Source organism: Ochlerotatus camptorhynchus, unplaced genomic scaffold (genome assembly GCF_037179485.1).
Source record: "Ochlerotatus camptorhynchus isolate MF236.1 unplaced genomic scaffold, CSIRO-AGI_Acam_v1.1 ptg000124l, whole genome shotgun sequence".
Taxonomy (NCBI): Eukaryota; Metazoa; Arthropoda; class Insecta; order Diptera; family Culicidae; genus Ochlerotatus; species Ochlerotatus camptorhynchus.
In genome coordinates this window covers 81185-1234617 of record NW_027040614.1, presented here as the reverse complement: position 1 = coordinate 1234617, position 1153433 = coordinate 81185, and the positions used below count along the sequence as shown (strand labels likewise).

The following is a 1153433-nucleotide window of genomic DNA, read 5'->3' as shown; positions in this document are numbered from 1 at the left end:
AAAAGAAGGTATTATTTACTACCGGCGCAACAAACCGGGACACGTGAAGCATGATTGTTCCTTATGTCGTTTTCGTTTTTGCGGTGTAGCTACACCGGTGCAACACTTTTGCACCGAAACCGTTCGTTTTTGGTTTTGGTGCTACACAGGTGCAACACTTTTTCCGCACCACTCACGATGGTGTAGCACTCGAAAAATTCGCGGTGTAGCTATATGTTTATCGCAGAACACCAATACATCCAAAATACATGGTTGTCAAAACTCTCGTTTTCGTCGTGACGCAGCGATTACAGCTGATTACAGTTTTCTATTTTGCAAAAAAAAGAAGTTGGAATGGAAGAACTATTTCAATTGTGTGAATCCTCTACATCGGATTCAGAGGATGAATATTTTATGATGTTTAATATTCTTAACAACAGAAGAAAAACATTCCATCGAATGAAAGAATTTCAGGTGGACGTAGAATAAAGAATAATCAGAATGATGGGTTAAAGGAAAATATACTTATGGTTTGCTGAACTTGACGGTTTTATCCGTCTCCGACAAACGTGCAAACCGTAGCGCCAACCAAATTGAAAAAAAGTAAGTTCTGTGTTGGTGGCAACTGAAAGATGAACGGCGACAAGATCAGCATCGCCGAGCTGTGCAAAATCTCGATCACTGCTAACAGTGAGGTCACCGTCGGATGCCCGGTCCCCTATCTGACCTTAGTCCGCTCCCAGCTACCGGACAGTGTTTGTGTTGCTAAAGGTGCCTTCACCGGTTAGACTTCGGCGGCTCTGCTTAAGGATCTGATCATGGAGTGTAAGTCGGATGAACTGATCACCGACAAAGATCGCTTGCATTGTTAAGACGCTGCAGGACCTGAAGTCGGTCAAACCGAAACCGTTTGCTTCCACCAGACCACGATGTGTGGTGCAATTCACCTACTGCTATTTCTCGACAGTACTCCAGCAAATTGAGTTTTTTTTTATAGATAACTACTTATTATTAACTTTAATCTAATGCTCTGCTGACGCCTGAGATATCATTAACGAGATGAATCTTTTTGATCCACCTTGCTCCCCTTCATTGGCCAGAAAATCCACCCACACTCGCTTTTCCTGTCTGGGTTCTCTTGGACCATTTTTATTGAATTCCCACATAAAAAATAGCCATAACCACTACCAATCGACCACCAGTAAAAAACAATACTTTCTACTGTAACTGATAAAATTGAATGAGGAAATCGCAAAAAAATCATTGTTAAGATACTTAACAAACCCTCTTGTTTACTGTAAAATCTTCAATCGAAACTATAATTCCACCCGAAACGAAAATAATATCTATCAAGCGGCAGAAAGTTAACAGTGACAGATGATTCTGATATCACACACACCAATAAAGCTACACCGCAAGCGTTCGTTAATTCGGTGCAAAGTGTAGCACCACACCGGTGTAGTGCAATGCAAAAACGAAAACCAAAGAGCCTGAATTTATAAAGAGACGACGTGTCAAAATTGGAACAATCGATTATCTGTCAAAGTCATAGGAAAAGTCATTCCAATCGAGCAGAAGACCTGTCAAATGGACAAGATGTCGTCTCTTTATAAATTCAGGCTCTTTAACGAAAACGACATTAGTAACCCGGGAAACCAAGGAAACGAACAAACAACCGAGTGGTGGAAGAAAATTGAAGCCCCCACCGAAAGGCAGGAGTGCGAAAGTTGTTAAGCTGTCACCGTTCGCATTCATGGCTAGTTGCGATCGAAAATCGTCAAAGGCTTAGATCATCGATTCGGAAGCAACGTCTCACATTCCGGAGTGATTTGAGATTTGGGCGTAATTGCATTTGTAAACAAACACGTCAATCACCGATTTCTCGCGAATAAAAGCTCAATCTCGAAAAGTAATAACACCATGAGATAGAGGAATGATTCCTCTATCATTTGGTATAGTTTGTTTGTGAGATTGAACTTTTATTCAAGAGAAATAAGTAATTGACGTGTTTGTTTACAAAAGCAATTACGCCCAAATATCAAATCACTCCGGAAGTGTTATCAAGTACGGAGGAAGAGTTGCAGCTGTTGGATTGTTCTACTTGAAAATCGCCAAGCAACAAGGAATGCTCGCCTCACAACATCTCAAGGATTATGTGCACGTCTGGCATCGAAGGCTTGGATATAGGGACCCTGAGGCGATCCAGCATGTGGTACGCCAAGAAGGCCGGAAAACAATCAACGAATGTACTCGATCTAATCCATGCAGACATAGGTGGCCCGATGAAAACGACGTCGCCAGAAGGTTCAAGGTACTTCCTCACGAAGATCGACGATTTCAGTCGGTTCACCGTGGTCTATTTCCTCAAGAAGAAGTCCGAGGCAGTGGACAAGATCGAGGAGTATGTCAACATGGTATGTAATCGTTTTGGAAGGAAGCTCGTTGTCATTCGCTCGGATAAAGGTGACGAATATAAGGCGCAAGCTACCCAAAACAACAGAATGGAGTTGCGGAACGCAAGAACCGGACGATGGTTGAAATGGCACGATGTTTGTTAAATGACGCGAAGATGGGATATCGCTTTTGGGGTTGAAGTAGTCTACACGGCGGATCATTTGCAGAAACTTTTGCTATCACGATCACTGGATCACACCCCCTTGGAATTCTGGTTCGGTAAGAAACGCAGGTTCAGATGTGCTGCGTTCGTGCACGTGCCAGGAGTGAAACGACCCAAACTGGAACCGAAAGCAATCAAGCTCACGACGGTTGGTTATTCGGACCACCACAAGGCTTTTCGATTCATCAACCAAGCTATCAACGAAATCGTGATCAGCAGGGACGCTCGATACATGGAGGATGAAGAAGCGGTTGTTTAATATTGTCAACCGTCTCTGGCAGTCGTGGAGTACGAGTCGGTAATACCACAAGATACCACCGAAGCAGAAGATGATGATTTCGAAAGCACGTTTGAGGAGGGGGACGAAATCTGCGAAAGAGAAGAAGATTCCAATGCAGAAGCAACACCTTGAAGGTCAAGCCGCAGCACGAAGGGAACGTTACCACAGTTACCACGAAGGATGATTCCCGAGCCGAAAACCTACCACGAAGCAGTGAAGAGCCCAGAAGCGGAATTGTGGATAGCTACAATGGACGACGAAATCCGGTCACTTAATGAAAATCAAACTTGGACACTATCAAGATGAGTGTACCCCATTAGGCATAAATAAGTTAGGCATACGGACGTTAGGCATAAAGTCATTAGGCATAATGGACGTTAGGCAAAATGGACGTTAGGCATAATGGACTGTTGACGATAGACGTCTTGCCGCACTAGAAGGACTTTCTTCGCTAGTAGATCACTAGCACCGCGACGAATTCTGCCCAAACCGAATCACTGGTCTTTAAAGAGTCTAGCACGACCACAAAGGTCAGGGTAGTCTTCGACGCATCATGTAAGACTTCATCAGGCCACTCCTTAAACGATACCCTGCTTGTTGGACCGGTAGACCTCTACACGATCTACATGAGGTTCCGAACGCGACTCATCGCATTTGTAGCAGATGTCGAAAAGATGTACAGGCAAGTGTTGCATCATCCCGACGACCTTCCATTCCTACGTATACGGTATCGCAGACTTCCATCCGACCCCATCGCTACATTCGAATTACAAACCGTCACATACGGTACGGCTAGCGCTCCGAACCTGGCAACGAAAACACTCCAGCAGATTGCCAAGGATCATGGAGAATTGTATCCTGCTGCAGTTGATTCTGTTGTAGAAGATTTTTACGTCGACGATTTGTTATCTGGGGCTCCGGACGTAGCATCTGCCATAACCCTCCGTCGACAAGTAAGTGCCATGCTCGGTTCCGCTGGGTTCACATTAAAGAAATGGGCATCAAACTCCCGTGAAGTACTACAGGACGTTCCGCCAGAAGATTTGGCCATTCATTCTCTCCATGATCTCCAAGATGAACAGACAATCTCCACGCTTGGCATATTATGGGATCCGAAGGCAGACAATCTCCGTTTCAAAGTGGAAATACCCCTTCCTGCTGCTACCCTCACTAAACGCAAAGTGTTGTCATACATCGCCCAGATATTCGACCCACTAGGATTGTTGGGTCCAGTAATAACAAAGGCGGAGCTATTCATGCAGCGTCTATGGTCGTTAAAACGAGACGGAGTTTCTTGTGAGTGGGACTCCCCGCTGCCAGAAAAGCAACAACATGAATGGAAGCAGTTTCAAACCACACTCCATATTCTCGGTGAAGTCCGTGTTCCTCGTCTAGTGCTTTCTTCCGGAGGTGGTACTGTTCAGCTGCATTTCTTTGCCGATGCATCCACTGTCGCGTATGGTGCATGCTGTTACGTACGTTCGGAATCTGCGAATGGAATTCACGTACATTTGTTAACGTCAAAGTCAAAGGTAGCACCACTGTCTACACACCACTCCATCGCCAGGCTAGAGTTGTGCGCCGCACATTTAGCCACTCAATTATACAAGAAGATCGACGCGTCGTTGAAGATCAAACCACCGCCAATTTCTGGTCGGATTCCAGTACCGTTCTACAGTGGCTACGTGCCTCTCCAAATCGATGGAAGACATTCGTTGCTAACCGAGTGTCTAAGATCCAGACCACTACGAACATACAACACTGGAGGCACATCGCCGGTTCCGAGAATCCCGCAGATGACATTTCGCGTGGCTTAATTCCGTCGGATATCCTGAATTCATCTCGTTGGTGGAATGGTCCGTCTTGGCTCGAGCTCACTTCTGATCACTGGCCAAAGACCATCATCGATCAAGAATGTTCCTCCACGGCATCTGAAGAAGGGCGCAAGGTTCCGATCGTGGCAATGGCCACTGCACAAACCAACTTCTGCGAGGATTTGTTTTCACGTTACTCTCGTTACAGAAAACTACAACGAGTAGTAGCATTCTGCGGTCGCTATCTGCAGCGATTGCAGGATCGCGCACAGCTGCGTCGTTCCGGGTCGGATTCTCTTACGTTGAACATGAGCGTCCGAGATAAATCATCGTTCGTTCTACCACTGAACACTGCCGAGCTACAATACGCCGAACAACTACTCTGCCGCTTAGCACAGCGCGATAGTTTCGCTGAGGAGCTGTCAGATCTCTCAAACGGCGACCGTGTCGCCAAGTCATCAGCACTGAAATGGTTAACACCGTTCGTAGATGAAGCTGGTACCCTCCGCGTTGGTGGTCGTCTACGTAATGCCGCGCTGTCCAACGTGATCAAATATCCGCTAGCTGCTCTGCTGGCTAGCAGTTACCGCGTAAGACTACTGCACGCAGGTCCACAACTCCTGTTAGCCACTCTTCGCCAGAAGTTCTGGATCCTCGGCGGTAGAAATCTTGTCAAGTCCGTTTACCACCAATGCCACACTTGTTTCCGATCCAAGCCCACTCTAGTCCAGCAGAGCACAGCCGATCTGCCGGTATCGCGACTTTCGCCGACGCGTCCGTTTTCCGTGTGCGGTGTCGATTATTGTGGACCATTCTACGTAAAGTCTGCAATTCGAAAGCGTGGCCCCACCAAAGTGTACGTGGCAATTTTCGTCTGCTTCTCAACCAGGGCTGTCCATATTGAGCTGGTTAGCGACTTAACAACCACTGCTTTTCTAGCTGCACTCCGTCGCCTAGTCGCCCGTCGAGGAAAGGTCGTCGAACTCCATTCCGGCAATGCAACTACCTTCAAAGGTGCTTCGCATGCCCTTAACAGGATCTACCGCATGCTGAAGGTCGAAACTTCCGATCGTGAACAAATTTTCGACTGGTGTTCATCCAACGAAATCTCGTCTCTCTCACCACACTTCGGAGGTCTCTGGGAGGCCGCAGTCAAATCGGCGAAGACACACCTTCTGAAGGCGATCGGTAATGTCAATATAGCTTATGAAGATCTTCTGACCTTATTGGCGCAAGTCAAGATGTGTCTTAACTCTCGACCCCTCACTCCAATTCCGGAGGACCCCACCGACCTTGATGTCTTGACTCCAGGACACTTCGTAGTTGGAAGTAATCTTCAAGCGGTTCCTGATTTGAATTGGAAGGAAACATCGGATAATCGCTTGAATCACTGGGAATTGACCCAGAAGCGTGTGCAGCAAATCTGGTCCCGTTGGTGTCCGGAATACTTACAACAGTTACAAAATACACGTTGAAGGAAACAGTACCTACGTCGTCTGTTTCTCTGGTCGGTCGATGACAAATTTTTCTTGTGATCAGTGATTCGGTTTGGGCAGAATTCGTCTCGGTGCTAGTGATCTACTAGCGAAGAAAGTCCTTCTAGTGCGGCAAGACGTCTATCGTCAACATGGACGTTAGGTATAATGGACGTTAGGCATAAAATACCTTGCTGCTGTGCAACTCTAGAAACCTATTTGGAGCATAGTAAACAATGCTTAAATTAGGCTAAGCGTTGAATAAAAAATGATACAAGTTAAACAAACATAATTTATTTAATAAACACAGTTTGAAATCCATTATTTATCACATCAAAAGTGACGTAGCTACATATTTACTTAGATCCAAGATTAGTAGCGATAGCGGTTAAGTAATCTGGCAGTGAAAACTCAGCATAGTTTTGAACTATATCTTGAAATCAATCGCATCTAGAAATTAAAAAATCACACATTTGTTGAAATATATTCTTACACACATATTGCAATTGTCAAAGAAGAAAAGGTTTTCCTCAAAGAACAGCTCATGAAATAATGAATGGTAAATTCTGTGATTTTTCATTCAATAACAAAAAAACAGCTAAGGTTGAATAAAATATGATGCCAAAGAACAGCTCATGAAATGAAGAATGGTGAATTCTGTGGTTTTTCATTCAATAATAAAAAAAACATACCTGCTGCTTCCAGGATATTCTGCCATACTTTTCGATACAACGATTCTGTTTTTGTTGTCATCATAATAAAAACTAGTGGCACCGTCTACTGATGTGAGGGAGCGATACTTCCATGAACAGTGACGAATTGCCGAAACAAACAAGGAACTGTGGCAAACGTACCATCTGTAACCCAATACTTTGCCTGTATAAGACGTCGCAAGTTTTCATGAGTTCCAAAAATTAAGGTCTCTTTCATTATTGTCACCGAAGTCAGCAATCAATAGACGGTCCCCATTATCATCCTTCTGGAATTTATCGGGTAGATTATGCCTAACGTCCTTTATGCCCAACGTTCATTATGCCTATCGTACATTAAGCCTAACGTCCGTATGCCTAACGTCCGTATGCCTAACGACCGTATGACTAACGTCGTGTACCCTATCAAGATTGCCCACGGATCGCAAGGTAGTAGGCTGCAAGCTGATTTTTAAACGGAAACTGGATGAGGTTGGTAACGTCGTGCGCTGCAAAGCTCGTCTCGTAGCGCAAGGTTTCTCGCAAAAGTATGGGACGGACTTCGATGAGGTGTTCGCGCCAGTGGTTCGTCAAGTCACGTTCAGGACACTGGTGACAGTCGCAAGCCAGCGTGGTATGCTGGTGAAACCTGCCGATGTAAAGACTGCCGATTTACACGGAGAACTGGAAGAAGCCGTTTACATGAGGCAACCGCCTGAGTACGAAGCAGCGGATGCTGATGCCCTATGCACGCTCCGGAAAGGTCTGTACGGACTCAAGCAAGCCGGATGCATTTGGAACAAGAAGATCGATGGAGTACTGAAGCAGGTGGGTTTCCTGCCTGCTGGGAAGGCAACGCGTTATTTATGTGGACGACATTGTAATCGCGTGACACAACAAGCAAGAGTATGAAGCCATTATGAAGGACCGCAACAACCATTTTACGGTCATATCCCTGGGAGACATCAAGAATTTCCTCGGCATCCAAGTCCAGCGTGATTGTAAGTCGTTCAAAGCTAATCAGAAGTCTTCAGTTGCTGTCGGTGCAATTTGGAATGGATCAAGCGAAGCCATCAAAGTTGATGATGGTTGGTGTCATTCTTCGCCTATCCGAGATCTGTTTACATTTCCTTCCAAGTAAACAATTGCGAAAAACCATCAGCGTAAAAGTATTCGTTGAAAGCAACCGTAGCACCCTGTAAAAGAACCATTCTTTAAAGACAATTTATTGCTCTGTCCATTGCGCCACTCGGATTTGGGCCCGCCGAATTACTTCTACCTGACGCTGCCCGAAAATATCGCGACCAGGTAGGAAAACTCCAGCCCTTTCACATTTCCACACAAATCCCCGGCATGGTCGCGTACAAATTTTTATTGAGATTAAAAATGATGCTCGGTTTACTTCTTCCACTAGCAGGCCTCTTCTTTACCTGAGCTGTGTATCCTTTATGCAAATATCCTTTTTTTTACGGCAGATAGCAGCCGTCGTCGTCGTCGTCACCAGGTAATGGACCTTTATCAAAAAGGAACCGTTGCTGTCTTCTTCGGTCCTATGTAAATTAAGTCCAAACTGACCATTGCGTGCGTAGAAGGCAAAAGATCGTCCAGCGTCCCAGCAGCGCCACCGCCACGCCGTCCATTTGGCTACCTGAAGCGAAAAAATGGACCGCGGGAAAACTGACCAGCGAGTGAAGACCATGGGAAAAGAGTTTCCAGTCCTTGCTTCGCTAACTCCTCGTCTGAACGATAAATCAACCTCGGTAATGAGAAGATGATTTCCAAGGCGTCGGTCGACTGCAACTACCTGACCAGTCAGTGGCCATCGGGACGTCATCGTTTTGGATAATGCTGAGACGCAATTCAGTCCGGAATGGGAATCTGAGGTCTACGGTTTGTACATAAGTGTGAGTTGGGAAGTACATAAGTGGTTCAAGACGCGCGCACCTTTCTTCGTACATATGTAAAGCGACACATTATTGAACTAGATTTTATTCGTTTGGTCCGATTTTGGGTCGAGGAAAAGTGACCGTTGGAAGAGCGGTCAGTTCGGATGGCAGTTACTGGTCAAAATTAATCCAGAACTGGACTACTTTGTGACGGTTGTCATCTACCTGAGAGAGGAGTTAATTTGCAAAATAGGCCCTCGATCGAACCAGACGGGGAAACGAGCGGAGTTGTTCGACCGTTACGAAGATGTTCATACTAGTATATATAGATCGGTTTAGATTTCCAAGTAAACGGTCAAACTGGCCGTTGGTCATCCCTTTAAAACCAGAACTAGTCCACAACTGTCAAACGGTTCATTTTTGGCGCGACAAAACTTCCCCATCCAAGTCGCCGTCGTTTCACACCTCGAATGAAACATAAACATTTCAATTAATTAATTGGGCTCGAGCTAAACGCAAACTAGGCAGACGACGGCCGACAAGGCAACGAAAACAGAAAACAGAGAAAAAAAGTGAAAACAATTAAAATCAGCGCGCTGCGCTTCGCTCCCCACGTGCTAAACACATTCGCTTTGGCAACAAATAGCTTGGGGTCCTCCCACCACACCAGCAGCAACCACAGCGCCTACTTGCTTATACTTGCACTGTGTACTGTGATGATTCCGAGTAGCTCTGTGCATGCAATCGCAACAAATGCATGCCTACTAGATTCTGTTTGTTGCTACTTTTTATTTGATTTTTTTTGTTTTTGCTGTTGTGCCTTTCATAATTTTATTAACACTTTTCATTTCGTCGCCGGCGGGTTGGAAAATGGTTTGCACTTCGTATAACGGAACGGAACGGAACAGGTCGGATCGTGGTAGATGGTAGGAAGAATGGGGAAAATGCCACCCACGCGTGCCAGCTCAGTCGCTCTCAAACGGCGTGTAAATTGCAGTGTTATGCTTGTCTAGTGCGAATGTTTCCGCTCCTGCGCTGGCTGGTCGGGGGGCTCTTCCGTATTGTTCTAGTAGGTTCGTTTATGCTGCGGCTTATCTGTTCGCATGCAACTAGCTTAAAGCCTTTTCTCGGTAGCATCATAAATTATTTGTTTTTTATAAAGAGAGAGAGGGAGAAGGATTAGTAATTTCCATTAAATTCCACTACCTTATTTGGTTATCCTTGACAGATACGTGTATTTCGTCTACAATGTGCAGACTTCTTCAGTGTCTTGTTCTAATACTCTTGTACTAATAGTCGAGTATTAGTACAAAACACTGAAGAAGTCTGCACATTGTTGACGAAATACGTATGTAAACAAGAATCCACCACTACAACAGTCGGAGAGAAGATCATGTAAAATTAATTGCACACGGGAAAAAAAGAGTTCCCATATTCGTGAACCACAGCCGTGAACCATAGTTCACGGTGTATATTTGAGAAAATTTTGTTCTGGATAGTTGGCCGTGATTTTTAGTTCATGGTCCGTTCCGATTTCGGGAACGGATTTTTTTCCGAGCATATGCACTTTTGTGATAGGTCAAGAACCGAGAAGGCACAGATTTAGGTTTCATTTTTAATTATTAGAATACTTTAGATATCAAAGGGCCAGCTCAATGAGCAGACGGTCACCGGACCAGTTTTAATTTTGTAATAGATGTAGTTAGTTGTAATAAATGTGCGGTGTTTAGTGTAGAGATTTTAAAGAAAGTGTTTAAATGTATAAACTACACACTTAGAAATACCTAATTTTACACGTGGCGGAATCCATCTTTGACATAAAGGATGAGACGTAAACAAACATGTCATGTAAAATTAAGTGCTCCGACACTGAAAAGTTCGGTACTCGACGAAAAGTACGTTTGATTCAGCTGAATTGCGCGTCTTTTATGACTAAATTTTATGTCAAAATTGACGCTCGTATATGTCAGTCTCAGGGCATCTAAATTTACATGAATTTTTCTAAGTGTGTATTAAATTGTTATTGTTATTGCTCAGTTCACACCCTGGCTGACTGCTGCCTACCGATCTGCACTTAAGCCAGGCGGAAAAGAGTCGTGGCTCATGCTAGACCGTATAGCATAACGACTTTCCTTTCACTAGCAGGCTTGTTGGTCCCACTAGCGTCCGATTAGATTAGAATTAGAAATGTATAGACTATTAAATGTAACAAAATAAAATATAATTGTGTTATGTGCTGAATTGGATCCCATTACTCACCGCGTTGGAAGAAACCCAAAGAAATAAGGGCATTCAGAATCATAAGGAAGAAACTTAGAAGCCCAATCTAATCTTACGGAAACTTGGCTCGATGACCGCATTTTTTCATCTCAATTATTTGGCAGTCTATCACGGTATTTCGAAACGACCGCAACCACCAGAATAGTACCAAATCGCGTGGAGGAGGCGTCTTGATTGCGGTATCCAAACGCCTAAGCTCCTGCATCGATCCTGCTCCAGTTTGCACTTCTCTAGAGCAGCTGTGGGTCAAAATAACGACGCCTCGTAGATCAATAAGTATTGGCGCTATGTATCTACCTCCAGACCGGAAATCTGATTCGAGCAGCATTGCAAACCACATCAGTTCGATTGGTACCGTGTTCTCTCGACTAGAACAAAACGACCTAGCTCTGATATTTGGTGACTACAATCAGTCTGGGCTCTCATGGAACGTTGCAAACGATCTTCCTAGCATTGATGTTCTTCGCTCGAACATGCCCGCATCATGCTGTGCTCTCCTTGATGGTTTCAACCTGCATGGCTTAACGCAAATCAACTCGATACTGAATAGCAACTCTCAGCTGCTTGATCTCGTTCTGGCGAACGAAGCTGCAGGACTGGAATGTTCTAAATCCCCAGAGCCTTTGATTGGCATCGACACCAATCATCCTGCGTTGGAAGTTTCCATCAACCTATCTGTTCCTGTTCGCTACGATAACCCCCCTGTTGATGTACATGAGCTCGACTTTCGTAGAGCAGATTTCGTCGCGCTGAGTCACTCGCTTGCCCAGGCAGATTGGCTGTTCCTTGATACGTGTTCATCTATTGATGAAGCACATATAACCGCATTCTTTACAAGAGCTACACAAGACGTGTGCAGGCTAATTTACGGCTTAACCCAAAGCAGTTCTGGTCATTCGTGAATAACGAAACGAGGAGGGGCTACCAGTTGAAATTCACCTAGGTGATAGAATCGCCAGCAATTCCCTTGAGAAATGCAATCTTCTGGCAGAACATTTCAAAAGCATTTTCAATTACAGACACTACGGCTTCGTTGTCCCAAGTTGCTGAAGCGGTGAGGGACACTCCCAGTGATGCTTTCAATTTTTCGATTACCTTGGTTACAGTAGACCTCGTCGAATCCACCATCAAGAAGCTGAAATTTTCTAATGCTGCTGGCCCTGACGGGATCCCCTCAAGCATCCTGAAGCGATGCTGTTCAGAGCTTACAACACCGCTTTCGAAGCTGTTCAATATTTCATTACAGCAGGGGGAGTTCCCTACGCGTTGGAAATCATCATTCATGTTCCCGATCTACAAGAAAGGAGACAAGAGAAACGTCGAAAATTACCGAGGGATCACATCAGTTTTCGAAATCATCATCAACGACGCATTATTCTCTAGCTGCAGAAATTACATTTCTCCTGACCAACACGGTTTTTATCCCAAGAGATCAGTTTCAACAAATCTAGCTCCGTTCATTTCTTTATGTCTTCGGAGTATGGAAGCTGGAGCGCAGGTGGACGTTGTATACACAGATCTCAAGGCTGCATTCGACCGGGTTGACCACTCCATACTGCTAGCTAAACTTGAAAAACTCGGTGTATCCTCGGGTTTAACTCGTTGGTTCAAGTCCTATCTGACCAATCGGGAACTTTGTGTTAGAATCGGATCAGAGCAATCGGACTATTTTACAAACAGCTCCGGTGTTCCTCAAGGTAGCAACTTGGGACCATTGCTGTTCTCGAATTTTGTGAATGAGACCGAACTGATCCTCCCAACTGGTTGCCGATCGTTCTACGCGGATGATGTGAAGATCTATGTGATTGTTCGTAGCTTCGCCGATTGCTTATGTCTTCAGCACCTAATCGATACTTTCGATGAGTACAAAAATGTAATATTATCTCATTTCATCGCAAGCTGAAACCAGTGGCATTCAACTATACGATAAATCACCAACTTCTGCAACGTGTGGACAATGTTCGTGACCTAGGAATCACGCTGGGCTGCGCCTTAACATTCAAGCTTCATTACTCGGGCATCGTTGCGAAAGCTAATAGGCAACTCGGGTTCATTTTCAAGATCGCTGACGAGTTTCGCGATCCTGCCTGTCTAAAAGCTCTATACTGCTCTCTAGTGCGATCGATCTTGGAATTCAGCTCGGTAGTATGGTGTCCGTATCAAGCGGTTTGGATAGCGAGGATTGAATCTGTTCAAAGGAAATTTGTTCGGTATGCCTTTCGTCACCTTCCTTGGAATGACCCTGTGAAGCTTCCGCCGTACGAAGATCGTTGTCAACTCCTGGGTCTTGAAACACTAGAACATAGGCGGACGATTAGTCAGGCCGTGTTCGCAGCGAAAGTACTTATTGGTGATATCGACTCTCCAGGGATCTTGGCTGAATTAGAAATCTACGCACCCGAACGCGTTCTTCGGTCGAGGAGTTTCCTGCATCTTGGACCTCGTGCTGCGAACTACAGCTTGCATGACCCAATACGGTTCATGTCTGGGCGTTTCAACGAGTTTTACGAGTTTTTCGACTTTAACTGTGCAGCGGAAACCTTTCGTCACCGTATTCAACGCAGACTTCTGAGAAGGTGAGTAGCTGTCCATTTAATGTACTCGTGAAGGATTGTGCTACCTGTTTATTTTTTGTTTCCGGTTCAACTGCATGACGAGGACTTCTACCTGATTCACGGACAACTCTATGCCATAGGAGGATAACTTTTTTTTTATGCTATAGACTTGATTAATGTTCGTTGTAATTGTATTGTATTATTGTGATTCATGTATTTCGAAAAGATATGGGGTTTTACGCCTTTTCTAGGCTTTTCCCCATCAGGCTTTATTTAGACACGTTAAGTCCGATGAAGAAAAACAAAATAAATAAATAAATAATTTCAACCAAGAAACCAATCCTGAAACACTTCAATCATCCAGACGGTGACAGTACAACACGTTCCACGCATTCGGTTGTGGAATTTGATGTTGAACGCACGGTTGTGATTGAATTTTTGTACTGCTCCTCAACTTTCTACCCCCTCCAAAAATTCCAAATTTCTGAAATGAAAAAAAACTACCTCTTCGAACACATGATGGCATGATGATCAACTCTGTATGCCAGTTTCACCTTGATGATCACCTATGGATATTGGTAATGGAGGAGAACGTTTGATCCGGCCTTGAAATTGAGCTAAATACTCCATTCTCCAACGTTTCCAAAATAGTTGCAGTTTCTGATGATTTAGCTGCCAGTAATGTAACCTGTTCATGGGAATATCTGTGAAGTCCAGATCTGGTAATTGTTGCAACGGTGCACCGGTAAGGAAATGTCCGGGAGTCAATGGTTCTAAATCATTCGGATCATCTGACATGGGTGTTAGAGGTCTCGAGTTCAGGCTTGATTCGACCTGCACTAGTAACGTGCTAAGATCCTCGAATGACACAACGGTTTCGCCTAAAACCTTCAGCAAATGAATCTTTGCAGATCTGATGGCCACTTCCCAGGGGCCACCGAAATGTGGTGCACTGGGTGGATTGCAGTGCCAGGTTATCCCTTCCAAGTTACATTCCTTCACTATTTCGTCCTTATGATCCTTGCACTTGAGAAGTTCGATTACGGGCTCCTACGAAGTTGGTCCCGCTATCGGAATAGACATCAGTACAACGTTCTCTTCTGGCAATAAACCTTCGAAATGCCAGCACCGTAAGCAATCGTGTACTACTTCACGTGGTACGTTGCGGCCTCCCAATGGCCAGTAGCGTTGCCGGCCGGTTACTAAGAGAAGCTGTGTTCCTGCGCGTAGAAGTTTATGTTGGTAATGATGGAAAAGTAAACGGATGCCTTGCTGGAAGTACAACAGGGTGTTTGGTGTCTTCAGCTTCTACGGAATGTCCTAGCCGTCCCCTTACTCAGATCAAGTTGTTTCTTGCTACCGGTTCATTCTTGGTCAGTGAAATCCATTCTTGCTTGAACTCCTCGCGTTGTACGCACCGAATGACAGCATGCTCCGCCCTGCTAATCTCTTCCGTTGTTAGAAAACCTTTGAACACTACTTGGACTACTTCCCTATGGTTTTTGCAAAATTTCTATAAATCTTAACCAATAAGCCGTATGTCTAACTAACTTGGTGAAGCTCGAAAACTTTCTGACAAAGGATTTTCCAAATTATTCAGACTTTGGTTGAGCGCAGTGTGCTGAGAATCTGCGAATTTCTTCCTCAATTTCCTCTGTGACCCTTTCCATAGGTTGATTTGGCCAACTACCTTACTCTTCCTTAAGCCAAGAAGGTCCTTCCCATCATACTTTATTGTTACTAATCTCCTCTGGTAAAAATCCTCGTGAGATCAGATTTTCAACTCCTTGAACGTGATTCCACATGCAGTTTTCCGTTGCGTTTTGAATTTTAGCCACCCGATTGGCCACAAAAGTAGTCCATGTCGAGGGAATTGCCTTCTACCCAGAAGAACGCTTCAACTTCAATATTTAATGCAATCAGAACCTTCTCCTTCAAATGTGCCGTTAATAGGGTTCCACATAGCTCCAACCTTGGTATGGATTGTGATTTTAGTGGGGCGACCTTGGATTTTGATGAAAATAACGCAACGCAGAAATTCCCTGAAACGTCAATGCTTCTAACATATGCACACACTCCATATCCCATCTTGGAAGCATCGGAGAAGAAGAGCACCTGAACGGATGTTGCCTTCGGTAGTACGACACAACGCTTGATTGGTATATCTTTCAATAGCGGGATTTGTCTGTGAACCTTCAACCATTCTTCACATTCCTTGGGCGCTAGATGTTGATCCCATTCTAGCTTCCTTCCTTCTTCATCCCTCAAGCACCATAGACGCTGCATGAATATTTTCGCCGTTACTAACTGCACCTATCAATCCAAGATGATCGAAGAGAGTTGCGATCATGGATAATAATTTCCGTTTCGACAATTGCTCATTCTCACTGATCTCTGGCGTTTTGAACTGGAATCTGAAGACGTCGCTTGTTGGCAGCCACAAGAGTCCCAAAGTTTTCACAGCTGGATCTGGATCGAGTTGAATTCCCTCTTTCGATAGCGCTAAATTGTCTTCCGGTATGCCTTCCAGTACAACAGCTGAGTTAGAGGCCCATTTCCTCAAACGGAATCCTCCGCTCTCCATCATCTGATCGAATGACCTCTGACCTCTCCTTAGCACATTTACCATTGTCATCGGAATAATCTTCGTGTGATTCTAAGTCGACTAAAGAATCGTTGACTTGTTCCCACAACTAACTTATCTAACCTAACTGACACCTGAATAGCTGTAGTTTTCTCATTCATGGACTCAGCGAACTTATAGATTTGCTTGAACATCTCCAGGAATGAGTTGAGACGGGTTTCTAACGGCCTGAGGGATTGCTCCTTCTTTGTTACAGTCGTCCTCGGCATCGTGCAGCAGAATTTGTTCCATGAAAAACGAAAACTGTTGTAGTGGTGGAATCGTGTTTACACTTTAATCATCCAGACGATGACAGTACAACACGTTCCACAGTCCTATGCCGCATTCGGTTGTGGAATTTGATGTTGAACGCACGATAGTGATTGAATTTTTGTTTTGCTCCTCAACAACGTGTCAAGGATAAGCAAATAAGGTAGTGGAATTAAATAGAAATTACGAATCCTTATCTTTCTCTTTATACAGGTATTCCTCTAAGACGCCTATATTCATCTGGATATTTGTTTTTAACTTTTCGGAAAAGTTCGGATCAGAAAAAGTCTTATCGCAGGTCTGTGCTGGTGGTTAACAAGGGGTAATCAACTCTGCACACTGTGCCGAAACACAGCATGACACACTCTTCGGCACGATACGTCACACTTTGACAAGTAGGACACACACAATATAATATAAAACGGCATCACTGTTGAGTGTAGACGGTTTGCAAATCGTTGCTAAGGTTGACCACTCGGTTGAATACTTTGTTTATTCAAAAGTGAAGCTAGTGAGAGAATTTGTTGTCATACATAAAACTGGTAAAACAACGATTCAATCAAGAATTTAAGAACGACAGGCCGGTTTCGCGGATCACTCGAAAAAAATCTGTAAGTATTCTCTGAACCGTGGATCGCTTTAAATCTAGTAAAACTCAATCCGATTCACAGCAAAAATCCCTGTGGCTCGTGATTTCATCCAGAACAGCTTCTAACCGGGCTTGACTTCAATCGAATTCATCCATACCATGGCCGGTCGAGAGGGTCTTGTCGATACGGCAGTCAAAACAGCTACAGCGGGTTGCCTCCAGCGAGCGACGGTTGGTCAAAAGCTACCTATGGGGTACAAACTGGTTGGATCCCGTAATCATGAAAATCAAAAACAAACCTGGAGACATTGAACGTTAGTTTATGCACGTTCGCAGTTGGGGCGCAAATAAGAAGTTTGTTATCGTAACATCAAGGAGTTGAGTAGGAAATTGTTTGTATATCCGACAAATTTTGACTACGCTGGGGTTGGGTAATGCATTTTGCTTAATATTTTGTCTCTCGAAGTGTACAACGAAGCATCAATCTCTGTCATCATCCTTCTCTTGAACTAGCTCGGTCAACTGTAAGGCCTTGCTCATTGCTGAAAATTTGATTTGAGGCCTAATTAAAAACTGGCTTGAGGGTGTTGCTACTAGGGTGGGATTAAATTCTCGCCCATGAAAGTTCTGGGTTACTTTAGTCGGGAAGAATTTGACAAATATAGAAATACCAGCAGGAAAGTGGACATGTGCAATTCGATACAGACGTGTCCTAGTCGATGGAAGTGAATAGCCTCTTTTTATAAGTTTATCGTAACCTCCGTGACATGCGAATCTAATTTGCAGAGAATCCTTCACCATTGCTTCCGACCACTGCTTTAAGGTGATACTCTAAGGAAGCCTTAGCGTGAAACTTTAAAGGCACAAATGTCAGCTTCCACAAAACATACAAATTTGAAATTGGTACTCCTTGTTTGCTGTGCTACTACAAACAGAGAGAAGCAATTTCAAATTTGTATGTTTTGTAGAAGCTGACATTTGTGTCTTTGAAGTTTCACGCTAAGGCTTCCTTAGAGTTTCACCTTAAAGGCTGACTAAAAGTAAATCGGTACGCCCCTCGCACGCCGCTAGCACGCCTCTAGTGTTGGGAATCGAAAATCTTTGACAGTGGTTTGTTAACACTTCTATAGAGAACAACTGGTGCAAGTTTGATCAAAGTAGTCGATCGCTTTCAGAAATAACGTCAAATGGAACTCGAAAGAAAAAATATTTTGCACAAACACCTGGAAAATTCGGAGTGGTCTGGTTCCAAGCTGGCTAAAGCGCTGAAGATGCCGAAAACAACAGTTTGTCGAGTGCTCAAAACTTACAAGGAAACCCTGAGTGTGGAAAGAAATCAGCGGACCTCCGAAAAAACTGGAACCAGGGATCGTCAGCTGCGTAACAAGGTGTTGAGGTGCGTTAAAGTCAACCCCGGTATTTCGATCTGAGATGTGGCCAGAAGGTACAACGCCAACTTTCGAACGGTGCGGAACATCCTTACCAAAGAAGGATACAAGTCGTACAAAGTCAGTAAACATCCAAACCGGCACATGGAGCAGAATTCTGTGGCCAATAAGCGTGCAAGGCTCTTGTACGACCGTAATTTGACAAAAAACAAGGGCTGCACTTTGATCGATGAGGAAACATACGTCAAACTCGATTTTAAGCAGCTTCCCGGTCAAAAGTTTTACATCACGACTGGACGTGGGGATGTGCCGGAAAGATTCAAGTTCGTGTTTGCCGACAAGTTCGCGAAGAAGGCCACGATTTGGTAAGCTATTTGCAGTTGTGGCCTAAAAACGGAACCATTCGTCATATCCTCGATGATATTCCAAGTTTACATCGAAGAATTCCTGAAAAAGCGAGTATTGCCGTTCATCCGCAAGCTTAGGGGTAAAGTCATCTTTTGGCCCGATTTGGCCACCTGCCACTACTCCAAGGTGGTTCTGGAGTGGTATGCTGCTAACAAGATCGATTTTGTCCCCAAGCTAATGCATCCTCCAAATTGCCCGGAATTTCGACCAATAAAACAATACTGGGCAATTTCAAAGCAGTGACCTCGACAAAGCGGTGGAGCAGTCAAGGATATCCAGCAAATGCGGGCAAAATGTAAGAAATGCGCGGATTCCGTGTCCGTTTCTACTGTGGCGTTGATGGGCTTCATCAAGAGGATGGCTTGAGATTTCGTTCGAACTGGAGAAATGTAACCATCTAATGCTGTAACTTTGAAGTACTGTAAAGCAACCGTTAATGGACCTTTTAAACTGATTGAATCACGAATTACAGGTATTTTTGTGCGTACCAATTTACTTTTAGTCAGCCTTTACTTGGTGAACTTTTCCAGATGGTAGTTTCAACTGATCGTCGTTGAAAACTTTGTTACTGCCAAACTCGAACGAGTTTGATTAGCCTTTCTTCCTTTGCGCAACCAGATCACCCTAACGAATTCTCCAGCGTCAAACTAATCTAAAGTTCAAGATGCGATTGCCCGGCACCTTAACTTGAGCTTCATATCTGTTATCTGTCACTGTATGCAAGAATATCTTATAGTAATTACCTTTGTTGTAATACTTCCTTGAACGAACACAAATTTTCTTGCATTGTCATGGTTATATGGGAAGAGGTTCGCGTCTAGTGCTTTCCCCAGGAACCGTTCACGGCCACCAGCGAGGCATCCTTCAGCTTGCTCACAATCTCCGACACTGGCGAGAGACCAGCAGACGGACACTTTTGCAAGCCGTAAACTCGCTGATTCACGGCAACGTCGGCCACCGAATCGCGTCGGACACATTATCAGCACATTCCCCGGCTAATTTGCTAACCGGACCACGGTGTACCGGCCTCCCGGGAGGCAATGAAAACCACAAGCACACTTACACACCGCTGGTTACAAAAAAAACTCGTGCTAAGAAACGGATCCAGTAAACGTCACTCGGTGAACAATTCTGTGATACGGAATTTCCACTGAAAATCAACCGGGAATGCACGAAATTCACCACACCCTACTGCAAAATACGTTCAGAAGCACTTTTGGTACTCTTTCGGTATCAATTTCGGTCGAAAACACTTAATTTTTTTGCAAAAATAGTTGCGAGCGGACCAACATCAACACCGACCGTGCCGAGCTCTTTCACGCACCTTCCGAACATAGAGGTAACTCTAAGACCAGAAGGTCCCGAAGAAACGAGCTCAACTTTTTGGCTCAGCTCTGGTACTATCTTCGGTCCCAAGCTAATCGATTCACCCCTCGAAACATTGGAAAATCCAATAACCCCTCATTTTATCTGTCAAACTTTCATAGTGAATCAAAACAAACATTGTGAATTTGCTTGGGACCAATAGGCTAGTCAAGTAGTGAGCCAATTTTAAATCGTTAGTTTGCACCGTTTGGGTATACTAATAGACTTAGTTAAACCTCTCTCGATTTTCCTCATATTCGACAAGTTTTTCCTGGAAAATCGAGGAACATTTTACTCATTCAGTGAGTAGATCCTACTCAAATTTGAGTTATTTAGAAATAGCATGAGTGGTCCATTCTGTATGCGCGAGTATTGATGGTCCGAAAGTGAGGATAACAATAACAAAGCATCATTTTTGGCTGGAGCGAAAGTGAGGATATCAAACTTCACAATTGAAAATGGGATTACGCAAGTGTGCAACTTCTAAACGTCAGAAAGGTCAATAGCTTTACGAACCGTCATTTAACGCAAATATTGGCATTTGCCTACGGGATTTTTCAGTGGCGTGAAATGCTGTGCTAATAGGTTTTTCCTAAAGAATTGCAGAGTCGTTGTCAACGTGAATGGTTGCACCAATACCAATACAAAGTTATCTAATAAAGTTCGTAGGCTATAATTAAGAACACTTCGCAATATGACGCCCCTAATGTTCGGCCCATAATTGTAAAGTGCAAATATTTAGCATTCAACCTTCTACATAAGTAAATACAGTGAAAATTGTTATTATAAGAGAAGGTTAATGAACATTAGGAAAATTCGGCAACTTAAGAGAAGTTCCGAAAACATCTAGTAAATTTTGGAAACTTTAGGAAAATCCAAAGAAGTTCAAAAAAGTTTGGAGATTTATAGGGAAATTCCGTAAGCATACTTCAGGGAAGAGCAAAGAACATCAAGACAGTTCCATTAACCTCAGGAAAATTGTAGGAACTTTTAAGAAGTTCTGTGGAATTCAGGGAAGTCTGGTTAAATTCTGAAAGTTCAGAGAATGTTTTGGGAACTTCAGGGAAGTGGAAATAAATTCAAAAATCACAAAAGCTTTAAAATCTTTACAGAAGATACGTAAAGTTCGAGGTAGTTCCGAGAAGTTCAAGAAAATTGTGGGAATTACATGGAAGTTCCGAGAATTACATAGAAGATTCATGAATATTAGATAAATCGCGGAAACTTTAGAGAAGTTTCGAGAACATCTAGAAAATTTTGGGAACGTCAGAAAACTCATAAGAAGTTCAAACATGTTTGGGGATTTTAAGGTAAATTTCGTTAGCATACTTCAAGGAAGACTTACTGACATTTCCTATAACCTCAGGGAAATTGTGGGAACTTTTAAGAAGTTCTGTGGAATTCAGGGAAGTCCACGGAATATCAGAAAAAATCCAGAAAACTTCAGGAAAGTTGAAAGAATTTCAGAAATTCACAAAAGTTTAAAAATCTTTACAGAAGTTACGTGAAGTTGAAGGAAGTTTTAAGAATTTCAGAAAAACTACGGGATCATTAATTCCGATCAATGAACATCTGGAATATTTCAGGAAGTCTAGAGAAGTTCCGACAACGTTAAGGGAAATTATCACCTGATTTGATTTGATGTGACGCAGATAGGTTTTGGTTTAAGAAGAATCTGGCCACGTAAAACAACCATGGTTAGGATCTGGTTTCACATCGAGTTTACGTAAAATTTTCACAGAGCAGCGGAGTCGGAGTATCTGGGGTCATAATCTGAGTTATTATTTTAATTTCACCATTGACAGTGATTCTCCGCAGCCTTGGCTTTTGGGTCTAATTGTATTAATGACTCTCTTCCCTGTAATATTTTTAATATAACTATGCCCATACCTCAGAATCTATTAGAGGGAGCTAAATTGAGCTTACATTACAATTATGGACTCTCGTGAAAGGGGACACATGAATTTAACGTGGTCGAGGGCACACATATGAAAATTCAGCGAGTAACCAGCTCTCAATTTGCCATGACCAGCATTGACCATGAATACAGAATATTGATGATAGTGATGATGATGTTGAAATAAAATATTCACCACCTTTCTCACAAGAGAGCCATCATCTTCGTCTTCTGTTGCACCTTGTCTACCATTCTAACCGAACCGTTTTCCTAGCGACCCACTGGTAAAATTTATTACCTCGATTTGCATAATTTTACAATCCTCTTCCTCATGAGGCATGCAGTTCTCGTGTCCCAACCGAACGGATCTCCCGGATCTTGATGCTAGACTCTAAATTACCATCTATCCAGTGCCCATCCGTGCCGGTTTCCAGGTAGTTGTTTCACCTTATTACATGAGAACCCTCATCTGCAAACGTGTCATGAAGATGCGACGACGACGACGACGATGCGGTGTCCTAGATGAGGGTAAACAATGCGTGCTGCATGGCCTTCCTCGCCTCCTACCTCGTCCTCTCCAGCTGATGCTGGACACCACCGTGATAAGGGTACCCATCGACACATCCAAGTGGGCTTTGAATTATACGCACCAAAGCCTACTACTACTGCTACTGAGCGCGGTCCTTCGAATTTTGATGATCGCTCAAAAAAACATTCCGCAGTACGAAATCGAATGGTCCGTTTTCTTCTCGCTGTGCGCTTCTGCTGACAACTTCCGTCTTCCTGCCCTGCGCGCGCACCCTACCTACCTACCCCCATGAGATTTAAAGCCCCGTTCTGCTCGGGTATCATTTTTACGGCCGCGCCGCCACGGTTTTTTATGACTTTATGGTCACAAAGCGCAAACAACCGTCGAAGACCGTCCTTCGGTGTCTGTCTAAATACATCTACCAAGGCAGAGCAGAGACAGAGCAGATGGGCGCGTTTCTCCCTGCGCTGCTGTTGCTATCAGACACTTTTCTCAGTTTTTGTGTAAACATCATCACTTTAGAGCTTGACGGCCCTAGGGCGAAAGATGATCCGTTCGTCGAACTGGACCAGTCCAAATATCAGTATTCAGTTCAGCCCGCCTAGCGTCGTCGCGAGAAAAAGTGCCAATTCAAACAGAGAAGAAGCCTCGGGACCGAACCCGCAGTAGAGTAATCATTGAGTCAATATACCGACACGGAACGGAACCTGAAATCGAAGCTGGCCATGCCCGGAAAAGGTGAGTCTCGAGACCAGTGTGGTCAACTCTCAAAATTTTAACACACCCCCGGTCATCACTTTCGAAACTCTTAACTTTTCGAATGACGGGTTTTGGAAAATGGTCATTAGATTTAGCAGCAACCTATCTACGGCTCGAGCTCCACGAAAAGTTAACAACACTGCCTCGAGACGCGCTATCCTGGCCACGAGGTAGCCGAGAGAAGAGAACGGTTGGGTGGTTGTGACGTATGCACGTGCGATATGGCGATGACGACCCGTTCGTCATCCGGATGGGATGCATCATCCCACGGTAAACAAACATTTTCCGGACGAACGAGCGGGGAACTTCGACTCTTCTGTTTATTTACCTCTGCTTATCACTGGTTCGAAGAAAAGTAAGAAAAACGGGCTGACTAATCCATCAGCCTTCTTCGATCGCTTCGATCGAATCGAAATCTGCGCCTACTGAGGTAAAAGTTCGTTCCTCTGCAGCCCACATGTTTCGAGGAGAAATGGAGATCACGCGCCAAAAGAGGCGACCCTCCTCGCCTTTGATGAAGAAAGAAAAAAAATCGTTATCTGCTACAGTTTCTTCATGGTCCGTTGCATCTCCTCCTGGCCTGGTGGCAGACCAAGGACCTTACTACTAAACCGTGTATCCTTATTTTGCGGAGAAAGCCTCACAAAAGAGGTTACCACCAAGCAACATATGCTGCTCTCTGCCGTTCGGAAGGCGCGTGCTCACCACCGTGAACAAAAAGTGAGGAATGGACGTTTTTTAAATGTTCCACATTTCTTCCAAGTGGCGCGACAGATGAATGCTGTCTCCCGTTGTTGGTTGCTGGCAAAATGTAATTATTGGAATTCCTTCTCCATATCCTTGACAGAGGGAGCGTTGTATGTAGCGTTATTCCCGCCAGCAGAGGTACCCTAACGGTCACTCGACGGCTCCAATTTTCAACAACGAGAGAAAATGGAATATTTTTCAATCCTAATTAGATCAACGGCAACCCCTCCGTATTCCTTTCAGGTTGTTGTTTAATATATGCAAGCAGAGCAGTTTTTTTCTCTACGCGAGACCTGGTTCTTAATCCTATTCAACCTATGTCAAAGGGATCTAGCGGAAACTGACCATTGGTCAAGCGGGAGAGTGCACGGTCGAGGCCTAGGGCAGTTTGATTTCCCGCCTTTTACTTCCTCGCACTGGATTTGATGAGGTCTTGTTTTTTTTCTCTTCTGGCCTCTTATTTACTTTCGCTTGAGGAGAGATGCCCTACTTTAAAGGACTCGCTTCAAGGGGGTATGTACCTATATAGAAGAAATTGTTCACTCATATTTCAGCATCTGAATGATGTCGATATGTGTAGATACGTCTTCAATGGATGATGGTTGAAACAGTTATGACATTTATTGCATATTTAATTAGGCAACAGCAGCCTACTACGATCCTACAGCGAATGGTTTCTCACGTTATAATTATATATCAGCGCTCTAAGCGGGGTGGTCCAAGGGGTGTTCAACTCTGCACATCCCAATCTGCGCCAAGGACTTTATCTGTGCCGAAAGCTAGGTCAAGCGTTGTGCCGAACATGCCGAAGTGTGGCAATCAAGCTATCAGTCTCAGTAACCCATAAGTTTGGCAACCCTGCACTTATGACCTTTGAGATTGTGTGTTTACATTTTCAAGTCAATGACGGAAAAAAGTCGTGAAGCTTAATTCCAATGTAATATATAGATGTATATATTGTTTCTTTATTACCGTGATTTTTAGCCGTAGGCTAGTTCATCACGTTATATAGCAGATGGTCAGGCTAGATCCTGCCTAAAAAAATAGGTTTCAATTTGACATTAACGTGACGTATAACTGGCTCTGATTACCCAACGAATGAGACAGACAACATTTTAAAAACTCAATGTAAAGTGAGGATTACATCGGGCTGTGGTGAGGACTTGGTGCGCGAACAAGGTAGAACCCCGACGGCAGAAAAAATAGAAAGATGCGGAAAACACGGTCAGTACAGCAACCGACGGGGGCTGATTATACAAGTAGGCGTCCTCCAGAAAGGCGATCAGCGTAGCCAACGTCGAGGGGTCGTAGCCAAGCAGATTCCTGACAATCTCCGGGAGTCCGTGTTGTTCGCGTAGCTTCTGGAACTCCAGGCAGACACAGAGCATGTGTTCCAACTAGGCGGGAATGCTGCAAATTGAACAAACCTTGCGGAAAGGTGTCCCACCGAAATTACAGGAAATCCTCGCATGGCCGGTCCGGAGTCCTGAGATGATCCACTGGTCCTTGTACTTTTGGCTGTCTAGCCAAGGGCGTACGGTTTCCTTGATGTTTCTCAAGAAAGTGGTCCGCGACTGGAACCATTCCTGCTGCCAGGCTTTCATAATGTTATTCGCAATCTAATGCCTGACGTCTAGGAGGGCTACGTTCCTGGTGTGTCCGGGGATCAACGTAAAGACGGTTGAAGGTGAGGCGTACCGTGTAATGGCTTGGATGACGAGGATCGGTTGATCTGCTGGAGTAATGGCTGCGTCTAGAATGGCTGCGGCTTCAGCGGAAAAGACGGAACACTCCTCCGTTAGACTTTGACTCATTGCAGTGTTCGGTCCTGCCACTCCGAGTTCAACTCCAGCCCGCGACCGCGATGCGTCCGTAAAGCGATGAACGTGCCCCGGATAAACCGACCCGAGAAGCTCTGCAACAGAAGGTCTCAAAGCTACAGAGTTATCTCCGGCTTGGAATCCACTCTTAATCCGCTTATCTATTTTGACTACGTTTAATCGCCAACTCTTCTCTCCATGGCAGTGGACCCTGGCCACCGGGGGGGAGGTCATGGTTGGCTGACGTGCGGAGGGCTCTGTTCCCCTTGTTGAGGTAAAAGATTCTTTCGTTCCCGGATGTCTTAGCATTGAGGGCAGCGGCTTTCGGAGCAATGGCTGCAGCAGACCGATAGCGGAAAGGGAGGATTCCGATTCCCACACATGCGGCGTCTGCAGGCGTGGAAGGAAGAAGGCCGGATACGATGCGTACGTAGGTATTGTATACCGGAGCGATGATGTGGTTGAGCTTCTCGGTGGCTAAGCAGGTTATTTCGAGGCCGTAGAAAAGTCGACTGTCGATAACAGCCCGAGCGACACGAAGGCGGATCTCACAATTGCTGGAGCGATGCGGGTGGGAGATTGTCCTGACTATGTTGATGCGGCTACGACAGTTTTCTTTCACCATCCTGAAGTGCTGGTTGAAGCTTAGGGTGCGATCCAGTACTGCTCCCAGAACACGCACTGTTTTTTTTTTAGCGGAATCGGATGATCTTGGATGGTGCTCGGTGGTCCTCGAATCAGATGGCCCGAGTGACAGATATGGCACCGCACTCTATTCGACGCGGAGAGCTGGAAACCAACCGAAAGCGCCTGCCTGCTGACGGCGGAGACTGCTGCTTGAGCTATGTTCCTGCCCCGCTTAGTCGTTCAAGCTGATTCAAAGAGGTGGCAGTTGAAGTACGGAGATCCTGACGGCAAGTTGATTGGATACTCAGTTGCGGACTGGGCGGGTGACGACCGATATCGTTTTCATGTTAGCAGGAGCCATTTCGTGGACAAGCCGTCTACATAATTTCGTCACATTGTCTTCGATGGAATCGGAATACGTGGTGTTGATTGAGGCGAGCCAAGAGGCTGTTTGGCTTCTGAATTTGTTCGACGACTTCTTTAAGCGTCTTTTAAGCCAGTGACGCTGTGGGAGGACAACCAGAGCTGCATTAAGTTCATTGTTTCGGAACGGGCAACCAAGCGATCGAGACACATTGAGACTCGGCAGTGTTTCGTCAAGGAGTTGTGCGATGCAAAGGTACTGGAACTGTTGTATTGCTCAACCGAAGAAATGGCTGCGGATATACTTACCAAGGCGCTTGGACAGGTAAAGCTTCGGAAGTTCTCTGCTATGCTGGGATTGACCGGCGGAGATCGTTGAGGAGGAGTATTGGTAGGAACAACGATCGAGATGCTCTTACCATCAGAGCTGTGCTGTCACGAATGAAGCTTTCTACCTACACCGACAGCACCGGCTACCTTGTTTCTACATTCGTTAAAGCACCATTCAAGTTAGATCATTGTTGTTGCTAATCATTAATTAATAAAGTGTTTAATTAACTACAGTAGTTTCTCGGACACTTATTTCCACTGAATATATCACGGCCCAATGTAACTAGCCTTCTCGTTCGCTGCGTCTCTGTTTCAATGAACCGAATAAGTGCGAGCAAGAGGGAAACAGATAAACGGAAAAAGGAATAATTTTCATGTCACCTTTCAAAAGGTCCTATGTAACAAATGTAAACAAATCGAGTTAAGCGATACAAACTATTGCTCTTCTATAATTGTATGTGATGCAAAAACACCCATCCAAATTTACTTTCATTTATTTCAGATAATTATAGTGTTATTACTTCGGTCAATCGGACTGCCTAACATGATTGGTGCTCATTTTCTAAAGGCTGGGCCAACCTAAAGTTAGGTACTCTACTCTGAAATCTGTGAAAGGGAATCTAGTATCATGTAGAACAAAACGTCCAATGTAACACTCATTGATAATGTCATTGAGAAAATGGTCCAATGTAACATGTCCGATGTAAAACTTCACTAGTCAAAACGTCCTATGTGTTTTTTCTGTATTGTAGCATGAAATTCAAAGCCAAATTGTGATTTTACCGAGGGGGACGACTCTATCTACGATGCAGAAAAGATTGTGTTTTGCTGTGGTTAGCTGCGCGCACGCTGAGTAGATAGAAAGAAGATTGATGACAATTCTGACGATTTCCTGCAAAAAGATGATGCGCGATGCAAGTAGATGCGACAAATGAAAGAAGATTTTTCGAAGATTGATTCGCTAGTGTGAGATTTGTTGAGCATCTACACTTGAGATTTACATGTGTCGCCCCCCTCGTATTTTACCAGAGGGGAAAGTCACTCAGCACATTGTGTCGAAATTAGATTCAGCACAGCTTGGGCACATCCATCGGCACACCTTTGGCATACCTTCGACATACCTTCGGCACAATCTCGTAGGCATTGGATTGTTGTAAATAAAATGGGACCACTGCTGTACAACTGTCATTGAAGTTGTTCACAACATTACGTGCTGTTTGACTGTATATTCAGGAACATCCTCTAATTAAATATACCAAAATTTTACACACCGGCCACTTCCCGCGTCATCCTCAATACGATTTCAAACCAAAACATTCAAGGTGTCAGAAATACCGGGTTGCTGGGATGGGTATTTTACAAACAATCGCAGCTTGCTCTACGACCGGCAAAATCGGCACACTTGCGGCCCACTGACAATAAATATGACCCAAAATTGGTGTGCGGAGTGACCTACCCCTTGGATTTTACCGTTTCTACTGAATTGTCAACGTTATTATTCATTGACTACATGAAAAATACAAGGGAATTTGTATCTTACATACCTTATTATCTTTAGAATTCACTCTAAAATTTCCTCTAAATTCCTTAGGAATTTTCATCAAAATTATCGAATAAGTTCTGCAGAGTGATTGTATCCGGAAAATCTAGTAATTGAGAAGATTATTATTTTCCAAAGAGAGGACAAAGTATATTTTTTCCCGGTTCATCATCGAAATTCACGGACTTCTCCCGGTGATTTAGAATTTCCGGCTTTTCCAGATTTCCCGATTCACTGGCCACCCCAGTATACAATAGGTCTTATTCATCTGAATAACATTACTAGAGATAGCAATCTCCTATCTAGTCGAAACACAGATATCGAAACTAACTTAGAGAGTAAGTAACTTTTGCTCATTCGTAACCCTAGTAGCACGCTTGTCATATATCGGTTGTAGAAACTTCTTTACGACTTATTTCAGTCATAAACAAGTTGCTACAACTTTTCTTAACGGAAGTGTGCTACTCGGGAAGGATACATTTCTAAAAGCGTTGGTCACTCAGCGCATGAGTAACCTACGTAAAAGTGACTCACTCTCTGAATAAGATTCGTTTTCAGTGAATGTAGACTGCTTAAACAAACCTTTTGAATCAAATGTTACTAGCGCTGCATAGTGAGTGAATTCTGAACTAAGAGGCCAATCGTGCGTATAGGTATGTCCATCCGAATAACTTCGGTGAATACAGAAACCTGATTTCTGGCCGTGCTTTTAAGTTAAAACATGGAATTTGATGCAAATTGCACACTGAGCTTGACTATCCAATATCAGGCCTGAACATACTCATTAGAGCTGAAGTGTTAGTTATCGAAATTATGAAACTATGAGATATTATAACAATAATTTGTATATGTAAAATCCAAGTATAGAAGGTATAGTTTGTGTCTGTCAATTTCGCTTCCAGAGTGTCACAATTAGCGATTAGCTACACACTTCGAAAAAATCATGTAAATTTAGGTGCTCTGAGAGTGACATATACGAACGTCAATATTGACATAAATCTGAGTCATAAAAGACGCGAAATATAGCTCAATCAAATGTACTATTTGTCGAGCAACGAACTTTTCAGTCTCGGAGCACTTATTATTACATGACATGTTTGTTTACGTCTCATCTTTCATGTCAAAGACGGATTCCGTCACGTGTACAATTAGTTATTTCTAAGTGTGTATAACGAATAGTATTCATTCATGACGATTACTCATTACAGCTAAAATAGCTAACTGTGACCCTCTGAAAGCAAAATTGACTGGTTTTATGTGTCATACACAAACTTTACCATCTCTTCTTGCATTTTACATATAAAAATTATTATTATAATATCTCATAGTTTCTCAGTTTTGCAAAGTAGTATTTTAGATGTAATGAATGTTTCCATACTTCTAAATTTTTTAGCTAATAAATATTGACATTTATAATGTGTGACATGCCACCCAAATCTTATAAAACTGCCGAATCGATCGACATACAGGTCATCAAAATCAATTGATAATTGGCTAAGTTATTAGCATTTAAAGTCTGACCAATTTTCGTTGCATTTCCCTGGATTGCGAACAAAATTGTGAACAGTGCGAACTAAATATAGAATTGGTGTAGAGAACAAAAACCTTTCTTTTTAACTTATTTTCAAAAGGTTCCGTTCAAGTTCCGCCAGAAGCAATGCTCTTCAATTATGGTACCGGAACTTTCAAGTTCTTATAACTTGAGCTTGAGCTTGAGCTTGATTGACCACCCACGCTTGCTACTCTGTTACTGCCAGATCAGCTGTAATTACACAGAGAACCAATAGACGATGCTTGGGACTAGCAATCATCCTCAATGTGTAAAAACTGGTGATCTTAAATTAGGCAATACCAGCGCCGGCCGCGCCCGAACACAGGTCAAGAAAGGAATGGGAAGGAATGTGTTGACACTCGCTTTGATGGAAGCCGAGAACACCTCTGCACTTCCACGAGGAATCACTGGGATGTTGGATAAGAGGGTTGGGTTTGCAGCAGGGTTCGTTTTGGTAAACGATAAGCTGAATTGATGTCTTAACGATCATATAACGCAAAGGAGCTTGGGACTAAACCCACGGTCTTCTGCTCAGTAAGCAAAAACGTTTGGCCCTAGGCAGACGAGCACCTTTTTAATCACCGAGTTGCTGTTATTACCATGTAGTCATATTAACAAATAAAACGATTGACGAATCTTGAATGTGGATGGGCCTGAGATTAGACTCATGATGTTCTGCTCAGTAAGCAAAAACGGTTGCTCTAAGGCCACCGAGCCCCTCGTATCACATAATACCGTTGCTCAAATTTGTGTATCCATTCAAACCCGGAACCAACGACAACAACGAGTTTCGCAAAATACACGATACACAAGCGATTTTACCATAAATCTCTTTGATATGTAAGGACCTGGGACCGCGTTTTTCTGCTCAGTAAGCAGGCCACTGTAACCGACGATCTTTCAAATCCGAAAACTAAAAACTACGAAAAAGTACTCATTAAGTTCCACTTTCACAGGGTCAATGACAGGGTCCTATCCAGGATTACATCTGAAAAATCCAAATCTGGCCAACGCCAACCTAAACCTGTTCTAATCCACCTGAAATGACTAACGAATGGAAGACTTTGACTACCCAGCCATGCATGTTTGTGGTTTCATTCCGTGCCTTATGGCAACTTGATGATTCCATTGCGCTCATCTTTTGGCACCACAAAGGGGAGACTTGGTCCTGTACCCAATGCTTAACTTATCTCCATTCCACTCAGCTACTCGCAATTTCTTGTGATATAGTGGGCGGAATATTACAATTCAATGCAGACGTCTTTCCAAATTTGGCAGATCGACAGGTAATCGGTGAGTTACCACGATAGTTGCTATTCAACAACTCGACAACGTCCCATCGTCAAAGCCTGCTATGAGAATTTCCCATTGCAGACGTCAACGAAATGACGTCATCGAGCTATCGATCAACTCTCTAATACTCTGGTTATCGCCTGGTACCTTATAGCACGATGCTAGGAGGCGAACCGGAAGAATCGATGAGCTACCTCTCCCCTGGAACTTTCAAGTTCTTATAACGACTTAAAAAAGAGGCTGCTTAGAATTCTATAGACCACCTTCAACCAAGCTGCTTAAGCCACACATAGCCTTTCATCACAACTTTTGGTTACTTATGTCATCCCTGGATGAAATACTACGGTATCACACACTAAATTTATTCTTGCATTTACAGCCCAACAAGCTTGAATGCAGAGAATCGATTTTAAAAAATCATCTACTTTTCTCATGTTATGCGAGATATTTATCGATAAACGATCAATTCCCATGCCGTGGACACCCACTAAACCATGCGGCTTAAAACTTCATTCAACTGTCAAGCTGTCGACAAATGTCGACTAATTCATTGTCCCAATCAAACCCGAGCTAAATGTGTCACAAACCGCACAAAAAAGAAAAGAAACGAAAAGTGCCTCCATCCAGATTCCATCAGCCCAAACAATAACGCGCGTACGCCTCTGAATGAAAACATTTGCGCTAATCACATTCATAAAACGCGCAGACGTGATCCTCATTTCGGTAGCCATCTCGCGGGGGAGGGTCAGAGCAGGAGGGCGGCGGGGGGAGGCACAAATTTCTCCTCACAGGCCCTTTGCGCGTGCCTCAAGCCTCAAACTCACCGAGTAAATATTTATGAAAATCTGCGTCTCTTCCCCGAAATGTGTCGCCGACCAGCTTGATTTCAACTCACGTTACTGACTCTGTCCATCTCTCTCTCTCTGTCTATGGGGGAAATGTGTGATAAAAACACTTTTGCATAGCAAGCATGTGCGGCTGGCGGTCGAGGAGTTCCAGATCATGCCAAAGATGTGGTTTCAGCAGGTTACGTAATTTACAACTGCCAAAAAAACAAACAGACCACGTAACGCAGAGCAACAGCATGGCCTTCTACTTCTTCTGATTTGGGAAGAAGGAGAGATTAAGCTGCTCGGCTCCGGATTCGCATACTGTGTGTACTATACGCGATTATTTCGGGGTAATGTTTCTAGTAATGTTTGCACGAGTTTTGTTTTTACGTTTTTGACGTAAGTTCGGAGTAGACGCGAACGCCCAGTGCATGCTAATCAGCGTTAACAGTAGTCAGTTTGCGCTCGTTGGAGGTTATGTTGCAACGACGCATGACGGCCGAAGCAGATTAATAGCCGTCCGGCTCTGTCTGCTGCCCGGTGATGCAACTCCTGACTGCCGCCGCCGCCGCCACCGCCGGACCAAAGTGGAAGCAAAATCGATCACCGTCTGTCACATTCACCGCCGTGTAGACTGTAGAGCATCTTCAAGCCTGCTTCGAGCAGGTGACACATATCGCACTATGTACTCGCGACCGGAGGAAAAAGATGCTCATAACAACAAACGGTCTCGACCGTTGCGCTACTGTTACTGGATGCTTTAAATCGCACACATTCGGATCGTGCCGGGAATCGCTAATGGCCACACCACCGACCGACCATGCAAATATGTTCCAATGCTACTGCTGCTGCTGCGATCTCTCGGATCGCGGTCAGACGGACCGCGTGCTAGCGCGGATTTCGATGAAATAATCTGATTTGGAAGCATCGAATGACGACGACGGCGACGACGCGGTCAAACGCATTGAGACGATTTCGAGAGATGGTCATCGCTGGTGTTTTGCATAATTTGCGACGATTAGTCAGCCCGAGCCCGTTTGTTGATGGGATTTCTGTGCTTGTTTTGAGGACGTGTGAGGTCAACACGGAGAGTGCCCCATGGCTGCCGTACTCAGGTCACGTGCCCGTGTTTAAGGTACATCAACGAGATGTGGAAAATAGGGAAATGGGCAAGGGAGGAAGACGCAGACCAAATTGCGTGCATCCTCCCCGGTAGGATGCTCTCAACTAAATCTACTCACCGTGCCCTAATCTAACCTTTCCCGGGAGGAGGGTGGAGGGTTAAGCACCGTACCAGGCGACGATGATGTTCTAAAGCGAGTTCATTACCACGTGATGAGTTGGCTTCATATTTCGATTTGATGCGGTACTTTACACCCTCGTCGTCGTCAGTTTCAAAAGGAGAAGGAGGAAGGGATGGTAGCAGTAGGCTATGGTTTTCCAGTCAACTGACGTTTTGTTTGCAGTTCGGTTGCGTGAAACCGTATGTGGGGATTAAAAAGTCGAATAGTTATTATTGAGAGTGGAATTCGTACCGTTAAGTGGTGAGGATTGAAAATTCATTATTCTTATAGAATTTGGCATGTCTCCCCGGATATAAATAGCATGGCATAGCATATGCTCCTTACATTTGCAGGGGATAGAAAGGAAAATTAATCCAACATCTACTTAAGAAGATTCTGGGGACCTACCTTCATAAATGTCACGGGAGGGATCATTTGTGTTAGTAGGAAATTGAGGGTTATGTGAAAATAGAAATACAATTAAATAAATTCATAAGGAAAAAGCTCACCAATATAATTTGCCTGTCTTTCCATGTTTTCAAAGCTGTTTTATGCATCATCCGTGCCATTAAAACTGAAAATAACTTTCGAAATGTCACTTTTAACAACGAGCTAAAATTAACTCGAAGTTAAAAATGACATTTCGAAAGTTATTTTCCATGTTTGAAAATCTTTGCGTTATTGATCGACCGATTTTGGAACAAAACTCAGCCCCGGTTGTCAAACTCTTACTTCTTGCCTGTCAGAAATAACCATGCTTGGATAGCAGGGTTCATCGATAACTTTCTACGTGGATTTAAATGGAAAATCATATTTTTTGCGCTTGTGAGTATTTCCCCAACATCCCAATTCAAGTTGAACAATGCACAGCTCGATGAAGGAAGCTATTATCTAGAGAAAGTCGATGAAGAGAATCCATCAATGTTACTCACGTTCTAATGCATTGTTCAGCTTGAATTCATAACTTTCTTACAGAATGGGAGTTCTAGAGCTGTTGATGTAATCTTTAGACGTGTTTTCCTTGAAGTTGTTGTGCTGTAAAAGTCCATTTTTTTAGTGGTTGTAAACATACGGGTAGCCTCAAAATAATTGATTTTCGTAAACTAATTTTTTAATTTTTGAAAATCTAGACAAAGTTGTAACTGAATTTACTTCAATCAACTTTGTGAAAGAAACAGTTTTTCTATAACTTAACGAGTAATTTTTCAGAATTGAATTAGGGTGTACCTGAAAAATGTAGCGCTACATCTTATGTTTCAAATTTATCGGCGAAAACGCCAGGAAGAAACTTTTAGAACTTGTATCATTTTTTCGAAATTCTTGAAGCAGTTTATTCAAAGTTCGTGTAGGTAGTATTTGATTCGAAATTCTTGTAGAATTCCATTTTTAAAATATTGATGAATTGAATTTGAATTATTTACTAGGTTTCACTTAAAATTCTAGTTAAATTTTAGCTTCTAAGCTTCTAAGGTTCTAATACCTGTTCTCAAGGGGTATTCATTAGGGTGATTGAAAATATAATTTTTGCTCCACCAAGCATAGAAATCCTATTAAACGCAAGGGGTAAGTCACTCAGCACAGTGTCCCGAAAGTAGATTTGGCACAGCTTGGGCACATTCATCGGCACACTCTCGTAGGCATTGGATTGTTCAAAATAAAATGGGAGCAGCTAGACAGCTGTCATTGAAGTTGTTCACTCAAAAATATTACTAAACAAAGAATGATTAAAATTTAATCATTTTATGTTAAAGCAATCTTTATATTAATATTGATTTCAAGAATTCGTTCATTCTATATCGCTGATTTTTCCTTTCACATGTTTGAAAAATTTATAAATTATTTAACTCGTTTCATTTAGTGATCCAATTTAATAAGTAGGAGGTCGACATCTTGCTGGAAGTTATTTTAATCGGTAGTTACATAAGTAAATATCGGTTTCTGGCCGCTTAGTATGTGAAAAAAGTTATCTAATTACTTTAGAAAAAAAAATTTATTGGAATACTTCAGATGTCCACCTTTACATCAGTAAACTCGCAGTGCGTTATGCCGTTGATGAATCTGAATCCATTATTCCGGTAGCACCACAGTCTACTTCTTCTGCATATTGAACCTCAAGCTACTGATGAGATCAATACATGGAACAAGTACGGGGGAAATGAGAAGAGACCGTTATGTCCGCTTGTGGGACATTAGTGATGAAAACTATGTGAGACTCAGGTGAGACGAGGTGAGATAAAAATAGAATTCTTTTGACGTCAATTCCACAACACCTATCCCATTTTATACAGGTATATTAATTGACATTCTCAAAATGAGTGTCACAATCGAACGCTGTATCAGGTGGGATTAGCTGTTACCAGCTGAAACATGGACACAGCTGGGTGGCGTAGCCTGGGCAATGTTGCCAGTCCGTCAATAGCAAAGTGAAGAGGTGCGACGCGAACACTGGCGCGGTAACCATAGTACGGTGATAGAGGAAATGATTCACCAAACCCAAGCGTCTGTTCACCATGGAGGTGCGCCTCAAAACGGCGTCTGTTCTCCATGTTAGGAGCGGCTGATCACCGTCCTAGTGCCAGCGTGGGACTCTAAACAGAGCTGTGCACGATGGTCCCCCGACGAGACAGGGGGTTGGGGCAGGCTCAACAATCGGCACAGACCTACGCCACGAAATAAGGACTACGATTGGAAACTCGGAACATGGAACTGCAAATCGCTCGGCTTCCCGGGTTGCGATAGGTTAATCTATGACGAACTTCAACCACGCAACTTCGAAGTCGTAGCACTGCAGGAACTTTGCTGGACGGGACAAAAGGTATGGAAAAGCGGGCATCGAGCGGCTACTTTCTACCAGAGCTGTGGCACCACCAACGAGCTGGGAACCGGCTTTGTAGTGCTGGGTAAGATGCGCCAACGCGTGATTGGTTGGCAGCCGATCAATGCGAGGATGTGCAAGTTGAGGATTAAGGGCCGTTTCTTCAACTATAGCATCATCAACGTGCACTGCCCACACGAAGGGAGACCCGACGACGAGAAAGAAGCGTTCTATGCGCAGCTGGAGCAGGTATACGACGGCTGTTCGCAACGGGACGTCAAAATCGTCATCGGCGACATGAACGCTCAGGTTGGACGGGAGGCAATGCATAGACCGGCAATCGGGCCAAACACCCTGCATGCCGTATCAAATGACAACGGCCAACGATGCGCGGATATCCACAAAGCCACCTGGAGATCACCTGACCAACACACAGAAAACCAAATCGATCACGTTCTAATCGACGGGAAATTCTTCTCCGACATTATCAACGTCCGCACGTTCCACAGTGCGAACATAGATTCGGACCACTACCTAGTTGCAGTATGCATGCGCTCAAAACTCTCGACGGTGCATAACACACGTCGAAGTCGAACGCCGCGACCCAACATTGAGCAACTACGGGACGCCGGAGTTGCCCAGGACTACGCGCAGCAGCTGGAAGTTGCACTACCCACGGAAGAGCAGCTTGGCGCAGCTTCTCTTGAAGATGGCTGGAGGGACATCCGTTCAGCCATAGGTAGTACTGCTGCAGCGGCACTAGGTACTGCAATCCCGGACCGAAGAAATGACTGGTTTGACGGCGAATGCAAACTGTTAGTAGAGGAGAAGAATGGAGCACGGGCGAGAATGCTGCAACACCGCACGAGAATGTGGATCGATACAGACAAGCGCGGAACAGACAAAACTCGGTTTTCCTAAGGAAGAAGCGTCAGAAGGAAGACCGAGATCGCGAGACGATGGAAAATCTGTACCGCGTAAACGACACACGGAAGTTCTACGAGAAGCTAAATAGTTCGCGCAAAGACTACGTGCCGCAAGCCGATATGTGCAAGGACTTGAACGGTAACCTTCTCACGAACGAGTGTGAGGTGATTGAGAGGTGGAAGCAGTACTATGACGAGCACCTCAACGATGAAGCAGCAGAAAACGAAGGTGGCACTGCAACAGACCTTGGAGCACGCGCAGAAGACGACAGGCTACCGGCCCCTGATCTTCAAGAAGTTGAGCAGGAGATCGGTCGGCTGAAGAACAACAAAGCAACTGGTGTAGATCAACTACCAAGTGAGCTATTAAAATACAGTGGTGAAGCATTGGCTAGAGCGCTGCACTGGGTTATTGCCAAGATTTGGAAGCAGGAGATATTACCGGAGGAGTGGATGGAAGGTGTCGTATGCCCAATGCACAAAAAGGGCGACAAGTTGGATTGCTGTAACTACCGCGCGATCACACTGCTGAGCGCCGCCTACAAGGTACTCGCGCAAATTCTATGCCGCCGTCTGTCACCATATGCAAGAGAGTTGGTGGGGCAATACCAGGCGGGATTCATGGGTGCCCGCGCTACCACGGACCAAATTTTCGCGATTCGGCAGGTTCTGCAGAAATGCCGCGAATACAACGTGCCCACACATCATTTGTTCATCGATTTCAAATCCGCATACGACACAATCGATCGAGATCAGCTATGGCAGATTATGCACGAGTACGGATTTCCGGATAAACTGACGCGATTGGTCAAGGCGACGATGGATCGAGTGATGTGCGTTGTTCGAGTATCGGGGACACTCTCGAGTCCCTTTGAATCTCGAAGGGGGTTACGGCAGGGTGATGGACTTTCGTGTCTGCTGTTCAACATCGTGTTAGAAGGTGTGATCAGAAGAGCTGGGATAGACACGAGTGGCACGATATTCAAGAAGTCCATCCAGCTCCTTGGTTTCGCCGATGACATTGACATTATGGCACGGAACTTTAAGATGATGGCGGAAACGTACATCAGACTGAAGGCTGAAGCTAGACGGATTGGACTTGCCATCAACGCATCAAAGACAAAATACATGAAAGGAAGAGGTTCTAGGGAAGACAATGTTAGCCTCCCACCCCGAGTTCAGATTGACGGTGACGAAATCGAGGTGGTTGATGAGTTCGTGTATTTGGGCTCACTGGTGACCGCCGAAAATGATACCAGCAGAGAAATTCAAAGACGCATTATGGCAGGGAATCGTGCCTACTTTGGACTTCGGAGGACGCTCCGGTCGAATAAAATTCGCCGCCGCACGAAGTTGACTGTCTACAAGACGCTGATTAGACCGGTGGTCCTTTACGGCCACGAGACCTGGACTATGCTCGTGGAGGACCAACGCGCCCTTGGTGCTTTCGAACGGAAGGTGTTGCGTACCATCTACGGTGGAGTGCAGATGGATGACGGAAAGTGGAGGAGGCGAATGAACCACGAATTGCACCAGCTGCTGGGAGAACCATCCATCGTCCACATTGCAAAAATTGGGCGACTACGGTGGGCTGGGCACGTCGTAAGAATGCCGCACGACGACCCAGTGAAAATGGTTCTAGAAAGCGACCCAACAGGAACAAGAAGAAGAGGCGCACAGCGGGCAAGGTGGATCGACCAAGTAGAAGGTGACCTGCGGACCCTTCGCAGACTACGAGGCTGGCGAACTGTGGCCATGGATCGAGTAGAGTGGAGACAAGGCCTTAGCCTGATTGGTAAGGTAAGTAACGGTAAAGGATCCGGAACCATCGGCAGGAGGGAGATCGAAAACTGGTTGATTGCATTGTATCTAGACGTTCTAGACAGCTGTAAAGCTAACAGTGCACCACAAAGCTCTGAAAAGCCGTACAGGTAGGAATTGTCTTTTTATGTTGATTCGGTGGACGTTAGACTGATGCAAAATTTGAAATTTTCGCTCCACAGTGCTCAAACAGCTTCAAATCAGGTCCTGATTAGCCTCCCAAAATATAAACTCATTTGGTAAGAAACTGACTTGGCACAAATCATTCGAAGTTTATATGGAAATTACTATGGGAAAACTAAACTTTTTGTTCATTGTCTTCTACCCATTTTCCCTATTGCTTTTTCGAAAATTTCTATAACTATTCTTACGGGAAATTTTCTAAGCTACAACTTTGCCGAATATCGTTTTTCAGCTAAATGTCAAACTAAATAGTTATTAATTGTTTAAGAGATTGATAATCTTATGGCATGATCAAGCAGCTGTTCTGTTAGCAACACTGTATTCTGCAGTGTAACATAGTAGCCATGATATTTGTGCTCTATTCTTCCCACCAGACACACCAATGTTGCCTGCTGAACAATTGAATGAGCATAATCATAAGACATCTGTGACTTGAATCATTAATAACTTTTGTTCCGTGCATTTGATTGAAAAGTGGTTTTCAACAAAGTTGTAGCTGAGAAAATTTGCTACAATCAGTGTTATCATTTTTTAAAACACAGTGATATGGTGAATTGTTAGATAAATATAAACAAAAACATAAGTTTTCCCATAGTAATTCCCATATAAACTTGAAATGGTTTGTGCCAAGTCAGTTTCTTACTAAAGTAGTTCAAATTTTGGGAGGTTAAGCAGGACCCAATTTGGAACCGTTTGAGCACTGTGGAGCGAAAATTTCAAATTGTGCATCAGTCTAGTGGACGTTCTTTAAGGTCATTTCGTTGCAGATGTAATTCTGGTGTATGAAACCTTTTTCAGGACATGCTGGTTCATTCGGGACAGAAGTCGTACATGTGTGAAAACTGTGAAAAATACTTAAGGCAATCGACTTTAGATTCACGTTAGGACCAAGGTTGCAAAGACTCATTCCAGCTAAAACAATGTTTTTCTAAATTATGAAATAATTAGATGCCATGATCAAATTTTGAATTGGTAGGATACAAGAAGAGGTTGCAAAGAATGTGTTTGACATATTAAACCTGTTTATTTCACTTCATGAGAGTCACAATCAGCGATTTTTCACAAACTCACTCACTCACTCACTCACTCACTCAGCGATGAGCAAATCGCTGATTGTGACTCATAGAAAGCAAAATTTACAGGTTTTATGTTTCCAACGCATACTTTGTAACCTCTTCTTGTAAGTTACAAGTAAAACATGCCATCATACCATCTTTTGGGTTTATTATTCCGAAAAACATTATTTTAGCTGAAATGAGTCTTTGCAACCTTGGTTAGGACCCACTCGAAAGAACGTCCCTTGCTTACACAATTTTCAAAAGCCTTTCAACGAGAAGAATAATCCAGCAACCCACATGCGAACTAATTCACTCGTCTGCTTGGTCTATCGAACGTAGTTTCATCATCCAACAGGACTGGCCAAACACGTCCAGATTTACTGTACAGATCAGAAGTTCAACATCTGTACCGACTGTTTCAAAGTATTCATGAATGAGGACGATATGAGAAATCACGTGAAACAGCACAATAATAACAAGCCAGATCTGCCAGAAAACGTTCACCAAATCGAATAACCTGAAAACGCACAAGAAGACTCACCCAGGATTCAATATTTGAGTTCGCGTTCGTTTCCAAACGAGGAAGAAGTCAGCCGTCACTCGTCACCGAAGCCGTTCAACCATAAAGGTAACCCTAGGACCAGAAGGTCCCGAAGAAACGTGCTCAACTTTTTGGCTCAGCTCTGGTACTATCTTCGGACCCAAGCTAATCGATGCACCCCTCGAAACATAGGAACATCCACGAACTCCTCATTTTATCTGTCAAACTTTCATAGCGAATTATAACAAACATAGTGTAGCGTTAATCGATTCACTTGGGACCAATAGGCTGGTCAAGTAGTGAGCCAATTTAAAATCGTTAGTTTCCACCGGTTGGTTTAACTGTTCATACTACGCAAAGTAATTTATTTAACCTGAAGAGTCACGTGCGGACCCACACGGGAGAAAAATTATTTTCAGTAACATTCTCCATTCGTGGCCACTATCTGGAGTTCAATTTGACGGCGTTTCGTGTCCTTGTTTGGTATCTGAATCATAACCATGACTGCTCTGTGGATATTCCGCATCGGTCCACACACTTTGCTATAGGATAGCGATTCCACGGTGGACTTTTAAATCAATATCATTCTTTGAAATGAATCCTGCTCCTGCTGGTTGATCAGGAACATTCACAGGATGCACTTTGCTCGATTTTGTAGAGTAGTTTTTTCACCCTTTCAAATGTTTAAATCGCCTCCAGCAGCTTTTCAAAATTTGCCTTGTCTTTGTCGTTCTTATCACGAATCAACAGCTTCACCAACGGAATGCCCTCCTCACCGTCCTTCTCGATCTTCTTCTTGCAGCCAGTCCAAAACATTCAAGCAGTCAGAAATATCGGGTTGCCAAATATACATAATATTCGTATTTTACAAAAAAAAAATCGCGGCTTGCTCTATGACCGGCACAATCGGCACACCTGCGGCTCACTGAGAAAAACTTTGACCCAAGATTGGTGTGCGGAGTGACCTACCCCTTGATTAAACGTATCTTTTTTTTTACAGGAGGCAACTGTTCTCCGAAATATGTGTCTTTTAATATGGTCATATGAAAATCATTGACACATATCACATAGATAGGCGCTGCTCGATTGGCTCTGGCTTTGACAGTTCGTTTAGCTCAAAACCCGAGGGGCACGCACTAGTCTTTCTACATACTACACATCCTGCTGACCAAATGCTTAAAATCTTGCCATTACTGCATTAAATACTTTAAATACACTCCTAATTCCAATAAATACTTTAATTACTCACACAATTTTATATTTAAACTATTTTCATTATAGTAAAATTATTTGTCATTAAATAAATTATTGTTAATTATTTGTTAATAACTTTCAATACCACTTAAAGTATTTAAATTACTACTATGTAATTTGAATATCACGCACTTATATTTGGAAGGGCGCGCCCTTCGTTAAAATCAGCCAGTCCGCCTCCGATTGTTGTTATTGTTTTGCTTGACAGCAGCTTTTCGGCTTCGCACCTCCATATGTTGCTGTGATGGAGAAAGCAAATGACAGTGGTCTTGCTCACTGAGCAATGTGAGTAGCTCGAGGTGCCTCAAAAGCAATTCAGAAATTGCTCATGATCCGGAGCTGTATGCCCCTTGGTGCACAATAACAAAATAACCATAGAATTCATTGTTTCCACACTAGAATCTATGGTCAATGGGGTGTTCTACAATAGAACAAGGGGGTTTTTATGTATCTTAACCGTACACAAAATCACTATTCCCCGAACAAACTTGAGTCATGTACCATTAGTTTTATTGATTTTCTATTGTTGAAAATTCATACTATATGGGACGTTTTTTAGATTTATTGTAGTAACCATATTTTAAATTTAAATAAGACAACAAGATATACAATAAGATCGATTGTTGGTAATAGATTTGGTTGTGATTGCATTGTATTTTATGGTAATTGTATTGTTAAGAAATTATATGCTACGTGTTATTGTACGAAACACTTGAGCAACCAAGGAGTAAGCCACTCAGCACATTGTGCCGAAATTTGATTCGGCAAATCTTGGGCACATCCATCAGCACACCTTCGGCATACCTTCGGCACAATCTCGTAGGCATTGGATTGTGAGCTCTGCTAGACAACTGTCATTGACGTTGTTCACAACATTACGAGCTGCTTGACTGTATATTCAGGAACATCCTCTAATTGAATATACCAGAGGAACGCAGACCAGCAGTTCACTTATAGATCTAAATACGAAATGTAGGTTCTAGAGTGTGTAACAGATGGGGTACTCCCTGCCCAGCACTAATGAGACCCCCCTCTACACTACCTCAGGGTCGGCATGCGCGCTCGAATATCACGGCCAAGGAAACACTCGAATATCTAACACACACAACACTTGTTTAACTATAGGCACCTTTATTGCTCCCACTTTCGTCCCACTTTCTTATTCGCTATCTCCTACCTCGTTTCTTCTAATTCTTCAGCGCGGGCCCGCTGTTGGTCCTTCCACAGCCACTCCTTCACCTTCCTCAGCTTCCTTCTGGGCACTTTTCACAGGCCAGTCGGTTCCTTTCCTCGACTTGGTTCGCAAACCGGTCGCGTACTTCGGTACTTTCCGCGACGGTTCTTCAATCTCTCTCCTCTCTCTTCACTATACTCGTGGCGTGGCGATGGGCCGTTGGTTAGTATTCCCGGATACCTTCGTATCGGAAGATGCTCCGTGTCTAACCGCGCCGTATGCCGAATGACGGACACTACGGGGTCTGACCACGCCGTGGATGAATTGCCAGCGGTAAACTACGGGGTCCTGTGGACATAATGGGGAATCACGATGGCGGTTATTGGCGATCGAGAAGGTGTTTCTCTAGAAGGGAATTTTACCTGGATGGTTCTGCACCTCACTCTCCTTCTTCACTTTTTTTTCACGTCCTCGCGGATTTTTACTGGTTTTCGAACTTGCTTGAACTAGCTTTACGAAGTATCGCTGTTGAGTATCGCCAATCAAATAATTCTCAACGATGGCGGCTGACCTATCCTCTCTCCTCCTTGCTGAGCCATCGTCCTTCCGCCCTATTTCGCCTCATCATGGCCCCATTATGCCACCTCCTATATGGCATCCAAATCCAGTAAACAGTGCCATCTGGTGGTAGGTAGAGGATCTTCCTGTCGTTTAGTGGTGTGGCTGTGTACTGTCCAGTGGGTGATTTTGTGGGCGATGGGTGGTGTTGGTAGCTTGTATTCAAACCTTTCCTTGGCATATTGTTATACATAAAATACGAAACACTAATCGCGACAATCTCACTAATCTCAGACAGACAGACACACCACTGGTTACAAGTGGGCTCAAGAGAAAGAGGCAATTAATCAGACCCCATTAGTACTCTTAATTCAAATAATGCTGCAACTCACACAAAACAAACTACAGAAGTCTATTCATCATCCTCTATTATAGTCGGTCTCCAACAATGTTCCCCACCGGTTTCCACTCTTTCCGGCCGCTGCACAGTAGTGCCAACAATCAATACGAAACTAACGATTTTAAATTGGCTCACTACTTGACTAGCCTATTAGTCCCAAGCAAACGATTAACTTACCCCATTCTAGTCGAAATTGTACTACTACACTATGTTTGTTTTGATTCGCTATGAAAGTTTGACAGATAAAATGAGGGGTTAGGGTATCAAAACACGTGCTTTTTTAATTACGCTGAAATTGTTGATTAAAGGTACTAGGTGTCTTCTGAGAAGTTTCTCGGGTTACAACACTCCTTCTTATGGTAAAAGAAAATTAAAGTGAGATTCAAAATTTATTTTTTTAATATGATGAGGTACAAAATAATTGTGTGCGGCAAATCTGTAGAAAACATTACTGTGAACAACTTTGCTGAAAACTATAACTTTCTATCTCTTATACTAACTATACTGCTGAGATATAAAGGTTTTTTGTAGAGACATCGTTAAAATCAGTTTTGTATCTGTAACTTTTTCTACAATATTTCTACATGTTTGGCATGTTGTACAAAGATGTTAAAAATATCAAATTACATATATTTTCAGAAGACTGCATATTTCTATCATTAATATTTGAAAAGTTATTTACATTTTTGGTTGAAAATTATCCAACTTCCAATACCAATAACTTCTAAACGGGCAAAAACAAGCAGGCCATTCTTTGAGCAATTGAAAGTACAAAAAAATTTAATAAAATGGTGAAGAAACCAGACCGCCCCCACCAAAATTTTGCACATCCCGCATTATCCTCAATCCGATTTATCCTTGCAAATCAAAACATTCAAGGTGTCAGAAATACCGAGTTGCCGGGATGGATATTTTACAAACAATCGTAGCTTGCTCTAGGACCGGCACACCTGCGGCACACTTGCGGTACACTGACAAAAAAGACGACCCAAGATTGGTGTGCGGAGTGACCTACCCCTTGTGAGCAACAAATCTAACTTTTGGTGTATGTTTTGAATAAGAACTGTGAAACTTTGGTACAACCTACCCTTGATACATTTTTTTTATGTGAGCAACCTCAACGATAGCAATGAAAAAATATAGGTACTTACATGAACAGACAAGCCTGTACGCGTTACATTTGGTAGCGGATCATCACCCCCATCGAATCGATAATTGACTTCTGTTGATACCACAGCACCAACAACAACAACGAGGAACACCTTAAGGCGACCAGATGTTTACAACCATCGACGGAATTCCCCCTTCGTTTTTTTATTGTCTTGCATCTTGCACCAAGGACCAAACCAACGATCCAAGACGCGATGCTAACTGTTTGTGTTTCCTACCTACAGTTTTTTTACGCTCTTGCAAGGAGTCCCCTGAAAGGAGGGTGTTTGTGACGTGCATTCGGTTTTAATTAATGGCTACTCGATCAGTTCGAGAGATAAAAGCCTGCTTCGATGATGCTTTCTTCCTCTTAGAAACTGAGCGCGGAGCAACATATGACTGATTGCCTTCGGTTCCAACCGAGTAGGCATTTGTGAGCGGATGGTCCATTTCCGTACGTACAAACAGGGAGAGGGAGAACGTGGCGCGCGAGGTCCAGGTGAGGCCGAAAAAACGCGATACGTTCGGGGAAAATACGGGACAAAGGATAGTCGTCGGAAGCTTGGCTAATGATGCTTTTTCGGAAGGGTGTTCCGCGCCGCAGCGGCGCTGTTATAAAAGGATGCTGTATAATTTTCTATTCTAGGACGAACAAGGGTCACACCAACATCAATTACCGAAAAGGAGAACCGGTCCGAAAAAGGGTCACAGCCACAGCAGCCTATGGATTCGGTGTCGGTGATGACTGGTGTCCTTTTGTGCTGCCTAGCGACGAAAGGATTGCCGGGATCCCGGGAGATGCTGCAGGTCATCGGATTGCGTTTGGGATCTTCCACTTTTCCACCGGTGTAAAAAAAAAGGTCTAACCCTGCGAAGGTCACGTTTGTCGTCCTGCGGACGACGGATGCGTGAGAAAGTCGAAAGTAAGGACCGACGTTCGCTCGAATCCACAGTTGGTTTTCAGTCTGTTGAATTTCCATCACCCATCTGGAGATTGCCGATTGCTCATTCGAGGAGCAGGTGCAACGAAATCAATGCACGGAATCCAAAACCATTCACATCGCTTCATCACCGCCCGATGAATGGAAGTGAATGGACGGAGAAATTTGCATTCACTTCCTTATCGATCGTTGGGCGTGCAACGCAGCTTCGATTGCTGCAACTCAATCGATCAATGAATGCACCATCCTTCCGTTTAATATTCCACGGTGGTTCATCGAGACAACTGAGCAGCACATGCAAACTCCCGAAAAAGGGTCCGCCGTAATGTCGCCGCGGATAGCCAAAGATGGACCTCGGAAGAAAGTAGCTCTGTCGTCTGGGGCTTCTCGGTGCGGGCAATGGTCGGGTTTTCGATGCAAGCCGGCAGATTTGGACGCGTGTGATATATGTACGGTGAATTAATTGTCACTGGAAATTTCACTTGGTTGCCTAACCGAGCCACTGCACCCATCTGGGAAATGTAAGATTCTATTGCAGATTTGCATGAAAAATATACAGAATTTGTAATGTTTCCCCACATGCACGTTGAACAGATTACAGTTCGTTGGGATAATTTGGAAATAATTTTGAAAACTAAACACTAAACTAACGATTTACATAATTGAAGATGCTTACCGCATGCGTGATAATGTTTGCACCATTAACAATGTCAAATTAAAAAAAATCTCAAAAATTTCGTTTTCGAGTTTTTTTTATTTATTTAGTCTTAAACTATGTTAATCATCGATCGAGTTTCCACTTGCTGCAATTACGGTCTCCACACGCTTCCGGAATGCACGGCAGGTTCTAATACTGTAGTCTGGATCCATTTCTTTCCAGGTACGGGTCAATGTATGTCTGAGGCTTGCTGTACTCGGGTGGCGTTTAGAACAGGCCTTGGCCTTCATGACGCGCCATATTGAGTAATCCAGCGGATTAAGATCGGGGCTGGATGGCGGTCACATATCCTTCGTCCAGAACGGAAGTTGTTCCTGCAACCACTTCTGAGTGCGGTTCGAGGTGTGGCACGGAGCCCCATCTTGTTGAAATACAACATTTGGCTTCGGACCGTACTGTTCATTGATCCACGGAAGAACATACTTGCTTAAAATCCCGATCTAGAGCCCTCATTTTTATGTCAATTAATACTGTATCTCGAATTGACTAATGTCGAGCAATTTTCCTCAATTGGGTTCTTTAGCGTTAATGAAATTACGTATTCGTAATCTGCAGTAGAGATGGGTGATCCGCTCCCAAGCTGTTCGAAAGATCCGATTCACTAAAGTGAGCTGATGACCTGCGGTTCATTCAACCGGAGCTCATCTGTTCACTGATATCACAAGTCTAAACCATGCAATCCATCACTTATAGTGGAACTATTAAAAAAAGGATTGAACCGCCTCCGCGTAAACCAAGATGCGCGCGTAATACAACATGTGCCTACTGATCGATAGCATGAACGGTAAAAGCAAACTTGCAAGAGGCTATATGGGGGAGAGACAAATGTGTTAAACGATGTTAAATTTCTGCTGGTATTATCCAATGTATTTACGTACTTGGCTCTTATTGCTGATATTATTACTCCAGCATATGTGCTCTCACCTCTCCTAACATAATTCTCTGGTGGAACGGAAGATCCACACAAAATCAAATAACCGAAAAGTGAAATGCAGCTCTTTATCTCACATCACAGCTCCGAATCCAAACCATGATTCACTGGGAGCTGGTTTTTTTTTCTTTTTTTTTTTGACGTAGGATTACGTCTTTTGGCAACATATTGGGGGTGCAATTTAAAAAAAAAAATAAAATCAACCACATGACGAAAATAGGTCAGGTTTTGACCACATACAACTCTGTCAATAGCAGATGAATTTTAATTCTAAACAAGCCAAAGAATTGGATATTTATCTACCAATCTACTAAATTCAACTCTTTATTAATTTTCAATAGGTCACTATTGAAAAATACACAAATGTCCAACTGTTGCAATGGTGATCAAAATTATCACCGATTACCTGCAAACAGCGCATTCCCTAACACAGATTTAAAAATCGAATTCGATCCTGTCTCACTGAACGGTGCTCATTCAATCACCGTGTGTGGTGGTGTCCGGTCAACGGTGTCAGCAGCAGCAGCATCAGTAGCAGCAGTAGTAGCAGCAGCAGCAATGCTTTCGGCGTGTCGTTGAACATTGTTCTCCAATGTGCTACGAAAGGTTGCCTGCAAGCAGCGAGCTGCAGAGCCCGCATAAGCAACCATAGCACAGTGGGGAATGGCTGGCCATTAGACAAAATTGAAAAATTTGCATTTCCTTCTCCATTCTATTTTTTCTATCATTCTATACTATTGACCCGTTCAAATCCAAAATATGAACGCAATACAAGAAAATTTGAATTATTTATGCTATTTTATTTGAATTATGTTATTTTTTGAAGTTGGTCACCTTGAACTTTTTTCGCATTTTTTCGAAAAAACGGCATTATTACTCAATCAACTGGAGGTTTAACGGTAGCTTGGATTATGGTGACGTCTGAGAGAAAGTTGTTTTAAAAACAATGCATAACAAATTTTTTTTTTTTTTTTTATAAATGCGTTTATTTTTCCAGGCTCATTTGCCGTAGCTTTGCGGAGCCGATATTCATTGTTTGGATGACAAAATTTCTTAAAACTAACGTTAGTAAAGCGGGGGCCAATTACTCGCGGCTATCTCGAGGTTAGGGGTAACAAATTGTAACAAATGGATGGCAGGGTAGGGATTGAGAACACAAGGTTTGGAGAGCAATGTGCTTTTTATCTCGAACTAAGCGACCAACTGACGAAAAAGACAAACATGGGGGTACACCGATGGGCAGCTAACAACTTGGGGGAACACAAGATGACACTAACTACTAAATCCTCAGATCGATCCGTTTTAAAAACACATAAATTAAATTAAAATATTCGAGATCTCGGCTCGCCAAGATGTCTCTAACGGGCCGCATAGGTTGTTTTCCTCGGGCCCTGAGGGATGCGGATAACTCGGATCTAGCAACACAATGTAGGGTGCATGACCAAAGCACGTGGTCGATATCGTGATAGCCACTACCACAAGCGCACAAATTGCTGCCTGCGAGCCCGATTCGGAAGAAATGCGAGTCTAACGAGTAGTGATTGGACATGAGCCTTGATATGACACGTATAAAGTCACGGCTCATGTCCAATCCTTTGAACCATGGCTTGTTCGACACCTGTGGGAGAATAGAATGTAACCATCTTCCCAGATCACTCTCATTCCATTTTTGTTGCCAGTTGGTGAGGACGTGCTGACGGGTAATTGAGAAAAATTCCGCAAAGGCGATTTGTCGATCAAAAATATCGCCTTCCATAGCGCCCACCTTAGCTAGCGAGTCCGCTTTCTCATTACCCGGAATTGAGCAATGGGATGGGACCCAAGCTAAGGTGATAGTATAGGAGCAGTTAGATAAAGTACTCAATTTTGCTCGGATTTCGGTCAGGAAATACGAGGAGTGCTTCATCGGCCTCATTGATCGAATAGCCTCCAACGAGCTAAGGCTATCAGTAAAAATAAAATAGTGATCAGATGGTAGTGAGGCAATTTGCTCTACTGCGTAAAATATGGCTGCTAGTTCCGCAACGTATACGGAACAGGGTTTTTGCAGTTGATATGAGGCGCTATGAAATTCGTTGAATACTCCAAATCCAGTGGAAGCGTTTATAGTTGACCCATCTGTGAAAAAACTCTTATTGTTACTAACATGGTGGTACTTGTTTGCAAAAATTAAGGGAACAACCATCGATCGATGGTGATCTGGTATTCCACGGATTTCTTGCAACATGGTCAGATCAAAATTTACAGAGGAACTATAAAAGTCTTGGAGGCAAACACGAGAGGAATTGAATGAAGAAGGGCCAATCTCCAGCGTCATGTACTCGTAATAGAGACTCATGAATCTTGTTTGATGATTTCTGTCGAGCAGCTTCTCAAAGTTTTCTATTACCAATGGGTTCATTACTTCACAACGGATAAGAAACCGAAAGGACAGTTCCGCGAAACGATCTGTCAGTGGGAGAACACCCGCGAGTACTTCGAGGCTCATCGTATGCGTCGAGTGCATACAGCCAAGCGCGATTCGGAGGCAACGGTATTGAACCCGTTGCAGCTTCAGGATATGTGTTTTCGCCGCGGATTGAAAGCAGAAGCTTCCGTACTCTAGAACCGACAAGATGGTTGTTCGGTACAACCTGATCAGATCTTCCGGGTGTGCTCCCCACCAAGTTCCAGTGATTGTACGAAGAAAATTGATTCTTTGTTGGCATTTTTGTTTCACATACGCAATATGTTTTCCCCATGTGCTTTTGGAATCGAACCAGACACCTAAATACTTGAAAGATATACTTTGAGTGATTGTTCTACCCTTTAGTTGAAGCTGTAACTGTGCAGGATGATGCTTCCTAGAAAAAACAACCAACTCAGTTTTCTCCGGAGAGAATTCGATACCCAGCTTCATAGCCCAAGTAGACAAATTGTCTAAGGTATCTTGCAATGGTCCTTGCAGGTCCGGTGCACTTGGTCCTATAACGGACACAACGCCGTCATCTGCAAGCTGCCTTAGCGAGCAATTTTCATCAAGACAACCATCAATGTCTTTTACATAAAAATTATAAAGAAGGGGGCTTAAACATGAGCCCTGGGGGAGACCCATGTAACTAATTCGTGAAGTTGTCGAGTTTCCATGAGAAAAGCTCATATATTTCTCAGACAACAAGTTGCTCAAATAGTTGTTCATAATTGGTGAAAGCCCACTATCGTGGAGTTTATCCGAAAGGACATCGATACAAACAGAATCAAAAGCCCCCTTAATGTCCAAGAAAACTGAACCCATTTGCAGTTTTTGCGCATAGGCCAGTTGAATTTCAGTTGAAAGCAACGCAAGACAGTCGCTCGTTCCTTTGCCTCTCCGAAATCCAAATTGCGTATCTGAAAGTAAACCATTCGACTCGACCCATTTGTCTAGACGAAAAAGAATCATTTTCTCCAACAATTTCCGTATACAAGACAGCATCGCGATGGGACGGTACGAGTTATAATCCGACGCGGGTTTACCGGGTTTTCGAATGGCGATAACTCTTACTTGCCTCCAGTCATCCGGAACAATGTTGTGCTCCAGAAATTGATTGAATAAGTTCAACAAGCGTCTCTTCGCGACATCTGGGAGATTTTTAAGCAAGTTGAACTTGATTCTATCCATTCCTGGAGCTGAATTGTTACATGAAAGGAGAGCAAGTGAGAATTCCACCATCGAAAACGGGGAATCTATTTCGTTATTACCCGACGGACGATCACGAACGTTGGTTTGAACCGACACCGAATCCGGGCAAACTTTCCGCGCGAAGCTGAATATCCAACTGTCCGAGTACTCCTTGTCTTCGTTAATCGGTGATGACGCGTTTCGCATTCTCCTGCCGACATTCCAGAGTGTTGTCATGGAAGTCTCTCGCGACAAACCATCGACGAACCGACGCCAGTAACCGCGTTTTTTTGCTTTAATTAAGTCCTTAAAAGTTTTCTCGAGGTCGGTGTACCGCTCGAAATCCCCGACCTTGCCGTGTTTGCGGAACCGTTTAAACGCGGCGGACTTCTCGCTGTTCGCGTCGGTGCAATCCTTATCCCACCACGGGGTGGGAGGTCGCTTGCGGACGGAAATACCCGGAACACGTTTCGTCTGTGCTCGCAGCGCAGAATCGATGATAAGACGCGCGAGAAAGGAGTACTCGTCCAGCGGAGGAAGTACGTCAACCGATTGGCTGGCATCAAGAACCGCGGTCGCGAATTTTCGCCAGTCAATGTTTTTTGTAAGATCGTACGCGATGTCGACCGAACGAGTAGAAGATGAACCATTGGTAATAGAAATTTTGATTGGCAAATGGTCACTACCGTAGGGATCTTGAATTACTTTCCACGAGCAATCCAACGATAGTGAACTCGAACAAAGTGAGAGGTCTAATCTGCTTATTTTTGCTGGAGGTTTGGCTACTCGTGTTGCTTCCCCGGTGTTCAGAATTGTCATTTTGAAGAAGTCGCACATGTCGTATATCAAGGTTGAGCGGTTGTCGTCGTACAGTTCCCCCCAGCCTGTACCGTGAGAGTTAAAATCTCCCAAGATCAACCGTGGCTCCGGCATAGCCGTGCAGATATCCGAGAAACTTTGACGAGAAATCGCAGTTCGCGGTGGAAGATATACTGAGGCAATACTGAGGCATTTACCTCGAATATTAACCTGACATGCAACAACTTCAATGCCTGTCACCGAAGGCAGATCGATTCTGTAGAAGGAATGGAGCTTGTTGATCCCCAGAAGCACCCCTCCATACGAATCTGCGCGGTCAAGGCGAATAATGTTGAAATCGTGGAAAGCAAGACCGTTGTCTGAAGAGAGCCATGTTTCACAAAGGGCAAATGCATCAGAAAGTGAGTTGTTAACTAAAAATTTAAATGTGTCAAGTTTTGGCATAAGACTTCTACAGTTCCACTGAAGAACAGAGATCATATCCCCGACCTCATTCGGAGAATTATCCATCGAAAGATATGATCGATGCAAGGAAGGACCACCTAGAAGCTAGTTGCTTCAAAAGAGTTTTCACCATTGGCAGCACTAAATTAATAATGCTTCTCGTTGAGTCAGAGACATTGAATATACTGAAGAAGCTATCCACAATACCAGAAAACGTGAACATGGGGGCATGTTCTTGCTGATTATTCAGCTGCTTTTCTGGCCGAAAAACTGGGACATCTGGGGTTTTAGATGATCCTGGAAGTGACGGAAAGTTCTTGTCATAATTACAAGGTTGAAAACCCGGTGGAATGGGTTTCGGTGTATTTCCGTTACCTCTTGAATTTTCCAAGGTGGAAGGGTGGTCCGTACGAGTGGCCTTACGAGGCTTTTCGGTGGTGTGTTGTTTTGCTCGTTTTCTCGTATTGCCTTTAAAGACAAACGGACTACCCTCACCGCCCTCTGAGTCAGAGTCTAGATCATCAACTGGCAAAATGGAGAACGTGTTACTGTTTTTTGGTGTGGTCTGAGAAGATGAAGCGGTATTCTTCAAAAGTTCTGCTAGTGTTCTCTTGGAGCGAGCTTGCAGAGACCGCTTAAGTTTTTCTCCCTGCTGTTTATACCTCGGGCAGTTAGTCAGGGTATGCAGGCTCTCCTTGCAGTACACGCATTTTGGTGGAGCACCGCAAGGGCCCTCTTGATGTTGCTCGCCACACTGATCGCAGCGTGGTTTGTTCGAGCAGTAGTCCGATGTATGACCAAGTTGTTTACATTTCGAGCAGTTCATTACCCGAGGTACAAACAGGCGTACAGGCAGCCGAACCTTGCCAATAGCGACGTAGTGAGGTAACGCTGAACCCGAAAACGTCACACGAAACGAGTTTGACAAGGAATAAGTTTTTTTGGAGCCTACTACGGATACTGACTGCATTTGAAGGCAGTCCAATATCTTCACCTTCGGCAGAGCACGGTTTTTAAAGATTCCGAAGGAATCGGGACCCAAGAAATCATCACTAGTCAAACTCGCTTCGGTGACCACTCCTTCAATTTCTACCTCACTACTGGGTATGTAGACTCGGTATTCCAATGAAAAAAGCTCGCACGCAACAATTTGGTTAGCCTGCTTCCGGTCATCAACGGTAACGCGCAGTTTTATTGGTGTTACCTTGAAAATATCGGTAACGGCCGAAAAATGTGTTGTTAGATCCTTAGAGATCCTCGGAATGTTCAAAGGTTTTTGTTTGGGCCGGAAAAAAACAATCCATGGGCCTTTCGAGGCTTCTGGGTAAGCCTTTAGGCGGGGGAGCGCAGAGGTTTTTGGGGGCCATGGTGTGGGGGGTGCAGGTGGGCGAGGAGGAGATGGTGGGGGAGAGGGTTGTGGGCGATACCTTTTCTTGGGATATGCTCCAGTATTTTTGCTGGAGAGCGAGTCAACTGGAACGTCAAGGGTTTCCATTTCCACAACTTCCTCGAGACTTTCGTGTGAGGTGGAATTAAGAGTTTCGTCGTCTGAGATGGAAAGCGACCATCCCCCGCCTTTATCATTTTCATCCATTGTGGTTAAATATCGCCGCAATGGTGTTTTTTGTAAAAAAATTTACAAATAATTGCAGTAATTTCAAATAATATCAAAAATATATATATATATATATATATAGTTTCACTCTACTAACGAGTAATACATGCAAAGAAAAAAAAAAAAAAAAAAAAAAAAAAAAAAAAAAATAATGATTATATACTATTTACAGAGTTTTGGATCACCCTAAGTAATACAAAAATAATAATAAAAAAAAAACAAGAGAAAAAAAAATCAAGCGAAAAAAAAAATTGGATTTTTGGATCACCCTAATTAAACACCAATCTAATATTGGACCAGGGAAACAAGGAAGATGCTATACTGGCGAGAACAATACAAACGACACGATTTATACCTAACGCACTGAGGCGGCAGCAGACTGGAGAGATATAATTGTTTGATCCAACGGCTGCAGAGTCAATAACCTCGATGCTGGTGTGCCTCGGTCGACTCGGTAGGCAATATGACGCTCTTTCGTTGTTGCTATCGATGGGGTGATGTACCGATAGTGGTGATGATTTTGCTGATGATGTTGCGATGATGCTGGGTTAAAGCTGGACCGTAATGAAAGCACTCGGCATATCATTAACGGCTTCCTCACTCGCGCACTAGTCGTCTAAACACTATGCCAATTAACTTTGGCGAGAAAAAACCCTCGCGTGGGGAAAAACTCAAAACTAAATGATAGTGTCGTACAACGAGACCGATGCGACTTGATCGGCTCAGCGTGCGAGACGGAATGCATAACAAATTTGTTTCATTAAATTTTGTACAAAATTATTAAAGTAGGCCTAAATCTTTATTTGATTAAAAAAATAGTGATTTTTCCATATAAATGAAGCTTCAAAGTTATGAAGCCAGGGTTTGCCATGGTTGACACCAGTTGTAAAAGGTAGTTTAAAATGTAAGGTTTCAAATGAGCATAACCTGATCTTGCGCAGACTTGCGCAGGATGCTGATAGTGCGAAATGAAAAAAAAAGTGTTTGTACTCAGGTGGCATTCTACAATTTTAAATTAGAATCACGATCAGCAGATTGGTTGATTGCGCATTTTTAGTGCATAAAAACAGCAAATTTTGCTTTATCTATACCTTATTCATGAACCATTTTCTGTTATTACGGCTCATACACTAATTACGTAATGGTTTATGCAAGCACAGAGAGTTCTAAGATTTTCTTACGTGCCATATTTTTTTTGGGATTTGTTACAAAAAATTTAAGGACGGGGTTTGAAAATCATAGAAAATGTGTAACGCATTTTGTGTACGACCCTTAGGCTAAATTTATCTCCTCCTAAGAAGTTGAACACAGCATCAAAAAATAGAAATTATTCAATTTGGACCAGCACTAATCTGCAAAGGCCCGTTTTCAATCTGCATTATTCTTTGTGTCTTTCAACAAGCAGTGATAAGGCAGAGAGTCTTTTGTAAAAGGAATGATAAAAAGTGCTCGACACTCTTAATCATACCACTTCATCTCTCTCCCAAACGTAGTAGCGCAGCAGTAAAAAGATACCGTAAAACGGGGTGTCTTTGATAATGTGGGTAACTTTGATGGAATAATATTATGATTAAATTTACTCGCTGCACTTTTTCTGAATTGAAAACATTGGTTCCATATTGTACCTTAGGGTATTACCTTTGATATCGTAAGAGTTTTTATAAAGTATGTGTTACATATTTTCCAAACATATTAAAAACAATTTTCTTGCTTTTCGCCTGTTTAAAAAAGCACTCAAACCATCACTTATGAAATGTTTTTTTTTTTTTTCAATAAGGCCATCACAAATTCAATGTTGTCTTCTTATTGCTTATAATTTTTCTGGTTATATACTCATTCAAAGTTTCATACTTCTTGAACTAACTTGTTTGACATTCACGTATGTTTTTCTATATTCATCAAGCATTATCAAAGTAACTCCAAATCAAAATATCGATGTTCGGTCAAAAGACTAAAAAAATAGTGCAAATACAATAATTTTCGCTAAACATGTTACTAACGAATGGACTCAAGGAACCTCAGTACTTGTTTAAAAAAAGTAAAATTTGAAAACCATTCATTGCCGTAAAAATATTTAGAAAATACTTTTAAAAACTATCAATGTTACCCCGTTTTACGGCATCAGTTTATCCATATATTTCACAAATACGTTTATCGGTTTGAAGTTATTATTATTATACGTTATCATCGAAATTAATTATGGAATCCAAATCAGCGATGGATACAGATAATGTAAATACAAGTAAGTTGCATTTGGAGAACAAATTAATTGCGATGAATCCTGAATAACCACTGTCTATACGAGAGCGATCGCCCGTACCGTAACAATAAGTTTTTTTTTAGTATGGTGAATTTCTTTGCGTTTTATGTCGTGAAACAGTGATCTAACATTTCGTTTTAATTCATATATTTTCAATACCGTTATAAAAATCATTTTGTTTTCATTTAATCTAAAGGAAACGGACTAAAAAGAAAACAGATTTCCGAAACGATGAAACATCAAGAATCGCTAGAAAAGATGAAAGCAGCCGCGGAAAAATGCATTCCTTCGAATGCGAAAAAAGAGTTTGAGAATTTTTGGAAAGCATTCAACAGGAAATTTCTACAATCCCAACGGAAGCACGACCACTTTGAGAAGGACCATTCAGATTGGTTAGAGAAATATGCAATACCACCATCTGATGCACCTTGGCGGCTAGGAAAATCTGAAAAAGCTTTTGAAGAATGCAGTGATCGATCGAAGCGGCGCCGTACTGAGGAAATTAGAGCAAAATATTCGTCAAATCAGCAAATAGACCCAGCTAAATTCAAAATTTACTGTATTGATACCGCAAAGCGCTACGTAGAGTTGTACGCGTGGTTTTACATGCCGTCGTCGATGCACAGAATTTTGATTAATGGGCATAGCATTGTTCAGGCGGTGATATTGCCGATTGGAAGAATGACGGAGGAGGCTCAAGAAAAATGTAACAAAGTCATTAAAACACTAGAGAGCATTTCACTCGGAAGGATAAGCGTGAAAACACAAATCGAGATATTACTAATCGCCTTCTTATCACCACCGATCCAATGGTTAACTCTTATTATGAGAAGGAAAAACATAATTTCAAAAGTCTACCAGAGGAAGTTAAATTTCTGATGAAGACAAAAACTGACTTAAGCGAAATGGTACCAGAAGATGATGATGATGATGATGATGACGATGATGATGATGAAGAAGAAGAAGAAGAAGAAGAAGGAGAAGAAGAAGAAGAAGAAGAATATGATGATGCTGATGATGAGGAAGAAGTTTAAGTAGAAGGAAAATACAAATTTGACCAATTGTAATTTTTAGTTTGTTCTGTTTTTTTATAATAACTTTATTGTTAGGGATATTTTAAGCAAATAATAAAGAAATATGTTTTATAAGCATTGTTTAAAAATAAAAATCTTAATTGTATGACTTGTTTCATGACCATCATTCACAGTTACAACGTATAAAAAATTTAACAAAAAAAAAACATACAAAATCGTTTATAACGTAAAAAATACCAGTTATAATGCAAAACTTATGACATATTTGGATTCAGCGCCCCAAAATTACCCAAGAATCATGATTTTTTTTTCATAATTTGGAGAATTTTTTGCTTGGCCAGACTTTGTATGGAGTCGCCCCACTGTGCATAGGAGGAAGAAGCCCCACCGCTAGGAATCAGAATCAGTAGCCCTTCGTGAGTCGCTGCGGGGTCGGTCATCTATGCCAAGCGTGTCACCCTCGCTTCAAACAACATACAGCTCGACAGCCTCATCCGTGTTAAACACCCAGCTCAGCATTACTCAACCATCACGACAAAACGGTCCTTCTCAGGACCACCATAAATTTGTTAAAGAGTATTATTTGAACATTTGTCAAGGTCATCCATCCTACAATCAATTTTCGCATATTTTTCATTTATGGAAAAAGCCAAAAAAATCCGTGCGTTTTGTGCACGGAAATTCGTAATTACGTCATCCTTAAACGAGGCTTTTCCATGATACCGTGATAGCATGCTAGACGGTACCTATCTTTATGCATTTTGATGCAAATTTTAAGCCCCTCCTATTAAGAGAATTATGCCAAAAACAAATATTGCCGAATACTGATGAATGTGAGCGTCTTAGTGATTAGCAATTTCCATTTAATTCCACTACCTTATTTGCTTATCCTTGACAGATACGCGTATTTCGTCTACAATGTGCAGACTTCCTCAGAGTCTTGTAGTAATACTCGACTGAAGAAAAACATCGCATTTACCGAATATATATTAACACAGGTACAGGAAGGTTATCAATGATCCCCATGGTAGCGATCATTTGCCAATCATCATTTCAGTAAAGTGTGGCCCTCACTCTGCAGAACCATCTCGGGTTCCATTTGATCTTACAAGGAACATCGACTGGCAGAAATATGCAACGGCGGTGACAATCGGTGTCGAATCAATAGATGCGCTTCCACCATTGGAAGAATATCGATTCCTAGCCGATTTGATTTACAAAAGCTCACTGGAAGCACAAAAAAGAAAAGTTCCAAGTGCACCCTTTAAGAGGAGACCAGCCACACCTGGTTGGGACGAAGAATGCACAAAATTGTATGTAGAAAAATCTGATGCTTTCAAAGCTTTTCGTAGACACAAAACCTCCACTTACTTCGAGGAATATTCAAAGCTTGAGACAAAGCTGAAACAATTAATCAAAGCAAAAAAACGCGGTTATTGGCGCAATTTCGTCGAGGGACTCTCACGAGAAACCTCAATGAACACCTTGTGGAGAGTGGCTCGCAACATGCGTAACCGCTCATCTTCTAATGAGAGTGAAGAATACTCCAACCGATGGATATTCGATTTCGCTAAAAAGGTCTGTCCGGACTCAGTTCCAGCACAAAATATTCTTCGAGAAGCGTCTCCTAGCGGCGGCTCTCTGGATAGACCATCCTCAATGCTGGATTTCTCTATGGCTCTTCTTTCATCGAACAACTCCTCACCGGGAAGCGATATGATTAAATTCAATCTTCTGAAAAATCTCCCAGATATCGCTAAAAGACGCTTACTAGATTTATTCAATTCCTTGCTAGAAAACAACATTGTACCGCCTGAATGGAGACAGGTCAAAGTAATAGCCATTAAAAAACCTGGCAAATCAGCGTCTGACCATAACTCATACCGTCCGATTGCTATGCTTTCGTGCATTAGGAAATTGTTGGAGAAAATGATCCTTCGGAGACTCGATCACTGGGTCGAATCAAATAACTTGCTATCAAATACACAGTTTGGGTTCCGCAAGAGCAAAGGAACAAACGTTTGTCTAGCGCTGCTTTCCACAGATATTCAACTGGCCTTTGCACGCAAGGAGCAATTGGCTTCAGTATTCTTGGACATTAAGGGGGCTTTTGATTCAGTTTCCATTGAAATTCTGTCAGACAATCTGCACAGATGTGGACTTTCTGGAATTTTAAATAATTTCTTGTACAATTTGTTGTCAGAAAAGCAAATGAACTTTTCTCTTGGAAAACTGACAACTTCCAGAATTAGTTACATGGGCCTGCCCCAAGGCTCATGTCTCGGCCCTCTTCTTTATAACTTTTATGTCAAAGATATCGACAACTGTTTGGCAGAACAATGCACGCTAAGACAACTTGCAGATGACGGTGTGGTTTCCGTGAGAGGTCCACATGCCGTGGACTTGCAAGGACCATTGCAAAATTCCTTAGATAACTTGTCTTCTTGGGCTATGAATCTAGGGATCGAATTCTCGCCGCAGAAAACTGAACTGGTAGTGTTTACTCGAAAGCGGTACCCAGCTCAAATGCATCTTAATCTTTTGGGCAGAAACATTACTCAATCATTGTCTTTCAAGTACCTTGGGGTCTGGTTTGATTCAAAGTGCACTTGGAATACCCATATTACGTATTTGAAGCAAAAATGTCAACAGAGGATCAACTTTCTCCGTTCAATTTGCGGCACATGGTGGGGTGCTCATCCGAGACACCTCATAACGCTTTATAAAACAACTATTCTCTCTGTTCTAGAGTACGGCTCTTTTTGCTTTCTCTCGGCAAGAAAAAGTCACCTAATAAAATTGGAACGAATTCAATATCGTTGTCTGCGTATTGCTCTAGGCTGTATGGACTCAACGCATAACATGAGTCTCGAGGTTCTGGCAGGAATAACACCCCTCCAGAACCGTTTCTGGGAGCTCTCTCTCAGAATACTAATCAAATGCGGAGTGACGAACACACTTATAATTGCTAATTTTGAAGAAATTCTTGGGTTGAACACACAATCTCGATTTATGAGAATCTACCACCACTACATATCATCAGATATGTGTCTTCCTTGTTATACTCCAGACCGTGTTCACTTCACCAATCGCAGTTCCTCAATTGAATATGATCTGACCATGAAACATGCAACTCATGGGATTCCCGATCAACTTCGACCTATTATTATTCCGCGTATTTTTACTGAAAAGTACCAACAAGTCAATTGCATGAAAAGATATTTTACAGACGGGTCCCGTCTCAATGGATCCACTGGCTTCGGTGTCTTCAATGAAAACTCTAGCGCCTTCCGCAAACTTCAGGAACCTTGTTCCGTTTTTGTTGCTGAGCTGGCAGCAATCAACTTCGCATTGGGGATGATTTCCAACATGCCCGCAGACCATTACTTCATCTTCTCGGATAGTCTCAGTTCCATTGAGGCTATTCGGTCGATGAAACCAAGTAGGCACTCATCTTATTTCCTTTCAAAGGTAAGGGAGCAGATGAGTGTACTGGTCGAAAGATCATATATGATTACCTTTGTATGGGTCCCCTCACATTGCTCAATCCCAGGCAATGAGAAGGCGGACTCTCTCGCAAAGGTGGGCGCGCAGGAAGGCGAATTGTATGACAGGCAAATTTCACACGATGAATTTTACCATTTAGTGCGTCAGAGTACCTTTTCGAGTTGGCAAACCGATTGGGACACTGGAAATCTTGGACGGTAGTTACATTCAATTATTCCTAATGTTTCTTCGAGAGCGTGGTTTAAAGGCTTGGGCTTAAGTCGTGACTTCATTCGCGTGATGAGTAGACTTATGTCCAACCACTACTCGCTAGATGCTCATCTCAATAGAATAAACCTCGTGGACAGCAACATCTGTCGGTGTGGAAACGGTTACGATGACATCGATCACGCAGTTTGGCAATGTACGGATAATGACGCCGCCAGAGAGCGACTTTTGAATACCCTCGAGGCCCAAGGAAGACAACCCTATGTTCCTATCAAAGACGTGTTGGCAACCCGTGATCTCTGCTATATGCAGTCCGTTTATGTTTTTCTTCAAATGTCTAGTATAAGAATTTAATTCCTTTTGTCTTTTGCCTCTCTTTGTTAGTTTTTGTTTGTCTTGTCCCCCCGTCTCGATGAGGCTCATCGTCGCCCACTGGTCACCCACCATAGCCGGCAACTCCGGACGAAGCTAGAACAGCACTACCGTTCATACTGGCGACAACGCTCTGATGAGACAACGAAACCCTACCCCAAGCTCCTCCCCTGATCCTATCCTTCGAAAATGTACCCTTCTAACCTCGAGTAAGCCGCGAGTAATCGGCCCAACTCCTACTAGACATAGAATTAAGTGAATTTTGTTACACACAGTGAACAATGAATTATCGGCTCCGTAAAGCTAACGCGATTGAGCCTTCCAAATAAACAAACTAGATAAAAAACACAGGTACATTTTCACTTAGAAACTAGGAAAATTTAAATTTAATTTCCGAACTTACAAAGTAATTGATAATTGAGAAATTGTTTGCGAGTTTATCGATAAAGCCATGTCGCAGCCTTTGGCTACACAATACAAGCGCCGATCACGTAAACGCGCAAAGGAAGAGCGAGCGGACAAACCTCCGAAGAAGACAACATTGCTTTATCTACTGGTTGGGATGCTGGAGAAGGATCTTCAAGACAAGGTACTTTTTTCCTTTGAAATAAAGATGTACATTGTTTGTAACGCATCTGAGGTAAGTGATAATTCACGATTATTTTTAGAAAAAATACGTTTCAAAAGAATAAATTGGTAAACAACATGAGTAAACCTTCAATTATGTATAACGCAATTGATAACTTGGCTCTGTAAAGTTTATTCGATTGAGCCTGTACAAATCAATTAATAAATAAAAAAAATGAGTAAACCTGTTGTTTGCATTGCGATAATGTTGTTTTTTAATTATATTTAATTATAACAATTTAATATTTACTATACTTTTGCTGTGACATCATAACTACCCTTCGTAATCCTACGCCAAATCTACGGTCGTGTTTTGGATACAATCTCTTACTTTTTTCTCTGTTCGGGACTTCACACCACTGCGACCAGTAATTTGATCTATTGTAGTATATCCCATGTCCTTGTGCATGTCGTATTACTCCATCACTATTGAGAAATGATGAAGTATTCGATTTTCTTACAGTTGTCATTCTCGCATTTATCGCAAGGATCCGACTCTAATTGAAAGGTCCCGCTCTTTATACCCCTCGGAGTGTTGAAACAATCTCCAGAGGCGCGCCCCTTTGTCAGCCAAAATTAGATTCCTTAGCAACAAAATTAAGGAATGACAGCGATAGTGACCATGCATCAGAACCCTAGTCTTAACCACTTCAAACTTGTTCCCCAACGAATAGAAGATTAGGAATCACATAGGTTTTCTTGAAATGCAACACACGCACTACAAATTGTAGCTGATTTCGAGTTGCCGATAATAGAATATCAGATCTACATGCAGTTCAAATGGAACGGCTGCCGAAGAAAAACTGGTTGCCGACAATACTCGCTCTCACTAGAGAAGATTGGAGCTTTGTAAAAGCGTTTCAAAACAGTTTTTGACAATTTTTTCGACTGAAATTGTTAGAGCAGCTGGCAGCAAAAGATTGTAAACAAACCAATACTGCATATGTGTGCATTCCTTAGAGAAAAAGGCTATAGAAAGTAGGTCGCTGCTTAGGTTGCCGAGAATACGTAAATTCCCCTAGATGAAGACTAACTAACTCGTTTTTTCCTTGTTTCAAGATCATCCTCGGTAGACAAAGCCGAGTCCTGTCACTATCAAATAGGCATAAAAAGTAACAAGGACCAAGATGTGTTGCTTGGATTACTGAAAAATCCTGTTCTCCTAGTTTGAAGTAGTCAGGACTAGGAATCGGTGGTAGATTTTACATCCCGTAACGTACCACGAAAAGGTGATCACGTTACGGGGCGGGAGCTGTTTAGGATGATAGCTCTCGGATCCGTCCAGCTCTTCGGATCTTTTTTTTTCTCGGTTCATCACGATTCAGCTCCTGATCCGGCTCTGAGCCAATGATCTGGAGCTGAAGCCGATTATAGCAGGGGCGGGATGTGCTATCAAATCGGCCTACTGAACATTCATCAATAGAGATTAGTGACGTTTACGGCACGCACACTAGCGGATCCACCGCCATGTAAAGTTGTTTATTATTTTTTCCTGGCTAATACCCCGTTCACGTTACAGAATATGTCACGTAATAAAGGTTGTCTTGCAATGAGCACTCATACATAGGATTTCCAGTGAAAACTAGATGTATGAGTGCTCATTGCAAGACAGCGTATATCACGTGATATACGCAGTAATGTGAACGGGGTATAACCTAAACATTGTATAAAATTAAATCTGCCAAACTGAGTTTGACAGCTATTTGTTATGTATTTTCACTAACACGCTTTTACATATCGCACCAATCCAACCGGACATGAAAATCTCTATGAGATGGAAGCAAGCTGCCAATTTGTTGGTTTTGTGTTAAACAGTGAAGGCGTTATTTTGCTTTAAATCTTGATTTGACTTTTCAAATAGACCTATGTAACATATCCGCCATTTTGAGAAAATCGTTGAAGTTTGGCAGATTATTATTTTAACTGTTTACAAACAATATATTTTGCAATACTCAGTGAATAATAACGTTGAAAGTTCAATAGAAACGGTAAAATCACAATTTTGCTTTGAATTTCATGCTACAATATAGAAAAATCACATAGGACGTTTTGACTAACTCAAAGGGATCAAGTTGTACATTGGACCATTTTTCTCAATGACGTTTTGTTCGACATGATACTAGATTCCCTTTCACAGAGTTCAGAGTAGAGTACCTAACTTGAGTTTGCCCCCACCTTTAGAAAATGAGCACCAATAATGTTAGGCAGTTCGAATGACCGAAGTAACAATCATGTACCCATCATTTCAAACTGTACATTGGACAATTTTTGACCTATGATTATCTTAAATAAATGAAAGTAAATTTGGATGGGTGTTTTTGCATCACATACAATGATAGAAGAGCAATAGTTTGTATCGCTTAATCCGATTTGTTTACATTTGTTACTTAGGTCAAAAGGTCCTGCAATTTTGAAATCCAAGATGGCGGACCAAAATCCAATTTGGCGGCCCCAGACAGGGAATATGCATCTAAACCTATGCAATATTGGTATCTGCGGAATGGGCTCGCTAAGTGGAAGTGGAAAATTGACATCCGCCGCCATTTTGGAATTCAAGATGGTGGACCAAAATCCAATATGGCGTCCCTGTCCGGGTGGCGGATCTCAATTTTCTACTTCCACTTAGCGAGCCCATTCCACAGATACTCAAATTGCATAGGTTTAGATGCACATTCCCTGTCCGGGGCCGCCAAATTGGATTTTGGTCCACCATCTTTAATTCTAAAATGGCGGCGGATGTCAATTTTCTACTTCCACTTAGCAAGCCTATTCCGCAGATACCCATATTGCATAGGTTTAGATGAATATTCCCTGTCCGGGGCGGCCATATTGCATTTTGGTCCGCCATCTTGAATTCCAAAATGGCGGTGCTTGTCCGATTTTTACTTTGACTGTAATTCCAATCTATTGATTTTCCGTTTGGTTTTTGTGACCGCAAAAGCAGCTAAGGTTAAAATCAGCCTTGATTTTCTGCTGTGTGATTTTGCTACTCTAAAGATCAGCTAAGATAAAATCTGCCGTAATTTTCTGTTTGCGATTTTGCTGATCTCAAGATCAGCAGTGATTTTCGACCGTAACTGATTTTGGATGTTCTTGATTTTTTCCATCACTGGTTTAAACCATGAGTGTCGGCTGCTTTCATAAACTTCGTTTTATTTGAATCGCTTTTTTGTTAAGTCGGTCGTAGATTGTGGTAATGTAAGACTCCCTTCCGGTTCTATGGAAAGACCAATTTGCGCAATATGAGATATAGGCAAATTCGTCCCGAACACGGTCACTGATGAACTATTGGGTATTTCATCTAATTTCTTCAACTGCGATATTTTGAATATGGTTGACGATACTGAATTGGAGATGTATCCTAGAAACTGCAAGGCAGGAGGTGCATTTGGGTCTGCCCAGCTGAAGTAAACTATAAAAAAGCAAATGAGATCCAAAGTTTGCACCCTATAGAAATAATGCCATGTAAAGGCAACTTCAGGGAATGGCGTGGTTCCCGTCAGAAACACAACAACGTGGTTTACATTGTCGGCTTCTGCGAAATTTATCAGAAATTTTGCTTCAGATAGCTGCTGGAAATCGGTTTGCACCTGAAAGTAACGGAGACTAATGATTCCACAGGTAGCGGCAATGAGCAGCTACACAATTTTACCAGTCTTCCAGAAACAATGACTCCCAATGCGTTTCACAGTTCAGTGAATAACCTTTAGCAATGTAACTGCCGATAACTGAACATTATTTAGCTAAACCAAATGAATTAAACCAGACTGCTTATCATTAAGCTCAATGACCTAGCCGAACGCTGCTCTGCGGCGGGTCTCCCCATCAACGTCAACAAGACCAAATCGTTGGATGTCAACACGGGCAACCCTTCCAACTTTACGGTAGCGGAGCAAGCAGTGAATACGGTTGGAAAGTTTCCAATATCCAAATAGCGTCGGACGGCGGGACCAAGAGCGACATAGATTCACGAATCAAGAAGGCTAGGACTGCCTTTGCTAGTTTACGAAACGGATGGAGATCAAACCAGTCAACGCACCAAAATCCGAATTTTCAACTCGAACGTGAAATCTGTGACTGAGAAGCTGCAGGTCTTCATCAACCGATGCCTGCGGTATATAACTCGTGCCTGGTGGCCTCACAACTGGATCTCGAATGCCGAGCTCCATCGTCGATGTCATCAGCAACAGAAATTCGAGAGCGAAAGTGGAGGTGGGTCGACCACACACTTCGACGGGACGGAAACGAAATCTGCAAGCAAGCGGCTGGATTGGAATCCAGCAGGACATCGCAACAGAGGCAGACCCATGGGCTCATGGCGGCGGAGACTCAACAAGGAAATAAAGCAAGTCGATAGGAATTTGCCCAACCGCCCAGGATGGAAGCCTTTCACGTTGACCCTTTGCACCTCCGGTGGTGTACATGACCCTTAAGTAAGTTATGTTATCTATGGAATCTATAGTATCTACAATATTAACGGTGTTCATTTTTAATTTGAACTTTTGTTTTGATTCAGCTTTCCGTTTCACAGTGTGAAATGACGTTTGAGTTGTTTTTAGTGCAGATCAATGAGATTCAAAATAAAAAGTGTTCAGATTAAAAACGGTCAAATTACCGGAGGTCCCAAGGGGTAATCAACTCTGCACACTGTGCCGAAACACAGTATGACACACTGTTCGGCACGTTAATGTACACGTTGATAAGTATGTCACGAAACACATTATATAAAACGGCAACACTGTTCAGGGTTGATTTTTTTTTTTCAATTTACCCGTTGCTGAAATTTGTTTACTCCAAAGAAAAATTTCCGCCCATTTTAAAGTGAGACGTTTGTTATCCTCACTTTCGTACCATTTTAGAATGGACTACACTGTTGAAACAATGATTTATCTAAGAATTTAAAAGAAACTGTTTGAGATGTACCAAATTACCCAAGTAACCAACAAGCGCGCTAATTTGCCTTTTTGCAATATAAGGCATGCTAAGCTTTACATTAGCCGCATATTAGCCTTATATTGCAAAAAGGCGAATTAGCGGGCTTGTTGGTTACTCAACATTTAGGTGTACTTTTGGCAACAGTTGGAGCTAGAGTATGGCCAAATAAATCTCCACATCAAGATTATTATAAAAGAATTTATGCCGGTAGTCCCTGACAAACCCAACGAGGGAACCGAAAGGGAAAATTGCTGACCACTTCATCGAGGCAGCAGCTGAAGGTGGTGATCCCCTCCATGAGCTATATGGGACGTTTAATACTAAGCAGCTCCAGAAGTTCGAGATTCTGGAAGGGGAAATGACGTGCCTGCTCGATTTGGCAGCGATCAGTCGAAAATACCGTTGACCATGGACCGCACTGACAAAAAGGAAGAACTGCTTTGATGAACATCAGGTTCTGCCTGCCAAACGAAAGATGCATGCAATTTCATTTTTGTTTAGCACAGTAAAAATGCCTAGGTCGTTAGTCTTCCATGTCTTGGTTTGTGTCTGTCTAGTCTAGTTAAGTTCAGTCTGAGTTACTACTTGAATTTGTCAGTTCCTTTACGAAACACTCGAAACATTCATATTGAAATGTATGTTCACAACTCGTTTTCCATCTTTAAATGAGCCTTCTGTAAAAGTTTGGAATTGTAAACAAACAATCTCAAACGTCATAGCTGCAGGGTTGCCAAACTCATGGGATACTGAGACTGCCAACTTGATTTCCGCACTTCGGCACGTTCGACACAACGCTCGGCACAGACCAAGAACTCTACACTGATTGAGATGTTCGGAGTTGAATACCCCTTGGGGGGTCCACGATATTAGTTTTTTTTTATATTCTGTGGTCTTCAATATTCAAAAATGCTCCAGAATCCTGTAAATTTGTGTAATGCAATCTTTCGCAAAAAACATAGAGGAGCATATTTCCTTGCTGAATGTTTCGCACCCCTTCCACCCTTACCCGACCAAAACTTGGCGCGCGCTTTCAGCTTCTGGTGAATAAATTAATAAATCAATATCGCACGCTTCTGGGTGCGCGTTTCTACCGCGGCGATGTTGTTTTTTTCCTCCGCTGTGTTTTATCAGCCTTTTCCGTCTTCTTCGATAATTACTTTGTGTGGCCGGCCACAACCAGCCTCCCCCCGCCCCCGCCCCCGTCCAGTCGTCAGACTAACTCGCCATTTGGAATGCTCGAGCAGAAATATTGCCACATTCGCAGCAAGTAGCGAAGAGAGCGGAGAGACGCTTTTTGCTCAAGTTTCGCCTAGGTTTGCGCGAAACTTCACCAAGTAGGCGGTGAGCGGCGGCAAGCAGGAGCTGATTTGTATCTAGAGCGAAGATTTATTTCGTAACACTCCGGTCGTAGTCAATACCGCGCTTTGTGGCTGTGGTGCGCCGACTTTTTGCAGTTCTGTTTTTATGTCTTTAAGATAGAGCGAACCGATATCAAAAGCCATAGACGCTCACCACCAATCACGGTTGATTGATTTCGAAGCGCGCAATGTATCTTCTTCGACGCTCTGAAGGGAGCTACACTCCTCACACACGCGATCCGATCCAATCAAGAAGGCGTTGATCGCGGCCCTGAACAGAGACCATCACATGGGAAAGCTGCTTCGATCGTTGTCAGGGTCTTTGTTCACAGTATTCAAATTTTGCCGCGTCTCTCAGTTCTAGGTTCTGGGACGGGATCGCTCTCCCATCGAAGTGAACGATGACGCACTGATCTTCTCCAGAAAGCACTCATGTGCATAGTCACAGAACCGTGACAGAACCGGTAAGAACTGGAGCTACAGAAAAGAAAGAAACCCACATTAAAAGTCGGATTGGACCTGGAATCATGATGATGCGGTCTCCGTGCAGCCACCGACCGTCCGTTCGTTGGTTGGTTCTTGATGGGCAACCGTCAGCTCAGGAATCCAGAGGGCAGTCAACCACGTCCCCCGTCTACATATACATTCTTCTTCCAGCCAGACCGTCATTTTGTGTCCGTTGAAGTTCCGAGATAAAGACCGAATGCAGTCATCCGGGAAAGAACGAGAAAAGACCATCATCGCTCACTCTGCCCGTGCCCATTTAATTTGTCTCTCTCATGACGACGAAGACGGCGAAGACGACGAAGACGATTCACAACAGTAGTAGGCCATGGGCAGAGGAAAACCATCTCCGGCGATCGGGAAGGAACGCGCACCTTTTCTCTTCTCCTCAAGATCATCGTGTCACGCTCGAGGGAGCATCTCCGCATATGGCCACCATCATATCAGCCGGGGCCGGACGCCTTCGGTTAAAGGTGATGCGACAGACCGTACGATTCGTCCGATCGAGGAGCCTTGAGTACGTCTGTATTTGACGATGATGATGATGATGATGATGATGATCATTCCGGTCAGTTTGCGCGCCGGCAGTTGTAAATTAGGAGCCTTTTTCTGGTGCCTTACTGTCACCGTCTGCCCCCATTAAACTCTCCTCATGTCGGTAAGAGTTTTACGACCCGGCTTATCGAGCAACGTGCGCTCTACTTCCTAACGACTTTTCCTCATTTTCGTCGTTGCTGGTTCCGCACTCGTGAACTTTAGTCTGCGCCTGCTTCGATTCTGACGCTCGGAAATGGGAAATTAATTCGATTTCGGGCAACATGTTTGTCTTTTCCCACCTAGAAGACAAAACGTTTTCTCCCCGGTCGGATTCGAAATCAATACACACGGACAGACGTCAACCGGAGTCAAAAGTCACCACAAGTCCGTCGTCATCATTGCGGCGTGGTGTGGTGGTGCGAGGCCACACCACCACACCCCAGTGGGCATTTGCAAACATCCTTAATGCATATTCAATTTTCTCAAATGTCGATTTCGAATCACCTCTGCGATGCCATGATCGAAGTGTGATGGTAATCTACCTACTTGCATAAATATTGTAGGTATCCGCGAGTGAGTGGTTCGATGAGCAGCAGCGACGATCCGGCAGCGATCGGGGAGTGACTTTTGAGACATTCGAGGGATTGGCATTTTTTTGTAAATTCAAATTGAGTTCAAGGGGCGAGCGACACGATTGCTTGGATCGAGGAGTTCGGAAACGGTGATTGAGGAACACATTTGGAGCGAAGGGCGGGGGCTAAAGCATTGCAAATGGGACTCTAGGTTGTGGGTATTACAGTAGGCTAAGTAATGCTGATTATAGAAGAATCTGAGCCTGTTTGATCGGTTGTGGTTATAGATTTTCAATTGTCAATATTTAGTGTTATACTCAAATGACAATCATTAACCGTTTACTTGTATTTGTTTTCCACTTTGATGATATTGGTGCTATCGAGAATATCATAAACAATGAAAACTTAATGCAGTTACATCATACATATTTTTTTCAAATTTTGATGGGCAGGTAGTATTGCAATCGTGCTGCTTAAAAGGAAACAATTATCAATTTTTCAATGTATAACCCGTATGAATAAAACACGTTTACTCTACTTTCCCCTGCTTGTATTACGGAGCGAGTAAAGTCAACTTATTCATATGACCAAATCGCACAATTAGAGCATCTTAATATGACGTGCCCGTTTTCGTTCTATTGGGATTGTCTTACATTTTTGTTGGGATTGTACGGAATCTTCCTTGAGATTATAATCTATACCTTTGTGAGATTCTCCGATTTTCTGTTATTTTCTAAATTTACTCTTTGATTCTCCAGAAATGCTTTGGGAATTCGCTAGAATTGGGAAGAAAAGTGAAAGCTATCTTCACTAAATGGAAGTCACGCACAGCTACAGTGTGTTGTTTGTTTGTAAACATCAGCATTATCATTTGGTCGAACATATGATATTTTGGCTAGTTGTTTTTCCGGTTTATCCAAGGGGTAAATAACTCTGCACACTGTGCCGAAACACATCACGGCACACCGTTAGGGCAAACTTTGACAAGCATGACACAAAATATTATATGCAACGGCATCATTGTTGTTTGCTATCGTTGTTCCAATAGTTGCTAAGATTTCGCACTTTGCTGACAGTCGTCGACTAGGGGCATCCCACTCTAAACTTCGTACCTAATATCAATAAAATATTTGTAAATCCCGCGTAAGTATTCTTAAGTATTTTTAAGTATTTTCAACCATGGCTATAAATTTCCATCGAAGTAACACTTATTTTTTGATAACCGGTTGCTAAAGCATGTGTTTGTTGTTGTCGGTCGTCTTGTATTTATACAAATAGGAGTGTTAAGTATTTTTATTATGTGTTGTTATTTAATTTATATTTTTCAGCGATTCAGCTTGTAAATATGCTTCAAGAGCTGGTTACAAAGAATGATATTTTCAGTACAAGTTGAACGGTGTTTACCGATCGACTGATCTCAAAATGTGCATTGGCTCACATATAACCTCTCGGTGCACAAAGATCCTGCGATGATGAATATTGGTGTATTCAGATATGAGCGTGTATTAGCTGACCGGAGCAAAAATTTGCGATGGCATGAGAGAGACAACTAGTACTTTTCTCTTTCTCTCCCTCTCGTACCGTGGACCTACCTAGCAGCGAATCATCTGACTACGATTTTTTTTGCAGTATCGAGGAACTGTTGCCGTGAAAACGTGCAGGCCTGAGCAAATGCAGGAAGAAAAGTTTGTCGATCTACTGGGTGTTGAATGGGAATGGCCGTTTTGACTCTCCTTTTGAATAAACTACTATAATGTTTACTTTGAAAAAATAATGCAATTATTATATCACATTGAACACAACGTTTTACTTGTTTTAATTATACGTAGGAAAACAACGAAAACTAAATCCATTCGTTTAAATAATTCTGACTATGTTGCTTATACGCTTATACTGTGTCCAGTGGCCTTTATGGTTTATTAGGGGAAGAAGGGACATAGTGAACAGGTGGGGCATAGTGAGCATTCCACACTTCGGCTCTGGATCTCCAGCTGCATGAAACAAATCAACTGGTAGTAGGTTCAATATCACTATGATATTGATCCTACCACTAACCAATTTGTTCCGAACGGCCGGAAGTTCAAGCTGGAGCACGGGATGCTCACTATGTCCTTCTTACCTCTATCTACTGTAATAAACAGTATCTGCGTTTAGAAGGTGGAAAGCTAAGAGATTTGCATTTCCGCAATACGCCCATATTCTCGTTTAACATACTGTCTGGACGTAAACGAGAATATAGGTGATAGTATGGTCACATCCAATTATGTTCTTATCAGGCATTTTCATGGTCACATAGCCAAGAACCGAGGGGAAAAAAGAACAACACAAAATTCACTATTAGATTGGATATACAAATTATGGAACTCGAACGAGTAACAACAAAGGTTCCAATGCCTATCAGAATTAATTCTTTCTGGTACATGGTGAACAGATTACACCGAAGATGGTTCGGAACACCTAAAGCTGTTCACGCTCTTAATCAAATGGATGTTAATTGTTTAACAAATTAACCAATATCCACACAAAACGCCTGACATTGGATAAACAAGCAAATTAAATTGACATAGCAACCAAGCAAATAAACTAACGCTAGATAATAAACTAACGCTAGGTATTTTTAAGTATTTTTGGGTATCTTAGATATCACTAAGATCTTTGTATGTATATCAGGAAAAATACAAAGTTTAGAGTGGGATGCCCCTGGGTCGTCGATGTTCACTTCAGGATGAAATTGACACATCCATCAGACTAGACGATCGGATTCCGGATTAGAAGACAAACATATACTTTGCTCGGATCTCTCCTGCAGCCAGTACTTCATCCAATTCCCTGCAAGAGTTGTCAAAGTTTGAGGTCACTCTCAGGGTCATCCACTTTAGCAACGAACACTTGCTTGACGTTTCCTGTATAGTTTCCAATATCGGTAATCACGGTTCACATGGGTCAATGCCACAGGGTGGCCAGATACATAGCGTCATACAAATCAGCCACCTTCCTCTCGGATGAGCGATCTCCGGCACCACTAGTCACTCAGCTTGTTCCTAATCAGGATTATTTTAATAAATATTATGATACCCAATTGTACATTCTTATACAATTTATTAGATAGGCTTTCTGTAAAACAAATTAAGTACATTTTGACACTCTGAACACGATCCTTAAGCCCTTAAAACTTTTCCCTTGGCATACAACAGAACCACATTCGGCACCTCAAAATTGTTCACCTGAAGTAAATCGAACTTCTTTTTGGAATATCCCCACTAATCTTCAAGTAGCCGCCCTCCGCTTTCAGCTGATTGAACAGTTCCACCCAGGCATGGAAAATCATTTGCATTCATTTCATACATTCATTTACATTCATTTGCCTCTAACTTTTTTCATCAACAGTATTCCGCAAAATGATGTATGGAGCTTTTGTAGGTATTGTTATTAGCTACAACTTTTGTTCAAATCTGTATCTCTTATGCATCACGAACTAGACCGTGCAGAACTTGTTACTGTTTTTCAGTGAATGTAAAATATATTCACTGAAAAACAGTAGTGGCTTCTGTTCGCTCTGGATTGTCATGCATAAGAGATACGGATTTGACTTGTTAATAAAAGTTGTAGCTAATAACAAAACCTACAAAAACTCTACAAATTATTTCGCGGAATGCTGTTGAAAAAAAAAGTTAGAGGCAAATGAATGTAAATGAATGCACACACTAAGATTTTTTTACAGGAGTCAGTATTTTTTTACTGGGTTTTTGAATTGCTGAAAAAGTCGGTAAAAATTCAAATGACCGTTATCCGTAAGAAATCAATGAAATCGACCAATTTTATTTTCTATCATCAAATGGGGTTAACAGAACTAAGTATGTACAAGTTCAGAACAAATATTCTCATTAATAAATTTTCCACAGATTTTTAAACTTTTACCGAACAGTTCCGCAATTCAAAAACTCGGTAAAACCGTACTGACTCGATTAGTGTGCACGAAATGAATGCAAATGATTTTCCATGCCTGGTTCCACCGCCATTTCGCAGTTGCTATTGTTGTCATCAGTGTTGGCAAAATCAGAAATCAATTGATATTTTCCCGCTCTCATGCACTCGCAATATCACACGTGATATTGGAACAAAATATCATGCTTGATATTGATTTTACAAGCTCCTTTGATATTGCGAGACTATTCACAACGTGAAAAAATCAAGCTGAGAGTTGACTCGATACAAAAATGATTCCGTTGCACATCGTTTTCTTAGAAAGGGAAGGTATAATTTGCTATATCTTTTTAATCTTCACCGATGGCAGACGCGAAGGGACTACTGCAAGCCGTTATGGAAGTTTCGGTTGCATTTTGCGTGTAGAGCAAAAATCAATAAACTCAATCTCACCACAGTTTGGTGAGATTTGCAGTTGGTGAGTTTTGTTAGCTTGATATTCCGAGCTGCGATATCACAGCTTGCAAAATCAACCGCAGTTGTTTGCTTGTTGATTTTTGTCTACGAAAATCCAGTGTGATTTTGGGCGTTGATGGGATTTGATTTTTTGATATTTTCCAAACACTGGTTGTCATACAGCTTCATAATCAACGCCACGGACGAAAAACCACGTCCAGCTTGATGTACTCGTGGTTGATGAGCGTTTCCGGATTTATGAGAATCCACCGGAGTTGGGCTTCGGAACCGGCTTCCGCTACTATCAGTGGCGATGAACTGTCCGAATGACATAAAATTGAGTCCAAATAGAGGCGAAATTCAGCTCAATCAAACGTACTTTCAAGCTTTTCAGTCTCGGAACACTTAATTTTGCATTACATGTTTGTTTACGTCGCATCTGTTAATGGCTAGCCAGATGGGCTAGTTAAAAGGGATTCCCCTAACCTCTGGTCTAGCCACGGAGATCGTCTGAGGTGGGCTACACTCGCCTCTTTTGTTGGCTAGCTCGACCTTGAAACCCTGGAGCTTCAAGGTCGGCTCCTGGCTTGTCGGCACTGATCAAAAGAACAAAACACCTTTTTATCACTTTTACTCTTTTATTACTTACGATTTAGGTGTCTGTAGTGTGTATGTGTGTGTAGTGCTGGCCAGCGATGACGGGATTCTGCAGCGGGTGGGGTTTTTCGGCGGCGGATGAACGGACTGCTCACGGTGGATGCCAGTACTCGACGGTTATCACCGTGTGGCACGACGGATGTTGTACTGGGACTCGATCGGGTGATCGACGGTGGTCTCCCAGTGGTCGTCGGTATATAACCGATGGACGCTTGCTACACGGGTGTTGGCGTATTAACGGACGCCCTCGTGGTTTTAGCCCGTAATTAATGGGTCCTGAGGGGAATATGAGAGGTGGTCTTAGGGCTAGGAATTCCGCTACCGGGTATTAATGTATTAAAGTTTCACCGGTATTTGTTGGCGACTCTTCACTATTTTTTTTTCACAACTTAAAGCAAACTTGGCAGATCGAACTATCTCGCGCAATGGCTGAAGTGAAAGAGAACCTTCTCTTCAGTTTGACCCAGTAGCTTCCCCCTTGACCTAAGCCCATTTCCACCTCCCTCCCACTTTTTCACCACCCCTTTTCCATATCCTTCTCTTGTTTCCAACGCCCACCTTCATCCTTACTCCTTCCCGTTATGTGTTCTGTGTTATGTATTGTTGGTGTGACTGGGTTACAATATTTAATTGGACCGTTGGTTTGGGAGTGGTCTTTCATTTGCCTTACATATTTAATTATATTTACATTCAAAACAAGACAATATTGCATACAAGAAACTGACATACAGATTGAATTCACAATGAACACACATATACCCTATTCCTCGCTCTCGCTATCTCCTGATTTTTCTCGCTCGAAGTGAACCAATAGGGTACAGGAACCAAAACGGTAACACATCCTTTATGTCAAAGATGGATTCCGTCGCGTGTAAGATTAGGTATTTCTAAGTGTGCAGTCATCTACACGTTTCGTGACGGGTGGCGATTGGACTCCCATAATGAAGAGGGCCACGATGGAACAGCGGATAGAGCTAAACGCATAACGAAAGGGAGTTGCTGGGTGGTGGATGAGCTACGACGAAGAGGCGAGAACACCGACAAACCGAAATGACACTTAATTCTGACTTATGCCCGAAAATCGGAAACGGCTGATTTCAATGTGCAGTGATCGGAACTGTCAAATCATAGGATTTTTTGATCTAGATAAAAATAATTTGTCCAGAATAGATCAGACACGAACCAATTCATAACTTTTGCATGCGGGTTCATGGCTTACCCGAGCAAAGTCGGTTAACAAAATGAAAGCAAATCGATATTAAAGATTGCAGTTCCTATCATAATGAATACTCATTTTGATTTCAATTGTCACGACATTAGTCTGATATCATATTGTGCTTTCATTATGCAGTCAAGACATTTTAAATGAAAGCAACTTAACTTGAAGTTCTGCTGTTAACGTCTTGTTTAAGATTTAAGTTAAGCTTATCTGTCGTTGAACTAATGATTATTGTTTAATTGTTTTGTTTAACACATTTTAGGTCATTCGCAACCAACCCGAGGTGACATTTGAGCTCAAGTCTTTCAGCGTGAGAAGCTTGGATGCTAACCATTTACACCAGGCCCGTATTCAGTCAAACATTATGAATGCAAAATCAGTAATCAAATTGATTTCATTGAAAGCAGGATTAGTTTTCCGTTTGCTTCAACAGTGTAAAATTTTGCTCTCATTTTTGATGTGTTAACCGTTAAGTCAACCAAAATGAGATCAAATGGAGTATTCAAAGTAAGTTACATCATAACAGCAAATTCTGATTTCAATTTGATCTCTAACTTTGCTCGGGTAGCTAAATATTTCCAACAAACACGGAGCCAGATGTCAGTAGTGTGCTTTGGTTAGAAATTGTATTGTTTTTGCATGGTCATTCATGTCGGTTTGTCAGTGGCGAGAAGGTCAGTGAGTCTGGAGCTGTGGAACAGAGTGAATCTGGTGAAATTTGGATAGGATTCAGGGACGTGAGGCACGGTGTAGAGTGCACTTTTGGAAGGTAGTGTGTGAAGAGCGGTGATACTGTGTCTATCGGAGACCGAGATTTCAACCTCTGGTACAGCTAACGTCCGTGGTCTCCCAGGATTTGGGATCAGTCCACACTACAGCCGCCGATAGCCACGAGGCCGGTTTCTCTATTGCAGCAGCATAAGTGTTTCACCTCCCGTCCACCATTGGATCAATAAAACCATTAAATTAAAGCCTAAATTAACCCTTGAAGCTTGACATTCTCATAATTCCGAAAACTCTCCCTACCTCGTCAACGCCCAGAGACCCATTAGCGAAAGAGGCCTTTGATGCCCACACCAACAACTGCCGACTGGCTTAGACCAGCAGTCAGGGATGGAGACACGGCCCCTTCAGGAACGGCGCAGAAGCTCCCTGTGTTAAACAGTTGTGAGTTTCAATATTAATAGAATTAACTACACTGACCCACTGACCACTGACCGTATCGTACGTGACTCGTTGATCCAGTCTCAAGAGGAAGCTATACTGATAGCCATTGGAACATTTCGACTATTGCTCGTTTAAACGTATCATTCAAAATGCAGATCTGGAAATGACTATCATGTTATAAGTATAGTTTTCACGGAGGTTTTCACCGAGGTTGTAATCCACTAGGATATTGATCCTGTGAAAATGACGACGGACATTTAAGCTGATCGGAGCTGAATCGGAACTTGTGGCATCAGGAGAGCCGAGTCTCATAGCTTCCGTAGCGTTATGGGCTGCAGAAATGAACAACATTCCCATGGATTTCTCCCCATACAATACCCTTCTACTTGAAGCTCATAAAGGTCGCCAAGTTGGACAAGTTCAAATCGAAAAATCGGTTCAGAACAAAATTTAGAACGGTTATAAAAATTGACTATCATAACATTCAATTCACCTGTTATTTTTCTTACAGACGCTTACTTTGAACATTCCCATGTGGACATTATGGTCCTACAGGTTTAGTTTAAAGAAAATCTAGTATTCCAACCTAAAAAAAACCAATAGAGTTGGAACCATTGAGTTGGAAAGCATGCATTAACTACTCCTCGCAAAAATTAGATAAAATGTACCCCCCCCCCCCCTTCCCATTCGTCATGTTGTTCCAATACCTAATGCATTGCTTGTCACATATTTGTAAATCCCCTTCCCCCCTAAGAAAGTGACGTATTTAATTGATGCTTCATTAGAGGCTTGAACTAGCTTCTAGTGGATAGTTACAATGATTTTACGTCACAGATTATAAAAACAATGGGGCGATATTGGGGGCATGCTCATTAAATGGATTAATGACCTGAAGGATAACCTTACAAAAATGCTCCATTTTCCATTTTTCATTTTAGCGTTTAAAAAACCATATTGTAATTTTCATATTATTGTTATTTATATTTTCGGTGGTTCGGTAAAGTATGATTAGTCTGTTAAAATTTTAGTAGTCCTGAGAATAAACAGTTTCATTGTGTTCAGCTTTTATTTCATAATACATACAGTCAACAACATACATTCTTCCTCAAATATGAAACACTTCCATATGATGAACTCACTAGACTGACTGAAAGTAATTAAATGTTCTTTAATTGTAGGGGACTGTACACATTTAAAACTCTTTGGTTCCACAATCGTCTTCTAGGATCCTGATGTTGGAGAAAACGGATCAACAAGACTTGGTGTACTTCATTTTCACATTTTAGATCACTGAAAAACATACATTTTGTTATATCCTTTCGTAGGCGGATTTGAAATACGTACCCCTTGGAATGAATGCAGACTTCATTTGAAATAAACTCATTTTATACTCTAAAAAATGATCAGATCACGCGACTAAAATTATCGCACTGATGGAGCAAAAAACAACAAACATAGTACTAGCAACCGGCCATAAAACAAAGTTAGTACGATTAAAATTAAAACCTAGAATTAAAATACTTAAAAATACTTAGCGATACTTACGAGATATTTAAAAATATTTAATAAATATTGGAACTAAAGTTTAGAGTGGAATGCCCTTAGGTGTTGCCAAACTCATGGGATACTTGATTGGCATGGTGGCCTTACAGCGACTGTTTTTGCTTACTTAGCAGAAGATAATGGGTTAGAACTCAAGCATCTTTACTCTACTGAGTTGATATCAATAGCTTTGCACATTATAGTTTAATGATCTACAATATTCTACTTCATCGACTTCTACGACCAAAATTGAATCGTCAAATGTACAAACAAAGCTGTCAGAGGGTAGAGCTCACACATGCCTTTTTTCAGTGGGTTTGATTTGGGAATTGATCCTGGACTGTTGGGGGTGTGCTGCTGCCGTTGCCTTATATATGAAGCTGGTGTCGTGACCGTACCGAGGTTTCCAGCCTCGATCACGGCTACACGAATCTCGGCTGCTATGCTTCATGCAGCTGATGCTGTTCCTGCTGCTGCTGCTACTGCTGCTGCACGAATCCGTTCCTTCTGCTCATCCGTATCTTCTTAAATTCGGTACAAGAATCATGAACCTTGCCATAGTCAGATCTCCGGAGAACTTTGAGATTTGGGCGTAATTGCTTTTGTAAACAAACATGTCAATCGCTGATTTCCTGCAAATAAAAGAACAATCTCGTGAACAAACTATACCAAATGATAGAGGAACCATTCATCTACCTGTTTGTGTTGTTAATTTTTTAGATTGAGCTTTAATTCGCGAGAAATCGTCAAATGAAGTGTTTGTTTACAAAACCAATTACGCCCTAATCTCGAAGTTCTCCGGATCTATACTTTATCCTTCGATCCATCTGTGCTACACTACCAGCAGATGGAACAGTAGCAGAAGCAGTAGCAACAGCACGAAAGCAGCAGCATTAGAAGCAGCCGAGAAAGCAGCATCGCAACATCGGAAACCTCGGTCCGGTCACGACAGCTGGTTGATAAGGATGATGTCACAACTCATGTTTTCGATGTTCACCTTACAGAGCAAGCAATTCACATCGCATTGTAATGCAAAACACTTCAAATCCATCTGTTTTGAACAGTAGTGTGATTCAATGTGCAATTGATGGAGAAAGTGTTGAGTATATACAACGCAGTATGCCTTGTTTTTAGAGCATAACTTCATTTCCTTCAGTTCAAATTATACTACTGACAAATAAAGACGTTCCTTTCAATTGTAGTTCGAATAGTATTTCGAGTCCAGTCCGATTGTTCCCACTTCTGCCGATAGGTTATGGGCCCAGACAGTGCAATCGGAACTGGTGAAGATAGAATTTGAATTCGTAACGAGATGGCGGACAAGCTGATGTCGTTTTCAAGGCTCAATGGATCCAACTACGATAACTGGAGTTTCCGGATGAAGCTGTTGCTGACCAAGCAAGGAAATTGGACGACCATAGCGGACGCAAGGCCAGAAGCGGTTACAAGTGCGTGGAAGACCAAGGATGATCAAACGCTGGCATCGATTGGATTGGCCGTGGAGGATAACCAATTAATCCACATAAGGAAGGCCAAATCGGCGACGGAGGCGTGGAAAGCTCTAGAAAAATTCAATGTCAAGAAAACGTTAACGACGAAGGTTTCTGTAATGCGGAAAATTTGTAGTCAACGCCTGGAAAAACATGGAGATATGGAAGCGCACGTATCGAAGTTGTCGGAATTGTTCGAGAAGCTCAACAATTTACAGCCGGAAAAGATCCTTGACGACCAATGGTTGGTCGCGATTTTGTTCAGCAGTCTGCCGGAGGAGTACGAGACGTTGGTAAACGCCCTTGAAGCTCGACCAGAGAATGATTTGATCCTGGATATGGTGAAGGGCAAGCTCATCGATGAATGGCAGAAAACGAAGCAGCGCAACGATGATAGCGATAATCCTGAAGCTGTTCTCTATGCAAGTTCAAAGGCCGAAAAAGACCGGTGCTTCTTCTGCAAAAAGTTAGGTCACCAGAAGGCAAATTGTGAAAAGTTCAGTGTATGGAAGGCGGAGAGAGGAAACGGAGCTGTATCCAAGCACCGAAAGGCAGTATCCAAGCAACAGAAAGCCAACACGTATCGCAGCAAGATGATGATGATAGCTACGCGTTTCTCACTGGATGCAATAGTCAAGCGGAAGACCAATGGATTTTGGATTCCGGTGCAACCTGCCACATTACAAATTACCGGAACTTCTTCGAGGATTTGGATGATGCAGCTACTGAGGACGTTTGGGTCGCCAACGGGACGAAGGTACGTTCGAAAGGCCGAGGTGCTGGGCGAATAAATGTGCTAGATGGATCTGGTCGACTACGTGAAGTTCCAAAAGAAAGCGCTTTGTATGTTCCTGAAATGAAGTCAAGTTTGCTATTCGTGAAGCGGCTGGTGCAGAAAGGGTTCGTCGTCACATTCGACGCAACTGGAGCGAGAATCATGAAAGGTGAAAAGATATGTGCTATGGCAGAGTCCGTTGGTAACTTGTTCATATTTCGTCAATCAACCGAAAACGTATCCATGGTGATGACGAACGATGACTGCGTGCATGCGTGGCACAGACAATTGGGACACAGAGACTGCGAAGCGGTGTTGAAATTGCAGACCTTGGTCAACGGCGTGAGGGTGAAGAGATGCAGCTACAATGATGCATGTGAAGTGTGCATTGAAGGTAAGATGCACAGGACATCGTTTCCGAAGACGTCAGAAAGTGTGTCATCGGCGGTGATGGAATTGGTTCACACTGATATCTGTGGACCAATGAGGACGGCGACTCTGGGCGGAAGACGATATTTCATCACATTCATCGACACGGTCGTTTATTTGCTACGGAAGAAGTCTGAAGCGCTCCAGAAACTGAAGGAATATGTTGAGCTAGTCAAGACGCAGTTTGGAAGGAAGCTCAAAATTCTCCGTTCGGACAGGGGTGGTGAGTTTACTGGCAAGGCATTCAATGCATTCCTGAAGCAAAACGGTATCATCGGCCAGCTCACGGCACCATACACCCCACAGCAAAATGGGGTAGCAGAACGAAAGAATCGTTACCTTGTCGAAATGGCCAGGTGCATGCTCATTGACGGACATCTGGACAAGCGTTTCTGGGGAGAAGCCCAATCTCGGACACATTCAGCGGTTTGGTGTGGATGCGTACTGCCATGTACCAAATGAAAAGCGAGGTAAGCTGGACCGGAAGGCTGTCAAGCTCAGGTTCGTCGGATACAGTGAAGTATCGAAGGCATACCGCCTGGTGGACGAGACGAATGGAAAGGTAACTGTTAGCCGTGATGTTAAATTTCTTACTTCTTGCGGGCCCATGCCAGGTTCGGTGGGAGAAAGTCTTGGATGATCCAGATGAACAACCGGACGAAGCAACTCTCTGTGAAATCGAAGTGCAGTCCGATGCCGTACGTGTGGACGGGATCATGTCCAGTGTAGATGTCGGTCCACCTCGAAGATCAACAAGAGCTAATCTCGGAGCTATTCCAGAGCGGTATGCTTGTACAGCAGAAACTTCGGTTCAGGAGGAGCCAAAATCGTTGAAGCAATCGTTATCCAGTCCAAACAGCGCCAAGTGGTGCACGGCTATGAAGGAAGAGCTAGCATCCATCGTGTCCAGGGCTACACTCAACGTTTTGGGACGGACTACGATGAAGTTTTTGCGCCAGTCGTTCGACACGTTACGTTCCGCACCATGATGTCTGTGGCAGCCAAGAAGAAGATGATCGTCAATCAATTCGACGTAAAAACGGCGTTCCTCAACGGCAACCTTGAGGAGGAGATCTACATGAAGCAGCCTCCCGGGTATGTCGTCAGCGGTATGGAAAACAAGGTATGCCATTTAAAGAAAAGTTTGTACGGGCTCAAGCAAGCGGCTCGTTCTTGGAACCAGCGACTGCATGAGGTGATGGAAGCGGATGGTTTTGAGCGATGTGACGCAGATCCCTGCCTGTACAGAAAGCGAGCTGGTAGCAAGTGGTGCTGTGTTCTCGTGTATGTGGATGATCTCATCGTAGCGAGCGAGGATGAACGCATGATCGACGCATTGAAGCGAACGCTTGCAAGAAATTTCCAGATCAGCTCGGTGATGTCAAGTTTTACCTCGGGATCGAAGTCGATCGAGACCATGCTGGAGATTTTCTTATCAACCAGCGGAAATACATTGAAGACGTCATCTGTTCTGTTGGCCTACAGGATGCGAAAGTGTCAACCGTGCCAATTGATCCTGGGTACATCAAGACGGAAGATAACGATGGCGAGCTCCCGAATAATCAAGAATATCAAAAGGTAGTTGGGCAGCTGTTGTACATCGCAGTCAACAGCAGACCTGACATCGCAACGGCAATCTCAATCTTGAGTCGTAAGGTGAGTTACCCAACCTAACGTGACTGGAACGAGTTGAAGCGAATGGTTCGCTACCTGAAGGGGACGATTGATCTGAAGCTTCGACTGAGTAGCAGTGGTGATTCATCTGGTCTGGTGGGTTACGCTGATGCCGATTGGGCAGAATGTCGCGACGACAGGAAGTCCTATAGTGGATATGTATTGAAATACTGCGGAGGAACCATTGCATGGGCATGCCGAAAGCAATCCTGCGTTTCACTATCTACAGCAGAAGCGGAATTCGTGGCTCTTTCCGAAGCATCCCAAGAAGCGGTTTGGCTGCAGAGACTATTGAAGTACCTAGGGGAGAAAACAGAAGCAATATTATTCGAAGACAACCAAAGCTGTTTGAAGATGCTGGACTCCAAAAAGTTCAGTAACCGTACCAAACACATTTCGACAAAATTTCACTACTCCAAGGACCTGAAGACGAAAGGTGTTATCAAGTATGAGTACTGCCCTACGGAAAAGATGGCCGCGGATCTTTTAACCAAACCTCTACCACGAATACGGTTGGAATTTCTAAGAAAGCAGTGTGGTCTACTGTAGCAGCGTTGAGGAGGAGTGTTGAATATATACAACGCAGTATGCCTTGTTTTTAGAGCATAGCTTCATTTCCTTCAGTTCAAATTATACTACTGACAAATAAAGACGATCCTTTCAATTGTAGGTCGAATAGTATATCGAGTCCAGTACGAGTGTTCCCACTTCTAAAAAGGCGCAGTAGGCTCTGCCCGCAAACGGTCGGTTTTAATTTCGCTGTCACAAATTCCGTATTTTCCGCGTGCTTTTTGGCTTGTACTAAGGCAAAAAGTAATTCGTTTTTATTATTATCATATGTATATAGATTCATTATGATTAATTTATCAGTGTTTTATAATTGTGAATTATTGTGAAAATTCCCGGGCTAGAATTTTGTTTAAATAGTTTGTTGCTGTAGCGTCGTGCTAGTGTGTTCCGGTGCTACGCCTCCACTTCCGGAAGCATTGGCGTTCTGCCCCTGGACAAAAACCGGGAAAGATGAATTTGCAGATTAGACTACGATGCTTCCACGTCGAGGACACAATACATAAGCGGTGAGATCTAACTGATTACAACTAGATATAAAAATATGAAATGCATCCTACTAAATACGTGCCATCTACAAAGCAGGAATTGCTTTGATGATGGAAGCGTACACGCAGTACCAATATACATTTTATATCGGTACTACGTGTATGCGGGGCTTGTTGTAAGTGAAAGTAACCTCGGAATGGACGTGAGTGACCAGACATTCTGAAATGGGTTACTGAATCTCAACAGAGCTATCACCTTTCAACTTCCGGGCTAAAATTGTTTGCAATGAGATCAGTATAATAATGATAGATTATATTGCAAACATTTTTCTTCCATAAAAACACTGCCGGACAGTGGAAGTTGGATTGTATATACATACATACATACATACAGTACGAGTGTTCCCACTTCTGCCGATAGAAAGATTATCAGCATTTCAAAGCTTCAAACACTAGAAATCAACGTGTAGAACACATTGAACCATGGTGAAATACACTTAAAATAAATGTTATTGTGCATACGGAAAATCAAGTGTTTCAACACTTCGGTCACTTTTTGAGTGTAACAACTCTTGCTGAATATGGTGCTTCGGGAACCTATCTGGAGTGGCGCACCTCTTCCACCATGTTGAACGTTCGCTGCTGATCGTGTGCTGATTGTGCTTCTCAAATCTGTCTCAACTCTCGAGCGTTGTAATCTTCAACCCTATTCTCCAAATCATCCATCTGCAATTATGATAGTTATGCTATTCCTGGGTCAGCTTGGTCTGCTCCTGATGCTTTGAAATTTGCTCCTTGGTCTGTCCGGGGATATGCAGTGACGTGCTAAAAAATTAAGCGGGGTAATTTTTCACCTGTCACGTTTGAAAACAATTCAATAAATCATAGCCTATTCTACACACTCATCCAGGCCTCTGCTGTTCGGTAAATTTCGATCTGCAGAACTGCAAGCATAAATTTTCAAAAGGACGTATGTAACATTGGATATGAAATTAGAAACATTGGATAGCAATGTCTATATGAGATTATTAAATCCTAATTAAAAGTTAATGCTATTTTTTAAATCTGTTTGTGCTATTAGTTGGATAAAGGGATTGCGTTTAAGAGAATTGTGAAAAATGTTGAGTTTTGCAAACACGGACAAGACTTTTGATAAAACAAAATCATACACCTTTTAGTACACAATACACCCTGATTGATTCGTCGGTATCACACCTTGATTGTTACATACACCCTGCATGATTCGTCAATTTGACAGAAGGGTTTTCACATACGTCAAATCAGATAAACCGGTTTTTGTTTTGCAGTGAAGATACGTCGGCAGCTCGAAAAACATTAAGGAATTGTCGGATGGTTGGTACATAACTAGCCAGAGTTGTGAAATAATTGATGTGGCGGAGATGAGAGGGTCATCGCATTATCTGCTGTCAGATTTGTGTTTTTCGTATAAGGAAAGCGCTGGTCAGGATGGTATGTGAACTCAATAATAGTGTCAAGGTTAAAGTGCAATTTTATTAGAATACATGTTGCTCCCGGAAATACAAAAACAAACATATCACAGCATTTTTTGCAGGATTCAAACAAAGACTTCATCATAACCTTATGTAATCCTACATGATCAAACCCACAACCAGTATCGGGTTGCCACGAAGCATCATCATCAGAATGGAAATAAGATAATGGGAAGAGCAGAAGAGGAAAATGACTTATCTGGGACTGAGTTTCTTTGTGACATCTCTGGCCGTTTGATTCCTTTCGTTGGTAGTATTTCTGTGCTTGAGTGGAACGTTATACAAAAAAATGATCTGCTAGAACTACTAGAAAAACTGAAGCTGAATATAGTTTGACACCTGCTGGGAATGTAGAAAGAAAGAGTGCTTGAAGATTACTTTTGCTGGAACCAAGCTTTTAAGGAACGTTTGATAGAACTCTTTTTGTCGGATAAACGGAAGTAGTCCGCGAAGGTCTGAGAGTTTTGCAGCAGGCAAAGAGAGAGGCTCGGAATTCAATGGCTTCAAGACAATTGTATCGATATTTGTTGCTGCCTTTAACAATTGAACTGCTTCCAAATTATCTTGCGTCGGTTCATATTTAAATGAAACTTTTCCTGGGGACTCCGTAGTGTATTGAAATACCATGATGTCTTTGAATTTAACTAAATTCTCTTCCTCCGATCGCTTTGGAAAACAGTATCGATCAGCCAAAAGCTTGAAGGCGATGAAAGATTTTTGTTCCAGTTCAATCACGTTGAACGGAACGAACCGTCTTATTGCCGATATAAATACAGCCCAGTCATGTGGTGTCTCTATGTCCACAGTCGTTCTGCGCTTCGCTTTCTCGATAGCTGCATGTACAGTGTCAACCTCCGAGTGACCAGTCTTCATGAACTTATGTTCAATTGTTAACTTTCTTCCAATGGAGGCCTGAAGCTCGATAAAGTAGGTGAACAGTCCAACAACAGTTTTGTTATGGTTCTGGCCAGCGCATCGATCGCTATAATAAATAATGTGTTCTACAGTCGATGGTGTATTTTGTAGATCCAACAGTAAACACGAAGCCACTTCCTGTGAACCTCTACGCGCCTTCGTTTCGTCCCAGAGAAAGCATGATGCAGAGTGTGAGCCAAGGTAAGTATTGAAGACAGTTAAGTTGTAAGTGTACAGCTGCCGTGCATAGAACGCTTGCCCACAAGTCAAATGTGGAGTGGGAAGCTGCTTCTGCAGATCAAAACTTGCGGTCCGAACAGTGGGATCTTCTTTGGCAAGCGCTTTGTCTTTCTTCTTCTCGTCGTACACTATCTTGGCTGACATCTGATGTAGTTCGTGTTGTCGTTTTAATTCGTCCTTCTCAGCATCATCTCTGGCCAGTTTGAGATTATTGGAAAATTTGTCGCATTCATCACACGTATCCAGTTTTGGTTTCCGAAATGCGAGATTCATTGAATTAAAATTAGCCTATATGTATTGTAATGCACCGGGATCCATGCATTTTCCGAAGAACACATGGATTGATACATTTCATACATACGAACCACATTTAGGTCGCTCGACAGGTACAGTCGGTTCGATTTTTCACGGGTGTAGTGGCTCGAATATGCTGGGAACTTTCGGATGTGATGCTCAATAAAATGTCTATGGTCTGGGCTCACCAGCTGATGACAAGTGTTCAAACCTCGACGATCGTCTTCAGCAATACCGGAACCGTGGATTTTTTTTTGCCGCAAGCGTGCGTAATTTACGATCGCTTATATCGAATTTTCCCATAAACATTATTTTGCATACTTTTACCGAGCCATCTACACCCGGTAGCTGATAGAAGCGGGAATACTGTCGGCGAGAATTGACAACCTGTTGAATAAAAAAAAAATATAATAAAATTTAAAGTTATTAAGAATTAAACAAATTATAGTATTACTTGTGGTCGAGCAGTTTTCGTAATTGTGATATGAGACGACAGGAACTGATTCTGACCCGACAGTTTAAGTCTAAGCAAATTTGTCAGCAACTGCTTACGGATAGAATCGTTATACTTCTCATTACATTTCTATCTGCATTCGCAAACTGGCTTAACTTTCCGAATTGGAACTGCTGTTCCATCAGCCCGAATGTAGCTCAAACCTTTTTCCTTCAGCACTTTATTCTGCTTTCGGATATCGATTTTCTTCTGCTGCAGCTCTTGACACTCCAACTCCAATGCCTCAGCACCGGCCATGTTTAGCACCGATTTGGTGTGCTCGATTTGATTGCGCTCTTCAACTGGAAATTCACCTATTAAAATGTATATTACTATTGTAATATTGTAATATTGTAATATTTTTTATAACCGCAAAGAAAATACCATGGAGTGCTTCAGTATATTTCGGTGGCGCTGGATCTAAGACCGCTTCTGAAAGTTTGCGGTTTCGTTTAGAATTTTCAACGAATTCCGCATCAGAGTCATCGTCATCGCTTTCAATATCTTGATATTTTTCAAAATATTCGAACATGGATAGTTCGTTCAACAGAGTTGGATCACCTTCCACCTCATCTGGTTCATCGTCCAGATATTGAAGGACATCAGCGTGAGGGACAACATCCAAATGATGGTGATAGTGATCGGTTTGCTGAGCTGTTGATGACTGCTCCTCGGACTGCTCCTCAGATTCTGTATCATATGATTTACCTGTAAGAATTTTTCTTTGTAAACAAATTTAGTTTGTGAAACAATAGGAACATACCTTGCGACATATTGATTCTCTTGAGTGGCGATGAAATTATTACCGGTTCTGAGGCTTCAAGTTTTTGAACCAAAGGCCCAAGCACCTCATTGAAGTTGTTGGGTGTACTATTCGAGATAGTACGCAAATCCATTGGGATGGCTGGTGATTTCGTTTCCTCTGGTTTTCGAGGAAGTACTAGATTGATTGGTTTTGTAGAATCAGCACTCGTGTGACCAATCGATAAATCCAGTGGACGTTCTTCAGCGAACAAAGTGGTTTCGATTGAAAGGTCCAACGGATTACTCAATTCCATTCGAGGATCATCTCGGGCGTGGATTGGAGTCGACACGTAGCGTTGTGGCAAACAGCGTTCGAAGAAGGAAAATGAAAGTGAAGGAGCTGTCTCATTTCTTGAATCGTTAGATCGCTCTTCTGAAAAAATAAATTATATATAGATATACATCGGTCACACATATTATCTGTTTCATTGAAAAAATGCTCCGGCATCTTTGAAATCGCCACGTATTCGGTTGGGCCCGGAATTTAAAACGTTTTCAAAACTCTAATCATGATTTAACAAGGTAAAGCAATCAGGAACTTTGCGTGAATCTGAATACGACTTTCAAAAGCACTCACCATCAGTTTGTAAAGCGGCTCGGATATCATCAACCGATTGTCGTAAAGCGTTGTCATTATTCTGACGAGGAGAAGCATCATCTTCGAAATATCCCACGCTGGGAATATGTGCAGATGAAAACTGTTCTGACTCATCAAGCTGGGTGGCTACATCTAAAAAAAATTTATAATTTTTATTAAAACATAAGAATATTTAATAAAACATACCTAGCAGTAGCTGAATCCCGTTGAAATCCATTTTGTATCTACTTAGAAATAACTTGAAGCATCTGCTGATTGATAGTGGTTGCTTTGTTTTTTTCACAGACGACGCTTCACTGTGAGCGTATCTGCAGTTTTGGTGTTATCATCAAATTTCAACAGTTAAGTCATGTTGACAATAAAAGGGTGTATCAACCCCATTTTAAAAACAATGAAAAAAGGTCACATAGGGCGTTCATTAAATATATTTTCCATAATGCATTACAATTTCAAAACTTGTTTTTCATCAACTCGTAGGAAAAGCTTGTATTTTATATTCGTTTAGATGCAAAAGATCGATTTGTTTATTTTTGTGACTTACGTCCTTTTGAAAAGTTATGCTTGAACTGTTCGGTAAAAGTATAAATTATCACATGTACAGACATGCTTCAGATCACTGTTCAAAACCCCGGTAAATTTCTACCGACTTCGGTGATCTGAATTAAGGGCCACCCACAATAGTCCGTCACCGTCACCGTCACCGTCAGCGTCAACGCATCCGTCATGTACTAAAAAGGATGACGGACGCATTGACGCAGCGCTTGCGCACAATCATGCGTCACGCATTGCGTTTTGACAGTAGCATAATCTCGTTTTAATCATTTGTTTTGGTAGAAGATTTCATATTTAAAAAATAAGTCCGAACATTCTGAATTTGGGAGGCGATTGGTGAATGGCGAGTTGGATTTGCAAGCACCGGGCAAATTGCCAGGCTCAAATGAAGTGATGCCGTATTTCATTGTTCCCCCTGGATATGGCCCCCGGCTGCATTTCCTTTTAAGAATAACATGCTCCGGCCATATCCAGATGTTGACCTACCTCCAATTCAAGACAACTTATATCAACGGCTGTCCAGAGTCAGGAGGGATGGTGATGGGAACGTCAGTGAACTTGGTGAATGGCGTACATTAGTTGATCCTCTGAGATGTATTAACTCTGCGGCCCTTCAGAGAGGCAACAATGCGACACGATCTGCATACGTTAACCGAAATGTGTTGGCCAAACATGTATTCACACAATATTGTTAAAGAATATAAAAAAAAAATATTGCAATAGTTTAAATTGTCTACAAAGCTATTTCACTAGTTGTATTTTATTGAAAAAAAATCACTGACATTTGTTTGGAAATTGGGGTTGGCCCTTCTTATAAATGCAAATTCCTACTAACAATGTTTTCCATGATGTGTTCAAAGCAACACGGCACAAAATACGCTTCTGATTACGCTGATGTGACAAAACAGCAACATGACGCTGCGTCAATTTTGAAAATTTTCAAAGTTTAGCACAGCGTCAGCGTTTTAGTACTGGCGCACAGTGAGCGCAACGCATCTTTGTGGGTTGCTAAACTGAATAGCGTTGGCTCAAACCAAGCTGTCAGTTGACGCTGACGGTGAAGGTGACGGTGACGGACTATTGTGGGTGGCCCTTTAGTGTGTACAGAGTTAAAAAAGCTCTTAAGGTATCAGAATTCCATAAGATCTTGGTTTTGAAAGTTCCGGATTCTTTTCACTTATTGGCAGTGTTGCAGTTTAGTCATTTCACAAGCATCATTTGAATACGCATATTGCTCACACTTGGAACGTTCAACGCCCTCCAGCGTATGTTCCACGCAACTTTTAGCAATACCGGTAGCAGCCGAACTCGTACCTCCAGCATAGCCTCAGCTGTCGGTACATTATGAGTATGTATGCTCGCCATAGACAGAGAGCCATCAGTCGGTTAATCAACGGCAAATCAGAGTGAAAGTGATTTTGACTGTGTCTTACCGTTGTGAAGTGCATCAGTTGCAATTCGATTTCATGAGCTACCACCACCCTACGAACATCCATAGCTACGTACCAAATTGCATGCTTGGAAGCATCTTCACCAACCCACTCGTTATTGCAAATATGACTACATACTTACAACATAAGCTCGCATGCATATATGATGCACTGCTTCGTGTGGGTGGATCGGTTGGATGCAGCAGCAAAAAATGCACCCCCCAACAACAACAACAACAACAGCGTTGCATTGCATCCACAGAGTCGTGTGTATTCAGAGGAGGTGCACTCTCCTTTTCAGGCTCAAACGGGCGAGAAGAGCTAATTGTTGGAAAAGGCTCGCCTCTAAACACCGAGCGGACGTTGAACCACGTTGGAATGTTTACTGAAAACAAAAAAAAAAAACTTTTTCGACGGCACGCGCAAATGTTTGAACACGCATGCCGATGGCAATGTAAACAAACCCCAAAGGTGCGTTCACTTTTTTATCTTCGACAGGTACCTTACCTTAGGCGAAATGTATTCAAAGATCGATAGTAAATAACAACAGACTCGACTAGAAACAGGAAACGCACGTTCCGCGGAAGATGGTAATTATCGGAAGCAAGATTTACATGAGCTGTGAAAGGATTCGGATCAATAACCTCAAAGTATGCCTCTGACAGTTGTAGTTCAATCGTAGCAATCGAGCGAATGGGTGCCACGCCGTCTGCGATCGAAATTTCCCACAATCGGAGAGAGACCATTTCCCAATGTTTGCCACCGGTAAACATTTATTCTAAGACCTGAACGCTTTTATCACACCTTTATTCATTACGCGTATAAAAAGACGACACACATGAAAGACAAATGTTATCACGCCGTGGTATAAAACCGGTGGTGTCCTCTTGGCGAGAATGGAACGAGGCTAATTAAGCCATAAGTCACCTAGGCGTGAATACGAGGCAGAACCGGTGTCTTATCACAATAACCAGAACAAACTGGGCTCCCACCTACCAGCGTGGGATCGGCTGTGACTGTTTTTTTTTTATTCCGCTGGGCGACAACTCTTCTGCAAAACCATCCGCCTGTAGGACTTGAGTCAATTGTATGGCGCGAAGTGCCACCACCACCGCCGCCGGAGAGTGATAGTTCTGGTTTGTGACTGAGAACTCCGGGAAAGTTCCCGTGAGAAAAATGCTGATAAGACGGCGTTGATACATCCCAAGAAACATATGTTTGAAGTTTGAATGTGATGACTCATCGATTCAAAAACTTTTCGCTGTTTTTAGACGCAACACGAACATGTTCAAATGTCTAGTACCTAAAAATTTGAAATTTGTCGATCATTGTTCAACCGTGTTTATTTATTGATTTATACTTCGTCCCAAATTTATAAAAAAAACTCCGCTGACTGATTGCTAAATTAACCTAGGTGTTAACCTTAGTTGCCAATTCTAATTTTAATCACATTTACTTCGTGCCGTGAACAAATCTAAGAGGAAGAGGAGATAAATGGCTTCTTTTTATCGGTGACGTGTTCTTCTTCTCTCGCGGAAGCGACCGTGCAAAAACAATTTCACTATGGGCGACGCAGTCGACTGTCAAAATACAAGAAAATAGATCCCCTGTTGTAAAAATTCTCGCGCTTCTATACGTTCACCCGACCAATATTTTGTGAAGCGACCGACATAGACTGACCAAAAGCATTTTCCCAGCCAGGTATTACATTTAGAATGAAATGTACTACTTGACTGGGACCTGCATTCCAAATATCAAAGGGTTCTGCCAGCCCCTTATCCAGAAAAATACGCCTTTTATTAAAGATTGCTGCACAAAGAGCATAGCAGGTGTTCAGAGTCTTATCAATTTTATCAACAGAGAGTTGGCATTCCCACTCTCCCCGTCCAAATCGCTTCAATCGGGTGCCCTATTGGACCCTTCTTCCCTTTTGTTTATGTATATGTTATATATAATGAATCATCACTTATGCGAGTCGATTGTTATGATTATTGTCAATAATACTTACATTTCGATGAAGATGATACTACCTATTTTACCTTTTATGTGATATTTATCATCACAGAAGCCAACTTTGAATCGTAGACTAGGTTCATTAACAATACACTCGTTCCGAGAAGGGGCTCTATATTACCACTTATCCTGTATAGTCATCTTCTTCTTCTTCTTCTTCAGGTTCGCTCACCACTCGGAATGAACGCTTAGTAATTAGTAATATCAAATCTAGACCAACAATTGAAATAGGCGGAACAACCAAACGTAAACAATGGCTTTAAACGCAAATTTCTCGTGATTCAGAATACACACACGCAAATTAACAAAGCCATTCGATAAAGGAAGTGTCCTCTTTCAGATGCTGGTGTTAGATTGCGTGGATGTATTTAGATTTTCAAGAAATTTGCGTTTAAAGCCTTTGTTTACGTTTGGTTGTTCCGCCTATTTCAATTGTTGGTCTAGAAATAGTGGTACATGTAAACGAATAAGTTTCATCTGAATACCCATCTTTGAATTTATTTTGGGATTTTGGGATTACTTGGGTGCTAACATAAAATGTTGTGCAAGTTCCACAAGTTCAACAACGCCCAACTATGGGCAGCTCAATGCTATTGAATCAGCGGACACCAATCAGCGGATTATCTGCTAGGAAACACCAAACAATGTATAGATATAAAGCTCAAAAATACCGTTTTAACACAACCCAATCTTTGGTTTCATAACTTCAACCGTGAATATCCGGCGAAGTTCTGCCATGGATTCCGCACAGCGCACAAAAGTCAACGCGGTATGCTTTCGGGATGAGCAAGGTCATCAAGGCGATGACCGTTGTCAAGAAAACCTGTAAACTGGACTTCTTCCGGATGGTGCTGGAGTCGCTACTGGAAGACTTCGAGGTCGGAGAACCTCCACTCAAGACGATCGAACTGTTCAAGGATCTTGTTGACTAGTGTAACTTAAGAATTTGCTCAGCCGTGTTTTTACCCTACATTTGCTACTCTTAAATAAACGTGCATCATTCAGTCCTATCAAACGAACCAAAACAAACGCGTGTTTTTTCTTTTCGCTCTGCAAATTCCCATAGGTTATGGGCCCCAGCAAGCGGAAAAATTTATTGCGCAGTTACGTTTTTGTTATAAGTTTTTCGCGAGTTTCGAATTCGAGTTTTGTCCGCGAGTTCCAAGTTTTGGAATGTCGACAGGCGGAGGAGACGGCGGTAGCAACGGTGGAGGCAGATCCGGGAGCCAGGTAGAAGGAAGAACAGGTGCAGTAGGACGCAGTATTTCGCTGCCAGCAGTGGACAGGTTGCGTGGCCGAGAAAACTACTCGACGTGGGCGTTTGCCACCAAGATGCTGATGATCCGGGAAGGCACATGGGACGCAGTTACACGGCAAGAGCAGGATCCGGAGGACGCAGTTTCATTGCGAGGATTGGCGACGATATGCCTCAGCATAGAACCAATTAATTACAGCCTGGTGCAGAGTGCCAAAACGGCGAAGCAAGCATGGAAGAACCTGCAGGATGCTTTTCGGGATGACGGAATGACGCGACGAATAGGATTGCTGCGGAAGTTGACAGGTATTCGATTGACGGAGTGCTCGTCGGTGGAGGAATATGTGAATGAGCTCATGACGACCAGCCACAAGTTGCCGGAAGTTGGTTTTGCGGTCGATGATACTTGGCTGGCGTGTCTGCTGTTGATGGGCTTGCCAGAGTCATACGAGCCGATGATTATGGGCTTGGAAGCATCGGGAACGCGTATTACAGCGGATGCAGTGAAAGCGAAAATCCTCCAGGACGTGAAAATCGGCGGCATTTCGGCGGGAGGCAGCAAGGAAGAGGCTTTCTACAGCAAGAAAAAGGTGGCTGGTAGCAAGAAGAAGACTGACAAATCGAAAATCCAGTGCTACAGGTGCAAGCAATTTAGTCACTTTGCTTCGGAGTGTCAGCAGAAAGGACCGAATGAACCGAAGGACAAGAAGGAGAAATCCGGTAAAAGGAACGCAGCGATGACCACCTTTGAGAACCCGAGGAAAAGTGAATCGGACTGGTTCTTCGATTCAGGAGCTACATCGCACATGTGCAGTAGTAAGGCGTTTTTGCTGAACGTGCAGGAAACGTCACAGCGCGTGAGTGTAGCCAACGACGCTGAACTGTCCGTAGTTGCTACCGGGAGTGTGGAGCTAGAGGCAGACATTGGAGAAAAGTCCTGCGACTTGACGATGTCCGATGTATTGTGCGTTCCGGATATAGCGATCAACCTTCTTTCGGTCAGCAGGATGTGCAGTAAGGGCTACAGCGTTCAGTTCACGAAGGAAACGTGCGAGGTGCGGTCCAATAGTGGCGAGTTGGTTGCCGTTGGTCAGGAGACAAGTGGTCTGTACAAGCTGTGTTTGACCAACAAGCAAATGTCGTGCGCTGCGAAGTCGAAGGATGACATCATACTGTGGCATCGGAGAATGGGGCATCTAAACGAGCAGAGTTTGATGAAGCTCCGAACGTTGGCCGATGGGATTGATTTCGGTAACGCCAAGATTCCTGCTTGTGTCACCTGCTTGGAAGGGAAACACTTTCGACAGCCGTTCAACAACGAGGGCACTCGTGCAACCGAGGGGCTGGAGCTGGTCCACTCGGACCTGTGCGGTCCGATGGAGGAGGAATCGATCGGCGGAAGTAAATATTTCCTGTCGTTCATCGACGATGCGAGTCGCAAGTTGGTCGTGTATTTTCTCCAGTCGAAAACAGAGGTACTCGAATGCTTCAACGAGTACAAAGCATTGATGAAGAATCAGACCGGAAAAAGGATCAAAGGACTTCGAACCGATAATGGCACCGAATATGTGAACACCGGCATGAAACGGTTCCTGCGCAGCTGCGGTATTCGTCACGAAATTATAGTACCGTATAATCCGGAGCAGAATGGGCTAGCGGAGCGCATGAACAGGACCGTTGTGGAGAAAGCTCGTTGTTTGTTGCTGGATGCAGACCTGGATAAGAGCTTCTGGGCGGAAGCTAAGGCGATGGCGACTTTCCTGGTTAACCGATCACCGACTAAAGGTGTTCCGGTGACGCCGGAGGAGCGTTTCACTGGAAAGCGACCAGACTTGTCGGAACTGAGGGTTTTTGGTGCAAACATGATGTGCTACATTCCCAAGCAACGCAGGCGTAAGTGGGATGCCAAGTCCGAACCGGGAATCTTTGTTGGCTTTGCATATCAGTCGAGGGGTGTCCATACAAAGGTCACCATCTGGCCGTAGTAGTTTTATCAGTGGTCGTTTACCATGTTTGATTCCGTAACACTTCACCACTTCGTTGATCAGCCAACCGACTTTCAGTTCCATGATTCGTTCCTCATCGATGAATTCACCTTCGATGATCACTCGGACCATGTTCGAAGGTAGTATTTGCTTTCCTACCATCGACAGCGCCCCAGCTTTTACAGGTGTTCTCTGGCCGGCACTGCTCTTCGCCAGACGCCAGAGACATAATAGTTCCCTCCATTTGTCCGATCATTGGACTGTCTGACCCCACCTCCACCAGGAAAGTATGCTTCCGGTTGAAACTCCCACTAGAACGCTGACGACGCATCTTTGACTGAGTCGATGGCTTTCGGGGAAAACTCCTCCCGGAAGCGTTCATCAAAATCTGGAGAGCATCTGGATCAGTTTCCTCTGATGATGCACGCTCGCTTCGTCTACTTACCACCGTCACCTGTGGTTAATCCGAGTCCTCATCATACTCCAATCCAGGAGAAGTTATTGTCCTGTCGGAAATTGGAAGTGCCTCCCCCGGAGAATGTTCTCGCTCGAAGCTTCGATTCGGTGGCCGAGGCCGTTGCTTATTAGGTTCAGTGTAGTCATTTCCGAAAGAATTTGGGAGCAACGAACCTTTTTTTTTTTTAATTCTTTATTTAAGAGATTTTTAGCCTTAGGCTAGTTCATCTCTAAAGCAACGAACCTGTCAAATTAACCGGGTTGCCAAACATACCATTATACAAAAAAAACTACAAGGGACAGCCCTATTGGGTGGTATGCAATGGTGACGTAGGACTACGTGATCTTATATATTTAATCTTATTTGTTAACTGCAGCAGGAGCTTGTGTTTTGTGTAGGAATAGGAATTTGAGCAGGGTTCTCTCTGTTTATACTCTTTGGTATGACGCGCTTGACATAGATGGTCCACAGTGACTCATGAAGAGCTACTGATTCCGATCAATAGCGGTGCAACTTCTTCCTCCTTCTACGGATGCTCATGTAAGTTGCAGCTCGCTGCTTGCAGGCAGCCTTTCTTTGTGTACTGGAGAACAATATTAAACGCCCCGCGCCGAAAGCACTGCTGATTCCGACGACCAGACACCATTACACACGGTGATTGGACTGAATCCGATTAGCGGTTGAGGGCAGCCTTGATAGCAAGCTGCTTGCAGGGGAGCCTTTCGTTGTTTACTGGAGAACACCACCACTCACCACGCGGTGAGACCGGATGGAATTCAACTTTGAAATCTGTGTTAGGGAAATCGCTTTTCGCAGGCAATCGGTGATAATTTTAATTATCATAGCAATAGTTGCACATTCTTAAATTTTCAAGTCTTAAATTAAACAGATGCGTTCAAAATCTTTCATAATTTTGTGTCATGTTCCTTTTTCGGTTTTCACAAAGTGTATCCCCATATAGAATTCACAGACGTAGTCCTACGTCAAAAATTCAGTCTGATGACATTCTCTTGGGCTCCTGGTTGACGGTTGCTTTTCAAGCCACAGGTACAGATAGCCTGCCAAACCAGATATTTCTTAGGTTACTTCGACAGTTTCATATGCTTGCAAATGTCTGCCACCTTTCCCCTTCCGGTATAAAACGCCTGCCGAAGGAGCTGTTTGAAGTCTGCCTTGACGTAGTTCGGTGCATCGCGTCTTCTTGCTTGGACGCCATTTTGATAACTGAAGAGCAGATGTCAAAATCAAAATAGAGGCATAATTCTGCACGCACACACCTACAAAATAAGGGATTTTCAGGTTTTAAAAATGCTCGATTAAAAGAAATGCATCAAGTCTAACAAATTTTGATCGTAATATCAACCGGTGGAAACTAAATTGGCTCACTACTTGACTAGCCTATTGGTCCCAAGCAAATCGAGTAATGTACCCCATTCTAGGCGAAATTCTAGTACTACACTATGTTTGTTTTGATTCGCTATGAAAGTTTGACAGATAAAATGGGGGGTTCGTGGATTTTCCTATGTTTCGAGGGGTGCATAGATTAGCTTGGGACCGAAGATAGTACCAGAGCTGAGCCAAAAAGCTGAACACGTTTCTTCGGAACCTACTAGTCGTAGAGTTACCTCTATGGTACAGCTGCGTACGCTGGCGGGCTGACCGTGGAGGCAACGAAGATGCTCGAATTGTGGGCATACGCATAACACCGTCGAAGGAATATGGCAAATTTCAAGGTCTTCCTGAAGGGTCCTCCGCTGAAATCCCGTGAGATTAGGGCGTGTTCTGTCCGGAGCCTGGAAAAAAATCCTCTGGTCTCGCAGGTTCGCAAGGTCCGTCGACTTTCCGATGTCGCCTTTGATTTTCCTAACGAAAGGAAGTCTGGCGCTGGACCATTCCGTTGCCCATGCTATCCGCACTGTGTAAGTGATCCATCTCTGCACGTCCTGCAAGGGCACCTTGTGCGAGTACGGAGGATCGGATGAGTCTGACCCAGCTAGCTTGTCCGCCTCGATGTTCCTCGGGATCCCACAATGTCCGGCAATCCGTGTGTAGGAAGTGTTTGGTAGCGCAACCGTTAGGATGCCCTGGAGACAGGGGTGGACCAGAACCTCCCATGAAAGGGCCTGAATAACACTGTGGGAGTCCGACAGGATCAGGATTGGACGATCCGCAAGAACCGTGAATGCATGAAGAATAGCTGCTGCTTCTGCCGAGAACACCGAACATTGTTTTCGCAGACTTCTGCTCATTGGGGAAATGTCACAAGCGCTTCCCACTCCGACTCCAGCTCTCGATCTTGACCCGTCCGTGTAGCGATGTATGTAGTTGGGGTACGATCCGGTCAGCTCTACTACCGTTCTCCTAAGGGCTACGGAATTGTGACTCTGAACTTCTCCTTTATCCGGCTGTCTATTTTTGGTGCGGGAGATTGCCAACTCTTATCTCCATACCAGTGAATCTTGACCACTGGGGCGAGCACTGCGTTGGCGATTGTACGGAGAATTCTGTCCCCCTAGCTTAGGAAGCAGATTCTGTCGTTTCCGGCGGTATTTGCTGAAAATGGCTGCGTAGATACGGTACCGGAAAGGGAGAGTACCGACTTCAACACAGCTGTCATCGACTGGCGTCGATGGCAGAAGACCGGAGATTATGCGCGTGTAACTAGTGTACACCGGAGCGAGTGCTGGCCTTGTCGGTGGCGATGCAGGTCAGCTCGAGTCCGTACATCAGCCGGCTGTTTACGATGTCCCGGGCAACATGGAAACGTACTTTTCTGTTTTTGGAGCAGTGGGGACGGGAGATTGTGCGAACTGCTCATTTTAAAAAGAGTGGCTAAAAAATACCAATGACATAACTAAACGTTTATCTTTAAAAGAATAATGAATCCATCGACAATAGAAAATTTCTGTTTTATACAATGTACAATTCAACAAAAACTCCCATATTTATAATGTCAAAAAACCAGAATTGTGGAAAGTTAAAAAAAAGTCCACAGGGCTGCCAATTGGGAATCTAGCAGTGTTCAAAAACGACCCATTCGGCCAGATGGCGTTTGGCCAAATGGCATTCGGCCAAATGGGCGGACACCGCTTTTTGGTACTACCAACTAATCAACATTTAAATTGACGGTTAAATACGTATTCGATGAACAACTGATCCGTGTTAAGTTTGTTTCTCTGTGCTTTACCCCTATTGAATTTTTATTCGAGGGGTCAAAAGTTACATTCCCCCCCCCCCCCCCTATAACTTTTGGCACCTATGGTCCGACCCAAATATAGAGACCATCAGGGAAGCTCTCCAAACTTACCAACTTACCTCAAAAGTGCCCTAAATCTGTCCCTTAAACTCCCAGAGCATGTCCTTTGGTGTTCGTTAACATCTTTCGAATACACCCAGCAGGCATGGAATGTCATCATTAGCCCCAGTTAGTATGCAAGCAGCAGTTTTCAATCGCTCAACTTGTCAAACGAGTAAAACCATCACCAACTGGACAAGGCTTGCTACGACTCGCAGATTGCAGCAGCAGCAGCAGCTTCGTTTTCAAAGGAGTAGCCAACAACAACAAAACTGAACCGTCATCAAAATACGATAAAAATGCAAGTGAGCCAACATCAAGCATAATGCAAGTGCAGCAACCTGCGCGCATTTTTCCCGATATTTTACCCTACCTCGCAAGAAGTTCCGCAGTCTTTGAAAGGAACCATCGGAAACGTACAGGTGTTTATTGAATTAAACAAACCCATTTTTGGGAGGAAGATCAGAGAGCGACGTTGATCCAGGAGACGAGAGGAAGAACGCATCTCTCTTTGGCTGCGTCGGAAATCTGCCGGGGCTATTAACCAGCACGCGTTCCTGTTTTGATCACAATGTATTTATTATAATGCCCCGTCGGCTGCCGCTGCCACCACCACAGCGATCTATCGTCTTTTTTCTTCGTTAACGATTTTTTTTTTCGTTCAGAACCTGCCTGCTACCTTGTTTGGAAGATGTGAGTAGCGAGAAGCGCAAGCTGCTGTTGCTGCTGCTGCGGCTGATGTCCGAGAGGACTGACCGTTGTTGGCGAGGCAAGCCAAGAGATGTGCATCACCAACAGCAGCAGCAGGTGTTTCTTTCGATTCGATCGTCGTCGTGTGCCAGAACTGTCAGGAATTATGTATGATCTGCTTGTTTGCCAGAGGGGGATCTTTTTCGAGTTTTTTTTTTAGTAAGAAGATGATTCGTTTGGCCGCCGTATTTTGTATCCTTTTTGTCTGGTTTTGGCTCGTGCCAAGTTCTTCGAGGAGGTCAGTTACATTTTGAATGGGTTGAGAATGTATGTAAATAGTCATCGCTTCTAGTAGGCGCATTTTTTTTATGGGAAATCGACCTGCTTCGCAATTACGTAGGCCGTTCATCTCCATCTAGAGGTGTTACACTGTCACAGAACGTGTAAAACGCTGTACTTAACCTCAAATCTTTAGCTCCAATCTGGGCGTATTATTATGCAGTGGTCGTCCGGAACTTCCTCTCTCCTACGTACTTACGTACAAGCAACGGACAATTTCTCCCCATGGATCTCGAACGCTTGATCATCCAAGTCCAAAACCGTTCGATTCATAAAACCCGAGCCCAAAGCACCGGATGTGTACCGCGCCTCCGTGTACCCTCCGTTCGTTCTCCCATAGCTTCAGAAGATGTCAATGGCCACATCATCATCATTGCACTACTCCCGCATCCCACCTCCAGCCGGGGATTTGGACCCCATCCCGTCATGCTCCAAGTCCAAGCCATCAGCGATGGGATGGGTGCTTTCTTATGCTCTTTCTCCCAGCCAGCACCGTCGTGATCAATCCGAAACCCAACGGCCAGCGACGACGTGAGAGAAAGAGGAAGAGAAAAGCCGTGTGTGACTATGGCCATCGTAAAAGTCGTTGCTGCCACTCTGCCACTTCTGATGCCTTCTACCGGGTCCGCCGGTGGGACGTGATCGGATTGGCTAATCGGGTACCGCACTGGATTACCTCCACCATCGCGAACGAGAGACTGTGCTGCGCTGCTGGGTGGTTGGTGGGGACGGAACACTATATTGCACTACGCATGGAAGGAGAGAAAGAATCTCGGGTGGTTAACGACTCCCGCGACTCCCACTGCTGCTGCTGCTGCTGCTCATCACGATCATTCGCTTCTGTCATTTTCCTGTTTCTAACGATCGTGCTTTGCTGCTGCCGCAGGGAGAAGTTCGTCGCTTGGCTCTCTCCCACCAGGAGAAGGAAATCTTCCAAGCAGGTTGGCTGATGACCCTAGATGGAAAAGCGCGGCCTGCCTCGTTGCGACAATAAAACATCAGAACAGAAGAACACAATAACTCTGACGAGACGAAGCAGGCGGGAAGCGAGATGGTCTCTCTTGCATAATCACATTGACGACCAAGTGATGATGATGCGGTCATGGCCTGCGCTTCTCGGTGACCACGACGGGAGAGAAGAAACCGGACGCCGATTTGATGAGACTCATTTGTTTCGTTTAACTTCTTTATTTATGCTCGTACGTGGCTACCGGGCATTTATCCGCGTGGTTTTTCTTTTCGTTTTCGGGGACAATAGTTGTCCGCCACCGCGTCGACGACGACGGTTGTTCCGATAATCTGTCGCGCTTCGCTTGATTGGCCGTTGAGTGCGGTGATCGCGGTGACATACAAAGCGGCTCTGGTCGTCCGGGGAGTATCGCAGAATAGCGGTACATTCGACGGAAGCTATCTCGGCTGGCGGCGTGCAGAACCCTTTTGCGGGATGGAAAACTTTCTTGTTGCTTGGCTTCTTGCAAGCAGGGCAATGCAACTGAATCATTTGAATATGAATTTCTTTGTGCTTACGTGGGTAGATGGTATTTATTAATTCGATAAATTATTTTTGAATGAACATGTGGAATTTAAACTCTCCGGTTGATATCAGTTCTCGCTCAAAGCTTATCCTCAAGTTGCTTGATTCCTTTGATTCAACCGGTGATTCTGGCTTCTCAATCTCCACTGATTCCGGACTTACTTCCACTGCAGTGGGTTCCGATACGGCTGTTATCTCATTCATTTCAATTTCCTGAACATCTCGTTCCGTCACCTTTCACCAAACGATCACTCAGCACTTCTTTCCTGGCTTTAATGCTCTTACTTAGGATCCGTTCCAATATTCCGTTACGCAAAAAATGGCGTGTTTACATACGGATGTAAAAACGCTACTTCTTGCTTTTTTTCATCGTCGCCCACCACCGCACAGTGCACAGTGGTTGAAAAGTCCATTTTGACGCTCTTAATTAATAGCACCATGGAGAGCCGATTTAGAGTAATGACGTCTTCAACAAAGTTGATGAGTATGACATGCTTCATATTTTAAAGGCATGGGTTTTGTGATTAATCCCCCTAAAAGTGAAATGAAAAATTTATTTTTTCACAATGTCGAGATAAATGGTTGACGTTTTCAGCAAAGTTGTAGCAAAAATAATTACAAACAACTTTGCTGAAGACATAAAAGTCCTAAATTTCACTCAAATCGAGATAGAGAGCGTTGTTTGAGGATGGACCCCCAAAAACACGTTTTTCATCAAAACACATATTTTCTTTAATTTTAGGTCCTCATTATGTTCAACAAAGTTGATTGGTATACTAAAATACACATCGTTCTAGAACATACTATACCTGCATCATTTTAATAGGATGAGTTATTGATAAATTTTCTTCTATTTTCCTCATATTTTGGACTTGCGTTTCTTTCTTAGTATTGGTATTGGCGAACGTTATAGTTTATTTCGCAGTGCTGTGATAAATATTCAATTAATTAAGTGTGAAATTGTGCTTGTGCCGTGGTAGAATTGATCCTACGCGTGCCCCGTAGTGATAATTTATTGGATAAGTAGGAGAACGGTTGCTGTTGCCGCTGGTTCTCGTTCATTTTTTGTATTTTCCTTCGCCCGGCAAGCTAATTGGTACCCTTTTAGTAAGCTAGTGCATTGTAAATTTTTGCTTTCGTTCGTTTTTACTTGTGTCTCTGTAGTGTTGCATGTAAAGTTTATGTGTATAGGTGATATATATGGCTGAGTGTGCAATATGTAATTTGGGGATTTTGGTAAGTGATTTGCCGGTTATCTGTGTGGGTAAGTGTGCTCGTGTATTTCATTGCAAGTGCACTACACTCACGCGGACTCAGGCAAAACTTATCACAGATAATGCAAATGTTCTATTCAAGTGTAGTAATTGTCTGTAAGATCAGAGTTGTGACGAGCAGAATGTATCGGTTTCGGATACCAAAATGCTGGGGGAAGCAATGAAGCAATTGTCTTCTGTTGCTGACTCTATCACTGGTATACGAAACAACGTTGCTGCTCAGATAGACAACGCGTTGAGAATTGGCATGGAAAAAATGCAACAAAATATGAACGATTCTTTAAGTTGCTTTGAAAAATTAATTAGTGAGAAATTGAATACGATGACTAGTTCATGTTTTGAAATTAGTACGGAAAAAAATTTAGCTGCAACGAATGGTGCATCTAGGACGGTTCATTCTGAATCGGACCGAAATCCCAGACGCAAAAAACGTAAATTTCAAAATAGTGACAACGATTCGACTGATGATGTTTTTCAAGAAAATGCGAGTTTTGCGGATGTTGTAAAAAGATCTAGTCATGCAAGTAAAAGTAAAAATATTAGTAACAGTAATAGTAACATTAACAGTAACAGTAACATTAACAGTAACAGTAACAAACAGAGTAATCGTAAGACTCGTCCGGTCATTGTGATCAAACCAAAAGAGTCCAAACAAGCTTGCGAAGATACTCGTAAGTTTTTGAAAACTCAGTTGGATCCAAAAACACACAAAATCAGTAATTTTAGGAATGGTAAAGATGGCTCTATTATTGTTGAGTGTGCAACAGGAGCTAATCTTAATGATGTAAAAACTGGTATTGAAAGCAATCTGGGTGAACAATATAGTGCTGTTGTTCCCACTTCGGTGCCAAGATTGAAAATAGTGGGCATGAGCGATCAGTTTTCCTCCGATGTCTTCATTGACTACTTAAAAAGTCAAAATGAAGACATCGCTATAAATGATGTTAAAGTAGTGAACATGTTTGAAAATCCACGCTTCACTTATAACAAGTTTAGTGTTGTAATTGAAGTCGATGTCGATACTTATAAATGTTTGTTATGTGCGAAAAAAGTAAATGTAGGGTTTGATCGGTGCTCGATAGTTCCCGCGATTAATGTGTTGAGATGCTTCAAATGTGGAGAATTTGGGCACAAGAGCATGGATTGCAAAAATTGTGATAGATGCTCTAGGTGCAGCCAACAACACAAAACGTCAGAGTGTACGTCAACTGTATTGAAATGTATTAATTGTTTGAAAACGAATAAAGACCGAAAAATGAACTTGGACGTCAACCATGCCGCATTTAGCTCGGAATGTTTGCTCTATAAAAGACTTTTTGATCAGAAGAAAAGCAGCTTGCGTTTCAATAAATAGCAGCCAAGTTCCAGGAATGTGAATCAATTCGATTTTTTATACTTGAATATTGCGGGGTTGTCAACAAACTACGTAGCATTACGTCAGATTGTTGAGGAAAAACGTCCTCTTTTAGTTTTCTTATCTGAAACTCATATTGTACAAACTGAAGCTTTTGATCAGTATAGTATTCCGGGATATATTGTTGCTGCTTGTTTATCACATTCTAGACACACTGGCGGTGTTGCTATTTATGTCAAAGAATCAGTTCAATTCAACCTTCGTACCAACGAAGTTATTGATGGCAACTGGTTCTTGGGCATTACAGTTGTACGTGGCATGAAGATGGGTAATTATGGTGTTTTGTATCATTCTCCCAGTTCTAGTGACCAGCGTTTTGTTGAAGTTTTAGAGAACTGGTTTGAGACATTCCTTGATTCTAGTAAATTAAATATATTGGCTGGTGATTTTAATATTAATTGGCGTGATAACCATAATTCGAATCATTTGAAGCGTTTAGTTGAGTTTTTTAATTTAAAGCAAACGGTAAATGAGTATACGCGTATTTCCAAGCACAGTAGAACTTTAATTGACCACGTTTATTCCAATTTTGATTCCATTTGTTCAGTTACGGATACTGATTTGAAAATAACCGATCATGAGACTTTAGTGATTAATGTCTTAGACCATGTTAACGATAACGATAATTTTGTAAAATTGAAGTGCTGGAGGAAATATTCGAAGCAAGCTGTTTCAAATCTTGTTGAGAGAAGCCTGGATTTTCCATTCGCGGCCGGTAACTTAGATGAATCTACAGCTGTTCTTAATAACGCTTTGAAAACGTGTACCAATCAACTAGTTCAGCAAAAGTTTGTTTCTTTGAAAAACTCGAACAGCTGGTACAATTTGGATCTTTTGCGTCTTAAACGGAAAAGGGACAAATGGTACAAAAAGTTTTGTAGATCTAATAATGACAATCATTGGACTAGGTACACAATCGCGCGTAATAAGTATTCACAATCGATAAAGAAAACTCGTTGTGAATATGTTCAAAGGAAGATTGATCAGCATCAAAACAACAGCAAAGAGTTATGGAAAATTTTGAAATCTTTATTAAAACCTAGTAATTGCAAACCGCGGTCCATAACTTTTAATGGCACATTAGAACAGTCAGAACAAGTAATTGCAGCTAAGTTTAATGATTATTTCGTAGATAGCGTTTCATTGATTAATCAATCTATTGAATTGGTCGATGAACCTGACGAAATAAAACAGCCAGTTAATAGTAGTTGTAGATTTGAAGTTTTTCACCCAATCACATTAGATGAACTTAGAGTTATTTGTTTTTCATTAGGAAAATCGGCTGGAGTAGATAATGTTAATGCTAGAGTTATTCAAGATTGCTTTCATGTCATTGGCCACATCTTGCTGGACCTTATTAATGAATCATTACAAACTGGACATGTGCCACAAATTTGGAAGGAATCCTTAGTGGTCCCTATTCAAAAAGTTGCTGGAACGATTAAAGCCGAAGAGTTTCGTCCCATCAACATGTTGCACACATTAGAGAAAATTTTAGAACTTGTTGTTAAAGGTCAGCTGTTGGAGTATTTAAATAGTAATAGTTTGTTGATACCAGAACAATCGGGATATCGGGAAGGTCATTCTTGTGAAACCGCGTTGAATTTGGTATTAGCGAAGTGGAAAAATAACTTGGAGTGTAAAGATACGATTGTTGCTGTTTTTTTGGATCTTAAACGCGCTTTTGAAACAATTTCTAGGCCCTTATTGTTAAGATCAATCAAGCGCTTTGGAATTACGAGTACTGCATATAAATGGTTTGAAAGCTATTTGTCTGACAGAACTCAACGGACTGTATTTAATGATTCTGTTTCCAGTCCCGTGGGGAATAACCTTGGAGTGCCCCAGGGAAGTGTATTAGGGCCCCTGTTATTTATCAATCAATCATCTCTCCTCATCTTGACTTTTGCCCTTCCATTTTATTTCTGGCCAATGCAACACAAATATCGAGATTACAGCGCTTGCAGAATAAAATAATGCGTTTGATTTTGAGATGTAATAGATTCACCTCCTCAACTTTGATGTTAGACGCCTTACAATGGTTGTCGGTGAAGCAAAGAATTGTATATTTGACTATGGTGTTCATTTTTAAAGTAGTTAACGGTTTGCTGCCTCGATATTTGTGTGATCGAATTGAAAGAGGAAGTGACTTTCATAGATATAATACTAGAAACGCGGTTGAAATAAGAACACCACATTTCTTGACTTGTGCTTCACAAAATTCATTATATTATAAAGGAATAAATGTTTTCAATTCGATGCCTAGACATATCAAACGTTTAGCAACACTTACAGAATTTAAAAGACACTGCATTTCACACGTTAAAACTGTCTTTTGAACAGTTATCCAGTGATTTTTTTATGAATTGACAAATTATGTATCTTGACGAAGTTATCTCTAACGGATTATTTTATATGGATAGCTGTCATAACGACTTTTTAATAATTATTGTAGCACTGCAAAAACTATTTCTGTTCGCCACGAGGGTGATGATGGATTTTTAATATTTGATTTTATAGTAGATTAATTAAAAAAAAAAAGTAGTCTACAAAGGTTTGAGCCTCGCGCGCGTATTACGGATATAGAGGACTGAATTTAACATTTGATAAAAAAAAATGCAATTTTGAAGCTTATTTGAAAGATACCTTGAGTTAGTATTTAGTAAGTTTTCTGGCAAATGTTAGGGGTTCGTGAGCATTCCTGACATTGCTGAAAATTATGATAGCATCAGATTGCGGGGTTACTAGTGTAATAGGATGCTTTGTTGATTGTTCATTAACTCTTGATTGCTTATAATACTTATGAATATTTTAGGTGGACAAAAAGGCGAACTAAGAGGTGGACGCCTGAGCTTTTCCACATTTATATCGCTGTGAAGCAACTGTAAACTTTAGAGGGAATCTATATCTGTAACTGAAACCAGTTCGATTTTGTTTGCCAACCTGGTTAAAATGTCATATTCAATTATCTTAAAGATAAATCGTCCAGCTCAAACCTTTGTAGGGGTAAGAGGTGGGACCATCATCATCATCTTAGGTGCAGGAAGGTGCAGATGAAATCAAATGAATCTAAAACTACATTAAAAGAGCTTTCAAATGGTGGTTAATTTGTCCGTCCACGACCGTCTGCTGGGGAGTTGTGATCAAAACAAGTATCTATATCTTTAAACTGTTTTATGGTATAACCAGTATAAAAAAGATAATCAACTTCAATATATCCACATATTTTTCTTGATTAAATTCTTTTTGTTCGATTGGTTTTGCATTTTTGTTGTCAATATTTTGTATTGTATTCAATTATCATCATTATTATCATAATCATAACCATTAATATAATCATTATCGTTTCCTTCAGCTTCTTCTGCTAGCAGCTGTTTAGCATCGCTCGACAATGGCTTCTCATGCTTTTTAGGCCATCCACGAATGCTAGTAATCAATGGATCTGATAATACTAGGATCCAGTTCAATAGATCACGATTTGTAAGCGATCTTGATTGCTTGCGGGTATTGAACTCTTGGTACCTGTCAAATAAAAGTTTTATTAATTTATTCGTTGTTATTTTGGTTAAATACATTTACCTCTTCCAATCCTTGTTCCTTTCCTCCTGTGCTTCCTCAGAAAGCTGACCGATTAGAACAAGGAGATGTTCAATCACGGCTGATCCATGTATCAATATTTTATAAATACTAGCTGGCAAGTAACACCAGGTTCGATAGGTTGGTGTTGATTAACAAAGCCAAAGCTTGTAGATCTGTGTATTCGGGTATAGGGTTGCTCAAGGACTTCTTCAAAGAATGAACCAACTTATTTTCATCTGCAGGACTTGCGTGAGAAACGGTTTTCAGGATATCCGTCACCTCTTTCTCACTTGATTCTCTCATCTTCATTTGTGTCGCAAATACTAGCTCATTAAGATGGTAGCTATTCCGATCCTCTGCAGTTTTCTTCCTCTACGTTGTTTCACAACATTCTTCGAAAGGAACAACCTTCCGTTCTGCCACACTTTTTGCATTTTCAGAAGTAGACGGAAGCAAGTTTTCAGGAAGCGTAAACGGCTTACTGAAATATTCGGCGTGACACTTGACAACCATGCAAGAGCATGTTTGGTCCAGAGCTTTTCAAAAAAAGTCGCACATCGTTTTCACGGGTTTTCCGACATGTGCAGCCACGTCCGGCATAATATTAACATTTATGGCATAACACTGGAGTACTTTCTTATAAACGCAGTTGAATTTTGATGATCGGCCTCCACTCGTTTTTGACCAGAGTGATAAGAGATCACGCTTATCAATTTCAACTTAAATTGAATCAAGAAAAAAAAAGATCATTGGCACTTGTTGTGATCTAACGATGAATTGAAAAATTTAAAAGAAATTAAGCCCTTCCAGATAATGTCATTTTACTTCAAAGCCCTGATCTCGTAGCTTCCTCTGCTGTCCGGTTTCTTTGACAGAATTAGTCTCTCTCTCCTTCACTTGGATTCCGCAGTTCTTCTATCTTATATGCTTTCATATACTTTCACAATTCTTGATAAACATTTCAAATGGTCCTATCTGCTTTGATCGATTCTCTTCATCGACTTTCTCTTTTGATAACCACTGCTATGCAAACAGATTTCGCACTAATTATTCAACATAGTTTAATAAAGGAGATTCTTATCTAGCATCCAAAACGTGAAATACAATAGCGAAAGGTTTTGAAGCTGAGTTAATAACGGAAGAGAAAGTCGATGAAGAGAATCGATCAATGCAGATAAGAGCTTTTGAAATGTTTATCTAGAATTGCTTCACGCTTGATGAAAAACAGTGATGAGCACTATGGAAAAACACTTATCGACTCACAAGTTTAGCTGAATTTTCATTCTTGATGCTTCAGTTTTGCCTTCTGGGCAATTTTTGGAAAGAAAATGTGCCGTTTGTTGTTGACATGACTTCTATAAAGCCTATCTACGGGTGTTTGTTTTGATCATAACTCTCCAGCAGACGGTCGTGGACGGACAAATTAACCACCATTTGAAAGCTCTTTTAATGTAGTTTTAGATGCATTTGATTTCATCTGCACCTTTCTGCACCTAAGAAAGAAACGCAAGTCCAAAATATGAGGAAAATAGAAGAAAATTTATCAATAACTCATCCTATTAAAATGATGCAGGTATAGTATGTTCTAGAACGATGTGTATTTTAGTATACCAATCAACTTTGTTGAACATAATGAGGACCTAAAATTAAAGAAAATATGTGTTTTGATGAAAAACGTGTTTTTGGGGGTCCATCCTCAAACAACGCTCTCTATCTCGATTTGAGTGAAATTTAGGACTTTTATGTCTTCAGCAAAGTTGTTTGTAATCATTTTTGCTACAACTTTGCTGAAAACGTCAACCATTTATCTCGACATTGTGAAAAAATAAATTTTTCATTTCACTTTTAGGGGGATTAATCACAAAACCCATGCCTTCAAAATATGAAGCATGTCATACTTATCAACTTTGTTCAAGACGTCCTTACTCTAAATCCGCTCTCCATGGTGGACTTTTCAACCACTGTGCAGTGGGGAAAAATGGACCCAAAATCCCACTTAATTAGACGGCCCTGGGTAGGAGCCTTTTGCAATAGCTTTTTTATGTAAAAAAATGCGGGAAATCGAATGGTGATGGTTTCAGATAGTGCAAACCTCAGGAAGTGGTCCATTTGGCCCGATTTTCCCCATATTTCGATAGAAAAAAAATCACGTTGATAAAGAAATTGGGGCTACCAAATTAAGCTTACATGTGCTATTCTATTGTTAAAGTGTCCATAGAACAAGTTCGTTTCGTTTCAAACCCAAAATAAAAGTCCATTTTGCCCCAATTCCCCACAAGCTATTTGAATAAGCTAAATCACACGCTCATCTTTATTGGTGCTGTTAAAATTGAACCCACTTTCACTTTACTATTGACAAAATGTCTGGTGCATCTATTGATGATGGTTTCAGATTACACAGACATCAGAAAAGGGTCCCTTTTGCCCGAATTCCCCTCACACTTGAATTTCCTTTTATTTCTACGATTATTCTAAATGGCGCTAGTTATGTAACGCTCACTTTCACTTTTCTATTGAAAAAATGTCAGGAGAATCAAACGGTGAGGGTTTCAGATTGTATATACACCAGAAAATGGTCCATTTTGCCCGAAATTCCTCTCACACTTTAGTTATCCCCATCTTACCTCCACCTAAAAAGAGTTTTGCTGTTTTTTGCCCATTTTTGATTTTCAAATTATGTATTATTAAGTAAGATTTAACACGAATTGGTTTATGCAGTTTTCTTAAGAATGAGTTTAATCTACTGATTGCTGATATCATCAGTAAGCAATAACAATCCTTAGGGTGTTCGTCTTACACCCACTTCTCCTATCATAAGAATCACAAGCAGTAAATCCAAAATTTAAGGCAGGATTATGCCATTTTGGACCATGACAAAATTTATTTATTATACCACTCATCGGAAACACACAGGGGACAGGCATGGGTGTTCCGGTTGTTGACTATTGTATTAGCGGCTTTACCATCTACCATTGCAAATATAGCTTGGACTGTTATTCTTAAGGTTACTCCTTCTGTACTGGTCACTGTGATGGGATTGTTGTTTATTTCAGCTACTTCAGCGTAAAATCTATCAAAAATTTCTCGTTTAATATTATCGGTTTCTTTAAGCCATCTCATTGATTTTGCTCGACAAAAAGTATCGGACTGGGGATTCGGATTCACCCACAGCTTTTCCCCATCCTCTGCTACCAGCATCAAGGACATAGAATGTTCGGTCAGCAGAGAATCGTCCTTGCCTTAAATGATTGATTGGTTGTAGTGACTAAAGCCCGTCGCAGAATCAACTCCAGAAGACATGTAAAGAGTGCAACTAACAACATCTCTTGCAGTACCCTCTTTCTGCGCAGTCAACTTATGCCCAACTTCATCTATTTCAATAATACGAGATACATCACAGAAAGCAACCGAACACATGAGGTACCCGTTTTGACAGTTTGGAATCGATGCTTGTGGAATAATTTTGTTACGATGCTTTGCAATATCTTTCCATGGAAGGAGCACCTTAATGCCGAAGACACCTTTTGTGAAGCGTTCGATGCCTTCATATTTTCGCTTGCTTAAACCAAGTCTCGTTTTAAGCATTAGAGATGCTTCCGTGGATGGCTTTTCTATTTTGCGAATGGTATCAATCGATTTTAAACATTCAGTTGCCCACTTATCTCCACATTCTCGAAGGTTAAGCAGTAACTTAGCCGTAGCATAGCATGCGTCACGGCGAGCTGCCTTTTCAGCTGACCTGAGAAGCTTGTCCAAATGCTCTTTTCTAGCCAAAATTCGACTTCTCTCGTCTTTCGTCCGCTCAGAGAGATTTTCGAATAGACGACGTTTAGGTCCACGAGTTTGATTCGATGATCCTGATGGTGCTACGTGCGTAGATCGGTCTGGAGTCATTTCTGTCGTTAGTAGGTTTGGAGAAGCAGACGATGCACGGCTTGGCTATTAACGGTTTATGAATAACAAATTAAAAACATTGAAAGATAATCTGCAATTTTTTGCAGTCTTCTAATAACATATTATTAAAAATTATTTAATATTATAACAAACTAGGAGATCTGACAAAGCCCAATTTTTTATGTATCATTGTTCATTGTTCCTTGGGCAGAGACGAACACAACAAAACAAAACCAGCTAAAATCAGACGCTCCGGTCTTATGGTCCGTACCCCAACTTTAATTTAAATATGAAAAATAGCAAACTCCGTTCGAAATATCATCCACTTTTTATTGAAACCACAAAAGGACTGCATTAATCGTAAAATATGGGTAAAAATATACACAGTTAATTAAAATGTCCACGCATAGGAATTCAAGGAACTCGGTTCGTGTATAATACAACTACTTGAAAAGAACAAAGTGTAATTTTTATTTGGGCATTTACTCACCACGTAAATCGTATCCAGCCAACATGAATGCGTAGCATAGAATTTATCTTTTCCATGCGACTTTGCCCAACGGCGAACAAAGGCGCGGATCTAATTATCCACATCTCGCCGAATCAACTGTTCACTTTCCCCGGAAATTGCAACAATAAGCTGAATGAGACGTGCTTTACTACGTCTTGAGTTTAAGTATATTTTCACAATATTACGGTTCATTAACATTCTGTACGCAAAATGAAATTCTAGAAGGAAAAACATCAAATGAAATTGTTGATAACACACACTTTGTTTTTATTTTGAGTCAAATTTTTTAAGCGCCTGCTTTGCTCCTGTTCCGCGACTAGTAGTACGCCTCAGCACAAAGCTTATAGCGTATAGCGTAGAACACGAACACTCAGTGAAATGGCATCACACAAATACAAACATATTACAGTAGCATACAAAGCAAAACTGTTCAAATATTGCTTATGTTTTCAATTGTGATTAATTTACGTAGAGACTTCCTTTTCATCTGCTTAACGCGTATTTCTGTTCATCATTACATGCCAAGTGAAATTCGAGACCGTAATTTCATTTGAATAGCTTGTTTAACCAGGTCTCAAACAATCGTCACGTCGGTCATAGCTTGTAATGATTGCCTGAACCATGCGTAAAGAGAAAATCGGAACATTGAACGTCGCGTGAAAGTGGATCTTGATGAAGGCCTAAGTACTCTTTCGTAGCTTTTAGTTTTCGGATTTCAAAGATCGTCGGTTGCAGTGGCTTGCTTACTGAGCAGAAAAACGCGGTCCCAGGTCCTATCATATTTAAAATGTATGGTAAGATCGCTTGTTTATCGTGTATTTTGTAAAACTTTTCGTTGTCGTCGGTGCCGGGTTTGAATAGTTATAAAAACTTGAGTAACGCTATAATGTGGTAAATATGAGGGGCTCGGTGGCCTTAAAACAACCGGTTTTGCTTACTGAGCAGAACATCATGAGTCTAATCTCAAGCCCATCCACATTCAAGATTCGTCAATCGTTTCATTTGTTAACATGACTACATGGTAATAATAGCAACTCGATGATTAAAAAGGAGCTCGTCTGTCTAGTGGCAAACGTTTTTACTTACTGAGCAGAAGACCGTGGGTTCAATCCCAAGCTCTTTCACGTCATATGATTGTTAGGCCATCAATGCAGCTTATCGTTTACCAAAATGAACCCTGCTGCAAACCCAACCCTATCACCCAATATCCCAGTGATTCCTCGTGGAAGTGCAGAGGTGTTCTCGGCTTCCATCAAAGCGAGTGTCACGTCAACACATTCCTACCCCTTCCTTTCTTGACCTGTGTTCGGGCGCGGCCGGCGCTGGTATTGCCTAGTTTGAGATCACCAGTTTTTACACATTGAGGATGATTGCTAGTCCCAAGCATCGTCTATTGGTTCTCTGTGTAATTACAGCTGGTCAAGCAATAACAGAGTAGCAACCGTGGGCGGTCAATTATGCTCATGCTTATGCCCATGCTAGTTTACAGGTCGCTGCCATACAAAGTCGTACCGAGGAGCGCTAGGATGGTGATTTTTGCTAATGTAATCGCACTTATTTAAAATAGTTTCAGTGCACCAAAATTGATGAAATTTTGGATTTCGGTTCCATTTTTAATGCAAATTACGAATATATATTTACCTCAATACTCCTAAACAACCCAATTGAAAGTAATCAACTCCGCACCACTCAGGTATTGAGGTGAATACACATTCTTCATCTTTATTAAAAATGGAACCGATTTCCAAAATTTCATCAATTTTGGTACACTGGAACTATTTTAGCAAAAATCACCACCTTAGTGCCCTTCGGTGGGACTTTGTATGGGAGTGAGCTGACAATTTTATTGTTTAGTGTCAAACAGTGATCTCTAAAGGAACTGGTATCACTGCACTATTTCTGAGCCTACGCAGTACAGATGTATCAAAATTTGATTGTTGACACGAACAATAATAATCCATCGGGTTGGGGAAGTCTTCCCCTATTCGATCGTAATGTTGATTTGCCAGGGAGGGTCATGCCTTTCGAGAAATCATCGAGAGAAGCCATTGTTTACAAAAGCTGTTACGCCCTAATTCCAGCTCTATCTAGGATTGCCGGGGGTGGTAAGCGTAACTGCTTTCTCACCCCCAATGGGTCTGAGTTCAATTCTGGGATTTTTCTGAGGCATACAAATCTCTGGTCTTCCTTCGGAAGGGAAGTAAAGCCGCTGGTCCCGGCGCATGTGTGTTTGAATTGGTGCGATATCCTACACAGGTGTGGAAACTGCGTTCCTGCACATTCGATTGCCATCAATGGATGGCAATCGATGTCCGTCAGCAGGCATGGAAAATCATTTGCATTCATTTCTTACATTCATTTACATTCATTTGCCTTTAACTTTTTTCATCAACAGCATTTCGCAAAATGATGTATAGAGCTTTTGTAGGTTTTGTTATTAACTACAAGTTTTGCTCATAACTCAAATCTGTATCTCTTATGCATCACGAATTAGAGCGGGCAGAACTTGTTACTGTTTTTCAGTGAATGTAAAATATATTCACTGAAAAACAATAGTGGCTTCTGTTCGCTCTGCTTCGTCATGCATGAGAGATACGGATTTGACTTGTTAACAAAAGTTGTAGCTAATAACAAAACCTACAAAAGCTCTACACACCATTTTGCGGAATGCTGTTGAAGAAAAAAGTTAGAGGCAAATGAATGTAAATGCCTGTCCATCAGTGATTGGCACTAGATTGCGGAACAGAGACCGACGATAATTTTGCTGGAGCCTCCAACTCACCCTTACTGCCATTCTCCGCAACCGGAGCAACGGAAGATGCTGACATCACGACGACGACCGGGTGGTTCGTTTCCCAAGCACGCTTGTATGGACTGGCGGCGCCACCAACCCAACTGCTGCTACTGAACGGATCGTGCCGAAGTGTCCCTTCCGGTCGTCAGTAGCAGCAGTACCACCGCCATCGTCATCCTTATCGTCAACACCACCATCCAACACCACCAGCAGTATCTCACTATCTTCTGTATCACAATTGTCTCCTGTTGTTGATTGTTGGCCAATCGGATCGCTATCGTCCAGACTGATGCATGTTCCGTCCGGTTCCCTCAGATACAGACTGCTGAGACCGGTGGAAATAATTTTCATCTCTCTGCCGGAGATATCGTCATCTAGACCAATATCATCATCGTGCGACGGATGACAAATATCATCGTCCAGCATCTCGTGAAAACAACACGTACTCCAATTTTTCGCTGATTTTGTGTGGAATGATCAGTTTGGATTGCAGGATTTTCTCAACGTCCATGAATGGGTTCTCGAAGATCATCAACACGTACAGTGGAGCCTCCCTTAGCTCAGTCGGTAAAGGCGCAGCTACAAAGCAAGACCATGCTGGAGGTGGCTGGGTTCAATTCCCGGCCCGGTCTAGGAATTTTTCGGGTTGGAAAATTTCTCGACTTCCCTGGGCATAGAAGTATGATTGGACTTGCCTTGCCACACAATTATACCAATGCAAAAATGGTACAGGCATCGAAAGCTCACAATTAATAACTGTGGAAGTGCATCTAGAACACTAAGTTGAGAGCACGCAATAAGCTAATATGCGATATGCAATAAGCTTGAAATGCGAAGAAGAAGTGTCACACCGAGAACCCACATTTTCAGTTCCTATACAGGCTATACACTTAGAAATAACTACTATTACAAGAGACGTAATTCATATTGGCCGTAAATCATGAAGGTAAACAAACATATTTCGTGTTCTCAAACCGAGACATAAGGAACTTTTTTTTTTTTAGTTCTTTATTAAGGAGATTTTTAGCCTATGGCTAGTTTATCTCCGGAGAAAGGAGAGGGCTCAGAGTGAGTTACCTCTAGATACATGGTATATTAACATTTAGTAAATACCTTTGGTTGCTGGCTCTTCAACTTATATGAAAAAATAACAATATATAAAATAATGAAACAGAGGAACAACAGAAAACAAAATGATTTAAGACAAGCTACAAACGATTAATCCAAACAAAACAGAGCTCAGCTGGCATGGGTCCAATAGGGGAAATCCATCCAGCTGAGATGTCCCGACGGCCAAAAGGAATTCCTGCTATACCAAGTGGTAGATTTTGGCTTCTTTTAAGAAGGTTACTAGTGCTGCCGAGGCCGAAGTATCATTCCCGAGCAGATGGCTGATGCTGGAAGTTAGGCAGAGTGACTCCCGAAGATTTTGGAACTCCGGGCAGTTGCACAGGATGTGTTCGACGGTGTAGGGTACCCCACAGATGATGCAGCTTCTGCGGAACAGCAGGCCACCATAGTTATAGTAGAGTTTAGTGTGCCCGGTTCGAAGCCGCGAAATGACATAAGGAACTCGACAAAGAGAACGTTTGACTGAATTGATTTTCTCGATACTTTCAACTGATTCTTATGTCAATAGGCTCGCTTACATTTGTCGGTCTCAGGGAATCGAAATTTACATGACTTTTTCGTAGTGTGTAGAGTAGCGGTTGCCTGTCAACACTTCCGGACTGCAGTACTCGGTCCTGCCGTAGAAGGTAGAAAAAGTAGCCCTTCCTGTACGAAAGTTCAACGAGTGCATCAAAGCAACCGCATTAGCAATATGTCGAAAGATCCAACAGCCCAGCTTCTCCGACATCACGGGTCTTCGATCGATAACTCGAACAGATCCAAACCAATTCTTTAGTACAAGCAATGTAAATATTTACCTTATTTGACAAAACCCAGGTCATCATGACAGCAGTAGGTCTCTTTTCTTCATTCAAATTGTTTTCAATAATCAAACGTCATGATTACCTGGGTTTTGTCAAATAAGGTAAATATTTACATTGCTTGTACCAAAGAATCGAACATGTTGACAGTGTTCGAATGCTTCACGTGCGTCAACAGAATTTCCTGGTTCTCCTCGGTCTTAACTGCGGCACGTATGTATGAGCTTCGATATCACCAGCAATCTATCTGAGCTCCGGTAGCTCAGCTTCACATACCCGTACACGCCCGATGTGCGGTATAAGAGGTGAGGAGAAAGGAAACTAGTGGACTCTTTCGTTCTCGCGTCTTCTTATGCAGCAACAGACGTGACGTCACGTCTGCTGTTGCATAAGAACACCGTCAGAATGAAAGAGTCCACTAGTTTCCGTTCTCCTCACCTCTTATACCGCACATCGGTACGCGCCCTCACCAGCGTGTCATATTTGCTGTACTCGGCATCACGGAAAAAACGCTGTAGAAAATTACTCATTGGGTATTTTCTCTTGAAAAAGTGGGTAGAAGTAGTTTAGAGTGTATTGTTTACACTGTATTTTTAACGCTGTCAGTTGTTCGAAAGTTGGAAAAAAATGACGTCACCCGAAAAGCAACGTCACGAATTGATTTAGCGCAAGCACCTGGAAAATCCTCAACTCTCTCATCGGGACATCGGAAAACAACTCGGAATCGTGCAGTCAACGGTGAGTCGTGTGATTAAACGTTACTACGAAATTCTGAGCATCGAACGGAAGGAGAAATGCGGTCAAAATCGATGTTCTATTAATGATCAGGATCACAAGCGTGTCGTGAAAGCGTTTAAGCGGAATCCCAATGTTTCGGTCAGGGATGTGGCCAAAAAGTTGAATCTGTCCAAGTCTTTTTCGTTCAGAGAGCCAAGGTCCGGGAGGAACTGCATACGTACAAAGTGCCGAAGGCTCCAAATCGTGACGAACGGCAAAATACGGTGGGAAAGTCACGGGCCCGGAAACTGTACACCCAGATGCTGACGAAGCCTTATTGTCTCACCATGGATGATGAGACTTACGTCAAGGCGGACTTCCGGCAGCTTCCGGGGCTACTGTTCTTCACCACCCAGCACAAGTTTGATGTTCCGGAGGCAGTAAGGAAGCAGAAACTTTCAAAGTTTACTAAGGAATACATGATTTGACAAGCGATCTGCTCATGTGGCAAACGGAGTGCGCCGTTCGTGACTACCGGGACTGTAAACAGAGAGATCTACCTCAAGGAATGTCTACAAAAGCGTCTGCTTCCTCTGTTGAAGCAACACGAGGTTCTTACGAGCTTCTAGCCGGGTCTAAGACCTGTACTCAAAAAAAAACAGACAAAAGTGTTCGCCAAAAATTTATTTTAAGTCGGATTTTCTTGAAACTTTCAGGGAAAGAACTAATACATATGGATTATGTTTCGGCATAATTACTTTATTCAATTTCCTTTCCATCGCTGAAAGCCCGCACCTTTCCCTTAAGACCCCTAATTACATTTTGTGCAATGGTGGAGCCGACCTTTTTGGTCCTTTTCATCCATTCTTTCTTCAACTCCAGTTCGTTCTTAAACACCTTGGACGATTTTCGAACTTTGGCCTTCATTATGGCCCAAAATCTTTCCACCGGACGAATCTCTGGTGAATTTGGAGGGGTTGGCGGTTTTTGGTACAAAAACAACGTTATTGTCTCTGTACCAATCCAACGTCGATCGCGCGTAATGGCATGATGCCAGGTCCGGCCAAAATAATGTCTCGCCTCCGTGGGACCGCAGGAAGAGCAACAGACGCTTCTGGAGGCACTCGGTGCGGTAAATTTTGCTGTTGATGGTACCCATTGCTATTTACGGTTTACTCAGTTAACCGCATTGGCATATGGCCTGCCAGAGCAAGTATTTTTTGGCGAATTTGTCCACTTTCTTCTTCCTTATGTCTTCCGGAACATCAAACCGTGATTTGGCAACGTAGAATTCCAGCCCCGGTATCTGCTTTGCGTCTGCCTTGATGTAGGTTTCGTCATCCATAACCACACACATCGGTTTTGTTAACCACTCTCGATACAGCTTCCTTGCGCGGGATTTGGCAGCCGTGTTTTGTTGATCACGCCGGTTCGGTGCCTTCCGGACCTTGAATACACGAAGCCCAGCTCGTTTCACTTTGCCTTCAGAGCCGCGTCACGAATCGAAAGGTTCGGATCACGCTTGAAATAATCCAACACCTTCCGGGCCTTCACAGGGTCAGCTGTCTTCGATTTTCTTCCATTTCCAGCGCGCCGCTCAGTCGTCTGGGACTCTTTAAACGATTTTAAACCCCGAGACACAGTTGTATGGGTGATTCCCAGTTGTCTTCCGATCCAGCGCATGGTCGCAGTCGGATTTTCCATGACGGCGCGCAAAATTCCCGGCGATTTTCTTTTTGTTTCGATGACATCTCAATAACCACTGAACCGATTGTTATGAAATTTTGCACATGTAAACAATTCACTCCAAACTAGTTATACCCAGATTTTCATCAATTTTTACCCACGGATAAAAATTGTGCATTTTTTTCGAGTAAAAGCCTTAGTTTCGTGTCACTATTCAAATGTTGTCCTGGAGTGGTACGAAGCCAACGGGGTCACTTTCGTACCCACGGACATCAACCCCCCCCCCCTCCCCAACGCACCGGAACTAAGGCCCATCGAAAAATACTGTTACTGTTCTCAATGAGGTCAAATCAGAGGAAGACATGAAGAAAAAGTGGGTTTCCGCAAGTTGAATGAATGATGTGCGCAATTTGATGCGGCACACCCTTTATTCATCGCACTGCGACATATGAGAGACGGAACTAGGCCGATCCGAGTGCTGCGCAGCCTGCCCAATTTAATTGTCCACCGTACTAGTAGTCACGTTGTTGAACGTCAACGTCAGATTCTGGTGCCTATCCGCATCCTTCAGGTTGTTGTGCGATGAATCCGGATCCCAGCTTACCCAGATGCAGTAGACCTTCCTCTCGCAGGGAAGCGTCTGATTCTAAATGGTGTACAGTATTTCGTTCACGTTGCCATCGTCTTGAATCGACGAAGAAGGCCAAGTCCAAAGACCGAATACGCCTTTTTAATAGAAACTATGCGATCGATTCAACCTCTGGTGGTGAATATGAGAACGTCAAAAAGAGTGTTGTGAGCAGAAATTTTTGCCGTGAAACATAGGAAGCGGAACACTTTTTTACTTTTCCTGATAAATTGATTCATCTGAAATGCTCCGAAACTTGATCCATAGTTAAAAAAATTAATTCTGTATAATTTTTGCAAGGATCCTGCTAGTGTTCAGGAATGTTTTTGTTAAGAAAAATGGATAATTACAATAGTGCCTTGGTGGTTATGATCTTCCGGATTTCTTATGTGTGAGTAGTTTAGGTGCAAATCAGTTCAGATGTGTGGAAAATCGTAAAATAAGACAATTATTGATGGAAATTGGCAAGATGTTCAATGAAAAATGCTTTAATTTGCGTTGGGAACAATCCTTCTTCTGATGTAAACAAACAGTTTGGGTGACGTTTCCTCTCGAACTCGCGTGGTGCACTCTACGTTGGTGCTGCATTAAAAAGGCCTATCGTCGGACATAAAACATCGTACCGTTTAGATCCGTCGGTTAGTATTTTTAAGTTTTATCGCAAGCTGGCGCCACATTGCGCATCTGGAAACGAATGACTTTTTGTACGAACGCTTGTATGAAAAAGTTTTTCGTTTCGAGATGCGCAATGTGGCCCCTGATTGCAGACAAGTTTTACCCGTCTAATCTAATCTAATCTAACACCAACACAGCCAGTTCAGAAAAGCATCCTGGAAAATGATATACATACCTGCATCATTTTTCTTGTCTTTAAGGGGCAAGATGATTCAGAAAACATCAGGCCTATTTAAATCGAAGATTTAAACACGATGCTTCAGAATCCAATGAATGGAAGAAACGTGGATATTTCATACCGTACGTTCCGATTTTGGTAATTATATGATTGGTTGGTCGTTGGAAGCATCAAAGGCAGAAAGGTTGAGTGATGCTCCATTTTCTTCTAACGATTGGGGTATGAGCACTAACTCTTGTCCTAGCCTTTTATGACTTATGGCTATAGCGCCATTACTCGCTTTCTCAAAAGAGAAGAGGGAAAGGAAAAGGAGAAGGACAAAGGGAAAAGGATTATGTGAAATCTATGAACATAAACAATATTTTTTTTTATTTTAAACATACAATATAGAAAGACAGAACCCGACTAAGGACTAAAATGTGATCCTTTGATTACTAGAAAATTCTGATTCCCTAGTTTGAAGTTGTCACGACTAGGGTTCGGTGGTAGATCTTCTACCAGTAACGCACCACAAAAAGGTGATCTCCCAATGTTACTGGTTTGAAAAGATAAAAATTAACAAAATGGAACGAACTCACCAACCTCACCTGAATGATTGCAGACATGATTAATTAGAAGTAGCTTAATTGTGGTTATATTCCTATATTACTTAAAGATGCGCATGGATTTACGATGAGTGAAGGGGGAGGCATTAGACTGATGCTAAATTGTGGCTTGATTAGCCTCCCAAAATTTGAACTCATTTGGTAAGAAACTGACTTGCCACAAACCATTTGAAGTTTATATGCCAATTGCCATGGGAAAACAGTAAGCCTAAATTTACTTCAAATTTACTGGTGCAATTTTTAATTATTTATGGTAAATCCAAATTTTTCTATTGAGCATTTTAGCTTTAATATTGGCGCATCTGCCATTTTTTATGGGGTAGATTTGGAAATTTTATTGATTAAAAAATGGTCAGAAAAACTCCTCCAACTAAAAAAAAAAACACATAGGGGAAATGTCGGCTTCGGCAATACCTTAACCTTTTATCGTCAGCGAGGTAAACAAAGTCCTAGAGCACTCAAATTTGGTCAATATATGCTCTGAAATACAATGTATCCACATACCAAAAATGAGCTCTCAACGACGTTGTTTGTCACCTGAATAGAATAAGCTATTGCCGAAGCCGTCATTTACCCTAATTTCAAAATATTAATGTTCTCTAAAAATATAACATGAGCCAATCAAAAATAGTAAATGGTCGTAGTAAGAACTGCCATTTAATTTCTCGAACGAATAAACATCGAATCAACTAGTTTGACTGTAGCAAATACCAGTCTCCATCCTCCCATGCTCTGTACTGTAGCAAATAGACATAAACAAAACCCAGAAGCTCCCACATGTAGTACCTTCCTTCATACGGTGCGCGGACGTGACGTTGATTACGATCGAAATGAATTCTAAAAGAGTTGTTTATCTGCTAGGTCTCATCTGTCGGTCGTCGGTCGTTCCCTACTAGAAGATGGGTGTCTTAGCTTGCCTTACAGTTAGAGAGCAGAGGAAGACCTCCATTTCGGGCAAGATCAAAAGCCCAACCAATGCAATGTCTGTCTCCAACGACAGTCTGATCGTAAAATGAAAACACTCATCTCCCTTCTATTCCACTCGATTCCACTGCTCGGGCCCGAGTGATCGCTTCTTGGAGTTTTGAGGTTATGTTTTTTGGAAACCGAAGAATAATCCGATTTCGTTTGAGCCAAGCGATACGCTCGACTACTCATGCAGGTACATCACGCATCTTAATCGCAGCAATCATGGTCTTCTCGTTCCCGAGAAGAGTCACTCCTCTGCTGCCGTTGCTCCTTCTTCTCGTTCAATTGTTTCTGCTCTGCGTGTTTTTGAATTTTAAATCGAGGAAACGCGGTGGCGACGACAACGACGACGACGACGGCAGGAGAGAACCGATTCGAATCAATTCTAGATAGAGCTGGAATTAGGGCCTATCAGCTTTTGTAAACAATGACTTCCCTCGGTAATTTCTCGAAAGCCATGGCTCTCACTGGCAAATCGACATCACCATCGAGTAGGGGAAGACTTCCCCTACCCGTTGGATATGTTGGTTTGTGTAGGCGTGCCTTGAATTCCTAGAAATCAACGAGAGAAGTCATTGTTTACAAAGGCTGTTAGGCCCTAATTCCAGCTCTATCTAGAATTAACGATTCTGCTCAGGGCCCGAAAAATCCGACGCGTGATGTATTGGAGAAGACGAGCATCAGCAGAGCAGAGAAACGTTCTCACAGATCTTGGCTGCATGACTTGCTCACTTGAATGACCATCGCTCGTCGTCGTAACGGATTGTGGTCTGCCAAGATGGAGCCAGCGGTTGTTTCCTCCGCCATCAGTGCAGGTTGTTGCGATTTATGCTTGTGTTCGTCCCCATCAGAGAAAAATGTCATCGAACGCGAACGAGGTATGCATAATTCCCTCACGGCCCATCATTGCGAAGAAAAGATGATCACTCAGCCGCGTCGTCCACCGCAGCTGATGGTCCAATGCGATCCGTGGGATCCGATCTGGTGTGGTTTCGCGATGGGTGCGGACGCTCGATGATTTACATCGCTTGCAGAAGATATGCAGGAAATGCATCGAAATCGCTACGGTGCAATGACCTACTGTTGCTGCGCAAGAACTGCACGCAATCGATCACCCATCATCGAAGCAACCCACCCACCCAGCCTACTACTACTGAGCTCGCACGAGGAGTTTTCACTTTCCATTTTTCATCTCTACACCAAGCAACCATGAAGCAGTTCAAAGCCCTTGGAGCCGAGCTCGGAGGAGCTTCCTTGCCATTTCAAGAGGAGGTAAGTATGTATTTTTCTAGCATTGCTGAGTGCATGCAGTCATGGTATCGATTGAGGAAAACTGCATGGGCCACGTCTGAGTTGTGCGGTTCTCTCATCCGTGGCCATCAAACACGCGTCATAATCACAAACATTGCCGCCGCCGAGGAGCGTCTCGTGGAGCCTTCGCCGGACCAGCTGCATTAGATGCACCAACTACCAACTTAAAAGTACGGTGCAGTTTGAAAGTGAACTGTGCTGCATACCGCGCGCTGCCACCCTCTCCAGGGCGAGTTGCACTGATTAGCCCGATTACAACATCTGTGTTTTAACGTCATTCCCTTTCGACGAGGCAAACGACGATGATTAAATCAACTGGCGTCCGCCTGCGCCATCTTGGGTTTAGTTTCTAGTTGAGCTTGCGCTAATCTCCGATGCATCATCGCGAAAAGATAGAGCCAAGCGATCGAAGCGTGCTTCTGATTTTGTGCAAACCAATGAGGGCCAATGGCTTCTTCGATTTCATACGGCGGAATGGATGTGTGCCAGCTGTTGGCATAATGTAACGGTTCTATCGGTTGGTTGTACGATTAAGAAACTAGATTTTGGTGATTTCAAATCTTATAACTTCTTAAGATATTTCCGAATCGAACATTCTTAATAATTTCTGTTGGAAAACCTGGGGAAACTTCTAGACTAAAGTCTTCAACAGTTTATCCTTTGTGTGTTGATTTAATCTTAAGCTATTCAGAGCTTACGCTAGAACTACTAACCACGTGATTTTCGTGTAGAAATGCTCAATCTAACGATTGTGCGAAAAAAGGTCGATTGACAAACGGTCAAAACATACAAAAGGCTCGAATGATGAGAAGGAGGACAAAAAGTCGAATTATTCAAATAGGGACGATTCAAAGAGGAACATAGTCAAAAGATCGACAAAACGTCGAATGACAAAAGGTCGAATGGACAAAAGATCGAATGATGAGAAGGGGGACAAAAGGTCGAATGGAAAAAAATGCCGAATGATTCAGAGGGCGTTACATTTGATTATGAAGCTCACTTGACCAGATGGCACATGGTAGAAAGAATTCGTTGAATATTAACTGACTAATCATCAAAGTCAGTGATGAAACGAAGGACAAATATTGATAAAATGCAATCCTAGCTTCCAGCAAAGAAGAATGCTAAGAAGTTAGGGCAAACAATGAAAACTGAATGTCACACTAGCGTCACTTGGCGAGTGAATTCTAAGCTAAAGTCTGTTCCTTAAGAAAGCTGCTGTACATTTGGACAAATTTGCCGAGGACGGGAATCATCCCTATAAGCGGAATCTTTTGATAACGTTAAATACTGTGTATTTAAGATGACCCATTTTCGTTTTAGCGCCATCTACTGAATCAATTCTGTCATACACTATCCCTAGTTTTGAAGACCTTGTATTCTTGAATATCGTTGCAGAAGGAAGTAACATTCTACATGGCTGTGTTGATTAGGTTATCTTTATTGGCGAGACTTTCAGCCAGAGGCTGGTTCATCTCTTGACGAATTTTGGGGAATCCAGAAGGGGTCCCTGTTGTGTATGTCAAATTATTTACGCTCAATAAAAATACTTTGTAGTTGTGGTTGTCTTCTCTATTTCCGAGATCCCAAAATACGCTACAATTTGATGTCAGAAGTGGAATTTAGAGGCAAAAGTTTTCCGGTCGAAAGTAAGACGCGTACGTTTCGGTCTCGCGAAAAGCAAAATGGCTACCGAAGAGCTAATGGTATCTCTGACACGGATATTAGTCGATGCCCTGAAATCCTCCATTGAAAATTTGGGACAAGCGAATCCCGCGAGAGAAGCGACAGCGCCATCCGTTAAGACACCCTCGTTTTCCGTCTCCGAATTTCGGTCTTCGGAAAGCACATCTGTATGTGGATTATTTAAACCGCTTTGAATGGGCTCTGCAATTGAGCAATATTCCGGCAGCTCAATACGCACACTCGAGTGCATATGAGTACGGAGTTGAACAACGCCATCAAGCTCATGGTGAGTCCCCGTGATCCGGCAGAGATCCCGTACGAGGAGCTCCGTACTGCATTAGTGCACCACGTTGACCAGGCAAGGGACAAGTACGTTGATAGCATCAAGTTCCGGGAAATAGTGCAGCAAAAGGGCGAATCAGTTTCCAGTTTTGTTCTCCGGCTCAAACAAGGTGCTGCAAATTGCGAGTATGGAGAATTCCTCGATAGGATGCTGATCGAGCAGCGAGATGTGTGACGAGATTATCGCCAAGAAACCGGCAACGTTCAAATCGGCTTTTGAAGTTGCACACACACTCGAAGCCACCCGTAACACGGCCAAGGAGGTGCGAACGGCAAGATCATCGTTGATTCCAGAGGCGACCAACAAGCTGGGCTACGAGCGACCGAAGACGCGGAGAGTCAATACTAGCAGCTTCTCCTCGTCACGTCAACATCCTCGAGACCAGTGCAAGTTCCGTGATGCGAAGTGTTACAACTGCGAAACGAAGGGCCACATCTCCAAAGTCTGCAAAGCCGGAAGGCAGAAATCCCAGGACCAATCCACCTCCCAAGTGCAATCGGAAGAGCTACCAGCTTCGCAAGTAGACATCGTTCAGTCTCTAAGCAAAATTCATTCCGTCACCACGTCTGGGAAACGAGTCACCATCGACGGACACGGGTTGGAAATGGAAGTGGCCACCGGAGCACCGTGCGGAATAATCAGTGAAGCCAAACTACAGTTTGCACTGCTGCGAACTCGCAAACTTGATTTGTACGTCGTGACACCGATACGCTTTGTGGCAGAAAGTGGATTGCCCAGCTTGCGGCTGAAGTGAATTTGAACGAGCTGTTCACCCCAACTGGTGTGGTGCATTCGATTGTGTCTGCCTCTCCTATGTTGCTGGTGGAACAACGGCAGTATCTATCGCAACTGTTGGCAAATTAGTTAGTGACACTCCTGGTAAGCTAATAGGTCCGCCCGCATCCGTGCACCTGAAGCCGGAAGCAGTTCCAGTTTTCGCCAAAGCTCGCGACGTACCACTGGCATTGAAGAGCCAGTATGCCCAAGAAATCGACAAGAAGCTTGCAGCAGTGGTGTACGAGAGAGTCGACTACTCCGAATGGGCGTCACCCACCCACATCGTTGTGAAGAAGAATGGAAAGCTACACTTCACCGGTAATTACAAGCCAACGGTAAATCCCCGAATGATTATCGTCGAACTCCCGATTCCCAAGATCGAGTCCATCTTCCACGAAATGAAAGGAGCCAGTCTATTCTGTCACCTGGACGTGACGGATGCTTACACCCACCTCCCAATCGAAGCGGAGTTTCGACATGTTATCACGCTTAACACACCAACACACGGGTTGGTTCGTCTGACAAGAGCGGTCTACGGAGCAGCAAACATCCCTGCGATCTGGCAGCGTCGAATGGAAGCAGTGCTTCAAGGTTTGTCCAATGTCATTAATTTTTATGACGACGTTATAGTCTTTGCAGATTGTTTCGAAAACCTGCTGGTAGTCCTCACAGCAGTATTCAACAGAATGAAGCACCACGGTCTACGTCTAAATCGCTCGAAATGTGTCTTCGCCAAACCCGTACTAGAATGCCTGGGTCATAAAATCGATGCAAACGGCTTGAACAAATCTGACCAACACATCGAAGCCATACGTAATGCACCTCGTCCGTCGGATACGGATGAGCTACAGCTGTTTTTGGGAAAAGCCACTTACTAAAACGCTTTCATCAGTGATGCAAAATATCATGACACTCACGTGACACTCGTCTTCGCATCAACCGACTATCGCTGACAGATCGTTTTGTCACGCAGTGAGAGTTAGAGCCATGGCAAACAACAATCACCAGTAAAGGTCGCTGCTCACAAGCAAAACGTTACACTCGCTGCTGATGATGAAAAGCACAACGAAAACAGTGAAGACTTCTGCTGTACGAGATCATGCGAAGAAGCGAAACGACAGAAGAAAATGAAAACAATGCCTACGCATTCCAAGTTCGTCTCGGCAGACGCGAATGTGTGAGTTACAAACAAAGCAGGCAACATGAAACGGAAGCTGTTGGGCTCACTCACCAACACACTCACATAAGCAAGCAAAGCAGCAACTGCTTCAAAACGAGCACAGATGAGTGTCGTGATTGTCGGCAATGACCAGATCGGTGATGGATCACAACAGAAGATGACATTCATCAGTTGCTTTTTACTTCTTTCGTCAACTTGATGGATGGTCATGGAGAGAGCTTCGACGAGCACATTGATAGGAATGTACAAAGCGTTACTACCATCAGCTGTTTGGCGATCGTGATTGTGATAGGTCGCAACTCTGGCTTTCATTCCCAATCTCTCAACACGATCTCGCTGTCTGCGTGACATGTTGCAAGGGGAACCTTTTGTGTGGAAACCTGAGCGGGTCGCAGCTTACGAAGACATCAAATGAGCCCTCGTCTCTCCACAGGTGCTGATGCAGTACGATCCAGAACTTCCCTTTGATTTTGGCCACGGACGCAAGCAAAAACGGCTTGGGAGCTGTTCTCTCACATCGACTGGGAAATGGGTTAGAACGGCCAATAGCATATGCCAGCTGTTCCATGTCTCCCACCGAACAGCGCTACCCACATATTGACAAAAAAAAGGCTCTCCCCATCGTATGGGCTGTCAAAAAGTTCTTCTACCTCGCCGAATCACGCTGGTCATCGATAATAAGCCGTTGAGTCAAATTCAGCACCCGACGAAATCGCTTCCAATTCTGTGTATCAGCAGAATGGCCAATATATCAGTGCACGAAGATTTGCCGCACTCTTCCCTCTCCCGTAAATTTTGACAGTTTTGGGTGGTTTGTTTTGGCTCCCATTCGTTGCCATCTCTTTTACTCACAGACAAAATGATAGGAAGCAAAAAGTGAGGTTAGGGACCGTGCACTGATCTATTATGCTGATTATTTGGCACACTTCAATTTCGATGTTGTGTTCAAATCAACGAAAGAAAACGTCAATGCAGACTACTGCTCTCGACTCACACGAACACCAGCGAGCAGCGAAGTAAACAAACTGTCTTTTCGTGAGGGAAGAAATGCTGGTGAAGACAAGTTCGATCTGTTTACCCGGTTTACCCTTCATCAAATCGCACAACTACCGATTCGCGCAGAGCAAATCGCTCGTGAAATGCGCAAGGATCCTAGTCTTGGTAAGATCGTTCAGCTGTTGGAAGCCGGCACCGATCTGTCACGATCTGGCTACAAAGCACCGGAGGCAAAATACTCGCTTGCTGCAAACTGTTTACTATTTGAGCATCGAGTGGTTGTACCGTCCGTTCTCCGTACGTCAGTATTAGAGGATCTCCACGTAGCACACATTGGTATTGTGAAAATGAAAGGACTCGCTCGTTCGTTTGTTTACTGGCCGGAAATCGATGCGGATATCGAAAGAACAGTGAAATCGTGCACTGAGTGTGCTCGCCAAGCGCACGCTCCACCCAAGTTCAGCGAACATCACTGGCAGTCGACGCGTACAGCAAATGGTTGGAGGTCAAGGTCACCGCCTCTACAACGACATCAGCAACAATTGGGATTATGGACGAGCTGTTTTCCCGCTATGGAGCACCAGTCACTGTTGTATCAGACAACGGTCCGCAATTCACGGCTGCGGAGTTCAAAGTGTTTTTGCAGAAAAGTGTACCATAAGCTATCGGCACCCTACCATCCTGCAACGAACGGCCAAGCCGAACGGTACGTTCAGACGACGAAGGATGCTTAGCTCCACATGCAACCACCGGAGAATCACCGTCCAAATTGTTCCTTGGACGGAACCTCAGAACACGTTTAGATCTTCTCAAGCCTGAAAACGTTCACCTGCGAGTCACGACAAAGCAACAAGTCAATTTTGACCGATCTTTTCGTGAATTCAGCTCGGGACAACAGATCTATTTCCTCTCCGGTAATTCCCGGTGGGTTCCTGGTGTAATTGCAGCTCGACTTGGAGATCTCCACTACGAAATCGACTACGTTGGAAAACGGTTCAAGCGTCACGTCGATCAAATTTGTTCGAGGCTCGGTACGAACGATCACCGAACGGTCGAAGCATCCGAAGCGGACGAGAGTCAAGTCAGCCGAACGTACCACGACGTGTAACTGGGCAGTTCTACGACAACAACGGTGTGACAGTTCCTAGAGTACCATCAACTCCCGTGAACCCTAGAGGGTTTCCTGCTGAACCGGCTTCTCCAGAGTTCCATACGCCATCTGGTAGTCTGGTTCTTCAGAATGCGAATTCCTCTCCATTCTTCGTGCGTCGTTCAACAAGAGAACGCCGCCCTCCCCGCAAGTACTCTCCGTAGACGATTCATTCCGAAATGAGGGAAGAAATGTTGTGTATGTAAAATTATTTACGCTCGATAAAAATACTTTCTGGCATCACTGTAAAACAAAAAGATACTATCGCTTTTTCGTCGGTAATCGTTTTATTCGCTTTAGACGAACCGACTATGATAATCGGACAATATAAGTTTTAAAAAGTATTTGTGGTTGTCTTCTCTATTTCCGAGATCCCAAAACACGCAACAGTCCCCCCTAGTGAGAGAGTTTGAAATAGCGGTGGGGAGCCAGAAGGGACCCCCTAGTTATAGATTTAATGAGGTGGGGTATTCGGAAGGGACCCACTAATTAAGAGGAGTGGACAGTCTAGAAGAGACCTCCCTAGTAACAGAGTATTTGTTTATCAGAGTTGGCTCTCGAGGTGCTGTCGTAGCTAGTAGATGTTCCTGGTTTGGTGCATTTGGTCGGCTAATTGTTATGGTGATGTATTCAGAGTCCGTTATAGGGGTTGGTCCTGGTTCGATGCAGTGGGTCGGTTATGGTTGGTTCTTGTCAGTGAGTTAGGTCAGATGTTCTTATACACGTTGGCGTCCTTGATGAAACATATAACAGCTGCTTCGGTTGAAGGGTCATTGGCCAAAGCGTTTATAATGTTCGTCGGGATCCCATAAAGATCCCTAATTCCCTGGAAACCTGGGCAATTCACTAAGAGGTGCTCTACCGTCATCGTTGTGTTGCAAATATCACAGTGTTTTCGGAACGAAGTCGCACTTCTCATATTGTGGGTCGTCCGAGTATGTCCTGAGCGGAGATCTGCTTCACAATTCCCCCGGATGTCGCAATGCCCGGGTATCCATAGGAAGGAAGTGTTCGACGGAGCTTCCAGTTGGATCCCTTGGATCCAAGGATGTCTGGATGTCTGGGATTCCAAAGCTGTTAGAACACTAGCAGAGTCCGAAAGGATACAGAGTGGTTTGCTGGCGTTGAAAATTTTGGCACTTTCCGCAGAGAACACAGAACACTGGTAAAGGAGTTGGAAGATCTGCTATTCCAAGGCCGACTCCTCCCACGGTCTTAGAGCCATCCGTATATCTGTGGTGGTGATCGGAGTATTTCGTACGAAGCAGTTTCAATGCATTTTTCGCGAGTTGCTACCAACCTGGAATCGTCTAGCAACCAAGAGGTCAACGTGAAGGCTTGGTTCTGCCCATCCTCTGGTTCCGGTCCAATGTAGTCTCGACACTGGGGATACAGACTTCTTCGTTTCCGGCAGTCTTCTCCAAATAGCTTATTGTTCTCGGCAACTTGGTACCGGAAAGGCAGTACACCGAATTCAACACATGCCGAGTCCGCAGGAGTGGACAGTAGGAGCCCCGCTGCAATACGGATGGCTTGATTATAAGTGGGACCTAGCCGCACAATGAAGAGGTCACTAGCCGTACAGACAATCTCAATTCCATAGAAGATTTTACTGTTGACGATGACTTTTGCTACCCTAAGAATAATGTTGTTACTACGATGAGGGCTGGAAAGTGTCCGCAACAAGCTAAGTCTTGTGTGGCAGCTGTTCCGTACATTGTTAAAATGAGGAGCGAAGCTTAACGTTCGGTCCAAGAGCACCCCAAGTATTGTGACCGTCTTCCGGAAAGGTATTGTGGTACCATCACACTAAATGGCTGATTGTGATGATGACGGATCCTCACGGCAGATGTGAGAGACTACGCTGTTGTCGGCTGAGAGCACGAATCCCATTTGCGACACCCATCTTTGTGTGGCCGATATAGCTGCCTGAAGTTTCCTATGTAGGGCTTTGAGGGTACGGCCAATTGCCAAGAGAATTACGTCGTCTGCATAAACGAAAATAGGAGCCTCAAAGATCCCGTTCATTGCGACCAGGAAAATAGTGACCGCAATGACGGAACTCCCCTTCTCGAATTGAGGAGTGGTGGTTCCCGATTAGGACCTGGAAGGTCCGGCCGCAGAGAAAATTTCTAATGAAATGTAGGATGTCGCCAGCCAGCCCCCAATCACCTAACTGCTGGATGACCCGGGGTGTCCAAGCACGGGTGTATGCTTTTGCAGGGACGCGACGTCAACGTGGAGATCGTTTTCCATGGCGTTCTGGAGAACCTCTCCTAGACCAGTGAAGTAGGTTCCGGTCTACATGGTTGGGATCTCGTGATATAAACATCTCTAACATCACAATATGCCACTTCATGGGTATAGTTTTACAATGATCCCTATCTCTGAGAGATCCACCGTTCAAAAAAAAAAATCTGATAATTTAAACAGAAATTACACTAAATTTACTTCGCAAATCATTTGAAAGTGCTTTAAGAAACGGCAATTTGAATTTGTGGTCAAATTGACCCCCAGTATTTCAATAAAAAATTTCCTATAAATATATCTTCTAGCTTTTTGGAGTGAATTTCATCTTATATTATAGAGCTGCAATGGATGCACCTAGTCACGAAAAAATTAGTAAAATCCATCGATAAATAAAAAAAAAACTACAAGGGCAATAATGGTGACGTAGGACTACGTAGTCTTATATAATAAATCTTATTTGTCAACTGCAGCTGGAACTTTGCTTCGTGTAGGAATGGGAATTTGAGCAGTGTTCTCTCTCTTTATACTCTTTAGTATCACCCGTTTGACATAGATGGCCCACAGCAACGCACGAAGAGCTACTGATTCCGAGCAATAGCGGTGCGGCTTCTTCCTCCTTCTATGGATGCTCATGTGGGCTGCAGCTCACTGATTGTAGGCAGCCTTTCGTTGTGTACTGGAGAACACCACCACTCATTGAATAAACACCGTTTGGTGAGACCGGATGGAATTCAACTTTGAAATCTGTGTTAGGGCAATCTGTGTTTTCGCAGGCAATCGGTGATAGTTTTAATTATCATAGTAACAGTTGCGCATTCGTGAAGTTTTCGAAAGCGAAATTTTGAAAAATGATAAAGTATTAAATTTAACAGATGCGTAGCAATATTTCTGATCGATTGATGATAAAATTATTGAAATTGGTCCAGGGGCAGCTGAGTTATTAATGTCAAAATCTTTCATAATTTTGTTTCATGTTCCATTTTTGGTTTTCACAAAGTGTAAGGATGTGTCAAGAGATTCAAATTAAACCGAAATCTTTCGGGTTGGACATTTTCCCGTCTTTCCTGGACATAGACTATCGTATTCATGTATTGGTTTGTATAGAAAGCTCTCAATCAATAACCGTGGAAGTGCATCTAGAACCAAAGATACCTTATTAGCAAGATATCCCACTAATCAAGTCCTCGAACAAGGCAATGGATACACAACCCTTATGTGATCACAGTGCCATCTGGTGAGTGCACATTGAAACTGTTGGAAGTCCTCCACCAACTTCACCACCAGGGCTCAATAACTGACAGGTGTCAGCATGACAACATGTGCCAGCGCGGACGTTGATGATCATGTCATCATCATTATATTGCGATAGCAAGGCTCTCACTTTTTTGTGATTGCTCCGATTTTCATTCTTTTCACTATCACACATCCAAGCTCGCATCGTGATGGGCTTGTAGTATGTTTTGCTTTGGAGTGAAAGAGTTTCCAATATCATCACCGGTAGGAAGCAAATCTCTAATGGTAATTGATTATTTGCGACGCTGTTGCATAATATAATCTTTATAAGCATAGAAGTAGCCATGGAAAAACATTTACTCTCCATGAAGAATTACACACACCAGCCATTGGAAATGCCGTCTTCCTTAGTCAACACAGCACGTATTCTGTTCAAAAATTATGTTAGATAACGATTACTTTCCTATTTTATAACGTAGGAAGTCATGCCTCAAAATAAGTAATTACAATGTATTGTACAAATTGGTATCTTTAAGGAAGGCTATTAGTTTTTTTTCTCTTATTCCTCCTCGTTACGAAGTACTGTTTGCAGACAAGAACGGTCAATGTTGAATTTTGCACGAGCATCATGATATTTTCTGCAGTCCAGCAAAATATGACGACGTTGATGACGGTGCTGCAGCATACGGGTGAGTCTGTTCTTTTGATCAGGCACTCGTGGGTAAGTCTAGTATGTCCGATCCTTATCTCACGGAGCTTAACATCCCGTAATGTATGCCAAAGATGGTCCCACCGTTGTCGTATAGCACGTTTGACTTCCCTTATCGCGTCCATGGCTGGTATTTGGATATTAAGTGGAACGTTGTTTCTAGCTTCACCAGCAAGACGGTCTGCTATAATATTTCCTTGGATGCCTGCATGGCCGGGGATCCAGCAGAATTGGACGTTTTTAGATTGGATTGCCGCCTCGATACTTTGGATCCATGGGTGTGTTTGGATCTACCCGTCTCCAGCGCAGATAAACAGCTGGCAGAGTCCGTTAGAATGGTTATTTGTGTCTTGCGTGAAGTGTTGAGTGCTAGGTTGAGGGCGTAGGCTTCTGCTGAGAAGACGCTGCAGCATCTTGGCAGGGCGTCGGATTTGGTGACGCCTATTCCGAAAAGGCCTGCGCCGACTGTATCGTCGCCTTTGGATCCGTCAGTGTATAGCAGGGTACGTCCTTGAAAAAGTCGCTCGGTTACCTCTTGTACTATAGGACGGAATTTTTCTGGGGGGTTCCCAGCCCTAGTAAACTTTTTGACATCCCAGATGATCGTTGGGTTTGGAACATTCCATTCGCGGTCTGTGTTCCTATGACGTTCTTTGTACGACTGGAAGCTCGGAAGTATCGCTAGTTTTCTCCAGAAGACGAATAGATAGTCGTGCTAACGACTGTAGGACCAGCAAGTCGAACGGTAACACGCCAGCCTCGGACGTGATAGCGAACGTGGGGCTGACCATCCGGTTGTAGGTTGAGGATAGTATTTTAACCATGTATCCTCCTCTGCTGACTATACCCATTCCGTAGAGGAGGCGTGACGTGATGATCGCAGATCCTACCAGGCAGCAGTGAACGACGTGCTCCTCTAGGTAACTTTGCTCCAATCATTGTCAGGATTCGTAGTCGCGTGGCGCAGTTTTTAGCAGTCAGGGTACAGTGAGCTTTGAAGTTGAAGGTCCGATCCAGTGTGACTCCCAAAACTTTAAGCTGCTTTGTTTTTGGAATTGGAATTCGATCGATGGTTGTCTTTCTTACGCTGCCGACGGGCATTAGGGCTACCGTAGAAGATGTTTGATTTGTTCGACGATATACAAAATACATTTTACTACCGCGTTAACAGCAATCTGTAGTTTCCGACCTAAGAGCTGGTTCTTTCGACCTACTACGACCAATAAGATGTCGTCCGCATACAGAAGAGCCTGTACTCCATTTGGCATCACACGAAACATAGGTTGCATTGCCACGAGGAACAAAGTGACAGACAATACAGAACCTTGTGGGACTCCGTTCTGCAGTGGATATAGGCCTGAGTGATGTCCTCCTACAGCTACCTTAAAAGTTCGGCCCGCGAGTGACCGTAAAATTCCGTTCCAAATAAGTCCAAAGACGCGATTAAGCAATGCTCGTCCTTTGCGGGTAGGTAGCTTTCAAGTTCGGCGAAATGCGTGTCAGTACCGTGGCCGGATCGGAAAGCGTGTTGGCGTTTATCAAGCCTTCCTTCCGATTCTAATTCCGTAATTAGTCGTCTGTTAACCATCCTTTCGAAGACTTTGGACATGCAATTTATAAGTGTAATCGGTCGAAAAGCAGCAGGTCCGGTCTCAGTGGAATTCGACTTCGGGATTGGTACGATGACCCCTGTTCGCCAGCTGACCGGGAAGACTCCGCTGTGCCAAATACGATTCAGCAACTCTAGAAGCGCGGTTTTCACTGAGAAAGGTAGTCGTTGGAGCATGGGATACCCAATGGAATCAGGACCCGTAGCTAAGCCCCGTCCTTTGTCGAGAGTCCACAAGAGTTCAGCTAGGGAAAAATCAGCGTTATACCCTTTGTGAACGTCTTTCAACTAGTAGGAAAGATCTTGGCAACGAAATTTTCCCATGATTGCGTTTTGGCTAGTCGGATCGTCGTTCTTGCTACTACTCGTGCTTCCTGGAAAGAGCCCCATGCAGTGTGATGGGCGTCGTAGTCTCCAAGTACTGCAGTCGGTTCCGATAGTTGTTCGAAGAAACTATCAAGTTGGTCATTAATTCGACGAGAATTAGGTGGCAGATAGATCGAGACTACTGTAATCGGTTGCGGTAATTGAATCCCCACAGCGATCGCCTGCAAGGTGGTCTGAATCTGGAGTCTCCCGAATGGGATCCCTTCACGGATCGCAAGGTCTAAGTGCTATCACTGCAGGCTGATGATGCAAAGCTAGTTGCTGGAATTCACAAGCGTTGGCTCGAAGTCCGAGGTGGGGCCAATTTCGACCTCCGAGGTCGACGAAGATGATGATTAAGACGTTGTGTTATCCATTGCTAAACATGGTTTGGGTGGAGGTGGTGGACTTATGTGGATGACTTGTTTTCCAGCGAGGGCAGCGCATATCGTTGAATATCGTTCGCGTGTAAAAAAAGACAGCAGGCTGGAGTCTTCGGAGATTGGACATTATTTGATGGTTCTTGATGGAGATCGAGATCGTTATCCAGAACGAGTCTCAGTACGCGTTTCTTGTCGGTATGAATGGGCAAGGCCGATCTGTTGACGTTTGGTGTTGTTGGTTGTGTGTTGTGTTGTTTTCGTGTGCTGCTTGTTATGTCTCCGCTGGTGAAGCTGAGAAAAGGAGGAGAATTATCGCTGGAGGTTTCAATGGGAGTTTCGAGGAATGCTGTGTCCGCTACTGATACTGGGGTAGTGAAATCTGCTAGACTCTGCTCGACCGGTGTTAAAGAAGTCAGGTTCGACCGAAGAAATGGAGATTTCGCTTCCCGCAAGTGAGACGTTAGATCTTGATCTGTGTAGCTGTTCGGTTTTCCCCGGTCCGTTAAATCTGCTGGTGCTATTACGTCTCGTTCTTTTGATTTTCTACCAGGACTTTAGTCCTGGTATGCGCTGGAGTTCTTTACGACATCGGCAACGGTCAAACGTTCGTTTAAAGATGATTTTAGAGATTTGGCATATTCCGAGCAGGTTTGCATGTAGTGCATGTTACGATTGCAGTGTTTGCAGGTCGCCACTTGACCCCGGTAGGTGACGAGAGTCATCACAACATCGACAGTTATTTACGATGGGATCGGTTTGATGAGTTTCATCCGGAGTATACGGACACCATTTGGAACGCCGGGGAAAAAGTCCTTCCAGACTTCTTCGCGGACCGAACAGATTTGTCCGAATTCTTTAATCCTTTGCACCAGTTGTTGATTACTGATTCTTGGTCAGAGGTCATGGATCCTAACCTCAATAGTACCGTCCTCCATGGATAGTGGAATGGAGCTATAGAGCTTTCCGTCGTGTTCCAGCTGGTGCTTCATGTTGTTGTTTTGGACCATGTTTTGCGCTATTTCTGGTGATTCGGTTCCCACATAGACGCGCCCGTTGGTAATTTGCAGATGTTTGATCTGGGTCAGAGCAAAGTTCAGTTTTTGGACTATGGAGGTAGAGATTTCGGCGTATTTGAGCTTTCTCGGTACAGCTTTAACGCTGATAACGAAGGTTCGGTCGACCGTAGAGGCCATTTCGCGGCGTGTGCTGGTTCCGTTGATGGAATCGATATTGTATATGAAAGGGAAACGGACGGAGTCCGAGAAATTTTTAGATACAACGAATATAGGTATCTGGTGTCTTGGAAACGCGTTCCAGACTGTTGGTAGGAAGGTATTTGTCAACGCCTGCGAATACAAACGCAATCGGAAGCTGCCGAAGTTGAATGATGACGATAAGTGATGACACCGCTTCGTGTTTTGATGTTTGCTCTGTACCGTCCGCTCAGTGGTGTGGTTTCATAAATGCATAGATGTTGGTGTGCGTGTTTACTTCCAACGCTGCAGTTCAATGTTGTCTCGTCACAATCCTTTTGGCGCTGTTATCTGTCTCTATAAATTCCAAAGCGTGAAGGAGGTTTACAAGAACACTAAGTTTTGAGAGCCGGTAAAATCCCCGCAAAAAAGCGTAAAAGGCCTAGAAGAAGATGAAGAAGAACGCTACTCTTGATAGTTGCACCCTGTGCTAAAAAATCTCGACAATTCACGGCGATTTTTAAAATTCCCCTTTGGTCACCCATTTGAGCTAACAGTCATCGTCAAGGCAATCCATGTCAATTGTCAGTGGCAATGCTATTAGTGAAGAACATGTGCACATTTTTTATTAGCTAAATTTGTTACGAAATTAAAGGACTTGAGCAAAACAATTACATGGAGCCGTTATATTGAACAAGCATCTACATCCTGAACTGCTTGGATAACAATAATGTGACACAGAATGCACGAAATTAAAAGTTTTATGGTTGGCAGGTGAATGTTCGTCATTGACGAAAAAATGAATAAGATTTTGACAAAGGTTTTTTTTTTTGAGGATCCAGTTTATCAGTGACTACGTGATGAACAATTTTGTCAATATCGCGCGAAAGTGGCGAAAGTCTGTCAATGACAATGACTAGTATTTAATGATCTTGGATCGATCTTTGGAAGATCGATCTTTTCATCCCGATTTCCGATTTTTCGGATCGATTCTTCGTCCACGAAAAGATCGAAAAAATCGATCTCTTCTTTCGATCTTTTCGATCTGCAAAAAAAATAGTTTTTTTTTAAGTGTTTTAAGTTTACTCTCACCCCAGACTGCGTGGTAAATGTAACGAGCATAACGTCAACATCAGCATCGCTCCCTACAATGACATCACTATTTGCGTTTCCGATATTTACGAATACAGCAACATTTGATGGTATGCACTACCTCTCTCCTGTGCTCATTGCTCCTTACCGTCACGACAACATTATTTATTTGAATATTATAAAAGAAAGAAATTCTTGGGGTACCAACGTAAACAATCGTATTAAAATTAAAACAAAAAGATCGATCTACCAAAGACCGATTCTTTGATACCGATTTAATCAGTAGTTCGATTCTAGAGCCAAAGATAAGATCGATCCGTCAAGATCGATCTTTCTCTGACGATCTCCCAATCCTGAAGTGGTGCAAACAGTGCTGAGATTAAATAATTGCCAATGACAAATCTCAGCACTAGTTGCACCACTTCACGCTTCTCCAGTCACCACGTGCACCTACATTATGTACTCATAGGCTTCTGTACTAACCTCGCTGCACCAATCAGAGTTGAAGTGACCCACTCTCGCTTGATCTTTACGCTCTTAAACGTGCGCATGTGTTCGTTGCATGCAAATCTCCCCCCTAGGGTTCAGCTGCAGGTTGCCGTCTCGAAGAAGACTGAAATGAGAAAGAGAGAGAAAAATAGTGAGAGAAATACATCAAAAGGAGAATCACAGCGAGATCACAGCATCCAATAAGAAGAAGCTGAGAAATTCACCACAGCTTGCTGCGATGATCCGCGTCGAGAGGGAGAAATTGAGAGCAATCTTCACCAAGATGAGTGTGGAGGGAGTGAAAAAGGCGTTCCCTCGTTGCTCTCTCTTTTTTCTTGCAGATCACACGTCTTCTGACAGCTATTTACACCATGCGACGATTCGACGAATGGTTCCAAAAAGGGGGGAATTCGACTGATCGAAAAACCGAAAACGAGGAAAAAGGAAACGATTTTTTTTTCAATCGATTAATGCATTGGTGTCATCCACCAGCCTACTTGTGCGTGGTTAATGTTCAGTCACGAAGTTAGATCGCTCTGGAAATAAATCCATCTTTTATGCTCTCATCATACTTTTCTATCCTAGATTTGAATAATGTTCGAATGGTTGATAACCGATCATAAATTAAATTCAATCGTAGTGTTTGTTTTACGCAAACGGTTGAGATGGGATTGTCCCGCATTGTGGTGGACCAATCAACGCACGTCTTCAGCAGAGTATCGAAAAGCGATTGAATGGGCGAAAGCCCCGGGCCCGAGCGAGCGATCGACCGTTGACGATCATGCGATGATGAGCAGCATGGTGAATGAATAATGAACCCAAAAACGAAAAAAACCAATGAGGAAATGTAGTCAATTCGCTTATATTATTCGCATTATACACATTACATTATAAATGTAAACGTACGTTGGTGGAGGGTGGAGAAATTTTAATATCTCATTGATGATGGCATAACGGTGTCATCGAGTGCGCGTGCGTTCCGACCGAGATGGTGCTCCTCCTGGACTGACTGCGCGATTATCGTATGCGTGACTGAGAGGGAGAACAGGGCGGGTGACATGGGGATATTTATTAATGTTTCGATCCCGGGACTCTCTGTGTGCGGTGACAGATGTCCACGGAGATGCGATTTATGGAGTCAAATTGGTATTCTGAGTAGGCGGTGGAGTTTCGCCGAATAATATGAATCTTGCTGTCGGAAAAAAGAGTCCGCTGTATTTGATTTTGGTCAACAGTTATGACCACGCAGTGATATTTTCAATTCAATATTCAAAAGAAATAAAATAAAAAAAAGTATCTGTGATCTGCTTCTTCTTGGCTATTACACAGCAAAAAAAGTTGTTGAATATTACATCGAAACTGCTGCAACCAGGTCAATCCATCGGTTGTGTAATATCACATTGTACGATGCACATCGATTTTGCGAACAAAATTACATCCATTGATGTAATATTGTATCTGCTTTTTGCTATTACATCATTATTTCATACATCAGCTTGAATTACGTTGATCGATATTACATTTTGTTTTGCTGTGTACGTCCCAAGTTGGCATTCACTAGTGTTGGGAATCGAAAATCTTTGACAGTGGTTTGTTAATACTTCTATAGAAAAACAACTGGTGCAAGTTTGATCAAAGTAGTCGATCGTGTTCAGAAATAACGTCAAATGGAACTCGAAAGAAGAAAAAATATTGTGCACAAACACCTGGAAAATCCGGGGTGGTTCGGTTCCAAGCTGGCTAAAGTGCTGAAGATGCCGAAAACAACAGTTTGTCGGGTGCTCAAAACCTACAAGGAAACCTTGAGTTTGGAAAGGAATCAGCGGACCTACGAAAAAACTGGAACCAGAGATCGTCAGCTGCGCGTTGAGGTGCGTTAAAGGTCTTTCGATCCGAGATGTGGCCAGAAGGAACAACGCAAACTTTCAAACGGTGCGGAGCATCCTTGCCAGGGAAGGATACAAGTCGTATTAAGCCAGTAAACATCCGAACCGGCACTAGAAGCAGAATTCCGTGGCCAAAAGGCGTGCAAGGCTCTTGTACGACCGTGTTTTGACGAAACACAAGGACTGCACTTTGATCGATGACGAAACATACGTCAAACTCGATTTTACATAAACAGCATACCGATCAAAAGTTTTGCATCGTGACTGGATCCCCACGATGTGCCGGGAAGATTCAAGTTCGTGTTTACCGACAATTTAGCGAAGAAAGCCATGATTTGGCAAACGATTTGCAGTTGTGGCCTGAAAACGGAACCATTCGTCACATCCTCGACGATGACATCCCAAGTTTACATCGAAGAATACCTGAAAAAGCGTGTATTCTTTTGGACCGATTTGGCCAGCTGCCACTACTCCAAGGTGGTTCTGGAGCGATGTCAATCATACAAGGTCTGGCCCAACCGGCTTATTGGTATTAGTGAAATGTGAAAATGTCTAGTGGTGGTCGTATTTCATCGCAATGTTTATCTTTTTACACGAAACAGCTGTTTTCTGTGATGACACGTCTGCTATTCGCAGTATGGAATGTTGTGCTGCCGTGACATCGACATTCGCTTGCTCAGCAATGTTTACAACATTTTTGTTTCTAACACCAGCAAGCTGCTTGTTGTTCCAGACCTTGTATAATTGACATCGGAGTGATCGATTTTGTCCCAAAGCTAATGAATCCTCCGAATTTCCCGGAATTTCGACCAGCTCTGGAAACCAAAATGCATAAGGACGTTTTTAGAAGATATTTTTTGATAAAAAATCTTCTGCTGTCATCCAGATTCAAAACTACGCTTTTGGGCCAACGGGCTTGAGTGCAGTTCCATTAACTTCAGGAAAACTGCAGGATTTTTTCAGTGAACTTCATGGCAGTTATGAAAATATCAGGACAGTCACATGGTTTCGGGAAAGTAGCGGGAATCTTCAAGAAGTTCTGATAATTTAAGGATAGTCCGAAGAACTTCAGGGAAGTTTAAAGAACTTCTCAGAAGATCCAAGATATTCACGGAAGTTCAGAGAACTTTAGGGAATTTTAAGGATATTGTGGGCAGCTCCATTAATTCCAGGGCATTTACAGGAACATGACCATCATAATTGCAACAACTTCAAGGAAGTTCCGTGGACTTCAGGATAGATAATATATCTTCAGGACAGGACATTGATGAACTACGGGAACATAAACAAGGGAAGTTCCGATAACTTTTGGAAAATTTCATCCAAAATTCTAAGGCGGTTGCATTAGCTTCAGGAATACTGCAGGATCTTTTGACGTAGGACTACGTCTTTGATTTCTATACGGGGGTGCACTTTGTGAAAACCGAAAATCGAACATGTAACAAAATAATGAAAGATTTTGAACGTTAATAACTCAGCTGCCCCTGGACCAATTTCAATAGTTTTATCACCAATCGATAAGGTATATTTCTACGCATCTGATTAATATTAAACTTTATCATTTTTCAAAACGTCACTTTTGAAAATTGCGCAAATGTGCAACTATTCCTATGATAATTAAAATTACCACCGATTGCCTGAGAAAACCGATTTTCCTAACACAGATTTCAAAGTAGAATTCCATCAGGTCTCATCAATCACCATGTGGTGGTGTTCTCCAGTACACAACGAAAGGCTGCCTGCAAGCAGCGAGCTGCAGCCCACATGAGCATCCATAGAAAGAGCAAGAAGCCACACCGCTATTGATCGGAATCAGTAGCTCTTCGTGAGTTGCTGGGGGCCATCTATGTCAAGCGCGTCATACTTAAGAGTATAAACAGAGAGAACCCTGCTCAAATTCCCATTCCTACACGAAGCAAAGCTCCAGCTGCAGTTAAAATATAAGATTTATTATATAAGACCACGTAGTCCTTCGTCACCATTGCGTACAACCATAGAGGTAACTCTAAGACTAGAAGGTCCCGAAATAACATGCTCACCTTTTTGGCTCAGGTCTGGTACTCTCTTCGGTTCCAAGCTAATCGATTCACCCCTCGAAACATAGGAAAAACCAATAATCCCTCATTTTATCTGTCAAACTTTCATAGCGAATCAAAACAAACAATGCGTAGTACTAGAATTTCGACTAGAATGGGGTACGTTAATCGTTTGCTTAGGACCAATAGGCTAGTCAAGTAGTGAGCCAATTTAAAATCGTTAGTTTCGTATTGATTGTTGGCACAACCCCATAGGGCTGTCCCTTGTAGTTTTTATGAAGTTCTGAGAATTTCAAAGATATCCAGAGAACTTCAGGAAAATCAGAAAAGAGAGAAGTTCCAAGTATCTCAGAGAAGCTAGGCTTTGAGATATTTAGAGATCCTAAGGGTGGGTCCAATAATTTCAGGAATTTAACAGGAACATCAGGAAAGTCCACACTTTCTGGTAAGTTTAAAGATCCGTAAGGGTAAGTTCCGATAAATTCAAGACAGTTCCATGAGTCTCTGTAAAATTTCTTAAGAAGATCCGGGAATTTCAGGAACGTCCAGAAAACCACAGAGAGCTTAAGAAAATAATCACAGTAGTCCAGAGAAGTTCAGAGATGTCTAAAGGTTTTCAGAACAACACCGAAAACTTCAGGAGCTTCAAATAGTATTATCAACCCAGCTGCGGCGGGTTCGATGCCCGGTCAAAGCGACGAAATCTTTCGGGTGGTAAATTTTCTCGATTTCCCTGGGCATAGAGTATCATTGTGCTTCCCACCAGTATCTGTTTTCATCGTAGCGCTTCAACTCAGTGTGGATGAATTGCGTTTGTTTTGAAAATCCTCGCTGTTACGTACGAGCGAAATGAACAAATTGTACATCAACGAATACTCGTTTGCTGATTTTCACCAGTGCTTGATTATCCAAACCCAAAAGCCAAAATCAAAAGCGACCCTCAAAAGCAAGATAATCAATTTCATTTCCAGCAAAATTATTATTTTGAATATTGTCGACCCCAGAGCTTAAAACTTAGAAATTATCATCAATTCAGTATGAGGCAATAACTTGCCATAGATCTGTTGCAAAAACCAACATGACACGTTCTTCCGCGCTAAAGGTATTTGTGTAAAATGAAAATAATTATCCTATATTTGATCCTCAAAATCATCCCCACCAAGATGAAGACGAATATTAATATTGACAACAACAGAGGCGATAATGAACATCCAGCCTCGAACGAACAGAAACAAATGTTGGTTTTGGTACTCAGAGCTTGCCTTGATCAAGAGAATGCTGTTATGTCAAAATTAAAATTCATGCAGGTAGTTGGTCTATCTGATATGGTTGTCTTAATTTTCAGCTAAGTTGAGTGTAGAAGAAATTAATTTTATCAGCACTGCTTGCCACACAACATAAAAATTCTTGCATTGGCTGGCATAGAAAGCTATCAATTAATAACTAGAACACTAAGTTGAGAGCCCGCAAAACGCTCGCTACAGAAGCGTAAACATCCTAAAGGAAGATGAACCAATTCGCCTTATTCTGGGAGTCACGCGAGGAAAACTCCGAGAAAACCAGGACAGATCGGAGAAACCTTAGGGCAGTTCAATAAATTCAATGCAAATGGCTGGAACTTTGATGGAAAACTTCAGCAAAGTTCCAAGAGGTTCATGAGAATTTTGGAAACGTTAGGGTAGTTACATGAACATGCGAGAACATTTTAGCGGAAACTTTTTTGTTTTGACACCTTTTATGGCAAAATAGTGAACTTTTCATGAACATTTACGGCAGATAACTCACCAACACTAGCAGACCGTGAGTTCTTGATCACCGTTACATCTATCCTCTATCCATCTAGCTCGGCGACGACCTCGATGGTCTCAACCTCGGTAATGAAACTCACTCAAACGGGAGCCAAACATTCAGAAGCCTCAAAAGTAGTTACTATTCTTATCTATCATCAAGTGTTATCTGCCCAGGTCTCAAAAAACTAATCAGAGACTGAGTAAACCAAAGTTTAAAAAAAAATCCCATACAATTGAGTAAAAGCGAAGACAGCTTATCAAAAAGACTGACAACTCTTCCATTTTTTCAAACGATCGGTATGAGACAGGCAGAATCGCGTCATCTGCCACTCAAAGGTAAATTAATTGGATAGCAAAGGTTCCATCCTCAGAAGAAAGGTTTGTGTATTTGCTCATTTTTCTATGCGTTGCTTCCACCTTCGCTCGACCGCAGCGTCGTGTCACACAGATTCAGGCAAAGTTGCCAGTCTTCTAGATATGCTGTCTTCGGTAAATGTGAATAACTCACTGAGTTAGTCTCAGCGACCGTGTCTTGAATGCAATAAATTTCCGTCTCGCACGCAAAGTTTTACTGACTTGTACACAATGGTTTCAGCACTTTCAAAGCACCACACATCAGCTTTTCGCTGCACCGCAACACGCATCAGGTTAACGAATCTGCAAAAGCTTATTTTATTAAGCTCACCGCAGCCAGTTGGATAAGCTTAAAAATGGCTGAATGCTTGAAGGAAAGGAAAGGGATGCCAGTTTTGTACACTGAGGCAAAGGAATGCATGAATTCCATAATAACCACTTATGAATTTTCGGCAAGAGGATTTCTTATGGAAATCCGAGGGGGGGCGACACATCTAAAATGGCATGTGGATGGCAGATAAAATGAATCTACTTTTTCGATCAGTGTAGTTTATTCAAATTAGACATCCTACCGTTCGCTGCATCAGGCTGCATCTACTTTTTCGATGCTGTAAAAGATGCAGAAGATAGACGTAGTTTTTGACTTAGATGTCAGAACAAGGAATGAGAAAAATACATTTGAATATGAGTGCACAGAGAAAAATGTTCGGTTTTTTAAACCCTTCCGTAAATTAAACTGTTTTAAGTGATGAGTGTTGCTTTATTACATTTCGTATTATACTGTGTACCGGGTTCTGAGAGGTGATTAGCAGTGATTTATTAAAATTACGGGATAATGTATTGTTTATAGTGACTCAAACAGCGTCAAAACTTTACTAGTGGACGGGCAATTAATTTCTTCAATCATTTTCTACGGACATTTGATCGGACGGGAGCAAAACTGCAATTACTGCTTAAATAGACTGTGCCTATTTCTGAAAACTCAGTTTTATCGACATCCTTTTCCATGAGCACCGCCGAAGAGGAACTGACCACCAAAACAGACATCTATAAAAATTTCCCGGGTGTGGCGCAGAAGAAATTTAAAATTGTTTACGGAGCTCAAAAGTTACATTACCCAGCTCTCATAGGATCAGGCGTTGTCAGGTACGAAAGATATGTTCAATCTAATCCTTTCTATCTTTACATCTGGACCTGGTTTAGATGAAGGAACTACAGAAGATATCCAAAGCAGCTCGGCAAGTTTTTCAAAATTTCATCAAGGAAAGCGAGGTACCCAGGTTTGTTGAGAAACACATATTGAATGAGAATTATTTGGCTAGTACGGCTAATACCAACTTGCTTCGCTCTTCAGATTTAGCACGGAAGACACCCGGAAGATTTACTGCATTCTGGTGATGTCTGGAAGATGAGCTCTAGGAAAAAAATCAAAAAGAGCTATTTCCGACGACATCCGGTTCCCGAGTTTATCTGACATCTACGATTGCGAACAGCTTATATATACCCAGTAGCTTTCGAATGGTCATCATAGGTTTATTATAATACTTTATATCCCACCTGTGAATTTTATGATTTATTAAACGATTATTGAAAACACGGATATTTGTACAAAATAATGTCCCGGTTTATTTCAGCTTCTTTTTTTGTTAATTAATTATAGATAAGCGTACCTTTATAGTAGTTTCCACGCGTTATTGTTGAAGGTCACATCCCGATATCGCTTCGTCAGATATTCCACAGGAACTTCCGTTGAAGGGTAGATAAGGATAACCGCTCTCTGTCACAACAGGGTACTCGTCTCCGCAAACCGAATATCGTAGCACTGGAAGATTCTTGATTAATATAACAGCACTTCAAAGTAATCGATCAAGCATCTTACGATCTGCAAAGCTTTCCGATTGGAAAATCGATCAGTGACACCAGCTTACTCTTCGGACGGACCGCCTCCGATTCGTGACACTCAAATTCCGGCGTTGACGATTTACAATTGTGGCACTAGGGTCACTACTTAACCTCCACCTTGTAGCAAAATGTAAACAAATAACTTTGATTCGCTACCCTGCTTGCTGCTTTTGTTCGTTCAGCGATTGGTTCGATCGCGACAAGATACCAGTCGATAGAAAGATGCGAAAGAGGTGAAAGTATATGTATGAGTGGTTATTGCAACACAGCGTATATCACGTGCTATACGCTGTAATGTGAACGGGGTATTAGGATAAAATCAAAACATTGCTAAATATAACGCATCACTTTCAGGAATACTTCACTTCGCAACCGATTAACCATTCTGACGGCCATATAAGCAACAATCAATACGAAACTAACGATTTTAAATTGGCTCACCACTTTAGTAGCCTATTGGTCCCAAGCAAACGATTAACGTACCCTATTCTAGTTGAAATTCTATTACTACACTATGTTTGTTTTGATTCGTTATGAAAGTTTGACAGATAACATCAGGGGTGTGTGGATTCATGCAGAACATGCAGGGGTGAGTGAAATAGCTTGGGACTGCTTGGGACCGTTGTTCTGGTACTGAGTGAGCCAAAAATAATAATGATTTTCTTCGTGACCCAGTGGTCTTAGAGTTACCTCTATGATATAAGTACCCAAGTAACCATTTAGTCGCAATATAGCTTGTATTTATCTGAGTACTGCAAACTAACTCAAAATGCTTGTCATTTGCGAGCCGAGTCAAACTGTCAAACGGGAGCCAAACGTAGATCATTGCACGCGAAAATGTAACCTCACTTTTTTGACAGTTCAGGGAGCTTGTTTACAAGGTGTTAGAATTTAAAATCGATTTGAATTATCGCCTCTCAGATTGTGATCGTAGTGATTCTGATTCTGTAGTGAAAATTATTAACATGTATCCGAAAGTAATCGGTCAACTCTCCTATGCTAATTCCTTGCCACCAGAAAGCAAAAAGCGGTACGCACAAAAAATCCGTCCCATCGGCTACGTCGATCCGTATGAAGCTAAGTTAAATACGGAAGATTTACCGTCGACAGTGACTGAAGGACACATTGTTGATTATCTGGCAGATCACGTATCCCCGACATCAGGAGAGCGTTTTCGGAAAATCAAAAGCTTCCAAGCCTACCGGAAATTCGAAGATGGTTTCGTTTGTACTGTTCAAGGTGCTATTATCAATGGTTTGCATGTAGTAAGAGGAAAGGTAAAGTGGTGTGATAGGTTGTTGTTCCTGTTAAATTAATACGTATGTTTTTCAACATTTTTTAGGTATCACATTTTATGAATCACACACATTTCTTCGACAATAGCGAAGAAGAAACCAAGAAGCGGAGCGACTTACACGGAAACAATCAAATTCCGATTTATGGAGCTGGGCTCTCACAGGCCGCATAACTGCGTCTGTGATGAAGGAATGCATGCAGTCATCTACAGAAGGGGTACCTTCGAAAATGACCCTTTTGAGGAAAATTTGCTATCCTGGTTCCATGATTTTTAACAGAAGAAGCCAAACGATCTTTAAAGATAAAAATGGAGTTTCACGATTCTGTTGTTTTCCACGAGTGCGGACTTTTTATTTATAAAAATCAACCGTACATAGCTGCCACACCAGACCTAAAACTGGGTTGCAAGTGTCACGGCAGAGTTTGCGTTGAGATTAAGTGTCCATTCCGTCTTAGTGGAAACACTAAGTTCAACCAACAGCTATCCATAAGCTCGCTGATAGGAACATCCAATGCATTCTTACAAGTTCAAGATGGAAATTATGTCATGGTGAAAAAGCATTCTTATTACGCTCAAATTCAAACTCAGATCCAAATAAAGGATTCAAACTATGGTTTACAATTTGTTTGGAGCAAAAGAGATCAGCTTTGCTTGTTTATTGAAAGGGACCCTGCATTTTGGGAGGAAGCACGAGAGAAATTGAAAAAATACTTTGAAAAAATAATTTTAATTGAACTCGTAGCTAATCATTTTTCAAATCAATTCAATCAATGATAAATACACATGATGTTCTTGCTTGATTATTTAAAATTATTAAAATTAAATTTATTGATGGTTCAAATGTGTAGATACTGCTTACTCAATAGTATCTTCTATTTTGCGGGTATCGTGGTCGTCATCCGCGTACCATTTCCTCCTTTTCATTGGCTTCTTCTCTTCGTCAGGATCTGTTTCTCCTTTTCTTTGACTGGGATTACAATTCTCATTTACGTGTCAGCTTCACGATGATCATAGGGATTATATTATAGACTTATTTAAATTGCATAGAATACATGCAACTTTCACAATTAGATCCACAATGTTGAATCCGTTTTGGAAGCGTACAAGACTTTTGACTATCAAAACGTCATGAAGTATCTTGTATTTTTTCCGCAACAACCCTATAATATGTATGCGCAGAGAAGTTATTAGCTTGTCCGCCACCAGTTCTGAAGGAGTGAATTGCTTTTTGTTCCGTAGAAATGTCGGTATGTTCAGAATGACTTTTCGCTCGTTGACCAAATCTGAAATGTTGAAGCCTTTATCGGCCAAAACAACATCATTGGCCTGCAAGCAATCCAAAAACCCACTTTGAACAGTTACTTCTCGATCAGAGCATCGTCCAGCGAAACCAATCGAAACAAAACAGATGGTGCCATCTGGATGAGCCGCTATTAAAAACTTGACTGTCTCACTTTTTTTGTAATTGCTGTAGTGAGACGCAGCTGCCTTCGAGTACCCTGGCGTTTGACATCTAACCTCGAAACAATCAACGATTAAGACCCGCCTTTCACCATATAGTAACTTGAACTCTACGGGTGTATGTCGGAGCAAGTTACTCACAGGCGTTGGTTCAACAGCGCACTGACAACATTGGTAAACAATGTACAATGTACGATGGAAATATTTTGAGATGGTACTGTCGCAAACATTATAGTCATAAGCTAATGAAGCTAGTGGTGTGTTGAGGCGCAGCTTAGTCAGAGTTATAACGAACATCTGATCCGTAGAAAGACTGCAATGCGGAGTGTCCAAAGCAGGCTCAACGAATGCGAATAACTTTTTCAAAACAACTGTTTTTTGAATACCAGTAAAATAATTACATTTTGCATCAGTTGTGAGAAATGTAATCCCTCGTCTGTATGCTGCCACCTGGTTTTGTAGCTCGTAGCAGTGATCTTGGAGACGGAAAATCTCATTATAGTATTTTCGAAATGTTTCGTTCGCACTTTTGAATGAATCTGTAAAAGATAAGCATTATGATTAACTAAATTATAAATTCAGTAACACTTTTCCTACCTCCAACTTGTATGGCACGATCTGAGCAGTTTGGCAGTTCATCGTCATCAAACTCTGGGGAAAATGCTTCGCTATCACAGTTGCTGGACCGGGGTGAAGACGTGGGGGATCCTACAAACTCGCGGTTGTTCAATGTTTCGGATTTTTGTTTCGGTATTCGCTGTTGGTGTAAAAGAGCTGCCACTGGTACGACCATCACTACTATCCTCCTGTGCCTTGATTGAGGGTAAATACGAGGATGAAGACTGGTTTGAGCTACAACAAATACGAATATTTTCGACTCCTTCGATTGTTATACTCGTCGTATTCTCCTGTTCCCTCGCCTGTTCCTCTAAGCTTGAAATCGAACTGGAACTCGAACCGTAAGTGCAACTTGAGTCATCCGGTTGGGATAAATTTTTAGACGGCACCCAATCCACTTCTCTGACATCAGTTGCTTTGGCAGGGTTTCCTAGAATCAAAAAAAATCATAAGTTTTACTTTCAACAAATTACGGCAAGCTTTACCGGAACAAAAATGTCGAGAGCAAACATGTTTGAATTTCCACTGAAAATTCTCCTCCAGCTTCAATGCATAAAACCACAGTTTTCTACGCTTGGCATTCAAAGCGTTTAGGAAACGATTTTTGGATTCTGATGGAAACTTAAAGAAACGACATCCTTTCCGATCTCTTTTAGATTCGCACTTTTTTAAAACACACGTCCTGGTCATTTTCAGATCACAGTCAACTTTTAAGAGCACTCGAATCGAAACTTCCGAAAAACTACTATGTCCATGTAAACAAGCTCCCTGAACTGTCAAAATTTTGTTCGTGACGTCATCTATTCAAAATAGCTCAGAAGACACGTAGGTAGTTACTGTTTGAGCCATAAGTAAAGGTGTTGCCACCTACTGAAAACTAATTAAGAATTATAATTATGAAACTGTCGAAACATCAACCTTAGTAGGCGGATAATATAAATCATCGAGCGTGATGCTCGAAAAAGTGTTTTAATTTGATAATAATAATGCCAAAACTGGGTTGCTGAAACAAGAATAACATCAAACTTTATAAGAGTCATGTGAGCTTTGTGGGCAGGTGCACTCCCATCACCATGTATACGTTATTTCTGGAGCAGAGGAGGAGGAGCAAAGAGTTCATTTGACAGCATGTATATACGCAATTTCGTGAGCTGTTTCAGCAAAACAATTTGAAACTTCGGAAGATTTTCAAGATGTTTTCTAGCTCAATTGAAAAATAAAATCCGCTGAGTTCGCAGTACTCAGGTATCTACTTACTTTGCTTCAGTATGGTTGGTTGGAGAATCCGATGAAGCTTTCATTTCTTGAAACTAATCACCATCTCATACTAATATCAACAATCAATACGAAACTAACGATTTTAAATTGGCTCACTACTTGACTAGCCTATTGGTTCCAAGCAAATCCATTACGTACCCCATTCTAGTCAAAATTCTAGTACTACAATATGTTTGTTTTGATTCGCTATGAAAGTTTGACAGGTGAAATGAGGGGTTCGTAGATTTTCCTATGTTCCGAGGGGTACATCGATTAGCTTGGGACCGAAGATGGTACCAGAGCTGAGCCAAAAAGTTGAGCACGTTTCTTCGGGACCTACTAGTCTTAGAGTTACCTCTACACGCTAACTTTTGCTTACTCACCAGGTGAGTCGATCGTACTCACTTTCGTCCGATGTATCGAGTTGTCAAAAATTGAGTAAACTAGAAATGTCAAACTGAGTAAAAGCCACTCAGTCAGCAAAATCCTGGACTTGGAAAAATGCCAGTCATGTCGGAGGGAAAATGTTACTCAAAACCGGCTGAAATGCCTTCAGGTAAGTACGAATTGCTTAGGGAAACGGTGTTGAACCATAGAGGTAACTCTAAGACCACTGGGTCCCGAAGAAAATCATTATTATTTTTGGCTCACTCAGTACCAGAACAACGGTCCCAAGCAGTCCCAAGCTATTTCACTCACCCCTGCATGTTCTGCATGAATCCACACACCCCTGATGTTATCTGTCAAACTTTCATAGCGAATCAAAACAAACATAGTGCAGTAATAGAATTTCAACTAGAATAGGGTACGTTAATCGTTTGCTTGGGACCAATAGGCTACTAAAGTGGTGAGCCAATTTAAAATCGTTAGTTTCGTATTGATTGTTGGTTGAACCGTGTTTTGCTCCGGTAGAATGAATCCGAAGCAGGCAATTTCCATTTTCTTGAATGAAAATCAAAACAAAAACCCTCCCCGCAACTGAAAATACCGGCGAGTGGATTTGACTCAGTCTACGTGAGAACGTAGTTTACTCAAAAGTGAGTCAACATAAGGCTACTCAATTTTGAGTAGCCATACTTGCCGCTGAGATGAGTACCTTCGACTCAATTTTGAGTTGACCAGAATAAGCGTGTATGCTAATATCTACATTGATTCAATGACTCATTCCGAGTGCTCGGTGGACCAGTGACTTAAGATGCGAGCCTTATGCCAGATGACCATGGCAATACAGTAACAGATGGATCGACCACACCAACCAGCGAGGAAGAGTAAACATCGAAACAGGTACGGAAATAAGTGTGGATTCATCTCCCTAGTGTAGTATCCACTTTTACCGTGCCTATGCGTAAGCGCGGATGTCATACATCGTTCATCTTCGTGCGATGTTTTCAGTAAACACTGCTTACCAGCGATCAGAGAATTAAAAGATTGAGGAGTTCAAGTTGAAACCTCAAACCAACCGGTTTAGTTTATTTATCCGAGTCCTATCGCAAATTCCCTCAGTTATTCAGTTCGCTTCTGGTTGTCCTCTGCTGCTAAAGAAGATATAAAAGTGGCGACGAAGATAAAACTATTTCACATGTGAAAGTTGTAAAGTGTTGTGGAAAAATCACTCGCTCACCGGCGGGCATCACACCGATAGTTGTACACCAGTCTTCAACACCCGGTCAGCCATCGCTTTTGACATGCTCCACTGGTCGAGCTACAGCAGCGCCAACAACAGCATCTGAAGTTTTTGTATGCTTCTGGAAAAAATAAAATACAATCAATATTATAGTGATTTTATCACTGGTGCGCTTTTTTGAGCTCTCCAAGGTGCTTCCGTAGGTCCAGAGTTGCGGTTGCAGGAACGTGTTCTCTATCCTGTGCTACCAAAGTCGACAAAGGTCGAGCAAAAGCTAATTAGTGGAGAGTTTTTCCTCCGTTTTCAAAGTGAAAATATTCTTAGAGAGAGCATTGAGTTCCGTTGTTCTAATTGAATTTTATTATGCTTTACTCTCTTTTGTTCTATTTTCCTTAATTTTATTGAAATTCATATTGTGTATGTGCTGGTGCCATTTTGTTTCGGATAATTTAACCATTTTGTTCCTGATTGTCAAATTTTACATTATATTAATACTGCGGGTTTTTCTTTTATTTGAAATCTTTTGTGGATATCCATATTTTATTTGGAACCTGGATTCCAAGATGAGCTCCAATATGGCGTTTTCCTTGGAACCATACCGGAGAGGCACATCGTTTAGCGATTGGTTCACCCGTCTAAAGTACTTTTTCCGGGTGAATAAAGTAAAGGATGAGGACAAAATGGCGTATTTCATTACCCTCAGTGGCCCTACGATATTTGAAGAAATTAAACTGTTATACCCAGCAGGGAATTTTGAAGAAATTCCTTATTGCTAAACTAAAAAATCGTTTGGATAAAATTGACCCAGATCTGGTACAGAGGTACAAATTCAGTACTAGGGTGCAGCAGCCAGATGAAACTACAGAGGACTTTATTCTGTCCTTGAAGTTGCAGGCAGAATTCTGTGGTTTCGAAAACTTTAAGGAAGTCGCAGTGCTCGATCGCTTGATAAGAGTTAGCTTGCGGGATAAGAATTTGAGACAAAGGTTACTTAGTGAAGAAAAATTAAAATTAACAACAGCTGAAAAAATTATCGCTACTTGGGAGGTTGCAAAGGCAAACGCCGACACCGCTGAGAATCCTAAAAATGATCTTCCAAACATGGTAGCTGCAATCGGGAATCAACCTGGAGGTTCTACTTTGAACAAATTGAACAATGTTTACAGTTTTGGAACAGATATCAGGCGGAAGATTTCAATGATGGTGCGGGAAGCAGCAGAGGTCCGATAAAGAGCCGATTAGGGTTCAGACCGTACGAAAGATCGTGGCAGGTAACCAATGGTGGGCATTAGTATTCGGGAACAATGAAGAACAATCCATACCAAGGAAGAAGGCGAGAACAAGTTTATGGACAACGACAACGACCTGATTATTCGCAAATGATATGCAATTTTTGTGGATTGAAGAGCCATATAAAAAAAATGTTTTAAGTTAAAAAATCAACATCGTGATGCAATAAATTTGGTTGATTCGTACAGGCCTGGCCCTTCTGCAGACAGACATATAAATGAACTCCTCAGCCGGATGCGAACGAAGGAATCCGACGATGAGAACAGTGACACAGGTGATTTGGAATGCAAGTTGGTGTCGTCTATTAATAAAATCAGCAATCCTTGTATGATACAAGTGAACATTGACGGCAAAGGCCTTGAAATGGAGGTGGATTGTGGTTCTTCTGTTTCTATTATTAGTAAAAGGCAATATTTATCTAAATTTGACAAACCTTTAAGAACTTACAGCAAGCAATTAATTGTTGTTAATGGGACTAAGTTGAAAATTGAAGGAGAGGCAACGGTTCTGGTTAAATTTAATGGAAAAGTGGAAATCATGCAACTTGTAGTGCTCGATTGCGAAAATGACTTTTATCCATTACTGGGCCGAACTTGGCTGGATGTATTATATCCAAATTGGAGGCATTTTTTTTACAAATTCATTGTTGGTTAACAACTTACAAGGTGAGCCCAGCCATTTTGCTGTTGATGAATTAAAAAAAGTTTTAAACAATTTTTCGAAAAGGATTTCTCCACACCTATTAAGGATTTTAAGGCAGAGTTAGAGATGAATAATGAAACTCCTATTTTCAAAAAGGCATATATAGGCTTAGAAATAAAGTAGCTGATTATTTAGATAAATTAGAAAATGAAAAGGTTATTACTCCGGTGGACACAAGTGAATGGGCATCGCCAATTATTATAGTGATAAAAAAATAATGATATTCGTTTGGTGATTGACTGTAAGGTTTCAATTTACAAATCTTTAATTCCCAATACTTATCCATTACCTACTGCTCAGGACATTTTTTCTAACTTAGCGGATTGTAAGGTTTTCTCCGCTTTAGATTTAGAGGGAGCTTACACCCAGTTAGAACTTACGGAAAGGTCCAAGAAATTCGTGGTCATTAATACCATGAAAGGGTTGTACACTTATAATAGACTTCCGCTAAAGGGGCTTCTTCAAGTGCTTCTATTTTTCAGCAGGTAATGGACAAGGTTTTGGAGGGTATTGCTAACATATCATGCTACTTGGATGACGTTCTGATTGCCGCGAAAACCCTAGAAGAATGCAAGTATAAGCTTTTATTAGTATTGGAGAGGTTAGCTAATGCTAACATAAAGGTTAATTATGACAAATGCAATTTTTTTTTGTATCAGAGCTGACTTATTTGGGGCATATAATTAGTGAGAAGGGGCTTATGCCTTGCCCGGATAAAATATCAACCATTGAGAGAGCAAATGCTCCGCGGAATGAGTCAGAATTGAAATCTTTCCTAGGGCTATTAAACTATTACCATAAGTTTATACCACACTTGTCTTTCAAATTGTATCATTTGTATAATTTGCTCAAGTAGAATGCCAAATATGTTTGGGATAACAACTGTCAAAAGGCCTTTGCAGAGAGCAAAAATTTGCTGATCAACACTAAACTTTTAGAATTTTATGATCCTAAAAAGCCGATAGTTGTTATTTCGGATGCTTCAAGTTATGGTCTAGGCGGTCTTATAGCGCATGTAGTAAATAATGACGAGAAACCGATAAGTTTTACGTCATTTTCCTTGAATCAAGCTCAAAGGAAGTACCCAATTCTACATTTGGAAGCTTTAGCATTAGTTTGCACAATCAAGAAATTTCATAAATATCTTTATGGGCAACATTTCACTGTGTACACAGATCATAAACCTCTGGTAGGAATATTTGGAAAAGCGGGTAAGAACTCGATTTATGTCACTCACTAGGCTTCAGCGATTCATTCTAGACCTTTCAATTTATGACTTTGATATACTGTATAGACCTTCACATAAACTAGGTAATGCGGATTTCTGTTCGAGATTTCCATTACAGCAGGAAGTCCCTGGAGAGCTTGATATTGAGATTATTAAGAGCATAAATTTTAGTAAAAAGATTCTACTTGACTCAAAAATGATTGCGGAAGGAACTAGAGACGATGAATTTTTACAACAAATCAAATGGTTTTTACACAACGGTTGGCCTGAAAGAGTGGACAAACGCTTTATTGATGTTTTTGCGAATCAGCAAGATTTAGAACTGGTTGACGATTGTCTACTTTATAAGGATAGGGTGATTATATTAAAAATATATCAAAAATACGTTCTGAAAACCTTACACAACAATCATTTTGGAATAGTAAAGATGAAGCGTTTGGCTAGGCGAATGGTTTATTGGTTTGGAATCAATACAGACATAGAAAAATATGTTGCAGGCTGTGATGTTTGCAACAGTATGGCTATTTCCCAAAAATCTAAAGAGACCTCCAAATGGACACCAACCACTAAACCATTTAGCAGAGTTCATATAGATTTTTTTTATTTCGAACATCGGACTTAGGGTTAACTACCCCATTTCCGGCCTATTAAGCACAAACCGTACTTAGTCTTTCTTAATCTAGCGCAGTTTAGCACCAGACGGAATGTTATTATTACTGATGGCTTCCAAATTTATTTACCTTTCCGTACGTACCGTAAGATTTGATAAAGAGAAACCAATCGTTGAGATATTGTCAAAAGTCTAGCACTGCTTCTTGACGGCAAACTCGGCCTACGGATTCTAAACTCGGCCTAACGCATTGAAACGCCATTGAATTCACTTCGGCCTATAGGATGAAGATAAAAATTGATTCGGTCGGAGCACTTCTTTCGTTTTTGGGAATAATTGTTGCAAACCTTCATATCACGCGTTCTCATCGACTTCGTTCGGAAGCTTATTAACTAAAGTATCATACCAAATGCATAATTGACTTGTTGACTCTGAAATTATGGATTTATTTGAGGTTTTCTGCTCGATAGGCCCAAAATGGGCGATTAGGCTGAAGTAGTTCTCTACCCTACCTTTTAATCGTTGATAGCTTCTCCAAATGGATTGAAATCGAATGGATGAAACAAGGAACTAATTGTAATATGGTGTTAAGAAAGCTAGTAGCATTTTTCGCTCGTTTTGGGTTACCAGATGTCTTATTGTCGAACAATGGTCCTCCATTTAACTCTCACAGTTTCATAGGTTTTCTTGAAAGGCAAGGTATCAAGGTGATGAAAAGTCCAGCAACGGACAAGCTGAAAGAATGGTCAGAACGGTTAAAGAAGTGTTGAAGAGATTCTTAATGGAACCGGAGATTGGAGAGTTAGATCCGGAAGACCACATTAACCTGTTTCTATTTAATTTTAGAAACAATAATTTGACTAGTGACGGGTATTTTCCGTCGGAAAGAATATTTTCTTATGCCCCAAGGACTATTTTAGATTTAGTAAACCCAAAAAAACATTACAAAATGCAATTATCAGTACCACCGCCAGAGGATGAAATCATCCAACCTAGGTTGGGCGGGGCATTCCCGAGACATTCTAATGATTCAATAGATAACCTGATGGCTGGTGATGAAATATGGTACAAGAATAATAACCCACATAATCCCGCAAAATGGATTAGAGCAACATTCATTAAAAAGTACTCTCAAAACATATTCCAGATACATGCTGGAAGCGCGGACGTAATGGCGCATCGCAGCCAAATGAAGACTAACAGGGCCAGTTCAAGCGAAGCTTCAGAATGGCAACGGCCCAACATAGTCCCCCTTATTCTGCGAGTCACGTGACTCTCTCTCACCGGTGAGGTGACAATTGTCACCTCGTGTGAGGTGACTCTCCATGCAAATCAAATGGAGAGTCACCTCTCACGAGGTGACTATTGTCACCTCACCGGTGAGAGAGAGTCACGTGACTCGCAGAATAGGGGGGAGTGGTACGGCAAAAGGATACGAACCGCGACCAAGAACCCGACAGTACCACCGCTATTGACGAAGCTGAGACGGCAAAAGACCAAGATGCCGAACGAGACCCAGTTCCGAAGCGAAGAAAGAAAAAGCTGATTAATTCAGATATCGAAGAACCAAGAAGATCAAAGCGAAAAAGAAAAATGAAGATGGATGAAGAATTCTGTTACAAGTTCTGATTAGTTTACATTTTCGAATTCATTATGTTGTAAATTTCTGAATTTCAAATTGAAGTTTAATGTTTTGTTGAATTATGGTGAACATAAAAGTTTGGCGAAGGTCAAGTTCCGAATATTACAATAAGTTCTCCAAAGGGGGAAGAATTGTAGTATCCACTTTTACCGTGCCTTTCTATGAGTATACATTGCAAGTTTACTGATCGTTCAGTAAACCAAACTTTTACCGAACTGATTACCGAATGTTCAGCTGTTTGAAAGTCAGTAAAATGTTTACCGACAACTGTAAAAACAACTTGATGTGTAGATCTATTGTAATAACACCATTTTAAATTTACTTACAATAATATCGATTGTTGTCAATAGATGGTTGTATGGTTATTTTTTTTTCCGAATGCGCATTGAATAAGAAAGCTGGAAACGACAGTTTGTCATAAATTACTTTACGCAATATTCCAATACCACCTTGTTCACTGACAGTTCTAGACAGCTTGATTCTGGGCTTCTTTTGACGTTCATAAAGAGTTCTCTACCACCGTTAGTATTAGTGAGCAGATTCACTAATGCATGCGTTTTACTGGTTGAAAATAAAAAAAAACAAACCGATGTCAAGTCAACATTTTGGCAGCTAAAATAATAAACAAATCGATTTTACACGGCTACATTAGCAAGGTTGTGTTAGTGAGATCTTGTGTCGAGAAATCAATTGGTCGAGTCTGCTTCTCCCTCTCAGTCGAGCCAAAGCGACCGAAATCAACGTTCAAATTCCTTCAGTGCAAACGTCGCATTGAACAACTCAAGACAACCTTCTCACCCGCTCGAGAGCAACCACGCGCCGGTGAGCTCTCTGGCGGTCGCTGAGCGACCGACGCGTGAGAGCCACTCATCGTCGGATTGGTGAGTGGCCGACACGCCACTGGTCTGTCAAAAAGTTCGCTTGAGCCAATCGAATTGTGGCTGCTTTGTTTCTATTGGTAAAAATTTCTGGTCAATCAGAGCCGAGAGAATATCGGCCGCCTGCCTATTGGAGCACCTCCACACGTATCGTGTCGTGCGTAATCGGTAATTGGTGGAAGTAGTGCATTTCCGGTTCAGAAGTCATCTGTTCGCGAGTGATTTAATTGAAGTGATAAGTTCGCGGTCGTGGAAAAATTCTACGCTTCCATCTCGGTTGTGTGATTCACGCGTAGTTTGCTCGATCAGTCAGTGTTCGGGCGGAAGAAAGCAGTGTAAACAGTGAAGTGAGTGCATTTCTGGTATTATTTGCATTGATTAAGTTTGCTGCGGGTGGCAGCTTGATTGGCCAATCGTGTATGGTTTGGGGAGATTTTGTGTTTTTTTTTTGTCGGGAATCACTCATCATTCGAGGGCAGGCAGGTACTCAGGATTGGTGCCATTCCATATCGGAACTCAGTCACTCTCCTGCGGCTGGCCCTGCATTTGCTTCGCTTGCTCAGCGGTGACGGTGGTGGTGGGTGACTGACGATGAGCTTTTACCTCGCAGCACTCGTCGACTTGGCTGCTTCGATTCGACCAAATTTGAAACGAGGGAGCCAATAGCAACGCCGCTGCCACTATGATTGGTGCAAAAATTTGCCGCTGCTTTACTAATGATTGGTGGAGGTCTCGTCGTTCAGTTCACTCTCGGGATGGTCCTTGATTACGATAGGCCGAAAGTGGTGTCCGAGTTAATTCGATTCGTGAGATTGGTGGCTGTCACATACGGGTTATCGCGGTGCAAGATACTCGATGCGGATTTTATTGATAGGGTTTATTGCTTTGCTCAATGATGGATTGGTTGTAAACACACACTCTGCTCTGCTGTATTCCATTCGAAACGGATTTTTCATAGAAAAAAGAATGTATGAGAAACCCGTTTCGAACCAACTGCCGAATGGGTGTGATAATCTTTATCAGGTGACTTTGTTCAAAGTAATATAGCGCATTGCGCACATTATAAGACCACCCGCACCGGTGCGTTGCTCTTTAGGCTGATAGGTTGACTATTTTAGTTACAACTGCTATTTAATTTGTTTTTGACTTTCGCACCGGTCGAACTTCGAGCTGAAGCTGATCGCAGAGCTTCGTGATATATATTTTTTTTTTCTATAATAAAGATTGAAGGTTGATAAACAACTAAGACCCAGGGGCGCAAAAAACTGACCTCCGAAAGATTCGAAACATTCGTAAAGGTTGTCAATTGATTTATTTAAGGGTATTGTGGTAAATGCATATTCGTAATCTGCATTAAAAATGGAACCGAAACACAAAATTTAATCAATTATGGACTGGAACTGTTTTACATAATTCCGATTACATGAGCAAAAATCACCATGCTAGCACCCCTCGATGGGACTTTGTATGAGTGCAAGCTGTCAATTTGTTAGTTTAGTGTCAAACAGTGAAGTTATTATTTTGCTTTAAATCTTGATTTAAAAATCGAGATGAAAGTCTATGGGTTCGAAAAAAAATATCATTGTGCTCAGAAAAAGAAGTTGAAATCCTATGCATTTGTCAAACTTAAAATACCCAATTCGTAGCGAATTTTTTAAACGATCTGTTGTCATGCAACATGAATGAATTTGAATCTGAGACCAAAACACTCGAAAAAGGGTTCAATTCTCAAAATTGATTCACTTGTGTAGGAGTTCAAGGCAATTCAATTAACCTCAGTAAAATTCAGGGAAATTAAAAAAATATACTTAGAAACTTATGGTAAGTCTAAAGAACTTAGGAGAAGCTCAAAGATCTTTCGGCAGTTCTAATTGGGGGTTTCATCTACAGTCAACTCTCCACAACTCGATGTCCACTAACTCGATATCGAGTTATAGAACCATAGTAAAATTGAATTTCATGGCTACTGTGTTAGCAATTTTGTATGGGATTGTTATTATATAACTCGATAATTCTATAACTCGATGGTCCCTTCAATATCGAGTTATAGAGAGCTCACTGTAGTAATTTCGCTACTGTTCGTATTTTTATTTTAAAATTAAATCTAAAAAGCCTTTAACATTCATATGTGGTTTAAAGTGAGTGAGATTGAATGATAAAGTAAGCTAAGTCAATTGGACCTGTTTTTTTTTTCAAATTAGGGAGTTTATCAAAGTCGGTAATAGAGTTCGTGAGCTTCAGAATTTGCAACAAAACAGATCCAATTGACACAGTGACTCCCCTCACTTTAAACCACATTTGGATCATTAAAGCATTTTATATTTGATTTACAAATAAAAATACGAACAGTAGCGAAGTTATCGGGTGAAACCCCTAGTTTCAATATCATCAGGAATGCACCTTAATTTTCTGAACAGTGGTTGGACAACTTTTGAGAACTTTAGAGAAAATCTAAGAAATAGGGAAATGGCTCTAATGTTGGCCTTTGGATCTAAGATTGGGCCCATCGCTAAAAAATCTGCTATTTATCAATTTTATCTAGATGAACGCGTCATTGGGACGGTACTAATGGATATTTTTGGTCGCAATTGAAAATTTAGTCGATTGCTGAATTTATGTATGGGCCCAAATTAGGGGCAATTTCCCCTACATTAATGATTTCTTTTCAATTTTAAGAAACTCACTTGAACCTGTAATTTCAGGGAAAGTTACAAAATTTCTGCAAAATTGGCAGAACTTCAGAGAACTTCAGGTATTCATAGAAGTCCAGAGAACTTCCAAGAAATGCATTCTGAGAACTTCTGGAAAGTTTCATGAACAGGAATGCTGGAACCATTAATCGGGGAACTTAATAGAAGATCATCACAGTTCCATTAATTTCAGAAAAAATAGCAGATCTTTTTAAGAAGTTTCCAGGCTTTCAAAAAGTCTAGGAAAGTTTTAAAAAACATCAGGAAGTTTCTAGAACTATAGGAAAATAGCGGGATTTTAAGTAAGTTCCAAAATCGATTGAGCCTGGTGGAGCAAAATCGATATTCTTAGATCATTCACGTAGCTTCAGAACAAGTCAGTGCTAACATTTTAAAGGGGCGTAATTGCTTTTGTAAACAATGGCTTTAGTCGTTGATTTCTCGCAAATAAAATCACACCCCTCCAAATTAGCAATGCTAGCAGGTAGAGCAAATATTCCTTTTCACGGCTAATGAAAACGACCCAAATTTGAGTTTAGTTTACTGATAATCGCAGAAAGTGCAGGAACTCAGCGATGAGTACATTTGCCTCATGTTTTCCTGTGGAAAACCTCAAAAATCTGCCGGAAAATGAGAAAATTGACGAAAATTTTACTCAGTCTAGGAATAGTAACAAAAGACGGAGTGAATCCAATCATTACTTTTCTCATATTCGGGAATTTGGAAAATATGAGGCAAATTTACTCATCGCTGAGTTCCTGCTTTTAATTTGATTTATGAGTAAGCGGAGGTCTGCAGAATTTGTGACCGGCCATGTATTATGCTATGCTTCTCATATTAGACGTCAGTTTTGTTTGTAAACAAAGTAAGCCAAGTGTATCCTGCGGCTTTCGAATAGCTTGAATATTATGGAAGAACCTGTGCCGGTGCCTGCTTACTACCAGCAATAACTTACAGTTCCAGCCAGCTTTTAGCAACTGTTCTTCCTCCTCAGCAGTCAGTCCCAGTTGTCACCTCAAAAGGATCATCCAGTAGTCGAAAAAGCAGTCCCATTGAAAATGGTAATAACTTACTCCGATCCCCTTCTCGCTAGCACCATGCAAGTTAACTACAGCGTAAAGATTTTCCCGCGGAATGTTCAGCCAGAGCAGCCACCGTAATTTCCCAAGCCGAAGAGAAGGAGGACGTTGAAGTAACCGTTACCAATGTTTCCGGTGAGTGCGATCCTCGTCCGGACTTCAGCCCATCAACGATCAACCGAACGAAATCGAAGTGAAAACCGGTCAGGAAGGCGAAGAACAAATCAAGCTGACAGATTATCTCCATCGACTTTCTCTTTACATTCCTACGGCCATGTTAAGACCAAGTACAGGATCGTCATGAGACGTGATTAAGTTCACAAGATCGCTACCAATCACTCGATATCGTCAGCGCTGCCGCTATGGACTTAGCCAACGAGAAACCGAAGAACACACGTATGTAGTGATGTTATACTTTAAAGGAGACTACCGTCGACGGTTGTAGTAAAATCATGGTGGTGTATCGCAGAAACGGGACCGTATCACGATCATCCGGAAGGCATAGCAGTAGCATCAAAAGAGGAAAGATGGATGTCCACCGTCACTAGAACGGCACAGTGGTAATTCAGAGCTCGTTTCGCAGTTTCATCCAGCGGCAGTTAGCCAAGCCATGGGAACGGGCTTGCTTCGACGAGTATTGTAGTACGTCAGGTCAGGCAGATCGAGTTTTTCCACCATATCAAGCCGGACAAGCATTCGCCCTTGGTAAGTGTAATGCAGCTAGGCAGCAATAGGTTCCGTTCACGTTCACAGTTGGTAAGGGTTGAACGGAGGTTATTAAGCAGAGATGATGCAGGATAATCAAATCAATCAATTTAAGTGTCTCCGAGTTTCGCTGAGTTATTGCGTTCTGTAAACATGTTTTTTTTTCTTGTTGTTTTGATTGACAGCAGCTTTTCACGTTTGCATGAAGGTGCGCCTTCATATGTTGCTGTGATGCGAAAAGTGAGAAAGCAAATGACAGTGATCTTTCTCACTGTGCAATGTGAGTTACTCGAGGTGCATCAAAAGCAGCTCAGAAATTTCTCATGATTAGGAGCTGTCTTGCCCCTAGGATTGTCTCTTGGATTTTTTTTACGAACCGCAACTTTAACGGAAGTCTTTGGCCAGCAGAGGGCATATGCTGGGCCCAGATTCAAACTTCATTAATGTAGCATCAAAATAAGTGATTTCGAAAAAAAATCGATGAGCGCTAGGTTCTTTTCTACGAACTGACCACCTTTACGGGTGTTGCGAATCTTCCACAGGACCGTCCTGTGGCCAACAGGGTGCACATCCTGGTCTCAAATCCAAATTCATTCATGCAGAATCACAACAAGTTGTTTAAAAAAAAAAACGCGAAACTCTAGATTCTTTTTTACGAATTGACCACTTTAACGGATGTGCCGGGTCTTCCGTCACTGTTGAGTGTTGACGTTTTGCAAATCGTTGCCAAGGTTTACTACTCGGTTAAATACTTTGTTTACTCAAAAATTAAGCTAGTGAGAGAATCTGTCCTCCCTTATACATAAAACTAGTGAAACAACAACTCACCGGTTTTGAGGAACGTTCGACAAATTGTGGAAGTATTTCTTCAGATCTAGCTAAATCAGTCTCTTCTGAATCACAGCAAAAATCCCAGTGGTTTGTCCCGATTCGGTTCCGGTTCGATGCAACACTCGCGATCCGCCGCTGGAAAAGGATGACATGGACTCCCCGTTTTCGATGGTAGAATTCTCAATTGCTCTTCTTTCATGCAATAACTCGGCTCCGGGAATTGATCGTATCAAGTTCAACCTGCTCAAGAACCTCCCAGACGTCACAAAGAGGCGATTGTTGAACTTGTTCAATCGATTCCTTGAGCTCAACGTTGTTCCGGATGATTGGAGACAAGTGAGAGTTATCGCCATCCAGAAGCCCGGTAAACCCGCGTCGGATCATAATTCGTACCGTCCCATCGACATCCTTTCGGACAAACTCCATGCGAGTGGCCTTTCTCCGATTATCAACAATTTCCTGTTTAATTTGTTGTCCGAGAAACGAATGAGCTTCTCTCATGGCAACTCGGAAATTGCACGAATCAGCTACATGGGTCTTCCACAAGGCTCATGTTTAAGTCCTCTCCTGTACAATTTCTATATCAAATACATTGATGATTGTCTGGCCGAAAATTGCACGCTAAGGCAGCTTGCAGATGACGGCGTGGTTTCCGTGGTTGGACCAACAGCACCGGACCTGCAAGGACCATTTCAAGATACCTTGGATAATTTGTCTACTTGGGAAATTAATCTGGGTATCGAATTCTCTCCGGAGAAAACAGAGATGATTGTTTTTTTCTTGGAAGCTTTATCCAGCACAGTTTCAGCTTGAACTTATGGGTAGAACAATCACTCACAGCATGTCGTTTAAGTATGTAGGTGTCTGGTTCGATTTCAAGTGCACTTGGGGAAAACACATAGCTTATCTGAGGCAGAGATGCCAACAGCGAATCAATTTCCTTCGTTCCATTACCGGCACTTCATGGGGAGCCCATCCGGAAGATCTGATAAGACTCTACAAGACCACCATTCTCTCGATTTTGGAGTACGGTAGCTTTTGCTTTCAATCGGCGGCGGGGACGCACATATTGAAGCTCCAAAGGATTCAATATAGTTACCACGAGTCTTGAAGTTCTTGCGGGCGTCCTCCCCTTAACAAATCGTTTTGCGGATTTATCGTCCCGGTTCCTCATCCGCTGTGAAGTCATGAATCCGCTGGTGATCGAAAACTTTGAGAAGCTGCTAGAGCGGAATCCTCAGACACGATTCATGAGCTTGTACTACGAGTACATGACTCTGGACATCGGCCCCTCCTCGTTCAACCCCAATCGCGCTGTCTCCCATCATTTCTGTTGTTCTTCCGTGAGATTCGATCTCACAATGAGGCAGGAGATTCCTGATTGTCCTGATTGGTATGGGTCCCTTCTCATTGATCTATCCCAATGAGAATGGCAATGAGAAAGCGGACTCGCTGGCCAAGGTGGGCGCTATGGAAGGCGATATTTATGAGCGACAAATCGCCTACCACGAATTTTTCACGATTTCTCGTCAGCAAGTCCTCGCCAACTGGCAACAAAAGTGGAATGATGGTGATCTGGGAAGATGGCTACATTCTATTGTCCCACAGGTGTCGCTCAAACCCTGGTTCAAAGGGTTGGATAAGAGTCGTGATTTTATTCGTGTAATGTCCAGGCTCATGTCCAATCACTGTTCGTTAAACGCCCACCTCTTCCGTATTACGCTTGTCGACAGCAACTTGTGTACCTGTGGAAACGGTTATCACGACATCGAGCATGTTGTTTGGTCCTGCTCCTTGTATCATGAGGCGAGATCCGTTCTATGTGATTCCCTTAGGGTCCGAGGAAAACAACCCTTTAAGCCAATTAGAGACGTCTTGGCTTGCCGTGATATCGACTTTATGAAGCTTATTTACGACTTTCTTAAAGCTGTTGATGTATGTGTTTAATGTTTTGTGTTTTAGTCATCCTTTACGTTTAAGTTTTAAATTAGTTCAAAATGCTTTCTCTTGGGACCTCCCTTAGCTCAGTCCGTAAAGGCGCAGCTACAAAGCAAGACCATGCTGGAGGGGACTGGGTTCGATTCCCGGTCCGGTCTAGGAATTTTTCGGGTTGGAAAATTTCTCGACTCCCTGGGCATTGAGTATGATTGTACTTGCCATACAATTATACTAATGCAAAAATGGTAGCAGGCATCGAAAGCTCTCAATTAATAACTGTGAAAGTGCATCTAGAACACTAAGTTGAGAGCACGCCATAAGCTAATATGCCATAAGCAATAAGCTTGCAATGCGAAGAAGAAGAAGAAGTCCTCCCTCCAAATGATCAATAAATGTAATCCCTAATCTCGAGTAAGTCGCGAGTAATCGGCCCCCGTTCTACTAACATTAGTTGTAAGAAAATGATATTCACACACAATCATGTAAAAAATATTCGGCTCCGCAAAGCTAACGCATTTGAGCCTTGACAAATAAATGGATTATTAAAAAAAAAGCAATCCCAGTGGCTCGTGTTTTTATCTAAAGCAGCTACTATTTGGGCCTCACTTCAATCGAGTTCATCCACACCATGGCCAGTCAAGAGGGTCTCGTCGATACGGCAGTCAAGACGTCTGGAACAGGTTACCTCTAGTGACGATTCGTTTTCGATTGAAAAATGCCGAACGGTTTCCTTTGATGATATATTCACGGTGTCTTTGGTAGAACAACATTAATAAAAAAAAATCAGTATCGCTAAAACACTCACCAAACGAAAGCTTATGCTCTCCCCTTTCAAATGAGACTAACCTCGAAATGTTCTATCGGGGGGTCTAGAATTTTTTTTTGTATGAATTACGGTTGAAAATTATCAAAAGTCATCCTTTTCAAAGGATGGTTTGAAAAAAATCAGTGGAACTTATGATTTGGATACAATTTGATCGTAGCAGGTCATGACACTAAAAGCCTATCTGTCATATGCATTCTGCGCACGTGGTATTGTGAACCAACTGGTATTTGTTTCTTGTGAAAAAGTGAACTTTTGTTGTTTTGTGTCATCGTTTTGGTATGGCTCTATCTAATTAAAAAATATTCAAACGTTTATCTATATACACATATAATTCTAACAGCAAAACTTAAACATGAAACCGAAAAGTCACGAAGAAAATCGTTTGGTGGTGTGCATACTGTGCTTGAAGAAGCTGCATCTTCAACCACTATCAACAAAGGTGGTTGATATTATCGAACAACACTTTCTTCACGATGTTAGATCGATAGGTTAGAATTATCCTACAAAAATTTGTCGAACATGTTCGTTTACAGTTTATTCGAATAGTAATCAGAATAATTCTGATAATACCACGCTGTACAAGTATAAGTACAATTTAAAACTTGCCACTCGAAGCGCTGATATTTGCGCATGCAAGATATGCATTGCTGCAAGAGTGACAATTTCACCTAAATCCAAGGGGAAACGTGGCAGACCCAGCTCCTCGGGTAATGCGAAAAAAAGTGCCAGTTGAGTTTGTGTCCATATTGCTATTCGGAAATGGCAAAAGGTAAACGACATACATGTACGAAGACTGTAGCGAAGCGCAATTTGCTCGGGATTGTCCAGAACGCTCAAGATGCTGGAGACCCTGTCGTTGCGAAGTATATGAGGGACAAACCCACGGATGGAGATGGTCAGGTAAAGCTCTCTAATCTACACGGACTACCATCCAGCTGGAAATCCACTACTACTGGTATTCAGGTGAAAAGGAAACCACATCTGTCCGCTGACGATTTGTTTTTGATAAAAAAAAGACTTGCGATTTGAGTACCAGACGGACATTACAACTGAGCACCTGTCTAAGGGGCTTAGACATCGAAATCGCCCCCAACGTCTCTTCCAAAATAACAATCCTAAACCAATCACTCCAGCGTTTTTTCGAGGTAGCTGAATTACCATTCTATTTGAACGATAGTGAAGAAATGGTTTTGAAGACAGTGGTCTATTGTAACGACGTGCAAGGATTGGTAGAGCATGTTATATCCAAAAGAGGCGTTGATTTGACAAGCTCGTTCTGTAAAATCGGTGTTGACGGAGGGGGCGGTTCTTTTAAAGTGACTCTGTTTATTATCGAAAGATCTCAAACCACGAACTCCAAGTTGAATGAAACACGAGGCCATTGCAAGGATACTGGTGTAAAAATGCTATTACTGTTAGCAGTTGCTCCTGGAGTCCCCGAAAAATATGCTAATATCGCAAATATATGGAGTACACTCTTGCACCTGAACAATTTCAAGTGCTTTGTTGCCGGGGATTTGAAGATTGTCAACCTCCTTAGTGGAATAATGGGACACAGCTCGACATTTCCTTGTCCTTATTGCACCGCACCGAAGAATAATCTTTGCAATACAGCTGCACAGCCTCGAACTCTCGGACATATTCGTGAGATGTCAGCGGCATGGAAAAGCCAGGGGTCCGCAAATAAACTGGCGAGAAACTTTTTCAATTGTATTGATGAGCCATTGCTGTGCGGATCATCTGACGACCAAATCATAACCCTCTGTCCACCGCCTTCCTTACACATTACGCTTGGAATTATAAATGCAATCTACAAGAAGGTGGAATCCATTGATTCAGACACTGCTATGGATTGGGCAAGTATCAGTAGCTGCCAACGTCACAGCAAATACGGATTCACCGGACGGAATTGCCACAAACTGCTGCAAAATCGACATGTTTTGCAATCTGATGGAACCTTGAAGTTGCTAAGAACTGCAAGTAATCTTATCGTTATTTCAATTATCGTTTTATAATGCTAATTATATTGCAGGTACTCGATCAATTTGATCTTGTCTACAAGGGTTGTTTTCAAGAAAATCTATGTGAAGATTACGTAGAAAATGTTGAGAACTTTTCTAGGACGTGGATTGCAGCCAGCTTACCCAATAGCTCCAAATTCCATATTTTGCGATACCATGTCCCAGAATTTTGTAAAATCACTGGAAGTGGTTTGAGCAAATATGGGGAGCAAGCCAGTGAAACTGTACATTTCGATTTTCAAATTGTTTGGAATCGTGTCAAGGCCCCAGAAACCTCTGAAGTATATGATCGGCAGCTTCTTCGTGCTGTAGTGATGTACAATAGTGGACATTTGTAAACTGTTAATTATTTTTAGTTATATTTTAAACAATCCTTGTTCACAATTGAATTCAATGAATAAAAATTAATATTAACTAAAACATTCCTTTTTTAAGATAACAAATTAAAAAAAAATCTAAATATTTGTCATGGCTACCTAGATAACCGAAGAAATGGCTAATGCGATATCCATAGATTGGATTTAAATTTAGAACGGTTCAGTATTGGAAAAGTTCACCAAAACTCATTATGACTCGGCACGTCCACGTGCTTTACCCAAAGGTCACATACTGGAGGCTTTATTCCGGAATACGCTTCTTATTTTTGAACTATTCAATTCGTACTGCCGTGGGTATCCAATCTCGAACGAAGGATCAGAGCAGAATCTTCTGCGAGAGTTGAGCTACATTAACAATTCTGTTATGCAGAAAGAACAATAAAGGCGGCCAGATTTGAATCCAGGTCTTGCCAGAGTGTATACAATCACAGTAGGCATTGGTTGTCAGGATAAGTTAATTTGTTTACAGCATGGGTTCACCGGAGCAAGCACGTCGCGATTCGATCCAGCACGCTTGAAACGAAAATCCCGGTTTATCCGCTCCTGGCAGTTTTCGATCAAATTTCTGGGTTGACCGGAAGAATATAAAACCAAAAAGAAGACGAAATTCCCCAAAAAGTTCCTTGTCTGGCAAGCAATCTGCAGTTGTGGGCTTCTTTTTTTTTGCTGGGGTGAGAGGTAATCACGCTTACCACAACACCACCGGCGCCGCTGCAGTTGTGGGCTGAAAAGCGAAACTTTCGTTACTTTTGGGACGATGAACCAGCAAATTTACCAGGATGAGTGCTCTTCGGAAGAAACTACTGACTTTTCTGGAACAGCATGAGGCCACTACTCAAATTCCACCAAACAGTGGTTCAGCGAAAATTACGTCACAGTGGTTTCCAAGGAGATGAATCCGGTCAATATTCCGGAACTAAGGCCAATTGAGGAATACTGGTCAATTGTGCAGCACAAGCACTGAAGAAAGAGGGAGAAACTGCAATTGACCTGAAAGATTTCAAGCGGAAATGCCATTTGGCAGCCAAACAAGTGGGAACAGTGCTCATGCAAAAAATAATGGGCCGTGTACGAAGAAAAGTTCGAGCAATGGCCTATGGTAAAAAGAAAGACTGAACCAATGGTCTTATGTATAGCTGTTACATTGAACTACGAAAATAAAACGTATTTTTAAACCCCAACAAGATTGCCATGTCCGGATTTATTTGAATTAAATTCTGAAACAGATTCTCCGATATCTCAAATATTCCACTTAGAATCTTTCCTTAGAATGGGATACCAAAAATTATGTCTGAGATCTAAAGTAAATAGCAATGTCCCAGAGTTTCGGAAATTTATCAAGTCTAAGATCGTACACGGTTTTCATAAATGATTTCAGTGAAAATCCTTAATTGTTCCTAAGCATCAGATACGGAATTTTTTGCTAATTTTTGCAATCTTACAAAGTTTTTATCGTTGTCAGTTGTCCGACATTTTTAATATTTTTGTTAATTTTTGAACCTTGAATTTTTTTCATTATACAGAATTAGAATTAAATTTGTGTACGATAGAGGAGTTTGAAATCTCTATTTTCACACACAGTTACACTTTTCTTAAACTTCTGGACCCATAATTTTGAATAGTTTTTGTAAACCAAAATCTTCAAATAATTGTTACCAATCAAAGTCGTCTCAGAATCTTGATTTCAGCGTTTTAAATGTCTGAATTAAGTAAATCATTTCCTTTGAGCTTTTCTCAGACTACCTTTGGGAATTTCTATGATTATTTCAACATGTCTTCAAAGATTTTTTTTAATTTAATTCATTACACACTTAGAAAAAATCATGTAAATTTAGGTGTGACATATACGAGCGTCAATTTTGACATAAATTTGAGTCATAACAGACGTGAAATACAGCTCAATCAAACGTACTTTTCGTCGAGCAACGAACTTTTCAGTCTCGGAGCACTTAATATTACATGACATGTTTGTTTACGTCTCATCTTTTATGTCAAAGACGGATTCCGTCACGTGTAAAATTAGTTATTTCCAAGTGTGTAGGTTTAATAATTCTATACTGAATTTGATACTATAAGGTGGTCACTTTAATGCATAAATATGGAAGACTTCAAATCTAGGCCTAATCACCTTTCCTATAATATTGCTTCCAGAATCTAATCAAAGATTGCGAGAATATCATCTCAACTCAAGATTTCATAACCTCCGAGCTATATTCATCACACCCTCTTGAATCCAATTCCAGATGACCGACCACGGTTCCGGGAGCCACTCGGGGGAAAAGATGAGCGAAGCCCAACGTTCCATCGAAGAGTTCTGGCCGGAGGTGATGGAGGACATGCAGCGAATAAAGCACGTCGAACCCGGAAATCAGGTGCTCCCGCTGGCCCGGATCAAAAAGATCATGAAGCTGGACGAAGACGTCAAGATGATTTCCGCCGAGGCGCCCCTTCTCTTTGCCAAAGCCGCCGAAATCTTCATCCAGGAGCTGACTCTGCGGGCATGGCTGCACACCGAGGACAACAAACGGCGCACCCTGCAGCGGAGTGACATTGCCATGGCCATTGCCAAGTACGATCAGTTTGATTTTCTGATCGATATCGTCCCGCGGGAGGAGATCAAACCGGTCCGGAGGGATTTCGAGACCAAATCGTCGACGGACGACGTACAGTACTACCTCCAGTTGGCTCAGCAGCACCAGCAAGCCCTGCAAGGCACCAGTGGGACGACGACCAGTGGCGCTGGGCCCAGCACTAGCGGGACCAACATCGTTCAGGTTCAAACATCGCCCGTCATGACTCAGCAGATCATTCAACAACCGCACATGACGCAGCAGACGCAATCGGTACAAGCTCAAACGCCGCAGGTAAGTTAGGAATAGTTTCAGCTAGAAACCCTGCATGATTAACCATTCGGTTCCGTTTCAGATCACCACCATCACCAGCCCGACGACACAGAACATAATCCTCACCAATCCAGTCACGGGGACGGCCACCATGCATACGACGACGGCAGTTCCAACCACAGCCAATGCCATCACACCGACCCAGATGGCATCGACGGCACAACCATTCCAGCTGGTCCAACAAGTCCTGACCCCGAGCGGCGAAGTGACACACATTCCCGTTAGTAACCTCAATATCAATCACTCAATCGATCCCCCTCCCCCTACAAGTTCTCCATTCACCATTGCAGATCCCCCTGACGCAAAACCAGCTCAACTTCATTCGCTCGCAGATGCAGTTGCAGGGTGCGGCTGCAGCGGGTGCCACCTCACATGGCGGGCCTCAACCGATCATCATTCAGGCACCGCAACTGCAGACAGCACCAACCATCATCCAGGCGGCCCCGGCGGGGGTATTCCTGAACGCGGCACAGGTGCAACAACTTCAACAACATCAACAGCAGCAGCAACAACAACAACAACATCATCACCAAGCACAAACTCACATCATTCAGCAATCTCCGACGTTGGTTCAGCAACATCATCATCATCACCATCACCAACCGCAGCAGCAACATCAGCCGCCTCATGAATAGTGAGGCAAAGTGGCGAAAGTAGGTTCTAGGATTAGAGTTAGTTGATGTAGATAGGTAGATTTATTTTGTAAGGAGTTTTATCAGATGCCATAACAGAACAAGGTGTGTACTAAGGAGTACCTATGTTGAGGAATTGTTTTAGTCCTTTGAACCGCTGTGGATATCACTTCCAATCGATTTCCGGCCTCTACACGTCGTCCCCGTTCTGAACATATCCATATTGTTGGGTGTTTGACAGTTTTCCACAAGCCAAACGTCGTCATCTTGGAATTTAGAAAACCGGAAGCGTGCATACTGTTATCACAACAGTCTCTATCCATCGATCCTCTAAAGTTATAAACCATTTTAGACGCTTCACTTATCGACGCATCGAAGTCACATGATTGCAGTCTAGGTTTCAAAATAGAGGCGGCAAAATCTCGAATGAAGAGATCAAAGTCTCGGAGGCTTGAGAAAAAATTCTTCCAGTCTGCAATTCTAATTGTTTTAAATCTCAGATGTCAAAAAATTCTAGTGCCCTAGAGTTTCTTAAATTTATTTGAGTTCATCATCAAAATTATCAAAGTGCAAGAATCTTAGACATGTGATTTATTTTAAATTAGAAAGACGCAACTTATGAACTGCGTCCATCGACAAAAATGCATGTGAATGACGCAACTTGCGTCGTTGTCATCACTGATTTGTCATCGCTAAGGTTCCTGATATTTCCAAAAAATACCTGGCAACTTTGACTGCAACAGATCATCCGGAAAAACATTCACCTGTTAACCGCGCCGACGGATGCAACACGCGTGTCGTGTATCGCACTCATGCGCAATGGAACCAACAGTGGCACCATGCCAACCGGGACGGAACGCCGTGCACCGTTGTTGAATCCGATTCGATTTTTCAGTCTGAAAGCAATCGTCGAATCAAATGGTACCGCTTCGATTTGCTGCGAGCTGCTGTTGTTCTAATTCCAGTAGGTGTACAACGAAGAGAACCGTCCTGGTCCAGTTGTTCCAGGGACACGGAAGATGGTTCAGTTCGACTGGCGGCGGATGTTGTGCCGCAAGAAGAGGAACATTCCTCAGGGCGGTGCTATCCTGGATCAAGTGATTTCCCAGTCGGCCAATGCCTCCAATCAGTGTCTGCTGTACAAGATGGCCAACTACAAGCACGGTGGCGATCTGATCGATGCGTTCCAGGTCGGCGGTCAGAAGGCCGTCGAGCAACTGATCCGGGAGCAGTTCGGGGTGTTCATGTACCATAGTGGCCGCGGGCAGATCATCAATCGGGCCGAGTATCTGCGCTGGAAGTACATGGATAATCACGAGGTTTGTCGGTGTTACGTAAGCTGGGTGGGTATTGATTTTTCCTCGTTTCAAGGTCGTCATTCCGATTGAGGCTTCCCTGTCGCCGCATGACCCACTGGGAAAATGGGTCGATCACAAAGCCTGCTGGCAGATGCAGTACCGTGGATTGCTCGGCGAGAGCCTGCTGCATGTGTTGATCATCTGCGATACGAAAATTCACACCAAGTAAGATCTGTCCGTTTGTCGGGAGAACTTGAAGATCTAAGCTAGAACTCCTTTAGGTTGGCCCGTATCCTGCTGCGCGTGTTTCCGGAGCTGTCGATCGACGTGATGGAAGGCGAGGAGTACCTGGGCGCTAGTGCACTCCACCTGGCGATCGCGTACAGCAACAACGAGTTGGTGGGCGATCTGATCGATGCCGGAGCGGACGTGTCCCAGCGTGCCATCGGACGGTTCTTCCTTCCACGGGATCAGCAGGGGTTGAAACCGGCCAAGAATACCGACTACGAAGGGCTGGCCTACCTGGGCGAGTACCCGCTAGCGTGGGCTGCCTGCTGCGCCAATGAATCGGTCTATAACCTACTGTTGGAATGCGGGGCGGATCCGAATGCTCAGGACAGCTTCGGAAACATGATTCTACACATGGTGGTCGTAGGCGATAAGCTGGATATGTTCGGGTACGCTTTGCGGCATCCAAAGCTGCCTTGCAAAAACGGGATCGTAAATGAATCTGGACTCACTCCGTTGACCTTGGCCTGTCGACTAGGTCGTGACGAAGTGTTCCGTGAGATGTTGGAGCTTTCGGCGAGGGAATTCTGGCGATACAGTAACATCACCTGTTCCGGCTATCCGTTGAATGCCTTGGACACGCTGATGCCGGACGGATCTACCAACTGGAACTCGGCGCTGTTCATCATCCTCAACGGAACCAAGGAGGAGCATCTGAACATGCTGGACGGCGGCATTGTGGAGCGTTTGCTGGACGAGAAGTGGAAAACGTTCGCCAGGAACCAGTTCTTGAAGCGACTACTAATCCTCGCCCTGCATCTGTTCTGTTTGTCCTGCTCGGTGTACCTGCGACCGGTGCGGGTATTCAAGGACGCAAGCAATGACACACCGGGTAAAGCGGATTCATCAGTGACGGCTGCGCCGGATGGTGTCTACGGCGAGGATGAGGGAATCGATTTGACGACCTGGTTCCGGTATGGCTTCGAGATAGCCACCGTTATGGGAGTGCTGAGCTACGTTGTGCTGCAACAGGGCGACGAGATCAAGAACCAGGGACTGGTTTCGTTCATCAAGTCGCTTGTGAGTTTCCACATGAGCAGCAGGTTAGTAAAGTTCATCGATCGATTCTTGCTTGCAGGGTCATACACCAGCGAAGGCGATATTCTTGATTTCCAATCTGATGATCCTGGCGTGCATTCCGTTCCGTATGATGGGCGACGTCGAACACGAAGAGGCGATCCTGCTGTTTGCCGTTCCGGGTAGTTGGTTCCTGCTGATGTTCTTTGCTGGGTCTGTGACTTTGGAACCACTCAAAAGTCAAGTCAATAACTTCCATTTAACGTTCGCAGCGCCATCGGGTTGACGGGTCCGTTCGTAACGATGATCTTCTCCATGATCACCGGTGACATGTTCACCTTCGGTATCATCTACATGATCGTGCTGTTTGGATTCTCGCAGGCTTTCTACTTCCTGTACAAGGGTCATCCAGAGGCGGAAGATTCCCCGTTCGGCAGTTACTTCGGCACCTGGATGGGGCTGTTCCAAACCACCCTCGGTGATTACGATGTAAGTCTTGAAATTTCATAGCTTTAACTGTTTTAGATAACTCGCTCGATCTTGCGCCAGTATGCCGATTTGAACCTGACGACCTATCCGAATCTGGCGAAAACCGTCTTCATCATCTTCATGATCTTCGTGCCGATCCTGTTGCTCAACATGTTGATCGCCATGATGGGTAATACCTATGCGTACGTCATCGAGCAAGCCGAAAAGGAAGGTATGAAGCAGTGGGCTAAGATTGTGGTCAATCTGGAGCGGGCCGTCAAGCAGGAAGACGCTAAAAAGTACCTGGAGGAATACTCAATTGGACTGGGACCGTCCGATGATCCCAGGTACGAAATTCGTGGCGTCATGGTCATCAAGAGCAAGAGCAAGACCCGTGCTAGACAACGGAAGGGAGCGGTAAGTAACTGGAAGAGCGTTTTGCGTGTGACGTTAAACGAGCTGAAGAAACGTGGCATGACGGGTGAGGAACTGCGTAGGATCATGTGGGGAAGATCGTCGATCACTTCGCCGGCCAAGGTCGCCAAAAAGTAAGTTCTTTATATCTCATTGCTTTTGTCAAGATTAATGCCTTAAATATTCCACCACAGGAAAAAGGGTTACGAAGACGAGGACCCGTTCGCGATCACGGCTGCAATCGACGTTATGTCCTTCACGCAGGACATCGTCATGGTGAGTACTGAACCAACTTCGATGGGACCACCAACGATTGATCCAAACAAACCGGCTACCGTCAGACCGCAAACCGTTCCGGAGATTCCTCCTCAACCGCCCCTGATCAAACGGCAATCCGTGGTCAGCGCTCCGCCGGCCTACGACGATTTTCCCCCGATGAAGGACTACAAGGATCCCCTGCGGGAGCTGGTCATCATCTCGGAATCGACCACGGTGGACGATACCTACGTACAGAATTGCAAAACCCTGGCGATTGATGCGTCCACCTTGGACCACGTGCACGAGATTAATTTGGCCAAGCAGAGCCAGCTCCGGCAGGAGGAACATAAGCAACAGGAACAGCAGACCTTGGGTCAGTTGAATCCCTTCCTGGAAGCAAAGGACATTGTCGATCCGGTGAAGGAACGCGAGTTCCTCAAAACACTGGAAGCGCTGGAGGATACCGATAGCGAAGCGGCTGAAAAGCCAGTCCTTGGAAAGATTTCGTTAATACGACGCGCCAAGTCGGCCGTCTCGAGAACCACCTCCAGGAAGAAGAAAACCGACCAGCATCCGCTGTTTATGATCGCTTGGGACGACAAGAATCTGACCCGGACCCAACCGGAGGACTTTGGGGCGCTGAACACGGCCTACGAGTACTGCACCGAAGATCTGCAACACGACGTCGACGAGGAAGCGAAGGAAGACGAAGAAGAGGGCGTGACGGTCGAGGAGGTGCACCGCCGGATGGAACAGTTCCACCAGCGAAGTCGGGCTTCCCTCGAGCGGGACAGCATTTCGACCGAGGGTAGCAAGAAGCCACACAAGAAGCGCCACGGAATGGGACGGAACCGGAACAACAAGGTCTCGCCGGATACGTCGAACGAAAGCGTCTCCGGAAAGAAGGACAAACGGATGCAATCGGCTCCGACGAGCAGCGATCGCAGACCGCGCCATCGGCAGCTGATGGATCAGGAAACGGGCGGCACTTCACCGCCGGATCCGCTGGAACCCTGGAGCACCAAGGATATTTGCAACATTAATAAACTGTTGGACACCGACACCCAAGAGGAGTGAATAGGGGTTTGATTTTGAAGGCACTTGGCCGGTGGTAGTTTTTCGCTAATTTGCACCCGTGTGTGTTGAGTTAAATATATCTTTGCACGACAAAGGGATGTTTAGGGTCGCTAAAATCTACCGAAACCATTGTGAATGACTTCTTCCTTTTCAAGTAAACTTGCGAATGAAAATCGAAAAATATACCATTTGTTCGGGGCTTATATAAAAACAACTTCAAGTCTAATTGTCCCATGTTGAAATTCTACGCATACTGCCTATAATCGCATATCAGTCCCATATGGATTTTCGTCAATTTTGAGATAGCAACGCTTTTCACCTAGGGGCAACCCATCTGTACTCAGAGTTAATATTTTTGCACCGAGTAAATTTGAGAAACTCATAATTACTCAAAAATGATCAAAGTAGTCTTGGATTGGGCACTGTACGACGAATATAACTTCTGCGGCCAGCGACGTTACTCACTTCAGCGACCACGATGTTCAGCGATTGAGTCGGCCCGAGAAACAAAAATCGAAGGAATGCGTATTATTCGCAAGACTTTCGTAAGCATATAATCAGGGACTACGGTAAATTTAAGTCATGAACGCTTGGGGATCGTTGGAAAGCAGTCCAAATGCACCAACTCTGTGTTCGATGCTTGGTAGCACACGGTAAGTGGCCATGCAAATCAACCCGGGTCTGTGATATAGGGGGTTGTTCTAAGGGTCATAATACGATGTTACATCCGGGTTAGCCAGAATCCAATCAGTCTTCGCATACGGGATCCAAAGAACCAGCCATCGTCTCTGTGCATCGTCAAGTGAAAAGTTCCACACTTCTCTCGATTCCGCTCAAAAGGAGAGAAAGGGGGGGGGCACATGAACCAGTCGCTACGAAGACCAGATTGGGCTGGACTGTGTTCGGGAGCATCGGTGATTCTACTAGAATCAATGACGCACCATCGTTTCATATCTGCGAATGCGAGGAACGAGGGTCTACACGAATTGGTAGAAAATTTCTTTGCGGAGGAAAGTCTTGGTATTTCGGTACCACGTAGGCTCCAGGGAGAAGAAGATCGACGAGCAAGAGAGATCCTGGCGAGAACAACAATACGGCGGGAGGACGGTCGCTATGAAACGGGATTACTATGGCGCAGTGATAGTTTCCTCCTAGTTACGCTATGGCGGAAAGGAGATTAGCTTGTCTTCATCGTCGTTTGAAATCGAACCCGGAGTTACAAGCGAATTTGAAGGGGCAAATCGAAGATTACCACAAGAAAGGCTACGCTCACAAGGCGTCGCAGCAGGAGATCGAAGACTGCCAAGATAAACGGGGTATCCTTCGATGGACTGCTATTGAAGGGGCCAGATCTGCTAACTCCACTTCCGAAAGTGCTGTCACGATTTCGACAACGGCAAGTAGCGGCCGTTGGAGACGTGCGTGAGATGTATCATCAGTTCTTCATTCGGTTAGCGAACCGCTTGGCTCAGTGTTTTTTATGGAGTCCTGATCCATCAACAGTTCCGAAAATATTCATTCATACTTTTAGGTCGACATGTTCACCGTACCAGGCTCAATACACAAAGAACCTGAATGCAAAGAACTTCGAGCTTGAGTATCCGGAGGCAGCAGTGGCTATAGTAGAAAATCATTATGTGGATGATTACTTGGATAGCCGGGATACCGAAGAAGAGATGGCGAAACTAGCTGTAGATGTTCGTTTGGTACACGAAAAGGCCGGAACTGGGTGTCAAACTCAGCGAAGATGCTGCAAGGTATCGGGGAGCAAAATAATGTTCATCGTAAGGAACTCAGCAACGACAAGGTGAATCAGGTTGAAAGTGTGCTGGGAATGGCGTGGCTTTCTAATGAGGACGAATTCATCTTCAGCCTGTCTTTTCCGGAGGATCTGCAGCGTCTAGTGTTGGGAGATTCAGTGCCAACGAAGAGGAAGATTTTGCGATTCATCATGAGCTTATACGATCCGCTCGGCCTATTATCTCACGTTCTCATCTATGGAAAAATAGTGATCCAGGATCTTTGGAGAGGTGGAGTTGGATGGGACGACGTAATTCCGGAGAGCGTCGAAGAAAGCTGGAGAAGTTTTGCAAACATTTTCAACGAACTGGATCTAGCACGAATTCCCCGTTGTTAGCTTACTTCCGCGTAATCGACCGCAGACAACCACGTTGCGCACTGGTAGCGTCGAAGACGAAGGTAGCACCTCTGAAACCATTATCAGTTCCGCGCTTAGAACTGCACGCAGCATTGCTGGGTAGTCGATTGATGAAGTCTATTGTCGAGAATCATTCGATAGAAATCCAGAAAAGCTACAGCTGGACTGATTCTGATACAGTACTGTCGTGGATAAGATCAGACGCTAGAAGGTATCGCCAATATGTCGCAGTGAGAGTCGGAGAAATCTTGGAGGATACGAACATTCAAGAATGGCGACAGGTTCCGTCTAGACTCAACGTTGCTGATGACGGCACGAAGTGCGTCCATCCAATCGGTGGTTTGCAGGTCCAGACTTCCTATACAAACCTGAAGACCAGCGGCCGCAGCAGAAGGTAAATTTCATCGAAGTTGCTGAAAAACTGCGGGCAGTTCACGTCCATAGCGAAATAGTTGGCACAAGCTTCATCGATTGCAGTCGATTCTCGAAATGGGAACGTCTGTTACGTACTACGGCGCACGTCTACCATTTTGTGGGAAGATGTCGTGGATTCGAATGGAAAAGTGGGAGTATCGGATGCGAATTTGGACCAGGATGACTTCAGGAAAGTACGCAGATGAGATGACTAACTTGAGGAGAAATCCGGACAGGAGTAGTGATGCTTGGGCAAGCGTTGAGAAAACTAGTCCGATAAGAAAGTTTTCTCCGTTGGGTGGTCATATAGGTGTCTCACCATATGCTACGTTCAACGCGAAGTATCCAGTGATCTTGCCAAAGAATCATCCTATCACCGAGCTACTGATCGATTGGTACCACAGGATGTACGGTCATCGAATCGGAGAGACCGTTGTCAATGAGATCAGGCAGAAGTATCAAGTCTCGAACCTGCGCACAGAAGTTAGGAAAGCTGCAAGGCGATGTCAATGGTGCCGCGTATACAAGGCTCGCATGGCTCCACTCCCGGAGGAACGTGTGACTCCATTTGTCCGCCCGTTTACGATTGATTCAAAAACTTCAGAAGCATCAGGGAGTAATGAATATATATCAGAAAATTTGTTGGATTTAATTTTGGAGGAGACGAACGATTCTTGTAACGAGTTTTGGAGGAGACGGGAGAACAGAAGGAACAGCAGCAGAATTGAAACCAGCCGCAGCCGTGGGAGCTGCACCATTAATTCGTGTAGGCCGTTGTCGAGGCTGGAAACCTCGGTCCAGTCACGACAAGCTTGGGAACAATCTAACTGGACTCGAGTACTGATTAATTCGCACTACAATTCGAAGGAACGCCTTTATTTGTCCAGTTCAGAGAAAAATTAGCATTTAGCGTCAGATTTGAAAATCGAAATTGACAATGCTTTTGGGATTTTCTTGGTCAATGCTTTTGGGATGTTGCTTCTTCTTATTTTTAAAATTTCGAAGCATGCCATGATTTCTGTGAATCAGCGATAAGGATAACTGTAGGAATGCTATGAAAGCTATGATCTACAAGCATGGCATGCTGCGTTGTTTATATATACTCAACATAAATAAGGGTACCGTTCGTTTATTTTTTTTCTGTGCTGTGTACTCAATTCTGAAATCTGTGAAAGGGAAATCACTATTTTTTCACCACCGAAACGCAATAAGCAATATTTTGCCAATTTCATTTTTGCTCAATCGGTCAATAAAAGATGTATCGAGAATTGATTACCAGGATTTCTCGCTAAAATTTCCTGATCCAAAATATTCGTGGTTGATTCCACTATGTCCAAGCAAGAAGTACGGTCGGCTTGTTTCACGCTCCCTTACTTTGGAGGTTTTCTCGCTGTTCGTTGGATAAAATTATCAGTTTTTTCTCACTTAGTGACTCCTGGCATAGTTGCCGGCTAATTAATTGTTCGAAAGTGAGTTTTTTAGAAGAAAGTGTGGTTTAGTGGAAGAAAAGAGAAAGCTTTGCGATTGGCAATTCTCAAACTAATTGACGCTTCATCGTTGCGTGATCATGCATACCTCATCGATCATCCAGCATCGTGTGCCTGGGTGCGCTGAGTACCGAGCTCCGATTAAGTGCACCACAACGAAGATCATCCACGCTGCACGTCACTGCCCTGCCATCTGGGTGAACGCCTACACACATAACTGTATGATGACAACCGTTCTACTTTGATATATAACCTCTGTGACAACTTCAACTTATGTCAATTCTTAATAATGGAGAAGTAACACGTTTGGCTGGTCCATCCTCCAATGGAAGTAAATTAGACCTCACACTTTGCTCTAACTCATTATCGTTGGATTGCACGTGGAATGTGATCCAGGATCCCCACGGTAGTGATCACTTGCCGATCAAAATTTCGATTGCCAGTGGGTTCAACTCGTCAGAATCCGTTAACGTCGCGTATGATCTAACCCGTAACATCGATTGAACTAAGTTTCAATCCGCGATAGGCGATACAGTATCGTCAGTGGAAGAGCTTCCGCCGTTGGAGGAATATAACTTCCTCTCTAATCTCATCGTCGACAGCGCACTTCAAGCTCAAACACGACCGGTGACGCGATCGTCAATTCGTAAGAAAACACCATTGCTCTGGTGGGATCAACAATGCACGGAGATTTACCGTAAAAAGTCCGACGCGTTTAAACTTTTTCGGAAACGCGGAACACGCGAGCATTTCGACGCATACACATCTCTTGAACGCGAACTCAAGAGCCTCATCAAGGCCAAAAAACGGGGTTACTGGCGGCAGTTTGTAGACGGATTGTCGCGCGAAACGTCTATGAATACGCTTTGGAACACGGCGCGAAGGATGCGTAACCGGTCTTCAAACAACGAGAGCGAAGAGTACTCGGATCGGTGGATTATCAAGTTCGCGCGAAAAGTATGTCCTGATTCCGTGCCGGCACAGATGATTCCTCGCGAAACGACGAATTCGGTAAACGAGATCAGCCAGCCTTTTTCAATGCTGGAGCTCTCACTCGCGCTCCTTTCGTGTCGCAATTCGGCTCCGGGGGCTGATAGATTCAAGTTCAACTTGTTGAAGAACCTCCCAGACGTCGCTAAGAGGCGCATGTTGAACTTGTTTTGTCAGTTCCTGGAGCTCAATATTGTTCCAGATGATTGGAGGCGTGTGAGAGTTTTAGCCATTAAAAAGCCTGGGAAACCCGCGTCAGATCATAACTCGTATCGTCCCATCGCGATGTTATCGTGCATTCGAAAATTGTTGGAGAAAATGATCCTTTTTCGCTTGGACAAATGGGTTGAGACGTACTATCTACTCTCAGATACTCAATTTGGTTTCCGTAGGGGTAAGGGACCGAACGACTGTCTCGCGTTGCTTTCCACAGAAATTCAGTTGGCTTTTGCTAAAAAAAAGAGCGAATGGCTTCTGTGTTCTTGGATATTAAGGGGGCTTTTGATTCAGTATCGGTTGAAGTCCTTTCAGACAAACTCCACACTTGTGGCCTTTCCACATTGATAAATAACTTTTTGTACAATTTGCTGTCAGAGAAACATATGAGATTTTCTCATGGAAACTCTACAGCTTCTCGATTCAGTTACATGGGTCTCCCCCAGGGCTCATGTTTAAGCCCCCTTTTATATAATTTCTATGTCAGAGAAATTGATAATTGTCTTGAGACAACTTGCAGATGACGGCGTAGTGTCAATGACAGGGCCCAAAGGGGTCGACCTGCAAGGACTCTTACAGGATACCTTAGACAATTTGTCTACTTGGGCTATCGAGCTAGGTATCGAATACTCGTCGGAGAAAACTGAGTTGGTCGTTTTTTCTAGGAAGCATAGCCTAGCACAACCGAAGCTTCAACTTTTGCGTAAGCCGATCACTCATTCCATGTCTTTCAAATATCTTGGGGTCTGGTTCGATTCCAAATGCACCTGGCGATACCACATTGAGTATCTGAGACGAAAATGCCAACAAAGGATCAATTTTCTTCGAACGTGGTGGTGGTGAGCCCATCCGCAAGATCTTCTAACGTTGTACAGGACAACGATTTTATCGGTTTTAGAGTACGGTAGTTTTTGCTTCCAGTCGGCGGCTAAAACGCACATCATCAAACTGGAACGGATCCAGTATCGCTGTCTTCGTATCGCGTTAGGATGCATACACTCGACGCATACGATGAGTCTCGAAGTGTTAGCGGGCATGTTGCCACTCTCTGATCGGTTTTCGGAAATATCCCGTTGTGAAGTAATGAACCCACTGCTGATCGAAAACTTTGAGAAGCTTCTGGAGCTAAATCCTCAAACATGTTTTATGACTTTGTACTACCTATATTTAACACAGGATGTCAGCCCTTCACAGCATAATCCTCATCGTGTGTGCTTCTTCGACTTCGGCAATTCAGTTAGTTTTGATTTATCTATGACGCGGGAGATTCATGGGATCCCAGAACATCATCGTTCCTTGATTGTTCCGTCAATTTACGCTGCAAAGTTTGGCCAAGTTGATTCCGCAAGATCGTTCTTCACAGATGGATCACTAATAGAGTCGTCCGCTGGTTTTGGTATTTTTAACGAATTTCATAGCGCCTCTCGAATGCTTCAAGCGCCTTGTTCCGTATATGTTGCTGAGCTGGCGGCAATACATTATACGCTAGAAACTATCGCCTCACTTGCACCAGACCATTGTTTTATTTTTACGTATAGTCTCAGTTCTGTCGAGGCTATTCACTCCATGTAAAGTACTCCTCGTATTTGCTCATGAAAATACGAGGTCTTCTAGGTGCTTTATCTTTAAGATCTTCTGTCATCACCTTTGCATGGGTCCCATCTCATTGCTCGATTCCGCGCTATGCAAGGCGATATTTTTTTTCCCGTGTCGTGGACATTTACCACTGCGGCCAGTGTTTTGATCTATTGTGGTGTATCCTCTTTTTACTGTTTGCCGTGTGTTTTGATGATCAACCACTATGTAGAGTGGTCTTCATCATTGATCATCGGCATTATCCCAATATGGAATTGCACTTCGAATGAAGTTTACCTCTTTATTGGGTATACTGGTCCAAATTTCTCCAGGTACGGTGAGTTCTTTATCAAGAAATCTGCATTGTTTATTAAATAGTGCAGCGCAATCACACAATAAATGTTCAGAGCTTTCGCTCTCCAAATTACAAAACCGACATTTATCGTCGCTAAGCTTTCCAATTTATTTTTAATGATATTTACTATTTAGGACAATGTCTTCTTATTAATACAGTGTAGGTGCTTAAATCCTTTTTGGAAAGATTGAGTAACCTTTGCGTACTCAAAACGTTGGGCTTAATGAAGCGTTTAGATTGCCGGGCTGTTGAGGTATTATTCCAATTGGATTGTACCTTGCTTTTTTCACAGTTCTTTAATTCCATTTTCAGATTACAAGGCGATAGACCAATAAACGGTTCGGGACAAATACATTGGTAGGATGAGCAAAGCTTTGCTGATTGATCAGCTTTTTCATTCCCTTCAATGCTGCAATGACCAGGAACTCAATATAGATTTACCTTGTTACGACAGGACAATTTCTGAAGTTGATTATAGCATTCCCACACTAACTTTGAAGTGTAGATCATTGATTTAAGGGCATTCAATGCTGCTTGACTGTCCGAAAAAATGCAGATGTTTGCATTCCTATAATTTCTTTTTAAACATATTTCTACACATTATAGAATCGCAAATATCTATTCCATGTTGGCCATTTACCCATTGCTACAGAACAGTTAATTTCGGGACCTGTTATTCCTGCCTCTACCCTGTTATCCTGTTTTGAGCTATCCGTGTAGAATATAATAGACCCAGGACGAATCAACGGCCCTCCAGTCTCCCAGTCGTTGCGTGTTGTATTAAATACATTAAATAGATGGTTGAATTCATGTGTTTTTGCCATAAAATCTTCATTCTTTAATATTAGTGGACTTAATTGAATCACTTTCAAAATGCTCATATGATTTTTAAGATCTCCTTCAAAGAACTCTTTTGTTGGTCTGAGTCTGAGAGCATTCTTCATTGCATCCAGTTGAATGAAGAATGCTCTCAGCTTCTAAGGCTTTAGATGGAGTACTGCGCATTACTCCAGTTATGGATGTAGTGGTCAACCTCTGCAGTTTTTCAAGTCTTTGTTGAGCTGATTTTTGCACTGTTTTTGGCCACCAAACTAGTGATGCATAGATCTTGGTTTTAATATAGCCGAATAAATCCAATGTAACATTTTAGGTTTGAGTTCCCATTTCTTACCAAACGTCCTTTGACTAATCCAAAGAGCATTGGTTGCTTTTTTATTACTTGTTCTAAATGTACATTCCAATAGAGCTTGCTATCTAAAGTTATTCCTAAGTATTTAACTTCCGATGAATACTTCAATTCTGTTCCTTTCAAAGAAAGTTTTGAAATTAAGACTTTTCGTCTTTTTGTAAAGGGTACATCGTTGTTTAAGAGGGATTTATTTTCAATCCTTCATTTTTGCACCACAGTGTAGTTACATTTAATGCAAACATCCGCAAACCCAATAATTTCAAACCCTAGCGATTCAAGACTAATAAGAAGCTCATCTACTACTAGCGACCATAGAAGAGGAGAGAGAACGCCTCCTTGAGGACAGCCTTTAGCAGCTGTTACCTTTATGGTTGACTCTCCAAGATTTGATGATATTTCACGATCCGATAACATTTCTACTATCCAATATATTACGCTTTCACCCGAGTAGCACACATTCATCACAATAAGTTACAGCAACTCGTTTATGACTGAAATAAGTCGTATATAAGTTTCTACAATTGATTTGTGACAAGCGTGCTACTAGGGCATTAAACAAACGTTTTTTCGTGGCACTTTCCATTGATTTAAAAGATGCATTATCAAATGCTCCTTCGATATCAAGAAAGGCAACCATTTTTTGATTTTTGAGACAAGAGTGTGTAATGCTGTAATTGTTGATGTGCCTGGTTGATAAGCAAATATGGCTTTACTCATTGGTATTTTTGGAAGAATTTCAGATTTGATATGTTCATCTATTATCTTTTCCCTTAACTTAAGGAAAATTGACGAAAAACTGATAGGTCTGAATGATTTGGGAGAAGACTTGCCGTTGGTATGAATACTACTCGAATTTGTCGCCACGTTGTAGGAATATAAGTTAAAACCTGAAGGGTCTTTTCGGGTTTTTAAAAAAACACGCGAGCTCTTCGACGGTCGAAACAGAAGTGCCTTCTTTATTCAATTGTAATTATGAACTAACTATAAAATGCTAACCTAAGCAGCAGCTACTCGTTGACAACAGCTCACAAGTCAATTACCTCGTTGTGGTGCAGCGTCAGCGTCTCGCGGGTGCTCGGTTGTCCAGTGTGTCGATGAATAATAACTTATATCGATGAATATAACTTATATCTAAGCAAAAAGCTTGCTCTAAGTAAACTTACTAAGGCCGGAATCAATACTGTTTTACACTTTTGAATTAAAATTGGATAAATTCCATCCAAACCTGGAGATTTGAATGGTTCAAAACAGTCTATAGCCCATGCAACTTTAGAATTAGTAAAAATTACACTAGCTAGATAAAGATAAAGTGGAAGTAGTAGGCAAAGACCCTGGGAAATGAGATTGCAACATTACTTTCAAGATTTCTTTAGTAGTTAAGGTAAAAGAACCGTCCTCTTTTTTAAGGACTCCTAAGCCGTTTGCATGATCCTTAGAAATGAATTTTTGAAGTCTTGCGGTAACAGAAGTACTTTCAATGTTTTCACACATATGTCTCCAATCTTTACGTTTGGATCTTATAATTTCTTTGTTATAGTCAGTCAAAGCCTCTTTATAGTGAGACAAATTTCCTATTATTTTAGCTCGGTTAAATAGTTTACGAGCCTTTTTCCTTAGCTTTTCTAATCTGTCTTTTAGTAGAGATGTCCTTTATAGAACAACTTGCATAATAAGCTTGTTTAATTTGTGTAACTAAGCATTCAGATGCCTTTTCCAACTTATCGTTGGTGCATATATTATCCATAGAAACATCCCATTGTACGGAGAGATTGGAGTTGTATAGCTCCCAATTTGTTTTCCTAGGATTACGATAGGTTATATTCAAATAGAATTTGTCTATGATCAGATAATGAAATTTCATCTCATATATGCCAGTTTATTACCCGATCTTAGAGAGCAGAGCTACATAACGTTAAATCCAAAACTTCCTCTCTTATTGCATTAGTAAATGTTGGAGAATTACCCCTATTACATATATCGATATTCTGTTGAGTAAAGAATTCAAAAAAAGACTCACCCCTTTTGTTGATTCCAGTAATGCCCCAAATGGTATGATGGGCATTTGCATCACATCCGATGATAAAGGCCTTGTTTTGGCCTTTGCAGTATGAAACGAAGGCTGCAATTTCTGGAGGAGGTACGTCATCAACGTCACCAGGAAAATAAGCCGATGCAACGCAAAGCGTTGTTTTCCCCCCGCGTAGTTGACACCTCTATAGTAACCGCAGCCATGTCTTTGTCGATGAATCCTGTAATTGGTGTCATTTTTATATTATTATTTATAAGAATAGCAGCTCTTGGTAAGAGTTGTGTATCGTCATAAATTAGCTTACACGATTGTGAAGGCATTCCAAAAATCCTGCTTTAGTGTGTCCATGGCTCCTGGAGGAAAGCAACATCCAGTTTGCTTTGAACAAATGTTTTGCTGAATATAGCTGAAGCTCCCTTTGCGTGGTGAAGGTTTTCTTGTATGAATTTTCTGCTTTGTTTCGTCATCAGTTCAATTAGTGTTTCCTTTTGTTGGGCATTTTCTACTCAATTTACATGGAATTGTGATTACCTCTCGATATTTTTGTCCAGTATGTTCCGATGCATTTTGTGTACTTAGGGGGGCTGGTGTTTTTTCATTTCCTTCGTTTGTTTCTGAAGTGGACTTATCTGAGTGACAGCAATCCTACTCAACATCATTAGAAGCTTCGCTAGTCTGTCTGGTCTCCCGGATTTTAATTTTGCTAGCTTCTTTATTGCATTGATCAGTATTGTCATCACCCTTATCCACAATTTCAGAGTCCTCGTGGATCTCAGGAATTTTAGACTGTTCTTTATCTTTATTGCTTTTTGAGTAGCAACCAATTGTTGAGTTGTGAGCTCAGTGTTTGGATAATCTTGTGTGTGTGTGTGTGTGTATTCCCTCTAACCTCCACTGGCCGGCAGTGTTATTATGGAAGAACTCTCTCTACAATGTCGCATTTATGGTCATTGTAGACAGCTTTAATCCGGGAGTTAGAAGGTGATAGCTCTATTGCAGATCCAGCAATCCATTTCAGAATGTCTGGAGAGTCACGCCCATTCCGAGGTTACTTTCACTCACAATAAGCCCCGCATGTATGCATCACCGTTATCAAATGGATATTGGTGATACATACACACTTCCAGGTTCGAAAATATTATTTTGAACACTGGCATGTATTTAGTGTAATTTTGATATTTATTTATTTTTTAAATAAATGGAAAACTCTCACCATATTCTGCTCTTCCGCCGTCGTTATTTGCTTCTTTTGGAATTCCTTGGACTTTTTCTCTAACGCTTCGTATTTCATTCCGTGCTTCACCGGCAATTTCCTTCCGTAGACCGTCCTTGGTTGGTTGGTTCTAATATGATTCCGCCTTTTTTGGTCGGTTTGATGTCCACCATATGTTATTGAATTGCCATGGTGATCTGGGACGAGGCTCACGTCCAAAGTCACTGGCCAACGAGCGCTCCGTTTGCGAAAGGAGAATGAAATAAATGCGAAAGGGATCAGTTTCAAGAAGTGACAGTTTCATCAGATTCCCCAACTAACCATACTCAAGCAAAGTAAGAATATACAAGCTATATTGCGACTATATGGTTACTTGGGTACTCATATGGCCGTCAGAAGTGTTTGGATAATCTTGAGGCAGAATTCCAATGTTTACAGAGCTTAAGCCATCTCTATAGGACGGTTTGTTGTTATCTTTGTTTGTGGACCCGTTTGAACCCGAATTTCCTGTTGAGCTTGATGATTGATACGAAGACCCTACTCTAGCTTTATTCAACCTGTCTTGGGTTGATTTCCTCTCTCATCTTGGCGCGCAATCCTTTTCGGTGGATTGCTGTCGCTACCATTTGACGCATTGGGATCTGCATTTCTACGCCGCTTAGCTGGCTCAACAAACGGCGTTCTAAATGGCTTCTCAGCCAACATACGAGCATCTTCAGGTTTGTGACCTTGAGCTAAGAGATATTTAAACCTCTTCTTTGCAGCTCCATTCAGTCGCTTGATGGGTTTCATTTCTAGCGGGCGTTCCTCTGATCTACTCGCTTAACACCATCCTTCTGTTTATTAAGGACATTTCCAGGCATCGACACTAAAGTCACGTTAATGCCGTCCTCAAAATCATCATCTTCGTCGTAATCGCCTCCAGTTCCTTCACCTCGAGCAGTATCAAGGATGGATGAGGAACATTAAAGCACATCCTTCGCAGCTGATCCTGCACCGCATCCATTTCTCCATCGAACTCCATAGTAATTCAGAATTTTCTTCTGTAAATGTAAGAGAAAGAGGTTTGTTGCTAAGCCCTCTATCAAACAAAACCAATAATTTTGTAATATTATCAATACAATTAATAATATAATCATTTTATTTGTGATAAGAAAAAAAAGTAGAAGGGTCAGTGTCTAGGTGCACGAACGGAAGCTTGACGTAGGACAGCTAGTGGACGGAATAAATGTGAAGAGCATTTAGTTCTTTTAATTGATCAATTATTGATTATCTCAACTCTTTCCGTTTTTGAATTGTAGGCATACCAAATTTGTAGTAATCTTTTTCAAAGAGAAAGTTGATTAAGAGAATCAATCAAAATCACTTGCACCCCTGCTTTCAAGTTTGGTTACAAGATTACAACTCTGGAGAGCATTTTGTGTGGTCGTTGGGGGCTTGTGGTTCTGAATATGGACAAACAAGCACAGATAAAATCTATTCCAACTCTTTACTGATGTAAGCTTGATGGCCCTGAAAAGGGCCGTTTTATTGAAGAGGACATCCATGGCCACTTACGCTTGGCGTGTTTAGCGTAGGTGACAGCATCACGGACCTCATTTTCCAGGAACACCTTCAGCACACCTCGTAGATTAGACCGGAGATACGTTTGACACCACCACGGCGAGCCAGACGACCGATGGCGGTTATCTCGAAGAACTTAGCGATGACGCTTGGCGCCTCCTTTACCAGACCTTTTCCTCGTTTGCCACGACCAGTCAATTGCTGCTTGTTAGGTGTGAAGGAGTGGACTAGCCACGACCTTCCTACTGCTGCTATTGCTGTTCACCACGCCGTCCGAAGCGAAAATGAGCTAATGCCGTACAGCAGCGCTCTTTTATATATTTTCAGGTTTTGCAACCAAGTTGTATAAAAGCTACAAAGACTCCTCCCATTATGAGTAGTTTGCTATCAAGTAGCGTCACTGGATCTTTCCCTTTTACGTACACGGCGAATGAGAACGACCGAAATTTCAGTTTAGTTCACTCAAAATCGTCAAAAGTGCAGGAGCTCCGGGATGAGTAAATTTGTTTCATGGTTTCCTGTGGAAAACCTAAAAATTCTGCCAGAAAATGAGGAAATTGACGAAAATTTTATTCAGTCTCGGAGTAGTACCAATAGACTGAGTGAATCCAATCTTTACTTTTCTCAAATTCGGAAAATTTTCGCTGGAAAATCCTGGGAAAATCTGAGAAAACATGAGGCAAATTTACTCATCGCTGAGTTCCTATACTTTATTTCTTATTTCTGAGATAACTAAACTCAAATTTGGGTCGTTCTCGTTCGTCGTGATATCACCTTGAAAAATATCGGCAGCGGTGGTTAGCGTGATTACCTCTCACCCCAGCAGGCCTGGGTTCAATCTCAGTCGGCGCCACCGGCATGTTCTAAGGCATAACATCTCTGATCACGCCTTCCTTCGGGAAGTAAAGCCGTTGGTCCCCGGTTGAGTTGATGGGTCGATAGGTAGGGTCCAGGTGTGTGAGCTGCCTCCCTGGCGTCGGTAGCATTGGAGCTCAGTACGGAAAACAAATCTCACGACACTTTTCAATAGGTCCTATCTACATTGAATGCAGATGAATTCTATTCCTACTCTTTACTGTAATAAGCTTGGTGGCCCTGAAAAGAGCCGTTTTGTTGCCAAAGTTGGTGATGATTTAACCTCCGAAACCAAACAGAGTGCGTCTCTGTCACTTCAAAACGTAGATGACATCCATGGCCGCTTACGCTTGGCGTGTTTAGTGTAGGAGACAGCATCACGGATCTCATTTTTCAGGAACACCTTCAGCACACCTCGTCAATCAGACACCGCCACGGCGAGCCAGACGACGGATGGTGGTTATCTCGAAGAATTTGCGTTTGGTTCTGAATATGGCGATGAGTGTGCAAAATATTATGCAATTCCATCCTCCATATTCGCACGCGCCCGAGGATCGGAGGCGAATGCCACTTCGACTTGTTTCGTCTACTTACTACTCTCTGACGACTGTGCTGGGGAAGCAGCATATGCATGTAGGTAATTGGTGGATTTGTTAGTTAATTCGACGCTTTTGGACAATGCTGGACGTTTACCAGTTTTTCAATAGTTTCTTGTTGAAAATCAACATTCGGAAGCATTGTTATCGATGCGTAGCCATATTTCTGATCGATTGGTGATAAAATTATTGAAATTGGACCAGGGGCAGCTGAGTTATTAACGTTCAAAATCTTTCTTAATTTGTTACATGTTCCATTTTCGGTTTTCACAAAGTGTACCCCCATATAGAAATCAAAGACGTAGTCCTACGTCATAAGTTTGAAGATGAAATTAGGTTCAAATACGGAAACCCAAACAGAGATAGGGGAATCAGGGAATTAAAACAGAAACGTGGCGAATCCTTTATCGCATACGTAACGGAAGTGGAAAAACTGAACCAATGCCTGCTACGACCGTTTTCGTCTAGGACGTTGTTCGAATTGATTTGGGAAAACATGCGCCCTCATTACCGATCGCGTTTATCAGTCCTTCACATAAAGGGTCTGGAACATCTAATAGAAGTTAATTCTCAAAATTGACGCGAACGATCCTAGTCTGTACAGGTCAGGCCAACCGCCTCGAGGAGAAGTTCATCATCTCGAAGTAGATGATTCAGGCAGAGACTATTCAAAGGAGGAGAATAATCATCCACTAAATGCGCTCCAGGAGACACTATTATACACAAGACAAGCTGCAGATAGGAATCATCCACAGGCTCTTACAAATCGTCCACGACAGCAAAATGGGACGCGAACGGTGACATGCTGGAATTGTCAGAAAACTGGACACATTTGGAGGGCTTGTAATGAACCCAAGCGCGTATTCTGCTATGCGTGCGGAAATATGGGACGTACGACCAGGAATTGCGAGAAGAACCATCAGTACCAAACATCGCAAACTACGTCACATTTGACAAACTAGATGCGAGGTGTTTGCAAGGGGATCCAGTCATCTCGCCAGTGGGAGAGATTCCCAGAATCATCGGAATTGAGAATTGTAAGGATGTGTCCATACTGCAAGTACGGGTTAACCCCAGTGCTTGTCCGCATATAAAAGTCAACATATTAGGAACTGACGTGATTGCTCTTCTAGACTCGGGAGCAGGTATTCGAAATCAAACCCATGGTGACCACTCAAGACCGAGTTGAAGAGCTAGATTTAACATGGACTTCAAATTTAAGTGGAGAGACGGTAGTTAACCATCTACAGGTCGAGAATAGCATCGTCTCTCGAGAACAGGATCCAATAACGTTTTCAATTCACATATTAGGAGCACCAGAAAACTCCGAGGAAATTTTGATTAAATCGCATCCTGAAGAGGAAAAGTCGTTAGACGTTCCGACACTTGATCTCCCAAGAAATCCGGATGAATTGATAGAACACATCGAAACAGAACACGAGCTGTCCTTAACGGAGAAGACAAGATTAAAAGGAACATTAAGGCAGTTTCCATGTACGAGCGAAGGAAAACTAGGAAGGACAACATTACTCGAACACAACATAGAATTGGTCAAAGGAACGAATTTGAAGGATTTGCCAATGTATCGTTATGCACCTAAAATATGGGACAAAATAGAAGCCGAGATAGATAGATGGAAGGAGCTAGATTTAATTGAGGAATGCATAGCTGAATACTCAAACCCACTAGTTCCAGTAAGGAACCTTGATTCACGCCGCATCAAACTCCGTACAAATCAAATGGGAATCACTTCACCGTGACGACAAGTGACAAGTTTTCACCGTGAAGTGACATCCGTAATAAGCCCCATTGTTGCTGTTTCTTTTACTCTCATGGCGAAAACTATAACACAGAACATCATCGTTCCATGATTGTTCCGTCATTATACACTGCAATGTTTCCGCAAGATCGTTCTTCACAGATGGATCACTAATAGAGGCGTCCGATGATTTCGGTATTTATACCGGATTTCATAGCGCCTCTCGAATGCTTCAAGCTCCTTGTTCCGTATATGTTGCTGAGCTGGCGGCAATACATTATACGCTAGAAACTATCGCCTCACTTGCACCAGACCATTATTTTATTTTTACGGATAGTCTCAGTTCTGTCGAGGCTATTCGCTCCATGTAAAGTACTCCTCGTATTTGCTCATGAAAATACGAGGTCTTCTAGGTGCTTTATCTTTAAGATCTTCTGTCATCACCTTTGCATGGGTCCCATCTCATTGCTCGATTCCGGGCAATGAGATGGCGGACTCACTTGCTAAGGTGGGCGCTATGGAAGACGATATTTACGATCGACAAATCGCCTACGACGAATTTTTCTTCATTCACTCGTCAGCTGGCAAAATTAATGGAGTGAAGGGAGTTTGGAACGATGGCTATATTCGATCATCCCTAAGGTGTCGAAGTATCCTTGGTTTAAAGGGTTGGAGGTGGGTCGAAACTTCATTCGAGTGATGTCTCGCCTCATGTCCAATCACTATTCGTTAAACTCGGACTTGTTCCGTGTTGGGCTGGGGGACAGCAATCTCTGTGAATGTGGACAAGGTTACCAAGACGCAGATCACATCATTTGGTCTTGTGCTGAGCATCGTGGAGTCAGATCTGAGCTGTACGATTCCCTTCGGGCTCGAGGTAGACAACCTAATGTTCCAGTTCGGGATGTTTTGGCTGGACGCGATCTAGAGGTTATGAAACTTATATATGAAGAATATTAACCTTAGATTGTAAGTTTGATTAACTTTGTGGTTAGTTTGTATTTTGTGTGTTTGTTTTTTTTTTATATAATTGTAAAATTATACAGCTGATAACAAACATGTTTTAGAAATAGTGAAATCTCCTCGTCCTTCTCCCCATCCATAACATTGTAAATCTCCACTAACCTCAAGACGACCGCGAGTATTCGGTTCAATCTCTGTAACTCTAGAATTAAGATTAGGATTAAGTATGTATAACGAAAATGATAATTTAGCTCTGTAAAGTTTATTCGTTGAGCCTGTACAAACAAATCAATTCATAAAAAAATAAACCGCCATTTTTCGCAAGCATAAATTCACCGTCCATTTGGACAAGGATTTCTTTTCCGTTCTAAACGACCCCAAAAAAAACCGATGGTTGTGCAATTTTTCTTAAGAAATTGATCCTTCTTATCGTTCGACTTTATTTCAGTTCATTCACATTGTTGCTTCCGGTTTTCTTTACCGTTCTTGTTTTCCTCGCCTCCGCGCAATAACCACTAATGTCTGTATTTTCGAAATATTCATACAGCTTGCTGATGCTTTGCTTCTTCTGATTCTTCTTATTGTTTCTTAGCATAGTATCATACCTTGAATTACGTTGTTTTACACAGTGTTGCTTAGCATTCTTACTAGAGTAAACCACTAACCATTTTTTGTTTTCACTAATACGAAGGGAAAGGAGGACGCATTTTTGATGATGAATGAATATTTACACTGAGGAAATGAGTGGTGGAAAAAAAATAATACGAATTCAAGCCTAACTCGGAACGGGAAAGGGACAGACAGGCGGGGTTCTAGCTTCTAGCTTCCCGCAGGGTTCATCACACGAACACACACACACGCACACGCGCTTACTACAAACTTAATTCCTAGTTTCTTAGAGAGTAAGGTTTCGCATTTCACAAATACACATATAGTTCACACACACACACACGTACTAGTACACACTAAATAGTTTTGAAATCGATGATTTTGTTTGTAGGTTGTGCAGTCACACAACCGTCGCGTCGCGCTCTTAAACAGTAAAACTCCCTTATATCATCATTAATAAAGAAACAGCTCAAATTGATTTTTTTTTCTCTCTCTTCTACTTCATTTTATGAAACAAAACGAACCGATAGGCCAAAGGCAGTAAGTAGAAATTAAGAGGGGAAGCATATAGATAACTCAAGCTTTAACGGGGGGGGGGGGGGGGTTTCACCACCAAAAAAAAACTTACAATGACATACATAACAAGAGAAAGCAGGTAACAAATTAAAGAGAATCGAAATCGGGGCCCCGGGTCATCCCGGTTGCCAAAATCACATTTGTCTTTTTGTCTCAGTGTGTGTAGAAGATTGGTTGATTTTTGTTTTGCTTCGATATTCGTTCAGGTGTGACACTGCACATGTCGTAGACGTAAGAGCTTTTAAGAGGGAACGAACTGTCAGTTTTCGAATTTAATGTTTGTTTGTGGTTATGTTTGCGGGTGTTTTTTTTTCGTATTATTTTCAGGTTATGAATAAGTTATGCACGACGAATGTAGTAGGTATATGGGTAGTTTCGTTTTGTTTCCTCGCTTGGGAAAAGGTATCGTTCAAACTAATAGGTTGTTTGTTGCTTCTATGTAGTAGTAGGTTGTAGTAGTATAATAGCTTACACACAAAAAAAGGACTCGGTATAAATACTGCATTAATGTGATATTGTTGTTTACCATTGATTGGTTTGTTTTGTGTTGTGTTGGAAAAAGAAGTGTCTCACTCGATGGGACGACGCCCTTTGCGTTCATTATTTGGTTGGTCTGTTTATCTAATACATATACTGCTGTGGTGGTGCGGTTCTTCGTTTTTTTATTTTTCGTTTTGTTATCCGGGGATAGGCCCTTTTGGTGCGATTGGTTGTCTTATATCGATTTTCGAGGGATGTGTTTGGTTGGACGTCATGCGACGTACGAGAACATGATGATAAGGAGGATTTGAAACTTTGCATTGGTGGAAAACAGGGAGTTGCAAATTCGATTTGCTGATTTTAGTGGCTTTTCACTTTTGCGTGCAATCTTCTTCTTCTTCATTCCTTTATTTAACGTCGGTCTCTGTTCCGCAATCTAGTGTCAATCACCAACGGACATAGATTTTTATGCCTCAGAAAAATCCCACCGACCTCGGCTGGGATTGAACCCAGACCCATTGAGGTGAGAAAGCAGTCCAGCTTACCACTACACCACCGGTGCCGGCAGTGATGTGATCCAGTTGCTGATTGGTTAATTTTTAAGACTTCGAGTGTGTGCAAAACTACCATCGAGTTGTTTGTTTTGATGATGGACGTGTTGCTGGGTTGGCGTTGTATCATTGTTATTTTTGCGCGTAGTAAAGTTCGGGCGCAGCAGTAAGTCGCATCCTGATAATCACTTTTATCGATTCCCGATGATCCCGATAGGACGTATGAAATGGATTCGGATTTGCGTGAAACATGAGGCAGATGTACCGTTCGAATGGCACCACTGTTTAAACGCAAAGAGAGAAAATATACTACACACGCTAACTTGAAAGTGACGTTTTAGAGCCACCATATTTTTTTTTAAAAATGTCAAAGACACCATTTTGAAAAAAAATACAAATTCTAAAATGGCCGAATTTTTGGCAAAAATGTGAATTATTGCCTAAGACGCATAGCAGAGTTTCATGCAAATTGGAGACGGTCGAGTCTTAAATTTCACTAGAGACCTTTACCCAAGTAACACTTTTGGGTTTATGACTCGATAAAACTTGCAATGTTCAGAAATTACTCTGAAAGAGACTCGTCCAAACTTCAAGATCTACTCTGAAGCAGACCAGCCTTGCTCGTCTTTCGACTTGCCATACAAGTTCCGTTGAAGGACCTCTTTGGGTTCTCTTGCGGAGAAGAACAATCCACTGAGTATTCAAGGAAGTTCTCTGAAAATGTTCCTTGGACCTGCCTTTAGCAAGTCCTCAAAACTTTTGAACTTGTACCGTGATGTACCCTAATTTCAAAACTAGGGACTTTGGTGCCCAAAATTATGGCATTCCACGGTACAGGATGTTTCCTGGATTTATCCGAGAAGCGCTCTGGATGTTCTTTGAAAATATTCTGTACTTACCTTGAAAGCTTTCAAGATTTGCGCAGGATTTTCCTCATAGATTTCCCCCGAAGACCTCTGGATTGGCTTTGAAAATTTGCTTGACTTGTTTTGAACGACAGTTCCACGACTAGTCCTGAAAAATCATTTGAAAATCTGTTACAATTTTAGTTTTCTAAATTAACGCTGAAAGACACTTGGGGACTGTTCATAAACTACGTAGACAGTTTTTTCCACAACCCATACAAATTTTAAAAATTGTGTTTGGACAATTGTCTACACAGGGGGAGGGGGGGGGGGTCAAGAATCCTAACAAAACCGTCTACGTAATTAATGAACAACCCCTTGTTTTGAAAGTCCTCTAGTTAACTTGTTCCAGAAGCCTCCTGGACTGCACGGCCAATCAGAACGACTCAGCGACTGAATTCAATTGACTCAGAGCATTTTCTTTCCATAAGAAATTTACTCATATTTGGGAAAACCTGCAGGAACTCATAGCTAATGAGTAGCTGCAGGTTTTCCTAAATATGAGAGAATTTCGTATGGAAATAAAATGCTCTGACTCAATTGAATTCAGTCGCTGAGTCGTTCTGATTGGCCGTGTGAGCAAGTACTCTCGGATTTTCCTAGGAAACCTTCTGAGCTTGGTTTGAAACCCCTCTAGCTCTGAATGCTTTCTGGATTTATTCTGAAAGACTGCTGGACCAATATTACGAGTTCGATCTCCCAGTCCTTCTGGACTTACCTGGGTAGTCCACTAGACTTGCATAGACTGTTCTATTAACTTGACTTGAAATCCCCTGCATATCTCCATCTGCTATTTCGAAGACTTCTGTTCTGGAAAAGAACCTTGCCAGATCTCCGAGCTCACCGAGGAAGTCCCTTGGTGGAGTTACCAGATAATCCTCTATACTTGCCCAAGATTTTTTTGCAACTATCCAATGCTCTAGACTCGGCAAGTTCTCTCTTGACTAAGCATTGAATACGCTTTTGAGGTTTGTCACGAATTCTGTAGTTGGATATGTCCTAAAAGACCCTAGACCTGCCCAGGAAGTCCTCTTGATTTGATCTAGAAGTCGTTTGAACTAAGCAAAGACAACTTCTGGACTTGCTCTGAGAGTTTTATCCGCTTGCCTTGAAAGTCCACTGCACTTGTTCTGCTTTAGATTGTTAACACGACTGGTTTGCACTTGCCCAGGAAGTCCTCTGAGATTGCCTTGAAAGTCATCTGGGTCTGAAAATCGTCAGTATTCAGACATCTGAATTATTCCAACAGTGTTACGTACTTTCCTTAAAAGTTTCTGCATTTCTCAGAGGGCTTCTGGATTTGCTCACAGAGTGAAAATTTAGCGGATTTCAAGACTTCTCCTCTGGATTTATTCTCAAGGAGCCATGACAGTTATCTGAGCTCTCCTGACTCACCCCGAAAGTACTACGGACTTAGCACTGATTGTGATTTTGAAATTTGTCACAAATTCTGGAACTGGATATGTCCCAAAAGAACTGCGAACTTACCAAAGATATCTTCTGGACTTGCTCTGAGGGTCTTCTGGGAAGTCCTGGGCAGGTCCTGATTTGATCTAGAAGTCGTTTGAACTTAGCAAAGACATCTTCTGGGCTTGTTCTGAGAGTCTTCTCCACTTGCCTTGAAAGTCCACTGCACTTGCTCTGCTTTAGATTGTTAACAAGACTGGCTTGGACTTGAAAGTTCTCTAGGTCTGAAAATCGTTAGTATTTCGACATCTGGATTACTCCAACAGTGTAACGTACTTTCCTTAAACGAATCTGTATTTCTTAGACGACTTCTGGATAGCTCAGAAAGCGACAATTCAGCGGATTTCAACCTTCTGTCGTTTGAAGATTTCTGCTCTGAATTTATTCTCAAGTGGCCATGGCAGTTCTCGGAACTCTTGATTAACCCAGAAAGTAATCCGGACTTAGCACTGAATGTAATTTTGAAGTTTGTCATGAATTCTGGAACTGGATGTGTCCTAAAAGACCCTAGGCCTGTTCAGGAAGTCCTCTTGATTTGATCTAGAAGTTGTTTGAACTTGCCAAAGACATCTTCTGGACTTGCCAAGGAAATCTTCTGAGCTTGCCTTGAAAGTCCTGTAGGTCTGAACATCATCAGTATTTAGACATCTGGATTATTCCAACAATCATCCGTAATTTTCTTAAAAATTTCTTCATGTCTCAGAGGGCTTCTGGATTTGCTCACAGAGTGACAATTTAGCGAATTTCAACCTTCTGTTCTTTTGAAGACTTCTGCTCTGGATTTATTCTCAAGGAGCCATGACAGTTATCTGAGCTTACGTAGGATGTGCTCTTGACTCACCCAGAAAGTAGTCCGGACTTAGCACTGAATGTGATTTTGAAGTTTGTTACGAATTCTGGAACTGGATGTGTCCTAAAATACCCTAGACCTGCCCAGGAAGTCCTCTCGATTTGATCTAGAAGTCGTTTGAACTTGCCAAAGACATCTTCTGGACTTGCTCTGAGAGTCTTCCGTGCTTGCCTTGAAGTCCACTGAATTTGCTCTGCTTTAGGTTGTTAACTAGACTGGTTTGAAAACTTGCCCAGGAAGTCCTCTAAGCTTGCCTTGAAAGTCTTCTAGGTCTCAAAATCATCAGTATTTAGATTCCAACAGTCGTACGTCCTTTCCTTAAAGGTATCTGTATTTCTTAGAGGACTGCTGGATTAGCTCACAGGAGTTACAATTCAGCGGATTTCAACCTTCTGTCCCTTTGAAGGCTTCTGTTCGGGATTCTCAAGAAGCCATGGCAGTTCTTTGAGCTTACGAAGGAAGTCCTAAGATGTTTCTCACGAATTCTGGAACTGGAGTGTCCTAAAACACCCAGGAAGTCATCTTGATTGTATCTAGAAGTCGTTTGAACTTGCCAAAGGCATCTTCTGGACTTGCTCTGAGAGTCTTCTCCGCTTCTCTTGAAAGTCCACTGAATTTGCTCTGCTTTAGATTGTTAACTAGACTGGTTTGGGAACTTACCCAAGAAGTCCTCTGAGCTTGTCTCGAAAGTCTTCTAGGTCGCAAAATCATCAGTATTTAGAATCCAACAGTCTTACGTACTTTCCTCAAAGGTATATGTACTTCTCAGAGGACTGCTGGATTAGCTCACAGAGTGACAATTCAACGAATTTCAATCTTCTGTCCCTTTGAAGGCTTCTGCTCTGGATTCTCAAGAAGCCATGGCAGTTCTTTGAGCTTACGAAGGAAGTCAAACATTTTTCTGAATCATCCAGGATGTGGTTTTGACTCACCCAGAAAGTACTAGAGACTTAGCATTGAATGTGCTTTTGAAGTTTGTCACGAATTCTGGAACTGGAGTGTCCTAAAAGACCCAGGAAGTCCTCTTGATTTGATCTATAAGTCGTTTGAACTTAGCCAAAGGCATCTTCTGGACTTGCTCTGAGAGTCTTCTCCGCTTGCCTTGAAAGACCACTGAACTTGCTCTGCTTGAGGTTGTCAACTAGATTGGCTTGGAAGTCATCTGAGCTTTCATTGAAAGTCCTCTTGGTCTGAAAATCGTCAGTATTTAGACATCTGGATTATTCTGAGCGGACTTCTGAATTTACTCACATAGTAGCAAGCCGTACGTAGGAAGCCCTAAGAACTTGCCCAAAAAATCATATAGGCTCTTCCAGGATGAGCACTTGACTCACCCAGAAAGTGCTCTAGACTTAGCAGTGAATGGTCTTTCGAACTTTCCTAGTAATTCTGCCATTAGATGCGTCCAAAAACGACCCTTTTGATTTGTTTGTCCAGATGTCACCTAAACTTCCCAAAAACATCTTCTGAACTTGCTTTGAGAGTCTTCTCAGCTTGCCATGAAATTCCACTAGATTCGCTAGACTGCCCTGGAAATCTTCTGAGCTAGCCTTGAAAGTCCTCTAGGTCTAAAAATCTTCAGAACTTACGCTTCTGAAAGACATCTAACAGTCTTACGGATTTGCTATAAAGGTTTTCCTGAGCAATTCTGACTTTTTCTACACACTTCTGGATTTGCTCAGAAAGCTTCTGGGCTTACTCTGACATCTGGATTTTCATCCTCAGAACTTTCCCAGAAACGTCTTCTGGACTTGTCATGGAAGGTTAATGGACCTGCCTACTTAGTTTGACCAAGGGACTATTCAATAGAATTTGTCTTCTGGAACTTTCTCCGAGAGTCTTCTCAGCTGGCCTTGAAATTAAATTAGATTCGCTAGACTGCCCTGGACTCGCCATGTCCTGAAAATCCTCAGAGCATGCCTTGAAAGTCCTCTAGGTTTAAAAATCTAAAAACTCATCTAGGTTAGAGAGGAGCGGATTCAAAACAAACTGCCTTAGCAACCTATGCCTAGGTGACTTCCAGCAACACTGCCAATGCAATCAAGATAGGCCGCTGCTCGATTGGCTCTGGCTTTGACAGTTCGTTTGGCTCCAAACCAACCAGTCCGCTTCTCTCTTATACTAGACCCTCTCAAACCCAGATGAGTTTTTAGATGTTTAGACCTAGAGGACTTTCAAAGCATGCTCTGATGATTTTCAGGGCATGGCGAGACCAGGGCAGTCTAGCGAATCTAATTTAATTTCAAGGCAAGCTGAGCGTTTTTAGGCTGCTGAAAGACATCTGAACTATACTAACAGTCTTACGGAATTGCCCTAAAGGTTTCCCTGAGCAATTCTGAGTTTTTCTACTTTGACAGTCATCTGGATTTTCACAAGAAGCATCATAACTTGTCATGGAAGAAGATGCATGGACCTACCTAGGGTGCATACTTCGTTTGATCAAGGATAATTCAATGGAATTTGTCTCCTGAACTTGCTCCGAGAGTCATCTCAACTTGCCTTGAAAGTCCTCTAGGTCTGAACATCGTCAGGACTTACGCTACTAAAAGACATCTGGACTGTACTAACAGTCTTACGGAATTGCCTGAGCAATTCTGAATTTTTCTATAGACTACTGGCTTTGCTTAAAAAGTTTCTGGATCTACTCTGATAGTCATCTGGATTTGCATTGAAAAAAAGTCTTCTGGACTTGTCAAAGAACGTTGATGGACCTGCCTAGGACACCACTTAGTTTGGCCAAGGGACAATTAAGTGAAATTTGTCTTCAGAACTTGCTCCGAGAGTCATTTCAACTTGCCTTGAAAGTCCTCTAGGTTCACTAGATTGGTCTAGATTTGCCCAGGAGGTCTTCTGATCTTGCCTTGAAAGTCCTCTAGGTCTGAACATCTTCAGTACCCTGACCCTGGATTATTCTAACAGTCTCACGTAATTTCAGATTTCCAGGAGATCAATTTGTCCTAAAAAAAATCCTGGACTTGTCCAGGAAGTCCTCCCGATTTATTTGTCTCGAAGTTGTCGAAATTTGCTCTGAGAGCCCTTGAAAGTATATTAAACTTGCTCTGGTTCAGGAGGGCTCAATGAATAAGATTTTTCGAACACAGAATAGAAGTGATAACCTGAGTGGCGTGGAGTCACTCGAAATGGTCGTCAAGAAAAATCCAACCATAAGGACCAACACCAAGGCTTACGTCCCTTAAACAGATTCGTTCGAAAGATAAAGTATTGGGATCAACACTCACCATGTCATCCTTGAAGTAAATTGTAAAGAATTAAAACAAGTTTATCACAGGCTGACCAAATTTTACGACTAATCACTAATGATGGTCAACGCAGAAAACTATAACTTCAAAATAAACGGGTCTGAGCGAAAGCAGCAAAAGCATATTCGACCGTTTGACTTGATGTTGATCCGTTTCCTACTTGATAACCAGTTGAAAGCTTGTTCCGAACTAGACAAATCGGATCAAGCAATTGTTAACGAATATTGAGAAAGTCACGAACGAGTTCTCATTTTTGCGCTGGATAAGTTGCTCAAATTTGTGAGCGGTGTTGAGAGGATGCCTACTTTTTTACACATGGGACTGATCTGCGATTATAGGTAGTAAACAACGGCTAACAACTTCAAAATTGAAAACGACCGACTCCGCACCACTCAGGTGATAACCATTCATCGTTGCAAGTTAATTGCAGATCAGCTTGATGGAGCAGCTAGACTACAACAAGATTCAACAGAACCAGTCAGTTTATCTACTTTGCATAATTGCCCCTTCAAGAGCCGGCGAAGACATCCATTCAAAGCGAAATGTAGATCAACTTTAATTATAAAATTTATATCGGTTGTGAAGCATGAAAATTACCCAAATTTTACATCGCTACAGAAAATTATATTAATTTCAAGAATACTGTAATTTTACACGTGAAACAACTTCTCTACAAGTTGTACATTAACAAAAAAAAAAGCTACGTTCACCGAATATCTTACCGACACAGACAACAGGTACCTTCAAAATTTTGAAACACTTAGTCCACGAACAAAAACTAGCTCCTCCTTTTTCGTAGAAATCCCTTCTTCCTACTACCCAAAAAAATCAAATCTTCTTACCACACACGTACCGCCATCGCCCAATTAGTCCAAATCCTTACATCCCTTCTCGTCACCCCCGCAAACCCCTTGCTGCGGCACCGCCCCGGCACCGCAAGCCGCCCCCAACATTCTCGCCCCACCACCTTGATGCTGTTGCTGCTGCTGCTGCTGCTGACACTGCACTCCATTGTGGCCACCGCCGATCTTGTTCGACGAGTAGTAATCGTGCGTTCCTCCCACGGTATGTCGCCGCCGGATCGAACGGTTGCCCATCTGCCTTCGCGTGCGTCCACCACCGCCGCCGCCAGCACTGGGCACGGTCGGATTCGCCGCGGCCGTCGGCGTCAGGATGATCTGCGGCCCTTGCTGTGCCGCACAACATCCGCTGCTATCGGTGGCCATCGGTGCCACCGCCGCAGGGACCGTCTGGCTAATGTCGTGGATCTGCCGTCGCCGATTGATGTTCTTGTCCGTCTTCTCGTCCTTGGTCAGCATCAGCCTCGATCGCATGTTCAAACTGTTGTTCACACTCACGCTAATGTTGTTGTTGTTCTGGTTCTGGTGGCCGTGCAGATTGTTGTTGTTGTTGTTGTTGCAGCACTGAATCATCGGAATGGTGGTCGCTCCGGGAGCCGCCGGGGTCACCGCGTGACCACAGCAGCACTCCAGATTCTTGTGGTTTTTGTAGTTCAGCGAAAGCGATCGGTTCAGATTGAACTTCCTCTCCAGATTGTTGGCCTTCCGCTCCAGGTTGGTCAGAATGCGGTTCATCTTCTTCAGCACTTCCGTATCGATGCGGTAGGTGGCGGTCAGCTTCTCCCGCGGATTGCTCGTCGTCGACGTGTCCGTATCGTCCGAGCTGATCGAGATGTTGTTCACCTTGTCCTCGTCGTCATCGTCTTCGACGCTTTCGTTGACCAACGTCACGCAGCTATCGTTCGAGTTGGTCGTCGTCCCACCGCTGTCGATCGATTTCTGCGACTGGGCCGACTTTACCGAGTCGTCCGCGTTGCCACCCGCGCTGCTACTGTTGGTGGTGTTGTTATTGACCAGGTTGCTGTTGCTCGTGCTGTCCGCCGGAGACTTCGGAAAGTTTCCTGTATCGAAAGGATAAGATTCGTACTGAGACCATCCTATGGAAATCGGATCACCCTTACCGTTGCTGTTGTTATGCTGCCGCAGTGGCTTCGAGCGGGGTTGGATGAGCGGCCGTTCCGGGGACTCGTCCGCGTATGGAATGTTTTCACCGAGGGTGAGGGGCCGCGAATGGTGCACCGATCGGCGGGTTGGTGTCGAGTTGGTACCTGCACCATCACCACCCAGGGAGGCACTGTAGCAACTGCTACTGTTGTCGCTTTCCAGCGTCGTGTCCACCACGTCCCGATCGGAGTCGATCGAGGAGTTTCGCAGCGAACGCAGCTTGTTGTCCAGAGTGATCGTGATCGTCTTCAGGGACATCGAACCTGGAAGAAGTGTGGAATAAGATGTGCGTTAATGGGGTTGGTAGGTAGGTTCCAGAATGTGAAGGTTGCCAGGCTGTTAGATAAGCTGCAGAATTGTTCAAGTCACACGAAGACGAAGGTTTTGCGTAAGTCCTGCTGGTATGGTAGTTTAGATGGCATAACGAAAGGAGATGATGACTGCATGATATATTAGGAAGATATGTATGGTGATCGTCTTTGATAATGTAACCAGTAACTGCACATTCCTTCGCTAGCTTATGAAATCAAGCATGAGGTGGACGGAATTCTCTAACTATAATCATTGTAGGAGTTCCCGAGAGCTATCTGAAATTGATGCATTAACCCTCGGGAAGTTGATCCATAAGATCACTCGAATGAAACGTCAATTACTGGAGGGTTATAAGCCCCAGTGATGGGCAGTTGAACCGACCCTTCAATATCGTTATTTTCGGAATCGGGATGCCGTCTAGACACCGAAAATCGGGTTAAGAATTTTAGTTCAAGAACTCGCATGGGGTCACCCCCGATGCATGCGAAAGTACACGCATTTGATTGTTTAGCTCAAGTCCGTCAAGCTTAGTTAGTTTTTTGGGCATAATGGGTCGTCACACAATGGGTTAGACAATGGGAAAAAAAATCGCACACTGACACACACACAAATCGTCCTTAATTCAAACTCAAAGAAACGATCGGTTATCGGAAATGGGAAATTGCAGAAGAGGCTCACGGCGGGAAGGTTTAGGGGGAATTGCGCACAGCCAATAGAACAGGGACAATCACTCCATTAACGCAGCGGGATGTGGTACCTTTAGGGTGGAGGTCGTCGAACGGAGAAGCGTCCTGGTTTCTGGAGGTCAGATCGACGAAGTTTGTGCGAGTGATTGTTCTAATGAATAAGCATATTTCATCAAACTTTCTTCCATCGAACGAAAGAAAGTTGAGAAACGTGACTACTAGGAGGAATACTGAGAATTACGAATCTCACGAGTAATACCATGGGTAAAATCTTCGATATACTGAAATGAGGTCATTATGCAGATACAACGGTTGATCGGTTGAAGATCCCAGCACTACTCACCATTGTCGGCAAAGGCGCTGTCGTTGGAGTCCTCCTCGGACGATCGGTTTAATACTGATGAGTTGTCGTCGTTGCTCTGGCTGGTGGTACTGTGGTGTCGGATCCCAAGATGATGATGATGCTGTTGCAGGTGATGGCGATGATGATAGTAGTTAAACTGCTGTTGCTGCTGCTGCTGCTGCTGCTGTTGCTGCTGAACCAGGTTCTCCTTCTGACTGTCGTCCGATTGTACTCCCGGACTGGCCGCCGGATCCGGTGGATTGGTGGCACCGCCACCGATAGCTCCAGCACCGCCAGCGGCACTGCTCGGGTGCAGATACCGATGATGGTGATGTGAGGACCGGGACGATTGCTCCTTCGATTCCGCTGACTGATTGTTAAAGCAAAAGGGGGATTAATTCGAGGCTTCAATCTTCACAGAGAGGGAGACACTTACCGTTGTACTGTCCAGTGAGAGGGTGTCCGGTGTCGTCGAGGACATGGTGCTCTTGCGCTGTGCCGTTCTTCGAATCTTTCTATTGGCCGCCTGTACGATCTGAGTCACAAAGTGTGAGCTACTCTCCTTGGATGATTCTTTGAAGGCTACTTCCGGAAAAAAAAGATTGTCAGGATCTTAAATAGCAAATGATTCCAAGCAAGGCACTTACGTTCAATTTTAGAAACATTATCCAGCAACAGCGACGCTGACGGTACGTCCAAGCCGGAATCAACGGTGGTCGTTGATTGTTTCTCCGCCACACTCGGCAATAGATCGTCTTCGAAGAAGTAGGTATACTGGAAGAGTTCAAAATTCAATTAAATCAGTTTCAAAAATTGGTTCGATAAACAGCCACTCACATGATTAATGAGCACCTCGACGATCTGGCACTGGTGTTTCATGTCTTTGACGGCGGTTTCCAGCGACTCGTTGGCGGATCGAACCACCGACGGTCCGAACACGATGGCCAGGTTGCGCGGATCCATCAGGTTCACGTTGGCGTGCGTCGAAACGATGTTCAGGTGCCGCATCAGATGGCGCATCGTTTCGTAGTTGTACACCGGGATTCGCATCAGCAGCTGCTTCAGCTCGATCAGTCTTGGCTGGCCGGTCAGTTTGTCGGCATTGATAAAGCTATGGTACATTTCGTTCGGAAGCAGCGGTTCCGGCAGGTTCCGGATGAAGGACTTGAGCAGGGACGACACCACGTTGACGTCGTCCCATTTCGGGTCCCGGAGGGTGACTTCGTCCATGCCTCGGTTGACCTGTTCGGTCAGTTGAGATATGGCAGCCGTGTTGCCCGGTATCCGGTAGATTCCGATCACTCCGAGCCCTTTGGATTCAACTATGTTGGTGCACTTGGCTAGGAGCAGCGGGACGTAGGGGTTCTCGTCCGACGGGGGACACAGCTGTAGAATAACGTTGATGGAGGCTCCGTCCGGTAGGAGCATATCCGCATTTTGGGCACCCGGTGAACCGGGTTGTCCTTGCATTTTTCGGAACTGCCGAGCCACGATACCCTTCCAGGTTTTGGATTTGGGCGACCCGGTTTCCTTATCGCTGCTCTCCTTTCCGCTGTGGGATTGGCCGCTGCTGGCAACAGCGGCCGGGGCCAGCGAGGCAGCCGAACTCTGCTGGGGAGTCTTCCGGCTCTTGGTGACCGGCGACTGACCCGAGGGCGATCGAGACCCTAGGGCATACTTACGGTGGGATTTCGTCGATAGAACCGGCGAAAATTCGTCGTTACTCGTCGATTGCACACTGGTCAGGGCGGCCACCCGTTGCGGTTCGGCCTGTTGACCGCCGAAGTTGTTGATGTAGTCCTGTGAGAGCAAAAACAAAAGAGAACAATCAATCACCAGAACCAACGCACCACTACGCGAATTACGAAACAAACAATCGTTTTGTGCACAGAATCAACCACAATTCGCCCAATTTCGTGCTGTATTCGATTCTGCTCGTGGCCAGCGTCGACGAAATGCCGTGGACTGCCGTAGGCGCCATCCCACTGGTAGTAGTCCTCGATGATCGGTGCCGTGAGAATCAAATCCATCCAAGTTCACTGTGCGCATTGCACTTGCACTACAAATTTTGTATTTACTCGCCTCGCGCAGTCTCAGCCAGGTATTGACGTCGTAGTAGGCGAATAGGAATGTATACGGGAAAATACGGAGGCCTACTTTGTTATCAGCGCAAGCGCCACACACAAACACACGCACTCTGACGGTTAGATGGTCTTGATTTAATTGTTATTTTCGGCACTTGACGCGGCGGTTTGTTATCAGAGATGGCAAGAGCTTGAAGCTCCACTGCTATCGGATGCGATACTTTTCTTTTTTGCAACAAGATAAAGCTGTTTATCTCTCTCCTCGTTTTATGTGTTGTCGTCTACTGGACACTAAGCGTGAAACTTTTCTTGGTATTTTTTTGAGTAGCTTGATAAACATCCCACTACCATCCGTCTGTCACGTCGACCGCATAGGTGTGAATTGGCAGTGATAACAAACCGCGAAACGTGAGTGATGGATCGAATCGAATCTGCTCTCGTCGTACATGGTCGATTTCCCAAAATTGACGGCGCCTACCTTGATCTGAAAACCCATCCCACCCGGAAGCGGAAAGCGCAATACTCACACTACTGTTCAGGTACTGACTACTGCGACAGACGGTCCGCAGCGAATCCATCCACAGGCGCATATCATTGTGGGAGTCGGCCTGAAGCAGCAGTTCCCTCTCGTAGCCTTTGTACACCGAAGAGGATCCCCCGGAGGAAGACGCCGACGCCGACGAGGCCAAACCGCTCGACTGTGTGTGGTGAACCGCCAGATGCTGGTGCGATTGGGCACTGGTCGGACCCGACACCTGCTGTTGTTGCTGTTGCAAGAGATGCTGCGGTTGATGCTGGTGATGGTAGGACACCGTCGTCAGCTTGAATACGTTCTTCCGCTTGGTGTAGTTACCCTCGGCCACGTGAAAGTTGGTGAGATCGATTATCCCGGACGGTTCGGGGCTCTGTGGAGTCAAAGAAAAAACAAAACATAATTGTTAAAACATTGAGATTTTAGAAAAAACCAGCACGATCAATGACGATAATAACCCAAGATCCGGTGGAGTTCCATCGTCGCAGGCGGAATTTCTTGAACCCGTGGGACACCTTGACCCAGTTGAAGAGACGGCCGCTCTGGGCGTGCCGGACCGCTGCATAATCCGGATCGTTGTAGTAGGAGAGCTTGCGCTCCAGACTTTGGTGGGCCATTTTCGCGTTTCGTTTTGGTACACTCGCAATCTTCGCACTTATCAAATTTTTTGGTTCCGTTTCTTGGAGGAGATCTCTGTTGCTGGTCGCAGAGATTACCTCTGGATTCTGTCCACGTAGATGTTCATGGTTGCCACTATCGGTTTCGACTGGACGGTTGCCATTTTCAAATGGGGGTTAGAAAATCTTTGTGTTCGTAAATACAGTTAACCCACCCTAGAATTCGATGGTCCCCCTTCAATATCGTTATGAAAAGCGGTCAGGTTTTGACAACTTATAACTCTGTCACTAGCGGATGGATTTTAATTCTAAACAATCCAATCGATTGGAAATTTTGCTACGAATCTGCTAAAATTAACATTTAATCAATTTTCAATACGTCGCTTTTGAAAATTGCACAACTGTCCAACCGTTGCAATGGTGATCAAAATTATCACCGATTGCCTGCGAAAAACGCTTTCCCTAACACAGATTTCAAAATCGAATTCCATCCGGTCTCGCTGAACGGTGCTTATTCAATCGCCGTGTGTGGTGAGTGGTGGTGTCCGGTCGGTCGTCATCAGCAGCAGCAGTGCTTTCGGTGCGTGGCGTTGTACATTTTTCTCCAGTACAATACGAAAGGCTGCCCGCAAGCAGCGAACTGCAGCCCACATGAGCGTCCATTCACCGAAGAAGGAGGAAGAAGCCGCACCGCTACTGATCGGATTCAGTAGCTCTTCGAGAGTTGCTGTGGTCCATCTATGCCAAGCGCGTCACCCTCGTTTCAAACAACATACAGCTCGCCAGCCTCATCTGTGTTGAACATCACGACAAAACGGTCCATTTCAGGGCCACCATAAATTTGTTTAAGAGCATTTTCTGGACATTTGTCAAGGTCATCAATCGGAAGTCAGTTCCCATAAGTTTAAATCTAATGCACCATGTATTTTTAAGACAATATTGGGGTGCAATTTCTGGTCTGATTTTGATCCAGAGATGATGGATTTTTATTCTTAATACACAAATCGATAGGAAATTTTTCTACGATTCTGTTAAAATTAAGACTTTATCAATTTTGAAAATTGCACGAACAACTGTTGCTATGATAATTAAAATTATCACCAATTGCTTGCGAAAAGCGCTTTCCCTAGCACAGATTTCAAAATCTAATTCCATCCGGTCTCACCGAACCGTGTTTATTCAATCACCGCTTGTGCTGAGTGTTGGTGTCCGGTCGTCACTAGAGGTGAGCACATCAGCTCATCTGAGTGAGCGGATCAGACCCGTCCAGCTCACAAAGGAGAGCCAATTCTTTGGAACAACTCTTCAGCTCACATTGAAATTATTGAAATTTTGACACAAAGTACCAACAGAGCTATAGAAGCTTATAACTACATAAAATCGTAAAATTAGCCTAAAACAAAAAAATCCCTATCTTACAACAGGCTCTTCTTTTCAATTGATTACGCAACAACTGAATAACCACAGCGTAAACCAAAATGCGCGCCAATTGAGCCAACAACATATCAGTAAAAGCAATTCAGTCTATATTGATGTTAATTCTCCAGCAGAAATTCTCTCAATATTCTCGACTTCAGTTCCAGAGAAAAAAAAAGATCCGAAGAGCAAGGCGGGTCCAAGTGCAGGACGGATCCAAAGAGCTGGACGGGTCCGAGAGCTGGTATCCTAAACAGCTCCCACTGAAGCATTCGGGTGGTGAAGTGAAGTGGAGAGCTGCATTTTGCTTTTCGGTTATTTTCTTTTGTGCGGATCTTCCGCTCTCCTAGGGAATGATGGGAGGAGAAGTGAGAGTAAATATGCTAGAGCAATACCATCAGCAATAAGAGCCGGGTAAATCAATCATTCACTTGGAATTTTCCTTTACCATTGATCCTATCAATTAGTAGGCACATGTTGTATTACGTATGCTTCGCTATAAGTGACGGATTGCTACGGATGAGCTACGGTTCCTAAAAAATGAACCGCGGGTCATCAGTTCACTTTAGTGAATCGGGTCTTTAGAACAGCTCAGGAGCGGATCGTCCATCTCTAGTCGTCACCATAAGCAGCACCAGTCCAACGGACTTGGAATAGTTCAGAGAATTACGCACAAGCTCAAGAAATGTGCGTGGAATTTCGTGAAAAATCAACGAGTAACAGTAGAAGTGCAGATAACTTTGTAGAAGCTTTGCGAATTCCGCAGCATTTTGAGGAGATGCGTAAAACTTCATGGAAGTGCAGGGAATTTTGTAGAAGATCTACAAATAGTGCAGCAAACTTCTAAGAACTTCAGGGATCCTCCCTTCAGTTTAGTGAACTTCATAGCAGTTTGTCAGAGATCTTACTTCAAAAAAGCTCAGTGAACTTCTTGAAAGCTTTAGTAACTTCGTTAAACTTCAAGGAACTTCCCAAGATGTTTTTGAATTCGGAAGATGATCTACAAATAGTTCAACGAACTTCTAAAAATTCCAGGGATCCTCGCTTCAGTTAAGTGAACTTCGTAGCGGTTTGTCAGAGATCTTACTTCACAAAAGCTCAATGAACTTCTTGAAAGCTTTGGGAACTTCGTTAAATTTCACGGAACTTCCCAAGATGTTTTTGAATTCGGAAGATGATCTACAAATAGTTCAGCAAACTTCTAAAAATTCCAGGGATCCTCGCTTCAGTTAAGTGAACTTCGTAGCAGTTTGTCAGAGCTCTTACTTCAAAAAAGCTCAGTGAACTTCTTGGAATCTTTGGGAGGTTCGTTAAATTTCAAGGAACCCTCCAAGATGTTCAAGAATTCGGTAGATGATTTACAAATAATTAAGCACACTTGTAAGATCTTTAGGGATCCTCGCTTCAGTTTAATGAACGTCCTGGCTGTTTGTCAGAGATCTTACTTCAAAAACAGCTCAGAGAACTTCTTGAAAGCTTTGGGAACTTCGTTAAATTTCACGGAACTTTCCAAGATGATTTTGAATTCGGAAGATGATCTACAAATAGTTCAGCAAACTTCTAAGAACTTTAGGGATCCTCCCTTCAGTTTAGTGAACTTCATGGCAGTTTGTCAGAGCTCTTACTTCAAAAAAGCTCAATGAACTTCTTGGAATCTTTGGGAGGTTCGTTAAATTTCAAGGAACCCTCCAAGATGTTCAAGAATTCGGTAGATGATTTACAAATAGTTCAGCACACTTGTAAGGACTTTAGGGATCTCGCTTCAGTTTAATGAACTTCCTGGCTGTTTGTCAGAGATCTTACTTCAAAAAAGCTCAGAGAACTTCTTGAAAGCTTTGGTAACTTCGTTAAATTTCAAGGAACTTCCCAAGATTTTCAAGAATTTGGTGGATGATCTACAAATAGTGCAGCAAACTTCTAAGAACTTCAGGGATCCTTCCTTCAGTTTAGTGAACTTCATAGCAGTTTGTCAGAGCTCTTACTTCAAAAAAGCTTAGTGAACTTCTTGAAAGCTTTGGAAACTTCGTTAAACTTCAAGGAACTTCCCAAGATGTTGAAGATTTTGGTAAATGATCTACAAATAGTTCAGCAAATTTATAAGAATTTCAGGAACCTCGCTTCAGTTTAATGAACTTCCTGGCTGTTTGTCAGAGATCTTACTTCACAAAAGCTCAATAAACTTCTTGAAAGCTTTGGGAACTTCGTTAAATTTCACGGAACTTCCCAAGATGTTTTTGAATTCGGAAGATGATCTACAAATAGTTCAGCAAACTTCTAAAAATTCCAGGGATCCTCGCTTCAGTTAAGTGAACTTCGTAGCGGTTTGTCATAGTTCTTACTTCAAAAAAGCTCAATGAACTTCTTGGAATCTTTGGGAGGTTCGTTAAATTTCAAGGAACCCTCCAAGATGTTCAAGAATTCGGTAGATGATTTACAAATAGTTCAGCACACTTGTAAGGACTTTAGGGATCTCGCTTCAGTTTAATGAACTTCCTGGCTGTTTGTCAGAGATCTTACTTCAAAAAAGCTCAGAGAACTTCTTGAAAGCTTTGGTAGCTTCGTTAAATTTCAAGGAACTTCCCAAGATTTTCAAGAATTTGGTGGATGATCTACAAATAGTGCAGCAAATTTCTAAGAACTTCAGAGATCCTCCCTTCAGTTTAGTGAACTTCATAGCAGTTTGTCAGAGCTCTTACTTCAGAAAAGCTCAGTGAACTTCTTGAAAGCTTTGGAAACTTCGTTAAACTTCAAGGAACATCCCAAGATGTTCAAGATTTTGGTAAATGATCTACAAATAGTTAAGCAAATTTATAAGAATTTCAGGAACCTCGCTTCAGTTTCATGAACTTCCTGGCTGTTTGTCAGAGATCTTACTTCACAAAAGCTCAATGAACTTCTTGAAAGCTTTGGGAACTTCGTTAAATTTCACGGAACTTCCCAAAATGTTTTTGAATTCGGAAGATGATCTACAAATAGTTCAGCAAACTTCCAAAAATTCCAGGGATCCTCGCTTTAGTTAAGTGAACTTCGTAGCGGTTTGTCATAGCTCTTACTTCAAAAAAGCTCAATGAACTTCTTGGAATCTTTGGGAGGTTCGTTAAATTTCAAGGAACCCTCCAAGATGTTCAAGAATTCAGTAGATGATTTACAAATAGTTCAGCACACTTGTAAGAACTTTAGGGATCTCGCTTCAGTTTAATGAACTTCATAGCAGTTTGTCAGAGCTCTTACTTCAAAAAAGCTTAGTGAACTTCTTGAAAGCTTTGGAAACTTCGTTAAACTTCAAGGAACTTCCCAAGATGTTCAAGATTTTGGTAAATGATCTACAAATAGTTCAGCAAATTTATAAGAATTTCAGGAATCTCACTTCAGTTTCATGAACTTCCTGGCTGTTTGTCAGAGATCTTACTTCACAAAAGCTCAATGAACTTCTTGAAAGCTTTGGGAACTTCGTTAAATTTCACGGAACTTCCCAAGATGTTTTTGAATTCGGAAGATGATCTACAAATAGTTCAGAAAACTTCTAAAAATTCCAGGGATCCTCGCTTCAGTTTAGTGAACTTCGTAGCGGTTTGTCGTAGCTCTTACTTCAAAAAAGCTCAATGAACTTCTTGGAATCTTTGGGAGGTTCGTTAAATTTCAAGGAACCGTCCAAGATGTTCAAGAATTCGGTAGATGATTTACAAATAGTTCAGCACACTTGTAAGAACTTTAGGGATCTCGCTTCAGTTTAATGAACTTCCTGGCTGTTTTCAGAGATCTTATTTTGAAAAAGCTCAGTGAACTTTTTGAAAGCTTTGGTAACTTCGTTAAATTTCAATGAACTTCCCAAGATTTTCATGAATTTGGTAGATGATCTACAAATAGTTCAGCAAATTTCTAAGAACTTCAGAGATCCTCCCTTCAGTTTAGTGAACTTCATAGCAGTTTGTCAGAGCTCTTACTTCAGAAAAGCTCAGTGAACTTCTTGAAAGCTTTGGAAACTTCGTTAAACTTCAAGGAACATCCCAAGATGTTCAAGATTTTGGTAAATGATCTACAAATAGTTCAGCAAATTTATAAGAATTTCAGGAACCTCGCTTCAGTTTCATGAACTTCCTGGCTGTTTGTCAGAGATCTTACTTCACAAAAGCTTAATGAACTTCTTGAAAGCTTTGGGAACTTCGTTAAATTTCACGGAACTTCCCAAGATGTTTTTGAATTCGGAAGATGATCTACAAATAGTTCAGCAAACTTCTAAAAATTCCAGGGATCCTCCCTTCAGTTTAGTGAACTTCGTAGCGGTTTGTCATAGCTCTTACTTCAAAAAAGCTCAATGAACTTCTTGGAATCTTTGGGAGGTTCGTTAAATTTCAAGGAACCCTCCATGATGTTCAAGAATTCGGTAGATGATTTACAAATAGTTCAGCACACTTGTAAGGACTTTAGGGATCTCGCTTCAGTTTAATGAACTTCCTGGCTGTTTGTCAGAGATCTTACTTCAAAAAAGCTCAGTGAACTTCTTGAAAGCTTTGGGAACTTCGTTAAATTTCAAGGAACTTCCCAAGATTTTCAAGAATTTGGTAGATGATCTATAAACAGTTTAGCAAATTTCTAAGAATTTCAGGGATCTCACTTCAGTTTCATCAACTTCCTGGCTGTCTTGCAATCTTTGGGAACTTCGTTAAATTTCTAGGAACTTTCCAGATGTTCAAGAATACTTGTAGATGAAGTTCAAAGCTGTCCAAAGACCTTCGTAGAATTAAGAGAGATTGTAAAAAATTGGGATTTGCAATAAATGCAGGGAACTTCGTAGAAGTTGAGGAAATTTTATAAAACTTAAGGGAGTTTTGAAGATGTACAGGGAGTGTTGTATAAGTTACAGTAAAGTTCTCTGGATATTTTTTTCAAAACTTCAGGTTGCTCAAGTTCTGAAGATCTCCAACTGTTTAAAATATGAAGTCCGTATCTTCATTTCAATAGCAAACAATCGACACTTGTCTGCTCGAAATTCGAAATGAAGACATGTCGTCAAATCTGGCATCCCTGTACACAAGTAACAATAACAATTTTGACCTCAGATAAGGATATGAATGGTCGATAATTCCGTTATAGTACGGCAGCGTGAAAATTGTATATAGAAAGTAGAAATCAAGCAAAGGACAATTTTGAGGAAGCTACGAATTGGATCGACCATTCCCTTTACCAAACTCACATTTGATGAGGGGCGGTGAGCGGTGTTTCCCCCGCCACCACTGGCAAAAGGAACGATCGCCGATTTTCTCATGTAGCTTCGATGTGCGAAATCGGTTCTATCGCTTGTTACACACTCAAGCAGAGCCCAGCAAAGTCACTTTCACGACGAAGCTGTCAACCATCATTCTGTCATTCTGTCTTCTCTTCGAGCAGATCCCCTTCAACATCGACAGAACCGGTTTTCATGCTGTTTGTTTCGGCTTGACTCGTGTTCATTTCGTCTTTCATTGTCAAATTAATTTAAGTTCGCATCCAAATTCACGCAGTTTTCTTACTTTTGTTGATTGTTCACTCGGTTGCGCTTAAATGAATGCACGTGATGTCAAAATTATCATTGTCGGGCGGTTTGTTCCCCCATCAATATGGGAATTTTTGCAATCGGGGTGTCATCTAAAGATCGATAATCGATATGCGACACCATTATAACCTCCTGTCAAATACCCATTAATACAGGTATTTTTTGAATCGGTATGACGTCTAGAGTATGAAAATTGATATCCGAAGCCATTTTTAAATCCAAGATTTCGGCTTCCGATTTCAGAAATAGTGGGAAATACTGTCAAATACCCATAAATATGGATATTTTTGAAATCGGCATGACGTCTGGAATCGGAAATCGATGACCGACGCCATTTTTAAATCCAAGATGGTGGGTTCAGATTTCAGAAAAAAAATTGGGATATACTGTAAAATACCCATCAATATTGACACTTTTTTTTTCTGAAAACCGATATCCACCATATTGGATTAGAAAATGGCGTCGAATATCAATTTTCGGCATCTATGTGTCGTTTCCGTTCCGAAAATACCCATATCTTAGGGTATTCAACACTTTTATGAAACCCAATTGGTTTCCAAAATGGCGTCGAATATCGATTTTCGGCATCTAGGTGTCGTCTAGGTTCCGAAAATACCCATATCTTCGTTAACGTTCTGAAAATACCCATTTGAGACTTTTCCTGAGCCCGATGGCCGCCATCTTGGATTCGAAAATGGCATCGGACTCGATTTTTAGTTACCTTCACGTCGTCAGCGTTCTGAAAATATCCATTGTAGAGTATTTGAGACTAATGGCCGTCATCTTGGACTTCAGAATGGCCTCATTAATTTAATTTTCGTTTAATATAAAATAACAATTTATTACTACATTTAATCCGGATGCCATCCCTATCGGCAACCGATATTGTCCGGATACCATCCGGATACTATATGTTGAATTGACGTGAAAGTGGAAGAAACGAAGAGAGTAGTTTTCGAGTCATTGATTGCGTCAATTGAAACAAGTCTTTACTTCAAAGGAAATGAACTGATGATCTTGACGAACGAAACAAGCGATAGCCAAGTCATGTTTGACAGGCGGCATGTTCATCGTGACTCGATAACAAGAAACACAGTGACTTACACGAAAATTATATTGCTCGAAATGAAGCGATTCTGCGGAAAGTTCTTTGTTTCGAAAATGCAGAACCCTGCACTCATGTCGCCATCTGAACAATTTTGGTTTTATCATAGTCCTGATTCGGACGCAGTTATTTTCAAAAAACAAATTTATTATTCATGATCAATTCTTTGGACTTTTACATATTATATGTATCTCCAGATCGCTTAAGAGCTCAGCTCATAACATAACGATTAGAGCCATATTTACGGAGATAAATCGATTTAAAGATTCGTAAGACCCACCCGTCGTCATATCATCATATCAAACTTTATGGAAATTATGTACTGAGAAATCCGGGTTTGAAAGTTTCGATCATCTGATAATCCCTCAATTATTCAAGTTGTTCAGATGATCGAAATTTTCATACCTAGAGTTCCCAGCTTGAACGATGTCCTCACTAACGATATATGTACGAGAAGCTCTCCAAATTGTCCTGGAGCTTTGATGAAATGATCGACAATGTCTTCAGTAACGAAACGCGTCCAAGAAGATGCATGTAGCTTACAAGCATCATCGTCCTGAAGTTTAGAACATAAGATCCACTTGACTGAAACAAAGCCCTTAGCATCGAAATAGGTCTAACCATGGTAATGAAGTATATGCACATCATCTACGATCGATTTCCATGGATTTAACATGTTTTATGTTCTTCTTAAGGGCCTCCCTTAGCTCAGTCGGTATAGGTGAGTTCGATTCCTGGTCCAGTCTAGGAATTTTTCGATTCCTAGGTTGATTATTTTGATCATATCATCTGAACTCATAAATGATTTAGAACATTTAGAATATTTTCTGATGGAATTTTGAATGATGAATTTAGATTTGATGGACATGTTTGTACATATTCTATAGGGAAGGACCCAGGACACGGCGAGTTAGCGGTTTAGGGACAAAAGTTCGAAAAACAGAAGGTCGAAAGAACAAAAGGTCGAAAGGAATAAAAGGTGTTCGTCCTTTCGATCTTTTGTCATAGATTCTGATTTAGCTATATTGCCGAGAGATAGTTTGGAATAGACCTGTGCGTCGATCAAAATTTTGTCGGCGGCGGAACCGTGGACCGGTGTGGGTCTTGAAAAAAAAATCCTACTGTTGATATGCAGTACCTTACTCAACAAGCGGCAAAGATGACCCTTTGCCACCAAAAAACACGGAAGGGCGAGAAAATTGCTCCATTGTCCCACGAACATTCACAAAGTTTCTCTATCTTTACTTCTTGAAAATTTTCCCAACTTATATGAAGGTCCTTCCAAGTTAAGGGACTTCGTCCAAGTTAAGAGACGAATCAGCTACGAACTGAAAGTCTCTATAATAAAGCAAAAGAGAGAGAAGAAGAGTTCTTCCAAGTTTCATAGTTATTGTTTGTACACGTTCTCCCAATTCGTCCTAGATCTTAGAACATCTATGTCCTTCTCCAATGTTCAGAAATGACCCTGAATCTTTCCTATAAATTTCGAAACAATCATCCCATAGCTTACAGTCAGTTAGTTATAAAGTCAATCCCTACGGTTTTAAAAAGTTAGCTGAACCTCACTTTAAAAAAAAAAATCAGCTATATGAAGTTTTGCGAACTTTCTCGAAGTGCTACGAATGTAATTTTCTTGACAAAGTTCTTAGAGTTCTCTCAGTTCTTTGAATTTTTTAGAATTTCGTTGATTTTCTTCGATTTTTTTAAAGATCAACAAGATTCCTGAATTGTCCCGGAATTTCCTGATCTTTTTTAAGTTCATTAAACTTAATAATTAATGAAGTTTTGCAAATTAAAAAAAATCCCTTAACTACAACAAGGTTTCCCAAACTTTTATTAGGACCTCAATTCATAGACATCATATACCTTGAAGAAGCATCGTATAGGGTGTCCCAGAAAGTATAAGCACAGTTGATTATTGGAATAAAACAACGTTATGTTAATGAACTCAAATTTGAATTTCATATATATGTTCTCTATAATGTTATCTTTCAATTGGGTGAAAATAATCTGCAGTTCCTGAGCGAACTTTTGATCTGACGCTGCCCATGAGCCTCAGCACAGATTCCTTGGCGGTAGCTTTGACCACTTTTGTCCAGCCTTTTTCAAATTCTTCGATTAAATTCGCTGCCTTAAAGCATTTCCGTAGATATTCCTTGGGAAGGGCCCAAAAAGTTGCGATTGAACGGGCCTCCGGACAATTCGGACCATTAACTTCTTTTGTTTGCTTTGTACCAAGCTACCGTGTCTTTCGAGTAGTGCATTGACACCCAATCGGACCAAAATAGCCATCATGTTGACGGACCATGGCCCCAGGCGACGATTTAAACACTTCCGAACGTAAATTTCAGTGTTTCACGTCTCCTTCGTCACAAATGGCTTTGACAACTTGCCACACTTACAGATCGCTTGACAAACCATGGACTTCTTACAAAATTTAAAGCCTCGAGGGATAAGTAAAGCATAGTGAGGTGACGCGACATTTTCTCAACTCTTCCCTCCTCTTTGCTTGCCGTGTGTGTTTTTAAACAAAGCTCAATTTCAATGAACATGAAACCGTGCCGGTGGTGGCCAGGACGGGCCGCACAACAAGCGCCTCTGTACCGGCCAGGAGATGATCGAGACGGTTCCGCTCAATAGCCGGAACAACAACAACATCAACGTAACAGATGAGCCTCGGCGAAAGCGCGAGGTAGCAACCCGACCAATGATGCCTGCAACGGACGAGCCCCGTTGCTATACGATCCTACCATCTTCGGCATAAGTACCACCCCGTACAACGACCGTCAATCATCAGTCAACCATGGTCCTAAACCAGCCCTTCTGGGAGCCGGCGGAGGAAACGGATTTGCACCGAATTTTTCACCGCCCGAGTATCATCCGTCGGAAAACTGGAAACCAACACCGGCCGGAACACACGTCGGACTGATGAAGGACGCACCGCTGACTCTTAACGGACCAACCAACTTCATTCAACCGGCACAGCAACAGGGCGCAGTGATGATGGTCTACGGACTCGATAACAACACAGCCAACACCGATAAGCTGTTCAATCTGTTCTGCCTGTACGGAAATGTTTTCAAGATAAAGTTCCTGAAGACCAAAAAGCATCCAGCACTTGAGCAACATTCCAATCGGAAATGATGGTAGCATAATTCAAATTGCATTTTCAAGGACTACACCGCCTCCAAAAACAATCGCTTCCTTTCCCGAGCAAGATTCTCCACTTCTTCAATATCCCATCCAGTATGTCCGAGGATCGCCTGCTGACTGCATTCACCACCAAAGACTGCCACCCGTCATAAGTGCGAATGTTCCCGCTGAAATAAGAACGTTCCTCCTCCGGATTGGTTGAGTTCATTATGAAGCTGTGCTTCTCCTCGTCCAAGGCGATGAACGGTGCGTGGAGCATCGAAACATCGAAAACATGGGCATGGGCTGGGCACCGGCACCTGGCAACCCAATGTCGGTGACGGGCGACTGTCTCAAATCCGAACACGATGAACCAATGTAAGATGGAGTCCAGTTCCTTAGAAGGAAAGCAAAAGCAACGACGAGACTTGGTGGAGATTCACGGCTGTGTTTTGAAAAAAAAAAATGACTACATTGTGGCAACATAAATAACAAATTTTGACACCTGCACACTGCGCAGGCGCAGAAAAAGTTAAGTGTTGCCAGTAACTTCAAAGGTCAGACAAATTGTAACCATGGGTGCCAAACAGTGCCAATGACTGTGCCCAGGTGTGCCCCAGCTTATTTTTGACACACTGTGCGGAGTGACCAACCCCTTGGACAGTGTAGCATTGGTCTCCCGAAAGCATCTTGTAGTCAAATTTGACGTATGTTTCATCGTCCATAATAACACACGTCAATTGTCCTCACAGCAGGCTATCATATAGCTTCCGAGCCCTCGGTTTGACGGATGCGGCTTGTTTCTGACTCCGTTTCGGCTTCTTCTACTTCTTGAACGTTTTCAGCCCGTTTCTTGCCTTGGCACGTTGGACATTACTCTTCAATGTTCTCAGTTTATTGGCCAAATCTCGAACAGAGGCACTTTTCTTATTGACGAAAGCTTGGTGTTATTCTGGTCCACTTTTCGTTCCACCGGTTCCGGTTTACGGCCAGATTTTGATGGTAACTTCTTCACCGAACTTCCGGATGGCGGTTCGGACTGCTCCGATACTTACTGATTCCATTTTCGCCATCTTCCTTACTGATAGGATGGGAATAGTGCACCATTTTGATGATTTTGTAGAAAAAAATGCGCTTGTAAAGTAAACAACAACACACATCGATGAACAGCTGATAAACTTTATCGGGTAGAAATGGCGCCGAGCTGAAAGTGTACTTATACTTTCTGGTACACCCTATAGAACTTATGAAAACTTCGTAGACATTCATTGGACTGCGTTGAAGTTCTAGAACACATTCTAAAAGTGCAACAATTCAAAAAATTCAGCTAAGTTTATAAAAGCCCAGCCATCTTTGTAGCAGTTCATTAAACCTCATCGAACTTCGGAGAAATTCAGTTGAACATAAAACATAAAACTGGGGGTGCTTTGTATAAATTCGGGAAAACTTTGAAAATTCTGAAGAACTTCAGGACACTTTGGAGAAATGCAGCTAACTTCAGAAGAATTATGAGAACTACGTAGCATTTAAGCGACTTACGTAGAAATTCCAGGAACTTCGTAAAACTTCATAGAAATGCAGTGATTTTTTGAAAATTCAGGCAAAGTTGTAGAGAATTAAGGGGTGAGGTTGTGCGCTTTAAGGCTCGATTGGTAGCACAAGGTTTTACGCAGAAGTATGGAACTGATTATGACAAGGTTTTCGCTCCAGTGGCCAAGCAAGTGACACTAAGAACCCTCTTTTTTTTTCCTTGATTTGTTTTCCGTCGATCTTGTTTTCCGTGCTGAGCACCAATGCTACCGACGCCAGTGAGGCAGCTCCCACACCTGGACCCTACCTATCGACCCATCAACTCATGAACCGGGGACCAACGGCGTGATCAGAGATGTTATACCTCAGAACATCCCGGCGGCGCCGACTGGGATTGAACCCAGGCCTTCTGGGGTGAGAAATAATCACGCTTACCACTACACCACCGGCACCGCTGTAAGAACCCTCTTGACGGTTGCTGGAATGCGAAATCTGCTCGTGAAGCACACTGATGTGAAGACAGCCTCCCTTTGCGGTGATCTGAACGAGACAATTTTTATGAAGGAGCCTCCCGGATTTGAGACCAACGATGGAAAAATGTGCTATTTGAGGAAAAGTATGTCTCTACGTGCGTCACGAGAATGTGCTTCCATTCTTGGCAGAAAAGTAAGTCATCCCACTGCACTCCTACTGGATAGATGCAAAACGGGCTTTACGCTATCTTAGCAGTACCAGTGATCTGAAGCTCTGCATTTGGAAAAGGAAGAAACGAAGAACTGATTGGTTTCGCAGATGCAGATTGGGCAGGAAATACTAATAGCAATCCTGCGTAGCATTGTCCAGTACCAAGGCCAAGTACATCTCAGTGATTGAGTGCTGCCAGGAACTACTTTGGCTACAGAAACTACTAAAGGACTTTGGTGTGAAGCGACATCTCCCAATTACCCTACAAGAAGTCAATCAAAGTTGCATCAAACAGCTTCAGCAAGATGGTATTCAACGGCGGTCCAAACACGTGGTCACAAAGTACCACTTCATCAGAGATCGGAATAAGAAGAAAGTAACAAAGGTAAACTACACAGCAACCGCTGAGATGATAGCTGATATCCTGACGAAGCCGCTAGGTGCTGCATTTACAGGTGCTGGCGCATTTTCGTAATGGACGTGGACTTCACGTGAAGTAGCAAGCCATGCCAATTAGTTTATAATTAATAAACCATTCTTGAACATTCACTACGACCAAGCAGTTTCCCTGACTCTATCACAACGAACAGCGAATGTTTACGTTTTACACGTTTACATTCATATTCGAGTGCAAGCAACTCGTGTAATGTTCATTATAATCCCTGCATTGTTTCATTTTGACTTTTCTTCCATTCCATCAAAGTCACACGTATCGGAGACAACACCGCGTCGGGGACGATTTGTTTGTGAAATATCGAAATTCCGATCTCCATATTCATCAACAAAGCCTACAAGCACTATATAGCGGCTCGCTAGTTCTATTTACACCAGAAGGGCGCGATTAGAGTGTAAATAAGCGTCAGTATGTCGCACTGCCTACTTGGATTTGGCTAAATGCGCACTCAAAAAGCCGCACGTCCCCTTTCGGTGGACAAGAATGTGCGACGACTCCGCCGCCATCCCTCCGTCCCGAGCAACCCCTCAGTTTGATTAGGAAGAGGGGCAGTAATTTATATTTTCATTTCAACCGGCGTGGAATATTAATTACCTTCCTCCCCGCCATCTTCAATAAAGAGTGTCTGACACCGTAGAACGTGTTTACGATCGCAATCGATTTACTGGATTGCCAGGAATTTCATTTTATATCACCACCGCCACCTAAAGCCGTTCAAACGAATCAAAAATGTAACACCATTTGCGAGCGATTTGCGATATCTATGGCCGGCTGACAAATCAAAACGACAGCTTCCTGATTGCCCTCTGTCCAAGCCAAGAATGCCATCAGCAAGTCGCTGCTGATTTCCAACTGACGGTATAGAAAGTGATTCTCAAAACCAAGCTGATTGGGCAACGCGACCCAGTGCCATAGTTTACCACTCGGCCAACACTGACACCGCCACCGCCGCCGCCGCCGCCGCCTATGACCAATTTCCGAGAGAGTACAAAAAATCAATTTCGATGCACCTGCCTTCTTGGATTATGGCCCCGTGCTTGCTCACCTTCGAAATCGTTTTTCCACTCAATCAATGCCCATATCGTTGGGGTTGGATTTGCTGTGGCATGCATGCGTGTGTAACACGCGAGTAATTATTTTCGATCGAAGTAATTCGCGCAACCGCCCACCGATTGTAGATCGTACAGCCCATCATTGAATATATATGTAGTTATATGGCGCATTATTGAGCTGATATTTGGGTTCGCTGCCTTCGCCCTCGTTGTAATCACTTAAGCTCAGTCAGTCGATCGAATGAATGGAGAAAAAAAACCCGATGGTTCGATTGCGTGATTCCTCTTCTTTTTTTTTCCTTGCTGGACCGAGTTTGAGCAAGCGTATAAAAGTATCTACAGCGAGTTGTTATCTAAGGACGATTCATATAATCGTCATCGCAGACGGCCATCACTCATCGCTGCGAATCATCCCTCGATCAATGCGTGAACGCAGTGCATTTCCTCTTGTTCAAAGTGGGCAGTGCGCGGAGCTGAGCACTGCTCTCATTTGCACAACCTGCTTTGGCTGCATTTTCATCAGTTTTATTTTCAACCCAGCAATCGTCGATACACCAACAACTACATACTACTACCACTGCTACTGACATCAACTTTAATGATAATGATAATCTTTCGATGATGATCATGATGAGTGGAGTGCATATGCTCCATTCGATGGCGAGGGTATAGCGATTATTAAATTGATGATCGGTTTGATTCGATAATAGGAGAAAATCGTAATAAGTTAGTCTGCTACTTCCGAAACATGGCAGATAGCAATCTCGGTAAAAAAAAAAGAGGGTGCAAGTGAGTGCAGGTGCTTGGAGGCAGGGATTTTGATGAAATTCATGGCTAACAAATTGCATTCATCGACGTTGCATTTCGATGGCACAACTTCGGGTTTACATTGCAAATTTCATAGCAAAACATTTCCGCCTACATCGCAATAAGATGTTACGAGTTTGCCTTTTACCAAATATTAAATATTAACAATATGGTTCACTCTTCTAATATTCCCAAGACACGATTTTTCCCAACACTAGCGGCTCTAGCGACACGAAAGGTGACTATTACACTGTAAATTGAGCGCTAGCAGCTGACAGCACAATATCAACAAGGCTATCAAAAACAACTCACAGAGTAAAATTTTACCCAGTATTGTGAAAAATTACCTATTTTTATTCAAACTGGAGGTTATGGCAAAACAGCGTTAAAATCCTACACGCTATTTGAAAACTACTCAAAATTGTGTAGAGTCTACCCAGTCCGGTAAAAACTGACCCTACCAAAAAATGGGTACACATACTTTTGAAGGAAACTGGGTAAAGTTTACTCAGATGTTGACGTTTTCTATCTGGGTAAACTTAACCTATTTTGATAGATATGAAAAGGTGAGTCCCGCTGCGCAAACATAACCTCCTCCTGGCTCCTCTAGGCTCTATCAAGGTGATTAATCGTGAGTTTTTGAAATGGAATTTCAATCCCTAAGTAAGGATATCGTATCGAATGCTTAAGCATATAGATGTGCTTTTGAAAGAGTTTTGTAAATTGGTTCACAACCAACAACAAACATTGGCCAGAATAATAGGGCTTGAGCTTGAGCTTGAGCTTGATTGACCGACCACGGTTGCTACTCTGTTGTTGCCAGATCAGCTGTAATTACACAGAGAAGCAATAGACGATGCTTGGGACTAGCAATCATCCTCAATGTGTAAAAACTGGTGATCTCAAACTAGGCAATACCAGCGCCGGCCGCGCCCGAACACAGGTCAAGAAAGGAATGGGAAGGATTGTGTTGACATGACACTCGCTTTGATGGAAGTCGAGAACACCTCTGCACTTCCACGAGGAATCACTGGGATGTTGGATAAGAGGGTTGGGTTTGCAGCAGGGTTCGTTTGGGTAAACGATAAGCTGAATTGATGTCCTAACGATCATATAACGCGAAGGAGCTTGGGACTAAACCCACGGTCTTCTGCTCAGTAAGCAAAAACGTTTGCCACTAGGCAGACGAGCACCTTTTTAATCACCGAGTTGCTGTTATTACCATGTAGTCATATTAGCAAATAAAACGATTGACGAATCTTGAATGTGGATGGGCCTGAGCTAAGACTCATGATGTTCTGCTCAGTAAGCAAAAACGGTTGCTCTAAGGCCACCGAGCCCCTCATATCACATAATACCGTTGCTCAAATTTTTGTATCCGTTCAAACTCGGAACCAACGACAACAACGAGTATCATGAGATTCCTATGGTAATGAAATTTCATTCCTTATCTGGTTCAGAAGCAGTAAGCAGCCAATCTATTTCGGATAGTTCATCGCGGTCGGTAGAGTTTTCCGATGAATCAGAAAAATCGGAAGATTTTATATATGCAGAATTATCCAAACAAACGATGAACGATGTTCCGGATCGGTATTTATTATCTTATTTATTCATGGTATAAAAGACTGAGAACATCCTGTCTTTTTTCTGGAGCCTTCGAGTAACGATCAATCGGCAAAATTTCATGACAACATTCGTGTTAAAGACAATGTTTATGGCACTGAATTTTTACATAAGACACAAGCTCACCCAAGGTGGTTTGAAAGACTTTATGAGAATGTTGAATGTTTTCACCATAGGCAAAACTTTTCCCGAAAGCTTTACCACTTTTACTAATGCTTTCCCAGCTTCGAAAGGGTTTATTGGGTATGTCGCCTTCTTGTTCAATAATAACAGCACACTAACAACCTATTTTATTTTAAGATACGAAGCTGCTCCACAACCTGAACCTCTGCCCTGTGGAAAACTGTGGATCATTTAGGAAGGACTTAATTGATACTTTTCCCATAAAGCAGCAGATCAGAGAAGTTTCTTTAAAATACTCCAAAGATATAGCTGAATACGAGACAGCGGTTTTTACTGAAGAAATTTACGATATAATTCTGATATGATGAAAAACTTCGCACATACCACTTTTCACTAGTATATCAAAATATAACACACGTTGATATAAATATCAACCATTGATATAATTGTGTTATGCCCTTTTGATCGGGTGTCCTCATTCCAAAGAAGCGTTTCCTGTTGCCCAAGCAGCAATTCTGTCCAATTATTTATCCACGGCAATAGTTTCCAGCTCAATTTGAGGATCCACTGCAGGGGTTTCAAGACCATCTATGGCGATCTGATCAATTGTGATCCCGTAGTGGCGGTACAGTGGTGTCGTAATCTAATAAGAAAGCCACGCTTTAACCGTAGTTTCATTTATTAAGCCAGACAAGTACGACGACTGATGGGTTACGTGCGTTGAAGGCCTGATCATCATCGAGCTGACGGGGAAGAGTGCGTCGGCTCTTTTACACAACGCAAACGGTAGAACAACATTCGAGCAAAAAGAAAACTATCAAATAACTATCATATGACATATGTGATTTCGTTCTAATTCCTCAATTTGGTGAAAATTAAACCATTTCTGATCAGAAATGTTATTACTAGGACATCGTTGCTTGCTATTTTCAGAATTCACACAAGCACAACATCAGCAGCTCTTATTATGAGAAAAACTAAAATACATACATTCGTGACGGCCTTCGGCGACAGTGTCGTATGACAGAGCCTGTCGTATGACATTTTATTTTGGTACTGTAATTTGAAAGCTTGTTTTGCAAGTGTCGAAAGCAAAGGCAGTCGATTATCACAGAAAATGTGTCGACTACGGTGACCGTTTACAAGACTGGTCTCGACACGACTTTTATTCGCCTTCACACGGCACCGTCGAAATTTTTTCTCTTCAAGCAAAGATTGACAGTATATTATGGGAGCTTTCGGTGGAGTGAAGAGATAGTACGAAGGCCGCCATGTTTTACGCACAGTCTGACGTTTGCTTACGGGATATTCCATAGGAGGGAAGAGCTACAGAGTCGCCGTCAACGCCAATTCTACCAAAACGCGGATAAGTGAGCAAGAAAACGATTGACAAGTTGCAGGATGTGTTTTACTTTATGTTTCTTCCCCTTCAGAATCAGATTATACTCTAGATTGACAATTTTATTCTGAAAGGAGACGTACACTGAAGAAAAAAAATCCGTAGAAACTGTACCGAATTCCGTAGATTTTGCCTACGGATCCGTATTTCCGCAAAAATTTGTAAAATCCGTAGACCTACGGAGATTTCCGTAGATCTGGCATCTCTGTAATCAAACCAAAACATTCAAGGGGTCAGAAATACCGGGTTGCCGAGTTGGGTATTTAACAAACAATCGCACCTTACTATACACGCTATTTCAAAACTACCCAAATTTGGGTAGAATCCACCCAGATCGATCAAAACTGAACCTACCCAAAAATGGATAAACTATGTTGGGAGTGACAAGTTGACAAATGAACAAAGTCGATCGGATTCATGTCGATGTTGTCCGTTTATCAACTTGTCACTCACAACACAGTTTACCCATTTTTGGTTAGGTTAAGTTTTGACCGATCTGGATGGATTCTACCTAAATTTGGGTAGTTTTGAAATAGCGTGTATTACTCGCACAATCGGTACACTGAAAAAAAAGATGACCCAAAATTGGTGAGTGGAGTGACCTCCCTAATAAACAAATACCATAAACGAACAATAACCCAAATCGTCTAACTTTTCCACAAATGGTTTGGATGATACCCCACACACGTCGTTAAGCAAAATAACCATAACATATTTATTAGGACTACCCCTTGTGATGGTCATAGGGTTACTAGAAGTTCAAATTAAAAATGAACCTCGTTAATATGCATGAAGTGTCGTTCAGAATAACGGGGGTCAATGGTATTTTAGGATAATTAGACAGCGCAAAAATCTCCCTTTTATACCGACACCATTATTAATTTTAGAAACATGTGATTAGAACCATTTACCCAGAATCTGGGTAGATTCTACTCATTATAATAAACCGGGTTTACCCAGATTTTGACAACTCCTTACTGCACATAAGAATGGTTATCTAGTCTCTGGGTAGATTCAGCGTGTAGAAAAAGTGAATCGTACTCAATTTAGAGTTGTTTTCATGGACCGTGTATCTGTCATGGATACCAACATTAATGAAGTGGAATTGAATGGGAGATTTTTGCTGTTTTATGAAATAAAATAGTTATCCTTTAGGGACACACATCGGTGTAGCTACGGAGGGTGCCAAGGGGGCCCGGCCCCCTCCAGAATTATCTAGGCCACCCCCCCCCCCCCCCCCACTTTTGGTGTTTTTTTTTATTCATCGGAATTTTGTCAAGCTTGTCAATTTCGATGTTACTAATCTTTTTTCAACCCTCCGTTACTCGCGTTGTTGTACTTTGTACAACACACATGAGTTTTCCATTGCCATTTTGTTGCTGAGTTACCAATCGATCTGAAACCAACGAGTATTCCTCAAAAAACTTGTTTTGATCTAAACAAGCTAAACTTTGATTACAGTAAACATCTAAAAAATGCTGATAATAAGGAATATGTAAATGGAAACCGCGTAAACTGTGACCATACTACGTGGGATATGACTTAATTGATTACAACATGGAATATATCGAGATTCTGACCAGATAGAAACTTACTGTCTCCGACAAAGTTGTTCAGGAGATCATAGCCTTGTCGTTGGTGGACAGTAGTTCAGAATTTTCTCACTACGTAGCGCTAGTATACATGTGAAATTCTCGCATGTGATATATCTCGAGATCCTGACCAGATAGAAAGTTACTGTCTTTCACAAAGTTTTTCAGGAGGTCAAAGCCTATTGCTTGGTGCTCAATAGTTCAGAATTTGCTCACTATGCGACGCTAGTATACACGTGAAATTCTCATATAAAATATATCGAGTTTCCAACCAGATAAAAAGGTACTGTCTTCGGCATAGTTTTTCAGGAAGTCAAGATCTTTTTGTTGAATGACAATAATTCAGAATTTTCTCACTATGTGGCGCTAGTATATACGTGGTTTTCTCGCATATTCAATAGCTCGAGATCTTGATGAGCTAGAAAGTTGCTGTCTTCGGCAAAGTTGCTTAGGGGGTCAAGACTTTTTGGCTGGTAGACAGTAGTTAAGAATTTTCTCATCACGTGGCGTTATACATGTACACTTCTCACATATGCTATGTCTCGTGATCCTGACCAGATAGAAAGTTACTGTCTACGACAAAGTTGTTCAGGAGTTCAAGGTCTTTTGGCTGGTGGACAGTAATTCAGAATTGTCTCACTTCATGGTGCTAGTATACATGTGAAATTCTCGCATATAAAATATCTCAAGTTCTTGACCAGATAGAAAATTACTGTCGTCAACAAAGTTGTTCAGGATATCACAAAAATTTTGCTCGTGGAGAGTTGTTCAACATTTTCTCACTACGTAGCGCTAGTGAAATGTGAAATTCTTGCCTGTGATATATCTCGAGATCCTGACCAGATAGAAAGTTACTGTCTGGAACAAAGTTGTTCAGGAGGCTAAAGCCTAGAATTTGTGAGAAAATTCTGAACTACTGTCCACCAGCCAAAAATACTTGACCCCTAAAAAAGTTTGCCGAAGACAGTAACTTTCTATCTGCTCAGGATCCCGAGCTATTGTGTATGCGAAAATTGCACGTGTATACTAGCGGCACGTAGTGATAATTTTATGAACTACTCCACCAACGAAAAAGCCTTGACCTTCTGAACAACTTTGCGGAAGACAGTAACTTTCTATCTGATCAGGATCTCGAGATATTTTATATGAGAATTTCACTTATATACTAGAGCCGCGTATTGAGAAATTTTGAACTATTTTGCACCAAGAAATAGGCTTTGATCTCATGAAAAACTTTGTCGACGACAGTAACTTTCTATCTGGTCATGATCTCGAGATATATCACATGCGATAATTTCATATGTATTCTAGCGCTACGTAGTGAGAAAATTCTGAACTACTTTCCACCAGCGAAAAGGTTATTATCTCTAAAACAACTTTGCCGAAGACAGTACTATTCTAGCTGGTCACGATCTCGAGATTTTTCATGCTGTAACCAATTAAGTCAAATCCCACGTAGCACGGATACCGTTTACGCGGTTTTCATTCACATTTTCTCTATTATCCGCATTTTTTGGGGGTTAACTGTGATAAAAGTTTAACTTGTTTAGTTAAAAACAAGTTTTTTAAGGAATACCCGTTGGATTCATATCGATTGGTAGCTCGGCTGCAAAATGGCAATGGAAAACTCACACTGTTGTACAAAGTACAACGCGCGAGTACTCGTGTTACAAAAGTTGGCGCGAGTAACGGAGGGTTAAAGTCCTTTATGTTGAATATTTTTCTTACGTTCTTGACTAGAAGAAGCAATTTTGATAAATTATATTATATCGATATTTAATCGATGGCATAATAAGACGTCTACATGATCTACAAATTGGTAATGAGCCCAGGGATTTTTCTTTAACTTCAAGGACTTCTAAGAAGTTCAGGGAACATCGTAAAAATTGAGAAAACTTATTAAAAATTTTGGGAGCTTCATAGATCTACAGAAAAAAAATCGTTGAAAAAAAAAATTTGAAAATGTCTGAAAACTGCGTAGAAGTGGAAAATTTATTTGAGTTTGAGAAGCATCGTAGAAGTTAAGGGAACGTTATTTTATTTCAGGGAAGCTCATTATTGATCGGAAACCTCTACATAATTTCAGGGCAATTTTTTGGAGCCTCATGGTCTTGGAATAGTTGTGGAAATGACGTACAAATGCTAGAAATTTCGTTCGTGGAACTTCGCGGAAACTCATCGAGAAACATAGAAGTACAACAAAGTTTGTAGAAGTTTTGCGAATTTCGTAGCATTTTGCGGAGCTGCGTAAAACTTCATATAAGTGTAAGGAATATTTAAAAAAGTTCAGGGAATTTTGTAGAAGATCTGAAGATAGTTCAAAAAACTTTTGGGAGATCTTAATTCGAAAAAGCTCCATGAACTTCTTGGGGGTTTTGAGAACTTCGTTAAATTTCAAGGAACTTTCCAGATGTTTAAGAATATTTCCAGAAGTGCAAAGATGTTCAGAGATCTTCGTAGAATTAAGAGAGATTGACAAAATATGAAATTTGGAATAAATTCAGGGAACTTGTTGAGGAAATTTAGTAAAAGTTAAGGGAGTTTTGTAGACGTTCAGGAAACGATGCATAAGTTACAGGATATTCTTTCAGACATCCTTTCTAGAAAGCAGGGAATATTCAAAAGATCTCCATGTAGACAAAGATATTAGTAAAGCTCTGAATATTTTTCCAAGTTTTCAGGTTGATCAAGTTCTGAGGATCTCCAACTGTTTAAAAATTCAATGTTCAGGAAGTACCGTAATCCGGGGGAAAATTGATCACCGGGGTGAAATTGATCATAATGCGTTGCACTTGTCACGTATAACATGGTCGGTGAAAGATATCAACAGAAATATTTCAATTTTATAGATCTGATGTTAAGTCGCATACAATATCAACATCCAAACAAACGATCATAGGACTGCCACTATTGTTGTCATTCGGTCGCAGCGCATTCAAGTTTCATGTTTTACTAAACTAAAATTTTACAAATTGCGGTACAATGTTTCAAATATCAAGAAATCCAGGGTTTTTCGCAAAATTATCAGTAATTTTGAATGAAATTGCCTACCTTTAGGCGCAACTGTGCATTCAACACTTCTTTTTCGGCGTTTCTGCTCAAAACACTTTTCACACAAGGGTTTTAGCATCTGAATCGGAATCAGGGAACCCACATTTAATAAGAACAATTAATAAAAATGAATTTCTGTCTGTCTGTCTGACCCTTATAGACTCGGAAACTACTGAACCGATTGGCGTGAAAATTTGTATACAGGGGTTTTTGGGGCCGTGGAAGGTTCTTATGATGGTTCGTAAGGGGGGGCTCCCATACAAATGAAACAGAAATTTCTGCATAACTCGAGAACTAATCAAGCAAATGGAACCAAATTAGGCATGTGGGGGCGAGTGTGGGGGTATAAGGAGATAATCATAGGGGGTAGCCCCTTAGATAATAGGGGGGGGGGGGGGCTACGTACAATATAGCATGCTTTTTTTTTAATCGGCGCATAAACTCAAGCTAATATTGAATCCCGAGCAAGACCGGGCACACTCAGCTAGTATTATAATAAATCATGCAGGACAGTGGAGCCCTCATACCTACTGATTTAAATACCATTAGTTTTTCAATTTAGTTTATTGTAGGAATTTATTTATTTACGTTAAATTGTGATCAATTTATCCCCAGATTACGGTATTGAAAAGTTTTCCAGCTAATTGAATCTGATGGAATCTTGAAATATGAATCTAGATATTATGGACATGTTTGTACATGCTCTATGGGGAAGACCCGTGTCTTGGTGATTTAGCTATATATTGGTAAGAATTGGCATACCAGCAGCTGAATTCCGGTCGATTTTTGGTACATTAGTACTTCATATCATGATTGATCAAACAACATTAATTTTAGCTGCCATAAACTGCCATTTTCAGAGAAATTTTAACTGTAAAATTGGTGAAATTTTTTGTTTCGTTTTATAGCATTTCTGTCTTAATAAAAGTTGTGTATTCTGATGATATTGAAAACTTTGTAGAACATGTCGAATCGAGAATTATCAGGACCTGATTTAGAATCGATTGAGCCTGGTGGATCAAAATCGAAATTTTGAAACACCCTAATATAGTACCTATATTAACGTTGGTATTATAAATAATTGCTTCATTTTCGAATAGGGTGAATGTTTCGATCATGGCTGTGGGCTTTCGATCGTAGTTGCCTCTGTTGTGGCAGTCGGGAATACCATATACCATCATAGAGCGCGGTGGATTCATGTTGCTGTGCTTGAAACACTCAATCAACCACATATAGTTTAGATAGGAAACTGACGTCGAACAAAAGCATTTATCCAAATACGGGCGAAGACATCATAAGGTCAATGAAGAAAGTCCAAAGCCCAATACAGAGAAAAAAAAATTAAAACGGTATACTAAACTCATGGAAGAAAAAGGCCGTAAGGGTTCGCTGAGGTAGGCAAATAGTAATTAAAGCTGTATAATAAATTTTCTTATTTTTACGTGAGTGACTACCGACTGAGTTGGACGTGTGTGCTGTTTGCTGCTGCGTTCAGGCTGTTGCTGGTTCGAGGAAAGTGTTCGACGGAAGGCTGGTCCGATAATACGGATTAGGAGGCGGATTGGTGGAGTGATACGAAGATAAGGTGGCGGTTAACATCCGCAGGTGATGCGCTATAATTTGCGTGACGGTTTCAATCGGTGGCGGTGATAGAAGAAAAAAAAAGCGTGATTGAGACTGCTTTTGGCAGGATTGCTGCTGAAAGGGCGAAGGGTCTATGCGGGGAGGCCCAGTGTGCATATGTGTGCGAGGGGAGCGCAAGGGGAGTTGCGTTTAAGAGTGGAAATTGTGGATTCCACGCCGAACGGTAGCGATAATTTCGAGTGCGAGAAGGCAGGAAAGGGGAAGAAAAGAAGAAGCTGATAGTGCGGGGAAAATAAAAAGCCAAAAATATAGCGGCAAACAGTAGTGTGTGAGTGAGCACCCTAAAGCTTGGTTTAGACAGGGCAAGTCAATTGATCAAGTCAGTTGAATTCAACTGACTTGAACGCGAATTGAACGTGTAAACCATGCCATTCAACTGACTTGATCAACTCACTTGAATTGAAAAAAGTTGAACCAGGCTCAACTTTTCAAGCCAATTGAATTCAACTGAGTTGATCATTTGACTTGCCTAATCTAAACCCAGCTTAAAAGAATACAGAGTAAAGCGGTGGTGAAATTCTGTGAGACGAAGAGAGTAGAAAGAGAAGCAAAAAGAAAGCGATGAAAGAGAGCGGCAGCGGTTTTAATGCAGCGACAACCGATAGTAGGAGAGTGAGTGCCACATAGGTGTTTCATCTTCTCGTAGTAGGGGTTAAAAGAGAAAAAGAAGGAGAAGAACAGTGAAGTCCGACCGCAACGCGGTCCGCAAGAAAATAGTTTCCCTAGAAGCCCTTCAATTTAGTGAAGAGGAAGAAAGTGCTGAGTGGTTGCGATGAAGCGCGTTGGTGTCGGCCAAATGTTGTAAAGGATCGTGATCGGATTTACCGGGAAATACCGATTGGAGCTTATGGCCATTAAGGACAGGTAAGTAGTTGGTCCATCAAGGTAAGATAAATTAATAAACATATAAAGTATCCGTTCGATTTTGGCAACACGTTCTCAGTATATTTAAACTGCTTGTGCTCTGCAGTTATATTATTAAATTCTGTTTAATAATTTTCTTAGATTTTCAGTAAAATTGTGGAGCTTTAAACGTCACCTGCAGGCCTGTTCTGCGAGTAGTATGGCTCTCTGTCGCTAGTAGGGTGACGATGGTCGCCTCGTGTGAGGTGACTCTTCATTTGATTGCACGGAGAGTCACCCCACTAGTGCGTGACTTTTGTTGACTCATTGGTGGTGGAGATTCGCACGACTCGCGGAATAGGTCAGATGATAAGATTTGCATTTATTAATGATTTTGAAAAGCTAAGAAGGCAAAATTGTGTTGACAAAATCTAACGGGTAATGCCGATATAAATATATATATATATATATATATATATACACACATTAAATGCAAAGGGGAGGGATGGGACCACCAGGGCACCGGATTGAAGCGATTTGGATGGGGAGAGTGGAATTGCCAACTCCCTGTTATTAACATTTCGTGAATTGACGGCGGGCTCTTCTCCCCACTCATTGGGACGTTCCCTCGTATGATGGCTTGTTCTACATCGGGTTGTAGGATTTTATCATTGGAAGGCGATTCTCCTGATCCCGCGGATTGCGCGTAAGTGTATCTGCTTACGGGTCCGCCCCTCCGTTTTTGGCCCTTCTTACAATGGTAAATTGAATACAACCAGGTATCGTACTTGATCAAGTCATACTTGGAGGATGATCCACTGTCTAATGGCTGTGCCTTGCAGCAATGAGTGGTATCCTTTACATACATTACATACATACCAGCAGCTGAATTCCGGGCATACATTTTAACGAAAAGTGGAAATTTCTACACATATCTAATGTGTACAAATATCTTTCTTTTCGATGAAATTTATTCCCGGAATTTAACTGCAGAATAGTTTGAATGCCTTAGCACATACAAAAATCCGTGCTTTTTGTGTGTATTTTATGATTAAAAAAGCTCGTGTAAATAATTAATTGGTTCCAAATGGGTACAACCAAAACTAACTTCATTTAAAATTAAAAAAAAAAAACAGAAATCCCAATGCTTTTGTAAAAATAAATTCAATTATTATCTAGTCTCAAACAGAGACACAATCATTCAAGTTACGAGTTCATTCCTTGCGATTACAATTAAACATAAATCTTGATTGACTCCGATGCATCGTTAAAAAAAAATTGTTCTGCAAAGTGCTTTAATACTTTCTTTTCTCTTCAAATATCAGAATCATGACAAATTATAACCAGACTTTTCAGTACTTTCGAAATTTTCGAATTATCTAACTCTGCGCATTTTCTTACCCAAGTAGCAATTGGGGTTTTATGAGGGTTCTACAGACTATGATTTAGACTTGTAGCATGCTTTAAAACCGTGATAAAACTTGCAATTTTACTTGGGTAAGTTTGAGATGGTTAATTGTTTGACATCCAGTCGCTATGTGATTTCATTACACAAAGCATCAACAAAGGATCATTGCTTGTTCAAATTCAGTAAGTTTTTAAGGCTCCCCCAATCGAGGTCCCAATCTATGACCATTAAAATAAAAGTAAGTTTCAATGTCATATTATTGGTCACAGAAAAAATGTACCCTAAGCATCTACGCGAGTTTTTATGTAACCCAAGTTTAGCAAAATAAAAATAAATCAACAGGCCCCCCCTAGGCCCCCTACAGATAAATTTTCTAGCTACGCTAATGGGGACATCCTATCTTAAATCATTGAGCAGTTTCAGGCAAAATAACACAAAAACCATTGAAGTTTTGAATCGACTTTCTCCGATTACCGTTTGTCGGCCATTTTGGATTTTGTATAATTTTCAAAATGGCATCTTTGAAATATTTCAAGAAAATGTGTCACGAACACGGCATTTCTGATCGAAATGACGTCTGAAACAGAAAAATAATGTCTTTCAGGGAAAAATACACTTTTTTTTTTATTTATAATAAGTAAAAATAAAAATAAATAAAAAAAACTCACATAGGGGAGATGGCTCAAATGTTGGCCTATGGATCTAAGATTGGGCCCATCGCTAAAAATCTGCTATTTATCAATTTTATCTAGATGAACGCGTCAATGGGACGGTACTAATGGATATTTTTGGACGCTATTGAAAATTTAGTCGATTGCTGAATTTATGTATGAGCCCAAGTTAGGTAAATTTAGGCCGAAATTACATCCATTTCCCCTATCTGTAAAAAAAAAAATGCCCAATATAAAAAAAAAAACTAGAAAAAAATTAAAAATGCAAACTTTTGAAATGTTCAAAACCAATTTTTCAACTTTTTGTAAGTACGTTTATTGAGTATATTTTCACAGAAAATGATTAAAAATACCACAGTTGATACATGAAAAAAAAAGTTTAAACTAAAAGTTCAAAAATTTTACCAAAAGTTCTCGTTCTTCGATTTTTGTCAACTTTTAAGGGTCCATAATGTTTAACGTTTCAATAGTTTGCATTTTCAAGCAACAAGGACATCTCGAGATATTTAGGTTTTTAACATATTTTTGACGTAGGATTACGTCTTTCAGCAACATATTGGGGATGCAATTTCAAAAAATCAAAATCGACCGCGTTACGAAAAGTGGTCAGGTTTTGACCACTCATAACTCTGTCAATAGCGGATGGATTTTAATTCTAAACAAGTCAATCGATTGGAAAATTTTCTACAAATCTGCTAGCGCTGTTGCAGGCAATCGGTGATAATTTTAATCACCGATTGCAACAGTTGAAAATTTGCATAATTTTCAAAAGTGACCTATTGAAATTGATAAAGCGTTAAATCAATTTCAATAGGTCACTTTTGAAAATTACGCAAATGTTCAACTGTTGCAATCGGTGATTAAAATTATCACCGATTGCCTGCAAAAAGCGCTTTCCCTAACACAGATTTCAAAATCGAATTCCATCCAGTCTCACCGAACGGTGCCTATTCAATCACCGTGAGTGGTGGGATCCGATCGGTCGTCATCAGCAGCAGCAGTGCTTTTTGACGTAGAACTACGTCTTTGTGGACTATGCTGGGGTGCAAATCAAAAAAAAAAGTGTGGTGAAATAGTGTTAGGTTTTGAACGCTTGTAACTTTGTCATTTTTTGATGATATTAAAAACCAAATACCCCAATCGATAGGAAATAGCTATACAAACCGCTGAAAAAAATACGTTTCCAATTTTCCATAAAAAAAAACTATTGGAAAATGTACAAATGATAATTTTATCCTTTGTTTTCATGAAATACACGTTTCCTCATACCCAGTCGTCATAATCGAGTACCACTTGGTTGCACACCTGTTGAACCTGAAAAGTTATAAAACAGTGCTGCTGTCGTGTCTCTGCTCGTTTCCGCTTCGGACGGCGTGGCAAGCAGCCAGCAGGAGCAAGAGATGGATTTTCTCCCTCTCTCTCTCTCTCTCTCTCTCTCTGTCGTTCTGCTGAACATTCTCGCGCGCGCTGCAACCGAATGATATCGAGCAGGTGTGGGATGTCGTACCGAATCTCATGTTTTCAGCGGACAACGCAGTTGAGATTGGGTAAATTTTAATTTTAATTTAATAGGTTCTAGTTGCGAAGAAGTTTAAATGGGTCACTCTCGACGGAAATCGACATTTCAAATTTTTACCACTTTCCAGCAAAAATGACGTTCAGAACTGATGTCAAATTAGACAATTGAAAATGTATGTGTTTTCTTTACAGCCTTTTACATGGATGCTAAAGCCACAGACAAACAGAGATAACACTCGCAAATTGTTCATCGAACAAGCATTTAACGGTCAAATTAAAAGTATAGTAGTTGGTAGTACCGCCACCTGTGCCGCGCATAGTCATTTCCCTTGGGTTTGACGTTTACACACTACCGCCATCTGTTCAGCGTACTACCCACCACAGTGTACTCAACAGATGGCGGTAATGTTTTAGCGACGATGTTTTTCAGTGAGACATATTCAATGTGTTATGTCTGTTTGTCTGTGCTAAAGCTACTAATATCATGAACTTTAAAAAATATTGTTCGATGGGCACAAAAAGTGCGAAAAGCCTTTTTTGTCATACTGTCTAAATTTTGTTGAGAAGACTAAAATCAAAGGTCATAAAAATACCCGAAAGAATTCTTTTTTATTTGTTATTTGTAATTTCAAAAATAGAATCTTAATTTTAAGATTTATTCAATAACCGCCCAATTTAAAAAAAAATTGAATAATGAATTGTTCATTTTTGAGTAAAGTTTCTTAACCATGTATTTTGTTATTAATATATTAGTGAATGGAGCAGCAAAATTAATCTCGTAGTTCTACGTCAACAATGTGGTCGTGCTTTGGACACACGCCTTGACTTTTTTGATGTGGGACTACGTCTGTAATTTCCATATGGGGGTACACTTTGTGAAAACCAAAAATGGAACATGTAACGAAATTATGAAAGATTTTGAACGTAAATAACTTAGCTGCCCATGGACCAATTTCAATAATGTTATCACCAATCGATTAGAAATATTTCTATGCATCGATAAAAATGCTTCCGACTGTTGATTTTCCACAAGAAAATATTGAAAAGTGCTAAGTGTCATGCATTGTCTAAAAGCGTCGAAATAACTAACAAATCCACCAATTATGTATATGCATATGCTGTTTCCCCAACACAATCATCAGAGAATCGTTTCTAGCCGAAACATGTCGATGTAGCATTACTGCTTCCCCAACATTGTCATCAGAGAGTCGATAGTAGACGAGCCAAGTCGAAGTGGTATTGTGTGGCATGTGATAGAAGAGCATAACAGAAATAATGCGAAATAGGTTAGTGAAGCCATGTCGTCGTCATAGCAATGAGAACTAGGATCGCACCGCCTTTGGTTCTTGGATTACACTTAAGTTCTGGTTGCTGGTTGCAATTCTGCTGTTCGACATTTTCGAAGTACTACCAAAAAAACATGAAATTACCCTATTTTCTAGGCATGGCTTAAAGTCCAACTATTCGATTAACAATTAATCGTAAAGATTTTTCATCGAATTTTCAATTATTCGAGCGCGTAACCGGAATCCCTTCTTATTTCTACTTGTTTGATTTCGCGCAGTAGAGAAAATAAATAATAGTAGAACTAATTTATCATTAGGCATAGAGAAGAACCATGACGTGAAACAGGATCATAAATTCGATGAAAAAAAAAGTGGTAAGCGTCTTTCTACTAAAGGCTAAGATTTACCAACTTGTTGAGAGAAGGAGTTTAACGAGAAAATTAAAAAGGGGAGGAGATTTAGCTGGGTGGATACTGATATTCTGCGGCCTTCCAACCTGTCTCAGACACCAGTTTAACCCCTGTACAGTAGCAGATGGGTCGAGACTCTTGCAAGTGCCCAATCATTGAACCGAAGAATATGGGATTTTCTTGTCCGATTTGCTGATCCAGCTGCCTATACGTCATCATCATCTTCCAAAGGCTTTAAGCCAGTACTACCATCGGCCCTTTTGAGGGCCACCAAGATTTTCCAAAAGAGTTAAATTTCTGAACATGTCCCAACTAAAATTCATATCAGAAGGTTCCTTTCAGGTCAATCATAGTCATACTAAAGAGTATAAACAGAGAGAATCCCGCTCAAATTCCTACCCAAAACACAAGCTCCTGCTGCAGTTAACAAATAACATTTATTATTTAAGACCACGTAGTCCTACGTCACCATTGCGTACAACCCCATAGGGCTGTCCCTTGTAGTTTTTTCTCCAGTACGCAACGAAAGGCTGCTCGCAAGCAACGAGCTTCAATTCACCGAAGAACGAGGAAGAAGCCGCACCGCTACTGATCGGATTCAGTAGCTCTTCTTATGTTGCTGTGGGCCATCTATGCCAAGCGCGTCACCCTCGTTTCAAACAACATATAGCTCGCCAGTCTCATTCGTGTTGAACACACCAATAGCGCAGCATTACTCAACCATCATGACAAAACGGTTCTTTTCAGGAGCACCATAAATTATTGTACTTTAAGAGGTAATTCTCGTTGAACGTTGCCAAAGCTCTTTGATAATGTACCTAGCAACTAATTTTTTTTGGTCAAATGCGTAACAGTATTGAAGTGGTAAATACAAATTCTCGCAATGACCGAATACCACATGACCTTGTCAATTAACCAGAAACACTTCTAATTAAGGTAATCTTGAATTTATATGATTGGTCGTGAATATCTCGCGATTGGAAAATTTGAGCAAGAGATTCCTCCAATCAATTTTCACTAGAAAAAGTGGTTTCCCTAGCACAGTCGCCGAATATTGATACCGAGCACGTAGTCTTACGTCAAATCTACGGCCATATCTTGGATACAACCTCTTACTTTCATTTTTTTAATTACGTGATCTACAACTTGGTAGAAGATTCCAAATAATATGAGAAATGGCTCTAATGTTGGCCTATGGATCTAGCATTGGGTCATATTATAAGAACAAGTTCACAGAAGACATATGCTGACAAAGTAGCAATTTCTGGGTAATAATATTTATAATCCTCTTAATTTTTCAAAAAAGTTGCCAGATGTAGTTTTTCCTATGTTTTTACAATACAGTCAACTCTCTCTCTCTCTCTTTCTCCAACTCGATATTGAAGGGATAATCGAGTAAGGGAAAATCAATTGTATTCGAACAATGTGGGGTGTATTTAATTCAAATTTTCGTTTTTGGAACCTCGCAACAAACTCGTAGAAAAAGTATACCCACAGCAAAATTGCTCTTTGAGTTGGAAAGTATCATTTTGGATCACATCGAAATCTGAGTCAATATCAAATGGTTTTCAGAATTCTTATTAACCTTAACCTTAAGTTTACGGGTTAGAAAATTTCTCGACTTCCGTGTCCAAGTAACGATTTTGGTTTTATGAGGGTTCTGTAGACCATGATTTAGACTTGTAATATGCTTTAAAACCTCGATAAAACTTGCAATGCTACTTGGGTTGGCATAGAGTATGATTGTACTTGCCACAGAATTATACTAAGGCAAAAATGGTACAGACATCAAAGGCTCTCAATTAATAACTGTGGAAGTACATCTAGAACACTATGCGATATGCAATAAGCTTCAAATGCGAAGAATAAGAAGAATAAGAAGAAGCTCAGCCTACTGGAAACTTATCAACCTACAGCCAATAGCTTTAGCTCAATTCCGACCGTAATTTGATGTTTGTTTAGAATTTAAGTAATTCAAGCTACGGTGGTTGAACAAGGAGATTAAACTTATTCTGTTTTTAATGCAATCAAAATCTATGCCAATTTCGGCGGCTTCCAATTTTCGCTTCCTTCTGCAAAATCGCATTGCCACTTTTCGATTCGGCAAAACAAAATATATGCACATATTTTTCTCCCTGCTTGAACCCCATAAAAATGAACACTAAACGTCGAACCGAGAACATCCTAAATCAGGTGCAAATCCACTTCTAATCAGTATTCCTTCCTTGATATTGCGCGACCACCGCCGATTTCGAATTCATCGCACACCAAAGCATTCCAGCACTACTCCCCCTCGGCTTCATCTACCATCGCTTGAGAACTTTTAGTTTTGTTCAGGAAATACCGAAAAACAAGCTGCTCCATAAATTAGTTGCGGCACTCGGATAAAAGTGAAACCTCCACCCCCGTAGACCCGGGGAGGGTCGGTGGGTCGGTCAGTACGCGATCCGTTTCGTTGATTGCGATCGACGCAACTCACGGCTCACTTGGATTTTCCACGCATCACGTACGGCCCTCCGTCTAAAGCACTCTGCTCTGAACCTTCTAGAGTGCCTCTGCGCATTCACCGGTTCAGTGCGACCTCGCACATGCGCTCTGATGGCCACCACGGAACGGAACGGAACCGAACGGTCTCTTTCGGACCATCATCGATCATCGATCATTGCGCGGGTGAAGAAACAGCTCGGCGTTCACTTGCGCGACCATAAGCACAACGTTTTTCAAGGTTTTTCTTCGGTGCATGGCTCAGGCCAGGCAGGAGGCAAAGAGCACCAATGCGAAACAATAACAACAACAACAACAGCAACCGAAATACACACACACACACACACAGCACCAAAGGCAACCGTCGTAGCTTTTCACTTTCGAAACCATCATAATTTTCGAAATCGATCCGCCGCACACACAAATTATTGCACATTTGATTGATCCGCAAACACACCGGACACGAATCAATCCCATCGATCCGAGCTCCGCTGTTGGACACGTGAATTTCGTACTGGCGCAATTTTCCCACCCCGATCACAGTCGGCCAGCATTTAAATTTGGCACATGACGAAATCTGAGCGTTTTCTTCGACTCCTCGGTTCACCTTTTCTGGACTTTTGTTTTCCTTGTCTGTAGGTTTTTATCCGTCACATAAAAACAACATACACAAAGACACACGTGAGATCTGAGTTTTGCTTTTCTCTTCCCATTTCCCGAAAAGAAAATCGCAAAAATTCTCTTCGACTTTTTTTGTTTTCCTTCAAAACACAAATCACATCGGAAAGGGGTTCGTCGCCTACTTCGTTTCAAAAGTAGCGCTCAAGTCACTGTCGCACACCGCGAGTGTCACATCCTTTTTTTTTTCAAATCGACAATTTTCCTCCGCTCGGAGGACGCACCACGGAAACCACGAACACGGCGACGCATTCGCTCCGACGATCGATCTTACCGCGTGGAACTACAATTTGCCACTGGCGGCACGACGACGCAGGTGAAGCCCCCTCAGGCCAAGCGACGACGGTGGAAAACCAATAGTTCACCACCGTCGTATAACGACGACGACGATGACGACGGCATCGATGCGAAGAATCAAAACAACAACAAAACCTCCGCACTGCGCGAAAAACGTAGCAGGCTTTGGTTGTGAGCGAGGAGAGCTGAAAGTCTCTCGAAAATAGAGGATTACGATCGGCGTAGGCCACGGAACGGACCACGATGGTTACTTTGGTAGCTTTTCCTCGCATGCTGCGCTACTGCTCAATGCACGCGATGAGGATTGTTTGCCTCGGGAAGATCTCTATGGGGAGGATTGCCTTATTGAAGTCGGATAAGGTAAAGACCGACTGCTCTGGGAATGGGGTAATTTTACAGCTAAACCGCATGGAGAAATTCTGAAAGTATTTTTATTGACTTAGATGTAGATAATGTAGAGCAGTGCCAAGCAAAAACAATTTGAATTTTTTAAATCCTACTTCTCCAATTTGTATAAAACTTTGTGTAATTGTTTGTTATGCTATCACATTTTTGCTAAAATTCGACCATTTGGGTAAATGTAAAATTTTCAATATGGCGTCCTAGAAATTTTTCAAAAAAATTTTAGCATGGAAACTCCTCTTCTGATCAATTTGACGTCTGAAACACAATTGTAGAGAAAAAATAACGTGTTTCTTGGAAAAATACACAATTTTTTTTACATTTATTTTTAGCTAATTAAAACCCAAATATTTTACTATTTTTTGGCCCGACTTTTAAAATTATGTTTAAAAAAATCTTATGAAAAATGTAATCTTTTGGAATGGTTAAAACCATTTGAAAACTGACAAAAAATGTAGAACAAAAACATGAGGCCAAATTTATGGTTTTTAATTTTACATGAAATTACAAAAAAAAATTGAACATATTTTTCTCCACAACTTGGTCGATACATATCGTGTCTTTGTCAACTTTGTCGATACAATTTTTAGAAAAATTTCCAGACGCCATTTTGAAAATTTTACAAGATCCAAAATGACCGAATTTTAGGAAAATTGTGCACCATTGCTCATCACAAACATAGTTTCATGCAAATTGGAGCACTGGTCGAGTTTTTCCGATTCGTCATTTGGAGTGGAGCTGACCTATGGGCGGCCAAAGAATGTCGCGAAATGGTCACCTAGAATACCGTTTGAAGTTAAAACGGCAAGTCCAGGAGATTTCTTGAGCAAATCCCATCAACCAAAAATTTGACTGAAAGGGTAAATCTAGAATTCCATACAACTTCCAAGCAGGCTAGCTGAAACTCTTCAAACTCACTGGAGGTTTTAAAACAATCTTGTCCTGCGAGTTTAGCCAGCCCGCTTTTCGAGACTCCGGATGACTTTTTTGTTCGACGCAAGAAGCTCAGAGTTTTCCCAGAGTGAGAGTAAGAGCGTGTGATAGAAAACATGAACATAGAAAACCTCACCCTCATTTTTTCCCCCTCCGTTTACAAGCTCTGAAGCTCGTGGAATGATTTGGCAGTAGGCATTCTACTCCTCAGAAAAATGCTACGCTCGGCTCATTTCAAACTCGCGAGCGAGGTTCCATCAAGCCTGCTTCCAAGAACTTCTACATACTTAAGCTACTTGGGAAAAAAACTCGAACAGCCGATTAGCTCGGCATTTATTTTCCTTGAGATCTCAGCAAAAATTCTGCTTGTTAAATAAAGCTCTTCGAAATTAAACGTCGAGATTTTCGGCAGTGCGAATCTCAGTTACTAAAAAAAAGAAGCGTGAAGGTCCAAAGGGAAATTCAGAGACATTTATAAACCTTCACAGAGTTTAAGGGAACTTCGGAGATCTTAGGATAAATTTATTGATATTCAGAGAAATTTTAAAAAATACGAGGATTTTTAGCACGTTTCAATAATCAAACGAAACTTCCAGAAGTTTAGGCACTTCGAATAAATTCTGGAATTTCCAAGAAACTAATAAACTTTAGCGAAATTTGAAGAACTTCTGATGAATTTAGGATTGTAAAATAATGTAAGAGAATGCCACGGAGGATCAAAGAAATTTGAGAAATCTGCAAAATCAGGCAAGTTAAATGAAGTTTACGGAACTTCAGGCAACTCCAAAGCAATTTAAAGAAACTAAAGGAAATTTGAGGAGGCTTCGGGAATATTCGAACAATTTTTGTGAACTTGGTACTAATTTGGAGAACTTGAGACAAATTTGAAAAACTACAGTTAAATATAAGGAGAGATGTTTTGATGGTACTTCCAGGATCTTCGGAAGAATTACAGAAACTTTGAGGAAGTTCACGGAAGAATTTTAAGAAACTGAGAGGCAGTTTTAGAAAATCTCATCCGGGAGAATTCCAAGAAGCATTTGGGAGACTTCCCACAAGCATCTGAGAGACTTCTCCCAAGTATCTGGGAGACTTTCCAGAAGTATCTGCGAGACTACCCAGAACAATCTGAGAGATTTCCCAGAAGAATCTGGAAGATTTCCCAGAAGAATCTGGGAGAATTCCCAGAGGTATTTGGGAGACTTTCCAGAAGTATCTAGGAGACTTCTCAGAAGTATCTGGGAGACTTCCCAGAAGTATCTGAGAGACTTCCTAGAAGTATCTGGGAGACTTCCCAGAAGTATCTGGGAGACTTCCCAGAAGTATCTGGGAGACTTCCCAGAAGTATCTGGAAGACTTCCCAGAAGCATCTGGGATACTTCCCAGAAATATTTGGGAGACGTCCCAGAAGTATCAGGGAGACCTCCCAGAAGCATCTGGGAGACTTCTCTAAAGTATCTGAGAGACTTCTCAGAAGTATCTGGGAGACTTCACAAAAGCATCTGGGAGACTTCCCAGAAGTATGTGGGAGACTTCCCAGAAGTATTTGGGAGACTTCCCACAAGTATCTGGAAGACTTCCCAGAAGTATCTGGGAGACTTCCCAGAAGTATCTGGGAGACTTCCTATAAGTATCTTGGGAGACTTCTCAGAAGCATCTGGGAGACTTCCTAGAAGTATCTGGGAGATTTCACAGGCAAATCTGGGAGATTTCCCAGAAGAATCTGGGAGATTTCCCAGAAAAATCTGGGAGACTTCCCAGAAGAATCTCGGAGGCTTCCCAGGAGCATTTGGCAGACTTCCCAGAAGTATCTGGGAGAATTCTTAGAAGTATCTTGGGAGACTTCTCAGAAGCATCTGGGAGACTTCTCAGAAGCATCTGGGAGACTTCCCAGAAGTATCTGGGAGACTTCCCAGAAGTATCTGGGAGACTTCCCAGAAGTATCTGGGAGACTTTCCAGAAGTATCTGGGAGACTTTCCAGAAGTATCTGGGAGATTTCCCAGAAGAATCTGGAAGATTTCCTAGAAGTATCTGGGAGATTTCACAGGCAAATCTGGGAGATTTCCCAGAAGAATCTGGGAGATTTCCCAGAAGAATCTGGGAGACTTCCCAGAAGAATCTCGGAGACTTCCCAGGAGCATTTGGGAGACTTCCCAGGAGCATTTGGGAGACTTCCCAGAAGTATCTGGGAGACTTCCTAGAACTATCTGGTAGACTTCCCAGAAGTATCTAGGAGACTTCCCAGAAGTATCTAGGAGACTTCTTAGAAGTATCTTGGGAGACTTCTCAGAAGCATCTGGGAGACTTCCCAGAAGTATCTGGGAGACTTCCCAGAAGTATCTGGGAGACTTCCCAGAAGTATCTTGGGAGACTTCTCAGAAGCATCTGAGAGACTTCCCAGAAGTATCTGGGAGAATTCTCAGAAGTATCTGGGAGACTTCCCAAAAGTATGTGGGAGACTTCCCAGAAGTATCTGGGAGACTTCCCAGAAGTATCTGGGAGACTTCCCAGAAGTATCTGGAAGACTACCCAGAAGTATATGGAAGGCTTCCCAGAACCATCTAGGGGACTCCTTAAAAATCTCTGGGAGACTTCCCAGAAGTATCTGGGAGACTTCCCAGAAGTATCATGGAGACTTCCCAGAAGTATCTGGGAGACTTCCCAGAAGAATCTGAGAGACTTCCCAGAAGTATCTGGGAGACTTCCCAGAAGTATCTGGGAAACTTCTCAGAAGTATCTGGGAGACTTCCCAGAAGTATCTGGGAGAATTCCAAGAAGCATCTGGGATACTTCCCAGAAGCATCTGGGATACTTCCCAGAAGTAGTTAGAAGACTTCCCAGAAATATTTCGGAGACTTCTCAGAAGCATCTGGGAGACTTCCCAGAAGTATCTGGGAGACTTCCCAGAAGTATCTAGGAGACTTCCCAGAAGTATCTGGGAGACTTCCCAGAAGAATGTGGGAGACTTCCCAGAAGTATCTGGGAGACTTCCCAGAAGCATTCTGGGTGGCTTCCCAGAAGGATCTGGGAGACTTCCTAGAAGCATCTGGGAGACTTCCTAGAAACATCTGGGAAGACTTCCCAGAAACATCTGGGAAACTTCCCAAAAGTTTCGTGATAATTCTTCCTGAAGCTAATGGGAAAATTTATGAAAATTCCTTAACGGCTTTAGGTGACTACTCACAATTCTCTGGAGACATCCAAAAAGCTTCGGCTCGGGGGTACTTTCTGATTATTTCAGACTCAGGGAGACTTCCAACATGTCTCGGGGAGACTAACAAATTTCGTAAAACTCTCGGAGAAAATGTCTTAGAAGTTTTAACACAGCCGATGAGAGTAACTTGGGAACTTCGATTTTCCGGGAAAAACTGCATGACTATGCGGAAAATCGACCATAATTTTACACAGTCTATGAGCAAAATAACAGACTGAGTGAAATATCTCTCGATGTTCCTCATATTCAAGAAAAATCGAGGAAATTTTAACTCATCAACTGAGTTTTTTAAATTCGACTCAATTTCGAGTTACCCTCATTGGTCGTGTAGAAAACTGCCCCTAAAGCTCATGGTAAAATTCCTCAGTAGAAGCTTGGTGACTCTTAGATTTCTCAGAAATCTGTAGGCAAACTCTCCAGAGTCTTCGGTAGACATCCCAGAAGTCTTCGGGAAACTTTTTAGAAGTCTTGAAGATACTTTCCAAAAGTCATTGGGTGTCACCAATAGCGACAGTGAGCACTCATTGGTTTTTTGCTTTCGAATTTTCATGTGGTTTGATGTGTGTTTTGGGTAGCTTCTAGTCTCACTACACGTATTCAAAGAAACATGTTCCGGTCATATTTCCGGAACCAGTTGACCGAAGCCATAAATGTACAATAGGAACTATGATACATTTCATTCGGGGCACTGGTTGTGTCCCTATTTGGTAACACCCCAATTAACATTGCAAGTTTTATAGTGGTTTTAAAGCATGCTATAAGTCAGAATCATGGTCTACAGAACCCTCATAAAACCAAAATTGTTACTTGGGACGTCTTACAAAATTATGGTACACAGGTTTAGAAATAGACATGTGTTTGGTCATGGGTCATTAGGCATACCTATAGGCCAAATGCGGTTAGGCTGAAGAAAGGGTCATCACTTCAAAAGTGTCGAAACTTAAAATATCATTCCTATATCAGATTTTTCAAATTCACCTGGAATGTTGGGGAGCAGCAAATCAAGATTAGCAATTTCCCGGAATTTAAAAAAAAATCCGATTGTGCCGAATGGGGCACATATTTAAATGTTAAATGGTCCATTACTAAGATATCAGCATTTTTTCTGGATCTGGAATTTATTTATAACAGTCCACAAACTCTCTAGAAAACACTCCAAAAAAATCATGAAATTCGTCCTTAAATTCTCGTTAGAATTCACTCATTTTCTAAGAATTCACTGAAACTTACTTCCATTCGCTTAAATTTTCCATATAATTGCTTAGAGCTGTCTTCCAAATTTGCTCAGATTTATGTTGGAGTTATCCATTAAATTATTCAAAAAAAATCACTTGGAATTCTTCTTAAAAAATTATCAAGAAATTCTTTTCGAGATGCCCTTGAAATTATCTTCTGAATTTCCTTGAAACACCTCACATAATTTCCTTGGTATTTTTCGTGGATCCTGGAAGCCTCTTTCAAATCACCCTAGAATTTTACACAGAGCTTCAAAATACTCTAAACTCACACAATTGACATGAAGTTCGAGTCAAAACTCTCCTAGAGTTCATCCCAAAACTCCGTAGGTCGTTTTCTTTGAAATACCTTGGTGACTCTAGAATTCATTCTAAAATCGGCTCAAAATTAATCTAAAAAAAAATCTAAAATTCTCTAAATAGTTCTTCAAAGAGACTGTACTCTGAGTCTCTGAGGCTCTTTTTTCAAGTTTATAAATCTTATTGCTTCGAAGAGAGGACGAAGTAAATTTTTTCCAATTTATTATCGAAATCTACGAGTTTTTTTCCGGTGACTTCAAATTCTCGGATTTTCCGGTTTTCCCGATTTCCCGGTTCACTGGTCACCTTGCTTAGTAGACCATTCAAAATCAGCTTGAAGTTCTCCTCAGTGTTTTCTTGAAATTTAATTCAAATCTGCCTTGAAATTTTGCTCGAAATTATCCTTGAACTCTTCTCAGAATTGTCCTAAAATTTTCCTTGGAATTCTAATCAGCCTTCCATCAGTAGTTATCTAAAATTCGCTTGAGATGTTCTTCAGTGTTCTTTTGTAATGCTCCCAGAATTTCCTTGAGATTCTCCTCTCAAAGATCTTCAGAAATTGTGCTCAGAAGTCCTTTAAACTGTTCTAGAACTAGAAGCTTCCTTGGAACTCTTCTCAGAATTCTCCTAAAATTTTCCTTGGAATTCTTATCAGCTTTCCATCAGTAGTTATCTAAAATTTGCTTGAGATTTTTTTCAGAGTTCTTTTGTAATGCTCCCAGAATTTCCTTGAAATTCTCCACTCAAAGTTCTTCAAAAATTGTGCTCAGAATTCCTTTTAAACTCTCTTAGAAACTTCCTTGGAACTATGCTCAGAATTGAATACGAAAGTCCATGAATTAACCCCATAAAACATCACCGAACCGGCAGATCTACCCTAACTTTCCAAATGCCACCCAGCAGTTCATCGCGAGAGTGCGCCCCGCAGTAAGTCGGTACAAATTTGCTCGACGGTCATTTAATTGACGCGTAGGTAATTATCGAAAAATTCGTAGCAGCGTTCCACCAAAAGTTGTGCACGCGAGCGGCGTTCGTCCGAGTAGGCGCCCGTGCTCTCCGTTCCTATACTCTCCTTCTCATCCAAGATCTCCGCCAGTTGGTTACGAACGAACCTACTTGGATTTTACGTTTAAATGCGCACTGGTTACCATTGCGAGTGCGAGATTTATGATCACGAGGTCGTAAATTTTCCCCCGAAAGGCTCCCACTTGGGATGGTAATTTTTTGAGGGTGGCGCAGTCCACAGAAAGTAAGGAGAACTTGCCCTGTTTGTTGTTGTTGAAGCTGTCTCTAATTAAGTTGGTGAATTATGGGTAAAATCATGAATAGTAGGTAGTCCGTCGCCGGATATTGGTTATTATTACTATTACTATTGTTGTGGTGGTTCGCTTGGGGGACCTGCCCAAAGGTATGGTCACGGCTGGCTGTGGTCATGACTTATGGATGATGGATCTTTTACCAGTCAGGCCCGGTAGACGAAAAAAAAAGAGGCGGAATTAAGTGTACTTTCGCTTTCGATTTGGAGTGTGCGCTGGCCACCTCGTGCTAATGCATTGAAACCAAACCGCAGTTAATTTATTGGCGGTTACTTTCTAGAGACTGTTTTCCGGAATTGACGGCGAAATTCCAAAAACCAAAAAGTCACAGCCTTTTTCAGGATTTTTGGTTTTACTATAAGACGTTTTTTTTAGATTTTCTACGTTCTTATGTGCTTTGAAGATAGGGGAAGACGGGGTTAATAAGAAACGAGTAGGGTAAGTTGAAGTGTTAATTCTATTCGAAATTAACATGAAAGATTTTGACGTAGGACTTCGTCTGTGATTTCTATATGGGGGTACACTTTGTGAAAACCAAAAATGGAACATGTAACAAAATTATGAAAGATTTTGAACGTTGAAAACTCAGCTGCCCCTGGACCAATTTCAATAATTTTATCACCAATCGATCAGATATATTTCTACGCATCTGTTAAAATTAAGACTTTATCATTTTTCAAAATGTCACTATTGAAAATTGCACGGATGTGCAACTGTTGCTATGATAATTAAAATTATCACCGATTGTCTGCGAAAAGCGATTTCCCTAACACAGATTTCAAAGTTGAATTCCATCCGGTCTCACCAAACGGTGTTTTTTATTCAATGATTTTTTAAGTGACCCAATAAGGCCTCTGCAGTTGATTAAAAGAACCTCCAAGACATAGCCAACTAGACCAATTTCGTTTCAGCTATATTAGAGTGATTTTTAGCCACAGACTAGTTTAACACTTAACAAGACCAAATGTAATCCAGAGCTGAAGCATAAGCCCTGATAAGGCTTCTGAAGTTGATCTTGAATACTACCCTCGAATGCCTTTGAACTTAAATAACTGGCCAAACCCAATGGACTGTGCACATTACCAACATTGAATCTGATCCACGTCTAAAGTTGAGTCATAAGAGCTCTGGAGTTGATTTATAAACCCTCTACAGACGTCCCGTACGATTGAAGTTAGTATAAGAAAAGGTGTGTGAAGTTCGAAGATCTTTTAAGTAAAATCCGGTGACCAAACTGAGATCCAAAATGACCGAATATTATTAATTTCATGCAAATGTGTGGAACTGCTGAAGTAGGGTCATTTTCAGATTAAGAAATTTGATTTTTCTTAGTAGATTCTTCTTTCAAACACGATTAGTTCTTCCGAATTTCAAAATTTTCATGTGATAATAAGCTTTCTAGCTTTAGATTTTTCAGCGCAGATTTTTTCCTCCTTTGAAACATGAGCGGTTCTGATGAATCCCATCAGCCGTATTTCTGATGAATCCAATCTTCACATAGAAAAATTAAGAGCCACAAATATCAGCTTCAACAATAGCAATATGAAAATGGATCCCAACGTATGCTGCAAGCATGGAATTGCATTTGAAACGCGTGAAGTTGATGCAGTTTCCGAGATTTGTACTCTAGAAATCCGTCATCATGCCGAATGCTTAGTGGCATTCAGCCTGAACGGTATCGAACCATTAGGCCGAAAGCCATTAAGCCGAAAGCCATTAGGCCGAAAGCCATTAGGCCGAAAGCCATTAGGCCGAAAGCCATTAGGCCGAAAGCCATTAGGCCGAAAGCCATTAGATCGAATGGGTATAAGTGAACTGTGAGAGCGTTTGTGTTTCGTATTTCTAGTGAAGTGAGCTGATTTTTTTTTTTTAATAATGCGTTTATTTTTCCAGGCTCATTTGCTGTAACTTTGCGGAGCCAATGAATATTTTAGATAATAAAATTACTTAAAACTAACGTTAGTAAAGCGGGGGCGGATTACTCGCAGCTATCTCGAGGTTAGGGATAACACATTGTAACACATGAATGGGAATTAGTATTTCTTGGAATACATCACTTTGAGAACCTTTTTGAGGTCTTTCCAGCTCAAGTGGGTACACCACCTGTGGTCGATTTCACCGATTTGAACCAAACTTGGCCAAAACGCTTATATTGGCATTCTGAACAAATGCCTTTTTTGAATTTGGTCTTAAAAGTGCCTAGATCCCTCTCGGCTACAACCCTGGATTTTCGAGATTTTTAAAAATGTCATCTTTCAAAAGAGATTACTCTACAACCAAATAAGCTATTCGTGATCTTAGAAAGGCAATTTGAAGGTTTTTTAATGTAGATATTTTGTTTTTGTTTTAGAAACTACAGTAAACAGCCTGATTACTGACAGGTATCCAAATTGTCAAAAAATGGCTTATTTTCACCATGGGCGGGATTTTTTATTTCTTAATTCTAGTCATATCTCAACAACTATTTGTCCAAATCATTTGCCCTTGGAAACACATCAAGTAGAAGAGATTTCCAACGTGTGGTGAAAATTTTAGCCTAAAATATTAAGAAATAAAAATCCCACCCATGGTGAAAATAGGCCATTTTTTGACAATTTGGCCTACCTGCCGGTAATCAGCCTGTTTACTGTAGCTACTATAACAAAAAGAAAATGTGAGTACTTCTTTAAGAATCTTCAAATTTACCTTCATTAAAAAAACCTTCAAATTGACGTTCCAAGATCATGAATAGCTTATTTGGTTGTGGAGTAATATCTTCTGAAAGTTTAAATTTCAAAAAAAAAATCTCGAAAATCCAGGGTTGTAGCCCAGAAAGATAGAGGCACTTTAGAGCAAAATCAAAAAAGGCGATTGTTCAGGGTGTCGATATAAGGGTTTTGGCTAAGTTTGGTTCAAATCGGTGACATCGACCACAACTTTTTTAAATTCTGTACCCACTCAAGCTGGAATGACCCATTTAGAAAAAAAATGCAAGATTCCAGAAGAAGAAAATATGTCGAGCTTTACAAAAATTTCCGAATTCTGGGGTAAAATAAAATAATCAGAACTCTGGAGTAAAATATACCCCAGAATTAAAAAAAAAAACACGAATAGAAAATTTAAAAAAAAAATCACAAACTTTGAAAAAGTTGTAGATCTTGGACTCCAAGATAACTGATTTGGACATTTTTTTAAGATCCTGAACAGATCAGAACATTTCAAAATTCACATTATTATTATTAATTTATTTGATAAGGCTCAACCGAATTAACTTTGCAGAGCCGAGGATTCTTATTCACTATACAGTACATCTTAAAACTATAGTCAAAAATTACAATACAATAAACATTTTATCTTCCGCTATCCAGAACGGGAGCCGCTTCCAGTGGTTTACTTGTATAGCAGATTCGCCAACGAGGGTCAGAGCGCTTCCATTGTAGCAATGGACGCAAAACGTGGTCAGCACTCACACAAAACGGTTGCTTTCCAAAGTCGACGACGCATCGACTGAAACAACTGCTGACGAAGAACAATGAGGAGGACACAATGGTTGCTGCCGAGTAAACAGACGATCGCGTGACACACATTGAAAGTGGTCTGCTTCTGTCGACAGCCGAGTGAACACTGATTTCAAAATTCAGTAACTTCAAAAAAATCATCAAGATCTTGAACTATGAAAGAATATATAAAATTCTAGACCTCGATAAATAGCTTAAATAAATTAAGATTTAAATAGGAACACCAAGTTTTTTAGGGACGCGATCAAATTCCCGGTTGTTTCCCGGCTTAGTGGCCACCCTGATTCAAACAGTCACACATCACTCTATTTTTTTAGATTTAGTGGCCACCCTGATTCAAACAGTCACACATCACTCTATTTTTTTAGATTTCATTCTAAGAAATATAAATAAGGATCCTAAACTTTATACTGATTTGGGTAACCTTCTGAATTCGGAAACATAGATAAATTTTGAGATCATGGACGTAGAAAAAATTTGATACAGAAAAGGACAACGAGTTCACTAATAGGCTCGAAAATTGGACAGAAGGGTGAAGAAACAGGGAAATTTGGTGAGAATTTTTTTCATTTTTTTCAAAAATTTTCATTTTTATTATTGCTCATATAAAAATACAAATCAATACTGTGATTGGGAGGGACCATCAGGGCAACCGATTGAAGCGATTTGGACGGGGAGAGTGAGAATGCCAACTCCCTGTTGATAACATTTCGTGGATAAAGGGCGGGCTCTTCTCCCCACTCGCATTGGGGAATCTTCCTGTTTGGGGGCTCGTCTTTTTGACCAATTGTGCGATCATGTTGCTGAAAGGAGATTCTTTGCAGTCCCGTAGATGCATATAGGCGACTTTGCCTATCGATCCACCCAATCCGTTTTTGGCCCTTCATACAGCGACATGTTGAGGACAATCAGAGGTTATTAAACTTGATCAAGTCAAACAGAGCAGAGAGCCCATCGCTATCGGATTTAGTTTCCGTGCTACAATGGGTGGAAGACCACTATCATGCATGGTCGTAGAAAAAATAATCATGAACTGAGACGTGGAAATACTTCTGAGATCTCGCTTATAGTACAAATCCACACCAAATAGGCGAAAAAATAAACGAATTCTAGATTCTACCTCTCACAATTCCATGAAACTGCTACTTAGTTTGGGCCTGAATTCGGTCATTTTGACTGTCGACTAATTTTTCAAAATAGTGCATTGAACATTTTTTTTCAACAAACCGTAGCATACCATTTGTAAAAACTACAATGGACAGCCCTATGGGGTTGTACGCAATGGTGACATGGGACTACGTGGTCTTATATAATAAATCTTATTTTATGTGTTTTGTGTAGGAATAGGAATAGGAATTTGAGCGGGGTTCTCTCTGTTTATACTCTTTAGTATGACGCGCCCACAGCGACTCACGAAGAGCTACTGATTCAGATCAATAGCGGTGCGGCTTCTTCCTCCTTCTATGGATGCTCATGTGGGCTGCAGCTCGCTGCTTGCAGGCAGCCTTTCGTTGTGCACTGGAGAGCAATGTTCAATGCCACGTGCCGAAAGCACTGCTACTGCTGCTGATGCCGACTACCAGACACCACCACACACGGTGATTGGAGCTGAATCCGATCAGCAGTTGAGGCCAGCCTTGATAGCTACTGCTTGCGGGGAGCCTTTCGTTGTGTACTGGAGTACACCACCACTCACCATGCGGGATCGATTAAACACCGCTTGGTGAGACCGGATGGAATTCAACTTTGAAATCTGTGTTAGGGAAATCGCTTTTCGCAGGCAATGGGTGATAATTTAACTATCATAACAACAATTGCACATCCGTGCAATTTTCAATAGTGACATTTTGAAAAATGATAAAGTCTTGAATTTAACAGATGCGTAGAAATATTGTTCCATTATCCGTTTTCACAAAGCGTACCCCCATATAAAAATCACAGACGTAGTCCTACATCAAAAATTGAGCGAGATCCAAAAACGGCAACATTCCAGGACAAACTTGGATCATTGCCCGTAGCGAACAATTTGGCTTATTGTAGAATCTTCTTTCAGACGCTATTTTAGCAGCATGCTTGTTCTATGATTTTTGTCAGTTTTCGAATGGCCATGATTTTTCAACATTCCAAAAGTTTGCATTTTTCATAACATTGTTTTTAGAAGAAGAAAAAATCAAGCATGGAACATTTTGAGATTTTTGGGTTTTATTTTATTTTTTAATTTTGGTTAAATTAAGTAAAATTTATTAAAAAAAAAAAAATAAAATTTTTCCCAGATAGACATTACTTTTCTCTACAACTTTGTCTCGGACGCCATTTCGATCAAAAATGTCGTTTCCGTTTTAAATTTTTTGAAAAAAATTTCCAGGCCACCATTTCAAAAATTTTACCAGATCCAAAATGGCTGAATTTTATCAAATTTACAAATCATTTCCTATTACGAAAAAAGAAGAAGAAGATGAAGTTAAAAAATCATGTTTGTTCGTTCGTTTTAAACATTTTTTTTTTAACTTATGTTCATTTGAAAGTTTATCAAAAATGCTGAAATGAACACAACGGGCACTTCAAAATTGACCAAAATCATAAAACATCAACCATAAGAAAACAAATAATTGTTTTTCACGCAAAATTTATGTGATTTGTGCTTAGGAAATGATTTTCTAGGCTTTCAGGTTTCTTCAAAAAATCAATTAAAATTATTTGTGGAAAAAAGTTTAAATTTTTTCCTAAGAGATTATGCACTAGGATTTTGGTCAATTTTGTTGTGTCCGTTGGATCAATTTCTGAAAAAAAATAGTTTTTTGTATAAGCTTTTAAATAAATAGCCATAAAAATCTTAAAATCTTAAAAATGTACTATTTTTGTTGTTAAAGTTTCTAACAGTTTTTGTTTAATTTTTTTATTTAATTTAAAGAAAATTTGAGAATTTGTTTTCAGCGTCTACTACTACAACTTTGTCTCTAACGTCATTTGGACTAGATGAACCGTTTATCGTGGTATGATACAAAAAAAAAATACGTCATTTTTTTAAATTGCACAATTAGAAAAATTCATATAAATTTAGGTGCTCTGAGAATGACCTATGCGAGCGTCAATTTTGACATAAATTTGAGTCATAACAGACGTGAAATATAGCTCAATCAAACGTACTTTTCGTCAAGCTACGAACTTTTCAGTCTCGGAGCAGTTAATTTTACATGACAGGTTTGTTTACGTCTCATGTTTAATGTCAAAGACGGATTCCGTCCCGTGTAAAATTAGTTATTTCTAAGTGTGTAAGCGAGTGTCGAAATGGCCGAATTTCAGCCCAACCGAGTTTCATGGCCCCTAGCGAACAATTAGGCGAAGTTCCAATATCTTCTTGATATGATGTCTTCGCTTAAAGGGAAGCTCACCACCAGCGAAAAATTTTAATTTTGATTTTTCTAAATATAACGAAGTATAATTTATAAAATCCAAGAAAATATTTTTTCTCCTGTCAATTTTAGGAAAATTTATCAAATTTACCAAAATGTTTTTTTTTAATTAAGAATTATTAAATATTAAAATATTTTAACAAGTAAATTTTCTTAAGAATCAAAAATAGGGGAAATGGCTCTAATGTTGGCCTATGGATCTAAGATTGGGCCCATCGCTAAAAATCTGCTATTTATCAATTGTATCTAGATGAACGCGTCTTTTGGACGGTACTAATGGATATTTTTGGTTGCTATTAAAAATATAGTCGATTGCTGAATTTATGGGCCCAAATTAGGGACACTTAGGCCGACATTACATACATTTCCCCTTTAAAGGATTTTCAATAAGGGAAATGGATGTAATGTCGGCCTAAATGCCCCTAATTTGGGCCCATACATAAATTCAGCAATCAACTAAATTTTCAAAAGCAACCCAAAATATCCATTAGTACCGCGTTCATCTAGATAAAATTGATAAATAGCAGATTTTTAGCGATGCGATGGGCCCAATCTTAGATCCATATGCCAATATTAGAGCCATTTCCCCTATATTATTTTTTGGGCGGTTAACTTTTTAAACTTTAGAAAGTTGTGCATTTTACAAAAAATCAAACCTATTTTTTCCAACTCATCCTTTTAAATAAAAAAAAGCAGACGTCATCTAATGTAAAATCCAAATAGGATTCCAGTGACGTATACTGTTTTCAATCTGAACCGATGTGTCCAAAAAAGCCTCACATTTTTTTAAAAACCCAAAGTTAATTTCCTTCTGAGCATTCTCTAGAATCCCTGATATTATTCGCAAATTAAATCAAATTAGCAAATCTCTTCCTATTTAATTACCGCCCAAGAAACCACAATTCTTGCAATGCCAACTGCGATCCAAAGTTCCTAAGTTGGCAAACGACGCCACCACCGGTCAGGGGTGTGTCACTACTTCTAAATCACCTACTCAAAGACGCCCGTTTGTCATACACATTTGTTTAAACGTTCTCACTCCAACCGAGCAGGTTTACTACAACAACACATTAGCCGAAACATCCACGCGCGCCAGCTAATTGAGCAATTTTTCATATTAACCTCACTCGGCAAAGAGGCGCACCGGTGCGACCAAGCAGCCACCGGTGGTCGCATCACTCTCCTCAAGGAGTCAAGGTTATGTGTCACCTTAAGAGAATCGTTAAACATAGAAGCATTTAGTCTCTCTGATTGTGAAGGGAGTTTTTACCTTAAGGAAATCGTCCTCCATTCGTCCGTCACTGGTTGCTACAGAAACCGCTACATGGCCTGCTGCGTTCTTGTTGCTGACGATGGAAACATAAATTTGCAACCGAATACTCGCGTTAAGCTACAAAGGTGAAGCAATTCGCAACACGTGTGTTTGTGCGTTAGTGTGTTTCTGTAGTTTAAAAGGTGCTAACCTCAAAGTCGCCCGAATGGCTGAGGTTTGTCGCTTCTTGCTCCGAACCGAACAAGTCACTCCACCTCAACCAGGTAACTGATTCCGATTTTGCACAATCCGCATAGCCGCCGAGCAGAGGCTGTTGGCTGCAAACACAAATATGGAATCGATTTTCGTAAATGGTAGCACCAATTTACTATGGTAATCGATCGATCGACGATGACAAGCCGCGCGCGCGTCAGTCGCCCTTCCCATATTTATTGATTGAGTACAGCAACCACCTTCGTCGTCGTGGTGGATTTGCATACAAGTTTGACGACGTGAGATCGATGGATCATCGTCGACCCCACGGTGACAAATTGCTGCCAACCAGAGTTCCTGTGATCGGTGGATGGAAAGAAGCGAAATTTCACCCACGCCACACCACGGGCCGAAATAGGCGTCCCGTGGTGATTATTTTTCACGCTCGACGAAACGGTCGCAGTTGAGAGTTGCGAATTTCATTTTCATTTCGGACTAAAGAAAGATGGAAAAAGGAAAATCAGCGGAAAATTATCACACAATCACACAATCGCGCTTGCTGAAGTTGTTTTCGGTGGTGATTACGAACGATGCCGATGGAGATTTCGACATGGCTCCGGTTTGGAATCAAAATAAAATCGAAGTGAAAAATAGGATCAGTTAAGAATGAGAATTTTGAAATTTTGTTTTACGACGACCATAAAAACAAGTGCTTTTTGTGTCATCCGGAATCAAGTGTCGCCAGAGTCGAATTCAACGAAATCAACAGGTATACTTTCCCCCCCAGTGTGGCGCCAAAGGGAAAGGACGTTCCGCAAGCTTGAAATTTGGCGAGTGAAACTCCCATGCAATTCAAATGTTTGCTTTTCGCCAAAGATTTTTCCACCAGAATTATTATTCCGACTCCGAAAAAATAAATAAATAAATGAAAAACAATCCCATTCACGCTTTCTAACCATTGCGCACCGCTCACGGATGATGATTTCTGACCAAACCGAAATGTAATTATAAAAAAAGCGACACGTAATCCTCAAAGCCGCGAAAGATATCCAATAAAATATGGAAAAATGGCCATCCAGTGAGTGAGTGATGACCGCACACACATTAACGGACGAGAGATGAACCCTCTTCTTCTTATGCCATCGTCGTCGTCGAAGCCGAACAAATGAAACGCCGCGCAACTCATGTTACAGTTGTTGTGTTCAATTAAACCTACTTAGAGGTGAAGTGAAGTGAATCGAATTCGGCTGCTGCTCTATATTGCCTCAGAGCTCATCGCCACATCCAAGCAGCCATCAGACGACGGCATTGACATGACCTGTTGCCTGCATCAGCTAAGAGAGGTCCGACTGAAGTTCAACACATTTTCGCCCAATCGCAGCAGCCTACCATCGAATCGAAGCGAGTGACGAAACTGCTTTTGGCTGCGAACCTTCGGTTCTAAATGGATTATGGGTGACCTTGCCGAAATTAGAAACAAATGGGCATTGGGTGTATGGCGGCAAAAAATAAAAATAAAGCAAAATGGATCGAATATTCACGAGACGAGCGAAACAATTGCATGGATGCATTTTGGCGATGCGCGCAAAAAGTGGCAGGTTGATTTTTATGTGAGTCAGGCATGCATATTAGCAGACCAGGGTCGTTTCAAGGGAAATAAGGGGGGAGGGCTCACATAGCCTAGTCAGTAAAGGCACGGAATTACTGCTAAAAATCGAAACCTGAGATTTTCAGGAAAAAGTAAACAACACTACTTAGTGAGCAAAATATCATAAATTCAGCATTTTCCTAGAAATGTGTTGCTTAAATCAGTTTATTCCTTAGCAAATGTTTTGTCTTCCAAATAACTCGAAAACAGTAGGCTGTGGAATCTTGACATCTATAGAAGAATGGTTTATTTTGTCCCCAGGATGTCAGAGTAAAATATGTAATGGTAAACTGGCAATGTTTAAGAAATCTTAGCTTAGCCATTTATTGACGAATTTCTAATCAATTGGCGGCATTTGGAATAACAGACTCTAAAGATTTATTCGGTACCAATAGAATTAAAATCGATCCATACATTGCTGAGCAATGATTTTCCAAACATTGCCAATTTGCCGTTACGCATTTTACCGGAGGCATCGTGTTCGGAATGTTATTGTCAATAAATCCTAATTATTGTGAGAAACTTTGCTGAAGACACCAAGTCACGGAAATGCTTCGTTTCCGAGCTATTAATTTAATAGATCATTTAAGTATGAAAAATGTGCCTTGAAATATACCAGATCCTGTATAGAAACGCCAATCTTGACTACCGTAGAAAATTCTCTAAACATGTGGTTCGTTTGTCGCCAAACGGTTTCGTCAAATTTTAAGTAACCTATTTCAGCCACAATCGAGTTGATTCAACATCCAGATTTTGACGTTTATGGAACTATTTTAGCTTAGAACACTATCCAGGAATAGTAATAAACATCATCAGAACTTGTAAAAAAAACACATTCCTAAGGGCTAGAAAGGGGCAACTTCAGTAGGACAAGCTCACAGGACTAAAACAGCACTTCCAGGCAACTCCACAAGACCTATCTAAGGCAGTTCTACGACTCATTTATTTTTCAGACAAATCAAAACGATTCGTCAGAAAATCAACGCGACTTGTTGGATAAATCGACACGATACGAAGATGGAAATCAAGTTCTCTTTTTTGGACACATCAAAAGCATTGGTCGAATATTCTTTGAAAATGTGTCGAACAAATCAAGCGATTTTCCGACGAATTGTTCGAAATTTCCGACAAATTAAGATAATTTGTCAACAAAATGTAGACCGATAAAGAGACTTTTTCTGGTGGATCAAGAGAACTTGCTGAACTAGTCATGATAATTTGTCAAGCAAATCTTGGTAATTTTTCGGGAAAATCTAATGGATTTGTTGGTCAAATATAAAAGGATTTGACGGACAAATCAAGAGGATTTATCGGACAAATTAAAAAAAATTCGGATCAATCTATAAGATTTGTCTGACAAATTCAGAATATTTGTCGGTAAAATCTAAAGGATTTGTCGCTCGAATCTGGAGCATTTTTTTTTGTAGAATCTAGAGGATTTGTCGGCCAGTTCTGGAACATTTGTTGATCAAATCTAGAAGATATGTTGGACAAATTTAGCAGATTTGTTGGACAAATATATAATATTAGAAGATTTTTTTGACAAATCTAAACAAATTAAGAAGATTTGATGGATAAATCTAGAAGATTTGTCGGACAAATCTGGAAAATTTGTCGGACAAATCTAGAAAATTTGTCGAGCAAATCTTGATTTTTGTCGCAAAAATCTAGACGATTTGTCGGACAAATCTAGAGGATTTATCGGTCGAATCTGTAGCATTTTTTTGGGTAAATCTAAAGGATTTGTCGGCCGATTCTGGAGCACTTGTTGGTCAAATCTAGAAGATATGTTCGACAAATTTAGAAGATGTGTCGGACAAATATAGAAGATTTGTTGGACAAATCTAATAGATTTTTTTAACAAATCTAGAACATTTGTTGGTCAAATCTAGAAGATTTGTTGAACAATCTAGAGGATTTATTGGAAAAATCTACATGATATGTCATATCTACAAGATTTGTTGGACAAATTTAGAAGATCTGTTGGACAAATCTAGAAGCTTTGTTCAACAAATCCAGGTGATTTGTAGAAAAAATCCAGAAAATTTGTCGGTCAAATCTAGAAAATAGGTTGAACAAATCTAGAAGATTTGTCGGACAACTCTAGAAGATTTGTGGAATAATCTAGAAAATTTGTCGGACAAATGTAGAATATTTTTCGGGCAAATCAAGAAGATTTGTCGGACAAATTCAGAATATTTGTTGGTCAAATCTAAAGGATTTGTCGGTCGAATCTGGAGCATTTGTGAATCGAATCTGAAGAATGTTGGACAAAACTAGAAAGTTTGTCGGACAAATCTAGAAGAATTTTTGTTGACGATTTGTTGGACAAATCTTGAAGATGCTGAAGATTTGTGAGACAAACCCAGAATGAGTCAGTCAAATCTAGAGTATTTGTCGGGCAAATCTAGAAGAATTGTGGGACAAATCTAGAATATTTGTTGAACAATCTACAGGATTTGTTGGACAAATCTACATGATTTGTCATACATAGAAGATTTGTTGGACAACTTTAGAAGATTTGTTGAACAAATCCATTTGTCGGAAAAATCTAGAAAATTTGTCGGACAAATCTATAAAATATGTCGAACAAATATAGAAGATTTGTCGGACAAATCTAAAATAATTGTTGGACAAATCTAGAAGATTTGTTGAACAATCTACAGGATTTGTTGGACAAATCTACATGATTTGTCATATCTAGAAGATTTGTTGGACAACTTTATAAGATTTGTTGGACAAATCTAGAAGATTTGTTGAAGAAATCTAGAAAATTTGTCGGACAAATTTAGAATATTTGTCGGGCAAATCAAAAATATTTGTCGGTCGAATCTAGAGCATTTGTAGATCGAATTTGAAGAATGTTGGACAAAACTAGAAAGTTTGTCGGACAAATATAGAAGATTTGTTGGACAAATCTAGAAGATGCAGAAGATTTGTGAAACAAACCCAGAATAACAATAAGTCAGTCAAATCTAGAGGAATATTCGGGCAAATCTAGAAGAATTGTTGGACAAATCTAGAAGATTTGTTGAACAATCTAGAAGATTTGTTGGACAAATCTAGAAAATTTGTCGGACAAATGTAGAATATTTTTCGGTCGAATCTAGAGCATTTGTAGATCGAATATGAAGAATGTTGGACAAAACTAGAAAGTTTGTCGGACAAAACTAGAAAGTTTTTCGGACAAATCTAGAAGATATGTCGGTCAAATATAGAAGATTTGTTGGATGAAGATGCAGAAGATTTGTGAGACAAAACCAGAATAACAGAATAAGTCAGTCAAATCTAGAGGATTCATTAAGAAAAGGATTTGTCAGATAATTCTAAGAGATTTATCGGACAAGTCCAGAATACTTATTGGTCAAATCTAGAGGATTTGTCGGTTAAATCTAGAAAAATTGTAGGACAAATCTTGAGAATTTCTCGGACCAATCCAGATATTGGAAAAATCTAAAGGACTTGTCGGAGAAATCTAGAGTAGTCGGTAAAATTTAGAGGAATTGTTTGTCAATTCAAGAAGATTTGTCGGTCGAATCTAGAGCATTTGTCCGACTAGATGATTTTTCAGATTAACCTAGAAGATTTTTCGAACAAATTCAGAATATTTGTTGATCAAATCTAAAGGATTTGTCGAAAAAAACAACAGCATTTGTCGGTTCAGTCTAGAGCATTTGTAGTTAAAATCTAGATAATTCGGTCAAATCTAGAGTATATGTTAAACAAACGTAGAAGATTTGTTGGACAAATCTAAAAGATTTGTTAGACAAATCAAGAAGATTTGTTGGATAAATCTGGAAAAGAAGATTTTTTGAATAAATAAAAAAGATTTTTTGGAAAAATATAAAAAATTTGATGGACAAATCTAGAAGATTTGATGGACAAATCTAGAAGATTTGTTGAACAAATCTAGAAGATTTGGAAAATCTAGAAGATTTGTCGGATAAATCAAGAAGATATGTTGGACAAATCAAGAAGATTTGTTAGACAAATCAAGAAGATTTGTTAGACAAATCAAGAAGATTTGTTGGACAAATCTAGATTTTTTTTTTGACAAATCTAGAAGGTTTGTTGGACAAATCAAGAAGATTTGTTGAACAAATCTAAGATTTGATGGCCAAATCTAGAAGATTTGTCGGACATATCGAGAAAATTTGTTGAATAAATCTAAAAGATTTTTTGGACAAATCTGGCAGATTTGATGGACAAATCTAGAGCAGTTTTTGGGCAAATCTAGAGGATTTGTTATAGATGTCATACAAATCCGTTATAATTGTCAGTCAAATCTAGAGAATTTTCCAGTCTAATTCAGAGGATTTGTCATTGAAATCATGAGCGTTTGTCAGTCAAATTTAGAGAATTTGTCGGACAAATCCAGAGTTTTGGGCAAATCTAGAACATTTGGCGGTAAAATCAAGAAGATTTGTCGGAAAAATCGAGAATATTTGTCGGTCAAATTTAGAGGATTTACCGGGCAAGGGGATTTTTCGGAAAAATCTTGCTAGAGGATAAGCTGAATAAGTCAAGGAGATTTTTTTGACAAACACAGAATATTATCAGAAAAATCTAGAATATGTCAGTGTCATTATCTAGAGCATTTTTTGGATGATTTGTCGGAAAAATCAAGATATGTCGGGAAAATCTAAAGGATTTGACGGACAAACCTAGAGTTGTCGATAAAATCTAGAGGATTTGTTTGTCAAATCTTCAGGATTTTTCAATCGAATTTGTCGTACAAATCTTGAAGATTTTTCGGATAAACCTAAAAGATTTTTCGGATTAATATAGACGATTTGTCGGACAAATTCAAAATATTTGTCGATCAAATCTAAAGGATGTGTTGATCAAATCTACAGCATTTGCCAATCCAATCCGTTTGTAAAATCCATAGGATACATTGGGCAAAAGTAGAGGATTTATCGAGAAAATCTAGAGGATTTCTCGGACCAATCTGGAAAAATTGCCGGTCAAATGTAGAGGGTGTGTCGGTAAAATCTAGAGCATTTTTTGGTTGAATCTAGAGAATTTCCCCAGACAAACCTAGAGCATTTATTGTACAATTTTAGAGAATTTGTCGGAAAAATCCAGAGTGTCGGACAAACCAAAAGAGTGGAGGATTAATAGAGAAAATCTAAACGATTTAACGGATAGGTCTAAGAGATTTGTCGGACAAATACAGAATACTTATCGGTCAAATCTAGAGGATTTATCGGACTAGTCATGATATGACGGAAAGGATTTGTTGGACAAATCTAGAGTTGTCGGTAAAATCTAGGGGATTTGTTGGTCAAATTTAGAGAAAAAATTTTTTTAGAGAAGAAAAAGAAAATATTTCAGATACATCTAGAAGATTTGTCGGACAAACCCAGAATATTTATCGGTCAAATCTAAATGATTTATCCAGTTAATCTAAAGGGTTTGTCGGATATATCAAAAAGATTTTTCGGTCAAATCTAGAGGATTGGTCGGTCGAATCTAGAGAATTTGTCAATGAAATCTATAGCATTTATCAAGAGAATTGTCGATCATATCAAGAGCATTTGTCGGACAAATCTAGAAAAAAATCGAATAAATCTAAAAGATGACAAATACAAAATATTCTTTGATCTTATCTGAAGAGTTTGTCGGTCAAATCTAAGGAATTTGTCGAGCAAATCCAGAATATTTGTCGATCAAATCTAAAGTATTTGTCGAGAGAGTCTAGAGGATTTGTCGGGCAAACCCAGAACAAGTGTCGGTTATATACACAAGATTTGTCGATTGAATCTAGATGATTTTTCGGAAGAATCCAGAATATTTGTTCGAATAAATCTAGATAATTTGTCGGACGAATCAACAAATGTCGGCAAAATGTAAAGGATTTGTCGGACAAATCTAGATAATTGTTGCTCATATCTAGAGGAATTGTCGGTCAAGTTTAGGGCATTTTTAGAACAAATCTAGAGCATTTGTCTAACTAATCTAGGAAATTTTCCAGACAGGCCTAGAAAACTTTTCAAATAAATCTAGAAGATTTGCCGGACAAATCCAGAAAATATGTAGGTCAAATCTAAATAATTTGTAGGAAAAATCTAGAGGATTTGTCGGATAAGTCTAGGAGATTTTTGGGACAATTTCTGAATATTTGACGGTAAAATCTAGAGAAGCTGTCGATCAAATTTAGAGCATTTGTTGGTCAAATCTATAGGATTTGTCGGACAAGTCAAGCCTTGTCGGAAAATTTATAAGAATTTGTCAGACAAATCTACAGTTGTTGGACAAATCTAGAAAAATTTTCGGTCAAATTTAGATGGTTTGATGCTTAAATCTAGAAGATTTGTTGGGAAATCTAGAGGATTTGTCGGTCAAATCTAGTGGATTTGTTGAACAATTCTAGAAGATTTGTCAGACAAATATGGATTGTTTGCCCAACGAATCTCAATTTTTTTTCGTACAAATCTAGAAGATGTATCGGAAAATCTGTAAGTTTTATCGGACAAATATAGAGCTTTTTTCAGATTTGTCGGTCAAATCCAGATTTATCGAATAAATCTTCTAACAAATTCTGAAAAATCTTTTAGAATTTTCAGATAAATCTTCTAGATTTGCCTCTAGATTTATCCGAAAACTCTTTTAGATTCATCCGATATGTCTTCTATACTTATCCGATAATTACTCTGGATTGTACCGGCAAATCCTCCAGATTTGACCACAAATCTAGATTTGACCGACAAATTCAGAAAAATGCTCTTGATTTATCCGATAAATTTTCCAGATTTGTACGATAAATCTTCTAGATTTGTCCGACAAATATTCTAAATTTGACTGTCAAATCCTCTAGATTTGACCAACAAATACTTTAGATTTTACCAAGAAATCCTTTAGCTTTGTCTAACAAAGCTAGAAGTCAAAATAGCTTATGGGACGAATCAATAGGATTTGTCATGCAAATGGAAATGTGTCTCTGGAGGAGTCTAAATAGTGTGTCGGATAAATCAAGAGGAATTTCGACTTGAAGGCTGGTCAGACTCAAATTTACTACGGATCTACGGATCGACCATAAAATTCTACGGATTTTCCTTATATGTGCCGAAGAAATTCTGCGTATTCTAAAACATTGATTCACTCTCCACTTGTCACATAACGCAGTGAATACCAATTTATCTATCTTGGGATCGAACTTCGTGAAAAGTTAACCACACTGGTTGTTGGATGGTTTCTAGATAGATATTATTTTTCGCATAAATCAAGAGAATTAGTCGGACAAATTAACAAGCGCTGTGAGAGTAAAATTAGCGATCTGCTAGCCATCTAGTTTCTATTTTTGTTTTTATTTACATCGTAGATCTAAGAAAGAACGCAAATGTGAGTTCGGATTGTACTCAAATAGAGCTGGAGATGCACGAAGAGTGCAGACGATAACTCCTAATTTTCAGTTTATTTAGATTTCTACACAAAGCTGATGTGTTGCCAATTTCTAAAAACGAAGGAAAAGCAGGTAGTGCTAAAATTGATAGCACGAGGGATTCTCCGGTTGCAAATTAATTCTTCAAATCCATGCATGACGAATTCTCTTCTCAAAAATCTTATTAGGTACGAAAGGGAATTTTGATCTATGAAACAAATTTTTCACGATAATGATTGTGATGAGCCTAAGATCCCTTAAGAATGTATTCTGATCATACTGATCATACACCATCCGGATGAATCAGTTTCCGGTTCCGAGTAATAATTTTTACCTTTTTGTCAGAATATGACCGACCATTCAATCTGGGGTTTAACATTCCAACAAATATTCATAAGAATCAACTGTACTCGAGGTTGCCCCTACTAGACCTGAAACTAACAACGTCTCTGAAACTAGCGCCACCAGCGCTCTCACAGGCAAATTGGCTTCGATTATTAAACTTGATTGATCACGATTTACTCGAATCAATTTCGGGGCCAACGCTGCCGCCGGAGACGGTTCGTCTAGGTTGCTCTTAAATATGGTCCTAATTGCGGTCGTTTGTCTCAAGAAAAAGCTCCAACATTTGACTGGTCCATGGTCAGGGATGTTGTCATCGGCTGCGGCCAATCTTGTGACAGTAGTTTCCCTTCCCTAACCGATAGCCTTGACGATTGGAACCGCTCCACCCCGGATGCTCCGATTACAACAACAACAACAAATCAATCACAGTAAAAAAAAATACACCCACCTGACTGGAAGCCTTCCCGTCGCGCAGCAACGTCAACTTGAGCCGGCTGCCCCGGAGCTCGGCATGAACCGTTCGCCAGCTGCGATCCTGCGAACGCTTGCCATCAATGAGCGTCACCTTGACGTTGAGTTCACCCTCGCGCAGCACCGGCATCGAGGGATCCGCCGGCGAGTCCCGGAAGTGGGCCAACGCTTTCGATTTGGCACTGTGGCTGCAAAATGGGGATAGGAAAAAAAAACGGTGAATTAATGAAAATAAAAACACCGATATTCTCCATGGGGCGGTGTGAATTTTAGTGCGATTTTTGTTTTTGTTTTGGTGGTTACATAAGGTGGACACATCAACACATCGGCGCTTAGCGAGCATATGTATATAGAGAGCGTAGTGAGCGTGTTGGTTGGATGAGCATATGAAATATGAAAATTGATACGGATCAGTACGGCAACAATGGCGACAAAGACGCAACGCAACGCTTGCTGAGAGCGTTTGCCAATCGTCACGGTCGCCATGTATATGCACAGTAGGCTAGGTCTTGGGTAGGTTGGTTGCTGTTGATGATGATGGATGATGAAGATGTGTCGTCATGGTGCGGTTGGTTTTTTGGGCGCGCCCCGTGTCAGTGATTTTTCCGCGAGCATCTAGTAAGTCATATATGGATAGGAATGAAAAATCGGTGCCAGTAACAGACGAACAAAATAGGTACACAACAAACCGAGCAAACACACATCGTTACGAGTGGAAATGGTGAAAAATAAGACGGCGGTCGGTGGGTTGAGACGAGTGAAAGAGAAAGCCGTGTGATTGCATCACTACTGCTCTGGGGTGCGGGTAGCGCTTTTTTTTTGGGTGGTTGATGCTTTAATTTTTTTTTTAATGATGATGATGATGATGATGATGATGACGATGGCGAGCGTGAAGAAGATCATCACTAATGCTGCAGAAGATGGGCGAAATAAACGTCAAATAAACACTTTGGGCAGCGCCTACTGTGAAAAGAGGATTAACGAGAGCGAGAGAGAGGCGGATGAGGAGGTGAAGATGGTGGATGGAAAGAAAGGAAAATGCACTTTTAGCTTTAATTCAGTGGAGTTCAGCACTTTAATGCGGTGCTTTATATGCAATGATAACTTTTTAATTAAACTGAACGCATTTTGCATGAAACAAACGCAAATTTGTACTAAAACACTACTGATTAGTTGCCGAAATTTGTCATTCAAAAAACAAAATAAATCAATCTTAGTAATACTAGCTATCCGGTGAGATTGCGTGGGGAAGTACATTGCGGAAAACCTATAAAACAGCGAAACAATAGAGGAAAAAGTGTGCCGAGAAGAATTACAAAAAGCTTCTCTCTACAGGACGAGAACCTCTGCGAAGATCGAAACTTGCTAGGATTGATGCTGTATTTTTGAGGGTATGTAGGAATAACCTGTCCTGATTTAACGAAAACTGTAAGACCAACCTGACCAGATTTGAAAAAAAAGAAAGCAGGGACTCTTCATACTATGATTATCGGTAAGGAAATTTAGAGAAACAATTTAAATTAGAGCGATACTGATACAGTAAAATATACCTTTTCCATTAAAGAAATATTATCTGTTTTCAAATAACATTCAAAAACATTACTAAAACTTCTGTTAAATGCAGAAGAAGATTTTCAATCTCCCTTTTTCCTGTCGTCACATATTTCCTATACCTTATGCATTGGTAGACAAATCAAGAGAAATTGCTGAACTAATCAAGACAATTTGTCGGACAAATCTAGAGGATTTGTCGGTCAAATCTAGAAGATTTATCGGATGAATCTAAAAGATTTTTCAAACAATCTAGAAGATTTGTCGAACAAATCCCGAACGTTTCTCTGTCAAATCTAGAAGATTTGTTGTTCGAATATAGAGCATTAGTTGGTCAAATCAAGATAATATTTTGATTAAATCGAGAGGATTTATCGGTCAAACCTAGATGATTTTTCGGAACAGTCTTGAAAGTTTGACGGATGCATCCAGAATATTTGTCGGACAAATCTAGAGCAATTGTGGATCATATCTAGATGATTTGTCGGACGAATCAATGACTGCCCGAAAAAATCTTAAGGATCTATCGAACAAATCTTGAGTTGTCGGACAAATATAGAGAATTTATTGACAAATCTAGAGAATTTGTTGATTAAATCTAGAGGATTTGTTGGTCAAATCTAACGGATGTTCGGTCAAATCATGAGCATTTTTCGAACAAATGTAGAGCATTTGTCAGACAAATCTAGAGGATTTATCGGATAAATTTAAAATATTTTTCGAATAAATCTAGAAGATTTCTCGGAAAAACTCAGAATATTTGTCGGTTACATCTAGCGGAGTTGACGGTTAAATCTAGAGGATTATTTGGTCAAATCTAGAGCATTTGTTGGTCAAATCTAGATAATTGACATTGACATTGAGTCATAATAGACGCGAAATTCAGCTCAACCAAACGTACTTTCGAACTTTTCAGTCTCGGAGCACTTAATTTTACATAACATGTTTATTTACGTCTCATCCTTTGTGTCAAAGATGGATTCCATCACGTGTAAGAATAGATATTTTTAAGAGTGTATGTTGGAATATTTGTCAGTTAAATCTTAAGGACTCTAAAGGATTCAATCTAAATAATTTGTCAGACAAATCAAGAGAATTAGTTGATTAAATCTAGAGGATTTGTTGGTCAAATCTAACGGATTTTCCATCAAATCAAGAGCATTTTTCGAACAAATCTAGAGCATTTGTCGGACGAATCTAGATTTGTCGGACATATATAGATTTGTCGGACATATCTAGAGTTGTAGTATAAATCTAGAGAAATGAGTATCTTTGGTCAAATCTAGAGATTTATCGGCAAATCAAAATGATTTGTCGGACAAATCTAGAAGATTTATTGGACATATCCGAGGGGGACGATGCAGAAAAGATTGTGTTTTGCTGTGTCTAGCTGCACGCACGCTGAGTAGATAGAAGGAAGATTTATGTCGATTTTGAAGATTTCCTGCAAAAATATGAAGCGCGATGCAAGTATATGCGAGCAATGAAAGATGATTTTTCGAGGATTGATTCGCTAGTGTGAGATTTTTTGAGCATCTAGAATTGAGATTTTGATGTGTCGCCCCCCTCGGACATATCTACAAAATTAATTGGACAAATCGAGAGTTAAATTTAAATAATCTAGATGATCTGTCGGACAAATCTAGAGCATTTGTTGGTCAAATCTAGAGGATTTGTCGGGAAAATCTAAGGAATTTGTCTGAAAATCTAGAGTTGTCTGATAAATCAAGAATTGTCGGATAAATCTAGAGAATCTTCAGACAAATCTAGAGTTTTCGGATAAATCTAGAGAATTTGTCTGATAAATACAGAGGATTTGATGGTCAAATCTCGAAGATTTGTCAGTAATGAAAAGGATTTGCTGGTCAAATCTAGAGGATTTAAAAAATAAATCTAGAAGATCTATCGGACGAATTTATAAGATTTTTCGGATAAATCTAGAAGACAATTTTTCAGAAAAATCCAAAATATAAGTCACTAAAATCTACAGCATTTGTCAGTACAATCTAGATCATTTAACGATCAAATCTAGATCATTTGTTGGTCAAATGAAGAAGATTTGTTGGACAAATTTTAGAAGCTTTATCGTGTAAATCTAGAGAGCGGTGCCGGTGGTGTAGTGGTAAGCGTGATTGCCTTTCACTCCAAAGGGCCTGGGTTTAATTCGAGATTTTCTGCGCCATAAAATATTTGATCACGGCTTCCTGCGGAAGGAAAGTAAAGCCGTTAGTCCCCGGTCCATGAGTTGATTAGTCGATGGTAGAGTCCAGGTGTGAGAGCTGCCTCCCTGGTGTTGGTAGCATTGGTACTCAGTACGGAAAACAAATCTAGAGGATTTGTCGGGCATATCTAGAGGGCTAATCGGTCAAATCTAAAGGATTTGTCGGATAAGACTAGATGATTTGATCAACAAATCCAGATGTCGGTCAAATCTAGAGAATTTGTCGGATGAACCTAGAGGATTTATTGATTCAATCTAGAAGATTTTTCGGATAAATCTAAAGATTTGTCGAACAGAACATTTGTCGGATAAATCCAGAGTATTTTTCCGAATTTGTCGGTCAAATCAAAATAATTTATCTGTCAAATATGGCGGATTTGTCGGTCCGGTCAAGAGGATTTCTCGGATCAATCTAGAAGATTTGTCGAACAAATCCAGAACAATTATCTGTCCAATCTAAAGGATTTGTCGGTCAAATATAGAGCAATTGTTGGTCAAATCTGTCGGACAAATGCTGAGATTTTGTCGAGTACAATCTAGAGGATTTGTTGGACAAATCTAGAGGATTTGTTGGTCAAATCTAGAGGTTATGTTAGGTTATCTTTGTTAGCGAGACTTTCAGCCAGAGGCTGGTTCATCTCTTTCAAATCTAGAGGATTTGTTGGTCAAATTTAGAGGATTTTTTGGTTAAATCTAGAGCAATTATCGGACAAATCTGAATATTTATCGGATGAATCTAGAAGATTTTTTAGATAAATCTAGAAGATTTATTGCACATCTAAAAGTTTTATCGGCAAATCTAAGAGATTTGCGGACAAATATATAAAATTTATCGGACAAATCCAGAGCATTTATTAAAATGTGCAGATCAAATCTAAATATGTTTTCTATCAAATCGGCAAATCAAGATGTTGGATCAATCTAGAGAATTTGTCGATCAAATCTAGAGGATTTGTTGGTCAAATTTAGAGAATTTTTCGGACAAATAAAGAAGATTTATCGGATGAATCTAGACGGTTCTTCGGATAAATCTATTAATTAGTAAATCCAGAGGATTTCCGGACATATCTAGAATATTTGTCGCTCATATCTTAAGGATTTTTCGATCAAGTCTATCGGATTTATCGTCGAATCTAGAGCATTTGTCAGTACAATCATTTGTTGGTCAAATCTGGATAATTTGTTGGTCAAATGAAGAGGATTTGTGGGGCAAATCTAGAAGCTTTATCGGGTTAATCTAGAGGATTGGTCGGGCATATCTATCAGACAAATCTAAAGGATTTGTCGGACAAGCCTAGAAGATTTGTCGATCAAATATAAAGGCAAATCTAGAGGATTTGTTGATCAATTCTAGACAATTTATCGGTCAGTACAAGAGCAATTTTCGTACAAATCTAGCGGATTTTTCGGATGAATATAAAGATTTGTCGAACAAATCCAGAAAATTTGTAGGTCAAATCTAAAGGAAATGTCAGTCAGCTAAAGAGGATTTGTCGGTCAAATCAAGAGCAGTTGTCAGTCCAATCTATTTTTTAGTATTTCTTGGTCAAATCTTGACAATTTGTTGGTCAAATCTAGAGGATTTGTTGGTAAAATTTTGAGGATTTTTCGGATAAATCTAGAGGATGTGTCACACAAATCCAGACTATTTGACGGTCTAACTTAGAGGATTTGTTAAGACCAACATAGAAAGAGCAGTTATTGGTCAAATCTAGAGGATTTGTCGGATAAATCCAGAACATTTGCCGGTCAAATCTTAAGGATTAGTCGAGCAAATCTAGATAATTTGTTTGTAAAGTCTAGAGGAGTTACCGGATAAATGATAATGATTGTTCAGATAAATCTAGAAGATTTGTAAGACAAATCCAGAATATTTGTCGCTTATATCTTAAGGATTTTTCGATCAATAGATAATTTGTTGGTCAAATTTAGAGGATTTGTTGGATAAATCTAGAAGCTGTGTCAGGTAAATCTAGAGGACTGGTCGGGCATATCTATCAGACAAATCTAAAGGATTTGTCGGACAAGCCTAGAAGATTTGTCGATCAAATATAAAGGCAAATCTAGAGGATTTGTTGATCAAATCTAGACAATCTATCGGTCAGTACAAGAGCAATTTTCTTACAAATCTAGCGGATTTTTCGGATGAATACAAAGATTTGTCGAACAAATCCAGAACATGTGTAGGTCAAATCTAAAGGAATTGTCAGTCAACTAAAGAGGATTTGTCGGTCAAATCAAGAGCAGTTGTCAGTCCAATCTAGAGTATTTCTTGGTCAAATCTTGACAATTTGTTGGTCAAATCTAGAGGATTTGTTGGTAAAATTTTGAGGATTTTTCGGATAAATCTAGAGGATGTGTCACACAAATCCATACTATTTGACGGTCTAACTTAGAGGATTTGTTAAGACCAACATAGATAGAAAATCTAGAGGATTTGTCGAATAAATCCAGAACATTTGCCGATCAAATCTTAAGGATTAGTCGAGCAAATCTAGATAATTTGTTTGTAAAGTCTAGAGGAGTTACCGGATAAATGATAATGATTTCTCAGATAAATCCAGAAGATTTGTAAGACAAATCCAGAATATTTGTCGCTCATATCTTAAGGGTTTTCCGATCAAACCAATCATTTGTTGGTCAAATCTAGATAATTTGCTGGTCAAATGTAGAGGATTTGTTATACAAATCTAGAAGCTTTATCGGGTAAATCTAGAGGATTGGTTGGTTATATCTATCAGACAAATTAAAAAAGCATTTGTCGGACAAGCCTAGAAGACTTGTCGGTCAAATCTAGGGGATTTTTCGGGCAAATCTAGAGGATTTGTTGATCAAATCTGGACGATTTATCGGTCAATACTAGAGAATTTGTTGGTCAAATCTAGAGCAATTTTCGGACAAATCTAGTGAATTTTTCGGATGAATATCTGTCGAATAATCTGAAGGATATGTCATTCAAAAATAGAGAATTTGTCGGTCGAATCTAGAGCATTTGTCAGTCCAATCTAGAGTATTTCTTGGTCAAATCTTGACAATTTGTTGGTCAAATCTAGAGGATTTGTTGGTAAAATTTTAAGGATTACCCGAGCAAATCTTGATAATTTGTTTGTATAGTCTAGAGGAATTACCAGATAAATGATAATGATTTTTCAGATAAATCCAGAAGATTTGTAAGACAAATCCAGAATATTTGTCGCTCATATCTTAAGGATTTTTCGATCAAACCAATCATTTGTTGGTCAAATCTAGATAATTTGTTGGTAAAATGAAGAGGATTTGTTGGACAAATCTAGAAGCTTTGTCGGGTAAATCTAGAGGATTGGTTGGGTATATCTATCAGACAAATCTAAAAGGATTTGTCGGACAAGCCTAGAAGATTTTTCGGTCAAATCTAGGGGATTTTTCGGGCAAATCTAGAGGATTTGTTGATCAAATCTGGACGATTTATCGGTCAATACTAGATAATTTGTTGGTCAAATTTAGAGCAATTTTCGGACAAATTTAGCAGATTTTTAGGATGAATATAAAGATTTGGCAAACAAACACGTTCTGGAATTTAAAGGATTTATCAGTCAAATCCGGGGGCGAACCAGCCTCAGACTGAAAGCCTCCATAATAAAGAAAATTTAACTTAACTTATCAGTCAAATATAGAGGATTTGTCGGTCCAATCTAGAGCATTTCTTGATCAAATCTAGAAAATTTGTTGGTCAAATATAGAGGAATTGTTGGTGAAAACTTGAGGATTTTTTGGATAAATCCACAAATCCAGACTATTTGACGGTCTAATTTAGAGGATTTGTTAAAACCAACATAGATAGAGCAATTATTGGTCAAATCTAGAGGATTTGTCGGATAAATCCAGAGCATTTTCCGGTCAAATCTTAAGGATTAGTCGAGCATATCTAGAGAATTTATTTGTAAAGCCTAGAGGATTTACCGGATCAATGTTAAAGATTTTTCAGATAAATAAAGAAGATTTGTCAGACAAATCCAGAATATTTGTCGCTCAAACCTGAAGAATTTTTCGGTCAAATCTAAAGGATTTGTCGATCAAATATAGATCAATTGTTGGTCAAATCTAGAGGATTTGTCGACCAAATCAAGAAATGTCGGAAAAATCTCTAGGATGTCGAGCAAATCTAGAGAATTTATCGGTTAAATCTAGAGAATTTGTTGGTAAAATGTTGAGGATTTTTCGGTTGAATCTAGAGCATTTGTCGATCAAATCTAGAACATTTTTCCAGAATAAGTAAATTTTTCGGATCAATCTAAATGATTTTTCGGAGATTATTTTGTCGCTAAAATCTATAGAAATTTTTCATCAAATCTAGAGGATTTGTCGGTCAAATCTAGAGCAATTTATGGTCAAATCTAGATAATTTATTGGTAATATTTAGAGGATTTGTTGGACATATCTAGAGGCTTTATCGGATATATCTAGACAGTTTTTCGGACAAATCCAGATTATTCGTCGGCAAAATCTAGAGGATTTTTTGGTCAAATCTACACACTTAGATTATTTTGCCAATATGGACACCACCGAGCTGCTTGGCATTTTATTTTGCTGGATCTCAGCGAAAAACTTACCGAGATTCAGCACAATTTATGTTTGTTAGCTGAGATCTCGGCAATGTTCCCTTTTGTTAACTGAATATCGGCAAGAATTTTACTGAGATCCAGCAAAATAAGGTACCCATCTCGGCAAAAAAATCCAAGGGTGTACATGATTTGTCGGACATGTCAAGAGTTGCTGAAAAAATCTAAAGGATTTATCGGACAAAACTATAGTTGTAGAAGATTGTTCGATAAAATATAGAGGGTTTTTTGGACAAAATTTCGTTACGAAAAATGTAAAACCAACAAATATCTTTCGATCAACAACTTGATTCTTTAAAAAAGAAATCAGGACAATTAGAGACATTTAGAGAGACATCTTAAATTAGAACGATACTGATTCAGTAAAACATATATTTTCCACTCACGTAAAATGATCTATTTTCAAATAATATTGAAATACATTTAAAAACTTAACTTCTTAATGTATGAAACGTGCAATGTAAGGGACCTTCCTTCCTCCTTTCGTCACGTAATTCCGATATGTTACGCTTTGCTTGACACGCATTTCATAAAGCCCTCCCCCCTTCTCCTTCCCTTTTGAGAGCGTGACGTACTCAAAATGGATTGCAACTTATCAGAATTTCTGAAAGAAGCGGAGAGAGATAAAGGGAGGTGAAAATTAAGACAGCCTAGTTCAAATCAAAAACAGAAACCTTGTTTGAATCCACTCACACCATTTTTATGGATATTTGGTTTTAAGTATAACAGCCCGCAGAATCGCAAATTACTCGAGAATTTAGGAATCAGAATGTTTGCGATAGTTTCAGAATTCCTTCCTGAAGGGATTTTCGTTCATTTGCACTAAAATCATTTGTTTTTAAATCCGTCATAGTATTCCTTTTTTTTCTAGGGGTGCGAAAAAAAAACACTTGAGCTAAATTTAACCTATACAGAGAATTCGTAATCCTGGATTTAAAAAATAGTTTAAATTCAAAACATGACAAATGTTGAACCGAATGGGAAAAATAAGACTTCTAAGATATGTTTGACAGCGAAAATGTGTGATTTTCGTCTACTTTTTAAATTTAACTAAGTTGTTTGAAATTTCGAAATTTGACGATTAAGAACTTCTAGAATGTCTATTTTCATTAACTTTTAAAAAAACTGTTTTCATTTAACTTCTTAATCGGAGCATTTGATGGATTTTAAAAAGGGTCATACTTCTTCAAATTTGTTAGCGAATAATCGAAAATTCTATTATAAAAAATAAAATAAAATTATTTAATATAATATATTGGAATATTGGAAAAAAAGGAGGCACGCCATACAGGCATGGAACATCATCTACATTCATTTCGAGCATTCATTTACATTAATTTGCCTCTAACTTTTTTCATCATCAGAATTCCGTATAATGATGCTTTTGCAGATTTTATGATTTACTACAACTTTTGTGAAAAACTTAAATTTGTATCTCTTATGCATGACGAACTAGAGAGGGGAGTACTTGTTACTGTATTTCAGTGAATGTAATTTACATTCACTGAAAAAACAATGGTGGGTTCTATTCGCTCTGGTTCATCATGCATAAGAGATACAGATTTGAATTGTTTACTAAAGTTGTATCTAATTATAAAACTTACAAAAGCTTCATACATTATTTTTTCGGAATTCTGTTTCGAGGTTCGAGGCAAATGAATGTAAATGAATGTAAATGATTGTCCATGCCTGACCCCATACAATTATTAAAAATCCAGAGTATATTGTATTAGAATTCTCCCCCGTGTTAGTCAATTTCGGCTTAAGACAGCCTTCTGGACAAAAGCCAAAAATGGACGCTATTTTAAAATCCACGATCCACGATTAAACGCAATATAGGTTTTCAAACGTCATATCCCAACATAAAATACAGCATCAATCCCATCAGTATCCGACCCCCTTCGAAACGTCAACTAATCAATTCGATTGGGGCTCGAATTGATTGGTTGACGTTTAGAAGGTGGTCAATAAACAACAATAAAACAACAAACAAACAATCAAACAAACAGCGGATAGCAACACTCTCAATTCAAACGCCAACCTTTGCGCGAAGAAGTAGCTCCTCGTGACGATACCGGAAGCCGACGTGGTAGTAATCACGTGCAGATTCCCCATGCTGGTCCCGCTCAACTGGCTGCTCAGCATGGCCGTCGTCAGCGAGGACGATCGCTTCGGCGCTCCTTCCGAGCCAACCCTGATCTGCGGCACCAGTTCCTTGGTGGCGGGTTCCTCTTCATCACTCTCAGCACCGACCAGTTTGGACAGATCCATCACCGAGCCCGTTCCGATTTTGGCAGTCGCCGTTGGCGTCGACGGTTCCGATTGTTGCTGCTGCTGTTGCTGTTCGAGAATCGGTGGCAAATTGACGACCAGGGGTGATTCATCGAACAGCCTTCGCAGCGGCTGAATGTCGCTGGTGAGTCGCGGACGTCGCCAGGGACGATACGCGCTGGTGGTTTTTTGGGGGGGTTCATGCGCAACGAGATAATTGTAAGGAAGCCACGCGAAAGAAATAGACGACAAACGATCATTAGAATTCGGGTTACAATTCGGAGACAATGCATGGTTCTTATGAAATTTTAGAAACCACCGTCTGCAAAATCTCGCCTCAGCGATCTACCTCCAATTAGAGCGTCGCTTCACGATTTACGATCCTACAAATAACCAAATAATCATCATAAGGAAAACGTTCCACCTGCTTACCTCTTCAGTTGCTGCGGTAGCTGCGGTTGCTGGGCAGCAGCGAGCAAAGGTTGCTGAGATTGCGATTGTTGCTGCTGCTGTTGTTGAGAAGCTGGCTGCAATTGCTGCTGATCGCCGATCGCTTCCGGCTCGGTGTCCGGCGTATCGGGCGGCAGGGACATCGGGCTGCTGTCCGAAGGGTCGCTGCTCTCCATCATCTGGAACAGATTGTCGTGGGCCGTCGCCCGGAGGTACGATATCCGACGGGTCTTGCGCTCATCCTCCTCGATGGTGAGCGACGAGGAGTTGGGCTGCTGCTGCTTCTGGCGGAGCACAACCTGGCTGGAGTCTGCTTGAACGAGACGACGGGAGATCATTAGTGGCGGGAAATAGGTTGCGAGATGTTAATATGGTTGTCAGTCGGTGAGTGTAAGTGAGTGAGCAATTAGTGCGCTGTGGTTAGAGGCAGGCGATTTTCTTCCTCGCCTTCTATTGTCTTATCGTGGAAAAACCGCACGAATCGATCGAAGAAGGCGTGGAAGCGGGGAAAAAAAAAGCAATCATATTGTTACGTGTGTGTGTGTGCGTGTGTGATTGGGTCGTTATTACGGTCAGTTACATTTCTTTATTGGGTGAGTTTTAGTGCCGGTTGTGAGGAAATTGAAAAATAAAAATAAAAATCGAGGCGTACCCCCCGGAGAAAGGGGTGGTAAAAGTTCAACATTTTAGAGCTTTTAAAATAAAAAAAACTCTGAGATTACCGCAACCGATACGGAGACAGCCAGCGGAGGGAAAGATCGAGGATTATATAAATTGCATTAGTGTAGGTAGAGGTTTAATTTTTTTGAAAATTAACTGGCCCGGGTGGGACTGGTAGGAACACAAGGAATCCTTTCGTATTTATTTTCAAAGTAGTGAAATTTTAATTTAAACCCGGTTTTTATTTATTATGATAAACTGACACTCGATCTGAATAGTGCCAACCGTTGTCTTTGGGATTCAAATAGATTTACGAAAAAAAAAATAGTTTCGCTGAAACATCCGAAGGAACTTCAGAGATGTTTTGAGGACACTGTAAATGAAATTTTTAAGAAATATTAGCGAAGATCCAAGAGAACTTCCGAAGTGAATTTCCTAGTAAACTTCAGCTAGGTTACTAGGAGGTTACGAGAAGGATGCCCAAATGAGTGGGGGAGAAGAGCGCGCCCTCTTTTCACGAAATGTTAAAGGCAGGGAGTTGGAATTTCCACTCTCCCCATTCATTTCGCTTCAATCGGGATTGCCTACACAGGGGCAGAGTGGTCTAAAAACTTTCGTGTTGTCTTGTCTTAAATTTGTATAACTTATGAAATGTATGGAAACATGGTTGCTTTGACTCACTTTACATAAAAACAATATTTTTCAAAAGTATGGATTCATTGGATTCTACAATGATATTAAGTTCTTGTAAGTTACAAGAAGAGGTTGAAATGTATGTTTTTGACACATCAAATCTGTCAATTTCGTTTTCAGAGTGCCACAATCAGCGATTTGATGACACTGAGTGAATGCTCACGAATCAGTAAATCGCTGATTGTGACTCTCTGAAAGTGAAAGTAACAGATTTGATATCTCAAACACACACTTTTCAACCTCATCTTCTAGCTTGCAAGCATCCCATGATTCACTAATTCCGAAAAATATTTGTTACAGTAAAGCGAGTCAAACCAACCCTTTCTAGAGGTACTCAGAGGAGTATTGGGAGCTTCAGACAAGTTCTGCGATTTTGAGAAAATTTTGTAAACTCAAGAGAAGTTTTACGAACTTCAATGAAATTTTATGACGTTCTTGACACTTCTGGTAAGTTTTGGGAACTCTACAGAAGTTCTATGAACTTCAGAAAAGCTCGTTGAACATATGAAAGGTTGTGGGAACTTCAGAAAAGTTAGGCTATCTTTGTTCTGTGCACTTCATAGTAACTTTAAGAATTCTGTGAACTTTTCCGAAATTCCGTGATTTCCGGTGCATTGGTGAAATTATCGCCATATCCACGAACTTCTCGCCAATGTCAGAAATTCCGCGATCTTTTCGAAAGTTCTGTGAACTTGGTCGAAGCTCTGTGAACTTTTCAGAAGTCTCATGATGTGTTCGAAAGTGACGTGAACTTATTGGGAGTTTCTTGAAGTTGTTGGAAGATCCTTGAACTTGTCGGAAGTTCCGTGAATTCGTCGGAAGTTCCGTGAACTTCCAAGAAGTTGCATGAACATGTCGGAACTTCTGTGAACTTCTCTTAAATTATTTGAACTGATCTTTGACGTTTCTTCAGGTTGATCAAGTATGGGCAATACTTGATGTAAAATTGTTCAAACAATCATATGACTTCCCAAGTAACAATTATGGTTTTATGAGGGTTCTGTAGACCATGATTTAGTCTTGTAGAATGCTTTAAAACCACGATAAAACCAGCATTGTAACTTGGGTTCTTCATTATAGTCCACCACAATTTCTGGATCAACTGGAATTATTCCAAAGACTTTCAGCACATTGATTTCAAGATTTAAATTAAGTCTCGGTGAACATTTCAAAAGGACCCATCTGCTTCGATAGATTATCTTAATCGACTTTCTCTTTTGATAACCAACATACTGTTCACATAGTTTGATAAAGGAGATTCTCATCTAGCATCCAGAACATGACATTCAACAGGGAAAGTTTGTACAGCTGCGTTATTAACGAAAGAGAAAGTCGGTGAAGAGAGGCGATCAAAGCAGATAGGACATTTTGAATTGTTCTTTCCCGACTTCATAATGACCAAGTATTATGCTGAACACCTTTCAACTGTTCCAAAATTCAAATGACGTCCCTTATGTGTTCTCTCAAGACTTCAGGTTAATAAGGAATAATATCTTCAGGACTTCCTGCAGCAGATTGAAGACTAAACCAAGTTCTTTGAAAATGGTAGAGGTGGAGGTTTCTATGTTTCCTAAGAACTTACCGCCAGTTATTTTGGAGTAGCTTGAGAATTTCGTAAGGAACATCCCTGAAGCTCCATCGGAACTTCCCAGAAGTTCCCTTGGAACATTCTAGAAATTTTCTAAATATACAATCAGGCTTGGGAATTGTCAACCTCATGACGATAAACTATGTAACAACGACAACAACAAAAAAGTCAACGCTTATCTGACAAGCACGATGCAACGAAATTCTGCTTGAAAGACTGATCTACTGGGTTGTCTCTCGACGAAACATTTTCTATTCTTGTCTTTCTCTCATTTGGTCACGAAACATCTGTTGCGTGACGTTTTCCAGAATGACTTATAGCGAATTCGTTTATTATCGGGGTTGGAACCAGTTCCAACCCAGTGCGAAACCGAACTATTTGTCAGTGCGAACCTCAACCTGAGCTAGGTTTTAAAAACAAACGAGCAAACTGACGTTTGTCAGAAAACAAGCAGACCCAATCTTGATACCCGATCCAGGTTGGAACTGAATAATAAACGAATTCGCTATTAGTTGTTTCACGTACGTCGGACGACAAGATTGACGGAAACTGTCGACATGGTTATTGACGAAAAAAGTCTGTCATGTCATTCTTCCATTCTGTCGCGACAAAACTGCCGCTGGTCGTTTTCTAATAAATGGATGTCGCTTTGGATGCGAGACATAACAAGATAGAGATAACTGGAATTGTGTTGTTTTGACGTGATTTCACCTCTGACTCGAAGTAGCTTGAATCTTGGCGCTGAACTTCGTGTTTGCAGTGATGGGTATTTTTGGAACGGATACAACTGAAAGCTGCCGAAAATCGATGTTTGGAATCCAAGATGGCGGCATCCGGTTTTAAAAAAAAGTGGGAAATACTACCAAATACCCTTCAATATGTATATTTTTGGAATCGGGATGATCTCTAGAGACTAAATATCGATATGCAGCGCCATCTTGAAATCCAAGATGGCGGCTTCCAATTTCAGAAAAAGTGGGAAATACTGCCAAATACCCATCAATATGTATATTTTTGGAATCGGGATGATCTCTAGAGACCAAATATCGATATCCAGCGCCATCTTGAAATCCAAGATGGCGGCTTCCTATTTCAGAAAAAGTGGGAAATACTGCCAAATACCCATCAATATGTATATTTTTGGAATCGGAATGACCTCTAGAGACCAAAAATCGATATCCAGCGCCATCTTTAAATCCAAGATGGCGGCTTCCAATTTCAGAAAAAGTGGAAAATACTGCCAAATACCCATCAATATGTATATTATTGGAATCGAGATGAGCTCTACAGACCAAAAATCGATATCCAGCGCCATCTTGAAATCCAAGATGACGGCTTCCAATTTCAGAAAAAAAAAGTGGGAAATACTGCCAAATACCCTTCAATATGTATATTTTCGGAATCGTGATGACGTCCTGAGACCGAAAATCGATTTCCAGCGCCATTTTGAAATCAAAGATGTTGGTTGCCGATTTCAGAAAAAGTGCGAAAAACTGTAAAATACTTTACAATATGGATATTTTCGGCTCAAAGACGACGTACAGATGCCGAAATGGCGTCAGCCATCAATTTTCCGTCTAGTGAAGGGTATTTGACAGTCGGGCATCGATTTTGAGCCTCTACATATCGTCCCCATTCAAAATATACCCATATTGTGGGGGTATTTAACATTACTATCCAGTTTATCTGCAACCAGAAGCTGCCATCTTGGAATTCAATATGGCATCGGACAGTAATTGCTAATCCGTAGTTACCACCGCCAATCCCAAAATACCCACATTCATGTGTAGCTGCCATTTTGGATTTCAGGTCACTCATCTTCTATTTCTAGATGTTATTATCTAGACGTCATTCCTTTTGACTGTATTTATGTCTTTTTCTGAAACCGGAAGCCACCATCCTGGATTTCAAAATGGTATCGGACATTGATATTCGGCATCTACATGTCATCTCAAAAATCTATATTATTGGGTATTTGACAGTTTTTCTAAAGTCAATGGCCGCCATCTTGCATTACAAAATGATGTTGGACATAAATTGTAGTTTTGTTCCGAAAATATCCATGATGTAGGGTATTTGGCAGTTTTTCCGAATCTGAGAGCCACCATCTTGGATTTCAAAAATGGTATCGGACATCGATTTTCGGCATCATACACGCGTCATGTACCAAAAATATTCATATCGTAGAATTTGACAGCTTTTTAGAAAACAACGGCCGCCATCTTGGATTCCAAAATGGCGTCAGACATCACTTTTTGGGATGAACACGTCGACCCAGTTCCGAAAATATCCATATTATAGGGTATTTGACAGTTTTTTTTTCTGAAGTCACTTGCCACCATCTTGGATTCAAAACTGGCATCAGACCTCGATTTTCGGGATGTACGCGTAGTACTTGTTCCGAAAATACCCAAATTCGATAGTTTTTCTGAATCTGTTGGATTACAAAATAGTGTCAGACATATATTTTCGTCGAACCCGTTCCGTAGATACCCATACATATTGTAGAGTATATGACAGTTTTTCAGAATCTGAGAGCCACCATGTTGGATTAAGCAATGGCGTCGGACATCGATTTTCGGTCTCAAGACGTCATCCCGATTCCGGAAATACCCATATTGAATATTCTGCGCCTGCTTGCATATCAATGGTACACTGCTTGAGAAGCTTTTCGGAAACTCAACCGGAACTTTGTTTGTCACCTGCTGGCTCCAGAATTCTGCACGGACAGTATCGTTTCGTAGCTCTTCATCGATGTGGTTCACGCTTATGTTGAAGAAGTAACTCAACCGCATCCTACACATCTTCAAAGCTGGCAATAGCTCTGATTTTTCTTCTTGAAAGCCTTACTTTGGCTTTGCCATGTCACAACGAGCTTGGCAACCCTCCTAACCCTCGTTCCGCTTGTGCTGGTAGAAAAGTCCGGCTTGATTCCAAATCTCCCCAGATTCGGTAGCCCCAACTTGAATGCTTTTTCCGATTGAAAGTTGTTGGGTTTCATGCTTGAATCGAAAGTACCTGATGACGGCCAACTCCGACGGCAAACGGTTTCTGGGCAAATGCTTCCTCGCAATACCGGTGATGAGATCCGTCTTGAGCTTGGTTTTTGGTGACATGATTTTCTTTTTTGGTTCTGCTTGCTACGGCAATCCAATGGAAACTAATAAATTGTGTGATCCCTCTCCGCTCATATTGAATTCTAGAAACTTCGAAACAAATGTTATCAAGTGATTTGCAACAAAGTAGGTGATTTGTATTTATCGATTTCAATGATAGTTTGATTTGCTGGTGGACATACTGCAAGTATTGAAATTCTGAACTTTTCTTTCCACAGTAAATCACGAATAACTTGTTAACGGTTAAAAATGAGGTTAAAGTGCCTTCGACAAAGTTTTTGCTTATAAAATTTCCCATATTTCTGCTGCATTTGATTGATAATAGCGCTATGTTTGATACCCACTTTTGATGATTGAATGCAGTGATGTACAACAAAAAACATCATTTTAGAGAATTTGAAAAATTGTAACTAACAAATTGGACACAGAACATGTCGTAGCAATTTTTTCTCTTATAGTTTTGACCCTTGGTAATCTGCGAAAAATATAAAAGGGTGAGATTTCACTGAAATTTAAAGAACTAAAAATATTTATTGGATAATAGCTATGAAAAATGGACTTTTCCAAAAATCTCGTCGGGGCGACCTTTAAACAACGTTTCCCAGAGTTGCCGCCATACACCCTTAGCTATCGTTTGGAGGGTGAGCCCCCAGATTTCCAGACAAAGTGCAATTTTGGGACACCCTACTGATCAATCTGAAGTCCCTGAAAAAGCATCCTGAGGATTTCAAGGTGATCTCTTATCACTTGGTGTTATTTTGAATAGTTTCTGAGCATCCTGGAATCTATCTAGAATAACTTGGAGATGTCATTTGGATTGTTGGCCATTTGAAGATCTTCAGAATGATACCTGTCCAAGCTGAAGTCTAAAACAAATATTTTGAGGATATTTTGGAGACTTATGATCACTTTCTGAGCAACCTTGAATATCTTAAAAAAATGCATGGGAGATATGATTTGAATTGTTGGGCAGTGGAATTTTTATCACCTGGCTCTCTTTGCAATAATGTATGAGCAACCTGATATTTTTTTTTGTAATTAATTTATTTGATAAGGCTCAATCGAATTAACTTTACAGAGCCGAGGATTGTTGTTCATTATTCAAAAAATCGTTTAATTACAGTCAAAAAGTACAGCACAGCAAACACGTTATCTTCCAATAAGCCTTCTATTGCCTATTACTTTGCCAAAGAATGTATACCTTAATTTCTTCAAACAAAAAATTAGATTTTAGATTTTAATGATAATAAGAACCACCCTAGAATTCATTGACATAAAAATGATGGCCTAACTATAATAAACAACTTTGTAGAGGATACTTTTAGTCTAAAGCTTCAATTTCAGGCTCAAAACATATCCTTCCACCTAAATCTGCATTCTGGACCACTGTGCAATGTGACTAGACTAGACTAAAGTGGTTCACATAATAAGAATTTTTGAAAAAAAAAATCATTTTTTCCATGTTAAAATGGTCACCCTAATAACAAAATAAAAAATACGAATCTAATTTTTTGCGATAAGGAACAAAACTACCAATTTTTACGAAATTCTGAGAACCACCATATCATTTTGCTATGGAATGGCTGTATTAGGAAAATTCCAGGGACTTTCTTAGAAGAATTTTGACCAGTTTAGTCAAAATTCTTCTCAGAACTCTCCTAATAATTTCCTTGGAATCCTTTAAAACTATTCTGAAAACTCGATTTTCTTTTTATTTTTTTAGTTCCAAGGAAATTACTAGCAGAGTTTCGAATGAATTTCAAGAAAAATTCCGAGGTTATTACAAGGAGAGTGTTCAGGTTATTTTAATAAGAATTCCATGATAATTCAGAGGATAAATTCATGATAATTATTTAAATTCTGAATAAAAATTTCAACTTAAATTTCGAATCGTACAAAATGAAAGGATAATTCTTTTGGTAGAAACTCGCTCTTTTTCACTAGTTGATTCTGAATCTCTGGCGTACAAAAATTACCACTTGTTGGGACTTATTGTTCTCCCGTAGAATTCCAGGTTAATTCCCGGTTATTTCCCGGATTTCCCAGTTCGCTGGCTGGCCACCCTGAGAGGCCTTAAAGACGTCGATTAGGATAATCCCAGTAGAATAGTGGAGAATCTCCAAACGTCTTATGGGGTAAAGTCAGAAGACAGTTAAAGGAACAATCCTAAAGTCATGCAAGAAACGTCCAAGGGGGAGTTAATAAGTCTTATTAATCAAATTTCGTTTCTACGTATAAAACCTCCAGAGTCTCAAACGAATTAGTACACTTAGTAGCACAATCGCACCGCACAGAACACGGCTAGGGAGCATCCATTACGTACGAATGCATTCCGATAAATTCACGTGCCACACTTAATGCATGCTCCCTCAGAGTTAAAAGCTAAACAAAGACAGTCTAAGTAGAAAGGAAACTACTACAGGACGTACAGAAAGAACAGAAAATAATCTTACAAAATAATAAAAGAAAATAAAACACAACCTGAACATAAATTCAACGTCGTCGGCCGGACAGCCGCCACGGTAGCCAAAGTAGACGAAGACGGAGCGACGACGACGACGGCCGCCGCACTACCAGCAACATCTGCACCGGAAGACGAAGATGCAACCGCTGCGGCGCTAGGAACTGGTTTCATATCGACATCACCGTCGGCACCACCGGCGGCGAGTGGTCCTCCCTCGTCGGAACTGCTGCTGATGGCTCCGCCGCTTTCTTCGGCCTGCGGTGGTTGGCTGTGCACTTCGACGATCGTTTGATTGCGGTGGAGCATCTTCAGCTTGAACTGTTCCTCGGAGAGGGGCTGGAGCCGGTGGTGCGCGGCCGCGTAGGTACGAACCGGTGGGATTGGGGTCATGCCCAGCGTCAGGGAAGAGGACGAACAGGAGGAGGAGGACGATGTGTTGCAGGAGGCGCCGGACGGCGAGAAGGGAAACGAGGAATGGGTATGCGAGGGTGGTGCCGAGGACGGGGGACTCAGTGCTGATGGTGGCGGTACGAATGTTCCCGATGTGGCCGGTCCTTGTAACCAAAATGCTGTTTTTGGGGAAGGTTTTTTTTTTAAAGGTGGTGGGGATAGACGAAGATAAACAGATCAGAATAAATGGGGGGTGCATTGTGGATGAACGGAAAATGGAAATAATCGTGCTGCTGTGTCGGAAGAGAAGGTGAGAGAAGTTTCCGGCGGGGTGGTCGGAACATACCTGTCGAGTTACGGACTGCATTGCGGTAGGAATTTTCCCGAACCGGTCGCTGTCGGAGAAGGGTGCAAGGTCCCGGAGATATGCTCTCCTTGGAGATTTGCTGATCGTCACTGCTGCCGGTGCTGGCGTACAGGAGAACGGAGGGATCTTTCATATGGGTCGATTCGACAGACAGGGACCGCACTCGAATCGGCGTCCGACGAGAGTCGGAATCCGAACTTACCGAGCGGGGTTTTTCTTCTGAAATATAAAAGGGTCAATCGTTAGCATGTTTTGAAAGATTATAGATCTGCAGCAAACTCATACCTGTCGATCTTCGCCAACCGGTGCTCTCCGCCTTCAATTCAAACTCTTTCCGCCGCACGGCCACATTCGCCACTACCTGTTTGGTGTTTATCCGGCTCAGTTCGCTCTTGTACAGTTCGGCTCGGTCGATGCCGTCCGGCGACAGGGGCCGCCCGGATTCGAACAGCTTGGTCTTCTCCGATACAACGTGCATACTGTGCGGCGACAGGGGAAGTGCCGATTGCGATCCACTCAGTTGCTGTTGGTCTCTTTGCATCGCAAGCGAGGGAGGTGCCGATTTGGGTGGAGGGCCAAACTGAACCTGTTCCACCGTCAAGCCGTTGATTCCGCTGAAGAACTGCTCCCGGATGGCCGACAGGTGGGATGAGTGCTGCTCGCGAGCCGCTGCTAAGCTGCTACCGGTGGCAGTTGGTTTTGGCGCCACCACCATCGTCGTGGGCGTCGTCGTCGTCGTCGTCGTTTGCGTCCCGGAGGACATTTTCGATGGTTTTGCTAAGGAATCTTGGAGGTCGTTGGAGGAGGTTATCACAGGCATGGTGGTTATGGAGGGAGGTGGCTGTTGCTGTTGTACTGGTGGTGGTGGCCAAACGGATTTCTGTAACCGGTTGGGCCGCCCGTAGAATTCCCGTTGTTGGACATCGAACGGAGCGACGGCAGCCGACTGGGGAACGACCGGCGCTGGGCGCCTCAGGAATTCCTCCTTCTGCTCGAAACTCTTCCGCAATCGGGACATTATTGCACTATCGCCGCCGCCCATCAGGACATCGTTGGCCGAGAGGGTCGCGGCGGACTTTACCGAATCGTACGAACTGATCGAATCACTGTCCTTGCCGTGCTGCAGCTGCTTATGTTGTTGCTGCTGCTGCTGCTGCTGTTGAGACATTAGGTAGTGCTGCTGTTTGACGGGATCAAAGTCAAAGACCAGAGGCTTGGCAGAGGACCGTTGCTGCATTGCGTTGGCGGTGGCGGCGGCGGCTGCCCTGGGGGCTTCGGCCGCCACCGGTGGCGAGCGGATCCTCGGCACCTCCGCGTAGATGGCCGCCTTGTTCGCGGTGGCATTCTCGACAATCTCCTGCAGCGTGCTGTAGAGCGATTCCTGCTTCTCCTGGACGTCGGTCAGCAGTCGCTTGACTCCTCCGCTCACGCTAGACCGCGAGTTGGGCGTCGAAGCCGCCTTTGGAATGAAGAGCTGCTGCTGCTGAGGCTGAGGCTGAGGCTGGGGCCGTTGGTTCGTTTCCGGATTGTAGGCCGTTTCGCTGAAGTACTGCGGGAGAAGGGAAAAAAGGGGGTTACTTGCTGATTCGGAAAGCGAATGTATTTTTGGAAATTTTGGATCAGGCATTCTAAGCAATTGCTTCAAGGTTTTTTTTTTTCAAATATCTTCTAAAGGTTTTTTATTAAGAACCTGTCAGCCATTTTTCTATGAATTTAAACAAGTCTTAAGGATTCTAAGTATTTTTTTTAAATTGAATTCTATGCCATCCCTCTATGGGTTCTAATCATTGAATTCCAAGCAATCCCTTATTGGAATCGAAGAATTCCTTTCAAGAAGACTGGCAACATTGCCAGAATTCAAGTGACAGACAGAGCTCCACCAAGAATTTGGACTGATTAAGAGCTGAATAAGACAATTTAAAGCTGAAAAAGCATATTTTTGCATGAATAAGCTCTTATTCAGCTTTCAATGTATGTTGGGAGTAGCATTGGACTTGAGCAAAGGTGGAAGCAGCGCAAACACAAAAATTTCGTCTGAGGTTGTATTCTTAGCTATCGTTCGCACGACCGGCGAATCTAACTCATATTTAAGTTCCCTTCGCTCTAATTCGCAAAAACGTGGATCACGCATAGTTGATCTCATCGGCCGTTCGAAACATTTATACTTTTGACGCGATTGTGCCTGTCTTGCACCAGTCGAATGAGAAAACGGGAGTAGTATGAAAAGCACGAATTAAGCTATTTTCTATGAATTCTTAAGGAATTGATTCTAAACAAGGTTTTTTTTTACTCTAAGCCATCACTTTTAAGGATTCTTAGCCTTATTTCCAATGAATTCTAAGCCATCCGTATATGGGTTCTAACCATTGAATTCTAAGCAATTCCTTATGGGAATCGAAGACATCATATCAAGAAGACTGACAACATTGCCAGAATTTAAACGACAGGCGAAGTAGCACTGTGCTTGAGCGAAGGCGGAAGCAGCCTTTCTTCTGAGGTTGGAATCTTTGCTATCCAATTCGTTCGGAGCATTAACCTTTGAGCGGCAGATGACGCGATTTTGGCTGTCTCATACCGGACGTATGAGAAAATGGAAGACTTTCCAGTCTTCTTTGATATCTTGTCTTTGCATTTATTCTAAACAGTATTATTCGAGATTCAAAGCCATTCCTCCAAGGGATTCATTTTTTTTTTAATTATCGGCAAACACTTCTATGGACTCAGGACATCTATGAACTCTGGACTACTCCTACATTCATTTTTGAGCATTTTTTTCTTGGAGTCTAGCCATTTTTGCTGCTAAGAATTCCAGGCAATCTTTTCTTAGGAATGATGAAACGTGTTTGGTGGATTTCAAACAATATTATGGAGGGTGATTTTCAAATTTTCTTACAAGAATCCTGGTGAATATTCCATAAAATAATTCTAAGGAACTCTGCCTAGAGTTTCTCTTAATTTTTCCATGAACATTCTAAGCCATTCGTTGCACTGAACCACTCAAGGTGGAAAAGACAGTTTACCGTTTGATACTGAGTACGAATGAATTTCTAGTTTTCTGATCTGAATTTGGGAAAACTCTGAATCAGAAATTCTAAGCAATTCTATCAAGGGATGCAAAGAAATTTTTTCCAAGGAACTCTTCTTAGGAAAAAAAAGCAGCTTATTTCTACGACTTCTATGCCGTTGATTCAAAACATTATTTTAAAAATCCATCACTCCTAGAGCTTTTCTAGGAACTCTAAGAGCAATCTTATCGGTAGGTGGACTACCAAACCAAACCACCACAAAGCAGCGCTCTGTAGCAACCGATTCGAGCGTTGCTAACTGTAGACTGGCATTATTACATTTCATGTGAAATGTGTTATGAAATCACTTGTTGTGATGACATATGACTATTGATTCCTATCTGGGACATCCCGGGAAAATTATCAAAAATCTCCTATTTATTCCAATTTCCCGAGAACGAAGGTAGAGGGATTTTTAGGGGAAAAATACAAGAAATTTCCCAGAGAAGTCAAAAGAAACTTCCAAGGGAAAAGTTTGGACTAACTTCCAGAGAACTCTGAAGATCTTTTCTAAGGTAAATTGGAAGAATGTTCCCGAAGAAGTCGTAGCATATTTCCGAGGGAATCCAGCAGAAATTTCCGGGAAAAACTTCAGGGGAAATCAGAAGACATCTCTATCCGGAGCCAAAAAGACTGATCGAGGAAGTCGGATGAAAATTCCGGAGAAGTCGAATTCGACCAATTTACCTTAGAAAAGATCTTCAGAGTTCTCTGGAAGTTAATCCAAACTTTTCTCTTGGAAGTTTCTTTTGCCTTCTCTGGGAAATTTCTTATATTTTTCTCCCAAAAATCCCTCTACACTTGTTCCCGGGAAATTGGAGCAAATAGGTGATTTTTGGTAAATTATTGAACAGAAACTTCCAATGTAAGTTTTAAGAAAGTTTGAATGAGGTGAATGAATGAGGATGAATCTTCTAGCGGAAGTCAAAAGACGCTATTGTGGAAGGTTAGAAGTACTTCTGGAATAAGCTTCCAATGAAATCAGATTAAAGTTTCTAGGAAAGTTGGTAGAGAATTCCGATAAATTTCTTCTGGGAGAATTCGGTTAAAGAAGTCGGAAGAAAAATCGAAAGGCAGCTCGAAGATTTTTTTCCAATGGAAGTAAAAATATTAAAATTAAGTGGCTAAACTATTCCACACTTTATAAATAGTTCTATAGAAGTTAAAATATATAGGGTAAATGTTGGCTTCGGCACCCACTGACTGTTTTCGGCAACCAAAATTTAAACGTTAATTTCACTATGTTTTCCCATCAACGCACTTCCCTGAATGTGTCCAAACGATTGTTTAGCCTTTCAGCTTCAATCTGATTATATTTGAACGATCGAGCAATCCAGTAATGCTACATTTTTCTTCAAATAAAGCATACGCACTACAAAATGGGGTTGATTTCGAGTTGCCGATAATAGAATAGCTGGTTAACACGCAGTTCTAATGGGAAGGTTGCCGAAGAAAAAGAGGCTGCCGACAATAGTCACACTCACCTGAGAAGTTTGGAGCGTTGTAAAAACGCTTTCAAAACGTTTTGAAAAATTCTGTCGATTGGAATGGATAGAGAAGCAAGCAGCAGATGAATGTAAACAAACAGACACATCATATATGTGCGTGACGCTGAGAAAATGCTAGTAGAAGTGCAGACGCTGCTTAGATTGACGAGAATACGTAAATTCCCCTAAATTGAATACAGAACATATTGAAAATATGTCATGAGTTCAACTTTAAATTTGCCTGATTTCAGAACTAAAATATTTCCGGATTCCCGGAAATTCCCGGGAAGAGCCGTCAGCTGTTTCCCGGAAAACCAAAATTGGTCGGAAAATGGAAACACTACACCCACAACACTGACCCAATTTGGATCTGGTACTGGAATGTGGGCTCAGGCGGGCACGGGCGGTCCTGCTGAACATCCGGAACATCCGTAAAACCGGTCAATTCATGAAACTGATCCAAGAACTTGGCGCTTTCCTTTGAAATCACTCGTAGTGATGAGATGTGAATGAATTTTAATTTGGAACCAAAATTTGGACTGTGAGAGTGTCCTCCGGAAAATCCGGAACTTCCATAAAAGTCGTCCTAAACTTCCGCGATTATTTTGTTCAATCAATTGTGGTAATGCAACTTGAATGAATTGTGATCTGGAATCGGCATGTGGATTAAGAGGACCACGGGTGGTCCTCCGGAAGCTCCGGAGCACCCTTAAGAGAAATCAAGTCATGAAACTCATCCTGGAGTTCCATGGTTTCTTCGGAAAGTATAGCGATATAGGAATGAATGCGGTTGTGATCTTAGGTTGGACCTTGAAGAGCACGGGACTGTCCTCCGGGAGATCCGTTGTAGTGGGTCAATTCGTGAAAGTGATCCAAGAGCTCTGCAGTTTATTTTAAACCACTTGTGCTGCTTGTAGATGATATTTTTGGTTAATTTCGGCACTTCTGATGATGATGACAATGATTACCCAATGTCCCTGGAACAGGTTCCGGAAGCCGTGGAGGATGTGGCCAACCTCTAATTTCATCAAAAACTAGTCATGCGGCATATCAATATTTTCAGAATTTTATGGACATGTCATCAGAGACCAAGCCAATTGACATAAGTGACAATGTTTACCCCTATGCCCCTGGAACAGGCTCCGGAAGCCCTGGAGGATGTGGCCAACCTCTAATTTCAGCAAAAACTAGTTATACGACATATCAAAATTTCCAGAATTTTATGGACATGTCATCAGAAACCATGCCAATTTACAAGAGTGACAAAGGCCATCCAATGTCCCTGGAACAGATTCTTTAAGCCCCGGAGGAAGTAGCCATCCACTAATTTCATCAAAAACTAGTCATGCGGCATATCAAAATTTTCAGAATTTTATGGACATGTCATCAGAGACCATGCCAATTGACAAAAGTGACAATGATTACCCAATGTCCCTGGAACAGGTTCCGGAAGCCCTGGAGGATGTGGCCAATCTCTGATTTCAACAAAAACTAGTCATGCGGCATATCAAAATTTTCAGAATTTTATGGACATGTCATCAGAGACCTTGCCAATTGACAAAAGTGACAATGATTACCCAATGTCCGTGTAACAGGTTCCGGAAGCCCTGGAGGATGTGGCCAATCTCTAATTTCAGTAAAAACTAGTCATGCGGCATATCAAAATTTTCAGAATTTTATGACCTTGTCATCAGAGACCATGCCAATTGATAAAAGTGACAATGATTACCCCTATGTCCCTGGAACAGGTTCCGGAAGCCCTGGAGGATGTGGCCAACCTCTAATTTCAGCAAAAACTAGTCATTCGGCATATCAAAATTTTCTGAATTTTATGGACATGTCCTCAGAGACCATGCCAATTTACAAGAGTGACAAAGGCCATCCAATGTCCCTGGAACAGATTCCTTAAGCCCCGGAGAAAGTAGCCATCCTCTAATTTCATTAAAAACTAGTCATGCGGCAAATCAAAATTTTCAGAATGTTATGGACATGTCATTAGAGACCATGCCAATTGACAAAAGTGACAATGATTACCCAATGTCCGTGGAACAGGTTCCGGAAGCCGTGGAGGATGTGGTCAACCTTTAATTTCATCAAAAACTAGTCATGCGGCATATCAAAATTTTCAGAATTTTATGGACATGTCATCAGAGACCATGCCAATTGACAAAAGTGACAATGATTACCCAATGTCCCTGGAACAGGTTCCGGAAGCCCTGGAGGATGTGGCCAATCTCTGATTTCAACAAAAACTAGTCATGCGGCATATCAAAATTTTCAGAATTTTATGGACATGTCATCAGAGACCTTGCCAATTGACAAAAGTGACAATGATTACCCAATGTCCGTGTAACAGGTTCCGGAAGCCCTGGAGGATGTGGCCAATCTCTAATTTCAGTAAAAACTAGTCATGCGGCATATCAAAATTTTCAGAATTTTATGACCTTGTCATCAGAGACCATGCCAATTGATAAAAGTGACAATGATTACCCCTATGTCCCTGGAACAGGTTCCGGAAGCCCTGGAGGATGTGGCCAACCTCTAATTTCAGCAAAAACTAGTCATTCGGCATATCAAAATTTTCTGAATTTTATGGACATGTCCTCAGAGACCATGCCAATTTACAAGAGTGACAAAGGCCATCCAATGTCCCTGGAACAGATTCCTTAAGCCCCGGAGAAAGTAGCCATCCTCTAATTTCATTAAAAACTAGTCATGCGGCAAATCAAAATTTTCAGAATGTTATGGACATGTCATTAGAGACCATGCCAATTGACAAAAGTGACAATGATTACCCAATGTCCGTGGAACAGGTTCCGGAAGCCGTGGAGGATGTGGTCAACCTTTAATTTCATCAAAAACTAGTCATGCGGCATATCAATATTTTCAGAATTTTATGGACATGTCATCAGAGACCAAGCCAATTGACATAAGTGACAATGTTTACCCCTATGCCCCTGGAACAGGTTCCGGAAGCCCTGGAGGATGTGGCCAACCTCTAATTTCAGCAAAAACTAGTTATACGACATATCAAAATTTCCAGAATTTTATGGACATGTCATCAGAAACCATGCCAATTTACAAGAGTGACAAAGGCCATCCAATGTCCCTGGAACAGATTCTTTAAGCCCCGGAGGAAGTAGCCATCCACTAATCTCATCAAAAACTAGTCATGCGGCATATCAAAATTTTCAGAATTTTATGGACATGTCATCAGAGACCATGCCAATTGACAAAAGTGACAATGATTACCCAATGTCCCTGGAACAGGTTCCGGAAGCCCTGGAGGATGTGGCCAATCTCTGATTTCAACAAAAACTAGTCATGCGGCATATCAAAATTTTCAGAATTTTATGGACATGTCCTCAGAGACCATGCCAATTTACAAGAGTGACAAAGGCCATCCAATGTCCCTGGAACAGATTCCTTAAGCCCCGGAGAAAGTAGCCATCCTCTAATTTCATTAAAAACTAGTCATGCGGCAAATCAAAATTTTCAGAATGTTATGGACATGTCATTAGAGACCATGCCAATTGACAAAAGTGACAATGATTACCCAATGTCCGTGGAACAGGTTCCGGAAGCCGTGGAGGATGTGGCCAACCTTTAATTTCATCAAAAACTAGTCATGCGGCATATCAAAATTTTCAGAATTTTATGGACATGTCATCAGAAACCATGCCAATTGACAAGAGTGACAAAGGCCATCCAATGTCCCTGGAACAGATTCCTTAAGCCCCGGAGGAAGTAGCCATCCTCTAATTTCAACAAAAACTAGTCATTCGGCATATACAAATTTCTAAAAATTCATGGATAATTCATTAGAGACAAGAGTGACAATGACCCAATGTCCCTGGAACAGATTTCGGAAGCCCCGGAGGAAGTAGCCATCCTCTAATTTCATCAAAAACCAGACGTGTGGCATATCAAAATTTTCAAAATTTAATGACCATGGCATTAGAGACCATGTCAATTATCTGGATATATAATGGACACCCAATGTCTTTGGAACAGGTTTCGGAAGCCCAGTAACTTGTGGCCAACGTCTAATTTCAACAAAAACTACTCATGCGGCATATCAAAATTTCTAGAAATTCATGGATAATTCATTAGAGACCATGCTAATCTACTAGAGTAACAATGGCCACTAAATGTCCCTGAAGCAGGTTCCGGAAGTCCCAGGGATATTTTTTATCTTTATTAGTGAGATTGTTGGCTAGTCTTCTTCTTCTTCTTCTTCGCATTTCAAGCTTATTTCATATCGCATATTAGCTTATTGCGTGCTCTCAACTTAGTCTTCTAAGATGCACTTTCACAGTTATTAATTGAGAGCTTCCGATGCCTGTACCATTTCTGCATCAGTATAATTGTGTGGCAAGTCCAATCATACTTCTATGCCCAGGGAAGTCGAGAAATTTTCCAACCCGAAAAATTCCTAGACCGGACCGGGAACCGAACCCAGCCACCTCCAGCATGGTCTTGCTTTGTAGTTGCGCCTTTACCGACTGAGCTAAGGGAGGCCCCAATTGAGACTAGTTCAACTCGTAAAAAAAAACCCAGGGAAGTGTCTCTGATTGCAACAATAAATAGTCGTGATGCGTATCAAAACATTCCGGATTCTGTCGACAATACGTTGGAGGCCATGGCTGATGTCCAGGGGATACAAAGGTCATCTTGAGGCATACCTTCAAAGTGTTTTTATGATACTTTATATGTGAAGTTTGCGATTTTCAGAGTTGGTTGGAAATGCTATCTAACATGAAGCTTTAGTGTGATAATTGAAGAGGGTAGGTTAATAGTTCCGCTTGAGTACGACAGTATGAAAATTGAATAGCAGTTTGAAAATGATCGAATCTACAGGCAAAAAAGTGCGCGTTTGATTTGCTCATATACTGTCTGCGGCTGTGAAATAGTTCTAGCTACGTTTCATCACTACCTAAAGCCCCACATTGCCGAAAGCGTTTCCAGTTAATGGTGAATTAAATTTTGGGCAAAATGGTGCAAAACGAGCTACTTCCCGTGATCTACACTATCCGATATGTGCTGCAATGGATTTGTTGAAATTTTTCACATAGGAAATTATGCGTTTTATGTCTGAAATCTAACGGCAGTATTCAGCTCAAATAACGAGTTTTGGGGGGAAAATGGGGCAAAATAGGCTAATTCAATGGTCTGCTCAGCAAAACCACCGGCATTAGATTTCCCGGATTTTTATACATAGGAATAGGTATCTCTAACATTTAAGCACGGCTAGCGACTCGAAATAAGTGCTGTTCTGGGTTAGTTTTTGCCAACTGTGCTGTGGTCTAAAACCGAAAAAAAACGTGGTCGTTTGAGATTTAAGTTGGCCTTCGGGAATGTTTATTGAAATTGAAAGATCTATCTTTTGAGGCTATTCGTTATTTGATTAATACCCCCCAAAGTTAGCGTCTTCAGCAAACTTTCTTGCAATAATGTGTTCTACAACTTTACTGAAAACACCGATGCGACACATTGACATTTGAAAAAAAAAGATTTTTCATCTCACTTCTAGGGGGATTAATCAAATAACGAATAGTGTCAAAATTTATATAATTCAATTTCGAAAAACTTTTCCTAAAACACCACATGCTTAAAATTAAGTTTTCCAACTCATATTTCGAACGATAAAGTTTTTTTCGGACTTAGACCACTGTGCAAAGCCATGATCACAACTTTTTACAATTTGTATTTTAAATCATGAAGATCTTTGCTCAGCTTCAGCTCGTTATTCAAAGGTAAAAGCTCAGTTATTTCAAGGTTGATTCTAACCTGTTTGAATTTCGTCTGGCAGATATTGGAATTCAGAAGAGTCTCCAATAGGCCAGTTAGAACATTCTGAAGACTGTTTCGCAAGTCTAAAAAAATCTATCGTGAAGATTTTTTAAGAATCCTGTAGAGAAATTCTAGGAAATTCTTTCCAGGAATTCGAAAAAAAAATCCCTCTGTCCTGCTGAACATCCTAATATCTAACAAATCCAGGATTTCGCAACAACCTCCCTCAACTAACCACCCAAAAAAACCTACCGTCTGCAGCAGGTCGTAGTTCTTCGGCACCACCTGCAGCGTCAGCGTTTTCGGCGTCTGCTGAATCGTCGCCACGACTTGCGCGTACGGCAAGCTGGCCACCGAGAGGCCATTCACCGCCAGCAGCCGGTCGCCTTCCTGCAGTCCGGCCAGGAAGGCCGGCGAGTTCGGGTGAACCTTCTTCACGAACACGGTGTCCATCGGTTGGGCAAAGTTGGGCATCCCGGCTGCCGCCGCTAGGCGATCGGTGTTGGGGTCCTAAAAATTCCAAACGGAAAATGTTAGTGACATTTTACTGATAAATTACAGGACAGAGGGAAATACAAACCGAAGTTGCTTCCGGCGGTGGATAGACGATAAAGTGCCGCAGGGTGAAACCAAAGTCGCCATTGTGCCGATGCAGAACGACAAACCGCGGACCGCTCAGTAGGCCGGTGCTGCTGCTGCTGCTACTGCTGTTAATATTATTGTTGTTGTTGTTGTTATTGCCAGGGAGATTTGCCGGGGTGTTAAAGATCTGCAAAAAGAAGAAAATCGAAAAAAATAATGAGTTAAAATTGGTAACCAAAGTAGGCTGCGAAGCGCAGACTAATTGAAATCAGTCTGTTAGGGTGACCACCGTTTACTACCCGATTGAATAACCGGATATTTGGACACGCCAATTTTGCGCAACGGTGAAGGGTAATACGATCCCTTCGGGCAGTTGTCGGATTGATGATCCGCCCAATTAAAACAGAAAGAAGACGAAGCAGCAGAAGAAGAGGAAAATCAAATTGGTTAACAAAGTGGATTCATGTATCGTCGGACTCCGGTTGTTGAGGTTAGGTTCAGGTCGGAAAATTATGATTTATAGCTCTGATTAACATTTTAATTTGATCTGATCGTTTCAGGAGCGTAGCAGCGGGGAGGAGGAGATCGCAGCAAAGGGGTGAACTGCTCATGTTGATGTAATTTATCATGCGATCGACTTCGACCGCCCCGAACTTGCGTGGCGGCAGAGGCGGCGGAGAAGGGCTCCATGGATGATGGCCGGACGTGATTAAATCGGTATCAGGCGGTTGCATAATTGAGTGAATATTTATGTTGTTTAAATAGGATCTTTGAATTGGATGAAAGGTGAAAACTAATCATTACACCTGAAGCTAGTTCGGATGTGAAGATATGGAAAGCGTTTGCTGCCTGCGGGGCGTATTGGTTAGTTTGTAAGGTACATATTTAGATAGTTAATTATTAAGCAAGTATAGTGAGTTAATAAGTAATCAGGCAGTTGAGCAAGTTAATATTTAATTAACGAAAAACGTTTTGTAATTAATTAACTATGCAATTGAGTATAAAAGTAAGATCGCTGATAATTAGTGCAATAAAAGATAGTAGACAAGTTTACTAATTAATTGCAGGGACATTCAAGAATTTCTAAAATGTTCTAAGAATTTCAGAAATATTGCGAGATCTTAAGGAAACTGCCATGAAAATCATGAAAATTGTTGGAACGTTAGAGACAGTTACAGTATTTTGTCAAGAAGAAGCAAAAACTTCAGGCAAGTTCATTAGGGTTCAGGGAAGTTTAGAGATTTTAAGGGAAGTCCCATGACCAGTCATGGTTTAGAAAACTGCAGGAAAATTGTAGGAGCCTCAGGAAAGATCAAATAACTTTAGGGCAGTTCAATTTGCTTCAAGAAAATTGTGGGAACTTTTAAAAGTCTAGAGAACTTTACTGAAGTTCAGAGATCTTTAGGGCAGTTTCAACAACTTCAGTGAAGCTTCACATCAGAAAAGTATAGCCTTTCGAGGAAGTTTAAAAACCTTGAATAATTAGTCATTTGACTGGGTAAAGTGCTGATTACAGTTTCATCATCACCAACGTTTCGATCTCTGGGTAAGAATCATCATCAGGGCTAGATTAAGTTTCAGATCGTAAAGCACATTGAGCATTCCCTTTACCAAACTCATCCGTTGTTGAGTGAAGGGATGTCTCAGAGATTACCATTTTTGGCAATGTTATTTACTCACTACACACTTAGAAAAAAATCATGTAAATTCAAGTGCTCTGAGACTGACATATACGAGCGTCAGTTTTGACATAAAATTGAGTCATAACAAACGCGAAATTCAACTCAGTCAAACGCACTTTTCGTTAAGTAACGAACTTTTCAGTCTCGGAGCACTTAATTTTACATGAAACATTTGTTTACGTCTGACCCTTTATGTCAAAGATGGATTCCGTCACGTGTAAAATAAGTTATTTCAAAGTGTGTAGGTCAATTTCCCCTTTGAAAGGAGCGCATAAATTTGAATTGGGCGGTGGCAAACAAATTAAAAATAAGTAAGAAGCCAGCTCTAAATTTACCATGACAGTAATGACCCAGAGATTACCGAGCTAGTCCTATGCATTTAAATATTAAGTATGTTTTCCCGATTTGTCATAGAATTTCACAGGATTTTTCCCAGCTTTTTCCCGATTGACCAGATTTCCCGGTTCACTGGTAACCCTGAAAGTTGCATGCATACCGAATAAGGTCGAGTCGGAACGATTCGTCATTTGACGTGGAATTGTTCTCTAGGCACAATGAACCAAGTTTGTGCTGGAATTCGGCCATTTTGCCTCTCACCTAATTTGGCGTGTTTGGTATTTTTTAAATAAATCATAGCACGATAAAGACTCATCTAATCGACAAAGTTGTAGGAAACAGGATTGCAATTGCAGAAAAAAATACACGCTGAAAAATATCACAAATATCACAAATTTTTGTCTGTTTTTCAATGACAAAAAAAAACATTTTTAAGATTTTCCAAACTGCAAAAATTTGCCTCGAAAAATCTTCATTTTGGCATAAATTGGACACCAATATTTGGACACCTAGATTTTTGAAACATTTCAGAATTCCTCTTAAACCAGATTTTTTGACGTAGGACTACGTCTGTGATTTCAAAAAGGGGGTACACTTTGTGAAAACCGAAAATGGAACATGTAACGAAATTATGAAAGATTTTGAACTTTAATAACTCAACTGCCCCCTGGACAAATTTCAATAATTTTATCACTAATCGATCAGAAATATTCCTACGCATCTGTTTAATTTAAGACTTTATCATTTTTCAAAATGTTACTATTGAAAACTGCACGAATGTGCAACTGTTGCTATAATAGTTAAAATTATCACCGATTGCCTGCGAAAAGAGCTTTCCCTAACACAGATTTCAAAGTTGAATTCCATCCGGTCTCACCGCGTGGTGAGTGGTGATGTTCTGCAGTACACAACGAAAGGCTCCCCGCAAGCATCTAGCTATCAACCGCTGATCGGATTCAGTTCAATCACCGTGTATAGGTGGTGTCTGGTCGTCGGCATCAGCAGTGCTTGCAGCGCGGAGCGTTTAATATTGTTCTCCAGTACACAACGAAAGGCTGCCTGCAAGCAGCGAGCTGCAGCCCACATGAGCATCCATAGAAGGAGGAAGAAACCGCACCGCTATTGATCGGAATCAGTAGTTCTTCGTGAGTCGCTGTGGGTCATCTATGTCAAGCGCGTCATACTATAGAGTATGAACAGAGAGAACCCTGCTTAAGTTCCTATTCCTACACAAAACACAAGCTCCTGCTGCAGTTAACAAATAAGACCACGTAGTCCTACGTCACTATTGCGTACAACCCAATAGGGCTGTCTCTTGACCAACTCGAAACACAAGTACACTGATAGGCAAAATAAAGTGCCCACCCCATCATTTTTGAAATTTCTCTCATTTATTTGGTTCAAATTCAAATAAACACACCGTAGTCTGTTTCGATGTCTTACCTTTATTATTCTTTTAAAGTTACACCTATGGAATACTGAAAATATAAAGTTTTACTTGAAGTAAAAGAAAATCAATTTGGATTGAAAAAGAAAACAGTGACAAAAAAAAGTGCCCACTTCAAAAATCGGTATGTTTTCGATAAGTTTCCATCGGAAAACCCCTCGATTGTTTTTGTTTTGAAAGTTTGACATGTATTGAAGCAAACGGGTGGAACTGGTGCATTTGTACACGTGATCGCATTTGAATCAGTTGAAAAAAATGGAGGACGTAGTGATTTCGAAAGCAATTCCCGTGTGTATCCGAAAATTGGTTGTTCGTGATGTGCAAAACGGTGAATCGCACCGGTCTGTCGCTAGGAAGTACAATATCAGCAAAACAGCGGTCGGGAAAATTCTGCAGAAAATGAAATCGTTCGGATCAGTGGTGGATCGCCCTGGCAGAGGCAGGATGCGCAAAACGGATGCGAGAACGGACACCAAGATCATGCGTGAAGTGAAGAAGAACCCGAAGGTAACTGTCCGCGAGATCCAGGAGGCTCTTCAGCTAACAGTTTCCAGTCGAACTGTTCGTCGCCGTCTCGTAGCACAGGGGTTGAACAGCAAAGTTGCTCGGAAGCGCCCATTTATCAGCAAGGCAAACAAAGTCAAACGGCTTAAGTTTGCTAAGGAGCATGCTGATAAGCCCCTAGAGTTCTGGAAAACGGTTCTCTGGACGGACGAATCAAAATTCGAACTGTTCAACCGGAAGCGACGGGTTCGTGTGTGGTGTAGATCGGGTGAGGAGCTTCAGGAGCGCCACATACAAGGCACGGTGAAGCATGGAGGAGGAAATGTGATGGTCTGGGGGTGCTTTTCGTGGGGTGGAGTGGGAAGCCTGGTGAAAATCGACGGGATAATGACGGCAGATTCCTACATCGACATCCTGCGGGAAAATCTGGAAGTTTCGCTGATCCAGACGGGCCTTGAGGAGAAATTCGTATTCCAGCAGGACAACGATCCGAAGCATACTGCCAAGAAGACTAAGTCTTTCTTCCGGTCATGTCGAATTAAACCACTGGAATGGCCTCCACAAAGCCCGGACCTCAACCCCATCGAGAATTTGTGGGCGATTCTCGATGCCAGGGTTGACAAAACTGGTGTTACCAATAAAAATAACTATTTTGAAGCCCTGGAGCGCGCCTGGGAAGAACTAGATCCACAGCACCTGAAGAATCTAGTGGAGAGCATGCCGAAGCGCCTGCAGCTGGTCCTGAAGGCCAAAGGAGGACACATTAACTATTAGGCTGGTATTCTTTTACTTTATTTTATGTTTTCTGGAGTTAAAATGCAGTGGGCACTTTTTTTTGTCACTGTTCTTTTTTACACCCATTTTGATTTTTTTTTCTTCGAGTCAGTCTCTTCTTTTTATCTGGTATTCTATAAGTGAAACTTAAAAAGAATATAAAGAATAAGATATAAAAAATACTACAGTGTATTTACTTTAATTTGAACCAAATAAATGAGAGAAATTCAAAAAATGATGGGGTGGGCACTTTATTTTGCCTATCAGTGTAATTTGGTGAATGTGACCAATTCCTCGGTCCTGCTCAAAGTGATCCCCATCGAACCAATTAATAATGAGGGATGTGTTTTTTTTACATTAATGTTGGGTTACCGGAAGTCCGGTAGATTCGCTCCAATTCGAATGTTAAGGCCAAATGTTTGAGGTGAATTGCCACCAAGTATCCATATACGTGATAATATGGGACCAGACACCCCTAATGCCTGCTGCTGATGAATACAGGACACCGTAGTCCTGTTCTTTCTGGTTTGAATGGAATGCTCCTGGATCCGAGAGGCAGACTGCAGGCACCCCTAGAGTCTACAACCTTGGTTATTGAATCATCCGTGGACACCCAGTGTCCGGTTGGAATTATACTTGAACATCCATTATGTCCAAGCTAGTGTATCTAATCCATGGGCACCCTGTGTACCCAATCCGTGGTGTTTGCCCCCTGTCTATGGGGATTGGCATTGAGCACCCTTGTACTCTTGCCTTGGATGAGTGGGATGGCTGGAGGACACCCTTGTGTCCTTGCCTTGGAATTGGTTCGAGCACCCTCTATGCTAGACCCTTGGAGTTTGCTAGAACACCCTTGTGTCTTAGCTTGGGATGTGAAATTGAGCACCCTTTGTACTCAATCTTTGGATTGGCGAATAGACACCGTCGTGTCATTGCCTTGGAATTGGTAATGAGCACCGATGTGCCCAAACCGTGGAGTAGGGTAGCAGACACCCTTGTGCCTGCTTGGATATTGATTGAGCCAATAGCGATCGAATTGGATTTTGATCTATCAGTACTCCTAGTGATAGCATGTGATAACATGTGGTAGGTGGTGTCATTGGTCCATGCTGAACAATTCGTGAATCCCTTCCGTTACATCAAACGATCTTCAGACCAGGCAGAGAATAAAGACCATGGTGATCAACGCAGCTCGATTGGTTAAACGTGGGTATGGCTTCGTAGAATTCGAAAGCCCGGTTGTATACGAAACCATTCCGTGTGTTGTCCTTTTACAGATCAGGCAGAATCAGCGCAAACTGAAATACTCTTCAAACGATCAGCTGATCGATGAGCCGTTTGCCAGTCTTCATACCAATGGAAAACGTAACTGTTCCGTGTGTTGCGTTGTCTGACCAAGTAGGTGCAGCTTCCCGATTTCATCCAATCCGTGATAAGAGAGAATCCGTAGGTGTGACGTCATCGTAGAACCAATATTGCTCCTAGTCCGAGGTCCGGATCGAATCTTCTCATATGCGTGAACTCAATGCTTGGCTCTCCTTCTTCGTGGCTACAGAGGTCCAAATCCAATCTTCCACCGATCAGTTGTGTACCAAGACGTTTGTTGTTATGTGCGGCTGCGGTGTTCGTTCTTCGCTGCCTGGCCCAACTGTATCCGATCGCATCGTGATTGGCTCGATTTGCTTCCGTGACGTCGAATTCGAGAAAAACAGCTGACCAGATATCAGCTGTGATCGTTGACTGTTGTGGAATCCATACCCAAGTAACATTGCAAGCTTTATAGAGGTTAGCATTCTACAAGTCCAAATCATGGTCTACCGAACCCTCATAAAACCAAAATTGTTACTTGAGTACTGTTCGTTGCAAGATGTTATTTTTTGACATTCACATTGTCCATCCGGATGGACATACACTGCTCAAGTATTTACCTGGAAAACCAGGCCGTTCGCCTAGGTTCAATGCTATGAAATCCATCGAGGCCTGTAGTAGAGATGTAGGTGATCCTTTGTAGTGTAAATGCAAATCCAGTGCCGAATGGGGAGATTTCGGTATTCACACGTCCGTTGGATGAAGGATTTGTTTTGCAATGCAAAAGTGCAATGGAGATGACGAGGTAATAGATTGTGCCGCAGTGATGGCTGCTAATTGTGTGCCTCCACAATAGCTCCTTAAGCCATTTTTCCATTTTGGCGACCAAGCCATGCGTTGATCAACGCTGGCAGTGTCCTTTGTCCGGTTTTTCGGATAATCCGGTTCTAAGGACCATAATGTTGGGCTACCGGACCCTTCCCAACACCGTTTAGGGGGGCAATAAAAAGCACTGTCGTTTCTGGGGTGGGACCTTCTTGGGCGCCTTTATAAGAGCGGATGTAGGCGCTTCGATTGGTTTCTGTTTTGAGGTTCCTTCCATCCTTTACAACACTGCACATTCGCCCATTCAATCACACATCACCGCAGTGACGTCATTAGTCCCGATCGTTATCGCTACCTAATAATATCCAATCTGTTATCGATTCCATGGTAGTGTCCGTACGAGAGGAGAGATGGTTCGATTCTACGTGGTGAGAGTTTGGGAGAGTTTCTGTACAAACGACAATTGCGTAACTAGGGTAGGGTGAGGTTACTAGGCTAGACCAGTGCTGGTGACCATTTTTTACAAAACTGATAATCGGTAATCAACTAGCCTAGAAGTGGCAAAACATCACATACATTTTTTTGATAGTAAGCATCATAGTTACGCATCATAGTCCGATACGAAAATGAGCGGAGGCGCAACAGCAGCGCTCATTTACAACAGTACAGGTTCAAGCAGAATGATGTGCATCCAAGTGGTACTCGATCATGATGTCTGGGTTAGGGAAAACGTTTATTTCATAAGAACAGTGACACAATTGTCACGTTTTATTCGGATTTTTTTAAGTTTTAAATAGATAATTGGAAAATTATTTATTTCAGTACATTTGTGGAGTTATTTCCTATCGATTGGTGTATTTGGATTTTAATTTCATCCATAAATGACAGAGCTATAAGCGTTCAAAACCTAACACCTCTTCGTGACTTGCTTAAAATTGATAATCATCACTTTGAACAAATTTGTATTGAATTTATAAAAGGAATCTGTCCATTTTTCAGACCGACTTTCAAATCATGATTCAACTTACGATTGGTCGTATGACCGAAATGCGATATTTCAACAAATTTAAAATATTGCTGCAGTTTAATAAACAAAATAAACTCTGCTGGAAATCTGCTTAAATTTCCGAAATTTCCAGATTTAAACACCCATAATGGCGTCGACCAAAACGTGAATAAAACAGCATTTACATAACACCTTCTTCCCATCGTTCGATGTTTACGGCCTGCGGCGTGTTCGCGCTCCCATCCATCCAACAGCGCCAACAACGAGGAAGAACAATAAAAATGATAATAAAGAAATTACCATAAAAACAAAACCCCAAAACAAAGCGTCGCTACATACGACGGCGGCATCCACGACGAATGACGTTGACATATCAGCTGGATTTTCGTTTGGCTTGCAGTTGCATCTCGCATTTTACGCGCTCGCTTTATTCAAATTGACAGTCCTTGGCCATTATTTTCGGTAAATCGTGATTTTGCCATTACTGGTGCCGGAGGAGATGCAAGAAAGTGATCCGCAATCGCTCCGAAGAACGGCACGCACATAAATTATGTGCGAAATTTGAACGCGACTTCAGACCAACCAACGACGGCTCTCCGCGGTCTGGTCTCGATTTTGATTTATATGGATCGAGGTGTGATTTATAGACGCGGACCGTCTCTCGATACACTCCTACTCTCCTGGCAAGCTAGAGCTCCAGTCTTAGAAAATAGAAGAGGTAAACGAAGGTGCTAATTGCCCACGCACATCTCTGACTGACTGACTGGATGGCGGAATGTATTTTGAATTGTATGATTAATGTTTGCCCCGTCGGCAAGCTGCAGCCCTACCATTTGCTACTAGACTGGTGGCGGCGGTGGCAATAAGTAAGAGCGATCTCTTCGGGGGACATGAGCTTCAGGCAGTTCCGAAAGAAAACACAGCTTCAACTGGATCGTTTTATTTGCTCATAAACAAACCGCACGGCGGTTGGATGCTAAAGGAGGTGATTTGTTGGATGGTCGTAGAAAATTGTGATTTGCTGCGAACATTATTGGACTGGGACCGATTTCTGAATGATGACAACCGTTCGATTCCATTTTGGTAGAACGACAAACGCTTTGATGTTCCATGGTTTTGTTTGCACAAGAAGCGCTTATTCTTAATGACACCGTATAATATTAAAAAAGGTGAAATGCGTTTCAGAACTCTTACAAAAATTTAATATCTCCGGAACCAGTTGACCGATTCCAACAATACGGAACCGTGAAATCTTTCATTTGGTGGTTGTTGCGTCCAATTCCGTGCAGTGGTTGTCGAGAAACACGTCTTAGACACATTTTCTTTACATACACATACGGAAATTTTCCGATCTCATCAAGCTGAGTTGATTGGTATATGAAATTCGACTTTCCAAGCAATATGTATATCATTCTTTATAAGGGTTAAACATGTCAAAATGGTCCAAAAACACGCACAAAATGCCAAAAAGGCCTTAAAATTAGTTTGAACGGTCGATTGAATGGTACTGAAACTAAATGATCAAACAGCCCTAAAAACGCCAAAACAACCCTAACAACTCTGAAATAACCCATCAATCACAAATATGGCAATGATTGTAAATGTGTATAAATTTCGCATATATTTAAAATTATGAAGTTCAATCAGTTTCCCCTCTAGCAAACCAGAAAAATCATTCTCTCTTTGTTAGTTTTTGTTTGTCTTGTCTCCCCTCCGTCTCATTGTCGCCAACTGGTCACCATAGCCGGTCGAACTCCACACGAATCTAGAACCGCACTACCGTTCATATACTGACGACAACGCTCTGATGAGACAACGAAGCCTCACCCCCAAACTCCTCCCTTGATCCTATCCTTCGACAGTGTACCCCTCTAATCTCGGGTCAACCACGTGTACTTGGCCCAACTCCTACTAGACATAGAAATAAGTGAATTTTGCTATAAACTGAACAATGAATTATTGGCTCCGTAAAGCTAACATGATTGAGCCTCCCAAATAAACGAACTAGATGAAACTAAATTCATTGCGAATCAATGTGGATTATCCCAACGAAATTTTTGGAAAACATGACCAAGTTGTTGGAAATTTCTGCAACCCATTCCTGAGGGTATCCCGCAGCCCTTTAGATTGAGAAATGCTACTCTAGGTTTTTCCTCAGGGCTCCCATTGCACTCGCTCTTCAGAGAGCAAAATAAGCAACTCAACAGTGCACTTAATTCCGCGCACTTTTATTCAACTGAAATCTCATTAATTTCAAAGCTTTACTGTCTTGGACAAAGTTATTGAACTGGGTTAGACCAACAAGCTTGTACCATTGGAAACTACGCCGCTAGAGGTGACCGATTCCTTCCGGATGTTGATCGTACTAGTTCAGAACTCTCTCACTACGCGGCGCTAGTGTGCATGTGAACTTCCTATGTAAGCTGTATCTCGGGATCCTGGCCATATATAAGGTTACTGTCTCCAGCTAAGTTGTTCAGATGACCATGGTCTTCCGGATGGTGGTCATATTAGCTCAGAAATCTCTCACTACGTGGCGCTAGAGTACATGCAAACTTCCTGAATATGCTCTCTGAATGTCTCGAAGCTTACCCCGTATAGTATGTTGCTGTGCAAAGTGAGTATTTTCGGAACAGTGGTGACGTGTAGAGGTCGAAAATTGATGATGGATGCCATTTTGGAATCCAAAAGGGCGGCCATTGGGTTTAGAAATACTGCCAAATATCCAACAATACGGGTATTTTCGGAACGAAAACGACGCCACAGTGGGACGAAATCAAAAAAAAAAAGTGGGACATGGCTATTTGCGATGAAACTATTGAGTGTAGCTTTTTGATGTTGTCTAGAATGTTTCTTTATTTTTTAAGTACTTTATTTAAAAAGTGAAAAATTTTAGTTAAGGAGGGTATACACTCAGATAAAAAAAATAACTTTTAATGTTTTGTTAAATTTGATGGAACACCTATGGAAACATTGAAGATGAAGTCTTTTTAAGAAACTTTGTCCAAGGTTTAAACTTTCTATCTCTCAAATGGACGAAGTTATAGGGTGAAAATGGACTACAAACGTTAGTAACCCCTTAAAAACGTTTTTTCACCATAACTTTTTTCTTTGAATTTTATCGTTTTTTAAATATTCTACAAAGTTGTAAGTGCTTAGAAAATGCACATTTTTGCGTGCATGCTGAATGAAATGACGTTGTCATTAACTGCTAATACCTGCTAACCTGCAAGGTACACCCCCTTAAAGATAGTGTAAAAAAATTGTAAAAACTTACGTAAATCCTTTCAACAAAGAGATAGCGATTTACTGTCTTCTGCAAAAATGTGCATTTTCTAAGCACTTACAACTTTGTAGGATATTTAAAAACGAGAAAAATTCAAAGAAAAAAGTTATCGTGAAAAAACGTTTTTTAAGGGGGTACTAACGTTTGTAGTCCATTTTCACCCTATAACTTCGTCCACTTGAGAGATAGAAAGTTTAAACCTTGGACAAAGTTTCTTAAAAAGACTTCATCTTCAATGTTTCCATAGCTGTTCATCAAATTTAACAAGACATAAAAAAGTTATTTTTTTTTATCTGAGTGTATACCTTCCTTAACCAAAAACTTTCACTTTTTAAATAAAGTACTTAAAAAATAAAGAAACATTCTAGACAACATCAAAAAGCTACACTCAATAGTTTCATCGCAAATAGCCATGTCCCACTTTTTTTGATTTCGTCCCACTGTGCGACATGTAGATGTCAAAATCCGATGTTCACCGCCATTTTGGAATCCAAAATGGCGGCCATCGGTTTTTGAAATACTGTCAAATATCCAACAATATAGGTATTTCTGGAACGCCAAAGCTTCAAAAATAACTCAATTTTTACTAAACTTCGGATTTAAATTGATAATACTATGCATCAGAACAACCTTGTCCAAGACCGCAAATCGCATTAACTTCTGAGAAACAAGTTACTTGTAACTGCAGCTGACCTAGTGGTTTACTGGATTGGTTTGGACTAGTCAAGGAAGTTTTCGGTACTCCGTAGATCTTGGCCTCTATTAGACATGGCGTGGGGTCTTTTTGAATATTCGTACGGCTTGTCCTAGCAGTTCTTCGAACTTTCCCGGTGAGTTCTTTGGGTTGGCTCTAGGGAAATCTGAACTTCTCCTTTGATATAATGTGGATTACCATGGACTTGTTGGATCTCATAGTCTTTAGAACTTGTCTTTAAGATCGTCAAGAGTTATGTTATGTGGGTTTCATCTTGGGCCCGATAGGGTAAGTTATGGTTTTCACAGTTTCGCCCTAAAATCTCCTATTTTACATGATTTGAATGCTGTATCTCAAGATACCGATGATATAGACGGATGATTTCTTCGGCAAAGTTGATCAGGATGTCAAGGACTGTTGGATGAGGGACAGAACAATTCGGAATTCTTCCGCTAGGCGGCGCTAGTGAGCATTCGAAGTGTATATGTTTGTGCTGCTGTATCTCAAGATCCTGACTATTTAGACGGATAATTTCTTCGGCAAAGTTGATCAGGAGGTCAAGGACTGTTTGGATGAGGGACAGAACAATTCGGAATTCCTCCGCTAGGTGATGCTAGTGAGCATTCGAAGTGTATATGTTTGTGCTGCTATATCTCAAGATCCTGTCAATTTGGACGGATGATTTCTTCGGCAAAGTTGATCAGGAGGTCAAGGACTATTGGATGATGGACAGAAAAATTCGGAATTCCTCCGCTAGGTGGCGCTAGTGAGCATTCGAAGTGAATATGTTTGCCCTGCTGTATCTCAAGATCCTGACTATTTAGACGGATGATTTCTTCGGCAAAGTTGATCAGGAGGTCAAGGACTGTTGGATGATGGACAGAACAATTCGGAATTCTTCAGCTAGGCGGCGCTAGTGAGCATTCGAAATGTATATGTTTGTGCTGCTATATCTCAAGATCCTGACTATTAAGACGGATGATTTTTTCGGCAAAGTTGATCAGGGGGTGAAGGATTGTTGGATGATGGACAGAAAAATTCGGAATTCCTCCGCTAGGCAGCGCTAGTGAGCGTTCGAAGTGTATATGTTTGTGCTGCTGTATCTCAAGATACCGATGATATAGACGGATGATTTCTTCGGCAAAGTTGATCAGGAGGTCAAGGATTGTTAGATGATGGACAGAACAATTAAGAATTTCTCCACTAGGCGGCGCTAGTGATTATTGCAAGTGAATATATTTGTGCTGCTGTATCTCAAGATCCTGACTATTTAGACGGATGATTTCTTCGGCAATGTTGATCAGGAGGTCAAGGACTGTTCAGGACAATTCGGAATTCTTCCGCTAGTTAGTGCTATCTATGATCTTCTCTGGCTATTACGTCCCAACTGTAACTTAACGCCTGCTCTCAACTTAGTGCAGGTAAAATAATTTCGGTGCAAGACCTTCTAACTTATCCTTTGATAGCTGTAAATGAACAACCTGGATGCTCTGCACGTGCCTCGAGCCAGTTGAATTAAAAAAAAATTTGAAGTTCTCAGGACTTGTCCTGGAAGACAAGAATCCACAAAACATGACCTCATGATCTTTGGGATACTTTGACCATGTCCTCAAATAAATTGCCAAGGAATGATTCGTACTTGCAGTTGATGCCTCCAGAGTCCTCTAGACGTCTGGGGTTATTTAGACTTGCCCTTGCAGTGTGCACACAGGATCCTGGATCATATGAACTTGTTCTGGATCCGAAGAAAATTTATGTTGGATGTCATTACCCGCCTAAGTCTATCAGATTTTATTAATCCTGGTCCAGAACCAAAAAACCATTACCTTTCGCAAACAAGTCAAGACCAACAATTGAAATGGCCTTAACTCCATTTTGTAAACAAACCTTGTAAGGCCATTTTCTCGCGAACCGAAACTTTCATTCGCAAACCTAAACCACAATCGGGTAGAGGAGAATTTCCCTTACCTGTTCATTATGTTGGTTTGCCTTTGCGGACATCTGTTCGCGATAAAATGGCCTTACAAGGTTTGTTTACAAAATGGAGTTAAGGCTATTTCAATTGTTGGTCTTGAAGTATTCATATGAAGTTTGCCACATGGATTCGATGTAAAATTCATCAACGGAAATCATCTGTATCTGTCAGAATTAAACAACTCTTAAGAAGACTGAAACATTCCTTGTTCTGTTATCACATAAAAAAGATCATAAATGCCCATGTGGCATATTTTTTACAACCTGTTTCGCTAAGTAAAAGCACGAGAGCACACACGTTTGAAAATGTTATTGTTGTCCTTCAAATGCTAGATTGCAAGGTTTTACGATTGTAGGACTGCGTTTCGCCACATGGGTCCAATGCAGGCGCTGTCGTAAACAAACAGCTCTTTTGAAGGCTTAAACATGTCGTAATCCATTCGAGAATGCAAATGACCATTTTTTTTTTGTGATACCCATGTGGCAAAGTTTATTTAAAGTCCAAAAAGTAAGAGTTTGTATCCAAGACACGACCGTAGATTTGACGTAGGATTACGTGCTCGGTATCAATATTCGGCGACTGTGTTAGGGAAACCCCTTTTCCCATCACGGAAACGCCTCGTTTTCTGATAACAAAATTACGCATTTTCGTGTGTCTGTCTGACCCTTATAGACTCGGAAACAACTGCACCGATCGACGTGAAAATTTGTATGCAGGGGTTTTCGGGGCCGGGAAAGGTTCTTATGATGGTTCGAGACCCCTCCCCCCATCAGCAAAGGGGGAGGGGGCTCCCATACAAATGAAACAGAAAAATATAGCATGCTTTTTTGAATCGACGCATAAACTCAAGCTAATATTGAATCCCAAGCAAGACCGGGCACGCTCAGCTAGTAAATAATAAAAAAGAAAAGCAAATATTGATTGGAGGAATTATTTTCAATCGCGAGATATTCGCGATCAATCATATAAATCCGAGATATTTTTTTTTTTTGCTTTTTCCTAGCGTTCTGGAGAAAACCTTACCTTAATTCGACGTCTTCTTCTTCTTCTTCGCATTTCAAGCTTATTGCGTACTCTCAACTTGGTGTTCTAGATGCACTTCCACAGTTATTAATTGAGAGCTTTCGATGCCTGTACCATTTTTGCATTGGTATAATTGTGTGGCAAGTACAATCATACTTCTATGCCCATGGAAGTCGAGAAATTTTCCAACCCGAAAAATTCCTAGACCGGACCGTGAATTGAACCCAGCCACCTCCAGCATGGTCTTGCTTTGTAGCTGCGCCTTTACCGACTGAGCTAAGGGAGGCCCCCTTCATTCAACGTGCTTCTGGTTAATTGACAAGGTCATGTGGTATTCGGTCATTGCGAGAATTTGTATGTACCACTTAAATACTGTTACGCATTTGACCACAAACGTTTGGTTGATGGGTATATTATCAAAGAGCTTTGGAGGTGATGTGGCTGGCAGCAAGGCGAGCGAACGTTCAACGCCACGCACCGAAAGCACTGCTTCTGCTGCTGCTGATGACAACCGACCGAGCACCGTTGGGCGAGACCGGATGGGATTCGATTTTGAAATCTGTGTTAGGGAAGGTGCTTTTTGCAGGCAATCTGTGATTATTGTCGACATTTGTGTAAATTCGAATGGCGACCTATTGAAATTGATAAAGTTTCCAATGTAACTATTACGTAGAAAAGTTTCCAACCGATTGGCTTGTTTAGAATTACAATCCATCCGCTATTGACAGAGTTATAGGTGGTCAAAATCTGACCACTTTTCGTGACGCGGTCGATTTTGCTTTTTTGAAATTGCACCCCCAATTTGTTGCCGACAGACGTAATCCTACGTTAAAAGGATGCTGAATTTTGCAGGAAGATTTTTGCACTGCTAATTTTGGGATTTAAAATATTCCAAAACTTGACATTATTATTCCCACATGGGTCCAATGGAAAATTCTTTGTTATTTTTCAACGTTATTTTTCAACTCTATATACATCGAAGTTAGATTGTGGAATTTCCAAAGATCTAAAGCGAATTATTCTCCTGACTTGGTGTTTAATATAAATAACTGTAATGAAATTTACCACATGGGTTCCATACTAAAGTATATTGCGCTACTCATGGAGGTCAAACAATTGTTTGTTTTTGAAAAATAAATAACATAGCCAAAAATATCACTAATAATACAGCCATTCGATAAAAAACGATATAGTGATTATCAGAATTTCGAAAAAAATTGTAGTTTTGTCCCTTATCACAAAATATTAGATCAGTACTTTTTATCTTGTCATTAGGGTGACCATTTTCATGTTTGGGTCGTCCAAAAAATCATTTTTATTTTTATTTATTTGTTTCAAAAATTCATAACTTTTGAACCGTTATGAGTTATGAACTGTTGAAAAGTCATTTATGAAAAAAATCGATTTTTTGGGTTGAATAAGAATAAAATCATGTGGCACATTTTACAAGCATTTTCTTTGAAAAGACAGAAGGTTTTACATTGAAAAATTCGTAAAAATATCAACATTGCCATCCAGTCCCCAAAGGTTGTTCATTCTGAAATAAACACACTTAGCCAAATACTCAAGTTATTACGATGCTTATAAAAGAACAGTAAACAGAATGGTTTTTCGAATGAAATTTGCCAACTGGGTCCCGGAAGTGAGTTCTTTTGGTTCTTTTCCACTCTTTTGGTGGGCGTTATAATTGTGGAGGTCCCAAAGTTCCAAAGCCGAGTATGATATTTTCAGAAAAGTTTGAAGATACGTTGTGAAACTTGCCACATGGGTCATATACTAAATTTACATCGTAGAAAGTGTATTTTTTTTAGAATGAAACCAAAAATCTGTGGAGAAACTTGTTTTTTTTAAGTTCATAAATCGATGTTCTACGTGCCGATATGGACTACAGAATGGGTTTCCCTTAAATTCTAGCTCCTTCAAAACTTCTATTTTAGTTTCCCAACAGTTGAGTTGACTGCCCCCACCATTCCGTGGAATCCCTCACCGCGACCAACATTTACAGTAATTGCTTCAAATAGCCGTAGCCGCTGCCATTCGTATCGATTACCGTCTCCAAAGTACAAGTGCCTCAACAGTTTCGTGATCCAGTGTTTGTATCACGCTCAAACAATCATCCATCTCATCTCAGAACAACAACCAGAAACACCGTTTGCGATGTGATGGACGGAAACCTGTCCGTTCCTGACACTAGTCAGCCGGTGAGGTATCGAATTTCGTGATCACCTTGAGAGTGTCCATTGATGCGAGAACAGAACACCAACAAAACAACGTTCATAGTTTGTTCCCTCGAAGATGATCCCACGGAATGTGGCGGCGGCGATGCATCCTTAGATATCAGTTCCACTTGCCACCAGGGCGACGACCATCCGTTAACTAGATGGATTGCAGCGTTATGGAGTAACGCTAATTACATACGGCTCTCGCCAGCTTTGCAATTAAAACAAATAGGATCAATCGTGGCTAGGAAAAGCAGAATTCCAGTATAATTTGTACCGCTGCAATCATAATAATTTGCATTTCTTAGTGTCATTCAACCGTGAGCCCGGACGGGGTCAGCTCCGCTTGGGAAAGGTCACTCTCGCATTGCAAGCCCATAATATATATCTCCATGTAGGTATCGTTGCGAAGGACAAGCGCAACTTTCTCATTTCCTCATGATCTGCAACTGTCAACCGAGGGAAGAAAAGAAAAAAAAACGGCTCGTAAATCAAGCCTACTTGGACCGAACGGTCGCGAATAGTCGTCCAGGTCGCTGCGATCAGATCCCCCCAAAAATGGCAGCGGGGCAAAAAAACAAAAAATGATAATTAAAAAGCATGTAACTCTGTGGTCGGGAAAATTTTTGCGCGCTCTGAAAACGAAACCGAAAACTTGTCTGTCCGACCGTCCATCCATCAGCGCAAAGAGTTTCGGGCGTGTTACAACATGACCCATTTATTTCGGACCTCCGCCACACAGACAGCCGGCCCTGCATTATGTACTGTTTATCTCGCTCGAAGCGAGGTACGACAAGCGTCGACGCCTCCTGCGGCAGCCAACCGGCGCGAGCGTGATGAAGTGCGACGGCAAACGAAAGCCCTTTCGGGTGATGTGTGACACGCGGGCAGTGGTGATCGAGGAATTGGTAACAAATTTGGGGGTTTTCTTTTGCAGCGAATTTCGTGGTTCGTCAAATCAATTTTGAGAATTAGATAACACACATTTGCGGATTAATCAACCTAAATTCTTTGATGAGCGTTTTAGTAGAATAATTGCATGTCTTATGGTATTGATTTTCCTTTTGATTCTACGACTATTGTAAAGCCCTATTCAAAGTAAATTTGGACACATTCAAGTGATCATAACTCAAGAATTAAACAACATACACGGTTGATCAAAACGTCAAAATAAAGGGTACTTATTCAGCTTTCAAACGATATACAACAAGTTATTACATTTCACCGTTTCGAACGAACTGTCGCACTTTACATGTGATCGATGCCATCATGATCTGCACAGTCGCTGGCGAACTTATTCCACTTTAAACGCATTTGTTGTGCATTTGTCATTTCTTTACCGCATCATTGAAGTTTTCGCTTGAAAATTGCCCAATATTTTTCAATCGGTCTGAGCTCAGAGCAATTCGGAGGATTAATATCTTTGGCGACGAAATTAACATTGTTTGCAGCATTCCATTCTAGTACCTCCTTAGAGTAGTGGCAGCTGGCTAGATCCGGCCAAAACATAACGTTGGTCTTGTATTGCCGAATGAAGGGAAAAATCCGCTTTTTCAGACACTCTTTAATGTAAACCTTCGACGTCATTGTGTGAGATGTGATGAAAACCTTGGTTTTAAGGCCACAGCTGCAGATTCCTTGCCAAATCATTAGTTTCCGAGCAAACTTATCAGCAAAAACAAATTTAAACCTGGAAGGGACATCCCCACGACCAGTTGCCAGGTAAAATTTTCGTCCGGAGATTTGTTTATAATCCATTTTGACATATGTTTCGTCATCCATTAAAAAACAGCCAAATTTCGTATTTGGTGAGCTTGTTTCAGTTAAAAACAATCAGTTTATTTCCTGGCGGAATGACCTCGATCGCGTGTGATCTTTTTTGCGGTTTTCAATAGAACCTAAGAAAAGCAATTCTGTCGGTAATACATTACGGTCACAGTGCTTTCCCGATTTTTTCTATCCCCGATTTTGTCAACTTTTTCTCCCGATGTCAGCCTGAAGATTTCGCTGAACTTTTTGGGTTTTAAGCATGAATTCTCAAGCATTTTGCTCCAAATGACACTTAATTGGTCTGTCGCAACAATAACAGAGGTAAGCCAAATAAACCTCAATTATTGCGACACTGCACAGCTGCATCGAGTCCCTCCCGATAAAGGTAACTAGGTGGCGGATAGAGCTGGGATGGCTGCAATACAAGTTATGTCAAGAAGAAGGTTTCGTGATCGCCAAAACTAACGGAATATTCATGTGCAGTTGCTACGCATCCGATGGACGATGGAGCAGTTCCACGAGAAGCTGGTTGGACTTACCGAAGAGCTGATCGGACAAAGAACGGGTGTCATCGGACAAGACTCCAATACTTAGGCAGTGCACAGTGGTCCAGAATGCATATTTAGGTTGAATGATATGTTTTGAGCCTGAAATTGCCCTTCTACAAAGTTTCAAAGTTGTTCCTTATAGTTAGGCCCTCATTTTTATGACAATGAATTCTAGGTTGGTTCTTATTATCATTAAAATTAAATATCTAACTTTTTTGTTTGTATAAATTAAGGTATACATTCTTCGGCAAAGTTATAACTGAGCTAATTTCAAGCAACTTTGTAAAACAAAAATTGACTGATTTAGAGCTATTTTCTTGAATTGAGTTAGGGTGAGCAAAGGTGTCTTTAAATAACTTTTAAAGGATGTCCACGATGAAATTGCCACACACAAAATTGATTCGCAAAATTCGAGTTTTCATCCGATTGCCATCAAATTTTCAGGGATTGAGAAATAACTATTAAACTTCATTTTACCATTTTACTCGTATTTTATTTACAGTCCATACGCAAATGCCCGCACCTTGGCCTTAACCCCGGCCATAAGATTCTGCACAACCTGTGAATCAACCGTTTTTTGCATGTAAACCCATACTTTCTTCAGTTCCTCGACTGTCTTCACTACCTTAGGTCGTTTAAGAAGGTCCTGCTTCATAATCGCCCAGTACTTCTCGATGGGGCGGAGCTCCGGAGTGTTGGGAGGGTTGAACATTTTCGGCACGAAATTGACCTTATTGTCCGCATACCACTTCAGCACGTCCTTGGAGTAGTGGCATGAGGCCAAATCCGGCCAGAAGATTGTTGGGACGTTGTGGGCCTTCAGGAGAGGAAGCAGCCGCTTCTGGAGGCACTCTTTTATGTACACCTGTCCGTTCATCGTGTCCTGGGTCACGAAAGGTGCACTCCGCTTCCCGCACGTGCAGATGGCTTGCCAAACCAGGAATTTCTTCGCAAATTTGGACATCTTCTGAGTGCGGACTTGCTCCGGAACGCTGAACTTATCCTTGGCCGTGAAAAACAGGTTGCCGGGGATCTGTTTGAAGTCGGCCTTCACATATGTTTCGTCGTCCATGATGCAGCATTCAACTTTCGTCAGCATGTCAGCAACTTCCTGGCACGGGTTTTGGCGGACTTGTTCTGCTTCTCGTCGCGATTAGGGGCCTTTTGTACCTTGAACGTTCGAAGCCCAGCCTTAGTTTTGGCCTTCTGGACAAAACTTCGGCTTAGGTGCAGCTTCTTAGCCACATCCCTAACGGAGGCGTTCGGATTTCGGTTGAAGGCCCCAACTACGCGGTTGAGATTTTTGGTGTTGTACGGAATACTTTTTCCTTCACTTCTGGGCTTCCGATCGGTGGTCAACCGTTCCTCGAACCGCTTAATCACTCGCGACACCGTGGAATTCGCGATTCCCAACGTTTTAGCGATGGAACGATGCGAGAGATCCTTGTTCTCGTGATGAATGCGCAAGATTTTATCACGCACGAGCTGTTCTTTCGACTCCGAGTTTTGATCACAGGACTTTAAAACTTGCAGGATGTAAATAATGCACTATGAACTAAATCCACCCAAATTTTCATTAAATTCTACCCAACGGTTAAAAAGTTAGAGCAATTTCATGGTGTGGCAATTTCATCGTGGACACCCTTTAGATCTTTAGAAGGCGCAGATTTCTGCTGCACAAAGCTTGTCAATATCTGTCGCCGATCAAGAGTTATTGACGTTTTTCTAACAAAAATATGCCTTTTTCAAATGTTATTATCTCTGGTTGAGGCAAACAAAAAAAATATATTAATAAGTTCAAATTAATTTAATACGAGTTTAAAAAATAACATAACTCAATTTTTTTCATATTATTGTAAATAAAATACACCCTTTCAAATGTTTGCCCCAACGAGAGATATTAACATTTGAAAAAGGCATATTTTTAGTAGAAAAACATCAATAGCTCTTGATCGGTGAAAGATATTAACAAGCTTTGTGCAGCAGAAATCTGCGCCTTCTAAAGATCTAAAAGTTATTTGAAGACACCTTTGCTGAAAAATTTGAAATAAGAAAACTAGAGCAAAACAACTGTTTTTTTAGAGACACCCTAACTCAATTCAAGAAAATAGCTCTAAATCAGTCAATTTAAGAGATAAAAAAAAGTTTCGTTCTACAAAGTTGCTTGAAATTAGCTCAGTAACTTTGCTGAAGAATGTATACCTTAATTTATTCAAACAAAAAAGTTAGATTTTTAATTTTTATGATAATAAGAACCACCCTAGAATTCATTGTCATAAAAATGAGGGCCTTACTGAAAGAAACAACTTTGTAGAAGAGACTTTTAGTCTAAAGTTCCAATTTCAGGCTCAAAACATATCATTCCACCTAAATATGCATTCTGGACCACTGTGCAGTGAAGTGGGGAAACAGATGTACCAACGCAAGAGGGCACATTCTGCTGGAAGCTCTGGCGAAGCCGGAAATTAGGCTGTTCAATAAAGGCTCCACCAGCACTTTTCGCAAAGATGGTCGGGCATCCATTATCGACGTCACTTAATGCGGACTGCAGTCCGTCGCTGGTGGAAAACATGAATTGAAGAGCGTGTGAAGGATATACCCATAGTGACCATCAGGCAATCCGATATGGCATCGGCCAACGGAATCCTGTGGCAGTACAGAGCGACCTGAAGTGGAAGACGAGTGGACAGAATCGTTAGGGAGAGCATGTGACACGACCATACTGAGGAAACTGGAGCTAAATAACAGACGGCCTCCAGCTTACTGCTGCAACGAGGCAATTAGCAACCTCCGCGTTAGTTGCCGCAGAGCCAGAAGACGTGTTTAGAGAGCAAGAACAGAAGCAGACAGAGAGGAACGTAGAGGAATGTTCCGAGCACATAAACGAAAGATGAAGCAGAGCAAGTCAAACTGTCAACTGGAGCTGGGTCGAGACGCTGCTGCCAACGACGCACACCGTGTCGTGATGACGAAGATCAGATGTCAAGTTCGATGAAATGCCCGATGAAATGTGCTTAGAGAACCTGAAAGTCATCGTGAAAGGACTCAGAGACGAACCAGCCCAAGGCTGAAAGTCTCTTTAATAATAAAAAAAAAAAAAAAAAAAAATCGTGAAAGGACTTTTTTCGAAGCACGATCCAACGATCTGGCCACCTGCATCGTACGGAGACGGAGAGAGAGATAACGACGAAGTCACCAACGAGCAACTCCTGTACCTGCTGGATACACTCGGAAAACTCTTGGAGAGGATCCTCCTAAACAGGCTGACGAAATGCACGGAGAGTGAGCAAGGATTGTCGGATTGGCAGTTCGGATTTCGAAAAGGAAGAGCAAAAGTGGATGCAATTTGGACAGTTGTCGAGAGAACCGAGAAGGCGTCGAAACAGAAGTGGAAAGGAGATCGATATTACGCTGTGATAACGATCGACGTCTAGCATGCGTTCAACAGCTCCAGCTGGGAGGCCGACGCTACTTTCAGAACCGGGTTCTAATCTACGAGCCAAATGTGGGACAGAGGCCGACTAGGATCACGCTAGGAATTCCACAAGGCTCCAACGCTCTGGAACGTCATTTAAAACGGCGATCTAACTTTGAAGCTACCCAAACGAGTTGAGATCGTTGGCTTTGCGGACGACGACGTCTTACGGTAATAGGCAAGACGCTGGAATAGATGGAAATGTTGGCGACCGAAGCGGTCAACATGATTGGAAACCTAATGCATAGAGTGAAGCTGCAGAACCGAAGTGGTATTCATCAGTAACTTTAAAGCGCTGTAGCGGTCGAAAATTACCATTGGGGAGCACGCAATAAACTACAAGTGCATGTTGAAATGCCTGGGAGTGATGGTCGATTACCGTTTGGCTTCAATAGCCACGTAGAATACACCTACGAGAAGGCAGCAAAGGTCATCAACGCGAATCATACCGAACATCTCGGGACCAACCAGTAGCAAGAGACGGCTACTGGTTGGTTAAGAATATTAAACATTGATCAGTAATTCCATTAATAGTGGATAAATAATGGTTAAACTTGATTTCAAAATCATTTTGATGGTAAAAATATTGAAAAAGAAAATTTCCCGATTTTTTGTCAGCCTAAAATTTCAGATGGGGTTGACAAAAAACGGGAAAGTACTGTAATCCCAAGCCACTATTGTAGAAAACTGAACCTCTCTTTTTAGATCCTTGCAATTTTCCAGTAACATATTCATTAAATTGTTTTCAAAGAGCGTTTTTTGCAGAGCTTATTTGATTCCTTAGGCTGTGGTCTCTTTTTCTGAATTCTTACTGAAATTTGACGTTTCGGAAATAAATTTTCCCTGTTGTTGATCGTGTGATTTTCGAGAAGATGTTTGTCAAAATTGATTCCTGGTCTGCCAGAAATAAGTCTAGTACAATAGCAGGTTTATTAGAAAATTATCTATCTGTCAAATTTACATTAAAATTCTCCAAATGAAACACAGCCACACAGATTGATTCCAACATGTGTTCGATTTTGACGTTCTGGTTCTATGCAATTTTAGGTATTTCAAGCAAAACTATTCAAATCGACGTATCTGGGAAAGATTTGAATAGTTACGCTTGATTTGTTTAGGCCGCTGCCATACTGAGAGCTAAGAGGCACGCGAAGCGCGAAATCGAATGTAAGGAATAATATCAATAATAGGAATTCTTTTGTATAGAACGCTAAGCGCACCTCTTCGCTCCCACTATGGCAGTGGCCTTAGAGTCCTATGCTGAATCAATGATAAAATTAACAGGTTGCTTTGATTTTTCATGTTGGTTTCAATCAGCGATGACATGTATTCTGATTTTTGTACATGTTGGGATGGTTTTAAGGCTGTAAAACTGTATTTTTCATGCAAAGACGAGATCATTTCCAGGTATCAAAAATGAATTATGAAGACTAGTTTATGCATTTTTCAGAAGTAAACGAGAAGATGAATTGAACTGGTTACGACTACAATATATTAAAAATCTCAATTGAACCTTTGCAAATCATGAATTTTGTAATATCACACATATTTTAAAAACGTTTGATAAAACTCATTGTCCTCCTTTAATGTTAAGAAAAGGTATCATTGTCCTCCTTAAACTCCAAACCTCAAATGAAATGTCCTCCTCATGTTTTTGATATAGTAACCCTAGATATGAGGGGCTCGATGGTCTTAGATCGATCGTTTTTGCTTACTGAGCAGAACATCATGAGTCTAATCTCAGGCAAATCGAAATTCAAGATTCGTCAATTGCTTTATTTGTTAATATGACTGCATGGTAATAGCAACAACTCGATGATCAAACAGGAGCTGGGTTCAATCCTAAGCTCCTTCGCATTAGGACATCAATTCAGCTTTCGTTTACTAACAGCTAACATAAAAATTACAAAATTATTTCCAAAAACCTCCGGCGACCACATTACAGAATTAGGTCAAGTCACGAAACAAACTGTAATATAATCTTACATTTCCCGGTTGGGTGTAGAATCCGAGATAAACTACATTCAGTGTGGTGCTCGAAGAGTCAGCTTTTCCAAGTTAAAATGCAAATTATAGCGAAAAATACGACCACCACTGTAATCGCAAAAAAAATAAACCCCCAAAGCCTACGCGCGCACGCGTAATCGCATGGTTTCGTGGTTTGTAACCTCTACCGTCGTCCCGTGAGTACGGAGAAAGGGGTCAGCTCTGAAGCCTCATATACTGCTGCTCTTCTGAAGGGCGAACTTTCGATTACGACGCGGTAACGGCTTAATTGCATCCCTTAAAATTGTCCGAACCGTCTCCGTCGCCGTCGCCGTCGTCGCGATGACATGAATCAGACGGTCAGCATTTAAGTAGGCATTGAGCTGCTCTGAAAGCGAAAGTGATCCGATGGTTTACGGTGTTCTGTCTTCGCATTATTTTCTTTTTCGGTGGTGGGAAGATTTGCATACATGGGTTTGTCACGGTAATCGTCTCAAATTTAAGACTGGGTTGGGCGCGATTTTATTCGGTGGGAACATTTCTGGTGGTTGGGTTTTTTTTGCGGTCAAAAGACGCATATTTTTAGCTAAACCAATCGCATTTTTCGAAGATGACAGAACTGCTTTTTGGCGAGCCATTTTCTGTTTTGCATTCTATTGGAATCGGAGTAATGGTTCCCAGGATGATTCCTTTTTCAATGCCTGATGACTCCTTTCTGATCAATATCCGTGTTTGACAATATGTTTTTTTGGTTCCTTTCTATAACATTCATCGAACATTAATTTCAGTTTATGGCATTTGAAGATCGTTTTTTATGGCCCAGAGAAGGCTGGTAATGTATTGCATTTTATTCAGAAAGCATTGGTACAAAACTGGATATGAGGTCGTGTTGCCAAAAACGGGACTTCACTGTATTGAAATAGGCCTAAAGGTTCCGAAGATTTTAGAAAAAAAAGCAAAGGTAGATTGATGTTTTTCCAATGCCTGGATGATGATTTTCCGGATATTTGTTGAACAAATGCGTGTAAACCCCTTAAGGGATAAAAAAGGATACAATTGACTGCCTTGAAGATACGACAGTAATGCTTTTTTTAGATTGTTAACCGGAATCCAATCTGAAACCACTTTCAAAACTCGCCAGGCTCCCGGAAATTGCAGCCTCACACCACACCGATGCCACTGGTTTCACTTTCGGCTCCGAAAATTTACCAAATTCAAATACAAATTTGATCCCATCGGAAATCCCCCTTTGAACCGTTTGACCGCACTTCAGGCAAACAAGATAATTATACACCCGCGTGAGAGGTGGACCAAGCCCCCACGGGTGCTGTCTAAACCACGTGCGATCCGTATCCACGTTGCTGTGGGAGAGGCCCATCATCATCATCATCATCATCATCAGCAGCAGCAGCATTGGCATCACCGATCGAGCACTGAAAAAGGTTCTGTTACATAATCCGATTCGATGGGAGCGCGCAGTAGGCTCAACGCAACGCAACACATCGCCTAGGCCCTGTCAGGGCTGCGAGAGATGATGACACAGGGTTGGGTTACGTCGTAGGCTTTGCGCGCTTGACAGGTCTCGTCTTCCTGCGATGGGTCTCATTAATCATTGGGTGAAGGGAGAGAGTTAGATCACTTACCTCAATGGGTAGTAGTACAAGACGGATCAACGACAGAACCGGTAGCGCAAATTAGCTGCTTCGGAAATGACTGATGACCGTGCCGTGCCTTGCCGTGCGGAGGAGATGAGGGGGGATCAAGCAAATTGATCTCATTTATTCGAGTTGAAGAAAGGGCAGCCTACTGCGAGTACGTGACTACGGGCTCATCATCATTAATGCGATCGGTCCACTGTGCTCTCGAGGGGTTGTCAGGGAACCCGGACGGGGTCTCATTCAATCATATCCGAGTCATTATGGGAATCAAAATATTATGAGAATTTCAATTTATGCGAAGAACAATGTGTGCAACATTGTGAATAGATTTTAGCAGCAATATGTGCCAGAGCTTGACGTAGATACCGTCGCCTACTCTGACAGTCAATTAAATCGAACAACGGTCGACCATCGCCGTCGTTATTGCTGCAGCAGCAGCAGCAGCCAGCACTGCCAGATTATTTTCTAGCTTATGAAATCGAGATTTATCAGTATTTAGTATTTTAATTAATATTATATTTTTGCCGTTTTCGAAGGCTAAATTTCAAATTTTTGAGCTCAGAACGGTCTTTCCAGGAATGTCAGAATAAAAGAAGCTCTTCTGGAAGATCGTTTAAGAACGTTCGAGAACTTCCAAGAAAAATGTTTAGCAACTTTCGGAAAAAATCTGATGGCATAGCTCTGAAATCGGAATAAAATTCCAGGAGTAGCCATTTCTACAGAAAGCTAGACGAAGCTCCGATAAACCATCCAATAGAAGTCGTAAAAAACCTCCGGAAGAAGTTCATGGAGAAACTTCCTGACGAGGACGATGGAGGATGGATACTTCCGGTAGGCACCCGAACGAAGCGAAATGGATGGGGAGAGTGGAAATGTCAACTCCCTGTCTTTAACATTTCGTGAATAGAGGGCGGGTTCTTCTCCCCACTCATTGGGGGTATCCTCTTGTTGGATGGCCTGTATTTCGACCGAAAGGGGATTCTCATTTATGCACGTGGGCGATGTCACCCAAACCGTTTTTGGCCCTTCAAACAATGAAAGGTGGAGTACAATGCACAGTCTACCGACAGTTGTCTTGCTAAAATGAGTGAAAGTTCCATTTCATAATCATCAGTCGAAAGAAACTTCCAGGACAAGTTGGGAAAACAAATTCCGGAAGAAATAGACTTCTGAGGGATGTCAAAAGAAATTTCCGGTGGAAATCGGTAGAATCTGCTAGGGAAAGCTAGCACAATACATGGTGACCCGCAAATCCCGATTAGCAAAATCCTGGTTTTTTCCCGGAATTTTGAAAAAAATTTCGTTTGTGCAATATAAATTTAAATTAAGTATAAAATTAACTAGAAATTCATTTCGAGATACCCTTGAAATTATCACCAAAATTTCCTTAAAACACTGAATAGAATTCCTATGGAAATGTAAGCTAAAAATTAAAAAAAAAGATAAAATACGATTCCCTTTGCATTTTTCACGGATCCTGGAATCCTCTCCAAAATCGCCATAGAATTTTCCACAGATCTGAACTCACACAATTGACTTGGAATTCTAGTAAAAACTCTCACAGAGCTCATCCCAGAACTCACTAGGACATTTTCTCTGAAATAGGGGAAATGGCGCTAATGTTGGCCTATGGATCTAAGATTAGGCCCATCGCTAAAAATCTGCTATGTATCAATTGTATCTAGATGAACGCGTCATTGGGACGCTACTAATGGATATTTTTGGTTGCTATTGAAAATTTAGTCGATTACTGAATTTATGTATGGGCCCAAATTAGGGACACTTAGGCCGACATTACATACATTTCCCCTATGTGTTAAAATTTTTATGGACAAAAATTTCTAAAATTCACTTACTAATTCTTCGAAGTGTGACTGTATCCAAGGTGACCAGGCAAATCCCGATTATCAATTTCCCGGAAATTCAATTGAGCCGAAAAGACAACTACGTTAAATGAGTAATTACTAAGACAACCTTTCCTGGATCTTGATTTAGGTTCTGCGTCCCAAGGCTTCAAAATTAGTTTATGAAAATTCGATTAAAACTCTACAGATTATTCTAATTAAAATCATTTCCCTGAGAGTTCTTTTAGGAAATTCTTCTAAAATAAATTGAGATTCTTCCTTGGGAGTGCTTTGAAAAATATTCATAACAGTCCAAAAATTCTCCGCAGAACACTCCAAAAAATTCATAAGTTTCTTAACTAATTTTAAACGTTTTCTAATAAGTCACTGAAGCTTCTTAATCTATTAAATTTGCTCTGATTCTCTTTAGAATAACCATACAATTCACCCTAGAATTGTCTTAAGATTTTGCTCCGAAATATCTTGGAGTTCTCCTCTAAAATTCTTCCGAAAATTAACCAGGATTTTTTTTGGAAACGTCCTTGAAATTATCCTTGGAATTTCATTAAAACTCTTCGCACAATTCCTTTGGAATTGTGACCTCAAAATTAGATTTCTGGAACCTAGAATCAGCTTCAGAATCGCCATGGAATTTTCACAGAGCTGCTTAAAAACATTACTCGGTACTCACACCATTGACTTGGAGTTCTTCCCAAAACTCCCGAAGACATTTTCTCTTAAATGCATTGATCTTATCTCTTGAATTAAGTCTGAAATCTGCTAAAATTGTGTTGGAACAAAATCTAGAATTCTCATAATAGTTCTGCCAAAGTCTTGAAATTTTTTGAAGGCCTGATTTGTCATCGAAATTCCCGGCTTTGTCCCGGTTTTTATCCCGGTTACTTAGAATTCCTGGCTTTTTCCCGGTTCACTGGTCACCCTGTGTATTCTGAAAACCTAGTCCAGTCCAATTGACTTGAATTTTTTTCAAGGATCAAAATCTTATCTAAGAGAGTACGAACTATATTTTTCCCGATTTGTCATCGATATTCCTGGATTTTTCCCCGGTGACTTCGAATTCCCGGCCATTTTTCGGTTTTCCCGACTTCCCGGTGCACTTGTCACCCTAACAATCGTTAGTTTAAAGATCTTTAAGAATAAGTTCCGAGAAGTTCAGTGTAGTTTCATAAACATCAGGAAAATTTTGTGAACATACAATTTCAGAGAACTTTAACACAGTTCCATTAGTTTCATGGACACTTCAGAAAACTTTCGGTGAGTTCAAAAAGTTTCGGAAAATTTCTGATATCTTCAGAGCAGTTCCATGCACATCCGGACAATTGTGGAAAGTTGCGAGAAGTTCCGAAAACTTCAGGTCCGTTCGATCCACTTCAGACAAATTTCAAGAACAAAGTCCACAAAACTTTAAGGAAGCGGGCAGTCCCTCCTCCCGTCAGGAAAGTTTCGGGAACTTATGAAAGATTTTCTAAATCTTATGTTAGTTCCATTAGCATCAGAACGATTACGGGAACCTTCAAGAAGTTTTGAGAATTTCATGAAAATTCCAAGAATTTAAAGGAAGTTCCGAAACATTCAGGGTCGTTCCGCAGATTTCCGGAATACTTCAAGAACTTCAGTGCTTCATGGCAGTTCCATTTGGGAAAATTGCAAGAACTTTACTGAATTTACCAAAACTTCAGTTAAGAAGTTACGCAGCTTTGAGCAGTTCTGAAACATCGGGGAATTTCCATGATTATCAGGAAAATTTCGGGAACTTCAGGTCCATTCGATCCAGTTCAGAAAAATTTCAGAAACACACAAGTCCACAAAACATTAAAGCAGTTGGCAGTCCCTCCTCCCGTCAGGAAATTATGGAAGATTTTTGAAACTTTATGTTAGTTCCATTAACATCAGAAAGATTCAAGAAGTTCTGAGAATTTCAAAAAAATTCCAAGGATTCAAAGAAAGTTTCGAAAAATCAGGAAAACTCCGAGAACTTCAGTGGAGATCAAAGGGCTTCAGAACTTTACTGAATATAACAAAACTTCAGTTGAGATTAAAGGTCTTTAGGGAAGTTACGTAGCTTGGAGCAGTTCGGAGAAAATCTCAAGTAAATTTCGAGTACTTGATTCAGAAAAAAAGAGAACCTTCAAAAAGTTCCAAAAATTTAAAATAGTCACACCAAGAAAAAGGTTATGCCTTTCACAGAAGCTCCAAGAAATTCACGGAAATTCAGAAAGCGTCGGTAAGTTTAGAGTTCTTTAGAGCAATTTAGAGTAGTGAGAACTTCAGGGAAATTCCAGCAAGCAGCAGCCCTCAAAAATCGTTGGAACTTTAAAGAAGTCCCAAGGAATGAAAGCAGAAGTTTCTTGAACTCACTGCGATATAGTAAGGTATTTTACAGAATTAGGGCACTTCGGGGAAACTTAGCGAACTTCCGGGCTGCTCCACCTGCATCAGGTAAATGGCAGGAAGTTTTAAGAAGTTCTAGTAACTTCAGGGAAGTCAAGAGAACTTCAAGAAAGTATTCATATAAATCCAGAGAACTGGGACAAAAATGTGAAAACTTTAAAGAGGACCCAGGAATCTTAGGGAAACTAGGTGCAGAGATCTTAAGGGCAGTCACAATAACTTCAGAAACGTTCTGACATTCGGACGCGTAAAAAGCTCTGTGAAGTTTAGTTTCGATCAATTCGGGACAGCACCATGGAACGTTAGCAGAATTTTGGGAAACTTTAAGAAGTTCCAAGTAGTTTAGGGACGCTGTCTGCCTGTCCTGCCTGTCCAGTGTGTCCTGTCTGTCCTGTCTGTCCTGTCTGTCCTGTCTGTCCTGCCTGTCCAGTCTGTCCTGTCCTGTCTGTCCTGTCTGTCCAGTGTGTCCTGTCTGTCCTGTCTGTCCTGTCCTGTCCAGTCTGTCCTGTCCTGTCTGTCCTGTCTGTCCTGTCTGTCCTGTCTGTCCTGTCTGTCCTGTCTGTCCTGTCTGTCCTGTCTGTCCTGTCTGTCCTGTCTGTCCTGTCTGTCCTGTCTGTCCTGTCTGTCCTGTCTGTCCTGTCTGTCCTGTCTGTCCTGTCTGTCCTGTCTGTCCTGTCTGTCCTGTCTGTCCTGTCTGTCCTGTCTGTCCTGTCTGTCCTGTCTGTCCTGTCTGTCCTGTCTGTCCTGTCTGTCCTGTCTGTCCTGTCTGTCCTGTCTGTCCTGTCTGTCCTGTCTGTCCTGTCTGTCCTGTCTGTCCTGTCTGTCCTGTCTGTCCTGTCTGTCCTGTCTGTCCTGTCTGTCCTGTCTGTCCTGTCTGTCCTGTCTGTCCTGTCTGTCCTGTCTGTCCTGTCTGTCCTGTCTGTCCTGTCTGTCCTGTCTGTCCTGTCTGTCCTGTCTGTCCTGTCTGTCCTGTCTGTCCTGTCTGTCCTGTCTGTCCTGTCTGTCCTGTCTGTCCTGTCTGTCCTGTCTGTCCTGTCTGTCCTGTCTGTCTGTCTGTCCTGTCTGTCCTGTCTGTCCTGTCTGTCTGTCCTGTCTGTCTGTCCTGTCTGTCTGTCTGTCTGTCCTGTCTGTCTGTCTGTCCTGTCTGTCTGTCTGTCTGTCCTGTCTGTATGTCTGTCCTGTCTGTCTGTCTGTCCTGTCTGTCTGTCCTGTCTGTCTGTCTGTCCTGTCTGTCTGTCTGTCCTGTCTGTCTGTCTGTCCTGTCTGTCTGTCTGTCCTGTCTGTCTGTCCTGTCTGTCTGTCCTGTCTGTCTGTCCTGTCTGTCCTGTCCTGTCTGTCTGTCCTGTCTGTCTGTCCTGTCTGTCCTGTCCTGTCTGTCTATCCTGTCTGTCTGTCCTGTCTGTCCTGTCCTGTCTGTCTGTCCTGTCTGTCTGTCCTGTCTGTCTGTCCTGTCTGTCTGTCCTGTCTGTCTGTCCTGTCTGTCTGTCCTGTCTGTCTGTCCTGTCTGTCTGTCCTGTCTGTCTGTCCTGTCTGTCTGTCCTGTCTGTCTGTCCTGTCTGTCTGTCCTGTCTGTCTGTCCTGTCTGTCTGTCCTGTCTGTCTGTCCTGTCTGTCTGTCCTGTCTGTCTGTCCTGTCTGTCTGTCCTGTCTGTCTGTCCTGTCTGTCTGTCCTGTCTGTCTGTCCTGTCTGTCTGTCCTGTCTGTCTGTCCTGTCTGTCTGTCCTGTCTGTCTGTCCTGTCTGTCTGTCCTGTCTGTCTGTCCTGTCTGTCTGTCCTGTCTGTCTGTCCTGTCTGTCTGTCCTGTCTGTCTTTCCTGTCTGTCTGTCCTGTCTGTCTGTCCTGTCTGTCTGTCCTGTCTGTCTGTCCTGTCTGTCTGTCCTGTCTGTCTGTCCTGTCTGTCTGTCCTGTCTGTCTGTCCTGTCTGTCTGTCCTGTCTGTCTGTCCTGTCTGTCTGTCCTGTCTGTCTGTCCTGTCTGTCTGTCCTGTCTGTCTGTCCTGTCTGTCTGTCCTGTCTGTCTGTCCTGTCTGTCTGTCCTGTCTGTCTGTCCTGTCTGTCTGTCCTGTCTGTCTGTCCTGTCTGTCTGTCCTGTCTGTCTGTCCTGTCTGTCTGTCCTGTCTGTCTGTCCTGTCTGTCTGTCCTGTCTGTCTGTCCTGTCTGTCTGTCCTGTCTGTCTGTCCTGTCTGTCTGTCCTGTCTGTCTGTCCTGTCTGTCTGTCCTGTCTGTCTGTCCTGTCTGTCTGTCCTGTCTGTCTGTCCTGTCTGTCTGTCCTGTCTGTCTGTCCTGTCTGTCTGTCCTGTCTGTCTGTCCTGTCTGTCTGTCCTGTCTGTCTGTCCTGTCTGTCTGTCCTGTCTGTCTGTCCTGTCTGTCTGTCCTGTCTGTCTGTCCTGTCTGTCTGTCCTGTCTGTCTGTCCTGTCTGTCTGTCCTGTCTGTCTGTCCTGTCTGTCTGTCCTGTCTGTCTGTCCTGTCTGTCTGTCCTGTCTGTCTGTCCTGTCTGTCTGTCCTGTCTGTCTGTCCTGTCTGTCTGTCCTGTCTGTCTGTCCTGTCTGTCTGTCCTGTCTGTCTGTCCTGTCTGTCTGTCCTGTCTGTCTGTCCTGTCTGTCTGTCCTGTCTGTCTGTTCTGTCTGTCTGTCCTGTCTGTCTGTCCTGTCTGTCTGTCCTGTCTGTCTGTCTGACCCTTATAGACTCGGAAACTACTGAACCGATCGGCGTGAAAATTTATATGCAGGGTTTTTTGGGGCCGGGAAAGATTCTTATGATGGTTTGAGACCTCTCCCTCTTCTGTAAGGGAGGGCTCCCATACAAATGAAACAGAACTTTCTGCATAACTCGAAAACTAATCAAGCAAATGGAACCAAATTTGGCATGTGGAGGTATAAGGAGATGGTAATCGGGGGTAGCCCCTTAGATAATAGGGGGCTACGTACAATATAGTATGCTTTTTTTAATCGGCACATAAACTCAAGCTAATATTCGCGAGAAAGGCCGGGCACACTCAGCTGGAATTGAATATTTCTTCAAACTCAAAAGTCTTAACTTTCCCTTAGTAGGAGAAAAATTAAGTCTTAGATCTAAAAAAAAATAGCAATGTCCCAAAGTTGCATAAGTTTGTCCAGCAAAAGACCTTTTCAATTTTTCTAACTGCAATCGCAAATCCAAACCCTTGACACTTGAGTTTTGGTTAACTTTGATATCTCAAAAGATTGTTGATGTCCTATGTCTGGCACTAAATGTTAGAACCTTGAGAACCTTTCATGTCACAGAATCTAGAAAAAATCTCCATTACTGCATTTATTTTTCCAGGCTCATTTGCTGTAGCTTTGCGGAGCCGAATCTCCATTCCTTATATGGGAATACTCCCCAGAATTCCATAAAAGTTTACCAGAATTTTCTTGAAATTCATATCACAATCATCCAGGAAGTATTGTCAGGATTCTCCCGCTATTGGAATTAACCCGAAGTTTACCAAAGTATTGTCCCGACATTGTTTTGGAATTCACACCAGAATTCCATTGGATTGTTTCTCAGAATTCTTTTTAAATTCTTCTTAAAATTCATGGAGAGAATCTCTTAGAATTTCCTTGGCAATATTTTGAGAATTCGATTCCTTTAGAATTCTTGTCGAAATTGTTTTGGGACATTCTTCTCAATCTTGCTGGAATGCTACTCATAATTCTTTGGAAATGTGCTCAAACATCTCTTTGAATTGCTCTAGGTTTCCCAGGAATTGGAACTACCTTGGAATTTACCATTTATTTCTCCTTACAATTTTTCTTGAAATACTTCTCACAATTAGCGGGAACTTCTCCTCAGAATTTCGTTAGAATTATCTCTAGAATATTGTAAAGTTATTTGGGGAATATTTTTTTTTTAAATCTGGAATCTTAATAGTTACGCCAAATATGATATTTAAAATTTTTCGCGGTCTGAAGTCTCAAAAAGTTTAAGACTGTGGAAAATTGGCTCAGTCTCAAAATCACGAAATCTTCTCATGTAAACTTCGACAATTTTTTTAGTCCGAGATTCGAATATTGTTCCATGGATTTTTTTTGTGTTAATTAAGTTCCAAGTTCTATTAATCATTCGGAGCAAGGACCCACTCGAACTTCGAAAAAATTATAACAGAAATTTCAAAATTCGAAAAACTTTTAAATTTTTGGTCTTCTATAAATTATGGAACAAAATTTGACAATGTGAATTTACACAGTTAAAGATGCTTAACGACAAATATCAGACTTAAAGTGTTCATTTTTGTTTTGTTTATTAATTTATTTGATAAGGCTCAATCGAATTAACTTTACAGAGCCGAGGATTCTTGGTAACTACACAATACATCTTAAAACTATAGTCAAAAGGTACAACACAATAAACGCTTTATCTTCCGCTATCCAAAAGGCCTCCTCCATCAGATCTGGAGCCGCTTCCAGTGGTTTCATTGTATGGCAGTATTGCCACTCATCATGAAACGGTTGCTTTCCAAAGTCGACGACGCATCGACCGAAAGAACTGCTGATGAAGAACAATGAGGTGGACCACACAATGCTTGCTGCCGAGAAAACAGACGATCGCGTGGCACACATCGAGAGTGGCCTGCTTTTGTCGACAGCCGAGTGAACACTGATAGATGAGGAGATGAAAGTATAGAGTTGATAGTTCCATCAGAGTACGGCAGTGTGAACATTGTATATAGAGAGTAGAAAGCGAGCAAAGATCAATGTTGAGGAAGGCACGAATCGGGTTAATCATCTCCTTTACCAAACTCCCCTGTTGTATATACAATGTTCACAATACCGTACTCTAATGGAACTATCAACTCTATACTTTCATTTCCTCATCTATGGTAAAAAAATAACACTTTAAGTCTGATATTTGTCGTTAAGCATATATCAATATGTTCCGAGTAATCATGGAATATTCCCAGAATTTCATTAATGTTCCAAAAATTCACAGGGTCTTCAGTGAAGTTCCATGAATAGCTGGAAAATGTGTGAACGTAAGAAAAGTTCCAAGAAGTTTTAGAAAATTCAGGGGAACTTTGGGGAAGTTTAAAGATTTTACAGGAAGTTCTATGAGCTTCAAGGAAATATCGAAATCATCCGGAGAATTGTGAGAGCTTCAGGATAGATCAGCGAATTTCAAGGCGAGGCAAGGAAAATTTCGGGTACTTAAGGAAGTTTAAAGATCTTGAAGAAACAGTCATTTCGTTTCGGCCTTTCAGTCATCAAAAGAAAGTGTTGACTATAGTGTTATCATCGTCAACGTTGCAATTTAGTTTGAGATCGTAAAGACTGTACAATTTTAGATCCCCTGAAGAAGGCCAAGTCCAAAGACCGAAACGTCTTTCATAGAATATTGTATAATCGGAATAAAATCTCAAAAATCGGTATTCTAAGAGACCTTACGTGAGCATCGGTATCAAGTTCGAAAATCGGTTCAAATACCGATAAACCGATAGACCTGGCAACGCTGGGCAGCAGCAGTACCGTGTTATTATAAACCGCTCATTTGCAAGATAGCGAGAGAGAGAGACAGAGAGCAACAAGCTAGCAAGTCATCCAGGCCGGTTTCGCCATAAAGCATTTTATTAGCCTAGCTTCAATTGTGAACATCGTTTTATGTCCCAGCTGTCGCTCGGTTACGTAACCGTGTAATGCACGGCTAGGCTCGGAGATCGGTGTTTGCGAAAGAACCGCGTCATCGGCCATTGTCGATCGACGTATCGAGAAAAGAGAGAACCCATCAAGTCTCGCCCCATTCTGCGCAGCTGCTGCAAAGGTAGGAAATTATGATCCGAACCAGATAACCATGCGATGATCTTGAGCTTGATCTCACCGTGGAATCGATCCCAAATTACGGAGCTCGCACGGAGAGGAACTTGCTACTTCCTGTATGATTCAAATCACGCTCGTCCGGGGTAATCTGAAGTCACATTACCGGCCAACGGCCGGTAATTACATTAACGTCGCAGACGGCGACGACCGCGACTTCAATCAGTAGGCACAGAACCCACTTGTTACCGAGCACTGCACGCGGCAGTGGCCAAGTAACGGCTTCTTCCCCTCAGCGCGCTCAGCCTACCATGACCTACACCAGAAGATTTTGGAATACTTTCACTGCGTCTGGCTGTGAGCTGGCAATTGCATGCAGTGCACGCATCGTAGAGCCCTCTTTTTTTTTCGAAAGACGGAAATCAACAAGCCGTGCAATGCTCCGCTTGCTCGGGCAGAGCAGAATCCAAGGCCATCTTTTCCAGTCCAGCAGAAGAACATTAGACGCTTGGTGCCTATGATGATGATGATCACGATAATCAAGCCTCCAGACTAGACGGTTCCAAGTCGATTCTTCCACTCCAAATCCTACATGGGGCAGGAATTCTCGACGACCCAACATGCATGTCATTAAAAGCTTCGATTATACGCGTCGGGACGGAGGAGGAGGAATCAGCTGCTCTATGGCTGCCCTGCAAAGAAGACTAGGACCGCAGGGAAGGGGGCACACGCGGATTGTTTATTTATAGAATCGTTATAAATATTTAAAGACGATTGTGTTCTTCTTGGAGCGCTGCCGGTCGTTCTTTTTCCAGGCCTAAAGATCCACAAACCAAGTCAACCAAGAGTGCAGTCAATGGACGCGGTGCGCGGCATGTTGGAGTTCATTTATTTTCATTTTCTGCTATTTGAAAGCATAAATCATCGCAGATGTCGCTCTGGGGCGCGCGCGCGTTCGCCGCACTCATACAGACACACACATACACATACGTATGCTGCATCATGCAGAACAGAGAGTGCAATGAAACTTCACCGTAGCGTCGAGTTATACAGTATGCCATGACGAAGTATGGGGATGGAGATGCGCTCCCATAGCAACCCGGGAAGCCCGGCAAGTGTGGCTGTGGAATGGTTTTACTATGCTTCGCCGATGATGAGGTTCGATGGATTTATGACACCAGGTCCAGGCGGAGATGAGCTATGGATCAGTTTTTTTTTTCAGGTATTATGATTCAGTGATTTTAGTGACCATGTTGAAGACACAAGTGACCTAAAAGCGACTAAAAGTGACCTAAGAAAAGACTGGAAATTCTAGCCCAAATCCCAAAAAAAATGTCAGGTTTGTCTCGACCCCCTCCCATTTGAATGAAACATTGCTCACATGTTCGCTGCTACCAATAATGGTTGCATTGTTCATCTAAATATTTTGTTTCTTAAGATTACATTGAAAAGAAGTTGTAGGTAATTAAATGTTATTTTAGAAAAACATACACTGAAAGAAAAAAACTAAGTAAATTCATAGTAAAAAACATAAAACGCGGATTTTCTTAAAACTTCCCTAAATTTGATGAAGAGAGTAAGCTGGTAAAAAGCTTTAAAAAATTGTATAATTTGTAAAATTGCATTTTTCTTACTGAAGTCCTAATTTATTTGGAATCTACGCATCATTTTTGATTACTTTGCACATAAAAACCTGTTTAGACCATTTTCAAATGTAAGTCGTGAGGTCCAGCAATAAAATGTTTTTTTTTCCATGATTATATGTTAAATTCCGCTGGGCCTAGATAGAAACGGGCAAGTTTGACAGTCACCATATCCATAATGAATTGTTTGTTTTTTAATATACAAACACGGAAAACACATTTTGTTGCTGAACATCGCGACTAACATTTGAAAATGGTCTATAATTATGAAAACTCTTAATTATTATTTTTTTTTAATTCGCATTAACTTGAGAACGGCTGGGCTTCGGAAAACAAAATGTTCGTGTAAATGTATTGAGAATTGTGCGTAGAATCCAAATAAATTATTATTTTACTAAGCTTTATGTAACATCGTTATATTTTGAAAAACAATAAAAATCTTAAAACCTATAGATTTTTTAAGGAATTTACCAGCTTACACTCTTTACCAAATTTTAGGGCATTAGTTCAGCTATCTTTACCTTAAAAAAAGTAAAAATCGAAGGGAAGATGTTTTGAGAAAATCCTCGTTTTATGTTTTTTACTATGAATTTACTGACTTGTTTCCTTCAGTGTAACACTTATTCTCACATGTCATTTTGATCAGATTAAACATTTTCATGTTAGGATTTTTCGAAATAATCCATTTTTGAATACGCCTGTTTGAAAAGATACTCTACTCATATTTAAACGATTAATGCAACCATTGGTTTTTTTTATCAAGTACGTTCATTTGTAAGGCTCAATCGCGTTAGCTTTAAGGAGTCGAAAATTCATTGTTCTTTGTTTGTAACAAAATTCACTTAATTCTATGTCTAGTAGGAGTTGGGCCGAATACTGACGGTTTACCCGAGGTTAGAGGGGTACATTGTCGTAGGATAGGAAAAGGGGAGGAGCTTGGGGGTTGGGTTTCGCTGTCTTATCAGAGCGATGTCGCCAGTAATGCAACAATTGGTAACAGCGAACATATAAGTAATATTTCATTAAAATCGGAAACGCTCATGTCCAACCGGTTTGCGTTTTGGGCTGGAAATGGTCCATAGGAATTTCTGACGAGCAGATCGCCGGTGAACTTCAGAGCAAAATTCCAAGGACATTCTGAGGATAACTTCGTGAAGTTTGTGGGAAAAAACGGATCCGAAGTAGAATTCCTTGGATATTTTTGAAGAATACTTGGGAGTTGTTTGGAGGTCTTCAAACAATTCCAGGAGAGTTTGCGAAGTGAAATGCAAATGAAGTCTTAGAAGACTTTCAACGTGAGTAAAATTCGGAAAGGAACCAGTGAGATTCAAAAAGAAATATGAAATTAATTCAATGAAAATTCTGAGCGCTTTCCAAAGGGCTTCTTACTGCTTTGAAGGTAATTCCAAGGAAAGTGGAATTGCAAGCAGTATGTTAAGGATATTTTTTACGGAATTCTGTGAAGCGCTACAAATGAATTTCCAGAATAATTCCATGAGAGTTTCAAGACAATTCAAACTGAATGCTGAGGAAAACACGCAGTGAATTTTCATGAAAACCTCCGCTGAACATGGAATGAACTATTCTGAGGTCTTCAGAATTGCCTTGAAGTTCTATTGTAGTTTGAGAAACTAGCCTGATGCTCACAATACTTCTCATCAAATTTTAAAACTTCCCTGAACTGTTTCGGACTTCCTAAAGTTGTCTTCAATTTTCCTAACGATCATGGATCCATCATCTCAAGCTTTAACAATTCGCTAAAGTCATCGAAACTTCATTAACATTTATGTAATTTCTCTGATGTTAACGGAACTGCTCTGCGGTTCTCCGAATTTTCTGGAAGTTCTCGTCAGTGCTGTAAATTCTCAAAATCAATTGAACATTTTTGATGAAAATGAGAAAAGCAGCTCAGTGTTCACTCGGCTGTCGACAAAAGCAGGCCACTCTCGATGTGTGCTACGCGATCGTCTGTTTTCTCGACAGCAACCATTGTGTGGTCCTCCTCATTGTTCTTCATCAGCAGTTCTTTCGGTCGATGTGTCGTCGACTTTGGAAAGCAACCGTTTCGTGATGAGTGTGTGAGTGCTGACCACGTTTTGTGTCCATTGCTGCAATGGACGCGCTCTGACCCTCGTTGGCATACAACAATTTGCCATACAATGAAACTACTGGAAGCGGCTCCAGTTCTGATGGAGGAGGCTTTTTGGTTAGCGGAAGATAAAGTGTTTATTGTGTTGTACCTTTTGACTATAGTTTTAAGATGTATTGTATAGTGACCAAGAATCCTCGGCTCTGTAAAGTTAATTCGGTTGAGCCTTATCAAATAAATTAATAAACAAAAAAAAAAAAAAGAGAAAAGCAGCTATCCGCTATCAAAGGGGACCTCCTTCGAATGGGTGATATCAGTTGCTTAGTCGACATTCCGGCGAAAATGCTAAGCTAATCCGACACCAACCTGACTTCTACCAAACCCCAACCCGATGTTGACCCGACATAAACCCAAAATTGACCCGATAACAACACGACATTAGTTCGACATCGACCTTAAATTTGCCTTGCATTGATCCGACATCGGGTTGACTTGTCTGCTTTGATTGATTCTCTCCATCGACTTTCTCTTTTGATAACCACTGCTATGCAAACAGATTTCGCGCTAATTTTACAACATAGTTTGACAAAGGAGATTCTTATCTAGCATCCAAAACGTCAAATACAATAGGGAAAGGTTTTGCAGCTGAATTATGAATGGAAGAGAAAGTCGATGAAGAGAATCGATCAATGCAGATAGGACCTTTTGAAATGTTTATCTAGAAATGATAGTGAGTGACTACTCAATTGACAGTGACGATGAGCTTCGAATGAGAAAGGGGCTCTTCAAATTATGGTCACGTGAGAATTCGCTTTCACAGAATTGATTTATTGGTTTTAGTGGTTGTATTGGTTCATCTTCAATCGAATGATATGAAAATTAACAGCACAACTACTATAAAGTTTTCGTAGTTGTCGTGAAGCTTGTTGTACTGCTCTGAATTTAATTGAACTGTTCTAAAAATATTTAAGCTTCCGTGAACTTATGAACTTATGTGAAGACCTCAATAATTTTCTGAAACTAATGGAACTGAACTCCCCTAATAAACAAATACCATAAACGAACAATAACGCAAATAGTCGAACTTTTCCACAAATGGTTTGGATGATACCCCAAACACGTCGTTAAGCAAAATACCCATAACCAATTTATTAGGGTCCCCTAAAATTCCCCCTATTTTTGGAGCGTATTAAACTTCTTTGAAATGTTCATGGAAGTTTCTGACGTTCTCTGATCTTCGCTTAAGTTCCAGAGACTTCTATAAAATTCTCAAAATGTTTATGAAGATCGCTGCACTTCTTCAAAGCTTTCGAGGTTCTGGAACTTCTTTAATCTTTCGCAATTTTCTTGGAATCAAAACGAAATAATTATCATAGGTCTATGCTTTTCACTGAAGTTCACAAGATTTTTCTAAAGTTCATGGAACTGTCCTTAAATTATTCATAAGTTTTTCAATAGTCTGACTTTCCGGATGTTATCAAAACAGCTCAAAAGATTTCTGAATTTTCTTAAAGTTCTCCAGACTGCCCGGAATTTCTCAGTATTTTTTATAAGAACCCTCAATTTTACTGATTTAATTGAATTGTCTTGAAGTTTCCACAATTTTGGTTAAGTTTTATAAACTTAAACTGAACTTATCTGGACATCCCTGATGATTACCTGAAGTTCTCAAAATTCGTTAAATGTTCCGGTTAATTCATAATTCCCTGACGCTTCTGAAGTTTAATCATAGAATTTTTGGAATATCCCATAATTCCACGGAACTCCTTGAAAGTCGCTGCAGATTTTCCTAAGTTAATGGGATTTTTTTTGAAGTTATCTGGTCGTCCTCGAAGTACCCGGAACGTCGCTGAATATCATAAAACTATCAAAGAAAGTTGGACTTAGAAGTTCTCTGGAATTTCTTGAAAATATCGGTGCTTAATAGAACTTCGTTTTCATCTTAGCTACACTACCGATGATAAGTTTAAGGACACCCCAACAAACCATGCAAATATGTTTTGTTCAATTTTCGATCTCCAAAGGTTATTTGAATGGTATGATGGTATAGCATAAGGCAAGGTCCATTAATTATGTCACGCAAATTTGGCCCATTTTCAAACCCCCCTCCCCCCTTTGTCACATTTCTTATATGGACCTTAATTGTTTTTTGTAAGGCTCGTCACAATTTCCAAAATCCCCCTCCCCCCTAAAAGTGTGACATAATTAATGGACGATCCCGAAGTGTTCTACTATTACTGTTATTTCAAAATTTGACCAATCCAATTTTGAGTAAATTTTGAAAAATATTGTATCTTTGGGAGAACTTTTAGCACACAAAATTTAAAAAATATATATATTGAACAATTTGCCTACGAGGAAAGTTCCATTCAATACCTTTCAAATGATCTAAGGAGAACGAAAATTGGACGTAACATGACAGAGATATGAACATAACAAATTTGTCTTGTTTTTTTGGGGGTGTCCTTAAACTTATGCTCGGGAGTGTAAATAGTCGCATTTTTTTATGATCTTGGAATTTGCACAAGGAGTTGGTCACTCCACACAGTGTGCCAAAAATACAGATGGGCACACCAGGGCACTTTCATTGGCACCCATGTGGTTAGAAATTTTCATGATATTTAAAGTTACTGGCAACACTGTACTACATCTGCGCCTGCTCTGTGCATGTGTCAAAATGTGAATCATTGTTGTTGACACAATCCAATTTTTGCCAAGTACCACCGTAATCTGGGGATGATACTGGAATTCTTCCGGATGGTGCTGGAGTCGCTACCGGAAGACTTCAAGACCGGAGAACCTCCACTCTAGACGATCGAACTGTTCAAAAATCTAGTGCGGAAGGCTTTGGTATTTCAGAACAGTTTTATCGAAGGTGGGAAGGGGGTGGGTGGCATCGTTCCGGAAGCTGATTGAAAAGATTGAAGGGACTGCTACTGGTCATAATTCCGATTCGGAATGTAATTTGTGGGTTGGTTAGTGGGGAAGGAGGAAGTGAAGGGAACGTTGAAGACGTTGGTAGATCGATTTGGGGCGGGGAGATTCGTGACGGAGCGGAAATCACAGCCGAAGGAGGTTAAGCGGAATTGTAAGATTGGTTGATTGGTTAGTTGTTGGGCTTGAAGGTTCCAGAAAGTCGACATCGGTGAGTAGGTTGAAGGATAGGCTTAGCTCTCGAACACGACCCTGGAATCGCAGCGCTTGAAATAGAATAGTTATAAGCTTGGCGGAGAATAGTGTAAAGTGACCCAGCGATATAATCCTCGTAGAACTGATCCGACCGCAGCTTTTCGAAATCTATGAGGTACGAATTGATTATGGAGTCCGAGCCGCACAGAAGGTCGTAAGGAGATCGGTGTCCATACAAAGGTCACCATCTGACCGTAGTAGTTTTATCGTTGGTCGTTTACCATTTTTGATTCCGTAACTCTTAACCACTTCGTTGATCAGACAACCGACATTCAATTTCATGATTCGTTCCTCATCGTAACACTCGCACCATGTTCGGAGGTAGAATCTTCACCGGTGTTTGCTTTCCTACCATCGACAGCGCCCCAGCTTTTACAACTGTTCTCTGGCCGGCACTGCTTTTCGCCAGAGACATCATACTTCTCTCCATTTGTCAGATCGTTGGACTATCTGACCGTGTGGACATATTATAACCCACCTTTACCAGGGGAGTCAGATACCAGTTGAAACTCCCACTCGCTGACTGAGTCGATGGATTTCGGGAGAAACTTCTCCCGGAAGCGTACATCAGAATCTGAAGAGCATCTGGACCAGTTTCCTCTGATGATGCACGCTCGCTTCGTCTACTTACCACTTTGATTCGGTGGCCGAGTTCGTTGCTTATTTGATTCAGTGTATTCCACGACAGTTAGGATCTGGGATAGGATTTCACTGCTTGTTGATTTGTTTCTTCAAAACAAAACATGTGAACTGTCAAATTAACCGGGTTGCCAAACATACCATTATACAAACTAAAAATTCAGTCTGATGACACTCTCGGCACTGCCGGCCCAGCTGCGGCACACTGAGAAAAAAGTTGACGCAAAATAAGTGTGTAGAGTGACCAACCCTTGAATTTCCATGATATTACACCCTTAAAATACTCTCACAGTTTCCGGATGTTCATATGATTTTTATTGCATTCCTGATGTTCTCTCCGAGCTTTGCTGAAGTTTCCGGAAATTCCCAGAGTTTATCGAAACTTCTTTAAGGCGTCTGCAATATAGTGGAAGTTATTTGAATTGCTCTTTCCTGTCCTGATGTTCTCGGAGCTTCCCTGAACCTCTCAATTCTATTGAAGATCTCGGTTATGCTCTAAAATAAATGGAATTCTCGTAAACATCTGTTCGCGCACGAGGCAAACGTTTTGTGTGATTTTCTTGTATTCATTCTTTTTAGTGCTGATTAGATTGATCCCCGTTCTCCGCCTCATATTATTTGGCAAAGTCCCATCCATTAACCCTGAGTCGACCGCAGGTAATCGGTCACTCCACTAACTTCAACCCTTTTCCGCTTCAACACACGCACTACCGAAAGTGAGCATGTTGACGCAAGCTTTGGCCCCTCCCACTAGAAGGATTTAATACCATAGCACAGCAGCTACGATAGCAAAAGAGGAGAAGAAGAAGAAGAAGAAGAAGAAGAAGAAGAAGAAGAAGAAGAAGAAGAAGAAGAAGAAGAAGAAGAAGAAGAATTTATCATATAAAAGAAGCCACCTTTCGCGCAAAGCGCACACACATGTAGCAACCATTGTATTGAACGGATCATCAAATACAAAGTTTAAACTAAACAAATACGCATTCTCCTTTTCCGTGACAAGCCGAAAACAATGGGATAATCCCAGGAAGTCGAGCATTTCGTAACCCCCATCCATACCTGTGGTATTCCCCTTGAAGAGGGAATTGGCCGTACAGCTGGGATCCTCACAGCCGAGGATTTCCCACACCATTTTCAGTGTCCGTGAGCGGACAACATCTTTAGACTTCCTTGAAATTCTCTGGCCTTCTGTGCAGTTTCTGAAATATTTCAGAAGTTTTCATACATTCTCTGAAGGTCTTCGTACTTCTCTGAAATTCTCGGAACATCTTAAGGGTTCTCGATTTTTTTTCAGCGCTTCATGGAACTATCCTATCTTTTTCTAAACTCACGCTTATAGATCTTTAAACTGCTTCAAAACTCGGTTATTAACCCCGCCCCGATTCCCACCGTTTTTATAAATCAATAAAATTTCGCTGAAAATAGATGCAGAATTGTGCACCCCATTTTGTTTTGTTTTTTTTTCTAGCGTCCTGAAGAAAGCCCTACCGTAAATTCAGAAGCAGATCGAGTTTTTAGGACTTCTGAGGCATATTCAACCGACCTTTAAGATCTCTTTACTTATAAAATTTGCACAATGTTAACAAGAGCCCTAAAGACAAGCCCGTAAGAGTGTAACGGGACATTCTGGACATAGTTTCAATGTGAATCTAGTGAACCTTCAGGGAACGTTTAAAACGCAAACTCCAAGGCTTGGTATGCATGTCACTTCTTTTTTAAATTCCATACGACAATTTGGACTAGATGACGGTTATTTCGATAGCAATCATTCGACTGATCGAAGTGAACTGCACATTTCCTACCAAAGTCCATCGCTGAATCAGTAATCGACTTTGGACAGGTCTGCATTTGACGACGGTGGCGGCTGCGGCGAACGGCTTTATCAAACGTAGATCAGGAGCTTAATCGCTTGTTTACACCTTTCCATCCTCTAAATCCCTTCGCTTAGGCGCTTTAAGTTCATTCATGGCGAGTGGAATTTCATCATTCGACGGACGAACGAACGAACGAACGAAAAAATGCTGCCGATTGATTGATTAGTAGGAACTGACGACTCACACGAATGCGCGATCCTTCACTTTTGCCGTCGATCAGTTCAGTGCAGGCCCAGAATCAGGTTCCCTCCCTTCGATCGGATCTTTCCAAATGCATCAACCACGACGACGACGACGACGACGGTGGCATAAGAAATGAGAAATGGTTGGGCAATCTGATTTGTTTCGTCATCGCACTCAGAGCAGCTTCAGGAAACTATCGGCGATGAATGAAAATCCCAACTAGGCGCACATGTCGTTTTCATTTTTGTGTAATTTTTGGGAAAGGTTTGACAGGGCCCTTCGCTGCTGCTGCTGCCGCTGCTGCGCACAAACAACAACGATGATCATTATCTGATTAATTGTTTTCGCCACGAACCCTTCCGCGCACTAATCCGACAGGGCGCAGCCCGGCATAATAAGTTGTTTACAGTACAATTTAAGGTTGCCGGCGCGGAGACAATGCTCGGGGGATCTACTCCATCATTTCGATCTATGCGCGGCCCGCCACGTTTTGATTGACAGTTACACGGCGATCGATTGCTGATTGGGAAATTGTGGTAACTTTCACACAGCTGGTAAAGCTTGTCTAATCGAGAACAACCGCACTGCGGCCATTTCCGACTCGTGCGTTTCCACTCCTCGGTTTATCACCTCTAATTGACCATAATTGAGGCGAGAAACACCCTCTCTATTGTTTGCTCGGCGGCGGTACCTTTTCGCACTTTTGTCAACGTTTCCCATACACTTTCACCCTCTTCCCATCGCGTGAAGTTTCCTTGCATTGTTCGAGCCATTAATTTTATTGTTATACTTTATTCCTATACAACCTTTGGCACTTTGTGCCATTCCCTGCGCATTTCACTTTCATCCTGCTCTGCTCCTCCTCGTTTTGCACTCAATATTGGCCACGATTTATGACGACGCGACGCGGGTCTACTATGATCCGAAAATGAAAACAAAACGAGCTAAACTAGACCGCTCTCTTCCGCCTACTCTTCGTCCGACGGCTTGAGAATGGAAAACCGAGAAGGGTGTAATTTATTTTCCCGATTCGGGCTGACATTTAAGGAGCTCGTAATTGACGATTTCGTAAGCAAATTAAGTGGCTTCATTCGTGCCATCATTAAGTGCCATTTGTTTCGATCCACCGAGTTCGGTGCTGGGGGGGTTAATGAGTCAATTCTCTGTCAATGCTTAGAATCTCCATGGCAACGACCGGCGAGAACTAGGGTTCAACGACCTCGGTGCAGCAAGCGAAGCTGTACTTTTAATGGGGGTGCAATGTGAAAACGGTACAACTCATACACACCTGCTCTGACATTAGCACATTCATACAGCCATCGGCGATTGAAAGAGCGCATGAGCCTACCAGGATGCATTTGCACTGTAGTGTGCCCTCTTTTCCGCTGCACTGCGTCGCTGGCACCGGATTTCCTGAAGCATCCGGATTGTTGAACGAAGGAAAATTGAACGTATGGGAAATTTATTACAGAAATTAGGGACCCGACCGAAATTGATCATTGCATCCACCATCGCTTGGGGTGATGAAACACGGCAGACTAGAGGTGGGCTGGTCATTCAGCGTGGATGTCAAAAGATATATGAGCGCCATCTTCAAATCAAACCATACCACCGAAGTTTGAAATATCGACCCAGCTGTCGCTGCATAGTAGATTTTTTTTTATATAGAGATATAGAAATTTGCTTTGAAACTCTTCTACGAACTCTGGCCTGGAATTTTACTCAGAACTGTCTAGAAATTCACATACTGAAGTTAGAATTATAATTGATTTGGAATTCTAGTCGGAATAATCTTTTGTTGGGGAATTCTTCAATTCCCATAAAATCATGCTTCAAACTCTCGTTAACTTGCTTCTCCATATTCCCTAGGAATGCTCCCAGTATTTTCCAGCAAGTCTCTAATACTGCAAGCGTAGTGGGCGGGACATTTTATGAGAATGCCAGATAACAATCCCGCAAAAACGCTGCTGGCCTCAAATCCAGTCGGTACAAAACAAAGAGAAGCAGGTAATTGCAGGTCTGAATATTCTTAGATTTGAATTTAGAATGCCAATGGAACCACACCTTGGATGTTTCATTATAATTAATTTTAAGATTCAACCGCAATTTCTTTAGACTTTTCTTTGAAAACAACTTGGAAATCATTCCGGAACTTCCTTGGCATTATTCTTAGGATTCACCAGAAATTAGGTGGTCCTCAAAATTACCTTGGACGCATTCCTTAGATTTGGCTTGAAATTCTCGAGTATTAGTACAAGACACTGAAGAAGGCTGCACATTGGAGGCGAAATATGCGTATATATTGAATTGAGTTATATTGAAATTCTCTTCAAAATCAACTTTGCAGTCCTCAGAACTAATGTTGAATTCCACTTAGAACTCCTAAGAAATTCTGTGAGTTAAAAATGAATGAACAGTTCAATCTGTCTTCATTTAAAATTCAGCCAAATATCCCATTTATGATTCTGTAGCACAGTAAAAATTTAAATATCAGAGAAAATACATTTTAGACATAAAAAAAAACATCAAAATTTTACAACTTAAATAAAATCCTAGAAAAAACTGCTTAGCACAAAGTGGTCAATTTAATATACACGCCATTCAATAGCAGAACGATAATGGGGTTCTCAGAATTTCGTAAAAATGTATAGTTTTGTTCCTTATCGCAAAATATTAGAGCAGAATTTTATTTTTTATTTTGTTATTAGGGTGACCATTTCCATGTTAGGGTGATAAAAAAACGTTTTTTTCTTATCTTTTTTTTTTCAAAATTCATAACTTGTAACGTCATAACGTTCTACGGAAAATATACTGATATTAATAAATTGGGATCTTGTATTGAAAAACAATGATTGCATTTATTTTTTTTATGGTTTTCAGGATTTTTAGACAGAGGGCGCAATGTATTTTTACATTTTCCCATGAAAATTTAAGCTTTTTTTACACAACACAACATGATATATTTCAAAATAACAGCGATGTGTTGTTTTTTCGTGTTTGAGTAATTTTTTTTAAAGTTATGAAGTTTTGGGTTTTTGCTCAACTGCGACTAGACAACCATGCATCTTCATTGATTTATAGCAACTGTAACATGAACATGACGGTTAGGTTTTACAGATTTTTTCGGATCAATGGCCGTTTTCTGTACAAAAATTACTAAAATATTCTTCGTTTTTAAGTGACCATGGACAATATTCCAAAAGTATGCATTATTCATACGCTTTAAAAAAAAGTTGAACAAGAACATTTGTGAGTGAGGTTTTCGTACTACGAGAAAAACAAAATTTCTAAAAATTCTGGCACCACTGTCCAGAATTAAACATTCGTTGTTATTTTTGTAAATTGAGTTATCAATACCGACGAATTATCAGTTCAACAGCAGCAGTGGAAAAAAGCTATTGTTACGTTATTGTCGATTACGAAAATGGAAAAATACTGCAAATTCTAGCGGAATAATTTTAGTGGAACCTCGCGAAACCAACAAATATTAGGAATATTAGCGCAAAAATGTTCGATATCGACGATGATTTCGTGTGTCAAGATGAAGAAGAGTGCGGATTGGTAAGTTGCAATAGATTGTCATATAATCATTTATACAGAGATTTGCGGAAATATTATCAGAAGATTTGGCAACGTGATAGGTTTTGTTTACAAAAGCTGCCAACACTTGCCGCGGAGCAAAATGTTCCAACTTTGTGCGTGACTTTATCGTTGTCTACGGTATGAGTTCGTCTGTATTCTCAGTGAACTGATGAATTATTTTTGCCATGTTTTGCCCTAACCGCGGTCGTGGAACTGCAACTAAGTGTAACAATTAGTGAGTTTTTAATTGTCGGGCTTCCGTCGGATTTTTCCCTAGTGGATTATATTCGTTCGTGTTGTGTATGTTACAATGATAATTATTTGGTGGTATCTAGTTAAAATTAAATGTTTCTTACAGTTCCAATTCAAGCACAAGCAATTGTATTTTGCTAAATTAATTAAGATATATTGTTGAAAAAAAAAACAGAAATATTGCGTACAGTTTAATTGCACACTTCACACCAAACTGGACAAATAAGCTCGTTTTCTCTTATTAAAACCCATATTGATCCACCGGGCAGGTGAATAGAACCTTTGTTACCCAGTATAATCTCGTTTTTGATATGATCCATAGATAGACGAGGCCTTAGTGGATATTTCTATTTTTACTGGTCTCAGTTTCTGCACTTCTCATTTGCTGCAAACAAAACAGAAATTGCTAGTTTGAATTGGAGTCCAAATCATAAATCAGAGCTTTATGACTTTATACTTAATCTGCTTTATTGTGCTCTACATACTTTAAGCACAATCTTATTACAATACCAATAAAGTTAAATAATCAATCAGCCTAATTCTCTTAATCGATTTTCTCTTTCGAGAAAAACCCGACTGCAATTGAATTCTCATTGGTGTGTTGATTCAGGCGCAACCTAACTATAGTCGCTATATTTATAGTCTGGCGGATAGAATTTCAATCCATCAAAAAGCGGAACAAATTCAATATATTGTAGACCAAAAATTGAAAACGTACTATCAAGTTTTATAAACAAAACGTTGATTATGCTTTCCTCGCCAATCGAACGCAAATTACCGGCATCATCGGATAGAGGAAATTTTCCCCAAAGATGGTGTTAGTTTGCGTAGGCGAGCCTTAAATCACGAGAAAACGGGTTCCGAAAGTTTTGTTCGCAATAGCTGATATGCTCTTTTCTGTTGTTGGTCGTGATTTGACAGCTCAATTGGTCAAACAGCTATTTGACGATTAATATGGACCAACAGGTCTGTGCCATAAAAAGGGAGCTATTTGACAGCTCAATTGATTCGCGAGATCTGTCCGGCAGGCTATGAATATAGCGACTATAAAGCTAACAATGCGAATTTTAATGTGTCCCACACATGAATTTTTGAAATGTGATAAACAAATGATATATATCTATATATGTCGGACACATAATTCTTAAGTGTACACATCAAATTCATGTGTAACCACACATACTATTCATTTGACTCATAAATATCATGTGTACCTCTGGGTGGATTCTGTTTATGTGTGGACACATGAAAATCATGTGATATTTTACATGGAAAATTACCAATAAAAATGTGTCGATATTTAACAGTGTAGCAAATTGTTTACAAAAGTTGATAGGTCCTGTTCAAATGTTACGCGAGCATTATTCCGGTATTCATTTACAGTAAGCAGGGCCACGCTGTTATGTCAATTTTATTCAGCAGATGAACATGAGTTTACCCGTGAACTCGTCATCAAGAGCACTATCGGAGGTCAAGATGGGAAATGACAGGTGGGCAGGAACTCACGGTCTCCCAGTGTTGGTGAGTTCTTTGCCGTTAATGTTCACGAAAAGTTCACTATTTTGCCATACAGAAATTCAAAACAAAAATTTTTATTTGCGAATTTGGACTGTTTTTGACTTGTTTCGTACGACCGGAAGGTGTATGCTGGTCACAAATTCCGTACCAAACTGATTTCCTACTCAATTAATCAATCTTTGATGTGAATTTCGCTAATAAACACGAGGAGCATTTCTTATAGCAAACTTGCCATAACAAAATGGGCATGGTTCATTTAAGTAAACAAACTAACACTTTTTCCGACTGTGGCACCTCTCTTACTCGCCTGGATCGGAGGTGATCAGTCAGAGTTTCCAGATTTGTTTCACGATGTACCAGTTCTAATAGCGATTTTTAAAAATGCGGGTGATATATAGACCAAGGTTTAAAGCGTCAGTTACACTATCCTCCTTGTGAATATTATATATATTATACAATATATAGAGACCAAGGTTTAAAGCGTCAGATACACTATCCTGAACAAAACAATACAGGATGCACGCTATTTCTAAACAACCTAAATTAGAGTAGTATCTACTAATATCCCCCAAAATTGAGTAAACAAAGTTGGGACTGACAAGATGGCGAATGAACACCTGAATCCGAATGTTAATTTGTTATCTTGTCAGTTACAATCTAGTTAGCTCTATATTGTTTAGCCCTAATTTTAATGGAAATGAGTAGATCTTACTTAAATTTGGATTGTTTAGAAATAACGTGTGCAGACAGATGGAAAAACTCTCTGCACACGGCCAACGAGATCAACCCAAATTTGATTTTACTTTACTCATAAATCGCAAAAAAGTGCGATTTACTTCATGTTTTTCCAGTTTTTTCGCTCTTTTTCAAGGAAAAAATGCCAGAGTTCTAACGATTGGATTTCTTGGTCTATTGGTACTACTACTAGACTGGGTAAAATTTTGGTAAATTTCCCTCATTTTCCAGCAGATTATTGAGGCTTTTATTTGGGTTGATCTCATCGGCCGTGCACAAATTTGAAGGTACAACATCTGACTGGTCTTATAGAGCTTCTCGACGTCCAATCCCAGGCGAGTAAGAGAGGTGCCACAGTCGGAAAAAGTGTTAGTTTGTTTACTTAAATGAACCATGCCCATTTTGTTATGGCAAGTTTGCTATAAGAAATGCTCCTCGTGTTTATTAGCGAAATTCACATCAAAGATTGATTAATTGAGTAGGAAATCAGTTTGGTACGGAATTTGTGACCAGCATACACCTTCCGGTCGTACGAAACAAGTCAAAAACAGTCCAAATTCGCAGATAAAAATTTTTGTTTTGAATTTCTGTATGGCAAAATAGTGAACTTTTCGTGAACATTAACGGCAAAGAACTCACCAACACTGGGAGACTGTGAGTTCCTGCCCACCTGTCATTTCCCATCTTGGAGTGCGAGCAAGAGGGAAACACATTAGTGGGAAAATACACCGTCAATTCATACATGCGTGATAGATAGAGAAAGACGATTAAGCATCGAAAAGGTCTATTGGAATACGTAGGGTAGGATGGTTCAAAACGCACACCTGGCGTGAAATGGCCCTGCGCTGTTTTTCATAGCTTTCCGATTGTCAATTCATGAATTTAAAAATCAGCATTGCTAGTTCAGTGCTTGAACTAACATTCTGGCACATGATATTTCCAGAATTAGTAATGGATAAGCAACGAAAAACTGCACGGGGTCATTATACCCCAGGGGTGCATTATGGGCTATTCTACCCTACATTTCACGATTTTGTGTCCGATTTCTTCTTCTGATCATAACGCCCAAACTAAACACAAAGCATTCTTCTGAAAAAAAAAAAAACAACAGGGGTTAACCAACATGCACGTATCAACCATATTGATCGAATAAGCCATCTCGAAAAAAGCTTGCCTAGATTAAATTGGGAATCGATTGGGCTTTATAGATTGGGAATGTTTTATACAGGTGAGATAGCTTGTGTGGATGGCTATCGGGCGCAGACAGCAGGACGTCTGAAAATCGATTCTAATACCTATGTTACGCTAGTAACAAAGGTAATAAGGCGGAATCTCGAACACCAAACGTCAGATCGGTATGATTTTTTTTCTGTAGGTAGATATGGATGAGGTCTTTGCACTGCTGCAAATTTCACGTTGATGGGATGTACCGTTGATTTGTAAAAAAATCGTTAACTGAAATCATTCTATCCTGTGAATCTCCGGAACCGGAAGTTAGATCGGTATGAAATTTTTTCCCCAAGTAGATATGGATAAGATCTTTCTACTGTTGATTTTTAAAAAATCGTTAACTAAAATCATTCTGCCCTATATATCTCCGAAACCGGAAGTTAGACTGAGAAAAAATTCAATAGCGATCAATGGCGCAATGGGGCCTTTCAAACGAGATATCAACCATATTGATCGGCTGAGCCATCTCGAAAAAAAGCTTGCCTAGATGAAACGCGTCCACAGACGCACATACAGACATCAGCAAATTTCATCTTGCCGGGTCGATTTTCCATATTCAATTTGACTCTACGATGTCGTAATTAAACTGTCGAGCCAGATCGCGCCGAGTTCTATCGATTGAGAATGTTTTATACAGGTGAGATAGCTTGTGTGGATGGCTATCGGGCGCAGACGGCAAGACGTGTGAAAATCGATTCTAATACCTATCGTACGCTAGTAACAAAGGTAAAAGGGTGATAAAAGTGCGAATTTTCTTCAAATCATCTTGGTGTCTTCAGTGCACTCATTCCGGAATGGAATCGTGCATTTCATCACACTTTTTGAATTTTTGAGACTGTCCTGTTACAGATGCAATCAGCAATATTATCCGAACTGAAAAATCTATAAAAATTATCCATTCACAATGTATTATATAATTGTTAATAATGCATAAAACTTTCTTATGTCATACGCATTTTACTGCTATAATACATATTTGCTTTTGGTTCGAATTGATTTCCTCCCGATTAGAATACTTTTCAACTCAATAAGAAATCATCTAAATATGTTCTAATCAGAATGCTCGATTGGCTAAAAATGGGCGCTTCCGCGAATCTCTATATCTAGATAGAACTGGAATTAGAGCGCAACAGCCTTTGTAAATAATGACTTCTCTCGATGATTTCTAGGATTTCAAGGCACGCCGAAGTCTTCCCCTACTCGATGGTGATGTCGATTTGCCAATGAGAGCTTGAGGCTTTCAAGAAATCATCCAGAGAAATCATTGTTTACAAAAGCTGTTTCGCCCCAATTCCAGCTCTATCTAGATATATAGGATTACTAGTTGTGATCAGTCTTGTAGACGGTCACCGTAGTCAACACATTTTCTGTGATAATTGACTGCCTTTGCCTCCGACACTTGCAAAACAAGCTATCATAGTACAGTACCAAACTAAAATGTCATATGACAGGCTCTGTCATACGACACTGTCGCCGAAGACTGTCACGAATGTATGCATTTTAGTTTTTCTCATAATAAGAGCTGCTGATGGTGTGCTTGTGTGAATTCTGAAAATAGCAAGCAATGATGTCTTGGTAATAATATTTCTGATCAGAAATGGTTTGAATTACACCAAATTGAGGAATTACTACGAAATCACACATGTCATATGATAGCTATTTTGATAATTTTCTTTTCGAGTGTAGTAAAAAACGTCAACTGTTTCAACCCCTGGTTGTGTTAAAGTTACCTATGAAAAATAAACACATTTTCCGTCTGCTCTTCTTCTGTGGGAATGGGAAGTATTTGCGGCTATTTCTTTTCCAGTGTTTTTGTTTTAGTGGCGGTTGCTGAAGAAATCCTGGTGCCCAAGGATGACGCGTCAAGTCATTCCAGAAATCTGATTCCTTCCAATCGATCTAGCATTCTTGATTAACAATTCAACGTAAGGGCAAGTTTTTCGGTTTAAAGGTAGTGTCTTAGATGCATTGATGATAATTAATGATTTTGTTTTATTTCAGATTCTTACAATACAAAACTAAGCCAGTAGGTCGAAGAATGACCTTTAGGAAATCTTTGCGATGAATAATAAGAAGCTGAAAGCACTCTTCGAGTAGTTCCTTGCACATAAAACATGTATTCCCAGGGTAATCCCGCAACTGTTGATAATGGGCGTTCTTCGGAAGTGTGGCAAATGTCGTACCGTAATGGTACCGAACGTAATATTTTATTAAGTACCGGTCTTGGTATGGGTACACAAAAGTCTTTATTGAACCACTTGTACACCTAACGAAACCCAATTCTTTAATCATTGGATCATTGAATCACAAATGTGTTTGCTGCTCTATTACCAAACAGGCTCCCTCAAGAGGAATCAACTTTATTATTTGAAGGCAACCTGATCGAAGTTCAAGTAATGGTATTTCGGGGATCTGGCGTGTTATCTAACTGATCCAGCTTCTTCATTTTCGATGATGATGGAGGCAACGGATTTGGTAGCGTCCCAACAGCTCCCACCTTTGCTGCCGAACTATTTACACCCCTCATAGGATGGAAGTGTTTCACAGCTGATAACGATAAAGGAAAGGCTGCTGTACAAATCGGTGCTATTAATGCCCGGACCTCGGTCAATTCTGAACAATAACGACTTACAAGCGGTATTACCTTTTTAAAGATTTTGCCTCAGATTCTGCTGCTCACGAGGCTGCTCACTTTTGGTTTACTTTTGCTTTTAATTTGTTTTATTTTTGAGTGATATGGTTGCCAGTTAGCTTAAAATTTCGCTTGAAGTTTTGACAGCTTGGTCGACACTGAGAAACACCCAAAAATACCCAGAAACACAATCAGCACAGACACAAGGTGGCAGAGTGACATACCCTCTGCGTCTGAGACAAAGTGATTTGAAAAGAAAAGTAATTCTGGGAAAAACAATACACGGTTATTTTTATTTTTTGTTTTGAGTAAAAATAAAAAAATAAATTTAAAACTGAAAGATCTCAGAAACTTTATCTTCAATATTCATATTTTTTTAAACTCATCCAAATGTACACTTCAGGAGTATTTAAAACCATGGACACTTAAAAACTTACAAAATTCGTAGAACATCAACTTTTGATCATATTTTAAACTTCTTTTTAAAAAGCTTTTAACATAGGACTACGTCTTTCGGGAAGGGTGCCAATTTAAGGAAATGCAACGAAAATTGGTCAGACTTTAAATGCTAATAACTTGGCCAATAATTAATGGATTTTGATGATTGGTATGTCGATCGATTCACCAGTGTTTTAAGATTTGTGCGGTATGTCACACATTATAATTGTTAAATATTTAAATAGTCAACAATGAAGAAATATGAAAATGTTCAAATTTCCCATACATTTTCTCCGTCCGCAAGGTGCTCACCCCTAACACAGCCATCAGAAAGAAGCTGATCCCTAATGACTAATCCCTAATTGCACGTTGGACGGTTCGACCTCGGACTTGTTCGCTGGAGCGTGGACATCGTAGCATTCCTAGCAGCTCAATACATACACCTCACCTCAATGAAAAACAACCAGACGCAAATCGGTCCAGGGAAATGGAAAAGCTGCACTTTCCGTAGTGAGATCCACTGCCATGATCCGTAGGTTATCTTTGCCAAACACGTACCTGAAATTCCGTCGAACATCCAGCTCATCGGAGTAACTGTGATCCGTCGATATCAGAAGAATTTGAACATTGAAATCAGTAGGAATTGTTCAATTTATCAGTCACCCATAAAAATGTAGTGAAAACAAACGGCCTTTTTCAAGATCAGCAATAAGCTCTAGTTTATTATAAATAAAACTGAACCGTCCTCAAAAGTTCAAAACATGTGTATAAGTGCGCGATTAGCTTGTATCGTTTTGATGTGTTAGCAAAGCAAGGATTACCTTCGTGCGGCCGGAATTCAATTTGTATTCGTGTGAACGCACGTCCGATCTTGTGTGAATGCTTCTCAAAGCGCATTTTTACAGCTCACCTCGCTGCGAGTTTCCATGGCATTACACCCAACGGTTCGGAACGGAATTTTTTAGAGTTATTGGAGGTATTTTTTGGAAACTGCTTTATCCCACAACATTCACGGCGTCTTTTTGGAATATAATGGGGTGCAAATAATTCGTATGAAGACATTTTTAAAAGCGTAGGCGTAGCTAATGGGGGTGCCAAGGGGGCTAGGCCGGTTGCTGGAGTTCTCCAATGAAAATAACATCTTACTCAAGGAGCAATTCGGGTTTAGGAATGGCCATTCAACGATCCACCAAATAAGTAGAGTTACTAACATCATCAGGTGGAACAAAACCGTTTCAAAAACGTCTGCTATGGCATTGTTGGACGTTGAGAAGGCGTCAATATGACAATGTCTGGCATGATGACCTTGTGTAAAACTGCATCGGTGCAACTTTCCGATCTACCTCGTGAAGATCATCAAAAACTACTTGTCAATGTTCGCAGATGACACCTCCATAATCTCGAGTGAGCCGTGCTTTGGCGAGTAAACTACAATCAGCTCGAGGTCCGACTATTTCAAGAGCTGGAAGATTTGTATCAATGCGGCTAAAATACAAACCATTCTGTTTCCACACTCGAATTCACCTCGGCTTGTTCCGCCTGCTAACGTCAAGGTCCATCTTGATAGCACTCCCATTGAATGGTCGAGTGAAGTAGTCTACTTTGGTCGCACCTTCGATAGAAAATTGCTATGTCGTTCCCCTCTGATAAACAGGAAGGCTACCCTGTCCCTCAAAAACAAGCTTACTGTCCACAAGCAGATCATTTCTGCCGGCTATTGAGTAAGGTATGCCAATCTGGGAGAGTTGTGCTAAGTGCCACCACCTAAAGCTTCAGATGATCCAAAACAAGATTCTCAGAATGATCCTTAACAGTCCACCGCGAACTCGTAATTCTGAGATTTACCACCTGGTCGGTCTTCAAACACTCGAGAAGCGAAAGACTTCCACGCTGGAAAGGTTCAAAGTCGCCTGACTTCGATCAAACCAGCCAAATCATTCGTGATTTGGCAACCTAGTTCAAGTAGTTAGGTTGGGTCCTGTGCTCAAATCAAATTTTTAAAATTCAAAAGAAAACAAGCCCGAAGTGAGAACCAAGTTGTATGGAAGACTACCAGCCACGTGGTGGTTTCCCTATCACGGTCGCCGATTACAAGCACCTAAATTGACGGCTACAAGCGTGCCACTTAAGATTAAGGAGGGGATATGTCGGTCGTGAAAACGAACTTCCCTAGCACAGACATCAAAGCTTATGTAGTGAACCAATATTTTCAAATCATGATAATCCATTTCCTTTTAAAAATGACCAAACGAAAATGACTTGAAAAGTGCATCTATTTCGATGCGATATTACAAAATATGTTTTACTGTGTACGCAATCTATTCCGACCTGAAAAGTTCAAAACATCCCAGAACAAACTCCACCTGGAATGCGAAAAATCAACGAATGCCCGTGTGGTCGCACTTGGCACACGCTTCCCTCGTAAAATAGAAATTTGCGTGAGGTCTGAGCTCGATGCCCGTTCCGTTCTCATCATGATCATCATCATCGGCAGCAGCAGCATCATTCCACACGCACGCACTGACCACATCAAATGCAGCAGCTCCAGTAGTAGCCGGCTATTAAAAGCCGAACCAACCAGAAAACAAAAACCTTCACCTATAATTGCTCTCCATTCACGGATTGCCAGTTCGTTTTCTGAATTTCTCACCGGAAGGCTAGATTATCACTTGAAAATTCCAGCTTCGGTACCGTACCAAATGCTATCCCGATCGAGTAGCTCGTTCCGGACATATGATCGAAAATCCGTGATAGGTGGATTGATCACCGCTCTCATCGTCCCAGTGCACGCATGCATGAACGAACATTCTGTGCTGATGATCTGTGAGTTGAAACCGACCGACAACATTCCATTCTCGGCGGTTTTTCGCCTATCGCCATCGTCGTCGCCCGTATCGCGGAAATAGATCTTCTCGGTCGACCCCCTTCGCTTCGAAAACGAGATGCATGGTGGGAGGGGACGGGGGGGCTTGCCACTACTAAACAGCACTCCGGCAGCTGCTGCACCATGACGGGGGGAATGGATACTATATTTTTCGTTCAATATTATTATTGTTATTACGCGCTCACGTCTGCCTGCCGATGGAAGAAAACGATGTACATCTGCTGCCGTGTCTGTGTGTGTGTGTGTGTCGGTACGACGAGGCCAAAACAATTCAAATGTTTGTTTTCCTACATGTTGTTCTTTTTTTCGCTCTCCATTGATGAATTACGCTGCATCGCGTGAAAATGTGCTGCTTACAATCTTCCGAGACCGTTGGAATTGATCAAGATCTCGTGTCATTCACAAAAAAACGATTGAAGAAAATTGATCGGAGCTGGATTTGAACCCAGTAACAAACGTAAAAATACCAACGCCGCAAACCACGGCACCAAAATGAACTTTTCAAAAACTCACGAAATTCACCTCGGAATTCAACGATCCTGTGGCTTTGATGATTAGGGTCGTCCAAAAAATAACGATTATTTTTTCTAAAATGCCTTTTTCCAAAAATTCTTCTCTTCTGAACAACTGATGAAAGGTAATTAAATATAATTTCTAAGAAAAATATAATAATATTAAAAAAAAAAACGGGATTATGCATTGAAAAACATCGATTATATTCGTTTTTATGATTTTTATGGAACAGAAAAAATCTGGTGAGTACTTTACCTCAAAAAATTAAGTCATAAAAACATTCAATTTAGTAAAGGGAAGTCGACCTCCAAAATATGCTAAAGCAAAGCACTTTTACGTGGGAACTTTGACAGCACGGTGGTGATGATGGTGACACCCGTTCGCAGCACATAACAAAGCATGAAATTAAATCGGTACGATCTCTTAATTAACCGCACTGTGTCGTACTTTCGGGTGGGGAGGGGGTTGGGGGGAGGGCAGGGAGAAGTCGATCGAGCTACTCACCGCGCACGGTAGCGCAATAAATGTATGCAACATAACAATGAGGTCAAAACAACACGAACGAGATGGCTTTCGACTTATAGGGAGACAGTAGGTACCTACTACCCAATGGCGGGTCTGAAGGTCGATCACCAATGAAGCCTCCGCCTTTTTTTTTGCAGTTGCACACTTTACGACTTGATTCGCGCTGCCAGGTCGGAAGAATTCCAAGAAGGGAGATGACATATGAGATCGATAACGCGAAATCGGTGTGTGGATATTTTATTTGAGGCAAAGAAGGTTGAAACGCGGTTGAAATGCGATTTGAATTGTAGGAGGGCAGTTCTACGCCAACTAACGAATCGATGCTATTTTTCCCTGTCCGAATGCCATGGAACTTCGCAAAGAACCAAGCCTTTGCGGGACTTCGACCATTTTAACTCACACCCAATTTTTCAAAATGGCATATTCGGTATTTTTCAATAAATCAGCACGAAAACGGCTTATCTAATCGAAATAACATCGGAGACAAAGTTGTAGGACACTGGATTGTCTTTTCAGAAAAAAAAAAAACATTGGTAAAAATATCACCAAATTTCATCAAAAATTAAACTAGGATAAAACTTCGGTAAATTTTTAAGATTTTTAAACATGCAGCCATTCCGAAGCAAAACGATATAGTGGTTCTCATAATTTCGAAAAAAATGTAGTTTTGCTCCTTATCGCAAAATATTAGACCCGTATTCTTATTTTATTTTCGTTAGGGTGTCCATTTCCATGTTAGGGTCGTCCAAAAAATAACGATTATTTTTTTCTAAAATGCCTTTTTCCAAAAATTCTTCTCTTTTGATCCACTGATGAAAGGTAATTAAATATAATTTCTAAAAAAAAAATAATAATATTAAAAAACGGCATTATGTATTGAAAAACATCGATTGTATTCGTTTTTATGATTTTTATGGTAGTCTAGTCGCAAAGGAGTATTGAGCAAAAACCCGAAACTTGATAACTTCAAAAAATGATAACTCAAAAACAAATATATTTTTATATGTTGTGTAAAAAATCCTAAATTTTCAAGGAAAAATAAAAAAACACATTACACACTGTCTACAAACCACGAAAACCATAAAAAATAAATACAATCAATGTTTTTCAAAACAAAATCTCAGTGATTCAAAAGTTATGGATTTTTTTTTATAAAAAGTCATCTTCGAAAATAATTGATTTTTTGGACAACCCTAACATGGAAATGGTCACCCTAATGAAAAAAAAACGTTACAAAACTACCTACTTTTACGAAATTCTGAGAACCACTATATCGCTTTGCTATGGAAAAGCTGCATACTTTTATTTGAAAGATTATAAAAAACTGCTAACATTTCTGTATTCAGGGTGTTTTTTTTTTCATTTTGAAATTCCCGATTTCTTCCCGGTTTTTCCGGTGCAAACCTCATATGCAGTAAGAAACGAACGATTTAAGAAGGTTTCGACATATGTTTAGAATCTTAGACTATGTTAGAACAAATCAATCTGGGACTGAAATAATATTCAAAATGTGGGATCTTGAAAATTTCCCTCCTGATTTTTTTTCTAGACCTTGGAATTTGAAAGAACTTTCAGGGATCTAACAATTAAATGATTCTTATAGAATTCTGCAAAGAATACCTATGGAAATGTAGGGTAAATTTAAAAATATTTAAAGTGTTAATTCAATGAAAATGCTGTGGACAATTTCTAAAAAAAATCAATGGAAAAATTCTAAAGCAGCTCTGTTTATAATTCCTAGATAATTAGAAGTACTCGCCAAAAATAAGTCCCTCAACCGATTGTCATGAAATTTTCAGGGAATGTAGTACTATATGTAAGCTTGGTTGACGTATCTTTATTTTCCTACATTTCTTTATAAAATCCAAATGCATGAACTTTCTTCTTAATTCCACCCATAAGGTTTTGTACAACGGTTGAATCGAACTACTACTCAAACTGCTACCGGACCGATCTTCGCGGTTTTCTTCTTTCTGCTTTCGTTCTTCGTCCTGTTATTTCCGCTCGCTTCCAAGCCATCCGCTTGGGGCAGGATTTAATCCGGTGTCCCTGCAGCTTACACGAAAAACGTATGTTTTCTCCCCCTTCCGATTGAGGAAATGCAGCGAGGTGGGAATTTCCTTTTTCACATCTATATATATATACCACGTAGAGTAGTGTACATGTCGAAGCACAGCTCTGCTGGGAATTTTTCCCGGTCGCGGTCAGGACCTTCTGGTGGAAGATCATAAACTCGCACACATTGAACATAATCTCCCGTCTGCGAATGCCTACATCCACTGTGGTTTTCCATTCGCTTTGGAACATCAGTTCTTAAACTTTATCAAAAGTGATTTCTCCTCAGCTATCCTGTATGTCACTTCCATTCCAATGGAATCCGCATCCAGTGCTTTGACGAAATCAGCAATTAGGTGCGTCTCACCCTTGAATTTCCAAAGGAAAACTTGACGGTATTCTTAATTTCAAACAAATTGTTTGATTAAAAGGGCAACGACAGAAGCGCTTCAGGGATTCCTTGATCGCGTAAACAAACTGTCAACTGTTTCACACTGAAAATTTCTCCCACCATTCAAAGAAAGATTTTCCAAACTTTCCGTTCCAACGGCCATTTCTGAAGTCCCACGGTTTCGCTTGGCAGTTTCTTCTCCCGGAAGCTTATCTGCCTTCGCACAAAAGATTCTTTCCATTATCACAGCGAATTTCTTCTATCTTTCCCCAAAAGTTTTCCTACATTCTCCGGAGTTTATTTCCAGCGTCCTTCTACTTTTCCGGATTTCGTTACCTATTTCCCTCCGATATTTCTTCTCCAGGAAGACTCTTCCGCATTCACCACTAATTTCCTTTCGACTTCCCCAAAAGTCTTTTCAGGTTTCCCCCAATTTCCACGGGATTTTTTTTCAGTGTTCCCCTGGAAATTGCTTTCAATTTGCTCAGGTAGTTTCCTCCAAAATCTCCGAAAGAGTCCTAAAGAAGTGTCTTGACTCCTCTGGATAATTTCTTTGAATTTCCCCAAGTAGATCAAATAAGTAAATTTCCCGTGTAGTGTGGGGGTTATTTTAAGTGAAAATTTGTGTTAAGAATGATTTCTGTATTAACTAGTTAGTTACTAACTAGAAGTTTAACTAGTTTTCGAGGAATCGCGTCACGGGTAGGAACTCCGTTACTAATCACTAGTTCCTGCCGAGTTTTACCAGTAGGGATTTTCTACGTTCATTTATATTTAACGATGCGACCCATGGACTTCTATTGAACGCTAAATCTCATGCTCAGGATGCAAAAACAGTCTCTACTAGGTCACCAAGCTACTACGAACGACAATCGTTCAAGCCTGACGACATGAAGTTATCCATGCAGATCAGCGACCAATCAAGTTTGATTTTTTACTATTTCCCTCACAAATCACTTCTATCGGATCGCTCATCCCTTTTAGAGCACTTCTTTTCTGGTGCATTAATATTCTTCTTATGTATTTTTTAGTTTCATTTGACCAAACCTTACGTCAGCGACAGCCTATCTCTTCTGTTGGAATTGACGCGAATTTATAAGAGCAAAAAAAGGTTATTACTTTCCAGTGGGAATGACACTGTTGTGGAAATACGTATCTGTCATTGATACAGCGGTGCCAGTGGTTTAATGGTAAGCGTGACTGCCTCTCCCTCCAAAAGGCCTGGGTTCAATCCCAGTCGGCGCCGTCGGGATTTTCTGAGGCATTAATTCTCTGATCATGCCTTCTTTCATGCTCCTTGGCTTCGCCGATGACATTGACATTATGGCACGGAACTTTGAGATGATGGCGGAAACGTACATCAGACTGAAGGCTGAAGCTAGACGGATTGGACTTGCCATCAACGCATCAAAGACAAAATACATGAAAGGAAGAGGTTCTAGAGAAGACAATGTTAGCCTCCCACCCCGAGTTCAGATTGACGGTGACGAAATCGAGGTGGTCGATGAGTTCGTGTATTTGGGCTCACTGGTGACCGCCGAAAATGATACCAGCAGAGAAATTCAAAGACGCATTATGGCAGGGAATCGTGCCTACTTTGGACTCCGGAGGACGCTCCGGTCTAATAAAATTCGCCGCCGCACGAAGTTGACTGTTCACAAGACGCTGATTAGACCGGTGGTCCTCTACGGCCACGAGACCTGGACTATGCTCGTGGAGGACCAACGCGCCCTTGGTGTTTTCGAACGGAAGGTGTTGCGTACCATCTACGGTGGAGTGCAGATGGATGACGGAACGTGGAGGAGGCGAATGAACCACGAATTGCACCAGCTGCTGGGAGAACCATCCATCGTCCACATTGCAAAAATTGGGCGACTACGGTGGGCTGGGCACGTCGTAAGAATGTCGCACGATGATCCAGTGAAAATGGTTCTAGAAAGCGACCCAACAGGAACAAGAAGAAGAGGCGCGCAGCGGGCAAGGTGGATCGACCAAGTAGAAGGTGACCTGCGGACCCTTCGCAGACTAGGAGGCTGGCGAACTGTGGCCATGGATCGAGCAGAGTGGAGACGACTTCTTCCGACAGCAGAGGCTAACAAGGCCTTAGCTTGATTGGTAAGGTAAGTATGCCTTCCTTCGGAATGTAAGTAGAGCCGTTGGTTCTCGGTCTATGCGTTAATGGGTCGATAGGTAGAGTCAAAATGTGGGAACTTCCTCCCTGGCGTCGGTACCATTGGTACTCAGGACGGAAAACTAATCAAGGAAAAAAATTGGACACGAAATACTAAGTGGAATTAAACGGAAAATAATAACCTTTCTATGAGTATTTCACTAACAACCCAATTTCGTAACTTTCATATAAAAATCTTAGCTAAATCTGCTAAAGCTGTTCCTCGAAACCTTCCTAAGTCGATGGTCCCTTCAAAATCGAGTAAGGGAGAGTTGACTGAATGCTGATATCGGGGCGTTAGATATTTACGCAGATCTAGAAATGTGCGCAATATTTTATGTTTTTACGGGATTTCCAGCATTTTTCGCGGATTTTAAAATTGGCAAAGACTCTTCTTCTTCTTTCTTCGTGAAAAACAAAACGTTCAGCAACAGGTTTTTTGCATTTATTTTTGGATTTTTTGGCGATTTTGTGAACGAATTTTTAACCAAAAACGGGCTTAGGAACTCGGAATTGATGCGATTCTCCACATTTCCGGTTGTTTTGCTTGGCTTTCGAATTGTATTCCTTTTTCTAGATATTAGCTGTTTCACGATTTAAGCATTTTTCGTAGTTTTTCATTCGAATTTCCGTAGTTACAAGGTTTGAGGAATTCAGTGTTCACTCGGCTGTCGACAGAAGCAAGCCACTCTCGGTGTGTATCACGCGATCGTCTGTGTACAGCAACCATTGTGTGGTCCTCCTCATTGTTCTTCATCAGCAGTTCTTTCGGTCAATGCATCGTCGACTTTGGAAAGCAACAGTTTCGTGATGAGTGTGTAAGAGATCACCGAGAGTTCACCACGTTTAACGTCCATTGCTGCAATGGAAGCGCTCTGCCCCCCGTTGGCGATACTGCCATACAATGAAACCACTGGAAGAGGTTCTGATGGAGGAGGCTTGTTGAAAAGCGAAAGATTAAGTGTTTATTGTGTTGCGCCTTTTGACTATAGTTTTACGATGTTATGTATAGTGAACAAGAATCCTTGGCTCTGTAAAGTTAATTCGATTGAGTCTTATCAAATAAATCAAATAAATCAAATAAATAAAAAAAAGGTTTAAAGAATGGATTTTTTTTGTCGGAATTTATAAGCATGAGCATTAGACTGATGCAAAATGTGAAATTTTTGCTCAATCGGTTCAAAATCGGTCCTAAATAGCCTCGAAAAATTTAAACTCTTTTGGTAAGTAACTAAGAACTAACTTTATATGTAAATTACTATGGGAAAACCAAACTGTTTGTACAGTTCATTGTCTTTTTGCTTTTCTCCATATTGCATAGTTCAATAGTTAAGAATCTATTCTTATGGGAAATTTTCTCAGCTACAACTTTGCAGAAGATCATTTTTCAGCCAAACGTCGAATTAAATAGTTATTAATTGTTTAAGAGATTGATAATTTTATGACATGATCATGCAACTGCTTTGTGGGCAACACTGTATTCCGGCGTGTGAAACAGTAGCCATGATTTTTGCGCTCTATTCTACGCACCAGAAACAAACCGATGTTTATTTAGCATAATCATAAGACATCAGTGACATGAATCATAAATCACATTTGGTCCTTAAATTTGATCAAAATGTGGTCTTAATTTCCTGTGCTTGCTATCATTTTTAATAGCAGAGTGAAATGGTGAAGTTTTCCCATAGTAATTTCCATATACATAAACTTCAAATGGTTTGTGCCAAGTCAGAGGAGCAACAATTTCAAATTTTGTATCAGTCTAATGAGCATGATAGACCGCCTACGACTTCTACTCCGTAGTTGCCAGATAACCTGTTATTACACAGAGAACCAACAGATTATGCAGTGTAAAAACTGGTGATCTCAAACTTTACAATAGGTATTACCAGCGTCGGCCACGTCCGAATGCAGCTTAATTAAGGAATGCGAAGGAATGTGTTGACATGATACTCGCTTTGTTGGAAGACGATAACTTCCACGAGAAATCACTGCCCACATGGGTCTTCTGCTCGGTAAGCAAAAACGGTCGCTTTAAGGCCACCGAGCCCCCGCCGTGCTTCATCACACCACTTATGATTGAGCTCATGCTCAAAAGATACGCGATTTTAGGAATTTACACGTTGTTTCGGAATTGATTAGGATTATATGCGGCTTTAGATATTTACTCGGATTTGAGAATTTACTGCCTGTTCGAAACGAGAAGTGCAGGGTGTCCATTCATATATTTTTTTCAATTCCCGGTTTTTTCCTAGTTATTTAATAATGAAACCAACTCAAACATCACCTCTGCCTTAAACACCGGACTGAAAGTGGGTATGTAATATAATAGCAGTGGCTTTAGTGACTAAAATAACGGAAATAGTGACACAATAGTGACTTTAAAACAATAAAAAAGTGACCAATAGTGAAATGTATTGATCGAAAAACATGGTTCCAGTCTATCGTTGATTGCGACCCCCTTCGAGAAATTTTGTAAACTCACAATTACTTTCATGCTCATTTGAAATAAAACAAATGGAGCATGACTTCAATCTCAAAAAAATATTATTTTCTGACACGATTTTATGAAAACAAACTATTTACTGAGATGATTTTAGATTCAGATCGTGAATTGGTGATTAGAACTCAAAATTGAGGCACAGAAAAAATGTTCAAAGTCTCGAACCTGTATAACTTTTCTAGATAGCAGTCTAAAAAAAAAAAATCACATTATTCTGGAACGAGAAAAATTTCCGACATGAGTCTAGTCACTTCAAATCTCGATCTCGACAAAAATTGTAAGATTCAGGAATAAATTTCAATGATTTTGGAACATTGTTTTAATGCTGGGACTTAAAAATTTGAGGTCTATAAAACCAAAAAAAAAGAAAATTTTATAGCCTGGAAGCTCAAAATATTGAATATATAAAAATTAAATGCTTCCGAAACGTAGAAAACATTGCATGACCATGGATTTTTTTGGAAAAGAATTCAAGATTCAACGACATGATTTTTTATCGTAATTTGGACAAACTTTAAAGCTAGCTAGCTTCAAAGATGTTTCGAAATTCTTGTCTTTGAAAAATGCCAAGAGCATGAACGTTTTCCTAGACCATTTTCCGGCACCTGAATTTGGACAATTTTCAAGATCACGAAGTTAAAAAGCCATTACATTAAGATTAGATTTTTTATCGAAAGAAAATGTGTGACGAGTCTATGACTTTTGCAGGCGACAACTAAATCTAAGAATAAATTCCCCCTTATTCTGCGAGTCACGTGACTCTCTGTCACCGGTGAGGTGACAATTGTCCATTAGTACCGTCCCAATGACGCGTTCATCTAGATAAAATCTATAAATAGCAGATTTTTAGCGATGGGCCCAATCTTAGATCCATAGGCCAACATTAGAGCCATTTCCCCTGTAATGGAAATACCGTCGGCGGTTTTAGGAATCACCACAGATTTTTAAATTAAATCGGTTTCAACAACGATTTCAACACTAAAGCTAATTTAAGTGGCGTTAGGAATTGATGCAGAGTTAGGGATTTACGCAGTAGTTTTACGTAGGTTTACAATTGAAATCGTATTTTGCTCTATTATACGCATTCTATTATTCTATTCTATATTCTATTATTCTAAATGAACAAAGTTTTTCGGGGGATTTTTCCAGAAGATTTACGAGTTTTACGCAGCCTTGAAATTTGGGAATTTTCATGGGATTTTAACATTTATGCGACATAAGAGATACAACACAAGTCAGCAAAGTAAAAGTGTAAGAATAGCTGCAAAATGGAGCACTTGCAATACGACAATGGAGTGATGCTCGTTAAGATAATTCATAGTACTCCGAATTTATTTATCTTTGAAAAGGTTCCGTTAGAAGTACGCAATTTGTTTTGGAAGGAAACGTGACGTGTCTTTGACTTTGACGCTAATCTCGGAAAATCTCAAACATTTACCCGCGCAATTCTGGCTCACATAAACTGGTTTCTAAGTAAAAATGTACGAATGAATCTGTCGTGTTTCTTCACCTGAATTTAAAAGAAGCTTCTTTATCTTCGGATCTTGATCTTGGTTAACGACGCACGTCCTTGGATGATGGCAAAGGATACGCTGTCTATTTTCCTAACAGGTGTTACAGTTTTATAAGACGCAACTAGAAACTTAAGATCATCATACAAAGAAGGGTGAGGAAACAGCGAAAGTTGGTAAGATTGTTTTAAAATTTAAATTTTTATTATTGCTCATATACAAACACAAAACAGCCAATCTCAGCACTGTTTTGTGTTTGTATAAAGGGTGATACGGTTAAAATTTGGTCAAGGGAAAACGCGTGTAAATCGGTGAAATCGTTTATTTAAAAAATCAAATTAAATTTCTTTTTCAAGTTCAATTAGTATAAAATTCAGGAAAAATATTCAGTTAGGCTTCCGCTTTTCCAAATCCGAATTGCCACCTTGTCCACCTTATTCGCCGCAGAAAGCCAGTTTACCTTGAACTGCTGCTCGCCCTTAGCAGTTTTTTTGGTCTTCTTTAGGTTCCGCTTGACAATAGCCCAGTATTTCTCAATTGGGCGGAGCTCTGGCGTGTTGGGAGGGTTCTTGTCCTTGGGACGTTGTTGGCGGCGTACCACTCCATGGCCTTTTTACCGTAATGACAAGATGCCAAATCCGGCCAAAACAGTACGGAACAACCGTTTTTCTTCAGGAAAGGCAGCAGACGTTTATTCAAACACTCTTTCACGTAAATTTCTTGGTTGACAGTCCCGGAAGCTATAAAAATGCTGCTTTTCAAACCACAGGTACAGATGGCTTGCCAAACCAGATATTTCTTTGCGAACTTTGACAGTTTCATGTGCTTGAAAACATCTGCTACCTTTCCCCTTCCTTTTGCCGTATAAAACTCCTGTCCCGGAAGCTGCTTGTAGTCGGCTTTGACGTAGGTTTCGTCGTCCATTACCACGCAGTCAAACTTCGTCAGCCTCGGGATCGCGCTTTGGCCGTCGTATTTTGTTTATCATCGCGATTTGGAGTCACTACCTTCTTGTAAGTCGATAGTCCGGCTCGTTTTTTGGCTCGATGCACGGTTGTAGACGATACACCCAGCTTATTTGCGGCATCTCGGAGAGAGAGGTTAGGGTTTCGCTTGAAACTACCGGCAACTCTCTTTGTCGTCTCAGCGGCTTCCGGTTTTCGATTTTCCCCCGATCCAGACTTCCTGGCTGTCGACAAACGTTCCCCAAACACTTTAATTACATTTGTAACGGTTGATTTGGCAACTTTTAGCGATTTTGCCAACTTTGCGTGCGAGTAGCTCGGATTTTCGCGATGCGTGAGCAAAATTTTGATACGCTGCTCTTCTTGCTTGGACGGCATTTTGACAACTGAAGAGTGAATTCCAAAATCAAAATAGGAGCAACATTCTACACACACACACCTTCAAAATGAGGGGTGTTCAGGTTTTTTAAATGCAAAATTGAAAGAAATACGTCAAGTTGATATTGACCAAATTTTGACCGTATCACCCTTTATGAGGGATCATCAAGGCACCCGGAGGCAATTGTAAACCTCAACTCCTGTGGTAAAACATCTTCTTTGTTGAATCTCTTCATCCCTTCAGTCCGGCCGACTTCCATCAAATCTTCCATGCAAGCGTAACCCTAAGGCCAAACATAACCTTTGACACGTCCCTATAAATCATCCCACAGTCAACATTGTTCCGTTCCCTTAACACAGGCCTATACCGGAGGAACGCAACCGACCGACCCTATGATTGATCAACGCAAATTGACGATAATGACGTGCTCGAATGTTCGCCGGAGTCCGATCCGATCCGATCCGTCCGTCCGTTCCAGGATGATCGGAAGAAATGCGATGCGTTTTTCCCCTTCGGGCACCGCGCGCCGTCACGATTGAACCAATAAATCTCACCCAGCGATGGCTGACTGCACCAACCACGTTGCATCATAATTAATTGCAGCGATATGTCATGCACGCATAAGCATGAAGGCACGACGATCGGGATTATGCGCGTTTATGTAAGTATATTGACAGATTTGACAGCTCCGGCTGACTGATTGATCGTGGTTTCGCTTTTTGGTTTTTCTCTCTCGCGGGAAAATTGGTCACATTTTATTTTTTTATAAATTCTGAAGCATGAACTAAATTTTCACCACTGCTCGGAAATTCCAACCGTGCTTCGCATTGCCGATTGATCGCTCGCACAGTCCATTGAACTGACGCTTTAGCTAGCCCATTTGTCATTCATCGCCATTCTGATCATCGCAGTGCAGCAGCAGCAGCAGTAGGCCATTTCTTTCGATTAATCAAAACTCATTCGCATTTATTTATGTGCCCATTGTGTTCGATTCAACAATGACGTCGGGGCTACAACCGATCTGACCTAGATTTTGGGCGATGGCGGAGAACTACTGACTGGGGTTGACGTCCAGCGTAGTCCAGCTCAACAACAATGGCGGAATGCGGAACAATGACTTTCCTTTTTTCCACCAGCCTACTTTGCCTCGCCCGGTGATGACGATATGGTGACACACTGACAATTTCGGTAGCGATTTAATTGAATGATAGTTTGTCGTCGTTGTTTTGATTCGCGATGCAATTGGCTCCGAAAAGAAAGTGGCGTGATTTTACATATTTTCTAAAATCAGCTCCAATGAAGAAGGAAAATTGCACAATTTCTGTTTCCGCTAATGCCGTTGAGCCCACACGAAAATCTGTTCGATGATCCAGAGAAAAAGGCCCTGGTTCAATGGCCAAACGAATTCCGTACACACGTAGATCTATCTGCCCTTTTAGCTGCGGACTGGCGTCGTCGTCGTCGTCGTCGAACAGGTTCGAGTTGTTTTCGTTTATCAATTATCTATGAAGGAAATGCGTTACCAAATAACTCTGTCATGTTTCTTTACTTCGGATTGGATTCAGCGATTTTTGCAAGCTGTGCCAGAACTGGTTCGGCGGACTGGAGCTGGACTCCTTCGGTCAGTTGGTGTGTGGGAAAATGGTTCTAGGAATGTTGGAGCAGTGGACGCACTTGCGCAGACGACACAGGTGCGACAGCTAGTTAGAACCGGATCGAAGTGCATGTCGATTTTGGGGCAACAATCCGAGTGATATGTTTCTGCACTGTTTGGCTGCTTAGTTCAAAAGCTACAACACAAAGCCTTTAAAAAAATGCCATTCCATTTTCCATGATGAAGTAAATCCAATGACGTTCCTATGTGTTTGTACGAAATTGAAGCCCGTAGGCCGAATTTGGAACCGGGAAGCAGTGCTGTATTTGAGCAGTTCAACGCCAAATGACGAATTGGAAAAACTCAACCTTTTCCGATTTATATGAAACTTTGCGTAATTGTTTGTTATGGGTAATCACTCAAATATTTGAAAAAAATCTGTATGACTACCAACTAATCAGTAGAACAAGTCCTCTAGGCAGTATTTGAAGATGTTTCCTTGCATCACCAACGCCCTTGAGCATATTGTCTTTGCACAGGAAGCACATGTTCTTGAGTTCATCATCATAGAATGTCATCCCTAACTCCTGGCTACTTCGATCATTTTTGTGCATACAGAATTCTCAAATCTACCACCGTAAATTGATAGAATCTCTACAACAGTGGTCTGATCAATATCGAGGTAGAGAGAGTTGACTGTATAGGTCAGTGATAGTTTTTTAACTACGTAACGACTCTCACTGCACTGCACTCTTCCTTTAATGATAGTTCAGCTCTTCTCTCAAAACATTCCTTCCAAATACTCTGGGGAGAATTTCAGCACTTATCAAGCCCCGAGAACGAGACATCTCGATCTACATATCCACTCCGAATAAAAACCCCCTGTCAAAGGCACTAAAATCTGTTAACGGTTATGACCTTCCTCCAGCAGCAGACTCAACTTGGCCAGCCAGTCTCGCATTTTTTAACGATCAACCGAATTTGTCACACCGTCAGACGCAGGACCCGCTTTATTGACAGGTAGCTAATTTATCGCATCCATTTGTGCGCGCCTAGCACAAAAGCCATTTCCCAACGAGAGCCCAAAGTCGTCCGCCCAAACTACCGACTCACGGCTAGAGGAACCAAGGGTGCTACGTGTGGATCGAAATATATAAATATAATTGCAAATTCTTGCAAGGTCGAGCAGAGTCAACCCTTTGGAGGCATACGCGAGTGCGTTGGCAGATGTCTCTCCGGGGTTGACACTTATTAAAAGTAGTCGATAGCCACAGCCGGGGCCAGACGCGTCCCTGAAGCCACCACCAAACACACCCTACGCATCGAAACCGACGACGACGACGACGACGACGATGACGACGGACGAGATCCTTGCAATTTTACGAGCTTAGAGCCACTTGTCGCTGCCTCGGACCGCGTTTCTTTGGACGGCGCAGTTTGGACAGAAGAGGAAGAGCCGGCAGGCGCGTAAAAACTACACGTCTCGCGGTATCTCGTTTCGTTAATCACCATCCGATCGGCACCTCAAGGTTAGGTGTGTATGTTGGACTCGTTGGACGCGTCGTCGCTGATTGCCACTCTCGAGGATGCGACGGCTTAGAGCTGTTGAGGTGTAGACCGAACATGGAACTTGACTTTAGTTCCGATTTGAACGCGATTAGCGCCCGTCAGTTCGTGGCTCGTAAAAAAAATAGACAAGCTGTCCGTTGTTCTGCTTAGATTGTCAATTTGTCGATTAGATCGATCACACGGTCTTCATTTACTGCCTGAATTTCTGGGAGCCTGCTGCGAGTTGTGTCAACTCTATCGATCAAGTTCTGCAGGATGGTTCGATTTCCTCCGTATAGTGTCACGCAACGGTAATTTATTTGACTTTTGCTGTCACTAGCCTGGGTCCGGCGAATGGACCGTTCTGTGTTGTTTTTTTGACGCAAAATGCGGCTGACACTTCCTGACTGTGCACGAATATATTTATACCGGTCAGAGGCGGCGGGCGGCAGACGAAACAAAGGCTTTTGTTTGCAAACGCACGCTGCACTACAACGCTGCAATCCCCTACCCTTGACATCAAAGTAGTCACTGATTTACAGCTTTTGTGCACGGTCGCCGCTCATCTCCTCACTATTGTGAACTGACCCTGGACGATAGCGTTGAACCTCGATCCCCGCGTGGACAAATTTATGAGTCAATCGATCCTCCCGATCGGGGCAACAACAAAGCATCCATCCCGAAGAATTTTCTGCGTGGGAAAACCCCACCTTGCCCAGTAAGAAACCGGGCATCAAAGCAACCCGATAACGCTAATCGCGCAACGCCTGCCTGTGGGTTTCGCCCGAGATCGTCGCTAATTATCATATAATGGGCTCGTTCTACAATTCCCATTCGTATGTTTCGTGGTCCGCCTTAGGCGACGACGACGGGAACGATGACAACAGAACTTGCACTATCGATAAGGCGCGCGCGCGCGTACGACAACGGGATAATGGAATGCTGGAACAAAAAGAAAACAATATTCGTGTTCATCCGTACATTTGAATGTGATCTTAAAGGTTGCTAGCAAGGTGATCACGGACACAGGGACTTGCCATCCGATTCCCAGGACAAAGGGTGCACATGTTACATGTTACAGGGAATCAGTTTCAGATACTGGCGAAGCTGGACCACGTCATGGAGAAGACCACCCAGAAGGGAAGCAATGCTACGATGAACATAAAAATATATGATTCTTGTGCAAAGTCCTGGGACATCGATGCTTAACGAAATTAGTGGTAAAACCCGCTTTGAGGAATTCCATAACCAAAAATAAAGGGTTCAAAAACCTCAAAAACAACCATTAAATTCAAAAAACTTCCTTTGTGAAGACTTCTAAAAACACCAACGTAGCCTTAGAAACACCAAAACAGCCTGAAATGGTAAAAATGGTGTGTTGAAAAATGCCAAAATGAACTTAAAAATAGCCACTAAATGCTGAAATGGCATTCGAAAACGCCAAAACAGCATTAAACACCAGAGCAGTCTAGAATTCTTAATGAAAACTCCAAAACTTAATAACTTAAAAAATACCAAACAACGCCTAAATGATCCAGACAACGGCAAAAATGGTCTAAGTAGAATTGCAAAAGTCGCTTACGAACGCTTAAATGAAAGTACGATCGATCCGGCATTAAAGAATATACGTACAATATGGCTATTGGGCTAATTGGGACCAAACACTGATTGTACGCCTTGTCTTTGGAGAAGTTGTTAAGCAGATCCTGTGGAAGATCCGGAACATCCGTAAAAGTGGTCAATGCATGAAACTGATCCTAGAGCTCCGCGGTTTCGCCGAAACCACTCACAGAAGTCCTATCATAATGGATTCAGAGTTGTGGCCGGAATATGGACTCTGGGACCACGGGACGGTCCACCGGAAGATCCGGAACATCCGTAAAAGCGGTCAATTCTTGAAAGTGATCCTAGAGCTCCGCGGTTTTGCCGGAACCACTCATAGACGTCTTATCAGAATGCAATCAAAAATGTGACCGGAACATTGACGCACGGTCAACAAGATTGTTCTTCGAAAGATCCGGAACATCCGTAAAAGTGGTCAATACCAGAAACTGATCCTAGAGCTTCGCGATTTTTCCGAAAACACTCATAGACGACTAATATGAATTAATTCTGAGTTGTGACCGGAATATTAACGCACGGGACAACAGGATGGTACTCCGAATGATCCGGAACATCCGTAAAAGTGGTCAACTTATGAAATTTTTTTTTTATTATAGTCACTTTAACGCTCTTGGGTCATTCGTGACTTGTCCGGGGGTGAGATTTGAACTCGTGGAGTTCCGTCGTTTTTTCGAAACCACTCATCGACGACTAATCAGAATTAATTTGGAGTTGTGACCGGAATATTAACCCTGGGGACCACGGGAAGGTCCACCGGAAGGTCCAGAACATCCGTAAAAGTGGTCAATTCATGAAACTGATCGTAGAGCTCCGCGTTTTTTTTTCGAAACCACTCATAGAAGTCCGATCAGAATGAATTCAGAGTTGTTACCGGAATACGGTCTCTGGTGACTACAGAATGGTTCACCGGAAGTTCCGGAACATCCGTAAAAGTGGTCAATTCATTGAACTGATCCTAGAACTCCGCGGTTTTGCCGAAACCACTCATAGACGTCTTATCAGAATGAAATCAGAGTTGTGACCGGAACATTACCGGACGGCTCAACAAGATTGTACTTCGAAAGATCCGGATCATCCGTAAAAGAGGTCAATTTATGAAGCTGATCCTAGAGCTCCGTCGGTTTTTTGAAACCACTCATAGACGACCGTAAAAGTGAACCCGAAACCCCTTAAAGACGTCGTATCAGAATGTAATCAGAGTTGTGACCGGGATATTAACGCACGGGACAACAGGATGGTACTCCGAAAGATCCGGAACATCCGTAAAAGTGAATCAATTTATGAAACTGATCCTAGAGCTCCCCGATTTTTTAAACCACTCATAGACGACTTATCAGAATAAATTCGAAGCTGTGGCCGGAATATGGACTCTGGGAACCACGGGACGGTCCACCAGAAGATCCGGAACATCCTTAAAAGCGGTCAGTTCTTGAAACTGATCCTAGCGCTCCGCGGTTTTGCCGAAACCACTCATAGACGCCTTATCACTATGAATTCGAATTAGTGATCGAAAATAGCTCCTTGGGACAAGGTAATGGTCCATCGGAAGATCCGGAAACTGATCAATTCATGGAACTGATCATAAACACATGTAGACGAATGAATTAAAAGTTTAGACAGGAATATGGAATTTTTAGTAATCCACTACAGTGTTATCTGATATATATGTTTTCTATTTAACACGCTAAAAAAATACCCAATTATCCAAAAAGTGCACATTGCTTAACTCATAACCCGATGGACCCTTCAATATCGAGATGTATATAGGTAGTATGGAATCCCTGTGCCTTTCTAAGTAGATGTTTGATCAATTTCCCGTCCTATCCTCTGCGATTATAAAGACGTGGGGAAATCACTAATCCCAAGTGGTTTTTCTCGGCAACACACGATATATTTTGCAAAATGTATTGTCATCCATGATTTGTACGATCGCATAAGCTAAATATGCCATGCTAGATGAGTATTTGTGTATACAATTAGTATACAATTATATACAAAATAAAATTAGGGGCAAAAATTGAGTACCTCTTTTTTAGCGTGTTCTTTGACAATTACATTCCTTGGAAATTCTGTTGAAAATTTTCATTGCAATCAACACTCTCCTCCGAAATCCTCAAAATTCTCTTCTGATTTGTCTCTTATTCTCCTCAATTTTATTTTTGGAGTGCGCAGCAAGCTCTACTTCAAACTAGACTAGTTCATGTTGATCTTCGTCAAGCAGACCGTCTACAATATTAGGACTTCTACATCAACACATCTCAAGCTGCCTTTAGGTTCAATTGGCTAAACTTGGTGAGTTCGTTCCTTTTTATTAATTTTTATCTTTTCAATCCAGTAACGCTGGTAGATCAAATTTTCGTGTTGCGTTACTGGAGTAAGATTTGTCACCGAGCCCTACTCATGAACATGAGAGGAACACGAGTTGTCAGTAAGCAAAGGAACGCATTTTCAACAAGATCGATTTTTTTCATGCCTTGTTAGTAGTGGCAAAACTCGGTGGCCTTACAGCGACCGTTTTTGCTTACTGAGCAGAACATTGTGAGTCTAATCTCAAACCCATCCACATTTAACTACATGGTAATAACAGCAACTCGATGATTAAAATGGAGCTCGGTTGCCTAGTGGCAAACGTTTTTGCTTACTGAGCAGAAGACCGTGGCTTCAATCCTAAGCTCGTTCGCGTTATATGATCGTTAGGACATCAAGTCAGCTTATCGTTTACCAAAACGAACCCTGCTGCTCGAAATCATCCGCATTTTGTAGAGCGTATGTTTCATGATAAGAAAATTCCAGCATAACAAGATTGCTCAGTCGTGAAAATTTAATCAGATTGAAGCTCAAAGACTAAGGATTCGGTAGAATACATGCAGCGAAGTGTTTTGATCGGAAACAGTCAATGGGTGCCCAAGTCGTCATTTACCCTAATTATTTTTAAATTTTCATAAGAATTCTCTTTAATCCTTCTTAAATTTCACCTGGTATTGATTCTTCTTGCGATTCCCATAAAATATCTTTTGAATCACCTAGGAATTCAATTCCGAACTCGTAGGTTGTTGGGAACAGCTAGCTGCAACTAGTATAGGTAATACAGGGTGCCCACTAAACCTGGAAAACCGGGAACTATCCGGGAATCGTACACAATCAAGAAAAGCCTAAAATTATCCGGGAATTAACGGGGAATTTGATTTGAACCTAAAACTATTTTTTACATGTACTTAACTTTTCCTTAGTTCGGGTTTAGGATACCAAAACTTAAGAGTTAGATCTAAAAATAGCAATGCCCTTGAGTTTTGATATATTTTCAAACCCAAGGCAGTGATCATGTCTTCAAATGATTAAAGTGAGAATCCTAAGTAATTTCTAAGCCTCGAACACGTAATTCTTTATCAACTTTTGCAATTTCAAAATGTTGTTCCAAGTCAGATCGCTACTCACAATTTTTAGGAAATAATATTCTAAATGCACTGTGAAATCGCTTCTTTGAAAATTCTTCTTTGAAACCCTTTCGGAAATCTCTTTAAATTCTTTCAAAATCCTTATGAATTCTCGTAGAAATTTCCTTAAAACTATCTTCAGTTTGAAATTCGGGCAACGTTTTTGTTTTCAGTTATATTTAGCATTAGATTCTCTTGAAATTAGTATCGATATCCCAAGGTAATTCTCCTTAGAATTATTTTTTATTAATTGAATGATTGATAAACATTCAAGAGATTTTTTTAAGGCCTAAGTGATCATAAGGAGTGATGTCAGAATTTTTTCTATATCATAATTAAGTTTGTAGTAGGGTTAATTCATGGTTAGCATCCATACCTCTACGTCAAAGCTATGAGATCAAATCTCAGCCCTGGACAAGTCCCGAATGACGCAGAGGGAGTGTTAGAATGACCATAACAAAAAAAAAAAAGAGAGACGAAAATCTATTCAAAAGCCATTTTTGATCATTTGTACCGATGTTCCGAATCATCTAGTGTACGATCCCGTTGTCCCCAGGGTATTCAGTCTATAAGTGCTTTCGAAAAAACAGCGGAACTCTAGGATCAGTTTCATGAATTTACCACTTTTATGGATGTTCCGGATCTTTCGGTGGACCATTGCGTGGTTTTCTGCGTCCATATTCTGGTCACAACTTCAAATTTATTGTGATAAGACGTCTACCGGAGGTTTCGAAAAAACCGCAGAGCGCTAGAATCAGTTTCATGAATTGACCACTTTTACAAATGTTCCGGATCTTCCAGAGGTCCATTCCATGATGCCCTGGGTCAAAATTCTGATCACAACTCCGAATTCATTTTGATAAGACGTCTATGAGTAGTTTCGTTAAAACCGCGGAATTCTAGGATCAGTTTCATTAATTGACCACTTTTACGGATGTTCCGGATCTTTCGGAGTAGCATCCTGTTATCCCGTGCGATCACATTCCGGTCACAACTCTGAAATAATTTTGATAAAACGTCTTTAACAGGTTTAAAAAAAAACACGGAGCTCTAGGATCAGCTTCATGAATTGACCACTTTACGGATGTTCCGGATCTTTCAGAGAACCATCCCGTAGTTTCCAGAGTCCATAGCTCGGTCGCAACTCTGAATTCATTCTGATAAGACGTCTATGAGTGGTTTAGAAAAAAAAAACCGTGTCGCTGTAGGGTCAGTTTCATACATTGACCACTTTTGCGGATGTTCCGGATCTTCCGGTGGACCATTACGTGGTGCCCAGGGTTCATATTCGGGTCACAACTTCGAATTTATTCTGATAAGACGTCTATGAGTGGTTTCGCAAAAAAACCACCGAGCTCTAGGATCAGTTTCATGAATTGACCACTTATGCGAATTTTCCGGTTCTTCCAAAGGACCAGATGTGTGACTTTCCAGATGTCAAATTTTCCCAAAAAGTGGCCAACTATCATTTTAATAAATTTTCAGAAGACATCTCTTCAAATTACCCTACCATCAGTGTTTTTCCCCAATTAGCTCTAATCCCATGTGGTTCGTTTATTCCTTCAAGCCGGTTCCTATACTGCCGCTATTCGCATAACAGTCCTATGTCCTATGGATTTCCTATCTACATAGGACTGTTATGCGAATAGCAGCAGTATAGTACGGTCCCTAATAATCGTACTAAAGGAATCTTGACTGTCTAAAATGGATTGAAAAACAACACGGGGTGGGGATTTCAGCAGTTTTCATTGCATTAGGGGCTGTTCATAAACTACGTAGACAGAGTTTAAGAAGGGCAGGAGGGTTGGCAATTATCCACAGCCCATACAAATTTAAAAAAAAATATATGGACAATTGTCTACGCAGGGGGAGGGGGGACCAAGAATCAAAAAAAAAACTGTCTACGTAGTTAATGAACAGCCCCTTACTGATGAGGATTCCAAATGCTACCAATGGATGACTTGGATTCCAGACGATCCTGGTGGCTACTCCAAATATGTCCGAAGCAATCGACACGAGTTTTGCTAGTTTTGATGTCTAACATTTCAAATTTTGATTCAGACGTTCCCGGTGGAAATCTCAGGAACTCCCGTCAGAGATTCCAGAAGTTGCCGCCGAAGAATCCATATATTTCCTACTTGGATTCCAGACGTGGCCGAAGTGATTCCGGAGATTCCCGACGAGGATTTCAGACTTTTCTGGTGGGGATTTCAGCAGTACCCAAAGGAGATGCCAGGCATTTCTGATGAGGATTTCAAATGCTAGCAATCAACACGTCTTTGACTTGAATTCCAGACGATCCTGGTAGGTACTCCAGATATGTCCGAAGAATTCGTCATGAGTGTTTTGCGAGTTTTGATGTCTAAAATTGCAAATTTTGGAGATCTTAGGAATTCTAGTCGGACATTCCAGTCGTTACCGACGGAGAATCCATATATTTTCTACTTGGATTCCAGACATGGCCGAAGTGATTCCGGAAATTCCCGACGAGGATTTCAGTTGTAGGAGATTCAACACGTCTTTGACTTAGATTCCAGACGATCCTGGTGGCTACTCCAAATATGTCCGAAGCATTCGACACGAGCTTTGGTGAGTTTTGATGTCTAACATTTCAAATTTTGATTCAGATGCTCCCGATGGAAATCTTAGGAATTCTCGTCAGACATTCCAGACGTTACCGACGGAGAATCCATATATTTTCTACTTGGATTCCAGACGTGGCCGAAGTGATTCCGGAAATTCCCGACGAGGATTTCAGTAGTTCCCAATGAAGATTCCAGACTTTTCTGGTGGGGAATTCAGCAGTTTTGAAATGAGATTTCTTACATTCCTGATCAGGATTCCAAATGCTACCAATGTAGGAGATTCCACACGTCTTTGACTTGCATTCCAGACTATCCTGGTGGGTTCTCCAGATATGTGCAAAGTATTCGTCATGAGCTTTGCTAATTTTGTTGTCTAAAATTGCAAATTTTCATTCAGACGCTCCCGATGGAAGTCTTAGAAATTCTCGTCGGACATTCCAGACGTTACCGACGGAGAATCCATATATTTCCTACTTGGATTCCAGACGTGGCCGAAGTGATTCCGGACATTCCCGACGAGGATTTCAGTAGTTCCCAATGAAGGTTCCAGACTTTTCTGGTGGTGATTTCAGCAGTTTTCAAAGGAGATTCTTTACATTCCTGATGAGGATTCCAAATGCTACCAATGTAGAAGATTCAACACGTCTTTGTCGTGGATTCCAGACGATCCTGGTGGGAACTCCAGATATGTCTGAAGCATTCGTCATGAGTTTTGCGAGTTTTGATGTCTAACATTGCAAATTTTGATTCAGACGTTTCCCGATGGAAATCTTAGGAATTCTCGTCGGAAATTCCAGACGTTACCGACGGAGAATCCATGTATTTCCTACTTGAATTCCGGACATTCCCGACGAGGAATTCAGTAGCTCCCAATGCAGGTTCCAGACTTTTCTGGTGGTGATTTGAGCAGTTCCTAAAGGAGATTCCTAACATTCATGATGAGCTTTCTAACATGGATTCCAGATGATCTAGGTGTTTTGATGTCTAAAATTGAAGATTTTCGATCAGACGTTCCCAACGGAGATTGCAGACGTTACCGACGGAGAATCCTTATATTTCCAACATGGGTTCCAGACGTTTCGGGGTATTCCCAAAGGTAATTCCAGCAGATCCAGATGGACATTTTAGTTGTTCGAATGGATACTCCTGGCTATGATGCCAGCAGTTCCCGGAGGGAATTCCAGAAGTTCCAGAAGTGACATTCCTGACGAGGCTTCCAACAGCACTGGAAAGAAATTTTAGTCGGTCCTAATGAATACTCCAGACGTTCTCGTGAGTATTCCGGAAATTCTGAACAAAGGAAGGAGATTCCCGACGTTGCGGAATTGATTCCGAGCATTCCTGAGGAGGATTTTAGCATCTGCCTATGTACATTTAAGTTATTCCTGATAGGTACTCCAGACGATCTGGGAATCATTACGCCAGAGTGTTTCTTGTTGGAAAATTTCCCACGAAATTCAATCCTTTGTCAATTAATGCATTGACAAATACAGAGCGAGCATAGCAAGATGTCACATCCCCCCCCCCCCTAATTCAGTATCAACACGAATTAAAAAAAATCACATTTTTGGAAGTTTAAGAATCTTGTAAAGCTTGTGTTACGGGTATTCCAAGGGATATTACTTAGACGATGTTGAATAGAATTCTTAGAGTGATAGTTTTTTAGTAGAATTCTAAGGAAGCTCTGATTCAGATATTTTTAAGGAGCTGTAAGGATTATTCTAAAGAGAAATTAAAGAAAAAAAATTAATAAGATTTTGTGGAAATTTCCAACGGAGTTAGATCTATAAATATATACAGCCACTCCATTACGAAACGATATATTGGTTCTTAGAATTCCATAAAAATAGGTAGTTTTGATCCATATCACAAAATATGACCCGTATTTTTTTTAATTTTGTCATTAGGGTGATTTCCATATTAAAGTGGTCCAAAAATCGATTTTTTTTAATTAATTTTTCCAAAAAATTCATAATTGTTGAACAACATATACATAGCGACTGATCAATATTATAGGCCAAAGATCAATATATCAAATGAAAGGTAATCAAAAATACTTTTTAGAAACAAATATAATAATATTTAAAAATTTAAATTTTGTATTGAAAAACATTGATAGTATTTATTTTTAATGGTTTTCATGGTTGTAGATAGAGGCCGCAATGAGATTTTATATTTTTCCTGGAAAATTTAGGCTTTTTTACTCAACATAAAACAAAATCAGCAATGTGTTTTAGTTTCGTTTTTGAGTTACATTTTGTTGAAGTTATTAAGTTTTGGGTTTTCGCTCAATACTCTTATGCGACTAGATTACCATGCGTCTCCATCGGTTTATAGCGACTGTAACTTGTTCACGTTTTCCAAAAAAAGTATGTTAAATTACCTTTCATTTGATATTTTGATCTTTAAAATCGCCCAGTGGTTCAAAAGTTATGAATTTTTTAAAAAAAAAGTAATTTTTCAAATGGAGATGGTCACCCTAATGAAAAAAAATAATATCGGTCTAATATTTTGCGATAAGGAATAAAACTACCAATTTTCAGGAAATTCTGAGAATCACTATATCGTTTTGCTATGAAATGGCTGTATATAAATAGATATAACTCCGTGGGAAATTTCCACAAAATTTCGTTAATTTTTTTTCATAAATTACTCTTTAGAACAATCAAATATTTTGAGGAGTTGTGAGGATGATTCTAAAGATAAATTTGAGACAACATTCTAACGAAACGTTATGGAAATTTCATTACAGGGTGATTTTTAGCCACTTCTGGATTAGTTCATCACCACTAAGGAGTTATAAGGAGAATTCCAAGGAAACCCTGATGATGATTCTGAAGAAACTCTTATATGAAATAATTGGGGAACTGAATCTGAATATGGTTTCAAGGGAATTTAGAGAAAAAATCCATGGGAGCAGAATAACAAAAAACTTTTAGTAGCTTAGCAAAGAAAGTTTTGAGGAGACATTTTATGAGGCACTGGAAGGAAATTCAGAGGAGAATACCATGTGAATTTTGGAAGATCGCTGAAAAGAGTTCCTAAAGAGTTAACAAGAGAATTCTGAGAAGAATTCTATGCCAATTCTAAGAAGAATTTCATTGATATTTAAAAATGTTTTGCAAAGGAATTCTGAGGAATTTTACAAGAGATGTTTAAAGAAAAATGTGTAACCAACTTCAAGCGACTAATTGTAAGGACCATTAAGCATTTGGAAAGAGTTTTCGGGGGAGAATTTCTAAATCATACAACCATTTTATATTAGAATCCCAAGATTATTCTTGAAAAATCTTGGCAGAGATTCTGCGAAAATTGGGAGATGTTTCGAAAAGAGTACTATTGAAAAAAATCTCAAAGGAAACCAGTGAAGAGTTCCAACGAAATTGTAAAGGTAATTCAGATATAACAAAAATTCCAAAATGCAGAGTTAAACATTTTTTAAGATTTTGGGACTCAGCATCCACAAAACATTGTCTGCCGTATTTTCTTCAATCTGAAATTTTTTTTGACACCTAAAAACGCTCCAAATCTCGATTAGAGCCGTATTAACGGAGATAAATCGATTTAAAGATTTTCATACCCGCCAGCCTGAAAAAATGGGTTGGGACATGTTTTTTGAGGAAATTTTTTTTTGACACCCAAAAACGCTCCAAATCTCGATTAGAGCCGTATTAACGGAGATAAATTGATTTAAAGATTTTCATACCCGCCAGCCTGAAAAAATGGGTTGGGACATGTTTTTTGAGGAAAATTTTTTTTGACACCCAAAAACGCTCCAAATCTCGATTAGAGCCGTATTAACGGAGATAAATCGATTTAAAGATTTTCATACCCGCCAGCCTGAAAAAATGGGTTGGAACATGTTTTTTGAGGAAAATTTTTTTACGCTCAAAAACGCTCCAAATCTCGATTAGAGCCGTATTAACGGAGAAAAATCGATTTAAAGATTTTCATACCCGCCAGCCTGAAAAAATGGGTTGGGACATGTTTTTTGAGGAAATTTTTTTTTGACACCCAAAAACGCTCCAAATCTCGATTAGAGCCGTATTAACGGAGAAAAATCGATTTAAAGATTTTCATACCCGCCAGCCTAAAAAAATGGGCTGGGACATGTTTTTTGAGGAAATTTTTTTTTTTACACCAAAAAACGCTCCAAATCTCGATTAGAGCCGTATTAACGGAGATAAATCGATTTAAAGATTTTCATACCCGCCAGCCTGAAAAAATGGGTTGGGACATGTTTTTTGAGGAAATTTTTTTTTGACACCCAAAAACGCTCCAAATCTCGATTAGAGCCGTATTAACGGAGATAAATTGATTTAAAGATTTTCATACCCGCCAGCCTGAAAAAATGGGTTGGGACATGTTTTTTGAGAAAATTTTTTTTTGACACCCAAAAACGCTCCAAATCTCGATTAGAGCCGTATTAACGGAGATAAATCGATTTAAAGATTTTCATACCCGCCAGCCTGAAAAAATGGGTTGGGACATGTTTTTTGAGGAAATTTTTTTTTTACACCCAAAAACGCTCCAAATCTCGATTAGAGCCGTATTAACGGAGATAAATCGATTTAAAGATTTTCATACCCGCCAGCCTAAAAAAATGGATTGGGACATGTTTTTTGAGGAAATTTTTTTTTGACACCCAAAAACGCTCCAAATCTCGATTAGAGCCGTATTAACGGAGATAAATTGATTTAAAGATTTTCATACCCGCCAGCCTGAAAAAATGGGTTGGGACATGTTTTTTGAGGAAATTTTTTTTTGACACCCAAAAACGCTCCAAATCTCGATTAGAGCCGTATTAACGGAGATAAATTGATTTAAAGATTTTCATACCCGCCAGCCTGAAAAAATGGGTTGGGACATGTTTTTTGAGGAAAATTTTTTTTGACACCCAAAAACGCTCCAAATCTCGATTAGAGCCGTATTAACGGAGATAAATCGATTTAAAGATTTTCATACCCGCCAGCCTGAAAAAATGGGTTGGGACATGTTTTTTGAGGAAATTTTTTTTTGACACCCAAAAACGCTCCAAATCTCGATTAGAGCCGTATTAACGGAGATAAATTGATTTAAAGATTTTCATACCCGCCAGCCTGAAAAAATGGGTTGGGACATGTTTTTTGAGGAAAATTTTTTTTCACACCCAAAAACGCTCCAAATCTCGATTAGAGCCGTATTAACGGAGATAAATCGATTTAAAGATTTTCATACCCGCCAGCCTGAAAAAATGGGTTGGAACATGTTTTTTGAGGAAAAAAATTTTTTGACACCTAAAAACGCTCCAAATCTCGATTAGAGCCGTTTTAACGGAGATAAATCGATTTAAAGATTTTCATACCCGCCAGCCTGAAAAAATGGGTTGGGACATGTTTTTTGAGGATTCGCCAAGGGCGTAGCAAACCCTCACCCCGGACATTCCCGACAGTGATTCCAGCAGTTTTCGATGGAGAAATCAGACGTTTTTCTAGACGTTCTCGAAATGGTTCCTGCAATTCCTGCCGAGGATTGCTCCCGATGGAAATTTCGGACGTTCTCGATGGGTTCGTCATATGTTCCCAAAAATTCACGTCAGAATTTCATCACATGGAATTTCCTTGGAATTATTTCAAAACTCTCGTTAGGATTCTCTTGGAACTGGAACTTTCATTCGAATCTCCCAGCAATGCAACACAGAGTTCTTTGAAAGTTTGCTCAAAATTCCCTTTGAATTTCAACCGAAGAATAGGATTCCAAACTTAGGACTTACTGTAAGATTGGCAACTGGAAATATTTCACAGGGACTGGAATAAATTCGAAAATCTTGGAAGTAACCAGAAAAGGTATTATGAACAATCTTGGACAATCTTGGAGACCTCGCATGTACCATCATTTTCAGCTGATCAATTTTTAGCCTGTGACTTTTCATACCGGATATCTCCTTCTAAGAAGCACTAACGATTCTTGACATTTTAAATGAACATGCATTGTATCATTCTGGTAATTATTTTCTCAAACCGAACTCAAACACAGATTCCGGCGATCTCCTGATCCCCTGCTGTTTCACTTGTAGTTAGCTACCAGTGTTCCACAGTTACGCCCGTCCGGTTCACTTCAACTTCGACTGTCCGATTTAAATGAAGACCCATTCATCTGCCTAATTTCTATAGCATGTAATCCCCTTCTGTTCCCCCCTGTTAGCACATGCCTAGCGGGCACCAACTTCATTAGAAACCAATCGAATTTTATGATAATCTGCAGAACACATCACAGCGAGAAGATTGACTCTGACTGACAGCGACGGCGGTGGCGGCATCGCATCGGTAAGAATCCGATCACGTTCTCGATCCCCACAACCAGCCCCCTCCCTCGACACACATCGTGCTGGGATCAATTAATTTCAATTAAGTCCAAAAACCACAGACAAAGGTTTCAACGCCCCGCCGAATTTCTCGAGATCAGGAAATGGGAACACATTCGAAACTAATAACGCGATGCAGGTTGGTGGTCCCTCGCTCCGATCCGGACTGCATCAATCCCGGGATCGGAGCTGATGCAGTTTACCTCGCACCCATAGGCCTCTCGGAATCGGTGGATGATAAATGACCCCCGACTGGAAAGAAGGCGAGCGTGCGTGCGTTCCCTGTCAATTGCACCGGAGTGGTGCAGAGATTTCGATTGGACTTTTGAAGTACCGTTGCCTGCTCTCTCGGTTTGAATCAGAAATCTTGTTAACGTGTCAATTTCGATCACCCCTCCCGGACAGTGACGGGTGTGTCTGATCAGAATTTGGGTTCGGGGAAAAGTATCGATTTTCGGCGTTTGTTCTATGAAGGAACAAAAGAGATCGATTTCAGAAGAATTCCAGCATTTGGTCACCATACTGGAACGTCCAAAGTGCTGCCCTGCGTAGATCTTTTCACCTCAAATGGTTCAAGGAAATCATTATAAAATGCTAAATAAAGCCTGAAGTCCGGAATAGGGAAAGGGTTTCAAATTGGTCAGCTTTGGACCACTTTGGCCACTGTTGAACCATTTGGTCACCTCCTGCGGGAACATTTCCAGTTCTACGAATTACAAATAATTGACACGTTATTCTGATTGATTCCTCCCGACTGGAATGTATTTAGCACGCCCCGAGCTCCGTCAATCCGTCACCGACTGTCAATGGCAGGTAATTTCGCTCTTCAAGAACAAGGTAATTAGCCGACCGAACCCCTTCTTTTCGCACCCAGTCAAGAACCCCGCCGCCAGCCAACCGGCTGCAGCGCGACGACGAAGCAGAGCGATTCTTGCCCAGAGCCGGGAAAAAACTTGTTCTCCACCATGCGATCGATGGCACAGCAGGGAGCCCCCTCCCTTCCCTGAAGGGAGAAAACATTAGTATTACATTAGCACGCATTTTAATGTGGATCGTCGTCTTCGGCTGCATCTTAGCTGCTGCTGCTGCTGCTGCAGCCGAAGCATCCGTACCGTGAGCTTATAGGATGATGCTCCACGGTCATAAATTAAATTAACAGCCCCATGTCCAGCGCGCGGAGCCCGATCAGGAAGCGAAAAACATGGAGTCAACTGAATTGAACTGAATTCACCACTCAAAACCAGTTGGAAACCATACATTTTATAGCAGAGCAGTTCCACGTTAAATGAAGGAACGGGAAAACTCGACCTTCTCCGATTGGCATGAAACTTTGCGTTTGTTTGTTATGGGCAATGATTAAAATTTTTGCTAGAATTCGGCCATTTTGAATGTTGTAAAATTTTCAAAATGGCACTTTTAAATTTTTCAGAAAATTGTAGCACGGAAACGGCACCTCTGATCGGAATGACGTCTGAAGCAAAATTGTAGAGAAAGAAATGTACAACAGAATGTTTTTAGTAACTTCAAAATGTTAAATGTTATAAATTATGAGCTCTAAAGCTTTTGTTGATTTTTACGGCTCCGTAAAGCTAACGCCGTAAGATTGAGCCTTTCAAATAAACGAACTAGATAAAACAAAATTTTGGTCATAGGTTTAATCGTTTTGTTAAAGCCATGACAATTTATTTCAAATTAGAGTCAGACTCTAGGGCCAAAAACTGGAGCACTAGTGCCATAAATGGCTCATTTACCCTACAACTTTGTATCGGACTTCATTTTGATCAGAAATGTCGTTTCCGTGTAAGAAGGTCAAATTCATTTTTGTTTTCGCCACTTTGCCTGGAACTGCTCAGCAGTTTAAACTGTTCACCATTTTTACTCGGGTCGAGCTTTCGGAAGATCCCCGCCGCATAAAGTATGCGCTTATGACGACACGCTCGACGGGTGTGTGATATGATAAACTGCTTATGCGATGATCGGATAACAGAGCTCTCAAGTTCCCTACACACAGACAGGAAAATGAGGCAGATTCCGTTTTTGAAGGGCTGAAATTATCGATCCCGAACCGGCGATGATGATCGGCGCATAAAGATGTCAAGCGGGATGATGAAGGTTTAGAATTTTTTTTTTTAGCTTTGCCGGTGGATGGAGCCATCTCACATTTATCGAAAAATCGCCAGTCTACTGAAGATTGTTGACAATGGGTGGATTTTCGACTGAAGCGAGTGATGCTAAGCCTATCTTCTGAGATATGAATCTCCACGAGCATTTGGATGCATTAATCCAACGCAGCCAATCAGCTTGTTTCAGTCTCAATTTTAAGGAACTGTTAACGTTTTTCATTAGAATACAGCTATAATAGTTCAAAAACTGAGAAATATCCGAAAAAATAGCTTTTTTGGATGATCTAGGACGTCCAAATTATTTTGAAGTTCAGACCTTTAACTTTAACGGATTAAAAGACATCTCATTGGAGATTTTATTCAAAGATATGTATTCGAAATCCTCGTATTAATTCACGTGAGATTTATATTTGTATTTACAAAATATCTGAGATTCCCCAAATCATCCTGGAGTTCATATCTTGAAGTTCTACAGGCTCAACCAAAGTCATGTACGATGTCCTGACTCATTATTTGCATCCATGGATCTACGTGGGACCTCAGCACATCAAGTGAGATGAGAAGTTGTACTAACAAGATACGTTCCATTCTCCAAATTGTCCTGGAGTTCAGATCTTGATGTTCTACAGATTCAACGAATCCAAAAAACTTTGTGGAGCCCCATAGTGTGATGTGGGATATGTAGCTGTAATGGATTGAACTTGATTTTTTTGGAATTGAAATCAAGGAGAGATTGAATAACTATACAAGGCTTATTAGACTGGCCTACAAGGTTTTGGTGGCCGGAAAGTGTATTCACTTCCGGCTTCATGCGGCATGACGTCATCACAGACGGTGGACGATTCTAGGGTCGAGGAAAGTCTCTACAAACTCTTCCCTACTAACGATAGCTGTCGCTGCTCCAGGGAGATAATTTTTCATACAAGGCCTGTTTGACAGACTCACCAGGTGAGTTCCTGTCCATCAATCCATATTATTATCTGGAAAGTGCTCCGCTGGTTGTTCTTTACAGTTCCTGCCTGTGAGCAGAGTGATCTTTAATTTCGATAGTGTAGCCTGCTCTTCGTGAATTTCGTCTTTTGCGAGGACCATTTTTTTGCTCATTAATTTATTTAATAAGGCTCAACCGAATTAACTTTACAGAGCTACCGTACGACTCCCTCAAATTAATCTGCCAGAGTTTGACGGCTTTGACTTCCACAACTGCTTTCCGTTTCGCGACACTTACGTGGTTTTAATCGATTCTTAAACAGAACGACTTACAGAAGTTCCACTATTCGTGTGCTTCCTTAAAAGGCGATGCTCTAAAGTTGATCGATTCCTATTCCATGAGTGAGGCTAATTATCGGGTTGCTTGGGATGCTTTGGATAGATCGGTTCCCTCACAACTATCTTCTCAAGAAACGTCATCCGAATGACTTGTTCGAGTACCCCAGGAATTGATTTGAGTGCAACACGAAGATCCTAGACCAATTAGGGACCAATTAGACAAGCGGTTGGGGATCGATGCTAGTCCATTTGATGGCCTCGAAACTGGACAAGGTTATCATTTGGATCATTGGTCGATTTTCCCAAAAAAACAAACTCGGGTCTTGGATGCGGTATCAGTCGATCAGCAACGACAACGGCGTCCTTTACTTACTTACCAATCAGGCTAAGGCCTTGTTGTCCTCTGCTGTCCGAAGAAGTCGTCTCCACTCTACTCGATCCATGGCCGCAGTTCGCCAGCCTCGTAGTCTGCGATGGGTCCGCAGGTCACCTTCTACTTGGTCGATCCACCTTGCCCGCTGCGCGCCTCTTCTTCTTGTTCCTGTTGGGTCGCTTTCTAGAACCATTTTCACTGGGTCGTCGTGCGGCATTCTTACGACGTGCCCAGCCCACCGTAGTCGCTCAATTTTTGCAATGTGAACGATGGATGGTTCTCCCAGCAACTGGTGCAATTCGTGGATCATTCGCCTCCTCCACGTTCCGTCATCCATCTGCACTCCACCGTAGATGGTACGCAACACCTTCCGTTCGAAAGCACCAAGGGCGCGTTGGTCCTACACGAGCATAGTCCAGGTCTCGTGGCCGTAGAGGACCACCGGTCTAATCAGCGTCTTGTAGACAGTCAACTTCGTGCGGCGGCGAATTTTATTCGACCGGAGCGTCCTCCGGAGTCCAATGGCGTGCAGTGGTAGCCAATTCCGTCCAACGAAAGTTTCGGTCAACTCGGCGACTGAAAACACGCCATCAAACTGCTTCGCATGTAGTGAAAAACATTGGATTACTCGGTGTTCAACATTCGCTAATCTTCCGGTAGATAAACGGCTGCAGCTTACCAACTCCTAGCGGCCAACTGCCTTTGCCGGAATCTCTTAGCGCGTCCTTCAAAACATCGTGCTCGAAGAAACACCACTCCGGCAGCGAATGAAAACCTGAATACTTCTGCTCCATCAACAACCGGCGGTGCTTCGAAAGTTCGAAGTTCAGTGGCATAAATTTCATCTAATGTGGCAATCAAGATCACACCTGTTTCTGCTTACAGCACTACTCAAGATGAAAGACGCATGGGGAAGGACACACCACGCAAGGGCGCTTCTCGACTCTGGATCTCAAACCAATCAGATGTCAGAAAATCTCCGCAGACTACTCCAACTGTCTCGGTGCGACAGGAAGGTGGAAAAACCCGGATTTTCTCGACGTCAATGGATTGTTTTGGTTCCGAGACAGATCACCGATGACCTCGTTAGTTTCGCTTTCGCTAGCTCAATTTGAACTTCCATTCGATATTGTTCTAGCTGATCCACAAAATTCAACGTCTCTGGTCCAATAGATTTGGTCTTTGGACAATACTTCTACGAGTTCAACGGCCGGTTGCAAGTCCAGAAATTCGACAATACACTCCCAACATTTATCGATATGGTGTTCGGATGGGTGGCAACCGGGGAAACGAAATGCATGGAGCAACCAACACGGGTTAGTTGTCCCGTTACGAAAGTGGAATCCCTGGACAAGGGAATCGAAAGATTTTGGCAGTTGGAGGAAAATACAGTACTTCGTGAACACAGTCAAACACGACGACACTGGCAGGTATATTGTGCGGTACTCAAGCGTATTGGTCAATCGAAGCAGACGGCTCTACTACGTGTCTGCTAGCTTCCACACCATTCGGTGTTTAAAGAATCTAGTTCTACTACGAAGATACGTGCGGTTTTCGATGGATCGGCGGAAACGTCTACGAACTATTCGCTCAACGAAGCCCTACTCACCGGACCTACGATTCAGGATGAACTTTTGAATTTGCTGCTCCGTTTCCGGAAACATGGCGATGCATTCGTCGCAGATGTCGCAAAAATGTACCATCAGACCGGGGTCCACGAATTCTCTGGCGATACGATCCGTCGAAATCCAGGTGTACGAGCTACAGACTGTCACCTAAGGTTTGGGTGTTGAAGCAACTGGTTTTGGATTCGGGACAGACTTGCAGCCGGTGCTGTGCAAGACGACTGTTGTTGAGCCGGTAGAACATCAGGACCCAATCCTCATGATTCCTTGGAGACCCCAACATGTTTTGTCATTACAACTACATATCCGCCATGATATTATGGGGCTCCACAAAGCTTTTTAGGTTCACAAATGTAGTCGAGACATCGTACAATACCCCTCGTTGAATCTGTAGAAGATCTGAACTCCAGGTCAATTTGGAGAATGGAACATATTTAGATAACACTGCTAAACGCCTCACCTGATGTTGTGGGACCCTATGATGCGGTTTGAGTTAAAACAATCTGTTCGTACATCGTACAAAGACGCTGTTGAGCCTGTAGAACTTGAAGAGCTAAACTTCAGGATTATTTGTAGGGCCAGAAATATTTAATCAACATAGCTTGTTATCCTACAGCATGCTATTGGCCTTAAGGAAGCTCTACGGGATAACAAAAAAATCGATCGAAACGTTGTGGACTTCTTTGGGACATCCCATTACGCTTTGTTGAACCTGCAGAACTTCAAAATCGAATCTCCAAGATGATCTGGCTAACTTTCATTACCACGTTTGTCCTGCTGAACCTCTCTTGTATTGAGCTATGTCTATTTAATCATACTGAAACAAAATTTTGGCCCGCTATTTGACGAAAACTGTTCAAATGTACGCAGAGCTTCCGAGATCTACCCAAGTCCGTAAAACTTCGGAGAACTCTGTAGAATTTCCGAAATGTCCGTAGAATATCCGAGGCGTCCAAAGACCTTCCGCAAAGTCTATAAAGCTCCCGAGAAGTCCATTGGGGCTTCCCTTAGCTCAGTCGATAAAGGCGCAGCTAGAAAGCAAGACCATGCAGGAGGTGGCTGGGTTCGATTCCCGGTCCAGTCTAGGAATTTTTCGGGTTGGAAAATGGGCATAGAAGTATGATTGGACTTGCCACACAATTATACCTATGCAAAAATGGTACAGGCATCGAAAGCTCTCAATTAATAACTGTAGAAGTGTCTGTTCTGTAACTGTAAGTTGAGAGCACGCAATAAGCTAATATGCGATAGGCAATAAGCTTGAAAATGTGAAGAAGAAGAAGTCCATTGGATAGCCGATAAGTTCGTATAACATCCGAGCAGACCGTAGAACTTCCGAAAAGTCCGTATAACTTCCAAAAAGCCCATAGAAGTTCCAAGAAGTTTGTAGAACTTTTGAGAAGTTCGTAGAAAGAACCGTAGATCTTCCGAGAAGTCCATAGAATATCCCATAGAACTTTCGAGCAGCTCGTTGAAATTCCGAGAAGTCCATATAACTTCCGAGAGGTCCGTGGATCTTCGGAAAAAATACCCTTGAACTTCCGTTGAACATCTGTGTAGTCCGTAGAATATCCGAGATGTCCCAAGCACTTCCGAGAAGTCCATATAACATCCAAGAAGTCCATAGAACGTCAGTCGATCGCATCGTGAAAGGCGGTCGAGGAAAAAGTGACAATCTATGATAAATTTAATTTTGGCCAACTTTCGAGTGAGGTAATTAAAAGCGACCGAAATAGCGGAAACGTGACTTGCAAATTGTGGCGAATCATAAGCATATTTGTAACAGTTTGGAATTTCGGGCTAGAATTTTCCTCAGATTTCTTTTTTAGACTGCAAATATTAATTTTAAGGAGTTATAATTGTGCCAAATTGGTATTCAAGTCGTTTATTGTGAAAGGGGGTCCATACCCCCTAGGCAGTTGAGAAGAAGGTATTTGGCGAATGTCCTCTGAACCGTCTACGTAAGTAATTCCTGAAATGTCCTTATTTAATTAAAACTAAGGTGCATAAGAAAAAAAATACTGAATACCTCCTCTTCAGGGACAGACTCTGGTTCACCCTAAAACGCCTAAAAAATTTTAAACTGCTCCGACGTTCTTTGGACTACTCTGAAGATCTTGGAACTTCTTGAAAGTTGAAGCTCTTGATTTTTGTTTTACTGAAATTAATGGGACTACCTTGAAGTTCTCTGATCATCGCTGAAATTGCTGCAATTTATCAGGAGTTTTCGGAACTTCCCTTAAAATGTTCTCCCATTTTTCCGATGGTTATGGATCTCCCCTTAAGATACCCCAATTTTCCTGAAACTCTCGGAACTGTGCAAAAGCTTTCGGAACTTTTCTGAGTTTCTCAGAACTGCCCGAATTCCAGTAATTTAATTAAAATTAAACAAATTTCCCTGCCCAAGTAACAATTTTGGTTTTATGAGGGTTCTGACCATGATTTAGACTTGTAGCATGCTTTAAAACCACTATAAAACTTGCAATGTTACTTGGGTGAGGTTCTTCGAGCTGCTCGAAATTATTCTGAAGTGCTTCTCTGAAGCTCTAAAAATAATGGAAATTTCCGAAAAATCTACAAACATCCCTGAAGTTCTCAACACTTCTCTGAATTTAAATTGATTGATTAGCGTTTTAGTAGAATAGTTGTATACCTTATGATGTTGTTTTTTACTTTTAATTCTACTAATATTGTATCATTTTCACTAATTTACTTTCAATAATTCATATAGTTTTTTTTTAAGTGATAGTGAAACTGAATTAGTAAAAGTGAATTAGTGAAAGTGACTTACTGAAAGTGAATTAGTGAAAGTAATACCTCTGCACTTCCACGAGGAATCACTGGGATATTGGGTAATAGGGTTGGGTTTGCAGCAGGGTTCGTTTTGGTAAACGATAAGCTGAATTGATGTCCTAACAATCATGTAACGCGAAGGAGCTTAGGATTGAACCCACGGTCTTCTGCTCAGTAAGCAAAAACGAGCTCCTTTCTAATCATCGAGTTGCTGTTATTACCATGTAGTCATGTTAACAAATAAAACGATTGACGAATCTTGAATGTGGATGGGCTTGAGATTAGACTCTTTGTAGTTTTCTGGAAATTTACCGGAAATTCTTGGAACTGTCCTGATCGTCCTGAAGTTTTCGGAACTCGTCATTACAGATCTTTCGATTTCCCCAACAGTCCGGGAAATCTCTGTACGTCCCTGAAGTTATTGGAACTGACCTCTCTCTAGACCTAGCTTCCCTGAGCCTATTAGAACTTCTTTAAAGGTTCATACAATCTATGAAGTTTTGTTGACTTCCTGGAAAATCTCCGAATTTATTTGACATTCTCAGAAGGTTTCAAAAGTTGCTGCAGTTTTCTTGAAGCTAATGGAACCACCTTGAAGTTCTTGAAGCGTAGAAACCTAACACTTTTCTAACAGTTCTGGGAACTTTTCTTATGCTCCCGCAATCTCTTCAAGAAACTTCCCTGAAATTCTCGGTACATACTTTCATTGTCTGGAACTTCTGTAAAATTCCTTAAATTTTCGTGAAGTCGTTAGGACTACCCTGAAGCTCTCACTATACCCTGAAATTAATGGACCAGTTCTAAATACCCTGTACTTCCCCGAAAATTTCGGAACTTGTTTTCCTGGAATTAATAAAACTCCCCCAAGCTTCTCAACATTTACCTGAAATTCTCGGAATTTCCCAGAAGTTCCCGGATTTTTCTGATATTCATGGAACTGTACTGAATTTCTCAGAATTTCCCTGCAGTCTAAATATTTCTACTAAAAATCGTGAAACTTTTCTGAAATCTTGGTAACTTTTGTAAAGTTCATGCAATTTTCATCAAGTTTTCTGGACATCTCTTAAGTTTTGTTGACTTCCTGGAAGTTCTCCGAATATATTTGACGTTCTCAGAAAGTGGTAAAAGTTGCTGCAGTTTTCCTGAAGTTAATGAAACCACCTTGAAGTTCTTGAAGCTTCCTCGAAGAAACCGGAAACTTTTCTAAAAGTTCTGGGAACTTTTCTTATGGTCCCGCAGTCTCTTCAAGAAACTTCCCTGAAATTCTCGGTACATACTTTCATTGTCTGGAACTTCTGTAAAATTCCTTAAATTTTCGTGAAGTCGTTAGGACTACCCTGAAGCTCTCACTATACCCTGAAATTAATGGAACAGTTCTAAATAGCCCTGTTCTTCCCCGAAATTTTCGGATCTTCATGAAGGTTCCCGCTGTTTTCCTGGAATTAATAAAACTGCCCTAAGCTTCTAAACATTTACCTGGAATTCTCGGAATTTCCCAGAAGTTGCCGGAATTTTTGTGATATTCATGGAACTGTACTGAATTTATCAGAATTGCCCTGCAGTCTAAGTATTTTCACTAAAGATCGTGAAACTTTTCTTAAAATTTAGGGAACTTTTGTAAAGTTCCTGCAATTTTCCTAAAGTCAATAAAACTGCCCTGAAGTTCTAGAAATTTTCCGGAAATCTATGGAACTGACTTAAGCTATCGATCGGCACTGACCCTTTAATGGGGAAGTTCACTGCTCCGAAAACAGTAATTACGTTTTGATTTTTCTAAAAATATTGGAAAAAGGTATCAAAATCTATCTAAAAAATTTAAAAATTAAGAATATTCACGTTCAAAAATATTTTTTGTAAGTCATCATGGCATAAAGATGAACTCAAAAAATCACAAAACATTGACCTTTCGGTTTTGCTGAGGGTCCAATTTTTTTTAATGATGAAATAGAAAAATATTTTGCATGTAAATTTTCTCAAAAATCTAAGGAAAAAAACAGATTTTCTTGGATTTTCGAAAAAAAATCCAATATTTTTAATGAAAATAAAAAAATGACAAAACACAAAATATTTTCGGGGTCGTAAACTTCTCTTTGATGTAATTGAACCAGAGATTTGGGGGATCTTGATTTTCTTGGAACTGCTCTGATGCTTTCGGAACTTCCATGAAGGTCTTGAAACTTTTCTAAAACACTTAAAACTTCATGAACGTTCCCAATAGTTCTCCTGAAGTAAATAGAACTACCAGAATATAATATTTTTTAAACTTTCCTACAGTTTTCAATGGTTGTAGAACTGCCCTGAAGTTGTTGGAACCACCCCGAGGTTCACGTTACATTGTTTAAGATATCTAAACTTCTTTGAAGCATTCTAGAGTTCTTCTTCATCTTTCAGTAAAGTTCCCACAATGTTTCCGATGCTCATGAAACTTCCCTGAGGTCATTCCTTAAGATCTTTAAACATTCCTGAAACGATTCAGAACTTCCTTGAAGTTCTTGAAATTCCTGCAATTTTTATGAATTTAATGAAACTGTTCTGGAGTTCTCTGATCGTGATCGCGATTTTACTGGAGTTTGTTAAATTGCCCAGTTATTGGAACTTCCCCCTTAAAGATATTTTAAACTTTTGCACTTTCCGTTGGTTCTCGGAACTTCCTGAAGTTTTCGAAACTTCTCTGAAAATGTTTGAATTATGTTGTCACAGCTCCATTGGGTGCCTATTGAAATATTGTTTATGCCTCCCTTGACTTCCCTAGTTCTGAACGGAAAATAATTTTTCAGATTCCAGAGAATTCTAAGGCAAATTTTAAGAAATTTCAAGAAGCATTATAAGGGAATGATCATTTTCTAGGTGAAAACAATTTTATTTTCTATCGGAAAACGAACGCTACTGTTGAATAACGTTTGAAGGCAGTTCCTAGGAGAATTCTACCGAATTTTGGAGTGGAATTTAAAGGATCTTCTAAAAGGGTTCCGGAATTTTGGGGGAAGACTTGGGGAAAGGTGAGGTTGATTCCAAAGGAATTATAAGGAAAATTTGAATTCTTAGAACATCCTGATAAGAAATCCAAGACAATTCTGAAATTCAATTTCTATTTTAATAAACTTTGAAGAGTATCAGTGCTTTCCGAGTAAATTTCCAGCTGGTTACTCACAGATTTATAATATTTGCGCCTTCTCAAACCCATACACTCCGTTTAAGGAGTGCCCATAATTGAGGTTAATTAAAACTAGGGTACGGTTAAAACTCGTATGCAATCAGCTTATCTTAAATCTTCGAAATACCTACTAATTGTACGTGTATAGGTTTATCAGATCGCTAGAATGGCCTTTTTCAGGGAATATAAAGACGTGCTATCTTTGATCAAAAACAAAAAAATATACTTTGCAAAACTTTAACGAGCCCTAATGAAGATCCCAACCCCTTGAACCGAAACGTTGGCGATGATAAAACTGTAATCAGCACTGTTTCTTGAAAAATAAAAATCCGAAAGCTTCCCCGAAAGTCCAGGCTTTTCTAAAGTATTCGCTGAAGTATTTTAACTGCCTTTATGATCTCAGAACTTCCGTAAATTTCTCAGAATTTTTTGAAAGTTCCCGCAATTTTCCTGAAGTTGATTGAACTGCCTGAACTTCTTTGATCTATGCTGCAGTTCCCGCCATTTTCCTGAAATTTCCGTTCCTTCATGAAGTTCCTTTATCTTTCAAGAAGTTCTCGGAACTTCTCTAACGTTCCAAAAAATTTTCTGGTATTCATGGAACGGCCCTGATGACCCCGTTATTTTCCTGAAATTTTTGGAACATTTCTAAAATTCTTGGAATTTTCCATGAGGTAACCAGCAACTTCCTCAAATTTCTGGCAATTAATTAATGAAGGTCGTAGATCTTCGTTTAACTACCTTCTGAAAATATTTTTTTTTATAATGCATTTATTTTTCCAGGCTCATTTGCTGTAGCTTTGCGGAGTCGACATTCATTGTTTAGATCACAAAATTATTGAAAACTATCGTTAGTAAAGCGGGGGTCGATTACTCGCGGCTATCTCGAGGTTAGGGGTAACAAATTGTAACAAATGGATGGCAGGGTAGGGCTTGAGAACACAAGGTTTGGAGAGCAATGTGCTCTTGATCTCGAACTAAGCGACTTACTTTCAATGACTAGCAAAATTCTTTTACTATCAAAGAAAGATCTCAGTATGTACACTGGTTTAATAACAGGGCACTGTCCATGTAAATATCACTTGAAGCTAATAGGAAAACTTCAAGATGACATGTGTCGATTATGTGGCATAGAAAAAGAAGACTCTGAACACCTGCTATGCTCTTGTACAGCAATCTTCAATAAGAGGCGTATTTTTCTCGATAAGGGGCTGACAGAAACCTTTGATATTTGGAATTCAGTTCCCAGCCAAGTAGTGCAATTCATTCGAAATGTAATACCTGACTGGGAAAATGCTTTCCGTCAGTCTATGTTTATGTTGGTCGCTTCATAAAATGGTGTTACGACATGCTGATAAAGCAATTTTAAAACGGGGAATATATCACAATAGATCTAAGTACTGGTCGCAGTGATCAAAATATCCAACATGGAAAAAAGCGACATACTGATGAAAAAGACAAACATGGGGGTACGATACTGAAAATAATCAAACTGCCCAAAAATCTCTAAACTTGTCTGGAGTTCTCTGCCCAAGTAACAATTTTGGTTTTATGAGGGTTCTGTACACCATGATTTGGACTTGTAGAATGCTATAAAACCTCGATAAAACCTTGGGTGGTCATCCCTAAGGATCTCGGAACTTCGTTGAAAATTTCAGAAATTCCTTGAGATTTACGAAACTCATTTAAAGTACCTGCAATTTCCGTGATTTGCTTGAACCTACCCTGAAGTTCTCACAATTCTCTTCAAGTTCATGGTAATGCCCTGAAATAGATGGAACTGTCCCAAAAATATTTAAACTTTCCTGAAATCTGTGGCCCTCTGTTAAGTTTCCAATATAGGTCTAAAGTTTTCTAACCCCTGAGCAGTTTTCTCTGGACTTCCATGAAATTTCTGGAGCCGAATGATCAAGTTTCTCAAAAATTTACCTCAAGTTTATGGAGCTGTCTTGAATTTATCGAAACTAAATATTACAAATATCTTAACTTCCCGGAAAGCCTGGACTTTCCTTAAGTTATTAGAACCACCCTTACGATCTTTGAACTTCCCTGAAAGTCTGGACTTTGTTTAAGTTATTAGAACTGCCCTTACGACCTTTGACCTTCCCTGAAGATCTCAAGACGTAGCATCTCTGAGGCTCTGGAAACTTCATTAAATTTTCTTCTTAAAGGTTTCTTGACTTCCACATGAAGATCTCTGGATATCCTTCTTAAAAATTTTCGCAGTTTCCCTGAAGTTGTTGGAACCACCTTGATGTTTTCCAAGCTTCCCTGAAGTGCCCAAAATTTCTGGAACTTACTATCCCACGGTTTGTTCCTATAATCCTTTAAACTGCTACCTTAGTTTTTGTAGACCACCCCGAAGTTCACTAATCTTTCCTGAAGTTCTTGGAACATTCCTGAAGTTCATGGAACTTCCCTAGCTATTTTCCTGAATTCAGCGGAAATACCCCAAAGTTCTCAACTGTTCTAAACTGTAACTTCCGTTATTTCAGATCTTAAACTCAACTGAAGTTTTCAAAATTGCTCCAAAGAATTTTGAACTACCCTTATTTATGCCTGAATTTTCGTAAACTTCTCAGAACTTCCATAAAGTTCCTGTAATTTTCCTGAGTCAATATAGATTTTTTTAATTCACCGGAATTTGTTTCAAGCGTTTGTTTTTATCACTAGGGGCGAAGCAATGTTTTATCACTTCGAGAGCGCCTAGTGACGGGGCCTCCCTTAGCTCAGTCGGTAAAGGTGCAACTACAAAGCAAGCCCATGCTGGAGGTGGCTGGGTTCGATTCCCGGTCCGGTCTAGGAATTTTTCGGGTTGGAAAATTTCTCGACTTCCCTGGGCATAGAAGTATGATTGGACTTGGCACACAATTATACCAATGCAAAAATGGTACAGGCATCGAAAGCTCTCAATTAATAACTGTGGAAGTGGATCTAGAACACTAAGTTGAGAGCACGCAATAAGCTAATATGCGATATGCAATAAGCTTGAAATGCGAAGAAGAAGAAGCGCCTAGTGACAATTGAATAATAATTTCTAAATTCGATTAGAGATGTTATTTTTTAACCCAACAATTAAGGGCGCTGATTGAATCTGATAGAAGAATGTTTCTCTTTTTGCATATTTGTCGTTCAATTTGGCTCATAGGAGTAGTACTCAGTAATGGATGATCGTCCAAACATTTCCTTATTCATTTTGATACACTGCTATTATAGAAGAAGTGCATAGATCGATATTTCTGCGCCCAGTAAGTTTTGATCAAACTTAAAGTGAACATTTGCATACGATAGATGAGGAGATGAAAGTATAGAATTGTTAGTTCTAGAAAGTAGAAAGCGAGCAATTGACAATTTCGAGAAAGGTACGAATCGGATCGAGCATTCCCTTTGCCAAACTCATCCGTTAATGGGGGTCGGTGAGGAGTGTTTCCCCTCGCCACGGGTGGCAAAAGGAATGATCGCCGATTCGCTCATGTTCTATCGATTGTTACCCACTCAAGTCGCCATCTGACGTAAGTATCTAGTCGATGGTTTTGAAATTGCAGCTAGTGTTTTCCTCTCTAAAAAAAACACAAAATCGAGTTTCGGAGTTGGTTACTCAAGGAGTAATCATGAGTATCTACCATGAAAAGTATACCGAGAGGAAAATTCCTATGATATCCTATGAAGAGATTAATTGAAATTATTTATACACTGAATTTTTTTTTCGAGATGCCAGGCACATAAATTCAAAATGCAGAATGTTTCTCCCTCGCCCCCCCCCCCCCACCCCATCCGGAAAATTGTCATGCACTAACCACGAGAAGACCACGAGTATTCGGTTCAATTTCTTTAACTTTAGATTTAAGACATTAATAATGTATATCGCAAATGATAACCTGGCTCTGTAAAGTTTATTCGATTGAGCCTGTACAAAATAAAGTACTTATAAAAAAAAATCAGAATGTAGAAAATAAATCAAAGTTTAGCATACTTCGAAAAGTTTATGAGATGTTCAAGATCCCGAACTCGATCTGTAGAGGTATGACAATATGTATTTAACGATTGAAACTAGGGGCGGGACACTTTGGTTAAATATATCAGAATATTGTTTGATATTTTAACTTTCATGACTAGGACCTTAAAACAAAAATATCTGTAGAACAAACATTGTTCAGCACAAAAAGCTCTATATTTTACGTGTTTATTAGTTTTTTTTAATGCTTAAATATTTTCGTTGATATTTTAAAACTTCCAAATAAATCTATGTAAGTATTCTTGCCCCTTGGTTGAAAAAAAAAATATCGGTTATCTTCCGGTTTTTTCGGTTGTTTCCGATTTTCGATTCTCCTGGATGCAAGCAAGGAAAGGTTTATTTTCAAAAAACACCTATTATAACTAATTTAATTTCAAATCGTAGAGGTACAGTTGTCAGCCCGTAACAGTAATTTTCTACATAACTCCACTGGATTGCGATTAGTTTCGGTTTAACTTTTCAACTTTTAACTTTTTTGATTACCATACAAGCTGAAGCATACAAATCTAAAAATACCATACGTTTCAGAATACCTTGGTAAACAAACTATCAAACTAGTTCCTACGACTTACTTTGCAAGGGAGTTACAAAAGTCATCGGATTTAAAACCACCAACTACCAGAAATTTCAAGTCGCTGATTACAACCTACGTAAATATTCGCATGCTCAGTTCCGAACGAACAACAAGCCCATAATTACAGCATAATCGAAACTTTGATTCGAACTGACTACTAACAAACAAATCACTCAACTCCGTTCGGAAATTTGATAGTCGGCGAGTGTTGCTTGGATTAAAAACAAAAACAAACTCGTCGATTAATCTGACGGAACCACTTAGGCGTGCGTCGCATAAGGCTTTGACAGCATCCGAATTGCTTAAGTCGCCAATCGCAGATCGCCATCGAAAATCCCATGAAATATCCCAAATGCAGAAAGGGGGAAGTGAACTCACCTGTCAATGGTTAGAACAGTCAAGCTTTGTGTTTTTGCTCTCCCCGCAACAAAGCAACAACGGTATCTATATTAACTATAATAGATACGTGGAAACTGGTGTCACCGGCTTCCGTCCTTCACGCGGAACGAAAATTCCGCTAGTGGCGCGGCAGCACAAATCTAATTGACCTCCGGGGCGAATTATCACCGCACGCAACTTCACACCGTTGGCTTGTTCTGGCTTTGGCTGCTGCCCGTTCGCATGAGTGAGCACTCACAAAAAAAAAAAAGCGTACAAACTGGCACACTACGATCCCTTCTAATCCAATTTGTTTCAACGACGACGACGACGGCGACGACAAAATCTCTGTCGTGGTTGACTAGCGGCTTGCTTGGCCCCAGAAGTTGTTACATCAGGAAGACATTAAAAAGCATTTCCACCTTTTGCGACATAAATCAACGCTCAGCGCTCAGGCTAGGCACAACACTCACATGAGTTTGGACTTTTTTTTTTTGATTTCCAAAGGAAAAAACGCTTACCGGACTCGAACTCCGCCGAAACCAACGAGAGTACGGGTTTTAATCCGATCGCGGGCACCTTAATTTATTCACTTGTCAACTTATGTGGACAACAACCACTGCGTTTTTTTTTGCTTCGTACCCTGCACTGCTCTTTTTCTTCTAGACTCAGAACTGGCTTCGGTTTGTTTTTTTTTCTAAAATAGGGGGAGCCAATAAAAATCACACGCACTCGAAGCGACGATCAATCAAATCGGCACTTCAGAATCTCGTTTATTCTTCTTCTTCTAGCTCTTCTCCATCTACTCCGCCGCGGAAAACTTTCAATTTCGAGTGTCGTCGTCGTCGTCGGATCGGATCAGAACCATGTGACGCATTCTGAACCGGCGCACTTGACTTGTCGCTGATATCCGCTCGAAAATGTTTACACCAAAATTAGACGCTTTATTTCGCCAATCAACCACCTATCACCAACCAACTGTCAGGCAATAATTGATGCCGTCGATGACGTCGCGATCGCGATGACAACAACATTCCACGCTAAACGACAAAACATTAAAACCAAAAAAAAAATTGAGACGCAGTGTAGAAACTCCCTAAAAACAAGCACACAGACCGTCGCTGAACTCTGCTGAGCAACTGAGCGAGCGTTGAGTCGGGACCGGCTGGAGAAGCCCCCGTCCGTCATCAGAAGTCACGATCGGGTTGTTGTTGTTGCTGTTGTTGCACGCAGCCCGAGACGGCTAATACATAGGTGTAACAGTCGGAAGAAGTGTTAGTTTGTTTACTTAAATGAACCATGCCCATTTTTTTATGGCATGTTTGCTATACGAAATGCGCCTCGTGTTTATTGGCGAATTTCACATCAAAGATCGATTAATTGAGTAGGAAATCAGTTTGGCACGGCATTTGTGACCAGCATACACCTTCCGGTAGTATGAAACAGGTCAAAAACTGTTCAAATCCGCAGATAAAATTTTTGTTTTGAATTTCTGTATAGCAAAATAGTGAACTTTTCGTGAACATTAACGGCAAAGAACTCACCAACACTGGGAGACTGTGAGTTCCTGCCCACCTGTCATTTTCCATCGTGCACGCAGCCCACGATGGAAAATGACAGGTGGGCAGGAACTCACAGTCTCCCAGTGTTGGTGAGTTCTTTGCCGTTAATGTTCACGAAAAGTTCACTATTTTGCTATACAGAAATTCAAAACAAAAATTTTATCTGCGGATTTGAACAGTTTTTGACCTGTTTCATACTACCGGAAGGTGTATGCTGGTCACAAATGCCGTGCCAAACTGATTTCCTACTCAATTAATCGATCTTTGATGTGAAATTCGCCAATAAACACGAGGCGCATTTCGTATAGCAAACATGCCATAAAAAAATGGGCATGGTTCATTTAAGTAAACAAACTAACACTTCTTCCGACTGTTACACCTATGTATTAGCCGTCTCGCACGCAGCCCACGATGGAAAATGACAGGTGGGCAGGAACTCACAGTCTCCCAGTGTTGGTGAGTTCTTTGCCGTTAATGTTCACGAAAAGTTCACTATTTTGCTATACAGAAATTCAAAACAAAAATTTTATCTGCGGATTTGAACAGTTTTTGACCTGTTTCATACTACCGGAAGGTGTATGCTGGTCACAAATGCCGTGCCAAACTGATTTCCTACTCAATTAATCGATCTTTGATGTGAAATTCGCCAATAAACACGAGGCGCATTTCGTATAGCAAACATGCCATAAAAAAATGGGCATGGTTCATTTAAGTAAACAAACTAACACTTCTTCCGACTGTTACACCTATGTATTAGCCGTCTCGCACGCAGCCCACGATGGAAAATGAACAGGTGGGCAGGAACTCACAGTCTCCCAGTGTTGGTGAGTTCTTTGCCGTTAATGTTCACGAAAAGTTCACTATTTTGCTATACAGAAATTCAAAACAAAAATTTTATCTGCGGATTTGAACAGTTTTTGACCTGTTTCATACTACCGGAAGGTGTATGCTAGTCACAAATGCCGTGCCAAACTGATTTCCTACTCAATTAATCAATCTTTGATGTGAAATTCGTCAATAAACACGAGGCGCATTTCGTATAGCAAACATGCCATAATAAAATGGGCATGGTTCATTTAAGTAAACAAACTAACACTTCTTCCGACTGTTACACCTATGTATTAGTCGTCTCGCACGCAGCCTACTATGTTTGTGTATTTACCTACAAAACATGCATCACTATACTGCTGGGAGCGAACGAATGCGAATGAAGTGTGTGAGTGCCCTGCCGACGATCGGCGATGATAGAACATGATGATGGAAAAAAGGGTGGTGATCTTATGTTGAATGTGGCGGCGATCACTCCGATGGGAGGTGGGAACTCAACCAACACGTCGGGGCATAACAAACATAAACAAAGAACTCACTCTCGCGATTGCGCTGCGCCTCACCGTGAACAAGCTTCTGTCTGCGAACGGGCAGTGCCAGTGGTGCCAGAACAAGCGATTTTCTTTATTCACTTGTACAGCAAGAGCGGAATACGGTTGGACAATTTTAAAATTTACATGTAGATTTCCAGATTTTTCCAGATTTTATCACAATTCCAGGGCAATAAAAACCAGTAATGAATTTATGAATATTCCATTAATGCATACACCTTCACATAGCGTAAAGGCTCAAGCGCAATGACAGCGGAAGCGGAACGGCAGCGGCAGCGGAAAAGCCCGATCTGAGTAAGCCTACTTGTCGGATTGAAAACTAGTTAGAACCTGGGAGGGAGAAACAGACTCGGAAAATGTGAATGTCAAGTGAAGCCAGAAATGAGCTGTCACAAACTGTCAGTGGGAGCCAGCAGTACAAAACATCAATCAATGGGAAGTATTGATATCGAATACAAAATATTTTCTTGCTTGAAAACAATTTGCACTGCAAAATTTTCGTTTCTTCAGTTCAGGAATCGGTATGAAATTTAGCTAAATTGTAGTGTATCAAGCATGTTATATCGTAAATTTGATAGTTTTCTCAAAATGGAGGGGGTTGTAGAGATATTCAGGTACGGTTACTCTAAATTTTCGGGTTCGTGTCGGGTACGAGTATACGAAGAAAATATATTTGAGTTCAGATCGGGTAAGGGGTATATTTGGGCGAGTATTTGGATGCGGGTAGCATCGAGGGGCACGCAAAAACTTCAACTCCGACACAGGAAGTAGCCGTAATTAAATTAATTCCACTAATTACAGGGGTCAGGGCGGGTTCGGGTTCTTGAAATTTTTATGAATTGGGTACGGGTTTGGTTCGGGTATTCAAATGTCTATATCTGACCATCTTTATGGGATTGTTTGTTAATGTGATGTATTGTTATTGGTAAATAAAGGAAATGCCTAAAATATTCACACATTTATTCATCATTTCATAACAGTTGGTAACAACAAAATTTCAGCTCAAATCAACTCAACATACTTCGGCTATCAAATTTTCTTTTCCTCATTTTACGAACTCTGCTAGTTTTCATTTTGAAGAGCAAAAATCTTTTAACAAGCTTGAATTTGATATTATGACAATTCTGAATTTGCAGCGGCAGCGAAATCAATGTCTTTTGTGCCTGAAGGATTACACTTCTGTTAGTTGATGCCTTGTCAGTGAAATTTTCTTTGAAAATTGAGTCCATACACGAAAAAAAATAAAATATTTCTTTCGAAACATAGGCATGAGGCCTTCCTCTCGCTTGTGCTAGTAAACATGAGAATTTGCCATAACTTTTATCAAACGGAATCGCAGTTATACAATCTTGTATACAGTAGAAGCGAAGTGCTGTTCTTTCTTATGCTTCCCATTAGATATCCCGCAATGTGAAGTAAGGCGGTAGTTTCGGCATTATTCAAATTTAGAAGGATCTGTTTCGCCATAGTTGATATTTCAGCTTTCGAAAAATCAAGAGTTTCTTCCAGGATCGCTGTAGATTGCGTTGAAGAAGGTTGCTCTGCGTTGTTCAAGTGATCCATAAATCCTGACAAATATTCTCTGTCGTCCATGTTGTAAGAAGAGTTTTTCACGTCTTGCATATACTGGGACAATGTGATTGTTCGCAGATGGCTTTTGAACTGTAAAGGTGTAGGTCTACGTTGCTTTGACCGAACAACTGAGAAAAGATTCTCGACACAGTCCTGGCTAAATCGTGAAGTGTAAAGAATCGAATATCCGGAATCGAACAGAAATCTACTCTGCATCCTTAGAATAGCTTTCGTGGCCATCACCGGTTCACTGGCGACTTCCGGGTCTGAATCCTCTTCAGTGTTCTGTTTATCTTTTTCATCTCCAATAGCAACCCATTCAGGCACAAGCATTAAGTCATCCGACGGTAACACGTAAACAATAGACACGAAAAACCGAAACCCCTCATCATGGGAACAAATTACTTGATAATTTTTATTTGCCAAGAATTTTCTTGCGCAATATTGTGATTGATTTATTAGATTTTGTGTGTAGTATTTGCTTCTCCCTCCCAGGTTAGAACCAAATCCACTTCGGTTAGGCTTTTTGATGTCATTTGTGACAACTGTCAAACTTTCCGTTTCCGTTCCGCTTCCGCCCACATTGCGCTTGGGCCTTAAGCGTCCCATCACCTCATGAACCGAGGACCAACGGCTTTACTTCCCTTTCGAAGGAAGGCGTGATCAGAGATTTTATGCCTCAGAAAATCCCAGCGGCGCCGATTGGGATTGAACCTAGGCCTTTTGGGGTGAGAGGCAATCACGCTTACCACTACACTACCGGCACCGCTATGACACCTGTTTTGTTTTGCCTGTCAAAAATCCAATTCTTATCTAAACTTGATGAGCCTAGTTACAAATGATAGCTATACTAATCTACTTTGATTTGCTCCTAAAGAATAAAACCCGAGTGGCCACCGGGAATCCGTTCCAAGCAAAAAACGAGTTCATTTTATTTCTTCAATTGTAACAGGAATGTCAAATAACTTGATGATTCTAACTGAACTTCAATGTTGTCAAAAGTGTTTGACATGTTTGAGCCACATATAACAATGGGGCCATAGTATGTTCCGGATCACCCGAATTTTTGGAAATTTTTGAAATTCCCACCTGGGCAAAGCACACAATATTTTGTTTAACCCAGTTCGTTTATTTGGAAAGCTCAATTGCGTTAGCTTTACGGAGCCGATAATTCATTGTTCTTTGTTTTTAACAAAATTCACTTATTTCTATGTCCAGTAGGAGTTGGATCGAATACTCGTGGCTTACCCGAGGTTAGAGGGGTACATTGTCGAAGGGTAGGATCAGAGGTGGAGCTTGGGGGTGAGGTTTCGTTGTCTCATAAGAGCGTTGTCGCCAATATGGACGGTAGTGCGATTCAAGATTCATCCGGAGTTCAACTGGCTATGGTGACCAGTGGACGACGATGAGACTCATCGAGGCTGCGAAACTCATCTAGACGGAGAGACAAGACAAACGAAAGCTCATGAAGAGAGACAAAAGACAAAGGTATTATATTCTTATACTAGACATTTGCAGAAACACAGAAAACGAATGAGTTGGAGTATTCTTCACTCTCATTAGAAGACGAGCGGTTACGCCTGTTGCGAGCCACCCTCCACAAGATGTTCATTGAGGTTTCTCGTGAGAGTCCCTTGACGAAATTGCGCCAATAACCGCGTTTTTTTTGCTTTGATTAATTGTTTCAGCTTTGTCTCAAGCTTGAAATATTCCTCGCAGTATGTGGAGGTTTTGTGTCTACGAAAAGCTCTGAAAGCATCCGATTTTTCTACATACAATTTTGAGAATTCTTCGTCCCATCCAGATGTGGCGGGTCTCGTTTTGAAGACCTCGTTTGGAACTTTTCTTATTTGTGCTTCCAGTGAGCTTTTGTAAATCAAATCGGTGAGGAAACGATATTCTTCCAACGGTCGAAGCGTATATATTGATCGATCCCGATCGACACCGATTGTCACCGCCGTTGCATATTTCTGCCCGTCGATCTTCCTTGTAAGATCAAATGGAACTCGAGATGGTTCTGCAGAGTGAGGGGCACACTTAATTGAAATGATGACTATGGCAAATGATCACCACCATGGAGATTACTAATAACCTTCCACAGATAATCCAATGACAGCGATCTTGAACACAAAGCTAGGTCGAGTCGGCTTTCTCGCGCCGGAGGTTTTGCCATACGTGTCACTTCACCAGTGTTCAAAATAGTCAAGTTGAAATCGTCGCATAAATCGTAAAAAAATAGCCGCTCTATTGTCATCGTATAGTTCGCCCTACCCAGTACCATGGGAGTTCATATCACCCAGAAATAATACTGGGGATGGAAGAATCGAAACTAGATTCCAGAGTTGACTACGGTTAATGGAGGTTCTTGGTGGAACATATACTGAAATGCAAAGGTCTTTGTTCTTCACATTGATTTGGCAAGCGACGATTTCGACGCCTGAAAGGGCAGGAAGGGAAATTTGATCCCTTAAAATACTCCTCCATAAGAATCGTCTCTATCCAGGCGAATAGTGTTAAAATCGTGGAAGTTGGGTTCTTGATCGGAAGAAAGTCATGTTTCACATAGTGCAAATATATCACAATCCGAATTGTGAAGTAAACAGTTGAACGAGTCTAGTTTAGGCACTAGGTATACTTCGGCAGTTCCACTTAGATCATGAATTATCCATCGAAAGATATGATTGAACCAATGAGGGGCCATGAAACAGTCGATTGCTTAAGATATGATGCGAATGTTGGAAGCAAGGCAGAAACTAAGCTTATAAGAGGGTCTTGTATGTTGAACATATTTAGTATGAATTCCACAATGTCCGAAAAAGCTAGCAAACCTCGTTCGGACTTGGATTTCTTTTGAGAAGTTTGAGTAGTAGTTTTTTATCTTTGTTGAGTAATGTAATCTTCTGGGGGTGACTTTAGTTTGCTTACGGCGCACTTTTGGGAAGGAGCATTTTCTTTTTGAGGATCTGTCCATTTTTGAAGGTGCGTCTACCACCGTAGAATCACCCTCATCGGATGAGATCAGCGTCCGATTCTTCAGCTGACAAAATCAAAAATTGGTTTTCATCTTGGACGGCTGATGCAGCCTTCACCATTTATGCATATGACTGCTTGGAGCGTCCAGAGATTGAACGAAGAACAAAATATGATTTATAAAATAACTGCATGGAACTACTTTGATTGGACGAACGAAGTATACAAGAATTTCGAACTTTTCGGTGCTCCCCTGAAATTTATGGAACTTTTCTAAAGATCTCTTATCTTCCATAAAGTCATCTAGACTTCCCTGATTTTCTCAAAACTTTTTACAAGGACTCACAATTTTCCTGAAGTCAATTGAACTTTCTTGAAATTCTTCGGTCTACGCTGAAGCTCCCATTTTGTTATACATACTTCCTTGAAGCTCATGGAACCTGATTTAAATTCCCTGAGCTTCTCTGGACTTGCGTGGAGTGTTCGTTCCTTCATGACGTTCCCTTAATTTTAAAGAAATTTTCGGAGCTTCTCTTACGTTCCAATAATTTTCCTTTTATTCAAGGATCTTCTCTGAAGACCCCACAGTTTTCCAGACATTTCTGGAACATTTCTGAAATTCTCGAAATATTCTGAAATTCCTCGGAACTTTTGAAAGTTTCTGCAATTAATTAACGGAGTTGTTTGAAATACTCGGAATGTCCCTGAAAAAAAATGTAGTTCTTTGGACTTCCCTGGAATTCCCGGAACTGCAGCTAAGGAATTTAAAGATTTTAAAATTTGCAGACCTTGGTACTACAGATCTTTAAACTTAACCAAAAGTCTATTCTTTCCTGAAGTTTTTGGGACTGACCTTGAGATCTCTGAATTTCCTTGGAGATCACTGGAACTAGCTTTCTTGACATCTCTGAAGTTTTCTGGATAAAGACTGTACTCGAAAAAAAAATGCAACAGACAAATATGATCACCAAAAAGGATTTTAAGAGTCGGATATTTTTTAAACTCTCAGGAAATAAATAAACACATATAAGCTATGATTTTGCAAAGTTGGTTTATTCAACCTCCTCTCCTAGGCTAAATGCCCGCACCTTGGACTTAACGCTACCCAACAAATCCTGTGCAACACTTGCGCCATCTTTATTACACACTTTCATCCACTCTTTCTTAAAATCCTTGTTGTTTTTGAAGACCTTCCTTGTTTTCCGGAGCTTGCCCTTCAAGATCACCAAGAATTTTTCTATTGGGCGAAGTTCTGGCGAGTTTGGCGGATTTACCTCCTTCGGCACAAAAACAACATCGCTGGCTTCGTACCACTCCATCACCCGTTTCGCGTTATGGCACGATGCCAGATCCGGCCAATACAGAGTGTCATCTTCGTGGGACCGGAGGAAGGACAGCAGGCGCTTCTGGAGGCATGATTCTTTATATATTTGGCCGTTGATGGTGCCGGCTCGCTGAATTTTCCGCACCCACAGATCGCCTGCCACACTAAGTACTTCTTGGCAAATTTGTCGACCCTCTTCTTCCTGAACTTCTCCGGAACATCCAGGCAGGACTTGCCGACGAAAAACTCCAGGCTGGGGATCTGCTTGGCGTTCGCTTTAATGTACGTCTCGTCGTCCATTACGATGCATTTCGGCTGCACCAACCACTCGCGGTACAGTTTCCTGGCGCGGGATTTAGCCACCGTATTCTGTTTATCGGTTCGGTTAGGCGCCTTCCTTACCTTGAGGACATGAAGTCCGGCCCGCTTCATTGTCTACTGGACAAACCAGACGGAAGAATTGCCCTTCTTGGCCACGTCCGAAAGGTTCGGATTGCGCTTGAAGTCGGGTCGTCTGGGTCTCCTTGAACGATTTTACCACACGGGACACGGTCGAATTGTCGATTCCAAACTGTTTCGTTTAATTTTCGTTTAATGGCATCCATAATTTTTTGTCGAAGCACTTCTTGCTTGGAAGCTATCTCGATAATCACTTGACAGATTGTAAACATTACACTCAAAACTAGTTTTACTCAAAATTTCAACAATTTTATAACAGTTATACACAAAAGAAAGTGTTGCATTTTTTCGAGTACAATCTTATATCTGATGAAATAGAACTCCTTAAAAGATACTGCAGTTTCTTTGAAGTTGATACTTGTATACCAAAAAATTTACAAAAATTCCCTTATTATCCCGCAGTCTGTTCATGTTCCCCAAAATCCTCGGTAGTTTCTGTCATTCCTCGGATCTTCTTCCTACAATTGAGAACCCTTTTGAAGATATCTAAACTTTCCGACGTTTTCTGAATGTTCAGTGAAGTTACTGAAATGTTTCTTAAGTTCTCAAAAACTTACCTAATGTCCTTAGTAATGTTTTAAGCTTCTTGGTTCTCACTGGTTTCCTGAATTCTATTAAAGTGCTCTAAGGTTCTCGAAGCCCCGTAACGTGGGTAGATCACCTTTTCGTGGTACGTTACGGGATGTAAGATCTACCACCGATTCCTAGTCCTGACTACTTCAAACTAGGGGAACAGGATGTTTCAGTAATCCAAGGAACACATCTTAGTCCCTATTATTTTTTATGCCTTGTTGATTGTGACAAGACTCGACTTTGTCCACCGAGGATGATCTTGAAAAAAGAAGTTAGTTAGTCTTCATCTATGTGATTCCTAAACTTCTATTCGTTGTTCCTTTCGGTGTCATTCCTCAATTTCGTTGCTAAGGAATCCAATTTTGACTGACAAAGGGGCGCGCCTTTGGAGGGTGTTTCAACACTCCGAAGGGTATAAAGAGCGGGACCTTTCAATTATAGTCGGATCCTTGCGATAAATGCAAGAATGACAACTGCAAGAAAATCGAATACTTCATCATTACTCAATAGTGATGGAGTAATACGACATGCACTAAACTAAGGACACGGGATATACTAAAATAGATCAAATTACTGGTCACAGTGGTGTTACACGCAAATTTCCTGAAAATCATAGCCTAATTTCTGACACCTGCTGGAAGCTACTCATCTTCACTTAAGATCTTTTAACTCAACTTAAGTTTTAAGAGATGGCCTCAGCGTAGTGGTTAACATCCACATCTCTCACGATAGAGACACGAGTTTAAATCTCAGTCACGACTGACCCAAGAGTGTTAAAGTGACTAGCTTCTACAACTTCCCTGAAGTTAATGGGACTTCACTGAATTTCTAATAATTTTCCTGAAATCTTTCGAACTGCCCTGAAGCTATCAGAACTTATCTGAAAGAATACTTGCCCGTAATTCTGGACGGTCTTTAAGTTTTCGCAACTACCCTCTAGAAAGTGTCTTTAAGTTCTTGGAAATTCCAATAAAATCGAATTCCTTAAGGTTCCCGCTCGCGGGACTCCCAACTTCTTTGAATATTTCTGAAAAAATCTGTAAAGTTCATGCATTTTTCCTGAAGTTAATTGAACTTAACCTCTTCAATTTCTCCTGAATTTTTCGGAACTTCCTTTAAGTTTCTTTAAGTTAATAGTTGATAGTCGCAAAGTTCTCTGTTCTCTTTCATCTTAGTACATGAAATAAATCCATTGTTTCAAAGTTAACGAGTCAATTATGCGTTTGGTACGACACTTTAGTTCAAAAGCTACCGAACGAAGTCAATGAGAAGAATGTTTACACCAACTTTTCTCAAAAACAAAAGAAGCGCTCCGACCGAATCAATTTTTATCTTCATCCTATAAACCGTAGGCCGAGTTTGGGGACAAGGATCAGTGTTAGATTTTTAACAATATCTCAACAATTTGTTTCTCTTTAGCAAATTTTACGGTAGGGGAGAATGGTATAAAACGCACCCCCTGGGCAGAACGCACCAGCTGACTTTCATTTGTGTTTTTCATGGTTTTTACGTAACTTTTTTGTTGTCTTATCAAGCAGCACTTCTAGCATAGCATCTGAACTCAAAATCCTGCATGATAAATCCTTGAATTGGATTAAAAATTCCAAGAAAAACTCAAAATAAAATGAAAAAGTGCGTCTTACCCCGGGGGTGCGTTATGTACTGTTCTCCCCTACGTACGGAAAGCTAAATAAATTTAGAAGTCATCTGCAGTGAAAACGTTCCATTTTGTGAAGAAAAAAAATCCACTAGAAAAATAGAGGCTTAGTAGGTCCAAAATTACATCGAAGTCCTATATATTTTTTTTTTCTAATTCCGAAGATTTTTCATTCATGCACAGTTCATATAAACATGCTGGCAACACTCCTCATGCTAGCCCGAGAGCAACCGGTATCGGTTGGTGTAGAGCGAGAATGAGATATTCGCACTACCGACACGAGCACCACCCACGATGGACAGGTGGGCAGGAACTCACAGTCTCCCAGTGTTGGTGAGTTCTTTGCCGTTAATGTTCACGAAAAGTTCACTATTTTGCTATACAGAAATTCAAAACAAAAATTTTATCTGCGGATTTGAACAGTTTTTGACCTGTTTCATACTACCGGAAGGTGTATGCTGGTCACAAATGCCGTGCCAAACTGATTTCCTACTCAATTAATCGATCTTTGATGTGAAATTCGCCAATAAACACGAGGCGCATTTCGTATAGCAAACATGCCATAAAAAAATGGGCATGGTTCATTTAAGTAAACAAACTAACACTTCTTCCGACTGTTACACCTATGTATTAGCCGTCTCGAGCACCACCCACCAGGCACTCAACCAACCAACCGAGAGCCTCTCGGACTGAAATCGACTATACCGACAATCACGATCGCCGTTCGCTGCGTAGCAACGACGACCGGGTGTCTCCGCGAGCGGCTTACTGCGATCCATCACCACCAGGGATTCTCCACCAACTGCAGTTGAGTTGTGACAGGTACTCATCAACGCAGAGTTCGCACAATGGCACTGCTCAAAACTAGTAGAATACTACCCGGTGCGGTAATTGTAAGGGGCGTTTACGATCCGCGTCATCCTACCTATGTCGTGAGGAAGACGTCAGTTCTGCCGTGGTATTAAAGAAAAAAATAAAAGCCAACAGACGGGATGCAGATGAAGGCCGTGGACCGGGTGCGCGGCAATTGTATGCTAAATGGTCAGTTCACGACATCCTCGTCGAGTGCGTTTGACCCGCGCATTCCAAGGATGTTTGTTTTTCGAATGTAACGAGGGCTTACCTGAAACGAGAGGGGGAGAAAAAAAATATGCTTTGGTGAGTAGACGGAAGGCACGGGGGAATTCGATATGCAAAACAATAAAACGTCGAAACGTAGCAATTACAACCAATAAAACATCTCTTGGTCTGGTCGGCTTCCACTGCACTAAAAAAAATGGAGGAAGTTGTTTAATATCCGACTTCGCTGAGCTGCCACCGCTCGTCGGTTGGAGGTTATGTCTTTTGTCTTAATGAGTCCATAGAGACCGCCATAGATATACGAAGCACCGGCAACAACAATTAACAATGCGAGCAAATCTTTCGAAAGGTCCGAAAGAAGCGATCCTCATTAGCATACAATGTCTCATCGCATCAATGCAACACAGCAACAACACCGCAGTAACAAAACAAGAAAATGAGATCGTCGGGAGAAAAAAAAAACACCAGCATTAAAATCATAGATGCAGAAAAAGAAGTCGGAGGAAAATAGTACACTCCTACTTCCTGATTTGGAACAACAACAACAACAACAACAACAACAACACATAAAACAACTTCAGCAAAAGAAGAAAGCCAAACAAAAGAAACCCAGACAAACAAGCACAAAATTATGATTTTTATTTATGCCGTTCATTCATCATTTCCGAGGAGCGACGAAATCGAAAGTGGAAGCCATTTCTTTGTTGACTCCTCCCTTCAAAGTTCACACGCATTATTTTCGTTTATTTGTTACGTAATGCATGGGAACGGTTTCGAATGAGAACGAGGTCAGCGACATGGCTTTCAACCTGTGTTCTACCGGAGAATCACCGTTGAGTCAAACACCGAGCAACCGAACTCAACGCTTACTGCGTCCGTCGTGATGAGACGATGAAGACATACCAATTATGCCAGCTGTGACCGTGCTAAAGTGAGCTGACTAATTGTCGCCAGCAAAAAATGAGGCGTGAAAGCATTCGATCAATGAACGAGCAATTGATGGATTTGAAAAGTCACACCGACCATCAACCGAACTGATTACGTAATCTCGCAACATCGCTCGCTTGGTTCCCCCAGAGCAAACAGAAGATGATGATTAATGACGGGATAATTTTGCGAATGGGACAATGCGGAGGAACAGCTCGTCATTGTCTCTTCGGTCGTCCGCTTCATTGGCGATGGCTTGTGGCAAATTGTGCGCCAAATGGTGTCATTCAATGGTTCGAAATGTCAATGCACATTGTTTCTCATCTTCACCATTGGCACGGGAAGGAGGAGAAAAGTCAATTGTCAGTGTTTTGTAATAGACTTGCCGGGATTTGCGAATTAGGCAAAGTGTAATTACCGCGCTGAGCTGGGAACACAAATGTGGCATTTGGGAAAGTCCATGGTGATGGGCGGGAGAGAAAGAGCGCAGGCAATTCGATTTGAGATGGGTGATCATGATCTCATGTATGGATATAATAAGTCATCCCTTCAATGAGGATCTCATTTCTAGAATATTGATATTAATGGGGGTTTATGCAACCAATATCTCATTTGTGAAATTAGGATCCCATCTGTAAATTTAATGTCTCATCCCTACGATCAAGATATTATTCAGTCATGAATTAATTTATAGAATTAAGAACTCATTGTTTCAACCCAGAGCTTATCATCATATTCAAGGTTTCACACTAAGAATCCAGATCTCATCTCAAGAATAAAGCTCTCATTTTTGCGATAAAGATCTCATATCGCAAATCAATATTCCATCTCAAAAATTAAAAGACTCATCTTTTAAATAATAATATGATTTAAAACTAGAACTTCATATCTCTTCAATCAAGGTCTTATTTCAAGAATTAATATTCTATTTGTAATCAATCTTATTTCTATAGTTAACAACTCAACCAAGGCTACATACTTAGAATCAAGATTTCACTCGTGCAATGAAGATCTCATTTCTAGTACCAAGATGATAATCACGATCTTACTCCTAAAATTAAGGTGTCATTTCTAAAATCCTACCTACAAAACCAATAGTTCAGCTCTAGAATCATAATATAATTTATAGAAAGAGGATTTCATTTTTGTAATCATCCTCAATCAAGAACTCATTTCTATATTTAAAATCTCAACTCCACTATCAGCTACAATCAGTATATTATGTTGAGAAATGAAATCTCCTCTCAAACTTCAAGATCTCATGTTAACTCATCTGTAATCAAGGTTTAATCTCCTATAATTAGGATCTCATTTCTCAATTCAATCTTCAAAACTTGATTCTCTTTCCCGGTGTCTCAACTCTTCGAACGCGAGAACCAATGATGCAAAATATCATGACACTCACGTGACACTCGTCTTCGCATCAACCGACTATCGCTGACCGATAATTTTGTCACGCAGTAAGAGTTAGAGCCATGGCAAACAACAATCACCAATAATGGTCGCTGCTCACAAGCAAAACGTTACACTCGCTGCTGATGGTGAAAAGCACAACGAAAACAGTGAAGACTTCTGCAGTACGATCATGAGAAAAAGTCAAGGCGACGATGGATCGAGTGATGTGCGTTGTTCGAGTATCGGGGACGCTCTCGAGTCCCTTTTAATCTCGAAGGGGGTTACGGCAAGGTGATGGACTTTCGTGTCTGCTATTCAACATCGCGTTAGAAGGTGTGATAAGAAGAGCTGGAAGAGACACGAGTGGCACGATCTTCAGGAAGTCCATCCAGCTTCTTGGCTTCGCCGATGACATTGACATCATGACACGGAACTTTGAGACGATGGCGGAAATGTACATCAGACTGAAGGCAGAAGCTAGGCGGATTGGACTTGCCATCAACGCATCGAAGACGAAATACCTCCCACCCCGAGTTCAGATTGACGGTGACGGAACCGAGGTGGTCGACGAGTTCGTGTATTTGGGCTCACTGGTGACCGCCGAAAATGATACCAGCAGAGAAATTCAAAGACTCCGGAGGACGCTCAGGTCGAATAAAATTCCCCGCCGCACGAAGTTGACTATCTACAACACGCTGATTAGACCGGTGGTCATCTACGGCCACGAGACCTGGACTATGCTCGTGGGGGACTAACCTTGTTGTTTTCGGACGGAAGGTGTTGCGTACCATCTACGGAGAAGTGCCGATGGATGACGGAACGTGGAGTAAACACGAATTGCACCAGCTGGTGGGAGAACCATCCATCGTCCACATTGCGAAAGTTGGGCGACTACGGTGGGCTGGGCACGTCGTTAGAATGCCGGACGACGACCCTGTGAAAATGGTTCTCGAAAGCGACCCAACAGGAACACGAAGAAGAGGTGCGCAGCGGGCAAGGTGGATCGACCAAGTAGCGACGTGTGGCCATGGATCGGGTAGAGTGGAGACGACTTCTTCGGACAGCAGAGGACAACAAGGTCTTAGCCTGATTGATAAGGTAAGGTACAGAGGACTTCGGAGTAAGGATCAAAGCGTAAGTCCCAAAAACCGCAGTATTCTGAATCTGGAACCGCTGTCAAAGTCGTCTCGACTTATCCTCGAAGTCCAGATTTTGTAGTCGAGATTGACGCCCAAAAATATCAAGGAAAACGTCTACCAAGATCTTCAGGAATCTGCAACGGACAGCAATGCAAAATTTATCGCTGACACTCTCCACTCGCTCGTTTTGCCTGTATACAAGAATCGACCATTCTAAGCCAATTCTGAGTATTCATAAGACTCGCATGATTGAGCATAACAATCACCAGTCTGATTGCATTATGTGAACTACCGACGACTTTGTAGAATTGTATCACAATGTTGAGTCCAAAACGAATTTCCTGAAATGACATCTCATCGTCTATTCGTTCGTTGAAAAGCTTCCATTAGCAGACCCTTTCCTTCTGCGTCCTATAGCAGCTTGAATTGAGAATGCTTACCCAACAAGAAGGCACAAACGGAGCAACCCGTGACATGTCATTAATTTGGCAGATTCGTTTTGCAGAACTCTCTTTCTAATGCGCGAGCTTCAAGCAGGCAGAGCGTAGGAGGCGGTGAAACCCACTCTCTTCTCTGCCGGTTCTTGTTGCCGTTATGCACAATCTGCTGAATCTTCTTCGGGGCTAAATTTGCATACGTACTCCGTCCGGCTTCCTTCTCATCCTCCTCCTCCGAGGAAGCCTCCAGAACCGACGACGGTCGTATTTTTTCCCCTACGATTAAGTGATTAATTTCCCTCGCACACTCTGCCATCTCGCTCGCCGCTCGGGCTCTATTTTGGTGTTTATTTATTTTCCAGTTGGTGACCGGATTTTATGGTTTTTAGATTAGTTCCATTCGCGGCTCGGAAACCGGCCACATTGTAGTTTTATCTAAATTACAATGGATTTTTATGGCCCGCGCTGCAATCTCCTCCGGAAAAAGGGGACGGAATTTGATTTTGAAGGGGCGAATTCACACGATTAAACACCGATTGGGACGTCCGTAGTAGGCTTAACGGGGCCGCCCCGGTGTGAATAAAATGTGGATTAAATGGGATGCCATGAAACAGATGGCAGCACTGTGGCTTCTCCAGAAAAAAAAACCTTCGTTATTCTAGGTCAAATGCATCATTTCACCGGAAAGCGAGCTTTATTGGACCATCAAATTGTCGGAATCCATCATGCTCCATCCACCGCGCAGAGGAGCGAATAACAGTCGAACCGTTTGTCCCGAGCAGTCCTCTCAATGCTCCCGTAAAAGCGACGATCATCATCATAATTTACGACAAAACTGCATTTGACTGCATATATGTTTGCTGGAATCTTTTACGACTTTCGGGAGCGCACTGTTCCTTTTGTATGCTCGGAAGATGGCACTGAGCTGAGCGTCCCTGACCCAATGAAGAAGAGACCGTCGTTTCTCACCGCCCGATGCATGCACAAATCTGTGAGTCAGCTTCTTTGTTGATTTTTGTTTTTTTTTTTTTGGACGACGACGACGACACAGATGCGAATGTGTGAATTGGATGCTTTTAACAGCCGGGCTCGGAAGGCGTCAATTTGGCTTAGAGAAAAATCTGGCAATTGTTTGGTCGTTTTGGGGTGTGACCTATTTTCTAGTCTCGCTGTAAAGCGGTAAAAGTTCACGATCGGATAACACAGAGTCAAGTACTTTTTCACAGTTGATTTTCGAAATCATGCGCAGTCTAATCCGACGTTTTCCAATGTCTTTTGTAACATAACAGGTGTATGGAAAGGAATGGGAATAACCGAGCAAGACAATTTGGAGATCATTTTTGTGGTAACATCGGGAAACTTTGAATGCTGGTTGCGACCCACTTTGAGAAATTGCATAAGCTCGCGATCCACCAATATTGAATACAGATGTTGAAAGGCCAAAATGACCATACAAATTTCAAATTGGTTATAAAATGCCAACTATGGCACCGAAGTTTAGAAAATTTGACACAAAGCTATAAAAGCAAAATAAAAATTCAAAATTGCACTAAAACACCAAATCAGTCCAAAAAAGGCCATAATGTGTAAAAATGGTCACTTAAAGGCCATCGAAACGCATGAGGAGCTATAATGAAACACAATAGTATTAAAAATGTCATAAAACCGTAAAGAAAGGCCTAAACAAACCAAAACTCCAAAACAACATCAAAACAGTAAAATTGACAAAAATTGTCTCACATTCGAAAATTGTAAGATATATTTTGGTATTTCAATTCGGAAATTCGAGTATTCGAGGATATTCTGTGAGTGTGATGGAGTTATTCTGATGTATCTGAATTTTTCAAAGATAATTATATCAATTGAACTATTTTAGAAGTCCACATTTTCCATTGATAAATGAAATATTTTTAAACCCAAATTGGCCCTCAATTTTCACAAGTTGTTGTACAAGTATTTGAGGATATTCTGTTTCACCTATTTCTAAAACTATTTCGATAGTACAATTATCAAAACTATACAACAGAAATAACGAACATTTTATCAAAGATCTACCATTTTATAAATAATCCGCCATCTTGGATCCACCAATGTGAAAATAAACCGACATCTTCAGATTGAAATTGTAATTTCGATAGTGGAATTATCAAAATTATGCAACAATATTACACTTAGGATGATCGACTTTTTCATGAAAGACCCGACATCTTGAAACCACCATTTTGAAATCCATCCGCCTTCTTGGATCAAACGTTATTTAAATTAACCGTCATTTTGAATCCACCATTTTGAAACTTATCCTCTATATTGAAATTTTTATTGTTATATCAATATTGGAATAATTATAACTATACTATAATATTGGAAGATAGGGTATTTTCACGATGACCAACTATCGTTCATCCAAAATTTTGAAAGTCATCACACATTTTGGAATTGAAATTTACAATTTCAATAATGATGTTATAAGTCTACAACAGTATTATATTTAGAAAGATCGAACATTTTATCAAAGACCTACCAGGTTAAATCCACCATTTTGAAAATCATTCGCCATCTTGGATCCACCATTGTGAAACTAAACCAACATCCAAGAATTGAAATGGCAGGACTTCCATGAACTTCGGTAGGCCTTCCCTGAACTTCGGTAGGCCTTCCCTGAACTTCGGCAGGTCTTCTCTGAACTTCGGAAGGCCTTCCCTGAACTACGGCAGGACTTCCCTGAACATTGGAAGAACTTTCCTGAACTTCGACAGGACTTTCCTGAAGATCGGCAGGCCTTCCCTGAACATTGGAAGAACTGCCCTGAACTTCGGCAGGCCTTCCCTGAACATTGGAAGAACTGCCCTGAACTTCGGCAGGCCTTCCCTGAACATTGAAAGAACTGCCCTGGACTTCGGCAGGCCTTCCCTGAACTATGGCAGGACTTCCCTTAACTTCAGCAGGCCTTCACTGAACTACGGAAGGACTTCCCTGAACTTCAGCAGGACTTTCCTAACCTTCAACAGGACTTTCCTGAAGACCAGCAGGCCTTCCCTGAACACTGGAAGAACTTCCCTGAACTTCAGGACTTCCATGAACTACGGCAGGACATCCCTGAAGTTCAGTACAACTTCCCTGACCTTCAGCAGGACTTTCATGAAGATCGGCAGGACTTCCCTGAACATTGGAAAAACTTCCCTGACCTTCGGCAGAACTTCTCCGAACTTCGAAAGGATTTTCCTGAACTTCAGGAGGACTTCCCTGAAATTCAACAGGACATCCCTGAACTTCGGCAGGCCTTCCCAGAACTTCGGAAGCATTTTCCAGAAGACTGGCAGAAACATTGGAAAAACTTCTCTGAACTTCAGCAGGACTTTCCTGAACTTCGGCAGGACTTCCCTTAACTCCAGAAGGACTTCAGTTGGACTTTCCTGAAGATCGGCAAACCTTCCTTGAACATTGGAAGAACTTCCCTGAACTTCGGCAGTACTTCTCCGAACTTCGGCAGGGCTTCCCTTAACTCCAGAAGGACTTCCCTGAAATTTAACAGGACATCCCTGAACTTCGGCAGGCCATCCCTGAACTTCGGCAGGACTTCCCTGAACTTCGGCAGGACTTCCCTGAACTTTGGCAGGACTTCCCTGAACTTCAGCAGTACTTCCCTGAAGTTCAGTTGACTTCCTTGACCTTCAGCAGGACTTTCCTGAAGATCGGCAGGCCTTCCCTGAACATTGGAAGAACTTCCCTTAAATTCGACAGATCTTTCGGTAGGACTTCCCTTTCGTCAGGACTACCCTGAAGTTCGGCAGGCCTTCCCTGAACATTGGAAGAACTTTCCTGAACTTCGGCAGGCCTTCCTTGAACTACGGCAGAATTTCCCTGAATTTCAGTAGGACTTCCTTGAACTTCGGCAGGACTTCCCTGAACTTCAGCAGGACTTTCCTGACCTTCAGCAGGACTTCCTGAAGATCGGCAGGCCTTCCCTGAACATTGAAAGAATTTCTCCGAACTTCGGAAGGATTTTCCTGAACTTCAGCAGGACTTCCCCGAAATTTAACAGGACATCCCTGAACTTCGGCAGGCCTTCCCAGAACTTCGGAAGCATTTTCCTGAAGACCGGCAGGCCTTCTCTAAACATTGGAAGAACTTCTCTGAACTTCAGCAGGACTTCCCATAACTACGGCAGGACTTCCCTGAAGTTCAGTTGGACTTCCCTGACCTTCAGCAGGACTTTCCTGAAGATCGGAAAACCTTCCCTGAACATTGGAAGAACTTCCCTGAACTTCGGCAGGGCTTCCTTTAACACCAGAAGGACTTCCCTGAAATTTAACAGGACTTCCCTGAAATTTAACAGGACATCCCTGAACTTCGACAGGCCTTCCCTCAACATTGGAAGAACTTCCCTGAACTTCAGCAGGACTTCCCTGAACTACGGTAGGACTTCCCTGAAGTTCAGTTGGACTTCCTTGACCTTCAGCAGGACTTTCCTGAAGATCGGCAGGCCTTCCCTAAACATTGGAAAACTTTCCTGAAATTCGACAGATCTTTCGGTAGGACTTCCCTTTCGTCAGGACTTCCCTGAAGTTCGGCAGGCCTTCCCTGAACATTGGAAGAACTTTCCTGAACTTTGGCAGGCCTTCCTTGAACTACGGCAGAATTTCCCTGAATTTCAGTAGGACTTCCTTGAACTACGGCAGAATTTCCCTGAACTTCAGCAGAACTTTCCTGACCTTCAGCAGGACTTTCCTGAAGATTGGCAGGCCTTCCCTTAACATTGGAAGAACTTCCCTGATTTTCGGCAGAACTTTTCTGAACTTCGGCAGGACTTCTCTGACCTTCAGTTGGACTTCCCTGACGTTCAGAAGGACTTTCGTGAAGATCGGCAGGACTTACCTGAACTTCAGAAGGACATCCCTGAACTTCGGCACATCTTCTCTGAACTTCGGCAGGGTTTCCCTGAACTTCAGAAGGACATCCCTGAACTTCTGCAGGCCTTCCCGGAATTTCGACAGAACTTCACTGAACTTTGGCAGGACTTCCCTGAAATTCGGCAGATCTTACGGTAGGACGTCCCTTTCGTCAGGACTTCCCTGAACTTCGGAAGGCCTTCTCTGAACTACGAAAAGACTTCCCTGAACTTCAGTAGGACTTTCCTGTAATTCGCCAGGCCTTCGCTGAACTTGCAATCTTGGAATTGAAGTTGTCATTTCAGTAGTCAAATTATTATAAATATACAATAATATTGTATTTACGAACATGGTTCAAATTTCAATACTTCCCATTTTGCTAATTTGCAATGCTTGTTGGTGTTGGTGCATTTTTAATTTGAATGTGGATCGAACGGGTGTGGAGTCAGTATGGACGGAAAAGCAGTTACCCAAGTAATTACCCAAGAATTATCAAAATGGCTTTGCAGAGACCTAGAATAGCCAGAATGGCATTGAAATCACAAAACCGACCTGACAACTTTCATCATTTCAACGTTGAAATGCTTTAACAGAATCTATGGGAAAAGATCAAAAGACAAAGGGTCGAAAGACAAAAAGTCGCACGAATATGACGTCGAAAGGACAAAAAATCAAACGGGAATAAAAGTCGAAAGGACTAAGGTCCCAAAACTGATTTTTTTTTTTTTTAAGAATGAGTGCATTTTGAAGAAGAGTATTTTTTCGTTAAACTATTGACGGAAAAACTCAAACGGATCGGAAAACTCAAACTTCTTCGATTTATATAAAACTTTGTAATTGTTCACATTTTTTAGCGGCTATTTTGAATTAGGGGAATTTACGTATTCTCGTCAAACTAAGCAGCGTCCGAACTTCTATTAGCGATTTCTCAGCGTCACAAATATACATGACAGGTTTGTTTGTTGACATTTATCTGCTGCTTGCTGTTCTACCAATTCCAATCGACAGAATTGATCAAAACGGGTTGAACATGTTTTTACAACGCTCCAAACTTCTCAGGTGAGTGTGACTATTGTCGGCAGTCTCTTTTTCTTCGGCACCCTTTCCATTTGAACTGCGTGTTAACCAGCTGTTCTATTATCGGCAACTCGAAATCAGCCGTATTTTGTAGTGTGTATATTTCATTTAAAGAAAAATATGGCAGAACAGGATTGCACAGTCGTAAAATGTAATCAGATTGAAGCTGAAAAGGTAAGGAATCGGCTTAAAACATTCAGCGAAGAGTTTTGATGGGAAAATACAGTGAAATTAACGTTTCAATTTCGGTTGCCGAAAACAGTCAATGGGTGCCGAAGCCATAATTTACCCTATGTAAAGTTTTCGAAATGGCGTGTTAGAATTTAAACAAATATCCTTCAAAAATGTACGAGGGAAACCTCGGATAAGCCGCGAGTATTCGGCCCAACTCCTAATAGACATAGAATTAAGAGAATTTTGTTACAGACAATGAACAATTAATTATCGGCTCCGTAAAGCTAACGCGATTGAGCCTTCCAACTAAACGAATTAGATAAAAAAAAAATATTGTAGCACAGAAACGGCACTTTGATCGTTATCTAAAAGTTCAAGATGGCGGCATTTCTTGACAATTTATGATTGTTTTGTTGTTTATTAATTTATTTGATAAGGCTCAATCGAATTCACTTTGCAGAGCCGAGGATTTTTATTCACTATACAGTACATCTTAAAACTATAGTCGAAAGGTACAACACAATAAAAACTTCCCCTATCCAATAAGCCTCTTCCATCAGAACGGGAGCCACTTCCAGTGGTTTCATTGTATGGCAGTATCGCCAACGGGGGGCAGAGCGCAACCATTGCAGCAATGGACGCAAAACGCAACGCACTCACAGACTCATCACGAAACGGTTGCTTTCCAAAGTCGACGACGCATCGACCGAAAGAACTGCTGATGAAGAACAATGAGGAGGACCACAAAATGGTTGCTGCCGAGAAAACAGATCGCGTGACACACATTGAGAGTGGCCTGTTTATGTCGATAGCCGAGCGAACACTGACAATTTATCATCTGAAACCATGCAATATGGGTATTATTAATATAGGGAAGGCGTCTAGAGAGGTTAAAAATCGAGGTCCAGCGCTATTTTTAAAATCAACATGGCGGATCGAAAGTCAATATGGCGGTCTTTTCATGACGATTTATCATCCGAAACCAAGTAATAGGGGTATTTTTGGAATGGGAAAGCTTTCCGACTAAAAATACCCATATGGCATGGTTTCCGGTGATAAATCTTAAACTATGCACCATGCACTCGGATTTTTTGTCCAGCACTGCCTGCCTAGAGGTCCAACTCGAACGTTTCCAAAAGGTAAGCTCAGAGATGGCCAAAATCAAGTCTGTGAGATTTCAAGTCACGACAGCTATTAGAACAAGTTTAAAGGGCTTCAATGAGACGTCCCCGGTCAGTTTTCTAGACTACAGAGTCCACTCCACAAATAAAATATCAAAACCTCACCAGAGAAGATCAAGGACTGGTTTAACGGGTTTCAAGGACAAAACTCAAGGAATTCATGAGCTAGTTCAGAGGACTTCGCAGAAGCTTTAACGGGCAAGTTCGATGAACTTTCAATATTAGTAAAAGGTTGCTTTTTAGATTCGTAGATTTGGTTGAAATCTAATGAGCCGAATTGATTTGATTCTCAATATAATGCCAACTAATGACCGCCGAACATAAGCCGCGAGGTTGCTCAATTTCAAGTTCAAGACCCATTCGCATCGACTTCCTAACCCCGACGTGACATTGACCACGAATATTACTCCGAAAACAACGGCGAACCGTGAATGACGCTCGCACGCGATCGTGCCAATAATGATTCTGGTGCTTGCATGTGGCCGGCCGAACAAAACCGGACGAGTACGAGCGGTCTCCTCATCTGGGTCCCGCAAATTATACGCTTCTGTCAAGTAGGCAGCAGGCTCTGTATAATAATAATTGCGTGAAGATAAATGAAAATCCCCGAAAAAGCCGGAACACTGCCTAATGTCGTGTTTCGGCTGTTGTTGTTATTTGTTTAGCTTCTCGGGTCGGGTAGCAATAAAGCTCAATTGCGTCGTGAGTGTTAATTTTGACGAGGAGCAAAAAAGAGAGCATAGCAAGCGCACGCTCTAGGTCAATGACGAAAAATTTCCCGAAACAAGGGAGGCGGCGCCCAACACTTCAAGTGCTCGTTGACGATTGAAAGAGTCAACAAAAGGCAATATGAAACGGGGGGACCTTTTGACCGGCCTCCAGCATTCAGTCTTCGAAATATGTACCTTTCAACGCGGGATCTAGGCTAATGTATATATTTGATTTATGTCTAACAGCGGCTTGCCGCCTGCTCCGGTCGGTCGGAACGAGGTTCTAGCAACTAAGACCTACTCATTTAAAATAAGCGATGATTGATTCATTCGAATCAATCGCAGTAGGCATGTGCACTGTTTTGCAGCAGCTGTTGCTGCTGCTGCTGCTGCTGGTCCAACACAGGTGGCGTTGGATTCTTTCGGAGTCGTGATTGCATCTCAGGTGTCTATGACGAATCGATTGCCCGGCTCAACTTGGCTCGATTGTAATGGATGCCAAAGTGATTCAAGGTCACCCAAGTGAGCACACTTGGAATCAAAGCAGAGGCCGGTCCCGGAATAAATGGCAAGTCACCCGGGGGATAATTTAGATGTCACGGTATCGGGGTAATTGAAATCCCCAAACCCACGCTCTTTGTTCGTGCGGGAACACCTGAACATAATTAACTTTGATCCGTGCTGGCGAGTTGGCGTTGGTTGACCCTTTTGGGACCATCATGTTCCATGCATGGCTTGCTGGTTTGGGGTCAGACGAGTCGTCCGGAACGTGACATTGTTTACTACGATTGCAAGACGCGTTTTTCCTTCATGGGTTATAGAGATATTGATGGGATAATCTTGCCCGAAAAAAGGCAGATTTAGATTGCAAACCTTCATTGCATTTTGCCAACCGCAACCAACCGCATTGTGTAATGCGGTTGACGCCGGTCTTTGTCCATCTACAAAAGCCAGCAAGAGTCATAAAATTCCTCAACCTAGCAGTGCGGGTCTATTGTTTTGATTCGTGGAAGAGCGCTTTAGTCGAATTTAATGGCAGTTTTATTTTTTGCGTATTCAAGATGATTGTTTGGACAGCATGCCACTGTGATCACCGCGCGGTTACCAATTAAGGTCAACCACAAAAACGCACATAAAGTGACTTACTGACTTACAGGTAAGTCCGCGGCGACATGGCTGCTGGGCAATGCAAAATAACTTTCATTATTTAGCTAATACGTTGAATAGCTCCCAAGGTTTAATGTCATTTCGAGGATGCCATCATTTTAGCATCACCCCACTCAATCGATTCAAACTCAAGTCCAGATAATTCTTCCACAATTTGAGCTCATTTAGTTGCGATCTCATGCTGCACTGTCCCATTGAAGTTGATATGGGAATTACTATTACTATGGGAAGTAAGCTTTTGGTTTACCTCGTTCTAACCTTTCACCATAATGATTTATGGATAAACTTGCTATCTGTTCTAATGTGAAATTTTGTCAGCTACAACCTTGCTGTGGACCACTTTTTGATTGAACTTCACGATAGTTAGTTATTAATTGATTTCGAAGCCGATAACTTTCTGATATGATTTTACTCAGAGGAGCGTAGCGACGGACAAGCGAGATTTTTTTCAGAAGCTTCTTTATTACATGCCCTTTGCTAAGCTCAGAAGGATAAAATCATACTTTAATGGGATTTGTTCACATTTTGTATGACTTTCGACGTCAAAAATGGAATTCCAAAATTAACTAAATATGTGATTTTCAGCCACATTCTGAAACATTTAAGGTTTTGTCCGACTGTCGTATGGAGGCCAGCTACTGTGCGCCGTCCTACTCCAGAAAAACCCATATTATATGGTGACAGTTTTTCGAAAACTGGGCGATCGTCATTTCCGTGCCGAGAATACCCTGTAGAATACCCGATGTTTTGTTTTTTTAAATTATTTGATAAGGCTCAAACGAATTAACTTTACAGAGCCGAGGATTCTTGGTCACTATACAATACATCTTAAAACTATTGTCATAATGTACAACACAATGAACACTTTATCTTCCGCTATCCAAAAAGCCTCCTCCATCAGATCTGGAGCCGCTTCCAGTGGTTTCATTGTATGACAGTTACGCCATCGGGGGTCAGAGCGCTTCCATTGCAGCAATGGACGCAAAACGTGGTCAGCACTCACACACTCATCACGAAACGGTTGCTTTCTAAAGTTGACGACGCATCGACTGAAAGAACTGCTGATGAAGAACAATGAGGAGAACCACACAATGGTTGCTGCCGAGAAAATTAAAACATCTCAAAAGAGCGAAAATTGCTCAAATTATGCGATAAGTGAATTTTAACCTACGAGTATCTCGAAAATAACAATTTTGGGCAATTTAAGCATTAGGATCTTTTTTGTTGTAAATTAAATGTGTTTTAATATTAACACTATTTCAAAGATATTCGATAACTATCGGTAGTATTTTGGAAAATGCTTATTTTTTCAATAATTCATAACTTTTTTAACTATGATTTGCCCAGCAAATGCACAGTGTCAGTAGATTTTACTTTATCTAAACTAAAACTACAAAATAAATATAAAAAAATAATTTAAAAAGATATTAAATTTGAGTAATTTTATTTTTTTATTTTTTTTTGATAATTTTGATTTTTTTTTGTAAAAAAAAATATAATTTTTTACAGTGTATATTTTTTTTTGGAAGGCACTATACTTGTCCGCAACTTCTTCTAAGGCACCATCTCGATCAAACAAATCGTTCACGAGATATATATTTTCTATTGATGCATAAGCCCTTTTCAAGTGTTAGTCGTGTGCAAAACTAGGAAACCAAATATGTAAAATGGCATGTTGGGCAATAACAAACAACTGTGCAAAGTTTCATCATAATCGTACAAGGTCGATCCGAAACGATTTGCCAATCTGTGTGGAACTGCTCTACTGTAGGGTATTTGAAAGCTTTTCAACAACCAATGGATTCTGAAATGGAGTTAATCAGCGTCCTCCAGCATCTTACCGTCGTCCCCGTGATGAAAAAGCCATATTGTGAGGTCTGATTTAAAAATGGCGTCAATCATCGATTTTCGACCTCTGCGTATCGTTCCACTTCCAAAAATTGACAGTTTTTCAAATACCGCAATCCGAAATCTTGGATTCCAAAATGGCGTCGATCATCGATTTCTGGACACTAGTCGTTGTTTCCGTTCCAAAAAGATTTTTTTAATCAGATGCCGACATATTGGATTCCAAAATGGCGTCAATCATTGATTTATGGCCTTGCGAAGACATCCATATTGTAGGGTATATCACAGTTTCTAAAAAACCGGAAGCCGACATCTTGGATTCCAAAATGGCGTCAATTGTCGATGTCGGTCTCTTAGCCGGAATCCGCCATCTTGGATTCCATGCTGGCGTTAATGATCGATGTTCAGCTTCTGCCCATATCTGCTTGATTTCCGATGCATATGGTACAGTTATGGTTTCATGGTCGTACCCATCAATTGGGGTATTGAAAAAACAAATGTCACACATTGGAAGCCACCATCTGCGATTCTTGAATTCAAAAATGGCATCGATCGTTGATTTCCGGCATCTAAACGTCGTCCCCGTTCCGAAAATATCCATATTGTAGAGTATTTGATAATTTATCGAAAATCAGAAACCGTCATCTTGGATTCCAAAATGGCGTCAATCATAGAATTTTGACACGTTTCCATTCCGAAAATACCTATATTGTGAGGTTATTGAGAGTTTCTTAGAAACCTACAACCGCTATTTCCGCATTCTACACATAGTTTCCGTTCCAAAAATACCCACATTGTAGGGTATTGGACAGTTTTTCAAATACAGGGAAGCCAAAATATTGGATCCTAAAATGGCACCAATTATCGATTTCCGAACCTTAATCATTGCTTCCATTCTAAAAATACCCATATTGAAAAGAATGTTTAATTAAAAAAACAGATGCCACCATCTTGTATTTAAGTAAACCAGAAGTCGTCATCTTGAAGTCTATCATTCTTCCGCAAACACCCATCTTGTAGGGTATTTTACAGTTTTTGAAAAACCGGAAGCCATCATCTTGGGAGCCCAAAATGGCGTCAATCATTGATTTCCGGCCTTACACGTCGTTTCTTTTCCGAAAATACCCAATTTGGTGGGTATTTTACTGTTTTGCAAAAGCCGGAAATCGCCACCTAGGGTTTTAGAAAACCAGAAGCCGCCATCTTGGATTTCAAAATGGCGTCAATCATCGATTTCCAAAATACCCATATTGTGGGATATTTGAACAGTTTCTCTGAAACCGGAAGTTGCCGTTTTAGATTTTAGAAAACTAGCAGCCACCATCTTGGATTTCAAAATGGCGTCAATCATCGGTGTCCGGCATCTCACGTCGTTTCCGTTCCGAAAACAGCCATATTGTAGGATTTTTACAGTTTTTTTTTAAATGGAAGTCGAAATGGATTCCAAAATGGCGTCAATCATCGATTTCCAGCATCTATGCGTCGTTTCCGTTCCAAAAATACCCAATGTATAAGGTATTTGAAAGTTTTTCAGGAAGCGGAAGTCACCATCTTCGATTTTAGAAAACCAGAAGCCACCATCTTGGATATCAAAATGACGTCAATCGTCGATTTCCAGCCTCATCACGTTGTTTCCTCTCAGAAAATACCCATATTGTAAGATATTCGAAAGTTTTTCAGAAACCGGAACTCAGCATCTTCGCTTTTAGACGATCAGAAGCCACCATCTTGAATTCCAAAATGGTGTCAATCGTCGATGTCCGGCCTCTAACGTCGTTTCCGTTCCGAAAACAGCCATATTGTAGGATATTAACAGTTTTTCAAATACCAGAAGCCGCAATCTTGGATTCCAAAATGGCGTCAGTCACCGATTTCCGACCTCTACACGTCGTTTCCGTTACGAAAATTCCAAATTTAAAGAGTATTTTACAGTTTTTGAGAAACCGAAAGTCACCCTTTAAAAAACCGGAAACCGCCATCTTGGATTCCAAAATGGCATCCATCATCGATTTCCGGCCTCAACATGTTGTTTTCGTTCCGAAAATACAAATTTTGTAGGATATTTTAAAGTTTTTCAGAAACCGGAAGTCGCCATCTAGGATTTTAGAAAACCGGAAGCCGACATCTTGGATTCCAAAATGGCATCCATCATCGATTTCCAACCTCAACACGTTGTTTCCGCTCCGAAAATACCCATATTGTAGAATATTCGAAAAAATTTCAGAAAACAGAACTCAGCATCTTCGATTTTAGACAATCAGAAGCCACCATCTTGGATTCCAAAATGGCGTCAATCGTCGATGTCCGGCCTCTCACGTTGTTTCCGTTCCGAAAACAGCCATATTGTAGGGTATTTTACAGTTTTCCGAAAAGCGGAAGCCCTCATTTTGGACTCCAAAATAGCGTCAATCATCGATTTCCGGTCTTTACATATCATTTCCGATCCAAAAACACCCATATTGTAGAGTATTTGACAAAACCGGAAGCCGTCATGTTGGACTCCAAAATGGCGCCTATCACCGATTTCCGACCTCTAAACGTCAGTACCGATCTGAAATACCCAATTGAAATGGTATTTTAAAGTTTTTCAGAAACCGGAAGTCACCATCTATAATTTTTGAAAACCGAAAGCCGCCATCTTGGATTCAAAATGGCATCAACCATCGATTTCCGGCCTCAACATGTTGTTTCCATTCCAACAATACCCATATTATAGGGTATTTGAAAGTTTTTCAGGAACCGGAAGTAGCTATATTCGATTTTAGATAAACAGAAACCACCGTCTTGGATTGCAGAGTATTTGAGTTTGTTTAAATCAATGGTGGCTTTTAATCCAAAAAGACATCGAAAATTTTACCCGTTGGCAGTTTTTTGTCGCCATCTTAGATTTTAGAAAACTGGAATCCACCACTGGAAATGGCGTCAATAATCGATTTCCGGCCTGTATCCATCATTCCCCTTCCTAGAACACCCATATAGTAGGATATTTTACAGTTTTGCAAAAACTGGAAGCCGCCATCTTGGATTACTTAAGGGGGATTTCCGGTTCAATTGACCTAAACTTTGGATTTTTTTTCCAGAGAACTGGTAAGAGTTAGTGACCTGAGTTTTTTGTCAAATCTTTATTCATTCTTGCTCTACAACTGGGAATTTTTTCAAGTCCAAAAATCCAAAATGGCGTCCAATATGGCGGCTGCCCGGCGGGTACTTCCCAAAACTGCGAGCAGCCTAGAGGTCGCAAATCGTCACCTAGAAAGACAATTGGCTCAGTTTCTTGAAGAGTATAGTTCAGAGAATGGAATGAACTAGAATCTTTGAAAAATCTCAAAATTTGACAAAATGGCGGGCATTTGAAAAAAAGTCATTTACCTAGTTACCAAAACTCCATGGTCGCTAATCCCTCCAGGCAATACCTTGGTGTGATCCTTAGAATTCTTTTCCAATATTTGGCAAAATCCTGAAAATCCACTTCGGTTAAACGACAAGAATCTTAGTTTTTACCGATTTGTCATCGAAATTTACGGGTTTTACCGGTTTACTGGTCACCCTGTACATTTGTCTGATGAGCAAATTCACGCCAACTGTAATTTAGACGCTTTCTCTGACCTTTTTCCCATTCGACCTTCTGTTCATTAATTTGTCCATTCAACCTTTTGGCCATTAAAATTTTTATATTTCCACCTTTTGTCCTTCAACCCCTAACTCTTCGTTCAGATGTTATTTTTCTTCGTTCAGTCTATGATCTCCTGAATTTTTCTGGGATGACATGCTCCTCTTTACCGTATTTTCCCGGATTAAACGCTAGATCGCGATCGGGAAGCTCGGATGGAATATCAAACACACGCACATATCGAACATTCATCGAAAATTAAATCATCCATACAGCATCGATTCATCTGACTTGAACTTTGTGAAAAGTGCTTTCCCCTCCGCAATTCGGTAAGTTGCTTCCACCTGAACCAGGGTTGTTAATCGATAACCATCAGCGTCAATGTCTGCAATGGTGAATTTGCATAGCAGATGTTAACGGAGAAGTTATCGACGGTTGTCGATTAACAATTTGAAAGGATTCACGTCCAGTGCAGTTTCACCCATGGTGAGTTTCGTGCTTTCATTGCAGGAACGGAATTTGATCGTATTCTCTATTTCACATATTTTCGGTTCCAATCGCAACGACAAAAGTGTCCGAGTAGTGCAGACCATTAATGCAAAGTTGCTCAAGTAGACACAGTCTTTACTTCTACAAAGTTTCATTGAAATCTAAGGAAATTTAGCGTGAAATTTGTCTAACCAGAAGACCCTGCTTAGCGTTAGTTTTCAGGAGCTTGCCAATAGAGTTCTAGGATAAGTTCAGGGGACTTCAAAGCCTAGTCAAGAAATACCACGAAATCAAGTTTCATTTGACACATTTACGGATATTGATTTCCGATTAAAAATCATCCCGATTCCAACAATACCTATGCCAGCATTTCCCACTTTCTCTGAAATTGGAAACCACCATCTTGGATTTTTAAATAGCCTCGCATATCGATTTCCAATCTCTAAAAATACCCATTTTGATGGGTATTTGACAGTATTTCCCACTTTTTCTTAACTCGGAGGCCACCATCTTGGATTTCGAAATGGCATCGGATATCGATTTCCGGCATCTAGACGTCATTCCTATTCCAAAAGTATCCATATTAATGGGTACATATTTGATATCAAACTTCCCCATTTGAAACATAAATTGTTCGGAAAATAATCGATAATATCCAAGTTAAAATTATCCGGAGAAAAACAAATGTGAATAGGGATAGAATTATATTATCCTTGTCCATCCGGATAGTTTGCAAAATCTACATTGCAAAATCTGCACATTCCAAACCATGAACATCAAAGCAATTCAACGACCCATCCACGAGATCCGCCTGTAAACAACAACCCTATCTTTTGAACGAACACCACTCGAGTCTACATCTAGGCGAATACCCATTTTCCTCGTCGCAACATTCGACCAAACAAAAGCAAAGCCTACTATCCTCTCACTCTCTCTCTCTTTCTCTCTCACAAAGTTGTTCCGCCACTCACTGCAGGTCACTCTCTCCGTGCTGCCAACCGACCGAAACTCGGAACAAAATTCCGCAGCACTAATTTATGCATCTTCTCTCGACTGACTGGTCTTGTTTGTTTTGCTTATTCGTCCCTCTGACCGACTGGCGTGCATGCATCATGCCGTTGATGGTGCTGCTGCATCTCTCATGGCAAGCTGTCACGTTGTTTGTTTGTTTGCTTGCTTTGCTCTGCTTGCTTATAAATGCGTGTTACCATGTTTATGAATTTTATCTCCACCGCACATATCGTGCAAGGTTACGGACGGAGATTATGCATTGCGATCATGGCCAGCACTTTCCGTAGTTCAGTATCAGTGTATGTATATAGGTAATTGAGATAAGCCTTTAACGAGTGTTTACCGGAGCTGTCAATTTGACAACAATGCAAGTAGGCCCGGAAAATTCGAAGATGCGCGCACGGCCCACTCGCAAAAAGAAGACGAAAGCAAATGTTGCGCAACTCTCACGGCGGGAGGGCGCAATTAGTCGGACTTGGAAGTGGCAGGAAGTGCTTAAACGATTGCGATTAGGCAATCCCCGCGCGCGCTGCAGTCGTGCAATGTAATGAGTGAAACGATTTTCTTCCAATTCGACATGGCAGCGGCATTACCGAATTCCATTTCCAAAATGAGGCGCAAGGTTCGGGGGGATATCTCGGAGCCGGACACAAATCCCCGCCGTAATAAATTAGAGTAATCCGGACGCGTTCCAAATTCTAATCTCAATCGTTCCAACGGTTCTCGGTTTTTATTTTTCAGGTTGGATGCAAAGTTCCGTTGTAAGTTCGGGGCTATCTATGCGACATTAATGAATGACAAGCGGGCATCGAAAAACGAAAACTAATGCGACGAGCGAGACACGGTGCGGTGCAAAAGGTAACTAAATTATTGTTAATCATATCGAAAACAGAATTCTTTAGAATTCAGTACTCAAGTTGAACAACAACCTAAATATTTAAAAGAGAACTGAATAGGTCGTAATTGGGGACGTTGTAAATTCTGGATTCCCGACTGAGCAAGCGGGAGACTGCACCGGGATGATCATCGCAGCAGGCCATCGTCGACGTCCTCGTCGAAGTGTTAATCGACCATGGACGCCGTCGTCGTTCTAATCTTACTCAGCACGCTCATCCCTCTCGCGCTCTTCCCATCTCTGCCTGATTTGGAGATTATTTATGAACATCTTAAATAACGCAGTTCGCGAGCGAGGAACGGCGGCGTGCAGCGATTTAGAAAACGACGGGGGCCGGGATGAATGTCCGACAATCGACGAGAACTCTGGTGCCGGAGCAGCGCACTTGTTTGGCAAGGCCTGCTACCACTACTGTCCGCGGCGCAGCTCCTGAGCGATTGAACATATCTGTATGCAGCGCAGAGGAGGAATAACGAGACTAAATTGTTTCCAGAGCTGCTCTCAGTGGCCGCGGAACGCAGCAGCAGCGGACCTAACCAATCATGCTGTCATAATGGATAAAATTTTATGAATTCAAAGTGCGACGCTCGCTGTTTGCCTGCCTGGCTGCCTGACGCACGGAAGAATTTATGGGCCGAGTTATGGGGCAATTTGGAGCGTACTGCTGCTGCTGCTGCTGCCGGACCGGAATGGTTTATAATATTTTTATTGTTATTGTTATTCGGTCGATTATTCCGATTGTCGACGAGCGAGTGAGCGAGCAAGCGCGAGCATGGTGTGACAATCGGCGTTTCCAGTGGGGATCGATTCCAAGCCAACTGACGAATCGATCTGAACGGGACCTTCTCCGATTTGCATGAAACTTTGCATAATTGTTTGCTTTGGTCAAAGATTCGCATTTGAAATAAAATTTCGCAATTTTGAATTCCTCAAAAAAATAGGTCACAATTCCCAAGTAAAAATTTTGGTTTTATGAGGGTTCTATAGACCTTGATTTAGATTTGTAGAATGCAAAAACCACGATAAAACCTGCAATGTTACTTTGGTTATCACCGATTGCCTGCGAAAAGCGTTTTCCCTAACACAGATTTCAAAATCGAATTCCATCCGGTCTCGCCGAACGGTGTTTATTCAATCACCGTGTGTGGTGGTTTCCGGTCGTAATAAGTTCTCGGAATTCCTCTAACGTTCCAATAATCGTCCTGATATTCAAGGAACATTCCTGAAGACCTTGCAAAATTTCCAGAAATTTTTGATCATTGCTGAAATTCTTGGATTGTTTCATAATTTATGGAACTTCTTGAAAGTTCTTGCATGTGAATAATGAAACTGCTTAAAAATCTTTTCTGAAGTTCTGTGAACTTCCCTGACAACCGCAGAACTTTGTTGAAGTTCCAGATAGTCCCTAAGTTTCTTCGAACTTCTCGAAGTTAAACGAGCTGTCGTGAGGTTCTCGATCTTCCCTGGTGCTCTTAAAAATATCCTGAACCTGAAGTTCAAATCTCCGGAAGTTCTGCCATGAAATCAAAGGAATTGTCTTAAACGTCTTTAAACTTCCCTGAAAAACTGTAAAGTTCCCAAAATTTGTCTATAGCTTTACAAAAATCGTTAGGTTGCAGGACTTCCCTGAAATTCCTGGTACTTCTTAATAAAGCTAAATGCCTTAAACTTTTAACAATTTTCCTCATATGCTCTGAACTTCTCTAAAATTATCTGGATATCCCTGAAGCTCCTTAGCAGTTGCCCTGAAATTAATAAATTTCCTTGTAAGATTTCCAAGCTTCTCCACGTTTTCTGTAGCTTCTTGAATTTCTCATGATGTTTCGGAAATTTTTCTTAAGCAATCTAAACTTACTTGAAGTTCTCAAGACTATTTCTACTTTTTTTTAATTTCTTGAAGATTCTCGCTATTTTTTCTGAATTTAAAGGAACTGCCCTGCCTAAATTTACCTGAAGTTATCGGAACTTCCCTGAAGTTCCCACTATTTTCGACCTGCACTGAGTTGTCAGAACTGCCCAAAGTTACGTAACTTCCCTTAAGATCTTTAAACTCAACTGAAGTTTTGGCATCTTCAGTAAGGTTCCCACAATTTTCTTCAAGTTAAACGAAACTGCCCTAAAACTCATAGCCCTGAAGTTGTCGAACTTACTATAACAGATCTTTAACCCTTTCAGTTCCAATTATTGCAAAAGCATATTTTAAGGAAATACTACAAAGCGTTTCAGTACAAATACCTAAAAATATTCCCGGAAGATTTTGTGTGGGATGTTCTAGGACGTCTACATTATCTAACAGATCAACCATAACTTATACAAGGCCCTTAGTAACGAATCATCCATATAGATTAAGCACATCATTTACGTTTCAATGCCATGTGTAAAAGACGTTCTAGATTCTCCAAATTGTCCAGGAATCCAGACTATTTGATCTACTGGATCAACCAAGGCCTGCACGGCATTCGCAGTGGCGACATCTGTCCAAACATGTTGACCGAGTTTTTGCTCATCACTTACAATCTATTTTGAGGTATATAATATGCTAAAGATTCTCCAAATTATCCTGGAGTTCAGGTCAAATGATCTACCAGATCAGCAATGCTTGATAAAAGGCCCTTAGTAACGATGCATCTTCAAATAGTTTCACAGAGCAACATTAAACTTTTTAATTTAAGGTGTATAAGATGTTCTAGGTCCTTCAAATTGTCCAGGAGTTCAGGCTATTTGATATACTGGATCAACCAAGGCCTGTACGACATCCTCTGTGACGACACCTACTCAAACATGTTCACCGAGTTTTTGCGCATCACTTATAATCTATTTTGATGTTTATAAGAAGTTCAAGGTTCTCTAAATTATCCTGAAGTTTCGATCAAATGATCCACCAGATCAACTGTAACTGATATAAGGCTAACTAAGGACAAACCAACTCCAAATAGGTTCGAAGAGATTCTGCACAGCATTTACGTTTCAATTCTATGTGTATAAGATGTTCTAGATTCTAACAATTGTCCTGGAGTTCAGATTACTTGATCTCCTGGATCAACCAAGGCCTGCACGATTCTCTAAGTGACAACACCTGCCCAAACATGTGCACAGAGTTTTTGCTCATCACTTATAATCTATTTTAAGGTATCTAAGATGCTCAAGGATCTCCAAATTAGCCTGGAGTTTCGGTCATATGATCTATCAGACCAACTATGACTGATGCAAGACCCTTAGCTACAAACCAACTCCAAACAGGTTCATAGAGATTATGCACATCATTTACGTTTCAATTCCATGTGTATGAGATGTTCTAGATTCTAACAATTATCCTGGAGTTCAGATTATTCAATCTCCTGGATCAGCCAAGACCTGCACGATTCTCTCGGCTTATAATCTATTTTGAGGTATCTAAGATGCTCAAAGATCTCCAAATTATCTTGGAGTTCCAATCAAATGGTCTACCAGATCAACAATGCTTGATACGAGGTTTACATCCTATTCGCGTAACATTTGAAAAAGGCCTGTAAACTTTTGTAAACAGAGCTGGAAGTCACAGAAAGTTTTGCAGAACTTTCCAAAACTTTGCTTAACTTTCCTGAAGCTTGCAGAACTTTCCTGGAGTTCTTTAAAATGTTCTGTATGTTCCAAAACTTTCCAGAAGTTCGTTAAAAAAAATCTAAAATTCGCAGAATTTATGCTTTTATTCTGTAAATTGTGAAGAATTTAGTCAAGTTTTAAATAGTTCTGTAAATGCCGAAAAAGTTGTGTAAGTCCGTTGAGGTTCTGGGAACTCGATCAAAGCTTTCAGAATTGGTGGGAACTCTGGTGAAATTCTGGAAACACTTTTTAAGTTCTTGTTTCTCAACAAAGCTTGCGAAATTTCTCTCAAATTACGGGGGTTTAAGAAGTTTTAGAATTTTTCCATAAATTATCGGAACTTTCTCTAAGTTCTGGGAACAACTTCCCTGGAGTTATCGGAAGTACTTTTCGGAAGTCCATGGAAGAACTTTCCGAAAGTTCGTGGATGAAATTGCCAGAACTTCAGAAAAGTTCATCCTCGAAGTATTGGGAAGAAGTTCCCTGGAGTTCTGAGATGAAGTTCCCTCAAGTTCTGGGAAGAACTCCTCTCAAGTTCTGGGAAGAACTCCTCTCAAGTTCTGGGAAGAACTCCTCTCAAGTTCTGGGAAGAACATCTTTAACATTTTGGGAAGAATTTTTCTGAAGTATTGTGAGGAACTTTTCTCTAGCTTCAGATTTGGTGTAAAACGGCTGAGGCAACTTGTATGTGGCTTATTTTAGTCACAATCAAGTTGCTGCAAGATCCTGCCACAACTTTATGCTGCTTGGGTTTCTGGCGGTTTGAAAAGAACTTCTCTCATGTTTTGAGAAGGAATTCCCTCAAGTTCTGGGATGAGCTACCGGAAAGCTCTGGGAAGAACATCCCTGAAGTCGTGGGAAAATGTTCCTAAAGATCTAAGAGGTACTTCCTCGAAGTTCTCTGAAAAATTGCTTTGAGGTTCTGGGAAGAACTTCCCTGGAATTGTGGGAAGTAGTTCCCTGAACTTGTAGGAAGGACTTTTATGAGGTTCTGGGAACAACTTCCCTAAAGTACTGTGAAGAACTTCATTGATATTCTGGGAAGAACAGCCCTAAAGATCGGAGAAGAATTTCCCTGGAGTTCTGAGAAAAACTTTTCTAAAATTCTGGGAAGAACTTCCCTTCAGATCTGTGAAAAACTTGCCTTAAGTTATGGATATAACGTTTCTAGAGTTCTGGGAAGAATTTTCCCGAAGTTTAGTTCTGGATATTTTTTCAAGAACAATCCTAGATCTCTGGAAAGTTTTGAAAAAAAAAACTTCCTTAAGTTCTGGAAAGATTTTACTGGAGTTCTGAGAAAAACTTTTCTGAAGTTCCCAAAGTTCTGGGAAGAACGTCCCTAAAGTTCTGGGAAGAACTTCCCTAAAGATATGGGAAGAATTTTTCTTTAATTATGAAAAAAAAACATCCCTAAAGCTCTTCGAAGAACTTTCCTATAGTTTTGCAAAGAACGTCTCTAAACTTCATGGAAAAACTACTCTGAAGTTTCTTGATGAACTTTATTGAAGTTCTGGAAGGAACTTCCCTGGAGTTGTGGAAAGAGTATTTCTGAAGTTCTGAGAAGAACTTTTTAAGTTGTGGGAAGAACTTATCTCAAGTTCTGGACATAACTTCCCTAAACTTTTGTAAAGAAAATTTCTGAATTTCTGGACAAAACTTCCCTGGAGTTCTAGAAAAACTTCCCTTTAGGTCTGGGCAGAACTTCCCTAAAGTTCAGGGAAGAACTTCCCTGAAGATATGGGGAAGAATTTTTCTTGAATTATGGAAAAAATATATCCCTAAAGCGCTTCGAAGAACTTTCCTATAGTTTTGGAATGAACGTCCCTAAAGTTCATGGAAAAACTACTCTGAAGTTTCTTTACGAACTTTATTGAAGTTCTGGAAGGAACTTCCTTGGAGCTCTGGAAAGAGTATTACTGAAGTTCTGAGAAGAACTTTTTTATGTTCTGGGAAGAATTTATCTCAGGTTCTGGATAACTTCCCTAAACTTTTGGGAAGTACATTTCTGAAGATCTGGATAAAAATTTCCTGGAGTTCTGGGAAGAAATTTTCTATAGTTGTGAGAAGTACTTTTCTGAGGTTGTGGGAAGAACTTATATCATGTTCTGGATAACTTCCCTAAACTTTTGGGAAGAACATTTCTTAATTTCTGGATAAAACTTCCCTGGAGGTCTAGAAAAACTTCCCTTTAGGTCTGGGTAGAACTTCCCTAAAGTTCTGGGAAGAACTTCCCTAAAGATATGGGAAGAATTTTTCTTTAATTATGAAAAAAAAAACATCCCTAAAGCTCTTCGAAGAACTCTTTCCTATAGTTTTGGAAAGAACGTCCCTAAAGTTCATGGAAAAACTACTCTGAAGTTTCTTAATGAACTTTATTGAAGTTTTGGAAGGAACGTTCCTGGAGCTCGGGGAGAGCATTTCTGAAGTTCTGAGAAAAACTGTTTTAACGTTCTGGGAAGAACTTATCTCAAGTTCTGGATACAAATTTCCTAGACTTTTGGGAAGAACATTTCTGAATTTCTGGATGAAACTTCCCTGGAGTTCTAGTTCTGGGAAGAACTTTTCTGTAAGAAGTTCTTTTCTGATGTTGTCGGAAGAATTTCCCTAAAGTACTGGGAAGAACTTCTTTGAAGTTTTGGGAAGAGCTTTCCTAGAAGTTTTGGGAAGAACTTCCTTGATATTCTGGGAAGAACATCGCTAAAGTTCTGAGAAAAATTCCCCTGGAGTTCTGGGAAAAACTTTTCTAAAATTCTGGGAAGAACATCCCTTCAGATCTGGGAAAAACTTGCCTCAAGTTGTGGATATAACGTTTCTAGAGTTCAGGGAAAAAATTTCCCGAAGTTTAGTTCTGGGTATTTTTTCAAGAACAACCCTTAAGTTCAGGGAAGAAAAACCCTAGATCTCTGGGAAGTTTTGAAAAAAAAAACTTCCCTTAAGTTCTGGAAAGATTTTACTGGAGTTCTGAGAAAAACTTTTCTGAAGTTCTAGAACTTTCCTATAGGTCTGGGTAGAACTTCCCTAAATTTCTGGGAAGAACTGCCCTAAAGATATGGGAAGAATTTTTCTTTAATTATGGAAAAAAAAACATCCCTAAAGCGCTTCGAAGAACTTTCCTATAGTTTTGGAAAGAACGTCCCTAAAGTTCATGGAAAAACTACTCTGAAGTTTCTTGATGAACTTTATTGAAGTTCTGGAAGGAACTTCCCTGGAGCTCTGGAAAGAGTATTTCTGAAGTTCTGAGAAGAACTTTTTTAAGTTGTGGGAAGAACTTATCTCAAGTTCTGGATACAAATTTCCTAGACTTTGGGGAAGAACATTTCTGAATTTCTGGATAAAACTTCCCTGGAGTTCTAGTTCTGAGAAGAACTTTACTGTGAGAAGTACTGTTCTGATGTTGTCGGAAGAATTTCCCTAAAGTACTGGGAAGAACTTCTTTGAAGTTTTGGGAAGAGCTTTCCTAGAAGTTTTGGAAAGAACTTCCCTGATATTCTGGGAAGAACATCGCTAAAGTTCTGAGAAGAATTTCGCTGGAGTTCTGGGAAAAACTTTTCTAAAATTCTGGGAAGAACTTCCCTTCAGTTTTGAGAAAAACTTGCCTCAAGTTGTGGATAGAACTTTTCTAGAGTTCTGGGAAGAATTTTCCCGATGTTTACTTCAGCATATTTGTTTCAAGAACACTTAAGTTCAGAGAAAAAATTCCCTAAAGTTAAGGGAAGAGATCCTATGAAATTTTGAAAAAGACTTCCCTGAAGTTCTGGGAAGATTTTACTGGAGTTCTGAGAAAAAAAATTCTACACCACCGGCGGCGCTAGGTCTTCAGACTGATCAGGTTTCATTCTGAAGATCTTCAACTGTCCAGGAATTCAAATAGCGTCTCTAAGATATTCTTCCCATGATACCAGCATGATCAGAAATTATTTCAAAAACCTACAGATGATCAGAGATTTCTTTAGAAATCATCCGGATATTTTTTCAAGTTTTCAGGTTTATCAGGTGTTATTCTGAAGATCTTCAACTGTCCAAAAATTTAAATCAAGTCTCTCTGAAAGTTCTCTTTTAAGTTGGCAAAACGATTGGTCAAGTAATTCTCTTGGGCGGTGGTTACATTCCATTATTCCAAATGTTTCTTCGAGAGCGTGGTTCAAAGGTCTGGATGTAAGTCGGGGATTCATTCGAGTGATGTCAAGACTTATGTCCAACCACTACTCGCTAGACGCACATCTCTATAGAATAAACCTCGTTGACAGCAATATATGTAGGTGCAGAACCGGTTATGATGACATCGATCACGCAGTTTGGTATTGCCCGGGTAATGACGCCTCCAGAGCACGACTGTTGGATACCCTAGTGGCCCGAGGTAGACAACCCTTCCGTGAAGTAAGATATGTATTGGGAACACGAGATCTTCCCTACATGCAAGCGATCTAGGAATTCCTTTGTTGGTCTGATGTTAGAGTTTGATGTGACTATCCCCTCCTTTCCAAACAATTTCCCGCCATTGTGTCCCAGTCTTATTATCCTCCTGTTCCTGTGCTTCTTGCCCCTGCCCAGCCAGGATTTGGTCAACCGTCCGAGAGTAGTATCTGAAGGAGGCTTCAGAAACCAGTTTCCTACCTAGATCCTTCCAATCGAAATTGTTACCCATTAACCTCGAGCCCGCCACGAGTAATTGGTACTAAATACTAACCTAGAAATACTACTATTTAAAATTTCATCAAACATTACTGATTTTGGCTCCGCAGAGTGTCACACACGACTGAGCCTAGTAAATAAACGAACTAGTTAAAAAAAAGTCTCTCTGATTTTCACCCAGGATACTAGGATGATCAAAAATTATTTCAAAAATCCACCTGTTATTTTAAAGATTTTTTTGAGTTCGCGGACTTCCCTGTTGCTTGCAGAGATTTCCTTAAGTTTGAAGAATTTTCCTGCTGGAAGCAGATTTTACTGAAGTTCTCAGAATTTTCATGAAGTTCTCAGAGTTTTCATGAAGTTCGCCGCCTTTACTGAAAGGTGGCAGAATATTTTCAAAATTCGCAGAATTTTCCAGAAATTCGCAGACTTTCTTGAATTAAGTAAAATTTTCCTGAAGTTCGTAGGCTTCCTTGAAGTTCACAGACTTCCCTGAAGTTCCCAGATTTTTACAGAAATTTGCAGAATTTTGGTGAAGTTTGCAGAAAATATACTGTACGCTCTTGAATTTCACCGAATTTTTCTGGAGTTCTTGAAATTTTTCTGGACTTTTCAAAACGTTCCAGAAGTTCGTTAAAATTTTCTGAAGTTCGCAGAATTTTCCTGAAGCTCACCGACTTTACTTTTGAAGTTTGCAGAATTTCCCAGACATTCACGGACTTCGCATAGGTTCGCAAATTTCCGTGAAGCTCGCCGACTTTCTTTAATTTTTCTTGAAGTTTTCAGAACCTTCCAAAAATAGGCTGAACTTTCCTAAAGCTCGCAGAATTTTATTCGAGTTAATAAAAGTTTTCTGAAGTTTTCAAAATTTTCCGGCAGTTTATTAAAACATTTCCTGAATATTCCAGGAGATCCGTGAAGTTCGCTGAAGTTACCAGAATCATTCTGAAATTCGTATATGTGTCTTGAAGTTCACTGAACTTTCATGTAGTTCTCTGATTTTTTTTTTTTACATTTCAATTAATTTCATAAAATTTTCCTGAAAGCTTAGAATTTCCTTGGAGTTTGCAGAATTTATCCAAAAAAAAAAAAGTGAGCGGACTTTTTTTGAAGTTTGCAGGTTTGAGTTACTATAGATTTTAGAACTTTTCTGTAGTTGTGCATTGTACTGTAGGAAACTCACAGGTTTTTTTAAAGGAATTGTTGAAGTTTTCAGTCTTCCTTGAATTTTGAACAATTTTTTCCGAAATCTACAGATTTTTTTGAATCTCGTCGAATTTTTCTGAAGTTAATAGACTTCCCTAAATATAACTTTTTCGCATGTATGAACGTTAGTTAGAACGTTCCGAAAGTTAGTTTTCTGTGAAATTTACAGTTTCTTTAGTTTTACAGACTTCACTGCTATTTTCAGAGATTTCCTGAAGTTCATAGAATTTTCCTGGAATGAGCAGAATTCACAGAAGTTACTAGTATTTTTCCTGAAGCAAGCTAACTTCACTGAAGTTGACAGAATATTTTTGAAATTCCCAGACTTCCCTGAATTCAGTATAATTTTCAGTTTGCAGACTTTCTTAAAGTTCACAGATTTCTCTGAAGTTCCCAGATTTGTCCTGAAGTTTTCAATACTCTCCAAAATCTTGCTAAACTTTCCTGAAATTCGCAGAATTTTCCTAGAGATCTTAAAATTTTGAACTTTGAACTTCTCTTCGTCTTGAATTTTTCTGAACTTTTCAAAACTTTCCACAAGTTCTTTGAACTTCTCTGAAGTTCGCAGAATTTTCCTGAAGCTCACCGAATTCATTGAAATTCTCAGATTACTTTTGGAGTTCACAGATTTTCCGTGAGGCTCGCAGACTTTCTGTAATTTAGTAAAATTGTCTGAAGTTTCATACACTTTACAGACTTCTTCGATGTTCACAGACTTCCCTGAAGTTCCCGGATTTAAAGAGAAAGCCGATTTAAAGTATAACTCTATAATGCAAAGGAGCTTGGTTTGAACCCATGATTTTCCGTACCTCAGGATTTTTTTAGTGGCCAATACCACTGCTGAGCAGTGGTAGTATCAATATCAGCAGCACGGTGCTGATCATCAATCGCTACAAATCGAATCGATTTACCATCCATATAATTTTCGAAACCGTCATGTTGTAACAAATATCAGTCAATTGGTCCATTGGAATGGTCATCAGTGCAGTTCACTCGACGTTTACGGTGCCTTCATCGAACCAAAAAAACAAAATGGGTTGGCCGCTAATCAATCGGAATTAGCGACTCGATTTCACCAAAACCTCTTCACTCGTATGTGAAATTTTCGGGACCACTCCACAAATTTGCCAACGACCCTCTCGAAGTTCGCCATAAGCAGAGAAGCCCCAAAACGGAAAACAAATCAAACACTTACCTGATTGCTTGACGGTTGCTGTTGCTGTTGCAGCTGCTGCTGTTGTTGTTGTTGTTGTTGTTGTTGTTGTTGCTGGTGTAGTTGAAGTTGCGGTACCATGGCAACACCGCCACCGCTAGCACCGGTTGCTACGATCACTTGCGGCTGAAGATGCTGCGATTGTTGCTGAGGTTGATGGTGCACTACTGCTTGCGTCGTATTCCTGGGCTGGGGCATCGGACCGGGCAGTGACGAGGTCCGAACCGTAGGCACCGGTGGAGGCGGACCTCCACCGCCATAGCCGGGTGGACCCATTTCGGCCATCGTTCTTATTTGCGGGTTGAATCAAATCCACTAACGTTTCGCACGGAGAGATCACAGGTAATTACGTAACAAGGTAACACGCACACACACACACATAGGCGCGTGCACACGGGATTAACCCCGAAGCCGGCGGCTACATCTTATGGTGAAGGGTTCGTTTTCAGGGTTTACGAGCCAGTTGTCCAATTGCTGCGTGTCGTCGTTTGCTGTGGCTTGGAGGAGGCGGAGGAGGTCGTGGTGATTCACCACGCCATCACCGGCACCATCCAGAGCCATCGAATCATATTCATGTGTGTGCCGTGAGGGTGTCCGAAGGTCTTCCGCCGTCGGTCTTATCTCGGCTGCGTCGGTGCAACAAGGCTACCTCCGTCGTCCGTGTGCTTCTGGGTTTCGTTTCACCAAATAAGGTGGCTTCCTTCCTTGTCGTTACAAGACGTACAGCAAAGATATGCCTAAAAAGGGACAAGAAACAAAATACTTAATTAGTGTCAACGGTAAAGGGCAAACCTATAAACATCGGTTCAATCTCCGTCGGGAACTTATGAGTCGCGAGGAATTAAATAATTATACATCGAGTGGCAGCAGTCCATCCAGCGTGCGATCATAAAGCAATTAAAAGCTCGTAAAACAGACGATCGATATGTTTTTTTCCCGCGCGCCCCGGTCTCCCGAACAATAATAATAAAAATGCGCGTCGGTTTTCCCCTTAAACCCAGGCCACCAGCGCCGGCACCGCCGCCGACCAACCCAGCAACGGCAGCCCATAAAAATTCTCAATGCATTGCATTGTGATCGTTGATTTATGTGACTTCCCTCCTCTCCCTCACTCTCACACCCTGGCCACACTTTTCAGAATGCTCGCTCAGTCCAATAGTAATCGTAATAAAAGTGACGGTTTTCAGCATTTTTTCAAGATCACTCTCCGGACCGGCAGCGAGAGTTGAATGTAGTTGATTGTGTGTTGTGTAGCAACCATCCAAGCATGCGGCGCGACTGCGGATTCGTGGGATGATGCCTTGATGGGAACGAGCTGATAAGCACTTTGGCAAAAATCCAAGCAAGCTTGGTAGGCCGAGGGCTCTAGAGCTTGAAGGTTGATTTGCAACGATTCTGACAGACTACGGTCCGAATGCCTTTCAATCAACGTTGCCCGATTCTAACAGTCTGCGTCGGACGTGCGAATCGTTGTAGATCACCGCAGAGGACCACGTCCGGCCCTTGCCAAATTGCTGCAACTGCTTTAGTAATTTGTCAATTTCTATTCTCCTGGGCCCTTCAATGATAAGCCCCTTTTAGATCAACGATTCTCACTTTTTGGGACATTTCATTAACTCGCGACAATATTAATAATCAATGTTAGAGTCGTTGGAAATGCTCAACGTCAGTATCAGACTTAAAGTAAACGATAGATGAGGAGATGAAAGTATAGAAGTGATAGTTTCGTTATAGTACCGGCAGTGTGAAAACTGTATATAGAAAGTAGAAAGCGAGCAAAGGATAATTTTGAGAAATGTACGAATCAGATCGAGCATTCCCTTTACCAAACTCATCCGTCGATGAGGGGCGGTGAGGGGTATTTCCCCTCGTCACCACTAGCAAAAGGAATGATCGCCGATTCGCTTGTGCCTATGAGGTATACATTTATTTGGGTCGCCTTATTAACGCATTAACATATTTGATTGAATTGCGAAATTATGATATGTCTAATTGTCACTAGGCTCTCTCGAAAGGAAACAATGTTGCATCGCCCCTAGTGATAAAAGCAAACGCAAATTCCGGCGAATTAGAAAAAAAATTCTATATAGGAAAATTTCAGGAACTGTATAGAAGTTCTGAGTTCTGGAGCAATTTTGAAAACTTCAGTTGAGTTTAAAATCCTTAAGTTATAGTTCAGAACAGTTCGATGAATATCTGGAAAATTTTCAGGAACTTAAAGTAAATTTCGGGAACTGAATTTCGATCTGTTAATAATATTGCAATAGATTCGAAAAGTACTGAGTTAGAGGTGGGCAAGACAGCTCATCTGGCTGAGTGGATCAGACCCGTCCAGCTCACGCAGGGGAGCCGATTATTTTGAACAGCTCATTAGCTCACATTGAAATTATAGAAATTTTGACACACCAATTGCTCTCACTGTTCTTGGCTTCAGCTCCAGATCATCAGCTCAGATCCGAATCAGAAGCTGAATCGTGAAGAATCGAGATAAAAAAAGATTCGAAGAGCTGGACGGGTCCAAGAGCTGTCATTCTAAACAGCTCCCATAATGATTCATTCCGGTCGATGATTCGGATCCGGAGATGAGTTGTGAGGTTGACAGCTGCATTTCGCTTTTCAGTTACCCGTGAAGCTTTCTAATTCCAATCAGTGCCTAATTCCATTCACGTGGGTTTAAGCGGTGTATATCAAGCCGACTTGCCATCAGTAAAACTACCCAAGTAACATTTCAAGTTTTATCGTGGTTTTAAAGTGTTCTACAAGTCTAAATCATGGTCTTCGGAATCCTCATAAAACCCAAATTGCTCCTTGGGTATGTTAACATATGCAAATCTAAATCAATAATGTTTCGATTATTAGAAATTATTAGATTGGAATTAGAAAGCTTCACGGTATTTGCGTTTGTTAGGAAGATCCCGATGAGAATGGTGGGAGAGTTGAGGAATAACATCAGCAATAAGAGCCGGGTAGGTAAATACATTGAAAAATACCAGTAGAAATTAACCATCGTGTAACACAAGTATAGAGAGCAGGCTTCCAAAAAGTACAGCCTCCTCGCGACAGTTGGTTTATACCTGACTTGACTGTTGCTTTGTGTGCTTTACTACCGCTTGCTACCGTACGTTCAGATCTGAATTCGAAGTGTATTGGCAACAGCGCACGCACCAACGAATGAAAGCTGTATTAGAACAGTCGCATCTATACCCGCTTTGCTAAAATAATCGTGCTTGGAACGTAGTTAACCGAATGGGCTGTATTTATACATTTATTTATGACCAGGTTCTCAATGTTTCTGTCGTCATAACAGCCTTCACAAACCGACGACATCCCTCAGCTTACCCAAGTGGCTGTCACGAAAAGGCTGTCACGAGACATTATATACAATTGATATACGGCAGTAAAGTATGGAAGAAACCCAGAAGAATGATCCCGAACAGATATGTCGGCCCGATGTCGGATCAATGTAAGGTCAATTTACGGTCGACGTCGGCCAAATGTCGGGTCGATGTCGGGTCAATTATGTGTTTATGTCGGGTCAATGTCGGGCCAACATCGGGTTGGGGTTTGGTAGAAGTCAGGTTGGTTTCGGGTAGGCTTATATTTTTCGCCGGAGACCGTGCGTTTAAAAAAAAATATCGGATGAAAATTTTGCAATGGACAGCACGAACGTGATAGCAACCGAACGAGCTCCGGCGTCACACTGGTAGTGTAGTAGCAGTCTTACGACATACAAACAAAATTTCAAATCCAGCAGCAACGAATCGGCAGTTTGACGGACTGCTTGTTGTATGTACGAGGAACGTTACGAATGACCATCCGAGCGGCGCTGGTGGTGTAGTGGTAAGCGTGATTACCTCTCACCCCAGCAGGCCTGGGTTCAATCCCAGTCGGCGCCGCCGGGATGTTCTGAGGCATAACATCTCTGATCACGCCTTCCTTCGGATGGGAAGTAAAGCCGTTGGTCCCCGGTTCATGAGTTGATGGGTCGATAGGTAGGATCCAGGTGTGGGAGCTGCCTTCCTGGCGTCGGTAGCATTGGTGCTCAGCACGGAAAACAAGATCGACGGAAAACAAATCAAGGAAAAAAAAAAAAAAAAAAAAAAGAATGACCATCCGAGGCTGTCATAGCCGAACGAACAAAATACATGACTAAGAACGAGCTGTCGTGTACTGCACAAGACGGCAACGTTGCATGTCGTATAACAGCCTCACTGTGGGCTGTCGCTTATAGCTCAATCTCAAGGCTGTCGTAGGAAAAAGAAAGCGACAGCCGTTGGAATACTGTCATGAGGCGGTACTTTTGGTATGCCTGATAGAGAGACAGTCCTTTTTTGAAAAGCTCCGCTATAAGTGACGGATTGAATGGTTTAGACTTGTGATATCAATGAGCTGATGAGCTGCGGTTCCTAAAAAATGAACCGTGGGTCATCAGCTCACTTTAGTGAATCGGGTCTTTAGAACAGCTCGAGAGCGGATCGCCCATTTCTATACTGAAACGCTTCATTCAAATTCACTTCGGAAAGTACTGAAACACTTAAGCAAAGAATCATTTAGGAAAATACTGAATTACTTATCAAAAGTTTGAAATCACTTCAGAAAGTACTGAATCACTTAGGAAACGTTTGGACTCACTTTGGATAGTCACTTCTGAAATGTTTTCAATCACTTTGGAAAGTACTGAAACACTTTTGAAATGGTCGAAGTCACTGAGGAGAGTACAGAATCACTTCGGAAGGGTTAGGCATTACTTTCTAAAGTACTGATAAACTTCCGAAAATTTTGGGCTCATTTCGGACAGGATCTTCGGATCTCTATACTGAATCGCTTCATTCAAATTCACTTCGGAAAGTACTGAATCACTTAAGCAAAGAATTTCATCATTTCGGAAAGTAGTTAATCACTTCAGAAATGTTCAGAATCACTTCGAAAAGGACTCTGAATTGCTTCAAAAAGTTTAGAATAAATTTGTAAATCACTGAATCATTTAGGAAAATACTGAATCACTTATCTCAAGTTCAAAATCACTTCAGAAAGTACTGAATCACTTAGGAAACGTTTGGACTCACTTTTGATAATCACTTCTGAAATGTTTTCAATCACTTTGGAAAGTACTGAAACACTTTTGAAATGTTCGAAGTCACTGAGGAGAGTACTGAATCACTTCGGAAGGGTTAGACATTACTTTGTAAAGTACTGATAGACTTCAGAAAATTTTGGACTCATTTCGGACAGTACTGAATCATGCCAGAAAAGTTTTTAATTTCTTCCCCAGGTACTAAATCACTTCGAAAAGAACTGACTCATTTCAGATAAGTTTGGGATCAATTATCAAAAAAGAAAAGCAGTAACTAAATACGGAAAGTACTGAATCATCGCGGGAAGTTTGTAATCACTATCGTACCGAATCACTTTGGAAAGAACTGAATCACTTTAACAAAGTTTGAAATCACGTCAGAAAGCACTGAATTACTTCATAAAAATTTGGAATCACTTCAGAAAAGCTCGGAATAACTTCGGATCGTATTGAATCACTTCAGAAAATTTCGGACTCACTTTGGAAAGTGCTGAATCATTACAGAAAGTTTGTAATCACTTTCACAAGAACTGAATCACATCGAAAATAATTTCATCACTTAGGAATGCACTGAATCACTTCAGCAATGTTCGGAATCACTTCAAAAAATACTGGAACACTTCAGTAATGTTCGGAATCACATTGGAAGTACTGAATCGCTTCAGAAAAAAATCGGAAAAAACTTTGGAAAGTACTGAATAACTTCAGAAAAATTCGAAATTACTTCAGTTTGAAAAATCACTCCGGATGGTGCTGAATCATTTCACAATGTTTGTAATCACTTTCGCAAGTACCGAATCACTTTGGAAAATACTGAATCACTCTAGAAAAGTTTGAATTAACTTCGGAATCATTTAATGAAAACTCGGAATTTTCGAATTCACTTTGGAACATACTAAATCTTTCCAGAAAGTTTGTAAGCATTTCCATAAAAAATGAATCATTTTAAAAAAGTTTGTAATTATTTCGGAAAATACTGACTCACTTGACAGAAGCTCTGAATAGCTTTGGACAGTACTGAATCACTTGACAAAAGCTCGGAATCGCTTCGGGAAGCATTGTACCAATTCATATAAGTTTGGAATCACTTTGTAATAACTGAATCACTCCAGCAAAGTTTGAAATCTCTTCAGAAAACATTTAATCACTGCAGTAAAAAAATCGCAATCACTTCGGGAAGCACAGAATCAATTTAAAAAAAAAAAAGTTCAAAATCTCTTCTGAAAGCACTGAAACACTACAGAAAATGTCGGAATCAGTTCTAAAAGTAAATCAGTACATTCCGAAGTGATTTAGAACTGTTATGAAGCGAATAATTACTTCTTTAATTGATTGCGAACATTTCTGGAATGCAGAACATTTCTGAAGTGATTCAGTACTTTCTAACGTGAATCCGAAAATTTCTTAAGTAATCGCTTCAAAACGATTGAAAAAAACTTTGGAAAGAACTGAATCATTTAAGAAAGTACTGGATCACTTACGAAAAGTTTGAACTCACTTCAGAAAGTACTGAATCACTTACGAAAAGTTTGGACTCATTTTGGAAAGTACATAATCACATCAGAAATGTTTTCAATCATTTTGGAAAGAACCAAAACACTTCGAATGTGTTTTGAATCACTTTCGAAAGTACGGAATCACTTCGGAATGTATTGCATCACTTTAGAAAGGATCAGGCTCACTCCTGAAGGTACTGAAACTATTCAGAATAGTTTGACATCACTTCAGAAAGTACTGAATCATTTTAGAAGTGTTCGAAGTCACTTGGGGGAGTATTGAATCGCTTCGGAGGAGTTAGGAATTACGTTGGATAGTACTGATAGGCTTCAGAAGGATTTGGATTAATTTTGGACAGTACTAAATCATTCCAGAAAAATATTTAATTAGTTCGGCAAGTACTAAATCACTGCGAAAAGAACTGAACCATTTGATAAAAGTTTGGAATCACTTCTCAATAAAGTTCAGTGAGTATGGAAAACACTGATTCATTGCGGAAAAATTGTAATCACTTTTGCAAGCACCGATTTATTTTGGAAAGTACTGAATCACTTAAACAAAGTGAAATCACTTCAGAAAGTACTGAATTACTTAATAACAGTTTGGAATCACTTCAGAATAACTCGGAATAACTTCGGATAGTGTTTAATCCCTTCAGAAAATTTCGGACTCATTTTGGAAAGTACTGACTCATTTCAGCAAGTTTGCAATCACTTTCGCAAGAACTGTATCACTTCGAACAGAATTTAATCACTTAGGAATGCATTGAATTAGAATTTTCACCCAGCTAAATAATAAAGTCCGATATTTCATAGCCCCTGACCATTCGATTTTACTAAATTTCACAGAAAATCGCTGATTGAAATTTCCTGGTATTTCGACGAGGAACTGGCTAGTAAATCTAAAGGGCTAATGAAAAGTAAGATCTTATCTAAACGCTAAATTTAATCGAAACTCAAATTAAACTATTGGTACAGTTTTGAAGCGAATAAAAATCTAGCTGCAAAAATCAGTGCGTTACCTTTCGTTTCCTGTCGCAACAGTAACATTAAGCAATACTTATAAATCTACAAACAATGACATATTGGCTCTGTAAAGCTAACACCATTGAGCCTTATTAATAAATTAATAAAAAAAAAACTGGAACTTTTTTGCAGTTCATTATATTAACTTTCATGAACTTCTCCGAATTACGCTGAAAGTCTTCGAACTTGTTCAAAACTGTCTGAACTTCCCCGAACTTTTTTAAACTCTCAAAACTAAACTGCTCGGAACTTCTTCGGACAGTAATCCTGATTTCTTTTAAACCCTTAAATGTTCCTAATTCGTCGGTAGTTCTGCAAAATTCTCTAAAGTTCTTCAAACTTCTCTTAATCTCTCCGATTACTTTAAGTACTTCGAATTTCAATGAAGTTCTCAAAAATTCTCTCAACTTCTCCAAGCCTTTCAGAGCTTCTCGTAACTTCTACGAATTTCTCTGACTTCTCTAAACATCTCGGAACTTTTCTGCAATTGTTCGAATTTCTCTGAGGTTCTCCAAAGCGTTCCGAACTTATCTCAACTTTTCTGAACTGCTCTGAAATTTTCTTAAGGTCTCTGAAATTCTCCGAATTTCTCTTAAGTTCTCCGTAGTTCTCCAAACTTTTCTGAAGTGTTCTAAAGCTCTTAGAACTTCTCTGAATGAGTTCGAATTTTTGTAAAGTTCTCCTATTTCCCTGAAGTGCTCCAAGTAGAGGAAATGGATGTAATGTCGGCCTAAATGCCCCTAATTTGGGCCCATACATAAATTCAGCAATCGACTAAATTTTCAATAGCGACCAAAAATATCCATCAGTACCGTCCCAATGACGCGTTTATTTAGATAAAATTGATAAATAGCAGATTTTTAGTGATGGACCCAATCTTAGATCCATAGGCCATCATTAGAGCCATTTCCCCTATTTCTAAAGTTTTCTGAATTTCTTAATACTTTTGATAAATTCTGACCTCTTGAATTCTACGAACTTCTCTGCTTTTCGTTCAAATTTCTCTTCAACTATCAGAAGTTTACCGAAATGAAGAAAAAAGATGTTTGGAGAAGTTTGGAGAACTTGTATCAGAGCTAGTAGTTCTCTAAACTTTTCTGAACTCCTCTGATTTTCTCCAAATTTCTCTTCAACGATCAGAAGTTCACCGAGCTTCTTTGAACTTCACCGAAGAGAAGAAAAACGAAGTTTCGAGATTTTCGGAGAACTTTTATCAGAACTTCAGAGAAATTTTGAGAAGTTCGCAAAAATTTGGAGACGTATGAAGAACTTCTCTGAAGTTCTTTGAGCCTTTCTGAACTTTTTGTCTTAGCGTCTCCAAATTACTCTCAAGTTCTCCGCTGTTCGACAAACTACTTTAGAGTTCCTTACATCTGAAGCTCACCAAAAATTTCTGAAGATCACCAAACTTCTCTGAATTTCTCCGAACTTCTCTAAAAATGCGGAATCGCTCTGAAATTCTCCAAACTCTGCTGAGGTTCTCCGAACTAATTTAAAGTTCTACAATATTCAATAAATTATCGAAACTCTTCTGATTTTTTTTTAACTTCTCCAAATTTTTTTACGTTTCTCCAAAAATCGGTGAAATTTTCGAAGCCAGCTCCGACGCAGGCAAAAACTATAATTCATTAAATTCCATTAGTTACAGGTTTATCTACTTAAATTGCAACCTGGGGACCGTTAACTACTTTTCAAGTCCATTAATTACAGTCGTAATTTTGATTTTAAAGTCTGTTAACTACATTTTCAGTATCATTAATTACATTTTATGAACTTTTAAAAATTAATTACACTAAGTACGGCGAAATAATTTTCATTACATTCATTTGTCTCTCTTTAATAGTTTTTGTTTGCCTTGTCCCCCATCTCGATGAGTCTCATGGTCGCTCACTGGTCACCATAGCCGGACCGGCTATGGACCAACTCCAGACGAATCTAGAACCGCACTACCGCTTCATACTGGCGACATTGCATAACGAAAGCCCACCCCAAGCTCCTCGCCTTATCCTATCCTTCGACAATGTACCCATCCAACATCGGGTAAGCCGCGAGTATTCGGCCCAACTCCTACCAGACATAGTAATAAGTTCATTCTGTTACAAACAATGAACAATGAATTATCGGCTCCGTAAAGCTAACGCGATTGAGCCTTCCAAATAAATGAACGATATAAAAAATATACTTCTCAAATATACAGTAATAACATAACGTACTTTTGAATGCATTTCAACTTCGACGAACCGGTCCAGGGTATGTCTCTCGTATTTCTCTGAAGTTCTCCAAACATCTTTTATAATCTACAAACTTGTCTTAAGTTCTTCAAACTTCTCTGAAGTACTTTGAACGAATCTGAACTTATTTAAATCCTCTGAATGTCTTCAAAATTTTCCTAACTTCTCCGGATGGCTTTGAACTAAGTAGTTTAGAATTACCTGATGTTTCAGAGCTTCTAAACTTTCTCTTAAGTTTTCCGAATTTCACTGAAGTTCTTCAAACTCTTCTGAAATTGTCTGAACCTATCAATGTTCTTCGAACGTCTTTGAATTTCTCCGAACTTCTCCAAATATCTCTGTGGTTCTTAAATGTATCAGAAGTTCTCCGGAGCTAACTTCAGAGAAGTTCGGGGAACACCAACTTTGGACCCCCTCGCTTGTAGAGTATTTTTCTACAGGGCGGGTCACCCTAACATTATACGTCATTTATGTATATTCCTTGAAGCTCTCCGAATGAATCTGTACGTCTCCGGAGTTCTCCAAACTTCTTTAAAGCCTTTCAAATCTCCAAATTTTTCTGAAGCTCTCCGTATTTCTCTAAAGTTCTCCATATCTGTCCGAAGTTCTCCCAACATATCTGAAGTTGTCTGAACTTATCTGAGCTTATTAATGTTCTCCAAATTATATGAAGTTCTTCAAAATTCTCAAAGACTTTTATGGAACTTTCAAAATTTCTCTGAAGCTTTCCGTATTTCTCTGAAGTTCTCCAAACTTCAAAAATGTTCGCAATCACTGCGGAAAATACTGGAACATTTCAGGAATGTTTGGAAGCACATCGGAAGTACTGAATCGCTCCAGAAAAAAAAAATCGAAACACAGAAAGTACTGCATCACTTCATAAATGTTTGAAAAATCACTCCAGAATGTTTGTAATCACTTCCGCAAGTACTGAATCATTTCGGAATATACTAAATCACTCGAGAAAAGTTTGAATTAACTTCAGAAACTACTGACTGAATCATTCTAGAAAATTCTCGGAATCTCTGCGGATAGTATTGAATCACTTAAGAAAATTTCGGATTTACTTTGGGAAATACTGAATATTTCCAGAAAATTTGCAATCACTTCCATGAGAACTGAATCATTTAGGAAGGAACTGAATCATTTTAGAAAAGTTTGGAATCATTTCGGCTAGTATTGAATCACTTCAGAAAGTTTCGGAATCGCTTCGAGAAGTACTGTGCCAATTTATATAAGTTTAGAATTACTTTGTAACAACTGAATCACTTCCGAAAAGTTTGGAATCTCTTCAGAAAATATTTAATCACTACAGAATTTCTTCGGAAAGTACGGAGACACTTCAGAAATTCTCAGAATCTCAGTTCTAAAGGTAAGTCAGTACTATCCGAAGTGAATTGGAACTGTCTTGAAGTGAATCATTACTTATTGAAGATCTTCCGAACATTTCTGGGATGATTCAGTACTTTTAGTAGTGATTTAGATTTTTTATGAAGTGATTCCGATCATTTCTAAAGTAATCTAGTACTTTCCGAAATGATTTCTAACTAATCTGAAGTGAAGCAGTACAAGTTCCGAAGACGCAAATTCTGTCTTCCCCAAGCGTATTCAGGACGTTTTTCAGCTATTTCAACAAATTTTTTTGCGATGCCAAACTTTTTTGGGGGTGATTATTATCGCGAGTAGTGTAATGACCTCAACTGTATGAAATTCACATAACGAAGAAAATAATAAGCTTGATTGAAAGAAATTGTCAACAGTAAGTGATGACACAAATATTATTTATGTGGTCAAAATAACGAAAATAATTTGTTTTATCCAGTTCGTTTATTTGTAAGGCTCAATCACGTTAGCTTTACGGAGCCGATAATCCATTGTTCGTTGTTTGTAACAAAATTCACTTAATTCTATGTCTAGTTGGAGTTGGGCTGAATACTCGCGGCTTACCCGAGGTTGGAGGGGTACATTTTCGAAGAAATAACCAAAATAACCAAGAAAAATGCGGCTGCATTATCAATAAATTCAAATTTTGGTCATACATTGGAAATATCGAAATTAAATACAATGCTTGTATGGCATAACTTAAGGAGTAAAATTCGGAATTACCAGCCAGATGTCTAAAAGAACTGAAATTAGAGTTGGTCAAATGGCCAAAAGTAAAATAACTTCAAATGGTTGAAAATAACAAGAGAACCGAAATGGCCATGAGTTACCAAACTTATCAAGATCAGCAGACCAAAAGTAAAATAAGTTCCAATGGTGAGACCAAGAGAATCGAAACTGTCAAAATGGTCGCATTCTACAATCAGTCCAAAGACCCATGGCAGGGCTGGTAGCGCTGAAGCGATAGAATATTAGTGACTTTAGTGACTAAAATTACGGAAATAGTGACCAAATAGTGACTTGTAAATACTAAATAAGTAACCATTTATATGGTAACATAGAAATTCAAATATTCATGGAACTCAATATCAAATTTCATTAATTCCTCTAATTTAATCGAATCTCACAACGCAAACTCCTGTGAAGAGCATTTGAAGTGATTTTAATAATTTATTTTTGCTTACGTTATACATGATGACTAGCAAATAGTAATTTCCATTTTTATGATCTTGAATTTGATTCTGCGTTCGAAATCTCTAAGTATTTGATATATCTAGGTAGATAACTTTGATAATTTGCTATGAAATTTTCACAGAATTTCTTCAGAATGATCTCAAGAATTTTTTTAGAATAATTCCTCTTCTCTTAAACTTAGAGGCAAATAAGCTTTTACAAACATAATATTGCATTCTTGAATTCTTTGCAGAACAATCAACAAAATTCTTGGAAATAGATCATTTTCGTAGTTAAAACGCTTAACATCAAATATCAGAATTAGAGTGGACATTTTTTACGATAGATGAGGAGATGAAAGTAAAGAGTTGATAGTAGATAGTTCCGTTATAGTGTGGTAGTGTAAAATTTGTATATAGAAAGTAGAAAACGAGCAAAGGATAATTTTGAGGAAGGTACGAATAGGGTAGAGCATCTCCTTTATCAAGCTCATCCGTTAATGAGGGATGGTGAGGGTGTTTCCCCCTGCCACCACTGGCAAAAGGGATGATCACCGATTTGCTCTGATGTGCGGACACAGTTCTATTGATTGTTTCACACTCAAGTGGCCATCTGACGTAAGCAACTTTCCGATTCGTACCTTCCTCAAAATTTTCCTTTGCTCGCTTTCTAGTTTGATAAACAATTTTCAAACTGCCGTACTATAACGGAACTATCAACTCTATAATTGAATCTCCTCTTCGGTCGTATAAAATCTTCATTTTAAGTCTGATATTTGACGTTAAGCATCTCCAACTATGTAAATCGTTAAATTCACGCATGAAGTAATAACACATGATTAGTTAAAGTAGATTATTTTCAATTTTTTATTGATTCTTTTAGAAACTCCCTGAAGGCTCCTTCCATAAATCCATCCTTAGAATTTCCATGCAATTAACCTCAGAAGTTTCATAAATTTCTGCTTAGAATAATCTTGGACTTCTCCCTTGCATTCAATTCGTATTTTCCTTAGAATCCCCATAGTATTTCCTCAGAATTCTCAAAACAAAACCCATCACAAACTTTGAAACTCCTCTCAGAATTACTTTGAGATTGATGAACCCTCAAAATGCGATTCCGTTTGAATTCTTCTCGGAATTTATTTCGGACTCTTTAGAATTCTCTTGAAAGTATCGTCACACCTGTGAAGACCGAAAAGGAGAAGATGGCTGAAGTGAAGACTCTTGTTCACCTTCGTGGGCAAGCGAAGGCCAAAGTGAAGGTTCCGGAATAGCAGTCAATGGGCGACCAATGAGGAAATGCCCGGGCGTAACAGCTTCAAGCTCATTGGGATCTGAAGAGGACGGAAACAGTGGTCGGGAGTTAAGGATCGCCTCGATCTGTGTGAGCACAGTGTAATACTCCTCAAACGTCAGCGAAGCATCACGAAGAACTTTTTTAAGGTGTGTTTTGGTACTCTTTACTCCAGCTTCCCACAACCCCCCAAAATGGGGCGCCCTGGGTGCAATAAAAGTCGATTTTATCTCCCGAACCTGACAGAACTCATTCAACTGTCCATGCAGTTGTCCGAGAACAGTTCCTCGATGAGACCTCGTCGAGCAACAAAACGATGAAGTGCTGCAACAAAGGATGAAGCAGACAAATCCGATATCAATTCCAGGTGTATGGCCTTGGTGGTCATACAAATAAAAAGACAAATGTAAGCCTTCACTAGAACAGGTTTCCTACTACCTTGGCGAATGAAAACTGGCCCTGCGAAATCAACTCCTGATTTCGAGAAAGGTGGAGCTGGAACGACTCTAACCTCAGGTAGATCGCCCATAGATGGCTGAAGCAACCTCGGATTGGATCGCAAACATGTAACACAAGACCGGATGATTTTCCTGAAAACAGAACGAGCATTCAGAAGCCAGAATCTCGCGGACCAACGAAATGAGACCAGACGGACCAATGTGCAACATTTCGTAGTGCATTGCTCTTAGCAACGATTCGACAATACTGAGTCGACGCAAAGGTTCACCTGATTCAAGCCGACGAATTTCGTCAGAAAATGCGACTCCTTGAATATACTTAACAATCAAATTCAATGACTCTTTCAACTCTCGCACAGTTAGGTATTCCGAAGTGATGCATTCCGATTTGGGAGACCTTGCATTCACAACAAATCTCCTGACATATCCAATCACTCGCTGAAGCTTTCGGAATGAACTAAAGGCAGTCATAACTGGGAGGGTTTCAGGAACAAGAACGGCAGTAGACGCGGTTACTGGTTTCAATTCCGGTAGTTTATCATCGGGAAGAGGATTAAGCTCATCAATCTGATAGCTATGACTTCGCAGAAACGGAGGTCCGTTCCACCAAAGTTCGTTTGAGGCAAGGAGTTGGGAGGGTTGACCACGACTGACAACATCAGCTGGGTTTTCGGACGACTTGATGTAATTCCAATTAGCATCAACAGAATGATCAACAATTTCTGCAACTCGATTGCGAACAAAAACGTCAAGTTGAGATAGAGGCTTTTTTAACCATGAAAGAACGATCTGACTATCCGACCAAAAATGGATTGAGTGGAAGTCCATCTTAATTGCCGGAAGAACCTTCATGGCCAATCTGATTAGCAACAATGCAGCACACAGTTCGGATCGGGGAATCGTCAATCCTTTGATTGGAATGACCTTCGATTTACTACAGACAAGAGATACCTTTACCCCATCATGGGTTACGGTTCGGATATAAAGACATGCTCCATACGCATAAGCAGAAACGTCGGCAAAGCCATGAACTTCAACATAAACATCATCAGGGGCACACATATACCGGGGAACTCTTATTTGGTGGATGTGATTTAGAGAATCACGAAATATGGTCCAATTTTGCATCAACTGACCATCCAAAACATCATCCCAATTCAGCTTACTCATCCAGATTTGCTGCATTATCACCTTAGCAACTATTATTACAGGTCACACAAGACCAAGGGGTCAAATAGTTTAGAGATCTGCGAGAGAACATTCCGTTTGGTAGGAGGAGAGTTGGAAAGACTTGGTAGTTCCACGTGGAATCGGTATACATCCTCAGTCCGATCCCAAAGAAGTCCAAGTGTCTTGATGGCCTGGTTAATATTCGCATCTTCAAAAGACAAGAACCTTTCCCTTTCTTCTTCTGGGACTGACTCCAAAATCGCTGAGTCATTCGCACACCACTTATGAATGGGAAATCCCCCTTTTCGGAGTAGCTCCGTAAGCTCGAGACGACATTGGATGGCCCCTTCTATGGTTTCAGACCCAGACAGAACATCATCAACATAAAAATCTTCAAGAACGATCTTGGCTGCAATCGGAAATTGATCACCATCATCAATAGCAAGCTGCTGAAGTGCCCTTGTGGCTAAGAATGGCGCAGAAGATGTACCATAGGTTACTGTCGTTAATTCCAAAACTTGTAAGGGATCATTTGGATTTTCTCTCCAGAAAATTCGAAGCAAAGAAGTGTGGATTCTGGCAAGTGCTATTTGCCGGTACATTTTACTAACGCAGAGAAGGCGAACCGATGCTTACGAAAACGCAGGTTGATCGAGAAGATATTATCTTGGACCACTGGTCCGATCATCAAAGCATCATTCAGGGAAGGTCCATTACCCTTAGATGAAGCATCAAACACAACTCTGAGCTTGAAGGACATAATACTTCAAAAGCTTTGGAGGATCTTGAGACTCATCAATCTGAATACAGTGACCGAGGGATTTGTACTCATTGATGAACTCTGCATATTGTTTTTTCAGCTCAGGGTTTTTCAGGAACCGTTGTTCCAGCATGAAGAATCGTCCAAATCAGATCCCCAGGAATCATCAAAAATTGATGATTCTCAATAGGACTAGTAAGACCCAAACTGAAATTATGGGAACTCTCGAATTGCTAAGCAAGTTTCTGAGCTTTTTCCAAATTTGTGATCAAAATTTTACCCTTCTAAGCGCTGGAATAGGCTTTTGAGGTTTTTTTTTTCAAATTTGTTGTGAGTTTCCAAAACGGTTTGGAACTCAAGTCTAATTTCGAAACATCATTTTCAAAAGTATAGTTCATCAGGGCAAAGAATCGCTTTTTAATTTGTTTTTGCAAATTCCGCCAGATAACTTTTATAGCAGGATCGCGTGTTCTTTGATATTGCCGCCTACGGACATTTTTCAGACGGATCAAGAGCTGCAGATCATCGTCTATTATAATTGACTCGAATTTAACCTCGCATTTTGGTACTGAGGCAGCTTCAACTATAGAAGTCATCATGGATTAGTGAGCATAATTAACATCATCTTTGGTTTGCAAAGTAATATTTGGATCGAAATTATTATCCATAGATGTTCGGTATTGCTCCCAATCAGTATAATAAGTAATCATAATGTTGTGTATGTTGTTTTAGCCACAATACCGCGACCGCCCTCAAACTCAACCGAACAATTTTGGACTGAAATCGTTTGGATTAAAATTGCTCCGACCAAAAACCGTCAACCGAATAACGTATGCTCATTGGCAGTTGGCTCAAAAAATTCCGATTAAGAAAAATTACCATCCATCAAAGCGAAAAAAAAAATTAATCCAAACCATCACAAAACCGCACGAGCGGGTCTGACAGCTCCGGAAAATACCAATTTCCTGCCATCAATTTGCGAATTTTGCACCTGAAGGCCATCGTCTCTCGACGTTCGACTCGCGCCCACCTGTTCAAAGCACTCCCCCCCCCCCACGCCACCAAAAATTCCAACCAACCTAAGCAAGGAATGCAGAGATTTGCTTCATTCAAAGAGTTTAATTTTAGCAAACCAGTAAACGACGGGAGAAGATGGAGGAATTTTCCACCCAACAGTGCCAGAGATTTTCCTCCCCTGAAGATGAATCAGAGACGATCGACCGCGCGTAACCGTCTCAGATCGCCTGGTTGATCCCCACATCCCGTCGTCACGTCGTCGGTCGGTGGGAAATTTTTCGAAAATGTCATAATTCATTCGCTCGTTGCCGGCCGCCTGCCCCTCCTCTAACGAGGGTTCGGTTGATTCCGGTCCGCTGCGAAATTCTTCGTGTGTGCGTAGGAGCAGCCAGCCAGCGAGCGGGTTGAACACGCGATTTTCCTCGCTGATTCACGCCCTCGGGCGGACGGGCGTTCGCCCAAAGATCAAAGAAAGTCTGCGGTGGGCGGGCGTTAGGGCAAGCAGGCGGTCGGTGGTGGGATGATTGAAGCGGCATTCTGCTCGATGTGACAACGCACACTGCGATTCACATTGGGGTGGGTGTCATTTGGAGGGACGTTTGCAGGGTTCCTCACCGTTTTGAAATTCCGGGCTGGTTGCTCAATGCACTGTTGTGAGTTTTCTCTCGGAAAGTTGACCAAGCTTATGTGAAATTTTGTTTGATTTTTGGCGCACATTTTGTCATGAAATCTTGAAAGTAATTATAATCAACTCTATAAATTTGAAAGAATCACCATATTAGAATGTTTGGGCGTTCGATAGAAGCATCTATCGAAATCGTGCAGTTCTTTCACCTACAGAGGAACAACATTATTAATCATTATTTCATAGTCAATCGAGGTTACGGTTAACAGGGTGACCAATAAACCGGGAATTCTGGCAAACCGGGAAAACGTCTGGAATTTGAAATCCCTATGAAAAGACCGTGAATTTTGATGACAAATCGGAGCTTCGGAAGAACTGGACTGGAGCAGATTTTCAGAATACAGTAACTTTGGAGAACTGTTCGGTTTCTAAGATTGATCCAGCACACCAGGCATGCAGGGTGGCCAGTGAATTTTCCTTTTTGAAATTCCCGGTTTTTCCCGGTTTTCCCGGATAAAATCATAAAAATTTCCCGGCTGTTAATATTGAACAAAAAAACGAAACTGAACGCATTTTAAAAAACGAATTTACTGAAAAATGTGATTTAAGAAGATTCCCAAGATTCCGGGGCTTTGAAATTTGTGTAGAGTCTGAAAGTAGAACTTTTCTTCAAAATTCGTTATAAATAACAATCTTTGTGATGCAAAATGCGCTCTGAGACTTTGAAGCATTTAAAGGGTTATAACAAATTACAGTAGAATCTATAGAATCATGCGGACAAACCTATCGACCCATCAACACATGTACCGGAGATCAACGGCTTTACTTCGCGAAGGAAGGCATAATCAGAGATTTTATGCCTCAGAAAATCCCGGCGACTGGGATTGAACCCAGGCCCTTTGAGGTTTGAGGCAATCACGCTTACCACTACAATACCGGCGCCGCTTCCACAATTCCTTAAGTTTCATAAACTTTATAAGCGCTCACGGAACTTTGCCTTAAATCACTAATTTTCCCTGATTATTTGGAAATTACTGAAGTTTTCTATACTTTCCTGAAGTTGGCTAATAATTACTTGCGCTTCTGAACTTTTCGGATCATAAAACACTGCGAATTTGCTAAAGTTAATGCGATTGATCTGAAGTTCTATCTATCTAAAAATATCAAAATTTCTTAGATGTTCTCTGGAGTTTGTTAATTAATGTAACTTCGTTGATGTTCTCCAATTCAACTTATCTAAACTCGAGTGTTCACTTCGCTGTCGACAGAAGCAGGCCACTCTCGATGTATGTCACGTGATCGTCTGTTTACTCGGCAGCAACCATTCCCAAGTAACATTGCTGGTTTTATCGCGGGTTGATAGCATTCTACAAGTCTAAATCATGGTCTACAGAACCTTCATAAAACCAAAATTTTTACTTGGGTTGTGTGGTCTTCCTCATTGTTCATCATCAGCAGTTCGATGCGTCGTCGACTTTGGAAAGCACGTGATAAATCAATGGAAGCTCTCTGCCCCGATAGTGCCATACAATAAAACCACTGGAAGCGGACCCCGTTCTGATGGAGGAGGCTTATTGGATTGCGGAAGATGAAGCGTTTGTTGTGCTGTACCTTTTGTATATAGTTTTACGATGTTTTAAATAATGAACAAGAATCCTTGGCTCTACAAAGTGAATTCGATTGAGCCTTATCAAATAATAAAAAAAAACTTAGTTAAATTTTCGCAGTTAATTGAAGCTCTTGAAATTGATAAAAAATGATATATCACTCTTAATATACTTCCACATTTTACAGATGTTCATATAATCTTTACTGAGTTCCAGAAATTCTCTCGGAGCTTTTCTGAAGTTTCCAAAAATTCCCTGAGTTTCTCGAAACTTCTTTAAGGTTTCTGCAATTTTCTTGAAATTATTTGAACTGCACTTTGATTCTCTGGTCTGATTTGATGTTCTCGGAGTTTCCCTGAAGCTCTCAATCATATTGAAGGCCTGTAGACTTCCATAAAATTCTCTGAACTTTTAGGAAGTTCCTGACATATTTTGGAAGTTTTCATAAATTCTCTAAAGGTCTCTGTACTTCCCTGAAATACTTGGAACATCTTACAGGTTTTTTTTTTGGTTTTCTTATAGATGGAACTTCCAGAATTTTTCTAAACTCACACTAATAGACCTTTAAACTTTGAACAATTCTGAACTAAAGTAACGGGAGCTGCCCTTAGGATCTCTGAATTTCCCCATAGATCTCTAGTTTAAGCTTTTCTGAGGTACCTAGAGCTTCTTTAAAGTTTCCACACTTTCTCTCAAATTCAGATTATTTCTGAAGTTCTCTTACCGGTGAAGTTCTCTGAAATTCTAGGAACTTTATTAAAGTTCCTGCATTTTTCCAGAAGCTAATAGAACCGCGTTGAAGTTCTTAAAACTCCCAGAAAGTTGCCCATATTTTCAGAATGTAAACTTATGGTCCCACAGTTTGCTGCAATTTTCAATATCTTGAACTTGTATTTGGAATACAATCTTAGACTTACTAAAGTTAAGTAAATGTTGAACATTTAATGAAGTTTATTGTAAAGCTGTTTCTTTAAAACTGATTGTTTCTTATTATAAGCAAAAAAAAATCCGAGTATAGTTCTAAGGGCATTTAGAGAACAAATAGTTCTGAGCAGAATTTAATATGAGAATTCAAGCAATTTTTAAAAATAATCAAGAAGCTTCAGTAAATTCTTGTAAAAATCATTAAAAATCCGAAGAGACTCTCTAAGGATGAATTCCATGATTTTTGGAGTGCTCTTCAGAGAATTTCTAGATTGTTATAAAAAAAGTTTCAAATGACTCCCAGTGAGAAATTCGAGCTTTTAGTGCGATCAACATTATTTTAGAGGAATTCTGAAACAAACTCTGTGAAGGGACATGAAAAGGAAAGAAATCCTTCAAAAAGAACACAGTAAATTTTCAGTTTAGTTAACCATAGTTATCTATGATTTGGATTTTTTTTAGTAATGACCCATCAAACCTAGTGGGTTTAGCTGGGGGGAATAGCATATCGAGATTTGCTGGTCACCGTGGGTTGAATCGCAAAAACCAGGAAATTGAAAAACGTAAATCCATAAATCGCAATCTCTACATTGTAGCACCGGTGGATTTACGCATCGGCATTTCCCGGTAAAATACGAATTTGCATTGTTGAAGCACAGCAGCAGCCAAGCGGCAACGGACGGACGACCGACCGACCGACCGACTCTCCCCGCAGTCCAATGAAAGTAATTTATGAAAAATGGTTCGATTTTCCGCCACATATTCTGCCGCGTTCGACAATCTACCCGGGTTTCGATTAGCCACGCAGCGCCATTTCACCCCGTCCGTCGTTGTTGTCGGCTTTGGTTTGATTTGTTTCTATTATTACCATTATGTTCTCGGTGGGCCCCCCGTCGTCGTCGTCTTGGCCCGACTGGCTTGCAGTTTATACGTTGCGTTGTGTGTCCATAATCCGACCCCACAAGCCCCACAAGCTCGGTGCGGTGTTTGTAACTTTGTGTACTTCCGACGACGCCCAATCAAGCTGCGCTCAGCAAATAAAACCATTTGATCTAATTACTTTGTAAGGAACCTCCCCCGTTCGGCCCCTTTCCACGAGTACGATAATCGCAGCAAGCGTGCATAATGAAAGTAGGAGACCTTTGTGATCTCACACAACACAAACTGTCACTCCGCAGCGAAGAAAACACAATCAATGGACAACGGCAAAGACGTGGTATCCAACGGTGACGACGCCGATCAGCTGAAGGCCCACTCCGCTCTGGACCCGGAGGCCAAGTTGTTGCGAACCGTCCGGAGCAGCCTGGAGCAGAGTCAGTACCTGCGCAAGGTCCGTTGCGAAATGCGAAACAAGGTTCTGGAAACGGTTCACGGGCCTGGATTTGGCACCATTGGACAACCTCCGAGGGAGGTCCAGCTGATCAATCACCTGATTCTGGAATACCTGGAGTGGTACAATTTGCAGTACACCGGCGAGATGCTCTGCGTCGAGTCCGGGACGGCTCGGTTGAAACAGGCAATCCGACGGCAAGCGTTGATGAATACTCTGAATCGGACACTGGACGTGGCACTGGACTTCCAACCGGATCTACCGTTGCTGGCCGAGATAGTCTTGAAGCTGGCTGCCACTCCGCCGTCAGCGGGGCCTCAGTAGATGCACGAGTTTATAAACAAACGTCATCGAGCACTTTGGATTTCGGAATCTGGCACGGGTTGGAAGAAGACGAATGCAGTAGTAAAAACAGCGCTTTTAACGATCAGTAAAATTAATGAAGCGATGCTCCACTAAATGACGTGGGTCGGTTGTTGTCGAGATGGTTGTCGCGTGGTGCCAGCTTGGAGCAAACATTTCCCACGTACCGACGCCTCGATTCGGGCGCGAGATTTACATTGTAGTTTATAGTTTCGAGCTCATATTACATGTAGTGCATCATAGTCAGAGGTCATTAAATAGATTGCAATAAATCGAATGGGTTTCAGTTTGATTGATTCCGATCGGAGATAAGTGCGATCGATTTTGAAGGTAGACTTGGGCACCGATTGACAGCAGTGGAACCTTTCGGAATTGTGGGAAATTCTAGAACTCAAAGAAATTTTTCCCGGATTCAAATAAACAGCTAAATAGGGTTTTTGATCTAATTTCCGTCCTAATAAGGACATCCCGCACTTTACCACGCTTTTTGGAAAGGGTTTGAACAAAACATGGAATGTTTTCATCAAAGATAACTTCTAAATTTATCTACCTTTCCATTTGGATTTGATAAAGAGTCAAACAATGTTGAGATATTATTAAAAATCTAACACTGCTTCTTGCTTCTAAATTCGTCCTACGCGTTTCAATTCCGTCCAAACGCATTGAAACGCTATTAGATTTTCTTCGTCCTACGGATAAACGGAGAAAAAGGGGATGCGCTAGGAGCGCTTCTTTTGTTTTGAGAACAATGAGCGTAAATATGCATACAATGCGCTCTAATAGGATTTATGTTGTAGCTAATGAACTAACGCATCGGAACAAACGTATTATTGTTTTGTGCATTGTGAAATCATTGATATTATTGATGATTTCTGCTTGATAGAACGGAAATGGGCGATTACGACGAAGTAGCGCTCTTCCCTATGGCATGATTGATTACATTACTGGAAAAACAAAGTTGCTGGTTTTAAATGCAGAAACCAAGGACTCCCTCCTCCTCTATCGAGAATCAAACAGGGGTATTTAACATCTGTCAAAACACACTATTTCAAAACAACCCAAATTTGGGTAGAACAAGAACCCACCTAGATCGGTCAAAACTGAACCTACCCAAAAATTGGTAAACTATTTTGGGAGTGGCAAGTTGAGAAATGGACAAATGTCGTTGTTACGAATCCGATCGACGTTGTTCATTTGACTACTAGTCACTCCCAACATAGTAGACCCATTATTGAGTAGGTTCAGCTTTGACCGATCTAGGTGGATTCTACCCAAATTGGGGTAGTTTTGCGCTATGAATCCAACATGTATGGAGCGCTTTTTGAATAGGTAGTTTGTAACAGACTTCAGGAATCTTATGCAAACTTCCGAGAAGTTCTGCGAACTTAAGACCAATTCTGCGAACAACAGAGATGTTCTGCAAACTTCAGGGAATTCCTGTAGACTTTCAAGAATTTCCGCAAACTGCAAATAAGTTCGACGAAATTTAGATAATTTCTGCGAAATTCAGGGAACTTCTGCGAACTTCCGGGGTGCTCTGCAAATTTCAGGAAACTTATGATAACTTATGATAACTTCAGAGACTGTCTGCAAACTTTAGGGAACTAGAGGCATTTTCACGAACTCTGCAAACTCCAGAGAATATCTGTAAACCCTCAGAAATGTTCTGCAAACTTTCGGGGTGCTCTGTAAACTTCAGGGAATTACTGCAAACATTAAAGAATTCTGCGAACTACAGAGAATTTCTGAGTAGTTCAGGAGGAAATTTCTGAAAACTTCAGGGAACTTATGCGAACTTCCGGAAATTCCTGCAAACTTCAAAAAATTTCTGCGAACTTCAAGGAATTTCCGTTAACTTCATAGAATTACTACGAATTTAAGAGGAGTTCTGCAAATTCGAAGAATGCTCTGTAAACTTCCGGGAGTTTCTGAGTACGTCAGGGTATTTCTGTGAAATTACTTTTTTTCAAGAAATTTCTGCAAACTTTCAAACTTCGAGGAACTCCTGCAAACTTCAGAAAATGTCTGCGTACTTCAGAGATATTCCGTAAACTTCCGGGTATTTCAACAACCTTCGGGCAATTGAATACTTTATAACTACGAGCTTTCAGGGTGCTAAGCAAATTAAAAAAAATGTGAACTTCAAAGCATTTCTGAAAACTTCAGAGAAGTTGAGGCAATTTCGCGAACTTCCGATAGTTTCTAAGAGCTACAGCAAATGTCTGCAAACTCCAGAGAATGTCTGTAAACATCAGAGATGTTCTGCATACTTCCGAGTGTTCTGTAAACTTCAGGGATTTTTTCGCAACCTCATAGAATTTCAGCAAATTTTAGGGAATTTCTGTGTACTGCGGAGAAATTGCACGAAATTTAGGGAATATCTGCGAACTTCATGGAATTACTGCAAACATTATATTTCATTTCTGCGAACTTCAGAAAACTTGAGTCAATTTCGCAAACTTCAGAGAATTTCAAAGAAGTTCAGGAAATTTCTGAGACTTCAAGGAATTTCTGCGAGCTCCGGGAAATTTCTGCGAACTCCAGGGAACTTGATGAAAATGCTGTGAACTTCACAGAATTTCTGTGATCTTCAAGATATTTTCGTTAACTTCAGAGAATTTCTGTGAATTCGAGAGTTGTTCTGCAAACTTGAAGGATGCTCTGTAAACTTCCGGGAATTTATGTAAATTTCAGAAAATTTATTCTGTGTGGACTTCCTGGAAGTTCTGCGAACCGCAGAGCAGTTCTGAGAGATACAGTAAAATTCAGCGAACTTCAGGGAATTTATAAAAAAAATTAAAGAATTTCTTTGTGATAATGTGATAATTTCACGAAGTTTAGGGAATATCTGCGAACTTCACGGAATTACTGCAAACAAATTTCATTTCTGTGAACTTCAGGGAACTTGAGTCAATTTCGCAAACTTCAGAGAATTTCTAAGAAGGTCAGGAAATTTCTGCGAACTTCAGGGGACATCTGCGAGCTCCGGGAAATTTTTGCAAACTCCTGAGAGGTGTTTTGCAAACTTGAAGGATGCTTAGTAAACTTCCGGGAATTTATGTAAATTTCAGGGAATTTATTCTGTGTGGACTTAGAGATACAGTAAAGTTCAGCGAACTTCAGGGAATTTATAAAAAAAATCAAACATTAAATTCTGCGAACTTTTAGGGAACTTGAGTAAATTTCGCAAACTTCAGAGAATTTCTAAGAAGTTCAGGGAATTTCTGCGAACTTCAGGGGATATCTGCAAACTTCGAGAAATTTCTGCAAACTCCAAGGAACTTGATGCAATTGCTGCGAACTTCACAGAATTTCTGAGATCTTCAAGATATTTCCGTTAATTTCAGAGAATTTCTGTTAGTTTGAGAGGTGTTTTGCAAACTTGAACGATGCTTATTAAACTTCCGGGAATTTATGTTAATTTCAGTGAATTTATTCTGTGTGGACTTCCTGGAAGTTCTAAGAACTACCGAGCAGTTCTGAGAAATACAGTAAAGTTCAGCGAATTTCTGAAAAAAAATTAAAGAATCTCTGCGATCTTCAGGGAACTTGTGACAATTTCGCGAACTTCGAATTCTCAAAGAATTTCAGGGAATTTCTGAGAACTGCAAGAAATTTCTGCAAACTTCAAAGAATTTCTGTGAACTTCACAGATGACGGCAAACCTCCGGGGTGCTCTGCAAACTTCAGCGATTTTTTGCGAACTTCAAAGAATTTCTGTGAAGTTGTATTTTTTTCTGTTAACTTCAGGGAAGTTCTTAAAGCTTAAGAGCTTCGAGTAATTGCTGCGAACTTCAGAAATGTGCAAACTTTCGGAAATTTCAGAGAACCTGGGGCATTTCTGCAGACTTCATAGAATGTCTGCAAACTACGAGATGTTCTGCAAATTTGAATGATGCTCTGCGAAAATCTGGTAATTTCTGCAAATTTGTATGAACTTCAGGGAAGTTCTATGATTTTTAGGGAAGTTCAGCGAACTGCCGAGAAGATCTACAAAATTTAGGGTATTTCTGCTTACCTCAGGGGATTTCTGCAAAATTACGAACTTCGAAGCTGCGAACTTCAGAGATGTTCTGTGAACTTGGCGGATGCTCTGCAAATATTTGTGAATTTCTGCGAATTTCAGGGAATTTCTGTAAAGTTCATAGAATTTCTGCAAACTTCAGGAAACTTGTGGCAATTTCACAAATTTCAGAAAATTTCTGCAAATCTCAAGGAATTTCTGTGAACTCCAAAAAAATCCTTGGAATTATGAGATGTTCTGCAAAGTTGAAGGATGCTCTGCAAGCCTACGGGAATTTCTGCATATTTCTGAGAACTTCAGGAAAGTTCTGTGATGTTCAGGGAGGTTCAGCGCATTGCAGAGAAGTTCTACGAAATTTAAAGAATTCCTGCGAACTTCAGGGGATTTCTGCAAAATAACGAACTTCGATGCTGCGAATTTCATAAAAATACTGCAAACTTAAGAGATGTTCTGTGAACTTGGCGGATGCTCTGCAAACTTCTGGGAGTTTCTGCGAATTTCAGGGAATTTAAGCAAAGTTCATAGAATTCCTGCAAACTTCCGGGAATATCTGTGAACTACAAAAAAAAAAAAAATCTGTAAGCTTCAGGGAAGTTCTACAAACTGCAGAGAGTTCTGAGAAATTTAAGGAATTTAGAGAATTTAAGCGAACTTCAGCAAATTTCTACAAAATTCAAAGAATTTCTGCGAACTTCAGGAAGCTTGTGGAAATTCCAAAAACTTTAGAGAGTTTCTGCAAATTTCAGGGAATTTCTGCGACCCCAAACAAAATCTGTGGACTTCCTGGGAATTATGAGATGTTCTGCAAAGTTGAAGGATATTCTGCAAGCTTCCGGGAATTTCTGCAAATTTCTGTGAACTTCAGGGAAGTTCTGTGATGTTCAGGGAGGTTCTGCACATTGCAGAAAAGTTCTACGAAATTTAGGGAGTTTCTGCGAACTTCAGGGGATTTCTGCGAACTTCTGCAAAATAACGAACTTCGATGCTGCGAATTTCATAAAAATACTGCAAACTTCATAGATGTTCTGTGAATTTAATGGATGCTCTGCAAAATTCTGGAAATTTCTGCGAATTTCAGGGAATTTCAGCAGAATTTATAGGATTCCTGCAAACTTCGGGGAATTTCTGTGCACTTCAAAAAAAAATTCTGTAAACGAATTTGAAGCAACTTCAGCAAATTTCTACATACTTCAAAGAATTTCTGCGAACTTCAGGGAGCTTGTGGAAATTCCACAAACTGTTGAGAGTTTCTGCAAATTTCAGGGAATTTCTGCGACCTCAAAAAATCTGTGGACTTCCTGGGAATTATGAGATAGTCTGCAAAGTTGAAGGATGTTCTGCAGGCTTCCGGGAATTTCTGCAAATTTCTGTGAACTTTAGGGAAGTTCTGCAAACTGCAGAGAAGTTCTACAAAATTTGGGAAATTTCTGCGAAATTCAGGGGATTTCTACAAAATTACGAACTACGAACTACGAGCTACGAACTTTTTTTCTGTGAACATGACGGATGCTCTGCAAACTTCTGGGAATTTCTGCGGAGTTCATAGAATTTCTGTAAACTTCCGGGAATTTCAGTGAACCTAAAAAGAAAATCTGTGAACTTAAGGGAAGTTCTGCGAACTGCAGAGAAATTCTGATAAATTTACGGAATTTAGGCGAACTTCAGCAAATTTCTACAAAAATGAAAGAATTTCTACGGACTTCAGGGAATTTCTAAAAAAATTCAAGTATTTCTGCGAACTTCAGAGAATTTCTGAGAACTTCAGGGAGTCTATGAGATCTTCAAGAAATTTCTGCAAACTTCAGAGATGATCTGCAAACTGATCAGCAACGAATTTGTGCGAACTTCATAGAGTTTTTGCAATTTTCAGGGAATTCCTGAGAAATTATTTTTTATTCTGTGAACTTCAGGGACGTTCTGCAAACTTCAGAAAATGTCTGAGTTGTTTTGCAATCTTCGGGGAATCTGAGTGAAATGTAGAATAGAATCTCTGTAAACTTCCGGGAATTTATGTGAACTACAAAAAAAAATCTGTAAGCTTCAGGGAAGTTCTACAAACTGAAGAGAGTTCTGAGAAAATTAGGGCATTTAGGCGAACTTCAGCAAATTTCTACAAAATTCAAAGGGAGCTTGTGGCAATTCCACAAACTTCAGAGAGTTTCTGCAAATTTCAGGGAATTTATGCGAACTAAAAAATAATCTGTGGACTTCCTGGGAATTATGAGATGTTTGCAGAAGGATGCTCTGCAAGCCTCCGGGAATTTCTGCAAATTTCTGTGAACTTCAAGGAAGTTCTGTGATCTTTAGGAAAGTTCTGCAAACTGCAGAGAAGTTGTACAAAATTTAGGGAATTTCTGCGAGTTTCAGTGGGTTTCTGCAAAATAACGAATTTTGAAAAATTTCTGCGAACTTCAGAGATGCTTTGCAAACTTCTAAGAATGTATGTGAACTTCGGGGAATTTTTGCAGACTTCATAGAATTTATGCGAACTTCAATGAATTTCTGTAGGCTTCAGCGAACTTGAGGCAAGTGGCGAATGGGAATTTGTTTTTCTGTGAGCTTCAAGGAAGATCTGCAATCTTCAGAAAACGTCTGCGTACATCAGAGATGTTTAACAAACTTCCGGGAATTTCGGGAAATTGTAGACTTCATATAATTTCTGTGAACTTCCGAAAATTTCTGTTAACTTCATGGAATTTCTGCGAACTTCATGGAATTTCTGCGAATTTCAGGGAATTTCCGTGAACAACAACAAATTACTGTGATTTTCAGGAAAGTTCTGCGAACTGCAGAGAAGTTCTAGAAATTTAGGTAATTTCTTCGAACTTCAGGGGATTTCTGCAGGAGGAATTGCTTCGAAGTTCAGAAAAATTTCTGCAAATTTCAGAGATGTTCTGTGAACTTGACGGACTTCTCGGAATTTATGCAGAACTTCAGAAAATTTCTGCAAAATTTTTTTCTGCGTACTTCAGGTAGTTTCTACAAAAATCATAGAATTTCTGCGAACTACTGCGAACTTAAAAGCACCTCTGAGAACTTCTGGGAATTTCTGAGATCATCAAGAAAATTTCTGCAAAATTCGAAAAAAAGGTCTGCGTTCGACAGAGACGTTTTGCAAATTTCCGGGAATTTCGGTGAACTCCGTGCAATGGTACACTTCATGAGTTTCTGTGAACTTCCGGGAAATTCTGTAAACTACATAGAATTTCTGCTAATTTCAGGAAATTTCTGTGAACAGCAACAAATTTCTATGAACTTTAGGGAAGTTCTGCGAGCTGCAGCGAAGTTCTACAAAATGTAGGAAATTTCTGCGAACTTCTGGGGATGCCTGCAAAATAACAAACTTCTGTCTGCGAACTTCAGAGATGCTCTGCAGACTTCTGAGAATTTCTGTGAACTTCGGGGAATTTCTGCAAACTTCATAGAATATATGCGAATTTGAATAAAGTTCTGCAAACTTCAGGGAACTTGAAGCAATTTCTGCGAACTTCACAGAATTTCTGTGAAATTCAAGGAATTCCCGCAATCTTCAGAAAATTTCTGCTGATTTGAGAGATGTTCTGCAAACCTGAAGAATGCTCTGTAATATTTCGGGAATTTCTGTGAATCTCTAAAAAAATCTGTGAACTTCAGGGAAGTTCTGCGAACTGGAGAGAAGTTCTGAGAAATTTAGGAAATTTCTGCGAACGTCAGGGCATTTATGAAAAAAAAAAAAATTTATGCGAACTTCAGGGATCTTGTGGCAATTTCACGAACTTCAGAGAATTTCTGATAACTTCAGAGAATTTATGAGATCTTCAAGAAATTTCTGCAAACTTCAGAGAATTTCTGTGAAATTCAGATATGATCTACAAACCTCTGGGATGCTCTACAAACTTCAGCGAATGTTTGTGAACTGCAAATTTCATGGACCTCCCTTAGCTCAGTCGGTAAAGGCGCAGCTACAAAGCAAGACCATGCTGGAGGTGGCTGGGTTCGATTCCCGGTCCGGTCCAGGAATTTTTCGGGTTGGAAAATTTCTCGACTTATCTAGGCATAGAAGTATGATTAGACTTGCCACACAATCATATCAATGCAAAAATGGAACAGGCATCGAAAGCTCTTAATTAATAACTGTGAAAGTGCATCAAGAAGAACACTAAGTTGAGAGCACGCAATAAGCTAATATGCGATATGCAATAAGCTTGAAATGCGAAGAAGAAGAAGAAGAAATTTAATGGACATTCTGTGAAAAAAAATTGTGATCTTCAAGAAAGCTCTTCAAACTTACGAACTTACCAGAACTGCTGCAATCTTCAGGGAATTTCTATGAACTTCAACAAATTATTGTGACCTTCAGGGAAGTTCTGCGAACTGTAGATAAGTTATACATAATTAAGGGAATTTCTGCAAAATTGAGAGGTGTTCTGCAAACTTGAAGGATGCTCTGTAAACTTTCGGGAATTTCTGTGAATTTCGAAAAAAAAATCTGTGAACTTCAGAGAAGTTCTTCGAACTGCAGAGAAGTTCTGAGAAACTCCAGGGAATTTCTACAAAATTTCTGCGATCTTCAGGGAACTTCAGGGATCTTGTGGCAATTTTGCGAACTTCAGATGATTTATGAGAACTTCAGGGAATTTATGAGACCTTCAAGAAATTTCTTCAAACTTCAGAAAATTTCTGTGAACTTCAGAGATGATCTGCAAACCTCCGGGGTGTTCTGCAAACTTTACCGAATTTTCGTAAGCTGCAAAGATCTTCTGCAAATTTCAAGGAATTCATGTCTGTGAACTTCAAGGAAGTTGTGCAAACTTACGATCTTAGAGGAATTGCTGCACTCTTCAGAAAATGACTGCGAACTTCAGAGATGTTCTGCTAATTTCCAGGAATTTCAGCGAAGTTCGGGGAATTTATGCAGACTTCATAGCAATTATCCGAAGTATTGGCTAGAGACTTATGATGAAAATGCGAAATGAGGCTTGTGGAGAATTGTAGAAGAATTTTGGAGATGATTAAAGACAAATTTTGAGGAGAATTAGAATGGAATTTGAATTGCAACTTATGGAAGATTTGAGAAGTATTTTTTTAAAAACATGTACAGAGAAATACAGGTGAATTCTCTGGATGTTCTTAAGAGGCTATTATAGAGATTGTGAATAGTATTCATGGGAACTCAAAAGCAAATCGGAAGGAATTTCAAGAAGTAAAGGGAGTCGGAAGGGGATGCAAAATGAATTAACCATGAGGTAATTTAAATGAGGGCATGACTACAATCCTGAAATTGCATCTAACAATCACCTACGGCTGAAAATCTTTTAAATGTGATCGATCTGTTTTGAAAATAAAAATCTTAGTAGAGGTTTTAGTTTAAGTGACGGAAATTTGATCGTTAATGTTTTATGGTATAAGGAGCTCAGTGGCCTAGTGACAGCCGATTTTGCTTACTGAGCAGAAGACCGTGGGTTCAAACCCAAGCTTTTTTGCACTATGGAATCGTTAGGACATCAATTCAGCATATCGTTTACCAAAACGAGTCCTGCTTGGGATTGCACAATCCTAACATCCGAGTGATTACTCGTGGAAGTGTAGAGGTGTTCTCGGCTTCAATTAAAGCGAGTATTACGTCAACATATTCCTACCCATTCCATTCTTGACCAGCATTCGGACGTGGCCGGCGCTGGTATTGCCTAATTCTAGATCATCTGTGTTTAACAGTGGCGTTTCCTTAACCTCAATCTACCTGTGCACCAACTCTCAAAACATAAACAATTATCAAAATATTGCTTGCAATGGATAGATATCGAGAAAGCTAGAAGATAAAGTGTATCTTTCAATCGATTCGAGTATGAATATGGCATTAAATCTGGTGTTGAAAGTTGGTGCACAGGTAAAAAGTGAGATTCAAAAAGAGCCGAATTATAATTCAAATGTTAATAATTGACCATAAATAACAGTTCTGCAAAGTTTCATTGAAATCGGCGTGGAACAAAAAAAAATGCATTGGTCGTTTCACCGAATCGAAAATAATTCGATCTAATAGTAACTATAGCAGATCGCTTATTATACGAAATTAATCAATCAATAGTTGCAACGACCATTCTAAAATAGACTTGAATTCACACGCCTCAAGAAAGATCACGTTGGCAAAATGTAACTCGTTCGGTGAAATGACCCACTCAATTGCTTGACTTCACACTTTCCTGGTAATCATCTAAATGTTAGTGATTTCACCGGTATAGAAATGAAAACTCCGTCTCATTCCAATTGAAACTGAGTGATAGTGCAAAATTGCAGCATGTGTGATGCAAGAATAGGGGGGAACTGGAAATGAATTGCCACGTGACCGACGACGACGACGACGACGACGAGCACTATCAATTGCACTAGCAAAGCAACAACAGCTGGTTGCCTCGTCGTATCTATTCGCTCATGGCTCTAGAGTAGTACGTAGATATTTACTTACTAGCCGTATTGCATGTCTCGCTTCGCATCGCAAAATTGTTATTAGTATTAATGGCTTTTAATTTGACTACGATGTTCGTTCCCTCCCCCTCAGCCGTCCCCCCAGCGTTCGAGTCGTAACAAAACGAACGGCGCCGGGTAGAAGATGGTGATAGTAGGTACCTACCGAACTGGCATTCAGTGGCAGTGGCGAGTGTCAATCAAAGTAATAACACTGCGCGAGGTTGGGAACGTGTAACAGTGTCGTAACAGAGCGCAGTGCACATAGCAGAGTGTGGCGAATTTCGATTGTCCTCTCCGCGGAGTGTCGGGGGTCCGGGCAAACTGGAAAAAGGGCGAGAAATGTGTCACTGCTGTTTCGGTGGAGAAGTGACTGGCGCCTAACTACTTTGCTATTTTTGCTAGATGACAGCCCGAGCTAAATGTCTCGTGCAATGGTACAATTTGGAAGGTAAAATTGTTGTAAAATTCACCCTTCTTTTAAATTCTTCTTGATATATTTTTCCGGACAAGCTTACTCGGACCTTTGGTGAAAACTGTTCAGTACGGTCAGATGTTGTTGTGGGTGCAATTTCAAAAAACCAAACTCGATCGCGAAAAGTGGTTAGGTTTTCACCACTTACAACTCTGTCAATAACTGATTAATTTTAATTCTAAACAAGCCAATCGATTGGAAATTTTTCTACGAATCTACTAAAATGAACACTTTATCAATTTTCAATAGGTCACTATTGGAAATTACACAAATGCAAAACTGTTGCAATGGTGATAAAAATTATCATCGATTGCCTGCAAAAAGCGCTTTCCCAAACACAGATATCGAATGCGAGCTGCAGCCCACATGAGCGTCCATGCACCGAAGAAGACGGAAAAAGCCGCACCGCTACTGATAGGATTCAGTAGCTCTTCGTGAGACGCTGCGCTTCACATTCATTCCAAACAACATACAGCTCGATAGCCTCACCTGTGTTGAACACCCTAACAGCTCAACCATCACGACAAAACGGTCCTATTCAGGAAATATGTAAGGGTTGAAAATCAGTTCCGAAAACAATTCCGCCATAATTATTCAATGCGAATTTCTGCCCGGGCTACCGTGCCTACTACAAGTTCATTTCACGCTCTTTTTCACACCCGTCGTTCGGGCTTGTGGATAATTATTTTCCACGATACGGGGACGTGCTGCCTGTGTCGTCGCCGGGCGCCCTGAACGAATTTAGTTGGTCCAACCAACCGACGGCTGTGTGTGTGGCCCCAACCCAACGCCACCGTGTCTTGGAGGCCGCGTGCGATGGCATCTGCCAAAACTACGGCGCTGGCTGTGAGAGGCATTTTATCTCTTTATTTAAGTTTGGTTCTGTTTTGCCTCCGGGAGAACGTTTCGTGACAAAACAGTAGGCAGCCAGTGGCGAATGTTTTGTAACGGTTTGCTGCCATCCGTCGTCGCCGTCGTCGTCGTCCTCGTCGGTTGCATTACGACACAAGCTTACCTTTCGATACAAAGTTGCTTTTGGTCTGATTTGGTATCTACAATCGATAGTAAATAGGTACCTACTTGAAGGAAGTTATCTATTAACTGGGGGCGACCCCGGCGTAGTGGTTAGCATCCATACCTCTCACGCCAAAGTCACGAGTTCTAATCTCACCCCCGGAAAAGTCACGAATGACCTAAGAGCGTTGAAGTGACTGTAATTAAAAAAAAAAAAAAATATATATATATATTAACTGACATGTTCCCACCAGACCTTGAGCCACCTTAGAGAATTTAAGAAATAACTACCGGAGCAATCTATTTTTGCATTGCATGGAGGAACTTATGCGAATGTTCCTGTACTTCTACAAAATTTCTTTTATTTAATTTCATGGACTCAAATAATGCTCAGTGAACTTTTTCAGAATCCATTTAACTTATCCCTGAGCCCCTATGAAGTTTCCTAAATTTGTAGTAAGTTCTGCGAATTTCTGGAAAGTAGCGTCCACTTCTACGAGGTTTTCTGAACTTATACTGTTCGTCTATAGCTTACACAAACTACTTACTTCATACGTGAAGCTTACGGTTTTCAGATTTTTTTTGGAATTGGTTGGAAATGCTATCTAATATCAACATGAAGCTTTAGTGTGATAATTTATTAACTGTGTGAAAATTTAATAGAAGTTGAAAATGAGCGAAGGGCCAGAGTTTAACAGTACTACTCAAACACACACTCCTCTTCCTAACCCATACATTAATTAATGAGGAGATTCGAAGCATTAATGGCCCTTCGCTCATTTTCAACTTCTATTCAATTTTTACACTGCCGTGTTCTAGCGGAACTATCAACCTACCCTCTTCAGAACTTTCTCTAGCTAATAAATTATACACTAAAGCTTCATGTTGATATTACATAGCATTTTCAACCAACTTTACAACTAAATGTTTACCGAAATGACTGAACTAGTAAATATTTCCTATGTCTCATTCACTGTTCACGGAAAATTGTCCAAGACCTCAGAACATTGTGCTGAATTCTACAATATTCCCATCTACAAAATTCCCTGAATTCCACGAAATTCTCGGAAATCTAGCCAAACTTCTATGAAATTTCCTGAAGTCCTTGCTCTCCACAGAAGTTTTACGAAGACTCGATTTTCTATTAAATTCGCTCAACTAGTACAAAGATAGCACAGAACTACTATATATTCTCTGTCCTTCAATAAAACTTTCCAAACTTTTAATAATTTTCTGTTCTCTAAAGTTCAATAAAACATTGAAATTCTATGCAATTCCCTAAGCTATTCTGAATATTTTTAAGAAGTGCTAAAGACAAAAGAAGATCCCGTAATTTTTTGAGAATTTCCTGCGATAAAACAAACTTTCTTGAACTTCATTGAAGTCTGCCAAACTCTTAACATGTTCCCCACTGTTATGAAGTTTTCAAAAATTAAATTCGAAGCTGTTCGTTCGTTTATTTGGAAGACTCAATCGCGTTAGCTTTACGGTGCCGATAATTCTATGTTCTTTGTTTGTAACAAAATTCACTTAATTCTCTGTCTAGTAGGAGTTGGGTGGAATAATCAAGGCTTATCAGATGTTAGAGGGGCACAGACCACTTGAACATTGAAGTTTAACGAAACTCAATGAAGGTGAAGAAAAATTCCAAACGAAGATCACTGGATTTATATGAAGTTCGCTGAGCTTGTACAATGATAGCAGAGCTCCTATAAAATGTGTTGTAACTCTATGAAGCTCCAGAACTTCTCTAGAAAGTCTCCAGAACTTCTACGCAATTCCTAAAGTTCTAAAAATTTTCTAAGGTTCTATGCGATTTCTGAAGAGTTTCTTGAAGTTATATTAGATTCCCTAAACTTTTAAAAAGTTTCTCAACAATCTACGAACTTCCCTGAAATCAATCTCTTGAGTCTAAATTTTCATCGATTTCTGAGAAGGTCCCTGAGTTTCTGTAAAAACTCGGTTTAAACATGTTGAAAGAGTGTACATCTTTCGCCATCCATAATTTTTAACTGTAGAAGAGAAGACATTTTGTCGATCCCCTCATCGATGAACAGTGGGCAAAAATTGCCAACGGAAAAACTCTTCTGAATCCATTAGTGGTGGTCTCAATCCAGATTATGGCAGCTTTACCACAAAATATAAATTCCTTATTAAATTTGCTTTGATCTCACGATTCTATACAACACAGAAAAAATCGCAAGGTTCTATGATAATTTTTATAACGTGGCTACTTTATCGGTCAATCCAGATTATCAGGTGGACCAGAATTTCACGCGAAATGTTCCAAAATATCTTTTCCATGTTAACACGCTTTGATTTCATGATCCTGAACGACATAGAAAAAAACCGCAAGCAAACTTTTCTAATGTGGCTAGATTCTCGGTCAATCCGGTTTATGCGGAGAACCAGGATATGGCCACTATACATATAGTTTTCATATCAAAAACGTGTCCATCTCGTTATTCTGAACAGTATATAAAAAATCGCAAGGTTCTAGGACAATTTTTATAATGTGGCCATTTGATCGGTCGTTCCAGATCGTCCTTTGGGCCAGTAGAGGTTCCCTGAGGGTTTTTTTTAATGATTATTACACTATATATACTTAGTACTATCAAATTCCAGTAATATACGTAAAGTAAGATGTACAACTATGTCGATAGATAGTGGCATTTCCTACTTTACCGGGCACTCGGGTTGATCCCGGCCCTCTATCTTGGCAGACAAAAGTCCACCACCAATCGATTCAGCAGAGTTTTTCCTTTAAGAATATGTATAACATGTTGACTGAAACCGTTTGGCAGACGAGATATTTGCTAGCCCCCCCCCCCCCCCCACCACCCAAAATCCTAGTTACGCCTATGCTAATAGAAGGAAGCTTTGAAAATGTTATTCCAAAGTGGTCCTGGGCACTTTAAGTTAGCACCATTGAACTGGCTTTTGAATTCTCATGTGATTTGAGGTACCGCATGACAGGTTTTGATCCTAGCCAGAAACTGGCACCTTCCCTGGGGGTACCCAGAACCTGTCCGGGTGTGACCAGTGTGGTCCTGGGAACTCAAAATGACTGCCATTGAACTAGTTTTTGAATTCTCTTTCGATGTGAAGTATCGCAAGATGGATTTTGACCCTTGTCAGAAAGTGGCCACTAGACTGCCAGCGAAAATGGTAATTTTTAATTTCGCTAACAAACCATATACAAAATGTTTATTGCCTCGAAAAATGACCCTATGCTAAATTTGAGCTCAATCGGACATGATTTAGGGGTGGTGCAAACGCGTCAAAGTTTGACTTTTTTCACTCTCCAAAAACTTCCAAAGGGGGGGCTCTACATGAAATTTCGGAAATCAAAAAAAAAAAATTTGATGCCAAATGTCTTAAAAATGCATGAAACGTCGAGATTTGGTGTTATCTCGAATTTTTTTTTTTTTTCAAAGATCGACTTTCTGGGACTTAGAATTTTTTCATGAGTTATATATGGAATATAGAAGATTGATGAGTCGGCTTCTTAAACTGTTCACAACTGTCTCCAACCTGCTCATATATCGAATTAAACCACCATTTAGGATCTAATACGAAATAATTCACTAGGGTGGTCCAATTATTCTTCATTAGGGTGGTCCAAAAATTAAAAAATATATGAAAAACCACAACTTTTCATCAGAAATTCCTAAAATCAATTGTAAAAATATCTTGAATTGCGTTAATCTGTTTTTTTTTTGGGAATCATGAGTTTTACACAAGAGGAACATTTGCCTGAAAAGATGAAAAAATACTTGTTTTATACTTTGCCATATATTTCCTTATTAGCTACACCAAATCAGATTTCCTGGTACTCTTATAATTTTTTCGATGATCTTCAACTAATTGTAAAATGCACTGCTTTTGATCTTCATCCGTTGATAGTTTTGAATTGTATGTTTTAATCAATGCTATACCACGCTCTGCATTATCATTAACTACTTCCAAACATTGAACCCGTCTTTTGGCATTTTTAAACTCGATGGAACTACTCCACTGCTCCATATCGACATTCAGCAACGACTTCGGAATTTGGAGAGCTTTTGAATAAATTTTCAATACCACTGCTGCCTTGTACAAACGAGTGTAGTTCAATCGTTGAAATATCGTTGGATTCAACAATGGATCTGGCTGTAATGTTTTTATGAGTATCTGTAAAAAAAATCATTAGAAAATTAAATGCAAATGTATCAATTAAAGCAATTAACCGGGAGGTCTACATTTTCGTCGAACAGACATAGTCCGATAAGGCTGTTGTCCAAATATTGCAAGTGAGTTAAAATTCCTTTATGTACTGCTTTCGCAACGTCTTCATCAACAATTTCATATTCCTTCAATATTTTTAACAGGTTCAGATCGTTGTTGGGTGCCATTGCAGCACACGGAGAAAGAAACCAACTTTTTAAATAAATTTTTACAATGGACACACAAAATCGAGCTAGTTGATTTTTAGTTTTATCTGGTAAAGCAAATTCATGCCGAAGAATAAACATTTTCAAAGAATAAATGATTTTGGCCATCCACCTTGCATTGTGGAACGCACCAGGAGCTCTTATTTGTAATTTTTCATCGATTTTTCCACCCAAATATAAAATGGCAAGTTGTAGAACCTCTCGGTAATCACCACGGTGGTGTTGCTCTCTAATTTGTTTTTCAGAAATTTTTTTTTTGAAGAAAATCGCCTTTAACATTCTAATAAAAAAAAAGATAACAAACCTGGTTGCCTCAGCAAAAATATGCGTCATCAAAAGTTCTAAATGTTTCCATAACAACGTTTTTACGAGAAATGAACGTATGAAAAGATATTCAAAAACACCCGAAGTTTTAGGGGCCACCCTAACCTGCTTGCTTAAGATAATCATAACTCATGAACCATCAGAGATAGAAATTTGATGTGTTCAGCAAAAATGCTTTAAAGAACAATCACTACAACTTTTTAGAACACAGCATTGGTCTATCTTAAATAATAAAAAAAAATTGTACTTTCAATTCACCAATTTTACTGACCACCCTAATTTCACTAACGTAGAAAGATCGGCCAAAAATATGAAGACATTTTCTCGAAGACACTATACACCCAAAACTAACGGTATGGACGCAAACTTTTTTGTCTTCCTAAATACGGCTTTGGGACCATTGTGCAGTGTGGTCTGGACATTCCAAATAACTACCATTGAATTGGTTTTTGAATTCTAATGTGATTTGAGGTATCGCATGATGGGTTTTGAACCTATTCAAAAACTGGCCACATCCCCGGGGGTACACGGAACTTGTCCGGATGGGGCCGGTGTGGTCCTGACCACCATTGAATTGGTTTTTGAATTCTCATGTGATTTGAGGTATCGCATGATGGGTTTTGATAATAGTCAGATACTGGTCACTTCGCAGGGGGTACCCGTAAACTGTCCGGGTGTGACCAGTGTGGTCCTGGGCACTCCAAATGACCCCATTGAATTGGTTTTAGAATTCTCTTGTGATTTGAGGTATTGCATGATGAGTTTTGATAATAGTCAGAAGATGGCCACTTCACCGGGGGTACCCAGAACCTGCCCGGATGTGGCCAGTGTGGTCCTGGGTACTTAAAATTACTACCACTGAACTTGTTTTAGAATTCTCATGTGACTTGAGGTATCGCATGATGGGTTTTGAACCTATTCAAAAATTGGCCACATCCCCGGGGGTACCCGGAACCTGTCCGGATGGGGCCGGTATGGTGCTGGGCACTTTAAATGACCACCATTGAACTGTTTTTTTTTAATTCTCTGTGATTTGAGGTATCGCATGATGGGTTTTGATAATAGTTAGAAAATGGCCACTTCACCGAGGGTACCCAGAACCTGTCCGGATGTGGCCAGTGTGGTCCTGTGTACTCCAAATTACTACAATTGAACTTATTTTTGAATTCTCATTTGATTTGAGGTATCGCATAATGGGTTTTGATCCTATTCAGAAACTGGCCACATCTCCGGGGGTACCCGGAACCTGTCCGGATGGGGCCGGTATGGTGCTGGGCACTTTAAATGACCACCATTGAACTGGTTTTAGAATTCTCATGTGATTTGAGGTATCGCATGATGGGTTTTGATAATAGTTAGAAAATGACCACTTCACCGAGGGTACCCAGAACCTGTCCGGATTTGGCCAGTGTGATCCTGGGTACTTAAAATGACTACCATTGAACTGGTTTTAGAATTCTCATGTGATTTGAGGCATCACATGATGGGTTTTGATCTTATTCAGAAACTGGCCACATCCCCGGGGGTACCCGGAACCTGTCCGGATGTGGTCCTGGGCACTCAAAATGACTACCATTGAACTTGCTTTAAAATTCTCATGTGATTTGAGGTATCGCATGATGGGTTTTGATCCTATTCAGAAACTGGTCACATCTCCGGAGGTACCCAGAACCTGTCCGGATGTGACCAGTGTGGTCCTGGGCACTTAAAATGACTACCATTGAACTGGTTTTTGAATTCTCATGTGATTTGAGGTATCGCATGATGGGTTTTGATAATAGTTAGAAAATGACCACTTCACCGAGGGTACCCAGAACCTGTCCGGAAGTGGCCAGTGTGATCCTGGGTACTTAAAATGACTACCATTGAACTGGTTTTAGAATTCTCATGTGATTTGAGGTATCGCATGATGGGTTTTGATCCTATTCAGAAACTGGCCACATCTCCGGAGGTACCCAAAACCTGTCCGGATGTGGCCAATGTGGTCCTGGGTACTCAAAATGACTACCATTGAACTGGTTTTTGAATTCTCATGTGATTTGAGGTATCGCATGATGGTTTTTGATAACAGTCAGAAACTGGCCACTTCACCGGGGGTACCCGTAACCTACTCGGATGTGACCGGTGTGGTCCTGTGTACTCCAAATGACTATATTTGAATTTGGTTTAGAATTCTCATGTGATTTGAGGTATTGCATTATGGGTTTTGATCCTATTCAGAAACTGTCCACATCTCCGGGGGTACCCGGAACCTATCCGGATGTGGTCCTGGGCACTCCAAATGACCACCATTAAACTGGTTTTTGAATTCGCATGTGGTTTGAGGTATCGCATGATGGGTTTTGATCTTAGTCAGAAAATGGCCACTTCACCGGGGGTACCCAGAACCTGTCCGGATGTGGCCAGTGTGGTCCTGGGTACTTAAAATGACTACCACTGAACTTGTTTTTAAATTCTCATGTGATTTGTGGTATCGCATGATGGGTTTTGATCCTATTCAGAAACTGACCACATCTCCGGAGGTACCCAGAACCTGTCCGGATATGGCCAGTGTGGTCCTGGGTACTTAAAATTACTACCACTGAACTGGTTTTTGAATTCTCATGTGATTTGAGGTATCGCATGATGGGTTTTGGTAATAGTCAGAAAATGGCCACTTCACCGAGGGTACCCAGAACCTGTCCGGATGTGGCCAGTGTGGTCCTGGGTACTTAAAATGACTACCATTGAACTGGTTTTTGAATTCTCATGTGATTTGAGGTATCGCATGATGGGTTTTGATAATAGTTAGAAAATGGCCACTTCACCGAGGGTACCCAGAACCTGTCCGGATGTGGCCAGTGTGGTCCTGTGTACTCCAAATGACTACAATTGAACTTATTTTTTAATTTTTCGTTTTTATGGCTTTCTCAGTCCAGGGTAATTCAAACAGTTAGTTTTGCATTGCCCGACGTTTCGGCCGTTTATTGTGGCCTTTTTCAAAGCTTGAATTCTCATGTGATTTGAGGTATCGCATAATGGGTTTTGATAATAGTCAGATACTGGTCACTTCGCGGTTCTCCCGGTTCAAATCTCAAAATATTCCCGGTTTTTTATATTTAGTAAAAATATTGATATCACGATATTTTCGAGGTACTTAGAACCAATTTGAATAACTTGTTTTTTTTAGACTCAAGTCCTCTTATGATTGTGAAGCTCCAGAATTTACAAAGTATCAGAACCTTAGGTTTTTTTTTAAAGGTCGCATAGCCGATCGCTATCGGGCTGAATGGGTCATTGTGCCGAATTTTAGAGGGAGAGATTACATTAAGAAATTGTTTAAAAAATCTTGAACTTGATGCGGAGCAAGAATTTTTTTTAAAGTATCGTGATCTGTACGAATCTTAAAAACAAATTTAATCTTAAGAACAACTTAAATTTCTAAGAATCTGAGGCTTTGACGTGTGCTTTAGAGTCTAAGAATATGCCATTTTTTAGAAATTTGTGACTTATGAAAAACTATCCTAGATTTGGAAGAAAAAACAGGATTTGATTTATTTAGGATTTGATTTAAATACTCAAAATGTGGGATTTTTAAAATGTTTCCAGATCCCTGTTTTAGATTTTTTTTTTAGATTCCAGATTTGGAAAAATACAGTCCCTGGAAAATTAGGTGGGAAAATGTTCCGAGTACTAAAATTCAAAATTCTGAGAAGAACTTTAAGCAAGATCCGAGAAAAATGCCGGGGAATGTGTTCTGAGGTATATAAAGCAAAATGCTGAAGAATTTAATTAAGTTCTTAAGAAAGTTTCAAGAAAATTCAGCACAGAATTCCAAGGTATTTCTGAGGAGAATTCCGAAGGACTTCTGAGGAGTTTTGCGAAACGTCAAATAATTTTAAAGGGTTAGATGATTAAGAGCTGGAATAAACCATTTTTAAGCTGAAGAAACCTATGTTTGCTTGATAAAGTTCAAGTTGTTATTTAACTTTCAATTTTAGTTGGAATATGTTAAAGTTCATTGATTTTCACGGTTTTCCCGGCTTCTTTTCAAATTCCCGGTTATTTTCTGATTTTCATGGTTTTCCCGGTTCACTGGCCACCCTGATATTGATATTATTGTTGTTTGATGGGCAATTATCCAAATTTGTGCTAAAATTCAGCCATTTTGAATATCGCATTTTTTTTTCAAAATGTAGTTTTCGATTGACATCTGAGACAAGTTGCAGAGGAAAAATATACACTGTAGAAAAAATTTAGCTATGCTGAGTAAAAAGTTCAAAATTTAAATATAAAAAATGTTCCTGTACAATATTTGATATTTTTCAACAGCTACTTAAACTACTTAAATGAAATATTGAAAATTTAAAAATAACTTGAACATTGATAACAATCTTTGGTAAAATTTTTAAACTTTTGATTTTGCAATATTTTTAAAAATTTTGCCGTGAAAACAATTTAAATGTTTAAGAATTAAAAAAAATGCAGAACTCAGTTTTCAATATTGGTGCACCCTACCGAAAAATGCATCAATTAGATGCTATTACAGATTTGTATGAAAGATGGACAGAATTTATAATTTTTCACCGCATGACAGATTCTGTAGGATGATCGTCGGAAGTAATTTAAAATAAATAATTATGAAAAATTTATGTTGGCTTGCTTTTTGAAAAAAAATTCTGTCAACACTAGCTTGTACGCTACAGTTTGTTGTAGGTACTGCCATTACGTTTCCTGTAAGAAACTGGAGTTGCTAGAATATTTACACTTAATAATTTGATCGTCGAAAGCTGAATCGGTCAGACTCGGCCTTCTCCGATGTGCATGAAACTTTGTATAATTGTGTCTTATGGGGAATCATTCACATTTTAGCTAAAAGTCGGCCATTTTAAATCTGGAAATTTTTGGTGAATTCGACATTTTTCAATAAATCGTAGGATGAAAACATCACTGCTGACCGAAATGACGTCTGAGACAAAGTTGTAGGGAAAAATTAAGTCTTTCTTGGAAAAATATACACGGTTAACTTATTTTGGTAATTTTTAGTAAAAAAAATCAAAAAATATTTAGCGCGATAAAATAAAACTTGTTAAATCTTAGGAAAAATTCATCTTCATGGAGTAGTGAAAACTTTGGATTGTAGAGCAACAGCTTTTGGACAAATTTTACATGATTCATGCAAATCGGAAAAAGGTCGAGTCAGATATTCGATTTTGAAACTGGACGTGATCTGATGGTAATTTTAGACGAACATCATAGAGTTTATCAAAACTGACGGAAAGTGTCGTGACAAGTGAAGTGAAAGTGTCTAACTGCAAAACAAAATCGTACAAGCTACTAGTGGCATCGAGCAACGCTGCAGGAACGCAGTATCATTACTTTCTTCCAAGCAGTCAATCTAATTAATGTCGCTTTCTAGTGTTTTTACGTTTGGGTACACTCTTCTTATCTATCTACCACATTACAGCGAGGAGCTGGCAGTAAATGCCGTGCCATGCGGAATCAAATCTATTAAATTAAATTACTCCAAGCGTCTCGTCATACTGCCCATATATATGTACGTGTATATCTTCAACAGGTAACCAACCACAATTCAGTCCGCAGAAGTGAAGAAAGAAGGAAGAAATTCACTCCTCATTAGCGATGATGACGACGACGACGATGAGGAAGTGCCATTTCTTGTGCCCAGCAGACATGGCCAGATTGGATGTTTCACTACTATCGATTCGATAAAACGTGATACCGTGTGATAAGCCGTCTTGTCCACTGATAACCGAGCGAACGAAAGTAGGTCGTCGTCTGGTTCGACAGCAAAACTTTCTTCGGTGGTACCTTCAACGGATTACCTTTCGAGAATTGTAATTGAAATTACGAACACGTGTGCCCACGAACGAAAGACGTAACCCCGCGGCAGACGTACTTGAGCGTCGTCGGAACGTGCGTAAGATCGTCACTGCTCGATTAAAGCTAAAAACAAAACCCCCCCTCCCCGAAAAGCGAAGCGAGAGGAGGGCCACCAAAAAACATGAAACTCAATTTGTACAGTTTGTAAACAGTAATAAAACAAGTTACGAGATTTTTCGGATCGACCGAGCTGGCAGACAGGCGATGGCGACCATGTAGGACTGCAGCAGGCAAATGTACACATACCTACCTAGTGTTGTAGAAGGTTGTCGTAAAATTGGATGCCGACTTTTATTGGCCTTTCCTCTTGACGGCTGACGTCGGGCAGAGGTTTGGCAACCGGACCGAGAGGGAGTGAGAGATGGTCAGCAGGGTCCAACCGCGCATCACTGGCTGGCTGGCTGGCTGGTTGGCGAATGCCTTTGAAGTGGTCCAATTAGTAACTGTATACACATGCAGTGGCGAGCGCGACGTCAGATTCTAGTTGCGTCAATAGCGGATGCGGTGGGAAATTGACAATTCTAAAGAATTTTTGGGTATGAAAATTTTCTTTTGAAATGTTAACACGGCCAATGAGAACAACTCAGAGAGGGAGAGAGAGCGCCACTTCTACTTTTAGAAATTTACCCATTGGGCTAAAATCAAGATCAGAAAATCAAAATTAGCTATCATCACCACGAAAATCACCCGTGATTTTCGACCAATATCATCGGTTCCCAAAATCAACTAGCATCAATATCAACCAAGATCAAAATCATCGAAAATCACAGGATAAGAAGATAAGCTAAATTCTCTGGGACATTCAAAAATTCAAGTCAGCATTCCGGATGAAAATAGAATGGTGGATTCCAACTCAAGATGGCTTCCACAAAACCAAGATGGCTGACCAAAATCCAATATGGCGGCCTCCGGACCGCGATTATGGATCCAAACCAAGACTGGTAGGACCGTGTTGAAGAAATAAGTGACCAAATAGTGACTTATAGTTGTAAAAAAAGTGACTTAAAAGTGACCTGAGGGAAGAAAATTAATGTTTCAATTAGAATCTCATAAACCTATTCTTAGTAATTTTCATTCACACATCTGAAATCGAAGCATAAGTCCTCGAAGGGGATGCGAAAAGGAGGATTACAATTAAGTCTGAAAATAACTACAGGAGATCTTCAAAGTAATTCAAGGAGAGATTGCCAAACAAATTGAGGGGAGAAATCTAAGGAATTTGTGAGGAGAAGTGAAAATGAATTCCTAGGAGACTTTCAATGCGAGTAGAACTCCAAGGGAAGGAGTGAGATTGAAAAGGAAATCTGAAATGATTTCAATGAATACTCGGAGAATCTTTCCAAAGGATTTCTAATTGTGGAGAAGTTCAAAGTAATTCCGACTAAAAGAAAATTTAATTCCGATGATAGCTTCATCGAGATTTTGAGGAAATCTCCGTTGAATATGGAATGGACTATTTTGAGGTCTTCAGAACCACTTGAAAGTTTCTAAAAATTTTCCTGAAATTAAAGAAACTGCCTTGAAGTTCTTCTGTAGTTTGTTAAACTAACCTGATGCTCACAATACTTCTCCTCAAATCCGGAACTTTATAGGACTTTCTAAAGTTTTCTCAATTTTTCTAACGATCATGGATCTCCTTTAAAGGTTTACCAATTCACTGAAGTTCTCTAAACTTCTTTAAAATTTTTGTGACTTCCCTAATGTTGGCGGAACTGCTCTGAGGTTCTCTGTTCTTTTCCGAAATTCTCAAAACTTCTCTAAAGATAATTAAATTGTCCTAAAAATGTTTAAGCTACAGTCAACTTCTGATCTTATGCGAAGACCTCAAACAACTTTTTAACGTTCCCCACTAAATTTTCTGAAACTAATTTTCGGAGCTTACCAAACTTCTATCAAATGCTCCCGCATTTTGCTAATGTTCATAAAATGTTCGCGGATCTCATCTTAAGCTCCATAGATTTCTATGAAGTAATGTTTCCGAAGACCACTGTCCTTCTGTGAAGTTTTCGAAGTTTTTCTAAATTTCTGGAACTAGTGTGCTCCCGCAATTGTCATGCAATTCGAACGAAATAATTAATATAGTTCTAAGATTTTCACTGAAGTTCTCCAGATTTTTCTGAAGTTCATGGAACAGCCCTTAAATTATCGACACTAATTTAAAACTTCTTCAATAGTCTAGACTTTTCTGGTGTTATTAAAACCACCTAAACGATTATTGAATTTCTTTAAAGTTCTCTAGACAACCCCGAATTGATCAGCATATTTTAAGAAACCGCAACTTTACTGAAATTAATGGATTTGCCTTGAAGTTTCGACTATTTTCCTTCAGTATTCTAACCATTATAAACGCTCACTTATTTTACCTGAACTTATCTACGCTTACCTGAATTTCTATTAATTTGTTTAATAATCCGGAAAATTTTCTGATATACATACAGTCAAGATTCCTATAGTACGGTTAATAGGGACCGTACTATAGGAACCGGCATAAACGAATACACGTAGCATATGGGATTAGAGCTAATTGGGACCAAACACTGATTGTACGGCAATTTGAAGTGATAACTTCCGGATGTTTTCTGAGATGTTGTAAAACAGAAAGTTGGCCACCTTTTGGGACGATTCAGTTTCCGGTAGGACACAAGTTTGATCCTGTGGAAGATCCGGAATATCCGTAAAAGTGGCCAAATCATGAAACTGATCCTAGAGCTCCGCGGATTTTTCGAAACCACTCATAAACGTCTCACAGAATGAATTCGGAGTTGTGATTGGAATATGGACCCTGCGGACCACCAGATGGTTCAACGGAAGATCCGGAACATCAGAAAAAGTGGTCAATTCATGAAACTGATCCTAGAGCTCGGTGGATTTTTCAAACCACTTATAGACGCCTTATCAGAATGTATTCGGAGTTATGACCTTATTTTTGACTCTGGGGACTACAGGATGATCCACCGGAAGATCCAAAACATCCGTAAAAGTGGTCAATTCATGAAACTGATCCTAGAGCTCTACGGATTTTCCGAAACCACTCATAAACGTCTTACCAGAATGAATTCGGAGTTGTGGCCGAAAAATGGACCCTGGGGACTACGGAATGGTCCACTATAATATCCGAAACATCCGTAAAAGTGGTCAATTAATGAAACAGATCCTAGAGCTCCACGAATTTTTCGAAACCACTCATAGACGTCTTATCAGAATGAATTTGGAGTTGTGGCCGAAAAATTGACCCTGGGGACTACGGAATGGTCCACTATAATATCCGAAACATCCGTAAAAGTGGTCAATTCATGAAACTGATCCTAGAGCTCTACGGATTTTTCGGAACCACTCATATACGCACCGAGTGGGTGGTGGCTAACAGAATGGAACTGCTCAGAAACCTGGATTCTGTCAAGGACGGTAATATTGAATCTTTCCGTTCATTCTTCAACACTGTTATCGGAACTGGGGTAGCGCTGAAAAATGTCAAGGCCGAAATGTATCTGATGAACCCTGAACTAATCTCCCATTTGGCCGACAAGCTACCTGTTTTTAGCAAGCAACTGTAGGTGCGGCACAAGGCTTTGTTGCTAAAAGAGGACAAGATGGCCGATTTCGAAGCATTTTCGCGTTGGTTGGAGGATGAAATGGAAAACCAATTGGCAAGTATCAATCCCCATTTCTTTGGCAAAAAGGATCGCAAGGATCAGCAATTCGTGCCGGTCACAAGATCAAAGCCACCTGTTCTGAACGTCAGCAGTCGTGAAACAAACCAGAGAGGAAATTGTCCTTTATGCAACTCGAACGATCATTTCAGCCTGGCAAAGTGTGAGCAGTTTGCTAAACTTTCCGTAGAGCAACGTCGATCTGCTGCGAGATTATGCAACGTATGTTATGTGTGTTTGAAGCAAGACCATTCCCGTCGTGACTGCCGATCTGATAGAACCTGTTCGGTGTGTGACAAGAATCACCATGAATTGGTACATTCGGATAAGGAATACAAGAAACCAGTACGCAAGTTCGAGAAGAAAACTACCGAAGATCTTTGCCATGTAAACGGTAGAAGCGTGAACACTCTTCTTCGTGTCGGAAAAGTTAGGATTCGTAGCAACGGTGCAGTCCAGGACGTATTTGCTCTGTTCGACGAAAGATCTTCTCTGTCCATGATCGATGCGGAACTTACTGAACAAATGGAACTACGCGGTCCAATATCTCCTGTAACGTACCGCTGGACGAATGGAATTTCGCATAAGGATGATGAGTCAATGCTACTGTCTCTCCATATTGCTGGACCGGACGGACTATCAGCAACATCAACCTACCACGAGTAAGCATCGATATTGAAAGAATTAAAAGATTGTATCCACTTCTGGATGAAGACAAACTGATCGCCATACAGAATGCTGCTCCGAAAATGCTGATCGGTTCCAACAACGCTGGTCTAATAGTCCCTTTGAAAACTGTGCAGTATTCAACAAGAGGTTTGCAATTGCCGCGCTGTCATCTTGGTTGGACAATCCATGGTGAAATCGAACCTGCAACAGTGGATATTGCTGACCAATTTCACGTTTTCCTCTGCAGCAACGATCAGCTGATAAAGGAGATTTACAAGGTTGAAGATTTTGGCATCAAACAGCAGGGTCCAAAGATGTCTGAAGAAGACGAGAGAGCTTTGGATATCATGAACCGGACACTGAAACGTTGTGGAGATCGGTTTGAGGTTGGTCAAGTGTATAAATACAACAACTTCAAGTTCCCAGACAGCAAGCCGCAAGCACTTCGTCGTCTGACTATTATGGAAAAAAAGATGGACGCTGACCCGAAGTTTGCCGAGCAGTATTGTCAGAAGATCGATCATTACGTTGCAAAGGGCTATGCAAGGAAGCTGAAATCTGAAGAGCTAGCTGAAACACCCAATACCTGGTATCTGCCGCATTTTAGCGTTGTGAGTGCTAACAAATTTCGATTGGTAATGGACGCCAAAGCCAAGTGTCATGGTTTCTCCTTGAATGATTTGTTGCTGAAAGGATCAGATTTCGTTTCATCTTTGACTGGAGTACTGATGAGAGGTAGGCAGAAAAAGGTCGCTTTCATGGCAGACATCAAAGAAATGTTTCACCAAGTGCTTATTCGATGGCTGGATCAAAACTCTCAGCGTTTCTTCTGGCGTGGCATGGACCGTACCTTAGCTCCCGCAGTATACGTGATGGTGGCTATGATTTTCGGTGCTGTGTCATCTCCTTCGATTGCACAGTTTATAAAGAATTTCAATGCGAAGGAACTAGAAGAGCGTTTTTCTGGAGTAGAACGTGCAATAGTCAGACAGCACTATGTTGATGACTATTTTGATTCAACTGACACCGAAAAAGAAGCAATTGAACTAGCAAAGAATGTTATCGAGGCACACAAACAAGGCGGATTCAAACTGGTAAAATTTGTCTCCAACTCCAATGCAGTGCTGGAATCTCTTGATCCATCAATGAGAGCTAAACCGAGTGCGGATGTTCGTGTCCTCGGTCTACAATGGCATCTTGGTAACGATGAACTCGTTTTCCCCTTGGACTTTCCGAAGCTTGATATAGCTTTCCGTTCTGGAGTTGATATTCCTACCAAGCGGCAGTTACTACAATTCATGATGGGTATCTTTGATCCATTAAATGTACTTAGTCCAATCACAATTCATTTGAAGATATTGTTCCAAGATTTGTGGCGCCTGCAAGTTGACTGGGATGATAAAATACCTGATGGTCTGATTGCGAAATGGACTTGAAGAAACTTCGAAGCTGACGGAGGTTCGAGTGCCAAGGTATTCACCCCTATTCTGTATTTCGTTTCGAACGAAATTGTCATACAAAAAAATATTTTTTTGTATGAGAATTTCGTTCGAAACGAAATACAGAATAGGGGTGATTATTTTCCTGATGTTCCGTCATTTCACAGTGTTGAACTCCATGCCTTTTCGGACGCAAGTGACAAATCCTTTGCTAGCGTGATATACATCATGGTGCACCGATATTTGGACAAAAAATATGTTGCTTTAGTTGTGACCAAGTCACGAGTGGCACCTCTCAAATCGCAAACTGTTCCCAGACTAGAGTTGCAAGGATGCGTTCTGTCTAGTCAGATGATGAAGGTGGTACAAGAAGAACTAGAAGTAGAAGTGATATCAACTTTCTTCTGGACTGACTCCAAAATTTGTCTGGCTTGGCTATGTACGAAGGAAAAACTGAACGCTTACGTGGGATCCCGAGTAGGAAAAATCAAAGAAAATGGACACAACACTAGAGTGTGGAATTGGATACCATCGCATTTGAACGTTGCTGACCTCGCTACAAAGTCCTCTAAGTTCGCAAACATCGCTGAATGGCTGAGTGGTCCAGAGTTTTTGAAGCACAATCAAAGTGAATGGCCAAACCATGAATGTGTCACGATGTCATCAAACGAATCCGTGAACTATCATGTGGAAATCGAAGCTGAAGAAGAATTGGTCTGTCATCATGTTTGTGAAGAAGATGTTATGGATATGCCTGACATTAGTAGATTTTCGGATTACAACCGTTTGATAAGATCAACAGCCTATTATCTGAAGATGATAAAAATTCTTGGCATTCCAAAAAGGAACAAACCGAAGAAATTTTCGATCAACGTGCACGATATGGATGAAGCAAGAAACCTGTGGTATAAAATAGTACAGAAAGAAGCGTTCCATGATGAAATCAACAGCTTAAGGACGACTGGCATTGTGAAAAAGTCAAGCCGATTGTTAGCTTACTCACCCGTTCTGGTTAACGGAATTATAAGGATGAAAGGTCGCATTCAAGACGAAAGTAAACCGTTCGATGTGAACAATCCCGTAATACTACCGGACAACCATCATTTCACCAACCTGCTGATCCAGACGTTCCACAATGCTAACGCTCATCAAGGATTAGAAACAGTTATCAACAACTTGAAACAACGGTACCGCATTTTAAAGATTCGTTCCCAAGTAAAGAAATTTGCACAAGCATGTGTGAGATGCAGAGAGCTACGTGCCAAACCAAGCGTGGCACAGATGGGTAATCTACCACCAGAGCGGACGACCCCATTTGGTTTTCCTTTTACTTCTACAGGAATCGACTATTTTGGGCCATTGATGGTGAAGGTTGGACGACGTGTCGAGAAGCGATGGGTTGTACTCTTCACGTGCATGTCAAGTCGAGCGGTACACCTGGAAGTGGTTTCGTCACTGGATACGAGCAGCTGTATAATGGCCATTCGATGTTTTATGGCAATTCGTGGTGTTCCTCAGAAAATCCTGACTGACAACGGGACGAGTTTCACAGGAGCCAATCCAGAACTGAAGAAGATGATAAAGGACCTTAACCAGCAGCAGATAGACGAAACACTGAGTGTAAGAGGCGTGGAATGGTCGTTTATACCTCCAGGTGCGCCACACTTTGGAGGATGCTGCGAGCGTTTAGTGCGTTCAGTGAAGACAGGACTGCGCGCTATGCTGAAGGAGAGACACCCTACCGATTTGGTTCTGAGAACAGCATTGTGTGAAGTAATGAACGTCGTCAACAATCGCCCTTTAACACATGTGTCGGATGATCCTCATGATCCTGAGCCGTTAACGCCTAATATGTTATTGCTTGGACGGAACAACCATATGCAGTACGATCACGATTTTGATGAGAGCAGTTTGATAACGAGGGCTGCCTACAAACATGCACAAATTTACGCTGATCGTTTCTGGCGTAAATGGGTGTCAGCTTATCGCCCAGAATTGATCCAACGACAGAAATGGAAAGACAATCGAAACTATTACGAGTATGCAGTAGGTGATTTGGTGATGATCATCGATGAGAACCTGCATCGTGGATGTTGGCCCAAAGGTATTATCGAAAAGGCTTACAAGGGACCCGACGGCAAAATTAGGACTGTGAAGATACGCACTTCAAGATCAACCTACCTCAGACCGATTACGAAGATTATTCTACTAAAGGCCAGTTCCATCGCTGGCCCGGAGGATGTTGGAGATCAGTAAGCCATGAAGCGAGATCGGAGAAAATTTTCATTCCCCTAACAACCATTGTTAATTGAAGACCAATAAAAAATTTGTTACCCCGTTAATTTGACTGTGTGTTTGATTCCTCTACACAGTTTTATAAGAAACTGTGTCCAAGAGTTCAAACCCAAGCGTGTGAAGAAGATTCCGTTCCGTCTTCAGGTGAGCGAACTGTCGGCGTGAGTCCGAACCAGCCGCCTGAAACATTGGTCCTTCTGTCCCGTCCTCAGGTGAGCGAACTGTCGGCATGAGTCCGAACCAGCCGCCTGAAACAATTCTTCTTAAAATTTCCTTCGAGCTCCTTTGAATGCTCTTGATTTTTTCTCTTGGAATTATCCATAGAAATTGACAAAGAACCATTCGCAGAGGTCATTTTCTTTGAAGTTCACGGGATTTCCTTGGAATTATCTTCTTTTTTTTTATTTGTTTTCCGTCGAACTTGTTTCCCGAACTGAGTATAAATGCTACCGACTCCAGGGAGACAGCTCCCACACCTGGACCCCTACCTATCGACCCATCATCAGAGCTCTCTTAAAAATAATCCTCCTCCAAATGTTAGAGAATTCTTTTCAAAATTCTCATTATAATGCACCTGGCGCTCTTCGCTCAATTCTATTGGAATTATTATCAAAATTGTTTTTGAGTTCTAGTCATCCTAGCACTTAACACTGAGAAATAACTAAATTTAAAGGGCATGGAATTTATATTGGACCCAAAGGATGGAATGTAAAAAACGACGAATGTTCAAATAAGCTGTGGTTTATCAATGTCCAATCACTCTCTATTGGCTGTGAAAAAAAAATGATTCTAGTAACTTTTTTTTTTGGAAATATCGACTTTAGTGACATTTTGAGCATGATTGACCGCCCGAGGATGCAACTCCGTTATTTCCAGATCAGCTGTAACTACAGAGATAACTAATATACGTTGCTTGGAACTATCTGCTATCCTCAATGTGTAAATACTGGTAATCTAAAGCTCTGGTATTGCCTAGCTGGTCAAAAAAGGAATAGGTAGGATTATGTTGACGTTATACTCGCTTTAATGAAAACCGAGAACACCGCTGCACTCCTCTTCACGAGAAATCACTGGGATGTTGGATAAAAGGGTTGGGATTTCAAGCAGGATTCGTTTTGATAAACGATACGTTGATACGATATGTCCTAACGATTCAATAGCGCGAACCCAATGATTTTCCACTCAGTAAGCAAAATCGGTCGCCACAAGGCCACCGAGCCCCTTATAAAGGGTTGATAGTGGGTATTTCATACCATAGTAGTGACTTTGGTGACTACAATAACGAGGATTCGTAAGGTCACTAGGCCGAACGCTATTACGCTGAATGGGTCATTGAACCGAAAGGTACAGAGTGAGCGATCGAATTAAGACAGTGTTTAATAAATATTTAACTTGATACTAATGAGATCTAGAGATTTTTTAAGGGCATTAAACTGTATTATTTTTTTATTTGTTTCATATTTATAAAAATAATAAGGTCTTAGATATATAAAACAAAAATAATTGTTTTTTTAGAAGATGGGATTGAGAAAAATACTCAAAATGTAAAACATTGGAAAATTCACTGATTGAAAAAAAAATATTCTGGTCTTGTAAAGTTTGCACGGCTCTACAGAATTATGAGGAGAATTTAAAAGGCATTATAGTGTTAATTCAAGAGAAAAGCTCAGCAGAAATGCTGATAAGCATCCTAAGGGAGTTCTGACCAGAATTCCAAAATAATTCTGAAATAATGTCCTGAGGAATTCTGAGATGAATTCCATGGAAATTATGGCGAGAAGAATTAAATTTCTGAACTGAATTCCTAGCTAATTCTAAAAATAATTCCTTCTTTTCACAACGAATTTCAAATCCAACTTGATTCTGAGTTGAATTTTATAAAGATCATGAGGAGATTAGCAAGTGAATTTTAAAAATAATTCCAAGATAATTTTGGCGACAATTCAAAGATAATTACTAACATAAATTAGGGGGTGTTCTGAGGATAATTTATAATAAAATAAAAATGAAAAAAGTTTTATGTTTTAGTCCAGTCTATTTTCAAATACTGGAATTCACGATGAAAGTTTTGATTAATATTTTCAAAGGAATTGAATTTTCAGCATAATACTAAAGGAAACCTATGAAGGATTCCGAGAAAATTGTTAGGGGAGTTTCAAGGGAATTTCGAAGAGAATTCCAAGGTCCTAAAAGAGTTCTAAGGGTATTTTTTTGTGAGTTTTTAGGAGAATCTTAGGTTATTCTAACCATTATTCGAAGGTAATTATGGGAAAACAAAATTGTATGTTGATTTTAAACAGGTTAATATTAAACTATTTGTAAAAGTATTACATAAGTTGATAAAGTTGAGAATTGCATGTCTCAGAGATCATGACAATTTCAAAACATTATTTTTCACAAACTTGAAAAGAACTCACGATTCTTCTACAAAATTTGAAGGGAAGTTGCTGAAGAAACAATCCTGAGAATCAGTGCTGGCAAAATCATCAATCAAATGATATTTTTCTGCTCTCATACGCTCTCGATATCACGCGTGATATCGGAATAAAATATCATGCTTGATTTTACAAGCTCCTTTGATATTGCGAGACTATTCACAACGTGCAAAAATCCAGCTGAGAGTTGACTCGACACAAAAAATGATTCCGTTGCATCTCTTTTTATTAGAAAGAGAAAGTATAGTTTGCTATCTCTTTTTACTCTTCACAAATGGCAGACAAGAAGTGACTGCTGCCAGTCGTTGTTGAAGTTTCGGTTGCGTTTGGGGGTAAAGCAAAAATCATGAAACTCAATCTCACCACAGTTTGGTGAGATTTGCAGCTGGTGAGTTTTGTTAGCTTGATATTCCAAGCTGCGATATCACAGCTTGCAAGATCAACCGCAGCTGTTTGCTTGTTGATTTTTGTCTACGAAAATCAAGCGTGATCTTTGGCATTGGTGAGATTTGATTAATTGATATTTTCCCAACGCTGCTGAGAATTGCTAGATACTTCTGTATAGATTTTCAAGACATTTCTGGAGAAACATGTGAAAAGGGCCTATGTACCAAATGTAAGTAATGACTTTGCTCATTATTGGAACTACAAATGCTTGCGATTGCAACATCGCGAGAATTATTAAGAATAATAATATAATATATTGAATTCTAAAAATCTCCCAGAGGGGATTCCGAAAGTGGTATACAGATTTTGAAACCTCTTAAGTTCAAACATTTCAATGGAATGCGGCAACCAAAGGGAAATTCTCAAAAAATTCTACGGATATTATTTTTTAGATATATTATATTATATATATACTATAGAGAGTTATTTTCTAGAAATGTAAAAATAATCTACATAGGTAATTCAGACACAGAAATTCAAGACTCACGATTGGGTTAATAGTTTTTCAATTTCTGAAACTTCGAATTCACGCTACTTCCGGTTTTCCCGGTTAAGTGGCCACCCTCCTGCAAGTTAACGTTACGTCTGATTTTCAACACAACACAACTTATTTGTTTTTACCAAATCAAGCTTTTTGATGTGATCAACATCAACATCAACATTGGTCGTAAAAAGTGACTTTAGTGACTTAGTTTTAAGAAATAGTGACTTTAGTGACTTAGTTTAAAGAAATAGTGACTTTTTAATGACTGACTTGACCATAGTGACCTAGCCACTAAAAAGTGACCTGCTACCAGCCGTGTTTCATCACAAAACAATTACAATCAAGTTCTCGTTCAACTTGCTGTTACTAGATTTCAATTCCGGCGGCGACCTCACCGCCGTCGGCTACAACTGCTCTTAACAAGAATTTGATATGGATTTCCGATCAACACGTCTTTCCTAAAACTAGCAAGGAAGATTTAGAGCTCATCCTAGTTAAACTTAGGGAATACTTGGCGTACGCCAGCCTAAACCTGAACGAGGAAAAATATGGTAATAGTGATTTTTTGGAGTAGTTAATGGTTTTATTCGCGTAGACATATGACAAAATCCAGTGTTCACTCAGCTGTTGACAGAAGCAGACCACCACTAGAGGATGTGTGTAACGCGTTCGTCTGTTTACTCGGCAGCAACCATTGTGTGGTCCTCTTCATTGTTCTTCAGCAGTTCTTTCGGTAGATGCGTCGTCGACTTTGGAAAGCAAATCGTTTCGTGATGAGTGTGTGAGTTTTGCGTCCATTGCTCTAACGGAAGCACTCTACCCCTCGTTGGCGATACTGCCAAACAATGAAATCACTTCAAGCGGATCCTGTTCTCATGGATGATACTTATTGGATAGCGGAAGATAAAGTGTTTGTGTTGTACCTTTTGACTATAGTTTCAAGAAGTTTTGTCTAGTGAACAAGAATCCTCGGCTCTGTAAAGTTAATTCGATTGAGCCTTATCAAATAAATTAATGAACAAAAAATATGCCAAAAACCATGTTCTAATCCTGCATGGAAATAAATTTGGTAAAACATTATAACAATTTGAAATTATTTTAGGGCTAATTAGGGAACCTCTTGGGCCGAAAACTCGTTAACTTACCCTATATTATCAACTCTTCTGTTAATGTTTTTAAGGGAACAACTCACCTAAGCAAGGAATGTCTAAAGAAAGTCTGCCAAAAATACATAATTTACCCTATCCGTTATCAAAATGAGTTTCCGTCAAAACTTCAAACCATCCGGTTGAAAAACATAGGAAATTAAAGACGAAAAAGGATTTGAAAGTGACCATTTGGTGCCTAATTACTCTGAATGGACTATAATTACTATTGTACCAACAGCTTTTAGGAAGTCTGAAAATTCCAACCTGCCTTATGCAACCCCCCTAAATCGATCAATCTGATTCAACCCCCCCCCCCCTCCCTCCAATCCTTGCATAATTATACAGAACAACCCGAGCGCCAAAACCTCAACTAGACAGGCCCGTTGACATAACTTCAAATGCAGTCAGTCACCGTAACCTCTAATAAACCACCGAAAGCTTCCGGCCCCCGCCGGTCGGTCGCTGCCCGGATTCGGAAGCCATCTGTCGACGGCGAGACATGGACACGGCCGCGACGACCCTTACCAATCTTAAATGGTCCCAAAATTGAAGGGTTGTGTTCGGTCGGTGTGCCGGCTAAATGAATATGTTTAGCTCCCTGGCCTTATTCGGCGCATTGATTGACCCCTCTATGATGGACGGACAGCCCGTGCAGCTCGGCTGTCAGCCGACGGTCTCTGTTCGCTATCGTTTCTCACATCCTATCTCCGCGGCCAATCCATCGTGCTCTCGATTTACATAATACACACATCATCGCGGTTTGGGCGATGGGGAAGAAGAGGAAAACCGAAACAGAGACGAAAATATCTCACGGTTATATTTAGCGCCCGCCCGAAAGTAATAATAATAAAGGAAAAATCGTGGACGGTTGATTGGTTGATCTACTTTCCTAGCCCGTGCATCTTGCCTTGGATGCGATATAATCATCAGCTAGGAAAATTGCCGAAGCCGTGTCGTCTTCCGGGACATATTCGTTTTTCACGATGGTGTTGCTTTTTTTTGTGAGGAGTTAAACGAGGAGAATTATGCGCTACAGCTGATGCGAATCGACGTAATGGAATGCCATACCTTCTTCTTTTGAAAAATCGAAGAATCATCCGATGGGACTCCTTCTAAATGGTAGGAGATGAGTCAAAAACGAAGGTTCGTCGTTTACCAATCGTAGAAGTCTCTCAAAAAATTAATTAAAATGAAGTTTGAGACACGACACTGTCTCCAAAAAGGCCGAAATAGTTTGTGATTTCAGTTGAATTAGAAATGTAAAAAATCGAAAAAATCAGGATTCTCAGATTTCTACGGAATTTGGCAAAATTGTTCGCAGTGGGCAATCATTCGAAATTGGGCATGGATTTGTCAATAATCATTGCAAGAAAATTCTTCTTCTTATCGAAATACTATCTGAGGCAAAGTCGTAGGAAAATCAATTAAATTTTAACTTGAACTTACTGATTTTTTTCTAGAAATTGTCTCAGACGTCATTTCGATCAGAAGTGCTGTATCCGTGCTAGAATGTTTTGAATAAATTCGAAGGTGCCCTTTTTGAAAGCTCCATAATTGCCGAGTTTGAGAAAAAAAATGTGAATCATTGCCCATAACAAACAATTATGCACAGTTTCATGCAAATCGGAGAAGGTCAAGTTTTTTGGTCATTTGACGTGGAACTGCTGATTTTTTCTAGCACTTCGAAAACAATGCCTACGGTAAAATGGGTAACGGCAAACTGGCGATATTTGAAAAATCATAGCTCAGGTATTTATTGACGAATTTCCAATCTATTGGCGCCAGACTTTAAAGATATATTCGGTATCAATAGATTTAAAAACGATTCATAAAATACTGAGCAATGATTTTTCAATAATAGTCAATTTGCCGTTACACATTTTACTCGTGTTCGGAGTGTAAATCTTGAGCTTGAAAGCCCAATTTTGAGAACCAGGGAATGGAATGTATTCAAGGTTAATAGAAATATTGAAGTTGTAAGAAGTTTAAAAAAAATCGCGATCCATATGTGTCATTTGACTGAAGGGCGTTTCGCCGAATGGGTCATTTCACCGAATGGGTCATTTCGCCGAATGGGTCATTTTAGCGAATTTCAATCATAAATCAATATACAATTAAAGTCAATTTGGAACGCATTTAAATAATATAGGGGAACTGGCTCTAATGTTGGCCTATGGATATAAGATTGGACCCATCACTAAAAATGTGCTATTTACCAATTTTATCTAGATGAACGCGTCATTGGGATGGTACTAATGGATATTTTTGGTCGCTATTGAAAATTTAGTCGATTGCTGAATTAATGTATGGGTCCAAATTAGGGGCATTTAAGCCGATATTACGTTACTTTCCCCTATATTCCCATGTAAAGCAACTCAAAAGAACTGGTCATGTTTAAAAGAAGGCAACATTTCTACAAATGTACAACATTGATTATTTAAAATTTTTCAATATCAGTACAACTCAAAAGAACTGATCATGTTCAAAAGAAGGAAGCATTCATATAAATCAAAAATATCTATGATTTGAAAATTACTGAAATCAGTACAACTCAAAAGAACTGACCATGTTCAAAAGAAGGAAGCATTACATTTGAATATCTTACCGAGTTGAAAAAAATCGAACCTTCTTAATCTTTTTCCGAGATTAATTTCAAAATTTACTGAGCATTGAGAAAAGTTCAAAACCGTAGAAAATGGCTTACTCTTCGGCGAAATGACAAATTCGGCGAAATGTCCCGCTCCCTTGAAAAGAAATCATTTTTTTTTTGGTTCTGGGAAATAGTCAAGACTGTAGGACTTGTATGAACTTACAGGAAGTATTCTCTATACCAATTTAGATGAGAATTGGGATATTCCTAATGAATGCAGAACAGAACACCAAGGGAATGCTGGAAAGTATTCTTGGGTAATTCCGAGGAGAATGCGAAAATATGAGTAGAATTAAAGTTTTTAGTAAAATTCGATCGGAGTGCTGAGTGGCATTCCACTGGAATTTCGAGAAAAATTCGAAACATATCCAAACCAGAATTCCAAGTGAATCAAAAGGCATTTTGACTTTGACAATAGATCCAAATGAATTCTTAAGAAAATTCAAATTTAGAAGATAGTTTCAAGGTAATTACAAGGAATTCGATAAAACCAATTAAGCTCGAAGCAGCAAAAAGTTAAAACACACAATTTGAGCAATTCAACTAAATTGGTTTAAAGTCATTTATGGGGTGTTTACATCTGTGCTGGTGTGATAGCGCTAGTGTACTTACTTTTTAGCATAATTTAAACAGAGCTTCAGCATTTACCAGTATGAGATTTCTGGAACAACTGAAATTCGTGCTAGTTGGATGAGCTGGTTGAGCTAGTGAACCAGCGTAGATGTAAACACCCCAATCGAACTGAAAATACTCCAAAGACTTTTCTAACTCGTAGATCCCATTCTGATAACATCCCAAGTAACATTGCAAGTTTTATCGTGGTTTTAACCCGTTAAGTACCAGGATGAGATTTTTTTTTTCAAAATGCTCGTTCTCAGCAATGTAACAACCGATTTTCATAAACCTGAACTTTGATTGAAATGGAATAGTTGATCTAACTTTTGACATGGGTTACGCCCCGCTATACCCCTCCCCGCTTTTGAGAGCTGAAAATATGTCCGTGGACCCAGCCTTTTTCCTGGGTTCTGCATTCGAATTCTTCAAAATATGTCTATGTTTTAACTGCTTTGAAAATTTACTCAATTACAGAACTATTCTTTCAAGCATTTGCTTTGGAATAATTTCCCTGCAGTGTTTATTTCAGATTTCTTCTAAAATAAGTTTGAAATTCTCTTTGGAAGTCCCTCAAATATGTAGACATTCTCTTTTTTTTATAATTCTGTTACAGGTATACCTCGATATATCGTAACTGTCACCAGGCATGGAAAATCATTTGCATTCATTTCGTGCATTCATTTACATTCATTTGCCTCTAACTTTTTTTTTTCAACTGCATTCCGCAAAGTAATATATAAAGCTTTTGTAGGTTTTATTATTAGCTACAATTTTTGCAAACAAGTCAAATCCGTATCTCTTATTCATGACGAACCAGAGTGAACAGAAGCCACTACTGTTTTTCAGTGAATGTATTGTACATTCACTGAAAAACAGTAACAAGTTCTGCTCGCTCTAAGTCATGAGGCATAAGAGATACAGATTTGAGTTATGAGCAAAAGTTGTAGCTAATAACAAAACCTACAAAAGCTTTATACATCATTTTGCGGAATGCTGTTGATGGAAAAAGTTAGAGATAAATGAATGCAAATGATTTTCCATGCCTGACTGTCTCTATTGACTTCCATCGTCGATATCTCACAAATAACAATTCAGCCATACAAATTGGCATGCTCAATAGATAGAGGATTTTGTCATTCCGGAGAACTTTGAGATTTGGGCGTAATTGCATTTGTAAACAAACATTTCAATCGCTGATCTCTCGCGGAAAAAGAACAATCTCGTAAAAAAAACTATACCAAATGATAGAGGAACCATTCATCTACCTGTTTGTGTTGTTAGTTTTTGAGATTGAGCTTTAATTCGCGATAAATCGTCAAATGAAGTGTTTGTTTACAAAAGCAATTACGCCCTAATCTCGAAGTTCTCCGGTATATGTCCGATGGTGTTATTACTTTGCTTGATTTAACCTGTATTATAATTGTCTTGAAATTTTGTTCAGAATTATCTTGGAGTTCTCCTGTAAATTCTGCTAAAGTTTTGCTAAAATCATTTCGTGATATTTTTGGAATTCCCTTAAAATTATTTTCAGAATGCCCTCAAAATTCTATTCCCATGTTATTTTTCCAGGGATCCTCTTCACAATCATCTTGGAATTTTACACAGAGCTACCTAAAAAGTCTACTCTAAACTCACGCAAGTGGCTTGGAGTCTAAAATCTTTAATAGTTCTTCACACAAGTCTCTTAAATTTTCTTTGAAATACTTTGGTGTAGTCCCTTAAACTCCTTCCTTCAAAAATCCTTCGAAAAAAAGGTCAAAATATTATATATTTCCCTACCGATTTGTCATCGAAATTCAAGAATTCCCGACTGTTTCTCGGTTTTTCTGATTTCCCGGTCCACTGGTCACCCTGTTTTAAGCCATATCATGCCATTTCAAACTCCTTTTTCGGTGTTCATCCAGTATCGTCCGAATTCATTATTTTTCGGTAGCATACCTGTATTACTGAGAGAAATCTCGTTGAATGGTTGATCGTTTACCTGAAAGGAAAAATAAAGAAAAACTAGTATTAAACTTCATCAAATTGCCAAAATTGTAATTCAGGATCATAAAATTGTCGAAACATTACATCTCAAAAAGTAATAATTTATTAATTTTTTACCAAATCCTTGATCATAATCATTCTTTTTGTCCAATATTTCGAAATAAATTCTATGTTGGAATTATCCTGATGCCCTTATCTTTACAGGATTTCTTCAGTATTTTCTGAAGAATTTGCTTGAATCATTGAGTTCATCTTAGACATCTTTCGGATACTTTCTTATAATTTGCTTCATAATACTTTTGAAAATCATTTTTAATAATGTATGCAGTATAACCTAGGAATTCCCTGGAGATTTCTCTGGAAAATTCACTTGGATTTCTCCTTAGCATTTACTTTGTATTCTCCAGAAATTCCTGTGGAATTTTTCTAGGAATTCCTTTTATGATTTGCTCAGAACTCCCATAAATTATTTCAAATGCTCCTCACAACTCTCTTGGAACTCTCTAAAAATTATCACCGGAACATAATTGCAATTGTCCTTGAAATGTTCCTTGAAATTTCGTTGGATTAATCTTCTGAATTCAATTCCCCGGAGTTTTCCTCGGAATTACCATGAAATGCTCCGCTGGAATTATTCTCAAAATTAGCAATGAACTCCTTTCATTTTGAATTTTACTCGTTCCCTTGGAATTCTACGCACTTAGAACGTTTCCTAAGAATTCGCTTACGGTGAAACAAATTCCATAGATTTCTGTGTGTGTGTGTGTTTTTTTTCATAGTAAGGTTTAGGAAAGCTTCAAGAAGCCTGGCCTGTAGTGAAGTTGGCACGGTGTGGTATCCACTAGTTGCCTAGTGCAGCTCCACTAAAACCCATTCCTTACTCTCTCCTCTGCCTGGATCCCCCCGGGACCACTGTGAAGCGACTACTTCGGGGGGGTAGCTGTGCTCATGCACTTGTCGTGCTCTCAGCGCTAGCTGGCGTTGCTAGATCGCTGCTCTTCTCTCCATTTACGCTGCAGCTCCGACATAATCTGCGTGACTGCCCTGCTGACAAGTGCCCTTCTCTCGACACATTTCAACGACGACATTTTCCACGTTAAGGACGGGCATCTCCGTTCGCACTGCCTCGAACCTTGGACAGTCGTTAGACCACATGCTCCGGCGTTTCATCGACGTTGCCACACTCCGGACAGAGGGGTGACACTGCGTGTCCGAACCGATGCAGGTATTTCCTGAAGCAGCCGTGGCCAGACAGGAACTGCGTTAGGTGGAAATTGACTTCTCCGTGTTTTCTGTTCACCCAGGTCGAAAGAATCGGTATTAGTCTTTGTGTCCATCTACCGTTCTCCGTCGTGCCACTTAGCCAATGACTCCACTCTCACAACTTTCCGTACTCTTCCGGCTTCTCTCCGCCTGTAGCACTCGCTGTCCTCCGCCAGGGTGATGCCGATAGGGATCATACCTGCGATAACGCATACTGCTTCCGACGAGATGGTTCTATACGCACTCACGACTCGCATGGCCATGAGCCGGAACGTACTGCTCAGTTTCCTTTGGTTCTGCTTCATTTCCAACGCTGGAACCCAGGCTGGACCTCCATATCTTAGTATCGATGATGACACGCTGGCCAGAAGACGCCTCTTGCTACTGCTGGGACCAGCGTTGTTCGGCATGATTCTAGCTATCGCGTTGATTGCCTTCGAAGCCTTCTCACAGGCATATTCGACGTGGCTGTTGAAGTTTAGCCGGCCATCGATCATCACTCCCAGGTATTTTAACACACGCTTCGAGGCTATGGTGTGTCCCCCGACGGTGATTTCTGCCCACTGTACCGCTTTACAATTACTGACCAATAACACTTCCGTTTTGTGGTGGGCTATCTGCAGCTTCACTCCTTGCATCCTGTTACCGTCAATTCGACCTCGTTCGCAAAGCCAACGATCTCAACTCCTTTGGGCAGTTTCAGCGTTAGCACGCCGTTGTACATCCCGTTCCAGAGCGTTGGACCAAAGATGGAGCCTTGTGGAACTCCCGCTGTGATCCTAATCGATCTCTGTCCCATGTCTGTCCCGTAGACCAGAACCCGGTTTTGGAAATAACTACTTAGGATCCTGCACAGGTAGTCAGGGACCCTCATTCTATGCAATGCTTCGGTGATGGCCTCCCAGCTGGCGTTGTTGAACGCTTTCTTGACGTCGATCGTTATCACGGCGCAATATCGATCTCCTCTCCGCTTCTGTTTGGACGCCTTCTCAGCTCTCTCGACCACTGTCCGAATTGCATCCACCGTCGATCTCCCTTTCCGGAATCTGAACTGCCTCTCCGACAATCCGTGCTCACTCTCCGTGTATTTCGTCAACCTGTTTACGATGATCCTCTCCAAGAGTTTTCCGAGTGTATCCAGCAGGCATATAGGCCTTTACTATGCTGGATCCCCCGGCGGTTTTCCTGGTTTTGGCAACAACACTAGCTTCTGTATCTTCCACCTGTCAGTGAAGTGACCCTCGTCCAGGCATTTCTGCAGCACCATCCTGAATGTTCCTTAATTTTTTGAGTACTTTTATTGAGAAGTGAACATTTTTGATTAAGGGGGGTATACACTAAGATAAAAAATAGGTCTTGTTGAAATTGCTGAATATCTATGGAAACATTGTAGATGAAGTCATTTTAAGAAACTTTGTCGAGGACGTCCATTTTATATCTCTCAAGGATTTACATAATAATAATAATACACTTTTTTTCAGTTTTCATTCATGCGGGATGTATGAATTTTAATTATTTAAGTTTGCTTTCAGCTCTTCGATGATGAAACACCTCTAGGATTATATTATAATATTTCATTCATATTATAAATATTCACTTTTACAGTTTAGAGATGAACTAGCCTACAGAAGTTAGAGTAAAGTTAATGTAAAGTTAAGTTAAAGTTAAGTTAAAGTTAAGTTAAAGTTAAGTTAAAGTTAAGTTAAAGTTAAGTTAAAGTTAAGTTAAAGTTAAGTTAAAGTTAAGTTAAAGTTAAGTTAAAGTTAAGTTAAAGTTAAGTTAAAGTTAAGTTAAAGTTAAGTTAAAGTTAAGTTAAAGTTAAGTTAAAGTTAAGTTAAAGTTAAGTTAAAGTTAAGTTAAAGTTAAGTTAAAGTTAAGTTAAAGTTAAGTTAAAGTTAAGTTAAAGTTAAGTTAAAGTTAAGTTTAAGTTAAGTTAAAGTTAAGTTAAAGTTAAGTTAAAGTTAAGTTAAAGCTAAGTTGAAGTTATGTTAAAGTTAAGTTAAAACAAAGTTAAAGTTCATTGAAATATCATTTTATATTCTGTTTATACTCACGAGTGCGTGTGTGTGCGTGTGTATGCGTGCGTTTTTGTGTTTGTATACCTATTATAAATCACTACAATCAGCATTAGTTTACCAAAAACGATCCCTGTTGCTGCAAACCTTTCCCCACATCCAACATCCCAGTGATTTCTCGTGGAAGCGCAGAGGATTTCTCGGTTTCCTTCACAGCGAGTATCACGTCAACACATTCCTTCCCATTCCCTATTGGACCTGCATTCGGACACGGCCGGTGCTGGTATTGCTAAATATTAGATCTTGAGTTTTTACACATTGAGGATGAATGTTAGTCCCAAACATCATCTGTTGGTTCTCTGTGTAATTGCAGCTGATCTGGTAATAACAGAGTAGCAACCGTGGGCGGTCAATAATGCTAATGCTAAATGCTCCATTTTATATCCCTCATGTGAAAGTTATAGGGTGAAATTAGAGTACTAACGCTAGTACCCCATTAAAACCCTTTTTTACCATAACTTTTTAGTTTGAATTTTTCAATTATTTCAATGTTCTACAAAGTTGTAAGTGTTCTAAAAATGCACAATTTTGCTCAATGAAGCAAATCGCTATCGCTTCATGTAAAGGATTTAGATCCGTATTTATAATTTTTCAACACTAACTTTAAGGGGGTGTATCTTGCAGGGTAGCAGGTATTAGCAGCTAAACTCGACGTAATTTCGTTCAGCAACTTATACCCTACTGTTACATATACACTTCATATGGGCATGGCTGGTAGCGCTGATGCGATATAATATATAATATAACAAATAGTGGCTTTTAAATAATAAATAAGTAACCAATAGTTACATTTATATGATGACTCAGAAACTCAGATAAGGTTTAATATTGAAATAAACTGGTTTTGTCATGGAACTTAAAATCACATTTCATGAATTCCTCTAATTATATATGGAAACTCTAAACGGAACCTGTATTTGAAGTGATTTGAATACATTCCTTTTGATTACGTTATTCATGATGACCAGCAAATAGCAATTTCCGAATTTTCCCAACGATTTTTTTTTAAATGTTACTGGTTGAGCTATACACGTTAAAATTAATGTACAAACCAATAAACCATAATAAACCAGCTTAAATAGGGTTAAATAGATCATTACATCGACAGTATTTTTTTTGAAGATCTTGAATTTGATTCTGTTTTTGAAATCTTTAAAATTTTGATATAACTTGGATAATTCGCTGAGAATATTTCATATATTTTTTTTCAGAATAATCTCAAGAACTTTTTTAGAATTATTGCGCAAAAATAATATTACATTCTAGAAATTCTTTGCAGAACAATGGACAACATTCTTGGAAATATATTCTTTTCGTAGCAAAATGCTGAGCATCAAATATCAGACTTAAAGTGGACATTTTAATAAAGTATAGAGTTGATAGTTCCGTTGTACTACGGCAGTGTGAAAATTGTATATAGAAAGTAAAAAGCCAGCTTAAAACAATTTTGAGGAAGGTGCAAATCGGGTAGAGCATCACTTTTACCAAACTCATCAGTTGATGAGGGATAGTGGAGTGGTGTTTCACTCCGCCACACTGGCAAAAAGGATGATCGCCGATTCGCTCTTTTTCCTCACCTCCGATGTGCGGAAACAGTTCTATCAATTGTTCAACACTCAAATCGCCATCTGACGGAAGCATCTACCTGTTTGCTCAACCTGATTCGTACCTTCCTCAAAAATACCCTTTGCTCGCTATCTACTTTTACTTTCTATATACAATTTCCACACTACCGTACTACAACTGAACTATCAACTCTGTACTTTCATCTCCTCATCTATAGCATAAAATGTTCACTTTAAGTCTGATATTTGACGCACCTCCAACTATGAAAATCGATAACTTCACGCATTAATTAATCAAACATAATTAGTTAATGTAGATTATATTCGATTTTTTAATTATTCTTCCAGGATTTCCATAAAGGTTCTTACCATAAATCCATTTTAAATTTACTTGAATTCTCCTTAGAATTTCCATGTAATTAACCTCAGAAATATCATGAATTTCTGCTTAGAATAATCGTGGACTTATATTGGAAATTCAATTTGTTTTCTCCTCAGAATTCCCATGGCATTTTCTCAGAATTCTCAAAATAAAAATCCATCTCAGAATACCCTTGAAACTCTTCGAATAATTCCTTTGAGATTGAACCCTCAAAAGCCGATTCCATTGGAATTCTTCTCGGAATTTATTTCGAAAGTATCCTCAGAAATCATGCCAGAATTTTTTTATAACTTCCTTAGTGCCAAGTACTCAATTAAAAAATGTTGGTAATATTTTTCCATTTCACACTATTTTAGTTGTGGAAAAGTGACTTTAGTGACTATTTTTAGGTGTGACTTTTTGGTGTGAAAACTGACTTTTTAGTGACTGACTTCAAAATAGTGACAAAGTCACTAAAAAGTGACCTGCTACCAGCCCTGTAGGGGGATCCAAGGGGGTGCCTTATGAATTTTCTGATATAGTACCTCAATGTTTTGCTACGTTTTGCTGTTTTCATGACCATTTTTCCAAGTATGTACATTAGAGTGGGTTGTACCTTCGACAAAGTTGTTTGGTATAGTATTCTCAGTCTAAGTCCGAGTTTTGGTGAGATTTGAGTAATATTTGGATTTTTGGTAAGCAAATGAATAGGATCGTCCCATTTCCCATACAAAATTCAAATTCTCCGCATATCGAGATTATCGCCAAATTCGTTGAATTTTGTCCAGTAGCTGGGGACCTGAATAAGCATTGAAAGAGCAGTGGAAAACCCACTCTAATGTAAACATAGATAATCATCAATTTCAACAAGACATAAAAAAGTTATTTTTTTTTATCTTAGTGTATACCCTCCTTAAGCAAAAAATTTCACCACTGCAATAAAGTATTAACAAATTGAAGAAACATTCTAGAAGGCATAAAAATGCTACACTCAATAGTTTCGTCGCAAATGGCCATGTCCCTCTTTTTTGATTTGGTCCCACTGTGCGACGCCAGGAAGGCAGCTCTCACACCCGGACCCTACATATCGACCCATCAACTCATGAACCAGGGACCAACGACTTTACTTCTCTTTCGAATGAAGGTGTGATCAGAGATGTTATGCCTCAGAACATCCCGGCGGCACCGACTGGGATTGAACCCAGGCCTGCTGGGGTGAGAGATAATCACGCTCACTACTACACCACCGCCGCCGCTAGACTTAATTGTAATCCTCCGTCTTGCAAACTCCCGAAGTATTCTCCGAAAATTCCCATGGAATTAGGCTCCGAATTGTTTTTCTCCCTGAAATTATCCTCAGAATTCCGTTGGAAATTTTCTTCAACTTTTGTTGGAGTTCTCTTCAGAATTCCTAAGGAATTATCTTCAGAAATCCGTATTCATTTTCATTAAAATTTCTTTCGAATCCTGTTCAGAGTTTACTTGGAATTCTACTCAGAACAACCTTGGTATTCAGGTTTCACTCCCCATGAGTTCCTTAGAAATTATCATCCAATGTCAGCCTTTGAAATTATGCAAGGTCCTTAATCTTGGTGTTTTTCAAATCTGTGATCTTGGAAAACACCTAGGAAATAGGTTGAACATATCTCCAAGTGTCATTATTGTTGAGTAAAGAATTTCAAACAAATTGATCAAATTTTAAAATTTTTGCAAAATATCCATATTCCAGGACTTGAAAAATTAAATTTATATTATTACTGAAGATAAATTCGCTTAAAATCTAATAAGTTCAATGAGTGTCAAAAAATAACGAGGAAAATTAAATATTTGCATAACAAAATATTTCACAATCTTAAACAAATCCTTACGAAGAGAATTTGAAAATTCCCTTCGAATTCCAGATTTTTACAGGAAAAAAATTCCCTGAGGATTTCCGGTTTTCCAGTTTTTTTTTCGAGTAGTAGACACCCTGAATTTCTATTGTAATTTTTCTTCTTCTTATTCTTATTCTTCCTCCTGATATGATACGGAATCCTGAATAACTACTACCTATATTTATCCTTCTATTATTTGCTGGTTATTCTCTTTTTAAAACCAACAAATTTTCATCGCGTGTTAAGAAATAATTTTCCGGAATTTGGCCTAATGAATATTCGGTCTAATGACTATTCGGCCTACTGAACTCGGCCTATAACCTAACATCCATCCTGAGCATACAATATAACCTGTTTGATATATATCATGATATAGGCATAAATTAAAGGTACGGACCATTTCCCCGAAAAGCAACATGTTCTGAAGTGGTCGATGGGTCCTGGGTACTCAATATGATCAACAGTTATCATGTCTTTAAAGTTCCTTTGATTTTGACATCGACATCAAGAAATTTAGAAGCTCTCACTTTGACATATCCAGTTATAAAATAACACTACATAGACCTTTGACCAAAGGAGGCATCGACTTGTAGAAATATCGACTTATGAAGAGTACGATACATGGGTAAATGAAGAGACTGTAGAATCCATCGAGTTATAGAATATCCATTTTTACATAGGGGAAATGGCTCTAATGTTGGCCTATGGATCTAAGATTGGGCTCATCGTTAAAAATCTGCTATTTATCAATTTTATCTAGATGAACGCGTCATTTGGGACAGTACTAATGGATATTTTTGGCCGCTTTTGAAAATTTAGTCGATTGCTGAATTTATGTATGGGCCCAAATTTGGGACATTTAAGCCGACATTACATCCATTTCCCCTATATAAAAAAACGCTCATTGCAATGCAATCTTTTGGAATGTTTAAAACCATGGACACTTGAATATGTTGATCAAACTTTTGAACAAATTATAAGATCCAAAATGACCGAATAGTAGCTCAAATGTGAATGATTGCCCATATCAAACAATTCGATGTAGATTTCCAATTTAACCAATTTCCAATGGAAATGCAAGCATCTATTTGTCACACCTAAACCAGACTCTACCTTTACATTGAAACCAAAACCTATCGGTACCAACTTCAAACCTTGAAGGTGACCCATTTCCCAGCGGTGATTCGTTCAAACCGCCAAATCGACCGCCAGTAGCTATAGTGACTGACAGCAAACGCGAGAATGCCTCCAACTCGCGTTTTACGTGTGAAGCCCGTTCATCTCGCTGTCATTCAACGCGATGGGGCGCGCAAATTATTGCCAATTTCCGAAGTTGGGTGCACGAAATCGAAATCGAAAACAAAACAAAAAACACACAGCACTGATGATCATCACGATTTGGCCGGAAGGAGACTCCAGCTTCGTTCGATCGTTACGCTGCTGCTGCTCTAACAAGAGTAGGTCAAATTTAAAATCACAGTGCCTCTGTGGTGCATGACGATGACGTCGGCGAAGGGGCAGCATGATTAGTGGAAATCCGAGGACAGGTTGCTTTGTGCACTTTTTGCTCATTTGGGTGATTAATGGGCGCACATTTTAGGGTCTTGGGGAATTGCGTTTGCTCGGGTGGTCACGAAATGGAAGACAGTTGAATGCACACTGATGTTTCTCGTCCTGGGTTCTGCAGATCTTGACGGGTTTCGACACCTTTGAACACCCTTGATATTCATAGCACTACTCAAATCGCTTAGGCAAATCGAAACGTTTCCGATTGACGCTGGTTCCGTGAGGAGCTACAAGGACGAACTTATCCGTAGCTTCCTAGGATCACCCTTCATACGGGTTCTTCAAACTGCTTCAAGTAGCAGCACAAATCGAACCTTATCGCTGCCATATTTGGCAATCGTGCTTCCTAGTTCTTCAGAATGCCTCCATCTCCTCCTCTCAACGACAACGTTTAAATATGATAATTTGTATCTCTTAAGACCCACGACCCTCCACCAGTGGCATTGTTTCAACCCGTTTCGGAGACACGTTCTTGAATAACTACACCCCGGCACCCCCCCATCCACCTCCACTCCCCATGGCTTATGGATTTCGACGACTGCGTGCATCAAGATAAGTGTATATCGATTTTCTCTTGAGCCGGCTTTCGTGCGTCCGTCTCCGTCTCCGTCGCCAGATTCGGAAGTCCGTGTTGCAGCATATTTACTTTTGCCCACCCTTATCAATCCGGAATCGGGGCCGCTCCACACCGCTCAGAGGCCTATAATTGAGGCGCACCCTTTTTCGCGAGAGGATTTTTCCGCGCCTTATTTCGATTTTTTTTAAATGCCGGGGGATTTACGCCGTTCCCCTTCTCGTGCAGCCCCCGCTCGTCGGTCGGTCCGAAGATGACAGATTTGTAATTAAGTGCCCCGTGTCTCTCGCACGTTTTGCTCTTTTACGTTTATTGGTTTGCATCCGCGTCGAAAAGCGCAATCTCAATGAATGTTTATTAGGCCTTCGGGCGTTTGCGAGGTTCGTTCGCCGTCGTCGTGCATATCTCGCGTAATTAATAGCCAGGTTAAGCTGCACTGTTTCGAGAGGTTGCCGAGGCTGCTGCTGCTGCTGCTGCGATGTTGATTAATGCGATGGTCATCTAAGACAATTATAGAGCTACTGCATGGTTCGGTCCGATTCGATCGGGGCATCCCACCGTGTTGGTCTTCATGAGCGATGTCTTTCCAACAACGTCCCGGAACTGAAGCCGAAACCGAAGCACCTCAAATTTACCAGCTTTGGACGATTTATGGCCACCGCAACGCAGCGAAAGGAGAGCTATCAATCACGATTTTGTTTTGGTTGGCGAAATTTTTTGAATTTGAATGTGGCACCCGGATTGGAGTTTTCGATTCTGAGATGTTGGAGCTGTGAGCAAATAATGCATTGATTTGGAAAATTATTGAAAAAATAAATAATTGATTGCTAGATGCTCAATTTATTATAACTATTCCAAATTAATAAAATCAGATAGAGTATGATTTTTAGATAAAAATACTAGATAAAAAAAGAAATGGAAATGATTCCATCAATCCGATATTAACTGACTGAAACAAGTGCTCAAAATGTGAGGTTCTGAATGATTCCAGATTTCCATAAAAAATTTCAAAGCTTTGGAATTTTGAAGAATTTTTAGATGATAATGACGATGGAAGTGGTCTACCACTCATTGAGGTAAGGAAACTAGTCCGATATCTGTGGACTCTCCTCACTGTTGACCTTGATCAAGCTTAATAACCTCTGATTGTCAACAGCAAATCGCTGCATGAAGGACCAAAAACGAATGGATGAATTCATAGGCAATTCGCCTATTCATTTCCTTGGGACAGTTAAGAAACTCCTTCCCACAACTTGATCAGCCAATTGGTCAGAAAACGAGCCATCCAACAGGAAGATGCCCCAATGAATGGGGAGAAGAGCAGGCCCTTTATCCACGAAATGTTAGCAACAGGGAGTTGACATCTTCACTCTCCCCATCCTGTGGCCTGATGGTCCAGGAGGGTGTTCTGCACAAAAATACAACTACAAAATACATCTTAAAATAAAACAAAAGCTTTAAATTAATAACTTTAAATAATTAGAAAAAATGGGAATTTTTTTCAGATTTTTTATATATTTTTCCAATTATTTTTAAGGAGCAAATACTAATTGGAAACAAATTCACAAATATAAATGCTATATTTGACACGGATACATACTAGGAAACAGATTTGAATTGTTGCTGTGATCTATAAAATCAAAAATTAGGGCGAATAACCTATTAAGAGTATGATAAAACTCTAGAGACAATTTCATCTGAATATTTTGAGAGCTTTAGGCTCGAAACGCAGGTCAAGAAACGAATGTGTTAACGTGACACTCGCTTTATTGGAACCCGGGGAGTCCTCTGCACTTCCACGAGGTATCACTGGGATGTTGGGTAAGATGGTTGGGTTTGCAGCAGGGTTCGTTTTTGTAAACGATAAGCTGAATTGATGACCTAACGATCATATAACGCGAAGGAGCTTGGGATTGAACCCACGGTCTTCTTTTCAGTAAGCAAAAACGTTTACCACTAGGCAAACGAGCTCCCTTTTAACCATCGAGTTGCTGTTATTACCATGTATTTCTTCTTCTCTTTTACATGTCAAGCCTATTGCTTATTGCATATTAGCTTTTTGCATGCTCTTAACTGTGTTCTAGATGCACTTCCACAGTTATTAATCGAGAGCATTCGATGGCTGTACCATTTTTGCATTAGTATAATTGTGTGGCAAGTACAATCATGCTCTATATGTCCGAAAAATTCCTAGATCGAATCGGGAATCGAACCCAGCCACCTCCAGCAAGGGCTTGCTTTGGATCTGCAACTTTACCAACTGAGCTAAGGGAGACCCCCTATTACCATGTAATCATATTAACAAATAAAACGATTGACGAATCTTGAATGTGGATGGGCTTGTGATTAGACTCATGATGCTCAGCTCAGTAAGCAAAAACGGTCGCTATAAGGCCACCGAGCCCCTCGTATCACATCATAGCAACGACGACAAGTTTTGCAAAATACACGATAAACAAGCGAGTTGACCATTAGACTAATGCAAAATTTGAAATTTTCGCTCCACAGTGCTTAAACGGTTCCAAATTGGGTCCTGCTTAGCCTCCCAAAATTTGAACTACTTTGGTAAGAAACTGACTTGGCACAAACCATTTCAAGTTTATATGGGAATTACTATGGGAAAACTTATGTTTTTGTTCATATCTATCTAACAATTCACCACATCACTATGTTTTTAAAAACGATAGTAGTGATTGTAGAATTTTCTCAGCTTCAATCAAATTTAAGGAACAAAAGTTATTAATGATTCAAGTCACTGATATAACATAGAACAATTTAATTTGACATTTGGCTGAAAAACGATATTCCGCAAAGTTGTAGCTTAGAAAATTTCCCGTAAGAATAGTTAAAGAAATTTTCGAAAAAGCAATAAGGAAAATGGGTTAAAGACAATGAACAAAAAGTTTCGAATAGTTTGTGCCAAGTCAGTTTCTTACCAAATGAGTTTAAATTTTCGGAGGCTAATCAGCACCTGATTTGAAACCGTTTGAGCACTGTGGAGCGAAAATTTCAAATTTTGCATCAGTCTATTGACCATACATCACTTTATTGTGAAAGGATCTGGGACCGCGTTTTTCTGCTCAGTAAGCAAGCCACTGAAACCGACGATCTTTCAAATCCGAAAATTAAAGGCCACGAAAAAGCACTTAGGCCTTCATTAAGTTCCACTTTCACGCGACTTTCAACGTGAATGTGTAAAACAACTACACAGTGGTCCAAATTGGGAATAAAGCAGGAAAGATGCATTTAGAGCCTGGAATTGAACCTTTAAATAAAAAAAATCTTCTACAGAGTTGTTCCTTAAAGTTAGGCCCCACATTTTAACTAATATTAGGGTAGTCCCTTTTATCATTGAAAAAAACCTTTTTTTATTTTCCGAAATAAAAGTATACATTCTTCAGTAAAGTTGTAGCTCAGATAATTTCAAGCCAGTTTGTGAAAAACAAACTTGTTTGTACATTTTAAATTGATAAATTGTTTGTACATCTTAAATTGATTTTCCTTCGTTGACTTAGGGTGTCTCTAAAAAATACAGATTATTCACACTATTTTTCCATTTCAAATTTCTCAGGAACGTGGCCTCCAGATAACTTGGAGAACTTTTGAAAACGCAACTTTTGTCACGCAGAACAGGTTGATTTATTTTGTTGTTCTAATGTATGCTCTTTTTAAATGTTAATATCTCTAACTGGGACAAACATAGGAAAGATCTTCTAATAACATTTATTTTTCTATATTATTTAAAAACATAGAGATACCTATGTTATTTTTATAACTTCTATAAAATCAATTTGCTTTTTTGTTTTGTTTTTAATATAGGGGAAATGGCTCTAATGTTGGCCTATGGATCTAACATTGGGCCCATCGCTAAAAATCTGCTATTTATCAATTGTATCTATATGAACGCGTCATTGAGACGGTACTAATGGATATTTTTGGTTGCTATTGAAAATTTAGTCGATTGCTGAATTTATGTATGGGCCCAAATTAGGGAAACTTAGGCCGACATTACATACATTTCCCCTATAATTGGGCATAAATTTTTGACAAGAAGATAGATACAGCAAAACATGCATCTCATGATGCTTCAAAGGTCTCTCAAATATGACTTCCATGAGAAATTTGAATTTTAAAATTTAGTGCTAAAAACAAAATTATTCAACTACACTCTGATTCAATTCCTTAATATTTCTCTAAAATGAGAACGTTAAGAGATAAATGCAGGGCTGTTACAACATTTCTCAAAAGATATCCGTGACTTCAAATACCAATCAACGACAAATAAAAAACTGGTTTCATTGCTTAAAAATACAATTGACGCATTTCGCGCCAAATCGAATCGAAGCTGGCAGCACCCTCTCAGATTTCAATAAAATTTTCTGGATGTGTAGACTTTGACTAAATAAGCACTTTTGCATACTCAGTTTTTCCCAAATTTATCTAGACTAACATTTGAGAAGGGCCAAATTTTTTCTGCCGATTTTTTTTTCAAAAGAATATTATGGAAAAATGACAACTCCAACAAAAATATGTTGTATGGATGACTTTTAGGAAATTTTATTCATACCTAATTCTTTATGGATAATTTGAGATAAGAATTCTAAGTTGCTATAGGAGTATCGGATTTTGCCTCAGTAGTAGACAATATAATCAATTATATTACTTTCTAATGATATAAGCCCTTTTCATATGGAATTCTCGATTAATCCAAGTGATAAGTTGCTGATTAGACAAAATTGAATCGCAAATTGAGCTTCATTGGGTTCTGACATGATTTTGAGCTTCACTGGTTTAGTTTTGTGTGAAAATGGCAAATCAAAAAAAAAATCAGTTCAGACATGAAAAAGTTTTTGTAAGAAAAACTTTTTTTTCCTTAAAAGTGCCCATCTCGCGATGTATGGACGGTTGGTTGTGAACATAATTACCTATCTTGAGGCAAAGTTTCATCCAAATCAAACATGGCCATTTTTTTTTAAATCGACTTTAAATTTAGAAAAACGATTTTTTTCAGTGTAGGTCTCAAATGAAATTTTTCCAGTATTTTTTTTCGATAACTTGGACAATTTCCTAAAAGTCATCCATACAATACATTTTTGTAGGAGTTGTCATTTTTCCATAATATTTTTTTGAAAAAAATCGGCAGAAAAAGTTTGGCCCTTCTCAAATGTTTTGGAAAAACTAAGTATGCAAAGTGGCATATTTAGTCAAGGTCCACACATCCAGAATGTTTCATTGAAATCTGAGAGGGTGCTGCCAGCTCCGAATACGATTTGGCGCGAAATGCGTCAATTCGCAATACAATTACATGGCATTTCAAGCTTATTGCTTATCGGATATTTGCTTTTTGCCTGCTCTCAACTTAAGGTTTTTGAAGCACTTTCGCATTTTAATTGAGAGCTTTATATGGCCAAGGAAGTCGAGCAATTTTCTAACCCGACCGGGAATTGAACTCAGCCACCTCCAGCATGGACTTGCTTGGTAGCTGCGCCTTTACCGAGTGAGCTAAAAAACGTATCGTTTGCATCATTTGAAAAAAAAATGGCAATGTATCATCTTCAGTTATTTATGTTATCTGTAGTATAAATTCTTAGTATTTAGTAAACACAATAAAAGAATCTTAAATTATGACATTCTATTGAATAAAACTTCCCTAGCTTTGCTGCAACATTATTTTAAAGAATTTATGCATTTTCATTTGAAATGCAAATTAAATGAATTCCGAGAGTGTTCTGCAGAAGATTATTATGAATATTATGAAGGAAACTATAAGAGAATTAAATCTTTCCATACACAATTTTGAGATTCTGGACACAGAAAAAGGATCAAGATTCTAGGTTTGAAAAATAAAAATTCTGAGGCATAGATTTTTTAAGATTTCATGCTTCGAAAATTATATGATCCTACATTTATCCTACAAAAAAAAAACTTACGTGGTATTTTATTTAAAATTAAATATTCCGCACATGCGGGGGATTAAGGGAGAAGATAAGGGAACGTGAGAAATTTTCAAGATTCAAAACTAGCCAAAATATTTGAAATGCCGAACTTGACATGAATCAAATGACTGAGATTTCATTTATCTAATTCTGGGATTAAGGCTTTGATATTTTATGAGATCTTAGACTTAAGTAAATGTTAAACCTCAACTTTGAATGGTTTTGGTTGTACAACGGATCTCTTAAAACTGATTGTCAATTGTGTGTGGGAATAAACTTTAAATTATCCGAATAGCTCCGAAAAATCCTGGAAAACTCAGGAAATTATATTTAGCAAAATGTATACCATAAGAATCAGCTAAAATGTCCATTCAATCTCATTAAATAAAATTCACAAGAGAAGATGACGAAGGCATAAGAAGCCCCGAACATTTCAAATAATATTGGTAGATAAACAACAGAGATACATTATTAATTGTGACGGCCAGGGCTGTCATCTGATCACTAAATGCGCGAGTTAAAGTTTTGAACGTCGGAGGTTCTTTTTAAAAAAATATCTACTCACTACTGCTGCTACCTAAAGACTACTTTATTCAATCAATAATTCCTACAGAGAACCTAGCACTCGCGAAAAGTGTCCACTATGCAAGTCCGGAGTCCAATCGATCGCCCGATTGCGGAATGCTGATGAAGCTCGCTGCTGTTGCCGTTCTGTGCATCCGTCCTAGATGCTGACGAAAGCACCGACGATGGAATTTGCCAAGTGCGGTTGGCACCGGCGTACTCGCGCAATGTACTGATTTTCTGAAATAAACAAAGTGAGAATCAAGCAAACACAAAGTTCACACCCTGCGCAAGTGCAAACCAGCGGAGAAGAGAAGACAGACACACCCATAAATAACGAAAGCTCAATGTGTAGCCATCGCTTCGACGGCTCCGACGCAAAGAGCGCCACTCAGTGTAGGGCTGCAAATGGGAAACCCAGCAAAAATACTACATTATTCTTCGTTATGCCCTTCCTCATCTCCTATGCATGCAGTCGTGGTAAGCAAAGTCTGCAACGAACTCAAAGAAGACATTAGCGCTTGTTGTATTATAGTCGCTCCCTGCGCCGCACAGAGTGTACCGCTCATCGCTTTCTCACAGATTAGTTGGAAAAGAGTGTGCGAAGCAAATGGGAGAACCACACACACTCTTTGTCGAGTGTTGTGAGATGCATGCACAAAGTTGCTTTGCTAACGCTCTGAGGTGCTTTCTAGCCCTGCTGACGGCTAGATTTGAGATGGTTCCATTGTTTTGACACCAAATCTGCAAAATGCGTGTCGATGTTGTGACATTACCGCCACGCATTTTACATATTTCAATTCCATTCTAAAAGTTCAAAGTGTAAGCATCTTAATCATTCTGTACTAGTAATCTTACTTTAAAATATTTTGCTATTAATAATGGAAAACTAGGGGAACTGACGGCTTCGGCATGACAGACTATTTTCGGCAACCCAAATTGAAACACTATTTTCACTGGATTTTCTTACGAAAACACTTCGCTGAATGCATGCAAACGATTCTTTATGCTTTCAGCTTCCATTTGACTATATTTTTACCAGTGAGAAAAAGAAATCTAGCAGGGTTTTCTTGAAATGAAACACACGCACTACAAATTGTAGCTGATTTCGAGTTGCCGATAATAGAACAGCAGATTTACATGCAGTTTAAATGGAACGGTTGCCGAAGAAAAACTAGTTGCCGACAATACTCGCTCTCACTAGAGAAGATTGGAGCTTTGTAAAAGCATTTCAAAACAGTTTTTGACAATTCTTTCGACTGAAATTGTTAGAGCAGCTGGCAGCAAAAGATTGTAAATAAACCAATACTGCATATGTGTGCGTTCCATATAGAAAAAGGCTATAGAAAGAAGGTATCTGCTTAGGTTGCCGAGAATACGTAAATTCCCCTAGATAAAATTGGATGAATTCTAAAAAAAATTAGAAGATTTCAAACTTTGACTGAATTTGTCAAAAAAAAAACTGGAATGCTGGCATCGCTGCTCTGTACATCATTACATACGATAAAAAGTACCATAAGCAATTCGCGCAATTAAAATTAATTCCTTAAACTTTTGGGATAGCACATCAGTCCCTACGCCATTTTCGCGACATAATTTAATATTTCCGCTGAAAGTTCAAATTTGCGAGAATCTTAATTTAAATTTTTCTTAGTCAAAATTGCTTGAAATTAACTCAGCTACAGCTTTACTAAATATGATTTCATTTTTAAAATAAAAAAAGTTGTTTTTGAATATCAACTAATTAGAGGGCCACTCTAATGTTGACCAGTACCAAAAGAAGGGACTTCTTATAGACTGTTCCAGAAAGTATAAGTACACCTTATTTTAACGGTTTTAACGGTTAACTTTGAATATAATGAAATATTTCAACATGTTTTGGCTGCGTTCTTTTGTTTGCTCATTTCTGAATGACATAGCATCAAAAAAGTGCTCAGTTTTGTGTTTGTGTTTCCTGTGAAACCACGGGCCTGCAAACTCTACAATTCGTTATTGTGTCGAAATTCTGGGTGTATAATAATGGACGACGAAATGTACGTGAAACTAGATTACAAAACGCTTCCCGGACCACAATTCTATACTGTAAGCGAAGGCAAGGACATCCCCGAAAGGGAGAAGGCAATTTTTACCGAAAAATTCGGTAAGAAGGTTATGGTTTGGCAGGCAATATGCGAGTGTGGTAAAACATCTAGTCCGTACATCACAACGGAGACGATGAACACTCAGAAATACGTTAAGGAATGTCTCCAGAAGCGATTGTTGCCGATGATCAGGCAGCACGAAGGTCAAGTAGTATTTTGGCCTGATTTGGCGTCATGTCATTACGCAAAGGACACTTTAGAATGGTACAAAAGTCAAAATGTATGTTTCGTGCCGAAAGACATGAATCCGCCGAACTGCCCGGAGGCACGGCCAATCGAGACTTTTTTCGGCTTTAACCAAAGCAAAGCTTCGAAAATTAATAAAACCAGCGGACGACATCCAAAAATTCAAAAAAGATTGGCCAAAAGTGGTCAAAATGGTGGAAAGTACCACTGTGCAGAAGCTAATGGGTCATGTTCGAGGAAAAGTTAGGAGTCTTGGCTATGATTAAATATGTTGATTAAACGAGAGTAAAATATCATTTTAAATACAAATACAAATATGATTTGCCAAATAAAATTATTAAAACTTAAAAAAAAACATGACTTTTTTGTTATTTTGAAAGTGTGCTTATACTTTCTGGAACAGTCTATAGTCAAACAAACGTCACCGTTGACACCAACCGTCAAGATATTAAAACAAAAGTATTAGAACACGTTTTTTTTTTAATTTGTCTTTAGGGTGACCCTCTAAAAACCACATTTTAAATGTTTTTTTTTTAATTACAATTTTTCAAAAATGCCATCTTTGAGAGAAAATGAAGCATCATGAAATGCACGTTTTGCTATAAAAGCATCGTCTGCATCTCTTTATATTAAGATGTAACACCCAATTTTATTTTTAAAATGATAACAGTCAAATTGATTTTATAGGAGTTATATAAATAACATATCTCATAAGTAACATAAAATAACATAAGTTCTGCGCGGTAACAGTTGTGTCTTTAAAAGTTAAAAAAGTTAATAGAAAACAACTTCTGAGAAGTTTCAAACAAAAAAAAAAATAGAACATATATTTTTTTTTCAGAAGCACCCCAAGTCAAATAACGAAAATTGCTCTAAGTCGGTCAAAAAAAAAGTTGTTTCTACAAAGTAGCTTGAAGTAGTATTTTTTATTTTAGTGTTAAAAAAGACCACCCTAGTATTCGTTGACGTCAAAATGAGGGCTTAACAAAAAAAAATATATAACTCAAAAAAGAAAAAACATCGCTGATTTTTATATGATGTATAAAAAAGCCTAAATTTACAAGGAAAAATATAAAAACATATTCCACCCTCTGTCTACAAACCATGAAAACCATAACATATAAAATCAATGTTTTTCAACACAAAATCTATTTTTCAATAACATTCTATTTTTCCAAAAAAAAGTATTTTTAATTACCTTTCATGTGATATTTTGATTTTGGAAATCGGTTCAGTGGTTCTAAAGTTATGATTTCTTTTAAAAGTCAGTTGATTTTTTGGACCACCCTAACATGGAAATGGTCACCCGTTAAGACAGAATAAATTACAATACGGGTCGAATATTTTGCGAAAAAGAACAAAACTAACGAAATCAACAGTTTCGATCGAGATTTACAAATGAAAATGGGCAGACATGCAGACAAATATGTCTGTTACTACTAATGTAAACCATTTTTAACGTAAAATTGGCGCAAGTTGTGTACTATCTTGAATAAGCTTCTTCAGCCATTCCATAGCAAAACGATATAGTGGTTCTCAGAATTTCGTAACAAATGATAGTTTTTTTTCCTTATCGAAAAATATTAGACCCGTATTTTTTTATTTTCTCATTAGGGTGACCATTTCCATGTTAGGGTGGACCAAAAAATCGATTTTTTTTCTATTTTTTTCTCCAAAATTTGCATTTTTTTTTAAATTATAACTTTTGAACCACTTGGCCGATTTGAATGAAAGGTTATTAAAAATACTATCCATAAAAAATATCAGATTAAAAAATTTGAGTTTTGTACAGAAGAACTTACTGCTATTGTTAACAGTTTGGATTTAATGTTAAATAAACAAATCCTTAACAATTGGGACCAATTTGGTTGTAGATTTAGACCAATTTATTTCAAATAATACAAGAACCAGTGTTCGGAAAAACTCAAAAACTCAAATCTCATGCATGAGTTTATGTGCATATGAGTTTTACCTTCAAGTCCACTTTGAGAAGCGTCCGAGAACGGTTGTGTGTTTTTGCTCCGCTGCGTGCTTTTTTTAGAGCTCGGGCTATCTTTGTACTGACGTGTAGTTTTTCGGTGCTCGCATTTGAATAGTTTTGTGTCCCGGACGCGAAAACTCGATTTAGAATGATTTGTGCTGATGTTGCTTTGGTGCCTGGAGTGCTCTCGCTCCCTTTGTTGACGGTGTGACTCGACCGCGCTGATCTATTATTATTATTGCTTTTGTGCACAGAGTGACATGAAGAAGAAAAGTGATATTTAGTTATTGTGTGGTTGGATTCGCTGGAGGAGGAATTGTTTAAAAATGACTAGAGAAAATTAAGCATCGAGAATGCGCTCCCGGATATATTGATTTGGTGAGTACGTTCCAGTTGAAGATTGTTCTCTCTAAATATCCCTTTTTTGAATACATTTCATTTATCAAACATTATTATATGCGGGGTTTGGGGAGGCAGCCTAAGGGTTTCAAAGGATTTGTAGACTGGACAAGGGTTCGTGGATTTGCCAGTCCCTTGTCACGTGTTGATAGACGTACATCTTGTCGTTTGTCTTCCAAAGGTCTTCAATGAAGTTGATTCACCCTGCTGCAACAAACCATCAGGCAGAACTTTACAACCAGTGAAGTATCTGCAGTCATAGGTAATCCTTGCACTGATGGTGGGTTCTATTCACATCACATCACATCCCATATGAGTTTTGCCTTCCAAAATTTAACGTCGCAAAAATCACTGATTAGTTTTCAGGTTCAAAAATTCATTTCTGTATATGTTGGCGCTTATAATTGTTATAACTATTGTTTGTGCATCAGGGGTTGGAAAACTAACACAACATGTATAAGCAATGCTCCACAGTGCTTAAATGGTTTCAAATCGGGTCCTGCTTAGCCTCCCAAAGTTACAACTCATTTGGTTAGAAACAGACTTCGCACAAGCCATTTGAAGTTTACATGTAAATTACTATGGGAAATCTAAACTTTTTGTTCATTGCCTTCTATTCTTGTTCCATATTGAGGTGCGAAACAGTTCGATAGCAAATCTTATAGAAAATTTTCTCAGCTACAACTTTGCTGAAGATCGTTTCTATGTAAAACGAGACAGGAAAAAGTTATTAATTATTTAAGAGATTGGTAAACTTATGGCATGATCAAGCAGCTGCTCTGTAGGCAACACTGTATTTTGCAGTGTGACATAGTAGCCATGATTTTTGTGTCCTATTCAACGCCCCACAAACACCAATTTTGCCTGCTGAGCAGTTGATTGAGCATGATCATAAGACATCAGCGCATTGAACCATTGATAACTTTCGATCCTTGCATTTAATCAAAAAGTGGTCTTCAGCAAAGTTGTAGCTGGGAAAATTTCCTACAAGTACAGTTGAAAGTTTTCGAAGCAGACCGATATGGTGAATTATTAGATAGACATGAACAAAAATCTTGGTTTTACCATAGTAATTTCCATACAAACTTCAAATGGTTTGTGCCATCACAGTTTCTCACCAAATGGGTTCAAATTTTGAGAGGTTACTCAGGATCCGATTGGGAATCGTTTAAGTATTGTGGAGTGAAAATTTCAAATTTTGCATCACTCTAATAAACATGCTAACAATTGGCTTTTGAGAGGATTTTATGAACTTAAAGCTGGAATGATTTTTCGGCGTTGTGAGTGTGAATGCGTGAATATGCATGAGAATCTGAAGCGTGAATTTTGTTTGCCGCATTCGCACGCGAGTTTACTCTCGCAAGGAGGCTCAATGAATGAGGTTTGAGAATGATTTGCCGAACACTGCAAGGAACACAAAATGGAAATAAGCATTCTGCAATTTTAATGTATAACATGGATTATCAAAGTATTTTTCAATCATGTTGTAATTAATTCAATTTTAAATTAAATGTTAAATCAAAATAGAACTCATACAATTTACTTCTAGTTCTAATAAAAACGCTCCCAAAACAACCTTGAAAATTTTCTCTTTTTTTCACCAAGGTTAGTGCTATCCCTGGATTTAGTCTGAAATCTTTTCAAAACTCATTTGAAATTTTCATCATTTTTATTTTTTTAATTAATTCTTCAAAGTGATTTATTCCCGTATTCCCGGCTTTTCCCGCTGCACTGGTCACCCTGCATTTATTAATTTACTCGCTGTTTGCAGGCCTTCCACTAGAGGCAGGAACTCACCCGGTGTCCTTCCGTCTTGCATAAGAAGCTTTTTTGTTTTTGTACAATATGTTCCCCTTCCGATTGAGGAAGGGGAAGCAAGGATGGAATCCCCGTTTTCACGTCCCTATATACACCTCGTACATCTGGCGGGCATGTCAAGGTCTAGCTCCACAGGGAATTTCTGCAACACCAACGCTAGATCATGTATTGAATGACGCCTCCCATCAGTGATTGATCGCTTTTTTGGGGCTTTTTCATTCTTCTTTCTTCTTCTTCGCATTTCAAGCTTATTGCATATTGCATATTAGCTTATTGCGTGCGCTCAACTTAGTGTTCTAGATGCACTTCCACAGTTATTAATTGAGAGCTTTCGATGCCTGTACCATTTTTGCATTGGTATAATTGTGTGGCAAGTACAATCATACTTCTATGCCCAGGGAAGTCGAGAAATTTTCCAACCCGAAAAATTCCTAGACCGGACCGGGAATTGAACCCAGCCACCTCCAGCATGGTCTTGCTTTGTAGCTGCGCCTTTACCGACTGAGCTAAGGGGCTTTTTCATTATTTTTTATTTTAGAATTCTACCGTAAAATCAAGTTGAGTTTTTAGTCAACCCATCGTAATATAAATAGTTTAACGCTATTAATCTCCCAATCAAAATGCAAAATTTCCGCACCGTAGAGCTACACTCTGTGTTTTCACTGAAAGTGCACTCGAGAGCGCTCTCAAGTGCATCTTCGGTGAAAACACAAAGTGTAGCTCTGCGGTGCGGTAATTTTGAATGTTGATAGGTATATTGATATAAATTATCTTTTTTAAGATTAATCGACTGAAAATTCAATAGGATTTAACGTAAGTATTCTTACAAAGTAATGCACAATAAGCACAATTTGCCCATCTGTAAAAGAGAAAGGATTTCTTCGCATCGTTTCAGTCAATTAGTATCAAATAGCCGTAACAAACATGGACAAATTGGATCAAGCTGAAGATTATCTCCCTGATCTCCAATCGAAATGATTAGCCCTTCCAAAGCTACATACCCCTACCCTACTGAATGAAATCCGAGAAACTACTGGCCAATAAACATGACAGCCATCAATCCAAACCGGTGGCAGTGCCTTTGAATATCGATTTCCCTCGGCAGTTTTTTTTAAATTCCGTTCCATCAACTATCTCAAAAATTTGCATAAAATTTGCTGCTGGCTGAAGCGAGCTGCTGATGACCATTGTGGATAGAAATCCGGCGGGAGAGGCGAAAGAAAGCAAATATTGGGCTCCGACTAATCCGACCTACTGTCACTGGATCAGCATCGTTTGGAGCAGGAGACAATCGGGCCTCAAACACCTTGACTTTCAATTTCTGCGTGACATCCGCGCACCCCCAGGCAGCGCGCAACGACTCTCGCAATTGAAGCCAGCGAGCAAGCGAGCATAAAATATGAATATATTATCCGAAAGCGGGACAAGTCGCTAAAAGCTTTGACTGCCGTGCCGTGAATGACCTTTCGCCATTTTTGGTCAAAATAATTCATCATCTTTTGCACACGCGAGACACCGACGGACGACGGCTGGCGACGAAATCAATTACCCGAATGAGCGTCGACGGATGAAACTGTGTTTTTTTTTTATTTATGATGCATGACTTTGGCTGCCGACTGTGCATTTGAGGGCCGTGATCTTCGAGCCACATTTATAATAATGCACGCATTCCGATGGAGAGTAAAAAACACGTCACCGGGTCGAGGGAGCGCGATCTGTCGGTTAGTGTTGATGGGGTGTCACGAAAGGGAACAGGAGAATATGTGGTATGAAATATTGCATACCTGTCAGGCGAAAATTGTTCAGTTGACCGAATCTGAGCCAATAACTGACGAATATATTTTAGTTTGCCCTCTCCGAATTCCATGAAACTTCGCTTAATTGTTCGCTAGGGACAATTATCCAAGTTTGTGCAGAAATTTGGCCATTTTGACTCTCAACATTTTTTTTTAAATGACATGATCAATATTTTTCAATAAATCATAGCACGACAACGGCCCATCTTATCAAAATGACGTCTGAGACAAAGTTGTAGGGATCAAATCTGGATTCACTGAAAAACTTTAAAAAAAAATTGTTAACTTCAAAAACAAAAAAAAGTACATTCTTAGGATTTGTAAACTTATGTTCATTTGAAAGCTTATAAAAAATGCTAACTTTTCTGATATTGGACACTTTAAAAACGGACCAAAATCGCAGAACATCAACTTTTAGTCAAATTTTTGATCTGTTTTTCACAAATATTTTTTATTATTTATCCAAAAATGACGGTTTTTGAGTAAAATAATGTTTTAATATAATTTTTTTTTTTTTCAGTGTAGGAATGATATTTTTATGTTTTGAATTTTTTTATATGAAAATCGTTTGCAGAATTCCACTTCATTTCATACTATAAGGGCACTGAACACCTTTTATTGCGTCGATTCCTTTGAGATGGTGTCCGGAAATTGCACAACAAAGGTGCATGAATGGACAAACTTCAATGAAATTGTTTGGTCAAAAATTGCACCACAGTGAACAAAATTCTGGTGTAATTTATTTTTTCAAAGTGGTTCATGGAAGGTTAAAAGGGGTAAATTTAAGGTTGGAAAAATTCACCTTCGTGGTGGTAAATTGTAGAAAAAGCTTTTTATTGAATAATTATGGTGTAAAAATATCATCAATGAATAATTCTGGTGGAAAAATTGAATAACGCAAAAAATTTGGAGGTGCACATTTAACTGAAAATTTCTGGTGGAACGTTCGCAACACTGTGGTGAATGTAGAAGCAAGGTTTATTCATATTTCTGGTGCATAATTTGCATCGTTCTGATGAATGCAAGCTTCATTGAAAATTTATGGTGGAAAATTTGCACCATTCTGGTGAAACAAACTTCAGTGACAATTTTTGGTGCACCGTTCTGGTGAATGGAGGAACATGCGTTATTGAAAATTTTTGGAGCAAAATTTGTATCGCTCAGATAAATGAAATGAACAGAAAATTTCTGGTGGAAAGTTTGCACTGGTCTGGTAAATGAAGGCACAAGCTTTAATTAAATTAAGCTACACACTTAGAAAAATTCATGTAAATTTAGGTGCTCTGAGACTGACATATACGAGCGTCAATTATGACACAAAATTGAGTCATAATAGACGCGAAATTCAGCTCAATCAAACGTACTTTTCGTCGAGTAACGAACTGTTCAGCCTCGGAGCACTTAATTTTACATGACATGTTTGTTTAGGTCTCATCCTTTATGTCAAAGATGGATTCCGTCACGTTTAAAATTAGGTATTTCTAAGTGTGTATATTGAAAACTACTGGAGGAAAATCTGCACCGTTCTGGTGAACGGATGGGCAGCTTTTCGGAAAATGTTTGGTCTCAAATTTGCATCCTTTTGCTCAATAGAGGAACAAACTTTAATAATAATTTCTGGTGTAAAATTTGCAACATTTTGATGATTGAAGGGAAGCTGCTTTACTGAAAATTTACGCTGAAAAATCTGAAAAATTTTCTGGGGCAAGTTGTATTGAAAATTTCTGGTGCAAGATTCGCAACAATCTGCTGCATGGAGGCAATAGCTGAATTGAAAATTCCTGATGTAAAGATTGCACAGTTCTGGTGAATGGAGGGGCAAGCTTTATTGAACATTTCTGGTAGAAAAAAACTACAACGTTTTGGTGAATGGACGGACAACTTAAACTTGACTTCCGAGAAGAACCTCAACGGTATTGAATTCTGAAGACAAGTTCCAAAAGAAATGATTTGTTCCAAGATAATTTCGAAAAGAAGACCGAGAGAATCAAATTTTGAATGAAATTCCAAAGGGATGTTGAGGAACATTTCAAGGATAATTTCAAGCTCAAAAAGGAAGGAAATTCTTCAGAAAATTTAGGGGAATTTCAGTTCCAAGGTGTTCTGAGAAAAAAAGTTCTAAAATATTCCGAGAAGAACCTCAATGATATTGAATTCCTAGGATTTTCTGTAATTCTAAAATATTTCTGGAGAGAATTTCTAGTACATCCTGCAGATAGTTCCAAGATAATTTCGAAAAAAATTCCGAGAAAATCAAATTTTGAGTGAAATTTTCAAATTAAGCGAATTCCGAGGAAAATTTCTATCGCATTCAGTTCCAAGGTGTTCTGAGAAAAAATCCTAAAGAGTTCTAAATATAATTCCAAAGTTCTAAATACAATTCCAGATCCTCAAGGATATTGAATTCGGAGGACAGTCCCAAAGAATTTCTGGGGAGTATTCCAAGAAAATTCTGCGAATAATTTCTAGAGAATCCTGTTATAGTTCCAAGATAATTCCGAAAAGAATACCGAGAAAATTAAATTTTGAGTGAAATTCCAAAGGGATTTTGAGGGAAATTTCAAGGGAGTACCGATAATTTCTAGCTCATTCCGGGAAATTTTTTTGGATAATACTGGGGAAATTCTTCTGAAACTCTTGGGGAGTTTCAGTTCCAAGGTGTTCAGAGTAAAAGTCAAGGAGAGTTCTAAAAATAATTCCAGAGGACTTCTGAGAAGAATTTCAAAAGAGCTCATAGAGTTCTAAAAAAAAAGCTTTTGGATTCCCTAATTGAAAAGTGAGTATTAGTTTGCCATTGAATCTTGGTCGATTGTTGTCTAACTATCATTCAAACACTGAAAAAATAATTTAAAAATGATTTTTTTTTAAATCGTCATTTTACAAAAAAAAACAATAAAATTATTTACTAAAGTTGATACTCCACGATTTTGGTCAATTTTAAATTGTCAAACATCAGAAAAGTTTTTTTTTTTTTTCTTTGATTTGTTTTCCGTCGATCTTGTTTTCCGTGCTGAGCACCAATGCTACCGACGCCAGGGAGGCAGCTCCCACACCTGGACCCTACCTTTCGACCCATCAACTCATGAACCGGGGACCAACGGCTTTACTTCCCATCCGAAGGAAGGCGTGATCAGAGATGTTATGCCTCAGAACATCCCGGCGGCGCCGACTGGGATTGAACCCAGGCCTGCTGGGGTGAGAAGTAATCACGCTTACCACTACACCACCGGCACCGCTACCATCAGAAAAGTTAGCATTTTTGATTTAAAAGCTTATCCAGCTTATAAACATAATTAAATGAGTTGTTTTATACTATGATTTATTGAAAGATATCGAATACGTCATTTTGTAAAATTAGGCGAGAGTAAATTAGCCGAATTCCAGCACAAACTTGATTCAATAGCGAACAATTATGAGAAGTTTAATGGAATTCTGCGAAGTAAAGATTGAAATTTAATTCTCATTTCACTCCACACGTAAATACCAATGATAATTTCAAATAAACCGTTTTCAATGAAATGGTCCACCGCTCAATTTTGTTCATAAAACATCACCCATCCACGCGAAATCCCTTCCAAAAACATACTCGTTTTATCACCCTCCAATCGGGCCCGGCTGCCACTTCACACAACAATTCCTGTCCAAACAAATCCGAACTGCACAAACACGAGTAGGTAAAAAACAAAACAAGCACAAGCACGATAGCGAACCCGGGCGCCACTCCACTCGCTCCGCTCGCTGGCAGAAAGCACCCGGATTTCACGCCCTAGTGTAACAATATTTAATTAAACAAATCATTCGCCCTTATCGTGAGTAAATTTTCGGTCCCGGCTCATGCTGAGCAGTTCCACGCCAACTGATGAATCGATTTTATTTTTCGCTCTCCGAGTTCCATGAATCTTCGGATAGTTGTTCACTAGGAGCAATGAACCAAGTTTGTGCCGGAAGCCGGCCATTTGGACTCACGACTAATTTCTCAAAATGACATATTCGATATTTTTCTATAAATCATAGCACGAAAACGGCACGTCTTGAAGTAATGACGTCCAAAGCTGTAGGAAAAGGGGTTGCATTTTCAGAGGAGTAAAATACACACTGAAAAAAAAAATCATAAATATTCGTCAAAAAGTAAAAACAAAACTGTTAAAAACGTCAATAGCAAAAAAGTGCTATTTTGAGATTTTTTACATACGTTTATTTGAAAGCTTATAAAAAATGAAAAAAATTCTGATATTGGACACAATGGACACTTTCAAATGGACCAAAATCATATAAATAAATTTTTAGTACAAATTTTGATCTTTTTTTTCGCAAATAGTATTTATAATTTTTATGCAGAAAACATATTTTTAGTTCAGAAAATCGATTCCTATTAACAAATAACATACATATTGCATGAAACACAAGTTCAAACATTTTACTCAAAGTTTATGTTCTACGATTTTGGACAATTTTTAAGTGTCGATTGCGTCCATTTCTGAAACATATTTTTGCTAAGCTTTCAAATAAACTTAAGTTTAAGAATCGTAAAAATGCACTTTTTCTGTTGAGGTTTTCCAAAAAAAAAATTTAAATTTTTGACGAAAATTTGTGATTTTTTCAGTGTGTATTTTTCATTGAAAAAGCAATCCAGTTTCCTAAAAAAAACTTCCAAATACGTAAATTCTCTAAGATTAGCCGTTTTCGTGCTATGATTTATTGCAAAATATTAAATACGCCATTTTGAAAAATAAGGCGTGAGTTAAAAAGTCAAACTTGTTTCATGGAACTCGGCGAGGTAAAATCTAAAATTTGCTTATTTTTTCGCTTTGACATGGAACTGCTCTGCAGCTGCGGATGCTCATGAATCATGAAGGGATTTTGGATTCGAGCTTTATAATCTTTAAAATGGCGTGAAAATTTGCAGTTGGAAGGGTACCTCGGTTCATTGCTCCTGTTATCACACACCATACATACAGCAGGAGTGAAATTGAGTTTTGGTGCGATAATCGGCACCCATAACAACTGAAAGCGTCGGCATCACCGTAATTGATGACTGATGTAAGGTCTACTTGAAATTTTCGATGAGGGATTTTCTGGAACAGAAATAAGGTTCTTCAATGGTGTGCCTTTTCGGAGTAAATTCATGGAGCGTTCAATGTAAGACAAGACTGAACATTAACAGCCCAAATGAGTCACTAAACCGTATGAAAAATTTCATGCAAATTTCTGTGATATATAGCGCATACGTTATAAACGCTAGATTTGACGTAATTTTACACGATATTTCATGTAAATTTAAGTGCAACATCACATAAATATGCAATATTGTATACAAGATAGTAAGCAATTTCGATGTTTATACCAACTATAGCGCAAATTGAACGAGGGGAATTCTGATTTTTTTTTCCGTGTACGTCAAATGAGCCATTACTAATTACTCATTAGGCTCAAATTTGAATGATAGACACGATTTCACGCCACGAATGATATATGAATTTCACGCCAACTCGACTGTGGACGATGGAGTTGGCAGCACCCTCTCACATTCCAATGACAAATTGTGGGCGTATAGATTGTGTCTACTTAAACAATTTTGCATACTTATTATCCTTTTATAATCCTTTTTCTAGAAAAAAAACTAGTAACTCAAAAATGATAAGACCTACTAAAATGTCATTCCAACACTGAAAAAAAAATGTTTCAACATTTTAAACGAAACATAATTTTTGAAAATTATTAAAAATAAAATTTAGGGTGTAGACTCAACGAAGAAAACAAAATTCCCTGATATTCCCTGATGTCATTCCTACACTGAAAAAATAAAATTAAAAAATTTAAAATGATTTTTCTTAAAAACATATTTTTTGTAAATTATTAAAACTAAAATTTAGACTCAACGAGAAAACAAAATTCCCTGATATTCCCTGATGTCATTCCGACACTGAAAAAAAATTAAAATATTTAAAATGATTTTTCTTAAAAACATATTTTTTAAAATTATTAAAACTAAAATTTAGGGTGTCGACTCAACAAAGAAAACAAAATTCCCTGATAGTCCCTGATGTCATTCCTACACTGAAAAAAAATATTTAAAAAATTTAAAATGATTTTTCTCAATAACATAATTTTTGCAAATTAAAAAAAATTAATTTAGGGTGTAGACTCAACGAAGAAAACAAAATTCCCTGATATTCCCTGATGTCATTCCAACACTCAAAAAAAAAATTAAAAAAAAAATTAAAATGATTTTTCTTAAAAACATATTTTTTGGAAATTATTAAAAATAAAATTTAGGGTGTAGACTCAACGAAGAAAACAAAATTCCCTGATATTCCCTGATGTCATTCCTACACTGGAAAAAAAAATTAAAAAAATTAAAATGATTTTTCTTAAAAACATATTTTTTGAAAATTATTAAAAATAAAATTTAGAGTGTAGACTCAACGAAGAAAACAAAATTCCCTGATATTCCCTGATGTCATTCCTACACTGGAAAAAAAAATTAAAAAAATTAAAATGATTTCTCTTAAAAACATATTTTTTTTAAATTATTCAAAATAAAATTTAGGGTGTCGACTCAACAAAGAAAACAAAATTCCCTGATATTCCCTTATGTCATTCCTACACTGAAAAAAAAATATTTAAAAAATTTAAAATAATTTTTCTCAAAAACATAATTTTTGAAAATTATTCAAAATAAAATGTAGGGTGTCGACTCAACGAAGAAAACGAAATTCCCTGATATTTCCTGATTTTCCAGTAATTTTCAAAAAAAAATCCAGGTGCAGTGCCTACCCGTTCTTGGCAATGCAACCCCAAATGCTATAACATTCCTCAATGCTTTATGGCCAATTTTTTTTTGATGAAATACCACACGGACCTCTAACCCATGAAGAGTGGTCCAGTACCAATTTAAATTAAATAAAGGGTTCGATACATTTTATAGAATGCAAAAAAGGCAGAAATCTCGTGTTGCAGAAACCGGAAAGGATCCGCATTATACTCTAGGGGCCTACATTCATCGAGATCTCCTCCATTTTCATGGTGACCAGCAAATTTCGATTAGATATTTTTTTGTTTTTCTCACGGAATTTTGGAAATTTTTGCGGTTTTGGTATTTTAATTAAGCATAAAACTGAATGCGATTAACTCGAAGGTTAACTGGGTAATTTCCAAGACAGCAGCACCTTTGCTGCATCTTGAATTTGGTTCTGCGACAGCTTTGAATTCCCCAAAATTTGTGAATAAAGATTTCTCTCAAAACTTTAAAGGCTTATATTTATTGTTATCAAGCTTTTGCATTAGATTAATTTCCTGGCACAGAGATCTTTCCAGAATTCTTCTAAATTAATAACTTGAAATCCCTTGATTTTTTATTATAATAGTCTAGAAATTCTCCGTAGAACACTAAGAATTCACTGTTGCTTTAATTATTGTTTTTAATTTGCATGAAACTCTCCGTAGAATTTCCATGCAAAACACCTCCGATTCTCGACCGATAATTGAAAAGGGCCTACTAGATATTGCGAACAAAACTTTTAATCCCCGTTCCCTGCTAACAACAGGAAAAATTCTTCCACCGAGAATTGTCTTCAAATTTTGCTCAGAATCGGGTTAGGCAAAAGGTGTGCGTTTGACTTTATACTGACGCTAACGGAACTATCCCTTAGCTCAGTCGGTAAAGGCGCAGCTACAAATCAAAACCATGCTGGAGGTGGCTGGGTTCAATTCCCGGTCTAGTCTAGGAATTTTTCGGGTTGGAAAATTTCTCGACTTCCCTGGGCATAGAAGTATGATTGGACTTGCCACACAATTATACCAAAAAATGGTAAAGGCATCGAAAGCTCTCAATTAATAACTGTGGAAGTGCTTCTAGAACACTAAGTTGAGAGCACGCAATAAACTAATATGCGATATGCAATAAGCTTGAAATGCTAAGAAGAAGAAGAAGAAGAAGAACGGAACTATCCACCTACCCTCTTCTAAAGATCATTATCTAGCTAATAAATTATCACACTAAAGCTTCATGTTAGCATTTCCAACCAACTCTGAAAATCATCTTGAAGATCTCCTATAAATTCTTTTGGAAATTACATGGAATTATCATTAACATTCACTAGAAATTCCATTCGAAATGCGCTTGGAATTATACTCGCACTTTCCTTATAGATCGTCGCATAATTATTTTTAAACTGTACCCACAAAATTAGCGTCCCTTAGTACTTTTAAGAATCCTTGGAGTTCTAGTAAAAACTCTCTTAGAGCATTCAAAGTGATTTTATGTTACTTCATACGCGAAGTTTGCGATTTTCAGAGTTGGTTGGAAATGCTATCTAACATGAAGCTTTAGTGTGATAATTTATTAGCTAGAGAATGGTCTTAAGAAGAGGGTAGATCGATAGTTCCGTTAGAGTACGGCAGTACGAAAATTGAATAGAAGTTGAAAATGAGCGAAGGGCCATTAATGCGACCGTACAAAGTCAACCGCACACCATTTTCCTAGCCCGTACGATGTACGCGGAGATTTGAAGTATGTCTTGTAGATTTGACTCGCACTCTCTTCGAGGTTTTCCTAAAGCTCCTTAGAAAATATTCTCTGAAATACCTTGCTCAAATTTGTTTTGGAAATATTCTAAAATTCTCTTGATAGTCCTTCAAGGCGACTGTAGTTATCGTGAAAATCTAGTCCAGTCCAAGGGTCTTGAAATTTTATTGCTTTCGGAGAGAGAACAAGTTATATTCTTCTAGATTTGTCATGAAAATTCCGTTCGGATTTTCCCGGTGACTTCAAATTTCCAGTTTTTCCCGGTTCACTGGTCACTCTGCATCTCTCATAATTCCCATGAAGTCCACAGATTTTTCAATATTTGCAGAAACTCTCTAAAGTTTGTGGAATTTCTACAAGCTTCCTGAAGTTCGTAGAAATTTGCTGAAGTTCGCCTAAATTCCGTAAAATTTCTCAGAACTCTCTGCAGTTTGCAGAACTTCCCTGAAGATTACAGAATTTTTTGAAGTTCACAGATATTCCCGGAAGGTTGTAGATATTCTATGAACCCTGCAGAAATTCCCTGAAATTCGCAGAAATTTCCATTGTTACTTTTTATGACTTGATAAAAGTGACAAGACTTGGGTAGTGATCAACGCGCCGTTATGCATTTCTATATTGTATATTTCAAATCAAAAATATTGTTTATGTTCATAGAGTTTACATAATCATTTTCCCTTTGTCCTTCTCCTTTTCCTTTCCCTCTTCTCTTTTCAGAAAGCGAGTAATGGCGCTATATCCATAAGCCATAAAAGGCTAGGACAAGAGTTAGTGCTCATGTCCCAAGCGTCAGAAGAAAATGGAGCATCACTTAACCTTTCTAGCTTTGATGCTTTCAACAACCATCTTCTTCTTATTCGCATTTCAGGCTTATTGCTTAGCGCATATTAGCTTATTGCGTGCTCTCAACTTAGTGTTCTAAATGCACTTCCACAGTTATTAATTGAGAGCTTTCGATGCCAATGCCAATGCATGAATTTGTATATTGTGTGGCAAGCACAATGATACTCTATGCCCAGGGAAGTCGAGAAAATTTCCAACCCGAAAGATTCCCTCGACCGGACCGGGAATCGAACCCGCCGCCTCTGGCTTGGTAATACCGTGCCTTTGCTGACTAGGCTCTGAGGCCCCTTTCAACAACCAACCAATCATATAATTACCAAAATCGTACGTACAGTACGAGATGTCCATGTTTCATCCATTTATTGGATTCTGAAGCATCGTGTTTAAATCTTCGATTGTTGTTCGAGTGTGTGTTTTCTGAATCATCTTTCCCCTTAAATGCTGCACAGTAGGTCTGGACGTTTTGATATGTGTGACGCATCTTCGATGCAGACAAGAAAAATTATGGAGGTATATCCATCATTTTCCAGGATGCTTTCAAGAACTGGCTGTGTTGGTGTTAGATTAGATTAGATTCACTGGTCACTCTACATTTCACATATGAAACACTTGTTTTTAATCCCATTATATTTTTTTTGCCTTGAGCAAGAAAATTATTCCGGATAATACGCATAACCAAAAGCTAATACGCGGGTGGGCAGCAACATTGCAATACTAAAACTTTACTGATAAACTAATTTGACGAGCTAACCAGGTTCACAATGAAGACCTAAATTACTAAATCAGCAACTCTATGCTGTCAAAGAAATGCTTGTCTACGTATCTTTGAGTCATCATTCAATCATAACAGTGCTACTCCAAGCAATCAAGAAAATCCTCCCAAGCAAGACCATTATCCTGAATTCTCATTTCTCAAATGTACTAACAAGTTCTCTGAGCTAATCAAGCTTTTAAGAACACAAAATGGAACAAGACCTAGAAGCATTCAGAAAAAAAATCATCATCTTCTCTTAAAATTGGGTTTAGACAGGGCAAGTCAATTGATTAACTCGCTTGAATTCCACTGACTTAAACGTGTAAACCATGCCATTCAACTGACTAGGCAAGTCAAATGATCAACACAGTTGAATTCAATTGGCTTGAAAAGTTGAGCCTGGGTCAACTTTTTTCAATTGAAGTTAGGTGATCAAGTTAGTTGAATGGCATGGTTTACACGTTCAAGTCAGTTGAATTCATTGATCATTGATTGATGATTGATCACTGACTTGCCTTGTCTAAACCCAGCTTAACTCTTAATCATTCTTGCATTTACTCAACGGTGCTCCCATGCGCTTAAGGGATTGATTTTTGTTGGACACAGTTGGATCGAGCAGACGCACCAATCTACTCCATCATCTAACGCGAAGGAGCTTGGGATTGAACTCATGATATTCTGCTCAGTAAGCAAAATCGTTTGCCAAACGGCAAACGAGCTCCTTTCATTACAACACACCAATCGATTTGTTGTTATTAAAATGTATTCACATTAACAAATAAAGCGATTAAAGAATCTTGAATGTGGAGGGGCTTTAGATTCAACTCATGATGTTCTACTCAGCAAGCAAAAATGGTCGCTCTAAGGCCACCAAGCTCTTCATATCACATCATACAAGCTACGATCGCGTTGTTATTGCATTCATTCAAAGTGGTTCTCAGAATTTCGAAAAAAAAAAGTTAGTTTTGTGCCTTTTCGCAAAATTTAGAACCAAATTTTTTTTTGTCATTAGGGTAAACATTTCCATGTTAGGGTGGTCCAAAAACTCGAAATTTTTTTTTCAAAAATGATTGTTTTCAAAATTTTATAACTTTTGAACTACTGGACCGATTTCAAAAATTAAAACGTCAAATGAAAGGTTATTCGAAATACTTTTGATGAAAAATGTAATAATATTAAAAAATGGGATTTTGTATTGAAAAACATTGATTGTATTTGTTTTTTTTTTATGGTTTGTAGACAGGGGCGCAATACGTTTTTATATGTTTCCTTGAAAATTTAGGCTGTTTTACACAACATTTACAGAACAACATGTGAAAAGGGCATACAAGCTTTTTGTAAACAAACCTTCATATACCCTTTTCTCGCCACCCATATGACACCAACGCAAACCTTTACCATCACCGGGTAGGGGACACTTTCCCCTTCCCGATGATATTGCTGGTTTGCGTGCGCGAACCTCGGTTGGTGAGAAAAGGGCCTACAAAGGTTTGTTTACAAAAAGCTTGTATGCCCTTTTCACATGTTGTTCTGGATTTCAAGAAATCAGCGATGTGTTTTTTTTATATTCCGGAATACAGTGCTTTCCCGATATTGTCAGCTCCCGATTTTGTCTACCTCCGATTTCGTCATCTTTTTTCCCCCGATTTTGTAAGCCTGAAGATTTCGCTGATCTTTTTGATTTTTAAGCATGAATTCTCAAGCATTTCGCTCCAAATGGCACATAATTGTTGCGACACTGCACAGCTGTATCAAGTCCCTCCCGATAAAGGTAACTAGGTGGCGGATAGAGCTGGAATGGCTGCAATACAAGTTATGGGCAGATAACCCATTCAAGAAGAAGGTTTCGTGATCGCCAAAACTAACGGAATATTCATATGCAGTTGCTACGCACCCGATGGACGATGGAGCAGTTTCACGAGACGCTGGTTGGACTTACTGAAGAGCTGATCGGACGAAGACCGGTAGTCATCGGAGGAGGAGTGGGAGAAACAGATGTACCAACACAAGAGGGAACATTCTGCTGGAAACTCTGGCGTTCAATAACGGCACGACCAGCACTTTTCGCAAAGATGGCCGTCACTTTATGCGGACTGCAGTCCGTTGCTGGTGGAAAACATGAATTAGAGAGTGTGTGAAGGATATACCCATAGTGACCATCAGGCAATCCGATATGGCATCGGCCAACGGAATCCTGTTGCAGTACAGAGGACGAGAGCTTGCGACCTGAAGTGGAAGACGAGTTGACAGAATCGTTAGGGTGAGCATGTGACACGACCATGCCGAGGAAACTGGAGCTAAATAAGAGACGGCCTCCAGCTTACTGCTGCAACGAGGCAATTAGCAGTCTCAGATCCAGAAAACGTGTTCAGAGATCAAGAACAGAAACAGACAGACAGGACCGTAGAGGAATGTTCCGAGCACATAAATGAGCGATGAAGCAGAGCAAGTCAAACTGTCGTGATGACGAAGATCAGATGTCAAGTCATGCCCGCTGAAATGTACTTAGAGAACTTGAAAGTCATGGTGGAAGGACTTGTCTCGAAGCACGATCCAACGACGTGGCCACCTACATCGTACGGAGACGGAGAGTATGATAACGACGAAGTCACCAACGATCAACTCCTGTGCATGCTGGATACACTCGGAAAACTCTTTGATAGGAGAGGATCATCCTAAACAGGCTGACGAAATACACGGAGCGTGAGCAAGGATTGTCGGAGAGGCAGTTCGGATTTCGAAAAGGAAGAGCAAAAGTGGATGCAATTCGGACAGTTGTCGAGAGAGCCGAGAAGGCGTCGAAACAGAAGTGGAAAGGAGATCGATATTACGCTGTGATAACGATCGACGTCTAGAATGCGTTCAACAGTTCCAGCTGGGAGACCGACACTACTTCCAAAACCGGGTTCTGATCTACGAGCCAAATATGGGACAGAGATCGATTAGGATTATGGTGGGAATTCCACAAGGCTCCATCCTTGGTCCAACGCTCTGGAACGTGATTTAAAAAGGCGGTCTAACGCTGAAGCTACTCGAACTAGTTTAGATCATTGGCTTTGCGGACGACGTCGTCTTACGGTAATAGGCAAGACGCTGGAATAGATGGAAATGTTGGCGACCGAGGCGGTCGACATGATTGGAAACCTAATGCATGGAGCGAAGCTGCAGATAGACCACAACAAAAGCGGTCAGAAATTACCGTTGGGGAGCACGCAATAAACTTGGACAAGTTTTTTGGACTTCTCAAACGTTTTCATGATTCCCCTGAATTTCGTAGAACTTCTTAAAAGATCCTGTAGTTTCTTTGAAGCTGATGGAACCGCCTTGAAGTTCCCTGAAGTGTCCAAAATGTTATAGAAGATCCCAGATCTTACCGAATCTCTGATTTTATCCCGCAGTCTTTCCATGAACTACCGGAAATCTTCAGTATTTGCTATCTTTTTCGGAACTTCTTTAAAGTTCCTAAAAAATGTGTGGCTCACTCTGATGATCTCTAACCTTTCTGGAAGTTCTTGTTATTCTTCTGAGGATATTTCTGAATTAACCCTGAAATTACTGAAACTGCCCTGCAGGTCTCTTAACTTCCCGAAGTTTTCTGCACTTCCTTAAATTGAAGCGTGGGACTTATGAATTCAATATGAGGATTTTTTCTAGTGCCTTAATTTTCTAGATTGAAGAAGCGTATGAGATGTTTATTTAGTTGAACGTTTATCACAACTCGTAATATTCCAGTGACCAGTTTTTTTCGAGTAAAATTGTGGATAAGAAACAAAAACCCATATGTCTCTTAAGCTATTCGTCTATAAATAAAGCCATCGCAAACAATCTAATTGCCCAATCCCCTTCCATCACACTGACAGATAACACACATGTATTACAAGTCCAAAAGAAAACACGTGTCCTGTCAGTAATTGTTTGCCTCATCCCCGATAACGCTACCAACCACCGATCTAAAAACCAAACAACGGGAAAAAAATCGACGGTTATAAATATTGAATGAACAATCCGGACACCTTCAACCCCCTCTACGACTAGAATTCACCGACAATTGATTAATGATCCTCCGGAGACCTAGCCATCTAGTTCTGAGCCACTGTTGTGGACCACAGGGGAAAACTGGAGAAAGTCATTGCATGTAGAACACCGCTGTCTGTCTGCCTACCGTCTACCCCTATTTGAATCCGATGAAACAAAATCCGGACAGAAGTGGCGTCCCTTGCACCGAAAACAATGCATGCGAGGGTAACGACGGAAAAATAATACCTGCGATGGCTTTGTACCTTTGAACTTTCTTTGTCAAACGCACGTGTCAATCGCTAACTAGGCACGTATATGTGCTCGGAGTGATTGTGTTGGCAATGTAGGGCACTCATGTTCGGTGCACTATCAGAGCAGACCGGTACTGTTGTTGGCTTCTTTTAATCTAGATAAAAGGTCTTTGCGCTTTTGCCGGAATAGGTCGAGGCTTGGAAGAGTGGAACAGGGGTGAATCATCCCTTGGCTGTGATGTGTGAATAATTAAGTAGGTGGAGGAAAAAAACTACGTTTCCCGGTCGTAAGTGAGGCGGACTCTATATTATTACAACGGCTCCGTAAAGCTTATCCAGGAATTGAGTATTGAAAACGTATCGAGTTTTTATGTAAATTTAGAAAAACGGAGTTCTAGGAGGATTATTTAGTGGTCAGTTAGATCCGAAAAAAAGAACCCGGTGACATTTGTTTGTATTGTGAAATCCGAAACGCAGTCAAATCCTGGAAATAATCATGGGATCTACTTATTAGACACACATTTTGAATTTCCATTCAACATTTCGCACAAAATTCCTGAGCTAGCACTGGAGGTGCTCTGTAGTCAAGTTTGATTCTTGATTTCAATTTAAATGAGAACCACCCTAGTTAACATTTAATAAAAAAAAGTCCCTTCCTTTTGGTGGTTGTAATCATTAGGGTGGCCCTAAAATAATTGGTATTCAAAAGCTAACTTTATTATGTTTAAAAAAAGGACATGTTTTGCAGAGTTGTAGCTAAGTTAATTTCAAGCAAATTTGACGAAAAAACAATTTGTCTATCTCTTGACGTTCTCATTTTAGAGTAATTCTTCAAAATTTAATAGGGTGCACATGAAAAATTATGTTTTTTAGCTCTAAATATTTGGTTTAAACTTTATCGTTAAAGTAGTCCTTAAGGAACCCTAACAGCTTGTTAAAATACACATTTTTGCAGAATTAACTATGTTAACGATTTTTCCCAACGGCGCCGGTGGTGTAGTGGTAAGCGTGATTACCTCTCATCCCAGCAGGCCCGGGTTCAATCCCAGTCGGCGCCGCCGGGATGTTCTGAGGCATAACATCTCTGATCACGCCTTCCTTCGGATGGGAAGTAAAGCCGTTGGTCCCCGGTTCATGAGTTGATGGGTCGATAGGTAGGGTCCAGGTGTGAGAGCTGCCTTCCTGGCACGTCGGTAGCATTGGTGCTCAACACGGAAAACAAGATCGACGGAAAAAACAAACCAAAGGAAAAAAAAAAAAGATTTTTCCTATGAAATATACCCTTTTCAAAACTTTATTACTCAGCATGAGGCAATTATCAATCATACAGAAAATCGTTAATATCGTATGATCCTTAAGAGACATCTGCTCGACTTATTCTGAAAAAATGTGTGTTTTAACAAGCTCTAAATGTTACTCGCAGACGACATTCACGAGAAATTAGAAACAACAGATTAAGAACAACAAAACTACAGTTTTTAGGTACACCCTAATTCAATCCTGACATATTACTCTAAAATGAGAACGTTAAGAGATAGAAAATTGTTTCTTCAACAAAAATGCTTGAAATTAACCTAGCCACAACTTTTGCTCAACAACATGTGTCTTTATTTTCAAAAACACAAAAGTGAGTTTTTGAATTTCAACTATTTTAGGGTGCACAACCACCTAAATAAGGGACTTTTCACGCACAAAAACTTCACCAAAGACACCAAACGTCTAAATATTACAGCAAAAGCTCTAGGACTACTATTCCTGCTAAATTTTCACTCTGCATCACTGTGCGATGCTAAAACACGACAAACATATGAAAAAAGCTTGTACAAAGTAAAAAAAAAACATAGAGGAAATGGCTCTAATGTTGGCCTATGGATCTAAGATTGGACCCATCGTTAAAAATCTGCTATTTATCAATTTTATCTAGATGAACGCGTCATTGGGACGGTACTAATGAATATTTTTAGTCGCTATTGAAAATTTAGTCGATTGCTGAATTTATGTATGGGCCCAAATTAGGGGCATTTAGGCCGACATTACATTCATTTCCCCTATGTTTGAAATTTACTTTCTGAATATCTAAAAAAAAATGCTGCATTTAGAAATTTGATCACCATTGGCATTTTCGTTCAATATGACACCAGAAATCGTTATAAATGGTTGAAATTTATATTGTACATTTGAAAACATAGACTTTCAAAAATTAACGGAAAAATTGGCCTTCTACAAAATGTGTTCAAAATGTAAATGTGTGCACCACCTCAGAATTATTTTGAAAAGACTCTAACTGACTGCTATTTTTTTCAGAAAATTAAAAAAAAATAGTTTTCAATAAACGGATTGATGTTTTTAAAGGAATTTAAAAAATATCGAATATTTTTCTATGTGTACATTTTTTTCGCGTTTTAAAATCAATTCTCTACAAATCGTCCTTAGACACCATTTCGGTACAATCAATAGATTTTTAGATACATTAAATCAAACATAGTTCCCATGAAAAAAACATACGTCCTTTTTAAAATATGATGCTTGAGTCAAAATGGCCTACAAAGGGATCATTCAATAATTACGAAACCATTTTTTGGGATTTTCAAACCCTCAAATGAAGGGATTGTAAGATTTGAATGGTCTGTATATGACTTGATCATGCATCCTTCTCTTGTATGAAAACGTAAGCTGAATTCTAGCTTTCCCCCCGGAAGTGCTTTCGTGATCATTGAATGGCCTCATAGCTATGGAAGATTAATATTTCCTCCTGCTGAAAACATAGACAAAGTTTCATTTAAATCGGAAAGATTCGCGTCACATTTATGCTTTTTCAGGAAGATTTCGCATGGAACTGCTCTGTGATTATTGTGTGCAAAATGAATCGATGAACAAAGGTCTAATGGGCAGAAGGTCGAAAGAACAAACGCTCGAGTGGACAAAATGTTGAATTGAACTTAGAGGGACAAAAGATCGAAGAGACATAAGGTTGAATGGCCAAAATGTTGAATTGAACTTAGAGGAACAAAAGGTCGAATTTAAAACAGAGGGACAAAATTTTGAATGGACAAAAGGACGCATTGAACTTAGAGGGAAAAAAATAAAAAAAAGGTCCAATGAACAAAATGTCGAATTGAACATAGAGGGACAAAAGGTCGAATTGAACTTAGAAGGACAAAAGGTCGAACGTAAAAAAGGTCGAATAGATAAAAGGTTGAATTGAACTTAGATGGATAAAAGGTCGAAGAGACATAAAGTCGAATTGACAAAAGGTGGAATTTAACAAAGATGGACAAAATTTCGAATGGACAAAGGGACGAATTGAACTTAAAGAGACAAAAAAGAAAAAAAGGTCGAATGAACAAAATGTTGAATTGAACATAGAGGGACAAAAGGACGAATGGACAAAAGGTTGAAAGGAAAAAAGCTCAAATGGACAAAAGGTCGAATTTAACTTAGAGTGACAAAAGGTGTACCGAAAAAAAGGTTGAAAGGACAAAAGGTTTAATTGAACTAAGAGGATAAAAAAAATATAAAAAAGGTCCAATGAACCAAGTGTCGAATTGACCATAGAAGGACAAAAGGTCGAATTGAACTTAGAGGGACAAAAGGTCGAACGTAAAAAAGGTCAAATAGACAAAATGTTGAATTGAAATTAGGTGGACAAAAGATCGAAGAGACATAACGTCGAATTTAACACAGATGGACAAAATTTCGAATGTACAAAAAGACGAACTGAACTTAGAGGGACAAAAAAGAAAAAAAAGGTCGAATGAACAAAATGTTGAATTGAACATAAAGGGTCAAAAGGTCGAATGGACAAAAGGTCGCATTGAACTTAGACGGAAAAAAGGTCTAACGAAAAGAGGTCGAATGAACAAAAGGTTGAATTGAACTTAGAGGGACAAAAGGTCGAATTGAACTTAGACGGACAAAAGGTCGAAGAGACATAAGGTAGAATAGATAAATTGTCGAATTTGACACAGAGGGACAAAATTTCGAATGGACAAAAGGACGAATTGAACTTATAGGGACAACAAAGAAAAAAAAGGTCGAATGAACAAAATGTTGAATTGAACATAGAGGGTCATAAGGTCGAATGGACAAAAAGTTGAAGGGACAAAAGGTTGCATTGAACTTAGAGGGACAAAAAGTCTAACGAAAAGAGGTCGAATGAACAAAAGGTTTAATTAAACTTAGAGGGACAAAAGGTCGAATTTAACTTAGAGGGACAAAAGGTCGAATTTAACTTAGATGGACAAAAAGTCGAATTGAACTTAGAGGGACATAAGGTTGAAGAGACATAAGGTAGAATAGACAAAAGGTCGAATTTGACACAGAGGGACAAAATTTCGAATGGACAAAAGGACGAATTGAACTTAGAGGGACAAAAAAGAAAAAGAAATTGTCGAATGAACAAAATGTTGAATTGAACATAGAGGGTCAAAAGGTCGAATGGACAAAAGGTTGAAGGGAAAAAAGGTCGCATTGAACAAAAGGTCTAACGAAAAGAGGTCAAATGAACAAAAGGTCGAATTGAACTTAGAGGGACAAAAGGTCGAAGAGACATAAGGTAGAATAGACAAAAGGTCGAATTTGACACAGAGGGACAAAATTTCGAATGGACAAAAGGACGAATTGAACTTAGACAAAAAAGAAAAAAAAGGTCGAATGAACAAAATGTTGAATTGAACATAGAGGGTGAAAAGGTCGAATGGACAAAAGGTTGAAGGGACAAAAGGTTGCATTGAACTTAGACGGACAAAAAGTCTAACGAAAAGAGGTCGAATGAACAAAAGGTTTAATTGAACTTAGAGGGACAAAAGGTCGAATTGAACTTAGATGGCCAAAAAGTCGAATTGAACATAGAGGGACAAAAGGTTGAAGAGACATAAGGTAGAATAGACAAAAGGTCGAATTTGACACAGAGGGACAAAATTTCGAATGGACAAAAGGACGAATTGAACTTAGAGGGGCAAAAAAGAAAAAAAGGTCAAATGAACAAAATGTTGAATTGCACATAGAGGGTCAAAAGTTCGAATGGACAAAAGGTCGAATGGACAAAAGGTTGAAGGGACAAAAGGTCGCATTGAACTTAGACGGACAAAAGGTCTAACGAAAAGAAGTCGAATGAACAAAAGGTTGCATTGAACTTAGAAGGACATAAGTTATAATGGACACAAGGTCGAATGGACACAAGATCGAATGGACATAAGATCGAATGGACACAGAGTCGAATGGACACAAGGTCGAATGGACACAAGATCGAATGGACACAGAGTCGAATGGACACAAGCTCGAATGGACAGACGGTAGAATTTAATATAGAGGGATGAAATACGAATGGATAAGGTCGAATTGAACTTAGAGGGATAAAAATAAAAAAAGTCGAACAAACGAAAGGTCGAATGGAAAAAGGTTGAATTGTACTTAGAGGGACAAAAAGTCGACGAGACATAAGGTCGAATGGACAAAAGGGCGAATTTAAGATAGAGGAACAAAATTTCGAATGACCAAAAAGTCGAAGAGGACACAAGTTTTAAAAAACAGTATCAAAATTGACAAAATATTGTTTGGAAAATTTACACTCAAAGCTTAAAAGAACTATAAAAAATACTATGCAAATATTCACAAAGAATTGCTCATGATTTAAAGAAGGAATATATGCTAGAGAAGGGCAGTTATTTGTCTCTTAAATTGCAATGACACGCTCAGTATCTACATTTTCCAAAGAACTGCTCATGATTTAAAGAAGAAAAATATTTCACAGTTAGCCACCCAATTTATCCTCCAAAAATTTTGTCCAGTCTTTCCATTTCGACCTTTTGTACATTCGACCTTTTATCCACTTCGGCTTTTGGTCATTCGACATTTTGTCCAATCTAAGTTTAATTTGACCTTAAAATGCTATGCAAATACTCACAAAAAACTGCTCATGATTTAAAGAAGGAATATAGGGGAATTTACGTATTCTCGTCAATCTAAGCAGTGTCCACACTTCTATTAGCATTTTCTCAGCGTCACGCACATATATGACGTGTCTGTTGGTTTACATTCATCTGCTGCTTGCTTCTCTATCCATTTTAATCGACAGAATTCTTCAAAACTGTTTGAAAGCGTTTTTATAACGCTCCAAACTTCTCAGGTGAGTGTGACTATTGTCGGCAGCCTCGTTTTCTTCGGCAACCTTCCCATTAGAACTGCGTGTTAACCAGCTGTTCTATTATCGGCAACTTGAAATCAACCCCATTTTAGAGTACGTATGCTTCATTTGAAGAAAAATCTGCCATAACAGGACTGCTCAGACGTACACATACAATCAGATTGAAGCTGAAAGACTAAAGAATCGTTTGGATGCATTCAGGGAAGTGTGTTGATGGGAAAACATAGTGAAATTAACGTTTAAATTTTGGTTGCCGAAAACAGTCAATGGGTGCCGAAGCCGACATTTACCCTATTCTAGAAAAAGGCAGTTATTTGCCTCTTAAAATGCAGTAACACGCATAGTAACTATTTCTTATGTATATCTTAATTTACCAAAGAACTACTAATGATTTTAAAAAGGAAAAACATTTGAGAATTAGCCACCCAACTTATCCTCCAACAATTTGTCCAGTCTATCCATTTCGACCTTTTGTCCATATAAGTTCAATTCGACCTTCAAAAGCCCTTCGTCCTTATATACATTCGACCTTTTGTTCCTGTAAGTTCAATTCGGCCTTTTGTCCCTTCGACCATTTGTCCTTTCGATATTTTGTCGCTCGTCCTTTTGTCCTTTGACCTTATGCTGTTGGACCTTTTGTGCATAGACTAGCACGATGTTCTAAAAACAACAATTCCAGAACAATTTATTGGAAGCAACTTAGCAACACTGCTATCTCTAATGGTTCTTGTTTTATACTGGTTTTCAAAAAGTACCTTAGGGTGACCCTTAAGAAATCTGTTTTTTTTACATTAACTTTTAATATATTATTTCTCGCAAATGGTGGCATAGCATAATTACTTGTTATAATCATTCACTTTTTTTGCTGAAATTTGTTCAATTTGAATTTCGAAAAAAAGCTTCAAAATGGCGCATTCGAAATTTTTCAACAAATCATAACTTGAAAAAGTTACATCCAATCGAAATGACGTCTGAAACAAAATTGTAGGAAAATGTTATTACTTTTTTAGGAAAAATAGGGTAAAAATTAAAAAAAAATTACAAAGATTTAAATAGGCAAAAAATAGCTTCTTGAATTATTTTTAAAATGTTTTCCATTAGAAAGCTTATAAAAATAATACCTTCAGCGAAAATTTCAATCTTTAAAGATTAACAAAAATGCTTGAGCAACAACTTTTGGACAAATTTTCAAACTATTTGTGTAAACAATTTTTTGTGAAATTTTGTATAGGACACCATTTTTTAGACTTGACAAATAATTTTCTGTGCAAAATTTTACAACAAAATTGTTTGATCAAAAAATTTAAAAATGTGACCAAAAGAGTTGCGTTAACCTTAAAGTGTCCAACTTGAAATTTTCACAGAAGTTAGCATTTTCATAAGCTTATAAATGAAAAATATTTAAGGAATATTGAAGTGGGCCATTTTTTGCTATTTAGGTTTTAAACAGTTTTTTTGGATTTTACACCAAATTTTTTTTTGAATATTTTTACTTTTTTTTTTAATTTTTGATCTCAGAGGTTATTTATATTTTGAGGCTGCTTTTTCGGGTTATGATTTATTGAAAATGTCGAATTCGCCATTTTGAAGTTTTTTTTTGAGATTCAAAATGGCCGAATTTTAACAAAAATGTGAATGATTCAACATAACAAATTATGCAAAGTTTCATGTAAATCGAAGAAGCTCGAATCTGACATTCAGTTTTTCTTTGTAATTTGGCCTAAACTAAAAAGTTTATATGTTGAACTCAATGACCATCGGAACAGTTCCAGTCATAGCGAAATTTGAATCGACCTTCGCCAGTTTGTATCAAACTTTGCGGAACTGTTTAATATGGGCAGTAATTTACAATTTTGCTAAAATTCGGCCATTTTTTTTAAAATGATGTCCTTGATTTTTTCCAAAAATTGTAGCATGGAAATGGCATTTCTGATTGAAATGACGACTGAGACCAAGTTGTAGAGAAAAATAATGTCGTTCTGGGGGAAAATAAACAAAACATATTTTTATTTGTTTTAAGAAAAAAAAATCATTAAAAATGTTAAAACTCAAATATATCAAAATGTTCTTGTCCGATTTATGAAAAAAAAAAACTTAAAAAAATGCCAGCTTTTGAACAAAAATTCAAATGCGCTTTTGTGTGTTTTTTTCACAGAAAATGATTCAAAATGTCTAACTAATAATAAATTACATCAACAAACGTTTTAACATAAAGTTCTTGTTCTACGATTTTTGAATTTTTAAGTGAAACAAACATTCCAAAAGTTTGAATTTTTCATAAGATTTTTAGTGACTAAAATTACGAAAATAGTGACCAAATAGTGACTTATAAATTATATCGATTTGAAAAGTTTTCTTTTGATTACATTTTACATGATGACCAGAAAATATCAACCATTAGTTTAAATAGGGTTAACTACAACTGCAGTATTTTTCGTAGATTTTGAATTTGTTTCTGCGTTCGAAATCTTAAAAATTTCTATGTATCTAGGCAAGTTAACCTTGATTATTCGCCAGAAATTTATCGCAATGTTCTCAAGAACTTTGTTTTAGAATCAGTAATTTAATTGAACTCTCCTCAGAAATGACTTAAAATCTTGGACCCTGAATTCATATTCTCTTTAGAGTTTCCATGGCATTTCTTCAGAATTCTCAACAAAAAATCCATCTCAGAATACCCTTGAAATTCTTCTCACAGTTCCATTTTGATTATTAATATAGAAATCGCCCCGAATTTCCTTTATTATTTGCTGAGTTTGAGAGAGTTCACGGAATTTGCTTAAATAATTTATAAGAACTTATTTTAAAAACTTATTAGAATTTGGACCAAGAATCCCCATCCAATCGTCATAGAATTCTTTTCAGAACTCTCGTTACAACGCAAGTAACATTGCAAGTTTTATCGAGGGTTTAAAGCATACTTCAAGTCTAAATCATGGTCTACAAGACCATGATAAAGCTGAAATTGTTACTTGGGAATGCACCTGGAGCTCGTCTCTCAGTTATCTTGGAATTCTTCCAAAAATTCTAGATAGAGCTGGAATTATAGCGTAACAGCTTTTGTAAACAATGACTTCTCTGGATGATTTCTCGGAACTCAAGGCACGCCCATGCAAATCAACATAACCATCGGGAAGGGGAAGACTTCCCCAACTTGCTAACGATGTTGGTTTGAGTGGGCGAGCCATGACTTTCTAGAAATCATCGAGACTTCTTCATTGTTTGCAAAAGCTGTTACACCCCAATTCCAGCTCTATCTAGAATTGTTTTGGAGCTGAATTTTGCGTTTTAAATCATGTAATATCAAAAGTGAAGCTCGTATGTGTCAGTCTCAGGGCCGATTTTTTCACCTCCGCAACTTTGTGTCAGACGTGATTTCGATCAGAAATGCCATTTCCGAACTAAAATTTTTTGAAAATTTTAAAAGACACCATTTTGAAAATTCAACAAGATCCAAAATGGCCGAATTTTTGCAAAAATGTGAATCATTTCCCATAATAAATATTTACGCAAAGTTTTATTAAAATCTGAGAAGGTCGTAGGAATTAATTCTTATTTAATTCAAGAATAAATTATAATTTAGTTTGTGCTCATTTTGTAAAAAAAAGAAGAGAATTTTTCTCTAAATCTGCGATTATAGAAGCTCCGTGGCATGTTTTCAACTGCTTTTAAATCTGCTTCCTTCAGGAAAAAGCATACCAGCTATGTACCTCGGAGCACCGGGTGCCCTAAATAAATGACGGCATTATCCATCAGCAGCATTCGGAGCCCACAGACCGAGCTTTAAAGAGGCAATATCAATGTAACAAAAAAAAAAACACAAAACCCTTCGAGAGCATGTTCGACTTAATTTAATTTCCCTTGGAGAAATAAAATCCCCTTCGGAAAAAAAGAAAGGTGCACCGAAACACACAGATTGCATTGCAGGGAATTCGAACAAAGCTGGCTGAGCCTTAGCTGCGGAAAAAAGTAGGAGTGCTGCTACAGAGGGCAGCGTGCTTTCGCCGCGTCGTCGCGAACCCTCTTACGTTGGTTATGTTACATGCAGGAAACTACCGCGACCTACTTAACTCCGGTGGTGGTCGCCCTCAGACCCCTCAGCCACTCTCACACAGACTAGGTACATGAACTTTTCTTCACACGGCAATAAAAATAATGAAAAATTGAGATCTCTGCCTTCTCCTGGCTGCCGCACAATAAAAGTCTAACGTCTATCTCTCTAGCTGCCGCTAGGACTCCACTGCACCTCTAAGACTGGGCGAGAAAGTTCGACTCATTTTTTTTTTAATTCGTTAGTGAGGAAAACGAAAGGGCTTTACCATTAAAATTTACGACAATTTGATAGGGCAGGTTCAACCGGCAAGTCAGTCAGTCAGAGTTTGCGCAACTCGGCAAACAAAACGGCAGTCAGTCGCGTTCGTCGTTTTCCGCCGGCCCATATTCATAAGCATAAAATTTTATTAGCTCATGCAGTCGTCTCACAAGGGGGGGAGGGGGGGAGTCGAAGGCAAGCGAGAGGTGGGGCACCAACCCAAACCCATGCTAATTTCTACTGATTGAACTATTAGGAATTTATGATCACTTCGAGCGGGGTTGGTTTGCCCGGAGGAGGAAAGGTTGATCAGAAATGTCAATCGAGCTCCAGGTGCCATTAATTAGACGTGGTTGGGGGGTGGTATTGACTCTCTGTGGGAAACGGTTCGAAGTAGTTGATTTAGAAATGGGCGGGAAATCGATTCCTTGCTGCTAACACTTCGGGAAGGGCTGTCCCCTTACTACGATGGCTACCAAAGAGGTCACAATGTTGAGCGTGCAATCAATCAGCAGATATTTAAAGCCTTTGTTAACGAAATGTCTTACGATTTCAAACACGGTTTTCAATTGGCATCGGTAGTTTGAAAATACCTGCAATGAAAAGAGAAAAGAATAGTGTAAGCGGTTGAGCGATTGACGTCTTACTGGGTTAATAGTTGATGGAATATTACAGCTTTCTTCATTAGAAGAATATCATATTCAATGCGATCTTATCTATTAGTTAGTCGTAAGTGAATCTAGGCTTCTATGTACATGAAGGAGAGGATTGAGTCAACTCAAGGTTCAATATTAACTAAATGATGCATCTTGTAAAAATTTTACGATTTCTTAAAGGTTTAAGCATTAAAGATTTTCAGTTTGATACTTATATGAAAGACAGATGAAATTTCAGAGAAACCAAATGGATTGGAATAAGAAAGGAAAATTAAGAGAATTTCAAAACTCAAAGAAATTCCAGTCAAGATTTACGGTGATCTCCTATAGCATTTTAGGATGTTTTGAAGAAGGTTCAGCAGACTTAAACGGGATTTAAAGAGCTTTCAGATTAATTTAAAACTGAACAAACAAACATTCAGTTACTTCTGACTTGAAACAAGTTAAGAAACAAAGGATTAAATCTCGATATCGAACATTCCGGAAAGGTTTGCGATACGAGTCTGCTTTGTTATGGAAGTTTGATGATGTTCAGCTTCCAGCTACCAATGACTTTGAAGCGTTTCCGTTGTTTGGAAAAGCAAATGGAACGTGAACCGAAGATGGGTGCTGCCCTTTGAGCAAAGATTCGCGACTACGAACTGAAGGGGTATAATCATAAATTGACCATAGCAGAAGAGCAGGCACCAGCAGGAGTCATGTTTGGTATTGGCCCACTTTTCCAGTTACGAATCCCAACAAACCGAACAAGCTTAGTATTGTATGGGATGCTTCTCAAGAAATGCAGGAAGCCGTGAACGCCATCATAAATAATCTTTACGTGGACGATATGCTGTCTAGCGTCGAGAGTGAGGTATGAAGCCGTGAGTCTGGCAACGGACGTTGGTCATATACATGCTCAAGCAGGTTTGGAAATACGAGGATTGCTCTCCAATTCTAAAGCTGTACTTGCTGCGATGCGGTGTCCATAGACGTCGGAGAAATGTCTGAACGTAGTCGCTCAATTAGTTCCTGAGAAGGTGATGGAACACAATTACGCCACGTTAAACCAGAAGCTATTTTCTGGTGAGCGAGTTCCAACGAAGCGTGAGGTGTTGCGAGTCCTGATGACGATCTTCGATCATTTGAGGATACAGGCAAACGTGCTGATCACAGCAAAAAATAAATTTTAATATTATATCCAAGAGAATGCACTTCAATCATGTCGTAAATCTCATGTAATTTGTATGGTCACAAACGTAAACAAATGCAGTAAAAGCAGCGTAATGTTTGTGCATGCACTGTATTAATGATAATTTTGTCCTTTTTGGCAAGTAATATCACATTATATTTTTGACACGATTGAAGTGCATCCAGTTTGATGTGATATCAAAATTAATTTTTTGCTGTGTACCTAAAGGTTCTTTTGCAGAAGGTATGGCGTAACGGAACAGAATTGGACGAACCGATAGCCGATGAGCAATTTGCAAAATAGTATACGTGGCTCGCAGTTTTGAAAAAGGTTGAAATGGTATCGATTCCCAGGTGCTATCGGGTTCAAACCTCGTCCTCAAAGGAGTCCAATATGGTGCAACAGCATATAGTTGTTGATGCCATCGAGAGCGGATTTGCCGCAGTTGCTTACTTCCACTACGAAGAAGCCAGTTTGTTGCATTCCAAGCTTGGGAGATACTGGAAATCACAGAGTTGTCTGAATGGCAATGGATATCGACAAAACTAAACGTGGCCGACGAAGAAACTAAGTGGCAGAGACAACCTGACCTGTTACCCAGTAGCCGATGGTTTCGTGGCCCTTCTTTTCTCTGGAATCCTCGGAGTGAATGACCAGTCTAGCTACAACGTGCTGGGACCACATCAGAAAAGTTGAAGCGTGTAGTCGGTGTTCACCATTCCATAAGAGCAGCTGTTAATTTCGACCATTTCTTCAGCTGGAACCGGCTTCTTCGCTTGATTACGTGTGTTCTACGATTTCCACGCAATATCCGGTATCTAAATTGTATGGAAATTCACCTACAGTTGGTGTATTGACAAACGAAGTACATCTACAAGCAAGCACAAGTAGCAGCATACGCCGAAGAGATAGTAATAGTTACCAAATCATCATCTACAAACCTGGGTAAGTACAGGTTGCCGAAGAGCAGTTCTATCAAGGGTCTGTCGCTTTACCTGGACGAGCATGGTATATTGCGGATGCGTGAAAGAGGTCAACAATGTGTTTATTCTGGAACGTACGCATTACATACGATTCTGCCTCCAAGAGACCACTACATTAGCGAAAGAGATCCGTAGCGAATGCCAGGTCTTAAAGAACAAAACAGCACCTCCGATGATGGCCTATTTACCACCAACCAACTAGACTAGTTGCATTTTCCAGACCTTTTTCATACACAGAAGTGGACTACTTCGGCCCTATGACCGTTGTAGTGGACCGCTGCGTCGAAAAACGATGCGGAGTTTGTGCAATACACATTGAGATAACACATCCACTCAATACTGGCTCGTGTATTATGGCCATAAGGAACTTTATGACAAGACGTGGGACACCAATGGAATTCTTCAGCGACAGAGGGACTAACTTCGTCGGCGCCAATCGCAAGCTGCAGGAAGCCTTCAAGAAGATCGATCACGATGAACTGTTGAAGAAAATATTATCATCCGAGCAGAAATGGTCATTCAACCCACCGAGCTCCCATCACATGGGTGGTGCGTGGAAAATCCTGAATCAGCTAAATCTACCTCGTCATCCTACCGATGAAGTTCTGCGAAACACCCTCGTCGAAATTGAAAACGTCGTCAACTCTAGGCCGCTATCGTACATCCAGATTGAGGATGAGACTGCTCCAGCGCTAACACCGAATCATTTTTTCATTGGTTCAACAAACGGATGTAAACCAATGGTATGCTTTGACGATTCATCTGCTACGTTACGCAACAATTGGAAGACTTCGCAGGTATGCGTGAATCACTTTTGGAACCGATGGGTTCGCAAATACCTGCCAACAATGTGTCCCGAACGAAGTGGCATCAACCTACGACGCCCATCTAGGTTTGGAGACATTGTCGTGATCGTAGATTCGGCCTAAAGGTAGAGTCATCGCTACGCGAAACCGAGATGGTCAGGTACGAAGCGTTATGGTCCAGACTAGCCAAGGAATCTACGAACGGCCATCGGTCAAAAAGGCGGTTGTCCGAGCAAACGACAGTAAGCAGGATCAAGGATCCATCGCACTGGGGAGAGTGTTACGCCCTTTGCCGATAATGCCCGTGGCCATCAGCGTGATTGAAGCCGATTTACATTCAGCGGGCAACCTACATCGAGCAGCTAATGGATACTTTTTTTTCCTTTGGTTTGTTTACCGTCGATCTTGTTTTCCGTGCTGAGCACCAATGCTACCGACGCGCCAGGAAGGCAGCTCCCACACCTGGACCCTACCTATCGACCCATCAACTCATGAACCGCGGACCAACGGCTTTACTTCCCTTCCGAAGGAAGGCGTGATCAGAGATGTTCCCGGCGGCGCCGACTGGTATTGAACCCAGGCCTGCTGGGGTGAGAGGTAATCACGCTTACCACTACACCACCGGCGCCTAATGGATACTTTTGGTCGCTATTGAAAATTTAGTCGATTGCTGAATTTATGTATGGGCCCAAATTAGGGGCATTTGTAATGCCGGCCTAGATCCATTTCTCCTATATGGCTCATTGGATACTTGGGTTGCATGATTGTGAGGAAAAAAGCAGGTGAATTGTGGTTATTGTTCCGAGAGTTCAGATGAGAATGAGAATGAGAGCGTCGTGACCATTAGAGTGATGCAAAATTTGAAATTTTCGCTCCACAATACTTAAACGATTCCAAATCGGATCCTGACTATCCTCTCAAAATTTGAACCTGTGAGAAACTGAGATGGCACAAACCATTTGAAATTTGTATGGGAATTACTATAGTAAAACCAAGATTTTTGTTCATGTCTATCTAATAATTCACCATATCAGTCTGCTTCAAAAGCTTTCAACTGCACTTGTAGGAAATTTTGCCAGCTACACTGACAAAGACCACTTTTTGATTAAATGCAAGGATCGAAAGTTATCAATGGTTCAATGCGCTGATGTCTTATGATCATGCTAAACCAACTGCTCAGCAGGCAACATTGGTGTTTGTGGGGCGTTGAATAGGACACAAAAATCATGGCTACTATGTCACACTGCAAAATACAGTGTTGCCTACAGAGCAGCTGCTTGATCATGTCATAAATTTACCAATCTTTTAAATAATTAATAACTTTTTCCTGTCTCGTTTTACATAGAAACGATCTTGGACAAAGTTGTAGCTGAGAAAATTTAATATAAGAATGGCCATCGAACTGTTTCGCAGCTCAATATGGAAAAAGACTAGAAGGCAATGAACAAAAAGTTGAGATTTCCCATAGTAATTTACATGTTAACTTCAAATGGCTTGTGCGAAGTCTGTTTCTAACTAAATGAGTTGTAACTTTGGAAGGCTAATCAGGACCCGATTTGAAACCATTTAAGCACTGTGGAACGAAAAAGTCAAATTTTGCATCAGTCTAGTGACCATGTTAGAGTCGCTATAAATCGATGGAGACGCATGGCAGTAGAGTCGCATATGAGCACGTTCTCCAAAGCTTTTCAAAGTCTCTGTTGTTATAGTCAAAGCCTTATATCGCTACTGGGATAAATACGTGCCAAAAATACATCTGAAATTTTTAAATTTAATTAATTGAGATCCGAGACACATGTTTAAAGATTTAATTGCTTGAAGAATCTTCATATGATATTTAATGCAAAGTTCAAAATCATGAGTCATATTCCTCGGATTTTAAAAAACAGACAATTTTGTAGGGCTCAAGGAAATTTTTATTTCCTGGACCTTAAAAAAATAAGCTTGCAGAAATTTCCAAGATTCAGGAACGAAGATTCAGATTTCGGATCTTGAAATGATTTCCAAGATCCCAGATTTGAAAACAAATATAAATATATTGGATCTTAATTTTTTTTTCAAGATTCATGGTCTTGAGAAATTTGTATTTTGATAAGGCTCAATTGAATTAACTTTACAGAGCTGGTGATTCTTGGCATTTCACAATAAACACTCTATCTTCCGCTATCCAAATCCTCCATCAGTATCGCCAACGGCGGGCAGAGCACTTCCATTGCAACAATGGACGCAAAACGGTGGTCAGCACTCACACACTCATCACGAAACGGTTGCTTTCCAAAGTAGACGACGCACCGACCGAAAGAACTGCTGATGAAGAACAATGAGGAGGACCGAACAATGGTTGCTGCCGAGTAAACGGATGATCGCGTGACACACATCGAGAGTGGCCTGCTTCTGACGACTGCCGAGTGAACAGTGGCTTGAAGAAAATGATTCTTGATTCTCGGATTTCGTTGCATAGCCTTGAGAATTTCGATAGAATGTTGAGGCGAACTTAAAGAGGATTCTAAGAGAGTTCTGACTGGAATTCCATTTTAGTTTTTGGGAGAACTTCAAGCTAAATCTATGGAATGCTTCCAAGGTTATTCTGAGGAACTTTTGATTCCTGGTAAATGCGCCGAAGATTTACAAGGGAGTTCTGAGACGAATTCCTCGGTAGTTCTGAGAAAAATGCAAATGCAAAGGGCTTCAATTTAGTTCTAATGAGAATTCCAAGGTGAGAAGAAAATTCAAAAGATTATTTAAGCATTATTACTAAGCAAGTGTGAGAATAATTCCAAGGGAATTCTGGGAGCATTTCAGTTGAATTCTGAGGAAAAATTCAACGGAACATCAAAGCATAATTTCACCAGAGAAGAGGAGAAGACTTAATGAATGTCTAGGAACATTAAGTAGGAATTGTGAGGAGAGTTACAGGTGAATTTGTAAAGAATTCCAATGGAGTTCTGGTTATAATTTCAGGAGAATTATGAGGAGAATTTGATCGAAGGTCTGAGGTTTAAATATGAGGAGATTTCCAAGAGAATTCTTAGAAGGGCCTGAAAGGAATTCCTATGAGAACTTCATGGAAACTAAACTTGGGATTCGATGAGAATTCTGAAGCATATTTTGAGGAATTCCTGAGCAGCTTTCAAATTTAAGGAATAATTCCATCGAAGTTTGGTTGGAAAATCAAGAAAATGCTGAGGAAAATAAAAAAAAGTGAGGCATACTGAGGAGAATTTTAAGGTAATTATGCTATAATTTCTAGATTTCTTTGAAGAAAAGTATGTCGCTATTACCATAGACTATTTTAATCTTCTTCTTCTTTGCATTTCAAGCTTATTGCATATCGCATATTAGCTTATTGCGTGCTCTCAACTTAGTGTTCTAGATGTACCCACAGTTATTAATTGAGAGCTTTCGATGCCTGTACCATTTTTGCATTGGTATAATTGTGTGGCAAGTACAATCATACTTCTATGCCCAGGGAAGTCGAGAAATTTTCCAACCCGAAAAATTCCTAGACCGGACCGGGAATTGAACCCAGCCACCTCCAGCATGGTTTTGATTTGTAGCTCCGCCTTTACCGACTGAGCTAAGGGAGGCTCGATTATTTTAATGAAAGTCTTGAATAAATCCCAAAGCAATCCTGTGAATGGTTCCAATATAAATCTGACTTGAAAAAAAAATAAGTATCTGAGGCTTCAGACAAGATTTAACCTACAAAATTTGAGATCTTATATGAATATTCCAACGATTAGTTGAAATATTCAAAATGTTAATTTAAAATAAATCAAATATCTAAGATTTCTTAGCACTTTAGGGTTCTTGTATTTTTTTTTTATTTTGAAGATACTGAATTCAAACAATTTAAAAAAAAATCTGGGACACTGGGAATTTTTGAGATCTGAGATAAAAAAAAAAACAATTTCCGGTATTTTGAAATTTGTACATTTAACATTTCAGAACAGTGTTAAGAAAATTTCAAAAAATCAAATCTCACCAATGCCCAAGATCACTAGCTAACAAAACTCATCAACTGCAAATCTCACCAAACTGTGGTGAGATTGAGCTTCATGATTTTTGCTTTACACCCGAACGCAACCGAAAGCAGTCACTTCGTGTTTGCCATCGTTGAAGAGTAAAAAGAGATAGCAAACTATACTTTCTCTTTCGAAGAAAACGATGGGCAACGGAATCATTTTTGTGACGAGTCAACTCTCAGCTTGATTTTTGCACGTTGTGAATAGTCTCGCAATATCGAAGGAGCTTGTAAAACCAATATCGAGCATTTTATTTTGTTCCAATATCACGCGTGATATTGAGAGCGTATGAGAGTGGAAAAATATCATTTGATTGAGGATTTTTCCAACACTGTTTCAGACATCAAGAATTTTTAATTCAACACTCCAAGACTATGAAATGGTTTTTCGTAGTAAATTTCTCACTCATGATCACTTCATTCGAGATTTTGTCCCCTCTATTTTGAAACCTGGTTGCACTAGGGTGGCGTTTATGTCTAAAAATCGTACGGGGACATGTTTTCCCTTGTGGAAAATGATTATTGGGACTATTTAAGTAATAAATTAAAAATTGAGCATTTTTCGTTGACATTTAGAGGTGGCGCAAGAGCTCTAAGTCCAAAATGTCGAACGATGAGCTTTTTCAAGTAAAACATTTGCTTCTACAAGTAAACACGTGATTTGGTCACCCTTAAGGGCAAACACTTTGTTCATTTTACGATATCTTCACTCGTTCTTGAGGTATATGGCATAGCAAAGTTCCCGCATATGGACTTACGCTTATTGAAATTAGTATCCTTGCGGTGATAGATGCAGCGTGAATAAATATGAGAATAAGAGAGAATAAGAGATAATGAGAAAAAAAGAGCGAGTGAGGGAGAAAACGAGAGAGGTGTAGTGGTAAGCGTGATTACCTCTCATCCCAGCAGGCCTGGGTCCCATCCCAGTCGGCGCCACCGGGATGTTCTAAGGCATAACATCTCTGATCGCGCCTTCATTGGTGCTCAGCATGGAAAACAAGGTAGACGGAAAACAAATCAAGAATAGGTAAAACTTATTACAGTAAAGATATTTGCGATCAACGAGTTTTTAAGTTAGGATTTTTTTTTTGTATTAATTTATTTGTACAGGCTCAATCGAATAAACTTTACAGAGCCAAGTTATCATTTGCGTTATACATAATAGATGTCTTAAAGCTAGAGTTAAAGGAATTGAACCGATTACTTGCGGTCGTCTCGAGGTTAGTAGAGATTTACAGTTTTATGGATGAGGAGAGGGAGAAGGAGGTTTGAGTTATGATTTAGAATACAAATATTTCATTATTCCTAAAACATGAACTTATTCCTATTCAATTTGGTATCCGCAGTGTAATTATATAATTATTAAATAAAAAACACACGAACAAAACAAAAACTAAACACAAGGTTAGTCAAACTTACAATCTAAGGTTAATATTTTTTAAGAAAACATATATAAGTTTCATAAACTCCAGATCGCGTCTACCCAAAATATCCCGAACTGGAACATTAGGTTGTCTACCTCGATCGAGAAGCGAATCATACAACTCGGATTTGACTCCGCGATGCTCAGCATAAGACCAAATAATGTGATCTGTGTCCTGGTAACCTGTGGACATTCACAGAGAAAGTTAGGATTGAATTTCGAGTTACGGTGGTAAATTTTTGGATTGTGCATGGGAAATGTGGTTGAAGTGGTTTGGATTTCCACTGAATTAAGAAGAATGAGATTTTTTGCATCTAGTTCATTTATTTAAGAGACTCAATCGCTATAGCTTTACGGAGCCAATAATCAATTGATCATTTTTTGTAACAAAATTCACTTATTTCCATGTACATTAGGTGTTGGGCAGAATACTCACGGTTTACCCGAGGTTAAAGGGGTACATTATCGAAGGATAGGGTCATAGGAGGAACTTGGGGTGGGGTTTTGTTGTCGTTGTCGCCAGTATGAACGGTAGTGCGAGAGAGTGCGAGAGAAATGAAATTTAATGGATCATTAAATCTTGGCGTCTGAACGGGATCATCTGGAGATTTTTGGTTTAAACTCAAAGGTTTTAGATAAAAGCACACCTAGCAAACGTGGCATCTACGTGAAGTACTAGTTAGTCTTGCCATTATCAATGAAAACCATCACGATGTGGAACGACAAAGTCACCTCATTTAAAACTTGAAGATCAGGGGCTTCATTGGGGAAGTTGCAAAGAAGTGTTTTTCCTATGAACACTTGAATGAAAACAGTCGTTTCGACTTGGTTCCATAATGTGGCTCCAGTTTGCAAGGAGAAAGCGGGTTGCATCACTCAGAGATATGAACGAGCACCTCAATAACAACAACAAAGAGCTTTTTTTTTATAGAATTGCAGCTTTCCTAGTGTTTGGAGATTTTCCTGGGCCATGAACCCTAAATTCAGGGAAACAACATAGTTTCTAATTAATTAGGAGGTCGTAAACGATCACGCCGAATGAGACACAAAGATGATTGAAAATGACAAAGGTAGCTTAAGTTGAAACAAGGGTAATATCGTAAATGTAAATCTTCAAAATCTTCCCAACATGAAGAAAAGAACAATTGTGAATTCGGTGTCCAGGCATAGCTGACTAATGGTAAGAACCCCCAAATGGTTTTAACTAAAGTCAAAACTTTAAACGCGTTTTTCTCGAAACCACATTTTTTTTATCGGGCGAAGATTTTTCTCAGAAACTATAAGAGATATTGACTTGAATCTTTGCGCATTTTGTTCCTTATTAAATTCTTTGGAGCTTCTCCCACTTTCAGCCAAAAATATTAACATTTAACATTGTTTGAAGCACCTTAAAGCTGCAAAAAAGCGGGCTAAAAATCGCCTGTTTTTTCATATGGCCGCCATTTTGTTAATTTGCTAGATTTTTTGCTGCCAACGGGAGAAGCTCCAGATAATCTTATGCAGATTATTAATTTCATCACGAAATCTGTTTCAGATGAAGCCGTTCCAGAGAAAAGTCTTCGCCCGTCCAGGCGTTTGCGGCGAACAGGGGTCTGTTTGCCGCCATTTTGTGACGTCAATAATGTCTTTTTTTATGTCGAAAAAAATTTATTTGTAAACTTTAATGTTCAATAAACAAGAATCCCAAAGAGTTAGGCGCATTACTATTCATTTTCCTTGAAAAAAAATAATTGAAAAACAGCCCGAAAAAAGGCAAAAGATTGGGAATACCCCCTTAATACTTAATACTTAACGTTGAAATCAGATCACATTTCAAATACAGTCAACTCTACCTTTTCACTCGGAGGGTATCTGGGGTACTTCGACCACATTTCCCATGTACATTTAGGGGTTCGAATCTAATTTCCGTCGTATTAAACATAACCCACACTTAGCCTCTCTTTTTCGAACGGATATTTACTCAAAAACGGAGTCAGTCTACTATATATGACTTCCAAATTTATTTACCTTTCCATACGTACCTTTGCATTTGATAAAGAGTCACACATTGTGGAGATATTTTAAGAAATCTAACACTGCTACTTGATTGCAAATTCGTTCTACGACTTTCAATTCGGTTCTAACGCATTGAAACGCCATGGGTTTTTCTAGGTTTTTCTTCGTTCTACGAATGAAAACAGAAAAAAAAAATGATTTGCTAGGAGCGCTTCTTTTGTTTTGAGAACAATGAGTTTAAATATTCATGTGTTGTAGCTTATGAGCTAACGCATCGAAACAAGCGTATTATTAATTTGTGTACGGTGAAATCATGGATATTATTGATGATTTCTGCTCGATAGACCGAAAATGGGTGATTACGACGAAGTAGCGCTCTACCCTACTACCGTAGATCGAAATCCTTTTCAAACTCGTTTTCGCTTGAACATCTATTTAGAAAGAGAGAGTTTACCTTTTCTCCGCCCTTATCTCGTTTTCACTCTCTCTTTCTCAACTATCCTCTTTTTTCTCTCTCATTCTCATGTAAGGGATCTGTGCTATGCCAAAATAAGAGTGATTTGCGGCAAAACCTGCCAGTATCACCCAATGTCAGTGCCTATACGTAAGCGTACTACGACGCGGCCATCACTCAAAGGAGTAACAAGTGTGATACTATCACTGCTGGACTAGATCTTTGGTTCTCTCATGCAGTGCTTTATCAGAGAGGGGAAGCTTAGTAATCCCCATAGCCTGCCCACGGCGCCATTCTATCGCGGCATGAGCCAGCAACGCCGGCCATAAACCTACCATCTCCAACACTCCACTAGCATGAAATTAAGCCCGCCCACCAACAGCAAGGTGCAAAAACCAGCCAAGGGGAGGGATGTTCGATGTGATCGATTCTTCGGGGATCTATCCCCCATATCGTGGAGAGGGATGCAAAATGTTTCCCGAGTAGTGGTCCGTTGGAAGTCGTTTAGACGCTCTGAGCACTTTCTTTCTTCTCCTAACTGCTTCCTTGGTGGATGGGCTCCACCAGGGGAGAGCTTTACATCTCGGGTTGGGGCTAGTTCTCGGGATTGCTGGAGATCCACATTCAACGTGGAGACTTTTCACCGCCCTTTTCTCGTTTTCACTCTCTCTCTTTCTCTACTATCCTCTTTTTTCTCTCTCATTCTCATAGAAGGGATCTGTGCTATGCCATCTATCTCAAGAACTAGTGAAGATATCGTAAAACGCCCTTATAGAAGCATATGTTTTATTTGAAAAAAAAAACCTCATCATTTTGGACTTAGACCCCTTGCGCTACCTCTAAATGTCAGTTAAAATAGCTCAATTTTTTATATGTTACATAATTAGTTCCTATAATAATTTTCCACATGGGAAAGCATATCAACGAACGATTTTTAAAAATAAGCCCCGTCCTAACATGAACCAGAACTTTTCAAACGGCAAATTAAATTTCAAGATTTGATAGTCATAGTTCTATGTGCGTGTTTTTGTTCTTATTGGCTTAATATTTGGAACTTATTCGAATTCATATGGATGAATAGGAACAGATAGTACAGTAGATGGAATAATTCTGGATTATTATTTAAATTAACCACGAACAAAACAAAAATCTGTGTGTCGATAATTCTATACCACGATGGTCCCTTAAATATCGAGTTATGTAGAGTTGACTGTATTTGGTCACTGGATAAAAGAATTTCCCGATTCCCAGGAGTTACCGGGATGAGTCATCAGGTGTTTCTAGTTTCCTAGGCAGCTAAAAATGACGAGGAGAATGGAATGACTAGTATCAAGCATAAGACATTTTTAAAGGTAACTAATTTTTAGAGACTTCAATCAACAAATTTGAAATATTCAAAAAGATAAGAGTCTGTCACAAAAGTTTTATCTGTATTTTAATTTTGAAAATTGGTATATCTGACAACTCTCTAACCAATTTCCAAATTTCACTCACCTTTCGGATTCGGATTCCCATCTGATTGTGATCATTTGGTCCAAAATCGGCAATCAAACGAGTGTTCATGAAGGCAAAATTTTGCATTCTAGACCACAGTGCATTGCCCGTCACCGGTTCAGATCAGCCAATCCAACGAGGTGAAATTGCACCAATAGCAACCTTATGCAACGCTCGGGTTTGGACTCACGAATTTCTACCAACGACAACTTATTTATCATTAACGCCATTTGTAAGACGGTTGGTTCTTTCGCCTTCACCGAGAGAAGTTTGCACAATCGTCGTCGCCGTCGTGTTACAGTTTCCAATTTCGTAACACTCCGGGCTTCACCTATATTCACGCCCCGTCGCCGTTCCTGGTCCCGAAGCGAGGGCAATGAGCGAAGCAGTGATATCAATAACTATTATTAGTTGCTATTTTCGGTCGCCGGAGAGCCCAATCTCGGTGGTACTATCTTTGTTCGCTCGGGCTCGCTCCTGCTCGCCACACTTACCGCGGGGATCCTCTTTCTCCGGAGGTGTTTGCCATTATTACGTTCACACTTCTTTCCAACCGAGCCAGCCAGTCGAACTGTTGCAACATGAATCGTTCGTGTGTAGCAATATCAATTTCCACGCGATCGGAGACCCCAAGGCGCGCGCCCCTTTCTCCGGCCGTCATTTTTCGCGAAGTCATGTTCGGAGTATCGTCGGCGGAATCGGGGTCAAATCCTCGCATCCGACTGCGTGTGGACCTAATTTCGATCTATCGGTAGACCTTCGATCGGAGGGAGAGAGGGGATCTTGCATATGGTTACCGCCGCAGCTATTAGTGGTACAGGTGTGCCCATGCCCGGACCTCGCAGCATGTTGCACGTGTACCAACCGAGCGCTTGAATGTTTGAATGAACGTGAGGTTCACACCCTGGTACCGTTTTGTTTCGCTTCAGGGCAATCGCAGGGCACGAGAAATGTACACAATCGTGTGTGAGTGTTATGTAATCAAGATCGCTTAGTGCTTTGATTTCTCACGTTCTGAGTGGTGGCAGTTGTTGAGGGCTGATTGGACCCCTCCAGCTGTTAGGTTCACTTTATGATCAAAATTCAGGTATCAAGAAACAATTTCAAACGATTTGTTAATTTGGATGTTCGTACCATGTTGGACCTCTGACGACCCTTCGACGTAACCTCCCCGAAAAAAAAACCCACGTTATATTCGCGGAAAAATCCTCCTCAGAAACGTGAAACCGATCCAAATTTGCACCTGCCGGACTCACCTTTCGGATTCGGATAAATAACCTGCTCCGTATGTGTGATGAACGACCAGCAGGCAACAAACGAACGTTCTACCGACCGACCAACGCGGACGACGGGCAACAATCTTTATTTTTAGAGTCCCAGTTTCGGTTTTCGGTCGCTGGCTGGTCAATTTTCCAACACAGCACCCGCATTTTGCCATTTAGCTGAAAAATTCATTGTTGCCAATATGCGCCCGCAAACATGTGAAAAATTTCTCTATTAGTCATAGCGGGGAGCGGGGCGACGGGGAGGGGGAGGTTAGGGCGAGAAGGCGCGCGGAAAGAACCTTGCACACGGCCATTTGTGACGTAAATCCGAACGCTCGCCGTCTCGAAGTTGTCGTCCGTCCACTACACACACACACACACACACACACACACACACACACGTAAAGGCGGTGTGAGATTTTCCTCCGTCGAGAGACAGAGCGAGTCTTTAAGCAACATGCATAGCAGAATTTGGGGGACGAGTTTCGCCCCCGCACGGATTCTGACTGACTGCGGTGAGAAACGTGGCAAACGGAACGAGCCAAAATAAAAAAAAATCTCTCAAGTTGGACGATGAAAACCAAAAATCGCTTGGGCCATGGATGATCTTCTTGAGGCGAGCAACGGTGGCGGCGAAATTGCGGGTGATGTGAATTTTTATGAATCATATGTTTTCTTTATCGGGGACGGGGAATTTTTCGGTTTCGAACAAAATTTTGCGGTGGAAATATTATTAAGGCCGGCTAAAATAACGGCACAAGGCAAGCAATCGAAGGAAAGCGAAGGGAAAACGGACCGATAATGGAGAAAAGGCAAAGGAAGTAACAAGAGAAAAGTAAGAGGCAAGTAACAAAGAAGAATAAATTAAAAGTAAACAGAAAGCTAAGCAATGAAAAACCAATAGACAGAGTGGACACTGAATTTAAGAACATAAATTCCCGGCGAAATTACAAAAATTTATTAGGTTTTAAGATTGCAACAATTTGCCCAATTTTTGTGATAATTTAAGTCCAATATTTGAATATTCTTATAAGTCTCAGAATTTTGAAATTTATCTAAGTTACCTGTAAATCATTGGAAGGGCAGTAGACCGAATTGATAGATTGAGCTAGGAAATTTTCTTTAGAAAACGTTGCCTTCCAAAATTATTAAGATTATGACGCTGGTACAGTTTTTCACGTTCTTGAACTTAGTGAGATTTTTAACGTTAAATATTGCGTATTTTGAAGTCTCAGATTAAAAAAAAAAATCATGGCTCTAGGAATTCGATCAAATTTTAGGATTCTGACAGTATTAGGTACTGAATTGGCTAGAGAAATATGATGAAGATTACAAATGAGGTTTGACGATAGTTGTACAGGAAATCTTGAGATATCTGGGGAGAATTCCAATGGAATTTAACTAGGAAATTTTGAGATTTTTTTTTTTTTTATTAATTACTTTATTTGTACAGGCTCAATCGAATAAACTTTACAGAGCCGAGTTATCATTTTTGTTATACATTATTGATTTCTTATATTTAAAGTTAAAGGAGCTGGACCGGATACTCGCGGTTGTCTCGAGGTTAGTGGGGATTTACAATTTTTTTTTGATGGGAAAAGGGAGAGGGAGGTTTGAAATGTGGTTTACGATACAAATATTTAATTAATCCTAAAACATGAACTAATTTCTATTCATCTTGAAAACAAACATAAAAAAAAAAACCCACACGTAAAAAATACAAACTAAACACAAGGTTAATAAAACTTACAATCTAATGTTAATATTCTTAAAGTAAACATATATGAGTTTCATAAACTCCAGATCGCGTCTAGCCAAAATATCCCGAACTGGAACATTAGGTTGTCTACCTCGAGCCCGAAGGGAATCGTACAGTTCAGATCTGACTCCGCGATGCTCAGCACAAGACCAAATAATGTGATCTGCCTCCTGGTAACCTTGTCCACATTCACAGAGATTACTGTCCCCCAGCTCAACACGGAACAAGTGAGCGTTTAACGAGTAGTGATTCGACATGAGGCGAGACATCATACGAATGAAGTCTCGACCCACATCCAACCCCTTGAACCAAGAACTCTTCGACACCTTAGGGATGATCGAATATAGCCATCGTCCCAAACTCCCTTCACTCCACTTATTCTGCCAGCTGACGAGTGACTGTTGACGATAAGTGAAGAAAAATTCATCGTAGGCGATTTGTCGATCGTAAATATCGCCTTCCATAGCGCCCACCTTAGCAAGTGAGTCAGCCATCTCATTGCCCGGAATCGAGCAATGTGATGGGTCCCATGCAAAGGTGATGACAAAAGATCTTAAAGATAAAGCACTTAAAAGCTCTCGTATTTTCATGAGTGCTTTACCGGCCTCATAGAGCGAATAGCCTCGACAGAACTGAGACTATCCGTAAAAATAAAATAATGATCTGGTGCAAGTGAGGCGATCGTTTCTAGCGTATAATGTATTGCCGCCAGCTCAGCAACATATACGGAACAAGGTGCTTGAAGCATTCGAGAGGCGTTATGAAATTCGTTAAAAATACCAAAACCAGCGGACGACTCTATTAGTGATCCATCTGTGAAGAACGATCTTGCAGAATCAACTTGGCCAAACTTTGCAGCGTAAATTGACGGAACAATCATGGAACGATGATGTTCTGGGATCCCACGAATCTCCCGCGTCATAGATAAATCAAAACTAACTGAATTGCCGAAGTCGGAGAAGCATACACGATGAGGATTATGCTGTGAAGGGCTGACATCCTGTGTTATGTACACGTAGAACAATGACATAAAACGAGTTTGCGGGTTCAGCTCAAGAAGCTTTTCAAAGTTTTCGATTACCAGTGGGTTCATAACTTCGCAACGGGTGAGGAGCCTGAGGCACAATTCCGAGAACCGATCCGATAGTGGCAACATGCCCTCCAACACTTCTAGACTCATCGTATGAGTCGAGTGCATGCATCCTAACGCGATACGAAGACAACGATACTGGATACGTTCCAGTTTGATGATGTGAGTTTTAGCCGCCGACTGGAAACAAAAACTACCGTATTCTAAAACCGATAAAATCGTTGTCCGGTACAACGTTAGAAGATCTTGCGGATGGGCTCCCCACCACGTTCCGGTAATTGTTCGGAGAAAATTGATCCTTTGTTGGCATTTTCGTCTCAGATACTCAATGTGGGATCTCCAGGTGCATTTTGAATCGAACCAGACCCCAAGATATTTGAAGGACATAGAATGAGTGATCGGTTTACCCAAAAGTTGAAGCTTCGGTTGTGCTGGGCTATGCTTCCTAGAAAAAACGACCAACTCAGTTTTCTCCGTGGAGAATTCGATACCTAGCTGAATAGCCCAAGTAGACAAATTGTCTAAGGTATCCTGTAAGGGTCCTTGCATACTACAATAGATCAAATTACTGGTCGCAGTAGTGTTATGTCCCGAACAAAGGAAAAAAAAAGGGTCCTTGCAGGTCGACCCCTTTGGGCCCTGTCATAGACACTACGCCGTCATCTGCAAGTTGTCTCAACGTGCAGTTGTCACTTAGACAATTGTCAATTTCTCTGACGTACACGAAACGAAAATCAATAATTTAATTCATGTGTTTCACTTATACATTTTTGCCAAAGCATCAGCCTTATACATTCCATAAAACAAACCACATAGGTCCTATAAGAATGCATGAAAGGTATGTGTGACCGCTTATACATTTCATTTGACACATGATCTTTATTAACTTTTTGCAAGGCGTCTGCTTATTAGTTGACTTATACATTTTATGAATAATCACCAATGGAAATTTGCCAAAAGGTATAAGAAGATTTCTATCCGTGTAGAAATTATACAAAAGGGGGCTTAAACATGAGCCCTGGGGGAGACCCATGTAACTAAATCGAGAAGCTGTAGAGTTTCCATGAGAAAAGCTCATATGTTTCTCTGACAGCAAATTGTACAAAAAGTTATTTATTAATGGAGAAAGGCCACAAGCGTGGAGTTTGTCTGAAAGGACTTCAACGGATACTGAATCAAAAGCCCCCTTGATATCCAAGAATACAGAAGCCATTTGCTCTTTTTTAGCAAAAGCCAACTGAATTTCTGTGGAAAGCAACGCGAGACAGTCGTTCGTTCCCTTGCCCCTACGGAATCCAAATTGAGTATCTGAGAGTAGGTGGTTCGTCTCAACCCATTTGTCCAAGCGAAAAAGGATCATTTTCTCCAACAATTTTCGAATGCACGATAACATCGCGATGGGACGATACGAGTTATGATCTGAAGCGGGTTTTCCAGGTTTTTTAATGGCTATAACTCTCACTTGCCTCCAATCATCCGGAACAATATTGAGCTCTAGGAACTGACAAAACAAGTTCAACATGCGCCTCTTAGCGACGTCTGGGAGGTTCTTCAACAAGTTGAACTTGATTCTATCAGCCCCCGGAGCCGAATTGCCACACGAAAGGAGCGCGAGTGAGAGCTCCAGCATTGAAAAAGGCTGGCTGATCTCGTCTACCGAATTCGTCGTTTCGCGAGGAATCATCCGTGCCGGCACGGAATCAGGACATACTTTTCGTGCGAACTTAAGAATCCAACGATCTGAGTACTCCTCGCTCTCGTTGTTCGAAGACCGGTTACGCATCCTTCGCGCCGTGTTCCAAAGCGTATTCATCGACGTTTCGCGCGATAAACCGTCCACGAATTGCCGCCAGTAGCCGCGTTTCTTGGCTTTGATGAGGCTCTTGAGTTCGCGTTCAAGAGCCGAGTACGCTTCGAAATACACGGGTGTTCCACGTTTCCGGAAAAGCTTAAACGCGTCGGACTTTTTACGATAAACCTCAGTGCATTGATGGTCCCAGGAACCGGCCGAGTTTGAGCTCGAAGCGCGCTGTCCAAGATCAGATTGGAGAGGAAGTTATATTCCTCCAACGGTGGAAGCCCTTCTACCGACGACACGGCTTCCTCTATCGCGGTCTTGAACGTTGTCCAATCGATATTACGGGTGAGGTCGTACGCGACGTTAACGGATTCCGACGGATTGAACCCACTGGCAATCGAAATTTTGATCGGCAAGTGATCACTACCGTGGGGATCCTGGATCACATTCCACGTGCAATCCAACGATAATGAGTTAGAGCAAAGTGTGAGGTCTAATTTACTTCCATTCGAAGATGGTCCAGCCAAACGTGTTACTTCTCCATTGTTAAGAATTGTCATATTGAAGTTATCACAGAGGTCATATATAAAAGTAGAACGGTTGTCATCATACAGTTCCCCCCAGCCTGTACCGTGGGAATTAAAATCTCCCATAATCAACCGTGGAGCAGGAAGTACTGAACATATATCTGAAAGTTGTTTTCGATTAACAACGGCTCTAGGAGGAATATAAACAGAAGCAATACAAAGGCTCTTACCTTTAATAATAGCCTGACATGCGACAACTTCAATACCTGTAAATTGTGGAAGATTCACTCTATAGAAAGAATGGCACTTTTTGATCCCCAAAAGTACCCCTCCTCCACGCGAATCCTCACGATCCAGTCGAATAATGTTAAAATCATAAAAAGGAAGATCTATATCTGAAGAGAGCCAAGTTTCACAAAGAGCAAATGCATCACAATCATTATTGTGAACTAAAAACTTAAAAGAGTCTAATTTAGGAATAAGACTTCGACAATTCCACTGTAGAATAGTGATCAAATCCCCGACCTCGTTTGGAAAATTATCCCTCGAAGGAAATGATTGCTGCAATGAGGGGCCACTTCAATGTCAATTGCTTCAAGAGAAGACCTCACAGTAGGAAGCATTGCCAGAACAATGCTTTTGAGAGGATCAGAAATATTCAGGTACTTGAGAATATCGTCCACAATTTTATCAAATGAGAACAACCCAGATGAAGAAGGGGCTTCTGTTCTTAAAAATGGGACATCAGGGGTTTTGGATGTCCCCGGGAGAGGTGGAAAATCCTGGGTATAGTCAGTTCTTCTGATTCCAGGAGGAGTAGAAACTTCCTTTTTTCCACCACTCCTTGATTTGGGCAAGCTGATTTGGGGTTCTTCATTCTCAACTTTCCGCGAACGGATGCGTTTTCGTTTCCGTGCTGAAAAACAGAAAGAACTTCCCTCCTCAGCCAAGTCAGAGTCAGTCTCGTCATCTGACAAAAGAGAAAAGGGATTTTTGTCGTTGGTCGATGGCGTGGCCGTCTTAAGCATTTCTGCAAAAGACTGCCGGGAACGTTCCTTAAGTGAGCGTTGTAATTTCTCCCCCCGTTGTTTGTACACCGGGCATGACGAGATACCATGAGGAGTTCCCTTACAGTACACGCTTTTTGTTGCGGTAGCTGCACAGGTGTCATCCCCATGCTTCTCTCCGCATTTGGAACAGCGTGCCTTGCTGCCACAGTGGGAGGCCGTATGTCCCAACTGCTTACAGTTTTGTCAGTTCATGACCCGGGGAACGAACAAACGCACAGGTAGTCGAAGTTTTCCCAGCTCGATGTAGTGAGGAAGGGCTGAACTAGAAAAGGTCACACGGAACGAGTCTGTGGGGGTAAAACTCTTTTTACCCTCGCTGACAGATACTGAGCCCAGTTTTTGGACATCCAGTATCTTCACCGGAGGAAGCAAACGGTTCTTGAAACGGCCAACCGCCTGCTTCTCCAAGATCTCGGGGGTCAGACTCGCTTCGGTGACCACACCTTCGATCTCCACATCACGAGCTGGGATGTAAACTCTGTACTCGAGCGTGAAGAGTTGGGAGGCAGCAATCTCGTTAGCCTGCTTCAGGTTAGAGACGTAGACACGAAGTTTATTGAGCCTAACCTTCGTGATTTCAGTCACGGCCGAGTATCGCTTCGTCAGATCATTAGTAATTTGCATTACATTCAAATGTTTGTTTCTGGGCTGAAAGTAGACAACCCATGGGCCAGTCGAGTCATCTGGATAGGCTCGCGATCGGGGGTTTATCTGAGCCTGTCCTTTGCCAGACTGAGACGATGAACCAGGGAGAGATTGCGTGGCAAAGTGGTGTCATCTTCCGACAAAACGTCCATTTCGTCTTGCGACAAAATGTCCATTTTGCCGTACTAGTGGGAGCGAAAAACGCTCTACCACTGAAACGATAATCACCCGGACGCAATACACAAAAAAAACTACAAACACAGAACACAAACTTAAAATTTAACTGTGGGCGAAAGAGAGAAACAAGAACAAAAACTTATCTGATAATCCTATACTACTACCACCGAGCGTTTAAACGGCAGCAGCGGAGCGACGCGCAGCGTGGATGATCTTCGATCAGCGTGTGCGGGCGGTCTTCGTTGGTGTGTGCTTATGTGAGGGTCGGCACTCAGCTGAACACACGATGATAGATGAGCGGTGTAAATGCGGAGGCAGATGCTGACACTCGATGACGATGATCCGTGTGCAGGTATGCGTTACCACGCACCGATGGTGCGCAAAATGGTTGGCGAATTGGCAATCGTAAAAACAATTTTCCTTCCGATGATGCCGAAAACACACTTTCTTCTCAGAAAAAAACTCACTTTTAGTTAATTATTTAGCTGGGAACTCTAAGCGAGAAAAAACTGACAATTTAAATCAAGCGAATAGCGAGAAAACTTCCAAAATAGCGGAGCGCGAACTAAGTCGACAGTACAGTTTTGGTTTTCACACAAGGTATGAAATTTTGAGAATTATCTTATGAAAATTTTAAGGGGAAGTGAAGGTGAGCTTCAGGGTAGTTCTGAAAGAGACTCCTCTGGGGATTATGATTATAATTCCAAGAAAATCGAAAGGAACTTCAATGAGCATTATTAGCGAATTCAGAGCAGCTTTCGAAAATGTCTTCACTATTGATCAATCAATCAATGCTTACTTGATACTTGATGGGCTACGAATCACCTTGTTGATTCTGCACCGAACGAAGTAGTCTTCTCCACTGGACTCGGTCCTGAGCCAATCGCTTCCAGTCGCCACGAACGTTTAGCGACCTGATGTCCTCCTAAACTGCAAAAAGCCAACGTGTACGAGGTCTACCCCGGAGTTGACGACCTCTACCGGGTTATCTGCTGACTATAATCTTTGCTTGTCGTTCTTCCGGTATCCGCACTATATGCCCAGCCCACCGTAGTCTGCCGTGTTTTATAAGCTTCACTATATCCGTACCGTTATACACTTGGTACGGGTACACGACTTTAGGCATACGGTCGTTAGGCATACGGTCGTCAGGCATACGGACGTTAGTCATAAAGTACGATAGGCATAATCTACCCGATGAATTCCAGAAGGATGATAATGGGTACCGTGTATTGATTGCTGACATCGGTGACAATAATAAAAGAGCCTTAATTTTTGGAACTCATGAAAACTTGCGACGTCTTGGACAGGCAAAGTATTGGGTTACAGATGGTACGTTTGTTTGTTTCGGCAATTCGTCACTGTTTATGGAAGTATCGCTCCCTCACATCAGCAGACGGTTCCGCTAGTTTTCATTCTGATGACAACAAAAACAGAATCGTTGTATCGAAAAGTATGGCAGGAAATCCTGGAAGCAGCAGGTATGTTTTTATGTTATCGAATGAAAAACCACAGAATTCACCATTCTTCATTTCAGCTGTTCTTTGGCATCATATTTTATTCAACCTTAGCTGTTTTTTTTTGTGATTGAATGAAAAATTACAGAATTCACCATTCTTTATTTCATGAGCTGTTTTTTGAGGAAAACCTTTTCTTCTTTGACAATTGCAATATGTGTGTAAGAATATATTACAACAAATGTGTGATTTTTGTATTTCTAGATGCGATTGATTTCAAGTTATAGTTCAAAACTATGCTGAGTTTTCATTGCCAGATTACTTAACCGCTAGCTATTGCTACTAATCTTGGATCTAAGTAAATATGTAGCTACGTCACTTATGATATGATAAATAATGGATTTCAAACTGTGCTTATTAAATAAACTATGTTTGTTTCACTTGTATCAGTTTTTGTTCAACGCTTAGCCTAATTTAAGCAATTTCGAATTTACCATGCTCGAAACAGGTTTCTAGAGTTGCACAGCAGCAAGGTATTTTATGCCTAGCGTCCATTATGCCTAACGTCCATTATGCCTAACGTTCATTATGCCTAACGTCCATTATGCCTAACGTTCATTATGCCTAACGTCCATTATGCCTAACGTATATTATGCCTAACGTATATTATGCCTAACGTCCATTATGCTTAATGACTTTATGCCTAACGTATTTATGCCTAATGGGATACACTCACTTGGTACAACTCGTGATTCATTGTTCCCAGTACCTTACGCTAGAAGACACAAAATGCTCTCCGGTCAGTCTCCTTTAACGTCCACGATTCCTGGCTGTAGCTTTTCGTTTACAAGCTACAGGACTTCAGCTGACTACGTAATCCGTAAAAGGCTCTGTTTGCAGCTGCAATATGTCTCTTCACCCTCGCGGGTAACATCATTATTGCATATCACTAGTGTTCCAAGATACACAAATTCTTCCACTACCTCAAATTGTTCACCATCTAATACCACTTTACAACCAAAACCACTATTGCTGCCACGGTGTCTACCGGCTACCATGTACTTCGTTTTGGTAGAACTTATCGTGAGCCCAATCCTCGCCGTCTCTCTCTTAAAAGGCTCAAAGGCCTCGTCCACTGCTCTACGGTCAATTCCGATGATATCCATGTCGTGCCGTACACCAGTAAGTTTGAAAGTGCATCGCCCTGCTTCAATCCATCTAAGGTCACGAACGAAGTCCAAATCTCATCTGCAACCCGCACACTTGATTTCGATCCATCTAGCGTTGCGCGAATCAGTCTAATCAGTATCGCCGGAAAGCCATGTTCTAGCATAATCTGCCAAAGCTAATTTCTCCTCACTGAATCGTTCGCTGCTTTGAAATCAATAAACAGTCTACAAGTTCTCCCGGAATTTATCGAGGATTTGACGCAGGGTAAACATTTGATCCGTCGTTGATTGGCCCTCACGAAAACCAGCCTGGTATTCGCCAATGAATGACTCCTCAAGCGGTCTCAACTCCTCGATAATTGGCGCACTCTAGTTTGTGCCCTATTTATTAATAATGGGCAAATGAGACCATCCAACCAGCTAGCAGGCAGTTCTTCGTCCTCCCATATCTTCATTCGAATACGAATATCTTCATTCGAATACGAATACAAATCTTAATTCCAAGGAACTCCTTGTAAGTCGCTGCAAATTTCCTTAAGTTAATGTGATTTTTCTGTTGTTATCTGATCGTCCTCGAAGTACTCGGAACTTCACTGAATATAATGAAACAATCTAAAAAAATCTTAATTTCTCAGAAGCCCTTTTCAACTAGTTCGTTTATTTACTAGGCTCAGTCGTGTGTGACACTTTGCCGAGCCAAAAATCAGTAATGTTTGAACGAGGTTTATTCTGTAGAGATGTGCATCTAGCGAGTAGTGGTTGGACATAAGTCTTGACATCACGCGAATGAATCCCCGCCTTACATCCAGACCTTTGAACCATGTTCTCGAAGAAACATTTGGAATAATGGAATGTAACCACCGCCCAAGAGAATTACTTGTCCAAAAACGCAACTTCAAATAGAACTCTCACGTACTAATGGGAAAAAACTCATCATGTGAAATTCTTCTATCATAAAGAAGTACTTGAAATACGCTCAAAATTTTCGGTTGTGCATTCCAGAAATTTTCGCTGAGCAAACCGAAGTTTCCGGAAATTCCCGGAAATTTTCACGAAACTTCTTTAAGGTTCTGCAATTTCCTTGAATTTTTTTTAAACTGTCCTTAAATTCTCTGATCTTTCGTTAACCTCTCAATTCTAATGAAGAACTCGACTCTGCTTTAAAATAAATTGAGTTCTTACACTTCCCTGGAATTCTCTGAATTTCTGTGAAGTTCCTGAAATATTACTAAAGTTTTCATAAATTTTCTGAAGGTATCCGTACTGAATCTCTCGGAACATCTTTAGTGTTCTTGATTTTATTGCAGCACATCACTAAGATCTCTGGAATTCTTCAAAGATCTATAAATCTAGCTTTTCTGAGATAAACAGAACTTCTTAAAAGAAAATCCACAATTTTGCTAGTATTTTCTCGGTAAAACTATTTAACAGATGTTTCCATACTTTCCTGATAAATGGAAAAATGCAAAAGTTGTTCCAATTTTGAAGCCGGATAAAAATCCAGCTGAAGCTTCTAGCTATCGTCCAATAAGTTTGCTATTTTCAATAAGTAAACTTTATGAAAAGATAATTTTGAATAGAATGATGCTTCACAGCGATACGAACTCATTTTTTGCAGATAAGCAGTTCGGATTTCGTCATGGGCATTCAACTATTCTTCAACTCTACCAATTTAATTCGTTCAAACAAATCTGAAGGCTGTTCAACTGGAGTTGCTCTTCTAGACATGGAAAAAGCATTCGACAGTGTTTGATTGCCAAAATTAGTCGGTGTATTGTACAAGGCTGTAGATATCCAAGATCTCATAGAACCAGAGGTATCTTTTCCACACAGTTACACAGGGACATTTTCTAATACGTTATTGAGCTTACTCCAACTCGATTTTAACCTGCTCAGGTCTCTTGTCAACATTTTGGCTCGTCATTTGAAGAAAACTTGTTTAATGCATGCGAATTAATCAATCTCTGGACTTGCCCTTGAAATCCTTTGTACTTACAACTAAAGTTAACGGAAGTTGTCCTCGACATCATGGCATGACATGGCTGCAGGACTGGCGGTTTATTAGGATGCCTTTGGACCCTACATTTGGTTTTCACCTTGAGTTTGATTCGGATTGGTCTCCGTGGCTCTTAGACATATCCTGAAGATCTGCCGGGAATGCCAAAAACCTTAGCCAACAGAAATTTCAGTCATCATCATTTTGGCCCAGTTGGATCAATCTTCCCTGTGGACATGCTTGTCTGTGACTTCATTCAAGTTAAATGCACACGTATTGTCATCGTTCTTCCGCATACGTAACGCAATTGCGTCTTCATTTCATCACCGTTCCAGCTGAAATAGGAACCGTTACTTATGTACCGTCACGTCGTCGTAGTCGTTGAGTCTCCTCCCTGCCATCCAATTAATTCGAAACCGGCAAGTACCATTCTACGCCTCTCTTACGTCAGCCCTTTTCACTCGATTCATTTGAACAAACAAATCCACCCGCACCGGAAGTACCTCCACACTGCCCTGCTGTTGCTTTCTGCTGCAATTACCGCACTCCAACATGTGTCCGCTGTGTGCATACGAGTAGTACATCACTCAGTACTTACTCCATCCGTTGTTGGAAGACACTGCGATGGCATTCGACGAGCACGTGTGTGGCATTATCCATAAAAATACGATATCGTAGTACAACCCCATCACCTAGTCCGCCCCCCGCCCCTTCTCGGAGACTCTCCCAATGTGGCCAAACCGTGCAATGTAGGTCGTCGTTGGCGTAGCCGTATCCACACAGCAAGACGGATGATGCCATCCGATATTCTTCGCCATTATGAAGGCAATTAAAATTCATCACTAGTTAAAAGGTTCGTCGTCGTCGTCGTCGTCGTTGTTGTGAATGTTGGAATGCATCATCGGAGAAACAATCAGTCAGGGTTGAATCGCCGGCCGCCGTCGGATGACCCACATTTTGGCGTGTGGAGCGTGACAAATTTCGTGCACGCCACTCTCTCGGAGTGGTGTTTTGTGTTGTGCCTCGAACATAATCTGGAGCATGGGTCTTGATCACCGTGATCGGCTATTGACGACCGTCGAAAGGTGCAATCACCAGGAAAGACACCACCGATCGACGACCAACTGAATTAAGGGTACGTGAGTTGGTTACATCGACTTCAACAAACGAGGAAATGGGGTTTTGAAACAGAAATGCATCACTTGTTGGGTACCTGCGGTAGGCTTTCAATAACCCCCCCCCCCCCCCCCCTTTTAAAAGTCCTGAGCTGTTGTTTCACTTTTTATTTCAATTTACCTCTCTTCTACTCCGGGACCAGTTCTAATTCCCGTCGCCGTCGTCGTGAGCTTGCTTTGATCGACTCGGTGATTGATTTGCGAAGTTTGCTCTTTGCTTTTCCCTTTTCGCAGCAGCTCGTAGGCCAGTGTTGTTTGCGCTCTGCTTTTATGTTTGACCCATTTGTTTTTTGTCTTTGAAAAGAGCAGCTCGTCAACCGGTCGAACCTAGAGACGACGGCGACGATTGGCGGGCTATTTGGAACAACACTTTCCTTTTTCGGATGGGAAATGACTATAGCTAGCTTGATTGTCGGTATCACAGGATGTTTGGCTAGGGTTCTCGGCGAAGGTGGCCATGGGCAGATAAATGTACAGTTGATATCTTTTCATTTTGTTTGCTGGAAAATGATTCGTTTAGAAATAAAGAACACGTGAAACAAGTTTGAACGGCGTCTATAAAGTTTTCTGAAGTACTTTGAGCTTCTCTGAGGTTCCTAGAATTTATCTAAAGACCTCCAAGCTCCACTGAGGTTTCTTAAAGTCCCCTGAGGTTACTTGATTTTATTTGAGGTTCCCAAAAGTGCCCTGAAAGTCCCAAAAAGTGCCCTGAGTCTCTCTAAAGTTTCCCTCAGTTTCTATAAGGTTTCCGTGGAAGTCTCGTCCCGGGGTTCTCCTGAACTTCTTTGAAGTTCTCTTAAATGGTGACTGTGTAATATATGCGTAAATTTCGAGGCTTCATTCGGCGATACAGTCTAAGTATCAAATCAAACGATTGTTTTAATTAGTTTTCCGATGTTTCGACAGTGATTATCTCGAAACGTCTAAAAACTAATCAGAGCAGTAGTTTGACTAGATACTAAGACATTATTACCGATTACAACAACTTCTCTAGAGCACCATGACGTTCCTTAAGTTTCACTGGAATTTGCCGATCTACTTACAAATTCAAGGAATTAAACTAAAAATTATTGATTTTATTTTTCTGAAATTCACCAAACTTATCGTAAGTTTCGGCTCAAATTCCCTAAAATTCTCTAAACTTCTCAGAGAACTTCGGAAAGTGTTACTTAGTGTGCAGGAAACTGCTGAAAAGACTTCTTATTCTTGGCTTTTTACACTTCTGACCAGTTCCAGGCCAAACAGCAAAGAACAAAATTGCTGGACTGACACATTTGTACTAAATTTCGGCCACACCTCGATATTCTTTATTTTCCCATGCATCGTACTCTCGATAAGTCGATATTTCTAAATGTCGATGCCATGCCTCCTTTGGTAGATCATCGAGTAGTATTATTTTGATTCAATAACTCGATATGTCAAAGGTAGAGCTTCTGAATTCTGTCATGTTGATGTTAAAATCTAAGGAATTTTATAAAACATTATAACTGGTGGCTATATTGAGTACCCAGGACCCATCGACCACATTAGAACTTGTTCCTGGTGTTTCAGGGAAATGGTCCGTACCTTCAATGTATACCAGGAACTATCATGCGATATATCAAACAGGTTCAATTCAATGCTCAGCGCGGATGCTGGGTTATTAGGCCAAACGGCTATTATGCAAAATGGTCCTTAGGCCAAACTCCAAAAAATATTTCTTAAAATTTGCGAAGAAAATTTAGTAGTTTGAAAAAGAGAATCACAAGCAAATAATCGAATAATGGTTCGTCTCTAAACCTCATTGAACTTAATAGATCATGAGCGGATTTATCTGCAGTATCAACATATATTTTAAAATTTCAGTAGCTTGAATTATTTTTTTTTTTTGTTCAGGTTTTGGAATACAGATAGGGGAAATGACGGCTTCGGCATGACAGACTATTTTCGGCAACACAAATTGAAACACTATTTTCACTGGATTTTCTTACGAAAACACTTCGCTGAATGCATGCAAACGATTCTTTATGCTTTCAGCTTCAATTTGACTATATTTTTTTCCACTGAGAAAAAGCAATCTAGCAAGGTTTTCTTGAAATGCAACACACGCACTACAAATTGTAGCTGATTTCGAGTTGCCGATAATAAAACAGCAGATTTACATGCAGTTCAAATGGAACGGTTGCCGAAGAAAAACTGGTTGCCGACAATACTCGCTCTCACTAGAAAAGATTGGAGCTTTGTAAAAGCGTTTCAAAACAGTTTTCGACAATTCTTTCGACTGAAATTGTTAGAGCAGCTGGCAGCAAAAGATTGTAAACAAACCAATACTGCATATGTGTTCGTTCCTTAGAGAAAAAGGCTATAGAAAGAAGGTCGCTGCTTAGGTTGCCGAGAGTACGTAAATTCTCCTATTATTCCCAAATTTTAAATTCGGAACTTATAAATAATTATACTTGAAGAAATTTTCAAGAACCTGGAACGAAGACACATATTAACTATGCATGTCGGACATTGTCCAACATCACATCTTCAGGAAGTCTATCCAAACGTACATCAGACTGAAGACTGAAGCTAGGCGGATTGGACTTACCCTCAACGCATCAAAGACAAAATACATGAAAGGAAGAGGTTCTAGGGAAGACAATGTTAGCCTCCCACCCGTAGTTCAGATTGACGGTGACGAAATCGAGGTGGTCGATGAGTTCGTGTATTTGGCATTCGGACTCACTGGTGACCGCCGAGAATGATACCAGCAGAGAAATTCAGAGACGCATTATGGCAGGGAATCGTGCCTACTTTGCCGGCGCACGAAGTTGACTGTCTACAATACGCTGATTAGACCGGTGGTCCTCTACGGCCACGAGACCTGGACTATGCTCGTGGAGGACCAACGATTGGTGAAGTGCAGATGGATGACGGAACGTGGAGGAGGCGAATAAACCACGAATTGCACCAGCTGATGGGAGAACCATGCATCGTCCACATTGCAAAAATTGGGCGACTACGGTGGGCTGGGCACGTCGTAAGAATGCCGCACGACGACCCAGTGAAAATGGTTCTAGAAAGCGACCCAACAGGAACAAGAAGAAGAGGCGCGAGTAGAAGGCGACCTGCGGACCCTTCGCAGACTACGAGGTTGGTGAAGTGTGGCCATGGTTCGAATAGAGTGGGGACGACTTCTTCGGACAGCAGAGGACAACAAGGCCTTAGCCTGATTGGTAAGGTAAGTCGGACATTGTTTATTTTGCTCGGTATTTTCCAAGATTGAGGACCCTGTATCAATTTCAAGGCTTATGAAATGATGTGATTATAATATCTACGGAACTTATTCCAAGGGGTTCTGCTTTCAAGGTAGTCCTGGGGAACTCTATGTGAAAACTGAATACCATGGTAGTTCTGAGTAGAAATCAAAGTAAACATTCAATAGGCTTCGAAAAAATATAAATGAAAATTCATAGCAATTTATAAAATTAATTCCTAATTAATTCTGAAGAGGACTCCAAAGAAATTCAAAGAAGAATTCCAAAGGAATTTTGAGGATAATTTTACAGGATTACAATAAAAAATCTAAAAACAATTCCAGGAGAACTTCAAAAGAAGTCGGAAAATGACTTGAATGTTGAATAATTTTGAATGAGAAATCTAAGTTATTTGTTCATTCACTGCAGCGAATTCTTAGGAAACTTTCAAAGTAAGTAGTGGGAAGGTGTAACATTCAAAGGGCAGTCTGAAATGAATTCATTGAAAATTCTGAGAATAATTCCAAAGGAGGACTAAAAAGGAATTCATAGAAAATGTCCATAGGAATTTCTGCCTTTGCGAGTTTGCGAAACGTATGGAGATCCAACCAGATAAGTCAACGCACCAAAATCCGAATTTTCAACTCGAACGTGAAATCTGTGTTGTTATACGCCAGCGAGACGTGGTGTGTATCAGCGGAGAACACTCAAAAGCTGCAGGTCTTCATCAACCGATGCCTGCGGTACATAATTCGTGCTTGGTGGCCTCACAACTGGATCTCGAATGCCGAGCTCCATCGTCGATGTCATCAGAAGCCGATAGCAACAGAAATTCGAGAGCGAAAGTGGAGGTGGGTCGGCCACACACTTCGACGGGGCGGAAACGAAATCTGCAAGCAAGCGCTGGATTGGAATCCGGCAGGACATCGCAGCAGAGGCAGACCCAGGGGCTCATGGCGGCGAAGCCTCAATAAGGAAATTAAGCAAGTCGATAGGAATCTGACCTGGGCCCAGGTCAAGGCAAAAGCGAGCAGCCGCCCAGGATGGAAGTCTTTCACGTTGGCCCTTTGCACCGCTGGTGGTGCACAGGACCCTTAAGTAAGTAAGTAAGCCGACTGGGATTGAGCCCGGGCCCTTTGGGCAGAGAGGCGATCACGCTTACTAGTACACGCTTACAAACATTACTTTAAAAAGCTAGTTAACAAGAAGCTTAAAATTATGACTAAAACTGGATGTTCTACGATTTCTGTCAATTTTCAAGTGTCTAGGGTCTCCAAAATTTTGCGTTACTCATAACCTTTATTTGAAAAATAAATTCTAAATATTGAAGATACACTTTTTGATATATTTCAGTTTGAAAAACTTTTTTTGCCGTAGAACTACGTCTTTGTCGACTATACTGGGGTGCAAATCAAAAAAATATGTGTGGTGAAATAGTGTTGGGTTTTGAAAGCTTGTAACTTTGCCATTTATAGATGAAAATAAAATCGAAATACGCCAATCGATAGAATATTACATTACGAATCTGCTGAAATAAGTATTATTTTTTCAATTTTCCACAAAAAAAAAACATTTGAAAAATAAACAAATGATAATGTTATCTCTGTTTCATGGAATAAACGTTTTTCCCAAACCCAGTCGTCATAATCGAGTACCACTTGGTTGCACATCGTTCTGTTTGAACCTGAAAAGATATAAAACAGCACTACTGTCGTGCCTCTGCTCATTGCCGCTTCGGACGAGCAAGCAAGCAGGAGTAAGTCAGCGGATAAAGGTGGATCACGGCGTGATTATCTTCTCACAACCAGCGATGGGCTGGAATGAGACTTGGTTCCCATTTAACTAAAACGAAAAGCGGAAAAATTATACATGCAAAATACCCCCGCCCCCTCTAAATAAAAATGTGTAAATTGTTTTGAGTGAACCATAACCGAAACATTGAAATACTTGAAAAATTTAAGATAAAGTATAATAGTTGCATACATACATTTTTGCATGGTTCTGCGTCATACTGCGGTCGTGTCTAGGACACAACCCTTTAATTTTTTACTCAAAATTACTAGAAGATATAACCGTTCAAATATTTTTCAAAAAGACTTTACCTTTCTAAACAACTTTGTCTCAGACGTCATTACGATCAGAAGTGACATTTTCGTGCTACAATTTATGGAAAAATTGCAATTGCAGGGCTGGTAGCGATCACTGCTGTCAAAAATAGTGATTTTAGTGACCATGTTGAAGAATTAAGTGACCAAATAGTGACTTATAGTTGTAAACCTAGTGACTAAAAAGTGACCTAAGAGCAAATAAATGTTTGATGTTTTAGACTTATTCAATAAGTATCTCATAAACACTTATGTACGATTTGAACCTTTAAAGCGAAATATGCAATAGAAAGTTTATGGCCAAACCCACGGTATTAGTCAGGGTGTCTACAAACTGCAAAAAAACTGGAAAACCGGGAATCCTCAGGAAATTTTATTTTCCTTAAAATACCTAGAAGGCTCAGAGAATGTAATGCCTCTCACGCCAAAGTCACGAGTTCAAATCCCTGACTAAAAAAAAAAAAAAAAAAAAAAAAAAAAAAAAAAAAAAAAAAAAAAAAAAAAAAAAAAAAACCCGGTTTTTTATTATAACTTCTAAGGACCTCATTTCAAGGTAGTTATGGGAACAAAATCTTTCATCACATGCAATCCGCTTTAAAGGTAGTTCTGATGAATTGTACATTTATTGTGAAGCCTGATAGTTTTGAGTAAAATTTCAAGAAACCCTGAATTGAGTTAAAAGCAAATTTTAATGAAAACTCTGAAAATTTCTGAGTAGCACAACTCCTTCAGAGCAAAATTCCAAGTTCCGAGGATAATTTTATAAAGTTTGTGAGAGAAAACTAATCCGGAGCATAAGTCCTTGAAATCTTTTGAAAACACTAAAAGAAGTAGAATTAAATCTGAGAATAACTCCAGATCATCTTCAAACAAATTCGGAAAGTAAATTCAGGAGAGTTTGCCAAACAAATTATGAGAAGCAATCTTAGGAATTTGTGAGAAAAAATGCCAATGAATTCTTAGGAGACTTTCAATGTGAGATTCAAAAGGAAATCTGAAATGAATTCAATGAATATTCGGAGATTTTTTTCAAAGGATTTCTTATTGTGGAGAATTTCTAGGTAATTCCGAGGAAAACTAAAAGAAAATTGAATTCGAAGGATAGATTTATTGAAATGTTGAGGAATATTTCAATGGAAATCAGAATGGACTATTTTGAGGTCTTCAGAACTACTAGAAAGTTCCCAAATGTTTCCTGAAGTTAATGAAACTGTCTTGAAGTTCTTTTGTAGTTTGAGAAACTAGCCGTCCCGCATTTTTTTTTAAATAAATGGAACTTCGTTGATTTTCTCTAATCAATTTAGCTAAATTTTCGCTTTTTTTAAGTTCTTGAAATCGCCATGATATAACACTCTTAAAACACTCTCACGTTTTCCGGATGTTCATATAATTTTTACCACGTTCCAGAAATTCTCTCGGAGCTTTGCTGAAGTTTCCGGAAATTCCCTGAGTTCTTCGCAACTTCTTTAACGTTTCTACAATTTCCTTGAAATTATTTGAACTGCCCTTTGATTCTCTAATCTGTCGTTCTCGCAGATTCCCTAGAGCTTTCATTTCTATTGAAGATCTCGGTTCTGCAGCTTGGAAATAAATGGAATTCCCGTAAACACCTTTAAATTTCCCTGAAATTCTCTGCACTTCCGTAAAGTTTTTGAAATAATTCTGAAGTTTGCATAAATTCTCTGAAGGACTCTGTACTTCCCTGAAATTCTCGGAACATCTGAAGGGTTCTTGATTTTTTTTTTTCATGGAACTATCCTGATATTTTCTAAATCTACGATTAAAGATCTTTAAACTGCTTCAAAAGTCTAGACTAAAACTACGGAAACTACTCTTAAGATCTGAAATTCATAAAAGTTCCCGAAAATTTTCGGATGCTGAAAGAACCGCTTTGAGAACCGCTGAAAGAACCGCTTTGAGGTTCTTAAAGCTTCCATTAAGTTCCACATATTTTCAGCGTATTTACTTCCCTTATGTTAACGCAGTTTGTTAATGGAGCTTCACTGACATTCTCAGCATTTCTTTTCATTACTCAGAACTTATCCAAAGTTCCTACAATTAAGAAATAAATATTTATTTTTTCCTTGATTTTGGCACTTTGAAAATTTTCAATATCTTGAACTTGTACATGGAATACGAAACTTCAAGATATTGAATAATTTTAGATCTTGGACTTACTCAAATTCATTAAGTTTTTTTTTTAAACTTTATTAAGTGAGAAATTAAGTAAGTGTTAAACTTCAACATTCAATGGATTTGATTGTAAAGCTGTTTCTTTAAAACTGATTGCCATGTCTTAAAAATGTTTGGGTAAATTGCTGTTGTTTTTGATCTACAAAAAAAAAGAATATTTGTAACGCAATTAAAAAATAGCTTTTTTATTATAAGCCTGGAATTTATCCGTTAAAGTTCTGGAAAACTCAGGTAATTTTGTTTAGAAAGATGAGAAGACACCCTGTAGTGAAAGACGATTAAACACCACAAAGCAAAGAATGATCAATCTTGAAATAAATCCACGCTGAAAAGTTGAAAATAGTGACTGATTACAAGAAAAAGTGACTTTAGTGACTTGGCCTTAAAAAAAAAGACTTTTTAGTGACTGGCTTGAAAAAAGTTACCGAATCACTAAAAAGTGACTCGCTACCAGCCCTGCAATTGTGAATGATTGCCTATAACACACAATTATGCAAAGCTTTATGCAAGTCGGAGAAAGTCGAGACAAAATTTGCATTTCTTTATCATATTTGGCCTGGAACTGGTCTTCTAAAACTGGAGCTCCTTTGGGGAATATTGAAGCGAAATACAATCCTCAGGGCAGTTCTCTTCAGATCACTTACTTTAGTGATCAACACCTAGTAAAAGAATTTCGAACTAAAACGTCACTAGTTGACCTTTACCAAAGACCAATAAACCATAAAGTTTGACGGAGTCTCAAACCTATCTGAGCATGCTAATTTCTGCAGGAAGTGCTGTCAAAACTGCATTCACATGCAAATTAAGGCAAACATTTATTTTTAAAGAACCCCCTACCATAATCCTCGTGAACCGGTGTGATGCGGTCATGACTCACGCGCAGGTCACCAGTTAAGTTTTCGCTTCACACTCGGCAACGACCGACCGACCGACAAGTGATTGTTTTCGTTCCGAGTCATAACAAACCAAAACAACAACATTTGGCCAACTTCAAGACTTGAAGCTGGTTGTTGATTTTTCATACACTGCTCACACTGCCTCATCATCTCGGTTGACTTGTCTCACCTACCTACTCAAAAGTGACGATCATCTGATCGTTCGCACGCAAGACGAGAAAGAAGAAAAGAAAATACATCACGAAGTAGGAGAGAAAGATGAATAATCAGCTCCACCTTCACCGCGGAGGAGATCAACGATGGCTGGATTTATTTTGCTTCATTGTAGATCAGGATGTATGATCCTTTTCCTGGCAAGTAGAGATCAAGCCACCTTCGCAAGTTGCAAATTTACATTAGGGTGGTTGTCGTTGCTGCGGATGCGAATCGAAAAAATGGGTGTTGGGCCAATAAGTTAGCTCGAAAAAGAGTGCGCGGGCGAAGAAAGCCAAACGACGACGACGACGACGACGACGTCGTCTATGTCGAAATGACACATTTCAATTTTGCTGCTCGGTCACACGTACCGGTAGGCAGTGGTGGTCGTGAAGTTTGCCCTATTTAGGTTTCCTGTTTATATAAGATTTTAATGCATTTATCTTGGATTCAAACGAAGACATCATATCAAGAGGACTGGTAACTTGACAAGAAATCAAGCGACAGTAGCAAGGTGGAAGCAACAGCAAATACACAAACCTTTCTTCTGAGGTTGTAATCTTTAAGCTGTAGATTGCGAAATTGTGCCTGTCTCATAGCGATCGTATGAAAAATACCAGTCTCCTTGATATGTTGTCTTCGATTGAATCGAAGACAACAAATCAAGAAGACTGGCAACTCTTCCATTTTCTCATACAAACGCTATGAGACCGGTACAATCGCGTCATCTGCCGCTCAAAGGTAAATGCTTCGAACGAATTAGATAGCAAAGATTACATCCTCAGAAGAAAGGTTTGTGTATTTGCTTATTTTTCTATGCGTTGCTTCCACCTTCACTCAAGCGCAGCGCTATTATATTTGTCGCATGGATTCTGGCAAAGTTGCCAGTCTTCTTGATTTGTTCACCCCTATTCTGTATTTCGTTTCGAACGAAATTCTCATACAAAAAAAATATTTTTTTTGTATGAGAATTTCGTTCGAAACGAAATACAGAATAGGGGTGGTTGTCTTCGATTGAATCCAATATCCCTTTCAAAATCTTCACTAAAGTCGAGACAAAGATCAAGAAGAACCACTTGGCTTAAATTGTGCTTCATGGTATGCTATCGGTTTTAAATATGTTTTATAATCGTGATTTTCTTTAAATCACAAATTAATCCCGACCACCACTGTACCTATATGTGTGTCTGTATGATCAATTACCGGTTTTTCGTGTGTTGTTGTTGTTGCTGTTGATCCTCTTATTCGCTTCATCGTTTTGCTCGCCAATTGCGCGAAGCGGAGACAATATCGAAGATGTATGTTGACTTTCGATAAATGTTACGCCTCCTCGGAGTTCGTTGCTGCTGCCTGCCTCGCTCCTGACAGCCAGGATAGTAGCATGGTTATGGTTGAAGCTAGATTTTGGTTTGCATTTTTTTTTTCGTCTGCCTCTATCTCAGAGTTGCGTTCGCTGTCACTTCCTGCTGCAGCTGGCTGGCTGAGCTGGCAGACGACAGGCGGTGTGGTCACATGTATAATTCATTATGGGAAAGTCAGTACGGCGGATCGGGGTTATGTTTTTCCGCAATGATCGAGTTGGAAGAGAACAACTCAATCCCTGTTAGATATGATCGATGCAAATGGAATAAAGTGGGACGTAGGATCATGTGGCGATTGGGTGATTTAGATAATTGTGCATTTGTGCATTTGATTTTAGGAAGACATCTTAAATGCTATAATACTGGTTTTCCTAAAACGAACAATTGTTGAGTCAAATATAAAGAAATTAGTAATTCTTGATCACTTGATTTTAAAAATCTGTAAAATTGGTTAACGCTTTTTGCATCGTAATTTCTTCAGAATTTCTTTGAATTTACTATCGTTCAGCGGTTCTCAAATTATTGCTGACTGTGACTCACAAACATTCCATAAACTTGCGACCCACCAATTTTTAACACAGAGATTGTACAGCCAAAATGATCTGAAAAACGAAAAAATAGCCTGAAAATGCATAATGGCTTGAATCAGATGAATCCTATTAGAACGTCAAGATAGCTTAAAATCGCCAAAATAACCAAAAGACAACTCAGTGCTGTAAATTTTTATATCATTCGATTGAAGATGAACCAATGCAACCAATCAATTCTGTGTAAACGAATTCTCACATGACCATAATTTGAAGAGCCCCTTTCTCATTCGAAGCTCATTGTTACTGTCAATTGAGTCACTCACTATCATTTGATATACGACAGTGGAGTATGGAAGAAACCCAGCAAAATGGTCCCGAACTGACAAGTCGACACGATGTCGGATCAATGTAAGGCTAATTTAAGGTCGATGTCCACCCAATATCGTGTTGTTGTCGATTAAATTTTGGGTTTATGTCGAGTTAACATCGGGTTGGGGTTTGGTAGAAGTCAGGTTGGTGTCGGGTTGGCTTAGCTTTTTCGCCGGAATGTCGACCAGAGCTCCGTTTATGTGTAGGTTACACTGAATTGAATGCTATAGAGCGTTTCTCAAATGAGAATGAACAATGCTACTTTTCTCATTTTCATCACTCAAGTCGTTGTCTGACGTAAGCATCTACCCTATTGCTCTCCTAAAAATTGTCCTTTGCTCATCGTCATCTATCGTTTAAAATGTCTACTTTAAGTTTAAATACTTTAAGTTTGATATTTGACGTTAAGTATCTTCAACTATGTAAATCGTTTCCTTCATTAACGTATGCATTAATAAAACATGATTAGTTAGAGTAGAGTATTTTCAATTTTTTAATAATTCTTCCAGGAATTCCTTAAAGGTTCCTTCCATAAATTTATTATAAATTTACTTGGATTCTCCTTAGAAGTCCCATGCAATTAACACTGCTAAGAATAAACTTGGAGTTCTCCCCTGAATTCTAGTGAAAATTCAATTCGTATTCTCCTCAGAATTCTCAAAACAAAAATCCATCCAAGGAAACCCTTGAAACTCTTCTCAAAGTTCCTAGGAGATTGAACCCTCAAAATTCGATTCCATTAGAATTATTCTAGGAATTTATTTCGAACTCTTTTGAGTATTCTTGGAAGTATCCTCAGAAATCACCCCAGGATTCCTTCAGAACTTTCCGCGGAGATCAGCTTTGGCATTCTCATCAGAGCTCTTGAAAAAAAAATCAGAACCTATTTTGAATTCTTATTAGAATTTGGACCTAGAAGCCTTATCCAATTATCATAGAATTCTTCTGGAATTATTTCCAAAATTGTTTCGGAGCTGAATTTTGCGTCTTTATAATTTAAGCAATAATCAAAAGCGACGCTCGTATGTGTCAGTCTCAGGGCCGATTTCTTCAACTTCGCTTAAATTTTTGAACCAGGTTTAACTAAATGGGTAAACCTGGTTTAAGACTTTGAGCGGAGGTGAAGAAATCGGCCCTCAGAGTATGTGCTTTGGTATTCTTCTCTGAAATATATTGGTGTCATCCATAGAATTCCTTTAAAATTCTCTTAAAATTTCCTTTGGATTTTTTTTTAAGTTCTTGATAATTATTCAACGTGTTTTTAAAGTTCCTTGAATGTTTGCGGTTTACTGGTCACCCTGCTAAAAAAATTCAATTTTTTAACCGATATGCATACTTTGTCAAAACTACTGTAGAGTTCCTTAGTGCCAAGTACTCAATTTAAACATGTTGTTGGAATTTTTAAATTTCACTCTATTTTGGTTGTGAAAAAGTTACTTTAGTGACTAATTTTAAGGAAAAAAGTAACTTTAGTAACTTTTTGGTTTAAAACGTGACTTCAAAATAGTGACCTGCTACCAGTCCTGCTCCTAAGGAAATCCTTGAGAATGTTCCAAATATATGCGGAGATTTTTTTTAAAATCTAATTCGTTTATTAGATTAATTGGAAGGCTCAATCGCATTAGCTTTACAGAGCCGATAATTCATTGTTCATTGTTTGTAACAAAAGTAACTCATTTCAATTTTGAGTAGGAGTTGGGTCGAATACTCGTTGCTTAGCCGAGGTTGGAGGGATACATTGTCGAAGGACAGGATCAGGACAGGACCTCCAGCTTGGGGTGGGGTTTTGTTGTCGTCTTATCAGAGCGCTGTCGCCAGCATGAACGGTAGTGCGGCTCTAGATTCGTCTGGAATTCGACCGGCTATGGTGACCAGTGGACATGTTTTGAAGAAATAATTGTGTTGGTTAAGACATTGAATATTCAAGAAATATTCAAAATATCGGACTATTTTGACTCTTAAATTAATACTGAAGTTCACATCTTGAAGTTTTACAGACTCAAAGAGGTATTGTGCGACGTTCTAACTAAATTTTTGAACATATATAGCTCCGTGATGCCCTGCCCTGAAGTTTGGATCTTACTAATCCGTAGAAAATCATGGGACTTCGTCACGTCATATAAATGGGACTGACAAAATATCTTCGATTTTCCAAATTATCCTGGAGTTAACATCTTGATGGTTTACAGACTCAACATCTAGCATCAAAGTTGAGGAAGTGAATCTATTACATCTCAAAATCAAACGCATTATTTTATTCTGCAAGCGCTGTAATCTCGATATTTGTGTTGCATTGAAGAAATAAAATGGAAGGGCAAAAATCTAGATGAGGAGGGATGATTGATTTGTATAGCTGTATTTTACTGGCAATAGTTAAATCGTTTTTCAAGATATTAAATCTCCCGAACGCGATCAATAGTCTCATCATCCGTTACAACAGAGACGTTCTCATTTACTCAATTCCGCAAAATTACCATAAATTTAGTTTTACTTGTATTCAATTTCAACTGCTTATACTTCAACCATCTACTAAGAGAACGCAAATCTTCATTCAAGTGTAAAAAGGCATCATCTAAATCCTTAGCTGCAATGAATAACACAGTATCAGCTGCAAAAATATTAATGACACAATATCGTAAAACACGTCGCAAGTCATTAATAAACATAATAAATAACAGGGGCCCTAATACACTTCCCTGGGGTTATTCCCCACGGGACTGGAAACAGAATCATTAAAAACAGTCCGTTGAGTTCTGTCAGACAAATAGCTTTCAAACCATTTATATGCAGTACTCGTAATTCCAAAGCGCTTGATTGATCTTAACAATAAGGGCCAAGAAATTGTTTCAAAAGCGCATTTAAGATCCAAAAAAAACAGCAACAATCGTATCTTTACACTCCAAGTTATTTTTCCACTTCGCTAATACCAAATTCAACGCGGTTTCACAAGAATGACCTCGATATCCCGATTGTTCTGGTATCAACAAACTATTTATTACTATTTAAATACTCCAACAGCTGGCCTTTAACAACAAGTTCTAAAATTTTCTCTAATGTGTGCAACATGTTGATGGAACGAAACTCTTCGGCTTTAATCGTTCCAGCAACTTTTTGAATAGGTACCACTAAGGATTCCTTCCAAATTTGTGGCACATGTCCAGTTTGTAATTTAATAAGGTCCAGCAAGATGTGGCCAATGACATGAAAGCCATTTTGAATAACATTATCTACTCCAGCCGGTTTTCCTAATGAAAAACAAATAACTCCAAGTTCATCTAATGTAATTGTTCTAATGTTATCTAATGTTATCGCACCTGAAGATACGAGCCTGGATGTTAGCCTGTGGAAAATATAAATGTGGGCCAGTCTATTGAGCACCATACTATTTATGATGCAGGATATATAATTACAATTATTGAATTATTTGGGGTTCTCCGAATTATAATGAAGTTTAGATCTCGAAGTTCTCTTTAAAGGTTCAACAAAATCTTGTACAATGTACTGATTTATTATACGATTGGGTAAAGCATTGTCGAACTTCCATAGCATCCATACCTCTCACACCAAAGCCACGAGTTCAAATCTCACCCCCGGACAAGTGACGAATGACCCAAGAGCGATAAAATTTATAGTCACAAAAAGGCTCAACGAGGTATTGTACGATATCAACAGCTGAGGACTGAATCCATGATCTTCTTCTCAGCAAGCAAAAACGGCTGCCACTAGGTCAACGAGATCCATATTTCAATTATCACGGGAAAACATATGATCGGGTTAGTACCGTTCAATCCTGGCGGCGCCTCAGCATCAGCATAAGCTTACCTTCGAAGCTCTGTAGACTTACTGCACTACTTGCTCGAAAGGGCCTCCAACAATTGGAAGGCTGTACAGTAATGATTCTGTCAGACCTCTTTTTGAAACTGTTTTGAATGTTCTTCGAAATCTATGCGCTTTTTCAGTGGTATTTCGCGCCAAAGTATACCTTAAAGATCCAACTTCCAGATTCCTGACACCCAAGGTACTTTGATGGTAACTAACTACCGATCAAAACAGCTGTATAAATTAGCCAGTCATAATACAGCGCTACAAGACCTTCCGCGAAACTATTCTAACTGTAAAAATCGATAATTCGTGATATCCAGATCCAGCGTCCCTCCGAAAGCCACGTTTGTGAGATCGCATAAAAAAATATCCATGTCCACATCAGCACGCACAGGTGCCCTCTAGTTAGGTTCACGACTAGCAGTAAATCAATTTCCTCCCATCTAGCATCCATTTGGCGAGGCAACATTCTACCAGCACTTGACTTTTATTGACATTTCCTTCCTCGCGTGTGCTCTCGCTCGAATGACGTTTTCAACTCTAGCGGCAGTGTCCCTTCGGTTCGACGGTTGGCTAAAGTGACTTCCTTTCCAGCAACCTAATTATATCCGTTTCCATCGCGCGCTCTGCTTCTCTTTACGGCGACGGCAACAGAAGCAGCAAGTGAATTTTCCATAACTGACAGGCGGTGGTGTTGGTGGTGGTGGGTAATCTCATTAGATCGAAGCTTTTACTTTCTCATCTTTTGCTCCAGTACTACTAGCCTTTCATCATTCCAGCAGCAGCAGCAGCAGCAGCAGCAGCAGCAGCAGCAGCAGCAGTGAGCTGACTTCCGAATCCGACGGGAATCGTGAATTTGCGCGCGTCAATTTGAAACTTTGAAGACGACACGATTTTCGTGCTGAGCAAATCCACGCCAACTGACGAATCGATTTGATTTTACCCTCTCCGAATTCGATGAAACTGAGGGGCATAATTGTTCACTTGGGGGAAATGAACCTGGAATTCGGCGGTTTTGAATCTCGACTTTTTTTTTCAAAATAACGTATGCGACATTTTTCAATAAATCATATCACGAAAACGGCTCGTCTAACCTTTGTCTGAAACAAAGTCGAAGGCAACTGGATTAAATTTTCAGAAAAAATATACACTGAAAAAAATCGCAAATTTTTGACAAAAAATTACAAAAGAAAACTGTTGTAGCCTTCACTAATAAAAAACACATTTCAAAGATAATAAAACTTATGATTATTTAAAAGCTTATCAACAATTCTAACTTTTCTGATATTCTAAAATTGACAAAAATTGGAGAACATCAACTTTTAGTGAACATTTTGAATTCTTGTTTATTCGCAAATAGTTTTTTTGTTGTTTTTATGCAGTTTTTCAGATCATATAGCGCAAAAAATAAAACTAATTGACTTAAAATCGATGTCCTACGATTTTAGACGAATTTTAAAATTTCCATTTTATCCAATATCAGAAAAGTAAGCATTTATGATAATCTTACAATTTTTTTAAGTTTTATTAGTGAGCTTTTTAGCTCTTTGGCATCTCGTCTTACAAATAACCATAAGTTTAAAGATTTGTTTTTCTTTTGATATGTTTTTCGTCAATCTTGTTTTCCGTGTTGAGCACCAATGCTACCGACGCCAGGAAGGCAGCTCCCACACCTGGACCCTACCTATCGACTCATGAACCAGGGACCAACGGCTTTACTTCCCTTCCAAAGGAAGGCGTGATCAGAGATGTTATGCCTCAGAACATCCCGGCGGCGCCGACTGGGATTGAACCCAGGTCTGCTGGGGTGAAAGATAATCGCACTTACCACTACACAACCGGCGCCGCTTGACTTTAAAGATCTTAAAAATGTACTTTTTTGTTATATAAGTTTTTAAAAGTTTTCTTTAAATTTGTTGACAAAAATTAATGATTTTTTTTTCAGTGTGGTTTTTTTTTCTCAAAAATAAATAATATCCAGTTTTCTACAACTTTGTCTCAGACCTCATTTCGATAAGATGAGCCGTTTTCGTGCTATGATTTATCTAAAATATCGAGCACGTTATTTGGAAAAATTAGGCAAGAGTCAAAAAGGCCGAAACTTTGTTCAATTATGCGAAGTTATATGGAATCTGAGCATGAGCATGAGCATGATTGACCGCCCACGGTTGCTACTCTGTTACTGCCAGACCAGCTGTAATTACACAGAGAACCAATAGACGATGCTTGGGACTAGCAATCATCCTCAATGTGTAAAAACTGGTGATCTCGAATTAGGCAATACCAGCGCCAGCCGCGCCTGAACGCAGGTCAAGAAAGGAATGGGTAGGAATGTGTTGACGTGACACTCGCTTTGATGGAAGCCGAGGAGTCCTCTGCACTTTCACGAGGAATCACAGGGATGTTGGGTAAAAGGGTTGGGTTTGCAGCAGGGTTCGTTTTGGTAAACGATAAGCTGAATTGATATCCTAACGATCGTATAACGCGAAGGAGCTTGGGATTGAACCCACGGTCTTCTGCTCAGTAAGCAAAAACGTTTGCTACTAGGCAAACGAGCTCCGTTTTAATCATCGAGTTGCTGTTATTACCATGTAGTCATATTAACAAATAAAACGACTGACGAATCTTGATGTGGATGGGCTTGAGATTAGACTCAGGATGTTCTGCTTAGTATGTATGTATGTATGTAAAGGATACCACTCATTGTTGCAAGGCACAGCCATTAGACAGTGGATCATCCTCCAAGTATGACTTGATCAAGTACGATACCTGGTTGTATTCAATTTACCATTGTAAGAAGGGCCAAAAACGGAGGGGCGGACCCGTAAGCAGATACACTTACGCGCAATCCGCGGGATCAGGAGAATCGCCTTCCAATGATAAAATCCTACAACCCGATGTAGAACAAGCCATCATACGAGGGAACGTCCCAATGAGTGGGGAGAAGAGCCCGCCGTCAATTCACGAAATGTTAATGACAGGGAGTTGGCAATTCCACTCTCCCCATCCAAATCGCTTCAATCCGGTGCCCTGGTGGTCCCATCCCTCCCCTTTGCATTTAATGTGTGTATATATATATATATTTATATCGGCATTACCCGTTAGATTTTGTCAACACAATTTTGCCTTCTTAGCTTTTCAAAATCTTTAATAAATGAAAATCTTATCATCTGACCTATTCCGCGAGTCGTGCGAATCTCCGCCACCAATGAGTCAACATAAGTCACGCACTAGTGGGTTGACTCTCCGTGCAATCAAATGAAGAGTCACCTCACACAAGGCGACCACCGTCACCCTACTAGCAACAGAGAGCCATACTACTCGCAGAACAGGCCTGCAGGTGACGTTTAAAGCTCCACAATTTTACTGAAAATCTAAGAAAATTATTAAACAGAATTTAATAATATAACTGCAGAGCACAAGCAGTTTAAATATACTGAGAACGTGTTGCCAAAATCGAACGGATACTTTATATGTTTATTAATTTATCTTACCTTGATGGACCAACTACTTACCTGTCCTTAATGGCCATAAGCTCCAATCGGTATTTCCCGGTAAATCCGATCACGATCCTTTACAACATTTGGCCGACACCAACGCGCATCATCGCAACCACTCAGCACTTTCTTCCTCTTCACTAAATTGAAGGGCTTCTAGGGAAACTATTTTCTTGCGGACCGCGTTGCGGTCGGACTTCACTGTTCTTCTCCTTCTTTTTCTCTTTTAACCCCTACTACGAGAAAATGAAACACCTATGTGGCACTCACTCTCCTACTATCGGTTGTCGCTGCATTAAAACCGCTGCCGCTCTCTTTCACCGTTTTCTTTTTGGTCCTCTTTCTACTCTCTTCGTCTCACAGAATTTCACCACCGCTTTACTCTGTATTCCTTTAGGGAGCTCACTCACACACTACTGTTTGCCGCTATATTTTTGGCTTTTTATTTTCCCCGCACTATCAGCTTCTTCTTTTCTTCCCCTTTCCTGCCTTCTCGCACTCGAAATTATCGCTACCGTTCGGCGTGGAATCCACAATTTCCACTCTTAAACGCAACTCCCCTTGCGCTCCCCTCGCACACATATGCACACTGGGCCTCCCCGCATAGACCCTTCGCCCCTTCAGCAGCAATCCTGCCAAAAGCAGTCTCAATCACGCTTTTTCTTTCTTCTTCTATCACCGCCACCGATTGAAACCGTCACGCAAATTATAGCGCATCACCTGCGGGTGTTAACCGCCACCTTATCTTCGTATCACTCCACCAATCCGCCTCCTAATCCGTATTACCGGAGCAGCCTTCCGTCGAACACTTTCCTCGAACCAGCAACAGCCTGAACGCAGCAGCAAACAGCACACACGTCCGACTCAGTCGGTAGTCACTCACGTATGTTCTCAGGATGTTCTGCTTAGTAAGCAAAAACGGTTGCTCTAAGGCCACCGAGCCCCTCATATCACATCATACCGTTACTCAAGTTGTTATAACTATTCAAACCCGGCACCGACGACAACGAAAGGTTTAGCAGAATACACGATAAACAAGCGATCTTACCAAATATTTTTAATATGAAAGGATCTGGGACCGCGTTTTTCTGCTCAGTAAGCAAGTCACTGCAACGGACGATCTTTCAAATCCGAAAACAAAAGGCTACGAAAAAGTATTTAGGCCTTGATTAAATTCCACTATCACGCGACGTTCAAATTTCGATTTGCTCTTTACGGTGAAGTTATATGGAATCTGAAATTCGTTTATTTTTTTTTCGCTATTTTGGCGTGGATTTGCTTTCGGAGGAAAATCCGCTCGCTGCTGTTGGTTGGTCGATCGGTAGGTCGGTAGTGAGGATTAAAATCGGTTATCGTGCCCAAAAGGTGCGCCATTTCATTATTATTATCATTATGAAGGGTTTGCTCTCTTCGGGCTCTGATTTTGTCCAATAAACGTACAGTGGCAGACAATGTAGTAGGATTTGGAATTTGGAGGATTTTCTTCAGTTTAAGATTGTTTCTCTTTATCAAATCTTAGGTAAATAACTTTAGAAGCCATCAGTAATAATAACATTCCGTTTGGTGCTAAACTACGCTAGATTAAGTAAGACTAAGTGCGGGTTGTGCTTAATTGGCCGGAAATGGGGTAGTTAACCCCACTTTTAATAGATAAAAATTTAACCAATTTCCAATTTAACGTGTGTTCAACATTTCAAATTAATTTCTGCATGGACAAATTTAACAGTAGATCATCTTTTCGTGTTACGTTACGGGATGTAAGGTCTACCACATCTACCAATCGGAGGAGGTTCAAACAGTCACAATCAGCGATTTTATGATTCGTGAGCGATCGTTTAGAGTTCCGGTTGTGAGTCCATGTTTTACATAAACAAATGTTAATCGATCATTATGATAAACTGACTTACTGATCTACTGCTGGCTTAACCAACAATAACCTGGACGTATAACATGTAGTCTGAGTGGAATACCTGCAAAAAGAAAAAAAAAAGAAAAGTTAGTAAACACCTCTCCAAAGTTCATGGCCGAATTAAATGATTTCCACAATGGGAATTTAGCAGGAAAGATGCATTGAAATTTAAAAACAGTGTCTTCTACAAAGTTATTCCTTAGACTAAAACACTCACATCAACGTTTATTAATACTAGGGTGGATCGTATTACCATTTAAATAAAAAAAAACTTTATTATTTGCTGAAGTAAAAGTATACATTCTTGGGCAAAGTTTTAGCTCAGCTAATTTCAAGCAACTTTGTTAATCAAACATTTTTGTATCTCTTGAATTGACCGATTTAGAACAATCCCCGTTGACTTAAGGTATCTCTAAGAAACAATAGTTTTTGCTGCACCTGTCTTAGAATAAGTTTTAGAATTTTCGAAGACACAATATTAGCCGAGCCGAACTTGTCGATACCTTTTGCCGTTCAAGAGTTATTAAGTTCAAATGTTAATATCTCAGGTTGCGGCAAACCAAAAAGATACATTTGACGGCATTTGAAAGGACGTATATTTTTTTTCTTTTTTATTATAGTCACTGTTATTGGATCATTCGTGACTTGTCCGGGGGTGAGATTTGAACTCGTGACTTTGGCGTGAGAGGTATGGATGTTAACCACTACGCCGGGGTCGCCCCCGTATATTATTCTATATAATATCAACAAATTAACGGTACGTTATTTTTTAAATTGAGTTTGTTCATTATTACAGACATACCGGTGAAGTATGCTAGTTATGGCACTGGTGCTCCACTAATTGGCCATACAGCCTAAATAAAGTTTAAATTGAGTGTTTCCAAATTTTTCAACGTAGGCATTCAGAACAGCATTGAGACTATCAGCCTGTGAAAGAAATTTTAAGTTCAATTGACATTTTGAGGTTTTAGTTCGTATGGCCAATAGCCACTAGTGCAATAAATGGTACATGCCAATTTTACGGTACACTCTAATTCAATTCTGAAAAATTGCTCTTAAATGGGAACGTCAAGAGATAAAAAAAAAAGTTTTTCTATGTTTCAATTTTGCTGCAACATACGTCTCCATTTTCAAAAATAAGATAGTTTGATCAGTTAATTTTAGGACCCTAATGTTGACAAATACCGTAAAACGGGGTATTTTTGTTAATACAGGTACCTTATACGTTAATACAGACTATGGCTTATATCATGTAATATAGGTCGTCTTGCAATGAGCACTCATACATCTAGTTTTCACTGGAAATCCTATGTATGAGTGCTCATTGCAAGACAGCCTATATTACATGATATAAGCAATAGTCTGTCTGGGGTATTAGATAGTAGAAAATAATGATTAAATTTACTCTCTGCACCATTTCCGAATTGAAAACATTGGTTCCATTTTGTAGCATAGGGAATTACCTTTGATTCCAAGTATCTTGTCCAAATAATTTTCTTGTTTTTCGCATGACTGAAAAGGCATTTAAACAATTCGTGTATTTTCGATATAGCCATTACATTATTATTGCTAATGATGTTTCTGATAAACTGATTCAAAATTTCATATTTCTTGAACTAATTTGATTGGGATTCACGCATGTTTTTCTAAATCCTTCGAGTATTGTCAAAATAACCCCAACACATAAAACTAATGTTTGGTCACAGGACAAGGGGCAAACTCAATAATTTCCGAAACATATTGCTAATGACTTGCCTCTAAGATCCTCAGTACTTGTTTAAAAAAATATATATAAAAAAAACATTAATTGTTGTGAAAAATATTTAGAATAAACTTAAAGAACTATCAAAGCTATCTTGTTTTACGGTACTAAATATGAAAACAAAAGTAATAGCTCATTTTTAAATAAATCTTTAGGGTGGCCCTCTTAAAACCGTATTTTGTGTGTAACTTTTTTAATTCAAATTTCTCATGATAAAGCATTGAAGCTTCACGCATGTTTTGTTATAAAAACATCACCTGTATTTCTTTTAACTATGCCATGATATAAAAAAAATGGGGAAATGACTCTAACGATGGATCTAAGATTAGGCCCATCGCTAAAATTCTGCTATTTATCAATTTTATCTAGATGAACACGTCATTGGGACGGTACTAATGGATATTTTCGGTCGCTATTGAAAATTTAGTCGATTGCTGAATTTATGTATGGGCCCAAATTAGGGGCATGTAGGCCGACATTACATCCATTTCTCCTATGCAGGGTGGCCAGTAAATTTTCATTTTGAAATTCCCGGTTTTTTCCCGGTTCAAATCTTAAAAAATGCCCGGTTGTTTCAACAACAAAACAAAATTGAACGCATTTTAAGAACGTGTTGAAAGGAATTTACTGAAAGGATAAAGATAAAGTGATCTAGGAAGAATTCTAAGATTCTGGGGCTTTAAAATTTGTGTAGAGTCTGAAACTAGAACTTTTTTTTTCAAAATTTGTGATTAATAACAATGTTCGTGATGCAAGATTTGTAGAAAAAATAATTAAAACGTGAGATTTTGAAAAAAATTCAGGATCATAGATTTAAAAAAAACATACTTTTGAGTCGTAGAGTGACTTGGAAGCATTTTAAGGGTTATAACAAATTACAGAAGAATCTATAGAATCTAGCGGAATTTTTAGTAAAATTTAAAAGAATTCAAGTGTTGATTTCAAACAAATATTGAGAAGGATTCCCACACAGTTTTTGAAGGAGACGTTCTGAGCAGAATTCCAGAATTATTCAGACCTGAAATCCTTAGAAACTTTTTCGATTAATTTGTTAGGTAATGTTAGATGATTTAAAATAAAACTTTGCGAAAAATTCCTACGTGATTCTGATGAGATTTGTATGGGGATCGTGAGGAAAATGACAGATGAATTTTAAGAAGAATTCCAAGAGAATTATGATCAGAATTTAACAAGAAACAGGTAAACAATCAATACGAAACTATCGATTTTAAATTGGCTTACTACTTGACTGGTCCCAAGCAAATCGATTAACGTACCCCATTCTAGTCGAAATTCTAGTACTACAAATGTTTGTTTTGATTTGCCATGAAAGTTTGACAGATAAAATGAGGGGTTCGTGGATTTTCCTATGTTTCGAGGGGTGCATCGATTAGCTTGGGACCGAAGATAGTACCAGAGCTGAACCAAAAACTTGAGCACTTTTCTTCGGGACCTACTAGTATTAGAGCTATCTCTATAGTTCTAAGAGTGTTCTGGCAATAATTTCAACCCTAGTGCGAAAGATTCATCACAGAACTCCAACAAAATTGATTGCAAAAAAATTGCTGATAATTAGAAAGAAATTCTTTAAAATACTCCAAGGGGTTTAAAAAAAAAATTCGAAAGATTTCTGCTGTTTTGAATAGAGTTAAAAGAAATTTTTTCAAAGGAATCAAAATCTACGGATAGGCTCAAAGGAATTCAAAGACGGATTCCAATAAAATTCTTAGAATCGGTTGCCAGGAAATTCCAAAAAGAATTCAACGGTAATAAAGAATAAGAGAATAGCACTTTCAGGATAATTTAGAGCAGAATTCCAAGTTAATTATGGAATTCATATCATGAGTATTTTGAACAACAGAAACTTAAAACCCCGGAATAGTATAATTTAGTTTCAGTCTTTACAGATATTTGTTTCCAAAGTCCAGCATCTTCAATATTTTCTTTCAAGAACCATGCACTTTACATCTGAAATTGAAACGACAAAAATCAATTTGCAATATTGCTGAGTGATTAAATTCTAAAAACAATACGACGGGAAACTTCCTCCCCTTGGCTAGTTTTTGCACCTTGCTGTTGGTTTATGGCCGGTGTTGCTGGCTCATGCCGCGATATAATGGCACCATGGGCAGGCAATGGGGATTACTAAGCTTCCCCTCTCTGATAAACCACTGCATGAGAGAACCAAAGATCTAGTCTAGCAGTGATAGTATCACACTTGTTACTCCTTTAATTGAGAGCCGCGTCGTAGTACGCTTACGTATAGGCACTGACGTTGGGTGTGATACTGGCGGGTTTTTCCGCAAATCCCTCTTATTTTATTTATTTTTTTCGCAGATAGATTTATTTGGGTTTGCAAGGGAATTATACTATTGAAATATTTCAGAAAGTGCCCAACGGTGCTCCTCCTATTTGCGTGACAAGCTTTCATTGTTGTTTTCATTGAAGTATTACTCACGAAACAATGTTAAACATCATTTTTGTACATGGTATTGTAACTAATCTTATATGTGCTTCATTTTGATATGGGATAAGTGTTTGAACTATGGCTCGGGATTTCCACTGTGGCGTACTTATATTGTGACATACCCATATGTATTGTTGTGGTGCGACATAGTGGAAACGTGAGAGCGTATTTGGAACATATACCCTATATAATTTAAAAATCAGCTAGGAAACTAACTTCAAAATGAAGCATTTTAGTCACATGAAGGTGTTACTTGGGTCGAACTAAGATATAATAAATAGGTATAGGCTCAAATCAAAAGTACTTGAAACACGTTCAATTTTAGATTACAAGCACAAGTGCAGGTAAAGCATGGGATATGATTGATTAGGTGAATTAGAGCTTTTAATAATTTATTAAATTAGACTAATGAGATATCATAATCATCAAATGAACTTAAATAAGAAACTTCAGAAAGTCTAATCACATTAAATAGATTAACAAAAGAATTAGGATGCGGGGGGTCCGCTTAGGAGGCAACTAGCCTTTAAAGTTGTAGAATAAATCTTCTTATTTAGTCTTGAACTTTAATAAGAAAACGCAAGCAGACGAATAGCATTAAGCAGATTAACAAGGAGAGGAATAGTTTAAGAAATAAGTAAAAGTAGAGGTATGTGACAATTAATAGCTTTTAAACTTTTGGAGGTATTGTATTCCCCTGAGTTTGTTGTACTCGATTACTATATTATTCTCTCAATACGCGAAATCTCTCATATATGCGGTTAAAGCATTTGAGTTAACTTATTTCTTTGTGTTCAAGTACTTACATTTGTAAACAGCAGTCAATGTTAATCTATGAACTAAACCCTATGTAAAATCGATCTTTCCTTGTGTGGTTTTGATGCAAGTTTAACTTTTCGCGGCTGTCGGAATCAACGCGCTTAAGTCTACGGAGCTTACGCAGGAGTGATTCGCAATGCGGTAGAGCTTACCAATAGTTTTTTTGAGCTTCTGTAGTACAGAATTTGTTCGGTACGGTCGCGAAATCTTGAAATGATTGATACGTGCGGTAAAATAACTAAATTGAAACAAAGCTCAACAGTAAAATAAGTAGAATATTTAGGGAGGTAACCAAAATTAATCAACTTGCCAACATAGGCTATCACATTTATTTTGGAGGCACTCTTTAAGTGATAATATTTTTTTTCCTCTACGGTTGTTTCGCTTGGCGTTCACAATTTGCACGATTTTCGTATCTTACGTAATTTAGATGTTTAGCTCTAAACGGTTTTACTGACTCGAGGTCGTTCCTTAAGCGGTGTTGATACAGGTTAAACCTTTGCCGACTGTCGGATTCAACGCGCCTACGTCTACGGAGCTTACGCAGAAGTGATACGCAATTCGGTAGAGCTTGTCGAACGCTTTTGAGCTTATGTAGTATAGAATTTGTTCGGTGCGGTTGCGAAATCTTGAAATGATTGATACGTTCTTTAAATTAACTAATTTGATACACAGCTCAGTAGTAAATAAGTAGAATATCTAGGGAGGAAACCAAAATTAATCAACTTGCCAACATAGGCTATCACATTTATTTTGGTGGCACTCTTTAAATGATAACAAGCCTTTTTCTCGCTTCGGTTGTCTCGCACGGCTTTCGGAATTCGCGCGGTTTTCGTAACTTACATAATTTAGATATTTCGTTCGAAACGGATTTACTTATTCAATCGGTTTACTACGCGGATGTATCTACGCGCACATGTCACAGCATTTTTTCTATAGCTATTTTGAAACAATACATACGGAATCCAGTGTTCAAGCGGCAAACATAGGCTAGTCCTTCTGCTGTATTGTCAAAGATAGAAGCAAAATTTATTCAAATGAAGCTGTCACGCAGCTCCAGCTTGATGCCCAAAAAAAAAAAAAAAAAAAAGCACAACGACGGGAAACTGAAGAAAATTATGCAGCAAATAGAGCAAGACATTCATTTGGTAAAGGATCATTCTGTTTTAATGGTTTATTCTAAAATTGTGGTGTAAACATTTGTTCCTAAGGTATGGTTAATTTATTTTTCCCGGTTCTCTCGTTGAATTCCCGGGTTTTTCCCGGAATCGAACCCAGCCGCCCCCAGCATGGTCTTGCTTTGTAGCTGTGCCTTTACCGACTGAGCTAAGGGAGGTCCCACATCTACTCAACGACAAAACAAGAACACTAGAGCCATATTACCACCGTAGAAAAAAAAAACAAACAAAAAACGAAATTGAGCACATTTTTTTAAAAACGTGACCAACTGATAATTTTTGGAATTTATTTGTTCGAAAATTAGCTTCAGAAGCAAAACTGAACTAAACTAAATTAAAAAAAAAAGGATTTTTTTTAGGTTGAAAATATAATTCAATTCAATTTATTCAAAACAAATCATTGATCGTTCGAGATACTTTGAAACATCAATTTGTATCACTTATTAAGTAATACATCTTATGGTTTCAAAATCCTAGAATTGATTGAGTAACAGTAAGTTATGAGTTGAGTTATGAATTAATATCAAAGGTCACATCAGGTTATCCGGATGAATGAGTCTTAGGACTGAATTGTAGAAAATGAGAGATTGAATTAAAAGATTGTTTTAGGACAAAAAAAAATGATCTTAATTCAAATGAGATTTTCAGAAAATTTTCAGAGTTGGTTGGAAATACTATCTAACGTGAAGATTTAGAGTGATAATTAATTAGCTAGAGAAAGGTGTGAAGAGGTTAGGTTGATAGTTCCGCTAGAGTACGGCTGTATGGAAATTGAATAGAAGTTGAAAATGAGATTTGAAGTATGTCTTCAAATCTACAGGCAAAAAAGTGCGCGCTTGACTGGCTCATATACTGTCTGTGGCTGTGGAATAGTTCTAGCGACGTTTCATCACTACTTAAATCCCCACGTTGGCGTGATGAAACGTCGTTAGAACTATTCCACAGCCGCAGACAGTATATGAGCAACGCAAACGCGCACTTTTTTTTTCTGTAGATTTGAAGAAATACTTCAAATCTCCTCATGTATGAGTTAGGTAAAGTAGTGTGCGTTTGACTAGAACTGTCGAATTAATGGCCCTTCGCTCAATTTGAACTTCAATGGAATATTCAGACCTTTCTCTCCAGCTAATAAATTATCACACTAAAGCTTCATGTTTGATAGCATTTCCGACCAACTCTGAAAATCGTAAACGTGTCTTTTTTTATCATTTACCATCACAAGCAAAGAGTAGCATTTCAACCCAGTGTAGATGAATCGCGTTTGTTTTGAACAAGCGAGTTCATTATACACCAACGAATACGCGTTTGCTCGATTATCCAACCCAAAGTTGTCAAAATCAGAAACAAAATAATCAATTTCATTAAAAAAGTTAAAACCAACACGACACGTTCTTCGGCGCTATATTTGTGTAAAATGAAAATAATCATTTTGCATTTGATCCTCAAAATCATTCCCACAAAGATGAAGACGAATATTAATATTGACAACAACAGAGGCGATAATGAACATCCAGCCACGAATGAAACAAAAACAAATGTTGACTTCGATACTCGGAGGTTACCTTGATCAAGAGAATTTGTTCATGCAGGTAGTTGGTCAATCTGTTAAGGTTACCTTAATTTTCAGCTAAGATGAGTGTAGAAGAAATGAGTTTTATCAGCACTGGTCTTCACTCCATTGTAACATAAATCTTTAGAAAAAAAAAAACGATTCTAGAAGATTCCCAATATTCTGACGGTTGATAATGTTTTTCATGGAAAAATATACAAAAAATATGTTTTTAGTAATTTAGAGTAAAATTTTTGTTTACCTAAATACCTCAAAAAGCAAATAAAAAAATGTAAACTTTTGAAATTTTGAAAACCTTGGATACTTTAAAATTGATACAAGTCGTAGAACAACAACTTTTGGTATGGCTATCAGGAAGCTGCTATCAAACCATTTTAGAGTCGTACCAACCGAATCTTAGTTAAAACGAACCAGTTTTATGGCCCATCGCACTGCACGACCCCCCACTGTAGGTATCGAATAATTACAACTTTGAAATCGTGCATATTTCAGGGCTTAATTATGGCTTTGTATAAATAGTTTCTGCAAATCGAAATCGTGCTCAAGTGAGTTTGTCGATCTACGATTTCTCGCCGGCAATGGCAGCAGGGGGAGTTATAATTGCCGCAATGCTCGTCGTAATTCGTAAAATAAAAAATGCAAATGAAAATGGTTTATCGTCGACCACGATGGTATATGGCGCAATTAGTGCTAAGTCGAGTGGTAGCAGTGGTTTGCCTTCACGCGCTGTACCCGCATCAAAATGCAATTCATTTGCTAAGGGTTTCCCCCTCTTGGAGCTGGATGAGAAGGAGGAGCCGAAGATAAACCACTTTGTGACGCTTCCGATCTTGAAATATCGGGCTGCCAATTGACATTTTTTTCCGAATTAGCCCAAGCAGCTGTACCGTCGATACAGCTCGATCAACCTGAGCGCGAGAGAAACTTACGGCCGCCAATAGTGCTAAGTGCAAAAAGCCACTTGCGATTCAAGGAAAAACGGCAATTGTATAATCGCAGAGCCGTGACTAATAATAACGTCAATTATGCCACCGGCGAGAGACATGTACGCGCGGCTTAAAAACAAAACACCATACCGATATGCGGTGCAAGTGTGAAAGAAAGCGAACCACCAAACGAAATCGCTCAAAAAACAGTCATGCATGTTGAACGAAACAAACAAAAGTCACTGAAAAACAAAGCACTGACGACTGGCTGACAACACAAAACAACCGGGGGCTGCTGTAAACGCAAACATAAATCCGATAATGACCGCTCGCTCGGCGGTAAGCTCGGAATTTAATTTGGAAAATGCTTTGTTTGGCTTTCACTCGTAGCGGGGCAGCGAACCGAGGCGAATTTGCGCAAAACATGGAAATTGGCTTGCGGCGGTACCGTGGTTAGGGGCGCCGTCTAGCAGGTGGTGAGACTGGGTTCGATTCTGGCAGCGGTCGTGATTGGAAATACTTTTTAATTTTGTCGCGTTTTAAGGTTGGACTCGAGGATTGGTACAAGTACTTCTCTCTTATAGTAATAATATAATACGTGGTAGCTCTTTGTGGGACTTCAGAGAGTTCCAGTTGGTAGTTAGACAACTCCATCCAACAGTGGATAGCTGTCTGAATACTGAAGTCTAAATTTAGTATGAGAAAATTTCGACGAATCTACTCGGAATGTTTCAAATGATCTGAGCTTCAAAGTTCGGGGAATGCTGACGGTGAGGCACGGGACGTTTCCAGAGTAATCTCCGTAGTCTTCATGTATTCTGGTCGTCTAACCACACAGCCTTAAGTTGCAAGATTTCATGTTTTCTGGATTTCTAATGTTTCACTCTTCATGACATCTAATGACATTGTCTTCTGTTTTCTAATGGGTTAAATCATCTAATCATCGTGTTTCTATTCACCCATTAACGCCCAGTGGTCTATTTATAGATCAGATTTTCAATTACTGTCGAGAAACTTGAGCTCAAATGTCTTCACTAATATTGTTCTATGGGCCAATAACTTCAAAATGGTAAACAATTTAGTTCGGAATTAGCTCACTAGTTGGTGCTAGTTTTTGCAGAAAATTTCGCTTTAACAAATGTTATAGAATAGAATTATCGTGCTATGTGTCAGATAGAAGGATGCGGTCTTCTGCCATTTTGTTTAGATTACAAAGGCCAACACTACAGTGTATTTTTTAGTTCAGATTTCTCTCGCAAGGTGGCTCTAGCGTTCAGATGGAATTTATGCACAAGCAATATCTCATGATCCAGGCTATAAACAAATCTGCAATGTTGTTCAGGAAGCAAAAACCTTTTGAATTGTTGACCGATTAGTTCGGAATTCTCTCACTAAGTGGCACTAGTATTCTTATGAATTTCGGGTAAATGCTGGGTCAGCATCTCGAAATCTTTGTTAGATAAAAAGTTGCTGTTTCCTGCAATAAGGTTCAGCAGGCCAAGACCTTTTGGAATTGTGGACAGTTTAGGTCGAAATTCTCTCGCTAGGTGGTACTAGTAGTCTTGTAAATTTCATGCAGGGTCGATATCTCAAGATCCTTGCTAGATAATAAGTTGCTGTTATCTGCAATGTTGTTCATGAGGCTAAGGCCTTTTGAATTGAGGAAAGTTTAGTTTGAAATTCTTTCCCAAGGTGGCACTAGTGTTCTTATGAATTTATTGTAAATGCTGGGTCGAGGTATCGAAATCTTTGCTATACACAAAGTTTCTGTTTTCTGCATTGTTGTTCAGGAGGTTTTGACTTTTTGAATTGTTAACAATTTAGTGGAATCCCTTCGCTAGGTGGCACTAGTAATCTTATAAATTTCGTGTAAATGCTGGGTCGACAAAAGTATCAAAATATAGTTTCTTTTTATCTAACATCTTATTTTTTCTTCTATGACTCGAAAAAAAAATTCTGTCTAGCTTGATATCGATGGATTTCTAAATAGGATTTCTTTAGAATTCTCTCAATAATTTCCTTAAACTCATTTAACTCGTCTACATTTGCTCATAGTGCGTCTCAATTTGTTCTTTAATTCTCTACAGAAGTCTCTTCGATTCCACCTTTAATTATCTAAAATTTCTTAGTTAGGTTCACTCTATTACCTACGAACTTATCAAAGAATTCTCCTGAAATAAACTCTCCTCTGTATTTACTGATTATTCTCCAAAAATTCCCATGGAATTAACTTCGGAATTCCCTCTCAATTCCTCAGTTGTCCGGTAAATTCATGGCATCCTACGTTTCCGATGTCTAGCTGAGTCAACGCTCCCAGCTGTCTCCATCTGTCCTTTGGTCTGTTTCAACACCAGATCTCTGTCAGCTTGGCATCCAAGGCATCCTACGATGTCGACGTCTAGTGGAGTCGACGCTCCCACCGGCCCTCATCTGTCATTCGATCGGGTTGAACATAAGCTCTCTGTCATCATCATTGATAGCATGTAACTGATTCAACGCTCCTAGCGGCCATCAGCTTCGGTCTGGTTGATCACCAGGTCTCTGTCAGGTAACTTAGACTGGTATATGTCTGGCTGAAGTCGCCAGTGAGACTACGCCCCTAATGGTTCGTACAACAAATGGTTCCAGATCCACAATATCTGCTTCTCGATAACATCGGTAGCTTGGCATCCCCGGCATCCTACGATGTCGACGTCTAGTGGAGTCGACGCTCCCACCGGCCCTCATCTGTCCTTCGATCGGTTTGAATATCAGCTCTCTGTCAGCAACATTGATAGCGTGGCATCCTACGCCCCGACATGTAACTGAGACGACGCTCCAAGCGGCCATCATCTTCGGTCTGGTTGATCACCAGGTCTCTGTCAGGTAACTTAGACTGGTGTATGTCTGGCCGAAGCCGCCAGTGATACTGCGCCCCTAATGGTTCGTACAGCAAATGGTTGCAGATCCGCTATGTTAGCTTGGCAATCTTCGTTCCTATCGTTTAGCTGTTCCAACGCTCCCAGCGGTCATCATCTGCCCTTCGGTCTGACTGATCACCAACTCTCTGTCAGTATGGCATCCTAAGCTTCCAATGTCTAGCTGAGTTAACGCTTCCAGCTGCCTCCATCTGTCCATTGGTCTGTTTCAACACCAGATCTCTGTCAGCTTGGCATCCAAGGCATCCTACGATTTCGACGTCAAGTGGAGTCGACGCTCCCACCGACCCTCATCTGTCATTCGATCGGGTTGAACATCAGCTCTCTGTCATCATCATTGATAGCATGGCATCCTACGCCCCGACATGTAACTGAGTCGACGCTCCTAGCGGCCATCAGCTTCGGTCTGGTTGATCACCAGGTCTCTGTCAGGTAACTTAGACTGGTATATGTCTGGCCGAAGTCGCCAGTGATACTACGCCCCTAATGGTTCGTACAACAAATGGTTCCAGATCCGCTATGTTAGCTTGGCATCCTTCGTTCCTGACGTTTAGCTGTTCCAACGATCCCAGCGGTCATCATCTACCCTTCGGTCTGTTTAATCACCAACTCTCTGTCAGCATGGCATCCTAAGCTTCTAATGTCTAGCTGAGTCGTCGCTCCCACCGGCCCTCATGGGCTCTTCGGTCTGGTTGATCACCAGGTCTCTGTCAGGTAACTGCGCCCCTAAGTTTGCTTGTACAACGAATGGTTCCAGATCCACAATGTTAGCTTGGCAGCCTTCGCTCCTCACGTTTAGTTGTTTCAACGTTACCAGCGGTCATCATCTGCCCTTCAGTCTGATTGAACACCAGCTCTCTGCCAGAACGGCAATATCTGCTTCACTACGACATCTTTAGCTTGGCATCTTATACCTTCGACGTCTGGCCGATTCATCGCAGTTCACGTTCCGTTCACCTTCATCTGATGAACTGTGCACCGACAATCGTCCTAAGATACTACCTAAATGTCTATCTGTATAAATATTAGAAAAGCTTTCATAACCTCATCTCCTTAAAAGAGTGCAAACTCACTGGAGATGTCTCGTGTCATGTGAAAATATCATTGAATTTATTTTTGTAATTTGAGAAAAGATGAGGAGGCTTTATGCCTGCTGGAAGATGAGCTACATTGTAATGCTCTACTCCAACGGGCTTTACCCTGCTCCATAAAAATAAATAAATAGGGGAAATGTCAACTTTGGCTATACCTTAACCTATTATCGTCAGGGGGTAAACAACGTCCTAGAGCACTCACATTTTGCCAATAGATGCTCTGAAACACAATGTATCCACATGCCAACATTTCCCCTAAATAAAAAAAATCCTTGAAACGATCCTCAGAATTCCCTAGAATCCCTTCCTTGAGCTCTCTAAAAATGATAAAAGGAATAGCGTTGAAACTCTCCTAAATATTCCATTGAAACTTACTTCAAAAATTCATTGGAAATTTTCTTAGAATGCCTATGGAATTAACTTCATAATTATCACAGCATGTCGACTCAACGAAATTCCCTGATATTTCCTGATTAAACAGTAGATTTTCAAAAAAAAAATCCAGGTACAGTTCCTACCCAAGTAACTATTTTGGTTTTATTAGGGTTCTGTAGACTATGAATTGGACTTGTAGAACGCTTTAAAACCTTGATAAAACTTGCAATGTTACTTGGGTATTCCTTTTTGGCAACACTCATCAGCTATTGCTTTCCTCAGATATGTGTTTTCTGGGAATTTTTTCATGAAATAGCCCATGGACCTCTAACCCATGAAATTGAGTAAAGCGTTCGATACATTTTGTAGAATGCAAAAAAAAGTCAAAAAGGCACAGCATTTTATAAATTCACAAATTTTGAACGCGGTAGTCGCCAGGTAATTAGTTCAAATAGGTCCCGGAATGTTACTATGATTGACAGCGATGTGTGAAATAAGCTGCAACCATCTCGATATCGATCTACAAAAAAAGATTTGGTTAATTGCATAAAGTTTTAAGCATATTCCGTGAGCCGTTTCTTACCTCGATTTACATGGACAGTTTCTCACCCTTAGAAGCTCTTTTCTAACTGTTTCCTAATTCCACGCTAGGGACAGAAATTCACTCAGTTCCGATACAACTTGCATATGAAACACTTGTTTTTAATCCCACTATAATTTTATTTTTCACGGGTTTCAGACCCAATGCTTCAAATTTCTTTGGACGTATTTGTGGCGCTTCTCATGCACAGACTGACATAATTTCAGGCATTTTAATTTATTAGTTCTCAGGTTTCAAAACAACGAAAAGTTAAGCACAATGGCCAGATTCGAATATTTAAACATGATTGAAAGTGTATTGAAATATTTAGTTAAATAATGAACCATCAGGTGATCCGAGATATCCATAAATAACCAACAATCCAAATCACACCTCTAAGACAGTTTCTCATATGATACCAAGCGACTCAGAAATTATTTCATAGCCCTTCAGGTAATCAGAGATCTCTATAAAGTACTCAGGATATTTTTCCAAGTCTTCAGGTTGTTCAGGTACTATTCTCCCAACCAGTCCAACAATTCAAATAATGTCTCTCATATATTCTCTCAGGAAACCAGATGACTCCCAATTTTTCCAAAGATCTTCAGGTCATCAGAGATGTCCAAAAACTTCTCTGGATATTTTTTTCAATATTTCTGGTCGATCACGTCTCTTCAGTATTATCTAATGATACCAGGTACCAGATACCAGAGATCTTCAATAAATCCTCAGGATATTTTTTCAAGCCTTCATATTAAATAGATACCATTCTGAAGGTATCCAACAATTCAAACTGCGTCTCTCAGATATTCTCTAATGATACCACGTTACTCAGAAATCATTCCATATACCATCAGGTGATCAGATATCTCCAAAAACTTCTTTGGTTATTTTTCCAATACTTCAGGATGATCCAGTATCATTCTTAAGGTCTTCAACTGTCCAACAGTTCAAATAACGTCTCTCAGATATTTAACCCAGACACCAGAATGATCCGAAATTATTTTAAAAGTATCAGGTGATCAGTGATCTCCATGAAATTCTTAGGATATTTTTTCAAGACATGCAGTTGATTAGGTACCATTCCGAACATCTCCATCGGTCCAATAATTCGAATAACGTCTCTTTGATATTCCCTCGTGAAATCAGGTGTTTGGATATTTTTTCAATACTTCAGGTTATTCGGAAGATCTTCTACTGTCCAAAAATTGCAATCACATCTTTCAGATATCCTCTCAAGAAACTAGGGTACTTAGAAATTATTTCAAGGACCTTCATGTGCTCAGAGATCTCCAAAAACTTCTTAGAAAATTAAGAGATATTCAACTGTTCAACAACTCAAATTAAGTCTCTCAGATATTCTCTCATGTGACCAGGTGTCCCAGAAATTATTCCAAAGACCTTCAGCTGCTCATAGGTCTTCAAAACCTTCTCGGGATATTTTTCCAATACTTCAGGGTATTCAGATAGCACTTCCTTCGCATGTTTCGTCCGGGACACTGGATTACGTTGTTGTAATCATGTTGTGCCAGAAAACATGTTCTTGAATCCGAATCACCTTCTCCGTTCGTGCTAAAATCACCAAAACAAACAAACTGTGCACACTCATACATAAAGTAGGTATGAATACCAAACACCTTTTAAAACTGTGCGTTGCGCTGATCGTGTTGCAGTTTCAAATTTTAGAACGGTCCAGTAGTTTGAAACAGTTTTGAAACTCAATTTGAAAAAAAAATCTCTGAATGAGAAGTTTTTAAGAATCTGAAATTAAAAAAAAAATATTCAAAATGCCGGATATTGGACATCGAATTGCGAAGAGATATTTGAGATTGTGGAGTTGCCAAAATTATCACGATCTTGAACTTCACCAATTTTTGAAACTGTTGGACATTGCTTATTTTTTGAGATATCAGTTTTAATTTTTAGTATCCCTTGCTGAGAAAAAGTTGAGAACTCCGAGCTTGAAGAAATATTCGAGATTCTTAGAGAAATATTGGACATTATTTTCTGGTTCGTTTAATTGAATGGCTCAATCGCATTACCTTTACAGAGCCGATAATTCGTTGTTTCGTATCAAAATTTACTTATTTCTAGATTTAGTAGGAGTTGGGTCGAATACTCACGGCTTATCCGAGGTTAAAGGGATACATTATCGAAGGATAGGATCAAGGAAGGAGCTTAGTTTGGATTTTTTGTATTGATAGAATTAGATTATTATAGGTATTAAAACTGCCTGGTTATTGATAGAATCGGAATTGGAGCACGGGTCCAAAACAGGAACAGTCATTCCATTCTTCCTAGCAATTCCAAGCTCCTTATCAGGTTAAAGTCCTTACGTTCTCTTCAGCACTATGAAAGACTAGTAAAAAAGTGTTTGAAACCCCCCATCAGAATTCGCTTAAAGCCATCAATACCGTGCAAACCTTGAAACCGAGCAGGTATGATAAATGCCCCATCAATCTAGCGAGACGGAAAATGCAAACAATTACCCAAACCACAATCCCCGTAATCGCGCGATACCGGACTCTAGCCGCCGCGGTGCCTTGGTGGCTATTGTCTTAAATAACCGAATCACGACCATTTAATGGTAACAACAAAGCACACCACCACCATCATCAGCCGTGTGGGGCAAATTTGACAGGGCCTGCCACAAGGTTTTGCATACACACGTCCGAGGCATTTCATAATTGCTATATGAGTGACTGCCGGGGTCTGCCTGGGCTAGTAATAACAGACCTGCCAGCCTCATCCGGGTTGACCTAGATCTCCCGAGTAGAACACAGCAGCCAGTGGGGATTGTTCTGTTCCGTCCGCGTTGCCACAACATTCGGTTTAAAGCCATCACATATCTGCAGTTGTAAATCTTGAACCTACGACCTTGACTTATAACCGTCGGTGAGATTCGGTCCCAATGCGCCACTACGAAAGTAGCTAATTGGAGAGGGAAGCCCCCTTCACCGGAGATCTCGTTAGCCTCCGAGATTAGCGCGAGTGATCGTTGTGACTGATTTCAATTAAATGCCATGTTTGAACACATGGGCGGCAGCCGTGGGGAGGTCAACCACTGTGACCTAGCCCATTCCGTGACGCCAAGAACAATTTTCTACTGGCTGGGCACTCCTCCCAGCAGCGCAGAGAGCGCAGCAACCCATGATTTACAACCCGGGCCAAGCCAGGACACTGCCATTTCGCTGACCAATAATTATCGCAAATTGTCTTGACGCGGCGACATTGGGGCGCAATTTAGCGATTTAATAGCGTGTGCAAAAATTCCTCATCCAAATCAATTATCTGCCCAGCTACCGACCTCACATGGTGGGATTAGTGCTGGAGTTATGCGCTAACGAACAATTTTACACCCTTTAGACCGCCCCCCCCCCCCCTTCGTGGATGGTGGAGTTAATGGATTCCGAAACATTGTAAGGTGCCTCACAGCTCGCACTCAGAGGTACGGTCGGTGGTTTGAGGTTTAGTGGTAGCGAAATCGAATCGGTTCGTTCAGCCACCGTTGTACCAATCAATGTTTGACATCATTTCAGGTGACTCGAGTTAATTGGATTCTCGCAAGCATTAAGGTGTTACGGCTTTCGATCTTAAAGACCTTTGAAATTTGAAGACATCAATACCGAAAGGGTTCGAGATTGGGTTGGAGGAACCCAATCAAACAAATACAACCACTAGAAAGAAGACTGATGCGATTCACAGCTATATCGTGCTTTAGGACTCGCACGGTTTTTTGAAGATCAAAAGAGGAAACTGAGGACTGAGGGTAAGAGATGACTAAAAGATTAGAAGGATTTAAGGACTCAACGGTCAGAAGACTTAAACGCTTAAATATCACACCTATTGACTGGAACCGGCTCGACTAAGTGATTAATTTGAAACCAAGTGTTATGACTTGAGTCCAGAGTGAACTTCGAATGGTTTTGACGGTTCTATAATAGAAACTGTTCTGAGGCATTCAAATATCTTGAACTTGTCAATTATTCCCACGATCTTGAAAATGATTCCAAGTCCCACGGCCGTCATTGCGGAAGAGAAGAAAAATGTTAGTTCAACCAGTACGTTGTTACTAGCAAGAGACCTTACCTCTGCATCTCCACGGTGTCGCGCGAGGGGTTTTTGTTAGTAGAAAGGGTACCATCGGCATTCACCATGGTTAGTGATGTGAGCGTTCGTTTGCATCTCGATAATGACAAATTTATAATAAGAAGTAGTTTGGGCTTGAGCCCGGCCCTCAGTAGGCAAAAACGGTCGCCACTAGGTCTTCGCGCTCCTTGTGGGGATTTTTTTTTATTTTCGGGCAGCTTTGGGGAGAAGGTTTTTAGAATACTATGAAATTTCACCTACAGGTATAGTTTATAATCATATGAACGAAACAAGAATTCAAAAAAATTGTAGTTGCCAATTTTCCAGGAAAACTTAAGTTGAAGTTTTCGGGTATTCCCGGACATCACGTTCTTTGAAAATTCATCATAATTCAAGAACCAAGCATCGTACAACAAATGCTTCATAGTGAAATGATAAGGAAATTATCTCAGTAATCCATAAAACATAATATGAAAAATATTTTCCACGATGAAGGAAAATCAAAAATAAAAGCAGGAAAACCCATTTTCTAAGTGTTGGAAATGTGTACAACTATTTCTTTGATGCTTAGAAGTGATGTCTCTTTTCGTTTCTCAGCTATGACGAAAATTTTGATTTAACTTTTCCAATTTTCCCGGATTTCAAATACTTTTAAATTCACAACTCATGATCCGTATTGGATAAACAAACTTTTTTAGTGAAATTGTAAAGGGGATTATCTCTGCAATCCATAAAAAATATAGTCTGAAAAAATCCTTTGGACAAGGGTGAAAAAAGCAAGGAAAAGTAGCGGAGATTTTCTTTTAAAAAAAAAACTATCTTGCTTAAAAGTTTCTTATCTGGTGAAAATTGCATAGTGGTATCTCTTACCATTTATGGATTTTTAAAGTTTTAATACTTCGGGAAAATCGGAACAGTTGGAATATTTTTTTCCTGGGAAGTGTGTTTTTCGATCCTAACTCAGAAACTGTATGAGACACCAATTTGAAATGTTCACCAGTGAACCGTCTCTAAAACAACTAAATCACTTCAGAAGTGCGGAATCACTTCAGAAATGGTCGGAATCACTTCGAAAAGTACTGAAGCATTTCAGCAAGTCACTTAGGAAAATACTAAATCACTTCATAAAAAATCGGAAACACTTTTAAAAGAACTGAATCACTTCAGAAAGGTTCTAAATCTCTTAAGAAAATACTAGATAACTTTAGACAACTTCAGAGCCACATCAGAATGCACTGAATCACGTCGGAAATGTTCAAAATCTTAAAAAAAAAAATCTAAATCACTTCTAACTGAATCATCCCAAAAATATTCGGAATCAATACTGTTTCACTTCAGAAAATTTCTAAATCGCTTTGCAAAGTACTGACTTCCTTTTGAAAATTCGGAATCACTTTGAAAAGTACTCAGTCACTTAAGAAATTATAGGAGTCACTTCGAAAAAAAAATGAATCATTTCAAAGAAATTCGAAATCGCCTTTAAAAGAACTAACTCACTTTAGATATGGTCAGAATAACATCGGAAAATATTGAATCACTTAAGAAAAATTTTGCATCACTTCAGAAAGTGCTGATTTAAATTTGAAAATTTCGGAATCCCTCCGATAAAGTACTGAATCACTTATTCACTAATTACTTTAAAAAAATCTAAACCACTTCCAACTGAATCATCCCAAAAATATTCGGAATCAATTCGAAAAATACTGATTCACTTCACAAAAATTCTAAATCGCTTTGCAAAGTACTGTCTTCCTTTTGAAAAATCGGAGTCACTTTGGAAAGTACTGAGTCACTTCAGAAATTATAGGAATCACTTCGGAAAGCACGAAATAATTTAAAAGAAATTCGAAATCACCTCTAAAAGAACTAAATCACTTAAGAAACGGATGGAATTACATCGGAAAATATTTAATCATTTTAGAAAAGTTTTACATCACTACAGAAAAAGCTGATTTACATTTGAAAAAATCCATTCGATAAAGTACTGAATCACTTCAGAAACTTCACTTCAGCAATGTTCGGAATCACTTTGGAAAGTACTGATTAACTTCAGAAAGATACTAAATCTCTTAGGAAAGCCATATATCACTTTATAATTATTCGGAGTTACTTCGGAATGTACTGAATGACTTTGCAAATGTTCTGAATTTCTTCGAAAAGTACTAAATCACTTTATGAAAATTCAAAATCACTTCTAAAAGAACTGAATCATTGCAGAAATATTCGCTGTCAATTCGGAAAGCACTATTTCAATTCAGAAAAGTTCTAAACCACATCGGAAAGTACTGAAGTACTTTTGAAAAATTCTGAAATACTTCGGAAAATATTGAATCACTTTCAAACATTTTTACATCACTTCAGAAATTGCTGAAAAACATTTGAAAATTTCGGAATCCCTTCGATAAAGTACTTTAGAAATAATCGGAATCACTTCGAAACGTACTAAAGCATTTCTGCAAGTCACTTAAGAAAATACTGAATCACTTCTTAAACAATCGGAAACGCTTTTAAAAGAACTGCATCACTACAAAAAAAAGTTCTAAATCTCTTAGGAAAATACTAGATAACTTTAGACTAATTCAGAGCCACTTCAGAATGTACTGAATCACTCACAAATCTCTTCAAAAAATACTGAATTACTTTAAAAAAAAAATCGAAATCACTTATAACTTAATCATCCCAAAAATATTCGGAATCAATTCGAAAAATACTGATTCACTTCACAAAAATTCTAAATCGCTTTGCAGAGTACTGACTCCCTTTTGAAAATTCGGAATCACTTTGGAAGGTACTGAGTCACTTCAGAAACGACCGGAATCATTTCTAAATGAACTGAAGCACTTCAGAAATATTCGGAATCACTTTGGAAAGTACTGATTCACTTCAGAAAGGTACTAAATCTCTTAGGAAAGTAATATGTCACTTTAAATTTATTCGGAGTCACTTCGGAATGTACCGAATGACTTCGCAAATGTTCTGAATTTCTTCGAAAAGCACTGAATCACTTTATGAAAATTCAAAAATCACTTCTAAAAGAACTGAATCATTCCAGAAATTTTCGGAAAAGTTCCAAATCACATCGGAACGTACTGACTTACGTTTGAAAAATACTGAATCACTTCGGAAATATTCTAAATCTCTTCGAAAAGTACCGAATTACATAAAAAAAAATCGAAATCACTTCTAAGAGAACCGAATCATCCCAAAAATATTCGGTATCAATTCGAAAAATACTGCTTCACTTCACCAAAATTCTAAATCGCTTGGCAAAGTACTGACTTTGTTTTGAAAATTCGGAATAACTTTGGAAAGTACTGAGTCACTTCAGAAATTATAGGAATCACTTCGGAAAGCATTGAATCATTTAAAAGAAATTCGAAATCACCTCTAAAAGAAATAAATCACTTCAGAAATGTTCAGGATTACATCGGAAAATATTGAACCACTTTAGAAGAGGTTTACATCACTTCAGAAAGTGCTGACTACATTTGAAAATTTCGAAATTCCTTCAATAAAGAACTGAATCACTTCAGAAACGATCGGAATCACTTGGAAAAGTACTGAAGCACTTCTGCAATGTTCGAAATCACTTTGCAAAGTGCTGAATCACTTCAGAAAGGTACTAAATCGCTTAGGAAAGTAATAGATCACTTTAAAATAATTTGGAATCACTTCGGAATGTAATAACTTCGCAAATGTTCTGAATTTCATCGAAAAGTACTGAATCGCTTTATGAAAATTTAAAATCAATTCTAAAATAACTAAATCATTCCGGGGAATCTATTCGAAAAGTACTGAATCACTTTAGAAAAGTTCGAAGTCACATCGGAAAGTACTGACTTACTTTTGAAAAATACTGAATCACTTCGGAAATATTCTAAATCGCTTCGAAAAGTACCGAATTACTTTAAAAAAAATCGAAATCACTTCTAAGAGAACTGAATCATCCCAAAAATATTCGGTATCAATTCGAAAAATACTGATTCACTTCACCAAAATTCTAAATCGCTTTGCAAAGTACTGACTTCCTTTTGAAAATTTGGAATCACTTTGGAAAGTACTTAGTCACTTCAGAAATTATAGGAATCATTTCTATATGTACTGAAGCACTTCAGAAATGTTCGGATTCACTTTGGAAAGTACTGATTCACTTCAGAAAGGTACTAAATCTCTTAGGAAAGTAATATATCACTTTAAATTTATTCGGAGTCACTTCGGAATGTACTGAATGACTTCGCAAATGTTCTGAATTTCTTCGAAAAGCACTGGATCACTTTATAAAAATTTGAAATCATTCGAAAAGAACAGAATCATTCCAAAAATATTCGGAATCAATGCGAAAAGCACTGAACCACTTCAGAAAATTTCTAAGTCACATCGTAAAGTACTGACTTACTTTTGAAAAATACTGAATCACTTCGGAAATGTTCTAAATCTCTTCGAAAAGTACTGAATAACTTTTAAAAAAAATCGAACTCACTTCTAAGATAACTAAATCATACCAAAAATATTTGGAATCAATTCGAAAAATACTGATTCACTTCAGAAAAATTCTAAATAACTTTAAAAAGGAATGACTTCCTTTTGAAAATTCTAAATCACTTCGCAAAGTACTGAGTCCAGAAATAATAGGAATCACTTGGGAAAGTACTGAATCGCTTTAAAGAAATTCGAAATCACCTCTGAAATAACTAAATCACTTCAGAAATGGTCGGAATTACATCGGAAAATATTGAATCACTTTAGAAAAGTTTTGCATCACTTCAGAAAGTGCTGATTTATTTTGAAAATTTCGAAATCCCTTCGATAAAGTACTGAAGCACTTCAGAAACGACAGGAATCACTTCGAAAAGTACTGAAGCACTTCAGCAATGTTCTGAATCACTTCTGAAAGTACTGATTCACTTCAGAAAGTAATATATCACTTTAGAATTATTCGGAGTCACTTAGGAATGTACTTCGCAACTGCTCTGAAATTCATCGAAAAGTACTGAATCACTTTATGCAAATTCAAAATCACTTCCAAGAGAACTGAATCATCCCAAAAATATTTTTAAAGTACTGATTTACTTCAGAAAAGTTCCAACTCACTTCGGAAAGTACTGGCTTACTTTTGAAAAATTCGGAAGCTCATCGGAAGTACTGAATCACTTCAGAAATAATAGGAATTACTTCGGAAAGTACTGAGTCACTGCAGAAATGTTCGGTAATACTTCGGAAAGTACTGAAACATTTAAACCGAAATTCGGAATCACTTCTAAAAGACATAAATCACTTCAGAAATATTCGGAATCACATCGGAAAATATTTAATCACTTAAAAAAACTTTTAAATCACTTCGGAAAGTGCAGAATCAAATTTGAAAAAAAACGGAACCCTTACTGAATTACTGCAGAAACGATCAGAATCAATTCGAAAAGTTCTGAAGCATTTCAGAAATGTTCTAAGTCAGATCGGAAAGTACTGAAGCACTTCATTAAAAATCGGAAACACTTGTTGAAATGTATTAATTAAATCATTTCGGAAAGTACTGACTTACTTTCGAAAACTTCGAAATCTTTTCGGAAAATACTGAATCACTTCGGAAAGCATTGAACCACTTCGGAAATGATCGAAATCACTTCAGAGAGTACTGAATCCCTTCGTAAACGTTCGGATACACATTCCGGAAAGTACTGAATTAGTTTTAAAAAAATACTTCTAAATTAATTAAATCACTTCAGACATGTTCGGAATCACTTGGGAAAATACTTCAGAAAAGTTCTAAATAACTTCAGAAGGCGGTGAATTACTTTTGAAGAATTCGGAATCCCATCGGATGGTTCTGATTCTAGAGCTGGTAGCAATCACTGCTGTTAAAAATAGTGATTTTAGTGACCATTTTGATGAAATAAGTGACCAAATAGTGACTTATAGTTGTAAAAATAGTGACAAAAAGTGACCTAAAAGTAAATTTTAATGAAAACTCTTAGGAATTTCTGAGGAGCTTCAGAGGAAAATTTCAAGGGCATTCTGAGCATAATTTCATAAAGTTTGTGGGAGAAAACGAATCCGGAGCATAAGTCCTTGGAATTTTTTGAAAATACTAAAGAAGGATTACAATTAAATCTGAAAATAACTCAGGAGAGTTTGCCAAACAAATTATGAGAAGAAATCTAAGTAATTTGTGAGGAGAAATGCCAATGAATTCTTAGGAGACTTTCAATGTGAGTAGAATTCCAAGGGAAGGAGTGAGATTGAAAAGGAAATCTGAAATGAATTCAATGAATATTCGGAGAATCTTTCGAAAGGGTTTCTTATGGTGGAGAATTCCAAGGAAAACTAAAAGAAAATTGAATTCGGAGGATGGCTTCACCAAAATTTTGAGGAATATTTCAATGGAAATCTCCGTAGAATATGGAATGGACTATTCTGAGGTTTTCAGAACTACTTGAAAGTTCCCAATTTTTTCCTGAAGTAATGAGACTGTCTTGAAGTTCTTTTGTAGTTTGAGAAACAAGCGTGAGACTCAAAATACTTCTCATCAAATTCTTAAACTTCCCTGAACTTTTTAGGACTTCCTAAAGTTTTCTAATTTTTTTCAATGATCATGGATCTCCTCTAAACGTTTAACAATTCGCTGAAGTTCTCTAAACTGCTTTAAAATTTATGTGATTTCTCTAATGTTAACGGAACTGCTCTGAGGTTCTTTGTTCTTTTCTGAAATTCTCAAAACTTCTCTAAAGTTTTAGCAGTTCTCATGAATCTTGATGTATTGCGCTGAATTTAATTGAACCGCCCTTAAAAATGTTTAAGCTTCAGTGAGCTTCTGAACGTATGCGAAGACCTCAATTAACTTGTTAACGTCTTTGAAGTTATCTGAAAATCTGGGAACTGCTTTAAACTTTCCACTAATTTTCTGAAACTAAAGGAACTGGTTCCTTAAAAAATACTGAAGTTCACGGATCTCTCCTTAAGCTCCATAGATTTCTATAAAGTTCTCGAAATGTTTGTGAAGACCACAGTACTTTTGTGAAGTTTTCGAAGTTTTTCTAAATTTCTGGAACTTTTGTGGTACCGCAATTTTCATGGAATTAGAACTTCTTCAATAGTCTAGACTTTCCTGGTGGTATTTAAACTGCCTAAACGATTATTGAATTTCCTTAAAGTTCTCTAGACTGCCCTGAATTTTCAGTATTTTTTTTAAGAACCCACAACTTAACTGAAATTCAATTATTTGCCTTGAAGTTTCGACAATTTCCCTTAAGTATTAGGGGAAATGTCTCTAATGTTGGCCTATGGATCTGTAATTCGGCCCATCGCTAAAAATCTGCTATTTATCAATTTTATCTAGATGAACGCGTTATTGGGACGTTACTAATGGATATTTTTGGTTGCTATTGAAAATTTAGTCGATTGCTTAATTTATGTATGGGCCCAAATTAGGGACACTCAGGCCAACATTACCTGCATTTCCCCTATAACAATTATAAACGGTTCCTAATTTTTCCTGAACTTATCAGTAGTTATCTGAAGTTCTCTTAATTTGTTTAATTATCCGGCAATTTGTTTGATATATATTCATAATTCCCTGACGCTTCTGAATTCCCTGAGATTCTCGCAACTTCTTTAAGGTTTCTACAATTTCCTTGAAATTGTTTGAACTATTGAAGGTCTCGGTTCTGCTGCTCGGAAATAAATGGAATTTCCGTAAAAACCTTTAAATTTCCCTGAAATTCTCTGGATTTCTGCTAAGCTTCTGAAATATTTCTGAAGTTTTCATAAATTCTCTAAAGGACTCTGTACTTCCCTGAAATTCTCGGAACATCTTAAGGGTTCTCGATTTTTTTTTCAGCACATCATGGAACTATCCTGATTTTTTCTAAATTTACGATTATAGATATTTAAACTGCTCCAAAAGTCTGGAGTAAAGCTCCGGAAACTGCTCTTAAGGTCTGAAATTCCCCAAAAAATCTCTAGATCTAGCTCGCTTGACACCTGTGAAGTTCTCTGAAATTCTAGGAACTTCATAAAAGTTCCCGAAAATTTTCGGATGCTAAAAGAACCGCTTTGCGGTTCTTAAAGCTTCCATTAAGTTCCCCATATTTTTAGCGTATTAACTTCCCTTAAGTTACCGCAGTTTGTTTATGGAGCTTCACTGAAATTCTCATCATTTCTTTTCATTACTCACTACTTCGCCAAAGTTCCTACGAACTTGAAATAAATCATTTATTTATTTTTCCTTGATTCTTGCACTTTGAAAATTTTCAATATTTTGAACTTGTACATGGAATACGAAACTTCAAGGTATTGAATAATTTTAGATCTTGGAATTACTCAAATGGGTAAGTTCTTTATAACTTTATTAAGTGAGAAATTAAGTAAGTGATAAACTTCAACATTCAATGGATTTGATTGTAAAGCTGTTTCATTAAATACTTCCATCATGAATTACCGGAAAATTGCTCTAGTTTCGGCAGACGTATTTGCTTTTATTATTTTAAATAAAATGAGAAAGAGAAGGTGAACATTGTGGAGTAGGAAATGGTTGCTCAGAAGGAACACCGGCAGGGATTTGGCTCATCTTGTCCATCAAGAGCTGCGATATGAAGAGGAAAATGGATTTCAAAACTTCGCCCGGATGTCGAAACCAACTTTAGACAAGCTAGTGGGAAAAGTTCTCACTAGATATACATGATTCCTTGAGTTCTGAAAATTTCTGTTAACAACTCAATTCTGCAAGGTCTTCAAATCTTCTGACGTCCCTGAAGTTTTGTTTCTGTTCTCCGGTAAAATTTCTTTAAAGATCAACAATCTTTCCTGACAATCTGCAAATGTCTCAGTAGTTCTACAAATTTCTTTGAAGTTCTGTGTGTTCTTCAGAAGTTCAGCAAATTTTCCTAAAAACCTACAAAGTTCCTGAATCCCTGAAGATTTAAGATCCTTGAAGATCAACAATTATCTCTGATGTTCACAAAATTTCTAATAATCTACAAACTTCTCGAAAGTTCTCTAATTTTCTCTGCAGATTTTCATGATTCAATGAATATCTGCAAATATCTCTGAACATCTATACAATTTTATAAAGAATTGAAAGATTATCTAGAAATTTTTGAGCTTTTCGGAAGTTTTAGGAAGTATTCTGAAGTTTTTCTAATTTTTCTGAAGCTGTGCAAACATCTCTAAAGATCAGCGAACTTACCTGAAGTTCTGTAAATGTCTTTCAAAATCCAAGAACCGCAGAAAAATTCTTAAAATTTATTTAAACATCTGCTAATTTTTGAGTAGATTTACGATCTACCCTCTGAACTTTTCTGAAGTTCCTAAAATTTATTTCAAGTTCTGTAAAGTTTTCTGAAGTACTGTATTTCTGCTCTAAAGATCTACGAACTGTCCTGAAGTTCAATAAATTTCACAGTAGATCTCCGAACTTTTCTAAAGTTCTTTAAATTTCTTTGTGGATTCTTGATCTAAAGATGGGCGAACTTTCCCGAAGATCTGCGAGTTTTGCTGAAGTTTTGCAATTACGTACAAACTTTCTGACGTTCTACAGACTTCTCTCAAGGTCTACGGACTTCTCTGAAGTTCTTTAGATCTATCTATTTCCGACTTCCATGGAGTTCTGCAAAATATTGTATTTTTGTACTTCACTGCAATTTGTTTTTGGAATTGAGGTGCTTTTCTGACATTTAACGAATTTTTCTGAAGATCTCACAATTTGTGTGAAACTTTCTGTCAAATTCCTGCAAATATCTTTAAAGTTCTGTAAAGTTGTCTTAAGCTCCGTAGCTCTATTCCCAAAATCTAAAAAAAAAAAAAAAACTTGAGGCTCAATAAATTTCTCAGTAGATCTGCAAACTTCTCTGATGTTTTGTTAATTCCTCTCGGGTTACCCTGAAGATTTGAAAATTTCCTTGAAGATTACCTAAAGTTGTTAAAATTTATCTGAACATATTTGAGCATCCTTGAAGTTTTAAATGTCTCTCTCAAGATCTACAAATTTTCCTGAAATCGTGTAAATATTTTTTTTTAAATTGCCTAACTTTCCTGAAGTTCTGCAATTTTTACTGAAGATCCAATAACATTTCTGAGATTCTTGTGATTTTTTCAGAAGTCCTGTAATTTTTTTCAAAGTTCTGTAGCTTTGTTCTGAAGATCTACGAACTTTTCTGATGTTGAATAATGTTTCGAGGATCTCCAAACTTATGTGAAATACTTTATATTTCACTGTACAATCTTGGACTTGTCTTAAGTTATGCGAATTTCCCTGACGATTTGCAAAATTTCGCTTATAGTTTTACAAATTGATTTGAAATTATTTTTGCTAGCTTGAAGTTTTGAAAATTTATTTGAACATTGATCTGAAGATCTACGACCTCTCTTGTGATTTTGTTTTTATGAATTTCTATTAATTACTTTTGATTTGTTTGTAGTTCTGTTCTCAAGATCTACGAACTACCCTGAAACTTAACACATTTCTCAGTAGATCTCCGACCCTCTCTAAAAAATTCTATGTAGGCTCTCAGACCTGCTGTCTGGCATGCTTATTCTTATACAATACATGGTTTGTGTGCTTCCTTTTGACGGTTGCCAGTCTCTCTTCTTCGACTGTTTCCTTTTTACGACGATTTTGATCCTCCACACACAAATCAGCGAAGAGCGAGCGTGACAAGACTCTCTGAATGAACTTGTCTCGTTCGCACACGTTGTCTTAGCTGTCAGATGCTTGTCAAGTTCAGTGTCCTTAAGAAACGTTTCGAGAAACTGAACGAAAAACTTCTTTTGAATTACGAATGAAGTGATAGTTGGAAAATTGCCTGAGTGTTTGGTTCCCGGAATATTCCAGGTTTTTCCAGAAAAAAATAAAATTCCCTGTAAATTCCCGGTTTTCCAGGTTTTTCCAGGTAGTAGACACCCTGTATTATAAACCTGGAAGTTATCCGTTAAAATACTGGGAAAACCTGGAAAAGTCAGATAATTTTATTTAGAAAAATGAATAGACACCCTATAGATAGAGAAAGACGATTAAACGCCTAAAGCAACGAATGATCAATCTAGAAATAAATTCACGCTAAAAAAAAGTTGAAAAAAGTGACTGATTACAAGAAATAGTGACCTTAGTGACTTGGCCTTAAAAAAAGAGACTTTTTAGTGACTGGCTTGAAAAAAGTCAGAAAAGTTCGGAATCGCTTCGGAATGAACTGAATCAATTCCATTCAACAAAAGTCATTTATATTTTCCAAAGAGCGAGGAAGAAACCCAACTTAGTAGAGCAGCCGAACAAAAATTCCATGAACATACGTATTTTAGTGGATTTAAACTCGTTCTACTGTCTCCCATCTATTCAGGTATATCCATTCTACAAAATTAAATCATATTTTTCAAAGAACGAGGTAGAAAACCAACTTGATGAAAATACGTTTTTTTTTCGAGAATTTAAACGTGAAATCTGAGTTCATATTTGAATTCAGCGAGGTGAAATCTACTAAATTCATTGCAAATGGTCAAAGTGCGTAAAACACTGCCGATTAGTGTTATTTGCCTTTCCGGGATGTTTCAAAAGTAACCGGAACATTCCAAGGAAGTGCTGGCGCTTGAAGTTTGAGGAACTTCAAGAAGGAACGCAGTCAATGTTGTACTAAAATATCAACGCCAGAGGTTTACAACTTTCTCTGTACCAAACTAAATCGACCATAGCCCACGCTCCAGCCTACAGCAGGTCGTTGACTTCCTAGTTTCGTTACACAAACCGACGATTATTTTTAGACCACTAACTAATCCCCGAATTTTTACACATTTCACTTGCCACGTGTACTCGACGCACTCAACTCTGGAGAAGAAGAAAAAAATCCAATGCTAATCACCTTGCCGTCGACGACAACGGCTGCCCAGCACTGCGGCATCCCTGGCTTACCTGCAAATAGAAATAAACACAACACGAACACATAAATACACAAATCCACAGCCAAAGGAATACAATTTTTACAAGTCTAAACATCTGTGGAGGAGCTAATTTTAGAACTTCCCCACCCAAAATTTCCCGACCAGAAGAAAAATAATCCAATTCGCTGAAAACAACAATCATCGCACACAGCACACCTCAGTTTTCCAAACACCGTGGGGCGCGCTGCGCGGTAAGCAAAATCACACATAAATGATAAACAAACGGGAAATGGTTACAGTTACAGCAAACCGTTTCATCGTCCCAAAATGAAGGAATATCCAAAATTAGTTACCAACCGACCAGATTCAATGTCATCGTACGTCGAATTTCGCGCGCGTCCGGCCGTCCAAGGGACCTTCGTCGTCGTCGTCGTCGTTTGCGGTCGGAGACAGGTGAAAAATATCCACCCGACAGGCGGCCGTCAACGGATCCGACTGGTTTGGCCTTTCTCGTACACCTAGGTGCACGGGAAAGGCTGTAGGATCACTCCGAAAATTATGGAACTTTATGCAGAATCGGATAAGTACAATTTGGTCACAGTATTCGAGAGAAAGGTCCTTGTCACCTAGTAGGTATATTAATCAAAGCTCTTTTTTTGCCTACGAACTCGGGCTACTGGCAGCAATACAACAACCTAGTGTCATCGTGACTGACTCGGAGACGTGGAGAAAACTCAATTTCACTTGCTGCTCCTCTCGCTCGCATACCACCCCTATCTTACACATGGGAGGACGTTTACGATGTTTGCGGTCCGGTCGTCCGGCTGTCGCCGAACCGGATTAATTAAATTTTTGCTGACTGCCACATTAGTTTTATTTACTTTACTAGTATGACGACGACGGTGACGCGGTCGGCGTGTTACGCGTTTCTGGACGATAATTTCAGTTCGGTTATCGCTGTCGCTCGATGCTGAAAAAAGATGGTTTTAGGAAACTTTCACTCCCTGCATCGCATCCGGTCCCGGTGGAACAACCTCGAAAACAGGTGGAACATTTGAAATTTGCATCCTACTTTGTCGCCGATCATGGTTTTGCGCTGCAGTTTGCTTTCACTGTGTAAACATGATCGATTACGATCAAGAGCAGGTGAGGTATGAGCCAAAAGGTCGGACGATGAAATGTTGAATCATTGACCGAAACGAAAATCCTAGTCATGGGAACCGCCGGATTTCTCAATTTACTAGGAGTCATCTACGTTTCTCATGGTTTGTCTCTTCAGATTTATAAAATTGTCTCTACAGAAGTTCAGGAGCTAAAGAAACATCGTTTGGTTTCAGGGAACTTATTAGTGATTTGGGGGAGGTTCGTAAAAGTTCAAGGTACTTCGTAGATCTTTCGGAAACTTCGTAGGAAACTTTCTAGAAGTGCAGCAAATTAAAAAAAAAAAGTTCATCCTATTTTTAGAAGCTTGTCGAACTTCGAAAAACTTCAGGAAACTGAGAAGAGCGCGGAAAGTTTTTTTAGAAAATCAACGAATTTCAAAGAAATTCATTGTTGAAGTTAAGTGAAGTTTGTAGAAATTGAACGAACTTTTGAGAAAAATTTTTTAACTTCGCAAAAACTTCAAGGACTTCTCAGACGTTCGGGGAACTTCGCAAAAATTCCGCAGACTTTGTTGAAATCTTAGGATCTCCGTAGAGCTTGATAGGACTTTATTGAAATTCAGGGAGCTTTATAAACATTCTGGAAACGTCTTCGAAATTTTGAACTTTGTGCATGTTTGGGAAACTTCGTAGAAGTTTAGGGAACAAGTTTCAATTAATTTCAGGGAACCTCATGAATTTTCAGTGACCTTCATTTAATTTAGTTAAAGTTTAAGGTACTTGGAATGGTTCAGATAATTCCGCATAAGTTTAAACTTCGTGGAAAGCCAACGAGAAACGTGGAAGTGTAGCAAACTTTGTAGAAAATTATCTAATACGAAACAATTCAAGAAACGACGTACAAGGGAATTATGAAAAAGCTCAGGGAATTGGGTTGTTTAGTTTCGAAAAACATACCGTTTTTCATACATCATCTGAAAGAGCTTCGTTTTCCGAGCACAATAATATTTTTATCGATCCCATAGACATTCATTTAAATTTATATATTAGGATTTTAATTTAAAATTTTTGACACTAAATCTATTGGTTGACAGCTCACTCCCATACAAAGTCCCACCGAGGGGCGCTAAGATGGTGATTTTTGCTAATGGAAACGCACTTATTTAACATAGTTCCAGAGCAGAAAAAATGCTGAAAATTTGAATTTCGGTTCCATGTTAATGCAGATTACGAATATGTATTTACCTCAATGCCCCTAAACAAACCAATTCCGCAGCAGACCAAACGATTTCGTAAAAGTTCAGCAAACTTCGAAGAACGTCAGGGATCTTAGTTCAGTATAGCGGACATCGTAACGGAACCCCACCGCCAAGCTCCTAAGCCGCGAGTATTCGGCCCAGCTCCTACTAGACCTAGAATTAAGGTAATATTGATACGAAACAATGAACTATCAGCACCGTAAAGCTAACGCGATTGAGCCTTTCAAATAAACGAACTAGATCCTGGAAATTTCGTACAATTTCGGGAAATTTCCAGGAACATTTGTAGCGAAGGATGAGAGGTTTTCAGGAAGAGCTGTGAAGTTCGTTCATTGATGTTCTGAGACCTTGGCAGAATTGGAAGAAGTTCAGAGAAATTCAACTTCTATGATGCAATTTTTAATAATATAAGGGACTTTTGTAGATATTCAGGAAACGTTGTTTAGCTTACAGGATATTCTCACAGATATTCACGCTTGACGGCAGGATGATCCGGAAATATTCAAAAGATCTCCAGATAAACGAAGATTTCAGTTAAGTCCTCTGCATGCTTGGCATGCACAGTTGTACACACCAACTGCTCATTTGTTAATAACTTTTCACTCAGTTGTTGAAAGTTAGTTTTATTCAAAGTAATTGATAGATTAGGACCATAGTTTACTGTAAACATGCAAAGAATAGGTAAATCTTATCATTTGAATCAACAACAATAAATTTTTACACTTAAAGTTCGAGATGTGTAGCAGCCATTTCTCACTTCATTTTTGCAACGCAAAATCAAATACAGTTTATTACTAGAATTAAAATCTGCATTTTTTTACATTTCTATAAAAAGCTTAAACTCTATTCTATCGACTGCTTCAAACAGAACTATGTTTTGTCAACTCTGTGCAAAGTTATTAGCAAATGAGCAGTTCGTGAGCAAAACTGTGTATGCCAAGCATGGTCCTCTGGATATTTTTTCAAGTTCAATTATTATTCTGAAGATCTACAACTGTTCAAAATTACAAATGATGTCTGTCAGATATTCTCCCAAAATGGTAGGTAAATCATAAAATATTCAAAATATCTCCAGTTCATCGAAGATTTCAGTTAAGCCCTGCAGATAATTTTTCAAGACATAATTCACATTATCCATAATCAAAATCAAGAATGAACTTAAAACTGCTTATCTAATTTAATTTAACGCCAACAGAGTCAGTTCCTGAAAGCATCCTGGAAAATGATCGATCATTCAGAGATGCGCAATACATATCAAAGCGCCGAGGGCCACTGTGCGGCATTTAAGGGACAAGATGATTCAGTAACATCTCGTACCGTACGTTTTGCTGTTATATAATTTGTAAATAGTTGGGAGCATCTAGTCTCAAAAGGATATGTGATGCTCTATTTCATTCTGGCGGTACGTGGTACATGAGCACTAACTCTTGTCCTAGCTCTGTAACAAGAAAGAGCTTAAAATTTGAAGTCAAAATCTTCATTTCTATGGCAAAAATCTTCACTCGTTTGCTTGAAATTCAAGATGCCTTCGGCAGATTTTTCTCTTATTTTAACAAGCCTTCAAAAATCTTCACCAAACATAGAGCAACATGTAAAAAGAGCCGATGTGCAACATGTAAAAAAATCATACTGCCGTACTCTAACGGAGCTATCTACCTACCCTCTTCTAAGACCATTATCTAGCTAATAAATTATCACACTAAAGCTTCATGTTAGATAGCATTTCCAACCAACTATGTAAACAATTGCTTTAAACGGACATTTCTCTCGGGAAAGGACTCATTCAGTCAAACCGATACCAGCAGCCTGGTAGAGAAAGTTTGCTGTTTCAGATGGTATAGTTAGTTTGCGTGAGCGTGTTGTGATTCGTGAGCAATCGATATTCAAAGTCATTGTTTACGTTTGGCTTATGGACCCATTTCACAAGTTACTCGATAAATTTCCTCAAAATGTCTGCGGGGAAAAAATGTCTTCGCAGAATTTAAAAAAAAAAACCTTTAAAATGAAGACATGTCTTCCTAGCTGGCATCCCTGCACATAAGGGATATTCAAAATCCTAGGCGAGACTAACAAATCTGAACGAGAATTCTGGCGACTTCCGAAGGCGTTTCTGATATTTTTTTAAAGGGAGGGTTCTGACGAATTCCGAGAACAATTCGGATGAATCTCAAAGAGGATTCTGACGAATTCCGAGAACGATTGTGACCAATCCCGAGGAGGTTTCGGACAGATTCAAAAAAGGAATAAGATTAATCTCGAAGGGAATTCCAAGAGGGATTCCGGCAAATCCTAACAGGAGCAAAAAATAATCCTAGGATAGATCCCAGTAAATCCCGAGGAGGATTCTGACGAATTTTGAATAGAATTCTAGTGAACCTCGAGGAGAATTCTGCTGAGTACCGAAGAGGACTCTGCTAGTTACAAAGAGATTCTAGCGAATTCCAAAATAAATTCTGGAGAATCCCGAAGACGATTCTGACGAATTCTGAGGACGGTTCTAACGAACCCCGAGGAGATTTCGGACGAATCAAAAAGGGGATTCTTGCAAAACCCGAAAGAGATTTCGAGAATCATTTTGGCGAATCTCAACAGGTGTATCACAAATCCTACAAGATAGTCCAGTAAATCCCGAGGAGGATTCTGACGAATCACTAAGAGAATTCTGGCGAATTCCGGAAGAGATCCTGGTGAATCCCGTGGACGATTCTGACGAATCTCGAGAACGATTCTGATGAATTCTGACGAAATAATGGTTTCGAACGAATCCAAAAGAGGATTCTGGCGAATCCCGAAAGCGCATCCGAGAGGGATTTAGACGAATCCCAACAAGAGTATCACAAATCCAATGAGATGGTCCAGTAAATCGCGTGAATGATTCTGACGAATCCTGAGGAGGATTTTGACGAATCCATAGGAGGGTTCCGACGGATCCCGAGTAGGATTCTGAAGAATCCCGAGGAAGATTCTGACGAATCCTTAGGAGAATTCCGACGGAACCCGAGTAGGATTCTGACGAATCCCGAGGAAGATTTTGACGAATCCCGAGGAGGATTCTGACGAATCCCGAGGAGGATTCTGACGAATCCCGAGAAGGATTCTGATAAATCCCTAGGAGGATTCTGACGAATCCCGCGTAGGATTCTGACGAATCCCGAGGAGGATTTTGACGAATCCCGAGGAATATTCTGAAGAATTCCGAGGAGGATTCTGACGAATCCCAAGGAGGATTCGGACCAATCCCTAGGAGGATTTTGACAAATTACGAAGGGGATTCCTAGAGGGAATTTAAAGAATCCCTACAGAGACATAAAAAATCCTAAGAGATATTACAGTAAATCTCGAGGAGAATTCTGGCGAATTCCGAAAGAGATCCTGGTGAATCCCGTGGACGATTCTGACAAATCTCGAGAACGATTCTGATGAATTCTGACGAAATAATGGTTTCGAACGAATCCAAAAGAGGATTCTGGCGAATCCCGAAAGAGCATCCGAGAGGGATTTAGGCGAATCCCAACAAGAGTATCACAAATCCAATGAGATAGTCCAGTAAATCGCGTGAATGATTCTGACGAATCCTGAGGAGGATTTTGACGAATCCATAGGAGGGTTCCGACGGATCCCGAGGAGGATTCTGAAGAATCCCGAGGAAGATTCTGACGAATCCTTAGGAGGATTCCGACGGAACCCGAGTAGGATTCTGACGAATCCCGAGGAAGATTTTGACGAATCCCGAGGAGGATTCTGACGAATCCCGAGGAGGATTCTGAATAATCCCGAGGATTCTGATAAATCACTAGGAGGATTCTGACGAATCCCGAGTAGGATTCCGACGAATCCCGAGGAGGATTTTGACGAATCCCGAGGAATATTCTGAAGAATTCCGAGGAGGATTCTGACGAATCCCAAGGAGGATTCGGACCAATCCCTAGGAGGATTTTGACAAATTACGAAGGGGATTCCTAGAGGGAATTTAAAGAATCCCTACAGACATAAAAAATCCTAAGAGATATTACAGTAAATCTCGAGGAGAATTCTGGCGAATTCCGAAAGAGATCCTGGTGAATCCCGTGGACGATTCTGACAAATCTCGAGAACGATTCTGATGAATTCTGACGAAATAATGGTTTCGAACGAATCCAAAAGAGGATTCTGGCGAATCCCGAAAGAGCATCCGAGAGGGATTAAGGCGAATCCCAACAAGAGTATCACAAATCCAATGAGATAGTCCAGTAAATCGCGTGAATGATTCTGACGAATCCCGAGTAGAATTCTGACGAATCCCGAGGAGGATTCTGACGAATCCCGAGAAGGATTCTGATGAATCCCTAGGAGGATTTTGACAAATCCCTAGGAGGATTCTGACGAATCCCGAGTAGGATTCTGACGAATCCCGAGGAGGATTCTGACGAATCCCGAGGAGGATTTCGAAGAATCCCGAGGAGGATTCTGACGAATCCCTAGGAGGATTCCGACGAATCCTTAGGAGGATTCCGACGAATCCCGAGTAGGATTCTGACGAATCCCAAGGAGGATTTTGACGAATCCCGAGTAGAATTCTGACGAATCCCGAGGAGGATTCTGACGAATCCCGAGGAATATTCTGAAGAATTCCAAAGGAGGATTCCGACGAATCCCAAGGAGGATTCGGACCAATCCCGAGGAGGATTTTGACAAATTACAAAGGGGATTCCAAGAGGGAATTTAAAAAGAATCCCTAAAGAGACATAAAAAATCCTAAGAGATATTCCAGTAAATCTCGAGGAGAATTATGACGAATCTGGAGGAGGATTATATATGACGAATCTGGAGGAGAATTCTGATGAATCCATAAGAAGATTCTGGCTTATCTCGAATAGGATTTTGGTAAATTACGGAGAGGATTCCAAAGAATCCTAAAATGTATGACGAAGAATCTCAAGAAAGAAAGCAAAACTCTCAGGAGATATTCCTGTAAATCACGTGGAGGATTCTGACGAATCTTGAAGAGACTTCCGATGAATTCTGAAGAGAATCCTGGTGAATCTCGAGAATAATTGTTACGAATCCTGCGAAGGATTCCAACGAATCTCGAAAAACGATTCTGACGGACGAATACCAAAAATAACACTGGTGAATTCCGACAGGGAATTTAGAAGAGAATCTGAAGAATCCCTGCATGGATAAAAAAAACCCTAGGAGATATTCCAGTAAATCCTGGTGAGGGTTCTAAAGAATAATAGTAAAAAAAAAAGATTCAAGTGAATCTCGAAGGAGATTTCAAGAGGGATTCTGACGAATCTCAACAGGAGTATCAAAAATACTAGAAGAGATTCCAATAAATCCTAAGGATTCTGACGAATTTTTAATAGAATTTGGATGAATCTGCGAAGTCTAAAGGAGATTCTGGCGAATTCCGAAGAAGATTTTGGCGAATTCCTAAGGAGATTTTGGCGCATTCCGAATGAGATTCTGGCAAATTCCGAATAAGATTCTAGAGAACTGCGAAGGAGATTGTGGAGAATGCCTAATGAGATGGTGGAGAATTACTCAGGAAATTTTTTGAGAATTTCCAAATGAGATTCTGGAGAATTCCGAAGATGTCTGTGGAGAATTCGATGCAGATTCTGGCGAATTTCGATGGAGATTCTGGCGAATCCCGAGAACGATTTTGACGAATACCGAGGACTATTCTAACGAATTCCTAGGGCGAGTCTGACGAATCCTGAGGAAGAATCTGACGAATAAAAAAAATTCTGGCGAATCCAGAAGGAGATTAAAATAGGGATTCTGGATAGTCCAGTAAATCCCAAAGAGGATTCTGACGAATCCCGAGGATGATTCTGACGAATCCATACGATGATTTTGACGATTCCCGAGGAAGATTCCGACAAATCCCGAAGACGTTTCTGATGAATCCTGATGAGGAATCAGGCGAATTTCGAGGAGGATTCTGCATTTGGAAAATCCCTACAGGAACACCAGGAGACATTCCCGATAAGTATTCTGATGACTCCCGAGAGGAAAGTCTGTTGAATCCGTAAGAGGATGATTGCTTATTTCGAAAGATATTTTGGCGAACCTAGAGGGGATTCCAAGAGAGATTCCGAAGAATCTTGGGAAAGAAACCAAAACTCCTAGGAGATATTCCTACAAATCCCAAGGAGTATTCTGATTATTCGTTCTCGGGATTCTGATTCCAAATCTCAATAATCCCTTTAGGAATACAAGGAGGTATTGAAATACAACCCGATAAGGATTCTGACGAATCCCAAGAAAGCTTCTGACGAATCCCGACACGGATTCTGACGAATCCCGTCACGGATTCTGACGAATCCCTGCATGGATTGTGACGAATCCCGGGAAGGATTCTGTTGAATCTATAAGAGGATTATTGTTCATCTCGAAAGATATGTTGGCAAATCCCAGTGGGAATTCCAAGAGGGATTCCGAAGAATCTTAGGAAAGAAAGCAGAACTCCTAGGAGATATTCCAGCAAATCCCTAGGAAGATTTTGGAAAAACCTGAGGACGATTCTGATGAATTATGAAGAGAATTCAGACTAATCTCGAGGTGGATTCCGAATCTGAAGAATCCCTATAGGAACACAAAAATTCTAGGAGACATTCAAGTAAAACCCGATAAGGATTCCGACGAATCCCGAGAAGGTTTCTGACAAATCTCGGCAAGAAATCTGATGAATCTATAAGCGGATTATTCCTTGTCTTGAAAGAGATTTTGGCGAATCACAGAGCAGAATCAGTAAGTCCCTTGATGGATTCTGGCAAACCTCGCAACTTCAGCAAAGTTTTAAGGACCTTGAGATAAGCTCCGCTAAATTCAACGAAGTTTAAAGATCTCAACATAAGCTGTCATAAATTCAATGAAGTTCGAAAAACTAAATCTTTTTCGTACGCTGATAATGAAACAAATAGTTTAAAAGGACATTTTTCAAAATCATGGACTTTTTATCAAAATTCTGTAGATTGATTTTTTAAGATTCTGAACATTTAAAAGAATATTATCCTGGATCTCAAAAAAAAAGTTTGAAGACATTTTCAATGATTAAGAATGAAGAAAACAAAATTTTAGACTTTGAAAAATTAGCAAGATTCCAGATAAAAAGAATAAAAACATGATAATGGGCCTTGGAAGACAAAACCTTGAACACGAAAAAAATTGAAAATTATCAGAAGAATCTAAGACAGTTTTGAGTAGAATTTCAAAGTATTTCAGAGTATTATGCCAGTAGAATCCTGGAGAGAATCTGCGTGGATTTTTGAGGATAATTCCTAAAGAAGACTGTGAAAAATACCGCGGATAATTCCGTGGTAATACCGAAAGAGCTTAACGGAAAATTTCAAGTGTAATCCCATAAGTAATTTCCAAGTGTAATCCCATGTAATGTTTAATTGTTAAAGCTCAACTGTCTAAAAAACAACTTTACGGAGCCGAGTGACATTGAATAATTTTGAGGAAGTATTAAAAATATCCTGAGGTAGTGTCGGAATTATTTTCGACGGAGATGTTCTTCTGGGGCCTCCCTTAGCTCAGTCGGTAAATACACAACTACAAAGCAAGACCATGCTGTAGGTGACTGGGTTCGATTCCCGGTCCGGTCTAGGAATTTTTCGGGTTGGAAAATTACTGGAGTTCCCTGGGCATAGGAGTATGATTTTACTTGCCAGACAATTATGCCAATGCAAAAATGATACAGGCATCGAAAGCTCTCAATTAATAAGTGTGGAAGTGCATCTAGAACACTAAGTTGAGAGCACGCAATAAGCTAATATGCGATAAGCAATAAGCTTGAAATGCGAAGAAGAAAAAGAACAGGAGGTAGAAGTTCTTCTGGTTATTTTTGGGATGCGATCTGTTAATAATTGCTTTCTCTCGTTCCTTGCTTCCATGCTCTTCCGCTTGACTTGCTTTTCGTGGAGATGTGTTTCACTTGAGAACAGTGTCTCTACGATCGATGGAAATAATGACTAAATGAAATAGATGATTTGAATATTGGCAGCCAGAAAGTAAATACAGACAGCAATCGAAATTTATCGATAATTATTATATATTTTTTCAATCTACCGGGAATAACTCCGAACGAATATGTTAGCTAAGATAAGATGGCAAAACCTCAAAATTATAGTTTGAATATTTCAAGAATTGTCGAAACTCTTAGCTCACCCATGCAAATTAACAGCACCATCAGGTAGGGTAGAGTTACCCCAACATGGTAGTGGTGTTAGTTTGCGTGAGCAAGCTGAGAGTTTCGACAAATTGACGTTTGAATCCTTGCTTCAGAAACAGGTACATCTTTTTAAAAATTAATTCTAGATTTGTTTATTTAGCTAACCCGTTATTCTACTTTTAGATTAAACGAAACGAGCGTGAAAAATCATTGGAATGAGACCTAAGCTGCATCGGAGTATGGCAGCCACGTGATGGTTACCCTAACACAGACATCAATTCCAAGTACCTAACCTCACATAAAATTCATAGAAGCAAATCAAGTAGCACGCAGAATCCTAGAAAATATATCAATAATGAAGACTTCAATGTATTTAGGTTGGCTTCGATGCCCCGTCCGACCGAATTTCATATCTCCGTAACCAAATGTCCGATTGGAATAACATGCAATGTAATTCTTTGCAAGTCACAGATTTCAACAGAATCGAACCCAGTTGCACTGAAATCCACAATTTCAATTGGCTGAAATCAAGAGCTGCACATGTTTGGTCACAAACTATTATTTCGCTCGACTGAATACTCTTGTTCTAATGTATTTATTTAGTATGACTTAATGCAGTTTATGCTCTACGGTGCCGAAGGTCATATCGTGAAAATAGATGTTTGAGTCCTGAGATATTGAAGCAAAACAACTGTATGAATATGCAGATTTTGATCTTCAGTTTGACCCCAAACGATATTAATTCGCTAAACTACACCATTTCACATTAGCCTTACTGAGCTACAACCAATTTCCATTATACAAAGTGAAACCCCATCGACCACCGCTCCTAAATCGCTCAGAGCACCGGGCAGCTCATATACGACACCGCACGACTCGTGGAACCCACTCTCCTCCAACGCAAATCTGCCACATATTCACACACACACACACACCCACTTGAGATAAGCATCATCGCGCAATCGCCGATTAGCCACCGGCCATCTAATCCATTACAGTCACAAAAACCATTAATTTGCCATTGTAAACACCTACAACTCCTCCGATCGGTTCAAGATCCGGACCCTCTTTCTTGCACTGACAGCGATCGAAGCTGGCCGCAGTAGCAAAATGGTCGACCCCTATCGAATCGAAGAAGGCGGGGAAAACACCGAGGGTAATCAGTTTATCATAACTACTTGCGGTGCTCGTCGGTTTCATCCCGCGGGGGCCAATTCGAAGTGATCTCGGAGGCCTCTCTCTCTCTCTCTCTGTCTCTGTCCCCTTGCACGGTAAGTAAATATAGGTAGAGAGAAGGTTTTGACGACGACGACGACGACGGCAATGGGGATAGTTTTCAACGTTTTAGTTTTTTTTGCCGGGCAGCATCCGGCAGTAGCATAAATCATCTGCTAAATAAACTTGTACTATGCTAATGATGGTCATTATCATAGAAATTGCTGCTGCTGCTGCTGTTGCTGCGTTGATTTCAGACAGTCGAGGTTGGTCAGTGTTTCTGTGATATTGATTTTTTGTACCTGCAGGCCTCCGGCTAAAACCGGACATTCATCGTCGTGGTGGCTAAGCAATCTAAAAAAACGCGTCCAACGACGAGGACATGGACTAGAATCGATCCACGTTGAGGAGTGCTCGGATTGTCTTACACATCCAGCGAGTTAAGCAATTTAATGGACTTTTGTGAAGAACCCCCCGACCCTCATTGCAGCCCTGCCACCACCAGTAGTGGAAAAGGTCACCTTTTACGACGTGTGGAAGTTATACGACTTCTCCACCGTCGTCGACGAATTCGTCGTGTGAGTGTCCTCTTCCTATGGTAACTGAAATACACGCACAGGGAGGGAGTCATCATCATTTCGCAATTGCGAATTTCGATTCCAACTCGAGTTTCGTGTGCACTGCGTTCCCCCCTCGCAGTCGAGTCACTTTCTCTCTTTCCCTGATGGTTTCAGTCAGTGGTTTTGTGAGTAGGCAGCACACAGAACGATGAATCATATGGAAGTGCCGTCGTCGTCGTCATTCCGATGATGACAGTTGTTGTTGTCTTACTTCCAACTGGGTGTCATTTAAGTACCCGTTTAAAAAACTATCATAGACATGCAGTAAAGTTTAGCGTTACAAAATAGTGGACATTGCATTAACTGTAAGTTGTATTGTCAGGTATGATTTAATGAACCAGAAACCGTGAAAATTGGTAGTATTGTTCCTTATCGCAAAATACTAGATCAGTTATACTTTTTTGAAGTTATCAAGTTTTGGGTTTTCACTCAATACTCCTATGCGACTAGACTACCATGCGTCTCCATTGATTAATAGAGACTGTAATATGGTCGCGACGCATGGTAGTCTAGCCGCTTATAGGAGTATTGAGCGAAACCCCAAAACTTGATAACTTCAAAAAATATAACTCAAAAAAAAAAAAAAAAAAAAACAAACAAACTTATCGCTGACTATTTGTTATGTTATGTAGAAAAGCCTAAATTTTCAAGGAAAAATATAAAAACAGATTGCACTCTCTGTCTACAAACTATGAAAACCAAATACAATCATTGTTTTCCAATGCAAAATCCCAGTGATGCAAAAGTTATGATTTTTAAAAAAAAAAAGTCATGTGATTTTTTGGACCACCCTAACATGGAAATGGTCACCCTAATGCCAAATAAAAAAATACGGGTTTAATATTTTGCGATAAGGAACACAACTACCAATTTTTACGAAATTCTGAGAACTACTATATCGTTTTGCTGTGGAATGGCTGAATTAATAAATACATTGTTCAAAAATCGTGAATTTGATACAAAGATTTCGAAGCATGGAATTGAAACATCGTGATGAGTATAAAGGGTGATACGGTCAAAATTTGGTCAATATCAACTTGACGTATTTCTTTCAATTTTGATAAAAAATTACGGTAAAAAGGTCATGGAGTGGTACGCCGCCAACAACGTGCAGGTGGTTCCCAAGGACAAGAACCCTCCCAACACGCCAGAGCTCCGCCCAATTGAGAAATACTGGGCTATTGTCAAGCGGAACCTAAAGAAGACCAAAAAAACTGCTAAGGGCGAGCAGCAGTTCAAGGCAAACTGGCTTTCTGCGGCGAAGAAGGTGGACAAGGTGGCTGTACAAAATCTGATGGAAGGGGTCAAGCGTAAGGCCCGGCAATTCGGATTTGGAAAAGCGGAAGCCTAACTGAATATTTTTCCTGAATTTTATTCTAATTGAACTTGAAAAAGAAATTTAATTTGATTTTTTAAATAAACGATTTCACCGATTTACACGCGTTTTCCCTTGACCAAATTTTGACCGTATCACCCTTTAGGTTGATCCAGCATTAACGAATACAAGTGTGATTTGAGCTAATTGGGACCAAACACTGATTGTACGGCAATTTGAAAGGATAACTTTCTGATGTCTTTGAAGAAGTTGTTAAGCAAATAGTTGGTCAGTTTCCGGTAGGTCACAAGTTCTGTTCTATGGAAGATCCGGAACAACCGTAAATGTGGTCAATCTATGAAACTGATCCTAGAGCTCCACGGTTTTGTCGAAACATCTCAAAGACGTTTTATCAGAATGAATTCAGATCTGTGATCGAAATATTGACCACTGGATGGTCCTCCGAAAGATCCGAAACATCCGTAAAATTGGTCAATTCATGAAACTGATCCTAGAGCTCAGCATATTTTCGAAACCACTCAGAGACGTCTTATCAGAATCAATTCGGAGTTGTGACCGAAATATAGATCCTCCACGGGATGGTCCACCGGAAGATCCGGAACATCCTTAAAAGTGGTCAAATCATGAAACTGATCCTAGAGCTCTCCGGTTTTGTCGAAACCATTCATACACTTCTTATCAGAATGAATTCGGAGTTGTGACCGGAATATGGACCCAGGGAACAAAATATCCGTATAAGTGGTAAATTCATGAAACTGATCCTAGAACTCCGTAGTCTTTTCGAAAACACTAGCAGACGTCTTATCAGAATGAATTAAGAGTTTAGATCGGAATATGAACTCTGGGCACTACAGGATGGTCCACCGGAAGATCCGGAACATCCGTTAATGTGGTCAATCTATGAAACTGATCCTAGAGCTCCACGATTTTTTCGAAACATCTCAAAGACGTGTTATCAGAATTAATTCGGAGTTGTGACCGGAATATGGATGGTCCACCGGAAAATCCGGAACATCCGTAAAAGTGGTCAATTCATGAAATTGATCCTCGAGCTCCACGGTTTTTTTTTTGAAGCCACTCAAAGACGTATTATAATGATGAATTCAGAGTTTTGACCGGAACATAGACCCTGGGGACCATGGGATGGTCCACCGGAAAATCCGGAACATCCGTAAAATTGGTCAATACTTGAAACTGACCATAGAGCTCCACGGTTTTGTCGAAACCACTCATAGACGTCTTATCAGAATGAATTCAGAGTTGTGACCGGAATATGGACCCAGGGAGTCCGCGGTATGGTTCACCGGAAAATTCAAAATATCCGTAAAGGTGGTCAATCCATGAAACTGATCCTAGAACTCCACAGTTTTTCGAAAACACTCATGGAAGTCTTATCAGAATGAATTAGGAGTTTAGATCGGAATATGGACTCTAGGGACTACGAGATGGTACACCGGAAGATCCGGAACGTCAGTCAAAGTGGTCCATTCATGAAACTGATCCTAGAGCTCCACTTTTTTTTTCAATACCTCTTAAAGACATCTTAGCAGAATGAATTTGGAGTTATGAACGGAGCATGGAGCCTGGGAACCACGGGATGGTCCACAGGAAGATCTAGAATAGCCCTTGAAGTGGTCAATTCATGAAACTGATCCTAGATCTACACGGGTTTTTTTTTTTCAAAACCACTCATAGGCGTGTTTTCATAATGAATTCGGAGTTGTGATCGGAATCACTGAAGGAACCTCTGGGAAGATCTGGATGGTACAAGCAAAACTATCAATTTTTACGAAATTCTATATCGTTTTGCTATGGAAAGGCTGTATATAAAAAATGTCTATCAGTTCTGATAATTGCCTAGAACATTTTGAGCTGAAAAATAAATCACTTGAATCTTTGAATTCTCGCAAAAATTCGATATCCGTAACAGTGGTCAATTCATGAAACTGATTCTAGAACTCAAAGATTTTTGTCGAAACTATTTAAGTCATAGTCAATATGTCAATAGTCTGATCACAACTCAGAATTCATTTTGATAAGACGTCTATGAGTGGATTCGAAAAAAAAACACGGAGGTTTAGGATCAGTTTCATGAATTGACTTTCCGGATGCTAATTTTTCCCAAGAGGTGGTCAACTATCTTGTTAATAAGTTAACAGAAGACACCATGAAGTTATCTCTTCAAATTACCCTACAATAAGAGTTTGTCTCCAAATAGCTCTAATCCCATATGGTACGTGTATTCGGTAATGCCGGTTCCTATAGTGCGGTCCCTATTAACCGTACCATAGAATTTTTTAAGGAGAATTGAAATGGAATAAAAGTGTCAATTCAAGTGAAATGCTGAGAAGAATAATTACCATAGTCGGGAAAACATCCTAAGGGAAATTTGGCCATGATTCCAAGATAGTTCAGAAAATGTTCTAAGGAATTCTGAGTTTGAATTCCAAAGAATTTCTGGGAAGAAGAAGGTTCTGAAGTTTCGTACAACACGAGAAAAGGACCTATCATTGTTGATCGATTCTCTTCATAGATTTTCTTTTTCGCGAATTACCCTACTGCAAATGAATTTCCCATTCAGTGTGTTATTCAGGCACAAGCTAACATCATCTTCTGTCAAACTGTGCTGCGAGCTTAGCGAGAAATTCGTTTATGTTGCCGTGGTAAACCAAAGAGAAAGGCGATGAAGAGAATCGATCAACGAGGATAGGCCCTTTTCAAATGTTACGGGAGAAATTAATTCCCAAGTCATTCTTAGAATAATGTCATAAAGGTTGTGAAAAGAACCTCATAGGGAACCGCTACGTGAAATTTTATGCGGATCGTGTGATCGTGTGAATTTTAAGAATAATTCCAACAATTTATGCGAGAATTCAAAGATTCAAGTGATTCATTTTTCAACTCAAAATGTTGTAGACAATTATCAGAATCGCTAGACATTTATATACAGCCATTCCATAGCAGAACGATATAGTGGTTATCAAAATTTCGTAAAAATTAGTAGTTTTGTTCCTTCGACCTGCATTTTTTTTTTATTAGGGTGACCATTTCCATGTTAATCATTAATTGCCATTAATGACTCTAAATTCTACCGAAAGATGGCATCGCTCATCGAGTAGAATCAAATAGAGCGGAATCACATTTAAAACGCTTGGAATCATTTCGGAATGCATTGATTCAGTTCAAAAAGATTCAAATTCACTTCATAAAAATTTGGATTCACTTCAGAAGTACTGAATGTCTTTGGAAAAATTCAGGATCACTTTGGAAAGAACTGAATCGCTTTAGCAAAGTTCTGTAAGTACTGATTCATTTCAGAAAAGTTTGGAATCACTTTGGAATGTACTGATTCACTTGATTCAGTAATTTACGAAATGATTTCGAGCTTTTCTTAAGTGGATCAGTGATTCCAAACTTTCTTGAAGTGATTTAGTACATGCGAAAATGATAACAAACTTTCTGCAATGATTCTGTACTCTCCAAAATGGTTACGAAATTTTCAGAAATGATATCTAAAGTAATTTCGATTTTTTTTTCTTATGATTCAGTACTTTCCAGTTTCCGGACTTTTCTGAAGTGATTCCAAACTTTTATGAACTGATTCAGTACTTTCCGCGCGTGTTCCGAAATTTTATGAAGTGGTTTAGTACTTTCCAAAGTTATTTCAAACTTTTCTGAAGTGATTCAGTAAATTCGAAAGTAATTCCAAACTTGAAATCAAATCCTTTACCATTCATCGAGTAGAATCAAATAGAGTGGAATCACTTTTAAAATATTTGGAATCATTTCGGAACGAACTGCTTCACTTCAGAAAGATTCAAAATCACTTCATAAAAGTTTGGATTACCTTGTTTGTAAAAAATCAGAATCATTTCGGAAAGAACTGAATCACTTTAGCATAATTCTGAATTACTTCGGAAAGTACTGATTCATTTAAGAAAACTTCGGAATTACTTCGGAAAGTACTAAACCACTTCAAAAAGGTTTCGAATCACTTTGGAATGTAGTAATTTACGAACTTTTCTTAATTGGTTCAGTGATTCCAAACTTTCTTGAAGTGATTTAGTACATGCGAAAATGATAAACTTTCTGGAATAATTATGTACTTTCCAAAATGATTAGGAAATTTTCTGAAATGATTCAGTACCATCTAAAGTAATTCCGTTTTTTTATGATTCAGTACTTTCCAGTTTCCGAACGTTTCTGAAGTGATTCCAAACTTTTATGAACTGATTCAGTACTTTCCGCGCTTGTTCCGAAATTTTATGAAATTATTCCAAACTTTTCTAAAGTGATTCAGTAAATTCGCAAGTAATCCCAAACTTTTCCGAAGTGGTTCAGTACTTTCAAAAGTGATTCAAAACAATTCCTAAGTGATCTGGGACTTTTTGAAGTGATTGAAAACATGTCTGAAGTGATGAAGGACTTATTGTAGTAATTGAAAGTTTTCCTGAAGTGATTCAGTACTTTCCGAAGTGATTTCCAACTTTCCGGAAGTGATTCAGTATTTTTCTAAGTGACTCACATTCTAACTTATAAACATTTGACGTCGCTCCCTTAAACGATACCGTGATCTTGAGGTATATTTGATTCTATTCGAGCAGTGTTGTCATCTTCTTATTCTTCTTATTCTTCTTCGCATTTCAAGCTTATTTCTTATGGCATATTAGCTAATTGCGTGCTCTCAACTTAGTGTTCTAGATGCATTTCCACAGTTATTAATTGACAGCTTTCGATGCCTGTACCATTTTCGCATTAGTATTTATTGCGTGGCAAGTAATACTCTATGCCCAGGGAAGTCGAGAAATCTTCCAACCCGGAAAATTCCTAGAACCGACTGGAAATCGAAGATGTTGTCATTTACTGGCTGAATTTCAACAATTCACGGCAACCCTGGCTGGTTCTTGACTCATCCTCCAACTTTGCTGAACATGTGAAGCCGCCATCTTGAAATTATACCGAGATAGTGTGCTTTGTTTGGGTTAACTATATCTGTGATGTCATATCAGAATTTAGAAGCATTCCGGAAACCCTGGCTGGTTCTTGATTCAACATTCGAAGTCGCTATCTTAAAAAGATACCGAGATACTGAGCTTTAATTTATTCTATCCGGACAGTGTTGCCATCTAATGATAACAGTCCTGAATGACCCTTGACACATACGCCAACTTTGATGAACATTTGATATCACTATATTGAAACGAAACCCAGATGTTGCGCACTCTTTGCTTATACTTGAGCAGTGTTGCCATATCATAGCATAATTCCGAGTCATTTATGGAAAACCTGTATGGCTCTTGACTCACATTCTAGCTAAAACATTTGAAATCACTACCTTAAACCGATACTTAAACCGAAACCGATATGTTGAGTTCTATGTGATTCTACTCGAGCAGTGTTCCCATCTACCAGCTGAGTTTATAATCATTCGTGGATGACTCTTGACTCATACTCCAACTTTGCTGAACATTCGAAGTGACTATCTAGAAACGATACCAAAATACTGAGCTTCACTAAATTCTACCCGAGCAGTGTTGCCATCTAACGGCAGAATTTGTAACCATTCATGGTCATCATGAATGGCGCGTGACTCACACTACACATTTTCAGAACATTTGAAGTGGCTATCTTGAAATAATACCGAGATATTGAGCAACTCAAGAGTGGAAGGTAAAAGTGGGTGATTCGAGGAAATGGAATTCGGATTAAACGCGACGAAGCAAAATTCTTATTTCTGCACTCGATCGAAGCATGAGCATGATTGACCGCCCACGGTTGCTATTCTGTTAGTGCCAGACCAGCTGTAATTACACAGAGAACCAAAAGACGATGCTTGGGACTACCAATCATCCTCAATGTGTAAAAACTGGTGATCTCAAACTAGGCAATACCAGCGCTGGCCGCGGCCGATCACAGGTCAAGAAAGGAAGGGGTAGGAATGTGTTGACGTGACACTCGCTTTGATTTTTTTTTTTTTTTTTAATTCTTTATTTAAGAGATTTTTAGCCTTAGGCTAGTTCATCTCTAAACTCGCTTTGATGGAAGCCGAGAACACCTCTGCACTTCCACGAGGAATCACTTGGGATATTAGGTAATAGGGTTGGGTTTGCAGCAGGGTTCGTTTTGGTAAACGATAAGCTGAATTGATGTCCTAACAATCATATAACGCGAAGGAGCTTGGGATTGAACCCACGATCTTCTGCTCAGTAAGCAAAAACGTTTGCCACTAGGCAGACGAGCTACTTTTTAATCATCGAGTTGCTGTTATTACCATGTAGTCATGTTAACAAATAAAACGATTGACGAATCTTGAATGTGGATGGGCTTGAGATTAGATTCATGATGTTCTGCACAGTAAGCAAAACCGGTTGCTCTAAGGCCACCGAGCCCCTCATATCACATTATAGCGTTACTCTTTTTATGACTATTCAGACCCGGCACCGACGACAACGAAAAGTTTTACGAAATACACGATAAACAAGTGATCTAACCATACATTTTTAATATGAAAGGATCTGGGACCGCGTTTTTCTGCTCAGTAAGCAAGCCACTGCAACCGACGATCTTTGAAATCCTTAAACTAAAAGCTATGAAAGAGGCCTTTATTAAGATCCATTTTCACGCGACGTTAAATGTTTCGATTTTCTCTTTACGCATGGTTCAGGTAATCATAACAAGCTATGACCGACGTGACGATTGTTTAAGACCTGGTTGAACAAGCTATTCAAATGAAATTACGTTCTTGAATTTTACTTGGCATGTAATGAACAACAGAAATACGCGATAATTCATATTTAGTTTCTGCACTCGATCGAAGCCAACACAAACAGTCAGACTGGAATTTTTGAATTTCCTCTTCGATCCAGTACAAGTGGAAGCTATTGAAGGGGATTCCGTGGTGCGAACAATGTTCAAAAATTCAGATAATTTTATAAGACCGAAATTTTAACTTCTCTCATAAGTCTCAGAAATAAATTATAAATAAAATGAATTATAATTATTTATTTATATAATAAATAAATTATTCGAAGGACCCTAGACCGAACTGTAATACAGAGAAACGATGAGATCTATAGAAGAAAATTCCAACTCTCGGAGTAAGACATGTTTAGAATATTACATGAGAAATATATGAAGATTAGGAGGTAAGGCCAGCTTTTCCCAATCTTTGAACATTGCTAACTTGAGTGATTTAGGATTTCTCTGATTCTTAACATTGACATGCTTGTCAAATAAATTAAAAAAAATGAAATTACCGTTTTCACCATAAAATGTATGGTTATTGACTAGTTTTACATCCGACTATTGCAACCAACATTTGCTGATTGGGGAAAGTAGAACACCACAAATTTTCATTTAACCTATATGATACTTCGACCATAAAATACACAGTTAATTTAAAAGCTTATGGTATTCTTATAGTACCTTACGGTAAACACATGCTTCATTTCAAACCGGGCATGGAACTCGAGCTAGGAGACAGTGATGTTTGCGAAAATAGTGTCGTCGAGTGCACTTTTCGTGAAACAATCAGCCTAGCAAAAATTATGCGCAGTTACATAACGTCCGCACACACCGTTTCCTCAATTCCTACACACACACACTCGTCAATGTTTTCGCTTTTATATGAAAATGTTTTTTCCCCCTGCTTGGACGAGAGCGCTTTGCGTGAAGTAATCAGTCGCTAATGAAGCTCTTTTTTCATGGCTTTTGATTCGTGCAAAAGACACATCCACACTTCCCCCTTCAGCTGTGCGATGACGATGAAATCGGAGATCCCCCCCCCCCCTCGCTTCCCGCCATCACGCTTCTCAGCCCCCGTTTCGGGGGGAGTCGAATTGAAGTCGAGTTAGGCTCCGACGACGGCGGTGAAGATCGACCGCGGAAGATTCCACCTATCGCTGGTAGCTCTAGTAGGTTGCGACAACGACGACGACACCTTTGCGGTTCGATACTCTAAATACGCCGAAGCGTAACATCGTTACGGGGAATTTTCACTCCAGTCTGGACCAGGTTGGAAACCGCAAGCCTCCAACTGCGACTGTCACGCTCTAGTTGCGTAATGTTAAGCACACACCGGCGGAAGGTTCTCGTGTTTTCCTCTTCTAGGCTCGCATTTGCGGTGAGATTCTTGATTTCTGCGGCGTGATGAGTTGAAGATGGATGATTGAATGGGGACAAACTTATAATTACTTTATCAGAAACAGTCAATAGCTGGAATACTCCGATGAGTAGGGGGGAAAGAGGTGGTCCTCTATCCACGAAATGTGGAGCCTTCGTTGTCCTTTTTCAGTGGATTTGGTCAGCATATGGGTCTATGTTCCACAGAACAAACAAAAAGTAGATTCAGAGGACTTTGAGGACAGATCTTGAGAACGTTGCACAGTGGGGCGAAGCCAGTCGTAATTTTAATTATTATTTTTATAATATTTTTTCAGATTCGCTGATAGATTTAGCCTCAAATGAGCATTTCTACGCCAACAAGCAAATCGGTTGGACATGACACTCTTCAATTTGAATGGAACTTTGCACATATTTTGGTTGCTACATTTTACAGATGACATTTTCCATTTAAAAAATGATATATTTTTTTCAGACTAATTTTTTCTAAAAGCGTATGTGCAAAATAGATTTAACTAAAAAAAATCATAACATGAAAACGGTATATTTGATCAAAATGACCCCTGAGAAGAAGTTGTAGCTAATGGTATGGTCTATCCAAGAGACAAAAAAATACACTGAGAGAAACATCACCGTAAATGGAGGGGATTAAAAGGAAAGGGGTGTAAGTGACTTTGAGCGATTTTCTTCGCCGACTTTCCTCTTTTGATAGCCACAGCTTTATAAACAGATTTTGCGCGATTTCTGCCACGTAGTTTGATAAAGGAGGTTCTCAACTAGCATCCAGAATGGCACACGAATCAAGGAATATGATTGCAGCTGAATTATTAGCGAAAGAGAAAGTCGATGAAGCGAATCGATCAAAGGCACTTACACCCCTTTCCTTCTAACCCCCTCAAATCGTGTTTTAATGTTAAATTGTAAATTTTCGAAAATGACCCCCTTTTGTTTTTTTCAGAAAGATAAAGTTATGCCGTGATGTCTGGTGAGGTGCAGAGTGTTAGATGGTAAATGATTAAAAGTATTTTTTTTGACGTAGGACTACGTCTGTGATTTCTATATGGGGGTACACTTTGTGAAAACCAAAAATGGAACATGTAAAAAAATTATGAAAGATTTTGAACATTAATAACTCAGCTGCCCCTGGACTAATTTCAATAATTTTAACACCAAACGATCAGAAATATGTCTACGCATCCGTAAAAATTAAGACTAACTTATTCTTCAAGAGAAAAGAAAATGAAAGAGGTGAGGTTGTGCGATTGGTAGCACAAGGTTTTACGCAGAAGTATGGAAGTGATTATGACAAAGTTTTCGCTGCAGTGGCCAAGCAAGTGACACTAAGAACTCTCTTGACGGTTGCTGGAATGCTGAATCTGCTCGTGAAACACATTGATGTGACGAAAAGTCTGTATGGACTCAAGCTGTCGGCAAGGATGTGGAACAGGAAGATAGATGCATGTTTCAAGGAGATTGGATTTAAGCCCTCAGACACTGACCCCTGTCTGGGTATGCAAGGGGAGAAAACTAGACATGGCTACACATTGAATCAAAGAATGAACATCAAGAAACTTGCAATTCGTTTCCAAATGGAGGATGTCCGACCATCAAAAGTGCCGATGGAGCCTGGAATTCTACAGTAGAAGGAGGAGAGCTGCCATCCAAGGATAATTTCCAAAGTTTGGTTGGAGGTCTGCTGTATCTCACAGTCAACACTCGATCGGACATTGCCATCTGTGCTTCCATTCTTGACAGAAAAGTAAGTCATCCCACTGCAGCTGATTGGATAGAAGCAAAATGGGCTTTACGCTACCTTAGCAGTACTAGTGATCTGAAGCTGCATTTGGAAGGAAGTAACGAAGAACTGATAGGTTTCGCAGATGCAGATTGGGCAGGAAATACCTAGCATTGTCCAGGACCGAGGCCGAGTACATCTCATTGGCTGCCAGGAACTACTTTGGCTACAGAAACTACTGAAGGACTTTGGTGTGAAGCAACATCTCCCAATTACCGTACAAGAAGACAATCAAAGTTGCATCAAACAGCTTCAGGAAGATGGTATTCAACGGCAGTCCAAACACGTGGACACGAAGTACCACTTCATCAGAGATCTGAATAAGAAGAAAGTAATAAAGGTAAACTACACACCAACCGCTGAGATGATAGCTGATATCCTGACGAAGCCGCTAGGTGCTACAAAGCTGACACATTTTCGCAATGGACTTGGACTTCACGTTGAGGAGGAGTGATAGATGAAGCAACCTGAAGTAGCAAGCTACGCCAATTAGTTGACCGCCCACGGTTGCTACTCTGTTACTGCCAGATCAGCTGTAATTACACAGAGAACCAATAGACGATGCTTGGGATTAGCAATCATCCTCAATGTGTAAAAACTGGTGATCTTAAATTAGGCAATACCAGCGCCGCCCGCGCCCGAACACAGGTCAAGAAAGGAATGAGAAGGATTGTGTTGACATGACACTCGCTTTGATGGAAGCCGAGAACACCTCTGCACTTCCACGAGAAATCACTGGGATGTTGGATAAGAGGGTTGGGTTTGCAGCAGGGTTCGTTTTGGTAAACGATAAGCTGAATTGATGTCCTAACGATCATATAACGCGAAGGAGCTTGGGACTAAACCCACGGTCTCCTGCTCAGTGAGCAAAAACGTTTGCCACTAGGCAGACGAGCACCTTTTTAATCACAGAGTTGCTGTTATTACCATGTAGTCATATTAACAAATAAAACGATTGACGAATCTTGAATGTGGATGGGCCTGAGATTAGACACATGATGTTCTGCTCAGTAAGCAAAAACGGTTGCTCTAAGGCCACCGAGCCCCTCATATCACATAATACCGTTGCTCAAATTTTTGTATCCATTCAAACCCGGAACCAACGACAACAACGAGTTTCGCAAAATACACGATACACAAGCGATTTTACCATAAATCTCTTTGATATGTAAGGACCTGGGACCACGTTTTTCTGCTCAGTAACCAACGATCTTTCAAATCCGAAAACTAAAAACTACGAAAAAGTACTTAGGCCTTAATTAAGTTCCACTTTCACGCGACGTTCAATGCCAGGGTCCTATCTAGGATTACATCTGAAAAATCCAAATCTGGCCAACGCCCACCTAAACCTGTTCTAATCCACCTGAAGACTTTGACTACCCATCCATGCAATAGTCTCATTCCGTGCCTTATGGCAACTTGATGATTCATTGCGCACATCTTTTGGCACCACCCAGGGGAGACTTGGTCCTGTACCCAATGCTTAACTTATCTCCATTCCACTCAGCTACTCGCAATTTCTTGTGATATAGTGGGCGGAATATTATTATATGAGACAATTCAATGCAGACGTCTTTCCAAATTTGGCAGATCGACAGGTAATCGGTGAGTTACCACGATAGTTGCTATTCAACAAATCGACAACGTCCCATCGTCAACGCCTGCTATGAGAATTTCCCATTGCAGACGTCAACGAAATGACGTCATCGAGCTATCGATCAACTACCCTGGTTATCGCCTGGTACCTTATAGCACGATGCTAGGAGGCGAACCGGAAGAATCGATGAGCTACCTCTCCCCCCAAGCCACGCCAATTAGTTTATAATTAATAAACCATTAGCGGTTCTATTTATGCGGATTCCGGAATTCCGTAGGACTACGTCTGTGATTTCTATATAGGGGTGTGAAAACCGAAAATAGAACATGTAACGAAATTATGAAAGATTTTATACGTTGATAACTCAGCTGCCCCTGGACCAGTTTCAATCATTTTATCACCAATCGATCAGAAATATATCTACGCATCGATAGCAATGCTTCCGACTGTTGGTTCTCGACAGTAAACTATTGTAAAATTTTCTGATCTTTCCGAAAAAAATATTGTCGGAAAACTACCAACATTTTAAAAATATATACTTTCAAACTGCTACATCTCGAAAATGGTGCGACTTAGAAAAAAATTACTGGTGTGCTTTTTTATTGTAAATTTCGTGTACTTTCATTATATAAAGTTAAAAAAGTAATTGGACCAAGTTTTGGATATTTTTCCAAAAACTTCAGTTTTTTTATTTTTTTTAAATCATAACTTTTTTGTCCATCATTTCTCCATCTTGAGCTATAGTGAAATAGATGGCATTTGTTGTCCCCTAAAACATATCAACAAATAAAAAAAAAATCCAAAAAGTACTTTTTTAAGAAAAATTGCTTTTAAGATTTTATTGGAAATTTAAAAAAAAAGTTGGGTAATTTTTTTAGAGTGCATATTTTTTTCAAATAGTCTCATCCATTATCTGTAATATTTCCCAAGCCACCAAACCGATCGGGCAAATTTGAGTAAATATTCTCTGAAGATAAGCTTGATATTTTTCTATAGGCCTTTTTCAATTATAAGGCTGGATTCAAATTGACGATATGAAGATGCAAAATGGCATAGTCGGTCATATGGAACGCTTCTGCAAATTTTCAACCAAATCAAAAAATACAAACATAAACCGAGTTGCGAATTCGTAGGGAATTGCTCTTTGGGAATTTTTTGGGCCATTTTTGGCGCTTTCTGGCTATGTTTTAATCTGACGAATTTACGATTAAAAAATGCCCAGAAATGGCTCGACAAATTCCCAAAATGACCCAAAAGCGTTGAAAGGCCAATAAACCAATAAAAATGGCACCAATGGCCCTAAATTGCTCAAAACACGCAAAAAATTGCATTGCCTAGACTTGCCAAACTGGCTTCAAAAAAGTCAAAATGGTCTTGAAATGGGATTTGGTTGAATATTTGTTTAAATTTTCGCGGAAATTCTAGGACATTTTGACATTGTTGGCGCTGCGTTGGCAACGTTTGTACTGCCATTTCGACGTTTTTTGGGCCATGTTCTGCGTTTTTTTCGGTATTTTTTGGGCCATTTTTGGCGCATTCTGACTAGGGGAAAGGGATGTAATGTCGGCCTAAATGCCCCTAATTTGGGCCCATACATAAATTCAGCAATCGATTAGATTTTCAATGCGACCAAAAATATCCATTAGTACCGTCCCAATGCCGCGTTCATCTAGATAAAATTGATAAATATCAGATTTTTAGCGATGGGCAGAATCTTAGATCCATAGGCCAACATTAAAGCCATTTCCCATATTTTGGAATTTTGAAGTCAGTTATGGCTTTGTGGACCATTTTTAGCAATATTTTTCTTGGTTTGAGCGTCGTCAGACCATTTTTAACGTTTTCTGATAATTTTAGATTTTTCAAGAAAGTTTTAATGCTACAAAAATCGCCAAAACTGCATTTTTTTTTCACTTCGGTTGTACCCTCGGGACAAGACAATGCACCATCCTAGAATGGTTAGATGTGGTTCTGAACTCGTTAAGGGTGCCATTTTGATGCTACAAAAATCGCCAAAACTGCATTTTTTTCACTTCGGTTGTACCCCAAAAATGCATACTAAACGCATTCTGATCCCGTTATTGTCATTCCCCACACCCACGGGACAAGACAATGCACCATCCTAGAATGGTTAGAAGTGGTTCTGAACTCGTTAAGGGTGCCATTTAGATGCTACAAAAATCGCCAAAAATGCATTTTTTTTTTCACTTCGGTTGTACCCCAAAAATGCATACTAAACGCATTCTGATCCCGTTATTGTCATTCCCCACACCCACGGGACAAGACAATGCACCATCCTAGAATGGTTAGAAGTGGTTCTGAACTCGTTAAGGGTGCCATTTTGATGCCACAAAAATCGCCAAAAATGCATTTTTTTTCACTTCGGTTGTACCTCCAAAATGCCCACTAAACGCATTCTGATCCTGTTATTGTCATTCCCCACACCCACGGGACAAGACAATGCACCATCCTAGAATGGTTAGAAGTGGTGGAAATTTACCACTCCGAAGAAAATAAGTAGGTTTAAATTCTTCAAAAATATTAGAATTCTTTTTAATTAAAATTGGACTCCAAAAACCACAAAAATCGACAGTTCGGTTTTGAAGAGGATCCGCCATTGCACATTTTTGTTAGATTTTTGACGTGTTTTGGGTCATAATAATATTAATGGACAATTTTAGCACAAGTTTTGGCGTTTTTAGACCACTTTTGAGTCGAGAAGTTGCACGCCAAATGTCGAATCGGAAAAGCTTGACCCTCTCCGATTTGCATGAAACTTGGCAGAATTGTTCGTTATGGGCAATGATAAAAATGTGAATCTAAAATTGGATCTTGTAAAATATTTCAAAATGGCTCCTTCGAATTTTTTTTAATAAATTGTAGCACGGAAACAGCAGTTCAGATCGAAGTAACGTCTGAGATAAAGTTGTAGCGAAAAATGATCTTTTTCTGGGAAAAATATACGAAAAAAATGTTTTAGGTAGGGTTCCAAAATGGTCGAATTGTAGCAAAAATTATTGTCCATAACAAACAATTGCGCAGTGTTTCATAGAAATCAAAGAAGGTCGATTGAAAAGAAAATCTCTTTTTTTTTTAGAGCAGCTACATTTGTACCCTCGTACTTCTGCGTAATATTCGTGCATCATGTTAGATTTTACTGAAGGTATATCGTTAAACAACCTCGATATACCTACACGAATATTTCCGATTGCCTGGGCCTAATCAATCAACGGGAAGCGGGACCTCACAGAATTGGTTCCTCTGTCCTAATCGCTGTTCAAACACACCGCATTAGTTCGTTGATAACGGACAGCACGTGCTGTCGATAACTAAGCAACGCTACACCCGATCAATTCCCTCGAATAAGAGTATGGCAGACTGTCAGAATTTACATAATATTTCCTCAAATAATTACCTTCCAAAAGTTCTAGAAAAAAAATCAATACCGGCAACACTGCTCATGCAATCAAGTGCAACCAAAATGCAAGGACTTCAAATCGTCCAGCCATTTGCTGAAGACCTTTCTGCCGAACGGGTTGCTGCGATTAGTTCCAGATGGATTATTTTCAGGCAATCACGATCACCGACCAGCGATGGTTACCAAGGTAACACGTACACCGCACCCGGACTGACTGACTCAAGGCAAGCTTGGATTGTTTATTTTCGGAGACCTTTTGTTTGTTTCTTCAACAGCCGATTCTAACCTGTCAGTAACAGGCAGAGGCAGAGATAGAGAGCAGCAGCAGCTAATGCACTTCCTCAATCACACGCCGATGTTGTTGAGTGCAGCAGGTTCTCAGGGAGTCAATCAACTCGGCTGTGTGTGTGTGTGTGCGCGCGCCTGCAACTTTCGGTTGGTTTATTAACGCGCTGAACTTGATAAAAGTTTGAGTAAATATTTAGTTTTAAGACCCCTCGCGCTGCTGCTGCTGCATGGCAATATGAGAATTTATACACGATGAAACACTCGAAGAGTGTTGTTCCTTCCTTCCGCCTCTCAACGGGCATCAAGCGGCTGTATTATGCAATCGATGTAATTTCAATGAACCTGTGTGGCGCTTTTTCGAGGTAGGATGATTACTTTGCAACACTGTTCAAATAATTCGATTGAAGAGGAAGGTGCAGAGCTGTGCTGAAACCCAAAGATTTCTTTTTTATTATTAGAAAAAATACTTATGGGAGTGTTCTATCGAATGCGTCATTACACCGAATAACTCATTTTGATGACTTATTCGATGAAATAACTCACGTTAGAAATAAACCATAGTGTAAAGTCAATTTTTATTAACGTGTAGTGTTCTACTTCCTTCATTTACCGAAAAATACACGTTCGGAAATTGATTCGGTGAAATGACCCACTACAAAAATCTTCATTCTTTTCATCAATTTTAAAATGACTTTGTCCAAAAATTGGCACATCGCTTCTCGCTTTTTAGCTTCCACCAAAACCACATTTCAACGCGCATCAACAACAACAACAACAATCACGCTACCCGGCATCGAATTTCACCACTTTTACCCGCGGATCGCGAACCGGATGTCACATTCGATCTGAAAATGACTCGCCTGATGTGCAAAAATGTGGTTACGAATTTTGATAAGCACACAGTTATTCATTACACACCCTGTGCAAGGCAAATTGCGGTCCAATGGAAACGGATCAGATTCTCATATTACACAATCTCGGCAGGGGCAAGTGTCGCGAGATTCCTTCTCCACTCGCTGACTTTGATTCGCAGTGACAACTCATTCTGCCTGCCGACAGACTGACTTAGCTTGGAGAGCCCGTTAGAGAATATTCAATTTCTCCCCTTAATTATTTTATTCTTCAAACATGACGTTGTTGGCTTCTGGTCCCTTCTGTCAGTTACATATTTTTTTCCTGCTGAGTTCGTATAAAAAATAAGGTTGCAAACCTTCTGCCCATTATTCCGTGTTTGCCTGACGTTCGTCGTCACGCGTGGTGGTAGATAGACATATCGGGTTTCAAGTTCGTGCGCAAAAATGTTGGTGTCTTCTTTGGATAGCTCTTTTCTCGGTGTTATCGTAGCCACCGATTGCCCTTTAATCGGGAAAATAATGAACTTTTATTCGCAACATATTGTGGTTTTAAGACACGGGACCTGATTTCCGGTCATTCTCCGGGACCGAAAGAACTATCTCGAATATTTTCCAGGTTCGGTGCAGACTTCTTCTGAACTTCCTTTGATTTCTCTCGCAATGTCTGATTGTGATTGATTCCTCTCTTGCTAATTCGAGTCGCTCGTTTTGGTTTCGCTCTTTCTTTTGTCTAGAGGTCCGCGAGTTGATCGTCCATCCGAACTTATTCCACCTTCACGCTTCCGTTTAAAATGTGCTCCCGGATAAACTGATGCTTCACATCAATATGCTTCGACCGTTTGGATTCACAGTTTTTGGCCATTCCAATGCAGCCTTGGTTGTCCTCGTAGATTGTGACAGCTTCACGAGTCTTCAGCTGGAATTCTTCTAGGATACCAGACAGCCAAACTGCTTCCGATACTGCCGAGCTAAAGGCAATGTATTCAGCGTCGCTTCACGAGGTTGCAACCGTGTTTTGCTTCTTGCTTGACCAGCTGAAACATAACCACTTACCGACTTACGGTCCTCGGTGTCAGAAATCCAATCCGCTTCCACGTAGCCCACCAATGGTTCTGCAGATGCGATTCGGCGATACTCCAAGCATTTGGTTTTCGTCCCCTTGATGTACCGAACCACGCGTTTCAAACTCTGCCAATGTGGTGCTGTTGGCTTTTGCTGGAATCGTCCTAGGAACCCTACTGGATAGCAGAAATCCGGTTAGTTTTCCTTTTCTCATGAACTAGGTTCCTTTTTCCATTGGACACTTCACTGGATTGCAGCTTGCGACAGTCGCATGCGTCCTTGTCCAACATCGTAGTCCACACGAGGAAGTGTCAGACATTGCAAATGTTGCCGTCAATTGCTTCTTCAGCTTCATGATGCTGCTCGCAAAGCATCTGCAGCCGAACACACGCAGCTTGTGGACCAGAGATTTTTCGGCACTCCCGAATCAATCAGCACAGCACGAATCTTCTCCTCCAAAGTCCTGTCTGTTGAATCTCTCAGCGGTTCCGTTCTGCTGCGGCGTGTAAGCAACGAATGCTGCCGTCACCGTCATTGCAAAGTTGCTGTAGTCGTCGATGAACGAAACGATGTACCTGGAACCATCCCAGGCCGGAGGGTCAATCGGGTCGCAGACATCGGAATGGATACGTTCCAAGGGCCGACTAGCACGACTACGGTTGCTGGCTCTTCAACTTATATGGCAACAAGCTACAAGCGAATAATCCAAACAAAACAGAGCTCAGCTGGCATGGGTCCAATAGAAATTCCTGCTATACCAAGTGGTAGCTTTTGGCTTCTTTTAAGATGGTTCCTAGTGCTGCCGAGGCCGGAAATCATTCCCGAGCAGATCCCTGATGCTGGAAGTTAGGCAGAACGACTCCCGAAGATTTTGGATCTCCGGGCAGTTGCACCGGATGTGTTCGACGGTGTAGAGTACCCCGCAGATGATTCAGCTTCTGCGGAACGGCAGGCCACCATAGTTATAGCAGAGTTTGGTGTGCCCAGTCCGAAGCCGCGAAATCACGCGTTGATCCCTCAGGTTGACCATGCTTCAGTTGACCCTTTGACTTTACGGATGAAGGTAGTTCTGTTGCGGAACCACTCGGCCTCTCATGGTCCGCATGATCCACCGGTTGACGTCCTGTAGGGGTACCTTGTCGGTGAGTCTGGGACCCGATGTCCCGGCTCCGGCAAGGTGATCAGCAGACTCGTTATCTGGCACTCCGCAGTTTCCGGGAATCCACGTGTACATGGTGTTCGGTGATGGATCCATGGGTGCTTCCGAGGTGATCGCTTGAACGACGCTGTGTGAGTCGGTTAAGATAAGTATCGATTTGTTGACTGGCGCCGTAGCGGCACGGAAGATCGCTGTAGCCTCGGCCGAGAAAACCGAGCACTGTGGAGGAAGACTGCTGCTTTCAGCAATACCGTCTCCGAAAATCCCGGGACCTACTCCGTTTATCGATCGGGAGCCGTCGGTGTACCTATGTACGTGGTCGACATAGTTGGACCCAAGTAACTCGGCGACCGATCTGCGCAAAACCACGTATGCATCCCCTGCTTTGAAGCGGTTCTTGATCCGATTGTCCAAAAAAGTGCCAACTTTTCTCTCCATGCCAATGGACTTTGGCCACTGGGGGAGGTCGATGTCGGCGGCGGTGCGGAGGACTCTGTTCCCCTCGTCGAGGAGAATCCTATTGTTTCCGGAGATCTTGGCGGAAAAGGCGGCGGCTTTTGTGGCAATATCTGCGTTTGAGTAGAACCGAAAAAGAAGAAGAACTACTGTCGATGATGGCTCGCGCCACCCGGAACCGAACATCGCGGTTGTTGGATTGGTGAGGCCGAGAGATCGTTTTAACGAGGTTTAGTCTACTGCGGCAGTCCTTTTTGACCTGCTGGAAATGCTGGTCGAAGGAGAGCGTTCGGTCGATCAGTACGCCGAGGACGCGAACTGTTTTCCTGGTCGGAATGGCTTGGTCGTGCATCGTAATTGGGGATATTGACTCGGTGATGAGACGGACAGCTGGAATCCCATCGAGTCGGTCCATTTGACGACGGCAGAAACTGCCGCTTGCGCTTACCGTAGGGTTCGGATCTGTGTGGGACCGGTGGCCACAATCAGCACATCGTCAGCGTAAACAAATATGTAAATGCGCCCAGGTAGCCGGTCAAATACCCCGTTCATTGCCACCAGAAACAACGTGACTGCGATAACGGAGCCTTGAGGAACTCCGGTCTCCTAGCTAAAACTTTTCGACGGCGTGTTCCTCACCAATACACGGAATGACCGGTCGGTCAAGAAGTTTCCTATGAAATACATCATATGCCCCTTCAAGACCCAGTTTGTACGTCCGGTTGAAGGCCTTGAAGATGTCCAATGAGATGATTACAACGTGGTGTTCCTGGTTGTAAGCTTCCTCAAAGACGTCCCCCAGAGTGGCAAATTACGTGGACGTACTGAAACCTTGTCGAAAGGCATGTTGTCGGTGGTTGAGCAAGCTGTTGGTCTTAAGGAACATAAGTCGACGGTTCACCATCAGTTCGAATACTTTGCCCATGCAAGATGTGAGAGCGATCGGTCGGAACTTAGATGTACCCCTGTCTTTTTTCGTTTGCCTTCGGGATGGGCACGACGAGACTCTCCTTCCACAGCTTCGGGTAGGTATCCGAGATCCAGAGTTTGTTGAGCATCTCAAGCATGCCACACTTGCCCTCAAGAGGCAACTTTTTTTAAAAATGGATACCCGAATGGATATGGATACTTAGTGCGTGCTGGAGTCCCTCCCAGGAGAAAGGCTCGTTGATCTCGAGGTTGTCCGTGTCAGGCGGGATGCAGAACTCAGCGACTGATGTACGGGTAGGCTTTGCCAACCGCTGAAAGTGACTATCGTAACCGGAGATGGCCGAAATTTCTGCGAAAAACCCGCCGAGTTCTTCGGCGACGGCTGCCGGTTCGGAGATGGTAACTCCGTTACCTTGTACATGTAATGGCTTGTCCATGTAAAATTTCACTTCGCTTCTCGTAATCCAAATTCGTTTTGCTTTTCCAAGTTAAATTTGACTTCGCTCCTCGTACTCCAAATTCGATTGCCCTTCTCCAAATTAAATTTGATTTCCCGTAATCCAAATTCGTTGCGCTTTTCCAAGTAAAATTTGGTTTCGTTACTCATAATACAATTTCGATTGCACTTTCCATAGATAAATTTGGTTTTGCTTCTGGTAATCCAAATTCGATTGTGCTTTTCCAAGTATAATTTGATTCTGCTTCTCGTAATCCAAATTCGATTGCGCTTTCCAAGCTAAATTTGACTTCGCTCCTCGTAATCCAAATTCGATTGCGCTTTTCCAAGTAAAATTTGACTTCGCTTCTAGTAATCCAAATTCGTTGCGCATTACAAGTAAAATTGGACTTAAATTCTCGTAATACAAATTCAATTGCACTTTCCAAGATAAATTTGGTTTTGCTTCTGGTAATCCAAATTTGATTGCGCTTTGCCAAGTAAAGCTTGGCTTCGCTACTTGTAATCCAAATTCGATTGCGATTTTCCAAGTAAAATTTGATTCTGCTTCTCGTAATCCAAATTCGATTGCACTTTTCCATGTAAAATTTGGCTTTGCTTCTGGTAATCCAAATTCGATTGCGATTTTCCAAATTAAATTTGATTTCACTTCTCGTAATCCAAATTCGTTACGCTTTTCCAAGTAAAATTTGGTTTCGCTGCTCATAATCCAAATTCGATTGCACTTTCCAAGATATATTTGGTTTTGCTTCTGGTAATCCAAATTCGATTGCGCTTTTCCAACTAAAATTTAATATCGCTGCTCATAATCCAATTCGATTGCACTTTCCAAGTTAAATTTGACTTCGCTCCTCGTAATCCAAATTCGATTGCGCTTTTCCAAATTAAATTTGATTTCACTTCCCGTAATCCAAATTCGATTGCACTTTTCCATGTAAAATTTGGCTTTGCTTCTGGTAATCCAAATTCGATTGCGAATTTCCAAATTAAATTTGATTTCACTTCTCGTAATCCAAATTCGTTACGCTTTTCCAATTAAAATTTGGTTTCGCTGCTCATAATCCAAATTCGATTGCACTTTCCAAGATATATTTGGTTTTGCTTCTGGTAATCCAAATTCGATTGCGCTTTTCCAACTAAAATTTAATATCGCTGCTCATAATCCAATTCGATTGCACTTTCCAAGTTAAATTTGACTTCGCTCCTCGTAATCCAAATTCGATTGCGCTTTTCCAAATTAAATTTGATTTCACTTCCCGTAATCCAAATTCGATTGCACTTTTCCATGTAAAATTTGGCTTTGCTTCTGGTAATCCAAATTCGATTGCGAATTTCCAAATTAAATTTGATTTCACTTCTCGTAATCCAAATTCGTTACGCTTTTCCAATTAAAATTTGGTTTCGCTGCTCATAATCCAAATTCGATTGCACTTTCCAAGATATATTTTGTTTTGCTTCTGGTAATCCAAATTCGATTGCGCTTTACCAAGTAAAATTTTATTTTGCTTCTCGTAATCCAAATTCGTTGCGCTTTTTCAAGTAAAATTTAACATCGCTGCTCATAAACCAAATTTGATTGCGCTTTTCCAAGTAATGTTTGACTTCGCTACTTGTAATCCAAATTCGATTGCGCTTTTCCAACTAAAATTTACCATCGCTGCTCATAATTCAAATTCTGGTAATCCAAATTCGATTGCGCTTTTCAAAGTAAAATTTGGCTGGTAATCTAAATTCGACTGCACGTTTCCAAGTAAAACTTGACCTCGCTTCTTGTTATCCAAATTCGTTCCGCCCGCTTCCAAGTAAAATTGGAATTAGATTCTCGTAATCCAAATTCGATCGCACTTTTCAAGTTAAATTTTACTTTGCTTCTGGTAATCCAAATTCGATTGCGCTTTTCCAAGTTAAACTTGACTTCACTGCTCATAATTCAAATTCGATTGCACTTTCCAAGTAAAATTTGGCTTTGCTTCTGGTAATCCAAATTTGTTGCGCTTTCCCAAGTAAAATTTGACTTCGCTTCTCGTACTCCAAATTAGATTGCGCTTTTCCAAGTTAAATTTAAATTTGTTAATTAAGTAAAATTTAGCTTCGCTGCTCATAATCCAAATTCGATTGTACTTTCCAAGTGAAATTTGGCTTTGTTTCTAGTAATCCAAATTCGATTACGCATTTCTAAGTAAAATTTAGCTTTGCTGCTGGTAATCCAAATTTGACTGCACGTTTCCAAGTAAAATTTGACTTCGCTTCTCATAATCTAAATTCTTTGCGCTTTCCAAGTAAAATTTGGCGTTGTTTCTGGTAATCCAAATTCGTTGCGCTTTCCAAATAAAATTGGACATAGATTCTCGTAATCCAAATTTGATTGCACTTTCCAAGTTAAATTTGGCTTTGCTTCTGGTAATCCAAATTCGATTGCGCTTTTCCAAGTAAAATTTGACTTTGCTTCTGGTAATCCAAATTTGATTGCACTTTCCAAGTTAAATTTGGCTTAAAAAACCTCGCTCTTCGTAATCCAAATTCGATTACGCTTTTAAAATTAAATTTGATTCCACTTCCCGTAATCCAAATTCGATGCGCTTTTCCAAGTTAAATTTGGCTTTGTTTCTAGTAATGCAGATTCGATGCGCTTTTCCAAGTAAAATTTGGTTTCGCTGCTCATAATCCAAATTCGATTGCACTTTCCAAGATAAATTTGGTTTTGTTTCTGGCAATCCAAATTCGATTGCGCTTTCCAAGTTAAATTTGACTTCGCTCCTCGTAATCCAAATTCGATTGCGCTTTTCCAAATTAAATTTGAATTCACTTCCCGTAATGCAAATTCGATTGCACTTTCCAAGTTAAATTTGGCTTTGCTTCTGGTAATCCAAATTCGATTGCACTTTCTAAGTTAAATTTGACTTCGCTCCTCGTAATCCAAATTCGATTGGGCTTTTCCAAAATAAATTTGATTTCACTTCCCGTAATCCAAATTCGTTGCGCTTTTCCAAGTGAAATTTAGCTTCGCTTCTCATAATCCAAATTCGATTGCACTTTTCCAAGTAAAATTTGGCTTTGCTTCTGGTAATCCAAATTCGATTGCGCTTTTCCAAGTAAAATATGACTTCGCTTCTCGTAATCCAAATTCGATTGCGAATTTCCAAGTAAAATTTGGTTTCGCTGCTCATAATCCAAATTCGATTGCAATTTCCAAGATATATTTTGTTTTGCTTCTGGTAATCCAAATTCGATTGCGCTTTTCCAAGTAAAATTTTATTTTGCTTCTCGTAATCCAAATTCGTTGCGCTTTTTCAAGTAAAATTTAACATCGCTGCTCATAATCCAAATTCGATTGCGCTTTACCAAGTAAAATTTGACTTTGCTTCTGGTAACCTAAATTCGTTGCGCTTTTCCAAGTAAAATTTGACTTCGCTGCTCGTCATCCAAATTCGATTGCGCTTTGCCATGTAAAATTTGGCTTTGCTTCTAGTAATCCAAATTCGATTGCGCTTTTCCATGTAAAATTTGGCTCTATTCTAGTAATCCAAATTCGATTGCACTTTCCAAGTTAAATTTGACTTCGCTTCTTGTAATCCAAATTAAATTGCGCTTTTCCAAATAAAATTTGACTTCGATTCTCGTAATCCAAATTCGATTGCACTTTTCCCAGTAAAATTTGGCTTTGCTTCTGGTAATCCAAATTCGACTGCACTTTTCGAAGTGAAGTTTGACTTCGACTCTCGAAATCCAAATTCGATTGCACTTTTCCAAGTAAAATTTGGCTTTGCTTCTGGTAATCCAAATTCGTTGCGCTGTTCCAAGTTAAATTTGACTTCGCTTCTCATAATCCAAATTCGATTGCGCTTTTCCAAGTTAAATTTGACTTCGCTTCTTGTAATCCAAATTCGATTGCGTTTTTCCTGATGAAAACATTATTTATTTTTTGGTCTGGTGCTAAGTAGCCGTCGACTACCCACAACGACAGCACTGTCGTCAGCTATTAAGGCTTTCTAGGGTGGAACAATACTATTTTTGGTGGTTTTAGGTTAATTTTGGTGGTTCTAGGCCATTTTGGCGTTGATAAACTTTTGAAGTTTTAGGACTAATGTATCGACTCTTGGTAATTTTTGGCGTTTAAAGAGCCAATTTTTCCGATTCTAAAACTCTCTATTTTCACGAATCTGAAGCCTTTTTAAATTCGGGTCCATTTGATATATCTGAAAGAGGGTCGCACAGTCAATGATAGTTTGAGAACCACTGCTCTATGGATATGCAAACGAATACTCGGTAAACAGTGGGGGCTGAAACCGAAAATGATCCATTGGATTTACTCGGCAATTGTGAAACCCAGGATTACTTATGGTGCATTGGTGGCCAAAAACACAAGAAAGTGTTGCTCAGAGGAAGTTAGAAAAACCCGCAAAGGTTAGCAACTCTCTCGATTGGCATTGGATGCTTTGCTTCAAATGCTACCATTGCATCAATTTGTACAATTAGAAGGCGAAAAGTGTGCTCTAAGGATTGCAAGTTGAGTGAAACTCTTTGAAGCAGCCCTTAGAGGACATCTTAGGATTCTAAAAACTGTTAGTTTCAACTCTCTAGTAAGGAACAACGAAGACTGGATACGGTTTCAATCGACTTTTTCATGTATTTGACCCTGGGCATAATTCATGGCTTCTCCGTCCAGGATCGATTGTTTGTTATACAGAACTTCCAAGCTGAAATCCAAGCAATTTTAGAGAGTTCTATTATATGTTTGTATAGAAACTATAAGAGTTCAAATATATGCATCATGTCTGACAGTCAAGCTACTCTAGATGCTTTATAGTCGGCGACATTTACATCAAAACTTGTCCGGGAGTTTGTTCAATCACTTCAAAAAAGTCAACTTATATTGGGTTCCTGGTCATTGCGGGATTGACGGAAATGAAAGAGCTGATGCACTAGCAAGACGCGGATCTTCTCATAAGTTCATAGGGCCACAACATCCTGGAGCTTTATAAGAAAGATCTTAGCATATATACAGGTCTTATAACAGGTCGCTGTCCGGGCGTCTTTTAAAGTTGTTCAAAAGATAGCACCTTAGTTGCTTCGGCAAAGATGTGCATCTAAGTTCATAATTTCTAGGCAAAACGGTTCCATCAATCTTAACATTTTCTTATAGCTTCATCAAAGCCATAAAATAAGTGCCCGTTGTTCGGCAATGAAACTATTTTTAGAACGTTAACAACTCCGGTCATAAATCCCACCCTATCCAAGTCAATCAAGTCTGAGATCACTAAATTACCTCATCCCAACTCAATTGCATTCGCGTCGAATCGAATCGTGTCGAGTGCAGTCCAATATACAGACAATTGTGCCCGCCCTAGACAGCTTGGCAACCCCCAACCGCTCGAGAGATCGATCTCAGCTCAGTGGGGCTTGTTTCCCTTGTCGGAGCAGCGTGGTGCTTGTAATTATCGTGTAATTTGCACAAATTATGAAATGTTGTGCAAGTTTTCAATAGGTTTTTGCTGCTGCTGCTACTACTACACCCTTTGTGAGGGATGTGACAACGGTTACGACTAGGGGACGCTCTGTCCCGTTGAGTTGCGATAGAAGGGCTCTAAGAAAAATCTAATCCAATGGTGTTAATTTTACGACCACTTTACATCTCTATAACGCTCGAAGGCAACCGCAGCAGCACCAGCAGAATGTTTTAAACTATCGATCGACTGCCGCAAAGGTCAACTACTAATGGAGCGATTGCATGTATAGTTGATTGAAAACGGTTGTATCGAGATAAATTTATGTAAATCGATTGGAGGAATGTGATTTGCTGTTTACGATTTTAGCCCTCTGTTTTCTGTGTGATGTGTAAAACGATTGGACCCAGGTCATGGTTCTTCTGAGGAGCATTGCATAACCGGATTAATTTCCTTTTTTGCTCATGGTGTAAGTGGAGCACTTCACACGCGACCACCAATCCGAATATCACTTATCCCTTTCCAAGACCCGATGCAAGTGCCAGATTAGAATCGAATTAAGAGACCTAATAGACTGGGGCTCACAAGTCATGCAGGAGAAGCAAGCGGGAAAACTAATCCCCTCGTGCTGACTCAATAGTTCACAACTTAATCGGCGATCACGATCAATCCACAGCAGCAACAGCTCAGCAAGCCTCCTAGGTAGGTGATTATTTGTTATACTTTTTATTTGCTCGAATCTCGAATGTTGTGGTTCAAAGTTGGAAGCTGTCCGGTCGTGGGCTTTCAGCTGCCAGTCCTGCTCGGTGTATGACATTTCAAATTACCGTACGGTAGGAAACGAAGTGGCCAAGCATCGAATCTCCTGCCTAGATCTTGGTCAGCTAATCATCTCGGTCAGTGGTTGGTTGGTTGGTTCGAAACAACAGAGCCCGCGTGCTGTGTGGTTGGTTCGTACACATTAATTACATACCGCGCAACAGCAGCAGCAGCAGCCGGAGTTGAGGGCAATCTGGAAAATTGGAATCTCCTGCTGTCAGCGGAAATTAGCTGTGTGGTTGAAAATCGACTGCTATCGGGATTCGGTTTGGCACGAGTCGGCTTGGTTTTTCATTTTTTTTTTTGGTTTTCCAGAGCAACACTGCAAATTGCTGTGATCGTGATTGAGGTAACCCTTAAAATTTTAATTGCAAAAAAAATTATCATTTTTTTGAATTGTTGATTGAAGATTCAACACTCAACTTCATGATTCAAGAGATACTGAAAACAGCTGATCTGCTTACAATATCACCAGCTAGTAGGCTGTGTCTTTTCGGCGAATTTAAATTATGGATTATAAAAGGAAAATATTTAAAACATAACGAAGTTGCAGTTGACGATTGCAACATTGAGGGAGGTAGTGTGAGTGAATGAGTGTAAATAATTTCTTTTGTCACTCTCCTTAGAACATTCACCACGCAATTTCTCTGAGAAATTCAAGTCCGATTCGTACCGTCATCAAAAACTGTCCTATTTATGGTAAAAATACCTTTCGTACCATTACAAGTTTTATCGATGTTTTACAAAGGATCATAACTGTTTGTATCCGGCGTGATTAGCATCCAATCCTTGTTTGAACCCTTCCCGAGGTAATCCTGCTTGGACATCGACTTGAAATATTCCTCTTAGATCCTTCGGATTCTTATTTTTCTGCCACCATGGCGCCTAAACGCAAAAGAAAAGGGCGATCCCTTGATCCCCTTTCTGATGAAACTCATTTGAGCAATCAATTTGATATACTCACGGATGATGAGAATGATCCATCATCCAGGCAAAATTCGAATAAACTTTCCAGGCTTAATGCCAAAAAGGAAAAAAGGTCCCCTCTATTGTTGTAACCACTTCCGATTCCCATGCTCTTGGCAAAGAACTTTTGAACTTCGTTAAATTCAAGTTTATTCACTTCATATTGGTCGTCGGAGTGAATGCCGTCTATTAGCTGAGACCTTGGACGGATTCAAACGTCTTCTCCAGTATCTTACTGGAGAAGCAACACAATGTTTTTACATTGCGACATTACGACACCAAAACTGAACGACTGTTCAAGGTTGCCTTGAAAGTAGAGCTTGACATTTCCCGGGATCCCGAGAGTTCCGGAGTGATTTGAGATTTGGGCGTAATTGCTTTTGTAAACAAACACGTCAATTACTGATTTCTCTTGAATAAAAGCTCAATCTCACAAACAAACTATACCAAATGATAGAGGAATCATTCCTCTACCTCATAGTATGCATTACCTTTACCCGTTAGTATGTAATCCATGTAATCCCAAAGCACGGCAAAATAGTTTTGACAAATACTGTATCTGCATGGACTATTGTGAAGTTTGGCTGACAAAAATAACATCACGTCACATCAGGGAAGTTCTTAGAAGTCAAGAGCCATTAATTTGGTTTCATAGAACTTCGTGGAAGTGGCAGTTGCAGAGTTCGTGGAACTTTGTAAAAGTTCAGGGACTGTTATAGAACTTCAAGGAACTTCATAGATCTTCAGGATGCTTCGTGAAATTTTAGACAACTTCGTGTAAGTTTAGGGGACTACGTTGAAATTATGAAAAAATTGTAGAAGTGCAGCAAATAGAATGAGAATGCTCAGCGGACGTTGCACAACTTCAGTGAACTTCGTAGAAGTGCAGAGAAGTTTGTTGAACTTAGGCAACATTTATAGAAATCTTGTAGAATCATCTGTAGACAACATTTACAGAAATCTTGTAGAAACTCGGAGAACTTCGTTGGTGTTCAGGAATCGTTTATTTAATTTCATCGAACTTCGTAACATTTCAGCAACTTTGTCGATGTTCAGGAGACAGCGTAGCAATTCAGGAAATTTGGGAGAAATTCGGCGAAATTCACAGAGCTTCACAGAATTTCGCATGTATTCAGAGAGCTTGGTTAAAACTCGGGAAAACTCTATAGAAGTGTGAACTTCTTTTTGGGAAACTTTGTTTAAGTTTAGGGAACCTTTTTTTTATTTCAGGAAACTTCATAAAAGTGTTCTTCTCCTAATTAAAGGGCACTTCGTTAATGGTTTTATGTGAGTTTATGGAATTGCGTAGAAGTTCAGGAAACTTTGTAGAGCTTCCCGAAACTTTGTAGAACTTCTCGAAACTTTGCAGAAAATCATCGAAAATCCCTAAAATTTACGAAACTTTATAACTGTGCAGTGAACTTTGAAAAAGATCAGGAAACTTCGAAAAATTTTAGCAAACTTTCGAGAAGTTCAGTGAAATTTGTAGATGTTCAGGAAATTTCGTATCAGGTTAGGAAACTGTGTAACTTTGGGAGCTTTGTTTCGTCAATATGTTCAGGAAAAATTCTTAGAAAAGGTTCAGGTTCTTCCCGGAAGTCGGGAGAAGTTGGAATGATGGATGTTATGGAATCGAAAAAAACAATTATGAATCTTAATAAATTCAGAGAACTTTGTAGAAGCTCAAACATTTTTTTAGAAGTTAAGGGAACTTTGTAGATGATTACATACCACTGTATGAATTTTAGGAAATTAGTACAAGTTCACCAAGCTGAGCAGAAATTCAGTTGTAGCTATGGAAAAATTAAAAGATTTAAACTATGGAAAAATCTTTGAAGAACTGGGAACTTCGTAGAAGTTGACGGAAAATCCTAGGAGTTCGTCAAACATTCCACTTATTCAGGGAACTTCATACAGGCTTTGTTATTTTTCAAGACTTTTCATGTTAATCAAGTAATGTTCTGAAGATCTGCAACCGTTCAAACATTCAAATGACGTCTTTCAGACATCGTTCCAAGACGGAAGTTTGATAAGAGAGTATATACAGCTGGTCGGTGATTTAAAGCCTTCTGGATATTTTCCAAGACTTCAGGTTGATATTATTATCCTTAAGATATTCAACTCATCAGAACATTCAAATTACGTCTCCAGACAGTCTTTCAAGGTTACTGGTTTATCAAATATTAGTGAATTTAGGTTGATGAGGAAATCTGAAGATCTTAAACATTCAATTGGCTCTCTCAAGATAGCAGATCGGTCAGGAAGTACTTCAAAGGTCTCCAGCTGATCGATGATTTCAACCTTCAGGTTGATTAACTGTTATTGTGAAGATATTCCCCCAGAACTGCACGTTGATCAGGAAGTATTCAAAAGATCTAAAGCTAATCGCCAAGAAGGAAAAAGGTCCCCTCTAAAGGGGGAACCATTTCCGATTTCCATGATCTTCACAAGGAACTTTTGAACTTCGTTTAATTCAAGTTTTCACTTCAAATTGGCCGTCGGGATGAATGCTGTGTATTGACTGAAACCTTGGACGGATTCAAACGTCTTCTCCTGTATCTTACTGAGAAGCAACACACTTTTTTTACTTACGACACCAAAACTGAACGTCTGTTCAAGGTTGCCTTTCAAGGTGAATCCCTGGATCAGATCAAAGATAAATTGACAAAATTACCCAGCCCCAGGAGTGTTTTGGGTTCGAAATCACTAATTGCGTTTATCTTCTTAATTAAGGCCTATATCGTGATTTAAGGGGTGCCTTGGGGCTCAAAATCTCTAATCATGATTGGCTCCTTAATTAAGGTCTAAATCGTGATTTGAGGGGTGTTTAAGGCTTCTAATTCTCGTTGATCTACTTGATAAAGGCCTCAATCGTGAGTTGAGGGGTGCTCTGGGGTTCAAAATCTCTTATCATAATTAGCTCACTAATTAAGGCCTAAATCGTGATTTGAGGTGTGTTGAGGGCTTAGAAATATTTTATTGCGTTTATCTTCTTAATTAAGGCCTAAATCGTGATATAAAGGGGTGTTTTGGGATTCGAAATCTGTAATCGCGTTTAGCTCCTTAATTAAGGCCCAAATCGTGATTTGAAGGGGTATTTTGGGGTTAGAAATCTTTAATCACGTTCAACTCTTTAATCAAGGCCCAAATCGTGATTTGAAGGGGTGTTTTGAGGTTCGAAATCTCTAATCTCATTAATCAAGCCCTAAACCATGATTTTAAAGGTATCTTGGGAGTCGAAATCATAAATCGCGTTTATCTCCTTAATTAAGATTTAAATCGTGATTTAAACAGTGTTGCGGAAAAATGTAGCTTTAGAAAAATTGTTGGGCAGAAATGTAGCTATGGAAAAATTAAAAGTTTTAAACTATGGAAAAATCTTTGAAGTACTGGGAACTTCGTAGAAATTGACGGAAAATCCCAGGAGTTCGTCAAACATTCCACTTATTCAGGGAACTTCATAGAGGCTTTGAGTTCATGGAACTAAATTTAAGTTCAAGAAACTTCTTAGATAACTTTGTTGATATTCACGGATTATCGATGAGATATCAATAAAGTCCTCTAGATATTATTCAAGACTTCAGTGAAGTCCTATGAATATTCAAAAGTGGATCAAGTTTTATTCTGAAATATCCCATTTTGGTTACATTATTCATATTCAGAAAGGAGCTTAAAGTTTGACGTCAAGAACTTCATTTATTTATCAAAAAAAAAAATCCATCGGAATTCTCATTCAGTCTTCCAAACAACTTCTCAAATCATGAAATGTCTTCAAAATAACTGCATGGAAAAAATTCCCACAAAGAATTTTAAATGTCTTCAAAATGAAGATATGTCTTCAAATCTGGTGTCCCTAGTTCGAAGAAATCTCCTTTTTTTTTAATCATTCTTCGTAGGTGAAAAAAATCAAACAAACAGTTCAGAACATCGTTAAAAAAATTAGAAACCTACGACTATTAAAACAATTTACTATCTTTATTCGCTTCCCACGATCCCGGGATTTCCCAGGATATCAAACAAATATTTCCCGAATCCCGGGATGGTAGAAACCGCCGAGAAATGGAAGCTCTACTTGAAAGCTATGCCCAGTGGTGAATCCCTGGATCAGATCAAAGATGAATTGACAAAATTACCCAGCCAGTCGTGACTTGAGGGGTGTTTTGGGTTTCGAAATCTCTAAATGCATTTATTTCCTTAGACAATCGCGTTGATCTCCTTCATTAAATCGTGATTTAAAGAGTGTTTTTGGGTTCAAAATCTGTAATTGCCGTTAGATCCTTAATTAAGGTCTAAATCGTGATTTGAGGGATGTTTTGGACTTCCTAATTCTCGTTTATCTACTTAGTTAAGGCCTCAATCGTGAGTTTAAGGGTTTCTTGGGGTTCAAAATCTCCCATCACGATTAGCTGCTTAATTAAGGGCTAAATTGTGATTTGAGGGGTGGTTTGGGCTTCGAAATCTCTAATTGCACTTATTTCCTTATTTAAGGCCTAAATCGTGATTTGAGGTTCGTTTTGGGGTTCCAAATCTTTAACAGCGTCGATCTCCTTAATTAAGGCCTAAATCGTGATTTGAGGAGTGTTTTGAGATTTGAAATCTTTAATCGTGTTTGTCTCTTTAATTAAGGCCTAAATCGTGATTTGAGGGGTGTTTCGGGCTTCTAATTATCTTTTACCTACTCAATTAAAGCCTAAATAGTGATTTGAGGGGTGTTTTGGGTGTAAGAATTTTTCCTAAATCGTGATTTGAGGGGTGATTTTTAGGTTCAAAATCTCTAATCGCGTTTATCTCCTTAGTTAAGGCCTGAATCGTAATTTGATGGGTGTTTTGGGCTTCAAAATCTAAAATTGCGTTTATCTCCCTAATTAAGGTCTAAATCGTGATTTGATGGGTGTTTTAGGCTTCTAATTCTCTTTTACCTGCTTAATTTAGACCACATTCGTGAGTTGAGGGGTATCTTGGGGTTCAAAATCTCCAATCACGATTAGCTCCTTAATTAAGGCCTAAATCGTGATTGGAGGGGTGTTTTGGGTTTAGAAATTCTTCCTAGATCGTGATTTGAGGGGTGCTTTTAGGTTCGAAATCTTTAATCGCGTTTGTCTCCTTAGTTAAGACCTGAATCGTAATTTCATAGGTGTTTTGTATAATGAGAGAGAGAGAGAGAAGGATTAGTGATTTCCATTTAATTAATTCCATTTGCTTATCCTTGACAGATACGCGTATTTCGTCTACAATGTGCAAACTTCTTCAGTGTCTTGTACTAATACTCGTTTTGTGCTTTAAAATCTTTAATCACGTTTATCTCCTTAATTAAGGCCTAAATCGTGAGAGTGCATTGGAATGCTCAATCTATTAAAGATAATGAGGACGAGATCTTTAACTTTAACTTAACTGAAACTTTTCTCAAACCTGGTAATAAGGTAAAAAGGTACCCTACATATGTTGTATATCGTAATCATCGCCTTCCATAGGTTCATAGTGAGAGGCAGTTCTGGAAGCTTTCAAGCAAATCTTCTGGGGTGGAAAATGTTCTGAGAGCCTCTAATGGTAAGGTTTGAAAAATTAAAGAGCACTTCTAATAACTTTAAGTGTAGAACAAATAATAAAACAATCTAGGAATTTCCAAGGGTCATTTCCTGGAACTAACTAAGCTGGAGAAAGAACCATGAAAGACTTATTTTGAAAACCCCTAGGTGATGTGTTGCTAAACCTAAATTCAGGGGCCAATTAAGGAATTCTTCGAACAGAAATTGTGTTGGGGAATTTCTATTAGGCAAATACTTGAACTACCCTTTGGTCGTTTTGGGGGCATTCTAGAAGAAATTCTAAAAATCATCGAGGAATAATGCTGGATATCTGACAAAGGAAGTTCAAGGAACCTTTTGTGGCAATCAGGTATTATGAATGATATGTTCTGGAGAAAAAAAGAAAATATGTTTCGTGAACTTCCACGGGCAATCTCGGCAAACATCCAAGCGAAAGTTATGAAAAATTTCAAGGACATATTTTGGCAACTTCAAAGAAGAAGCGACCTCACCTACGGAAACTTCCGTAGGGAAGACTCAGAAAAATTCATTAAGGATGTTCCAAGTTCTAAAGGGAAGTCCTGTCAGCTTTCAAGGGGAAGTTCCGAAATCTTCCTAGACTATGTACTCGGAAATTCTATGAGGAAGTTCTACATGTTTCGAATTCAATTTTACGAAAGTTTTCGGAAAATTCTTAAAATAACAAAATATTTCTTACAAAAGAGTTGGGAACTTCCTAGGACATGTTTGGGGAAATTTCTAGGAGAAGTTCAGGAGCTATTTCCCTAGTGTATTTTAGTTTTCCTAGGGAATGTTCCAGGAAAACTTTTGATTACTTTATAGAGAAATTTTCAGAATTTTCCACAGGGCAATTTTGGGAACTTCTTAGGGAAGGATAGAGCAGCAAGCAAGCAATTGTAAGGACTCTCAAACATGTTGTGAACTTTAACCTGAAGTGTTGTGAATTTCTCCCAACACTTCTATGAACTTTCAAGAAGAACACTTAATTAATTCTGAGGATTTTCAAAGCACAGTTCTGGAAACGCTCTAAGAAAAGTGTAAGAAGACCCATGGTGGTATTTTATTAAATTTCATAGGAAAACTTCTTAAAGCTAGTACTGGAAAGTAATGAGAAGTTTTTAAGGTGATACTCTAAGGAAGCCTTAGCGTGAAACTTCAAAGGCACAAATGTCAGCTTCCACAAAACATACAAATTTGAAATTGCTACTCTCTGTTTGTAGTAGCACAGCAAACAAGGAGTAGCAATTTCAAATTTGTATGTTTTGTGGAAGCTGACATTTGTGCCTTTAAAGTTTCATGCTAAGGCTTCCTTAGAGTATCACCTTAAGGGAATGTGCAAGGAATTTTGAATTCACAGTTCTGGGAACACATATTTTTTTAATGAATTTACATTAAGTCAATAATCTTTAATTTTTCAGGTTATGTCCTGGAAATATTTTAGGGGACGTGTTAGAAATTCGAAACGATAAAATTTCCCTAGGAAATTATGGTAATCAAAAGTAAGTTCTTTGAACTTACAAATGAGAATATCCGATAAACCACTAAGAGGAAGTTCTCAGTACTGCATGCATAATTCCTGCAGACTTCCGTCAGAAACATGAAGGAGAAATTTTAAGGAAAGCTAATAAGAAATTCTGAAGATTTTCAACGAATACTTCAAGGAATATTCTAAGAAAAGACACGAGAAATTCCAAAATGATGTTTCAGTTCAGGAAATCTCAGGGGAAATTTCTTAGGAAAAACCTTAAAATTCAGGCATTTTTTTTTTTTGGGACTTCCTAGGAGAAGTTGTTGCTGCTTCTTAGGGAATGTTTTCGGAAACTTCAAAAGGAACTTACGAGGGAATGTTCATGGAATTTACATGGCACAGTTCTGATAAAACCGAAGGCAAAGCAAAGGAAACCTTCGGGATATAATTTTAACCATTTTCAAGGAACATTTTTGAATGCTTATTAGGGAATGTTCTGGTAATTTCTAATCCGAAGTTTTAGGAGAGAGCATCCCAGGTTAGGTTTAGAGAATATTCTAGCGGAAGTAACGAGAACTAGAAACAACCTACAAGAAGTTCAGGAAACCAACGAAAATTTGGGAGATCATACACAATAAATGCTTTGTGAACTTTCTAGGTGAAGTTCAAAGCATCAAAGTCTTGTGAATCTCCCATACATACTAAAGACTTCCCTCAAAAGCCAAGTGAACCTCAGATCCTTTTGGAATGTCTGTAAAATACTTGTAGACCTTTCCTATAAACGTTATGGACGACCCTCAGCAGTCCGGTGGACCTCTTCCATAAGTTTGTCATCTCCAGAATGTTCTTTCTGCAGTCGTTCTGAAAATATCTCTCGTTTTGTCCAAAAATCTTGTATAATTTTAAAGAAGTACTGTCAACTTTTCGTAAAAGTCTTCAGGAACTGTCCAAATGTTTTCGTGAAAATCACAGAATTTTCACATGGGCCTAGGGAGACGTCAATCCTGCGGACGTTGTACAGAAGTCTTCGGTGCTCTGAAGCACCCCACAAATTCCTCTTACGTATCCCTAACGCCATCAAGCAAATTCTTCGGATATCAAATCAACAGAACATATCCACAGCTTTACCATCATTCTCAGGATGCATCCCAGAAACGTCAACAGTGGTACAGAACGGGAACTTAGCAGGAAAGCTGTATTTAGAGCCTCAAATTGAAATATTAGAGAAAAGGTGTCTTGCACAAAGTTGTTCCTTATAGTTAGGCCCTCTTTTTGGTGACAGTGAATACTAGAGTGGTCCGTATTATCATTGAAATAAAAAATAAATAAATGTAATTTGCAGAAATAAAGGTTTACATTTTTTTGGCAATTCTCACCTCAGCTAATTTTAAGCAATTTTGTAGAGTTTTTTTTATATAGTTCTTAAATTGACCGATTTAGAGGAACTTTCTTTAATTGACTTAGGGTGTCTCTAAAAAAAAAGAGTTTTTGCTATATTTTTCTTATTTTAAATTTCTCAGCAAAGTTGTATTCAGTTAACTTTTAGAACTTCTGAAGACGCAACTGTTGCCATTCAAAACTCGTCGATATCTTTTGCCGATCAAGTTTATTTTATTTTCATTTTTATTTCAAAAATACGTTTTTTTTTTATTTTAATATCCCTTTTAGGGATACATAAAAAATATGTTTTTACTTTTTTTTTCTATATAAAACAAAGAATTGAAGATAACTTCTATAACATCAATTTGACTTTGACCTTTTTTTAAATATAATTGGATATAACATCTTTATATAAAGATATATGGACGACCCTTTTTTATCGAAGGTCTTGAGAGAAAAATCTAAGAATATTGTTAGCAAAAACAGTTTACCCAAATCTTGTATAGTTGTAAAATCTGCTTCTAGAAAGAGCATCTTGATGATGTACCTGCAAAGAAAAAGATGAAGTAAAAAGTTAGCAGTTTCTTCAATTTATAACATTATAAACAAATTGGAAAATATTGGAGAACATAATTTTTAAATAATAGGACTATATAGCTCAAAAATGTTAAAATTGTATCGACAGATTTTTTGTTTTGAAAATCTACAAATTTCAAAAAACTATGTCAATTTCAACCATTTGAATTCAACAATGAATCCAGTCAGTCCATCTGCATTGCTAGACTTGAGTTGAAACTCATCTAAACCTCAACAACCGATTTGAAATCAATCGTTGCCACCTTCCAGCCAAACGGTAGCACTCATTTCCTCATTTCTCACATTTCTCCGATCGAAACCCATTAAATCGGACACCAAATCGAATACCCAACATAACCACAATATCGCTCTGTTCGCGAGGCCCTTTTGTGTCGATGGAAAATTTACCTACTTGAGCACAGTCGATTTGTGATTATGGCGCGGACTTCTGTACTACATACGGCACCAAACCACCACAGCCAATTGGTCACGGTTGATTGATCGGGGCGTGCTGCCCGCATCCACTCTCACTCTCTCTCTCTCTGCCACTCGCTGGATAGCGCGAGAGAGAAATTGATACTGAGCTGGCATGAGGATAGAGGTCCCTCTTATTGAAAGCGAAATGTGTGTAATAACAATAATTATCCGTCAATTATGAAATCGAATCACACCCGAGTCTGAGTGGGTGTTGTTGGGACGATGAGGTAAAATGACCATAATAATGTGACGTACGGAACACGGACGCGCAACAATTCGGGGGACATTGGCGCTCGGTCAGAGATGGTCGAGTAACTTGAAGAAAATGCTTAAATAATTGCATTGAATAGAAAAAATGGGGAAATTTTAGGTTTTATAGCTGCATTAGAGTAGGATTTGTTAAAGGTAGCAGACGAAAAAAGCAACCTTTTAGAATATTTAAAACAATGCACGCTTAAAAATTGTCAAAAATTGTAGAACAAGAACAATATTTGAGACATTCTAAATCGCTTTGTGTGTAATAATTACTTCAAAAAGCTTGTAAACAAGATGTTTAAAAATATGATCAAAAGTTGATGTTCTACGATTCTTGTCAATTTTCAAGTGTCCATGGTTTAAATATTAAAAAAGTTACAGGTTTTAAAATAAAAATTATTTAAATTGAAGATACAATGTTTCAAATGTTTGAGTTTGACTCCATTTAAACTTAGAAATTATAAAATTTAAACTTAGAGAAATTTTAGGAATAATTCTGAGGAGAATTTCAATTAAATTTTACTTAAATTTTCAAGTAATTATGAGAAGTATTTCCAGAAAAATGGAAGGAGGAATAAAAGTCAACTCTTCATCCTAATACATTTTAGTGAACATTGCACAGTGGTCCAGAATGCAGATTTAGGTGGAATGATATGTTTTGAGCCTGAAATTGAAACTTTAGACTAAAAGTCTCTTGTACAAAGTTGTTCCTTATAGTTATGCCAACATTTTTATGACAATGAATTCTAGGGTAGTTGCAAACGTCGTTTCTATCTCTTAACGTTCTCATTTTAGAGTAATTTTTCGGAGTTGACCTAGAGTGATCCTGGAAAAAATAGTTTTTTAGCACTAACTTTTTTATTTGAAATTTCTCATGAAAGTCATCTTCTAGAAACTTTAAAACTCTTTAAGACGAATGTTTTATAGCGAGATGTGTTGTCTGTATCTCTTCTATTAAAAAAGATATACCCGAATATAGTGAAAAATATGAATAAATTCAAATTGATTTTATACGAGTTTAAAAAATAACATACCTCCAATTTTTTTTTTTCATATTATTGAGAATAACATACGCCCTTTCAACTGCCGTAGAAAAACTTTTTTTTTGTTTGCCCCAACCAGAGATATTAACATTTGAAAAGTGCATATGTTTAGTATAAAAACATCAATAACTCTTGATCGGCGAAAGATATTGACAAGCTTTGTGAGGCAAAAATTTGCGCCTCCTAAGATCTAAAAGTTATTTGAAGACACCTTTGCTGAGAAATTCGAAATAGGAAAACTAGAGCAAAACAACTGTGTTTTTAAGAGCCACCCTAACTCAATTCAAGAAAATAGCTCTAAATCGGCCAATTTAAGAGATACAAAAAAGTTGTTTTCTACAAAGTTGCTTTAAATTAGCTCAGCTATAACTTTGCCGACGAATGTATACCTTAATTTAATCAAACAAATAAGTTAGAGTTTTGATTTTAATGATAATAGGAACCACCCTAGAATTCATTGTCATAAAAATGAGGGCATAACTATAAGGAACAACTTTGTAGAAGAGACTTTTATTCTAAAGTTTCAATTTCAGGCTCAAGACATATCATTCCACCTAAATCTACATTCTGAACCACTGTGCATTGTAAGGGAATCCGGAGGAAATTCCAAGTGAATTAACCCTACGACAATCTTAATTTTAACTCTCCGTATTCAAAGTTTCAGAGAAGCATTACAGAGCATAGCAGGATTATAGTTGATTGCTTTCAAGGTCAAGTATTTCTTTCAAAATAATTTCCCTTTATAGAATTATTTACAGATTACTCGGAAATAAATTTGAGAGTACCTTGAAAATTTCTCAACACTCAAACAAAATCATCACAGATTCTCATTGAATTATAACCATTTTCATGAATTCCATGTAGTTCTTCTCAGAGTTCTCATAAATTTCTGGTCTGAATTGTCTTGAAGTTATCTAAATGCTACTTAAAAAATCACATAGAATTCTCCTTAAAATTATCCAGAAATGCTTTCCGAGTAGACCTTGTAAATATCCTAAGAATAACTCTTGGCACAATTCCTTTGAAATCGAAGGAATTTTCCAGAGACTAATTTAAAAAACACTCTGATCTCACACAACTGACTTGGAGTTTGCTAGTCATAACCCTGTTAGAGTTCATCCCATAACTCCATAGAACGTTTTTGTCTGAATAACCTTGGTACACTTCCGATCATATGTATCGTAGAGAAATTCTAGGAATAATTCTACAGAAGTTCTGAGGAGAATTACAGTGAAATTTTACTTAAAGTTCCAAGTATTTCCAGAGAAATGTAAGGAGGAATAAAGATCAACTTCAACCCTGCAACAATCTTAATTATATTATGACTACAATCCTAACAACACACAATAATGATTATCAGAGGTTGAAAATCTCCAAGAGAACCTCATTCTAATTATTCTAAATCACGATCGCCAAACAGCTGATGATAGTAACGCTTTGTACATTCCTATCAATGTGCTCGTCGAAGTTCTCTCCATGACCATCCATCAAGTTGACGAAATAAGAAAAAAGCAACTGGTGAATGTCGTCTTCTGGTGTGATCCATCACCGATCTGGTCATTCCCGACAATCACGACACTCATCTGTGCTCGTTTTGAAGCAGTTGCTGCTTTGCTTGCTTATGTGAGTGTGTTGATGAGTGAGCTCAACAGCTTCCGTTTCATGTTGCCTGCTTTGTTTGTAACTCACAAAGTCGCGCCTGCCGAGACGAACTTGGAATGCGTAGGCTTTGTTTTCATTTTCTTCTGTCGTTTCGCTTTTTCTCATGATCGTACTTCAGAAGTCTTCACTGTTTTCGTTGTGCTTTTCATCATCAGCAGCGAGTGTAACGTTTTGCTTGTGAGCAGCGACCATTACTGGTGATTGTTGTTTGCCATGGCTCTAACTCTCACTGCGTGACAAAACGATCTGTCAGCGATAGTCGGTTGATGCGAAGACGAGTGTCACGTGAGTGTCATGATAATTTGCATCACTGGGGGCAACTTCCTGTTGGATAGCTCGTTTTCTGACCATTTAGCTGATCAAGTTGTTTGAAGGATATTCTGTACTGTCCCAAGGAAATGAATAGGCGATTTGCCTATCAATCCATCCATTCGTTTTGGCCCTCCATACAGAGATTTTCTGATGACAATCAGAGGTTATTAAGTATTATCATCATCATCATCATCATCATCATCGTCTAATTCTATAAAATTTACGAAGAATACTTTCTAAATTTGAACTGGCACACCGAGAGATTTCTGATGAATATTTCAAAGGAACTGAAAAGAAAATTATGGTGAATTAAAAACAAATTCTCGCGAGAATTACTAAGAATACGAAAATAAATAAAGTTAATGCAGACTGAATTTCATTAGTTTTCTGGATGATATTTCTAGTTTTGAGTGTTATGCGCTGAATTCCGAGACTGTTGATGTAAATGTTTAAGAAATATCGGAGAGAATCTATTATTACGAGAAATCCTGAACGTAAAAGTAATTCTGCAAATATTTTGGAATGATCCGATTTCCGACCGTCTGTTGTATGTGTATGCGTAGTGCAAGGTTTATGTAACATCAGGTGCGCTGGCAGCGAGGGGCTCGCCAACAATCCCCCCCGGGTACGTCAACTCCCTGGTCGACTGCATCTCGCCGCGTCTGATGTCCAAAACGGCTAGCTTAACCAGTGGCGGTTCGAATTGTCCATCTCGTTCGGGCGTGTCTCGCAATCACTCTTCCTTTGGGCCAACAGTTGCGAGGATGGTTCGGGTCCACTATGATGATGACTACGTCGCCGATGTTTCCGGTAGCGTACTGGAAGCGTACCATTTAGTCCTAGGCGTAATCTCCGGTAGGTACTCACCTACCCTCCAGCTAACGTCTCCAGAACTGGTTGGCGATGATTTGCGAAGCACGCCAACACTGAAGGCACAAACGCAATATGGACGGAAGCGGAACGGAAACGGAAAGTTTGACAGTTGTCACAAATGCAGGGCTGTTACAAGATTTTCTAAATTTGATCCGCGAAATCCGCGATTTCTCAAAAGAATTCCGCGACTTCAAATACTAATCCGCGACAAAAAAAACTGTTTTCATTGCCTAAAAATAGCATTTGTACACTACTACTTGGCATTTCAAGCTTATTGCTTATATCATATTAGATTTGTGCCTTAGTGTTTTTTGAAGTACTTTCACATTTTAATTGAGAGCTTTTTATGCCTGTACCATCCTATGCCCAAGGAAGTAGAGAATTTTTCCAACCCAAAAATTAATAGACCGGACGGGAATAGAACTCAGTCGCCTCCAGCATGGACTTAGTTTGTAGCTGCGCCTTTACCGACTGAGCTAAAGGAGTATCGTTTGTAACCTTCGAATTAAAAAAAATAACATTGTATCATAGTTATGTATGTATAGTATAAATTCTGAGTAATTAGTGAACATAACAAAACACCCTTAAATTATGAGATTCTATTTAATTATACCGGCCTAGATTTGATGAAATATTATTAAAAAAAATTTAATGCATTTTCATTTGAAATGCAAGTTTTTTTGAAAATTAACGAGAGACGTATTTTGCTGTCCTAAATGTTGTAGTAATTTGGCTCTAGTTTTCTCAATTTTGACCGATTCAAACCAAACACCCTGCACATAATCGAGAAATTACCAGAGTTTCAACACAATTGTTGGTCCCGTCGCGGTTCTGTATTTACACGGATATTCCTTGGGGTCTGTCCAATGGTGAGACATTTTCATGATATTTCTTTTCTAATATGAACCTACCTCTTTTCGCTGTCAAATCATAACCGAATCGTGTATATGTGACTTTGTGGATCATGCGCGACTTATTACTATGTATACCGGAAATTATAGGTTTTCCAAATCGTTCAGGACATCAGTTGATTTGTTCTAATAGATCAACCAATACTGCAATAATGTCTTTAGTATTGAAATATTTCCGAGACAACGCACAGTGTCTATGTGGATCATGCATGATCTATTTCCGAGTAATCCAGATGTTCAAAATTCTTCAAATCGTCCTGGAGTTCAGTTAGTTTGCTCTACTAGATCAACCGAGATTGGGACAATGTCTTTAGTATCGACATATTTCCAGACAGATGCACAGTGTCTATGTGAATCATGCATGAACTATTGTCTTGTATACCAGATGTTTTAAGTACTCCAAATCGTTCTGAGCCTCATAGCCTAGTCAGTAAAGGAACGGTATTACTAAGCCGGAGGCGGCGGGTTCGATTCCCAGTCCGGTCGAGGGAATCTTTCGGGCTGGAAATTTTCTCGAATTCCCTGGGCATAGAGTATCACTGTGCTTGCCTTGCCACACAATATACAAATTCATGCATTGGTATTGGCATCGAAAGCTCTCAATTAATAGCTTTGGGAGTGTATTTAGAACACTAAGTTGAGAGCACGCAATAAGTTAATATGCACGAATCAATAAGCTCGAAATGCTAATAAGAAGAAGAAGAAATCGTTCTGGAGTTCAGATGATTTATTCTACTAGATCAACCATGACTGGGATGAAGTCTGTAGTATCAAAATATGTCCACAGATTCATAGTGTCTATATGGATAATGTTTCAGGAAAATTACGTATCAGTTAATAATATCACTGTTAAAGAAATTTTTATGACTCTTGAAAGTCTCGATGCCGGCAAAGGACCTGGTCCTGATGAAATACCTTTATTTTTATTGAAAAAAATAACAACTAGTTTTGTTAAACCATTGTTTTGGCTTTACAATTTATCTCTCAAAACAGGTGATTTTCCAAAAATTTGGAAGAAATCATTTTTAGTCGCAATATTTAAATCTGGTAAACGGTCATACATTAAAAACTATAGAGGTATTGCAATTATGTCATGCATTCCTAAAATGTTTGAAGCAATTGTTAACCAGAAAATATTTAACCAGGTTAAGCATCGCATTTCAAATAATCAACATGGTTTTTTTAAAAGTCGTTCAACGTCTACTAATCTGTCGGAATTTGTAAACTTTTCTATTGAAGCAATGGAATAATACTGTTGAAACCTTATACACTGACTTAAGTAAGGCCTTTGACAGAGTAGAAATTCCCTTACTTCTTTTTAAATTAAAAAGTTTAGGTATGACAAGTACACTTTTAAAATGGATTGGATCATACTTGATAGAAAGAATACAGATGGTCCACTTTAAAGGAAAAATGTCCTCGCCAGTTAATGTTACCTCGGAAGTTCCACAGGGATCTCATTTAGGTCCTTTATTATTTATTTTATTTGTGGATGATGTGAAGTTTGTGTTGAATCGCTTAAATGTGCTCATATATGCTGACGATATGAAACTGTACATGGAAATCTTTAACAATAATGATTTGCTACATTTTAAAAATGAAATTAATGTTTTCTACAATTTCCATGATTTCCTTTGTTAATGATATTATCTCACAACGCGTAAATTCAGAAAAAATATTAGCAAGATTAAATTTTTACGTACCATCACGCATGTTAAGAACTCGAAATGTATTTCAACTGTCACATCACAGAACGAATTATGGTAAAAATGGACCAATTAAAAGAATGATGAGAGTGTATAATAATTATTGTGAACATATAGATCTAACGATGTCTAAAGATACAGTAAGGAGAACACTAACTGCTAGGATTTCATCTCGTTAAGTTTAAAACAATTTTTATTTTTTAGATATTTGTATATGCAGTCTACATTTACTGACAATTTCAAATAAAACGTATGTTTTAAAATAGCATGTAAGGAAACAGCACTATTGAAAAACGGTCTACACTGATTGACGACAAATAAATAATTATGTCCACGTATACCAGATGATCTAGGTTCTCCAAATCGTCCTGCAGTTCAGATGAATTGTTTTACTAGATTAACAAAGACTAGGATAATATCTGTAGTATCGAAATACCGATTTGGAAATCCTAGAACATTTGGCATACACGGAAATAGGTTGGCATGATCCACATAGACACTGCAAATTTGTGTGGGCATATTTCGATACTACAGATATTGAATTAGTCTTGGGTGATCTAGTAGAAAAATAATCTGATCTCCAGAATGATTTCAGAACCTATAACATCTTGTATACGTAGCAATAGGTCGGGTACAATCCACATAGACACTTTGAATCTGTTTGGACATATTTCGATACTACAGACATTATTGGAGTCTTGATAGAACAAATCAACTGAACTCAAGGACGATTTCGAGAACCTAGAATATCCGGTATACATGGCAATTACTCGCATATATACGATTCGTTTGTGATTTGACAACGAAAAATGCTATGTTCATATTGGAAAAAAGGAAAATGTCTCACATTGCACAGACCTCAGGGAATTTCCGTGTAAATCCGGTGTGACTTATGGAATTGAGATTATTTTTCGATTATTTACAGGGTGTTTGGTTTGAACCGGTAAAAAATTGAGAGCCAAATGAACAACAAAATTGATGACAGCAAAATAATCCGGGACGGAAAGGTTACAATGAATTCCACAATTTTTGTGACAGTACATCAGTCCCTTCGCGATTTTCGTAACATCATTTAATGTTTCCGCGATTTTCGCGACAGAAAGTTCAAATCCGCGACAAATCCGCGAAAATCGCGAAATCCGCGAAATTCGCGAAATCCGCGCCTGTTGTAACAGCCCTGAAAATGACATCAAGATGCCTAACCGAAGTCGATTTGGTTCTAACTAGTTTTCAATCCGACAAGTAGGCTTACTCAGATCGGGCTTTTCCACTGCCGCTGCCATTCCGCTTCCGCTGTCATTGCGCTTGGGCCTTGACGCACTACGGCGCTGGGGCGGCGTTGTCTTCGATCGGAACATGCGCAAGTGGTCTCGAGTTCAGTGTGTTCTCGTTCTCGGCTAATACGTTGCGCAATACTTCATTTGACGGACGTCGAGGCAAGTTTAGAGACTTGAGGCTGGTCTTCACACTGCGGATCAGGCGCTCCCAGCTCCCACCCATGTGTGGTGACGATGGTGGATTAAAGGAACAGGTAGTTTCGGAGCTCGCGAACTCCATCATCATCTCATTGTTTGCGTCCACAAAGTTGGTTCCACGGTGTCGCAGTATATGTAGCGCGGAACTCCGCGGCGGGCAATCAGATTGCGGATGGCCATTACGGATGAATCTGTACTGAGAGAGTGTGCGACTTCAATGTACACTGCTCGCGTGGTCATGCCAACAGTGACCTCCATGGGACCGAAGTAGTCGATTCCTACCTGGGTGAGTGGTCGAGAATGCGCTGCTAATCTTGCCTCAGGAAGGTCAGCCATAATCGGAGGACTCGGCACAGCTCGATCGTTTTTATAACGCTGGCAGTTTCTTCTGACCTTGGCACAGCAAACGCGGATTCGTGGAATGGAGTACTTCTGTCTCAGCTCGTTGACTACGGTTTCTTGGTTGAGGTGGTTGAGATAGTGGGTGATGATCAATGTGGTCACGTGGTGGTCACTGGGTAAAATTATCGGGTTCTTCGCTTCGTCGGTGATGAAGCGGCAGCAAGATGTGCGTCGGCGCATACGCAAGATCCCGCTATCGTCGATGAACGGAGATGATTTGAACAGCGGGCTGCTTCGTGGTAACGGCTTTCCTTGCAATATGGTAGCAATCTCCTCAGTGGACCAGTGCGACTAGGCGGCAGTTGATCAGGAAGCGGAAGAGGAGTCCGACTACGTTGACAAGACGTTTCCAGCTGGAATAAGCGGTAATGCATAGCGCCGGCGACGATGTCGAGACGTGTGCGACTAGTTGGGATCGCAGTTCTTCTTGCGTTGACTTGTTCACTTTCGTTTGCTGTGGCCAGTCAGCTTCACTCCGCCAGAGAAACTTGGGACCGTTGATCCACCGGCTACCAACACTCAACTTCGTGGCGTCGTCTGCTACATTTTCCTTCGTTGGTACCCAGCGCCACTCAGTTGCTTCCGTAGTATCGAGGAGCTCACTAACTCGGTGCGCCACGAACGGTGTGAACCTACGGTGGTCCGAGTTGATCCAACACAGTACATCTCGGGAATCGGTCCACCAGCAGCGTCGTGTTACTCTCTGATCCACCTCTTTGCCGTCGGAGAATCGAAGATACGAAACGGCAGCGAATCCATTTTCACTTGCGTCGACTGGCGTTGGGGAACTCCTGAGCGTGATAACATCGAGGTATTTGTACGCTTTCGATTGCAGGTAGCACACGCAACCAGGTTTGCCACTTCGAAAACAATTCGTCGTTAATCTCCTCACCCCATTGGGCTCCTGAGCGCCATATTTCCTGCAGTATGACCTTCAGGTAGATGAGAAAGTGGGCTATCAAACCAAGAGGATCGAAGATTGACATGAGCACCCTCAGTACTTCGCGCATCGTGGGACGTCGGTGTCCTTCCAGCAGCGCTTCGTCGTAGCGAGTCAATCCTACCTTCAACTTGAACGTATCCTTATCAGTGCACCAGTACAATTCTAGCACTTTTCCCGTAGCCACTTCTGCCGGCAGTTCCAGATTATTTACCTTCGCGTCGTCTTCTCGCAGTGGCTTCAGAACCGCTATCCAGTTGCGGATCTCGAATCTTGACTTGGTTGACTAAATGCACAGCTTCCTTTTCCGTGCTTACGCTCACCAGCATGTCATCCACGTAGTGCCGTTTGATGATGGCGTCGACTGCTCGTGGATACTTCCCAACAAACCGCTCCGCATTCAGATTTTTAACGAACTGTGCGCTGCTGGGTGAGCAGCACGCATCGAAGGTCATGACGCACATTTCGAACACGACGACTTTCTCAGATTTGTCTGTCCGAAAAAACCGGTGACATGGCCAATCCTGTTCCCGGATCTTCACATGGTGGAACATCTCGCGTAAATCACCGTAAATCGTAAATCACCGTAAATCACCTATCGAGTGTTCTCGAAATTGCAGAAGAATGAAGCAGAGCGAGCACAATTGGTCAGGGCCCTTCATCAGAGCGGAATTCAGCGATACTCCGAACATCTTTGCAGCTGCATCCCACACTATTCGCACTGTCCCCGGCTTGTTTGGATTGAACACTGGAAATACCGGTAGGTACCAGGCACGTGAAACAGGCCGTTCTTTTTCTTCATTTGGTCAGCTGTCGTATGTATCCTTTCGAAAGATATTCTGCAATTTTCTGGTTCAGGGCTTTGGCCAGATCGGGATCCTTCCCCATGCGCTTTTCCAGCAAGCTATGCCATTGGCCGACTGTCGGGTAGACGAATGTCGTCGTACCGCCAAAGTAATCCTGTTTCGTACCGGTCACCCTTGAGACTGGTTAGCGATTCCAGCATTCTACAGCTTCGTTGATCCTCGGAGGACAGCAGCGCTTCACTCTACTTCATCACACCAAGACTGTCGAGGGCGAAATATTCCTTCATGGCTTGGTGCAGATCTTCGTCCGAATGGTCGTCACGTGACCCCACGTGGAACGAGTAGTGTACCATTTTCGGCGCATGTTTGGCGTCTATTCGAATCGCGTCTTGATGGCAATTGGTTGTTCTTGCTTTCCTTCTCGGCTCCGCAGTACGAGACTAACGTTCGCGTGCTTCAGGCCGATCAGAATTCGTGGTCGGGCGTGTTCGTATGACTCGATGGCTAGGCCACACAGATACGGATACTGTTCCTTCATCCTTCCTGCGTCTAGGGATTGCCGTGGCAACTGAAGCTCTTCCAGTGCCCGCAATCGAAACGGTAGTGATTAAGGAGTCTCTCTCTCTCGCAACGCTCAGTGCCACCGGTTCAGCGAAGATACAGTGGGCTTTCCACTCCATCCAATTCGAGCTTGTCAGCTAGGTCTTGGTCCATGAGGGTAAGCTTTGCACCGTCGTCCAAGAATGCGAACGTCTGCACGTACCCGCTCTTTCCGTGCAGTGTGACTGGGATGTAACGGAATAGAGAAGTGCTGGAGCTAGAGCGGTGCGTGTTGCACTCATGTCTTGATGAGCTCGCATCCTGTCGATCTGGCTGACTTTCGTCGGTCATCGGGTCCGCATCCTTCTTGCTCTGATTCTAGTTGTGAAGTAGCGCGTTGTTCGAAGGTTTTTGAACAGTCTCCTTCCACGAATGCGATTCTGGAGCATTCGAGTCCAAATGTGCGTTAAGGAAGCCGCTGCCCTTCTCGGATGGCCGTGGCTCGTTCCGCGGGGGGGTTGGGATCTTGAATTCCAGGGATGGTCACCATACTAGCTGCTTCTGCTAGGGAATCAGAGCAAGAAGGATGCGAACCCGATTACTTTGCTTTTTTTTTTTTTTTTTTGAAATCTCAGACTTAGTTTTTGGTTTTTGATAAGAATTGGAGCTTGAAGGAATATTCAAGATTCTTTGAGAAATATTATAGATAATATTTTATATTGAAATCTTCATTAACAGAATTTGATACATTCCAATCAAATTTCCGGTTATTTCCTGGTTGTTTTCGACTCCCTATGCAGTGGCCACGAACTTTTGATCGGGAGTGTATCTCTAATTGCTTTGAAAAAAAATCTTAAATTAATAGTTCTTCAAATTGACTGTATCCTGAAATTCTAGTCCACTCCACTGGTATTGACTCCTTTTTAATTTGGCATAACAAGTAAAGGGATTATCTTGGTTTTTTAATCCGGCATTCCGACATCGAAATTCCGACATTTCAAGACCAACAATTGAAAAGGCCTCAACTCCATTTTGTAAACAAACTAACTTCCTACGCGAATGGCGAAAAAAGTGACTTTTTGCCTTAAATAGTGACCACCTTTAAAAAAATGACCAAGTCACTATCAGCCGTCCTGCTATAAATCCGCTATAAACATAATATTAATGAAAATCTTCGATGTTTCTTCAATCCGATGCCTACAAAGCTAAGGTTCATCCAGCTACAATTATTGCCGACGAAATGTGTGCCAAATTAGCCACCCTCTGCCCCCATGCCGCATCGCATTTCTGCAGAGATGCATTTATCTCCACCCCGATCGCATTACTTCTCGGTAGCAGCAGCAGCAGTAGCAGCACAACTGTTATATTGCTGCAGCAGGGAGATCTTTTGAACCCGCACGTCCACGCGCCGCTGATGGCTGGACATGGGCATGTGTATCTCCGGTAGCGGCATGTCGTCGTCGTCGTCAGATCGTGATTTTATCATTCCAATCCGAAAACAGACACCACGACGAACCGAAACTGAAATTAAGCACTCCCGGTCGCTTGCTCGCTCGCTCGAAAGGGTTCAATCTCAGGGTAAATTGCTGGTCCGCCGGATCAATTGCGAATGACATTTGCAGTGCGACGGCGGTCACTGCTGCACATTTGCATTTGCACACGGCGGCGGGCTGTGGCCTCATTCTTGGTGTGGTGGGCTCGATTGCAATCTATGCTATGTTCGGGTTGGATAGAGATTTGCGCGGAATTGATTACCTATGCAGCAGCTTCTATTGAATGCCATGATTGGGGGGAGACACAGCCCTCGAAAAATACTAGGGGGCAGCAATCAAATCCGATTGATCTGGGAGAATTGCTTGTTGGCAAGATAGACAGATGTCGCTCTTGTCGAGCTCGATCGGATCAATTTAGTTTGGTTGGGTACGGCGGTGGTTGGCGCTTGATTGGATTTCAGAAACCAATTCAATCGAGAAATGACTTGAACCAATCTAAATCAACTTTTTTTTTATGGCGAAATTATAGCAACAATGTTGAAAGAAGAAAATAAGTCCATTGTTTCTACTGAGAAGGAACTGCATTATGGCATCCGAAAGTATTTTGATTTCTAGAAGAATTGGATCCTTCTCAATCTAAAATCACCTTCTGACTTCAGAACTTTCTTATAACAGCAGCCGAGATTTCCAGAATCATTGAGATCGATCCGATTTGTTTCTACAGTGAAACTACAGAGGACTTTCCCCACACTTTCTGCTCGGGCCACCATGCAAATTCCACTCTCAATGTTTGGCACGATACACCCCCCCCCCTCACTCTCCATCTCTGGCAATCATAAATATTTACCTTTGAACCTTCCTCAGCACCACACGTTGAGGCCACGGGGTTTCACGAAAACGAAAGAAAGAAGAACCCCCAGCCCATTTCCCCTTTGAACAATCCCGGTAATGTACCCGACGACGACGATGGTCACACGGACAACGGACGATCGGCGTGAGGTTGTTATTACTACTTTTTACAACTCCCGCACCCTCTCAGCGCGGTTGAAGGTCATCATCGCGCAGCGGAAGAAAGTGAAATCTCCCGTATATTATTAATATTTTCTGTCCACATTTGGCACACACACTCAACACTTATGCTTCTTCGGCAAAGTGATTACGTTTCAGCTCGTCACGATCCACGGAGATGGCAGATCGTTGCCCGACGATTATCCGTTTCTTTCCCAATATGCGGTCGGTGAACTCTGGCCGGTTTGTGGCATTGACAGTTTCTCAGATGATTTCTGAACTTTTCGGAAATGCCTTAAACTTTTTTGACCTTCTGTGAAGTTCTCTTTGAACAGCTCTGAAGGTCTGTCTGAACTTCGTTGAAGTTCTGTCTGAACTTCGCTGAAGTTCTGTCTGAACTTCTGGGAAGTTCTGTCTGAACTGCTCAGAAGTTCAGTTTGAACTTCTCAGTAGTTCTGCCTGAACTTCTGTATGAACTTCTGGGAATTTCAGTCTGAACTTCTGGGAAATTCTGTCTGAACTTCTCTGAAGTTCTGACCAAACTGCTCTGAAGTTCTGTCTGAACTTCTGGGAAGTTCTGTCTGAACTTCTGGGAAGTTCTGTTTGAACTTCGGGGAATTTCTGCCTGAACTTCTGGAAAGTTCTGTCTGAACTTCTGAAAAGTTCTGTCTGAACTTCTGGGAAGTTTTGTCTGAACTTCTGGGAAGTTCTGTCTGAAGTTCTTCCTGAACTTCTGGGAAGTTTTGTCTGAAGTTCTCCCTGAACATCTGGGAAGTTCTGTCTAAACTTCTGGGAAGTCCTGTCTGAACTTCTGTTCGAACTTCTGGGAAGTTCTGTCTGAACTTCTGGGAAGTTCTGTCTGAACTTCTGGGAAGTTCTGTCTGAACTTCTGGGAAGTTCTGTCTGAACTTCTGGGAAGTTCTGTCTGAACTTCTGGGAAGTTCTGTCTGAACTTCTGGGAAGTTCTGTCTGAAGTACTTCCTGAATTTCTGTTTTAACTTCTGGGAAGTTCTGTCTGAACTTCTGGGAAGTTCTGTCTGAACTTCTGGGAAGTTCTGTCTGAACTTCTGGGAAGTTCCGTCTGAACTTCTGGGAAGTTCTGTCTGAACTTCTGGGAAGTTCTGTTTGAACTTCTGGGAAGTTCTGTTTGAACTTCTGGGAAGTTCTGTCTGAACTTCTGGGAAGTTCTGTCTGAACTTCTGGGAAGTTGTCTGAACTTCTGGGAAGTTCTGGGAAGTTCTGTCTGAACTTCTGGGAAGTTCTGTCTGAAGTTCTGGGAAGTTCTGTCTGAACTTCTGGGAAGTTCTGTCTGAACTTCTGGGAAGATCTGTCTGAACTTCTGGGAAGTTCTGTCTGAACTTCTCTAGAGTTCTGTCTGAACTTCTGGGAAGTTCTGTCTTAACTTCTGGGAAGTTCTGTCTGAACTTCTGGGAAGTTCTGTCTGAACTTCTGGGAAGTTCTGTCTGAACTTCTGGGAAGTTCTGTCTGAACTTCTGAGAAGTTCTGTCTGAACTTCTGGGAAGTTCTGTTTAAACTTCTGGGAAGTTCTGTCTGAACTTCTGGGAAGTTCTGTCTGAACTTCTGGGAAGTTCTGTCTGAACTTCTGGGAAGTTCTGTCTGAACTTCTGGGAAGTTCTGTCTGAACTTCTGGGAAGTTCTGTCTGAACTTCTGGGTAGTTCTGCCTGAACTTCACGGAAGTTCTGTCCAAACTGCTCTGAAGTTCTATCTGAACTTCTGGGAAGTTCTATCTGAACTTCTGAGAAGTTCTACCTGAACTTCTGGGAAGTTCTGCCTGAACTTCAGGGAAGTTCTGTCCAAACTGCTCTGAAGTTCTATCTGAACTTCTGGGAAGTTCTGCCTGAACTTCTGGGAAGTTCTGTCTGAACTTCTGGAAAGTTCTGTCTAAACTTCTGGGAAGTTCTGTCTGAACTTCTGGGAAGTTCTGTCTGAACTTCTGGGAAGTTCTGTCTGAACTTCTGGGAAGTTCTGTCTGAACTTCTGGGAAGTTCTGTCTGAACTTCTGGGAAGTTCTGCCTGAACTTCAGGGAAGTTCTGTCCAAACTGCTCTGAAGTTCTATCTGAACTTCTGGGAAGTTCTATCTGAACTTCTGGGAAGTTCTATCTGAACTTCTGGGAAGTTCTATCTGAACTTCTGGGAAGTTCTGCCTGAACTTCTGGGAAGTTCTGTCTGAACTTCTGGGAAGTTCTGCCTAAACTTCAGGGAAGTTCTGTCCAAACTGCTCTGAAGTTCTATCTGAACTTCTGGGAAGTTCTATCTGAACTTCTGGGAAGTTCTATCTGAACTTCTGGGAAGTTCTGCCTGAACTTCTGGGAAGTTCTGTCTGAACTTCTGGAAAGTTCTGTCTGAACTTCTGGGAAGTTCTGTCTGAACTTCTGGGAAGTTCTGCCTGAACTTCAGGGAAGTTCTGTCCAAACTGCTCTGAAGTTCTATCTGAACTTCTGGGAAGTTCTATCTGAACTTCTGGGAAGTTCTGCCTGAACTTCTGGGAAGTTCTGTCTGAACTTCTGGGAAGTTCTGCCTAAACTTCAGGGAAGTTCTGTTCAAACTGCTCTGAAGTTCTATCTGAACTTCTGGGAAGTTCTATCTGAACTTCTGGGAAGTTCTGCCTGAACTTCTGGGAAGTTCTGTCTGCGCCCATAAGTCAAATAGTTTTTATTTTATTTGGGCCAGAAAAAAAAATCAGCGAAGTTCTACGCTCTTGAGATGTTCCAAGAACTTAGAGAATATCCGAAACATTTAACAAAACTTCAGGAAATTTTCGAAAACTACAAAATAGTTCAAAACATTCGGAAAGTTTAACGATCTTTACGGGTGAGCTCCGAGAACTTCAGTGCAGTTTCATGAATTTCAGGAAAATTTCGTGAACTTAGATGAAGATCAGCGAACTTCACAACTCAAGCTGATGCATTAGGTCCTAAGTAACACTAACAGATTGGACATTTCCAGCTATTTTCAGCGCACAGATCGATGAAAGAAGTTATTATCTAGCTTTCAATAAGACAAGCGCGACAAGCAACCTTGGGGCCTTCCTTAGCTCAGTCGGAAAAGGCGCTGCTACAAAGCAAGACGATGCTGGAGGTGGCTGGGTTCGATTCCCGGTCCGGTCTAGAAATTTTTCGGGTTGGGAAATTTCTCGACTTCCCTGGGCATACAAGCATGATTGGACTTGCCACACAATTATACCAATGCAATAATGATACAGGCATCGAAAGCTCTCAATTAATAACTGTGGAAGTGCATCTAGAACACTAAGTTGAGAGCACGCAATAAGCTAATATGCGATATGCAATTAGCTTGAAATGCGAAGAATAAGAAGAAGCGACAAGCAACAGTTCTATACTCAAGTGATTAACGAAAGATAAAATCGACGAAGAGAATCGATCAATGTTACTTAAGACCCAACGCATTGTTCAGCTTGAACTGTACGATTAACATCAAGAAAATTGTAGAAACTTTTGAAACATTAGGAATGTTTAGAGAGCTTCGGGAAAGTTCTTGAGAACCTCAGGACGGTTCCATGAACATCCGAAAAATTTTGGTATCTTGAGGAAAGTTCCGAATACTTCAGGATAATTTTGCAGTCAAGTCAACGAACTTGGAAGTCCCATGAATTATGGAAAATTTTGAAAACTTTATGTTAATCATAATAACATTAGACAAATTGAGGGAACCTTCAAGAAGTTCTGAGAATTTCATGGAAATTCTGAATACTTTAGGGTGATTCCAAGAACTTTAAGAACGTCCAGAACAACATGGAAGTTTTAATTCCGATAGCTTCAGGACAGGTCCATACAGTTCAGACTTCTAGAACTTCAGTGAAGATTTAAGAGCTTCAGGGCAGTTCCACTACTTTCAGGAAAATTTCAGAACTTTACTGAAGCTTCCAAAATCTTAGAAATCATTAGGACAAATTTTATAAATTTCAGTGCTATTCCTGCAACATCATCAGACGAGTAGCAAGAATATCAGGGAAATTCCAAGAACTTCAGGAAAGATTAGAGGGAACTTCTGAAAAATTTCGGGCACTTCCGGGAAGCTGAAAACTTTAAGGTGGTTCCATCAACTTCAGGGAAATTGCAGGAACTATTAAGAATTTCTAATCCCGAGAATTTTAGGAAAATTGTAGAAGCTATTTAGAAGTTCTAAGAACTTCAAGGAAGTTAGGTGTACCGATATTCAGGGAAGCTCAGAGGTCTTGAGGGCAGTCCCAATAACTTGTCGGCAAGTTTAAAGATCTGTGAGTGTTTGTCCAGATCAATTCAAGATGAACGTCTTACAAATTTTGAGAAACTTTTCGAAGTTCCAGGAATTTCAGGAATGTCCAGAAAACCCCTGAAAATTTTAGAAAACTTTAAACATATGGTGGGAGCTTATCAGAAGCCCAGAGATTTTCATGGTAGTTAAGACATTAAATAACATATCAATTAACTTCAGGGCGGTTCCCAAAACTTCAGGAAAATTACGATAACTTCAGGGTAGCTTCGAGATCAGGTAAGATCAGTTAACCTCAGGGAACTTTAAATAACTTCAAGGAAATCGCAGCATCTTTAAAGAAGATACAAGAAACTCAAGTGATTTCCGAAAACTTCAGCAAAGTTCGGAGATCTTCAAAGAAGTCCAGTTTACCCGTACCCGAAATTAAAATTATGGGTGTTTCTTGAAGGGGTGCGCCCCCTTGAAATTGTCAAGAATCGACAATCTCCGATGAGCTGGTATGACACTGGTGAGTACATGAAGTCTCAAGCTTGCCCCCAAAAAACATAAACCATAAGCCAGCTCCACATTTTATTGCTTTTTGCTGGACTGGAAGTGGCATTCCATTACCAGCAGGAAATTGCTCGCCGGAGCTGGCAATTCCTGTCGTCATTATCAAAATTATCACGAAAGAGCATCAGGTTTTAGTTATAGGTAGTAGCCAACCACCAGTCATCATCTACTTGAGAGTGGTTTTACCGTGACTTGCACCATACTGTAATGAGTCGTAAGACGCGAATCGTACTGTTTGTGGTTTTGTTCGAAAACAAATTGCTCAATCATCATTATTTCAGGGGCGTCATTCGAATCCAGATAAATCAATCAAAGCGACGAGATGGACCTTAACGTTGACCGACTGCATTCTGATGAGGATCGTAGGAGAAAAGGTCGAATTCAACTTAAAGGGACAAAAGGGACCTCCCTTAGCTCATTCGGTAAAGGCGCAGCTACAAAGCAAGACCATGCTGGAGGTAGGTGGGTTCGATTCCCAGTCCGTTCGAGGAATTTTTCGACTTGGAAGATTTCTCGACTTCCCTTGGCATACAATATATGATTGTACTTGCCACACAATTATACTAATGCAAAAATGGTACAGGCATCGAAAGCTCTCAATTAATAAGTTGAGAGTTGCAAAGAAGAACAAGAATAATAATAATAACAAACTTGTTGCCTATGCGGGATCAACATTACTTCTGATGATGTTGCTCTTCTGGATGAACTTCTCGTCGAAAGTAATGTGAATTTCTAATTGCATCTAGTTCTCAGAATTCGTTGGAAGTTATCTGCATTTCTGAACTTCTCGTCGGAAATTTTGTGAAGCTTCCATCGGAAGTTCTCTGAACTTTTCGTCGAATGTTCTTAGAACTTCTTCTTGGAAGATCTTTGAACTTCTTGCCGGAAGTTCTCTGATCTTCTTGTCGGAAGTTCTCAGAACCTCTTCTTGACAGTTTTCTGAACTTCTCCTCGGAATTCCTCTGGACTTCTAGTCGGAGTTTCTGTGAACTTCTTCTCGGAAGTTCTCTCAACGTACCATGAACATCTAGTCAGAAGTACTAAGAACTTTTTGTCGGAAATTCTATGAATTCCTTATCAGAAAATCTTGGAATTTCTCATCGGAAGTTTTTCGGACTTCTCGTCGGAAGATCTCTGAACTTATTGTCGGAAGTTTTCAGAACCTCATGCCGGCAGTTCTTTCAACTTCTCAAAGGCAGTACTTCGTTGAAAGTTCTGTGAAATTTTCGTCAAAAGTTCTGTTTACTTCTTATCGGAAGTTCTGTGAACCTCCCGTCGGAACTACAGGAAATTTAAATGAAGTTCTGTGAACTTCTCTTTAGATCTCGGAACTTGTCGTCGGAAGGACTCAGAAACTCTCTTCGAAAGTTCTCTAAACTTTTCGATGGAACTTCCAAGAAGTTCTGTTAATTTTTTGTCGGAAGTTCTCTGATCGTCTCGTCGGAAGTTCGCTGTACTTTCTAACCTCAGAGAACTTAAATGATGTTCTATGAATTTTAGGGAAATTTAATGAAGTTCTGTGAATTTTTCGCCGGAAGTTTTGGGAAGTTCAATGAACATCTGGTTGGAAATGCACTGAACTTGTCGGCAGATCTTAAAACTTCCCGACGGAAATACTCTGAATTTCTCGTCGGAACTTCAGCGAACTTTAATGAAGTTCTGTGGAGGAAAATTCTGAGAAATTTTTCTACAAAAGTTGTCTGCTCCTCTCGTCGGAAGTTTTCTAAACTTTTTCGCAGGAAATTCAAGGAAGTTCTCTGAGCTTCTCGTCGACAGTTCGCTGATCTTCTCGTTGGAACATCTCTATACTCCGAACTGCTCGTTGGAAGGTCTCTCAACTTCTCTTCGGAAGTTCTCTAAAATTTTCGTCGGAACTTCAAGGAAGTTCTGTGAACTTCTCTTTAGATCTCTGAACTTGTCGTCGGAAGTACTTGGAATTTCTCATTGAAACTTTTCGATGGAACTTCCAAGAAGTTCTGTGAACTTTTTGTCGGAGGTTCTCTGATCGTCTCGTCGGAAGTTCGCTGTACTTTCTAACCTCAGAGAACTTAAATGATGTTCTATGAATTTTAGGGAAGTTCTGTGAATTTGTCGCCGGAAGTTCTGGGAAGTTCAATGAACATCTCATCGGAAATTCGCTGAACTTGTCGGAAGATCTTTAAACTTCCCAAAGAAAATACTCTGAATTTTTCGTGGGAACTTCAAAGAAGTTTAATGAAGTTCTGTGGACTTCAGGGAAGTTTTGCGAAAATTTTCTTCAAAAGTTCTATAAACTTCTTATCAGAAGTTCTCTGAACCTCTCGTCAGAAGTTCTCTGAACCTCTCGTCAGAAGTTCTCTAAACTTTTCCTAGGCAATTCAAGGAAGTTCTGTGAACTTCTTGGTGGAAGTTCTCTGAACCTCTCGTCGGAAATTCACTCGGAGTATCTTTAAACATCTCGACGAAAATATTCTGAATTTTTCGTGGGAACCTCAGGGAACTTTAATGAAGTTCTGTTTACTTCGGAGAAAGTTTGTGAAAATTCAGCGAAATTTTGTAAAACTTCAGGTAAATTTTTAGAAAATTTTCTTAAAAAGTTCTATGAGCTTCTTATCGGAAGATCTCTGAACCTCTCGTCGGAAGTTCTCTAAATTTTTCGCCGGAACTTCTCTTTAGATCCCTGAAGTTGTCGTCGGAAGTGCTCGGAAACTCTCGTCGAAAGTTCTCTAAACTGTTCGATGGAACTTCCAAAAAATTCTCTTATCTTAGAAAGTTTACTGTACTTTCTAAACTCATAGAACTTTGATGATGTTCTATGAATTTTAGGGAAATTCAATTAAGTTCTGTGAATTTTTCGCGTCTGGGAAGTTCAATATACATCTCATCGGAAATTCGCTGAACTTGTCGAAGATCTTTAAACTTCTCGACGGAAATTCTCTGAATTACTCGTGGGAACTTCAAAGAAGTTTAATGAAGTTCTGTGGACTTCAGGGAAGTTTTGCGAAAATTTTCTTCAACAGTTCTATAAACTTCTTATCGGAAGTTCTCTGAACCTCTCGTCAGAAGTTCTATAAACTTTTCGTAGGCATTTCAAGGAAGTTTTGTGAACTTCTTGGTGGAAGTTCTCTGAAACTCTCGTTGGAAATTCTCTCGGAGTATCTTAAAACTTCTCGGCTAAAATACTCTGAATTGTTCGTGGGAACCTCAGGGAACTTTAATGAAGTTCTATTTACTTCGGGGGAAATTTTGTGAATCTTCAGGGAAATTTTTAGAAAATTTTCTTAAAAAGTTCTATTAGCTTCTTATCGGAAGTTCTCTGAATCTCTCGTCGTAAGTTCTTTAAACTTATCGTAAGAAATTCAAGGAGTTTCTGTGAGATTCTTGATGGAAGTTCTCTGAACCTCTCGTCGAGAAGTTCTCTGAGCTTTTCATCGAAAAAGCCCTGATCTTCTCATCAGAAGTACTCTGAACTGCTCGTCGGAAGATCTCTGTACTTTTCTGAACCTCTCGTCGGAAGTTCTCTAAGTTTTTCGTCGGAACTTCTCTTTAGATTCCTGAAGTTGTCGTCGGAAGTGCTCGGAAACTCTCGTCCAAAGTTCTCTAAACTGTTCGATGGAACTTCCAAAAAGATCTCTGACCTCTCGTCAGAAGTTCTCTAAACTTTTCGTAGGCATTTCAAGGAAGTTCTGTGAACTTCTTGGTGGAAGTTCTCTGAACCTCTAGTCGGAAATTCTGAGCTTCTCGTTGGAACATATTCTCTGAACTTCCCGTCGGATTGTTAGTGATTGACTTAAGGGTGAGTGTTTTGGATTGTTTGGCAAGTCGCTGAAACTCGATGAAGAGCAGGTAAGAGAGACACCACCTGAAAAAACGGAAATGCTCTATAAATGACGGTAAATGTCGGGTAAATGATAGTCCGGGAGAGCTTGAAGATCCTGGCATAAATGCTCCATCTAGGTCATTTATAGAGCATCCTCCATCTTATGAATCATGGCTTGCATTTGTCAGGTGGCGCCTCTCTTACGTACTCTTCAACGAGTCCCAGCGATTTGCCGACTGGTCCAAACTATTCACCCACAAGTCCACGGAAAACACTAACAAGTCCGATATCACATTCGCGATTCGTCGGATTATGCTGTCGATGAGAAGCGTGATCCTTGATCATCAATCCGCAGTACAGTGTCTCCGAAATAATCTTCTTTCACAACGTTACAACGTATCCAGCTGGTTCAGATGGCACACCCCATCAAGTTGAAGAAGTAGAAAACTCACATTAACTTGTACTTGTAGAAAAAATTTCATACCAATCTGACGTTTTGCCCGTTTTACCTTTGTTGAGGAATAATTTAAAATTCATTTTTTTAATCAATGGCAGACCCCATCAAGCTGAAGATTTTACAGTAGAAAGCTCGCATTGACTTCTACTTGTAGAAAAGTCTTGAAGATTTCAACTCTCTGTTGCTAAAATTTCGTGGATAAAGGGCGGGCTCTTCTCCCCATTCACTGAGGTATTTTTCTGTTGGATGGCTTCTGACCAATTGGCTGATCAAGTTGTTGGAAGGATATTCTGTACTGTTCTAAAGAAATCAATAGGCGATTTGCCAATCAATCCATCCATTCGTTTTTGGCCCTTCATACAGCGATTTGCTGATGACAATCAGAGGTTATTAAGCTTGATCAGGTTCAACAGTGCGGAGAGCCCACAGCTATCGGACTAGTATCCGTGCTACAATGAGCGGTAGACCACTATCATCATCATCATATAAATTCAATTCGACATTTTGTGAACATTGAGAATGGTCGGTGATTTTCAAATCTTCCTATGGTGAAAAATCATACCTCGAATTTGAATATCATAAACGGCACCGTTCTGCTATGGTTCATATCAAGCCTAGATTTCATCGTCCTATTATTTTTTAATTTTTACTCGGTCTCCCGTTCGCGATTATTGACCGTGTCATTGTCGAATCAATTGAATTGATTAACACAATTGACAGAATGCTCGTTCCTCCCTTGTTGGAACACTCATCGTCGTCGTCGTCGTCGTTGTTGTTGTTGTTGATAAACAACATGTTGTTCGTGGTATCGAAGGATGATTGGCTGGAACTACCCTCTCGCTCTCTCTTCACACCAATGTTCCTTTTTAACACAAAGCGCAAAAAGTAGATCACGACAAGTTGATTGTCCTTTGCCGGTGGAGAAAATTAAAGTGGAACACAGTCCTCCAGTATTGGTTCAAACTTCGATTTGAGCGGAAATTTCCGGCAGATGGCGCACCATTCTGGGGCACATTATTCTCTCGCTTTCGTTTGTGTCCAGTCCGCTGCCCGGAAAGGAACTGCCGGTGTTGTTTGCAACATTTCTCGTCGTTCGATCGATCGCACATCGGCGATCGGACTTTCCAAGTCTGCCTGTCTCGCGCTCGCTTTGCGTTGTTGTGCTGCCTCGTCGTGTGTGTGTGACACTTTTCTCCACTGGTTTCTTCCTTTTTCGTCGTGCACTGCTTTTTGCAACCGATTTTTTTTTGCCGGTGAAAAGTGCTTGGGAAAACTGTAAGAAAATTGTAATTGTAATTCGTGAACAATCTCGGTTTTTATCGAAATATATGTATTTTTTTGTTAATCAAAAATTTCTACAGTAAAGAGTATAACACTTTAAAAAGACAGTAGAATTCATGATCCTATGACAGATTTTTATTCGGGATGCCCTCCACTCTTTATTCCGCTTTAAGTAGGGTACCGGCCCGGCACCGACTGACTGGCGGGAAATGTCACCAACGTCGTCGTCGTCTGATTTGAACGGACTCATTTTTTTTTGGTTTGCGTTTGTGCCTGTTTCGACGTTGCTTTGAACTGTCCAGTGTCGTCACATAGAGAGGTAGGTACCGGTTGTTGTTTGTTTGTTTTTTTTGTGCGTAGAGATTTCATGAGCTGTGGTTGATTTCATTTTTCCAAGGGGTACTTTTTGGAAGTGTGACAGGCTTCTGATTTGTCGTCTTGCACTGTGCTCGTTGGATTGGGGTTTTTGTTCGAACAAAAAAGAAATCAGAGGACGTTGACAACGCTTTGGAATTTGATTTAAGCGGGGAAGAATTTGCAACTTGGATGATTTAAATTTATTTTAACCATACACTGTATAGTATATCGAATTCAGTTTAATTTGAATATATGTAAATTCAGCACAATTTCACCTAAAATTCAGTTAAGATTCAACTGAAATTCAGTATAATTTCAAGTGAAATTCAGTTGAACTTGAACTGAATTTTAGTTGAATTTCAACTGAAATTCATTTCAATTTGAACAGAAATTCAGTTCAATTTGAACTGAAATTCAGTTCAATTTGAACTGAAATTCAGTTCAATTTTAATTGAAATTCAGTTTAATTTGAGCTGAAATTCATTTTTATTTCAACTGAATTCAAGTTGAATTTCAAAAAAATAAGTTGGTCAAGCACCAACCCGATCATAGCTTAGACAAACGATGATGACCATACCAAATCTCTTGAACCCCTTTTTTCTACGAGCACCTTTCCCTTGCGGTCGCAGGCACGCTTGACCGCAAGATAATTGTAACCTAAGGGATGAGTTGACGGAACGACTTTGAAAAAAAAAGAACACTTATGATTCCCCATGCATCCGCGACCGATTGTTCGGCGACCATCACGAATGAGTCAAACGACGAACCTCAAAGTGACCTACTAGTGCAGCCGTTGATTGGTTTCATAGTTCAGGCCTAATTTCAGTAATTGGACGATTTTTTTTTCGCTCCGGTCCCTCGGGGGCACTGTGGTCAAATCTGTCTTCCTCTTCTAGACTGAGAGCCCCCATGTGGGAAGAACAAAGGCCCCACCAATCTAGGCCACGCGAGCGCGCGCTTTTCGGATGCTGCATCACGAAAGACGGTGGTGACTGGGAGAGCAATTATGCGGGTTTATCTCCGGCAGTACTGTCCCCTTCCCCTCCCCACCCCCACCTTTTTTCTTTAAGGGAAGAAGGTGAGGGTTAAGGTACAGCTTGTGATTGACTTTCCTCTGTGATTTTGAACTTGAAAAGGTGCGGCGCGCTTGGTCAGTGCTAATTGCCACTTGGTTTGTGTCCCTATGTTTTTGAAAACCGGTTGACATTAGAATGGATTCGCTAGGCAGGCTTGATTGGCTCATTTATGCATAATGAATGTGCCGTTTTTGCATGCCAATTTAGAGGTTGGGTCGGCATCTAACGCTTATTTCGTGGGCACAAAGAAGCGTCCAAGCCTGTCATTGCTTTATGACGTCTTCGAACGATTGCTGGCATATTGCCGTCAGATTAGGTGCTAAATGATTGTCATGATGTTGAGATTGTATGCTAATTGGAGATTAAATCGACGCGAAATAGGCCGACAAAGGCAAACAAAAAAAAAAGCAAATACATTTAAATAGCATAAAAAACACAGCTGCATTCGATCGATTAAAATGTCAACGATACGGTGCTTAGCCTGAAGATAGGAAATTTGGAATGAATTCCAAAAAAGTACTTCACCATGACGTTGGTATTCATCAAACTAACGTAGTTCTACGTTTTCTTACCGCCAATCTAAGTGAATGCCCAACAATCCAACCTTGTAGATGTTTTGCCAACTTAATAGAAGTTCACGGAACCTTTTAGAACGAATCCTCCACGACTTCATCGAGGAATCACTGAAAAATCCTCCAAGAATCCCAGGAGGTTTTTTCCAGGAAAGCTAAGAGAATTGCTCCTAATATACCAGGATTCCTAGAATCCAGGAGGATTCTTTTTCGAATTCCAGAAGAATTTCTCCGAGAATCCTTAGAGTATTTCTCCAGGAAAACTGTTACAGGAGTTCTAACATAATTCCTCCTCGAATCGCAGGAGAATTCCTCCAGAAATCCCAGCAGGATGGTTTCTGTTATTTCAGGGGAGAATTTCTACAGGAATCCCAAAACAATCGCTCCAGAAATCCCCGGAGGATTCCTCCAGGAACTTCAGAACCAGTGAATTTTCATTTTTAAATTCCCGATTGTTAATAGTTAGCAAACGTAAAACGAATGTGTTGAAATGATTGCAATATCACGTTAATTTCAAGGCACATACTTAGAATCAATTTGAGTAACTTTTTAGACTCGAGTCCTCTTATGGTTTTAAAGCGCCAGAATTTAGAAAGTATAAGAATCATGGATTATGTAAGGTCACTTAGCCGAACGCTATCAATGTTTAACAAATTTTAGAGGTTAGATATTCAATTAAGAAATTGTTTCAGAAGTCTTGAACTGCATACAAAGATCTCACAGCAAGCAAATGTGTTTCCGCATCGTTATCGGTACTAACAGAAATCTTATAAAAAAATTAATAAAATTTCAAGGGTTCTAATCTAGGACATTTTTTCGAGATTTGTGACTTAAAACAATCTATCCTGTTTTCGAAAAAAAAACAGGATTGTATTTTTTCCCAACAATATGGGACTGATAAAAATACTCGAAATGTGGAATTTTGAAGAATTTTTTTCATAGAATGTTGAAAATCCCAAACTCTCAGAAAAACTCGGAGAAAAATTCAACGCAGCTCTGACAAGAATCCAAAATCAATTCTGAGATTAGGCTCTGCGGGATTTTTAGAAAAATTACAAGAGAGTTGTGGGGCGAACTTCAACAAGAATTCCTGGGTGATTGTGAGTAGAATACAGGTGAAATATAAACAGAATTTAAACGTTTTTCTGAGAAAGATTCCGAAGAGAAGAAGTTCCGATCAAAATGTCATTCGTGTTGTGAAGTTAACTAAAAAAAATGCAGGAGAATTTCAATGAAATTCCTAAGAAAGTTTCAAGAAAATATAAAAGGATTCCTGATGAAAGTTTTGCGTAAGCTCATATCAAATTTTGAACTTCAATGGCTTAAGATGATTAGGAGGTGAAAATGCAATTTTTTAGCTGGATTAAGCTCAAAATTTGATTTAACTTTCAATTTTAGTTGGAGAATGTTAAGGTTTATTGCTATTTCCCGGTTGTCCCGCCAATGTCCCGGTTTCTTTTCAAATTCCCGGTTATTTCTTGGCTTTCCTGGTTCGCTAGACACCCTATTAGGAGGAGGATTCCTCCAGGAACCGCAGGAGGATTCCTCCATAAATCGCATGAGGATTCCTTCAAGAATCGCAGGCGGATTCCTCCAGCAGTAGCAGGAGGATTCTTATAGTAATCGCACGAGGATTCCTCCGGGAATCGCAGGAGGATTACCCCAGGAATCACCGGAGGATTCCTCCAGAAATCGCAGGATTCCTCCAGGAATCGCAGGAGGATTCCTCCAGGAATCGCAGGAGGATTCCTCCAGGAATCACATGAGGATTCCTCCAGGAATCGCATAAGGATTCTTCCAGGAATCGCATGAGGATTCCTCCAGGAATCGCAGGAGATTTCCTGCAGGAATTGCAGGAGGATTCCTCCCGGAATCGCAGGAGGATTCCTCCAGGAATCGCAGGAGGATTCCTCCAGGAATCGCAGGAGGATTCCTCCAGGAATCGCAGGAGGATTCCTCCAGGAATCGCAGGAGGATTCCTCCAGGACACATGAGGATTCCTCCAGGAATCGCAGGAGAATTCCTGCAGGAATTGCAGGAGGATTCCTCCCGGAATCGCAGGAGGATTCTTAACGAAATCGCAGGATTCCTCCAGGAATCACAGGAGGATTCCTCCAGGAATCACAGGAGGATTCCTCCCGGAATCGCAGGAGAATTCCTCCGGGAATCGCAGGAGGATTCCTCCAGGAATCGTAGGGCGATTCCTCCAGGAATCACAGGATGATTCCTCCAGGAATCGCAGGAGGATTCCTCCGGGAATCGCAGGAGGTTTCCTCCGAGAATCGCAGGAGGCTTCCTACAGGTATCTCAGGAGGATTCGTCCAGGAATCGTAGGACGATTCCTCCAGGAATCGCAGGATAATTCCTCCAGCAATCGCAGGAGGATTCCTCCAGGAATCGCAGGAGGATTCCTACAGGAATTGCAGAAGGATTCCTCCAGGAATTGCAGAAGGATTCCTCCAGCAATCATAGGTGGATTCCTCCAGGAATCGCATGAGGATTCCTTCAAGAATCGCAGGATTCCTCCAGCAATAGCAGGAGGATTCTTCCAGTAATCGCAGGAGGATTTCTCCAGGAATCATTGGAGGATTCCTCCAGGAATCGCAGGAGGATTCCTCCAGGAATCGCAGGAGGATTCCTCCAGGAATCGCATAAGGATTCTTCTAGGAATCGCATGAGGATTCTTCTAGGAATCGCAGGAGATTTCCTGCAGGAATTGCAGGAGGATTCCTCCCGGAATCGCAGGAGGATTCTTAACGAAATCGCAGGAGAATTCTTAACGAAATCGCAGGAAGATTCCTCCAGGAATCGCAGGAGGATACCTCCAGGAATCGCAGGAGGATTCCTCCAGGAATCGCAGGAGGATTCCTCAAGGAATCGCAGGAGGATTCCTCCAGGAATCGCAGGAGGATTCCTCCAGGAATCGCAGGAGGATTCCTCCAGGAATCACATGAGGATTCCTCCAGGAATCGCAGGAGAATTCCTGCAGGAATTGCAGGAGGATTCCTCCCGGAATCGCAGGAGGATTCTTAACGAAATCGCAGAAGGATTCCTCCAGGAATCACAGGAGGATTCCTCCCGGAATCGCAAGAGAATTCCTCCGGGAATCGCAGGAGGATTCCTCCAGGAATCATAGGGCGATTCCTCCAGGAATCACAGGATGATTCCTCCAGGAATCGCAGGAGGATTCCTCCGGGAATCGCAGGAGGTTTCCTCCGAGAATCGCAGGAGGCTTCCTCCAGGTATCTCAGGAGGATTCGTCCAGGAATCGTAGGACGATTCCTCCAGGAATCGCAGGATAATTCCTCCAGGAATCTCAGGAGGATTCCTCCAGGAATTGCAGAAGGATTCCTCCAGCAATCATAGGTGGATTCCTCCAGGAATCGCATGAGGATTCCTTCAAGAATCGCAGGATTCCTCCAGCAATAGCAGGAGGATTCTTCCAGTAATCGCAGGAGGATTACTCCAGGAATCATCGGAGGATTCCTCCAGGAATCGCAGGAGGATTCCTCCAGGAATCGCAGGAGGATTCCTCCAGGAATCGCAGGAGGATTCCTCCAGAAATCACAGGAGGATTCCTCCAGGAATCGCAGGAGGTTTCTTCCAGTAATCTCAGGAAGATTCCTGCAGGAATTACAGGAGGCTTCCTCCAGGAATTACAGGAGGATTCCTCCAGGAATCACAGGAGGATTCTTCTCCTGGATTCTCGAAATGCTTTATAGAATCCACTTAGAACTATCCACAACATTTCCTAGGAATTTTGCCCTGAATTATTTAGAAGCTATCCTCAGAACTCAATAATTTAAAAAAAAAATCCTAGGAGCTCTATTGGAATTCTTCTCAGCACTTATTTAGAGAAACTTCATTAGAATTGGCTCTGGAATCTTCTTCGCAATCGTTTAGAATTCTGCTAAGAGGCACTTCAAAGTTCTACTCAGAACCAGTGCTGCAAAATCTCGACAATACACGGTGATATTCAAAATTCTGCTTTGGTCACTCATTTGAGCTAACAGTCATCGTCAAGACAAACCATATCCAATGTCAGTGACGAACATGTGCAGATTTTTGTATTTACTAAATTTGCATGAAATTAAATGACTTGAGAAAAAAAATTACATGGAGCCGTTAAAGGGAGCAAGCATCTTCGTTCTGAACTGCTTGGATAACAATAATGTGACCCAGAATGCACGAAATTACACTTTTAGTTACCAGGTGAATCTTTGTCATTGACGAAAAAATGAATGAGATTTTGACCAAGGGTTTTTCTTTTGAGGTTCAAGTAAGGAGTATTCAACTCTGCACACTTTAATTCGTGCCGAGTGATTAAGCTGTGCCTAGCGCTGTGCCGAACGTGTCAATCAAAGCATGCAAGGTGTCAATATTCCATGAGTTTGGCAACCCTGAAACTTATGACTTGTGATTGTGTTTACATTCTCAATTTCTCTGATGGAGCATGGCAAGCATTACCATTAGAACGTTTGCAGAATGGGAGGTGGAGGAGTAACTGAAAGCCACCAAACCTATAGGGTGTTCATCTAGATGTTCAAGCAAATGCAATGCATCGATGATGAATGAAATTTCTGTATATTAAATCCTCCCCGATTAAAGTAAACCCAGAACTCGAACGGGCGACAGTTCGATCCCACCCCCAGGATTAACATCGTCGAATCAGTTTTGAATCATCTGATCGACTCAGAAGTGCGGGTCCTCAAAGATATCGGCCAAGCCTATCGTATCGCTGATAATGATGCCTTCTACCACCTCATAATTACACACCACCTTGAACGCCTACCAACTCCCACAGAAGATTCTGCGCTGATCCTTCGTTGTACGCTTCGATATTGGATACCCACGGTAGTACAAATTGTTTAGTTCAAAAATAAGAAGCGTATTCTTTAAAATTTTCCTAAGTACAAAACCTGGTGAGATGGACCAAACTGGACTTCTGAGCCGTCTGAGAAGACAGTTGCAAAGGAAAAAAATAAGTTCGAAACCTTGAAACTGAAATACATCCCAGAGCCTTGACGAAATGGTTCATGTCTTGGATCTCTACAAATTGTTTCTAGTCCAAAGAACTTTTCCCTGGAAAGTCTTCTTAAAAAAATCATTGTTTCACTTTCCTACATGATTGGTGATATCATTATAATTTGCAGTTATGAATAATTCCCTGATTTTCCAGACAGTAGTCGACACCCCGATAGTTTTCGAATATGTCTTTACTGAGCCACGAGTCGAATTACCTTGTATCTCTTATGTCGTCCGGCACCGGTGTTCCACCACCTTCGAAAAGTCGGCAACTCGATTCGATCCGGTCAGTGTCCGAATTTCAACTCTTTCTCTCGTTCTAAGCCGGTGTACGCACAGCTGCACCGATGAGACTTTCTGTTGCCTTCAGCCCAGCTATCAATCTCAATCCCAATCCCAATCGAACACCGAACCGTAGTCGTTCTCGTCCGTGGAATTCGAATTGAGAACAATTAAATTGTTATTTCCTGACTTCTTCCTCCCGGGCCCGATGGTGATGGAAGCGACTTGAACGCGTTTCGCTTTTCTTTCCTACGCTGTGCTGTCTACCTCGAGAGTGTAGTGTATTTGTGTGTACACAACACAACACACTCTCTTCAGCCAGCCAGGCTGCTGAAGCAGAAGAAACAGCAGCAGCAGACGAAGAGGTCGTCGATTTCTTCTTTGTTTTTGTTATGGTTTGGTTGGTTCTCTTTGCACCGGAGGAGCTTCCTTCCTTCACGCGACGGACACCACCTTCTTCTGCCGATGCATCGAACAATTTGCACGGAACGAAAATTTTCACGTTTCTTCCCTTGGAACCAAAAATAGCACTCGCACAAACTAGTGGAACTTGACGTTTTCGCCTTTTGAAAATTTGAGAAGCAGTGGCCTTTCTTTCAACCTTTTCGCCGTGTGTTATTCTCCTTCACAGCAGCGCATTCACGCTTTCCTCATGGCTGGCCAGACACACACTTACAACACCTTTCCTTCTTTTTTTCTGACGGTGTTTTCAAGAGGATGATTATTCTTCGCACCACCGATCACATTTTCCGTACAATAATTTTCCTCTACACGCGCACACTTTTTCCAGAAATTATCACCGCTAAACCGCAGAAAGGAACGATTCGTGAGTGGCGGTCGGTGTTACTGGTTTCTGCTCGGGATCATCCAGACACTAAATGTCAGCCCTTTTTTAGTCGGGTCAAGTGACAGAATCCGAAAAAGGAAAACAATTTTCCCACCGCCGTCGTCGCACTCACACACTGAAACTCGGTTCCTCGCCGAACGCACTCTTCACGACACGACGCACACGAAAAGTCGAAAACTACAGTGGGACGCGGTTTTCCCGTCACTGCTGTTATCAAAAATTCGAAGGGAAAAACTCCCCAACGAACCACTCGATTCTTGAATCCAATCCGGGGACAAACGACGCATCCAACTTCAAAACGGAACTCACACAAATGCACTCCACACTCTTGGCTTGGACGTTCGCGGTGGAACGAACGGAACAATGCACGCAGAATGAAGAAAGCCAACTACTGAAACTGCCGAGAAGAGAAAAAAAAACACGCACTATTTTCCACACCACAGACGATCGAGAACAGTTTTCCCGAATTATCCACACGCAAACCGGAATCCCTTCTACACACCAAAATCACCTTGTTTTTCCCGCGGCTGTCCGCTTTCAGCGTTCTGCAAACGTAAAAGAAAACAGTAGCTGTTCAGATTGTTCTTTTTTTTTGTCTCCTTTCGTCGGAGGTCGTTGTCGTTGATCGTAGTCGCGGCGGTTTCCCTGCTGGTTGGCTGCTGACTGAACAGACACGAACGAGAAAAGCGACTGGCTGGCCGACTCGCGGTTCGCGGAGTCGGAGTTCGTGCAACGTTGGGTAGCGGTGTGTGTGCGGCGGAGACAGCGACCGACGGTGGCTGGAAGAAACAAACACATTCGAGAGTTTTTATTTTTGTTTGAAGTTTCTGCTCTGAATGAGTGCGACCCTGGCGTTGGGGGAAAATGTCAAAAGAAGAGGTGATTCGAGCAGTTCAATCGGTATCCGACGTACGAGCAGCGTTGCCAGATTGTTTTAAAGTTTATCGGTATCAAAGGTTTGAAAATATCCGTAATAAGCAGCATGCTTCAAGAAAAGCTCGTACACAGCAAAAAAAGTTGTTGAATATTACATCGAAACTGCTGCAACCAGGTCAATCCATCGGTTGTGTAATATCACATTGTACGATGTACATCGATTTTGCGAACAAAATTACATCCATTGATGTAATATTGCATCTGCTTTTTGCTATTACATCATTATTTCATACATCAGCTTGAATTACGTTGATCGATATTACATTTTTTTTTGCTGTGTAGTAAGCAGCTTAAAGCTGCTTTATTTTACACATACTTCAGCAGCTTCCGGAGATCTTCTAGTTTGGCTTGTGGTAAAGGTAATGGAGGTGGTGGCACCCCTGCCGCTTTTGATTGGAACACGCACGATGAATACGAAGATTCATATTCATATCATATTTATAGAAAACAGTTCTCGGCGATGATGTGCGGTATTAACCACTTCATTCGAGCAGATAAAATGACGTTTACTACCACTCGAACGTTGAAATGAAACATTATTTTGAGATTTTTTCTTCTAGAACCTCGAAAAAAGTAGCCAACATTTGTGCGTTTCACAAAAAAATAGAAATTAGCTGGTCCAGTTTTGTGAAATCGCTGGTAGAAAGTCACGTCAAAACTGCTTGACAAAGTGGTCAATTGGAAGCTCATTATCTGTTTGAATTTGAATGTTTCACCGTTTATGTGACTGATGAGAAACTGATTATGTTCCGATGATTTTAGTTTTAGAAAATTAGACAAAATCTTTTTACGTAGTTTTTCGTTGTATTTTAAGAAGCATTTCAATCGAACGCATCCACATGCCCGTTTTACTCTTCGTGCTGGAGCTACTGTACCATCCATCCGAGTGTATTTCAAGCCTCTTTCCTTTCTGTTCCGGTGAATTTTCCATGCAGCGATTCTTGTTTGTTTGCATTATTTATTTCCTCAAGCAAAGTAGATGCTGATTAGTAGAAGTAGTAGTTAGTAGTAGATTAAACTTGACTAGTTCGCCGGCTTCATCGGACGCTTCAACATGATTTTCAGAAAATGTTGCAAGTGGACGGCGTGGTATTTCCAGAAGTTTCCCTTTGCGGCAAACTATAAAGTTATTTCTCATAAGTGATTTTATCAAGGATAGGGCATAGAACAAACCTTACCAAGGTAGGTTTAATGATATATTATGGAAGAAAAAAGTATAAATGACTCTCCAAAATATATTATTACCACAAACCAATGATAAACTACATTTATAAGTCAATATAAAACTTACCAAGCGTCTCATTCTCGTTATCAGATTCTTGGTCATGTTTGATGTTGTTTTCCTTAGTATTATTGTTCTCGTCTAAGATCTCTATGTCCGATTCACTATAGCTCATAAATAATAGATTACACGTGGAAAGGCTGAAAATATTCCATAAGGGAATGCTCCGTGAGACCTTCCTCGTCGGCATTCTCCTCAAATTCTTCGTCCTCAGCCTCGTCATCAATTAATTCAAACTTTGAGTCTACAAAATTTTGAATATCCTGCGCGTGATTTTCGTTTAGCGAAGCGGTCAATTTTCTCATGGTCGATGGATTCTTCCGACATTGTATTATGAATCCAACGTTGGATTCGTCAGCTGTCGAACATCCGGTGGGCGGTTCTTGAACTTTCGAAGCATCCTCGGTCTCCTCATTAATTAAGGCAATCATTGGGTCTACAGAATTTTGAATACCCTGTGCTAGATTCTCGTTTAACGAAGCGGTAAATTCTCTTATTGGAGGATCTCGTAATGGATTCTTCCGGTATTGGATTCCACATCCAACGTTGGTTTCGTTCGCTGACGAACATCCGACGAGTGATTCTTTGGCATCCGGAGCGGAGTCAATGAAACCAGGTTTCTTAGCTACCTGCGTGCAGTTCCATGAACTGACAGGATTGAAGGTTGAATTTTGTCGCTTCATTGCCAAATCAATCGGCACGTTCTTCTCCACCCGTTGAGACACTGTTAAATCGACAGGTTGGTCGATGATCAGCTCAATCATGGGGGACGGTTCCGGTAATGTATGCTCCGATTGTATGTTTACCGTGGATGAGAGATTCAACGGACCAGAGTTGGTTAAATCCAGTGGTTCATTTTCGAAATTTCTTTTCCGGCTTGTGTCTTCAAATGATTTATTTTGTTACTGTGTCACTTCGACGACTGTGTAGACTTCTTCGAACTCTTTTTACAAATAACAATCATCTCAAACAGCTGAGGGCGTAAAAACCATCATGTGTCGAACATGTGTATTGTGCAATTGCTTTTATGCCATTTATTTTTTTTTAATTTGATTTATTATCATTTTAAAATAGTTCAATAAATTATCAATACAATGTTAGCATAAACTCATTTATGTTGTTTTGGGTTTTAAGCCGTTTTCAAATGTTACGCCTGAATTACAATTTTAATTTATTTTATATCTTAGCTGTTTTTGAAAGTGAAATTTTTAACTTTTGGACTATGATCGGAAAATTCTGAAAGAAAACTCCGGGGAATGTTTGAATTAGCTTCTGAAAGAACATCCAGAGAAAGAAGAAAGAAGCTCTTCTGGACGAAATTTGAGGAAAATTCTAAGAAAAGTTGGAGAAACATCCGGAAACTACCAAGACAAGAATTGAGAAACTTCTAGTGAATATTCAAAGAAACCATCGGAAAAAAAATTGGATCTCACATCCAGAGGAAGCCAGAAAAGTTTCGGAAAATGGAAGTAAATTCCAGAAGTAGCCAGTTCTAGGGGAAGCCAGAAGAAGTTCGGAAAAACCTTCCAATAAAAGTCGAAAACCTATGGCTTATGGACACACAGAAGAAGACGAAAGAAACTTCCTGGAGACGCTGGTAGACACTTCCTATGGTAGATTGCAAGAAAATTCTGGAGAAATTTGGAAGCCAGAGCGCCTGTGGAACAGTCGAAAGAAACAAGGACATGATTCCGGAAGAAAGAGATTTCTGGGGGATGTTCTAATGATCCAGTAAATTTTCCTGATATTCATAAAACATCCCTGAAAACCCCGCAATACCCCTGAAGTTTTCAGAACATTCAGGAAATTTCAGGAATATTCCATAAAAGTTCTTGTAATTTTCTTGAAGTTAATGGGGCTGTTTGGAAGTTCTCTGATGATTCTCCAAGTACTCGGAACTTCCCTGATTATAATGAGGCTACCTGGATATCTTGAAGACTACGAAATTTCTTAAGGGCTCTCACAATTTTCTTGAATTTATTGTATCATTAGCATTGAAGATTTCTAATCTTCCCAATATTAAACATTTTAGTTCTTGGCACTGCCATTAAAAAGCACGGGATTTCACATAAAAAGTTCTCACAATGTTCTAATGTTCATGAACTTCCCTTGCGTTTCCTAAATGTGTGGAACATTGCCTGAGTTTCTCGAAAATTCTTTAAAATATCAGCATTTCCTTGAAATTAATTGATCTGTCCCGATGTTCAAGGAGCTTCCCTAAACTTCTCCCAATTGACCACTTTGTCAAGCAGTTTTGGTGTGACTTTCTACCAGCGATTTCATACAACTGGACCAACAAATTACTATTTTTTTTTTATGAAACGCACATATTTTGGCTACTTTTCTCTTGGTTCTAGAAGAAAAAATCTCAGAATATTCTTCTATTACAAAGTTCAAGTGGTAGTAAACGTAATTTAAACTGCTCGAAGTGGTTAATTCTCTGAAACAAATGAAACTTTCCTGAAAACCATTCAATTTGCCTGAAGTTCTTTGAACTTGTGAAGTTTCCAAAATATATCTGATGTTCACTGGAGTTCGATAGACTTTCCTGATGTTTTCAGGTTTTGAAAATTGGACAGAAGCTAATGAAACTATCTTTAATGTATTGGAACTTACTCAAAAGTCTAGAATTTTCTGAACTTTCAGAACTTCTTAAAAGTTCCTGCAGCTAGTGTGAATCCGCAATAAAAATCTGGAAACATCCCTAAGTTCAGGGGAAGTTGGAAAAAAAAAACTGATGGGAGAAGACAGAAGAACCATTCGAGCGATGGCTGAAGAAGCTTTCAATGAAAGTTGAAATAAGTTTTCGGGAGGAATTGAAAAATAAGTTATAGTGTAAGGTGGAAGAAAATTCAAGAAGTAAAAAATGAACAAAAACTTTAGGGAGTTAAATAATGCTTAAAAGGTATTTCGCGATTAACCACTTCATTCGAGCAGTTAAAATGACGTTTACTACCACTCGAACTTTATAATAAAACATTATTTTGAGATTTTTTCTTCTAGAGCCACGAGAAAAGTAGCCATCATTTCGACAGTGAGCTTGCATAAGGGCCTATACGCGATGATCGATTCTCTTCGTCGATTTTCTCTTTTGTTAATAACTCGCTAGATTTAACGTTTCTCGGTGCGTTTGCTGTTCCTTTTGATAGCCAATACAACCTGTTACTACTCTGCATTGAACAAATTCTAGAAAATTGTTTCGCTTAGCTGAAGCAATGCAAAGAGAAAATCGATGAAGAGAATCGATCATCGCGTATTCGCCCTTATGCATGCTCACTGTCGATTTGTGCGTTTCATAAAAAAATAGAAATTAGTTGGTCCAGTTTTATGGAATAACCGGAAAGATCCATCGACAGTTTCTCGATTCATGGGTAGCCAAAAACGGTGAAGAAATGGAAACATTAGTCAAAAGAGTATCAAGCGTATGACATTTTCAAAGATGATTTTTTAAAGAATTTTGAGGGCTCAAAAATTTGATGTATTCAAAAAGATATCACGGGTAGGCAATAATAATTTTGATCATTTGAAAAAAATCGGTATAAGTCGGTGTACAATTTAAAAAATCGGTATTCTGAAGGCCCAAGCGCAATGACAGTGGAAGCGGAACGGCAGCGGCAACGGAAAAGCCCGATCTGAGTAAGCCTACTTGTCGGATTGAAAGCTAGTTAGATCCAAATCGACATCGGTTAGGCTTCTTGATGTAATTTGTGACAACTGTCAAACTTTCCGTTTCCGTTCCGCTTCCGTCCACATTGCGTGTGGGCCGGTATACAATTTAAAAAATCGGTATTCTTATCGAAATCTGTATATCGGTATCTAGTTCGGAAATCGGTATAAATACCGATAAATCGGTATATCTGGCAACGCTGCGTTCGAGCTCCGATATAGGGGAAAATGGGCAAAAACGAACTCTGACTGTTCATTTTTTCAACGTAATGGACCACTTCGTCATGTTTTGCGTAATTTATTCGTATTCGTCCAGCAGGTATTGGCATTCGACCAAACGTGGAAATTGACAAACCTACACAAATGCACGGCAGCAATCCGACCACTGGCGAAGGGATCTCCAGCAGATGATACTTACGTTTATGTTCGGATAGGTCGGTCGACTGCGCGAAAATGTCTTTGCGGGTTCTACTATACAGGTGACAGCATCTTTAGTAAGAAATATCTGCACTTTCCAACTCATGAATGTCGTGAACCGGGGGTAACGGCTTCACGAATTTGCCGGGTTGCTGCTCGTCAGCTGAAATGAGGGTCGGAATTCTCTTCGGCCCTCGCTGATGCATGCGGTCAATCGCACTGGCAAGAGCGGTCCGCTGCCGTTGTTCTGCTTCTGCTGCTGCTTCCATCCTTGCTGATACTGTTGTTGTTACTGCTGCTTGCTGCGTCATCATGAAAACGTGTCACAAGAATGAGCTTAGCGATTAGTTAGTTTAGTTAGTTTAGTTTAAATGATCTTTATTTTAGTTTAACTTGGACGATTACCATATAAATTTTTACTAAGTGATTTAATTGCTTTCTTCATCTTTAGGTATGGGCAAAATTCAAAATTTGTTTTACAGAATTAGTCCTAGACTTAGTACACGGTCGACCACCTTGGTGGGATTGGTTTGTTTTGTTTTTAGAATTTGAAGAGAAACTACTTAATACTACTATTTACAGCTTAAAACTAACCTACTCTACTATATACACTTAACCTACTATGTACAAATTGCTTATTAAAGCATGTTCAGAAAGATTGCATTTTTGAATAAATTAAGTTGTCATATCATCAATTTTGGAATCTACTTTGGGAATTTCTGCCTCTTTATGGAGGTCTGCTATTCTTGTGTCGAATGGACGATCTAGGATCATCCTCAACACTCTATTCTGTGCAACCTGGATTTTGTTCCTGTGGGTCTGAGCGCACGATTCCCACACCGGGGCGGCATAGAAGATCGCGGGGGCTATGATCTGTTTGTAAACAGCCAGTTTGTTTTGCCTTGAGAGGCGGGATCTGCGGCAAATGAGCGGATACAAACACCTAACCAAGGCGGAGCACTTAACTAGGGTTTTCTCTATGTGCGAGCGGAACAGGAGCTTCTCATCGAACAACATCCCGAGATAAGTAACATCAGTGGACCACTCGACCCTTGTACCATCCATTATTACGGTACAGGAGGGAGACGGTTTAAGTTTTAATGATTGTCTGTGAAGGAACATGATCGCTTGGGTTTTCGAGGCGTTGATTTTGATTTTCCACGTGGTGGCATAATCAGTAAAGGTGTCAAGGCATCGTTGGAGCTTGTTCGTAATTTCACGAGGCATCCTACCCTTGACGGCTATCGCGGTGTCATCTGCAAACAGAAAGAACACGCAACCGTCTCCTAGAGGAGGGATGTCCGACGTGTAGATGCTGTAAAGCAGTGGTCCCAGCAGACTCCCTTGCGGAACACCTGCTGGGATCGGAGATTGTCCCGAAAGGGAACTATTCAACGACACCCTGAACGACCTTTGCTGGAGATAGTTACGGGTGATTTTCACAAGGTATGGTGGAAAGTTGGAGTTACAAAGCTTGTATATAAGTCCGTCGTGCCAGACATTGTCAAACGCCTTTTCGACGTCTAACAAGGCCATGGCTGTGGACTTGGATACAGCTTTGTTACTCCGGATGTTATTCATCACCCGCACTAGCTGATGATTGGTGGAATGCCCCTTACGGAACCCGAACTGTTCCGGAAGAAGAATGTCATGTTCCTCCACAAACTTGTTTAGTCGGCTGAGGATCAATTTTTCGAACAGCTTGCTCAGCGCTGAGAGCAGGCTAATCGGTCTGTAGCTTGACGGTAGTGAAGGGTCTTTCCCAGGTTTGCAGATCGGGATGATTTTTGCCACCTTCCAGATGCTTGGAAAGTAGTGCAGCTCCAAGCATCTGTTGAGGATGGCAGCCAGCAGCGAGTGCACCCTCGCGCTGAGATTTTTCAACTCTAGGTTGAATATTCCGTCAAACCCGGGAGCCTTCATGTTCGTACTGTGTTTCAGCGCTGAGCAAATTTGTTCCTCTGTAATCCGTTCTTCTGGAGGGACGGCACAAGGGGAGGCATCTAACGTCTGGACGCACTGCACAACCTGGTTCTCGAGTGGACTTGGGATTGTAGAGCCAAGCAAATGCGACTGGGCAATGTGCTCCCCAATTGCATTGGCCTTCTCTTCGTTGGTGATAAGCCGTTCGTCATTGACTCTAAGTGGTGGAATGGGCTTGGGGTGAGACTTCAGCACCTTGGCAACCTTCCAGAATGGTCTGGAACGGTCGTCCAGGTTCTGAACGAGCCGCCCGAAACTCTCGTTCCGGATTGAGATCATTCTGGAAGCGATCTGCCGATTCAGATCGACCGTTTCGCATGTACACTGCAGATCCCCAGTCCGCTGAAACTGGCGTCTACGAACATTTCTGAGCCGAATCAAGAGTTTGGTGTGGGAATCAATTGCTTGAAACTTAACCCCCACAGGAACTCGTCGAACGCACTCTTCGTCAGCCATGGATATGGCTTGATGGAGACCCTCCAGGGCCCGGTCGATGTCCTCCACTGTGTCGAGCGGTGGGTTGTCGTCGATGTGGCGGTCGACCACGCGTCGAAACTGGACCCAGTTGACTCGATGGTAGTCCTTCCGCTTGCACGGTGCAGGGGCCACGTTGTAGCCCAGCTCGGTCAGCACCGGTTGGTGGTCCGAACTCAGGTCGTTGACGGCAACCGGCTTGGCTAATCTGGTGTTTGCCAAGAACAGGTCCAGCGTCGATGGGTTGCCCGTCGGTGATGTGAAGGTTGGTTCGTCCGGAAACCAGACGGAATAGAGACCATGCTGGGAATGGTCGAATAGCAGGCGGCCGTTCTGGTTCTGCTGGTAGTTCCGCCAGGCCTCGTGCCGGGCGTTCAGGTCCCCTCCGATTACGAAGCGGGCATTGGTGCGGGTTATGATGGCAAGGTCGTTCTTGAACTGCTGTGCTGTACCATTGCTAACGGTACATTGCCGGGGGCAGTAGACAACGATGAACCGGACGTTTCCGGTCGATGTTTCCACCTCAACGCCGACGGCCTCGATGATGGAAGTGCGGTAGTGGGGTAGGGTGCAGTACTTGATGCCTTTCTTGATGATGACCGCGACACCGCCCCCCCTGGAGCTGGTGCGATCAAGCCGGACAATGCTGTGGTCGGGCAGCCAGAAGCTGTCACCGGTCTTGAGGTGGGTCTCGGTGAGAAGGCCCACGTCGATGTCGTGCTTGCGGAGGAAGTCTGCAAGCTCAATGTTTTTCGCCCCTACGGAGCGAGCGTTCCAGTTGGCAATCTTTATGGGTTCACGGTCCATAATTAGCGACGAAGGAGATGATAGCTTGGATCTGTTGTGTTCTTGTTGCGCAGGTGCGCTTGATGATGATGGCCTGGGCCAACAGTGTGACGATCTCATCCGTTGACAGCGGAGAATCGTCTGTAGCTTCACCGGTTGTACCGGCCAATCCCGGAGCAGGGGGATCCGTCGATGGCCCGGAGGCTTGACCGGGTACTGCAGCGGCAGCCAACTGGGCAGCAGCCAACTGTTGGTTGAGCGGGAGCGGCGGCAACACTGGAATTGGCCTTGATTGAACCGGTGATAACGGAGGAAAGTTCTGCGCGTTGTTTTCTGGAACCTTCTTGCGACCGGGCTGGCTGTTGGACGAGGCCTTCTTCCGGATCTCGGCGTATTCGGCCCGCTTCGGACAGGCCTTACTCGTGGCCTTGTGGGCGGCACCGCAGTTGGCGCATGTGGGAGTGGCTTCCTCGATGCTGTCGCAGTTGTCGATCTTGTGGTTTTTGCCGCATTTGATGCAGCGGCTGGCCATGCGGCAATTCCTGGTGCCGTGCCCGAACAATAGGCAGTTCGAGCACTGAGTGACGCCACGGTGGGTCGGCTTATACCGCTCCCACTTCACTACGATGTGGAACAGTGTGCGTGTCGTCTGGAGATCCTTCACGGTTGTGGAGTTCTTCTCCAGATGGACCAGGTAGAGCTGGTCACGATACTTGATGGCCTTGCTGCGGGTCATCTTGTGGACTTCGACCGGCTTGAGGCCGTTCGCCTTAATCGCGTCCATTAAGGTGGTGGTGTCCATGTCGTGGAGCCCGCGCAGCACCACTTTCAGCGGCTTGGTGGCCTCGATGTCGTGGGAGAAGTACTCCAGCTTCATCCTGTCCAAGAGGGCCTGAACTGCGTTGAAGTGTTTTTCGGCCGGGACCATCAGTTTGTAGCCTTCCGTGCACCGTTGAATGGTGCAGCGAAGGCCCTGCTTAATGTAGAAATCCAGCTGCTCCCATAGCCCGGGAGGAAAGCCCTTCACATAGAAGGGTGGCAACTTAACTTTTTTCGGCACCGTCTCAGGGTCCGACTACGGCTGGGCTCCGTTCTGCAGGGCCGAGAACGGATTGTTGCTCAGCAGCTTTTTTGCTGCTGATGCGGTGGCGCTGCTGTCTTCAGGTCTGGGTCGTTTAGTTCCGGGAGGCCCCGGCTGCGGGTCCGCAACGCCTGTCGGGATGGGCAATGGGGTTTTCTTCTGCTTCTTCTGGGCTGGCTCGGTGGTCGCGCCGTCTCCTGGGAGAGTCTGTTTTCCCGGTAAACCGGCACTCGCGTTACCGCGCGATTTCTTACCCATGGCTGGGTCAGCGAGAGCGTCACTACACAACGCGGAGCTAATTCGACTTGCGAACGAACGAACGAAACTAGAGAGAATTCAAATCGACTGAACTGCTCAACAGTCTGGCAGCGAATGAGCTTAGCGATCACAGGTACCTCGTATTTATACCCCATCTAATTTCGCCTCTATTTGCTAATCACCAATCAGGGAGCTTTCTAATTTCCCCTCTTTAGGCAGAATAGGTATTCTCCGCTTTCAGATAAGGTCGCATGGAATGAAAGGTAGAAGTTCTCAAAAAGGCTTATCGTGATAATAATTCATCATTAGCATTTATTTTTCTTTTCTTCTCTTTCTTCTTTTTTTTTTTGTTTTTGTTTGTTTATACAACCAAGCTTTAAGTTGATGTGTTATTTAAAGATATTTAATTTGTTCTTGTTTATTCTGGTATATTCTACAATGAAGATAATCATAAAACTGTTGCGAATCGGAGAAAAGTTAGGCTTTTTGCTGAAGATATACAGAGTATGCTAATTTTGACGTATGACTACGTCTGTAATTTCTATATGGAGGTACACTTTTTGAAAACCGAAAATGGAACATGTAACGAAATTATGAAAACTCAGCTGCCCCTGGACCAATTTCAATAATTTTATCGTCAATCGATGATCAGAAATATTTCTACGCATCTGTTAAATTTAAGACTTTATCATTTTTCAAAATGTCACTTTTGAAAATTGCACGAATGTGCAACTGTTGCTATGATGATTCAAAGTTAAATACCATCACCGCGTGGTGAGTGATGGTGTTCTCCAGTACATAACGAAAGGCTCCCTGCAAGCAGCTAGCTATCAAGGCTGTCCACAACCGCTGATTGAATTCAGTTCCAATTACCGGGTTTGGTAATGTCCGGTCGTCGGCATCAGCAGCAGCAGTGCTTTCGGCGCGTGGCGTTCAACATTGTTCTCCAGTACACAACGAAAGGCTGCCTTCAAGCAGCGAGCTGCAGCCCACATGAGCATCCATAGAAGGAGGAAGAAGCCGCACCGCTATTGATCGGAATCAGTAGCTCTTCGTGAGTCGCTGTGGGCCATCTATGCCAAGCGCGTCATACTAAAGAGTATAAACAGATAGAACCCCGCTCAAATTCCTATTGCTACATAAAACACAAGCTCCTGCTGCAGTTAACAAATAAGATTTATTATATAAGAACACGTAGTCCTACGTCACCATTGCGTACAACCCCATAGAGCTGTCCCTTGTAGTTTTTTTTAAACTGCGCTTACGGTTTTGGAGCTTTGCTGAAAATATTGAAACTTTTCAGAAGTTTTCGGAACATTGCTAAACAAATTGAACTCCGATCAAGTTGCTGGAACTTTAGTTTAAATTTTTGAATCTTTGTTATTAATCGAGTAATTACAAAAAAGCGCAAAACTTCAACTCTACTGAGGGGACAGCATAACCATAAAATTACCTTGCATACGAGGGGTATTCATTGGATGAAAGGGACCTTGAAAGAGGACACTAAAATACAAGGTTTTTCTTCCGACGGCTTCATCTTAGTATTCTTCTTTGCTATCACCCAACGTTCCACTTCCTCTTGCCATTGATTGGGATGAACAACTGTCGCGATGCCGGCTCCCAAGAAGGTGAGTTTCTTATTATAGATTGTTGGAACTCCTGCGCTAAAATAGTATTTCAACTTTGAACTCACTGTGGAGGATAAATGAACTGCGGACACCCCATTCTCGAAGCCATCAAGAGAAAAGTGGTGTGTACCCGGCACCATCATCGAAGCGACTGCTGAAGATCCTGCTCTTGTGAAGGTCATCGATTATATTTGTAACGGCTGGACAAACTCGATCGAATATGTTCCAGTGGCGAAAGATAGGATCGCTATTCCTAGTTTTTTTTCATGGTAGACAAGGTGCACACTAGTCACAACGGGATTGAATCGACTAGCAAGGGAGCTCCCAGATAGTGGATGTCATTATAGAATGCACCGTGTGCTAAGTTCGCCAGCAACTAAGCAAAGCCTCTATGCAGAGTACTGCAGTTCTCGTGTATCCAGTCCAGATTGTGTCGATGGACGTATTTTCCGTGGAGTACGGGGGCAAACACAGAAACCTTCTTGTTACGGTCGATCATTATGCCGACTACATCAAGGTTGACATACTGCAGGACTTGTCAGCCTGCTGCCTTGTGATGACCTGTCAGATTTACTTCGCACGCCATGGAGGTCCCCAGCTAGTCATATCAGATAACGGAACCAATTTTGTTTGCCAGGAAATGAAGGAAATGACCATTCCAAATCACCAACAAGCCCACGACAATGCTCCGGCCGCCGTGAAGATAGTAAAGCAGCTGATCCAGAAAGCAGATGCTTTTGATATGTTCTTCTATATTGGAGAAATATACCGAACAAAATCGGCAGCAGTCCTGCAAGACTTTTCTCCCGGAGCACCAGATGCGGTGTCCCAGATGTAGCAGAATAATACTGCCCCAATGTGGTAATAAACGTCCCGGAAGATATTCTGGAAAATAAAAAGAGGATGAAGTACATATCTACTACGATTGGAAATCACGAGCTCTACCTGCTGTGGAGACGGGTTCGCCGATCTATGTGCAGCTCCAGCCGGATACAAGTTGGACTCCAAAAACCGTAATTCGGAAGCTAATTGCTCGTACGTTGTGAATGTTGGTGGATACTACTATCGCCGTGACCTGGTAATGAACCAATTTCTCGCCCGCTTTATTCGAACCAAATGTTGTATCTTTCAACCGAAACTTCTTGTTCTTCTTCTACTACTTTCCTTTATTTAACGTCGGTCTCTGTTCCGCAATCTAGTGCCAAGCACCGACGGACATCGATTGTCATCCATTGACGGCAATAAAATGTGCAGGAAGGCAGCTTCCACACCTGCGTAGGATATCGCACCCATGTAAACCCATGACTCAGAAAAATCCCACGGACCTCGGCTGGGATTGAACCCAGACCTTTTCCCCCTTATTCTGCGAGTCACGTGACTCTCTGTCACCGGTGAGGTGACAATTGTCACCTCGTGTGAGGTGACTCTCCATGTAAATCAAATGACTATTGTCACCTCACCGGTGAGAGAGAGTCACATGACTCGCAGAATAGGGGGCATTGGGGTGTGAATCCTTATGATATTGGGCAATTTGTACTCTCATTTCGAGTAATTAGACTTAGAAAAAATGGATATCCCAGGCTGAAGACTCCAAAACAAATGTCGCCCTCTAGTTCAAAACCTGGCGCTTGGATCAATTAAATCGATTAGGAAAGGGGCGTGGCAAACCCTCGCTATGGCGCTGTTGCTGAATAGTATTCTAAGATAATTACGAGAAAAATTCCATGAGGATTGTACGGACAATTTTAAGTGTATTCTGAAGAGCATTCATGGGAATCCTGAAGAGTATTCAACTTAATTCCAAAAGATCTCTGAGAAGAATTTCACTGGAATCGAGTTCTGGACGATATCTTCCCACGAATTTTGAAGAGAATACCCAGGAAAAATATGCTGGGAATTCAACGGGAGCTCTGAGTTCTACATCACTTCCCGCATAACTTTCTTCACATGAAATTTACTAAACACATCGCTCTCCTTTCAGATAAGTTGTAGGATTCAGACTCTGTTTGCATTGAAACAATGTGGCCAAAGCTGTCCACATATAGACACAAAACATAACATACCAACTATACCGAATGCATGACTCTTCTACGGATTCTCTCGGTTCGTGCTTACACCATTCACCTTCGACAAGGCAAACGCCGGGGCTCGCAAAGGAGAAGTTTGAAAAATTATGTTCACCGAGTATCGAATTACCTGCCTTGGCTGACGGCTTTGAAAATTATGCTGCTGCTGCTGCATTAAGGTTTTCGCAATAAATCCGACTTAATTATAAAAGAGCCTCATTAACTCAGATTGGAATAAGTCATCGAATAATAACGAGAGATGATCATTGCATGCTTCGAGCCAGGGCGTCCCGATGACGACAGTTCACCGGATTCCGACCGCAACCTTCCAATGCCACACACATTTGCGGTGCCTACTCCTACGAATGAGGTCTATTGATTCCCCACTCACGCACCGAAGGAGGGTGGACAGGAACGCTGAGAGCGGCACCAGCTATCGATTACATGGCCTGCAACGGAGAGGGAGAGTGTGCTTTCCGATGAGCTCGGTTTGGTTTCCCATATCAGTCTAGTTCGGTTCGGCAAACGGTGCAGTTCGCAGAGTTTTCGGTTCTTCCCTCATTCCTGGTTCTAACAATGTCCGTGGCTTGCATTAGCATGGCCGCAAGTATGGTGAAAGGTAGCGGCAAGAGGAATAAGTCCGGTTCCCTGAACAGCACCACCGAGAGCTTCGAGTGCCAACAGTTTGTTGCTGCACTGCCGCCACCGGTTTCGTGCCTTTCGCCGGTAGGTGGCACTATTGCGACCACTCACCATCAAATGGGCGGTTCCCGGTGCTACCAATCGACGCTGCGAAGCTACAACAAATGGTCGCCGACGGAGCAGGGCGCCACGCTGGTGTGGCGGGATTTGTGCGTCTATGCGACCGGAAAGTATGGTGGATCCGGAGGTCGAGGACCGATCAAACGGATCATCAACAACGTGAGCGGTGCCGTAACTCCGGGGACGTTAATAGCGCTGATGGGGTCGAGTGGAGCGGGCAAAAGTACGCTCATGTCGGCGCTAGCCTACCGAATGCAGCGTAAGAAACCTTATAAATGTCATGTACAGGAAAAGTGATTTGTTCACACGGCCAATCAACCCAAATTTGAGTTCAGTTTACTCGTAAATTGCAAAAAGTGCAGGAACTCACCGATGAGTAAATTTGCCTCATGGAAAACCTTCGAAATCTGCCGGAAAATTTTACTCAATCTAGCATCCAATCTTTACTTTTCTCATATTCACGATTTTTTCCTGAACAAAAAAAACATGAGGCAACTGAACTTTTTGCGATTTATGAGTAAATTTGGGTTGATCTCATTGGTCGTGCATTTGCATTTTAGCTGGAACCGTCGTGCAGGGGGACATTCTGGTGAACGGTCAACCGATTGGGCCGTACATGTACCGATTGAGTGGGTTCGTGCATCAGGATGATCTTTTCGTGGGCTCGTTGACGGTGACGGAGCACATGTACTTCATGGCGAAGCTCAAGTTGGACCGAGGCGTGAGTAAGAGTAAGATCGATCGGTTGATCGAGGAGCTACTGGAGCGAACCGGTTTGACCAAGTGTGCCAATACGCGAATCGGTGAGGTCGGCGAGGGGAAAATGTTGTCCGGTGGCGAGAAGAAACGTTTGGCCTTCGCAACGGAACTGCTGACCAAACCGACGATCTTGTTCTGTGACGAGCCGACTACCGGGCTGGACTCGTTCAGTGCTCAAAACCTTGTCTCAACGCTACAGCTACTGGCCAAGCGAGGAACTGCCATCATCTGCACCATTCATCAACCGTCGAGTCAACTGTTCTCCATGTTCGATCAGGTCATGCTGATGGCCGATGGACGCGTGGCCTACGCCGGCAAGCCCAACGACGGTCTGATATTCTTCGAACAGCACGGATACAGCTGCCCGTCGAACTACAATCCGGCCGAATTCCTGATCGGTGTGCTCGCCACTGCTCCGGGCTACGAGAAGGCCTCGCAGCGTTCTGCTCAGCGGCTGTGCGACCTGTTCGCCGTCAGCGAAACTGCCGGACAGCGAGACGTCCTGATCAACCTGGAAATGCACATAGCTGAAACGGGAGATTTCAAGATAACAGAAGAATCGCACCTTTCCCGCAAACCACACTGGATCCACACGACCTTCTGGTTGACCTACCGAGCTTTCCTCACCGTCGTACGGGATCCAACCGTTCAATACCTCAGACTGCTGCAGAAGATTGTAAGACTGTCCCGAAAAACCAAGCTTTCGCATTTCAGCTAACGAATTTCTTCTTGTAGGCCATCGCCCTCATGGCGGGACTGTGCTTCTCCGGTGCTATCACTCTCGATCAACTCGGTGTTCAAGCGATTCAGGGAATCCTGTTCATCTTCGTGTCGGAAAACACCTTCTCGCCGATGTACTCCGTGCTGTCCGTCTTCCCGGATACGTTCCCCCTGTTCATGCGTGAAACCAAGTCCGGGCTGTACCGCACCTCCCAGTACTACGTAGCCAACGCGTTGGCGATGCTCCCGGGATTGATCTTCGAGCCGCTGGTCTTCGTGATCGTCGCGTACTGGCTGGCGGGACTTCGCCCCACTTTCGAAGCCTTCATGGTCACCGTGATCGCCTCCACGCTGGTCATGAACGTATCGACCGCCTGCGGATGCTTCTTCTCGGCTGCCTTCAATTCGCTTCCGCTGGCCATGGCCTACCTGGTGCCGTTCGATTACATCCTCATGATCACCTCCGGCGTGTTTATTCAGCTGAGTTCGATGCCGAAAGTCATCTCGTGGACGCCGTATATCTCCTGGATGATGTACGCCAACGAAGCGATGTCCATCGCGCAGTGGGAGGGAGTTAGCAATATCAGTGAGTGGTTTCCGGCGTTGATTTAAAAGGGGGAAGGTTTATAATTTTCTTGTTATAGCTTGCTTCGTGGATGACCCGAACCTGCCGTGCATGAGAACCGGAACGGCGGTCCTGACGCACTACAGCTTCAACGAGGAGCACCTCTGGAGGAACATCTGGGCCATGGTGGTCATCTACTTTGGGTTTCACATCCTCGGGTGCGTGTTTCTGTGGCGCAAGACGAAGCATGGCTAGAACGGAGAGAGTTGTGCATGTTGGTATTGATTGTATAGGTCGTAAGTTTCTCATTTTAGTGGTATTTTTTTTTAATTAAATTGAATGAGTAAATCAAAGACAATGTTCGAGTTCATTCGCGCACCCTCCAAAAGCCTCATAACCGTTTTGGTCCGAAATGGTCCGTTTCTTTTAATTTGAGAGGGGGTTAGTGTCTTCGTGTAAGTTGTTTATAATTAAATGGGTCTTCTTTTTAGAAAAAAAAAACTGATTAGGGTGGTCCACATTTTAATTTAAATGAGGGATCTAGCTTTTTTGATTTAAGTCATAGGTGGTTACTTTCTTCAGCAACCCAAAACAAAACTTACCTCTGTTCTGCCTGACGTAGAGACAACAATCGTTCTTGGACGGCTTGCTTCAGCCCGTGTAATCTTTTGCGAAGACAACAGACGACGTTTTCTCCATCCGCTGTGCATCCGGGAGGTAGCCGCATGTAGACTGCTGCTTGAAGGTCTCCATTCAGGTACGCTGCCTTCCCTGCCAGTCGACTCCATATTTCTGCGTGAAGCCTTGCGCGACTAAGTAGCCGCGCCTTGAAGGAACTACGTGGACAGGACAGGGCAATAATGAACAGGCCGGGACTTAACGAACAAAAGAATGTCTTATTAAAGCAAACTTAAATTGCTCACATCGAGCTCTTGAATTGGAATGACAGCGAAAAATAACAGGAGTGACCAGGTCAGGTAATCCAACGACTACTTTGATTTCACCCCCTCTCGCTTGGATAGTCCCAGCATCGTCCGAAGTTCCTCAAATCTGTTAGAGTATCCGAATCGAAGCAACCAGTGATTCCCTGTTCTAGTATATAAGTGATACCTGTAATAAAGAAAATTTAGTCATTTGTCTACCGCTAAACCGTTCAGTCGAACTTCTTTGCCCTTCCGAATAGTCTAATAGGTTATGGGCCCAGGACAACCGTCGCATAGCAACGTTTGAATTTGTTTGAAGATTTTTTTTCACTTCAGTGTGAAAATTCTGGAAGTTCCATGGAAGGCAACAAAGTGTCGGTTGTTAAACTGAACAATTCCAACTATTCGGTTTGGAAGTTCAAGGCGGAGATGCTGCTGACCAGGGAGGACCTGTGGCGGTACATCGAAGACGCGGCTCCAGAACCGGTGACGGAAGGCTGGAAATCCGGTGACCGGAAGGCAAGAGCGACGATTGCGCTGCTTGTCGAAGACCAACAACACATGCTGATTCGCGAAACGAAGAACGCCAAGGAAGCCTGGGAAAGCCTCAAGAAACACCACGAAAAAACATCCCTTTGTTCCAAGGTTGCGCTGCTGAAACGGATTTGCAACATATCATTCAACGACGGGGACGACATGCAGAATCATCTTTTCGAGCTGGAAGAGTTGTTCACGAAGCTGTCGTGCGCTGGACTGAACCTGGGTGAAGCGTTAATGGTCGCCCTCGTTCTTAGGAGCCTGCCTGATTCGTTCGATACGTTGACCACGGCCCTGGAAAGCCGGTCCGATGAGGAGCTGAAACTGGAGCTGGTGAAAGGGAAGCTGTTAGATGAAGTGGCGAAGAGACGAAGTCAAGGTTCTTCAAGTTCAGCGATGAAAGCAGGATTCCAGAAGAAGAAGAAGAAGCCGTTAACGTGCCATTTCTGCAAGAAACCTGGACACAAGCAATCGGAATGCAGGCTGTATGCGAAGGAATCGGTTGACGGTAAGGAAAAATCCCCGAAGGTGAAAAGCGTGCGCAGTGAAAACGAAACCGTTACGTTTGCTTTGGGAGTGCATGAGCAATCGGACCATGCGGAATGGATTGTGGATTCAGGTGCGTCCGCGCACATGTGCTGTGACTCCGATTTTTTCGAGGAAATCCAGAAGAGCCAAGTGAAAACCGTTACTCTGGCTGATGGAAAAGTTGCGAAGGTCGAAGGTGCTGGTAGCGGAAAAATTTCGTGTTAAAAACAACCGATGTGTCTCTAAGCAACGTGTTGTTTGTTCCAAGCTTGGAAATGAACCTGATGTCAGTGCCAAAGCTCACAGAGAAGGGAGCTGCTGTGATGTTCGACGCTGGAGGATGTCGTGTTCTTGTTGGTGGTACCGTGGCAATTGTCGCCGAGAAAACAAGTGGCCTTTATAAGGTGAAAACGACTTGTGAAGTTTCGATGGCTGTGAACGACCACCACGAAGTTGATTGTCAGCACGTCTGGCACCGAAGATTTGGACATCGGGATCCTGAAGCTCTAAGCGTGATGCTGAAGAAGAATCTGGTGACCGCCCAACTAACATTTTCAGCTTTGTAAGCCAACTTTTCCAGCGTTGTGCTGTAAAGTAGCTGAAAAGAAGCTGCAGATACAGCTACAAGCAAAAGCTAGCAAAATAGTTTTGGAGAGCGTTTACTCAACTTTCACACAACCATTATTCAATTTGTCAGTCGCACTGAATAACATCAGCCAATAAACGCTCATGTCACTTCTATACACACACTACCCAACTTTCAACTTGTAGCTGCAAAACAAAGCTAACAAAGTGAATATGTTACTCATTTGATGGCTTCTACACAACCAACCACTCTTGTTGAATAACATAAACATCAAAAGTGCTTTTTCAACAACTAAACAACCTGTACTCAGCTAATAAACTGTGTAAGAGCAACTTCGGAAGCATTTTCACAGTCAACTAGGTTTATTTTTAGACGTGTGCAGTTTTACAGCTTTTACTCTGCTCTTTTATAACTAGTCGAGAAAAGTGATTCATGTGTGCTATTATAAAGCCTCTACTCAGCGATTTTGTTGTAGAAGCGAATGTTGATTTGTTTACATAAGTTCAAAGTGTTGGCGTAGCACAGTTGGTAGTGTCAAGGTTTGCCAATGAGGTCGTCTCGAGTTCAATTCCAGGTTCCGGTGCAGGGTAAATAATTTGGTGATGATTTGTAACTAATTTCGATTAATTTTGATTCACAGCAAAATAAACTCAATAAATTCCTTGATATAAAGAAGCGTAAACAGTATTTAACCCGGCTTCAAGAGAAAGCTGTGTAGTGATTATTGGATAACCGGGAAAAGGTTGAATAAGCGCCTTTCAAGTTCACACACAACTAAACAGCAGGATAACAGCTGTATAGAAGCGTTAATGGATATGCAATAAGAGCTTCTCCCGACCGTTCCAACAGCCATAAGTAGCTGACTAAGTTCGCCAGATTTGCTTGTATAGAGGTTGAGTAAAAGTTTCCTCATATCGTATAACGTTTGAATACAGCTTGAGACTGTATAAATGAAATGAGTAAAGCGTTTACATTGTGAAAATTGTTAGTTGGGCGGCTTGAAGGTGTACGACTGCGGAGTCAAGCAAGGATGCGAATGTTGTCAGCGAGCGAAGCTATGCAGAAAGTCATTCCCTAAATCGGTCGAACGCAAATCTCGTGCAATGCTGGACATTGTGCACACAGACGTTTGTGGCCCGATCGACAATGCATCAGTCAGTGTCTGGTTATCGGTACTTCATGACCGTCATTGATGACTACAGTCGATTCTGTGTGCTGTATCTGCTGCGGAAGAAGGAGGAGGTTCCAGAGAAGCTGAAGGAATATGTGGCATACGTGAAAACCCAGTTCGGACGAAAGCCGAAAGCCATCCGATCCGACCAGGGTGGTGAGTACACCGGAAACGAGCTGATGAAATTCTACAAGCAAGAAGGAATCAAGCCACAGTTTACCGCCAGCTACTCTCCCCAGCAAAATGGAGTCGCCGAGAGGAAGAACCGGTACCTGGTCGAGATGAGTCGCTGCATGTTATTCGATGCAAAGCTTCCGGAGTGCTACTGGGCAGAAGCCGTAAGTACTGCTGTCTATTTACAGAACAGGTTACCATCGAAGTCAATTCCCAAAACACCGTTCGAGCTTTGGACTGGAACAATGCCGGACGTAGCGCATTTGAAAGCATTTGGATGTGCTGCATTCGTTCACGTCCCCAAACAAAAGCGCAAGAAAATGAATCCGACAGCAAAGAAGCTAACGTTTGTTGGATATTCGTTGGACCATAAGGCGTATCGTTTTTTGGATCGATCTACAAGGAAAGTAATCGTCAGCCGAGATGCCAATTTCGTTGAGGAGGAGCACACCGCGTCGGAAGTGTCCGAGCGTTCCTTGGACCGGGCAGTGGAATCGCTACCAGTGGAAGAGGTGATTGAATTCGAATTCAGCAAACCAATCAACACTGATGTCAATCCAGTCGGTGAGATCGAGGAAGAAAATTCGAACGATGAGAGCTCAAGTATCTCGTCGGACGATTCAGAATACGATGACGAATCGGATGATGGAGATGCCACATTGATCGAGGACGACGACGATGAAACATGTCAAGTCAGGAGATCGAGCCGAACCACGAAAGGTATCCGACCAGCTCGATATAGTGAGACAGTCCAAGCAGCATCTAGTGGCGAACGAGAGCCACGAAACTACCGTGAAGCAATCAATGGGATCAATCGTGAGTATTGGATGGCAGCGATGGATGCGGAATTCCGGTCGTTGATGGAGAATGACACTTGGGAGATTGTTGATCTGCCCGAGAACCGCAAGCCCGTTGGATGCAAGTGGGTGTATAAGCAGAAGGAAGACACCACAGGAAACGTTGTCCGGTATAAAGCCAGGCTGGTTGCGCAAGGCTTTTCACAGAAGTATGGGACCGACTTCGATGAAGTTTTTGCACCTGTAGCTCGTCAAGTTACGTTTCGGACGTTATTGACCATCGCAGCAGAACGTAAGCTTCTGGTGAAGCACCTGGACATCAAGACGGCGTACTTGTATGGAGCTTTAAAAGAAGAGGTCTACATGAAGCAGCCGCCAGGATACGAAACCAAGGGTCCGAATGGAACGGGCGTGTGCCGGCTCAATCGCAGTCTATATGGGTTGAAACAAGCGGCAAGAGTATGGAATCGGACGATTGACGATGTCTTTAAGAAAGCTGGATTTTGTCAGTCGGTGGCAGATGCGTGCCTCTACGTCCGGACAACGAAGGGACAGAAATCGTTCATCCTCATCTATGTTGACGATATTCTTGTCGTGTGCCACAGCGAAATAGAGTTCCGTGAAGTAGTTCACGATTTGCAACGATGCTTCAAATTGACAGTCTTGGGCGACATTCAAGTGTTCCTTGGAATTCAGGTAACTAAATCCGCCAACGGTTACCGTTTAAATCAACAGGCATACATATTGAAACTTGCCGGCCAGTTTGGTCTCTCGGAAGCCAAGGGCTCGAAAATTCCAATGGATCCCGGATATCAGCAAAAGGAGGAGAATTCAGCGGAGCTACCAAAAGGCGACCTTTATCAAAGTCTGGTAGGAGGTTTGCTATATATCGCGGTAAACTCACGGCCGGATATTTCCATCAGCGCTTCAATTCTGGGACGGTCCGTTAGTAAACCGAGGACCAAGGATTGGATTGAAGCCAAAAGGGTGCTGCGGTACCTTGTCCACACACGAAATTTCGCGGTGCAGCTTGGATCATCGAACGCTGCATTGATGGTCTATTGCGATGCTGACTGGGCCGGGGACACCCGAGATAGAAAATCAACGTCTGGATTTCTAATCTTCCTCGGTAATGGCGTTGTGAGTTGGGCATCAAGAAAGCAGTCATGTGTGGCGCTTTCGTCCACTGAGTCTGAATTCATCGCCCTGGCTGAGGCTTGTCAGGAAGCGCAATGGTTGCTGAAATTGCTGAAGGACCTAGGGAAGCAAGTCAATCATCCCATCTGCATACGTGAGGACAATCAAAGCTGCATTCGGCAGGTAGAGAACGAGAAAGTGGATCAGCGATCGAAACACGTGGATACGAAGTACTGTTTCGTCAAGGATCTGAAGAACAAGAACATCATTAGTTTGCTGTACTGCCCCACAGAAGACATGTTGGCAGACATGATGACGAAGCCGTTAACCAGTGTGAAGTTGGATAAACTGCGAGAAGCGACAGGAATTCTAGCATTCGATGTCGAGGAGGAGTGTTAGAGTATCCGAATCGAAGCAACCAGTGATTCCCTGTTCTAGTATATAAGTGATACCTGTAATAAAGAAAATTTAGTCATTTGTCTACCGCTAAACCGTTCAGTCGAACTTCTTTGCCCTTCCGAATAGTCCAATAAAATCGTCCGACGTCCAACGATTTAGTGAAGAAGTGAGCCAACAGCTGCGACCGAGATGGAAAAATTAGTGATTCGAAGCGTAGATGTCAACCTGAATAAACGTATAGTTAGAAGCACTCAAACTTTCTTTATTCTTTGAGAAGAACACTTCAGTTCTTCATCCAAATCAACAGTGCTTTGCGTATCCGGATCGACTTCATCTTCGGTTTTGCTTTCGATAACAGCTACTGCTTCTTGTTCGGCCGACGAATTGTCCCCCTCTGGGGGATACAGCATGGGAATCACTAAGGGAACCTTTGAGCCTTCATCTTCATCTTTCCATAAGCAGTAGCCATTTGGAGCATAGCCAATCATGACCGCCTCCCGACTCTTGTTGTCCAACTGCTTCTTAAGCTGGCTTGGAACACAGGAAAACGCTTTACATCCAAAGATACGCAGCTTGGAGGGATCAGCTTTCGCACCTGTCCAGTGCTCAGCAGGTGTACGATTATCCGACAGAGCAGCAGTAGGACACCGGTTCAACAAGTACGTTCCAGTAAGTGCTGCCTCCGGCCACATGAACTTTGGTCTATAGCATGGTTCTCACCTTTCCTACTAGGGTTCGGTTGAACCGTTCAGCCACAGACAAACAGGCATAACACTCGCAAGTTGTTCATCGAACAAGCAGTTAACGGTCAATTTAAAGTATTGTAGTTGGTAGTACCGCCACCTGTGGTGCGCATAGTCATTTCCCTTGAGTTTGACGTTTACACACTACCGCCATCTGTTCAGCGTACTACCCACCACAGTGTACTCAACAGATGGCGGTAATGTGTCAGCGACGATGTTTTACAGTAAGAAATATTCAATGTGTTATGTCTGTTTGTCTGTGGTTCAGCCACGCCGTTTTGTTGAGGCGAGTATGCAACGGTTGGCTGAATTTGAATTCCCTTTCGTTTGTGGTACGCTTTCTGTTTCTCCGGAGCAATACTCACGTCCCTGGACAGTTAGCTTGCGAATTCGTTTTTCAAACTGGGTGGTTACCATGGCTTCATGCTCTTGCAAATGTACGAAGACTTCGGAGTCATCTATAAAGGAGACGAAATATTTCGATCCATCCCAAGCCGGCGGATCGATTGGTGCGCACACATCCGAATGTATCCGCTCTAGCAATCGACTTGACCTCAGGAACAAATACATATGCTGACGTTCCGAACACTTGCAGGTTCGAAACATCCGGTTCGACCCCATACCAAATCTCGAACGGAGTTTGATTAATCGCTTTCGTTGGCAACATGTTCTGCATAAAGAGGCTGACTTTATTAACCCAATTCAGTCTCTTTAGTTCTGCAGATGATTCGCTGTGTTGATTGCTTCTCCCCAGTAGTGGTTGTGCATACCTGTTTCCAAAAGCGTGCACCTGGCCATATCCACTAGTGACAGTTCTTCCGTTCCGCGACACCGTTCTGCTGGGGGCGAATATGCTGCCGTAAACTGCTGCTGGATACCTCCACGCTTGAGGAACGCCATTATCTTTGAGCCACGTTATTCGCCTCCTTGGTCGGATCGCAGCACTTTCGGCGGTTTGCCGAATTGTGTCTTCATTTTCTGCACGTAGTCCTGGATAGCGGAGAATGTTTCCGCTTTTCTTGCAATAGATACAGCGTTGTGTACTGGCTGTGGTCGTCAATGAGCGTCAGAAAATCGACGACCACCCGGTGTTACCGTCCTCATTGATACACACAGGTCACACAATGAATTTCGCCTGCCCGTCCACCTTCAATACCGATGAATCCACCGGAACCGTTCCTCCTCGCTTCTGCACTTCGTTGATAATTTTATCATTCACAAGGGCCAGCGTCAGTTCGTCCTCCGACCGATTTTCGAATAAGCTTTCAGATTCCACCAGATGGTTCTCGATGTTGTCGCCTTCCTGGAACTTCAGATCGCAAAGATCGCTTCAGTAGATGTACTTCCAAAGTCCTTCGAGTACCAGTAGAAATTCCACCTCCAGCTTCCAGGTTTTATAATTTTCATTCGTTAGCTTCGCTATTCCGGATCTTTCCATGTCGAACTTCTGCGGGCCCAAAATCTCTTGTATGTGATATGGCCGTAGACCGGATCTACTACTAGTTGAGAATTACGTCTTAATGGGATGGTAGGCAAACTTGGAATGATTCTTTATTAAAAACTATTCTGATATATTTATTTCCAGGCAACTGTGATTACTCGTCGCTTGCTAGGTTTTCACCTCCAATAATAACCAACTAGGTAGCATTCGTCTTACGGTGTTTCCATTGTTGTTGAAACCCAAACAAACGTTTAGTGAACTGTACGAATCGATACCCATCTTCCAGATCAAACCCTAAAAACAACAATACCCTCCCAGCCAGGATGGTGATATCTAAGAACAAACTACTCATCACATTCAAGGGGAAGAAACCATCTACTACTACCTACACACTAATCCACATACCAAACGAACGTCCAATCTACTTATCATCAAACTGACTCATCGGATCCTCATCGCGCCTTCGCTTCATCTGGTACGCTTCCATTTCCTCCTCGGTCGGCACCTTGGCCTCGAACATGCTGTTGTACGGCCGTTTCCTTTCGTCCATCTTGAGCAGCTCGTTCGCCCGCCTCTGGTGCATCTCTTCGGCCATCAGCGCCAGCTGCAGTTTGTCCTTCACTTTGTTCTTTTCCTCTCGCTTCTGGCGTTTCTTCTCCTCCCGCTTCAACCGCCGCTTCTCCTTCTTGCGCTTCTTCTTGGACTTTTTCGACTTTTTACGTTCTTTCTCGTCGGATTCCGAGTCCGACGACGAAGACTCACTACTACTGCTACTGCTGCTGCTGCTGCTACTGATGCTGTTACTACTGCCATCCCCCCTCTCGTTGTGGTCGTCGACTTGTTTGATTTCCTGCTGCCTCTTGGTTTCCTGTTCCTTCTGACATTCGAACGCACCAACCCGGGAGGGACCGGAAATCGGCTCTGCGTCCAACGGAGGCCTCGCCAATCCGGATGACTTACCGTTATCTCCAACGCAGTACGAGTTCTTGATCGTAGATTCGCAACACTTGTAGCCCCAAACTCCGTCCTTCCAGTGCGAGCCCCAAACGCTCGTATGATTGTTCAAGAAGACGTCCTCTTCGTACTGAGATCGAATGATCGGTTTGTCCTCTCCCTTCACGACCTTTCCGAACCGATTGTACTCCACGTAGTTTTCCGTCTGGGCCAGTAGCAACGCCTTCGGTGGTACTTGTAAATGCTCTTCCCCGCCGTATCTCTCCAGCACGGTATTTTTAACTTCGTCCTTGAACTGATCTTTCTTCTTGTCGTACTCCTTCTGCAGCAGTTCCAACTTGGTCGGTTCAGCCAGGACGTGCACATCAACTCCCTTGCCGTGAGCCTCCCAAGCGAACAACTGTGCCTGGGCGTGCTTCTGAATGTCACCCGAGTAGCGAACAAAGTTCTCCCCGGCAAAGTCCGTTTCTTCCGGCTTCAGATTCGGATTCGGATTATCACGCATGGAACGAGTCTTCGGATCGTAGTATGCCGAGTTCGGGTCCAAATTACGCAAATACTTCGCTGTGTCCTCACGAATTCGGAGGTTCCTAACGGTAATCCGCTGCTTGGAATCCACCTGTAAGAAGTTAAAACCCGATTAGAATCCCATTCCAAGACCACCACCACCAACCTACCTTCGTTCCGGGCATGTCAACCTCATCCACGTACTTGTCCTCATCGTCTTCCCCTTCCTCATCCGCCATATCCGGATTCTCCTTCAGCTTCTGTGCCCTCAGTTCTCTCTTGGCCAGCTCAATCTTTTGATACTCCTCCACGATCTCACGATGATTGGCCGGGTCATATCCGGCCCAGCGATCCCGTTTTCCGTCATAATCTGACACGATTTTTGGCTGAACGAACTCATCGTGCGCAATCTTTGCCCCATTGAACTTGGCGCCCACCTTCCGTGGCCGCTCCATGCAATCGAGCTTCTTGTGAGTCAACGCTCCGCAGTTCTCGCAAGCTCCCTTCCGGAATTTCGTAACCACCTTACTGGTGTCCACCCCGCGCTTATACCACTCATCGATCCCGGAGAACTCCTGCTTGCGCTCGTCCTGCGGCCGTTGATGTTTCAACGTTGGCCCGGCAGTATTGTAGTACCACGGTGCCGAGCTAATGTACTGCGGAATGTGCGGATTGATGTCCTTACCTTCTTCGTCCACTGCGGCCGGGGCTGTTCCCGCTTTACGGGCCTCCTCCAGCTCCTTGGCCTTGCGCCAATCCTCGCGGGATTTCTTCTTCGGTTCCTCGTCATCTTCCGGCGCTGTGGATTTGTCCTGCAGCAGCATCGAGATGGGAACACGCGACGAACCGCCGGCCATCGTTACGGTTGGCGGATTTTCACGGGTTTTCACTAAATTTGCAATTAATTTTCGGGAATTCTTCACGAGACGATGCGAAACGTAAATAAAAACTTTAGCGAAGAAATTTGACGTTTGGCATCGCTGTGGGTGGCTGTTCGAGCGGCAACAGTAGAGGCTTTCGCGGACTAACTGCTCGAATTGGGCTGACTGCAGTCGAGAACCGGGTTTTGCTTATTTGTCATAAGAGCACCGCCACGGGAGTCCCCATACGGTTCCCTATCTCTATTTCTGAACCCCATCCCATATAGCAACTTATGCCCGCACCGGTAGTAGCTAAACGGGGTTGGGAAATGAGAACGCAACAAAAAATAAATCACGAATTTTCATATTTGGCCCCCCACTCAAACTCTGCTCTGGGTCGCTATTTTGTTTGCTTGTGACACTTTTTCGATTTATATTTTGTGGTTCAGTTTACGTTTCGCTTTATGGTTCAGTGCCTTCCATTGCGTTTTGCGAGGATGAATACCAATACAAGAGGTGAAAGCTGGACATCCGAAGAAGATACGGCGCATTGTCTTGCGTGGTTGGATGTGTCCCACAGGACCCCATCATAGGAACAAACCTGGAAATCTACGATTCTTTCCAACACGCAACAACCTCTCCACATCGTCAGGTTTCGGATAGCGTAGGTATTTGGGGCCGTAAATACGAACAGAGGTTTCACAAAACTTTACAAGAGATTGCAGCGCTGTTGTTTCTGTCATCCTGATGTATTCATGCATGCCATACGCTAGCGTAAAAAATTGAACTGAAACGTGCTGAAGTCATAGCTGAAATATCAGTAAAATCTGAATTAAATAAACTTACTGTTATTTCAGAAATATTTCAATGAAATTTACTAAAAAATGAGTTACAGCTCGAGTTATTTAAACACAGTGAATTAATTCTTTGCAAAGGCTTTCTGAATTTCTGAAAAAGTAAGCATGTTTTTTACTGGCTAAAACGGTAATTTTTTACATTTCATCGATTTTTTTTCCATTTCCCGAGTTTTCAGTTAAAGAAAAAAACTACTGACTTGATAACTGAAAACTCAGCTGTTTAAATACCTTTGAATCTAAATTCTGTGTGTATAACTTGTATTCAGCTAAATAATTAACCACTTCATTCGAGCACTTAAAATGACGTTTACTACCACTCGAACTTTTAAATAAAACATTATTTTGAGATTTTTTCTTCTAGAACCTCGAGAAAAGTAGCCAACATTTGTGCGTTTCATAAAAAAATAGAAATTAGTTGGTCCAGTTTTGTGAAATCGCTGGTAGAAAGTCACGCCAAAACTGCTTGACAAAGTGGTCAATTCATTCCACAACACGGTAACCGCAAAATACTCAATAATGACTACATAGTAAGCATTTTCGAGGGAAACTGGGACTACCCATTAAATGAGTAAAATTTTTCCCATTTATGAGTAATTACAACTACAAAAATAAGTAGTAAGTATTATTTTTGAATATCAAATACTCATAAATGGGTAATCTTTTTACTCATTTAATGGGTAGTCCCAGTCTCCCTCGAAAATGCTTACTATGTAGTCATTATTGGGTATTTTGCGGCTACCGTGAAGAGGAGGATGATTTAGTTGAGTGCGTTGAGTGATGTTAATTAAGCTTCTATATCAAATGGACTAATACCTTTTTGAATATCCATAAAAAACTGCTCGAATTTTGATAGCCTTGTTTTGGTTCCAGCGCGAGCGCATGGAGCGCATGCGCAAATGATGCGAACATCATAAAAAAGGTCCGTAAATGCATCCGCGCGGTCTATGGTGGAAAACAAAACATTTTTTTCTTAATTTTCATTTTCAAGGTGAAATAAGTCACAAATTTCATACATTATTAGGTGATTGATACATAAAAGAACTAGTATCACAGAAAGTGCAAATGGTGAGTGAAGTTGAATCCAGCGATACCGACCAATGGCCTGCGAGTCAGGCGTCGGAACCCGGAACCGAATCACAAGCATTCCCCACCGATGGCACTTCAGCAAAACCAGATCGACCGGAACACAGCACAGTGGATGATGAAGCAAAAGGCTCCACACCGAAACAGCCATTTATTTGTACAGAATGTGGACTAACATTCCGCAAGCAGGACGATTTCGATCGGCATCGGTTTGCCCACACCGGAGTGGTTAGTTGCTTATTGACCCTTATGCCTCAATTGCACCATTTTTAACTAACACTTCTTATTCCAGCGAGAATACCGCTGCCCGGAACCGGACTGCGCCAAAGAATACACCAACCGAGCTCATCTGAATCGTCACATCCGGTCCAATCACACGTCCAAACCACCGGAAGCGACTCCCAACGTCATCCGCTGCAAACATACCTCCTGTGTGAAAACATTCTCCACGGACCAGAGCATGCGCCGGCACTACGACCTGAAGCACGTGCTGGGAAAATCTTGGACCTGCCAGGAATGTGGCGAACGGTTCTGGCGCAAGCTTCAACTGAAGCATCATTCCTTCCGACATACGGGCCAATATCCGCACCAATGCGACCACTGTGACAAGGGATTCATGAATCTGAAATCTCTTCGCAACCATCGGACAACGCACGCCATACACAAGTGCGACTCCTGTACGGCGGAGTTCACCCGCTGGACCGATCTGGTTGCTCACCGAAAGCTGCAGCACGCAACCATATATCAGTGCGATATCTGCCAGAGTAAGTTCCGGTCCAAGAAAAACCTGAAAGCTCACATTCAAGTGCACCAAAAGTACAAGGAAGGCGACGAGCAGGAAGTTTTCCAGTGTCCCTACGAGGGATGTCCCAAGTTCTACGACTACGAGCGCAATCTAATTGCTCACGTCCGAGCCAAGCACGAAGGTGCTCGGAAGTTTGTCTGCCCCGTTGCGGACTGTGGCCGAGCTCTGTCCACCCAGCAGAAACTGGACCAGCACTATCGGATGCATGAATCCGCGGCCAGGAGCGTTCCCCGTATGAAGGTTCCCACCAAGCCAACGGCCCGTCGGAAAGATGCCGGGGTGCCGAAACGATCGACAGCCTCCAGGTTGGCCAATGTCCGGCTGGCTCCGGACGTGGAGCGGATTCTGATTGAGCAGAGCCCGGACCGGAGACCGCTGCTCGAGTTGGAGGCCTCGTTCTCGCTGGATTCGGCATCGGAATCGGAGGTGGAGTCCAGTGGTAGGGTGGGAGCGGTCCTCGAGGGGCAACTGGCCCAGATCAAGGATCAAATTCGCAAGCTGCAGGAACATACTAGTCAGGGGTAGATGAGCAAGGGGTTGGGGGGGGGGGGATCCATTAAGTATTATTTTTGTGATTGAATTTGATATTAACGTTGAATTGTTGAATTAACTGTATGCACTATCGTGAGAAATAAACGATAACCAAAGAAGCACCTGTAACGAGATTTTGTTCTAATATGCAGTGCCTACTTGAAGAAATATTTGTTCATACTAAGATTCTCGTGAAAAAGACATTTGAAAAACATTGAATTTATTAAAAGCACTTTAAAATCTCAAACTACTGGGTAAGAAGGTGAAAAAATGCGAGTTTTTGAAACTGGTCTAGAAAGCGCCTAGATGTATGCAATGCATAACGTTAGCAAATGTGTTTACCTGCTTTATCGACCCCCTGAGCATGTGCTCAGCTATAAATAATTTATGCTCCCTCACCTTTCCAAACAGCCGCTCGAGAACGCCCAGAGACAAAAATGGAAATGAAAGCTCTCTGATTAATCCACCTATCAGACAGGTGCCTTTCCCGGTAACGTCCCAAGTAAGATTATTAGAAATAAATATTATTGGTGATAATAAGTAGCACCTCGTATACGTATAGAGAAAGGCAAGAACTAACGAAATGATGATGGTTTAAACAATCCTCCATGGTTAGGTATGAGAGAGAATGTTTAAAATGCTTATATATTTTAGACCAAGCATTTTTTTTTTAAATTAGGGTTTTACCAACTATCAATTCGAAACTAACGATTTTACATTGGCTCAGTACTTGACTAGCCCGAAGACTAGCCTATTGATCCCAAGTAAATCTATAAGCGTACCCCATTATAGTCGAAATTCTAGTACTACAGTATGTTTGTTTTGATTCGCTATGAAAGTTTGACAGATAAAATGAGGGGTTAGTGGATTTTCCTATGTTTCGAGGAGTGGTTCGATTAGCTTGGGACCGAAGAGAGTACCAGAGCTGAGCCAAAAAGCTGAGCACATTTCTTCAGGACCTACTAGTCTTTGAGTTACCTCTATGGTTTTACCAACAATCAATACGAAACTAACGATTTTAAATTGGCTCACCACTTTAGTAGCCTATTGGTCCCAAGCAAACGATTAACGTACCCTATTCTAGTTGAAATTCTATTACTACACTATGTTTGTTTTGATTCGCTATGAAAGTTTGACAGATAACATCAGGGGTGTGTGGATTCATGCAGAACATGCAGGGGTGAGTGAAATAGCTTGGGACTGCTTGGGACCGTTGTTCTGGTACTGAGTGAGCCAAAAATAATAATGATTTTCTTCGGGACCCAGTGGTCTTAGAGTTACCTCTATGGTTTTACTCCTTCAAATTGAGTGTAGAATTTTATTTATCCAGTTCTTTACGCTAGTACCTACACTATAAAAACTAATTCATCCTCATTTGACATCTATATTGAGCCTGGTATTGAGGTAAATGCATATTCTTAGAGAATCTGTCAATGTTTCTTAGGACCTAATGCAATGTTTAGCTTCTTGACTTATGAGTGACTGTTGTCACGGTTGTTACCTCACTGGTGGTAGATAACGAGCCTGAATTTATAAAGAGACGACATGTCAAAATTGGAACAATCGATTATTTGTCAAGGTCATAGGAAAAGTCATTCCAATCGAGCAGAAGACCTGTCAAATGGATAAGATGTCGCCTCTTTCTTTATAAATTCAGGCTCTTTAGTGGTAGAGAATCACACGACTCGCAGAATAGGCCTGATTGCCAATTGAGCATGCCAATAATATTGTGTATTAAAGTGGCCATTTTCTGGCTATCTGGCTAATCAAGTTTGACTGTAACAGTTGCCAAATCGTGTAAACGGTCCTGGAAAATCGTAATTTGGTTTAACAGGGAACTCGGGTCGACCCTGGCCCTATATCTAGACAGGGAAATATTACCAGATAATGGGACCATAGCCAATCGATTCAGCAGACTTTTTCCATCTAGAAAATACAAACCGTTACCCAGCCGACATACTCAATTTAGTCGCGGTGTGGCTAACTTTTGCTCACTGTGCAACATTGTTTCCAAGTGATAATAAAGCCTTTCGGCACATATTCTCGGTACAAGAAAGGTAAAGCGATCATCAATCCCGGTCGGGTCCGAGAACAGCCAGTAAACAAAATCCCAGTCTCGTTTGCATCTCAGTATGTCATTGCTTGCGCCTCGAAAAATTACCGTCGTCATCGCGGTGCCACAAATTTGAATCTCAAAAGAGTGTACAGATTTGAATTCCCACTTCCTGTCCGTTTCCCAATGTGTTTGTTGGATGAGTTCAAGTTCAGTAGAGTCCACGGCATCATCGTCTTCGTTCGTGGCTTCTGCAACTGCTTCTCGCTCAACTAGGACTGCGGCGGCATCCTTCTTCCTATCGCTGGCCACCGAAGCCCTGTTCTGTGTGGGAAGCGGAGTCTTCGGCGTGATGAGCATCCTCCAGCGGGGTGGAATCGGCAACCTGGTGAAGTACGTTGGCCTGACGACGGTCACCGCCGGGACATTGCTGTTGCTGCTGGAAAACCGGGAACGGCGAAAACGAACCTATAGCGAGCGGTCGGTGGTCATTGTCACCGGGTGTGACTCTGGATTGGGGTGAGTGGGACGTAATTTGTGAACGTGTTGTTGAACTCTTGAGCACCTTTGAGCGGCGACTTGCATCGTCAGCCTCTTTAGCTCAGATGGCAGAGCGCTGGTCTTGTAAACCAGCGGTCGTGAGTTCGATTCTCACAGGAGGCACATGTAACTTTTTTTTACAATGGTTCTTTCGTACGTAGGTTCAACATTGCCCAAATGTGCCACCGTATGGGATTTGTCGTTTTTGCCGGATGTTTACGAGCCGACTCGGAAGGGGCCAGGCTCCTGCAGGAGATTGATGGCAAAGCTGGTAGGTTGATTATACTTGAGGAGCTGGACATAACGCTCGAGGAAAGAATCATGTGCGCCCGGAAGAAGGTGAAAGACTTTCTGAAGACGAAACCAGATTGTGGTAAGATTTTTTAAATCTAACAAAATCTCTTAAAAAGGGACGTTAATTTCTCGTAGAACTATTTGCCCTGATCAACAATGCCGGAGTTATGTGCTTCGGTGAGTTCGAGTGGCAACTGGAGCGACACTTGGAACAGCAGATCAACGTAAATCTGCTGGGAACGATGAAGATGACGAAGGCCTTCCTGCCGCTGTTGAGGCAACATCGTGGTCGGGTGATCAACGTGACGAGTCACTGTTCCCTGCAAGCCCTTCCGGGACTCTCGGTCTACTCCGCATCCAAAGCGGCTCTTCGTTATTGGACCGAAGGCTTGCGGCTGGAGATGTCTAGCTACGGGGTACCGGTGGTGAACTTTATTCCCGGATCGTTGGTCATGCAGAGTAACATCTGTGCCAACCAGCAGCACTATGCCGAGCAGATGCGATCGGGATTCAGCGAGGAACAGGCCGAATTCTACGGCAGCTACTTCGATGAGTACAATGCCTATTTGAGAGTCATTTCCGGAGCGAAACCGGTTCAGAGTCTAGCAGGGAATCATCCGGTTTTGAGATGCTTCGAAGATGCTTTACTGGATGCCAAACCGAAACCCCTGTACAAGTGTGAACCTTGGCGTTACAGGATGTACCATTTCCTATTTCGGATCATGCCCACAACTGTCAGCGATTGGCTGGTGAGGAGATTCGTATCCATGCCAGAATACAGGACACCGGAAGCACGGCAAGGCCGTGGAATTATCGCCAGTTTGTGATCCAAATTTAATGTATTCCCCCTCCGTTATCTAAATAATCATTGCAATACAGATATCCTAGTGGAACGAACTTTCTCAAATTTCCTTATTTTTGTGAAAATCAAAATGGTTGGCTTTTTAAAGAGTGTCCTCCTTGATTTTATTTTATGCCTTTTTTCTGTTATTTATTTCACAGAAATAAATAAGTTGTACCTTCCCAACGTATGGTCATCGACACATCCTGTGTGATGTGGTTGAATCTGCAAGTAGAAAACGGACCCCACGTTATTAATCTGAACGATTCCCAGATGCACTAATTTAGACGTTGAACAAACGCATCAGTTTAGAAACTATATTGACAGTCATGATTTTATCAGTCGAAAGATGGTGATGTAGTTTGTTCATCATGTAAACCAGCTCCTTCATTAGTGGATGTTTTTCCAGGATTTAACGAAACTTACCCCTTATTCAAAGAGACCGAAGCCCATGTCATCGTCCTCGGATTCCGTATCTTCCTTTTCTTCTGTAATTCAACAAAAAAAAAGGTATAAACATAAGCTTTTCACGTTTCCCCCTCGAAACGAACAAGAAAGAGGTTATGCGTTCAACAACTTACCTTTCTTTTCCTCAGCCGGAGCGGCAGCGGCACCACCGGTGGCGGCGGCAGCAGCAGCAGGGGCAGCACCACCAGCTGGCATGGACGAGAGCTTCTCGCGGCCGGAGGCAATCAGTTCCTCAACCGATTTGCCCTTCAGCTCGTTGACCACCTTGGTGACGCGGGTCGAGTCGGCTTCCACACCGACCGAGCTCAGGATCTTCTCGATATCGGCATTCGAGGGGCTGGCGTTTCCGCCGAGGACAGCCAGGAGGTATGCAGCCACGTAACGCATTCTGAAATTCCACCGGAGAAAAGGTATTGGCGTTTAGTCACACTCGAGTCATGAAATGGTCAGCGAACGCGTGTTGACATTTTATTTTTTTTCGTGGCTTATGGCGTGGACCGAAAATTTCCGATTTTCACTCAATTTAATCGTATAAATCGAAAAACTACGCTGGCAATCCAATCAAGCGCGAATTGATCCATCGAAATCGAGTAGTTAAAACAGGAAAAAAGCTTACTTTTAAGTCCTTTCGACACGAAACGAGAGCGGCACAAAAAATTTAATACAACTCACTTGTTTGGACGTTCAAACTAGAAAGAGAACAGAAGACTGTCGAACGGCGCGGAGACGGAAGTTGAGATGTCAAAAGAAAAAGGTGACAGCCGGAGGGTGACTTGAACTGGCATCTGGTGGATCCTCTGGGAAGAATGCTAGAAAGGCCTTTTCAAGTTTCACATGTAGGTGGACGTCATGCGCAAGTATTGCAGATTTTAGCCGAAACGCAAATCAAGCTGAACATTGCATTAGGTCCTAAGTAATATTGATCGATTCTCTTCGTCGAATTTCTATTTCGTTAGAGCAACCGTAACGGTACGCTGCTAAACTCATTTTAGCAGCCCTCATCATAGCGCAGCTACCGTATCGGGGGTTGCCATACGAGTAACTAAAATAGCAGTCGGCTTCTCGGTGAGAAGCGCGTTACCAAATTTAGCAGCGCGATAGCAGCTCAAGAGAAAGGTTGCTATTCGTAGAAATGTCAAAATGCTCACTACCGGTACGGACTACGGCGAGTAAATTGATAACCGCGATAGCAGCGACCGGTGTGGAGAAGAGTGACTAAACTAAAATGAGAGCGCTGTGCGCTGTTAAAATAGTCGCGCAAATGACAACGACCGTTACGGTTGCTCTTAATAACTTGAGCACAAAAGCGTTTCTTGTTGTGTTTGTCATATTAGATGCTAGACAAAAGATTCTTTTATCGATCTATGTGCTGAAGATACCTGGGAATGTCTTTACATGGCCCTGGGAATACAAAGAGAAAGTCGACCAAGAGAATCTGTCAATGTTACTTAGGACCTAAGCAATGTTTAGCTTGAAATAGGCTCTTTTCATGCACCATCAACGTAGAGTGCGCTAGCCGATTTTGAGAGGAAATGTCATGCAATCCATTTGTTTACATCATAAAAAGGCGTATCAAAGCAAAGCCAAAACTGGTTATGCGACACCTAGTTTCAGATCTGTAATTACAAAAATGATTTTTTTTTTCTTTCCCATTTGTGGCACAGACCTAACTGGTCCATATTTACAAAAATGATGATGCACATAATATATCACACAATTTGACAGAAATCAAAACGTCATTACCATTTTAACCCACTCGCCATCTGTGAGTCAATCGTCACTTTGATTCTTCAATGACGATCTTCAAAACTCAAAATAATCTACATTTGATTGCACAACTTGCAAATTTCCATCGGGAGTGGTCTTATTTTTCGATTATTTACAGATCTGAACTGATTTACAGTTGAAATAACCACACATTAAAAATCCGGATGGGACAATTGGTAAATCAAAGTTGGCACTCGTGGAGAATAGAAGAACTATGAAAGTGATGATGGTTTCATAATTTTACACGGGGAGGTATACGAATGCAATCTTAAAATGTTTTTATTTTGGAAATGGAGCATTTTATTTAATTCTGGTTGCTGCTACAGTGGTAGAAAAGCTGAAATCTATGTATACACCTAAAAATCTGAAAAGATATTATTTTTTCTATATTATATGTCTATTCAGTACAACCCGGGGGCAACTTGACAAGTCCAGTACATTTCCAGTGTACCCCGAAAATTTGATGCTGGTGGATCTGTCAAACTCACAAATTTCAGAAGTGTTATCTGAATAGGGCGAATGCAGATATGATGTACAGTAAATAAAATACTGAACATAAAAATAGATAGCCACATCTGTTTCTTGAAACTTCAAGTTGGTGGGTAACAATGTTAATGAAACGGACGGGTGTAACAAAAGACAATCACTGAAATTTATTCGTTTTAGAAGCTCATTATGAATATCTTTTGTTAAGAGACGCTTATTTTAATTTATTTTTATTTACTTCTTCATGTTTAAATGGATATACGAAATGTTAGTGTTCACAAAGCAAACCTGCTACTCACCGCGAATAAGAATCAATTTTGTATTTTTTTTTTTCACCCTCAATAGAAAGATGGGGAAGTAAACTCTTTTTATTGATACGGCTTTTTATTGCAAGTCTTCACCGCTCAAGTATGCTCAGAAACATTATTCTCAAGACTAATAATATTCAAGAGCAAAATATAATAGAATTAACCAATGTATTTTTATTTCTATTTGATTATATAAGAAAAACTTCCATGAATCTGTTTCAATTTGTTTGGATTTAATTCATTTCACCACGAAAATCATAAATCGCTCTTTTCACATGGCATTCTTGCTTGTTGTTTGACATCCACACATGGTGAAACAAAAAGTTGCCTTCCCATTGGAAGATTGCCGTAAACGCTCGACGTAGATGTCGCCACTGCATGATGATGATAATGTTGACAGACTGCATATAAAATTCGTGAAAATTAGCGTTGAATCATAATTTTCATCAAGCCTGTGTAAAATCCTTCCAATATAACAGTCGAATTGAAGAAGAAAACGTTTTTACGATCAGACTGATGTGCATCTTTGACTTTTCCAGTTGAACTTTCATTAGATATATTCATTTCATTTCGCGGCTCCATCAATGCTGCATCGTAAATATGATGTAAACAGAAGTAAATTGCTCAATTACTCAAAATAAAGATGATTTGTCATGTTGTTATCACTTTCAAAACCATCCGGCACCATTTTATAGTATGGTGCGTGTTGAGTAAAGCAAGTTCCGTTGCGTTTTCCGTCGAAAATTGTGAGTATCAATATGTTTGCTTAGAAAAGGCCAAAATGAACATTTATTGAATATTGGCGTCCTATACAACCAATTCTCCATTACCACCAGCATGATACAACCTTTCCTAAGTAAATTCACTTAATTTACACTTTCATCTTAGTGGAAATCGCACATATTCACAATTTTCCGAAAAATGCAGCTGCGCAGGAGGTAACCTCTCGCTGTGGGTGCAAACTTGTTATGCATTATTTTCCATGAAAACATCTCCGATCCATACCGAAACAATAACAATTAGTTTTCAAACACATTTTCTTACACGATTCAAGCAAAAGTTTCCACAAGAAATTATTAGTTTTTCTTTATGGACCGATTTGCCCCAAAAATCGTCTGTTTTACTTTGAAAATTTGGAAACTATCCTCCTTCTAGTAGTTCTCACTTCGAAATGTAGGAGGCGGAAGCTTGGAAAAGTTTCACTGCAAGACGCCAATAGAGAAATACCATTGCGGCGGTGAAGGACAGTCCCTTTGTTTACGTTGTGTGGCGACATCTACTATTTGCAAGTGGGTACGTGAAACTAAGATTATCTTTCACCTTGCCGGGGACTTGATTCAGTAGTCCTTAAGTTTTCTACTAACGTAGCATTAAACAGATTAAAATAAAATGCCTCATTTGCAAAATAAAAGCATTTTAAGATTGCACTCGTATACCTCACCGTGTAAAATTTTGAAACCATCATCACACTTTTAGTTATTCTATTCTCCACGAGTGCCAACTTTGATTTGCCAATTTTATAAATCTTAATTGGCAAATCAAAGTTGGCACTCGTGGAGAATAGAAGAACTATGAGAGTGATGATGGTTTCAAAATTTTACACGGTGAGGTATACGAGTTCAATCTTAAAATGCTTTTATTTTGCAAATGGAGCATTTAATTTAAATCTGGTTGATGCTACGTTAGTAGAAAACTTAAGGACTACTCAATAGACATATAATATAGAAAAAATAATTTCTTTTCCGATTTGTATGTGTATACATAGATTTCAGCTTTTCTACCACTGTAGCAGCAACCAGATTTAAATAAAACGCTCCATTTGCAAAATAAAAGCATTTTAAGATTGCATTCGTATACTTCCCCGTGGAAAATTTTGAAACCATCATCACTGTTATAGTTCTTCTATTCTCCACGAGTGCCAACTTTGATTTGCCAATTGGCAAATCAAAGTTGGCACTCGTGGAGAATAGATGAACTATGAAAGTGATGATGGTTTCAAAATTTTACACGGAGAGGTATACGAGTTCAATCTTAAAATGCCTTTATTTTGCAAATTGAGCATTTTATTTAAATCTGGTGAATACTACGTTAGTAGAAAACTTAAGGACTACTCAGTAGATATATAAAATAGAAAAATTAATTTGTTTTCAGATTTTTAGGTGTATGCATAGATTTCAGCTTTTCTACAACTGTAGCAACAACCAGATTTAAGTTCAATGCTCCATTTTCAAAATAAAAGCATTTTAAGATTGCACTCGTATACCTCTCCGTGGAAAATTTTGAAACCATCATCACTCTCATAGTTCTTCTATTCTCCACGAGTGCCAACTTTGATTTGCCAATTGGCAAATCAAAGTTGTTACTCGTGGAGAATAGAAGAACTATGAGAGTGATGATGGTTTCAATATTTTCCACGGGGAGGTATACGAGTGCAATCTTAAAATGCTTTTATTTCGCAAATGGAGCGTTTTATTTAAATCTGGTTGCTGCTACAGTTGTAGAAAAGCTGAAATCTATGTATACACATACAAATCGGAGAAGAAATTATTTTTTCTATATTATATGTCTATTGAGTAGTCCTTAAGTTTTCTACAAACGTACCACTTACCAGATTTATATAAAATGCTCCATTTGCCAAATACAAGCATTTTAAGATTGCACCCGTATACCTCACCGTGTAAAATTTTGAAACCATCATCACTTTCATAGTTCTTCTATTCTCCACGAGTGCCAACTTTGATTTGCCAATTTTTCTCATCAAAAAATTTTAGATTTAAAATACGCCTTTTTAATGCACCACCAACGTAGAGTGCGCCACGCGAGTTCGAGAAGAAACGCCAACCAAACCGTTTGTTTACATCAGAATAACTATTTTTCACAACGCGAATTAAAGCATTTTTCATTCAACATCTTGCTAATGTCCATCGGTAATTGTCTTATTGTACGATTTTCCACAGATCTGAACTGATTTGTACCTTAACTATTCACACACAAGAAATCCGGAAGATCATAACCACTTAGGCACTTTTCTAATTTTCCATTTTTCTCAACAAAAATATTACTGAACACCAGCAGGATCTTTGCAAAAACGTTACAGAATTAAATTTTTCAACTGTAGATTAAAGTTTGGAGCATCTCAGATGAAACAATTTATCAGGAAAAGTAAAAAAGTGTTACGTTTCCTGCCTAAAGGCAAACATTTCTGCTCACAACACTCTTTTTGACGTTCTCCTATTCACCACCAGAGGTTGAATCGATCGTTTAGTTTCTATTAAAAAGGCCTAGATTAAATTTTACATTTCTAGAGCCACATGTGAAAAGGGCATACAAGCTTTTTGTAAACAAACATTTGTAGGCCCTTTTCTCGCCAACCGAGGGTCACCCACGCAAACCAACAACATCATCGGGAAGAGTATAGTTTCCCCTACACGGTGATGATGATGGTTTGCGTTGGTGTCATATGGGTGGCGAGAAAAGGGCATAAGAAGGTTTGTTTACAAAAAGCTTGTATGCCCTTTTCACATGTTGTTCTTGATTTAATGTATTGAAGCACCAGCCGGATCACTGCAAACCTGATACAGAAAATAAAATATTTCACGTGGATGATGATTTCAAGCACCTGCGGTGGATAAATTAATCACGAAAGGTGAAAATATTTTTCTCTTCCTATGCTTCACGGTGAAAATTGGCAAATCAAAGTTGGCACTCGTGGAGAATAGAAGAACTGTGAGAGTGATGATGGTTTCAAAATTTTACACGGAGAGGTATACGAGTGCAATCTTAAAATGCTTTTATTTTGCAAATTGAGCATTTTATTTAAATCTGGTTAATGCTACGCTGCCTTTTTGTTGGAACGGTATCTCCTTGTAGAATTGGTACTAATTCTTCTCAAAACAGTCCAGTAAAGACAAATTCGTCCGTATCTGGTAACCAGCTCATTCCCAGCACGCGTTCGGATGTCGAAGAATTGTGAGCTTTGAAGCATTTCACTGGTTCTCCTGCCGAGTCCCCGACCCGTGCAAGAACATCTTTAGAGCTGGACATCCAGTTTCGAATGTGAAATCCTGCCTTGGAGTGAACAACCCTCACTTGCAGCGCTAGCTCTACTGCTTCCTCGATGGTATCCAGACTGTCTAGATAATCGTCCACATAGTGGTTGTCGACGATGGCAACAGCTGCTTGTGGATATTGGTCTTCAAAGTCCTTTGCATTTCTGTTTTTGATGAACTGCGCAGAAGAAGGTGAACAAGTCGCGCCAAACGTTGCAACGTCCATCACATATATGTCCGGGATCATGGATGGATCGTCTCGAAACAGGAACCGTAGTGCCTGCTTGTCTTCTGGTCGGATTTTGAACTGGTGAAACATCTCTTTAACATCGCCGCTGATTGCTACTTGGCGTTGACGGTATCGAGAAAGAACAGATGTAAGGGACGTCAAAGGATCTGGCCCGGCCAGTAGGGCAGAATTAAGTGATTGTCCTCGTACAGTGGCAGCTGCATCCCAAACTAAACGGACCTTGTCAGGCTTCTTGGGGTGCACAACGACGCCCAGAGGTAAGTACCACACTCTGTTCGGATCTGAACCGAGAATCTCATCCTGGGTAATTTTGTGTGCGTATCCTTTCTCCACGTATTCGACTAGCTGCTTCTTTACGTTCTCATGAAGCTCAGGGTTCCGCACCAACCGACGTTCCAATGATTTAAGCCTTTGCTCTGCCATAGGTTTACTGTCCGGGAAATTAACATGGTCGTACCTCCACAAGAGTCCTGTTTCAAAGCGTCCTGATGGAAGACGAATCGTTGTATCCTCAAGAATCTTCCTGGATCGCTGCTCGTCAGAACCTTCCAGCAAAGGAACCACAGCAACCCCAACATGTTCAATGGAGAAAAACTGCTTCACAAGATTGTGCAACTCATCGTCCGGATTTCGATCCTCAATTTGCGAGTGGAACTTGTGGACCTGGACGCACCAACAGAGTCGCACGGAATCACCGGGAAACGAACAAAGGGAACACCAGAGAGCAGACAAAAGAAACCGCGGATACTTTCGGGGAGAAAAACTAGAAACGCGTGTGTGAAAGTAACTGATTTATTATGGAATGATACAAAACGTCAAAAGGATCAAATACAGTGTAGCCAGTAATCAAATTGGTTTTCTCTTATGCCAAGGTGGCTATATATCAAGGTGCTCATCCATTCCCAACACTCCTCCTGGATGAGTACCGCCCTAATCACTTCTTCAGTCCTACCTTCGTCAAGAACATATCCAGTTTGGCCGGACCGACTGGTTTAGTAAGAGCGTCGGCGGCCATCTCTTCACTTGGGCAATACACTAAATTTACGGTCTTCTGTTCGCACAACTCACGGATAAAATGTCTCTTCGTATCTATGTGCTTTACTCTGCCACTGCATCTTTCCGCTTTGGCGAAACTCAGGCATCCCATGTTATCTTCGTACAGAACTGTCGGATTCCTTTCCGGCTCCTTCAGCTCCTCCAACAATCGTCTCAGCCACATCGCTTCCTGGCAGGCCAACGACAACGCGTTATATTCGGCCTCCAAGGACGAAAGAGCAACCGAGTCCTGGCCCTTGCTGGTCCAACTGACAGGACCACCTCCGTAAAAGAATACGAAACCGGTGGTAGAACGCCGAGAACGCCTATCGCCGGCCCAATCCGAGTCTGAATATCCTACTAGGTTCCATCCGTCCTGTGACCCATAGCTTAGCTTGAAATCCTTGGTTCCGTTTAGGTATTGTAACACCCTCTTTGCCGCATTCCAATCGCTGTTGTTCGGCTGACTGACTTTGCGTCCCAACAGACCCACGCTCAGCGACAAATCTGGTCTAGCATTGACGGCCAGGTATAGTAGCGCGCCAATCAAGCTCCGGTACAACGTCGTGTCCTCGAACGGTTTGCTGCCTTCGTTCTCTGCTGTATATCCGAGCTCCATTGGTGTCTTCACCGCATGAGAGTTCTCCATCTTGAACTTCCGGAGTACGCTCTCTATATACGGCGTCAGCCGCAAGGAGTAACAACCACCTTCTCTTCCGATCTCATACCCGAGAAAGTGACGAAGCTGACCAAGGGATGTCACTTCGAACTTGTCACGAAGATTCCTGTATACCTCATCAATCTCTTTCTCATCAACACTGCCAATAATCAGGTCGTCAACGTACACAACGAGATAGACGACACTCCGACCACGGCGAACGTAGAGGCACGGGTCAGATTCACAAGCCTTGAACTTCAGGTCCAGCAGCACTGCATGTAATGTCTTATTCCAACATCTGGCCGACTGACGCAAGCCATAGATGCTCTTACGCAATCTGCAAACCATTTCCTCCTTCCCTTCGGCGCAGAATCCGGGCGGCTGAGACATATACAATTCCTCATCAACGGTTCCGTTAAGGTACGCTGTCTTGAAATCATATTGCTTCAGCAGTAAGCCTTCCTTACTAGCCACCGCTAGCAGCACACGTAGCGTCGCCTGTCGAGTAACCGGAGCGTATACTTCGGTGAAATCAATCCCAAACAGCTGAGTATATCCCTTAGCGACAATACGGGCCTTATGCTTGACTATGGTCCCCGTTTCATCCCGCTTTAGCTTAAAGACCCACTTCACTCCAATCACTTTCTTCCCATGGGGTAGCTGCACCAACTCCCATGTCTTATTCGCATTGTGTGCCGCAATTTCCGCGTCCATGGCACTTTTCCAAGCAGGCACTAGTACTGCTTCTCTATAATCTTCGGGCTCTTCATCTACAGTCACTTGCCCCACTACAAAGTCATCGTAACGTCCTGGCAAAACTCCCCAATTGCGCCGATTCGCTCTGTTCAACACTGGTTGTTCTTCTGGAACCTCCGGTTCGAAGCCCAGGAAATCACTATCGTTCATTTCACTAGCATCATCGTACTCAGACTGTTCCTGTTCGTCACGCACTTCTGGACGTCGTCCACGATCCTCGATTATCACTTCTTCTTCACAATCACTCACACTATCACCACTCTGCTCAACAGGAATCTCCGAAGGAACTGGCTCCTCCTCCGGCTGTTCTGAGCCATTTCCCAGCTCCAGAAAGCGCGCGTCACGGCTTATAGTGATGCGATTCGTTGTGAGGTCAAGAAAGCGATAGCCTTTGTGCTGACTTGAGTAGCCGACAAATACTAGCTTCTTAGCTTTCGAGTCGAATTTCTTTCGTTTTTGGTCGGGCACGTGCACATAGGCTTCGCACCCAAACACTTTAAGTTCAGCCAAATCCGGTACTTTTCCTGTCCAAAGCTCGTAAGGCGTTTTATCCACAACTCGCGATGGCAACCGATTCTGGACGAAGTTCGCCGTAAGCACGGCCTCACCCCAATAACATTTGGGCAGCCCTGCATCCAACAGCATACAGTTGGCCATCTCCTGCAGTGCGCGGTTCTTCCGTTCCGCTACACCATTCTGCTGTGGTGTATACGGAGTGGTATACTGCGAAACGATGCCCTCGGCTTTGTAAAACTGCTGTAAAGCCTCGCCGATATACTCGCCTCCTCCATCGGACCTAATCACCTTAGGTTTCCGCCCGAACACGTTTTCGGTCCACCGAACGTATTCCCGAATCTTGTGCTCTGCCTCGCTCTTCGACGTAAGGAGAAACACCGCGCAGAAACGACTGTAGTCGTCGATCAGGGTAATAAAATATTTATTCCCACCCGGTGTCGCATTTTCCATTGGTCCGCACAAATCTGTGTGTATCAGATCCAATGGCTGCGTCGACCTGCGCTCACCTAACGAAGGAAAAGGTTTTCGTGCTAACTTACCTTTGATGCAGCACTCACAGACTATACGCTCTCCGCAGTCCTTGACCTCGAATCCGCTGGCCAGTCCTTTCGACGTGATGACATTCACCACGTTCACTTCGCGGTGACCAAATCGGCGGTGCCACGTATGTTGGCACAGATCCGTATGACAACCTTTCACAGCCATACACTGCTCACCAATGTTCAGCTTGTATTGGCAGCCAACCAGTTCACCCACTGCGACAACCTTATCGTCAGAGTCTTGGATTTCACAACCATTCACATTGAACACAACCGTGAATCCCTTTTCGGCCAATTTCCGCACCGTAGCGTTCACACCGATAACGTTTCCACTACCGATACCGCATGACTTCGTTTTTGTACCGTCAGCCAAAGTAACATCAACAACAACACCGCTCTTGAATTCAACGAAAAACCCGCGATCATTTGTCATATGACAAGTACATCCGCTGTCGATTGTTCATGCTCCCGGAATAGCACCACCCGCAACAAAACACACGGCACCACAGAACGAATCTTCTGCTACCACTGGTTTCGATTGCTGTGCATTTTCCGCTTGCACCTTTTTAGCCTGCTGACCGGAACTCGACTTCTTGCTCGATTCATCCGAACTGTCCTTGTTCTTCAATGCGACCAACTTGCGACAATTTCTCTTGTAATGGCCAGGTTGTTTACAAAAAAAACACTTCACGTTGTCACTGTTCACCACGTTAGCATCCGCTTTGTGGACTTTTTCTTCCTTAACACTGATTCCACTGGGACCCGCTCTTGGGCTCGCCCGCTTGTTACACTCATCGCGCAATCGAGCCACCACTAAGTCCATTGTTAAATCTTCGTGTGGCCGATTTTCCAGCGACGTAACAAAACTCGAGAAAGACGGAGGCAAACTGCGCAGCATCATTATCACCCGCAACTGCTCACTGATCTCAACACCGCTACTGTCAAGCCGATCAAACAAGTTTTCGATTTCTTCCAGGTGCTTTTCAACTTCGCCACCCTCACCGAGATTAATCGAACACAACTGCTGCAGGAGCATTGCCTGGGTGCCTATCGTTGCTTTCTCATGATAGGTTTTTAGGTTATTCCACATATCACGCGCGGTTTCGGCTTTCTTGATAAAACGCAGCTGGTTGTCATCAATAAACAACGAAATCGTCGCGCGAGCTTTCACATCGTTCTTCTTCCACTGCGCATAATGTTCATCCACTTCCTCCGGTTTCGCTGTACCAATCACGTCCCACAACTCTTCACGTTCAAGTAACGACTTCATCCGGAATTTCCAGGAAACATAATTTCCGCTACTCAGCTTCGCAAACGACACTCGCATGCCGTCCGCCATTTTGATTTTTCTCCGCACTAAAACTTTTCTCGGAAGACCAAACACTGCCTTCCGGTAAACCAGCTCTCGGCAAGAATCGCACAAATACTTCCTTGTTCACTTCCGGCAGCTGGGCCCATAACCTGTGGACCTGGACGCACCAACAGAGTCGCACGGAATCACCGGGAAACGAACAAAGGGAACACCAGAGAGCAGACAAAAGAAACCGCGGATACTTTCGGGGAGAAAAACTAGAAACGCGTGTGTGAAAGTAACTGATTTATTATGGAATGATACAAAACGTCAAAAGGATCAAATACAGTGTAGCCAGTAATCAAATTGGTTTTCTCTTATGCCAAGGTGGCTATATATCAAGGTGCTCATCCATTCCCAACAGAACTGACATCGATCTGTCGTGTGTGCTGCTCCGGGAACCTCACCGTACACGGTCCAGCCTAGCCTGGTTTTTGAAGCAGCTGGCTGACCAACCTTTCCTTCACGAATCTTCAACGGAATTTTCAGATGCATGTTGTCCAGGCCAATGAGGATGGCTGGAGTTGCGTTGCTGTAGTCTTGAACGGGTAGGCCACGTAGGTATGGAAACTGAGTGGATAACTGACCAAATGATAAGCTTTGGCTAGGAAGGCCTAACTTTTCCACCGTGTGAGCCGTTTTCAACACATGTCGTCTGACAGGCGCTTCTCGTCCGGAGATTTCCAAACGTATCAATTGTGAGTCCTTTTCAGATCGTTCGACGTCACTGGTCCACTGTAGACAAAGTGGTTGGACTTCACCTGTTACTCCTAACTCTCGAGCAATTCGAGCTTCAACCAATGTCGTTGAAGTTGTCGCCGTACCTTTTGATTGGTTAACCGTCGTTGTTGATTGTGGTTTTCCTGGATGAAGCAGCTTGTGGTGCCGTCCTTCACAGCCTTCCACTTCGCAGGCCGATGCTTTGCAAGGAAACTTTCCATGCGCTACCAAGCATCGTCTACAAAGATAATGTTCCTGCACGCGCTTCCATCGATCTTCCATACTGCAACTCTTAAAGTCATTGCACTCTCGAACTTTATGGCCTAACTTTTGACAGATTGGGCAGGGTTTCGATGTATACCGCTTACCTCCTGAGCTACTGATGGCTTGCTGTTTATCACCGGTATCCAGCTGGCTGCTAGACGAGTGGGTGTTAACGTAAAGCTTCTCTTTTCCCTTTTGTTTGTCTGATTTGGTGGAATGGAAATCATCAGATGGTTGAAAGGGGGTAACGTCACTTGCAGCTACCACTAATTGGACCATGTAGTCACCAAATGTACTGAGGTCGACGACAAGGCATTTCTGCTTGAAAAGAGCCCAATCCAATTTGATGTTTACTGGTAATTTATTAACCAATTCCTGCAATAAAGCCGGATTGGAGAAATGTGCTTGCTGTCCTGCTGCTCGCAGATGCCCGCAAAGATTTTGACAAGCGAGACCGAAGCTAACAAGCGTTTCCAATTTTGCAGGTTTAGGAGCCGGTGTAGCACGCACCTTTTGCAGGAGAGAATTAATGATTAAATCGGGTCGTCCGTAGAGAGTTCTTAGTGTCGCAATAATCATGGGAACCGATGAAGGGTGCAAGAGAAAACTCCTTACTGCTTCTAGAGCGTTCCCCTTGAGGCTCCGCTGCAACCGCATCAAATTTTCTCCATCAGAAAATCCACACAGCTCTGTGGAGTTTTGGAAGCAACTCAGGAACAAGGGCCACTCGACAGAATCGCCCGAAAAGGTAGGAAGGTCTTTGGGAACGATGTGTCTGGCAGCCAATTGTTGTGACGTTGGAACACTAATCCATTGAGGCGGCGGCACTGGAACAGAGGTGGAGACGATAGGCGGATTTGTTATTGCTGCCCCGGTGGTGACAACTGGAAACTGGTTGCTCTGAACTGTCTGCACGTTCGACAATCTTGGCAGAAACGGTGTGGAGACAGGCAGATAGCTGTAGTTCACAAAGGGCACGGAGGGGGCACTCGAAGGCGGGGCAGAAGGAGTACTCATATGCAAAGGATTGAATGCAGGTACCGTGCTTGAGAGAGGTAGGAGGGTAGGCATGGTTCGGTCATGGTGGGGTGAGTGTTTTGAAATAAAGATGAAATCTTTGGTGTGTTGAAAGTAACTTTTTTATGCTGTGTTGTTACATTTCCTGGTATCATTGGTGGTGTATTCTTATAACTAGAGCACGTTTGACTCACCGGAACAGCAGAAGTATGTTGACCGTTGGGTGGGATTGGAAATCCAAGGCCGGGGAACTGATCACTGTTGCTTACACTGCGTTCTGGTATAACCTGGATTTGCTCCGGAACACATGTAGCTGGTAGTGTCGGACGACCTCCTAGCTGCAAACCGCTAAATCTCTGCTGTATGTCACGCAAATCCACTGCGAGCTGACCTATTGGCGCTGGATATGGTGCGGCTGGTTCATCCCAATTCATGCTCCAATCCAAAGGATTTTGGGTTTGGTTCTCTGGGGTGACCTGATCTGATTGCTGCTCTACTTCTGCTTCGGGAGATCGCCACTGCACGATGTCATGATTCGCTGGTTGCCTCGGAGTGAGCCCGAAAATTACACCTGCTTGTTTCCCTGGTAGTGGTGTCGAAGCCGAAACTGTTGTCACCGTCACTGGAAGGTTTTGCTTGGGAATAGTTCCAGTCCGGGAAACTACGCCAGCGGGGACTTGTTTAAACCCGATGTCGGAGTTTGTTGTCAAAACTGGTTCCTTCTGCAACCATTGGTTTACCTTCTGCATGCTTGACACTGTGCGACGGCTTCTTACACTGCTCACGTCCTCCTCGTCGTCCAACTGAGCGTACAACAACTCGTACTTTTTCGCCAAGAAATCCTTTTCCCGTCGGATCTTGTCTTCGGCAGCTTTCTCCTGGATCAATTTTTCTTCTTCCAACCGATTTAAGTCGAGAAGTATCCTCGCACGAGTAGCAGAATTCGAGAGTGATTGCGGCGGTGCAGGCTCTCGATCCAAGCAATTGGTACACATATTGCGTTCCATGTCGGCACTTTTCAGCACCACAACACAGAAAAGATGAATGCCACGCAAACACCGACTACACTGCGCCATCTTGTCGTTCGCATTGATCGTTTGACCGCATGTGCATGTATCTCTCGATTCCGCCATTGCTAAACCGTGAGATAGCGTGGTTCAACTACTAGCACAAATTCGTTTTTGTGTGCTAAAAATCTAAAAGATTTTGTTGCGACAGGTGATGAGGTTTCGGACCATCCAGTTAGCGAAACTCGATTTTTGTGGAGTTTGCTTTTAGCTGCAATTTGATTTTTAATTCAATTAGTGTTATGCTCACAATTGGTAGCCCGTAGGCATAATAATTCATTAGTTTAGATTAGTTTTAGCTAGTTACGTTAGTATAAGAACAATTAGCTTTAATGTAGTAGGGGAAATGACGGCTTCGGCATGACAGACTATTTTCGGCAACCCAAATTGAAACACTATTTTCACTGGATTTTCTTACGAAAACACTTCGCTGAATGCATGCAAACGATTCTTTATGCTTTCAGCTTCAATTTGACTATATTTTTACCACTGAGAAAAAGCAATCTAGCAGGGTTTTCTTGAAATGAAACACACGCACTACAAATTGTAGCTGATTTCGAGTGGCCGATAATAGAACAGCAGATTTACATGCAGTTCAAATGGAACGGTTGCCGACAATACTCGCTCTCACTAGAGAAGATTGGAGCTTTGTAAAAGCGTTTCAAAACAGTTTTCGACAATTCTTTCGACTGAAATTGTTAGAACAGCTGGCAGTAAAAGAATGTAAACAAACCAATACTGCGTATGTGTGCGTTCCATAGAGAAAAAGGCTATAGAAAGAAGGTCGCTGCTTAGGTTGCCGAGAATACGTAAATTCCCCTATATAAATCTTACATTTTTAGTCCCTTTTATGTACTTGTCCTGTGTAACAATTATTAACTTGTGCCTAGTGTAATTATTTTAACGTGTGTATCTCGTGAGCAATCTGCATGTACTGAGGACTTGTGGATGATCGACTGCTGATCGTGAGTCGATCGTTTTGACACTCCGCAGTTGGTAATATCTGCCCCGCTGTTAATAATTCGGCCGGTTGGGCACCGTCCTGAACACCAACGTCTGTTTTCTGTGTTTATATACCGCACTGACTATGGCTTATATCATGTAATATAGGCTGTCTTGCAAATGAGCACTCATACACTCCACACGCAGAAAAAATTACCGTCAAAACAAACATATTTGAGGTAAATTTAAACGTAAACTCAGTTTGTTTTGGCCACAAATATAATATATTGATTTCAAACGTATTCCATGTTTGAATCCATTGTTAATAATGTTTAAAACAAAATATTGCTACGTTTATTATAAAAGTATTCGTATTTAGAATAAACGTGAATATTTTTGTATTTTGATTTGACAACTATATATGTGATCAAAATTATGTTTATTTCAAACATGCTTTTCATGTTTAAAATAAAAAAAAAACAAATTTTGAAATTATTTTAAAATGGATAGGAAATGAATGGAAATCGGCAGACAGGGCATCAATATTCCTGCTATTTATCGGTGCGATTAAGGGTGGTATATGGGCGTTGGGATCCGGGTCCGAGATCCGGGAGGCCGTCGGAGTGGGTGCCCGGGGGTTCCAGTTCGGTTTGTCGTTTCTGACGCTGGCCCTCATACCGGCCTCTTTCTACGTTTGGTGTTGGGGGATTATCTGTTTTTGTTCCGAAGTCGGGTGAGGGTGAGGATGATATGGGGATCGGCATCAGAAACGACGGAGTGACGTTGATATTGTGGGGTTCCACCGGTTTTGTCGAGCTTGGAACACTTATTTGCGTGGGTTTCCGGACCATCTACATCGGTTTCGCCGTTTGCAGCCCGTTTTCGGTTGAGTTTGCCGAATGTAAACAACAAGGAAAAAAGGACACGCTGAAAATTGTTTACCCAGATTATGTATTGTTGAAATGAACATGCTTTTGAATTTAATTCAAACATACATATTTTTGTTGAAAGCGTTTTTTCAATTTACTTTGAACTATTTATATTTTTAAAAAATGAACATATTTTTTGATTTAAATGCAGTGAAAACTAGATGTATGAGTGCTCATTGCAAGACACGTGATACCTATAGTATTAGGGTAGTTCCACTTTTAACGAAAGTGAGTGGAATTTTACTCACTTTAGAGTAAATTTGAACGAGCGTGATCGAATAAGCCTGTTTATTGATAACATTGATAACGATGAAGAAATAAATAAATATGGTAGGTATTTGCGGGATGGACCAGTCATGGTCTTAGCCTGTCTGAAAAGACAAATCCAAAGAAAAAAATATATATGGTAGGTAGATATTAGCACAGAGAAGTATTAGAGAGGGTCTAGTTGGCCAGTTTTGCCTTAGCTTAAATTTATCAATAAGCCTGTTGATTCATATAACATTGATAACGACGAAAAAATAAATAAATATGGTAGGTGAAAAAGCTTAATAGTACATATCAGTTAAAATTTCGAACAAAATCAGAACAAAGATTCCTCTGTGCAGTGAGTGATTGATAATGTTTCGTCTGTTTTCCGACTGTTAAGTTTGATAGAATAATTAGCAAAATGGGTTGCTTGTATAAAACATTTATCGCTGCTATTTTTGTGTAAGCCTGTGGTATCTTGATAAAACAAAACTTACACCTAATGTTCTGTATTACCTTTACAGTGTATTGTCGATTGTCATGTACAACTCCGTGTATACGGTACCAGAGATTCCTCCCCCTGTCGTCAAAAACACCTCGATCGTTGGAACAGTGGCTCGTCTGGCTGTAGAAGCAGCTGGGGTTGCTTCCGGCGTGGTACCGGCACTGTTTGGGAAGGCTGCACTCCGAGCTGGTAGCATCCGCTACACAACCCAGGCCTTCTCTTCGGTGTCCAGGGGGGTGATCCGGTCGGGCACTTGGCGTTCGGCGGCCGTTTTCACCGGGACACGCATCAGTAAATACCTGGCGTCCGGTTGGATTCCGTACGTATCGGCCGCTCTCATGGCCTACGATGGCTACCAGCTGGCTACGTGGCTTTGGAGCGACGAGAAGGCATGAATTTGGAGATTCGGGTTGAAAAACAGGCTAAACAACGCACCGTACGGCCAAAAATAGTGTCAATAGTCAACAGTCGAGTCGAAAGTATTCATATTGATGCAAATATTGACGCAAAATAAAAATGGTGGGGTTGTGTACAAGACACGACCGCATGGTTGACGTAGACTACGTTAAGCTGTGTAGTGAAATTCTCGTGTATTTCTCTAATTATCTAGATATTGATATAAAATATAGTAGAAGTAGCCTTTGATTTTGGTCCTATGTACATGTTTTGGATTTCTTACTAAGTAAAACTTGGTTATCAGATATGAGTAAGGCTTTCTTCAGATGATTCATTGCACAGCGCCCATCAATGACGTCAAGATTTCTAGGGCACAATTCTTGAACGGTTGTGACATCACTCATGAAATTGAAACTCCTTGTGTACTGCATTGCATTGCATTGCAAACGTGAAGTTCCAGTTTCTTTGTTATAAGTTTTGTGAGAGCTGATATTTGAGCTCTTGAAATTTTTATGTGGTACTGAGATTGAACACTCAAAAACGGAGTGCACAATTTTGCACCAATGTTATGCAACATTTCGTAGTTGATCGGGAATATCTCGCGATGATCCATTTTCCCTTTTGTTAATAACTCGCTTGGATTAAAATTTCTCGATGCGTTTGCTGTTGCTGTTGATAGTCAATACAACCTATTACAGCACTACATTGAAAAAATTTCAGATAATGTTCAAGCTGAACATTACATCAGGTCCTAAGTAACATTGATTGATTCTCTTCTTCGACTTTCTCTTTCGTTAATAACTTGAGCGCATAACCCAACCGGTGAACACTCGTGTTTATTTCAGTTACCATGGAGACGTAATTTGTGATTAGCCCCGGTCCCTTTCAAATTGTATCATTATTTATGAACGGCCTTATATTTGAAATGACGTTTCACATTCATCTAGTGATGTCCGATTTTCATTCGAATAATCGTTTAATCGATTAACGAACCGAAAAGTAAACTATTTATAATCGGTTAGATCATGCCGATATAAGCATTAACATCTCCACAGGATCATCACCGATCGTTTCAAACATGTGCTGCACTCTCATTGGTGGAAAAATAGCAGCACAGCGAACAAAAAATAATCGATTAGTTGTTAATCGAGTAATTAAAAAATGGGACATCTCTGATTTTGGTGTGATTGTTTTGATAAAAATGAGCGCAAAATTTCATCTCTTCCGAGGGGGCAGCAAAACCACAAAATTACCTTGAATACGGGGGGTTCTCATTGGATGAAAGGGACCGTGAAAGAAGACACTAAAATAGAAAGTTTTTCTTCCGACAGTTTCATCTTAGTATTCATCTTTGCATAACCGTTTCTTGTTGTGTTTGTCGTATTAGATGCTAGATAAAAGCTACTCTTATCGATCTGTGTGCTGAAAATACATTATTCTATAAGAAGTCGCTTTTCAAGCTTATTGCTTAGTGCAGATTAGCTTATTGCGTGCTCTTTAGTGTTCTAAAGGCACTTCCACAGTTATTAGTTGAGAGCTTTCGATGCCAATATCAATACATGAATTTGTATATTGTGTGGCAATCACGAGAAAATTTCCAATCCAAATCGAACCCGCCGCCTCCGGCTTGGTAATACCACAGACAATAACGCATTGAATATTTGTCACCGTAAAACATCGTCGCTAACACGTTACCGGCATCTGTTGAGTACACTGTGGTGGGTAGTACGCTGAACAGATGGCAGTAGCGTCACGCGTGTAAACGTCAAACGCAAGGGAATTGACTATGTGCGCCACAGGTGGCGGTACTACCAACTAAAATACTTTTAAATTGACCGTTTAATGCTTGTTCGATGAACAACTTGCGAGAGTTATGTTTGTTTGTCTGTGCTAATACCGTGCCTTTACTGACTAGGCTATGAGGCCCCCTGGCGGAAAATACCTGGGAATGTCTTTACATGGCCGAGGGGATACAAGGAGAAAGTCGACAAAGAGAATCGGTCAATGTTACTTAGGACGTAATGCAATGTTCAGCTTGAATTGCTTCGTTTGACTGTAGAGAAAATCGTTGAAGAGAATCGATCGTTGCAAGTAGGCCCTTTTCAACACTCACTGTCGAATTTCAGTACCTAGCACTGCAAAAAACCTCGACGGTACCTCTATTTATGCTAAGAGAATAGCATTGTAAGTCCCTCCTACTTCGAGAATTATGCAATCGAGCGGCTTGCTATGCCTCGCCCCCATCAGCAACAAATCCGGTGTTTCATAAACCGTTCTATAGCACAATTTTCCAAGTAGGATGGACTTACATAGCTAATCTAAAAGCATAAATAGAGGTAACGATTGATAATTTCAGTGTTTGGTACAGAAATCAGTAATCTGTGCAGGGATATCCTTTTTTTCACCACAGAAACACCCCGTTTTCTTATGCAAAATAATGGATATGCGTTCTTAAAACGCACGAAATCTAAAAAAAAACAATATTTAGTATTTTTTTCAATTCAATCGGTAGATAAAAGATATACCGGAAATGTAAATTTCGCATAAATGTCAAACCCGTTTTTGTGTGCTTTTTCATAGCATTTTGAAGAAGCCCTGTCTGAATATTAAAATAGGAACACTGTTGAGACATGGCACTGATTTCACTGTTTCCCAATGCTTAGGAAACTTTCATAAATAACGTAGTAGTTAAGGCAGAGGCGTCGCGTGCCTCATTTGTTTACCTGTGCACCAAGCTTTGTTCGTTATAGTATACCACCTCGTATTAGTTTTTTTTTTTTTTTTTTCAATGCTCCATGAATTCAAGGGACATATTCTCCATTACCATATTACCCAAGTAACAATTTTGGTTTTATCAGGGTTCTGTAGACTACGATTTAGGTTTGTAGAATGCTATTAAACCTCTCTAAAGCTTGCAATTTTACTTGGGTAATCACTTCCTAACGTAACATTTGAAGGGCCTATCATCTTGTATAAACAAAACTTGTATGGCCCTTTTCGCGCTAACCGAAGTAGGAGAAATTGCAAAACTTAACTAATTCCAGCTGAACATTGCATTAGGTTCTAAGTAATATTGATCGATTCTCTTCGTCGATTTTCTATTTCATTAATAACTTGAGCACATAACCATTTCTTGTTGTGTTTGTCGTATTAGATGCTAGCAGGGGTTGAAACAGTTGACGTTTTTTACTACACTCGCTTCGTTGTCGTGCGCGATAGTCTGTTTTTATTTGAACACTCATGCTCTACCGTCGTCTCTCTCACACAACACGAGCGGTAGAATAACATTCGAGCTAAAAGAAAATTATCAAAATAGCTATCATATGACATGTGTGATTTCGTTGTAATTCCTTAATTTGGTGTAAATCAAACCATTTCTGATCAGAAATATTATTACTAGGACATCATTGCTTGCTATTTTCAGAATTCACACAAGCATACCATCAGCAGCTCTTTTTATGAGAAAAACTAAAATACATACATTCGTGACAGTCTTCGGCGACAGTGTCGTATGACAGAGCCTGTCATATAACATTTTAGTTTGGTACTGTACTATGATAGCTTGTTTTGCAAGTGTCGGAGGCAAAGGCAGTCAATTATCACAGAAAATGTGTCGACTACCGTGACCGTTTACAAGACTGGATGCTAGATAAAAGCTTCTTTTATCGATCGGTGTGCTGAAAATACCTGGGAATGTCTTTACATGGCCGTGGAGATACAAAGAGAAAGTCGACGGAGATAAGCTGTCAATGTTACTTAGGACCTAATGCAATGTTAAGCTTGAATTCTTGAACAACAGTTCCGAAAACATTTTTTGATACAAAACAGTGTCAAAATCTAGAGAAAATTCATAGTCCGCTGGGTAGCAAGCTTGAACTAATCAACTCTTTATTCACCAGAACAACACTATCAGAATAAACCAGGGGAAGCTCATAAGTTTTGACAGGCGCACCGGCGCAACTATCGGTAATTGAGGGATTCACAACTGACAAGAGAGTGAGAGCGGCTTTTGCGCTCTCTTTCTCCATTACTCTCTTTGTCTGCAATTGGATATCCAAGTGCACAGCGAGAAATGCACACTTTGGGCACCCATACATCACAAATGTTCTTCTAATTAATAAAATAAAAACTCACACATTCAAACCGGTCTGCAAGTATGATAACATCCAAAGCGTACCAGACTGCTGTTTCCGTGTTGCTCCCGTTTGACGCATAACTGCTGCAAGGTTCAATTACAACCAGTGGTGCAAACCGCCATGTATTGTGGAAAATTTGTGGTATGTTTCTGAAGAGTTGGATCGAAGGAGCAGTTGATTTCTGTAGTTAAGAACTTGTTTACCCGTTATCCGGCCTCTGAAGTTGAAGCTAATTGATTTGAAGAATCCAGAAGTTCGTTACGGAATTACGGAGAAGACGGGAGTGAAGATGTCAAGCGCGGCGAAAGTAGGAATAGTCCAGTTTGCTGGTGAAGGATACGACGTGTGGAGGTTCCGGGTCGAAACGCAGTTGTCGGCTCACGGCGTGAAGGAAATGATCACGAAGGATGTACCAGCTGACGAAGCGCAGAGGAAAGCTTTTCAAGAACAGGACGAAAAGGCGAAGGCTCTTCTAGTTGCGTACATCGCGGATTCTCATCTGGAGTACGTGCTGTGCTTCCATCTATTAACGTCCTTTTAAACAAACCACCTTGAGAAGGTGGATATAGTTCATTCAGGACGGCCAAGTCGTAACCAGACCGAGCCGGTTAGCATCTACAGGTAGCGATAATCTTGGGCTACTTCGAGAGTTGGCAATAACCTTATTGCTCAGTCATCGTCATCACGGGCACTACCGATAATAGACAGAAGTGCTTTGGTGACAACGATGATCCCCCCTTCCTGTTCGCATTACTGACGGCAAATATCACCGCCAGCAATCCCACCGGGCACCGCGTGGAGGTAAGAATCGGAGTTCAGGTGCACAGAGGTCGCAAATCGCCGGTCAGGGCAGAACCCAACAACCATTGATAGGTGTTCTTATGCACCTGTTTTACCCGGCTGGAGTACGTGCGTGACAAGAACACTGCGAAGGAAATGTGGAACTCCCTGGCAAGCACGTTCGCGAAGAAGGGTTTTGCAGCGCAAACATACATTCGGAGGTCCTTTAGCAACGCTGAAGATGGAAGAAGGAACACCGTTAAAGGACCACTTCCGAAAATTTGACGAGTTAGTCCGCCAGTTGAAGGGAGTGGAGTTAGATGCCGTAAGTCAACTGTTCATTTCTCTGCCATCGACGTACGATGTTGTCACCACGGCTATGGAGAACCTGGGAGATGATCAGTTGAAGTTGGACACGGTGAAGGCGCGTTTGCTGGCCGAAGAGCAGAAACGACTGGGAAGAGGAGAAAATTCATGTGCCAATGGTGTCTCGGATGGATCAGGATCAGCGTTTGCAGCGAAGTCGGAAAGAAGCAAGGAAAAGTCCAAGTTTCAAGGAAAATGCTTTGGGTGTGGTAAACAAGGGCACAAGAAGGTTGCATGTTCAAAGTTCAAAAAGCGGTATGATCGAGCTCAAGTAGCAACTGTTCCCGTAGACAGAGAAGTGGCGTTGATGTTTTCCAAGGAAGCGATCTACAAGTCGAAATTGGACATTGAATGGATATTGGACTCGGGAGCAAGTCGTCACATGGCCAATGATGAGCGGTATTTTCACGAGTTCAAGGAGTTCGACAGACCGCTGGTAATTGAAAGTGCCAAGCAAGGTGAGAAACTTATTGCTACTAAAGAGGGTGAGAACAGTCTGACATTGTCGTTGGGAAACGTCTTATTTGTGAAGAACCTCAAGTTCAATTTGCTGTCATTGTCGCGGTTGCTGAAAGCAGGAGTCCAAGTGGAATTCCAGCCGGATCGGGCAGTGTTGTCCAAAAACGGTGAAACAATAGCTGTGGCGGAACTACGCGAGAATCTATTCTACCTGACGATTCTTGAGCTTCAAGAATGTACGACGCCTGAAGCAGAGCGAAATGGTGGATGGAATCGGGGAAATTAAAAATGAAGGTGGATTTTGCGAGTCCTGACCCGGTTGCCATTCAACAAGAGTCGACCGAGCACAACAAGACCATTGGAGCGTGTTCATACGGATGTTTGCGGCCAGATAACACCAAAAACAGTAGATGGGTATCAGTACTTCGTGTCGTTTATCGATGACTATACTCATTTTGCTGTTATATATTTGATGAAACGGAAGGACCAAGTGTTTGATTTCTTCAAAGTATACGAGGCCATGGCAACGGCAAAGTTCGGGAACAAGATCGCAAACTTGAGGTGTGACCTGGGAAGAGAATACTTTTCGAATGATCAGCTTGCGTACTATATGAAACAAGGAATTCAAGTTGAATCAACCGTTGGTTATACACCACAGCATAACGGAGTAGCAGAGAGGTTCAACCGGACCATTGTGGAAAAAATGAGGACTATGCTAGCTGAATCCGGAGCACCGAAATCTATGTATGGCGAAGCAGTATTGAATGCAGTGTACACAACAAACCGAAGTCCAACTGAAGCGTTGAAGTAAAACTGTACCCCGGCTGAATGTTGGCACGGTGAGAAACCAGATGTTGGGAAACTGAGAGTGTTCGGATGCCAGTCATTTGCATGGGTTCCGAAACAAAAGAGGAGCTAGTTGGACCCAACCGGTTTGCGCAGTGTGATGCTGGGCTACGCACCAACCGGTTATCGCCTGTGGAATCCAAAAACGAGGAAAAAAGTTCGTGGCACGAGATGTGAAATTCGGCGAGACAAGTTTTCCGTTCAAGACACCAGAGAAATCGCTGAAGGAAGAAGTAGCTTCGAAGATGGTGATTCCTGAAGTTATTCCAGCCGTTGAAGAGATCAGTACAGATGACGTGCAGCCAACGAATGAATTTGAAGATGACCATCAAGAGCTGTCCGAAGATGAGTTTGAAGATGTTGACAAAGTTGCTGACAACACTAATGAAGAAGGCGCATCGGCGCTCCCACCACACTCGAAGAATAAATAGGAACAACTGTGAGGAGTGTGTTCCGAGGTCTAGTGGTCGGGAGCGCAGGACCCCAGGTTGGTTAGCTCATTTTATTGCCCCCTATAGAGCCCTTTCTGTTGCTGATGAATCCCAACAGGTTCCGACATGTTACAATGAGGTTGACGGTCATCCGCACGAGACGGAATGGAGGCAAGCGATAGCTGACGAGCTATGGTCTTTATTGAAGAAAAACCAAACCTGGACGATGGTGAGGTGCCCTGATGCAGTGAAGCCTGTGCCGAGTAAATGGGTGTTCACGTTGAAGACCGATGCTGACGGGAATCCTGTGCGCTACAAGGCCCGCCTGGTTGCCAAAGGGTACATGCAGCGGAAGCACGTGGACTATGAAGAGACGTTTGCTCCAGTGGCAAAGCTTTCAACTATACGGACGATTCTGGCGATTGCGACGAACCGAAACCTGAAGATCCATCAAATGGACGTAACAACGGCGTTCCTAAACTGTGTTCTCCAGGAAAAAGTGTACATGCGTGTTCCAGAGGGGGTAAGCAGTCAACCGAATGAAGCATGCTTGTTGAAGAAATCGCTATACGGTCTCAAGCAATCACCTCGCTGTTGGAACGGTCGCTCTAATGAAGTTCTGGTGAGCATGGGATTTCGTCGTTCCCGACACGACTACTGCGTATATGTGCGTGGACAAGGAAATCAAATCGCTTACATCGTTATCTATGTGGACGATTTGCTCGTGGTTACGGGCGATCTGCGCATTATTGAGGAGATTCAAGATCGATTGAAACGAGAATTTGAAATGACGGATTTGAACAAACTACATCACTTTTTAGACATCAAGATAGAACGTGACGAGGAAGGTACTATGTATTTGTCTCAAGAAGCACTAATCCGAAAAATACTAATACGTTTCGGAATGGACGGCTGTAAACCTGCCCACACACCCGCTGAAACTAAGTTGCAGCTTCGAAAAACCACTGAAGGATGCAACTATCCGTATCGAGAACTGGTTGGCAGTCTTATGTTCCTGATGCTGGGCTCAAGACCAGGCCTGTGCTACGTTGTGGGCTATCTGGCAAGATTCCAAGATGCTGCAGGAGAGGAAACCTGAAGCATGCCAAACGAGTACTGCGTTATCTTCAAGCGACAAAAGACCTATTAAGGCTGATCTTTAAGAGGAACCCGCATGAACGACCGGTCGCTGTGTTTGTTGATGCTGACTATGCAAGCGACGAGGAGGATCATAAGTGTGTTTCTGGATACCTGATTGAGGTATTTTGATGTACTGTCGTGTGGTCGTCCAAGAAGCAGCGCACAGTAGCAATGTCATCCACAGAAGCTGAGTACATCGCATTGAGCTAATCTGTTTGCGAAACGATTTGGCTTACTGGACTGCTATTAGATTTGTGTGAATCAAACTTGTCTCCTGTACCAATCTACGAGGACAACCAAGGCGCTATAGCTATGGCAGAGAAGGAGGAAACGAAACGTGTCAAGCATATAGATGTCAAGTTTCATTTTATTCGAGAAGCGGTTGCAGACGGAAAGGTGAAACTTGTATATGTACCAACCCAGAAGCAAGAAGCGGACATTCTTACAAAGTCACTTCCAGCCCCGGCTTTAACACTTTTCAGAACGAATATAGGATTGGAAACCATCAACTGAAAGGGGGTGAAGAGTTGAATCGAAGGAGCAGTTGATTTCTGTAGTTAACAACTTGTTTACCCGTTATCAATAACTGAAAACTTTATGTAGTATTAAACCAGACTTCCTACTGAACACACGTCTTTCTCTAGAGTTTCAAGAGGTGATAGAAGGTCTGCTTGGCTTACATGAGGCATTGACCATTCACAAACTTGCCACCCCCACCCAAAAAAGCTCGCTTTTAGGTGCACTATTTAACGAGTTTTGTGATGGTAGTGTTATCGACATGCTTAGAAATCAATGCATTAGGGATTAGGCAGACCATCAGAACTGAATTTAACCCTTTTCGAAGCAAACCAAGGTCGAAGATTTAATTGAACCACACTATAAAATAGTGTCTTCATGGTCACTTGTGGTCTGAAGTAAAGAAGTGCAGCTATAATGTGACCATTAAAATCTATAAAAATCTAAACGCATTTTTTTAAATTATTTACACCTGTGTCGTGCACAGGTTGCACATGTGGACGCGACGCCACTGAGTTAAGGGGGGACAGGGGTTTCAGAAGTTGTGACCGGCCATGTATTAAGTATATATCAAAACACGCTACGAGGGGGAAGGGGTGTTAATTGGTCAAAAAAGTCTACGTCATTTATGGATGGTGCCTTATTTTACTTCTAAGGTTGTGACCCAATAGGCGCGTTAAATTTAACTCATTATTAAAAGTGACAGATGAGTTTTATCGGGCTTGCTATCCGAGCGTGGTTATTTCTGACCAACTAGAAGTTAAATTTTGGCAACCGTGGCTGAGTTCTGATTTTTTTTTTTTTTTTTTTTTTTTTTTATTATAGTCACTTTAACACTCTTGGGTCATTCGTGACTTGTCCGGGGGTGAGATTTGAACTCGTGACTTTGGCGTGAGAGGTTTGGATGTTAACCACTACGCCGGGGTCGCCCCCAGAGTTCTGATTGAAAACCGATCAATTTTCGAACATTGAAAAGAGCTTACGAAATGTCACGTTTAACCACGAGTTAAATTTAACTCGGCAATTGGGAGTATTTCTCGAAAACTGGTAGCTCACTCACGCATGCTAACACTACCATCAGATAGGGGAAATTTTTCCCTACCTGATGTAGTGGTGTAAGTATGCGTGGGCGAGCTATTAGTTACGCCAAATCAACGTTGTTTAAAAGCTGTTATGTCCTTTTGAAAAAGTAATCGAGATTTGTAGAACGCGGGATCGTTATCACTCAGACAAGGAGGTTGATTCATTTCGGAGCGCTTGCGCCATCAAGGCAACGGCGCTGCCAGCAGCCAGTAATCTCGACGGGAACGACGCGCAAGGTTCGAGGTGGAAAGCTCGAACGCTACGCGCTTGACATGAACGTGCTGCTCACCCACCGACCGAAGCGAAAATGAGTTAAGGCAGTAGTAGTCAAATTTACGTTTATTTGCTGGTTTTTTAAGTTTCAACATTTGGTTTTACATTTCAATTGGTTAGCCTTTGGCTCTTCATCTTTGTTCTAATTAATTAGTTATTCTAATGTGATGATTGCATTTAGCGCTAATTTACAGGATACCCTTTTAGGGGCTTGTTTTCGTTTGAATTTAAAAACTTGATAACCTACCTACTTGAGCACAGGAACCTACCTAACTACTTAAACTAGGTTGCCAAATCACGAAGGATCGTCGTTTCGCTTTCTCATTATTAAAGTGAATAAATCGAACTGTTTGTTGCTAAGATGATTTCGGTAGTCCTAAAATGATGAATGGGCTGCACGTAAGGAGACGTAATTGATAATTCTCCCGAATATCCTGGTAAATACACTTTGACTTAAGTAACAATAAGGGCCACCAAACGACGTATAATAACTTTTGACTCAAAAACCAGTATTTTTAGCATGAAAGCTAGCGATTTGCATTTGTATGATTAAAACCCTGCTAAATATGTTAAACATTGCTATCACTATGAGCTTATATGTGTTTACTTGGAAATAGGAATAACTTTTCGGTCATCAAAACAAAACTTTATTTTTCTCGGATTGGTGCGAATGTTACTTACGACATAATGAAAATTTGCTCTTGATCTTATTTTGGATCCTCTGAAGCTTTAGGTGGTGGTACTTGGCACAACTCTCCCAGATTGGCATACCATACTCAATAGCCGGCAGAATGATCTGCTTGTGGACAGCAAGCTTATATTTGACTGACAGGGTGGGCTTCCTGTTTATCAGAGGGGGAGCGACCTGATCAAAATGTTACACTTGGTGGATGTCTTGTCCACATGGGATCGGAATAGCAATTTGCTATCGAAGGTGAGACCAAGGTAGACTACTTCACTCGACCATTCAATGCACGTGGAACAAGCCGAGGTGAATTCGAGTGTGGAAACAGAATGGTTTGTGTTTTAGCTGCATTGATACAAATCTTCCAGCTCTTGAAATAGTCAGACAGAACATCCAGGCCTGATTGTAGTTTACTCGCCAGAGCACGGATCACTCGACCCTTATAGATGATGGAGGTGTAATCTGCGAACATTGACAAGAAACCATAACCCGGAAGGGGAGGAACGTCTGATGTGAAAATGATGAATAGGATAGGCCCAAGCAGGCTACCCTGAGGTACCCCTGCATCAACGTTGAACGTATCAGAGGGGACATTGTTCAAGTAGACCTGCAATGAGCTGCCCGACAAGTAGTTTTTGATGATCTTCACGAGGTAGATCGGAAAGTTGTATCGATGCAGCTTGTACACTAGGCCATCATGCCAGACATTGTCGAACGCCTTCTCGACGTCCAACAATGCCATGGCAGATGTATTGCAAACTGAATTGTTCCGCTTGATGATGTTAGTAACCCGTACGAGTTGGTGGATGGTAGAGTGGCCTTTCCTAAACCTGAACTACTCTTTGAGAAAGATGTTATTATCATTTTAAAACATCAGCAGACGGCTGAGTATCAACTTTTCGAATAGCTTCGAGATGGAGGACCAGAGGCTGATGGGGCGATAGCTTTTGGCCATGGTAGAATCTTTGTCAGGCTTGCGTATTGGAATCACTTTGGCTAACTTCCAGCATGCAGGAAAGTAGCCAAGCTCCAAACATTTGTTGAAGATAACGGTAAGATGGTTGAAGAAGTCAATACTCAAGTTTTTCAACTCGAGGTTGACTACACCATCCATACCCGCGGCCTTCATGTTTTTAGTGCTTCTAACAGCTGCTATCACCTCATCAGCCGATATTCTACTGTCACCATGCACTACTACGGGGGTGGCAGCGACTCTAGTCATTGCCTCCAGTACGGCAGGCCCATGGGGGCTCACCATGGTTTGGCCAAGATTATGTGAAATCACAAAATGTTGGCCAAGAGCATTGTCCTTTTCAACTGGAGTTATGAGTAGGAATGGATCCGAGTTCTGGTCAACAGAGGAAAGTGGAGGGACTTATTTTTCATTTTTTTGGTCATCTTCCAAAATGGTTTTGCACAATCTGGGAGAGGGCGAATCTTGTTGGCAAAATCGTTATTTCTGAGATCCACCATCCTGGCCTGGATAATTTTGGTTAGCCTATTTACATTGGTCTTCAAGTGGGGCAGCCCAGAACGCTGTAACTGCCTTCGAATGGTGTTACGGAGCCTGATAAGATCTTTGGTTGGGCTGTCAAGGTTCAGAGTATGACATGGTATAACTCACCTGTCTGGATGCTGGTACGTGTTGCTCCCTGGCACGCGATATCGCCTCTTCGATGGCTTGCAGACACTGATCGACTTCTTCGTACGATTCCGGTAGGACGTCGTAGTCGATTGCTGTGTCCACGCAGCGCTGGTACTGCTGCCAGTTGACACGATGGTAATTTCGCCGGGAAACTTGAAACCTATTGGCCGAGGAACCTACTTCGACCACCACCGGGTAGTGGTCCGAGCTCAATTCTTGATAGGCGATAGGTTGAGAGATGTTATCGCCAATGTTGTTGATGAAGATGTCGATGGTGACATGAGCTCCGGATCGACTCAACCGGGTGGGAGTGTCCGGACACAGGATGTTGTAGTGGGCTTCCTGCAGATCGTTGTACAAGATTGTGCCGTTCTGGTTTCGCCTACTAATGCCCCAGGCTTGCTGCTTGGCGTTCAGGTCGCCAGCGATGATGAAATTTTGTCACCGTTGTGTTAGCTTGATGATGTCTCTTCTGCTTGGGGCAGTACACCGCGATGATGGTGATTGGACCAAGCGATGTGCTAACCTCAACTCCGATAGTTTTCAGCTGGAAGCTTGATAGTAGCCGGCAGCTGATGTTCCATCTCGCAGCGATGGCCACTGTGAGTTAAAGCACAAAAGCAGCGCTGTTTTATAACTTTCCAGATTCAACCAAATGGTACTATGACGACTGGGTTTGGAGAGAACGTTTATTTCATGAAAACAGTGATAAAATTATCACTTTTTATTCGTACGTTTTTCAACAGTTTTTTTTTATGGAAAATCGAAAAAGCGATTATTGTTTATTATGAGAGTTATTTCCTATCGATTGGTGTATTTTGATTTAAATTTCATCTATAAATGACAAAGTTATAAGCGTTCAAAACCTGACACCTTCTCGTGACGGTCGCAATTTTAGATTTACCCCCAGTACCTTCCCGTAAGACGTAGTCTACGTAAAAAAAATGATTTCATGTTTCAATATTTCAAGCTGAACAACAATGCATTACACGGTAAGAAAAAAAGTACCCAACGGCCAGTTCACTTTTACCACATGATACCACGAACACGTCGTTAAGCTCTCTTTTATGGCTATTTTTATTAGGGTGGTAATTAGTTAGGTAGGTTCCGATTCTGCACGTTGTAAATTCATTTTGATACCTGTGATTTTAAAAGTCTTTAGTGGGAATGACACTGATGAAGATTGCACATTGTAGTCGAAATACGTATCTGTCATGGATAGCAAAATTAATTAAGTGGAATTAGATGGACAATAACCTTCTTTGGCTGTTCAAAGTTTAAAAAAAATCTGATCTTCCGAAGGACCGGCATATGGCAATGATAGGCCGAAATTACTAATTGTATATAACACATTAGTATTAAATCCAAGTAGATCACGCATTTGAAGAAAAAAAAATGAGTTTTATGAATTTATCGCTTTTAAGGATGTTCCAGATTATCCAATGGTCCAGCATGTAGCTATGGGAGGCCTAAATGTTGGTTGCACATCGTAAATAATTGTCGAATCACAGTAGATCAAATTATGAAAAATAAACGTTGCAACTATGAATCGATTGTCATGAAATGGTAAATCCAACAAGGGGCTAGGATACGCGGTTACAAGCAATCCAGACGTGGGCAGATCATCATTGACGTAGAAACAGCGATTACCAAGACGCTTCCAACAACATCACAGAATACGGTTAGGACTATCACATCGAGCATAATCAAGGACGGACAGGAACAAAGTCGCGCCAACGAAAAAGAAATTCGGATTCTAAAGGAGCTAAAAAGTAAAGCAGTATACTACGTGAAAGCAGACAAGGGAAACGCGGTCGTTATCATGGACAAGGACGATTACGACAATCAGATGACAACGAAGATCAACAACGGACCGTATAGACAGCTTCGAGTAGACCCCTTACAGAACATAGTGAAACGCGTGGAGAAAGCACTGAAGGAGTGCAAATCGATATTAGGAGATGGAGCAGGTCGTTTACGGGAACCCAATCCCATTCTACCCAGGATCAAAGGTCTCCCCAAAGTCCACAAACCAGGAAATGAAATGCGAGAGATCGTGTCTGCAGTTGGTTCCCCCACCCACAAACTAGCGAAGTGGCTAGTCAAAGAGTTCCAGAGTATGCCGAATCAGTTCCAGAGTAAAGCAGTTAGTAACACCCAGGAGTTCGCCCAGCAACTACAATCTTCAGGAGACATCAATGAGGACGAGATTATGGTATCTTTCGACGTCACAGCTCTTTTTCCCAGCGTACCGGTCAAGGGAGCGATCAACCATTTGGAGGACTGGCTGTCAACACAACGAGAGGATGCAGCATGGAGAAACAAGGTTCGGACGTACCTTAAGCTGACCCGCCTTTGTATGGAAGAGAACTACTTCTTTTTCCGAGGTAACTTCTACAAGCAGACGAAAGGAGCCCCAATGGGAAACCCCCTATCCCCCTTCTTGTGTGAACTTTTCATGGCCAACTTGGAGACAATCCTGAAGGAGAAAGGACTATTACCAAACCGTTGGTGGAGGTTTGTTGACGATATCTTCAGCGTAGTTAAACGGGAAGCCCTTCCACAAATTTTAGATGAGATCAACAGAATTCACAAGGATATCAAATTCACTCACGAGGTAGAAAAAGACGGGAAACTCGCATTTTTCGATCTTCTAGTCATCAGGGAATCGTGATCATCTTCCTCGCTTGAATACGAAATTTACAGGAAACCAACAAGCACCAAAAGAGTTATCCCCTATACTTCCAACCATTCGTTCCAGCAGAAAATGGCCGCCTTTCACCACATGATTCACCGAATGCAGACTCTTCCACTCAGCGATACAGAAAAGGTTAAGGAATCACAGTACATCTTCGAAACAGCAAGACTCAACGGATACAAGGAGACCACAATCCAGGCAATCATCGCTAAAAAATCGATACAAAGGAGATTATTTACAACCCTCACCGCAGCACCTGAACCATTGAAACGAGTGTCCATTCCATTTGATGTAAGCTAAGACCACTGTTAAAACAATTCGGATTAGATTTAGTTTTCACCAGTAGACATAACCAGTTGAAATCATTGTTAGGATCCACTAAAGACCCAGTTAATGTTTTAGGTAAAGCAGGTGTATATCAAATAAGCTGTAATCATTGTAACAAAGTATATGTAGGACAAACCAAGAGAACTTTAGCAACTAGGTTTAAAGAACATATAGTGGAGGTTAATAAGGCCAAAAAGCAAGAGGAAAAAGGCCTAACATATGATTTCAAATCAAAGGTTGCAGAACACATCTTCACAGAGGACCACCAACTATCGACGGAGGACATCACGATTTTACGAACCGTATCTACAGCATGGAAATTGGATGTTGCAGAAAGCCTCGAGATCAACAAACAATGTAATTCAACTTTACTCAACAGGGATCAACGAAACGGACACACATGGCTTTTCAAGTTACTACCTAGGACACATCAACGAGTAAGCAGCAGAGTACCTGTTCCTATAGAAAATTAAATTTAAGTTTACCTAGTTTCAAAGTGAAAATGTACCTGTGTTAATATATATTCGGTAAATGCGATGTTTTTCTTCAGTCGAGTATTAGTACAAGACACTGAAGAAGTGTGCACATTGTAGACGAAATACGCGTATCTGTCAAGGATAAGTAAATAAAGTAGTGGAATTAAATAGAAAATACTAATCCTTCTCTCTCTCATTATGAAATGGTAATTTTTACGGATGTTCCGGATCTACATAAATAAATTATGAAGCAAAGAAGAATATCTACGTTTGGAAAAAAGATTGTGAAGCTAACGAATGAGTCATTTGAATTTAATCTTCTATAGATGTTCCGAATCTTGTGGGGGATTAACATTTGGCCGAAGAAGAAGACTGGCAACTCTTCTCGTACGAACGCTATGAGCCAGGTACAATCGCGTCAACTGCCGCTCAAAGGTAAATGCTTCGAGCGAATTTGATAGCAAAGATTACATCCTAAGAAGAAAGGTTTGTGTATTTGCTCATTTTTCTATGCGTTGCTTCCACCTTTGCTCAAGTACAGTGCAACTGTATCTGTCGCTTGGATTCTGGCAAAGTTGCCAGTCTTCTTGATATGATGTCTTCGATTTGGCCTAATCGCTGGTGGCATGCAATTTGTACATTATTGTTGAAGCATAGTAGTAAACATTTTGATAGTAAAAAATCGCGAAAATAAAATAAGAGTTTCATTAAATGGTAAATTTTACGGATATACCGGATCTTCCGGAGGACCGGCATGTGGCCATGAGAGGTCCAAATGCGTAATTCTCTTGTAAATAACTCTTGAAGCACAACTTCGTTGTACTTTGTAAATAAATTTTGAGTCAGCTGTAAAAAAAATAAAGCAATCGCGGAGCTTTGGAACAATTTCCATGAATTGGTCCTTTTCACGGATGTTTTGGATCTTCCAAAGGAATAGCATATGACCATGGAAAGCTCAAATGGTGACCGTTTTCTGTAAACAACTGGAAAACGTTTTGAAAAAAAAATGTAAAATTGTAACAAGATTTTCTCAAATTGACCACTAGTATGGATGTCCCGGATCTTCCGAACGACTGGCATGTAGCCATGGGCGGTTCAAATGCTGATTGCACTTCGTAAACAACTTTTCAAGCACAATAGGAACCGTTTTGAAACAAGTCGTAAAACTTTAAAACGAGTTTATCAACTTAATCACTTTTACGGATGTCCCGGATATTCCGGAGGACCGGCATGTGGCCATGAGAAGTCCAGCACATTGTAAATTACTTTTGAAACACAGTAGTAAACTATTGAAAAAAAAAAAATCGCGGAGCTTCAGAATGAGTTTCATGACTTGACCACCTTTAAGGATGTTCCGGATCTTCCCCAGGACCAGTGTATGACCCCCATATGGGAAAATAATGGTTTGGCAGTACCATATCGGTCTAGTCATAGTTCAATGGTCAACTTTGGTGTTAATTTTTAGAGTAATTTCAGATTAGCCATTTTCCATTCACCCGGATTGTAGCCGGTCCCGAGCGGCCATAATGACCAACTGGCATCCAGACCCCATGGAATGGCAAAATGGAGTACGTATCTTGCCATTCGTGCAAGTAGAATGAGAATCTAATAAAAATTATCGTTTTATAGCAATAACAATCTTTGGTCTAACAAGGGCGAGGGCATATAGTCCAACACTGAGCTGTCAGAGGACAGCTCAAACAGAAAGAAGAAGAAGAAGAAGAACAAGGGCGAGAATGCGACTTTTCTTTTAGCAGCCATAACATGCACCTCAAATTCTGAAACTTTACCCGAAGATTCAACTTTAAAAGTTGGGAAAAATCACAAAATTTCAAGATCATTGAACTTATGGTTCCTATGATAGAGATTTTTTACTATATCCGGATTTTTTTTTCAAAATAACAATTATTGTATTTTGGTTGGATCGAGGAGTCTGAGTCGATCGATCTTCATCCAGAAAAAAAATCCTGAATTAAACAAATTGCAGCTTGAAACATGCTCATCGAATGAATGAAGTTTGGCAAGGATGGGTAGCCATTGATTCAACTCCAGTTCAGGACGGCGAATCTACCACTTCAAAGGGACGTCATCAAGATCTTGTCATCATGTGGCATTGTTTTCTATTTTTCATCAGATGGTATCACCCTTTACCTCAATCCCTGTCCTGTGCACCGACTTTCGAAGCATAGAAATATTGCATGAAACAGGTGAGATACTAGTTAGAGTAACACTTGCTAACAAAGGCTGACACACAGGTGAGGTCACGGGACGTAACGAAGAAACACTAGAACAGAAATGTAACGATTTCATTGTAATGTATGATAACTACTCACACAGAGGTAGGAAATATGATCGGAAGTAACTTTGGGGTGCTGGTGCCAACGCAAAATGCCCTCGCGGTTTTGGATTCTGCTCGCCCGCGGTTTTTGTCATGTTCAGGTACACGGTGTAAATTCTGCTTCCGATAGATAACACTCGGATCTAGACGAGTTGGTTACGATGATCCCTTCAACTGAACACTTTTCGGGTAAAATGTCCTGATGCGACTGATTCACGGTTGCTTTGTCCTTTTTTGCTTCGCTTAAGGCAACCGTAGGGCTGTAGATAACGGCTTGCTTAGGTTGCCTTTGAAGTATCGCTTTCGTCAGTAGTTGGTTGAGCGGGTTTCGTTGCATTTTGTGCTTCTAGTAGTCTAACAGAAATGACGGTGAAATTAATGAATTTTTCTCGCTTCCTGGAATGTTTATGCTAAGTTATGATCCTTTGGTTGCCGTTAGAGCTGATTGCGATCCTCGATGGGCCGTTTATTTTTATTTTTCATTAAGTTGATCATGCTGATTCATCAAATTCAGAAGGAACTGTAAGTAGGTGTTCTTCGTTTCGAGTGCTCACGATTTTCAATCGTAGCTCATCGAAGTTTTGTTAAGATTGCTGGAATAGACGACGTTTCATTATTCTTGATATTCGATTTATCACTGGTGTTTAAGTCTTTTAATTCCGTTGTCGTTACACCGCATGTTTGACAGTTTGTGACTCTGTGTTATCTGCTATATACAGGTTAGTCGTTCTTAATAATTACGGTTCCAGTTTATGCTTCCTGAATGTAACTGTAGAATGAGCTTCTGGTGCCTCCTGAAGAATCGATGGTGTTTCCATCTGAATAAAGTTTTTTTTTTTCAAACGACATCTTGGTCCTTTTGGTATCCTAGTTCCTCTTGCAGCATTGATCGAAGAATATTTCTGTTCTGCAGTTCAACAAGCTTCATGTTTTCGATGATAGTTGTTTTTCATGTACAAATTCTCCTTACGATCTGCTAAATCCTGACGTTGTTAAATCCAGCTACTCTTCTTGCGTTTTCAGCTACGATTCATCCTGATTTATCGCAATTTTGGAAGCTGATACTGTTTCGAATGCATCTTCATCAACATCGCATTTCCACGTTCAATTGTTTCGCACCCTTCTCTTCCGATCGATTTCCAAGTCCATAGACCGACCTCGCTTTCTGTTTGTCTCGTTTGCATTGGAGTTGGCTCCTCACTGAACGTTCTTTCAGAAGGATCAAGGAGCTTCCATCGCTTGGTTTAAGTGTTGAAAAGAGACAACATCGTGTCTGAATCAGACCTGGTCAGGTTTCATCCATTCTTTGCAATGTGTTTATTTGTTAAGGCACAGTGCTGTTCGCTTCACGGTGCCGAATGTTATTCTTCTGTTGTACTCGCTATTCTCGATCAGCATCTTCTATCCATACCTTGGAATTGATCCGTTCTATAGTCATGTTCGATGTCTTCCGCGTGGTCGAAAATTGATTTGAAACTGCTTGTGATGACAGCTTGGCGCGAGAGGTCACTTCGTTTAAGTTCGGAAGATTTCTAACCCTGCTTTGAAGTAAAATGTTGGTAGTGTGAAAGGTTATGCTGAGTTGAAAATTTGTTTAAATTTAGGAGGTAGACAAGCTGGATCGATCTCCTGTTATCATCATGATTTCAACTGGACTCGCCCTATGGGAGTTTCTACCGGGGAAACAACTCCTTTACCACATGCTCAATCGAGGCCAGCTTCAACCCGGAAACATCGTAATGCGGTGATCTAATTGCACGCTATCTCTGAAAGCCGAATCGCTGGCGATCAAAATGTCTGTCGGTTTCAATCTCTTGCACTGTTTATGCCGATCACTGCTTATCGTTTTCTGCGTCCAAATGCTGGTTATTTACGCTGTTACTCTTGTTCTGCTTGTCATTGCTGCTGCTGTGTTGATTTGGAATTATTATCACGATTTGCTGCTGTTACTACCACATCGGAACGACGTAGTTCCTGGTAGAATTTTCGCCCGCTACACTAAAGTTACACCTTGGTCCGATATGTTACCAAAGTGGTTTCGCTTCCCACGATGATTTAAGAAGGAATACGATGAGATAGTTTCATTCTAATGACGCTTGCTCCACTGCTGAAACCAGGTAAAGATCCTTCCATATCTCGCTTCTGATAGCTATATTATCGATTTCCTTCGGGAAGATCGAAGAAGGCTGCTCTCGACGCAGATTGACAATGAAATCGACGCTGCTTCTTCTCGCCTTTCATAACAGGCCTAATGCGGTGTGCTAAATAAATCCTGCGTGACACTTCTTTGATCCGCTTACCTAGATGGACAATTTTCTTCTTCTTTGATTATTACTTCCTAACTGGAACGGAAACCAACAAATTCTTCACTCGAAAAAATTCTGGACCGTACCGAGAATCGAACCGCTCGCCTCCAACATGGTCTTGCTTTGTAGCTGCGCTTTTTTGCCGATTAACCTAAGCAACGCCTTTCTTCACCTTTGCGAGCCTGTATAGTTCCGACGAGCGCCACGCAGCGAGTTGTAGTTCCTTATCCAGCAACGTTTTGATGTCCTAAGCACACGGTCACTTCCGAAGATCGTAGAGACAGCGCGCGAGTCGGTCTGATCCTTCTACTGATTCTCTGAGTGACTATCGTGTTCGTGAATCTATGCAGCTAATAGGGTTTTCCCGTTTTGGCGTTTAGTTCGATGCGTAAATCCTGACTAGGATATTTATTGGACGCGCCCTAAGGAGTCTCTTCCGGGAAAATTCCCTCGTGGAGTGGCACTTAGGCCTCGCATTTTTAGAGACGGCTTGCCCGGGCTGGCTACATATCCAAAGCAAGTGAGTAGCTTGTTAGCTAAGAGTTGCAGGGCTTGTTGGTTATTGTTCGATTCTTGCACCGATGTTTTGCTATTTGATTTTTCCATTGCTGCGTCTGAGAACTGTCGGTTGAAATGTGGAACAGGTTTATTTTAATGTACGATGAGATCAATAGATCGAACAGTTTTCGGCTTTCCTGAAAACTTTTATGGCATAACATTGACGAACTGCTTCACAGGCTTCTCGTTATCTTTGTGTTTGTCATAATCCGCTGTAAGATGTTCATGAATCCGACCGTTGACAGCTGTGTCTTCCATTTTTAGAACGTTTGATAAATGTCTTCTTTTCCACTACCAAGGAATGCTTTAGATGTTGCAAAGGAGCCAGACTCATCGCTGCTTTCAAGTGATGACCATGACCAGCGTAACACCGCTAACAATAACATCCACTGAGTGAAGGGAAAAACATAATTTACCATGCGTACATGCTTCCAATAAGATCCTCGATAGTATAATGGTCAGTATTCCCACCTGTCACCTGACTTCCAGTAATATAAAAGGCGACAATGGGTAAGAATCTGTTGCGAACCCTCGAACAAGTGACTACACCATATCGTCTGGCTACTCCGCTGAAAGGTGTGACACATTTTTTTAAACTCCACAGCTGATCTTTTGCCACGGACTCATGTTGGTAGCCAAGCTTGGTGTCAGAAAATTCCGTACTTCGTGCTAACAAGTGCATTCGGGGTAGCCATACTTACTACTGCTCTCGGCAACTATCTCGCCCCTGGTTCCATATCGGAATAACTACTATGAATCATTTGAAAACAAGTGATTTTTGTGTTGCACTTTTGGTACCATCTTAGGTTTAACTTTCAATGAGAAGAAATTCTGCTTGAGCCACACCCAACATGATTTGACTTCTCCACCAACGTTTCCTCAGGAGGTGCTCCTTTCCAGTCCATTTCCGACGATCTTCGTCTTAAAGCTGATTGTAACTTACAACCTACAGCTTGAGATAGTTCTTTCTGCGCAGCTTCGAATTCCTGTTCCCTCGTCGCTGCTGTCTAACATTTTCCGCTCGTTTTTTTTTTGTTTAATTTAAATGCTCGCATATCACAGATATTGATTTCTTTTGTTTTGTTTGCTAACAGCAACTTACACACCTACACATTCATCCTGCTCTGCCGGGTTCGATTCCTGAGCCTGAGTTGTTGGTCGACGTTCGATTTCCCCATGCCATGGAACGGTGGTCGTGTTTTCGTGAGGGGGGGTTAAGATACTTTATTTGTTGAATCCTCTCTAGAGTAAGCTAATACAGACACACACACAAACTATTTATGTATTGTTGTTTGTTTGATCTAGATACATCTGCTGTGCTGCGGCAAACTTCCATTCCTTTCCCTTCCTTTGGGCCGCGCGACAATTCAGTGAACGAACATTGATAAGAACTGTAGATTTTGCTTGCTGTGTGTTTGTGTGAATAAATTGAATGCTTCTTGCTTCCATCCGGTAGTTGTTCCGTACAATTGGGTTAAATTCAAAACTCGAGTACGATTCCATCTCATCTGTTGAAGGGAACGAAAGAAAGTGACATTAGTGGGGACTTCCTTCGACCAGTGAGCTCCTCCCTCCAGATTGGAACCCGTATCAAAATTACCTTGTTTACTCGCTCGGTTCCCGCTTGGCTCGAGCATTGCTGCCTCCATTGCTCGCTCCTGCACCGCCCTTGTCATCCACGACGTCATCATCCTCTTCGTCTTCCTTACTATTTTCATGCAACAGTACATATTCTCTCGAGCTGAAACCGAACTTGAGCACGTCCTTCTCCAGAAGTTCAATGTACTTCTTGGTGTCGACCTTTTTATTGTTCACGAACGTCCCGTTCGCCGATTCCAGGTCGATAATGTACGGCCGAACCCGCTTGCCGCTGGTTCCGTCCTCCCGCTCGTACGGAACCAATCGGTACTGCAGGGCGGCGTGCTGCTTCGAACAGGACGGATGGTCGATGGGCAGATCGCACACCTTCCGGTCCCGGCCAATCAGGTAGCAGCTCTGCCGGTGGATGTACATCGTCGGGAGGGCCTGTTCACCCTTGAACGGGTACAGACGCCAGCGGCGCTTGGGTTTACGGGATTCCGGCGGTTCGGCGTACTTGATGACTACGCCGTTTACCTTGTTCGCCTCTTCCGTAAGCTTTCCGGACAGGGCAAAGTTCGGTTTCTCCTTATCCTCCGGGGCTTTGTCGTCCGAGTCGTGGCTGCCGGCGCGGCTTCCTGGAATGATGGATAGTTGTTAACGCTTTTGGCTTCACAAAGGTAAGCAAGGTGGTCACTGAGTTTCCTCGTAATGTTGGACTTGACTTGACTTTTGCCAGAAATTTCTTGAGCTTCCACTCAGTATTCTTGTTTGGAATTTTCATTTGAATTACTTTGAAATTCAAATGTTGATCTTAAGTAAGTCCATCAAAGTACCTGAGTTCTGAGATTTTGATTTCCCAAGTAAAAACACATCAAACATGTTCGAAGGGCCAGCTAATTTAAAGATTATGCTCCTTCTGAAAACGCAAACAACCTTCTTTAATTTATTTTTCAGGGCTGTGGAGTCGGAACTAAAGCTTATAGCTTATCGCATATTAACTTATTGCGTGCTCTCAACTTAGTGTTCTAGATGCACTTCCACAGTTAACAATTGAGAGCATTCGATGCCTGTACCATTTTTGCATAAGTATAGTTATGTAGCAAGTACAATCATACCAACCGGTGGAAACTAACGATTTTAAATTGGCTCACTACTTGACTAGCCTATTGGTCCCAAGCAAATCGATTAACGTACCCCATTCTAGGCGAAATTCTAGTACTACACTATGTTTGTTTTGATTCGCTGTGAAAGTTTGACAGATAAAATGAGGGGTTCGTGTATTTTCTTATGTTTCGAGGGGTGCATCGATTAGCTTGGGCCCGAAGGTAGAATCAGAGCTGAGCCAAAAAGTTGAGCACGTTTCTTCAGGACCTACTAGTCTTAGAGTTACCTCTATGATTATACTCTATGCCCAGGGAAGTCGAGAAGTTTTCCTAGAAGTTTTTTCACTGCAGGTCACTGTACTTCCCTGGAATTCCCGGACCATCTTAAGAGTTCTAGTTTTTTTTTTTGATCATGGAACAATCCTGATTTTTTCAAAACGCTTATAGATCTTCAAACTGCTTTGTGCTATCTGAAATTCCCCAAAGATCTCTAAATCTAGCTTTTCTGAGGTACCTAAAACGTCTTAAAAGTTTCCAATATTATTCTCAAGTTCTCTTGACACCGAAGAAGATCTCTGAAATTCTAGGAACTTCTTAAAAGTTCCAGCAGTTTTTCGGAAGCTAATAGAACATAGTACCATAGAGGTAACTCTAAGACTAGAAGGTCCCGAATTAACGTGCTCAACTTTTTGGCTCAGCTCTGGTACTCTCTTCGGTCCCAAGCTAATTGATTCACCCCTCGAAACATAGGAAAAACCAATAACCCCTAATTTTGTCTGTCAAACTTTCATAGCGAATCAAAACAAACATTGCGTAGTACTAGAATTTCGACTAGAATGAGGTACGTTAATCGTTTGCTTGGGACCAATAGGCTAGTCAAGTAGTGAGCCAATTTAAAATCGTTAGTTTCGTATTGATTGTTGATAGTACCCCTTGAGGTTCTTAAAGGTTCCAGTAAGTACCCCATATTTTCAGGATGTAAACTTCCCGCAGTTTGTTTATGAAGATTGACTAAAATTCTCAGCTTTTCCCTTCATTCATCAGAAGTTCTGTAACGTTCCCACAATTATTGTGAAGTTAATAGGACATCATGTTACTGTGTATTGTTCTCGGTGGGACCTTGGTCGTATGCTGACAGGGAAGGAGGGGACTCCTTTCTCCGGAGCGTGTGTTCACCATGGAGGTGCGGCTCAAAACGGCGTCTGTTCTCCATGTTAGTAGCGGCTGATCAACGTCCTGATGCCAGCGTGGGACTCTAAACAGTGCTGTGCATGATGGTCCCCCGGCGAGACAATGGGGGTTGGTGCAGGCCCTACAAGCCAGCCGTAAAAAACAAAAGTACATGAAGCAAGCAATGTCAATACGGACCGGAACAGTCGGCATAGACCCAAGCAACGGAAACGGACTAACGATTGGGAACTCGAAATATGGAACTGCAAGTCTCTCAATTTCTTGGGAAGTACCCGCATTTTTTCCGATTTATTGAGGGTCCGCAAGTTCAACATCGTAGCGCTGCAGGAGATTTGCTGGAATGGATCGTCGGTACATACTTATAGGGATGGTTATACCATCCACCAGAGCTGCGGCAATACACATGAGCTAGACTCATCGATTTCGCCGCCTCTAAGAACATGGCCATACGTAGTACCAACTTCCAGCATAGCCTCCCATATCGGTACACCTGGAGATCACCGCAGCAGACAGAATCGCAAATCGACCACGTTTTGATCGACGAAAGGCACTTCTCGGACATCATCGACGTCAGGACCTATCGCAGCGCAAATATGGTTTCGGACCACTACCTTCTAATGGTCAAGGTGCGCCAAAAACTTTCCGTTGCCAACAACATTCGGTACCGACACCCGCCACGGTACAATCTGGAGCGACTGAAGCTGCCCGAAGTCGCAACTCAGTACGTGCAATGCCTCGACGCAGCGTTGTCGGATGAGGCAGAGCTCACCGAAGCCCCTCTTGAAGACTGCTGGAGCAACGTGAGGGCAGCCATTAACAGCGCTGCTGAAGGCGCCGTTGGGTTCGTGGAGCGGAATCGACGGAACGATTGGTTCGACGAAGAGTGTCAGACGGTTTTGGACGAGAAGAACGCAGCGCGGGCGACGATGCTGCAGCAAGGAACCCGTCATAATGTGGAGCGATATAAACAGAAACGAAGACAGCAAACCCATCTTTTCCGGGATAAGAAGCGCCGCCTGGAAGAGCTGGAGTGCGAAGAAATGGAGCAGCTGTATCGTTCTCAAGAAACACGCAAGTTCTACAAGAAACTCAACGCATCCCGCCAATGTGTCGGGATAACGGACGAACGTGAGGTGATTGAATGGTGGAAGCAGCACTACGATGAACATCTGAACGGCGCAGAGGCGGAGGACCAAGCCGGTTGCGGCAGATCCTCCAAAAGTGTCGTGAATATCAAGTCCCTACGCACCACCTCTTCATCGATTTCAACGCCGCCTATGATACTATTGACCGTGAAGAGCTATGGAAGATTATGGGCGAGACCGGGTTTTCCCGGGAAGCTGACCAGACTGATCAGGGCTACGATGGATGGTGTACAGTGCTGCGTGAAGATATCGGATGCGTTATCGGACTCGTTTGAAACTCGCAAAGGACTTCGACAAGGCGATGGTCTTTCCTGCCTCCTGTTCACCATTGCGCTAGAAGGTGTTATGAAACGTGCGGGGCACGATCTTCAATAAGTCCAGCCAGTTCATCTGTTTCGCTGACGACGTGGACATTGTCGGAAGAACGTTTCAGGCCGTGGCGGAGCAGTACACCAGGCTGAAACGTGAAGCAGAGAAGGTTGGATTAAAGGTGAATACGGCGAAGACAAAGTATCTGTTAGCGGAGGAAGGCAGAAGCAGAGAAATTCGTCGGCGTATTATTGCCGGAAGTCGTGCTTACTACGGAATCCACAAGACCCTGAGGTCGGCTAAACTTCACCTCCGTACTAAATGTACCATGTACAAGACGCTGATAAGACCGGTAGTTCTCTACGGACACGAGACGTGGACGATGCTCGAGGAGAACCTGCAAGCACTGGGTGTTTTCGAACGACGAGTGCTTAGGACCATCTTTGGTGGGGTATGTGAGAACGGTGTATGGAAGCGAAGGATGAACCACGAGCTGGCGCAACTCTATGGCGAACCCTGTATCCAGAAAGTTGCGAAAGCTGGACGGGTACGATGGGCGGGACACGTTTTAAGAATGCCGGACAACAATCCCGCAAAAATGGTGTTTGCCTCGAATCCGGCCGGTACAAGATGAAGAGGAGCACAGCAACCAAGGTGGTTGGACCAAGTGGAGCACGATCTTGGAAGTGTGGGACGGTCAACAAAATTGGAGACAAGCAGTCACGGACCGAGTGAATTAGCGTAACATTGTGATGCAGGTGCAATCCTGAGGGATGTCGGACCAGGATAAGTAAGTAAGATGCTAGCTGATGCAGGCGGATACGGAAGTCGAACTGAAGCAGCATTTTGATCCGTTAAGGAAGTTGGAGTGCCGTTGAGCTTGCGGAAGGTGTAGTTGTTGCAAATGATATCAAGATGTGAGCAATTGGATTGCTACGGAAGCTGACCTCTATTCGTCTGATCAATGGTTCGAGTGTGGAAGAATACGTCAACGAGCTGATGAGTACCAGTCATAACGCTCGCTTCGATTGGCTTCAAGGTTAATGACTCGTGATTGGTAGCGTTGCTGCTGATCGGGTTACCAGATCACTACGAGCCGATGATTATGGGGCTATGGAGGCCTCAGGAGCGAATCTTATGTCGGATGCGGTGAAGGCAAAGATCCTGCAAGATGTGAGGCTCGAAAGGGGGCCTACAAGCGGCAGTGACGATGGAGCATTGTACACGCAGGGTGCGAATTCTAACAAATTCAAGTCGCAGATCAAGAAGAAGTCCAAGAATAGGCCAGGTCATTTTGCAGCCAAGTGTCCAGATAAGTTTGCAAGCATGGTAAAATCGAAGTCGAACGGGCTGTGCAGCATTTTTGTAAATGGCGATGTTCAAGCTGAAGCGTGGTATTTTGATTCGGGAGCGATGTATCATCGGGCCAGACCGAATCAGAACTACGTTGATGCGGCCTAATCTTCTATCGGTGAGTATGACCTGCAAAAGAGGCCACACTATGATCTTTTCTGCTCGACAAATGTGAGGTGTTGAATGCGGACGGTGAACTGGTCGTTTCTGGCAAGGAAGTCAACCAGCCGGAGACGACGTTTCTGGCAAGTGGAATTTAGCTGTGACACACAAGGATGGGCCACCTGACCGAGACAAGTTTGAAGCAGCTCAAGCACATGTCCAATGGAATAGATTTTCAAGATGAAAATGTGAAGGATTGCCAAGTGTGTCTAGATGATCGAATTCACTCAGCACAATTAGTTAGGCAGTAGGTTCTCAGTTTTTCGTAATGACCGTAACCGGATGAACAGTGTCAAATCACGCGGTGGTAGCGTCTTGATTGCGGTTTCCAAACGACTGAACTGTTGCCTCGATCCTGCTCCGGTTAGTACTTCTCTTGAGCAGTTTATGGGTGAAGATTACGACGTCACACAACATGATAAGCATCGGCGTTATGTACCTTCCTCCTGACCGTAAATCTAATTTGAGCTGCGTTGAGAACCATATCAGTTCCATTGGTGCTGTATTGTCCCGATTACATCACAACGATCTAGCTCTGCTATTTGGCGACTATAACCAGTCTGGGTTTGTTTGGAATATTTCCGCGAATGATCATCCAACCATTGACATTCTTCGGTCGTACATGCCTGCTTCCTGCTGTGCTCTTTTGGATGGTTTTAGCCTGCATGGTTTAATGCAAATTAATACTGTACCAAACAGAAACTCTCGGCTGCTTGATCTTGTGTTGGTGAACGAAGCCGCCGCACTAGAGTGCAGTGTCGCTGAGGCATCCGAGCCTCTGATACATCTAGACGCCGATCATCCAGCGTTGGAAGCATTCATCAATCGATCAGTTCCTGTTCTCTGTGAAAACATCGTTGATGTACAAAGCCTGGACTTTCGTAGAACTGACTACGTCGCATTGTGTGCCTCTGAGGAGACCTGCTCCAAAACCTGCATGGTCCAATGCTCGATTACAACACTAGAAGCGTGTGAGATCGAAGGCTCTTCGAAAATACAGCCAGTCCCGTAATCCATTCACCAAGCGATTATTTTCGTTAGCAAGTAATTGCTACCGAATGTACAACCGTTTTCTATACAAGAAGTACTCAAGGCGTGATCCTAAGCTATTCTGGACGTTTGTGAAGACAAAAAGGAAAGAGGATGGGCTACCGGTTGAGATTCATCTAAGCGATAAAAGAGCCAACACTTCTTTAGAGAAATGTAACCTCCTGGCTGAGCATTTCAAGAGTGTTTTCAACGGATCAACGGCATCGTTAAGCCAAGTTGCTGAAGGGATCAGAGATACTCCCAGTGACGCGTTCAGCTTTGATATTTTCACGGTCACATTGGACCTCGTCGACTCTGCCGTCCAGAAGCTGAAATTCTCGAACGCTGTTGAGCCTGACGGCATTCCATAGTCCATACTTAAAAGATGCTCAACAGAGCTTTCCTCTCCGCTTTCAAAGCTGTTCAATTTTTCGTTACAACAAGGTGTATTTCCCTCTCGTTGGAAATCTTCGTTCATGTTCCCGATTTTCAAGAAAGGAGACACTTTGTGCCTGCTCGAAAGTATTCGAGATAATCATCAACGACGCTTTATTAGCCAGCTGTAGAAACTACATTTCTCCCGACCAACATGGTTTCCACCCCAAACGTTCGGTCTCAACAAACCTCGCTCCTTTCATTTCCCTATGCCTACGCGGAATATGGAGGCAGGGGCACAGGTGGACGTCGTATACACGGATCTCAAGGCTGCTTTCGACATTCTAATTGCCAAACTCGAGAAGCTTGGTGTTTCTCATGGACTCACTCGTTGGTTTGAATTGTATCTTACCAATCGAGAGCTTTGTGTGAAAATCGGGTCTGATCAATCGGAATATTTTTCAAACATCTCAGTTCCTCAAGGCAGCAATTTGGGACCGCTGCTATTCTCCATATTCATTAACGAAATCGGTTTGATACTTCCAACTGGCTGCCGGTCATTCTATGCAGACGATGTCAAGATGTACGTAGTTGTGCAATGCTTCACTGACTGCCTGCGGTTGCAGCACCTGATCGATAGTTTCGAAGAGTGGTGCTCTAGGAATTTTCTCACGTTGAGTGTTAAAAAATGCAATATCATCACTTTCCATCGCAAGCTAAAATCGATAACCAACCTAGCGTGTGGACAACGTTCGTGATCTAGGAATTACACTTGATTCTGCTTTGACATTTAAGCTACATTACACGGATATCATAGCCAAAGCTAACAGGCAACTCGGATTCATCATCGGCATCGGAGGTGGGTGGTGACCGTGGTATTGGCCTGAAGGGATAACTGTCCGCTTGTTCGAACCTAACCAAAAAAAAAACGGACCCGCATCGCATCATCAAAGATCTTCATAAATCGTCGCTCTCTCATCCCAGGACGCACCGTATCAGGCACTAAGGAAGTTTCCAATCCACCTGTCACAGTCGGGCTGCATCCTGAGCTCAACTACCAACATCGAAGTCGTCCTGGCCCTGTGTTCAGTTCTGGAGTTGGGGGCTTCCAAACTGCCCTTTCAGGCAAGTATCTTTCTGATCATGTTTCATCTGACGAGAGCAATTTTCCTGCGGTAATGTCTGTCGCTTTTAGCTGTTCAACCTCAACCTCTTACGAACCGGTCACCCATGACGGATGCAATACTGAAGCTATTGTCGAAAGCGTTCCTGTTCTCATGGATTCTACTCGTAATCACTCTTGTATGAAGGGATGCATACCATCAGTGTTCATCGAGTCACCGGATGCATGCCTGCAAGCTTCATGGAAGCCCAAAAACCCCTCGTCACAGTCGAGCCATTGCGGCCAGCGCCCTGCAGACATCCCGGTCCTGTGTATGAGTGCGGGGAAGGGGTCTTCCAAGCCGCCATCGCAGGCAAGTATGCACACGTTTCAAACAGTTTACTTCCCGTGACATTGGTCGATTCCAGTTGCCGCTTGTCAACGAATGTGGGCTTATCTGCCAACCAACGCACCACGGAAGCTCTCGGATCTACCTCACCAGTGAAGAGCCGTTCGAATGTCGTGTCATTTGACCGGTTGTTGTCGGTATACTATCAGAACGTTAGAGGCTTGCGTACCAAAATCTCCCGTCTGCGCTTGCTTTTATCGAGCTGTGATTACGATGTTCTCGTGTTCACTGAAACTTGGCTCAGGTCTGATATCGACAGCGCAGAAATTTCATCCGAGTATACCATATTTCGATGCGACCGGAGCACATCGACCAGTATTCACTCACGGAGAGGCGGAGTGCTGATCGCGGTCAAAAGGCATATAGTCTGTGAACCTACTTCGCCGATAAATTGTGAGCAACTCGAACAAGTTTCAGTTCGTGTGAAATCTAGACGCCACTCGCTCTACATCATTGCCATTTATCTTCCTCCCAATTCGTCCCTCGACCTGTATTACGCTCATGTGAACGCAGTGCAGCTAATTTCGGAAAACTCGTCAACAGCACTAAGAGACTACAATCTTCCAAGTTTACGGTGGCAATCAGACGATGACGTGTACGGCTTTATCCCGTCAAACGTTTCCTCAGAAATAGAACGTTGCCTCACAGAAAATATGTTTGCCTCTGGTTTGCGTCAGGTCAACGATGTTGTGAATACTAATGGCAGACTCCTCGATCTTGTGTTTGTCAATCTACCGGAGTACTTTGACCTCATTGTACCCTCAACTCCACTTTTACCAATTGACGACCATCACGCACCATTTATCTTGCTTCTTGACGAAAGCTGTAATGGCACAATCACAACGGACGATGGGGATGTGAGATTCAACTTTAATTTTCAGTCGTGTGATTTTGGTCGTTTGGATGACGTGCTCTCAAACATCGAATGGGATGCTCTACTGCGACGGGAATCATTGGACGAGTCTGTATCAGCTTTCTATGATAAACTTTACGAAGTTAGTTAGTGACCAAGTACCTCAAAAGAGACAACGAGCTTCTTCAGTCTACAACAAGCCATGGTGGACCTCTGAACTACGTCATCTACGAAACGTGCTCAGGAAAGCACGCAGCCGTTTCTTTCTGATGAAGTCTGATAGTGAGCGGAATAATCTTCAGGAAGTGGAAACAACGTACAAGGCACTTCTCTTTTCCACGTATGAAAGTTACATGGCCAAGCAAAATCCTTCATGTTTCTGGAATTTTGTCAGAGGCCAAAAATCGGCTACTCGCATTCCAACTAACGTTAAATACGACGAAACCATTGATAATTGATAAAGGACCTGGAATGGACGGTATACCACCCTTGCTGCTGAAGAGTTGCTCCACCGCACTTGCATCTCCCATAATATCTCTATTCAACCGTTCGCTGCATGACAGGATGTTCCCAGTGGCTTGGAAATCAGCTTCTATCATTCCAATCTACAAATCCGGCAACTGTAATCGAGTCACGAACTATCGAGGTGTTTCTGTCTTGTGTTGCTTGAGCAAAATTTTCGAAAAACTGGTGCATAACGTTCTGTATAACGCCGTATCTTCCTTAATCTCCGGCAGCCAACATGGTTTCATGAAACAACGCTCCACGACTACAAATCTGATGTGTTACGTCAACACCTTGTCTCGCGAAGTTGAACATGGACAAGAAGTTGATTCGATTTATATAGATTTCGCCAAGGCCTTCGACACTGTACCACATATCTTGGTCATAGACAAAATGGTACACATGGGGTTTCCGGAATGGATAACGCAGTGGTTGTTCTCGTACCTGTCGTACAGAACCGGTTGTGTTGTAGTGAATGCGGCACAATCCCAACCGTTCAACATCACGTCCGGTGTACCCCAAGGAGGCCGCTTATCTTCAATATCTTCGTAAATGACTTGTGTATGCTGCTCTCTTCTTTTAACCTTTCTTTTGCCGACGACTGGAAGATTTATCGTGTCATCACTTCTTCAGAAGACTGCATGGCGTTGCAAGAGGACATAAACGTTATGCTCGTTTGGTGTAGCGATAATGGAATGCGCGTGAACAGGGACAAATGCAAAGTTATTTCGTTTACGCGACGCACCAGGCCCATTGTCCATCAATTTAAAATGGAATCCGTCATTCTGGAGCGAGTTCTATCGATTTGTGATCTGGACGTTACTATTGACTCAAAATTGAAGTTTAACGAACATGTAGCTATTATAAGCGCCAACGCATTTTCTGCACTCGGATTTATTCGTCGACATGCTTCAGATTTTACTGATGTGTACGCCATCAAAACGTTATATTGTTCGTTAGTGCGAAGTATCCTGGAGTATGCTGCTCCTGTATGGACACCATTCTACGCGACGCAGATCTTAGCAATTGAGCGTGTGCAGAGGAAATTCATACGATTCACTCTACGCCAGCTTCCCTGGAATGACCCAGTAAATCTTCCTTCTTACCCCGACCGATGCCGATTGATCAACTTAGAAAGTCTGTCATCGAGGCGAATTAAAATGCAGCGTATGTTCGTGTTTGATGTCATCACAGGAGGTATTGACTGTCCTGCACTTCTTGAGCAGATACCGATCAACATTCCTCCACGTCGCTTCCGAAGTTCACCTCTACTGGCAATTCCGTACCACAGGACAAACTATGGGCATCACAATCCACTTGATTCGTGTCTCCGGGCTTTTAATGAAGTTGACGACAAATTCGATTTTAACATGTCCAAAACTGTATTTTCACATAGGATTAGGAATTAAGCCTAGAAAATAGTATTAAGTATGTCAGTCTGTGTGACTTAGTCGAAGGCGCTGATCGTAAATAAATAAATTGAAGATCTCTGATGAGTTTCGGGATCCTACCTGCCTGACAGCTCTATATTGTTCTCTAGTGCGATCGATCTTGGAATTTGGTGCAGTAGTATGGTGTCCGTATGAAACAGTTTGGATAGCGAGGATCGAGTCTGTTCAGAGGAAATTCGTTCGTTACGCTCTTCGCCACCTTCCTTGGTACGATCCTACGAACCTTCCACCCTACGAAGATCATTGCCAACTACTGGGTATTGAAACTCTTGAACGTAGGCGGAAGATTAACCAGGCAGTTTTTGCAGCAAAAGTGCTGATAAACGAAATCGACTCTCCCGGGATTTTGGCTGAATTCGAAATCTATACACCTGAACGAGTTGTACGATCGAGAAGTTTCCTGCATCTCAGACCCCGTGCAGCTAATTACGGATTTCATGATCCAATACGGTTCATGTCTGCCCGTTTCAATGAATTCTATGTTTTTTTCGATTTCAACTGCATAGTGGAAACATTTCGTCAACGGATTCAACGTAGTCTGCTGGATAGGTGAAGGTCTGTCAGGCGGTTTCGACAGAGGCATCCAACAAACAGCTGAATGAGATGCTCAAGCAGTTTTGGAAAATTGATGAGCAAGAGGGCGATTCGTCTCTTTCATGCGATGAACAATGTGAGCAACACTTTATAGAGACGTATGGTCGATTGGACGATGGGCGCTATGTCGTCATGATGCCCTTTCGTGAAAATGTTGGAGATCTTGGTGAATCCAGGAAGCAAGCAGAGAAACGATTTGATTCCTTAGAAAGGCGATTGGACAGGATGCCGGAGATGAAAAAAAATGTACGTAGACTTCATTAAAGAATACCTTACTCTTGGTCATTGCCGAGTTGTACCCGATGACGAGGCCAAAGGTACGGAGTTCGCTTCTTACCTTCCGCATCATTGCGTTATGAAGCCAGACAGCTCAACCACAAAGCTCAGAGTAGTGTTCGATGCCTCTGCGAAGAGCACTACAGAGTTGTCCTTGAACGATGTGTTATTGAAAGGCCCAACAGTCCAAGAGGCGTTGTTTGATATACTTTTGCGATTTCGCCTACCCAGGTACGCATGTACCGCAGACATATCTAAAATGTTTCGGCAGGTGATGCTGTACGAAGAACACCGAAAATACCTACGGTTTTTGTGGCGTGAATCTAGGACCAATCCTCTGCAGGAATTAGAGTTGAAAACGGTAACGTATGGGACGGCTTCGGCACCCTACTTAGCCACCAGAGCGATCGTACAGTTAGCTATAGACGAGAGAAAGGAGTTTTCGGACGCCAGTGGGGTGGTTCTAAAGTCCTTTTATATCGATGATGTACTCTCTGGCGCCGACACACTAGAGCAAGCGAAGCCGCTTCGTGATGACTTGATTGCATTACTTTCGAAAGGTGGATTTGAACTCCACAAGTGGTGAAGAATTGCTAGAAGGGATTCCAGATAAAGCCCGGGAAAGGCAGCTTAATTTCGAAGAGAGCGACATCAACGGAGTCATTAAGACTTTGGGCATACTATGGGACCCTGCTGATGATCAGTTTATGTTCTTGGTCAAGCAGATCGACCAAAGCTTGGAAAGACCGACAAAGCGCACGGTTCTGTCGGAGACGGCTCGACCCGTTAGGATTACTGGCACCGATTGTAGTGATCGCCAAAAGGGTTATGCAGTAACTTTGGCACAAGAACGTAGAGTGGGATGAACCTGTTCCCGATGATCAGCTCCGGATTTGGACAAGATTTCGATTGGAACTTGGTAGCATCAGTAGCATAAGAATAGCGCGACGAGTTACGGTAGATGATTCAACGGTAACCGAGTTGCACGGTTTTGCGGATGCGTCGAAAACTGCTTATGGCTGCTGCATCTACCTACGAAGCTTAAAGAGCGATGGAATTGCAGAGGTGCGTCTAGTATGCGGAAAGTCACGAGTGGCTCCCATCAAGGAGTTACAGCGTAAAGAATCGACGGAAGCGCAGGATACTGAGATGACAATACCGCGGCTGGAATTGTGTGCAGCTCTTTTGCTGGCGGAGCAAATGAAAAAAGTGCGCGAAACCTTAGCATTTAACACCAATAAGGTGGTGCTTTGGTCGGACTCTAAAATAGTGTTGTGCTGGTTGAAGAAAATGAAATCAGAACCTTCAGTGTTTGTTCGGAATCGAGTGACGAAGATACGCGAACTATTTTCGAGTGATTCGTGGCAGTATGTGTCGACCAAGGCAAACCCGGCCGATTTAGTTTCGCGCGGAGTTTTCTCAAAAGACTTGATCGAGAATAAACTTTGGTGGACTGGCGCTGAATTTCTCCAGACTGTAGTGAACCAGTATGATGAAGAAATAGAAACTGTTGGTGATCAAGCCATTGAACAAATAGTAACTTTGACAGTACCATTGAATGAACCGTATGAGGCTATTCTGGCATGCAGCAATTTCCGGAAGTTACAACGGATTTTCGCTTACATCAATCGATTTGTGTTTAACAGTCGAGCGAATAAACGTCAGGTCGATCGCAGAAGCGGTAGACTGACTAACGTCGAACACAACGAAGCCCTGCTGACATTAGTGATAACAGTTCAGCGAGTAGTGTACCGTGATGGAATCGATTGCATCTTGAAGGGGAAGTTAGTTAAAGGAAAGCTGAGGAACTTGAACCCAATTTACGACTGCGGAGAGAAGTTGCTGAGAGTTGGTGGTCGATTGAGACACTCAGACTTGCCAAAGGATCAAAAACACCCCATGATACTGCCAGAGAAATCCATCGAATCTATTCTCTGACAACGGGACTAACTTCCGTGGTACTGAAAAACAACTAACCGAACTAATTGAACTTCTGAAGTCCCAAATTCTCGAGAAGCGTGTGAACGATTTCTGTCAGCCACGTGGAATTTCCTGGAGTTTCGATCCTCCTAAAGCGCCACACCAGGGTGGAATTTGGGAGGCGAATGTTAAATGTATGAAGTCGCATCTTCACAAAATCCTCAACGAAAGCTACTTGTCACACGAAGAATTGAACACACTCCTAATCCAAGTGGAAGCCATACTCAACTCAAGGCCTCTTGTGCAGATGAGTGACGATCCTGTAGAATACGAAGCCCTAAGTCCTGGAGCCTTTCGCGGTACCAGCTAATACAGAAACGGAAGCAGTGTTCCGACGGACATGGGGTTTTTTCGCCTATTCGCGCAAATATTTGCCAAATAGGCTTTTCCCCATCAATCTTCATTTAGACAACAAAAGTCCGATGAAGAGAATAATAAATAAATAAATAAATAAAATCTCGAAAACCGTTTTTGAAGAGTGATTCTAGGGCATCAGAACTGCTGGAGCTGGTACATTCTGATCTCTGAGGACCAGTAGAGATTTCTTCCTTGGGTGGTAGTAGACATTTTGTCACATTTCTAGATGTTGCAGTTCACTTCTTGAAGGCCAAAAGCGAAGCACTGGATGCATTCAAATTGTTCCGAGCAAAGGCAGAACGTCAGACAGGTAAAAAACTCAACATACTCAGGACAGCCAACGGACGAGAGTATGTTTGCGACGAATTTCGGAAAGTGATGGAGAAGGATGGCATTTGCCATCAGAAGACCTGCCCGTACACTCCAGAGCAGAAAAGGCACGAATGCAGAAAGAATTCTGGGCAGAAGCGATATCAACGGCGGCATACTTGGTGAACCGATCACTACATCACTAGACGCCTGAAGAAATCTGGACCGGAAAGAGATCTGATTTGCGGCACCTGAGAGTTTTCGGTACAAGCGTGATGGTCCATATTCCGGAAGGTCAAGCGTAAGAAATTCGATCCGAAAGGCTATTGCGAGGACACGAAAGGATACCGCGTAGCGATCAACGAATATGCACAATATGTCAGCACAGGATGTGTTCAAGATGTTCAAGCAGTTGAATTCATAGAGTTATTCACGGAAGAGTTCGTAGTACCTATTGAACGCCCTGACGAAAACACAACCAATAATGACGAAGAAGAAGAAGAAGTGGCAGGAATTAGTACGTTAGACACGTCTGGTGATGCTTTTGAAGATGCCTGCAGGGACCACGCGCTCCCATCGCCACAAACAAGACCAGTTGAAGAAATTCAACATGGGTTGAGGCGCAGCAGCGGTCGGTTGTGATCTCTTCTCAACCATCTGCTTCATCGACGATTGTTATGCTTGTGGAGGACGTTCCACAGAGCTACGACGAGCTGGATCGAGGCAATGAAGGAAGAGATGGCGTCATTGAGTAAAAACCAGACGTGGACGATGACGAATCTACCAAATGGAAGCCTGGAGCGATATAAGGTGCGGCTCGTCGTTAAGGGCTGTTCACAAAAACCTGGAGTTGACTACGAAGAAATCTATTCTCCTATGGTACGGTACCCGAGCAAAGTCGGTTAACAAAATGAAAGCAAATCGATATTAAAGTTTGCAGTTCCTATCATAATGAAAACTCATTTTGATTTCAATTGTCGCGACAGAAGTCTGATATCATATTGTGCTTTCATTATGCAGTCAAGACTTTTTAAATCAAAGCTTGAAGTTCTTCTGTTAATTTCTTGTTTAAAATTTAGGTCATTTTAGGTCATTCGTGACTAGCCCGAGGTGACATTTGAGCTCAAATCTTTCAGCGTGAGAAGCATGGATGCTAACCATTTACGACAGGCCCGTATTCAGTCAAACATTATGAATGCAAAATCAGTAATCGAATTGATTTCATTGAAAGCAGAATTAGTTTTCCGTTTGATTCAACAGTGTAAAATTTTGCTCTCATTTTCATTCTCATTTCAACCAAAATGAGATCAAATGGAGTATTCAAAATAAGTTACATCATAACAGCAAATTCTGATTTCAATTTGATCTCTATCTTTGCTCGGGTATTCGACCATTCGGTATCTGATGGCGGTGGCGACGAAATTTGACTTGGATGTGGATCAAATGGACGTGGTTACCGCATTTCTACAAGGCGAGCTTCGCTATTTCAAACGGCAAGGCTTGCAAGTTGCAGAAGGCACTATACGGCTTGAAGCAATCGAGCCGGGTGTGGAATGCAAAGTAGACACCTGCCTATACTGGATCCTGGACGGAGATAAGATGCTTTTCGTGACAATATATGATGACGACCTGCTTATTTTCGCAAACGACTGCCGATTAAAGAAGAAGCTGAAAGAGTTCTTAATGCGGAGGTTCAAGATGAAGGACTTGGATCTGGCCACACATTGTCTAGGCATCCGAATCAAGCGAGACCGACGCGGTGGCAAGTTTTCGTTGGATCAGCAGGCGTACATTGAGAAAATCGTTCGACGCTTTGGAATGGCAAAGGCGAACCCGGCAGCTACTCCAGCGGATTCGAGGTTTTAGACTGGACCTAAGACTGAAGATGAGAAACGGGCCATACAGGGAAGTGGTAAGATGTTTATCGTTCGTGGCACAGACGACTCGACCCGATATTGCGTTTGCGGTAAATGTAGTAAGTCAGTTCGGAGACAGTGCCATTGAAAGTAATTTCTTTGGTTTTCTTCGGAAGTTGGCATTGAAAGCTCTCAATTAATAACTGGCAAAACGCTCGCTTGGTTAACAAAATCACCTTCATATGGTTATCTTCAGGGCGATAAATGAAGTCTTAGATTGTTAACTTTTTAGAAAACCGATGCAGCTTCACGCTTCAGCGATCTAGGACTTACTTTACTGCCCCCTGACGACAATAAGAAGTGTCGAAGCCGTGATTTCCCCTACCTATTTAAATAACAGTACTGACTCGCTGCAAAAAAAAACCCCAATACACGAACAAACATGGAGCAAAAAAAAAATTACATATCTTGAGTGACCACCGCCAAGCAAGCAACAAACTGAACTTACCCGCTTCCCGTTTGGGTTGCTTCCGTTTGCCGCCCCAGTCATAATCTCCTTCGTCCTCTTCCCGCTCCTCCTTCTTGGGAACCTTCCTCTGACGCTGCGGCAGTGGAGGCGCCTGTCGGCCCGGGCTCCGACTTCGACTGTTGGAATGCGATCCCCGTTCCACCTTCACCGGCGGCGGCGAACTGACACGTTTGCCGCCACGGCCACGACCGGCACCACCAGCACCACCACCACCATTTCGATCACGGGATCTCGAACGCGATGCAGATCCCCTCGGAGAGGGCGGAGGCGATCTTCGGCCCCAGCCACCCGGTGCCGGCGGTTTACGATGGTCTCCGCTCATCTCTCGATCCGAGTGAAAACCACCGCCTTCCGCGTGGGAAAACCCCCGACGACCACCACGACCGCCGCGACCACCACGATCATATGGACCACCACCACGACCGCCGCGACCGAAACGACCGCGCTCCGGAGGGCCATCGAAACGATCCCGATACCCACCGCCACCACCGCGACCAAAGTCGCCTCGACCACCGAAATCTGGATGCTGCATGGGACTGCGATCGCGTCCACCCCGAGGCGGAGGACCTCCTCCCATCGGAGACGAATTCCGACGACGCGGACCGCGATCTTCGAATTCGTCCCTTCGCTGAAAGCGATCCCGCGGATTTCGATCCCGACTGAAAAGAATTTCAAAGTTTTACTCCGTCAAAAATATCCACAACAACCATCCATCCTTACCTTCCGTAATCGTCATACCGTTCCCGTGGTTGGGACTGCGGAGTGTACTGATGTGAACCCCGTCGTCCGCCCTCGAACCGGCGTTCTTCCCCCTCAAACCTCCTCCTCGGGGAGGGCTTTCTAAATTCTTCCCCGCCGCGGCCACGGTCGTCTTCGAACCGATCGCCGCCACCCCAACGTCTTTCCTGCTGATGCGGTGGGGGTGGTGGCGGAGGCGAATGATGACGATCTTCGTAACGACCTCCGCCTCGTCCTCCACGTCCTCCTACACCCCTACCGCCCCGATCGAACTCCCCACGGCCGTGCGAAGCCGGAGGTGGCGGAGGGGGAGATTCCCTTGGCGGAGGTGAACGCGGTGCTTTACGATAATCATCGTAGTTTCCGCGCTGCTGATGACCAGATCTACTATAGCTTCCACCCGACGGTTCCCGAGGGGAATGTGACCGCTTTCGTCGGTACTCTCCGCCATCGGCCGGGCTGTCCCATTTGGAGGAGGGATGCTTCTGTTGATTGCTCCCACCAGAACGATCTCGGCCTCGATTTCGATCTCTCTCCACAGGAGATCGTTCCCGTTCCTCCCGAACCGCTCCTCTTCGTCCATATGTCTCCCGATCTTTCCTGTAGTCATCTAACGAAGCAGTCCGGTGTCTTCTGTCCGGGACGACCTCCTCAATCACTTCTTCTTCCTCTTCTTCCACATGTACTCGCTTTTCGTCTTCCGATTCGGCACGTACCTTGTGTTTCTTGTGCTTCTTAGATTTCTTCTGTTTTTTGTTCTTTTTGTGTTTCTTCTTGGAAGCTGCTGCGACGGCCGCCGCCTTAGCTACTGCATCATCACTCGACTGCTCACTGGCCGAATCGGCTTCCGTGCCGGAGCTGGCATGTGTCTTCGTCGAAGCCTTCTTGTGTTTCCGGCCGCTGCTGCTGCTCTTCTTCTTTTTGCTCCTCCTCTTCACGTCCACATCCTCGGAGCTGGTACTGTCGCTCGAGTCGGACGCATCCGACGAGCTGGAACTGCTACTGCTTTCGTACTTCTTTTTCGACTTACCCATCCTTCTTCTCCTTCTGTAGAACGAAAAAGAAAACGCAGAAACAAAAAGCTAGGTTAGCACACAAGCCAAATTTTCAAAGTGGATTTTCAGCTGGAAAAACACTCACTTGCGTGCGGATTTCTAACTCCGGGAAACAAATGCGATCCGATGCAAGCTGTGCACCCGAGTTCGACGCTTTGGATGACAATTTTCACAGGGGAAATTCGCTTTTTCTTCGAACTGTTTGCCGATACGATACGCCTTGGCGTAGAATTTTTTGGCTTTTTCTTTCGTGACGGGGGTAGACGGTTCACTTTCCATGCGGTCCTTCTCTGTGCGGGTTGTCAAAAACCAGACAGGGCTGTCAAATTTTTGAAGATAAAACTAGGGATGTGCAGTTTGTTGTTATTCTATTGATGAAACATTTCAGTCTCGATTTCAGTTTCAGTATAGATCCTCGTATAGATCGATCTTTTGATTTTTTTTTAATACGCTTATACACACAAAAAATAATCGCTAATAAAATTTAAAAAACCATTCGTCGAATTAAAAGTTTGCATTGGTTCTTTTTGGTAGAAAGCGCTTGGCTTTCAAAATGAAAGTAATCCAACTGTCAATTCAAAAGTTTCCTGCTACTTTCTTTTAAAAGTTTAAGCTATTAAAAATAATTGTAGTACTGTCAAATAAAAAGTTTGGTAGTGCAGAAATTAAAAGTGGATTACGTTTAATTCAAAACATAGGTTTTACGAGAAAATTCTGCATAGTTAAAATAACATGTGCCATTTTAAGCTGAAAAAAAATATTTTCAATTTAAAACCATGCATTTTCAACATAATAACTAATTTTTTTTAATATAAATTAAAATAAATATTACATTTAAAGTTTTTATAATTTGATTGAAAGGTCACACATATATTTCTTTTGTTTCCAAAATATATAATAAATTATAATTATTAGTCGTTTTCGAGGCTAATAGCGATGATGTTGACATCGTGGCTGTCTTCCTTCTCGATCTTTACCTTGGGGATCGAACGATCAATTTTGGACGGGGGTCCATCGGTTCGAACGTGGACCAGGTACTGGCAGCCTGGTGGATTCCAACGGCAATGCACGTTGTATTCGCTGGTACAGAAATCGTTCATACCAGCTTTGGGAAGGGTTCACCATTCAGTTTCTCGTTCACCGTTGCTCCTCTGAATCGGGGTCTTCCATCAATGTCCGGAGGTAGTATTTTATGGTCAAAAGCGATTACAACATGATGGTTCCGTGTTCTGGTGCGAACAGATTATTCGGTAGCTCTCCTCTTCGAACAGGGAAAGCAACATCCTAGGCAATCGAATTACGGTGCGAATCAGTCATTATCTTCAATCTCTGCTGTGGATTTTGCCTACATAAAACCGGAAACGAAAAGGTTACAAGCCACCTAATTTTCATTAATTAAATTAACATTAACTTACAGTCCCACTTGCATCTTGCTTAAATCCATCTCAGGGTTTGCCTTTTTGTCATAGCCGACAACTTCATTGGACTGTCTTTGCCCCACGTATGTTCGGATCAGGCTCAGGATCAGTTAAATGCGGCTTTGCTTCTCGCTCAGACCCATGGCAATAATTGATAGCTTCTTGATTGAGTGGAAGAGGAGCTGTTATGGAGAAAAAGACGATATGTATGTACTTTGCATTCATATGGGGAAAATTTACTCCCTTAAATTTCTAACCAATCACCTGAATATAATCATATATATAGGTCAACACCGAGACCGGGTTAAGAGAATCATTTACTGGAAGCTATTTATAAGTATTTATGAAACGTAGGTTCCACCCACGCCAGAGAACGAAATCTTCATGAAACGTCACCATTTCTCTCCGTTTTTCATCATTATCCTAGTCATTGTCCTCAATAAAAAAGGGTCGCACAATCAGAATAACATTACCAATCGATGCTCACGTTTTCGCACTTGATCCATCCGGATCCACTACTTTTCCGGCGGAATTGAACAAACTGATCCCTCATTTTGAAACGCACTATTAAAAATGTAAAAAAGGCGGTAAATGAAGGTTCAGTGCTGCCATAGACCTTTTTGACGTTTAATCGTCTTTCTCTATCTAGCACACATGGATGAATGCACGGTATGTTTTCCCACTAATCTATTTTCCTCTTGCTCGCACTCGTTCGATTTAAACGGTGCAGTAGTGTGCGCCGATTAAACGTCAAAAAGCTCTATGAAAAATGTCGGTATTTTTGACAGTTGAATAACTTTTCATTTAAAAAAATGCACTTTTAAAATTACACGTCAAAATTGAAAGAAGCACTTTCAAATCAAAAACATAAATTTCGATTTATATATTTTCATAGTTGAAACCACAAACGAAGTTTGTGGTTGAAACTGCGAGTTTTGAGAAACTTTCAATTTGAAAATACAATATTTTTATTTGAACAATTTTTGTTCTTTGTGTGTACCACAAACGAAGTGACAGACGACTAACTGGCGAAGAAATCCATTTAAATAATGTGGTTCACTGTAATAGAATTTTCTTGGAAGCTTGTGCCATCATCCACCAGATGGGTTAGTTTTTTTGTTTTGATTTGAACAAAGTTGATTTTGTGTACAATGATTCTTTGACAGTGTGCAAAGAGTGCGCATCATTTTGTCATTTTTTTATGCATTTCAGTTCTGAGTAGAGTGAAAGAGATAGAACCAAAACATTCTTGTACATTTGGTGAAAATGCTAGTTCAATCTAGTAGTAGTGTTGCCATGTGGTACAATCCAGTAGTACACAGCAAAAAAAAATGTAATATCGATCAACGTAATTCAAGCTGATGTATGAAATAATGATGTAATAGCAAAACGCAGATACAATATTACATCAATGGATGTAATTTTGTTCGCAAAATCGATGTACATCGTACAATGTGATATTACACAACCGATGGATTGACCTGGTTGCAGCAGTTTCGATGTAATATTCAACAACTTTTTTTGCTGTGTAGTGGTGTTGCCATGTGGTACACTGAAAAATTGAAATAGCAGGTTAGTCACCAAAGTTTTCGAGCCGCTCCGTCTGTCACTTCGTTTGTGCTTATACCAACAATCAATACGAAACTAACGATTTTAAATTGGCTCACCACTTTAGTAGCCTATTGGTCCCAAGCAAACGAATAACGTACCCTATTCTAGTTGAAATTCTATTACTACACTATGTTTGTTTTGATTCGCTATGAAAGTTTGACAGATAACATCAGGGGTGTGTGGATTCATGCAGAACATGCAGGGGTGAGTGAAATAGCTTGGGACTGCTTGGGACCGTTGTTCTGGTACTGAGTGAGCCAAAAATAATAATGATTTTCTTCGGGACCCTGTGCCCGAATAGAAATTGTAATGTAGGAAACACCAGCAGACATCTTCAATACATTAAATTTTAACGTGTATTGCTGTAACCTTAATGTATTCAGACTTCAGTGTGACGTCCAAGTACATAAAAATACATTAGCCTCAAACGTTACATCAGAATCAAACGTCTTGACGATGTAAAATTTGACATCAGAATACATCCAATGACAACAGAACCTAACGTTACATTAGAATCAAACATCATCACGATGTAATTTGTTGCACGCATAAAACATCAGAATACATCCAATGACAACAGAACCAAACGTTACATTAGAATCAAAGTTCATCACGATGTAAATTGTTGTCCCTCGGTCTCTCGCCGCATGCAAAGTTTGTTTTGTCCTGAGTCAGCACTACACGGCGGGAAACGGGAGCTTCAGCATTGACTGTTATGTACGCATTTTTATGATGTAATCTAACAACAAGCGTGTGTAGTGTTTACACGATCATGTTTCTAATTCTAATGTGTTGTAAATATAATTGAAAGCATTTGAAAAGTAAGATTCTAGTGTTTTGTATATCTACAAACATTAGTAAACATCTACATTTGAAAACATTCAAACAACGTTTACTTTAAACGTTTTGTACATCTGAAAACATCAGAGAACAACAAACACGAAGAACAAATGAAAACATCCGAACAACGTTTAGTTCTAACGTTGTGTACATCCGAAAACATCCAAAAAGGTTTGGTTCCAGCATCGGGAGTAATCTACGTTAGAAAACATCAGAATACATTTACATATAAAAACATCCGAACAACGTTTAGTTCTAACGTTTTTTACATCCGAAAACAATCAAAAAACGTTTGATTCTAACATCAGGAAACCTCTACATTAGAAAACATCAGAAAACGTTTACATATAAAAACATCCGAAAAACGTTTAGTTCTAACGTTTTTTACATCTGAAAACATCCAAAAACGTTTGTTTCTAACATCAGGAAACATCTACATTAGAAAACATCAGAAAACGTTTACATTTAAAAACATCCGAACAACGTTTAGTTCTAACGTTTTGTACATCTGAAAACATCCTTAAAACGTTTGGTTCTAATGTCAATAGATTGAAATTTTTGACGTCAGACCGACATTAGAATGGCAAAATTTTGTTCCAAAATTTCTGATGTATACACCATGTTACGTTGCTTAAATACAACTAAATCATAATGTTTCCTAATGTTTGACATCAGGCATACATTTGATTTTGATGCTGATGTAGACATAAAAATCAAACGTTGGGCTAATGTAAATTTCTATTCGGGTGGTCTTAGAGTTACCTCTATGGTAGTACCATAGAGGTAACTCTAAGACTAGAAGGTCCCGAAATAACGTGCTCAACTTTTTGGCTCAGCTCTGGTACTCTCTTCGGTCCCAAGCTAATCGATTCACCCCTCGAAACATAGGAAAAACCAATAACCCCTCATTTTATCTGTCAAACTTTCATAGCAAATCAAAACAAACATTGCGTAGTACTAGAATTTCGACTATAATGGGATACGTTAATCGTTTGCTTGGGACCAATAGGCTAGTCAAGTAGCGAGCCAATTTAAAATCGTTAGTTTCGTATTGATTGTTGGTAGTACGCTGAACAGATGGCGGTAGTGTGTAAACGTCAAACGCAAGTGAATTAACTATGCGCGCCACAGGTGGCGGTACTACCAACTACGATACTTTTGAATTGACCGTTAAATGCTTGTTCGATGATCAACTTGCGAGTGTTATGTCTGTTTGTCTGTGTTATAACCATAGAGGTAACTCTAAGACCACTGGGTCCCGAAGAAAATCATTATTATTTTTGGCTCACTCAGTACCAGAACAACGGTCCCAAGCAGTCCCAAGCTATTTCACTCACCCCTGCATGTTCTGTATGAATCCACACACCCCTGATGTTATCTGTCAAACTTTCATAGCGAATCAAAACAAACATAGTGTAGTAATAGAATTTCAACTAGAATAGGGTACGTTAATCGTTTGCTTGGGACCAATAGGCTACTAAAGTGGTGAGCCAATTTAAAATCGTTAGTTTCGTATTGATTGTTGTTATAACTCTGTAGTCTGAACCGAGGTCTGAACAAGGCATGAACTAAAACCATAGAGGTAACTCTAAGACCAGAAGGTCCCGCAGAAGCGTGCTCATCTTTTTGGCTCAGCTCTGGTACTATCTTCGGTCCCAAGCTAAACGATTCACCCCTCGAAACATAGGAAAAACCAATAACCCCTCATTTTATCTGTCAAACTTTCATAGCAAATCAAAACAAACATTGAGTAGTACTAGAATTTCGACTAGAATGGGGTACGTTAATCGTTTACTTGGGACCAATAGGCTAGTCAAGTAGTGAGCCAATTTTAAATCGTTAGTTTCGTATTGATTGTTGCTATAACGGTAGCTTAGAGTGTACACGAAGAATGAGAACAACCCAAATTTGAGTTTAGTTATCTCATAAATCACAAAGTGCAGGTACACGGCGAATGAGAACTACTGAAATTTGAGTTTAGTTCACTCATAATCGATAAAAGTGCAGGAACTCAGCGATGAGTTAATTTGCCTCATGTTTTCCTAGGTTTTTCCAGGATTTTCCAGGGAAAAATTTCCGAATTTGAGAAAAGTAAAGATTGGATTCACTCAGTCTATTGGTACTACTCCGAGACTGAATAAAATTTTCGTCAATTTCCTCATTTTCCGGCAGATTTTTTAGGTTTTCCACAGGAAACCATGAGACAAATTTACTCATCGCTGAGTTCCTGCACTTTTGGCGATTATGAGTGAACTAAACTCAAATTTGAGTCGTTCTCATTCGCCGTGTAGTCAGCGATGAATAAATTTGCCGCATGTTTTCCCAGGTTTTTCCAGGAAAAAATTCCGAATATGAGAAAAGTAAAGATTCGATTCACTCAGTCTTTTGGTTATTACTGCTAGACTGAATAAAATGTTCGTCAATTCCCTCATTTTCGGGCAGATTTTTGAGATTTTCCGCAGTTTTTAAATAGCGTGCATACCTCTGAGCTGAGTAAAAATAACTCTCCCTTTGAGTTATTCTCATTGGCAATGTGTTCTCAAGTGGAGGCAACGGAGGCAACACCAACAATTGAAATAGGCGGAACAACCAAACGTAAACAATGGCTTTAAACACAAAATTCTCGACAATCAAAACACTCCCACACAAAATAACAATGCCATTCGATAAAGGAAGTTACATTAATAATAGTATTGCAAAATTAATTGTTTTTAAACAGTTAAAATAATAATCTGTCGAACTTCAACTTCGATTTTCTCAAAATGGTGGATATGTTACATTGGTCTATTTGAAAAGTGACGCGAGTAGGGACGTCACTAATTGCATGTATCGTATATATACAGGGGTTTTACTCACACAACTTAACCGACTGCTTCACCTCGGTAATCAAGTCATTGGAGTGAGTGATGTCCATGTCAGAGAAGTAGGATTGGGCGATCTTCAGAGAAGGATCGATCTTGACGGATCGATCTTATATTTGGCTCTAGGATCGATCCACTGATTAAATCAGTACCAAAGGATCGATCTTTTGATTTTTATTTTAATACGCTTGTGTACGGTGGTACCTCAAGAAATTGTTTCCTTAATAATATTCAATTAAATGTTGTCGTGAAGGAGCAATGAGCACAGGGCGGAGGTAGCGCAAACCTTCAGATGTTACCTATTTTTCTGAAGATCGAAAAAAAGAGATCGATTTTTTCGATCCCTTCGCGGGCAAAGAATCGATCCGAAAAATCGGAAATCGGGATGAAAAAGATCGATCTTCCAAAGATCGATCCAAGATCGCCCAATCCTACAGAGAAGTTTTGCACATTATTGAAAATAGCGAAAATTGCTGCTGCCGGAACAGTAACTTGTTGGAAGTAACTATTTTTGCAAAATGTCGTGCGAAGTGACTGTCCATGATCTTCCAGATGAGGTAAGTAATGGAATTCGTTCGATTAAATCACGTGAACCGTGTGTTTAAGCGCAATCCGAATAATTCCCAGATGCTGGAAAAAATCCTGCTCTATCTGAGAGCTGAAGATCGCAAATCGGCACTGCGCGTCTGCAAACGCTGGTCTGCGCTGAAGCCGTTCGACTTGGCATCGGTCGAGCTGATAATTGACTCTGATCGATTCTACGAGAAGGATTACCATGAGTATCATCGAGCCTTGCTTGCCAGCAGTCGGCGGTACAAGCACGTGGTGGTTTACATCAGTAGCTATTTTAACAAGTACGACCTGTTATTGGAGGTCCTGAGTTCTTTCTGCCTGAGTGTGGAATCACTGAAGCTCAATTTCGAACCGCTTTTGAAAGGCGTTTTTAATAACGACAATCATTGGTGGAAGGTTAAATTGATGCATTTTGCTAAAATCGCAGAGCTGTCATCCAAGCTGAAGCACCTTCAAATAGATGAAGGCATTTTTGAATCCGAGCAGGGCGACTTGAAATTCTCCCCGATGAATAACCTAGAGGAACTATACCTAAAGAACAACTTGCTGACTTTGATTCCGAACATGCGGGATATTACGCCGAACATCACCAGATTACACGTGCTGATCAAATCGGAAGAATCGCTAAATTTCCTACAACATGTTAGCTCACAATTGGTGGAACTCGAAATTTGGTTTCTGCTGAAGGATGACTTCCTGTTGGTTTGCACGATGGAGTTTCCGAGGCTGGAGAAGCTCACCATTTCCTGCATTGAAGAGGAGTTTGACGCTGTCCAACAATTTTGTAGACTGAACAACGGAAGCTTCTTATTTGATCATGTCGGCAATCTGTGCCTATTGCAATCGTTCGAAAACATACAGTTTCTTTGCCTTGGCTGTGCCGAGGAATTATCTCTTGATGCAAACGACTTTCGGGCAATTTGTAAGCTGAAACATTTGAAGGTTTGTTAAGAATAAGTAGTTGTTTAAGAAAGATATAAGATTAATCGGGCAAATTTCAGCGCTTGCGGATCGAGAACGCTATCGTTAGTGTTCCAACTGTTTTTAATTTCCCACCGCTCAAGAATCTCCACATGCTGTCATTGGACGGAGTGAGGATCACCGATTATTTCGAGTTTAATCGCTTTCGTCAGTATATCTTCCCTAGCCTAGCCGTCTTTGAGATGTTGGAGCTGTATGACTTTGACGTTGAAGATCGTTTCGAACTGTACGACAACATATGCAGTACCATGCCTTTTATGAAGCGACTAGCGATTAGCCAATACAAAAGCAACCTAGTGCTAGGTCCGTTTCTTGAATTTTGCGCCTCTCCAGGATCCCGGGAGCTAAGGATCAGATGTAGGGACGTGTTGGGTATTTATCCGCTGAAGGATCTCCCGCATATTCCGGTGGAAACATTGATCATGGAGGTGTCGACCATTTCGCTGAGGTCGCTGCGAAAATTGATCAAGGCCATGGGCGAGTTGAAACGGTTGGAGCTGGCTTTTTGCCCATTAACGGGTACCATGCAACCAGAGGAGATCCGAAGCCTGCGAGTCGCTTTCCCGCGATGCGAGGTGATCGTAAAACAAAGGGTCCAAATCGTGGAGCCACTGTGAGTGAGGTTATAGGTCCATCCACCGCAATTTCTCGGCTGTCTTCTAACTAATTGAGCTGATTTCCTGTAGGTGACAAGATTATGGTTGACTCTATAATCACATACAAAAAATAATAGCTCAATTGGAAGGAGGACAGTTGAGAAATTGCAGTTTGTGGACGACACCTAACCTGAATGCTCTCCGAGATTTAGAGAGAGATAGTTTTAGAATCGATTCTCAGGCATTTGATTCTAAAAGTGTTTTTTTCTTTGGTTTTATTTTCTCACTGTGTTGGAAGTGTTTTCTTTTGATTTTCAGGACAATAAAATAGATAAGATTTGGTTCGCGTTCATAGTTTTCGACTGCATTTGCCGGATTAGCGCTGGCGCTCTGCCTCCCGGACGTTTATACGTGTGTCATTGGTAGTTTTCTCGCTTTCCGGCAGAGTGGCCAGACCTACCGATTTATCCGTAGTCCTACCGATTTTCAGGGTGCCTACCGATTCACAGACGAAAGGTTCAAAACTACCGATTTTTCACTTTTCCTACCGAGAATCACAGATTTTTATAGTTGAAGATACTAATTTCAAATAACAGACTGAAGTGGTAATTTTTATACGATAGATGGAGTAGATGAAAGCATAGAGTTGATAGTTCCGTTAGAGTACGGCAGTGTGAAGATTGCATATAGATATTAGAATAGCGAGCTAGAACAACTTTTAAGGAAGGTACAAATCGGTTTTTTCATCTCTCTTTACCAAACTCCCCCTTTGGAGAGGGGTGGTGAGGGGTGTTCCCCCCCGCCACCACTGGCAAAAAGAGATGAAAACCGACCCGCTCAAGTACCAATTGTGTGTTTGAAACAGTTCTACCGATTTTTTGTATTGTTCTGGAGCACAGAGTCGTCCACCCCCCCCCCCCCCCGCTCACAAAAGTTTCGTACGGGAAAGCCTTCTTAAGTCGACCTACCGATAACTACCGATAAAAGTTTTGAGAAGCTACCGAAAATGAAAAAAATAATCTGGCCACTCTGCTTTCCGGGAAGTTTTAGAATATAGAAAGAAAACGTGATTCAACATGTTAGCAAGCATCAGAAGAGATGTCGTAATCTGCGTTATTTGATTTTTTCCCGGACCAGAAATTCGTGGCATCGCGAGTGATAATTTTTAATTTCAGTTTATTTACGCGCTGCAAGGTGCGTGAAAGAGTTCAGCACAATCGGTGTTGATGTTGGCTCGATTGCAACTTTTATATCGAAAGTGTACCAAAAGTGCTTCTGAACGTGTTTCGCAGTTGGGAGTGGTGAAATTCGTAAATTCGCGGTTTATGTTCAGTGAAAATTCCGTTCAGTGAAAAATCACAAAATTGCTCACCAAGTTCCCTTTTTTTGCCGTTCGACGACGACGGGCATGCGAGACAAAAATAAGCATCGTGAATGTACTCCCGGATGTATTGATTTGGTGAGTACGTTCCAGTTGAAGATTGTTCTTATACATATCTCGATTGCATTTTCGAGGGGACGTCCAAAGAGCTTTGAGATTTAGGCGTTGTTGCTTTTGCGGGCAGACGAGTTGGTCGCCGGTAAGGGTCAGTAAGTGCTGCCAGCAGATGAATCAAGAGGTATTCGAAACAAAATTGGTAAGAAATGTCCATTCAAATCGATTTATTACAGTGGAACAAATTTGAAAACTATATACGTGCCAGATTTGGAAATAATATTTTTTGAATCTGGAAGTGTGTTTATGATACCATTATCCATTTGATAAAGGTAAAGTGAACATGTGGGGCTTATTGTAAGTAAAAGTGACCTCGGAGTGGTCGTGAATTACCAGGCATTCTGAAATGGGTCACTGGAGCTGCAATAGAGCTAACACCTTCTAACTCCCGGACTTAACCTGCTTTAATTTAAGGGTAATAAAAAGCAGTTTTCTTCCATAATAACACTGCCGGACAGTGGGGGTTAGATTGTACACACACAAACACACACACACACAATAAAATAGATAAGATTTTATACCCCTAAAGGATGTATTTGTATTGAATTTATCTACCTTTGTTGAGATTTGCAATTCCAACAACATTGCCCAAGTCCGCATTAGGGTGCTTCATTTTGAAAAAAAAGATGAATTTTTGATAGTCCACCCTCCAGAGTGTGGGAAAAGGACTGATTTTTAAATTCTTCCATAGTAATTTCCATACAAATTTCAAATCATTGGCGCGACCTCTAAAACGTTCATCAATCTTTACCATTGTTTGCACAGGCTCATATTGTGGGAGTATGAATCGAAATCCTGGCAATAAGGTTTTACATATAAGCTCCTGCCAAAGGTTGGAAAGAGCTTTAGATCCTCACATTAAAACCCACAAAAGGACGCCAACACACATGACTCTTGGTAGTACAATGGTCGCCATCGAGGGCACTGGAATCACCACATCGGGTTGAGGTCGGTATCGGTCATCTATTCGTCTGGTTTCTACAATGTTCCGGTACACTTTGGCTGACATCTTTGCATATCGAGTCCGATTGGGACTTTTGAAATCCACGTGGTACAATCCGAATTTCAAGCTGGAATCAAGACAGAACATTTTAAAACCCGCATTCTGTAAACATCACTTCGTAAAGCCTTACGTATAACCGAACGACCATTCAAAGTTGTCCATCAAGCTCCACGCCAGGTATCCACGGATGTTGCAACCATCTTGAATGGCATCGAAAACTGCACCGAGGTAACCATTCATGTAGTCCACCCGTTGATCATCCACTGTGCCCGGTAGGGTAGCGACCCCGTTTTCCGTAATCCACACCGGTGGATTACCATACTCCACTCGAATCCAGTTGAGCAGTTTCCGCATACCGAATGGAACGATGTTTATCCACGATGCTTCCGTGGCTGTCCAGCTGGGATCAACAGTCCTGACGATCCCCGAATCATGATCATGGGAGGGCACAACATAGTTTGCTGAGTTGCTCCAGCCGTTCTTCCTCACCAACGATGAAGTGTAGGTGTTCAAGCCGATAAAGTCTGCGGTTCCCTTGATCCGTCGCACTTCTTCCTGCGTAAACATCGGAAGTCTTGACTTCGGAAACCCTTGCTCTGCGCTCAAATTACCCACGCGATCCTTAACAACTTGCGGGTAGTCTCCAGAGAAGATTGGATGAGCGATCCATCCGATTTCGAACTGCAGGCCCCACTCGGAGGCTTCCCAATCATCCAGGGAGCTGAAGGTTTCCGGTTCCAGCCACATTCCTCCCACGGAAATACCGATGCTACCATTCTGTTGGCGTTGGTAGCGTGATCGATACAAATGAACGGCTTCCGCGTGAGCTTTCAGTAGGTTATGTGCGCAGTGATACTCGGTGATTCCTGGATGGAATGGATCTGTGATCACCTTGTCGCCGCTCATACAGTAGTGGCCAGGTTCGTTGATGGTTGTCCCGAGGGGCACGCAATAACCTTTAACTCCTACGCAAGCCTTTTTTAAGTACAATAATTACAGTTAACTACATGATTAATTACTTTAATTACGAGCTTCGGAAATGTTTTGATTTAATTACTTTTAAGTACGAATTTCAGTTTTAATTACAAGTCGCATAAATTAAGTACATTAACTCCATTAATGTACAACGAGAAATGTACTTAAATTTCCCCCAGCGGTACGTTAGACCCTTTCGTTATTGGCCCGTGAAACAAAAATTTCACAGGCCCTTTTGCTACGTTAAGAATAATGTCAGCTCTGATAAATTGTATCGCTACCGCTGTTATGACTTCAGAATAGACCCTATAAACATACATCTCCTGGGACCTACGAGGAAATCTACGTTGGTGATTGGTGCCAATTCACATGCAACGATCGGTTCGTGATTGGAAATGTAGTCGGATTTCAATACTGCCGAGGTGTTAGCAGGGCAATGAACTATATCCTGGATCACGCCCCTGTCAAAGCACCGGAGATTGCGACAATGAAAGGAATGTTTGTTTGTGCTACCTGGTTCAACCTAAGAAATAACTAATTTAATTTGGTGGACGCGAACGAAAACAGAATTACAGTTATATCGGTTCCCGTTGGGGTCACTTTTAGTCGGCATTCGGCTTTATTGTTCTGTAATAAGTATACACACGATGAACATCATGTTTTTTTCTCTCAAACGATGTAATTGGACCAGTGGCAGCTATTTCGATGGTTCACAATCATATTGGGCATCCCGGAAATGTTCCGGTGCCCCGGGGAAGTGGCCAATTCTCAACAAGAACCAAAACCCATCATGCGACATATCAAACTTCATGATTTTACAAATCTTGGCCAGTAATGGCCTTATTGAAAGTCCATGGTCCCACTAGCCCTTCCGGGAATGTTCCGGTGCCCCTGGGGAAGTGGCCAATTCTCAACAAGAACGAAACCCATCGTGCGACATATCAAACTTCATGATTTTACAAATCTTGGCCAGTAATGGCCTTATTGAAAGTCCATGGTAACACTAGCCCTTCCGGAAATGTTCCGGTGCCCCCGGGGAAGTGGCCAATTCTCAACAAGAACGAAACCCATCGTGCGACATATCAAACTTCATGATTTTACAAATCTTGGCCAGTAATGGCCTTATTGAAAGTCCATGGTCACACTAGCCCTTCCGGAAATGTTCCGGTGCCCCCGGGGAAGTGGCCAATTCTCAACAAGAACGAAACCCATCGTGCGACATATCAAACTTCATGATTTTACAAATCTTGGCCAGTAATGGCCTTATTGAAAGTCCATGGTAACACTAGCCCTTCCGGAAATGTTCCGGTGCCCCCGGGGAAGTGGCCAATTCTCAACAAGAACGAAACCCATCGTGCGACATATCAAACTTCATGATTTTACAAATCTTCGCCAGTAATGGTCTTATTGAGAGTCCATGGTCACACTAGCCCTTCCAGACATGTTCCGGTGCCCCCGGAGAAGTGGCCAATTCTCAACAAGAACCACAAACCCATCGTGCGACATATCAAAATTCATGATTTTCCAAACTTTGGCTGGTAATGGCCTTAATGTGACTCGACGGTCACACTAGCCCTCTCGGGCATGTTCCTGTGCCCCCAGGCAAACTTCAAACTTCATGATTCTGCACGGCTAATAATGGTCTTAGACAGTCCACAGTCCCATTTAATTGTCCCCCCCCCCCGGGTAGATATTCAACTCCCAATAAGAACCAGAACCCCTCGTGTGACATATCAAACTTCATTATTTTACGAAAATCCGTCGGTAATGACCATATTAAGAGTTCAAATTATTTCATTTTCCAACTCTAGCATGGTGCTCCAAGAAATTTAGTATAAGTATTCGCAGAATTGGTCATGTTTGTAGTCTAGTAAAACATTAATATGCGTATTTCAGGGTGTAAGAAGAGTTTATGAATAAATTAATTCATTCGAGTATGTATTAAGGGTTTTCTTCAATTTTTTTTAAATAGTTCAAGAATAAGGATTTGGGTACGTTTTTAATTACATTTGTGTAGCTTTAATTACATTTATTACAGAAAATTAATTTTTAATTACATTAATTACGTAATCAAATTGAACTACATGTTTTAATTACAGTAATTACACTGGCACTGCTTTGATTACGCGAAATTAATTTTAATTACATGACATACTTAATTTTCATTTTTAATTACTTAATTACATAGTTAAACACCTTGTACTTTAAATCCAACGCAGTCAAAAAGGCTATTGCGTGCCCCTCGGGTTGTCCATAGCTGCACTCGATCGCCAAAGTTGGCAAAGGCAATGTTTGCGTAGTCGGAGAAGTGTTGGACGATTTCGGGGTTCAACCAACCACCTTGATCATGCAGGCCTTGGGGTAGATCCATGTGAAGTAACGTTATCATGGGGGTGATTCCATTGGAGAGAAGTTCATCGATTAGCTTGTTGTAGTAATCGATCCCCTTTTTGTTCACTTGATGAGCCGAACCCGAAGGGAGGATTCTGCTCCAAGCGATCGAAAATCGATACAAGTCCAGTCGAAGTTCCTTCACCATCTGGACATCGCTGCGCCATTGATGGTAGCTGTCACAGGCGATGTCTCCGGTGCTGCCATCACTGATGAATGCGGGGAGTTCAGTGTGAACCAATCGGTCCCAAACGGATTCGCCTTTACCATCGGCATTCCAGCCACCTTCGATCTGGTAGGCTGATGTACCGATGCCGAACTTGAAGTAGGCTGGGAATTCTTCGGCGTGAATGTTGATGGCGGTAGTGGTGAAAGTGAGTGATAGAACGCTAGACGAAATTTTTGATGATTTTAACTTTGAACGGTGGAGTTTTATAATGATTGCATTGTCAAGACTTACGTGATGAGAAACATTTATTTCCAAGTGCAGAACAGTAGTAAGAAAACTGTATTCCGTCAGCGTTAACCTCCTTCTAGATAATGCCGAACAATGGACCCGTTTCAAGTGCCATTCAGCTTGATAAGCGATTATTTCAAATAAAAGTGGGTGGGAGGTGTACAGGGTGGCTCTTGAACAATAGACCTACATGCGAAGACATTGTAGTTGCATCATCTGTACATGGTAGTAGCTAGAGCGGGAACCATGTTCCCTGGCCGGGTACAGTATGTGAAGCTGAGTCAATAACCGCAATCTCTGTGAGGCTCATATTTATGTTCTCGTCTGCTGTGAATCAGATCTGAAAGCAGTTATTTAAGTGTAGTGATTTGGCATCGATCTGCCAGATTCCATAACTGGTATCGGAGTAGTAGTAGTAGTAGTAGTAGTAGTAGTAGTAGTAGTAGTAGTAGTAGTAGTAGTAGTAGTAGTAGTAGTAGTAGTAGTAGTAGTAGTAGTAGTAGTAGTAGTAGTAGTAGTAGTAGTAGTAGTAGTAGTAGTAGTAGTAGTAGTAGTAGTAGTAGTAGTAGTAGTAGTAGTAGTAGTAGTAGAAGTAGTAAAATTATATTTATTTCTGTTGATTATGGTAGAACATTGATTTTTCATATTAATTGATTAGCCTACCTGGCTCTTTATCTTTGTTTAATTTGATATTCTAATTTAACATTTGCGTTTTTCAACTAGTTTACAGAATACCCCTTTGGGGATGTGTTTTATTTGAATTGAAAAAAGTGATAACCTACCTAACTACGAGTATAACATAACGAACATAACCTAACATGCTAGATCACGTATGATCTGATGATTTGATCTCAGACAGGTGTCTCTGAACCTTTCCAGGATGAATACTCTCCGTTCTTCTAATGTTTGAATTCCAGCCAGGAAGTGGATCTCAGAATGTCTAGTCCGCGGGGGGCTGTTTAGGACCATCCTAAGGATCTTGTTCTGGATCCTTTGGAGTTTAAGGTGATGGCATTTTGCGCAACTCTCCCAGATTGGCATACCGTACTCGATTACAGGAAGGATGATTTGTTTATAGACAACAAGCTTATTTTTCAGGGACAGGGTTGACTTCCTGTTGATAAGTGGATACAACGATCTTATCAAGATGTTGCACTTGGTTTTTGTTTTGTCAACGTGCTCCCTGAAAAGAAGCTTGCTGTCTAGTGTTAGCCCGAGGTACACGACCTCTTTGGACCATTCCACCACTGTGCCGTTCAGGCAGATCCTGTTACCGACGAATCCAGTTACGGAAGCGTGGACGAAAAGTGATCAAAAGTGCCATGCCACGATCGTTTTGTATGTGGAGGACAACCAATTAAATTTGGTGAAAGACGCGAAAAGTGCCAAGGAAGTGTGGAATCAGTTGAAATGTTACCACGAGAAAACGACCATGACCTCGCGTGTGCCTTGTTAAAGAAAATTTGTAGTTTAAATTTGGCGGAAGGTGCAGATGCTGAAAAGCATTTGTTTGACCTTGAAGAGTTGTTTGACCGCCTAGCGTGTGCGGGTCAAGCACTAGAAGATTCGTTGAAAATTGCTATGTTGCTTAGAAGCTTGCCGGAGTCGTATAGTGGTCTAGTGACGGCACTTGAAAGCCGACCTGAGAAGGATTTGACAATGGCACTCGTGAAGCAAAAGGTACTAGATGAATACCAACGGCGGTCGGAACGCTTTGCGGATTCTAGTGAAAAGGTCATGAAACTTCAATCGAAGGGGCAGCAGAAGCAAAAAGTATGTTTTTACTGCCAGAAACCTGGCCACTTCAGAAGAGATTGTCGTGCTTTGCAGCAGAAGAAAAATGAATACGAATATAGAAGTGGAAAGGCAGACAAAGTGAAAGTGAAGAAAGATGACGTGAAGGCAAAACAGGCTGCTGAAAAGAACAATCCTATATGTTTTACGATCGGTAGCGGCCGTCGGAAGGACTGTTGGTACATTGATAGCGGCTGTTCGTGCCATATGACAAACAATCGTGCTTTCTTTACGGAACTGGACGAAAGCAAGTGTATTGAAGTGGTGTTAGCAGACGGTTCCGTGTCAAAGTCCCATGGAATGGGTGAAGGCCTAGTGAAATGTGTAAATGGAGATGGAAACGTTGTGGAAGTGAAGCTCACGGAAGTACTTTACATACCAGTTTTGGACAGTGGATTGATATCCGTGCGAAAACTGACCCAAAAGGGATTTTCGGTGAATTTCGTGGGATCTAGCTGTTCGATAGTGAGTGAAGCTGGTGCGAAGTTGGCGTTCGGCGAAATTTATGGCAGCTTATTTGTGCTGAAGACAGTGGAGTTCGCGAAGCTGAGTAAGGAGGTCCATCATCAGAAGAACTGCCAACATATTTGGCATAGGCGGTTCGGTCACAGGGATCCGGCGGTACTTGATTGCCTGAAAACGGGCGGCTATGGAGAAGGATTCATGTTGCAGGACTGTGGATTGAGACAGGTTTGCGAACACTGTTTAGAAGGTAAGCTTCCTCGTTGCCCATTCCCCAATATTTCTAATAGCAGAGCAAGCCGAATCCTTGACCTGGTCCATACTGATGTCTGTGGACCAATGTCGAATGTCACTCCAGGAGGATGTCGGTACCTGATGACGTTGATCGATGACTTCAGCCGTTACACCGTGGTTTGCCTGTTACAACAGAAGTCGGATGTGGCTAGTTGCATTAAGCGGTATGTAGCCCACGTCAAAACTCGGTTCGAGCGGATTCCTTGCGTCATCAGATCAGATGGAGGAGGCGAATACGTGAACAACGAGCTTCGAACGTTCTACGAGAAAGAGGGCATACAGGCACAGTATACCGCAGCATATTCCCCGCAGCAGAATGGCGTTGCGGAGCGCAAGAACCGCACGCTGCAGGAGATGGCAACGTGCATGCTACTCGACGCTAATCTTCCGAAAAAGTATTGGGGTGAAGCGATAATGACCGCCGCTTACATACAGAATCGGCTTCCTTCGCGTGCCGTCAACAACACACCGTACGAGAGATGGTTTAGGAAACTACCTGTACTAAGCCATTTCCGCATATTCGGTAGTCCTGCGTACGTCCATATCCCAGACGTCAAAAGGACTAAATTTGACTCCAAGGCACGACAGCTAATTTTCGTTGGCTATTGCGAAGACCGAAAAGCATATCGGTTCTTGGATCCTGAGACAGATAGAATCACAATAAGCCGTGATGCTCAATTCATCGAGCAGCGAAATGGTTCCCGAGGATTAGAACCGGAAGAAGGCGAATCAACGGTGAGCTATGGGGACTTTAGATGGACGGATGTAGCAATCAACGGAAGTTCATCTCAGGAGGAGTCAACTGGGCACGAGGAGCTACCTCAGCAACAACCTAGCGAACACGAGGAGCAACAAGAATCTGCTAAGGCGGAACATCGCGATGAATCTGAAGACGAGTTCTATGGCTGGGAGGATGAAGAATTAGTGGATGAAGCTAGTGATAGGATGCAGCGTCGTGAAAAGCGGTCAACCAGAGGTATACGTCCGCAGCGGCTCAAGGATTACATCGTCGATGTGGCGATGGTCATCGAAGGAGACCCGTCGTCCTATGAAGAAGCGGTTAAAGGTTCGGAAAGCGATTTGTGGCAAGCAGCCATGCAAGAAGAGTATGATTCCCTGGCGCAAAATGAAACGTGGACTCTAGTTGAATTACCGGCCGGGCGTAGGGCTATAGGCAGCAAATGGGTGTTCAAGAAGAAGGAAGATAGCACTGGGAACATCAGCAAGTTCAAAGCCCGACTAGTCGCACAGGGTTTCTCTCAGCAATTTGGTGTTGACTACGATGCCGTATTTGCTCCAGTCGCCACTCAAACCACACTGAAAACCCTGCTGACAGTTGCTGGCAAGAAACAGATGAAAGTTCGCCATCTTGACGTCAAAAGTGTATATTTGCATGGCCAACTGAAGGAGGAGCTGTACAATGTACAGTGTACATGCAGCAACCCAAAGGATTCGTGCGCAGTGGTGAAGAAAAACTGGTTTGCCGACTTCAAAGGAGCTTGTACGGATTGAAGCAAGGTGCAAAGGTGTGGAACGAAACAATTTGTGCCATTCTTGGAGAAATCGGATTTAAGCAATCACGGGCTGATCCTTGCCTGTTCACTAAATGTGTTTCCGGAAAGCTGATTTACCTGTTGATCTACGTCGATGATATAATCGTTGCGAGTGAAATTGAGGAGGAGATCGATCATGTCGAGCGTGACCTGAAGAAGAAAGTGAAATTGTCGTCGCTTGGAGAGATCAGCTACTTTCTGGGAATTCGTGTGAGCCGAGATGATGAAGGGTTCTTTGCGCTGGACCAGCAAAGTTATATTTCGAAAATTGCCTGTCGGTTTGGGTTGGATCGTGCGAAAGGATCAAAAATTCCGTTAGATGTGGGGTATTACCGAAGCCGTGAAGGAAGCAAAGCATTACCCGACAATAAACACTACCATTGCTTGATTGGAGCGTTGCTTTACGTGGCCGTCAACACTCGCCCAGATGTGTCGGCCAGCGTGTCGATTCTTAGTCGAAGAATAAGCGAACCGACTGAAGTGGATTGGTTGGAATTAAAGAGGGTGGTCCGATACCTCGTGAAAACGATCGACTATAAGCTCAAGCTGTCATGCAACATCGATGAACCCTTCAAGCTAGTTGGATACAGTGACGCTGACTGGAGTAGTGACACAGCAGACCGTAAATCCAATACCGGTTATGTGTTCCAACTCGGCAGTGCAACTATTTGCTGGGCAAGCCGCAAGCAAACTAGCGTGTCATTGTCCAGCATGGAAGCCGAATACATCGCCTTATCTGAGGCCTGCAAAGAACTACTGTGGCTTCGAAAACTGCTCGAAGATTTCGGGATGAAGCAGGATGATCCTACCGTTGTGTTCGAGGACAACATCAGCTGCATCGAATTTGTATCGATAGACCGTACATCAAGGCGCTCAAAGCATATCGATACGCGGATGTTCTTCGCCAAAGATTTGTCGGAGAAAGGTTTGGTGGCCATTCGTTATTGCCCATCCGAATCTATGGTCGCTGATATCTTAACCAAGCCCTTGGGATTCGTGAAGCAGCAGCAATTCTCAGCGATGATTGGTTTGACCGGAAGCAGCAGCCGCTGAAGATGTCGAGGAGGAGTGTAGAAAGTACTACATCTGTCCCCATATCTATGGGCGGCAGCAAGAGAGGCGAGAGCAAGAGAGTAAACCAATATATTTTCATTCCATTGTAAAACGTCCGTGAATAAAGTTAGTAAACGTATCGTTCGCTTTTAACCATTTGTTACGCGGTTACCGAAAAAGTCTTTCCGGTCGATTCCTTGGTTCTTCCGTCGGTAGTTCTCCGCTGCATAACCTGTCCACTGTGGTTAGTTATTATCCAACAGTTATTCTCCGACGGAACAAGTTTGGGAGATTTAGAGTGTGGAAAGATCATGACCTGGGTCTTTGCCGCGTTGATACGGATCTTCCAGCTGTTGAAATATTCAGACAGGACGTCCAGGCCTCTCTGAAGTTTGGCAGTCAGAGCTCCGATGACCCTACCCTTGTAGACGATGGATGTGTCATCTGCGAACAGAGACAACGATCCACCATCAGGGAGAGCCGGCATATCGGAGGTGAACAGGTTGAATAGGATGGGGCCAAGAATGCTTCCTTTTGGAACCCCGGCACCGATGTTGAAAGCATCCGATGAGATGCCATTCAGAGAGACTCGGAACGTCCTGTATGATAGATAGTTGTTTATGATCTTCACTAGAAAGATTGGAAGACCGTACTGCTGCAATTTGAACACCAGGCCATCATGCCAGACATTGTCGAATGCTTTTTCAACGTCCAACAACGCCATGGCAGATGTTTTCGAAACAGACTTGTTCCGTCTGATAATGTAACAGAGTAACAGAGTCAGCTGGTGGACGGTAGAACGACCTTTCCGAAAACCAAACTGTTCCTCGAGTAACAAGTTGTTTTCATCGGCAGATGTTAGGAGCCGGTGGTAGACTGCTCTCTCTAACCCTGAGAGAAGGCTGATTGGTCGATAACTTGAAGGAGAGGACGGATCCTTCCCAGGTTTCCGGATGGGTATGATTTTAGCTGACTTCCAACACGAGGGAAAAGTAGCCAAGTCTGAGGCACTGATTAAAAATCAGTGCCAGATGGTTGTAGGATCTGGAACTCAAGTGTTTGAGTTCCAGATTCAGGATGCTGTCGAAACCTGGGGCCTTCATGTTTTTAGATGATTTGATATAGGCCAACAGTTCGTCAGCCGTAATCTCGGATTCCTCTGGAAAAAATGTTAGGAATCTGAAGAAAATTGGTTGCATTTTCAGCAACCTCAGATTCATGAAGGCTGACGATGTTTTGTCCGAGATTATGGGAGCTGACGAAGTGTTGACCTATCGCTGCAGCCTTCTCTTCAGGAGTTATCAGATGAACCACTGGGTCGCCGGGACGATCCAGTGGGGTCAGTGGTGGAATGGGCCTAGGCTTGTTTTTAAGAATTTTTGTAAGTTTCCAGAAGGGCTTAGCACAATCTGGGAGAGAGCGGATCTTACTAGCAAAATCGTTATTTCTGAGATCCACCATCCTGGCCTGAATGATCTTTGTTAATCGATTACAATTGGTCTACAAGTTAGGCAGGCTAGTACGCTGGTACTGCGTACGAATGGTTTTACGGAGTCTAACGAGATCTTTGGTTGGGCTGTCAAGGTTCAGAGTGTTACTCACCTGTCTGGATACTGGCATGTGTTGTTCCCTGGCCCGGGAAATCGCCTCCTCGATGGTTTGTAGGCACCGGTCAACATCTTCGGACTTCCCCGGTTGGACATCGTAGTCGATGGTTGTGTCGACGCAGTGTTGATATTTCGCCCAGTTGACTCGATGGTAGTTGCGCCGGGAAGCTTCGAATCGGTTAACCGAGGATTCAACTTCGGCCACCACCGGGTAGTGGTCCGAGCTCAGCTCCTGGAATGCCACATGTTGCGAGATGTTGTGTCCCATGTTGCTTACGAAGATGTCGATGGTCGCATGGACCCCAGACCGACTCAACCGGGTGGGAGAGTCCGGGGCCAAGATGGTATAGTGGCCCTCTTGCAGGTCTTCATTGAGGATGATGCCGTTTCTATTGCTACGACCGTTGCCCCAAGCTTGGTGTTTTGCGTTCAAAAGTTCCCGCTCCTCCGAGTGAGTTTGATGATGTCTTTCCGGAGGGCCACTGACGACCCGCCCCTGATGTTGGTTTGCTTGGGGCAGTAGGCCGCGATGATGGTGATTGGGCCAAGTGATGTGCTCATCTCCACTCCGATGGCTTCAATTGTTTTCAGCTGGAAGTTTGGTAGCAGCCGGCAACTGATGTTCCGTCTTGCAGTTCGGGCTCCAAATGCGTCTCGGTGATGATAGCAATGTCGACCTCCTTGGCGTTGAGGAAATCGAGTAGCTCTCTATGCTTGTTCGTCAGTGAGCAAGCGTTCCAAGTTGCAATTATTATAGCTTCATGGTCCATACTTGATGACGAGTGACAAGGCAGCATGAAGCTGTTCAGATCGAGTCTTGCAGGTGCGCATGATGATGATGACCTCGGCCACGAGCGTCACAAGTTCCTCCGAGGTGAACAGATTCACCTGAGATAGCACCAGCGTATGATAAACCAGGGGCGGTGGATGAATGAACGTGGAATTGGCTGGGCCGCAGCAGCAGCGAGACGATACTGAATTGTCCGACTGTTGGGAACCATTTGTATACTCGCAGGATTGGCTTGTTGGTTGTTGAGCGGAAGCGGGGCTAGGTTAGGAACATGTCGACGGGGCTGGAGAGCTGGGTACTGGACTTCCGTGAGTACAGGAGGCGAACGATGATTACGGAGGCGACCGGGCTGATTGTTTATTGTAGCCTTCCGACGGATATTCATGAACTCCACTCGCTTGGGACATCCGCGATTGGAGGCTTGGTGGTTTCCACCGCAGTTGACACACGTTGGCTCGATGTCATCGACTTGCCACAGGACGCAGTTGAGTGAGTTCCAACAAACTTGCCGCAGTTTGTCTTCATGTGGCAGTTTTTGGTGCCATGGCTATATGAGAGGCAGTTCATACACTGCGTTACATCACGATGTTGGGGTTTGTAATGCTCCCAACCGATGATGACCTGAAACAGGTCCCGGATTTCGGATCTCAGAGCCGCAAGACTGGTGGATTCCTTCATGAAATGCACCAGGAACAACTGATCACGGAAGCTGGTGTTGTGGTTGAGACGCCGGTTCATCGGGTACACTGCCTCAGGCTTGAGCCCAAACCGCTCCAGCTCGGATTTCACCGCAGTCGCCGCGAACGACGGTAATCCACGCAAAACCACCTTCAGTGGCTTGCTCGATGGCAGATCATGCGTGAAGAAGTTCACATTGTTGTCCTTCAGGAAACATCCTATTTTTTTGTACTCCTCCGGGCTGGAGCACATGATTTTGGTACCGATGCTGCAAAGCTTGAAGCGAGGCAGTAGCTTGTGTTTTGCCAGTTCGGCACCCAGCTTGGCAACATCTTTCATCGGCGTGAAAAGGGGGGGGGGGGATCCGCTCTCTTCTAGCAAAGGGAACGGCGTCACCATCGCCATTTTATTCCGGGAATACTGCATACTGGTTGGATTTCAGTACCCGTTTTTCGGCGTTATCCTGCGACACGCTGGGCTTGATTACCATCTTCTTTGAAGGGCCCGCTGCTGACTCATTGGAACGTTTACGCACCATTTGTTTCGTGTTTGCAAGTTCAAGTAAACTGGCCGGAACGCGAGAAGGTGGCGACACTTCCCCGGCGCAACGCGACAGCACAAAACGAAACAAAATCGAAACGGGAACTCAAGCGAAAATACGGACTGAACAGCTCAACAGTCGTGCAAAGAATGGAACGGGTGACCTTGTTGGACGCTTATATAGTAGAACAGAAAATATCAGAGGTGTCAGATACTCGCATCTGATGTCTCGGTTGGAGAAAGTATAAGAATATAAAAAAAATCAATCGATTTTCACCACAATGGTTTCCTCTGCAGTCCTCTGAAACTGGCGTCTACGAACATTTCTCAGTCGAATCAATAGTTGGATGTGGGAATCAATGGCAATAAACTTACCCCTCACAGGAACTCGTCGGACGCACGCCTCGTCAGCCACGGTTATGGCTTGGTGGAGTCCCTCCAACGCTCGGTCGATGTCCTCCACGGAGTCAAGCGGCGGGTTGTCGATGATATGCCTGTCTACCACGCGTCCAAACTGGGCCCAGTTTACGCGATGGTAGCATAGAGGTAACTCTAAGACAAGATGGTCCCGAAATAACGTGCTCAACTTTTTGGCTCAGCTCTGGTACTATCTTCGGTCCCAAGCTAATCGATTCACCCCTCGAAACATAGGAAAAACCAACACCCCTTATTTTATCTGTCAAACTTTCATAGCTAATCAAAACAAACATTGCGTGTACTAGAATTTCAACTAGAATGGGATACGTTAATCGTTTGCTTGGGACCAATAGGCTAGTCAAGTAGTGAGCCAATTTAAAATCGTTAGTTTCGTATTGATTGTTGATGGTAGTCCTTGCGCAGGTTTGGAGCAGGAGCTACGTTGTATCTCAGTTCAGCCACCACCGGTTGATGGTCGGAGCTGAGTTCGTTCAAGGCTCTAGGCTTGGACAAGCCGGTATTTGTAAGAAACAGGTCTAGCGTCGATGGGTTGCCTGCCGGTGAGATGAATGTTGGCTCGTCCTAGAACCAAACGGAGTACAGCCCATGCTGCGAATGGTCGGGCAGCAGACGACCGTTCTGGTTGGTTCTGCTGGTAGTTCCGCCAGGCCTCATGGCGAGTATTCAGATCTCCTCCAACAACGAAGCGGGAACCGGTACGGGTGATGGTGGCCAGGTCTTTCTTGAATTCAGCCGCTAGTCCGCTGCTGGCGGCACACTGTCGAGGGCAGTAGACGGCGATGAACTGGACGTATGCAGTCGCCGACTCCACCTTGTAACAAGTGTAAGTGTTGCGTCCAAGATTGATGAGATTAATCGCGTGTAGTTTTCGTATATTTAGTTATTAAATTCCAAGAAAAAGTTTAAATGTTCGTAAAAGGTAAAACGTCCCAGAATCCCCACGAACGCAGCCAGTAGGAGACACTTCCCTATAAACTGTAGAACAATGCCACTAGCCACCACAAGAGCACGCTGTGTGCAGTCATGAATGGCCGTCCTTAGGGGTGACGTAATCGGGGCCATTGCGTGGAGAATTCGTGGCACGTACGACGGTCACGGTTCGGGGTCATCGTCCACCAAGAGGCACAGTGATAAGCCTGGTGATCATTATACACTACGGTCACATAGCGAAAGTCAAAGCTAAAAATTAATAGTTTGAAGGTGAAAACTAAAGCTATTAAAGTGCTAAAGTGAGCTAAGTTGGAAGTTTGAAGAAGTTGTAGAGGAAGTTGCCACGTATCATTGGACAGCCAGGACCTCGCGGTTTTACCGTAACATTTGTGAACTCAACGTATTTTTCCGGAGTCGACCACGCCAATCGCCGGTAGTGTGTCCGAATCGCAGTTCGAGAATCTGATCCCTCAGCTACAGTGTGCGCCACCAATCGAGGCAAGTCAACTTACCCTTGTGGTTCGTTGAAACCTCGAGTCCGTCACCATACTCGAGGGGCGTACGGGACAGGTAGAGGCGTCCACCCCTGGCCCAAGAAGGTGATGCGGTACCAGAGGAACGTGTGCCGACCCTGAGGCTTGGAGACGGGGGTCTCATCAGTGCTGGGAGTAACACCACACTGGCACGTTACAACCTCCACACCAAGGGCCTCGATGATAGAGGTGCGGATATGGGACAGATCCTTCCCCCCCCCCCCCCTGGAGCTGGTACGATCAAGCCGAATGATGTTGTGGTCCGGCAACGAGCAACTGTCGCCGGACTTGAGGTGGGTCTCGGTGAGGAGGCCCACGTCGATGGTATGCTTGCGGAGGAAGTCTGCAAGCTCGATGGTTTTTGCTCTTAAGGGGCAAGCGTTCCATGTGACTATACATAGTGGTTTAGACGCCTTAATGCATAGCCAGTTTCACGATAGTTTCGAACTGTTCGTTCTTGTTGGTGCACTTGCGGAAAGCGCTTTGTAACATGGACGAACATGTTCCAACACACGTCCACCGAGTACATACCTTCTAGCGTTGGCGGTGTTCTCCAGGATCCAGGGGGGAGTGGAATTTGTTCACCGGGCGTTGGTTGGGGGGGGGGGGGGGAGCGGGTTGCACTCGTGGTTGCTGGTTGGTTCGAATGGCCCGAAAGTCGGGGACTTATTTTTCTTACGTCCTGGTTGGTTGGTGGTCGATGCATCCTTTCGGATACGCTTAAACTCCTCGCGTTTGGGGCACTGTCTGTCAGAGCCCTGATGAGCACCGCCACAGTTGACACACTTGATAACCTCAGGACTGTCATCTGGGCAGTCGGAGGAGGCATGGTCCTTGGTGCAGAAGCTGTAGCGTGGGTTGATGTTGCAATTTCGGGTGCCGTGCCCGAAGTTGAGGCAGCGCTGACACTGGCCACCACGGAAGGACTATAAGGTCCCGAAATAACGTGCTCAACTTTTTGGCTCAGCTCTAGTACCATAGAGGTAACTCTAAGACAAGTAGGTCCCGAAGAAACGTGCTCAACTTTTTGGCTCACCTCTGGTACTATCTTCGGTCCCAAGCTTGTCGAATCACCCCTCGAAACATAGGTAAAACCAATAACCCCTCATTTTATCTGTCAAACTTTCATAGCGAATCAAAACAAACATTGCGTGTACTAGAATTTCAACTAGAATGGGATACGTTAATCGTTTGCTTGGGACCAATAGGCTAGTCAAGTGGTGAGCCAATTTAAAATCGTTAGTTTCGTATTGATTGTTGCTAGTACTCTCTTCGGTCCCAAGCTAATCGATTCACCCCTCGAAACATAGGAAAATCCACTAACCCCTCATTTTATCTGTCAAAGTTTGATAGCTTTCATAGCGAATCAAAAAAAAAACAAGCAAGTTTTTGCTGATTTTCAAGATGACCGCAAGAGGCCAAGTTTAAGTGGTCTATAGCAGCGTTGCCCCGCGGGCCGGACGTGGTCTCTGGATCTCAGCAATTGCATCATTCTAGTCCAATTTTATTTATCATTATGAATTTCAGGCCAGCATGAATGAGAAAGAAACATAATGCAGCTTGAAACATATTCATCTAAAATAGATACAGCCATTTAAAAAAGAATGTTTTGAAAGATTGGAAATCAGGATATATCGATTAGTTCGATTTATCAAAAAGTAGTCCGACATCCCTACTCCTGAATTTCGCGTGTCGCATGAAAGCTTCGTTACTAAAGCTCAACACAACCTCGGCGTAATTCACCACTGCACGAGTCGACTCAATTTCGTCAAATGTGAGTTAAATTTTCCGGGCTTTTCTAGGAAAAACTTCTCGAACATGAGGAAAATCGATAGAGGTTTCAATCAGTCTATTAGTGTACCCGATTTTCCCGACATTCGAGAAGTTTTTCCTGGTTTTCTTCGACATTTGCCCGGAAATTTCAACTCACTTTTGAGTAAATCCGCTTTTGACGAAATTTTCATTCGGTCTGATCGTCCCTGCAAGCTTCAGATTTATCCACCCAAAAGCTTGCCAGTCAACCACCCACCCCGAAGAAAGTAAAGCGATTTTCACCACCCCCTCCCCCGTGCAGCAATGGCAACAGAGTGTGCGAACGAGACGGGAAGCAAGCGGACCCGAACTGAGTTGAAGCGTGCTGCCGTGTTGGACCGAATTTACGACCATCATATGAACGTTAACGGGAGCGTCTTATCAGTTCAGTAGCAGTCGGGCAGCGATTCGGTACGGTCGTAAAAGTGTGTTTGGCATTTGGCATCCTAATAGCCGCGGCGGAACAGCTAGGAGCTAAATAGGTACGTGGTGCTTTCCCCGGAGAGAAAAAAAAAAGAGCCAAGCCAGACTGCTTGGTGCCGAATTTATTAGAACGATTAGTTGCGCTGTGATCCATCAGGTAGGCCACGCAAAGTGTAAGCAAGGCCCACTTAGTTAGTTGGTAGGGTATTCAAATTTGCAACCTTTTCTCGTGAGTGAGTGCGGTTTCTGTGATAAAAGCAACAGGTGCCGATGAGACTCGATTACGGGCGTGCGGACAGGGATGCTGGCAATGGCAGCAAGTTTCGTTTTCCCCATTTTGGGAGGCTCGTCCTTGATTTCTGGGGCTGTCTGGTTGTGCTTTGTCAGCTCGGAGGAAAACAAAGACAGAAGCGAAGTCCGTAAAAAAAAATAACGAGACTGCGAGGTTCGATACCTGAATTTATGCAAATTGGTGTGCTCTGCTTACTACTAGATGCGGATGTGTCGACGAAGAGACTGGATGGGAAAGTTTTTTTGTGTGACAATGAAGAGTATGCACGCGGTACATTAGTGATGCTACAGGGTTGCTTTCACTTCGCTATAAATAATTTTTTTTTTTTCGAAATTATTAAATCATTGGATATTGTAATGATATATTGTACTTGTTAGTACAAGAAGAGGTTAGGGGCTGTTCATAAACCACGTATACACTTTAGGGGGCGGGAGGAGGGTGGATTTGGCAAATGTCTACGGTCCATGCAAATTTCTAAAAAAAAAATGTATGTACGATTGTCTACGCTAATCTATCAAACATAGTCTACGCAGTTTTTGAGCAACCCCTTATGAAGCATGTGTTTGACACATTAAACCAGTCAATTTCGCTTTCAGTGAGCCATAATCAGCGATTTTATGATTCGTGAGCACTCACTCAGAGTGAACTGTGTAGCGAAGTGAGTGGAAGCAACCCTGGTTAAGAAGAAACGTTGATGTAAAGAGCGTGTGCACGTGCCAAGAAGAAGCGGGAATGATTATGATAATTAAATTGCGACGGATTAGAGCTGGACCCTGGTGCGCAAGGAGGTGACACCTGGCTGCACGTTGTTTTTTGTTTGTACGAGTAGTTAAGTGCCGTAAATCTGGACACGCTAAAACTTGAAGGGGGGATGCTCCTATTAAAATTTTGACATCTGGCTTAGCTCGTCTCAGTACACACTTAGATTTTTTTGCCGAGATGGGCACCACCGAGCAGCTCGGCATTTTATTTTGCTGGAAATTCAGCAAAAAATATGTTTGTTAGCTGAGATCTCGGCAAAATTCCCGTTTGTTAGCTGAATCTCGGGAAGTTTTTCACTGAGATCCAGCAAAATAAAATGCCGAGCTGCTCGGTGGTGCCCATCTCGGCGAAAAAATCTAAGTGTGTAGGTCTCAGTCGTTTCGAACGTCTAATCAGACGTAACATACCACTATCGGAAAGGGGAGCATTTCTCCTACCCGATGTTGTAGTTGGTTCGCGTGTAAAGGTCCTTACAACTTTTGTTAACAAAAGTCGTTTTCAAATGTTACGCGAGTAATGACCAAATCCAAACGTCAAAATTCTGTTCTGCCAAAATGATTTTTGCTGAGCATCCCTACTGTTCGCATTCGTTTTCCACATTTCCACCTCTACAAGCAACGCCACGTATAAAATTTGTGTCATCATCCTTTATGGAACAGTAGCGTGCATAGAGATCAAAGCATAAATTTCGCGCTACCCTGCAGAAAATATGAAACCCATCAAGATCGGTATCCACCGCCTGCTTGGGTTTCCTTCTCGAAGCAGTAATGTCATCGTGCTTATTATGTATCTGCCTGTATGGGTGGGTGTGTGTGTGTGTGTAATCTTTTCGATTCAAGCGTCCCTTCATATTTACCGTTGAGAAGAATCACCGGGAAAAATTGCAACAGATTGAAGCAGCACTCTTTAAAATGGATGATTAATTGCGAAATTTCCTAACCTTCAGCAGTGCCACGCATCGGGGAAGAAACTCAGCAGCAGAGAACCAGGCAGAATCAGGAAAACCATTAGCGGTAGAGAATCAATTCAAAGGTTCGGAGAGAAAAGGTAAGAAATCATTATAATTTCTACTGTTATTCAGTGAAACGTGTTATTTATCTTATTGAATGTGTGGCGAAGGAAGGGAAGGAAGCGAAGGACTGGTCAAACTTTTGTCTTTTCCAGGATTTTCCGGAAAATGGGTTTCCGGATCCTTTACCGAAATATATGCAAATGGGTTGGTTGGAAGGGCTATGGTAAAAGTCTTGCTTTTTGTTGGTTTTACAATCGCACGGAAACCGGATCGATAGTTGATGATGGTTTAATTGGAAATTGGTTACCGGGAAAATTTATTTTTCGGTTAATGCTTGCATTAATTTAGGGAAATTCTAGCGCCCAAGGCTTAAATGTTCCTCAACTAAGCATGGTTATTACAGGGAAAAAAATTGCTGGAAATATTCTGGGAGGTTTCTAGCTAATATTTTTCCTAATTTCTAACAGAGAAGACTGATTTTTGACGTAGGACTACGTCTTTGATTTCTGAAAACCGATAATGGAACATGTAACAAATTAAGACAGATTTTGAACGTTAATAACTCAGCTGCCCCTGGTCCAATTTCAATAATTTTATCACCAATCGATCAGAAATATGGCTACGCATCGATAACATGGCTTCCGAATGTTGATTTTTAACAAGGAACTATTGAAAAACTGGTAAATGTCCAGCATTGTCCAAAAGCGTCGAATTAACTAACAAATCCACCAATTACCTACATGCATATGATGCTTCCCCAGCACAGTCGTCAGAGAGTAGTAAGTAGACGAAACAAGTCGAAGTGGCATTCGCCTCCGATCCTCGGGCGTGTGCGAATAGGGAGGATGGAATTGCGTAATATTTTGCACACTCATCGCCATATTCAGAACCACACGCTCCCAACGACCACACCACTATGTGGTGGTGTTCGGTCATCTAAATAAGAAGCAGCAGTAGCAGTGCTTTCGGCGTGTGGCGTTGAAAATTGTTCTCCAGTAGCAACGAAAGGCTGCCTGCAAACGACATACAACTCGACAGCCTCATCCGTGTTGAACACCCAGCTCAGAATTACTCAACCATCACTACAAAACGGTCCTTTTCAGGGCCATCAAAAATTCGTTAAAGAGTATTATTTGGACATTGGTCAAGGTCATCAGTTCCCGCAAGCAGCTAGCTATCGAGGCGAAACCTGTCTATAGAAGGTGTGGAATTGTAGGCCTGAATATATTGGTGCAATCAGTTTTTCCTCGGCTTTCATTCCGCACGATTCGTTTCTTTCGTTTAATCAATCACCCTTGTAGTGACGTCGAAAAGATTGTTTCAATCGGCGCTTACATATGAAATTTAATGTGGATTATAGAATTTTTTGTATGTTTCCAAAATTTATGAATGGTTTGCCACTAAATGTTGAGATAATTTATTGATTATTGAATTATCACACTGTATACCATGAAAAAGCAGCCTGTTTGTGAGTTTTTGCCTGTTTTCAAGTAAGGAGTTATCATAAAAAACAAATCACCAGCGGGTATTTCCCGGCGACTTAACAGATAAATAAAATCAAACAAAATCATCAAGAATCCAAAAAAAACTGTCTACGTAGTTTATGAACAGGCCCTTTCGTCTGTGAATCGGTAAGCATTCCAAAAATCGGTAAATCGGTAGGTCTGGCCACCCTGATGTTTGTTTTGATTCGCTATGAAAGTTTGACAGATAAAATGAGGGGTTCGTGGATTCTCCTATGTTCCGTGCCAGAACAGTGAAATGCTAACTGTTCAAAATATACAATTCTGACGCTAAAAATGTTACAGCTACGGAACTGTTTGGATTGCGAATGCTACCAGCAGCTATAGTTAGTAAGTATATTGTGAGTTTCTGAACTTTAAACTTTCTTATAATTCTAGGTTATCCAGATATTCTGTGCCGCTTTTCTCGATGACAAATGTTTGTTAGTTTTTCCTAATTTATAAAACTCATTTAAAATCAAATCTCAATAAATGGTTAGCATTTGTAATTATATCCTTATTTGGGAATTGCAATGCCGTATTCCATAGTTATTCATTTTTTCGACAATGATTAACCGGCTAGATGAGCCGAGAGATGAGCTATAGTCGGGTAAGGTTATGTTTGATAGAGCTGCTGCATGAACTAGGAACTGTAACTAATAATAATTGAAATTCAAAAGAACTAAAGTTGAAAAGACGCGTCTGTGTCACTTGATAAGTCATACATACAAACCACACAAATACAAGAAATAAAGATCATTTAAAGTCAAGTTTCCATCCCAAAAAAAAGTCAAGTTTCTGCCATCTGATGATTCTTTGCTCGACTGTTGAGCTGTTCAGTCCGTATTTTCGCTTGAGTTCCCGTTTCGATTTTGTTTCGTTTTGTGCTGTCGCGTTGCGCCGGGGAAGTGTCGCCACCTTCTCGCGTTCCGGCCAGTTTACTTGAACTTGCAAACACGAAACAAATGGTGCGTAAACGTGCCAATGAGTCAGCAGCGGATCCTTCAAAGAAGGTGCTAATCAAGCCCAGCACGTCGCAGGATGACGCCGGAAAACGAGTACTGCAAGCCAACCAGTTTGCCGAACTGGCAAAACACAAGCTGCTGCCTCGCTTCAAGCTTTGCAGCATCGGTACCAAAATCATGTGCTCCAGCCTGGAGGAGTACAAACAAATAGGATGTTTCCTGAAGGACAACAATGTGAACTTCTTCACGCATGATCTGCCATCGAGCAAGCCACTGAAGGTGGTTTTGCGTGGATTACCGTCGTTCGAGGCGGCTGCGGTGAAATCCGGCTTGGACTCAAGGCAGTGTAACCGATGAACCGGCATTCCAACCACAACATCAGCTTCCGTGACCAGTTGTTTATGGTGCATTTCACGAAGGAATCCACCAGTCTGCGGCTCTGAGATCCAAAATCCGGGACCTGTTTCAGGTCATTATCAGATGGGAGCATTACAAACCCCAACATCTTGATGTAACGCAGTGCATGAACTGCCTCTCCTATGGCCATGGCACCAAAAACTGCCATATGAAGAGAAACTGCGGCAAGTGTGCTGGAACTCACTCAACTGCGTCCTGTGAGCAAGATGATGACATTGAATCAAAGTGTGTCAACTGCGGTGGAAACCACCAAGCCTCCAATCGCGGACGTCCCAAGCGAGTGGAGTTCATGAATATCCGTCGGAAGGCTACAATAAACAATCAGCCCGGTCGCCTCCGTAATCATCGTTCGCCTCCTGTATTCACGGAAGTCCAGTACCCAGCTCTCCAGCCCCGTCGACATGTTCCGAAACTAGCCCCGCTTCCGCTCAACAACCAACAAGCCAATCCTGCGAGCCACCGCCCCTGGTTTATCATACGCTGGTGCTGTCTCAGGTGAGCCTGTCGACGAATCTCTGATCACCTCGGAGGAACTTGTGACGCTCGTGGCCGAGGTCATCATCATCATGCGCACCTGCAAGACTCGATCTGAACAGCTACATGCTGCCCTGTCCCTTGTCACCGTGAAGCCATCAAGATCGTAAATTGGAAACATCGAGTTTGTTGACTTTCTCAACGAACGGCACATCGACATAGCCGTCATCACCGAGACTCACTTGAAGCCTGAGCTGAACGTCTCCCTTCCCGACTTTCGGCTCGTAAGGCTTGACCGCACCAACTCCGGGGAAGGAGGAGTAGCCGTCGCTGCGAGACGGAACATCAGCTGCCAGCTACTGCCAAGCTTCCAGCTGAAAACTATCGAAGCCATCGGAGTTGAGGTGAGCACATTGCTTGGTCTAATCACCATCATCGTGGTCTACTACCGCAAGCAAACCAACATTGGGGACGGCTCGGCCGCAGACCTCCGAAGAGACACCATCAAGCTAACACAACGGCGGCAAAATTTCGTCATCGCTGGCGACCTGAACGCTAAACCTGAACGTCAAGCCTGGGGCAATAGTCGGCGAAACCAGAACGGCACAATATTATACAACGATCTGCAGGAAGTCCACTACAGCATCTCTCAACCTATCGCCTATCAGGAACTGAGCTCGGACCACTATCCGGTGGTGGCCGAAGTAGGTTCCTCGGCCAATAGGTTTCAAGTTTCCCGGCGAAATTACCATCGTGTCAACTGGCAGCAGTATCGGCGCTGTGTGGACACAGCAATCGACTACGACGTCCTACCGGAGTCGTTCGAAGAAGTCGATTGGTGTCTGTAAACCATCGAAGAGGCGATATATCGTGCCAGGGAGCAACACGTACCAGCATCCAGACAGGTGAGTCATACTCTGAACCTTGACAGCCCAACCAAAGATCTTATCAGGCTCCGTAACACCATTCGTAGGCAGTTCCAGCGTTCTGGGCTGCACCACATGAAGACCAATGTCAATAGGCTAACCAAAATTATCCAGGCCAGGAAGTTGGAACTCAGAAATAACGGTTTTGCCAACAAGATTCGCTCTCTCCTAGATTGTGCAAAACCATTTTGGAAGATGACCAAAATTTTGAAAAATAAGTCGAGACCGATCCATCCGCTTTTCTCAGTTGATCAGAACTCGGACCCATCCCTACTCATAACCCCAGTTGAAAAGGCCAACCCAACAAACATTGGAAGCAGAATAAGAGCTTATTCAGGCAAAAATATGCTTCTTCAGCTATAGAATTGCTTATTCAGCCTTTAATCAGCACACATTGTTTGTTGGCTCTTGGCCAACATTTTGTGATTTCACATAACCGCCGTACTGGAGGCAATGTCTAGAGTTGCTGACACCCCTGTAGTAGTGCATGATGATAGTAGAATATCGGCTGATGAGGTGATAGCAGCTATTAGAACCACTAAAAACATGAAGGCCGCGGGTATGGATGGTGTAGTCAACCTCGAGTTGAAAAACTTGAGTATTGACTTCTTCAACCATCTTACCGTTATCTTCCACAAATGTTTGGAGCTTGGCTACTTTCCTGCATGCTGGAAGTTAGCCAAAGTTATTCCAATACGCAAGCCTGACAAAGATTCTACCATGGCCAAAAGCTATCGCCCCATCAGCCTCTGGTCCTCCATCTCGAAGCTATTCGAAAAGTTGATACTCAGCCGTCTGCTGGTGTTTTAAAATGATAATAACATCTTTCTCAAAGAGCAATTCGGGTTTAGGAAAGGCCACTCTACCATCCACCAACTCGTACGGTTTACTAACATCATCAAGCGGAACAAGTCCGTTTCCAATACATCTGCCATGGCATTGTTGGACGTCGAGAAGGCGTTCGACAATGTCTGGTATGATGGCCTAGTGTACAAGCTGCATCGATACAACTTTCCGATCTACCTCATGAAGATCATCAAAAACTACTTGTCGGACAGATCAATTCCAGGTCTACTTGAACAATGTCCCCTCTGATACGTTCAACGGTAGCCTGCTTGGGCCTATTCTATTCAACATTTTCACGTCAGACGTTCCTCCCCTGCCGGGTGGTGGTATCCTGTCAATGTTCGCAGATAACACAAACACCTCCATCATCTATAAGGGTCGAGTAATCCGTGCTCTGGCGAGTAAACTACAATCAGGCCTGGATGTTCTGTCCGACTTTTTCAAGAGCTGGAAGATTTGTATCAATGCAGCTAAAACACAAACCATTTTGTTTCCACACTCGAATTCACCTCGGCTTGTTCCGGTTGACTGGAGCGAAAATCAATGAGCTTGCTATCATTTGCCACTTGCTGCTCACGTTGAGACCGTCGTTTTCTACGGTGGTTGGTAACGGCACTCGAGACCATTACCAGCAGCCAATTTAAGTATGGAATTCGTCAAATGTCACTTGCTTGACGAAGAGGTCATACGAAAAGGAATAGATGTCGAGTTGTCCATGGCAAAAATAGATTTGGCTGCGTTTTTGGGCTGCATGCAGGACAGCAAGAAGAAAGTGATAAAGTGTTTCGGCTGCAAGCAAGAAGGCCATAAGCTGGCTGAATGCCTGAAGAAGAGGAAAAGTGAAAAGAATGTGAAACAAATATCTACAGGTGGTGTTTGTTTTGTAGGAGCGAGCAGTAGCGACTGTTCAAACCATATGGTGAATGAGAGGGCGCTGGTTAACAAGCTGGAGCCGCTGAAACCCCCTAGTGGAGATCGCCGTTGCAAAGAACGGAGAGACGATTTTGGCCAAACATACGGTGGGAGTGATGGCTCTTGTCAAAGGTAAATATACTGAATTGTTGTAAAGCGCAAATAAGAGAAAACCCAACTCAAGAACAACATGTGAAAGGGGCATACAAGCTTTTTGTAAACAAACCTTATTATGCCCTTTTCTCGCCACCGATATGACACCAACGCAAACCATTATCATCATCGGGTAGGGGAATCTTTACCCTTCCCGATGATGTTGTTAGTTTGCGTGAGCAACTCTCGGTGGGTGAGAAAAGGGCCTACAAAGGTTTGTTTACAAAAAGCTTGTATGCCCTTTTCACATGTGGCTCTTGAACTGGTTTAATGGAGTAATCAACAACGACTGAAGATAATTTATTTCAGCTGATTATAATGCTTGCTATGATTGAATGGATACTTATTCTAGGTTGCTTCGTTGTATGCAGTTTGAATCTGCACTCAACACTCCTCCTCAACGAAGTCAACGATTGCCTTCCAGATTTCCTTGAACGCCAAGCGCATTTCGATGTCTTTCCAGCTTCACCCGGTCCAATGGCTTAGTCATCAGATCGGATTCCATGTGAGCGGTTGGTAGATACCGCAAATCGATAATCCCTTGTAGACATAGATCTCTGGTAAACGCATGCTTCGTGTCAACCATTTTGATGCAGGATTGGCTGTCCACCCACACAACGATTGGATATGCTGGTTCCTCGTTGATATCCTTTATCAGCTTCCGCATCCATAACAGCTCCTGGCATCGCTGAGCCAAGGCCGCAAACTCGGCTTCTGTTGAAGAAAATGCAACGCAAGACTGCTTGTGGGTGCCCCAACTTACCAGCCCTCCACCGAAATTTGACCAGGAAACCAGAGTTTAATTTTCGGTCTCCTTCATCTCCAGCCAGCGTTGCCAGGTCATTTTCAGAAAAATCCGGACCAGTTAAAATATAAAATCTGGAAAAAAATCTGGAATGCTCCGAAAAATCCTGTTTTAACATAACCCGAGTAGCACATGTCCGATACCAACAGTTGCAGAAACTTGTTTATGACTAGAATAAGTCGTATAGGAGTTTCCACAACCTATTTGTGACATATGTGCTACTAGGGAATGTTATTGAAATCAAATTGATGTGCCAATCTCCCGTAAAAACCGGTCAGCATGATCATCTGGAATTTATTTAAAGTACTAGAATAGTTATGAATTACATATTACAAATAAATTATATAAAGCAAATAACTTGTTAGCATTGCTAAATCATCCAAAAATTGAAAAGTATTGACACAGTGTGCCCAAAAAAGTTTTAATATCCATTACGCAGCAGTTCAAAAATTGAATTAAATGTGGGCAACATACTGCAGAAAATTTTTTTAGAATTGTTTTTTAAACTGTATTTTTTTTAAAACGAATGAAAAGCAAAGAATTAAGCAAATTTGATGGGATGGATTTTTTTACTAATTGATCACTTTGTCAAGCAGTTTTGGTGTGACTTTCTACCAGCGATTTCACAAAACTGGACCAACTAATTTCTATTTTTTATGAAACGCACAAATGTTGGCTTCTTTTCTCGTGGTTCTAAAAGAAACAATTTCAAAATAATGTTTTATTTCAAAGTTCAAGTACTACCACTACCAACGTCATTTTAACTGCTCGAATGAAGTGGTTAATAGTCGATGTAGTCCTTACTATTGGATGCAGTACCAGAATATAAAGATTTTATTACTTCTAAACAATTCTAATATTACCCTGAGGTTGATCAGATTTACAATTTAATTCTTGACATCATGCAACACACAACTCCCTATAGAGATGTAGGCAATTTTGTTTTGAAGCAAAATTCACCTGGCTGAAGTGGGAACCAAAGCCTAACATCGTGGTACTCACACAAAGTTTACCTAAACTACGGGTAACTCCACTATTCGCATGACCGTTACGAATAATTTTAGGCCAAAGAATAGTTGTATTATATTACTAAAATGAAAATCTGATAGCGTCAGGATCTTGAAATGATTATAAATTCCGGAATTTCTATTTTTCCTGGGTCCCAAATCATGAACAATTTTGTTGGTCTGAATTTACTTGGAACTCTTCACAGGATATTTTCGCCCTTTTTTTTTAACTTCATTTGAATGGTCCTAGAATTTCACCATACTTATTTTCTGCATTCCCCTAAAATAATCTTGATAATATTCAAACTTGTCCAGTAACATTCTAAGAGTTCATAGCATTACTTCTTGTAATCTCTTATAAATTACTCTCCAATTCCACAATTCCCTTAAACTGCTAATAATTCCCAAGAATTGGCATAATTTTGTGTCCAATATTTTTAATAATTTTCTTGGTGCACACAGAACGACCGACACACTCTTCAAATAATTCCCTTAAACTGCTTTGTAGGTAAGGTCAGAATTATTTTGAAATCCTCTTCACTATTTCCTAAGTACTCAAGTACTTTGTAAAAATGGCCTTGAAAGGCTCTAGGAAATTGCGCATAATTCCGTTAAAATGCCTTAAAATTTTATTAAAATGAATCTCCATAGAAGACAGAGTTCCATTGAAATTATTCTAACGATCAGCATAGTCTTTAAGTTTCATCATAAAAATTTTGTATGATTTCTCTTCCGGATTGTATTTCCTATATTCACAAAATCTCAATGCAATTGTGATCAGACTTGACAAGACAATTGACACCGTCTTCAACCAGAGGTTGCACAGACTGAATATTTAACACTAGACAACGGACAACACACCACACTCAGTGGACCAGTAGGAACATTTTCAGGTTGCCAAAATTTGCACCGGCTGGAGCGCGAATCGAACCCTCACTTTGTGGCACTCGCAATACGCCTGAACGACCACGAAGCCTAAAAAGATGGATGGAACACTACTCAGAATTAGCTTGAAGTTCTCCTTTGATTTCACAAGGAATTCGCCTCACACTTCCCAAGTAACATTGCAGGTTTTATCGCGGCTTTATAGCATTCTTCAAGTCTAAATCATGGTCTACAGAACCCTCATTGTTGATTTCAGAATCAACTTTATACTTCCGAAACTATGATTCTCGCCCGAAACGATTAAAAGACGTGTAATTCGTATAGCGAGAATATAATTTTCCTACCAAATAATATAAAAATATATTACTAAGCATACTATAGATATGAGTGTACATGAGATTATCAACTCATCATTTGGCAACTTCGAATATAGATGTAAGTTTACTAGACATTGCTTAATTAATTTCTCAACTAGCTTTAGTCCTAGATGTAAGTGTAGTTCATAAATTACTTACGTTTAGTATCCGTCTATCTTTCCACTGTACTTTAGTGCGGATTTAATCGTTTAGTGGCAATTCCTAGGATAAGTAATCATAGTGTAAGTTAGCTTGTGAACAGTTCACATACAAGGTGGGTTTTTCATACTTCTCAGCAGTAGCTTGAGATTTAGCTGGTGCTTTACGAGAATGGCGGTGCACTATAGTCGTAGGTCGTAAGTTATCTAATATGTAACGTAGATATTAGTTAGGATTAATCACTTCAATTCAAAGTATAGCTCACCAAAACTAGTTTTGTAGGATTTGGTTCAATTTTCTAGACACTAATAAATTTACTTTTAGCCGTAACTTTAGGAAATCTAATTTAATTATAACTAAGTGTTTCACAATGCAATTCACTTCGTGGTTTGTTTCAATTGTTGTGTTGTTCTTATTTTTTACTCACCCGTTGTGACAGGTTGGGTACCTGTCACTTCGCTGTCACATTGCAGGGGTGTATACAATGACCCCACGTAGGCACCAACGGTAGGTGCGTCTAAGCCAGTGCGGCCAACACTCATTAAACCAAAATTGTTACTTGGGTTCACTGTGAACTATTTTCAATAATGTCCAACGTTTGGATTTTTAGAGGGTAAATAAATTGCAGTGATATTTTTAAAGCAACATGTTTAAACAATCTGGGAAAATCTGGAACATATTTAAAAAATCTGGAAATATACGTGGTTTGTCTGTGTATCTGGCAAGACGACTAAAAATCTGGAAAATCCAGATAAATCTGGAATACTGGCAACTCTGTCTCCAGCTCAGTCTGCGTCGACAAAACATTCCAAGCCTTCATTTCCGGATCCCAGATGTAGGGAAAAGTCCTTGGTTGCCTTGAGATATCTCAGCACCCGTTTCGCCTCCGTCCAGTTGCGGTTTGTTGGTTTGGAAACCTTTCTTCCCAGCAATGAAGTTGCAAGGCAGTTGTCTGGCCGCGTGTTGACGCCGACGTACAGCAAACTACCTACCAAGCTACGGTACGATTCATTGGTATGCAGTTCTTCCTCCTCCTTTTGCTTTACGTAAGCTGAGTCAATGGGAATCTTGGACGGCTTGGCGTGTTCGTGCCCAAACCGCTCCACAATCTTGTGGAGATGTAACCGGCCTGGTTCAACACGTAGTGTCCGTTTTGCTTCCCGTGATTGTCTTGGATTCTTCTTTTGAGTGGCAGCACACAACCATGTCATCAACGTAGATCAAGATGTAATTGCGCTTACCATGTTGCTCCTTCACGTACAGGCAAGGATCCGATTCGGCAGGATTGAACCCCATCTTCTTGAACGTGCCCGTAGATGCTGCGTTTCAACCGACAAACCTTGTCGCCGTCCGTTTTAAATCCAGGGGGTGGCGGCATGTATATTTCTTCATGTAGCTCGGCATACAGATAAGCAGTCTTGATATCAAAATGGTTCGAAGAGTAGTTTGCCGAGCAACGGGAGTGAATACCTCGTCGTAATCCATCCCATATTTTTGTGTGAATCCTTGTGCGACAAAACTGGCCTTGTATGGCAATGTGTTACCATTTTCATCGAGCTTTTTCTTGAAGGTCCACTTACACCCAACGGTCTTCCTTTCAGGGGGCAGTGGTACTAACTCCCATGTTTGGTTGTCCAGTAACGACTGTAGCTCCTCCTTCATTGCGAAATGCCACGCTTCTGCATCTGGACATTGGATTGCATCGGTATAGCTCCTGGGTTCATCGGCGATAGTACTGGTGACGCCGGTGAACTCTGAGTAACGTTTCGGCAGGATTCCCTTGGTGACTCTCGTGGATCGTCTCAGTTCAGTTGGTGGTTCGATTTTCACATTGATATCGCCGTCGCTTTCTATGGATTGATTCGATTGATCAGCGTCGTCGTCAACGTCGTCTGGCTCGCTCTCAACAGTAGTATCGTAGCCATCATCACCGTTATCGTCTTCTTCTACTTCTTCTCCACCGTCGTCCTCATCGTCGTGCTTACAGGTTTTAAAGGATCTAAATTTTAACAACTCTGAAAGTGCTCAAAGCATGTTGAAGAATGAGCATAACATTCCAATATTAGTTTGGGTTGAAGAAGTCAACTCGCTTCACTTCAGACCAACCAAGCTTGAAGGAGAAATACAATCTTCATTCTCCTTTGTAATAACACAAGATATTCGTCAATAATATCGGCTTGATATTGGCTCAGCACACACAACTGAACTGTTTTCTAAAATCATGGCGTAAACATTGTGATTGTCATTTAATTTATTTTGACCACAACCACCAGCAAAACCAAGCAATCCATTAACTTCCACGACTTCCACCCATCTTGTTTATCCATCCAAGGCCACCCACGATTGAAAAAAAAACTGAAATCTCATCCTGTTTATCAGTCATCTGTCCCGTTCAGTATTAGATTAGCTACTCCATTAGGACCAAATTCAACCTGAATCTAACCAATTTCGTCTGTGGTCCTTTTTCCGGCAGCTTTTATCAAAATTGCTCGCAAGCGTAGAGTATTTGAAAAAAGCCTTTCGGTTGCCCCGTTGGTCAGAGGCTCTTGAAAACTATAAAAATACACGGTTGTTTACTTATATACCAAGGGGAATCCACAAATGGCCGCTGTCATGGTTGATTTACCTTATATTCCATCAAAATATTGTCCTCAAATTCGCGGTTCGCAATGTGTTTCCAAGAAAAACAATAAACCACCGATTTCAATCGAAACTTTGCGGTTCTTTCTGTTGGACCTTTTCCGCGCCAAATATCACAAGTCAAATTTACTCCCCCCGTTGTTGCTCGGGCTATCAAAGAAGGCTGGCGGGGAAAACTTGTTACTTAATAGATTGCCACCCGTCTTAGTGGAAAGTCGCAGCTCGGTCCGGGGGAAAACTCTCGAATGGTGGAAGGAGAAACCAATTAATAATAATTCCGATTGAAGATTGTACGAGCGCTTTTCGCATGGAGGAAAGTTTTAGCTTCGAGTTCGAAGACGATGATGACGACGACGACGACGACGACGACGACGAGACACCGCGGTAGCACGTGACTTCTCTGAGCGCTAAAACTTTGGATTATTTATCATCGAGACGAAGGATTCTGTTTTCCTTCTGTGATTGCTCTTTGTTTCGTTCTCTTTGGCGGCGGTTAAACAGTGATTGAAACGTGACAAACAGGATGATGGCGTATTTACTTGTTGATTTTTGTTTATCGGTCAATTGACATTGGACTTGGGGTTGGTTTTCTTATTGTTAGGGTGCGGCATTAATTCGTCATACTTTGCACCTCCCTTAAATCGGTCGTTCGACAGCCTCGTAGAATTTCTCCCCATTGTTTTTGAGGCATATGACAGGAATGGATCCCATGTAACGAAATAGTTCTGCACCCGTCAATCGAGCAACATAAGCTATATTGGACGCTTTTGCGGATTGAGCAGTCAAAGTCATTATTGTCCTTGATTTTGAGCCTGGACTGAAGTAAGGAGGAGTGGAAAGAAGGAAAATAATACGTGCCTACTGTGATGGGATGAGAATTGATTGATCAGAAAGGTGGATGAGAAACGTTTCCTATACGGAATATGTCATCATTCCGGGAATCATAACGACATAGCTTTCACTATATAAAAAACCGAAGCGAGTTCACGGAAGTCACCTGGACTAGTCAACCATGAAAGCCGATATTTATGCATGGATAGATGGATGGATCGCTCTTGCAGTTGGTGAAATTTATTGATGTCGAGGATACAAATCTTGTCGATGCGAGTGGGTTTTTATCAAATGTATAAACAAGCATGTGAAGTGGGCGAGGAATCACAAATAATCCAACGCGTGGGTTTTGGCTTAGAACAAGTCCACGTACACGAATCGTTCGTGGGTAGTCAATTTCGAATTGCATCCGATTGATTGACCCTGCAGAGTTTGCACATGAAACGCGAGTGAGCACGCCATACAATGATTTGCAAATGTTCAAATTTTAATTGAATGCATTTTGCAGTCAGCACTCGTGTTTTTTTTGACGTAGAACTACTTCTGTGATTTCTATATGGGGGTACACTTTGTGAAAACCGAAAATGGAACATGTAACAACATTATGAAAGATTTTGAACGTTAATAGCTCAGCTGCCCCTGAACCAATTTCAATAATTTTATCACCAATCGATCAGAAATATTCCTACGCATCAGATAAAGTTAATCATTTCAAAATGTCACTATTGAAAATTGCACGAATGTGCAACTGTTGCTATGATAATTAAAATTATCATCAAATGCCTGCGGAAAGCGATTTCCCTAACACAGATTTCAAAGTTAAACTCCATCCGGTCTCACCAAACGGTGAGTGGTGGTGTTCTCCAGGTAGGTTTCTTCGGAGAAGTTGCTGAGAATGGCGATCCGCTCATATTGAAACAAACATCGGGTTTAATATAAAGGGGGTATTACACTTAGAAAAACTAACTTTTTATACAAACGAGATAGACATATGACGTCTTGAGTAATGTTGTAGATCTATACATTTCATGAAACTTTGCGCAAGACACCAAATTTCTATATCTTCAAACTAATGAGATATAATGATTTTTCTTTCAGGAGTACCTTAAAAGTGGTTTTTTAAGTTAAATCATATTTTAACGAAGTTTGACCGGTTCACTATATTGGAGAAAGTTGTAGATATCATCAAAATACATAACTTTTCTGAAGACGTCAACAACATTTATTGACTCTTGTTTGCTGTACTGTGATTTTGAAGGAAAAAATCATCAATTTTAGAAAAAAAATTAAAAAAAAAAGGTGAATGTTTATGAAATGACACTAAGCGTCATTGAGTTTGTTATAACTTTGAGCATACGTGTAGAAAAAATTAGCTCCGGGAACCCTCGGGAACAAAATGTATACAGCTATTTGATACAGCAGTTTTTACCATATATTCTACATTATTCTCATATAGTTCTTTGTGTAAATAGATCCAATCATACATACATGCACCGTAGGGTATAAAGTTTGTGTTGAGGTTGTCCTATTAACACTACATTCAATGATACGTGATAAAGAGAATTTTAATATCTCATGTTAAAGGCAATATCATTCTTGTACAATTTATTACTGGTGCATTGCTTGTTCTACATTTTTTAATAAAAAAAAAATGCCCATCGAAGATGTGTTTAAGTATTAGTTACCAACACGAATAAACATTCTCATCTGACTCTCCTTTATGTTTATGTAGACATCTCTTGCTTTACCACACGCACAGCCTACTTTGATCCTCGATATAATATGGTCATATAGGATCAAGCATGAGCTTGCTGTCAAAGTGAATATTTCAGTTTGCGTTTGCTTGCGGTTTAAGTGTTTATTCTTTCTTCGGTTTGAGTTTCTTTGCAAAATGAGTTCCTATCATCCGGATCGGAGTGAATTGTTCGTAGTATGGAAGGAAAAATCAGGCAAATCTCGCGAATTGAAATTGTGCCATGTCCGGGATCACGTGTTTTCAAAATTAGTTGGAATTTCGAAAGACAACCGCGAAAATGTGAAAAAATCTATTGCAAGGTTCTGTGCAGCTCTAGATAAGCGCTGAAGCAGGGCTAACAGCACGCTTAGCCGCTTTCTAGTTGCAAATGCAGATTGGCTGAAGGGAAACGTTTTTCCAAAAATTTCACACGGAAGTGTCAAAGGACGACCGAAAAAAGCATTCACTAAGCTGAATAAACAAAACAAGAGATGCAGGGTTCAAGTTCTGAGAGATTCTGGAACAACCGATGAACTGGCTTATGCAACGGAAATGAAGGCATATGTGCTGATGGATCGGAGGATGCGGCTAAGTTGGTTCATGAAGCATTGCAAACAACTCCCACTAGAGCAACAAAAAATTCGACAGTCTTGGAAGTCACACAATGATTCCAAATGTGAGCGATCTATGACTGAAGATGAAGGTTTGTCTTTATTTATTGATGGGGACTTCTCTAAGGACCAATGGACCTTATTACGCAATACAACAAGGCAATGCAATGTGGCACATATTTAACCGTCGTATAAAAGATTGATTCAAGCTCGTGAAAGATGTCTCCCAGAGAATATAATGGTATCAGAAATATCTGCTGAAACCCAGCTTCAATCTTTGATGGACCATATTGTCGAACGCATCTTTTTGCTAGATATTCCGGAAACCAGTGAAGACCTGGAACTTCTGTCCAAATGGGGTTTCGATGGATCATCTGATCATTCTAACTATAAGCAAACATTTTCAAGTGATGATTCTGATGACAGCTCTATTTTTATAACCTCTATGGCCCCACTTCAATTGAGAGTTCGCAATAATCCGGGTAAAATTCTTTGGATGAATCAAAGACCATACATACATACCCAACACATGTTTTGCTGACTCAAATTGCATACCGGGGTGGTCTCGCACCACAGCCCCAATAAACAGCATAAGCAAAATAAATCAAAACAAAGGCATCGGCAAGGGCAAGGAGAAAAACCCAAATATCAATATTTGTCAGCATTATGTCCCAGGCGTCTCTTTCGTTCTCTTTTTAACCAGATAGGTAACAGATAGGTAACTCAGAGCAAACGGTTTCATCTGAAACTGAGTTCATGATTTTCATGTTATTTTTGCTATTCCTTTCTATTTTCATTTCGCAGTGCGCATGGTGATTTTAAATCTTGTATAAATTGGTATAATTACCGTTAAAACATTATTCTTACAGAACGCTCCTAATTGTCTGAACATGCAAAAATTAAATTTTCTTTTTTTTCAATGCTTGGCCAAAACAATCATTATTGACGTAATTCTAGCGGTTTTGTTTGAATACGTGAATAGGGTATTACTACAAACGAAGTGACAGACGGAGCGGCTCGAAAACTTTGGTGACTAACCTGCTATTTCAATTTTTCTGTGTACCACATGGCAACACCACTACCACAAACGAAGTGACAGACGACTAACTGGCGAAGAAATCAATTTAAATAATGTGGTTCACTGTAATAGAATTTTCTTGGAAGCTTGTGCCATCATCCACCAGATGGGTTAGTTTTTTTGTTTTGATTTGAACAAAGTTGATTTTGTGTACAATGATTCTTTGACAGTGTGCAAAGAGTGCGTATCATTTTGTCATTTTTTTATGAATTTCAGTTTTGAGTAGAGTGAAAGAGATAGAACCAAAATATTCTAGTACATTTGGTGAAAATGCTAGTTCAATCCAATAGTAGTGTTGCCATGTGGTACAATCCAGTAGTATTGGTGTTGCCATGTAGTACACTGAAAAATTGCAATAGTAGGTTAGTCACCAAAGTTTTCGAGCCGCTCCGTCTGTCACTTCGTTTGTGCCACTACTACTGGATTGTACCACATGGCAACACTACTACTGGATTGTACTAGCATTTTCACCAAAAGTATTAGAATGTTTTGGTTCTATCTCTTTTACTCTACTCAAAACTGAAATGCATAAAAATATGGCAAAATGACACACTCTTTGCACACTGCCAAAGAATCATTGTACACAAAATCAACTTTGTTCAAATCAAAACAAAAAATCTAACCCATCTGGTGGATGATGGCACAAGCTTCCAAGAAAATTCTATTACAGTGGACCACATTATTTTAATGGATTTCTTCGCCAGTTAGTCGTCTGTCACTTCGTTTGTGGTATTACTTTGCATAAAATCACTAGTAGTATCATAATTTGTTTGAACCAATTATAAACATATTTGATGGGATGTTGGTGAAATGTCTCGTTTTTAAATATGGTGATTGCAAATGTGTTTGTGTAACAACTATCTATGTATGTACAACTATGCCACTTACTGTTCTGACTCTGTATGATAATAATAAGGTTCGATCCTCCGCCATTTTACCATTCATGGTCAAGCAAATGGTGTATTTTTTTTTGTTCAATTCAACTACACAACAACGAAAATGCAATGTAAAAGTTTAAAGTCCATGCGATACAGTCCAAAATGATGCAGTTCAAAAGATCTGTCTGCAGGTTTGTGCCAAAGAGGAGTCTCAGAATTTTTGACACATAAAACCTGCCGTAATACGTGATTTTATCATAAGCCGTAAGTGGGGGTGACATTGGGCCAAAAATTAAAAATGTTTAGTTTTGAAAATATGTAGAATATATAGAAAATGATGACTAAATCATGTTGCTTGCACTCCTGAGGTAAAGCGTATATAAAATTATCATGTTGTTTTTTTTAGATAGTGTTCAAAAGTTAAGTGCCATAAATACCTTTAAAAAGCGTTGTTTAAAATTTTCCATTGTTCATCACATATTTTAACACACTTTTATGTGGATAGACATGGATTAAACGTGATCCTTATTCATATATTCGATTGACATTATGATCATTTCCAAATGTACTCCTCATAGTTACATCCTTAATAAACGGGTACCATACACAGCAAAAAAAAAGTAATTTGCATCAACGTAATTCACATGATGTACAACAAAACGGATGTAATCAAGAAAAGTAGATGTATAATAACATCCATTTGGATGTCATAATACATCGCTCTTTAAATTACACCGAAACAAAATTACCGTTGTCCATTACGTTGCATCTGTGTAATATTCACATGTCAATAACATAATTATTACACAGAATCAGATGCAACCAAGTCATTCCAAAATAGTTGTGTAATATTACACAACATTTGTGTAATATCATATAATGTTGATGCTGTATTAAATCTCGCAACACTGTAAGACTTCGTTCTAGATGATCGGGAGTGAATGTACTCCACGCATTGCCAGAGGAAGCAGCAACCTGTAAGTTGAAATAATTTTTACAAATTTTAGTTGATTTATTGACGATTTCGCTTTTATCTTTGCAGAACATCCGCGACGAGATTTTTTCATTGCCTTCAACCAGACGGTTAACTAAGCAGAGACGCCATACTTTCTGGGAACCCTCAATGCCCACCAGGTCCGAGTGTTATTCCATCTGCAGTCCTAAAAAAATGCTCCGATATCTTAGCTGCTCCGTTGTCCTTGCTCTTCAAACTGTCACTTCGTCAACAGAAATTTCCCGCACTATGGAAACGGTCTACTATGTTCCCTGTTTTCAAGAAAGGAGACAAACGTAATGTGGAAAACTACCGTGGGATTACCTCGCTTGGGGTTGAATCTAAGGTGTTTGAGTCGCTGATAAATGAGAGATTGTTTGCTTCCTGCAAGCATTACATAAGTACATGTCAACATGGTTTCTTTCCTGGCCGCTCCGTGGAAACTAATCTCGTCAGCTTTACGTCGTTCTGTATGGAAAATGTATGCAAGAAACTTCAAGTGGATGCCATCTACACTGATCTTAAAGCTGCGTTTGATAGAGTTGTGCACGACGTTCTGCTAGCAAAGCTTGAAAAAATTGGATGTTCTGTTTCCTTCTGCAGCTGGCTTAGATCGTACCTCGTGCAACGTGAAGTTACTGTATGCATTGGAAACTACTCATCGTACTGTTTCTCGAACAGATCAGGAGTTCCACAGGGTAGCACTTTGGGACCAATGCTCTTCTCTTTATTTGTGAACGATGTAACGTTTATTCTACTACGAGGAGGTAAATTGTTTTTTGCCGATGACTTGAAGATTTATCTAGTCGTTCGAGGCTATGCCGACTGTTTAGAACTACAAAACCTTCTTGAAATCTTTAATGATTGGTGTGAACGTAATTTTATGGTCCTGTGCGTCTCAAAGTGCTGCGTAATTAGTTTCCGTCGAACTAGGACTGCCATTTTGTTTGATTATAACGTTGCTGGAACTGCAGTTCACCGTGTCGATCACGTTAAAGACCTCGGTGTCATGTTGGATGAAAAGCTCACATACACTCGCCACTTCTCAACCACGATCGACAAAGCTAATCGACAGCTTGGATTCATGTTCAAGATATCTAAGGAATTTCGTGATCCTCTGTGTTTTAAAGCCCTTTACTGTTCATTGGTACGCTCACTATTGGAATTCGCGAGTGTAGTCTGGAATCCCTACCAAGCTGTATGGAGTGGACGATTCGAAGCTGTTCAACGCAAATTCGTCAGATACGCACTGCGCTATCTTCCATGGAGTGACCCACTGAATTTACCACCGTATGCTGACCGCTGTCGTTTACTGGGTTTGGATACTCTTGCTAAGCGACGAAACATATCGCAGGTCGTCTTCGTTGCTAAAGTTTTACTCGCAGAATATGATGTTCCTGAGTTACTGGCCAAAATTAATCTGTATGCTCCTGCCCGAACACTCCGTCCGAGAACCTTGCTACATGAAGTAGTACATGCAACCAACTATGCTGCAAACAGTTCCTTTGTCGCCATGATTCATCAATTCAACGAAGCCTCTGACCTATTTGACTTTGACATCAATGCCTCGATGTTTCGTCATCGTTTGCTGTTGACCAATTTTTAATTTTTAATGAGTGACTACATTTAGATTTAAGTGTTTCATTGAGACTATCAAGTCAGATGGACTATAATAATAATAAATAAATAAATAATAAATGCCGACCAATACTGTTAGTGCTTCACGCAGTGCCGAAGGAAGTCCATCCAGCTAGCTGTACCTTCTACTTGACCCGAATTCAGTAGGAATGCTGATTGTCCATGGTCCATGGCTCCTACCACCCGGTGGTCAGCCCTTCAACACGGCGGAGACTAGTCGTTATGCTTTCTGGAAGTCTTTCATGCCGATCAACATTGCGCAGTACTCCACGCAGTACCAGAGGAAGCCGTAATCTGTAACTGAGTAACTGCAGTTTTTACAACTGATTAAAATCTATGTGAGAAAAAAGATAGCAAAGCAATTTAATCAACCACGTATACGTATATACATTGTTTTTTCCTCGGTTTTTTCTTTACATCGCTTCGTTTACTTACATCGCTTCGTTTACTTACATCGCATCTGTGTACATCACATATATTACGTCAGAAAAATTACATCGGTTTTGTGTGTCACATCATTTGATTCTGTGTACATCGTACAATGTGATATCTCATTCCGTATCGAGCGCTGAGTCGGTTAACACGGTCCCGGTCTCTCACACGACATAAAGTATTAGTTGTGATTTTTTTCCACCCGCGTGGTTTTTTCGCATCACAGTGCAGTGTCCAGGTGATAAGCGCACGTGTCTCGGAAGCACCGAAATTCGGCGAGCCCGTTTATTTCGAGTGTCCATCTCTACCCATCCCGGTGAAAGATCACCATCATCACGACGTCTCCATTGTATCGCAGTTATCGACGTCTCCATTGTATCGCCACCTGCAGCTGCAAGCAAGCAGTAGCAAACGGCATAAGTATAGTAGAATAGTTTTTTCGATTGCCTTGCTATTGTATAGCAAAGTTGCCTTGTGGCAGTGTGCTCTCCCTAATAGGGTGGGGCATTTTTGCAATTAGTAAAAAGTTATTTTTTTTTTGTATATATTTTTTTTTTTTTTTGATACAATTTTTTTTGTATGGTTGCATGGCAACGAAATATTAACAACTAGTAGTTAAGTAAATTAATTGGTGAAAGTTATTCTTAAGTTTTTTTTTTTTTTTTTTCATTTTTAAGCGGTTGTGCACCGCTTTTGCGCAACACTTATGGCGTCTTCGGATGCCTACGTTGCGCGAACCAGATACTACCAACCGTCTTCGAAAGGACCATGGGTTGTCTTTTTTCGGCCCAAAAATAAACCTTTGAAAACTCTCGACATTACGAGAGATTTGCTGCGGAAGTATCCGGGAATCTTGGTACACAAGGAAAGATTCAACAAACTGCGGGTAGAAGCACCGACTTATGATGTGGCAAATAAAATTGCTGAACACGAGCTTTTTAGTGTTGAGTATAACATCTACATCCCTTCTCGAGATGTGGAGATAGAAGGCGTGGTCTCCGACGCGAGTCTGACTGTCGAGGACTTGAAACATGCCTCGGGAACTTTTAAAAACTCGACATTCGCTACCGCGCTAGTGAAGATACTGGATGTAAGGCAACTGCATTCAGCATCTTTGCTAGACGGTAAAAAAGTTTATCGGCATTCAGACTCGTTTCGCGTGACTTTCGCAGGTTCGGTTCTCCCAAACTTTGTTAAAATTGATGGTGCTTTTTTTCCGGTGCGGCTGTTTGTACAGAGGGTATACAATTGTACCAACTGCAAAAGGCTGGGACACTCGGCCAGCCATTGCGGCAACAAAACTCGTTGGGGCAAATGTGGTGAAAACCACAAAGAGGATTCTTGCCACAAAGAATCAGTAAAATGCGCTTATTGTGGCGAGAATCCTCACCCTTTGCAGGAGTGCCCGATGTACAAGCAGCACTCCGATAAAGTGCAGCGTTCAATCTCTGGACGCTCCAAGCAGACATATGCTCAAATGGTGAAGGCTGCATCAGCCGTCCAAGAGGCAAACCAATTTTCGATTTTGTCAGCTGAAGAATCGAACTCTGACTCATCCGATGAAGGTGATTCTACGGTGGTACACGCACCTTCAAAAATGGACGGATCCTCAAAAAGAAAATGCCCCTCCCCGAAAGTGCGCCGTAAGAAAACAAAAGTCACCTCCAGAAGATTGGCAAATTCCCAGGGTAATGGGGATGAAAAAACGAAACCGAAGGCTCCTGCTGAACCAATCCCTGGATGCAGCAGGAATTTTCCACCATTGCCCAAAAAAGATAAGAAAAATAATAAAGCTGCTCCTCAAACTTCTCAAAAGAAATCCAAGTTCGAACGAGGTTTGCTAGCTTTTTCGGACATTGTGGAATTCATATTAAATATGTTCAACATACAAGACCCTCTTAGAAGCTTAGTTTCTGCCTTGCTTCCAACGTTAGAATCATATCTTAAGCAATTGACTGTTTCATGGCCCCTCCTTGCATCAATCATATCTTTCGATGGATAATTCGTCGAACGAGGTTGAAGATATGATCACGGTGCTACAGTGGAACTGCCGTAGTCTAGTGCCTAAACTAGACTCGTTCAAATTTTTACTTCACAATTCTGATTGTGATATACTTGCTCTCTGTGAAACATGGCTTTCTTCCGATAAAGAACTCAACTTCCACGATTTTAACATTATACGCCTGGATAGAGACGATTCTTATGGAGGAGTACTTTTAGGGATCAAAAAGTGCTACCCTTTCTACAAAATTTCCCTTCCTGCTCTATCCGGCGTCGAAATCGTTGCTTGCCAAATAAATGTGAAGAACAAAGATCTTTGCATAGCTTCAGTATACGTTCCACCAAGAACCTCCATTAGCCGTAGTCAACTCTGGAATCTAGTTTCGATTCTTCCATCCCCAGTATTAATTCTGGGTGATATGAACTCCCATGGTACTGGGTGGGGCGATCTATATGACGACAATAGAGCGGCTATTTTTTACGATTTATGTGACGATTTCAATTTGACTATTTTGAACACTGGTGAAGCGACACGTATAGCAAAACCTCCGGCTCGAGAAAGCCGACTCGACCTATCTTTGTGTTCAAGATCGCTATCATTGGATTGTCAGTGGAAGGTTATCAATGATCCCCATGGTAGCGATCATTTGCCAATCATCATTTCAATAAAGTGTGGCCCTCACTCTGCAGAACCATCTCGGGTTCCATTTGATCTTACAAGGAACATCGACTGGCAGAAATATGCAACGGCGGTGACAATCGGTGTCGAATCAATAGATGCGCTTCCACCATTGGAAGAATATCGATTCCTAGCCGATTTGATTTACAAAAGCTCACTGGAAGCACAAAAAAGAAAAGTTCCAAGTGCACCCTTTAAAAGGAGACCAGCCACACCTGGTTGGGACGAAGAATGCACAAAATTGTATGTAGAAAAATCTGATGCTTTCAAAGCTTTTCGTAGACACAAAACCTCCACTTACTTCGAGGAATATTCAAAGCTTGAGACAAAGCTGAAACAATTAATCAAAGCAAAAAAACGCGGTTATTGGCGCAATTTCGTCGAGGGACTCTCACGAGAAACCTCCATGAACACCTTATGGAGGGTGGCTCGCAACATGCGTAACCGCTCATCTTTCAATGAGAGTGAAGAATACTCCAACCGATGGATATTCGATTTCGCTAAAAAGGTCTGTCCGGACTCAGTTCCAGCACAAAATATTCTTCGAGAAGCGTCTCCTAGCGGCGGCTCTCTGGATAGACCATTCTCAATGCTGGATTTCTCTATGGCTCTTCTTTCATCGAACAACTCCTCACCGGGAAGCGATATGATTAAATTCAATCTTCTGAAAAATCTCCCAGATATCGCTAAAAGACGCTTGCTAGACTTATTCAATTCCTTACTAGAAAACAACATAATACCGCCTGAATGGAGACAGGTCAAAGTAATAGCCATTCGAAAACCTGGCAAACCAGCGTCTGACCATAACTCATACCGTCCGATTGCTATGCTTTCGTGCATTAGGAAATTGTTGGAGAAAATGATCCTTCGGAGACTCGATCACTGGGTCGAATCAAATAACTTGCTATCAAATACACAGTTTGGGTTCCGCAAGAGCAAAGGAACAAACGATTGTCTAGCGCTGCTTTCCACAGATATTCAACTGGCCTTTGCGCACAAGGAGCAATTGGCTTCAGTATTCTTGGACATTAAGGGGGCTTTTGATTCAGTTTCCATTGAAATTCTGTCAGACAATCTGCACAGATGTGGACTTTCTGGAATTTTAAATAATTTCTTGTACAATTTGTTGTCAGAAAAGCAAATGAACTTTTCTCTTGGAAAACTGACAACTTCCAGAATTAGTTACATGGGCCTGCCCCAAGGCTCATGTCTCAGCCCTCTTCTTTATAACTTTTATGTCAAAGATATCGACAACTGTTTGGCAGAACAATGCACGCTAAGACAACTTGCAGATGACGGTGTGGTTTCCGTAAGAGGTCCACATGCCGTGGACTTGCAAGGACCATTGCAAAATTCCTTAGATAACTTGTCTTCTTGGGCTATGAATCTAGGGATCGAATTCTCGCCGCAGAAAACTGAACTGGTAGTGTTTACTCGAAAGCGGTACCCAGCCCAAATGCAGCTTAATCTTTTGGGCAGAAACATTACCCAATCATTGTCTTTCAAGTACCTTGGGGTCTGGTTTGATTCAAAGTGCACTTGGAATGCCCATATTACGTATTTGAAGCAAAAATGTCAGCAGAGGATCAACTTTCTCCGTTCAATTTGCGGCACATGGTGGGGTGCTCATCCGGGAGACCTCATAACGCTTTATAAAACAACTATTCTCTCTGTTCTAGAGTACGGCTCTTTCTGCTTTCTCTCGGCAAGAAAAAGTCACCTAATAAAATTGGAACGAATTCAATATCGTTGTCTGCGTATTGCTCTAGGCTGTATGCACTCAACGCATAACATGAGTCTCGAGGTTCTGGCAGGAGTAACACCCCTCCAGAACCGTTTCTGGGAGCTCTCTCTCAGAATACTAATCAAATGCGGAGTGACAAACACACTTATAATTGCTAATTTTGAAGAAATTCTTGGGCTGAACACACAATCTCGATTTATGAGAATCTACCACCACTACATATCGTCGGATATGTGTCTTCCTTGTTATACTCCAGACCGTGTTCACTTCACCAATCGCAGTTCCTCAATTGAATATGATCTGACCATGAAACAAGCAACTCATGGGATTCCCGATCAACTTCGACCTATTATTATCCCACGTATTTTTACTGAAAAGTACCAACAAGTCAATTGCATGAAAAGATATTTTACAGACGGGTCCCGTCTCAATGGATCCACTGGCTTCGGTGTCTTCAATGAAAACTCTAGCGCCTTCCGCAAACTTCAGGAACCTTGTACCGTTTTTGTTGCTGAGCTGGCAGCAATCAACTTCGCATTGGGGATGATTTCCAACATGCCCGCAGACCATTACTTCATCTTCTCGGATAGTCTCAGTTCGATTGAGGCTATTCGGTCGATGAAACAAGGTAGGCACTCATCTTATTTCCTTTCAAAGGTAAGGGAGCAGATGTGTGTGCTGGTCGAAAGATCATATATGATTACCTTTGTATGGGTCCCCTCACATTGCTCAATCCCAGGCAATGAGAAGGCGGACTCTCTCGCAAAGGTGGGCGCGCAGGAAGGCGAATTGTATGACAGGCAAATTTCACACGATGAATTTTACCATTTAGTGCGTCAGAGTACCTTTTCGAGTTGGCAAACCGATTGGGACACTGGAAATCTTGGACGGTGGTTACATTCAATTATTCCTAATGTTTCTTCGAGAGCGTGGTTTAAAGGCTTGGGCTTAAGTCGTGACTTTATTCGCGTGATGAGTAGACTTATGTCCAACCACTACTCGCTAGATGCTCATCTCAATAGAATAAACCTCGTGGACAGCAACATCTGTCGGTGTGGAAACGGTTACGATGACATCGAACACGCAGTTTGGCAATGTACGGATAATGACGCCGCCAAAGAGCGACTTTTGAATACCCTCGAGGCCCAAGGAAGACAACCCTATGTTCCTATCAGAGACGTGTTGGCAACCCGTGATCTCTGCTATATGCAGTCCGTTTATGTTTTTCTTCAAATGTCTAGTATAAGAATTTAATTCCTTTTGTCTTTTGTCTCTCTTTATTAGTTTTTGTTTGTCTTGTCCCTCCGTCTCGATGAGTCTCATCGTCGCCCACTGGTCACCCACCATAGCCGGTCAAACTCCGGACGAAGCTAGAACAGCACTACCGTTCATACTGGCGACAACGCTCTGATGAGACAACGAAACCCTACCCCAAGCTCCTCCCCTGATCCTATCCTTCGAAAATGTACCCTTCTAACCTCGAGTAAGCCGCGAGTAATCGGCCCAACTCCTACTAGACATAGAATTAAGTGAATTTTGTTACACACAGTGAACAATGAATTATCGGCTCCGTAAAGCTAACGCGATTGAGCCTTCCAAATAAACGAACTAGATAAAAAAAAAAACAATGTGATATTACACAACCGATGGATTGACCTGGTTGCAGCAGTTTCGATGTAATATTCAACAACTTTTTTTGCTGTGTACTCTAACGATATCATAGATGGTACGACTATCCCACATAAAGTTGGGATGATATCCCGAATTGGTGGTTAGGCGCTTCTTATGGTTATTTTTAATGCGGGATTGCATTTGCTTATTTTGAGATTTATGGTCAAATGTATTACTTTGGCCCAAAGTCACCCCTCATAAGAAATTTCAATGGTCCAGTTTTTATAGATTTTTAGTAAAATGAAATTTTGATTGAAATCAACCATCTCTTCCACAGTCGTAAATATATTATTTATGAATAATTATTCGCATGCTTAAAACTAATTTCCTCGCTAAAATGTGAATATAAAATTGTGTGTTTTTGACACAATTTACCCCCCAAATTACCGTACTATCTTCTTTTTTGCACGTTCATCAAGTGCACCAGCGTGACTGTTGGAAGTTTAATAATTTGCGGGTCACTACTGCGTGTATTATTTGAAATTTACATCATGTTAAATAGCCCAAAAATATTAACTATCAAAACAAAACTGACTCCATTGACGCCCTCTTGTGTGCAATATATAATTTCAAATACTTTTTGATGAATTTCTACTGATGTTTATTCCTTAAATTCATAAATTCACTAATAAGCTAAGCCTATACAAATATGCTAATAAAGATCATGTGTCAAATAAGCTGTGCATGCATAGCATAATTATAATCCGTTGCGTTTGGCTTTTCAATACTAGCAATCTTTAGTAAAAAAAATTAACGTTCTTTAATAAAACGGTAAAGTTTTCATTTGATTCACATGATCAAAATATTAGGATAGTACTGTACGATTCTTGTTGTCAATTTATTATACCAGTACCAGCAATGCCAGATTGAAAGAAAAATATTAGATCCTAGTACACAACTAACCTTGGATTAAGCCACTATGTACTGATGAGCATACAAATGTTACATGTAAAAATTATTCGATCAATAAATCAAAGGCATTAAGCAAAGGAATGCAAAAAATATTATCACACACTCAATGAATCGAAAAGTCTGGGAAAACTGGCAACAAGGCGCCACATATGAGATTTCTCCAATAAGTAAAGACTTAAGGAGCTCTCGTCAACGGCAATTGGCGTTGACGACGACTCTGTAGCTCTTTACTCCTATGAGAAAATCCATAAGCAAACGTCAGACTGTGCGTGAAACATGGTGGACTTTGTACTATCATTTCACTCCACCGAAAATTCTCATAAGAAACTGTCTATATTTGCTGAAAGAGAAAATTTTTCGACGGTGCCGTCAACGCCAATTCCTATTGGCCCCACTGACAGCTCATAATTTGTAAACAAATAGAAGATTCAAGCCAGAATTTCAAAAAGGCGTGACTGATATTATGGATATTCCTAATATTTTTGCTTACATTTTGTAAAAAATAAACTTAGGACTCATAAAATATTATTTTCTGATTTTCTACCACGAAGTCAACCATTTATATGGCACAAAAGGGAAAATAATTTCTTATGATAAAAATAAGAAAATTCAGTCACGCCATTTTTGCAGTTCACACTGGAATTGTGACGTTTCAGATGTTGGTTTCAATAACATGGCGGCATGTCACCCAGCTGGAGTTTCCCTTCCATTTCGAGTATTTCGACATATCCTCTGACAACCCAAGATATTTTCACACCCTACAGGTAAAGCAATCTGCATGTGTATTGAATATAGTTTTGAGAAACCAGGATGAATGAAACATTGGATATTTTTTAATTAGGGGGAATTTCGGTTTCGGCACTTCACTATCGCCAGGGGAGTAAATGAAGTCTTAGAGTGTTAATTTTTTGCAGAACAATGCATTGGAATATGATGCAAATAAATACCCGCTGATGATAGTAGGTAAAGAAGTGCTGAATCCCACATTTCCCCTTCTCCTTCCTTTTCTATCGTTAAACTTTGAATATGTTTTATTCCAAATGCGTTTTTGAATATCAAAGTGTATGGAATTATGATAATCGTACTAGAATTAGCAGAAAAATCATAAATACAGTTTTTCTTTGATGTGATCGCCTCACTCCACAATTAGAATTTTACTTATCCTCTGCTTTTTCAGGAAGCATTGATGAAATCTATGGATAGGAAGTGATCTGATCATACCTAAATATTTCGGGTGGCTTGGCTTGAAAAGTAAAATATTTTGCGTAGAGTGATTCGCTAGCGTTAGATTTTTCCAGCATCTAGGATTGAGATTAAGATGTGTCGCCCCTCGATAATGTCACTATTACTAAACAAAAAAAAATGCTCATACCAAGAAGCAATGTTTGAAAAGAAATTGCCGATTTTTCTAAAATCTCCATACTGCAAAACAGCTTTATCCACCGCAGTTTGTTTTGGTTGCGTATGTTTTGGTAATAGAGCAAACTATAGAGGCAGAATAAGCGCAGCGCTACAGTATCTTTTCTGGATTCTGGCAAAGTTGCCAGTCTTCTTGATATGATGTTTTCGATAGAATTGTACTTGCCTCACAATTATGCTAATGTAAAATGATACCGGCATTGAAAGCTCTCAATAAATAACTGTGGAAGTGTATCTAGAACACTAAGCTTAGAGCACGCAATAAGCTTATATGCGATAAGCAATAAGTTTAAATGCGAAGTAGAAGAAGAAGAAGAATTCAAAACAAGCATATAATCTAAAAAAATAATAAGATGTTCTCATCTTTCCTACAGACACTCTATACATAAGCACCAACAGAAGTGTACACACCTTGCAATATATGAATCTTGGGTATGTTTGAATTTTATATACAAGTAAAGCTGGTATAAATGGTAAAAGGTGGTATAAATGTAAATAAATTTTGAGTGTAAAAAGCGTTCTCTCCACCGCTAGGTGCCGCTACCAATTGAAATTTAAATGCCTCCGTTTCTGATTCCCATGTTACCTATCTGTTCTGTGATTATGTCCCAGGCGTCTCTTTCGTTCTCTTTTTAACCCATTAGAAGATAGGAAAATTCAATGTAAATTGTAAACCGAATGAAATTTGTAGAATAAAACAGTCTTTTTCCAACCAGAGACTCAGCTTTCCTCAAAGCGATTTTCGACTGTAACCAGTCGTAAAAGACCGCTAACTGAAGAACTCCTCCCACGGCGAATCTAAGTCCTCGCGACTGAAGATAACCGCCTGAGTCTCCATGCGCACGTGCGAGTAAGTTGTGATGAGCGCGCCAAAGTGAGTGCGTAGTGTTGTTCACCGCAATGTTTCCTTAAGGAAGAAGGAACATTGCACAGTACAATCAGGGGGCGATGGGCTCTGGTATTCCTTGAATTTCCTCCCTCATTGTGAGATCGAATCTTATGGAAGAACAACTGAAATCGTGGGATACTTCATTGGTATTGAACGAGGAGGGGCTGATTTCCAGAGTCAGTACTCGTAGTACAAGCTCATGAATCGTGTTTGCGGATTTCGCTCAAGCAGCTTCTCAAAATTTTTGATCACCAACGGATTCATGACTTGACAGCGGATAAGGAACCGACACGACAATTCCGCGAACCGATAGTTATATACTTCAAGCCGAGCGAAAACTCTATTTCTAACTGCATGAAGATTTGCGTTTTTAGCCATTGTGTAACCTGCCGAAATTTGTACATCAGAATAGAGCTATTCCAGTGTATATTGCTACAAATAGTTGTAATATGGATGTTTTGTTTAATTATTATGAAATTAAATACTTCTTAGGTCATTCACTTGAGACGTTTCAAAACTAATCTAATGAAACCATCACTGTGATACGACGCCAGCGTTTCTGATCAGCTAATTTTTCAACTCAACCAGCTTTGACAGGAGGCAGCTACGTAAAAGCTCTAAGAAGCAATATCAATAACAGCAAAATCTGACTGGCAAACTAAATCTTGTTGCTTCGTAAAATGATCTATAAGGAACTGGCAAACGATTAAGACCTAACTCCTTCGATCATCTTCTTCAGCTTCAGAGAAAAATCACTTTAGGGCAACTCTACCGTTACATAGGTATTAAAATCGGATATCACACGATAGCCATCCACACAAGCTATCTCACCTGTATAAAACATTCCCAATCGATAGATCTCGGCTCGATCTGGCTCGAAAGTTTGATTGCGACATCGTAGAATCAAATAAAATTTGAAAAAGCGACCCAGCAAGATGAAATTTCCTAATGTCTGTATGTGCGTCTGTGACCGTGTTTCATCTAGGCAAGCTTTTTTTTCGAGATGGCTTATCTGATCAATATGGTTGATATCAAGACCAACAATTGAAAAGGTCTCAACTCCATTTTGTAAACAAACCTTGTGAGGCCATTTTATCGCGAACCGAAGCCCACCAACGCAAATCAACAAAAATGAACAGGTAGGGGAAATTCTCCTGTACTTGATTGTCAGTGGCGTTTGCTTAACCTCAATCTACTTGTGCACCAACTCTCAAAACATAAACAATTAGGGGAAATGACGGCTTCGGCATGACAGACTATTTTCGGCAACCCAAATTGAAACACTGTTTTCACTGGATTTTATTACGAAAACACTTCGCTGAATGCATGCAAACGATTCTTTATGCTTTCAGCTTCAATTTGACTATATTTTTACCACTGAGAAAAAGCAATCTAGCAGGGTTTTCTTGAAATGAAACACACGCACTACAAATTGAAGCTGATTTCGAGTTGCCGATAATAGAACAGCAGATGGAACGGTTGCCGAAGAAAAACTGGTTGCCGACAATACTCGCTCTCACTAGAGAAGATTAGAGCTTTGTAAAAGCGTTTCAAAACAGTTTTTGACAATTCTTTCGACTGAAATTGTTAGAGCAGCTGGCAGCAAAAGATTGTAAACAAACCAATACTGCATATGTGTGTGTTCCATAGAGAAAAAGGCTATAGAAAGAAGGTCGCTGCTTAGGTTGCCGAGAATACGTAAATTCCCCTATCAAAATATTGCTTGCAATGGATAGATATCGAGTAAACTTGAACGTACGGGACGCCACTGCTGATTGTGTTTTAGGTTTGCGAATGTAGGTTTAGGTTCGCGAGAAAATGATTACAAGATTTGCTTACAAAATAGAGTTGAGGCCTTTTCAATTGTTGGTCTTCATATCTCGTTTGATAGGCCCCATTGCGCCATTGCTCGCTATTTAATTTTTTCCCAATCTGACTTCCGGTTCCGGAGATATATGACTTATTTCGAACATTATAATTTATTTTCGATGTGTCAAATTTGGGTGAAAATTCACCAAATAGAACACAGCCCAAGTTTGTTGAGAGCGGGCAGAAGCTCGCCAAGGAGCGTCAAAACCAGGTTCAATAATATCTTAACGTGTATGCGGTGACAAAACGGCAAACAAATTCAAACAGTGCTTCCAAAGTGAGTTTTAGTTTGAAATGTAAATTCAGAACCGTTCCAAATCAATTTGCGTATTAATAGATCGAATCGGAAGTGAACCGGTAAGTGTAAGCAATTTTTGAACATTTATTGATTGCACGCTCGAATGCCATCGCCTACTGAGTGAGCACTGTGTATAGGAGAACGCGATGAATCGAACCATGATGCTTCGCTTGAAACTTCACTCGCAACTTTTATTGACATTTCAGCACACAGAGGCTGCGTTCGTTGGCGGTCCCGAGTAATACCTACTATAGCCGATTTTCGCCCATTTATTTCGTGGATCCTTTTGAAGCAAAAACAAAACGAGCGTGCTGTTTATTGGTCCTAGCATACAGTCCGTCCAGGTAGCAAATTCCCCGTGAGGGAATTCATCGGAACGTAAATGGTGGTGCCTGGTGGCGCTTGAAATGGTTCAATATTTTTCTTTCGCTTGATTCCGAAAGGTTGTTAGTCTGGTCGTTTCGTTTGTTCTAGCAAAAATGTAATCATGGGATATTGAATAGAAATATTGGTGTTCACCGATGGCATTCTACAGCCAGCGGGATTTTGCTTTGACAACGGGAAGCTTCCAGTAATTACCTTTTCATGCCAAATATAGGGAAAGTTGGGCTCCGGTGATCTTTTATTGAAATTGACAATTCAATCGGTAAATTTCCGAGGTTAAAGCTTCTTATTCTATCTGATTCAATCGTCCATATTCCGCTCACGTATGCCACGCTTGCCCGGAATGCATGCTAAATTCGTAAGCTATTATTTTCCGTGGAAAACCAAACAACGGCAATCGAACGGCATAAATGAACCGAGCTGTGGCGAGCCATATTTTGCCGGTTTCCTTCTGTGCTGTTGCTTCTCGGCTGAACCGCAATGGCGTTCGCCGCCATCGATGAAGCAAGTGGAAAAGTAAAAGGATCATGGCCTTCTGCGTCGGCCGACGTCGGCAAAGCCAATTCCCATAATTGAACCATTTTCTCGTGTTGTGGAAGATGAATGTTTTTTTTTTGTCTGTGTTTATGCAACCTATATGAGATACGATGAGGAGATGATTTTTCCGAGAAATGTCTTCATCGATAATTTTATGGTGCGTAGGGTCTATTGAGCCTATTTCCATCACACATAACAAATGCTCCGAGCAATCGAATGATTAAGTCTCTACGGGTACATCAAAATCGAAGTGAAGTTTGACGAATATGTGTGACATACCCTAAATGACTGAGTGCTTGGCTGACAATTTGATGTGCCGTATGCGGTAAATCATACTGCAAGGAAGCTGGTAAGTCCACATGGGAGAATGTCCAATCAAGGATGACATTTTGGGTCAGTGTGGATATAATTATAAGTGCGATAAAGTCTCCATGGGAAGTCATGCTATGATGGTAGATAGCTTTATTTCTCACATTTGGAATGATCCCATAGTAGTTGGTGGATTATTGACTCATGAATGGTTTCAATTGGGGCCTTTAATTTTGAAAAAATACTTGTTTTTATACATCATCTGAAAGAGCTTCGTTTTCTGAGAATAACAGTATTTTTTTTTCGAACGCATAGACTTTCATCTCGATTTTTAAATCAATATTTAAAGCAAAACAATTACTTTACTGTTTGACACTAAACTAACACATTGATAGCTCGCTTCCATACAAAGTCCTAACGTCTACTGCAGATGCAGCAACCCATGCCTGGTAATTCACGTCCATTCCGAGGTCACTTTCACATATAATAATAATGTAAACACTACCATTATCGTATGGATAACTGTACTGCAAACGCATTTCCAGATTTCAAAAGCTAAAATTTCGAAATACGACACGTAGTAATTGGAAAAAGGCATTTATAATTAATTTATAATCAGATAGATCTCATCAAACTCGGCCTCAGAAATTGCAGAGGTTTGTTCACTCGCGGTAATCTAAACAAATCCTTTCAACCAAGTACACAATTTAAAACACGCGAAACTATTGAATAAGTATCTGAGCGTCCATTAGTTGAATAGTTTTACGTTTTCGCACTAAATTTGCAATTACCACGCCGTAAAATTCGCGAAAAAAAACGCAGCAACAAAAGCAAAACATGCCAGTTTCAATGCACAGCCTACCTCGAATCTATTCCTGTGACAGTTCTAAAGTGCACTCTAAAAACAAACTACACGAAATTCACAATTATTATCCAGATAAAAGAATTTCACCGGAAAATCAACTTCCAATTTTCCATCAACATTCTTCAAGCGATGGACGAAGGACCTGCCCCATGGCGCACTCCAAAAAATATATATCTTCGCTACTCATACTGCACGCAAAAGCAAACACAATCGCCCCCGTAACAATGTAATCTTTGTGCAGATTCTCCTCGCATCCCAACGGACAATACACCTTCCACATCAGCAGGATAGTAACCCAGTGGATCAGGCATGTTTCCAGTCCAGTCATCTAGGGTCGTAGTCATCATTTGAATACCACTATAAAGCTGTCCCGGAGCGTTGTCCCTCCTGGTTTGGACCAAGTGGGCTGTTGGCTCTAGGTCGAAAGAGAAACATCAGAACTTGTAACACAACACACGAGGCCTAAGCCGTCCTTTGCGCTTAACCTGCCCTGCATAAGCAGATATTTTTTTACTACATCACAATAATGTTGTCGTGCCGGTCGGATCTAGCAGCTGGGCTGCCCTTCTCGGAATCTGTCAACATCAACATTCGAGCGAAACGGTAACCAAACCAAACTTTACATCAACCTATGAGCAGAGGCAGAGGCGAGCCCCTTACTTCGTCGTTCCCATGGCGACACGTGACCGCCGTCTACTTTGTTGCGTTCATCATGTTTTTTCTTCTTATTCTTCTATACAGCAGGAAACCGACGCGACGGCGACGGGTCCGACGGGAGTAGATGGGAGTCGGGTTTGCTATTTTGGGGTAAAAAAATGCCTTGAAGGTAGTGCAATTTGCCGGGAGTTTTTTTTTTACTTTCCTATTTGCGAGTTTTGAAATGGAAACGATTAAAGTAAGCAAGAAGTTCTCGCAGCAAATGTTTCCATCCTGGCAAATGAAAAGGAGAGGAAAATTTAGCATTTTGTTCGTTTTTGGACGATGGTTGACGGTAGAGCGGGTCTAGTATAAGCGAGGAGCGGATTCAAAACAAACTGCCTTGGCAACCCATGCCTAGATGCAATGCAATGCCAATGCAATCAGGCGCTGCTCGACTGGCTCTGGCTTTGACAGTTCGTTTGGCTCTAAACCACTAAAACAACCAGGAAAACCTACAAAAGGTTTGTTTGTGGTTGGCCCTAATCACTTACAATAATCAGGTCAACTGGTTGAAAGATTGCTGAGAAATATTTTCAAGAGTCGAAACATTTTCTTGAGAATTTTGAGAGGAATTTTGAGGGATGAATTAAGCGATTATGAACAAACAAAAACCATCCATGGTAATTTCGAGGAAGCTGGATTGACTTCCTGAAGATCGTGCCACTCGTGTCAACCGTTGTAATGCATTATTGGGAGAATTTCAAGATAGTTCTGAAAAGAACTCTATAAGAATTGTGAGCAGATAATGTCTACGACAATCTAAAGAGAATTTTTTTTTTTTTGAAATGTGTATCACAATCCACAGTAGTAGTAGTAGCAAATAGTGGTGAAAACAGTCGAAGTCGTCCCGGACCTGTGTCTGATGTGCGAGAAGAGGTCTTCCAGCTTGCTTGTCTAGGCAAGTATCAACATTATTTTCAATCTTTCCTGTCTGAAGATGATTCCCTCCTCAGATCGCCTATGTACTTGTTCTGCCTTGAAGCTACTCTTCAGCCAACTTGGGCAACGTTTTGAACGTCCCTTCCTTACGTCCCCTCCTTACGTCCCCTCCTTACGTCCCCTCCTTACGTCCCCTCCTTACGTCCCCTCCTTACGTCCCCTCCTTACGTCCCCTCCTTACGTCCCCTCCTTACGTCCCCTCCTTACGTCCCCTCCTTACGTCCCCTCCTTACGTCCCCTCCTTACGTCCCCTCCTTACGTCCCCTCCTTACGTCCCCTCCTTACGTCCCCTCCTTACGTCCCCTCCTTACGTCCCCTCCTTACGTCCCCTCCTTACGTCCCCTCCTTACGTCCCCTCCTTACGTCCCCTCCTTACGTCCCCTCCTTACATCCCCTCCTTACGTCCCCTCCTTACGTCCCCTGCTTACGTCCCCTGCTTACGGCAAGGCGCGATAGTTCAGCATCTCGTGAATACAGTTTGGTTGTACTTCCAGAACTCACGCGGTCTAAGTACCAAAATTGACGACCTTGTTGTAGCGGTTTGTGATTGCAATTATAATGCAATTGATAGAAGTGGGTCTTGACGACAGCATCAACTCGCTGCAACTTTTTTGGACTGACTTTAATATATTTCGTTCCGATTGCAGTGCTCACAAAGCATAGTTTGTATTGCCGTGTCCAGCGTTTACAAGTCTGTTGAGATTAAGACTATTACTGGTTGTAGCCTGGAACAAGTCAGTATTGGCGGAAAGCGGTTATCGATGCCCATTTACCTACTCTTCGTGAATTACCTCACGCTCATCCTGCTGAGTGATTGTGTGCTCATATTCACCGATGATCTCAAACTATACAACGTTGTCAAGGACGCCGAAGATTGCCATCAGCTCCAATAAATGTTGGACCAATTTGTTGGCTGGTGCCACTTAAACAAGCTCTTCCTCAGTATATCAAAATGTGTAGTCATGACATTTCATCGCACAAGGACGCCAATCGTATTCGATTACTCAATTGATGGATCTGTACTCGAAAGAGTAGAACAAATAAGCGACCTAAATGTAAATGAGAGTGACGTATACGAGCGTCAATTTTGACATAAATTTGAGTCATAAGATAATTAAAATAAATAAATAAATAAATAAATAAATAAATAAATAAATAAATAAATAAATAAATAAATAAATAAATAAATAAATAAATAAATAAATAAATAAATAAATAAATAAATAAATAAATAAATAAATAAATAAATAAATAAATAAATAAATAAATAAATAAATAAATAAATAAATAAATAAATAAATAAATAAATAAATAAATAAATAAATAAATAAATAAATAAATAAATAAATAAATAAATAAATAAATAAATAAATAAATAAATAAATAAATAAATAAATAAATAAATAAATAAATAAATAAATAAATAAATAAGTAAGTAAGTAAGTAAGTAAGTAAGTAAGTAAGTAAGTAAGTAAGTAAGTAAGTAAGTAAGTAAGTAAGTAAGTAAGTAAGTAAGTAAGTAAGTAAGTAAGTAAGTAAGTAAGTAAGTAAGTAAGTAAGTAAGTAAGTAAGTAAGTAAGTAAGTAAGTAAGTAAGTAAGTAAGTAAGTAAGTAAGTAAGTAAGTAAGTAAGTAAGTAAGTAAGTAAGTAAGTAAGTAAGTAAGTAAGTAAGTAAGTAAGTAAGTAAGTAAGTAAGTAAGTAAGTAAGTAAGTAAGTAAGTAAGTAAGTAAGTAAGTAAGTAAGTAAGTAAGTAAGTAAGTAAGTAAGTAAGTAAGTAAGTAAGTAAGTAAGTAAGTAAGTAAGTAAGTAAGTAAGTAAGTAAGTAAGTAAGTAAGTAAGTAAGTAAGTAAGTAAGTAAGTAAGTAAGTAAGTAAGTAAGTAAGTAAGTAAGTAAGTAAGTAAGTAAGTAAGTAAGTAAGTAAGTAAGTAAGTAAGTAAGTAAGTAAGTAAGTAAGTAAGTAAGTAAGTAAGTAAGTAAGTAAGTAAGTAAGTAAGTAAGTAAGTAAGTAAGTAAGTAAGTAAGTAAGTAAGTAAGTAAGTAAGTAAGTAAGTAAGTAAGTAAGTAAGTAAGTAAGTAAGTAAGTAAGTAAGTAAGTAAGTAAGTAAGTAAGTAAGTAAATAATCAATGAATGAATGAATGAATAAATCAATAAACGTGAGCACATCTCAGAAAGCTCTTCATAAAGAGATTCTTTTTTATCTTGATTTGTTTTCCGTCGATCTTGTTTTCCGTGCTGAGCACCAATGCTACTGACGCCAGGGAGGCAGCTCCCACACCTGAATTAAGAGAAAATTTAGCATTTGGCGTCAGATCGTCATATTATCAACTTTAAAATAGCATGATGTCCTGGATGATGTACATGAAACGGCAATATTAAGTTTTCATGTATTAAAAGATCCAAGTTACATTGCTTTTGTCCAGGCCAGGGGCCTCTTTTGCTTTCTAGGGATCTCTTTTGCTTTCTAGGGATTGATGATCTTCGAAGTTTTTCGTGATTTGGTGGTGTGATTTCAAAACCAAAGAAGTTGGAATTTGACCTAATATTATGAGAAGATTATTTTAGCTCATGAAAATTAATACTCAACCTCACAAAATCGATGTAAGAGGCTTCTTGTTCTGTGAAGTTAGTTTCTGGTATGAGTATATAAATCGATATAAATCTTCGAGAATATTTTGCTAGAAAAAGTCAGAGTAATGGTCAACTGTCTCTAGAAAGTTCCGTTGTTTCCCCTGATACTCTTAGAAAAAGACAGTTGAAAGTTGTCTAGTCTAGTCTACACATACACAGCCAGTACTTGAAAGAATCCTGGAAAATGATACATCTATCATTTTTCTTGTCATTATTAATGCCTGCTGCACATCAAGGATGTGAAACAAACAATAAAGCGGCCAGGCCTACTGTGTAGCGTTTAGTTAATTTTTGTGGAAGTGAATGTTTAGCATGTCTACTTAATAAGTATAGACAGTGGTTAACATTTAATCCACAGGTAATCAAAGAGCGGGGACATACCGTACCAACCGCTCCGTATGCAAGATTTGAAAATAGGCTATATAAATCGTTGGGAGTGACAGAGCTAAGAAAGTTAATGTACACTCCTTGGTTGTCCGATCTCCTGGGATGGAACACAGGTATTTACCCCTTGTGTTCGAGCGTACAGTCCTCCCTCCGTACAAGCGTGGACGGCACCGCCAACCCACTGCCATCCCTCAATCGATCCAGCCGACCTCAGTCGAAGGACAACAGAGAGCGTTGTGCGGACGTAACCTATACGGAGGGAATGCTGTATTCGCCTAGGTTATAGCGCCCTTGCTCGCTACCATTTTCTTCTAGCGGTTGGGACCTGAGCACTAACTCTTGTCCTAGCCCTATATGGCATATGGTTATAGCGCCATTACTCGCTTTCTGAAAAGAGAAGAAGGGAAGGGAAGGAGAGGAAAAGGACTTGGGAAAAGGAAATGCGGAATTCCTTTCCTCATTAGTATTTGTATCGTCAACTTTTATGAAAATTATATAAATCATTTTTCCTTGGTCAGAGGTATTATTACGACATTTTAATAAGATTGTCTTATCATTTGATATTCAAAATTTAATGTTATAATGATCAACATAGCATTGGATTATCCAATATATTTCATAATTTTAAAAAAAAAAAACATTTTTTTAGCTGAAATGAGTATTAGCAACCTTGTCATACAGATCTGAAAATTAAATCAGTAGCTTGCTTCTCTGCATCAGACATGCTTAGACGGCTTAGACTGACTCCACAAATCAATGGTTGCTACTCCGTGATTGGCCAGAATCAGTGAAATTGCACAGTGAATGGGGTTAGGAGTGACCGAAAATTCTCATTGTAGGGGAAATGGCTCTAATGTTGGCCTATGGGTTTAAGATTAGGCCCATAGCTAAAAATCTGCTTTTTATCAGTTTTATCTAGATGAACGCGTCATTGGGACGGTACTAATGGATATTTTTGATCGCTATTGAAAATTTAATCGATTGCTGAATTTATGTATGGCCCAAATTAGGGTCATTTTTGCCGACATTGCATCCATTTTCCCTAAAAGTTTCAGTGACTCCTTATATTAAAGATCAATGATGACGCCGGCCACGTCTTTGCAACCAGGTGGGAGATGGGAAAGAAAGTTAAAGTGACATTTGTTGTTATGGGGGCCGTGTTTACCTCTGCGTCCTCACAAAGGTCACAGGAGGGAGGTTTTGTTAGTAAGGTGGGGTTCTTTGGACCAGGATTCACCTTGATAAGTGATGTGATGATTGCTTTGATACAATCGCAGTTTGATAAATACACGAATGCGGAGCTATGAGAAAACGAACCAATATTATCAACTCTTTATTGTAAAGATGTCTGGGATTGAACCCATGATTTTCTGCTCAGTAAGCAGAGTAAAATCACTATGAACGACGATCGTTTTTGAATAAACGGATATTGAAATAACGGTTGATTATTTGAAATATACGTATGGTTCAACCAACACTATCAGCGGCGCCGGTGGTGTAGTGGTAAGCGTGATTACCTCTCACCCCAGAAGGCCTGGGTTCAATCCCAGTCGGCGCCGCCGGGATGTTCTGAGGCATAACATCTCTAATCACGCCTTCCTTCGGAAGGGAAGTAAAGCCGTTGGTCCCCGGTTCATGAGTTGATGGATCGATAGGTAGGATCCAGGCGTGGTAGCTGCCTCCCTGGCGTCGGTAGCATTGGTGCTCAGCACGGAAAACAAGATCGACGCAATCAAGGAAAAAAAAAAAACCACGAAGACGACAGCGATGACAACAACAGTGATTTTGGATCTCACTTTTTGTCTAGGATATAACACCTTTGCCTGTACTGCCGCTTGGAAAGCGAGAAAATAATACTCTTTGCCATTTCGAAGAACCAATATTCCAACACCATTCGAACTTTTACTGGACGATACCCATTTTGCTTCGCGATCGCGAAACACGAAACTAAAAATTCTGTAAATTTGCAAACATTAAAACATTTAGAGATAGGTCTTTGCTCGTCGATTACCTTGCCCGTACTCGAAGGAAATCCAATGTAAGTAATGTTTATAAATACATAGGCGAGACCAAAACGGCCCCACGTGGCTCCTCGCCGCACTCTCACTACCAGTTCCGGGATTCCACGTGGCGTCCTAGACCATCCTACCCTACCTAAGTATATGGCAAAAAAAAATATTAAACTGGAACGAACTCACCAATTTAGTTGACTGTCCGTAAACTGGGTTCTTCTGCCGCTCTCGAGATGGCATCCATGTTTCCGTTGGTCGGCTGCTTCCCGATGTGAAAGGGTTCTCAGGCCGAAATTGTTCGCAACGTCACAAATTGTCGGGATGGAAGAGGTCTCGGAAAAGTACCGGCCTTACCAGAGCCATAACCGTTGGTTCCGTTACCACTTCTCGAAAACTAAAACCACTTCTCGAAAACTAAACTGGGGATTGTTCTTCACTAAATGCACTTCAGAACGGGGAATCACGAGAAAACATCTTGACAGCAAAAACGAACGCGTCCGTTGCGTCGGCACAGCCTACTCTTAGAAAAAGACAGTTGAAAGTTGTGATCAGAAACTGGTTAAATTTTCATCGCCTGGTGTTGTTGTGAAGATTCACATTTAGTACAAATGAAACATTGGCGAATGCGGTCTTTTATGTAGCTGCTCATCCCAGATCACAATAGATTAGCTTTGGCCAACTTAATAGTTGATTCTTTTTCGACACTTCTCATGAGCGATCGTCGAAAGGATGCAGGAATCCCTTCATCTCTTTTTTGTCATGCTACTTAGAATTGATCAAAATCCTCCATTTGGGATGACTGTAGTCCTCCCTGAGATGGTCTGGAATCTTGTACAGAATTCCGTGTACGGAATCCTTTCTGCGATTGTTTAGGATCCTCTCTGGGGTGTTATGAATGCCCCTTAATTTTTACTTAAATCGTCCTTGTGACTGTCCAGAGTCCCTGCTGGGTTTGCCCGAAGTCCCCTCTGATATTGTCCGGAAGCCGTACTGAGAGTGTATGAAACCTTTTCTGATAATTATCTGGAATCACCCCTAGTCTAGTTCGGAAGGGAGATTATCATAAATCCTCTTTTCGATTGTCTGGAATCCTTCCAGAGATTGTCCTGAATCCTTCTTGTGATCGTCCATCAGAATCCATATTAGGAGTGATCTTTTCTTTGCTTGACAGCAAATTATCTTTGCTTGACAGCATCGGTTTCAACACAACAACCAGGTTGCTATGTGTAAATGTTGTTGAGCAATGCGAGTTACACAGAGTTACTCAAAATTAACTCCGATCCTTCGAGATTAGGACGTAATTGCTTTTGTAAGCAAACACGTTAATCACCGATTTCTCGCGAATTAAAGCTCAATCTATTTATTTATTTATTTATTTATTCGTCAATCAATCAAATCGTAGACTACATATTAACATTAAGACTTATGTTCTATGACTTCGCAGGGTTCTGAAATATATTTTTAATTCTGTTGAGGGCATATTTAGGTCAATCATTTCACAATGATGATTATAAACAGTCATCATCTGATTTACCGGTCCAAATTTAGCGTAATTGGTCCGATGGCGATCTACTGCGAACAACTGTCGATTGCGTAATTGTCGGGAAGGTGCATACAAATTTAACCTTGACAATAGATCAGCTGAGTCAATGCGTTGCGAAATGATATTGTTTAATAAAGAAATCTTTGCGTAATCCCGACGTTCTTTCAATGTTTGAATGCTGATCAGCAAGCAACGTGCTTCATATGACGGGAGAGGAAAAGCCGTCCAACCTAACTTACGTAATGCATATAATAAAAATTGCTTTTGGATTGACTCTATTCGTTCTTCATGCTTTTTCATATAGGGTGACCAAACAACGCTACAATATTCTAAAATTGACCTCACATAAGCAACGTAAAGTGATTTAATTGTATAAGGATCTTTAAAGTGGAGACCGAAACGTTTTATAAAATTAAGCATATTGCCTGCTCTATGTATTATTGTGTTATAATGGTCCACAAATGTCAATTTAGAATCTAGAATAACACCTAAATCTCTTACATTTTCACATTTTTGAACATTTTCATTACCTAATGTAATACAAAGATTTTGTTTGTTTAGTTTTCTACTGTACGTTATAAGATTACATTTTTTGATATTAAGTTTCAATAAACTTTTACTACACCATCTGTAAAAAACATTTATTTCATTCTGAAACACATTCATATCGTTATCGCTTCCTATTTCTAAAAATAGCTTCATGTCATCAGCGTATATAAGTACCTTGATATTTTTTAAAATAAGAGAGACGTCATTAATGTACAAAATAAAAAGAAGAGGACCTAGGTGCGATCCCTGGGGAACCCCTGACGTGACATAAATTGGCTTAGATGTTTTTTCGTTGAATCTTACAATTTGCTGGCGATCAACTAAATACGATCTAATCCAGGTGATGAGCTCCATCTCAATTCCCATTTTTTCTAATTTAAAAATCAGCATTGGGATATCAATTCTGTCAAACGCTTTACTGAAGTCTGTATATAGAGCTTCTACTTGGTTACCTCTGTCCATTGCATTTAATACAAAGTCCACAAATTCCAAAAGGTTTGTGGTGGTTGAACGGCCTTTAAAAAATCCGTGTTGTGCACTAGTTATTCTTTGTTTTATTTGGCCAAAAATGTTTTTATTTATAATTGATTCGAAGAGTTTTGGAATGCACGAAATGATAGCAATCCCACGATAATTTCGAATATCGGATTTTTTACCTGATTTATATATGGGTATTAAGTAAGATTTTTTCCATACCTTCGGGAATATACCGGATTCAAGCGACATATTAAACAGCCAGAATAAAGGGGTTGTGAGTTCAGTTGCTAAGTTTTTCATAAAAGTAGGTGGGATTCCATCTGGTCCTGAACCTTTAGTGGCGTCCAAATCTCGTAGGCCATTCCAAATATCATGAAGTGAAATGTTATAAACGCCAACAGTAGTTGAAAAGTCAGGATAATAAGAAAAATATTCATAATCACGATCATTATCTGAAAATTTCGTGTATGTTTCTTGAAAAAAAGTTGCGAAAAGATTACATATATCATCAGAATTATTACCTTCCTTTTCATCCAATGTCATTTTTGATGGAAAACTGCACGATTTCATTTTAGTTTTGACGTAATTGAAGAAGTTTCTTGGACATGATTTAATTTCATTCTCAGTTTTTATGTTATACTCAGAAAGTGCCAAAGAAATTGCATCATTGAGTTGATCACAAATCCTTAAATACTTTTCGAGATTATCACGATTTTTATGTTTTCTGTATAATTTGTGAGCTTTTTGTTTACGATTTTTCAAGTTAATGATATGATTAGTGAACCAAACCGGATATTTGGAGGAATAATTGCGTCGTCTCCTTTTTAATGGAATTTCCTCGTGAATTACGTCAAACAGAATTTTATAAAAAACCTCCACGGCACATTCAAAATTTACCTGATCCTTCAAAATGGTTTTCCAATTTAGTCCATTGAATTTAGTTTTAATATTATCATAATTAGCATTTTTGTAGTCGAACACATTTTCATACTCACTGTCGTTGGGGTGTTGACTCTCATAAACAAATATGGAATACTCGATTGCTGTGTGAAATGCTTCATTCTTCCACAAAGGAGAAATAGATTTACTTACACAGAAATCTTCATGTATATTCGTTAACAAGAAATCTAGGAAACAATTCTGTTGATTTCTTACATGGTTTATTTGGTTTAATCCTAAAGACGCCATTTTTTCAAAAATAAATTGTAATGTTTCGTTTTCCCCAATGACTGGGAGAAGAAAACTCTCATTATCTGAATCAGGAATAAAATCAGCATTGCGTTGATTGAAATCTCCATAAATATGAATTTTGAATTCAGGGGGAAATTTAAATACGATTTCTTCAGCTATTTGGAAAAACTTTTCATACGAGGACTTACAAGCGTAATCTGGGGGAAAATAGACTGTGGTAAAAATATGAGTTTCACCAGCTATATTTGTCTTTACCCACACATGCTCAAATTCTTTTACTTTCGATGAAACAATAAGTTCTGAAATAAATTTTGAAGAAATAGCAATAAGAACTCCACCACCTGACATTCTTTGGGTTTCGAGTAAGTCACGATCATCTCTGAAAACATTATAATCATTTCCAAAAGTTTCCTCACTTTTAATGTTCTCGTTCCAACTAGTTTCAGTGCCCAAAATAACTGAAAAAGAGGAACTCAGTATATTTTTATAAATTTCATTCATTTTTGTTGCGCTTTTCATACGATTAAAATTCTGACAATATACCACAATTTCCGTAGAATGTGTTTCAGATGAAATTTTTGTTTGTTCGTCAGAGCTTAGAATATTATTAAAAATATCGGATTCATTACCAGTCACATCCGGTTCGTCACAGTCTGCCTCAGAAAAGTGCGTCAGGTTCATCTCCTGCGAAACATCGTGATCCTCGTCAATTTCATTCTCAGCCGCATCCGGTACGTCACAGACTTCTTCTGAAGAGAGCATCAGATTAAGCAGAAACACATTTTCTTCCTCCAAAGGGTGCGTCAATTGTGTTGAAAACACGAGTGCCTGCATGAGCACGCCTCATACGATGAAGCTGAAGTTGACCGGTTGGTTGGATGTGCTGTTATAGAAGGTGGAAATTCAGCACTCGTCGGGTACGGGTTCAATATCTCTCCCCTTCGAAATTGAATTGTAGGCCGATAGTTAACCGGCGGTCGCGAAAACTGATCTTTCGCTGCCGCAAGAAGTACTCTGTCAGGCGGAAGCAAGTGGTTGCCATTTTTTCTGCTTACTATGTGATTACCCTGAGCGCTGATGTTGTTATTGTTGCAGTTATTGTTGTAGTTGTTATAGTTATTGGAGATGTCTCTATTGTAGTTGGCGTGATTGGTGTTGCAGTTGTAGTCGACGTTGTTTCTGTTGTAATTGTTGTGGTTGATTTTGTTGTTGCTGTTGTTGTTTCTGCTACGATTGTGTGAGTTGTTGTTTTTGTTGAACATTTTTTGGTAGGCCCTTTTCTGCTTCCTCCGCTTACTAGCCTTTGCAGCCAATTTTTGCTGGCTCAGATGTCGCGATTTTCGAGCATCGTACTCCGTCCAATCAGCTTTCCACACCTTCCTGTCGCCCAAAACCCTCCAACCGGAGTCGGCGGCATCATTGTTATTTCGGTTGTTTTTGTTGTTCAATTCGCCCATTAGGCTGGGCGGGGACGGCAAACGTGCGTCCATAGTATTAATTACAGAGGCAAGGCATTTAATTTCATTTAAAATGTCCCCACCAACTGCGTCCGTAAGACATTGCTTTCCAGTCAACACATTTGATGTAGAACACCGTTCAGTGCATTGAGCAGCCATGTCCATGGTTAGACTGCTCAAATTTGTCACTTCATCGCATATTTTCGTCAGCTCACGTGACAAATCCCCCGTAAGATCACGAACATAGTCCTCGATACGGTTTCTCGTCGTCTCCATGGATATATTGAATAATGAGGTCAGGTGGTTTTTAATGCCAGCGACCTCATCGGATTTGTTTAAAGAGCTGACTTCAAGACCGCGCGACAATGTCGACACCGCATTTTTTACTTTCGACGTTGTGTTGTTATTTACAGTTGACACCGATTCTATTATGGTGGACAGTGAACTTTCCAGGACTGCGATCGCTTCGAGAATTGAATCAGATTTTTCGTTCTGGCTTGCAAGTCGATGCAAAACTTGCGTGTTGGTATCCAGTTGTTTTTCGAAGGCCTTATGCTGATCAATTAGCAATCTAAGATCAAATTCCAACGTGACGAGCACTTGGCAAGAACTGCAGCACGGTAGCACGTAGGATTGAACATCAATCTTTTTGTCCCTTTTCCGTAGAGAACCACGTTGAACTGAGACTCCCACGCAGGCAGCATGAAATGAGCGCGCACACCCGATGCAGCTCCACAATTCCGTATCGACGGTAGTTTCCAGTGAACAAATTTCGCAGTTCATTTTGACAAAAATAACACACAAGAATAAAAAAAAAAAAAAAAAAAACCGAAGAGCACGCAAAAAAACAGAATGTGCTATACCACGAAAACGCACGTGGCTACGAGCAAATTGAAAACGCGTCCGCACTGAATGACGGTAACACAAAATTACCGAAAAGTTCTGTGATTTTTCACAGTTGTTCTGATCAAGATATACTGTTTGTTAAAAAAAAAAAACAAAAAAAACAAATTCCTAACGATTCGGTATTTTTTCACAATGATTCCAAAAATGATTTATAGACCAACAATTGAAATAGGCGGAACAATCAAAGGTAAACAATGGCTTTAAACGCCAATTCCGTGAGAATTAAAGCACATCCAAGTAATCTAACACCATTCTCTCATAGCGAAAACTTCTTAAAGGAAGATAGAGCTGAAATTAGGGCGTAGCAGCTTTTGTAAACAATGACTTCTCTCGATGATTTCTAGAAAGCCAAGGCTCGCTCACTCAAATCAACGTCACTATCGGGTAGGGGAAGTCTTCCGTTTCCCGTTGGTTTGCGTGGACATGCCTTGAGTTTCGAGAAATCATCGAGAGAAGTCTTTGTTTACAAAAGCTGTTACGTCTTAATTCCAGCTCTATCAAGCTTTATCGATGATTCTGTAACCTTGGAACTTATGTCTTTTGGTTCTTTTTGATTCTAATGACATAAATACTGAAAATCAAAATATTCTGAGTGGTATGCAAAAGTAACGATATACGATGACTACACGCTTACCTCCGGAACGCAGTCTTAGCATTTAGACCCTCAATACTTTTTCTATATTCTGATAAAGCTAGATTACTTATAGTGCTAAGTAACCTACGCTTTTAGAAATTTAAGAGAAATTTTGCATGGCGCAATCATGGCCATCTTGGTGTAATCATCATATGTCAGAATGGGGTGATTCAAATTTTATGGCTATCACGCTAAGATCAGTTTACCCAGACGGTACAAAGAGATTACCGAGATTGGCCATAAGTTGCACAAATTCACATATGGGTAAATTTTTTTAACCCAAATATGGTTTCTTATGATCCATAAACGATTTATTTTTATGCAATTTTGACTTAAATTTACCCACATTTGGGTTAAAAAATTTACCCATATCTGAGTTTGTGCAGTTTACGCCTGATTTGGGTAAAGTAAACCTACATTTGGGTTATCTGATCTTAGCGTGGATATTTTGGCTAGACGCGATCTGGAGTTTATGCAACTGATATATGTTTTCTTTAAGAATATTAACCTAACCTGTAAGCAGTGTTGGAAAAGTTCGCGATATTTAACGAAGTTCACCATGGGAGAAGTTCGCGAGTCATAGTAAGTTATCACGAACTTTTCCATCACTGCCTGTAAGTTTGATTAACCTTGTGTTTAGTTTGTATTTTGTGTGTGTGTGTTTGTATTTTTATTGAATATTTGTTTCTGTAATAATTGTATAATTACAGAGATGAAATATCGCTTATAGGATTAAGCACATGTCTTAGAAATAGTGAATTTTTTTAATTATAAATCATATTCCAAATCTCCTTCTCTCTCTCCCGATCCATACAATTGTCATCCACTAACCTCGAGAAGACCGCGAGTCATCGGTTCTAATCCTTTTATTTTAGATTTAAGATATGAATAATGTGTAACGAAAATGTCAACTTGGCTCTGTAAAGTTTATTCGATTGAGCCCGTACAAATAAAGTAATTAACAAATAATTGCAAATCCTAAAGATTATTCCAAAATAATTCTGAGTAAAGCTTTAAAGAAATTCCTAGAAGAATTTCAAGGGAACAGATTTACGAGGATTTTAAAGATTTCTGGAGGAGAAGGAGGAGGAGGAGAATTTTCAAAAGGTGGCCCAAGATAATTCTATGGAATTTCCTATGGGAAGAACCAGGCAGACACGCACAAACGGATGGAATCGGACGAAATATCGGAATTCGGATTAAAACCAACACGGTACGGACATAACTTGTTCTAACACGTTTGTTTATTCTGATTGTACTTTTGCGAATGGCAAGAAAAATTGAACGATGGAAAGGTAATAGCAACATACACTGTTAAGTGAAACAATGAACTTTTTACTCTAATATATGCAATGAAGCAGTGTTGCTAGTTTCTCTACACTCCTCAACACTGGCTTCCTAATCCTCAAGACCACTCAATCGTCGAAGTTGTTCAACTTGAAGACGTGCCACCGGCTTGGTAAGCAAATCGGCTACCATTACTTCTGACGGGCAATACACGTACTCGATGACTCCAGTTCGATACAAATCTTTCACGAAATTGTACTTCGTATCAATATGTTTCGTCCTGTTGCTATACTTCTCGGATTGCAGCATCTTCAAGCAAGATTGGTTGTCCTCATTTAGCTGCACTGTCTGAACGTTTTCACCCAGATCATGTAGAAGTCGCTGAAGCCAGATTGCCTCTTGAGAAGCCTCGCATAAGGCGACGAAATCGGCCTCCACAGTTGATAGGGAGACACACGTTTGTTTGCGGCACGCCCAGGATATGGTACCGCCACAGAACGTGAACCGAAATCCGCTGTTGGATTTGCGATTCAACCGGCATTCCGCCGGCATCAGCATGACCCACCAATCCAGATTTATCTTCACGACCGCTTAGCCGAAGCTTCAGATTGATTGAACCCTTCAAGTAACGCACAATTCTGCGTAATTCATTCCAGTCACGCTGCGTAAGATTCGTAAGTTTACGGCTCAGAATCGAAACAGGAGCTGCAATATCGGGTCGACTATTCACAGCAATAAATAACAGGTTTTCCACTAGCTTTTGATACTCCGAGTTATCCGAAAGAGGTTTATCTTCGGTGTCCGGCTTGAAATAGCCAACGTCGATGGGGATCGCAGAAGATTTGGCATCCTGTAAACCGGTTGACTTCACGATATCCGCAATGTACTTGCGCTGCGAGATGTGAAAGTCACCAGCACTATCACGTTCCACTTCGATGCCGACATAATTCCGCACTTCTCCTAGACTAACGATTTCAAAGTTACGAGCCAATGTCCGGCTGACCGACGTGATGATTCCTTCTTTCTCGCTGGCGATGATCAGATCATCAACGTAGACCAGGATGTAGCAGCGTTTTCCGTTGACCACCTTACTGTACAGACACGAATCCGCTTCGCTTCTCTTGAAACCGTCACCTTCCAGCACTTGATGAAGTTTGATGTTCGATGAACGAGCGCTCTGCTTCAGCCCGTATAAGCTACGTTTTAAACGGCAGACCTTGCCTTCAGCACCCTCAACGATGAACCCCGGCGGCTGGCACATGAACAGCTCCTCCTCAAGGTCGCCGTTGAGAAACGCCGTCTTTATGTCAAACTGCCTCACAACTATTCCTCGCATTGCCGCAACAGACATGAGAGTTCTGAATGTGGTCTGACGAACAACGGGTGCGAATACTTCGTCGTACTCACTCCCATACTGCTGGTTGTAGCCCTGTGCTACGAGTCTGGCTTTGAACCTAACGACCTTATCATCGGCGGTGCGCTTTAGTTTGAAAATCCATTTACACCCCAAAACTCGCTTTCCTTGTGGGGCATCGACCAATTCCCAAGCACCACTGCTATTGATCGATTCGAGTTCATCCAGCATCGCTTTCCTCCAGTTGTGTCTATCCAGAACCCGACAGCGCCTCCTCATTGTTTTGGGCTCCTCCTGAACCACATCTTCCGCCGAACAAGCATACCGAGCCGGCAATTGACCCTTAATTGTCCTGGTTGACCTTCTCAACATTTCTTCGTCGTCAACAGGCGGCGCATCCTCTCAGACGTCTTCTTCTTGATCATCTGCGGGTAAATCGCATGGCTCAACCACAGCCGGATCCTTGGCCGCTGCCTTATTCGATAGAGGTACCACTACTTCACTACACGGAGATTGACCGACTGCTTTCAACACAGGCTCGAAACTGTTCAAGAATTTCACGTCACGATTGATCGTGATTCTCCCAGTTGCAACGTCGATCAGGCGGTATGCCTTCGACACCTCACTATAGCCCATAAACTTCAGCTTTCTCGCCTTTTCATCAAGCTTGCCCCGCTTTTCACTCGGTATATAACAGTACACATCGACGCCGAATGGGCGTACATGGACCAGATTAGGCATTACTCCGTGCCAACGTTCATACGGTGTTACTGGAACCGTACGAGAAGGGAGGCGATTTTGAAGATAATTCGCAGTTGCTATAGCTTCACCCCAGAACCGGTCATCGAGCCCTGCTTGAATCATCATGCATCGGGCCATTTCCACAAGATACCGGTTTTTGCGCTCCACGGTGCCGTTTTGTTGAGGCGAATACGGTGCGGTGAATTGGCCGACAATGCCATTCTGCTTCAAAAAACGTCGAAATTCTTTCCCAGTGTACTCACCTCCGTTATCCGAGCGAAGTATCTTTGGCCGCTTACCGAACTTGGTGGTAACCATTTCAACGTACTCTCGCAGCCTGTCCAGTGTCTCCGACTTTCGCTTGAGGATGTAGACAACCGTATACTTGCTGAAGTCGTCTATAAACGTTAAGAAGTAACGCTTGCCGCTCAGCGTCGCTGTCCGCATCGGACCGCAGATATCCGTATGGATCAGGTCCAAAACGCTCGACGACTTGCTGCTCGACGCCTTCGGAAACGACACACGATGCATCTTCCCGCGAATACACACTTCACACTCTTCCGAACAGTTGCACTCTTTTATCTTCATCCCCGATGTCATCAACGGGAGCTTCTTCACTGCATCACTGTCTCTGTGCCCCAGCTTACGGTGCCATTCATGAATGCACTCAGTGGCTTCAGCCACCAGCGATACACTTTCATTGAGCAGTTTCAACACAAATAAATTGTTCCAATGTTCGGCCACAGCACCAACAGTCCCATTTCGATTAATGGTTGCACCTTTCGCATCAAAGTTCACTTCGAAGCCTTTGCTCACTAATCGCTTCACTGACAACAAGTTCGCTTTCATGTCTGACACCAGCAGCACATCATTAATTGTGATCACACGACGTTTGTTCGCACTGTCAACAACAATCAAATTGCCAGATCCTCTTCCTGTGGATCTCACTTTCACTCCATTCGCGACACTCACATCTTCTCTGACACTGCTGTCAAACGAATCGAAAAAATCACGGCTATTCGCAATATGGCACGTTGCGCCAGAGTCCAGAATCCAAACACCCGGTGCCAGGTCACCGGCCACGAACGCCCATTCAACCGCATCGACATCGTTTTGCTCTACACTGTGAGCCTTATTGCCAGATTTTTCTTCTTTCGCGTCACTTTTCTTCTTATTGTCCTTCCACTTCTTCCACTTGTCACAGCTTGCTTTCTTGTGGCCCGGCTTTTTGCAAAAGTAGCACTTAACCTCTTCTCTGCCGGCTGCCGCATGCAAAGCTGTTTCTGCACTTTTGTCACTGTCCGCGCGATTCGCCTTCTTCTGCCACTCGTCAATTAATTTGCCTTTAACGAGGGTATTTTTCACATGCACTTTTTCGAGGTTCTCCCACGCCTCCTTGGCAGTTTTGGCTTTCCGAATGTGGATCAGCTGACTGTCCTCGACAGCTAATCCGACTGTTGCCATGGCCTGCTGATTTTTCGTCTCCCATGCGGGTGTAACGGGCTCCGGATTCGCCTTGTCGATAGCCTCCCAACATCCATCCTTCATTAGGAGCAGTTTCATTTTGAAGCTCCAATTTTCATAGTTGGAAGCATTCAACTTGGTGAACGATACCAGTTTTTCATTCATTTTGGAGGAAAAATCAACCGCACGCAAACCGACCAAAAAACACTCGCGACTCCGATGCGCTGGGCCCATAACCTATGGGAAGAACCAGGCAGACACGCACAAACGGATGGAATCGGACGAAATATCGGAATTCGTTTGTTTATTCTGATTGTACTTTTGCGAATGGCAAGAAAAATTGCATGATGGAAAGGTACACTGTACACAAACATCATCCTCTGATCAAATGAAACCTCAGACCATTCAAAACAAAACACCGAAATCGCTTTTTCGAATGATAGCTGCAACCGGATGACCGTTGTTTTGAAACCAGATGATTTTCCTCTCGAATACAGGATGAAACTTGTAATGCGAAGGGATAGGGCCTTCAGTTGAAATGCGTAATGCTCTCTGCAGAATGACTGTCATACTAAATAGAAATGCATATGGTATTGGTTCAGCCCCATAACGCAAATCATTCAAAACGATGATGTAAATAATTCTATCGAACATCATTTGCTGATCTGAGCTGACAAACGAGGTGGAAGCATATGCATCGCTATCAGAGCTATTACGAACATAGGTAAAGGATGAAAACCAATGTTTGGCTAATTCGTGGTGGAGGAGGTTTTCTCCACCACGAAATTTTTTTGTATCTATGATCGAATGGTTTATTATGGCTATTCAGTATGGAATTGTAGATACTCAAATTATAAATCTAATTGAAAGCACTTGCATGTCACCCTATTCTTAAATGTTTGTCCTCTGAGTGCCGTATGTTTTATAGTTAATTTTCAAACAAAAATCATCCTGTATTTGAATGACAGTCATATGGATGTTCATCATCTGACGACGAATTCAACCATAAGAAAATCATCCGAAATTCGAATGCATATTGTTAAAGGGCTCGAGCAATGCAATAATCATTCGAAGTATTGCGGATGTTTTGGTTCAGTGTAATAGCAACATACACTGTTAAGTGAAACAAGGAACTTTTTACTCTAATATATGCAATGAAGCAGTGTTGCTAGTTTCTCTACATTTCCCATGAGAATTTTATAGTGATTTTAAAATTATGGAAACATTCTTCATTGAACTTTTGTGTGAGATAATACGAATTTCAGCACAATTGCAGCACGAATTCCATTAGTTTCCTTTAACAAAGAGTTTCTTTTAAAAATATTGGGTTAATTTGAAAGGAATATCAAACATAATCGCATTTTTAGGGCAATGGTTTACAGAGGTGTTACTTCTAAACATGATATATAATGTAAAATGTGAAAATTATTCTTTTTCTGGAGCTGGTTTCACTGAATTTATGTTATTTGCTTTCGTAATCCCAAGTTGTGTATTAATCTTAAGTTAAATAATTTGTTTTACTTTGGATCTTCATAAACATTTTAAGTTTCTTAGCCTTCTAAGTTTGGGATATTTTTCGAAGTTGTTATTGTCAAAAACATCATAGAATTCCAAAATCTTGAAAATTGTTCTGAGTACAAAGAAATCTAGCGACAGATAGTAAATCTGTTAAAATTTCCCTTATATAACGAGACACACAAAAATTCATTTTAAGTCGGACTTTCTTCAAACTTTCAGTGAATAAACTACAACATTATGGTTAGGTTTCTATTCCATTGCTTTATTGGATCTCCGCTCCATAACCGAATGCCCGCACCTTGCTCTTGACACCACTCATAAGGTTTTGGGCAATGGTGGGACCGACTTCTTTTGAAACTTTTACCCACTGTTTCTTCAAAGCAAGCTCGTTCTCCAACACCTTAGGTGAAGTTCCAGCGAGTTCGGTGGGTTGATGTCTTTTGGTGCAAAAACAACATTGTTGTCTCTGTACCAGTCTAACACCGGTCGCGCGTAGTGACAGGATGCCATATCCGGCCAAAACAGCGTCTCGCCTCCGTGAGACCGCAGGAAGGGTAGGAGGCGCTTCTGGAGGCACTCGTCCCGGTAGATTTGCCCGTTGATGGTACCCGTCGTGATGTACGGCTGTGTGGTGGATGCGCAAACCAATTGAAAAACAGTTTGATTAAGACGCAATCATTTCCGTTAAAAGTGTCGATGCGCAACATAAACGAAAAACAAACTTGTAAATCAAAATGACATTAATGTATACCAAGCATTTCCACTGGGTATCAAATAAACATTCCTTAGAAATCCCAAATGCAATAAACATGGTTACTAGGTCAAGCGCAAGACGATCAACAACGCACGCAGACGGCGCAATGAATGAAATGATTGTTTGCATAGCTAAGCATACTTGCAATAAGCATAATCGATTGCGTGTGACTTTTGCTACATGGTATCGGGTCAATTCGTAAACAAGAGGAAGCAACATATCAACATAGGACTTGGGAAAGATTCAGCATAAACAATATTGAATTCTATCTGCGCAATTGGTTAATTAATAAAACTAACTGAAACTGAAATATACATTATTCTACAATCGCAAGTCAGAGTGTTATTAACTTCGAATGCCAGCTCATGGCGATCCTGTACCTCCTTGCTGCACCCACAGATGAATGAACTTTTTGGTGCATTTGTCCACCTTCTTCTTCCTTACCTCCCCAGAAATGGCCAACCGTGATGTGGCAACGCAAAACTCCTGTCCCGGCAACTGCTTTGTGTCCGCCTTGATGTAAGTTTCGTCGTTCATCACGACGCATCTCGGTTTCGTCAGCCACTCCCGGTACAGCTTCCTTTAACTGCCTCCGTGTTTTGTTCGTCGTTCCGGTTTGGTGCCTTCCGGACCTTGTAGACGTGGATGCCGGCACGTTTCATCGTTTTTTGGCAAACCAGATGGAAAAATTCGCGGATCAAAAGATTTGGCCGACGCTTGAACAGACTCAACACCATCCTGGCCTTCACCGGGTCAGCTGTTTTCGGATTTCTGCCACAGCCTGCCCACCGCTGGGTCTCCTTGAATGACTTCACCACACGGGAAATCGTGGAATTATGGATTCCCAGGTGTCCGACTGTGGGACGCAGTCGGATTTTTCACGACGGTGCACAAGATTTTTTGGCGGATCTGCTCTAGCTCCGATGCCATCTCGAAAAACACTTGACAGATTGTGATGAAATTCAGCCAGCGTAAACATTTCATTCTTAGCTAGTTTCAGTCATAATTTCATCAATTTTTACCCACACGCTATAAAGTTACACTAAACTAAGTAATGTGTCTCACTTTTTTCAAGCACAGTCTTCATTATGATAAACATGGCAATAATTCAATCAACCAAAAACAAATCAAAACAACAATTATCAATTGAAAAAAAAAAAAATCGTTCACCCTCGACGAAAATCTGGGTTAATTGTAACACGCAGGTTGAAAATGGAGTTTCCATGGAATCCATACGGCTACTTGTAAACAACTCTGCTTATCAGCTAGACCCCAACAATTCGTTTAGTGACAAAGTTCATTTCAACTCTGAGCGTTCACAAGGGCCAATGTGTCAAACGTAAACAATGGCTTATTTCATAAATTTCTCGTAATTCAAAGTCAATCCACCAAGTCCATCGATGAACGAGAAATTCGCGGAACAAGTCATTGTTGACGGTTGCAACATTGGCCCTTATGAAAGAAAAGTCCTGATTTGCTCTATTTTGCAGCCTTTACCTTCAACTCATTCTTTTTTGTTTTGCTCAAACGGCATTAATTGCCTTCTAGCAACAGGTGGCACATATATTATGTAGGATGTACCTGAATGAAATAAATTATAATTACAATTACCTTACCACCATAAATACCGCTTGGCGACTGGTCCGCATCCGAGCGAGGAAGTTAAAAATGAAAACTGAGTAAAACCCACCGATAGCCAGCAGCATAGTAATTCAATAATAATGGGAAAATATCAGAAAGCAACCCACATCACGCCATTCCGCCTTTGTCGAGTGAGTGTGCGGCCGGCGACAAATATGGCAGTGCGAAGGAGGCGTTGAGCATTTTTCATTTCATTCTATTCAGGTGTCCTACCCCTCGTTGTTTGTTTATTTAAAGCTATTTAAAGGCGTTTGGATTGCCTACGAGTGTTGTCAGGTAGCTGCTCAAATTGAGCTACTGCATAAGGTAGTATCATTCACGGCAATTTGTGCTAACTGTTTATTTTCAATCCAAATTTCAGTTAGCACATAACTCGTTTAAAAATTAAATTGATTGATTTAGATTGTGTTTTACCTACATTTGGAATGGCTATTTAACCGTGCAAGCGTCTCAAATATAAAACATCGATATTTCCACGACATTGTGCAAATAATGATTGATTTACCGTAAAAAAAGAATGAACCATGATTGATGTCCGTTCTCTAGGCGCTTCAGCACCTCAACAATCGATTCTCATTAATTTATGCAATCCATTATCTACTCAGCAGTAAAGTGGTGAAAATTTTCCTTTCTTTATTTCCATCGTAAGCGAATCTGTTTTCCCGAAATCGAAACCCAGCCACTTCTCAAAACAAATAGGATAATCAACGATTTAACTTCGTTTTCCTTGGCTGCTACCCGCACACCCGTTTTGGCCCTGAAAGCAACCAGAAGATGTAAAGGGTGTCCACGATGAAATTGCCACACACAAAATTGATTCGCAAAATTCGAGTTTTCATCCGATTGCCATCAAATTTTCAGGGATTGAGAAATAACTATTAAACTTCATTTTACCATTTACTCGTATTTTATTTACAGTCCATACGCAAATGCCCGCACCTTGGCCTTAACCCCGGCCATAAGATTCTGCACAACCTGTGAATCAACCGTTTTTTGCATGTAAACCCATACTTTCTTCAGTTCCTCGACTGTCTTCACTACCTTAGGTCGTTTAAGAAGGTGCTGCTTCATAATCGCCCAGTACTTCTCGATGGGGCGGAGCTCCGGAGTGTTGGGAGGGTTGAACATTTTCGGCACGAAATTGACCTTATTGTCCGCATACCACTTCAGCACGTCCTTGGAGTAGTGGCATGGGGCCAAATCCGGCCAGAAGATTGTTGGGACGTTGTGGGCCTTCAGGAGAGGAAGCAGCCACTTCTGGAGGCACTCTTTTATGTACACCTGTCCGTTCATCGTGTCCTGGGTCACGAAAGGTGCACTCCGCTTCCCGCACGTGCAGATGGCTTGCCAAACCAGGAATTTCTTCGCAAATTTGGACATCTTCTGAGTGCGGACATGCTCCGGAACGCTGAACTTATCCTTGGCCGTGAAAAACAGGTTGCCGGGGATCTGTTTGAAGTCGGCCTTCACATATGTTTCGTCGTCCATGATGCAGCATTCAACTTTCGTCAGCATGTTGAGGTACAACTTCCTGGCACGGGTTTTGGCGGACTTGTTCTGCTTCTCGTCGCGATTAGGGGCCTTTTGTACCTTGAACGTTCGAAGCCCAGCCTTAGTTTTGGCCTTCTGGACAAAACTTCGGCTTAGGTGCAGCTTCTTAGCCACATCCCTAACGGAGGCGTTCGGATTTCGGTTGAAGGCCCCAACTACGCGGTTGTGATTTTTGGTGTTGTACGGAATACTTTTTCCTTCACTTCTGGGCTTCCGATCGGTGGTCAACCGTTCCTCGAACCGCTTAATCACTCGCGACACCGTGGAATTCGCGATTCCCAACGTTTTAGCGATGGAACGATGCGAGAGATCCTTGTTCTCGTGATGAATGCGCAAGATTTTATCACGCACGAGCTGTTCTTTCGACTCCATTTCCGCGAGTTTTGATCACAGGACTTTAAAACTTGCAGGATGTAAATAATGCTTTATGAACTAAATCCACCCAAATTTTCATTAAATTCTACCCAACGGTTAAAAAGTTAGAGCAATTTCATAGTGTGGCAATTTCATCGTGGACACCCTTTAGGTTTTCCATCCACGTTTCTGCTTTTTCCGACGAATTTCGGCATAAAGTGAACCGTTCGTTGTTGTCACTGCTGCGTTGCGTGTGGGAGGGTCCCGAAGTAGGCCATTTTCCCAGACTGTTGGGGTACACTCACTCGCTTTAGAAAGCTTCCGCTTCAAGCTTTTCCCCATTAACCTCGCCGCCTTCGATGGTTGGAGTGGAAAAGAAAGATGGGCAGATAATTTCGTGACGAGCCATCATGTCATTTGGTGATTCTTACTGTTTTATCGAGTTGTCTTCTGATGGGACCATTTTGGAAGTGCGAAACATTTTCGTTTTGCGGAATTCGGTGGAGTGTCACCCACGCGAGGGTGTGGGATTTATTTGCTGTCGCCTCAGAATTAGATTTGCCTGGCGTGGGTTCGAATTGTTTGACGTTTCAGTTGGAGAGAGAGTGGGATTGCCCCAATATGACAGTGAATTAACTTAACCGATGATTGGATATGACGCACGAAGAAGATCTTTTGGTGGCTTGATTCGTCAGATTTGAGGTGATGATTATGGTATCAGCTAGGTAAATCGTTTGAGGCTGTAGGGTACTGGAAGTATTTTTAGGATTGACGAAAAGCACTTTTCTTTGCAAATTATGAATCTTGTGTATTTTTTTTTTGGATTAATCGTGATCCTTTCTAAAGTCTAAAACTGTTTTCTGAAGTTTCGCACGTTACACGTTTTGACCTCGGTCGCCATTCGCTTCCTCTCTACTTCTCCTTCGCGTGCTTGCTTAAGTTTTACGGGGTGACGATGGCAAGCACCGGGTTGCAGCGACACTGTAACCTGCCGGTACGTCTACCGGAACTTCACACAGTACAGTGAATCTGTATTGAATACAGTGGGGGCTGGTCAAACACATTTGGCATTAGGACCATTCTAACCAAAATGGCAGTTATTGTGTTTTACCCGCTGTCCTTTTATCCGTCAATCTCTCCTCACTTCACTGGTTTCCACTATTAATTTCCGTTTTCGAAAGTCTGTTCACTGCAAGGGGTATTCAACTCTGCACACCTTAATCCGTGCCGAGTGATTGAGCTGTGCCGAAAGCTGTGCCAAGCGCTATGCAGAACGTGGTTTCAATCGAAGTGTGCCCATCAATGTGTCAATATTCCATGAGTTTGGCAACCCCGAGAGTTCACGGAAACAAATCCGATTTCATTTTCATGAATAAAAAATCATTAAATGAAAAAACTTGCCATCCCATGAAATCGTAACAATGATTCATGATTTCGTCATGGAAATGCATGATTTCATAATGCAGTGGAATCAAGACCGCTACAAGCGTTACACGTACTTGGCAAACCGTGTTCATAAACCGCACTACATAGGTATCTCTTATACGCCTTTTGTCTTCCATTTTATACAAGTACTGATAGTCTAGTGGGCAAAGTATGGGTTTGACGATCTCAAGGCTCTTGATTCGAATCAAGTCTGATGCTTTATTTTATTCTTTTTACAATTTTTTGATAAAAGTTAAACCCATGAGCTCATGATGTCATGATTTCAACTCGGATGATTCATGATTTTGGGAATGTTTGCTGCGTTACGCAAAAGTTGCTCATGATATCATGAATATTATTCATGGTGTATTTTCATAACATGAAAATACGCTCTGTTCATGAAATCATGAGTCATTTTTCTCATTTCCGAGATCGGATTTTTTTCCCGTGTTATAACTTTTTTTTTTATTGTGTTTACATTCTCAATTTATCAGATGGATCAAGGCAAGCATTCAGCTTTCCTTCATTCTCATTATGGCGTTTGCAGATCGGGAGGTGGAAGAGGAAGTTGAAGTCATCAAACATGTACGGTGTTCAACACGTCCACCAGATTCCGACTCGATGTCCCTGCTGCTGATTCCTTGCAGATCTAATCTAATCTAATCTAATCTAATACAAACGCAGCCAGTACGAGAAAGCATCCTGGAAAATGATTAGGTTAGATGAGGTCTAATCATTTTTCTTGTCTAATTGATGTTTACAGCATATCTGAGATATGATATAAACATCAATACGGCTAGACCTACAGCACTTTGCAGGAGAAAATTTGCACGTTCGATTTTAACCTACTTCCACTGGATATCACCGTTACCTCCTGGACTTATTTTGTAACTTCCGGCTTCCGGATCATTATGCACTTGTAACTAAACCCAAACGGACACGATTCAACAGCGTACGAAGAAAATTATTGAAAAAGTTTTCAAGTGTCCAAAATGCACCAGCTAAAGGACTTATTGCACTAAATTTTCAATAAACATCTCGAAAATAAAGCAGCAGCAAATTCAAAACACGTCAGTTTCAATGCACAGCCTACCTCGATCCTCCCTGATGCTGATTCCTTGCAGATGTACAGAAACGAAGGCGTAACCCGATCGATGATGGATGAAATTGCCACCTGCTCCCTGTCAAATTGTTCCCGACTAAAGTAACTCAGAATTTGAACGGGCGAGAATTCAATCCCACCCTAGGCTGCGGGCCCTGACGACATCGGGTATCCCCTGCTTAGGAGATTACCCCTTGCCGGCCGATTGGCTCTTCTTGCGACTATGAACGAAGTCTGGCTTTCTGGCCAGATACCGGACGAGTGGAAAGAAGGGTTGGTTATTCCTATTCCCAAACATGGGAAGGATAAAACCCTAACAGAGGGTTATCGACCGATAACCCTGCTGAGCTGCATTTGAAAAACACTCGAGCGGATGGTTAACCGTCGTCTGTCAACCGAGCTGGAGAGGCAAGGACGGATCCACCCACGGCAACACGCATTTCTATGCGGCTATGGGTCGGAGACGTTCTTCTCTGAGCTCGATCATTTATTGGACAAGGCCTCGTCGGAAGATTTGCATGTAGATTTAGTCTCCCTCGATTTGTCCAAGGCATATGATATGACATGGAAGCTTCCTATCTTGACTTCCCTCAAGAGCTGGGACTTCCAATGATGTATGTTTAACTACGTAGAAAACTTTCTACAGAACCGTAGGTTCCGAGTATTGAACGCTGGCGCAACCTCTACCTCGAGGTTGCTGGAGAATGGCATCCCGCAAGGGTCTGTCCTTTCGGTTACACTGTTTCTCATTGCAATGAACTCAGTGTTTGAACGCATTCCCAAGGAAGTATACATCATTGTATACGCCGATGATATTACCCTTATCGTGTTAGGTAAATACGGTAGGGTGGTTAGGCACAAGATGCAGGATGCAGTTCAGTGTGTCGTTGACTGGGCAGATGGTGTTGGGTTTGTGATTTCCCCCGAGAAGTCCAAACTGCTGCACGTCTGCTTTGGTCATCATCACAGACCGAACCTGCCTTATGTTAGTATCGGTGAGCATGCGGTCAAGGCCGTACGCGAGATGAAACTGCTTGATGTGACTATTGATAACAAACTCCGATTTGTTAAGCACGCCAAGTTGGTGAAGGATAACGTCAACAACAAGTTGAATATCCTTCGGACCCTAAATGGTCGCTTCTCTGAAGCCTCTCGTAGTACATTGACCAAGGTTGCTAGGGCTCTGGTTGTCCCTAGCATCCTTTACGGGGCGGAACTGTGGAGCAGGGGTGGTGTCTCCCTGCTCAAGATTCTGGAACCTCAGTATAATGAGGCGTACAGAATCTGTAGCGGAGCGCTGAGGTCTTCACCAATAGCTTCTCTGTTGGTGGAGAATGGAAAGGTTCCTTTGGTGAATGTTGTCACCGAAGACCTGGCCACCAAGGCGCTAAGGCTCCTAGAAAGGGATCCCATTCTCAATGACAGGCCCACGGTTGCAAGGGCGAGAGAATGGTGGAGCGACTTGACGGGAGTAGATCTTCCCACGTTAGCCCAGCGAGCTAGGCTGTGTCAACGGGCATGGGATGCTACTGCCCCGAAAGTTGATTGGAGTGTTAAAGCTATGTGCGGGGCGGGGGCTAGCTCTAGTGTGGCGAAAGCTGCATTTAGGGAGGTCGCTGCTTCATACGATGGAAGGCTCAAGCTATTTACGGACGGTTCATTAATCGAAGAGGAGGTTGGTTATAGGGTGTCTGGGGAGGACATAAGCCGCTGCGGCCGGTTACCCGGTCTCTGTGGTATCTTCTCAGCTGAGGCCTATGCTCTCCTGCAAGCTTGTAGGCTAGCAAATGGGTCTCAGGCTGTTGTATTCTCTGACTCTGCGAGTTGTCTCTCTGCCCTTGAGCATGGGCAGGTTGGACACCCGTGAGAGGTGCAACGGTACGCTAACATAACCTTTGCATGGGTACCTGGACACGCAGGTATACCAGGGAATGAGGCTGCTGATAAACTAGCTAACCAGGGTCGTCTTGCTCGACTAGAGGCCACTCCGGTGCCCTATAGTGACGCTGCCCGCTGGGTGAAGCAGACCTCGCGATACGCATGGAATGCGTCTTGGCATAACAACCGTGATGCATTCCTGCGTCGTATCAAGAACACTACACAAGAGTGGAAGGATGCACCTAATTCTCGAGATCAGAAAGTTCTGACTCGGCTGAGGATTGGTCATACACGGCTCACTCATGGACCTCGTTTTAGCGGCAGTGTGGCCTACTGCCATGGATGCGGTGCGGTATTAGATGTAAATCATCTATTGGTGGAGTGCCCGGCAAGAGCACAATTAAGGGAAGATATGGGTACAGACAAACAGACGTAACTCTTTGAAAAACTTGTTCTTGAAAACATAGTATTTCAAAACATATAACCTCAGTAACGACATCTCTCTGGCTTCTCGCGGAAAACAAGCTTGCTCGCTAACTCGTAAACAATATTGCATAAAAGTTCTATAGAATATATAGAAACGTCAAAGTGATCCGATGCCAGCGCTGCGGCGAGTAGTTCGCGGAACTGATAATATTCAAATCAACCGTTAAATGCATGAACGAAGATACACAATGAAGAGTTACGTCTGTTTGTCTGTGATATGGGTGTCGTTGGTTCAATCCGTGAGGTATTGTTCAACGACAGGAGTACAGAGCAAACTGTACTCAGCTTCCTAAGGGCGTTAGACTTATACCACAGACAAACAGACGTAACTCTTCATTGTGTATCTTCGTTCATGCATTTAACGGTTGATTTGAATATTATCAGTTCCGTGAACTACTCGCCGCAGCGCTGGCATCGGATCACTTTGACGTTTCTATATATTCTATAGAACTTTTATGCAATATTGTTTACGAGTTAGCGAGCAAGCTTGTTTTCCGCGAGAAGCCAGAGAGATGTCGTTACTGAGGTTATATGTTTTGAAATACTATGTTTTCAAGAACAAGTTTTTCAAAGAGTTACGTCTGTTTGTCTGTGGTTCTGGGGACCCTTGATACGAGCTAGTTCATCAGAAAGATAATGACAGAGATGCATCAGCAAAATTACCGGATCTGTAATCAGTACTCATCCCCTAGGTAAAAAGTTTCATTTTCATACCTATGATCTTGACTTTTTTTCCTAGGGGATGAGTACTTAAGGGGGTTAGATTTTGATAAGTTCTTTAGTGGGAATGACACTGATGAAGACTGCACATTGTAGTCGAAATACGTATCTGTCATGGATACCAAAATTAATTAAGTGGAATTAAATGGAAGATAACCTTTTTTGATAACCTTCACTACATACCATTATTTTTAACAATGTTACGGAATAAAAAATCTTCGAAACAAAGACGCTAACACTTACAGGTCATATTGCGATTGGCAACCCTGTTTGTTTACAAAGTCCACGGTTTTTGTTTATCGTTGATATTGTTTGTTTAAAAGATATTCTTAGTTTTTTATTCCGTACCCGCTCGTCAATTGTCCCCTTAGACAATTTGCTTCGTCGCGTTAGTGAATTTGTGCGAAATTATAAGCCGGGAGTGCAAAAACACAGTGTAGTGCAATTGCTATTGTGGATGTGTACTTAGAAGCATCTTCTTACTACCTCCCCACGCAATTTTTTTTGCTCGAGGCGCCACTGGTGGCCAATAGCGGTACTAGAACTTGTATGCAACTACTAGTCGCAATATACAAGCACACGGCATAGTCTACGTTTTGGCGATTTCTTATCTCCCATCGATCGGCCAATTTCTAGCTAGGATGGCATGCACCAGTTGCAAAAAAGTCGTCAACGATTCTGATCGCATCACATGTCGCGGATATTGCGGAAACTCTTTCCACATGATTTGTGCAAAGGTAGACTATGGTCTTCGTGAGGTGTTTGGTTCATGCGAACGAAACGTCTTCCGGTTGTGCGACGGCTGTGGGGATCTATTTTCCAGTGACCATTTCCGAAAAATGGTATCTCATTGCACCAACGAAAATGCGCTGGATGACACGTCCTTCAAATCATTGAAGAATGACATTGCCGGACTGAAGGAAGCAGTTGGTATTCTGTCAGCCAAAGTTGACTCAAAGCCATCTACGTCAAACCTTGGGGCATTGTGGTAGTCCAAGGCAGGAATGAACCTTGTCCCAAACACGTCGAAAAGAAAACGCGAAGACGATGGGCTGGTCGCAAAGCCAACTAATCTTCGAGGAACTAAAGCTGTTTCCGAAGCAGTGAAAACGGTGTCGCCACTGGCGAATCTACTATGGATCTATTTGTCCGCATTCGATCTAAGTACTTCTGACCACGACATTATTAATCTCACAAGAGAATGTTTGGATTTGGATGCCGAGCCTAAGGTTGTTAGGTTGGTTCCAAAGGACAAAGATCCCGCCACACTGAGCTTTGTCACGTTCAAGGTTGGTTTGAGCGAATCCCTCAGGAACGAAGCCTTGTCCAAGGACACATGACCCGAAAATGTGTACCCACAAAACCGCCGAGTCATCAGGATCCCTACGAACCCATCTCCATACGGAGTTGGTGGCCAGTAGCATCAAACCCTTATGGGCTATCACGCTTACATACCGACATTCAATGCAACAGCAACCAACCCAGAACGCACTGCCTTTAGTACGTCCTCCCGACACAGTCACGCTCGCTGCTTGCACCTGCCATCATAGTCGTTCTGGCCCTGTGGTCGAGGAAGGTGTCGGGGTCTTCCAAACTCGTTTCACAGGCAAGTACGTTTTTGGCGTTAGTGTCCCATTGCCTGATACTTCCTCGGATTTCGGAGAATCGTCGCATCGCAACACCATCGAAATCGACATTAAGTACTGAGATTCTGTTGTACCGACCACCAATCATGATCAGCTCAAACCAGAACGCGCTGCCTGCTGCCTCAAGGAAGCCCCTGAGCCACTCAACCCAGTCGCGCTTGCTGAATCCTGTCATCGTAGTCGTTCTGGCCCTGTGGTTGAGAAGGGTGAAGGGGTCTTCCAACCTTCTACATCAGGCAAGTATGCGTTTGTTGAAAACAGTTCTTCTCCTGATCCCCGTCTCTGTGTTCCAGAGTACCACCATGCTCGTTTCGGCTGATCGATCATTCTGCAGACCTCCAACCGACTTCGTTCGACCGCCTGTTGGTGTATTACCAGAACGTTCGTGGCCTGCGAACAAAGATTGATGATTTTTTCCTGACTGCCGTTGACTCTGACTACGATGTCATAGTTCTTACGGAAACCTGGCTCGATGACCGCATTAATTCATTTCAATTATTTGGCAGTCTATTCACGGTATTTCGAAATGACCGCAACCACCAGAATAGTACCAAATCGCGTGGGGGAGGCGTCTTGATTGCGGTATCCAAACGCCTAAGCTCCTGCATCGATCCTGCTCCAGTTTGCACTTCTCTAGAGCAGCTGTGGGTCAATATAACGATGCCTCGTAGATCAATAAGTAGAACGAAACGACCTAGCTCTGGTATTTGGTGACTACAATCAGTCTGGGCTCTCATGGAACGTTCCTGCAAACGATCTTCCTAGCATTGATGTTCTTCGCTCGAACATGCCCGCATCCTGCTGTGCTCTCCTTGATGGTTTCAACCTGCATGGCTTAACGCAAATCAACTCGATACTGAATAGCAACTCTCGGCTGCTTGATCTCGTTCTGGCGAACGAAGCTGCAGGACTGGAATGTTCTAAATCCCCAGAGCCTTTGATTGGCATCGACACCAATCATCCTGCGTTGGAAGTTTCCATCAACCTATCTGTTCCTGTTCGCTACGATAACCCCCCTGTTGATGTACATGAGCTCGACTTTCGTAGAGCAGATTCCGTCGTGCTGAGTCACTCGCTTGCCCAGGCAGATTTGCAGTTCCTTGACACCTGTTCATCTATTGATGAAGCCGTCAACTACTTCGCTGAGGTCGTTGGCCGGGCAATAACTGATTCTGTCCCATTGAGGAGACCCTCTCCCAAACCCGCATGGTCCAATGCTCGACTACGGAATATGAAGCGTCTGAGATCGAAGGCCCTCCGTAAATACTGTCGTACTCGTAACCCATTCACCAAACAATTATTTTCAACAGCGAGCAACGAATATCGCACATATATCCGCATTCTTTACAAGAGCTACACAAGGCGTGTGCAGGCTAATTTACGGCTTAATCCAAAGCAGTTCTGGTCATTCGTGAATACCAAACGAAACGAGGAGGGGCTACCAGTCGAAATTCACCTGAGTGATAGAATCGCCAGCAATTCCCTTGAGAAATGTAGTCTTCTGGCAGAACATTTCAAAAGCATTTTCAATGACACTACGGCTTCGTTGTCCGAAGTTGCTGAACCGGTGAGGGACACTCCCAGTGATGCTTTCAATTTTTCGATTACCTCGGTTACAGTAGACCTCATCGAATCCGCCATCAAGAAGCTGAAATTTTCTAATGCTGCTGGCCCTGACGGGATCCCCTCAAGCATCCTGAAACGATGCTGTTCAGAGCTTACAACACCGCTTTCGAAGCTGTTCAATATTTCATTACAGCAGGGGGAGTTCCCTACGCGTTGGAAATCGTCATTCATATTCCCGATCTACAAGAAAAACGTCGAAAATTACCGAGGGATCACATCACTCAGTGCCTGCTCTAAAGTTTCCGAAATCATCATCAACGACGCATTATTCTCTAGCTGCAGAAAATACATTTCTCCTGACCAACACGGTTTTTATCCCAAGAGATCAGTTTCAACAAATCTAGTTAATTTCTTTATGTCTTCGGAGTATGGAAGCTGGAGCGCAGGTGGACGTTGTATATACAGATCTTAAGACTGCATTCGACCGGGTTGACCACTCCATACTGCTAGCTAAACTTGAAAAACTCGGTGTATCCTCGGGTTTAACTCGTTGGTTCAAGTCCTATCTGACCAATCGGGAACTTTGTGTTAGAATCGGATCAGAGCAATCGGACTATTTTACAAACAGCTCCGGTGTTCCTCAAGGAATCAACTTGGGACCATTGCTATTCTCGATTTTTGTGAATGAGACCGGACTGTTCCTCCCAACTGGTTGCCGATCGTTCTACGCGGATGATGTGAAGATCTATGTGATTGTTCGTAGCTTCGCCGATTGCTTGCGGCTTCAGCACCTAATCGAAGAGTGGTGCTCAAGAAACTATCTCACGTTGAATGTACAACAATGTAATATTATCTCATTTCATCGCAAGCTGAAACCAGTGGCATTGAACTATACGACAAATCACCAACTTCTGCAACGCGTGGACAATGTTCGTGACCTAGGAATCACGCTGGACTGCGCCTTAACATTCAAGTTTCATTACTCGGGCATTGTTGCGAAAGCTAACAGGCAACTCGGGTTCATTTTCAAGATCGCTGACGAGTTTCGCGATCCTGCCTGTCTAAAAGCTCTATACTGCTCTCTAGTGCGATCGATCTTGGAATTCAGCTCGGTAGTATGGTGCCCGTATCAAGCAGTTTGGATAGCGAAGATTGAATCTGTTTGAAGGAAATTTGTTCAGTATGCCTTTCGTCACCTTCCTTGGAATGACCCTGTGAACCTTCCGCCGTACGAAGATCGTTGTCAACTCCTTTGTTGCCAACGCAACCGTTGATCCGTGTAGCCGACACAGACCGTCGATCATTGGTGTCGTTACCTTAATCTACATCCGCAAATGCTAGAAGCCCTTCCGGCTAATCCTGCTGTACCGTATGCGTGATAATGTTTGCACCATTGAGCAATGTCAAAATTAAAAAAAATCTCAAAATTTCGTTTTCGAGTTTTTTGATTTATTCAAAGGGGGATGTTTCTCAGAGTCTTAAACTATGTTAATCAACGATCGAGTTTCAACTTGCTGCAATTACGGCCTCCACACGCTTCCGGAATGCATGGCAGGTGCTAATAATGTAGCCTAGATCCATTTCTCTCCAGGTACGGGTCAATGTTTGTCTGAGGCTTGCTGTACTCAGGTGGCGTTTAGAACAGGCCTTGGCCTTCATGACGCGCCATATTGAGTAATCCAGCGGATTAAGATCGGGACTGGATGGCGGCCACATATCCTTCGCACAGAACGGAAGATGTTCCTGCAACCACTACTGAGTGCGGTTCGAGGTGTGGCACGGAGTCCCATCTTGTTGAAATACAACATTTGGCTTCGGACCGTACTGTTCTTTGATCCACGGAAGACTTACCTAAAATCCCGATGTAGACCTCCATGTTGACCTTGCCGCCTTCTGGAATGAACACTGGGTCAATTTTTTTTTTGCCATCGGAAGCCACCAATCCAAACACCATAACGCTAGCAGGATACTTGGTCAGATACACGTTCTTGTGCTCGTCGGCCACGTCTTTTATCGGAAGAGAACTAATATACCGGTCGGTTCTGGAACTTGATACGGGATCGACGGGAAACATGCTCTCGTCGGTAAACAGGATTACCGGATTTTTTCGCTTAAAGAAGTTCAAGATTTTCTTGCATCGTTCGACTCGTAGCTCCCGGATACGGTTGGTAATCATGTGAGTTTTTTTTTCCGTGCCCTCGACTTCACCCCGCAATCTTCCTTTACGATCTTCCGTGCCGTAAAGTCACTGATCCCGTGTTCCTTTGCCATTTTCCTTATTGAACGCACTGGATTCACCCGAATCTTCCTTTTGATAGCAGCGATAACCCTCGGAACCCGAGCTAACCTCGGACGACCTGTGGCCACCTTCGCGGGTAGTTGTCCTTTCTTTTCTCGATCTAAAACCCTTTTGACGGTTTACCGGGACACTCCCACGGCGATTGAAATGTCCTTTTTCGACATTTGCGCGTGGGACACATCACGAATACGCTGCCACTTCGTCATGGTGTAACTGTCAAACTAAGTAAATCTTTTATACACAGCCTACTACGGTATGAGCTATAGGTTACGTGCATGCAAAGAAAACCAAGGCATTGTATGCTCAGGTGAAACGGTAGAGACACAAGTTGATAGTCCATAGTACGTCTTAGGCATCATAGCACCCGCTTTAGGTTCATTGAAACCCGGCGAAATAGTTCACAGCAGCGAAGATATCTGGCCTTGACGTCACCATTAGGCACATGAGGAAACTAATCAGTTTCCCGGTATGGTTTGCTAGTGCTTAGCGTCTTACCCCTTGTCCAGTTTTAAGTGCGGCTCCATCGGAATCACATACGGTTTACAATTGATCATACCGAACCACTCAAGAATGCTCTTCACTTACACCTTCTGTTGGATGATCATCACACCTCTCTTTCGGTTACGTTGAATGTTCAAACCGAGGAAGCTCTTCATCGACTTTCTCTTTTCATAACCACTGCTATTCAAACCGATTTCACGCTAATTCTACCACATAGTTTGATAAAGGAAGTTCTTATCTAGCGTCCAAAATGTCAAATACAACAGGGAAAGGTTTTGCAGCTGACTTATTGACGAAAGAGAAAGTCGATGAAGAGAATCGATCAATGCAGATAGGACCTTTTATTTTTTTTATTTTTATTTTTATTTAATACATCCATCTGACAATAAGTCTTAATGAACCAGAAGCCATAACGCCCATAACAAATACTAAATGTATCTGAAGTTAATAATACGTCTCTGGAATTGAGCAGCAGGTTCCCCAAACTCGAACAACTCTTCAACTGTAGAAAACGTGCGAATCATACTCGTAACAGGTTCATGTTGTCCAAAAGAAGAGCGGTGTGAGTCTTGACGCAATAGGAACGTTGAGCGTAGAAATCTGCTTGGCGCACGAAAGTTCAAGCAAAAGAGTAAGTGGGTAGAGTCAATTTCACCACTTAATAACTTCGCGACGAATGTTGCCTGTTGAATTTGTCGCCATCGTTGTAACGTGTCCATGCTTAGCAAGCGACATCTCTCAGCATACGGAGGTAAGTTTAGTGGATCTCTCCAAGGAAGTTGTCTTAATGCTCGACGAATGAATGTTTTTTGGATACGTTCTATTCTGATGTTCCAGGAAAGTTGGTAGGGAGTCCAAACAACAGATGCAGTCTCGATAATCGGACGAACGAGTGAACAGTACAGTGCTTTTAAACAGTACGGATCCGAAAAATCTCTTGAGATTCTTGATATAAAACCAAGCTGACGATTAGCCTTAGTGATTACAGGTGATTACAATTGAACGGTGTAAGTCAAACGTAAGTTTAGGGTCCAGCATTACACCTAGGTCGCTTACTTATTCTACTCTTTCTAGTACAAATCCATCAATTGAGTAATCGAATACGATTGGCGTTCTTGTGCGATTAAATGTCATGACCACACATTTTGATATACTGACGGAAAGCTTGTTTAAGCGGCACCAATCAACAAATTGGTCTAACATTGCTTGGAGCTGACGGCAATCCTCGACGTTCTTGACAACAATGTATAGTTTGAGATCATCGGCGTATATGAGCACACAACCACTCGGCAAGAGGAGCGTCACATCGTTGAAGAAGATTGTGAACAGCAATGGTCCTAAATTGCTGCCCTGGGGAACACCGGAGGTTGCAGCAAATGGTGATGAAGTGCACGAACCCAGCTTGACACGAAGTGTTCTGTTGGAAAGATATGATTTCAGCCAATCAACCAAACCATCTGAAATTCCCAGGCGAGACATTTTCCGAAGAAGAATACCATGATCGATGCAATCGAATGCCGCTTTCAGATCGGTATAAACGGTATCTACTTGAGCCCTATTTTCCAAGTGATTTATACATGTTGAGGTGAACTCCAGCAAATTTGATGTAACTGAGCGTCCTGGCATAAATCCGTGTTGCGTTGCTGAAATGTAGCTCTTGACATGAAAGAAGATAGCATCGTTCACAATGATCTCGAATAATTTTGAAGCTGCAGATAGACTTGTTATGCCACGATAATTTGTCACGTCACGTTTGTCGCCCTTCTTATGGACAGGGAACATAAAGGAATGTCTCCATATTTCGGGGAAAACTCCTAGGTGCAACGAAGCGGTAAAGATGCGAGCTAGGGGATCAGCTAAAACAGCAACACAGCGGCAAAAAATGATTGCAGGTACACCATCAGGACCCGGTGAAACAGATTTCTTCAACTTCCTAACAGCTTTAACGACGTACATATTGCTAACCACAAATGTACGCAAATCGATGAGACCCTCAGGAACATTGCGAGCCGCTCTTTCTACTTCATCTGCGTTGGCGGCTGAATCCGAAAAAACAGAACTGAAGTGGCGGGAAAATAGATCACACGATTCGAGCATAGAAGTAGACTCCAAATCGCCAAAAAATACGGATGAAGGAATATTCGACGATTTTCGCTTGGAGTTCACAAACTTCCAGAAGCTCTTGGGATTTCTACGTAAATTGGTCTGGACACGGAAGACATATGACTCGTATAGGGTTGAATTAAGCTTACGATAGGCGTTGCAAGCGCGATGAAAGTTGCGTTTCGTTTCAGAAGTTCGATGTCGGCGAAGTTTACGCTGCCAGGAATTTTTATCGCGTTTCAAAAGCCGCAGGAGAGGAGAACTCCAAGCAGGAGATATAGGAGGTTTTCGTCTTGGAGTGTTATCGGTGAGCCAATTGCAAATTATGTTGCAAAATTGTGCTGCCATATCGTTGACGTCATTTGTTGCCAGAATACTGCTCCAATCACAGCTCATCAGGAACTCGTTGAGCATGACGAAGTCGATTTTTGAGTAGTCGAGCGTATGTTCACCAGCATCAAGGGATTCCACACGGTCAACACAATCGAATTGAGTTGGTAAGGAGAATAAAATCGGTGGATGATGCAAATCAATAGCCAGCAATGGGGACACCGCTTCGTTAACTACAATGTTGCAATCGGAATCACAGAAAACCAAATCTAGGATGCGCCCCAGGTGATTTCGAATAGAGTTGTATTGCCGGATATTCAGGAAGCTCGTTCCATCCATCAGAGCAGCACTGGCAGCAGACGTCGTGGAAGGATCAAGGTTTAAGATTCCATCATCAAGACAATCCCATGCTATGTGTGGTTGATTGTAGTCACCACAAGCAAGCAAAAGGTCACCATCTGGAGTTGCATAACGTAAATCACGAAGAGTAGCTAAATGGGCATCGATAACACCTACGTCCCGACTACGATCTGGAGGAATATATACAGCGCAAAGCACGAACCGCTTTCCGCGAATACAGGCAGACACACTTACTTGTTCCAGGTTACTACCATTAATAGTCTTTATCTCAACAGACTTGTAAACGCTGGCCACGGCAATAAGCACTCCTCCAAACTTCGCTTTCTGGCTATTACGAGCACTGCGATCGCAGCGAAATACATTAAAGTCAGTACCAAAAAGTTGCAGTGAGTTGATGCTGTCGTCAAGGCCCGTTTCTATCAATATGATGACATCGTAATTGCAATCACATACCGCTACAACCAGGTCGTCAATTTTGGTTCTTAGACCACGTACGTTTTGGAAGTAAAGCCAAACATCGTTGTCACCAGCAATTTCACAACTGTTGTCACGAGATGCCGGCGTGTAGGAATTTTCGGCGCGTCCCGACATAGGTAGGGGACGTTCAAGGCGTTGTCCATGTTGGCTGGAGGTACTCCCGGCAGAACAAGTTGGTGATCTGAGGAGGGAATCATCATCAGGCATGAAATTATGAAAATTATGTTGATACTTGCCTAGACAAGCAAGCTGGAAGACCTCTTCTCGCACATCAGACACAGGGCCGGGACGACTTCGACTGCATTCACCATTTATCGGCGCGACTGTGCTGAGTGGATAAGATGCTTCCAAAATGCTTATTTTTGCGCGTCCCGGGGTCCATCCATCGGTTGATTTGCTGCAAACATCGTCTGCGGTGTCACTGGCGTGGGTGTTAGATTCACACCAGATGGTCTCCGAAATTTTTGAGCCGAGTGATCTTCGAATTCACGGAATAGAACTCCTTCGGGCCAAGATGACGGATCCAAAGCTCTCTTCTTCAAAGCTGGGTCTAGACCGACTTTGAATGAAATAAAGGTCATGTTACTGGTGTCGGTTCCTTTGGCGACCAATTTCACAACATCAGGTTCATTTTCGAGTTCCAGGTTGGCTTTCACCATTTCAGAGATTGCTTCGTTGCTCACATCACGTTGGATACGGGACAAGTAGAGCCAGAATTTTGCCGCCGGTTTTTCACATGTAGGTACAGAGATGACGTTCTGACCCAACAGTTTTGAACCAGACTGACACTCAGAAGTTTTAGGCACCACAGAGTCGGATCCACGAAATCGTTTTGATGGTCGAGTTGCTTCAAGTGTTGGCCATCGGTTGACAGCAGGTGGCAGAATTGACGGGACAGGCTTTGATGACAACTGTTTAATTTCCGTCTGCAAATTCGTGATAGCTTCCGGGAGAGAAAGCAGCGGTGATTTTTCAACTGCCAAATTGGTGATGGATCGGAGGTGCGAATTCTCAAAAAGTTCCGCACATTTATCGCACATCCAAAAGAGGTTTTTCCGATGGGATGTGAAGTAACCAGACAGGGCACGAGACACTCCGGAACACGTCATGTGAAACACACTGCCACAGTATCCTCGGCAGGTCACATACTCAATGCCAGTAATTTCCAACGAGCACTTGGCACAATTTGTCTCCATGCTGGCAGTTGAACGGTCAAACGCCTTTAATTAGACTTCTTGCAGGAACAAAAGTTGGCGGTAGGACGGTGATGACAAACAAGCTCAGGATGATTGAGTGCTGTTTCAACAATAGCACGTAGGTGAAGAATGAACAAAAAACAGTTAAATTGTACTTCGAATAACTACTTTACGAGCACAATTATTTAACAATAATGTCCGGATGATTAAAACGAAAAACTTGGTCAAGAAATAAATATTTTTGACTAGATAAGACACGAAAAACAACGAATAAAAACTACGACTTGAAATAGCACAAGTAGCAAAGCCACACGGTACCACACGGTATATTCTCAAGATCCCAGATATATCTAGATAAACATTTCAAAAGGTCCTATCTGCATTGATCGATTCTCTTCATCGACTTCGACAAACTCTTCAGCACTAAGCGCAAACGTAGTTATGTCCACCTCATAATCGTTGGGCCTTACCGGAGGAGCTTCTACGCACACCACTGTTCACTTCAGGCTGTGCAACTTGTTCATCATCTTCTTCTGCCGAACCATAACTTTCGGGCTCACTGTATAAATCTGACGAACTGTCCGACAAGTCATTCGGCACAGGGGCGTGATGGCCGATCTATGATCACCACCGTACCAGTATTTTCCGCTGTTGACGTAGGATTACGTCTTTCGACAACATATCAGGGGTGCAATATAAAAAAAGCAAAATCGACCGAGTTACGAAAAGTGGTCAGGTTTTGAACACTTATAACTCTGTCAATAGCGGATGGATTTTAATTCTAAACAAGCCAATCGATTTGTATTTTCCCTACGAATCTGTTGAAATAAATTATCAAAAATTACACGAATGTCCAACTGTTGCAATGGTGATCACATTTATCACCGATTGCCGCAAAAATTGCTGATTGCTGATTCATGTGTGGTGGTGTCCGGTTGCTCGTCATTAGCAGCAGCAAAAGCAGTGCATTCGGCGCGTGGCGTTGAACATTGTTCTTCAGTACACAACGAAAGTCCGCCCGTAAGCAGCGAGCTGCAGCCTTCTTGAGCGTCCATTCACCGAAGAAGGAGGAAGAAGCCGCACCGCTACTGATCGGATTCAGTAGCTTTTCATGAGTCGCTGTGGGCCATCTATGCCAAGCTCGTTACCCTCGTTCCAAACAACATACAGCTCGCCAGTCTCATCCGTGTTTAACACCCTAATAGCTCAGCATTACTCAACCATCTCGACAAAACAGTGCTTTTCAGGATCACCATAAATTTGTTAAAGAGTATTTTCTGGACATTTTTTAAGGTCATAAATCGCATGTCAGTTCCCATAAGTTTATATCTAACATACCATGTATTTTAAGGGCAACATTGGGGGTGCAATTTAAAAATCCAAAGTCGATCGCGGCATGAAAGTGGTCTGATTTTGATCCACAGATGATGGATTTTAACTCTTAATTCGCCAATCGATAGGAAATTTGTCTACGAATCTGTTAAAATTAAGACTAGGGGAAATGGCTCTAATGTTGACCTTTGGATCTAGAATTGGGCCCATCGCTAAAAATGTGCTATTTATCAATTTTATCTAGATGAACGCGTCATTGGGATGGTACTAATGGATATTTTTGGTCGCTATTGAATATTTAGTCGATTGCTTAATTTATGTATGGGCCCAAGATAGGGGCATTTAGGTCGACATTACATCCATTTCCCCTATATCAATTTTCAATAGGTCGCTATTGAAAATTGTACGAATGTGCAACTGTTGCTATGATAATTAAAATTTTCACCAAATGCCTGCGAAAAGCGCATTCCCAAACACAGATTTCAAAATCGAATACCATCCGGTCTCGCCTAACGGTGTCTATTAAATCACCACGTGTGGTGAGTGGTGGTGTTCGATCGTCATCAGCAGCAGCAGCAGTGCTTTCGGTGCGTGTTGTACATTTTTCTTCAGTACACAACGAAAGGCTTCCCGCAAGGAGCTAGCTATCAAGGCTGCCCTCAAGAGCCCTGAATTCGAGGAAAAAGTCGCACCGCTACTGATCGGATTCAGTTGCTCGTCGTGTAAGCCATTCGATGAAATTCAAGCTAAAGTTGTTGCATCATAAAGATCCACGTTCCACGTGCGGCCTGTGGTCCGCACTTTAGCCATCACTGCCCTAATAGCTCAGTATTGCGCAACCATCACCCCCAAAGCTCTTTGATAATGTACCCAGCAACCAAACGTTTGTGGTCAAATGCGTAACAGTATTGAAGTGGTACATACAAATTCTCGCAATGACCGAATACCTTGTCTATTAACCAAAAATACTTCCAATTAAGGTAAGGTTTTCTCCAGGACGCTTTAATGCAATCCTACGTCAAATATACGGTCATGTCTTGTATAAAATCTCTTACTTTAAAAAAAGAAGCGGGAGATTTATAAGTTATTCTATTTTTGCCGTAGACTACGTCTTACGGGAAGACACAAGGGGGTAAATCGAAAATCAAAAATAGCGATTGACATACATTGAGAGATCAGTGGTCAATGACTACCCACAACCACAGCACTGTCGTCCGTACTTTTACTGGAGGGCTTCGAGTCGGCCACCCTAAACCTTGCACCGATCAACCAAGCGCCCAATCAGTGGAAAAACTGATGGGTTGCTCGTTTTTGTGATTTTGCCGTCATAGAGCGAAGAGGGTGAATTGAGCTAGCAACTGAGCAAATATTTGCCTTTTCTATACCTTTTGATTACAATACGTGTGTGTTTTTCCATCGCTCCGCCGCTAGATCGACAAGGATATACTTGTCGATGTCCGTAAGACGGAATATAAAACGTCCGACCCTCCTCCTCCCATCGTTGGTTATCATGGTGTTGATTTTGAGCAGGTCCCCGTCAGGTAGTTGCCAATATGAATGCAAACAAATAGTGGCAAGTTTGAAGCCATTTTCAAATTCTCCTCAATCGAGAAAGGTTTCAAGGAATTTCGAACAAAATAACGGCACACTCTTCCAAATCGTTCCGGACGATGTACCATTCAGCCCATCGCACAATCACACAATAAGCTGCTCGCTATTGTAAACAGCCTCCTTCTGTTGTGAGAGGCTGTGAGCACTTCAAAGGATCCCTTGTTCCGTGTCATTCCAAGCCGGGGTTTGTTCTGTTCTAGGGAATGTGATATAAGTCCCTACTACAGCTTATGATGTTGTACGTGCGTGTGCCGTTGACATTCATGAGCCCATGTTAGGCCCATATAAGCCAGTGAATTTTCCCACTTGGTCGCCTTCCCTGTATGTACATACCTTTTACCGACTCGACAGAACAATACGCAAAAAGCAGACACGAGCTTGATAACAGACAATAGAAGCCTACCGAATGGATCCGCGTCTATCCATCCTACAAGTGCGCTAGCTAACCTATAAAAACCTAACTATAAATGTGCCTCATGGCCAACTGGGATCGAAGAATTATGCTCGTTGTTTTGTTTCCTGGAATTTAACGAGAAGCCTACTCTGATGTGATTGCCTGCAAATTGTGCGACGCTCAACAAGTAGGCCATGTGCAGGCAGACGACATCCGTCGCTGAGTCGTTGTGGTGAAAAGAAGAAGAAACGGAAAGGAAAACGGGAGTTCGTATTTATCTTGGCGCTTCTTTCTTGTGATTGCAAGATTTTGAAGATGAGAAGATTGGATTCCGCAACGGTTAATGTAATTGGGTGCACAAGAACAAACAGAAAATGGCTTCGCTTTGATTTGGATCTCTTTGTCACATCTAAGAATGTATTGCTTATCTGCCACATCGTCGTCCACGGCAAGAAGGATGCCAGCTGTCATTATTCTGAAGAGAATACTTTTGATACTAATTTGGAAGATGCTCCATCCTGCTACCTGTCAAATATGGTAGCCCGAAAGATTATCCCGTAAATACGATTTTGCCCCGTCCAAATTGGACACGAGAAATCCATCAACTTAACGGAGATCAGCCTAAGGCGCTTTTAGCGCAGACTAGAAAAAAAAAGACATCACCCATCTTCTTAACTTCTGTCACTTGCCATGAAACGGAGTGCATAGGGAAGATTTTCAATCCCTCATCCTTCGGTGCGTTTTCCCAACTTGTTGCTCCAGACGCGGCAATACATCCCACCCTACATCCTTGAATCTTGACGATAAAGTTAGATGTTGGGCGATAATCTGAAAAACGTGGGAAAGCTCTATTCGAGCATCATTATCAAGCAAAGCAAACCAAGTGAAAACAGGATTGCTTCGGCTTAGCATTGACACAGAAGCGAATGGAATAACGAAAGTGAGATTAAATCTGCTTTGTGCTTTGTGCCAGAATTGTTTACTGCGGACAATGACGAACATTTACGGTCGTTGCCGTCGGAATGCGCTGCCATCGCTTGCTTTGACTGTACAATAGGATCATACTTATTCAGGCCAACGAACTCCGAGCTGATCCCAGTAGACTGATTCTTTTCTTGCAAAAAAGAAAACGTTTGAAATGTGAATGGTACTGTAATTGATGGCATTGTTCCGTTGTTGGAACAGATCCGTGAATTAGCCCAGGATCAGCTACAGGATCTCAAATATCATCCCCTGGCCGGGGATGGGTTACCGTAGCAACAGAATCCCTAATTAACGTCTATCCCAGCGCACGGTCGTTGGACTGGCTCCGTCAAGGACACCGACACGGACCGGCCCGTGCACAGCTATATGTGAGTCCGATTTCGCCACCCTTTTGATACGGGTGGCCGAGTTAACGACATCCATAGTAGTAGAGTGCGAGTGCGAGCGTATTCATGCTACGAGAACGGCAAATTAAGCGGAAAATGAGCATCATCGTCGTCGTTATCGCCACGCGTTGTTTGGGCGGTGAGTCTCAGATAGGTAGTAGTAGTAAAATTACGTTTATTTCAATTAATTTGTTTTAATATTTAAATTGATTAGCCTATCAGGCTCTTCATCGTTGTTTCATTTGTTATTCTAATTTACGTATTCACGTTTTTACCTAACTACGAGTATAACTTAGCCTAACGTGTTAGAACAACGTATGATCTGATGACTTGATCTCAGACAGGTGTCTCTGAACCTTTCCAGGATAAAAACTCTCCATTCTTCTAATGTCTGAATTCCAGCCAGGAGGTGGATCTCAGAGTTTCAAGTTCGCGGGGGACTGTTTAGGATCATCCTAAGGATCTTGTTCTGGATCCTATGGAGTTTGAGGTGATGGCATTTGGCGCAACTCTCCCAGAATGGCATACCGCACTCGATTAGAATAGAATGGGGTCAAGGATGCTTCCTTGTGGAACCCCAGCACCGATGTTGAAAGCATCCGATGTGACTCGGAACGTCCTATTCGATAGGTAGTTGTTAATTATTTTCACTAGGAAGATTGGAAGACCATAGTGCTGCAATTTGAACACCAAGCCATCATGCCAGACATTGTCGAACGCTTTTTCAACGTCCAACAACGCCATGGCAGATGTTTTCGAAACAGACTTGTTCCGTCTGAGAATGTTTGTTATTTGAGTCAACCTGTGGACGGTCGAACGACCTTTCCAAAAACCAAACTGTTCCTCGAGTAACAAGTTGTTTTCTTCGGCAGATGTTAGGAGCCGGTGGTACAGTGCTCTTTCGAACAGTTTTGATAACCCTGAGAGAAGGCTGATTGGTCGATAACTTGAAGGAGAGGACGGATCCTTCCCAGGTTTCCGGATGGGTATGACTGTAGCTGACTTCCAGCACGAGGGGAAGTAGCCAAGGCGGAGGCAAAGATTAAAAATCAGTGCCAGATGGTTGTAGAATCTGGAACTCAAGTGTTTGAGTTCCAGATTCAGGATGCTGTCGAAACCTGGGGCCTTCATGTTTATAGATGATTTGATATAGGCCAACAGTTCGTCAACCGTAATCTCGGATTCCTCGGAAAAAATATTGAGAATCTGATGGAGGTTGGTTGCGGCATCCTTCTCTTCAGGAGTTATCAGATGAACCACTGGGTCGCCGGGACTATCCAGTGGGGTCAGTGGTGGAATGAGTCTTGGCTTATTTTTAAGAATTTTGGTTAGTTTCCAAAAGGGCTTTGCACAATCTGGGAGAGAGCGGATCCTGTTAGCAAAGTCCTGATGGCTTGGATGGTTTTTGTTAGACGATTACAGTAGGTCTTAAGGAAAGGCAGACCATAGCGTTGGAACTGCCTTCGGATATGGTGTTACGGAGTCTTATAAGGTCTTTTGTAGATCTGTCAAGGTTCAGAGTATTGCTCACCTGTCTGGGTACTGGCACGTGTTGTTCCCTGGCCCGGGATATCGCCTCCTCGATGGAACGCAGACACCGGTCAACGTCTTCGGGCGTCTCCGGAAGGACACCGTAGTCGACAGTGGAGTCGCCACAGTGTTGGAATTGATCCCAGCTGACGAGATGGTAGTTGAGTCGGGAAGCTTGGAATCGGTTGACGGATGAGCACACATCGGCCAACACCGGATAGTGGTCCGAACTCAGCTCCTGGTGGGTCACAGGTTGCGAGATGTTGTCTCCCATGTTACTGACGAAGATGTCGTTCAGGTCGCCAGCGATGATGTACTTCTCACGGCGTCGAGTTAGTCTCTCCGCAGGTCTGCTGCCGACCCGTCCCTGATGGTGTTTTTTTTTGTTGGGACAGTAGGCCGCAATGATGGTAATAGGGCCGACAGGAGTGGAGACTTCCACGCCCACCGCTTCGATTATCTTCAGCTGGAAACTCGGGAGCATTCGACAGCCAATATTTCTCCTTAATGCGATAGCCACTCCTCCTCCGCAGGAGCTGGTCCGGTCTAGCCTTACAAGCCGAAAATCTGGTGAACATGTATCTCCGGCTTCAGGTGTGTTTCGGTGATGACAGCGATGTCTATGCTATGTTCATTGAGGAAATCAACGAACTCAATGATTTTGCTCTTGAACATGCAAGCTGGAACGCTATTGGCTATTGGCTATTTTGATTACTTCACGGTCCATACTTTTGCACGATGTTCATAACTGCACGAAGCTGTTCAGGTAGTGTCTTGGTGGTGCGCAAGATTATGATCACCTCAGTCACGAGGATCACTAGTTCGTCGCTTGTGAGTGGAGAATTTTCTCACCTGACACAGCACGGGCGTACGATAATCCCGGGGCAGTAGAGCCATGGCTTGGCTGGGCCGCAGCATCAGGAGGCAATGCTGAACTGAACCTGAACCGTGGCTGGGACCCGCTTGATCTGATGTTGGATTCGCAACGGGGGGTGGGTTAGGGTGCTGATTTAGTGGAACCGGTGCTAGGTTCGGGACCATACGACGAGCCGGAAGTACAGGAAACGTGTCCTTGTTGACAATAGTAGCACGATTATTGCGGTGGCAACAAGGTTGGTTCCTCGTGGAAGCCTGTTGTCGGATCTGGATGAAGGCCGCTCGCTTGGGACATCTCCTATCGCTGCACAGATGGTTGGAATCACAGTTCACGCACTTAGGTTCAGCTTCACTTCTTCCTTCTTGCAGACGGTAGTATCATAGATGTAACTCTAAGACCAGAAGGTCTCGAAGAAACGTGCTCAACTTTTTGGCTCAGCTCTGGTACTCTCTTCGGTCCCAAGCTAATCGATGTACCCCTCGAAACATAGGAAAATCCGCGAACCCCTAATTTTATCTGTCAAAATTTCATGGCGAATCAAAACAAACATAGTGTAGTACCAGAATTTCAACTAGAATGGGGTACGTTAATCGGTTTGCTTGGAACCAATAGGCTAGTCAAGTAGTGAGCCAATTAAAACAGTTAGTTTCCACCGGTTGGTAGTATTGTGAGCCCCAGCACATTTGCCACAGCGAGCCTTTACAATTCTTCGTACCGTGCCCAAATGCCAGACAATTAGTGCACTGTGTCACTGTGATGTTGAACAGCGCGCGAATCTGCCGCAGAGCAGCCACACTGGTGGAGTCCTTATCGAAGTGCACCAGGTACAACTGGTACCGGCATGCACTGGTTTCATCACGTCTCGCAATGGGAAAAATGTTGATTGGTTGCACATGAAGGTGCTCCAATTCCGCTTTAATCTTCGCAAAAGAGAGATTTGGAAGACCACGGATCACCATGTTCAGTGGTTTTCTGCCAGGGACGTCGTGTGTGTAGAACTCAAACCGGTTCAGCTGAAGAAAAGTACCAACAGCGTTGTAGTCCGCCAGCGTCGAGCACAAGATTTTGATCCCCGGCTGCACAGCTTGAACAGCGGATGGATTTGATTCATTCCTGAGCAAGCGAGTTTCTTCGGCGAGGTGAACAGTGGGGGCACTTTTTTCCGTTTCTCAACTGGATCTATATCTGCATGTGCGCACCTCCGAGCACTATGGACACATCTTGCGACGTACTCTACCAGAACCTCAAACGACGTTGATACGAAACGTCAGTGAAGGATCGAGCGGAAACTAACCAACTGTGCGGGTGTGTGAGAATGGTCAGAATACGTATGAAACGGAGAAGAACGATAATTAATTGAATGTAAACAAAGGCATTGGAGCAAAAGTGTAGTTGCATCGTTGCATTAAAGTGAAATTTAGTGAATATTAGCATATTAGGAGTTTAAATACTTATTCCAAAGCGGAACTTAGTGGGAATTTTTATAAAGTACAATCGGATTCAGTCGTAAGTGAAATTTAGTAAATTTATCATGAATTATATTGTAAATTTATTCAACTATTGTAGTGTTGGAAAACTTCCCAGAAAAAACGTAACCTGTAAGAGAAAGAAGCGGATTAGATAAACCATAAATGTAAGTTGAAATGAATATTGTTAAAATTATTGATAGCTAACGCAAATATACTTAGTTTTAAGCTGTTCACAACACAAAAGTGAAGTGCTGCTGTGGAAATTCGGTTTTCATTAGGCTGGTCCGAACACTGCATCTTCGGGAAATGCCGAGAACGGATTACTCTGAAGCAACCTTTCCCACCAGCTTGCTTGCGAGGCCTATTCGGGGCATCTTGATCGAATGCGGTTGCATCCACACTTTGGCGACCCGTCACCTTTTGTTTTTTTCAACAGATGAGTGGAGGCATTCAATTGTTGCTCCACTAATGCTGATTTAGCGACTGACACAAGAGAGGCGAGAACCGACGACACGTTGCTAGCCAAAGCGAAAACTTTCGACGGGTACCACGACCAAACGACCGACTTAGAACAGAACATCGAACTACTAGAGAGAGCGAGCGAAAAGAGAACCGGACTGTACAGCTTGTTGCTAACACGACCTCGGCTAGGAAGAGAAGGCCTTGGTCGAACCGGCCAACACAGCAAAACGCACCACAGCTGTCAAATAAGTTCCATATGCAAGTTTTATTCTATCTCCAGTACTACATTTCTTGACTATGCAGTCCTGCGCTCCTATAGCTTATGCCCTACCGAGCTTCCTACAACTTTTCTTTATAATCTTCTTCATTTTCATATTCGTACTCACGGTACTGCATCGTGTCCTCCCGACGCCTCCAGCTGCGCTGCCTGCAACTCCGCCACCGCACACGGTTGATTCAAGCGGCAGCCTGACATGGCTCCGATCCTCCTTTCCTCGTTGCTGTCCAGGAATGTCCGACTAGCAGATTCTTCGTGGCACCTGCCCCAACACCTCGGTGTGATCTAGGAGCCTGTCAGCTCAGTCTCCCCGTACCACCGTCTTCTCCGGCGCGCGAACTAGTGCGCCGCTTCCTTCAGAGCTCCTCGGATCTTGGTTTGGCGGTCGGTATGGGCAGCCGTTTCGTTTTGCTTGCACCCCCACACTGGGTGCAAACTGCGTGGTTCTCAAACTGATCTGTTTATGCCACCCGTCGGCCCGTACGACTCACTCACGTTCGCCCCGTGTGATTCGGACAGCAGCAATCGGAATTCCCTCTGGAAGGCTTTGTTCCTAGCGACCATCGTCGCTGTCTCTGTCCGATCGGCTCGCTCGTTTCTCGCTGCGTTGAGAGGATTCGGTTGGTGTGTTGCCAGGTCACAAACGACAAGTTCCCGGTGTAATCTCGGCTTTAACCTCCGTGCGTCTGTCATCCACTTCACTCTGCTTAGATCTTGTCAGCAGCGATTGAGGATCGTATGTCGGTTGTGCCGCTCAGCGGTTACTGCCCGGTTGAAAGGCAAACAATCCGGCGATGTAAGATGGCGAAGCGTGTCGCACGTGTATATTTAATAGGTTTCTCGAGGCGTGAATTGTCGACACCGGTTGTGCGCAACGGAATACTCCCTAGCAGCAGTTTGATTTTTATGCTGGATTCTCACGTCCTTGTTGTTTGTGCACGTTTTTTTGTCGTGTTGTCTGCACGGAAACTAGCACCGAATGAATTTTCTCTTCTTGCTCGCTTTCTATTGAGCACGATAACGGCCCCGTACGCAGCTGTGTGTGTGCTTGGCGAAAGCTGCCAGTCGTATGATGACATCTGTCACCAAGGTGTCGAATCTTGCCTCTGCAGCATATACACACTTCTAAAATTCTACTTAAACTTGGTTAAAACAACTTGTATGCAATCTAACGTAACAAGCTTGATGGTCAAGCCAAGCAGATAATGCAAAAGTTGATTATTCGACGTAAGTATAACAACAAGAAATCACGAAAATAAGAAACAAGTTTTCATATATGAACCAGCCTACCGGGAACGTTGAGGACGATTCATTCACTTCAGGTCCGTTACCACGGAAATGAGAAGAGCAACTGACGAAGGGATGTTGAACCAGGCCACATCGGTTCTGGAGTCAATTGCGACCATTGGATAATATCAACGGTGAACTATCCAGCATTTTACAAGCGCTCATGGCCGCCAAAATCTGGTAGTTTCTGGTAGCGAAAAGTTTGGCTTGTGTCGTTTGACCTGTAAACAGTCAAATTCGATCGTTTATACGTCAATCGACATAACCCAAACATCTAATCGAATGTTCCCTACCAGAAACACAGCCGTAGTCCATTTAGACTATCTGATTTGTTGGTCTGATTCGAGCGGACTGCTCGAGAATTTTGTTGCATCCAATGTTCGGATGCGTTCACACTTTTTCGACATGATGATTAGATTTGACGTTTGTTTTGTCGAACGAAAAAGGTTTGTGTTTAATTTTCATTCGACTCATTCAGCAAAATAGCGACAAGTGAGGAGAAAATATTGATTTTTTTCTAAAATTTCACGGGTTTGAACTCCTAAAGAACGTTTGATTTGTGTTTTATTTTCCAGTGTAATTGGCCGAAAGATGCCGTAATGGCTTTGTTCGTGGCAAGGTCAATAAAACAGCATGTTTTATATATGAATAAGCATGCCAGACAGCCTACTAAGATTACTACTAAGATTTGTTTAGAGCTTCAGAGAGGTTCGGAGATGTACTAAGAAATTTGTTGAGCTTCAGGGTAATTCTTTAATCTTTAGAGCAGAACTACAAAACTACATTAAATTTTACAGAAATTTAAAGAAATTCGCAGAACTTCAGACAAGTCCAAAAATCTACAGTAAATGTAAAGAATTTCCCAGAACTTTGGAGATCTACTGAACAATTATTGAATATCATAAAAGTTCGTAGATATTCAAAACAAAGCTACAGAGCTTTGAAAAAATTAAATACAGAACTTTTGCAAAAAATCACAAGAATGGGCATATATCTTCAGGTAAATTTAAAGGCCTTCAAGAAAGTGTGCAGGTTTTCTTATACGTTTTTAAAATCTCAGCAATTTTAATGGATCTTCAGTGAAATTTACAGAACTGCAGGGAAGTTTGGCGATTTTTAATAAAATATTTATACGATTTCAGGGAAACTTGTAAATCTTGAGCGAAATATTTAAAACTTCAACGAACCTCATATGTTTTTAGATAAATTTTGAGAACTTTAGGTAATTTCGAAGATCTTCAGAGAAATTTTCAGATCTTCAGGGTAGCCCGAGAGCCTACAGAGTAATTTACAAAACTTCAGAGAAGTTTTCTGATCTACTGAGAAATTTAATGAGCCTCAAGGTAATTCGTAGAACTTGAGAATAGAACTACGGAGCTCCAGACAACTTCACTTTAAAGGTATTTGCAGAACTTTAGAAGAGTAGATATTAAATGAAATCTGCAGATCTGCAAGGAATTTTGCAGATCTTCAGAGACATTCAGTTGTTCAGAAAGCTTCACAGTTTCAGAAAAATTTGAGATGTTAAAAAAAATTCATAAAATTTCAGAAAAATACTTCAATTCCGAAAACAAATCTAAGCCATGTACGAAAGTCCACGATTTTGCTGAACTCAATGGAAGTTGGAAATAGATAGATCTGAAGAACTTCAGAGAAGTCCGTAGATATTAGGAGAAGTCTGTAGAGCTTCAGGAAGTTCGTATATTTTTTAGAAAAAATTGCATAACTTCGGCAAAAGTCACAGAGCTTCGGGAAAGTTCGCCGATCTTTAGAAGTATTTACACATCTTCAGAGAAATTCGTAAATCTTCAGAGAAATTTTTAAAACTTCAGCGAAGCTCAAATATGTTTAGATAATTTCAGATAAATCTGCAGAACTTTATGGAAGTCCAAAAATCCACAAATAAATTTACAGAACTTAAGAGAAGTTCGAAGATCTACTGAGAAATTTATTGGACTTCAGGGCAGTTTGTAGATTTTCAGAGCAGAAATACAGTACTTCAGAAAATTTAACAGAATTTTAATGAAATTTTAGAAACTTCAGAAAAGTTCAGAGGGTAGAAAATAAATCCACTAAAAATCTACAAATTTTCAAATAAATTTTCAGAATTTGATTGAGGTTCTTGGATTTTAAGAGAAATTTACAGAACTTCAGGGAACTTCGCTGATCTTTACCGATATTTGCGTAACTTCATAAAAATTAGTAGGTCTTCAGAGAACTTCCTTAAACTTCCGGGAATCTCAAACATTTCTAGATATTTTTTTTTCTTTAGGAAATTGTGTAGATGTTCAGCGATATTTACAGATATTCATTGAATCATGAAAATCAAAAGATAAAATTACAGAACGTTTGAGAAGTTCGTAGATTATTTTAAATTTAGTGAACATCAGATATAATTAAGGATCTTAAATGTGCATAGATTCAAAAGCTTTGTAAATTTTTAGAGTAATTTGAAGGGCACACAGAACTTCAAACAAATCTGCAGAGCTACTTCAGGAAAGTTTTTTGATCTTCAAAGATATTTTACCAGAGAACAGAAACAAAATTTCAGGGACCTCCGAAGGTTTTCAGAGAAATATGCAGAATTGAGTACCTAAAACAAGAATGTTCAGAACTCAAGGAATCATGACAGACAGACAGACAGACAGACAGACAGACAGACAGACAGACAGACAGACAGACAGACAGACAGACAGACAGACAGACAGACAGACAGACAGACAGACAGACAGACAGACAGACAGACAGACAGACAGACAGACAGACAGACAGACAGACAGACAGACAGACAGACAGACAGACAGACAGACAGACAGACAGACAGACAGACAGACAGACAGACAGACAGACAGACAGACAGACAGACAGACAGACAGACAGACAGACAGACAGACAGACAGACAGACAGACAGACAGACAGACAGACAGACAGACAGACAGACAGACAGACAGACAGACAGACAGACAGACAGACAGACAGACAGACAGACAGACAGACAGACAGACAGACAGACAGACAGACAGACAGACAGACAGACAGACAGACAGACAGACAGACAGACAGACAGACAGACAGACAGACAGACAGACAGACAGACAGACAGACAGACAGACAGACAGACAGACAGACAGACAGACAGACAGACAGACAGACAGACAGACAGACAGACAGACAGACAGACAGACAGACAGACAGACAGACAGACAGACAGACAGACAGACAGACAGACAGACAGACAGACAGACAGACAGACAGACAGACAGACAGACAGACAGACAGACAGACAGACAGACAGACAGACAGACAGACAGACAGACAGACAGACAGACAGACAGACAGACAGACAGACAGACAGACAGACAGACAGACAGACAGACAGACAGACAGACAGACAGACAGACAGACAGACAGACAGACAGACAGACAGACAGACAGACAGACAGACAGACAGACAGACAGACAGACAGACAGACAGACAGACAGACAGACAGACAGACAGACAGACAGACAGACAGACAGACAGACAGACAGACAGACAGACAGACAGACAGACAGACAGACAGACAGACAGACAGACAGACAGACAGACAGACAGACAGACAGACAGACAGACAGACAGACAGACAGACAGACAGACAGACAGACAGACAGACAGACAGACAGACAGACAGACAGACAGACAGACAGACAGACAGACAGACAGACAGACAGACAGACAGACAGACAGACAGACAGACAGACAGACAGACATATATAATAATAAAAGCAAATACGCCTGCCGAAGCTAGAGCAATTTTCCGATAATTCATTATGGAAGCAAATAGTGAACACCAGCAAACAGGGGAGTTTTGCGAATTTTCTTGAAGTTCTGCGAGTTTACCAGAAGTTTTACGAATTTACCAAAAGCACCACAAACTTTCAGTAGCACTAAAAATTTCCAGAAGTTCTAAGAATTTCGACAAGTTCTACGAATTCAGCGGAAGTTCTATGAATGTCCCATACGTTTTACGAACTTCCCTGAAGTTCTACGTTTTTTCCCAGAAGCTGACAGACAGACAGACAGACAGACAGACAGACAGACAGACAGACAGACAGACAGACAGACAGACAGACAGACAGACAGACAGACAGACAGACAGACAGACAGACAGACAGACAGACAGACAGACAGACAGACAGACAGACAGACAGACAGACAGACAGACAGACAGACAGACAGACAGACAGACAGACAGACAGACAGACAGACAGACAGACAGACAGACAGACAGACAGACAGACAGACAGACAGACAGACAGACAGACAGACAGACAGACAGACAGACAGACAGACAGACAGACAGACAGACAGACAGACAGACAGACAGACAGACAGACAGACAGACAGACAGACAGACAGACAGACAGACAGACAGACAGACAGACAGACAGACAGACAGACAGACAGACAGACAGACAGACAGACAGACAGACAGACAGACAGACAGACAGACAGACAGACAGACAGACAGACAGACAGACAGACAGACAGACAGACAGACAGACAGACAGACAGACAGACAGACAGACAGACAGACAGACAGACAGACAGACAGACAGACAGACAGACAGACAGACAGACAGACAGACAGACAGACAGACAGACAGACAGACAGACAGACAGACAGACAGACAGACAGACAGACAGACAGACAGACAGACAGACAGACAGACAGACAGACAGACAGACAGACAGACAGACAGACAGACAGACAGACAGACAGACAGACAGACAGACAGACAGACAGACAGACAGACAGACAGACAGACAGACAGACAGACAGACAGACAGACAGACAGACAGACAGACAGACAGACAGACAGACAGACAGACAGACAGACAGACAGACAGACAGACAGACAGACAGACAGACAGACAGACAGACAGACAGACAGACAGACAGACAGACAGACAGACAGACAGACAGACAGACAGACAGACAGACAGACAGACAGACAGACAGACAGACAGACAGACAGACAGACAGACAGACAGACAGACAGACAGACAGACAGACAGACAGACAGACAGACAGACAGACAGACAGACAGACAGACAGACAGACAGACAGACAGACAGACAGACAGACAGACAGACAGACAGACAGACAGACAGACAGACAGACAGACAGACAGACAGACAGACAGACAGACAGACAGACAGACAGACAGACAGACAGACAGACAGACAGACAGACAGACAGACAGACAGACAGACAGACAGACAGACAGACAGACAGACAGACAGACAGACAGACAGACAGACAGACAGACAGACAGACAGACAGACAGACAGACAGACAGACAGACAGACAGACAGACAGACAGACAGACAGACAGACAGACAGACAGACAGACAGACAGACAGACAGACAGACAGACAGACAGACAGACAGACAGACAGACAGACAGACAGACAGACAGACAGACAGACAGACAGACAGACAGACAGACAGACAGACAGACAGACAGACAGACAGACAGACAGACAGACAGACAGACAGACAGACAGACAGACAGACAGACAGACAGACAGACAGACAGACAGACAGACAGACAGACAGACAGACAGACAGACAGACAGACAGACAGACAGACAGACAGACAGACAGACAGACAGACAGACAGACAGACAGACAGACAGACAGACATATATAATAATAAAAGCAAATACGCCTGCCGAAGCTAGAGCAATTTTCCGATAATTCATTATGGAAGCAAATAGTGAACACCAGCAAACAGGGGAGTTTTGCGAATTTTCTTGAAGTTCTGCGAGTTTACCAGAAGTTTTACGAATTTACCAAAAGCACCACAAACTTTCAGTAGCACTAAAAATTTCCAGAAGTTCTAAGAATTTCGACAAGTTCTACGAATTCAGCGGAAGTTCTATGAATGTCCCATACGTTTTACGAACTTCCCTGAAGTTCTACGTTTTTTCCCAGAAGCTCTACAAACATTCAAGATTTTTTACAAACATCATAGCAGTTCTAAAATTTACTCAGAAGTTCTAAGATTTTCCCAGAAGTTCTAATACTACGATTTTTTTCTAAAGATCTACCAACTTTTTGATAAGTTTTACGAAATTCTCAGAAGCTCTACGAACTTCCTAGAATATTTACGAACTTCCTAGCAGTACTAAAATTTAAGTTCTACAAATTTCTACGGTTTTTTTTTTTTATTTTCTCCGAATTTTGCGTAAGATCTACAAATTATGCAGAAATTCTATAAATTCTGCAGAAATTCTAAGATTTTCGGAAAGATTTTTTGAATTTTGCAGTAGTTCTACGATTTTTCCAGAACCTCTACGAATTTCCAAAAATTTCTACACATACGTCGTAAATGGGAATAAGAGTATTAGCAACCGGTGGAAACTAAAGCGCCTGAATTTATAAAGAGGCGACATATTATCCACTTGACAGGTCTTCTGCTCGATTGGAATGACTTTTCCTATGACTTTGACAGACATTAGATTGTTCCAATTTTGACATGTCGCCTCTTCATAAATTCAGGCTCTTTAGTGGAAACTAACGATTTTAAATTGGCTCACTACTTGACTAGCCTATTGATCCCAAGTAAATCTATAAGCGTACCTCATTCTAGTCGAAATTCTAGTACTACACTATGTTTGTTTTGATTCGCTATGAAAGCTTGACAGATCGAGGGGTGCATCGATTAGCTTGGGACCGAAGAGAGTACCAGAGCTGAGCCAAAATTATGGGTTGAGGGATTCACCATGCAAATGGAGCATCATTTAATCGAGGATGACTCGTTGTCACTTCACTTCATTAGCAACGTGAAGTGACACCGGTAATAAGGGCCCTAAAGTGAAAAATCCGGAACAAACGAAATACCATGGTCGTATCTGAGTCTACGTGCCTAGTGATGTGGTTGTGGTGTGGCATCACTCAACATACGCCAGCTTCATGGCACATGGCATCGAAGAAATTGTTAAACGTGTGAGGTAATGCCCCACCATCGCCACATCAGTGAGGCCTATCAGTCACCTTCTTTCTGGTTGTTGAGAACGGAATTCCGCCCTTCTAATCTGCATCTATTTTTCTGAAAGTGCTACCGACGTCAGGGAGACAGCTCTCACACCTGGACCCTATCTATCGACCCATCAACTCATGAACCGGGGACCAACGGCTTTACTTCTCTTGCGAAGGAAGGCGTGATCAGAGATGTTATGCCTCAGAACATCCCGGCGGCGCCGACTGGGATTGAATCCCAGGCCTGCTGGGGTGAGAGGTAATCACGCTTACCACTACAGTACCGGCACCGCTGCCACCTCGATCAAATGAACCACACACTTAAATATTTTCGCCGAGATTCCAACAGCCGAGTAATTCTGCAATTTATTTTACTGAGATTCAGTAAAACAATTGCCGAGACTCAGCTAATAAATAACATTTTGCAGAGCTGTCAGCTAACAAACAGATATTTTGCAGAGATATCAGCAAAAGAGAATGCCGAGGTAATCGGATTTTGGAGATTTTACCGAGCTAGATTAAGTGTGCACTTTATTCGAGCAGTTAAAATGACGTTTACTACCACTCGAACTTTGAAATTAAACATTATTTTGAGATTTTTTCTTCTAGAATCTCGAGAAAAGTAGCCAACATTTGTGCGTTTCATTAAAATATAGAAATTAGTTGGTCCAGTTTTGTGAAATCGCTGGTAGAAAGTCACGCCAAAACTGCTTGACAAAGTGGTCAATTGATAAATAGGGAGTACGGTATCAGTCATCATGAAATTTGTGGAGGTACAGTCTACGTTACGTACAGTCAAAACACCCTTTGGAAACTTCCGGAGTTATTTTTTATTTGCTTTAAAGTATCCTCATTGCCTTGTTTCGGTGTGAATAGCTTCTCTCAAAATCGTATCCTGTTTTGCGATAAACGGGCGAACTTTTCCCAGTAGTTTTTCAAATGATGGAGCTGACATCCTGACAAAGTTTTGGAAGCCTTTTATGTCCTCGAACCGAAATTCTTGTAACACCAGGTGAGCAAGATCCTTGCCGGTATTTCTCCGCAGTAGTCACTACCGACTCCACAATGCTCTTTTACGCTTTTTTTTTTGCAGTTTATTGAAAATTATAAATGTAAACATACCAACGGAAGCAAGTGCTAAATTTCGATAATTCATGCTCATCCAGCGGGGTATCGGGAACTTAGAAATGAACAATATTTATTGCCTACTTTGATTTCGTTTAAAATTTTCGTTTGACAGATTACCTTTTTCGACTTGTGAGAACAGTGTAAACACGGTCAGATAAAGGGATTCGACGTGATTTGTCGAAAGTGAAATCGAGCAGATTTTTCATTATGGCGGCATAGAAAGTCAGACATACAAATCAGACAGATAGATAGCACTGAAGCTTAGCATAAATGAGACCCTATTTTCTTGGGGTCAAAACATTGTTCCACGGCAAAGTTCATTTTAAACTGCTCGAATGTTGCAGCAAATCTGACAGTTGATCAATAGATTTGGCTGTCACTTTTCCACAACGTATCACCAACGAATGCAATGTCCTCGGGGCTTCAGTTTTCCGTAGAAAATTCTCTTTCCCAAGCACCGAGGCGATCCCGTGGTACATTTTCTGATGCCTTCCAGTTCGCTAGTTAGCGGGAAGGCGTACATCGGCAAGGGGTAAACAAAGCTACAGTTACTACACCACAAGCCGTCCGTCTGCGGCAGCACCATTCCGACGAGTCACGGTGTGTTGAGGTTGGTTGCGTGGATCGTTTGATTAGGAAAGCTGGAAACGGGTGGCTAGCTTCTTTCCAGTAACATGACATAGAAGTGCCCAAAGAGCGGGGGTCGTCCGAAAGGTACCACACATGATGACAGCTACACCAGGCAAGGCCCACGGCTGTCAGAAGCAGCGGTAGCACCATGAAATGAGAAACTTTTATGACACAGTTACTAGTAGGACCAGTTGGACGCCCGCCACGAGAGCTGTATTGTCAAGTTTCATGACGTGCTGTGCCATCGTGCGGGACAGACAGGTGCTTCTGTGGAACAAATAATCAAAGTACCATGCGCTTGCTTTGATGAAATTGAATGTTCCCATGGGAGGTAAACAACTATGTTTGGGTAGGGAATGCGACGTCTGTTGCCATTTTCTTGGAAATTTATGTGCTGTTGAGTTCTAAGTGTGGTAGAAATTTGATTTCCACACATCAATCAGCAGTTACGTTTTTTTTTTCATTTGAGGATCGGCGATGTTTATCAAATCAAATGAAATTGAAAATTGATACACACATGGAGCCGATGGTGCCGTGTCAAGAGAGCAAATCAGTGGAGGGTAAAATTTAATTAGCAAACGAGTGCTTCCCGAAAAATCGAACTTTTCCATACACGGCGAATGAGAACGACTCAAATTTGAGTTTAGTTCACTCATAATCGCCAAAAGTGCAGGAACGCAGCGATGAGTAAAATTTGTCCCATGGTTTCCTGTGGAAAACCTAAAAAATCTGCCGGAAAATGAGGAAATTGACGAAAATTTTATTCAGTCTCGGAATAGTACCAATAGACTGAGTGAATCCAATCTTTACTTTTCTCAAATTCGGGAATTTTCCCCTGGAAAATCCTGGAAAAACCTGGGAAAACATGAGCCAAATTAACTCATCGCTGAGTTCCTGCACTTTTGGCGATTATGAGTGAACTAAACTCAAATTTGAGTCGTTCTCATTCGCCGTGTATGATGGTATACAGTAATGATTCGATTTTTTTGAAAATCTTTTCTACGAAACCCATGCGATTTCTCAGCGGTCTTATTGCACCCAAAGCATACCTTGAACATCCATCTTGAAGATGAATGTGGAATTACGGTTATGTGAAATTATTGAAAGACAAAAGTGTGATGCCCGAAAGGGCTGACAAAATCGGGCCATGACTGTATATCTTCTGTGATGCGATGAGTGCGAAATGGTTGAAATGTGGGAACAAGGGAAACTCTGGAACCAATTTACCCGAGCTAATTATGTTCCCGGAACATGGTTTCACTAATTCATCTTAGTCCTCGCACACACACAAATATTTGCCGAAGCAGTTAGTTCCTATTCTGGGAAATTATCATCTGGAAAAATATTTTCTTTTCCACACTGTCGTTTTTGAGGCTCGGTATTTGCTGGTGTTCGGTAACAGATGATATCCTTCGTAGATAAATATCACATGGATGGAGCGCTCGGAAAATGGAGTGCCAGTTCCAAGAATATTTAGCAACCGAGAAAGAAGCGGTGGGTCAAAGCCTTGACGATGTCTGATGTCGGTCGGGGAAATTAAGTTAACTAACTATTTGGGGCTCTGGAAAAGAGAAAATGATTCCTGTGGGAGCTAAAAGAGCTTCTTGGAATTTTATTACTCTTTGACAGCTAAAGGCATGATTTCATCCGTTTGTTTGTCTTGAGTGCAGTCTGTGAGTTTGGCGTAATCTTTCTTCAAACAGAAGGATCGGATATCTTTCCAAGTAGGCTCGTTAAAATTACAGCCTACTTTGGGCTCGTTTCCCGGGTATCATTACCCTAAAAGAAACGAAAGTTTTTTTTTATTAAATGGACCGGACAATGTTATATAGGCATAAGCACCGTCAAGCAGAAGTCAACTGGAGGGAAGGTGTTTGTGAAAATTAAGGCTCATTAACTTTCACCTTTTTCCTTCATTCTGGATCGGCATTTTTCCTTCCGGATGCAAATTCCTCTTCTCCGCTGCGAAGGACTGCGGGATGCTGGCAGCAAAAATTAGCACCGTTATAATTTAGGTATCACCGATTTGATATTGGCTCAGATAGGATCTTAGTTTTTATTTCGATCGTCAAACTAATGAACGATTGATAGTAGAGAGCCACCTAATTAAGCGGGTCTAATTAATAAATCATCCTGTTGAAGTTGAGTAAGATAAGAGCGTTCATTGGACCGGTTGGAGCAACTGAGAAGATTTGAGGTATTCGAAATTTGTATACCCGGTTTTTCCCCGTAAATATGACCTAACCCGCGATTTGAGGCGTTTACCCCTGTAAAAACCCATATTGATCCACCGGGCAGGTGTATATAATCTTGGTTACCCAGAACAATCTCGTTTTTGCCATTATTTAGACAAATAAATTAGGCACTTATTTTTGTTTTTGTATGTCTCACACGCAGAGTTGAAAAATGTTGAACTTATATTTTGAAAATCACAATAAGATATACATCAGTGCAAAAATGTTCACTGAAATTCATTCCTTGCTTTCTTAACGCAGGTCATTATGATTTGACATTTCAGTGAATTTCTCACTTTCGGTTTGTTTTGTTGTTATCTTTCTCATTCAACACGCGTGAACTCTTGTTGTTAATCCGCGATTGTCGGTTTTAGTTCCCTCTTATTTCTATTTTCTATGCAGAATATTCATTTCATCTTGGATTCACGGAAGATAAATATAGAAAAAATCGCATTCATTTGCGCACAGTGATTTTTTTCACCAGCAGTAATTTGAAGCGTGCTGTAAAACTTTCGTTTTCGCGTGAAGTCGTATTAGTTTTAATTAACTGTTAATATATGATACGCATCCCTGTTTTCTCCATCATCACTTGACGATGGCCTCGACAAGCGGAGAAAACAGCAAGAAACGTAAACGAACGCTAATCGATATAGCCTCCACATTTATCTTGAAGGATGGAGCAAAAGCTTTCTGCAACATCAACCCCGCAGGCAACTGTAAATACGTTCAAGCTAGGTTTGACGTAGGAAACTTCATCCGTCATTTCCGACTTCGACACGACGAGCTGGCGAACTCAAATGGCCTGTTGCAAGGTTTCGATCCGACGGCAAAGAAGCCAAGAGTCATCCCAAAATGTCCCATTCCTATTGACCAGCAGCTGCTCATTGAATCTACGGTAAAGCTAACAACCTACCATCAGCTTCCTTTGTCATGTTTTGAGTGGGAGGGCTTCAAAGATCTTTTGCAACCGATCACAACAGCTCTCGGATGTACTTTGAATCGATCCACAATGCGGGAGCACCACACCAAACTTGCGATGCGCTTGAAAGAAATATTGAAGGAAGAAATGCACGGAAAGCTAATTTGCCTAAGAGTAGATTCCGCGGCCCTTCACAACCGTCACATTTTAGGAATAAATGTTCAATATGCTGTAGGTGACAAAGTGGTTATTCGTACGCTCGGTAAGTGGTTTAACTTGTCCTTATTTTTTTCTCTAACACACACATACACATGCACGTACTCACGCATTCCGAAGCATGATACCTGGTCATAATTAATCTTTCTTTGCAATGCATTTCTTCCAGGAATGATTCAAGTAAAAGAAAGCCAGACAGCAGCTTTTTTGAAATCGAAAGTTATGGAAACGTTGGCTGAATACGACTGTCTGTTGAACAGATTTTCTCAGTGACCTGTGATAACGGGGCCAATATGTTGGCAACCGTTAGAAAACTGAAGCACGAATTGGAGTTGACCCTTTTTTAGAAAACTGATGGAGATGACGGTGAAGAAGGTCAGTCAGCAGAAGAATCAAAGCGTGACATCAGTGAAGAGCTATGCATTGAATTCCAAGAAAGGATTAATCTCGTGAGATGTGCCGTCCACACTCTCCAACTCGCAATATTGGACGTTGTGAACAAGTCCAATGAATCCGTCAAGAGCCTCACTGATGTTGCCAAGAAGTGCAAAAATGTCAAATATCGCACCTTCTTCGAGTTCCACACCGCGTCGTACCCCCCCGTTTGGAGCCAAACAAGATGGGGTGGTATTTTCGAATCATTCAAAGATCAAAAAGTTTTCTTCACGACACTTGCCGATCAATTTCCCGACCTTGGTATGTACAAAACAGTTTTCCAAAATAGTACTCAAACACTCATCTATAAAACATTCCGTATTTCACAGATTTTTCAAGCCTTTGGACATTTGTAGACCATTATTATGATGCGTTCAAGCCGTTGTACATCTGCACCAAAAAAATGCAGGAGTCACATGTATCCCTACCTGATTTCTACATGGCTTGGCTCATGGCCACAAGTGAAGTCCAAAAGGTTACCGATAATCCTTTTGTTCCTGCTTTAATACAATCATTGAGGACCAGATTGGATACGTTGCGTCATTCAAGAGCATTCAAAATGGGATTGTTTCTCGATCCCAGATTCAACTACCATGCTTCAAAATTATTCACGGGAGATGAAAAAGAAGAAATACAGGTATAATATCACCAACACACACACATAAGCGCGCGTGCGTATTACTTGCCTGGTATTCGTCCTAAATTAAAAAGTGTGACTTTAATTTCAGAGATACATAACTGAAACTTGGGAACGGATCCGTCAACTTGAACCAACATCCACCAACATGAACAATGAATCGTTGTCGGGATCTACTGATGAATTTGATCAATACCTTACTGAAATGTTCGCTGGTTCAATGGATACCAGCATCCAAGAAAACGCAACCAATTTCCTCCAGCAAGTCAAGTCCCTTGACTTGGAGCCACGCCAAAATCACAGCTATAACGTCTGGAATCATTGGCTACGCCGTAAAACCACGCATCCTGAGCTCCACGTAGTGGCTATGATTGTGTTGTCCACACCCTCGAACCAAGTTTCAGTTGAGAGGTCATTTAGTGCCCTTGGACTGGTTCTCTCTAATCTACGAACAGGGCTGGCAGAGGAAACATTGGCAAATATCTTGATGATAAAACTAAACAAAAATTTGTTCCAGAAAACTATTCAGTCAGTTTACAATTGGAAGGAATATGTTGAAATTTCCGGTGATGAAACATCGATGGTAGTTTAATTTTGCTCATTTTTCTTTTCATTCCATTGTTGATTCAGAACCTTTTGTTTAGTCTCTTCAATTTGTTTATTTTGATATATGTTTTTATTCCAATAATCAATCAGAAGCTAACTTGCAGTTAAAGAGTAAATAAAACCAAAAGAGTAAAAATATGTTGAAACTATTTTCCAAAACCATGGAACAACCTACTCCAATCGCACACACCACATAAGGAAAGGTCCATTAGTTATGTCACGCAAATTTGGCCCATTTTCAACCCCCCCTCCCCCTTTGTCACATTTTTTGTATGGACCTTAATTTTTTTTGTATCACTCGTCACAGTTTTCAAAACCCCCCCTCCCCCCTAAAAGTGTGACATAATTAATGGACGATCCCTAACAAGCACCCAATCTCGATTACTGTTCTCCGAGCGATCTAGCACTGGAAACTATAGATGACAATTTCAGCAGAATACCAAGCCTACAAAGATGCGATTCCATCTTTGCTATAAAATAGTGGTGGAGCAAGTCCAAATACTCAGTCCGGAATTCACGTAAAACGTGAACAACATGTGTAAGGACCTTAATGCCAAATGGAAACAATTGAATTCAAACGCCGATTACTCACCAGCCACAGAACGCATACGCAATCTAAGTACACCGTCTTATAGAGCTTATTTCCTCTTCCAGATGATGCTGTTGGTTTGCTTGAGTAAAACCTAATTCACGAAAAAGTAGCGTTTGAAGCCATTACTGACATTTGAAACTGAGGCCATATTGTTCACGTATTGCGTGAATCCCGAACTGAGTATTTGGAATTACTTCATCGCTATTTCGCAAAGATGGAATCGCATCAACCTTTCCGATGTTTACATCGTTCACTATCAACTTGTTACATTTTTAATCGGAGACCACCTGAAGAAGAAAAATCAATATGAAAAACAGTCAAACTCTTATTAGACACACTAGGTACAGCCTTCCCTCCGTATCTGCGGTGGGTGATACCCACCAAAATTTCTATGTTGTCCTTCAACCAATTGAGTTGATTTTCTGTAGATAACTAGTTTGTTTCACTCTAATTACATATTAAAAATCAGCTGAATTGCTTTAAGGGCAACAAAGAAATACCTGTGGGTGGACGATATCACCCACCGCAGATATGGAGGGAATGTTGTATAGTAAATTTGCTCCTGCCTGCCGATTACTAAGATGCTACGAACAGAAAAACGTGCGAAGGTTCCCTGGAATTCTTCATGAGCATGAGTTAGATTGATGCTGTGCACTTTCCGCAAAACAGATTCCTTCACGTAGTCCACCGTGGACTGTCCGCGAAATTTATTATTGTGATTAGGATCCCGTTTATCTGGAGTTTTTCTTCACTGTCCTCGTAGGTGGTAAAATCTGCTGGTGTATGGGGTTTCCGTCTTCATTCTTGTAGGTTCCGTGCCACTGCGATTTGTTGTTGTCAAGGAATGTAGCATTTTGGATAGATTTTATAATCGATCTGATAATCGGGGCGCTCTATCACCAAAAACGAATCCTCAATCGTCCTATGACATCAAATGCTTATGGGAATTCCAGCTCCTTTTGCTGCTGATTCTAGAACGTTACCTGAGATACCTGCTGCAAAACGAAAAGTATCATTCTTAAACTATAATTCAGTGCCAACATTTCAAAGAGGCGTAATTGCTTTTGTAAACAATGGCTTTAGCAGCTGATTTCTCGTGAATAAAAGCCCACTCATGAAAATTAATGACATCAACAGGTAGAGGAATGTTTCATCTACCAGCTAGCATTAATAATTTGGAGAAGTAAGCATTTATTTGTGAGAAATCAAGAGCTAAAGCCATTGTTTACAAAAGCAATTACGCCCCTTTGAAATGTTGTCACTGAATTATTTTCTTTATAACTATACTTCCCATGAGTGATCCTTAGGCTCTGAACCATTTGGTGGATTATTTTAACTTTTGGTTAAAATTTGACAGATGGAAAGTTATCGATTAACCCTGCTATCCGAGCATGGTTATTTCTGACAGACAAGAAGTTAAATTTTGACAACCGTGGCTCGAAAACCGGTCGAGCGACAGCACAGGGATTTTCGAACATAGAAAATAACTTTCGAAATGTCACTTTTAACCACGAGTTAAATTTAACTCGGCAAATGGTTCACAGCCTTAGTGAAAACAAGTCCGTTTTTCGATTGATTAACATTCAGCGCACACGGCGCGCAGCGAAGAAACTGGTATGTTTTGGTTATGACTGCACGGCTTGCTATGTTATGACGCTTCAACACAGGTGGTCTAGTGAATTTTTCGTCTCTTTCGTTTTCCCGCTGTTTTTATGGTTGATGGTGTGACGTCAGCTTTGTAAAGCAGCGGGAGAGTAACAGAAATGACAAATTCACTGGATCATACCTGTTTACATCTGATTGAGTAAGGTTAAACGACGAGGAGACGGTACGTCATTCGCACTTTTATTTGGAAATAAAAAATAATGCTACCAAGATATTCAATTCATTTTTCAACTAAAATTATTTGTTGAGGTGCCGCGTTGCTATGCTTGGAAAATTCATTAAAGTGAAATGAATGAATTTTGCAGTCCTTGTGACATGACAAGATGAACGTGAATTATTTCCTGGTTCATTCTCATAGAATCCAAATACGAATGAGTGTAGAAAGATTGCGTGAAATATAAAATGCACAGAAAGTGGATGCAAAAATCATTAGTGCCATTGTTGTTCATTGGGTAGAAATCATGGAAAGATGTATACTGAATTCCGTATTGACTCAGCTCTCGCTGCGTCAGCAAAATGAGTTTGATTTTTTGCAACTCTGCTCACACGACAATCTCGTTTTTGATATAATCTTGAGAAAAATGGGGCGACTAAATTGAATATCTCGGCTGCCAAACGGTTTCAGTCAACATGTTATACATATTCTAGAAGGAAAAATTCTGCTGAATCGATTGGTTTGGCCGGAGACTTTTGCGTGCCGAGATAGAGGGCCGGGATCAACCCGAGTTCCCGGTAAAGTAGAAAATGCCACTGTCTATCGACATAATTTTGCACTTTACTTAACGTATATTACTGGAAATTGATAGTACTAAGTAAATATGGTGTAAAGACAATATACGCCCTCAGGGAAGCTCTACTGGCCTAAAGGAGAATCCGGAACGATCGATAAAGTGGCCACATTATAAAAATTGTCCTAGAACCTTGTGATTTTTTTCTATGTTGTTCAGAATCATGAGATCAAAGCGAATTTAATATGGAAACTATATTTTGGGGTACATTGGCCATATTCTGGTTCTCCGGATAATATGGCTTTACCGAATGATTTACAGAATTTTTCCTTAGAGAATATGTATAACATGTTGACTGAAACCGTTTGGCAGCCGAGATATTCAATTTTGTCGTGGTTTTGTCAATTTTTTTCCCACTGGGTTAAAATCGCCAAAACAGAGAACGAGACTAGTAATCCTATATGATGTGATGTGATGTGAATCAACCCACCATCAGTGCAAGATACTTTACCGGTTGTAAAGTTCTGCCTGATGGTTTGTTGCAGCAGGGTGAATCAGTTTCATTGAAGACCTTTGGAAGACAAACCGACCAGATGGCCATCTGTTATCACGTGACAAGGGACTGGCAAATTCACGAACCCTCGTCCAGTCAACAAATCCTTTGATTTACAGTAATGTTCCACCACATGCTCAAAAATTTACAGACAACCCATTTGACGTTCAAAAATCATTTCAAAGACACAAAAAATGGGATGGGAAGAATTTGTCAAATTTAACAGAATCGTGTTTATGTTTAAATAGATAAAATCAAATACGATCTCACCAAGGTAGCCTCAGGTAGCCAAGTATCAGGTCCAGCAACTTGCAATTCCTTGACACGAATACGACGAATAATGGAATATCTTGGTTCCAATCAAGGTTCCTCTTCGTTTTCGAAAACGTATGTCAGCGGCAAATGACGTACAGTCAGTATCCCTTGGGGGTTGGAATGCAGTTCTCGCTGGGCTTCTTCTGCATAGATGATCTGAATCCTTTTTTATCCTGAAATGGATAATCACGTGCTTGGCCATCTTCGAAAATGTTAACCGGATTAATAATCAAATAAGCATAAAAAACTCAGAGGAAAAAATGAACGTCATTTTCGCTCACAGGCGCAGCCTACTCTGAGACTAGTTAGCCTATATATAGAGATTCACGAAAGTGCCCACCTTGAGCCAATCGAGAAGCATAAAAAGTGCAGAAACTCAGCGATGAGTAAATTTTCCAGCGTTTTTCCAGGTTTTTCCTGGAAAAAATTCCCGAATATAAGAAAAGTCATGATTGGATTCACTCAGTCTATTGGTAATACTCTTTTAGACTGAGTAAGGTTTACGTCAATTTTTCTTATTTTCCGACAGATTTTTGAGATTATCCACAGGAAAACATGTGGCAAATTTACTTATCGCTGCCCTTTTCACGATTATACCCATAGGGTAAATAGAATTCAAATTTGTGTCGTTCTCATTGGCCGTGTGGTTCAAGTGCGTATACAATAGAGCTAATACACGGTAAAATTTTTTTTTTCTATATATATTGCGTTTATTTTTCCATGCTCATTTGCCGTAGCTTTGCGGAGCCGATATTCATTGCTTAGATTACAAAATTTCTTAAAACTAACGTTAGGAAAGCGAGGGCCGTTTACTCGCGGCTATCTCGAGGATGGCAGGGTAGGGATTGAGAACACAAGGTTTGGAGAGCAATATGCTCTTGATCTCGAACTAAGCGACACTCTAATGAAAAAGACAAACATGGATGTACACCGATGAGCAGCTAACAACTTGGGAGAACACAATATGCCACTAACTACTAAATCCTCAGATCTATCCGTTTTAAAAACACATAAATTAAATTGCAATAGTTGAGATCTCGGCTCGCCAAGATGTCTCTAACGGGCCGCATTCTCGGGCCCTGAGGGATGCGGATAACTCAAATCTAGCAACACAATGGAGGATGCAGGACCAAAGCACGTGGTCGATATCGTGATAGCCACTACCACAAGCGCACAAATTGCTGCCTGCGAGCCCGATTCGGAAGAAATGCGAGTCTAACGAGTAGTAATTGGACATGAGCCTTGACATGACACGTATAAAGTCACGGCTCAAGTCCAATCCTTTGAACCACGGTTTGTTCGACACCTGTGGGAGAATAGAATGTAACCATCTTCCCAGATCACTCTCATTCCATTTTTGTTGCCAGTTGGTGAGGACTTGCTGACGGGTAATTGACCACTATTTCAAGCAGTTTTGGCGTGACTTTCTACCAGCGATTTCACAAAACTGGACCAATTAATTTCTATTTTTTTAAGAAACGCACAAATTTTGGCTACTTTTCTCGAGGTTCTAGAAGAAAAAATCTCAAAATAATATTTTATTTCAAAGTTCAAGTGGTAGTAAACGTCAGTTTAAGTGCTCGAATGAAGTGGTTAATTGAGAAAATTCTGCAAAGGCGATTTGTCGATCAAAAATATCGCCTTCCATAGCGCCCACCTTAGCTAGCGAGTCCGCTTTCTCATTACCCGGAATTGAGCAATGAGATGGGACCCAAGCTAAGGTGATAGTATAGGAGCAGTTAGATAAAGTACTCAATTGAGCTCGGATTTCGGTCAGAAAATACGGGGAGTGCTTCATCGGCCTCATTGATCGAATAGCCTCCAACGAGCTAAGGCTATCAGTAAAAATAAAGTAGTGATCAGATGGTAGTAAGGCCATTTGCTCTACTGCGTAAAATATGGCTGCTAGTTCCGCAACGTATACGGAACAGGGTTTTTGCAGTTGATATGAGGCGCTAATAAATTCGTTGAATACTTCATATCCAGTGGAAGCGTTTAAAGTTGACCCATCTGTGAAAAAACTCCTATTGTTACTGACATGGTGGTACTTGTTTGCAAAAATTAAGGGAACAACCATCGACCGCGAGAAAGGAGTACTCATCCAGTGGAGGAAGTGTTTCAACCGATTGTCTGGCATCAATAACTGCGGACGCAAATTTTTGCCAGTCAATGTTTTTCGTAAGATCGTACGCGATGTCAACCGAGCGAGTAGAAGATAAATCATTGGTTATATACATTTTGATTGGCAAGTGGTCACTACCGTAGGGATCTTGGATTACTTTCCACGAGCAATCCAACGATAGTGAACTCGAACAGAGGGAGAGGTCTAATCTACTTTCTCTTGCTGGAGGTTTGGCTACTCGTGTTACTTCCCCAGTGTTTAGAATTGTCATATTGAAGCTATCGCAAAGGTCGTATATCAGCGTTGAGCGGTTGTCATCGTACATTTACCCCCAGCCTGTACCGTGGGAGTTAAAATCTCCTAATATCAACCGAGGTTCAGGTAAAACTGAGCAGATATCTGAGAAACCTTGACGAGAAATTGCAGTTCTCGGAAGAAGATATACTGAGGCAATACTGAGGCTTTTACCTCGAACATTCCTGACATGCAACTACTTCAATACCTGTCGCGGAAGGTAGATCGATTCTATAAAAGGAATGAAGTTTGTTGATCCCGAGAAGCACCCCTCCATACGAATCTGCTCGATCAAGGCGAATAATGTTAAAATCGTGGAAAGGGAGATTTGTGTCTGAAGAGAGCCATGTTTCACAAAGAGCAAATGCATCACAAAGTGAGGAGTGAACTAAAAATTCGAATGCGTCAAGTTTTGGGATAAGACTTCTACAGCTCCACTGCAGGCCTGAGATCATATCCCCGACCTCATTTGGAGAAGTAAAAACTTTTCTAAACCATCAAATAATTAGAATTATTGAATCAAAAAGGGAGATCAGGGGATGAAATATGTAGCAACTTTCAAATCAGAGAAAATGGGGGGGGGAAGCCAAACATGTATTGAAGTTGGCACGGGGTGGTATCCACTAGCTGCCTAGTGTAGCTCCACTAAAGCCCACTAAAGACAGGAACTGCGTCCGGTGGTGGTTGACTTCTCCGTGTTTTCTGTTCACCTAGGTCGAAAGAATAAGTAATAACCGATGTGTCTATCTATCGTTATCCACCGTGTTCCACTCCTATTGCCACTTTGCCAAAGACTTCGCTTTATCCACTTTCCGTACTCTTCTCTCGCTTCTCTCCGACTGTAGCACTCGCTGTCCTCCGCCGGGTGATGCCGATAGGGATCATTCCGGTGATAGCGCTTACTGCTTCAGATGAGATGGTTCTGTACTCATGAGCCGGAACGTACTGCTCAGTTTCCTTTGGTTCTGCTTCGCTTCCAGGCTGGACCTCCATACCTCAGTATCTAGTCAGAAGACGTAGACGTCTCTTGATATTGCTAGGAATAGCTAAGAATGTTCAGCATGATTCTAGCTATTGTGTTGATGGCCTTCCAAGCATTATCACAGACATATTCGACGTGGCTGTTGAAGTATAGCCGGTCATCGATCATCACTCCCACACTGTACCAAACCATCGTCCTATGGTCGAATGAAACCTCAGACCATTCAAATCGAAACATCGAAATCGCCTTTTCGGAATGATAGCTGCAACCGGATGACGATAGTTTTGAAATCAGATGATTTTCCTCTCGAATACAGGATGAACATTGTTATGAAAAGGGATAGGGCTTTCAGCTGGAATGCGTAATGCTCTCTGTAGAATGGTAGTCATCTTAAATTGAAATAAATTTAGTATTGGCTCAGCCCCTTAACACAAATCATTCAAAACGATGATTTAAATAATTCTATCGAACGTCATTTGTTGCTCTGAGCAGACAAACGAGGTGGAAGCATATAGCCATCGCTATTAGAGATGGTACGAGCATTGGCAAAGAGTGGAAACCGTTAATTTTCAATTTCGTGGTGGAGGAAGTTTCCTCTACCAACTAATAAGGGATTTTTGTATCCATGATGAATGGATATATGTAAATGTAAACAATCGATTTAATAATCTAATCTAAAGCATTTGAAAGTCATCCTATCCTTAAATTGTTGTCCTCTAAGCCCTGTATGTTGTACAGCCAATTTTCTAATAAATATCATCCTTCATATGTATGCTCATCAGTTGATGACGAATTCAATCATAAGGAAATCATCCGAAATTTGACAGCATATTGTTAAAGGGCTCGAGCAATACAATTGTTGCGAGAATTTATTATTTGGATTTCGTTGAAGCTACTCGTCTTTGCGATGAGATCAGCTCAAAGCTGTAAAAGTTTATTATTTAGGAACATTTTAGGTTAATTTAGTTTAAGTTACTTACAATTAGTTTCCCATTAAGTATTTCACAAAATATTTCTCAGCAACAAATTTAATATAATGCGCATTTCACACCAAACTGGACTAATAAGCGCGTTTTCACTTATTAAAAAGTGTGATTAAAGTGCGAGCTTCGGTCTAATCGTCTTGGTGTCTTCGGTGCACTTATTTCTTATGATGCAAGCAATAAGTGCTCCGAAGACACCAAAACGATTTGACGCAAAGGTGCACTTTTATCACACTTTTTGCATTTTTGGGGCAGTCTAGTTTCAGATTCAATCAGCAATACTATTAAGTTTCAATTTTATCAATTTCGTTCACAATGCGGAGACTTGAAGTATGTCTGCAAGTCTACAGGCACATACTTCAAGTCTCCCCGTACATCGTACGGGTTAGGCAAAAGATGTGCGTTTGACTTTATACTGTCGCATTAATAGCCCTTCGCTCATTTTCAACTTCTATTCAATTTTCATACTGCCGTACTCTAACGGAACTATCCACCTACCCTCTTCTAAAGAGCATTCTCTAGCTAATAAATTATCACACTAAAGCTTCATGTTAGCATTTCCAACCAACTCTGAAAAGCGCTAACTTCGTGTATGAAGTAACATAAAAACACTTTGAATTAATTTCAGTAAAGTTGGGGGGTCTTAAAAAATACTGATAAATGCTAGGCAGTCTAAGGAACTTTATAGAAATTTTGTGGGAGCACAAAAGTTTCAGAAATTTAGAAAAACTTGGAAAACTTCACAGAAGGACAGTGGTCCTCAGAAACATTTCGGGAACTTCATAGAAATTTACGGATCTAAGATCCGCGGACTTCAGGAATTTTTATGAACATTAGCAAAATGCGTGGTTAGTTCCGTTAGCCTCAGCAAATTAGTGGGAAATTGAAAGCAGTTCTCAGATTTTCAGATAACTTCAGAGACGTTAGAAAGTTAATTGAGGTCTTTGCTTAAGTTCAGAAGTTCACTAAAGCCGAGCTGAAGCTTAAACATTTTTGGGACGGTTCAATTAAATTCAGCGCACTACAACATGCTTCATGAGAACTACAAAAACTGTAGAGAAGAATTTTAGAAAAGAACAGAGAACCTAAGAGCAGTTCCGATAACATTAGAGAAGGCACATAAGTTTTAAAGAAGTTTAGAAAACTTCAGCGAACTTTTAAACCTTTAGAAAAGATCAATGATGATTAGTAAAATTGAGGGAACTTTAGGAAGTTTAAGAATTTGATGATAAGTATAGTGATCATCAGGCTAGTCTCTCAAACTACAAAAGAACTTCCAGGCAGTTTCATTAACTTCAGGAAAAATTGAAGTAGTTCTGAAGACCTTAAGAATAGTCCATTCCATATTCAGCGGAGATTTCCATTGAAATATTCCTCAACATATCGATGAAGCTCTCCTCCGAATTCAATTTTCTTTTAGTTTTCCTCGGAATTACCTTGAAATTCTCCAAAATAAGAAACCCTTTGGAAAGATTCTCCGACTATTCATTGTACTCATTTAAGATTTCCTTTTGAATCTCACTCCTTCCCTTGGAATTCTACTCACATTGGTAGTCTCCTAAGAATTCATTGGAATTTCTCCTCACAAATTCCTTAAATTTCTTCTCATAATTTGTTTGGTAAACTTTCCTGAACTTATTTTCCCAATTTCCTTTGAAGATGTCCTTGAGTTATTCTGAGATTTAATTGTAATCCTCCTCTAAGTATTTAAAAAAAATCCAAGACATATGCTCCAGATTTGTTTTCTCCAATAAATTTAATTAAATTATCCTCAGAATGCCCTCTGAAGTTCACAAGAGTTGTGCTCCTCGGAAATTCCTAAGAGTTTTCATTAAACTTTACTTTTAATTCAATTCAGGGTTTCTTGAAATTCTACTCAGAACCATGCTTGGCAAACACAGTTTTGGTCACGAACTGCTTATTTGCTAATAATTTTGCACACAGTTGACGAAACATAGTTTTTTTTTTTTGAAGCTGTTGATAGAATAGATTTTAAGCTTGTTATCGATACGTAAAAAAAGCAGATTTTAATTCTAGTAATTAACTGTTGCGTTGTAAAAAAGAACAGAGAAATTTTCGCTGCACATCTTGCTCTGTAACGTTTGCATTAAAAAAATGGACTTTTTCGGATGGTGACAAATAATTTCTTTCGATAAATTTCCCATGGAAGGTAAACGGCGAACACGAAATTATTGCAACACATTCAACAGGGCATAACTTTATTACCATTGGGTAAAAATCAACCAAATTTTGCACACTTTCTCATTGATGTGTATTGTGTACATGCTGTCAAACTCGAAGTCGTGTTTTTCGATTCAACGAAAATGGAGGTGAACCAACGCGAGTTGAGAAAACAAATTCTTTCCAAACACCTGGAATTTCCTGACCTGTCGCACCGGCAGTTGGGAAAAATGTTGAACATTCACCATTCAACCGTCTCCAGAGTGTTGAAGCGGTTCCAGGAGCGGTTGACGTTGGACCACGGCAAAGGAGCTGGAAGAAAACCGGGACCGGAGAACAAAAAGACGGAGGGAAAGGTGAAGCGGATGATTAAAGCAAATCTCAACGTCTCAAGCCGTGATTTGGCTAAAAAGATCGGCATGTCGCAGAGCTACGTCCAGAATGCAAAGAAGAGAGCTGAACTACATACATACAAGGTACAGAACTTCCCAAACCGCGATGAGCGGCAACAATCGACGGCTAAAACTCGGGCACGGAAGCTCTACGAGAAGATGCTGACAAAATATAGGCTGCTGTATGATGGACGACGAAACGTATATAAAAGCCGATTTTGCAAATTCCGGGGTTGGAGTTTTTCACCGGCAAGAGCAAGTTCGATGTGGACAACAAATTTAAGAAGAAGAAAATGTCGAAGTTCGCCTCCAAATATCTCATTTGGCAGGCCATCTGCTCTTGCGGACTGAGGAGTGAGCCTTTCGTGACAAAGAGCACAGTAAATGGCGAGATCTACAAATCTGAGTGCCTCGAGAAGCGCCTTTTGCCGTTCTTGCAGCAGCACGACGAAGCTCCGCTATTTTGGCCAGATTTGGCATCATGCCACTATTCTAAAAGTGTCCTGGAGTGGTATGAGGCCAATTCTGTCCATTTTGTTCCAAAGGACATGAATCCGCCAAACTGTCCGGAGCTGCGGCCGGTGGAGCAGTACTGGGCAATAATGAAGCGGGAACTTCGGAAGAGTAAGAAGACAATCAAAGACGAGAAGGACATGTTAAGAAAATGGAAAAAAAAAACTGAGAAACTGGTACCGGATGACACTGTAAAGACTTTGATGGAGGGCATCAAGCGAAAATGCGTTCAATTTTACACTCAAGGCTCCATCGATTAACTTTTCTTTTGATTTTTGAAGTAAATATATGTATAAAACTACCCTAAAATTTTGGTTTGATTCTAAACATTATAAGAAAATTGGCATGACATTTTCGGTGTCGCAATAATTTCGTGTTCGCCCTTTAATTATTTAAGCTTACTTGCAAAAAATTCTACGCCCTTGCGAGCGGCCTTCTGGCAGTTAACCGGAACATTCACCATGGCGGACGAAACCATGCATGTAGGCATGTTTTTGAGTTCTTTCTCCGTTTTATTTATCAATTCCTCCTCAGTTTTCGCGACAACATTGTTGGAGTAGATCTTACGCTTCAGGTTGGCCCAGAAATTCACGATGGGATGCAGCTGGGGGACGTTGGGCGGGTTAGCCGACTTGGGTACCACATCGATATTCAGCCGCTCCATCTCCTCCAACGATCACTTCAAGTAGTGGGCCGACGCCAGATCCGGTCAGAACACCGCGTCTCTACCCTTATGGTATTTCTTGATGAACGACGCAACTTCCGGCAGGCATTTCGTACTATAAATTTCCCCGTTCACGACCAGTCCAGAGCGAAAGAAGAGCCGCTTTGACATCCCCTTCTCGCTGATTGTCAGCCACAGCAGCACCTTCTTGGGGAACTACGAAGTAAAATACGAAGTGCCCTGCCAGTCGTTGCCATCCAGGGTAAGATAGGTCTCGTCGTCCATCACCACCGCCACGTCGCGATTCGCCGGGAAAAACGAGTTGACCATCTTATTCAGCCGCTGCCGCTGCGTCATTGCCTGCAGCTCTGAAACCAGTGGACGTGACTTCCACTTCCTGACATGTATGTTCATGTTCACTGTTTGACCGGTTGCACCGACCTCCCGGCCAAGCGCACGCAGCGATGTAGCCACTTTTCCTTCGGTCTTCCTCTTCAACATCCTTTGGAGTTTCTTGTCGCTCAGGGTCGTCGGCCGTCCGGAACTGGGTTTTCTATCGATGCTCTGATTGTTGTCTAATAGTGCCAAGATGTTGTAGATGCCGGAACGGGCGTAGCCGGCGTCCATAAAGTGCCGCACGATGTCCGTTTTCGACGCGGCGGGGTGCCGTTCTTTGAACGCGCACACTTCTGAACGGAGTTGCTTCACTGTTTTTGCCATCACAGTTAGAGTTCGACTGATAGAGCTGTCAAATTTTGTCTGCTGACTCATGGGTTACTATGATTGGTGCTGCATGGGTAGTTTCGTCAGTGCGGGTGAAGGTAAACCCATGAAAAATCTACAATTTTTGTCCATTTTTTTAAATGCAAACGATAAGTGTAAAAATTCATTGGTGTTAATTGAAATGTTAAGATTTATCTACTCCTTGCATATCTATAGTGAGCCATGATCCTAATCCATCATTTACTTAAAAGTTATTAACAAAACAAAACTATCAAGCTTCATATGAAATCTAAAATTCCTCAGAACTACCTTGAAAGCAGATTGCATTTGTTGTTTTTATGAAAGATTTTTTTTCCCAGAACTCTCTTGGAATGAGGGCCTTAGAGATTAGAATAAAATTCCACGAGCCTTTAAAACTGTGCATGAAATTTGGCACCAGATTCTTGAAAAATGTTTGAAGTATAATAGCTTTTAAGTCCAGAAATAGTTCAAATATGAAATTTCTAGGAAAGAAGCATGAACAAAAACCAAAAAAGAACACATTTTAAGCCTCTGTTTTTTTTTTAATTTTTTTGTTACTGAAGATTAATCCACTGTGGATCTATTAAGTTCAATATGTGAATGAAAATCACGAGAAAAATTGAATGCTTGTATTTTAAAATGTATTCTTTTCTTTAAAATATCCTTAGTAAGAAAGTTATTAAATTCTCTGAGACTTCCAGGTATTTTAAGGCAAATTAAAATTTCCAAATTTTTGCAGTTAGTAGACACCCTTACTAATACCGTGGGTTTGGCCATAAACTTGCTATTGAATCTTTTGCTTTAAAGGTTCGTATCGTACATAGGTGTTTATGAGGAACTAATTGAATAAGTCAAACATTTATATGGTGTGCTATCATAATGACTGCTTTTCCTCTCTTAGGTCACTTTTTAGTTACTATTTTTTACAACTATACTAGGTGGGGTGAAAAGTAACCTGCGGAAGCAATTGGAGCCGTAAGTCCTTGATTTTAACCGTGGCTATGATGTTCTTGTGCAGCGGCACATTGTTATTGTCCAGGAGGCAGAACGCCAATACCAAATACGTAAAAAGACACGGCAAACGTTGCTTCCGGGAGTGGAGGCGTAGCACCGAAACACGCTAGCACGACGCTACAACACAACTATTCAAACAAAATTCTTGCCCGGGAATTTTCACAATAATTCACAATATTAAAACACTGATAAACTAATCATGATGAATCTATATACACATGATAATAATCAAAAACTTCTTGCCTTGGTACAAGCCCAAAAGCACGCGGAAAACAAGGAATTTGTGACAGCGAAATTAAAACCGACCGTTTGCGGGCAGAGCCTACTGCGCACTCAAGAATTTGCGATGACGAAATCTTTTGAAAATTGAAAGTCAATCAAAACTTGTATGTACAATTCAATGAAATATGTAATGCTCTTTTTTATTTTCTAAGAATAAATGTTGCTGACAATGAAGCAATGTTTTTTTTTACAATTGTTAATTTTACCCCGTATGCACATTTCACCCCCGCTTCACATATCAATCACATTACAGGGAAGTGTAAGAATAACAATTATTCATAGCGTGGATTTTGAGAATCCATGTTTAAAAACTCAAAAATTTAGTGAAATCTGCTGACAAAATCGGGAAAAAAAAGCTGACAAAATTGGGAATGTACTGTATTACCTAATCCTTTTGTCGGCTGGTGGGTTTTCCAAACTTTTAAATCGCGTTCATCTCCGTAAATATGGTCTTAATCGCAATTGCTAGCAAGATAGTGATGGGTTTTGAAAATGTCCTTAGGTAAGTTTTTTTTCCACTAAAGCGTTGCGACTCGAATCAGAAATTCACCGTTATTTAATAAATCAAAACTGCATTAAAATCAGTATTTCCAACCGTGAATTTGAGACATCATTAGTCAAACCTTACAAGCATGCGGTTACAGACAGATATAAATAAAAACTAAAAATGGACCGCTTCCCGTTCCCGTCCCACTAGTTTTTTTGCAGTTTGCAAAGTTGCAGAGTTGCGAACAAGTGAGTTTGAATCTCTATCGTCCTTCAGTTGCACGAGGCCGAGTGGGTACCTGAAACCGCGATGCGACTACCCAACTCGCTCACTGCAACTTTTCCCGCGTTTACCACAAGCAACCGACCAACCGACCGACCGACCGCCCTAACATCATTTCGCTAATTGAGTTTTATTTGAACGTACGAAGCGGCAGAGGGCGGTGCTGTCATGGGGGAATATCCTTCAGGGATTGTTTGCCGAAGTGTGTCTGTGCTCTGGTGGTTTCCATTTTCGCATTTTAAATAATGATAAATTCATCGTAGCAAACGGTGACAAAAATAGAGCCGTCACACGTGTGCAACATGGCTTGCTGCGATGGTTCGGATGGATGATTTCCGGAATAATTCTCGTGGGATGATTTTAATTGTTTGGTCAGAGTGGGTTGCTTTATGTCTAAATTGGACACGATTGTCCTACGGTTGTTGCTGTTGGATCAGTCTACGGCCAAGCGAATTACGGTATGTTGATGAAATTTTCCATTCGATCGATATAGGTATGCTTGATTCCTCGAAGCGTCTATCAATGCCAAAAGCAACAGCAGGTCATGAAAGCATGGAACGATAACAATCTGTTAATTTCCTTGCACGACTTTCTCAATGTGGTATTCTCGCTTCTGAACGGCCAAGCGTACGATGAGGAAGGAGAGAACCATCATGGCATTCTGTTCATTAACTATTTAACATGGGTTTTAGCTTTAGCCAGTCAGCACGAACTTCCCTTCCCATCTCAAGCCATAACCACATGCATGTCATCTGAAATATTACGTTGTAGTCGATTTCATTACACACTAGCATCTTTCCTCCCCTCTCTTCCGTTTCCGTTTATCCTGCAGGAGGGCGGTGTTCATCAGCGGTCGGCAGCGTTTATCAGCATGACGACAGCGATAGATTACGATTATCTTATCAAATTCCTAACCATCGGCGATTCAGGCGTCGGCAAAACGAGCTTCCTCTACCAGTACACAGATGGCGTCTTCCACACCAAGTTCATCTCAACCGTCGGGATTGACTTTCGCGAGAAACGTGTCGTAAGTTTATCCTTCTACTCATGGTAAACGTTTGAATGATTTCTCCGCTTAAAATTTCCCAGCTGTACAACTCGAACGGCATCAACCATCGGATACACCTGCAGCTGTGGGACACGGCCGGGCAGGAGCGCTTCCGCAGCCTGACCACGGCCTTCTACCGGGACTCGATGGGTTTCATCCTGATATTCGACATCACGAACGAGCAGAGCTTCCTTGATGTGCAGAACTGGATGGAACAGCTGAAGCAGCACGCCTACTGCGAAGATCCGGACATAGTGCTGTGCGGCAACAAGGCCGACTTGAATCACAAGCGGGTGGTGAGCGAAACGAGGGCACAGTGCCTGGCCGACAAGTACTGTATCGACTACATTGAGACGAGCGCCTTCACCGGCCATAACGTCAATGCGGCCGTCGAGCTGCTGCTGGATAAGGTTATGAAACGGATTGAAACCATCGTGCTCAGCTCGACGATCCAGGCCCGGAGGGGCGTTCCGATGCTATTTGTCGACACAAAGAACCCCCCGGTCAAGTTGGATGGCCAGGACGGTCAGCAGAAGGGTTCCGGCTGCAGGTGTTAGAAAGCGAAGCGTAGTTTTTTTGTACCGACTTGTTCGAATCTCTCAAGGCACGAATTAGGCAAATGTTGACGATGAATGATATTTTTATACGAAGCGCTAGGGAATCTAGTCCGCAGTTGGTTAGACATTTGGAATTGTTATGAACAATTTGATGTTTCAATTTGGTTTATTTTTGGAAAACGGAAAACCACACCGAGAGTTGCTATCAGTAGTATATATAAATGGTGTCTGTATTTTGACCAAATCTGTCAAAGAAAGCAGAAAAAAATAATATCGAAACCAAAAACAAAGATTGTGAATACGACAATATTCATTAGAAATGAAGCAAACCGAAACAGTATTGAATGTTGACTCCGTAGTTGCTGTATTGAAATGTTGGTAAAGGAAATGTGTCAGATTTTAGCCGGCATTTTTCGTTCACACCCGATGACAGCCCTGCGTTTGCTTATCTCGGAAAAGGCCGAACAAGCGCCGCGCAAATGATGATAAGACGGCCAAACGACACCGCCTACTGCTGTTGCTTCTGCTACTCTGCAGAAGCTCGACTTATTTAAGCAGGGCAAGTTCTCACCCACCTATCGTGGTGGATATTGTTTTTCGTTTTTTCCTTTTTTAAACCCATACAAATGTCAGCCAAATCGACAACGGTCAAGTTTAACAAAGCGTCGTGCTATTACTGCAACGAGTGGTTCGAAAACAATGAAATCGAGGTAAGTTTTATCGGATTCGTGCAATTTTGTAGCCTATGTGGGTTGCGAAACGAAAGTGAAAATTATGACTGTGTTCTATATCAATGGCGACGGCGACGACTAACGTGTTATCAGTGGTTGTGGGTGTGTGTGTGTGTTTTGATAGTTGCGCTACGAAAAAAGGTAAACATTACTCACGCGGTTACGGTGGAATTTGAGCTGATAATGTGCAACTAACTACGCTTAGGTCAAAGCAAACAGGTGCGATAACGGTGGCGATGCCGAAAACGGTGCGTGACCAAACGGCGTTCGGTTACTGTGATTTATGTGAAAATACTCGTTTCAAGTAAAAAAGGTGATTATTCAATAGAAACTGGGACAATAGGAGAGTGATTTAAAGCCCATTCCTGTCAAATCTGAGCCATTAATCGAACAGAGTTGTCGCAACTATCTGACTGGCAGTTAACGTCAATGGTGATGTTACTGCCATATATCTGAAAAATCCACGTGATTCACCTTAAATGAAAGGCCACAGCACGCAACACACATTGTATTATTTAATTTCGATGAAGTTCAATCATTACAGTATTTACCTTTATGGGAGCCCGGAACCAAACATCCCAAGTAACACTGCAAGCTTTGTATGAGTTTTATAGGATTCTTCAAGCTTAAATCATGGTCTACGGAACGCTCACAAAACCAAAATTGCCCATCGAGTGCACTAAAGTCGATTTTTATAGATATTTTCATAATGTGTATACCAAACTTCTTAATAAATCATTTAACGATAATACCAACCGGTGGAAACGAACGATTTTAAATTGACTCACTACTTGACTAGCCTATTGGTCCCAAGCGAATCTATTAACGTACCCCATTCTAGTAGAAATTCTAGTACTACACAAGGGGTGGTCACTCTACACACTTAATTTGCGCCAAAATTTTTCTCAGTGTACCTCAGTGTGCCGCAGCTGTATCGGCAGTGCCATGAAGTAGAAGAAGTAATTGAACTGACTTTTGTTTGCTTGTGAATAATGCCTTGTTTGGCAACCCGGTATTTTAACAGCTCTTGTTTTTGTTTTGATTTTCAATGTTTTCAAAAACATCCATCTTCGGCGGTAGGCCGACCCCGCACAACGAGCGTCAATCATTAGTCAACCAGTCCTTCTGGGAGCCGGCGGAGGATTTGCACCGAATTTGTCACCGCCCGAGTATCATCCGTCGGAGAACTGGAAACCAACACCGGCTGGAACACACGTCGGACTGATGAAGGACGGACCGCTGATCCGAAACGGACCAGTCAACTTCATTCAACCCGCACAGCAACAGGGCGCAGTGATGATGGTCTACAGTCTCGATAACAACACAGCCAACAGATAAGCTGTTCAATCTGTCCTTCCTGTATGGAAATGTTGTCAGAATAAAGTTCCTGAAGACCAAAGAGGGTGCCGCCATGATCTAGATGGGAACGCCATCGCAGTCGAACCAGTCGAACGTACACCCTACGCACAATTCGATCAGCTTCAAGGTCTACAACGCCTCCAAGAACAATCACTTCCCAGGCCAGCAAAAATCACATTCTCCACTTCTTCAATACCCCACCCGTATGCCGTCCGAGGATCTGCTGCTGACTGCATTCACCCCCAAGGACTGCCGCCCGTCGCAAGTGTGAATGTTCCCGCTGATATCGGAAATTTCCTCCTCCTGATTGGTCGAGTGAACGCCATCATGAAGTGCTGGTGGTGTAGTAGCGGTGGCGATGAATGTATTCGAGCAGTTCGAATGGTCGGATGGTATAGTTTTTGTTTGGTTGACTTTCCGATTAAAACTCAAGCACGGCTTGTCGTGACCGGCCCGAGATTTCCAGCGTCGGCCACAGCTACACGAATAAGCGATTCAGCTCCCACGGCTGCGTCTGCTTCCTATACTGCTTCTGCTTTAGTTGCTGCTGCTGCTGTTCCTTCTGCTGGTCCGTCTCCTCTAAAATTCATTAAAAAAAAGACAGACCAGCAGCAGAATTGGAAGCAGCCGCAGCCGTGAGAGCTGCATCGCTAGTTCGTGTAGCCATGGCCAAAAACCTCGGTCAGGTCAAGATACCGCTGTCATCTGTTCTTCGTCTGGGAGGAAATGTGGATGCGACTGCCGTCACGGGTGTAACGATTTTGAGAATCCATGGCGAGACTTGGTGAAGATTCACGGTTGTTTTGAAAATAATTTGATTATATTGTGGCAACATCAATAACAAATTTTGACACATGCACACTGGCGCAGAAAAAGTTCAGTGTTGCCAGTAACTTTAAAGATCATAAAAATTGTAACCATGGGTGCCAAACAGCGTCAATGACGACGCCCGGGGGTGCCCAAGTTTGATTTTGGCACACTGTGTAGAGTGACCAACCCCTTGGTACTACACTATGTTTGTTTTGATTCGCTATGAAAGTTTGACAGATAAAATAAGGGGTTAGTTGATTTTCCTATGTTTCGAGGTGTGAATCGATTAGCTTGGGACCGAAGATAGCACAACAGCTGAGCCAAAAAGTTGAGCACATTTATTAGGGACCTTCTGGTCTTAGAGCTACCTATGGCATTACCCTTACCACAAACAAACAGACATAACTCTCACAATCACATTCATCGCAAATAATCTTTTAGTTGGGAATGTGCTTGCATTTGTCATGGTGGCGCCACTGAAGCATTGAGCAAGCCACCACATTTCGAACTTATCAGTGATGCCAGTTATTTTTCACGTCTAGTTAGTAGATGTCAGCTCTTGAAAATGATAAGTGGTCAAGGCATCCACTGGAGACACATACCACGTCTGACAAATACAGAAAAAAAAAGTTGTTGAATAGTACATCAAAACTGCTGCACATTAGTAATTCCGTTCCTAATATTACGTTGTACGATGTACACAGAATTCGAGAACAAATCATGTTGATGACTGTAATATTCTATCAATTTTTACCAGTTATTGATGTTCAATACTTCACCATGGATTGATGGAGTTTGGTAAACCTTCTTCAGCACTGCCTTCACGCTCTTTACTCCAGCCTCCCAAAGACCACCGAAATGTGGTGCATTTGGTGGGATCGTATTCCAGTCGATCTGCTTTGCTTGACAATACTAAAAAATCTTATTTTGGGTAGTTTCCTCCTTGAAGAGTCGATACAGATCCCGCAGCGCAGACCTGGCTCCGATGAAATTCGTTCCATTATCGCTGAACACTTTTTCCGGAAATCCTCGTCTGGACACAAAGCGCTGAAATGCAGCCAGAAACGAATCAGCAGACAAATCTTCCACAGCTTCCAAATGTATGGCCTTCGTTACCTTCACTGGAGTAGCCTTCCGCACTGACTGCTTGACATAAATCGGGCCCGCAAAATCAAGTCCGACTCTCTCGAAGGCTTTGGCCGGGGAAATGCGGTAGAACGGTAAATCTCCCATCTGTTGATCAATTGTAGTAGGTTTTGCCCTAAAGCAAGTGACACAGCCTCGTAACACCTTTCTGATTGTAGATCTCGCATTAATCAACCAGAACTGTTGTCTCATAGCATATTGAACGCTACTGCATCCGGCATGTAGGCTTTCTCGGTGGATATCAGCAATTAAACCACGAACTACGGGACTTTTGTCAGGTAATATCAGCTGATGTTTCACTTCAAATGGTAGTTGGGACTGGCTGATTCGACCGCCCACCCTCAGCAAATCATTGTCTAGAAACGGCCTCAAGTTGTTTAGACGATGATTGGATTCTCCCGACCTAATACACTCGATTTCTTTGGCAAACTCCTGGTGCTGAACAGCTCCTACGATCAAATTCGATGCCGTCCGAAGCTCCGATATGGTGAGGTGCGGAGATAGCAGCCGATCTTCCTTCTTCTTTCTAGCGTTTGTTATGAAGCGTAACAGGTATGCCACGATTCGTTGAGACTTTCTAAATGAATTAAACTTCGTCAACAATGGAAACTCGTCGTAGTTCATCACCGGTAATGCGGACAATTGATTTCTTAGCTCAGGAATTTCGCACTCATTCAGTGTAGCTATCTTCTCTTCCATGTAGTCGACGGTGCGTAAAAAGTGTGGTCCATTCCACCAAACATTGTTTCCAGCTTACTCCTTGGCAGATTGTCCTCGTGACACAGTATCCGCTGGATTCTGGTCAGTGCGAACGTATTTCCAAACAAAATGGCTGTTGGACGTAATCTTGGCAACTCTGTGCTGAACAAATACCTGTAGGCTGGTAAGTGGTCTGCGTAACCATGCCAGTACAACCTGACTATCGGACCAGAGGATTGTTGACTTGAAGTTCATCTCTAAAGCTTCTTCAACCTTAGTAACTAGTCTCGTTAGAAGAAGAGCTGCAAGTAACTCCTTTCTCGTAATAGTCAATGGCGTGATAGGTGCAATTTTAGACTTCGCACTGACCAATCTCATTGATGCTCTGCCATTTGACAAGATTGACCTGACATACACGCAAGCACCGTAGGCCTTTTGCGAGGCATCCGCAAACCCATGTAGCTCGTAGTAGACCGCTCCGCTTGATAGCACTTGACGTGGGATGCGAATTTGCTCAGAAGTCGGCAACGATGTCAAAAAGTTCTCCCACTGTTCCATGAGGATCTCGTCCAACGGATTGTCCCATTTCAGCTTGCTGATCCACACATTTTGCATTAGGATTTTAGCTACTACCACCACCGGAGAAATGAGACCGAGGGGATCAAAAATCTTGGCGATTTCAGACAAAACTTGTCTCTTTGTGGGTCTGGAGATTCTATTTGGAGACTGTGATCGAAACAAAAATTCGTCAGTTGATGGATTCCACATCAATCCCAATGTCTTGATGACCTCGTTGATTCCACTATCGCCTATTGAAACATATTGATCTTTGTCTTCACTAGGAATGGAGGACAGAAGCCTTTCATCGTTGGATGACCACTTATGGAGATGCATTCCACCGGACTGCAGTAAAGCTTTCAACTGGTCTCGAAGTTCACACACCTCTTGAAAGTCGTGGGAACCAAAAAGTGCATCGTCTATGTAGAAGTTCTTTTCTACTATTACTGAGGCGAGAGGGAACTTGTCTCGTTCATCCCGTGCTAATTGAAGAAGGGCCCGCGTTGCCAAGAAGGGGGCCGCCGTCGTACCATGTGTCACTGTCGTTAGCTCAAGAACACGCAATGGGTCCTGAGGGGACTTCCGCCAAAAAATACGCTGAAATTCAGTGAAGATGAGGTCCATCAAGATCTGACGAAACATTTTTGCTACATCTGCACTCAAAACGTATCGGAACTTTCGAAAACGGAGAATTATTGACAGCAAATCGCTCTGTACGGTGGATCCTGTCATCATGACGTCGTTTAGGGACAACCCGGAGACCTTTGCCGACGCATCAAAAACGACTCGGCATTTTGTCGTCGTGTTCGAAGGGAGCAGAACTGCGTGGTGGGGAAGGTACCACGTCTGCAATCCAGGTGGGTCATCGCATTCCTTCACCTCCCGACAGTGTCCGAGCTCCTCGTATTCGTCCAGGAAGGCATCATACTGGGCTTTCAAATCTGGATGGTGTTGTAACTTTGATTCGAGCATGTAAAATCTTCACAGGGCCATGGAACGAGAATTTGATAGCTGCGAAGCGATGTCCTTTAATGGAAGTTGTACGATATAACGACCACTATCCAAGGTTGCAAAGACTCATTTCAGCTAAAACAATGTTTTTCTAAATTAAGAAATAATTAGATGCCATGATCAAATTTTTAATTGGTAGGATACAAGAAGAGGTTGCAAAGAATGTGTTTGACATATTAAACCTGTTTATTTCACTTCATGAGAGTCACAATCAGCGATTTTTCACAAACTCACTCACTCACTCACTCCCCAACAAACAATCGTCTATAGAAGAAACTACTTCTTGGCCATTTTATTCAACTGCATGCTTAATAGTACTTGTACTATTTTTAATAATAACTTCTTGTTCAGGCTTTGTTCACACAAATCTGGAGAATTTATTCAACCACAACATTGAACTACTGGGGTTGTATAAGGTATGTCGAGAAGCTTTTATTCGACTTATATGAGTTGTAACAGAGTTTATACGATAAAATTTTTGATTATTCAGCGTTTATTAGACATCACTGCTTCCTTAATACTTCCTTAAACAAAGTGATGCTCTGTATACACTTGATTCTCATGTGAAGTAACGTTTAATTAGACATTATTATACATTTATTAAACGATTATTCAACTGTGGGAAAATTAACCCGAAAATAAGAGGACAGGGGACAGGGACAAGGGAAGGGTGTGTGTGTTTCTTAAGTGTATTGTATGTATTTCAATATTTCTGACGTGGCTCGCACCACACAGATATTAGAAAATTTATTAAATACTTATACATGCCGTTGTATGGGATTCGAACCATGTACCTTCCGATCACCAGCCGCTTGCCTTGTCATCTGAGCTATCCTAGAATTCATCATATGGGCAACTCAATAATCTATAAAAGCTTGCATGAAAGTAAATACCTATCAGCACTCCCGATCGCAACTCTAGCTCCTTCAAGGCCCTGTGGGAATGATTAATTCATTCATTGTTGTTTTAAATGCGACCAATGTTGCCTCTTCACATCTCCAAGTCGAAAGAAAGGATGCTCGATTATATTTTAAACTAGATCAATGCATTCATTATCGTGAGTCATGTGATCGATGATTACTATTTAAATTAATTATGTTCTACCCAAATAAAAAAAAGGGTTGAGCTTGGGATTGAACTCACGACCTTCTAATTGGAAAGCGGAAACGGTAACCACTACTCTACTGATTTCGCCTTGTTGTAAGACTGAATCAGTGTTATCGAATAATGAATCTAATACGTCGTTTATAAAACATTTACAAATCATGTGATTACAACATGGAAGCATAGTGGTATAAGAGCTATTATCAACACTATGAGTTACCTCTATGCTATTATGCTGACTGTATTCACCTTTATTCAGCAATATTGTAAAGTAATGCAATGAAATCTAATAAAGGAGCTGGAGAACATTTATTAGACGTCTAATAAAGCATGTTATTAAATCAATTGAAAACAGTCGAATTAAAGTGTCAATGTATGTACAAATTACTCTTATTCAGTTTGTTATTAGATCGAACTTCTTATTTTTTATTGTTGCCATACATCAACAGGCTGGCTGTAGCCCAAATGATGTTAATAATACTAATCATAATAATAATTGTAAAATTACATGTCAAATAATCACAGAAAGAAAAACAAAGCAACATGGTCAGAATGTAAAAAAACATAAATGGAAGTACGCTAATTTTCTCTGTCAGTCACTGCGGCCGGCGAAAACAGATGAGAATCTCCGACGAAGCGCATCACGTGTGAGGTGAAAGTCGAATACAGATGCGACTCTATTGAACACACGCTGTAGTCCGCAAATCGCACCATATGCCCCGTAGTTCGTGCGACGCAGTGGCAGTCTCAGCATGAGGTTGTTACGGAGTGGTCGGGGTTGCACGTTTAGGTCAATTTGCCTTAGGATAGCCTCACAATCTATTCGTCCCTGTAGAGTGTCGGCGATAATCAAAGCTCTGTTGGTGTCCCTTCTAATCCGGAGAGGTTCAAGGTTTATCAGTTGGCAGCGACTCTCGTAGCTGGGCAGCCGAAGCGGATCTCTCCAGGGCAGTCTACGAAGCGCAAAACGAAGAAAGCGACGTTGAACAGATTCGATTCTCTCGGTACCATTGTTGTAATTCGGATTCCAAACCGCAGAACAATACTCAAGCGTCGATCGTACGAGGGAGCAGTAAAGAGATTTTAAGCAGTAGACATCGGTGAAATTCTTAGCTATCCTGAAGATGAATCCTAAAGTCCTAGACGACTTATTGATGACATAAGAAATGTGTTGCCTGAATGTTAGCTGTGAATCCAACACCACACCCAGGTCTTTCACCTGATTCACGCGTTCGAGTGTCGTTCCAAGCAGGTCATAGCTGAATACAATCGGTTGCTTTTTTCGTGAGAACGTTATGGCAGAGCACTTTGCTGGGTTCACTACCATTCGATTTAAAGTACACCAACTGGCGAAGACATTAAGCTGATGTTGAAGATTGTGGCAGTCAGCGATCGAGCAAATTCGTAAAAATATTTTGAGGTCGTCTGCATATGCTAATGGAGGTCCTTCGATAACCAGGTTCACGTCGTTGAAGTAGAGTAGAAAAATCAACGGTCCCAGATGGCTTCCCTACGGTATACCTGATGTGGCAAAGAAGCTAGCTGATTTGCAATCTCCTAAAGCAACCATAAGTTGGCGACCAGTAAGATACGAACGGAACCAACTCAAGAGATTACCGCTCACCCCAAGACTGTCAAGTTTAGCAATCGCAATGTCATGATTCAACTTATCGAATGCCGCGGATAGATCGGTATATATAACGTCCGTCTGTACCCGTTCAGTCATACTATCGGTAATGTAGGATGTGAGGCATAGCAGATTGGTGGTTGTAGAGCGACCGCCAGTAAACCCTATAGTCGCTATATTCATAGTCTGGCGGATAGAATCTCGGGAACCAATTGAGCTGTCAAATAGCGGAACCAATCGAGCAAATCACGACCAACAACAGAAAAGAGCACATCAGCTATTGCGAATAAAACTTCGGAAACCCTTTTCTCGTGCCTCAAGGCTCGCCTACGCAAACTAATACCATCTTTGGGTTGGGGAAAGTTTCCTCTATCCGATGATGCCGGTAATTTGCGTTCGATTGGCAAGGAAAGAAAAATCAACGTTTTGTTTATAAAAGTTGATAGTACTTTTTCAATTCATGGCCTAAAATATATTGAATTGGTTCCGCTTTTTGATAGATCGAAATTCTATTCGCCAGACTATGAATATAGCGAGTATAGTAAACCCGTGTTGATCAGCACTCAGATACTGCTTGCTGTGAGAGAGCAACGGTTCCATAATAACAAGCTCGAATAGTTTCGAAACTGCACTCAGCGATGTAATTCCACGATAGTTATCCACGGCTCGTTTGCTTCCCTTTTTGTGGACAGGAAACATGTGTGCACATTTCCAGAAGGATGGAAATATACCACTGGAGAGAGACATCCGGAATAGACGGTGAAGTGGAGTTAACAAGCAAGCAATATGTTTCTTCAAAAACACGGACGGAACTCCATGGGGTCCAGGGTTGAAGGACGATTTGAGCTGCGTTGCAGCGTTAGAAATCATCTCAACGTTGACATCAATTGCACTCAGCGTTTGACCATTTAGTGGGATGTTCCTGGCTGCGAGGGAAACATGGTCGTCACTTAATCTCTCATCAGTGAACACACTGGCAAAATTGACAGAAAAAAGGCGACAAATATCCTGCGGAGTGGAAGCGACTTCACTGTTCAATTCCATTGACGATGGGAGGCCAGATTCTCTGCGTTGCTCGTTCACGTAGTTCCAGAAGGATTTCGGGTGAAGTTTAAGGTTACGCTGAATACCTCGTTGAAATCGCAGAAAGCATCGACGACTGGCTCGCGGATACTCGTGATTAAGCCTCACGTAGTGATGTTTCAGAGGAAGCGTGCGATACTTCGTAAATCTTCTCAATGCTGCTCTCTTGATCGACTTCAACCTACGCAGCTCAATCGTCTGCCAGGCAGGGTGAGAGTCTTTGCGTTGAATTCTTTTCGGGACGTGTCTGTCAATGACATATGCCAAGACATGAGAAAAAGTTTGCGCAGCGGCCTCAACGTCGTCATGATCGAGAATGTTCTCCCAGTCCATGTTTGACAACACATCTACAATGCTTCGATGGTCGGCCTTTCGAAAGTCATAAGAAACCGCAGCAGGAAGACTATCGAAATCACGAACGAGATTGTCCTCAACAGTGATAATCAGAGGAGGGTGGTGCGGAACAAGCTTAACTAGTGGACAAGGTGCTGTGGAAATGAACGGAGCATTGTCCTGAGTGCTCACGAAGCAGAGGTCCAAACTACGGTTGTTCTCGTTGACTACGTAGTTAATTTGAGAAAGCGTTGCTACGCTATAGTTATCGAGAAGGCCGATAGCTCCTGCATGAAATACAGAACGTTCTGGATCTGGATAGAGGAAGCCGCTATGGGATGGTCTCCACGAAACGCCTGCTAGGTTAAAGTCCCCAAAAATGAATAGCTCATCAATTGGAGTCGCTCTTTCCATTACTGTGAAGACTGATTGACAGTGAGTCTCGATGAGTTCAAGATCACGAACTCGATCTGGTGGCATATACAATGCGCACAAAAATAATGTGCGATCGCCCAGTTTAATGGCTGTCCAAACCTGTTCCACACTGTTCCACGATTCATTTTCGATTGCTCTCGCCTCCAATCCGGAACGGACAGCCACAAGAACGCCACCACCAGTAGATTTTCGGCTGTTGTTTGGATTCCGATCGCAGCGAAAAACCTCATAATCGGATCCGAACACCTGGCTGGAAAGCGTTCGCGAATCGAGCCACGTCTCGCATAGGACAATCACATCATAGCAACGATCCGATACAGCAAGCCGGTAGTCGTCAACATCAGAATTCATTCCGCCGGCGTTTTGGAAGAAAATCACGATGTCCTGCTTGCGGCTTACAATCGAACGTCTGTTCTCCCTAGAAATCACGGAAGCATCAGGCAGCGAATGAACATTAACAATACCATGCGGATACTCGCCATAGTGACTGGGTTGGAAGACCCCCTCTCCACATCCGACTACAGGTCCGGAACGACTATGGTGAGCGGCGGCAGCAAATGGCTGGACTGAGACGGAGGGATCAGGGGCTTCAACGAGGCTTTCTACGGCGCGTTCCGGGCTCCGAGGTACGAGAGTTGATTCGGCCGCATTCAAGGTGCTGAAATTTGGATCGGCATCAGACATCGTATTTGCGCTATTAATTATGTACTCGCCTGTTCTAGCAAGTTGGAAGACCCCCAATCCACATCTAAAATCAGGGCCAGGACGACTATGATGAACGCTGACAGGAATTAGCACGACTGAGTTAGAGGAACCGGGGGCTTCCATAAAGCTTTCCACGATGCGTCCCGGTTGCAAAGCAGATTGGTTCATCCAGAGTTCAGAAGACATCGAGCTTACTACGTCGTTTTCAGAAGGCGAGGTTGGATCGGATGGTTGCGTTAAGTATTCGCTGCTGGAAGCGGAAGGTGGCTCAGAGAAAGAAGGTTTTGGAACGTAACGATACTTGCCTGTAAGTACAGGCTGGAAGACCTCGTCACCGATTCCAAAACCAGGGCCAGGACGACTTCTGATGATTAGATCTACAAAAAGCTCGACTGGTTCGGAGGGATCAGAGGCTTCCGAAGCGCTGTGTTGTTGCGTCCCAGATCCGCCCAACAGCACGTTAGTAATTGAAAAGGAAGTATCCTGGAACTGGTGTCACTGTGCTGGACCAATACGGGTGATTTTGGTCACCTTCTTTGACCGGGAATCATCGAACTCACGGAACTGAATGCCCTCCGGCCACGAATCGCAGGAAAGGGCAACTTCTGGCGTTGAATTGGGAAGACATTTAACACTTTTACAGCTTTTAATAAGGAAATTAATCATATCAGAGCAAACGGCGGAATAAAAGCGCATCTATCGATCTCAATGAGCTTTTTTCAGCACATAATTCGACATCCTGTTTTATTCAGCATTGTACACTGTTATACAGCATTTATTCAATGTGGATGCTTATTTGTGACTTTGAATTGTTTGTTGGGTCACTCACTCAGCGATCAGCAAATCGCTGATTGTGACTCATAGAAAGCAAAATTTACAGGTTTTATGTTTCCAACGCATACGTTGTAACCTCTTCTTGTAAGTTACATGCATGCCATCATACCATCTTTTGGTTTTATTATTCCGAAAAACATTATTTTAGCTTAAATGAGTCTTTGCAACCTGGCCACTATCATCTCGGCGATAGGTTGAAGCAAAATGTGCCTCACATTGCTCCTCCTCGCATGATGGAACAGTCTCTGGTGACACGCTTTCCACCTCCCAAAACTTCTGCATAAGCTCCTCCACTGGATCCACACGAACTGCGCATGCATGTATCGCAAGATTGGAAGAGGAATCCAGGAACAGCTTTCCACCCACCAACCATCCCAGTTGGGAATCGTGAAGTCTAGGGAGATTGTCATTGATTTTCAAACACCCTGGTTTCATGAGATCGTAAAACCAGTCCATTCCAATAAGCAAATCAACTTGGCTAGGCTCATGGAAGGATGGGTCGGCCAGTTTTAGACCTGGAGGAAGTTCCCAATTTTCCAAATTTATCTTAACCGACGAAACGTGACCCGTGATTTTTGGCGAAACCAAACAATTCAAAGCGAAGGAGAAATCATTGCATCTAGAGTGGACGTTTACGGTACATTTTTGTCTAACTGTTGACCTTACACCACCTATGCCTGTTATCGGAATGCCTACTTCTTCCACATGAATACCAAGAGTGGTAACAAATGATTGGGAGATAAAACTCACCTGGGATCCACAGTCTAGCAGGGCTTTGCACACACGAGGGCGTTGCCGTTGGTCAGAAACATCGACAAGGGCAGTGAGCAACACCACCTGACTCGCTGGATTCATCGGGTGTTTGGAGTGTGCTGCAGTTACTGACGGCTGACTTGTAGGTTTCGCGCTGGATTCTGCTGCCTCGTTCGGAAAATGAACTGAAATAGCAGGATTCAACTTCACTTCGCTACCTTCCTCTGAAGACTTCGGTGGACTGGCACGGCTCTCAAAATGAAGCAATGTGTGGTGTCTTTTGTTGCATCTGGAGCACGACTTCTTCGATGGACAGTTCTTCACGCTGTGTCCCCGCCTCAAGCAGTTGAAGCAGACACCTTGTTCCTTGATCCATGAAAGTCGGCCACTTACAGTAAGACTGTTGAACGACGAACACTTGAATATCGGATGGGTTTCTCCGCACATGTTACATTGCTGATCCGTGGTTGCAGCGTTGGCTCTTGGAGTGGCCTGTTTTCCTGTAGGCGGCTTTACAGTTGTTCGCTGTGATCTAGATTCCTCGTTAAAACTGTGACATCTCTCCAAAACTGAGACACGATCCTTCAAAAACTGGATTGTATTCTCGTAAGTGGGAAGCTCACCTCTTCGTATTGTAGACTCCCACAGTTTCTACGTTGTAGTATCCAGGACTCGGGCGATCAAGTGCACGACGATAGGTTCCGAAATTCCAGTGAATTCTTGGTTAAGAAATTTAAGATTCTCCACATGACCACTGATAGTCTCGACCAGCGCCCTCAGCTCAGAAAAATCCTCCTTCGACAATTTTGTCACTCCTAGTAAGCCGGCGATATGTATATCGATCATGCGCCGCTTATCCTCGAACCGTTCATTCAGCAGTTGCCAGGCATGGTCGTAATTTCCATCGCTGATTGTCTTGACGTCTATTAGTCCTGCAGCGTCACCAACGAGAGCCTTCTCGAGGTGATATAACTTGATCCTTGGTGCTTCGTTGGTGCGATCCACAGCGTCCCGGAACATTATCTTGAACTTTTCCCAGCTCTCGTATATCCCGTCAAACGTGGGAATGGCACGAGGTAGGGACTGCTGGATAACAATGGGTTGCTGATTCACGGCCAATGGGATGGCTTGTTGCTCATGAAATAGCGGAGGTGAGGTTAAATTCCCGAGCCAAGTTTCGAGAATGGTCGACACCTGCTCGTGCAAAGTTTCGAAATTCAGGAACTTCACGTCTTGTTCTCCTCGCTTGTTCAGTGGTACACTCGCCATTATTTGCTGGTGATATTGGTGATACTCGGTGTAGGAAATTTCTACCTTCTTTATGTAGACCTTTACTTGAGCAGGTGTGAGCTCAGTTCGGTCCACATCAGCTTCATTCAAGATGTTTTTGATGCGCGTCACATTGCCTTGGCGATTGGCTCGCATATGGATCAGCATGCTCAATTCCGCTTCTGATTCTTCACTGTCATTTTTTGACAACTTCTGTTGTGTTCTTTTTGTTGACAGTTTCACACTTCACTATTCACTCAATATTGTTCAGTTCTCAATTTTAACAGCGGTTTTTCACAGTTTTTGTACTTTCACTCAGTTCTTTCTATCTTCTCCGTGCTTACTCCGATCCCGAACCATCCATTCCGCATCCAGATACTCGAAACGTTGAAGATCCGGCTCGAAGGACCAAATATGATCGAGCTACGGTGGACTGTACTGCACTGGTCGGTTGATGGTACTCGCATTCCCTTCGGGAACCAAGCCAGGTGGGAGCAGCAACCCTCGCGTTCCTTCCCAGGAGGGCAGCTGGCCCGAACACCTAGACTTGGCTTTACTCGGATAGCTACGACGTGGTTGGATTGGACTAGCCCGCTTGGCTAGCAACAACCTTTGCAATAACTCGCTGAGCCTTGAAAAAGGCTGAAAGTTCTAAAACTCTTATTGTTATGATATGGAGTGTTGGATTGGACGTTCGGAGATCGGATGCAAAGCGCGGGAGAAGTTCACTTTTCACACTGATTTATTTTCCTTCTCTACATATTTTTAATGTTAATGTTCTCTCTTCAACTGCTAAATTTATACTGGAATGCACCGCAGTGGACACATTCCTTTTTATGCTGTTGTTGCTCTCCTCTACTTCGATGTGCACCGTACGGTGAAATTAATCGCGATACCGCAGATGCTCTCTGTTCTGCTTCCTGGATGGGCTTCTTTGCACTTGCTTGGTGCGACACAGTCGACGGTTGAACAAAAAGTTGCGTCCTCTCACAGTTGTACCCTTGCTTTTATGCTATCATATCATTCTCGCTCACTTTGCAAAAGAGGCGGGCGTTCTCTCACAGTTGTACCCCTGCTATTATGCTCCCAGTCTCGCTCACTTTGCAAGAGGGGCGGGCGTTAGTAATACATTTCCTGCTCACTGCTAGACACTGCTTCTTCTTCAGTTCGGCTGTGGGTGAACTGAACACAAACAAAAGACATAGCTTCTGAGAATTTTTCCTACGGATCCGTATTTCTGCAGAAGTCAATCAATTCTATAGATCTTCGGAAAATTTCGTAGAACCGACATAACTGACTTCCATCTGTTTTGTTTTTATTCAACACAGCTGACGCGGGAAAAGTAACTAGCGAAAAAATTACATGCACGAGTTGCAAAACATTGCTTGGGAATGTGGATGAAAGATGGTGCTAGTGCGCATGCAAAATACGCTTGATGATATTTTTGAAGAATTTTCTTCTTTACATTACCCCGCATACCATCAGCAAAACAATTCTGAGCTTTCCGTCCGTTTTCTTCGATCGACGCAGGGGATAAAGTTTCTGCTTTTCTTCTCGCATTTGAACACAACTTTGAGAGGGTTTGCATACCGAACAGGAATCTATTTCGAGCACTTCATCCTACTCAGATGACACCGTCTTCAGGAACTTTCCAAATATTTTACGGCATAGTACTCCTTAGTTCTGCGGACCGTCCTCTAGTTCTTTTTGTGGAACGAAAACTGACAGAGCGGAACTGGATACCACAGATTTAGAATTCTAGAGATCAGTCAAAAACCATTCCGTTGCCAATGGCGTTGCTAATAAGGGGTGCCAAAGGTTCCTGGCTCTCTCCAGAATGATCCAGGCCATTTCCAGTTTTTTTTTGTGATTCTAATTCCAATAATTAAAATTATATAAATCTTCTAAAAATTCTGGAGGGGGGCTAGATCATTCTGGAGAAGACCAGGCGGCACCCTTATTAGCATCGCCAATGTCCGTTGTCCGCTGGAGCAAACCAATAATAATCTGAATATTCAATAGTGAGCATTCATAATGCTTCTTTCGTAAATTTTTTGTAGCTCATTGCCTATCCATATAAACCACCAATTCTATCAGATGGAGAGACTCTAGTTCTACACAATCGTTGTTTTGATTTACTTGGGTGAGTTTTCATTCTCAAAAAAATTGCGAAAGAAGGCATTGATTATAATTGCGATATTAAATAGCCCTTACGAAAGAAACGAACTCTGTTGCCAGCTAGATTGAATTCACTCCCACATAGACACTCTCGAATATCTGGATTCAATCGCGTATTCTCCTCGATGGAGCTTAATAGTACGTTCAGACTACAGAGTTATAACATGTTATAAGCGTTATCTTGATGGTGGTCTCTGTGTTGCAATTATTTGACAACCGTTATAACATGTTATAACTCTCCAGTCTGAACAAGGCATGAACAATGAACAGAAGAGTAATGACAAGTGAGCACCCATCGTTCGCTATCTGAAACATGGTTTACTCGCATTTGTACTTTTCATTTAGCGAACGGCATCCACTAACTGAGAGTGGAGAGTAGGCTGTGCGTGCGTACGGACGTGACGTTTGTTTTCTCTGTCGTGTTTGAAAGTTTGGGAAAATTAATAATTTATGAGTGACAGTTTGTCTTGTAATTGGAGCACATTTTTCGTTATTCGAAGTTCCAGTGATTACCTGTGATTGACTGTTTAAATGAAATGGCGTCGTTCAGTGTTGTATTTACACTTGGGTGCTGATCCGGTCAAGAACTACCATAGATGGACCTGGATTCGATTGTCCGGTTCTGTATCGCCACCAAAACCGAACTTCAAGATGTTGGCCAATCAACAGTAACGGACGATCATTGGATCTCAGCGAGTGCAGGAGCTACAAGCTCTACGTCCTGTAATATTCCCCAGCTCGTTCCTTTAACCGCTGTCAAGCCACCAAACCCTCAACGTCCCATCGTTCGGTGCGATCGTGTTATGCCAAGGAAGGACTTAATTCAAGTTTCTCAAGTGCCAGAAGCTAGCAGCTGACAAACGTCAAATGGAAACCGGGACTTTGGTTAACATTGGAGGCATTTGATGACGGAATGATCCAACATCCCAGTGATTTCTCGTGGAAGCGCAGAGGACTTCTCGGTTTCCTTCACAACGAGTATCACGTCAACACAGTCCTTTCCATTCCCTATTTGTCCTGCATCCGGACACGGCCAGCGCTGGTATCAACCGGTCAGCACTCGTGTTTATTTCAGTTACCAAGGGACGTATTTTGTGATTAGCCCCGGTCCCTTTTAAATTTTCTCACTATTTATGAATAGCCCTTATATCTAGATAGAGCTGGAATTAGGGCCTAACAGCTTTTGTAAACAACGACTTCTATTAATGATTTCTATAAATTCAAGTCATTGTCATTGTCATTGTTTACAAAAGCTGCTACGCCCTAATTCCTGTTCTATCTAGATATTTGAAATGACGTTTCACATTCATCTAGTGATGTCCAATTTATATCCGAATCGATTAACGAACCGAGGGGTATCATCCCGGCCAGCACTGGTATTGCTAAATATTTGATCTCCAGTTTTTACACATTGAGGATGAATGCACAGAGAACAGACATTGAGGCTCGAACAAAATTTCTCTAAAAACTTGTTTAAAGATTCCTATTTGACTTAAGCGCCACTAACGGCGACTTCCCCACTTAAAACCACTATGAGACAACATGATGGCGCTGGCGTTGCAAAACTTACACTAGACACTAAGTGCTGGTAGCATCAAGTGGCAATTTTCAACAGATAATTTATCGATACTAGCGCCAAATTGGTCGAAAGTGGAAAATTTATAGAGGAAATCAGGAGATGCTAGCGGTACGTAACGGCGACGTTTCCACTTAACTTTACACAAGTTTCTGATCGAACTTGGACGTCTGTTCTCTGTGATGAATGTTAGTCCCAAACATCACCTGTTATTTCTCTGTGTACCTAATTGCAGCTGATCTGACAATAACAAAACAGCAACCGTGGGCGGTCAATCATGCAAACGGCATCCACTAACTGATTTGCATTGCATATGTCAAACCAGTTGTCCAGAGCTTCTTCTTCTTCTTTCATTTATTTAACGTCACACATACCTTTTATGCATTCTTATAGGACCTATGTAGTTTGTCTTATGGAATGTATAAGGCTGATGTTTTGGCAAAAATGTATAAGTGAAACACATGGATAGAATAATTGATTTTCGTTTCGTGTATAATTCAACTGAAACTTGATTGATCGCAGTAAGCCGCACTTGAAAGCTGACGTGTTTTTTCTTTTGCTGCGTATTTTTCGTAAGCGAATTAAACACGTTTTGGCTTTAAATTTGTTAAATTTTTGTTGTGTACTGAAATTTAGTTTCAAGTGTTCGTAAAGTTATAATTTAGTGATATATCGTGTTTTGCCTGAATTTGCCTTGAGTGGCTCGGTTGACCTTGAAGCTAACCTCCAAAATATACGATACAGCTTCAGTGTAGATTTTCATTGCCTCCCGGGAGCCCGGTTCTCCGAGTTCGGATGCTACACTTTCGGCGTGAAGTTCTATTGAGAGATCAGTCCGGTTGGTGAATTAGCCCGGGAGCGTGTTGATAATGTGTCCATCGCGAGTTTTGGTGGGGATTCGGTGGCCGACTTTGCCGTGAATCTGCAAGTTTTCCGCATGCAAAAGTGCTCGGCTGCTGGTCTCTTGCCGGTGTTGGAGATTGCGAGCAATATGAAAGATGCCTCGCTGGATACGTCGAAGACTGGACGTGTGGCAGTTGGTGGCCGTGAACTGTTCCTGGGGAAAGCACTAGACCTCCCAGATGACCATGGCAATGCAAGAAAATTTGTGTTCGTTAAAGGAAGTATTATGACAAAGGTGCATCACGAAATGAGATGCATAGCTTAGAGAAAATCAAAATTACGGAACCCATGGATTGGAGGACAAATAAACATGGTGAGAACAGTCCAAATACATTTAACAATAAAAAATAAACATAAACTACACACGTGCCAGGTTTGAAAAGAATATTTTCGAACCTGGAAGCGTGTATGTAATAACAATATCCATTTGATAACAGTGATGCATACATGCGGGGCTTATTGTAAGTGAAAGTAACCTCGGAATGGGCGTGACTCTCCAGACATTCTGAAATGGGTTGCTGGATCACTTTCTAACTCCCGGACTAAAGCTATCTACAATGACCATAAATGCGACATTGTAGAGAGAGTTCCTCCATAATGACACTGCCGACCAGTGGGGGTTAGAAGAAATACACACACACACATACGTATCATTCAACTGAAACTGGTTCCAGTTAGCTGACTTTCAGTTAAAAGACATTATTTCAGGTAAAGGTCTTTCACATACCGAACGTTTGGAAAAGCCATGCTTTTCCCCGCGAAAAATCCTCCATTTCAAGTACCGCGCATGCGAGTGCGTGTGCCGCAGCGATAAGATATCATTTCCAAACTAACCTGTTGACTTTTACAACGCCCAATTCCAGCCACACATAGCCGCCTGCGGTCAGGTACTGCAGAAGTGCTCGAACGGCTGCGGAGTGTATGTCGCCCTGAAGGACATGGATCGCCATCTGAACCGTTGTCCGGCCGGATTTGGTGAACAGCTGCCCGCCAATCAGGAGAAGACCCTCGAGCTGGAGCAGGAAATCATCGCCCTGAGGGGAACGTTGAATGACGAAATTCGGCAGCGCTTGGCTTTGATTACGGACATCGGCCAGCTGAAGAAGCGAACGCAGCTGGGCGATGAGTGGACGGCGAAGGTCGGGGACGTGCTGAACAAGTTGAAGAAGGTCATCAACGAGGAAACGGACAGCCGGTGCGTGGATGTCGAACGATGCAAGGTGGATATCAATGGGTTGATGAAACAGTTCGAGCGAATAGAAGCTTGGCGCCTGGAGTTGACTACAAGGTTCAACCAGATCGAAGGGCAGCTGAAGAAGGAGGTTGAGGTGGATGGGGATGGTGGGAAACCGAAGGATGCGAAGATGGTGATGATCGAGAGTCGGCTGAACTATTTGCAGTCAGAGGTGGAGAATTTGCGGCTGGCGCAGAAGCCGCCGCAGCAAATTCAAGCGGCGCAGTCAAACGGATCGACGGGAAGAAACAGTGCAGCTATTGGGGAGCTTGAGAGTAAGATGGAAACGGTGGACTTGGTTCTGGAGGATCATCACAGCTCGATTCGGTAAGTTTGGTTGATACATTGGGGGAGTTTCAAAAGTTCTTACTTACCTGTGGGTCACTTGCAGCATATTCCAGGAACAGGTTAAGAAGCAGATGTTCGAGTTGCGGGGCGAGATGGATCCGATGCGGTTGGTGATCCAGGAGCAGCTGGACAAGCAAGCCAAGCTGGACTACGAGCTGAAGAGCGTCCTGAACACTGTCAACGAAACGGAAGATGCGAGTGAGAAGACGCAGAAAACGCTGGAGAAGTACCGTCGGGAAACTTACTACACGAAGCAGAGCTTGGACGATTTGCAGGTGCACCTGCAGCACCAGGATAAGCTGGTGGTGATCCAGAACACCCAAGGGCATCTGATTTGGCGTATCGATCAGTTCGATAAGCGCTTCAAAGAGTCGCAGCAGAGCGAGTTCATGATGAAGAGTCCAATGTTTAGCAACAAACCGTTCGGCTATACTCTGAGGGTGAGTTCAATCCTGATGCGTGATGGATATTTTGTTTATATTTTTTTTCCGGTTTGACAGCTGGAGGCCAGTCTCAATGGGGTCGGTACGTGGCGGGGGCGCAATATGATCGTGGGACTGGTCGTGGTAGGCGGCTACTACGACAACCTGCTGGAGTGGCCGTGCGTACTGAGTGGGATGATAGCGCTTCGGGATCAGCCACAGGATCGCTCTAAAGCAGCGGTCGATTATAGCCGATCCATTCTGGCTCGGAGAAAGCATCAGAACTACGAGAAGAATCAGTACATTCACATTCCGCACCAGGTGCTGCGATCGGAGCACTACATCAGGGACGACGCCATATTTGTGGAGGTTCGGATCGATCAATAGCAGGCCGTGCCACTGGAATGTTTGTTTTTATTTAGCTTCATAAGTAAAGTTTTGTTTTTTTTTTATTTGTGTTTGTGTTGTCAATTTGTGTACGTGTTTAAAATTTGGAATATATTAACTTGTAAGTTAGAATTTTACTAATATTAAAGAGCAATATTTTGATCCTTGTCGGTAGTACAGGTGGATTGATTCTCTGGGAGAGTAGCTGCATCGTGTTTTGTTTTTGTTTTGGTGTTTACATTCATATTTAAGGTGTAGATCCGTAGAGGAAATAAAGCTTTAGAGTTGTGTATAAGTATAGGTATCTGTGTTTCGTTTTCTAACAATCCATTATGAAGTCGTGTTGTTGCGGAGCTAGAGGAAGTGACATTTGAGACGTTCGAGCCTACTTCCAATGTCAAAGGCAAACGAAAATTAAACTCCAAATATAACTATAGCTTCTTCAACGGGATTTAAAACCTTTCACACTCGCGCGCGTTGATATCTGCTGGAGTTGGTTGAGGAATAAAATTCATCTTCATAAATATGCAGTAACAATAATTTACGTTTAAAAACTTGATATTCTTGTTTAAATGTTGTGCAATTCGGGGGTCTATCAATTTTTAACAATGATTAACATGGTACTGGTACTGATTGGTCTGACTTGAAGCTCTGTCTCTCTCTAAGATTGTTGAGCGATATGATGAGGGATTTGATATCTATTGATTTGTTTGATCGCACACTAACTACTAGCTTTTTCTATAATCAGCTCAGATGGTGGATTGTTTGAAGATAAATAGTTGGCAAATTCTGATTTTGGGAAGTTTAAAAGTTATCTACTTACTGTTTGCGTTGTTTTCTGTCTGTCTTCGTGCGTCAAAATTGGATGAAATTTTGTGAAGATAAAGTTGAATGGCAAATATGATTCGATTGGAGAAAACGATGACAGTTCAGTTCACATTATTTACAAAATGTCATGTCATTCATATTGTATTTTGTTAAATTTCTAATATTTGTACACCGCGTTTCTTTCTACTGACTTGATTACCATTCTTCCTAAAGCGCCTACTTTGATTTGAAAAAGTGATGGTTTTTTAATACTGATATGCAAGAACGCTGTCATTCGATGTTATTCTCTCGTGATTCTACAGTAGAAAACAGTCAAAACTTTTCATACAAAAACGATTAAAATCAATTAGGAAAAAAACCCTCACTCCAATAAACAATAAACCAGGTAGGGTACAGTCTTGGAAAATGGAACACCGGAAGGCTTTGCCTTCCGGAAGAAGGGAAATAATACGCAATACCTGTTGTTTACAAATTTCATCTGACGTCCGTCAACATGGGTGAGTTTATGTGTGTGTCAGTGATTGTTTGTGCGTGATCGCATAAGAAAAATCGGAAGATGAAAATTGATTCAAGAGCGAGAGAAAGTTCCGACTTCCTGCCGATTCACTTACGCTCCGAGCATCTTCTTGACGGAGTAGCCCGGAATGGCGTAGAAGAACAGCAGCAGCAGGATGGCCAGCCCGAGGATGATCAGGCCCTTGATGATGCGCCACTTGTAATTGTGCCAGACGATGTACCGGATCGATTTGAGCGGATTCAGGAACCACATGAACGAAGCGTCCGGGCGGCTAGCGAGAGGTGAAAAGAAAAATGGTTGTGGTGAGTTTGGATATTAGTGGAGCTTTCACATCGGAAAGCTTTCAACCGCATCATCATGGCGACGTCGCGAATGAGCAGATGCGATGGAAGCTTTCTATAATGGCTGTAAGGATATCAGGTTTTTGCTATAATTTTAGATGTACACGCCAATTTGAAGCAACCAATGATGGGTAAAAATTACCCATTTTGAAGAAAAGTGTCTTAACTTATTAAAGAGTATCTGTTTCCCATTAAGGTGAAAGTGACCTAGTGAGTATATGAAAATTTCAAAAATGGTAATCTCTGAGACACCAGCTTCTCTCAACCTCGACCTTTATCCCAAGAAAGGTTTCGTAAATACCTTGTTCCTTGAAACATCCTCAAATCCACCTCTACAGCTTCTTCCCCCCCGACAATACTCACTTCGGCTTCTCCAGCGGATCCGGCTCGTTCCTCCCGTACCCGGCGGGGTTCTTTTCCGCTTCGTCCTTCGTGAGCAGGTGAATCTCCGCCTCCACTTTGCCCGTCAGTTCCATCTCGTCGTTCTCCTTCTTGATGAAGAACGGCCACCAACCGCGCACCCGTTTCTGCTTGAAAATGTTCACCGTCGGCACGTTGTCCGTCTTGAGCATATCCAGGGTGCACAGTTTGGACGATTTGGCCCCCCTTGGGAACCGGTTCAGGTTCAGCGAGATCGCCCCAAGGAAGTCATCCGCCGAAAAATGATCCGCATCCCATACCTGCAGTTCCAATCGGGCCGGAATCTTCACCTCCGTCTCATCCCAACTGAAGAGGGATTCCTTCCGGGAGAGAACGATCCGCTCTTCGGCGGCCAGATACTCAAACGGATAGATGAACCGCCAGTTGAAGTTTCCCTCACCGGTGAGCGATCGGTAGTGGATGTCCGTCGCTTGGATGTCCTGCGGGCCTTTGAGCCACCTAAAATCAAACCACGTTAAGACAGAACAGTTCCTGACTTCCTTACCGAACTTACCCCTTCACGTAGATGTCGGACATCTTCTCGCCGGTGAAGAACGCATCGTCTTCCAGCACTACGTCGTCCGTGTTCCAGATGACGACTCGCAGCTCGTAGGACCTTGGCTTGCGGGGCGATATATCGACGGGAGGTCCCGGCAGGGGCATGTCCATCGGAAACATGTCAACCCACATCTCCAGCTTACCCTGTTCGATTCCTGGTTTATCGTAGCTGTACAGCGATCGAGACTCGATGTGCTCCGGAACGATCTACAACGAAACCCTTACCCACTTACACCTACGACCATCAACAGAACTCCTTGCTACAAACCTTGCAACCGACTCGGGGAACTTCCTCCCATCGGTGGATAACGGCCAGTGCCAGATGTTCATCCCGAAACTTGCACGTTGTCGGTTGGTTCCACATCTGAATCTCCTCGGTGGTGAACGTGAAACAGTACCGACCGATCATGACTCGATCCTGCTGGTACTGCGGTGGTTCCAGCTTGTTCTCCTTGCACAGCTTGGTCAAGATCTGCGTCGGTTTCATGGGATCACGCCATTGGTTGTATCCATTGCTGTAATAAACGATCAAAGTTCATGAGAGATCCAACCTTCCCGGAGTTAACGAATACGTACTCTTCGTATCGCGCAGCGATACCGCACATCGCCCGGTGTTTAGTGTAGAATCGGTTCTCCAGGTCGATCTTGGTTTCCCCGATCAGGTCATCCGATCCCACCAGGTCCCAATCGTAGATCTGCACGGTCAGCATTGAGTCCTGCGGGAAGGTCGCCTCGATTTCGAAACACTTACCGAACACCGGGTTCAACTGCTTGCTGACGTAGTTCTCCTTGTCGGAGACCCGTTTGCCGCCGAGCTGGAGCACCACGTACGGATCGGCCTTGCCGTTCAGATCCATCGGATGCAGATCGGTAGCTTTGACGATGTAAACTCGCACCAGCACGTGGATGGGATCGTTTAGAGGAAGCGTTGGAGCGAATGCTAGTTCCATGCCCTTCTCGATCGGGAGCTTGTATACCTTGATTGCTCCCTTGAAGAAACCCACTATTCGATTTTCGTCCTCCGTACTGTCACCGGTTTTCTTGCCGCGGTACAGCGGGAACGATAGGAGCCATTCCTTGAAGTTGTTGTACTCTGGTAGAGATTCCAATTCGCCCGGATAGATGTGGCAGGTGGCAGTGTTTGGAGTGGCTATCTTTTTCGGAGTTGTCTTTGGACTGAGTTTGGACACCAGTTTTGAGGTCTTCACTCCAAGTTTCTTACCACCTTCGGTGGCCTGTACGTGATTTTCCAGTGCTCGAGATTGGGCTGAAGGCTTCGAGGCTTCAATCAGTCGTTCGTAGGATAGGAAGTACTTGGTCCACCAGTCTTTGCTTGATTCGTCATCGTCTTCCGCATCGAAGGTGTCTTCGTGTTCCAGCTTCCTCTTAGGCTTCTTGCCTTTGACGACCTTGCTTACACAAGCGGCACCGTATAGCGTGAGATTATCTCCGGATATCGACTTCATCATGGAGCTATCATTGGGCATGGCCGTGTTGTTTCCCATGATGTCCATCTGTTTCGAGAGGACTATCTGACCGTTTTGGTTCACGCGCCTAGTGTCGTCCTTTGGAGGTGCCCTATGCATGTACTTGTGAATGGATGTAATTTGGTGGGTTCCTACAAGAGTGTACCTGCCGAAGGATCGACAATCTACGGCGCGAATGGTGATCGGTGGAGCATACCGTTCTTCCAGAGGTAGCTCCAAGTCGAAGAACTTGAGCATATTGGCAAAGTTTGGATTCTTCTTGGCGTTCTGGATGATGCTGGAGTTGAGTATTTTTCCGGAACATTCGATGTCTATCCGTGGCTTGTCCACCGTCATGAAGTGCACTCGCTTCAGATCCCGCAAGCCCCAAAACAGTACCTCGATACGGAACCGGGCGAGATTCGGGCGAACCTCCCTCGGAACCGGTAGGATAGTCATCGTTGACGGGCCAGTTTTATCACCACGGAACTCCGTCGCGATATACTTCGGATCGGTTAGCCTCGGAATGTCGTCCGACCCCAACTCCAGCATTTCAAACGCAGCTAGCAACTCTCCGGCATTGTCCAGTCCTCGAGCTATCTCGAACCACTCTAGTACCGGGTTCGAGTAATGATTATCTTTCAGCTTAATCCTCGGTTTTGCCAAGGCCCTTCCTATGAATTCAGACTTGCCGACCTTATCCTGGTCGTAGATATCTATCACAATCGTCGGTGGATCTTTCTTGATCTCCTCCTTCGCCCCGTAGATCACAATCTCGTCGAAAACCAACTGCTCATCCCACGTTGGACTCAGCGTTTCCTCGATCACCTGCGTAGTCCTCGAATACTCGGTAATGAACACCGTTGCGTATGGATCGCTCAACCCGGAAGCATCCGACCCAATCAACGATCTCGCCTGGTAGACGTGCGCTCGAAGCTGAAATACGTGTTTGTCCACGTATCGGATGTCAGTCGGAGCCTGCACATTTGGCTTATCCGCATGCTTCAACTCATTGGACATCTCGTACCCTCGGGGAAGTCCAGCGTAGAAGGACTTCTTGTGCTTCAACACTCCCAACCAGAGGTAGATGTGCAGCTTCGCTCTCACTTGCCATCCTGCTGGGCCCTCCGCTTGCTTGCCCGGTAACTTCAGGAAGATCGTCTGAACCTTCGAGCAGAAGATTCCCGTTTCCTCTTCCGTTGTAGAATAGATCAAGTCCCGTGCACTGAGCCTGTGGTACGCCACGCGTTTCCCATTCGCAACCATCCAGATGAACACATCCGGAAGTGAGTGCTGTGGATCATCGATAAGGAACTTCAGCTTACCCAAGTAGCTGTATGCCGTCTTGTAGCGTTCCTTCATCGAGCTCTTCGTCACCAGTGCTCGCAAGTTTCGGGACATGTTACCGATGGACTCGACTTCCCGTTGACACAGTTTCATCCGTTCTTTGTCCAGCTTGGTCTTACCTGTTCCCGGGCCAACCAGTGCACCTTTGGTAATCTGCACGTACTTGTTGCAACTGGTTGCCACCTCCTCCAGCAATCCCCTCAGCTTGACCTCCGCCGTCGGATCTTCATCCTCGATCAGCAGGTTCGCTTCCGCCAGTCCCAACTCCATGCGTTCGGTGATTTTCGCGATCATATTACTGTTGTACATCCGCCGGCGGAGGTCCGGAAACGAACACCGCACGTCCATGCATGGTTTGTTGTCCCAGTACGGCAGGAAGAAATGGTTCTTGTCGTGCGTGATCGGTTTCGAGGCACTTGTAGTACTGCTGTACGAGGTCATATCCACCGATTCCAGCTCGTCATCGTCGCTCATGTTCGTTGCGCTCTCGTTGTGGCCGTCCAGCGAGTTGCCAGCGTTGCCCATGCTCAGCTCGAAGAAGACCGGCCGATCGCAGACCTTCTTGTCGATCATGGACGCTTCCAGCACGGTGCCGAAGAGGAAGAAGTCATCGTTTTTGCAGTAGGATGACTCGGAAATCGGAAGCGTAGACTCCAGGTCGACTGTGGGTGGAAGGAAGGTGAATTAGTGGAAGAAATTGTGGAGATTTTGAAATACCCACCATTTTTGTCCGTAAACAACTCCACGTTATCGGTGATCTCCGTCCTGATGGCAATCAGCAGCCTAGCACGGTAGCTCACTCCTTCGCCCAGTCCCGTGTTCAGATTCGAATGCTGATCCAACAGGTTGTAGTCCCTCGTTGAACCGTACAGGTGTACGAACGAAGGTCCGTACGTTGGCAGGAAACCTTTCTCGCCATCATTGGAGATCTGCTTCAAATCGATGTAGTGCGTACCGATGATCGACGGCTTCATCGGGTCGGCATCCCTTAGTTGAACCTTTATCCGCTGGCACAATGGTGGAAACATCTCTGTGAACACCAGCTGCTCGTTCCACACCGGATTGTACGAGGCCTTCTTGACGGTGGATTTCCCCTGGTGGCAAAGAGCTCAATCAGTGTTGTTCGGTTGTTTTTCTCTAGAGATTCTAGGGCGGAACTTACGGTTAATCCAGCGAAGGAGACCTGCACGTACGGGTTGACCAGATCCTTGGCTTCCCCTGTGAAGGCCCGTTTGACGTTTGCCATGATGGAAGAATTCATCCGCGGAAGGCCGTCGGCTCGGTAGATCTTCACGATGAACTTGGCCCGTTGCCGCTCGATGGGGACTCCGTCCGGAAGGAGCAGGTTACTACGATTAGGGAAAAGGTCATTGAACTAAAATGGGCCTACTTACAGCGGTTTCGACCAACTTACGCCTCAATGTCATCCGGGTCTTTTTCGGACTTGGGAGGAACTTTCACCGTATCGCCTTTGCCGATGATGCCGACGTCGCACTTCAGGTATCCCTTGGGTCCGGAAATGAAGTCTTCCGGATCGGTTAGCAGCGCCCACTTGTGATAGAACTGGTGGTCTGGGTGTGTGCATGAAGGGGTGGGAAAAGATTAAGTCGTTAGGAATCAAAGGGGCCAATGTGGGGCGTCAAGCGGCAGTCGTAAAATTAAGGATGCAGATAAACAAGAAGCAGAACAACACAATACCGAACACCAACCGAGGATAAAAGTGCTAATGAGGGTAATTACAGTTTAAACTTCTTCCGGCTACCGTGGGCTAAACTACATCATCAAAGAGTGCCATGTGCCATGCAAGGGGTGTATAAATATTAGTAGGCGGTGGTTGGTAGCCGGTAGCAACGGACAGCAAGCAGCTGTGCGAATGACATCAGAGTTGGAATGACGGACGGATAGATAAATGAATGTCGTTAGTTTTATCATCTTCCCTCGTCTGGTCCACGCAGCGTGTTCGTACTTCTACTTGTTGTGTATTCAGTGTCAAGTTGATTGCGAAACTACCGACTTGGGACTGCTACGACCAGGGCGGAAGGAAGCAATAAAAAGCTATACGCCCGTTTGCCCTCCTTCTCCGGGCGATATTCCACTCCGTGCGATGTAGTTCCTCTGCAGACAAAACAATTATTGTTGTTCTCCCCGCATGGCACGCTGCGATGGTCAGCCGGCACTGAAGAGTCGGAAGCTGTCAACTTAGAAAGCGAGCAGCCAGCGGTGGAAAACTACTGGTTGCTTAATCACAGACAAAAAGACGTAGGTTTTTAAACAAATTTTCCTCTAACGACATCTCGCGAGCTATTTGCGGAAAGAAGGCGTGCTTGCCGATTCTGTCAAAGTGATCCGACGGCAGTGCTGTGGTGGGGGATTTGTGAAACTAAAAATATATTAATTTGAACATTAAATGCGTTTACGACGCTTGAGAAGAAAGAGTTACTTCTGTTTGTCTGTGGCTTAACGCAACAAGTGTAATAAGTACCTAGTAGGCTAGGTTGAATAGTTCGCTAAGGCTGTCAACAGGAGGAACATTTATAGAAAATAGTTGTTCTCCCGTCAGTAGACGAGCGAATAAGGTTGAAAACACGCACGAGTGCCACCATATGCTGGCACAATAGGTTAATGCCGTTGACAGCTTTGGCATGTTTATTTGCCTGTTTTGATGGTTTCACAATATACAGATGCAGCTCTATTAAAGATGTCCCAATAGTGTGCCCGGGGGTCAGGAGTGAAATCTAGCAGAAGCAAATTAATTACGCTCTGAGATTGCATCAAGTTGAGTTGACGTCTTGGACACATTTTTTTTGGCTTAGTTAGAACTATATTTTGGTGGATAAAAATAGTTCAAGGCAAAGTTGTAGAACGTAAAATTTTATGAAAATTTCCCAAGACATGTACCGTGCACTCCCGTTAATCTGAACGTCACTCCGTGCAAATTAACGGGGTTCAAATTTAATTTGAACTTCTAGTAACCCTATAACCAGCAGAAAGACGAGAATCTGGTAGCCTTATTTACTGTTTTGTATTGATTCTGCATTCCGTTTGGGATCGTTCCATTTCACTTTACTCCATTCCATGTGCTAAATGACGTTTGAGCGGCGTGCAGATTAGCGGGGCTCAAACTAAAAAGCGTTTAAATCAAAAATGGTTAGTCTCAGAGGTATATTGAGCTTTGTTTGAGATATTTGAATATGAATCAAATGTTGTATTTTACTCAAGCAATAATAATAATTATATTATGTACATTAGGGTGGCTCAAGTTTAAATTTTAAAGTACTCCAGCAGTTCCAAATCGTAACAGAATTCTTTCAAACTTTGCACAGTTGTTTGCAACCTCAATACACATCGAAAGAACAGTGAGGATCATAGGTTTGTGACTCGTCGTATAAACTTGAGTCACTCTAGTGTACATAATAGGATTATTTGTTTTGAGTAAAATATATTATTTGATTCAAATCCAAATATCCTAAATATATCTCAATATACATCTGAGCTGTTTTCTGTAACTATAGTCAAGTTGATGTACATTTTGAATAACTGATGACATGACACTTGCGCTTTTTGAGAAAATTCATTCGAAAAGCTGTGTATTTTTTCAAATTTTATGTAATATTTATGTTTTAGTACTCTAAAAATGATAGTATTGTCCTGTAAAAGAACGGTTTGACAAAAATTAAAAAAATCTCCCTTCGTTTAATTTTGAGCTAACTTGGCATAAACAGCGAAATCGTTTACAAAAAATATCGCGTAAATTTATGCCAAATCTAGCGTTAATTTTAAGTGCGCTATATCTCTCAGAAATGTACATAAATGTTTCGTACGGTGTACGTTAGAAGCGTGTTATAACGGTAGTCAAATAATTGCAACACAGAAACTTGATTGTGCTTTAAAATGTTATAACCTTAGAGGTAATACTATGTATAACTCTGTAGCCTGAACGTACTATTAGAGGCTTATTGTTGTGTTATAGGCTCCTAGCGCTTCTAACGTATTGAACTGTTTCCCCTATTTGAGATTTATATTGTAGAAAAAAAGTTTTTTTTTTAATATAAATACCCCACAATATGGGTACTTTTAGAATCAGGATGGTGTGTAGGAACCGAAAATTCCTGTCTGACGCCATTTTGAAATCCAAGATTTTTCAGTTACAACAAAACTGAGAGGTACTACATAATGATACCCCATTAGCCATAAATACGTTAGCCATACGGACGAGTGCCAGAATGCATGATAGCCAGCCACGATGTGCGGTATAACAGGTGAGGAGAAAGGAAACTAGTGGACTCTTTCGTTCTCGCGTCTACTTATGCAGCAACAGACGTGACGTCACGTCTACTGTTGCATAAGAACACCGTCAGAATGAAAGAGTCCACTAGTTTCCTTTCTCCTCACCTCTTTTACCGCACATCGAGCCAGCCATACTGTTATTTTCGTATATGGACGTTAGCCATAAGGCTTGTACTCGAAAAAAAATGCACCATTTTTATCCGTGTGTAACTTTTTTGAACGTGGGTAAAAATTGATGAAAATTTGGGTATAACTAGTTGTTTACATGTGCAAAATTTCATAACAATCGGTTCAGTGGTTATTGAAATGTCATCGAAACAAGAAGAAAATCGCCGGAGAATTTTGCGCGCCGTCATGGAAAATCCGACTGCGACCATGAGATGGATCGGATGACAACTGGGAATCACCCATACAACTGTGTCTCGGGTGGTAAAATCGTTTAAGGAGTCCCAGACGACCGAGCGGCGGGCTGGAAGTGGAAGAAAATCGAAGACAGCTGACCCTGTGAAGGCCCGGAAGTGTGGGCGGACAGGGGGCAAAACACCGGTAAATGCAGTGCAAAACGGATATGTAACGCGGAATTAAAAACGTATAAATCGCGAGAACTGTTTAGAAACGTGTTTATTAATCAACGATCAAAGAAAGAACATTTTTGTTTGAACAAAATTAACTGCGATTCTTTTTCTCTGCATGTACATTCGTAAAGGGCGTATTCACGCTATTGCCGCTACACTGCAACACTCCTCCTCGTGAAGTAGCCCAGTCTCCTCATCCTCCGTGTTTCACTACTGGCGCCAAAGACATCGCTGCTGCAAACTTCCCGATCTTGATCGGTCCGAGAGGTTTGGTCAGAATGTCAGCGATCATCTCTTCAGACGGACAGAACCGAAGTTCTATCTCCCCCGACGTACATCTCTCCTTGGTGTAGTGGAAGCGAGTGTCGATATGTTTCGACCTGCGCTTCTGCTGATCGAGTGCTACGAAATCCATACATCCTTTGTTGTCCTTGCTTCAAGTTTAGCTCACCCAACAATCGTCGCAGCCATACAGCTTGTTGCGTGGCCTCCGATAGCGCCACGTACTCCGCCTCCATGGTGGAAGTTGTTACGTTGCTCTGCTTACGGCTGGTCCAGCTGATAGTGGCTCCTCCTAGGCGAAACAAGTAACCGCTGCACGACTTGCGATCGCTCGTATCGCCGGCCCAATCGGCGTCGCAGAAACCTTCCAAAGTCTGCTCTTCGGCTTCAGTTCCTCCGCCAAGCTTCAGACCGTAATCCATTGTGTGAATCAAATACCGGACGATCCGTTTGGCCTCGTTCCAATCGAGCTCCGTCGGGCTGCTCACCTTCCGACTGAGAATTCCCACGCTAGCCGCAATATCCGGACGGGTATTCGATGCTAGATACAACAGTGATCCTATCAGCTTGTGGTACTGAATGTTGTCCTTGAGGTTTCGACTCTCTTTCATGACTTTGAAGTACCCAGGGTCTAGTGGATACTTCGAACCTTTTGCTCCTTCCATTCCGAATCGCTTCACCAGCTTCCTTATGAAAACACTTTGATCCAGAATGAAGAATCCATCGGCGTTCCTCGTGACGCGTATTCCGAGAAAACAGTGGATGTCTCCCAGCTTGGAAATGCTCAGCTTCTCTTGCAGCGAATCTTCGATCTTCGTGATCTCCTCCTGATGCGCACACGTAACCAAAATATCATCCACGTAGATCAAAAGATACAGCCAATCATCGCCGACAAGGCGCTTCCGGTACAAGCACGTGTCCGCCTTGCATTGTTCGAAATCCAAGCTCATTAAAATATCGGTAATTGTCATATGCCAAACCCTGGCCGCTTGTTTGAGGCCGTAAATACTTTTATGCAACCTACAAACCTGATGCTCTCTTCCTTTGACGACAAACCCTGGTGCCTGTCTCATGTAGATTTCTTCTCGCAACGTGCCGTATAAATAGGCCTTTTTAACGTCCAGATGTTTGACGATCCAGCCACGCTGGCCCGCAACAGCCAGAAGTACGCGGAAAGTACACTGCTGCGCCACTGGAGCGAAGATCTCGTCGTAATCTGAACCAAAACGCTGGGAAAATCCCTGAGCGACGAGTCTCGCTTTGAACCTGTCCACGTTGCCGTCAGAGTCAAGCTTCCGCTTGTAAACCCACTTGCTTCCTATGATGTTTCGCTTCTCTGGGGGGTCCACAAGCCCCCAAGTTTCGTTGGACATCAACGAACGATACTCCTCCGTCATCGCATTGATCCACTCCTGCTTATCGACACCGTTGACCGCTTCCTTGAAAGTCACCGGTTCATCCGGTTCCGTCGCTACCATTCCCATCACGTAGTCACTGAACCTCGCTGGCAACGCTCCACGGGATGAACGTGGCGGCATTTGTCTTGGCTCCGGTTGAGGAACATCTTCTTGCTCGGTATCACCTTCTTAGTAGTCGCTTTGTTCTTCACCGTAAAATTCTTCCTCGGCAGATTCGTACCCCAGGAAATCTTCTTCGTTATCTTCAGGATTGTTGACAACTTTCGGCTTCGGCAACGCGTCCAATTCAACCGTCGAATTCTCCGTTTCAGATTCCTGCTCGGGCTTTCCCGATGCCTGCTTCGCACCAAAATCTAGATCTTCCAAGAAACGAACGTCCCGGCTTATCGTTATCCTTCCGCTGTCCTTATCGAGAAAACGGTAAGCTCTCTGTTGATTGGAGTATCCGACGAAAACCATCTTGCGGGCTTTTACCTCCATCTTCTTCCGCGTTTCCGCTGGAATCTGCACCCAGGCTTCACTTCCGAAGATTCGCAGATGTTCGAATGAAGGCTTACGATCGTACCATCGTTCGTAGGGACTCATACCAATCGATCGTGATGGCAATCGATTTTGAATATGGGTGGCGGTCAACACTGCCTCGCCCCAGTATTTCATCTCCAAGCCGGCTTCCAATAACATGCACATCGTCATTTCTTTGAGATAGCGATTCCGTCTCTCCGCCACCCCATTCTGCTGCGGGGAGTACGGAGCAGTCAGCTGGCTGATTATCCCTTCGCTTCTCAGGAATCCCTGCAGTTCCTTCGCGACATATTCTCCACCGCCGTCTGACTGCAGCACATGAGGAGTTTTCCCGACTTGAGTTTTGCAGAAACGAACGAAATCCTTCACCTTCTCAGCGACCTCCGATTTTCTCCGCAACAGGTACACGAAGGCCATGCGAGAATGATCGTCGATGAAGGTCAGGAAGTATTGATTGCCGCTGGGAGTAGCAACCAATGGAACACTGACGTCACTATGGATGACATCCAAAATCTCCTTCGAACCACGGTTGACAGCCTTTGGAAACGGGGTCCGGGACATTTTCCCCTCCAAACAGCACTGGCACACCGTTCGCACTCCACAATCGACCAACTTCATACCTTCAGCTGTGCCGTTCCTGTGGATTGCCTTGATCACGTCCGGGTCCCGATGGCCGAGCCGTCGGTGCCACGTATGCTGGCAGTTGAGCGTGTGGGACAGCTGGACGCTCACCATCGCTTGATTGGGAACCCGTAACTTGTAGAGACTACCGCAACGATCGGCCACAACCGCAATGTCAGCACCGCTTTTGCGGATCTCACAGCCGTTTTCACCAAACAGCACACAGAAGCAGTTATTTGCGAGGGTACTCACCGAAATCAATCCACTTGCTAATTTCGGAACATACAGCACGTCAGACAACACAATATCCACCGGACATCCGTCTACCTTCACTCCGGTTATCTTCCCGCTGCCTATGCCTTCGACGGCTGCCTTTTCACCATTCGCCAGCATCACGCTCATTCCCTGCTGCTCCTGTAGAGATTCGAAGAAACTTCTTCTTCCCGTCATGTGCTTCGAGGCTCCGCTGTCCACAAACCAGCTTCCATGTTCTGCATTCCCAGCAATCCAAGCAAGCGGGCCGTCGAAAACGTTTTGCACCTGCTTCGCCTTTGTTGCGTCTTCTCTCTTCGGCTGGCTCGCTGTAGCTTCATCCTGCTTCTTCCCGGTGGCTTTCTGCAGACTCCGACAGTTTCGTTTCAGATGACCAGGTTTCTTGCAGTGGAAGCAAATCCGTGTCTCTTGACTTCCACTAGCACCGCCATCGCTCCGTTGCTGCCGACGAGGCTGGTGACGATATTCCACCTTCAGCGCTTTTCCTCCTGCAGCAGCAGCTGGTCCGGAACGTTCGCGTCGTTTCTCGGCTTCGGAAAGTAGTTTGGATTTAACTAATTCCAAAGTTAGCTCGGCACTAGGACGTTGCTCGAGAGCTGTCACTAAAGCATCGAACGAATCCGGCAATGAACAAAGCAACATCGCCACCTTCAACTTGTCCGGGATTGGATCGCCGACATCCGCAATACGCTGCAACAGGTCGGTAAACTGCTGCAAGTGTTGCTCCATGTCTCCATCTTCGCTCAGCTCCAAATGCGTCAGCTTCTTGAGCAAGTACACCTCCGATCCCTTGTCGTGGTAATCCTTAAGGGCTTTCCATGCATCCTTGGCACTGGTGCAGCTTCTCACCAAGCTAGTCTGGCTGTCATCTATGTACAGCCCAATCGTCGCGCGAGCCTTCAAATCCGCCTTGGTCCAATCATCGTCTTCCGTAATTACAGCCGGCCTTGGTTTACTGATGACGTGCCATAAATCCTCCCGAACCAACAAAATTTCCATCCGAAATTTTTCCAGTTCAGGGCAGGAGTAGCGGTTGCCTACCAACACTTCCAGACTGCAGTACTCGGTCGTGCCGTAGAAGGTAGAAAAAAGTTGCCCTTCCTGTACGAACGTCGCCGATCCGAAGTCAATCAGTTTTATATGGTCGATATAATAATGGTGATCGATGATAACGGCCTCATCTTTGATGTCCCGGTGCAAAATGTTCAATGAGTTCTTTCCAGGCATGGAAAATCATTTGCATTCATTTCATACATTCATTTACATTCATTTGCCTCTAACTTTTCTCATCAACAGCATTCCGCAAAATGATGCAAAGAGCTTTTGTAGGTTTTGTTATTAGCTACAACTTTTGTTCATAACTCAAATCTGTATCTCTTATGCATCACGAACTAGAGCAGGCAGAACTTGTTACTGTTTTTCAATGAATGTAAAATACATTCACTGAAAAACAGTAGTGGCTTCTGTTCGCTTTGGTTCGTCATGCATAAGATATACGGATTTGACTTGTTAACAAAAGTTGTAGCTAATAACAAAACCTATAAAAGCTCTATACATCATTTTCCAGAACGCTGTTGAAAAAAAAAGTTAAAGGCAAATGAATGTAAATGAATGCACGAAATGAATGCACGAAATGAATGCAAATGATTTTCCATCCCTGGTTCTTTCCCAATGTTCCTCACCAGCGTGTAATATTTTCTGTACTCTCCGTGGATCAAATCTTCATCGCACTGCGACATACGGGGGACGGAACTGGGCCGATCAGTGTGCTGCGCAGCAGCAGTATTCTTAATAGGTTGCCCATTCTGTTGATCTGGCGTTGACGCGACCATTGTCTTTGACAGTTCGTACGGTTTGATATACAAAAAAAAAAAAACATTTGAATTGTCAAAATACCGGGTTGCCAAGCATACAATTATTCACAAAAAAAAAATCAGTTCGTTGACATGGCATTCTTAGTACAGCGCGGCACACTTGAGGCACACTGAGAAAAATGTTGACGCAATATAAGTGTTTAGAGTGACCACCGCTTGTTTTGGATAGAATAGACTTAAGAGTTATTAATTTTTTTTTTGCTGGTGTTAAATGAACCCGAGAATTTAGGGAAATGTAGGGTAGAGCGCTACTTCGTCGTAATCGCCTATTCCCGTTCTATTGATCAGAAAACATCAATAATATCAATGATTTAACCGTGCACAAATTAACAATAGGTTTGTTCCGATGCGTTAGTTCATTAGCTACAACATAAATCCTGTTAGAGTGCATTGTATGAATATTTACGGTCATTGTTCTCAAAACAAAAGAAGTGCTCCTGGCGAATCCCCTTTTTCTCCGTTTATCCATAGGACGAAGAAAATCTAATGGCGTTTCAATGCGTTAGGACGGAATTGAAATTCGTAGAACGAATTTAGAATCAAGAAGCAGTATTAGATTTTAAGCAATATCTCAACAATTTGTGACTCTTTATCAAATTCAACGGTACGTATGGAAAGGTGAATAAATTTAGAAGTCATATTTGATACAAATACTCCATTTTTTGTTTAAACTCGTTCAGAACAGAGAGGTAAAGCGCGGGGTGTGCTTAGTGTGGTATACATAGTTGGCGTGCAATGATAATAAAAGTTTAAGTTGCTGATTTGATTCTGAATTATTAGATATTAGTGATTTGAAGTCTGAGCTACTTCAATGGAAGATGAATTAGTAAGTTGATGCTGACTTAACGTTTTTGATAAATGTTAATTTTGAATTACTTTAAAGAAAAATGAGTTGAAATTACGTGAAAGGAAAGTTTGAAAATCGGAGATACTTCAACGGAACATGAATTAGTAATTTAATGCTGAATTGATTCTGGATTATGAGAAATGAGGCTCACACTTCAAGAGTTACTTCAATGGAAAATGAATTAGTAATTTGAGATAATTGAGGGTTTTGAGAAATGAGGAATGATAATTTTGAAGTCGGAGTTACTTTAAAGACAAATGAATTAATAATTGCGTGAAATGAAAGCTTGAAACTCAGAAATATTTCGACGGAAGATGAATTAGTCAATTGATGCTGATTTGATTCTGAACGTATGAGAATGATCAAGTCGTAGTTATTTAAAAAAAAAAATAATTAGTTGTTCGATATTATTTTGATGATATTTATTTAGTTCGAGAACTTTTCTTTGCACTAAGAGCCTGGTAAGCTCATAAAATAGTCGTGGAGTGTTGTTAAGAGATAAAATTACTGGATTACTGGATAAATTCGAATTTTAAAGTCGGAGCTACCTTAAAGGAAAATGAGTACCAAATTACGCGAAAAAAAATTTTGTGAATCTAAGATACTTCAATGAAAGATGATTTAGTAATTTGATGCAGTTTTGATTCTGAATTATACGAAGTGATTGCTTTGTAGTCGGACTGAATGGATAATGGAAGATGAATTAGTAATATGAGATCTTGATTGAGGGTTTTGAAAAATTTATCATAATGAGTAATAAGAATTAAGAGTTTTGAAGTCGGAGATGCTTCAATCGAAGATGAATTAGTAATTTATGATGTTTATTTAGTTCTGGATATATTTTTTGCACTAAGAGCCTATTAAGCTTATACAATTAGTCGCTGAGAGTATTTTGATAATCATTTTTATATAAATCAAATGGTGACAGGAGAAATGAGAAGTTTTAAGTGGGAGTTACATTAAAGAAAAATTAATTAGATACGATAGACCAATAGTATCTTAGATACAGGCCGATGGTAATACTTATCTGATGATATTAAAAGTTCATGTAGTTATTATAGATGGTGATATTTATGATGTTGAAGTCGGTGTTAATGGTTAACTTGATAATATCGTAGAAGTTGTCATAAATGTGAATGTGTATGTTCATGGAAGTATATGGCTGTGCTGAGACTAATAGATATGATGAAGTAAAGGATATTGTCAAAATTGGAGAAAATTGTGAAGTAAATAAAAAAATTGTCAAGGATTATAAAATAAGATAATGAAACTTTGTACTCGAATCTGTTGAGCTTGTTAACGTCAGTAAATGCCAGACTGCATAGCAAGAACTTTTATTAGTACTTATGAGAGTGGAGGAGGGGAAGAATGTGGTATACATAGTTGGCGTGCAATGATAATAAAAGTTTTACTCCTCAAGTTTTGATATACTCAATTTGAGTTGGATTCAGTTAGCGTGTACCGTTGATTCGATGGGCTAAATAAACCCACACATATGCATGCGTGAATGAATTGAGCCTTGCGTGCATCGCTTGGCATGATCGAATCAGTCATTTAACGAACGTTGTAGCGCACGGATGTGCACCTCACTGGTCTTTGTTAAGACACGTGGCCGAGGCTTGAAACCTCGGCCAGGTCACGACACTTAGTAGGACGGAAATTAGATCAAAAACCCTACTTAATTTATAGATTTTCATCTCCGTACAGGAAAGTGCGACTATTCAAGCTGAACAATGCATTAGGTCCTAAGTAACATTGATCGATTCTATTCATTTACTTTTTTCTTTCGTCAATAATTTGGGTACTTAGCTAATAGCTTCTTTCATCTTAACATGGCCGTGAGGATGCAAATAAAAAGTCGACGAAGAGAATCTGACAATGTTACTTTTCGACCTAAGGCATTGTTCAACTTGTATTGTCGGCGGCAACCTGTTTCTATTCGGCAGCCTTTCCATTAAAACTGCGTGTTCGACAGCTGTTCTATTATTGGCACTAGAAATCAGTGATGCGTTAAATTTCATTTCAAGAAAAAAAAACTGGTTAAATGTGTTTGCTCCTTCGTAAAAATTGAAGTCAGGAGGATTCATGACACATGACATACCGTGCGTCTCCATGGAAACCGCTATCTCAGTTGTCGTTCGCGAACAATACTTCTATTTTTCTCCAAATTCGGTTGTTCATATATAATCAACCACAGGAGCCTCAAGTTCAATCGACTACTCGTTGGAAACGGAAAATTCCGTTCCTCTATCCATGAACGGCACCGGTAGTAGTAAAAATAAACTCCAATAACATTCCACCCCACCATCAAATCTCCCCAAAAACGCTCTGAAATCCCATCATCATCACCCATCCAGCGAACGATAACAAGACGACGCAAGCAATAAGCAAATAAACCCGACCGAGAACGAACACTCAATATGGTATTTACCTGTTGAAACCACCCATCCTTCAGACATATCCACTAGTTGAGGCAAATGGCAACAGGTAGGGGTAGAACAGGGGACAAATGCACCCCGGGGCTAAACACCTGATTTGGCATTTCATAACTATTCCACTCTTGAGTTTAAGTACAAAACTAGCATTGTGGCTTGTTAAATCTATGAATTAAAATCGGGATTGATATGAAAAATCGCATCGGGCGTTTCGCCCCGGGGTGCATTTTGGACTGCTTTCCCCTACCTACAGCCAGTCGCCACTAGATGCTTCATCGCGTGCTTTTCCACCAGCCATCAACGCTCGCACGCAGACAGAGGAAAGAAACAAGGAGGCAACAGACAAAGCAAGCGAGGCGAAGTTTCCCCCTTTCCACCAACCCCGTTCTGTCGAAATCTCGCACGATGGGGTTGGGGTGGGTTGGCTGTTGCTGTAAACAGGCCACGCGATGAGAACCGAGTTATGCATATGCTACACGAGCCGTTTCTAATGTGGAACGCCAGGTTGTTCACGAACAAACATAGGTAGCCGAAAAAAAAAACCACCAGGAACGAATCCTAGACGAGTAGGCGGGAAAGATTATCGCAATCGCAGCAACCGTGTGTCAAAATAGCTGGTATACAAGCGTTGCCTTTGTTTTCCTGATGCCTGGAAAGAAACTTTTGACAACATTGTCATTGGAAACACAAACAAAAGGGACATTTTTCTGTTAACTTCAGTGTGGAAATTGTGCAAAAAAAGGATCAACAAACAAAACGCAAGCAGTGCCTACTAGAGGTATTCAAGTTCGTCTATCCCCCTCGGAGGGATCAGTCAAGAGGACAAATTTTTGCTTTCTTACCTTTCTGATGCCAAAGCGTTGCCACGTCCAGCTTGAACGATCCGACGAGCTTGTTCGTTTGGAAAACTCCTCGATTTTGCAACACCTTTTGTCATTGTTTTGTTGTGCATGTGTGTGTGTGTGTGATAGTGTGATAGTGTGGGCGTGTGTTTGCGTGCAGTTGTCAAATGTGATTAATCGACAATCCCGTGCACGTGGTGAGTATTTTTTTTGTACAACGTCAGCATTTTTGTTCCCGTTCGAATTCAATTTTCCCCCGAGATGAAGGTCGTGATCGTGAATGCAAATGGCAGTGTTGAGTGAAAAGGCCACGGCAGTAGCAACACGTGCAATGTACACACACAGACACACACAAACACAGCCACACAGATTGATGTAGTTACAGTCATTCGAGACGATGGGATATAATAAAAATAAAACCAATCGAGAAGAGAAAAGAGATAAGAAAAGAGAGAGAGAGAGAAAACATGAAAAATGGCAAAGTATGAAACATTCATCAAATTTGAATAAATTGTATTGTTTCGCTTTCGCCGGGGCACATCATCGTTGCAGTTTATCATCATCATCATCATCGTAGCAGTCGTAGTAATATCGAAGTTATGGTAACCGGTAAAAAAAAGGCAAGTTACTTGGATCTTGAATGGCAAACAAAGTTGGGAGAACATGCGGAAAGTGCGCGCACGCGGAAATCCTGCTCAAGAGATGCATTATTCAACGAGGTTGCAGTTTTTGTTGTGCACCGTTTATGGAACAAGCTGGAAATGGTTGCGTTCAAAAGAAGGAGCTGGAGGAGGGCGAGAGGATAGAACGGATGCAGTTTGAAGTGGTGTACCAGGATGTGATAACGAGTTTCTTCGCTACTGTGGAGCGCTTCGTGGATGGAGGATTGCTGGTGTTGGTTGCGTTGTGGGAGTTTTGTTGTTGTTGCAAACAGGTACGTAACTAGATTGCTAATCATCAAAAGTGGACAACCAGAGTGAAGGAATAATGGAAGTTGAAGGTTTAAATGAGCTTTTTTTTACAGTGTGTGGCTATAGTAATAAAGTTATTTGCTGTATGATCCGGATGGTCCATTTTTGACGGGCCGAACGGTCATTGAAGGAGAGGGTGGACGATGGGCACTGGTACAATCTGGAAGTAGCTGGATTTAGACGTGGTTTGGAACACTCAAAAAGTAGTCAACTCATGTTTAGTGCATTTCTGTTTAGCGTGCACTTTAAAAAATAGCACGCGTTAATTTTCCAAGGGGTGTGCCTATGAAATCTTTTGCCATTTTTCGTTATGGAATTTTGAAATCAATTTTCAAGATGGCTACCAAACGCATTCGTTGTGTATTACTTTTTATTAGAAACCAATGTTTCCCTAAACTATATTGGCCTGGTGTCGCGCCTTGTTATTGCGGTAAATTCATTCAACTAATATTAAAAATATTCAACAATCATCTTGAAATTCTCAAAAAGGTTCAGAATCAGTTGAAAATACGTGAAAGAATCAAACCAAAATGGCGTACATTGCAGATTAATTAATTTAACAAAAAAATAAGGATATGCAAAACTTAACGGAAGAGGTCAACAGCATAGTTCGTGAATCGTTTTTGGCAAAGCATAGAGTGAGCTACCAGACTGAGATAAAATCGACTAGGGGTGAGACAGCTTTTGATAATGTATAATATTGGAGTAAATTTTGAGTAACTCTGGTTAACTCGAATTGCTTAATATCCAATACTTGGTGACATAGCAACGTGTTTGTTTTTTGTGCATTCCACGATTGTCAAGCTGTTGTAACGGTGGACAAGAAAAGGTTTTTCAGGAGGATTTCACTAATTAAAACCGGACAAGAACTATGGCGTGTTCAAATTACGTGTTTATTTAATAACAACTTTTGACGTAGGACCACGTATTTGATTTCTATATGGGGGTACACTTTGTGAAAACCGAAAATGGAACATGTAACATATTAAGAAAGATTTTGATCGTTAATAACTCAGCTGCCCCTGGTCCAATTTCAATAATTTTTATCACCTATCGATCACCAATATGGCTACGCATCGATAACAATGCTTCCGAATGTTGATTTTTAATGAGAAACTATTGAAAGACTGGTAAATGTCCAGTATTGTCCAAAAGCGTCGAATTAACTAACAAATCCACCAATTACCTACATGCATATGCTGCTTCCCCAGCACAGTCGTCAGAGAGTAGTAAGTAGACGAAACAAGTCGAAGTGGCATTCACCTCCGATCCTCGGGCGCGTGCGAATAGGGAGGATGGAATTGCGTAATATGTAGCACACTCTTCGCCATATTCAGAACCAAACGCAAATTCTTCGAGATAACCACCATCCGTCGTCTGGCTCACCGTGGCGGTGTCTGACGTATCTCCGGTCTGATTTACGGGGTGTGCTGAAGATGTTCCTGAAAAATGAGATCCCTGATGCTGTCACCTACACTAAACACGCCAAGCGTAAGCGGCCATGGATGTCATCTGCGTTTTGAAGTGACAGAGACGCACTTGGCTTCGGAGGTTAAATCATCACCAACTTTGGCAACAAAACGGCTCTTTTCAGGGCCACCAAGCTTATTACAGTAAAGACTAGGAATAGAATTCATCTGCCCGTTTGTTTATATTCAGAACCAACGATCAAACAAAATGCTCATGTAATCAAACTGGAAGCAGGGGTACAAATTATTTTGATCAACCTTGATCAACTTTGAATCGCCACGGCCGGATATTTTCGATGGAAGAAGCAACAATCTAGCATCTAAGCCGCAACAATCTAGTGAAGCCGAGTTATTTACGAGAGAGAGTGTCGATGAAGAGAATCGATCAATGTAGATAGGACCTATTGAAAAGTGACGCGAGATTCGTTTTCCGTACTGAGCTCCAATGTTACCGACGACAGGGAGGCAGATCTCACACCTGGACCCTACAAATCGACCCATCAACTCAACAGGGGACCAACGGCTTTACATCCCGAAAGAAGGCGTGATCAGAGATGTTATGCCTTAGAACATGCCGGTGGCGCCGACTGAGATTGGACCCAGGCCTGCTGGGGTGAGAGGTAATCACGCTAACCACCGGCGCCGATATCTTTCAAGGTGATATCACGGCGCATGAGATCGACCCAAATTTGAGTTTAGTTATCTCAGAAATAAGAAATAAAGTACACGAACTCCGCGATGAGTAAATTTGCCTCATGTTTTCCCAGGATTTTCCAGGGAAAAAATCCTGAATTAGAGAAAAGTAAAGATTGGATTCACTGAGTCAATTGGTACTACTACGAGACTGAATAAAATTTTCGTCAATTTCCTCATTTTCTGGTAGATTTTTAGGTTTTCCACAAGAAACCATGAGACAAATTTACTCATCGCTGAGTTCCTGCACTTTTGGCGATTATGAGTGAACTAAACTCAAATTTGGGTCGTTCTCATTCGCCGTGTACGCAAAAGGAAAAGAGCCAGTGTCGCTACTTGATAGCACACTACTCATAATGGGAAGAGTCTTTGTAGCTTGCACATCATTCTGCTTTAACCTGAAAAGATATAAAAGAGCGCTGCTGTATGGCATTAGCTCATCACCATTCTCTGCTTGATCGTCAAGCAGTTCAGTTCGGTGTTAGCTCGCTCTCTCGAGTTGTTTGAAAAGTTCGTGGCGATATTGTTCGCGCTCTCTCTTTCGCGGTTTGTCGTGCGTGTGTGTGTGCCCCGTAATGGGGAAGCATCGGTCGCGAAGCCCGGCGAAGGTTCAGAACTCCGGTGAAGGAAGCTCCGGTGTGCCTACCTCGAACAGGTTTGCTGTTCTCCCCATGGATGGGAATATCCAGCCGGCTGTGTTGGAAAAACGCAGCAAGAAAAGGAAGAAGAACCGAGGCCAGTCTGATGGCACGATTGGTCGAGACGATGCCTCTGCGACGAACGGAGATTTCGGTGACGCTGCCGATAAAGAAAATGCTGCTGACATGAGCGCGGCAAGAGTGAAGCTACCTCCGCTGGTGGTGAAAAATGCCCATCTCAACGAGCTCATCGCGGATCTGGCGTCGCTGGGCATCAAAGCCGAATTCAAATTGGGCAGAGTCGGCACCAAGGTGGTGCTCCGTACCAAAGCGGAGTATGACTTGGTCATCGCCCACCTGAGGACTTCCAAGATGGAATTCTTCACCCACGACATCCCCGGTGAAAAACCGTTCAAGGTCGTCATCAGGGGCCTACCAAATTTCGACCCGAAGTTTATCGAACATGAAATCAGGGACAGGTACAAGCTGGCCCCAAGTGCCGTGTACCGAATGACACGAAGAGACGAGAATGTGAAGGCGTACCCGGATAGCCTTTTCCTGGTACACTTCCAGAAGGGAACGGTGACGCTCAATGCACTGAAAGCCATCCGGTCCATCAATTCCATCATCGTTTGCTGAAAGCCATACCGTGGCGGCCATCGCGATGTGACTCAGTGCCAGCGGTGTCTGAACTTCGGACACGGTACCCGCAACTGCAACATTAAGCCACGCTGCGGAAATTGCGCTCAAGACCATGCCACCTCCGAATGTGCTGCGGATGAAGCTGTGGCGTCCAAATGCGCCAACTGTGGTGGTGCTCACCAAGGATCCAACAAGCAGTGCCCTAAACGCGAGGATTTCAAGCGCATCCGAAATCAAGCGTCCACCAACAATCAACCAGCACGAAGGAAGGATAAGGCCCCGGCTTTCAGGACGGAGGACTTTCCGCCTCTTCATGGACAAGCGAATCCCAGGGTGCGATCCGCGCCCCCTCAAGAAACGTCTGGATCTTCTGCTGGACAAAGCTCTCCATCCCCCCCCCCGGGATTCTGGAGGCAACCAACAGCTCAAACAAATAATCCAGATCTGTTCTCAGCAGATGAACTTATGGAGATTTTTATCAACATGACCGGTGCTCTACGTAAGTGCCGCAATAAGCCCGAACAGATCCAAGTGCTCGGTAAGTTCATCATCCAATATGGTGTCTAAGCCGCTAACCATCGCTACCTGGAACGCTTGCTCTGTAAGAGCTAAACAGATTGAGCTTGCCGACTTCCTCCGCAAGCATAGCATCGACTTGAGTCTTCTAACGGAAACCCACCTAAAGTCCGGTGACAGCTTCTGGTTGCCTGACCACAACATTATCCGGCTTGATCGCACCAGCTCCAGGGGGGTGGTGTAGCGGTCATCGTCAGAAAGGGAATCAAGTTTTGCACTCTGCCCCACATCCGCACTTCTATCATCGAAGCCATTAGTGTGGAGGTGGAATCACCAACTGGAAACGTCCGTCAGTGTACCACAAGCAACGGCCTAGACATCCAATTCAAGAACGACCTGACCGCCATCACCCGTACTAGCTCCCGATTCATCGTTGGGGGCGACCTGAACGCCCGCCATGAAGCTTGGCGGAACTACCAGCGGAACCGGAACGCATGTCTATTGTTCGACCACGCACAACATGGACTGTACACTGTGCAATTTCCGGACGAACCAACTTTCATCTCTCGGACGGGAAATCCCTCCACGCTGTCGAACATCGGACTATCCAAGCCGGAGGCGCACAACGATCTCAGCTCCGACTACCAACCGGTGGTGACTGAAGTCAGTGTCAACGTGGTTCCTGCTAGAAGCTGCCTGCGTAAAGACTACCACCATGTCAACTGGGTGCAGTACGGACGAATGGTGGACAGCAACATCGATGAAAATCTACTGATCGACACTGTAGATGACATCGACCGGGCGTTGGAAGGACTTCAACAGGCCATATCCGAGGCTGACGAGACATGCGTTCGACGAGTTCCTGTGAGGGGTAAGTTTGTTGTTATTGATTCCCACACCCAATTATTGATTCGATTGAGAAATGTGCGTAGACGCCAGTTTCAGAGGACTGGAGACCTGGCCAAAAAACGTGAAATGGCCGATCAGAACAGGCAGATTGCTTCCAGAATGGACTCACTCCGAAATGAAAGTTTCGGGCGTGTTGTCCAGAATCTGGACGACCGCTCCAGACCATCCTGGAAGGTAGCCAAGGTCCTGAAAACTCATCCCAAACCCGCTCCACCTCGCAGAGTCGAAAATGATGACGATCGGCTTTTAATCACCCCACAGGAGAAAGCAAATGCGATCGGCAAGCATGTCGCTTCATCGCATTTGCTTGGCTCGACTATCCAAAGTCCGCTCGAAGATCAGGTTGCGCTATGCGTTCAAAACCTAGATGCCTCCCCTTGTGTCGTGCCTCCGGCGGATATGATTACAGTACAACAGATTTGCTCAGCGCTGAAATGCACCAAGAACATGAAGGCTCCCGGGTTTGACGGTATATTCAACTTGATCTTGAAGAGACTCAGCATGAAAGTGGAGTCTCTTCTAACCACTATCTTCAACAGGTGTTTGGAACTGCACTACTTTCCAAGCATCTGGAAAGTAGCAAAAATCATACCAATCCGCAAGCCCGGTAAGGATCCAACATTGTCTTCAAGCTACAGACCAATCAGCCTCCTTTCAGCGCTGAGCAAATTGTTCGAGAAACTCATTCTCAATCGTTTGCTCAAGTTTGTCGAGGAAAATAACATTCTCCTTCCAGAACAGTTTGGGTTCAGAAAGGGGCACTCCACCAATCACCAGCTAGTGCGGGTGATGAATAACATCCGAAGTAACAAAGCTGTATCCAAGTCCACAGCCATGGCCTTGTTAGACGTTGAGAAAGTGTTTGATAATGTCTGGCACAATGAGCTAACTAAGTTGTAACTTCAACTTTCCATTACATCTGGTTAAAATCACCCGTAACTACCTCCAGCAAAGGTCGTTTAAGGTATCGTTGAATGGTTGTCTTTCCGACACGTTTTCCATCCCAGCAGGAGTCCCGCAAGGCAGTCTGCTGGGCCCCTTGCTTTACAGCATTTACACTTCCGACATTCCTCCCCTCGGAGACGGTTGCGTGTTTTTCCTGTTCGCAGATGATACCGCAATAGCCGTCAAAGGAAGGATGCCTCGCGAAATAACAAACAAACTTCAACGATGCCTTAACGCCTTTGCTGATTATGCCACCACGTGGTAAATGAAAATCAATGCCTCCAAAACACAAGCGATCATGTTCCTCCACGGCAATCGCCGAAACTGAAACCGGCTCCATCTTGTATTGTAATCATGGATAGCACAAGGGTTGAGTGGTCTGCCGAAGTAACCTATCTCGGGATGTTGTTCGATGAAAAGCTTCTCTTCCGTTCGCATGTGGAGAAAACAGTAGTCAAGTGTTCTGTCTTGGTTAGGTGTCTGTATCCGCTGATTTGCGGCAGATCCCGCCTCTCAAGGGTGAACAAACTGGCTGTCTACAAACAAATCATAGCACCTGCGATCCTCTACGCAGCTCCGGTGTGGGAATCATGTGCACAGACTCACAGGAACAAAATCCAGGTCGCTCAGAATAGAGTGCTGAGGATGGTTCTTGATCGTCCTTTCGACACTAGAATAACAAATTTACATGAAGAGGCAGGCATTGCCAAAATAGATTCCAAAACTAACGAAATTAAGACTCAATTTGCACAAAAATGTAATTTATCAGAACATTCTTTGATAAACAATTTGTATATAGTAGGTTAGGTGTATATAGTAGTTGTAGTTGTAAATAGTAGTTATAAGTAGTTTTCTTTTTCAATTTAAAACAAACCAATCCCACCAAGGTGGTCATTCTCTAAAACAGGCCTGATAGGACTAGGAACTGTAATTAATAATTAAAATGTCAAATGTACTAAAGTTGAAAAGACGCATCTGTGTCACTTGAAAATTCATACATGTAAACCACACAATCACAAGAAATAAAGATCATTTAAAGTCAAAAAAGGCATTAGCTCATTTTCGCTTCGGACGGCGTCGTGAACAGCAATAGCAGCAGTAGGAAAGTGGTGGCTAGTCCACTCCTTCACACCTAACAAACAACAATTGACTGGTCGTGGCAAAGGAGGAAAAGGTCTGGTAAAGGAGGCGCCAAGCGTCATCGCAAAGTTCTTCGAGATAACCGTCATCGATCGTCTGGCTCACCGTGGTGGTGTCAAACGTATCTCGGGTCTGATCTACGAGGTGTGCTGAAGGTGTTCCTGGAAAATGAGGTCCGTGATGCTGTCACCTACACTTCAATAAAACGGCCCTTTTCAGGGCCATCAAGCTTACATCAGTAAAGAGTTGGAATAGAATTCATCTGTGCTTGTTTGTCTATATTCAGAACCACAAGCCCCCACCACACATAATGCTCTCCAGAGTTGTAATCTTGAAACCAAACTTGGAAGCAGGGGTGCAAGGGGTGATTTTGATTGATTCTCTTAATCAATTTTCTCTTTGAAAAAAATTACTACAAATTTGGTACGCCTACAATTCAAAAACGGAAAGAGTTGAGATAATAGATAATTGATCAATTAAAAGAATTAAATGCTCTTCACATTTATTCCGTCCACTAGCGGTCCTACGTCAAGCTTCCGTTCGTGCCCCTAGGCACAGACCCTTCTACTTTTTAATGAACAAACTTCTCTTCTTTCTCTGCTCGGGGGAAGTGTTGGCAGCTGCCGTAAGCAAAAGCAAAGTAATTTAACTACAGGTAAAAATAAGGAAATATGTCAAAGTTATTTAACCAAGGTATGACAGCTCTTCCTGCCTTGAAAGTATGCAATCGTCTCTGCGATTGGTATGCTCCTTGATGGTTAGATAGAGCGGCATCTCTTCCAGTCGTCGAACCAGGATCAGGAACTCTCGTAGCCTCAGTCTTAGCTGTCATACCTTGGTTAAATAACTTTGATATATTTCCTTATTGTTACCTGTAGTTAAATTACTTTGCTTTTGCTTACGGCAGCTGCCAATACTTCCCCCGAGCAGAGAAAGAAGAGAAGTTTGTTCATTAAAAAGTTGTTATTAAATAAACACGTAATTCGAACACGCCATAGTTCTTGTCCGGTTTTAATTAGTGAAATCCTCCTGAAAAACCTTTTCTTGGCCACCGTTACAACAGTTGGCGACCGCGGATGATGCAACCGGATCCAATTCCGCCGAATCCGAATCCGAATCCAGATCCACCGGTTCCCGTTGTTCCTGTGAATGTGCCTGCTGTTCTTGCTCCGGCGATGCAATCGTCGTTCACAATCGATGCATTCGATCGGCACCGAATGAAATGGTCCCGGTGGGTCGAAAGGCTGGAAGGTGCATTTGTGTGGTTTGGGGTACGGGAGGAGACGAAACTCTACATGCTACTTCACTTCATGGGAGGTGAGACCTACGATACTGTTTGCGATAAGCTTGCACCTGAGAAACCGCAGAAAAAGACGTACGATGACATTGTGGGCGTGTTGGAGACTCATTTCAATCCAGAGCCACTGGAAATTCTCGAAAATTTCCGCTACAAATGCCGGAAGCAGGGAGACGATCGTCCAGAGGAAACCATCGATGAGTACCTGATAGCTTTACGCAAGCTGACTATCACCTGCAACTTTGGGGATATTATCTCAATAATATTGATAACAACATTGTTCGCTGATTGCCTAATTGAGACATTCGAAAAATAAATTTAGCGTATTACACTGCTTTTAATACGATTTGTAATAAATTTTATTAACGTCATATACTTTACAGACAATTTTTAATATCTGAAGGTTACGTGTTTTTTTCCAGTGAAATTTATGTGACAAATTTTTTGAGTGTATTTCATACAAAAATGATCAGTAGGCTGATTTGACAAGTCGTCCCTCCCGCATAGTCCAAGTGGGAGGAGTAGCCAATGAAGGAATCATGCAGAAATTTCTAAAACAGCTCGGCTAGCTCAGCAAAATGCTGCTCGGTGACAGTGATCTATAGCCTTCCAAGAAGATGGCAAAACTCTTGAAAGGAGTAAATGTATTTTCTCATTTTAATCATTCTATTTAGACACTTGCCTTCGTAGAACTTTTTGCAAAAACACAGAAAAACGTCTTGAGAAAAGTGATATCATCATCAATAATTCCTTCCGAGTATTTTTCAACAGTTTTGAAAATTTGCCTTGCAAATTTGTGCGGAAAATCTGCGAAAACAATCACGTCTAATTCCCTGCAAATGTCAATATTGTTGCTGCTTTTCACCGAACACATCCACCCGAACAATGTTGACATCTTAGCCAACCAAACACATCGGCTTCGAAAAAGGTTTTGTGAAAGCCGCCACTTCATCGCATCCAAAGCAAATGTTTGCGTATCGTGGGACCGATGTTCAACCCACCAACGAAACGAGCGATAATTTTACTAACCGAGGGTGAATGGGAAAATTCCTTCTCCTCTAAACATTGGATAAAATCACGGCCTGCTATGTTATGTTTCCACCTCGGTTATCCATGGCCTGCTGCTGGTTGGTTGGCATTTTTTTCCCTACTCAATGCACTAAGTTCATTTCCACACAATGAATAAATTAACCCGCAGTAAAGAACACCCTTTTTCCTCGTAAAAACAATAACAGGGGAGGGAGGAAACTGGGAAAGCTCTAAACATCTGCTTTCCTTCGGGGGAAGTGGAAAACAACGCACAATCGAGATAATGCACTTCTGCACCGAGAGCAAAGGAAACCCGTAAATCTAATTAGTGCAAAACAGCACTAAGCCAACTTTGTTAACGGTAGTGGCTATGGTAGTTTATCTCGTCTTGCAGTTTGTTGTTTCTGATAAAATTGGACGGATGGGAGGAACGTTAGGAAGGTGTGGTTACCTCTTCAACAGCTCTTTCCGAAGCAAATGACAGCTCCAATGTATCTTGGTCTTGGTTGTTACTTTTTACCATATATAGCAAGGTACAAGGAGAGTGGCTAATGAAAAACAGACGCCTGTCAGACAAAGGCCAGGCTGAAGCAGGCGACGACGGTTGGACAGAAATTGAATTTCCTTTTCTGAACGGCCAGTGACATTTGAAGGGGGAAAGCAAGATTTTTTTTAATATAAGATTCCTGGTGTGGTATTTTGATTGGATCGAGGATGACCTACAAAGGTTAACCGAGGTAACCGTTGTCGTATACAACGGTCTAGAACTGTCAAACTATTTTTCAGCGAAACATCAAACATTTTCAAATATATAGACACTCACGCACACACACACGCACACTTACATGATAGGATTCAGAGGATGAGTGTCGTATAAAAAAATATTTAATAACACACTAGAAACAGAGGGAACGGCTACAAACATGAGTAACAGATCTCGCATCAACAAACAAGCGAACAGAGCTGGGGGGGATAAACAGACTATAATCATGGCTGACTAGATTAGGCAATTATCATCATATATAATCATCAAAAGTTGGTACAGCGAAACGTCAGCGGGTTTACACAGCGAGGGAGTACAAAAAACAAAAATTAGTGGAATCACTAGCTACCCGGGACATCGTACACCGTTTTCAGGTCGATCTTGAACGAACCGACCACCGTTCCGGAGCGCATAAATTTGCGTGAATGTATCACCTGTAGGCGAAGATAAAAAAAAAACAAGAACGGAAGGAGCAGGAGTGATTTTGCGCTTGTAAATGAGTTTCCTTTTTTTGTTCGATGAAACAGGGAATGGTGCTAGGACATGCAAGGTGCAGATTGTCAGTACGAATGGGGCGAATGGTTACCAGGTTACTAGGACTTTGTTGACGTCATGGCGATTCGATTGTTTGTTTGTTTGTAAACATTGACATGAAAGGGAAAAACGTTCATACTTACAGATAGCGTTATTATTTTGTCGAACAGCATCACCGGAGGCATGTGGAAATCGAATACGAAATACTGCCGCAGGAAGAATCAAATTTGAAATGCCTTTTTTTGTTTTGTGCAAGGAAAATCATCATTTGAACCCACCTCGTTGTAGTACGGACAGTTGGTGCTCTCCTTGACGCTGGTGTATTTTTTCTGGTCGCCTACTTGGATGCAGACGACCGGGTCCATGTTCAGTCCGGGCAGCTGCCTCGCTTCGATGATCGTCACACACACCTGGAAGTCCTGCGACTTGAGGTGATCGTTGCACTTGGCCAGATGCTTGATCCTGTATCAAAAAGATCACTCAAAATGTTGTACATCAGATCGAACATAGTTTTCCACTTACTTTTTTAGCTTTTCATTGTTGGTGTTCTCTTCCCCGTCGCTGGAGGCATTCGAGTGGGTACTGCCGGCCTGCGAAAGGTTCTCGTATCCCTGAGCGGTTCCACCGGCCGTGCTCGGGCTTGTCATCGCCGGCGTCGATGGATCGTTTGCGTGGCTGCTGCTTTGGTGACCTAAACTGGCCGGACCACCTCCGGCCAGAGCTTCCTCCGAGTCGGTGATCAACGATCGCCCTTCGTCCTCGGTGCTACTGTCTCGACTTTCCCGCGAGGGATGCCTCGAACGGCCCAGCTTCATAAAGTTCCGAACCGTCCGTAGGGTGACCTTCTTGTCCGAAATGGACTTGGCCGGTTTGGAGGAGGATTCGTTGTCCTGTTTTGAAACAATCAAATTCTTTTATAAGTATAAGATACTCCACAAAATCTACCTACCGAAGAAGCCTTATCGTGCTTGGCCGCCGGGTATTGGCTCTTTTCGTGCAGTGAAGTCGATCCGGAGGACATTACTCGCTTCAGGATGTTCGGTTTGCTACCGCCGCCGTCAGTTCCGGAAAAGGAACTCCTACTGGCCACAGTGGTCCCAGCAGCACCACTACGATCGCCATCGCGCCTAATTAGACTCTTCTCCAGGTTGGCAATGTTCTGTTCGATGTCCAGAAGCATCTGCTGGTCGTCGTCGATGCTATTGGATTGCTGCTGACGCAACGTCCGGACCACGTGCGATGAATCGAAGTTACCCGCCTCGTCGTCCGGACTTTGGTAGCTCACGTCGAAGCTGACGTAGGCCTGTGTGGGTGAGAATGTTTTGGTATTGTAATTCTTTATAAAAATAAGTTTTAAACCGCGGCGGAAGTCCCACAGTTTGAGCTTTACAACATTTCTCAAACTATAGGTTGCGACCCATCCGTGAGGACTTTTTCACGTTTTCAATATTGTTTGGGGGGTTTCAGACCGTTTTGGCGTTTTAAAGCTGTGTTTTCGGTCTTTGTCTTTGGTGTTTAAGGATAATTTTATCATTTATTTTTAAATGTAGAACCGTTAGACCGAATGCCCTTTGGTCGAATTGGTAAATTTGGAAAAATTTTGAAAAGTAAAAGATTAAATTTAAATTATTGGAACAATGTTCAGCACTCGGTTCAGCACTCTGGGACTATCAATAGAGAAAATTGACAAAATTAATTTTCTCCACATGGTAAGAAAAAATACTCAAAATAAGGTTAAAAAAAACTCAACGTTGGGTTCTATCATTTGAGGTCCGCCGTTGAGTGAATCAGAAAAGCGGCGTTGGTTAAAATTTACTCAACTATTGAGTAATAATAAATGAACTCAAATATAAGTTTATTTTCATTGAGGTTGCTTTTATGCGCCTTTAACCATTTCATTTTCACAAGCGTTGATAGACGAGTGGTCAATACACGGGCCCCGTAATCTCAACGTCCATGGTTCATTTCCAGTCTGCTCCGTTTTATTATTTTTTTGTCAACTTGGTCAACACCAGGATTATTCAAAATTGAGCTTTCTTCTTTAACTTAATTTTACCTAACCCCACGGAAGCCACGTGATGAGTGAAAGGAACTCAATTTTGTGTACTTTTCTCTTACCGTGCAGATAGTGTCAAAAAGAACAGTGAAGGATACATTTATTCATACTGGATATCAACTAAATCGACTAAAGGGTGTATTCGTTAAAAATGGCACACACACACACCAAAATTAAACCGATTATCGAATTTTCTTGAAGTTTTCAAGGAATGAAAAACTACTAATGAGTTATGATTTACAAAATTTGTTTTATTCAATTTCGTATCCCATCCCGAATGCCCCCACCTTCCTTGCCGGTCCACCGATCAAATGTTGTACAACCGATTTGCCCAGTGTTTTTACCCAAATTTTCTTCAACTCCAGCTCTGTTTTAATAGTTTTGGAATGTTTGCGAAGTTCCGTCTTCACAATTACCCAGATTTTTTTCAATTGCGCGAAGTTCCGGTGAATTTGGTGGTCCATATCTGTTGGCACAAAATTGACTCAGTTGGCTCGGTACCACTCCAACACGTTTCAAGCGTAGTGGCAGAATGCTAGATCAGGCCAAAACAGAGTTGATTCTTTGTGCTTCCTTATGAATGGCAAGAGACACTTTTTAAGGCACTCTTCCGTGTGTTATGATCGCAGAGATTGGCCGAAGCCCGAGTGAAATGAAACAGCGTCTTACTCTTGCTAATTCACAACAAAGAATGACGTTTATTCCTTTTCTCTTGACAGTGGTAGGGTTGGCAGTATGGTAGACTGGTAATGCAAAGGTAGTACATAAAAGGTATGGCAATTATCATAAAACTTCTTCCCCCCTGGGAGAAAAATCTGCCTGCTAACATACACAACACAAGGGTTAGTAGATTAGTCACAACACATTACAGGTCCAGTCTACGTGGAGGTCGTCGCTCACGAATAGATCTACGAACAGTATCGCAAGCAGTTTTTACCATTGTTCTAGACTTTACAATCCACTTGATACTTGAATCTGTACCTGCTCCCGTATCCCTAACCGTAGTGCTGTCAGGCGTTCTTTGTCCTGTAGATACAGTGGCGCGAATGTCCTGGTCAGAATCATCAGAAATGTCTAGTGTCGGATCTGTAGCGTCGAGTTCTACTTTCGGTTGAACCACGTTTTGACCTGCTGGGGAAGGTATTATCACTTCACGACGTCTTGGAGTATCAGCTGGAATCTGAAGCTCTGGTTGAGTCTGCTGAATCACGGGTCCTGGATTCAGTTGGTCGATATGACGTTTCCACATCCTACCATCATCCAGTTCGATCATATAGTGAAGTTTTCCAATCTTTTCCACAACCACTCCAAACCTCCATTTCTCCGAACTCGATAGAAAATCCCGAGCCGCTACTCTATCATTCACCATGAACGAACGCACCGCTTTCTCCTCTCCTCGCGAAGAACTCTGCCGGTTTACTTTTGGAATCATAAAATCAATCCTCGACTTGATCTGTCGTCCAAACACCAACATAGATGGACTTTTTCCTGTAGAAGGATGCACAGTTCTCCGATATGCCATTAGTATCTTTTGTAGCTCGACCTGGATCTCGGAACGTAGACACTTCAATGCCTTGATTTTGTCTTTAAACGTCTGGACATAATGTTCCGCCTGGCCATTGGTATGGTGCTCCCATCTTATGTACGATTCCGTTCTTCTTAAGAAACTTTTGGAAGTTGTCCGATGTGAACTGCGTGCCTCGATCGGTCACCAAGACCGACGGCAATCCGAAGGTAGCAAACTCTCGATGGTCGTCTCCGTAGTTAGATCCGGAATAATCTTCATTTCTGGCCACTTACTGTGTGCGTCAACTATGATCAAGAAGTTCAACCCCATGAATGGTCCAGCGAAGTCTGCATGGATTCTTTGAAAAGGTTCAGAAGGTCGTTCCCAGCAGTGTACCGCCACCTTGTTAGGATTTGCTCTAACGCGAGCACAATCCGTACAGTCCCGGGCTAGGTACTCAATATCACTGTCGATATTCTCCCACCAGCAGTACGACCTCGCAAGTGATTTCATACGGGAAATTCCGAAATGACCAGAATGGAACTCTTACACACGGCTACGCAACGGAGATGGTACATCCCAAGCAACACACATTTATTAAAATGGGTTGCTGCAACTTGATTGTGACTGAAATAAGGTGCATACAAGTAACCACAACAGCTAAATGACAAATGTGCTGCTAGGGATACACCCGTATTCCTCGCATCAAGCATGCACCTTGCATACTGAACTCGTTCTGGTCGATACCGAATCTGAAACGGGTCCTCCTGCCTTCAGCCCTTGAATCAGCTCCTTGACATTCCGGTCCTTGATGGTGTACTCTCCGAGCTCCTTCACGTCTACTGGCAGCGTTTCAATCTGATTGATCTGCACAATGTCTACTTCTTCCACTTGGTTTCGAGTACTTCGATCGGTAACCGGTAAACGTGACATCCCGTCAGCATTCCCGTGATCCTTCGCAGCATGGTAACGAATCTGGAAGTCAAATGACTCAAGAAACACAGCATAATGTTGCATACGCAGCGCAGAAAGTGTTGGTAGTCCTTTGTTTGGCGAAAAGATCTGAACAACAGGCTTGTTGTCAGTTACCAAGATAAACTTTCGTCCAAAGAGGTATTGGTAGAACTTTCTCACACCGAAAATAATCGCGTAGTTGTTGGGTAGTATTCAATGTCTGTGAAGCGTACTGGATCGGTCGCTCGCTGCCATCTGGAAATATGTGCCTTAACACTGCTCCAACGCCGTATGGCGATGCGTCTGTTGCTAATACCAGCGGTAAATTCACGTCGTAATGCACCAGCACGCGATCCGATTGTATTTCGGCTTTAACCCATGCACCGCTTTGCTCGATTGGAACAGTTTTTTCAGTTTTCTGGTAACAGTCGTCCATACTTTAACTAGAGGGCTTTAGTAAAATCTTGCTCAACCATTGACTCAGTCACTCAGTGATTTAAGCCGCCTGAAACTGCGGCTTCACTCATCAATCAGCAAAATTGCTTTCAAGTTAGCGTGTCCTAACCTCGAGACGACCGCGAGTAATCGGTTCAATTCCTTTAACTCTAGATTTAAGACATTAATCATGTATAATGCAAATGATAACTCGGCTCTGTAAAGTTTATTCGATTGAGCCTGTACAAATAAATTAATATAAAAAAAAAAGTTAGCGTGTGGTAATTGAAGGCTTGCACATTAACTTCAAAACACCCATTAATCACTACAAAGTAAGCATTTTCCAGGAAAACTGGGACATCAAATTTCATGAGTAAAATTTTACCCATTTATGAGTAATCACAACTACAACAATTAGTAGTAAGTATTGATTTATGAGTAACAAATACTTATAAATGGGTAAAATGTTTACTAATTTAATGGGTAGGCCCAGTTTCTCTCAAACATGCTTACTTTGTAGTCAATATTGAGTCTTTTATAGTCATTATTGGGTATTTTGCTGTTACGTGGTGCTAACGTTAGCAGTGTTGAATTGCAGCTGATTCAAGGCGCTGAACTAATGCTTGATTGTTCTATACTGGGATAGACCACGTATCAATGTCAACCCACAGTTGGAGCTTCAAAAATCTCTAAAACAACCACCAATGTCGGTCCCCGATGAAGGCCCCCCCGAAAACATAATCTCAGTAAGCTCAAATCGGCAACAGAGAGAAGATTTTGTAACAAAGTAGACCTCGGGATCGCAGCAACCGAAACCCTCGTTTGGGCGATTTTCCAGTGCCTACTCTAATGCGATGCATAATACACCAAGAAGCCTGGCATGGCATGCCATCGCCGATATGCTCCAGCTCCATAAAAATTTACGATACACACAACCGTTCGTTGCGTTCTGCTCCTTGCTGGGATGGTTGTAGCAGCAAGCAGCTATATTTCGCCACCCCATGTCGTTTGACGGTAATAAATGTAAATTCTATTAATGGCTTTTGGTGTTCATGGGGAAGGTGGTTTCTGGTGGCTTCAACCGTTCCAGTATAATAATAACGCGCCACCAGCAACACATTGCATTCACGCCCTCTCCCGGTCGGGATGGCTGCTTATGTTTTATGGGTCCTGAACCCTTCCCAAGGCAATCGAATTTATTGGGTCGTAATCGGTATTGTTCCGTCGATAAAAGCCGCACACAGTTTTGCATTTTATAACGGCAGCAACGCGAAGAAAGGTTGGTCTTTTGCGCCCCCTATTGTGAAAATGTCAAAAACCGGGGGCCCGTCAATCACCTGCAATCGGTTTTGGGGCGGGTTTTAGTGTCACTTACGTCGATTGGCTTGTTGGAAAGGTCCACCAGGCGATCCTGCACGTGGAGACGACCCTCGCGGAGCAGACCTGCGAATGCGAAACAGAAATTGGAAATTAGTACGATATTAATGGGGGCTTTTCCGTTCTGCTGGAAGAAAGACAAGTAAATTGCCATCGAGGCAGGCGTAGACTTTCATGTTTCCTCTGGAAAACAGATCGCATGGTTTAGATTCCCTTTTGTTTCTGTGACACTCGCGATAACCATCATGGCATGCTATTATGTGAGGGATCCATTGTTGTTTAGGATAAAGATGTAGCTACACGCCTTGATTTAGCAAAGCGTGCGTTCAGACATATTTAGAGACATAAACAACTCTAGAACAGCATGGCATGAAAACGCACTTTCCTGCGGAGGAAGCCCAGCTTTAAGCTGTGTGTAATCTCCTTTGGATTATGGATTATGTAAGCAGAACGAAACTGCCGGAATGGTGATGAAAGTGGACGTTGGGTGGCTGGTATGGATTAAGGGGGATGCAGTGGTGGGAGAGGAAAACGATTAGCATCAGAGCTTTCAATTGAAAGGGCCTTATGCTTGGTGAGTTGGAAGTTTAGTTGGAAAAGCATGTCTGGCTAATGAAATTTTCATTATCATCGGACAGCAGAAATGTCGAAGAATACGACTGAGCAGGCTGTTTGCTTCCTCCTGACAATGAGGAGGATGAGTCATCAAAGCACAACTTATGATGAATTCTTTGTTAAAGGAAAATTTTATTTTTGAAAATAGGAGCTGCTCGTTAATTTTGATTACGATCGTAAACTTTTCCTTCAGTTTAAAATGGACACTGTGTACTTATCGGAACAGCCACATACAGTGGCGTAGGCACAGGGAGGCACCCAAGGCGGGTTATTCGGGTGTCAACTCCTAATTATCAATTAATTTTATTAATTTTATATAACATGCTCATTAGGGTGGTTCATAATAACGATTATGCTCCACCAAGCTCATTCGATTCTAAATCAGGTCCTGATATTTTTTTAAAAATTTGAGCTCATTTGGTTGCGATCCAAGGAATAATCAACTCTGCACACTGTACCCACAGCATTTTCCGCACGATAGGACACACTTTGATAAGTAGGGGAAAACAGCCCAAAAAGCACCTCGGTGCAAAACGTCCGATGCGATTTTTCATAGCATTTCATAGCGTTTTTAATTCACACATTTTACAAGCCACAGTGCTAGTTTAGTACTTAAACTAGCATTTCGGCACAAAAAATCCCAGAATTAAGAGTGGAATAGCTATGAAAACCAAAATCGGGCGTTGTCCCCTGTTCTACCATACACTGAGGAAAAAGAACGTTAGAATTCCATAAGAAACACTTATGACTTTTAGCCAGAAGAAATTGGTATGAATTTTATTGATTTGTCTTATGAAAAATAAAACTGAGTAGACTGGAACCGAACCATACACACTTAGATTTTTTTTTTGCCGAGATGGGCACCACCGAGCAGCTCGGCAATCTATTTTGCTGGATCTCAGTGAACAATTTGCCTAGATTCAGTTAATAAATGGGAATTTTGCCGAGATCTCGGCTAACAAACATAAATTTTGCTGAGATCTCAGTAAAAATAAATGCCGATCCTGCTCGGTGGTGCCAATCTCGGCAAAAAAATCTAAGTGTGTAGCCGTTGAGTGTTGAAGTGTGTAGACCACTCGTCTGTAAACGCTTGGGAAAATGTAATGGCTAATGGCGTAAAAGAACTACCTCATGTTAGACGAAAATCTTTCATAAGTCGTGCTTATGGAATTCATATGTGTCGTTCATAAGCCGAGCCTTATGAAATTCTTCAGTCTATTTACCTCAGTGTAGAACACAAACAATATAATATAAAACGGCATCACTGTTGAGTAGTTTGTTTACTCAAAAGTGAAGCTAGTGAGTGAATTTGTAAAACAACGATCAAATCAAGAATTTAAGAACGACGAGTCGGTTTCGAGGATCGTTCGAAAAAATCTGTTAGTACTCCAAGTATTCTCAGAACCGTGAATCTCTTCAAATCAAGCAAAACTCAGTCCGTCTCCTCCGATTTACAGCAAAAATCCCAGTGGCTCGTGATTTCATCCAGAACTGCTTATATTCGGGCTTCACTTCAATCAAGTTCATCCACACCACGGCCGGATGACGGTTGGCCAAAAGCCTGAAAGATCTTGTCGTTCAATAAGACGGTACGGTTCGGAATGCGATGGGAGAAGTTGACACATTGATCGTCAGTTTATGCAAGTTCGCAGTACGTATCCTGCGCAAATCAAAATTAAGCCAGCTGCGGAGCAAATGTTGAAGAAGTATGTTATCGTATCATCGAGGAATTGAGAAGGAAATTGTGTGTACCTCTGACAAGTTTTGATTATGCTGAGTCTGGGTAATGTCTTGAAAATTAGAAGCTGGTCAAACGGGGGTTTACCGACCGACTCGTTTTAGATTGAGGATGGAATCATTGAAAAATGCCCGCCAGTTTCTTTTGATGATAAATTTGAAAGGCCACGCCAACAATCTCATCAATATCAAGTAAATAGATCCCAACTATATGCCGGGGATGATCCTCGAAGGACCCTACCATTGTCGTCCACATTGTCCTCACCAAAGGTCACCCACTGGAGGCTTTATTCCAGAATACGCTTCTTATTTTTGGAATAAATATTTTGTACTGTCGTGGGTATCCGATCTCGAAGCGTGAGGATCAGAGCAGGATCTTCTGCTAGAGATGATCTACATTTAAGAGTTTGTTGGGCAGAATAAACAATAAAGAAAAAAGCTTATCATAGTGGGGCGGCCAGAGTCGAATACATACCAGTCTTGCCGAGGATCATCCGAGATGAAAATTTTCACGTTTTCCCCTGCGTTTCTTGCCTATAATTGGTTTCAATTGGTATGTAATTTGATGTGGATATTCCCCACAGGACTTTTGAAGTCCTACTACTGTTGGGGAATGTCAATACGTATTAACCATATTAACATATTCAATCAGACTTGGATCGCTGTACGATTGCCTTAGCGCAATAGTATAGGATTCATAGGAACGGATCGTTGAAGTTAGAAATGCAATTGCATTCTATTCCACGAGTCCGACAATAAGCACATCCCCGTCACCAGATACGGATTTTTGCAGATACATCTCTGCCTTCATCCTTCTGTATAACTAGCTCGTATCAATCAATCGGTCAACTGTTAGGCTCGTTACTGAAAACTTGATTTGCTCCTAGGGTGGGATTATACTCTTGCCCGTTGGAGTTCTGGATTACCTCAGTCGGGAAGAATTTGACAGGCAGCAGGTGGCAATTTAATCCATCATCGATGGGGTTGCGCCTTTTTTTTCAGTACATCTGCAAGGAATCAGCAGTTAAAAGAGGCATCGAGCCTGAATCTGGTGGACGGGCCGAATTGGCTTGAACACCGTACAGGTTTAATGGGTTCCACTTCCTCTTCCACCTCCCGATTCGCTTACGATTTAATGAGAATAGAGAACTAAATTCTCGAAAGATAAGCTACGCATCACTCAAGCTGCGTTTCGCAGAGCTGAGAATCGACTTCATCTCTCATTCTTCAACGATTATTTATACATTTACATGCGGAGAAGAATCAAGAGAATTTTATGTTAATTTGTTTAGATTAAGTAAACTGTCATTGGGGTGAATATTCTATCTGTTGGCCATAAAATAAATAAATAAATAAACTCAGAAATTATTCCAAAGACTTTCAAGTGAACGAGGGTATTGATGAGGATCGATGGATATTTTTCAAGACTTCAGGATGATTATTCTGAAGATCGTCAACTGTCCAAAATTTCAATTACCGCCTCTTGGATATTCTCTTGTGATTCCAGATGGCTCAGAAAATATTCAGCCTACTATTCTGAAGTTCTCTAAATATTCAATAAAACGAATCATGTCTCTAAGATATTCTTGCAAGAAAGTAGGTGGATCTGGAATTATTCCAATGACCTTCAGATGATCAAAGACCTGCATAATGTTCTCTGTATATTTTGTCAAGACTTGAGGTCAATCAGGTTTCATTCTGGAGGCCTACAACTGTCGAGTAATTCAGATATTTTTCAGAAAGCAGCATAATGTTCTCTGGATATTGTGGCAATTCTTATGGTTGATTAATGATTATCAGGATGATCAAGAATCATTCCAAAAACGTTCGATTGATCAATGATCGTCATAAAGTGCTCTGGATAATTATTCAAGACTATTAGTTTATTAGGTATTATCTCCAATTGTTCAATAAAGTAATGCATATTTCTTAGATATTCTTTCAATATAGAAGTCAGTGGATTAAAGTTCTCCATATTGTTTTTTAAAATCATTTCTCAAGACTCCAGGTTGATAAGGAATTATTCTGAAGATCTCCAATTGTTCAATAGATCAAAAATGTCTCTGAGATATTTTTTGCAAAATAGCAGGATAGTCAGAAATTATTCCAAAAACCTTCAATTTTTCAAAGACCAGCGTATTATTCTGAAGAACTATAACGGGTCAATAACTCAAACCTTGTTTCTCAGACAATCTCTCAGGATTGCAGGTTCATCGGCAATCTTTTCGCAGACTTTTAGTTGATCAAATACCAGCATAAAGTCCTTTGTATATTTGTGAAGACTTTTGATTGATCATCTTTTAATCTGAAGATTTGGAATTATTAAACTTATCAAATCATGTCTCTTAGACAGTATGGTAAGATAGCAGGGTATTATTTCTAAAACTTTAAATTGATCAAAAACTTTCAAAAAGATCTTAGGATATTTTGTCACGACATCAGGTGCACTGAAACCTCCGTTTACGAAGCCTTTTTTTTACGCAGTATTCAATTTAAGTCCCTCTTTTTACGAAGTAAATTCCAAATAACTACTTTTTTTTGCGATTTACAAAACCTGGGAAATACTGTGAAATACCCCACAATATGGGTATTGTTGGAATCGGAGTGACGTGAAGGAACCGAAAATCCCTGTCTGACGCCATTTTGAAATCCAAGATGGTGGATGGATGTCACCCAGATTAAAAAATACCCATATTGTGGGATATTTTACAGTATTTTCAGTTTTTCTCTACCCTGATGCCGCCATCTTGGGTTTCAAAATGGTGTCGGACATGGATTTCTGGTTCTCACACGTCACCCCGATTCCAAAAATACCCATATTGTTGGGTATTTAACAGTACTTTTCTCTTTTTCTGCAACCGGAAGTCGCCATCTTGGATTTCAAAATGGCGTCGGACATCGATTTCCGGCCCCCACACGTCACCCAGATTGCAAAAATACCCATACTGCGGGTATTTAACAGCATTTTTCTGATTTTCTGTAACCGGGTGCCACCATGTTAAATTGCAAAATGGTGTCGGACAACGATTTCCGGCCCTTACACGTCACCCAGATTACAAAAATACTGATATTGTGGGGCGTTGGAGAATATTTTCCAGTTTTTTCTGTACCTGAATGCCACCAACTTGGATTTCAAAACGGCACAGACATGGATTTCCGGTACCTACATGTCACCCGATTCCAAAAAATTTATTTTATATTTTATTAAACAGTATTTTTCTGTTTTTCTCTAGCCGGTAGCCACTATATTGGATTTCAAAATGGTGTCAGACATCGATTTCCGGTCCCTACACGTCTCCCAGATTCCAAAAATACCCATATTGTGAGGCATTTGACAGTAATTGTTTCAGTGTTTCTGTAACCGGATGCCGCTATCTTGAATTTCAAAATGGCGTTAGACATGGATTTCTGGCTCCTATATGTCACTCCGATTCCAAAAATACCAATATTGTGGGATATTTGACAATATTTAAAAAATCTCTTTTTACGATGTAAATCCCAAATAACGGGGTTTTGTACCGCACTAATTCGATTTACGAACCCCCGGTTTGGTTCGTAAATGGAGGCCACAGTCCAGTGTATAAGGAATTATTCTGAAGATCTTCAACTGTGCAGTTTTTCAAATCGTTTTCCTAAGATATTTCTTTAAGAAAGCAGGTTGATCAGGAGTTTTTACGTAGGACTATGTCTGTGATTTCTATATGGGGGTACACTTAGTGAAAACCGAAACTGGAACATGTAACAAAATTATGAAAGATTTTAAACATTTATAACTCAGCTGCCCTTTAACCAATTTCAATAATTTTATCACCAATCGATCAGTAGTATTTCTACGCATCAATTGCAATGCTTTCGACTGATGATTTGCATCAAGAAACTGTTGAATAAGTGGTAATGTCAAACATTGTCCAATGTAAAAATAAAATGTGATAATTTTACCACTGCTTTCATGAAATAAACGTTCTTCCCAAACCCAGTCGTCATAATTGAGTACCACTTGGGTGCACATTATTCTGCTTGAACCTGAAAAGATATAATAGAGCGCTGCGGTCTAGCCTCAACTCATTTTTGCTTCGGACGGTGAACAGGCAGCAGAAGCATCAATAGCAGCAGTAGGAAGGTGGTGGCAGGTTAGGTAGTTCACTCTTCTACCCAACAAACAACAATGACTGGTCGTGGCAAAGGAGGAAAAGGTCTTGGTAAAGGAGGCGCCAAGTGTCATTGCAAGGTTCTTCGTGAAAACCGCCATCCGTCGTCTGGATCGCCGTGGCGGTGTCAAACGTATCTCCGGTCTGATCTAAGAGAAAACACGAGGTGTGCTGAAGGTGTTCCTGGAAAATGTGATCCGTGATTCTGACACTTTCTCTGAACACGCCAAGCGTAAGCGGCCATGGATGTCGTCTACGCTTTGAAGCGACAAACGCACTCTGTACGGTTTCGGAGGTTAAATCATCACCAACTTTGACAACAAAACGGCCCTATACAGGGCCAACAAGCTTATTACAGTTAAGAGTTGGAATAGAATGTATCTGTGCCTGTTTGTCCATATTCAGAACAACACGCCCCCAACGACCACACAAAATGCTCTCCAGAGTTGTAATCTTGTAACCAAACTTGGAAACAGGGGTGCAAGTGATTTTGATCGATTCTCTTCATCAACTTTCTCTTTGAAAAAAAAATACTACTAATTTAGTACATCTACAATTCAAAACTGAAAGAGTTAAGATAATAGATGATCGATCAATTAATGGAACTAAATGCTCTCCTCATTTGTTCCGTCCACTAGCGGTCCTACGTCAAGCTTCCGTTCGTGGCCCTAGACACAGACCCTTTACTTTTTTTTTTGCACAGACCTACTGCTGATCAAAAACCTTTATAAAGTCCTCTAGATAAAGGGTGTCCACGATGAAATTGCCACACACAAAATTGATTCGCAAAATTCGAGTTTTCATCCGATTGCCATCAAATTTTCAGGGATTGAGAAATAACTATTAAACTTCATTTTACCATTTTACTCGTATTTTATTTACAGTCCATACGCAAATGCCCGCACCTTGGCCTTAACCCCGGCCATAAAATTCTGCACAACCTGTGAATCAACCGTTTTTTGCATGTAGACCCATACTTTCTTCAGTTCCTCGACTGTCTTCACTACCTTAGGTCGTTTAAGAAGGTGCTGCTTCATAATCGCCCAGTACTTCTCGATGGGGTGGAGCTCCGGAGTGTTGGGAGGGTTGAACATTTTCGGCACGAAATTGACCTTATTGTCCGCATACCACTTCAGCACGTCCTTGGAGTAGTGGCATGAGGCCAAATCCGGCCAGAAGATTGTTGGGACGTTGTGGGCCTTCAGGAGAGGAAGCAGCCGCTTCTGGAGGCACTCTTTTATGTACACGTGTCCGTTCATGGTGTCCTGGGTCACGAAAGGTGCACTCCGCTTCCCGCACGTGCAGATGGCTTGCCAAACCAGGAATTTCTTCGCAAATTTGGACATCTTCTGAGTGCGGACATGCTCCGGAACGCTGAACTTATCCTTGGCCGTGAAAAACAGGTTGCCGGGGATCTGTTTGAAGTCGGCCTTCACATATGTTTCGTCGTCCATGATGCAGCATTCAACTTTCGTCAGCATGTTAAGGTACAACTTCCTGGCACGGGTTTTGGCGGACTTGTTCTGCTTCTCGTCGCGATTAGGGGCCTTTTGTACCTTGAACGTTCGAAGCCCAGCCTTAGTTTTGGCCTTCTGGACAAAACTTCGGCTTAAGTGCAGCTTCTTAGCCACATCCCTAACGGAGGCGTTCGGATTTCGGTTGAAGGCCCCAACTACGCGGTTGTGATTTTTGGTGTTGTACGGAATACTTTTTCCTTCACTTCTGGGCTTCCGATCGGTGGTCAACCGTTCCTCGAACCGCTTAATCACTCGCGACACCGTGGAATTCGCGATTCCCAACGTTTTAGCGTTGGAACGATGCGAGAGATCCTTGTTCTCGTGATGAATGCGCAAGATTTTATCACGCACGAGCTGTTCTTTCGACTACATTTCCGCGAGTTTTGATCACAGGACTTTAAAACTTGCAGGATGTTAATAATGCACTATGAACTAAATCCACCCAAATTTTCATTAAATTCTACCCAACGGTTAAAAAGTTAGAGCAATTTCATAGTGTGGCAATTTCATCGTGGACACCCTTTATACTGGTTATATTGGAAACTCAAATCCTAATCCAGCATTTTCCACGAAGAAAATTAACTGGCACAGTTTTTGTTTTGATTTTCAAATTCAACGCCTCCTATAAGCAGACTTGATGGAACCTCGCTCGCGAGTTTGAAAAGAGCCGAGCGTAGCATTTTTCTGACGAGTAGAATGCCTACTGCCAAATCTTTCCGCTGAGCTTCAGAGCTTGTGAGCGAAGGGCGATAAAATGAGAGCAAGGTTTGCTGCCATTCATGTTCATGTTTTCTATCACACGCTCTTATACCATAGAGGTAACTCTAAGACTAGAAGGTTCCGAAATAACGTGCTCAATTTTTTGGCTCAGCTCTGGTACTATCTTCGGTCTCAAGCTAATCGATTCACCCCTCCAAACATAGAAAAATCCACTAACCTCTCATTTTATCTGTCAAACTTTCAAAGCGAATCAAAACAAACATTGTGTAGTACTAGAATTTCGACTAGAATGGGGTTCGTTAATCGTTTGCTTGGGACCAATAGGCTAGTCAAAAGTAGTGAGCCAATCTAAAATCGTTAGTGTCGTATTGATTGTTGCTTATACCCCGTTCACATTACAGCGTATATCTTCTATATCTATATCTTCACGTCGTTCCCTTTCCGGAAATATCCATATTGTAGGGTATTTGCCAGTTTTTCTTCAACCGATGGCCGCCATCTTGGATTCCAAAATGACGTCTGGCATCGATTTCCAGGCTCTACACGTCGTACCCTTTCCGAAATATCCATATTGTAGGGTATTTGACAGTCTTTCTTGAATCGATGACCGCCATCTTGGATTTTAAAATGGCGTCCGAAATCGATTTACAGCCTCTCTATAGGTCATCCCTATTCCGTTTCGTGTCCTAGCATTGCACAGCAACATCTTATATGGACAAGCTTTCCAGAAATAACATATTAAGGAAGTTCATGTGCACACAAGTGCCGCGTAGTGAGAGAGTTCTTAAATAATATGACCACCATCCGAAAGGACTTGGTCACCTGAACAACTTTGCTGAAGACAGCAACGTTCTATATGGCCAGGTGCTCGAGATACAGTTCATATAGGAAGTTCACATGCACACTAGCGCTGCGTGGTGAAAGAGTTCTGAACTAATATGCCACCATCCCAAAGGACTTGGTCGCCTGAATAACTTTGCTCAAGACAGTAACCTTCTAAATGGCCAGGATTTTGAGATACAGCTTATATAGGCAGCTTATGTGCACACTAGCGCTGTGTAGTGAGAGAGTTCTGAAGTAATATGGCCACCATCCGAAAGGACTTGGTCACTTGGTCAACTTTTCTCAAGACAGCAACTTTCTATATGGCCAGGATCACGAAATTTTGTATGTTGGACCTAAGATCCATATATTATAGCACCTGTCATAAGTAACATAAAAGTGAAGCGCAAGAAAAAGAAAAGGCACAACAGAAGTAACAACAGCTCGCCTGGACGTCAAAGCCAACCGTTGAAGAAACCCGCAGAAAAAGAAGGTACAGCCGATCAGGACTCCATAGAAATCGATGAGGTGTTTGAGATCGAAGAAACGCCCCCTAACCAGCATTTTCGATAAGGAAAACTCCTCCGTACGTTTAAAACCGACCACCAATTCATACCTGACAAGCGAACCGGACAGCAACAACGATCGACTTGAAGGGAGGGAAAGTGTAGTACCCCCTTCACTCTCACTGGAGAGAGCGCAGCAGGCCGGAGGACCCGTCCGGGACGTCTTACCCCAACCCGTTGATGGAGAATACCCCTCTGCGGTCGATTATGAAGCGATAGAACAATATACCACCTACCCTACCATAATACCACCTCGTTTTTTACCCACAACAATCGAAAATTCGCCAGCCAATACAAGCGCTTTTGATAACCCCGTCTCACAACAACGTTTGGATAACAATGATGACCTACGCACGAATACTGACAACGAAGGTAATCGGTTTGGAAGTGAGGAAAGTGAAGTACTCCTTCCAACGCAGGTACAGCAGGCTGAAGGAACCATCCGGGACGACTTTCTCCACCCCGTTGATGGTGAATTCACCGCTGTAGCCGATGGAAACTACGACACAACCACGACACTGGAAACTTGGGATAGACGGCAGGGGGGAAGGTGTATCCCTTCTTTGCCCTGGCCGCCGCCCTACACGAGCAACCAAAATCAACAGCACCCCGTCACTCTCTTCACTCCGAGCTCTTCCATGGATTTCAACGCCTGACAGCACCATAGCAATCAACGATACTACACAAAGTCTTTCCCCAGTGTCGGCTGTTGCCGGCAATTTGGGAAGAAATCGTGTAGTAGTTTCGGCAACGGCTGACACTGTGGGGCAAGACGTCCCACAGGTCAGTCCCATCACGATACAACCGCGAACAGGTACTACCCAATATCTTTACAGATCATGTTACATCCCCACCAGAGCTATATCCCGGAGAAAGTCCTTCAAGTACTCGTCGAGCAAATATTACACAAAGTGCTTCCCCAGTGCCGGCTGTTGTCGGTATCGGAAAAACTAGTGTAATGGTTTCGACGGCAGCCGGCACTGTGGGGCCAAGCGTCCCACAGGCAAGTTCTGAATCGATAGAGTTACCAGCACCGATTACTTCGGCACCTTGCACTTTTACAGGCGACCCGCCACCGACACGAAGACCATCACTATCCTCATCGTCGTCCATCACACGGTCAGCTAGTATCAGTTACCACGGTGGCTGCTTCGCACTTCAGTGGAATATTCGAACCCTGCATCATCGCACTCCAGGAGACCAAGGTGAATCAGACTGTCACACCACCAGACTACATCGGCAAGAACTACACGCTACTGTTGGAATCCAATAACACGCACTACTGGCAACACGGGGTTGGTCTTGCTGTCCGAGAAGGCATACCTTTCAAGCGACTGCAAGTAGACACCTCCTTACACCTCGTCGCTGTGCGCATCAACACAGCGATTCAGATAACTGTAGTCTCTATCTACGTCCCGCCGAGCTCAACACAGTGTCAGGATGCGTTGAGTGATCTACTCGACCGACTGGAAGGTCCTATTATGTTTCTGGGGGATTTCAACGCTCATCATCTAGCATGGGGATCACAAACAGTGAACGCGCTCGGCCGTTTCATCTCCGAAGCTACTTTGGACAAGCGGCTGGTAATTCTTAACAATGGCTCACCCACTCGCATCGATCCGGCCACAGGCAACACCTCTGCAATCGATTTGACCTTCTGCTCCGAGAGTGTGGCTCGCAGATTCACGTGGCGAACCCTACCGGACACGCACAATAGGGACCATTTCCCGATAACAGTTTCTATTCCTGGGTGGTCATCCTCACGAACGACGCGGCGGAAATGGTTGTACGATCGCGCTGATTGGTCGTTATATGAACGTATCACCGCAGAAACCATCCGGCCAGATGTTGAATGGGACGTAGACAGCTTCACGGAGAAGATAATTGCAGCAGCAACTCGTGCCATACCGCAAACCAGCGGCCGTATAGGGCCTAAAGCGGTACCATGGTGGTGCCCTGAAGCGAAGGCGGCGATTCGACATCGACGAAAGTGTCTTCGATCTCTGCGGCGGCTGCAGACATCTGATCCTGATCGACCCGCTGCATTGGCGAGGTTTCAGGAAACCAGAGCTGTAGCACGGAAGGCGATAAAGGAAGCAAAAGAACGATCGTGGGAGAACTTCGTGGCCAAAATTGCAACAAGCAGCCCGACAACCGAACTGTGGTGAACGGTGAACACGCTACGTGGCAGCCGACAACAACGTACCGTCGCTCTCAAGCGATCGGATGGCTTCGGCGATGACCCCGAAGAAACTGCGGAAGCGCTAGCCAGTTTTTACAGCGATAGATCTGCGACCTCCAGTTACCCTACTTCTTTTCAGAAGACTAAGGCAGCAGCTGAAAGAGAGTCCATAGATGTTTCGCCAAACACGGACGACGTGTACAACAGCGACATTACCCTAAGCGAACTTCTGTGGGCTCTCGAGAAAGGGTGAGCTGCCTCGACAGGACCCGACATGATAGGGTACCCAATGCTTCGACGTCTACCTTTGTTCGTGAAGATGACACTGCTAGAGCTGCTCAACCGGATCTGGCGTAGTGGAGAGTTTCCCACCAGCTGGCGAAATGCAATCGTGGTGCCCATTCCGAAGCCAAACTGCCTCGATACCGGACCCGCTGCGTTCCGTCCAATCTCGCTCACCAGCTGCATGGCAAAGCTGCTTGAACGCATCATAAATCGACGACTGATCACCGAGCTAGAGTCGAGCGGGTGACTCGACAAACGACAGCACGCTTTCCGTGCCGGGCGAGGCACCGACACGTACTTTTCCGAGCTCGAGAGAACGCTTCCAAGCACAGACGAGCACTGTCTGATAGCATCCCTGGACCTGTCGAAGGCTTACGACACCACCTGGCGGCGTGGCATAATCCGCACTCTGAGGTCATGGAGAATACGTGGTCGGATGCTGAACATGATGAAAAACTTCCTCTCGGAGCGAAAGATCCAGGTATCCGTTGGGGGGCATATGTCTCGCCAGTACGTGGACGATATCCTCTTAGCAGTGCGAGGTGCTACAACTGAAGGCTTACACCGAAAACTACAGGCCGCCGTCAAAGCCGACGGACGAAAAGCGTTGGTTTCACTGTGTCGGCATCTCTATCGAGGGAACTCCCGTGCCAAAGACCAACCGGCTGAGGATTTTAGGTGTAACCATGGACCGAACGTTATCCTTCAAACCTCACTGCAATATGGTTAAGAAAGCATGTGAATCTCGGTTACGGATTTACAGATGATCGGTGCAAAACTTCCACGTGGCAATCGGACTTCTCTGCTGCAAGTTGGGTCAGCCATAGTTACTGCGGAGCTGCTCTACGGGATTGGACTTGTTAGTCGAGAAGGGGCAGAAACCTTGCAGACTCTCGCTTCTGCCTACAACAAAATGGTTCGCTTCGCTTCCGGAGCATTCGTGACGAGCCCGATTAACTCGGTGATGGCCGAAGCTGGGACTCTACCCTTTGAACTGCTAGCAGCACAGACCACAGTACGCATTGCCATCCGAATGCTCGCAAAGAATCCAAACAGCAGCACTCTACCTCTGATTACACGCGCTTCAAATCGCCTCGAAGGATTAACCGATTCAACGCTTCCTCTACTGTCGGTTCACTCGTGAGGCAGAGCAATCGCTTGTGGCACGCACGAAAACCGACGATAGTGTGGGATGTGAAAAGAAGCATACGCGCGGAGACCCACCGGAGAAAGTTCGTCCAGTTCGACAATTCAACCATCGTCTACACGGACGGCTCCAAGTGTGAAGACACGGTAGGAGCTGCATTCTTCTACGAAGGGCTACCTAGGACCTACAGTCTTCCGAAGGAATGTAGTGTTTTCTCTGCGGAGGCCTACGCTATTAAAATGGCCGCCACCATCCCTAATGTTCAAAATGAGTTGGTTTTTCTCACGGACTCCGCAAGCTGCCTACTGGCTTTGGAGGTTGGAACTTCCCGGCACCCTTGGGTGCAGGAAGTAGAGAGAATTGTGCAAAGCAAAATCATCCGTTTCTGCTGGATCCCTGGACACACTGGCATCAGGGGAAACTCTGAAGCTGACCCACTAGCCAATGAGGCTAGAAGACAACCAGCCATCGACGTACCGATTCCAAGCGAGGATGCGGTAAAAGCGGTGAAACATGCGATACGTGGTCAGTGGAATAGGCAGTGGTTTAGCACAACAGAATCGAAGCTGGGGGAGGTGAAATTCGACACGCACAGATGGACAGAACGAGGAAGTTCAGCCGACCAGCGTATGCTTACACGTCTGAGAATCGGCCATACGCGACTAACCCACACGTTTCTTCTGAAGAAGGAAGCCCCACCGACCGGTGTGTGAATGTTGTGGTCAGGCTTCCAAAAAGTACAGCCTCCTCGCGACAGTTGGTTTATACCTGAATTGACTGTTGCTTTGTGTGCTTTACTACCACTTGCTACGGTGTGTTCAGATCTGAATTCGAAGTGTATTGGCAACAGCGCACGCACGAAAGAATGAAAGCTGTATTAGAACAGTCGCATCTATACCCGCTTTGCAAAAATCATCGTGCTTGGAACGTAGTGAACCGAATGGGCTTTTTTTTTTATAATTCGTTTATTTTTCCAGGCTCATTTGCTGTAGCTTTGCGGAGCCGATATTCATTGTTTAAATAACAAAATTACTTAAAACTAACGTTAGTAAAGCGGAGGCCGATTACTCGCGGCTATCTCGAGGTTAGGGGTAACAAATTGTAACAAATGGATGGCAGGGTAGGGATTGTGAACACAAGGTTTGGAGAGCAATGTGCTCTTGATCTCGAACTAGGCGACACTCTGATGAAAAAGACAAACATGGGGGTACACCGATGGGCAGCTAACAACTTGGGGGAACACAAGATGACACTAACTACTAAATCCTCAAATCTATCCGTTTTAAAAACACATAAATTAAATTCAAATAGTCGAGGTCTCGGCTCGCCAAGACATCTCTAACGGGTATCGCGGGTTGTTTTCCTCGGGCCCTGAGGGATATGGATAACTCAGATCTGGCAACACGGTGTAAGGTACATGACCAAACAACGTGCTCGATATCGTGATAACCACTGCCACACGCACATAAATTGCTGCCTGAGAGCCGAACCGAATGGGCTGTATTTACACATTTCTTTATGACCAGGTTTTCAATGTTTCTGTCGTCATGACAACCTTCACAAACCGACGACATCCCTCAGCTTACCCAAGTGGCTGTCTCGAAAAGGCTGTCACGAGACATTATATACAATTGATATACGGCAGTGGAGTATGGAAGAAACCCAGAAGAATGATCCCGAACAGACATGTCGGCCCGATGTCGGATCAATGTAAGGTCAATTTATGATCGACATCGGCCAAATGTCGGGTCGATGTCGGGTCAATTCTGTGTTTATGTCGGGTCAATGTCGGGCCAACATCGGGTTGGGGTTTGGTAGAAGTCAGGTTGGTGTCGGGTAGGCTTATATTTTTCGCCGGTATGTCAGAATGTCTGATCTGCTCAAGACCGCGCGTTTTCAAAAAAAATATCGGATGCAAATTTTGCAATGGGCAGGACGAACGTGATAGCAACCGAACGAGCTTCGGTGTTACACTGGTAGTGTAGTAGCAGTCTTACGACATACAAACAAAATTTCAAAGACAGCAGCAACGAATCGGCAGTTTGACGGACTGCTTGTTGTATGTACGAGGAACGTTACGAAAGACCATCCGAGGCTGTCATAGCCGAACGAATAAAATACATGACTAAGAACGAGCTGTCGTGTACTGCACAGGACGGCAACGTTGCATGTCGTATAACAGCCTCACTGTGGGCTGTCGCTTATAGCTCAATATCAAGGTTGCTGGGGGGGGGGGGGGGGGACGTGCTGTCAAATCAGCCTACTGATCATTCTTGTATGAAACTGGCTCCAAACGTAAACAATCGCTGTAGGTTTCTTATGGCTTGTTTACGTTTGGAACCAGTTATGCGAGGCATGCGAGGTAGGCGATGATTGTTCGTATTTGACAGCCACCTCCCCCCCTTGCAAGGTTGTCGTAGGAAAAAGAAAGCGACAGCCGTTGAAATACTGTCATGAGGCGGTACTTTTGGTATGCCTGGTTGTGGTACGGTGTTGGATGTAAAGCACATTATTCTTGAGTGCAGGAAATACGACGAAGAGAGAAGGAAAAATGACATCACCACCAGTCTACGTGAAGCTCTGGACAACACGGAAGAAAGAACAACACGAATGCTTAATTTCCTACATGAAACGGATTTGGACAAAAAGCTCTAGAATAACAAATTACAAGAACTTTAGAATAACAAATTGCACAGGTGAAAGAAAGATTAAGCAACACGAAGTAGAAGACTAGAATAACAAATTAAAAGAACTGTAGAATAACAAATAACACAGGTAAAGATGGTAGAAAGATGAAGAAATTCGTGAAGAAAAGCGAAGTAGGAGAGTAGTATGAAGTGAAGCGAAGGAGAACACGTAACACTTCATTGTGTATCTTCGTTCACGCATTTAACGGTAGATTTGAATATTATCAGTTCCGCGAACTACTCGCCGCAGCGCTGGCATCGGATCACTTTGACGTTTCTATACATTCTATAGAACTTTTATGCAATATTGTTTGCGAGTTAGCGAGCAATCTTGTTTTCCGCGAGAAGCCAGAGAGATGTCGTTACTGAGGTCCTATGTTTTGAGATAATATGTTTTCAAGAAAAACTTTTTCAAAGGGTTACGTCTGTTCGTCTGTGCTGTGGGTATCCTTATCAGGGCTTGAAGAGGGAACGCATTCTGCCTGTGACTGCATGAACTTGTACATTTTCCGCATTCATCATTCGCAGTGATCGGCATTCACTGAACCTGATGAAAAAACAGTCGCACTGAATGGGATCTAAAAACAGTCAGATTTCCTTTCTACGCTGCATTGTGCTTTGTGTAGTTGCTTTGCAGATGCCGATTTTTAAATTCATTCCTTCTGCTTTGGTCAAGTTGATCGCCAACTGCGGGAGCTGTAAATTCAGACGGATTACCTATCGGCTACCGCACGGTTAATGTGTCTTCTGCTCTACAACCAAAGCAGTGGGAATGGTTAAACCAAAGAATCAACTTGCATCTCATCCGAAGGAACCCTACACGGCGAATGAGAACGACCAAAATTTGAGTTTAGTTCACTCATAATCGCCAAAAGTGCAGGAACTCAGCGATGAGTAAAATTTGTCTCATGGTTTCCTGTGGAAAACCTAAAAAATCTGCCGGAAAATGAGAATGAAATGAAATTGACGAATATTTTATTCAGTCTCGCAGTAGTACCAATAGACTGAGTGAATCTAATCTTTACTTTTCTCAAATTCGGGATTTTTTCCCTGGAAAATCCTGGGAAAACATGAGTGAACTAAACTCAAATTTGGGTCGTTCTCATTAGCCGTGTAGTCCTAATCTGCGATCCTAATTGCCCGTTTGATGCCGGAAATTTGCCGCATGCAAAGGAGCCGCTGGAAAACTTTTAATCCTATTTGCGATGTCCACGGTTACATGGCTTTTAAACGGTTGCCTTCGATGGTGCCTACTTGGATGCGAACTTACCACAGCGTATGTAATTAAGCACGATTGTGCGGGTAAAGTCGGCCTCATTTCCAAGTTGGAGAAAATTGCGGCAATGTTCTTTGCCAACGTTGTAACTATTAGTAACAAGTCTAGGGAAACATGTGAAAAGGGCCTATGTGTCGAATGTAAACAACCCAATTAACTATTGGCACGCTATTTTCACTTGTTGGCTGTATACAGCTGAGTAACGACTGTATCAGTGTCTGCAGGTTCTGATGAGGCCCGTTCCATCTGGTAGAGGAAGTTTGTTCATGCGAAATCGATGTTTACAGTCATGGTTTCAATTTGGCACATAGACCCTTTTCCCGTGTTGCTCGAGAAGTGACAATTGCGAGTGAAGGCAACTTTGTCAACGACCGAACTGCAAGTCAGGTCATTCCGGAACTCTGGGACACGGCTGAACTTAATTAGTATGACACAACTTTTCCCTTTTCGCGGAAATCGACACAGGGTGTGCCGAATCAAAGTCAAAACTTCCCCCCTCTGCATGGAAACAGTTTTCCGACTGCTGGAAAGTTCAATACACAAAATTTAAATATAGCACGTCCCTCGCGCTGCCGATCGATGAATACTAATGATGCCATTTGGGTGCGAAATTGAGTGGAATTTAGCAAAATTGGATCGCGAAAGTCTAACCTATCGATGCCTTGGGGTGTTCTGCCAACACTGCTTTAACTGTACAGAACGGTTATCCTGGGAACACAAATTTCCGCCTACTTATACCATCTTTCTTCATGGCAAAAATATGCAAACATTAGAATTCATTTGAAAATGTTGCAGACCCTCTGGGAGTGGAGAACCTACCTTGCATCAGCATCACGTACCGGCCGATGATTTTCGTGCTGCTGGTGATGGTGCCGCGGCTGCCGCCCCGGCTCGTAGCGGATCCGCCGATGCCGGTTTTGAGCAGAATCTTGGTCGTCTGCTGTCGCAGCTCGACAATCACCGTCTCATCCTCGTCGGCCGATCGCGCCAGGGGCCATATGAAGCTCTGGAAGCAGAAAGAGATTTTTTGTTTGATTTTTCGTTGCCAGAGAATGAAACGAAAAAAAACGATCAGAACTCAGCAAAAAGCGGAAAGCAATATGACATGATTGTCTGGTAGGCCGGAACAAATATGGGAAAGGCTACATCACGAAATTGAATTCACCACTTCGGGCTATTTTGAGAGATGGACCAGCGAATTGGTTTGCTCCGATGTCAGGCATTTATTCGGAAGAAGGAATTGGGAATTGGGCGGTTAATTGGGATTTTTTATTACGATAAGTAGGCTGAGAAAAACGTACCTGATTGACATCCACGAATTCAGTACTACAGTTGAGTTCCGTTGTTGTGTGAGCAACACCTGAAAGGATAAATTTGAACAGAATTAATTAAATTGCAGCTAGCATTTTGCCACCTAAAAGTAAAACTCAGCGGAGCAGTCTCCAAACTTCCCACCCATTCCTCCAAGATTCCTCAAAATTTTCAGTCATCCGAATTATCATCCGCCTACTCTTCCAAACCCTGGACTAAGTGCCCTCAAGCAGTTCTCACCGGGGAAAATCTCTTAGAAACACAGCGGCAAACTTTGTACCAAAGAAAAAAAAAAAGTTCATCCAAAGTTCGACCGACCTGGTGAGGGGAAAAGTTTTACTTCGCCCTTTCCTTTCCACCCTTTAGAGGAAATCGGCTGGATAACCATTAACCCGGTTTGGTCTTGAACGCGCCACAAATTAGTTTGTGTTTTTCTTGGGAATTGTTCGCACGTATACATTGAATTTATCACCGTTGAGCGACCACAGCGAGCACACTATAGGCCACAAGTCCACTACATCGTCTGGGTCTCCGCCCCGGGGCAACAGCTGTCCCGTGAAATATTTCCCTTTTCCTTATTGGCATTGGATTAGTTCCTTGTGCACTGTCTGGGAATGATTAATCGAAATGAAAAACCACACTTGGACAGCCCGTTTACGACAAGCGACAAACGAGCTAACGAGGAGAAAATGGGCGAAAAGCGTGATAGAAAAGAAAAGTTGCTTTTCGCATACGGCCGGAGGAGCCGCAAATTGTTTTCATTTGAGATGGGTCACGTCCATGTCGTATATTTTTTTGCCCCTAGCTGCCTACTTCGGTCATCGATTTCGCTTTGGGCCTGGCTTGCTTCGACGTCGGCCACTTAATCAAACCATCTACGATATCGAAGAAGGCGGTGCCGGCTTGCGTACCCTCCCTGTATGCTACTGTAGGTCAGGTGTGATTCGAATTAAGCGGACGGAACACGTGTCGCAGTTAACGCGGTGATCAAAGTAAAAAGGCCGTCATCGGCACTTTCGTTGAGTTGAATTCAATGGATGGGTAAAGGTAGCTACGCCTTACGATGGTGAAGAGAAGACGCGCCCATTTGATATTAATAATTCATCATGAACTTTTCCCTTCGAACGAGTTTTCCTTGCTGTGGAAATTGTTTAATGGCATTTACATCTACGGGGTGGAATATTGACACTTGCGGTAAGCTATTCACGGGTCATTACAATTCAATAAATGGGCAATTGATTCCTATGGTTCCGTGGAAAGCCACACTTGTCGTTGGAAAATTCTACCTTGATATAAAATCCTAATTCTTCTGATCGAAAATTAAGTGTGACGGAAGTGGTTTGCAGTAGATTTGTGACGTACGTAATATCGACCGTAGACTGCTTGACTTGACCTTCGTAAGCAACAGTAGCGAATTGATCGAATCGCCATCCACGATTTTACCCTCGGACCGTCACCACAAACCGTTTGTTTTTCGTTTGGCCATACGTTGGCCGATATTCCAACAAACCTCGATTTATGATGCCAATATGGAAGATCTACAGAATCATTCTTTGTAGATTCGAAACTGAATACGAAGAATGCGTCTCTACCTCTTTTCTTGAGTATATTTTCCGAATCTAAGACGAGGTTAAAGCGAATCCCTCTTCTTTCGGGCGCCTTTTCAAAAGCAGATGGCAGAACGAGTCACGACTATTTGCCGATTATTTCAAATCAGTGTACAATGCTGTCCCTCCGGCAGACTCTCCTTACGTACCTCACCAATCAGGCTAAGGATTTGTTGTCCTCTGCTGTCCGAAGAAGACGTCTCAACTCTACTCGATTCATAGCCACGCGTCGCCAGTCTCGTAGTCTGCGTAGGTCTGCCTTCTACTTGGTCGGATCGCCTTGCACGCTGCGCGCCTCTTCTCTTGTTCCTGTTGGATCGTTTTCGAGAACCATTTTCCCTGGGTCGTCGTCCGGCATTATTACGACGTGCCCAGCCCACCGCAGTTGCCCATTTTTTGAAATATGGACGTCCAGCAATTCGTGGTTCATTCGCCTCCTCCACGTTCCGTCATCCATCTGCTCTCCCACCGTAGAGTATAGTCCAGGTAGAGGACCACCGGTCTAATCAGCGTCTTGTAGATAGTCAACTTCGTGCGACGTCGAATTTTATTCGACCGGAGCGTACTCCGGAGTCCAAAATAGGCACGATTCCCTGCCATAATGCGTCTTTAAATTTCTCTTCTGGTATTATTTTCGGTGGAAACATTACCTTCGCTCTCATGAATTTCGTCTTCGATGCGTTGATGACAAGTCCAATCCGCCTAGCTTCAGCCTTCAGTCTGATGTACGTTTCCGCCATCGGAAACAAAGTTTCGTGCCATGATGTCGATGTAATTGGCGAAGCCAAGAAGCTGGATGGACTTCCTGAAGATCGTGCCACTCGTGTCTATTCCAGATCTTCTGATCACACCTTATAACGCGATGTTGAACAGCAGACACGAAAGTCCATCACCTTACCGCAATCCCCTTCGAGATTCAATGGGACTCCTCGAATATCAACGATACATGAACAACGCACATCACTCGATCCATCGTCGCCTTGACCAGTGGGGTCAACAAATGATTAGCGGGCACGTTGTGCAGAATATGCCGAATCGCGTAAACTTGGTCCGCGGTAGCAGGCCTTGGCATAGAATTTGGAAGAGTACCTTGTAGGTGGCGCTCAGCAGTGTGATCGCGTGGTAGTTGCAGCAATCCAATTTGTCGCGCTTTTTGACGTAGGACTACGTCTTTGATTTCTATATGAGGGTACACTTTGTGAAAACCGAAAATGGAACATGTAACAAAATTATGAAAGATTTTGAATGTTAATATATCAGGTGCCCCTGGACCAATTTCAATCATTTTATCACCAATGGCTCAGAAATATTACTACGCATCATTTAAGACGTTATCATTTTTAAAAATGTCACTATTGAAAATTGCACGAATGTGCAACTGTTGCTATGATAAATAAAATTATCACCGATTGCCTGCGAAAAGCGATTTCCCTAACACAGATTTCAAAGTTGAATTCCATCCGGTCTCACCAAACGGTGTTTATTCAATCACCGCGTGATGAGTGGTGGTGTTCTCCAGTATACAACGAAAGGTTCCCCGGAAGCAGCTAGCCATCAAAGCCATTGGATTCAGTTCAATCACCGTGTGTGGTGGTGTCCAGTCGTCGGCATCTCCAGTACACAACGAAAGGCTGCCTGCAAGCAGCGAGTTGCAACCCACATGAACATCCGTAGTAGGAGGAAGAAGCAGTACCGCTATTGATCGGAATCAGTAGCTCTTCGTGAGTCGCTGTGGGCCATCTATGCCAAGCGCGTCATCCTCATTCCAAACAACATACAGCTCATCACCCTAATAGCTCAGCATTACTCAACCATCACGACAAAACGGTCCTTTTCAGGACCACCATAAATTAGTAAAAGAGTATTTGCTGGACATTTATCAAGGTCATCAATCGGATGTCAGTTCCCATATCAAGATAGAGCTGGAATGAGGGCGTAACAGCTTTTGCAAACATTGACTTCTTTCGATGATGTCTTGAAAGTCAAGGCTCGCTCACGCAAATCAACAGCACCATCAAGTAGGGTAAGACTTTCCTTATCCGACGGTTATGTTGGTTTGCATGGGCCTGCCTTGAATTTATAAAAAAATGATCGAGAAAAGTCATTGTTTACAAAAACTGTTACGCCTAATTCCAGCTCTATCTAGATATGTTTAAATCTAACATACCATGTTCTTGAAGGCAACATTGGGGTTGCAATTTCAAAAACCAAAGTCGGTCACGGCATGAAAATGATCTAATGTTGATCCAGAGATGATGAATTTCAATTCTCAATACTCCAATAGATAGGATTTTTCTACGAATCTGTAAAATTAAGACTTTCCCTAATACAGATTTCAAAGTTGAATTCCATCCGGTCTCACCATGTGCTTATTCAATCACCGCGTGGTGAGTGGTGGTGTTCTCCAGTACACAACGAAAGGCTGTCTGCAAGCAGCGAGCTTAACGACCAGTCTCAGTCATTCAAGCGGCACGTTCGGACGTGTTTTTCGCCTGCTCTGAAAACTTCGCGCGCATCGGAAGGAGATGGACATAGATGAGACGCCGCTCACCGCGGCTGATTTCCACACGGGCACCAAGCCCAAGCGGAAGAAAACCGAAATGCAAACTGCCGTAGACAACGACAAGTTGCAGCAACAGTTGTTGAATAATAACTCATTCATCACGCTGGATCATCAATCCCAGACCACCAAAAGTCAACCGACCCCGGTGATTTCAACTTCGAAAAATGCCCCCGGAAAGGGAAAGCAACCACTCCTGGTGGTTAAGAACATCGATTTCGCAACCCTCGTCGAAAAAATGCGCTCGTGTGACGTCACGCCCACGTACAAAATCACCCGATTTGGTACCAAAATCAACTGCGCCTCTGCAGAGGATTTCAACCAGGTACACAAACATCTGAAGCGGAGCGGGTATGAATATTACACGCACGACAAACAAAATGAACGACCTTTCGCTGGTTGACCCAAAAGAGCTTCTGGAACGTTTGAAGAAGGAACACAACCTCATCGGCCAGACGGCTCACATCATCAAAAGGAAGGGGGACTGTGCAAATCTCGATGAATCGTTCTACTTGGTGCACTTTGCCAAGGGATACACCAACCTCAAGAAGCTGAGAGACGTGAAGCACGTTGCGCACATCATCGTACGGTGGGAAGCCTACCGCAACAAGCGAGCCGACGTAACGCAGTGCATGAACTGCCTTTACCACGGCCACGAAACCCGAAACTGCCACCTGAAGAGCAGATGTAACAACTGTGGCGAAACCCACGCTACCGAGAAGTGCTCGACAAAGAGTGCACCAGCGAAACGATGTGCCAACTGCGACGGCGCTCATCCGGCTACAGATCGTAGATGCCCCAAGCGTGCCGAATACATTCGGATTCGACAACAAGCAACAACCTCAAACCAGCCGGGTCGAAAGGAAGTCAGAAAGAGTTCAGCTGCACCTGCACTGACTATGAAGAATAGCTCGGTACCAGCCGGAGCATCAACTTTTGTGGGCTCACAGTCCGCAGTCAACGCCGGGATCAACCAACATAAGCATGAACGTAGTATCGATCCTCGCACCAGAGCGGGTATAAATGTTCCATCAGCGGGTTCATCTCCCGAGGAAAGCGAAGAGGTGCTCTACAGTTCTGCTCAGCTGTGGTCCATCTTTACCGAGTTCTGCAATCGTTTGAAGCAGTGCAAAACCCGTTTGGACCAGGTCAAGGTCCTAGGATACATGGTCTGCCAATATGGGGTCAACTGAGTCCCACAGCATCCGAATTGCCAATTGGAACGCTCGCTCTATAAGGGCGAAAAAGATTGAGTGGCGGTGTGGCTGTCATCATCAAGCATGGCATTCGCTATGAAATCCTACCACATCCGAAAAAAAGCATCATTGAAGCAATCGGCGTTAAAATACATGCTCTTCATGGACACATCATGTTTGCCGTCTACATACCTCGGCAATGTGTAGACAGTAATCTCCAAAAGCTCACCAACAACAGAACCGGCTTTGTGGTGGCCGGTGACCTCAACTCGCGCCATACCTTGTGGCGAAATCACAACTGCAACAAAAACGGTTCCCTCACTGGCAGACCACCTCAGCACTTTCCGGACGAACCAACGTTCCTCTCCCCAGCTGGAATAACATCCACCCTCGACGTGTTCCTGTCCGACCTGGCACTCTCGAAACCAGTCACCTACCACGAACTGAGCTCTGACCACTACCCGGTTGTGTGTGAACTAAATTTCAACCCAACAACAGCGCCGGTGACGATGAGACGAGATTACCATCGGACCAACTGGGTGGTTTTCAGACGCCTGGTGGACTCACGACTTCCCGAAAATATGGATCTGCCATCCATCGAAGCCATCGACAACAAACTGGAAGTATTCGAGGAAATCGTGCACACTGCAGAAGAAGCTAGCATTCGCTGGGTACCGGTTAGGCGACAATTCACCATGATTGATACCTACACCCGGCAGCTTATCCAGCAACGAAACACAGTCAAAAGAATTTTCCAGTGAACCAGATGCCTCCTGAAAAAACAACAAGTCTCTCTCCTCAACTGCCTGATTAGGGATCGAATGATGTTGATCAGGAACCAGCAGTTCTCCAACAGCATCGAACAACTGAGCGACTACTCGAGGCCGTTCTGGAAGGTGGCCAAAATCATGAAGAAAAGGCCAACAGTAGTTCCTCCACTGAAAGAAGACGCCGGAGGTACATCGGTGTCCCCATCGGAGAAGGCCAATGCTATCGCCAACCAACTTAACGGAGCACACAACATCGGTGCAGGCATGGTGAGTCCCCACGAAGATACAGTGCAACTAACAATCAACCACCTTGACGAGCAAGTCGACAATGCTCAGTTCGTCGGTCAAGTGACCGAAAATGACGTACGTGTAGCAGTGATGCGCGGCAAGAATATGAAGGCCCCGGCAACGACGCTATCTTCAATCTGGTTCTGAAGAAGCTCTCCAGCAAAGCATTCCGATTCCTGGGTGCAATATTTAATCGATGCTTCCAGCTAAGCTACGATCCAACTGCTCCATCAAGCTACAGCCCCATCACGCTGCTATCAGCAGTCAGCAAAATATTCGAACGGCTTATTCTCCAGCATCTGATGGAACACGTCGAGGAACACCACGTCATCACAGGAGCAATTCGGCTTTCGGAAGGGGCATTCTACCGTCCATCAACTAGTCCGAGTGGAGAACACCATTCAGCGAAACAAGTCACTCTCTAACAACACAGCCATGGTACTCCTGGATGTGGAAAAGGCCTTCGACAACGTGTGGCACGATGGACTTGTCCATAAGATGGTGCAGGCGAACTTCCCAAAATACCTCAGAAATTATTTGAGAAATCGAACGTTTTGAGTACTTCTTTCAGGTGCCACCTCAAAGCTCCACGAAGTTCCAGCGGGTGTGCCTCAAGGCAGCCTCATCGGCCCCATCCTATATAACATTTACACCTCCGACGTTCCACAACTCCCTGCTGGCTGCAGCCTGGCGCTGTACGCAGATGACAGTGCCATCATGGCCAACGGTCGGACTCCCATGCACTACCGGTCACGGCTTCAACAAGGGGTAACGGCGTACGTCTCGTACCTGACCAGCTGGAAAATCAAAGTGAACGAAGCCAAGAGTCAAGCCATCCTCTTCCGACATCGACCATCACCTAATCTACTACCTCCAGCGAACTTGGTGTTACCATTGACGACAAGCGACTCTATCGTGCCCACACCGGCAAGCTTAAAAACAGGTGTCATATCCTGACGATCCCGGCTGTCGCAACGGAACAAATTGGCAGTATACAATGTGATTATCGCTCCGGTAGTCAATTATGCTATGCCGGTGTGGGGTACGTGTGCTGAGACCCACAAGAAGAAGCTGCAAGTGGTCCAAAACCGGCTGCTGAGGTCTATCCTGGATGCTCCGTTCGACACGAGGATAAGCGAGCTGCATCGTACCGCAGGGTGCGGGTGCAATACGATTCAGGAGCGGATCGAAGACTCGATCGATAAATTCATCGAGGGTGCTACAAACTCCGAGCACACGCTCATTACAGCGCTGGTAAACTACACACTTAGAAATAACTAATTTTACACGCGACGGAATCCGTCTTTGACATAAAAGATGAGACGTAAACAAACATATCATGTAATATTAAGTGCTCCGAGACTGAAAATTTTTTTGGTCGACGAAAAGTACGTTTGATTAAGCTATATTTCGCCTCTTTTATGACTCAAATTTATGTCAAAATTGACGCTCGTATATGTCACTCTCAGAGCACCTAAATTAACATGATTTTTTTCTAAGTGTGTAGGTTATCAAATATTATGTTAAGTAGGTTATCAGATTAAACGATATTCAATTATCATATAAAAGCACAAATAATTCTACACGAAACATAAAAATATACATCATTGATGTAAAATAAATAGGAATTAAAGGATGAAAAAGGTTAACCTGTATCACTTAAAATGCAAACTTGTAATACTAACACAAAGATATGAATAAATAAATACGTTACTACTACAAGCATAGAAGGAGGAAGAAGCCGCACCGCTATTGGTCGGAATAAGTAGCTCTTCGTGAGTCACTGTGGGCCATCTATCCCAAGTAACATTGCAATTTTTATCACGGTTTTAAACCATGCTACAAGTCTAAATGATAGTCTGCAGAACCCTCATAAAACCCCAATTGCTACTTGGGATGTCAAACTCGTCATACTAAAGAGTATATACAGAGAGAACCAAGCTCAAATTCCTATTCCTACTGTAGGATTCTTGTGTAGGCTTTCCCTTGTAGTTTTGTAGATTGGGCATACAACACCTTTCATCCACTCCTCCGGTAATATCTCTTCCTCGCAATTTTTTGGCAATTACCCAGTGCAGCGCTCTAGCCAGTCCACCACAGGATAGTGGTCCGAGCTGAGTTCCTGGAAGTTAACCGGTTGCAAGATGTGGGCCTTGTTGCTGATGTAGATGTCAATGTGATGGCGTGAGCACCGGACCGACACAGCCGGGGGGGAGAGTCCGGACTCAAGATGTTGTAGTGTGCTTCTTGAAGGTCATTGTTCAGTATAATTGCATTTTGGTTGCGCCGACTTCGCGTTTAGGTCGAAAGCGATGATGTATTTTTACCGCCGCCGAGATCCGCTGCCGTCCCATCCCTGTTGTTGACTTGTCTGGGGTAGTAAGCCGCAATGATGGTGATGGGCCAAGCGATGTGCTGACTTCAACCCCGATAAATTGAGATGGAAGTTCGGCAGCAGGTGTCAGTTTATGTTGCGCCTCACAGCAATGGCTCCGCCCCCTCCTCTTGCACTGGTTCTGTCGAGTCTCAAGAGCCGAAAGCCCGATAGGTAGACGTTTGCTTCCGGCTTTAGATGGGTTTCGGTGATGTCAAGTAGTTCGATATGCTTGTTCTTCACCTATTCAGGAAGGAAAATCTTATGGAAACAAAAAGCCAGAGAAGAAGAGTTCCAGCGATTCGGAGTGTCAGGATATCTCTGCGTAAAAGACGTTAGTTTGACGGCATATGGATATGAAAAAGTATCCGACTCTCAAGAAGAGACCAATGAGTTTTGGCATTCATCAACGATAATCAGCCGCATATCAAACCAACAGTTTTCGGTCGTTCCATTCGTTTCTCTATGGAGGGGTCCTAAAACCAAAATATTTCCGAGTAAGCTGAAATTCACTAGCGCCTCTGGAGACGCCCAAATGTTGTTGGTAGTATTTATTTACTGTTTCGGTTCAGAGATGAAATCAAAGTTTTAGAGACCACTATTGTTGAAGACCTACCAGTCAGTGGAGTATATCGCTGGCATGGACTTCTTTCTTGCCTTTGACCTCAACATAAGAAAAGGGGAGGAAACCGTTTTTTAGTGGATGTCGATGAATGCACTGATAGTAACCCCTCTGATTTTGTGGAGCTTATCTCCAAACGAATAGCGGCACTACGTTAAGCAGAAGTTCAAACTAGCTATGTCCGGTCAGCTTGAGATAACGTCGCTGACCCAACATAAGATAGAACTAAAGGATGAATTTAAAGATTCACCACCGGTAAGAGTTTCCCCTTTCCCGTATTCTCCCGCTATATACAAGGCTTTGAACGAGGAGATCGATAGATTACTTCAACTTGGTGTAATTAAAGAGTCTAATTCCGGTTGGGCGCTAAATGCGGTCCCAATTAAGAAACCCAACGAAACTGTACGCTTTTGCTTTGACGCACGTAAGTTCCCGAGTAGCACACTTCCGTTAAGAAAAGTTTCAGCAACTTGTTTATGACTGAAATAAGTCATAAAGAAGTTTATGCAACCGATATGTGACAAGCGTGCTACTAGGGTTAAATGCTAGAACCAAGCGAGACAGTTATCCGCTGGCACATATCGGTCGTATATTGGGACGGTTGGAAAAAACTAGATACCTAAGTACAATAGATCTAAAGGACGCATTTCTTCAGGTACCGTTGAGTGAAGAATCAAAACCTCTCACCGCGTTTTGTATCCAAGAACGAGGCATGTTTCAGTATACACGCCTTCCATTTGGCCTAACTAACAGCCCGGCCACCTTATCCAGATTAATGGATAAGATCCTAGGTTCTGGAGAACTGAAACCCTGGGTGTTTGTTTATTTGGACGACATAATTGTGGCCAGTGACAGGTGCGAGCATGATATTCGATTGTTGGAAGAGGTGGCGAAAAGGCTGAAAAACGCCAATTTATCGATAAACATTGAAAAATCTAGATTCTGTAGATCCGAAGTTCCGTTTCTGGGATATCTATTGTCCTGTGATGGGCTCAGACTTGACCCTTAAAAAGTGGAAGGAATCCTAGATTTTGAAGCTCCCAAGACCATCCGACAGGTACGACGCTTTATCGAAATGGTAAATTATTACCGGCGTTTTATACCGGACTTCAGCACCATAACAGCTCCGTTATCAGATCTTCTCGCCGGGAAACCGAAGATAATACGATGGACTAAGGAAGCAGACGAGGCATTTCGGATCACCAAAGAAAGGCTAATTGCAGCCCTGATTCTTGCTAACCCCGATTTTGAACAGGAATTTATAGTACAAACGGATGCGAGTGATCGAGCAGTAGCCGGAATGCTAACTCAAATGCAAGAAGGGTCAGATAAGGTAATGAGTTTCGTATCCCAGAAGCTGAATGCAGCTCAACAAAACTATTCGGCAACGGAAAAAGAAGCACTAGCCGTGCTTATAGCTGTGGAAAAATTCCGAGTGTATATCGAAGGTAGTCACTTCACGCTAGTGACAGATGCCTCTGCGCTTCAGTACATCCGGAACAATAAGTGGCGACCATCGTCCAGATTAAGTCGCTGGAGTCTCGATCTGCAACATCTGGACATGACGATCGTACACCGACGAGGAACTGATAACATCGTACCGGACGCGTTGTTTCGCAGCATCTGCGCTGTGCAAGCTTCTAGGCTAGGTACATCATCATATGAAGACCTGATTCAGAAGGTACAAAAAGAGTTGGAGAACTACTCTGATTTCCGTTTCAAAGACGGACAGCTTTGGAAGTATGTTTCGGTCGATGAAGAACCTTTTGATGTGAGGTTTGAGTGGAAGATGATCCCGCCGCCCGGAAACCGTCAGTGCATTGTTGAGCAGGAACACGAAAATAGCTTTCATCGAGGGGTTGAGAAGACGTTGTGCCGTCTACAACTCCACTACTATTGGCCGCATATGGCATCGGACACTAGGAAGTGGATCCAGAAATGTACTATTTGTAAAGAGAGTAAACCAGCCACAGTTCCAACAGTACCTATAATAGGCAAGCAGAAGATAGCCGACCACCCTTGGAAGATAATAGCGATGGATTATATAGGTCCGCTGCCAAAAAGCAAAGCGGTAAGCATACATATATTAGTGATTTAGGATCTTTTCAGCAAGTGGTGTCAAATGCACCCAGTTCGCCGAATCGAAGCCGGAAACCTCTGTAAGATCCTGTGAGAGGATGGTTTCTTCGTAACTCAATCCCAGAAATTGTGTTGACCGATAACGCAAGCATCTTCTTCTCTAAAGAGTTCAAGGCGTTGTTGGTCAACATGGGGTTAATCACTGGACTACTTCTCGTCACCATAGTCAAGGAAACCCGGTAGAGAGACTAAACCGATAGATATACCCCGCTATCCGAACGTATTGCCAGAATGATCAAAGATGCTGGGACTTAAAAGTCACTGACATCGAGCATGTATTTAATAACACCGTTCATTCAGCTACTGGATTTACACCGTTTTTTTGTGAACATGAGATCGCAATAAGCGGAGATGACCATCTCAGGATGGGCCGAAAAAAAGAATATTCACTCGATGATCGAACCGACAAACAGAAAAAAATAAACGAAGATATTTACGACATTGTCAAGAAGAACTTGACTAAAGCCTACTTAACTGGCACTCAGCGATACAACAAGCGTAAACGAACGCGGCCAGAGGATTTTCAAGTGGGTCAGCAAGTGTATCGGCGAAATTTCAAGCAATCCAACGCAGGAAAGTATTATAATGCAAAATTGGCATTATTTTTGGCAAGGATCACGTTGGGAACAAATTGGAATTTGGCCCGCAGAACATATAAAACCATAGTTGAATGAAAACCGTTACACTTGCAATCGTTAGATCTATCTCTTTAAATTTAGAAATCCGTTCTTTGTTATGTAATATGAGATACCTTAGCCTGTGAATAAAAGCTCGCACCACAAACCTCTCAGTATCTTTTATCTCTCATAAGTGCTGAGAGTCTTTTGTGTGCTGTCAGTGGTCTAGTTCTTCATGTGTAGGGTGTAATGTGTCTCTCTGTAGGAGTAGATACCAAAGGCCTATATCGGAGAGCTATTTCTCGTCTGAGTGTTGTAAGACAAGAAACATATTTTAATGGCTGGCCGATACTTTAATAAGTTTTATTGTTCCAAAATAAATCAATCCGATCGTGAGAAGAGCCTAGTAAATCTTTTGTAAGAAAAGATGGTAAAGTTAGGGAGTTCTTGAACGATCATTCTAGTGGGGGAAAAGGGCTTGTGAATGGTTATAGGTTTCTGTATTGAACGGGACGGAATAAAAAAAAATGATCAGCTCCACTTCCGAAAGATTTTCCTGGCAGCCTTTAACATGAAGATGCTCCAACATACCTTCGTAGGTGGGACGAAGATAAATAGTTACCCAGCATAGCTCTGATCTGAAGGCAGAGAAACGGGTGTTCGATGAGTTCCGAATGACTGTTATTAGATTCACCGTGATGGCGTGCTAGATCACGGGGGTTCCCCAATTGCGTGTACCCGACTCGAACACCTTTATAAATAAACCCATTGTCCCGGGGGAAATGTAACATTAGAGCATGTCCCATTAAATTAAAATATACCCATTATTGTAATACAGTCGTACCTCGATATACAATGACCGGCATAAAAAAAGATCCACCGGCTCACTTGTTAGATAAATCGGTTTTCTTTCCCAAGCACTTTTTAAAAGCTATATTATCATAGAGGTAACTCTAAGACCACTGGGTCCCGAAGAAAATCATTATTATTTTTGGCTCACTCAGTACCAGAACAACGGTCCCAAGCAGTCCCAAGCTATTTCACTCACCCCTGCATGTTCTGCATGAATCCACACACCCCTGATGTTATCTGTCAAACTTTCATAGCGAATCAAAACAAACATAGTGTAGTAATAGAATTTCAACTAGAATAGGGTACGTTAATCGTTTGCTTGGGACTAATAGGCTACTAAAGTGGTGAGCCAATTTAAAATCGTTAGTTTCGTATTGATTGTTGATATTATTGCACGTTTTAAGCTTGTTCTAGTACCACTTGTTATAGTACGTGCAAGAGTTTCAATATACGAATCAGTTCAGGTCAACCACTAACGAAATTCAAACGCACCCCTTGTTTACGGTATGACATAAAAAAAGATCCACCTGTAGAAAAAAAAATTTGCCGTGTAAATTCCGTTGACATACCCCTCACAATTCCTAATGTTGACATTTGTTTATTTACATTCATCGCAAATCTCTGCTGCAGCGCTGAGAAGTAAACGTATTGTGCGAAAGTAACGAGTTTTTGAAAGTTCAAATATGGGTGGAAAGAAAATTTCGTATCAAATTCGGAATCTAATCGTTCGTGACTTTGAGAAAAACGAATCTCAGCGCAAAATTGCCGAAAAATACTCTGTGAGTCGCGGTGCGGTTCAAAAGATAATTTTGAAGCACCAACGGGTTGGAAGCGTTGCAGATCGATCTGGACGAGGACTTAAACGTAAATCTGATCACCGAGAGGACTCCAGAATCATCCGGGAAATCAAAAAGGATCCGTTTGTTACCATCCGCGGAGTGAAAGAAAAGTTGAACCTAACAATATCCGAACGAACAATTCGACGCCGCATTGCTGAGCACGGCTTAAAGAGTTATTTTGCTCGGAAGCGGCCGTTCATCAGCAAGGTCAATAAGGAAAAGCGTCTGAGGTTTGCAAGAACCCACATCAATAAGCCCCTGGAATTCTGGAAACGTGTTATCTGGTCAGATGAATCGAAGTTTGAGCTTTTTAACAAAAAACGACGTTTGCGAGTATGGCGGAAAAGCGATGAAGGGCTCCAGGACAAACATCTTCAAGCAACCATGAAGCACGGTGGAGGAAATATTATGGTCTGGGGTTGTTTCTCATGGTTTGGTGTGGGAAATCTGGTCCTGATCAATGGGATCATGACAGCGGAAGGCTATATTGACATTCTTAACGAAAATTTGGAAGAGTCTTTGCTAAAAATGGAATTGGAAGACAACTACATCTTCCAGCATGATAACGATCCCAAGCACACGGCAAAGAAAACGCTCGCATTCTTTCGAGCCTGTCGCATCAAACCCTTGGAATGGCCACCCCAGAGCCCTGTCTTGAACCCAATCGAGAATCTCTGGGCAATTCTCGATAACAGAGTGGAAAAGACCGGCGTAACCAACAAGCAGACATATTTTGCTGCCCTGGAGAAGGCCTGGAATGAACTGGATCCACAGCACCTCAGAAACCTGGTCGAAAGCATGCCGAAACGACTGCAGTCCATTATCGAAGCGAAGGGAGGTCATATTAACTACTGACCAGCTGATCATAATCGATTTTGTGTGATTATAACACATGAAACATAAAATGGATCTTTTTTTATGTCATACCTCAAAAAGTCATGCGAATTGAATTTGTTGTTTATTTTAAGTTTTGGAATAAAAATTACCAATATCGTTGAGTCAAAATAAACTTTTGTTATTTAGTTATCTGAGACATAAATCATATTAATTGACTTTTTGAAAAATAAATGAGTTTTACATGCATTTTTACATTCGACATCGGTGGATCTTTTTTTATGCCGGTCTGTAAAGCACCGTTACGTTATATCGAGTTACGTTATATCGAAGCAAAAAAAAAAAAATTTTTTAATTCAAAATTGTTTATCGTAACCCAAAGATGACCCATTTTTTTTCTAGTCATCTAACAGGTTTACAAAACCTTTCTTATATAATTTTCCCCAATTTGATTAGATAAGTTCCCAAAGCTTACATGAAATATATGAAAATGAAAAAAAAAGTACTAGAGTCTGTGCCTAGGGTCACGAACGGAAGATTGATGTAGGACCACGATTGGTCGGTACACTTGTTTTTGTGCTTAGTTCTTTTCGTTGTTTAAAATCTAGATCCTTAAAACTCTTTAAATATTTCAAATGGTGCCGTTTGTGTGAACATGGAATCGATACCAACAGTGAATCAACTGCGGCACCGGTGGTTTAGTGGTAAACGTGATTGCCTCCATCATCTCTGGATCAAAATCAAACCACTTTCATGCTGCGACCAACTTTGGTTTTTGTAATTGTGGGTTGTCTTAAAAATACATGGTATGTTAGATAGAAACTTATGGGAACTGATATCCGATTAATGACCTTGAGAAATGTCCAGAAAAAAGCTATTTAACAAATTTATGGTGGTCCTGAAAAGGAACGTTTTGTCGTAATGGTTGAGTAATGCTGAGCTACTATTAGGGTGTTCAATACAGATAAAGCTGGCGAGCTGTATGTTGTTTGGAACGAGGGCGATGCACTTGGAATAGATGGCCCACTGTGGCGCACGACGCGCAACTGAATCCGATCAGTAGCGGTGCGGCTTCGTCCTCTTTCTTCGTAGAATCGAAGGCTGAATCGAGAGCATGCAGCTAGTTGCATGCCGGCAGGCTTTCATTATGCACTGGAGAACGTCAAGCGCCGAAAGCACTGCTGCGACCGAACACCACCACTCACCCCACGCAGTGATTGAAAAAAACACCGTTTGGCAAGCTCGGAGTGTAATCAATTTTTAAATCTGTGTTAGGAAAAGCGCTTTTCGCAGGCAATCGGTGATAATTTAAATTATGATAGCAACAGTTGCACATTCGTGCAATTTTCAATAGTGACCTATTGACAATTGATAAAGTGTTCATTTTAACAGATTTGTAGATGACTTTCCAATCGATTGGCTTGTTTAAAATTAAAATCCATCCGATATGGATAGGGTTATAGCTGTTCAAAATCTTTCATAATTTTGTTACATGTTACATTTTGGGTTTTCACAAAGTGTACCCCCATATAGAGATCACAGACGTAGTCCTACGTCAAAATTGCTGGATGTTTTCTCCGTCGAATGAAATATTTCCCAGTATGTATTGGTTTATTTCTCCATTTATAAACTTTTCGTTACATGCCTCCCATGCCTGAAATAATAACAATCTGAGAGAGAGGAGACAGCTTTGCTATCGAACACGCAAACGTCATCGAGATGAACTGTCACTAAAAACTAGGCCGAACATTAGAAATGGGGCTGTCATCCTTTTGAAAACAACTTTTTTCGTGCGGGCCCAGGCTTTCCTTCGCAAACCAACAACACGATTAGGTAGGGGAGAGAAAAAAAGAAGACAAAGAAAACAAACCGTCCGTCATTGAGCTGGCTTCTCTCTCTAGGATAAAAATGACGTTTATTCAAGAAGACGGCTATGGCGTATTCGGCCCCAACCTAGACACCAGCAGAGGCCTTCCTAAGCCTACATCGATCTTCTCGGCTGAGGCAGCTGCCATCTTCTCAGCCGTTACGGAGTCCAGTTTTTCCTGGAAGGCCATCATTACCGATTCGGCCAGTGTGCTGAAGGCCCTTGAGAGTCCGAAGAACCGACACCCGTTGGTGCAAGCAATCAGAATGGCTTCGAACAGTAACACCGTATATGTCTGGGTTCCCAGCCACTGCAATATCAGTGGAAAAGAGGCTGCAGACAAGCTGGCAGCTATCGGCAGATCGAAAACCCTAGTGGAACCGGAAGTCCCTGCAGCGGATTTAAAAATCTGGATCAAAACGATCATTGCTTCGGCATGGGACAAGGAATGGGCTAATACCCGGGACCCTTTCTTACACAAAATAAAAGGAGATACGAAATGCTGGTCCGACACCAAAAACTGGAAGGACCAGAGAGTACTGTCCAGATTACGCTGCGGCTACACCAGATTTTCACACGATCTCGGATCCCGTGATGGATTCCACAAACAATGTATGGGGTGCTTAACCAAAATGTCAGTTGAGCATCTTATAATCAATTGGCCTGCACATCAAATCCTCCGAGGCCAATACGGTTTCTGGTCTCGGCATCAGAGACGCATTATCCAATGACCCAGACAGGGAAAGATCACTTCTCGACTTCCTTAAAGACACAGGCTACTATCAATATACGTAGAACCCCGCAACGAACAATGACACGACAACGGACGAACGACGGCACTTGGACAACACCAGCTCTCTACATGACATGTCAAACGGAAGAACAACGATGACAACCCCGCAGGCTACGGACATTGACACTCTCTCTCGGAAATTAACCACAACTTCGTTCACCTTCCTTACTGTTAAAACAATCGACACAGAACTCTGAGATACTTAAACTCTGTAGCAAACACTATGTTATTTATTTATTTTCTCTCTCCGGGACCCCCTCAGGAGCCCCAATCCTTCAAAGAGTCGAACCAGCTACAGTCTCTATAATAAAGCAAAAAAAAAAAAAATGTTTATTCAACCCAGCGTTATATGAAAAATATAATAATACTATGTATAAAATAATTTAAAATGGATTTGTATGTTGATATTTTTCAATTTTTAGACTTAAAAAAAGTTACGTTATATCGAGGTGGAAGTTACGTTATATCGAGTTACTTTATATCGAGGTTGCTTTATATCGAGGTATGACTGTAGTTTTAAAGATAGGAGCTAGAACTAGAAATTGTTATAATATTTAAAATAAACTCGCCTATTTGAGTGCCGTCTGCTACCAAAACTGCTCAAGTCGACAACTACCACTTCTTCTCAAGGGTTGGCAAAAGTGTGTGGGAAGGAAGTTCAGTTCGAGGGGGACGACTCTATCTACGATGCAGAAAAGATTGTGTTTTGCTGTGGCTAGCTGCGCGCACGCTGAGTAGATAGAAAGAAGATTGATGACGATTCTGAAGATTTCCTGCAAAAAGATGATGCTCGATGCAAGTAGATGCGACCAATGAAAGAAGATTTTTCGAAGATTGATTCTAGCTAGTGTGAGATTTGTTGAGCATCTTAACTTGAGATTTAGATGTGTCGCCCCCCTCGGTTCAGTCCTCCCATTGCGTGCGGAGGAGAAGACAAATAGGCTCTCGACCGCTTGATGGGCCTCTTTTGCGGAAAACCTGTGGATAGTACGGACGCACGGAATAAAGTCGAGTGTTAAAAAAGGATATAAAGAAAAGTACGGATTTTTGCCTTCGCGTGTGTGACGCCTAGTGTGGCGAGTGAAACAGGCTGTTAACCTGGCCAAAACCCAGTCTCGGTAGTGCATAGTTCTGGTGTTCGGACGAAGTATCCCGAAACCTGCACGTGGCGTGCGTATTAATTGCCGCCGAGCTGGTCCTCAACCCCCGCCATTACATATATGCCTTCTCGACTGCATGGGATTCGTAGTTCACGAGTGTCCGTCGGTTGTGTGGTAGCCGAAGGAGTGAAGAATTGCCTCCTTCGTGCTACTAATGTTGGTCCGAGAAACCAGACCAGAACCGGCCGTTAGAACGGTCCACATTGGTGCGCGAGTGGATGAAATTAAATTTTGAACCTACGTCCGAAAAGTGCGCCGCAACCTCAAAAGCATAACCACGTGTGCTCACAAGAGTCCTACGAGAATCCCTGCCGCAAGTGCCCCGACGCCTGCGACGACGCAGAGAGCAACGAGTGACGGCGCGGTCCCAACGTAACCTCTCAATCGACAGAGTAGGCAGCCCCTGGGGGAAAAGGTAAGTTGCATGTCACCTTCTTAACCCTCCGTTACTCGCGCCAACTTTTGTAACACGAGTACTCGCGCGTTGTACTTTGTACAACAGTGTGAGTTTTCCATTGCCATTTTGCAGCCGAGCTACCAATCGATATGAAACTAACGGGTGTCCATACTAAGTGGGATTTGACTTAATTGGTTACAACATGGAAAATCTCAAGATCTTGACCAGATAAAAAGTTACTGTCTTGGGAAAAGTTTTTCTAAAGATCATAGCCTTTTTGCTGGTGGGAAGTAGTTCAGAATTTTCTCACTACGTAGCGCTAGCAAACATGTGAAATTATCGCATGATCATGACCAGATAGAAAGTTACTGTCGTCGACAAAGTTGTTGATGAGATCAAAGCCTATTTCTTGGTGCACAATAGTTCAAAATTTTCTCAATATGCGGCGCTAGTATACACGTGAAATTCTCATATAAAATATCACGAGATTCTGACCAGATAGAAAGTTACTGTCTTCGGCATGGTAGGACACATCATAATCTGCGATACGATAGACTTGGGTGATGTCTTCGAGGTTGCGTAGTTCTGAGGGTGGGAGTAAATTTTTGTCCGTTCGAGTTCTGGGTTTGGTTTTGTCGGGGAGCATTTTACTGGCAGCTGGTGAACATTTCGTCCACCGTCCGTTTCTTGTGGATGGGTCGTATAGGTTATATTGCTTCCTCTTCCACTGCCTAATCCGCTCTCAGTCTAATGAGAATAAAGCTTAATATTTGCCATGAACCATGTTCACGAATTAGAGAAATTGAAAATATAAACTCAATCACAAAAGTCTAACTTCAGGGTTGCCAAACTCATAGAATATTGACACCTTGATTTATACACTTCGGCCTACTTCGGAATGATCGGAAAAACGCTTGACACAGCTTTCGGCACTGCCAGATCTCTTTGCACAGATTAAGGTGTGCAGAGTTGAATACCCCGTGAATCGTACTTATTTAAAATAGTTCCAGTGTACCAAAATTGATGAAATTTTACATTTCGGTTCCATTTTTAATACAGATGACGAACATGTATTTACCTCTATACCCCTAAACAACCCAATAGTATTTTTAAGAATTTAGCCTAAACTAACTAACTAACTAACTAATACCAACCAGTGGAAACTAACGATTTTAAATTGGCTCACTATTTGACTAGCCTATCGGTCCCAAGTACGTCGATGAACGTACCCCATTCTAGACTACATTCTAGTACTGCACTATGTTTGTTTTGATTTGCTATGAAAATTTTGAGGGGTGCATCGATTACCTTGGGACCGAAAAGAGTACCAGAGTTGAGCACGTTTCTTTGGGACCTTTTGGTCTTAGAGTTACCTCAATGGTGGGGGCCTCCCTTAGCTCAGTCGGTAAAGGCGCAGCTACAAAGCAAGACCATGCTGGAGGTGGCTGGGTTCAATTCCCGGTCCGGTCTAGGAATTTTTCGGGTTGGAAAATTTCTCGACTTCCCTGGGCATAGAAGTATGATTGTACTTGCCACACAATTATACCAATGCAAAAATGGTACAGGCATCGAAAGCTCTCAATTAATAACTGTGAAAGTGCATCTAGAACACTAAGTTGAGAGCACGCAATAAGCTAATATGCCATATGCAATAAGCTTAAAAAGCGAAGAAGAAGAAGAAGAAGAAGAAGAAGAAGAAGAAGAAGAAGAAGAAGAAGAAGAATGGTGGTACTGAGTACTTAATACGGCCACCGTGGTTTGACATTTTGACATTTTGAAATGTTCATCGAGGTTTGAAGTTGAAAATGAACATAACAGGCATCCCTGAACACGAGTGTCTTCGTACACTGATAATTCAAGTTGATCTATTGGGTCAGATAATTTACCCACTCTTCAATAATTCATCGGAAATCCTTTCAATTTCCTTCTACTTTGAAAGGGACGACGATCCCAATTCACCAGCTTAATAGGTATCCTAACCCACACATAATATTATTCGACAGAATTGCCTGATAATCGCGCTTACAGCATTTTTCGATAATTGAATGTTGGCATTCATCGTCCTATGCGAGCTCGTTCCAGCAGTCAGCGTCGCCCTCCATTAAGGTTGAGTGAATAACGATTGAGTTTATCATCATAGCATTTGATAGCCGCCCGTTCTTCGTTCCGCTTTCGCCGCCAGAGGCGGTGGGCGGCCAATCAATCTGTTTACAAAGGATATTAGCACCGGTCGGTCAACAAATAAACATTCCCACGCGGTGGTGATTCCGTGATTCCCATCAAAGAGGGGAAATGTTTTGGCCAATAACGGTTTTAAGTTATTAAGTTAGCCTTCTGTAAATGTTGATTTTTGATGGTTGTGGAAAAGTCAACAAGCTCCCGGGCGAACTTGTTTACATTGGATTTCCAGCAGAGTGCTCCCGGCTCCCAATAGCAATCTTTCGCGATCTGTCTGACCCCTTCTCAACGGGATAGGAGAAATGTTATTTCATTTTCTTCCGCTTCGACCGGTTAGCTGTTTGATGTTCTGCTGGTATTCGGGGCTCGGGGTGAAAAATGTCATTAAAAAGTTTCCACGGTCGGATGAGTCTTTCCCTAAAGTTGAAAATTGAATTTCTTGCTCAAATCACGTCTTCAGATCACGTGTTTGCCCTGGCAGATTAAAGCAAGCCATCTTTCCCAGATAATCATGCAAAAATGCAATTTAAACAAAATGCACCCACAGACGGAAAGGACAGAGCCGCAGAACGTGCTCAAGTGATTGCAGTGCTCATTTTTCATCCGTTCCATTCCAAGCACTCCGGGAGCACAAAAGAACCTCCAACGCCTACTTGGCATCCGGCTTGTGATGCTGATAATGGTCAATTTGCTCTAACAAGGAATCCATGAGTTTGTTTGTACACAATGAAGGTGCTGATGCATTTCAATGCAAATGCAAACCCGTCGCTCCTGGAGCGGAGCGGCATGCTGATTGGGAATCGCATTGTCACTTCATCGATCCAATTTCCCACACAGTCCACTCCATTCCAATCCAATCCCAATGGTTGACGGCCGTGCTCCGATTGGCAGAATAACGCAATCATGTGCTGGAAGTTCCGAATGGCAAAGCCGGCGGCGCCGGATGAAAGCTCTGGATGTGTATTTTCAATTTTTTGCATCAATAGAAAATGCGGAAAATGGTTTTGGTGTTAACAAAGAAGGCATTACGTCGTCGTAGTTGCTTCTTGGCTTGACAGTTTCGGAAGAGGCTGATGGCATTGAAGGGGAATCGAATATCTGCCTAGCTGTCTGCTTGTTTATCAGGAATGGTCTTTGTTTGGAAGGAGAAGGTCAGGAGAATAGCAAGTAAGGGTGGATACTTATCGAATCCCATTTAATGGTGGTAAGCTCCAACAGGAATTATCCTCGGATTAAATCCCTATCAAGACTGTCCGGCTGCTTTAATGTCGACATCAGAGTTAATCAAAACGACTCTAAGCAAACTAACCGCCATTAAAGTTTCAATATTATTTGGGCAGAGAACTACTTCGGTCCAATCGCCCATTTTGGGCCTATCGAGCAGAAAACTTCAAATAAATCCATGATTTCAGAGTTAACAAGTCAATTATGCATTTGGTACGATACTTTTGTTAAAAAGCTACCGAACGAAGTCAACGAGAACACGTGATATGAATGTTTGCACCCGTTGTTCTCAAAAACAAAAGAAGCGCTCCGACCGAATCAATTTTTATCTTCATCCGATAAGCCGAAGTGAATTCAAGGGCGTTTGAATGGCGTTTCAATGCGTAAGGCCGAATTTGGAATCCGTAGGCCGAGTTTGCACAGCAAAAAAAGTTGTTGAATATTACATCGAAACTGCTGCAACCAGGTCAATCCATCGGTTGTGTAATATCACATTGTACGATGTACATCGATTTTGCGAACAAAATTACATCCATTGATGTAATATTGTATCTGCTTTTTACTATTACATCATTATTTCATACATCAGCTTGAATTACGTTGATCGATATTACATTTTTTTTTTGCTGTGTGGGGTCAAGAAGCAGTTTTAGATTTTTAACAATATCTCAACAATTTGATTCTCTTTATCAAATCTTACGGTACGTATGGAAATGTTAATAAATTTAAAAGTCATCTGCAGTGAAAACATTCCATTTTGTCAAAAAAAGGGACAGCCCTATGGGGTTGTACCATAGAGGTAACTCTAAGACCACTGGGTCCCGAAGAAAATCATTATTATTTTTGGCTCACTCAGTACCATAACAACGGTCCCAAGCAGTCCCAAGCTATTTCACTCACCCCTGCATGTTCTGCATAAATCCACACACCCTTATGTTATCTGTCAAACTTTCATAGCGAATCAAAACAAACATAGTGTAGTAATAGAATTTCAACTAGAATAGGGTACGTTAATCGTTTGCTTGGGACCAATAGGCTACTAAAGTGGTGAGCCAATTTAAAATCGTTAGTTTCGTATTGATTGTTGGTTGTACGCAATGGTGACGTACATTACGTGGTCTAATATAATATTTGCAGTAAATAGGGTGATGATAAGGGTGAAATTGTGAGATTTGCTTTGAACGAGTAATGAAAACGTCTAACTTAAAGGGAAGCTCGATTTTCCCGAATAACAGATTCGATTGAGATAAGATTCCTAGCAATATGGAAGCAATCGTTTATGTTTTCGGTGTGTTTAAAATTAAATAAACGTGACGTGAAGAGCTACAGGGGAATTGCTAGTCATCCGGCTGCCTCAAAACTGTTTAAAATTATTGTGACTGGTGTTATTCGCCTTGTTCTTCAACAACGTGATGCTGTTACTCGTACCTAGTTAAAGACGTCGATGTTCTCAAGATGTACTTCGTAGTGCGGACTTGAGAAGATTATCCGCAGTTTCAATAGCTACTAAACTAGCGGCGCCGGTGGTGTACTGGTAAGCGTGATTACCTCTCACCCCAGCAGGCCTGGGTTCAATCCCAGTCGGCGCCGCCGGGATGTTCTGAGGCATAACATCTCTGATCACGCCTTCCTTCGGATGGGAAGTAAAGCCGTTGGTCCCCGGTTCATGAGTTGATGGGTCGATATGTAGGGTCCAGGTGTGGGAGCTGCCTTCCTGGCGTCGGTAGCATTGGTGCTCACTGCTCAGCACGGAAAACAAGATCGACGGAAAACAAATCAAGGAAAAAAAAAAAATAGCTACTAAATCTTTTCGTTAACTGTCACGGCGGTTACTCATGGTTACTCCAGCGCCGAAAATCAATTATTATTATTCATATTATTTTCATTTAGTCAACTTTTTACTTGATCTACACACGTTCCTTTTATAAAAGGTGAGCATCAAAATACATAAGGAAATTTGTGGACGCCCCTTCAGCTTATTATGCGTTTTTATGCGCAAAATTGCGCTGCAAAAATAAAACGTGAGAACTGTATTGGTTCAGAACTACGAACTCAATTGAAACAGAGCTTTTTGACTCAGATTTCTCTGGGCCGTCCGAATTCGCATCCTGAAGACGACTCAAATTCTCCAATTGTGCGAAGGCAATGCGTCTGTCCTGAAGCTAGTTAAACGAAAAGAGTTGCACAGGGAACGTGAAACCAAATATGCCGAGGAAGTCCGCGAAGCAGCTGAAAAGGGACTTAAGGAGGCCGTAACGGCATGTTCCAAGCGAGAAATCAAACCGGTGGATATGTTCCACGCCGAGACGGGCAATTGTTGGGCCTTCAAACATCAGCAGAAGAAGCGCTATTATATAGAAGTACTTGGATTCAGCTTGTGTTTACCAATTTTAAATATTTAACTTATTGTGATAAGATGGTACCTATTGCAAACAAATAGATCTCAACTGACCAAGACCGTGGTGAAGCGCGTTGTGCAGAACGTGAACAGGGCATCCTACACCAATAAGGTTGGAATTGAATGTCTGTTTCAGCAAGTGAAAGAAGTTCTCCATTTCTCGTCGGTTATCGCCCCCAAAATTCGTATTTGTGTTGTCTCAACTGAAAGGTACTAATTTGTCTTGCAAATTGTGGTTTTCGAACACATGATTAACTATTTCAGTGATCCTTCTAGCATTCTCATTATACCTTGTACATACATACAAAGTTCACTGTTGTACTACCGTTGTACCAACAATCAATACGATTTTAAATTGGCTCACTACTTGACTAGCCTATTGGTCCCAAGCAAACGATTAACGTATCCCATTCTAGTCGAAATTCTAGTACTACGCAATGTTTGTTTTGATTCGATATGAAAGTTTGACAAATGAAATGAGGGGTTATTCGTTTTTCCTATGTTTCGAGGGGTGAATCGATTAGCTTGGGACCGAAGAGAGTACCAGAGCTGAGCCAAAAAGTTGAGCACGTTATTTCGGGAACTTTTAGTCTTAGAGTTACCTCTATGGTTGTACTTCTTTAAGCTAGTACCACAAATTGTACTTGATGAGGTACTAGATTAAAGGAGTAGAACCAACAATTAATACGAAACTAACGATTTTAAATTGGCTCACTACTTGACTAGCCTATTGGTCCCAAGCAAATCGATTAACGTACCCCATTCTAGTCGAAATTCTAGTACTACACTGTGTTTGTTTTGATTTGCAATGAAAGTTTGACAGATAAAATGAGCGGTTATTGGTTTTTCCTATGTTTCAAGGGGTGCATCAATTAGCTTGGGACCGAAGATAGTACTAGAGCGGAGCCAAAAAGTTAAGCACGTTTCTTCGGGACCTGCTGGTCTTAGAGTTACCTCTTTGGTACAACGGTACAAATTTGTATGTCTGTCTGTGGTATTAGCCACTTCATGGAGATTCAAAATCCTCACTTGAATGCCACTTTTCGAAGCATCGAATACTGCACAACGATAGGGAATAGCTTTGTGTTTCCGTGGTTGTTCCCATCTGTACTTACACTAACGAAAGGAGTTCCGGAGAGTTCCTACAAAGTGACGTCGATTGTGTGTGGCGAAAGAACTACACTGATGATGGTTTCTGCCTTAGTACGAGCGCAGCTCATCTTTCTGGCAGTTTTGCAGTCGTCGAACATCATAAGCGGGCGTACAATCCATCGATTTGATAGTGTTGTGGTGCATTTCCGTGTGAAATGCAAGAGTTTCTTCTGCTGACTAAATTTTTAGGGCCGCTGGAGTTAACATTTGCACCACAAATTTTAGCATGAACGAAGTCGAACATTTTAGAATGCTTGGGTGTTTGGATATGCTTTTCCAAATCCAATTTACCTGGTGCGGATCACACACACACACACACACACACACAACATTTAGTCTTAAACTCGATTCGTCCCTGAATGAAGCAAGAATACTTGCGGCGTAGTTCATCGGTGAAATGGCACTTCCATTTGGACATTTTTATCGATCTGCTTATGTAACCGGCACACGAGCTTAACTTAAACTCCGAATTTTCACAGTGATTAGCTAAAGCGGTCTCAAATTGTAAACAATCCAAGAGAACTGTCACATTGTACACGTTCACAAAATTTTAGTCAAAAACGAACGACCTTTTACACGAGAAATTAACTTTTTTAAATCAATCAATTTATTCGTTACAGAGAGGCTTGCTGAAACTCCTCAAACTCACTGGAGGTTTTAAAACACTCTTGTCCTGTGAGTTTAGCCAGCCCTCACCTCGAGTGAGTGGGGGCAGGAATATGAAACAAGTAAACAAAAACTCCTCAAGAGAGAGGGAGATTGAACTTCAGCGAGATGATGATTTGACGTGAGATGCGCTTTTCGAGACTTCGGATGACTTTTTTGTTCGATGCAAGAAGCTCAGAGTTCACCCAGAGTGACAGTAAGAGCGTGCGATAGAAAACATGAACATGAATGGCAGCAAGCCTCACTCTCATTTTATGCCCCTTCGCTCACAAGCTCTGGCAGTAGTCATTCTACTCCTCAGAAAAATGCTACGCTCGGCTCATTTCAAATTCGCGAGCGAGGCTCCATCAAACCTGTCTGAAACTAAAAATGTTAAATCATGTATAATTGGGACAAACTATAAAATCAGCATGCTCCAAATCAAGACGGATGGTATCCATTTCTTCAAAAGTCTCTCAAAATAACCACGGCTTACATACACAAGACTAGCTCATTAGAGAGTAAACATCAACTTAAGTGACGTCATCCGAATCGTTAAAGTAAATAGTGCAGAAGGGAACATTTCTAGCGTTCAGAAGGGCCTAACTACGATGATCGTCTCTCTTCGTCGATTTTCTCTTCGCATTACCACAGTTCAGTGAACCAATTTGCCGAAATCAGCCCAAAACAGTGTAGTGAAAGGTTGTATTAGTTAGCAAAAGCAACAGCAAACGTATCGAGAAATGTTAATCTAGCCAAGTTATTACCAAAACAGAAAATCGATGAAGAGAATCGATCATCGCAGTTAGGCAGACATTATACAGGTTATACAGGTTACAGACATTATACAGATATTTGAAACTTAATACAGATTTTGTACAGATTTTTACCAATTGGTTCCTAAAATTTAACATATTTGAACAGATTCAAGCAATTATGGACTTGAAACCATTGAAAATGCTCCACCCGGCTGCCACACGCTGGTTGTCATTAGAGCAGATGGTAAAACGGATCCTAGAAAGACTTCCAGCTCTCAGAGTATACTTAAATTATACTAATTCGAATGTGGACTTGATGCCGAGAAGATGAAAGAAATCAGCGGTATCTTGGAGAACCCCATGACGGAGCTTTGCTTGAGGTTTTTGGAATTTGTTCTACCAAAAGTTAACAAACTAAACCGCTTGTTCCAATTGGAAGCGCCTTAAATATTCCGACTCAATTCTGAGCTAGTTCGTTTGCTCAAGGAAATCCTCGATAATTTCATGAGACCAGACTACATTGCGAAGCTTGAAGACCTGGGTTCGTTAATTTTGCAACCCAGAAACTACTGTGGAAAAGGTTTATATGGGTACTGGCGTACAAAAATATTTGGACGATGTTTTGTCATCCAATAGCATCAAGCTTGAGGATGTTCATCACTTCAGAACAATGGCGATGAACTTCTACTTAACGCTTGTAAGAGTGTACCCCATTAGGCATAAATACGTTAGGCATACGGTCGTTAGGCATACGCTCGTTAGGCATACGGTCGTTAGGCATACGGACGTTAGGCATAATGGACGTTAGGCATAAAGTCATTTGGTATAATGGACGTTAGGCATAATATACGTTAGGCATAAAATACCTTGCTGCTGTGCAACTTTAGAAACTTGTATCGAGCATGGTAAACAATGCTCAAATTAGGATAAGCGTTGAATAAAAAGTGATACATGTTAAACAAACGTAGTTTAGTTAATAAGCACAGTTAGTGTCTATTATTTATCATATCATAAGTGACGTAGCTACATATTTACATAGATCCAAGATTAGTAGCGATAGCGGATAAGTCACATCCTTTAAATTTGTCGAACCTCTTAACGGAATCCCTTTATGAAGAGCTTTGAGTGGGTTGGTTTATTTCCTTTTAAATTCCGTTATAATTGCTTATCTTTTGACAGATACGCGTATTTCGTCTACTACTTGCAGACTTCATCAGTGCCAAGTACTCAACACCACAACACCAGTGGTGTTGAGTACTTGGCACTGATGAAGTCTGCAAGTAGTAGACGAAATACGCGTATCTGTCAAAAGATAAGCAATTATAACGGAATTTAAAGGAAATAAACCAACCCACTCAAAGCTCTTCATAAAAAAAAACAAACCTGCTGCTTCCTGGATTTCCTGCCATACTTTTCGATACAACGATTCTGTTTTTGTTGTCATCAGAATGAAAACTAGCGGAACCGTCTGCTGGTGTGAGGGAGCGATACTTCCATGAACAGTGACGAGTTGTCGCAACAAACAAGGAACTGTGGCAAACGTACCATCTGTAACCCAATGCTTTGCCTGTCCAAGACGTCGCAAGTTTTCGTGAGTTCCAAAAATTAAGGCTCTTTTATTATTGTCACCGAAGTCAGCAATCAATAGATGGTCCCCATTATCATCCTATTGGAATTCATCGAGTAGATTATGCCTAACGTCCATTATGCCTAACGTCCTTTATGCCCAACGTCAATAATGCCTATCGTACATTATGCCTAACGTCCGTATGCCGGACGACCGTATGCTTAACGACCGTATGCCTAACGTCATGTACCCCGCTTGTAAATCACATCGGGAAACGTATCAATATGGATGATATGATTCTCGTAACCCAAAAAATCTTAAAAATAAAACGCACCCCTCAATGTACCCAGTTTTGCGGATGTTGCCAAATTTTATCAACGAATTCGAAATGCAAATGGTAGACGACGAATTCCGCGAGATGAGAAACATGGATTTGCCAATGGATACTAATTTTGGTGTTGAATTTTGGGGAGTGGTACTGGCCACCAAACGGGTGAATGGCGAAATCGCTTTTCCTTATCTCAGACGAATTGTGCCAACCTTACTTGCATTGCCACACTCCTCAGCGGCAGTTGAAAGGATGTTTTCGTCGATCACCCTAAACAAAACTAAACTGCGGAACAGGATGGATGCAGCTATGATGCAGGGAATCCTAGTGCCCAAGGAATATGGAAAAGCCATCAAAATAAAGAAGGAATCACTGAAATAATAAAAACAGGGTTTCGACTATTTTCAAGCAACATGTATGATAAGACTGAATAATAAAATCTGTTCGGTAAGTTCTGATCATTTCTCATTTATGTTTATTTGAAATAATAGATTTTCCCTTCTTCTAGCCTTACCCACATACCTATGTTCTTTTTTTACGTTGACACTTAATTCCGATGGTTTGGTACATGGACCTTGAACGGGATTTTTTATTTTTTTAATCTCGTGATTTTAAACAGCAAAATGCTTTTTAAGTTTTGACTTCGTATTTTTTGTACTCAAATTTAAAAAAACCGCAAAAACGCACTTTATTATGTTTAAAAATGCTTATTTGTTCAGCTTAGTGTGTGGCGAGTAATTTTATAGCCAAAATACATGTGGGAAATACGAAATCTGCAATGCGGTGATTTTTCTAGAATACAGACAAATACAGACATATTTTTTGACACTCATACAGACTTTTGAAAAAATCATCTGGCATCACTGTGTTTCACTGCTCTCGGGTTTCCGATGTGCTACGTTTTGGCACGTAATGGCAAACTCGGAACCCTAGCAGCTCTAAGAAATAGCATTTGACGTTGTAGAAGATCCTGATAGCTTCATGTCTCGGCAGCAGTTCCCTTTCCCTGACATCGAACGTCCAACAACAGCAAGCTTGAGCATTGGAGGGGGTCCCTTAGGAGTGTTTTATTACGGTACTCGGTGAGACTCTATAAGGTGGGAACAGGGGTGGAAAACCGGTTCATCAACAGGAATTTGCTGAGGCTAGCTCAAAGAGCTGATGGTAGTCAATGAGTACAGAGAGAGGTGAAGCAGATCGTGAAATATGGCTGTATTAGTTATCCAAAAATCAAAGTAAACGCAATTAGTGACGTCACTAATTGCATGCATCGTACAGGGGTTTTACTCACACAACTTAACCGACTGCTCATTGGATGGTAGTAACGCTTGGTATATTCCTAACAATGTGCTTGTCGAAGCACTCTCCATGACCATTAGACTGATGCAAATTTTGAAATTTTCGCTCCACAGTGCTCAAACGGTTCCAAATCTGGTCCTGATTAGTCTCCCAAAATTTGAATTCATTTGCAAAGAAACTGACTTGGCACAAACCATTTGAAGTTTATATGGAAATTACTATGGGAAATCAAAACTTTTTGTTCATTGTCTTCTTACCTTTTTACATATTGCACTGTTCAAAAATTCAAAAGCTTTACTTATGGAAAATTTTCTCAGCTTCAATTTAGCAGAATATAGTTGTTGAGCCAAACGTCAAATAAAATAGTTATTAATTGTTTAAGAGATTGATAATCTTATGGCATGATCAAGCAGCTGTATTATGAGCAACACTGTATCTTGCAGTGTGACATAGTAGCCATGATTTTTGTGCTCTATTCCAAGCGCCAGAAACACCAATGTTGCCTGCTGAACAGTTGATTGAGCATAATCGTAAGACATTAGTGGCTTGAATTATTGATAACTTTTGATGCTTACATTATATTGAAAAGTGGTTAAGGACAAAGTTGTAGCTGAGAAAATTTTCTACGAGCTCAGTTATCATTTTTTAAAGCAGAGCGATATGGTAAATTGTTAGATGGATATGAACAAAGCATTTGGTTTACCTATAGTAATTTCCATATAAACTTCAAATGGTTTGTGCCAAGTCAGTTTCTTATCGAATGAGTTCAAATTTTGGGAAACTAATCAGGACCCGATTTGGAACCGTTTGAGCACTGTGGAGCGAAAATTTCAAAATTTGCATCAGTCTAATGACCATCCATCAAGTTGACAAAAGCAGTTAAAAGCAACTGGTGAATGTTGTCTTCGGTGGTGATCCATCACCGTTCTGGTCATTCCCGACAATCACGATGCTCGTTTTGAAGCAGTTGCTGCTTTTCTTGCTTATGTGAGTGCGTTGGTGAGTGAGCCCAACAGCTTCCATTTAATTTTGCCAGCATTGTTTGTAACTCACACAGTCGCACGTCCCGAGACGAATTTAGACTTCTGCCGCTTCGCTTTTTCTCATCATCGTACTGCAGTAGTCTTAACTGTTTTCGTTGTGCTTTACATCATCAGCAGTGAGTGTTATGTTTTGCCTGTGAGCAGCGACCATTACTCGTGATTGTTGTTTGCCATGGCTCTACCTCTCACTGCGTGAAAAAACGTTCTATCAGCGATAGTCGGGTGATGCAATGACGAGTAAGTGTCATGATATTTTGCATAACTGATCACTAGAACTAGTTCAGAAAATCGCAAACACGATTAGGGAGAGTTAGCAAACAAACAAACGTATGGGAAAGTAACAAGTACTATGAATAAACCGAGCGTAGGAACTCTAATGAATTCATTTCCGTTATTTGACTCTGGCTCGCAAAATTAAAGCTTTCCCCGTAATGTCAATTTTGGTTGTTAGATTTTTCACACTTTGGCGTCGTTCTATTTTTGCGATATTTGTTGTAGTATTTTTGGTATCTGAATTTACTCCATGATGGACTGCCTGGGAAAACAATCTCCGTAATCACGTGTCAGGATTGCTGGAGGAAATCTGTAAGGAAAGTCCCTCCAGTGATGATAAATGTTAGTGGGGTTGTTGCGTTTCGGTAGAACGTTGGTTTGCACCAGTGTTGGCAAAATCATCAATCAAATTATATTTTTCCGCTCTCATACGCTCTCAATATCACGCGTGATATTGGAACATAATATCATGCTTAATATTGATTTTACAAGAACCGTTGATAGTGCGAGACTATTCACAACATGCAAAAATCAAGCTGAGAGCGGGAGTTGACTCGACACAAACTTGATTCCGTTGCACATCGTTTTCTTAGAAAGAGAAAGTATAGTTTGCTATCTCTCTTTACTCTTCACCGAACACTCTTTACTCAAACACGAAGCTACTGCTGCAAGCGGTGCCGGTAGTTTCGGGTCACGCTCGAATGTAAAGCAAGAATCATGAAACTCCGATTCACCACGGTTTGTTTAGGATCGTAGCTGGTGAGTTTATTAGCTTGATGTTTATAGCTACGATATCACGGTTTGTAATATCATCCGCAGTTGGTTGCTGGTTAATTTTTGTCTACCAAAAACAAACGCGATCTTGGGCATAGGGGCTTGAAGCGGCCTCTATCTGTAAGGATCTCAATCCCTCGTGGAATTTCTGTCTACTGAATCGCCCCCAAACTAAATTTCGGTCTCTTCTATACATAAACCCACTCTGAGGTTGGGTTTATTGCCGGGCAAATCAAACCTTGACGAGTGGTCCCGAAGGTGGCGCTTAAGCAACTCGTTCTTGAGACAGGAAGCGTATTCAGTGGTTGAAATCTCACAGGTTGCGAGGCGTGCCTTACAGTGTGCCCTACGTGCCGAACAGTATGTGATACTGTTTTTCGGCACAGTGTGCAGAGTTGATTACCCCTTGTGGGTTTCACACTTTCATTTCCGAAGCTGAATTTAATCGTCGACCTTATTTCCATGGACATCGCCAGTTGCTAACTTCCAACGGCAACGACAAAAGCGAACGAGCTGCAGATAATGAAAAATCACCAATGAACAATAGTTGATATCGAATAAACAGACTAACGCGTGATCCGGACCGCAAACCACAGGTGCTACTGTCTACAGCTATCAGCACACTGATATTGTGCCATTTGTGAATGATTGTTGGACCAAATTCTGTTCACACTGCATTGCATTAATTTTTTAAATCTGTTTTTTTCTGGATTTTCTTGGGCAAAAAATCTCTGGTTACATTTGCTTTCGAAAAGGAAGTAACTCCGTTGGTTCTAACCCACAGTATTGCTGGGTTCAATATGCACAGGGTCCAGATGGAGTCGCCTCTCTGGCGGTGGAAAAAAGCTCATCCTATCCCTATGCATTTGTTGTTCCATAAATGCAGCTTTCTTACCAGCGTGTACCTATTTCTAAATTTAGACATCCAATCGGCATTGCCGAAAAGGGGGGGGGGGCGACGTCGTGCTGAATATTTATGAAATTATGATCATTATTTCCATGCCTGTTGCGAACGACGACGACGACGACGGCGACGGCGACGAAAAAAATAACAGACACGAGCACCGGCAGTTTGCATGCCTAAATAGAAAGTGACGGTGGTAGCGGATAAGTGTGTATCCACATCCGCTTCGCGGATGCGGCCAACCGTGGGATGAGACAAGGATACACGGGCCGTTGCTCCTCTTTGTCGTTCGAAAGCCAACTTCGGTTGGACTCCCCTATGGTGCGATGGTTGGGCCCACTGCCGTAGAGAACCACACGTACAAAGATCGAATGACCCCAGTTGACGGCAGTGGAAGGAGACTTGGTAGGCTTTGACAAATGTCTTGAACAGAGAGCTGCCTACTTTGTTATAACAAAACGGCTGTTTTGTGTGAAATGGAGATGGGAATTCAACCACGCGGAAAACAACACAATTGATCACGCACACATAACTCACAAGAGGATATGCGAGATAAGGATAACAAAAGGCGCTCTTTAATGCAATCAGTGTGTTATTGTGTGCACAACGGAGGCCTGTGCTGTACGATGGATGGAGAAGATTTTCTACTTTGATATGTAGGTAGGTACATGGCGTTTGTTATTTAGATTCTTTTGAAGTTCAATTGTAGCCATATTTGCAACTGAAATGACGACAGACTGTTTTGTTTACAAGCAAACGATTCAAATGAATTACAACCGAAAATGTTATATCCTTAGAGTATTTTTTCATAAAAGCATAAAGCAGTTTAAAGATGTTCCGCTTGCTTTGCAACGAAGATGAAGATGTCACATAAAACCTTCATTTATGAATCCTTGTGGCTTGGGGCACAGCGGGTAACTCAAGCGACGGTTTCCCATCATAGTCGGTGACGGAAGTGTACTTGAGGGAGTAACAAAAGATATACTAATTGTATACATACACTGTAACACACCGCAGGAGCTTGTCATCGGATAAACGAATGACATTCACTAACATATCTACTAGAGTGGTTTCACTAAGGGGCAAGGCAACTTAGATATATTTGAAAATGTCATCAAATATTTCTTAATATCTACGAACCTATTTAGTAAGTATTTTCAAAAACTAATACAATAATGTTTGTTCTACGGGTACTTTTGTTTTTAAGTATATGTCAAGAAAATGAAAATATCAAAACATAGTTTGATATATTTAGCCAACGTGTCTCGCCTTGCGTCAATTTGAAAAAAACGGCCACACCTTTTATTGGAAACAAAATTCAGAAATGGCCACCTCTTTCCTAGCCTCATTTCAGTCGGTCACGAACGGCTCCCGAGGCACGAGACTCTGGTGGGACTCAATCCGACGACGGGTGATGTTGTCCCGTCACGAATGCGCTTATGAGTGCACACATTTTACCGACAATTTATGGTGCACGGTCAAGTATCGTGCCACTGTGTGTTTCTTTTTGTTTAGCATGCACAACTTAATACTGATGATGATGGTGGCCATGATGGCTGCGAAGGTGGACTAGGAATGAATAAATCTAAGCAAGTGAAAAGCGTTGTTGGATTGCTTGGTGGCATGGTGACTTGATTTAAATGTCACTTTTGGCCTAGTTTGCTTGGATTCGACATGTTTATACGATGCTCATCAGCATTCCGTGACGAGCATGATGCAAATATTATAATGGGACCGTTGGCAAATGGTGTCATTTTCTCGATGATTTCAACACATATTCAGACGTTCACCTGGACTGCATGAATATATTGCGACATGTTGATAGAAAAAAAAATGTCAACCAAAGCCAGACAAAAAAGTAAGTATGGTAATTGAGAACATGTGTGAAAAACAATCTACAACTGTTAGTCATCAGAGTCATATTGAGGGTTTGTTCTTGGGGGGGGGAGCTTTGGAGAACCAAAAACATTGTGCATCGATCGTAAATGATACGCATATATTCCATACATCTGCTTGATTTCTCTTGATGTTTCGATTGCTAAGAATTAGGGATGCCAAGTTTGAGGGCATGTCTTCATTTTGAAGACATTTTTCACCCGCAGACATTTTGTAGACAGCTCATGTTTTATGGAGATTTTTTCAGTTTTTTTTTTCAGAATAATACTTGATCGACCTGAAGTCTCGAAAAAAAAATATCCAAAGGTCTTAAATGAAATTATTGATCAACTGAAGATTTTAAAATTGTTTCTGAGCTTTAATTAAAATTAATTGTACACTTCAAGATCTTCAGCGAATAATGCTTGATCAATCTGGTGCATTGATGGAGGACTGAACTCTTTTGAAAACTTTCCGATCAACCAGTCGTCTGGAAGATAAGCTTTGATAAGATATTTGCATTTTTGAACACCTACAGATCTTCAAAATAAGGAGTGCGCAGTAGGCTCTGCCGCGGATGTGTTTTTTTTTTTTTATTTCGCTGTCACAAATTTTGTGTGTTCCGCGTACGTTCTTGCTTGTACTAAGGCAAAAGGAAATTAATTTTTATTATCATCATGTGTTTAAATGAAGATTCATCATGATTAATATACAGTCACCCCACGGTGTGTTTTAAAGAGAACTTTATTTAAAAAAAAACGGCAAGTCTGATATTTTGGCTCATGCAAGTATAGGCGTTATCCTATCATTTGCGACCTCATTGAAAATAATCGGTCGTTGTTAAGTTTATTTTACTTAAGATCATTGGCTTTAGAATGTGGTTTGCAGTATTTACGCAACTATCGACTTAAATTAGACAGGTATGGGGCTAGGAAAGAGAGGGTTAGTCATTAGAAACAGGTTAGAAAAAGAAGTAGCGAGAGGAGATTAGGGGTTGTTGTCGATAGGTTGACTTTTCCTCCTGAAATATTACAATAAGGCTGTCCGCGAGACAGTTGCGATCAGCTGACTTTCTTAACCGATCACAGTAGAACCATAGACATAACTCTAAGACCAGAAGGTCGCGAAGAAACGAGCTCAACTTTTTGGTTCTGCTCTGATACTATCTTCGGTCCCAAGCTAATCGGTGCACCCTTCGAAACATAGGAAAATCCACGAACCCCTCATTTTATCTGTCAAACTTTCATAGCGAATCAAAACAAACATAGTGTAGTACTGAAATTTATACTAGAATGGGGTACGTTAATCGATTTGCTTGGGACCAATAGGCTAGTCAAGTAGTGAGCCAATTTTAAACCGTTAGTTTTGTATTGATTGTTGGCAGAACTGGCAGTCTATTCTATTGAATTTCTGCTTTGTTATTGTTTACATTCAGCACCATTAACACCTGATTACTCACACACTCTAGATTTCTAGCTGTCAGTTCCACTGAGAAACGTCTCTTGGATCAGCTTATTGTTATTATCTTTTATTTTCGATGAATAACTATAGTGTGCAAGTTGGCAACAGGTTTGCTTTGTTTCAATTCAACGTGATTTTTTTGTTTCCAATTTTGACAAGTTCATTCTTGATCGCCTTGTCAAATCCAGTCCGCTTTTTAGATACACATGTTGTTGGTTATAAAAGTGCTAAAATGAAACCAAGAAATCACGAGGAAAATCAGGATATAGTTTGTGTTTAATCCCTAAAGAAGACTAATTTGCAAAAACTAACCTTAAAATCGATTTGCCCAATTAAACAACGTTATCTATCGGACATCAACGCAAAAAATTGTAGTCGTTGTTCCTTCTCTCTAAGTGATCACAATCAGCTCATAGAAGTGCATAAGTAAGCAATGCATTCCAGTTCTTGAAACTGCCGAAAACGTCAGCAGCGCTGGTGATCCATAGCATATTTAAGCTCCAACGGTGTAAGATTAAATGCGGCAAGGCGGCAACAAATGTAATGCCTTCAAAACCATTCTTACTTTCCCGCAATGGAAAATTTAAAAAACGATTTAGTTGCACAGTTCGAAAAATTAGTGTAAATTTCTGTTCAGTATTATGCACATAAATGGAGCGTCACATATCATATAAGTTTACACTATATATCATGTTAAGTTATGAGACATTTCATGCAATGTGGCAAATATTGTATACAAAATCCCATTGTTGTAAACAACATTGTTTACAAGTTGCTCGGTTGCGTGAAATGAAATACAAGTTACGTGAATGAATGTTTACATCACTATTAAAGTTCAGAATTTTTACCTGTGTGATTTCGAATTGACGAGCACAATTTGCGTGAATCATGCTTTCCTATAACGTGATCTAGAAAACTCTAGCTACTTTCCGCAACGCGGCGCGACATGTACCAAGTTTGATCATAGAGGAAAAGGAGGAGCTGTCAAATTAGCACCAGAACACCAGATAAATTTTGCTTCACTCGAGTTGTCCGCAGATGACAGGCGTTGCAGTCCTGTGATTTCAACGGGGAGTGGTATGAATTGCCAATGCGGCGTTTGTATAGCTGCTCGTGTAACATTGCCAAATCTATGTGTGATCGCGCACGGATAGGACCCAATTTGTACGTTGTGTGATAGTAGAAAATAATGATTTACGATAGATTTACTGACCGTCCTGCCATGGCGGAGGTAAAAGTACTACAGACGTTTATTTACTGTAACATAACAAGAACAGTACATAATAAGCTATAACAATGATACGGGGACAAGTGGTGACATCTATGGGTAGGCACAGTACCTATTTTATGTTAAGGGTAGAGGCAGTAGTAGTCGCCTGCACGAACAATGTGGCTTACATAATAAGGCGAACAAGTGTGGGAGGCCTTCAGCGAAGGAGGTCTCCAAAAAGATGCGCACTTCAAAATTCTGTACGGCATGTTTTTCGGAAATTTACAAAGGCAAACGGCATGCATGTACCCTCCTTGAACGACACAATGACCTTCTACAGCTTTTGCAAGGTGAACAACCACGAACTGGCGATTCAATTGTTGCATCCTTTCGGAGGGAAAACCGTTCTAATGAAAATGGCTCCGTAACTCTTGCTAACATAAGACGACGTTCTTCCCGTTGGGTCACATGCTCATCGACTTCGCATAGTACTAAAATTAAATTCTATCTGTTGATGACTTGTTCATAATAAAAACCAAATGCAATTTGAGCACAAGGAAAACATTGCAATTAAGCAGTGCCCTCCGAGGAATGGACATCGGAAGTCCTCTCTTATCTTACCCAAAAGATAGAAGAAATGAACCAGAAGCTCAAGGAGTTCTTTTCTGTTACACATCTTCCATTCGAATTTGAGCAGACCAGTAAGGGTTCTTCTCCAAGAGTCTTGATGAAATCAGCCATATATTGTTACGACGTGAAGGCTTTAATCGAGTATGTTGAACATGAAAGATTTCTATCTAATACCGATGTATTCTATAAGATAGGAGCAGATGAAGGAGAAGGCACATTTAAGATTACGTTTTCCATCGTAGAAAAAGAGCGAAAAAGGGGGGAATGGACCTAAAGAAGCAGGAGTGAAGTGTACAAGTTTGGTAGACACTTCTCGCGTTGTACAAATTGGAAGCGATTGTCGCAGGTAACCTAAAAATTATCAATCTTTTGCTAGGTATCATGGGTAATGCACCGTTTTGCTGAGGTGTTCAAAGCTTAAAAAAAACTTAATATCTGGATATCTTAAGAGAATTGAAGAATTTGCAGACAGCGGGATTCAGGCAGGACTACCAATAAAGTCCAAGTTCCATATCTTACGCTTCCATGTTTCAGAGTTCTGCAACCTCGTAGGATCAGGGTTGGGGCTATATGGTGAACAGGCGTGAGAAGCTGTCCATTTTGATTTTGGAATAACATGGCAGAAGATGAAAGTTCCAGAGATGTCAGAACATTACGACCATCATTTGCTCCGTTCTGTGATTTTATACAACAGTGCTAATTTTTACAAACTTTATCATATCCGAACAACAGCTCATTCATCTATATTTTTTATACAAATGCAATTTAAAATGCAACTAAACATCAGCGTAAAATTGTTACTTGAATACAATCGTTTAATTATATTTAATTGCAAAGCCTACTTATCCTCCGACTTCTCTACTTACCTCGGTTTCTCTATTCTTCTGTTTTACATGTTTTCCACCGCTCTCTGTTGTCCCTTTTTTTTAATCAAAATGGGGGATGAGGGCTCTTACTACCGTATGTATTGGATATTCAAAAGCTACCATTGTAAAACCATAGTTTAAATGCTAAAAAAAAAACTTAAAAAAATGTTGCTCTAGACCCCCCGACAGATTATTTCAATCGAGGTCGCAAATGATAGGTCAAAACCTATTCTTACATGTGTGCAAATATCAGACGCGTTGAATTTTGTATGTAGAAGTTGTTCTACAAAACACACCGTGACCCCAGTATTATGGGTCACCCACAATTGTGGGTCACTTTAATTTGATTAACACGCAGAACTGACTGACCCATAATAGTGCATAGCTGGCCCATAATACTGGGGTGACTGTATCAGTGTTCTAGTACTGCAAATTATTGTGAAAAGTTCCGGGAAATAATTTAGTTTGATTAGTTGTGTTGCTGTAGCATCGCGCTAGTCGGTTTGTGCTTCGGTTGATTTCTCTTTTCACGTGTTTCGTGTTTGGTGCACACTTATTTTGCGCCAACTATTGATGTAGGATTACGTCTTTCGGCAACACCATAAAACCAAATTCGTTACGAGCGTTACGAAAAGTGGTCGGGTTTTGACCACTTATAACTCTGTCGATAGTGGATGGATTCCATTCGGTCTCGCCGAACTGTGCTTATTCAATCACCGTGTGTGGTGGTGTCCGATCGGTTGTCATCATCATCAGCAGCAGCGGTGCTTTGTACATTTTTCTCCAGTACACAACGAAAGGCTGCCCGCAAGCAGGGAGCTGCTGCCCACATGAGCGTCCATTCCAGAAGTAGGAGGAAGAAGCCGCACCACTACTGATCGGATTCAGTAGCTCTTCGTGAGTCTATGGGAGCCATCTTTGCCAAGCGCATCACCCTTGTTCCAAACAAAATATAGCTCGCCAGCCCCATCAGTGTTGAACACCCTAAAGGCTCAGCATTACTCAACCATCACAGCATTAATTATGACTTTTGTTTGCTTGTGAATAATGAATTGTATGGCAACCCGGTATTTTGACAACTTTTGATTTTGTTTTGTTTTTCGACACCTGAGAACTCAATTGACGACGACAATTTTAGGCGGCCGGAACCGGAAAGCGACAGCTGTCAAGAAAGTGGTAGACGCTTTGTGCTAGTCACGACTGTCGGATCCTTGGAATTGAAAGTCGTTCCAACCGACGAACAGACGAAGAACGCCAACGGAAGATCAAAGCGATGAAGTAGCTGTACAAACCGCCGACGGTAGAGGAAATCAATCGGTTGAAGGAAACGGAATATTTCTACCACTCGGTTCTCACGTTGCTGGCAATCCATTCCACGAAATACCTGCTGTTTTTAATCTGTGCGTTCAAATCGCCAAAGGTAGGAGTGGTGAGCTTCAATGTTCGGAAGCAAATGTCGTGTTTTCCACTAGCTGATAAACACTTAGCGTAGCGTTGTATGGCTCTACGACGGTGGGGTGAGACTTTGTGCGATGGAACGACGGAGAACGGGTTCATGATGCGATCCGGGTATTCTTCTCGAATCTTCGAGATCAGTAGCGTGCCTATTAGACTGATGCAAAATTTGAAATTTTTGCTCCACAGTGCTCAAACGGTTCCAAATTGGGTCCTGATTAGCCTGCCAAAATTTGAACTACTTTAGTAAGAAACTGACTTGGCACAAACCATTTCAAATTTATATGGGAATTACTATGGGAGAACTTATGTTTTTGTTGATATCGATCTAACAATTCACCACATCATTATACTTTTAAAAATGATAGCAGTGATTGTAGCAAATTTTCTCAGCTACATCTTTGTTGAAAACCACTTTTCAATCAAATGTAAGGAACAAAAGTTATTAATGATTCAAGTCACTGATGTCTTATGATTATGCTCATTCAACTGTTCAGCAGGCAACATTGGTGTTTCTGGTGCGAAGAATTGAGCACAAATATAATGGCTACTATGTCACACTGCAGAATTCAGTGTTGCCCACAAAACAGCTGCTTGATCAAGCCATTAGATTATCAATCTCTTAAACAATTAATAACTATTTAATTTGACATATGACTGAAAAACGATATTTCGCAAAGTTGTAGCTTAGAAAATTTTCCGTAAGAATAGTTATAGAACTTTTCGAAAAAGCAATATGAAAAATGGGTAGAAGAGAATGAATAAAAAGTTAAGTTTTCCCATAGTAATTTCCATATAAACTTCGAATGGTATGTGCCAAGTCAGTTTTTTACCAAATGAGTTCAAATTTTGGGAGGCTAATCAGGACTTGATTTGAAACCGTTTGAGAAGTGTGGAGCAAAAATTTCAAATTTTGCATCAGTCTAGTGCCCATGCCTGTGGAGAGGCAGGTATTTTTGCTACTGAATTCTGCCAACGTTACAAAAGATTTAAAATTTACCTGAGCCAGTTACACCAACAATCAATACGAAACTAACGATTTTAAATTGGCTCACCACTTTAGTAGCCTATTGGTCCCAAGCAAACGATTAATAATAATAATGATTTTCTTCGGGACCCAGTGCTCTTAGAGTTACCTCTATGGTTACACCGCCGAGCGAGTGCGTAAGCTGAAAGCCCTGCACGGCCAATCATACCTACTCAGCGACTGAGATTAATTGACTCAGAGCATTTTCTTTCCGTATGAAATTTACTAAGATTTGGAAAAAAAAAACTGCAGTTACTCACAAGATATGAGTACTGCAGTCTTTTTTTTTCCAAATCTGAGTAAATTTCGTTTGGAAAGAAAATTCTCTGAGGCAATTAATCTCAGTCACTGAGTTGGTATGATTGGCCGTGTGTAGGGAATCGCAACCCTTGGATTCCCTACGGACAACATCCTGCACAGAATCCACCAGTTCGGCACCCTTGGTGTAGTGTCGTTTGACCCAGTTACCAGCACCGGACTGTCCGAAAACGAAGTTATTCGGTCGGAACAACTGTCCAAATGGGGCGACCCCGGCGTTGTGGTTAGCATCCATACCTCTCACGTTAAAGTCGCGAGTTCAAATCTCACCCCCGGACAAGTCACGAATGACCCAAGAGCGTTAAAGTGACTATAATAATAAAAAAAAAGTGGCCAAATGGTCCCGCTCGGACCGAATCCATAGTTACCGGCTCTAGGTTGATCAGAACCTTCGTACGACTTGAGTAACGACTTTAATAACGGAGCTGGAGCTGGTAATGTTGAGATTGATTGAATGGTGTTGCATGCAAGCGATTGCCCTGTTTTTTCATGTACCTACTACTTGGGACATGCGATGTTTCGCTAACTGTACTTAGTGTACAATTCGATTTTGGAGAATCACTTGATGAAATTTCACGGTTGTAGCATAGAGGTAACTCTAAGACCACTGGGTCCCGAAGAAAATCATTATTATTTTTGGCTCACTCAGTACCAGAACAACGGTCCCAAGCAGTCCCAAGCTATTTCACTCACCCCTGCATGTTCTGCATGAATCCACACACCCCTGATGTTATCTGTCAAACTTTCATAGCGATTCAAAACAAACATAGTGTAGTAACAGAATTTCAACTAGAATAGGGTACGTTAATCGTTTGCTTGGGACCAATAGGCTACTAAAGTGGTGAGCCAATTTAAAATCGTTAGTTTCGTATTGATTGTTGGTTTTAGTTTGTAAAAATTGGATTGTATTGTGGCAACATCAATAACAAATTTTGACACATGCACACGGCGCTCACGGTTAGAAAAAAGTACCCAAAATTAAGTTCTTTTCACTCATCTCGGCACTATAGTGCAAGAACCCAAAAGTAGGTAAAGCGAGTCTAAGTAATTTTAATTTACTTGTGTGCAGTTCGTATGGAATTTTCCACTAGCTTTTTAACCAGTAGTAAGTTAACCAGTTTAGTAAGAAGATTTATGACGAATCTGAAGATTTCTTGCAAAAAGATGATGCACGATGCAAGTAGATGCGAGAAATTAAAGAAGATTTTTCGAAGATTGATTAGCTAATGTCAGATTTGTTGAGCACCTAGAATTGAGATTTAGATGTGTCGTGCCCCTCGTTGTTTGCTGAGATCTCAGTACTATTTATTGCCGAGAATTTGGCTGTGCAAATCTCGGCAAAAAAAAATTGCCGAGCTGGCGAAACCTCAACTACCGTGGGGGACCGAAATCCGTACAGCATCGAAATCCGTACACCTCATACAAAAAGTAGGCGTTTTGTATGAAATGTACGGATTTTGATTCATTTCTTAGGTGTACGGATTTCGGTTCGCCACGGTAAGTGTGTTCGCAATCATCGTGGTGGTTTACTTAAAGTCGTCTAAGTAAAAGTATGGACGTCTGTCAAAAGTTGTTCTAATCGAACTATAGAGGTAACTCTAAGACTGGAAGGTCCTGAAGAAACGTGCTCAACTTTTTGGCTGAGCTTTGATATTCTCTTCGGTCCCAAGCCAATCGATGCACCCCTCGAAACAATGGAAAATCCACGAACCCCTCATTTTATCAGTCAAACTTTCATAGTGAACCAAAACAAACATAGTGTAGGACTAGAATTTCGACTAGAATGGGCTACGCTTATTGATGTACTTGGGACCAATAGGCTAGTTAAGTAGTGAGCCAATTTTAAATCGTTAGTTTCCAATCGGTGGTATTTTGGCTGCTTTCCATTTGGTGAATTTCACTTGATTTTGACAGATGGAAAATATACAAACAAACCTGCTATTCCAACAGACTTATTTCTGACAGACAAGGAACCAATTTTGACATAAATCTTCTTGAAAATCGACATAGGGATTTGCGAACATTTAAATTTATTTCCAAAGTGTCAAATTTAAGTGAAAAATTTCCAAATAGAACACAACCTAGGTTTACTTGGGCACGTTTGCATTCTCGATATTTCTTCATTGGACGATGTGCGAGCGCTTCCGGATCACCGACCGCGTTCTGAACAACGGGTTCAGTCCAAACAGATGTCTGACCGAGCGGCAGCAGGTTTATGGCACCTGCATGGATGACGATTCTGAAACTGAGATCTTCGAAGAGGGTTCGTAGCGATGTGGTAGTGGTTCCTACACTTTACTACTCCTGTTGGGTGGTTTTGCTCCTTCTTTTTTGATAACATTAGAAGGAGAAAATGAGACAAACTAGTTAAAAGTAGGTAAAAGTGAACTGGCCGTAACGTAACTTTAAATATCATAAAAATTGAAACCATGGGTGCAAAACAGCGCCAATGACTGCGCCCGAGTGTGCCAAGTTTGATTTTGGCACACTGTGTAGAGTGACTAACCCCTTGGTACTCACATAAAATGTTGTACAAGTACCACAAGTTCAACAACGCCCAACTATGGACAGCACAATGCTATTGAATCAGCGAACACCAGCATGATTATCTGGTAAGAAACACCAAAGAATATATTGAGATAAAGCTCAAAAATACCGTTTTAACTGTACTATCAGTAATAAACATCAAGCTGTCCCATATTGGACCCTGCCAACCCATGGCGCTTGCACGGTAATGTGGAGCATCAGAATGGTTCATCGATTGCGAAGTAAAGTACTTCTCAAACTGACGTGATACACTTCTCAATGTTTCAACTTCATCCTAACGTAAACTTCATATTATCACCCATATGCCCGTCCACACCCGAAACCTAACCCCGACACAAAATCAAATGAAAAGGTTTCTGTATGGCAAACACGCCCGGACATCATCGTAATCATCGAAAGTACTTGCATTTTACTCAGGCACTTTTGAGCAAACTGCAATCACCTACTCATACTAGAAATATACCAGGACCAAACTGGAACAACGATGCCCTATAAGCTCTCTATTCAAAGCGCAGGGAGAAGGAAAAATCTGCTATGAAAAACCTAAATCGTGATATTGTTGAACTTGTCTTCAGATGAAAATTTTGAAACTCAAAAGAACTGCTTACGTTCAAAGAAGGAGAAATATGCTGTTGGCGAGATCTTGGATTCTAATTCTAACCAAGCCAATCGATTAGAATTTTTTCTACAAATCAACTGAAATGAAAAAAATATAAATTGTTTAATAAGTCATTATTGAAAATAACACAAATGTCCAACTGTTGCAATGGTGATCAAAATTATCACCGATTGCCTGCAATATCGCCGTACATGGTCGATATTTTGCAGCACTTTGCTATGTATTGAACTCTCATGGAAATGGAGTATAAAAGGAAGAAGAAAGTGAGGTTAACTTTAACTATTGAAATAGAGAAAATATTGCCACCTAAATTTGTATAAATTGATTACTAAAGTTTGGGTACTCGAATCTAAGCGTATGTAAATATCTCATAGATGGATAAAGCACCGGACAACAATAGCATGCTTTGTTTGTTCAAAAGAAAACTTTCTCCACCATTCCGTCAGACTATAGGAACAATAATAAAGTATAGGTACATAAATACATTCGCACATGAATATTTTCCGACATATTGCCGTTCTATTCTCACATCTACCGTAAAAATAAACAGGCAACTGTGAAAACAAAAGTTTGTCTACTTTTGAGTCAAAAAAGAAATGTGATATTTCATTCCGGCACGCTGCTGTATGTACGTCTGGAGAAAATTTCTTAGGAAAAGACAAATTCATCCGGATCCGGCAGGTGGTGGGTGAGGGAATTTCCTCAGCTTTGGAAAGACTGTATTTGGCTTTCCGAGTAGTAGCAGCAGCTTCCGAAACAGAAGACAAAATTTGATATTGCTTTCGTTGAAATTTGAGCATTTGTTTCCATGACGGAGCACACTTGAACTACCGCTTTGCAGAAAAACTGATATACATAGGACCAACGGAGGACGAAACTTTTCAGACATCTCAACCGATGGAATGAACTGCTGCACGTGATTTCTTCACATACATCCAGTTCTCATCTCATCTTGTCCGCTTGGAGACAGCAAATATCCTCCCAATGTTCAACGGAATTCATTGCAAACCATCCAGTAGCTCGCATAGCACCGTCAACTTTGAGGCTCGTTTGTATCAAGAGTGGAAAGAAAATTGTGCTTAAATTGTGCCAGACATGGTTGGCCATTAGGGTGCGTTATGTTTATGGGGTTGATGACTCTTTCGATCTGTATTGAGGTCTCCACCAAATTGTGCCAAATTTGGACGAATTTGGTTACGTTTTGGATTTGCAGGAGAACTTTAAAGTTCGTATGGGAAAATTAAAAAAAATATTCAATTTTTACCAAATTTTTATTAACAATGCAGAACAACTTTGTCTTCTTGCGGATAATAAAAATATACATACTATACTAACTTTTTACTTTAGCCCTAATGGTACTTACAGAAGTCGAATCAATATGCGATCTCCGACAAAGTGGTTTTCTATAATTGTTCAGGATTGGTAAAAGTTGAGTTTTTTTTTTGTTTTTTTGAAAATCCAGATCATATCCAAATTCGTGCAAACTTGGCCTCCATTCCAAACCGAAAGAGCAGTGGTGAGCAGGGGGTTTTTTGAGTAGACCTCGGAGTAGACCCACCCTATTGGCCATGCTTTTTTATGCCGTATTGTTTTACTAACGACACAACAGGGGTCATGTTTCTGTCTTTTGATTTTTCTTGCTCTTGTTACTGGGAAAAGTCACCGTCATCATCAACCGACTGACAAATACACGAATGTTGAATAATGACGGAGTAGGCTGTGGCTTTTTGAAGTTTTTTTATTCTATAGAAATTTGTGTCGCTTGGGATATTACAAATTGGTCTGGCTGCCTGAGTAAAAATTGTACGTAGACATTGTATTACGAATCAGTCGGACAAATATTTGTTTTACGTCCAATTGATTGGTGGAAATCAATTTGCTTTAAGGTAATACGGCACGTCATGCAACAATGGTTGTCCCCACAATCATTAAATAAACGTGTTTTGGTATGCGTACGAAAGACACCTTCCAACAAAATAGTAAATTACTAATTACATACCTTAAATGGGCCAGAATTGTACGAATAAGAACTGGGTACATATTTAAACACTTTTCCACCAAAATATAGCCAATTCATTCACGCATTCGTAATAAAACTCAGGGCATGACATTTCAATACCTGTTTTCACTAGTTTTCACTTTTCGGAACCACACTTATAACAATTTCGACACGTGCTTCTACAAGCACTTTCAACTTAATTCACTTTAAAGGCGATATTTACTTAAATAATATCATTTGCATCGTTATAAACGAGAGCTGCGAATAATTTTAAAAGCTGAAACTGTTGTGTTTACCTTTTTTCTTCACACCACATTCCAAAGGTGTGTGTACAAATCATCTATTATCGTATCCAGTGTTGTCGATTCAATTGAAACAAATTGTATAAAAATAATGCTTTTTTTTTGCATTTAATGGTGCTTAAACTGTATCCAATTAAGACACCATAACTCTTATATTCTGATTGATAATGGTGCACGCAAACCAAAAATCTATTACAATGAATGTTAGTTCCGTTTCCTATCATCCTCTGTTCATGAACATCGCAACGAATGTTAGAAGTTGACCATGCAGGCGATGTAGGGGAAACGCTCCTATAGTTGCGGTATGTTAGAAGCGTTAGGTTCCTTTAGTTGTGTACGGAGTCTCCATACACAACTATAGGAACCTAACGCTTCTAACGTACCACAACTATAGGAGCATTTACCCTAATGGTTTTTTTTTGTCTTTTTTATTTCGTGTTCTATCTACGCTTTCGACTATACCAGTAAGCGTTAGAACGACGCACATTGTAGAACATTGTAGAACGACGCACACACTTGCCTCGAATCTCTCCAGCAGAAAAAGCATACGAAGTTGAGTATGCGAGAAAATGAGCGCTTCTGAGCGTTTGCTTTTAGGCACCAGTCCCGAAGTGACGTTTCTTCACACACATTTTGACAGTTCCTTATGGGGTTTTGCCATAGCGGTAACTCTAAGACCACTGGGTCCCGAAGAAAATCATTATTATTTTTGGCTCACTCAGTACCAGAACAACGGTCCCAAGCAGTCCCAAGCTATTTCACTCACCCCTGCATGTTCTGCATGAATCCACATAACCCTGATGTTATCTGTCAAACTTTCATAGCGAATCAAAACAAACATAGTGTAGTAATAGAATTTCAACTAGAATAGGGTACGTTAATCGTTTGCTTGGGACCAATAGGCTACTAAAGTGGTGAGCCAATTTAAAATCGTTAGTTTCGTATTGATTGTTGGTTTTGCCTTGGAGTGAGAGAATGAGAAAAAGTCCGCCATGTTGTTTCACACATAGACTGACAGTTACATATGAGATTTCTCCATAGGAATAAAGAGTTATAGAGCTCTCGTCAATGCCAATTGGACCGCAGCTAGGTATATCACATCCTCGGTTCATGCGGTCTCCATTAACATCCTCTGATGATGAATCCCACATAATTGTAAGCTAATCTTACATCCCCCGGTTGGGTGTGGCTTACCGATAAAGGAGCTGGAAGAATCTATTGAATAATTTCCAGGCCACCTTAACGTAATCAATATTATTTCATTTCATTTCAAGGCACCCATAAACTGTTCTTTTGCATCAAGATCATCTGTAATGCACAGATTTTTGTTTCTTTAAAATTGTTAACTATAACCACAGACAAACAGACATAACACCTTGAATATTCATCACTGTAAAACATCGTCGCTAAAACATTACCGCCATCTGTTGAGTACACTGTGGTGGGTAGTACGCTGAACAGATGGCAGTAGTGTGTAAACGTCAAACGCAAGGCAATTGACTATGCGCGCCACAGGTGGCGGTACTACCAACTACGATACTTTTAAATTGACCGTTAAATGCTTGTTCGATGAACAACTTGCGAGAGTTATGTCTGTTTGTCGCATTCCGTCTCGCACGCTGAGCCGGTCAAGTCGCATCGGTCTCGTTGTACGACACTAGTATTTGACTTTTTGAGTTTTTCCCCACGCGAGGGTTTTTTCTCGCCAAAGTTAGTTGGCATAGTGTTAAGACAACTAGTGCGCGAGTGAGGAAGCCGTTAGTCATACGCCGAGCGCTTTGATTACAGTCCAGCTTTATCTCATCATCATCGCAACATCACATCATCCCATTGATAGCAACAACGAAAGCACGTTAAATTGCCTACCGAGGCGACCGAGGCATACCAGCTATCAGGTTATCGACCCAACAGCCGTTGGGGCAAACAATAGCCTCGCACCAGTCATCTGCCGCCTCAGTGTAATAGGTATACCGTGTCGCTTTGTTTTCACCAGTATCGCATCTCCCCGCATGGTCCAATATTAGATTAGGTTGGGTCATAATTAGGGCGATTCAAAATTTTGTAAATAGTATATATCTATAATTTTTTTTTCTTGGTTTTTTTTGCTCGTACTATTTTTAAGTAGAGCATAGTTAGGGTCATTAAAAAAAATTTTTTTTTAGTATATATGTATTTTTCTTTTGTATTACTCTTTATTAGAGTAAAACTAGGGGAATTTACGTATTCTCGTCAATCTAAGCAGCGTCCGAACTTCTATTAGCGATTTCTCAGCGTCACACACATACATGACAGGTTTGTTTGTTGACATTTATCTGCTGCTTGCTGTTCTACCAATTCCAATCGACAGAATTGATCAAAACGGGTTGAACATGTTTTTACAATGCTCCAAACTTCTCAGGTGAGAGTGACTATTGTCGGCAGTCTCTTTTTCTTCGGCACCCTTTCCATTTGAACTGCGTGTTAACCAGCTGTTCTATTATCGGCAACTCGAAATCAGCTGTATTTTGTAGTATGTATATTTCATTTAAAGAAAAATATGGTATAACAGGAATTCACAGTCGTAAAAATGTAATCAGATTGAAGTTGAAAAGGTAAGGAATCGGCCTAATACATTCAGCGAAGAATTTTGATGGGAAAATACAGTGAAATAAGCGTTTCAATTTCGGTTGCCGAAAACAGTCAATGGGTGCCGAAGCCATAATTTACCCTATATAATTTTTTTTGTATTTTTTTTTTATTTTTTTTTTTTGCATTTTTTTTTTTGCATTTTTTTTTTATTTTGGTACTATTTGAAATTACTGTAATTATTTGTAAAATATTTATTAAAAACACCATTGCGGCGAAATTTAACCGCAATGGATGAAAATGATAAAGGCGGGGGATGGTCGCTTTCCATCTCAGACGACGAAACTCTTAATTCCTCCTCACTCGAAAGTCTCGAGGAAGTTGTGGTAATGGAAACCCTTGACGTCCCAGTTGAATCGCTCTCCAGCAAAAATACTGGAGCATATCCCAAGAAAAGGTGTCGCCCAAAACCCTCTCCCCCACTATCTCCTACTTGCCCACCTGCACCCCCCACATCATTGCCCCCGAAACCTCTGCGCTCCCCCGCCTAAAGGCTTACCCAGAAGCCTCTAAAGGCCCATGGGTTGTTTTTTTTTCCGGCTCAAACAAAAACCTTTGAACATTCCGAGGATCTCTAAGGATCTAACAACACATTTTTCGGCCGTTATCGATATGTTCAAGGTAGCACCAATAAAACTGCGCGTTCCCGTTGATGACCGGAAGCAGGCTAACCAAATTGTTGCATGCGAGCTTTTTTCATTGGAATACCGAGTCTACATACCCAGTAGTGAGGTAGAAATTGAAGGAGTGGTCACCGAAGCGAGTTTGACTAGTGATGATTTCTTGGGTCCCGATTCCTTCGGAATCTTTAAAAACCGTACTCTGCCGAAGGTGAAGATATTGGACTGCCTTCAAATGCAGTCAGTATCCGTAGTAGGCTAAAAAAAAACTTATTCCTTGTCAAACTCGTTTCGTGTGACCTTTTCGGGTTCAGCGTTACCTCACTACGTCGCTATTGGCAAGGTTCGGCTGCCTGTACGCCTGTTTGTACCTCGGGTAATGAACTGCTCGAAATGTAAACAACTTGGTCATACATCGGACTACTGCTCGAACAAACCACGCTGCGATCAGTGTGGCGAGCAACATCAAGAGGGCCCTTGCGGTGCTCCTCCAAAATGCGTGTACTGCAAGGAAAGCCTACATACCCTGACTGACTGCCCGAGGTATAAACAGCAGGGAGAAAAACTTAAGCGGTCTCTGCAAGCTCGCTCCAAGAGAACACTAGCAGAACTCTTGAAGAATACCGCTTCATCTTCTCAGACCATACCAAAAAGCAGTAACACGTTCTCCATTTTTCCAGTTGATGATCTAGACTCTGACTCAGAGGTCGGTGAGGGTAGTCTGTTTGTCTTTAAAGGCAATACGAGAAAACGAGCAAAAAAACGCATCACCGAAAGGCCTCGTAAGGCCACTCGTACGGACCACCCTTCCACTTTGGAAAAATCAAGAGGTAACGGAAATGCACCGAAGCCCATTCCACCGGGTTTTCAACCTTGTAATTATGACAAGAACTTTCCGTCACTTCCAGGAGCATCTAAAACCCCAGATGTCCCAGTTTTTCGGCCAGAAAAGCAGCTGAATAATCAGCAAGAACATGCCCCTATGTTCACGTTTTCTGGTATTGTGGATAGCTTCTTCAGTATATTCAATGTCTCTGACTCAACGAGGAGCATTATTAATTTAGTGCTGCCAATGGTGAAAACTCTTTTGAAGCAACTAGCTTCTAGGTGGTCCTTCCTTGCATCGATCATATCCTTTGATGGATAATTCTTCGAATGAGGTCGGGGATATGATCTCTGTTCTGCAGTGCCAAAACTTGACACATTTAAATTTTTAGTTAACAATTTACTTTCTGATGCATTTGCCCTTTGTGAAACATGGCTCTCTTCAGACAACGATCTTGCTTTCCACGATTTCAACATTATTCGCCTTGATCGGGCAGATTCGTATGGAGGGGTGCTTCTGGGGATTAACAAGCTCCATTCCTTCTACAGAATCGATCTGCCTTCGGTGACAGGCATTGAAGTTGTTGCATGTCAGGTTAATATTCGAGGTAAATGCCTCAGTATTGCCTCAGTATATCTTCCACCGAGAACCGCGATCTCTCATCAAAGTTTCGCGGATATCTGCACGGCTAAGCCGGAGCCACGGTTGATCTTGGGAGATTTTAACTCTCACGGTACAGGCTGGGGGGAACTGTACGACGTAACCGCTCAACCTTGCTATACGACATGTGCGACTCCTTCAAAATGAAAATTCTGAACACCGGGGAAGCAACACGAGTAGCCAAACCTCCAGCAAAAGTAAGCAGATTAGACCTCTCACTTTGTTCGAGTTCACTATCGTTGGATTGCTCGTGGAAAGTAATTCAAGATCCCTACGGTAGTGACCATTTGCCAATCAAAATTTCTATTACCAATGGTTCATCTTCTACTCGCTCGGTCGACATCGCGTACGATCTTACGAAAAACATTGACTGGCGAAAATTCGCGACCTCGATTCTTGATGCCAGTCAATCGGTTGACGTACTTCCTCCGCTGGACGAGTACTCCTTTCTCGCGCGTGTCATCATCGATTGCGCGCTGCGAGCACAGACGAAACGTATTCCGGGTGTTTCCGTTCGCAAGCGACCTCCCACCCCGTGGTGGGATAAGGAATGCACCGACGCGAACAGCGAGAAGTCCGCCGCGTTTAAACGCTTCCGCAAACACGGTAAGGTCGAGGATTTCGAGCGGAACACCGACCTCGAGAAAACCTTTAAGGGCTTGACTAAAGCCAAAAAACGCGGTTACTGGCGTCGGTTCGTCGATGGTTTGTCGCGAGAGACTTCCATGTGAACACTCTGGAATGTCGGCAGGAGAATGCGAAACGCGTCATCACCGATTAGCGAAGACAAGGAGTACTCGGACAGTTGGATATTCAGCTTCGCGCGGAAAGTTTGCCCGGATTCGGTGTCGGTTCAAACCAACGTTCGTGATCGTCCGTCGGGTAGTAACGAAATAGATTCCCCGTTTTCGATGGTGGAATTCTCACTTGCTCTCCTCTCATGTAACAACTCAGCTCCAGGAATGGATAGAATCAAGTTCAACTTGCTCAAAAATCTCTCAGACGTCGCGAAGAGACGCTTGTTGAACTTATTCAATCAATTTCTGGAGCACAACATTGTTCCGGATGACTGGAAGCAAGTAAGAGTTATCGCCATTCGAAAACCAGGTAAACCCGCGTCGGATTATAACTCGTACCGTCCCATCGCGATGCTGTCCTGTATACGGAAATTGTTGGAGAAAATGATTCTTTTTCGTCTAGACAAATGGGTCGAGTCGAATGGTTTATTTTCAGATACGCAATTTGGATTTCGGGAAGGCAAAGGAACGAGCGACTGTCTTGCGTTGCTTTCAACTGAAATTCAACTGACCTATGCGCAAAAACAGCAAATGGGTTCAGTTTTCTTGGACATTAAGGGGGCTTTTGATTCTGTTTGTATCGATGTCCTTTCGGATAAACTCCACGATAGTGGGCTTTCACCAATTATGAACAACTATTTGAGCAACTTGTTGTCTGAGAAATATATGAGCTTTTCTCATGGAAACTCGACAACTTCACGAATTAGTTACATGGGTCTCCCCCAGGGCTCATGTTTAAGCCCCCTTCTTTATAATTTTTATGTAAAAGACATTGATGGTTGTCTTGATGAAAATTGCTCGCTTAGGCAGCTTGCAGATGACGGGGTTGTGTCCGTTATAGGGCCAAGTGCACCGGACCTGCAAGGACCATTGCAAGATACCTTAGACAATTTGTCTACTTGGGCTATGAAGCTGGGTATCGAATTCTCTCCGGAGAAAACTGAGTTGGTTGTTTTTTTTCTAGGAAGCATCATCCTGCACAGTTACAGCTTCAACTAAAGGGTAGAACAATCACTCAAAGTATATCTTTCAAGTATTTAGGTGTCTGGTTCGATTCCAAATGCACATGGGGAAAACATATTGCGTATCTAAAACAAAAATGCCAACAAAGAATCAATTTTCTTCGTACAATTACCGGAACTTGGTGGGGAGCATACCCGGAAGATCTTATCAGGTTGTATCGAACAACCATCCTGTCGGTTCTAGAGTACGGTAGCTTCTGCTTTCAATCCGCGGCAAAAACACACATCCTGAAGCTACAACGGGTTCAATACCGTTGCCTCCGAATCGCGCTTGGCTGTATGCACTCGACGCATACGATGAGCCGCGAAGTACTCGCGGGTGTTCTCCCACTGACAGATCGTTTCGCGGAACTGTCCTTCCGGTTTCTTATCCGTTGTGAGGTAATGAACCCATTGATAATAGAAAACTTTGAGAAGCTGCTCGACCGAAATCCTCAAACAAGATTCATGAGTTTGTACTATGAGTACATGACGCTGGAGATTGGCCCTTCTTCATTCAATTCCTCTCGTGTTTGCCTCCAAGACTTTTATAGTTCCTCTGTAAATTTTGATCTGACCATGTTGCAAGAAATCCGTGGAATACCAGATCACCATCTGTCGATGGTTGTTCCCTTAATTTTTGCAAACAAGTATCACCATGTTAGTAACAATAAGAGTTTTTTCACAGATGGGTCAACTATAAACGCTTCCACTGGATTTGGAGTATTCAACGAATTTCATAGCGCCTCATATCAACTGCAAAAACCCTGTTCCGTATACGTTGCGGAACTAGCAGCCATATTCTACGCAGTAGAGCAAATTGCCTCACTACCATCTGATCACTATTTTATTTTTACTGATAGCCTTAGCTCGTTGGAGGCTATTCGATCAATGAGGCCGATGAAGCACTCCTCGTATTTCCTGACCGAAATCCGAGAAAAATTGAGTACTTTATCTAACTGCTCCTATACTATCACCTTAGCTTGGGTCCCATCTCATTGCTCAATTCCGGGTAATGAGAAAGCGGACTCGCTAGCTAAGGTGGGCGCTATGGAAGGCGATATTTTTGATCGACAAATCGCCTTTGCGGAATTTTTCTCAATTACCCGTCAGCACGTCCTCACCAACTGGCAACAAAAATGGAATGAGAGTGATCTGGGAAGATGGTTACATTCTATTCTCCCACAGGTGTCGAACAAGCCATGGTTCAAAGGATTGGACATGAGCCGTGACTTTATACGTGTCATGTCAAGGCTCATGTCCAATCACTACTCGTTAGACTCGCATTTCTTCCGAATCGGGCTCGCAGGCAGCAATTTGTGCGCTTGTGGTAGTGGTTATCACGATATCGACCACGTGCTTTGGTCATGCACCCTACATTGTGTTGCTAGATCCGAGTTATCCGCATCCCTCAGGGCCCGAGGAAAACAACCTATGCGGCCCGTTAGAGACATCTTGGCGAGCCGAGATCTCGAATATTTTAATTTAATTTATGTGTTTTTAAAACGGATCGATTTGAGGATTTAGTAGTTAGTGTCATCTTGTGTTCTCTCAAGCTGCTAGGTCTCCATCGGTGTACCCCCATGTTTGTCTTTTTCTCCAGTATGTCGCTTAGTTCTAGATCAAGAGCACATTGCTCTAAAAAACCTTGTGTTCTCAATCCCTACCCTGCCACTCGTTTGTTACAATTTGTTACCCCTAACCTCGAGATAGCCGCGAGTAATCGGCCCCCGCTTTACTAACGTTAGTTTTAAGTAATTTTGTACCCAAACGATGAATATCGGCTCCGCAAAGCTACGGCAAATGAGCCTGGAAAAATAAACGCACTTAAAAAAAAAATATTTAAAGCCTATTTTAATCGTTATTGCTTTTTTCCGTCAAATGTGTTCAAGTTGCCTTTCGGATAATGGATAAGGTACTAAATAACATTGATCGATTCTCTTCTTTAATAACTTGACAACAAAACCGTTTCTTGTGGGTGCTTGTCGACTTAGGACCTAATCCATTGTTCGGCTTGAAATGCCTGAATTGCGGCAGATAAACGATTTCGGTGCGGTGGGATGACTTTGGGCTTCCCTTTTTCCTGCTCCGATGGAATGTTTACACGTCATTCAGGGGGTGAGTTTTTGTCAAAATTCTACCCCACCACTCAGCATGCCATGCCAAAAGGAAATGGGAAAACCTCAAACATCCTTTGGCAAACGGAACCCGAAGCAGTAGTAGGCCATAATAGTTAACCATTATCATCGCACCGTCACCGTCGTTATCACTGTCGAGTAGTGTGGTGTCGTTTTGCTTTGTTTTCTTAGACTAGAAGCCGTTCTGCTCTTTCCCAGAAAATAACCATCTGCATATCAAGGGTCGTGAACTTTTAGGGTCTACTTATTCTTGAGGACCAGCTACAAAATTACTTTCTTCTCGTCTCGTCTTCAACTCAAAACCCTGTCAATTAGGTGCTTCGTGTTTTCGCTGGGTAGGCATGACACCAATGTTCAGCTTTATGGCATTCCTCTTGCAGTCGAGCTAAGGTTAGTGGAAATTTTACAACCAGCCTTGAAATATTGTTCTTGCTGCTCCGAAAATTGAGCAAAACACAACACCCATTTGTTCCATTTGATGAATTTTCACTTATATTTGACAGATGGAAAATTTTCAGATAAACCTGCTATTCTACCAGACTTATTTCTGCCAGACCAGGAATCCATTTTGGCAAACACCTTCTCGAAAATCGGACAATCAACAGCAGAGGAATTTTCGAACATTATAATTTATTTTTGAAGCGTCAAATTTAAGTGAAAATTCTCCCAATTGAACACAGCCTAACACAATTGAGCACGAGGGGTGCTCCTCCCCTTCTTCGAAAAGCTTACTGATGCTTGAATCAGTAGCCACTTGAGACTAAGGGGCAAGACAACCTGGATATATTTGAAAATATCATCGACAATATTTTAGTGTTCTCAAAAACTAATACATGTAAAATATATAGTGTATGCAGTGTTTGCACCTTCATCTTCTCCAAAAGGTGATTTGCGGTGATTCGGCCCATTCTTGGATTGAATGGAAAATTCGCTTACCGATGAAAGTCTCTCAAGCGCAATTCATTTCAGATTAAACGTCAATCCATTTCTTCGCCATGGCAGCAGCGTCGATTGGCCGACACCTACTTCGGTTTTTTATCGCCACCATCATTTAACAGTGTAACTCAATTAGCGTTAAACTTGTTCATTAAGGAGCTTTCATTTAGTTTACGATCCCTCCTGGCTCCGCGGGCTGTACTAGCGACTCTGTTGATGGCATCTTGAACGACTGACGAAGACGACGACGACGACGACGGTGTCATTAACGTGATGTTGACGCATAGTGAATATCGTCTAACGACCAATGAGTAATTTTGCCATTTATTGAAGCGTTAATAAGAAGCTTCAGTTGACTCTCCTGCATAGCCTGGTATTAGAGTGCCTGAAGAGCGAGTGAGTGACGACATCTTACCCTTTTCACAGGTTATCTGCTCGGTTGGAATGACATTTTCTATGCCGTTGGCAGATAATCGATTGTTCTAATGTTGACGTGTCGTCACTCTCTGTGGTTAAATTAAAGGCCAGTTACCATTGAGCAGTTCCACGCCATGAGACGAATCGGACAAACTCGACTGCTCCGATTTGCATGAATCTTTGCATAACTGTTTGTTATGGGTAATGATTCACATTTTGGCTAAAATTCGGCCATTTTGGATGTTGTAAAATTTTCCAAATGAAGTGTTTGGATTTTTTCCAAAAATTGTGGCACGGAAACGGCATTTCTGATCGAAATGACGTCTGAGATAAAGTTGTGGAGAAATATAATGTACCGTGGACCCCCGCTAATCTGAACGACATTTCGTGCATATTAACAAGGTTCATTTTTAATTTGCACTTCTAGTAACCCTATCACCATCACAAGTGTGTTTTGCTGGTAGCCTTATTTGCTGTTTTGTTTTGATTCTGCGTTCCGTTTCACAATTCTCGCGTCACTTTTCAAATAGACCAATGTAACAAATGTAAACAAATCGAGTTAAGCGATACAAACTATTGCTCTTCTATCATTGTATGTGATACAAAAACACCCATCCAAATTTACTTTCATTTATTTAAGAAAATCTTAGCTCAAAAATTGTCCACTGTAAAGTTTGAAATGATGGGTACATGATTGTTACTTCGGTCATTCGGATTGCCTAACATGATTGGTGCTCGTTTTCTAAAGGCGGGGCCAATCTAAAGTTAGGTTTTCTACTATGAAATCTGTGAAAGGGAATCTAGTATCATGTAGATCAAAACGTCCAATGTAACACTCATTGATTATGTCAGTGAGAAAAATCGTCCAATGTAACATGTCCGATGTACAACACGACTTGTCAAAACGTCCTATGTTCTTTTTTTCTATGTTGTAGCATGAAATTCAAAGTTAAATTGTGATTTTATCGTTTCTACTGAATTTTCAACGTTATTATTCACTGGCTCCATTAAAACTAGTATTGCAAAATGTATTGTTTCTAAACAGTTTAAATAAAAATCTGTCGAACTTTAACTTCGATTTTCTCAAAATGTTGGATATAAAGGGTGATACGGTCAAAATTTGGTCAAGGGAAAACGCGTGTAAATAGGTGAAATTGTTTATTTAAAAAATCAAATTAAATTTCTTTTTCAAGTTCAATTAGTATAAAATTCAGGAAAAATATTCAGTTAGGCTTCCGCTTTTCCAAATCCGAATTGCCGGACCTTACGCTTGACCCCTGCCATCAGATTTTGTACAGCCACCTTGTCCACCTTCTTCGCCGCAGAAAGCCAGTTTGCCTTGAACTGCTGCTCGCCCTTAGCAGTTTTTTTGGTCTTCTTTAGGTTCCGCTTGACAAGAGCCCAGTATTTCTCAATTGGGCGGAGCTCTGGCGTGTTGGGAGGGTTCTTGTCCTTGGGAGCCTCCTGCACGTTGTTGGCGGCGTACCACTCCATGGCCTTTTTACCGTAATGGCAAGATGCCAAATCCGGCCAAAACAGTACGGAACAACCGTGTTTCTTCAGGAAAGGCAGCAGACGTTTATTCAAACACTCTTTCACGTAAATTTCTTGGTTGACAGTCCCGGAAGCTATGAAAATACTGCTTTTCAAGCCACAGGTACAGATGGCTTGCCAAACCAGATATTTCTTTGCGAACTTTGACAGTTTCATGTGCTTGAAAACATCTGCTACCTTTCCCCTTCCTTTTGCCGTATAAAACTCCTGTCCCGGAAGCTGCTTGTAGTCGGCTTTGACGTAGGTTTCGTCGTCCATTACCACGCAGTCAAACTTCGTCAGCATCGTCGTGTACAGCCTCCGGGATCGCGCTTTGGCCGTCGTATTTTGTTTATCATCGCGATTTGGACTCACTACCTTCTTGCAAGTCGATAGTCCGGCTCGTTTTTTGGCTCGATGCACGGTTGTAGACGATACACCCAGCTTATTTGCGGCATCTCGGAGAGAGAGGTTAGGGTTTCGCTTGAAACTACCGGCAACTCTCTTTGTCGTCTCAGCGGCTTCCGGTTTTCGATTTCCCCCCGATCCAGACTTCCTGGCTGTCGACAAACGTTCCCCAAACATTTTAATTACATTTGTAACGGTTGATTTGGCAACTTTTAGCGATTTTGCCAACTTTGCGTGCGAGTAGCTCGGATTTTCGCGATGCGCGAGCAAAATTTTGATACGCTGCTCTTCTTGCTTGGACGGCATTTTGACAACTGAAGAGGGAATTCCAAAATCAAAATAGGAGCAACATTCTACACACACACACCTTCAAAATGAGGGGTGTTCAGGTTTTTTAAATGCAAAATTGAAAGAAATACGTCAAGTTGATATTGACCAAATTTTGACCGTATCACCCTTTACTATACGATCTCCCCGTATAAGGACGCCACCAACACTGCAGAGCTCTGAGGAAATAATACGGTAAGCAGTAGGTAAGAGTTCAATAGTATCATCCTCTAAGCATTTGAAGATGTTCATGGTTTCTGCATCGCGTCTACTTTCACGGAGCAGCTCTTCCCAAGAAACTGAAACAGATTCTGCACTTACTGCTGCGATATGCCGAACAACAAGCTCTTCAGTCGAATGGAACGGCTCAATAGTAGTGCAAGAAAGTCGCGATAATGCATCTGCAGCATTTTGATCACCTCTAATATGGATAACCGAGTAATTGAAGGATTGCAACCTTAGCACCCACCTCTCAATCCTAGAGCAGGGGCGAGATCGGGATGTAAATAGATATACGAGGGCTTTGCAGTCCGTAACCAAATCAAATTTCCTTCCTAGAAGATAGAATTGAAATTTTTCAACGGCCCAAACCAGTCCCAATACCTCTTTTTCTGTCTGGCAGTATCTTTTCTCGGTTTCCGTCAGTGATTTTGAGGCAAAACTAATAACTCTGTCGTGTCCTCCATTGTCTGTCTGCACTAGCATCGCCCCGAGTCCCGTTGGGCTTGCGTCAGCAATCACTGCTGTCCTATCCCTAGCATCGAAGAAACCGAGATTACGTACATCTGACATTGCCTGCTTTATTCTCTAGAAAGATTCTTCATGTCGTGATTCCCAGCAGAATTTTACCCCTTTTCTAGTCAACTCTCGAAGCGGTTCATCGAGAGTAGCCAGGTTGGGTATGTACTTGTTAAGATAATTAGCGAGGCCCAAGAAACTACGGACTTCACTTTCAGTAGTAGGACGACGAAAGGCAAGGATCGCTGACACCTTTGTGTCGGAAGGTGCTATACCCGATTTAGTTATCTTATGACCAAGAAACTCTATTTCTTTAGCCCTGAAATGACATTTCTCCAAATTTAGCTGTACTCCTCGATCCGTTAGTTTGGTCATAACCTTCTCAAGCCTGATGTCATGCTCTTCCAGATTTTTACCTTCCACAAAAATATCATCGGAAGAATCACCAGAGCACGTGGCCTTCGAATGTCCTAGATTTGATGCTGTGCAAGAGGATATGCTCGCCCTTAGCGCGGAGAATGTCGTCGAAGAAATGTGTCGAGAGGAGGGCACCTTTAACGTCGTCAGCAGAGCAGTAAGAGCTCACACAAGTGCGAAGTGAAAGACGAAGCCGGGAGAACTCTCCGTCGGAGTAGGCTGAATCCACCGCCGGTTCTATCCGAGTAGAACGCGACTACGCTGGGAGCTAAATGGCTCACAAATTGGAGAAACGATCAGCGAAGTGGAAGTGCCAGTTAGCTGAAGTAAAGTGAGGTGCGTAATGCAAAGCCGAAGTAATACGACAAGTGGTTCCGGGGGAAAAAGGGCAAGGAGTCCAAGGAGGTTTTAGTGCGGTAAGAATCTCACAAACCGTGTCGTCAAGCGGTGACATGATGGTCTTTTGAAGGTTTCCTCCTTGCCAAAAAATAAATAAAAAAAAAAGCTAGAAGGGACAGCCCTATGGGGTTGTACGCAATGGTGACGTAGGCCTACGTGGTCTTATATAATAAATCTTATTTTTTAATTGCAGCAGGAGCTTGTGTTTTGTGTAGGAATAGGAATTTGAGCGGGGTTCTCTTTGTTTATACGCTTTAGTATGACGCGCTTGACATGGCTCACAGCGACTCACGAAGAAATACTGATTTCGATCAATAGCAGTGCGGCTTCTTCTTCTTCTATAGATGGTAATGTGAACTGCAGCGCGCTGCTTGCAGGCAGGCTTTCGTTGTGTACTGGAGAACAATGTTCAACGCCACGCGCCGAAAGCACTGCTGCTGCAGCTGATGCCAACGATCGTACACCACCACACATGGTGATTGGAACTGAATCCGATCAGCGGTTGAGGGCAGCCTTGATAGCTAGATGCTAGCGGGAAGCCTTTCGTTGTGTACTGAAGAACACCACCACTCACCACACGGTGAATGAATAAACACCGTTTAGTGAGACCGGATGGAATTCAACTTTGAAATCTGTGTTAGGGAAATCGATTTTCGCTGACAATCGGTGATAATTTTAATTATCATAGCAACAGTTACAGATTCGTGCAATTTTCAATAGTGACTGATGCGAAATATTAGAAATATTTTTGATCGATTGGTGATAAAATGGTTAAAATTGGTCCAGGGGAAGCTGAGTTATTAACGTTCAAAATCTTTCATAATTTTGTTACATGTTCCATTTTTGGTTTTCACACACACACACACACACCCTCTCTGACACACACACACACACACACACACACACACACCCCCTCTCTGACACACACACACACACACACACACACACACACACACACACACACACACACACACACACACACACACACACGCACACACACACACACACACACACACACACACACACACACACACACACACACACACACACACACACACACACACACACACACACACACACACACACACACACACACACACACACACACACACACACACATACACACACACACACTTTTTCCGAAGCACGACCAAATGACCTGACCACCTACACCGTACAGCGAGGCAGAGACGGACAACACCGGAGGTAGACAAGTCTCCAACGAGGAACTCGTAGCAGTGGCGAAAGGGCTGAAGACGAAGGAAGCTCCTGGTCCGGATGGAATCCCCAAACGTGGCGTGAAGGTGGCGATCCAGGCGTTCCCGGACATGTTCAGGATAGTGCTGCAGAAGTGTCTGGATGAAGGTCACTTCCCGGACCGATGGAAGATTCAGAAGCTACTGTGTTACCTGACTTATAACGAATATACGTTGTTTATGAGTACCCCGAATACAACGTATGACTCGTCTAATTTTGCATAGCATTTGTAATGTAAAATTAGACGAACTGTATGTTGTATTCGGGGTACTTGTATACAACGTATATTCGTTATAAGTCAGGTAATACAGTAGTGCTGCTGCCGAAGCCCGGAAAACCGCCGGGGGATCCAGCATCGTACAGGCCTATATGCCTGCTGGATACTGTCGGAAAGCTATTGGAGCCAGTGATGGAAAAGTTCGCGAAAACTCACTATGACTCACGAACTTTTCCCTTGGTGAACTTCGTGAAATATCGCGAACTTTTCCAACACTGATTGGAGCTATTGGATGCAATTCGGACAGTGGTCGAGAGTGCCGAGAAAACGTCTAAACAGAAGCGGAGAGGAGATCGATATTGCGCCGTAATAACGATCAACGTGAAGAACGCATTCAACAGCGCCAGCTGGGAGGCCATCGCCGAAGCACTGCAGTGAATGAGGGTTCCTGATTACCTGTGTAGCATTATAAGGAGTTACTTCCAGAACCCGGTTCTAGTCTACGAGACGGACATGGGAGAGAAATCAATCCGGATCACGGCGGGTGTGCCACAAGGCTCCATCCTTGGCCCAACGCTCTGGAACGCGATGTACAACGGCGTGCTAACGCTGAAGCTGCCCAAAGGAGTCGAGATCGTAGGATTTGCGGACGACGTCGTCTTGGCGGTAGTAGGCGAGACGTTGGAAGAGGTGGAAATTCTGGTAACCGAGGCGACCGACACGGTTTCTAACTGGATGCAAGGAGCGAAGCTGCAGATAGCCCACCACAAAACGGAAGTGCTATTGGTCAGTAACTGTAAAGCTGTTCAGCGAGCAGAAATTACCGTCGGGGAGAACGCCATAGCATCAAAGCGCGTGCTGAAGTATCTTGGAGTGATCCTCGATGACCGGCTAAGCTTCAATAGTCACGTCGAATACGCATGTGAGATGGCGGCGAAGGCCATCAATGCGATAGCTAGAATCATGCCGAACAACTCTGGACCAAGCAGCAGCAAGGGGCGTCTTCTGGCTAGTGTACACGAAACGAAAATCAATTATTTTATTCATGTGTTTCACTTATACATTTTTGCCAAAACATCAGCCTTATACATTCCATAAGACAAACCACATAGGTCCTACAAGAATGCATAAAAGGTATGTGTGACCGCTTATACCTTTCATTTGACACATGATCTTCATTAACTTTTTGCAAGGCGTCTGCTTATTAGTCGACTTATACATTTTATTTTTCTATCCCTGATCGTCGTTGATACTGAGGTATTGAGGTCCAGCCTGGGATGCAGCGCTGAAAACGAAGAAGAACCAAAGAAAATTGAACAGTACGTTCCGCCTCATGGCCATGCGAGTCGTGAGTGCGTACAGTACAATTTAGACGGAATCAGTATGCGTTATCGTCGGTATGATACCCATCGTCATCACCTTGGCGGAGGACACCGAATGCTATATGCGAAGAGATACCAGAAGAGTACGGACATTGGTGAGAACGGAGTCGATGGCTAAGTGGCAACAGGAGTGGGACGCAGCGGAGAACGGTAAACGGACACACAGGCTAATACCATAGAGGTAACTCTAAGACCAGAAGGTCCCGAAGAAACGAGCTCAACTTTTTGGCTCAGCTCTGGTACTCTCTTCGGTCTCAAGCTAATCGATTCACCCCTCGAAACATAGGAAAAACCAAAAACCCCTCATTTTATCTGTCAAACTTTCATAGCGAATCAAAACAAACATAGTGTAGTACTGGAATTTATACTAGAATGGGGTGCGTTAGTCGATTTGCTTGGGGCCAATAGGCTAGTCATGTAGTGAACCAAATTAAAATCGTTAGTTTCGTATTGATTGTTGCTAATACCGTTTCTTTCGACCTGGGTGAACAGGAAGCATGGAGAAGTCAACTTTCACTTGACGCAGTTCTTGTCTGGTTATGGCTGCTTCAGGAAGTACTTGCATCGGTTCGGACAGACAACGTCACCCTTCTGTCCTCCTGTCGCGACTACGCTGGGAGCTAAATGGCCTACAAATTGAAGAGACGATCAGCGAAGTGGAAGTGCCAGTTAGCTGAGGTATGTCACCGCGATCGTGCGCCCGGTCGTCAAGCGGTGGCATGATGCCTTTTAAAGGTTTCCTCCTTGCCAAAAAAACACACACATACACACACACACGCGTGTGCCCTCATGACGATAAACAGAACATCAAATGATAGATCCCTCGAAAAGAACTAAACCGTCATCAAATGCCTCCAATGTTAACCAAATTCCCAATTTCCATTTGACGCTTGTCAGCTGCAAGCTTCTGGCACTTGAAACACTTGAAAGAAGTCCTTCCTCGGCAACATGATCGCACCGAACAATGGGACGTTGATTGTTTGGTGACTTGATAGCGATTCCAGGGACGATCTGGGGGATATTGCAGATCTTCCGTTGCCGTCGATTGGCCAGCATCATGAAGTTCGGTTTTGGTGGCGATCCAGAACCGGGCAATCGAATCCAGGTCCATCTTTGGTAGTTGTTGGCCGAATCAGCACCCAAGTATAAATACAACACCGAACGACGCCATTTCATTTAAGCAGTTAATCACAGGTAATCGCGAAAAATGTGCTTCAAGTACGAGAAAAACTACCAAACATAAATTATTAATTTTCATTTTTTCCGAATTTTCAAACACGACAGAGAAAACAAACGTCACGTCCGTACGCACGCACAGCCTACTCCCGATGCTGATGCAATTTTGTGAAAATATTTATTCCGTATCGCTTTTCTAGACGAAAACAATAATTTCCATTTAATTATTGCCATCCTTTGTATGTACCCATCTCGGATTAAATGCGCAACAAATATCAATAATTCACGTTGAAATAAAGCACCTCGCTCGACCTACCCTTCTCCACCCCCACGTAGATTATTATTGTTATCATTAAATTCTTGTCTTCCAATGAATCGTCCCCATTCCACAGCACAGCGCAGCACATCAGAACATTTCTCTTGGACGCACAAAGTGTGAGAAACCGTAATAAACCAAGCCCGGGAAGTGCTCTGCCGGCAGAGAGTAACTTTGACATTTATAGCCCTCATCAGTAATTAACACTTTCATCGATTATTTAAACAGTTACCCACTACGATTACCACACTGGCTGTCGTCGGTGTGGGGGAAAACTTTGGCTTCCTGTGTGTAGCAATGACGACCGGGTTTGTTGATGGTTTGTTGCTTAGATTACAATCGAACCTTGGGGGAAATCACCAGTGCCTACGTACGTTGTACGAACATGGGTTACTTGGATATCAGCTCCGGAACTGTCTCCATCGTCACCATTTTTCCCTTATCGAAGCGAGGCATTCGCTGTTGTGACGCAAGTTTACCCCGGTCCTATCAATGAAAAGGTAAATAGACGACATGATAAATCTCAATCACAATATGATGGTGGGGTGGTGTAATTAAGGGTGGGAGAAAATGAGATTAATTGCCGTCGATTTGTACCGTCGAAAGTTTCTCGAAGCGAAATTGATTGCGGTAGGACTTTTCTCATTGAATTATGCAATTCGTCAGTGCGTGCCTACTGACTTGGGATCGGAAAATCAATATTCGAACTTGAGAAAATAAAGACGGCAGCGTAGCAACAATGTTTCTGTGTGCAAGCACGCAGTTCCATTGATGGGCGGCTGCTACGCACCGACATGAGTGAATCTCATTAGCGACTAATTGGTGGATTTTTTCCCTGCAGGGAGCGGATAATCTGCAGCTAATTAATGAAAGTAGACGGATCGCGTGGGAGTACACCAGTGGTTTTTGATTATGCTTATTAGGTAACGTCAAAAGTGTGTGGCGTGCCAGGAAAATTTGGGGCTGTTGCGATATTATCGTTGCAAAATACTGATTCAGAGAGAGACAAAGAGTAACTTTTACTCAGCTGACTCAGCGCAACTGAGTAAAAGTGACTTTCTCTCTCTGAGTTAGTCTGATCAGTCAGTGTCATGGACCAGTGTTCGGAAAAACTCAAAAACTCAAATCTCATGCATGAGTTTATGCGCCTATGAGTTTTGCCTTGCTAAATTCAACGTCGCAAAAATAACCGATGAATTTTCAGGTTCAAAAATTCATTTTTTGACGTAGGACGACGTCTGTGATTTCTATATGGGGGTACACTTTGTGAAAACCGAAAATGGAACGTGAAACAAAATTGTGAAAGATTTTGAACGTTAATTACTCAGCTGCCCCTGGTCCAATTTCAAAATTTTTATCACAAATCGATCAGAAATATTTCTGCGCATCAATAGCAATCTTCCGACTGTTGATTTCAACAAGAAACTATTAAAAAAGTGGTAAATGTCCAGCATTGTCCAAACCGTCAAACTAATAACTAATAAATCGACCAATTACGTACATGCTTATGCTGCTTTCCCAACACAGTCATCAGAGAATCATTCCTAGACGAAACATGTCGATGTAGCATTACGGCGAGGCTCGGTAGTTCAGTGGTTACCGTATCTGCTTACTGAACAGAAGGTCGGGGTTCAACCCCAGGCCCGTCCTTGCAATTTTTCACTTTGCCTTATCCTATCCCTACTAGATTTAAATAAAAACAAATTCTGCTTTAACCGATCGCATCGCTTACCACATGAATTCTGATCTAAAAATAATCTACCTAACTAACACAACTATCCCTCCCGAGACAGCCGTGGAGAAGTTGAGGAATTTTCGGTCTCTAGTAACAACCGCACTGTGCAAGTTGAGTAGTTCTGATCATTCACGGAGGAGCAACTAAGAAGGTCGGATAACGTTAACTCGACGGCAAACATTGTTACATATTCGAGATTATGCCGACGAAATGCGCCAACAATCATCGAAATTACCCTATACTTCGAGATCAATAAAAACTAGATCACCAATCATCAACTCTTCTTGTCGCACTATGTCACTAAAGCAACCGATAGGAAGGCATTGAATGCACTCTCGGACGATCGCACCAACAATAGTGTGAACGAACTGTGGCAATTGTGTCGATAGCAGGCATGTTACAAGCCTCGGGCATTAAAATAATAAGGACTCCAGAAAGGTTGTGATGTGAGATTGGTGGGTTTGCTGTATTTTCCTGGTGATCGACACCTGTTTGAAGTTAGCACATACCAGAAGAAATGCGCAATCTCCCGACCCAAGCACCCAGACAATAGACCAGCAATTTAGTCTTTCATTGCAGGCACGTTCCAGACCAACGAACAAGAGGTCAAATTCGTCAAAAGTGCGACGACTCACTTCTTCAACAACACTTCTACTTCAGACTCTACAACGCAGAATACAGTCCTAAATCCGCTGGTTCATCGACGTGACGCCAACGCACCCGACCGTGTGAAATTGGCCGAGCAACTCTACCTTTCCCACTGTTTCCCAGCCGCGTTTGGCAGATCAGTTGTCCCTGACCCTCGCTAGATCGAGCGACAAGGCCTTGAAAGTGCCCTTCGAAGGCTGTACAAAGGCTGTGACGTGCAAGTTGAGAGAGAAAGAGAGAGAGCGGCAATACGGTAGGACGGATTCTAGCCGTGCGACAAACGTCGCGTAACAGTGCTCACTCATCAACATTCCCGCGTTCTGCAAAGCAGAATCGATCGTAATCGATACAAATAATAACGATAATCGGCCATATGCAGACATCAACATCATAGGCTGTCAACTACGTGGACTCTTGGACAGCGGCGCAACCTGCAGTCTGATTGGCGGTTCACTTTTCAGAATAGCGGACGAATTAGGACTGACCAAATAGCCAGTCAACGGAGAAGTAAAAACAGCTGACAACTCGGCGCATCCAGTTTCATTCTTCTCCCACGTACCCATATCCTACAATAACAAGAATCTCACTTTACCGGTGCTATTCATCGAGACTATGCCTTCCATTTGCATCTTGGGGATGGACTTTTGGTCGAAGTTTGGAGTGAGAACAACCATCTGCGGGATAACAGCTAGATTGCAAAATGGAGTCTCGGTTATCGAAAAATTAGCAACGCAAGAGAAGGAGCAGCTTCAGGCGGTAATCCAGAAATTTCCAACCTCTCAGAACCAAGGCCATTTGGGAAGAACAACGCTGTACTACCACAAGATAGATACGGGGATCTCACCACCATTCAAACAGAAATATTATCCGATGTCCAAGTTTGTCTTGGAGGACTTAAACAAAGAAGTAGACCGAATGTTGGTGCTAGGAGTCATCGAGGAAGCCGTTTGCTGTCCATGGAACAACGCCACAGTTGCGGCTCGATGAGGTAATGCCTGGATGCCCGGAAGCTGAATGCCGTTATAGTGCAAGAAGCCTATCCAATGCCACAGATAGCCTCAATCGTAAACAACTTGAGCGGGTCGAGGTTCCTGTCTTCCATCGATCTAGAATCGGCGTTTTGGCAGATACCGCTGGAAAAAGAATCGAAGCAGAAAACCGCCTTCACCATCCCTCAGCGTGGACATTATCAGTTCACCGTAGTACCTTTCGGGCTGTCAACGGCCAGTCAAGCGCTTTCACGCGTGATGAATTACCTTTTCATCGATCTCGAGCCGAAGGTATTTGTTTACCTAGATGACTTGGTCCTAGCTACGGAAACATTACAGGAACATCTGGATCTCTTGGAGGAATTGTTGTTCCGGATTCTCTGAGTCGAGTGGAGATAGTAAACGTTGTAAACGCTGCTCGGTCTGGAACGTTGGATCCGTGGTTCGAAAAGCTGATGGAGGAGGTTAAAACGAATAGGGACAGCTTCCCAGACTTCAGGATTCTCGAAGTACAACTATATAAAAACTGCATCGTGAAGGACGAAACTGGAGGCAAATGTCATCGTTGGAAAAAGATCGTTTCTTCGCATCTACGGCACGATATCCCCACAGCCGCTCACCTCGGGTGCGAGCGCACACTTCCCGCATTCAAAGAGACTACTGTTGGCCCCAAATGGCAACGGACATCCGCAAATATGTTCAAGCCTGTGACGAGTGTAAGGCCAGCAAAGCGCCCAATACAACGCTGACACCCACACTAGGAAACCCCAAACCGGTGCAGTTACCGTGGGAGTTAATATCGATCGATTGGGTAGGTCCCCTCACACGCTCGAAAAAGGGAAATACGGTACTCCTAGTGATTGTCGATTGGGTAACCAAATTCGTCATCACGAAACCTTTTCGCACAGCAAACGCCCAAAAGATGTCTGATTTCCTAGAGCAATACGTGTTTCTTCGGTTTTCGACGCCAAGGACCATTGTTTCGGTCTCTGGATCACAATTTCTCTCTCAAGTCTTCCAAACATTGCTGAAAAGGTATAACGTAATCCACATGACAACTGCATTCTATACACCGATGTGACCAACCGAAAGGACCAACCGCTCGCTGATCACCTGTGGAAGATCCCTCCTAGACGATGACCAACGAGACTGGTATGTGCACATCCAGCAGGTGGTATGTGTAATCAATACAGCGAAGCATGAAGCCCTCGGCTGCAGTCCTTACTATTGCAATTTAGGAAGAGACCACATCCTGTTCACGGAGTAATATCCCTTGGCGAAGCTGAATTCCTCTAAGGATCCCGTCGAAGCCCAAAAAGTACGAGTCGCAGCAGCACAAAACATCCAACACTTCGCATTATCCAGGATCAAGGCAGCACACGACAGCAGCAAACAGCGCTACGACCTTCGAGCGCAAACCCGAGGATTCGCCGTCGGCGAGATAGTGTGGAGACGATCGTTCGAATTATCGAACGCAGCGGAACATTGAACGAAAAAGCTTGGCGCGAAATTCATACCCTGCATCGTACGACAGGTCCAGGGCTGCAACAACTACCTGTTGGAGGATGTGAAGACAGCGAAAACCGGCGTCTATCATTCGGAGGACATCAAGGCAGACTAATCTTCGACTGTTCAAGCTATGTACGCAGTTCTACTGGCCAACTACGAGCGACTACGCCAACAAAACCTGGATTGCTGACCGACTGCAGGCCCAACAACTATTAGACCCAACAGTCCATCAAACTGTTCATCGATCGTTTAAGTCAAAGCTTGAAAAACGAGCAGCCATCGAAGGAGAAAGCGCAACCGCGCCAACCGATCGGCAGAAAAGCAGCTACCGGAGGAGAAAGCGCAACTGCGCCAGCAGCCGTTCAGCCGACGAACAGCTATCGGCAAAGAGAGTGCAATCGCGCTAGCCGTTCGGCAGGAGAGCAGCCACCGGAGGAGAAAGCACAACCGCGCTAGCCGTTCGATAGAAGAGCAGATACCAGAGGAGAACGCGCAACGGTGCTAGCTTTTCAGCAGAAGGGCAGCCCTTCGAAGGCTGTACAAAAGCTGTGACGTGCAAGTTGAGAGAGAAAGAGAGAGCGGCAATACGGTAGGACGGATTCTAGCCGTGCGACAAACGTCGCGTAACAGTGCGACGTCGGCTGTTCGAGCTATAAGTCGGTGAGACTCATCGCCAACATTGCGACAAATCTTGTGGCGCGAAAGGTTCCAGTGCATCGAAGCTACAGCAACGCCGCAAACTGTAGTGCAACCAAGGTCGAAGACCTTCGAAGTTGTTTGACAAACAGCAACACATCGCTCAACATTGGCATGCAGGTGAAGGTGCGACGGGGCCCCCAACGATAAATGATACGAAGAAGAAGTCCTGGGAGAGGAGATTAATGTATGTATGTTAGGCGTAGGTAGTAGAGGTAGGATGAGCATTAGACTATTGAGCCACAAATACCACGTTACATTACCGTGCCATAATTGAATCTTTCCTTTATGAAATTGAATTCACTTTGCATTTAGTCCATCGGTTGCTAGTGTACCTTTCAATTTGTGAGTGGCTAGCCGGCCTGAGTAAAAATTGGAGCGAGAGCAGTGTGGTACTACACTTTGAACCACTGTTCTCTTCCGCAATATCGATGCCTATAATTAGCACGGTAAATTGACTATGTTTGCCAATATCTTAACGACATTAGGTCAAGATCCGACAATTCTCCAGTCTTAATCGAAAATTGTCACAACATTCATTGATACCATTGTTGTTGTGGATGATAGAAGAGAATAGCAGAAATAGTGCGCAATAGGTTAGTGAAGCCATAGTGATCACAAAAGAGGAAATCGATAGAGAATTGGCTTTCATCCATGTGCTTCTAAGCCCCTTACGATTGTCACAGCAATGAAAACACTAGCATCCCACCGCTTTTGGTTCTAGGGCACTTACTGGTTGCAATTTTACGATCAGGATTCACTGTGATGCGATCAGTGAAAGCAGCAGAAATTCCCTTCCCAACTCTCTTGTGGAATCTTTGAATGGGTCTGAAAAGGGCCAGTTTTGTTAGATTTCGACGGAGAAATTAAGAGTGTTCACCACGAATACGACGAGCCAGCTGAATGTCCTTTGGCATAATTGTGACACGCTTGACGTGGATGGCGCACAGGTTGGTATCTTCGAACAGACCGACCAGATATGGCCTTGCTGGATTCCTGCAACGGCCGAGCTCTGGAAGCGGTCTTGAAAGTCCTGGGCGATTTCAGGAGGAGCCTTCCTCCGGTGAACTTACGAGCGGTCTGCTTGGTACGAGCCATTGTGCTTAGTTACGGTGCTGATACGATGAATCGAACACGTTGAATACAAATTTCAACCGCTTTCTTCTCTATTTAGTAACATACTTTTGTTATGTTCAACCCTGATGGTGACTTGCTTGGGGCAGTAGGTCGCAATGATGGTGATAGGACCGACAGGAGTGGAGACTTCTATCTCTAAAGCTTCGATGATTTTCAGCTGGAAGCTCGGAAGAAGCCGACAGCAGATATTTCTCCTTACAGCAATGGCCATTCCTCCTCCCCCGGAGCTGGTTCGATCAAGTCTTAGAAACCGAAAGTCAGGAAGGTAGACGTTTACCACCTGTTTCACGTGGGTTTCAGTGTTGACGGCAATGTCGATGTTACGTTCGTCGAGGAAGTGAACGAACTCGATGTTCTTGCTCTTGAGCGAGCAAGCGTTCCAGTTGGTGATCTTGATGGCTTCACGGTCCATAATTGTCAATGAAACGTGATGCAGATTCTGCCATGATGGATATGAGTTCCTCTGTTGTGAGCAGCTCTTCGTTTTCGTTTGATGGTGGCATCTCGGCGCTACGATAGTCCCGGGGGAGGGGACGAAACCTTAGCTTGGATTAGCCGAAGGGTTTGGCACCTCAGCAGATGCAGCAGCAGCAGCAGCCAAACGGATGTTGAGCGGAAGTGCCGAAAGAACCGGAATCGGACGCCGTTGGCTAATGGCGGGAAAATTCTGCTCATTGCATGCCGGAACCTTTTTCCGACCCGGCTGGTTCTGCGTGGAGACCCTTTTGCGGATTTCCATGAATTCCGCACGCTTCGGACAAGACTTGCTAGTAGCTCGATGTGCTGCACCACAGTTGGCGCATTGTGGATCGGCGTTCTCCATCCTGTCGCATGCTTCAGGTGCGTGCTGCTTGCCACATTCGTTGCAGCGATGAGCCAGGTGGCAACTTTTGGTCCCGTGCCCAAACATGAGGCAGTTTGAGCGTTGGGTGACGTTGCGGGGGCAAGGTTGGTAGCGTTCCCACTTAACCACGATGTGCAACATGCATTTCGTTTAGTGGTGTCTCAAAATTAATTTTAGTAAAGATAATAAATCACACAAGCACATCAAACTTTTTTTCCAACCAGATGGTTGAAAAAATCTTAATCATCAGTTTCGAAACAAAATAAATCTTAGAATCTCAATGGATTTGGTTGAAAAATGTATTTTGCCTTTAAAAATGTTTAGGATCAGGATGCTCGGATTACTTTTTGAGTCGTCGATTTCTTTTCGAAAAAAGTTGGAGGGTGGTGTACAAGACACAACCGCATTGTTGACGTAGGACTACGAATTTTTTAACGGTTCGGACGTTTTAGAAGATGTCGCGCAGCAGGAGAATGCATACGATGAGGGTTTCTCAGTTAATGGAAGTGAAACGGAAAAAATTTAACCCACCGATAAGATAGAACATAATTTATTTCCCTAAGAAATTATTTGATTTTTGAATCATTTTGATGTATTTAGTGACAAATTGAATGGATGAATCATGGGTTACTCTATATACATTATATTCTAACTCTTTACTGAAATGAGCTTGGTGGCCCTGAAAAGGGCCGTTTTGTTACGTTGGTGAAAGTTGTAACCTCCGAAACCATGAGTGCATCCCTGTCGCTTCAGAGCGTAGACGAAATCCATGGCCGTGACGGTTTTGCGCTTAGCGTGTTCAGTGTAGGTGACGGCATCACGCATATTTTCTAGAAAGATCAAACCGGAAACGCTTGACACAACCTCGTCGAGCCAGACCCAAGATTACAACTCTAGAGAGCAGCGGCGCCCGTGTTGTAGTGGTAAGTGTCCCAGCAGGCCTGGGTTCAATCCCAGTCAACACTGCCGGGAAGTTCTGAGGCATAACATCTCTGATCACGCCTTCCTTCGGGGTTCCCGGTTCATGAGTTGATGGGTCGATGGGTAGGGTCCAGGTGTGGACATGCATAGTTGTACAAACCAACTGCTCATTTGGTAATAACTTTTCACTCAGATGTTGAAATTTTAGTTAAGTAATTGATAGATTAGGCTATAGATATGCGAAGATTAGGTAAAGCTTAACATTTGAATCAACACTAATCAATTTAACACTTAAATTCCTAGATGTGTAGTGAGCATTTCTTCTCACCTCATTTTTACAACGCAAAAACAAATACAGTTTACTACTATCATTAAAATCTACTTTATTTTACATACCTATAACAAGCTTACAGTCTATTATATCTACTGCTTCAAAAAGAACTATGTTCCGTTAACTGTGTGCAAAGTTATTAGCAAATGAGCAGTTCGTGTCCAAAACTGTGTATGCCAAGCATAGGTGTGGGTAGCATAGGTGCATGGAAAACAAATCCAAGGAAAAAAACAGCATTTTGTGTGGTCGTTGGGGACGTGTGGTTCTGAATAGGCAACAAAATGTTCCGCAATTGTATCCTCCCTATTCGTACACACCCGAAGATCGGAGGCGAATGTCACTTCGACTTGTTTCATCTAGGAATCATTATTTGATGACTGTGTTGAGGAAGCAGCACATGCATGTACGTAATTGGTGGATTTGTTAGTGATCGCGCACGGACAGGACCCGATTTTTACGTTGTGTGATAAAAGGAAATACACGACCGATTATTTTGGCCGTACTGCCATGGCAGAGGCATACGTACTATTGACTTTTTATTTGTTATCGTCTATCATACAATACAATACTACACAGTACAGAACAAGACTATAGACACACTCCATCGACGAGCGTTGACCGTACCGGACGTGCATTGTTTTCTCTCCGTCGTTCTTGAGCTGTGTTTTTTCCCGTTTCGGGTTTTTTTACGCCATCGCGCAAGTGTGCAAGTGATAGTGCTAGTTGATAATACCACAAGCAGCCAGCAACGCTCTTCGTGGAATCGAGCTTCCCCAGCCGTCCCTGACGGTAGCATTTTTTTTCCAATCGTGCCAAACCGAACTGTCAACAACGATCAGCACCACCGGATAGCAGCGTAGATCGTCTTCACCATCATAACGTTGTACCGGATAAGTAGCAAATATATTGTATTGCCCTTTGTTCTCGTTCTATTCTTCTTCCTTTACTCCCTTTCCCCGCAAATAGTTTTTTTTTGATTCGCTTTCTCCTTCCCTGTGTGTTCTGTGTACCCTAGTGTGTGTAGTTTTTTTTTAAATCTATTGCGGTGGTAGTTGCCCCGCAATGGATAGTAGTAGTGATGGCGAGGGGACTTCCCTTTCTGCCGTTCCCACTGACGATGAGCAGTCCGATGTGGAAATGAAATCCCGTATGACAAAAAAGAATACCGGAACCATCCCAAAGGTTAAGCCTTCACCGTCCCCACCTTCTCCCCTCTCACCACCCACACCGTCTCCCTCTACCCCACCTAACCCGTCACCCCCAACACCGACTAAGCCGTCTCCGCCAACACCGCCTATCCCTGTAAAACTAACGCAAGCTGCCCCCCGCCACAAGGCATACCCAGACGCCTCGAAAGGTCCATGGGTTGTTTTCTTCCGGCCCAAGCAAAAAGCTCTAAATGTTAACCGGATCGAAAAGGATCTTTTCAATCGTTTCTCGTCCGTGACCGACGTTTTGAAGGTGCGGCCAAACAAACTGCGCGTCACTGTTGGTAGTCGTAAGCAGGCAAACGAGATTGTTGCCTGCGAGCTCTTTACGTTAGAGTATCGTGTTTATATCCCATGTCACGACGTGGAAATCGATGGAGTGGTCACCGAGTCGAGTATGACCAGCGACGACTTCCTGAAGAGGGGGGTTGGTGTCTTCAAGAACCCCACCCTTCCTGAAGTAAAAATTCTCGACTGCATTCAAATGCAGTCAGCGTCCCTGGATGGGACGAAAAAAACCTACTTGCTATCTGACTCGTTTCGGGTGACCTTCTCCGGATCGGCACTGCCAGATTACGTCAGGATTGGAAGGGTTCGACTTCCTGTGCGGTTGTTTGTACCAAGGGTGATGAACTGCACAAAGTGTAAACAATTAGGCCACACCGCTGCCTTCTGCGGCAACAAGCCACGCTGCGATCTGTGCGGCGAGAAGCATGCGGAGGGTGCTTGTAGTACTCCTCCCAAATGTGTTTATTGTTTGGCATCTCCGCATCCTCTCGCAGATTGCCCTAAGTACAAGCAACAGGGGGAAAAACTTAAACGGTCCCTGAAGGCACGCTCTCAGCGTTCCTTTGCAGAGATCTTGAAGGCTTTTAATCCTCTTCCCAGAATCACTCCGGAAAAAATGACAACAACCCTTTCAACCTTCTCCCAGTTGATGAGGACGACACTGATGCCGGGGGCAATGACGGAAGTCATTTTGTTTTCCAAGGTCCTTCTAGGAAGCGAGCCAGGAATGGTTTGCAGAAAACTAAAAACACCACTAGCACTGACTCCCAAGCCCCCTTGGATAAATCAAGAGGCCGTGGAAATGTCCCGAAACCCGTTCCACCGGGTTTCAAGCCTGTCGATTACGACAAAGCATTTCCACAGCTTCCGGGAACATCTAAAACCCCAGATATCCCAGTTTCACAGCCAGAACAGCGTAACGCCATGTTCACGTTTTCTGGAATAGTGGACAGCATTCTCGATTTGCTTAACATCTCTGACCCTCTAAGGAACATCATTGATATGATGCTTCCAATCGTGAAACCTCTTCTGAAGCAACTAGCTTCCAAGTGGCCCCTCCTTGCTTCGATCGTATCCTTCGATGGATAATTTTCCAAAAAACGATACGGTATCTCTCCTACAATGGAATTGTAGAAGCATTTTTCCGAAGCTAGACGTGTTCAAATTCTTGCTAAGCAACCTGAATTGTGATGCTTTTGCTCTCTGCTAAACATGGCTTTCTCCAGACATCGATCTTTCTCTTCACAGCTTTAACATTATCCGTCTCGATCGTGTAGACTCCTATGGGGGTGTGCTCTTGGGGATCTACAAACGTCACTCTTTTTACAGAATTGTCCTTCCTGCAATGTCGGGTGTTGAAATTGTCGCATGCCAGGTGAATATTCGAGGTAAAAGCCTCAGTATTGCCTCGCTATACATCCCTCCGAGAACGGCTGTTTCTCATCGAACTTTATCGGACATCTGCTCAGTGTTACCTGAGCCGCGTTTGATCTTAGGGGATTTTAATTCCCACGGTACAGGCTGGGGAGAGCTGTACGATGACAATCGCTCAACCATCATCTATGACCTATGCGACAATTTTAACATGACTATTTTAAACACCGGAGAAGTAACACGAATAGCCAAACCTCCAGCAAAAGAGAGCAGATTGGATTTGTCACTTTGTTCGAACTCACTATCATTGGATTGCATGTGGGAGGTAATCCAAGACCCCTATGGTAGTGATCATTTGCCCATCAAAATCTCGATCTCTAATGGCTCATCTTCGCAACATCCAATCAACATCGCATACGATCTCACGAGAAACATCGATTGGGAAAAATACGCGAACGCGGTCCGTGGCGGCTCAGAATCGGTCGACGTTCTCTCTCCGTTGGATGAGTACTCCTTCCTATCGCGGCTCATAGTGGATTGCGCGCTTCAAGCTCAAACGAAGCCAGTTCCTGGTGCTTCCATTCGTAAACGTCCTCCCACTGTGTGGTGGGACAAGGAATGCACCAACGCGAATAATGATAAGTCAGCTGCGTTTAAACAACTTCGTAAGCACGGTTCCTACGAATACTTTGAGCGGTACACGGCACTGGAGGAAAAATTTAAGAGCTTGATCAAGGCCAAAAAACGCGGCTACTGGCGTCGGTTCGTCGAAGGGTTAACGCGAGAAACTTCCATGAAAACGCTCTGGAATGTCGGCAGGAGAATGCGTAACGCGCCATCGTCGGTCAATGAGGACAAGGAGTACTCTAACAGATGGATTTTTGATTTTGCGCGCAAAGTTTGCCCTGATTCGGTTCCGGTTCGAAACAACACTCGCGATACGTCGGTGGAAAAGAATAACATGGACTCCCCGTTCTCGATGCTTGAATTCTCAATTGCTCTTCTTTCATGCAACAACTCGGCTCCAGGAATGGATCGAATCAAGTTCAACTTGCTCAAAAACCTCCCAGACGTCACTAAGAGGCGCTTGTTGAACTTGTTCAATCAATTCCTGGAGCAAAACGTTGTTCCGGACGATTGGAGACAAGTGAGAGTTATAGCCATTCAGAAACCCGGTAAACCCGCGTCGGATCATAACTCGTACCGTCCCATCGCGATGCTGTCGTGCATTCGGAAATTGTTGGAGAAAATGATTCTTTTTCGTTTGGACAAGTGGGTCGAGGCGAATAGCTTACTCTCAGATACGCAATTTGGATTTCGAAGGGGCAAAGGAACGAACGACTGCCTTGCGTTGCTTTCAACTGAAATCCAATTAGCCTACGCTGAAAAACAGCAGATGGGTTCAGTTTTCTTGGACATTAAAGGTGCTTTTGATTCTGTTTGCATCGACATCCTTTCGGACAAACTCCATACCAGTGGGCTTTCACCAATTATCAATAATTTCTTGTACAATTTATTGTCCAAGAAACAATTTCACGAATTAGCTACATGGGGCTCCCTCAGGGCTCATGTCTGAGTCCCCTTCTGTACAACTTCTATGTTAAAGACATTGACGATTGTCTTGCCGAAAATTGCACGCTAAGGCAGCTTGCAGATGACGGCGTGATCTCCGTTGTTGGGCCAAAAGCACCGGACCTGCAAGGACCATTGCAAGATACCTTGGACAATTTGTCTACATGGGCAATGAATCTGGGTATCGAATTCTCTCCGGAGAAAACTGAGATGGTTGTTTTTTCTAGGAAGCTTTATCCAGCACAGTTGCAGCTTCAACTTATGGGTAAAACAATCACTCACAGCATGTCTTTCAAGTATTTAGGTGTCTGGTTCGATTCCAAATGCACTTGGGGAAAACACGTTGCGTATCTGAGTCAGAGGTGCCAACAAAGAATCAATTTTCTTCGTTGTATTACCGGCACTTCGTGGGGAGCCCATCCGGAAGATCTGATAAGACTTTACAAAACCACCATTCTATCGGTTTTGGAGTATGGTAGCTTTTGCTTCCAATCGGTGGCGAACACCCACATCTTGAAGCTGCAACGGATTCAATATCGTTGTATACGAATCGCACTAGGTTGTATGCATTCGACGCATACAATGAGTCTGGAAGTACTTGCGGGCGTACTTCCCTTACCAGATCGGTTCGCGGAATTGTCGTTTCGGTTCCTTATCCGCTGTGAAGTCATGAACCCGTTGGTGATCGAGAATTTTGAGAAGCTGCTTGAACGAAATCCGCAAACATGATTCATGAGGTTGTACTACAAGTACATGACTCTGGAAATTAGCCCCTCCCCGTTCAATACCAATGAAGTATCCTACGATTTCAGTTGTTATTCCGTAAGATTCGATTTCTCAATGAGGGAGGAAATTCAAGGAATACCAGAGCCTCATCGCCCCCTGATTGTACCATCCATCTTCGCGAACAAATACCGCCACGTCAATGCCGAGAAGAGATTTTTCACTGATGGGTCCACAATAAATACGTCCACTGGTTTTGGTGTATACAATGATCTCCATAGTGCCTCATATCAGCTTAAAAAACCATGTTCGGTATACGTTGCAGAACAAGCAGCTATATTGTATGCGTTAGAGCAGATCTCCTCACGTCCCCCTGATCACTACTTCATTTTTTCGGATAGTCTAAGTTCTCTGGAGGCTATGCGTTCTATAAGGTCGATGAAGCACTCGACGTATTTCCTGAACGAAATACGATCGTCACTGAGTGCTTTATCAAACAGCTCACATATCATCACCTTAGTATGGGTCCCTTCTCATTGCTCTATCCCGGGCAATGAGAAAGCAGACTCGCTGGCTAAGGTGGGCGCTATGGAAGGCGACATTTACGAGCGACAAATCGCCTACAATGAATTTTTCACAATTGCTCGTCAGCAAGTCCTCATCAACTGGCAACAAAAGTGGGATGATGGTGAACTGGGAAGATGGTTACATTCGATCCTCCCACAGGTGTCGATCAAACCCTGGTTCAAGAGATTGGACGTGGATCGCGATTTTATCCGGGTCACTACTAATCACTACTCGTTAAACGCACACCTCTACCGCATAGGACTTGTAGATAGCAGTTTGTGTGCCTGTGGAAACGGCTATCACGACATTGAGCATGTTGTCTGGTCTTGCACCTCACATCATGTGGCGAGATCCGAACTAATTGAATCCCTCAGGGCCCGAGGGAAACAACCTTATACACCAATTAGAGACGTTCTGGCTTGCCGTGATCTCGATGTTATGATATTAATTTACGTATTTTTAAAAAGTGCTGATTTGTGTATTTAGTAGTGTTTTGTGTTTTAATTCTTTCATTCTTTCATCACTATCCCAACCCAAGTCCCCTCTTGTTTCATTTCAGCTGTGCTTTCAATGCTTCGATATCCACAGCACATGCCCGCCAATACAGTGCAGTGACACTCATCCGTCGAATGAAGCAGAAAGAAAATTTACCAATATCCCTTTCCCTTTGCCTCTCCCCTTTCCTCTAAATAAATGTATTTATTAATCTCGAGTAAACCGCGAGTATTCGGCCCCCATTCTACTAACATTAGTTTAAAAAAAAAATTATAAAAAATTATATTTAAATTAATTTGGCTCCGCAAAGCTACCGCATTTGAGCCTTTACAAATAATTGGATTATAAAAAAAAAAAAGACTATAGACACTGTATATACAGGCAACGACATCTGTGTGTGGATGGATACATCTTTAGTGTGTAGGGTAGTTGCACATATGTTCGACGTGTGCCCAAACAGTTAGTTATTTAGGAGCTTTTGGACAATGCTTGACATTTACCACTTTTTCAATAGTTTCAATTTGAAAATCAACAGTCAAGAGCATTGTTATCGATGCGTAAAAATGTTTCTGATCGATTGGTGATAAAATAATTGAAATTGGTCCAGGGGCAGCTAAGTTATTAACGTTCAAAATCTTTCATAATTTCATTTTTTGCTTTTCATAAATTGTACCCCCATCTTCCCGAAAGACGTAGTCCTACGTCAAAATGAGGAGTTCTGGGTTTACGAATAGGGATCGTCAATTGATATATCTGCAAGCATACATTGAACTCCATACAAATTGCCCAACTGATCAGAAGGATGAGGTCAATAAAAGATAAAGCTTCTTCGCTTCCGATTTCAAGAAAAGATGGAAGGATTCAAAGCGAGAAATTAACAAATTTCTTAAAACTAATCAGTTTTACTTAAACTTGATGCTTCAATAAGTTTTCACAATTTCGGTTTTTCTCCTAAAAAACCTGCCGGAAGACCAGTGCAAAGTTTCGAGGAATGCTCTGAAAGAGCTAAACGGCTCAAAACCGAGGAGCTGAGATCCACCCACTCTTCACACAAATTAGCATTTGCAGCTCAGATGAGCTTGCGCGCCGAAGGGTCTTCTCGGCCTCCAAGAATAATGAAAGACATATCTCTAAAATCACAAAAAACGGCTGGTAAATGTGAAACAGCAGAAGTTAAATACAAGCCGCTTTCCGGCGACCAAGCTTTGTCACTGTATATAGAGGCAAAGCTTTCACGGAATCAGTACAATCTAATCCGAGAATGCGACAAAGATAAGTTTCCATCCTACAAGATTGTTCAAGCAGCAAAGCAAGGATGTTATCCAGTTAGCAGCAGCATTTCTGTGTCTGAGACTTCAGGTGAAGTGAAAGTACAAGATCTACTCGATCACACAGCACTTCGTATAATAAATATGCAGCAGAAGGTGTTGGAAAGTGGAGTGAATAATGATGTCACTATGCTACTTTTGATTTGTAAGTGGGGATGTGAGGGGTCGGGACAAGCAGAATATAAGCAAAAGTTCAGCGAAAGCGACGATGGAACAGATACAAACATCTTCATCATCATTGGTACCATTACGACTAGTATCAGAAAATTATCCTCAAATTATCTTCTGGCAAAATGATACACCCTCTTCCATCCGTTATTGTCGCCCGATAAAATTAATTTTCCAGAAAGAGACCACAGAACATATTAATGCAGAAAAGAACTACATCGATTCTCAAATTCAAGCTCTAAATCCGCTGACATTCACCGTCAACACTATTGAAATGAAGGTTAACACTTTTCACAATGGTTGATGGTAAAATATGTAATTCTATTATGGAAACCAAATCAACCCAGAAGTGTTTTATGTGTAAGCTAACATCCAAAGACATTAATGATTTTGAGAAAGTGTTGGCGGCAAAGGCTGATTCGTCCAATTTGGAATTTGGCCTGTCGATATTGCACGCGTGGATAAGATTTCTGGAATGTGTCCTTCACATTTCTTATAAGCTTCCTGTAAAACAGTGGCGGGTATCGGACCCCGATAGTAAAAAAATTGAAGCGATGCGAAAGAAAACGATTCAGGATTATTTTAAGTCGGAAATCGGTTTGCTAATTGACTGGCCTAAACAACTCTAATGACGGAAACACGGCCAGAAGATTTTTTGGAAATTTGGAAAAATCAGCAGAGATTACAGGATTTGATCTATCAATTATGCACCGATTCAAAGTAATACTTCAAACCATTTCCAACGGGTTGAGCATCAATGTTGGAGAATTTCGAAAGTATTGCGAATTAACAGCGAAAATGTACATCAAAACGTATTCATGGTACCCGATGAGCCCGACGGTTCATAAAATACTTATTCACGGTCCAGATGTCGTGGAAAAAGCACTTTTGCCGATCGGACAATTAAGTGAAGAAGCGCAGGAAGCAAGAAATAAGGATTTCAGAAGGTAAAATTACTTTTAGTTATTATGTCTCGTTTTTTCTTATTTAAATACATTTTCGTTGGTAATGCTAAAATTTACGACTGATTAAAGTATAACGCAATGTAACGAATTTCTACATAATCCCAAACAAAATATAGAGGTTTAGAAGAAAGTTTACCATTTTATCTTTTTTATCTAGATATCGAGAAAGTTTTTCGTGTAAGACATCGAAGAAAGCAACGAACCAAGACATCCTGAATAAATCTAACTCCATGTTTGATGCTATTCAAACTGGAGTAAAATTTGCTAATAATATTGTCATGACTTTAAAATTCAGTAATGGATTTTAAAGCATTAAACATTTTAAATTGGAATGCTCGATCTCTTAAAGATAATGAAGACGAGCTATTTAATTTTTTGAGAGTTCATAACGTGCATATTGCCGTTATAACTGAAACGTTCCTTAAACCTGACCATAAGGTTAAGAAGGACGCAAATTACTTGATTTATAGAAATGATCGTCTTGATGGACCCTGTGGTGGCGTTGCCATCATTATTCATAGACGAATCAAACATAAAATTCTTTCTTCATTTGAAACCAAAGTTTTTGAAACTTTGGGAGTTTCTGTTGAAACAAAATTTGGACAACTTACGTTTATAGCTGCCTATTTGCCATTCCAATGCGTAGGCCAGCAAAAGAATTTTCTCAAGGGTGACCTCCAGAAACTTACCCGTCATAGGTCTAAATTCTTCATTATTGGTGATTTTAATGCAAAACACCGCTCATGGAATAATGCTCAAAGCAATTCCAATGGTAATATTCTATTTGATGATTGTTCTGCAGGTTATTACACTATTCAATATCCAAACAGCCCAACATGCTTTTCTTCTGCAAGAAATCCCTCAACTATTGATTTGGTCTTAACTGATTCATGTCATCTTTGTAGCCAATTGGTTACCCATGCTGACTTCGGTTCTGATCACCTTCCAGTAACTTTTGAAATATCCCAAGAAATAATTTGTAATCCCAACAGCTCTACTTTCAATTACCATAGAGCTGATTGGGAGTAGTATCGAACATTTATGTAATATAACTTCGATCCAAACATTCCTTTGCAAACCAAAGATGAAATTAATTATGCTCTTGAATCTCTGACTACTTCTATAGTTGAAGCAAGAGCTGCCTCAGTACCAAAATGCGAGGTTAAATTCGATTCAATTATAATAGACGATGATCTTCAGCTCTTGATCCGTCTTAAAAATGTCCGTAGGAGACAATTTCAAAGAACACGCGATCCTGCCATGAAAGTTATCTGGCGGGATTTGCAAAAACAAATTAAAAAGCGATTATCTGCCCTGAGGAACAAAACTTTTGAAAATAATGTTTCTAAATTAGACCCGAGTTCCAAACCCTTTTGGAAACTCACAAAAATTTTGAAAAAACCTCAAAAGCCAATTCCAGCGCTTAAAGAAGGTGGTAAAATTTTGATCACAAATTTAGAAAAAGCTCAGAAACTTGCTAAGCATCGAGAGTTCCCATAATTTCAGTTTGGGTCTTACTAGTCCTATTGAGAATCAGGTTGCTCGGGATTTTCGGAATATTTTCTCTCGGGAAAATATTTTTGATGATTCCTGGGGGACTGATTTGGACGAAGTAAGGTCTATAACTAAAAAATTTCAAAATATGAAAGCTCCAGGTGATGATGGAATTTTCTATATCCTCATCAAAAAACTCCCAGAGAGTACCTTGTCTTTCCTGGTAAAATTATTTAACAGATGTTTCCATTTGGCATACTTTCCTGATAAATGGAAAAATGCAAAAGTTGTTCCAATTTTGAAGCCGGATAAAAATCCAGCTGAAGCTTCTAGCTACCGTCCAATAAGTTTACTTTCTTCAATAAGTAAACTTTTTGAAAAAATAATTTTGAATAGAATGATGCTTCACATCAATACGAACTCAATTTTTGCAGATGAGCAGTTTGGATTTCGCCATGGGCATTCAACTACTCATCAACTCTTGAGAGTTACCAATTTAATTCGTTCAAACAAATCTGAAGGCCACTCAACTGGAGTTGCTCTTCTAGACATAGAAAAAGCATTCGACAGTGTTTAGCATGAAGGTTTGATTGCTAAATTGAAAAAGTTTAATTTTCCACTTTACATTATGAAATTAGTTCAAAATTATTTAACTGACAGAACTCTGCAGGTAAATTATCAAAATTCCAAATCTAATCGACTACCTGTTAGAGCAGGAGTTCCTCAGGGTAGCATTCTTGGGCCTATATTGTATAACATTTTCACTTCGGACCTCCCTGATTTGCCTCAGGGTTGCCACAAATCTTTGTTCGCTGATGACACAGGCATTTCCGCTAAAGGAAGAAGTCTTCGTGTTATTTGCAGCAGACTTCAGAAAAGTTTAGATATCTTCTCTTCTTATTTACATAAATGGAAGATTTCTCCCAACGCTTCCAAAACTCAACTTATAATATTTCCACATAAGCCCAGGGCTTCCTTTTTGAAACCTAGTAGTAGTCACATAGTCACTATGAACGGAGTTCCAATTTCCTGGTCAAACCAAGTGAAATATCTTGGATTAATACTTGACCATAAATTAACTTTTAAAGATCACATTGAGGGCATTCAAGCCAAATGTAACAAATATATAAAATGTTTGTATCCTCTTATTAACAGGAAATCCAAACTTTGCCTGACGAATAAACTTCTAATATTTAAACAAGTTTTTAGACCGGCCATGCTTTACGCTGTGCCAATATGGTCTAGTTGTTGCACTACCAGGAAAAAAGCACTTCAAAGGATTCAGAACAAAATTCTGAAGATGATTTTGAAGTTGCCTCCCTGGTACAGTACTACCGAAGTACATAGAATTTCGAATGTTGAGACTTTAGCACAAATGTCCAACAAAATAATTAAAAATTTCGGCAAAAATCGTTACAATCCTCAATTGCAACGATTAATTCCCTTTATACTTAGATAAGATTTAGTTTTAGTTTTTTAGTTTTAAGCTATCAATTGTTATACTGACATGCAGGTTTAAAAAACAGACAGGAACAATGTAAAAACACTTAGATATATATCATAACAATTAAGGCTGGTAAGTTACTGTAGTAACTGGAGCACCTAGGTTAAAAATGAAATGTAATTTATTTTGAATTTGGAACAAATAAAGAGTTAAAAAAAAAAGACATCCTGAACCTGTTATTGCTATCCTCAGATCCATTGATTACAAGTCTGCGAAAAAGACCGAAGACGATCAAGCAGAGAAATGAGGATTATCTTATGGCATCCCTGTTTTTGTATGTTTCTCCTGAAACCAATTCCTGCAAAAAGCGCTTTCCCTAAAGCGAAACCCACACGGTAAGAAATATTGTCAATACTTACAAGTATTGACAATAATATTGATGATGTGAATGCAGAAATATTGTCAATACGGATGTATTGACGTCAATATAAAATGTATTGACAATACGATTATTGCCAATACAAACTGTCATATAGGGTCCACTTAACACAGATTTCAAAATAGGATTCCATCCGGTCTCGTCGTGTGTGGTGGTGTCCGGTTGGACGTCATCATCAGCAGCAACAGCAACAGCAGTGCTTGCGGTGCGTGGCGTTGAATATTGTTCTAGAGTACACAACGAAAGGCTGCCCGCAAGCTGCAGCCCACATGAGCGAAGAACGAGGAAGAAGCCGCACCGCTACTGATCGGATTCAGTAGCTCGTCGTGAGTCGCTGTGGGCTATCTATGCCAAGCGCGTCACCCTCGTTCCAAACAACATACAGGTCACCAGGCTCATCTGTATTGAACACCCCAATAGCTCAGCATTACTCAACCATCACGATAAAATGGTTCTTTTCAGGAGCATGATAAATTATTGTTATTTAAGAGTTAATTTTTATTGAACGTTCACTCGCCTTGATGCCAGCCATATCATTGAGGGTGATCATTGATAAAGTGGGTTTTTCCAGATTTCAGATTATCCCTATATCGTTCATAACCTGGGAGAATCAGACTCGAAAAATATGAACATCAAAAGGAGCCAGAATCAAGCTGTCACGAACCTCATTGGGAGCCAAGCAGTTTGATAATGCTTTTCTTACAGTTGAACAAGAATACACAAGGCGGTATTGAAACCTTGCGTAAATGCATACCGATTTCTTGAGGCAAAAATTCATAAGTGCTTAAGGAATTCTTACGTTCTTTTGCCTCATCATTGAAACAATCACAACATCCTCAAAGCAAAACAGGCTACGCCTATTTTGATTTGATTTCAATGATTTTAATTCCGTGTATGCTATCTGCTTCTCCCTCCCATACAATTACTTTCCTATTCTGACATAGATTTATTATTCGGGCACGTTGATCGCTTGTCATTTTGTCATCTGGCGGTATTTTTGCTTCCCTGGTAAATTAATTAAAAAATTCAAACAATGCTTGCGAAAGTCAGATATTCATTCATTTTGCGCTGGAAACTGCTCCGCTGTAATCAATAATAAGTCATACGTAAACATATTTCCCAAAAGCTGTAATTAAACCGGGATTATCACAACTTTTCCGCTGCTTGAAAAGTTGCAGCGCAAAAGCAAAAACGGTAAACAATTATTTTCCTCGCACTTACCCCTGAACTCAACCCGCCCGAGCAGGTTGGTCTTCGCCTTCGGGAGTTGAAATTTGTTGATCCGCACCGTGAGTGACATGTTTGTATGATTTTTCTCTGATCGTTGGGAAAACGGAAATTATTCACTACACTTTTTTCTTCTTCTGCTTCTGCGACTTGGCCGCTGTCACCACCGAAACACCACCGCCAACGCCAACGTTTGGAGGTTATGTTTAGTCAGCTGCGCATCCGGTTCCAGCACCATCCACTGGAAACTGGTTCGAATTCAACCCCCACCCGCTCGTCCAGGACAAATGCATGCACTGTCACGTATCGCACCCCGATGATGTTTGGATATTGGATCACTGAAATTTAACTTTTATCTTGCCCTTCGATAGTGCTGGCAGCCGACGCCGGTAAATCGCGTGTTTGATCAGCGGTGACACTTTCGTGATTCATTTCCGTCGTCGTCGTCGTCGTCGAATAAATTGCTGGGATTTATCTGAAACAAGCGGAAATTGCAGGGTTAAAAATTCCCTACGGAATAGGATCGAATCACGATTTTAACCCCGCATCTAAAACACACAAACCACAACCGGGAGATTATGCACTGTTCCACTATCACTATTGACGTAGTTGGCCATGTTTGCACACATTGTGACACATTGCACTTCATGGAACACTTGGACCGGATGATTTACCGTCGATTTGCATACATGCAACGCAAAATAACCATTCCGATTGGATCACAAACATATGAATTTCAAAATCTTCCCCCAGTCGCCTACTACGATTGGCTGTTAGTGGCATTGTTGTTGTTGAGAGTTAGCTATCAAAACACCACACAACGAACGAACGGTTGCTGCCCATCCCTTTCGGGAGCCATTAGTGCGACAATGTGGTTTGATGGAACCTAATAATGTACCTAGTCACATCTGTTTACAAACGCAAATGGTCGATGGAACGGAGTTCAAATGGAATTCGATCGATCGGTTGTCGGTTGGATGCTGTTTCGAGTTCTGACGCTTTGTGAGGGATCTGTAAATGGAAAAAGAAAAGCATGATTTAAAAAAAAATGTGGAATGAACAACTTTCACGTTGGCAAAGCAATTTCATTTACGTCACTGTGAAGATATTCTTCGGGTGGAGACGCAAGTGTTTCTTGTTTCGTCGAAGGAAACGACACTCAATCTGAATTACTTCCTCCACAGAAAGGTCAACGGCTTCCGGAAAGGAAAAACAAATATAATCACATTGCGAGCCCCGTCGTAGCGTCCTAATTAAACCGTACACACCAACATCAGGCTCTTAATTATCTTAACTCAGGATCATAACCCTCTCGGCGGTAATGGGCATATTATGACCGAGCTGAAAGGCCATATTGACAGCAGCGGATATAATTATAACCCATTCCATTGAGATCCGGGCATATTCATAACCTCACACAGCCACAAGCTCGAGAAGAAAAATCCAAATCCCGAATTTAGGACACGTATCGCCGTATCCTTTTGTATATGGAGCTGCTTCTTCGTTTGTTCAACCCTGAAACTCGGTGAAAGGTCAGGATCGCCGCCTGGTGACGGGACTGGAACCTGGAACGGGGCGACGAAAGGCATACACAAGCTTCTTGTTCAGCACGTTCGGTCAGCAGTTCGCCCGGTGACGGTCCTAAATACAAAGAAAACGCCCCTGGCCAAAGCCAAGCTGGGGTAGGCTTGTGTGTATGTGGGTGTGTTTCGTTTGTATATCCTCTAATGATAAACAAGATTTTATCTGCCTGCGTGTCTTCTGCTAGATGGGAGCGTAGGACGTCATGTCAAACCACCCGAAGAACAGCAGGAGTGGCGATAGTAGTAGGCCATGCATGGAAGAGTACTGTCTCATAATCGGCACCTTGCACGACGGAGACGGAGTGCTTTCTAAAATTAGAATGCCAGCAAAGAAATGATATTCCTTGGAAATGAGCGGTGTGTATCCAACGGAACGTAGGTAATTGTAGGTGGCAGCACCACACGTCAATTTAGCATCATCGTCGGAGTCGGGTCTGGAAGGATCGCGTCTGGGTCTTCCTATGTCTGCGCTAGAGTAGCGCGCTTTGGTTTAGTACTGGTGCCACAAAATCGGGCCCGCTGTTCTGCTGTTGTAAATGTGGGTTTGGTTGCTGGAACAAAAGTTTAAGCTTCGTGACGTTTGCGTTTTGCAAAATTTGTCACGTTTAGTGCAAAGGCACTTTATGTTAAAATCATTTCACGAGCAAATTTTCAAATCGACCTGTTTTTGTAAACAATGACTTCAAACGTCAGTTATTCGAAACTGATAGTTCGCCCACTCAAACAAAAAGGTACCACCATCATGGAGGGATAAAATTCACCTTTTGGCAATGTTAGTTTGCGATATATTTATTGACACAGTCATTGTTTATCGGTTTCAATATTTGCTCGAGATTGTTTTGCTTTCGCAGCCAATCTTTATAGAGCATGAGATCAAATAAATTGCTCAATTGTTCGTTTTATATTTAGCGTGTTCGTGTTCTTACCTTGAGTATCTTCAAATATGTGTGCAGTATTGACAGCTGACAATAGTTTAGGAACAGTGAATAATTCTATTATTTGTAAAACCGTTGCTTTATTCACCAAATAGAGCTTGAAATTGTAGTGCTGTCACCCAAACTGAGAGGAAAAGCAAAACTAACCCGCGTTCACTCTGTCCCGCTGAAAAGTAGAATGCATAGCTGCTGTTGCTTCTGCATCTCAAAAACAGTCCGGGGACCGTTGAAAGCATCCATTAGCTTATTTGCTAAGGTAAGTAACATTTTTATTACCCTGTCGTAAAATATCTCATCTTCATTCATCGAGCGTGCGACACATGAGAGCGTTGGATGTATAGGACCTGTGAATGCTCATTTCCAAAAATGTGTGGCAGAATTGCTTTGAAGATTTTTGGTCCTTGGTTGGTCCTCTGTGAAATACGAGTGCAGATATACCTAGTCAAAAATGGGAAGTAGCATTCCCCTGATAAATTATGCTCAAGTAGGGCTTTTGATTGTGACTGGATGGGAAAATGTTAATTAGGAGATCTGCTTCGTTATGTTTATCAGCTTTTGAAATTGCATTAATAAAAACTGCTTTTCAAATCTCTTGGTGAAGAAAATAAAACTCCAAGAAAATTGCGTGGACTTCAGCTAACGAACGTACATTACAGCGTATATCACGTTCACATTACAGCGTATATCACGTGATATACGCTGTCTTGCAATGAGCACTCATTTATCTAGTTTTCACTGTAAATCCTATGTATGAGTGCTCATTGCAAGACGGCCTTTATTACGTGATATAGGCTGTAATGTGAACGGGGTATAAAAGTATCATTGAACAAGCGTTGCCAGATGTATTGCATCTAGCAATTAATTTAAGATTAGTGATAAAATCAAATACGAAGTTTAACTCATCAACTTAGATGAGTTGATGCTTTTAGGAGTGAATAAATATCAAAAACTTAATAAACTAAACTAGAAGGGCTTTAACGATCCAAATAAAAAGGTTTAGCAAAGATTGAATTAAACACATAGGGGAGCTGGCAGCAGTGCACGTAACCTTTCATTCACTTTTACGCTCAGTGGTGTATCCAAATTTCCAACAGTACTCAACACGGAAAACAAATCAAGGAAAAAAATCGGTTTGATATAAGCAAATTTTACGGTTTATTTTAATTAATTAACCAAATTTTCCACTTGAAACTTTTTAGTTTAGATGGGTAATAACGAAATAAACTCTGTAAAACCGGAATTTGTTAGAACACGTGAAAAACGTAGTTATTTATTCCACACTCGACATTTCTTTTTCATGACATTTAACATGACAGTTAAGTGTCTGTATGTTGGTACCTGTTGGTACAGTAGAGCGTATAAAATAGGGATTGATACTCTAACACCCTCTCTCAATCTCCGGAACCTGCCAACCCAATACTGGTACTGTGTCGCCGGAAAGCCTGCTTCGAGAGGCCCTTTGTCATCAAATCTGCTGGCTGATCCTCCGACCGAAGATACTTCAAACAGATCCTGTTCTGCATCACCAAATCGCGTAGAAAATTATACTTCACATCAATGTGCTTGAGACGGCCATGGTCCTTGGAATCCTCCGAAACACGTATTGTCGACTGATTGTCTTCGTGAAAAACTACCGGTTTCTCCGACTCCAATCCCAGATCCTTCAGAACTTTAGTTAGCCATATTGCGTGACACGCCACATTGCACAAAGCCGTCAACTTCGCTTCTGTCGAGGACAACGCCACTGTTGTCTCGACAGTGCAACCGAAGATCTTGAATATACCACCGCTTACAGATCGTCGATCAGCCGGATCGTTAGCCCAGTCTGCATCGCTGAACACTTCCAACAATGGTGCATCCTGATCCCTTCTGAACACTAAACTCCAGTCAAGCGTTCCCTTGATATACCGCAAGATCCTCTTCAAATGAGTCCAATGATCACCGGTGGGGCAGCTTTGATATTGACTGAAGAAGTTGACAGCTGCAGCTAAATCCGGTCTAGTCGTCAGGGAGGCGTATATTAGGCTTCACAGTTTGCTTTTCTTCTTCACCCTTCGGCAACTTCAATCGCACTTCGATAGGAGTATTGACTGGTTTGCAATCCTCCATTCGGAATCTCTTCAACAGCTCTTCCAGGTACTGGCGTTGACTAAACTTTGTCACACCAGCCGTCATATTGCGTTCGATCTGTATTCCTAGAAAACAGCTGATCCTGCCCACATCTGTCATCTCGAATTCTCTGGAAAGACACTTCTTCACGGCTTCAACTGTCTTCAACGAGCTGCTCGCAATCACCACATCGTCGACGTACAGTACAAGAATCATCATCTCCTTACCGAACTTTCGTGTATACAAGCATTGATCACTATCACTTCGCTTGAAGCCCAAACGACCGGTTACAAAATTATGGAAACGGTTATTCCATGCTCATGACGATTGCTTGAGTCCGTATATCGACTTCTCCAGACGGCAAACCAAATCTTTTCCTTCTTCAAACCCTTATGGCTGTACCATGAAGATCTCTTCATTTAAAGTTCCGTTCAGGAAAGCCGTGCATACGTCCATCTGGTGGACTTCCATATTATTCCGATTGGCCAAAGCAAGAACGGCCCGCAAATCGCCGATTCACTTTGGAGTCTTCCAACATTGACCGAGCTTTTTCAACTAGAGTGCGGTTTAACCGCTCACTCACTCCGTTCTGTTCCGGGGTGTACGGAACCGTCCACTCCACTCGTATGCCTTTCTCCTTACAGAATTTTTCGAACTCCCGGCTCTTGTACTCTCCGCCATTATCACAGCGAAGCCGGCATATCTTCTGATTGAACTTCGACGTCACAAGTGCTTCGTAAATCTTAAAATATTCGAACACTTCATCCTTCGTCTGGATTAAAAACACCATGGCAAAGTGACTCCAGTCGTCAATAAATGTAACAAAATATTTTTCACCGTTCAAACCGACCGGGGATATGGGCCCACACACGTCAGAGTGTTTAAGCTCAAGAACTCGCGACGATATTCTATCTTTGCGCATTGCAAACGGTTTCCTAGTTTGCTTCCCAATCACGCACGGTTCACAGACGATAATGCTTCTGCCCTGCTTACCACTGCTCAATTTCATCCCCGTCACAAGTTCTGCTTGACATAACTTCTGGGTTCTTTGGGTTCAAGTGACCGAACCGACGGTGCCAGAGTTCCAAATTCTTCGGAATACGCCCGCACAACAACACCGACGCATTCTTACTGTTCTCGCATCTGAACAGATCCAGCCGATATAGCTTTCCAGATCGTTCACCGGTTGCGACAAGTTTCGAATCACTGCATATCTTCATTTCACCAGCCTCGTAAACCACTCGCATGCCAGCTTGGTCGACCCTCATCACCGAAAACAGATTACATCGTAGTTCGGTACGTACAAAACGTTCTTAGCGGTACACTCGACATAATTTCCACCAACACGAGAGAACACTTTTACAGTTCCGGCATGCTCAGCCAACACAGACTCGCCGTCTTTCGCGATAGCAATCTCAACCGGACGTTTCAAGCGTTTCAAGTCATCGAACAACGATCGATCATTCACGAGGTGGTCAGAACATCTCGAATCAATATACCACTCCAGCATCGATCCCTCCGCGCACTCAGTTTCAGTTACTCCAACAAAACAAACTTCGTTCTGTTCAGCGACGTGTGCGTTCGGATTCAGTTTCTGTTTTTCATTCTTCTTCACGTTTCCCTTCTTCTTCGCAGGACAATCTGAAAGTTTATGTCCTTCTTATTTGCAACTAAAACATTTGAACGACTTCTTCTTCACATATTTCGGGCCCGAAAAAGCTGCTTGGTCGCTTTTCGAGGTGCCTTGATCGACATTTATTCCCTGTTGTTTGATCTCTTCATCCAACAATCGACATTTCACGAATTCCATTTTCAGGTTCTGCTCCGGCATAGTCTCCAAAGCCGTGACCACGGTGGAAAAGGATGGTCCTAATGTCAACAAGAGATGACAAATAACGTCCAGTTCCTCCATTTCAGCACCCGTACCGCGATAGTCTCTAACGAGACGGTCAAATCGCAAAAAATACTCTTGCAATAAACCACCGTTATAACGCAAGCTCAGCATTTGTCGCTTCAAATGCATACGACTGGCTATGCTCCGACGTTCAAACACCTGTTTCAGAGCATCCCAAACCGTCTTGTTTGGCTTGTCCTGAACGTATTCCGTATCGAATCATGAATCCGGGAGATCAGCATCGACTTGCACTTTCGCTGCTTCTTAAGCCACTTCGTCCGCAATTTTTTCTTCTCTTGTTTCATCTTGAACTCCTCGACGTCAGCAGCTTCCATTTGAATACACTCCAGCAGTTCGTGTTCCTCAAGTAGCACCTGCATACGGTATTTCCATGCTGTGTAGTTCGAGCCGTCAAACAGCGCCAGGTGATAGCGTTCATTTCGTCCTTCTTCCTCCATCACTGCACCAAAACACTTTCCGCGATAATTACAACATCTGAAACGTCCGGGGCCCACAACCTAAAGAGGTTTCGGATGGGTAATAACGAAATAAACTGTGTAAAACCGGAATTAGTTAGAACAAGTGAAAAACGTAGTTATTTATTCCACACTCGACATTTCTTTTTCATGACATGTAACATGACAGGTAAGTGTCTGTATGTTGGTACCTGTTAGTACAGTAGAGCGTATAAAATACGGTCAAGGGATTGATACTCTAACACGACGGAGGTGATTCTAGCCGATTCCGGTGGAGGTTTTCGATGATGCCAAAGAAATTTCCAGAAAATGTTGTTGACGTGCTCAACGAAGCAGGTTCCACTCGATTCCGGATGCTAACAACGAAAGTTCCAGTATATTTTTCTGACGTTCTCTTCACCAGGCAGTGATGTAATTTCACCCAAATGCGGCTCTAACGTACGTATATTTTGCCTCCTCTGAGGATGTATGCATTGCAACTCATGCGAGCAAATCACCACGTTTACGGGAGAGCACGACAATCCAAGTGTGAGAGAGTGCTTATTGAGAACTTCTGTGGTGAAAACTAAAATCACTCTCTCTAGAGAAAATAAATTAAAGTGCTCTTGAATTCAGTCACCTTAAAGCTATCGGGGGTTTACCTCTCAAGAGACTTCACTGCAGAGCCCACTCTTTTTTTTTTTTATTAATTACTTTATTTGTACAGGCTCAATCGAATAAACTTTACAGAGCCGAATTATCATTTTCGTTATACATTATTGATGTCTTATATTATATATAAGTTAAAGGAGCTGGACCGGATACTCGCGGTTGTCTCGAGGTTAGTGGAGATTTACAATTTTTTTGGATGGGAAAAGGGAGAGGGAGGTTTGAAATGTGGTTTTCGATACAAATATTTAATTAATCCTAAAACATGAACTAATTTCTATTCATCTTGAAAACAAACATTAAAAAAACTACACGCACAATACACAAACTAAACACAAGGTTAATCAAACTTACAATCTAAGGTTAGTATTCTTAAAGTAAACATATATGAGTTTCATAAACTCCAGATCACGTCTAGCCAAAATATCCCGAACTGGAACATTAGGTTGTCTACCTCGAGCCCGAAGGGAATCGCACAGCTCAGATCTGACTCCACGATGCTCAGCACAAGACCAAAGGATGTGATCGGCGTCTTGGTAACCTTGTCCACATTCACAGAGATTGCTGTCTCCCAGCCCAACACGGAACAAGTGAGCGTTTAACGAATAGTGATTGGACATGAGGCGAGACATCATACGAATGAAGTCTCGACCCACATCCAACCCCTTGAACCAAGGACTCTTCGACACCTTAGGGATGATCGAATATAGCCATCGTCCCAAACTCCCTTCACTCCACTTATTCTGCCAGCTGACGAGTGACTGTTGACGATAAATGAAGAAAAATTCGTTGTAGGCGATTTGTCGATCGTAAATATCGCCTTCCATAGCGCCCACCTTAGCAAGTGAGTCCGCCATCTCATTGCCCGGAATCGAGCAATGAGATGGGACCCATGCAAAGGTGATGACAAAAGATCTTAAAGATAAAGCACTTAAAAGCTCTCGTATTTTCATGAGAAAATACGAGGAGTGCTTTACCGGCCTCATGGATCGAATAGCCTCGAAAGAACTGAGACTATCCGTAAAAATAAAATAGTGATCTGGTGCAAGTGAGGCGATCGTTTCTAGCGTATAGTGTATTGCCGCCAGTTCAGCAACATATACGGAACAAGGAGCTTGAAGCATTCGAGAGGCGCTATGAATTTCGTTAAAAATACCAAAACCAGCGGACGACTCTATTAGTGATCCATCTGTGAAGAACGATCTTGCGGAATCAACTTGGCCAAACTTTGCAGCGTAAATTGACGGAACAATCATGGAACGATGATGTTCTGGGATCCCACGAATCTCCCGCGTCATAGATAAATCAAAACTAACTGAATTGCCGAAGTCAGAGAAGCATACACGATGAGGATTATGCTGTGAAGGGCTGACATCCTGTGTTATGTACACGTAGTACAATGTCATAAAACGAGTTTGGGGGTTTAGCTCAAGAAGCTTCTCAAAGTTTGCAATCACCAGTGGGTTCATAATTTCACAACGGGTGAGGAGCCTGAGGGATAATTCCGAAAACCGATCAGATAGTGGCAACATGCCCGCTAACACTTCGAGACTCATCGTATGAGTCGAGTGCATGCATCCTAACGCGATACGAAGACAGCGATACTGGATCCGTTCCAGTTTGATGATGTGCGTTTTAGCCGCCGACTGGAAGCAAAAACTACCGTACTCTAAAACCGATAAAATCGTTGTCCGGTACAACGTCAGAAGATCTTGTGGATGGGCTCCCCACCACGTTCCGGTAATTGATCGAAGGAAATTGATCCTTAGTTGGCATTTTCGTCTCAGATACTCAATGTGGGATCTCCAGGTGCATTTGGAATCGAACCAGACCCCGAGATATTTAAAACACATGGAATGAGTGATCGGTTTACCCAAAAGTTGAAGCTTCGGTTGTGCTGGGCTATGCTTCCTAGAAAAAACGACCAACTCAGTTTTCTCCGTGGAGAATTCGATACCTAGCTGAATAGCCCAAGTAGACAAATTGTCTAAGGTATCCTGTAAGGGTCCTTGCAGGTCGGCCTCTCTGGGCCCTGTCATAGACACAACTCCGTCATCTGCAAGTTGTCTCAGCGTGCAGTTGTCACTTAGACAATTGTCAATTTCTCTGACGTAGAAATTATACAAAAGGGGGCTTAAACATGAGCCCTGGGGGAGGCCCATGTAACTAAATCGAGAAGCTGTAGAGTTTCCATGAGAAAAGCTCATATGTTTCTCTGACAGCAAATTGTACAAAAAGTTATTAATTAATGGAGAAAGGCCACATGCGTGGAGTTTGTCTGAAAGGACCTCAACCGATACTGAATCAAAAGCCCCCTTAATATCCAAGAACACAGAAGCCATTTGCTCTTTTTTAGCAAAAGCCAACTGAATTTCGGTGGAAAGCAACGCGAGACAGTCGTTCGTTCCCTTGCCCCTACGGAAACCAAATTGAGTATCTGAGAGTAGGTGGTTCGTCTCAACCCATTTGTCCAAGCGAAAAAGGATCATTTTCTCCAACAATTTTCGAATGCACGATAACATCGCAATGGGACGATACGAGTTATGATCTGAAGCCGGTTTTCCAGGCTTTTTAATGGCTATAACTCTCACTTGCCTCCAATCATCCGGAACAATATTGAGCTCTAGGAACTGACAAAACAAGTTCAACATGCGCCTCTTAGCGACGTCTGGGAGGTTCTTCAACAAGTTGAACTTGATTCTATCAGCCCCCGGAGCCGAATTGCCACACGAAAGGAGCGCGAGTGAGAGCTCCAGCATTGAAAAAGGCTGGCTGATCTCGTCTACCGAATTCGTCGTTTCGCGAGGAATCATCCGTGCCGGCACGGAATCAGGACATACTTTTCGTGCGAACTTAAGAATCCAACGATCTGAGTACTCCTCGCTCTCGTTGTTTGAAGACCGGTTACGCATCCTTCGCGCCGCATTCCACAGCGTATTCATCGACGTTTCGCGCGATAATCCGTCCACGAATTGCCGCCAGTATCCGCGTTTCTTGGCTTTGATGAGGCTTTTGAGTTCGCGTTCAAGAGTCGAGTACGCTTCGAAATACACGGGTGTTCCACGTTTCCGGAAAAGCTTAAACGCGTCGGACTTTTTACGATAAACCTCTGTGCATTGGTGGTCCCACCAAGGGGAAGGAGGTTTCCTACGCAAAGACGTTCCAGGAACCGACCGAGTTTGAGCTCGAAGCGCGCTGTCCAAGATCAGATTGGAGAGGAAGTTATATTCCTCCAACGGTGGAAGCCCTTCTACCGACGACACGGCTTCCTCTATCGCGGTCTTGAACGTTGTCCAATCGATATTACGGGTGAGGTCGTACGCGACGTTAACGGATTCCGACGGATTGAACCCACTGGCAATCGAAATTTTGATCGGCAAGTGATCACTACCGTGGGGATCTTGGATCACATTCCACGTGCAATCCAACGATAATGAGTTAGAACAAAGTGTGAGGTCTAATTTACTTCCATTCGAGGATGGTCCAGCCAAACGTGTTACTTCTCCATTGTTAAGTATTGTCATATTGAAGTTATCACAGAGGTCATATATAAAAGTAGAACGGTTGTCATCATACAGTTCCCCCCAGCCTGTACCGTGGGAATTAAAATCTCCCATGATCAACCGTGGAGCAGGAAGTACCGAACATATATCTGAAAGTTGTTTTCGATTAACAACGGCTCTAGGAGGAATATAAACAGAAGCAATACAAAGGCTCTTACCTTTAAAAATAGCCTGACATGCGATAACTTCAATACCTGGAAATTGTGGAAGATTCACTCTATAGAAGGAATGGCACTTTTTGATCCCCAAAAGTACCCCTCCTCCACGCGAATCCTCACGATCCAGTCGAATAATGTTAAAATCATAAAAAGGAAGATCAATATCTGAAGAGAGCCAAGTTTCACAAAGAGCAAATGCATCACAATCATTATTGTGAACTAAAAACTTAAAAGAGTCTAATTTAGGAATAAGACTTCGACAATTCCACTGTAGAATAGTGATCAAATCCCCGACCTCGTTTGGAAAATTATCCATCGAAGGAAATGATTGCTGCAAGGAGGGGCCATTTCAAAGTCAATTGCTTTAAGAGGGTCTTCACAGTAGGAAGCATTGCCAGAACAATGCTTTTCAGAGGATCAGAAATATTCAGGTACTTGAGGATATCGTCCACAATTTTATCAAATGAGAACAACCCAGATGAAGAAGGGGCTTCTGTTCTTAAAAATGGGACATCAGGGGTTTTGGATGTCCCCGGGAGAGGTGGAAAATCCTGGGTATAGTCAGTTCTTCTGAATCCAGGAGGAGTAGAAACTTCCTTTTTTCCACCACTCCTTGATTTGGGCAAGCTGATTTGAGGTTCTTCATTCTCAACTTTCCGCGAACGGATGCGTTTTCGTTTCCGTGCTGAAAAAAGGAAAGAAGTTCCCTCCTCAGCCAAGTCAGAGTCAGTCTCGTCATCTGACAAAAGAGAAAAGGGATTTTTGTCGTTGGTCGATGGCGTGGCCGTCTTAAGCATTTCTGCAAAAGACTGCCGGGAACGTTCCTTAAGTGAGCGTTGTAATTTCTCCCCGCGTTGTTTGTACACCGGGCATGACGAGATACCATGAGGAGTTCCCTTACAGTACACGCATTTTGGTGCAGTGACTGTGCAGGCGCCATCCTCGTGCTTCTCCCCGCATTTGGAACAGCGTGCCTTGCTGCCACAGTGGGACGCCGTATGTCCCAACTGCTTACAGTTTTGGCAGTTCATGACCCGGGGAACGAACAAGCGCACAGGTAGTCGAAGTTTTCCCAGCTCGATGTAGTGAGGAAGGGCTGAACCAGAAAAGGTCACACGGAACGAGTCTGTGGGGGTAAAACTCTTTTTACCCTCGCTGACAGATACTGAGCCCAGTTTTTGGACATCCAGTATCTTCACCGGGGGAAGCAAACGGTTCTTGAAACGGCCAACCGCCTGCTTCTCCAAGATCTCGGGGGTCAGACTCGCTTCGGTGACCACACCTTCGATCTCCACATCACGAGCTGGGATGTAAACTCTATACTCGAGCGTGAAGAGCTGGGAGGCAGCAATCTCGTTAGCCTGCTTCAGGTTAGAGACGGAGACACGAAGTTTATTGTGCCTAACCTTCGTGATTTCAGTCACGGCCGAGTATCGCTTCGTCAGATCATTCGTAATTTGCATTACATTCAAAGGTTTGTTTCTGGGCTGAAAGTAGACAACCCATGGGCCAGTCGAGTCATCTGGATAGGCTCGCGATCGGGGGTTTATCTGAGCCTGTTCTTTGCCAGACTGAGACGATGAACCAGGGATGACATCATCTTTCTTCTGAGATGACGTACGTTTTCGACCCTTCTTGCCATCGCGTGGCAAAGTGGTGTCATCTTCCGACAAAACGTCCATTTCGTCTTGCGACAAAATGTCCATTTTGCCGTACTAGTGGGAGCGAAAAACGCTCTACCACTGAAACGATAATCACTCGGACACAATACACAAAAAAAAACTACAAACACAGAACACAAACTTAAAATTTAACAGATGGGCGAAAGAGAGAAACAAGAACAAAAACTTATCTGATACTCCTATACTACTACCACCGAGCGTTTAAACAGCAGCAGCGGAGCGACGCGCAGCGTGGATGATCTTCGATCCGCGTGTGCGGGCGGTCTTCGTTTGTGTGTGCTTGTATGAGGGTCGGCACTCAGCTGAACACACGATGATAGATGAGCGGTGTAAATGCGGAGGCAGATGCTGACACTCGATGACGATGATCCGTGTGCAGGTATGCGTTACCACGCACCGATGGTGCGCAAAATGGTTGGCGAATTGGCAATCGCCAAAACAATTTTCCTTCCGATGATGCCGAAAACACACTTTCTTCTCAGAAAAAAACTCACTTTTAGTTAATTGTTTAACTGGGAACTATGTCAGGAAACACTAAGCGAGAAAAACTGATAATTTAAATCAAGTGAATATCGAGAAAACTTCCAAAATAGCGGAGCGCGAACTAAGTCGACCGTACTTCTTGCTAGGACGCAGTGGGAATGAGCCCACTCTTTAAAGCATAGGTTTGAGCGCTGTTGAAGCATTATATTGGTACAAGCATATTAAGAACAAAATGAACCTACTGATAGGACTAGGAGCTGTAATTGATAATAATTGAAATTTCTAAAAATTAAAGTAGCAATAGCAGATTTATTTGAAAATGTTCTATCTGTCAAATTTATGTTAAAATTCACCAAATGGAAAACAGCCTCACAGATTGAATCCAACATGTGTTTGATTTTGACGTTCTGGTTCTATGGGATTTTAGGTATTTCAAGCATAACTATTCAAGTGAACGTAACTGATTTTGTAAACAATCACTTCAATCGATGATTTGTGGTAACTGCAAGCTCACTATCTAGTAGGCGAAAGTTTTCCCTACCTGATGATGGTGTTTGTTTGCGTGGGTGAGTTAGCAGTTAAGACAAATCTTCGATTGAAGAGATTGTTTACAGAAGCAGATGCGCCGATTTGAATAGTTACCCTTGATTTGCTTAGGCCGCTGCCATTCTGAGAATTCTTTTGTATAGAACGCTAAGCGCGCCTCTTCGCTCTCACTATGGCAGCGGCCTTAGAATCCTATGCTGAATCTATGGTAAAATTAACAGACTGCTTAAATGTTCCATTTTGGTTTCAATCAGCGATTACATGTATTCTGATTTTTGTGCATGATAAAAGTTGGGATGGTTTTAAAGCTTTAAAGCTTTAGTTATCATGCAAATCAGGTAGATTAGATCATTTTCACGTATCAAAAATGAATTATGAAGGCTAGTTTGATACCTTTTTAAGAAGTATAACGAGAAGATGAATTGAATTGGTAACTACTACAAATGAACAATATCAATTGAACCTTTGTAAATCATGAATTTTATAAAGGGTGATACGGTCAAAATTTGGTCAAGGGAAAACGCGTGTAAATCGGTGAAATCGTTTATTTAAAAAAATCAAATTAAATTTCTTTTTCAAGTTCAATTAGTATAAAATTCAGGAAAAATATTCAGTTAGGCTTCCGCTTTTCCAAATCCGAATTGCCGGGCCTTACGCTTGACCCCTGCCATCAGATTTTGTACAGCCACCTTGTCCACCTTCTTCGCCGCAGAAAGCCAGTTTGCCTTGAACTGCTGCTCGCCCTTAGCAGTTTTTTTAGTCTGCTTTAGGTTCTGCTTGACAATAGCCCAGTATTTCTCAATTGGGCGGAGCTCTGGCGTGTTGGGACGGTTCTTGTCCTTGGGAACCACCTGCACGTTGTTGGCGGCGTACCACTCCATGGCCTTTTTACCGTAATGGCAAGATGCCAAATCCGGCCAAAACAGTACGGAACAACCGTGTTTCTTCAGGAAAGGCAGCAGACGTTTATTCAAACACTCTTTCACGTAAATTTCTTGGTTGACAGTCCCGGAAGCTATGAAAATGCTGCTTTTCAAGCCACAGGTACAGATGGCTTGCCAAAACAGATATTTCTTTGCGAACTTTGACAGTTTCATGTGCTTGAAAACATTTGCTACCTTTCCCCTTCCTTTTGCCGTATAAAACTTCTGTCCCGGAAGCTGCTTGTAGTCGGCTTTGACGTAGGTTTCGTCGTCCATTACCACGCAGTCAAACTTCGTCAGCATCGTCGTGTACAGCCTCCGGGATCGCGCTTTGGCCGTCGTATTTTGTTTATCATCGCGATTTGGAGTCACTACCTTCTTGTAAGTCGATAGTCCGGCTCGTTTTTTGGCTCAATGCACGGTTGTAGACGATACACCCAGCTTATTTGCGGCATCTCGGAGAGAGAGGTTAGGGTTTCGCTTGAAACTACCGGCAACTCTCTTTGTCGTCTCAGCGGCTTCCGGTTTTCGATTTCCCCCCGATCCAGACTTCCTGGCTGTCGACAAACGTTCCCCGAACACTTTAATTACATTTGTAACGGTTGATTTGGCAACTTTTAGCGATTTTGCCAACTTTGCGTGCGAGTAGCTCGGATTTTCACGATGCGCGAGCAAAATTTTGATACGCTGCTCTTCTTGCTTGGACGGCATTTTGACAACTGAAGAGTGAATTCCAAAATCAAAATAGGAGCAACATTCTACACACACACACCTTCAAAATGAGGGGTGTTCAGGTTTTTTAAATACAAAATTGAAAGAAATACGTCAAGTTGATATTGACCAAATTTTGACCGTATCACCCTTTAATAGCGCATCAATTAAAACGATTGATAAAAACTCATTGTCGTACTTTAATGTTAAGAGAAGTAATCATTGTCAATAATCTCCAAACCTCAAATGAAATGTCCTCCTAAATCATGTTTTTGATATGGTTACCCTAGTCGTGCATGTCTGTTGTAAATTTGGTCTGAGCATGTAATTGACAAATAAGAAAAACTGGCCGAATAAAGAAAAATGGTAGATGTTGTCCAGCAAATTTTCAATAAGAAAAAAATGATAAATAGTGACGGCAATGAGCTTTTCTTATCTTGGTGTTCATTGTGTGATTAGGCTGGTAAACCAATTAAATGTGATTCTACGTTCAATTTGTCACGACATTTACTAATCAAGCATAAGCAAGAAGCGGAAGATAGTGGCATTAGTGCTCCAGAAGAGCAAGTGATAGGAGGAGATGCTCCAGTGCCTAATAAAATTACTTGTCATATCCATAAGGCTCATAGTGAAAAGTATCTAGAACAACGTCAATTTGCTGAAAAGGGCAGTTTTGGGAATCACCAAAAATGTTTTAAATGGGGTCTGTATGTTCTTTAATTTTACCTATAGCAATTCATATGCACCATTCCAATTTCACTGCTTCGGAAACATGCAAGGAAGATTGTTGTATGATCAATTTAAGAGTTTTCATAAAATGAGAAATTTAAATAAAAGTTGCCAAACACGTTAATTTCGCTTTGCCATCGCTGCCCAATAGCGATAGCAGCACGCGAAGCGTTTTTATAAATAAAAAAAATCCACTTGGGTTGCGGCACAGTAAAAAACACACAAGACACCCGTAATTCCATGCCAGAGCATAGATCCCTATTTATTATTACCTCTCCTTTGTCCTCAGCAGAAACTATAACTCTTTATTCCCATGGTGAAATTTCAGGTAACTGTAAATCTCCAAGAAAGGTCGGTGTCTTCCACACGAATAAAGCACAAGGATGACACGCATTCATCAAAGCTACCTGTATTAGCGATGACGAGTGTGTTGATTTTGCACAATTGCACTTGCTCTATATCCAGAGGACCAACCACCAACCAGTTCTCCCACTTCAGTGTTCTCTGGAGTGAGCTTTTGTGAGTTCACTGCAGAGTGTTCTTGAGCTCTTATGTCGCTCACTAGTTTCCACCAGTGTAGAGTGATCTAATCTCACCGCGCAGTTCATTCCAAAAACTACACACACAGTAAAGCTGAGTTTAGACTAGGCAAGTCAAATGATCAACTCAGTTGAATTCAACTGACTTGAACGCGAATTGAACGTGTAAACCATGTCATTCAACTGACTTGATCAACTCACTTGAATTGAAAAAAGTTGAACCAGGCCCAACTTTTCAAGCCAATTGAATTCAACTGAGTTGAACATTTGACTTGCCTAATCTAAACCCAGCTTAAGGGTGTAGTGAATAATAGACTGCATGTAGTGCTCTTTCTAGAACGAACAGAGCGAGAAGATTAGAATGTTAGCTCTTGTCTCTCACAGAGGAGAATGGCAAGTATGTGTGCAGGAGGTTCCAGTTGATTCCGGTGGAGATTTGCGATGCTTCCAACTAAGGGCCCAGCGGATTTTTTTCTGACGTTCTCTACGGCGGCGGTTTCACTTGATTCCGGTTGAGATTACAGATGCTGCCACGAAAGTTCCATTGGATTTCAGCAAGTTTTCTGACATTCTCGATGAAGGCGGTTCCAATAGATTTCGGTGGAGATTTCTGATGCCTTCAATCAACATTCTAATGGATTTCAACGGAGATTGCTAAAGGTCTCGTCGGAAGAGGTACCACACGATTATGGTTGAGATTTTAGATGCTGTCAACGTATGTTCCAGTGTATTTCGACTGATTTTTCTCAAGTTTTCAACAGATATTATACGATTTCGGTGAAGATGAAGCCAACGAAAGGAGAATTTTGACGGAGTTTTCTCAAGCTCTGATTTTCAGTGTATTTCGAAGGAGTTTGCCCTTCGAAAAAGTAAACGAGAATTGTTAAACACTACCTGAAAAAGAATGGTTGAATTCAAATCAGCTTTTGTTCGAAACAAACAACATCTTATTACTATGTCATTGTTATTTCGAATGATTTTGTTTATTTTAAATAAAACAACGAAATAATTTGATTCAAAATATAAATTGTTTGAGTCTGCCCAGGGGCCTGACTGGCAGCCATGTTTTTGATGCTATCATCTGCTCTTGTCTTTCTGCTTGTAACAAGATTTTTCCGTCCCTTTCCACCATGTATCCGTCAGGCGGGCCGTATTTAAATAAGGCCCGTGATGTTGCCTACTGTCGAACGTATAGGACCGATATGGAGTTGCCAGCCTCCTGAGTCTGCCTATTTAAAATGGATGATTATAACATGGATTCCAAAATGGTGGTGTTGTGCATACGATGTTTATGATTAGTGATTGCCCTGGTCTGGATAGCACGGATTGAATTATAGATTCGGACAGACTTTAGGATGCTGTTGAAGGTTTTCAAGGGGAATCCATCTCGATTTTAGGGAATCCAGTAGTACATATTCCACTAGGCGAAAATTTGCTATTTTGTTTCAACTTGCAAGAATTGCATTTATAAACATCCGGCAGGCAGTGTTGCCATTCACTTCTAAGATCATGACAATTTCTAACCATGGCACAGTGGTCCAGAATGCAGATTTAGGTGGAATGATATGTTTTGAGCCTGAAATTGAAACTTTAGACTAAAAGTCTCTTCTACAAAGTTGTTTTTTTATAGCTGGGCCCTTATTTTTATGACAATTAATTCTAGGGTGGTTCTTATTATCATTAAAATCATAAATCTATTTTTTTTGTTTGAATAAATTTAGGTATACATTCTTCAGCAAAGTTGCAAAGCTGAGCTAATTTCAAGCAACCTTGTAGAAAACAACTTTTTTGTATCTCTTAAATTGACCGATTTAGAGCTATTTTCTTGAATTGAGTTAGGGTGGCGCTCAAAAACAGTTATTTTGCTCTAGTTTTCTTATTTTAAATTTTTCAGCAAAGGTGTCTTCAAATGACTTTAAAAGGCGCAAATTTTTGCTGCAGAAAGCTTGTTAATATCTTTCGTCGATCAAGAGTTATTGACGTTTTTATACTAAAAATGTGCACTTTTCAAATGTTAATATCTCTGGTTGGGGCAAACAAAAAAAAAGTTTTTTACGGCATTTGAAAGGACGTGTGTTATTCTCAATAATATTAAAAAATTGGAGGTACGTTATTTTTTAAACTCGTATAAAATCAATTTGAATTTATTCATATTTTTTACTATATTTGGGTATATCTTTTTTATTAAAAGAGATACAGACAACAAATTTCGCTATTAAACATTCGTCTTAACGTGTTTCAAAAGTTTTTAGAAGATGACTTTCATGAGAATGTATACCTTAATTTATTCAAACAAAAAAGTTAGATTTATGATTTTAATGATAATAAGAACCACCCTAGAATTCATTGTCATAAAAATAAGGGCCTAACTATAAAAAACAACTTTGTAGAAGAGACTTTTAGTCTAAAGTTTCAATTTCAGGCTCAAAACATATCATTCCACCTAAATCTGCATTCTGGACCACTGTGCATGGGTGCCAAACAGTATCAATAAGTGAGTCATGGTGTGCCTTACTGTGCAACTCTTTCCCTTTCTCAAGTAATGCGGTTCATTACACATTCAAGAGTAATTTGCAACTTTCCAGCGGAATTTTAAACATATCGTAGTGTTCATACAGTGATGCAACTTCATATTTTAGCGTCCGTTTTCCGGCGGTAATCCCTTCCATGGCAACTCAGGAAGCTTTCCCAGCTCAGGAGCCCATCTGGCAAATCGCAATTTTATAACTTTGTTCACCGAAACGGACATAGTAACCACTGACTGACTCAACTGCCAGTGGTGGGATGGAAATATCAAACACCCACCCACCCATCGGCATTGGATTGCATGACTTGCTGCCTAGTTATTTTCCTATACGGTTGGTCACGATTGCGACCAGTGAGAATGCAAAATTGCATGCAGAACACTATCGGACTTGGAATCTACCTCTGGCTTTGGCGGAGTGAACTCAATTTCGCCGGTGAAGCAAAAGGGCAGCAACAATTTCAAACCTCACCTGCTCGGTAATAAAAGCATTAATCTACATATTAACCGCGAGTAATCGGTGCAACCCTTACTAGACGTATTATTAAGTTATTCTTGTTAAACTACAAACAATGGAATATCAGCTCCGTAAATTTAACGCGATTGAGCCTGTAAAACAAAAATCTACACGAACTGTAGGAAATTCAAAATGATAAACTTTATTCCAAACATGTATCGACTTAGTTCCCCATTCAATCGTATAAAATAAAATTGGTCGATTTCATTGATTCCTGACGGATAACGGTCGATTGAATGTTTACCGACTTTTTCCGCAATTCAAAAACCCCGTAAAAAATACTGCCTCCTGTAAAATAATCTAACTGTGCACATTCAGACTCAGCAACGACTGATGATTTCTCCCAACGGTATGCGCTTGCCTCTTGTATGTATGCCTGGAAGGAACTAGCAAGATATGCACGTCCGTTCCTGTGGAACCGAAGCAGAACTTCCGCCGTTTGAAAGTCTTTCCGATTCGTTAAGCATTTTCCCCGAACCAGCCCAGGTGGGCAGCTGATTCAACACAGTCTTTTTCCATTAGTTTCCTGTTGTGCTCGACTTTCCCTTCTCTGTAACATGACGACCCAAATTGCAACGGCAATTTCCGAACCGGACGTGGGAGTCCTTGACCGTTTGACCCATTTTAGAGTTCTTGATATTTCACGTGCCTATTCTGCTGCTAGAACGGGACCACAGGTGCTGAAGTAGCACCAAATAGCATTGTTCTTCACGGGAAATCACGTCGGTCAACAGCGGTCGGTGTTGTTACAAATTCCCCCGGCTACTGGGATGTCACCATATTTTTTTCCCACACACTCTGTGCTTCAACAGAGTGAAAATCTACCAAAGATTTACAAATTCTGCCAGCGAATGCCAGTAGGCATTGGGATTTTTTGCGTGCTTTTGTTTGTTTTTTGCTAGTCCTACCGAATGAACATAAAATGTTGATGACGATCCATTTCCATGGTGATTGATGGGGCATCAACTCGGCTGGAAGGCTTGAGGGAAACGGAAGCACAACATCACACTGGAGCCAATATAGTTGTCAAGTCGCGGTAAGCGGAATTAGTTGGAAGCGCTGGGATGAATGGATGGATGGCTGAGCGGTTGGATGGGATTGGGGCGGAATTAAATGCCATTCGGCTATAAATTTTCGTCGATGATGAAATGACATCGACGAGAGTGATCGAAAATTGAGCTTCTTTTTTCTGTGCTCGAGTGTTGTGGAGTGAACGGGGGAGGAATTTAAAGCGGCTTAATCTGAAGCTTTAAATTTGGTTGATTGGGGATTTTGAGTTTGAGTTTGAGTTTAGTTTTAAATCTTCATTATGCACAACGAATTTTAGTTTGATTTTATAAATCTGAAATCATGGTACTGAAACTACAATTTCCATGAACAGAACAAAATTAGTAAAATTATTGGTGCAGTTCGAGGGGTACGACTCTATCAACGATGCAGGATAAAACGTGTTTTGCTGTGGTTAACTGCGCGCACGCTGAGTAGATAGAAAGAAGATTGATGATGATTGTGAAGATTTCCTGCAAAAATGATTCGCTAGTGTGAGATTTGTTGAGCATTTAGAATTGAGATTTAGATGTGTCGCCCCCCTCGGTGCAGTTGCAGTTCACAGTAGGTTTTTCATTCAATCCCGAAGTTCTGTTTACGAAAATGGGTATGTTCCAGTACTTACTTTTCTGTAATATTCTGAACAGCAAAAAAGCAAAAGCAAAAGTAATATCCTGAACAGCAAAAGCAAAAAAGCTAGTACGGGAACAGTCTAATACCCTGGACAGACTATGGCTTATATCATGTAATATAAGCTGTCTTGCAATGAGCACTCATACATCTAGTTTTCACTGTATGAGTGCTCATTGCAAGACAGCCTATATTACATGATATAAACCATAGTCTGTCCAGGGTATAAAACACTAGAGCGGTTCAAAATATTAATTTTGCTCCACTAAGCTTAATCGAATCCAAATCAGGTCCTGGTAATATTTTCCCAAAATTTGAAATCATTTGGATGCGAACTCATACTGCACTTGCCCTTTGAAGTGTATATGGGAATTACTATGGGATCTATAATGATCTGCGGAAAGTTTATGGTATATGTGGTAAAGTGATATTTTTTTCAGCTGCAACTTTGCTGAAGATCGGATTTGGTTTGAACGTCAGGATAATTCAAGTTCTTTGAAGAATTTTTTAAAGCTCAGAGAAGAACTTCCCAGGAATGAGTGTTGGGAAAACTATCAAAAAATTAAATCTCATCAAAGAACAAGATCACGCTTGATTTTCGTGGACAAAAATCAACAAGCAAATAACTGCGGTTGAAATTGCAAGCTGTGCTATCGCAGCTCGGAATATAAAGCTAACAAAACTCACCAGCTGCAAATCTCACCAAACTGTGGTGAGATTGAGTTTCATGATTTTGGCTTTACACCCGAACGCCACCTGGGAAGAACTTCCCTAAAGTACTGGGAAGAACATTCCTTAAGTTCAGGGAAGACATTTTCTAAAGTTTTGGGACGAACATCCCTGAAGTCGTGGGAAAATTTACCTAAGGTTCTAGGAAGCACTTCCTTGAAGTTCTTTGAAAAATTTCTTTAAAGTTCAGGGAAGAACTTCCCTGGAATTGTGCGAAGTAATTCTCTGAACTTGTCGGAAGGAATTTTCTGAGGATCTGGGAATAACTTTCCTAAAGTACTGGGAAGAACATTCCTTAAGTTCAACGAAGAAATTTTCTTAAGATCTGGGAAGCAATTCCTTTAAGTTTTCTGAAGAATTTATTTAAAGTTCAGGGAAGAATTTCGCTGGAATTGTGGGAAGTAATTCTTTGAACTTGTAGGAGGGACTTTTCTGAGGATCTGAAAAGAACTTCCTTAAAGTATTGGGAAGAACCATTTGTTCTGAAAATTGTCTAAAAGTTTTAGGAAGTACTTCTTTAAAGTTCTCTGTAGAATTTCCATAAAATTCAGGGAAGAATTTCCTTGGAATTGTGAGAAGTAGTTCCCTGAACTTGTAGAAAGGACTTTTCTGAGGATCTGGGAAGAACTTTCTTAAAGTACTGGGTTTAACATCCCTGAATTCCTTCTGAAAATGTTCCTAAAGCTCTAGGAAGTACTTCCTTGAAGTTTTCTGAAGAATTCATTTAAAGTTCAGGGAAAAATTTCCCTGGAATTATGGGAAGTAGTTCCTTGAACTTGTAGGAAAACTTTTCTGATGATCTGGAAGGAACTTTCCTAAACTACTGGGAGGAACATTCCTTAAGTTCTAGGAAGAAATTCCCTAAAGCTCTGGGAAGAACATTCCCTGGAATTGTGGGAAGTAGTTCCCTGAACTTGTAGGAAGGACTTTTCTTTGGATCTGGGAAGAACTTCCCTAAAGTGCTGGGAAGAACATTTCTCAAGTCCAGGGAAGAAATTCCTTAAAGTACTGGGAAGAACATCCCTGAAGTCGTGGGAAAATTTACCAAAAGTTCTGGAAAGTACTTCCTTAATGTTCTCTGAAGAATTTCTTTAAAGTTCTAGGAAGAACTTCCCTGGAATTGTGAGAAGTAGTAGGAAGGACTTTTCTGAGGATTTGGGAAGAACTTCCTTAAAGTAATGGGAAGAACATTCCTTAAGTTCAGGGAAGAAATTCCCCAAATTTCTGGGAAGAACATCCCTGAAGTCGTGGGAAAATTTTCCTAAAGCTCTAGGAAGTACTTCCTCAAAGTTCTCTAAAGTTCAGGGAACAACTTCCCTGGAATTGTGGGAAGTAATTCCCTGTAGAAGGGACTTTTCAGATAATCTGGGAAGAACTTCTCTAAAGTACTGGGAAGAACATAATTGAATATCTTCTGAAAATTTTCCAAAAATTCTACAAAGTACTGCCTTAAAGTTCTCTGAAGAATTTATTTAAAGTTAAGGGAAGAACTTCCCTGGAATTGTGGGAAGTAATTCCCTGTAGGAAGGACTTTTCAGAGGATCTGGGAAGAGCTTCCCTAAAGTATTGGAAAGAACATTCTCTAAGTTCAGGGAAGAAATGAAGTCGTGGGAAAATTTACCAAAAGTTCTAGGAAACAAAAATTTCTTTGAAGTTCAGGGAAGAAGTTTCCTGGAATTGTGGGAAGTAGTTCCCTGAACTTGTAGGAAGGACTTTTCTGAAGATCTGGGAAGAACTTCCTTAAAGTACTGGGAAGAACATCCCTGAACTCCTTCTGAAAATGTTCCTAAAGTTTTAGGACGTACTTCTTTAAAGTTCTCTGAAGAATATCTTTAAAGTTCAGGGAAGAACTTCCCTGCAATTATGGGAAGTAGTTCCCGTAAAAGAAAGACTTTTCTGAGGATCTGGAAGGAACTTCCCTA

The 1153433-nt window shown here is 41.5% G+C and overlaps 14 protein-coding genes, 1 non-coding gene and 1 pseudogene across 25 annotated transcripts; 10 read left to right on the top strand and 6 right to left on the bottom strand.

Annotated features, from left to right (window-relative positions):
- Window positions 1-161711: 161711 nt before the first annotated feature.
- Window positions 161712-175811, top strand: Nf-YC (nuclear factor Y-box C). The gene is made up of 4 exons (XM_065220297.1): window positions 161712-162025; window positions 174389-175009; window positions 175071-175268; window positions 175339-175811. Exons 2-4 carry the CDS (start codon window positions 174389-174391, stop codon window positions 175681-175683), a joined length of 1164 nt encoding a protein of 387 aa, XP_065076369.1. The 5' UTR covers window positions 161712-162025; the 3' UTR covers window positions 175684-175811.
- A 708-nt stretch (window positions 175812-176519) lies between these two features.
- iav (transient receptor potential cation channel subfamily V iav) lies at window positions 176520-180514 on the top strand. The gene is made up of 7 exons (XM_065220296.1): window positions 176520-176999; window positions 177052-177203; window positions 177260-178286; window positions 178345-178496; window positions 178556-178772; window positions 178833-179299; window positions 179360-180514. Exons 1-7 carry the CDS (start codon window positions 176700-176702, stop codon window positions 180498-180500), a joined length of 3456 nt encoding a protein of 1151 aa, XP_065076368.1. The 5' UTR covers window positions 176520-176699; the 3' UTR covers window positions 180501-180514.
- Window positions 180515-207426: 26912 nt separating this feature from the next.
- On the bottom strand, window positions 207427-723121 carry RhoGAP19D (Rho GTPase activating protein at 19D). Of its 7 annotated transcripts, none has more exons than XM_065220299.1 (17): window positions 722513-723121; window positions 452825-453579; window positions 304817-305005; window positions 304489-304746; window positions 294177-295440; window positions 293871-294110; window positions 293152-293703; window positions 284596-284923; window positions 283934-284341; window positions 273500-273710; window positions 212537-212914; window positions 210763-211725; window positions 210573-210699; window positions 210362-210510; window positions 209926-210295; window positions 208542-208847; window positions 207427-208481 (listed from the first exon to the last, which is right to left on the bottom strand). In XM_065220299.1, exons 2-17 carry the CDS (start codon window positions 453125-453127, stop codon window positions 207427-207429), a joined length of 7101 nt encoding a protein of 2366 aa, XP_065076371.1. In that variant the 5' UTR covers window positions 453128-453579; window positions 722513-723121. The 7 variants fall into 7 exon arrangements, with proteins under 7 accessions (XP_065076371.1, XP_065076372.1, XP_065076373.1 ...); XM_065220300.1 differs by having other exon boundaries at window positions 210362-210507; XM_065220301.1 differs by having other exon boundaries at window positions 293871-294107.
- On the bottom strand, window positions 609581-759801 carry RpLP2 (ribosomal protein LP2). 4 transcript variants are annotated; one of them, XM_065220346.1, is made up of 4 exons: window positions 759655-759782; window positions 759152-759426; window positions 758997-759058; window positions 758666-758795 (listed from the first exon to the last, which is right to left on the bottom strand). In XM_065220346.1, exons 2-3 carry the CDS (start codon window positions 759423-759425, stop codon window positions 759000-759002), a joined length of 333 nt encoding a protein of 110 aa, XP_065076418.1. In that variant the 5' UTR covers window position 759426; window positions 759655-759782; the 3' UTR covers window positions 758666-758795; window positions 758997-758999. The 4 variants fall into 4 exon arrangements, with proteins under 4 accessions (XP_065076417.1, XP_065076416.1, XP_065076419.1 ...); XM_065220345.1 differs by lacking the exons at window positions 758666-758795; window positions 758997-759058 and adding an exon at window positions 609581-609678 and having other exon boundaries at window positions 759711-759801; XM_065220344.1 differs by lacking the exons at window positions 758666-758795; window positions 758997-759058 and adding an exon at window positions 609581-609678.
- st (scarlet) lies at window positions 738571-741074 on the top strand. Its single transcript, XM_065220260.1, has 4 exons — window positions 738571-739024; window positions 739326-740200; window positions 740260-740830; window positions 740889-741074. Exons 1-4 carry the CDS (start codon window positions 738580-738582, stop codon window positions 741062-741064), a joined length of 2067 nt encoding a protein of 688 aa, XP_065076332.1. The 5' UTR covers window positions 738571-738579; the 3' UTR covers window positions 741065-741074.
- Slu7 (Pre-mRNA-splicing factor Slu7) lies at window positions 749634-751669 on the bottom strand. The gene is made up of 2 exons (XM_065220259.1): window positions 750877-751669; window positions 749634-750818 (listed from the first exon to the last, which is right to left on the bottom strand). Exons 1-2 carry the CDS (start codon window positions 751561-751563, stop codon window positions 749667-749669), a joined length of 1839 nt encoding a protein of 612 aa, XP_065076331.1. The 5' UTR covers window positions 751564-751669; the 3' UTR covers window positions 749634-749666.
- Window positions 753367-754836, top strand: LOC135699932 (transcription factor IIIA-like). Its single transcript, XM_065220258.1, has 2 exons — window positions 753367-753734; window positions 753799-754836. The coding sequence occupies exons 1-2, from the start codon at window positions 753486-753488 to the stop codon at window positions 754834-754836; spliced, it is 1287 nt and encodes a 428-aa protein (XP_065076330.1). The 5' UTR covers window positions 753367-753485.
- Window positions 757032-758756, top strand: sro (SDR family oxidoreductase shroud). Its single transcript, XM_065220330.1, has 3 exons — window positions 757032-757414; window positions 757597-757808; window positions 757865-758756. Exons 1-3 carry the CDS (start codon window positions 757095-757097, stop codon window positions 758554-758556), a joined length of 1224 nt encoding a protein of 407 aa, XP_065076402.1. The 5' UTR covers window positions 757032-757094; the 3' UTR covers window positions 758557-758756.
- On the top strand, window positions 757486-757558 carry TRNAT-UGU (transfer RNA threonine (anticodon UGU)). Its single transcript has one exon. It is a non-coding gene; the product is annotated as a tRNA-Thr (tRNA).
- A 39312-nt stretch (window positions 759802-799113) lies between the features above and the next one.
- On the bottom strand, window positions 799114-818419 carry LOC135699931 (serine/arginine repetitive matrix protein 1-like). Its single transcript, XM_065220257.1, has 5 exons — window positions 818252-818419; window positions 817094-818158; window positions 816353-817032; window positions 799506-800121; window positions 799114-799413 (listed from the first exon to the last, which is right to left on the bottom strand). The coding sequence occupies exons 2-4, from the start codon at window positions 818143-818145 to the stop codon at window positions 799511-799513; spliced, it is 2343 nt and encodes a 780-aa protein (XP_065076329.1). The 5' UTR covers window positions 818146-818158; window positions 818252-818419; the 3' UTR covers window positions 799114-799413; window positions 799506-799510.
- A 6980-nt stretch (window positions 818420-825399) lies between these two features.
- LOC135699930 (uncharacterized) lies at window positions 825400-827345 on the top strand. Its single transcript, XM_065220256.1, has 3 exons — window positions 825400-825453; window positions 825524-826411; window positions 826471-827345. The coding sequence occupies exons 1-3, from the start codon at window positions 825415-825417 to the stop codon at window positions 827065-827067; spliced, it is 1524 nt and encodes a 507-aa protein (XP_065076328.1). The 5' UTR covers window positions 825400-825414; the 3' UTR covers window positions 827068-827345.
- Window positions 827346-828234: 889 nt separating this feature from the next.
- LOC135699929 (myrosinase 1-like) lies at window positions 828235-833442 on the bottom strand. Its single transcript, XM_065220255.1, has 4 exons — window positions 833371-833442; window positions 832773-833299; window positions 829675-830482; window positions 828235-829611 (listed from the first exon to the last, which is right to left on the bottom strand). Exons 1-4 carry the CDS (start codon window positions 833382-833384, stop codon window positions 829395-829397), a joined length of 1566 nt encoding a protein of 521 aa, XP_065076327.1. The 5' UTR covers window positions 833385-833442; the 3' UTR covers window positions 828235-829394.
- Window positions 833443-846270: 12828 nt separating this feature from the next.
- LOC135699992 (ras-related protein Rab-27A-like) lies at window positions 846271-963355 on the top strand. Its single transcript, XM_065220336.1, has 4 exons — window positions 846271-846333; window positions 848278-848375; window positions 962408-962602; window positions 962665-963355. The coding sequence occupies exons 3-4, from the start codon at window positions 962447-962449 to the stop codon at window positions 963178-963180; spliced, it is 672 nt and encodes a 223-aa protein (XP_065076408.1). The 5' UTR covers window positions 846271-846333; window positions 848278-848375; window positions 962408-962446; the 3' UTR covers window positions 963181-963355.
- Window positions 945036-946768, top strand: LOC135699957 (uncharacterized; annotated as a pseudogene).
- A 421-nt stretch (window positions 963356-963776) lies between the features above and the next one.
- Window positions 963777-984983, top strand: LOC135699984 (TNF receptor-associated factor 5-like). Its single transcript, XM_065220328.1, has 4 exons — window positions 963777-963890; window positions 983158-983855; window positions 983920-984316; window positions 984377-984983. Exons 1-4 carry the CDS (start codon window positions 963807-963809, stop codon window positions 984683-984685), a joined length of 1488 nt encoding a protein of 495 aa, XP_065076400.1. The 5' UTR covers window positions 963777-963806; the 3' UTR covers window positions 984686-984983.
- Window positions 984984-985619: 636 nt separating this feature from the next.
- On the bottom strand, window positions 985620-1129766 carry LOC135699975 (otoferlin-like). Of its 2 annotated transcripts, none has more exons than XM_065220307.1 (17): window positions 1129080-1129766; window positions 1041017-1041075; window positions 1040535-1040721; window positions 1022012-1022079; window positions 1016634-1016987; window positions 1016207-1016574; window positions 1015963-1016146; window positions 1015828-1015890; window positions 1015500-1015584; window positions 991577-991733; window positions 991325-991511; window positions 990884-991256; window positions 987926-990824; window positions 987618-987864; window positions 987306-987556; window positions 986735-987250; window positions 985620-986301 (listed from the first exon to the last, which is right to left on the bottom strand). In XM_065220307.1, exons 1-17 carry the CDS (start codon window positions 1129156-1129158, stop codon window positions 986121-986123), a joined length of 6258 nt encoding a protein of 2085 aa, XP_065076379.1. In that variant the 5' UTR covers window positions 1129159-1129766; the 3' UTR covers window positions 985620-986120. The 2 variants fall into 2 exon arrangements, with proteins under 2 accessions (XP_065076379.1, XP_065076380.1); XM_065220308.1 differs by lacking the exon at window positions 1015500-1015584 and adding an exon at window positions 1004139-1004223.
- Between the last annotated feature and the right edge of the window lie 23667 nt (window positions 1129767-1153433).

Coding starts and splice junctions, on each gene's coding strand:
- Nf-YC (XM_065220297.1), top strand. CDS start 174,389: ATGACCGACCACGGTTCCGGGAGCCACTCGGGGGAAAAGATGAGCGAA. Junction 175,010..175,070: donor TACAAGCTCAAACGCCGCAG/GTAAGTTAGGAA, acceptor GTTCCGTTTCAG/ATCACCACCATCACCAGCCC. Junction 175,269..175,338: donor GCGAAGTGACACACATTCCC/GTTAGTAACCTC, acceptor TCACCATTGCAG/ATCCCCCTGACGCAAAACCA.
- iav (XM_065220296.1), top strand. CDS start 176,700: ATGGTTCAGTTCGACTGGCGGCGGATGTTGTGCCGCAAGAAGAGGAAC. Junction 177,000..177,051: donor AGTACATGGATAATCACGAG/GTTTGTCGGTGT, acceptor CCTCGTTTCAAG/GTCGTCATTCCGATTGAGGC. Junction 178,497..178,555: donor CTGCTGATGTTCTTTGCTGG/GTCTGTGACTTT, acceptor TAACGTTCGCAG/CGCCATCGGGTTGACGGGTC.
- RhoGAP19D (XM_065220299.1), bottom strand. CDS start 453,127: ATGGCCGAAATGGGTCCACCCGGCTATGGCGGTGGAGGTCCGCCTCCA. Junction 284,924..293,151: donor GACGTTGAATTTATGTTCAG/GTTGTGTTTTAT, acceptor TCGTTCAAGCAG/ACTCCAGCCAGGTTGTGCTC. Junction 212,915..273,499: donor ACGGGAAGGCTTCCAGTCAG/GTGGGTGTATTT, acceptor TTGACTCCACAG/AGCCCCGAACCGTCCGGGAT.
- st (XM_065220260.1), top strand. CDS start 738,580: ATGTCCGTGGCTTGCATTAGCATGGCCGCAAGTATGGTGAAAGGTAGC. Junction 739,025..739,325: donor GCTAGCCTACCGAATGCAGC/GTAAGAAACCTT, acceptor TTTGCATTTTAG/CTGGAACCGTCGTGCAGGGG. Junction 740,201..740,259: donor TCAGACTGCTGCAGAAGATT/GTAAGACTGTCC, acceptor TTCTTCTTGTAG/GCCATCGCCCTCATGGCGGG.
- Slu7 (XM_065220259.1), bottom strand. CDS start 751,563: ATGGCCGGCGGTTCGTCGCGTGTTCCCATCTCGATGCTGCTGCAGGAC. Junction 750,819..750,876: donor TTGACATGCCCGGAACGAAG/GTAGGTTGGTGG, acceptor AACTTCTTACAG/GTGGATTCCAAGCAGCGGAT.
- LOC135699932 (XM_065220258.1), top strand. CDS start 753,486: ATGGTGAGTGAAGTTGAATCCAGCGATACCGACCAATGGCCTGCGAGT. Junction 753,735..753,798: donor GGTTTGCCCACACCGGAGTG/GTTAGTTGCTTA, acceptor TTCTTATTCCAG/CGAGAATACCGCTGCCCGGA.
- sro (XM_065220330.1), top strand. CDS start 757,095: ATGAGTTCAAGTTCAGTAGAGTCCACGGCATCATCGTCTTCGTTCGTG. Junction 757,415..757,596: donor GGGTGTGACTCTGGATTGGG/GTGAGTGGGACG, acceptor TTTCGTACGTAG/GTTCAACATTGCCCAAATGT. Junction 757,809..757,864: donor GAAGACGAAACCAGATTGTG/GTAAGATTTTTT, acceptor AATTTCTCGTAG/AACTATTTGCCCTGATCAAC.
- RpLP2 (XM_065220345.1), bottom strand. CDS start 759,425: ATGCGTTACGTGGCTGCATACCTCCTGGCTGTCCTCGGCGGAAACGCC. Junction 609,679..759,151: donor TCCGGCTGAGGAAAAGAAAG/GTAAGTTGTTGA, acceptor AGGGGTTAAAAG/AGAAAAAGAAGGAGAAGAAC.
- LOC135699931 (XM_065220257.1), bottom strand. CDS start 818,145: ATGGGTAAGTCGAAAAAGAAGTACGAAAGCAGTAGCAGTTCCAGCTCG. Junction 817,033..817,093: donor CGGTATGACGATTACGGAAG/GTAAGGATGGAT, acceptor AATTCTTTTCAG/TCGGGATCGAAATCCGCGGG. Junction 800,122..816,352: donor GCAACCCAAACGGGAAGCGG/GTAAGTTCAGTT, acceptor CCATCATTCCAG/GAAGCCGCGCCGGCAGCCAC.
- LOC135699930 (XM_065220256.1), top strand. CDS start 825,415: ATGTCGTGCGAAGTGACTGTCCATGATCTTCCAGATGAG. Junction 825,454..825,523: donor TCCATGATCTTCCAGATGAG/GTAAGTAATGGA, acceptor AATAATTCCCAG/ATGCTGGAAAAAATCCTGCT. Junction 826,412..826,470: donor GTAAGCTGAAACATTTGAAG/GTTTGTTAAGAA, acceptor GGCAAATTTCAG/CGCTTGCGGATCGAGAACGC.
- LOC135699929 (XM_065220255.1), bottom strand. Junction 830,483..832,772: donor TGGCGATCGAGTGCAGCTAT/GGACAACCCGAG, acceptor GCGTGCCCCTCG/GGACAACCATCAACGAACCT. Junction 829,612..829,674: donor GAATGGTCGTTCGGTTATAC/GTAAGGCTTTAC, acceptor TCTTGATTCCAG/CTTGAAATTCGGATTGTACC.
- LOC135699992 (XM_065220336.1), top strand. CDS start 962,447: ATGACGACAGCGATAGATTACGATTATCTTATCAAATTCCTAACCATC. Junction 962,603..962,664: donor ACTTTCGCGAGAAACGTGTC/GTAAGTTTATCC, acceptor AAAATTTCCCAG/CTGTACAACTCGAACGGCAT.
- LOC135699984 (XM_065220328.1), top strand. CDS start 963,807: ATGTCAGCCAAATCGACAACGGTCAAGTTTAACAAAGCGTCGTGCTAT. Junction 963,891..983,157: donor TCGAAAACAATGAAATCGAG/GTAAGTTTTATC, acceptor GCCCAATTCCAG/CCACACATAGCCGCCTGCGG. Junction 983,856..983,919: donor GATCATCACAGCTCGATTCG/GTAAGTTTGGTT, acceptor GGTCACTTGCAG/CATATTCCAGGAACAGGTTA.
- LOC135699975 (XM_065220307.1), bottom strand. CDS start 1,129,158: ATGTCACTCACGGTGCGGATCAACAAATTTCAACTCCCGAAGGCGAAG. Junction 1,016,575..1,016,633: donor AGCACGATAAGGCTTCTTCG/GTAGGTAGATTT, acceptor GTTTCAAAACAG/GACAACGAATCCTCCTCCAA. Junction 1,015,585..1,015,827: donor ACAAAATAATAACGCTATCT/GTAAGTATGAAC, acceptor CTTCGCCTACAG/GTGATACATTCACGCAAATT.